Below are 1,153,433 nucleotides of genomic sequence, written 5' to 3' on the forward strand. Positions count from 1 at the left end.
GAATTTTCCATGTCCCACAGTCAGTATTTGAGGGCGTAATGTGATGATGTGTTTAGTTTGTAGACTCTGTATTGGATGGTTGTAGCTCATGAGCCACTTCAATTAAATTCATTGTTGGGTGTTGAGTTCACCAGTCATCTTTAATAGCACAAGTGTATACTGGCACCACATAGTCTTACTGCTGTTAATATGATCATGGGTTTGCTGTTGCATCTGACCTCTTGTAGCTGAATTCCATCTGTTGTTGTTGTTGTTGCTGTTGTCATGGTGATTATGGTGTTTTTGCCAGTGGCCGTTTTCATCTCCATTATATTCCAGAGAATACTGATTATCATCTTGCTTTCTTTTATTACTATTAGGTGGTCCGTAACCTACCTAGCACAGATTCCGCAAGCAAAGCGACCTTAACTGCATTATATACTGTATTCTATTAACTTTTAGGCTGCTGTGGTTGTACCACTGCCCCCACAGCAAAGAAGGTTGTGCTGCATTGTTATTGTTGTGACTGTTTGCTCTTGAATCCTCTATTATGGGACCAAGATAATTCAAAACCAACATAAAGTGTCCTCTCTGGGGGACACCCACCACCTTGACGAAGCACTGTCTGTGCGGGTGGAGAGGCTTGCGTATCTGCAAGAAGCTGAGGGCTATGCCTAAGGTAGAGGACCTACTGCCGGAAAGGCCTTAGCCGATGGATCAGACTAAGAGTGTCCCACAACGTCCCATCTTCCCTGTCCACTCCTAGCCCTACCCTATTCCCTGACCCAACCCAGAGTGTGATGCGATCCATGCCGAGGGGTGCATGGCACATGGGAAGATGTGTCGCAAACGGAGCCTCAGGGATACCGGATGGCCTCCCTGAGTAATTAGCCTTACACCACGGGGGGTATTCGTGGTGTGAACCTTCTAGATCCCCAAATCTCATGGGACAAACATGGACACGACTATAGAAAATAAAGAAAAAAAAACTGAAGGGCAAATTGAGACCTCCGATACCCAAACATTGGGGACATAACTGATGGAAGGCATTTCCACTACTGAATCAGGGTCTAGACCTGAGCCATAAGTGGGAACTGTAACGGAGACACTAGACCAGATTAAGATCAAAGGCTTGTCTGGGGTCCAGAGGAGGAAGCTACTCAGGGAACAGAAGAAAAAGGAAGGAAAAGAATGGCTTCCTAAAAACAAGTGGAGGGAAGTAAAGGGACTAGAACCCAAGACCCTCCCAGAAAAAACTGTCTCAGGTTGAAGGGGACACGTAGACCCCCACAACGTCAAAGACAGGTAGTAAGCAGATAAGGGAAGATTCAAAGACTCCCTCCTCCCTGGATAAGCGAGTCCAGAAAAAACCGAGGAAAGAAATAGGGAAACAGTCTCGGTTTTTAGGATGGCAGTTGTCCAGGAAGGTTATCCACTGGTAGCCATCACCTCGCAGCAGAAGGAACTAGTACAGATGGCCCTCTCTGAAAAGATTGAGGGGGGGGGGGGGGGGGGACACGCTGGCCCAGGTCCCAAATTCCCCAGGAGGGTCTATCTAGACTGTGGTGCACTCATTTTTGTCTGTGAGGGGCTGCACACAGTAGAATGGCTCAAGGACAAGGTGCCCATGATATCCCCACGGGAAGATGCGAAGCTGCTGGTCAAGACAGCAGCAGAGCTTCTTAGAACTGCAAAGATGTCATTATGGGTACCTAAGATCCTTAAGGACATCTCTCCCAAGACTCTGTTTGGGAAAATAGGGGCCCAGACCCCAAAAGTCCCGACAGAAGACTGGAGAGTGATTAACCAGAAGGTTGCTCCAGAAGGTCGTACCCTTGTGGTGGAGGTTGATGAGAAGTCCCTGAAGGCGATGCAGGAGCAGGTCCTGAAACTGATTTTAGGGTTCTCACAGGTCACCGTCAGGGTTCTCAAAGACCTCAAAGATGGCAGTAAGATGGAGTCTGGAAGTGCTCCAGATTAATCTGCAGCATAGTAAAGGGGCCTCTGCTGCCCTGAGCCGCTGCCTTGGGAGACAGGAAGTGGACATGGCTCTGATACAAGAACCCTATTTATACAAAGGAGGTGTATCAGGCCTCAGAGGCACTGGAGGTAAGCTGATCTATGCTAGGAATCTAAGAAACTCCAGAACATGCATCTATGTTAGAAATGGCATTTCTTTCATGCCAATGATGGCTTTCTGCTCTAGGGACTTAGTGACCATCAAAATGCAGCAATGTGAGGAAGGTATCATGAGAGAAATTATTTTGGCTTCAGCATACCTTCCTTATGAAGATAGTTCTCTCCCTCCCTTGGAGCTGAGGAGACTGGTAGAGACTTGCCATCGGCAAGGTGACCAACTGCTGGTGGGATATGACGCCAATGCCCACAACCTAGTGTGGGGCAGCAAGGACACCAACAGTAGATGTGAGTACCTTCTTGAATTCCTCTTAGCTAACAACTTAGAGGCCCTGAATAGGGGCAATGAACCTACATTCAGGAATAGCAGAAGGGAAGAAGTAATTGACATAACATTTGGTTCCATGACAATGGGTAGCTATGTCAAACAATGGCATGTGGTGTTGGAGCCATCCTCATCGGATCACATGTACATTACATTCAAGGTTGAAATGGGAATCAGAAAGACCATGACTTATAGGAATCCCAGGAAAACAGACTGCGAGACATATAGGAGGGACCTTGACTTAGGCTTATCAGAAATTAAAACCACGATAAGGAAGCCAGTAGAATTTGAGGAAGTAGTAGAGGCTGTTAACTTTGCCATAGTGATCTCATATCAGGACTACTGCACAATCACCAGGAAGTGCACAAATAGGAGTGTTCCTTGGTGGAATAACAAACTGGAAACGCAAAGAAAACAGGTACAGAGACTGTTAAATACTGCGAGACGTGAAGGACAATGGGCTAAATATCGTGAGGCCCTTGTCAATTACAATCTTGCATAAAGACAAGCAAATGAGGCATCCTGGAAGGCATTCTGTGAGGAAGTGGAGGGCATGGCTGCACAAGCTAGACTTCACAAGATTCTCACTAGAGTACCAACCAATCCAGGAGGTACGTTGAGGAAGGAGGATGGGGTATATACAAAAATAGCACATGAGATGCTGGAATTGCTCCTCAAAACTCACTTTCTTCAATATGCTCTGTTGGATAACATAGACCAGTATGTGACCCCAGAGAGACAACGGTTCTCAGGCACTTGAAGAGAGGACTGGGAATCAGCCAAGGAGTGTGTGAACTTCAACAAAATCCAGTGGGCAGTGGGAACATGCCAACTGTTCAAGTCACCTGGCCCAGATGGAATTTTTCCAGCTCTCCTGCAATAGGCAGGAGGGAAGCTTATAAGAGTCCTATGCAGGCTATTCAGGGTTAGCTCAGCAGTAGGAATCATTCCCAATGCTTGGCGGGCAGTGAAGGCTGTCTTCATCCCAAAGCCAGGGAGAACTGATCATACCAAAGCCAAGGATATGAGACCAATCAGTCAGTCCTCCTTCATTCTCAACACATTGGAAAAACTGGTTAATATATATGTTGGGGAGAGGAGGCTAAGTAGGGTCCCTCTAGACCTGAACCAAGACATATACCAACCAGGTAAATCATGTGAGACAGCTCTCCACCAACTCATTGGGAAGGTGGAAACAGCAGTTCACTTCCAAGAAATAGACCTCTACATCTTCCTGGATATCGATGGGGCCTTCAGTAACACGACCTTTGATTCCATGGTAAGGGCAGCAGAGGTGCATGACCTGGGGACCACTATATGTAGGTGGACCAGGGCCATGCTTAGTGGAAGGAAGGTAGAACCTACCAGGGTGAACGAAAATATTGTAATTAAGACCACTAGAGGCTGCCCACAAGGAGGAGTTTTGTCTCCTCTATTGTGGAATCTAGTGGTGAACGAACTCATTGAGGAACTAAATTCCAGACAATGCTTCTGCCTAGGATACACAGATGACCTTGTCATAGTAATACTTGGCAAATTCACTGACACAGTCAGGAATATGGCACAAGGAAGGTTGGACATTGTGCAAAAATGGTGCATTAAACAGGATCTGAGAGTTAATCCTAAGAAGACTGTTGTGGTACCATTTATGAAGAGACATATTAAGCATGCAAGTTGGAATCTAAAGCTCTTCAATGAAACTCTACCTGTGAAGGGGACAGTGAAATATCTACGGGTAACTTTGGATGAGAAGCTAACTTGGACCCCTCATATTACGAGTATCTGCTCCAAGGCAAAAAGTACTTTAGTGAGTACTAGGAGGGCAAAAACTGGGGCCTAAGCCCCAGGGGTATGCACTGGATATACACCACAGTGGTTAGACCTAGGGGCCGTAGTGTGGTGGAAGAAGGTAGAACAGTGGGTTGCTGCTAAAGAACTTGAGATTGGCCTGCTTAGCCATAATGGGTGGAATTAGCAGCACACCAACTGCTGGAATGGAAGCCATGCTGGATATGCCTCCACCTCACCTTTGGGTTAAGATGGAGGCAGCAGCTGGGGCACACAGACTTAAAACTGGCCAAAACTGGGTCTCATTTGGATATCCAGAATCACACACTAACATAGTGAGTGAGGTAAATATAGGTATGGCTGGGGAAATGCCTGCCGACTAATAACTCCCAACTGCTTCGACAAGCCTTACAACATAATAATTGGAGGTAGGGAGCAGTGGGAGAAAACAGTTCGATACCGTACGGAGGACATTGTTTGGTTCACCGATGGGTCGAAAACAGACCAAGGCATTGGGGCAGGGTTGTACGGCGTTCACCAAGACTGGAGAGCATCATCTCTCTAGGGAAACTGGCCTCTGTATTCTAAGCCGAAATCACTGCAATCAGGGCATGTGTGGAGGAGAATATGTGTAGGTGCTACAATGATCGTAGAATCTACATCTATTCAGACAGTCAGGCAACCCTGAAATCATTGGCAGCTCCTGCAAAAAGATCTAAGATTATTGCAGATTGCCACAGGGCTCTGGTGTTGATAGGGGGAAGCAATAGGGTGAACCTAGTGTGGGTCCCTGGCCACTCAGGGATCTGTGGCAATGAACAAGCCGATAGATTGACTAGGATGGGGGCAACAACTCCATTTATTGGACCAGAACCTGTCTTGACAATCACCAAGGCTATGATCAAATTAGAACTACGGAACTGGCTTAGGAAACAGCACATAGGATATTGGACCAAGGTCCATAAACAAAAACGTGGTAAGGTAATGATGCCCAAGCCATGTTTTAAAAGAAGCTCTGTAATCCTGGGATTGAACAGGAAAGAGATCAAACTCATGACTGGACTGATGACCAGCCATGGTAACTTCAAAAAACACCTACACACAATGGGTATAATGAAAGAGGACCCTAAATGTAGGATCTGTGATGAGGGTGAAGAAACTGCATCACACCTAATCTTCGAATGCTTGGCATTGGAGAGTAAAAGATACAGAGTCTTCGGGACAACGAGACCTGAAGAAATTGTGTCTAACAAAAAACTGGTATAGGGACTCCTTCCACTATTTAAGGGCACTGGTTGGCTTTACCAGATACACAGGGAGCGATACCACACAATAAACCTAGTTACGGTGCGGGCAGTGGCAGGTCAGACCTTGTATTCCTTTTTGCCTGCTTCATTTACTATATTTTTATAGTTTCTCCTTTCAACAATTAAATTCAGTATCTCTTCTGTTACCCAAGGATTTCTACTAGCCCTCACCTTTTTACTTAGTTTATCCTCTGCTGCCTTCACTATTTCATCTCTTGAAACTACCCATTCTTCTTCTACTTTATTTCTTTCCCCCATTCTTGTCAATTGTTCCCTAATGTTCTCTCTGAGACTCTCTACAACCTCTGCTTCTTTCAGTTTATCCAGGTCCCATCTCCTTAAATCCTTACCTTTTTGCAGTTTCTTCCATTTTAATGCACAGCTCATAACCAATAAATTGTGGTCAGAGTCCACATCTGTTCCTGAAAATGTCTTTCAATTTAAAACCTGGTTCCTAAATCTCTGTCTTACCATTATATAATGTATCTGAAATCTTCCAGTGTCTCCAGGCCTCTTCCATGTATACAAACTTCTATCATGATTCTTAAACCAAGTGTCAGCTATGATTAATCTATGCTTTGCACAAAATTCTATCAGGCAGCTTCCTCTTTCATTCCTTACCCCCATTCCATATACACCTACTACTTTTCCATCTCTTCCTTTTCCTACTATCGAATTCCAGTTCCCCAAGACTATTAAATTTTCAGCTCACTTCACTATCTGAATAATTTCTTTTATTGCATCATATATTTCTTCAATCTCTTCATTATCTGTAGAGCTAGTTGGCATATAAACTTGTACCACTGAGGTATGCCTGGGCTCCATGTCTATCTTGGCTACAATGATGTGTTCACTATGCTGTTTGTAGTAGCTTATCCGTGCTCCCATTTTTTCTATTCATGATTAAACCTCCTCCTGCATTACCCCTGTTTGATTTTGTATTTATAACCCTGCATTCACTTGACCAGAAGTCTTGTTCCTCCTGCCACTGAACTTTACTAATTCCCACAATACCTAGCTTTAACCTAACAATTTCCCTTTTTAAATTTTCTAACCTACCTCCCTGATTAAGGGATCTGATATTCCAAACTCTGATCCACAGGCTGACAGTTTTCTTGAAGAAATTAGTAGTGAAATAAATGAACCTCCCAAAACTGAACTTAGTATCAGGGACAATGGCTTTGAAAAGCCTTTCCCAAGCACTCTCACAGAAGTGTGTCCAAGTACTATCCTGAAAATAGGGAAAAATTTCAAACCTTCAACTAGTGTGGATTACTAAAATTTGTCATATTATTTGTTGAAAGATGTTATTGACTGTAAAATTTTATCCTTTAACATATTGTGTAAATGAATGTGCAGATGGAAGTAAGTTTCCTAAGAAATTAAAAATTTCTAGAGTTGTGCCCATATACAAAAAAGGTGAAAAAAACTGTCACACTAGCTATAGGCCCATATCCATAACTCCTTTTTTTTCTAATATTTTTGAAACAATAATGTATAAAAAAAGTTAGTGTTTACTTGGGCAAATCATATATAATCAGTGATAAACAACTTTGGTTCGGGAAAGGTAAATCCACAAATGGCACAACGGGTTCCCTATTAAGATTAATTTTTGTCCTAGTTGTGTTCGAGGCTAGGGGCTACAACCAGGCTACGTATTGTGACCTGAGCAGAGCTTTTGATTGTGTAGAGCATAATAGTTTGTTGAATAAGCTACTCTATTACAGTTTTGATGGCAACAGTATAAATATGTTTAAATCTTTCCTAGAGAACCGCCAACAAGTTCTGTGTATTGGTAGAGAGAAGTCAAATTTGGTTTATATTAGGTCTGGAGTGCCAAAAGGGTCAGTGCTCAGATCTTTATTGTTTCTGTTAATGATTAATGACATACCCTTATTCATAAATTCTTACACAATATTGTATGCCGATGACACAACTTTCCTAAATAAAAGCACAGATCTAGCCACACTGAAAACATTGACCAAAAATTCCCTTGTACAATCTTCATTATGGTTCAGAGCGAATGGTTTCTTGCTAAATAAAAGTAAAACTGAGCAGCTTTATAGTAGCTTGAAGGAGATCCCTAACCACCATGAACTAGAAACCATTAAAATTTTAGGTATTACAATTGACAACAAATTGACCTGGGAACCACACATCAAAAGTATATCAGGTAGACATTCAAGAGTTATTTATTTAATTAGAAATTTAAAAAGATATGTTCCAGATAATTATGCAAGAGCAGCATATTTTGCTTTCTTCCAAAGCATTATATCATATGGAAGTTTATTGTGGGGTAGTAGTTGTCACACAAATGACATTTTACTTTCGCAGAAGAAAGTATTAAGAATAATTACTGATTATAGTACATCAGAACACTGTATACCTCTGTTTGTTAAATTGTCATGTGTAACAGTAGTTAATCTATTCATTTATAATGTTCTGTTGTACATTAGAAACAATGTTTCAAAATTTGTATTGAGAAGTGATATTCATAGCTATAATACTAGAAACAGAACATGTGTAGACTATGTAAATCACAGAACTGCTACTTAGTCCTTGGACTAAGGATGTTTAACAGGCTAAGCAAAGATTTTAAAGAATTTCCTGCAAATATTTTTAAAGCCAAATTGTATAACCTACTAGTAAACAATCCTTTTTACACTGTTGATGCATTTTTTAAAGATGAAAGTCCTGCCTTGTAACATGTGGTTTCTATTTTTACCCATTTCATGCAAACTAAAGTACATTGGGAAATGTATGCTCTTGACGTTGTTGCTGTAACAGGCTGAATGACAATAAAATTTTATTATTATTACTCCATTTTTCTGAGCCAAATGTAACATCTTCAGTTTTTTTAATGTGTCTTGCATCCATAAATTTGATTTGATTTGATTTATTATTGGTCCTGTAGATCATACAATTTGTACAGCAAAGCACATTATGATATAGGACAAGTCAATTTGAAAAATTATCTTCAGATGGTGTATGGCGAGAGATGACAATAGTGGTACATAACTCACATAGCAGAATACATATAGGATATTGTTGTTGTTGTTGTTGTTGTTGTGGTCTTCAGTTCAGAGACTGGTTTGATGCAGCTCTCCATGCTACTCTATCCTGTGCAAGCTTCTTCATCTCCCAGTACCTACTGCAACCTACATCCTTCTGAATCTGCTTAGTGTATTCATCTCTTGGTCTCCCTCTACGATTTTTACCCTCCACGCTGCCCTCCAAGCTAAATTTGTGATCCCTTGATGCCTCAAAACATGTCCTACCAACCGATCCCTTCTTCTAGTCAAGTTGTGCCACAAACTCTCTTCTCCCCAATCCTATTCAATACCTCCTCATTAGTTACGTGATCTACCCACCTTATCTTCAGCATTCTTCTGTAGCACCACATTTCGAAAGCTTCTATTCTCTTCTTGTCCAAACTGGTTATCGTCCATGTTTCACTTCCATACATGGCTACACTCCATACAAATACTTTCAGAAACGACTTCCTGACTCTTAAATCTATACTCGATGTTAACAAATTTCTCTTCTTCAGAAACGATTTCCTTGCCATTGCCAGTCTACATTTTATATCCTCTCTACTTCGACCATCATCAGTTATTTTGCTCCACAAATAGCAAAACTCCTTTACTACTTTAAGTGTCTCATTTCCTAATCTAATCCCCTCAGCATCGCCCAATTTAATTTGACTACATTCCATTATCCTCGTTTTGCTTTTGTTGATGTTCATCTTATATCCTCCTTTCAAGACACTGTCCATTCCGTTCAACTGCTCTTCTAAGTCCTTTGCTGTCTCTGACAGAATTACAATGTCATCGGCAAACCTCAAAGTTTTTACTTCTTCTCCATGAATTTTAATACCTACTCCGAATTTTTCTTTTGTTTCCTTTACTGCTTGCTCAATATACAGATTAAATAACATCAGGGAGAGGCTACAACCCTGTCTCACTCCTTTCCCAACTACTGCTTCCCTTTCATGCCCCTCGACTCTTATAACTGCCATCTGGTTTCTGTACAAATTGTAAATAGCCTTTCGCTCCCTGTATTTTACCCCTGCCACCTTTAGAATTTGAAAGAGAGTATTCCAGTTAACGTTGTCAAAAGCTTTCTCTAAGTCTACAAATGCTAGAAACGTAGGTTTGCCTTTTCGTAATCTTTCTTCTAAGATAAGTCGTAAGGTTAGTATTGCCTCACGTATTCCAACATTTCTACGGAATCCAAACTGATCTTCCCCGAGGTCCGCTTCTACCAGTTTTTCCATTCGTCTGTAAAGAATTCGCATTAGTATTTTGCAGCTGTGACTTATTAAACTGATAGTTCGGTAATTTTCACATCTGTCAACACCTGCTTTCTTTGGGATTGGAATTATTATATTCTTCTTGAAGTCTGAGGGTATTTCACCTGTCTCATACATCTTGCTCACCAGATGGTGGAGTTTTGTCATGACTGGCTCTCCCAAGGCCATCAGTAGTTCTAATGGAATGTTGTCTACTCCCGGGGACTTGTTTCGACTTTCAGTGCTCTGTCAAACTCTTCACGCAGTATCTTATCTCCCATTTCATCTTCATCTACATCCTCTTCCATTTCCATAATATTGTCCTCAAGTACATCGCCCTTGTATAAACCCTCTATATACTCCTTCCACCTTTCTGCCTTCCCTTCTTTGCTTAGAACTGGGTTGCCATCTGAGCTCTTGATATTCATACAAGTGGTTCTCTTCTCTCCCAAGGTCTCTTTAATTTTCCTGTAGGCAGTATCTATCTTACCCCTAGTGAGACAAGCCTCTACATCCTTACATTTGTCCTCTAGCCATCTCTGCTTAGCCATTTTGCACTTCCTGTCGATCTCATTTTTGAGACGTTTGTATTCCTTTTTGCCTGCTTCATTTATTGCATTTTTATATTTTCTCCTTTTATCAATTAAATTCAATATTTCTTCTGTTACCCAAGGATTTCTATTAGCCCTTGTCTTTTTACCTACTTGATCCTCTGCTGCCTTCACTACTTCATCCCTCAGAGCTACCCATTCTCCTTCTACTGTATTTCTTTCCCCCATTCCTGTGAATTGTTCCCTTATGCTCTCCCTGAAACTCTCTACAACCTCTGGTTCTTTCAGTTTATCCAGGTCCCATCTCCTTAAATTCCCACCTTTTTGCAGTTTCTTCAGTTTCAATCTGCAGTTCATAACCAATAGATTGTGGTCAGAATCCACATCTGCCCCAGGAAATGTCTTACAATTTAAAACCTGGTTCCTAAATCTCTGTCTTACCATTATATAATCTATCTGATACCTTTTAGTATCTCCAGGATTCTTCCAGGTATACAACCTTCTTTTATGATTCTTGAACCAAATGTTAGCTATGATTAAGTTATGCTCTGTGCAAAATTCTACAAGGCGGCTTCCTCTTTCATTTCTTCCCCCCAATCCATATTCACCTACTATGTTTCCTTCTCTCCCTTTTCCTACTGACGAATTCCAGTCACCCATGACTATTAAATTGTCATCTCCCTTCACTACCTGAATAATTTCTTTTATCTCGTCATAGATTTCATCAATTTCTTCTGGTGTCGTGTGTGGCGGTCTGCATTTCTGTCGAGGGCGTCCAAGTGCTGTACTGTAAAACAAGCTAGTTCCAATATATAGAGGCATGGAAGTGGCAGGATTTTCAGTTGTTGATATAGTGGTTTACAGTGTTCAGTTCTTCTTTTTTTTTTTTTACATTTCATTATTCTTACTACTTGTTTTTGTCTTTTAATGATCATAATAGATAGCAGGTTTTACTAAGCTTTTGTGACATTGTCTCAATATGTGGTTTCCAGTTTAGTGTGTTACTGATGGTAAGTCCAAGAAATTTGATGTCCTGCCTGTTTGTAATGTCATCTTTGCTGATACCTATAACTGCATTGAAGGGGGTTAGATTTTGTCTAGTATGGAAGTTCATACTTACAGTTTTTTGAGTATTTATGAGTAGTCTATTTGCTTCAAACCATAATTGTAAATGAAAAGTAGTTTCATTAACTGCATCTTGCAATGTGTCACCTCCACTGGTTATCAGGTTATTTGTGTCGTCCGAATACAGAAAGGAGCTGGCATTTGGTGTGTGTTCTGGGAGATCATTTATGAACAATATAAAATAACAGGGCCAAGGACAGATCCCTGAGGAACGCCATTTGTTGTATGTAATATATCTGACCTGCAGTGCCTGAATGTCTCTGATTTTCTTATTTCTACATATTGCTTTCTTTGACTAAGGTAGCTATGGAACCAATTATGGGCTACACCTCTAATCCCATACTTATGGAGTTTCATAAGCAGCAGCTTGTGGTCAACCATGTCAAAGGCTGTGAACTGATCAAGAAATATACCGACAGCAGGTTGTTTACGGTCAACGAAACTTGAGCACTTTTCTAGAAATGCATACAGAACATGTGTGGTGGACCTATTTTTCTGAAATCTGTATTGGGAAGATATGATTATGTTGTTAGAATTTAAACTTATTTCTAATCTAGTTAACATACAGTATTCAAATATTTTTGAGAAGGCAGATAGTATAGCAATTGGCCTATAGTTTTTCATGTCTGTTTGCTCACCCTTGTTGTAGAGAGGTATAATTTTAGCAAGTTTTAGCTGGTTTGGAAATGTTCCCTCTAGAAATGATCTTTGACAGGGGTCCACTGATGTAATTTGAACACTTATGAAGTAAGAAGCAGGGTATCAGATCATGCCCTGCAGAATAAATCTTTTTGACTCTTTTTTAAATAATATCTTCAATTTCATACGGTGTTGTAGGAGATAGGAAAAAGGAGTTCAGAGGAGTATTATTTTTGAGACAAGAGTGTGCAGTGTTTGGAGAGTTAGTCATGAGATTTGTGTGATGAGAGTGAACAGTATTTGAAGAGTTGATTAGGAGATTTGTGGAAATTTCTGAAAAATAGCTGTTTAATTTATTGGCAATTTTATGTGCATTTTCAGTCTTTTGTCCTTCTATATTTAGTGTGATTTTATCCTCTATCCTTAACTTTCTACCAGTCTTTTCATTTACTATACCCCAGACGGCCTTACATTTGTTGGAAGAGCACCTAACTGTTTTATCATTATGAGCTTTTTTAGCCCATTTGATAACTCTCCTGTATGTGTTCTTGTAATTTTTATAGCATACCTTGAACTCTTTGGATTTGCCACTGTCCAGTTTGCTAAGTCTGTGCAGCAGCCTCATCTTTCCTAATGAAGTTTTAATACCTTTTGTGATCCAAGCATTCTGTTTTTTGTAAGTGATAGTCTTTGTTTTCTCTGGGAAATGGCAATTAAAGTAATATTCAAATATCTGCAGAAAATTGTCATATTTTTGATTTGTTGTTGAGGAAGTAAATACAGTTTGCCAGTCTTCTTTCTCTAAGCTAAGTACAAAGTTGTTTCTGTTGCTATCACTATATCTTCTACATTTGATAACTGTTTCTCCTGTTGGGAGTACACTGATTGGTGGATTATAATATATTGTTAGTGCACTGTGATCTGAAAAACCAGCATCTATAATTTTTTACAGTGCAATCAGTGTCAGTAGCAACCTGATCAAGACAGCTTTTTAATCTCGTAGGACATACAACTTTCATATTTAAGTTGAATGATATCATTAAATTTACTATTTGGGCCTTTCGAGCAGATCCTTCAAGGAAATCAATGTTGAGATCACCACATATTATTATACTTTTTGAGTTGTTGTGACAAGCTTTTTCTAGCAATAGTGCAAAGTTTCTGAGGAAGACTAAAAAGTTACCACTAGGTGATCTATATACACACATTATATACATATTTAGGTTGGCAAGTACTACCCCAGCTATTCCAATGTCTTTGTCTAAGGAATACACTTCACAGGGATGGAAAGGTTCACAGCTAATGCTATTTCTTATGTATATACAAGTTCCACCACCTTTGTAATTTTTCCTAGAATAGTAGTAAGTTTTGAATATACTGATAAGGTAATTCTGACTCTTTTAGCCAGTGTTCACTAATACACAGTAAGTGCATGTCTGACAAAACATTAGTATCACTTGTAAGAATTTCAAGTTAACTTACTTTATTTCTCAGTCCTTGTACGTTGTGACAGTATATGTTAAGGTTGTCACGTTGTTCTCTGTGAAGAAGATTTATGTCTGCTGTGTCCTCTTGCAAAAGATGTGACTTGACCATAAAAAATCTTCGTTATTAGCTGACAATTTTTTTTTCTCTCGATGATCTTCTCAGAAAAACAAAAAAAGTGTCAGCTAATAATGAAGCTTTTTATGGTCAAGTCACATCCTTCGCAAGATGTAAGTGCATTGTGTTTTGATTTGTCCATTATTTCTCTCAACAGCTTGCAATGGTCTGAAATTAATATTAAATACCTGAACTTTTTGTATAGACTGATGACATGATCTATCAGTGTTGCTAATGGTGGAATAGCAGCATCCCATATAGTAGGGTTTGTTTTTTCCCTCAATTTAGGTTGTGAAGTTCTGAATAGATCTTATAAGTCTCTTGAATGAGAACTGCCTTCTGGTGTTTTTATGTTATCACCTACTACTATTATGTAAGTGAAATCTCTGGTATCCTTTTCTAGTAGTACATGCAGTTATTTGATAAACATCTTACATGACAACTTGGAGATCTACCATAGTATTAAGCACTTCTTCCTTTCTCTGTGTAGCTGCTGCTTTAAGACAATTATTGTATGTTGCTGTCTGTCCACAAAGTGGTATCGTTTACCTGTTTGTTTAAATATGTAGCAACTCTGCCTCCCTTAAGTCCCTATCCACTGAAACATGCAAGTCACTTGTATCCAAAAATGTGGCTGGAATATTTACATTGTTTTCTGTATTATGAAAGATATGTCTTGGTTTGTCTAAATCTTTGACATCAACATCATCTGGTGCCAAGTTAATATAATACAGTCCTCGAGTCTGCTGTCTTCAGTCTGACATGTGAAATTTCAAGTAGTATTTCAAATGAAGTTTTTAATTACACATGCAAACAAAAGGATAAAGGTATCAATTGAAAGACAACATTGCAAAAAAGTTTTTATTTTGTTTATTGATATCGCTTGGGTTTCCACATCACCAACAGGCATACCAAGCACAATGCGTTACTCTCTGTTTTACATGGCTAGTTTCCACAGTAGGCCTACAAACCATGGAATGTACAGAAGCACACACACATCTAAAACTTAGTGCCAACAGTAATCATGGTCAGAGTCAACGTGAACATTTAATATTTCACTTTCAAGCTGCCTCAGTGCCAAAACAATATTTGCTTTTTCAGCAAAGGTGGGTTTCTTCAAACTGCCCTTTGGCTGTTTGTTACATTTACCAGGTCTTCGTTGCAGTCTTACCCTCTTGTTGCTGGGACGTTGAGGAGCTTCCCTGCAGTCTGACTGAAAAGTGACAGTGAATGAGCTGCATCTTTCTGAGGTGACATCAGGATTTTTGTGGACACTTTACCTAAACTGACACGGTTAATCAAAACTTGGTATGTGACCCTAGCTCTTGCGCCAGAGAGGTGTTCTCATGATCATTAGTATTTGTTTGCAGTGAACACAAAATGGCAGAAGCCTCTTATGTCACTGTTGTTTCAGTTGGTGTAAATGTGGCACTGGAATGTAATGCATACATCACTGACCCAGCATGAATGTGTTTTCATATGTTCAGATGTTCCACACAGGAACAACTAAAAGCATGTATGCTTATATTACAAATAGAACATGTCAACTTGCACTCCAATTTACATTCAATATTATTTAAAATCACGGCATGTGTTACACCACAATGTGTTTGCGATTGCACAAGAAACTTTGTGCCATCAGTATTGACTGTTATGTTCCTCTCCTTAACACTACATGAATCTTTGTTATGAGCCTCAATAACATTGATCCTATATGAATGGCCACCCTTATACAGTTTAACCATTCGAGCACTCTGTCATACAGTAATTTCATCAACACAACAAGTAGTTTGTCAAGCATATTATTTGTTTTTCCCTCTAGATAACAATATTTTAAAACCTCACGCATTCCTTCAAGGTGCATAATTGTATTTATACCCTGATTGCAATGGTGACAGTATGCCCACTGTTGAGGCTGGAATAAGTAATTTGAAGAGAAATATACACCAAAGTCTCTTGTACCTTCATCTGCTTGAAACTGCCCGACAAATGACTCCAGCAGCTCATTAAAACAGTCTATGTCCACTTCTTCAAGCAATGTACTAAGAGCCTTTGTACAACCAAGATGAACACTTTGCAGAATATATTAAGACATATAAGAAAATTTATAAGGAAGTAATTAAAACAGCCAAGACAGTGCACAATGACAAAGTAATCATAGAGACACCAAACAAGTTGAAAGCAATATGGAATATAGCATAAAATGAAACAAACAAAAGTGTTAAAAAGCAAGATGACATTGTATTAAAAGATGATTGAGGTGGGTTACGCAGAAATGGTATTCTATAAAATTACATAAATGACTATTTCATAAACACTCCAGTCAATCTGAGTAAAACTTTGCTAGTAATACTATTACCAAAGTTCAAAGAGAGCAAAGTGGTAATTCAATATTGCTATGTGCCACAAATAAATTAGAAGTTCTTAAGATAATAAAAACAATGAAGAATAAAATGTCCTCTGGAATTGACGAGGTACCAAGTACAGTCATAATTAAATGTGCTAGCGTCATAGCAGAACCACTCTCACATATCATAAACATATCATTAAGGGGGGACGTACATGAAAATGACCAAATTTGTGAAAAAAATTTTATTGGCTCTTCATTTACTACATGGTATTGAAATTTCAATTACCAAATATTACGTTCCAATTCCGCTTCTAAGGGGGAAAAAAATAATAATTTGTAATAGCTTGCACAGGGCGACGCCCCCCCATCTTGGTCTTCATCCTCTCGTATATCTATTTATACTGCGTTTTTTTCCAGTTTTGTGCAGTCACAATGCAGGGAACGTTTGTGTACTACATCAAGAAGGCTGTGGAATAATATCTCTGCCGCTGGTTTTATATTCTTTGATTTATAGCGTTTGTTTACGAGTGTTTGTTTGGAATACATTTTTACGAAAGTTGTAAGTAGACTTGTTATTATATTTTGCAGCATGCCGCGTTCTAGTAAGGTGTTTAAAAAGGTTAGAAAGTGTCAAGCTTCTCGATGTAGTAAAGACAACTTGAAAACCAGCCCCATAATAACAAATGGAAACGATACTTCAACCAAGAAAGCGAGTGCTTCGAGAAGGAAAATTGACAGCTGTCAATCACTTGATGATTGTGGCTCAGACACTCAAGCTACTAGTGGTTTTAGGCTTATTGATTTGAAAATACTATCTGATATTATATCATCTGCTTGTGTATGTGCTGACTGTGGTGCAAAAAGTTTGAGATTATATGACGAAGAAAACAGAATTGGAATAGTGTGTATGTTGCATCTTACTTGTGAAAGCTGTCATTCAGACACTGCTTTTAGAACTTCGGCATCAAGTAACCGGATATATGAAGCAAATATGCGTTTAATATATGGCATGAGATGTTTGGGCATAGGCAGGGAAGGTACCAGACTGTTTTGTGGGATCATGAACATGCCACAACCAAGTGCTAGGTACACCACTGGAAATAAAACACTGCTAAGTGCTCTTCAAGAGGAAGTGGAAGAAAACTTGAAGTCCTCTGCAAAGGAAGCTGTGAAGATGAATAGTGAACTAAAGACAGAAGCAGATAACACGCCAGACACCGATTTGTGTGTGTCATGTGATGGAACGTGGATGAAGCGTGGACATACATCACTGTATGGAGTATCATCTGTCATTAGTGTTGATACTGGAAAAATTCTTGACGTTCAGGTAATGAGCAAATATTGCTATAGCTGTGTACTCGGAAAGAGAGCTGGTGAAGTGGAAGAAAATAAGTGGCAGGTTGAACACAAGAAAGTGTGCTGTAGAAATTATTCTGGTTCTAGTGGTGGAATGGAACCTGCAGCTATGAAACTTATGTTCCATCGAAGTGTGGAAAAGTACGGTGTTAGATACACAAAATACCTTGGTGATGGTGACTCCAGCTCCTTCAAAACTGTTTTGGAAAGTGAACCTTATGGTCCCCATTGTGCTATAGAAAAGTTGGAATGTGTTGGACATGTGCAAAAACGAATGGGAGGCAGACTTTTAAAATTGAAACGTGAATTGAAGGGCAGGAAACTTGAGGATGGAAAACTTTTAGGTGGTCCCAACAGACTCACAGACAAAGAAATTCATTCTTTACAAGTGTACTATGGCAAGGCAATAAGGGACAACAGTGGAAATTTGAATAACATGCAGAAGGCTGTGTGGTCTATTTATTTTCATAAACTATCCACAGATGACAAACCTGTACATAATTTGTGTGACATATCGTGGTGCAAATTCAAGCAGGCTGAGCGTGATGGCATGAACTATTCACACAAGCACAGTTTACCTGTGGCTGTTTTAAGTGCTATAAAACCAACATTTAGGTGTTTAGCAGAGCCAGACCTCCTACGAAAGTGTGTGCATGGAAAGACACAAAACCCTAATGAAAGTTACAACTCACTGATTTGGAAACGTTGCCCAAAAACAACATTTGTTTCAACAATTATTGTTGAAATTGCTGCATATGATGCTTGTTTAGTTTTTAACAATGGTAATCTTGGAAGAATAAAAACTCTACAGAGGCTAGGATTTCATCCAGGAGCTTTCACCTATTCAATATTGAAGGACATCGATGACAAAAGAGTTGCTGCGGCTGATATTACAGCCAATAAAATTGAACAGCAGGTTAACCAAAGAAGACAAGCAAAGAAGAGACTGCTTGCAGATGAAGAGGAGTATGCATATGGCTTGCACTAGTTCACACAGAGACGGTAAGACCTAATACAAACACTATCAAATCATTGATTCAGTTTTCCCGTAACTTACATTTTTATAACTTTATGTACCTTTTTCTCAAAAACCACAAAAGGTAGAGAAGTGAAATTTGGTATATGACTAGTCAGTACTATAGTGAAAAATTCTGTGGAAGGAATTTTCATTTAATAAAATAGTAAGGTATTTATGGTAGAAAATATTCCTTAAATTTGATATATTATTTTTCAGGGAAATTGGGAGACCCGTAAAAACTGAACAAAAGAAGATATAAAAATTCTGCTCCACAGAGTTTTGTAATTATTTGGTATGAAAGTGTGTACAAAAATTCATTAACATTGCTCTCACAGTTTTCTCAAAAAAGGAACATTTGTAATTACATTGTTGAAAAAAAATTAATTGTTAATAATTAAAGATGTAAAAGGTCAATAAAAATGAAAATTTAGGTTCATATGCGCATAACATTTCTTAATAACTGTACCAAATTTGGATTGATTATCTTAAAAAATTAGAGTTTTATAAAATACTTTTAAAATTACTGCAGTTTCGTGTACGTCCCCCCTTAACAGAAGGGGTGTTCCCACAAAGATTAAAAATTTCAAAAATAAAACCATTGTATAAAAAAGGTAATATATATTATCATGTGGGAAACTATAGACCAGTAGCTTTCTTATCTGTATTTTCAAAAATAATAGAGACTGTCATGAAAAACATAATTAGAAATTACCTCGAAAAATTCAATCTCTTGTCTGTAAACCAACATGCTTTTCGCCAAGGCATGAGTACAGAAACAGCAATTACCCAATTCATCGAAAACATTGTAATAGTACTTGACTGTAATAGCAGTACAGTAGGAATAATCTTGGACTTATTGAAGGCATTCAATACAGTTGATCAAGATATCTTGCTAGATAAACTAGAAGCTATAGGTATACAGGGAGTTGCATTACAATGGTTTCAGTCATATCTCCACAATAGAAAACAGGTGGTAGAAATTACCTCAGCAAACAATAAAAACCAAAGCATTGTGTACAGATTGGACATGCAGACTGTACCAGTCGGAGTACCTCAGTGCAGCATTGTAGGACCCCTCTTACTTCTTATGTAAATTAATGATATCAAAATCCTATTCAGTGGTACGCACATAACTTCGTTTGCTGATGACACAAATATTGTTGTAACATACATAAATAGGATATTGCCAACATCTGCAACCATGGCTTTGGAATACATACAAAACTGGTTTGAACAGAACAGGCTAACCTTAAATATTTCAAAAACTAATTATATACATTACGGGAAAACAAAGTCTCATCATGATGTGAACCTCAAAATTCAAAATAAACAAATGAAAGCGTAGCTGCCACAAAATTCTTAGGTGTGCAGATTGATGAAAATTTAGACTGGAAAGCCCACATTCTCTACCTCACTAACAAGTTAAGTCTGCTTGTTTTGCATTATGCATAATTAGTACTGTGTGTACTAGAGAGTATACAGTGAAACCTCTTTATAACGTTCCTCCATATAATGTTTTCCTCTATGTTACATCCGTTTTTTTCGGTCCCGACTAAAAGCCCATATAAACAATGTTAAATTTTTCTCTTTACTGCATTTCCTCTATATTACAATTTCCTCCATGTAACACTCATCTTTTTGGAACCCTGTTCAATTATTTACTTCTTTATAATGTTTAAGTGACTGGATGTAGACGCATTGTTTTCCATTCTGTGGATTCACAGTTTGCACCGGCTCGGAAAGCCGGCACTCAGTGTGTTTCATATGTCAGTGGCAGAACCGGGTCATGTGACATGTGACACACATTCTAGTTGCGATCTTTTTGGCACTATTTCAGTCATTTGTATTCGTAGCATGTTGTGTGAGCTGAGCAGCAAACAGTTTGTGTATCTAGTGAGAGTGTGTCTTCGATATAATTTTAAAAAAAAAAAGGGTTTCATCAGTGGACATGAGTGAAAAGCGGAAGAACATTTCTCTGGAAGAGAAAGTTTCTGTTTTTAAAAAAGTAGAGGCATCTCCTGGTGTGAATCGTGTGGAGCTAGCAAAGCAATTTGAACTGGCCCCCTCAACACTCAACACTATTATGAAAAACAGATCATCGATAATAGAAGGGTTTGAGAATTGTGGAAATTCGAATCATATGCATTTGAAACCATTTACTAACGACGAAATGGAGGAAGTTTTATTAACTTGGTTTCAGCAAGCACGTCTCAGAGAATTTGATGCCAAAATGGGGAGTGCTGCAAGAAAAGTGCTGCTGTTTGTGGATAGATGTGCGGCACATCCACCAGACGTATCCTACCTGAGAAATGTGAAAGTAATTTTCCTGCCATCCAAATGCACCAGCCATCTGCAACCTTTGGACATGGGAATAATACATGCCTTTAAGGTTAAATATAGGGCAGCCCTTGTAAAAAAGGCCTTGAATTTGATGGACCAAAGAAAACCAGGAAACCAGCAGAGCTCACAACTAAAGCTGAATATTTTACAGGCAATGAATTTAATTATGTACTCATGGAGGGAAGTCAGTGCTGAAACTATTAAAAACTGTTTCACAAAAGCGGGATTCTGTGAGAATGAGATGGCAGCTCCTGTGGAAGATGTTGCAAGCGATTTGCAAGAGTTTCAGGAATTAATAGGCAGTGATTCTGTCACTTTTGAGGACTTTGTGGATGACAACGTGGCAACCACAGGGGTGCAAAGTATTGAGGAGCTGACTGCTGAAAGAAGGTTGGAGAATAATAATGGTAGTGAAAGTGACAGTGAGAAGGTAGATGAACCTGTGCCCTCATATACTAAGGCAGCTGAAGCCTTTGAAACATTCAGGAGGTATATGATGGCCCATAGACTTGAGGACAGAACAGTAATTCAACTTGCTCATTTGGAGCAAGAAATGATTGCCTTAGAGTCTAGGAGAAATAGAAAACAAACATGCTTGCTTGAATATTTAAATAAATCATAGATATATGATTTTCAGATAACACAGGTTCATAGAGTTTTGTGCAAATTTAAGTTCCGTTTCATAATTTAATTATTAAAGTAATTTTTTTGTAACTAATTATTTTTTAATCTGTACCATTTACTGTGTTTTATGTAATATTATCAGTATATTATAAACAAAATTTGGCTCATATTCTATAATTGGGTCAACTGAAGAATGGGATACCACCTGTCAGCTTTGGACAATGATGTCATATCTTAAGACTCTGTTATAACTTTTTACAGTACAAACTGATCCATTTACTTTCATCCATTCACCTACCGGGCCCTATGTTTTAATTACAAAACACTAATCATTTGATACATTGATCATTTGCAATGAATATCACATTATAGTGTTGTGAAAATTTAAAATGTCATCTATGGCACCATTTGTCAGAGCTGATTAGTGGTATCCTGATCTTCAGTAATGCCCTATAATTATTATTTGGAAGCCTTCCACTTTATAGTGTTTTCCTTTATACAGTGTTCAGAATTTGTGGTCCCTTGAAAAACGTTATCTAGAGGTTTCACTGTAGCAGAACTTTCTACTTTGCTTTCATCCGTTCTGGCCTACCCCTCTGGGGTCATAATAAGGCAAACATGAAAACCATCTTCACCTTACAAAAACGAGCTGTTAGAATAATTTCAATTAGTAAAAGGCTAACACCTTCCAAACAGTTATTTCAGCACCTAAATATTCTACCCTTACCATGCCTCTATATAAAAAAAAATGTTGTTAATATAAAAAGGCACATTGATAATTATAAAACCAACTCAGATCTTGACTCATACAATACAAGAATGTGCAATGACATCCACATAAAAAGAGTAAATAAGGCTTTAACACAAAAACAAACTAACATTCAGGGTACTATTTTGCACAACAAACTTTCAACTCAGCTAAAAGAAATAAAAACGTTGTCTACATTCAAGGAAGCAATATTTAAATTCTTAATGTCCAACTGCTTTTGTAGTATAAATGAATATCTGCAGTTACCTTGTAGCCACTAACTACATTCATTTACTGTATGTTAATAGTACCATAAATCAAATGTTTACCGCAGCCTCAATGTTAATTTTTCTGAACAAAAGTGTTAAATCAATTATTTACTTGTAATGTATTTCATGTAAAAGATTTTACTCATACTTTTATATTATTACAGTAATCAAAGTTGTATTACCCAAAAATATTGTGACAGGTACAATGAACCCTTGTATTATGTAGGAAACTGGAATCTCATTTTTTGCTATACTATGTTCTTTGACAAAATCCATACAATGTACATTGTCGGTGGATGAATAAACTACTACTACTACTACTACTACTACTACTACTACTACTACTACTACTACTACTACTACTACAAGTGCTATCTTTTCTTCACTGCCAGGGACTTTCTTCAAATTACTCTGCCAGCTGTGATCTATGTGCCAAGTACACAGCTGATTATTTTCTGCAAGTCCCATGACTCATGTCCATGCACTGTGGAAAGTATTAGTGTCATCAGACATGAATGCAGATGTTTTAATGATGCCAGATCTCTATTTCACAGCACTAAAGAAATGAGTCATTATGAAAGTAGTCTCCTGATTTGAAACACACAATGCTACGGGCATACCTGAACCAAAATTATCTACCACTAACAATGTGGTCACCAACAACTTGTAAACATTTGTACAATGTGTGGACTCTACATACAATATGTTGTCCAAACCTCTGTAATAACTGTTTCTGGTACTCAAGTCATTAATACTATCACCGAGTGAGTGCTATCAAAATCTTCCCTGGCCTCATGTTCTTTCTTATAGAGGAGAACACAATCTTTCATTTTCTCCAACCACATACTAACACAGACTTCATTAATGCTATGCTGCTGATCACCACCAATAGTGAAGTCTATTTTAAAGTTATGAAGGTCATATTGAGTCAGGAGATGCATCCTCTCCACTTTGCTGGAATGAATTGAGTCCCACACATCATCCAGAATTCTCTGAAAAGTGACCCCTCAGCTATTTTACATACAACATTTTAAAATTACTCCAACTACAAAGAGGCCAATTCTGAGCATGTACATGAAGACACTATGCAGAAAGAACACTGCAGTTAACCACCCCCAATAAAATAAATCCATGCCATATAACAGTTGCTGTAAGTACTTATAAGCTGGATAGTTTAACAAATGGCTTAACAGTATATTCAGTGTACCCTTCCAACAGTACTGAAGGTGCCATTAACATACTAGGGGTGGAATAATAAACTGAGACCAGATTACCATTTGTAATGTGCTATTTCCCTGTTTCAGCTAACAAGGCTATTTTCAACTGGTTATGAGGTCTACAAGTACATGTCAGAACATTGTAACTGGTGCTTTTGTCTAGTCTCAAATCCATTATTACAGTTGCAGATGCCCTGATCCACCATGTTTAACAAATAAATGTATTGCCTTTAGTTTATCCAGGTGCATTAATGATCTATTCTTAAATAGATTACCATGACACATGCATTAACACAAGGCAGTACATAAATATTTCAGAACTCACTTCCACAGTTGCATTACTGCAATGCATTACCTTTACTCTCACACACGCAGTACATGGCATTACAAACACCATTATTGTGGTCAATATGGATCACAACAATCTGGTCTTTTACAACTGCATTCATGCTACTGTCACACATTGTATTCATATGAAGTGCCAATCAATATATTCACACCTTTTGCTCCTGATCACATATCTATAACAATATTCATTTTTCAACAGTTAAAAACAATGTTCCTTCACTGCAAAAAAGTCAAAGTCAGCTACATATAACAGAAAGCAAGCCTGACAATGGATTCTGAATCTTTCATGACATATTTTAATCACAAGTTTGAATAATGTACTTGGGGATCACTGAAAGGACAGCAGAATTCTACAATTAAGGCAATACTCACTAGTGAGGACATCTCTATCAGAAGAGCAAGTCTAACAGAAAATCAATGTTCTGTTTGTGGCCGAAATGTGTTCTGTAGTAAACGACACTATAAATTCCACTTTCTTCTTCATGAAGCTCTATGGCAGCAATGCAATGGTTCCCCATCTTGCAAGTACATGAGACTTACACAACCTTTTTCCACATAACTTCGATGAAAATGTGCCACTTCTGGGGCACACAAAGGTGGTTTATGCAGTGCCATCCTTTAAATCCCCCACATGGACCATGAACCTTGCCGTTGGTGGGGAGGCTTGCGTGCCTCAGCGATACAGATGGCCGTACCGTAGGTGCAACCACAACGGAGGGGTATCTGTTGAGAGGCCAGACAAACATGTGGTTCCTGAAGAGGGGCAGCAGCCTTATCAGTAGTTGCAGGGGCAACAGTCTGGATGATTGACTGATCTGGCCTTGTAACACTAACCAAAATGGCCTTGCTGTGCTGGTACTGCGAACAGCTGAAAGCAAGGGGAAACTACGACCGTAATTTTTCCCAAAGGCATGCAGCTTTACTGTATGATTAAATGATGATGGCGTCCTCTTGGGTAAAATATTCCGGAGGTAAAATAGTCCCCCATTCGGATCTCTGGGTGGGGACTACTCAAGAGGACTTCGTTATCAGGAGAAAGAAAACTGGCGTTCTATGGATCGGAGTGTGGAATGTCAGATCCCTGAATCGGGCAGGTAGGTTAGAAAATTTAAAAAGAGAAATGGATAGGTTAAAGTTAGATATAGCGGGAATTAGTGAAGTTCAGTGGCAGGAGGAACAAGACCTTTGGTCAGGTGATTACAGGGTTATAAATACAAAATCAAATAGGGGTAATGCAGGAGTAGGTTTAATAATGAATAAAAAAAAATAGGAGTGCGGATTAGCTACTACAAACAGCTTAGTGAATGCATTATTGTGGCCAAGATAGACACAAAGCCCATGCCTACTACAGTAGTAAAAGTTTGTACGCCAACTAGCTCCGCAGATGAAGAAATTGATGAAATGTATGACGAGATAAAAGAAATTATTCAGGTAGTGAAGGGAGATGAAAATTTAATAGTCATGGGTGACTGGAATTTATCAGTAGGAAAAGGGAGAGAAGGAAACATAGTAGGTGAATATGGATTGGGGGGAAGAAATGAAAGAGGAAGCCGCCTTGTAGAATTTTGCACAGAGCATAACTTAATCATAGCTAGCACTTGGTTCAAGAATCATAAAAGAAGGTTGTATACCTGGAAGAATCCAGGAGATACTAAAAGGTATCAGATAGATTATATAATGGTAAGACAGAGATTTAGGAACCAGGTTTTGAATTGTTTGACATTTCCTGGGGCAGATGTGGATTCTGACCACAATCTATTGGTTATGAACTGCAGATTGAAACTGAAGAAACTGCAAAAAGGTGGGAATTTAAGGAGATGGGACCTGGATAAACTGAAAGAACCAGAGGTTGTAGAGAATTTCAGGGAGATCATAAGGGAACAATTCACAGGAATGGGGGAAAGAAATACAGTAGAAGAAGAATGGGTAGCTCTGAGGGATGAAGTAGTGAAGGCAGCAGACGATCAAGCAGGTAAAGAGACGAGGCTAATAGAAATCCTTGGGTAACAGAAGAAATATTGAATTTAATTGATGAGAGGAGAAAATATAAAAATGAAGTCAATGAAGCAGGCTGGTTGGTTGGTTGGTTGGTTTGGGGAAGGAGACCAGACAGCATGGTCATCGGTCTCATCGGAGTAGGGAAGGATGGGGAAGGAAGTCGGCCGTGCCCTTTCAGAGGAACCATCCCGGCATTTGCCTGGAGTGATTTAGGGAAATCACGGAAAACCTAAATCAGGATGGCCGGACGCGGGATTGAACCGTCGTCCTCCCGAATGCGAGTCCAGTGTCTTACCACTGCGCCACCTCGCTCGGTAATGAAGCAGGCAAAAAGGAATACAAACGTCTCAAAAATGAGATCGACAGGAAGTGCAAAATGGCTAAGCAGGGATGGCTAGAGGACAAATGTAAGGATGTAGAGGCTTGTCTCACTAGGGGTAAGATAGATACTGCCTACAGGAAAATTAAAGAGACCTTTGGAGAGAAGAGAACCACTTGTATGAATATCAAGAGCTCTGATGGCAACCCAGTTCTAAGCAAAGAAGGGAAGGCAGAAAGGTGGAAGGAGTATATAGAGGGTTTATACAAGGGCGATGTACTTGAGGACAATATTATGGAAATGGAAGAGGGTGTAGATGAAGACGAAATGGGAGATAAGATACTGCGTGAAGAGTTTGACAGAGCACTGAAAGACCTGAGTCGAAACAAGGCCCTGGGAGTAGACAACATTCCATTAGAACTCCTGATGGCCTTGTTAGAGCGACAAAACTCTACCATCTGGTGTGCAAGATGTATGAGACAGGCGAAATACCCTCAGACTTCAAGAAGAATATAATAATTCCAATCCCAAAGAAAGCAGGTGTTGACAGATGTGAAAATTACCGAACTATCAGTTTAATAAGTCACAGCTGCAAAATACTAACGCGAATTCTTTACAGACGAATGGAAAAACTAGTAGAAGCCGGTCTCGGGGAAGATCAGTTTGGATTCCGTAGAAATGTTGGAACACGTAAGGCAATACTAACCTTACGACTTATCTTAGAAGAAAGATTACAAAAAGGCAAACCTACGTTTCTAGCATTTGTAGACTTAGAGAAAGCTTTTGACAATGTTAACTGGAATACTCTCTTTCAAATTCTGAAGGTGGCAGGGGTAAAATACAGGGAGCGAAAGGCTATTTACAATTTGTACAGAAACCAGATGGCAGTTATAAGAGTCGAGCGACATGAAAGGGAAGTAGTGCTCGGGAAGGGAGTGAGACAGGGTTGTAGCCTCTCCCCGATGTTATTCAATCTGTATATTGAGCAAGCAGTAAAGGAAACAAAAGAAAAATTCGGAGTAGGTATTAAAATTCATGGAGAAGAAGTAAAAACTTTGAGGTTTGCCGATGACATTGTAATTCTGTCAGAGACAGCAAAGGACTTGGAAGAGCAGTTGAACGGAATGGACAGTGTCTTGAAATGAGGATATAAGATGAACATCAACAAAAGCAAAACGAGGATAATGGAATGTAGTCGAATTAAGTCGGGTGATGGTGAGGGAATTAGATTAGGAAATGAGACACTTAAAGTAGTAAAGGAGTTTTGCTATTTGTGGAGCAAAATAACTGATGATGGTCGAAGTAGAGAGGATATAAAATGTAGACTGGCAATGGCAAGGAAAGTGTTTCTGAAGAAGAGAAATTTGTTAACATCGAGTATTGATTTAGGTGTCAGGAAGTCGTTTCTGAAAGTATTTGTATGGAGTGTAGCCACGTATGGAAGTGAAACGTGGACGATAAATAGTTTAGACAAGAAGAGAATAGAAGCTTTTGAAATGTGGTGCTACAGAAGAATGCTGAAGATAAGGTGGGTAGATCATGTAACTAATGAGGAGGTATTGAATAGGATTGGGGAGAAGAGAGTTTGTGGCACAACTTGACTAGAAGAAGGGATCGGTTGGTAGGACATGTTTTGAGGCATCAAGGGATCACAAATTTAGCATTGGAGGGCAGCGTGGAGGGTAAAAATCGTAGAGGGAGACCAAGAGATGAATACACTAAGCAGATTCAGAAGGATGTAGGTTGCAGTAGGTACTGGGAGATGAAGAAGCTTGCACAAGATAGAGTAGCATGGAGAGCTGCATCAAACCACCAGTCTCAGGACTGAAGACCACAACAACAACAACAACAACAACAACAACAACAATCCTTTAAATGCTTAGTGCTATAACAAGAGACAACATTTCTTTTTGTTTTTCTCTCCTCCTCAGTCTAAAATAAAACCATCGATGACAAACAATTACTTTCAGATTTAACAAGCACAATGTAAACAGCAGGAGTCAAAAAAACATAAATTGCACTCTTAGGTACCCTCACGAATTACTGACACCATATGGTTACTGGTGTGGTTTTGATCATTTAAATTGATGTATACTGGACTTATCTGGAATAATTTAACCTACACTGAATGTAGCATACAGTAAGTGTACAGTTTATGCAAAATGCAATGCTTTCAAATAGGCACATATTCTACTGACCAACAGAAACAAGGGCTAATAGCCACGAGTCAGGCAAGTATATAACAATCACCAATGGACGATATTAATTTAAATAGGCACTGTACACTTAGCTTACCATCCTTTGGTTGGAATTCACTAATCTCTTTTACCATCTCAACCATGTGCTCTTGCTCCACATGTAGTCCCAACTTAGCCAAGAAATTACATTTAAAGCTGCAGCCACTTTTTGAGCACTTTATCATAGCTTCTCCATCTGGCTGTATTTTGTGCACATTTCTCAAATGAGCATTCAAGTGCTTTCTCGCTGAATATTTTCTGCCACACACATAACACGCAATAGAACCAGCCATTTCAACTTAATAACTATCAGTCTCAAAACATGCAAAGATATTCACTCAAATCAAGAGTGAATATGAGAATGAGTGTAGCAGAGATGTTGCATTTGCTCAGATCTTACCTACGCTTCTGATTGGCTAATGTATATGACGTCACGAATTTAACTTTCAGCCAGTCAGCATCATGACCAGTGGGTTGTGAGATGCTAGTTGAAGCCATGGGCCCCAGTTGTACACAAGACACTGTGCTCCATAATGGCATGGGCTGTGTTTATATGCAACAGACTGGGTCCTCTAGTGCAGATGAACTGATCATTGATGAAATGGTTATGTTCAGCTACTGGAAGACCATTTGCAGCCAAGCAACAAGGGAGGTTTCATGGCTGATAATGTGCCATGTCATTAGGTGGCAATTGTTTGTGATTGGCGTAAAGAACATTCTGGACAATTCAAGGAATGATTTGGCTACCCTGATCAACATCATGAATCCCATCGAACATTTATGGGACACAATTGAGAGGCCTGTTGGAGTGCAAAATCCTGCTCTGACAACACTTTCACAATTATGAACAGCTACAGAGGCAGCATGGTTCAATATTTCTGCAGGGGACTTCCAACGACTTGTTGAGTCCACGTCACATTGGGATGCATTACTACGCTGTGCAAAAGGAGGTCCAGCATGATATTAGGAAGTATCTCATGACTTTTTTCACCTCACTGTACACATAATATTCATATAATTTTTTACAATGTCCTGTCTCAAGGGAGCCAGTGTGATTCTTCCCACAGAAAAGTTCTGGAGTCAAGACGGAATGTTAATTGTTCTGAGACGGGATGTATCACAAAGGTTACAGTGGGACTAAAAATGTTCAAGTTTAATTTAAAGTTAATAGCAGATTCAAACAAAACTTCTCACTTTTCCAGAATATGCACTCTGTTATCTTAGAGTTTTCCTATTCTGGTGAAATCAGGTGCAGAAATCACTGTAGGAGAGTGGTAAGTTGGGTGATAGTTGACCATGTTAGAAAGTGGCACAATGCAATGAAATATGTCTCAGTGCCCAACAAAATTAATCAGACTCTATATATAAACAGCGTTAGACTGCAGGTTCTGGAACGAAGGAGGCCAACAATAATCTGATAGCATATGGATGGTGTGTAATTTTCACATCACCAAACTTTCACCTTGCAGAGGTAACTTTCAGCTGCATCATAAAATTTGATAATACAGATTATAAATGAAAATTAAGGTCTGTCTTGAATCAAACATTGAGTCATTTATTATTATTATTATTCTTTACTTTCTCAGACGTTAAGTCTGGTTAAAAATGAAAAGTGACGCGGACCTTGATCAGGCGTCACTTCCTGTTAACTGTATGGTATGTGTTATATTGCATTTAGGAACTTTCGGGTAATTGAACATGTATCAATAATTACTGATTTCTGTAGTTGTCTATATACGTTTGGATGTAGCTCTATTGCATAGATGTACTGGTGGATATTGTGTGGTATGTCTCCTGTAGTTGATAGTATAATTGGTATGATGTCAACTTTATCCTGATGCCACATGTCTTTGACTTCCTCAGCCAGTTGGATGTATTTTTCAATTTTTTCTCCTGTTTTCTTTTGTATATTTGTTGTATTGGGTATGGATATTTCGATTAGTTGTGTTAATTTGTTCTTTTTATTGGTGAGTATGATGTCAGGTTTGTTATGTGTTGTTGTTTTATCTGTTATAATGGTTCTGTTCCAGTATAATTTGTATTCATCATTCTCCAGTACATTTTGTGGTGCATACTTGTATGTAGGAACGTGTTGTTTTATAAGTTTATGTTGTAAGGCAAGCTGTTGATGTATTACTTTTGCGACATTGTCATGTCTTCTGGGGTATTCTGTATTTGCTAGTATTGTACATCCGCTTGTGATGTGATCTACTGTTTCTATTTGTTGTTTACAAAGTCTGCATTTATCTGTTGTGGTATTGGGATCTTTAATAATATGCTTGCTGTAATACCTGGTGTTTATTGTTTGATCCTGTATTGCAATCATGAATCCTTCTGTCTCACTGTATATATTGCCTTTTCTTAGCCATGTGTTGGATGCGTCTTGATCGATGTGTGGCTGTGTTAGATGATACGCGTGCTTGCCATGAAGTGTTTTCTTTTTCCAATTTACTTTCTTCGTATCTGTTGATGTTATGTGATCTAAAGGGTTGTGGAAGTGGTTATGAAATTGCAGTGGTGTAGCCGATGTATTTATATGAGTAATTGCTTTGTGTATTTTGCTAGTTTCTGCGCGTTCTAGAAAGAATTTTCTTAAATTGTCTACCTGTCCATAATGTAGGTTTTTTATGTCGATGAATCCCCTTCCTCCTTCCTTTCTGCTTAATGTGAATCTTTCTGTTGCTGAATGTATGTGATGTATTCTATATTTGTGGCATTGTGAACGTGTAAGTGTATTTAGTGCTTCTAGGTCTGTGTTACTCCATTTCACTACTCCAAATGAGTAGGTCAATATTGGTATAGCATAAGTATTTATAGCTTTTGTCTTGTTTCTTGCTGTCAAATCTGTTTTCAGTATTTTTGTTAGTCTTTGTCTATATTTTTCTTTTAGTTCTTCCCTAATATTTGTATTATCTATTCCTATTTTTTGTCTGTATCCTAGGTACTTATAGGCACCTGTCTTTTCCATCGCTTCTATGCAGTCGCTGTGGTTATCAAGTATGTAATCTTCTTGTTTAGTGTGTTTTCCCTTGACTATGCTATTTTTCTTACATTTGTCTGTTCCAAAAGCCATATTTATATCATTGCTGAATACTTCTGTTATCTTTAATAATTGGTTGAGTTGTTGATTGGTTGCTGCCAGTAGTTTTAGATCATCCATGTATAGCAAATGTGTGATTTTGTGTGGGTATGTTCCAGTAATATTATATCCATAATTTGAATTATTTAGCATGTTGGATAGTGGGTTCAGAGCAAGACAGAACCAGAAAGGACTTAATGAGTCTCCTTGGTATATTCCACGCTTAATCTGTATTGGCTGTGATGTGATATTATCTGAATTTGTTTGGATATTAAGTGTGGTTTTCCAGTTTTTCATTACTATGTTTAGGAACTGTATCAATTTAGGATCTACTTTGTATATTTCCAATATTTGTAGTAACCATGAGTGGGGTACACTATCAAAAGCTTTTTGGTAATCAATGTATGCATAGTGTAGAGACCTTTGTTTAGTTTTAGCTTGATATGTCACCTCTGCATCTATTATCAGTTGCTCTTTACATCCTCGCGCTCCTTTGCAGCAGCCTTTTTGTTCTTCATTTATAATTTTGTTCTGTGTTGTATGTGTCATTAATTTCTGTGTAATGACTGAAGTTAATATTTTGTAGATTGTTGGTAGGCATGTTATGGGGTGATATTTAGCTGGGTTTGCTGTGTCTGCTTGATCTTTAGGTTTCAGATAAGTTATTCCATGTGTAAGTGTATCAGGGAATATGTATGGGTTTGCAATGTAACTGTTAAATAATTTATATCTAAAAAGAAAGATGATGAGACTTACCAAACAAAAGCGCTGGCAGGTCGATAGACACACAAACAAACACAAATATACACACAAAATTCAAGCTTTCGCAACAAACTGTTGCCTCATCAGGAAAGAGGGAAGGAGAGGGAAAGACGAAAGGATGTGGGTTTTAAGGGAGAGGGTAAGGAGTCATTCCAATCCCGGGAGCGGAAAGACTTACCTTAGGGGGAAAAAAGGACAGGTACACACTCGCACACACACACATATCCATCCACACATACAGACACAAGCCAAGCTTGTGTCTGTATGTGTGGATGGATATGTGTGTGTGTGCGAGTGTGTACCTGTCCTTTTTTCCCCCTAAGGTAAGTCTTTCCGCTCCCGGGATTGGAATGACTCCTTACCCTCTCCCTTAAAACCCACATCCTTTCGTCTTTCCCTCTCCTTCCCTCTTTCCTGATGAGGCAACAGTTTGTTGCGAAAGCTTGAATTTTGTGTGTATATTTGTGTTTGTTTGTGTGTCTATCGACCTGCCAGCGCTTTTGTTTGGTAAGTCTCATCATCTTTCTTTTTAGATATATTTTTTCCACGTGGAATGTTTCCCTCTGTTATATTCATATCATTAATTTGATCCCAACAATGACGTTTGTTATTGTCACTGTTACATTTCGAAGTCTTTTCTGTCGTCTTATTTCCTCCTTCTGTTTGGCTTGTGTCTGTATGTGTGGATGGATATGTGTGTGTGTGCGAGTGTGTACCTGTCCTTTTTTCCCCCTAAGGTAAGTCTTTCCGCTCCCGGGATTGGAATGACTCCTTACCCTCTCCCTTAAAACCCACATCCTTTCGTCTTTCCCTCTCCTTCCCTCTTTCCTGATGAGGCAACAGTTTGTTGCGAAAGCTTGAATTTTGTGTGTATATTTGTGTTTGTTTGTGTGTCTATCGACCTGCCAGCGCTTTTGTTTGGTAAGTCTCATCATCTTTCTTTTTAGATATATTTTTTCCACGTGGAATGTTTCCCTCTGTTATATTCATGTTAAATAATTTAGTTAGATGTGAATGTGTTGAGGTGAACTTCTTTAGCCAGAAATTTGCTATTTTATCATTTCCAGGGGCTTTCCAATTGTGCGTAGAATTAATTGCTCGGGTGACTTCATGTTGCAAAATTATCACTTCAGGCATTTGTGATATCATCTTGTATGTATCTGTTTCTGCTTGTATCCACCGTGCATGCCTGTTATGTTGTACCGGGTTTGACCATATGCTGCTCCAGAAGTGTTCCATGTCTCTTATGTTTGGTGGGTTGTCTATTTTTATGTGTGTGTTATCTATTGTTTGGTAAAATTTCTTTTGGTTTGTGTTGAATGTTTGGTTTTGTTTCCTTCTATTTTCACTTTTTTGTATCTTCTAAGTCGTTTCGCCAAAGCTTGTAATTTTTGCTTCTTTTCATCTAATTGCTCTATTGCTTCTTGTTGTGAGATTTTACCTAACCTTTTTCGTTTTTTGTCTGATATTTCATTTCTTATAAATTGTGTTAACTGTCCGATGTCTTTTCTCAGTTTTTCTATTCTGATCTGTAGCCTGTGTTGCCATGCTGGTTTTGTGGGTTTCTTCTGTGTGTTGGTTGGTTCTGATATCTGCCTAGTGTGTATGTTTAGTGTAGTGAGTGCTCCTACATAAACCAGTAGTTGTAACTCTTCCATAGTTGTGTATTCATTTATTTTGTTGTGTATGATTGTGTTGATAGTTTTTATTGTTGTTTCGACTTGTGGGCTATTTGGTGGTCTATGCAAGAATGGTCTAATGTCTGTATTTGTGTCTTTGTATTCTATTTATGTCAGCTGAAATTTTTCATCTATATATAACATGTGTGTCACTTCGTGTTCTATTTATGCTTGTTCTGGTGGCTGTCTTAAGATTTTGTTTTCCTCTGATTCTTTAATTGATGCGTGTTGTTCATTGTTTGTTTGCTCTGGGATGTTTGAGTCCAATACTGTATTTTCTTCTTCTTCTAATTGCACATTATTTTGTTCCAGTATTTGTTGTACTTGTTGTTTGATGTTTTCTAATTCTGACTGGGGTATCCTGTTATTTTTTATTATTACACGAATCTGATCAGCTAGACGTTGTTCTGTCAAAAATTTTAATTCTGGGTATCTGGTAATAAATGTTGTGTATACTTGTGATCTGTATCCAGTTGTGTTGGTTCCTAGGTTTGTTGCTTGGTAATAACAGAACATGAGGTGTCGATTAACTTCATCTGACCATCTCATCCTCTGTCTTTGTTTTCCTTCTAGGGTGGTTGCAGGAAGCATATCCTGCAAAACACCTCTATTTGGATTTAAATCATTTTCCAGTTGGCTAGCAGTGTCATTACCATTGTGGGCGGGCATAGGGTTCAAGCGCCGTCCCCGACCATGACGGCGCTTGTCTGAGGCTTCTTTAGTTCTGTCCTGAACCAAGTAATCACACTAAAAGGGGGGTTAGCCCTATTAGTGGTTTGTTCTTTTCGTCGCCTTTTACGACTGGCAGAACATACCGGAGGCCTATTCTTTTCCCGGGCCTCCACGGGGTTTATTATTATTATTTCTTTACTTTCTCAGACGTTAAGTCTGGTTGAGAATGGAAAGTGACGCGGACCTTGATCAAGCGTCACTTCCTATTAACTGTACGGTATGTGTTATATTGCATTTAGGAACTTTCGGGTAATTGAACATGTATCAATAATTACGGATTTCTGTAGTTGTATATATGTGTTTGGATGTAGCTGTATTGCATTGATGTACTGGTGGATATTGTGTGGTATGACTCCTGTAGTTGATACTATAATTGGTATGATGTCAACTTTATCCTGATGCCACATGTCCTTGACTTCCTCAGCCAGTTGGATGTATTTTTCAATTTTTTCTCCTGTTTTCTTTTGTATATTTGTTGTATTGGGTATGGATATTTCGATTAGTTGTGTTAATTTCTTCTTTTTATTGGTGAGTAAGATGTCAGGTTTGTTATGTGGCGTTGTTTTATCTGTTATAATGGTTCTGTTCCAGTATAATTTGTATTCATCATTCTCCAGTACATTTTGTGGTGCATACTTGTATGTAGGAACTTGTTGTTTAAAAATTTTATGTTGTAAGGCAAGCTGTTGATGTATTATTTTTGCGACATTGTCATGTCTTCTGGGGTATTCTGTATTTGCTAGTATTGTACATCCGCTTGTGATGTGATCTACTGTTTCTATTTGTTGTTTACAAAATTATTATTATTATTATTATTATTATTATTATTATTTCTTTTTTTACTGTTTTTCTCAGACATTCTGTCTGGTCAAAAATGGAAAGTGACATGGACCTTGATCAAGCGTCACTTCCTTTTAACTGTACGGTATATGTTACATTGCATTTAGGAACTTTCGGGTAATTGAACATGTATCAATAATTACAGATTTCTGTAGTTGTATATATAAGTTTGGATGTAGCTGTATTGCATTGATGTACTGGTGGATATTGTGTGGTATGACTCCTGTAGTTGATACTATAATTGGTATGATGTCAACTTTATCCTGATGCCACATGACCTTGACTTCCTCAGCCAGTTGGATGTATTTTTCAATTTTTTCTCCTGTTTTCTTTTGTATATTTGTTGTATTGGGTATGGATATTTCGATTAGTTGTGTTAATTTCTTCTTTTTATTGTTGAGTATGATGTCAGGTTTGTTATGTGGCGTTGTTTTATCTGTTATAATGGTTCTGTTCCAGTATAATTTGTATTCATCATTCTCCAGTACATTTTATGGTGCATACTTGTATGTGGGAACGTGTTGTTTTATTGGTTTATGTTGTATGGCATGTTATTGATGTATTATTTTTGCTACATTGTCATGTCTTCTGGGGTATTCTGTATTTGCTAGTATTGTACATCCGCTTGTTATGTGATCTACTGTTTCTATTTGTTGTTTGCAAAGTCTGCATTTATCTGTTGTGGTATTGGGATCTTTAATAATATGCTTCCTGTAATATCTGGTGTTTATTGTTTGATCCTGTATTGCAATCATGAATCCTTCTGTCTCACTGTATATATTGCCTTTTCTTAGCCATGTGTTGGATGCGTCTTGATCGATGTGTGGCTGTGTTAGATGATACGGGTGCTTGCCATGTAGTGTTTTCTTTTTCCAATTTACTTTCTTCGTATCTGTTGATGTTATGTGATCTAAAGGGTTGTAGAAGTGGTTATGAAATTGCAATGGTGTAGCCGATGTATTCATATAAGTGATTGCTTTGTGTATTTTGCTAGTTTCTGCTCGTTCTAGAAAGAATTTTCTTAAATTGTCTACCTGTCCATAATGTATATGTCTGTGTGTGTGTGCGTGCGTGCGTGCGTGCGTGCATGCGTGCGCGTGTATACCCGTCCTTTTTTCCCCCTAAGGTAAGTCTTTCCGCTCCCGGGATTGGAATGACTCCTTACCCTCTCCCTTAAAACCCACATCCTTTCGTCTTTCCCTCTCCTCCCCTCTTTCCTGACGAAGCAACCGTTGGTTGCGAAAGCTAGAATTTTGTGTGTATGTTTGTGTTTGTTTGTGTGTCTATCGACCTGCCAGCGCTTTCGTTTGGTAAGTCACATCATCTTTGTTTTTAGATATATTTTTCCCACGTGGAATGTTTCCCTCCATTATGTCCATAATGTAGGTTTTTTATATCGATAAATCCCCTTCCTCCTTCCTTTCTGCTTAATGTGAATCTTTCTGTTGCTGAATGTATGTGATGTATTCTATATTTGTGGCATTGTGATCGTGTAAGTGTATTGAGTGCTTCTAGGTTTGTGTTACTCCATTTGACTACTCCAAATGAGTAGGTCAATATTGGTATAACATAAGTATTTATAGCTTTTGTCTTGTTTCTTGCTGTCAATTGTTTTCAGTATTTTTGTTAGTCTTTGTCTATATTTTTCTTTTAGTTCTTCTTTAATATTTGTATTATCTATTCCTATTTTTTGTCTGTATCCTAGATAATTATAGGCATCTGTTTTTTCCATTGCTTCTATGCAGTCGCTGTGGTTATCCAATATGTAATCTTCTTGTTTAGTGTGTTTTCCCTTGACAATGCCATTTTTCTTACATTTGTCTGTTCCAAAAGCCATATTTATATCATTGCTGAATACTTCTGTTATCTTTAGTAATCGGTTGAGTTGTTGATTTGTTGCTGCCAGTAGTTTTAGATCATCCATGTATAGCAAACGTGTGATTTTGTGTGGGTATGTTCCAGTAAAATTGTATCCATAATTTGTATTATTTAGCATGTTGGATAGTGGGTTCAGAGCAAGGCAGAACCAGAAAGGAATTAATGAGTCTCCTTGGTATATTCCATGCTTAATCTGTGGCCCGCCACGAATTCCTTTCCTGTGCTAACCTCTTCATCTCAGAGTAGCACTTACAACCTACGTCCTCAATTATTTGCTTGACATATTCCAATCTATGTCTTCTTCTACAGTTTTTGCCCTCTACAGCTCCCTCTAGTGCCATGGAAGTCATTCCCTCATGTCTTAGCAGATGTCCTATCATCCTGTCCCTTCTCCTTATCAGTGTTTTCCACATATTCCTTTCCTCTCCGATTCTGCGTAGAACCTCCTCATTCCTTACCTTATCAGTCCACCTAATTTTCAACATTTGTCTATAGCACCACATCTCAAATGCTTCGATTCTCTTCTGTTCCGGTTTTCCCACAGTCCATGTTTCACTACCATACAATGCTGTACTCCAGACGTACATCCTCAGAAATTTCTTCCTCAAATTAGGGCCGGTATTTGATATTAGTAGACTTCTCTTGGCCAGAAATGCCTTTTTTGCCATAGCGAGTCTGCTTTTGATGTCCTCCTTGCTCTGTCCGTCATTGGTTATTTTACTGCCTAGGTGGCAGAATTCAACTTCATTGACTTCGTGACCATCAATCCTGATGTTAAGTTTCTCACTGTTCTCATTTCTACTACTTCTCATTACCTTCGTCTTTCTCCGATTTACTCTCAAACCATACTGTGTACTCATTAGACTGTTCGTTCCGTTCAGCAGATCATTTAATTCTTCTTCACTTTCATTCAGGTTAGCAATGTCATCAGCGAATCGTATCATTGATATCCTTTCACCTTGTATTTTAATACCACTCCTGAACCTTTCTTTTATTTCCATAATTGCTTCCTCGATGTACAGATTGAAGAGCAGGGGCGAAAGGCCTTGTCTTACACCCTTCTTAATACGAGCACTTCGTTCTTGATCGTCCACTCTTATTATTCCCTCTTGGTTGTTGTACATATTGTATATGACCCGTCTCTCCCTATAGGTTACCCCTACTTTTTTCAGAATCTCGAACAGCTTGCACCATTTTATATTGTTGAACGCTTTTTCCAGGTCGACAAATCCTATGAAAGTGTCTTGATTTTTCTTTAGTCTAGCTTCCATTATCAGCCGTAACGTCAGAATTGCCTCTCTCGTCCCTTTACTTTTCCTAAAGCCAAACTGATCGTCACCTAGCGCATTCTCAATTTTCTTTTCCATTCTTCTGTATATTATTCTTGTAAGCAGCTTCGATGCATGAGCTGTTAAGCTGATTGTGCAATAATTCTTGCAGTTGTCAGCTCTTGCCGTCTTCGGAATTGTGTGGATGATGCTTTTCCGAAAGTCAGATGGTATGTTGCCAGACTCATATATTCTACACACCAATGTGAATAGTCGTTTTGTTGCCACTTCCCCCAATGATTTTAGAAATTCTGATAGAATGTTATCTATCCCTTCTGCCTTATTCGACCGTAAGTCCTCCAAAGCTCTTTTAAATTCCGATTCTAATACTGGATCCCCTATCTCTTCTAAATCGACTCCTGTTTCTTCTTCTATCACATCAGACAAATCTTCACCCTCATAGAGGCTTTCAATGTATTCTTTCCACCTATCTGCTCTCTCCTCTGCATTTAACACTGGAATTCCCATTGCACTCTTAATGTTACCACTGTTGCTTTTAATGTCACCAAAGGTTGTTTTGACTTTCCTGTATGCTGAGTCTGTCCTTCCGACAATCATATCTTTTTCGATGTCTTCACATTTTTCCTGCAGCCATTTTGTCTTAGCTTCCCTGCACTTCCTATTTATTTCATTCCTCAGCGACTTGTATTTCTGTATTCCTGATTTTCCCGGAACATGTTTGTACTTCCTCCTTTCATCAATCAACTGAAGTATTTCTTCTGTTACCCATGGTTTCTTCGAAGCTACCTTCTTTGTACCTATGTTTTCCTTCCCAACTTCTGTGATGGCCCTTTTTAGAGATGTCCATTCCTCTTCAACTGTACTGCCTACTGCGCTATTCCTTATTGCTGTATCTATAGCCTTACAGAACTTCAACCATATCTCGTCATTCCTTAGTACTTCCGTATCCCACTTCTTTGCGTATTGATTCTTCCTGACTAATGTCTTGAACTTCAGCCTACTCTTCATCACTACTACATTGTGATCTGAGTCTATATCTGCTCCTGGGTATGCCTTACAATCCAGTATCTGATTTCGGAATCTCTGTCTGACCATGATGTAATCTAATTGAAATCTTCCCATATCTCCCGGCCTTTTCCAAGTATACCTCCTCCTCTTGTGATTCTTGAACAGGGTATTCGCTATTACTAGCTGAAACTTGTTACAGAACTCAATTAGTCTTTCTCCTCTTTCATTCCTTGTCCCAAGCCCATATTCTCCTGTAACCTTTTCTTCTACTCCTTCCCCTACAACTGCATTCCAGTCGCCCATGACTATTAGATTTTCGTCCCCCTTTACATACTGCATTACCCTTTCAATATCCTCATACACTTTCTCCATCTGTTCATCTTCAGCTTGCGACGTCGGCATGTATACCTGAACTATCATTGTCAGTGTTGGTCTGCTGTCGATTCTGATTAGAACAACCCTGTCACTGAACTGTTCACAGTAACACACCCTCTGCCCTACCTTCCTATTCATAACGAATCCTACACCTGTTACACCATTTTCTGCTGCTGTTGATATTACCAGATACTCATCTGACCAGAAATCCTTGTCTTCCTTCCACTTCACTTCACTGACCCCTACTATATCTAGAGTGAGCCTTTGCATTTCCCTTTTCAGATTTTCTAGTTTCCCTACCACGTTCAAGCTTTTGACATTCCACGCCCCGACTCGTAGAACGTTATCCTTTCGTTGATTATTCAATCTTTTTCTCATGGTAACCTCCCCCTTGGCAGTCCCCTCCCTGAGATCCGAATGGGGGACTATTCCGGAATCTTTTGCCAATGGAGAGATCATCATGACACTTCTTCAATTACAGGCCACATGTCCTGTGGATAACGTTACGTGTCTTTAATGCAGTGGTTTCCATTGCCTTCTGCATCGTCATGTCGTTGATCATTGCTGACTCTTCCGCCTTTAGGGGCAATTTCCCACCCCTAGGACAAGAGAGTGCCCTGTACCTCTATCCGCTCCTCCGCCCTCTTTGACAAGGCCGTTGGCAGAATGAGGCTGACTTCTTTTGCCGGAAGTCGTCGGCCGCCAATGCTGATTATTTATCAAAATTTAGGCAGTGGCGGGGATCGAACCTGGGACCGAAGACATTTTGATTATGAATCAAAGACGCTACCCCTAGACCACGGGAACTGTATCAATTTAGGATCTACTTTGTATATTTCCAATATTTGTAGTAACCATGAGTGGGGTACACTATCAAAAGCTTTTTGGTAATCAATGTATGCATAGTGTAACGACCTTTGTTTAGTTTTAGCTTGATATGTCACCTCTGCATCTATTATCAGTTGCTCTTTACATCCTCGTGCTCCTTTGCAACAGCCTTTTTGTTCTTCATTTATAAATTTGTTCTGTGTTATTACGAGGGCGGTTCAGAAAGTAACCTCCGATTGGTCACATTGCGGGTTGTGGGGGGAGTAGCGATGCCATCTGTGCGTTCACACACTCAACAGGTCAGTCGGCATCAAGCCGTGGTCAAGTGAACGGCGTACCTGCGCTAGTTTAGTTTTTGTGGCAGTTTGAAATGTGTGCTGCAATAGAAAACCCCGCCAAATGTGAAGTGCGTGCTGTCATAAGGTTTTTTACAGCCAAAGGATATTCTGCAGCAGCTATTCATCGTGAGCTTTGTGCCGTGTACGGACCAAGAGTTATGAGTGAAGGAGTTGTCCGTGAATGGGTACGTTTATTTAAAAGTGGACGAGAAAACGTTCATGATGAAGAGAGGAGTGGTAGACCATCATTGGTGACTGACGAACTCGTTCAGACAGTTAATGCAAAAGTTCGAAAATTCATGGAACGTGGTATGACCATTAATCAAAACGTGTACTGTGAAACAATAAAAAAGTTACGACGGGCTATACAGAACAAACGCAGTGGTATGCTGACTTCCGGTATTGTTTTTTTGCACGCCCGTCCTCACTCTGCTCGCAGAACAACGGCCCTTCTTGAGTCCTTCAAGTGGGACGTTATCAACCATCCACCTTACAGCCCAGACCTGGCGTCAAGTGATTATCATCTCTTCATGCATTTGAAGAAATGGCTCGGGTCATAGCGGTTTGATGACGACGAAGAGCTCAAAGATGCGGTCACAGGCTGGCTCCAGGCACAAGCGGGTGATTTTTATGCAGAAGGAATTTCAAAGCTTGTGAAGAGATACGATAAGTGCCTCAATTGCTATGGAGACTATGTAGAAAAATAGTGCAAAGATGTAGTTGTAAGATGTATATATTAAAATATTTTTATTTAACTTGGTGTATTTTTTTAAATCAACCGGAGGTTACTTTCTGAACGGCCCTCGTAATTTCTGTGTAATGACTGAAGTTAATATTTTGTATATTGTTGGTAGGCATGTTATGGGGTGATATTTAGCTGGGTTTGCTGCGTCTGCTTGATCTTTAGGTTTCAGATAAGTTATTCCTTGTGTAAGTGCATCAGGGAATGTGTATGGGTCTGCAATGTAGATGTGAATGTGTTGAGGTGAATTTCTTTAGCCAGAAATTTGCTATTTTATCTTTTCCAGGGGCTTTCCAATTGTGAGTAGAATTAATTGCTTGGGTGACTTCATGTTGCAAAATTATCACTTCAGGCATTTGTGGTATCATCTTGTACGTATTTGTTTCTGCTTGTATCCACCGTGCATGCCTGTTATGTTGTACCGGGTTTGACCATATGTTGCTCCAGAAGTGTTCCATGTCTGTTACGTTTGGTGGATTGTCTATTTTAATGTGTGTGTTATCTGTTGTCTGGTAAAATTTCTTTTGGTTTGTGTTGAATGTTTGGTTTTGTTTCCTTCTATTTTCACTTCTTTTGCATCTTCTAAGTCGTTTGGCCAATGCTTGTAATTTCTGCTTCTTTTCATCTAATTGCTCTATTGCTTCTTGTGAGATTTTACCTAACCTTTTTCGTTTTTTGTCTGATATTTCATTTCTTATAAATTGTGTTAACTGTCCGATGACTCTTCTCAGTTTTTCTATTCTGATCTGTAGCCTGTGTTGCCATGCTGGTTTTGTGGGTTTCTTCTGTGTGTTGGTTGGTTCTGATATCTGCCTAGTGTGTATATTTAGTGTAGTGAGTGCTCCTATATAAACCAGTAGTTGTAACTCTTCCATAGTTGTGTTTTCATTTATTTTGTCGTGTATGATTGTGTTGATAGTTTTTATTGTTGTTTCGACTTGTGGGTTATTTGGCGGTCTATGCAAGAATGGTCTAATGTCTGTATTTGTGTCTTTGTATTCTATATATGTCAGCTGAAATTTTTCTTCTGTATCTAACATGTGTGCCACTTCGTGTTCTATTTGTGTTTGTTCTGGTGGCTGTCTTAAGATTTCGTTTTCCTCTGATTGTTTAATTGATGCATGTTGTTCGTTGTTTGTTTGCTCTGGGATGTTTGAGTCCATTACTGTATTTTCTTCTTCTTCTTCTTCTTCTTCTGATTGCACATTATTTTGTTCCAGTATTTGTTGTACTTGTTGTTTGATGTTTTCTAATTCTGACTGGGGTATCCTATTATTTTTGATTATTACACGGATCTGATCAGCTAGTCATTGTTCTGTTAAAAATTTTAATTCTGGGTATCTGGTAATAAATGTTGTGTATATTGTGATCTGTATCCAGTTGTGTTGGTTCCTAGGTTTGTTGCTTTGTAATAACAGAATATGAGGTGTCGATTAACTTCATCTGACCATCTCATCCTCTGTCTTTGTTTTCCTTCTAGGGTGGTTGCAGGAAGCATATCCTGTAAAACACCTCTATTTGGATTTAAATCATTTTCCAGTTGGCTAGCAGTATTATTATTATTATTATTATTATTATTATTATTATTCAGAATTGAACTAAAACTACAAACATGGAATCTTTAGAAGTACTGTGACAGAAGGAAGAGTAGAAGTCAAGTGAAGTCTACAAAGGAGTCTTAGTGAGCCTCCCTTGTGTTTGTAGAAAAGAAGATTGGAAACACTCCATCGATTATAGCATATTGAGTATAGTGATATACATACTTTTTTGACATTGGTTAAATAATTATAATTTAATGTATTGTAACTGATGCTACACAATACTAAAAAAGGAACTTGGAGCTGACTTGGCAGTACCACAAGGGCAGTCAGCAGTTTTGCATGCTACAGTCTGCAGTAGTAATATTATGTGTAGATCAGAAGACAGAATTACAGTCAAGCCTTCCTCATCGCGAAAAGATTCAGGAAAAGTTGCAAGTTTGATTACTTCAGTCTCACTGCTTTCTATAGCTTCAGTTCTTTGGAGACTGAAGACAGAAGCATTCATGCAGCCCAAGAAGTTCCAAAGCAGTCCAATAGTACAGAGAATAAGGTGCAAAGTAAGTCTACGGAGAAAAGCTTTAACAAAAACCAAGGTCTTATTGCAGGGTAGTCTAACAGTAGGGGAAAGTCAGAAATGGTTCAGAACTCTTTGGGATATTATTGCTCAATTTATTTTATGGACATAAGACTGTGGTCCACAGTATACACTGGCATGACTCTGGGATCTTAGACAATGACCTGATGTCATGAACCGACTGTTCTGTGGGTACAAACAAATAGTTCATCTTATTGAGCTTGCTTGAGTCTGTAACAGCTTTATAAGTAATTAAAGCCTCTGATGTTGTCTCCAGCATTAGAAGATGAAATCATGCCTTGGACTATGTCCTTATCCCTTAAAACAAGTATCTGCAATAACATAAATACTGGCTATGAAAGCCTGCACTCTTTGGGAAGTATTTCGCAGGTAACCATTATTTTTAAGCCAAGTGCAGGGCTCAGTTACTGTTACTTGTGATTTATGTTCTATGAGAAATTATCTTAGAAAAGGAGATCTTGTAATATTGGTAGAGGGTGCAAGCGATAGTTTGGGCTGTAACCATAATTATACAATTGAGTACATCATCAGGCATACTGCTGAGAATGATCCACATGCTAGTGTGAAGATTGTGTCATCCTTTGAGCAATACAGTAAGCCTTGGATGAAGCATTCTGTGGAAGACATTAATGCAGAGCTTGGAAAATTGCTCAGGGGAAAGGGCTGTTGACACAGAAGTGTAGTTGATGCATTAACCCTCACCCAGTTGCATCATGCATGATATACACTCCTGGAAATTGAAATAAGAACACCGTGAATTCATTGTCCCAGGAAGGGGAAACTTTATTGACACATTCCTGGGGTCAGATACATCACATGATCACACTGACAGAACCACAGGCACATAGACACAGGCAACAGAGCATGCACAATGTCGGCACTTGGAGCTGACTTGGCAGTACCACAAGGGCAGTCAGCAGTTTTGCATGCTACAGTCTGCAGTAGTAATATTATGTGTAGATCAGCCTTCCTCATCGCGAAAAGATTCAGGAAAAGTTGCAAGTTTAGCAGGCTGCTATTCTCCCATGGAGACGATCGTAGAGATGCTGGATGTAGTCCTGTGGAACGGCTTGCCATGCCATTTCCACCTGGCGCCTCAGTTGGACCAGCGTTCGTGCTGGGCGTGCAGACCGCGTGAGACGACGCTTCATCCAGTCCCAAACATGCTCAATGGGGGACAGATCCGGAGATCTTGCTGGCCAGGGTAGTTGACTTACACCTTCTAGAGCACGTTGGGTGGCACGGGATACATGTGGACGTGCATTGTCCTGTTGGAACAGCAAATTCCCTTGCCGGTCTAGGAATGGTAGAACGATGGGTTCGATGACGGTTTGGATGTACCGTGCACTATTCAGTGTCCCCTCGACGATCGCCAGTGGTGTACGGCCAGTGGTGTACGGCCAGTGTATGAGATCGCTCCCCACACCATGATGCCGGGTGTTGGCCCTGTGTGCCTCGGTCGTATGCAGTCCTGATTGTGGCGCTCACCTGCACGGCGCCAAACACGCATACGACCATCATTGGCACCAAGGCAGAAGCGACTCTCATCGCTGAAGACGACACGTCTCCATTCGTCCCTCCATTCACGCCTGTCGCGACACCACTGGAGGCGGGCTGCACGATGTTGGGGCGTGAGTGGAAGACGGCCTAACGGTGTGTGGGACCATAGCCCAGCTTCATGGAGATGGTTGCGAATGGTCCTTGCCGATACCCCAGGAGCAACAGTGTCCCTAATTTGCTGGGAAGTGGCGGTGCGGTCCCCTACGGCACTGCGTAGGATCCTACGGTCTTGGCGTGCATCCGTGCGTCGCTGCGGTCCGGTCCCAGGTCGACGGGCACGTGCACCTTCCGCCGACCACTGGCGACAACATCGATGTACTGTGGAGACCTCACGCCCCACGTGTTGAGCAATTCGGCGGTACGTCCACCCGGCCTCCCACATGCCCACTATACGCCCTCGCTCAAAGTCCGTCAACTGCACATACGGTTCACATCCACGCTGTCGCGGCATTCTACCAGTGTTAAACACTGCGATGGAGCTCCGTATGCCACGGCAAACTGGCTGACACTGACGGCGGCGGTGCACAAATGCTGCGCAGCTAGCGCCATTCGACGGCCAACACCGCGGTTTCTGGTGTGTCCGCTGTGCCGTGCGTGTGATCATTGCTTGTACAGCCCTCTCGCAGTGTCCGGAGCAAGTATGGTGGGTCTGACACACCGGTGTCAATGTGTTCTTTTTTCCATTTCCAGGAGTGTAGTTTGGATCTGAAAGCTGTAGTTGAAATAGCTACTACTACAACAAAATACTACTGCTTGAAGAAAACCAAGGATGACTGAAGAAAATGCATTTAGTGTCCTCCATCAAAACATCAGGAACTTCATAAATAAAAAGGACAAACTTTTCATATCCATTCAGGATATTGAAGGATAGACAAAACTCAGCTTACCTGTGCATATCAGAAAATCCAGTGGAACACTGAAACAAAAAAAGATTCTGCTTTATAGACACAAGCTGATATCATGCTACTGTTGAAATGGAAGAATAAAAAGTGACTAGATACACAAAAAATGGAATTAAGTCCCAAGCCCTTCAGATTAACAAATTTGTGTTGAACAGCTTTTTGAATGCTATGCACACACAAGCTTGTAGCACTGACAGTTTTAATAAGATCATGCTGATTTAACTGGAAAGTCATTGTTTGTGAAGACTTTAATGTTTATTTTCCTGTCAGACAATGTTGACCAAGGGCAGCCAAGAGTTGTTGATATTCAGCTTTGGAATATTATACACATTAAAATTCCCTGTGAAGATTGAAGGGCATAATACAACAGCTACTGACACTGTGTTTCGAGAGCCAACAACCTGCAGTGATTTAGCTATAAAACCAAACAGTCAATAATTTATCTGGCCTTATCCATCAAATATCAACATCAAAAATTTAATGACTGACTGAACTGATCATAAAAGAAAATTATTGTATCACAAAATGATAACAATGACTTGATCATAGTGTTTAGAGAGAAAATATGAGAAGGGCACTGGATAGCAATTTATAGAGCAATGCTGATGGAAAATATCACTCTTTCTTAAATATATTCCTGTAGCACTTTGTGCCTTTTACTCCCCTAGAACAAACAAACACAAAACTGAGCAGAAGCAAAGATAAATGGTGTATAACTATTGTGATTAAACTGTTTTATGCTTGGTAAAGAAAATTCTACATACTTCAGGAAACAAGCAATGGTCAAGGTTCAAAAGTTCATAATCACCAGTATTGTAAAATACTCCAGTCTGCTGGCAAAAAAGGAAGACTTTTGTAGTATGCTCAAAAAATAAAACACATCTGGACCATTAGTAAACTAGAAAAAAAAACAAATATTGTGATCTATGAGGTCTGTTCAAAGTATTTCAGAACATTCATAAATTTCGCCCCAATGGGCATGCTGGAACGAAATGTGGTTAATGTCCCTGCAGATGACTGTGTTTAATGTGTAACTGTGGGAAGTTTCATCATTGTATGTCTATTAGCTGTGTTGAGTAGAATGTTGTGCCGCATAGATTGTGAATCTCGAGATGGCAGTGTCAGAGGAGCGATGCATCTGCATTAAATTTCACATGAAACTCAAGAAAACTACACAGAGACACCAAATGATACAGAAAGCCTATGGTGATGAGTGCTTAAGCCATACTTGGTGTTACAACTGGTTCACACAGTTTAAAAATGACTGGATGGAAGTTAAAGATGATCCTCATTCAGGACACCCTTTAACATCTACCAATGACACTCATGTCAGGAACGTCAACAAAATTAAGCATGCCAATAAAAGACATACTGTCTGAGAGATTGAAGAAGAATGTAACATATCAGTTGGATCACGTCATGAAATCCTGATACAACATCATGGAATGCATCCTGTTGCCACCAAGTTCATCCCATGGCTCATGAGTCAAGATCAGAAAAGCATTCACCTCACAATCTGTTAAAAGCTTTTATATCATACAAATGAGAGTTAGATGTTCCTTAAGAGAATCATAGCTGGTGATGAGATGTGGGTCTATGGTTATGATGTCGCTACCATGGCTCAATCTTCACAACGAGTCGGGAAAGGTTCTCCAAGACCAAAAAACGTTCATCAGGTCAGGTCAAATGTCAAAACCATGCTGATAGTCTTCTTTGTAGAATGAGATTTTCACACTGCAGCGGAGTGTGCGCTGATGTGAAACTTCCTGGCAGATTAAAACTGTGTGCCCGACCGAGACTCGAACTCGGGACCTTTGCCTTTCGCGGGCAAGTTCTCTACCAACTGAGCTACCGAAGCACTGGCAGAAGTAAAGCTGTGAGTACCGGGCGTGAGTCGTGCTTCGGTAGCTCAGTTGGTAGAGCACTTGCCCGCGAAAGGCAAAGGTCCCGAGTTCGAGTCTCAGTCGGGCACACAGTTTTAATCTGCCAGGAAGTTTCAGTCTTCTTTGTCTTTGAAGGATTAGTTCATCATGAATTCATGCCACAGGCCATGGTACTATCAGGATGTGTTGCAATGCCTGTGAGAAAATATGAGAAGGGAATGGTCTGAAATGTGAGGAGACAATTCATGGCTCTTGCATCATGATAAAGCACCCACACATTTGTCCCTGTTGGTGTGTAACTATTTCATAAAAAACAAAATCACTGTATTGCCTCATCCTCCATACTCTCCAGTACTGGCCACTGCAGATTTTTTTTTATTATTTTCAAAGTTGAAAACCCCATTCAAAGGATGAAGATTTGCAACAATAGATGAGATAAAAGAAAATTCATGCATGGTGCTTCATTCAATCCAGTAAGAGCCATACCGAGACTGATTCTGGAAGTGGAATGGCAGCTTAAATTTTCCAAGGAATTGATGCATTTTATTTTTGATGATGCATATGCGCATAATATGTATCTCATTGATTGTGTGGAAGATAATGTTACTAGTTCTCATATCAAGAAACTAAAAAGATTAGGCGTGAGGTTTGACTCTGTTTTAGAAGCAGCTTCTAAATGTAATTTTAGTTTGAACCAAACTAACATCATTTTTAATTGTTAGGAAATGTATTTTTTAAATAAAGGGCTACCCCATAGTGTTGGCTCCCCATTTAATCAAAATACGGCCTCTCTGTTGGTGGTCCATACTACTGTTGCCCTGGAGCAGGCTAAATCAGATAACCCCACAAAAAAATTTCATCTTTTAAAAACTGAATAAAGTCACTGCACTACAACTTGGCACAGCAAATCATAAAAATCAGAAACAGTGCAATCCCCATAAGAAGTATGTCCATGCACGGGACCAATCCATTTTGCACAACATTAATATGAAGCTTCGCGAAAACCAAGCCATAAGTGTGCGGACGGACAAAGGCAACACATCAATAGATTCATACAGTGCCAACTGTGTACAGAAAGCACAAGACTTCCTCTCCAGTCCTATTTTCAAAACATACTCATTGAGCACCACAGCTAAGTTTGTTGCGGAAACTAAGAAAGCACTTAAAGCTGCATTATTCACCCCATTTCTTAAAAAAACCTCAATACCGATGAATCCGAGATTCTCACTTTCAGGAGAATTGTGAAACTCCTCAAGTCACAGGCTCCTCTAAGGCCAATTATCAATGCTATTAATGCCCCAGATTACTTACTGGCTAAGGAATTATGAAGTTCCCTCAGTAAGCATTATTTTTTCCATGATGATCAAGCCATTAAGGATAGAGAGGAATTAATTACACACCTCAAACACGTAACTGTAACCAGTGACACAAATCTTGCAAGTCTTGACATTGTAAGCATGTATACGAATATCCCCATTAAAGAGGTGCATCCTATTATTGAATCCAACTTACAGCTGTTATCTCATCCAGATTCACAAAAAATAAATGAATTTCTTCATTTGCTCAGAATTGTTCTGGACCATAATTACTCTGCCTTCAAAGACACCATATATAAACAAAGTGTTAGGTTAGCCATGGGATCCCCAATTGCCAGTAAAATAGCTAATATTTACATCAATCACATTGAACATCAGCTTTTCAGCCCACTCACACCATCTTCAAAGAGTAGTATGTTACAAAAGATACGTTGATGACATTATAGTTTTGTATAACAGGACCAATGCCCAGCTGCAACTTTTTCAACATGACTTTAACAAAATGCACCCCAAAATTCAGTGTACAATAGAATACCTCTCTGGCTTTACACTCCCATTTTTAGATCTGAAAATTTCGTTACAAGACAGAAAATTTCACTTTAACATATTTAGCAAACCAACTAAAACTAGTTCTATTATTCATTGCTCTTCAGTTCATCCAAAACAGCAAAAAATGGCAGCTCTCTGTGCCTTGCTTTACCGCACAGCTACAGTCCCTCTCTCAAAACAAAACTACCAGCATGAGTTGGATACCATTAAATTCATAGCACATGCTAATGGATACTAGCCAAATGATGATGATGTTCTTCACCAGCAAATGTAATCGAAAGCCGCTTCCAACGATCAGTACTGGACTATCCTGTCATCTACTAGTAATGATAACTCTAAAAAAAATTTTTGCAGGATCCCATATGTAAGTGTTATATTTGGCAGCATTGGCAAATGGCATAGAAAAGAGGGAGTTACACCCACCTTCTACTGCCCCCACAAGGTCGGACACCTATTGAAGCATCACGAAACCAGAGAAGACAATCGTTATGCACAATCGGATGTCTATTGCATCCAGTGCAGTGAGTGTCCTTCCACATACATAGATCAAACTGATCACTCTTTAACATACGGTTCAAAGAGCATCAGAATTCCAAGTCCACTCTCACTAACCACCTGAAGGATCATAACCATTCCATATCAAATATAAACAAATTGCAGTATTCTACACATTCAACACAAGAGCCCGGTTTTAACCATTTTAGAAGAAGTATAAATCAACCACAGCATTTGCCATGACCCGCCTGGCATTTTGAACGAGCAAACTGCACTTAAGCATGCAGTCCTGCTGAATAACTTTTTTTTGAAGCAGCATCCAGCTTCATTTCCTTCTTTTTCCAGTTTCTGAGTATTGTAAGCCATACATGTATATTCTTAACAGGGTCAGTGTTTTTCACCATTACTCTTGTGGCCCTCAATTGGGCTTAAAAAATGTAGGGCATATGCCTGTTTCCTATAGTGAGGTCTGCAAGGTCCACCCAGTTCATTGTGCATAGCTGTAAAATGACCTCTTTTAATAGAAGTTTGCATGTTTTCCATTTTTATCCTATGACTAAAGCACATTATTGTGCTGAATCATTATCTGTATCCTCACTAATTTATAAAATGCACCTCAGGTCTCATCTCATGTAAGCCTCAATTAGTTGTCGACTTTTTGTTTGCACATTTTAAATTGGCCCCACTTTCTATGTGTCCTTTTAGTGCTATCGCTGCTAGCTATCAATTGGCATAATAGCTTCCGACAGTGTGGACTGTAAGGTTTTGCCACTTTCCCCTTTTGCTTGGTAACAAGATGCTTGTATATAGGAATGGCCACCATGTATGTTCTTTTAACTGATGACTGTGGTGTGTTGTTCCACATTGCCACATATATTATATCCCAACTAAATTAAAAACCTACATGCCACCCGAGTAAAGGGAAAGTTTCACTGTGTTTACGGTTTACACATAAATTTCATGTCGCAGCTTCTTGTGTACTGCCTTGTTCAACATGCATAACGCACTTTGAATGTTTTTCATGTAACTTTTTATGTACTGTCTCTTTTTTTCAGTCTTCATGTTAAATGTAAATCATTGATTCAAATTGAAAATGGCCAGACTAGTGGCCCCACATTCTTCGTCCCACCAACAGATGGCAGCACTTTTGCCACTCTGGTTTACTAGTTTGCTTCTTTGTTCACGTCTGCTACTACATGCTCTGCACTCATCGGTAGACATCGTGTCTTGTACTCATCCACCACGGTGCTCGGGGTCATAGCACTAAGTGTAAGTGTAAGTGTACTGGTATTCTTTGCATATTTATTCACCCAGTCGGTCATCCATAGTAGTGTCTGGTGTCACTTTGGGCATTGACTTAGGTTTCACTGCACCTAGCCCATCTGATGGTTTTTATATGTTTTTAAATTTTTCACAGATTTTTTTGTTTTAGTTTTTTGTGTGTATTGCTGCATGTAAAAATTATCTCCCATCTCTTGCTATTTTTAGTATGACACCTGAAGATGGGCGTATAAGAGCCCGAAACTGGTCGTGTGTTAAATAAAATAGCCTTACAACTGTAGCGGTATTGTCAACCCGGGTATAGTGTTCACTTATGGATGTTCCTCTGACAGGATTGTTTGTAATAAATACAGAGTTTGAACGGAAGTATGTAGCTAAGGCAGAATATTTAAATTTTTGGATGTGTGTCTTGATGAGAGATTGATGATCTGCTGAAACATTTGACTTCAGCTACTTATGCTATTAGGGTTATTGTAAATTTTGGTGATAAGCATATAAGTAAATTAGTTTACTATGCCCATATTCATTCACTGCTTTCATATGACATATTTCGGGGTAGTTCATCATTCAGGAAAATGTATTCATTGCACAAAATCACAATAATAGCTGGAGCCCAGCCAAGATCATCTTCCAGATATTTGAGAAACTAGAGATATTCCCAGTAGCTTCACTATATGAAATTTGTTATTAATAATCCATCCCAATTCAAAAGCAATTTTATTTTATTTTATTTTATTTTATTTTATTTTACATGTCTAGTTCTGTAGGACCAAATTGAAGAGCAAATCTCCAAGGTCATGGAATGTGTCAGTACATGAAATTATAACATAAAAGTAATGACAGATAGAACAAAATGTTTATGAACCCAAAAAAAGACAAATCATAAGTTTATGTAAATAAAATCAACAATATAACATAGGAATCAGCTTAATTTTTCAAAAAACTCGTCAACAGAATAGAAGGAGTGACCCGAGAGGAAACTCTTCAGTTTCAATTTGAAAGCACTTGAATTAGTGCTAAGATTTTGGAATTCTAGTGGTAGCTTATTGAAAATGGATGCAGCAGTATACTGCATGCCTTTCTGCACAAGATACCATAGTAAAGAATATATATATTGAGAGGCCTATGTCAAAATACCGAGACTTGTGGACAGGGGTCGACACAACTTATTGCTTAAATTGCCTGTTTCTGAGCCAAAATATGAGGCATGTTTTTTTAAGCAAGTTCCATTTGAACATAAGTACACAATAAAAGGTTATTTCAAAAAAGTAAATTTATTTTCAGACAGTACATACTTCACTCTATTTTCGACATAGTTGTCAAGTTTGTTCAAACACGTATCATACCTCTCAACCAATTTTTAAATACCCTCTTCGTAAAAACTTGCCACCTGCTCTGATAACCAAGAGTTCACTGCCGTTTCCACGTCATCGTTGTCATTGTAACGGTTGCCACTGAGGTGTTGTTTGAGGTGGAGGAACAGATGGTAATTGCTCAGCGCAAGATCAAGACTGCAAGGTGGGTCATCTAAAACTTCCCAGCCAAAACTGTCCAATGAATCGTGGGTCTGACCTGCAGTGTGAGGTCTTGCATTGTCAGGGAGGACAATTCCCTTTGTCAGCATGCCGCATCTTTTGTTTTGAATTGCTCTGCATAACTTTCTCGGGGTTTGGCAATATGCTTCTGCATTGATAGTGGTTCCACATTGCATGAAGTCAACTAACAAAACACCATGCGATTAATGATATTTAAGGGGGGGGGGGGGGGGGGGGGAAACCACCATGCGTATCCCAAAACACTGACGCCATGATTTTGCACTGGAACAAAGTCTGTTTGGCCTTCATCTTTACAGGCTCTGTTGCCTCAATTCAGGCATGATATGTGAAAGGATATGACTCAAGAAGCAGTCACCTTCTTTGTAATAACGAGTCAAGAACTTCATTGCACACTCAAATCTTTGGTTTTTGTGGTTCTCTGTTAGGAGTTTTGGGACCCAATGGGAGCACAGTTTCCTAAACTTTAGGTGTTCAGAAACAATGCTGTAAAGCACTGATCTTGGCACGTCAAGAAATTTGGTTGAGAGACCTGTTATTGTGAAGCACCTGCTATCACAAATCCTCGCTTCAGCTGAAGCCATCAAATCATCTGTAATCAAATAAGGGCGACCAGAGCGGTTCTCATTACGGACACTGTCACCGCCATCTTTGAATTCTCGTACCCACATACACACTTTGCTTTCACTCGTAACAGTATCACCGTACACTTCGCAAATCTGTTGTTGAATTTCTGCAGCAGACAGGTTCCTTGCTGACAAAAACCATATCACTGAGCAAACCTCACACACAGCAGGAGAGTTGATAGTCAAACATTTTGAAAGCACAGAACAGAACCGTACAGGTTAGCTACAGAGCTGAAACTGAGAACAGTTGTTCCCGAGGCATGCCGGTACAAGACGCACGTGCTCGTTGCAGTATGCGCGTGAACTACTAGTGTCTACAACAAAATGGACATTACTTAAAAAACACACCTCGTATAATAACATATGTCATAAGCGAATGGAAATAAGCAAAGTAGACTACTTTTTGTGTCAAAGTATTACATACTTCAGATACTGTTCAAATAGTAAAAATGGCAGCATTAATTCTTTGAACAAGATACTGAACTCGGGCTTCCCATGACTGTTTACTATATATCTGAACAGCTAGAAATTTGAACTGTTCAGTTTCACTATTCATAAGCCCATTCTGTGAAATTAAAATGTCAGGGTTTGTTGAACTGTGTGTTACAAACTGTAATAACTGAGTCTTACTACGATTTAGCATTAATTTATTTTCTACGAGTCACAAACGTATGCCTCGAACTGCGCCATTTGAAACTGTGCCAACTTTGCACACAACATCCTTTACTACTAAGTTAGTGTCATCAGTGAACAGAAATATTTTAGAATCACCTATAATACTAAAGGGCATATCACTTACATAAATAAGGAAAAGGGTGGCCCCAGCACTGATCCCTGGAGCAGCCTCCATTTAACCGTGTCCCACTCAGACCCCCCATCACAGCCATTCTCAGCACTATGGAGAATGATCTTTTGCTGTCTGTTATTAAAGTAAGAGGTGAACCAGTTGTGAACTACTCCCCGTATTCCATAATGGTCCAGCTTCTGGAGCAATATTTTGTGATCTCCACAATCAAACGCCTAAGTTAAATAAAAAAAGATGTCTAACGTTCAATAACTTTCATTTAATCCATCCAGTACCTCACAGAGAAAAGAGAATATAACATTTTCAGTTGTTAAACCACTTCTAAAACCAGACTGTACATTTGACAGCAAATTATGTAAAAATAAAATGATCAATTATCTTTAAATAAACAGCCTTTTCTATAACTTTAGCAAACACTGATGGCGTAGAAATAGATCTAAAACCATCTACATTATCCGTTTCTCCATTTTTATAAAGTGGCTTTACAACTGAGCACTTAAATCGTTCAGGAAACTGGCCATTCTTAAAGGAAAAACTACGAATATGGCTAATTACAGGGCTAACATGTGCAGCACAGTACTTTAATATTCTGCTAGGTAGTCCATCATAACATTTTTACTATGAACTGACTTTATCTTGTCAATATGTAGCAATGTGCATAGCTACAACACTAGAAGAAAGGCTGATCTTCACTACTTTGGCCTGAATCTAACTTTGGCACAGAAAGGGGTGAATTAGGCTGAGACAAAAATCTTTATTCACTTATCAAACAGCATCAAATATCTGACAGACTGCCAACCAACATTTAAAAACAAATTAAAAGAATTTTTGAATGACAACACCTTCTACTCAATAGATGAATTTTTAGGTATGAGTTAGTAATCTTACAACTAAAAAGGAGAACTTGAATTATGGCATGTAAGGAAACCTTTTGTTAAACTGACATGTTCCACATCATTATGAAGTGTATTCATCATCTATGGAACAAGTATTAATCTAATCTGGTTAGCAAAGTTTTTAGGTAAATTGGTCACACCAACGGATTTTAACTAACAAAATTAACATAGCGGATAATAACGTTTATATGGATAAGCTGTGAGTTAATATGAAAGATTTTTGGTACTGTGGACACACCATACAAACAAATCTTTGAAGGTCAAAAAAAAAAAAAAAAAAAAAAAGGGGGAGAGGGGGGAGAGGGGGGATGGAGGGGGGGAAGTGGGGGGGGGGGACATCATAACACGAGGGAGGAATCCACCTGTTATGTTGCAAAAAAATACCGTGCATGGAAAAATGGTGCTAGCCAAAACTGGAATGAGGCAACTGTGGTGCATCATGGACCATAGATGACAGAGGTGAATAAGGGTGAACAGACATGGAACTGCTGATCAACAGACCACCAACATTAACCAAGAGGTACCAATATTATCTTCTCAATGATTGTTCAGCAAACACTGCAGGGTATGTGCCTTCTCAGCAAGCACTTGATTCATGCACCCATGATGACTGCTGTTCATCGGTGACTAAGGCTGAATTTGCATACCAGTGCCGCAACTGGATGTCCGCTGAGTGGTGACAGGTGGTATTTTCAGATGAATCACACTTCTTGTTCTATTGGACAGAAATCAAACACATTGTAACAATTGTCAGGAGGGTCCAGGTTGGAAGAGGGAACATTATGGTCTGGGAAACTTTTTATGGCATTTCCTGGGTGGTCCTTCGTTCTGGAAGGCAGACTGGACCAACACAAATATGCATCTATCCTTTGGGATCATATCCATCCCTCCATGCAGTTTGTTTGAACCTTGGCACAATGGCATCTATCAGCAGGACAATGCAACATGTCCCACAGCTAATATTGTACATGTGCGGTTCAGATAGCACCAGGATGAGTTTATGGTACTCCCTTGGCCACCAGACTCCCCAGATCTAAACCCAGTTAAGAATATGTGGGAACTGGCACATCCATGCCACAGAAGGTGGTTATTTATCCTTTTAACAGGTGGTCGCATTAATGTGATTAGAACTTGTAGTAAGAGAAGAGATAGAGCAGTGTATGGCTTCCAGAAATGTTGGACCAAGTGCAAAAGAGATAGCAGGTGTATATATATATATATATATATATATATATATATATATATATATATATATATATATATCGACCCCATGGTTCAAGAGGTAATAGAGAATGTTGAAGACATGTGTTGATAGTTAGCACCAGTCTCCACCAATAGTTGAACATGCCATGAAGAATGGACTCAGCCAATTCAACTTATGCCGCTACCATCAAACAAAAACTCAGCATCTGACTACTGCAGGTGCAAACAACTCCTCTGGCAAGTATAATGTCCCACAGAGGAACAGACAGAGAACAACACTTAGGTCTGTTTCCATTGTGGATGCCTTGGACACATTGTATGTTACTGCAGAGAAAGAAGGCAAGTTTCTAATGATTACTATGCTACCCCATGTCAACCATCACAACAGTTCCATTCACACCAGCCAACTGCAGATGACTATAGCTGACCTGTGGGATGAAGCTTATCACCATACCCTGTATGAAGTCACTCCCCCATAAACCACAGCAATTCCACATTGCTGTACAGAGACACCAACCATTCACCTACCCACCAACTTAAAGAAAACTAAGTGAAACAACCATCTATGAAAGTGAGGCAACCACAGCAGGAAATTCACGATGGCAGTCAATCACCAAAATGTCAGGAAATCTCATTGGCATCATCAGCAATGGCCAACCTGCCGGGGAGCTAGTTGACTTAGGGGCTTCCTTTTCTGCAAAGTCAGATGCTTATCACTGTCAGATAAAGAAGCTTTTTCTCAGATGGGACTTTTGCAGGCATCACATGTAATCACAGACTGTGGAAGATCAGAGCTCCAGACTGATAAAGCTATTTCAAAGACCGTTCCACGAAGATGATTTTCACTGAAGATCTTTCTATCCTACCATCATCAATTAAATGAGTACCATTCATTAGTCGAGATACTCAGTTAAACTGTGTAGCTTTTGTTGATTACAAAAAGCTACCCAGTTCACAAAAGAAATCTACATGCCAGCAACAATCATTAGCATTGTAGGTGGTCAAGGAGAACTTTAGATCACTAACTGTCATGAGCAGCTACAACTCTTCCCTAAAAGTATGTGCATGGGGACAGCGGGATCAGTCCAGGAAGGGCAATTTACAGTCATCAACAAAGAATCATGCTCCGCTACCACTGCAGACAACACAGGGCGAAGGCAGCACTATCAAACTGCCAATAGGATCTGGCCTGTCTGAGGAACAACATTAGTGGATGAGAGCCATTCTGCATGAGTTTTTGGATGCTTTCAAATCTGGAGTGTAGAGGACTGGTAGCACATGGTAAAGCATCATATCAACACTGGGGATCATCCACCAGTTACTTAATCCTCATGTAGTGTCACCAGCTGAATAATGGATAGCTCACAATGAAGTAGAGAAGATGCTGCTAAATGACTTCATTGAATCTTCAAAGAGTCCTTGGTCCTCTCCTGTGGTGCTCGTGAAGAGGGACAGTACATGGTGTTTCTGCATCGACTGCCAATTATTGAACAAAATCATAAAGAAAGATGCCTACCAATTGCTGTGCATTGGTGAGACCCTAGACTGACTGAAATGAGCAAAGTATTTCTCAGTTATGGATATGCAGACAGGCTAGTGGCAAACGTAAAATTACCTCTGATACTAGTCTGGACTGCAAAACGTTTCCATGACCAGAGATCATGATACAAGTTGCTCCATGCTTCAAAATGATGTCTAGTGCAACAAACTTTACTATTTCTGGTGCTTTGGCAGTCAGCACAACTTTGGTTATAGCATAGCAGGTGAGGCAGTCAGTGCAGACTATTATCCATCGATTCTAATTTATTGACTTGGGTAATATCCCCATTTAGTCAATACCAGTTCAGTGTAATGACACTGCTGCAGGCAGAATCAGTACCAGATGACCTGGAGGCAATTTTGACACATTTCCATCGCTGTCATTCCTTGCAGTGACTCACATAATGTCTAACAGATTGGTAGAGACCTGGCAAGTGATACCAGCCAGGAAAAGACTTTCTTAGTAATTCCTGATGGCCTATATGAATTTGGATTGTGTAATGCTCCAGCCACTGTTGATGTCGAGTATGACGGACAATCTGCTTTAACATCTTCAATGGATGATGTGTCTCTGCTATCCAGATGACATTTGAAGAACTTCTAAGCTGCCTGACAACCACAGTGTCATCAGACTGTGGGCCTCTAACTGGCTCTGAAAAAAATGTAATGGTGATGGATTCCACCCCAATCCAGAGGAAATAAGAGCAACCACGTCTTTTCTGCCTCTTTAGAACATTTGTGCTGTGAGGAATTTTCTCAGAATATGCTTATACCACCAGTGATTGATAAAGGACTTCTGTACCATAGCATGTCCCTTGCACGAACTACTGCAGGGAGTGTCAAATTTTCCTGGAATGAGGCACAAGAAGGATATTTCTTTTGTCCTTAAGGAGTTGATACTGTTCTCTCCAGTCCTGGCATGAAACAACAAGAATGAAAAAACAGATCTTCACAGTAATGCTAGCAGTCGTGGGGTGTGTGCAGTTCTTATGCAAATTCGGGAAGGTGCTGAAGAGTTGGTAGCTTATGCTTCCACAGTACTCAACAAGTCAAGATAAACTACTCTACAACCAAGAAAGTTCTGACCATATTTATTTCGCAAACTATTCACCATTGTGATGGACCACATTCTATACACTGGCTGAAGGACCTGTCTCATTGAATGGCGAGATGGGCACTGAGGCATCAGGAGTATGAGATCACAGTGGTATATGAAAGCAGATGCAAACCCAAGGATGCTCACTTCTTTTCAAGAAATCCTTTGGCGGAACACAACAGCATGGATGGAATCTCAGTCATTGCTGCATTAAATGCTGGAAATCATAGAAGTCTCGAAAGAGGGGAACTGACACTGAGAGAATTCCAGTTACAAGATAGAGCAATATATAAAGGAACTATGATTTAGTATGGAGGAAATGGTTGCTCGTCACCCCAGCTCATCTACACCCAGCTGTCCTTACACATTTCCCTGGCATGCCAACATCTAGCTACCGAGTATTCACGAAGACTCTAGGCAGCACGAGACACAGATACCGGTGGCCAGGTCTCTACCAGTCCATTTGATATTATGTAAATTACTGTAAGGAATGCCAGTGATGGAAACTCTGGGACATCTGGTACCAATTCCGCCTACAGCAGCACCATCCCACTGAACTGGTATTAAGTTCTTGGGAAGATTCCCAAAGTCAACAAATGGGAATCAATGGATAATACTCTGCATTGACTGCCTGAGCTGCTATGCTATAGCCAAAGCTGTGCTGATTGCCAAAGCACTATAAATTGTGAAGTTTGTTGCATGAGACATCATTTTGAAACATGGAGCATCTCATATGATGATCTCTGGTTATGGACACGTTTGGAATCCAGACTAGTACCAGAGGCAATTTCACATTGTGACGCCACTGACAGGATTGCAACCACCTACCATCCACAGACGAATGGCCTCACAGAATGCTTTAGTAAGACATTGACAAATATGCTCTCAATGCATGCTGATATTGAACAGAGAAAAAGGTATACAATACAGTGCATTGACACATTTGCATACAATACAGTGAAATAAGACTCTACAAGTTTCACACTCTTCTTTCTACTCCATAGTTGTGAAGCCAAAATGACAATGGATACACTGTTCCCATTCCAACCAAACATCACTCAGGATTGCTACCTGAAACACATCATCACCAGAACTGAAGAGACAGGGCAGTTGGCTCACATACAGGGTGCGGAAGCTCAAGAGAAACACTGAGAGCACCATGCATCATCCAGTGAGACACAGTTCAGGAGACTGGATATGTATTTCTAAATCTGTGTGGAAAGTCACACTATCAGAAAACTTTACTTTCAGCTATATTGTATTCTCTGTCAGTGAGACGTCACGTGTCAAGTCGAGCATTGTGAACCTCCATCAAGAAGATAAAAGTGCAGAAATGTTGGCTATGTCATCTGTATGAAGCCCATTGGAAGTCCAGAGGTGCAGATCAATGACAGGAGGTTCAAGGAAACAGAAGATCTACTCTTCACTTAAAACTTTCAGGCTCTCCCCTGACATTTCGTCTCCGACTGCAGGAGACATACTCCAAGGTAAAGCAGCAAATGCAGTTGGGTTGGGTTTTAATTGATGATCCAGAGCATGCCAGTTCGCCACTTTATGTCGGATGGTGTATCCCACAGTCAGAGACGAAACGTCTGGAGAGAGTGTTACACATCGACCACGGCCTATCAGCCCGGACATTTTAAGTGAAGACAGTACCGGCCATGAAAGCCTACACTGTACAATCAGAAGATCTACTCGATGCTCACAAAGCTTGAATGGGAGAGGCTACCTTTGCTGCTCATCATAGTGAAGATTATGTAACAACACTGCCAGACTGTGAAGATCCTCCAGTGCCACCATGAAGAAGACCATTGACAAGATCTAAATCCAGGGTGCAGTAGTCAGCTCCAGTGGAGCACTGTTTCTCCAGCAGAGGGGGCAATGCCACGAGCTGTGGTACATGCAGCATGGTGTTGCAGTTAACATAACTGGCTGGCATGCTATGGATCATCAGTTCAAACCCAACCACCAGCAATTATTTGTTATTTAGTATTTATCACTTCTGGAAGAGTCTTTAGATGTCTTATGTTTGTAATTTTGGTATATTCTAGACTATTCATACCAGCATTATGGAATATTTGGTGTCTGTGTAAACAGCTGAACACTCCCTCCAGGAGTTCAGTTCTGTTCTAGCTGTATAGTGTTGTTTGTTATCAATGTGCTTTCAGTTCAAAGTGTTGTACTTCAGTGGTGATCCTGCCTTTAGATTTGGACTCAATTCTGTTTTCTATGTGACAATACCAAAATCTTGTGTTGACTTCATAGGCTTATCCTTAAGCTATCTTCGTAATCAGCCAATGACTTGGCGGCATATGTTATGACAGACTTACACACACTGCAGTAACACCCACCTATAAAACTAGATACAAGCAAACAGCATCTAATTATAGACCTACATTACTCCTTCCAGTCTTCTCAAAAAGTGTAAGAGAAAGTAGCTTCTGATAAAATACTGATTCATTTAACTGAGCAGAACTTGTTAACTATGTCTCAGTTTGTGTTTCAAGTGCTAGATAGCTTGGTATGTTCTGTAACCGTGTCAAAGCCTGTGATTGGTGGTAACAGACTGTATCTCATGAATGAAATTAACCACAAAATGGGAGAACATAACAAAAAGTGCCATTAGCATTAGCACTGGACCAACTGCTCAGATGACAGCTGAAAAGACTATAAATAGTTCACAACTGCTCTTCAAGTCTTAACCTACAGAGACTTGTGTTACACTCTTTCACCTGTTAGCACGGAAGTACCCGTAGATATTAATGGTCATAAACTGAATGAAACACACTCTAAAATTCTTTAGAATCCATCTGGTTAACATGTTAAAATGGAGTCAACATGTTACAATGGAGTCAACCCAAAGATAAACTAATCAAGAAGCTCACTTCAGCTTTAGGAGAATCTCTCACTGTATTCACCTAAAGACAAGATCGTTGGCTTATTCTCCATATCTCCACTCCCTGTTGTCCTATAGAATACTATTCTGGGACATTGCGCCTAAAGTAAATAAAGTGTTTATTTGACAGAAGCAAGCAGTAAGAATATTCTGTAAAACTAGCCTTTTTAAGGATTTTGGAATTCTTAGACTAACTTCCCAATACACTTATTCCTTAATGGTTTTTGCTGACAAAAATAAAGATCAGTTTCAGCTGAAGTTTGATATACACAGTCACTATACAATACACAAGAATAATGTTCATGTTGACTTTGCCTCTTTGTCTAGGATTCAGCTTGGAATTACGTACTCTAGTAGGAAGGTATTACATAAGCTACAATCTGACACATAGCATGAAACTGAGAATTTCTAACAAAAAAAAATTACTAATGTACCTCATTGGCCATTCCTTCTACAAATTATCTGAATGCCTGGATTCAGGGATTGAAAGGTTCTGTTAGCTACTTGGCAAGTAGTGGTGATTGTTACAACATGTATGACTGGTAGTATTGCACTGTAAGTAGGGCACAGTATTTACAGGCACACGAAAATATTTCCTTTGGAAAATACCATTATGATCAAGTAAATATTAAGCTACTAGTAGCAGATGAATAACACAGTAACTGCCTTATAACTAATTTACTTGATTAAATTTAGAAGGCATAAGCACAAATAGCATTAAGCAGTGTAGTAGTAATTTTTGTTATAGCAGAACAGAACTTCAGTTTCTATGATTTCTTTACCTTGAGTTATTCCACATCCCTGAATGTTCATGTCCTTGATGGGATCTTTGGGACAGAATGGATGACCAAATGAACGAATGAATTGAACTGGGGACTAATGATGGTGGTTGGTGACTTGCATAAAGTTCATCAATGACCTCATAAAACCTGTAATATTGGCAAAGGAGCATTTCCATTTGATCTTCAGAACTGGCATAAGATACATCAGGTAAAACTGTTTCAGTTTCTTGATGTCATAACAGTAAAGAACAAAGGTTTCCCATTCATATAAGGTACGTTCAAAAAATTCTGGAACTTTTGTAATTTCACACCTATAGTGTGTTGGAGTGAAATGCGGTTGGCATCCCTGTACCTGCCTATGCTTAATGTGTAAGTGCAGGAAGTTTCATTGTTGTATGTCTGTTAGTTATTGTTCAGTGCTATATTGAGTAGAACATTGTGTTGCACGATTTGCAAATTTATCGATGGCAGAGTTAGAGGAGCAACACATCTCCATTAAATTGTGTGTGAAATTCAAGAAAACCTTTACAGAGACACATCAAATGATGCAGGAAGCCTACAGTGATGAGTGCTTAAGCCGTGCTTGGTGCTACAAGTGGTTCACATGGTTTAAAAATGGCCAGATGGAAGTTAAAGATGACCCTCATTCAGGACGCCCTTCTACCTCTACCAATGATGCACTTGTCAGGAACGCCAATGAAACTGTGTATGCCAATTGAAGCTGACTGTCTAAAAAAGATAGCAGAAAAATGTAACATTTCAGTTGGATCATGTCATGAAATCCTGAAACATCATCTTGAAATGCATCATGTTGCCACCAAGTTCATCCCACAGCTCACGAGTCAAGACCAGAAAGACCTCCGCCTTGCAATTTGTGGAGAGTTTTTGGATCGTGCAAAGGAGAATGAAATGTTCCTTAACACAATCATAACTGGTGATGAGATGTGGATCTATGGTTATTATGCTCAGACCAAGGTTCAGTCTTCACACTGTGTCGGCAATGGTTCTCAACCAAAAAAAAAAACTCGTCAGTTCAAATGTTAAAGCCGTGCTGATAGTTATCTTTGACTTTGAAGGATGAGTTCATCATGAATTCATGCCATAAGGGCAAACTTTTATTAAGTGATAGTACTATTGGGATGTGTTGTGATGCCTGCAAGAAAATGTGAGAAGGAAATGGCCTGAAATGTGGTGAGACAATTCATGGTGCTTGCATCATGATAGCGCACCTACACACTTATCCCTATTGATGCATGATTATTAAACAAAACACGAAATCACTGTGCTGCCCCAAACTCCATACTTGGCCCCTGCAGACTTTTTTTTCCCGAAGTTGACAGCCCCATTGAAAGGACAAAGATTTGCAATGATAGATGAGATAAAAGGAAATTTGCAGATGGCACTTTGCATAATCCAGCAAGGGGCTTACCAAGACTGATTCCAGAAGTGGAAACAGCATTGGGAGTGGTCTATCAATTATGGGGGTTAGTACTGTGAAGGAGGAGAGGCAAAATAAGCAAAAGGTAAACACTGAAAAATTTTGTGGCCAAAGTTCCGGAATTTTTTTGAATACAGATTGTAGAGTGGGGTTAAGACAACAACTGCCTTGCACAACAACAGTCTGATGATTATTCATATATCTTTAGTGAGAAAGACATTGTGAGAGATCTATCCAAAGGCTGTTTAGGTGCCACAGATTCTGTCCCCCACATCTTTTTATCATTTGTGTATTTTAAAGATAATACTTCAGAGTTAGGCAAAGATATTTCCTTAGTCAATACTATTAGGAAAGATGATAACTCTCAATATGAAAAGTATGTTTAGCAGTAGACAGGCAAGGAGAAAATCTAAAAATGACACCCTATAAAGTTCAGCTGTCATATGCTCCTGTTTCCAACCTTGGTAAAACACTTTTGTAAGTCATGAGCAGGATTTTCAAATACTAAAATTCACATCAGTTCTGTTGGATAACAAATTAAAATGTAGTCAAACAGGTCAAAAAGCTCCATTCAGTCTGTTTTGCATTTAGAAGTGTATCTCATTTCAAATCTTTTACTCCTTCCAGTATCCCATGGTAAACTTCTAAGTAAAGTAAGAATGTTGAATTTTTCTTTGTAAGAACAAGTAATAAGAATATTTCCCAGAGCTAATAACAGACAACATAGCAGAGAGTTATCACATACTGAAGAGCCAAAACATTATGACAACCACCTACTGCGAGACTGAATGCCACGTGGTCATGCTGTGGCAACATATATAAACAGAGCAGAGGTAAATCATGCTAGTGATGACACAGTCCATAAATGGTGAAATCCTCTGACATAAGTCACTCTGACAAAGACTAGATTATTATAGCTTAGTGCCTGGGAATGGAAAAGCCGTTTAGCTGTCACTATACTACTATTGTGAGTGTTGTGTAAGATTTTGTACACAATGGTAATGTGACAGGTGCTACAAACTGGTGTGGCAACTGTCATCATAGGAAACCTGAACAGGGGCAGGCATAATTAACAAAAAAGTTAATCATAGTAAGCAGAAGATTTACTTACCTTGTATTTCTCCAAGCATATGAAAACTCATTACACACTGCAGCAACAACTAGATCCCAGCTCATACAGTAGCAACTGGGGCGAGGCTTGCTGTACTAAGCATGAACAATGGTGTTATATTGATGTGGTTTCAAGTGCAGGTGGGCTGAGTTGATTCTGCCATCCATCCCGTATTGTGGTGGCAGAGGGTGCTCACAGTACCGAGCCACTGGAGGTTGGTTCATTGTGCATGCATCATTGGGTCTCCCAGATTCCATGTGACCACTATCAGCATTTTACGGGAATTTTTTCTGTTGCTGTAATGCCAGTGTGGTGTTTTTGAAATGTGATACCACAGCGAGTACCTACAGAAGGGATTTAAATACCAGTGAAACCACACGGAGGCACTAAGTTGTTGGATGTCCACACCTTGCCCACTCTTTAATCTAATGACTGAGTACAGTCAAGGAATAGACACAAGTGTTCCATAGCACATCATTCAGTACACATTTTTGAGCATAGGCCTCTGCAGCAGATTACCTCTATTTATTATTGTGTTGACCCAGCAACCTCATCAGTTATGATTGCATAGGGCACAAGATGGTTCAGACTGGACTGCGGTTCAATGGGAATGTGTCACCAGGTCGTTTCTTGTTACACCAGGTTGATGGTTGTGTCCGAAAACACTGTCATCCAGGTGTGCAGCTGCTCAAAATGTGCAACGCACCACAGACGCATTCCTCTGAGGGCAGTATTATGCTATGGGGGAGATTCATCTGGGCTTCTGTGGGACGTGTGGTAGTAACAGTAGGAACCCTGACAGCTGTGGGCTATGTCAACATTATTGCAAACCACTTGTATACCTTCATGCTTGGTATCTACCCAGGGGTGATGGCACATTCCAGTAGAATAACTGCTATGTCACAAGCAGGCAGTAGTCATGCTACAGTGGTTTGAGGAGCACAGTTCTGAACTCATGTTGTGTCTTTGACAATAAATTGCCTCACCTGAACCTGATTATACACACCAGGGATGCTACTGCATCCTGGCTTACACCCACAAACCATAGGAATTGCTGAGATATGCATAGACTCCTGATGCCACATACCTCTGGAAGCCTTCCAATGACTCACTGAATCTGTGTCACACAAAATCAGTGCTGTAGCCAGTTTCAGAGCTGGACCAACACCTTATTAAGCAGGCAGTCAATGTTTTTGCTTACCAGCTTCTATTTTTAATGTTATCCTTGGCAACTGATAAAAGTCACTTCGAATGGACTGTGAATAGTTTATTGCCCTAGTTGCTAGTCTGTATACTGATTTGATCCATATTTCTATGCTAATTTATCCTATGCATATCTTTTCATATCTGCAAAACCATTGCACTTGCAAAGAAGCAGAATAGGAGAGCACTTAATGGAAACTGTGATTCATGAACAAACATTTTCAATAAATTGCCAGCAGTCATTAAAACCTTTGTTTCATATAAAGCACAGTTTAAACAGAGTTTGAAAGACTTTTTGATAGGCACCTCCATATAATCTATAGATGAATATCTTAACTGGACTGTCAGACCAGCTTAACTAAAAATGTCTGTTAGATTTCAGTTTTGTCAGCACTTGATCACAACAGGCAAGATTAGGTAATTAGAGTATGATGAAGTTATTAAAAGTACCTAACTATGTTTCATTCTGGCAGCATAGTAATTCTGAAAATATTATCAATTCCTGTTTACTGTATTGCATTTACATATTTTGACACTCTCCTGACAAATGATCAGGGAGGTGACTACTATATTCAAATTTTTTTATGGTTTTATGTCATACTTTCTCTTTTGCTCCACTCCTGTGACAATCATCTCAGTTTTGGGTCTACAGAACAAAAACTGAATCTAATCTAATCTACTGCTACTATCCTATCAGTAACTCAACAGGTTGGCTGCAAGCCCAATGTTGTTGAAGCTGTAACTCATTGTCAAGCAGTATATTCAAACACAATTTCAGAAGGAGGAGGAAATTAGTGTTTAACGTCCCGTCGACAACGAGGACATTAGAGACGGAGCGCAAGCTCGGGTGAGGGAAGGATGGGGAAGGAAATCGGCCGTGCCCTTTCAAAGGAACCATCCCGGCATTTGCCTGAAGCGATTTAGGGAAATCACGGAAAACCTAAATCAGGATGGCCGGAGACGGGATTGAACCGTCGTCCTCCCGAATGCGAGTCCAGTGTGCTAACCACTGCGCCACCTCGCTCGGTCACAATTTCAGAAATGCACCTTAATCCTGTCCTTAAAAAGTAAGAGCTCTGCAGGATTTGATAATATATCTAGTAATTTATTGAAATAGTCTTATGTGTGGATAAGGGACATTCTCTGTCATATTTTCAATGCTTCCCTTCAGAAAGGTGTTGTTCCCGGTAGACTTATGTATGCCATTGTAAGGCCCCTGTACAAGAAGGGCGATAAAGCTGAACTAACTAATGATTGACCTCTCTCTTTGCTGACAGCTTTCTCCAAAATTCTAGAAAAGCTAATACATGTAAGAATTACTGATCATCTCATGAAGAATGGAGTTCTCAGCAAGAGCCAATTTGGCTTTCAAAAGGGCTGTTCAACAGAAGACGCAGTCTATGCACTTGCAAATGAAGTCCTAGAAACCCTTAATGAAAAATGCTAGCACTTGGTGTCTTCTGTGATTTATCCGAAGTGTTTGACTGTGTTGATCACCAGATTCTCTTGCAAAAAGCAAAATTCGTAGGAATAAGTGGTGTTGCAGGCAATTGGCTACAGTTGTACCTCCAAGACAGAAAACAAAACATTGTCTTGAATAGCTCAGGTGGAGTATATGACCGTTCCTCATATTCTGAATGGAGTTCTATTACATGTGGAGTGCCTCAGGGCTCAATTCTTGGGCCACTATTATTCCTGATTTTTATAAATGATCTACCATCATGTACAAGCCTGCCGTGCAAATTTACATTATTTGCTGATGATACCACAATTTTTATGAGCAGTAGAACAGATAGTAATCTTGAGAAACTCATTAATCACATACTCTCAGATGTGGTTAATTGGTTCAAGGTGAATGGTCTCTCATTAAATTCCAGTAAGACCAGCTTTATTCATTTCTGTACAAAAACCAGAAAAAAGAGAGAGAGATAAGTGTGACATGTGGTAATCAGCCAATAGAAAGAATAGAAACAACAAAATTTCTTGGAGTGCACATTGACAAGAAAATGAACTGGTCTTCACATATTATAGATCCCTGCAAGAGGCTTAGCTCTGCTACATATGCTTTATGGTTTGTCACTACATGTGTTGAACCTAACGCTGCAAAAGTGGCATACTATGGCTATTTTCACTCACTCATTGAATACGGCATTATTTTTTGGGGCAACCAGCCATTGGCAAGGAAAGTGTTCATTGCACAGAAGCGAGCTTTAAGAATTGTATGTGGATTGTGCCCAAGAGACTCGTGTAGAAATAGCTTTTGAAAACTTAAAACATACACAACTACATGCCAATATATTTTTTCTCTTATGTGTTTTGTTTGTAAAAATATAGAGATATTTCAACCAAACAGTAATTAACATGAGCATAACACACGGAGGAAGAATGACATACACAGCGAGCATAGAAATTTGAGCTTGGCACAAAAGGGTGTCCATTACACTGGAACAAAACTTTTCAATGCTCTTCCTCCTGAAATAAAGACAGAGATTCATAACAAGAATAAGTTTAGGAAAGCACTAAAAATATTTCTGCTAGAAAAAGCTTTTTACAGTCTAGATGAATTTTTAATTATATAAATTGTAAAATTTTAATATTATATAACACAAGTTGACATAATGCCACTAAGAATGTTATTTAACTTTAGCTCTGTATCTGTTTTCTGTAGTGCTTTAATGATTCTAAGGTAATATGTATTTTCTTTTTTCTGTATTGCTACTCAAAGAATTTACTGTATAAATTTTTATATAATTATGTACTCAAATGTCTGTATGTGCTATAAGATTATCATATTGTATTTGTAAAAAATTGACTTGTTCCATATCCTCGTGAACTCAACACAGTTGCACCTATGGAACACGAAATCAAATCAAATCAAAGCTTATGAGAAGTTATGTAATTAAATGAACATATTGTAATGATATTAGTCTACTGTATTGATGAAGATCAGTAATCTGAATCATATTTAAGATGAAATATAACTAATACATCATGATACCTACTCATTAACTGAAAATATGTGTCAACTGCTGCAAACAAATCTCGAAACTAATACTTAAAAAATTCGTTCGTGTAAAAGTGACAAACTTTTCTTCAGCTAATTGTAAAGACACATGTAAGTACAAAAATCAAACCTGTGTTTAATATTATGATATGGTATTTTATTTAATTTACCTACAATGATCATGATTTTTCAGCCTGTTAACTAATTTGCAAATTTTGTAATAAGTAGTAGAACCAAATTCTGTAACTTGTTTTGCAAAACTAATTAAATTTTAATTGCAAGCTTCAAAAGATCTGTTTATAGCAATGCATGTTCTTGCTAAAACCAGCACCAGCAGCAGTAGCCATGGTATGGCTAGTTTTGTCTCCGATTTGGTAGGGTCAACATTGTCATCTTAGTGGTGCAATAAGTAAGTTTTTAAAGCAATAAAATGCTTCAGAAATATCATTTTAATTTTATTACCTCAATGAGTTGTTCTTCAATACTAAGTGTCCAGACTTCCTACAGGTGGAGATTAATGCCACAAAGATACACCCATCCTATTTCAACATCAATGATAATAAAGATGTTAAGTAAACAGGTTTTGTAGCCACAAAAAATAGTTAAGTTTTACACCCTACATTCATTTCTACTGGTAACCGTACCCAACCCTTTCCATACAATACCCCTTTACCCCACCCTTCCCTGTCCACGTATGTTCATGCACACCACCTCTATTACCAAATTAACTGTTCCTTGATGCCTCCGGATGTCCTACCAACATATCCATTTTTTAGCCAACTTATGCCATAAAGCCCTTTCCTCCACAGTTTGTTCGTTATCTCTTCAGTAGTTAACAGATCTATTAATATAATCTTCAGCATCCTTCTGTACCACCACATATATTTTCTTGTCTGTGCTGCTTATCATCCACATTTCATTTCCATATAAGGCTACACTGCAAACAAATGCTTTAGCATATTCCCCATTATCTGGTTATTGTCTGTCTACATTCTGTATATGTGCTTCATTTGTGTCATTTTAGTTACTTTCACTGCCCAAATGGCAATCCTCATCTACTACTTTTAGCATCTCATTTACTAAACTAACTCTCTCAACACTGCCTGACTTAATTCAGTTATGCTCCATTAGTCTTGTTTTATTTACAATCATATTGTAACCCCACTTCAAGGTACTACCCATTCCATTCAACTGATCTTCCAATTCCTTTGCCATCTCAGAGAAAATTACAATATCATCAGCAAACCTTAAAATTTTTATTTATTCTCCTTTTCCATTTACTGGTATATCATCTACTGGGTTACAAAATCCTTAACACTGCAGAAGATAATGCACATTAAAACAATACTCAATTTATACTGTACATACCAGCAACTGTTTTTATCAAAGGTATCTATAAATCAATATAGCAACTGAATAGTATAAGTGGAAAAGTAGCAACTGTTTTTAAGTGCAAATAGTGAATCATATGCACACTTGATAACTGTAATAAGCAGGTTACAATTAATGTCAGTCAAGAGAGAGAGAGAGAGAGAGAGAGAGAGAGAGAGAGAGAGAGAGAGAGAGAGAGAGAGAGAGAGTGTGTGTGTGTGTGTGTGTGTGTGTGTTTTTCCGCTCCTGGGATTGGAATGACTCCTCACCCTCTCCCTTAAAACCCACATCCTTTCGTCTTTCCCTCTCCTTCCCTCTTTCCTGATGAGGCAACAGTTTGTTGCGAAAGCTTGAATTTCGTGTGTTTGTTTGTGTGTCTATCAACCTGCCAGCACTTACATGTGGTGATGTATATTATTACTCATCTCAGATCGTTGAGTAGTCTCCCTCAAGACGGGATCTAGTCACGCAAAAAAAATTGAGAATAAATTAACCATCAACAAAGGAATTGTTTATTTTAACTTATCTACCACACTGTCATTCTTATCCAAAGTGTACATGTACATATTACATCATAAATTGCTCCAGGCATCCCAAGTATCATGAGGACCAAATTACAGATGAAGTAAGATAGTTCATGGATAAAAGAAGATTAAGGATTCATGATGCAGTAAGTGCTGTAGAGTTTACTAAGGTAAGCAATACCACTCAGAAATATTTGTTAGAGGTAAGAATATGTAGTGAGAACATATAAACAATTGAGGCACCTCCCATGGATCGACACTTTTCTACTTACGAAGACGTCAGAATGTATCATTTCGACAAACGGAGAGATCATATTATAGGTGTTCGAAGATTTCCCTAAAGTCTCATACAGTTGACAGATTGAAATGGAAAGAAGGAAGATGCGTTATTCAATTCAAGAATAGTTACTAATTGCATAAACTGGAGATCATTTTGGACATCACATAAATTCTACAGTATTCGTATAACTGTCCAGACAAACAAAAATTATGTTTCAGCACATAAACAGACATGATATACTGATTATATGAAATACTGATTATGTTGTTGTTGTTATTGTTGTGGAAGCAGTTCTCCATACTACTCTATCCTGCACAAGCTTCTTCATCTCTGAGTAACTACTGCAACCTACATTCTTCTGAATCTGCTTACGGTATCCATATCTTTGTCTCCCTCTACAATTTTCAACTCACATGCTTCCATCCAGTACTAAATTGACGATCCCTTGATGTCTCAGAATGTGTCCTAACAACAAATTCCTTCTTCTATTCAGGTTCAGTGACAAATTTCTTTTCTTCCCCTTTCTATTCAGTACATCCCCATTAGTTACGAGATATACCTATCTAATCTTCAGCATTCTTTTGTAGCACCACATTTCAAAAGCGTCTATTCTCTTCTTGTCCAAACTATTATCGTCCATGTTTCACTTCCATACACGGCTACACTCCATACAAATACTTTCAGAAATGACTTCCTGACACATCAGGTCATCATCCCCTAGAACTTAGAACTACTTAAACCTAACCAACCTAAGGACATCACACACATCCATGCCCGAGGCAGGATTTGAACCTGTGACTGTAGCGCCTGTAGTGCTTGGTCACTCTGGCCGGCTTTCAGTGTTCTGTCAAATTCTTCAAACACTATCATATCTCCCATCTCACCTTCATCTACATCCTCTTCCATTTCCATAAAGTTGCCCTCAAGTACATCTCCCTTGTATAGACCTGAGGGTCTATACACTCCTTCCACCTTTCTGCTTTCCCTTCCTTGCTTAGGACTGGTTTTCCATGTGAGCTATTGATATTCATACAGTTGGTTCTCTTTTCTACAAGGTCTCTCTAATTTTCCTATAGGCAGTATCTATCTTACCCCTAGTGACATATGCTTCTACATCCTTACATTTGTCCTCTAGCCATCCCTGCTTAATCAGTTTGCACTTTCTCTCAATCTCATTTTTTAGACATTTGTATTTTCTTTTGCCTGCTTCATTCACTGTTTTTTTATATATTTTTCCCTTTTCATCAATTAAATTCAATAATTCTTCTGTTACCCAAGGAGTTCTACTGGCCCTCGTCTTTTTACCTACTTGATCCTCTGCTGCCTTCACTATCTCAGCACTCAAAGTTTCCCATCCTTTGTCTACTGTATTCCTTTCCCCTGTTTTTGTCAGTCATTCCCTAATGGTCCCTCGAAACTCTATACAACCACTGATTCTTTCAGTTTATCCTGGTCCCATCTGCTTAAATTCCTACCTTTTTGCAATTTCTTCAGTTTTAATCTACAGTTCATAACCAGTAAATTTTGGTCAGATTCCACAGCTGCCTCTGGAAATGTCTTACGATTTAAAATCTGGTTTTGAAATCTCTGTCTTACCAATAAATAATCAATCTGAATCCTTCCAGTGTCCTGTCCGCAGCTCGTGGTCGTGCGGTAGCGTTCTCGCTTCCCACGCCCGGGTTCGATTCCCGGCGGGGTCAGGGATTTTCTCTGACTCGTGATGACTGGGTGTTGTGTGATGTCCTTAGGTTAGTTAGGTTTAAGTAGTTTTGAGTTCTGGGGGACTGATGACCATAGACATTAAGTCCCATAGTGCTCAGAGCCATTTTTGAACCTTCCTGTGTCCACAGGTCTCTTCCACATACACAACTTTCTTTCATGATTCTTACACCAAGTGTTAGCTGTGATCAAATCATGCTCTGTGCAAAATTCTACCCAGCGGTTTCCTCTTTCATTCCTTTCCCCTGTCCATATTCACCTAATATTTTTCCTTTACTTCCTTTTCCTACTGTTAAATCTAGTCCCCCATGTCTATTACGTTTTCCTCTCTCTTAACTATCTGAATGATTTCTTTTATCTCATCATATATTCCTTCAGTTATATTATAGGTTGGTAATGAAATGTTGCACTGTTCCTTGTATCCCCGTGTGAAAGTGTGGCACACTTTCTGTTCCCTAAAATAAACTAATGGTAAATACTATTTATTTTAAAAATACTTTGTATATGTACCATGTTTGCCTCTTGATCGTGTAACATGACAAACACACACATTTAACATGACTTAGAGGATGCTCCAATGAACAATTTGAGATAGGGAACCTGGGGTCAGAGAAGCCAGCAACATCTGCTGTTACACTTGTCTGGCATGAGATGGCCATTCAGACGACCAAATAGAAGATATGGTTCAATGAGACTGTCACCTACAATGCTGGCCCAGATATTCACAGCAAAACGTACTTAATGGTGAGACTCTACTACAGCGTGGGGGTTTTCCTCATTCCACATACAGCAGCTATTCGTGCTGTTCGAAATACCATCACGATCAAAAGAGACCTCGTCAGTAAATAGCACGATTTGGAGGAAATCTTGTCGATCAATCCATTGTTGGAGCAACCACTGACACAATGCGATCCTTGGAGCAAAATCAGTCACAAGCACTGCATGGACTCGTGCGTGATATGGGTGCAATTGTTGTTCGTGGAGTACTCGACCCACGCTAGTATGTGCAGCGTCCATATCACGTCCAACACGATGAATAGTTGTTGTGGAACCCGCTGCAACGCCTTAACAGTACCTCCGCTTCAAAATCGAGCGTGCGAGTGGTCCTAATGTTGCCAGGTCCCTCGTTTCTTCTTTCCAGTGAACAAGTCTCCTGCATTCGTCGATCGAGAGAAATAAACACACGTCGTGATGGATACTGCCTGTTAGGAAATCGTTCCCTGCACAGCCTTTCAGCAGCGGAGAGCATTGCATCGTATTTTCCATACACTGGGTGCATATTTGGCTCGTCCTTTTGGTTTCCTTGTAGGAAATAAAGAATGTATATATAAATGAACAGCACAGTAAACTTGTACCCAAGTTAGTTGCAGATAAACTGAAAAACAGTAGTGCTAGACAAAGCGGTAGAGAAGTTTACTTCCATATCTCCTTACGCTGACTGCTCCGATCCATCTCAAATTGTTCAGTGGAGTATTCGCTATGTCCTGTTACATTTTTGCAAGCACTTACGGAAACACACTGTATAGCAGATCTTTTGAGTAAATTGTTTACGTTTCTTGCGTGTTAGTGGAAAATTATTTTATGCACATCAAATTAATTTAGATGTTTCGATATAACAAATACTCTGAAATTAGGATATGTTTGAACTATGTAATATGACTGTTGAATACCCCATTAGGTATCTAGTTCCTTTCATAAGTTCCAAATAAATAAAATAAGAGTTGGAACTAAATTTATAAAGAAAACTAAATACCACTTGAATTATTTTACGTAAAAGGCTGTACGAACCAGTCGTAGGAGACAATGTAAAGGCAGATTAGCTGATTAAATGTTTATGCTGACAGTAATCAGTTTAAATTCACACGGTAAGCCGCTAAGCGTATTTGATATTAGCGGTCTCCTGCAGTACTTCTCGTTGTGAATTGACGCAGTCCGTAACAGATGGCACTACAAGCAGTCTACGGAGCTCCATCCGTTCAGCGCGCTCTGTACGAAGATTTGGAAACCAATGCTATAATCTCGCCCGGCCGGAATATCTTTGGTCAGTCGGCGTAAACATGGCGGAAAAGGCGAGTAAGCCGCCGCCAATCGTGGGGATGAAGCCCGTTCCTATGAAGCTTTTTGCCACATGGGAAGTGGATAGAACTCCCTCGAACTGCATTCCAAGGTAAGACGCGCACAAAAATCAGATAGTCAAAGCAAATTACCGTTTTTTTCGCCTGCTCCTCTCACTTCGATATTGGCACTGACGTTCGTTGACATTGTCAGTGAACCGTGTCTCGTGGAGTACCTTGCCGCCAAATATTGTTTGTAAATCCTTGTCAGCATCTTGTTGTGTTTGCCATTGGAGAGACAACGAGAAAGAAATATTAGTACGTCACGAAATGCATCGTAGACTCCCTCTTGTTGGCTTACAGCTTACATGTCAACAACGGCCGTTATTCTTACTGGATCGTGTTTTGTTTACTATTTGATGATGCTGCTTGCAGTTTTTTGCTGAAGTCTTACTGTGCTTAGTGTGTTTAAACTCTATGCTCAGGGATTAATGAATCAAAGTTATATGCATACGTCGTCTGAGCATTTATATTTTGAATGAATGATTCATGGAATGGTGTACTTGTTTATGTTTATATTATGTCAAAATATGGGAGTGACGTATGTGTCTTACAGTTTATACGTACAGAAGTTTATGCTAACTCCCTGGGTACTGTTTATAAAACGAAGCAATGTTATTTTACAACTTATGCTAATTCTGTTAAGCATAATGCTTTGTGCTATGCTTAGTTTGGTAAGACAGTGCAGTCATTGTTTGAAATTCCACTGTAGTATACTTTGGAAGGCGTAAGCGCTGCAGTGTAGTAAGAATAATAAATATATAGCTGAGACAGTTCGTTGCCTTTATCAAGTAATATATACGTTATTACGTTGTAAGGATCCGTTTCTGAGTTTGCGCTTTTGCCATGAAATATGTTTGGCTCCTACGAACAGCCAGCTGACTTGTCATTCGTGCTTGGAAGGCATACAGCACGGCGCAGAGTAGATGTGAAATACCATTAATAAAATTATATTTGAAGGAAATCTGAATTTTTGTGTTTTGTCGAGGTAAGCGTCCAGTCTTTCCAAACAAGGATAATGATTTTTTTTTGTCGGTTGTTTATTACCTTTTAAATTCGTCACTAACATGTGGAACAGAGAGCTAAGTTAACAATAGCAATTTCATCATGACAGCAGTTTTTATTATGAACAAAGGAACACAGTTATTATAGTAGTATGCCGGTATACTTAGCGCTCTGAAGTAAACAGTAAGCGCGCGAAATCATACTGAGGGGCTTCCTGGGTTATGGTTAGACACCATATCGCTCAACTGTAATATGACATCTGCTGATTCTCAAATACCTCAAGTAACAAATTTGGAAGCCACTTCTGCAAGAGCTTTGCTTCTGACAGATGCAATGTCAGTTGCCCACTATCTCTGTTTATACAGTAATATGAAGGTTATGCAGTAAATTGAAAACTACTAAGACCTTTAGATAAAAAGGCTGTTTTCTTAAGTTGGTTGCGGCTGAGTAATATTAAGGGTTGATATTTTGTACATGACTGTGTTTGACAGAAATTCCTGTGCTTAACGATATTTCTACACTTCCTACGATTCTGCAGAACGTGTTCTATACCTTGCGGGTGTCATTTGCAGCAGCATGGCAATAAGTACAATAGGTACTGAATCTGCGAGCACTTATATTAAAAAATCCTCTATAAGATTTTTAAAATGTTCATTTTCTGCTATGAATGGATTCTTGCTTTTGCCACTTGGTTTATAGATGTTGAATCATTTAAATTTTGTGCCGTCTTCGTCTTTCTGGGGTTCTGTTGACCGGTACAAAATGTAGACATTCGTGCACACCATTTTTTAGCTACATGATTACACTCGCGGAATAAGTCGGTAAATATTTATTCTGTTCCAAACCTTTATGCGGCAAGTATCAGCAAGTCGTGCCTTCGGTAGCACAGCATGAACTCGTATCGTGCCTCTGAAAGTGGGGTCATTGGTGGTTTACGAGTTTTAAAGATTACAAGAGAGTTATATTTTTGACACGATTGTTCGACAACTTCCCTACTTATCTTCTGCAGGTGTTGGTCGCTGTTTGGACTCTTGCGAAACTGTGAATGGGCGTATCTGTGCGTCTTCCTAGCGTATTCTGAATGCTATTACACTGTTTCGGCTGCAGCGAAAATAAATTCTGCAGAACTATTTGCGAAATAATCACTGAACTGCCTTCAACGGCTCTGTCTTTGAACTTCTAGTAGGCCCTACTCCCGCGAAGGGTCCATAGCGTCCGTGGTAGTAATGCGTTATCTATTGTTAACTGTTACGAGGCCCTCTCAATGTAGACGCCTGGTTTGTTTCAATCGCAAGTAAGTAATTAAAAAAAGTTTCTTGGCGACTGCCTATTTCTCTGGACGTGCCGCTAATTTCCAGTACGTGTGGTAATTCTGCAGGGCTTGAGTCTTGTGCGAGCTTTTAGTTAAAGCAGCCCTTGCACTTAGTGCTTGAATAAATGGACGCCCAATGAAAATTGTAGTTTGTATAAGGAAATATACTACGCTGAACAAGCATAATTTAACTCGTTCCACGGAAAGTGGGACATACGTGTGACCTGTGCGAAGTGATATCAGGCGTTAGTAACTGGATGTTTCTGGGAAAGTGTTTGTACACCGTATAGTATGACACTTCGAAACTCGAACGTCACCAGAAATCAGATAATAGAATTGTATCGAGACGTAAGGGTTACTGACCTGAACTATAATCCAGACTGTAAGTACGCACGCATCGACCGTTAGATTTAAAAAATTTATTCACATACGTCATGTACGCATTAGAACGTTGCTCACGAGCCGAAACGCGGTCATTGGTGTAAATTGCCATTAGTGGCATAAATTACGGTCGCGTAGATACCGGAACGCGCCGTTGGTTGCGAAAATTACCGAGGAAAATCCTGCAGTTACAATTACGAACCGAGCGCAGCATCACTTCAGTTTTTTCAGTGCAGACGGAGATAGATGGATTGTACATTACTAGAATGGAGCTACAATTTTATTGTAGTAATTTTCGTCGTTCAGTCCTGTGCAGATCATGTCATTCATCTCAACGCTCTATATTACTAGTGTATTTTATCAGGCAAGGTTATGGTCACGTGCTTTTGTAGTCCGAGTCAGGTAATCACCAAAACTTTGTTATACTCGAAACATGAAACGAGAGTTACGGTGCAGTACTACAAATTATAATTGTTGAAGTTATAGTTTATATGAATATTGATTGACGAAAGCCACCACAGATGTTTTATTGCACATTTATTGTCATTAGCGGTTTCCCACTTAGATCATGAGGTTGCGGAGTTGTGCCAATATCGTGATACAAAAGGTACGGTTGTCACATATATTAGAGACAAAACTGGCACCAGTAGCCACAAATGCAGCTGTGGTGGTTTACATTGATAATTAATATTAGGTTGGTGCATAAGTTCGTTGCGTTTTTGTTTTGCATGTTGGTATCCCGGTTGCTTTGGGTTTATTTATCGACTGTTACTGTTTATTTGTAGTTCACTTTTGCTGTTTTTTTTTTTTTTTACACAATGTCATTTTATCATTTGGTCGTAGTGCGTGGACCTGTGGACGCTAGAAAATGGAGTGCCAAGTGGAGAAATCGCAACATTTCGGACATATTCTTCTGTTTGAGTTCAGTAGAGGGGTGATAGCAGCGGGGGCATCCAGGGGATGATGCCATTGGGCAGAACACGGCAGGGAAATGACTTTCTCGTTTTGACATTACTGACGTCACTTCCGGGAAGACCTTCCGGGTGTGATGATCATTTAAACGCATTAGTCCATAATTATCTACAACAGTACTGGCAAATGTGAATAACTGTGGTCATTCCACCATCGTGCGTCATTTACGTGCAAGGTTAAAAAAATCGAGTGTTTGGATACAGAATGCTCCAAGCCAAAATCACAAAAATCAGCGGGTAGCCATATGTGCGTCACTACATGCTCGTGAACAACGACTATTGCTATCTTGTGTCATTACGAGAAATGGTTTCCTTATGTTAGGGAAGAAGGGAATGGCTGAGCCCAAACGAAGCAACAACTCCCGTACAAAGACCTGCGCACATGAGCAAAAGGTATTTTTTATGCATGTGGTGGAACAGCGACTGTCTAGTATAGTACCAGTTGCTTGCCCGAAGTGACGTTTATTGCCAAACAACTGAGAGGTCTTGCAGACGCAATCGAAGAACAACCACAATGACTGCCTGAAGTCATGCTTCTCCACGACAGTTCATTCTGCTAGACTGACCAAAAAACGCTATACGGTTGGGAAGTCATTCCGCACACACCTTATTAATCTGAGCTTGCGCCCTCAGAGCTTAACCTTTCCCGCTCTCTATCGAACAACCTTCGAAGAAACTACCTTTCCAGATGAAAATGCTTTCCGAGCATGGAGGAACGAGTTCTTCGCCTCAAAACCACTTGATTTCTACGGTCGCGGAATCTGTGTAAATACTGCAGGAGAATATATAATTGACGACTGAAGTCTTGGTTATGTGTATCTGCTGTGTTTATTAAACTAATGGAAAAAAGCTACGAACTCGTGCAGCAGCTCAATATTGGTGTTAATCAGGTGTTGTCCACAACATGATAAAAATTATTGAATTTTGCTCAAGAAAATACACTTACTGTTTTCATAGCTAGATAAATACTTATTATTTTAAAATACAGATACGTGTAAGGTTAGTAACGAAGAAGTTACCAAAATAGTAGAATAACAAAGGAAGTTTTCCATTGAGCTTGGGGCAGCAGCGGAAATTACAAAGGAAACAAGAGTGTTACAAAGCGCTACAACACAGATGAAGGGGGCAAAAGGATACCTGGAAAGGACGGATAAGTACAACAGAATATACGAAGACGATGTGTTGATTTACCTCGCCAATGAGAAACGCCTTATTGTGAATACAATAATGGTGGCAGAAACCCTATTACTATGTACACACACGGAGACACAAATAACCAGCAGATCTTGAAGACTCATATTCTCATGTTCCATTAACTCTCACAGCTAGCAGCCTCGCAGTGAATCATCTGATGCATCATTACTACTTTCATATGTTTTTACCGCAATTTTTGTCCGGTTTGTTACTTGGCACTCAAAACTGATCCACCAGTTTAAGTTGTAAGACACGTGAAATTTCCGTAATCAAGAGCAATGCGAAGTCCAGAAAAAGGATCTGAAGGTGGAAAGAAGGATAAAGTCTGAAACATTCGTTTAGTACGCTGAAATCTAACTGAGCGGCGTTGAAATAGTGGAAGGGCAGTGAAGAACATCTGTATTACCCGACCTAGGTAGATTGCATAGGCGTAGGGCTGCAAGGAAAAGCTCAAAAGTGTCAGTCATGAGCATGATGACGTGTAACAGTTGGTTCTCGTGGTTTAGGTTTGTGTTTCCAATCTTTTCTCCTTCTCGGCCGTTTTAGTAACTGGTTCGGCGAACTGAAATTCTCTTCGGAAGGAGACGACGTTTTTTTGTTTTTTCTTCCAAACAGCTGGCATTACTCAAACAAGCTATGTGACACTGAGAATGAGAATACTCAAAAAATGTCGAATTATCAATTTCTAGCGCCTCGTTAATTTTTGCGGTTAGAACCTCACCGCATCAGAGGCCCGTTGCCAACTTGACTGCACAGGTCGACCGATCCACGACTCGCTCCGTAGCCAAGCTTTAAATCACGAATCGCTTTACCACGGACAGCAATTGAAATTCCCCGTGTACGATTCACGGTGCAAGATTCCGGAAATCACTGTGTAACATTTTTCGATGTGCTGTCGCTACATATTTTCGTTTTTAAAAGTTTAATGCCGAGAAAATAGTTAAGTACGAAAAGAAAAAGATCATGGTAACGTCTGATATCTTTCCACCAAGCTAACCGGGGACGGGGAACATCAGTTTATCGTTGTTTTCATAAATCAATATAGCAGAATGCTCCTGAAATATAGCAAATTTTTCTTTCCGCGTCCCCTTTTTTTCACTCGTCTTAGCAGTGGCGAGCTGGTCGGTAAATTTTAGGTGAACACGGCTAGTGCCTAAAACGAATTACGTTCTCGAATTAAAAAACTGCGGTAATCTGTTCGCCTTATATATACTGGGTAAAAAGAAAAGCGTCTGTAAGTGAAAAGTGTTATCGACGTATTTAAATCTATACCTCCAAGCACATTACAAGATTATTTTAAGCGTTAGAGGAATGTTGGTTCAATATTGTTATATTAGTCGGGTTATATTCTGTATTATACACGTAAATGACCACAACTCCCGCCGGGAGAAACTACACTTTTAGCGTATTCTAAAACCTGTGCCATAGGTTTGCTACCCCACATTACAGTCGTATTTGTTCTCGGAAGAAAAGCACAGCTTTTTATGTAGATCAAGACCTTGGCTATATCTTAAGTAACAAGATGAGTGTGGATGCGATCATGATGTTGCGTGTGTTGTCCGGACGCATAAGCGAACTGTTGGGTAAGGTGTTTTAAATATTTTAAATATGTTTGAGCGGTCCGTTCAGTGTTGAGTTTCGGGTGTTTCTTATTCCTTTCAGTTGATCCATTAGTGGTACACCTATGTAATTGCTACAAATTCTCGTTTGTGCTTGATTTTCAGACAAATTTTAACAAAAACTTATTTTATGTTTATATAGCATTTGCTAATGGAACCTGATCTGTGCATGTCGTTGCTTACCTCGCCAGGCATAAGGCACAATGTAAAAAATACAGACTCTAATGACCCGTGAGAACCCTCTAAAGACGAAATCATCATCTGGTGTTTGGGTCAAACCCTTCTAAATATGGCACGAAATTAATTTTAACTCTATAGAAACGTGAATCCTACGCGCTTGTATGCAGTGACTTGTCTCAAGGATAGCCTCCATTGCGCGCTGTATAGATACGAGAGAGAAAATCCGTCTTAATTCGTACTGAACTTCAAAATCACGAGAGATAAGCGTTGTAAGGTACCAGTGTCAAGAAGTAAGCTGCTTTCATTTGGACGCTCTGTAGGATACATATTGTTCACAACTTTTGAGAGTTACGATTCATCTCGTGCAACCAAATGCAGTCTCCATGGGATGATCGTCCACGTCTCAGGAGTGGGAGTCGCGCAGTAATGGAGGTTCTGCAGAGCATTGTACGTAGAAGCGCTTTTACGGCGTGGGTCGTTAAGCCCTGTCCTTGGTTGGCAGCAGTTTTCTTGCAGTTCTTCGTTATCTGTTACGAACTGTACCTTTCATTACTGGCATTCAGCACACGTGTAAGCTGCCACTAGTTCTCGAAACGAGTGACAACCCCGTTGTGATTGGAGTGTTTCTCTTCACAACTCAAAGGTGCTTTGTGTGACACACCCGTGGTTTCCCTTTGCTCCAGAGGCTGTTCGAACTAGTTGTCATCGTCACTGTTTCGTTGTTGGAAGTGTAATACCGGATGCACACCGATGAGCCATGAAATTGTGACCGCCGACTTAAGTGTTTGCCTACCTTTGGAACGCAATATAGCAACAATACTACGTGCCACGGAATCGACAGGCCAGTGTTAGGTTTCAGGAGGTATGTGGCCCAGGTGTCTGCGACCCGGTGAGGCAGTTCACGTGAATTGCGGGCCTGTGGTTTGTGCGTGCGAACTTGGCGCCCGGTAACGTCACATGTTTTCCATCTGGTTCGGATCAGGTGACTTTGGTGTCAAAGACATCAACGTGAGTTCACTGTCACGCTGGGGAGTTATCCTGCTGGAAGGTCGGCACCTGGTCCGCAAATATGTTCATGTAGGCCATACCTGTCACGGTGCCTTCGCTTACTACGACAAATCTCGTGGAATAGCAATTGAATGGCCCCCATAACCCGAGACTGCCGCCACCAGCGTGGGGCATGTTCCTAACAACCGTTCACCTGGAAGACATCGACGTGCTGCGACAAGAAACGCGATTCACCCGAGCAGGTGACACGTTTCCACTGATCCGAGGTCTGATCTCGATTATCTCGTGCCCACTGCTGTCGTAATTGACGATGGCGTTGGATTAACACGGGTGCGCCGAGCAGTCGTCTGCTGCTGCGGAGCGCCGCGTTCAACGGTGTGCACTGGACGGTGTGCTCCGAAACACTTGGGGCAGCATTCCAGTCTGCCTAGCTTTACACGGCGGGCGATCTCCCAAGCGCTGCGCTCTGTGACGATGCACGGATGTCACCAGACACCTCGCCGCTCACCCGTGGTTTCCCCTTCCTTCAGCCACTTTTCGCGGATGCTCACAACAGCAGCACGAGAGCAGCCGACCAGCTTTGCCGTTTCCGAGATGCTACTTCCCGAGCATCGAGCCACAAGGATCTTCCCTCTGTTATGTCAGTGGATTTCCCCATTTCCGGTCTGTACCGTCGCTAGAATGGTTTCCAGTTCGCCTCTGCTTGTCTTATACGAGGAGTGTGAGGAAAGTAATGAGACTGACAACGCTGCGAACGGTCAGGCAGCGCTGTGTTGCTGTACTCATTTAGACCGGTGTGTTCAGCCCTTCCAGACGCTCAGTCAGAATCTCAGCTCCGTGCAGCCATCACGTGATTTTTGAGAGCGCCATTAGTGAAGTTGCGTTTTTGTTGTGTGTTACGAAAGTGGAATAGCAGAATTTAGAGCAACGTTATGCCATCGAGTTTTGTGTTAAACTTGGGCAGGCCGCAAGTGTGACCTTTGAAAAGGTGAAACAAGCCTGTGGAGAACATTCCTTATCAAGAGTAAAAGTTTTTCACTGGCGCAGATCATTTTTTGGACGGCCGAGAACACGCTGGAGTCGAATCTCGCTCAGGGAGACGCCCTACATCTACGTGGCTATTCTACAAATTACACAAGTGCCCGCATTCGGGAGGACGACGGTTCAATCCCGCGTCCGGCCATCCTGATTTAGGTTTTCCGTGATTTCCCTAAATCGCTCCAGGCAAATGCCGGGATGGTTCCTTTCAAAGGGCACGGCCGACTTCCCCGTCCTTCCCTAATCCGATGAGACCGATGACCTCGCTGTCTGGTCTCCTTCCCCAAAACCAACCAACCAACACAAGTGCCTGGCAGAGGGTTCATCGAACCTCCTTCACAATAATTCTGTTATTCAAATTTCGAACAGAGCACGAAAAAAAAAAAAAACCTATATCTTTCCATGCGAGCTCTGATTTCTACACACACCAAAAAACGTTTTGCATCCCCTCGGTTCCGAGAGTTCCGGAACCTGTACAGAAAATTGGAATAGAGATCAGCGTGAACATCATTTCCGCCCATTTTATTGCTCGTGAAAACCACACTTTGCATGTTTTACCGCCAGACAACGACACCTTCCGAGGTGGTGGTCCAGATTGCTGTACACACCGGTGCCTCTAATACCCAGTAGCACGTCCTATTGGATTAATGCATGCCTGTATTCGTCGTGACATACTATCCACAAGTTCATCAAGGCACTGTTTGTCCAGATTGTCACACTCCTCAACGGCGATTCGGTGTAGATGTCTCAGTGCTTGGTCGTTCACCTCGTCCATAAACAGCCCTTTTTAGTCAATCCCAGGTATCTTCGATACGGTTCTTGTCTGGAGAACTTGCTGCCCACACTAGTCGAGCCGTGTCGTTATCCTGAAGGAAGTCATTCACAAGATGTGCACGATGGGGGCGCGAATTGTCATCCATGAAGACGAATGTCTCGCCAATGTGCTGCCGATACGGTTCCACTGTCGGTCGGAGGATGGCATTCACGTATCGTACAGGCGTTACAGCGCCTTCCATGACCACCAGCTGCGTACGTCGGCCACACATAATGCCACCCCAAAACATCAGGGAACCTCCACCGTGCTGCACTCGCTGGACAATGTGTCTAAGGCGTTCAGCCTCACCGGGTTGCCTCCGGACACGTCTCGGACAATTGTCTGGTTGAAGGTATATGCGACACTCGTCGCCGGAGATAATTTGATGTCCGTCCTGAGCGGTCCATTCGGCATGTTGTTGAGCCTATCTGTGCCGCGCTGCGTGGTGTCGTGGTTGCAAAGACGGACCTCGCCGTGGACGTCGGGAGTGAAGTTGCGCATCATACAGCCTATTGCGCACAGTTTGAGTCGTAACACGACGTCCTGTGGCTGCTCATAAAGCATTATTCAACATGGTGGCGGTACTGTCAGGGTTCCCCCGAGCCAAAATCTGTAGGTAGCGGTCATCCACTGCAGTAGTAGCCCTTGGGCGGCCTGAGCGAGACATGTCGACAGTTCCCGTCTCTCTGTATCTCCTCCACGTCCGAACAACATCGCTTTGATGCACTCCGAAACGCCTTGACAGTTCCCTTGTTGACAACACGAGCCATATACTCCCTTCCTGGCGGAATGACTGGAACTGATCGGCTGTCGGACCGCCTTCGTCTAACAGGCGCTGCTCATGCATGGTTGGTTACATCTTTGGGTGGGTTTAGTGGCATCTCTGAACAGTCTAAGGGACTGTGTCTGTGATACAGTATCGTCAGTCAACATCTATCTTCCCGAGTTCTGGGAACCGGGGTGATGCAAAACATTTTTTGATGTGTGTATTTTATTGTGTGATCATTGTTGTATCCTGCCCACTCGTCTAATGTAGGGTGCCTAGGCAGCTGTTTTCTCGGATCACTAGACAACAGTTCAAGCAAATCTTATTAATGGCGTTTATTACAGTAAGTTAAATTGACAATCCTTAACTTTGCGTTTTCACAAAGAGGTGTCGTAAGCAATTGGCGACATGCAGATAATCAATGTCCTTTGGTATATACAATGTCATAGCATGGAAACAACTCATAAGTCACGGCTAGAGCGTTTGGATGACGGCTCGTCTTCAGTGCGGCCGCAACTAGGCCGAGCGGCGCTTTGTGTTCCCTTCGTACAGAGGCCGCTCCTGTCTTGGTGTCGTCGTAGTCAGCGTGCAGTTGGCTGACATCGTCTCACAGCCCCCTCTACTGTAACGATCCAGGCCGACGTGCCGGCGCTTGAGGTTACACTGGAACAGTCATTTGTCCCTGTGTAGGTGCACGTGGGCGTCAACAAAATATTTTCGCATTGGGAGGAGAAAGTTGGTGATCGAAATTTCGTGAGGAGATCCTGCCGCAACGAGAAACTCCTTTGTTTTAATGATGTCCACCCCAAATCCTGTATCATGTCCGCGACACTCCCTTCCCAATTTCTCGATAATACAAAACGTGCTGCCCGTCTTTGAACTTTCTAGATGTACTCCGCTAGTTCTATCTGGTAAGGATCTCACGCCGCGCAGCAGTACACAGAAGCGTAGTGTAGGCAGTCTGTTTAGTATAGCTGTTGCATCTTCTAAGTGTTCTGCCAATAAAACGCAGTCTGTGGTTCGCCTTCCCCACGGCATTCTCTGTGTGTTCTTTCCAATTTAAGTTGTTCGTAATTGTAATTCCTAGGTATTTAGTTGAATCTACGGCCTTCAGACTTGATTGATTTTATTATGTGACCGAAGTTTAACGGATTCCTTTTAGCACTGTGGATGACCTCACACTTTTCTTTATTTAGGGTCAAGTGGTAATTTTCGCACCACACGTATCTAAATCGTTTTGTAATTGGTTTAGATGTTCTGATAACTTAACAAGATGAAAAACGACAGCATCATCTGCAGACAACCTAAGACGGCTGCTCAGATTGTCTCCTAAATCGTTTATATAGATAAGCAACAGCAAAGGGCCTATAACACTACGTAGAGGAACGCCAGTTACTCGATGACTTACCATCAGTTACTGCGAGCTGTGAATTCTCTGACAGGAAATCCCGAATCCAGTCGCATAACTGAGACGATGTTCCATATGCACGCAGTTTGATAGCAAACCGCTTGTGAGGTACGCTATAAAAAGCCTTCTAGAACTCCATAAATACGGAATAACTTTTAAATCCCTCGTTGATAGCACTCACCACCTCGAGTGCATAAAGAGCTAGTTGTTTCATAAAAACAATATTTTCAAAATCCGTGTGGACTGTGTGTCAATAGACCGTTCTCTTCGAGGTAATTCATTATTTCGAACACATTATTTGCTCCAAAAGCCTGCTGCATACCATCGTTAATGAAATGGGCCTTTAATTTAGTGGACTACTACTACTACTCCCTTTCTTGAAAACTGGTGTGACCCGTACAACCTTCCAGTGTTTGGCTGCGGATCTTTCGTCGGGCGAGCGGCTACATACGATTAAGTGCGGGAGCTATTGCATCAACCTAAAAAACTGACCAAAACGTCGAACGTGTGCATGTTCCTGTGAGATAGTTCATTAAGGACCAAGTGTTACACAAACATGTCCCTGGAAAGCTCAGGAAGAGGATAGCTCGAGTGAGACCAGACATTGCACGGAAGTGGATGCGATGCTGAGCGTGACAGCGTGCCATGTCGCTCGGCCACTTCCATCACGGGATTTTTGACCTCAGAAGGTATTCCTGTTGTTCCACAGCCCCCCTATTCAACTGATCCGAGTCCTTGTGACATTTTTCTTCTCTCGAAATTGAAAAAAGTCTTAAAAGTAGTTATTTTGGGACTTTGGAGAACATTCGGTAGACTGTGACCGACGTGTTAAAGGTCGTGCCAGTCGAAGCCTTTCAGCACTGCTACCAAGACTGGGAACGACGACTCTGCTGGTGTACATTGAAGGGGACAGCGTTGCTGTTAAAAAAAAAAAATAATAGAATAAATGTCTCTCTGCTTTTCTGGCACACCTAGTATAGTTTCCCTGCCGCGTCACGTGCCCTCAAAGCCACCAAACGACGTTTAGTCTCGCGGTGGGCAGTGACGATCGTGTTTTCGCGTACCAGAGTGTGAAGCACACATAAGAAATAGTCCAAGTCAACATAAGGAACAAATATTGTCAGTTAGCTTGAAGTAGTCGTGTGAAAGACACGAATGCAGACGCTAACCGCTAAGAGTTAACTTCTCAACAGCGTTAGTGTGCAGAATCAGATCGCCGATCTTTACAATTCTTAAAGAGTCCACAAATCTTATGGTCTCACAACTGTGGCTGTCAAATGTATCACGTCTCTCGCCAACGATGTAGAGTATGCTGTAGCTCCCGTGCCTCAGTAAAGCAAAGCAGATTCTGCATTGGGAAGATCTGCTTGCGTTTGAGAAACTTAGTCATTTGATCCTCGAGAAGGTTAGCGGTTTGCCGTGATGTACGAGTCAGTCAGTGGTGCGGTGTCAGGTCTGCATTCCTGTGCTCTCTCTGAGGCTGTGACGTCTTGTGCGTATGAGTAGTGTCTACTGTGCACGTACTGGCCCAAGTGTTTGCATACAAACTAATAATGTTCTCAATCCGAAGGTACGCCCTTAAATTCCTCGACCCTCGAAATGGTTTAGAAAGCCTGTTATACGGGAACCCCCAGTTAAACACGCGCACACTCGCACACCACCAGAGACGAAAGAAGCGTCAGCCGACAAGAAAAAGAACAAGTCCTAGCAACGACTGAGGATCGAACCCAGAGTTGTTGACTTTGTTTGCTTCTGATTTACTTAGACACTATGCTACACATTTCTTTACAGGGCCCCTGTAAATGTATGTGTACACAGGGTGATTCCGTGATGATGTTACAAATTTTCTAGGATGATGGAGAAGAATGAACATATCAGTTTGAGGTAAGGGTCTCTCTACCGGAAACGAACGAGTCGAAAGTTATAAGCGAAAACCGTTCTGATAACTCTGGCAGTAGAATACGTGTAGTTACTGTTGTGAAGATTGTAGTGTAGGCAACTTTCAGAGGTGGTAGTCTGAACCAACCCGTGGAAGAAAACGACCAGTAAACAAGAGCTCCAAACTGCGAGCAGTTCTTCGTCTTCGCTACTGGTGAAACACATCTCCTCGATTGAACAAGTTCTCATCGTTCTTAAGGTAAGCATTTTAGAGTCCATATTTTCTAGACATTTTATTCGTGCTCGGGTCCAAACTGCCACCTACGAAAGTTGCCTACTCTACAGCCTTACCAACAAAAGTACCAGTTTTCGCTTATAACTTCAGACTCGTTCGTTTCGGGTAAAGAAACCCGTACTTCAAATTGATACATTTATCCTTGTCCATCATCTTCATCACTGAATCACGCTGAATATATATACATTTACAGGCCCCGGCGCCTGTAGCTTTGATGTTCCTGTGTAAAACTTGATCTTGTAAGGGGGGGGGGGGGGGAGTCCACACCGGCCGGCCTTACAGATTTCCTTCAAACGTTGTACATCTATAATAGGCCGTTAAAACAACTAATAGGGTGCACTACTCTGGGAATTCCGAACACTTTCCACAACAGAAGTTTTACGTAATTGTGCGTAGGTGCCGAACGTTAGTCATGTTGGGCAAGTGGTTTGGCATTCGAGCTACGTAAGGCGGACGCGTATGAGGCTCCCGCTCAAACTTAATTTTTAATCTAATTTTTTCCATCACTGGTCACTTTAATTTATGACATTTGAGAGGTAATATAATTTTCAAAAACAACTTGTATTTTCAGAAGTTTTAGTGAATTTCATGTTACTTGACTGCTTAACTATTTTTAATTAAATTTAATTATTAGAACAAACACATATATAACTATCTACAAGTAAACGAAGATACGCATAGTGTTTCCTGAAAATGTGTGCCTGTCGTGATTTGCGAAATCCTTACACATTCAATGCGGTAAGGTACCCGGAACTACTTTGCTCGCTTCGAGCTGCAGACACCTGCGCAGCGGTGAGGCTTCGTTAATGTAGCAAGAACGAATATTGTAGGTGCAAACTTTTTGAATATCGCAGAATTTACACTTGTACTACAAAAATTAAGTTTGAGTGGGTGTCGAACGGTCGCCTCATACGCATCCGCCTTACGTAGCTCGAACGCTAAGCACTATATGATCGTGTGACTGGGGCCTCCCGTCGGGTAGACCGTTCGCCGGATGCAAGTCTTTCGATTTGACGCCACTTCGACGACTTGCGCGTCGATAGGGATGAAAGGATGATGATAGGACAACACAACACCCACTCCGTGAGAGGAGAAAATCTCCGACCCAGCCGGGAATCGAACCCGGGCCCTTAGGATTGTCATTCTGTCGCGCTGACCACTTTTTTCTTAGTCTCATTTTGTTCGTTTTTCGTTCGTTGTATCTGCTCGGGGCGGACGTCGCAAGACGCCTGTTTCACTTCGTCGTTGATCTGTTAACTCAAGTTTTTTTTGTTATTACAGAGGGCAGCTAATCCTGTGACCGAACACGCTGAGTTACCGTGCCGGCAGGCACTCAGCTACCGGGGGCGGACGCTAAGCACTTAACCACCATGAATTCTTAAGTCGGGCACCTACGCACAGTTACATAAGCCACATAATAGACGCGTAAACCTTCCCTTGCGATTTTCTCGGAATTGCCAGAGTAGTGCACATACTGTTGTTTTAATGGTCTACTGAAGGTGTACAAAGTTTGAAGTGAATCATTCACCCCAACGTCCTGACCTCCACTTGTAAGTCCCCTCTACAACCTCGAGAACTGTGTAACATGAATTGTGAAACACACTGTATAATTTCGTAAGTATGAATAAATTTTAGTACGACAACATAGTGTAGCGTATGAGGAACGTCCATGGTAGGAAAACGGGTTATACACTGTATTTTCTTTCAGGCTACAGACGTGGAGCCAGTAGCCATTTACGAGTTTGAAGTCCATTTCAGCCGAAAGTTGTTCAGTTCGCCATGCATTCTCAGTTATTTCATATACTACTCAGTGCGTGTTTCTACTAAATTCTAGACGGAATACTCTGTGGTTCTCTGAAGCTTTTTTAGTACGTTACCGCGCGCCCACTCATTTTTTCTCATTGTGTTCTAGACATATGTAGGCTTTCCAATTAGTAGTACTTTTTGCAAAGTCTCATTTAGAGTACGTCAGATCTTCTGATCTCAGTCCTCATATTTGAGTCTAAGAACAGCTCAACTTCTGTCGTGTTTAACGTACCTTTCGTCTGCGGCAAAACTGAAAGGACGTGAAAAAAACTGCGTATAGCACCACGACGGATTCTCACATTAAGTTGCAGATCACTTCCTAACTGGCTGAGCGAGCTGGACAGCGATGCAGTGTTGCGTCCATAGTAAGGTCCTGGTTTATGACTGCTCTAATTTGAGTTCATGATAAGCAGTAGGCGCGCGCCGTGTTATATTTTTGGGTGGAAATCTTTGATTTCCTGAACAACATGAATACTTCTCGCTTATCAGGCCTCGTCAAGGCAGGCCATCACTATCGGGGGCAACGAACGCAGCTATCACTACGCGCTGTGACGCTCGCAGGTTCATGCGTTGCCAGCTGTTAGCTCTGACACACCGATATGGGACTCGGCAAAAAGCTTTTAATCGTACCAGCGCGGAGCTACAGGGCAGCGCGTTATCCCCAGATCGACGCGGGGACGTAAATCGGCTAAAATAATTCACTGTCAGGTACTCCGTCAAATTTGGACAAATTGTTTGCAGAACACGATTCGGTTATTCGCTGGAATTCAACATTACAGCACAGCCTAACCTATACAGACGCGACACTCACTGCTGTGAGAATTGTTACCGTCTTGACAGCCGGTGCGACACTAACGCCCCAAGCGGCGAGAAAGCTGCCCTAAAATCCAAATTTGTATTTCATTATTTTTCTAGATAATTAGGGAAATAGTTATTAAATTTTTGCGTTCCAAACATTAGTAAATTATCAAGAGACATGAATGATCCTCAAATAATGGAAAAACAGTGACTTAGGCTATAACTTAATGAAGATAAAATACTTGCCAATATGTGTATAATTGCAACTTATTCCATTGAAAACAGGAGAATATAAAATATTTCATGCGTCAGAATAATATATTTCCTTTTTGTCTGTTGTTATGAAAAGCACATTCCTTGGCACGCAACAACTTTGTAGGGAGCATAATGTTTCGCACGATCATATCACTTCACTTGACTTTCTAACACACAAATATTTTTATAAATGTAATTAACTTTGCTTCAAAAGCGAATGTGTTGAAGATTATTGATTGGCGACTCCATAGTGTCCTGTGCACTACGACCAGATAATGGGTATACTTGAAAGGAGAGACAGCATTGGTCGTATATTTTTGTTTATTATCGCAAAATCGATTTTCGGTCACTTAGTGACCATCTTCAGTGCTGTAATATATAACTTAAATTAGTAAGCACTGGTGTCAATAAGCTTACGGCGATCACATAGACCTATGTGATCGCCGTAAGCTTATTGACACCAGTGCTTACTAATTTAAGTTATATATTACAGCACTGAAGATGGTCACTAAGTGACCGAAAATCAATTTTGCGATAATAAACAAAAATATACGACCAATGCTGTCTCTCCTTTCGAGTGTTGAAGATTATTACTGTTTGCAACTCAGATGCAGCAGCAATCGTGGCATTGGTTTCTTCTCAGTTGGGAAACAATTTTGTTGCTTTTATTCTTTTATTATCTGCTACGTTAAATAATGTAGGTACTGCATTCCATACAAGTTCCCCATGTTCCACATTCACTGATTTGACTGGAAGTGTAGTGAAGAAAACTTTACGTTTTTGAATAGATATACGCCGCCATTCTGCTTAAAGGTCAGGCCTTCTGCTGTTTATTAGCAGTATTTTTGTTCTTAGTGAACACGACATTCTCCAGTAAATATCTGTACGTTACAATAAAATACAGTAAATATCTGTATGTTACAAGAAAATCGTAAATAAACTATTCTGTATGCAGCGGTTCACACCTTGTAGAGTCATTAGGAAACCTGTGGTCTCTTATTTTTGTTGTTGTTGCAATTTATTGCGCTACATACGCTCTCGTTTGTAAAAACTATTCTACAAATCATTGTAAAAAAAATAGGATTCTCTTTCACAAGATCTCGTCGAACTCAATGGTGTAGCTTCCTGGTCGCTTGACGCTATGCAGTCACAGTGGGTAACAAAAAACAGACGGAGTCTCGTGACTAGATTTTGATTAGTCGCACGCCAGAGATGTGAAACTTATTTAGTCTATTATTTGTTTTCTAAAACGAACATGAACACTTAGCGACAAACGTAAATTGAAGCACGCTCGAATAATTGAAATATTTACAGACTGTTTTGAACTTCACTTTGACCGATTACGTTAAATAAAACAAACTGGGTAAGTCCAACATTCAAAATAAACTTGTGAAGCACTTAAGTGGATTATTTATAATCCAGGTGCAGTGCCAATTTCTTGCGATCCCAGCAAGGCAACAAAATCCGGTGTGGAGTGTTGCTTAACAGGACTGTCAAATAGTCGAGTGTTTCATTTAGTGAGGAGAAGAAAGTCAGGGATCACTCTTTCGACACTAGTACAGTACATTGTCGTTCTGTTAATTGTCTAACACGTGAGATGAAACATTTCTTTTGCGTTGGTGCCCAGCCATCAGGTTTTAAAATCTCTTTGTACTTTCAGCGCTTTTAAGCACACCATGTGTCGCCGTAGGTCCTCTGCGTTATCCGCCATGGAACTGCCTCCTTACCGCTTTGTACAGTCCGCACAGCGCAGTGCGCCGTAAAGGTTGACTCGCCGGAAGGGCTAGAATCGTTTATCTCAACTCTCTGGTCTCTCATATCAAACCTCTCTTCTAATCTGCGCCGGACTGCTTCCTTATATTCTTTATTTCTGAAGCTTCTATCCACCGGACAACTAGTGAAACACGTTTAGCATTAGAGTATTATTCGGTCGTTCACAGCCCACTGTAGTCGTGTTCTACCATTTTGTGGTGACGCAAACCTTCTTCCGCCTATCCGTACCCGATTGTACACTCTGCAGTAGAAATTGCAGCCACAATTAAAGTCCGGTGCAGTACTGACGTGAATGAAATACAGCTTGCCGCATTTTTCTGTGTACCGTGAGGACACGCAGACGAGGAAATATTACTTCGATAATTACAGGAAACTGACCTTGTCAGTATTCCAGGTAAGATATGTTCCAAGGAAGCACGAAATCGTTTCTGCAAATATAAGTCGGCCGCTGTGGCCGAGCGGTTCTAGGCGCTTCAGTCCGGAAACGCGCTGCTGCTACGATCATAGGTTCGAATCCTGCCTCGGACATGGATGTGTGTGATGCCCTTACGTTAGTTAGGTTTAAGTAGTTCTAAGTATAGGGGACTGTTGGCCTTAGATGTTAAGTCCCATAGTGCCTAGAGCCATTTGAACCATTTTGCAAATATAATATGCTGGTATTATCTATAAATATAAAGCATGTTAACAAATGTAAGTTCGTAAATGTAGCTGAATAAATACCGCGCAGCCTTTATATGTAAACTGCGTCATGTTCGAATCTATGTGAATTTTTAACCGCTTTAACAGACACGTTCTTCTGATTCACAATTTGTGTATGAAGCCCTCCAGTGCTTTATATGAAACACATTTCGCTGATGTGTAGCTAATTTCCCCCAGAACAGGCGGCGGAATTTTGACTATAAAAGTCACTTCTGGTGGTGAATGGCATTCCTGGAGTCGAAAACTTAAATTTAGTGCTGCCTCTGTTTGACATCATACTTGAGAATTATTGACACAGTTTCACTGATATTACACGGTAATTGACTGACTGTTGCGACGAGTTAGATTTTCAAGCGCACCATTCGTTCTGCAATGGCGACGATGGTACACGAGAAACGTTGAATACCTTACCACGTCGCCTTCAGTCGACTTGCATTATTAATGCGCTGCGCCTCACCGTCAACAGGCTATTCGTGACCGTATCATCCGCTCATGGGAAATTGACGGCCATGGATGCCGGGACACGGTATAGCGTTCCTGAACGCACTGCGCGGCAGTGGATAAGAAGTTATCGAGATACTAGAGAACCCGGTAAGCACGTAGGAGCTTGATTTTAGCGTGTAACGTCACCTGTCGGGGATACGGTAAAATATTTATTTTTTTAAAAAACGCGATGCAATTCAAACGTACTCGGTCAGTGGATAAGGTTGCCAATCGTGACTGGCGGAATGTGATGGTTTCCGACGAATCGGTATTGTCCTTAGGCGAATGATGGTCCATTAACAGTATATAGGCCGTAAGGTGCTAGTTTCTACCCCAACTACATCCATGAGTCGTCTCTCAGTGGCCGTGCTTACATGAAATTTTGAGGACGAATGTGTTCACGTGGACTTGGAATGCTTCAAAGGATTGATGACCGACTCGGTGTTAAGAAGTATACCCCTGGTAAGATGAATATTATGATTACATCAGTGCGACAACTACGCCTAAGGGAGTTATGTTTCCAACAGGCCCAGTCACTTCTACAGTTGTCAGCTATGGTGCAGGAGTGGTTTTGCGTAACAGAGATTTCTTTCCTCGATTGGTCTCCTCTCGCACGAGACCTACACGGTATCGAAAAAGTATCTGAAGATACGAACTGGACTATGCGAGAAAGCTCTCCCGATTCGGTGCCAAAAACTAATGACATTTGGTCTGGAACGCCACCCTAGCTGCCTGAGAGGAGGTGGCAGGAAATGAAAGACTTATTACCCACTTCCTCGCAGATTGCAGTCAGTCATTAACGCTCGAGTTGTTTGGACGGGATATTAAGTGCTAAAGAAGCCGTATGCTGCGTCCTTTTTTGCGATAACCCGTACCGATACTACCCTACCGGCGTCTTTCAGTTGGTAACAGAATTTCAGGTTTACGTCAGAGGTCGACACCGATCGTGCGAGACCCGGCGAACCCAGTGGTGCGCGCCCGCTGAGCCACGCCCACCCTGTGCTGCCGCGGTACAGGGCGGCCGGCGATGGTGCGCAGGCGCCGACTACTCGCCGCTCTGCAGCCATCATTCGTGCTTCAGTTCACAGAGCCTCATTCTTGACGTATTGTGATAGCTGGGCTCTAATTCCTCCCACAGTCTTTGTACACTTGGAGAAATACAAGCTGTGAGTAAATCATCTTTTGACCGTGTTGCTCGTTCGCTAATCATTTCTGCTCCTGCCAGCTTTCGTAAGACGACCCTTGCCGCACCACACTGTAGCACACCTCTCTTAGAGTTGTGTAGTACGATGTTGTACGTAACACTTTTAAGGACTGAAAATATCTTTATAAGCGCCATAAACTGCCAGTTCTATTAATTTCGTGATTTTTTTTTATTGCAGTATTCTCAAAGTCGAGTCAAATTTACAAATGACTTTGCAATATGAGCCCACTTGTCAGTATGGCGTTGTTCCCCCTCTGGCGTACGTGCTTCAACTGATTCGACCGGGAAGGGTGACATAAGGTCATGGTTATCCTCTCCAGGGACGATCTGTGCCACAACTGTTGTAGCTACACCTCGATGTCCTAGATATTGGACAGGGGCAGAGGTGAAGCCCGAGCTCGTCCTACACGTGTCCTGCTGGGGGGGGGGGGGCAAATCTTGGGATATTGGTGTACACTTGAGTACCTCAACATTATGCTGATCACTAACATGACGCAGATAGCTCGTGGCGACATGCGCCGTGAAAAATTGCGTCTCGATACCGTCACATGAAAGGTAACGCACAAAGGCGCAGGATGTCTGTGATGATGTACTGTCGTGCAGTTCTGTCACTACCAGCCGTGACCTGAAGTCATGCGTGACCTCCCCACACCACGACGCCACGAATAACACTACTGTGGCCCTCCCCCGGCCGGGGTGGCCGAGCGGTTCTAGGCGCTTCAGTCTGGAACCGCGCGACCGCTACAGTCGCAGGTTCGAATCCTGCCTCGGGCGTGGGTGTGTGTGATGTCCTTAGATAGTTAGGTTTAAGTAGTTCTAGGTGACTGATGACCATAGTGCTCAGAGCCATTTGAACCATTTGTGGCCCTCCAAGACATTCGAAAAAGGTCGCCGCATTAATGGCCGACGATGGTCATCCACAGCATTGCAGACCCGTAATAGCATCCCGGTCACGGCGCCATTGGAAATGTAGCCGTTTCGTGTTGAAGTGTTAATAGCGGCGCCAAGCCCATCGTAACTCCACATCCGCCCTGTCGTCCGTGAACAAGTAATGGACACTCTGCTACATTCTGTGTCATCCCACAGTGCTGGTCGAGGCTAACAGGAGCTAGGCTAGGTAACTACATACTGGCCCTGCGAAGGGCGCCGTTAACATAACAGCACGAACGGCTGCTTTTGGAGTGGTGGGGTGGCCAGGAAGCACGGACTGCTGATGACTGGGGTTGCACTGTGTTCAGCGATGAATCGCGGTTCGACACTACCTCAGGTGACGGCCTACGTCGAGAGTGGCAGAGACCTGGGGAAAGGTCCATTCTTCCGATGCTCTAGAGGGTCCCAGCGATGTTAGTCCCTGAGTCATGGTGTGGGGAGCCGTCGGCTGTGACTTGATGTCACGCCTGGTAGTGGCTGAGGGAACTCTGAGAACACAGTAGTAAATCACGAACATCCAGCGTCCTTACAGTACAGTATCACGGTGCCATTTTTCAACAGAACAGTGCTCTTTCATGCGTTGTCCGTATGTCCATGAACTACCTGCGTGATGTTGATGTACTCCTGTGGCCAGGAAGATATCCAGATCTGTCCCCGATATGACATGTTGGATTAGCTCGGCGTTACCTTAGTCTCAGCGCCTGTACCTGGGATGTCAAGGATCTGCTTCAAAAAGCTGTCGGCCAGCTTGCCTCAGAAGAAGATACAACGGCATTGTGACACCGTTCCAAAGTGAATTAATGTATGCATCGAGGCTAAAGGGATACAGTGCCATACTGACAAGTTACTTGTAAATTTTACTCGTGTTCGTAGTTACTGAAATAATAGTGTGTACCCTCTCAGTCGGTGAAGTTTAATTTCGTTTCAGCCCCCACCCGCCCCTCATCTGGGTGCTTCACTTTTTTTTAAAGACAGTGTACTTTTAGGAAGATCCCGAGATGCGAGCACTGAAGTGGAATATGTCCGACCCTAACAGTTCGTACACCACCGCCAATTGCCTACTAGCAACTTTCGCCGATAATCACAATAGAAAAGAATGTACTTAAAGTCAAATACGGAATTAGTCACACAAAACCACCGCTCTCAGACTTGCGCAGAAACAAATTAAATTTGTTAGCAGTTTACCCTAGACAAGTCCAAAGTCCGTCACTTTTATCCAGTACCACTTCCAGCTAGGTAATGGCTCGACGCTCTGCAGTGAGTCCTTTTTTTTTTTTACCGAGCGAGTGCACGGTCACCAGTCCGCAACACTCTCCGAAAAGAACAAGGAAAGTGCGTAAGCAGGATTAGACGCCCGCACATACGATAGCACTTCCGAATGCATTTTAGGCTTTCCGTATCGGCGAAGTAACCTCGTTGATGACGAAGGATCACCTACTGAAGACTCTGCCCAGAGGGCCCGTCACTTGCCACCACAAACTGACGTGGGCTGCTAGATTTCGCGAGATCGCAACCACTCTGTGCAAACAGTTAACGTATTAGGCCTTTCAGGAGCGGAATATAGGCATTCTGATTGGATGTTTCATGCTCCTACTCACTGGAAATTACTGCCTGCTAGAAAGCCTCTTAAGAAATTTTTCTGCAAGTACATCGGCTAATGTACTGAGTATTGTGCTTCAGTACTGTGTAATAGCTGTCGTACCAGCCGGATCGATGTGTAGCTCAACACCACTATGTGCATGAGTACGGCCTTCCACTGCTAAGCAGTATCCATCCACCACAGATACGCAGAACTGAGACCCTCGGAAGGGATGACCACAATATACAAGAGAATGAGGAACTACCCATTCATCACGCCGTGCCTGTCTTACGAGGAATTGGGCTTCGTTCGAGGCACCCGCCACCACTACTGTACGCTTAACAGCTAGCAACACCAATGTAAGAGATCTCTGGAACAAGAACTGTCAACATATCGAAAAAAAGACGGGAATTTGAGAAATATAACTGTGATACTGTGGGTGTCAAACTTTACGTGGAACTGTGGGTCAAATTAAATACAGTCAGCACTGGATGTTGTCGGTGCTCTGACTCACTTTTTGTGGAGTCTCCGAGTTGCGTATGTGGTGCACTGAAATAAGAGTAGTGCGTTCTACGATGCCATAAGGGCTCATGGAATGGTTTTATGAATGTGAATGCCACAGCGGTGGAGTGGGTTAGAAGCTTAAATATTTGTCTGTTTGCTTTGTGTGGTGACATTCATCAAGTATTGTAAATATACTGCGTGTGTGTGTGCTATATGGACGATGATGACGACGACGACGACGATGATGATGATGATGATGATGAGCAGCCGTCACGCGTAGACTGCTCGCCTCTATGGTCAGTCTAGTCGATTCCAACCGCCACTCATTTACGAGGATCAAGGACAGTTCAGTTGATCTTCAGGGCGAACAAAATCTCACCCACCCTGAAACCAGAAACTCGATTAAGTGACTGCAGTAGCGAGCTGATCTAGCAAACCTGGGCGGCTAGAAAGAGCATTACTCTCTCTCTCTCTCTCTCTCTCTCTCTCTCTCTCTCTCTCTGTGTGTGTGTGTGTGTGTGTGTGTGTGTGTGTGTGTGTCGCTGCATGTTAGAGACAGCGATTCGAGCTCGTCAAATTACTTGGATCACTTCTTTCGACAAACTCTTTTAATGCACCGTATTTAGAATATGTTCACTTGGCTGTTGCATCGCCGCGCCTTTCTTGTCCGTTGTAATCCCGTGTACATATATTCATTCATATACATGTGTAAGTTTAATGTTTCTCGTTAAAGTGCGCTACGAGCCGTTTGTAGGTTTGCGCCGACGGTGCAGCCTGAACTACTAACGTTGGCCCACTTGTCACACTAACACAAATACGGCATGTGTTTGCCTCAAAGACTTGGCTACGCGTGTTGAGCATGCGCAAAGGGTATTTTTCCTTTCTTACGTCACCCACCACCCGCTGACAGCTCGTGGCGTGACGGCGACCTGTCAGTCAGTTACTGCGGCCTAAGAAGGCAGAGCACGGTGTCGACGTCTGGATTGAGCAGTGAGAGCCGGCGGTTGAACGGCCGCCCGCAGACGGAGAGGCCACGTGCGCGGCCTTGCTGCGGCTGGGCGGGACCAGGCCGCCAGCACGTGTGCACCTCGCTCCACTGTGCGTGCCGCGCCGCGCCGCGCCGGCTCCATCCAGCTGCTGCCTTTGTCTCTTCTGTCAGCCGAGAAGCTGCACGTCCTCACAGTACCGCCACCTAGCACACGTTTCTCGCTCTTACCGTCTACTGCAAACTCACCCGGAGTCAGTGACATTTCTGAAGTGTCAGGTCAGAGGGGTGTTCTGAACACAATGTCGACCAAATCCGCTCAATAGGCTGTGGAGTGGAAGGGGTAGGCTGGCAATACAACAGTGCATCACCATTGACTAGACACTCGTTTATTGAACACATAAGTCAGGTATTACCCAAAAGGAACAATCAGTACAAATTACAAAATAATATTCTTTTCCTGTAAGTCACTCAAACATTTAAACAGGCAAATAGCAATCATTTAACTGAAAGCCTTTAAGAAAGCAAGACTAGAAAATTTGAATGATGAGTTAAAATCATATTTAAATAGGCTCTGACCGAGCACATATTTTTTCATTTAAGGCGATCGAAATTAATTACATAATCCTCAACAACCATATTACATCCAAGACATTTAAGATTAAAAAGTGATATATAACATCAGAGAGCTGCAGTCCCAAGTTTTAAACAGCACGTTTCAGATGAACTGCACTGCAACAGTACAAGTCCCTCAGAGGATCTCCCCACACAGGAAGTAATTGCCGCAATCGACAAAATATCAACATCATTCCATGTACAGACCTTAAACAAACTAAAAGCTCTCTTAAGTTTGGTACAGTTAATTCCCTTTCAACATAACATACATCACAAGTCTAGCCCTAGGGCGGCACCGACACCCCGCAATTTAGCGCGCGAAAAACTACAGCGATGCACTCATCACGTATCCTTAACAAAATCCAAGAACAGAGAGCCGGCACCACAATAGCGGATCATTTAACCACGCGCAGCGTGCGGGTTTGCAGGATGCTGATCTCGCCCTTAACCTCAACACCAGTTCAAATACTAGTCAGCCTACAATCTTGAACCACCATACACATTCCTTCAGTTACTGCATAGAAAGCCAATGTGATAGGCCAGACCTAATGAAACCACCACAGTTTTCGCCTCTAAATTGTCACAGTACAAGTGAGACTCAATCACAAATGTAATTTTACATCACCAGTTCCCATATAGTCAATACAAGCGCCTGATTTTCACCCGTTTATTACGGCAAGCAGGAACATCGTACGGAAAAGAGCGTAGACACGAGCTCTTACCAATTCTCTTCTCCGAAAGCAGCCACCGCAACTCTCGGGAACCACTGGGACATCCACTGCAAAAATCGTTACTCCTTCACACAAATTACAGGACGCCCGCTGCTTGCTACGGCGCTTTCCGTTCAGAGCCAACTTGTATATCTCCATGCGATAGGCCCGGCCCCACACTCGCTGCGTCAACCGACAACCGTCTGCCACCACGTCCCGGAGCACACCCTCATAGGACCTCGCCTCGTTACTCATTGCGTAGGCCCCAGAGGGCACTGCTTACCGCCCTGACCGTGGCAGGAAAGATAAACCACCACAGTGGCACTATCGATATGAGCCGCCACGGCTCAATTTCAATTCAAAAAAAACTTTCTAAAATCAAATTTCCGCCCAAAAAATCTCCTGTCCGTTGCGATCCTGCCTCGTCCAATTTTTAAACTACTTTGCTAACCGACAAGAGCTACTACTAGACCGCCGCATCCTTTGCCCATGTGCATAATTAGAAGGCTTTACGGAGGCGCATGTGGTTACTACACTGGCCAGCCGCCTGTCAGTGTCAGCTTTCGAAACTGGAGCAACCACTTCTGTACTCGCATTCGGGGGGAGGACAGTTAAATCCCCGCCCGTCCATCCAGGTAGTTTTCCGGTTTCGCTGATTCGCAGGCAAATCTACGTACTGCCAGTTTGGCAGTCGTTTGTCCAGTTCGTTTGTTACGTTCTTCGGTGTGAATACTGGTGTGATGCACCCCTATGTGCTAATCTGCCCTGCGCAAATCTCTTCAGATATTCGCAGCTACTGCAGCCTATATCAGCTTAAAACTCCCTTCCCCCATTTACAATTTTTACTCCTCGCACCTCCCTCTACTATGAAATAAACTATTTGTGAATGGCTCGGCATGTATAACTTTAAATTTGTAAAGTTGTGCCGAAAATTGCTTTTCTCATCTACTCAATTCAGAATTCAAACATTAGTTGTCCACACTACCCATCTAATCATCAGACCTCACTCTGTCGACCGTATTAAAGTCTCCCAAAAAGTACGACTTCAAGACTTTACGAAGAGCAGAGTTTGATATCGTTAATCGCATTACATCTTTCGTATCGGCAGAGAGGAAATTAAGTTAAAGAGCCAAATCGGAAGAAAGTTACAAATAAAGTACCATTTCGTAGCGAAGTTTCCCAGTGTTCGAGCTGACAATGCTCATAATCACAGGCACCTGGGGAAGGTGTTTTTTAATCGTTTCTTTGGACAGATTACTCTTCACTTTTATTCAGCATCACTCATGACATGAACTTTTCCAGATAATGGATAAGTATCGCTTCATCCGTTACCCCTGCCCCCCCCCCCCCCCAAAAAAAAACAAAAAAAATCCCCAACCACCCCCGCCTCAAAAAATGGCTCAAACTGATCGAAGATACTTCATTTTCGAAACACGTTCTCAAGGGGAAATTCACTACCTTGTTGCGTGCTCTCTGGTTGAAAGCAATTTAGGCACGATCCAGCAACCAGGCAGACATATGCAGCTATGACTTTATTGAGGACACTAGATTCCATTGTCAATTGTAGACAGAGAACTTTCTCGCTAGTTATCTTATGCTAAACTAGCGAATCTAGCAATACTTCCCAATTGCTAAATATGTATGGGAATTGGATATCGTCGTAAGCTCTTTGTCTGCTCTTTCTGTGTCCACCTACTCCTCCACGTCTTTCTCCCCATCTCCTGCTCGCCCTCTCCTCTCATCTGCTACTTCCCCCTCTGTCTGCCTATTTCCCTCCTCCCTCTGTCCTTCTCTCCCCCCCCCCCCTGTCCTCGAGCCTTGCTTACTGCTACTGCAAACAAAACCTTGATTGGCAATTGAAGTCGCTTGAAATGAATGGGTAAATCGGTTGGGATCATCAATAATATCGGGCAGGTTATGATAGAGACTTGTCCAGCTGCTTGATCTGTAAGGGTAGCAGCTCCAAGGACAATATTTCTCATAGGTTTAGCCCGCGAATCAGTAAGATCATAAAGCTTTTTACGATTCTTGTTCCGTAGTAGTATTCCAATCATGTTCCAAAACTTCATAAATACACCTTAATATTTTTTTGTAAAACCGATGGAGAGGGAAAAAAACAAAACAGCAAATTGTTGTGTATACTATCTTTGTGTAAAGTTGTTTATAAGGAGGAAGAACATATGTGGTAGAAAAACTAATAGTTTACATTCCGTGCTATGTCATTTTTCTGAGTACGAAAAAGAAATCGAAACCGCACATTTTCACTTTACGGCGCAGCGTTTTCTCTCTCGCTGACATTTATAACAGAAAACCTGGGCATTGTCAGGATGGCGCTTTTTCTGCCAAACGTGGAGTATTCAGGAAATTACACTTTAACTGAAAAAATCAGGGGAATTACAGGAATTTCATAAAACCTCAGGTAATTCGATACTTTTAATCTAGCTCTGCAATTTAATTTTATTGAGTTTTATAAATCACAAATTATAAGATAATATTTCGAGAGTGTTAATTTTATGAATATTATTCCATATAAATTATCGGTGTTTAAAAACTACCGTGTCCTCAGCCGAGAGGAAAGAAAAGTCGTTATTGTGAGCTGCTGCCTTCTGCGCTTCCCCACCGCTCATCCCCACCTGCGAGTGTCCGGGTGTTTCGTTTTGAATTTCCTGCCGAGTTTCCATTCGGTACGGCATCCACAAAGAATCAACTAATTTTTTTTGTGTTGAAATATGCAAAAACAAAATCGTCTGTGCAATGTCGTCTTGAATTCATACAAAATTTCCCGGTATGCATGTTCCCAACGATTCGATTATAGGCATATTAGTGAAGAAACTTCAAGAGACTGAATCTGTGTCGCACAAACGAAGGCCTAGAGAACCTAGTGTTTTACCCGAAAATAAATTAGACGAGATAGGGGAGGCCTTGGAAAGAAGTCGGAGAAAATATCTGCGCCGTTTGGCACTTGAGACTGGTGTGTCAAGTGCATCTGCCCACAGAGCTATGGACAGACTGAAACTGAAACCATCCGAAATAACGGTAGTGCGTCAACTGGATCGACGCCGTTGTTGCAACTGACTAGTGCAGTCTGTGCACGATGGGGAAGTCGATCCTGGGATGTTTTCAGCCGGATGACGCATGGCTGCATTTGTCAGGGTACGTAAAGTCTCAGAACAATTGACGTTAGAGCTCCGGCAGTCCTCGCGAACCACATCAAGAACCTCTGACCTCTGCATGATATGAAAACAGGAGTATGGTGTGCAATTAGTGCAAGACGAATTATTGGACCAATCTTTTTCCACGAAACGATACTTTCTAACAGGTATGTGAACAACATACTGCATCTTTTTCTCGAGAACTAACACCTAACGAAAAAAATACCGTATTTTATGCAGGACAATGCAAGACCACACATCGCCAGTGTTTCTATGAGAGCAATTCGAAGTGTTTTTGGCGATAGCATAGTTGACTGCACTACTCGTTCTGAGTTCTAAATCCGTGTGAGTCTTGCCTTTGGGGAATGTTAAAAGGCGGTATATACAACCAATTCCTAAACGCTCGAAGACTGGGAAGACAGTGTCGACCACTGGACTCGCATTCGGGAGGACGACGGTTCAATCCCGTCTCCGGCCATCCTGATTTAGGTTTTCCGTGATTTCCCTAAATCGTTTCAGGCAAATGCCGGGATGGTTCCTTTGAAAGGGCACGGCCGATTTCCTTCCCAATCCTTCCCTAACCCGAGCTTGCGCTCCGTCTCTAATGACCTCGTTGTCGACGGGACGATAAACACTAACCACCACCACCACCACAGTGTCGGGTAGTCATTTCCCAGATTTCGGCAGCCGAAATTCGTCGAGTGTTTGCCAGTGTGTTCAGGAGATGGCAGGCTGCTCTTACCACAAGGGACATCATGTTGAGCACCTATTCTAATGGAAGGATGGCAAAGTTGTTTAACTCGGGGGAAGCGCGCGCAAAGCCGGCTACCGGCAGACCAATGTCAGACAGTAGGGCCGTCTTTCGTGAGACACCCTCTACATACGCTATGCCCGTCTGTGTAAAAATTTATATATGCGGGCTCTCTTCGCCGAACGAGTGTACGCTTAGTAAGCCGAGAAAAACGAGAAAATGCCTAAGCAAAATTCGACACCCGCACACAGCAAGGCACTTTCGAATGCTTTATAGGGCTTCCACACGGGGAAAGCAACCTCGTTGATCCAGAAGGGTCACTAACTCCAGACTACCAAAACAGTAACCAATTTGAAAGAGAAACTCTGCCCCAGAAGACCCACGACATGCCACGTCATACCGAAGAGAGCACCGAGCGAGGTGGCGCAGAGGCTAGCACACAGGACTCGCATTCAGGAGGACGACGGTTCAAACCCGCGACCGGCCATCCTGATTTAGGTTTTGCGTGATTTCCGTTAATCTCTCCAGGCGAATGCCGGGATGGTTCCTTTGAAGAGGCAAGGCCGACTTCCTTCCTCATCTTTCCCTAATCCGATGGGACCCGTGACCTCGCTGTTTGTCCCCTCCACCAAATCAACCAAAGAGGGCTGACGACCGACTCCGGTTTCGCGACTTCCCGAACACTCCAAGAAAATATTAAACATATTATATAACTTTCAGGATATGTATTATTTACAAGGTTTGAAGTAAATCGGTCAACTACTTTCCGAGGATATTGGTATCACGGTAATACGACATCTTGCTTTTTTCGGTAGTGTGTATAGAGTGGAGAGTTGGAGAACACGGCGATTCCTTCTCAGTAGCAGAACCGGAGCGAGCAGCTGCTCATGTATTTTTCTGTCCTCGGGCTGCTGACTGGCAGCAGCATTTCCGGGCCACGAGCGTGCCGACCTGTCCTATCGGATTCCGATCTCGACAGCCGGCCGGCGGAAATTCGGCAGGCCAGTGGCAGTCGCTGTGTACTGTGCTGTACTGTGCTGTGCTGTGCTGTGCTCTCGTGTAGCGGATGCGAGGCGCGAACCGGCGCTCGACGTGACATCCTGCGAGCGTCAAGGCCCCCAGGCGCTCTCTCCTCCAAAACGGGGCGCAGCGGCGGCGCGGGCCGTCCTTCACTGGCCTGCACTGGGCGGCTCGCAGTAGGTGTGCAGCGTGGCGGGCGCGAAGCCCTACTGTGTGTCGAAATATGGGGCTGCGCAGGGCACACCTCGGGCTAAACAGACCTAGAGGAAAACGAGCTCCTCACAGAGGACTAGCCCGGATTCGGGGAAAAAACGGCGAGCTTTTATTCGTAATCCACAGCTTGCAAACAGTAGATGCAGGTTAACTGGTAGATTCCATTTTCCTACTCTTCAAGCCGCTCCGCACTGAAGCACATCGTCGACTACTAACAAGGGAACCTCCCCATCGCACCCCCCTCAGATTTAGTTTAAAGTTGGCACAGTGGACAGGCCTTGAAAAACTGAACAGAGATCAATCGAGAAAACAGGAAGAAGTTGTGTGGAACTACGAAAAAAATAAGCAAAACATACAAACTGAGTAGTCCTTGCGCAAGATAGGCAACATCAAGGACATTCTGAGGTCAGGAGCGCCGCGGTCCTGTGGTTAGCGTGAGCAGCTGCGGAACGAGAGGTCCTTGGTTCAAGGCTTCCATCGAGTGAAAAGTTTACTTTCTTTATTTTCGCAAAGTTATGATCTGTCCGTTCGTTCATTGACGTCTCTGTTCACGGAAAAATTTGAAAACGTTAAAAACATAAGTTTTGACAGCACAGGGAAAACTGTGCAACTGTGAAACTGTTGCAGTTTATGTCACAAACTCTTATGTTTTCATCACTTTTTTCGCAGTGATTATCACATCCACAAGAAAACCTAAATCGGGCAAGGTAGAAGAATCCTTTTACCCATTCACCAAGTGTACAAGTTAGGTGGGTCGACAACATATTCCTGTCATGTGACACGCATTCCGTCACCAGTGTCGTATAGAATATATCAGACGTGTTTTCCTGTGGAGGAATCGGTTGACCTATGACTTTCCAATCAAATGTTTTCTGTTCCCATTGGAGAGCCACGTCCTTTCGTCTACTAATCGCACGGTTGTGCGGTGCGGTCGCAAAACACAGACACTAAACTTATTACAGTGAATAGAGACGTCAATGAACGAACGGACAGATCATAATTTTCCGAAAAAAACTTTTCACTCGAGGGAAGACTTGAACCAAGGACCTCTCGTGCCTCAGCTGCTCACGCTAACCACGGGACTACGGCACTCCTAACCTCACACTGTCTTTAATGTTGCCTATCTTGCACATGGACTACTCAGTTTGTATATTTTGCTTATTTTTTTCAGAGTTCCACACAACGTCTTCCTGTTTTCTAGATTGATCTGTGTTCAGTTTTTTCAAGGCCTATCCACTGTGCCGACTTATAACTAAATCTGAGGGGGGTGCGATGGGGAGGTTCCCTTGTAAGCAGTAGATGACATGTGGGGTATCTACGTAAATATCTGATTGGCTGGTTGAATATATTTGACTATCAGCACTCTGTACCCCATAGTGGACTGCCAATGATTCACAGAATGTCAAACGTGCCCCCAAGGAAGCGTAGTGGGACCTTTGATGTTTCTGAATACATAAACGGTTTATCAAATGGAAAGACCAGCACTAAAAGGTTGTTCGCTGACGACGTTGTCGTGCACAGCAAAGCAGAAAAGCGTATAGTCGTTAGGAGATCGTTGAAATTATAACAAACAGAAAAAAACCGTGTAGTAGTTGATTACAAAATTGGTGGTGAAAATCTAGAGCACAGTCTCAATACTAAAGAGCTATATGCAGTGGGAGGATCACGTAAAATCACCAATAGTGAAGGCGAATGAAAGAATTTTTTTTAAGAGCTCTCGTAAAATGCAATGCGTCTGTAAAGGAAAACTCATACAGGACACAAGTGCGACCAATTCTTGAGCAGACCCTACTGTTCCAGCGCTTGGTGGGCGTGATAAGATTCAGAAACAAATCAGCGGCGCGTTACTGTAGTCGTAACAGGTCGGTGTCATACAAAAATCGGAATGATTGGAAGAAATACAAAGCTTTTCTCGCGATACGCTGTTCGGGAAATTTAAAGAACCTGCATTCGAAGAGCACTGGAAGAAGGGGGAAAAAATCGATAATATTTGTACGATGCTCCATACACCATACACTGTACCGTGGATTGCGAGCATATAATACAAAGGACGTTCAAAAAGCTTTGCACAGTCGTCTCTAATTCTTTTATTTTTTGCAGGAGGAGATAAAACTTTTTGTGAACGTACTTGGAACATTTAGCTATACATTGAGCCTACTCAACGTAACCTCCATCAGCTCTGACGCATCTGACCAAACGTTCTTTCCATGATGTAAATGCACTTTGTAAAAATTCTGAGGATTGACTTTCACACGATAGCTTGACACAGGAAATAAGGTCTTTCTCACTATCAAATGTTTTACCGCTCAGGTGGGCCTTCAGACGACCAAAGAGGTAAAAGTCAGACGGAGCCGAATCCGGACTGTAGGGACGATGAGGAACAATGTTCCAACCCATTTTCCCGATTTTCTCCTGCATCATAAGGGCTGTATGGGGTTTGGCATTGTCATTGTGTAGTCTGATGAGCTGACCCTGAAGCTGTGGTCTGTGTGTCTTGATGGCACGTCGCAGCTTGTCCAGTGACAAACAGTAACGGTCCCGGTTAATTGTGGAGCCAGGTCCCAAAAAGTCAATGAAAATGACACCACATTGATCCCAGAAGGAGGAGGCCATCACCACCTTTCGGTCTGCTGTTCGTGAAAGTCTTGGTGTCTTCTTCCGAGGGAAACCAGGATGATGCCACTCCATGGATTGAGTTTTGCTCTCAGCTTCGGACAAAAACAACCATGTTTCATCCTGGGTGATGACGCCGTTAAAACACTGTTTCCACACTTCAGTAAAGGTCTTCAGGAGACCCTCGCACACATTCTTCCTCATCATTTCATTTCTCCTGTCAGTATTGTAGGCACCGAACGTGAACAGATTTTTCTGTACCCTAGTGACTGTACCGGTGATACCACACTATCCAATGACAAAAGAGTCATTTCAGCAAGCTGTCGTGTCGTCACACATCTGTCATTTTGGATGATTTGATCAATGGTCTCCTTATTCACATCACTCACTGCTGTCGATGGTCTACCTCGTCGTGTATTGTCCAGTAGAGAGAAATCACCTTCTTTCGACCTCAGCAACCACCGCTGGATACTGTTGTGATCTACTGTGTCCTCCCCATAAACAGGGAGCAACTTCCTGTGAATCGATGTGACAGAGTCATCGCCGGTCTTGAAGAGGAACTCCATAACCGACCGTTGTTGCAACCTGACATCTGCTTCACGGTCCATTGTGGCTCACCTGTAAATAAAATAAAATACTTTTATATACGAACTTATTGCTAAATGTTCCAAGTATGTTCACAAAAAATTTCAGTCGCCTCCTGAAAAAAAATAGAGACAACTCTGCAAAACATTTTGAACGCCCTTTTTATATACAGGTATATAACTTGGTGTCGTCAGTCGAGGTTAATTTACTCACAGTACTGGACGACGGACATTTTCTGCTTCAGCAACTTTCAGAGCTACAAGCTTTCAAAAATACTTAGAGAAAGGTTTTAGGATCCATTCGGGAGAGTAGTATTCCTTCTTCACGTAGCAAAATCATACACTCTCACTAGTAAAACGTTGGGGGGGGGGGGGGGGGGGGACTACGCTCAACATAATTATACTGGCACCCATCTCCCCAACGTACGAAGTCTGTTCAAAAAAATCCGGAACATTGTGCACAACAATTTTCTGCGCTTCCCTTTTACTTACTGTGCACGGTCTCCTTCGAAACACTCTCCTCAACAATTGAGATACATCACTGCAAACGCCCTTTCCACTTCAGGAAGCAGTCTTGATATGCCTCTTGCTTGATCGCACAAAGCGCCGTCTGTGAATTTTAGTTTACCTCGTCTATCGTTGCAAATCTTCGTCCTTTCAACGGCGTGATCAACTTTGTAAATAAAAACCATCCACAATGGCCAGGTCTGGAGAGTACGGAGGATGAAGCAGCACAGTGATTTCATTTTTTGTGGAATAGACAAGCACCAACAGGGATGAGTCTGCGGGTACGTTATCGTGATGAAAGAGCCATGAATTGCCTCGTCACATTTCAGGCCGTTTCCTTCTCACATTTTCTCGCAGCCGTCGCAACATGTCCCGATATTACCATCGATTAACAGTTTATCCCTGTGGCACTAATGCATGATGAACTAATCCTTCAAAGACAAAGAAAACTATCAGCATGGCTTTGACATTTGACCTGACCTGACGAGCTTTTTTTTTTTTATTTTCGAGAACGTTTTCTGACCCATTGTGAAGATTGAACCAGTGACAGAACCAGTTATGATTCCCGTAAGCAACACCTCATTCTCACTTGCGCGATCCAAAAGCTTTCCACAGATTGTGAGGCAAAGATCTCTTTGGTCTTGACTCATGAGTTGTGGGACGAACTTGGCTCAGCACGATGCATTCTAAGGTGCTGTGTTAGAATTTCATGACATGCTGCAACTGAAATGTTACTTTCTTCTGCTATCGCTCGGACAGTCAGTCCTAGACTGACACACAATTTCGTTCACATTCCCGGCGTGAGGGAAGGGCGTCCTGAACGAGTGTCACCTTTAACTACGGTCCGGTCATTTTTAAACCGTGTGAACCATTCGTAGCACAGAGTACGGCTTAAGCACTCATCACCGTAGGCTTCCTGCATCATTTGGTGTGTCTCTGTAAAGGTTTTCTTGAGTTTCACGCAAAACTTAATGCAAACGCATTACTCTCGAAATTCGCAAAACATGCGACACAACTCTCTACTCAGTAAAGCACTGCACAATAACAGACATACAACAATGAAACTTCCAGAAGTTACACATTAAACACAAGCGTATGCAGGGATGCCAACCGCATTTCGATCCAACAAGCCATTGGCGCGAAATTACCATTGTTCGAGAAGTTTTTGAACAGACCTCGTACAGTGCATGTGTAATTTCTGTGTAGGTTTCGGAGAATATTCAAAATTAAGCAGAAATACTTAATTCCAAGGTGCATATGAAGATTTATTGCATTATGTTTGTAACTGTATTGCAAAAAAAGTATTTGATGGTGTAAAAAACCAAAAAATAAGAATTTATAGTAAATAACGTAACAATAGAAGTAACTATTTATGCTGTGTCATGACATAAGAATACTTATTAGATACATAAAAAGTGTCACAGTTTTGTTAACATGTCTGGTATGATTAGTAGGGTCTTAAGATTTAAAACACAATAACCAGAAGGAAATTCTGTAGAGTTGGAACTGTACAAGTAGTATTATTTGAAAGTGACTCGTGGTTACAGATAGGACAGCTACGTTCAAATAGCATACACGAAAATTATATAGTGTAAGAATAAAATTGTAAATAATTCGAGACACTGAGTAACATCGATATTTGGCTAGAGAAGTAAACTTCGATAGCCTAATAAATTCAAGACAACAGCACAAACTACGATGACGACACTACGAAAACGAGCAGCGACATCGTACTTACGGAAATGAAACGCTGTAGACGAGAAGGAGAGAAGTGTGGCAACACCGTGGACAGCTCAAGTGTATAGGTTTATTTGGCGTCTTTTCGGACAAATAGTAGCCGTGCAGTTAAGTTTGACGAGTGTATCGTGTCTACATAAATGTACAGACTTCTTAATGGCATCGACAGGACTGCGCATGACGTATTGGAAGCAGGAATTTTAGTCAATTTCCGAATATATCTTACTCTTAACCGGGTTTAATTAATCCAATAGAATACTTTCGTTCTAATTAAAGTATTGGCATGATTATAGAGATTTCTCATAGTCCATTATAGAGATGCTTCATAGACTTAATATTGTAAATGGAGAACTGGGTTTCTTGGTTTTTGTCCAGTTAGCGTCTAGACCCCCTCTCCCCCTTTATAGGATGGCGCAAACTTGGACCCACTTCGCAAAAACTGATAGAGTTTGAAGAAATTGTCATGTAATTAAAGCCACCAAAAGGTTAACTATGGGCGTAACAGGAATCGTGCGTTATCATCGATCGTGAACTATATACATTTTATCATTACACACCGGAGAAGTATGCCCTTAATGTTCACTATTTTCTCTTACTCAGTTCGTATTTCATCTACACAAAATGGCACAGTCTGCCCTCGTGCAGCCTAGTCTTTAAATTCAGTTAAGTTTCTATTAGATATTTCTGGCACGCCTAAGTGCAATGCGGCAATTGTTAATAAAATTAACACGAGGACTACTTGAAGAGAGTTGAAGTGAGATACTACTAACTAACTTTTGCATCCCCGCTGCTCAGAAAGTTAACTGTTCACTCAGGAAATAACTAATTATGACTTACCACTGTGTTACTGCAAAGTTTTTAACATTCGCGAGGGATGGTAGCCGTTAAGACACACACACACAGACGCTCAGTATTTTGGCAGTCGCTGTCTTATGTGATGCTTGGTATGCAGCAAAAATTGTGCGGGACATTATAGCCTGGAGCTCAAATTTCCACGGATATAGCAGTTGGAGTGGATTCTGAAGCAATCGGGACGTATGCACGGCCGTGATATTACAGAATAACCAGAAAAATACAATAGGAAATGAGAGACTGCGAATGTATTAGAAAGTCTGGCGTCTGGCTACACGTTTGGAATGAAGGCTTTAACGACAGTGAAACGTGGACGATGCACAGTTCAGAAAAGAAAAGCTTGAAACGTGGTAGGCCGGAAGAGTACTGTACATTAGATGGCTCGATCGAATAACTAAATGAACCGACAGTGAATGCTCCTGCGGAGACTAAATATGTGACTAAAAGAAAGGGCCGCTTGAGAGGACACATGTGTGGCCATCGTCAGTTTGGTAATGGAGGGAAATGTGTAGAGGACGAAGGAAAAATTGTAGAGAGGGACCAAGGCATGACTACAGTAAAGCGAGTTGGAACGAATGTAGGCTGCAGTAGTTCGAGGTAGGTGATGAGGCTTGCACAGGATGGACGAGCGTGGATATCTGTAACGAACCAGTCTTTAAAGAGCAGGAGACGACGATGACAACAAACAACAACAAGAAAACTTGTTGGGCGAAAAAAAAATGTAGGTACCGTGAACAGTTCTGTGTAAGCGGAAAACAATGGATTTCGTTAAACAGAGCGAGCCGCGTCGTCCGCTGCAGACGCGTCCGGATAAGACCTGCGTTAACTACGGTCTCTTGGCGATACCGGAGGTCGCGGGGTCTGCGCCGTCGCCAGCCGACCGGTAACGACATCTCGAGGTCCCGTTAGCACTGGCCGACAGGCCAACTCCTAGCGTGGAGCCGGTTATGGAGAACTGATGCGCGAAACAGCCATCAGCCCGGCGCACGGCGCTGCAGGGCCACTAGCATTGGCTATCATGCGGTAGAGGCACCACCTCGGATGCGGGCTGCAGTCGTTTCTCTCTCTCTCTCTCTCTCTCTCTCTCTCTCTCTCTCTCTCTCTCGCACACACACGCACACACACACACACTCACTCACTCACTCACTCACTCACTCCATCCCTCTCCCCTCTTTCCAGTCCCTTCAACCCTCTCTTCCCTTCCTCTTCCTTCCTCTTTTCACTCTCACTGAAGATGCTTGTCTTTTGATATAGGATTGCCTTGAGCTTTTCTTCATGCCAACATTATCGTACTGTGAATGAAACAAAAAATGAATAAATAACTTCCCGACATTAGAAGAGTCAACCAGAGTTTAAAGCCTTGCACATGATTTTCTGTGAGGTACATGTGTGGCTGACACCAACGGTGTCTCCACAGCACTCCAGAACCAAAAAACCCCAAATTCTACAAAGAATCGAACTCGAATGTATAAAAAAGCTTCAAACGTCTGATTACTTAACAAATTACTTAATGTTTTAGATATTTGCCTATAACCTTATAAACGGTAAAAAGTTTAGGCAAGATTTGAAATTATGCTCAAAATTTGTCGAAAGTCGGAAAGTGCTCTCATTATCAAACGCTAGTTGGATGTAAACTGGGTCATTTATGCTTCATTTTAAGCAGAAGGAAATCGTTCGCGCATCTAAATGTTTATGGAGACATTTCTCCTGAACTATGTGTCGTACTTGCATTTAATTATGGTGGTACATTCAGCAGTATACGTGGATACTCTGCAAGCTGTGTTGTGAACAGTGGTAGTGACAAAGAAGTAATAAATTAAACCGACAGGCCTAATGCTGAAGTTCGACGGCATGAACAGCGTAAACCTAGTAAGCGATAAACTTTCTGTCATCATTTTGTGTGCGTGTGTGTGTGTGTGGGGGGGGGGGGGGCGATTTTAAATCTCATGTTGTTGCTGGGGTCTTCAGTCCAGAGACTTGTTTGATGCAGCTCTCCATGCTACTCTATTCTGTGCAAGCTTCTTCATCTCCCAGTACCTACCGCAACCTACATCCTTCTGAATCTGCTTAGTGTATTTATCTCTTGGCCTCCCTCTACGATTTTTACCCTCCACGCTGCCGTCCAATACTAAATTGCTGATCTCTTGATGTCTCAGAACATGTCCTACCAGCCGATCACTTCTTCTAGTCAAGTTGTGCCACAAATTCTTCTCCTCATTAGTTATGTGATCTACCCATCTAATCTTCAGCATTCTTCTGTAGCACCACATTTCGAAAGCTTCTATTCTCTTCTTGTCTAAACTATTTATCGTCCACGTTTCACTTCCATACGTGGCTACAATCCATACCAATACTTTCAGAAACGACTTCCTGACACCTAAACCTATACACGATGTTAACAAATTTCTCTTCTTCAGAAACGCTTTCCTTGCCATTGGCAGTCTACATTTTATATCCTCTCTACTTCGACCATCATCAGTTATTTTGCTCCCCAAATAGCAAAACTCATTTACTTCACTACTTCATCTCTCAAAGCTACCCATTCTTCTTCTACTGTATTTCTTTCCTCCATTCTTGTCAATCGTTCCCTAGTGCTCTCCCTGAAAGTCTCTACAACCTCCAGTTCTTTCAATTTATTCAAGTCGCATCTACTTAATGACTATATTATTTTAAATTTTTAAGTTAGGTCAATAATTAGGCGAAATATTGGAAATCGAATTGTTGTTACCCTTAAGCTCCGTATGGTACTGGGTTCCAGTAAAGCTTCCTAGTAATATAGGCTCTTTCCAATGTCCGGCAGTTTTTTCATGTTGGAATGTTAATGGCAGAGAGTATTAATGGGCGCATCATTTGTAAGTATAAAGTTCACTGCTGTCAGTAACCTGTTAACTCTCGTTGTCCGATGGCGTGCCGCTTTCAGTTCAGCATACCGTGGCTACGTGTGTCCTGTATACTGATAGTAGGGCAGCCCTTGGTCTCGCTGGAGATCTGCCCACCGTCCACGCAGATACCGATTCAGTGTTAACAGAGTGGTGAAATTTTGTGAACTATCAAGCCTCAGCCCTAAACTGGTGGGGAAGGACGGCGGACTTTAGTACGTTATAAACTGCTCTACATGTGGGGACAGCCTTCATCCCCACCCGTGAGGTTTCCTGTTGGTTTTGTCGTCAGGGCGCTGATGACCGTGATGTCGAGCGCCCCCTCAACCTAGATCATCATCATCATTATCTCGTTGTCCTAGGGCTGTGTCGTGGCGTGCTAGGAGCCAATCTTTTTAATAAGGCTCCTGCAGTTCTTCATTTGACGCAGCTATCGGCTAAGTAGTATTCGTGGGAAAATGATAACTAGTCAGTCGAAACCCGTAAAGCCATTAAACATTGTAAGCATCGGCTGAAATAAACTACATACACTTTTAACACAAAAAAAAAACGACGCGCCACGGAGGAATTATCTGAATGGGACGGAAATCGGTCTGTGTGATGTGCATATACAGACAAATGACTACAATTTCAGAAAAAAACTAGATTCATTCACGAGAAATAGCATCACAAACTGAGCAAGTCAATAACGCATTGGCCCACCTATGGTTGTTATGCAAGCAGTTGCTTGACTTGGCATTGATTGATGGAGTTGTTTGATGCCCTTCTGAGGGATATCGTGCCAGATTACGTCCATCTGGTGCCCTAGGTCGTTAAAATCCCGAGCTGTGTGGAGGGCCCTGCCCGTGTTGAACGTTCTCTAGTGGGCAGAGATTGGGCGATCTTGCTGGCCGAGGTGGGGTCTGGCAAGCACGAAGACGAGCAGTGCAGACTATAGCCGTGTGCGGCCGGACATTATCTGGCTGAAATGTAGGCCCAGAATGACTTCCCACGAAGGTAACAAAACGGGGTGTAGAATATCGTCGACGTACCGCGGTGCTGTAAGGGTGCCAGATGTCCTGCTGCGAAGTGAAATGGCACCCCTGGTTGTCGGGCGCTGTAGCAGGCGACAGTGAGGTTCGTACACAACCGCTGTCTGTGGCATCTCAAGACGCGTTTTCGCTGGTCATCGAGGCTCAGCTCGAAGCGAGAGTCATCACTCGAGAGTCAATGAGATTCCTGGCCGAAGCCGTGTCTGGAGACGTCCCGGGCAATAGAGGTCAGAAACGAGCTTTAAAGTCGCCAGTGAGCCGTGTGACGTCATCTCCGAACTAGTCGGCTCCGTGTGCCCGTGGAATCGACCCATTCGCCACCTGAGTTTGTCTTCCGATTCAAGGAGACCCGACTCGCTCAGAAAGGAGAGCGAGTACTCGCGGCATTCCCGCTACTCACACAACCGTTTTGAAACAAGTTTCCGCCATTAAACTGTAAGTTACTATTCATTGTTTCTCACAATCGTGATTTCAGTTTCACAGCCATTGTCAGGTGCAGCGTGAAATGTCGCAGAATGTCCGACGTGCCTAAACGTCAAAACAAGTTACATGCTAGTACATAGACTGATCGGTTAGCATTGAGTATTACTCTGTTTAGGCATACGTTTATATAGATAAACTTTTTCGAAGACTGATGTAAATTTATTTTAATAATATTCATAAAATGTCTAACCGTTACGGTCACATATACACACTTTTGAGGCGTCACCGAATCTGTAGCGACAGTACCACAAAACGTGATAGGAGGATGAAATGCAATATGGTCAGGGCCCTGCGATCACCTAGGGACTTTGACGATCTACCGCGACAGGTGGACAGAATTTGGCATGATATCCCTCGCGAGGACGTCCGTGACGCTCTTCTTCTTGAATAATAATCCTATTTTTCTGAATTTGTAATCATTTGTTTGTGTGTACACATCCACCGATAACATCCGCCCCATTGGGATAATTCCTTCGTGGTGCGCTGTTATTTTTTTCCCCGGTAGTGTGTACTTAAAAATGCCGCTTAGTTTGGTTGTGTTAGCAACAGAAAGCACCTTCAAAAGAGCGACCGCACTAAAATTACATCTGACGGGTGTATACCAAATTCAAGTGCTGTCACCCGAAAAAATGCATTTATTGGAACCTGATAAAGGTGTCAGAAGGCAGAAAAGCGGGAAATGCGCGCGAACGACTACATGCATTACGTGTTTAACAACACTGCCAATAGCCTTGCACTGCAGTTTGCGCCATTTTTATACCCAGTATACCACGCAGAAACAGGAAAACCTGAAAACTCGACATTAACAGGACCCATGATCTGTTGAGATACGTTAGAATACCACATTATTGCAGCCATAGTGGACTATGACATCCAAAAAGAGTCCGTGTAATATCGACATGAGACTTTCCGGAAATCATTACGGCTGTTGATATTGATGCTCACACAATTTGTAATTAAGAGACGCTAACTCGAGAGCTATATTTGACGCATTGTCTTTTGGAGATCGCTGATGAAATAATAAGTACAGCATTTGGTGCGACGAGTATCGACACCTTTTTCATTGGCAGTAGTAAGAAACCTAGTGCATGAAAAGTTGATGTGTCTTGTATCTACTGCTTAACTCGGACGTGTCACGTACATTACGTTTGTGTGCACTCTAATTTGTTTGTGTTAATCTCTTTTATACTGTCCTGCAATCGCCAGAAACCGGGCATATAATTCTTGGGATCTGTAGTGTAAACAGACAATTGTTTCTCTGCCGCGTCGAAACAGTGCGGTAACTGTACTAGATATCCGAAACATTTTGAAACGCCAGCGTTGTTTGGAAGGGACTTTACAATGAAAATTTGAGGGCTTGATCGTGTGATACAGTTCCATATGCTGTCACCGTAATTAATCGTCCATACAAGTTATTACGGTTGGAAATGGTGAAGTGTCTGTGCGTGGCGGCGTTTAATATTTGGGTGATATTGGATGATATTCAAACGGTGTGTGTGTGTGTGTGTGTGTGTGTGTGTGTGTGTGTGTGTGTGTGTGTGTGCGCGCTTCGTCGCCGAATCGACGCGCAATTAATCTGCTTTAATTAGGCTTGGTACAGCATCGCAGAAACTAGCGGCTCTGACGCGCCAGTTAAATCACTCATGCTTTGTAAGAACGGTGTCTCGTACTTATTCAGCCTCCAGGAAGGACTGATAAAGAGTTTAGTGACCCGTCGACGGCGACATTAGAGACGGATCAGATCGTCATATAAAGAGTGGAAGGGGAAAAAGGCGACCGATATCATTTTAAAAGCACTGTCCTGTCTTTTGCCTTTAGCGATTTAGGGAACCAGGGACAGCCTAAACCTCGGTACCCGGACGTGGATTTGAACCGCTGCCTTCAAGGGTTAGAGTACAGTACATTAACCGCGACGGCATTATGCTCGGTCAGCCTCAAGGCGAAGGGACGGTGCTCAAGCGGAATCTGCTGTGGTGGCAAATAGCTCTCAGAATGCAATGGAGCTTCACAGTTACTACATGGTGTGTTCTGGAAGGAATTTCGCATGTCGATACTCCAGCTGCTGTGTGGTTTTTATTGTTTGTCATATATGTTTTGAAGTTTAAGCTGTGAAATATTGCTTCAGTTAATATAATTGTACTTCTCAGCACTGGCTATGACCGTGATTTGGTAATCAGTTCTACTGTATGGTTTGAGTATGCCCTCGAATGTACAGGTGCTGAGTACGCCGATATTGTAATGTCTCTCTATACGTATTTAGTAATGTTGCTCGCGACGTGTTGACTTTTATAAAACAATTACAGCCAAATAAAGGAAAAATGAATTCACGTGATAATTTTGTAAGAGCTGTGGAGTCTCGTTCGACAAAAGGAAACAAAAGACAAACACAAGACCAAACATCGGGAGGTCCAGTTGTCAGCCGGCACTAGTGTTCTCTGTCACTTCTTGCACCATCGGGATCGATTGGTGTACATGCAGAATGGAAAAGGGAACTCCGTTGTGTTGTATACGCGTTAAACAGAGGTCTCCGCTGTGACTGACTGACTGGGTGGAAGTGAAGAGCATACCACATCCAACAGGACGTCTCTAGTCTAGCATTCAGGTGAGCTGAGCTGTTCGAAGCCAACTTTCGAATTTCCAGGACAGATTTACTTACCATAGGCGTGATGTACGTAAGAAGAGCAATAACCTCCCAACCACTCACTTCTTCCCGAAGAGGCATTTTTAGTCAGCTTGTCAGAAATTTGAAAGAAAGAGAGAGAGAATAATTGCAGTTATTCAGATCCCGGTTTAGTAAGGAGGAGATGAGATGAAAAGATGATGATTCCAGTCCCTGTGTTGACTTACCGATGCCCGCAGTCAGTTCCAACAACCACCCCAAATCAATAATTCTAGTGACCGAGGTGCCCAAGTAAGCTGGTTCTTAATCTCAAGAACCTACGTCGTCGCCAGGGTGTTCAACACGTTCACAAAAGTGAAACGGACGGAGTTTTTTCGACTTTCCGTTTTAAAATGAATAATTCGGTCAACCAGATACACCATGTGCTTACCCGAAGATGGCACGACTGTTAAGGTTAGGGAGAGGGGCAGATGTTGAGTCGGACCACTGTATTGTGGTGGCCAAGCATACGCGGAGGATAACAATCTATAACCGTGTAGGAACGTGTGAAGTTTAATGTACACCTAAACCACCAATAAGAGGGAAACAGCAGAATTTCAAAGAGAGAAGGACGAAGGTATGAGAGCGAGTGTCGCTGAGGAGGAAGCTAGCCTCAAAGTGCACTGACAACTATTGGAAAAAGCAATACAACAGACAGCGGAATCCAAGCTGGAACAGGAAAACAGACGGAGTGAGTGGTATGATAATGACATTGAGAAGGGTAGTGAGGAAGGCAACAGGTCAAGGAAGGTGACACTCCAGCGAGAAGCACAGGCCGCTATACAAAATGAAGAAGTAGTGAGACATGAAGCAAAAATTATTTTCAGAAGGGAAAATAGGGAAATTGAAGAAGATAGATTCAAAGACATCGGGGAATATAAAGATGAAAAGGATTGGAAGAGAATGTTTAAGGGAATAAGAGACGGATGGCAGCGTCAGACAATAATATGCAGGAATAAACAAGGAAAGTTGAACAGAGATGAAACCCAAATTAAAGGTGGGAAGAATATTTTAAAGAACTATTTTAAGTCTGGGGAAATTCTGGAATTTTAAGAAGAGGAGCATGTGGAACAACTTGACACCGATAATGATGGAGAGGAACCAACGTTGGAAGAAGTGATATGAGCTGCGGGGGAAGGGGAAGAGACGAGATACAAAGTGAAATATTCACATTTGGTGGTATGGAATTATTAAAGTAAATACATGGACTGTTCAGGAAAATATGGAGAAGTGAATAAATGATAACAAACTGGAACATCTCCATTTGTATACCAATATATAAGAGGGGCGACAAATTTGCAGTGACCACAGAGGAATAGCATTGCAAAGCTTGAAAATACTTGATAGGATACTGAAAAGGAAATTACGACCATATGTAGAAGCGACGGTTGGCGATTTCCGGGGCGGGTTCAAGAAGGAAAGAGCAACAGCAGATCGCGCTTAGATTAATAATCGAAAAGTTTTAAGAGTTCAGTATAATGGCACGTCAATTTTATGTGGACTTCAAAGCAGATTATGACACTGTCAATAGCAATGGTCTTTCAAGGCATTACGGGAAGTGGGAATATTTCCAAAGCTAATAACATTCGCGAAAATGACTCTAATCAATACTAACTGCAAAATAAAAACTAATGGCAAATATTCCAGTAATTTTCCTATCTTCAAAGGATTTAAGCATAGAGATTCTTTATCATCCACATTATTTAACTTGTCTCTGTGGAAACTTTCAGGTAAAAACTGCCAAGCACAGAAGATGGTACCATTTTCAACAGCACGACTTAGAATATGGCATTTGGGGACGACATAGCCATGCTTGGGAGGAATAGAGAGCGGCCGGCCGGGGTGGCCGAGCGGTTCTAGGCGCTACAGTCTGGAACCGCGAGACCGCTACGGTCGCAGGTTCGAATCCTGCCTCGGGCAAGGATGTGTATGATGTCCTTAGTTAGGTTTAAGTACTTCTAAGTTCTAGGGGACTGATGACCTCTGAAATCCCATAGTGCTCAGAGCCATTTGAACCATTTAGTTTCTTAGAAGCAAGTGTGTAGGAAGCATTGCTCTTTTGCCAGTGAAAGGGTTTTTAGCTGACTCAGAATTTTATTAATAATAATTGTCTGTATAGTTATGTAATTTATTTGATAAATTTTATAGGAACCTTGTCAGCTACCGACAAAAGAAATCCCGCGATGTAGTGACAGGTTGCGAGTTTGCTTATGCGATTCAGATATCCGGTGGAACAATTTAAAAGTAATCTCTGTTGGTAAGTCACCGCCTGTAGCTTCCAATATTTAGTAAATACTATTAAATTTCGGTTAGTAATCGTAGCAGGTCGATAATTGGAAAGAATGAAACATTCAGCGATCTATATGAAGATTTTTACCAAATTATTATCCAGTGTTCATAGTTGGAAGAGAACTCGTAGCTTGAAGGCACCGCTATGCGAGACACGGAACTGGTTTCATCGATCTTCGGCTTGTAGACTCCCTTGTTCTAATTGTCTCCGCATTTCTCAGGCGTATTTATTGTGTCACAGATAATGACAGTATGGAGTATTCTCGTAAGCGATGTCACCAGAGTATAGAATGTTAGTGGGGTTGTAAATTTATGCAGAAAATTTGAAAAATTTTTTTTCATTTCCTTGATCGGAGATAGAACCTTAGCGATACAAGGAGTACTAATACGCCTCCCGAACAGCTCATGAAGTCCCTAACGGTACTGACCGGCCACAGTATCATCCTCAGTCCATAGACCTCACTGGATGCGGATATGGAGTGGCATGTGATCAGCACACCGCTCTCCCGGCCGTATGTCAGTTTACGAGACCGGAGCGGCTACTTCTCAATCACGTAGCTCCTCAGTTTGCCTCACAAGGTCTGAGTACACTCCGTTTGCCAACAGCGCTTGGCAGACCGGATGGTTACCCATCCAAGTACTAGCCCAGCCCGACAGCGCTTAACTTCGGTGATCTGACGGGAACCGATGTTACCACTGCGACAAGGCCTTGGGCACAAAGAGTACAGCAGTCAGAAGTTGGCTCAAATTTAACTGGGGGTATCGTTCGCAATTTATACTAGATCATATTTAATATTTGTCGGACAGGACCTTGAAATTTTTGCCGTCGTTTAAAGTTTTAAAGTAGCTTTCACCTACGGCTCATTAGACTTTAATCACTCCTATATCCAAGTTACTTCGTTCCCACGATAGGGGAAGACAAGAGCATAAGTAATCCAGTAAGATCGCAGTCAGGCATTGCTAGAGGGATCAAAGCTTTGAATAAATATGAACGGAAGAAACTCTGCGTTCAACTTCATGTAAACAATACATTTGATCAAAATGGGGAGTAAACACCTCGAAGTAGTGGTATCATTGAAAGTTTCATTTGCAAGATAACTGATTCCCATTTAGATTCTTCATCGCGCTTCCTCAGATCATAAAGATCTGGAAACAGTATTTCCTACTCGTTTAGCTCTTTTAGAAGGCTGTACAGAGTTGTATTTGACAAAACTTCCGTTAAAATAAGTCTGTCAGCAGTCACCATAACGACCCCAAAACTTTGACCCGCCATTATACTATTGTTATTATTATTATTATTATTATTATTATTATTAGTTCATACCCAGTCATATTGTAGAGATGCTGTAAATGTCGTACTTCATTTTTTTCTCTCCAGTACAGTACGTAAGATGTGTACTAAGTACTGTAATAGCTGCTGTATTCGTACCATAGCTGCTGCTAATTATTACTTGTCACCTTCGCTCCCAGCCATCAATCCTAGAGATATCTCAGCCTTCTACTTCTCCAGTTAGTGCACCACATTTGGTTGAAATGCTCCTGTCATGCTAGAGATGAGTTTATATTTGTCCCCCCTCCCCCCTTCCCACTTCCAAATCTAAAGGAAACAGGAAATTAATCTGCCTATAGATTTTCCTTATAGGCAGTAAGTTTACAAAGTTTGATTGAAATTAGTCGAAGAACGCCAGAGATATACTGCAATCCACACGCAGATATTGTCATATACACGCGGTCGGACTGTAATGAACTAAAATTTCAGTATTTTGTACAGCCTCATCTGCCAGCAGAGTGCTCCAGTTGTGCGTAGGTATGATGAAACAGCTTGCTGACGTCATATAGTATTGTTCGGTTCCAAGCTTCTTTCGTATTTGTCGCATTTGGGCAAGGGATGATTTCTGTATTGCAAACTGTGCCAAACACCTGCCGTCGTGTTCCATGTATTCCCAAACGGGCACAGATCTATATCCCGATTAAAATTACTTGACATTCGACACTTCACGTGTTGGAGCTGGTTTCCTCCAGCCAGAGCGCCCGACGCCACGCCCTAACCGTCCGTAGTTGCCAAACGGCTACAACACTTGGTGAGTTCACTTCCAGTTCCTTGTCTGGCTGAATACTTTGTCTGACGTATTTCGATTTCATCACACACACACACACACACACACTATGCTAAGAAATACACACGTTTTATACACAGGACTAACCAAACAATACTTGATAGTTCCGCACAAGAGGCGAATCAGGGTCTCATTTACGGTTATTATATTCACACAGATCGGCCTACATTAAATAAGCTTCGAACGAAATTGCCTGAAGACGAACTTTATGAACGCTGCAATTAAGTCTTGCGACCAGGCCATAAGAGTCATAAATATAAAAACCTAACGTGATGTAGTGACATCGCGCAGTGCTTAATGTAGCAGCCTGACGTTTAAAAGGTTGTAGGCTCGGATCTCGTCAAATGCTCTAATTTTTTTGTTTCTAAAGTTAGTCAAAAGAATCAGACGCTTGTTTTTACGTAATTGATTTAAGTGTAATTTTTTATTTCTGATACTTCGCCACGTCATTTTCATCATCCTATTGATTTTTGCCTATTCTTATTTTTCTTCCTATCATTCATTTTTGGAATCAGCCCGTGTCGCCCGTAATTTGTAATAAAGTGTCAGCCAGGACTGCTCATTGATTGGTAACGCGGCACCTCCTGTAGCCAGCGTGAGGCTAGTTTCTTGTAACCAATTAAATCGAGAAACTGCAGTTTGCTTTTAGCGGTGAAACTGAAATTTTTCGCTCGTAGAGGTTAGGTTTAATAGCCGTGAGCAATGCGATTGTGATTCTAGTTCTGCCGCAGACTGATGACCACGGTTTTCTCTGGTGCATTACACATAACGAAGTTGTGGCTAGGTTCGGGTATGAGTTTAAATTCAGTTACAAAACGCGTCGTCTGCAGCAGTTCAGTCGATGGTCTCTTAAAATCAATTGTCGACGGAGCATCTCGCATTTCCGTCATACCTCGCCCGAGCCCCTTCCAACATTGCTCAGCGTTACGCTTTAACAGCATATGTGCAGTTACACGCTGTTTTTGTTGTCGCCTGTAGCACAGTGATTGCCGGCAGTCGATGTGGCAAGTAACAGACGTCAACTGTCAAGTAATTTTAATAGGACTATGTCCGCAGCTCGTGCTCTTGCGGTAGCGTTCTCGGTTCCCACGCAAGAGGTCCCGGGTTCGATTCCCGGCGTGGTCAGGGATTTTCTCTGCCTCGTGATGACTGGATGTTGTGTCTTCTTCATCATCATTGACGCACGCAAGTCGCCGAAGTGGACTTGTAATACGGCGGCCAAACTTCCCCGCATGGGGCCTCCCGGCCAACAATGCCATACGATCATTTCAATAGGACTATAATTATCGTGGTGGTCATTGTGCCAAGAACGACAACACCCCAACAGGTTACGTGACTTTTGGAAGATATTCAGCACTGTTTAGTGTTCCCGCAAATGATCTATCTGCGTTGATGAGTGATGGTTGTTGACATGTCATGAGGAATGTGTGTTCTTTGGTAAGTGCATGTTTTGGATGCATTAAAGTACCTTAGTGCAAACTACACTTCTCGCTAGTATTGGTGTAGCCACTTATTGGTTGCAGAAATGGATGCAATCTTTACGATAAATTTCGTTTAAGAAGAAACGTGACATATGTACTTAAAAACAGTAGGTAGTGTACGCATTTATTTGAAAAAGGTATTTTCGTTATGGGGAGGGAGGTGGCCCGGATGTCGTTTGCAAAGTTGGCCTCTTGTCGGTTTAGTTTTGATTGTAAACGGGCCGCAGTTCTGAAGCTGGTGCGGACGCCGCACTGGAGTATTGTGTAGGGTAGTGTTGTCGGGGCAGCCCAGCCTCCGCCGTCGCGCCTCTGCTCTGCTCTGCGCTGGACCGCACCGCACCACGCCCTTGTGCCCAGCTGCCGGCTGGGGCCGCGGCCCAGCCGCGTGGGAGGGTCGACAACCCGACGCCGATATCGACCACTCGCAGCAGCGGCGGCGGCGGCGGCGGCTGCATGCGCTCACAGCCGCTGCATGCGCTCACAGCCGGCGCACGCCCGCCGGGCTTCGCGGCGTCAACTCGATGGCGCCTGCAGCCGAGCCGGGCGGCCGACGCCGGAAGCGGCGTTTTACACCGAGGAGCCAAAGAACCTGGTACGCCTGCCTAATGTCATGTAGGGCCCGCGCGAGCACGCAGATGCGCCGCAACACGACGTGGCGTGGACTCGACTAATGTCTGAAGTAGTGCTGGAGGGAATTGGCACCGTGAATCCTGCAGGGCTCTCCATAAATCCGTAAGAGTACCAGGGGGTGGACATCTCTTCTGAACAGCACGCCGCAAGGCATCTCAGATATGCTCAATAACGTTCGTGTTCGGGGAGTTTGGTGGCCAGCAGGAGTGTTAGAAGAGTGTTCCTGGAGCCACTCTGTAGCAATTCTGGACGTGTAGGGCGTCCCTTTGTTCTGCTGGAATTGCCCAAGTCCATCGGAATGCACAACGGACATGAATGGATACACGTGATCAGACAGGATGCTTACGTATGTGTCACCTGTGAAAGTCGTGTCTAGACGTATCGGGGTCCCATATCGCTGCAACTGCGCTCGCCCCACACCATTACAGAGCCTCTAGCAGCTCGGTTCTCAATGGAGAGACGTCTACAGACGTTAAAGTAACCTCTGGCGTGCCACATGGGAGTGTTATGGGACCATTGCTTTTCACAGTATATATAAATGACCTAGTAGATGGTGTCGGAAGTTCCATGCGGCTTTTCGCGGATGATGCTGTAGTACAGGGTTATTACAAATGATTGAAGCGATTTCACAGCTCTACAATAACTTTATTATTTGAGATATTTTCACAATGCTTTGCACACACATACAAAAACTCAAAGTTTTTTCAGGCATTCACAAATGTTCGATATGTGCCCCTTTAGTGATTCGGCAGACATCAAGCCGATAATCAAGTTGCTCCCACACTCGGCGCAGCATGTCACCATCAATGAGTTCGAAACCATCGTTGATGCGAGCTCGCAGTTCTGGCACGTTTCTTTGTAGAGGAGGTTTAAACACTGAATCTTTCACATAACCCCACAGAAAGAAATCGCATGGGGTTAAGTCGGGACAGCGTGGAGGCCATGACATGAATTGCTGATCATGATCTCCACCACGACCGATCCATCGGTTTTCCAATCTCCTGTTTAAGAAATGCCGAACATCATGATGGAAGTGCGGTGGAGCACCATCCTGTTGAAAGATGAAGTCGGCGCTGTCTGTCTCCAGTTGTGGCATGAGCCAATTTTCCAGCATGTCCAGATACACGTGTCCTGTAACGTTTTTTTCGCAGAAGAAAAAGGGACCGTAAACTTGAAACCGTGAGATTGCATAAAACACGTTAACTTTTGGTGCATTGCGAATTTGCTGCACGAATGCGTGAGGGTTCTCTACCGCCCAGATTCGCACATTGTGTCTGTTCACTTCACCATTAAGAAAAAAAGTTGCTTCATCACTGAAAACAAGTTTCGCTCTGAACGCATCCTCTTCCATGAGCTGTTGCAACCGCGCCGAAAATTCAAAGCGTTTGACTTTGTCATCGGGTGTCAGGGCTTGTAGCAATTGTAAACGGTAAGGCTTCTGCTTTAGCCTTTTCCGTAAGATTTTCCAAACCGTCGGCTGTGGTACGTTTAGCTCCCTGCCTGCTTTATTCGTCGACTTCCGCGGGCTACGCGTGAAACTTGCCCGCACGCTTTCAACCGTTTCTTCGCTCACTGCAGGCCGACCCGTTGATTTCCCCGTACAGAGGCATGCAGAAGCTTTAAACTGCGCATACCATCGCCGAATGGAGTTAGCAGTTGGTGGATCTTTGTTGAACTTCGTCCTGAAGTGTCGTTGCACTGTTATGACTGACTGATGTGAGTGCATTTCAAACACGACATACGCTTTCTCGGCTCATGTCGCCATTTTGTCTCACTGCGCTCTCGAGCGCTCTGGCGGCAGAAACCTGAAGTGCAGCTTCAGCCGAACAAAACTTTATGTATATAGAGAAGTTGCAGCATTAGAAAATTGCAGTGAAATCCAGGAAGATCTGCAGCGGATAGGCACTTGGTGTAGGGAGTGGCAACTGACCTTTAACATAGACAAATGTAATGTATTACGAATACATAGAAAGAAGGATCCCTTATTGTATGATTTTATGATAGCGGAACAAACACTGGTAGCAGTTACTTCTGTAAAATATCTGGGAGTATGCGTACGGAACGATTTGAAGTGGAATGATCATATAAAATTAATTGTTGGTAAGGCCTATACTTGAGTATTGTTCATCAGTGTGGGATCCGTACCAGGTCGGGTTGACGGAGGAGACAGAGAAGATCCAAAGAAGAGCGGCGCGTTTCGTCACCGGGGTATTTGGTAAGTGTGATAGCGTTACGGAGATGTTTAATAAACTCAAGTGGCAGACTCTGCAAGAGAGGCGCTTTGCATCGCGGTGTAGCTTGCTGTCCAGGTTTCGAGAGGGTGCTTTTCTGGATGAAGTATCGAATATATTGCTTCCCCCTACTTATACCTCCCGAGGAGATCACGAATGTAAAATTAGAGAGATTAGAGCGCGCACGGAGGCTTTCAGACAGTCGTTCTTCCCGCGAACCATACGCGACTGGAACAGGAAAGGGAGGTAATGACAGTGGCACGTAGGGTGCCCTCCGCCACACACCTTTGGGTGGCTTGCGGAGTATAAATGTAGATGGAGAACAGTCTCCTGTTGATATGCAGGTTCCATGGATTCATGAGGTTGTCTCCATACCCGTACACGACCATTCCCATGATACAGTTTGAAACGACACTTGTTCGACCAGGCAACATGTTTACAGTCATCAACAGTCAAATGTCGGTGGTGACAGGTCCAGGCAAGGCGTAAAACTTTGAGTCGTGCAGTCATCAAGAATACACGAGTGGGCCTTTGGCACCGAAAGCCCATACACGTTTCATTGAATGGTTCGCAGGCTGACTCTTGTTGTTGGCCATCATTGACATCTGCAGCAATTTGCGGAAGGGTTGAAAGATTCTATCCAGTCATCGTTGGTCTCGTTCTTGCAGGATCTTTTTCCAGCCGCAGCGATGTCGGAGATTGGATGTTTTACCGGATTCCCGGTATTCACGGTGCATTCGTGAAACAGTCGTACAGGAAAATCCCCACTTCATCGCTACCTCGGAGATGCTGTGTCCGATCGCCCGTGATCCGGCTATAACGCCACGGTCAGAGTCACGTAAATCTTAATAACGTGCCATTGTAGCTGCAGTAACCGATATAACAACTGCGCCAGACATTTGTTGTCTGATACAGGCGTTGCCGACCGCAGCGTCGCATTACATATCCTTGTACTTGAAAACGCGTCTATACCAGTTTCTTTTGCGCTTCACTGTATACACATCACCGTTTACCGTCTGTCGAGTGTGAGCACTGCCGCAGAATAACAGGCGGCGCCTTGCACCACCAACGTGACAGCGATAACACCGCTGCGGACGTACAGCGGCGCTGGCTTGAAGCTGTTGAATAGTAAATTATTCTCATCTTGGATAAGAACGGAAACGTCTAATAATATATTTTTTGATATTTTATTATATTGCCACCAGTATCGGCGACTCGGTACGCCATCTTCAGTCCTCTATGCATGATCAGTAATGATAGCATCATAAACTTACCAAGCAACCTGATACAAAGACAGAATAGAAATAGAATAAAAATCAACGGCAATACTATGTGAGTGAATTTATAGTAATAGTTTGATAAAAACCATCAGGTACATCCATTGCCACATACCTAAAACAGAATTATGTGTAGTATACCATAACGAATTTCCAATCTACACGTTATACAAATGTACTAAATGTACTATGTATTAATAAATCACTAATTAAATAACTGGTAGTTAGATAATAGCAAAACTGCGTCACCGACACTGGTTCCAGTATAATAACATCAAGACGACGGCTGTAGGTGTTTCATTTTATTAAGTAAGTGAACGGCCGTAGTCCCGCAGACCATCAGGCACAAGGCTGGACATACGGAAACTTGTCGGTTTTATGTGTGTGTGTGTCCAGGAAGTTGCATTTATGTAATTGCGGCTGCATCTCCTTTTCTCCGATGTTGTTGTGTTTGTGTATAACTGAGTGATATTCTGATTTTGGAAACCGTTGAAACTTCCACGTTCTTAAACACGTCAAACTTCATAAAATCGTCTCATGCTATAATAACACGGAACAATATTGTGTAATAAAAAAGATTTTTGCAAGTAAACAAAAACATAGCTGTGATGTGAACTTCTAATATTCCGAAAGTAACTTATAAATACGAACCTGTAATATGGAAAGTTTAGTGGCAAAAATCGGTAAGAATTCCATCCAAGTCACTGTGTTTTGATTCCGAAGAACCACACTGCGCATTTCGGGAGTCAACATCAGCTTTCAGGTTCCTTAGTTTTAAAGTTAGATCAATACTCTAGTTTGAAATTTTTACTCTGCAGCGGAGTGGGCGGTGATACGGAACTTACTGGCAGATTAAAACTTTATGCCAGGCCGAGACTCGAACTCAGTACCTTGCTCAAAGAAGACAACTTACTGAATTAACCATGTGAAAGGGCCTAAATAATAACCACGTACTTTCTACAGCTGTTTTACACTGACTCCGGTAGCGTTAGAGTGCATTATGACTTGGAACCTCGATTATATTGCTGCGATTGGAAACTCTGGTTTCCGCTCCGTGGTGTTTTTGTATTATTTTGGGTTTTTAACAGTTTTTTTCATTTTTTGATTCTTGACCCAGACATATTTGGACACCTAAGTGTCATCATAGGTAGGTCTCGTTTTATTTGTGTAGAATATTATTCAAACATTTGATTAATATTCTATTGTAGCCATCTAATGTGTATCTGCAAAATAATCTGAACAATATATTTCTTAGATCTAAGAATAGTTATTTTTGTTTGTGAGCAGTCATAACTAAATAAAAATGCAGGTTTTACAGCTTTTAGACCTAAAATATGTTAGATACATGAGTGGTCTTCGTTTTTGACTGCCATGTAGAGGTCTCGGGTTGAAATCCCGACATTGCTAGCAATTTTTTTCCCTTGATGCAGAATTGTAACACGGGACACTCATTCTTATGATTCCAATTGAGGAGCTACGTGAGTGAGAAATAGTCGCTCCAATGTGTGTAGAGTCTGCAAAATGTCCGGGAGAGCAGTGCTCTATCCACGTGCCTCTTCATGACGCATCCGAATGACCCCATAAGGCAGAATTCGACGCGGCGGCCCACCCGCATCGCGCGGTACTCTGGATCTCGTCGCGGAGTTTAGTTTTTATTTTACAGGTAATGAACGAGACCCACTGAAGATAGCATGTAGGTGTCGGATCATGTTTTGGTGAATAATAAAAAAACGAAAACATTGTGTTTAGCAGCACGTGGGGCACGTAAACGACTGGTTAGTGTATTTACGTGACCGCAAGTAACAACTTTGTATTCAAGAAGCAACAAAAGCAGCAGCACACGGCTGCTTAAAGTACATACAGCGTTCGGAGCGAACTTAATATACCATGTTCATGTTGCAGTGCGTCCTCATATGCACAAAAGTATTCGTTGCTAGACGAGCTGGACTATTTGCTTTCGACACTGCCTAGTGACGAAATAGCTGTCTAGCTTCTTGTTCGTCCCTTGGAAGTGACAGCAATGCTGTACCAACGACGTACTTCCTAGAATCGTGCTAGACGTATGATAGTAGTTAAAAACTGCACTTCGGAAGCAGTTGCGTTGTCCTGACGATATGTAAGAGTCAGATCTCTTTCCATTATCTTTTGAACCGAGGTTTCTTTTTTCCTGGACTTAATTTCTTTTTAAGTGACATCAATTTGTGTGTACGTGATTAATGCTGTTCTTGGTGAGGAGTAGCTGCTGCGTTTTGCTTCCTCGGCGAGAAACATTATTTCGCCTCTCGGTACACCACCGAACTTGGACGAGGTGTATTTGATAAGTAAACAACTAGTTCACTCTATTGCTTATGCAACACCGAAGCACCCTACTTACGTGACGTCGGCAGCACATCTGAGTACACAGTTTGTAGAATTATGTTTACCTCATTTAGTTTTCGAGCTTTTCTTTTTTGAATGAAAGGTGTTTCTGTTGCCAGCGATACATTGTGAAAGTGGGAAGATTTCTACGGAAACATTTGAACTTTTGAGGCAGACCCTGGAGCAGATAATGCTCTGTGTCGAATGCAGTGTTACCAATGGTGCTCCCGATTCCAAAGTGTTCGCCAATCAGTGGAAGCTGACCGCCGGTGGAGGAAGCCATTAACTTTTAACTGCTGGCGGTCGCGTTCAGGAAATAAAGTATCTGGTGCACGTAAAGGAGCACACGACGCTGGAATCTGTTCGTTCATGTAATTAGATTATAACCGAAAAATCAATCGTACTGCAGAGCTCCAGCCAACTTTAATGGCAGTTGTTGCTCGAAGGAACATAGAGGGAGCGTTTTAAGAGAACTGCTAGACTGCAACTGACGACCACCATGTTACAGGGCTCCTGCACCAAAGGGTTGCTAAGTGTTTCTATGGCAATTGATTTACGCTTTTTATATTTATGCCTCAAGACAGACATTCAGCGGGCTTTAGAACGCATTTATTTTAAAAAGTTGTCCTTGTAAACTCCCAAAGAGAGGCCATAGTTGTTGCACATTAAGTCGAAGTTCCTTCTATAACGCAAAGCTAGTTTCCACTTAGCATTGTCAGTTCGAGAGTTTTCTATCAAAAATCGGACGACCGTTCTCCCCAGCCACCCAACTCCACCAATGTTGCTCTTTGGAAATTTTTCTTGTTTCCAAAACTAAAATCAGTGCCAAAGAAATGGCGTTTCCTGTCACTGGGAAGGTGGAAGAAAATTTGTCAAAGCACTGAAGGACATTGCGCAAGGAGCTTTCCAGGGTTGCATGGATTTCACATGTGGGATAGGTTAGCGAGGAGAGTAGGAGGTAATTCAGAGGAAACAAGAGGAAAACAACCGTATATTGAATAAAAAGATACTAAAAATTCATTTTTTGAACACAGTTTCTAAAAGAGTTCAATTTTCTTGATTCCTATTTGAATACATATCTCGAACCTCTTCATTTCTTTAGCACGTCAACAACTAAAACAAATTAAAATCATATGTTGCGAATTATTGTTGTTACATACTAGATTATCCTTAAAAAACTGAATCTGATGGGATATTTACCTGAAGCCTCCAATAACCGTTTCAGGAAGACTTGCATTTTAGACAGATCGTCTAGGATGTTTTGCAAATGGCTGGTATTACTAAAGACTCCTAAGATAAAATCTTGACACAGCCGTTGTTATGAAAGGCATTTATTTTCTTCGTAAGATAAGCGACCCAGAACGCGTCGGCGATGGCAGCGCAAGATCAATCACTGTTGACAATTAAGCTACTGTTGGACGGCCACGTAATTTAGATGAAAACCGAAGTCTTAAGACAACATATTGTAAGAGATCCACGCAAAGGATTGAAAGTGATGGAACTTGGAGAAGAGGTGATTTGGCTGAAGATGATAACCAGTGAATCGCTTACAGATTCAGTAATGCGAAGCAGAATTGTAAAATTCATTTTCATGATACGTTTGCAGTTAAATCTGGGTTACTGTGTACATTCATTATTGATGAAACCGCTGTGTAGCTCCTTTGTCACGACGTTGCATGAAGCCAGAACGATTTTCTTTCCTAAATTAATTTAATGAAGTTTCTGTCCCCATACCACGCAACAGAGATTCGCCTATAAAATCCCGCCCCCTGGAGTCCGGTCACACTTTGAATGTAAACCCGCATGGCGTGATTTTCATGTAGCGTGAGCTCTTACGTACGTTAGTCTTGGGAATACCGATGCAGTGGCGTCCGTCTAGACTGAAAAATCATGCGGCTGTGTTTACGGTCTGCGTAGACCCTACCAGAGAAGCGTCAAGTGACTGGCTATGCCTATTTATAAACTGAGCGGTTCGTTCGTAGAAGCATGCTGGAAGTGGAAGTGAACCACACTAGTTTGCCGGACGTGCAATATGATGCGTGTGTATTTAATTTTAAAACAGAGACGCCTCATGGTAGGACAAACCAAAGTGTTCTTTCTAAGAGAATGAAGAGGAAAACTTCGTCTACGGTATCAGATCTCGTTACTCAGTTTGCAGTTGTGCAAAGTAAATCAAAACCTTTCTAAGAAACTTCTGGAAAAAATTTCCAAGTTCTCTGTTGTGCGACGTTACACCACATGTAATTTATTTTTTTTAGTACCGGCTGCAGATTTTAGATTATATTGATGGTTGCTGATTTGAAGAAGCGAATTTATTTCTGAAATGTTGTCCCTATATTATTCACTATTTACGTATACGTTTATCGTACCGTTTGGACAAAACCGCCGTTCAGATAAAATTCAGTTCACTTTTAAGGGAAAAAAATATGGTGCTTGACGATACTTAAAATTTGTGAATGTTCGACAGTGTTTACATATAATAAGTAGACAATTACTTTAATTAAATTGGGGTTCACAGCTACGACAAATTGTTAAACTATAACAGGCCCCAAAAATATGAACATTTGTCGACAACTGTTTTTCAAAAATATGTCGTGGCTCATTATGCCATTGTGTTCTCTTGCACATGTATTTGAAGTGTGTCCCCTTGTGAATGATGTTATACTAAAAGCCTGTACCTATAGCACGATTGATATGAGTGAACGTATTAACGGTGGTAGTGGTGCGCGCTTTTATTATAAAACCACCCACCAGCACATTTGCTGTGAACACTCTCCAAATACAAATTGTGCAAGAGATTAGTATGACATAAAATACAATCGGAGTTTTTTGACAAATCAGTTGTCGACACATGTCCAGATACTTGGAAAATACTGAAACCTCAAACTGCTCAAAACCACAAACTGGCAGTTGCAGCCGGGATGAAATCATTTAAAGGATAAGTAGACGATTAAGACACACATTCTTGACCCTTGCCTACAAAGCAGACGACTTATTTTGTAAAGTAGAAAACTGAACGAAACATTGTATGTGTGTAAATGTACTTCTCCTTGAACTGCACTTTGCATTCACAAAGAAGTCGTGGGAAATTTTTTATCCCGTAGACAAACCCGCGATGGATCATTCTTAGTGATCTGTGCTGCGATTACAAAAGCAATTTAAACATTCTCAGAGTGGAGATAAAAAATAAATAAAATAATCTTGATCTGTCGGTCGACTTGGAGAAAGAATTGTAGCATCTTGTTCCCCTTTGTTTCTTTCTAATCGATTCAATGTTTTGTGTTCCTACCTCATTTTTCTCCGGTATTTTGTAGAATTGCGTAGGTTATCGTTTTCCTTAAACGTATAGTATTTTCTCCGTGATGTAAAAGAGGCTTCCAGTCGTCTTCTCCACTCTGCGAAATGCTACAGTAGAGGTTAAATCCAAGACCTTGGTCATCTTTGTTCCCGATGCAGAGGTAGCTTTTTGTCCAAAATTTTTCAGAAAGTCAGTCACGACCGGGATATGTAAGGCGCAAGTTCGCTTTTTGGACTACAGTGAGAAAAATTGTAGCTGGCTGTGTATATCTAAGTAGATTCGCTTGGCATAGGCAATGTATGTTCAGAATCGAGAGCACGTCGTCACCAGTGGCCCAAAAGTTCGTCGTAAACGAGATGACATTCGCTGCCAAATAAATGAGATATCAAAGTAGTAGTTTCAGCAAACACTATCCGTCCTTACAACATGAAATGCAATTCACCTCGAAAACTACACTGACTAATTCTGCAAGTATGTAACGCATGTGGTATCAAAAATAACGCATCCTGCAGGAAACAGTAAACTCCTGCGGGCTGAGAGAAGGCGTCACGTACGTTTCCAGAACATCGTGTAATTGCTAGGCTGAAGGATCGTGTCGCTCATAGTAGTGGCAACACTACATCGCCAAGGCCATCAGAGCCGGTCGTTACGGGTTGTAAGCGAGTCAAAATTACACCACTATCAGCGATAACGCGTGCGGTGCTGGCTGGCCCCATCTCCGTGTCGTATGTGTGTGTGTGTGTGTGTGTGTGTGTGTGTGCGCACACCAGCGACCAGCTGTTAAAGCGCTTTGGAGCGTCGGCGCAACTTTACGCTGTTGATAGTTTCTGTTCTTGGTGACGGTATTGTAACTGATTCTCGTCGTATTATACGTCATTGCAGGTGGTAAACAGTTAGCAGCTATTTAATCAGTAGCCGAAGATGATGTGCCTTTGTTAATGCAACACTCGCGTGGAGTGAATGCATATGAACCACGGAAAGCTTAAATCTGGAACGGAGGGGTAGTATTTCAGTCGACTGCTTCCCGAAAAGAAGTCAATCTCTTCACCTCCAAACTTCAACAGACTTAAATCGGCAGATTATTCTGTTATCGTTGTGATCTTAGTTGTGCGAAACTAATCTTTAACCAATATCAGTCACTATACTTCCAGCACTTGTACGAAAATTCAAACTGAAAAATATCTTTCAGATTGTGATATATCAATTCTACAAATGGTGACTCATTTTCTCTTCGAAAGAAATTTGTTATAATGTATAAAGTGACGGATAAGCCTACGCTTCCATTTATAAGATCACACACACACAGTACTTTTTTTAATATATAAATAGAACCTTTGTCCTTGGATACTGATTAATGGTGCTCCATATTGCTGTGAACGAGTTACGGAGATAAGCGCAGACTTGACGAGAACACTCGCGATATTACGCAACGGGCGCATCATCGATTCTGAAGAAAGTGTTCTTATCGGCGGCTGTCGCCGTAAGAGGAAAACGATCTGTGCGAAGTCGTTATCTCCGTACATTACTACAGCGTGTGCTCTGTTTTGTCGCGAATTGCGATCTCTGCGTCACATACTGTGGTTTGAACGCCATACAGGGACTGAGTGAGGCAGCGGGGGCAGTTGTTAGGACAGACACTGGACACTTTCATGTGCTATAGGGTCCAGAAATGAAACTGCTAACCACTACACAGCTGTGCTGTGGCGTCAACAAAATGAAAGTCTGCAACTTATTTAGGCGTATTAGAGGAGTCCTCACTTTTACTAATGACAGATGTAAACTATATGACCAGATACCCTTTTCAGACAACAATTTGTAATTCATACCAGTCTGATGTGTTTCGACATATAAATAAGTTTTTGTACTTGAAAATGGCCTAAGGCCGAAATCTGGATTGTGTAACAAGAAAATAAAAATTACTAGTCAAATGGTGACTGCATCATTCAAAAAAATTATAAGGACTGTGGCTCCATCTGAAATAAATAAATAAAAGTCTGAGAACGATAGCGGTGTGGTGGTTTCGTACTCATCATCTCTCCTCCATCATGAGAAAACATATGTGCTTCATGAAACGAAAACTGGACACAGAGCGTTCAAATGTTTCAAATGGCACTGAGCTGTATGGGACTCAACATCTGAGGTCATCAGTCCCCTAGAACTTAGAACTACTTAAACCTAACTAACCTAAGGACATGACACACATCCATGCCCGAGGCAGGATTCGAACCTGCGACCGTAGCGGTCACGCGGTTCCAGACTGGAGCGCCTACAACCGCTTGGCCACACCGGCCGGCGGACACAGAGCGTGTATGGGGTAGTAGCGACTAGTGTAGATTATCATTCATCTCTGTAACTTTTTCGAACACCGTTACACATTTATTTTAATAATTAATCAAGTATTTAGAGACTACCATTCATCCTCGGTTCCTGTTTTCTTGTATTGTTGTCACGGACTCTATAGCGTGTCGAAACTGTTTGTATGTCACTGTAATTATTAGACATTCTGTATTCGGGAGGATGACTGTTCAAATTCGCGTCCGGCCATTTAGATTTAGGTTTTCCGTGATTTCACATTTGCTACATGCAAATGCCAGGACAATTCCTTTCAAAGGGCAAGGTCGATTTCCTTCCTCACCCTTGTCACAGTTCGAGCTTGTAGATGTAAGTACGTTAACTCATAATCTTCCTTTTCGGTCATTCAGTAACTGTTAGGCATTCTCTGAACAAAGATTGAATGTCAAAACAATTTGCAACAGTGTTCATGCTAGCCAATCACTGCCGGCCGTGGTGGCTGAGCGGTTCTAGGCGCTACTGTCTGGAACCGCGCGACCGCTACGGTCGCAAGTTCGAATCCTGCTCCGGGCATGGATGTGTGTGATGTCCTTAAGTTAGTTAGGACATAGTGCTGAGAGCCATTTGAACCACTTAACCAATCACACAGTCGATCATCATCCTGTAGCTGGTCCTTTGAATCTCCCTTTGTGCCTTCTTAATGTTGCTATATGCTGTTGCAGTCCATCCCATCACCCAGGATCTGAAATCTCTTCCTTCCTCGCCGCCTCTTTCTTTCCAGATACCCTTCTATGTCTGTTTCTATAAGTCCCTCCTTGCTTCTTAATATATGTCCAATCCAGTTTAGTTTCCTTCTTTTTATTACAGTCAGTAATTGAATTTGATCTTCCACTCTTGTCAGTATCTCTTCACTTTTCTCTCTATGCATCCAACATATTCTTTCTATCATCCTTCAAAAGCCTCCAGCATGCCTATATTTCTTCCTCGACGTGGACACTTCAGCACCTCACAGGACACTCCATACGAAACATTTTAGTAGCCTTTTCCCCAAATCTGTGTCCATATTGCAGCAAGAAATTGTACTTGTGCTACAAAATGCTTCATTGGCGATTGCTATTCTGGTGTTAATTTCTGTGCAGCTTTTTTAATTGGTTTTACATCCTACTTCCGAGATATCTAAAGGTTTGCAGATGTTTTAATACTTCTCCATGCGGCATTATCTTTACTTAGTCTCATTATTTTATTTAGCTTCAGTGGTATCCACTGTACCCTGTTTATTCTTTTTCACCTGCATTGGTACACAACAGTCGTAATTCAGTTGCATCTGTACCAGCCATGCCCCAAATCATCGGTTATACTTGCCTAGCGGCAATACCGGGAGTCCTCGGTTATACTTCACTCACATGTCAGTGCTGGTCTAGTCCACTTGTACTCGAAACAGACTCAAGTACAGAGTTTTCAGTTAAATGGGCAGCGGAGGAGACCCGCTAGTCCAGTCTGCGAGCGTACGGAGACGGGGAGTTCGGAGATGACGTCAGAGGACCCTCTGGCTAGTTTAAAGCGAATATGCGGAGCACGTTTCTGATCTCCGCGGCGCACTACCCAACGTCGGCACCACGGCCACTCTCCACAGCTGGACGTTACCTCATGCCGTACACAGTGGCCGGCGGGAAAGAAGATTGTAGGTAATCCTCTGTGTGAGAATGAGTCTCTCTGATTTCATCCTCGTGGGCTTTTTAGCGAAATTTTATGTAGGAAGAAGCAAAATGTCGGCTAATTCTTACGCGAACGTGCACCCTCGGAATTTTATCATCTCATCACAACAGCGATCGTGTGAGACCCAACTCGCTTTACTTGTTCACGAGACTCACAAAATATTAGATACAGGCTCCCAGTTAGATGCCATTTTCCTTGACTTCCGGAAGGCGTTCGATAAAGTTCCGCACTGTCACCTGATTAACGAAGTAAGAGCCTACGGAATATCAGACCAGCTGTATAGCTAGATTGAAGAGTTTTTAGCAAACAGAACACAGCATGTTGTTATCAATGGAGAGACGTCTACAGACGTTAAAGTAACCTCAGGCGTGCCACATGGGAGTGTTATGGGACCATTGCTTTCACAATATATATAAATGACATCGTAGGTAGTGTCGGAAGATCCATACGGCTTTTCGCGGATGATGCTGTGGTAGACAGAGAAGTTGCAGCATTCGAAAATTGCAGCGAAATGCAGGAAGATCTGCAGCGGATAGGCACTTGGTGCAGCGATTGGCAACTGACCCTTAACATAGACAAATGTAATGTATTACGGATACATAGAAAGAAGGATCCTTTATTGTATGATTATATGATAGCGGAACAAACACTGGTAGCAGTTACTTCTGTAAAATATCTGGGAGTATGCGTACGGAACGATTTGAAGTGGAATGATCATATAAAATTAATTCTTGGTAAAGCGGGTGCCAGGTTGAGATTCATTGGGAGAGTGCTTAGAAAATGTAGTCCATCAACATGGGAGGTGGCTTACAAAACACACGTTCGACCTGTACTGCTCATCAGTGTGGGATCCGTACCAGGTTGGGTTGACAGAGGAGATAGAGAAGGTCCAAAGAAGAGCGGCGCGTTTCGTCACAGGGGTATTTGGTTAGCGTGATAGCGTTACGTAGATGTTTAACAATCTCAAGTGGCAGGCTCTGCAAGAGAGGCGCTCTGCATCGCGGTGTAGCTTGCTCTCCATGTTTTGAGAGGGTGCGTTTCTGGAAGAGGTATCGAAGATATTGCTTGCCCCTACTTATACCTCCCGAGGAGATCACGAATGTGAAATTAGAGAGATTAGAGTGCGCACGGAGGCTTTCCGGCAGTCGTTCTTCCCGCGAACCATACGCGACTGGAATAGGAAAGGGGGGTAATGACTGTGGCACGTGAAGTGCCCTCTGCCACACACCGTTGAGTGGCTTACGGAGTATAAATGTAGATGTAGATGCTCTTCGCGCCTATTGTAACTTCCGGCACTGGAGTATGGCGAATATCTCCGTGATACTTTCGTGGTCCCTGAACGAAACAGTGACGAAATAAGCTACTCTTCTTTAGCAGTCCTCTTTTGTCTATCAGTGCTGTGTGGTAATCTGTCGAGCAGTAGTCCGGTGTAGACCAACGAGGGTTTCGTAAGCTGCGTCCTTCGTGGGTGGACTATACTTCCTGAACACCCATGCAATGAGTCTGTCTGACACCTACATTTTCTACCATTAGTTTTACTAATTCTCAGCGTTTTCACCGCCAGGTTTAAGACACTTGTGCCACAGGGCGTGCTTTAGCATTTTTGACAGGATGTACGTCTACCGCTACATTTTGGAGCTGCTGTTTTGCCATATACCTGCAGTACTTCATAACTATGAAAATGTTGGCACGGCTTACATTTCTTCGCCTACAAGAAAAAGACAAAAATGAATAGAGGCAAAATCCGTGGAAATAATGAGACGTGAAACATGTCGCAGCGCAACGGAAGGAGAAGACGTGTTGCGCGCGGAGCCCTTATGTGGGCATTTATTGTGGTAGACGAGCGTCATACGCGCTGAGCATTCCTCGCTTTGTGTTCTGAATGTCCAGCTACGATCTCCATCACCGGGATATCTGAGAGTTCCGTTATCGCGTGGCGAGCGGACGCATCAGCTCCACGAGGTCGCCACTGATAAATGAACGGCAGCCGGCTGTGCTCCCCCTCCTCCTCCTCCTCCTCCTCCTCGGTGTACCTGTGAGGCACAGTGGTGGGATGCTGTGCACGTGTTAGTCACATTCCTAATAAATAACCTAAAAAAACAACTATACGCAGGGTTTCTGTAGCTTTTCCACACTTTCTGTACTAAATCAGTTTAAATGAAAAGACACGATGAAGTTTAATTGCTACACTACTGGCCATTGAAATTGCTACACCAAGAGGAAATGCAGATGATAAACGGGTATTCATTGGACAATACTAAAACTGACATGTGATTACATTTTCACGCAATTTGGGTTCATACATCCCAAGAAATCAGTACCCAGAACAACCACCTCTGGCAGTAATAACGGCCTTCATATGCCTGGGCATTGAGTCCAACAGAGCTTGGGTGGCGTGTACAGGTACAGCTGCCCATGCAGCATCAACACGATACCACAGTTCAGCAAGAGCATTGACTGGTGTATTGTGACGAGCCAGTTGCTCGGCCAACATTGACTAGAGGTTTTCAATTGGTGAGAGATCTGGAGAATGTGCTGGCCAAGGGAAGCAGTCGAACATTTTCTGTTATCCAGAAAGGCCCGTGCACGACCTGCAACATGCGGTCGTTCATTATCCTGCTGAAATGTAGGGCTTCGCAGGGATGGAATGAAGGGTAGAGCCACGTGTCGTAACACATCTGAAATGTAACGTCCACTGTTCAAAGTGCCGTCAATGCGAACAAGAGGTGACCGAGACGTGTAACCAATGGCACCCCATACCACAACGCCGGGTGATGCGCCAGTATGACGATGACGAATACACGCTTCCAATGTGCGTTCACCGCGATGTCTCCAAAGACGGATGCGACCATCATGATGCTGTAAACAGAACCTGGATTCATCCGAAAAAATGACGTTTTGCCATTCGTGCACCCAGGTTCGTCGTTGAGTACACCATCGCAGGCGCTCCTGTCTGTGATGCAGCGTCAAAGGTAACCGCCGCCATGGTCTCCGAGCTGATAGTCCCTGCTGCTGCAAACGTCATCGAACTGCTCGTGCAGATGGTTGTTGTCTTGCAAACGTCCCCATCTGTTGACTCAGGGATCGAGACGTGGTTGCACGATCCGTTACAGCCACGCGGATAAAATGCCTGTCATCTCGACTGCTGGTGATACGAGGCCGTTGGGATTCAGCACGGCGTTCCGTATTACCCTCCTGAACCCACCGATTCAATATTCTGCTAACAGTCATTGGATCTCGACCAACGCGAGCAGCAATGCCGCGATACGATAAATCGCAATTGCGATAGGCTACAATCTGACCTTTATCAAAGACGGAAACCTGATGGTACGCATTTCTCCTCCTTACACGAGGTATTACAACAATGTTCACCAGGCAACGCCGGTCAACTGCTGTTTGTGTATGACAAATCGTTAGGAAACTTTCCTCATGTCAGCACGCTGTAGGTGTCGCCACCGGCGCCAACCTTGTGTGAATGCTCTGAAAAGCTAATCATTTGCATATCACAGCTTCTTCTTCCTGTCGGTTAAATTTTGCGTCTGTAGCACGTCATCTTCGTGGTGTAGCAATTTTAATGGCCAGTAGTGCAATATCACAAAGATCTGATTGCAGACGTCTGCCTGCCCTATAGAATAATTATCCCTAGTGCTTGGGGAATTGTGCGCTCGAGGAGGAGAGTTTAATTAAATATGCATAAGTGGAAGTAATCGCCACTTTAATTACAAGCCAGTTTTCGTTAGGAAATTAGAATATTGAAAAGTATGAGCGGCGATCAAAACGTTTACAATCGAGGCCGTTGCTGCAGCCCATATGCAGTGCAGCGCAACTCCGATGCGGATATATACGCACCGACGTGTGGCAAAGGGTTAGTGTGACGTGCGTGCGGTAAATGCGGAAACGTGAACTGGGCTACGCCATTACCAAATATGCCCAAACAAGAGCAATGTGCTGTTATTCTTGTCTTGGCCACCGAAGGACGAGCACCGGAAGACATCTATCGGAGAATGAAGAATGTGTAGAGAGGGCAGCATATCCGCCGAAAACCAACTGTGTGGAATGGTGCGACAAGTTCGTGCTTGTCGCGATAACGCACGTCCCCATATCGCAGTTGTCGTAACGCAGAAGTTACGCCATCTCAAAAAGTGCGAGATACTCGAGCGCACGTCCTGTAGTCCCGATCTCTCTCCAGGTGGTTATTATTGCTTGGGTCCCTTGAAGACTCGACGATTCCTGTCGGATCAGGACGTGCAGCAGCAGCAGCAGCAGCGACGGACTTCTTCACACAGCAGGACACGGTGCTTTACCTAACGCATTCTTCGGCCTGGTGTGTCGATGGGATTATAGGCTCAATGGTCACGGCGATTTTGCCCGATTGGCATACCGATTCTGGACTGTACGGTCTTCGAACTGAAACTTTTAATCGCCTCCTTATTCTAAAAAGTACAATGGAATGTGTAATCGCTTTTATTTTCACGTTTCATTATTTTTTGGAAACTTCATTTCTCGGGTAAGCAGTCATCGCTGTCAGTCTTGTGGTGCTTTCCCCAGTACATGCAGCGCGATTCCAAGTAGGGCACCCACACGTCTGTGATGATCCTCATCTTTAACTACTACTCCTCAGAAGACAACCGAATGCATTAGATTCTTTACTTCCTCTACGTACTGATTTCAGCTAAACAGTGTACATGTTATCATCGTCGTCGTCGTCGTCTCCATGACAAATGCTAGAAACACCATATATCTCCGATGTTTCCGTATCCTCATTACTCCTGTATTCACTGTCTTCATTAATGGCTGTTCACTAAAGCACCCATGTATGCTTTTCCCATTCTTGGCCTTCAGCCTAGTCTGTCGTTTCTCTTCATTTCTTACTTTTTTCTCATTTCAGCCTCTTTTTCACAGAGTGCCCACCTATTGTCCTTCCTCGAACCGTTACCCCAGTCTATTATTAGGTACTAACGCGACCAGGTTCTGTTAAAGCGTTATATGTACATAGTAAATCTACGCATGGACTCGAGGAATAATAGGTTTTACATCATATATTCAGATAAAAGTAAACCAGTAGTAACTGTAAGCTTACCTTACTGCTGAGATTAGCAAGAAACTGGCCTATTTTATTTGCCTCATGTATTCCACAGCTTAAGTGGCACTTTCTCCTCGTTTTGCCTGATAATAATCAGAAGGATGCACCAGTAGTCAGATGTCGACGTAGTCGTAAACTTGAAAAATTGAAATCGTGTGATAATATGTTGTGCACAGCTACTCGACTCTTCCATGCTACTGGACGCTCTCCACTTCCCTCTGCCCTGTGATTCTTCCTTAATCTGCTGATAACTTCGTCCTTTTTTAATATCAGCCAGCATTCCCTCTCCGTCTCTTTTACCTGCAGTTAGTCCTTCAGTAACTCTCATAACAGGCTATTTCTTCGTGGTGTGTGTCCGAGCCATGATGTTTCCCGTATTATTAACACTTCAAGTTTTTTTTTACTCTCCTATTCTTAGAAAGAATTCTCTCTGTAAGTCCATTTCACTCTCAGAATTTTTATCCGCAGTCAGATTATAAAACCATGCAATGATTTTCCCTCTTTGTTTTAAGATTCGCTGCCATATGATACTACGCTGTTGATAAAAGACTTCGCAGAACTCTTCCTTAATTCTGTCGGAAATCTTGGTGCTGCTCACAAATCTTTCATCACTTCAAAAGCTGGCTCTCTGCTTTCTACCTGTTATTTCTTCCACACATCTTCCTATATTCCACGCCTTTTTTCATCTTCTAAGATCCTCTGTTATGAAATGCAGTTCTCTTCTCATTCCAGGAACGCGACTTACCTGCATAATTAATTGTCTTCACCCTTTTTCCTCCTCCTGTTATGTTTCTTGCTTTTTCTAATACTTTGTCTCTTAGTTTTTCAGCTTTGTCTAACACCCCGTGCGATACTTGCCTCATGTGTTCGTTGAGCGCCAGTATTTGAGTTCCTTTGTAAGTCTGCTGTCCTCCTAGTCTACGCCAGCAAGGTAGGTGTCTTGTCAACCTTTGCGAAATCAGGTACTACATCGAAGCAAGCTACTGGCTGTTCATATCCAGCCCATATAGTGCACTGGTATGACGCTACATTTATATCGACGCAACTTGCTGTGTAAAGCCGTATCGTAGACGTAGTCTCACATATAACAGAAGAAACTAGTACACTTTTTATTTATTTATTTTTTGTTATCTCCGCGGAAACAACGGATTCTTACTTCGACACGATTTGGACTGCATTTGCCTGTACTTCGCTTATGGGTGCGCTGGTTCTTGTGTACGGATAGTCTGGCAGGAGACTTTCCCATAGGAACTACCTTGCCTCATTGTGCACACTTGGAGTAACTTTGGACATCAGCACAACCTGGCTGTACGGCAACGTTCACCAAAGTGTCGGTCAGTGTTTGTGCGTTCGACTGCAGCTGTGCATAACTCACTGTCGACACACACAAAGATTTGTGTTAGTATCTAGAGAGATACTAAAAACCAGCGCTACATTGAATGTCATGTGATCGCCGCACTCGCATTTCGCAATACACTGTCTGGAAAACCTTTACACTTCGTAGACGGTGTCTATTGCTATCGCACCGGTTAAAAAATCATTTGCATCGGGTTCGCTCAGTTGTAGCGGTAGTTGCATAAGGTGCGAACTCTGTTTAAGATGACGTTGGTATCTCATTCTCTGCATTTTTGCTTGTCAATTTATATATTTAAAGTTGAAAATATTGTATTTTATTGTAATAATATACATTGCTAACCGATTTTCATTTTATTGGGACACGATCATGTCACATTTGAATATCGTCCACATAGACAAGAAATCGAGCCTTTGAAGATAAATGCAAGGGATATTCGGAAGGTAAGTTCCGATCGGCCGCGAAAGGGAAACCTCTGTGAAAATCACAAATATGTTAATTGTTGTAGTAGGTAGCTACTCCTTACAGCTACTTCTTCACAGAGTCACCTTTCCAATTTAGACAGTTGTCGTAGCGTTGTACCGACTTTCCAACACCCTCGTCATAGAAAGCAGCCTGCAGTGCTTTCGGCCAGTCTGGTCTACAGCTCGTCGACTGTGGCAAAATGTTGTGTTCATAGCCAGCGGTCCTTGTGAGCAGAGATGAAAGTCAGAGGGAGCTGTTTACGGGCTGTATTCTGGGTGATCAAACACTTCGCACGGAAGACGGTGTAGGAGCATCTGTAGAGTGCCGCTGAGAATTCTCTCGAAGAAGGAAACGCATCACAGTTACGTTGTGTAGGCTGCATAGCTTCAGGCGAAATTTCTCGCCAGGCCCTCGTACTTGGCGGGAGACGTTATTTTGCAGGCACCTTTACGTGCTCACTGTGCGCTCACAGCAGAAAAGAGTGACGTGGCGCGATCGACGGACATTCGAGAGACGCTGTTCAAGACATCAGTACAAAGCTTCGTGGCATTTACGCAGTGGTTTCCATTTCGCGACCGATCGGAACTTACTTTCCGAATAGCCCTCGTATATTAATAACAGCATAGAAAAATTGGTCTGAAATTAGGCAGGAATTGTCAAATAGTGTTCATCTTGTGTTACGCGTGAGTTATAGTACTGCATTGTAGTGGCTCGAGACTGTATAAATAAAGGTGTAAATAATGGTCAGTGAACGAGGCACACATGTAAGTGTAAACACCAAGTTTGCATTAATTCATAGTGCAAAGAACGCACTGACACGGAATTATTATTTGGGCTTGGGGGAACAGGTGACCTAATGGTAGTGTTTTAAGCTGAATGTACAGTAAGACAGTGTGAAGCTACCTCCACTAGTACGTCGCTGAATAAGGTTGCCGGCCTCCATACAGCTCGCCTACTCTCGCAGCAGTGCGTGGGACCAGTGATACGTCTCGCTACACCCACTGGACGCACGCGGCGGCCGCGAAGTTTGTGCTACTGAGACATTCCTCGAACAGACTTGACAGGTCGACAACACGTATCGCTCACAATTTTTGCTTTCGTTTCGCGCCGTCAGGGCTCCTCTCAGTGCTCCGGCAGCTTTTGATGTGGAATGTCGCACGACATGCAAACCTACAGTGTGATATCTTCCTCTTTACGCGGAAATAACTAAATGTACATCAGATCTGAACGAAAGTCATTTGGAACAGAGCAATGATGATGCCTTTATTCCAAGTAAGAGTCGTGTCGCTCAGTGGGCAAATCCAAAGGTTGAGGGTTCAATCCTGTGTCGGTCCTAGGGCTTTCTTTTTTGCCGTTACCGTTGACAATGAATCGTTAAGTGAAAAATGCCAATCTGCAGGGTGAAGTGTAGTTCCCCTTACGATGACTAAACCAGTTCGAATGGCGGTGGAAGGCGAGGACCTTGCCTAGTAAACACTGCGCTGTTGAAACAATCCTTACGGCTGTATGTAGCTCTGCGTCATAGAATACGAGTGCTTAATCAGAAGAACAATTGGTCGAAAAGCGGAACAGATTTCCGCAGTTCCATAAAACTTCGGACGCACAGCCGCATAAATACTGCTTCTTCTTCTAATATTTCGTCTGAATACCGCCCAGCCATCTTCAGAGTGAGCCGATGTGACTAACGCTCCAGCACTCGCTCCGGCCTTTTAAACCCGAGGGCCGCACCACTGCGTATGCGGCCAAAGATACACGAGGCGCCAGAGACGTTGACAGGCGTCAAAGACATGTGACATCTGCTTGGAAGTTAAATCTATGGCTGCGCAGTCGTTCCACACGGTGATATCGATGTGCACCGTCACGACCTCTTTGTGATTTAATTACAGAAATTGCTGGATTCCCAGATTTGTTCAAGCTGAAGCAGCTACCTCTATTAATTAAAGTCGTCGCCAGCGGAATTTCAGTTGCTTCTTTCACTACTGAGTCCCAGAAAGATGAAGTCGAGGCTAAAATTTCGACATTATCGTACACCGTAGAGTGCGCAGTGTCAATACAGTGCTCCGTCACCGCAGATTTATCAGGTTGTAAGAGGCGGGCGTACCTGCGGTGCTCTGTGCGTCTCTCCTGGACTGTACGTGTCGTCTGTCCACTGTATGAACGGCCGCACTCACATGGGATCTTGTAAACCCCAGGCTTCCGAAACACCAAATCATCTTTAACGGGACCCAGTCTTTGGTGGACAGCGAAAAATGACTTTCACTTTGTGTTTACTGAGGATCCGTCCTATTTTTGACGAAAGGCTTGCCACAGACCACCGCAGGTTTTCGGATTCGACTGTTAATTCCTAGATGCATTTTGTTATAAAATAGTGTTGAGGACCGCGGCCCGTGCTAGTAATTGATTCGGGCCGCACGCGTCCGCCGGGCCGCAGTTTGACGATCACTGCTGTAAAGTGTATACCGACTCGTTACACGAGCAACTTGATTTGGATAACGTGGTGCTACAGAACGTGATAGCTATAGCCTACTAATAAAAAAATAAATGAAGGGAGGTGTTCGCCAAAGATTTGGTTTTCAGAATAGCGTACCATTGGCTTAAGCTCCCCGGAGGTTCGTGAAAAATACACACGAGTAGCGCCTCCCTCGCAGCCGGGTCGATTGCCTTTGTGGCTTGAACGTGGTGGAATTACTGATGTCGGTAGTGGGCGGCCCTGACAATCCGTCCCGATTCGCCGGCCGATCTAATAGAGTTTTCTCGATTGTCCCTCCGTGGGCTGTGGCGCGGGAAGTGGAAGCGGGCGCAACAGGGCGGTGTGGGGGAGGTGGCAGGGCTGTAGTGTGGTCGATGCCGGCGGCGGGTGAGTGGCAGGCGCGTTGCGTGCCACGGCAGCCGGCCGCCTTTCAGCGGCGCTCAATATTTAAACGGCGGTTATCGACTGCGCGCCAGATAATAAAGCGGGTCGGCCGGCGCCAGGTGGCTCGTCCCCGATTCCCACTAGGCGCCTCCGCCGTCGCCGCCTGCGCCGGCTCGCCGTCGATAGCACGGCGCGTCTCACCTCCCCGTCCTCCGCCCCCCCCCCCCCTCACCCCTGTCAACGCTGTCCTGTTTTCTCAGCGCCTACCCACTGTGTCCAGAAGCCCGGCTCCGTTCGCCGCTGTTTATCCTACCGAGGAGCGAGCAGTGCTAAACCGTCGCGCCTCATCCGCACGTCCCAGTCTTCATCGGCTTGCTTACGGTACAGCATACGCTCTGTTTGTTCTGTTGCAAGACAGGATGGGAGGGGGGGGGGAAGGGGGAGAGTTGGCGGGAGGCGTGCCATATTCACAGCTGACGCTCGTTTTTGTATGCACAGGCGCTGTCATCGCGGATGTTGTCGGCGTAATGACGGGTCCGCTACGCAAAAAAATGGATTTCCGTCTGAGATAAACAACCTCGGATCGCTATGGACCACAGAGAGGTGACAAAAGTCATGGTGCAGCGATGCGCACAGATGGGGATTGTACCGCGTACGCATGTGCTGTCATTTATACTCAAGTGATTCATATGAAAAGGCTTCCGACGTGATTCTGGCTGCATGACGGGAATTCAGACTTTGCACGCGGGCTGGTAGTTGGGGCTAGATGCGTGGGACATTCCATTTCGGAAATCGTTAGCGAATTCAATATTCCGAGATCTGCAATGTCTAAAGTGCGCCGAGAACATCAAATTTCAGGCATTAACTCACACCACGGACGACGGAGTGGCCGACGGCCTTCACGTAGAGCACCGGCGTTTGCGTAGAGTAGACATTGCCAACAGATAGGTAACACTGCCTGAAACAACCGCAGAAATCTCTGTGCGACGTACAAAAGAGATATCCGTTAGTATAGTGTGACGAAATTTGGCGCTAATGGGCCATGGCAGCAGACGACCGATGCGAGTGCCTTCGCTAACACCACGACAGACGCAGACGTGCAGCGCCCCACCTGGGCTCGTCACTATATGCGTTGCATCCTCGACGACTGGAAACCGTCGGCTGGTCAAATGGTTCAAATGACTCTGAGCGCTATGGGACTTAACTTCTGAGGTCATCAGTCCCCTAGAACTTAGAACTACTCAAACCTAACTAACCTAAGGACACCACACACATCTATGCCCGAGGCAGGATTCGAACCTGCGACCGGAGCGGTCGCGCGGTCCCAGGCTGTAGCGCCTAGAACCGCTCGGTCGCTCCGGCCGGCGTCGGCTGGACCTGATTTCATTTGGTAAGAGCTCATTGTAGGGTTGGAGTGTTGCGCAGACCCCACGAACCCATCAACCCACATAGTCAACAAGGCAGTGTGCCAACTGGTGGTGCGTGCGTAATGCTGTGGGCTGTGTTCACATGCAATGGACTGCGTCCACTGGTCTAACTGAACCGATCATTGACCGGAAACACTCATGTCCGGCTAGTTGGACACCATTCGCAGCCATCGTGGACTTCATGTTCCCGAACAGCGTATTAATTTTTGTGAACAGTGCGCCATGTCACCGGTCAGCAGGTGTTGCGATTGGTTTGGTGACCGCCCAGATCGCCCGGCATGAAACACATCGAATAGTTATGGGACATAACCGACAGGTCAGTTCGTCCACAAAATCCTGCACCAGAGAAACTTTCGCAAATACGGACGGCTATAGAGCCAGTATGGCTCTATATTTGTGCATGGGACTTCCACTACTTGCTGAGTCCACGCCACATTGAACTGCTGAACTTCGCCGGGAGGTACCTCATGACTTTCGTCAACTCACTGTACGTACCGTGGTGCAGTCGACTCCAACGAGGCGGATCCCAGGCAAGTTGAAAGCCGAGGACTCGGCAGTCAGCTGTGGCAGCAACAGCACCCGCAACTGTAACATATCCAGGTACATTAGACCACCGAAGGAAAAGGGGCCGTACACCCTTCGTCTCCGATATGGCGCAGAAGACGTTTACGTTTGGCGAATTCCTTTCCAACTGCACACTGACATGAAGCCATTCAGTACCCGACACTCTTATATTCTACATCCCCAGCCTCGTCGTTGAGTATCAGTGTCCCCGCACAAAGTCACCATTTCCATAGCTTGCTGCATTCGGCTACAAAACTCCAGTCGGCGGGCATAATCATCTGGAGTCAGTTGTAACAGTTGCTAATGGTTGGGATTTAAATGCAAACGCGGCTGCAAAACGTTGCACACTGTTTTCTGCGGAATGCCCGATTCACGGCTAGCACGGGCGGCTCATTTTTGTGGGGGGCTGCGTACAGAGCTCTGATTCACTCGCGCCACAGTTTCCTCTGAGGCGCGCGGTCTCCCCACGCGTTTCCCTTTACACAGACAATCAGTATCGTGAAACTGGCGAAACCGACGCAAAATGATCTGGTGGCCAGGTGCAGCTTTCCTATATTTGCGCTGAAGTGTCCTAACGCATCTTCTAACGGTTTCTCCAGCATTGCCGCCATCTTTAGAGTGTCGTCACAAGCCTGCCGTCTAGTGTGCATGCGGAACACGAGGCAGACTATTTACATTTGGTGAGTGTATCTGTCTTTTCGTGTACCACCCATCGTTGCACATCGGATACTTGTCAGTAAACAGTGCTTTGAAACCCGAAGAGTCATTCGGGCTAACCCTGAATAGCACAGTCCCTGAACGATTGTATAAACTTTTGATTTTGGTAGACGCGTTGTGTTTTTTTTTATTTTAATTTTTTTTCGTCAACTGTATCTCATTAACAACATGGTATAGTGTCGGGCGAAAGGTCACTGGTTTGATTCTTGCAATGTGAGCAGCAGTCTTACAACCTGTCAGTTACCATAAGCTAATTGCATAAAGACCGGTTTCCAAAAAGAGCAAGACTACTCTTATCAGACACTGTTATAATTAACGTTTCGTCAGACGCCATCGATTACGTTTCTTTCTTTAGAAGTGCACTGCATAATTGTCCTGCAGACGATATGCATAGTATATTAGTTGGGAGATAGATCGCCTCGTTATGCTGCTCAGCCATGTTTACCGTGCATTATGTTAGAGGGACGCTTTTTTTATTTGTGCGCTGTGGTTGTGAATACCCGATGACGTATATTAGGCCGTGGATTAACGAACATCCACGAACCCACTCAAACCATGAAACAGTGGGCAACCTACTGTTACCTTAGTGCCACACTCCCCCTCTCCCCCCCCCCCTCCCAATTTTGTGTAATCTTGCCGTCAGGGCAGAAAGATTAACAGACAGATCATCAGAATTGTTATGGAACTGAAGTAAGGAAAAGTAATGTTATTCGATCAATAAGACCAGAAAGACAAACCTCCGTTCATAGCGTTTGACAATGTTGACTGGAATGCTTTCAAATTTTATTTGCCTGTTTACAACTTCTACAGAAGTCAGATGGCCCTTAAGACTCGAGAGGCACGAAAGGGAAGCAGTGGTTGAGAAGGGAGGGAGACAGGGTTGTAGCCTATCCCCGATGTTGTTCAGTCTGTACATTGAGCGAGTAGTAAAGGAAACAAAAAAAAAATTGTTGTAGGAATTAAATTCCAGGGAGAAGAAATAAAAACTTTGAGGTTTGCCGATGAATTGTAATTCTGTCAGAGACAGCAAAGGACATGAAAGAGCAGTTGAACGGAATGGACAGTGTCTTGAAAGGAGGATATAATATGGACATCAACAAAAGCAGAACAAAGGTGATGGAGTATAGTTGAATACAATCAGGTGATACTGAGGGAATTAGATTCGGAAATGAGACATTTAAAGTAGTAAATGAGTTTTGCTATTTGGGGAGCAAAATAACTGGTGATGGTCGAAGTAGAGATGATACAAAATGTAGACTGGCTACGGCAAGGAAAGTGTTTCTAAAGAATAGAAACTTGTTAACATCGAGTATAGATTTAAATGTGAGGAGGTCCTTTCTGTAAGTATTTGTATGGAGTGTAGCCATGTATGGATTGAAAAATGGACGATAAATAGTTTAGACAAGAAGAGAATAGAAGCTTTTGAAATTTGGTGCTACAGAAGAATGGTGCAGATTAGATGGTTAGATCACTTAACTAATGAGGACGTACTGAATGTAATTGGGGAGAAGAGAAATTTGTGGCACAAATTGACTAGAAGAAGGGATCCGTTGGTCGGACAAATTCTGAGAGATCAAGGGGTCACCAATTTAGTACTGGAGGAAAGCGTCAGGGGTAAAAATCGTAGAGGTGAATACAGTAAGGTGATTCAGAAGGATGTTGGTTGCAGTAGGTACTCGGAGATGAAGAGACTTGCACATTATAGAATAGCATGGAGACCTGCATCAAACCAACCTTTATAATGAAGACAACAACAATACTAGGAAATTACGTGGTTATGATATGCCAGTGTTCGAAATTATTGCGCCTTCGTTGATTTAGTCTCCATCGAGTCATTCACTTACAGTGGGTCACCCGTGATAGAGCGCTCAGCTACAAACAACAGCTATTAAAAAAAGCTGCCAAAATCAAAATTCGAGATAACATTCTCCAGAAACGCTGTGGCGCGTCATGGGGATCAACTGCGTAAACACTCCGTACTGCGATTCTGAGACTGGTTTACCCTGTTGCGACATTTTGCTCACCAACGTGGGTGGACGGTGCTCACATAAAACATTTTCATACACAGCGCAACCATACCATGCGTTTTATGACCATGAGACCCACACCCACTTTCTGGCTACCCGTACATAGCCACATACCACCTCGATCTCTGCACTTGTACGGGAGTACAAAAGACTACAGAACATCGGAACCTCCCTGTTCACACTGACATTCCAGGCATCAGCAGAGATCAGTAGAGATGCAAGAATGTTACTTGGAAACGGTTTCAGTACTGATGACTGCTGCAGACACACGTGTCAGATTAATGCTACGACAGAACAATTTAAGATGCCATGCATATTGATGAAGCCATCTGGCTTTGGATTGCCACTCAGGAACTTGTCGATTCTTAAACTAATAAGGACCAACACTGTATGATGTGGCGACTCTGTGCACAAGTGGAAGAAAATAACTTCGACAAGTTGTGACAGCTGAAAAGCACACTGTTCGCCATGTAATTCAAGAATGTGCGCAGAGAGCTTTTCGTGGTGATGCAACGGAGTTCCTGATGATGACGCAGGGATGGGTCTCTTATGTATAAATGGAAATGTTTTGAGTGGCTGGCTCATCGTCGCGCAGCCCAAACCGATAGGCATAGAGACTAGAGACGTGGAGGCAGGCACAGGGCGCAAGGCACAAGGGACTGTTCGAAATTCCACCCCTTAAGAGGGGGAAGTAGGGAATGAAAGGTGTTTCGAAGATCTGTCGCTATTAAGACATTTTTGAAGCTAGAACTACGAAAACTAGTCTGTAAAATCAATGTGCTCCAGCATTTTTGGAAATTCAGTCACTAAGGAGGTAAAATAGTGGATAAAAGTTTATTTAAATACAACGTTATTAAAGTACTAATAATGCATTATAAAAACTACATCTGAGAAAATTGGTGTTTGGCTTCTCGGCTGGAAATAAAAAAAAATTAAAAAAAAATTTCGGAAATTAGACCCCGACGGTCCTGAAATAGGGGATGAAAATTTTTATGAAAATATTTCGTTGTATTAAAAAAATTTTAAAGCTAACTTTATCAGGCTTGGTATTTGGCTTGTATGAAAATATGAGGTACAGGTTGAAACATCCTATGGAAATATCACCACAGTAACTCAGAATACAGGATTAACAAAGACCTCAGATTCCAGCTGGCATAGTCGCCTTTTAGCAGAAGTACATCCGGAAAAGGACAAGCTTCTATGGCCTCAATTAGCGTGAAAAATTTAGGTGATGTTGCTATTAGTGAACAACATAAAATTGTACTAAAGAAAAATAAAAACAAAACAAGAAATCTGTGCGGACAGTCTACACAAGCGAAGGAGCCAACTCTAAGCTAGTAGATTACATTCGTGGCCTGGGTATTAGTTTGTAGTTTGAGGTAATTGTAGTATTATTTGTTTGTAATGTAACCATAGGCTAAATAAAATTACACTTTTTGGTTTGTCACATTACTGTTGTGGATTGCATGGTCAAGTAGCGTCGTTTTCATGTCTTCTAAGTCAACGCGCACACTGAAGAGAACTTCAAAACGGCAGTAATTATAAGACTGGAAATACCAACTTTGGGGCTTGTCTTGTTTTGCCTTTCGTTAAATAGAGAAACTGATAACTGTTAGTGATTTAAAGTAATTTGGAGAAGAGATGTATTACAACAGTCGTGTACATGCAACTAACCAGTATTACCTTTCTTGTTGTAGGTAAGCTGCTGGTGCGCAACAAGAGATTCGAGCGAGTACAAATGACACGAGTAAGTTACTTAGAACTGCAGATTTTGATTTGGTCTTTTGAACGAGACCGTATAATAGTGAAAACAGCGCGGTAACTTGAGTTACGGCAGTGTAATTGCCTGGGGTATGATATTCAACCGAGGAAAGTACTGAGTGAGTAGACCCACATTGGCGCGCAATTTACTTTAGCGCCGTTTTTTTACCTGCTGTTATTTGTACTGAGATTACGACCTTCAAGTTGGAATACATACTTACGGGCAATTGCATTAGAGGTAACTGATGTATTAGAATGTGTGTGTGTGTGTGTGTGTGTGTGTGTGTGTGTGTGAGAGAGAGAGAGAGAGAGAGAGAGAGAGAGATTAAATTCTGAGCAAGATGCGCCATTTCAGTGAAGGTGCTCGCGTTTGCTCGACCCGTGGCGACGCTGCCATCTCTAACATTGTACAGCTCTCGAGTTACTACACGCAGAGTGTCAAGCCAGTGCCGTGAACATCTCGAATCGGGGAATCGACAGAGTCAGGCGACGTGACGAACCACGCTTTGGTGGTGACGTGGGTTGCCACTGCACTGCCAGTCGATTCTGTCCTGAACAATCGGTGAGCAGTATATTATCCATAAGCAGGTACACGCTGTAGCCAACAGAAGCCACCGTCGGACACTCAGATTGGACACTCGAAGCACGACAGAAGATCACCTGGACCGACGAGTCCCTTTATGCGTTGGCAAACGCCGACTGTGGGGTACGAATACATCGAAAGGCAGGCGAGGCAGTGGTTACCACATGCCAACAGACCGTCGTCCTGGCAACTGACGGAACTTTTCTCGTGTGCTGGGATAATGGCGTGAGGTGAGATATGGAACGTGAACGTTTCTGACATCGTCTCTGGCAGGCGAACAATACAGGATATTTAACTGATGATTTCAATCAGTTTTTTCGCCTGTAGCGCCCCACAGCAAGGTAAAGGTACCATTTGATCGGTGCAGATTTGTGTAAATAATCATTTGAGAGCACACAACAGACGTGAAGTTCTTTATGGCCCAAAGTCGTCGTTGTGGCAGCCTGGCCTCAGTCATACGAGCACACGTGGGGCTGCCGTAGAACGTGAGGCCACAACGTAGGGGACCACGGACCTACGTCGAACTTTGTACACCTCTGCTAGGCCGTTAAAACAACATGATGTGCAAGTAGTAAGGTGAACAAAACTGGCAATACCGAGAAAATGGCGAGAGAAGGTTTACGCGTCTATTATGTAAGTGTAGGTGCCGGACCTTAAAGAGTTCGTGGTAGCCAAGAGGTTGGCGTTCGAAGTTGGTAAGATGGTTCGACTCCTGCTCAAACTTTTATTTTTGTAGTGCAAGTGTAAATTTTGTGATATTTAAAAAAAATTGTACCTACACTATTCGTTCTTGCCACATTAGCAACGTGTCACCGCTACGCAGGTTAACTGCCAAATGGGACCTGCCTCTGTGTCTGCATCTCGAGGCGTGGAGGTTGCAAAGTAGTTCCGGGTACCTTAGCAGATTGCATGTACAAATCACGACAGGCATACATTTTCAGGAAACACTACACGTTTCTTCTTTTTCTTGTCGACAGTTATAAGTATGTTTGTTATAATAATTAAATTTAATTGAAAATAGTAAGTAGTGAAATAACATGAAATTCACTAAAAATTCATACAAATACCCGTGTTTTTTCTAATTATATTACCTCTCAAATGTCATATAAATTAAATAATATGACCAGAGATGAAAAAATATAGATTAAAAATTGAGTTAGAGCAGGAGGCGAACCGTCGCTTCATACACGTTCCTTTTATGACGCCAAACGCTAACCACTTGACCACCATGAATTCGAACGCCTGGCACCTACGGACAGATACATGACGTACATAGTAGACGCGCAAACCTTCCCTTGCGATTCTCTCGGGGTTGATAGAGTAGTGCACCCCACTGCTCGCCCATTATGTTGTACGGGCGGCCTGCTAAAGGCGACGTCGTGGCTTTCCCTCGTCAGATTTGGCGACCAGTCGCCGTGCAGTTGGGGAGCGCAACTTGAGCGGTCGTGGACGAAAATGCCCCACAAGCGCCCTCGGTGTCTGAAACGAGCGCGTCTCGACACTCTGGGTTCTGAGGAGCAGCTGCTACGTAGACAGGGGTTTCTAATTCAGTTTCTGGAGATTGTATTTACGTGCTAACTCCGTGTCGGTACCCTTCTCAGCTCTCGCGGCGCCAGCGGCCGCAGGGAGCGCGGCAGGTGTGTGGTGCCCGCTATACGGGCCAGCGGTTCGCGTAATGAAGGCGGCAGCGGCACGCATTAACGACCCGCAGGTGAGAGAGACGCTGCGGCGCACAGGGACGAGGGCGCGCGCCGCGGATTCTCGCCAGGTGACACCCACCACCGTTCCCCTGCCGCCGCCGCCGCCGCCGCGCCTGCCCACACATTCCGCCAGCGCCGTCGCCTAGTAAATTAACGGCGGCTGCTGCACAACTCGGCACGTCTCACACGAGCGTCTTTTCACTTTGACGGTGACCTGCACTGTGTTGTAATTGTTAGGTGTGCGTGTCTGGTGCAGCTGTCCGTGCTACACTGCCTTGTGCAGACTTAATCTCTGCGCGATTACTCCAGTCTACATCCGTTTGACCCTGCCTTCTGTAGTCGAATTGTGAAATTTAAAACTTTTTTTCCCCGGCGAACTAAATATTCAAAAATATTTCGGACTTGCAGCCGGTCGTCGTTAGGTTCCATCCACGATATTTCGACTGGACAACGCCAGCCATCCTCAGGTGAGCCATTGAAGGCTGACGAAGACGCCCTCCGTTCCGCAATATATAGCGTGCAGCGAGTATTCCGCGCATGCGTCAAAATCATATTGACAGACGAACCAAACCGCCCGCCGGTAGCGCCCTCGCTGGCGGAACTGCAGAACTCAGCTGTCTTCGGCGTTGTCAATTGCCGCGGCCATCGGAGTATTCTGGCGTCTTCCTCTGGAGCAGAGAGATGACGGGGTTCCACACATTATCTAGCTGGACACTCAATCGTTGTCTTGTCATACTCCATTGAGCGACTGGACACTCAATGGAGTATGACAAGACAACAATTTTGGCCACACCAACATCCTTTTGGGACTCCGTCATAAAAGAATCAGTGGAAATTCGCATGACAGACAATCGTATGAACCGTGACAATGGCTGCCAGCTAGATAATGCGTGGAACCCCGTCATCTCTAACATCTGCTCCAGAGGAAGACGCCAGAGTACTCCGATGGCCGCGGCAATTGACAACGCCGAAGACAGCTGAGTTCTGCAGTTCCACCAGTGAGGGCGCTGCCGGCGGGCGGTGTGGTTTGTCTGTCAATATGATCTTGACGCATGCGCGGAATACTCGCTGCACGCTACATATTGCGGAACGGAGGGCGTCTTCGTCAGTCTTCGATGGCTCGCCTGAGGATGGCTGGCAGTTGTCCAATCGAAATATCGTGGATGGAAGCTAACGACGACCGGCTGCAAGCCTGAAATCTTTTTGAATATATAGTAGTTTTCTCCTCCCTCAACAACTTTCACTCCCCATACTTCCCTCCACAACCGAAGGACGTATCCTATCCACTGACCTTGTCCTTTAGTCAAGCTGTACCGTTAATGTTTTCTCTCTTCATTCGATTCGGTAGCACTTCATTCGTTATCCTTTCTGCCCATCCAATCTGCAACATTCTTACGTAATATCGTTTTTCAAAAGCTGCTGCGACGGACATTTTATAAATAACGCGCACTAATTTGTTTTATTTACACGTTTACTTTTTTTTTCTTCACTATCTCTTCACATTCCTTCAATATAGCCTCCCAGCTTCTCTACGACCCAACCCGAACGCCCCGCAAGCTCTGTTAGTCCATTCAGGACATCACTTCTGTTCCTCTGTCCAATGGCTCGGGTAAAGGTGGTAGAAAGCTCTTCCAGACAAAGATAACTACGTCCACGCGCATAAGTTTTTGTCAACTTCTGGAGCAAGTTCGGTAGACTCACGTCCGTGCTGTAGGGAGGATGCGCCAACACCTCCTATCAGTATTCGCGCAGTTTTTGGGCCACAACATTGCCGACATGCGGGCGAGCGTTGTGGAGAAGCAGTGGTCCAGCCTCCAGCAACTGGAGGTCGTCTTTTGTTCGTTTTCCTGCACAGGTTTTGCATGAATTTACGATAAGATACTTACGTGACGCTTTTTCCGCGTGGTACTCTGTCATGAATGATCATAAGCAAAAATCATCATTTGATTGAGCGCTTAGAAATTTTTTCCACGTGGAGAATCTGAAGGTGTACACTCATTGGACTGTGATCTGAACTCCAGTTCAGAGTCTGTAATCCACGTTCCAACAATATCGACAGTTCGACGCAAGAATCCTTGACCTTCACGGTCGAATCGCTGTCTGAGCAAGGTTGCAGTTTTCCAGGCGTTGCTGCTTCTCTTCAGCAGTCAAACAGCGTGGGACCCATTTCGCAGAAATTTTGCCATTCTTCAAACCATTTGCCAGAACACGGAATACTGATGTGGGGGAGTTCCCGTGGCGTCAGAGAGTTCCTCACAAGTCGTACTACGATCTTCTTCAGGAATATCTGCCACGAGTTTCACACTTTTTTGATTATCACCTATGCTCTTACGATCACCATGAAAACGGTTAACACCACGTGAGACCATTCTACGACCATCTGTAAACTTAGCGCAAACTTAAGTCAACGAACTGTGGATTTCTGCTGGGTTTTTGCCGCGTAAAGTTTAGGGCTTGATGTACTCCCTCTGGTCTTCAACAGTCTCAGTACCCGAGTCCCTTCAAACGTCCATTCCTACCTCTCGCCAATTTTATGTTAGAGTACCCAGCGAAAAAACAAGAACAGTGGTTCTTCCTCAAGCTCCCAACTACATCTGACGTAATTTTCATTGTTGTTGCGTCAATCAGTCCACAGTAATACGAACCTGTAAATTATTTATGAGGTGCCCCTCGCATTTTGTTCTTGCTCCTACTGCTCACAGTCCTAGGTAATTCCATATGTTGTCGGACTCCACAGATACTCTCTAAAAGACTTCCTAACACGTAAAACTATTTTCAGCGTTAAATAATTTTCTCGCTCTAGCCAATACGCCTTTTACATTCTCTTTACTTGTTCCATCGTTAGTTATTTTGCTGCCCAAATAACAGACTTCATTTGCTACTTTTAATAGCTCATTTCCTAACCCTGATTTAATTCGTTTATACACTAAAAATCCGCTTCAGTCGCCAGTAATTTTCTTAATTGATTCCACGACGGGTTCCGATGCTTAAAGCTTCATCTTTAGGTGCCGCTAAATAAGTATGGAAACACAAATGTGTGGCAGTCGGACTAGTCCGTCATGGGGGACCACACCGGCGTCAAACAAATGCACGGGGACTTAGGACCACGACCTCCGTATCCTTAAGTAAAGGTGTGAATCGGGCCCGCGATCGTCAAAGCTTGTCCACGCTTGCTCTATACCGCCAAGATCGAACGCGACAATATTTCCTTCCGTAGCAAACGAGGCTCAGCCTTTTTTGTTTCCAGGGCTCTCGGGTTTCCAGCCGGATGCGATCGTTGAAGTCCCACGATATTTCGGCGAACAACCGAGAGCCCTGGAAACAACACATACGCCGGGAAAGCCTCCAGTCACACATCGCGCTTCATATTCAGCAGCGCAGATTATTGTATCAAACTACCGATACCATCCGAAAATTGAAGTAAAATGGAGGAAGCCGTATCTCCCACTCAGCGGGCTATTTTCTTGGTGCGTCTTTGATTTAGGGCGAATATGAGAAATTCTTAACAAAACAGCACTGAATTTCGAAAGTACGAGGTATGAGGTTGATACTAGAAGAAATGCGTTAAGCACAAACCCTCCTTTCCACACCCTTTCACACACCAGAGGGAGAGTGCCACTGCTTAAAGAAGTTCGCAACTTGAAAGTGCTTCTTTCCATAACTTTCCTGTAAAGTAACACATCAGTGGTTCCAAGTCTGTGAATGGGATCACCCAAGTTTCTTCCGTGTCAAATTGTTATCTCATTCCTTTTATCTTAAAATAGCATATTTGTTTACAAGAAGCTGATACCTGTTGATCTCGTCCACAGCGCTCAGAAATCTGATTACTTCGAGATTATTTCAGTTTCGGAAGCTGCTCAGTAGATTACGCTGACCAACGGGTTGATAGCTTAGGTCTCGGTTTTCTTTCTTTCTTTCTTTCTTTTTCTTTTCTTTTTTTTTTTTTTTCGTGCCGTACAGCGTTAAAAAATATTATTGCTCTACGTAAGGAAGTACAAAAATGTTCATCTTGTCGCAGCGTATTTAATTCATTTTCAGGGATATATAAGCAGCTCTGAACTGTGAATAGCCTGTATCGGTTACTTCTTTTCAAATGGTAATTCTGTGTCCGTTGATGGAAATATGTATTTGACGTCCTGCCCAAGCGAAGTTTCTATGTTTCAAAATAGGACAATGAAAATTGCAATGGCTGGCTTTATTATTAATCTTTAGGTGCCCCCTATGATAACAGAAGCTGTTGTTCATAACAACATTTAACACAGTTTCGTACTGGAATAAACCTTTAGATCCTGTCAAGATCATACAAGGAGTGAATTCTATTCCATTGGGAAGGAGAGTTAGGAAGGATAGAAGTACTGTAAGTGGAACTTGTGGACGTCGCGTTGCCTTCCACTTCAATTTTTGTTATTTGCTGATTGTTGTCACTAAGACATATACTTCGGTAGATCAGTTGTTTGTCACGGTAGTAAATCATACGTGTCGGTTCACATTTGATCGTCCATTCCGCGAAAGATGGCTGATCTTTCACCTTAAGTAATATTGCATGCAAACGTAAAAATGCAATGTTGCACTTCGTTTCGGACTTCACGGTAACCTGTTAGCTCTCTTGTTCAATTACAGGATCATTGGTTCTCAAGTCGGCAGAAGACAATGTCCGACATGATCGTGCCTACTAAATCATTGTGGTCATCCATCCCGCCTTCGGTTTAATGTCTGTTGTGTGTCTTTCCCTTTTCGACTGCTGGAACATTTTCATTATCAGTACCATCACTTTTTTTCCATTTTGTTTGCACTAGATTTCCTCATTCCCTAATTATTTCCACATGTGCAGTAAACAACGCAGTAGCAAAATCTGTAATACCACATCTCTCGTGGTATCTAGTGTCAACTGATGTTAGTGCATACAATTACACAAACCCAGAAATCTTTGTAGAGTAACCTCCATTCACTACACTGCTCATTACAGTCTGAAAATTTGCGTACTAGGTGCTCCGCATGTTGTTAAGAGAACTTGCTCAACACCGTGAGCTGCATTTAAAAATATGACGCGTGCGCCAAGTATGAAATCGTTGAAATCTTAAAATTGATGTGGATCTCTGCGGGGCACAGGCTGTGGTGTGTACATGAAATACACCAAAGAGCCAAAGAAACTGGTACGCCTGCTTAATATCGTGTAGGGCCCCCGCAAGCACGCAGAAGTGCGCAACACGACGTGGCATGGACTCGACTAATGTGTGAAGCAGTGGTGGAGGAACTGACACCATGAATCCTGCAGGGCTCTCCACAAATCCGTGAGAGTACCAGGGGGTGGACATCTCTTCTGAACAGCACGTTGCAAGGCGTCCAAGATATACTCTATAATGTTCATGTCTCGGGAGTTTGGTGGCCAGCGGAAGAGTGTTCCTAGAGCCACTCTGTAGCAATTCTGGACGTATAGGGCGTCCCATTGTTCTGCTGGAATTGCCCAAGTCCGTCGGAATAGGCAATGGACATGAATGGGTGCAGGTGATCAGACAGGATGCTTACGTACGTGTTACTTGCCAGAGTCGTATCTAGTCGTATCAGGGGTCCCAATCGCTCCAAATGCACACGCACTACACCATTACAGAGCCTCCACCAGCAAGAACAGTCCCCTGCTGAAATGCAGGGTCCACAGATTCATGAGGCTGTCTCCATACCCGTACACGTCCATCCGCTTGATACAATTTGAAACGAGACTCGTCCGACGAGTTTCCAGTCATCAACAGTCCAGTGTCGGAGTTGACGGCCCCAGGCGAGGCGTAAAGCTTCCTATCGTACAGTCATCAAGGGTACACGAGTGAGCATTTGACTTCGAAAGCCCATATCGATGAGGTTTCGTTGAGTGGTTCGCACGCTGACACTTGTTGATGGCCGAGCATTGGAATCTGCAGCAGTTCGCGGAAGGGTTGCACTTCTGTCACGTTGAACGATTCTCTTCAGTCGTCATTGGTCCCGTTCTTGGAGATTTGATTAATTTACCGGATTTATGATAGTCACGGTACACGCGTGAAATGGTCGTACGGGAAAACCCCCACTTTATCGCTACGTCGGAGTTGCTGGCCGCTCAGTTATGCCACGATACGTCAGACTGAAAATCGAGAGTTTTTCATTAGCCACATAATGCTGTATTTGCTCTCGTCGTGCTGTAGCCAACACGTTGCTCTCAGATGTTTCTTACGCTGAATTTATAACTTCCTTCGTTTATGCGTCTCCATATACACAATAAGTTGTGTGGCAAGGGACATTTCTAATAGTACATTTAGTTTTCTTCTCGTTTCATTCATAGAAGGAACATATGAGGAATGACTGCATTTCTCGATGCGAACTATTTTTCCTTTTCGCGCTTCGTCCAATATCGGGACGGAGGGTGCTGCAGAACAAAGTTTCTGTCCTGAAAATTTTGAGACCTTTCACACAATAAATGTTTTAGCAACATTTCGGTGCAAGTCCACTGACGGTTGCCGCGTCTTGACCTCACCGAACGGTAATCTCAAGGCCCCGCAGTTTATTGTTTCGCGTCACGCTACCCACAACCGCATCTTCTTGTTGATCTACATCTACATCTACATCTATACTCCGCGAGCCACCTTACGGTGTGTGGCGGAGGGTACTTATTGTACCACTATCTGATCCCCCCTTCCCTGTTCCATTCACGAATTGTGCGTGGGAAGAACGACTGCTTGTAAGTCTCCGTATTTGCTCTAATTTCTCGGATCTTTTCGTTGTGATCATTACGCGAGATATATGTGGGCGGTAGTAATATGTTGCCCATCTCTTCCCGGAATGTGCTCTCTCGTAATTTCGATAATAAACCTCTCCGTATTGCGTAACGCCTTTCTTGAAGTGTCCGCCACTGGAGCTTGTTCAGCATCTCCGTAACGCTCTCGCGCTGACTAAATGTCCCCATGACGAATCGCGCTGCTTTTCGCTGGATCATGTCTATCTCTTCTATTAATCCAACCTGGTAAGGGTCCCATACTGATGAGCAATACTCAAGAATCGGACGAACAAGCGTTTTGTAAGCTACTTCTTTCGTCGATGAGTCACATTTTCTTAGAATTCTTCCTATGAATCTCAACCTGGCGCCTGCTTTTCCCACTATTTGTTTTATGTGATCATTCCACTTCAGATCGCTCCGGATAGTAACTCCTAAGTATTTTACGGTCGTTACCGCTTCCAATGATTTACCACCTATGGCATAATCGTACTGGAATGGATTTCTGCCCCTATGTATGCGCATTATATTACATTTATCTACGTTTAGGGAAAGCTGCCAGCTGTCACACCATTCATTAATCCTCTGCAGGTCTTCCTGGAGTACGTACGAGTCTTCTGATGTTGCTACTTTCTTGTAGACAACCGTGTCATCTGCAAATAGCCTCACGGAGCTACCGATGTTGTCAACTAAGTCATTTATGTATATTGTAAACAATAAAGGTCCTATCGCGCGCGACTTCGCTTTCGGTTTCCTAAGCACATGCTGTGATAGGTCTCAGGTTCGAATCGTAGTCCGGCGCATAGTTTTCATCTGCCACTAAGCTTCTTTAGTGCATAGTTTGCTTACTGTGAACAGTAAATATATGGCAACGTAGCGGATAGCATAAACCAGAAAATGAACGAGTGACACTAAGCTGGGAAGTATTGCACTTTCTTCTCTCCGTTCATAAACAAAGGAAACACGTTTGAACAGCTTAGGATATTGTTCACTTCTAACACGGACTGGTAAGTGATGTAAAGAAGTAATGAAACATAATTTAGAAGTGAACGAGAAGTGCAAGTGGCCTGTGTAAACGCCGGCCGTTGTGGCCGAGCGGTTCTAGGCGCTTCAGTCCGGAACCGCGCTGCTGCTACGGTCGCAGGTTGGAATCCTGCGTCGGGCATGGATGTTTGTGATGCCCTTCGGTTAGTTAGGTTTAAGTAGTTCTAAGTTCTAGGAGACTGATGACCTCACATGTTAAGTCCCAAGGTGCTTAGAGCCATTTGAACCTTTGTAAACGTAGTTTGTTGCTCGACACGTACCGTGCGCACTAGTGAAAACAAGGAGGGAAGGAAAGATACTACTCTCTTGCAGGAGGAGCAGAGTGAGTGTTGGCGAGGATATAGAGGGTCTCACTTTTACATTGTCTCAGTAAGTACTTCTAGGGAAGCAGGAATACAGGAGGACGTAATAAACTTGAATGCGAAAGTGGCTGTGAACGGTGTGGATGGTGCAGTAAGTATACGGAAACGAAGCGTTAGCATGGGAAAGGGAGTTGGTAAGGACCGCATCAAAGAAGTCTACGACAGTGCCACCGTTTTGATCTGAGACTGATTTTTTGTAAGCTGTAATGTTTATGCAGTCAGCAAAGCAAACAGAGGCTCCGGCTGTGTCAACAGTATCGCGTTGCCGGAGTGTAAACTCTGCGTTTAGCTTGGCACTTCGTGATACGTGGACATCGTCAGCTTGCAAGTTCTTTCGCCGACGAAGGACTGGAAACGGGACGGCGGCTGCGGGCAGCGGCTCGACACGCGAGACGGCGCGCCGTGCTGCAACGCGGGGGAGGGGCCGGCGCTCGGCCCGCCGCGCCGCGCCGCGCCACCCGGGCGAGATTCCCCAATCGATACCCGCCGCCGCCGGATCCTCGGGCAGCAGGGCGAAGAAGCACCCGCAGGCTGTCTCTAGCCGGAGGGTACTCTCGTATTTCTCTCTCTTCCGTGTTACACTCTGGAGCGACCCGAACAAAGGGAGACTGTCGATTAGGCCGGTATTTACACTATCAAAAATCTTTATCAAATATCTTTGATGGTTGTGGTGTGCGTACTGTAAGACCTTCGGTACACACACCATCAGATTATTTGACTTGTCGCTCTAGCAAAGTAGGCGAGTGACAGCAATATGTCTCGCGGTCTTATCGTGGCGTGTTTATCTTCTGCTGTTAGGTCAGACGATAGAAATGCCACTTGCATGCTTAGAGTAGCAGATTGACGGTGACCAACTTAAACAGAACTTGATTAATTTTCACACACATTTATTATAATAATAAAAAGGAATAGATATTACGTAACTTGATTCTGGATGCTGTTTACAATTGACAATCTGAAGTTCCTTTGGTCTTGGTACGTTAATCTTATTATCACATATCTCTGATACTTGACAAAGTGTCTATACATTTCTCTTCGCGCAGTGGTTAGACACTGGACTCGAATTCGGGAGGACGACGGTTCAATCCCGCGTCCGGCCATCCTGATTTAGGTTTTCCGTGATTTCCCTAAATCGCTCCAGGCAAATACCGGGATGGTTCCTTTCAAAGGGCACGGCCGACTTCCTTCCCTAATCCGATGAGACCGATGACCTCGCTGTCTGGTCTCCTTCCCCAAAAACAACCAACCATTTCTCTTCATGGCTATGTACAGGAATACGATAATCTTATTAGGCGCAGACTGAAACTTGACTATAGACTGGTACAGACTAATGCAGACTGACTAATCGGAGGTCTGTACACTCGTTATAATACCTCGCACGTTCATGTATCACTGCGCGAGTGTGATCCGCGAGGAGAAAAGGTTCTACGTTAGCAGCAATGTCATTGGCTGCGTTACATATTAATACACGGATCGGCGGAAGCAGAATTTGGTCCGTCTCTAAGGCAGCGCCATCTCGTAGTGCGGAGACGGACGAGCGCTGCGCCTGCGCTGTTGTGCATAGCGGGGCTCGCTCTAGTGGGAAAGTTGTGTACGCGCTGACTACGCGGAACTATATACACAACAATGGTGTATTGTCAAATGTCGTCCAATATTTGATCAAATCTAGGGCCTCGCTGTAGATTTGATCAAAGAAGTCGCTTGTCTTCTGTTCACTGCAATGTGACATGTTACCACGTGGAGCGCTAGCATCGCTGCAGCATTCTGTCGTCTGTAGTGTTTTTATAAACATTGCCGGTAAATACAAAATTAATAGAGATGTATGAAGCTGATGAGGCTCTTTACAACGTGTGGCATCCTGAATACAAAAATAGATAAAGAAGATTGGAGACCTGACCTGACCTGACCTAACCTAACCTAACCCTCTCCTGTAGCAAGAAATCGGAGTGTTACAGTGAGCCTGTCTTCTGCAGATATAGCAGTTCTTAAGTGAGTATTATGCTTTGTGATATTATATACACTTCACTGAGCACATACAGAAATGTATGCTCATCCATTCTTTAAGTAATTGATGTACGACTTGGCGTCCTACACTATAAGCTCGCGTAACAAGTTTCGTTGAATGCTTTTATCGTGTCGTCGTAAAACCCACGGCTTCACGCAGGTATGTTTCCTGTTTTTTCCCCCGCTTCTCTTCCGAATGTGCACACAGTGCAGTTGTGGTACATGCAACTGCTGCGGTTAATAACAAGTTGTTGTTGTCAGCCATCGTGAACTTTGACGAAAAATATGATGACAGTGTAATACCCCTTCTAGCGCTACGTCAAAGATCTTTGTCAAATATATTTGACGGAATATTTGATCACATCTTTGATCAAATCTTTGACAAAGAAATTTGATAGTGTAATACCGGCCTTAGCCACATGAGCCCTGTTTTCTTTGATTGCCACGTCGCTATTATTTCGCGAGCCCTATGTGAGTGGAAGCAATATCTTGCCCGACTCTTCTGAAAACGTACGCTTTCTCAGTTTCGACAGTAAGCCTCTCCTTAATGCCCAACGCCTCTCTGGTAGCGTACGTCGCTGGACTTTGTTGTTTAGCTCCGTTACTTTTTCGCGGCTGCTATACGGTCGCGGGAAGAAACGTGATCTCGACCTCCTGTATCATCTCTACCTCTTCTGTTAACACAACCTGGAAGTGGTCCCAGATCCGTGGGCAGTATTCGAGAGTCGCCTGAATAAATATTTTGCGAGCCACTTCTTTCGTGGATGAATTACATTTTCTGAAGACAACCAGTGAATCTTAGCCGGGCGGCCCGTTTCCCTAGGATTTGTTTTCTGTGGTCATTCCACTATAGGTCTTTCCAGACTGTTATTCCAGGAATTTTTCGATTGTTTGTATTTCCCTCGACTTATCGTCATTAGTGTAATCGAACGGTAGTCAATGTTTTTTATGCGCATTGTGATGCGTATATTTACACTAAAACTCCAGTATCGGGCCGAGCGAGGTGGCACAGTCCTTAGAACACTGGACTCGCATTCGGGAGGACGACGGTTCAAACCTGCGTCCGGCCGTCCTGATATAGATTTTCCGTCATTTCCCTAAATTGCAAATGCCCGGATCGTTTCTTTGAAAGAGCGCGTCCGACTTCCTTCCCCATCCTTGCCAATCCCGAAGTGGACGACGACCTCGCTGTGTGGTACCCTCCCCTAAATCAATCAATCAATCAATCAACCAACCAACCAACCAAACAAACAAACAAACATGTGGCAGTTCCGGCACCCGTGAGTACTCTGCAGTTGGTGTTCCTGCATTTCACGACAGTCTCCTGGCTTTGCAAGCTTCCTATCGCCGACAGCACCATTCGCGAACAGCCCTACGGAGCTTACGACGTTATCCATTGCGACAATCATATGGGGAACTTCGAAATTACTTTTACATTAGTTGATTGCGTTGCGCTAAGAACGGTATATTGCTGTCTCTCTGCAAGGAAGTACTCAATCCAATTACAGGTATGATCCGGTGCGGTAAGTTCTATTTTTTTCACTAAACGACAGTGCTGAACTGGACTGAGTGCCTTTCGGAGGTCAAAAAACTGCGCATCAACCTGGGCGCCACTGCCTAATACGCTCTGGCTTCCTTGCTGCACAACCATGTACCATAAGTCCTGGACCAAACTTCACCACTGCGTGAAGCTTTTTCGACTGGTCATTCATTTCACTTCGTAATATTTTTAACCGTAGTGGTATCAACTGCAGGAAAAGGAGGACAGTCCGTTCTGTTTGTGCGAAGCCGATTGGAGTACTTTTCACAAACAGAATGGTACACCAGGTCGAAATCTGGAGAGGTACGAGGGAAGAGTCACCACTGCTGTAATTTCTATACAGAAGAGGCAGTGGGACATCGATGTGGGAGTTGCTTGTCAGAGACGTAAAACAAGCGGGATACGACTCCAGGTTAAAATAGCAGAGGTCGCCAAAAATGAACAGGAGTTGGGCTCTGTGCTAGCTGATGGGGAATGATGTGAACATCGTGGATGGTTAAATGTGAAACTTGGCCAAGTTAATCTTGATTAGGTGGATGAATTTTGCTATCTCAGAAGTAGCTCAACAAAATGGATGACACACACACACACACACACACACACACACACAGCAACAAGATTTGCAAAAGATAAAGGGGCTTTCTATAATCACAAAAAATTGTTAACCACCAGAAACATAAACGATGAGAGCAGAAAGAGATTCATGAAAGGCTATGTGGCGGCAAAACGTGGACAGTAGGAAAGACAGAAATGAAATAATTAGACGTCTTGAAAACATGAACTTAGACGAGACTACTGAAGAACCGATGGATTGATCCAACAGTGAATGACGACCTGCAACAAGTCATATTAAAAAATGCCTCGTAAAGACTTTGAGCGAGAGAATCTTAGGGTGCAAACCACGACGTGAGTCTTTGCTCATATCTGTACTAGAAAACATAATGGAGGTAGAGTCTCCTCGTCCTGTGGTTTCGTTATTGTTTATTTATTTTACCTCTCCAACCTCCTGACTGACCCTCATCTCGTAAGAGGTGGTGCGCTGACGACTACTCGGGATTTGTAATCGGGATGAGGGAGATTGGGGGATCCCTGACCGGCCGTTCATTCAAGTAATGTCACGCGAATGCCGAGATCGAGTATTCGAGAACGATCGATCCAAAGTCCTTCATCTGCTTCGGTACTGGAACCAATGTTGTGGGATGCTGAGCTTACTTCCTGAGAACATATACAGAAGCCTGTGTTCTGTCTTTCAGAGAGCTGGTGTCGGAATTAAATAAGAGAGTCATTAGCTCTAAGATTACTTTGCAGGTCACAGTGTTTCACTAGGCATGTTCTACTGTAGAAGTCCCCCCTCCCATCCGACTTGAGACCTGGTTTCCAGCCAGTGTAGGGCGACTGTTAGCAGAAAGTGGAATACGAGCCACGATGTAACCCGATTTTTTCGCATACTCCATGCACTGCCACAGGTGTGTCATTTATAAAATTGTTTCGCTTAGAATCGTCCTCCTTGGATTGTTACAACGAGACGAAAAAAATCTACACAACACTGATTGTATATTTGTGAGCACTTATCGCTAAAATGTAAATGTATACACAAATTCTTACGTAGAGATACATTGTAGCAGAAAAACATGGGAACTAAATGGATTCAACCGACAAGTAAAAAACTCTGCCGCTTGTTTCTTTCACATACAGTGCTGTCATCTGCACCAATTATGTGAAAGTGATCTACGAAGAAACGAGGCAATATAGTAGATATATAAACTGTTCTGAGGCGTGTCAAAGAATTTGCTCTGGTAACTTTGTTCTTCGTGCCTCGGATGTGTCTTTCAGGATAACCGGAGTGTATGGAGTATTTTTAATATTTTCGAAGGCGAATGGCGACTTGTAATTAGCCGTAAAAACGTTCGAGTTCCGGTCCTGTTATAAACCTGTGCAATGCGGACTTTTAAGTTATTTTCTTGAAAGAAAAACTGCTAACTACAATGTATTTTTTCCTCTCCCCGAGAGCTAGGGGAGGGGGGCTTTCTCTCGGGCCAATGGGCGGAGCAGGGGGAGGGAGGAGGGGATGATAGGGAAAGAAACGACTGCGGGGAAAGTTCTCTGTCTGTAGTACGCATGCGCTCAAGCCAAACGGCCCACTGAGGTTACATCAATTGTTAGCCTGAGGGACGGAATAAAGGGAGGTTGCGTGAAGTAATTTGAACGAGGGCAGTTTAGAGTCCGCGAAGAAAGTGCTAAGAGTGCGTTTCACGTTCAGCGAAGACTAAATCTCGCGGTAAGACAATGAGAGTGTAAGTCTCTGGATTACAGAAGAAGAAAGAAAAACAGAAAAAAATTGACGGCTGGTAGGGTATAGCATTTGAGACTGTTTTTCAAAGATGTAGATGGACAGCGCTGTCGTAGACACTGTTAGTATAGTTGGTTCTGCGATAAGTGCTGTTGGTATCAGCGTGCATGCTAGGTTGACAGTACGGAACTAGGGTTACAGGCGATTATGCTTCGTTTAGGTAGTGATAGTATTGGCGCGGGACACGCGGTAACGAAGTTGTGACAATCTTACAAATTGGAGAAGTTTCACCGGAAATACTGGAATGAGCCTGAGGGTTGCTCCAAGATTTCACTTGTAAAGGCAATTGCAATTTGTCCGGTTCGTACCTCATTATAGATACATGTATATACGGCCTGTTTACGAGAAGGTGTGTAATTTTTCCTGGAGTAAGTGCTGCTTCCTCATAAGGTTACTCGTGCTGTTGAAGTGACGCAGGCAACCGGGACATTGGTGTCATTGCGACAAGCGTTACTTTGCTTGGATGTTGGTATTGCTTATGAACTGTCTAGCAACGTAACTACATAACAGCCGTAGCCCTGTTATAAGGCATGTTTTAGCACTGGGCAACAATGCTACACCTGAATAATATTTACTGTACTTTGTTCTCTTTATGAATCCTGCATTAAGGGGGTAGGACGTCAAACGGGCCGACTTGAAGCAGGAGAGGCACCACAGGGCATTTTAATTTCCACTGTCTATACTTTTACAAATAAATTCATAAAACTTTGTCAGCATGACCAGGAAGGATTTGGGATTCACACTCATAGCAGTGGAAGTTCAAAAACATAACAAAATAATTTTTTTACATGTGAAATTTCATCGTTTTTTTCACTTACTATTGGCTACATTTGTTGCTATAGGTACACTTTTCTTCATAAGCAAGAGAGACTGTTCGATGAATTTTGCCCCGCATACAAACCATAGTGACATGTGAGTGAAACTCTAGAATATATTTAATTTATGAAAAAATGTTGCGTTTTATACTTTATGTTTAGAAAAAAATCAAATTTTGTAGTTAATAATCTCAATTTTTACCACTTTTTAATAGATTTGGAAAATTCTAGAGTTTCATACACCTATAAGTATGGTTTGTATGCTGTGCAAAATTCATCAAAGAATCTCCCTTACTTGTGAAGAAAAATGTACCTATAGCAACAAATGCAGCCAATAGTAAGCGAAAAAATGATGAAATTTCACATGTAAAAAAATGTATTTTGTTACGTTTTTGAACTTCCACTGCTATGAGTGTGAATCCCGAATCCTTCCTGGTCATGCTGACAAAGTTTTATGAATATATTTGTAAAAGTATAGACAGGGGAAATTAAAATGTCCTGTGGTGCCTCTCCTGCTCCAAGTCGGCCCGTTTGACGTCCTACCCCCCATAACTGAAAACTTAAGGTTGTAAGGTTTTTAAGGAAAGCTGTAGCGCAGCATATGAAATGATTCTTAGGTTTTCAAACATCAGTTTGTCTTCAAAAGTTATAAAAAAGAAGAGAGGATGACTGTAATGGTCCATCGATGATGTCTTGAGAGACAAAGCTCATATAATGGCGAGGGACTGGGAAGGAGAATCCATCGTGTCCTTGTCAGTTGCAACAGCCCAGCGTTCACTTTAAGCGATTTAGGGAAAAATCACGTAAGGATGCGTGATACTTCGGAATGCGAGTGCTTCAGCGACTCTGTCAAAAATTGGTAGTTCCCGTCACTATAGTTCGATTTGATGTTAATCGTAACGTTCGTTACTCAAAACGCGTGCTTTATGGAAGACGGCTGAACATTAGTGATCTTTTGACACACGGGAAAACTGACTACCACAGAATAGAAATTTGAGGCATACTGCCTGCAAGCAGATTACGCAAAATCTCTCCTCACTGTAGTGCCTACTTCTTTCTTGCGCTTGTTGTGTTAAGGGAACAGTCACGTATTTTATGTTGCACAGGAATACATTCATTTATCGCAAGACTGCCCGACTGCACTGCCTGTGTCTTGTCACGTCCCACACGGACAAAGGCCGGGGTCTGTTTTGTAGTCACTATTACTCACGGCCGCGGCCGGAAGACAACGGAACTTATCGCATAGGCAGCGGACAGAGTATATCGAGACACCATTCAGACCAAGAGCTAGCCGCAGTAAAGCACGGATAACTGTCCAGGCAGTGAACGTTGGCGTATCCGAAGCAATAAAAGAAGGGAGAGGACGCCAGAAACATTTGGGAACGCGCCGCCAAACTGGTACCGATCTCTACCCTGAGATTCGAGAACTCAATAAAGGTTGCGTTAACTGTAATAAACAGTGGGAATATGAAATCTACAGCGGACACACGAAATCATGATCAAACGTTAAACGTTATGTAGCAACAGTGACGAACGTGTTATTGCATACGACTTCGACGATGTCACTAAGGATACGTACGCTACCGGGGGAGAGGCACACATATGAAGCTCAAACATTATATGTCGAATTCAAAGGTAATATTGTACGAAAGCGCGGAGACATTACGCTGGGGTGGCAAAAGTCATGCCGCCCGGTGTGGCCGAGCGGTTCTAGGCCCTTCAGTCTGGAACCGTGTGACCGCTGCGGTCGCAGGTTCGAATCCTACCTCGGGCATGGCTGTGTGTGATGTCCTTAAGTTAGTCAGGTTTAAGTAGTTGTAAGTTCTAGGGGACTGATGACCTTAGATGTTAAGTCCCATAGTGCTCAGAGCCATTTGAACCATTTTTTGACAACAGTCATGAGAAACCATTATGCACATACGTAGATGGAGATAGTATCGCGTACGCAAGGTATAAAAGGGCAGTGCATTGGCGGAGCCGTCACCTGCACTCAGCTGATCCACGTAGTAGGTTTGCCGACGTGACTATGGACGTACGACGGGAATTAATAGACTTTTAACGCGGAGTGGAAGCTGGACCTAGACGCACGGGACGTTCTATTTCGTAAATCGTTAGAGGATTAGTTTCTCTGAGATCTACAGAGTCAAGAGTGTGCCGAAAATACCATATTTCAGGCTTTAAGTCTCATCACGGACAACGCAACTCTGCGTGAAAAACCGCATAAATCAGTGTAGGACGTACGACGAACATATGCGTTTGGACAAGCCGGCGAACTTTGGCGGTAGTGGGGTGTAGCAGCAGACGGCCGACGCGAGAGCCTTTGCTTGGCAGTACGACATCGCCTGCATCGCCTCTTCTGGGCCTGTGACCCCCAGATGACTGGAAAACCGTGGCCTTGTCACATGAGTCCCGTTTTCAGTTGGTAAGAGCTGATGGTAGAGTTGGACCCAAGTTGTCAATAAGGCGCTGTGCTAGTTGGTGGTGGCCCCGTAATGGTGTGGGCTGTGTTTGCATGCAATGGACTGGGCTGGATCCTCTGCTCCAACTGAACCGATCACTTAGAGTTACGTCCGGCTTCTTGGAGACCATTTGCAGCCATTCATGGACATCACTTCTTTGGATGACAATGCGCCTTGTCATCAGGAAAAAATTTTCGCTATTGGTTTGAAGAACATTCTGGACAATTCGAGCGAATGATTTGGCCACCCGCATCACCCGATATGAATCGCATCGAACATTTATGGGACATAACCGAGAGGTCAGTTCGTGCATAAAATCGTCCACTGGAAACATTTTCGCAAATATGGACAGCTATAGAGGCAGCATGCCTCAGTATTTCTGCAAGTGACTTCCAACGACTTGCGGCGATGCCACCTCGAGTTGGCAAAAGGAGGTCCGACACGATATTACGAGGTATCCCATGACCATTCTCACCTCATTGTATAGGGAAGAAGACTAAATTGGGCAATATTTGCTGGTCGTGGGATCAGAATGGAAGAGAACGAACGAGCGCAGACAGAGACTACGAGAGATGTGGATCAACGTGAAAAGGTCGTATAGGAGAACTGGAGAAATTAGTATAGTGCAATCGACGTACCAGAGATCAACGGCAGAAGAATACAGAAATTGATCTGGATGATACTAATGGATATAAAAGAGAATATAACGTCTAATTGTAGAGCACGAGTGGAAGAAAGTGTGAAGAGATAAGGAGGGAAGGGGAAAAACGTAATTATAAAGTTTTCCCGCGATCTATCAGAAGGCTGTAACAAAAGAAAAATTATAGGAAGAAACTACAAATAGGACGAATTGTTAGTGAATGAATATAACACATCCATCTCCACATGTGTGCCCCTTACATTGACTATACCGTTAGATAAGCTGTCTGAGAGAAGTCTTTCACACATAGAGTTTGGCTCCTGCCTCCCCCACGCACCCCCCACCCTCACCGCCACCCAGTGATCGTCCTCCATCACGGCAACGCTTTGTTTCATGCAGTGTCAAGCAGTGCAGCGAAGTAGAGTTCAACGAGTTACCGTTGAAAGTCCCGGTCCGTCTCACAGTTTGCATCTACCTTGTCGAGTCCGCTGCGGAATGAAAGATTCGTACCGGATAACGCTCTGCAGTTCGATGCTGGGAGACCGGCCACGTTTCGTCCTAGTGCCTTGTACCGCGGCTACAGTACGCTCGGTTTCGCGAACGTACGGTGTAGCTGCCGGGTCGGGTTAGGTTAGGGCAGCGCGAGCTGACACGCGAACCGCATCGCCTGTAATTAAACGCCGACGCGCTGTAAATCCCACAGCGAAACGTTGCAATTAATTCTCGCGGGGCTTGTTTTGTTTTGTCAGGAATACTTTTTCGCTTTGAATTTCAGCCGAGTCGCCGGCGTCCCGTTTCACGGCGCGCAGCCTTAATGGCACTTTACGCCGTGTTCAAATTTAATTTGGCCGTCGACGCTCCGTTTATTAAAGCCGGCGCCGCCGCCACCGTCACGTCCGGCACATCCTACACACGTGTAAGTTGACACACGAAGAAAAGATACATCTGAGTATTTTATTTCCTTTGCGGCTAGTTTGGCGGTGTGACGATGTGACCTTCAAAATAATCTCCATTTGGATTCGTACCGGGGGGACTTTTGTTTTTCAGGAGTTATCACATGGAACTCTGACAATAAACACTGCTCTGAACATTGAAGCGTAATGGAGTCGTTTGCACCACGGTATTTACAATGAGTTGATAAGTGTTGCGACACCTCGTAGTATCGTATCGGACCACCTTCTGTCCTGCGTGTCGACGTGGCACGGACTCAACAAGTCGTTGGAAGTCCCCTGCATAAACATTGGGCCATGCTGCCCTTGTAGCCGTCCATAATTGCGAAAGTGTTGCCGGTGCAGGATTTTTCCACACCTCGATTATGTCCCATAAACGTTCGATGGGATTCCTCTCAGGCGACCTGGATGGCCAGATGTTTCGCTCGAATTGTCCAGAACGTTCTTCAAACCAATCGCGAATAATTTTGGTGTGGTGACATGGCGTATTGTCATAAAAAAAAATAAAAAAATAAAAATATGTCCATGAATGGCTGCAAATGGTCGCCAAGTAGCAGAAGGTAACCATTTCCTGTCAGTGATCGGTTTACAATGAAATGAACAACCTTAGCTGCTTACAGGCGTTGACATACGTCAACGGGGACAGATGAAAATGTGAGCCCCGACCGGGACTCGAACCCGGGATCTCTTGCTTACATGGCAGAGGCTTAGTTAAGGCTCACCGGCCACTTGACCATCTTCTTGTTCTGTGCGAATGCACAAACAGTACCAGAACTTACGCGAATCGGCAACGCGACGCGAGTAATGAATGTAATGGGCGGGGGCACTACGAATGTAGTGCGGGACAATACGTTGAGAATGTGGGTTTCGCGGGAGGCGTGCCAGAGGTAAATCCCTGCAGTCGCGCTATCCTCTGGCTATCCGGTGGCTCAGATGGATAGAGCGTCTGCCATGTAAGCAGGAGATCCCGGGCTCAAGTCCCGGTCGGGGCACACATTTTCATCTGTCCTCGTTGACGTATGTCAACGCCTGTAAGCAGCTAAGGGTGTTCATTTCATGGTAATTTCATTCTAACGAGCTGCATGGTCGGACATGTCTGAAAGAACAGATACCATCTTAGTATATATATATATAGTGTGATCGGTTTAATTGGACCAGAGGACCCAGTCAGTTCCATTTCAACACAGCTGACAGTGTTACGGACCCACCTCCATCTTGCACGATTGTCAACTTGGGTCCATGGCTTGGTGGGATCTGCGCCATACTGGGATCCTACCATCAGCTCTTACCAATTCAAACCGGGATTCATGTGACTGGGCCGATGTAGCCACGAGCCCAGGAGAGGCGCAGCAGGCGGCGACGTGGCGTCACCTGCCATAGCCGTCTTGTTCAGACAAATATGTTCGTCGTAGTTTCCACGTCGATTTCTGCTATTTCTTGACGCAGTGTTGCTTGTCTGTTAACACTGACAACTTCACGCAAATGCCGTGGTCGCAGGGAATGCTTGAAATGTAATGTTCTCGACACTCTCTTGATTCTATCCATCTCGGTTTATTGAAATTCCTAATGATTGCCGAAATGGAATGCCCCATGCGTCTAACTCCAACTACCATTCCGCATTCAAAGGCTTTTAACTCCCGTCGTGCGGCCATAATAACGTCGGAAACCTTTTGACATGAATGACGTGGGCCCAAATGACGGCTCCGCCAATCCGCCAATGCGCCGCCCATTTATACCTTACGTACACGACACTGTCGCCATCTATGTATGTGCCTATCGCTATCGCATGACCTCTGTCACCCCAGTGTAGAATGAGTACAAATCCGTAGCAGATGTCATGAGGCTGTATTTTTGTCAACAGTAGAGATAGTGTGTCCGCAGCTCGTGGTCTAGCGGTAGCGATCTCGCTTCCCGAGCACGGGGTCCCGGATTCGATTCCCGGCGGGGTCACGGATTTTCGCCTGCCTCGAGATGACTGAGTGTTGTTGTGTCGTCTTTTTCATCATCATTCATCCCCATTATCGTCGGAGGAAGACAATGGCAAACCACCTCCGCTAGGACCTTGCCCAGTATAGCGGTGCGGGTCTCCGGCATTGTTCCCCTACGCTCTGTCGAGGAGTACGGGACTTCATCATCATCATCAGAGATAGAGAACACGAATTATCTTACTGCCGTCGCTGAGAGGGAAGCGTGAAGTTTTTACATCAACCTCGGATACACCCGCTGTAAGCACAGATTGTGATATAGAAGTTGAGGCAGTAGTTCCGTTACCGCCGAGCATTTTCAGAGATTTAAAGAGCGGCACCGCGGAGAGCACAATGTCTGTTTATCGACGGACGACCAATTTCGGTCAAGCGAGCCCATATTCAAGTCACCGATGAACGTGACACCAGATTACAGGAAGATCCTTTTGTGAGAAACACGTAATTACATCAGCTGCGTTATCAGGTAACAAAACACACAGAGAGTGAGTCTGAAGGAAAGGTACGTGCTTTGACGGATGATAGAGATTCTCAACAAAATTCGTCATATGAACGTATGTCCTGTTCTTAATAGTTTGCGAAGAAACTAACCAAAACAATGGGGTACAAGGGAAATGCAAATGGTAGTAAATGAAACGTTGTGATTTAATATTTTGTTCAGTTGTGTACGTTTTATCAAAAAAGTTGTTCAAAAAGTCCACCGTCAACTGCAGTGCCTTTTGCAGCTCTTGTAGCTGGCTGATCTGAGTTCATTTGCATGGTCACCTACTTCAGCACATGCACGCAAAATACTATCGATAATTTGCTTCTTTGCGTTCACGCTACGCTTGTAAACTTCGCTCTTAAGTCAACCCCATGGACTGTAATATAATGGGGACTAAGATCGGCTGACCTTGGTGGCCAAGAAATTACTTCACAGCGACGGATCCAACGAACAGGATACGTTTCAGTGTTACTGTTTCACTGACTATTTAGGAGACCCGTCGTGTTGAAAGTACATACGGGGTAACTTAATGTCACTTTGGTTGTGTACGCATGTGAGTGCTAGTCAAGTACGACTTGTGCCTGGCGACGGTGATTTTCAAACAGCTTTATGTCGGATATGGCTAATGAAAGGGTATGTGTTCATTTGAAGCTTTTTGTTCAGAATAGTCAGTACCATCACCCCTCAAAGCGTGTACCTCTCTGCCAGACTCAGTGTACCTGACGCCAAGAAAACATCATTTGATCTGATGTATTGCTCATCTCTAACTTGACAATGGCGTACCTTCACCGATACTCGTTGACCGTCGATAAAGGTACGTGACAGCTACTTTTGGTGGTATCCGTGACGTCTTGCATTAAATATGTTGAACTTGTGGCTCACTATCTACCTTCTCAAATACATCTGATTTGGTTTTCTCGGTAATGCGCCGTCTCAGTTCTGTCGACTTCGGGAAGGAATCGCACGAAGAGTCGGCGAACTGTGCAGACGTGCGCTGAAGGTATTGCCACAGGTTAGTGGGCGATCGTCGGCTGTTCAAATAGATTCTAGTATTCGCGGATGTTTGGGCGACAGAGAGGTGGTGAATGGGGCTCTGTCCTTCCCCACTTCTGTTCTGAGTTAACTAATATTCCAACATGCCCAGCGACCGCGAAGAAATGTGACCTACACACGTGTCATTTAGAAACCCCAATGCACACTCTTACCGGACACTGTGTCTACTGCTCTTTCAAGATAGTGTCGCTTCATCAGCCAATTAATTTATTACGACAAACGTTCGTCGTGATTAAGAACGACAAGAAAGCTCTCACGTGATGACTAGGCCGCAGTTTCTGCTGCAGACGCTCACTGTTGATGGCGACTGGGCGCGTGCGCAGGCGCCGCCGCCAAACGAACCTCTCAGACGCTCTGGTCGTCTGCCTCCACGTATGTACCTCCAGCGCGATCGTTTGATTGGCGGCACGTGCAGTCTCTGTAGCAAAAATGTTGGTACGGTCTTGAGATTGGCGCCGTAGAAGCAACATGGCGCCCAAGTCTGCGCACGAATGTAAACATACACAGCAGTTTCTCTCTGTCGGGTACTGAGCCAGGTTTACCAAAAACAGCGATATACATGGGCTTGGTGGCATATAAAATCAAATGACGACGTCGAAACATGATACTTGCGTCTGTGAGATGATTGTGAAACGAAGTATGTGGGTTCAGTTTTGGTGAAAGTATTAAGAAACCGTCAAATATTAACTTTTAGTCGCTGTTTCGCTGTACTTGATGCTTCAAAATAATGACTGTCGATCGTCGGGTTTTGTGGGAGTTTCGGAGGTAAACGGCCTGACGTATCTTCGAAAGGCATAATAGGACGCGGGGACGAAGCGAGGGCTAAATTGTGTTCGCTGAGTTTCGGAGAGGCAACGCTTAATCGCCTACATTTATTTAGCGTATGGCAGTAAGACACAAATGACAGTACCATTAGTTAAAACTGAAATAATTATAGTATGTTACATATTTATATGAAGTACTGCGTCTGGAGGCGCCATCAGGAAGTTTTCACGTTTCCCTTCATAAGTTGTCTGAAGGCATTCTTCTGAGATGTGTTTTACGAATTGGATTTCACAACATTCGTAGAAGGGCGTCGATTTCTTGCCCCATTTATGCAGGAACTGCATGCTGAGTCCATATGCTGTTCAGAATTTACCAGGAGGCTTTTGGGTAATACATGGAATTTCGTTAGTCTGCTTTGTGCTCCATTGTTGATGCCAGGCTTTAGTCAAGCTGAATTTTTCCTCTGTGGCTGTTATTGCCCTTTTGATTGGGGGCTTTCCGGATCGAAGGCGGCTATGGGTGTCGTATTAAGTGTCCTTGCGTAATGGTATGTTATTGTTGTTCAAGATATTCTAGTACTGTCTCGTGAGTGTGTTTATACGACGCAAGTTTCGCGGAGGTATATGGATCATTATTGAGAGTCATTCCGTAGGAGTAGATTTGATGACTCCTGCGATCATTCTGATTGTGTTATTGAGCTGAGTGTGGGGAGTGTTAAGCCGTACTGGCGCACAATGTTCAGCAGGTGAGAAGACAAGGCTCAGAGCAGGTGAGTCTAGGACACAGGCTGATGCTCCCCATGTTGTCCCACAGAGGTTTTTTTTTTTTGTGGAATATTGTTCCTCGATTTTAATTTGTCTGCTATTTTTGTTGTATACTCTTTAAATGCGAGAGTTCTATCGAACGTCACACGCAGATATTTTGGTGTTTTATTGTGCGTAAGCCAAACTGTATCCTAAGCTCCCTTTTTGCAAATTTGTGCAGAGCTAGTTCACCTGCACTCGATGCACCCTGGACAGCGCTAAACGAACTAGCAAATACTGGCGGTCAGATAGACCAAGAGAGGGTCTCCTGACCACGCAAGACACAAAACTGTAAATCGGCTACAATTACAGCCGTACCATTTCGCCATCCTACGTGATTGCAACATTGGTCGTTTACCGCTAGCAGGACTGCACACAGCCATCGGCTTGAAGTACTTGTATTATTTGATGGACGTGTATGCTGTACATTCTGTTTCATTAACCATTACAGGTTTTACATGTGACGGTTACTACTAAAGTTCGTATTACGAGAAGCAAGGTTGATCTTGGAATTTCTTTCTGACATTTTTCGCGACTTTTGCCTCCACTAAAGTAACGATTGACACACGTCAGCACAGGGAGGATTACAGCTGAACGCGTCTCCTACTCCTGTCCCTTCCTATACTATAACGACCTGCTCTGCTAGTCCTCAAGTCGGAGTAAGGAAATGGCAGACCACCTCCAATACCATGATACGCAGTGAAGCACAGTGGTTTTGGCATCAGCCTTCCTGTTAATGACTGTTTCTCTTTGTTTCACGGGATATTCAGTGGTTTCGCGTTTAAAAATAGAACGCAGAAGCAGAGTGTCTTAAATGACCGTGTTGTCGAAAGAGTATTATAGAAGGTGTAGCGTGTGTCTGCCAGTGTGAGCCACGGAGCAGTGGTTCTTATTAGGCCAGGGACACGCGGGCAGACTCGCAGAGTTGGGGGAAACGTGGCGCGGCTCCACTGAATCACCGTGGATGCTGTCTGCCATATTAATAGCGGCCAGATCAATGCCGGCGGGCAGCATCTGCTGGCGCCGCCCGCTGCCTCGAACACAGCGCCGCCGCCCGCGCGCTGCCGACCGACCGCTGCGGTGCCGTTTCTTCTGTCGCAGCTCTTTCTGTAACGTGTCGCAGCTAGAGGAGCTTATTTTCGTGAAAGCTAATCCCGCCAGCTTTGAGCAGGCCACAGTGCGACACCGCCCAAATGGCCGAAGCTCTTCAGCAGGAGTACGTACTTGCGGACGGGACATGCTGCACACTAGAATGAAAGTTGCAAACACTATGCAGCTCTAAATTCAGCACAGTTACTGCTCGCAGAGTCAAAACAGGGGGTACACAGACAGGCCTCCTCAGCGCCGTCTGGTGCCTGTGACTAATGACTCAATAACAGTAGAACCCGCCACTAAGCACGTATTGTATACCGTAGTGCCACCGAATATGGTCCTTGAAGATGTTACATTTCTTCTGTCTGTGTATTATTCTATTCGGAAAGCACAGCAGCTTTGAATATTGACACCTTTGCTTGAAAATGCAGTGTGGTGACAGACGCCGTCTGGAGCAAGTCTTGTGCTGGTACCTAAGAGCGACGCACCATTAAGGCGTCAGCTGCCGACTACTGTCGTAATACGATGCTTCCTTCGTCTCCGGCGTCTTTGCACGGAAAGGTTAGTTTGCGTTGTGCAAGTCTTGTGCCTCGCTCCGTCGTCGCGCGTCAGAGCGTCAGCTTTGTAATGCGTGGCCGGTGCGCTGTTAGCTGTGAGCGAGCCGGCCATTAGCGACTCGGCTGTCGGGAAAAGTGGAGCGCCGGTCGACGTCACCTGTCTCCACCGCGCCGCTGCTCGACGGTGCGTCAGCATCCTCAGGCGATGAGTCAGCCGTGCGTTCCTCCGAGCACGCGTCCATCGCGGCACTCACCTCAGCGGAATCCTGATGTCATGTCTCTGCTGAGAGACATTCCGTACGTCCGGGCGTCACAATGCAATGCCGTACCTCGTCTAGAGTAAGGCGTTGTTCTGCGTACGCAAACGGCTGTGAGATTGTTATTACGTTTCCTATAGCTGAGACGACGTGGAGTAGGATAACTTAGAGCAATCTCGAGATACTTTTCGAAAAATAAAGCGACGTGACCCACTACAGACCTCCCGCGGATTGGGTGCTGCCTTTTGAATCTGCATCCACTAGATAGCAAATGAAATGGACGCCCGGAAGATAACGAATCTTTCGAAAAATATTTATAAGCCCAAGTAGAAACTCAGTAAAAGGTTTTATCTGGTTTCCCAGCGGACAGCTACAGTTGTGCCATATACACGGTGTCCGAGTGTTTGCATCAAATGTGTAGGGCATATAGATCAAGTCATGCGACTGACCCTTAACATAGACAAATGTAATGTATTGCGAATACATAGAAAGAAGGATCCTTTATTGTCTGATTATATGATAGCAAAACAAACACTGGTAGCAGTTACTTCTGTAAAATATCTAGAAGTATGCGTGCGGAACGATTTGAAGTGGAATGATCATACAAAATTAATTGTTGGTAAAGCTGGTGCCAGGTTGAGATTCATTGGGAGAGTCCTTAGGAAATGTAGTCCATCAACAAAGGAGGTGGCTTAAAAAACATTCGTTCGACCTATACTTGAGTATTGCTCATGTGGGATCCGTACCAGGCCAGGTTGACAGAGAAGATGGAGAAGATCCAAAGAAGAGCGGCGCGTTTCGTCACAGGGTTATTTGGTAAGCGTGACAGCGTTACGGAGATGTTTAGCAAACTCAAGTGGCAGGCTCTGCAAGAGAGGCGCTCTGCATCGCGGTGTAGCTTGCTCGCCAGGTTTCGAGAGGGTGCGTTTCTGGATGAGGTATCGAATATATTGCTTGCCCCTACTTATACCTCCCGAGGAGATCACGAATGTAAAATCAGAGAGATTCGAGCGCGCACGGAGGCTTTCCGGCAGTCGTTCTTCCCGCGAACCATACGTGACTGGAACAGGAAAGGGACGTAATGAAAGTGGCACGTAAAGTGCCCTCCGCCACACACCGTTGGGTGACTTTCGGAGTATAAATGTAGATGTAGATGAACTTTCGTTACATATAAGGAGCGTTCAAAAAGAAACGAGCCGGAGGCATAGTTACAGAAAGCAGTACCTGTATGTTAGAAGTGTTACCCTGGCTGTTGAGACACTTGTCCCACTGTGACAATGGCGGTGAATGGCTGTCTCATAAAATTCCCGGGGCTGCGGTGTTAACCAGTTCCGCTCGTACAGGTGGACGTCGTCGGCCGAGGTGAGTCGTTTGCCCCCTCAGAGCCTTTATAAGGGGACCAAAAATGGCGTAATCACAGGGAGAGAGGTCCGGACTGTATGGAGGGTGGCCGAGAACCTCCCATTTGAATTTCTGCAGGAGTGCCGCGACTGTGTTGACCTTATGAAGCTTTGCATTGTCGTGGAGCAGATTGACCCCACAGGTGAGATTGACTGGACGTTTTGATTTGATCGCTTGGCGAAGGGTGGTCAAGGTTTGCGAGTAACGCTGCGCATTCACTGCTGGCCCGTGCTGCAGGAAGTGAAGCAGAAGGGGACCATCTTGGTCAAAGTAGAATGTCTGCATAACCTTTCCTGCACTCGTGTGGATGGCCTTGGATTTTTTTTGTGGTGGTGACCCTGGATGCTTTCTCTGGAGACTTTGTCGTTTTGATTCTGGTTCGAAGTGATGACCCCGTGACTCATCTCCAGCCACCACTGGTGCCAGGAACGCATTTTCTTCCCAAGCATAGCGCTGCAGATGAACAAGACAGTGGGCCATTCGGCGTGCTTCCTGGTGTGGTTGCAGACTGTGGGGCACCCATTGGGAACACACTTGGCGGATGTGCGGTCGTTCCTTCATGATGGTGTGAACACTTCCGATGCTCAATCCGACCACGGCGGCTATGACTTTCACTGTCAGTCGGCGGTTCTGGGTAATGAGTGCATCCACCAGCTGGACTATGTCATCGGTAATGCAGAGTGATGCTCCAGACCGTGCATCATGGAGTAGCGACACCCGTCCTTCCCTGAAGCGCTTGTGGCACGCCTTGACCCTTGCAAGAGACACGCAGTGTTCGCCGTACACTTGTCACATTCGTCGATGAATGTCCGTTCCTCCTACTCCTTCCACTGTCAGAAAACGAACAACACCTCTTTACTCTTGCGTTGACGCCTCCACGACACTCTTTGCAATGCGACTGGCATCGTTGGACGATTGGTGCACGCTGCTGCTAGCTCTGAATAGTCACGTGACGTGCACGCGTGCGCTCTAGCGAAGGGCTCTGAACTTCCACGCTCTACTCGGAACCACACCTCGTTACACACCCCACGATATTGCACTCCTGTCACCGGTTTGCGCATTCCTCACTCCGGCTCGTTTCGTTTTGAACGCCCCTTACACAAAACGTTCGCCGATACTCCCCAGCGACACTATACATCGTTCAGTGTTTTCCTGCCGTTAGACGGCGAGATTTCACAGAACTGGCAGGGTCTACTGACCACGTGTGCTGCATACTACCTGCTCCAGTAAATTCATAGCGATTTTCAACACCACCACCTTAAGAATAGGTATTTCTCAGCGGAGAAAGATATTTTAGAAGCTAAATACGAACTTAAATTTTGTTTGGCCTACCCCCTTTCATACGGAGCAGGTGACTGGATTATAGGAACACGCTCGCCACGGACTGCCTATGCCCTGCCGCCTCTCGGGAGTGTAATCAATACAAACGGACGCCTAGCGTCGGCGAACTTTTCACCTCTAACAAAAGTTGTTCCCCATGATACGGTGTGTCACCACTAGACTTTGATGCAAACCCTGTACATATATGAATGACGGGCAACTACTGTTGACTGTTTCTGACCTGATTTCATTTTTTACACAATACTTCTATCACCTGTCTAACATTCCGTATGCTGTAATATTTCTGTTCTCCCCGTTAAATAACTGCAGTTTAATTACAGTATGTATAAATAGTAATGTGGCAGATGTTGCACTGTCCAGTCATGTTAATGTGACCACCTGCCAGAAGTTTGTGTAACAACCTTTTGCAGCGCGGACCACCGCGAGACGTGTAGGAAGAGTATCTCGGAGGTTTCTGGGAGGCACCTACAGGGACGTGGGGCCGTGCCGACTCCACTACCGTGGATAGTGGCGCCAGGTTTCTCGGCTGAGGACCCGCGGCACCAACAGCCCGTCGACGGCCAGGGGAATACGTTAACTCGTCCTTGTGCCCTTCGAACCGCGCCCATACACTAAGAGCCGTGTGCGGTGTTGCATTGTCCTCCTGGTAGATGCCAACGTGCCGACGAGAAACAGTCTGCATGTACGGGTGGACGTGATCCCCAAGGATAGATGCGTACTTGCGTTGATCCATTGTGTTCTCTAAAATGACGCGAAAACATTCGCCAGACAATAACGCTCTGGTGTCTGGCCTGGACCCTTCAGTGATTGTCGCAGGGCCGTACACGCTAGTGACCATCTGTCCGGCGGAGCGTGGAACGTGATTCGTGTGAAAAGACCACTTGTCGTCACTCACTGGACGTTCAATTTCCGTGCACATATTCCTGCTTTCGTCTCCGGTGAAGAGCAGGGAGCGTGGCTGCATTAACCGGCTGCCTGCTGCGGAGGCGCATTCGCAGCAGTGCTCGCTGAACGGACGTTTAAGGAGACACTTTTGGTAGCCCCTTGGTTCATCTGGGCGATAAGTTGCTCAACAGCTGCACATCTATTCGCGCGTACGTATCTCTGTAGTCGTCGTTCGCGCTTGCGCTATGCGGCCTGTGGTACACCAGAGTTGCCTCGGGGCTGTGTTGGATAGCGCCATTTTGCCACGCACGGTATGCTTTAAGCACGACGGCACGTTAAATGTTTTCAGACTTAGCCATTTCGGAAATGCTTCCACTCTTGGCCCAAAAGGCAGTGACCGTCTCGTTCTGGACGTCAAATACGTTGCTCCGTTTCCGCATTACGACATTGACTGGACTGTTTTCCGCGCCCACCCGACACGCTCCATAAAGCCTCCAATGTTAGTGCTGCTACCTGTCGCCTGTGAGTGGTTATTCCACGTTGTCGTCAGACATAGGCGGTGGTCACGTCCATATTACTGGACCGTGTATTTGTGCGTAGCTCATAGAGTTAAATTAGGCAGGTAATTGAAGGCAATGGGCAGCTGCTCGCTTCAGGGTCGACCCTTCAGCTTACAAGTGGTGATGAACGCTCATCTGTCGCACTGCATGAAGGCGTATTTCATTATTCTGAAGCTGGGCTAACTGTGTGTCAGACCTATTTCGGATTAAATCCACTTTCTGTACTGATGCGGGTTGAAATTGCAAGAAACACTGAACCGGAAATCTGGCTGGTATAATCTCCTTTTTCTACGCGCATTACTCTCTTTCGATGTAACCAACATTTAGTTCCTGTGTTAACATTGGTTTAATTTTTCATAATGTTCCTTCCTTCCCCTCGGAAGAACTGTGTAATTCGCAGATTACTGTCGATTACGAAGGAAAGACACCTATTTCTTGTGCGCCTGGTTTCGAAGATACTACTTGAGAAGAACATCGATATGTCGTTCATTTCCGAATATACACGTGACTCATTTTGGAGATGAAACAGCGAGGTTTATAGCTTCCCTAAATCTCTTCGCGCGAGTTCTAAAATGATTCGCTAAAAACTGCCACGCTCGACCTCCTCCTTCATCCATATACCGTCTGAGCTCATTTTGCATCTCCGATTACCTGGACGTCAGACGGACGATGAAGTCACTCCCTTTCTTTCGATAACTTACCATTATCGCTGGTATCTACAAGACAACAATTGCTCACGTAATTCGTTGCGATGTCGCTGATTGTACGGTGAGTTTGAGCATTCGCCTTGCTACAGAGCTGACCCTACATTTTCTCAATTAATTCTAACTCCACTTGCGTCTGTGACTACACGTGGCACTGATTCGTAAACGACAAACTATTGTATGCAAATTGTTCGTCTATTTTTGCAACGCCTGGAATACTATGGGAGAGAAAAAAATAAACGTCGTTGTGAGAGTTTAAAACAGTACTTCGCGAATACTAAAGGTTCTCTCACATATCCGTGGTATCGACTGCATGACTTAGACACAGGTTGGTCATTTCCGTTAACAATTCGCTTTATTTGGAGAATGCGGGAAACCTGTCAAATGTTAGTGGAAATAAATTCGTGTAGGAAATTGGTGATAATCGAGCCTCCACAAAGTAATCAGAAGGTCATGATTCACATGTCCTCAGTTCATCAGGATCCAACATCACACTCAGAACGAATCATTAAAGCTCTTCTGCATAGCAGACTCGGACTCCACAGACGTTGTTAGGCAGTAACCATTTGGTCGATCGTTTACTCGTCGTGTTAATACGGGCTGAGGAGCAGCGAGGAGGACGGTGCAGTCCGCTGCTCGCTGGAGCTGGGACAGCGCAGTGCATTAGGCGCCAGGACTTGCCCGGCGAGTTCTCTTCTGCCGCTCGTGGCGTGGGAGTGCAGGCGCGGTGCATCGCCGGCGCGGCGCGGCTCCCCTTACCCAGGCGGCGTGACGTCACCGGCCAGGAATGGGGCTCCCCGAGACAGAGCTATCCACTTAGGGCGTGCAGCCGGCTGCGTCTGCCGCCGCCGCCGCGCGCAGATTCCAGTCCCGGCCACCTGCGTCAGTCCCCCGCAGCCGGGACGGCGTCTTGCATTTTGCATCGTGTTCTGACGCTCTGCAGCAAGTAGCGGCACCGTAGCTTGACGTCTATATCTTTTTCAAGAGCTCCTCTCTCCCTGGCTGTCTGTCCTCTTCCTTTGTATGCTCAGGACTTCTTGTTCATTCTTGAGTGAATCGCTCAGCCCTTTCAGACGGTGTGGTTCCGTTTGAAGCCTCCTAGGATTTTCTCTTTTCGTGGCATATGCACAGTAGCTACATCTGTAGTCACCCTTTAAGTCTCCAGTGGGTGCTGCCCTCTAGCCGCTTCTGCTTCAACTACTTCGTCTGTTAAAATCTTATAGCCAAACGTAGGATCGAGCGAGGTGGCGCAGTGGTTAGCACACTGGACTCGCGTTCGGGAGGACTACGGTTCAATCCTGCGTCCAACCATCCTGATTTAGGTTTTCCGTGATTTCCCTAAATCGCTCCAGGCAAATGCCGGGATGGTTCCTTTGAAAGGGCACGGCCGACTTCCTTCTCCGTCCTTCCCTAAACCGATGAGACCGATGACATCGCAGTTTGGTCCCTTCCCCCCAAAAAAACAACCAACAAACGTAGGAGCCATCATTGTATGCGGTGCACGATTGTCTTTGTTTTCAAATTGTGATTGAATTTGTCTCTGTAAGTCATGGGAAGACCACGAGTCCGATGGATTGATCAGGTCAGAGAGGATATGAGTACGCTGGGGCTATCTGAAGAAGAATACTCGAGGACGCTGGAGGAGGCTGATTGGTGAGGCCAAAGACCGACTGCGGTTTGTGTGGCCGACGCATTCATGTTTTGCGCACGGGTTAGCTACACAAATTTGTACTGTTCCATTTTATACTCTGCGTGTTGCGATAATAATTAAAGTTGTGTATTTATTTTCGTAATAATTGTGGTGGTTTCTTTTGAAGCCACTGTGGCTGTAAGGGCAACAAGGCTAGCTGTGACAGGTTGTTGTATTTCCAGTTTCACGAGATGTACTCTAGCAGAATGAAGGAAGAGTAACTTCAGCCGTTCTTTTTGGAAGAGATTTCTTTTGATACCGACTCATACTGACTGTAGCAGTCAAAGTGGAAATGTGTTAGCTGACAGCAGTGCTGTCGATTTGGTGACAGTACGCTATAGCAAATAGTTTTTCGTACTGATCGGAAATTCCTGGACGTCCAAGAATATCATCTGAACCATTAGCAAAAAAAAGTAATATTGTTGTTACAGTTGAAAAACATACAAAAGAAGCAAAGCATCCACCAATACATGGCATCTGAAAGCACCGTGTAGGCTGTTGCACAAAGAAGGAACCTCACAGAATCTGAGGAAAACGTGCTCTCTGCCAAGTAGCCCTATTCCTAGTTGCAGTAAGGAACTTCATTTTGCCTTACCACCAAAAGTAACGACATCTCGTGCGGCAGTGACACCATTTGAAACCGCTCCGTGCGTGCTCAATGTATGTAACACTTGTTTTTTCACATTGTTATGTCTTAGTGTATACCAGTAATGTAATAAAAACAAGAAAATTAAAAATAATTTTTAATATTTCGAGTCTGAAAGGATTAATAAGACACTTGACTCGCACGTGCAGGTAATAGTCGCGCGTGGTTGCGGCGAGATTGTAGCGTCAGAAATAGTTTCAGTGCCTAGACACACGGCAGCGTCGCAGCGATAATGGCGCAGCAGTACTATTTGTTGTGGCGTAACAAGCTCGCTACGCCACACTGAGAAGGAAGCCGAAAGGCACGCGTACACACACGCCGACTGGCGTCAAGTCTGGAACAGGATAAGTTATGACTGCTATAAAGAAAATACGTAGCTTTGGAATATACTTAACTTTTAATCACTCCTTGTGGTACATCTCTCTTGACTATACAAATGAGACTCGTAAGATAAATGCACTGTTACAATTGGCGCCTTGCTAAGTCGTAGCCATTAACTTAGCTGAAGGCTATTCTAACTGTCTCTCGGCAAATGAGAGCAAAGGCTTCGTCAGTATAGTCGCTAGCAACGTCGTCGTACAACTGGGGCGAGTTCTCGTACGTCTCTCGAGACCTGCCGTGTGGTGGCGCTCGGTCTGCGATCACACAGTGGCGACACGCGGGTCCGACATGTACTAATGGACCGCGGCCGATTTAAGCTACCACCTAGCAAGTGTGGTGTCTGGCAGTGACACCACACTATTTATATAAAAATAGGTTAGAAGCCAACCAGTATGGACTTAGGCAGAACAAAGCAGACAGCGTTTGCTTATTTCGTTTACGAATACAATTAGAAAGGCGACAGGAGGTTTTGGACTCGTGCAGTGGTCAGTTCAGGAAGCCTTTGCAGTGCACCTGCAGGTGTTCCTTGTTCCCTCGAATGGCAACCACTCGAGAATAATTAAACCAGGACTCAGTAGCTCTCTGTTGTTCAGCTGTGAGAAACTGTTCAGTGCTAGAGATACGGGGTGCACTCAGCGCTTGTAAGACAAACTGAGGAGCTACTTGATTGAGAAGTAGCGGCTCCGGTCTCGTGAACTGACATGCAGCCGGGAGAGCGGTGTGCTGACCACATGCCCCTCCATATCCGCATCCAGCGATTCCTGTGGGTTGAGGACGACACGGCGGCCGGTCGGTACAGTTAGGCCTTCCAACGCCTGTTCGGACGGAGTTAGGTTTAGTTTGTGCTAGTGATAAACGCTACTATAGAGCCGCTGCTGTCCGTGGAAGCCATCTCTGCAGTCTCTGCTTCCAAAAGTCCCACTGCGCTTGTTACGAGCGGTTACATTTGTTTGTTTGCGTCGTTTTACGAACTCATCCAAGCAATTTTTCCGAAAATGCATTTAGTGCAGAGTCGCAGCAATCTTTGTGCTTGCATCCCATTTTAAACGTGTGCGTCCACGTAGTCAGCCTTGCAATTTGAAATATTCTCCTATTGAGCATGATGAAGAGATTTACGGACGATATTCTCAAAGCTGTCACCGAAGCGTTCGACCACTTCTATACTTTCAGCGAGGGCAATGGAAACGCCCGGTTACCATTTTTTCCCATTACAGAAACTTTCCTACATCGAAATCATCTCGGGAGGGGGGGGGGGGCGACCGTTGTATCGTTTACAAGGATATGATTGCATACAACGAATCTCATCATGGACTGTTAAGATTAATAGTTCCGGTTGAAGTCAAGGTTGTATAAGACCTAAAAAGTGTATTTACGGTTCCATGACAAAACAAGTTTGTGGGCCACTAGTCTAGACGGTAGATAAGCTGTATCGGACTTCCCCAGAAGGTGATAACCAGTATCCCGTGCGTCGCACGGCACCTCGCAGGCCAACGAGCATTTAGGACAATGGAAAACTATGTACTGAAAAGTAGGTGTGTGTTTTAGCAATGTTTGATTCCGAGAACAACTCAAATTAGCACTTCAGCATTTTTACAGTATCCTTTTTTCCTACGAGGCCGCGCTGAAAAGTAATGTCTCCTAAAGTTTTATGTGAAAACTCTTGAAGCTTTTTAAATAAAGCAATCGTTATTAACATTCTGCATCTTCATTCTTCATGCCTACAGATTTGCAGCGCTGTGTCGCAACGAAACAAGTTGCAGAACAATCTAGAAAAAATACCTATATGGTGTGAAAATTGGCAATTGACCCTAAATAAGGAAAAGTGTGAGGTCATCCACATGAGTGGTAAAAGGAATCCGTTAAACTTCGGTTATACGATAAATCAGTCAAATCTAAAGGGGAATTAAAATCACGAACAACTTAGACTGGAAGGAACACACAGAAAATGCAATGGGGAAGGCTAACCAAAGACTGCGTTTTACTGGCAGGACACTTAGGAGATATAACAGACCTACTAAGGAGACCGTCCTCGTTTCGAATACTGCTGCACGCTGTGGGATGCTTACCAGATAGGATTGACGGAGTAATCGAAAAAGTTCAAAGAAGGGCAGCACGTTTTGTATTATCGCAGAATAGGGAAGAAAGTGTCACTGAATGATACAAGATTTGGGATCGACATCACTAAAACAAGGGCGTTTTTCGTGGCGGAGGAATCTTCTCACGAAATTCCAATCATCAGCTTTCTCCTCTGAATGCGAAAATTTTTCTTTACGCCAACCTACATAGGTAGAAAAGATCACGACGATAAAATAAGGGAAATCAGAGCTTACACGAAAAGATACAGGTGTTCGTTCTTTCTGCGCGCTGCACGAGATTTGAATAATAGAGAATTGTAAAGGTGGTTCGATGAACCCTGTGCCAGGCACTTAAATGTGATTTGTAGAGTATCCATGTAGATGTAGATGAAGCTCCGAATTGTAGCGTGTAACGCAACTACACTATGTGATAAAAAGTACCCGGACACCCCGAAAAACATAAGTTTTTCATTTTAGGTGCACTGTGGTGCCACCTACTGCCAGGTACTCCATATCAGCGACCTCAGTAGTCATTAGACATCATGAGAGAGCAGAATGGGGGCGCTCCGCAGAACTCACGGGCGTCGAACGTGGTCAGTTGATTGGGTGTCACCTCTGTCATACGTCTGTACGCGAGATTTCCACACTCCTAAACATCCCTAGGTCTACTGTTTCCGATGTGATAGTGAAGGGCCACGTACAGCACAAAAGCGTACAGAACAACCTCGTCTGTTGACTGACAGAGACCGCCGATAGTTGAAGAGGGTCATAATGTGCAACAGGCAGACATCTATCCAGACCATCACACATGAATTCCAAACTGCATCAGGATCCACTGCAAGTACTATGAAAGGCGGGAGGTGAGAAAACTTCGGATTTCATGGTCGAGAGGCTGCCCATAAGTCACGCATCAAGCCGGCAAATGCCAAGCAGAGCCTCGCTTGGTGTAAGGAGCGTAAACATTGGACGATTGAACAGTGGAAAAACGTTGTCGATCTTACGGCAGTGTGTGGGTATGGCGTAATCGCGGTGAACGTCATCTGCCAGCGTGTGTGGTGCCAACAGTAAAATCCGGAGGCGGTGGTGTTACGCTGTGGTCGTGTTTTTTAAGGAGGGGGCTTTCACCCTTTGCTGTTTTGCGTGGCACTATCACATCACAGGCTTACATTGATGTTTTGAGCACCTTCTTGCTTCCCACTGTTGAAGACCAATTCGGGGATAGCGATTGCATGTTTCAACAGGGTCGAGCACCTGTTCATAATGCACGGCCTGTGGCGGAGTGGTTACACGACAACAACGTCCTTGTAATGGACTGGCCTGCACAGAGTCTTGACCTGTATCCTATAGAACACCTTTGGCATGTTTTGGAACGCCGACTTCGTGTCAGCCCTCACCGACCGACATCGATACCTCTTCTCAGTGCAGCTCTCGGTGAAGAATGGGCCGCCATTCCCCAAGAAACCTTCCAGCTAGACTTGGCCACTGTTTCTATGTTTCGATACAGTGTATCGATACCTGGCACTGTTTCAGTGTTTCGGAACGGCTAGGGTTCACTGTTTCGAAACAGTGGTGTTTCATTCCGCCCCTGTCTCGGATCTCGAGCCAGACACAGAAACTGTATCGTTGTTTCAAAGTAAGACTGTTTCAGTCCACCTGTGCCTGGAACGGACTAATTGTATCGAAACAGTGATGTTTCATTCCGCTCTGTGTCGTACGAGATTCGGGCTCGGCACAGGTACTGAAACACAACATACCACTTCATGAAACACTTTCAAGAGTGTCGAAATCTTTTGACAAGCAATAGCATGAAGCTTAAGATATCCGAAAATAAAGCTTCGTTAATAGCTGACTGTCCTATTCCGAAATGGCGTAACATCTGCTTTATAAACACTAACCAAACAATAAAACAACGCATACTATTCACATTCAAAATAATAAATATGTGAAAATCATTCAGTTAAATTACACTTTTTTTATAACATACGCTTCGCTGTTCATGTACAGAAATCCTATTAAGAAACGCAAGTAAGACTACAACATTTTAAATAAAAAAAGGCGTAGAGTGACAGTTATTAGTCACATAAATTTGATGTAGGTGTAATTGCAAGCAATCTGTTTGACATATCACTGATAGTGTAATGGTGAACGGAAAGCATCGTAAATTTATAGTAACGGTTCGAAACACCTTGAAACACAAAAATTTTTTTCTGTTATATTTTGTTATTTATTCGAATTATTTGGTGTTATTTGTGAGTCTATAGTCACTGTGTCTATTATCCACAATGATTCCCTTTGTGTGCATGGAAATTAGTAGGATGGGTATATTAGCCACACTAATGGAATGTGGGAATCCCAGTAGCATATCCGTTGTTTCTGCAGTTTGCTCCCACCCCCACCCCCAGTTCCGTTCGTGGTGGTTCTCTGTCTTCAGATATGGCTGTCCTCAGCCAATGGAAAAGTATGAAAGTCACACGACACGAAAGCAGCGCATTTGCTGAAGGAAATACGAAACTGCCAAGACGCCTAAGTGATAGTTTCATACTTTCTACGATATGATTAGCGCTCTCACACCTCATTTATGTTTATGTGGACATACTTATACAGTAGACATTCAAGATGATAAAATGTGTAGATTTATTCGGTTACAAAACACAAACTGTTTCATTAGTTTCGAAACAGTTACGTGTTTCAGTTTGCCCATTTCTACTTCCAGCACCTGATTGAACATATGCCTGCGAGAGTGGAAGCTGTCATCAAGGCTAAGGGTGGGCCAACACCATACTGAATTCCAGCATTACCGATGGAGGGCGCCACGAACTTGTAAGTCATTTCCAGCCAGATGTCCGGATACTTTTGATCACATAGTGTATGCAGGGGGGTAAGAAACAGCGTATTGTAATACTGTTTAGAGTTCGAAGAGTTCGTCCACACACGGAGCGTCCTGCCCTCCAGACTGACAACTCCAGACCACGCACACGAGCAGTGTGACATCTGCAACAGTCAGACGCCTTGGTCTCATTGTCATCGATGATTCCCCCCTCCCCATTCAGTCCCGACTTGGCCCCGTCTGATTTTCATCTGTTTACAAAAGTTAAAGAACACATTCGGGGACTTAACTTTGACAGTGACGAAGCGGTACAAGCAGAGGTAAGGTTGTGGCTCCGTCAACAGAGTCAAAGACTCTGCAGCGATGGTATCAACAAAGCGGTCTCTCGTTGGCAGTAATTTATTCGTCGCCAGGGTGACTTCATCGATAGATAGATAGATAGATACGTACACATGGAAGGTAAAGTTGTAGAACGTTAAGAACGTTTGTTTTACTTAAAATGTTTTAACATTTGTCACACAAAAAATTCGGAGTCATTACCTTTATACGTTATTTAGGACCAACAGTTTTTAATATATATTAACTAAGTAAATAATGTTTTCTACCTCTGTATGTTCCCTATCGAGTGAAAACCATCGACGACTTCCAAATTATAACGTCCATTATTTATTCTTTTGGGAAGTAGGCGGGCTGTTTGAATCCCACTACTTAGCATAGCATTAGGAGTGCTTAAAGGAGGATGTAAAATACAGTGGCGTTAAACTAAAACGGTATTTATTATAACTGTTCGTAAAATGAAAACCGTGTGACGAGAAGTGCAGTCAGTGGTAGTTAGGTGAAAATACTGCAACCTAACGACGGCCAGTTCTAACGGGCGGCACATCATCGCTCACTACAGGGCAAGCAATGGCTGCAGTGGGACAGATCAAATGATCGCTAACCATGTCGACTATGATTTGATGACGTTCAGTAGCTTCCAGGATTACTGGATTTATCCTCTCGTGATGGTACTTGGGGGCTCCCTTACAAGCGTGTTCTGCACGACTCGTCCAAGGGCACTGGACGAATTGGGGCAGTGAACTGACGACGAAAATTGCTGCAACGAGCAATGTCAACTACGCCATCTGTAACAGCGTATCTGCACAGTCCAGTCACATTAATGTGACCATAACCTATGTTCGACGTCAATGTGCAATATACGAGGTGTGGCTAGAAAAAAACCGGACTAGTACTGGTGAAACAGTAAAACGAATGCAATAAGGCTGAAAGTCGCGTGGCCTGTCACGTGACTCTCGCTCCGCCTACTGCTCGAGTTTCATCTGCCTCCTGCACTCAGTCTGCCCGTGGCGTCTGTTTTAAGTAGTTGACGTTTTGTCTGTGCGTCGGAAAATGTTGAGTGTACAGAAAGAACAGCGTGTTAACATCAAATTTTGTTTCAAACTAGGAAAATCTGCAAGTGAAACGTTTGTAATGTTACAACAAGTGTACGGCGATGATTGTTTATCGCGAACACAAGTTTTTGAGTGGTTTAAACGATTTAAAGATGGCCGCGAAGACACCAGTGATGACACTCGCACTGGCAGACCGTTGTCAGCAAAAACTGATGCAAACATTGAAAAAATCGGTAAACTTGTTCGACAAGATCGCCGTTTAACAATCAGAGCAGTGTCTGAGTTAACAGGAGTTGACAAGGAAAGTGTTAGGCAGATTCTTTATGAAAGTTTCAACATGAACAAAGTGTGTTCAAAAATGGTTCCAAAGTGTCTCACAATTGAACAGAAGGAACGCCGAAGAACGATTTGTTCTGACATCCTGGAAAACATTGAAAGTGGTCCCACCTTCTTACAAAATGTTATTACTTGCGATGAATTGTGGTTTTTTACTTACGATCCCGAAACTAAACGCCAATCGATGCATTGGAAAACTCCTGGTTCTCCACGACAAAAAAAAGCACGAATGTCAAAATCGAAATTCAAGGCAATGATGATTGTTTTTTTTTTTTGACATCAAAGGGATTGTGCGCATTGATTGGGTACCAGAGGGACAAACAGTGAATCAGCATTACTACATTAGCGTCCTGGCTACCCTACGCGAGCGAGTACGGAGAAAACGGAACGATTTGTGGAGAAAAAAGTCATGGATCCTTCACCAAGACAATGCCCCAGCTCACAGTGCGTTGTCAGTGAAGACGTTTTTGGCAAAACACAACATTTCCATCTTAGATCATCCACCCTACTCACCTGATTTGGCCCCCTGTGACTTTTTTCTTTTCCCTAAAGTCAAGTCAGCTTTGAAAGGAACTAGATTTGAGACTGTTGAAGCAGTAAAAGAAAAAGCGACGGAAGTAATGTATGGAATTACGGAAAATGATCTGCAGCATTGCTATGAACAGTGGAAAATTCGTATGGAGCGGTGTAGAGACCGAGGAGGAGAGTACATTGAAGGAGATAACATGAAATTGTAAATAATTGTAAATAAATGTTTTTTCCAGCATCAGTCCGGTTTTTTTCTAGCCGCACCTCGTACAATCACTCACAGACAACAGGTGGCAGTACTAGCAGGGGAGGGTGTATAAAGCGTGTGGCGGGGACGTAAGAAACACTGTAGTCGTTGTCGTAATGCGGAAATGGAGCAATTTATTACACGTCCAAAAGGGCACGATGATTGGGTTTCGGGCCAAGGATGGAAGCACTTCCGAAACGGCTACGTTTGTAAATTGTTTGCGTGTCGCCGTGGTTGAAGTATACCATACGTGACAACTGTGATGCACCACGGGCCATATGTGAGAGGGATGAACAACAGCTGCCCAGATTTGTAAGGGCGAGTACAGGTGCAACTGTTGAGCGACTGACGGCGCAGATGAACCAAGGAGCTACGATAGTCTCTCTTCAACGACCGTTCAGCGAACGTTGCTGCGTTTGGGCTCCATAACAGGTGCCTGGTTCATGCACGCAGCGCACTGCTGTTCATCTGCGACGAAGGCTGGAATTCGCACATCAAAACTGGAACTGGACATTCGCTAAGTGTGACAAGAGGCCTTTGCAGATGAATCGCGTTGTATGCTACATCGGACAGACGGCCGTTGGCGTGTACGCCGTGAAACGCCTGAAAACAAACGGTTCAGGCCGGAGGAGGGGGCATTATGGGCTGGGGAACGTTCCCGTGGCATTCACTGGGCGATCTCGTCGTTCTGAAAGACACAGTGGATCAACGCAATCGTGCGTCTGTCGTTGGGGACCATGTCCACCCCGGGATGCCCCTCTTACACCGTCTCAACACTATCCACCATCATGGCATCCGTTCGGCCATCGGCGCCTTTTACACTAGCCCGTTTGAGAGTCTGTACGCTGCCACCGTGACTTTCTCCTCAGCAGGTATGCATGCCGTTTGTCTGCCGTGCGTGGCCACCCATCCTATGCCTCCTTCTTTGATGATTCCTTTGATCGTCCTTCTCTGTTACCTCCTGGAGTCCGCTTTCGGCACTTACTACGGTGGCTTAACTTCACACTACCTGCACCTTTCCCGGTGGGTGTGAACCCTTCACTAACTTGGCTTTGTGAAGCGGCCCATGTCAACCTTGGCTTCCTAAGGACACTACTCCAGTCTCGGTCTATCGCCTCCAGTTTCACGACCTGCATATGGAACTTAGCGATGGTACCTTTGTATACACTGATGGCTCTCTGACCATAGGGTCGGGTGTGCCTTCGTCATTGGCACCAGTGTCTTTCGACATCGGCTTCCGGCACACACTCCTCAGTATTTACAGCCGAGCTCTTTGCCTTGTATCAGGCCACGGAGTACATCCGGCGACACGGCCTTTGCAGTTGTGTCCTCTGCTCAGACTCACTTTGTGCCCTCCAAAGTCTATGTGCGCTGTACGCTGCTCATCCCTTAGTGCGGCGGGTCCAGGAAAACTGTCACTTGCTCATTCTTCGTGGAGCCAGTGTCATGTTTCTGTGGGTCCCTGGTCCTGTCGGTCTGCCAGGAAACGAGGCTGCTGACGCAGCTGCCAAGGCTGCTGCAGACCTCGTACCTCAGCCCTCGAGTACCTCTATTCCCTCCGATGATCCCTGCGTTGCCATCTGTCAGGAGGTGGTGGTCCTTTGGCATCGCCAATGGTCCTCCCTTCACGGGAGTAAGCTTCGGATCATTAAGCCTCTCCCAGCGCCTTCGACGACCCCCTCTCGTCCCTGCCGCCGGGAGGAGATTATTTTAACTCGGCTGCGTATTTGCCAGTGCCTTTTTAGCCATCGTCATTTGTTAAGTGGCGCTACCCCACCACTCTGTACACATTGCGCCCAAATTTTAACTGTCAGCCACTTCCTGCTGTAATGCCCTTTTTTTCTTTGTTTTTTTTTTCTTTTAACAATTTACGTTACAGCTTGGATTTGCCGTCTGATTTATGAGCCGTTTTAGCGAATGACGCGCGGGCTGTCGACCGCGTTTTACTTTTTATCCTCCGAAGCAATATGGTGAAGGCCATTTAATTTTTAGTTGTGGACCTCCATTTCTACATGGTGATTTTTAGCCCTTTTTCCACGTTCCTGTTTTTAGCTGTCTCCTATTCTGTCCATTGCGACAGACGTACAGTCGTTTAACCGGGCACTGCAGGCGGCATGACTGCTCATCCCTGTCGGTACCTCCTGCAGTCTCACTGACGATTACTGCACTTTGCACAGCGGTCCGCGCTGCAAAAGGGGTTTTGACGCGTGGTCACATTAATTAATGTGCATAAAATACTGGTAACATGAATGTCTACGAAAAAAAAGGTTGTTGGATTTGTTCCAGGTGTGATGACTTATTCAAAATAAGCCAACTGTTTTAAGGGGAAAGAAGTAAAACAGCATAAAATTTTGTTCTTTCAACGCGTCTAGCCACGGCGTAACATACAATCATTTCATCTCGTTTTTCCGAGCATTACGAGAAGGTCGATACAAAAATGACTGGCAGCATTAGCTGAATGGATACTACACAGAAAAACGCTGACTTTGAAAGGAATTCTCAAAAGAAGTAGGGGTGACGAGTGTCAGCTGGAAATACCGCACGTTGTTGTTGAGTTGACGCTTTCTGGCGAAAGTTGGGGCGGACACCAGATAACATTGGCGCAAAGCGAACGCCTCCTCCTAAGCGGCGGTGTTCCGCGGAGGGCGGGCCGCAGGTTTAATTAAGAAACCGTTCCGGCGCTGGCGAGTCTGGAGGGCCTGCTTAGGGAAGCAGCGAAAGCCTTAAATTAGGCCCTCGGCTGCAGCGGCGCAGCCCGGCGTCGTTAGCGAGCACACCGGACCACTCCGCCCACCAGCTGCAACGAACAGGGGCGGTAATCCAGTCAGTGTGTCTAGCCAGGCACGGAACTCTCTCAAGATTCCCCGTAGATGTTCTGTGCCATCCTGAAACGTTCCAGGTTTTGCGAAAAAATACAATTATTTCCGTAGTGTTCGCTGACTAGTTTTGTTAACTTAAATCACACTACCAGTACATTTCCGAGCAGTGGATGAGCCATTTCCTTAGCACTTTAAGTCTTTGGTATTCCATCTTGCCTTACGACGTCAGTCAACTTTTGTTTCCTTTTTTTCATTAGACTGACGCCAGGAGCTGTTTATTTTGCTACATGCCAACGCTGCCGCCATCTTTTTACTGTGTACGACTTCGTACACAACGCTAAGGGGAGGCGGGATACAGAGTGGTGTGGTAACTGTCATCTTGGGAAAGCTGGACAGGATCAGAAAAGATTAGCGAACAGATGAACACAAGAAACGTAAGCTTTATTTAACTAGTATCTCGCCGAGCGAATGAAGAGTTACAAATACGGCAGAAAGAAACGGTCTAGTTGTCACAGTGGCAGTTAGGATGAGGCTCACCGTAGTACGGCGCGAACGACGAAGTCGTAGCGCTTTGTAGCAAAGTGGCTCCCGTCGCGACCGGGCTGAGTGGCTGCATTACGGCGGCAGAGGGCGCTCGCCGTGCGGAGCGACTGGAACCGTGGGTCCGGCGGATCTCGCGCGACCTCAGCCGCTGTTGGCCAGCAACAGCACCACACTTTCGTCCATCTTTTGCTCGATTGGTTAATCCTCATCTTAGTGCCACTCCGCTACTTTGTACTTCTGGTTCGTACTCGACAGATAGTGAGACCGGTGTTACGATTAATCAAGGAAAACCCCCAGTTGGGAAACGGAGCCAAAATTAGTTGGTCACTGTCGAGTTGCAATTTACAATTTCTTTATTGATTACTTCAACCATTAAAAGTCATTTCTTTACCACTTGACCAGGAACAGATCCAAAACAGCTAGCAGGCATGAGTGCCTTTTCAAAACAATTTACTTAACAGTTTACAGGCAAGCCATTTCACTTAAAACCGGCCTTGTTAAAACATTTGATAACAAATCAAAATTTTCCAAGTAATGAAACTAAAAACTTTACTTTACCGTTAATAGCCAAGCCATTTTACTTAAAACGCACTTTGATAGAGCATTTAATAACAAAATTAAAACTTTCCAAGTAATGAAACAAAAACCACCAATTTGCATACAGTTTCGCTACCGAACATGTAGGGAGCCACTTCTTTTAAACTTTGGCACAACAAGATATTAAATTACAAGGGCTCGCTAACAGGGAGGCAGAACTAGCATTTTCAAAGGATGCCAAGTAGATTAAAACCATCAAAGTAAAGATACAGTCATTCACCTTTTACAATAACTAACAATTTTAAAGCCACGTAATTTTAAAATACCCACCAATAAAAGGCAAACTTAACCTTTTTAAACAGTGGTCAAGAACAATCAGAGTAAAATACAACCATTTAACATTTTACAATAACTAACAACTTTAGTACCATATCCTGCCACCAAAATGTCCTGGGATAGAAATAATTAACCGACCGGGTGTAAGGGCGGCCACAATTGTCTCCCGAAGGATGCTCAGGCTAGAAGCGGACTAACAGACCCACAACGCCTCACATTCAGCAATCACATCGACCTCACGCGAGGCCAGGGGAGGAGGAGGAATCGAATCAGGAACCATAATCCCTGCCCAAAAATACACTTCCTCCCAGGCAGTGCTAATAAGAAGCGGAAAAGATCACTGTCTATAATTACACCGGCGACAGGGACAGGAAACCCGAACGCAGGAGGCCACAAGGCAGAAAAGACGCTGGTTGCACAAACCAAAATTCTTAAATTAACATCTAAACCTTTAACTAACTTAACTTGCAGTTTATCATAGAAACAGCAGGTGAACTCCACTGCAAAGGTTCCTCACACCCGACCGTGTCCACGTCGCCAGCCTACCCAACTGGGCACGGTCACGCAGCCACGTGCTCTGTCACCGGAGCCCTCGTCTTCTCTGCACCCACGGCGGCGAAATACCACTCCTCAGGTTAGGCGAGTTGCTAGTCCATGATTCCCGCCTCCAGACGGAAAATTTAACACATCCGTTGCCGCTCCCACCAAGTAGTGACTCGGAACCACAGCCGCGGCCCCCGGGTGCTCACAGCAAGAGCTTACAGCCTTGTCCCGTCAACTCGTCCCACACGTCTCTCACCGCCAGGATAGACCAAGCGGCTTCCCGGAACAACAGCCAACTCTCCACAGCCACGCCACGCCGCGGTCTCACTGTACGACATTCTCTAATTCCCGATTTTAAAAACCGACCGACCGACTCGTCACCGCTAGGCAACCAACCGGCCATCCCCCCAAAGATCTTATTCCCTTACACAAGGCTGACAGGAAGCAACGACTCGAAGATCGATAAGACCAGACACGTCGCCAGAGGAGAATCTCAACAGAATCGTACGCAGCATAACGATAAATATGAACGAATCAATTAACGATGGAATGGAAGGACTCAGAACAATCTTTACAGCGCGATATATGTTGAGAGCCGACACACGCCTCAGATAGCTTTGACGAAAATATCACAAAGTAAACTCAGCAAAATGTTTTGAATCCATGGTTGGTTATTATCTTCATATCTGTCATTGTAGTTTGATCGTGTTACTTGTTATACAATCGGTGAACTTATTGGCCAGTTGTGACAACCCAATTAAACGGATATTTATCGCTATACTATTACCCTGTATTGTTGTCACGAAGTCGTAGAACGCTAATTTTGCAAACATGGTGGTTCCTAAGGCACAAATACACTGAAGTAATTCATTTATTGCCTTACTGCTCTGAAGTACAACTGCTTCAAATTTTTCTCCCAATCCTAAGGTTCGTGAAAATTAAGTTTGGCTGCTGCTCTTTTATAGTTGCATATTTGTTATCTTAGTTTGTCTTCTTTCACAAAACAGGTAACACGTCAGTGTAGATGTATTCACAGCGACCAATCGCTAATATGATTTTGTAGAATGTAGATATTAACGCACTCAGAATCGAGGAGTGCTAGAGGCAGTGCATTTTTTGCCGTCATTATCTCGGGGCTGGGGCAGTGAAGTGTAACGTATGTGTTGTTAAGTGAGATAAATTGGTGAAATGTAATGGACGACCAAACACATCATATAACCATTCTTTTTTGTTCCGTCTCCCTCGCACAAATTGTTTCGTCGTTAACAAATACAGCGACTTTGAAGCTGGACATGTAAAATGTAAATTTCTGCAGTGATTATAAGCGTACAATTGTTTTGCATTTGAGATTTCTGTTGAGCGTTCTCCAGAAAGAGAAACAGTTACAATGTACACCCCTGGAAATGGAAAAAAGAACACATTGACACCGGTGTGTCAGACCCACCATACTTGCTCCGGACACTGCGAGAGGGCTGTACAAGCAATGATCACACGCACGGCACAGCGGACACACCAGGAACCGCGGTGTTGGCCGTCGAATGGCGCTAGCTGCGCAGCATTTGTGCACCGCCGCCGTCAGTGTCAGCCAGTTTGCCGTGGCATACGGAGCTCCATCGCAGTCTTTAACACTGGTAGCATGCCGCGACAGCGTGGACGTGAACCGTATGTGCAGTTGACGGACTTTGAGCGAGGGCGTATAGTGGGCATGCGGGAGGCCGGGTGGACGTACCGCCGAATTGCTCAACACGTGGGGCGTGAGGTCTCCACAGTACATCGATGTTGTCGCCAGTGGTCGGCGGAAGGTGCACGTGCCCGTCGACCTGGGACCGGACCGCAGCGACGCACGGATGCACGCCAAGACCGTAGGATCCTACGCAGTGCCGTAGGGAACCGCACCGCCACTTCCCAGCAAATTAGGGACACTGTTGCTCCTGGGTTATCGGCGAGGACCATACGCAACCGTCTCCATGAAGCTGGGCTACTGTCCCGCACACCGTTAGGCCGTCTTCCGCTCACGCCCCAACATCGTGCAGCCCGCCTCCAGTGGTGTCGCGACAGGCGTGAATGGAGGGACGAATGGAGACGTGTCGTCTTCAGCGATGAGAGTCGCTTCTGCCTTGGTGCCAATGATGGTCGTATGCGTGTTTGGCGCCGTGCAGGTGAGCGCCACAATCAAGACTGCATACGACCGAGGCACACAGGGCCAACACCCGGCATCATGGTGTGGGGAGCGATCTCCTACACTGGCCGTACACCACTGGTGATCGTCGAGGGGACACTGAATAGTGCACGGTACATCCAAACCGTCATCGAACCCATCGTTCTACCATTCCTAGACCGGCAAGGGAACTTGCTGTTCCAACAGGACAATGCACGTCCGCATGTATCCCGTGCCACCCAACGTGCTCTAGAAGGTGTAAGTCAACTACCCAGGCCAGCAAGATCTCCGGATCTGTCCCCCATTGAGCATGTTTGGGACTGGATGAAGCGTCGTCTCACGCGGTCTGCACGTCCAGCACGAACGATGGTCCAACTGAGGCGCCAGGTGGAAATGGCATGGCAAGACGTTCCACAGGACTACATCCAGCATCTCTACGATCGTCTCCATGGGAGAATAGCAGCCTGCATTGCTGCGAAAGGTGGATATACACTGTACTAGTGCCGACATTGTGCATGCTCTGTTGCCTGTGTCTATGTGCCTGTGGTTCTGTCAGTGTGATCATGTGATGTATCTGACCCCAGGAATGTGTCAATAAAGTTTCCCCTTCCTGGGACAATGAATTCACGGTGTTCTTATTTCAATTTCCAGGAGTGTAATTCCGGGAAATAGGAAATATACAACGTTTGATGTTGTCAGGGAAGACAACATATAGATACAAGCGTGTAATTCTGTCATGTTCGCGAAGATTACCCTGCTCGAAAAGACGCCAGTAAAAACTCAAGTTACGATGTTACACCGATAGGTGAGAATGCGGCATTGCCTCATAAAGAGCATGTAGATCGTAATCCATACGGAGGCATGTAATGGACTCACCTTCGCCGTTTTCGAGCGGGGTAGCAGACAACTAGAGGCGAGAGACAACACTTTATCGCGTGCAGTCGACGGACGCTAGATGGTTATTACGTGACAGACAGTGATCCCTGTTCACTGTGAGACAGACATTATTTTAAATGGCACGACTCGTGAAGCTCCTGGTCGCAGAAACGCTGCAGAATCGAGATGGATAGATGAGACGAACGTGATTGACAGGTCAGAAAGACGCCAGCACGTGGAGAGAGCGAATGCCACTAGAACGGGACTCGATTTTCGCAGCGGTACTCGAGGCCTGACAAGGTTGAGATCGTAATGAATTGTACGAGGAGCAGCAGCAGTGAAGCGGGTGCACTTGGCGTCACGCGACGGGTTACCGCGCGCCAGCGCTGAGGGATGAGTTCAGAAGACGTCGGCGGCTTCCCCACCTGATCTCGTGTACCTTGCAGAACAGGCTCGCGCCGTCACACCGGGCAACATTTGGTGACCCGCGGACCTGATCCACACACTCGTGTACACTTCTCCTCGCGGGTCAGCGCGTCATGTTACGCAACAGCGGCAGCGCACGAAGCAAAAACTATAGCGGTAGTGAAATTAATTTTTATGCGGCAATGTATCGACGTAAATGGCACACGTTTCCCAACATGCGATGCCAACAAATTGTGCGTTTTTGAGATTACATTCATTTTATGTTCACCCCATCTTCAGATGTTTACACTCGTTTACGTGTGACGAACGTTGTTCCTTTACTTACGACATTTTACAATGGTCGCAAAATTCTGCAGCACCTCGCTCTCTCTCTCCCACGAATTTCTTCCGCAAGCCGGATCCAGTCCGTGGCCGCTGGCAGCTCACCCATGTTCTATACTTCGTCCCAGGCGGTAGGTTTCAGTTAACACTACCTGAAAACGGTGAATCCACTTCCTGAAACCTCCGAACTCCATGCTTAGTTAGCGTATCACTGAGAAAAGAAACGCGTGTCATATAACTTTTGCAGTTGATTGGGTGTCACTTCTGTCATACGTCTGTACGCGAGATGTCCACACTCCTAAACATCCCTAGGTCTACTGCTTCCGATGTGATAGTGAAGGGCCACCTATACGCTGTTTGACTTGTGTGAATTTAGAGTAAATTTTTTATTCTGGGAGTATTCCGAAGGGAGAATTATCGAAACCGCATTGCGTGTATTCTAGGTCATCAATCGCAATCCCGTTTCTCTTTGGAATATTATTATTATTATTATTTTGATAAAGGCTACGGACTTGTGTCCATTTCCTCAGAAGATATGTGCTAACGCATGACATACTCGTTTCTACCTTTGCTGTATGGGTACGCATGCAACTACATGCGCTACGTAATATGTTCCAAAACCTCATGTTCTGTTGGTGGAAACCTACCCGAGACAGGGTCAAGAGTCTTAGGTAGCCCAAGGGCTAGGGACCCTTTGTATATCTGGCAGAAGGATCGTCTTATCCTACAGTACAGGACCACCTGAATATTACATCCTTCCTCGATGAGAAGCAAATGGAGCAGGTCGGTTGGTTCTTTTTGCATTAGGTGTGGCATATGGCATGCCTTAAGGGGCTTTTGAAGGCACCATTTAATGCGTGCGGTTCCTGAAAAAAACCCGAAAAATGGCGTTTTTTGGGTACCAAAACAGAGCCACACATTCCGAGATGGATATGCACAGCAAATTGCTGAAATTCTTTACGAGAGACTCCTAATATCCCGATCTCGAACGTCTCTGAAAATTTCCGTTAATATCTTCATCCGTTTGTCAAGTATAGAGACTCGGATTTACCGTACTTTACGCTCATAATATCCCGAGTGAGGCGAAAACGTAGTTTATATAGTGATGTAGCACGGAGAAACACGCTCTAAAGTGCCTCCGTTATCAACTTAGGGGTTCTGGAAACCACACGTTGTTGTTCTGAAGCACATGCAGTATTTTTGTCTCGATAAAATCGGGTCTGGCCTGTGAAACTAGTTTTGTGTCTCAGTTTCGTATAAACAATCAAAATTTTGTTGACCCATAAAGTTGTTTTCATGTGAGTGGCATGCGCTACCTGAAGCAGGGACAAGAAGGGATCCAGCGGATAAATACACCTATCGGAGCACAGAAAATGCTGAGATATTCCTGTTGATCAGGACTCTTACGGAAAAGTGGTGTACGGGATGACTCGTTCTACCCTCCTCAGCTCCTTTAATAATCTTCCCAGTGACAGTGAGAAAGAGACGGGAAAGTAATAAATACTGGAAGGTACTAGATTGTGGTTGTGGTGTAGAAAGACCGAAGGCGACAGAGAGAGGGACACACTGGCAGTGTAACATAGCTGACAGTGGCACCATGTTTAAAAAAAAAAAAAAAAAAGCGCCACTATGTTCACTTGCCCTAGTTTGTGGGAAAAACTGTAAAGGTCATGAGGAAGATAGAATGTGGCAGCTGGGACCCCACTTTTCAGCGAGTCTTTTTAAACATGATCAAATTGGCCTTTTTTGAACTCCAATAGCATTTTTCCGGCAGTTAGAAAATGGATGTATATTAATTAATAAACCCTTGTGAATTTCAAAATGCATAAACTTATTGAGGTTGCGATAACGTTTACAATATTGTTTCTCGGGTACACCAGTCAAATAACTTAATTACGTTATTAGTCACATTCGTAACATAAAAGAATGACGCATCTGACACGGAAGACAGGCTTCAGGCGTATAAGGAACTGTCAGAAGCCAGCTAACGTAGTATCCCAAGCAGTAACATCCGTGTTATTTCTCAGCTGCACGTCTAACGACATTATGCTCCAGAGCTCCATTATATATCATAACCGAAGCCTTTCCTCAGTTTGAATTGTTTTGTGCAGATATTTGGAAAAGTTCTCTCAGAAAGGAGCAAAGTTTTGTTTCGGCTTGTGAACTGAGATTTTGTACATTACTGTGCGAAGTCTTAAGTAAGTAACTAAGTAAGTAAGTTGCGCACTAACGCTTGCGGGGGCGTCATTGTGTATAAACTATTTATTGGTCACTCAAGCACTGTGAAGGACATGAAGTTACTGAGAGTACAGTTTCTCAAAGGCGCTGATGTAAACACAGGACGAAGTTCATACCTATAACGAAAGCTACTTAATTAGCCTGGCTCAGCCCTAAAACAATTTTCAATTAGTTTTCGGGAAACCTAAATCGCGTCACTCAGACGGAGAGTTGAACAGCCGTCGTGACGAATAAGAATCCAGTGAGCTAACCACTGCGCCACGTCACTGCATACGAGTATGCAAGACGGAAGCAGATCAAGCGAGAGCTAATACAGTACGTGAGGGGAGTCAGTCAGTACTGCGAAGAAACCAAGTCGAAAGAGATGTGGTATAAGTCTGCACATACGGCTGGTCTTCAGTAAAAGGACGCCCACTACTCCACCACCTGCTTTCTTTTCCGTCCTCGGAAATTGTAAGTGGGCCGTCTCAGATCTGAGGTAACAAAAGGGTGTATAACCGTCAAATGAACCGTGGCTAGTCGTACAGCGTGGCTTTCAAATAGCTCTCACCTGCGTTTACGAGAGCTGCACTTGTCGTTTGTTAACGCGGCCTCGTGGAGACCCTAAAGCAGGGTCCAGCTCGGGGGCCAGAACTGCGCGCTGTGACTGTGCTGCTCGTCTCCGGCCGGAGCCCACGGCGCGTCACCGCTCTTATCTGTGTGTGTGTGTGTGTGTGTCACGCTCTGCCGCTGCCTCCTCCTCCATGTCTGTGTGGCGCCGCAGCAAACATAACGCTGTCCGACTTGCTAGCACAGCGCCCCGCCTGCAGCAATGTAAGCAAGTAAATGTGGGGAAAAAAACACTTGACAGTTTTACTTCTCGAGACTCACACCGGCACAGCAGCTCCGTCTTTGGCTTACAACATTGGCGTTTACCTCATCAGCAACCCATCGCAAATGGAGCTTCTGTACTTTTAATACAGAGTTTATCGGGTAATCGGGATAAAACTTCGAAACGTCTATAATGTGTCGTACGTTCCCGCAAGCTAAGCTGAAGGATTAAAATTAAATATCGTTGGCTGAAGATATGGTGTCGAAATCGCCGTGATCAGTAAATATAAGTTTTGCTGGCCGATTGTATAGTGTTTTCTTGCTTGATCACAAACGCATCACTCGCAAACGAGGCTCTGCGTTAACTTGCTACATGGAGCACTTCAGTTGTACAAAATTGTTTCCGCTAGCAGAAAAGTGTACTGTGAGTTACTAATCCGAAGTTTTTGCGAAACGAGGCGAATCAAAACTTAATTTGTTTTTCAAATTTAAATCTACATTGGTTGGTCCACGAGTCACACTTTTCTGTTTGATACTGCACGGGAACATTTTTCACACACTCTCTCTACCGTTCCATTTTCGAATAGCACGTGGGGAAAAATGAACACTTAAACCCGTGTGTGTGAGCTATGCTTTCTGAAGATTATATCGCGATGAACATTTCTCCCTGCTTACGTAGGAATCGGAGCGATATTTTGGCATTCGCAAGAGAAAATCGATGATTGAAGTTAGACGAGAAGATCTCGCTGCAAAGGAAAACTACTTTCTTTTTTTTTTGTAAAATCACGACATGCACTCGCTTATTATATCCGTAAATCCCACTAAATTCGTTATAATATCGTAGAACCTGACCTCCATTGAACTTATTCAGTGTCCTCCGTTAGCCCTATCTGGTAAGCGTCCCATACCACGCAGCGGTAGGGCAGAAGACGGCGGACAGGTCTGGTGTAGATTGTCATCCCCAAAACGTGTTGTGTGCGACGGTTTCAATTTAAGTTATTTGTAATTGTAATCCATAGGTTTCTAGTTGAATCGACGACCTTTAAAATTGTGTGATTTATCATGTAAGCGAAATTTAACGAGCCTTTCCCGTACTAATGTAGCCAAATGATAGATAGTTCGGCAGCTACTTACAATCAAGGAATGCATCTTGGATGCCAGTATCGGATATCGAGATCATCTTTTTTCTGCCTGCAGGCATAAACAGAGCTAGGGTGCTCACTTTTGAGGGAAATGTGAGGAACAGACGAGAACATTTACAGGGTAAGTGCGGGGGCGGGGGGAGGGGGGGGGAGAGAGATCAATTTCCCGCAGTGAGAGTGCTCTCTCTCTCGCTCTCTGTCTCTTTGTAAGCCACTTAGCCGTGTGGTGATCGCGGCGGTCGGAATTCGTCTGGGATGCTCTAGAGCGATACATCTATTCACAGTTCTTGGAAAAGTACAGGTAACTTCTGTTTGATGGGTATTTAATTACAGAAGTGACACTTTTCTTTGCTGCAGTTGTTTTTCACTCATGTGATAAGTACGTCGTAACGCGATAACAGTTTTCTTTGTCTTGCACCGGAGGCTGTCTGTCTCAAGGCATAAAAGATACTTCTAGCGCGTCGTCTGATTAATGAAAAATGAGTCAGTGGAAAGCATATTTCTTCCATCTTTTATGAAAAATTTGAGAGGAGCGAAGATTACAATAAAGTTTCTAGTTTATTTAGCTTTTCGTGTAGGGTTGGCTCCAGTTCTTCTTGTCTAGGGGTCTGGTTCTTGAAGCTGAAATTCTCAGTTTTAGGTCCTCAAGATTGAATTGATCCAAATAAACTTTAAGATCGTTGTAGCAGATTTTTTTTTATTACCTTAATATGTTTTGTCACATGTTCTGAATTTTCACATTAACAAAGCCGAAATTACGTTGGTCGCCTAAAATACAAAAATATGCCCAGTCACATCAGAGGCATGCTACTCCACTCTGGAGCAGTAACCATATTCCGAAGGCCTTACAATTTTTTTGACAATTGAATTTCTATTAATTTTAATTATTGTTTCATTAATGAATCCAGAAATAAACATAGTAAACAGTAGTAGATTGCGTAATTAATAATAGAAATTTTAAGTGAGCCAAATAATTCGTAATATCAAATGTTCTTAAAAGAAATAATTTTAACTGTACATTCAGAGTTGGTACTTATCGATTGTAACATCGAAAAAAAGTAATTCCGTTTCATAAATTTTAGCTTGAAATATAACATATTGTATATAAAATTATACGAAAGTTTTCAGAAAAGCACCTGAGATAATATTGACCTGTCCAAAATTTGACAACTACTGCCGAGGAAAAGTAATGCTAGAGGAAGATGTCCCGTTACAGTCTTACACAGCAGACCGTTGAAGACTTGGTTATCGGTAATACTGAATGGGTTACAAGAGTGTTAGCGGTCTAACCGTGTGTTGATTACAAATCGACGCACGAGCTTATTAAAATTATCTATAATGAAAACTTCATTTTTCAACAGTCATAATACTTGCCATGCTGCCACTCGGTAAGAACTTTTTGTGTTATTACTATTATTATTATTACTACTATGCATTAGTAGCTCCCAAATTTCGGCCAGTAACTCCCTCTCTCACGTAGTCAGCTGAAGTCTCGTTTTACAGTTGCTTCTGGCGTTCTCCATGGAGGGATTTCTGCTCCGATGCACCTCTTCTTCTTCTTCATCCTGATGTTCGACCTTCGGCTGCGGATGTGCTTTGTTCCAAACGCTAGCTTGTTTCCTGCCCGAAGGAAAACGTCGGGCAGTGGCCTCAGAAACAGCAGTAAATGAAATATTTAGTAGAGACTTTGAACATTAATCATTACGCGAGGTCTGGTCAGCAGCGCTCCAGTTTGTGTGTGTGTGTGTGTGTGTGTGTGTGTGTGTGTGTGTGTGTTTTCTCTCCGCTACTTTATCGAAACTCAACAGACGCTAACTTATACACACATAAAAAAAGTTTTGCATCACCTCGGCTCCGAGAATTCCGGAACCTGTACAGACAATTGCAATAGAGATGAACGTAAACATCATTTCCGCCTTTTTTATTGCTCGTGAAAACCACACATTGCATGTTGTAACACCATACAGCGAGACCTTGTGAGGTGGTGGTCCAGATTACTGTACACACCAGTATCTCTAATACCCAGTGGCACGTCCTCTTGCACTGATGCATGCCTATATTCGTCGTGGCATACTATCCACAAGTTCATCAAGGCACTGTTGGTACCGACTGTCCCACTCTCTCAACGGCGATTCGGCGTAGATGCCTCAGAGTGTTTGGTGGGCCACGTTGTCCATAAACAGCCCTTTTCAACCTATCCCAGGCAGGTTCGATAGGGTTCATGTGTGGAGAACAGGCTGGCCACACTAGGCGAGCGATGTCGTTATGCTGAAGGAAGTCATTCAGAAGATGTGGCGCGAACTGTCGTCCATGAAGGCGAATGCCTCGTCAGTATGCTGCCGATGTGGTTGCACTATCAGGTCAGAGGATGGCATTCACGTATCGCACAACCGGTACAGCGCCTTCCATGACGACCAGCAGCATACGTCGGCCCCACATAATGCCACCTGAGGACATTAGGGAACCTCCACCTTGCTGCACTCACTGGACAATGTGTCTAAGGCGTTCAGCCTCACCGAGTTGCCTCCAAACACGTCTCCGACAATTGTCTGATTGAAGACATATGAGACACACGCCGCTGAAGATAACGTGCTCAGCGGTCCATTCGGCATGTTTTTGGGCACATCTGTACCGCGCTGCATGGTGTCGTGATTGCAAAGGTGAACCTCCTCATGGAGAGCGGGAGAGAAGTAGCGCGTCATGCAGCCCATTGCGCACAGTTTGATTCGTAACACGACGTCCTGTAGCTGCACGAAAAGCATTATTCAACATGGTGGCGTTGCTGTCATGGTTCCTCAGAGCCATAATCCGTAGGTAGCGGGCATCCACTGCAGTAGTAGCCCTCGGGCGGCCTGAGCGATGCATGTCATCGACAGTTCCTGTCTCTCTGTATCTCCTCCAGGTCCGAACAACATCGCTTTGGTTCACTCCGCGACGCCTGGACACTTCCCTTGTTGAGAACCCTTGCTGGCACAAAGTAACAATGCGGACGCGATCGAACCGCGGTATTGACCGTCTAGACACGGTTGAAGTACAGACAACACCATCCGTGTACCTCGGCTGCAGTTGCACTGTGGCGGCCGCTATGTGTGCAGACGTTAATAGCCGGCGCTGCTGCCAGAGTCCGCGAGGAGTCGTGTGAAGTTAGCACCCCTTTTTCAAGAAATATACATTTTTTTCACAGTTCTTGATAGATGTAGCATAGTTCTAGAGTTCTTCGTACAAAATTTCAATAGTTCTGCAGAATTTAGCGACGAAAACAACAATACTCGAAAAAATTTTCGTATCGAAAACATTCTTTGGCAATTTCCGCAAAATGAAAATAAGTACAAGAGTTCTGAGCACAGTTATGAACAGAGCTCCAAGAGTTCTTTCGAAAATCCCAGTAACATTTTTTTGTGCAGCTAATAGTACGAGATAATTGCATTTTAATGAGAAAATCTTTTCACTTACAGTGAAGTTGGCACCCTTTTTTTCAGAAATATATATTTTTTTCAGAGTTCTTGATAGATATGGCATAGTTCTAGAGTTCTTTGTACAAAATTTCAATAGTTCTGCAGAATTTAGCGAAGAAAACAACAATATTCGAAAAAATTTTCGCATCGAAAACATTTTTTGTCAATTTTCGCAAAAATTAAACTTGTACAACAGTTCTGAGGACAGTTCTGAACAGAACCCCAAGAGCTCTATCGAAAATCCCAACAACATTTTTCTATGTAGACAATAGTTAATGAGATAAATTGATTTAATGTGGGACACACTTTCTCTACGGAAAAAACAAATATATTCGTACAACAGTTCTTATGACAGTTCTGGACACCACGTGAAGAGTTCTATCGAAAATCCTAGTGGAATTTTTTTGTGCAGGTAATAGTTTAAGAGGTAACTGCAACTTAATTAAGAATTCCATAAGAGCTCCTACTGTGAAGCTGGCACTCTTTTTTTCAGAAATATATATTTTTTTCAGAGTTCTTGATAGATAAGTCATAGTTCTAGAGTTCTCTGTACAAAATTTCAATAGTTCTGCAGAATTTAGCGAAGAAAAAAACAATACGCGAAAAATTTTCGTATCGAAAACATTCTTTGGCAATTTCCGCAAAAAGTAAATTCGTACAACAGTTCTGAACAGAACACCAAGAGCTCTATCGAAAATCCTAATAATATCTTTTTGTGGCGATAATAGTTTATACGGTAACTGCTTTGATGTTAGACCCACTTTCTCCACAGAAAAAGTAAATTCGTTCAACAGTTTTGATGAACAGTTCTGGTTAACACCTCAAGACTTCTATCGATAATCATAACATTTTTTGTGGTTATAATAGTTGGGATGGTAATTGATTAATTGTGGGTCACACTTACTCAAAAAAAAAAATTATGTCTGTTCGTATGTCCTGATGCCAGCTCTGGATAGCATTGTGAGAGTTCTATCGAAAATACTAGTAACATATTCTGTGCAGGTAATTGTTTACGTAGTAACTGCCTTTATTAAGGAATGCTTATGAGCATTTCCCGTGAAGTTTGAACCCCTTTTACGATAAATATACATTTTTTTCATAGTTGTTGATATATATACAATAGTTCTAGATTTCCCTGCTCAAAACACGAATAGTTCTGCAGAATTTCGGGAAGAAAACAATAACTCTGCAAAATTTTGGTATGGTAAAAAATTATTTGTCAGTTTGGAAAAAATAAATTTGTATAACAGTTCTGTTGGCAGTTCTGGATAGCACCGGAAGAGTTCTACCAAAAACTATAATAACATTATTTGTGACGATGACATTATATGAGATAATTAATGTGGGACTCACTTTTGTCATGTAAAAGTAATAAATTGTACAAAAGATCTGATGGCATTTCTTAATACGACCCTAAGAGTTCTACCGACAACTGTAATAACATTTTTTGTGAGGATAACAGTTAATGAGATAATAGCATTTTCGAGAGACCCACTTGGTCTACATTATAATTAATTGGCACAACCCTTTTGCTGACAGTTCTGGATAGCACCGAAGGAGTTCTTTTAAAAACCCTCATAACATTTTTATGGTGCCAGTAGATTATGAAATAGATTGTGTGTTTACTCTGCAGTGGGTGTGCGCCGATGTGAAACTTACTGGCAGATAAAAACTGTGTGCCAGACCGGGTCTCTAACCCCAGGCTATGACGAAGGAATATCGTCACAACATCTTTTCGTCCAGGAGTGCTTCTTCTGCAATTTTCGTAGGACTTCTACGAAATTGGGAACGCAGGAGATGAAGTACTGCTGGAAGTACAGCTATGAGGACGATCGTAAATTCTCACTTTTATTTTGGAAAACCGAAAATCGAAAACCCGGATGTATATTCTACTAAATACAAAAAGTCTAAATGTTCAGCACTATACAAATGCCAGTACACCTTCTTAAGACTGACTGTAGTAACTGTAGGTGGAAGCGTGGGATGTGCACGCTTAGATGATTCAAGGAGAGAAGGCTCGTCAGTGCAAAAGAAACAGATGGCTGAGAGAGCAGATACATTCACACGCGCCACTAACCAGATGGTGTCACACCTGTCGAGGATCGCACCAGAGGTACAATGAGCTGTGGTGGAGTGCTGTTGGCGTGGTTACTATGCAACTTACTTTATGGGCATCAATACACGTTATATTAATGTACAATACCTGAGAAACAATGTCATTCACACACTCCGAGTTCCTTATCACTCAGTACTAGACTAAATTACCGGCCTAGTGATAAGCAGCCTATGTACCTCACCGACTACACATCTTCGTGTTATAAGAAACAAAGAGAAAAATACCAAGGGACACAAAATATGAATCCGGATAAACCGGAAATCCGGATTACTGAGGACCAAATAAACGAGGTTCTTATTTACAAATTTCGAACTTCTTATTAACTTTAATACTGTATCCCCTCAACATAATAACACCTCTATCAGTCATGTATTGAATTAGGATTTAAACATACTACTTAGTTCGTTTGTACAATATATTCAGTAAATATACTTACATTTCTATACATCGTAAAGACTTTTAACTCTCGCTGTAGTGTAACTCATCAAACTTCCCCACTTCCTTTCTAACTAGAACAAATGTTTGCAACAATATTAACGACAGCAATTTCAAATTTATTCGTTACACACAGCACATGTTTTTATGTATCCTAGCGTCTGGTGATGTTGCCACATAACTTTCATCCATGAGGGTCCTGGGCATATTTTTAGCTGTTAGTGGGTCCTGGATGTCATGAGAGCTCAAAACAATTACTGTTTTACGTAATAAAATTCATCTGGTTCTTCCTGATTCTAAAAATATGCACTTCATGTATGCCTTTCATTGTTGTATGATTCAGTATCGACGCTAATGCTCTCTTGATGAGATATGAGCCGATTGCTCGTTTTTATCCACTGTGCCCTTTCGTATTTCATTTCAGCGATTAATTTATTTGTTTATCAACGTAGTAAGTAGTACAAAGCTAATCCAGAATGTAAACTGCACTTAAATTCTGTTTGAACTGTTTAATCGTCAGTGTCCGCTGTCTGAACGTCAAATATCAGATTAATACACTGCGCCTGGTTGCATTATTTTATAGGAATTTTATTATTTTAAGTGGGAAGTACTAGATAATGTTGAAGAAATCCAAAGTATATTGTTCGAAGAGCATAATATTATTCGAAATTTACCTGTACCAATAGGTGTAGCCAAAGCAGCATTTGTGATACTGTAATTACCTCATAGATAACGATATTTGTCTATTGTAGTTTTGTATTCCAATCAGAATTTTGAGAGCATCAAAGCCTCATTTCAGCGTGAGAGAGGGGTAAAATCAATAGATGATATTGAATTGGAAGCCTTCATCAGTCTCTTGTTTTTAATTGTTGTTAACAAAAGTAACAGATAAAGCCTGGAAGATCTGTGTGGAACTGATGGTGATGGCATTGAAAAATTTCACCTCGCAAATGAACATAAAACGTTTCAAATTTATTCTGGAGAGCCTTAGATTTAACAGTCGCGCTATTCGTGATGAAAGGAGACAATTAGACAAGCTAACATCTATTCGGGAAATATTTACTGTGTTTGTACGCAACTACCACAAATCTTACACCCTTGGAGAAAATGTTACAGTAGACAAGAAGCTGGAAGGATTCTGTGGAAGGTACAGTTTTCGCCAATATGTATCAATCAAAACAAACGAGTATGGATTCTTAAGTGTGGATTCTTAAGTATTTTACCTGTACAATTTGGAAATGTACGCTGTGTTGCAACCAGAAGGATTTACCAACTGAGCAGTAAACATTTTGATGTTGTTCTGTGACTGTGTAAACCTATATATCAGTCAGGTCAAAATGTGAAAGCGGACAACTGGTTTATGAGTACTGGAATGATAATAGAGCTATGGAGAATTTTTCTTTTGTTGGCATGATGAAGAAAAACAAGCGTGGAGATTTCTCTAGAATTTGCTATCAGTAAAAGAAGGGCTGCCCACATTTCCTTTTTTGGCTTCCACAAGACTGAACTCTAGTTTCCTCCGTACCTAAAAAGGGGAAGTGAGTGATCCAGGCATCACGTTTGCATGAAGATAATTCGATAGATGCTGACATTGTAGATAAACGGAAGCCATCCACCGTAAATTTTACAATAGCGTTAAGTGTGGTATTTTCACAGCGGATAAGCCGAATGCTTTGTACAACGCTGCAAGAAATGTCCGCCGCTGGTCAATGGTTATATTTTTGTAATGATCAGTACAGTTGGAATCTATGCACAAGTGATTTATTGTGGCAACAGTAAGAATTGTATCAGAAGGAAAGGGTTCCTGAATCAGCTATGTTATACAACGTTGTTTTCTTCGCTAAATTCTGCAGAACTATTGAAATTTTGTACAGAGAACTCTATAACTATGACTTATCTATCAAGAACTCTGAAAAAAATATATATTTCTGAAAAAAAAGGGCGCCAGCTTCACAGTAGGAGCTCTTACGGGGTTCTTAATTAAGTTGCAATTACCTCTTAAACTATCACGTGCACAAAAAAATTCTACTAGGAATTTCGATAGAACTCTTAACGTGGTGTCCAGAACTGTCATCAGAACTGTTGTACGAATATATTTATTTTTTCCGTAGAGAAAGTGTGTCCCACATTAAATCAATTTATCACAAACTATTATCGCCATAGAAAAATGTTATTAGGATTTTCGATAGTGCTCTTGGGGTTCTGTTCAGAACTGTCCTCAGAACTGTTGTACAAGTCAAATTTTTGCGAAAATTGACAAAAAATGTTTTCGATACGAAAATTTTTTCGATATTGTTGTTTTCTTCGCTAAATTCTGCAGAAGTATTGAAATTTTTTACAAAGAACTCTAGAACTATGGCTTACCTGTCAAGAACTGTGAAAAAAATATACATTTCTGAAAAAAAGGGTGTCAACTTCACAGTAAGTGAAAAGATTTTCTCCTTAAATTGCAATTATCTCGTAAACTATTAGCTGCACAAAAAAATGTTACGTGGATTTTCGAAAGAACTCTTGGAGTTCTGTTCAGAACTGTGCTCAGAACTCTTGTACTTATTTACATTTTGCGGAAATTGCTAAAGAATGTTTTCGATACGAAAATTTTTTCGAGTATTGTTGTTTTCTTCGTTACATTTTGCAGAACTATTGAAATTTTGTGCAAAGAACTCTAGAACTATGGCTCATCTAACAAGAACTGTGAAAAAAATGTATATTTCTCGAAAAAGGGGTGCTAACTTCACACGACTTCCGCGAGGCGGGCGCCAAGTGTTCCCCGGGGCGGCCGTGGTCGTGGTGGCGGCCGCGCTCCCGCCGTGGCCCGGGCGGCCCGCAGCTCGGGGAGCGGCGCGCCCGTTGCGTAACGGCGGCGCGGCCGGCGCGGCCGTGACTCAGCTGGGCGACACCGTCTCCTCCTCTTGCACGCCTCGCCACAGCCGGCACTGTGCACCGCTGCGCGCCGCCTCACCCCGCTCTCTGCTGGCACACCTACAGACATACATCGTCTAGTGCACCGCCAGTAAAGCCATCGCTCATTCGACTCGAGGTCGCCCCACCCGCAGCAAAATAAACTGCAACTCTATTTTTTTTTCCTATTCATCAGTCTTCCGACGAGTGGCCGACTGGTTTGATGCGGCCCGCCACGAATTCCTCTCCTGTGCCAACCCCTTCATCTCTGAGTAGAACTTCCGACCTACGTCCTAACTATTTGCTGTACGTATTCCAATCTCTGTCTTCCTCTACAGATTTCACCCTCTACGGCTCTCTATACGAGGTGCATTCAAGTTCTAAGGCCTCCGATTTTTTTTCTAATTAACTACTCACCTGAAATCGATGAAACTGGCATTACTTCTCGACGTAATCGCCCTACAGACGTACACATTTTTCACAACGCTGACGCCATGATTCCATGGCAGCGGCGAAGGCTTCTTTAGGAGTCCGTTTTGACCATTGGAAAATCGCTGAGGCAATAGCAGCACGGCTGGTGAATGTGCGGCCACGGAGAGTGTCTTTCATTGTTGGAAAAAGCCAAAAGTCACTAGGAGCCAGGTCAGGTGAGTAGGGAGCATGAGGAATCACTTCAAAGTTGTTATCACGAAGAAACTGTTGCGTAACGTTAGCTCGATGTGCGGGTGCGTTGTCTTGGTGAAACAGCACACGCCCAGCCCTTCCTGGACGTTTTTGTTGCAGTGCAGGAAGGAATTTGTTCTTCAAAACATTTTCGTAGGATGCACCTGTTACCGTAGTGCCCTTTGGAACGCAATTGGTAAGGATTACGCCCTCGCTGTCCCAGAACATGGACACCATCATTTTTTCAGCACTGGCGGTTACCTGAAATTTTTTTGGTGGCGGTGAATCTGTGTGCTTCCATTGAGCTGACTGGCACTTTGTTTCTGGATTGAAAAATGGCATCCACGTCTCATCCATTGTCACAACCGACGAAACGAAAGTCCCATTCATGCTGTCGTTGCGTGTCAACATTGCTTGGCAACATGCCACACGGGCAGCCGTGTGGTCGTCCGTCAGCATTCGTGGCACCCACCTGGATGACACTTTTCGCATTTTCAGGTCGTCATGGAGGATTGTGTGCACAGAACCCACAGAAATGCCAACTCTGGAGGCGATCTGTTCAACAGTCATTCGGCGATTCCCCAAAACAATTCTCTCCACTTTGTCGATCATGTCGTCAGACCGGCTTGTGCGAGCCCGAGGTTGTTTCGGTTTGTTGTCACACGATGTTCTGCCTTCATTAAACTGTCGCACCCACAAACACACTTTCGACACATCCATAACTCCATCACCACATGTCTCCTTCAACTGTGGATGAATTTCAATTGGTTCACACCACGCAAATTCGGAAAACGAATGATTGCACGCTGTTCAAGTAACAAAAACGTCGCCATTTTAAGTATTTAAAACAGTTCTCATTCTCGCCGCTGGCGGTAAAATTCCATCTGCCGTACGGTGCTGCCATCTCTAGGACGTATTGACAGTGAATGCGGCCTCATTTTAAAACAATGCGCATGTTTCTATCTCTTTCCAGTCCAGAGAAAAAAAATCGGAGGCCTTAGAACTTGAATGCACCTCGTAGTACCATCGAAGCTGTTCTACCTTGTCTTAACAGATGTTGCATCATCCTTTCCCTTCTCATTGTCAGTGTTTTCTACATATTCCTTTCCTCTCCGATTCTGCGCAGAGCCTCCTCATTCCTTACCTTATTTTCTTCAACATTCGTCTGTAGCACCACATCTCAAATGTTTCGGTTGCCTTCTGTTCCGGTTTTCCCACAGTCTATGTTTCACTGCCATAAAAATGCAGTACTTCTGACATACAGTCTCAGAAATTTCTTCCTCAAATTCAGGCCTATGTTTGATACTAGTAGACTTCTCTTGGCCAGGAATGCCCTTTTTGCCAGTACTACTGTGCTTTTGATGTCGTCCTTGCATCGTCCGTCACTGCTTACTCTGCTGTCTAGGAAGCAGAATTCCTCAAGTTGATCTACTTCGTGATCACCAAGTTTGATGTAAAGTTTCTCCCTGATCCCACTTCTGCTACTTCTCACTACTTTCACCTCTTAGATTCACTCTCAGTCCATATTCTGGACTCATGGGAATGTTCATTCCGTTCAGCAGATCCCGTAATTCTTCTTCACTTTCACTCAGGATAGCAATGTCATCAGCGAATCGTATCATTGATATCCTTTCACCTTGTATTTTAATTCCACTCCTGAACCTTTGTTTCATTCCCATCACTGCTTCCTCGATGTACAGATAGAACAGGAGTGGCGAAAGACTACATCCTTGTCTTACACCCTTTTTAATCCGAGCATTTCGTTCTTGGACGTCCATTCTTATTATTCCCTCGTGGCTCTTGTACATATTGTATAGCCGACCGCGGTGGCCCAGCGGTTCTAGGCGCTTCAGTCCGGAACCGCGCGACAGCTACGGTCGTATGTTCGAATCCTGCCTCGGGCATGGATGCGTGTGATGTCCTTAGGTTAGTTAGGTTTAAGTAGTTCAAAGTCTAAGGGACTGATGACCTCAGAAGTTAAGTCCCATAGTGCTCACAGCCATTTTAACCATATTGTATATTACCCATCTTTTCCTATAGCTTACTCCTATTTTTCTCAGAATTTCGAACATCTTGCACCATTTTACATTGTCGAACGCTTTTTCCAGGTCGACAAATCCTATGAGCGTGTCATTATTTTACTTTAGTCTTGCTTCCATTATCCACGTCAACGTCACAGTGGCCTCTCTCGTGCCTTTACCTTTCCTAAAACCAAACTGGTTGTCATCCAACAGATTCTCTCTGTTCTTTCCCATTCTTCTGTACATTATTCTTCTCAACAACTTGGATGCGTGAGCTGTTACGCTGATCGCGCGATAATTCTCGCACTTGTCAGCTCTTGCAGGCTTCCAAATTGCGTGCAGTATGTTATTCCGAAAGTCAGATGGAATATCTCCAGACTGATACATTCAGCAACGTGAATAGTCATTTGGCTGCCACTTACCCCATCATTTTTTTAGAAATTTTGATGGAATGTTGTTTATCCCGTCTGCCTTATTTGATTAAAAGTTTTCCAAAGCTCTTTTAAATTCTGATTCTAACACTGGACCGCCTATCTCTTCTATATCGACACCTGTACCTTCTCATATCAGCTAATCAGACAAGTATCCCCACTCGTTGAGGCCTTCAGTGTACTCTCTCCACCTGTCAGCTCTTTCTTTTGCATTTAACAGTGGAATTCCCACTCTTGCTTTTAAGTTCCCTGACGGTTATTTGGATTTTCCTATACACTGAGTCACAGTCATTTCTTTTTCAATTTCTTCACATTATTCCTGCAGCTATTTCGCCGTAGCTTCCCTGCACTTTCTGTTTATTTCATTCCCAAGTGGCTTGAATTTCTCTGTCCTGAATTTCCCTGAACATTTTTGTACTTCCTTCTTTCATCGATCAACTGAAGTATTTCTTTTGTTGCCCATGATCTTATTCGCAGTTACCTTCTTAGTACTTATGTTTTTCTTTGTATCTACATCTACATCCATACTCCGCAAGCCACCTGACGGTGTGTGGCGGAGGGTACCCTGAGTACCTCTATCGGTTCTCCCTTCTATTCCAGTCTCGCATTGTTCGTGGAAAGAAGGATTGTCGGTATGCTTCTGTGTGGGCTCTAATCTCTCTGATTTTATCCTCATGGTCTCTTCGCGAGATATACGTAGGAGGGAGCAATATACTGCTCAACTCCTCGGTGAAGGTATGTTCTCGAAACTTCAACAAAAGCCCGTCCCGAACTATTGAGCGTCTCTCCTGCAGAGTCTTCCACTGGAGTTTATCATTTCCGTAACGCTTTCGCTATTACTAAATGATCCTGTAACGAAGCGCGCTGCTCTCCGATGGATCTTCTCTATCTCTTCTATCAACCCTATCTGGTACGGATCCCACACCGGTGAGCAGTATTCAAGCTGTGGGCGAACAAGCGTACTGTAACCTACTTCCTTTCTTTTCGGATTGCATTTCCTTAGGATTCTTGCAATGAATCTCAGTCTGGCATCTGCTTTACCGACGATCAACTTTATATTATCATTCCATTTTAAATCACTCCTAATGCGTACTCCCAGATAATTTATGGAATTAACTGCTTCCAGTTGCTGACCTGCTATTTTGTAGCTAAATGACAAGGGATCTATCTTTCTACGTATTCGCAGCACGTTACACTTGTCTACATTGAGATTCAATTGCCATTCCCTGCACCATGCGTCAATTCGCTGCAGATCCTCCTGCATTTCAGTACAATTTTCCATTGTTGCGACCTCTCGATACACCACAGCATCATCTGCAAAAACCCTCAGTGAACTTCCGATGTCATCCACCAGGTCATTTATGTATATTGTGAATAGCAACGGTCCTATGACACTCCCCTGGGGCACACCTGAAATCACTCTTACTTCGGAAGACTTCTCTCCATTGAGAATGATATGCTGCATTCTGTTATCTAGGAACTCTTCAATCCGATCACACAATTGGTCTGATAGTCCATATGCTCTTACTTTGTTCATTAAACGACTGTGGGGAACTGTATCGAACGCCTTGCGGAAGTCAAGAAACACGGCATCTACCTGTGAACCCGTGTCTATGGCCCTCTGAGTGTCGTGGACGAATAGCGCGAGCTGGGTTTCACACGACCGTCTTTTTCGAAACCCATGCTGATTCCTACAGAGTAGATTTCTAGTCTCCAGAAAAGTCATTATACTCTAACACAATACGTGTTCCAAAATTCTACAACTGATCGACGTTAGAGATATAGGTCTATAGTTCTGCACATCTGTTCGACGTCCCTTCTTGAAAACGGGGATGACCTGTGCCCTTTTCCAATCCTTTGGAACGCTACGCTCTTCTAGAGACTTACGGTACACCGCTGCAAGAAGGGGGGCAAGTTCCTTCGCGTACTCTGTGTAAAATCGAACTGGTATCCCATCAGGTCCAGCGGCCTTTCCTCTTTTGAGCGATTTTAATTGTTTCTCTATCCCTCTGTCATCTATTTCGATATCTACCATTTTGTCATCTGTGCGACAATCTAGAGAAGGAACTACAGTGCAGTCTTCCTCTGTGAAACAGCTTTGGAAAAAGACATTTAGTATTTCGGCCTTTAGTCTGTCATCCTCTGTTTCAGTACCATTTTGGTCACAGTGTGTCTAAACATTTTGTTTTGATCCACCTACTGCTTTGACATAAGACCAAAATTTCTTAGGATTTTCTGCCAAGTCAGTACATAGAACTTTACTTTCGAATTGATTGAACGCCTCTCACATAGCCCTCCTCACATTTCATTTCGCTTCGTGGAATTTTTGTTTGTCTGCAAGGCTTTGGCTATGTTTATGTTTGCTGTGAAGTTCCCTTTGCTTCCGCAGCAGTTTTCTAACTCGGTTGTTGTACCACGGTGGCTCTTTTCCATCTCTTACGATCTTGCTTGGCCCATACTCATCTAACGCATATTGTACGATGGTTTTGAACTTTGTCCACTGATCCTCAACACTATCTGTACTTGAGACAAAACTTGTGTTTTGTGCCGTCAGGTACTCTGTAATCTGCGTTTTGTCACTTTTGCTAAACAGAAAAATCTTACTACCTATTTTAATATTTCTATTTACGGCTGAACTCATCGATGACGTAACCGCTTTATATCGCTGATTCCCTATTCTGCGTTAACTGTTTCAAATAGTTCGGGTCTAACATGTTATCGCCACGAGTCGGTTCTCTGTTTAAACTGCTCAAGGTAGTTTTCAGATAAAGCACTTAAAAAAATTTCACTGGATTCTTTGTCCCTGCCACCCGTTATGAACGTTTCAGTCTCCCAGTCTATATCCGGCAAATTAAAATCTCCACCCAGAACTATAACATGGTGGGGAAATCTACTCGAAATATTTTCGAAATTCTCCTTCAGGTATTCAGCCACAACAGCTGCTGAGCCAGGGAGCCTATAGAGACATCCAATTACCATGTCTGAGCCTGCTTCAACCGTGACCTTCACCCAAATCATTTCACATTTCGGATCTCCGTCAATTTCCTTCGATACTATTGCACTTCTTATCGCTATAAGCACGCCTCCCCCTTCACTGTCCAGCCTGTTTCTGCGGTATACATTCCAACCTGAGTTTAGGATTTCATTACTGTTTACGTCTGGTTTCAGCCAACTTTCTGTCCCTATGAGCGTTGTGACCGTTTATTAATGAGAGCAGTTCTGGGACCTTTCTATAGACGCTCCTGCAGTTTACTATTAGCACATTAATATTGTTATTCCCTGTTGCATTTTGCCTACTCCTACCTTGCCGCGTCTCAGGAGGCGTCTTGTCGGGCCTAGGGAGGGAATTCTCTAACCTAAAAAACCCCCATGTGCACTGCACACGTACTCCGCTACCCTTGTAGCCGCTTCCGGCGTGTAGTGCACGCCTGACCTATTCAGGGGGTGGTCGAGAAATTTGCACCCCAGATCTCCGCAGAATCGTCTGAGCCTCTGGTTTAAGCCTTCCACTCGGCTCCAAACCAGAGGACCGCGATCGGTTCTGGGAACGATACTACAAATAGTTAGCTCTGATTCCACCCCGCGAGCGAGGCTTTCCGCCTTCACCAATTCCGCGAACCGCCTGTACGAACTGAGGATGATCTTTGAACCCAAACGGCAGGAGTCATTGGTGCCGACATGAGCAACAATTTGCAGTTGTGTGCACCCAGTGCTCTCTATCACCGCCGGCAGGGCCTCCTCCACATCTCGGATGAGACCCCCCGGCAAGCAGACAGAGTGAACACTGTCCTTCTTCCCCGACCTTTCCGCTATTTACCTAAGGGCTCCATCACCCGCCTAACGTGGGAGCTCCTAATAACTAATAAACCCCTCCCCCTTTGTGCCTGCTCGGACCTTGCTGAAGGAGCAGCCACATGTCCACTCACAGGCAGAGCGGGCGATGCCACACGGCCAGCCTCCACATTTTCTCTCCGCCTCGTGCGCCGCGAACGCCGCTGAACCCGCCACTCCCCTTGGGGAGAGGGTGGCCCAACCGCGCCCAGTACCCGCGAAGATGTCTCGACAGCAGGGACAGTGGGTGAAGCACGTAACACCTGGGGTGTACCTTGCGACGCACCAGACTCCCCACTGCCGCTACACTCTGAGGCAGCAGCCTGAAGATGGCTGACCGCGGCCATCAACACGTTCAGCTGTTCACGAACAGTGGCCAGCTCCTCCTGCGTCCGTACACAGCAGTCACACATCGTATCCAACCTAAGAAATCAATTTACTGTAGGGAGTTAATCAACTTTTAACTAGACTGCTAATTCACTAAAGGCGGCTGATTGTTGACTAAACTGTGGTTGCGAGACACTTCTTGTAGAGAACAATGAAAATAGCACTACCTGTCTCTAGACTGTATTGAAAACAAACACTAGCACTACTGGCACTATGGTTGACTAAAGGGACTCTCTCTGACTGTATTCAAAACAAACACGAAATCTATGGAACACTATTAATAGCACTCGACAACTTCTGTAACTGCCCTTTTTAGAGACGTCCATCCACCTTGTACTGAACTGCCTGCTGAGCTATTCCTTATTGCTGCATCTGTAGCTCTAGAGAACTTCAAGCGTATCTCTTCATTCCTCAGTACTTCCCACTTCTTGTTAAATGTCTTAAACTTACCCTTTTCTTCATCAGTACTAATTGTTATCGGAATCTATATTTGCTCCGGGGTACGCCATACAAGCCAGTATATGATTTCGGTGTCTCTGCCTGACTATGATGTAATCTAAATGGAATCTTCCCGGCCTTTTCTAAGTATACCTCCTCGTCTTGTAATTCTTGAAAAAAATATTCGCTGTTACTAGCTGAAATTTATTACAGAATTGAGTGTTTCTCCTCTCTCATTCCTTGTACGAAGCCCACCCCTTCACCTACAGCCGCACTCCCCCTTTACATCCTGATTTACTCGTTCTGTATCATCATATATCTTCTCTATTTCATCTTCGGCTTGCGACGTCGGCATGTATACCTGAGCTATAGTTGTCGATTCTGATGAGATACGCCATTTTCTGCCGCTATTGTTATTACCCCATATTCTTCTGATAATAAATCGTTGTCTTCTTTCTATTTCAATTCACTGACGGCCACTATATGTAGAGTCTTAATATTTCCCTTTTCAGGTTTAAACTTCTGGCATTCCATGCTCCGACTCGTAGAACGTTATTATTTCGGTTGGTTATTCAGTTGTTTTTCTCATGGTCACCTCTCGATTGGCAGTGCCCTCACGAAGATCCGAATTGGAGACTAGTCCGCAATCTTTTGCCAATGGAAAGACCATCACGTCACTTACAGGCCACATGTCCTGTGCATACACGTTATGCCTCTTTAATGCAGTGGTTGCCACTGCCTTCTGCATCCTCACGCGTTGATCATTGCTGGTTCTTCCTCCTTTAGGAGCAGTTTCCCACCCCCAAGGACAAGAGAGTGTCTGCTCTTCCCCACTCTTTGACAAGGCCGTTGAAAAATGAGGGTGATTTCTTTTGCCTGAAGTCTTCGGCCGCCATGGCTGATGATTTTTATTCAAAACTTAAGCGGTGGTGGCGTCCGAACCCGGCACAGAGGATGTTGTCATTAGTAATCAAAGACGTTAAGTTCCTTTTTTTCCCTTTTTGTTCGGTATTGTTCGTTATTTGGTCTGGCCGGACGTTACAGAAGATCAGTTCAGGTGGATCATTGATTCCGTTACTCTTTTTAATTACAGAGAGCAATCAGCCCTCTGACCGAGTACGCTGTTACCGTGCCGACAGCCCTTAGACCACGAGTGCATAGAAACTGCAGTTACGGTGGAATAAAGATCCCGGACCTCGTCATGCTTAGTTCGCTACGTTCAGAGTAATTGCGTACACGACCCAACATATTGTTTAAAAAGGGGGAAAATCGACTTACGTAAAAATAATATTGCGGTCTTACTGTTCGAAATTCATATAAATCATCTGATGGAAAATGTCGGAAGCTCCGTAAGGCTGTGTGCAAACGGTGCTGCTGTTTGTAGGAGGGTGGCAACTCTAAAAGACTAGCGAAATGTTGGAAGGCCTGCAGAGGATGGTGACTGGAGTTTAGTAAATGATAATAGCACTCCTAAGAATGTAGAGTAATCTGTAGGGGGGGGGGGGGGGGGGGATGTGTTCAGACTTGGTGTAACCAACAGATATACAGTGGGAAGTAGATGATTATCAGCCTTGGAACCGTCCCAGTGATTCCGCAGTACAGAATACAACTGGGACATCTCTTTTGATCAGAAACACTTTCTCTGTAGCGGAAATGTCCGTGTCATTTTTATTCATTGAATTTTCTATTTTCAGCATAATAAAGCATAAATTCTACAGTAACTTATATTTTTAACCCTGTGTAGATTTTCAGAGACAGCTTCAGGGCTTCAGCTGACTGTGGAAATAGCTTCGTAGTGAATTTTAAACGAAGAACTGCACAACATTGACGCTTGAGCCTATAGCGAATTTTTAAACTTATTGTGTACCTGAGTAGCCTACGTTGCTGCTTCTTGCCCATGACATAACAGCGTATATTCTTCCCCATGTTGCATATTTAATTAATATATAAAATTTTATTATTTACTGAAAACGTGTTACTGAGCAGGTTGTATGTTTTTAAAAGGAGTACATACTGAAATGTCGCGTAACAATTCTGTACGTAGTAGCTCTTCATCGAGAGCCCCATGTAGGAGGCAGGGAGAATATGGAAGTATCTCGATTTCTGCTGTGAAAAGCAGCACACAAATTGAATTTCCTGGTGTGTCTTAATTTTAAATTAATGCGGAATGTAGTTGGTGTGCATTAAATGTAAATGCGACAGTAAAAACAGAATATTGAAAAAAGTTTCCGCTGGTCGAAAGCAAACATAGGCTATTAAAAACTTTTTCATTTCGTCAAAGTTTTGTTCCTTTCTTAGCGCATGAAAGACGAGAGAAGAGAGAGAGAGAGAGAGAGAGAGAGAGAGAGAGAGAGAGAGAGAGAGAGAGAGAGAGAGAGGCAGTGAAATTGAGAGAGAGAGAGAAATAATTCTGGAGTCACATCGACAAAAAGCTGGGGCAGCTATGTTTGTACTTTTGGGCGACAGATCAGTGCCAACATTTTCTTTATACATCATAGGAAGATAAAAAGATAAATAAGTTTGTTGATCTTCATTACTACATAAATCTGACTACTAAAGGCCGGCCGAAGTGGCCGTGCGGTTAAAGGCGCTGCAGTCTGGAACCGCAAGACCGCTACGGTCGCAGGTTCGAATCCTGCCTCGGGCATGGATGTTTGTATGTCCTTAGGTTAGTTAGGTTTAACTAGTTCTAAGTTCTAGGGGACTAATGACCTCAGCAGTTGAGTCCCATAGTGCTCAGAGCCATTTGAACCATTTGACTACTAAATACGCGGACATGACGACAACAACAGTTTAGCAGAGAGCCATGCGAAAATGACATGAAAGCTGATGAGGCGCTGGATTTAAGCGCAGACTGATTACAAAAAAACTACAGCGTCCCTATCCGAGGTGGACAATTGAATAATGTATATGAATAAGGGCCTGTGGCGGTTTGTGTAGGAATGAGGAATAGCAGCAGTTAACGAACTCGTTTAGAAGATCAGAGGAAGATATTGTTGAAGAGATGCAACATCTGTGTCAGAATGTCGTTCTACGATCTAAGTTCACAGTCGAATGGAGTAAAATTTTTTATTGGAGGTACTATTTCGGCACATAACGTGAATAGAATTGTTCCTTATTTTGCTGTCGATAATCGGTTTGAGATGAGATGATTTAGTCGAATTGATAGGACTCCTACTGGTGTAGGGAACATCAGTGAAAGCAACTTGGCGCTTCTTGTCCCAGCTAGATGGACCATTGCTTAATTCTCTGAGTTCATAGTTCAAGAACTTGATTCAAGTCCTCGTTCGTCGAATTTTGTTTAATATCGGAGCTGTTCCTGCTGACTACTCCAAACGAATGATGGGGTAGTTGCTTGGGCAATGCCATGGGTGGCATTCATCTTTATTGCAACTGGAGCTGTCTCGAATGGTTTCGGTATACCTTTCGCCTTCTTTGTTCGCCTCTGCCGTCTTCTTCACCAGTTCCCGACAGATCAAACAGCTTTGTTCGGTTTTTGTATATCTATATTTGCCCATTACAGTTCCCTCTAGTTGCATGGAAGCTATTTTCTGATGTCTTAACACATTCTGTCCCTCCTCCTAGTCAGTGTATTCACATTTTCGTTTTCTCACTGATTATGCGGAGGACCACTTCTTTTATTATGAGACCAGTTAATTTTCAGTATGCTTCAGTAACTCCGCAACTCAATCTTCGTTTTTCTTCTTTTTCACATTTACCGCGAACTGTGCTTCGCCTCCAGACGTACATTCTCAGAAATTTCATCCCCCAATGAAGGCCTATGAATAACAAGAGGAATGGTTTCGGGAAGAGTGGCGTCTTTCCTTGCCTGCTTTTTATCTGCTCCTTGCTTCCTCCGCCATGTGCTATTTTGGTTTCAAAGCGGCAGAATTCCTTCACTTCATGTACTTCAGGGTCCACAGTTTTGAAAAGTTTATCGGTAGTCTCTTTTGTGTTACACCTTATTACTTTTTTCTTGTTCTTCTGATTACTCTCAGCCGGCCGAAGTGGCCGTGCGGTTAAAGGCGCTGCAGTCTGGAACCGCAAGACCGCTACGGTCGCAGATTCGAATCCTGCCTCGGGCATGGATGTTTGTGATGTCCTTAGGTTAGTTAGGTTTAACTAGTTCTAAGTTCTAGGGGACTAATGACCTCAGCAGTTGAGTCCCATAGTGCTCAGAGCCATTTGAACCATTTTTTGATTACTCTCAGACGATACTCTGTGCCCAGACGGGGTGATAACTGATAGAATGAGATGACATCCAATCCTATGGGGAACACTCTGTCGTGAAGTTTATCATGAAACTGGCTTTCTTTAAGGCATAGGTGCAGATATTGCGATACTATTTTTCATAGATAGGGAAAATACAAACGTCCAGAGGCTGAATTTGTCCAGTGGTTGCAGGTGGTATGAACTGCAGTGTCACATTTCAGGAGGAATAGTTGGCTCTGACCCTTTCAGATCTGAATTTCTTCTAGAGGAAGGAAATTTTTGTTTATACTGCAACGCTCTTAGACGATTTTTTTAATGATTTTACATACAAGATTTTTTTTAAATATACCAGTTTTCAAAATATTCATTGCTTCTTTTTGTTTTGAAATAATCACAGCCGTAATGAATAAACTGATGATTCACTAATTACCATGTAAAATAACAAGTAACTTACCAAACACTTCCGTGTATCGTGGCGGTCACAAGTTGCTGCGCACCGCTACATTGATTTGTTGATACTTTTACAGTGAAGCCCAACAGTTGGCAGCGCTTGTACATGAAAAAAGGATTGAATATTCACCAATACGTACATGACATTTTTGTTGCAACTAAGAGACAGTAAAAGTTAATGTACGCAATGGTACACCGTGTGTCTGCTTGGGTTAAAGGAGCGTGGCTTTTATATGCAGACCAGGAATCGAGCAAAAGTAAGTTATTTATTACCAGGCATTGGCCAGAAGCAGTGCTCATACCATGGTTGCAATTCTCTTATGCCCATTTCCGCACTCTTGCTTGCTGTGATGTAAATACTCCCTACCGCCCTTACAAGATCACGCACGCGAGGAAGTATCGCAAGGGGCAGAGCTCCTCAACTTCTCACAGCACAGTAACTTTCCAGCCAATTTACCGTCAAAATTAACTGTCGCCATAACTGTGTAATAATGCGTTAAGGCACCGATGTTAGCTGATCTTGATACAACTCTCTCGGTACCTCTAATTTCCAATGTTCCCTTCAAATGCATTTCCTCGTCAAATCCCAGTTGGTCTGAGTTGAAAACAAACTCCTTACTGAACGTTGGGATAAGTTTGTGTATCTTACTTACAAATTATCTGGCCGATCACGCAGTTTGCTGTGCATCGGCAAGCTGACGCTTTGTTTAAAATTTCGTGATCTTTCTTCTTCCAGTGTTGTAGCACTGTTTTAAGTTATGCAACTGTCCACTGCTTCTCTCGACTCAGTGTAATGTATGACATACGCAATTTGATGTGCAAAACATAGTAGGGTCACTGTGACGCACACCCTGTAAATTATATAGAGCATCCTCGAAACGCGTAAACATTTGTTTTTGTAACAAGTGCTCCCTGTCCTTCCTTCAATATCCTTAGTTGTTCTCATGCACAACTCGGTCATATTGCTGCTGATTTATTGTAAATCTGATTCTTTTACTATGCTGCGGATGATGTTCCGTGTACGTAACTATTTTTTAATACACGCTCGTTGGACAACGATTGTCCTTTTCTACGTTTCACTGGAGATGGGATTTGTGGCTGTCTGTCCGACAAGTACGATGAACTACTTGACTCGACATCTGTTTCAATATCACTTTTACTTGTTAAGCACGTATCGTCGTCATTGTACACGTCATGTACATTGTCGGCACAGTCGTGCGTATTATGATGATACACATTCCAGTGACTCATCTTGGACGAACACTAATATCTAATCTGCCACTTTTCTCTCACTGTGCGAACTTTCTTGGGTTGCTTTTTGAGAAAACGTCAACTTCGGCAACTGTTGTTGTAGATATGATGCAACGTTTACATTGTTTACTGTTGCCACTGCTCTGCTTTGTATCGACGCCACTAGCAGTGCAGTACTGATGTGAGTTACTCGTCGACTAAGCTACGTTGGACAGCTTCACGCTGTGGTCACCGTCGGATACCTCGAGTCCCGCCCCTGTTGCCATTAGCAGTCAATATTGTGGTTGCCTGGTAAACAATATTTGGGCGTCGAATGCCGTAAACATCATTGGCCTTTCGCGACGTCGCACTCAAGGGGTACCCTGTTAGACATAATTTAATACACTCCTGGAAATGGAAAAAAGAACACATTGACACCGGTGTGTCAGACCCACCATACTTGCTCCGGACACTGCGAGAGGGCTGTACAAGCAATGATCACACGCACGGCACAGCGGACACACCAGGAACCGCGGTGTTGGCCGTCGAATGGCGCTAGCTGCGCAGCATTTGTGCACCGCCGCCGTCAGTGTCAGCCAGTTTGCCGTGGCATACGGAGCTCCATCGCAGTCTTTAACACTGGTAGCATGCCGCGACAGCGGGGACGTGAACCGTATGTGCAGTTGACGGACTTTGAGCGAGGGCGTATAGTGGGCATGCGGGAGGCCGGGTGGACGTACCGCCGAATTGCTCAACACGTGGGGCGTGAGGTCTCCACAGTACATCGATGTTGTCGCCAGTGGTCGGCGGAAGGTGCACGTGCCCGTCGACCTGGGACCGGACCGCAGCGACGCACGGATGCACGCCAAGACCGTAGGATCCTACGCAGTGCCGTAGGGGACCGCACCGCCACTTCCCACCAAATTAGGGACACTGTTGCTCCTGGGGTATCGGCGAGGACCATTCGCAACCGTCTCCATGAAGCTGGGCTACGGTCCCGCACACCGTTAGGCTGTCTTCCGCTCACGCCCCAACATCGTGCAGCCCGCCTCCAGTGGTGTCGCGACAGGCGTGAATGGAGGGACGAATGGAGACGTGTCGTCTTCAGCGATGAGAGTCGCTTCTGCCTTGGTGCCAATGATGGTCGTATGCGTGTTTGGCGCCGTGCAGGTGAGCGCCACAATCAGGACTGCATACGACCGAGGCACACAGGGCCAACACCCGGCATCGTGGTGTGGGGAGCGATCTCCTACACTGGCCGTACACCACTGGTGATCGTCGAGGGGACGCTGAATAGTGCACGGTACATCCAAACCGTCATCGAACCCATCGTTCTACCATTCCTAGACCGGCAAGGGAACTTGCTGTTCCAACAGGACAATGCACGTCCGCATGTATCCCGTGCCACCCAACGTGCTCTAGAAGGTGTAAGTCAACTACCCTGGCCAGCAAGATCTCCGGATCTGTCCCCCATTGAGCATGTTTGGGACTGGATGAAGCGTCGTCTCACGCGCTCTGCACGTCCAGCACGAACGCTGGTCCAACTGAGGCGCCAGGTGGAAATGGCATGGCAAGCCGTTCCACAGGACTACATCCAGCATCTCTACGATCGTCTCCATGGGAGAATAGCAGCCTGCATTGCTGCGAAAGGTGGATATACACTGTACTAGTGCCGACATTGTGCATGCTCTGTTGCCTGTGTCTATGTGCCTGTGGTTCTGTCAGTGTGATCATGTGATGTATCTGACCCCAGGAATGTGTCAATAAGGTTTCCCCTTCCTGGGACAATGAATTCACGGTGTTCTTATTTCAATTTCCAGGAGTGTATGTAATACAGCGAAAGCAGTAAACATAATGTAAACTGTGGACGTGCGACTGGCGACACTGGAGAGCGACTGGAGAGCGACGCACCACACAGCGTGGGCCGGCTGGGCCTGGCCTGGTGTGGTGTGGTGGGCGGCAGCGGCCGGTGTCGTATGAGACGGAACGCGGGGGCGTAAGGCGAACGGGCCGCTCGGGTTTCCGCGGCGTCACTGCCGGTGCTGGAGCCCTGTACGACAAGCCGGCTACAGCTGCGGCGTCCACCACGAGGAGAGCGGTTACTCACGGTCCGACAGGATGAAGGGCTCGAATTTTACTTACAGTAAAAAAATAAAAAAAAAGAAGAAATTAAAGTCCTCATCAATAGCAGCGCTTTACTAACTGTCGTCCTATTGCATGCAGATGTATGCCGTTGCACTCCTCCGACCTTTGAACGGACTTACCAGCCAGTTACAGGGGGAACTGTAGTTGAACGTGCATTCCGCACAACAGTAGAACTAGCAGGTGGCACATAACGAACATTCCCCGAGGTGAAAGAAGTGGAAAGAGACAGGTAGAGGAATAACGGGGGATCGAATAGCCAGATACTTACAACTTCGGTTGGCACTGGCCCACCAAGCAACACAGTGTTTTTGTGATCCTCAGTCCCAAGAGTGGTCTTATGCAGCTAGTGTGTCTTGGGGAAGCCTGTTCATACCTGAAATAACTACAGCAATCTACATCCATTTGAATCTGCTTTCTGTATTCACGTCTTGATTCCCGTGTACAATCCAAATGCCCCTCCTTCACACTTCCCCCTTTATCAACGATTCGTTAATAACTCGGGATGTCTCCTACGAACCGACCCCTTCTTATCACCAATTTGTGCCGTAAATTTCTTTTTTACGCAATTTTATTCAGTACCTCATTAATTACTTGATCCACCCAAGTAATGTTCGTCATTCTTCTGTAGCACTACATGTCAAAAGGTTTTCTTTTCTCCTCTCCGTGTCTGAACTCACTATAGTCCACCTTTCGCTACCATACAAAGCTCCTCTCGAAACGTACACCGGCCGGCCGGAGTGGCCGAGCGGTTCTAGGCGCTACAGTCTGGAACCGCGCGACCGCTACGGTCGCAGGTTCGAATCCTGCCTCGGGCATGGATGTGTGTGATGTCCTTACGTTAGTTCGGTTTCAGTAGTTCTAAGTTCTAGGGGACTGATGACGTCAGCAATTAAGTCCCATTGTGCTCAGAGCCATTTGAACCCTTTTGAAGCATACACCTTCAGAAAATACTTTCCAACACTACTTCAGAGTGAAGAGGCAAAAAAAAACTGACACACTTGCGTAACATCGCGTAGCGCCCCGGCGAGCACGCAGAAGTGCCGCAACACGACGTGGCACGGACTCGACTAATGTCTGAAGTGGTGCTCGAGGGCACTGACAACATGAATTCTGCAGGGCTGTCCATAAATCCGCAAGCGTACGTGGGGATGGAGATGTGAACAGCACGTTGCAAGGTATCCCACCTATGCTCAATAATATTCATGTTCAAAAATGTGTGTGAAATCTTATGCGACTTAACTGCTAAGGTCATCAGGCCCTAAGTGTACACACTACGTAACCTAAATTATCCTAAGGACACACACACACACACACACACACACACACACACACACACACACACACACACACACACACATGCCCGAGGGAGGACTCGAATCTCCGCCGGGACCAGCCGCACAGTCCATGACTGCAGCGCCTTAGACCGCTCGGCTAATCCCGCGCGGCAATATAATATTCATGTCCGGGGAGTTTGGTGGCCAGCGGATGTGCTTAAACTGAGAAGAGTGTTTCTGGAGCCACTCTGTAGCAATTCTGGACGTGTGGGGTGTCGCATCGTCCTGCTGGAATTGCCGAAGTCTGTCGGAATAGGCAATGGACATGAATGGGTGCAGGTGATCAGACAGGATGCTTACGTACGTGTCACCTCTGAGAGTTCTAACTTAACGTATCAGGGGTCCCACATCAACTGCACATGCCCCAGGCCATTACAGGGCCTCCACAAGCTTGAACAGTCCCCTGCTGACATGCAGCGTCCACGGATTTATGAGATTGTCTCCATAGTCGTACACGCCCATTCGCTCGATACAGTTTGAAACGAGACACGTCCAACCAGGTTACATGTTTCCAGTCATCAACAATCCAATGTCGGCGTTGACGGTTCCAGGCGTGGGGTAAAGCTTTGTGCCGTGCAGTCATCAAGGGTACAAGATTGGGCATTCGGCTCCGAAACCCCAAATCGATGATAGTTCGTTGAATGTTCGCACGCTGAGACTTGTTGATGGCCGAACACTGAAATCCGCAGCAATTTGTGGAAAGGTCGCAATTCTGTCACGTTGAACGATTCTCTTAAGTCGTCGTTGGTCTCGTTCTTGCAGGGTCTTTTTGCGGCCGCATCGATGTCGGAGATTCGATGTTTTCCGGGATTCCTGATAATAACGGTACACTCGTGAAATGGTCTTACGGGAAAAATCCCCACTTTATCGCTACCTCGGAGATGCTGAGTCCTTCCGCTTGAGCGCCGACTATAAGACCACGTTCAGACCCACTTAAATCTTGATAACCTGTCATTGTAGAAGCAATAATCGATCTAACAACTGCGCCAGGCACTTGTTGTCTTCTATAGGCGTTGCCGGCCGCAGCGCCGTATTCTACCTGTTTACTTATCTCTATATTTGAATAAGCACGTCTATACTAGTTTCTTTGGCGCTTCAATGTATATTAGTTGTTAACAAATTTCGCTCTTTTAGAAACGCTTTCGTAGCTATTTCCAGCCTTCATCGTATATCCTCTTTACTTCGACCATCATCAGCTTTTTTTCCCCTCTTGTGAAGAGAACTACAATGTCCTCGGCACACTTCAGACTTTCTATTCCTTCTCCTCAAACTTCAGTTCACTTACCAGAATAGGTCCTTGGTTCTCTTGAAATCTTGCTTAATGTATAGATCCAATAACGTCAATATCGGGCACAGACTACAACACTGTGTCATTTTCTTTTCAGCCACTACTGCCGCTTCAAGTCTTTCCAGTTATAACTGCACTCTGGTTTCTGTGCAAAATAAGCTTTCGCTTCTTGTATTTTATCGCTGGTACCACTAGAATTTAAAAGAGCGTAATCCAGTTAAAACTGTCAAACGCTGTCCTTCTAGGTTTGCCTTTCTTCAAACTGTCTTCTAAGGAGTTTGATTAGTTATGTGTGAAATAGAAAAACTGTCTACTTTGCACTTTAGTTAATCACTCGACACTCAGTTACGCGTTTCGATAGCCTGCCATGTACAGACTGTGTAGTAAAAAAAGACAAAAAGGTATGAACGTAATTTATAAACATTAAATAAATATGTAAGACTTCATAGCAAACTATTAGAAAACACCGAATCAGTAAGCACAAAGATGAGAGCAATGACCAATTCAGGATATTTCGTCAAATTTTGTGCTGACTTACACAGGTTGCAAATACCGATTTGATCTTCATACCAAAAAGAGCGCATTTTTTATGATTGATGTGTGGATCAAATGAGATAAAGACAGGCCGAAGACTGGTGTGATGCAGCGCACAACGATCGCTGGTCTTTACGAACACTTTGTCACTCATAATCGATTAATTAGTGAAGCAGCAGCCTACGTTCCAGTTTCAGCAAGAGGTGCAAAGGCCTTGTACTCACGAGTGAAAAAGTTACCGAATATATGGACTCTCAGAGAAAGAAGCGTGCATTAGCACAAGGACGAAGCGTACGCCCTATAACGAAATCGATGAACGCAGGGATTTTGTTACCAAAAACAGTTTTGTAATAGCCAGCGCATTTACGCAGTGTTCTGACAGTTGGAAATGTCAGTCGTTATATATCTCTTCTATAATGGCAGGTGAGAACCCAGCTGTGTTAAGCGTCTCTCCTGGCCGGAAGCCAGAGCATAAAACAGACAGTAAAATCGTGCGCTAGAGATAGTTAAAATCGCTTTTGAGAAAATCAGAATGAGAGGCGTGATGCAGAAAGAACGGGCGAAGTACGAGGACGAACGGCACAACCGTGGACTCCCGGCGATCGGATACAAAGTCCTTCGCCCTAAGGAGGACAGAGTCAGGAAGTTGGGCTTGAGAGCTTTTGGGGTGATTTCGCTCTTGCCGATCGCAACGTCTCGTGTAGTTTTAGTTGCTGGTTGTTTTGTGCAAACAGAACTTAAGCGTCTGTACTTCCGACTCGATATATAATCGTGAAAGCAGCCAAAGTTTACCTCTGCCCTCAATACACACCCAGTAACCGGTATGTTTTGTAGTTAATTATTTTTCCAGTCCTCTTCCTTTTCTGCTAGTATGTCCCCTACGTATAGTCTCAGCCAGATCAGTCAGTCTCTCTCTCTCTCTCTCTCTCTCTCTCTCTCTCTCTCTCTCTCTCTCTCTCTTACAGGCAAACACGTTGGAGTCAGTGTTTAAGAATCGTGTCGCCCAAACCTCTGCTACGCCTGGAGCGCGACGGCATCGTATTTCGTCAACGCCACCTCTCTAGGTGGCGTTGATTTCGTCTCGTTCCGAATAAGGTGTCCAGCCCGCTGTGTCGCTACACGCTTAATCAGAAGCGCCAGGTGTGAAGACGAGGTGTACACACGACGCACAAAAACAGTCTGACGCGAAGTAGAAATCCAGTACAGAGTACCACATCCAGACTTTGTCGTCGATTAAGTGCAAGTGAGAACCTGCCCAACACAGCAGTCTGGCAAACCTTGTCGCTGGATACAGCACCAGCTTTCTAATGTTCGCATCGCCATTAAGTTCTAGCTTTGCTGCAGTTCACCTAATCACTTAGGCTAAATACTGGGATGCTTCCTTCAGTACAGTCGTGACCTATTTCTCCCCGTATTACTACGGGACGATCAGAGATAATCCTGCGTCTTGAAGGGCAACGAAGACGACTGTACGTTGTACACTGGTATTCCTTCATTCTTACTTTATACCGCCGGTATTGTCAGATAACAATAATCTGTTCGCACGGGTCTTCAGTGACTCCGGCAACTCACATTATTCTATTCACAAGTGAGAAAAACAGGGACGTTCATAAAAAAATTACTGTTTGATTTTTGGACACTCCTGTCATTATCGTACTTAGGATATTATGCGGACACAGAAACGTGGCAGTTTTGGGCGGGGCGTGTTCTGCCCCACGTCTCGTTTGACGCCCCGATCTCAACAAGCAATTACACGGCAGCCATTCGTGAATGCTTTACGTGGTACATTGTGTGCACTGTGCTCGTGAAGAGATTACTGTTGGTCTATCGTCGGGGTTCGCGTGCGATTGCCACAACACATGAACGGATTAGAAATCCGTTTGTCTTTCGCGAGAACACGAAACACGGTTGCGGACTGCCAGCCACGCGACATGGTGGGGGTCGTTTGGGGGAAGAGACCATACAGCGAGGTCATCGGTCTCATCGGATTAGAGATGTACGGGGAAGATAGGGCACCTCTCAAAGGAACAGTCCCGGCATATACCTGGAGTGACTTAAGGAAATCACGGAAAACCGAAATCAGGATGGTCGGACGCGGGATCGAACCGTCGTCCTCCCGAATGCGAGTCCAGTGTGCTACCATTGCACCAGCTCGCTTCGGCCGCGACGTGGGGGAGGGGCGGCTTGTAAACCCGGACCGCGCGTCGCTCCGCGGCGATCACCACTGACAGAGCGCCCTGGATTTTATTAAAGACGACTTGAATATCAGTTTCCTACACCCATACGAGGCAATAAAAATGTTTAAACAAATCTGAAACAACTGTCTTTGAAGATTGGATGATTTCTGAGCGCTGTTCAGTACAAAACTTCTCCACTACGTTAAAAGAAGAGCTGGTAGCGGAGCGCGCGTTAAATCTTGCATTCGCGAATCCTGTCGTCCGATTCCCGGTAGTGGCATTTTTTAGTAATATCTAAATTTAAATATCTTCAACATTTCGCGGCCCTGTCAGCAACTTATAAATGGCTCTGAGCACTACGGGACTCAACTGCTGTGGTCATAAGTCCAACTTATAAATATTAATTTTAATAATCAACAGCCTCAGTTGCACCGTTTACCTAGAATTTACCTAGGTTTCAGTCGGGATAACCCAACCCTCTTCAGAATAACAGTAACCACTATGGACAAACGGTAGTTACTGTTATTCTGAAGAAGGTTAACCCGACTGAAACCTAGGTAAATTCTAGGTAAACGTTGCAACTGAGGCTGTTGATTATTAAAATTAAAATTAATATCTAAATTATTTGTTTATTATCGGACGTAAATGTTTATTAACAAATACGGTCTCATATTTATGTTCAATAGTCATAACATTTTTTAAATTTTTAATTAGAAATTGCACGTGGAAAAGAATATTCGGAATAAATTAAAGTTTGGTACAAAATACAGAAGATCAAATTGAAATGAAATCCTTTTTTTATTTCTACAGGCTGAACACAATTATAGCTGCGTATAATTTTTTCATTTAACAAAAAGGTGTTTCGCATACCGCATTTGTATCAAATTTTAATTTGTTTTCGTTGGATTACTGATTAAAAATAAAGGTACATTTATTAAAATTATGATTCCGATTTTCATTAACATTTCCGTTTGATTATAGGTATAGGATTTAAATAAAAGTAAAAAAATGAATGATTGCCACTAGCAAATCGAGCCGGGGAATTTGCGAATATAAGACTTGATTCTACGCGATCTGCTGCCAGCGTTTCTTTCAAAATCCTGGGAGTTACCTCTACTTTACAGGGCTCGAAAATCTAATCTTCAAATGATATATGTACTCCTATATTAGAATTGCGTCATACTGGTTTAGCCACTAATCTTGATCCTTAAAGAGTGAAAAAATCGAGGAGGGCCAGTCCGTAAGACACTCCCCACCCCCCACCCCCCAGAAAATTCTCGCTTCCTTACGCTCGTGGCCGGCTGCCACGTCAACCGTTCGCACTTCCTTGTTTTCATTGTAACACGTAGAGCCCGCCCTGCTCTATACTGAACGCAGTGTCGGAAATCACAAACGTCTGCACAAGCTGCACGCGGAGAATGCACGCGCCTGGTGTATCTTTCTTATGAAGTAAGTTAACATACAGGCGTAACGTTCCATGTGAGCTGTATTGTACTCTCCAATTGGATTCTACTTCTTGTCAGGGTATCACGTTTCCACATCGCTACGACTGTTCCAAAACGCCATTCACAACCATCGATGACTTCAGATCTCTCTTTCATTAACTTTTTATTTTGGCTCGTACAGCGCAGTACATCATAGTAACGTGTCTGGCGGTTGTCGTAATGGCAGTCTGTGAAACTCGACAGAATGGTTATCGTGATTGGACAGAGATGATTTTGCTATGAAAACATCAAAGTGGACAGAATATAATTTCTCCCGCAGACGGAGGCTGTGTAACTGTTACGCAGAACAGACTCGCGTGTGTTCAGCGTGACACCGCTGCGAGGTAAATATAATCAGTCTGGCCAGTGACAGGTTGGGACACTTCATTCGTACACAGTATTCCATGAACTGAACTGTGTACAAAGCCAGACCAACAGGCATTACATGCATTGACCAAAAAAGGATAGTGCATTGAGAATGGCTAGTTGCTAGCCGAAATCTAGATCTGCCAATAAATATTCCAAAGGGCTACTGATAGCTGAAATCTATTATTTGCAAATCAAAATAACGGTCGCTGCGTGCAACAGCCTCTGTATGGAGGATAACCTGACCTAGTGAGTGAATGCTTGTATTGTTACTTTTATGGACATATATTTCAGAATTCTGTGTTTGTGTTGTTAAGTGCAGTTCGAGGACTGATTTATATAACCGTTTTTTGATACTAATTCCTGGGTCATCTATAAAGAATGAGTTGATCTTTCGTACCTCTTTATTGTATTTCCTCTTTTGATACAGACAGCAGAGAACCCTAAACATAAAAAAATGAGATCGAAAAACCAGTGGTGTCCAGCGATACGGATACGGTCCATCGTAGTGCTTGCGTGAGACTGCAGGCCGTCACTTTGACCAGTTGCTATGTAAGTAAGTAGTTGTCGTAATGTGGAATTTCTTTGCGTTAATCAGATAGTATTCACTCACGATCATTAGTTCCGTATATTTTGACCTCAAAGTCTTGTGATACAGTGTACTGCTGGAAGGATGTCACCTGTTTTAATATTCGTCCCTAATAGCTGCGACGTCGACAGGACGCTAAATCTTAATTCCGCTTCCTTTCTTCTACTTTAATATAAAGAGGCGCAGAAAAAATGACGTAACACGCACAGAATTCCTTGACAGCTTAAAATGGCTTGCTGGAGCAGGACTCGATTTCGGACGTTTGATGGCACCGTCGGGTAGCGCTGTTAGCAGTAGCGTCACATTTGGAAGAGCGAAGATCTGGATGATGTCGCCAGGAACTTTCATTCCGCTTGGTGCTTAAATGTATGTATCATCATGTAAGGTATGTGCCGTTATATATTTCATACAGGAAATCTGACGCAGTCTTTGTCATTGTGCCAGGGGTTCCGAGAAGCGCTTCACTGCGATGATTTGTCTGTGCTATTTTTGCGGTATTGATTCGCCAGAGGTCAGCCCAGGTGGCTTCTAAAACTGCTCCTAACTGCCTATGGAAATATGCATAACCATCGACCACGAGTCCAAGAAGAGGAGACACGGTTGCGTTCTGCTTTCCAGGAACACAAATTATAACGTTGCGTCGCTGTTTGTTGTGAATGGAGTTATCACGACAAATTAAGGACTGTTCGTGCACTGTTTCGTTGCTGTCATACTTGTCCCGCAGAGAAACTTTAGAGATAACAACGTAGTTACTGAAGCTATATTAAATAGTGTGGTTTGTGTGTGTGTGTGTGTGTGTGTGTGTGTGTGTGTGTGTGTGTGTGTGTGTAAGTAATGAAGCCGAATGGGGTGGTGGTTAGAGACAATTAGCAGGACTGGTAAGACGTAGAAAATACGCAAAACTATGGGTGATAGTGGTCGGTGTGTTGACTGTAGTGCAGCTTAAGAACTCACAAATAAAATTGGCTCACGGCTGGGGACGTAGACGGTGGCTTACCGTCGTGCGTGCGTGTGCACCTTATATCATTGTCTTGAGGACCGTCGTATGAATTACCGTCTGTAGTAAACGAGTAGATCAAAAGATTTGCTTTTTTCCGTACCACTACTTCTGTCCGTGGTAAAACGACAGACGGCAATTCTCACTGCGGTGAGGCCTTCACACTACACCCAAGGACTTCCCACCATCCTCCTTCACGCTTCCCTAACAGTACGAGCGCTCGTTTTGTAATTGCCTAGACGATGACACAGCTCGACACGCTAGCACTGTCTCTACCCGTCTCTGTCGTCCCTCTTCCTTAATTTTTAAACCGAAGGAAGCCAAAGACATATAACCGTCGGCGACCCTAAGTTCAGTGCATTGCCGTAATAACAAAACTTGCATTTCCATTAGCTTGTTTAGTTGTGATTTACCGCTAGAAAAACTATTTTGCGAAACAGATTGTATATATGCCTCCGTATGAATCCTTACAAAGTTATCGTGGAATTTTGTACTCCTCCATGAATGCGAGGCATGAGTCTCTTTGAAGCAGTAACACAGCCAGAATCCGCTTTATATTTATGTGCGTTGCAGAAGTAAGCCGTAAAGAGGCGTTATCAGACGAACAAGATTGTTTAAAGGTTGCATAATGGCGATTTTCCAAGGTATTTATGTTTGCAATTGCTTGGTAACGCTATTTCACGTCCTCGAGATGCTTCTTGCATCTAAAAACGTAGAGTGGTGAAATCTAGCAACAGTGATAGGGCTAATCCTATTGGCTGTGTAACTGAGCAGAATTGGGTGAATCTTGAGGAACTACTATCCTACTTCCCTTACTGTGCAGCATATAAACATGTGCTATAGGTCAGTATTGTAAGAACACTGCTATTCGAGTTACAAAGAATTGTTCGTAACAGTGTACTTTTTGTTACAGGTAAGCAGCCAGTATGCGGCATGAAATTGCAGTTGACGTTAGTAAGTTCCTAAAATTAAGCATGTTTTTTTTTTTACTTAACGTATATTTTCTAGTACAGTCAGCACGTTGCGTTACCATTTTGTAATTAAGATAACGTTAGCGGAGGAAAAACACGTGACCGCAGAAACTACCGCCAGAGATGGTGGAGAGCGACATCGTCGTTATGAGGAACGCTATAGACACACACATTAAGTACACGTACTGTGAACCTTACTTATCTTTCTCTTTGTTTCTCACTTCGTCATAAACAATTTCCTAACATTGTGACCATTATCTTAAACCATTTATAGTCTCAACTTTGTTTGTTCTATTTGTCCAGGTCTGACGATAGTGGATAGTGAAGTATACCATTGTTCCATTAAGTTTCGGGTGCGCAGCCGCAAGAAATCTCCTTCTTCTAATATTTCGGCTGTATAACGTTCAGCCATCTTCAGAGTGAGCCGCAAGACTGCCGCTCCAGTTTTTTTTTTTTTTATTGAATTTCAATTCCCCCCGAAGGGGGCGAGCTGGCAGCAGCTGACTACGCCGCTCTGCAGCCTACAGAATTTGTGTTAAAAAGAGGAAGATAATAAAAAATAACAGTTGGCGATAAAATCGGTGACTTAAAGGTAAAATGGCAGAAAATTCTAGAACTTAAAACATAAAACACATGGGTGATGATGCTAAGATAATACACAAGAAGCAGAAAAATAACAGACACAGTTAAAAAAACACGGCGACAGTCTGGTTTCTGTTCGCAAGATATAAAATGCACACCCAGCGACAGCATGATTTCTGTTCGCAACACTGTGGAAAGACGCACAACACTGAACACTCACTTAAACGCGGCACTAAAAAGTTGGCACAAATATGACATACCACGGCCGAGAGCAGGTGGGGGGGAAACTGGACAGATGATGAAGAAAATAAAGAAGATGGGGAAGGAGAAGAAAAGTGAAGGGTGGGAGGGGGGAAAGAACCCAATGGAGAAGACCCATAAGAGGGGTGGGGCCGCTCCAGTGTTCGCTTCGTCCCTTTATGCAGTTGTACCGCGCGACTGCGCATGCGGCCACAGATGCAAATGCGCCAGAGACGTTGGTCGGCGGCAGAGACGTGCATAATGCGCGAGTTGTATCTATGACTCCGCAGTTGATCTGTGTTGGCATATCCATATATCATTGCGAGCTGCACTGTGACGACGTCTTTGCGAGTTTATTACAGCAAGCGCCGGATTCCAGGATTTATCAAGATTGAAACCACTGTCTCTATTAATTAAGTTCGTCGTCAAGCGAATTTCAATTGCCTCCTTTAGTATCGAGTCCCAAAAGGACGATGTAGTTTCCAAAATTTCGACGTTGTCATACAACATACTGTGACCATTATCAATACAGTGCTCTGCCACTGCCGACTTATTAGGTTGTAAAAGTCGTGTGTACCTCTGGTGTTCTGTACATCTTTCTTGGACAGTACGAGTTGTTTGTCCGATGTAAGAAAGGCCACATGCACATGGAATTTTGTAAACTCCAGATTTTCGGAGCAGCAAATCATCTTTGACGGAGCCCACGAGTGTAGCTGTCTTGGGTGGAGGACGAGAAATCACTTTAACATTGTGTCTGCCGAGAATACGTCCTATTTTTGATGAGAGGCTACCCACGTATGGCAGGAAGGCCATCGATTTAAAGGTTTCTTCATCTTCTTCTGCTTTCTTTGTGGCCTCTTTCGGTTTCATTTTAGTGCCCTCTGTATTTGTTGTGGAGAGTACCCATTGTTTTCAAATACAGAGGGCACTGAAAATGAAACCGAAAGAGGCCACAAAGAAAGCAGAAGAAGATGAAGATACCTTTAAATCGATGGCCTTCCTGCCATATGTGGGTAACCTCTCATCAAAAATAGGACGCATTCTCGGCACACACAAAGTAAAAGTGATTTTTCGTCCTCCACCCAAGACAGCTACACTCGTGGGCTCCGTCGAAGATGATTTGCTGCTCCGAAAATCTGGAGTTCACAAAATTCCATGTGAATGTGGCCTTTCTTACATCGGACAAACAACTCGTACTGTCCAAGAAAGATGTACAGAACACCGGAGGTACACACGACTTTTACAACCTAACAAGTCAGCAGTGTATTGACACTGGTCACAGAATGTTGTATGACAACGTCGAAATTTTGGAAACTACATCGTCCTTTTGGGACTCGATAGTAAAGGAGGCAATTGAAATTCGCTTGACGACGAACTTAATTAATAGAGACAGTGGTTTCAATCTTGATAAATCCTGGAATCCGGCACTTGCTGTAATAAACTCGCAAAGACGTCGTCACAGTGCAGCTCGCAATGATATATGGATATGCCAACACAGATCAACTGCGGAGTCATAGATACAACTCGCGCATTATGCACGTCTCTGCCGCCGACCAACGTCTCTGGCGCATTTGTATCTGTGGCCGCATGTGCATTCGCGCGGCACAACAGTATAAAGGGACGAAGCGAGCACTGGAGCGGCAGTCTTGCGGCTCACTCTGAAGATGGCTGAACGTTATACAGCCGAAATATTAGGAGGAGATTTCTTGCGGCTGCACACCCGAAACTTAATGGAACAGTCTTTGCGCCGCCAAAACCTGAAGATTCACATCAAGTATACCATTGGTTGGCAGTGGATATTACATACGTTATGATGTTCACTGCTTATTTATTTTACTTTTTCCGCACTCAGGAACTGTGTCATTGGTATATTTTGGCAGGTGGCGTATCGGTTGCTTTCTGTCTCTCTTTTTTGGCGGGGAGGGAGGAGACCAAACGACCAACCTACCTTGAAAAGAAGTCCCAGAAAAAATTGCGCCATTTAATTAATCAGCCTATGATCAAACACGTATCACCGTACTGTCGTGACTATGTACTCTTGCTTTGATGTACTTTTTCGTTAGTTGCTAGTTATATGAAAACAAGTTGCAGTATATTGTTCTCATAAGTATCAGAAGTTATGGATTGCTGGAAAAATATCTGTGCAGTAATTGGTGTTGCCCTAATAGTGCACAATACCCCAGTTTTCCCGTCATGCAAAGGCTCTGGATGCGACTAATGAGGATTTTCAGAACTACAACGCTGATTGTTCTGCGAGTCGACGTGCAGCCGTGCTTCTGCCAGAACAGGACATTTCAGGATGAACCTGTCCATCGCACACAGAGTGCAAAGGCGGACTGAAGCTGTGGTGCTGACGTCGAGCACAGAATCTGAAGTGGCTATTCGATGCTCAACCGTTACTTTGTCACGTTTCAGCTTCAGTCTCGACAGAGCTGTGACCGGATTTCGCTGACACAGCACTCTGAAATGCTAAGTGGTGCAACGATTTTCTCGGACTCTTCCAAGGCTGCGCTCCTAACCCGTGTTCGGCTATAAGCGATACGGCAATGCCTGATCATCGTAGGCGATTGCAGCCGGCCTGTCCGGCATTGTTTCCCGGACACCTAAAGCACTCTGCAGTACTAAAAAATACCGTACAGGCTGCGTAGTGTTTGCGACAAAATAACTCAGGTATAGCGAACGGTGCAGAAAGGTGTGTAGAGCGTCTCGTACTCTCGAGAGCAAGTTCGCCACCAACGAGGTGGAATTACTCTCTGAAAGGCTGCTGCACAACAGTTCTGAACCTGCAGGGGCCCCTGACTGAGAGCCCCGAGTCTGTTTTCCACAGAGCCATTGTTTCGCGTCAGGCTAAGGCCCTTGAATGAGAAAAATTACTTACTCCGCTCAGAGTGAATGCGCGAGGCCTGTTCTGTCGAGGGTCTCCAAAAACTAATAATACAGGAGAAAGTTTCCTGTCCAGTCGGGCCCGCCTCGGGATCCTAGCGCCGATTAAGTAACGACTTGATCATCCCGACCGTACTAGCAGCTGTCGATCTTGACGAGCTAATAGCTTAATAAACGCCCATACTAACACTTTTCAGGACTCTACTTATAGCAAAGTACTATAGATCTCCTCCATATCTGTAAAACATTTGAGAGAATACTGACACGTATTCTCACTTTCCTGATTTAAATGAAAGTAACCATCGAAACAAGAACGTTGCCGGCCATACAAAGACATTCACTGCTCGTGTTCTCTGCCCAATTCTGATTGTTATGCATCTGAACCACGTAATGTCCATGAATTGCATCAGCTAATGGGAGACTTTTAGTCAAGCGAACACGTTTATTTGAACACAGGTACTGTTCGAAAACACACGTTACCAAAAAGGCACAAGAAACGGACAGACCAGGGAAGCGCCCTACTTTCACTTCCATTCAACGCCTACACGCACGATTAACGGGCCACTCCACTTTTACTTTGTGTGATGGCGGCCTTGCAGTGACATTGCAAGCAAAAATCAATAAAATTGACAACGTGCACCTTGGTTTTAAGCAAACATTTGAGAGCAAAAAGTTCCAGACCAGTAATCCAGTTAAATACAGTTGCCAGTCCCATGGAATAAAAGGAAAGAAATTACGCATTTCCTTCCATGTTAGACACAATCATGACAACACACCATAACCGGTCTCAGCCATACGTTGGCCATCTTCAGATTCTATGCGTCTAGGCAGTATTTGGCGAACAAACGAATTGTGACGCATAGAATCTGAAGATGGCCAACGTATGGCTGCGACCGGTTATGGTGTGTTGTCAAAAGATTATATGATATTGTCTAAAATAAAAAGTATCTAGTACGTCAACAGTCTTCTCCATAGCCAGAATGTCACTTTTTCCAAATACTTCACTTATTTTTGGATAATTGTTTTCAGAAATATCGAAACATGACTCAAGTTCGTAATTTCAGCTTAACATTTGAAAACACTGATGTGACCACGAAACAATGTCGGGCCGCCCCAAACACAAGCTGTCGAGGATGGCTGAGCACGGTAGCAATATGTTCCAAAAATCCGTACGCGAAAATGAGTTGTTACGGGAGTTCACATCTCGCGTTCTGTTGTTTCACAGAAAAAAGGGATCAAGTGTTTTGAATAGCCCTTGCACTAACGACCATTTGTATAGCTATCGGATAAACGGGCTTCCTGTAGCTATCCTAGGCTCGAAAAGTAAACAGTACTCACTTCCACCAGCCCTGGCAAATTCAGCAAGTTTGTTCGTTCTTTTGCATTAACTTTGGTGTAGGATCGACCTTAGTCGGCTTATAAAAGCACCATTTTCTCGTGGGCGGTTCCCAAGAAATCCCCGAAAAAGTATGACTTTTTTTTTGTGGGGGGGGGGGGGGGGTACGGAAAGTACCAGTTGTGGGGAGGATCACTCCTAAAATTTCTATACATGGCAAATCGTCGAAATTTTTACCATATGTTTTTCACATGATGATCTCGGAGAACCTGGAAACTTTTTTTCGATATCATTTTCGTTACCGAGATCCAGAGGTTCAGAGCTACCATACTTACGCACGTAATATCCGGTCTGAGGCATAAATAAAGTTTTAGCTGAATTAGTGAACACATGAAAGTTCTTCTGGGGTCATCGCAAGGGTTCCGAGGCCACAAAACTGTGGTTTAGTCAGCAGCTTTTCACCAATAAAGCTTTATGGTGCGTTCTCTGTATAATGGGCACTTGACAGCTGTACAAATATACCTAAGTGGTACTGCAGTGACAAAAATGGCCTAAGAAGGGTCTTAAAAAGTGTGTCCGAATTACGTAAAACTGGAAAGGTTGGAAATTCAGTAAAGTACTCCTATGGGAGCACAAAAAGACGAATATGTACTTCTTCTAAAGACTCTCACAAAAATGTGGGGAACTGTCTCATTTCGCCTTGCTCAGCAAAAATTTTGATATGCGAACATCACTCTTCTATGCTGAAATTAGGTAGCGGAGAGACAATGGCGATGGAAGAGAGGGGAGACAGTGGCAGTGAGAAGAGAGAAAGAGAGAGAGAGAGAGAGAGAGAGAGAGATAAGGTGACAGTGAAAGAAAAAGAAATAAAAATTACAGGTGACTAGTAACCATACATAGGCTTGGGGGGCGGGGGGGGGGGGGGTGGACCCTTCCTGGCCGGCGTACTTCAACACGTAGGTGTACGGGACCGTGCTATTTGGAATGAAATTTTGAACACATAGGTAAGAGCGGAAACTGTAAGTTTGAGCTCCCAGAATATTTGAGCTGCTGGGGTATGGTGGATACAGTGAGAGTGCGAAAGAAAACGAGAAAATGTAAGTGAGAGACGAGACTGTCGTAGTGGGACGTACTGTTAATAAATAGGAGAAAAGAAGGAGACTTTGGGAGACATATACAGACACTGGAAGTGAGAGGGAGATGCCGAGTATGAAGGCTTAATTCCAAAAAGTGTCTGGGTAAAAGGATCTAGACTTGTGTTAAAAGAACGCCGATATATTCGCATGCCAAAATTATTAATGGGGAGGCGGAATGAGTATTGAGCCAGCTCATTCCCACTTTTCTGTCAGAGTCTTTTAAAGAGGAACATATTATCTCTTTTTGTGCTGCGATGGGAGCATTTTTCCGCTGATATGAGTTTTGTGCACGTAATTACGTGTATCTGCAGTGCTTTAGAACTGAGCAACATCGTGCGAGCCGCAGTCGTCCCAGCCGGCGCTGTTCTCTTTCTGTGAGTAGCAGAAGCACATCTTGCGAGAGTGGGACATCGCCACTGTCTAGCAGTTCCCGCTTATTATCGATTGGCAACGCGAAAACTGGGTCGAATTATCGAACGGCGTGACACTGCTGAACCACTCTTACCGACAGCTAACGACATGCACGACATAGGCACGTGACACTAGCATTTCGCAGTTAATTACTTACTCTGCACTGCGCTCTTCGAGACTGCCAGCTGATCAGTGCCATTATTTTTTTATAATTTTTTTTTTTTTTTTACCTATGGGGCTGCTGTGTTCTGCGATCGAAGGACAACGGTTACTACTACTGACGAACGAGAAGACTGTGAGCAATAAACACATATATGGGACGTGGAACACCCGTTTTTCCTAATTGCTTGACGACTTTCCCAAGAACGATCCGTTTCTTTATTTTATCTAAAACATAGAAAAAGATAATGAATGAAAGTTGTGTAAAATATGAAATGAAAGTAAATGAATGATGTTCTCAAGTTTAATTGTAAAATAAATATTAAAAATGTGTAACATAATTAAAGACATACAGAGATAAAGAAAGCGGAACGTCGGGAGTCGGGAGCTGTTTCGTGGGCAGTATGGACGAGTGACAAATGTAATCTAGAAAAAGAAAAGTGTGTTTCAAAGCGGAGTATTTGCGAGAAGCTGTATTTTGTCGTTTTGTGTCGTCTCGTTGTGTCTGTAGAGCTGTACCATGGGAAGGAAGAAGAAGATGTTCTTTGGTGGCCGGTACCCTCTTTCCATAACACAAACTGCGCGCATATATTAACTGGGTTCTTTATTCACAAGAATAGTGTTACGTATCTCACAATAAGCTGTGTGTATAGTCCACGTTCGCCTCACTGCTGGCGAAGTAAAATGTCCGCTGTGTACACTTTTATAATTACTGTGTGATGCGGCGGAGCTAGCTGCTGCTGCGATTCCCACTGGGCTGCGCCTAATGACAGACTGGAACTTACGGCGGCGATTCTAAACACTGGCGGCCGAGGGGGCGTTGGCGGCCCGTTTCCCGCCAGTCTGTTGTTGGCCTCCAATCGTGCGTCTCGCATCTTCTTTGTCGCATGGTGTGCTGGCGCCAGCTTATGCCAGCCCAAGTTGGATGGTTGTAGAATCTAAATACTTGTCGCAAGTTTGCCTTAAAGACTGGAACCCGAGCCCAGCATGAAGTCCGTGGAGCAGTTGCTTAGTACAGTATACAAGCATGTTGGGACGTTCAGGAGCAATAGCTTGTCTTGTTTCAAAATAGAGATATTTTCGTGTTGTTAATGGTAATAAAAATTAAAGAGTTGCTTAATGATTTTGGAAGTCACCGAATATTAGTGGGGGCTGTGCATTTTGTTGAACTGTTTTATTTCGGTGTGACTGAGTTTCCAGAATGTTCTACCTGAACGTGCAAAGTACTTTTGTAGCAATTTGAATTTATTGTGCGGTTTCTACAGGTTCAATTGATACGGAGCTATAAACGAAACACGATGGAACAGGGCTACGACGAGATTACGTTGTACTGCAGCTAAAGGTACTTTCGCTGTTTTCAGGTAGGATTTTACTCTTTCCATAGTAGTAGCACAGAAATCGAGTTCAGGTTGGAGGGAAATGTGCTCATTGTAAGTTAGAATGAAATTACAACCCTTAGCTGCTTACAGACGTTGACACATGTCAATGGGGACAGATGAAAATGTGCGCCCCGACCGGGACTCGAACCCGGGATCTCCTGCTTACATGGCAGACGCTCTATCCATCTGAGCCACCGAGGACACAGAGGATAGTGCGACTGCAGGGATTTATCACTGGCACGCCTCCCGCGAGACTCACATTCTCAACGTATTGTCCCGCACTACATTCGTGGTTAGAATGTCTGCTGTACAGCGCGTTTTAAAGGTGGAGAAACAGCGAAGCGGTGTGTGCCGCTGGTGAGTGAGTGACGGCAGCCGGGCAGAACGCTGCGACCGGCCTGTGCGCTATCCTTGCGGCTTGTGCCGTGGCGACGGCCCGACGAGTCTCCGCCGGCCGCAGCACAGTCGGCCCTCTGTTCCGGCCCTGGCGGTTCTTGCTCTCGTATTTTCCTCAGTCGACTCGGCTTTTTTGTAATTCCATAGCTGCCCACTGCCGCACACACATTCCAGAGATGCTAGTCTCGTACCCGTATCCGGTTACGTGTCCGCACTGCGTGTCTACACACACACACACACACACACACACACACACACACACACACACACTTCTTTCTCCTCTCTCTCTCTCTCTCTCTCTCTCTCTCTCTCTCTCTCTCTGATGTGTAGCCTACACACGCACTTATACGCGCATCATACATCACGTATTGCATTGTGGTATTGGTTTTGGACTTACGGCAAATGGTATCCTTGACGTCGTGTATGATCCGTGTTCGATGTATGCAGTCATTTCGAAGCTACCAGCGGATTTGAAAGCAAACTGTTTGTGACAAGAAATACCAATTATCAAACGGCTTATAGAGGCAGCGAATATACCTGTCCGCTAATTATTACACTGCACCCCAGAAACTGTCGAAGTTGGAAGTTTGCTTTATTGCGCGGTTTTTACATCTGACCCGATTAGTTTTCCTTCGGTATTCACGTTTATCACAAGTGCTTTTACAGTGACTAGTTTCAGCACTGAAGTGAAGTGGTGGATCAAATATATCTCAAAGTATTGATTTATGATGAGATAAAGATTAATCACCGAGAGAAACCTGAGACTGTTATTGACGACAACGTTCAAACGACAGTTAATCCACAGCTACCGAAAACCTTTATTTTCAGCTGTGGCTATTACTGTATAATTTCTTTCACATGTGTTCGTGTGCGGGAGGTGCGCGAAATTAGACTTTTCTTCTTTTCCTTTTCAACCAGTGGAGAGTAGGACGTTTGAGCAGTTTGTAAATGATAGTGAGGCGTACTTCTTGCTACTGCATTTCTGTATTTACCACCTTAAAATCAGTCACTGCTTCATGTCGCCAAGTTTCGAAATGCTCGTCTTAAAATTAATGGAGTCTTGCTGTTAGAGTTCTCATGCACCGTTTCGCGTTTAATACATTTGTTCAACAGTAATATATATCTTATTAATGAATGCTAAAAGTTCGTTTTGTCCTCTAAACACATTTTCTAGACAGTTACTGTGTCATTTGGAGAAATCACCTGTCGTAACACAAATTGGAGACGTACTGATACTCTTCGCTTGCAAATTTACACTTGGTAAGGAATTGTTTCTACATTTGAAGCCGGTGTCTACTTTGGTAGTTGTTTTATAGAGCAGTCGGTCACATAAATCGGAGAAATTGATTTGGTTTATATATTTTGCCTTTCCTACGCATACCAATTTGTGCCTTCCTCCGAAAGCGATCGCGCGATACAGCAAGACCGAAAGCAACTACTGGCTTCAGAACTTTACAAGCACCAGTAGATGACGAATGTCTCAGCGCATTGGATTTTCCGATATCTCTTGAATGTACACTGATGAGCAGTTAACGTAGGTTGTGGCGGAAACTTAAACCTCGTGACTTGTATCCATTGGCGTAGTGCAAACCTGGTGCTCGTTGGAGAAACGTTCGTGTTGGTGTATAATGCAGGCAACATAATACGCGTTAACAGACAGTTTGGTGAAATGAAACTCGAGAAGCAACCGGGAAAGCGCCCAAACATCATGCGATCCACAAGCCAGGATATTTGCAACATAGTGATTTAATCTGTGGAACTCTTATTCACAACGCCCGAATTACACACGCCCAGTGAGCGCGCGGTGTCCTTCATGTAACAGTGCTTGATCATCTATTTACCTTCTTGTACGCGGGTCGCTGACCGTGGGCTCTTCTCCCGCTAGCGTTCATACAACACCTGTTACGCAGGGACTGCCTCTCATTCGGCATGTCGAGGGCCAGCGCGACGATCTACACAAACGTAGAGTGGATGCTGGGAAGAGTGGATCTGACCAAGTCACGACCAGCTCCTTTGTCGACGTACCGTGAGGGGACTCACGAAGTAAGGGTATTGTAAATACGCTTGGCTTCAGAAATGGCCACAGTGGTGGCAGTAGTTTCTTGGTTGACCGAAAAATGTGCGGTCGTTTTTTCTGGATATTAAGACGGAGACGTCGGAAAATGGAGACACTAACAGCAGACAGCACCAAGTGAGTCAGCAAAATTTTTACAACAGCCGGGCGGAACCGACTGGACGCATACCGTTGATGTGAGTGCTAGTCAATTTGGAGTCAGAGCGCTGAACGGGCGAACTGTTCGCGTTAGAACGTTTCTCTATTTTCTTTAGCGTCAGAGCAGCTTTTAGTTCTTTTCAGACACGTGAGCAGTTTTGCGTCATGCAGCAAGTCAAGCGAAAGCAATAATTTTCGCCAGTTCTGTTTCACGTGAGTGAGAGGTACGTTTGAGCAGGAGGCCGAGATTACTTTCTGAAAGGGTGCACCGCCATTTAACTGTGTGTTCCTGTAATTTTCGTCCGTACAATCTATATTTCAGCTTTCACGTCATTTTCGAGTACAATATTCTTAAACCATTCACATCATTTTCCTGTGTACTGTGCAGCATGATGAATATACAGTTAAACACATTTGCTCAACTACTGTTCTAATGGTTAAGCAAATATGTTGAGCTTTGTATTTATCATTCTGCAGAGTACACAGCAAAATTATGCTAGTGGCCTGACAACATTGTACAATAAAATAGCGTGAAAGTCGAAATCTAGTTTGTACAGTAGAAAAATACAGAAATATATAGTCAAATGGTGGTGTTGTATCCTTAAAAAAAATTGTATGTCTGTGGTTCAGCAACATCGAAAAGTTTTCAGCCCTACATTAGGCTGTAGGGGTAGTTGGACATTCTGTGCTAACTATAGGGACTGACGATACAGTTTTGATCTTGGGTTGCGTTCATTTTGTCTGCCGATTCTTTTCAAAACAATACAGGAAACACAGAAGCGTGGGATGCTAGTTCTGATCAGCCAATAAAAAGTTTCTCGATGGACGCTGGGAGTAATAATGAAATTTGTATCTTAAGGCGTGTATGACGGCAATAAATTTTTGCGAAGAGAAGGAACGCCTTAATCGATGGCAGTGTCTCTGTATCGTTGAAGTGTTTCGTCATTCCAGCACTAGTATTCGACACCGTAGAAGACCTTTTTTCTTATAAGGATGCACCAGGAATAACTACAGCTCTCTCTGTGTGTGTGTGTGTGTGTGTGTGTGTGTGTGTGTGTGTGTGTGTTCCCAGAGCATACTGTGAAGTGCAAGATGGCAATTAATTAATATTTAGTATGTCCGTAATGAAAATTAAGTTAAATGGAGGTGGGCGGAAAATTACCCAGGCGAATGGATGATAGATGGAACAAGGTAGCTCTTCTCTAGAATCAGAGGTAGGAGAAGACTGCGACAGTGAATGATGGAAGATTGGTAGACGGCATTAGAAAAATGCTCGGGTAACATGGATATGAATGCGTATACAGTGACGGAAAAAAATCGTCAAAACCAAAATATAATTAACGTGGATTAATGAAATTTCGGCAAAACGTTTGTGTAGGTAAAATATTTAACACCGTAAGACCAAAGGTTAATGTGAGCACGAGATGAGTCACTGCAGATGTAAGCTGCTGGCACATTAATAGCTGGTGTAACCTCGAGAATGTTGAATACAAGCATGCAGCCGTGCATGTGTTACGTTTTACAGCTGCCATATGCCAGTTTCTGGGATGGAGTTCCATGCCTCTCGCACTTGGTCCGTCTATGCAAAGACAGGTAACGCTCTGTGTGGATGACGCTCGAATTGTCGTCCGATGATGTCTCGTGCGAATGGAGACAGATCTGTTGGTCAAGCAGGCCAAGGAATATGTCGCCCTGTGTAATGTTGGGTTACAACAGCGGTATGTGGAGGACCGGTGCCTAACTTGCTCAAATTGCTGCAGCAGATGCAGTACGATGCGCCAGAGCCATACGTCGAAGACGATGGTCTTCCCTTTTGGTAGTGCCACGTGAACCATCGGGATCCCTGTCTTCTCGCGTCCGTACATTCCCGTGACCACCGTTGTCGTCAGTCACGTTCAGTGGATGCATTCCCGTCTCGCTACAATATCGCAGAAGAAACATCCAGACTCTCCTAGTACTATTACACGACCTCGTGTGATGTTGATAATTTCGTGTTCGTCACGTTATAGGCATTCTTGAGTACATCAACTCACTTTCGCAACAGCATGTGTTTCCAGCAAACGTGATTTGCATCCTCATAGTGGCGCTACTAGCGCCACTCTTCTACATCTACATGACTACTCTACAATTCACATTTAAGTGTTCGGCAGAGGGTTCATCGAACCACAATCGTACTATCTCTCTACCATTCCACTCCCGAACAGCGCGCGGGAAATGAATGGCTCTGAGCACTATGGGACTCAACATCTTAGGTCATAAGTCCCCTAGAACTTAGAACTACTTAAACCTAACTAACCTAAGGACATCACACACACCCATGCCCGAGGCAGGATTCGAACCTGCGACCGTAGCGGTCCCGCGGTTCCGGACTGCAGCGCCAGAACCGCTAGACCACCGCGGCCGGCCGCGCGGGAAAAACGAACACCTAAACGTTTCTGTTCGAGCTCTTGATTTCTCTTATTTTATTTAGATGATCATTCCTACCTATGTAGTTCGGGCTCAACAAAATATTTTCGCATTCGGAAGAGAAAGTTCGTGACTGAAATTTCGTAAATAGATCTCGCCGCGACGAAAAACGTCTTTGCTGTAATGACTTCCATCTCAATTCGCGTATCATATCTGCCACACTCTCCCCCCCTACTACGTGATAATACAAAACAAGCTGCCCTTTTTTGCACCCTTTCGATGTTCTCCGTCAATCCCACCTGGTAAGGATCCCACACCGCGCAGCAATATTCTAACAGAGGACGAACGAGTGTAGTGTAAGCTGTCTCTTTAGTGGACTTGTTGCATCTTCTAAGTGTCCTGCCAATGAAACGCAACTTTTGACTCGCCTTCCCCACAGTATTATCTATGTGGTCTTTCCAACTGAAGTTGTTCGTAATTGTAACACCCAGGTACTTAGTTGAATTGACAGCCTTGAGAATTGTACTATTTAACGAGTAATCGAATTCCAACGGATTTCTTTTGGAACTCACGTGGATCACCTCACACTTTTAGTTATTTAGCGTCAACTACCACCTGCCACACCATACAGCAATCTTTTCTAAATCGCTTTGCAACTGATACTGGCCTTCGGATGACCTTACTAGACGGTAAATTACAGCATCATCTGCGAACAACCTAAGAGAACTGCTCAGATTGTCACCCAGGTCATTTATATAGATCAGGAACAGCAGAGGTCCCAGGACGCTTCCCTGGGGAACACCTGATATCACTTCAGTTTTACTTATACTTAGTTATACATCTGGCGCAAAATCTGAGTAGACATCATCATCTTTCAGATGTAGAAACACGCCTAGCAATTTCATTTATATCCCGCAACTCCTCCTTGGTGTTGCTATTTTTTTTCGATCACTGTAGCTAAAAAGCGTAAAGCGTGGAAGAGCGTAGAATATCTTGCGGTGGTGGTGGTGGTGGTGGTGGTGGTGGTGGTGGTGGTGGTCGTCGTCGTCGTCGTCGTCGTCGTGGATACACAGAAACGATATTTTACAAGGTGCTGTGAAAACGCAGTGGCGCATATGACATTATGCAAGTATGTCAGTCTAGCGCCGGCGCGATGTTGGATTTTCAGCCCTTGCAGCGGGCCAGACAGCTGACAACCTGCTGCTCGAATCGTGCCGTGTTGAAGTGTGCCGACTGCTTTACGCGCCCCCGCGGCGTGTGACGCCGGCTATCGGGCTCGCTATTAGTGGCGGCGGCGGCGGCGGCGGCGGCGGCGGCAGACGAGTCGGCGGGATCGATGCGGATCGCCAGCGCGAGTTGGCGGGCCGGTTTAGCGGGCGCCCCCGCCAGCCGAATTTCCATTAGCACCCGCCTCCCCGGCGCGCCCGCTCGTGGCTTTTTAATGAGCGGCCGTAACGCGGACCGGGCGCCGTGGTCTGGCGCGCCGCGACAGTTCACTCGCTCAAAGTGATTCGGCGGCTTGGAATCGCGCGCTTTACAACTTACTGCAGTTAAACAGATTTACAGCCCGCGTTACTCTCATTTGTGTAAACTCTTAACTACTTGTGAGCGCGCCAACATAATACGAAAGCTGCTCTGCCAGTCTGACTGACGCAGTTGGTTTCTGCCGCGGACTGCCGCAGCCTCGGTGTACTGCTCTTGACTATATCGCTCGTGCGTCTGCTTCCTTTATGCACTGATCAGCCACAATATTATGACTACCGACCTACTATCGATATGAACCCGTCGAGGCGATAGCTGTGTCACATGGCGAGGAATGACATGCGCAAAGTGCATGTCGTATCACGCTGTCGGTGTGTAGAATGGGGAAGGTGCGCGATCAATCTGAGTTTGACCGGGGGCAGATTGTGATGACCTGGAGGTTCGGCACGACTGCACTACTTGTGGGGAGTTGTAAGAGTGCTGTGGTGAGTGTCTTCAGAACGTGGCGAAACCGAGGTGAAACCACGTCCAGGCGTCCAGGCGCCGTGGGGCTTGCGGCCACGCCACATTACGTATGTCTGACGTCGTAGGCTGGGCACTTTGGTAAAACACGACAGGTAGCGAACTGTGGCAGAACGATTGGCCTGAGCTGCTGGTGACCCATGCACGTGCCAATATTAATACCACGACATCGGCAGCTGCGACTGAAATGGGCGCGTGATCTTTGGCACTGGACGTTGGCGTAGTGGCAGAGCTTTATATGGTCTGATCAAACACTGTACTTTCGTCTTCCAGAAGAACGGATCCCAGACACTTGTACTGCGGGACGGAGACAAGCTGGCGGCGGCTCCACTATCCGCTCGGACACATTCACGTGGGCATGCGTGGGTGCAGTGGAGCTCGCGCGAGGCACCACGACGGCCGAGGAGCGCCGTGCACTTGTTGCCGACCGCGGGCACCACTCCACGACGACCGTGTTTCCCGAAGGCAGTGGCATTTTTCAACAAGATAACTGATCGTGTCACAAGGCCAGGAGTGTGGTGTAATGGTCCCAAGAATACTGTGACGAGTTCCAATTGATGAATATGAACCCGATCGAACTCTTCTGGGATGTGACTGAATATGACGTCAAAGCTCGTCGCCGCAATTTACGGGAATTAGAAGACCTGTGTGCGCAGATGCGCTGCCAGCTACGTCCATCGACCTACCGAGGCATCATTGATTCCATGCCGCGACGAGTCGCCGCCGTTATCTACGCCAAAGGTGGACATACCTGCCGTTAGCTAGGTGTCACAATATTCTGGCAGATCATTCTGCATGAATTCTATATCAACATCTAAATTTGTACTTCGCAAGCTCCCCTTCTCCCTCTTCCCGGCATGCCCTCCGTGTTCTGTTCTATTCGCGGATTTTAGCGATAGGCCACAGCGACGGATTCTACAAAATTTGCGCGTCCCGGGTTACTGGAGACGCTAGCTGCAAGCCGTTGCGTACAGTTCGCGGAATCGACGATCACGCCTACCCTACTGGCCACACACGAGGGAACACGGGATTCCTTCGACGGGCCTCGTTCAGAAATACCGCGAGTTTGGCTGTGATTTTGAGGTGGCAGCAAGCCACAATTGTAATGAAGGAGTGGACCAATGACAACATCTAAATATGTTACACAATTGCACCTCTAAGTACCTTGTTTGCGGGAACTGACACATGGCCATTTCACGAAAAAGAATGCGAAAAATAGAGCGTACAAAGAGATGGTTGAGCATTTTCTGACGGTATTCCAACAGTGGACTAAAATGTAATAAAATCTAACCTACAAAATTTGAAAAAAAGTTTTATAACAGAGGTCAGAAAGGCACAGGCGTCTGACAGGAGCAGAAGAAAGGGAAGCTGAATTGTCTAAACGAGAACTACAATGAATGACCATAAAAAGTCACGTGTCTCATGTTCGTTGTTCTGCCACCCACAGCTGCGTTGCCTCTGTTATTTTACAGATAATGAATTCTTCTCGGGTTATCAGCCGAGTGGTGGCGTCGTCTTGTCGTAACGTTTCAATCAGTTTCGTACCCATCATCTTCTCGCCAAGACGCCACCACTCGGCTGATAACCCGAGAAGAATTCATCAGTGGAATACGCCCAGAAGGTTCAAAATGGTTCAAATGGCTCTGAGCACCTTGGGACTTATCTTTGGTCATCAGTCCCCTGAAAGTTAGAACTACTTAAACCTAACTAACCTAAGGACATCACACACATCCATGCCCGAGGCAGGATTCGAACCCGCGACCGTAGCAGTCCCGCGGTTCCGGACTGCAGCGCCTAGAACCGCACGGCCACCGCGGCCGGACGCCCAGAAGGACTGCAATCGCATATATTTCACAGGTGTTACATATTACTGTACATTACAAAGGATCAATAACATCCACTTCCTACCATATCGTACATTCACGAGGCTCAGAGAAATGGGGACGACTCTGGTTTAGATACATTATTTTGGAATCTTCCCGTTCATCAGCCCATTTTTGACCCTTTTTGTGCTGTTATTTCCAATAAATATTATGAGTACATAGCGTACAAATAATCGGCGGCTGCCACAGTTTTCGTCTTACTGTCGCCCATGCTAACTTCGTGTCGACGATGTAAGCGTGTTTCGAAAACGAAAAACATCGTACAATAAAATAGAGCGTTCGTATTTCGTTCTTCAGAAAGCTCTTTCGGCGATAGGAAGTCGCAATTACTTAAATCAATCGTAATTACGTAAATGAATCGCCTCTGACACAACAGCCTTGGGTCCGCGAATTAGTCAATCCCACATAAGAACGGTCGTAGCTTCTGGGCGGGTCTGAGAGACGAGATCCGACAGGCTGGGCGTGCACGTTGGCGGAAAACGAAGGGCCTCAGATCGGCTGGCAGAATCCGTCAAAAATACCTTGGGAACTGGCCCGCGGGAAATCCGATCGTGTGTGGTCACTCTGTGGTGCGCGGTAGGAAGAGACTGCCGCTAAGCTATCGTACGAGCTCGAATAGCCCTCTCAGTTTTCCCGCCATTTTTATTTCGCGAGATTTATGTGGGAGGAGTTAGTATGTCTCCCTTTCTTTAGACGTGCGTACTCAGAATTTTAACATTACATCCCTTCATCATATACAACTTCACTCTTGCAGCGCCTACGTGTAGAGTTTGATAATTCTCTGTAACGCTGACTAAACGAATCCGTTATGGAACGTGCTGCTCTTCGTGTCTTCCCTATCTTCTCTATTAACCCTTCTGGATAAAGGTACCAGAGTCGACTAAGGATTTTGCAAGCTACGCTTTTCACGGATGAATTACAGGCACCAATGAATCTCTGCGTCACATCTGCTTTTCCTACAAGTGCTTTTACGTTATCGTTGCGGTCACGTATTCCAAGATATTATATGATTACTATTGTTTCCAGTGATTGATCGACGCTCTTGCAATCGAACAGTATGCGCAGTCCTTAAAAACTGTTTTTGTTGATGTTCAACGTTTACTCCCTGCAACGAGACTCGATCTAGTGCTGGTATTTCCTACACGTCTCTACAACTTTCTGTCCTAGCGACTTCCCTGTACGCAAGATAATCAACCGCGAATAGTGTCACGGAACTTCCTGCGTTAACCACTGTGCCACAAGCAGTAACGGCCGGTGTTTGCGCCTGGCAAGACTCCATGTTCTCGAGAACCTGCCTATACTGGGTCCTTATTTGTTTTTCGTCGTAACTATAGGTTTGGCCTTCTCCACTCACATAAGAGCAAATAGTCTTCATTTCTACATGCCACTGAAGTTACAGGGTTTAGTGTCAACTGAATACTGTCAGAGAGGGAGGGTGGAGTGGGAGAGGGGGTTAGGATTGTGCCTTACAGGGAAAAGAAGTAAGAGTTACGATATGTGCTTACAGGAGGTGCTTTTAACGTTTGTCTTGTGCGTTCTGTCAGAATTTAGACTTCCTCATGATCCGCTACAGCTCATCGCCATTTTCAGACTGCAGTGGCTCCAAACACTGCTGTACGAAGTAAGTGACGCGCGCCACACTTTGGCACCCCATTTCTCTGACCTTGCCGCCATGGTGGTTCTTCTTCTGAAGTCACCGTGAACTGCTCGTATAATGTAATTTCCTCACTTACGACAGTGACAGCAGAGTCCGAGGCGGTGAACGGCTCGCGGCCGGTGTCCTCTCCATTGTCACCTCCTTGCCTTCACCTTACGCTACTCAGAACTGCCAGCAGTATTACATTTCCTTAAGTCACAACGAGAATGCTAACTCACAACGTGACCAGTCTACTGTGACTCGCCCGCTCCCTTAAATTCCTAGGTAACACATCCTAAGGCTGTAAACGCGACAAATTTCTGATCGGGGTAGTTCCTTTGAAAGAAAACAGCCTGTTTCCTTCCCCATTCTTGTCCTTCGTCTCTAATGACCTCGATGTCGACGGGATTTTTCTTCCTTTTGTCTTGCGATCGTACCATTTTGTGAAACAGTCAAAATATTGTGGAATAATAGATATACCAGGTTCTTGCTTTTCAGCTTGTCTGCATGACAGACAGCAGTTTCTCAGTTTTACATCGAGCAGGTGGAATTCGAAACAATCTGACATGGTATGGCACAGGCTTTTATTTCTTGTCTGTTTGTGTTTGCTACATAGTCTACATAAGCAACCTGGCTGACGCATTACCAGAATATGCAAGCTTTACCCTTTGTGTAAGCATAGGAATACAAAACAGCACCAATCGTTCCCTAGTAAAAAGGCAGCTATTCAAATTTTTTGAAAGCAGATGCTTCAAAGCAAATGGATTAAATTTTGACGAGAGTCAGTACATACGGTTATTACTTTCCATACAACTCCACAAGATATAAAAACAGTATTTTCAAGCCATAACATACAAGTAGGTACCGTTGCTCCTGAGATAAAAGCTTAACAGGAAGACCCAGTCTGTACATGTAGAGAATACCCTTAGTTCAGCTCCATTTGTAGCGCCCATTATTCGTGCTACAGATGATGACTTAAATATTAAGAAAACACTTTGTCGTAGATATTTCCATTCACATGTGCACAGGGAATCCATTTTTGTTGAAATTCGTTTTGCAGTTATAATATTCAGGGAATACAAGAATTATCACTTGGGTTAGTCTTAGAACACTCTTCAGAAATGTCTATAATGAGAGGTATTCTGACAGCTGCTTACCAAAAATGTACATTCATTAATGGTCTTTGTCCTTAAGGATATTTCTTTTTTTATTAAAAAAAATATTTCGGTAGCCAATACAATAACGAGACAGGAAACAACCTCTACAAAGACTTGAAGAGTTGGACATTAACACAGAAAGGAGCCAGACAGACACATTGGTACAGAATCTGCCAGAGCACACCGCGATGCGTTCGAATTTGAGACAGCATAATCTTCCTATTGAGAACTTTCTTCTGCACCATCGAGGAGTACCTTACATTTAATTAACTAATTTGTTTATAGCGTAATTAATATAACTTTTATCAAGAACTCTTGAAGGAATCACAGGAACTGAAAAACGACTGTCCGCAGACTACCAGTTTTCGATCTTAGAAGAAGAAAAAGAAGAAGAAGAAGAAGCAGGGCTTACACAGAAAGCAGGATTATACTTTTGTTCGTGGTTTTCCATGTAGTAACGGTATGACAGTAGGTCTACTTACGGAACATTCAGTAATTTCGGTTCTGTTTAATTTTCTACTAGTTAAAGTGAGATACTTTGTCATTGTGCAAAACTACAAAAATGGAAAACTGCCCATGGTAATCGTTACAGAAATGTGCTATGTAAATTCCACGGACGTAGCATTTTCGATTATCCCAGCACCTTGTTTCCTTATATGTCTTCAGAAACATAACTTTTGTCGGCGGAAAAATCTTTTGATACTGGTGAGTGGGCGCTCTCAAGAAAATTGTTGACGATGCGCTAACGTGTCTGAAGACAGCATTCGTTGCGTTCACCCTAGAGTGACGTATAATTCCAACTCACAAAGTAATATTCTGAACTCATAGTTTTCACATTCCGGCATGTATTCTTCGATGGCACTTCCGTTGGATACAGTGCGCTGGCCTATCCTTATTTTCCTACCTAAAGCAGACTACGTAACGTAGACAACTTAGTGTAAAATTCCATAGCCGCCGCTTACAGCAACCATTCTGCCTTTTATTGCTCTTCGCTGCCTTCTTTACTTTGTATCAAATTTTGTGGTGGATCGAGATCCAAGTAACTCACTTACAGTGCTAGACCCAAGAAACTCACTCACAGTGCTGATTTGACTGTAGGGTTCGTGTTATTAGAGTTATTCTTGACTCTTGCCGCAATATGGGTGGTATTTTCAGTTTTAGTTCTCCTAAAGTGAGATGACGTAATGTATCGATCGTCTGTTTAACACCTTTCATTCATAAATATAATAAAATGTATAGTGCGAGCGTACTCAAATGTCATGTCGCTTTCTGTAATCTATTGGAGTTAACAGTTACAGTCTCCTACCAGCCATTTACAAATGTTCCAGCGATACAATCGCCCTTTGTCTGAGCAAAATTACTTGCGGAGGCGCTTGGCTTGAATTGTTTCAGAGGTCGTAAAAAGTCTTCACCGTTAACTGTATGCATGTAGGAAACTATTACACAAAAGCCGCGCAAATATTCGCGCTTCACAGGGTACTAACATTTTCGTATAATCCCAAGATTCTTCTTCACGTCTGTGTGTACGTACATTGTGTAATACACGTGGAAGAAAAGTGGTCACTACATAATAGTAACATTGATTCAGTTTTTTCCGTGTTAAGATCTATGTACGCATTTTCAATGTTGGAGGAATACAGAAACACGTAATGTATCTCTAAAGCTCTCTCTTTGCATTTTGATTGAGCGACGAAGAAAAAGGTGTTGTAGGATCAGTTTGATATTGGAAGTGTTAACTTGTAACTACGGTAGTGTCTTGCTTAGACTCCATTCTGATGGTTCAGTACGACTCTGCCGTTGTCGGAATTGTTCGAAACTCCGTACACGTGCAGAAGGGACAGCAAATTTAAAGCAGCTACAAGCATGTTTTATTTATTAGGTTTTATTTATTGAACGAACTTCGTAGATACCTTTTCATTGTTTGATGTATTTTGTATGTGTTTGTACATTTACCATATTTGTGCTTAAAAGAGAACTAGTAGACGTAGAACCAACTGGAAAGTGTCAGAGTAATCAACGTGGAAAGATGAAGTATTTTGTTCGACATAATTTATGTGGTCTTTTTCCGAAATTTTACGGAGTTCGCAGAAAGCAAGACAGTATTGGGGAAGAGGAGAGCTCGCCTCTAGGTGTGTTTGGCGGTTGCGCCTGTCAGTGGTGGCAACAGAGGCGTTCACGAGGCGGTACAATTCTGTTTTGAAACGGATGCAGTACAGGTCAGCTTGAAAAACTCGGCAAGTAATGTGAGATTTTGTATTATGAAGGCTTAATTGGAACTCAGTCACGTTCGCACCGAAGGACAAAAACTGAGTTTCAGTTTCTGGCAATACTCGAACATTCCGCGAGTCAGGGTGGGTAGTGGTTCACGTTGACGTGGTTAGGCGGCGCTAGTGTGTGTCACGAAATGACCTATTGTGGATGGGAACGTGTACGATACGACCTATTAATCTCTCGTCCGTGACTACATCATCAAAAACTTTATGCAGCGATATAAAATTTATTCTGGTTAGATATTTTAGAATCAGTTTGGGTAATCGGAACGTGACGTAATCCTATCCGACCACACTGAGGACTCTTAACTGGTAGTAATTAATAATGTTTATTTCGTCACCATTGATTACTACTATCCATTCAATGAATAATACAGCAGTGGAAATCAGTATAAAGGCAGAAATATGTGCAGGAAAGTTAACAGCGTTGGCTGGAATAGTTGTGTGGTATGTTTATGTAGATAGTATGAGACCCAGTATACCGGCAAATGCAGTAAAATGGTATAGTATTTGATGCGAGTAGTACATGTATAACTAGACATCAACGACTGAGGTGGTAGAGTGAGGAACTCGATAAAAAGGCACTCGGCTCCGTGCAGTGTTAGTGTTTGCATACGTGCCTTTACTGTAGATAGGAAACAGACACCATTAGTAACTGTGAATGTTTTGTAGCTTCATAAACCTCGATTGTGACAATGGCACGCGGAAAACCGTCGTCATGTGAAGATAAAGCAAAAATTGGTGCGTACAAGGAAATGGGACACACTAATCGTTAAGTCGCCAAGATATTGAACCGTTCAAATACAGTGATTCATAATGTCGGCAGATTGAGCGCACGATATGAACATAATGGAAAATATGGCCCAGAAGAAACTTATATGACGAGTCGAAACGCAACTTTAGCGCAAAGAAAGGACCACAAATGGTTATTCTTCTTAACTGGTTGTTGATTTACAGTTGTCAAATATCCTTTCATTGAAGAAACGACTGCAGAAAGCTGGTCTGATAACCAAACATAGACAAACCGAATTCTAGTTTGCTGAAAAACATGTAACACGTATCACGTATTTTAGAATGGGGTAAAATGAACATGAGTGAGGAGAAGTAGTTTACTATCGGTGGGCCGGATGGATTTCGATATTACTGGCTTTTGAGTAGAGTGCAGCTGATAAGAATGAGGAGAAATTTTGGTGGTGGAAGTGTTATGATCTGAACAGCATTATGCACCGAAGATAAATCATACGTTGCTTGGGTGAAGTCGATAATGAACTCCAATATGTGTACTGACATGCTAGCGACAGAATGGATTAGAATGTATCAGGACCTAGAGGACGAAAGTCGAACGTTTCAGCAAGATAATGCATCTGTTTCTGCTTCTACCAAAAAGTGGTTCGAAGACGCTGATGTCGTGGTCTGGCCTTGGACGCCATGAAAAACGTTTGGGGAGTAATTGCAGTGGAAGGCAACTTGAGGCCGTACGTGAGCTGAAAGGAGCGATAAGAGTTTCACTGGAACAACTAAGAACACTAACAAAATCAATAGCGAAGAGAATTTTTGAGGTAATTAGGAAGAACGGGGGTTGGTCAAAGTATTAATAGTGCAACAACAAAACAGGACGGTTAGTGACTTCATACCACTTTCCGTTCAGGAAATGCAAAAGCCTTACTTTATTACTCGTATTAGGAGGGTAACTGTGTTATTCCGTCATGATTGTTTGTCGTATATGTATCTACTACCTTCATAATAAGTTCGATACAGGTATGCTTCAGACCTTTTGTGTCGCGTACGGCTACGTGTAGTGCGCTGTTATTTGTAGAACACGTCCCATCAAGCAGATACATTAACTAGCAAACTGTATGGATCTGCTGGCAAAAAGAGAGTCAGATATGAGCGTTAGTAACGAGTGCCTACGCCCACAGTTGCGAACCATCGCTAGTCATTTGAGAAACACACATTTTAGCCCAGCAGACTACATGTGAATAATATTCGTAATAATTCGGAGTCGGAGAAACTGGAAGCATTTAATATGTGGTGTCCCAGGACGTGAAATATTAGTGGACAGGGAAGACGCCAAATGACGAAATGCAAGGAAGCATAGACGAGCGACGACCTTTCCATGAGAAGGAAGTCGTTTAGTCGATCATATGCTATGGCATCCATATGCAGATAGCTTGGCGCTGTAAGGAAAGGGGCACTAAAGGAAAAACAGTAGAAAGGCAGAGACTAGAATATCAGAGATAGATTTGATGATTACAAGTCTGTAGAGGTGAAAATTCTAGCGCAAATAGGGAAAGCTCTCCCCGTCGGAGGTTCGAGTCGTCCTTCGGGTATGGCTGTATGTGTCGTCCTTAGTGTAAGTTAGTTTTAGATTAAGTAATGTGTAAGCTTAGGGACCGATGACCTCGCTTTTTTGGTCCCATAAGACCTTACCACAAATTTCCACTTAAATACAAACATAAGAACACAGGGAAAGATCAGATAGCGTGGTGAAGCAGTACAAAGTACAGCGTCCGTTAGTGTGTGAAAATTAATTAAATATTTCTGCCGCATCCTAAGCAAGTGTTTCTACCGCTTCCTAAACAAGTAAAAATGGCTCCAAGTTGCCTCAGCTCTGTGAAGTGTAAGTACCCGACCTGAGGACTGCGCTGAGCGGCACACTGGGAGACGATGCGCACAGTAGGATGGTTCCCAGGGGCAGTACCGTTCGGTGGCCTCAGGTGCTCTCCCACTTTCCTCGGCGTGGAACCGGACGGCGCGCTCGCACCATTGTGCCAGCCAGCAGGTGCCGCAGTCCCCATAGCGCTTGAGATTACAGTCGTGGCTCGCAGTTTCTCACGGCAGGTAATTGTCCGTGTCGCTGCCGTTTTCCAACGCTAGCCATTATGCTTCCTTACGCTGAAACACAGAATTCTCTTCTTTTCAGTACTGCTCTGTTTACGCACGTTATTACTGTGTTTGCCTCTAAAAGCTCTGTACGTTATACTGGAGTGCATGGCATGCTCTACTTATGAGACGTGGCCAGTACTTCAGTAATGACAGGTGTGATGATGTGGCCCGAACTCTTTTAACCCTAATCCGTGAAGATGGTCTGTGACTGAAACCGGTCGATATTTGGGTTTTAAATAAACAAGCAGCTGACGGTCAAACATGCATTTTGTACTGATACTTCTGCTGAATTAGATAAGGATACTGCACTCGTAAAAACATTCTGAGAGAATTTGTTTTGATAAGGTTGCCGCCTCCTCTACACTTTCTCTGATTTCAGTAGCACTATGTGTTGAAAGATTACCGATCATTCGGTAGTTATGTAGCTTCTCGGTGTACTTGTGACGGTATCTCATAGATAACGTATCCATGTAAATCAAAGAATGTAATGAGATGTGCAGCTGCAATTCGACAGGTGTTTTTAATACATATTTTATTGTCGCGTATGTGTCGCCACAGCTGGACTCATTCCGCGTATTTTAACCATGCACAGTTGCAGAAACAAACAATTCTCCGCTAGTGGTTCACTCTATTTTTCCGCGTCGGATCCATAAGCAGAACCCGACTGAAATCCAACTTTAGCACGCAGCTATACCTCCAGCCAGAAGAAAAGGTGGGTAAGCCTCGATCATTCGTGTTGGAAAGTTGTGTCCTGAGTCAGTGGGCGTTATGAGTTGGATATTGATCCAGAAGTACTCTCAACTACTTAATGCAACGTGCTGAAGCTGAATATTTTAATTTGCGACTAATTCGTTGGTAAACAAAAAATATAAGAGGAAAGAATTTTGATGTACAAATTGTTTGTAGTTCGTGCAGGCAACTTTTCCGAACGCACCGAAGAGTCATCCTAAATTACTGTGTTAATCATTGATAGGGTCTGACTTACTTTACTATTAGTTTGTTATGCAGTGCACTTCAGTCTGCCCAGAAGAGATAATAGCCATACAGTTATTTACATCCTTTAATTATTCTAATTTCACCTGTGAGCCCAGAATAAAAATACGCCTCATTCTTTGGCACAGCAGTAGCTTCCTTAGATGTAGACTACATCGTACACCAATCGTGCCATTAAAGAGTATCGGCCGAAATTTTGATTCTCGTGATCCGGTACGTTTTTCTATTAGTTCTGTGAGCCACAGTGGGTTTCGTACTCAACAAACAATAAAAAAAACCTCCCTGGCGGATTAAAACTGTGTGCTGCTTCCGAGTTAGTCTCGGTGCGTCACACAGTTTTCATCCGCCAGGAAGTTTCATATCAGCGCACAATCCGCTGTAGAGTGAAAATTTCATTCTGAAAAAATAAAAAAAAGTTTGTTAGAAAACAATCGTCGGTCTGCTACTCCGCACCTTCAGTGGCAAATGTCGGTGGACTCACAGTCTCGTCTCTTGTACGTCAGTAATTTGCCGCAGATTTCGTCCTATGCAGTGTCGTTATTTTGTCTTCTGTCTCAAGTGTTAGTAATCAGACGTCACTTACAGACTCTGTCTACAAAAAAATGTTCAAATGTGTGTGAAATCTTATGGGACTTAACTGCTAAGGTCATCAGTCCCTAAGCTTACACACTACTTAACCTAAATCATCCTAAGGACAAACACACACACACACCCATGCCCGGGGGAGGACTCCAACCTCCGCCGGGAGCAGCCGCACAGTCCATGACTGCAGCGCCTGAGACCGCTCGGCTAATCCCGCGCGGCGGACACTGTCTACCACTGCTTTGTTCACGATGAACTGTAATTGTTCCGAGGAAGTGGCCTCAACAGAGAAAAACTGAATTTGTCATCTGATTCCGCTTTCGTAGTTCCGCAAGTCACGTCATGCAACTGCAATCGCGGAGCAAGTCGTTTCATAACTCACATAGGAGTGCAGCTGGAGGAACTGATAACGCTCCGGCTATTGAGACACCTTCCACGCGATCCGAGCATCTAAATTGTGAGGGTGGTGTTCAAAGATGACGCTCTGTGTGCTGGAGCTGCTGCGCAGCGGGCAGTCACTTGTGCGGGAGCTGGTCATTTGCCGGGCAGAGGGAAGCAATTGAGCGCCCGGCGGGAGGTACGGGCGGCACGAGAGCGTCTGGGAGAGGACGCGCGCGTCAGCGCGAGAGGGAGAGGCGCCCCGGGGGCAGCGCTAGCGAGCGAGGGGGCGAGGGGGCGGGCAAGTTACACGGCCGTTAAGTCCCCACAACAGCGGCGCTGCTTCGTTGTGCGCCGTGAGCGAGCTACAGGTCGCGTCTTTTCTTCCCTCTGTCTGCTGTTCGTCGCGACAAATTCAACACGAAGAGCGTAATATACGTTACGTACACTTCCAGTGAATAGTCTGCTCTGCAGTATGCCTCACGTCACTTCTGGACAATTCTTCAACATGCCTACGTCGATGGCTCACTGCGTGGAATTTTATTCGCTATGGGAAATTACTTCATTTCAAATGTACCGTTGGTGACCTGAATGTTATCGTCTTGGATCCATCATGGACTCGGGACAGCGTCTGATCAAAATGTGTATAGAACAAGGCGCACACAACAGCCTTATTTCAACCAGTTCTTACTTGAAACTTCCTGGCAGATTAAAACTGTGTGCCGGACCGAGACTCGAACTCGGGACCTTTGCCTTTCGGGGGCAAGTGCTCTACCATCCGAGCTACCCAAGCCCGACTCGTGCCCCTTCCTCAGAGCTTTACTTCTTCAGGAGTGCTAGTTATGCAAGGTATGCAGGAGAGCTTCTGCGAAGTTTGGAAGGAAGGAGACGAGGTACTGGCGGAATTAAAGCTGTGAGGACGGGGTATGAGTCGTGGTTGGGTAGCTCAGTTGGTAGAGCACTTGCCCGCGAAAGACAAAGGTCCCGAGTTCGATTCTCGGTCCGGCACACAGTTTTAATCTGCCAGGAAGTATCATATCAGCGCACACTTAGCTGCAGAGTCAAAATCTCATTCTGCAGTTCTTACTTATTTTTCTAAAAGCCACCAGTTTCGGCACTTCCCTGGTCCCATCCTTAAGGCCCCTATGCAACACTGTGAACGGATATACAACAAACCTAGGTGCAAATACAACAGGGCCCATCAAATAAATCTGGATTCCGATAATATTTTTCTGAATTCAATACCCCATTGGTTAGAGAACAGTTGGACTTATTTGATGGCTCCTGCTGTATTTGCACCAAGCTTTGTGGTAGATCCGTTCAGCCTGCAAAATGGTTCAAATGGCTCTGAGCACTATGGGACTTAACATCTCACGTTATCAGTCCCCTAGAACTTGGAATTTCTTAAACCTAACTAACCCAAGTACATCACACACATCCATGCCGAAGGCAGGATTCGAACCTGCGACTGTAGCGGTCGCGCGGTTGTAGACTGAAGCGCCTAGAACCGCTCGGCCACAACGGCCGGCTTCAGCGTGCATAGGGGCCTGACATGGCACCAGTGAAGTGCCGAAACTGGTAGCTTAAAGAAAAATAGATAAGAACTAATTGATATGCGGCTGTTTGGTTTTTGTTCTACATACTGAATATTACAATGGTTTCATTCATATAATGCAGCTCATACACAGGTTTTTCTTGTGGCAGTAACGTACTTAATGGATTTTTGTTATACTTCAGTTGTATTATATGGAAGTTAGTCACTGGTACTTGTGGAGTGCGGAATCAAATCGGGTGGCACGGGCCTCTTCTGCAAGAGGTCGCTGTTACTAGTGTGTGTCACCTACATCTACAACCTCACAGAGTAAACTGAGCTGACAGAAATCATGGGATACCTCCTAATATCGTGTCGGAACTGCTTTTCCCGGCTTAGTGTTTTCGATGAAATTCGTGTGGTGATTCGTACCCATTTACAAGCGCTAGTTTTAGTAAGAGTGATCCATTAAGCGTGATTTGCCTCGAAATTATTGCCAACACGTGAAATTTTCAGCGATATTAATGACGTTTCTTTCCTGAGTGATGTTCATACGAAGAAATGTGGCTGTGGGAAACCTGCCTTCGTGCGATGCTCGTGGCCTTCGGAATGTCTATGTTGCGAAAGTTTCTGCGATCCGTATCATTCAACGATTTGCTGCAAATCTTCCTGAAAAATAAACATAATACAATATAAGAATAAAGAACTGATACAAAAATGAAATATAAGAATGCGAGAATTTAAAAAGATAGTAACCGCTGGAAATACCACACACATACATATATATAATGATTGTGACAGTTATGGTGAAACCCACTTTCAATTTTGCTATTAATATAATGCCCTTGTATCCCCTGACATGATATCAAACATTCGTGTAGTAACCTCCTATGGACATGGGTAGATAAATGGAAAAGAAAAAAATGAACAGTACTGGGGTTTCGCAGTCGAAGTGCAAAACCGAGAGACCGCGACGCTAGGCACTATGCCACCAGTTGGGTTACGGTCAGCGCGCGCTAAAAAGCGTCTAAATTTTCCGAGAAACGGTCGAGTATCTACGGATAAGGCGAGACGCGTGTTCACTTATTTTGGCTCCTCTTGCACTGCGCAAAGCTCCTGGGCGATCGTGTTATGGCACTTGCCATGTTGTTGTCATTCTTTCATCGTCGGATGCGGCATGGAGGGGCATTTGGTGGCCACGCCGTACTCCCGGCCGTTGTCGACGTTTCGACCTCGAAGGCGCTACCTTTGCATTAGGTAATTCCTCAGTTGGCCTCACGAGACCACGTCGGTCCAGTACTTCCACCAACGAAGAATATCTGGCAGCACCGGGAATCGAACGCGGGTCCCCCGCACGAGGATCTGTCACTTTGGCCACTCGGTTGTAGAGGTGGAACCAGTGTTTAGCATGGACTGGAAATTTCGAACGAGCTTGCTCATTATAGTTATTTTGTGTGCAACTATAAGGTACGGAAAAGGAAGTGAAACGGACGGCAAATACGCTTTTCCGTAGACTGCATATAGGAGCTGATTACGAATCACGTTGTTGTGAATAGAAGCAAATCTGCAAGACGGACTGGTGGAACAGCAGATCATCTTGAAACGGTAGCCTGTATACTGCGCCACGCCTCCTTGGAATTTTACTTACCTTGGCGACGTCCAGTTGCCGTTTTTGCAGAGTCAACTGGTGGGCAGTTGGAGGATGCCTGTGTTTGTTCCGATTGGCAAGGTGTCATAGAGCTAGCCGCGAGGTGGTCAGCGGCGGATTTGTTGTTGGCGTGCGGCTCAGATGGTGACGGCGGTTAATCCTGTAAGGGGGCAATCGCGGGCGCTGTAATCCGATAAAGGCGAGCGAGCAGGATGCCGTGTGGCAATCCGATGCGGTGGCGTGGAGGGGGGGATCGCAACTACTCCAGCCCCTTGGTGGTGCTGCTGCTCAGCGCCTCACTCGACCGCTGCAAATGAATTTATTGTTTATTTTAATTGACATTATCTCGCTCGCCCGCCAATAAAGTACAATTCCAAACCCAAAAAACCGGTGGATGTGGTTAGCTTGTAATCGTTTGTTGCCCAGAGGGCACGTCCACGGATTAATATGGATGTTTGAGGCGATCTTCAACCTTTATATAAATAACTAGCTGTTCCCAGACACGCGTTGCTGCGGCTCTGTCCCGTTAAGTCGTACACTCTTCTCGTCCAGCACCTCCTACTTCCTCCCCTCTCTCTGTCCATCTGCTCACTACCCCCCCCCTCTCTCTCTCTCTCTCTCTCTCTCTCTCTCTCTCTCTCTCTCTCTGTCCACCCCGATAGCTGAGTGGTCAGCGTAGCGGATTGCCGTCTTACGGGCCCGAGTTCGATTCCCGGCTGGGTCTGGGATTTTCTCCGCTCAGGGACTGGGTGTTGTGTTGTTTTCATCATCGTATATCCCTATCCGGCGCGCAGGTCGCCCAATGTGGCGTCGAATGTAATAAGACCTGCACCAAGGTGGCCGACCCTACCCCGCAAGGGGCCTCCCGGCCAATGACGCCAAACGCTGATTTCCATTTTTCTGTCTCCCCCCTCTCCCTCCCCTCCCTTCCCCCCACCTCCCGCCACGGTTCTTCCTTTTACTAGCCTTGCCTTCTTTTCACGGGATCGGTGTCGCCGTATTATTCTGGATTTGGCTTTTGTTAATGGTAGAGGGTGTCCGGACACCCTTCGTGTGGTGGGCTGCAGGTGAATCCCGTGTAGAACCAACTGTGGTTCGTGTGGAGTAATACGCAAGAGGACAAAAAGGAACGTACTGCAATAAAGTCTGTGCAAGCTGAACAGCGTCGAGGTGCTGTTATCTCGTTTAACGGCCGAGCCGGCTTCGTACTCGTACGTGCGGCTGCACGCGATTTACGTGGGTGACTGAGAGGCGTCCCGCAGGCGGCGAGACGGCTGGCTGTAAGGCCAGGTGATTGAATTACGTGCTTGTCGCATGTCTCTCTTTTATTGCGACACGGACAGCAAGTAGTCCACGGCGCATTTACGGCTGTTCGTAGCCGCGACGTCTGCATCTGGCACATCTTTCGCCGCAGGTGAAATGCTAATCTCGGGGCAGGGGTAGGGAAGGCAGGGTGCAGCGGCGTCGTGTTATTTCTGCTGGTTTAACGAGACTGACTTTTGCCGTCGCATCTCAGCAGTTCAGCAATGGCGCAGTTCACGTCTTGTAATAGAGTATGTCTCCCAGATTTGGGTTTAAGTCAGAGCTCTGTGTTCCGTGCTTGAAGGAGTCACTGAACTGAAATATGGGAGCGTATTGCAATCTCTCCTGACCACATTCGATGGACGTGAACCATCCATGGTAGGCGCTCCTGTTAGACAACTGCTGCGATACCACTGCATGCGGCCTTTCACAGAACGCTTTTGTTGCTGTTCGTGTCTGTCTGCGAAACTTTTAGAATATCCCAGAGCCATCGCCTGTAGAAAGGTCGCTATGGTGTGGATGGCCCGTGTTTCCAGTGTTCGTAGGAAAGTACTTAGCTGCTTCTCGATCAAATCTAACTGATCCTTATAAGTTATCGCCAAAGACGCTAATAAGAGGTAGTAGCGTACCTGCACACTCAATTTTGTGCAGCAGGAGCGGTAACAAAGAAGAATCCAGAGAGTTGTTCAACTGTCTACGGTAAGTTGAAAGTTCCTGATGAACATGGAGCATTAGATATCAACCAGTCGGAGTATGATTTGTTTCCTGGTGTCCTCATTGTGCTTAAAGTGGCATCTCAGCTTCCTGGAAGAAACTTTATCATGACTGCCCAGTACCCTTGTCCAGGTACATAGATTAAAGTTTTCCGTGGTTTCCCTAGGTTACCCTAGATGAACAGATGAACAACGGTGTAGTGCCTGTGGGGCGGGGGGGTGGGGTGGGGGGGGTGGAACAGCCGACTTCCTTCCCTCTTCTTTGGTGAGACCGATTTCGTATTCTGTCTCAAATTTCGTCACTGTTAAGCGTAATGGAATCTCTAATGTTTTCAGTACAGGTAAACGATTTATCAGACAGTATCAGCAACACTACGAGATTGTTGGCTGACGACGCAGTTGTGTGCGGGAACGAGTCGTCGTGATGCACTGCCGGAAGGCTAGGACAGAGTGATCAACTTGGCGTAACGGATGATAGCTCTCCTTTAATGTGGACAAGTGTTAAGGTCAGGTGTGGAACACAGAGATAGAAAGCGGTAGTATCTGGCTGCAAGATGAGTGGTGTTCATCTTGAGCACGTCACCTCGTGTGAGTATTTAGAGCTTATACTGAGAAGCGGTATGAAACGGGACGTTCGCGCATAAGCAGTAGTAGAGGAGGCGAATGGAAGTCTCGTATTTGATGGAAGGGTTCTGGGAAAATGCAGTGCGCCTGTTAAGGAGATAGCGTACGAAACCCGAGTGCAGTCAGTTGCAGAACAGAGAAGGCATGACAACAGACGTGAAACTAATTTAGAGATGCGCTGGTACGATCGTAACAGGTTGGTATATCGCATACCAAAGTATAATAGAAATGCTCGGGGAACTTAAAACGGAAATCCGCGGAAAAAAGACGGCTCAGGATTCGCGAACGCTGTTGGATAAATTTAGAGAACCTCTACTAGAAGTTGACTGTCGGACCTTTGTAACGTGCATCTGCCGCAAGAATCCTGAGAAAAAAAGACGAGATAGTTTGGTACCCGTATAGAGGCATTTACACAGTCTTTTTTTCTCCTCGGTCAACACGTGCCTGCGATAGGGAAGAAAATGACGTCTATAGTAGTGGTACAGTGTACCCTTCGCCGTGCGCTGAACTGTCCGCATTTGAGCAGGATGCGTGCGACAGGAATGCTACTTGTCGTGAATGTAATGACGAGGACATTACAACTGGCGGACTTCAGAAGATTCGAGCGACCTAACTGTATTATTATAGCACCTGACCTCTGCAGGACACGGACACTTCCGCAATAGTACTCTTTACGTTTTTTCACTTCTGTACACACGGTTATTAGTAGCTGTTGTAACATTAGGTTTTTTAAAATATTGGTTCTGTACATGCAATTTCTAAAGTGCTGTTTTCGCCACCCTATATGTTCCTTCAATTCAGCTAAAAGCATATCGCCGATGGATTTTATCGTCCATTTTCTTGGGTAAAATGTGGGTGGCATGTCTGCTTTTCACTACATATTTTATCTTTCTCACTAGTATTTTAAACTACAAAATTGGAGCCCACAAATGACGAACAGTGAGACGGGACAAGACTGGTTGACAGTGTAATGTACCGGTAGGGTAATATTTTTCTGCAGACGGTAGGCAGCCGCAGGGCGAAAGGGAGACAGAGGCAGGGCTCTTTCCGCCTCACAGATGCCCAGTGGCTTGCAGAGTATTTTTGTAGACGTGGACGATACGTTTAACACTTAATCTTCATGCTTACTGTCGTCGTTATGCTATTTATGATGTATGTTCACGACGTTGCGTGTTTGGAAATGGTGCAGTGGTAAGACATTGGGCTTATATTAGAGAGAAGGGTAGTTCTAATCGCCTGACTACCGATCGTATGTAAGTTTTTCGTAATTTCCCTACACCGATTGGGGGGAGTGCTGGGGTGGTTCCTGAGAAAGGGCACAGTAGATTTCCGGCCGCAATCTGAGCTTGGGCTGCGTCTTAAATAAGACCGTCGTCGACGGAACATTAAATGCTGACCTCCCTTCCCCTTCGGACAGTTGAAGACGAGCTGTTGAAAGGGAGTGGTGTTGAAATCGCCGCGCAACCATTCTGATTTACGGTCCGTGATCTACCTATACAAATACTGGGATGGCGCTTGTCCAGTTGAGTTAGTTCGCTGTCTGTAAATTGCTGGGGTGGCAGGTTAAAGAGTTGTATAAGTCACAGCGCAAAATGAAACTGATTGTTACTCGTCGTGCGAGATTCTTCTTATATTCTACATTGTTCATTGCGCACTGAATTTCTTTTTTCGGGCAATACCAGAATGCCCCGTACAGATAGTGTTTTGAGTTAATCGCGCTTTGTCCCTTCACGTACAGAATGACCTCGGCACTTGTGGAATACGCCTCTGAAGCGATGTACGAGCTCCGCTCGAGAGCGGCAGCCACGCCACGCCCCGCCCCGCCCCGCCGTGTCTTCGAGACACTGCCTCGCGTTGCGTCAGGTTTGGAGGGCGTGAAGGAGGCGGCGGCTGCCGCCCTCGTGTGGGAAGGCGGCCGCAGTGAATGGGGGGCGCAGGAGCTGCGGTCCCCTGAGGCCGCCCGGACCGAACAAAGGGCGGCAGGAAAAATAAATCGCGGGAGGCGGGGCGCGTCTGCCGGCGGCGACGCACCCAGCCTGCTTGTTAGTCCGAGACCAGCTGTCAACACTGAACGCTTCCTCTGCACTCTAAATAAATCGCGGACTTTCATGGGACGTACTGTGTACCCAAGGAGTGTGCCAGAGATCTCACATCTCTTACAGCTGCTGTTTGCGTTCCGCCGGCTTTTCGTTCGTGCAGAGCAAGATGCACGCGAGGCGCCGATAGAATCTGTCGAGAGTAGTTGCACTGCCGCTCTCGCAACAGAGACGTATGTCCAATGCTGGGCTCACTCCCCCCCCAACTAGACAACTTTTTCGTATCACTCGAAGCGATTTATGTGACGATTGTCATTAACGTACCGTACACTGAGGTGAGGAAAGTCATCGGATGCGATATGCTGATATACACATGGCGGTGTATTCTTGTACAGAAGGTATAAAAGAGCAGGTGGAGCTGTCATTTGTGCTCAGGTGATCTTGAACGCCGAATGGTAGTTGGTAGTAGACGCACGGGACATTCCATTTCGGAAATCGTTAAGAGAATCCATTATTCCGAGATCCACTGCGTGACGAGTATGCCGAGAATACCACATTTCAGGCATTTCCTCTCACCATGGACAACGTAGTGGCCGACGGCCTTCACTTCACGACCGAGAGCAGCAGCGTGGGACGTAAGACTAACGTATCAGTTCGGACAGCGCGGCGTAATTTGGCGTTAATGGGCTACGGCAGTGTTCGAGTGTGGGGAAGACCCCACCATGCTGTTGACTCCAGTTGTCAACAAGACACAAGCTGTTGTTTACTTGGAATGGACTGGGTCCTATGGTCCACCTGAACCAACTATTGGCTGAAAATTGTTCTGTTCGGCAGCTCGGAGATCATTTGCAGCCATTCAGCGATGGAATTTTTAAGGATGACAGTGCGCCATGTCACGGACCCAAAATTGTTCACAATCGGTTTGAAGAACATTCTGCTCAATTCGAGCGAATGATTTGACCACCAAGATAATCCGACATGAATCCTAACGAACATTTGTGGGACGTGATCGAGAGGTGAGTTCGTGCACAAAGTCCTGCACCGGTAACACACTCGCAATTCTAACATATTAAGGAGGAAAAGAAGGAAGAAAAAAAAAAAACACGCACGCGCGCGTGCGCGTAACATATTGAGTCCAGCAGTCAATCACACACAACAATTTGGTCGACGGTTGTGATAGTACGCAGTTATGAGCTTGTAGCTGTGCTACTTTTCCACATTCGCTCGTCCTTGTTGTTCGTCACTTGCTCCGCCCCACTGCAGCCGCTTAATTCCCGACCGCGAAGTACTGTACGGCGGTGTGACAACCAGACCCCTCTCGTCTCACCAGATGTTGAAACCGAGAGATGACAAGTGCGAAGAGGTAACGTCTGCAGAACTTGGTTTGAAATCTTGGTCGAGAATAGATTATTTTGCGTGAAATGAGTACGTAATATGTCAACATCCTGCCCATAAATATGTTCAGTATTATTCCAACAACTACTCGTATATGTTGTTGTTGTGGTCTTCAGTCCTGAGACTGGTTTGATGCAGCTCTCCATGCTACTCTATCCTGTGCAAGCTTCTTCATCTAAAAAAATGGCTCTGAGCACTATGGGACTTAACAGCTATGGTCATCAGTCCCCTAGAACTTAGAACTACTTAAACCTAACTAACCTAAGGGCATCACACAGCACCCAGTCATCACGAGGCAGAGAAAATCCCTGACCCCGCCGGGAATCGAACCCGGGCGCTGGAAGCGAGAACGCTACCGCACGACCATGAGCTGCGGACCTTCTTCATCTCCCAGTACCTACTGCAACTACATCCTTCTGAATCTGCTTAGTGTATTCATCTCTTGGTCTCCCTCTACGATTTTTACCCTCCACGCTGCCCGCCAATGCTAAATTTGTGATCCCTTGATGCCTCAAAACATGTCCTACCAACCGATCCCTTCTTCTAGTCAAGTTGTGCCACAAACTTCTCCCCAATCCTATTCAATACTTCCTCATTAGTTATGTGATCTACGCATCTAATCTTGAGCATTCTTCTGTAGCACCACATTTCGAAAGCTTCTATTCTCTTCTTGTCCAAACTATTTATTACTCGTATATAGAGCCTCAAAATTAAAATGAATATAGCTAAGCAACTGAAGAATTATTATGAAAGCAAGTAAATCATTTCGATTAACAGTGTCATCTTGTCAGTCGCGTTGTAGAACAGCGCAACTCCTCCAAATATATTTCATTTTAAATGTTTCATATTTACAATCCACAGTAAATAACGCTGAACAGTGATCTTAATATTACAAAAGCTCTACGATACTGCATTAATGACACACCTACTCATTTCATTCATTCACCTTGCATTTCTTGAATTTTAACATAAAAATGTTCAAATGAAAGAGATCTCTGTCACCAGCTACAGGTTAGAAACAGCGCACTTCGACACAATGAACAAAGAAACATACAGTAGGTCGCACTCGGACATGCACCAGCTGCAGTGAGACGGAGCTAATGACTGGCAACCAATGCGCGCCCGTGTTTGAAAGCTGTACGTACTTTCACCAGGTCGTAACTGCGTAGTATCAGAATAATGGCCCAATTATTTCCGCGGTATCAATTGCTATGGATGATAGCTTGCAACTGTGCTTCTTTTCAACGTAAAGTATAAGGTCAAGTTCTAATGTCTCATTGTTAGTGTGGTAATAGCTTCCTGTTCCCTTCTTGTACCATTTACTTGTGGTGTGCGGGACCAACAACTGTCGCTAATCATATCGGAACGTCATCCTATTTTCCGTCGTCATTTCGGAGAATGTACCTGTAAAACTCTCCTCCCTCCCTCTCTCTCTCTCTCTCTCTCTCTCTCTCTCTCTCTCTCTCTCTCTCTCTCTCCCTCCCCCCCCTCTGTGTGTGTGTGTGTGTGTGTGTGTGTGTGTGTGTGTGTGTGTGTGTGTGTGTGTCCTCTATACCGTCTGGATACGCACCGTCCTTGTTTGAATTTTCTCCACCTCCCGTATTTGTCTTCTTTGGTAAGGGCCCAATACCGACGAGCACTACTAGAGTATTGTTCGTACGTGAATTTCGCAACCTACCGCCTTCGTATCTGTATCACATTTCGATAAGACTGCTTCTGTGGATCCCCTTATTATAACTTGATTTATGTAGTCATTCCACTTCAGATCAGCCCGAAAGTTTACTCCAAGGTACTTCTCAATTCTGTCTATACTGAGTGAGTGCGCTCGCCTGTTGTGTTATAGAATAGTAATGAGGATTTCCGCTAGTCTCTGCAGCAGCTGTCGATCCTTTGACGGTCTTCATGGATCCCCATACATTGTTCTAGCTTTGTGACATTTCAGTATAAAACGGTAACATCAGCGAACCTGCTCGTGCAAGTTTCGACTTCACCAGCTTTCATATATTTCCGTAGTAGAAGAAGAGCGTGCGCAAAACATACCGTTCGATACCACTGCGTCACTAGTATGAGAACTGCTGACGTTCAGAAAGCTGAGTTCGAAGAAACTATTACCACGTGTGTCTTACACGACCCCTCGTCTGTGCATGTGACGATTACGGCACAATACCAAACACTTTTCGTTGCCTGAGGACTCGAACAACGGTATTACTGTTGAAGTAGCAGTAGTGCAAAGCTTGCAATCGTTTACACGGATTTTAGTTAACTTGGTAATATACCTTTAATGTGAAGCTAACCGTGAAGCACGTGAATGTTACAGACTGTTCGTTTGATTTCTTTGTAGTAGTACTTACCATTTAATACAAATGCGCTGGCTGTGAAAGATATTCTCAGACAGTGATTTTAGAAACACATACGTAATAGAAACCTTGTCGTGTGTGACGAGTCGTCCTCTCTCTAGCCATATATCTTCAGTGGTTACCCCACAAGGCGACGCTACATTTTACAGTAGCAGCTTTCGGATAGTGACCCAGTCAAGATAAACACTGAACTGGCTCCCCCAGCATGGCAACACTATCTTTCATTTACCTCCTCCAGGTGAGGAGATTGTGTGTCTCTTGTGCGTGCGCGTCGGTGAAAACCGGAAACGAGTAACGTCATCCATACAGAGCAAGCTCGAAGGAACCATGTCCTTTGCCGTACCGACACCGCGTGGAACTTGGTGCGCTGAGCGACGCTGTTTTACGTCCACACGCGCCGAACTTCTTTTATTGGTTTTGCGCTGCGCAGCCGATGTGGAAGCGACTTAACGTGCTCGCCACTAATTTGGTTTGGGTGATGCGAGACCTCCTAGGCTTTCCAAGGCTATGACCGCACCAGACTCCTGTGGTTTACTCAGTTGCGTGCCGACTGGGTCGTTAGCACGATATTTTGTAATGAGTTCGAACGAGCTAGTTTAGAGGCTGCTAACGTAGCTCGTATTTAAATATATCTGCGTGCTAACCTTCTGCGTTTATTCTAAGGGCGTACCATGTATTTACTTAAATACGAGTTACTAATTGTATAGTTGTTTTGCACGGCATTGCTAGAACGCTACTCTTCGGCAAGAGTAGATTCCACAAAGTAATGAGTATTTGCACCATCGTTAATTCTCACTACGATTTAAAATTCCGAAATAGTGGAGCTACGATGCACTTTTTCTGACGTTTTTCGGTACGTCTAGAAAGCAGCTACACAGCAGTATACGAGTTGTCCATGTTTAACTGTAAACTCTGTAAACTTTTCGCAAAAGTAACTGAGAAATGTTCTGAATGGTTGCCAGAAATCGGCAGTGCGGAGTTTCCTCACCATTCCCGTTGGCGAAAGGGGCGAAACTGCACTGTGCTGGCAGGCTTCATACACAGACTGGAAATCCAGTCTTTATACGTGTAGCAAGCAGTAGCGTATAGTTTATTCGCCTTCTTCCGTTGTTTGACTTTCGTCAGCCACCTCTGCATTTTTCTAATTTTCTCGCAGTGGTGATTTTGCTAGAGCGATGCGGCATAAAGTTATTTGTTGCTTGATGGTGCAACACACGCTCTCTGAAACCTGTCCGCGATGCGTAACACGTCTGTTATAGCGTTTGCCACTAGAGCCTCGTGTTCGTCACGGTGCAGTTTTTCTGGAGGTGGAGCAGTCGCATCACTTTGCCCTCCAGTGGTTCCGCTTCAGTAGAGCGCGAGGAATTTGAGTGTCGGTCTCCGTTGCCTCGAATTAGCGTCGCTTCCTCATCGAATCCCACGTGTGGACTGAACTTTCTGTTACACTTTACTATTTGATACGCTGAAGGTATTGATAATCTACTTTCACTTCCACAAATAGTCACTGTCACCTCATGAAGTAGCAAACAGCGGGGTTATCGCTGCCTTGTCAAGTACCGCAATGCCGGTTTCAATTTCGTTTCGTCATATGAGATTATGTGCTCGTTTGGTTCCAGAACAGTAGTTCTGAATCAGTTCTGCTTAATTTTTTGCGGTTTCCATAATTTAGTGCGTTGTTAGCTATATATTAATTACCAGAATTTCTGCAGACCTTGAACACATGAACAAACAATAACATAAAGACACCAAGTATTTTACGAGTAGCATACATTAGATGAGGTGCGACATATGGCCCAATATACCACACCTACAGTGACTCACAAAAGTATTTGGTCACCAGTGTTATGTTTTGTTTTTACGTCATTATATACTGGCATCACATATTACAGGAGTAGTCTCGGCACAGAATGGTATAGGACTATGTGATAAATGACAGAACAGCATTTTCCTATTTGCAAACTTAACTTAAACAACATTAACAATAATTCATAAAGAAAAATGCCCATTGTCACAGCCACAAAAAAGTTTTCGGTCGGTAAGTAGAACAATCGCAAACTTGTACATTTTAATACCTTGTATGAAGTCCTTTTTGCTTAATCACTTGTTCCTCCAAGCGTTTAGGCATGCTGCGAACGAGATTTCGCGTATAATCAGGACTTACTTGTCGCCATTCTTCCACTTCTCGTTCCTTTAAAGCTTGTTTTGATGTCACTGGCGTTTGTCGTACTTTTCGCTTCAATTCACTCCAAAGATTTTTTATTGGGTTCAAGTATGGACTCTGAGGAGGGGTATCCAAAACCTTAGGGGAATTATACAGCGTCCATAGTCTCACAATATCCGCTTTGTGGTTCAAATGGCTCAGAGCACTATGCGACTTAACTTCTGAGGTCATCAGTCGCCTAAACTTACAATTAATTAAACCTAACTAACCTAAGGACATCACACACATCCATGCCCGAGGCAGGATTCGAACCTGCGACAGTAGCGGTCGCTCAGCTCCAAACTGTAGCGCCTAGAACCGCTCGGCCACACCGGCCGGCTATCCGCTTTGTGCTTCGGATCATTGTCTTGATACAATTTGAACGTCGTTGGAAGCCCGAAACTTGTAGCACTTAGCGGTAAGTTCTCTTTTAAAAAGTTCATATAATTGTGCTTTTCCATTGTACCTTCAGTGAATGCTAATTCGTTTACCCCAGACGACGACATGGAACCCCAAATCATGACACATCCACCACCTTGTTTAACTGTGGGTTGCAGATGCTTCGATTGAAAATCTTCACGTGATTTTCTTTAAGTCATGGGTCTTCCGTTTGAGGAGAACATTTACACTTGACATTCAGAGACAAACATTACTCCGTCCCACCAACTGACACTTTCCTTTACGTGCTGCTTCGCGAAGTCCAGTCATTTCTTTGTATGCCTCCCATTTATCATAGGCTTCTTCCTGCTTACTCGACCATTACACCTCTCTCGTCTGAATATTAGTCGGACTGTTTCAGGCTGCACGTCCCATATTTCTGCTGCACTGCGGCAGCAATTTTCGTTGCCGACAGCCTTGGATTTGTTTTAATTTTTCTTATTACTCCGGTTTCCTCTCCCCTTCTCAGCTTCTTTGGTCGCCCTGTTTTTGGTTTATCTTCAGTTCTATCTTCTCTGTTGAATCTTCGTATATCACCTACAGTACTCTTGCTCATTTGTAAGAATGCGGCAATCTGTCTTTCGGAACTCCTTTAGCGTGATGGAAAATACCAAGTTGTCTCTTTTTCAAATGACGTATTGTTTCCTTTTCGCCCCACCGTACTGTGCACCACGTTTGTTAACAACAGGGAAACGCAGGACAGAATGAGCCTGCTCGGTGTACAGCTAGCACCACCGCCGCCTATACGACATGTGCCTGACAAGGGAACCTCCCCACCGCACCCCCCTCAGATTTAGTTATAAGTTGGCACAGTGGACAGGCCTTGAAAAACTGAACACAGATCAATCGAGAAAACAGGAAGAAGTTGTGTGGAACTATGAAAAAAATAAGCAAAATATACAAACTGAGTAGTCCATGCGTATCATAGGCAACATCAAGGATAGAACGAGCCCAGGAGCGCCGTGGTCCCGTGGTTAGCGTGAGCAGCTGCGGTGTGAAAGGTCGTTGGTTCTAGTCTTCCTTAAAGTGAAAAATTTAATTTTTTTATTTTCAGACAATTATTATCTGTCCGTCCGTCCGTACGATGCGAGGTAAACTGCGCCGTAGTATCGGGCAAGGTAGAAGAATCTTTTTACCCATTCGCCAAGTGTAAAAGTTAGGTGGGTCGACAACGTATTACTGTCATGTGACACACATGGCGTCACCAGTGTCGTATAGAATGTATCAGACGTGTTTTCTTGTTGAGGAATCGGTTGACCTATGACCGTGCGATCAAATGTTTTCGGTTCCCATTGGAGAGGCACGTCCTTTCGTCTACTAATCGCACGGTTTTGCGGTGCGGTCGCAAAACACAGACAATAAACTTATTACAGTGAACAAAGACGTCAATGAACAAACGGACAGACAATAACTTTGCGAAAATAAAGAAAAAAAATTTTTCACTCGAGGGAAGACTTGAACCTAGCACCTCTCGTTCCGCAGCTGCTCGCGCTAACCACGGGACCACGGCGCACTTACGCTTGTTTTGTCCTTGATGTTGCCTATGTTGTGCATGAACTTCTCAGTTTGTATATTTTGCTTATTTTTTTCATAGTTCCACACAACTTCTTCCTGTTTTCTCGATTGATTTGTGTTCAGTTTTTCAAGGCCTATCCACTATGCCAACTTATAACTAAATCTGATGGGGGTGCGTTGGGGAGGTTCCCTTGTGAGTAATAAAGTGACTGCATGTTGTGGTGTCTTCTAATGAAAGTATACATTGCACGTAGTTAATTATATTATACAGCGACCTGCTTGTGGTACATTGTCAGACAATATTCACACTACAGAATGGACCGGCAATTGCTTCTCGTGGGCGTCAAATGATCGAAGAGAACTTCACATTTCAAGAACAGTGACGGTGGTCGAATACTTTCGTGATGCAATGTACATAGATTATGTTTCTACTGTGTTTCACCTAATTCTTCAGAAGAGTAGTACACAAGTAATAGAATATCTACCATATTGACCAAGCATTTTGTTGTCGAGAGAAGCTAAAATTCTGGGTTGTGCCTATTCATCATACCATTGCTATTTTGTAGTGTCGTTGTAAATGATTTGTGAACGCTGGATATTGCTCCGTCTGTCACGTGGGACCATGGACACGGATCCTCGACACCTTCGAGAACTGCCACACATCGGATCTCCTTTCTGATATAGTGAAATAATATTTGTTTTCCGATTACTAATGTAATCTCAAATAAAGGAATTTCCGAACGTGTGTAGTCCAGTGTACCTGTTTATCTGTGTTAGAGACACTATCGAGTGTGTGTTGCTGTCTTTCGTCGAATGACCACCTCCTTTCTTTCCTTGTGTGCTGCTCTGGTTGCACTGTAGATAACCGTAGGGGATGCACCAGTCGGAATCTGCAATTTACTGGCCTGTATTGCGGTCAATTGACGGACGGTCCGCTTCTCGTCGATTCCTACCGTAGTACCGGGAGCAGCGCACTACTCCGAACTCGGAGACCGTGTGCCAGTCAGAATTTGAACATTTCTGTAGTAGTCTTGTCCTTGCTAATCGAACCCGTCAGGAAACACGCCTTCACTAATCCTACGTGCTGAGGTACCCCGCGTGACGAGCGACGCTGGAGAATTATTCTTGCTTTAACAGGGTTTCAGCCCTAACGGCACAACTGCGCTGGCAAGGCATTAGAGAGGCCCGGCGTACAAAAAACGTGAAGAGATGTAGATGGTAATGTAGCGGTGCAGTCGGCAGTGGCATGAGAGACTGGTGGAGCTTCGATTTGGCTAACCAGGCGGCAGCAGTGGTCGGGGGCAAGCGCCGGCTCCGCGGGCTGCTCCAGCCGCAGCCTGTGCCGCCTCCGCTGCTGCCCGTAGTGCCGCAGGCGCGCCGCCGTGCCGACGTACGCAATGCTCCTGTTTACAAACAGGAAGGCCTTCCGCCGCCGCGCCAGAAGGCCTCACCACGTGCGCTCTTCTCTACGGCCAAGAATCTCTTCCATTCAGCGCTACGGGTTTTTGCTGCTGCTTCCGTGCTAACACGCCTCAAGTTAATGTTTTAATATCTCTCTCCCTTTCTCTTGTCATTCACTCACACACACACACACACACGCGCGCGCACACACACACGTGCGCGCGCTCACACACACACACACACACACACACACACACACACACACACACACACACAAGCAGTCACAAAAAATTAGCTCGAATTCCATTCATTGTTCCGCATCCTGTTTTGAAGAAATTTTCGACGCTGGGACGTGTGTTGCGACGAATACCATCGTGAGCATAAGCTCAACCTACCCGACGTGCACATTGCATCTTCTTATCGTTTCTCGTAAAACCCGAGCGCCTTAGAAAATCTGCCGCAGACAGGGGAAGATGGGGGCCCAGCAAGGGAAGCGAGCTACATATGCTACTGTAACAAAAAAATGGTTCAAATGGCTCTGAGCACTATGGGACTCAACTGCTGAGGTCATTAGTCCCCTAGAACTTAGAACTAGTTAAACCTAACTAACCTAAGGACAGCACACACATCCATGCCCGAGGCAGGATTCGAACCTGCGACCGTAGCGGTCTCGCGGTTCCAGACTGCAGCGCCAGAACCGCGCGGCCACTTCGGCCGGCACACTACTGTAACACCCCACGAGGAGGAGGAGGAGGAGGCGGGGGCGGAAGAGGAGGATGATAGATAACTTCCGTTCGTCGAAGGAAGAAATGTGTCTGTAAGTGGTGGTGATTGGAGGACCACGATTGCCGAAAGGGCTACGAGAAGTGGCAAAACGGAACGTTCCTTTTCAGATGAGGAAGCTTACAGTTAAGATCTGTTCTCTCAGTCGTATTCTGGATCAGGGGCAGTATATAAAGGAACGTGTTCTGTGGATGAACACTTTGTATGTTGTTAATGAGTTCGGTCACAACTGCCGTACGACATTCTGACGTCAAATACACTCCTGGAAATGGAAAAAAGTACACATTGACACCGGTGTGTCAGACCCACCATACTTGCTCCGGACACTGCGAGAGGGCTGTACAAGCAATGATCACACGCACGGCACAGCGGACACACCAGGAACCGCGGTGTTGGCCGTCGAATGGCGCTAGCTGCGCAGCATTTGTGCACCGCCGCCGTCAGTGTCAGCCAGTTTGCCGTGGCATACGGAGCTCCATCGCAGTCTTTAACACTGGTAGCATGCCGCGACAGCGTGGACGTGAACCGTATGTGCAGTTGACGGACTTTGAGCGAGGGCATATAGTGGGCATGCGGGAGGCCGGGTGGACGTACCGCCGAATTGCTCAACACGTGGGGCGTGAGGTCTCCACAGTACATCGATGTTGTCGCCAGTGGTCGGCGGAAGGTGCACGTGCCCGCCGACCTGGGACCGGACCGCAGCGACGCACGGATGCACGCCAAGACCGTAGGATCCTACGCAGTGCCGTAGGGGACCGCACCGCCACTTCCCAGCAAATTAGGGACACTGTTGCTCCTGGGGTATCGGCGAGGACCATTCGCAACCGTCTCCATGAAGCTGGGCTACGGTCCCGCACACCGTTAGGCCGTCTTCCGCTCACGCCGCAACATCGTGCAGCCCGCCTCCAGTGGTGTCGCGACAGGCGTGAATGGAGGGACGAATGGAGACGTGTCGTCTTCAGAGATGAGAGTCGCTTCTGCCTTGGTGCCAATGATGGTCGTATGCGTGTTTGGCGCCGTGCAGGTGAGCGCCACAATCAGGACTGCATACGACCGAGGCACACAGGTGTGGGGAGCGATCTCCTACACTGGCCGTACACCACTGGTGATCGTCGAGGGGACACTGAATAGTGCACGGTACATCCAAACCGTCATCGAACCCATCGTTCTACCATTCCTAGACCGGCAAGGGAACTTGCTGTTCCAACAGGACAATGCACGTCCGCATGTATCCCGTGCCACCCAACGTGCTCTAGAAGGTGTAAGTCAACTACCCTGGCCAGCAAGATCTCCGGATCTGTCCCCCATTGAGCATGTTTGGGACTGGATGAAGCGTCGTCTCACGCGGTCTGCACGTCCAGCACGAACGCTGGTCCAACTGAGGCGCCAGGTGGAAATGGCATGGCAAGCCGTTCCACAGGACTACATCCAGCATCTCTACGATCGTCTCCATGGGAGAATAGCAGCCTGCATTGCTGCGAAAGGTGGATATACACTGTACTAGTGCCGACATTGTGCATGCTCTGTTGCCTGTGTCTATGTGCCTGTGGTTCTGTCAGTGTGATCATGTGATGTATCTGACCCCAGGAATGTGTCAATAAAGTTTCCCCTTCCTGGGACAATGAATTCACGGTGTTCTTATTCCAATTTCCAGGAGTGTATTTGTTGGAAACAGTTTGACTGAGTTGTTTCCTACGAAACAAAATAATAGAACATATGTGGTGGCTCATAGTGACATGGGATTTCCGTGTAAGTGCGCCTACTGTATTTGAATGTTAACCGTAGGGCTCCATGCACAGGGAGAGACCAAGCATCCAGTGACAGGCGTACTCGTAAGTACAGGTATTTCTGTTGATGACTGATCACGGCGTACTGGAAAACATTACGTCATTACGACAGTATTTACTTCACTTAGAGGCTAATAATTAGAGCTACTACCTGTCGCATGCTTTTAAATTGGTATGTCAAAATATTTGTAGCAAGAGCAAGTCATTAACACACAGAGGAATGAGAGACATTTCCTGCCAGGAAGCATTGATTGAAATCAGTGGGGAATGTTGAAAACTTGTGTCGAACCGAGGTCTCCTGCTAACTGAACAAATGCACTGACTACTAAACCATCCGGACTCAGTGGTCATCGCAATTGCGCCTCCCGTCAGACCCAAATTCTCAACTTAACCACATACTACTGATTCGATCGTGTGTGTATGTGTGTGTGTCACCACATATACATAAAAGTTGTTAACGCCTTTTTTTCCCCTGAGCAGCAGGTCATATGGTGAGGTGTGAACGCATTGACGCAAAATGGTTCTTCTACACTGATGGGTATAGTCCACTTGGTGGTGCAGTATAACCGTGCAAAAAAACATCAGGTTTGTAAAGTTTGTGACGTGTGTGTGGGAACACTGTTCGACGCAGAGAAAAACAACCAATACACACTGTATTAAGGTACCACATGAAAATATCTGCACTCATACCTGTTACACCGTGCGAATATAATACAGTGCAGATGTCACTCCAGTGTTGTGACATGGGTGGACGTGCTGAATACTGTCAGGTCCATTGCGATGAGTTCTGCTTACAGTCGAGTCAGCGCTACAACAAGTTCGCGATTGCTGTCAAAGGGGCAGACAAGCGTGTGGCGTTTTTACCTCTACGACTTACTCGAAAATGTCACTGGAAACGGCAGCCGCTGTGTTTATCGCAAACGCGTTTCGCGTCTGAAAGCAACTCTGGCGGGTCACGCGAAGACTGTAGCGCGTGCGCCGCTACACGAAATTTCTTTTTTGCGGAACTGCTTCCGCGGCTCGAAAAGAAGTAGAGAGCGTAATGAGAGCAACTGCACGCCGCTCGCGCTTTTTTCCTCGTAAGGCGATGAATGGGAGCGTAATTTGGGTAAAAGTGTGGGCGCGGCAGGCGAGATGTGAACGCGAGGAATGGGAGACGCGGAACGGAAGAGAGCCGAGCATTGGCGCGGGGTGCGAGCTGGCTGGCTGGCTGGCTGGCTGGCTGGCTTTCTGAGCGCGGCAGATAACGCGCCACTGGCAGCACGGGCGGCTGCTATATTTACAGTGGCTCCTGATTACGTCGCGGCGGCAGCCGGCTGCTGCAAGCCGTCCCTCGTCGCGGCTGTGTCTGCCCGTGTCAAGGTGGCTCAAATACCGCGACGACGTCAGCAGTCGCTGTGAGCGACAGTGAGGATCCTTTGACGAGAGGCAGGCCTAGAGTCGACCACTGCCAACGGGATCGGTATTTTACGCCACGGTACCTGCCCAGTGCCGCGACTTTCTAGAGTCGAGGACGCGCGCAAACGTCTGTTGTATGCCTTGCCTCGTCCCTTCCACTGGTTTTAGAGTTGACACGATTCTGTAAGTGCCCTTCTCACTATTAGTCTGATGCATCCAGCACATCGGACGGTGCAAGAAATGCTGGTCGCTCGCCTTCTGTGGCAAAGGCAGGATAAGCAAATAATTTTATTCTGAGCTCCAGGACTCATAGGGACCCGCTGCCGAGGAGTCTTGCTCCCTTCCACCTTCAACCGTGATTTACTTTCAAAGACTATTCTTAAGAATTTATTTTATTTACTAGCGATTCATCAAGAACATCAACACATTTAGTCTCACTATGTAAGCATGGAAGTAGTTTCCAGGTAGTAACTGATGAAATCATAACCAAATTCCTTTTAACGAATGGGAATTTTATTCACTTTAATAGTGCCTAAAGCATATTTTAAAAGAAACAGATTTAAAATTATAAACAGAATGCACCCTCTAAATATCAAAGTTACAATTTATTTAGAGGCAGAAAGAAACAAGTTTTGACTGTATGAGCTCTCGTGCAGAGAACCTTGCCGCTCCCTTTTGGCACGGCCGCACTTACGACCGCTCACAACAGCCTCTGAAAGACTACACTGGTGCAAATCTGCAACACACCAGATAACTTTAAACTAAGAGTTTTAACAATTTACACAACCACACCAACTATGCACCCCCCGCAGGAGGAATGGAAATAGTACAAAACACTAACAATTAAAATATTAACCTTGCCACCGAAGGTACAACTTGATTTTAACTTCTAAGAAAAGGGTGGCAACTTTATATACTAAAACAATCATTTAAATAAAAGCCCATGAAATGCAATCTTATATAAAATTCTACAAGGTTCGCCAAACAATAGTTAAGATGCTCTACAGAACACAGATACCGCCTGTCAAGATCATAGGCAATAATTTCAAAGTTTTCCAAAGATGAAAGCCGGCCGCGGTGGTCTCGCGGTTCTAGGCGCGCAGTCTGGAACCGTGCGACTGCTACGGTCGCAGGTTCGAATCCTGCCTCGGGCATGGATGTGTGTGATGTCCTTAGGTTAGTTAGGTTTAAGTAGTTCTCAGTTCTAGGGGACTAATGACCACAGCAGTTGAGTCCCATAGTGCTCAGAGCCATTTGAACCATAGATGAAAACATATTTCAGGTATTAGGCCGTTACACTCCAAGCAATAAATTCGCTAACACACCAAATCCGACAAACATGACAGAGGCAGCTACTAATGTAAGATAGATTCATAGGGAGATTACCGAACAACCCGAACCGCAGGTTGCACTAACCCCCCCTACTCCACAAGGGAAAAACGAACCACCCAATTCATAAATAACCACCTTCCCGCGGGTGACCAAATGGACAAGAACGGTGGGATGACCCCAAAGCAAAACGGCTGGTGACCTCACCAAGAAAACAAGTAGAATTTAACAAGAGTAAATCAAACAACATATCACCAATCACTTAACTTCTAATAAACTGCGATTTTTCGAGAAGACCTGGCGCAGCACCCCCAAATCGCTCTCCCGAACCGTCCGCTGCCAGCCGCTTCAACGGACGCAGGAAGACGCGCCGATCTCCCGTCTCACGCCGTCGCAGCTCGCACCGGCCAGACTGATGTGCGTTGACTCCTGTTGCTCGCGCGTCCACCGCGAAGTCACTACCCCTCGCTATACGCCGTGGCCCGCTGGACTCACGTGGCGACCTCACATGCGCCGACGCTCAAGACGGACAAGTCATCTTGTGTCTCAGTGCGCGACCGACCAACCGATCGATCCAACCGCCAATGACCATTGCCTGAGCAAACTCGAGCAGACTGGCGGCCTAACGCGCAGACTCAGATGCAGGAACTAAGCCCAGACCGGGCGACCACTCGCTGAGTTCTCTTACTGGCAGAGTGGAAAGACTCTCATTTTGCCGGCTTTAAAGGTTGATCCGAACGACAGACATACTAGCACTCCGAACGACAGACGAGAGACTGACCCAGACTCACCGACTGACGAGCTCATAGCACCCCTTAAATGCATGTGAACAGGCAACCTTTGCCCTTTCCCACCAGAGGGAGACACCAAAGCTGCGATTTCCATAGCGGCGTCACCGCCAATAACGGAGGGCGATTGCTTCACACTACGCGCTGCGGCGCGCTCTTCAAAACGGCAATTTTTACCACGGATCACACCTCTTGCTCGCTGTTCAGTCCCCGCCGCAGGCTGTCGGCTCGTGTGTGACCATGTGTTGATCGGAGCCTCAATGGCTGGAAGTGAGGAGTAACAAACTGCGTTCAGTAAAACATTCGGTGCGACCGTGGCTTACCTACTTCCGCCCGCGACGAGCTGAAGTAGTGGTCCTTACACGGCCTGAAGCGGGAGACTGCCCTTTGACATACGACTTTCTCTTACGTCGCGAGCAGCTCCCAGTACGTCCCACATGTGGAACACTGCTGTCAGTACGACAAATTGTAATAATTGGCCGTGTTCTAAAGCACGACTTGAGGGTTGAACTGGGGCTACCACAGGATCTGCCCTCTAATTTAGATGATAATAAGGCCAGTTTTTAAGTTTCTGTGTGACGTTCAGAATTCTTCCTAAGACATTGGGTGTGAGATTGTCACGCAGTGGCTCGGTCACCCACTGTTTCTAAGTAATCTTCGAGCCACAGTCATCTATTCACTTCTTAACCATGTTTATTCTGATATTTTACCCTTGATTTTTATCTAGTAGTTCTGCATTGTTTCATCGGAATTTTATTAAGCGCTTTTCTGATGCTCACGTTACTGGGGTTACTTTTCAATTCTTCTGGGAGAATGCAACTTTGTTTTCCGCTTTATTGTTATTTTTCACCCCGGTCGTCTGTATATCATCCATGCAAGGGCTCTGATGGCGTTGCTGTTTAGCATCCTCACCCACAAATCATCATTATTGCGTCTAGGTATTCTGCATATGCGGTTCGCTAGGCAAACAATCAAACAATTCGTATTAATGAGTTTTATTATAACAAGAGAAGTACAGTTACTTAACTTTGATAGAGGTGTCGCAAGCAAAGGGCGAGATACTCGTACAAATAATCGATCTTCTTCAGAATAGACAAACACAATTCTGTGCTACGTAGAGACTGCTAATGAAGAGGCTACGATGCGTCGACTAACTAAGTGGCCAACGTTGGAACTGCCATCGAAGTGGGCTGCCACCAGTGCGGCTCGTCACTTATGTCGTTTTCACACAGAGGCCGCTGCCGTCCCGTTGTCCTGGAGGTTGGTCAGCGAGCGATTGGCTGACCTCTTCTCACAGGCTTCTCCTCGCTGTCGTTCCCGACTGGCGTGCCGGCGCTGACTGTACGCTGTAACAATAGTCATCATCGTTTTGGCATGTATGAGATAACAATTGGCATGTATCAGGAAAGAAGACGCCTTGGAGGTGCACTCAAAACCCAGCTCGTTGTTGCGCCAGGCGTACATACTCCCTCGGCAGTGTTTCGCTTAGGCAGTACTGGATGCAACATTCTTTTCTGACCTAGAAAATACGAGGCGACTGGGAACCAATGGAAATCGCGTTATGGTGATTTTCAGATTCCCTGATGAGAATAGAAGCGAGAAGAGTAGTAGCGTGTAACGGAGGTGAAATGACGTATTACATGTAGCCAGCATAGCAAAAATGGACGAGCGCGTGGTTCCCAGGAGGAGGCTTACAGTTCAAACCTGGCAAGATGGGGCACTGATAAATGCGAACGACACAGTGTCATTGCGCGCGCGCGCGCGCGCGCGCGCGCGTGTGTGTGTGTGTGTGTGTGTGTGTGTGTAGCAGTCATGGGATTATGACGCTGGCCCGCTCCCGTCGCCTCCGCACAAAAAAATAATAGAACTGTTTATATTTTTTCATGTGTCACTTTTCAGACCTTACAGCGAACATTATGACGGTTTGCCAAGGGCAACCGCCTATGTTCATTTTCAGTCATCTAAAATTCCGTGAGTACAGGAGCTTTTAACCACTCGTCACAGCCGAGTGGACAAAGTTGCTACTGGCGAGGGTATTTTATTTCTACTACTGAGTGAGATGATAATGTTGCGTAAGTTGAATATACGGACGAGCTTCGCGGTCCTGGATGAGTCTGTCAGAAAGAAAAGTTGCTGGAAAGCAACTGCGCGCGCCACACGACAGCGAGGCTACAGTATGCCGGCAGCCGAGCTGCGCCCAAGTGTCTGCTGCAGAGACAAGGTGCAGTCCTTGAAACATCCGTGGTCAGTTGTCGTTCGAGTTGTGTTCTTGAATGATGTGTGCTCCACACCGAGGTCCAAATGTATTTATTCATTTGAATTCAAGATGTAGCGCTATTTAAGGAGTATTAAGGCACATTCACTGTTTTGTGCGGATATAGTGAGAATTAGCTTCAGCATGTTGTGATGCGCTAAAGTGGAAGGACGTAGTTGTATTAATTTTATTATCATTTTGAAGTGGTAAGATTTACGCGAAAGTGTTGGATAAGTATTCTTGGGAACAGCTAGAAGTTCGGGGAGTGTTAAATTTTCTCGTGTTGGCGGGCACGAACTTCAACAGGCTCTGTTAGCTGGCGCTGCAACTGGGTCGTGTCTTCGAACCTTTCCGCGTCCAGATTCGGGAGGGCGGAAAGAGAACAGACTCGTCGATTGTAGCATCCTCCGTGGAAACGAAGACCCTCGAAAATGAGCACCAATTCTGGGAACTGCAAGCTACCGGGTGATCAAAAAGCATTATAAATTTGAAAACTTAATAAACCACGGAATAATGTAGATAGAGAGGTACAAATTGACACACATGCTTGGAACGACATGGGGTTTTATTAGAACAAAAAAAGAAAAACTCCCCATATTGCTAGACGCGTGAAAGATCTCTTGCGCTCGTCGTTTGGTGATGACCGTGTGCTCAGCCGCCACTTTCGTCATGCTTGGCCTCCCAGGTCGCCAGACCTCAGTCCGTGCGATTATTGGCTTTGGGGTTACCTGAAATCGCAAGTGTATCGTGAACGACCGACATCTCTAGGGATGCTGAAAGACAACATCCGACGCCAATGCCTCACCGTAACTCCGGACATGCTTTACACTGCTGTTCACAACATTATTGCTCGACTACAGCTATTGTTGAGGAATGATGGTGGACATATTGAGCATTTCCTGTAAAGAACATCATCTTTGCTTTGTCTTACTTTGTTATGCTAATTATTGCTATTCTGATCAGATGAAGCGCCATCTGTCGGTCATTTTTTGAACGTTTGTATTTTTTTTTTAATAAAACCCCATGTCATTCCAAGCATGTGTGTCAATTTGTACCTCTCTATCTACATTATTCCGTGATTTATTCAGTTTTCAAATTTATACTGTTTGATTACCCGGTAAGTCCAACACGTTTCCAGCTGCTTTTCTGTAAGGGGCTGTCCAAGCGAATGGGCCTACTTCCTTGACCGGCTGCAGAGAGCATTCCACCCAGATAAAGGCGTGTATGCAAGGACCTGTGACCCCTGCTGTGTGCAACAAATGCGACACGGATCATAAATGCACCTGCAGAACTGCATTACTGTGGGCCAGGCTAAACACTTAAAAAAACTGACTGCACGAACGTAGGCGGAAACGACCGAAAGAATCGCCGTTGGTTCTCATTTACACGCCCGCGTAGCCGTAGTTCGCGTACCAGTGTTCAGTCATACTGCTTGGTGAAATACCGATTGTTGGGAGAGCACACTTGGGTTACCTAAGTTAACAGAGTTTGTTGCTGTTATAGTTGCTAAATTAATTGCATGATACATGTATGTATCATGTTCGGAGATGTGCTTTTTAAAGGCTATATATTTGTCGTTATCAGGAGAAAGAAAACTGGCATTCTACGGATCGGAGCGTGGAATGTCAGATCCCTTAATCGGGCAGGTAGGTTAGAAAATTTAAAAAGGGAAATGGATAGGTTAAAGTTAGATATAGTGGGAATTAGTGAAGTTCGGTGGCAGGAGGAACAAGACTTTTGGTCAGGTGATTACAGGGTTATAAATACAAAATCAAATAGGGGTAATGCAGGAGTCGGTTTAATAATGAATAAAAAAATAGGAGTGCGGGTTAGCTACTACAAACAGCATAGTGAACGCATTATTGTGGCCAAGATAGACACAAAGCCCATGCCTACTACAGTAGTACAAGTCTATATGCCAACTAGCTCTGCAGATGATGAAGAAATTGATGAAATGTATGACGAGATAAAAGAAATTATTCAGGTAGTGAAGGGAGACGAAAATTTAATAGTCATGGGTGACTGGAATTCGTCAGTAGGAAAAGGGAGAGAAGGAAACATAGTAGGTGAATATGGATTGGGGGGAAGAAATGAAAGAGGAAGCCGCCTTGTAGAATTTTGCACAGAGCATAACTTAATCATTGCTAACACTTGGTTCAAGAATCATAAAAGAAGGTTGTATACCTGGAAGAATCCTGGAGATACTAATAGGTATCAGATAGATTATATAATGGTAAGACAGAGATTTAGGAACCAGGTTTTAAATTGTAAGACATTTCCAGGGGCAGATGTGGATTCTGACCACAATCTATTGGTTATGAACTGCAGATTGAAACTGAAGAAACTGCAAAAAGGTGGGAATTTAAGGAGATGGGACCTGGATAAACTGAAAGAACCAGAGGTTGTAGAGAGTTTCAGGGAGAGCATAAGGGAACAATTGACAGGAATGGGGGAAAGAAATACAGTAGAAGAAGAATGGGTAGCTCTGAGGGATGAAGTAGTGAAGGCAGCAGAGGATCAAGTAGGTAAAAAGACGAGGGCTAATAGAAATCCTTGGGTAACAGAAGAAATATTGAATTTAATTGATGAAAGGAGAAAATATAAAAATGCAGTAAATGAAGCAGGCAAAAGGGAATACAAACGTCTCAAAAATGAGATCGACAGAAAGTGCAAAATGGCTAAGCAGGGATGGCTAGAGGACAAATGTAAGGATGTAGAGGCTTGTCTCACTAGGGGTAAGATAGATACTGCCTACAGGAAAATTAAAGAGACCTTTGGAGAGAAGAGAACCACTTGTATGAATATCAAGAGCTCAGATGGCAACCCAGTTCTAAGCAAAGAAGGGAAGGCAGAAAGGTGGAAGGAGTATATAGACTGTTTATACAAGGGCGATGTACTTGAGGACAGTATTATGGAAATGGAAGAGGATGTAGATGAAGATGAAATGGGAGATAAGATACTGCGTGAAGAGTTTGACAGAGCACTGAAAGACCTGAGTCGAAACAAGGCCCCGGGAGTAGACAACATTCCATTAGAACTACTGATGGCCTTGGGAGAGCCAGTCATGACAAAACTCTACCATCTGGTGAGCAAGATGTATGAGACAGGCGAAATACCCACAGACTTCAAGAAGAATATAATAATTCCAATACCAAAGAAAGCAGGTGTTGACAGATGTGAAAATTACCGAACTATCAGTTTAACAAGTCACAGCTGCAAAATACTAACGCGAATTCTTTACAGACGAATGGAAAAACTGGTAGAAGCGGACCTCGGGGAAGATCAGTTTGGATTCCGTAGAAATGTTGGAACACGTGAGGCAATACTAACCTTACGACTTATCTTGGAAGAAAGATTAAGAAAAGGCAAACCTACATTTCTAGCATTTGTAGACTTAGAGAAAGCTTTTGACAACGTTAACTGGAATACTCTCTTTCAAATTCTGAAGGTGGCAGGGGTAAAATACAGGGAGCGAAAGGCTATTTACAATTTGTACAGAAACCAGATGGCAGTTATAAGAGTCGAGGGGCATGAAAGGGAAGCAGTGGTTGGGAAAGGAGTGAGACAGGGTTGTAGCCTCTCCCCGATGTTATTCAATCTGTATATTGAGCAAGCAGTAAAGGAAACAAAAGAAAAATTCGGAGTAGGTATTAAAATTCATGGAGAAGAAGTAAAAACTTTGAGGTTCGCCGATGACATTGTAATTCTGTCAGAGACAGCAAAGGACTTGGAAGAGCAGTTGAACGGAATGGACAGTGTCTTGAAAGGAGGATATAAGATGAACATCAACAAAAACAAAACGAGGATAATGGAATGTAGTCAAATTAAATCGGGTGATGCTAAGGGGATTAGATTAGGAAATGAGACACTTAAAGTAGTAAAGGAGTTTTGCTATTTAGGGAGTAAAATAACTGATGATGGTCGAAATAGAGAGGATATAAAATGTAGACTGGTAATGGCAAGGAAAGCGTTTCTGAAGAAGAGAAATTTGTTAACATCGTGTATAGATTTAAGTGTCAGGAAGTCGTTTCTGAAAGTATTTGTATGGAGTGTAGCCATGTATGGAAGTGAAACGGACGATAACAAGTTTGGACAAGAAGAGAATAGAAGCTTTCGAAATGTGGTGCTACAGAAGAATGCTGAAGATAAGATGGGTAGATCACGTAACTAATGAGGAGGTATTGAATAGGATTGGGGAGAAGAGAAGTTTGTGGCACAACTTGACTAGAAGAAGGGATCGGTTGGTAGGACATGTTTTGAGGCATCAAGGGATCACAAATTTAGCATTGGAGGGCAGCGTGGAGGGTAAAAATCGTAGAGGGAGACCAAGAGATCAATACACTAAGCAGATTCAGAAGGATGTAGGTTGCAGTAGGTACTGGGAGATGAAGAAGCTTGCACAGGATAGAGTAGCATGGAGAGCTGCATCAAACCAGTCTAAGGACTGAAGACCACAACAACAACATATTTGTGATTGCAATTTCTTCAATGTTATGCTACTGCAATGTAGCATTGGTTGAAATAAACAAAATCATATTGAATTACTTTTGAATGCATTATGGGAACAGCAGTGACCAATGTCTTATAAATAATTACTATTAAAAACAGTCTTGATCACGATTTATTTAACAAGGTGACCGGTTTCGACCGCTACTGTGGTCACCTTCAGACCACCTCTTTCTGTTGGAGAATCACTACTAATAGTAATTACTAATAGTAATTATTTATAAAATCATATTGGCACAATAAAATATGTTATGGTAAGTAAACAATTTATTATTATTTTATTAAAACATTTTATGTGTGTTATTTTTATTAGTATAATCGTACATATGTATGTCTCGTTAAAAGTGGGAGTGACGGCAAGTTTTTTTTTTCTTTGTGTGTGTGTGTGTGTGTGTGTGTGTGTGTGTGTGTGTGTGTGTGTGTGTGTGTGTTGGGGGAGATACAGTAAGCAACTGCGACACCGTCCTCCCAGAACCGAACAGTTGACCTTGGCTGTGACGGCGACGGTTCAGATTCCTCGCTGAGCATCGAAATTTAGGTTTTTTTCCTGCCTCCGTAATCGCTTAAGGCAAATACTGTAATGCTTCTTTTGAAAACGACATGTGGATTTGCCATCCTCAGTCCCAGCTTCTGGACTGTCTCTAATGGCGTCATCTTTATCTTCCTCCGTTACAAACCATTAACTCTCTAGTGACTGATGTAATGGCATCTATGACACAGTTCGCCGACAGACTTGCTACTGTGATCGGTAAGCAAGCATCGCATGCAACACGTACACTCTGTCTGCTACGGTAAGACTCACACCAGACCGGCTGGCGAGAAAGTCTCGCGTTTCACTCAGCCGACATTCTTCAGTTAGCTGATTGATCAACATTTTGTCGTATATATTGCCTTTGCATTCACGGGTCGACGTGGAATAATTAATGTTCTATAAATCTTCTAATTAGACTAGTGCTGAGAGATGTACTTCGTTACATTGTAAATAACAATTAATAATGCGTTTGTTTGAAAATATGTGCCTGCCTGTTAGCTGCCTTTGTTTAATATAATCTCGCCTCAGTAAATTTTATGAGTATTTGTTTTCTTTCAAAGGTGTGGCTCTGTTATGATCATTAAACTGGCTGATAGCACAGGGTCGATATTCTAGTGACCCCCCCCCACCTCCTCTCCTGAGCGTGGAGCAGGAAATTTTTTCTCGCAGTGAGATTTAATTCATTTTCAGAGTTGGATCTTCGGAATTCGCAACGCAGGCCAGATACGTAATAGTGTATCAGTGGTATTCAGTGTGACGCTGAAGTGATTCTAAATCTTCGACATTTGTGACAAGTTACCAATTAAGAACTGTGAGTGAAACATCAGTCTCTAAATTTTCAGTATCACTTTTCAAAGCTTAATTATCATCTGGAATCATATTTAAGGTTGTAGGATAGTCAGCCTGAAGCTACACTTAATCTGTTGCGTCTACGAAACCATTCCAGAATCGATAGGTCCTTTTCATTTCGGACACTACGTCTGTTCTGACATCAACGATTTCTTTGTCGAGGAAGATCGGACAGAAGTCAAACGGCCATGTGATAAAAATAATGTTATATCCGATAACGTAGACTCCGAAGCAACACACAGTAAATACGTTTTATGCCCCGGGGGAACGCTCAGCGCAGACTTGATTTGCCTGCATCTGAGAAGAGCCATTACTGTCCGGATCGGTTATAGACACACGGAGGAACGTCGGAAGAGCCGTAGTTTACGGCGGGACCTCAAAAGGCCATATTCCCGCCCGCCCTGTCACTAGGCGGGGCAGCGGTAACGGCGGGCCGTTAACGGCTTGATTGAAACTAGCAGGACGACGACACGGTAGCCGGGCAGCACGCCAGAGCCAGAGAGATACGGTATACACAGGGGCGGGCGGTGGCAGTGGTAACACTGGCTGGTGGCTACTGGGGCTGGCTCGCTCTGCCGCTGCGCTCGCCACTGTGTGCGGATGGCCGGTCCTAGTTATGCACTGATGGGGCAATACGTAGGGTTCTCACCCTACATGTTTCAATGAGTGTGGCTCAGGAAACCTGACGTCAGTCGCGCGACACGTTACGCCATTGAATGTCTGACGTACTGCTAGCATCTCATCGAGGGGTATGCTCTATCCACTGTGGCGCCCCTGCGCGTTCTGATGTGTGCCCAAGCTCACCTTATTCGAGACAGTCGCGGACCAATTTTTTGCCGTCGCCGTCCACTACCGCTTTTCGATTTGTAGTCTTAAACTGACTCTCCACGCAATACTTGTCATTGTTGTGGAAGCATTTGAGCCAGTACACACTGTGCCGTCTCTATTCGTAACTCACAGTGACAGTGAGCTAAAGCCAACATTCAGGCAGAAAGTGGATTCTTCTTACGAGACGAGCGTTCGTGCCATTCGTATAATAGAGCGAATGGTAAGTGTAATGAACAGGTGCTGCTGGATACTATACGTGATTCCGTATACCCTGTAGAGTGGCACAATTGTCTTCACCTCTTGGTGCATTGCCGGCCGGTGTGGCCGAGCGGTTCTACGCGCTTCAGTCCGGAATCGCGCGACTGCTACGGTCGCAGGTTCGAAACCTGCCTCGGGCATGGATATGTGTGATGTCCTTAGGTTAGTTAGGTTTAAGTAGTTCTAGGGGACTGATGACCACAGATGTTAAGTCCAATAGTGCTCAGAGCCATTTGTTGGAGCATTTCTGGTGAAGCCTAGCGTATCTGTGAATGCAGAACGATAACGGGTGCTCTAGTGACAGTGCGTACTGTAAGTCTGTGAAGCGATTCATAATGAAATAAATGTTAAAAAGTTTTAGAAGAGGTCAGAGATTTGGGGGATGTATTTGGCGTTATAAATATATGCAGCAGACTGGTGTGGGATATGTTATGAGTGGTCACATGAGACTCGCCTGCGACAACAAGCTGGTGGTAGATCAGCCAATGTCTGCACTGCGCGAGGCGACCAGTACCTCGTTAGCATGGCCATAACTGAGCATTTAAGAATGCAAGGAGTAGGTAAAGATTAGGCTAGTAGAACGGATGTTCTAGAACGATTGTCCAGCAACTACAAGCGCCTCGGACTCCAACGATAACGTGTGCGCAGTCCCTGAGATATTGAGTAGCGTACTGCTGTTGGAGCGCTACTAATCTGTAGCCTTTACATGTTCTAAACCAGGGCCTCCAGCGCTGTCTCTGGGCGACAAAGCGACCCATTGCACGTGCCACCACCTGTGTGTGCCACGGTAAAGAGCATTAAGTTTCAGTAGAATGTTCCGGAAAGGTCTGCAAAGAGCGCACGTCGTATCACATCTTGACAATTACATCGTACTGAAATCCAGGTGATACCATATGGAGTATGGCTGACAGAAACAAATTTGCATTGTTGGAAAGGTATAAAAAATATGGCAACTAAATATGGTAACAATTCCAGATACTTGAATGACTATCATAAAATGAAACTTCACGACTTGGCTTACTGATGAACGTCTTAATAATTACTTACGAGCAAGATGTCGTCATACTTCCCTAACTATGAAGGGACGACAGAATACAGTATAAGTAATTATACTGAATTTGTAATTTAAATTTCTTACAAAGAATTTCTATACTAGGCTAACTTTTATGTGTATTATTTAATAATTACTTATTTTACAGGACAGTGTAAACAATAATTTTTGTGTTGTAACATTGTAGTTACATTTTCTTAATAAGTTAAATACAGACAAAAAGGTTTGGGGGGACTCCTTTGTTACACAAGTCGCCATATACGTGCGTGTTTGACGGCACTGCGGTGACATAACTGAAATATTCTGAGTCTTTCGTGTAAGACGTTTGCTGTCGATCTTACTTGTCGAGGGCAAACGCAGCAGTAGCCACACTGGAACCCTTCCTTCCGACAACTCCGCACGGCGTATTTCAGCAGAACACTTGAGGAGGAACGTGCGTTTCGTCTTTTTGTGCAGAGGTGGCGGCTTCCGACTGGTGAGCTTGACTTCATTTCTTGCGTGAGCTGTCGCCTGCCGCCCGTATCCGGAGTATGGCAAGTCGGCATCTTGATCTTCACCAACCAGTGTTCATAGTTTGTAAACTCTGGCTCGAATAGCGGAGGAGGAAACCCGGACCCTCTTCGATTCAGTGTCACACGTTGTAGAGGCTTTGATAGCAACACGTGGCTAATTCATACTATAGTGAATTCTCAGATTAGGAATTCACATGCAGTTGCGCAAGCCTAACCGTTTGTGTATAGGTACGTACAAAATCTGTACTACAGAACTGGTTACAGTTACAATTCTTTTGGTAGAAAATCCTAAGAAATTTTGGTCTTACGTCAAAGCGGTAGGTGGATCAAAACAAAATGTCCAGACACTCTGTGACCAAAATGGTACTGAAACAGAGGATGACAGACTAAAGGCCGAAATACTAAATGTCTTTTTCCAAACCTGTTTCACAGAGAAAGACTGCACTGTAGTCCCTTCTCTAGATTGTCGCACAGATGACAAAATGGTAGATATCGAAATAGACGACAGAGGGATAGAGAAACAATTAAAATCGCTCAAAAGAGGAAAGGCCGCTGGACCTGATGGGATACCAGTTCTATTTTACACAGAGTACGCGAAGGAACTTGCCCCCCTTCTTGCAGTGGTGTACCGTAGGTCTCTAGAAGAGTGTAGCGTTCCAAAGGATTGGAAAAGGGCACAGGTCATCCCCGTTTTTAAGAAGGGATGTCAAACAGATGTGCAGAACTATAGACCTATATCTCTAACGTCGATCAGTTGTAGAATTTTGGAACACGCATTGTGTTCGAGTATAATGACTTTTCTGGAGACTAGAAATCTACTCTGTAGGAATCAGCATGGGTTTCGAAAAAGACGGTCGTGTGAAACCCAGCTCGCGCTATTCGTCCACGAGACTCAGAGGGCCATAGACACGGGTTCACAGGTAGATGCCGTGTTTCTTGACTTCCGCAAGGCGTTCGATACAGTTCCCCACAGTCGTTTAATGAATAAAGTAAGAGCATATGGACTATCAGACCAATTGTGTGATTGGATTGAGGAGTTCCTATAACAGAACGCAGCATGTCATTCTCAATGGAGAGAAGTCTTCCGAAGTAAGAGTGATTTCAGGTGCGCCGCAGCGGAGTGTCATAGGACCGTTGCTATTCACAATATACATAAATGACCTCGTGGATGACATCGGAAGTTCGCTGAGGCTTTTTGCAGATGATGCTGTGGTGTATCGAGAGGTTGTAACAATGGAAAATTGTACTGAAATGCAGGAGGACCTGCAGCGAATTGACGCATGGTTCAGGGAATGGCAATTGAATCTCAATGTAGACAAGTGTAATGTGCTGCGAATACATATAAAGAAAGATCCCTTCTCATTTAGCTACAAAATAGCAGGTCAGCAACCGGAAGCAGTTAATTCCATAAATTATCTGGGAGTACGCATTAGGAGTGATTTAAAATGGAATGATCATATAAAGTTAATCGTCGGTAAAGCGGATGCCAGACTGAGATTCATGGGAAGAATCCTAAGGAAATGCAATCCGAAAACAAAAGCAAGTAGGTTACAGTACGCTTGTTCGCCCACTGCTTGAATATTGCTGAGGAGTGTGGGATTCGTACCAGATAGGGTTGATAGAAGAGATAGACAAGATCCATCGGAGAGCAGCGCGCTTCGTTACAGGATCATTTAGTAATAGCGAAAGCGTTACGGAGATGATAGATAAACTCCAGTGGAAGACTTTGCAGGAGAGACGCTCAGTAGCTCGGTACGGGCTTTTGTTGGAGTTTCGAGAACATACCTTCACCGAGGAGTCAAGCAGTATATTGCTCCCTCCTACGTATATCTCGCGAAGAGACCATGATGATAAAATCAGAGAGATTAGAGCCCACACAGAGGCATGCCGACAGTCTTTCTTTCCACGAACAATACGAGACTGGAATACAAGGGATAGAGGTACCCAAAGTACCCTCCGCCACACACCGTCAGGTGGCTTGCGGAGTATGGATGTAGATGTATATGTAGTGAGGGTTTCACAAGCGGTATGGTACTTTTGTCTTCGCTCAGGAAATTAGAGGCAATGTTCGATATTTGTACTGTCTCACCATTTTTAATCCGACCCGCTAAGAAAGAGACTTATAAGAGAAGGAAAGTTAGAAAAGCTGTGGTGTGCGCAGCCGTGGGTGGGAGGGGGCTGGCAAGGGGACGGACGTATCCCCTTTTAATAGCAGAGGCTTGCCTGTCCGAAGGCGACTAGGGTGCGGCGCTGCAGCGGCTACCTGTGCCGAACCGTGGAGCGGAGTCGGAGGGGGGGATGGGATGATTCAAGTGTATCTGGCAGCCAGAGAGCACAAGGCAAGGGAAGGCAAGGCACCACTGTAGGGACGCTGCATCGATCCGCCGGAGCTGGGGCCTGACCTACCTGTGGCGCCGCGCCTCGAGCTCTGTAGCTGACTGCGTGCAAAATACGGCGTCACGCTGATTCACACCCTGCTGCCGCCGCCGCCGGGGATCTGCGGCGAAACAGGCCGTCGTAGGCACATCACTGCAGGTCTCATCCAAACATGCGGCACGGTTCCGGGCCAGCAACAGAGGCCACGTAGGCAGATCTCGATCAGCTCGTGGCGCTCTGGCAGTTGGCCGTACAGCCCGGCAGGTGGCGTATCGGGTTTACACCTTAGAAAGAAGTCCAAAGAAATCGCAGCAACGTCAGCATAAACATCTCGTAACTGTGTCATAACCTGTTGGCGAAGTATGCCCTTACATTGTCCTTCTTGAGATAGCTGAACGAAATACGCAGACAAGCGTGTCTTGCCTGACCTGCTCTCAACTGTCGGCATGTACACGGAAGCGTCAAAGAAACTGGTATAGGCATGCGTATTCACATACAGAGATACGTAAACAGGCAGAATACTGTGCTGCGGTCGGCAACGCCTATATAAGACAAGTGTCTGGTGCTGTTGTAAGATCGGTTACTGCTGCTACAATGACAGGTTATCAGGATTTAAGTGAGATTGAACGTGGTGTTATAGTCGGCGCACGGTCGATGGGACACAGGACTCAGAGGTAGCGATGAAGTGGGGATTTTCCCGTACGACCATTTGACGAGTGTACCGTGAATATCAGGAATCCGCTAAAACGTCAAATCACCGACATCCTTTCGGTCGGAAAACGATCCTGCAAGAACGGGGCCAACGACTAGTGAAGAGAATTGTTCAAGGTGACAGAAGTGCAGCCCTTCCGAAAACTGCTGCAGATTTCAATGCTGGGCCATCAACAAGTGTCAGCGTGCGAACCATTCAACGAAACAACACCGATATGGGCTTTCGGAGCCGAAGGCGCACTCGTGTACCGTTGACGACTGCACGACACAAGTTTTACCCCACGTCTGGGCCCGTCAACACAGACATTGGACTATTGATGACTGGAAACATGTTTACTGGTCGGACGAGTCTCGTTTCAAATTGTATCGGGCGGATGGACGTGTACAGGTACGGACACACCCTCACGAATCGATGGAAACTGCAGGTCAGCAGGGGACTGTTCAAGCTGGTGGAGGCTCTGTAATGGTGTGGGGCGTGTGCAGTTGAAGTGACATGGTACCCCTGATACGTTTAGATAGAACTCAGACAGGTGGCACGTATGTAAGCATCCTGTCTGATCACCTGCGTCCATTCATGTCCATTGTGCTTTCCGACGTACTTGGGGCAATTCCAGCAGGACAGTGCGACACCCCACACGACCAGAATTGCTACAGAGTGGCTCCAGAAACTCTCTTGTGAGTTTAAACACATCCGCTGGCCACCAAACTCTTTAGACATGAACATTATTGAGCATATCTGGGATGCCTTGCAACGTGCTGTTCAGAAGAGATCTCCACCCGCTCGTACTGTTCCGGATTTATCGACAGCCCTACAGGGTTGATGGTGTCAGTTCCCTCGAGCACTACTTCACACGTTAGTAAAGTCCGTGCCACGTCGTGTTGCGGCACTTCTGCGTGCTCGCGTGGGCCCTACACGATATAAGACACTGTACCAGTTTCTTTGGCTCTTCAGCGTATATATGAATCATTATTCAATAAATAATACCCCGCAGTTTTTTTTCTCGAAACATGTTAATTTTTAAGGGGTTGAACTTGGTGACAATATCAGTAATCATTTCTTTTACTTGAGTAAAAGTCTCCACCAGGTTTTATGGTCTTAGGATAGCTTTTTGTAATACCATGTATTCCTTCTGGGCGAAAAGTCTTTCCATACGGAGAGTATTTTCTGTTAGATAACAGTCCGAGGGCATAAAGTTTCGTCTGCAGCCGTGATTACTCTGCAATGAACAATTAAATATCTGACAGAGGGTTCATCGAGCGCCGTCAAGCTGTTTCTCCATCGTTTGTCTGCAAAGGCGCGCGCGGGAAACGATCACAAATTTGTCTTAATTTATTATTATGATTATTCCTCCCTATCCACACACTGGCGAGAAAGTTGGTGTTTGAAATTTCATGAGAATATCCTGCCGAAACGAAACACGTTTTTGTTTCAGTGATTGCCACTCCCGTTCGCGTATCATATCCGTGGCACTCTCTACCCTGTTTCGCGATAAAACAAAACAAAAAGTACAGCAAAAAGGCCTATTTTTGATGATGACATGTATACATCTCGGAAGATTTTAAAGTTTGACACGTGTAAAGCAAGATCAGTTGCTGTACCACTTGAAAATGGACCAAAGGCCGAAATTGCAATTGTGAAATAAATAATTCTTACAGTCAACGGCGAATATGATGTCCTTTCAAATGGTTCAAATGGCTCTGAGCACTATGCGACTCAACTGCTGAGGTCATCAGTCGCCTAGAACTTAGAACTAATTAAACCTAACTAACCTAAGGACATCACACACATCCATGCCCGAGGCAGGATTCGAACCTGCGACCGTAGCGGTCACGCGGTTCCAGACTGAAGCGCCTTTAACCGCACGGCCACACCGGCCGGCGATGTCCTTTAAAAAGTTGTACATGACTGTGAACGCCGACCATGTAAAGTTAATTATTTTCTTGAGCAAGTTTTCATCAATATGGGCACACTATTTCCTCACTCCTATTCATGTGCTACATCAGTTGCTGGTATGACTCAGTTTGTTGTACAGAATGTATAGTGTTTTTTCCAAAATTTAGGGAGAGTGCATTTTATGATAACCGCTAACTAATTATTTGAAAAACGTCAACTACAATCTCCTCTGTTGCTTTCTAATTAGATTTATTATAACAGTAGTATCATCTGCAAAAAGTGCCAATTATGCTTGATGAATGTAAGTGCGAGGTAACTTACATATGTAACGAATATGGGACACCGAAAATAGAACTTTACGGGACTTCCTTCGTGATTTGTCCCCAGTCAGTAAAATTCTGTCTCCTTCCGGAATGGTTTCAATCATTCAGCACAACGTTGTAAATTCTGTTTAATAATGATTCCAACTGTGTAAAGCCATCTATTCCACAAAACGTTCAGTTTTTCTTAGAGCGTAACATGGTCTACTCTACCACACACATTAGAAAGGTCACAAAAAATATCAACTGGTGGTATTTTATTATTTACGGCTTGCACTATTTGGTTAGTAAATGTATAAATAGCACAGAGGTCGCAGTACCGTGCTGCTGAGGCCGGATGGTCGCTCCAGAGAACTGCTCGGTAGGACTGTGTTGGCAGTGAGATGCCAGCTTTGTACATCCACATCGGGGCCGGTAGTCCAGAGCACCCCTGTTCCACATGGCAGCGGCCTAATACAGGTTCATTCCTGCACAACTCCCCCTCGCTAAGCTTACTTTCTCATCTTCATCGCTTTATACCCAACTTACAGTCGCACAGATGAAGACGGAACTGAAGAGATGCGTAGGAAATAGTTATGTCTGCCTAAACGTCGGTAATGTTGGTCGTTTGTCAGTGCGGCGTCACTAGCGATGCGACAGGTACCGCAACAACACGCGAGTCGCGCTTCCCGGGCTTCATTGCCTGCATTGCGTCTGGTGTTTGTTGAGGGAACTGTGAACAGCCCTGTTATCCGTTCATGCTGCTCCAGGGAGACTGTGCCCGTTCACACTTTTCTCACCCAATGCAGCGTTGCGCAAGAGATGGAAATGTCGCTCGAGGCACCGTCCACGAGAGCATGCTTCGTGGGTTGTGGTCACGTACAATGAACAGCCTGTGTGTTATTGAAACATAACTTCAGTCTTGTGAGACCACTGATTAAAAGTGTTCGGAATTTCATTTACATTCGTAATTCCAAGGACTCTCTTCAGTAATAGCGGTCACTGATGTATGCTGATGCTTGTTTACAGCTTGCATTAAATTATTTTGCAGCCTGACAGCAATACAGAATGCTCATGTATCTGTAAGAAACTGTTACTTTCCCTTTAGTGTACTAATAGGTTGTTTACTTTTGTTACAGGTAAGCATTCGTCTACCGACCCAGTTCACGATGGCTGCTGCGTGAGACTAGTGGGTGTTACGCAGGTGAAAGAATACGCCATCCTGCTTGTTTATTATTTACACATTCTGCTAAAGTGATCTGTTTATAATGTTATCACTCACGAATTGTTGGATTCAGTAAACAAGTTTTACTTTTGGTCGGTTGCATCATGGTTCAGTCAAGCTATCCAAACGCAGACAGTGAAAGCTCAACGGGGTTCAAAGCAGAACGATCTCTACGGGTCCATGATAGACAATATAGATAGTTGACTCGTATGAGTTTGCGGGATATGGCATAAAATGTTGGGAGAGTTTGCGCAACTGTGGTCTTGCTGCTAGAAAGTCTAAAAAAAATCCAGATGCATATTTTTCAACTTTCCATATGCATTGAAGGAGGAATAGGCAGTATGATCGCTCATAGTGTTTTTGTGTAGAGAGAAACAAAGTTTCAAAGGCGCCGTGTAAGGCTTACGTGCGCTGTAGGGGATTGGGCTCTTCTCTCATACAGGCGGTGGACAACGCCTATATAAGACAAATAGTGTGTGGCGCAGTTGTTAGATCGGTTACTGCTCCTACAATGGCAGGTTATCAAGATTTAAGTGAGTTTGAACGTGCTGTTATAGTCGGCGCACGAGCGATGCATCTACGGCGCAGCGATGAAGTGGGGATTTTCCCGTACGACCAATTTCACCAGTGTGCCGTGAGTATCAGGAAGTTTCCGTTGCCATCTCTTTCCCACCTCCTCCTTGGATAAATAAAAGTTCTTTAGTATTCTTCCAGTGAATGTACTTACCTTCCCTGCAACTGTGACACTCAAATTAAGCCGATACAGATGCAAACCGTTTATTATTTTAAAAGTAATGGCTATAGCTGTTAATGTATCCGTATCTATCCGACTGTGAGACAAGACGCTCAATGTCTTCGTAGAAAAAATTTTGCTGTTACATGCGACACCATGATCGTAACTAGGCGTGCACCCCTTCGTCCGAAGCGAATCGACGGCAGCGATACTCTTGCTGAAGGGCTCCGAAATTAAGGAAGTGACACTGTGAGAGAACGGGGATGCGTGAAGGGTATGTGAGACTGCTTCCCAGCTAAACTTCTTACAACCTCGGCAGAATGTGGGCGGGCATTATCCTGCAGCAGAGTGACATCGGCCGTCAACATTCCTCGACGTTTCGACTTGATGGCGCACTTCACTGTGTGGCACAGTGCCCACGTACCACTGTGCTTTAATTGTGACGCCGTGTTCCAGAAAGTCAAAGAAAAAGATGATCATGACTTTAACGGAGCTGGCATGCCTCTTGTTTCGATTATGCAGCAGAAGTTTTGCTGGGAAGTATCGTCCATACAGTCCTGATATCTCCCCATGCGATTTCTGTATCTTTTTGTGGCCACGAAGTAAGATATTCGTGGCCGTCGATTAGCTTCGGACGAGGAAGTTCACCGCTGGCTACAGGGATGGTTCCGGAGGCAAACGCAAACATTTTTCCATGAAGACATTGACCGTCTTGTCTGATATTGGGATAAATGTATCAACAGTGATGGCGAGTGCTTTTCAGATAATAAACAGATTACTTACTTTTTACATCTGTACCGTTTCCATTTGACTGAGCCTTGTAGTTTTATGTAGTTGTTTCACTTTAAATATCTGCAGACTCAATGTCTGAGATATTTGATATTTTTACTGTATCAAGTGATTGATAACTCATGGATATTTTCACGTACCCATGCGCAGTACACCAAATTTGTGTATATTGCGTGTCATGTGCTAGTCCCTGCGCTACTCTTCCAACCTCCGCAGATGTGAAATACTATGACGATAAGGTGTTACTGCATGCAGCAGCATCGCCTGCGAACAGCCGCACAGAGGTTCTTGCGTCATCCGTCAGGTAGTTTGTATACGTCGTCAACTGCAACAGCCCTGTTGTTCTTCTTTACTGCTACTTTTATGTCACACGATTTCTACTCGTTGAGAACGACGTGCTGGTTTCTGGTGCAGTCACAAAGCTGGTTCGACATTCAGTAAGCTTGTATCTTGTAGACTAGTCGACAGTGCGAAATGTTGCTGAACGTTTTCGGTTCTCCGTAAATGACTTTGAGCGAATTGTGGCGTGGTATCTTTGAAGAAATAATGGACGGTTTCTACTGCTGCCACCCTTCTCCATCAGAACCTTTTGCGATATTCCTTGTGCAGGGTAATCAATAGTAGGTGAGTTAGTGCTAGGATGTACGAACTGCAATTTTACTGGTGTTCCACATGATTCAAGTGTTAATACCGCTTTGAAATCGAGGTGTACCGTTCTACGTCTGAGAAAATCCCTCTGACAAGTGGTTACCCCACTTCCCGTCGCAGGGCAATTCTAAGATTAAATGCTCGTCCAAGTGATTAATGCTGAGCAAGAATGCGAGCTCGCGGTATTGGGAAGTTAGAAAGCAGTCCATTTTCTTGATTAAAACCGCTGGGGACGAGCCGCGCCGAGCGGTACAGACAAAGGTGGAACAGAACAGAACAGAACGGAACAGAACAGGGGCGCTGGCCGAGCCCCTTTTATGAAGATTGTGGGCGGCGCGGCCTCGCTGGCGCGGGTCCGGCTAATGGGCCGGCGGTAATTTGGCGCTGTTACCGACGAATTACCTGCTGCTCTGCGCGCGCGGCCCGCACTTCGGCCGGCTGCGGTCGCGAAATCTGCCTGTCGCGGCGAGTGACGTCTCTCACGGTGCAGGCCACTAAAAGGGGGAGGAGAGGGGGGCGATTCGTGAGAATACAGAAAGTCTGCGAAAGGAGTGATTGGGGGCGTGTGGAGCTCGCTATGACATTTGGTAATCGCGAAACTGGGGCAAAACACTCTTGGTTTTCTCATATGGAAATGATTGTAATGTGAAAGGGAGAGCGGTTAGGGTTCAACGTGCCGTAGACGACGTCGTCATTGGTGTCGAGGCATTGTCGGCTAATGAACGAGATACGAGCTTACCGGCCACTGGACCGGACTGGTAACTGGATTCGGGGCTTCTAGCACTCACAACTCCACAAGCTGTTCTTAACGAGATGAAATCGACCCTTGTAAAAGTAACTTAGGCGGTACTCTAAGGAAGTGTTAATTGACTGTATAGTGTCTGTAATAACTTAGTCTAGTGTATAACTTGGGAAACTCGGAGAGGCTTTTCGCGGACAGTGCTGTTTTCCGCAGGAGGGCCGCAAAGCCATAAGAATGTAGCGAAATGAAGAAATACCTGCAGAGGATCCACGGTTGATTCTGATCGAAAGTACTGCGCATACTTAGGCGAAGGGCTCCATTAGTAGGATTGGATTGTTTGGGGGAAGAGACCAGACAGCGAGGTCATCTGTCTCATCGGATTAGGGAAGGACGGGGAAGGAAGTCGGCCGTGCCCTTTCAAAGGAACCATTCCGGGATTTGCCTGGAGCGATTTAGGGAAATCACGGAAAACGTAAATCAGGATGGCCGGACGCGGGATTGAACCGTCGTCCTCCCGAATGCGAGTCCAGTGTGCTAACCACTGCACCACCTCGCTCGGTCCCTCCATTACTGTTAGATTATTGTTGTTGTTGTTGTTGTTGTGGTCTGCAGTCCAGAGACTGGTTTGACGCAGCTCTCCATGCTACTCTATCCTCTGCAAGCTTCTTCATCTCCCAGTACCTACTGCAACCTACATCCTTCTGAATCGGCTTAGTGTATTCATCTCTTGGTCTTCCTCTACGATTGATACCCTCCACGCTGCCCTCCAATACTAAATTGGTGATCCCTCGATGCCTCAGAACATGTCCTACCAACCGATCCCTTCTTCTAGTCAAGTTTTGCGACAAACTCCTCTTCTCCCCAATTCTATTCAGTACCTCCTCATTAGTTACGTGATCCACCCATCTAGTCTTCAGCATTCTTCTGTAGCACCACATTTCGAAAGCTTCTATTCTCTTGTCGTCTAAACTATTTGTCGTCCACGTTTCACTTCCATAAGTGTTCGATTAGCGACTGGAAATGCTAACAATGGTAAAATACTTCGGAGTAACTCTCTTGAGCGACCCCGCATCGCAATGACCGCGTGAAACTAATTGTAAGAAAAGCAGGAGGAGGAAATGTAATTCATGCAAGCATGAAGTGGCTTACAAAAATATTCGAGATGTCATGCTACGTGTTTCAATGTAACTGTCGTTGTGTTTGCTGACCAATAACCAGCATTGTTTCATCGACGTGGCTGCAGCGGACGAGCCCGTGTCCACTCTGAGTACTGTTATGTATCGTACTGCTGTTACACAAAGAGATTTCTTGTAAGACGTTCAGCAGCTGTTATGACCTGATTTCAGTATTGTACTGAGTTTCATTCGAGATCTCGCCTTTTTCAAAAAGGAGAGCGAGAGCACTTTGATAGTAATGTTAAAGACAGGGGGAAAAAGTTGTGACACATTTGTTTTATAGGACAAGTCGACTGCGGTAAGATAAGTTGATCCTGAAGCTTAAGGAAACTCTTGTCTTTGCGCTTTTCTGAGAAAGCACTTTGTTGACTTCCTTGTCTTGCTACCAATAAAATATTTTCAGGTTTTCACTTTGAGGAAAGAAACACATTTCATTGTTTTTCACTTCGAAATTAGCATGTTTCTGCACCGTTCCACCATTATGAGTGCAGTTATTTACAGGAAGAGTTAAGGTCTCTTTGAAAACCAAGTAGATGCTGGTATGGTTGTCATAACTTTCATTCTACGTTTTCCGAACAGCTGTAATTTGACTCCTCATTTGTTGGTTTCTGTACCTGTCCCGCTTCGCTGGTAAGCTTTGTTTCTTTACAGTACGCATTCGGCAACTATTAACGGTTACTATAGTGAAACTTAGGCATTGTGTGAGCGAAAAAAGTACGAATAATCCGTAAAATCAGTGTCGCAAATAATTGCCACTGTCATTACGGATGAACGAAGCATAATACATTAAATACAGTGTAAACTAATATAAAAATGTTCCAGCATACCTACTATCAGCCTAAAACAAAAGACATTTTTAGGTATGTGAAGCGATACATTCCCTGCTAATTTTTATGTTGGTACTCATTCTGATAGACTCACATATTACAAATGGGACAGTGTATTTCTCAACAGGAAAATTTGGGAGGTTTATGTTCACTTATCAGTACTAAAAACGGAACGCAATCTTACAAAGACGGAATCAAAGAGTATCTCTGGATCTCGCTGCATACCAGCACAACAATTCCATAGCAACGAAACAACAGCGTAAGAAAAAACTGTTAACTAAAATATTTCCTCGCAATCGGTGGTGTGTGCTATACGAACGAGAGAAGAATTAATAACTACTGCAAATCCGGGCAACTAACAATACAAAATTAATAATAAAAAGCATCAGTTATTCGAGTTTGCAGAAGTGGAAACGCTGCGGAATTGTAATTGAGATACAACGACTACGCGAGGAACGCCTTTTTGGAAGTTTTTCAGGTTTTTTCTCCCGTTAGTCTACGGGGACTGACGTTGTATCGCATCGTGTCTCTGCTCTGCCGCGAGAGCTGTGGCAGCAGCAGCTCTACGGCGTCGACTACATCGGCACGCAGTTGGAGTCCGGGGGCACGCGCCACACACTGTTACACACTGACTGGGCAGCTTACGAAGTGGTAACACCAGCAATGCACGGAAACGCGTATCAGAAGCTGGAGTATTTCATAAATATGCTCCGCAGGTGCGTACGACAACTGTCTTGGCCTTGGCTCACGGTGGACAGCAGTTTAGTCAAGTGGGCGAAGGGACGGAGCTTCCGTGTCGGTCGGTTCGGCCCGGCCCGGACCCGCGCTGGCGACCCGCCAGGTGGACGGACTGGGGTTCGCAGCGCCTGGCTGTACGGGCCGCGGCTCCACTGACAAACGGCCGCCATAAATACCGCCACTACCGGGGACTCCCCGACCCCTGACCGTTTTACGGAACCGCCTTCTGCTGCTCCCGCAACCCTCGGGACTGTTGCCAGAATAACTTAGAGATTCTCGGCACAGATCGCTTTCCTGCGGAACTCCGCAGTCGCTGCAACACTGTGCGACATCGAATCGAACTTCCGAGCTGGTTTTCTGAACACTGCTATTCCGTTTTCCGTTTCGTCTTCGCCGCTTCCTCCTCGAAGGGTGTCACTGCGAGTCGTGTCTGTCTAACTAGAGACGAGAACATCTTGTTTACCATGTTGTACATACGAGGGGTGCTCAAAATTTTTACTGTCACATCGAAAACATGAATTTACGCACTAAATTTTCTGTCTGTTTGCATTGCTGGTACACAATGAGGAGCGGAAACAAGTGATTCGTTCTCCGCATTTGACAGGGAACAACGCCGCAACAACCCATGCTATGTTGCTGGAAGTTCGTTCCAGCAATGTATCATCATACGACACAGTCTCAGCTGCTGCAGACGCTTCCAGTGTGGTCGAACGCGTCCGGATCAGGGATGGGAAAAACCGATGTGTTAAAATCGATACCGGTATTTTAGTTTTGAATAACCGGTATTTTTCGTCATTTGTTTAGTCTCGGTTGTAACAGTTTTTTTTTTATTTTTACTCACTCAGTAAAAAACCTAAATATCAATTATACATAGCAGCAAAGCTAAATTTTTCGTTTTTAAACATTCAAAAAAAGGAACAATTTTTATTTGTAAAACTGCATTTTTTAAAAATATTCCGTTATAACAAAAAATATGAGAAGCGATTAGTGCTATTTTAACAAAAATGGCGACAGAAACGAGCAACGAACAACCGGCATTCGAATTTGTACGGCACTAACGACACACTAACGTCCCTGTTGCCGTGTGACTTGGCTTAAAGACACGCGTCTACAACCAGTGTAGAAGACTCGTCCCCATCTGGTCCATACGGTACTTGCCCGCTGTCGTTGCCGGACATCCGTGGTATTCCAAACTGGCACCAACGATGGGCTTGAAATATTTTCACTAAGTGATTTAACAATTAAGTACAATGCTTCATTTGCTTTAAAAGATTTTTCTGCCATTTCTATCAAATAATGAGGATGGAAATTATGATACTAGTAATAAATTAAAAACTTAACAACAGTTCATTGAAAATAGAAGGTGGCCGATTTGCTGCGTGTGTCTCTATGATGTGCCTTTACCTGCTTGTAGCCCTCTGAAAACGGACAAATTAACACGAAAACGGAGTTCTTCAGCCTCAGGTTTCACCATTTAGCACCGACTATTCGTAATGCCCAAACAATGGCATGATTCCTGATTAGAACATCGTTTCTGAGCGGAGTTTCAAAAAATTGGAATTAGAGGAGAATGCCGGTGATTTTTTGTAGTATTCTACCACTTATCACCTTCCAGAAAAGCAGCGGATTGTGGATGGACTAAGCTTTCTTTTATTCCTATTTAATTCAGTATTTTGATTCTATGTATCTTGACAATGGGAGAGTAAGATTTTTAAATGTGTTCGATTTCTACGTTTAATACAGTAAATAATATAAATAAAAATGCTAAAACCGGTTCTTTCAGATACCGGTTCACTTCTGTGGTTTTGACGGTCAGGTGATGAAAAAAAAAAAACAAAAAAAAAACGATATAGCCGAAAACCGGTTGTTTCAGCTATAGCCGTCGTCGCTAGTCTGAATCACGAAGAACTACGTGGCACATCATGTCTCCGTGAAGAACCGGGAATCTCTACAGAAGTGGAGGCCTTGGTATTCGCCGGCCGCGGTGGTCTAGCGGTTCTGGCGCTGCAGTCCGGAACCGCGGGACTGCTACGGTCGCAGATTCGAATCCTGCCTCGGGCATGGGTGTGTGTGATGTCCTTAGGTTAGTTCGGTTTAAGTAGTTCTGAGTTCTAGGGGACTTATGACCTAAGATGTTGAGTCCCATAGTGCTCAGAGCCATTTGAACCATTTTGAACCTTGGTATTCAAAGACCGACTTCATACAACTGAGAAGGCGGTGTAAAAAGTGAAAAGCAACCAAGGGTCAGCTTTGAACATCCTATAGGACACACTGAAGATGTAAGTGGCTGCCCGCTCTCAGCCCTTTAAAAAGCCCGCGGTACTGAGTGAGGCAGCGTCGCAATTGTTGGAGCTGCCTCAGGCCAATCTAAATTACTTTTTGGCCACGTAATCAACACGCGCTGGTTCACTGTGTCTGCTACACAGGAAAGCACAGCGAGCGGTGTACACATTTCGATTGACAACCGCCGCAAAAAGACAAACACCCTACTATCGTCGGTCAAGGAGCTATTTGCAACTGCCGTGATGCGGTGCTAACAGGCTGCGCTCATAAGGGGAAGCCATCACAGGAGCATACGCCGAAACCTCCTGGCGAGGTGTCGAGGCTAAGCGTTGTGGGAGGTTCGCCAAGAGAGAGCTTTCTTGCTCCACAACAACACCACACGGTCACACATGCCCCTTATTTTGGGTTACCAAATTCTGCCTCAACCCAGTATTCTCCAGGCATGTCGCCTAGTGAGATCTTCCTGTCTCCCCAGAGAAATAAATCACTGCGCAGCAGGCATTTCCAGAATGGCGGCGAGCTGGAAAATTTCCTGAACAGCCAAAGTGCAGACCCCGACCACCGAGGTGTCCGCCAGCTCATCCACCGTTGCCGAAAATGTGCGGTTGCTATCGATTTCTCTGAGGATATTGACAACAGGCATGCTAGCGGGCATTAAGTGTACCCTGTGCTGCAAAAGATTCGCCGTCTAAGTGGCGAGTTGTTCCACGAAGACGTAAGGCAAGAGTGAAAAAAGGTAAGATCTGCACAATGTTCTCGTAACTGACTAGCATTAATGATTGAATCGTCGTGGCGGTAGGGTAATAGTAATTACATTTCCGGAGCCATTACTGTAAAATGCGAGTAGTTCACACCATTTTTTCATACGCACGATATAAAATTACGTGTTCGGGTGGGAGACCAGACGTAAAGCGATGCAGTGAGAGTTGCCTTGAATCAGCCGCCTCGAACTTTGTCTTACCTTACGCCCAAGTAGACCACAAATGAACAAAATTTAGGCAGTGGTTTTCATTATATGTTTTCTACTTGTTTTTAAGTGTTTTGATAATGTGTCAAATGCGTTTTTTTTTCTCAAATATCCGAAGCCGACATTTCTACTTTTAGCCTCCTATGTTTCGGATACATGTTATTCGGTTTCACATGCCAACCAAAAAACTCCTAAAAAGAAGAAAAAACTTTAATTCTGTTGACACTTATTTAGATGTGCGTAGTATTCAATAGCTACTACACTACGGCCCATTCACGGCAACTGCCAGGCCCAATGGAGGAAATCAGTCCCCTTGACAGACACGATGTTTTATTAAACATGAATATTTATGATTTTTGTGTCTACTAGAGTAAAATACAAAAGATAATGTTCAAGTTACATTGAAAATGAAATATTTAATACACTATCAGAGGATTTTATTACACACTTTCTTTAGATAGCCCGTAGATAGCAACCTTTCGCTAGACCTAGAGGACCATCACGACCTACCGCGCTCGGCGGCACTGAGATTCGGGAATTTGTTTGTCGCTGCGGGTGCTGTTCTGTGACCCTGGGCAAACCGCATACACAGCGACGCTGACCGTAGTACAAAGCACTATTACGGATACAGATCGGCCAATGGAAGCCGCAGTCAAAGTGAAGGCCGACACGTCGATGGAATTCCTCTCGTATCTTTGTCACTGACAAATAAATAAACGTCGCCAACTGAAGCTTCCAGCAAGTTTTCTCTGTCGTCTACGTCGGAAAGACTACAACCAAATGACAAGCGAGGGAGAGTGGCGAACGCATTATGCTTCAGATCTGTAAAATACAGTTTTTCGCAAAAATGTCAGCATTTCATCCGCTGTAAAAATTAGTGCTATTGGATTTATATGGAAGACATTGTGAAAATCACCAAACTTCGCATGTTTGTTTCATTAACAATTAACAGGTATTTCCTATCGTGATCATGAAACAATATGAAGCTGAATTGCTTACCACAAGAAATATTAAAACAATATTCCACCATACAGCTATTGAGTAGTAGCTATATCAGGGTAGAATTTTGTAGTAAAATGGGCAATACAAGAGTCTGTTGCATGGAGCGCAACAGATAAATGGCACAATGCGTACCAGGGAAAGGCCAAAATACGTGTTCATTTTCTTCTGAGATGAACGTGTGGGCGAAATTTCGACAAAATCCAACATTCACAACCTCCTCGTGTTACTTTGATAATATAGTGCGTCCCTTTTGAAGGAATGAAAGCGAATGTTTGCGACAATTCCATGTGATAACAGTAATTTATGATACTTCCCACTCTTTTCTTCCTTGTAAGTCGCACACGAATTAACATTTTTCACACTGCACGGACCGCAAAAGATCACACGTAGAAGGGATCTGCCATGTCCATCTCTCTTTGGGCACAAGCAAACAGGACGCCACATATCGCAGAAAGGGGGGAGGGGAGAGGGGGGGGGGGTTGATTGAGCGTATCACACTAACGACTTTTCTTTCCTCTCGGCTGTAGTTTACCCGTGGTTTTTAAACATCGATAATTTATATGGACTAATATTAAAATAATTAGTACAGTTTAAAATATTCGGTAATTTAAATTTTTTTATTTATAATGCTCAATAAAATTAAATTTCAATGTTAGATTAAAAACACAGAATTTACCGAGTCTACAAAATTCCCTGAGATTTTCCTAAACTTTCCAGGTAAAGTGTAATTCCCTCAGAATTTTAGGTTTCTAAATCTACATCCACACTCCGCAAGCCACCTGACGGTGTGTGGCGGAGAGTACTTTGGGTACATCTATCGGTTCTCCCTTGTATTCCAGTCTCGTATTGTTCGTGGAAAGAAAGACTGTCGGTATGCCTCTGTCTGAGCTCTAATCTCTCTGATTTTATCATCATGGTCTCTTCGCGAGACATACGTAGGAGGGAGCAATATACTGCTTGACTCCTCGGTGAAGGTATGTTCTCGAAACTTCAACAAAAGCCCGTACCGAGCTACTGAGCGTCTCTCCTGCAAAGTCTTCCACTGGAGTTTATCTATCATCTTCGTAACGCTTTCGCTATTACTAAATGATCCTGTAACGAAGCGCGCTGCTCTCCGATGGATCTTCTCTATCTCTTCTATCAACCCTATCTGGTACGGATCCCACACCGGTGAGTAGTATTCAAGCAGTGGGCGAACAAGCGTACTGTAACCTACTTCCTTTGTTTTCGAATTGCACTTCCTTAGGATTCTTCCAATGAATCTCAGTCTGGCATCTGCTTTACCGACGATCAACTTTATATGATCATTCCATTTTAAATCACTCCTAATGCGTACTCCCAGCTAATTTATGGAATTAACTGCTTCCAGCTGCTGACCTGCTATATTGTAGCTAAATGATAAAGGATATTTCTTTCTATGTATTCGCAGCACATTACACTTGTCTACATTGAGATTCAATTGCCATTCCCTGCACCATGCGTCAATTCGTTGCAGGTCCTCCTGCATTTCAGTACAATTTTCCATTGTTACAACCTCTCGATGCACTACAGCATCATATTGTGGATTGCAACTCCCTTGCGGCACACCTAAAATCACTCTTACTTCGGAAGACTTCTCTCCATTGAGAATGACATGCTGCTTTCTGTTATCTAGGAACTCTTCAATCCAATCACACAATTGGTCTGATAGTCCATATGATCTTACTTTGTTCATTAAACGACTGTGGGGAACTGTATCGAACGCCTTGCGGAAGTCAAGAAACACTGCATCTACCTGAGAACCCGTGTCAGAAGAGTCGCCACCCTGGACAACTACCAGGAACACAATTTCTGTGAGAAGTCTTGGAATATCGTGGAGCTGACATCACTTCGACTGCTTAAGTGCCAATCCCGCTACTGTTTGCTCAACGAGCCCATCATCCGGAAATGATTCTGTTCCAGACCTCCGACCTCACAAGCTGTCGCCGGGACTCGAACCCTGCCGGCTTTCCTCTGCGGCACCGAACTGTGACCGACCACCCTAATAGCACCAGCTGAGCTGTCGTACACGGTAGTGGCGAGACGCGAGTAAAACGGAGTTTACGCCGACAGCTTTATCCGCGGGCATTGGGCACATCCGCGTCTCCCGCCGGCTATTCTTCTCTCGCCCCAGCGTTACCTACTTTCTGCACTTTACGGCCGGAATATGCCGGTAGCCGGAGGCTCGTAAACCTGTGTGCGGCCCGGACCGGACGCCGGCTGTCACATCAATATAAGCGGCAGCCACGCCCGCGGAGAAGCGCGGCGCCCACCCGGAAGCGTTCAGCCGCCGTCCATCCATCCGCCACAACCTGAATGAATGTCTACGAGCGCCAACTTCCACAACGCGACTCAAGTGCCCAAATTGTGAACCTAAGCCAATACGTTCGCAATCGAGGCCAAAATCACCTACGCCATAAAAAAGTAGAAACCTTGCTAGGTCTGTGAACCATCCCGAGAACACCGAGACGATATCCTCCAGTCGTAACCATTACGTGAACGAAAAACACTGGTCCACGCGTGGCTACAGACTCTCTCACTCTGCACCGCCCGCCATGTATTGTTTTATTCTGTATGCAGTTGACTGCAACAGTTTCTGAAACAGAACGATTACGTCAGCACAAGAATGCAATATTGCATTATAAGATGCCCACATAACCACAACAATTCATTCCTCCATATAAGCTACAACTTTCGCGGTCTATCTCGTCTACTGTTCCCGCAAACTATTAACTGAAATTTTAGCGCTCCATAAATATTTCATGTGCTGTGTATCGTCACTCTACATATCCTATAGTAGAAAGACAAGCATTTGCGACACTTTCCCCGAAATGCACCCTCAGTCAAGTTGTGAAATAGCAATCTTTGCTTTCCGGATTGCAAAGAAAGTTGTGAAGCCCAATGTTCACTAATTCCGTTATTAGATTTCAATTAACCCGTAGTGCACCCTTAAATGAGTCTATCTGTTCCTGTCTCATTTCATAAAATCAGTTTCTTAAGCCGTGAATCCCGTCACGCAACAAACACTTCTAAACTCGAAAACAATCTCGTCACGATTCGCAATCTCAATAATTCAGATCAGAACTGCTCTCGTACGTATGCACTGGATGAGTTCTAGCAAGCGACTTCTTCTGTGGAAGAGCGTTGTAGGCGCATTGAATTTCTTCGTTGCGCTTACAACTCTCTTCCACATAAAAGTGATCTCTGATGACATTACTTTGGACTGAACTTTGTCACATGGATATTTGTCCATTGCTGAAATATGTTTCTTCTTTTTCTTTCGCTAACAAATATGCTGTGGGGTACAATCTAGTTGTTGACAAAACTCTTTCGTGTCAGCTCATCGGCAAAGATGTCGCAACTGCCAAGATAACTTTCCCTACTTCATGTTCTTTCTTAATTGACTTTAAGGTGGTTGTTGGGCGTTACAACTGACAAGAGGTATGTGACTCTTTTTTGAAACAACATCCGCAGTAGGAAATGTACAGTAGTGTCAAGTCGCCGTCTGCCAGGGCTCATCCTACGAAGCGTCTCATTGTACAAGGAACGCACAGTGTTGGCGTATCGCCGCGCGGGATTAGCCGAGCGGTCTGGGGCGCTGCAGTCACAGACTGTGCGGCTGATCCCGGCGGAGGTTCGAGTCCTCCCTCGGGCATGGGTGTGTGTGTGTTTGTCCTTAGGGTAATTTAGGTTAAGTAGTGCGAAGCTCTGGGACCGATGACCTTAGCAGTGAAGTCCCATAAGATTTCACACACATTTTTTTGTTGGCGTATCATGTAAGCGGCACAATTCTAATCACAACTGATTACCACTGGCAACTGTGCAACGGTGTCATTTTGCAGCATACCTAAGCGCAGGACAGAGGTTGCTGTGGTCTGAATAGAAGTTCTCCACTTACGTCTGTTCTAATCACACACACAGATAGACGACGCGCTGAACGGAAGAGGCTGCTCACTAAATTCCAAAATCCGGTCTTCACCGAGGATGTAGAGCATATATTATTACCACCAACTTTCATATCGCGCTACAGTCTGGAACCGCGCGACCGCTACGGTCGCAGGTTCGAATCCTGCCTCGGGCATGGATGTGTGTGATGTCCTTAGGTTAGTTAGGCTTAAGAGGCTCCGGAACGCCGTATACTTGCAATGTTAAAATAACGCTTATAAATTACATCTTTCCTCACAAAGTATTTGAGGTAGGAAGTTGAACTTTTTACAGATTATTTATTGGAATATGGGCTACAACTTAACACAGGGATTTTACAAAATTTTAGTTCAGTTATTAAAGATGATTTTTTTTTCAATTGTAATGAAAATTCACAACATTTTTTGCAATTTTTTATTTATATATTCAAAAAGATACAGTTTTTTGGAAAAAGGCTGTGTTAAATTATGCAGAAGGTACTGTGTAACATTTACTGAAAGTTTGAAACAAATATGTTTGGAAGATCCTTAGAAAACATGTAATTAGTATGAGAAAATAAAAGTTTTGGGAATCGAGCGACAAAGATTGGATTAACTTTTTAGTGCATTCCAGGTCCATAGGATGGATTATCTTCATCCTCTGCAAACTCCTCCTCCAGCTTCCTCTTGTTCCTCCTCCTGTTTACTCTTGCTTGTATTTCTAGACTCTTTACAGCCCTGTCTGCAGCCTGAAGGCGTTCCTTGTCTAAAGCAAGCATCGCTCGTACCATGTTAGAACCTATCTTCATTCCCATATTTCTAAATACCTTGCACCTTACAATGTTGCCATCACTGAAAGTCGCAACAGCATCATACACACCAAAGTGAAGTGTTTCTATTCCAACAAATACAGTCTTGGGGATTCTCGACCATATAACACTGTTTACACTTTCATTGGGGTTTTGAGTTTTTCCGTGAATACACTTTTTCAACAGTTCAGGTGCTGCTAAGTCTCTGAAAATAGGTTTTATCACCTCCATTATTGCATGAGGCAGACTATGCTTATGAGTGTACACTTCACCAGTTAGCAATCCTTTGTTATATTTACACCAACTGTCTTCTTCTTTGGGACACAAGCTATGTTGGGGATTTTCATCGGTTGAAGAAGTATGAAAAAAAAAAGAGCCCAAACAGCCTTCTTCATTTCGTCGACACTTTGTGTATTTTGCCTAATAGCCATTCCATAATAGTTCTGTATTTTGTCAATTACACTGTCGGTTAACCTTCCCTTCCCATCCAACCCTTTACCATCACTGAGTTTTTGTTTTTTGTACGAAGCTTTCAGTCGCCGAAGTCTTGTTCCCATTCGCTTCTGTACGTGTCCAATACACTCAAATTTCTGCACTACAACATCATCACCATAGGGCTTCAGTCCTTGAACATGTTTGAAACTTTTAGAATCACCGTCACCAATGTAATTAACATATCGCACTTTATCACACGCCTCAGAACGCTGGAATATACTGGCAACACCAGCCACTTCCATTCCTCCACTACTGCCACTATAGTTAGCTTTGCAATTATTTTCATGTGTACCTTTATAATTTTGTGGACATATACAATACTTTGATATTACTGCTACATCTAAAACTTTCCCTGTATACATACTGGTGGCAGATACTACACCATGAAGAGATGTGTCCCCGTTTATGCCAGGTGCCATCGAACGCTGCAGTCAAATCTCTGTTACCATTATTTTCCATTACGGCCTCTTCCACAGCGTTCTTCATAGATTCTATACAGACATCTTCTACTTTAGACCCTATTAATTTATTATAGGTCGTAAACTTGGTTGGGGGATTTGGAAGATTCATGATGCCACAGAAAATTGCACCTGCAGTAGCACCCTTAGCAACTGAACGCAAGGAATAAACAAATATAATGTTGTGTTCGTAGATTTTGCTACCATTTTCTTCAGTTGCAGTTACTGCAACACTGTTCCAAAAGGTCGTCATGTATGAACACTTATCACATTTCAGTTGTATTTCACTAGCAAGTCCTACGTGCTTTATTATGGAGAGTTCCAGGCCAACTTCACTACAATGAATACATCTTACACAGTTTGAAAAAATTCCTTTGAGAACCGACATATCAAATATTTCATTCACATCCGATTCGCCCATAAAACATTCATAGTTTTCACTCATTGAACCAAGCTTCTTCTGTGAAGTATTTTCTTTCCCACTTTGACTGCTATGGGCAGGTGTACTTGAGAGGTTAGGTTCACTCACTTGGTTATCGTCTTTATTGTTTACAGTAATAACACATACCTTTGGCTTTCCAACATTTCTCCTTTTCTTAAAAGCCTTCAGAGGATTTCTAATAACTTTACTTTTACTCATTATTATACTTCAACAAAACAGAGACTCAAGAAACAGAATTAATTACGAATATTTTCGAGATAACGACAGAGTAAATAAACATAAAACAATCGACAATCACACCAGCGATATATATTGAACCATCACAGGTTAGCCACAACACATACTTTATCTCACATCACTAAAATGTACCTGATGAACACGGACGTTAATAATAACACCATTTGACAGCAGTTTAACAGCGCCACAGTGGGTCACGCCCATGTAGAACACATTTCAAAAAAAATTTAAAAATAGTTGTAGTCTTCGGAATTGAATAAATTATATATCTATTTAAAGGTAATAGTCTGCAGATTCAGAAAACGCAAAAAAGTAAAAATTGAACTTTTCATGATTTTGAGCCTTTCCGGAGCCCCTTAAGTAGTTCTAAGTTCTAAGGGACTGATGGCCTCAGAAGTTAAGTCCCATAGTGCTCAGAGCCATTTGAACCATTTTTCATATCGCGCAATGATCGCCATTCAAAGTTAAGGGAAATCAGAGCTCATACTGAGGCGTTCAGACAATCGTTTTTCCCTCGCGCGATCCGCGAGTGGAAGAGAGGGGCGGAAGTATGACTTTGGCGCGAATAGTGCCCTCCGCCGCTTCGTGGCTAGCGGAGTATATATGTAGATGTAGATGAGACAGAGCGAGGCGGGGCAGTGCAGAGTCACTGGACCCCCATTGGGGAAGGCAGCGGTTCAAATCATCGGACAACATTCTGAGTTTACAGTTGATTTTTCCCTTGTTGTAGGGATAATATGTTCGACAATGTTCCTGTGTGCATTACGTGTTGGCACTTACGTTCCGAATCACTACTCAGATAGAATCTGCTCTCGTCTGAGAAAAGAGTATGCGACCCCACTCCCCGCTTGTCTAGACATTGTGCTCTTCACACAATCTCCTGTGGGCTGGTGTCAACGGACGATCACCATGCATTCGCCGTGCAACTGGGGAGCGGAGATTGCGTTCCTTGGCGTCCTGTGAAATGTGGTTCCAGTTGCTCCCGCTCTTTCATATGGATCCTTTCTTGCCTGTTGCACAATGGAGCGGTCGTCTGCTTCTGTAGTTCACCTGGTCAGCCACCACCAGGTACGCGGGGCAAGGGGTGGTCGCCATCCCCCCCGCCCCCCGCCCCCCCCCCCCCCCACACACACACACCCCACCTCTCAGGGAAAGGAGAAGATATGGTATAGTCTGGTGTTTATTTTAAATAAAATGTAAAAATCGGTATTACGCAGGTTCTTAACAAGGTTGTAATTGGAACTTTACCATGCGTACGTACAAGCCGCCTATCATCTTCGAAAATATTAAAAATACTTCATGGCCACTGCCTGTGATTAGTGCACATGGATAGGGCTGTAAAGAGCCTCCTCCGCGTCCCCGGTCATTAGGAGTCTGGACGTTCGTGCAGCCTTGTAGCTGTCCAGCGATTTATGCCAGTCGCTGCTTGGGCGTGCTGACTGCGATGTGTACATGCATGCCTGTTTGGCGAAAGGGTTGAGCATACGGCGATTATTGGGTTAATGTTTTTTATCCTGTTCAGATTCCGGTCCAGATGAACGTGTTGAGGATTCAGTGCCTCGAATTACTTGGTACGTCCCGCTGAATAAAAGTGCTGCATCTAGATCACGGGGTCCCGGGTTCGATTCTCGGCCAGGCCGGGATTTTTTCCGCCAGGGACTGGGTGTTTGTGTAGTCCTCATCATTTCATCATCATTCAGGAAAATGGCGAAACTGGACATTGGAGAGACTGGGAATTTGTACGGGCGCTGATAACCAAGCCGTTGAGCACCCCACAAACGAAAATAATAATAATAATGATAATGATAATAATGATAATCATCTGAATACAAAACACCACAATCTCTTCCCAGAGTATCAAATTAAGGTTGCTTCAAAGAACTGGTGAAATTTCGTGTCGAAGAACGTGGAGCCACTGAATTAGGTGCACAGTATAGCTCTGATGGTAAAAAAGTACATTTCTTTAAAAAATTCTACATGATTCCTTGAATTAATGCTATGGTGAAGAAATTATTTTGCAAATGTTGCGCAGAATCCAAGAAAACTTATTCTACGGTTTTGGGTTTAATGACACAACAGATATTAGTGACAAAACTCGGAGATCACTATCTTTCTAAAAATGGCTCTGAGCACTATGGGACTTAACATCTCAGGTCATCAGTCCCATAGAACTTAGAACTACTTAAACCTAACAAACCTAAGGACATCACACACATCCATGCCCGAGGCAGGATTCGAACTTGCGACCGTAGCGGTCGCGCGGTTCCAGACTCACTATCTTTTCTGAGATATGTTTAGCAAGATATGATCAAAGAAGATTTCATAGGTTTTGTCAATCCGCGGGAGCCAGAAAAGAATCTGTGGGAACACACCCTGCAAGTTCGCCACCATCGTAAATACACTCCTGGAAATTGAAATAAGAACACCGTGAATTCATTGTCCCAGGAAGGGGAAACTTTATTGACACATTCCTGGGGTCAGATACATCACATGATCACACTGACAGAACCACAGGCACATAGACACAGGCAACAGAGCATGCACAATGTCGGCACTAGTATAGTGTATATCCACCTTTCGCATCAATGCAGGCTGCTATTCTCCCATGGAGACGATCGTAGAGATGCTGGATGTAGTCCTGTGGAACGGCTTGCCATGCCATTTCCACCTGGCGCCTCAGTTGGACCAGCGTTCGTGCTGGACGTGCAGACCGCGTGAGACGGCGCTTCATCCAGTCCCAAACATGCTCAATGGGGGACAGATCCGGAGATCTTGCTGGCCAGGGTAGTTGACTTACACCTTCTAGAGCACGTTGGGTGGCACGGGATACATGCGGACGTGCATTGTCCTGTTGGAACAGCAAGTTCCCTTGCCGGTCTAGGAATGGTAGAACGATGGGTTCGATGACGGTTTGGATGTACCGTGCACTATTCAGTGTCCCCTCGACGATCACCAGTGGTGTACGGCCAGTGTAGGAGATCGCTCCCCACACCATGATGCCGGGTGTGGGCCCTGTGTGCCTCGGTCGTATGCAGTCCTGATTGTGGCGCTCACCTGCACGGCGCCAAACACGCATACGACCATCATTGGCACCAAGGCAGAAGCGACTCTCATCGCTGAAGACGACACGTCTCCATTCGTCCCTCCATTCACGCCTGTCGCGACACCACTGGAGGCGGGCTGCACGATGTTGGGGCGTGAGCGGAAGACGGCCTAACGGTGTGCGGGACCGTAGCCCAGCTTCATGGAGACGGTTGCGAATGGTCCTCGCCGATACCCCAGGAGCAACAGTGTCCCTAATTTGCTGGGAAGTGGCGGTGCGGTCCCCTACGGCACTGCGTAGGATCCTACGGTCTTGGCGTGCATCCGTGCGTCGCTGCGGTCCGGTCCCAGGTCGACGGGCACGTGCACCTTCCGCCGACCACTGGCGACAACATCGATGTACTGTGGAGACCTCACGCCCCACGTGTTGAGCAATTCGGCGGTACGTCCACCCGGCCTCCCGCATGCCCACTATACGCCCTCGCTCAAAGTGCGTCAACTGCACATACGGTTCACGTCCACGATGTCGCGGCATGCTACCAGTGTTAAAGACTGCGATGGAGCTCCGTATGCCACGGCAAACTGGCTGACACTGACGGCGGCGGTGCACAAATGCTGCGCAGCTAGCGCCATTCGACGGCCAACACCGCGGTTCCTGGTGTGTCCGCTGTGCCGTGCGTGTGATCATTGCTTGTACAGCCCTCTCGCAGTGCCCGGAGCAAGTATGGTGGGTCTGACACACCGGTGTCAATGTGTTCTTTTTTCCATTTCCAGGAGTGTATTTCTCTGCAACTTCTGTAATCGACACTGATCAACGGGGGTGTTTCGAGGATGACAAAGATGCCAATATTTGTAGCAAAGATGCAGCAGATGAAGCGTATAAAGAACCCCCTAATGACTGGAGGAAAATTCGGTAAAACTGTTTCAAACACTATGAGAAGTTTTAATCTGTATCTCAGTAAATGCACTGCTACTTCAGCAGATGGATGCTCTGTCATGAGCTTCGAGACTGTGTGAGCTATCAAAAATGGTTCAAATGGCTCTGAGCACTATGGGACTCAACTGCTGAGGTCATAAGTCCCCTAGAACGTAGAACTACTTAAACCTAACTAACCTAAGGACAACACACACATCCATGCCCGAGGCAGGATTCGAACCTGCGACCGTAGCGGTCGCGCGGTTCCAGACTGTAGCGCCAGAACCGCTCGGCCACCAGCGGCCGGCAGCTATCATTACAGTCAAGAAATAATGTGGTAATGCTGGAGTAGCCCTTGTTTTAATTATTCTTTAAACTTGTAAATTTTTAAGTGCTCTGACGTGCAATTAGTGCTAAACTGAGTAGTGGTGTAAAGACATTGAATCATTTACTACAGCTGCATCAAAAAGAAATGCTGTACTCATAAAGCATGTAAGGAATTAGCTAGTTCCCATGTGTGAAAAACGGTGAATAGAAAGGCATCCGTCGGTAGCGTCTTTCCGGCAAACATTGAATGACACAGTGACAAGTCATGCCTTGGTTAAATTTTGCAGCGCTCACATTTCTCAAGTGTCACCTCTAGCGTGACAGCTAGGGCCCTTTTATATGCAATCAGTAATGGAGAATTTATCGTAACTCTCGTGTGTTGTTGATGTACTCAGCCAAACGTCACCTCTCTGCAGGTTTCTTCAAAAAGAGACTATTCGCAGTGGCAATGCACGTGAGATCTTTCTCAGTTGTAAAAACGAAGTGTGTTTGCAGATTTTAGCCTGCTGTACGATCGAGCCAAAAATTGGCTTATATTATAGGAAGCGCCATTCAAACACACAGGATCACATCTCGACAAGTTGACAGTTCTAACGATGCTCAGTCAAGTAGGGAAAGTTATTTCAGGGGGAACGTCTTTAACACTATTCTTGACACAATAAACACGGTTTCTGGAAAAACGGATTCTGTAAAGATGTTCTCAGTATCTAGAATCTCAACACACTTCTACCAAACCTCCGTTCACCTTCAATAATATCCGTGGAGTCGGTGTTTTGTCAGTTTTTAATCCATGAGTGTATTAAAAACACACAATGTTACACTCAACTATAGTTTTATACGACTTATTTTTCGAGTTAACTGCGACGAGGGCGGCCGTGGTAGCCGTGCGGTTCTAGGCGCTTCACTCTGCAACCGCGCGGCCGCTACGGTTGCAGGTTCAAATCCTGCCTCGGGCATGGATGTGTGTGATGTCCTTAGGTTAGTTAGGTTTAAGTAGTTCTAAGTTCTACGGGACTGACGACCTCAGATGTTGAGTCCCATAGTGCTGAGAGCCATTTTCTGAACTGTGACGACGTATTGTCATTCTCAGTGTTTACATTATAGATTTGGAACTATTAGTCTCAGGTACATTGTTTTACTAATATAATAAGTGTGGATATTAAGTTTCTATTCGTACTATGTTCGTTTCACAATGAGTATCATTGTAAACTGTATAGAAAATAAAAATTAGAAAAAATATTTAGATATCTACTCGAGAATTTATTATGTTTCTAATATTACTATTATTATTATGTGCGATTAGACCTTGTTGGAGCCGGCCGAAGTGGCCGCGCGGTTCTGGCGCTGCAGTCTGGAGCCGCGAGACCGCTACGGTCGCAGGTTCGAATCCTGCCTCGGGCATGGATGTGTGTGATGTCCTTAGGTTAGTTAGGTTTAACTAGTTCTAAGTTCTAGGAGACTAATGACCTCAGCAGTTGAGTCCCATAGTGCTCAGAGCCATTTTTGAACCTTGTTGGATCACGTAAAGCTGCTTGATACTTTTTTCCTTTTTTTTTCCACACTGTTCTCATTTTTTCTGCATGGGCACTCTTCCTTTCCTCTGTCCATTTTGTTAATGCTTTCTTCGGAGCTTCGTTCTCTGCCTGAACTTCCCGCCTGTCAACTTTCTGCTTACGTACCTTCCTGTCCAAAATATGAATAATTTATCTGTGGTTCTTGTAGGTCCTTTTTGCCTCTTGTATCCAAGGTATAGTTTTAAGTCCTATTTATGTAAGAATTTCTGTGTGTAAGTCTTGTTTTGGGAAGCCTAGAGGCATGCCCATAAAAATTTAATCGCCTTTTTCTAGTGTCTGCTGTTGGGTTGGACAATTTCTCAGTTGTTTGACAAGATTGTAGTCTATAGCCTTCTTCTGTTTACTGTCGCCCTAGTATCTTTCTCATGATTTTACGTTCTTCCTTTAACAAGTTTTATGTGGACTGTCGGGGTTTCACTGGCATACAGGACTTCAGGTTTTAATGCTGTATTATAGTGCCTAATTTTAGTGTTTGTGGACAAAAGTGTTTCTGTTGTACACCTTGTAGGTTCTTCCAAGGACTACTTTAGTTTTTGGAGGCGAATGTTTTGTGCTATTTTGTCACGCTCCGTAGGTTCAAGGACTTCACTTAAGTATTTAAAATATGGGACTCTAATGATATGACCGTATTTTGTAGTCAAGTTTTGAGTGTCAGTTTTTGTGTCGATGAATTCAGACTTTAGGAAAGATATTTGCAGACCAATTTTCTCTGCACATACTTAAAGGGTTTCATTCTCTTCGATTGCTGTTATCTCATCATATGCCAGTAAGGCTAAGTTGTCAGCAAAAGCTAAACATGAAATTTTGATGTCATCATTGACTCGCCACATCTGCATAGGTTTCCAGCAGTTTTTATTATTCAGTACCTTTTTCCATTCGCGGATGACCTGGTTCAGCACGAGGTTGAATAGGAGAAGAGACAGATAATCACCATGTCGGATGCGTTTTGATCAGGAAGGGCTCGGATATTCCACCCATGAATTTCACCTTGGAGGTAGTATGAGTCGATGTTTCTTTGACGACGCTAAGGGTTTTTGGATCTAACCCTCGTTCTTCAGGGATGTCAATAAGTGCTTGTCGGTCGACGTAGTCGTATGCCTTTTTAAAGTCAACAAACACGTTTCTGACTGCTTTGTATTTTAGCACGGTCTCCAGATTTAAAATTTGTTCCGTGCAGGATCTACTGGGGCGAAAGACACCTGTGTATTCACCAATTTTGTTTTCTAGTTGCTCTTGTGCTCTTTGAAGAAGACAGGCTGATAGAACCTGAAGTAGGGATATGGCTCCATAGTTATTTACATCGGATTTGTCTCCTTTTTTGTGTAATGGATGTGAATAAGTTCACATTTCCATTCCTGGGGTAATTTTTCTGTCTCCCAAGTATCTGCCATGTTATGGGTTAACTCTGTGAGAGAATTTGGTCCTAGAGCTTTCAGTAGCTCAGCAAGAATCCCATTTTCACCAGATGTTCTGCTGTGTTTGTGAATTTCTTCTTCTGTTAGTGAGGATGATTCAGGGTGCGTGTAAGTAGGCCTTTCTTTAGGGAATCTCAAAAGTGTTTCCAGACAATTAAGGAGTGTTGAAAAATAATGTGCCAGTTCCCTACAGTTCTTCTGGTTAGTGAGTGCTAGTTTTCCGGCAGATTTCTTGAAACATAAATTTTATGGGCTGTATCCGAGAATTTTTTCTGCAAAATTTCTGTAAAAGTCTTGTGTATTGTAGTTGCGAAAGTTTTCTTCGATTAAGTTAAGTTGGTTTTTCAGGAATTTTCTGTTAGTCTGCCGAATGATTTTCGCCACTTGTTTCCTGGTTTCATAAAAGTATTGAAGATTTTCCGGTGTTCTTTTTCCGTTGTAGTTAAGAAAAGCCTTTTTTCCGTTTTTCCAAAGCTTTATCACATTATGTAAGCCACCATGGATGTTTTGTGTTTTTCTTCGGGGGGTCTAAATCTTTAGCATTCTGCTGCCTGGACTTTTTCTTCTCCAAACTAAGTTTCTTTGATTCTTCTGGTGTCAAATTTCTGCTGGTGCACTTTCTTGCGGTGGACTTTCTTTGGGATAAATTTCATTTTTATCCGTGTCAGACAGTGGTCTGAATCTATGTTTGCACCTCTACGGACTTGTATGTCATGAACTTCCTTCTGTAGAGGATACGACATGGCAGCATAATCAATCTGATATTCACGGTGTTCTTTTATTGGGAATGTCCAGGTCTTTTGTTTTCGGGGATTCTTCCTCAGTGGTGTTGACATGATTTTAAGGTTGTTTTGTTGGCATATTTCGATTTTTCCGCTTTTGTTTGTAAATTATTGGGCGGGATATTTTCCTTCAGTTTTCAAGTATTGTTTTTCTTTGCCTATCTGAGCACTGAAATCACCCAATAAGATTGTGATGTCCTGCTTTTGAATTTTAGCCATTACTTTTTAAAGATCGGCCCGGAATTTCTCCACAGACTGTGGATCCTTTCTGTTACCAATGTTGATAGGTGGCTTGAACATTAGTGTAGGTATATTTCTTGTTAGCGCACTGCATGCGCATTGTCAAGGCGGTTGCTTATGCGACACGCATCTCTTATGGAGTCTGTTATATACGTTTTTCTATTTTACAGTTAAAGATGCGGTAATTTCCGCAATCTGTTGTGGCTTCATCTGTGAATCGTGTTTCTTGAAGGGCTTAAATCCGAATTTTTTGTCGACCTAGCTCCTGTACCAGATTATGTGATTTTCCCGGTTGTATTAGAGTGTTGATATTAAATGTGCCTATATAAGTGATAGTTTTGGTGGAAGTCTACCAGAGAACTCTGACTTTCTCTGTGTTAGTGACTGCTCAGGTCCCCCAGACTCCGAGAACCCGGTTGCCGCGTGTTGGCGGGTGGATTGAGTACCACCTGGGGTAACATTGTTATTACTTTCACGCATCATGATGGCTTATTAATTGTTTGTCCAGTGTTCCCACTGGGTTATTAGAACCAGTGATTGTCAGTCCCTGGAGCAATTATTGCAGTCGCCTGTAACATGGGGAACAAAAGCTGAGCAGAAGGCCGCCCATTAAGGGTTGAGACGCGTCTGGGTCTACTGTCTTGGCTTTAACATTAACCGCAAAAGCAGGGCCGCCTCTACCGCCAGCTCCGTCTTCACTGACGTTGAGATCTTTTTTTAATTATAGATATGTATGTTTACAAACTAAACTGGAAAAAATATATTTGTCAACAAATTAAAGAATTTGGTTTTAAATGTGTTGTATTCTGATAGTTTATTAGCTTTTGATTTTCTTAGCAGCTCACTGTTGACAAAAGGCTTTTGGAGCTCGTGATTTTTATGTTAACAGTTTTATAAATGAAGCTACTTAGAAAAAGGCTTTGAGTGCTATAATAAAGCACATATTTATACTTATTTGTTACTTTTAAGAAACAAAACAGCTTAAATTAGTAGTTTTTGAAGTTTTTTCCCCCTTACATTTCAAGAGTAAACCTGAATCTTGTTTCTATTTCAGGCATCCGCTCTCACCCACACAAATTCGTTAATTCGCCACAGACTTATTTGTAAGAATATTGATTGTTTTATATTTGTACGAAGTTTTATACGAATTATTCTAACATGAAAAATGCAATCGTTTACCATGATAAGAGACCGTGTCATCTGTCACCTTGGCTGTGTTCGAAGCAGTACCGCTATTTTCCGCTAGTAGATGTCAGAGACACAAGGCCTGAATATGGAAAAGGATTTTTTTAATAGAGGTAGCCCACCAGCCCAAGACTCACTGTGGTCTTTTGACCCGAATGATGAAGTTGTGAGAAACAGGTAACTGTTAGTCTCTGGTCATCATTTGGTCAGAACTTTTTAATATGAAATACAACTTCGTAAACTCTTCGTTGAGCGCTTGGACGCCGAAGAAAATTAATGCGTCTTTTGAAAAGTACGGAACCAAGGATGTAAACATAATAACATTACAGATTGAGCAGTTCAAAATCTGGAACGTGCTGAATGATTGAAACGCTGGACAATCGTCTGACAACCAAGAAAAGCTGTTTTCTGTTTAAAAAATATTTTTTTAAATATTAGATCGAATGAAAATTCAGTCCGTTAAAGCGAGCTGTAATTTTCGTGATAGTTTAAACAACGCCTCCATTCCATTACTATAGGCGCTTTCATACTAATCGAAGTATGTTTCACAAGAACCCAGGCGCTGCAGCGAGCGATTCTGGTATATTTGGCGCCTGCTGACTTCATAGGCCTGGCAAGACATTTCGGTGCGCACCGAAGTACTAGAAGGGACAAATCGTCGTTTCTTTCTTTCTTGTTGGAGCGTGTTCGTGGCATTGCGAAGTTTGCCAGACATTGTTACTCGAAGGCATTCGCCTTCTATTTTTGAAAGCGCTGGTATGTTTTTTTCCGTTATGTAACTGCGAGGCCTGTTAGCACACGGGCGCGACGCATTTAGATTTCTTAATAGCGGGCATTCTTTGGGAGACGGCTGCCAGGAACTGTGGCCATATTGTCATTGTGGCAGGCAACCGCTGTCATGACGACTGCTGTAGCTCTGTCTCTATCTCTCGTGGTGGTCAGGTGTAGTGCTCGATAAGAAAACAGACGGCCTTCTGACGTGCAACTCTTGATAGCCCAGAGTGAGGCAGAAGCCGAAAGGATCTACATAAATGTGAAGGACGAAACGTCTATGCGAAATCGCGAGGCTTTGGTCTCTGAATGTGGCAGTAAGATATAGAAGTAACTTCAGGCGCGCCCCAGGGAAGTGTGTTAGGACCTTTGCTGGTCACGTGTATATTCATGACCTTACGGACTATGTTAATAACAACCGCAGACTTGTTGCAAATAATGCAGTTGTCTATGACGAAGTACTATCTGAAAGAAGCTTAAATATACAGTCAGATCTTGATAAGGTTTCGCCGGCCGGGGTGGCCGAGCGGTTCTAGGCGCTTCAGTCTGGAACCGCGCGACCTCTACGCTCGCAAGTTCGCATCCTGCCTCCGGCATGGATGTGTGTGATGTTCTTAGGTTAGTTAGGTTTAAGTAGTTCTAAGTTCTAGGGGACTGATGACCTCAGAAGGTAAGTCCCATAGTGCTCAGAGCCATTTGAAGCATTTTGATAAGGTATCAAAGTGGTGAAAAGATGGGCAACATTGATTTAAATGTTCAGAAATATAGACTGGTGCGCTTCACAAAGCGAAAAAACCGTAGTATCTTATGATTACAACGTCAGTGAGTCACAGTTGGAATCGGCCAACTCGTACAAATAACTGGCTGTAACACTTTGTATTGATATGAAGTGGAGCGATCCCTTAGGCTTAGTCGGGGGTGAAGCAGGTGGTAGACTTCGGTTGATGGGTAGAATACTAGGACAATGCAATCAGTCTACAAAGGAGATTGCTTGCAGGTCACTCGTGCGACCCATCCTAGAATATTGCTCAAGCGTGTGGGACCCGTACCAAATGGGACTGACAGAGGATATTCAACGCTTACAGAGAAGGGCAGCGCGAACGGTCACAGGTTTGCTTGATCCGTGGTGAAATGTCACGGAAATACTCAAGGAATTGAAGACTCTTGAAGTTCGACATCAACTATCCCGAGAAAGCCTGCCTGCGAAGCTTCAAGAACCCGCTTTAAATGATTACTCTAGGGATATACGAAAACCACCTACATATTGCTCCCATGGATATTGTAAGGACGATAGAAGATTAATTACAGCAGCAACAGAGGCATTCAGTCAATCCATTCTTCCAGAGCTGCATATGTGAAAAAGTGGCACAGTAGGCTGTAGAGTCTGCCTTGCATCTTTGCAGGTTATGGAGGTAGATACGTGTGAATGGCCTTCATTGGCCGGATCCATGTAGGCTGTAACGCACAAGGAAGACTGATAATGTACTTGTTTAACGAATGTCTGTCTGTTTACGTATTTTACTCACAAAAGACCGATATGAATTTTACATGGGTCACTGACGAAAAGGAAGCCTTTCTTAGCAAGGCATTTACTGCGACTGGGCATAATGCTGATATTCCCAAGTAATTCCATTGGCAGTCATCGGTTTAAAACAACAGTTTATTAACGCATAAAACTGTTGTAGCAAGAAGCTAAAACATAAAATTGCAGCAGCGCTTCTTTATTAACAGTTTTACACTGAAGAGCCGAAGAAACTGGTACACGTGCCTAATATCGTGTACGGCTCCCCCGAGCACGCAGAAGTGCCGCAACACGACGTGGCACGGACTCGACTAATGTCTGAAGTAGTGCTGGAAGGAACTGACACCTTGAATCCTGCAGAGCTGTCACAAATCCGTAAGAGTACGAGGGGGTGGAGATCTCTTCTGAACAGCACGTTGCAAGGCATCTCAGATATGCTCAATAATCTTCATGTCTGGGGTGTCTGGTGGACAGCGGATGTGTTTAAACTCGGAAGAGTGTTCATGGAACGACTCTGTACCAATTCTGGACGTGTGGGGTGTCGCACTGTCCTGCTGGAATTGCTCCAAGTCCGCCGGAATGCACAGTGGACATGAATGGATGCAGGTGATCAGACAGGATGCTAATGTAAGTGTCGCCGGTGAGAGTCGTATCCAGACGCATCAGCGGTACCATACCACTTCAACTGCACACGCCCCACACCATTACAAAGCCTCCATCAGCTTGAACAGTCCCCTGCCGACATGCGGTTTCCATGGATTCGTGAGGTTGTCTCCGTACCCGTACACGTCCATCCGTCCGACACAATTTGAAACGAGACTCGTCCGACTAGGCAACGTGTTTCCGATCACCAACAGTCCAATGTCGGCGTTGACGGTTCCAGGCGAGGCGTAAAGCTTTGTATCGTGCAGTCATCGAGGGTACACGAGTGGGCCTTTGGCTCCGAAAGCCCATATCGATGATATTTCGTTGAATGGTTCGCACGCTGACACTTGTTGATGGCCCAGCATTGAAATCTGCAGCAATTTGCGGAAGGGTTGCACTTCTGTGATGTTCAACGATTCTCTTCAGTCATCCTTGTCCCGTTCTTGCAGGATCTTTTTCCGGTCGCAGCGCTGTCGGAGACTTGATGTTTTACCGAATTCCTGATATTTACGTGAAATGGTCGTACGCGAAAATCCCCGCTTCTTCGCTACCTCGGAGATGCTGTGTCCCATTGCTCGTGCGCTGACTATAACACCACGTTGAAACTCACATAAATCTTGATAGCCTGCCTTTGTAGCAGCAGTAACCGATCTAACAACTGCGCCAATGCTTGTTGTCGTACGAGTACGAGGGGCGTTTGAAAAGTCCGAGAGATGGCACCACCGGCACGTATCGAGGTCGTGTTTAGTTATTAGCATCTTTGGAAAGAACGCAAACCAAGTTTCAGCCATATTCGTCTATTTGTTTGTGTTTGGCACTCGTGTGAATCAAGGAAGTGATTGTCAAAAAATGGACGAAAAAGATTTTTGTGTGGTGATTAAACATAACTTTATGAAAGGCAAAACGCCTCAGGAGACTAAAGAGAAGGTTGATAAACACTATGGTGACTCTGCACCTTCGATTAGAACGGTTTATAAGTGGTTTCAAAATTGTCGGAGTGGCCATATGGCCACAAGTGATGCTGAACGTTCTGGACGCCCTGCGCAGGTTACGACTTCAGAAATCATTGATAAAATCCGTGATATGGTGATGGATGACAGAAGAGTAAAGGTGCGTGAGATTGCTAGTGCTGTGGGCATCTCAAATGAATGGGTACATAGTACTTTGCATAAACATTTGGACATGAGAAAGCTATCCGCAAGATGGGTTCCGTGAATGCTCACGCTTGACCAAAATGGGAATCGTGTGAAGTGCTGCAAGGATGGTTTGCAGTTGTTCAGGAAGAATTCGCAGGACTTTAAGCGTCGTTTCGTCACTGTGGATGAAACATGGATACATTACTATAGTCCTGGGACCAAACAAAAATCTAAACAATGGGTTACCAAGGGAGAATCTGCACCAAAAAAGGCGAAGACCATTCCTTCGGCCGGAAAGGTTATGGCGACTGTCTTTTGGCATTCGCAAGGGATAATACTCATGGACTATCTGGAAAAGGGTAAAACTATTACAGGTGAATATTATTCATCGTTATTGGACCGTTTGAAAACCGAGCAGCAAGAAAAACGCCGGCGATTGGACAGCAAGAAGACCATTTCCATCACGACAATGCACCAGCACACACCTCAGCACTTGTGATCGCAAAATTAACGGAAATAGGATTCCAACTCTTTCCACATCCCCCGCTGTTCTCCGGACTTGGCTCCCTCGATTACTATTTGTTCCCCAATTTGAAGAAATGGCTGGCAGGACAAAGATTTTATTCAAACGAGGTGGTGATTGTAGCAACTAATAGTTATTTTGCAGACTTGGACAATTCCTATTATTCGGAATGGATCAACAAATTAGAAGAGCGTTGGACGAAGTGTATAAGTCTAAAAGGAGACTATGTTGAAAAATAAAAAAGGTGTACCCCAAACACGTAAGTAGTTTTTATTTTCGCACGGACTTTTCAAACGCCCCTTGTATATAGGCGTTGCCGACCGCAGCGCCGTATTCTGCCTGTTTACATATCTCTGTATTTGAAGACGCATGCCTATACCAGTTTCTTTGGCGCTTCAGCCTACTTTGTCACCAACAGTCGTGTTTCAAAACAACCGAATAATGTCGAAATGTTCGTAACACGGTCGTAAGAAGTATCATCTGAGTGTCCACGCACAGCCAAAGATTGTGCAGATAGACAACGCACGATGGTTTCTCAGACATTTCCATTTCAAGAATTGCTGAGTGACATCCGTTGGGTTAAGCGTTGTCGGAAGCCATAACGAGTCTTAGGATTTCTGTGGCCAGTGTACAGGGCCCATTCATGCGAGGTGACTGGTTATTCCCTCCCCAATCTCTTTACTTCAAAATCTGTACTAGTATCCGTTGATGAATAAGGCACTGATCCAACCTACAGTGAGGACATACTCCTGCAATTAGACTTCATCTGAATAATGAGAAATTCAAGATTGAAAAGAAGACTCTCATGGTCAGTACAATTCTCAGCAGCCACAGAGTAAGAAAATTGTACAAATCAGTAATGAGATCATTGATAAGTTTTCGACAAGGTGCCATTGAAAAGAACTATTGCATGGATCGCAGTAGCACTAAAGACGAGAGGAATATTACCTCGAGTGGTTTTGGTAAACTAAATGGAGTCTTCAGAACGGTGCCTCCCGTGTATCTAAAACTGAAGTTTAAAGAAAGTTACATATAGCGCCTTTGAGGTGCTGATAACACACATCTTTTCTTGGGACCAGTTTCGGTGGAAACGATCATCCGGCAACCTTTATACCTACAGAAGTGCCTGGTAAGCATTTCGATTATCGGCTGATGGCAAATAAAGATTTGTTTTATCAGCAGCTCATAATGGTACTAAATTTGACTCTCTTCAAATATTTTACAGCTGTGGGGCACCATCCGCGGAAATTTACAGTCAATTTATTCACCAGTTTTTATTTATGGCCGTAAGACATTTCAGCAAGCTGGGAGTTACTAGGTGACAAAAAAAAATGCTTCAGGGGAACGTTCTGTATTGGAAGACGTAGTTGTGACAGTAGTGAAAGTTAAGTGGTATTGAGCGGAACGTGTAGCTGGGCCAATTGGTGCTAAGTGGAGCAGGCAAGTTATTTGCTAGACGTTAGCCTATAAGACATAAGAGGATACAGCGACAGTAGCCTACTGAAAGTTGCGTAGACGGACAGGAGGAAACATGCAGGAACAACATGACCGCAGTGCGTGATGAAATCTAAAGACGAGGAATTTATGCAACACATCAGTTGTCTAGTTGCAGCAGGCAGTTTTTCTATGTGCACATCTCTTTACTGCGTTGAACGGCACCCAAAACTGCGCATTCGTCAACTTTGTACTTTCTCCGCGCTCTCTGTCTTAGTTTGCAGTGTCTTTGGGCGGTATTCGTAATGCATTGTGATAAGCGTTGTCGTTTGTGGCAGCGCACAGTGAAGCAGTCAGTGGCGTTTTACTGCCGATGGGAGTAGCGTCCCTGCAGCACTTCCCTGGCACGTTTCTGCAACGCTTCAGTGCCTGGCCGCCTAACGCTAGAGTCGCCGGAAAAGTCTTCCACGAACGGAGGACGTCGCTGCTATCCTGATCTTCGTGCAAACCAAATAAATGCTAAAAATGTTGGAGAGAGCTTCAGTTAACCCCCGCCGTAGACTAGATTGTCAGAATCCGTCCCGTGTTCTGGCTCCGTTCCAAACTGGCTGTTATAGTCCACTTACTTTTAACTAGGCGGCGTATAACTAGACTGTGAAAATGGCATCGATAACGTAGACGAGCACCGCTAATACCTACTGAAACGCAGTAAGTGTAAAGGCATGAAATCAGCGGATAGCCAAAAATAATAGAGTTTCAAATTAAGGAAATACACTCCTGGAAATTGAAATAAGAACACCGTGAATTCATTGTCCCAGGAAGGGGAAACTTTATTGACACATTCCTGGGGTCAGATACATCACATGATCACACTGACAGAACCACAGGCACATAGACACAGGCAACAGAGCATGCACAATGTCGGCACTAGTACAGTGTATATCCACCTTTCGCAGCAATGCAGGCTGCTATTCTCCCATGGAGACGATCGTAGAGATGCTGGATGTAGTCCTGTGGAACGGCTTGCCATGCCATTTCCACCTGGCGCCTCAGTTGGACCAGCGTTCGTGCTGGACGTGCAGACCGCGTGAGACGACGCTTCATCCAGTCCCAAACATGCTCAATGGGGGACAGATCCGGAGATCTTGCTGGCCAGGGTAGTTGACTTACACCTTCTAGAGCACGTTGGGTGGCACGGGATACATGCGGACGTGCATTGTCCTGTTGGAACAGCAAGTTCCCTTGCCGGTCTAGGAATGGTAGAACGATGGGTTCGATGACGGTTTGGATGTACCGTGCACTATTCAGTGTCCCCTCGACGATCACCAGTGGTGTACGGCCAGTGTAGGCGATCGCTCCCCACACCATGATGCCGGGTGTTGGCCCTGTGTGCCTCGGTCGTATGCAGTCCTGATTGTGGCGCTCACCTGCACGGCGCCAAACACGCATACGACCATCATTGGCACCAAGGCAGAAGCGACTCTCATCGCTGAAGACGACACGTCTCCATTCGTCCCTCCATTCACGCCTGTCGCGACACCACTGGAGGCGGGCTGCACGATGTTGGGGCGTGAGCGGAAGACGGCCTAACGGTGTGCGGGACCGTAGCCCAGCTTCATGGAGACGGTTGCGAATGGTCCTCGCCGATACCCCAGGAGCAACAGTGTCCCTAATTTGCTGGGAAGTGGCGGTGCGGTTCCCTACGGCACTGCGCAGGATCCTACGGTCTTGGCGTGCATCCGTGCGTCGCTGCGGTCCGGTCCCAGGTCGACGGGCACGTGCACCTTCCGCCGACCACTGGCGACAACATCGATGTACTGTGGAGACCTCACGCCCCACGTGTTGAGCAATTCGGCGGTACGTCCACCCGGCCTCCCGCATGCCCACTATACGCCCTCGCTCAAAGTCCGTCAACTGCACATACGGTTCACGTCCACGCTGTCGCGGCATGCTACCAGTGTTAAAGACTGCGATGGAGCTCCGTATGCCACGGCAAACTGGCTGACACTGACGGCGGCGGTGCACAAATGCTGCGCAGCTAGCGCCATTCGACGGCCAACACCGCGGTTCCTGGTGTGTCCGCTGTGCCGTGCGTGTGATCATTGCTTCTACAGCCCTCTCGCAGTGTCCGGAGCAAGTATGGTGGGTCTGACACACCGGTGTCAATGTGTTCTTTTTTCCATTTCCAGGAGTGTATGTTTCCACGGGAAAAGAGTCACCCGAAATTTTAGCAGTACAAGTAAGACAGAAACCATCCATAATCATCTACTCTATAAATGAAACGCCTGGTTAAATTCACAGGACAGAACAGGTAGTTGGAATTGAGGAAATGGGCCAAAAATGAGCGGCTGTCAGTTACATTCGAAGACATACAACTTTGTTTAGTTGCCCAAACATTACAGCGCAAATTTCCGAGCTTAACTATCGACTGAATATCTCACACAATCTTATGGCTTAAGGGCACAACCTCTTTTTTAAAAATGGCTGAAGGCCCATGATTTAAAACCCAACTAAAAGCATACAAATTCAAACTATCGGCTATGAGCCATTAAAATACACAAACACCAATAAGAAAAGGCAGTACAGCCAGCGGCGCTCAGAAGTTTCCAGGGGTCGGTCTGCACTTGAAATATTAACGTTCACTTAGGGGAGACAGGTAGTCGGCCCAACGGTATCCGATCCGCCGGCGACCCAACGGAGAGACAGTCAACGGACCCACCGACAAGACGACTTGCTTTCCACCCGACCAGTACTCAAGTAACTCCAATGCCAAAACGTAAAAGGCGTAGCCGCCCACAACCAAGTATGCATAAGCTGTCAAAACAACACACGCGTGTTGGACAGCGACAACACGGTGAGGAAAGGACACTGGCTGAATTTTACGTCAGCGGCCAGGGCAGGTAACCGGAACGCTAACGGCCACAAGGCAGAAAATTCCGCTGGTGCACTTGGACATCAAATAACCAAAATACAGTTAAGCATGGGTCTAGTCAGTTGCATAATAACTCTGGTGTCTCAATTTTTCGCTTTAAATAACCTCGTGGCTGGGATTTTGTGCCGGTGTACAGGCAGCGTAGATGACGGACTGCCCTAAGGGCTGACACAACACAGCGCTGCTGCTATTTCCGTTGCACACGTGCCGTTGGCTCACACGCGGGAATGCTGTAATTTCCGATACATTCCTCTAGAAATTTAAGTTGGCCAGTTTACGTATTTCGTAACCGTTAACAAGTGTCAGGGTTACAAACTGCATCACACTCATGGGCAAGTAGCGTGTGTAGCACGTATGCGTGCACTTTTTTTTCTGATAGTATAGTGACCGCTATTCTGAGCACTTTGGTCTTCTGCGTATTTTTGAGTTCTCTGAAGTGAAAAAATTACGAGGAGCGGCCCGTATTAAAATTAGTTCTGTGAGATATTGTCACACAGTCTCTTGTCACTGTTGAAGGAGGTCTCTGTAGAGCGCTTACAAATGAACTTCGGTATTTGCCGCATTCTGACAGGTATTTATTGATAGCTGAATTGACTCGAGCTTGAGACATTAGGATAATTTTGCTCATCGATCTTCGCTTGCGGACTGTGCATTGTTTGGGAAGTTCTTCGCCGAATGAAAGCATTTGTCAGTGGCTGAAGCTCTCTGTCGTGGACACTGATAGATTTCAGAGAAAACCATTTATTTCGACAGTCCCTGCCACTGTTAGTCGCCTTCTGCCTAGCGGAGAAATGTGAGAGGCTTCCTTTGCTTTAGTCTTTTCATACAAACGAAGATAGCACTAGACATTTACATGCATTGTTGACAAACTACGCTCAGTGGCTACGTGTGCCTACCGGACATAGTACATATTTCCCCCACCCTTCCGCCCACTGTTAGGAAAACTCTTGCGGCTGGAGAGAATGACGGTCACGTGGATCGCACGGTGGACACATTCATCCATGCGCAGTTGAGAGTTCTATTGGAATGACTTGTCTAAAACACATTATGCGAAGTTATAAATGTCTCACTGTTCGTTTGAGACCACGTAGGAGGGAAAAAGTTTTTTGTTACGGAACTACCCTCATATATGCTGATCATGATGGGGTGGGCAAAGTGGCGAGACTGGTTTCTCAAATCGATGTCAAAAATTAAAACGCTTCTTCCTTGATATATATTAGTAGCTAAGCTTCAAGAGATAAGTCTAGGGGACAGGTACATGCAGTTTTTGCATATGAGCGTCAAAGGGCCCGGCTAGGGTTTTATTTCTGACTACTTGAGAACTAACAGCAGGCCAGTAGGAAGCTAGACTGCAGCTGTGGCTCTCTGTAACACACGTTAAAGAATGTCTCCGCGCTGATGCGGATGTAGACTAGAAAAGCTGTATGACCACCGGCAGATTCAGGTGTGTCGCTGGGAGATTCGATAGAATCCTTACAAGGTGAGCCATGTGAGTGCGGAAAAACATAGGCAAGTTATGCTCGTCAGATAACACTGCAGTGCAGTGTCAGATGATGGCCATTGGCGTAACTCGTTGTTAGGCTGTACACAAATGAACTTTCTTACTTTCCGTTATCATCTAATGGTTTAACGTGATGGTTACATATTTCATTATTATGTAGTCTCTGTAATTTCTCGTGATTGCATTATGATTTATTATCTGAATATGTTTCTTCTTATTTTCAGTAATGCCCACTCATCATATTTATTTCTTCTTCGTTATACCTTCTTTGTAGTGTTTACTCTGAAAAGAGAAAGCTGTATTCCAGCGAAATTTTTGTGTGATGTGACTTCTTCTGTGGCATGTTTTCACATGCACTGTTTTGAATTAAGAAATAGATAATTAAAAATGCGAAAGGGAACCGAGCGATGTGCTATAGTGATTAGCACTCTGGCCTCACATTCGGGAGAACGACGGTTCAAACCCGCCTCTGGCCATCCTGATTTAGGTTTTCCTTCATTTTCCTAAAATCGCTTCAGGCAAATGCTGGGATGTTTCCTTTGAAAGGACACGGCCGACTTCCTTCCTCGTCCTTCCCTAATCGGATAGGATTTGGTCCCCTCCCTCGAATCAACCCAGGGAACTGAATGCTCCCAGCAAGAGAAAAGAATTAAGAGACGTGTTTGAATCAGAAAGGACGAAATGCACCTCCGAAAGTAATCCTGAACTACGTGCACTATTGTGTGACAAACGAACTTCCGTTAGCCGAAGTTAACTTTCTTCAGGGAGGCATAAAATTTTTTGTGTCGTAAGTCTTCGAGAGCTGTTCGGAAAATGAATGGCGCGCGAGGGGAAGCGAGTAGCGAATCATCGTGCCGTGGGACATCCCTGGCCGCCGGCGAATGAATTCGGCCTTGCCCGTGTATCCCGTAATTGGGCGGACGTTGGCGAGGGGGGTCTTGCGTCTGCCGAGCGGCCGGTGCGCCGTGCGTCCACAGCTGCCGTCTCTGCGAGAGCGTTTAAAATGCCCTACATCGGCAGCAGTGCAGCATCGGCACTGATGTGTCACGGTTGCCGTTGGAATCGGTCCACAACCAGTCACAAACCGCCTCTGTCGTGTCATTTAGCGTACGAGGCTTTGCGGGTCAGGCGGCGTCCTTCACAGTTTACCACAGAAAGAAGTCTAACGGCGTTAGATCGGCAGATACGGGTGGAAACTCAACTTTCCGTTGGCGCCTAGCTATCTCTCAACGAATGGTTCATCCAGGAATAGCCGCACGCCACAGTGGCAATGCTACGCTACACCGTCTTGTTAAAAAAAAAAAAAAAAAAATCTTCATCTCGGTTTAGTTAGTGAACGGCTGGTGCAATAACATGGTAAAGTCCCTTACACCTGTCACCGTTCCTTCAAAAACGAATGGCCCTACAAGTCCTATGACAAACATATCATGCCACACTGATAACCCAGGAAGATTAACAACTCGTTCTTCCCTAACATGGGGATTATATCTTGTCCGCTGCGCTCTGATACCGTGATTGATGGTTCCATTCAATTTAAACATCGCCTCATCACAGCAGACAGTGTCATCAGTCAAGTATTCACTATCGTAAATCCATTCACAAAATTTGGGGCGCCTATCTAGGTCGTCCTTATTCACCACCAGAAGCACCCTTTGAAATTACTATTTTGTCTCGCTTGCTGTAAAATGCGGTGAACTCTTGATTTGCTTAGACCTGATTCGTGCGGAACTTGCGTGTGGAATTCTTTGGGGATCTTGTGAAAGCTTGTACCACTGCGTCCACCCCTCTTCCGCCTGCTACTGCTTTCTTCCTGCCACACCGTCCCTTCCTCAGATCACGCGCACTTCCATCCCTTTCATATTTGTTACATAATTTCGTTATTGTTACGTCTGATAGTGGCGCAGCATCAGACTCTGTGGACTTCTTTCGCGTTTTCGCACTTCCAATAACATTTGAGTCCAGTTTCTTCGGTACAATGACAAGTTTCCAGCCATCTTCTTATTTACATGCGGCAACTGAAAATAAACAATAGAAGAAGAAATTAATGGGTACACACGTCACTGTATCGTCACAATTGGATCAGGATAGTGTAGACCCCTTTCTGAGACTCTCTGTACATATAGTGACGCAGTTTCCACCTTTGGTACGAAAAGTCACCACTTTGTTGTATGCCCAGTTTTAGATTTGATAGACCATCTGTACTACAGTAACTGGCACCCAGGGCTGACTCGGACTTTGCACACAACAGGTATTCGTGAAATTTTTGGACAAACGCTTTTCAGATGAGATAAGAACAGCAATTTCTTAGACGTTATGTTGAAGCAGTGTATTAAACACTATTGTAGACAAATGATATAGTATTCTTAACAGCGTGGTACTAGTATTATTGCTAATTTTAAAAAGTCTTGGGCGTCTACGATTCTTTAAACACGATAGTGACTGGCTTCATTTGGGGGGGGGGGGGGGGCACTAACAAACTGTGACACTACTGACCCCTCCCCTCCCCTCCCCAGAACCGAACACTGGACGTCGGTCTCGTTTCAAAGACGTGTACGGTCGACAGTGATAAGAGACGCCCATGTTGACACTCGGGACCCTACCGTAGTTAGGCAAGCACGACGCGTCGGCCCGGCCAGTGCTGGTGGATACCCCGTGGCCTGTAACTGCACTCCGCCGCCGCCGCCGCCGCCGTCGCTCTTATTACGCGCAGCTTGTCGCTGAGCCAGCCTTGGCGGTCACGCTGGCGGACGGCTGGCGCGCCTCCCCCACTTGCACACCGGCGCCGCTGTTTCCATATCCGAGCCGCCATCCCTTTCCATCGACAAATCGCCTGCTGTCAGGGAGTTCGCGCCGCGACGGGAACTGTGACACTCTTTGTGAATCCTGCTTTCACTGCCTCTCACTTGCCTAGTCTAGTATTATTTCGTGAACTCTTTCAGACGTCGGGTCGCCCTTTTCACCTGAAAACGAGTATTCGACCGTCGCTCGAACTAACTGAAGATACGAACATCATCGTGCAGGCAATTTCGTCGGTGGCCCAGGAGTACGATGCGTTAGCCAGTTTGGCGCCTTCAGGTGGGGTAAACGTATCTCGGCCCAAGAGGGAGGTTCGTCGAAGGCACTTGTCTACACGCTAATTTCGTAGTCAAGTTGTTGAGCCACGCGCCTTCGTGGAACTATCTGCCATCCGTAACGAGTTTCCTCCATCTGCTGCGATCTTCAAGGAACTCTTCCCATTTGCCGCAGTCTGTATTAAGTGTGTTCGTTCCTCGCTTTATGTAAAGCGCAATGCAGATCTTCCACGGAGTCTCCTATAAAGTGGTGTCTCACTAAATAGTGCGCGTCGGGACAGACGGGAGTTGTCCGTGCGAAGTTAGTGTCCTAGCCACCACAGGCTACGTTCCTTCAGAGCGGCTGTGATTCCGGGCTGATTCGCAGTATTCACGACCGTATCATTTGTCACTTAGTCCCCCCACTTTGTGCCTAGAATATGCCGTAAGCACTGCAGATGAAGGGTGTCTAGCCTAAGTTCTAGTTTAGCGTACGATATTTAGGTTTCAACATCATACGAGAGTACTCGGCACACATGCTTGATAGATAAGCATTTTTGTGTCAACTGTGAAGTGTTTGTTGTCCCACGCTCGTGTACGAAGCTTCCAGAAAGCATTCGCCACCTTGCCAGTTTTCGCGTATATTTCGTCGTCTCGAGAAAGATATTTTGACACTAGCGGGCCGAGGTAACAGAATTAGTCTACTGTATTCAGCAACGAGCCGTCTAATATCATAGCAAACATATTCCTGTATGTCTGCGCCATAATCACAGATTTCTTTACATCCACAGGCATAGAGAAGAGCTTGTATCCAGCATCAGGTTTGTCGCCTCTGTATTTGTTTTTTGAGCAAACCGTTTCCCTTTTCTTCATCAGTGTTATTTGTGGCCGTCTTAATTCGTTGCTTAATACACTGATCGTCCGACACATAATGACTCCTGCCACCCGCGACGTTGGATGCCGCCTGCAACAAAACGCGGTAAGAAAAGCAGGTAAGCGGAGCAGACACGGAGGACCACCCAAGCGAAGATGTCGGCTGCATATGAGCGAATCCGTTGAGATCAACGACCTTGACAAAGGGCAGATTATTATTATTAAGCAGAGCCTGTGAACGGCGACACTGGCGAATGTGCACTTGCTACGGTCCTGGGCATCTGCGGAAAGAGGTAGAGGGACAGTGAAACTACCACAAGGCACTGAGCGATTGGACGTTCACTTCACAGAACGTGCTGTCCGGAGGCTGGTCTGCTCTGTAAACTAGGATAGATGGTGATCTGTGGCATCTCAAGCGAAAGAGCACAATGCTGGTGTACGCACATCGTTCATCGTACATTGTTGAACATGGAGCTCTGCAGCATATCACCCCACGTGTTCACACATTGACCCAACATCATCATCATCAGTTACGATTGCAGAGGCAACAGGACCGTAGGGATTCGAGCCTCGATTAATGGAAAGTGTTGGGTCTTTGAATCACATTTTTGCTACATTAGGTCGTTGGTCGTCTCCACAAAGGCCGTCATGGCGGCACGGACGCAGGCTGGTGGCAGCAATACGTGCTATAGGAGACAGTTCCCTGCGCTTGCTTGGGACGTATACACGCTAACAACTGTGAACCACCTGAATGCCTTCATGCTTGCTGTCTTCCCCAACAGCGGTGTCGTCTTCCAGCAGTATGATTGTCCTCGTCCTACTCTGGTTTGAGGAGCGTTACAGTGAGCCCAACGTTGATGTCTCGGTGAGCAAAGTCGCTTAATTCACCTGATGTAAATCCTGTGGAACTCTTGTGGATCGCTATCACCCGCCATCACCGCGGCCCGTTATTTACACGTATTACGTGGCCTGTGCGTAGACGTCTAACGCCACATACCTCCACAACTAACACAACCAACTAACTGTCGGATCTCTGATACGCGCAATCAGTGATATATTTCGTTCCAAAGACGGACAAACACGCTATTAAGCAGGTTGTCATAATGTTTTCCCTTATCGGTGTATCTTCTCTGCTGCTTCCACCTTCATAGCTTCTGTTGGGATACGAGTCGAATGTCTCAACCGCTGCCCTAGCCACCTGACTTGGTCGCAGCCTCGACTGAGTGGAAAAACACTCGGGATATTGAAGAGGGAAGAGGTTTACGTCGCTGTACACATCGTCTGATATGCGCTCGGGGTACGGGCAAGAAATCGCAGCATTTCAGTGAAATAACAGGAAACTGCCGCATTAATCATACAAAAAATATGTATTTCCGTAATACTTGCAAGGTACCTCGGTTTTTATAACCGAACACGTAAGTTTGAAACTTTCAGGATGTCCATGTTACGCGCAGATGGGTATGCAGTAATTTTGTTGATGAAATTATTTCAGTGACATACCTACCTATAAATTTTCTGTTGGAAATGGTTCCCCTTTCAGGTACTCAAAATTTCACAAACAGCAGTACTATTTTTTTATGGAAACGATATTGTTTTTCCCTCGCAGTAGAAAGTTCAAAGAATTAACTGGTCTCTCCTTCATATTAAATGAATGCTGCTTCTTCTTTGATTGCAAGAACATCAAAAGTTAGTCCACAATTCAAGGAACATGACGAGATTGACGTCATTTGTGAAAAATCTTCCCAAGAGTTAAAACTGTATCGTTGTCAACTAGTACCTATCATTACGGTTAAGAGCGTTAGAAAACTTCTCGCTAGTTTTCTTTGTTTTTATAACTTTGTCACACACACCAATAAACAAGTGCTGTGTAGAATAAATGTGGACATAACATCAAATTTCGTAAGACTCGTTGTTCCATATTTTAGTCAAACAACCAATTTTTTTCGTAATATTGTGATACATTCGCGAATAGACCTAGAATTACGAGCAGCGATACTTTAGTATCGAGCGCAAGAGACACGTCCTTCCCCAGGACAGAAACTGTTGGGAAATCTTAAACCTATTAGCGAAATAGTTTTTAACACTGCTACGTCAGAGAAAATAGTGGTATTAAGGATACCAAATGCAATGGGGATGAAAATTATACGGTGCGAAACGTTACCGTATGCTGTTGAAACGGTTAATGAGCATGTTGAGTATGAATATAGAGGAACATGTGTCATCAGTATGAAGCAACATGTGTGTTATAGTTATGAAGTGCTCTTTGATTTTATGAGCTAAGTAATAAGGTCTCACTTAATCGATTGCTGCGCAATGTGCAACGCGTTTCGAACAGTGATGCGTATTACGATAAATGGGAGAGTGCGTTATTGACGCATACAGCCTCCATTACCTCATTTCACTAAAAAAGAAGGAAAATGTAGTTACAAAGTGCTTATTACTCAGTCACATTTACTTCATTTGATTACTTATAGGCTATAACACGGAAATCCTTTTTTCTGGAAGATCTCGCATGCAAAATGCATGTCAATGCAGCGATTAACGTAATACAGGAAAAATACCTTCTATTCAAACTATTAATGATATAAGCCAAGTACTCTATCCTCTTGAACAGTCATGTACTCGATGTCATGGAAGAATCAGAAATCTTCGTAGGCCGAAATCAAAATTAACTGACCCCATTAGCCAAGAATTTTTTATACACTTGTGTATTGGATGAAGAAATAAAAAATAAGCAATGTAAACGTGGTAAATATGTTTATACATTCCTGTATGAGTATAATGTTATTACTAGAAGTGTAAATATCTGTGCGCTGAGGGAATTATATTAGGAAATGCCTTAAAGTAGTTGAGGAGTTTTGCTATTTGGGCAGCAAAATAACTGACGGTGGTAGGATTCGAGAGGACATAAAATGGAGACTGGCTATAGCAAGAAAAACAATTATCAAAAAGAAGAATGTATTAACATCTAATGTAAAATGAAATGTTATGAAATCTATTCTGAAGGTATTTGTGTGGAGTGTATACCCTCGTACGAAAATAAAATGTGGACGATAAACATTTCAGGTCAGAAGAGAATAGAAACTTTCTAAATGTGGTGCTACAGAAGAACACTGAACATTAGATGGGTGGATCCAATAATTAGTGATGTACTGAATAGAATTTGGTAGAAAAGAATTTTTTGTGATAACTAGACGTACAGAAGGGGTCGGTTGTAGGACAGATACTGAAACATCGGGGAACTAATTTAGTGTCGGAGAAAAGTATGGGAGGTAAAAATTGTAGAGGGAGACTAAAAGATGACTACAGTAAGCAGGTTGTAGTGCTTATTCGAAGATGAAGAGGCCTGCACAGGATAGAGTAGCGTGGAGAGTTGGATCAAATGCGCCTTCGGATTGAAGACCATAACAATAATAAATACGAGACCGTGCTGAAAAGTAATGCCTCCGAATGTTTTATGTGACAACTCTTAGAGCATTTTAAATACAACAAACGTTACTAACATTCTGCATCTTTATTCTTCATGTCTGTATATTCATTTCTCAACATAGGCGACGAATGCATTCTTCCCAAACAGAGACCAGTATGTGGATACCGTCACTGGAGAGTGTTTGTTTACGGAGCCACAGCCTCACCTCTGCCTGCGCCCCTACAGCGCTATCAAAGTGCCGAATGTGTTCTTTAACTTTTGGACGCAGATGAAAATCGAATGGGGCCTCGTCGGGACTGTGTGGAGTGAACCTAAGGCTTCGGATTGTTGCAGATGTGGCAGGGTTCTTGCGTGGTCTGACGTTGTGATGCTGAAGGAGAAGGTGCTGTGTGGACGAACTCGTGAATTCGAAACAGTGTTACAACACACCCTGTCTTAACGAACCGGCATAGTTACTGGCATGTTACGCACTGTGCTTCGGAGCCCTCTAGCGGCTGAGGGCTGCAGCTTGGGTCAGCGAAGTGGCAAAGTCGACCGACTGCAATGCCTGACACGTAACACCTCGGCCGATATTGAGAACAGAAAACAAAATTCGCAGCATTTATTTTCAGCACGCCCTCGTATCTGTATAACCTTTGCCTCAGTCTTTTAAATTAAATGCCCATAGAGTTGTTTTCTTTCGACTTTCAAGTAAAAAGTTTGTGAGAGAGGTATTAAATGTGCGAGTCTCTAAATAAGGTGAATGCTAGACAGTTTCGTGTTTTACAATGTAATCTGTATAATGTCAATTCAGCGTGGGAGCAATGAATGGGATGAGGCTACACCAACGTGGATGCACGCACTAGTCTCCGTGTAGCCGAATAAAGAAAAACGTGATGATACCTACAATTACTCGAAACTCGTCTTTTATGTGAGATAATGAAAATATAAGCAGTTTTCACTTTATTGGAATTACATCACACACCCCTGCAAATGATCCATTTGCGACGAACAAAGCAAAGTTTTTTTAATCAAGACATACTTGAAACGGTATAGCTGGTGCGTGTCATCACAATTATCAGAGTGAGGAAATCCTAGTCATCGCAGAACCAGCGCTAATTTCGAAAACATGCCTTCTCGTTCTGGTTGGAGTTGTTCTCCTTCATCACGCTCCCGCTGCTAAAGCCCCTTAAACTGTCCTCTTCACGTGTCGACGTAGGATTTTCACGTAACAATGGCTGTGGTCGTATCTCTTGTTCTCTTCGCTGTATGTGTAACTGGTCACAGTTCAGTACTGACTACACACAAGGCCATGCACTGTTTGTCAGGAAGTGCTGTTGAATCAGAACGTCAGTGAGACTTGTTCCAGATAAGGTTCCTTTATCGCGTTAACAGTTGTAGGGGCTGTATGAGGAACGCGCCAAACGTAAGCAAGCGCTGTCCGTCTGGAGAACAAAGGCGAGAAGTACTGTGTGCTGTCGCCGAGTTCCCAGGTTTGTTGATTTTCTACCACTAGTTTCGTTTATTTGCGGCACGGCGAAACCCTGCTTTCAGGCGAAATAACACCGTGCAGTGGAAGCACATAAATAAGTTTACGTTTATATATATATATATATATATATATATATATATATATATATATATATATATATATAAACGTATTAGCTGTTCCCGGCCACGAATTGCTGCGGCTCAGTCTGATAAGACGGGCAAGAAAAAAAAGAGATACTGGTACGCATGAGAATCAAGTATACGTCCTAACCTCCCTCTCCCCCTGTTTCTATCTACCCCCCCCCCTCCTCTTTGTCAATCTCTTCCTCTTACCCCTTCCCTCTGCCTGTCCATGTCTTCCTCCTACCCGCTCCTTCTGTCTGTCCATGTTCTCCACTCGACTCTCTCTCCCTCTGTCCTGCCCCCCCCCCCCCGTCCATTTCCGCCTTGTACGCCCACTTCCTCCCACCCCTATATTCACCTCCAACACCCGACAGATAGCGTTGCTGCAGGACAGTTTCGAAATGACGTCTGTAAATGATGTACCTTACAAGCAACGTGCAGTCATTGAATTTCTTACTGCCGGGAAAGAAATTGTGGGGAATATTCACAGACGCTTGAGCAAAGTCAGTGGAGCATCTGCTGTCGACAGAAGTACAGTTAGCCCCTGGACACGGAGGTTGAGGTCATCGGAAGGCGGTTCGACGTAGCTCCACCATTTGCAGCGGTCGGGGACCCCATCCACGGCTGTCACACCTGACCTAGCCCCCTCGGACGTCCAGTTGTTTGTACCATTAAAGGATGCCATTCGTGGAAGACATTTTCAGGACGATGAGGAGGTGATTCACACAGTGAACCACTGGATCAGCCACCACAAGGATTGGTACCGACAGGGCATACACGTCCTTGTTTCGCACTGGAGGAAGGCCATAAACGGAACAGAGATTACATCGCAAAATACGGTGTGTAGATAAAACACCATTCTTTCGTTTGTATAATTCTCTTTATGTTCGATAAATAATGGTTGAAGAAAAAAATGTGGTGCATTACTTTCTGGGCAGCCCTCGTGGTTCAAATTGTTCAAATGGCTCTGAGCACTATGGGACTTAACATCTATGGTCATCAGTCCCCTAGAACTTAGAACTACTTAAACCTAACTAACCTAAGGACATCACACAACACCCAGTCATCACGAGGCAGAGAAAATCCCTGACCCCGCCGGGAATCGAACCCGGGCGTGGGAAGCGAGAACGCTACCGCACTACCACGACATGCGGACGCAGCCCTCGTATTTATATAGTTTAAAGAAGCAACTGGCTGCCGTAGTGACCGAGCGGTTCTAGGCGCTTCAGTTCGGAACCGCGCTGCTGCTACGATCGCAGGTTCGAATCCTGCCTCGGGCATGGATGCGTGTGTTGTCCTTAGGTTAGTTAGGTTTAAGTAGTTCTAAGTCTAGGGGATTTTTGACCTCAGATGTTAAGTCTCATAGTGCTTAGAGCCATTTGAACCGTTTTGAAAGAAGAAACCACCACCACCACGTGAGGCATCAGTTATTAATTCATGAAAATTATTTTTTTAAACTGCTGTGTGTGTTGTGAGTGTTGGGGATGGAGATGGAAGACTCGGGTGTGAAATATAATTTGAATGACTCGTTTTTCAAGAAAATTTGGCGTTATCGCCTGATGATCGAACCTACGCGTGCAGAATCCATATATGTTGGGCACAAAGGTTCTGAACAAGGAAACAGCCTTTGTCTTCTCTAGTGAATGACTGCTTTGAGCATCCACAAGTGGTTGCAGTTTATGATTTGCTGGTCAGTTGAGCTTCACCTGTGGTAAGAACGAGAGGAGATACGTGCAGAGCCCAGGCTGCAAAAATCTTAATGGAGTTGCATTCGTAACCCCTGCACCAGGGTAGGGGTTCCTCGAATATTGGGCCATAGGCTGACTGTCAGGCGTAAGGAGGCGCTGCGACGGTGGATCCCCGACGGAGTTCGATCGCTGCCAGCTACCTAAGCTCAATCTGAGTTCTTTAATAAATCTGGTTGGTAATAAACAGAAGAGGCCAGATTAAATTCCATCGTACAAACAGACGACAGGTTTACATAGTTGGTATCTTTAGAGCAACCGGTTGCGCTGTCGACAGGTCCTGTGAGGTATGCCATCGGCCAAATATTGACAGTGATATTGTAAAAGAAGACTTTGGAGAAAAAATGTAGAGTAGCAGAAAAACGGATTTGAGACGCCATTTACACCGGAAGTGTCCTAGTTACAAACTGTATTGTGAATTCGTTAAGAAAAGTTATATTGCTACTAATTGGGAAAAGGCACGTTGCTGTACTAGTATATGGAAAATGTAAGTCTCGCAAAATCGGAATGAAATTTGGTCGTAGAGCTGCAGAACTGAACACATTTTAGTGCGAATTGCATCTGTTAAAATTAGCAAACACTTACTTAAATGAGTAGTTGTTTGCCTCTCGGTATTGATGGACCGCTATAGCCTACGTACTCGTCCGGAGAGTATCAGCAACTGCCCTGATATTTAGAACAATTCTCATTTATTCTTCACTCTCAGCTGCACATTTTTAATTACACGGCATTTTCCATTTGTCTCTGGGTCGTGTCCAAATGTAAGTATCAGAATCAGCAACTCTCCTTTGCGTGTCAGAACCTTGTAGGAGACTATGGATTTCAAGAAAATAGTGTAATGGAAGGTGGATAGATGACATTAAGAAACGTCTAGAATCAGTTTGGATACGTAATGCTTAGAGAAGTGTGGAAAGAAGCGTAAACCCAGGAGTGGAGAAGGATGTGTAAGAGTAGTTGTGTGACTGGAAAATGAGCGGTCTAAATTAGCAAATAGCAAATAATTTATCAAACGTAAGAAGGGTAAAGACGTCGCGGAGAGCTTGCTGCCTTCTGCGCTGGCAAGTGCCACACCTGGCGCCGTAGCGGTCACGTCGGCACGGCAAGATTTCCTTGGTTCGTAAAATTTTAACAGTAGCAACATGGAGAGATTTTATTTCGAGGAGCAGCGACTCCGGTTACGAGAAAAAACAGTTCCAGTCCAGCTCATACACGGTCACAATTATTGAACGGTATGAAATGAAATCGCCATAACTTCTGAACGGTTTGCGTTTGGACATTCAAACTGCACGGTTGTCCGCGGGGCATGATGGGAATTAGCATGCGCAGTGTGGTTTGGTTTAGCGACGAAGCCCACTTTCATTTGGATGGGTTCGTCAATAAGCAAAATTGGCGCACTTGGAGCCCTGAGAATCCGCATTTCACGATTGAGAGGTCTTTTCACCCTCAGCGGGTGACTGTGTGGAGTGCGATGTCCATTCACGGAATAATCAGTGCGATTATAGCATGTAAGCTTTCACGGCCGGCGTCTTCATTAATTAAAACTTCCGGACTGAATTGCCGTGGTCCATATATAAAACTTCTTCTCCTTCCTGACGTTTTGGCCAAGTTTCAAGTGGAGACAATCTTTCGACCTACCAAGAAAATTAGTGAAACTTTAAGATCGGCAAAAGACGCACTACACCCCTTAGCTACGCGAGGTGTGTATAAAATTCCGTGTAGCTGTGGCATGGTTTACATTGGAACAACTAAAAGGAGTGTTAATACCCGCCTAACGGAACACAAAAGGAACTGTAGATTGGGACAGATTGACAAATCAGCTGTAGCGGAACACGTTTTCAACGACGGTGATCACGAAGTAAAATTTAGTGAGACAAACGTGATAGCTAGGACCTCACATTATTATACCCGCATGTATAGAGAAGCTATAGAGATCAACAAGCACTGAAATAATTTTAATAAAAAAGGATTAAAACTAGACAAGATATGGCGTTCGACTTTGTACCAACGAAGTGACAATCGATTACCTGTAATCGAGAGAGATGGCACTAGCCAGAGATAGTTTTGAAGTCGAAAGCACGTGACGAGTGGTGGCGCCATCTAAGCACTCTATACAAGTGGGACCACCAGTCGCCGACTCACCTCAGAAGATGTTGCCCGCAGCCGGCATCGAAACGTCAGGAAGGAGAAGTTTTGTATATGGACCACGGCAATTCAGCGCGGAAGTTTTAATTAATGAATCAGTGCGATATTCCTTGATGGCACAGTTACTACCGAACATGACGTGAAGGTTTTGGAAGACGATTTCATCACCATTATCCAAAGTGATCCTGATCGAAGCAGAAGAGTGTTTTGACGATGTCCTGGAAGAGAACTCTGGCGACAGCATTCTGGCTCTGGGGTACCTAGAGGACACTGGCATGGTCCTCTATTAGCCGCCATATTCTCCGGATCTGAACACAGGCGACTCCTTTTTGTGAGGCTGTATTAAATACAAGGTGTGCAGCAATAACCCCAAAAGCACTGCTGAGCTGAATACAGCCATTCAGGGGGTTACCGACAGCATCGATGTTCCAACACTTCAGTGGGTCACGCAGAATTTCGCAATTGGTCTGTGCCACGTCATCGCCAATTATGGCAGGCATGTCGAATATCTCATAACCTAAATCCGAATATCTTTAGTGACTTTTACATGTTGAATAAAATTTGTGCACGGCGTAGTTTGAAACTAATTTACGTTTATTCTTTCCATATAGTTCAGTAATTGTCACCACGTAGTTTCAACGTTCCTCTAGCCGTCTGCTGGTCGCGCAGCATCTTCACTCGTCGTAGGATACAGTGCCGTGTAGGCTGTTTACAAGGAAACTACCCACCAGACGAATTCATCGGCCGGCACGGAGTTCAACTTGCGTGTAGTTCTTACGCTGCAATCATTTTGTCTATATTTTAAATTCGCGAGAATGTCGCACGTGTTTCGGTTGGCGTTTGCGCCCGTCTGAGGCGGCGGTGGTGCCGCCCTGTAGCCGGCTCCGGCTCGGATGCGACCTTCCAGGGCAGAGGATTTGCATCCAGACTGGTCGGCCGCCTGCACACTGCACCCGGTCCAGTTCGGCGGCGCGCGGTCGATGCCGTATCGCTGCGCCGACGCGCCGTCCCAGCCACGCCTTTGTCTGGCCACCCAGTCGTATCCTCAGTGGGCCACCGTCTTAAAACGCTCTGCTACTTTCTCCTATGCTGTACGTGTCTGGTTCATAACTGGAAGGATTGCCCCCTCTGTTCAGGGCAAGAACTTGTTTGTAAATGCTTTAGGGTGCGACCACGTTGGGGAAGAAAAATAATGAACTAAACGTCGTCATGTTCTCGTATGTAGCAACAATCCTCTTCATTTCAGCAAAGTTGTAGCATTCTACGCGATCAGTCATCTGCCTTACAGAATAGTGTCTAGGACACGTCGTTCGCTTCCTTTCCTACGCCGTCCCTTCAGCTACAGCCGTGGTCACCTGCTTGTGTCGTATGTACCCAACATTTTCTCTCTGCAGTTTGTTACGCTTGCAGAACTACACTAAAACGCTAAGACAACTTTTTCAGTTGTTGTACAGACTTTTAGCGGTAATGCTGTGTCCCAGTGAGTTTCGTAAATAACGGGCTTTTGAATTGAGTAACCTTCAAATAGAAGGAAGGAATTTTTTTTCTTTAGTTTAGATGAGATGCAGTACTGGGGGAAAGCCGAATTCTGGAGTCAGATCTTACTGGCGATGCAGTTGTGTTTGAAATAAGTTGGTCGACGAAAGTAATTAGTAGTATGAGCGTTTGAATACGCTGATATGAAATTTTAATGTGATTGAAATCGACATACATTTGAAAATTTCGTAATAAATACCGATCCGTTGTGTAATTGAACGATATGCTACCCTTGAAGGAAGACTGGGTTAATGAGTAGATCGAACATGGAACTACGATGTCGGAAGTAACAGTGGAGGTGCCCTTCTGCTTGACTGTTAGAATATGGAAGAGAGGAGGAGACACAGTTCCTTGTTGCACGAACGGTAACTGCAGTAGATGTTACACAAACAGATGATGGATATGATTAGGGGACGCAGGCATCGCGGATGTACGCTATAACAAATGTTCATTTCATTAGTAGCTAGTCCGTGGTGTCAAGTCACGAATTTCCCGGTCCCCTCCGCAGACATTCCCTACCCTCTCTCTTTTACTCCTCTCTCTGAAAACCGTGGCAGACTGAGCCGAAACGTGGAGTTTTGAGAGAACCCATGCGACTGTGGCGTAACTTCCGGACCTGTAATACGTTTAATAGATCCAGTCAAGAAAGTGTGAATTTCACGATCAGTTAGGTCGGTGAGATATAACTTATTTGGACGAGACGTTGCACTCGAAACTTTCCGCTTGCCCAAAGAAATTTCGTGTGTACGATGTTGAGAACAGATAACGTGTCGGACAGATAACTTGTCGATGGAAATCAGCACCGTGTATGTTCGAGACAGCACGGATGACGTGAAGACTTGGCCAGAATATAGCGCCGACTACTGTAACTTGAAACTTTCTGGCAGATTAAAACTACGTGCCGGACAGAGACTCGCAATCGGGACCTTCGTCTTTCGCGGGCAAGTGCTCTACCGCTTGAACTACCCAAGCACGACTCACTTGCAGTTCTGCAAGTTTCGCAAGTTGTGAAGTTTGGAAGGTAGGAGACGAGGTACTGGCGGAATTAAAGTTGTGACGAGGAGTCGTGAGTCGTGCTTGGGTAGCTCAGTTGGTAGAGCACTTACCCACGAAAGGCAAAGGTCCCGAGTTCGACTCTCGGTCCGGCACACAGTTTTAATCTGCCAGGAGGTTTCATATCAGCGCACGCTCCGCTCCAGAGTGAAAATTTCATTCTACTCTAACTTGTTCGACAAAAGTGGCGAGTACGCAGCAGACATTTGATCGGTACGTCAGCAACTATTGAGAAAGCCACGGGACGTGTACTTTGACCATTACGAAGGGCTGTTTTTCTCGCCGCTTCCAGGACGCGGTCGGATATGTCATTAGGGAGAAGGAGCTATCAGCGCTGCGGGAGCGAGAACTTGGACACGGTGGCCGCCGCCCGCGGTCGGCGTGTGGCGGATGGCGGATGGCTCGCCGCTTGTCAGCGGGGTAGGGCCGCGGTGTCGGCGTGTCGCAAACACACGGGGACAGCCAAGCGCGGTTATTCTGGGACAATGGCGCGCTAAATCAGGCGGTCGCGCGCCGTTGCAGGCGCACGTATCGGCGCCCGAGGCTGGACCGCGTTTCTGCTGGGAAAACGACCAACTGTGCTCATTCATACTGACAGCTCGTGCGAAGGAAATCTGTTGCTAAGGCGCGTGTGGAGACTTTGGCAGCGCATTCAGACGTGTCGTGTTCTAGGTCAAATCCAGAAAGATTCATCGAAAAAGGTGTCTCTCAGGTGACCACAGTTCCTTCTTTCTTACGCATGTGAGTAGTTAGACGTGGCACCCGATGAGAGAGGCAACACGTCGCCGTAAACCCCTATAGGACACCCTGGAAACATTTTGGATAGCCGTTCTTATTCATGACCGCATTGCCATCGCCCACGACTCTGAGGTTGGTAAGAATTACATCCAAGTGTCGCACATCTGGCTCGGTGTTCAGGATCAGGTGACGAGAGACAGGGAGCAAAGGTGGTGCATTGTCTGAAACTGATAAGTCGTACACTGTCTGCTGTATGGCGACAAACGGATGCACGCGATCGTACAGCAACGATCCTGTGTCGTTGTCGGTGAGAGACGATGACAGACGAGTCAGGTACCGCATTTCATCTCGACTAAAGATACCGTCCCCCCGTCCCGTTTGTACACGATAACACTTGGGCCACCTACCTGAACAGTGCCCTGTTGGCAAGCAGGATGGACTGAGTCGTGTGTTTTTTAGATGTACACCTACACTGCCATTGTTCACCAGTGTGTACTGGGATTCGTTAGTTTGTGCGATCTTCTTACATGCTTCTAGCAAATAACGGCGCTCTTCTTACGCCCATACTTGTCTGTGTGTCGTCTAAATGTCCGGTGAGCAGATGTGCACGTCTGGAACGATGACTTTTACGTGCCCTTTGGCGAGGTTGTGCGTTTTTATGATGTGTGTGGTCACTGGTTGTTGACGTCCAACATCGAATTGGCGAGTGATCAGCTGCATTGCGTCCATTGTGTCTGCTATTCAGTACATCATAAACGACGTCGGCCCATTTCATAAACACGTTTTTCTGGCATTCTGGCGGCGGCGGTTTCCTCTGAATCGACGTATTCGCGGTAAACCCTTGACACGATGGCTATGAAAAATCCATTGCCTACAAGATCTCGGAGATAGAATGTTCCAGGATGTCAGACACCGATGATGTAACGCTACTACTACTACTACTACTATGGCTGGGGTTTTCTAGGATGCAAAAGGAATTATTCTTATTGATTGTCTTTCAAGGATAAAACAGTACTTCTCGAATAATACTCTGTGTTCTGGACCAACTAGAAAAACTGCAAATCAGAGGAGGCGTGGATCCCGAAAGAAAAATTGACATTCACCAGCAGACAGTACATGTCGTGAAAGATGCATAGATGGTGTGGAAACATTATTACTCGTTAGAATAGCCTTTCTATTTACCAGATATGGAAAACCACAGCTTCCGTATATTTTCGAACGTAACGCAATTTGTGCGTGGAAACTTTCAGAGTCCAATGAAGAAGTTACAGCTTTTGTAGAGGGCTGTTTTGCGGACCTCCCAGATTGCTCATATGACTTGGAATACTTCGGGCTCGTTGACTTATAAAATACAGCACCGAGGAGGCCGCCAAACTCAGATACTGCATAGTCTGGTGAAGAATTACCTCCTGGGTAAGGAGTGCAAAGTGTGATGATGAACTCCCTTCGCCGGTAACAAACTGGCACTAAAAATGTTTCTGCTGCCAAGGTTTGAAGTGACTGCGTCGCAGACAAACGCCGCCACACTAGCATTCGTAGACGACTGTGGCCATGGACGCGTGATGCAGTTTGTCTTTGATCTCGTGAGGAGACGGATCCAAACTGATCAGCGGACATCCAACCCCAGTACGTCAGAGCCCTGACACTAGCCTGCGCAAGCGGCTGCGACACAGTGGGCGAGCGCTGGCAGAGGCTGTGGCAGCGGCCTGGCCATCTGGCGACCGCCGCCCCCTCCTCCTCCTCCTTCTCCTGCAGCGTTAAATTCTATTCTGCTAGAAAGAGGAATTCAGACAAGCGCCGGTACCATTACTTTTCACCTTGCCCCATCCAATCACTGTTGCACGGGCGTTTCTAAGTTGCCATTACACTGTTTCAGAACCTAGTCGGTTTTATTTTGAAGACGAACTTATTTGCATTTAGTGTTTTATATTCCCCTCCTCCGCACCTCCTGAGCGAGTGAGTGACAGTAATTTAGTATCCGTCTTGTGACGATAAGGTACTTAGTCGACTAAGTAATGTGGTCACAGTGCGGGACACGTCTGCCGCCGTGTAACCACTGTGACTGCTAGTCCAGTAATTCTTAATAGCGGCATAAAGTCAAGCAGAAAGGATGCGACCATTTTGTAAATGGAGTAGTGCGCAATTGGAGTATTGGTCAGTAAATAAGAAGCCACCAGACGATAAACTAATGACTCTATTTGACGCGTTTCGGATAGAACCCATCCTCAGATTGCCTGCAAACCAGAAATACACTACCCGCCATTAAAATTGCTGCACCACGAAGATGACGTGCTACAGACGCGAAATTTAACCGACAGGAAGAAGATGCTGTGATATGCAAATGATTAGCGTTTCAGAGCATTCACACAAGGTTGGCGACGGTGGCGAAACCTACAACGTGCTGACATGAGGAAAGTTTACAACCGATTCCTCATACACAAAGAGTAGTTGACTGGCGTTGCCTGGTGAAACGTTGTTGTGATGCCTCGTGCAAGGAAGATAAATGCGTACCATCACGTTTCCGACTTCGATAAAGGTCGGATTGTAGCCTATCGCGATTGCGGTTTATCGTATCGCGACATTGCTGCTCGCGTTGGTCGAGATCCAATGACTGATAGCAGAATATGGAATCGGTGGTTTCAGGAGGGTAATACGGAACGCCGTGCTGGATCCCAAACGGCCTCGTATCACTAGCAGTCGAGATGACAGGCATCTTATCCGCATGGCTGTAACGGATCGTGCAGCCACGTCTCGATCCCTGAGTCAACAGATGGGGAGATTTGCAAGACAACAACCATCTGCACGAGCAGTTCGACGACGTTTGCAGCAGCATGGACTATCAGCTCGGAGACGACGGCTGCGGTTACCCTTGACGCTGCATCACAGACAGGGGCGCCTGCGATGGTGTACTCAACGACGAACCTGGGTGCACGAATGGGAAAACGTCATTTTTTGCGATGAATCCAGGTTCTGTTTACAGCATCATAATGGTGGCATCCGTGTTTGGTGACATCGCGGTGAACGCACATTGGAAGCGTGTATTCGTCATCGCCATACTGGCGTATCACCCGGCGTGATGGTATGGGTGCCATTGGCTACACGTCTCGGTCACCTCTTATTCGCATTGACGGCATTTTGAACCGTGGACGTTAATTTCAGATGTGTTACGGACACATTCGATTCCTGCGAAACCCTACATTTCAGCAGGATAATGCACTACCGCATGTTGCATTTCCTGTACGGGCGTTTCTGGATACAGAAAATGTTCGACTGCTGCCCTGGCCAGCACATTCTCCAGATCTCTCACCAACTGAAAACGTCTGGTCAATGGTGGCCGAGCAACTTGCTCGTCACACTACGCCAGTCGCTACTCTTGATGAACTGTGGTATCGTGTTGACGCTGCATGGCCAGCTGTACCTGTACACGCCATCCAAGCTCTGTTTGACTCAATGCCCAGGCGTATCAAGGCCGTTATTACGGTCAGAGGTGGTTGTTCTGGGTACTGATTTCTCAGGATCTATGCACCCAAATTGCGTGAAAATGTAATCACATGTCATTTCTAGTATAATGTATTTGTCCAATGAATACCCGTTTATGATCTGCATTTCTTCTTGGTGTAGCAATTTTAAAGTCCAGTAGTGTACTTAGCAAATAACAGAAAATGTAACGATACACAAAATATAAGAGAGTATGAAATTACTAATACCTTCAACATTAAACAGCTGAAATACACACTTCAAGCATCCTGGTGATCGGACATGTAAACACAGTACGTAACAAAGAAACGTGAAGGGCCAGACGAACTGATTAGCTGCACGGCGATAACCAGGAAGGAAATGTAGGCTACCACAGGGCGGTGATGGATACAAAAGGTAGCGCCACGTAGCGGACCTTTCCTTTCTTTTTCCTAAGAGATGTACTAAACGATTTAACCATTTACTAAAGTGTACAAAGTGTTAACCATAAAACGAACGAAGAATAGAAAGAAGTTAACCGTTATGTAAAAAATACCATCGATAAAAAAGACATATAAGTGAAAGATACGCAGAATACAAAATCCAGAACTGTTAACATAAATACAAACCCTCATACAAAACTACGTATATAAAACATCTGGAGGGAAACAATTAAATAATGTACAATAAAATAGAAACAATAAAATAGAGCAAGGACTCAAATCTTCGCATATTACATGAGGCAGATAGTGCAGGTAAAATCTGTTACAGATAAAATGTAATAGCAAAAAAAAGTAATAACAAAAGACCATTGCAACGCGAAGGAAAATAGAGGGCGTAATATAATTTCGGTAAGCACTTGGCTAAGTGGTACAACAACCTAGTCAGTACATGATCATTAATTATAATATTAGATGTCAAGGATGACGGCGACGGCAATCCTCAATAAATACGTGTAACAAATGGTTCAAATGGCTCTAAGCACTGTGGGACTTAACACCTGAGGTCATCAGTCGCCTAGAACTTTAGAAGTACTTAAACCTAACTAACCTAAGGACATCACACACATCCATGCCCGAGGCAAGATTCGAACCTGCGACCGTAGCAGTCGCGCGGTTCCGGACTGAAGCGCCTAGAACCGCTCGGCCACCGAGGCCGGCTGTGTCTAGCCTTAAAATAAGTGATTGCGAATAATATAACACCAGTAATGTATTATTTCGGATATACGATGATCCATACAGTTGTAAGAAACACGCAATAATGAGAAAATAAAACCATAAATTTCCGACACAGAGTTAGCTAAGTTGCGTATGGCAATTTCGTTTAGGGTTTGCCTAGATCATGGGTATCCTACCTTTTTTACCTGTCCCCCACTTTTGTTTCTGCTTCAGAGTAAACTTTTCCAACCAGTCACCGGTTCAGAGTAATGGGGATTTATGAAGTAGGAAAGTAACTTAGAGAAAGCGTAGATACAGCAAGCTAAAGCATGTAATAATAGTAATTGCTTACCATATGCTTTATGTAAAACTTTTATGAAATCGTTATAAAAACGTTTTTAAAACCCCTACCATGACAGCTGGAATGTTCGCTAGTGCTCGGTAGGGACCTGGTTTACTACCACTGGCGTGGTCAGTGATGACCTACACTTTGACCTGAATGGATACTGGCCCCCTTCCTCTTCCAAAGAGTACACACACACACACACACACACACACACACACACACACACACACACACACACACACAAATTTCATTTTGTGTCCCATTGTACGAAAGTGACAAGCATTAATAAGAGAGAGTGCTATATTCGATCACTCGATCATAACTCAATATAGTTCGTAAATGAAATATCTGGTACGTATTAAAGTGTTTACGGACTTGTAATAAGTTGTATTTTCAGTTTTGCATGAACGTTTTGTTGTTTACACGCTCTTCGACGTAGCTTCAAAATGTATAGTTTGATATTTTCCATTACCTGTAATGACAAAATTTTCATCTTAAGTATTACATTGTGTAACGGGTTTACTGGTTCTTTTGTTTCAGGTACTTGTGATGACTACTACTACAAGGAGATTGTAGTTGGTTCCTGCTTCCCAGGCTGCACGCCTCTACATTTTGCTGGTATTTTAATTGCTCGGGCTGTAGTTTACATGTATTCTTTGTACATCAAGAATTAGTTTACAGTATTTCATTATGCTTGAGGGAGTCTTATCATTACCTAAAACAGCGCCACCTATCTTCACACCTGAAGACTAGGCCACTTTACCCTCCCGTTGATCTTTCAGGTAATTGACAAAAGGCTATATGGAGCAGATGTAAAAATGAATACACGTCTGAAACTGTTGAGACGATTGCTGCCTCTGTGAAATACGAAATACTCAAGTTCTGTTTGATTTTTCTGGTATCTTCCAGCCCTTGTTTGCGGTGTGTTCCCTGGTGGTAGGTGTAGTTATTGTTTTGCGTTAACGCTACTGGAGTCCCACAGATTCAAGCGACCGAAAGGCCTTTCACTGAATTCTGATGAGATTCCGGTTCCGCTTGTCGCAGGGGTGCGTGCGACACGAAACGGCGGCACGGCAGTGTTGCTTTCCAGTGATACGGAGGCACTCATTCGTCCATATGGAGATTAAAATCACTCTGAGTAAAGCGAAAGTGTGTTTGAATTACAGTAGGTTTCACTCGTATACAGCTTAACGCCCATTTACAGAAAAAGTAGAGGTGTTCATAAAATGAGAGCCGAATCTCTGCGTACCTCACTGTTTGTAGACCGTGCGGGACAGAAAAGTAATGGGCGTTTTCCATCATACGGGCAGTTAAAGCACCACACACGAATTCCCGGAAGACATTCGCCAAGTTCCCTCTTCGTCCAGTGCTGTTTCAGTCGCGTGTTTTGTGGCGCCATGTGCTGTCGTGGAGGCATTCTCATTCCTTTACACCTCCTACCCTCGGACGATTTTTTTCTTGTGATTCTTGCTGTTCCAGTGATTCATTTTGTAATGTCGCGTCTGATTTAAATGAACCTCGACAGTTACACAAAACTGAGCGCACACGATTTTGGTGAGTACGCTAATGAAATTTCTAAAGTACTGTTCGGAGTGCTGAAAGAAGACTTCTCATTAATTTTCCTTTACGAATCAGTGTTTAAGGCAATACCCTTCGACTTACGAGTAAGTCCATTTGTTACTCGCAAGTTGATGTACCTTGATGTCGCAGGTGTCAAATTCTGCTGCCATTCACCCTGGTGGGCCCTCGTTCGCGAACAATCGACGATAAAGATTCGTTACTTCGCGTGAGGCCCTTTTGCTTTAATTAAGAAACATTTAGCAGACCGATCCGGCAGCGTAACTGTTAACGTACAGGTCTCATGCACAACGGAGTGTGGGTTCGAATCTCGCCAAGTGCTCTGAAATTTTCGGTTTTAAATCTTCATCGAAACGCCTGTAAACATTGTTTTTTTCAATCTTTTATTTCTGTTCCTTTGTCAGATCATTTTGATCATTTTTTTTAACTGATCTCAATTTTTCTTCTTATCCTGCTTTTATCGCATGAGATCTTTGTGCAGCTGATTTAGTTTTATTTATCTATCATAATATTTAAGAATTTCAAACTGCCGATATGTACGTTGAATACAAAAGACGAAATAAACTACTTAGATGGAATGTGCAGTTGTCTCAAAAATGTAATTTTCGTTACAAGATGTTCATTTTTAGGTGGTTAGTTAACGTAGTGAAGACATTTAAAACTGTAATAATTATTCCACTGTGGAGAAAGAGAAGCATTTGAAGATTTCTGCTTGAGGAAGGATTATAAATAAAACGGAATTGAAACTAAATGAGGAACGGAAATAATGAGTGCAACAGCATGGACAAAAATATAGGATGATAAAACGGAGGTAATTAAATCGAAGTTATTACGTTAAAAACAATTTAAATCGCATGCGGAAAGTTTCTAAGCAGGAAAAGTATGATAAGAAGAAAAAAATGAGAGCAATTCGAGGAAATTAATATGTTGATTGAAATGGTGACATAGGAACAGAAATAAAAAAAATTACATTGAACTCTGTTAATTGAGTAAAAATAACGATGAAAGTCATTTCGATTAAGACCTCATAAATAAAAAAATTTCACGGCAACTGACAAGATAAGGACCCACGATCTCTTGCACGCGAGCCCTCTACCTCGAGCGCGTTACGCTGCGCCGCCGTTTCTGTGAATAGTATTGGTAGGTGGTCGCTTGTTACTGTTGCGGCTATTTCTTGGTGTGTTGCGGCATCTTGTAAGAATGGGCTGTATATGATGTGGTCTGGAGTGGAGTGGCCCGCGTATCCTATATACATACGTCGGCTGATTGATTGGGAGTCTACTCCACGGCTCTGCTGTCAGCAGATCGAACAGGAGTTGGCCGTTGTTATTTTCGGTGGTATCTCCTAAACTCCTATGCCTTGCGTTGGCGTACATCATTATGATTGCCTTCCGGAAAGTCTGTAGGTATTGAAAGAAGTACGTTGGGAGGGGTTGCCTGGGAGGAGGGGGGGGGTGTGTATAGGCACGTTACTGTTAGTTCCCCCCGCCCCCCCCCCCCCATTGGTATTTGTATTATTATTACTTCTAGATCTTGGTGTTGTTGTGGCAAGCTTAGTTCTATTGCTCGTATTTTCTTGTCGGTGTATATGGCTACTCCACCTCTGCCGCTATCGTCTGCCCTGTGTTTTATGTGTCAGTTACATCCGGGGAATTCTATTTTGTCAGTTTTCTTCGACCAGCTCTCTGCCACCTCCATTATGTGAATTTTCTTTTGGTGAAGTGTATAGTTCACTATGGCCTTTTTTATTTGTAATCCATTCGCATTTGCGCACAGGAAGTTTAGTTGTGCGGCTCTTCTGTCTGCTTCTGCCATGTTCGTTTTGCTTGGGTCCGCTGTCTTCTGTTCTTAAGTGCTGGTGTGGGTTGGGTCTTCATGTCTCTTCCTTTCGTGATCTATTGTGCTAATTGTAATGTGTACTCCGTTGCCTACTTGAGTTATTTTTACTATTCTCCCGAAGATCTTTTTGGAGATTTCTCCTACTGTTTGTGCTATCTCTTGTTTTTTGTCCTGTAATAGGTTCCATAGTACAGTTGTTGTGAACCTAATGACGTCTTCTTTTAGTGTGATTTTTTTTTTCTTTGAGTTGTTCTTCGTTTTGCGGGATCTGGATTGGGCTATCGAGAGACCTCACTGGTGCTTTCTCGTAGCTTGGCCCGTCTTCTTTTGGCCTTTCTGCGCATTTGGTTGCCATTGCAGTTGGCACATTTCGGGGCTGTTGTAACTTTTGTAGTTTTTCGTGTCGTGACTTTCACTGCATTTGCCGCATTTTGCCGTTCTCTCTCCGCAGCTCTCGGTTGGATGTCCGAATTTTAGACATTTGCTGCATTGTATTGCTTGCGGGCGCGGGGGGTTCGATGGTTCGGTCCGGTGCCACTTGTCGCAGATGTGTGCCCCCTTGGAGAGCAGCTTATCTAGTGTGTGTGCGCAGTGTGTGGTTACCCTGAATTTCATGGTGGGTGCCTTTTTGGCCCTATCTACGATGCGTCGCGCCGTTATTATGTCGGAATTTTGCGGCTTGAGCTCTTCTATGACCTCTCCATCGCTCGTTTCACAGTCAGTACCTTTAATGACACAGCAGCAGCTGGGGCGTTGCCTGTCCAGTGGACGAGCGTGCGCTTCTGATCTCTGTTCTTGTACGTGGACTGTGCGGTACGTTGATTGACAGTACCTTGAAGCCCAGCAGGTATTGTCTGAAGGCTAGGTATGTACTTCGCTGTGTGGTATCTTTCGGCTAGTACGTCCGTTCGCGGTATTCTTTCGGTTCGGAATTCTTTCTAGTTCCGTGTGATCTCGCAGCCCTTGCTGGGAATCGTCCTGAACCCTTCTTCTGCTTCCTGAGTGGGGTGCGGGTCGGGGGACGATTCCTGCCTGTCGGTCATTTTGCGTTGGGTGTAGTGCCATATTGTGTGGCCACAGAGGTGAATCTGGTTTTCGGCTTAGGTGCCACCTTTATTGGCAAACCTTGTGGAGTGCAGAGGTATCCACGGAATTCACCAGCCTATGCTACACTAACGCGGGTTACGGAGCAGTGCTGCCGGCCCTGGTACGGATTTGTCCGTACCCTCGGGGGGGGGGGGGGGGGGGGGACCGAGTCTGCTGCGTCGTGTGGCTCTGGTGTGTCGGCGATTTTGCTTTTTGATGCTTTGCCCTGTCTACTAATCTACACGACAATTTTGGTCATTTGGATCTGTCGCTACAGTGTAGCGACGTGACACGACAACTTTGCTTCTTGCGTCGCACCACGTGATGGTGCCGCTTCGTTCCGCGATTCTTCTTCGCCTGTTCCTTCGTCTTCTTCTTCGGCGGCTGCTGCTCCCTCTCGACTTCTGCACGCTTCGGAGGCTGCGGCGGGAATGAGCCAGGAGACAACCACATTCCTTTTTTATACTACTCAAGTAGTGGCGCCCACAAGCAGATACCATGAAATGCTGTACAGGGGCCGTAGAGATTGTAAAACATCCCAGGAATTTCATTAGAAAGGAGGAGAGCGTGAAATTGAACGATATTTGGATTCCGGTGCTTGAAGCTGATGCGTACCAGACTTCCACCATGGCGTGATACAACGCCGAGTTGCGCTCGGGTATTCAAAACATGACATCATGCCACTGCGTGGAAGCACGCGTAAACGGAATACTGCTGCAGTCAGTATCGAGCCAGTGTGTGAATCAGACACTCAAAAAAGGTACGATCCCCCTTGAAAACGTCCTCCGCCGGTGGGGCCGAAACGTTGTGTTTAAATGTGAAATCCATTCGACTATATCATAACAGCACGGAAAATTTCATTAATTGTGATACTGCCGTTAAGATTTACGTTTTCGAAATACGCCTGAAGACTGTTCTGTGTAGAAATATGTCTGGAAAATCTGGAACGGCCACCCACTCACAGATGAAACTGTACTACACTGATGAGCCAGTGTGTTATGACGACCGACAGGTACTGTCGATGTGAAACCGTCCAGGCGATAGCAGTGCCACTTGGCGACGGATGACTGCTAATCAGACACACGCACTGTGCATGTACAGTCAGTGAGCGTGGTGTCCGTGTGTGGAATGGGAAGGCGCGCTATCTGTCTGACCGAAGGCTAGGCACGACCGTGGCTAGGCACGAGCAGTTCGGAAATTGCACGGCTTGCGGTGAGTGTCTTCAACACGTGTCGAAAACAAGGCGAAAACAAGATGAAAGCACGTCCAGACGTCATGGGCTGGACTGCCACACCTCATTACAGTTGTCAGACGTCGTAGGCAGGGCAGACTGGTAAAGCAGGAGAGGAGGCGAAGTGTGGCGGAAGTAACACTTTAAGGCTGGGCAGAGTACAAGTGTGTGTGAACACACAGTGCACCGAACACACCTAACGATGGATCTGCGTACGGGACGACCCGTGCAGGTGACAATGTTAACACCACGACAACCGAAAATGGACGTCACGGCAGAGGCAGATAGTTGCAAAGTCTGGTCAGCACCGGTACCTTCCTTATCGAGCCGAGAAGAGGGAGCGAATCCGTCGTCCTCCAAGGGTACACCCCCTTGGCACCTGTACTGCGGGACGGAGACTAGCTGGCGGCGGCTCCATTGTGCTCTGGGAACATTAACTTGGGCATCCGTGGGTCTGATAGAGCTCGTACAAGGCACCGTGACGGCCGAGGAGTATTGTATACTGTTTGCAGACCACGTGCTCCCCTTCGTGACGATCATGTTTCCCGACAGCAGTAGCATTTTTCAACAAAACAGTGCGCCACGTCACGAGGCCAGGACTGTGATGGAGTGGTTCGGGGAACACAGTCGCTAATTCCAATTTATGTATTGCTACTCGCCAGATCTGAACGCGATCGAACATATCTAGGATGTCACTGAACGTGGTTGGCCGGAGTGGCCGAGCGGTTCTAGGCGCCTTCAGTCCGGAACCCCGCGACTGCTACGGTCGCAGGTTCGAATCCTGCGTCGGGCATGGACGTGTGTGATGTCCTTAGGTTAATTAGGTTTAAGTAGTTCTTAGGGGCTGATGACCTCAGATGTTAAGTCCCATAGTGCTCAGAGCCATTTGAACCATTTAACTGGAGGTGGCGTCAGAGGTCGTCGCCTCCGCTGCCAGAGCTTACGGGAATTGACTTGTTTGCGCAGATGTGGTCCCGACTACTGTCGAACGACCTACCGAGGCCTCACTGCTTACATCAGCTGAGGCGTCGCCGCTGTTACCCGTGCCGGAGGTGGACACGTCCGCTGTTAGGAGGGTAGTCATAATGTTCTGGGTGATCAGCGTAGCTCCTGCAGTGCGAGACCGGGAAGCGTGCCGCGTTCGGCTCCCCACGTACCGGCGTCCGCTGCCGCTGCTGCTGCGGAAGCGGCCCGCCAGACAGACGGCCGCCTCGTTAATTGGCGCGGCCGGCGCGCGCTAATGGCCGCCGCTTCTCACGCCGCCGACGCCGCTTTCCCATCAGCCGTGCCGCGCTGCGCCACGCCGCGCCGACAATCAACAATCACTCCCGCAGCGGCCGCCGTTGTTGTTCACGGGCGCAGTCGGCGGCCGTCGACCCGCCGCACTGTGCTCCATCTCCAGGCAGCCGCTTCGGGAGAAGTGGCCCTGCCCGAGGTCACGGCCGCGGCCGCGCTATAACAGCTCTATCTGCACACTCTCTCTTCCCTCTGGCGAACTCGGAGGGTACTGGTATTCACGGCACCGCTGCGATGGTCGCAGTAACGAACGCTAACGAGCTACCTAAACAGCTCAAACAAACGTCTATATCCGCCCTCGTGACTGACATAGCTGCTTTCCCTGTTGACACGAAACCTCTTCCGGAGTGCCATTTTCACTGCGTCAAGTGGCTACGTACAGCCCTCTGTGCGGGACGAAAAACATCATTTGTCGGCACACTGGTAGGTTCTTAAATTACTTCTGTAGGACGCCGCGTTGATACTATAACACACAGTAGTTCACTTTTCCATGGTCTTATGTGTAACACATAAAATTTATCAGCCTAGAAGAATTTTGTGTTACACATAAGATCATGGAAAATGCCACCAGCAATTTTTCTCATGAAGCTGTACCAAGCTAAGTCCATGAGGTCACATAATGCATGCTCGCTAGAAATAAGTGTACAGCTACACTCAGTTCTTCTAGGCTGATGATAAAGTATTTGTATGGAGTGTAGCCATGTATGGAAGTGAAAAATGGACGATAAATAGTTTAGACAAAAAGAGAATAGAAGCTTTCGAAATGTGGTGCTACAGAAGAATGCTGAAGATTAGATGCGTAGATCACATAACTAATGAGGAAGTATTGAATAGGATTGGGGAGAAGAGAAGTTTGTGGCACAATTTGACTAAAAGAAGGGATCGTTTGGTAGGACATGTTTTGAGGCATCAAGGGATCACCAATTTAGTACTGGAGGGCAGCGTCGAGGGTTAAAATCGTAGAGGGAGACCAAGAGATGAATACAGTAAGCAGATTCAGAAGGCTGCAGTAGGTACTGGGAGATGAAGAAGCTTGCACAGGATAGAGTAGCATGGAGAGCTGCATCAAACCAGTCTCAGGACTGAAGACCACAACAATAACAACAGTTCACTTTATTATAACTAGAACAAGCGGAAGTTCTTAACTTTGTAACAATGCATGCCTCCAGCAATGTGATGTATATTTGTTAATTTCACTGAACACCAACAATCACATGATACTATAGAAGATTGTCTCTTCTCTAAGCGTTGACTAGAACTTTCCTGCATTCAGCTGCCGAGAATTCTTTCGGTTTGTGTGGCCGCGGTCCATGCAACTCTCCTACCACTGACGTTTCGTCCAAAGCTACGTTGGACATCTTCGGAGGTGCTCCTGGTTGTGCTCAGTCTTGCCGACTGAAGGAGCACCACCGAAGATGTCCGACGTAGCTTTGGACGAAACGTCAGGGGTAGGAGAGTTGCATGGACCGCGGCCAGACAACCCGGAAGAATTCTCGGCAGCTGAAACATCCGGTCGTGAAAGCCTTCTTTCCTGCATTATTCTGTCTAATGCAAGTATCGCACTGCTGGCTCTGCAGAGTAGGGCTGAGGGTGGTGTACCACTTAGCTCACAACGGTGAGGAGAGGTGGGCTACAAGGTGGTGCGGCAAGCTGGACAGGAGCAGAAGCCATTAGCAAACAAGCAAATGGATTTACGTAAATTGTGTTTCTCAAAGAGTACGAAGAGTCATTACAAATAATGCAGCAAGAATTACAGTCCAGCTCATACAATAGAAGCTAGGATCAGGCTCACTGAGCTAAGCACGAACGATTTTCTCTTATCGATGAGGCTCCGGGAGCAGGTGGGCGGAGTGGATGCCGCCTGCCAGCAGAGGGTGTTAGTGGGTCCGAAGTCGCTGCAGGCGCGGGCGCACCATCATGTCCACCAGGTGACGAGCCCCCACTATCGGCCTCTAACGGAAACTTGCAATTCCGTTGGCAACATACGTAAGTAACCGTGCTGCAGCGGTGGTATATGGAACTCTTGAGGGCATCTCTACGCCGACTTCGTTCGTTCGTCACATCACCTGGCAGTGACTGTTCTTACGTGTGGTTCCGTCGCGAGGTACCAATTTTATGTTCATATGTGTGTAAAATCTTATGGGACTTAACTGCTAAGGTCATCAGTCCCTAAGCTTACACACTACTTAACCTAAATTATCCTAAGGACGAACACACACACCCATGCCCGAGGGAGGACTCGAACCTCCGCCGGGACCAGCCGCACAGTCCGTGACTGCAGCGCCTAGACCGCTCGGCTAAACCCGCGCGGCGTACCAACTTTCCCTCCGAATCACGTACTACTATGTACGTAATAGAGATAAAAGTAAACCCGCAGATCAGCAAAGCGCGCCGTTTACCCCGTCGGGAAGACGACGGTTGCGCTTGCGTGGAAACATATCATCAGGCTTACCGTTTACGCGGGACGCGTTGTCACTTTACGGCAGAGTGTGTCGTTAGCATGTCAGTCTGTCGGCCGATTAGGCGTGCTCAACTGCGCCTCCTGGTAGTAGCGGCAGCTGATGATGACCGCCACCGACACGTTGAGGCTCGTACGTACCTCGAGGAGAGTGCAGCCCATCTGCGCCCTGCCTTCTTGGGGGCAGCTGGGAGGTCTGTGTTGATCCAGACAGCACGTAACGGTCTGCACGCGAGGCCCACCGTCGGAAGTCTTAACAGGCCTCTCTAACGACGTCGGGACCACCTTGTAGGCCGCGTGCCGGGGGAAGAGCCCAGCACGCTGCAGTGCACGACTTCCACCCACACCAGTCCTGAACTTGGAAAGGCTGCTCAGCGATCGCTGCCTGTCACAAATTACTCTTAGCCCAATTACGTTCTCGAGTGAGTTAGCGCCAGTACAAATTACTCACTGATGTCAGTTCTTCTGTGTCTTGCCATTTCCGGACAAAGAGGAGGGTAACCTAAAATGAGGGATCATTCGTTTCAGTTGTTAGTCTGATGTTCACGTAATTCTTTTTTAATGATTGCTCACTTCGTACTGTCAAATGGCAGTCTTCGTATGTTGTGCTCAAAAAATGGTTCAAATGGCTCTTAGCACTATGCGACTTAACTTCTGAGGTCATCAGTCCCATAGAACTTAGAACTACTTAAACCTAACTAACCTAAGGACGTCACACACATCCATGCCCGAGGACGGATTCGAAGCTGCGCCGTAGCGGTCGCGCGGTTCCAGACTGAAGCGCCTAGAACCGCTCGGCCACGCCGGCCGGCTGTTGTGATCAGTTACATCCATTGCTATACTCGTCGAATGTTGTTAGCCATCGCTCATAAACTTGCAAAGGACACTTAAAATACGCCGTCACAATCATCTCTGCTGTGCGTAGAAACAGAACAGCGGTCGAAACAAAGCTGTGACAATTTGATTTTAATAACAGTACTATAAAAATTATGTTAAAGAATTACAAAGATATTGCTACTCGAACGCGTTCTTATACATTTATAATAGTAACATATTTTCTATTCTAACAGTACTGAAATGAAGTTGGTGAAGAAATGAGAGTTCTTGAAATCTGAAATTTCGTTGAGGAGCTCGTTTTTCCACTTTTGCTCTTCGTCGATTAACTGAACTTCTTCCAAGATGTCCACTTTACATCTGTTGTCGAAAGAGTGCATTACTTTAAGGTAGTTATTTATTGCAAAATGTGTCATTGTTCGTTATATGTTTCACTATAGCTGATTTCTTAACTTGTCAAGTCTGCAACAGACATTTTCGACTGTCAGCATGGCTTTAAACTCTATAACATTGAATGCAACCCTTAAGCACATTTGGTTTCACAAACGTCCGAAGGAGGGCATTTCCGAAAATACTTCCTTTATTTTTAACCTTCATTTTGAAACTCCAGATAGGAGCATCAACAGTGTTGGAAAAGACAGATTGCTATCTACCGTAAAGAACACACGTCAAGTACCACAAAGGCACATATGATGGTTAGGGATCGCGTGTACGTGAGGTGTGCTTTCCTTGTGTGTGTGAATGGTTTGTCTCTCTTTTTCACCAATGAAGGCTGTGGCGGAAAGCTTTATGTAAGTGTCTTTTAATTGTGCCTGCCACTTCATGTATCTTTACGGTATGTAGCAATCTGTCTCTTCTTACTTCCTTTATGTTCATTATTGTTTCGTTTATTTTCTTGACTCTTTAGTTTCGGCTGCATGTTATTTACGTCTGTGTGTGTGTGTGTGTGTGTGTGTGTGTGTGTGTGTGTGTGTCAGAGAGAGAGAGAGAGAGAGAGAGAGAGAGAGAGAGAGAGAGAGAGGTGCAGGCTTACTGTGCTCGCAAGATACCTTCATTTCTAGCACTCATAACGTTAAATTGTTAGCATGAGTGGCCGAGCGGTTCTAGGCGCTACAGTCTGGAACCGCGCGACCACTACGGTCGCAGGTTCGAATCCTGCCTCGGGCATGGATGTGTGTGACGTCCTTAGCTTAGTGAGGTTTAAGTAGTTCTACGTTCTAGGGGACTGATAACCTCAGATGTTAAGTCCCATAGTGCTCAGAGCCATTTTTGAGCATCAGTGGCGTGTTATCTACCGACGCAAACGCAATTGCCGACACTTTGCTGAGCACTATGCTCGAGCCTCCGCGTCAGGGAATTATCCCGCAACGTTTCGCACCCTCAAATGGCGGTTGGAAAGGAAGCCCTCTCGTTCACTACATGCCACAGTGAACTCCATAACGCCCCATTTACAGCGTGGGAGGTCCTCAGCCTCCTTGCACATTGCCCCCACACAGCTCCTGGGCCAGATCGGATCCACACTAGACGATTAAACATCTCTCGTCCGATTACAAGCGACATCTCCTAGTCATTTTCAAGCGAATCTGGTGCGATGGCGTCTTCCCATCGCAATGGCGGGAGAGCACCATTATTCCGGTGCTCAAACCCTGTAAAAATTTGGATCGATAACGGCCCATCAGCCTCACCAACGTTCTGTGTAAGCTGTTACAACGTATGGTAAGTCGGCGGTTGTGTTGGGTCCTGGAGTCGCGTGGCCTGTTGCCTCCATGTCAGGGCGGTTTCCGCCAGGGTCACTCTACCTAGTTTCCCTCGAGTCTGCCGTCCGAACAGCCTTTTGCAGACGCCAACACCTGGTTGCCGTCTTTTTTGATTTGCGAGAAGCTTGAAACACGACCTGGCGACATCATATCCTTGCCACATTGTAAGAATGGGGTCTCCGGGGCCCGCTCCAGATTTTTATCCAGTATTTCCTGTCGCTTCGTACTTTCTGTGTCCAAGTTGGTGCCTCCCATAGTTCCCCTCCATATCGAGGAGTATGGAGTCCCGCGGGGTATTGAATGTATCTCTATTTTTATTGACCATTAACGGTCTAGCAGCAGCTGTCGGGCCGTTGGTCTCACCTTCTCTGTACGCCAGTGACTTGCGCATTTCGTACTGCTCCTTCAGTACTGGTGTTGCTGAGCGGTGCCTACGGGAAGCCATCCACAAGGCGCAGTCGTGAGCTCCCGCCCACGGCTTCCAGCTTTCAGCCGCGAAGACGTGGGTCATGCACCTCTGTCGGCGTCGTGCGGTCATCCGGAACCAGAACTTTACCTTAATGACATCGATTCTTAGGACCGGTTGTCGACGCCCAATTGACGTGGCTTCCTCATCTTCGTCAGCCGAAGCGGAAGTGTTGGCATTACCTCAATACCCTCCGCTGCCTGAGCAACACCAACTGGGGTGCAGATCGCTCTACGCTGCTGCAACTCTACACACCCCTTGTTCAATCCCACCTTGACTATGTGAATCTGGTTTACGGTTCTGCGGCGCCCTCAGCGCACCACTGTGGCGTTCGACTGGCAACAGGAGCTTTTAGGACGAGTCCAGTGACCAGCGTATTTATGGAGGCCAGAGACCCTTCATTGCAGGTTAGGCGTGCAAAACAGCTCGCCTGTTACGTTGCACACATTCACAGTTCTGTTGAGCATCCGAATTACCCTCCCATCCACGGCGGTTCTCCCGCATCGGAGGCCCAGGTCAGGGCTGAAGATTGCGGTTCGCGTCCGATCTCTTCTGTCTAGAGTCCTTGCCTTTACCACCTATACTCGAGGTCCATTCACGTACACCTCCCTGGTGTACATCTAGGCCGAAGCTACTACGCCTGGACCTTTCACGTGGTTCTAAGGACTCTGTTAACCGCGCGGCTCTCCACTGTCATTTCCTCTCGATTCTTGACGTGTGCCGGGACCATGAAGTGGTTTACACCGACGTCACGATGGCTGATGGTCATGTAGGCTTTGCGTATGTTCATGGAGGACATATTGAACAGCACTCCTTGCGAGATGGCTGCAGTGTTTTCACAGCAGAGCTAGCGCTCGTATCTGGTGCTCTTCAGCACGTCTGCCCATGCTCTGGCGAGTCGTTTCTTCTGTGAGCTGCCTCCTTGAGCAGCCTACAGGCTATCGACCAGTGCTACCCCCACCATATTTTGATAGCGACCATCCAGGTCCAGTCGTTCCGCTGTGTTTGTGTGGACCCTACGCGACGTCGGAATCGCAAGCAACGAACTTGCCGACAGCCTGGCCAAATAGGCTATACGGAAACCGCTTCTGGAGATCGGCATCCCTGTAACTGACCTGCTATCATCATTACGCCGCAAGGTTTTTCAGCTTTGGGAGACGGAATGGCATAATCTCAGTACGCACAACAAAGTGCGTGCCCTTAAGGAGACTACGAATGTGTGGAAGACCTCCATGCGGACCTCTCGTAGGGACTATTCGGTTCCCTGCCGGCTCCGCATTGGCCATACGTGGCTGACACATGGGTACCTCCTCCGTCGCGGTGAGCCACCTCGGTGTCACTGTGGCTCACATACGACTGTCGTCCACATCTTGCTGGACTGCCCACTTGTAGCCGCTCTACGGCGGACTTTTAACCTTCCCAGCACGCTGTCTTCGGTGTTGAGCGACAATGCCTCAACAACGGATTTAGTTTTACGTTTTATTGGTGATGGGGTTTTTTATCGTACCATCTAAGGGTGGGCGTGTAGCCTTCTCCCTGAGGTCGCCACCCTCTTTCCATTTTGACTCTGTCGCACTTTCTTTGCGTTTGTCTTTGTAGTTGTCTTTTCCCTACATGTTTTCATCTCGCTTTGCCTTTTTGGGTGGACATTTTAACGTGTTGCAGACTGGCTGGCTCATCCTCTTCTATTATTGTGATCAGTCAGCCCAGACCGTGTGCTCCATGGTTTTAATAACATCTACTTTTCCTAGTGGTGTATGCTTTCCGCGTTTTTTGTTCCTTCCATTCCTTTTCTTTTTAGGTATGGTGTTGGGTGTTTTTGTACTTTGGGCCTTGCTTGCGTCAGGAAAAAGAGACTGATGACCCTGTAGTTTAGTCCCTTCATACCTGAAACCAACCAGCGAACCAACCAACAAATGCCGGGATGGTCCTTTGGCACGGCCGACTTCCTTCGCTATTCCGATGCGACCGATGACCTCGCTGTTTCGTCACTTCCCCCCGAATCAACCAGCCATCAGTTGCACTTCTATTCGCACGTACACATCTCCGCAGCCGTTGTTCTTCCCTCTCATCTCTAGCCCCTCGGGCACCACAATTGCCTCGGCGCCAGTTTTGGGTATCCGTCTTTTTGCCATGCACGGTATACTTAAATCACGTCGGAAGTTTCCAACCTTGGCCCCAAAGCGAAAGATCGCGCCCTTTGGACGTCAGACAAACCGCTCAATTTCCTTATAACGGCAACGACTGCTCTGTTTCCCGCATTCTCCCAACACGCTTTACATTCCCTCCACTGCTAGCGCTGCCACCTGCCGTGTGAGTGGTTATATGACGTTGGCGACGAACATACGTGGTGGTCACGTTAATGAGACTGGACTGCTTATGTATATGTTTATGTGTCTGTTCTTTCGGACATATCCGAAAGAACAGGCACCACAGACATAATCGTCAGCACGGGTGATTTATATGTGGCCAGTGAGTTCGCGTCAAAGTTGCTGGAAAAGAGAGACTTGCACATTTTGATGTATCGCTCTCAGATTTTGAAAGTCGATAAAAAAACGAAGCGAGAGAAGTTAACGTTTTAACGTTTTGTTATTTTGTCCAGCATTTGTCTTGTATTTCTATGAAACACGGTTGATGCCATTACTTTACTTTCTTTTCTTTATCGTGGGCGAAACGGAGGAGTTGGTCGTCCTCTTGCTTTCTGTAATTATTCGCATAAGAACGCGCCTGCTAAAAGCTGCTCATGCACTGCCGTTTTTGTTGATCGATTTTAATAAAATGTGACGCAGTCTAAGAACACGGTTAAAGATCGAGAGAGAGAGAGAGAGAGAGAGAGAGAGAGAGAGAGAGAGAGTCGCGCAGCAATGGACCACAACAAACAGTAATGCGGAAGTAGTACTACGCCCTAGAACAACATTAAGCAGAAACTGAAGTGTCTCAAGTGTGTAGCATTTTGATTTTTCTAAATGCAGTTCGCGTTTCCTCCTTCGCTTGAAATGCTGTGTAGACGACTAAGAAAGTGCTCCTAAGAAGACGTGCAGCAGTAGAAACGTAACTTCTGGGAAGTCAGCGCAGAACGAGAGCTGCATCTGCGCCATAATGGAAAACTCGAGATCACAGCTCATCGTCCAGTTCTGCGAACGACACACACACACACACACACACACACACACACACTCGCGCTCGTCTGGGCGCGTCATGTCCGTTTTAAAACCGTCCTGTTTGGTCCATTGCCAGTGGCTGTACTCGGTGCATCGTTTTAAGCAAGTGATTGTAGTGCAATGTGTTTATATAAGACAGCTGTCTTTCCTTTCACCACAGATATTTTTATTGAAGCACTTCTCCTTACGCACTTGGGCCATATCTTTGAAGGGCTGACGGTAACGAAGATACGGATTAGAAAAAGAATTATGGTTATGAACCGTAGGAACATTCACAAGTACAAACCTGATAAGCGCGAACTGAACGAATTGGGCGAGCAGTGTCCAATAAGAAAACAGTTCTGTTCGTTAGATGAAATTGTAGAATACTCGACTAAAACCACATGTGGTATCAACGTAATTGATAAACATTAGTGCTCTTGTCGACGTGTCATACACTCCAAAGGCTTAAACTGCATGTGACAATGAATTACACACGGTTTTTAAAGCCACTAAAGGGACTGGTATGATGATGTACCGCATAAAGGTCGTCGAGCCTGTGTGTAGTCTCAAATTGTGCAATAAAACATGTACAATCACAATTATTGTAAACATAATAATTTCGCTAATACGAAAATCACCACACAATAGAGAAGCAATTAAGAGTTGTGCATTAACCTAGAGTAGCAAGCATAGTGTGTAGACATACTAAAAATCGTGCTCTACCGTTTTATTTGGCATACAAAATTGTTTTTTGTCGGACTCTGCTCACGTTCTTCTTTCAGTTCGCGCTTATGGTTAAGAAGTGGACGTGTGACGATCTACTTTTGTATCGATTCGTTATCATTGTTTGTTTGAACTTGTATCATTATGATTCGTATGTATACTTTTTCTCCGTAATACTTTTATTCTAGTTGTTGGCAGTCCTTTAAATATGGCCAGTGGTCGAAACGCGTAAGGTGAATTCGTTCGATAAACAATGTTCGCCGTCAACAGAAGACAACAGATGCACATGAGTTGAACCACGAGCTCTGCATCGCTCGTCGCTTTTATGCAATATATGTTGACTGCAATGTGCGACTTCCGTTTTGCACGACCAAGACATGCTTTTTTGGCAGAACGCTAGAAACTATTTGCTGAAGAATTTGTTGTGGAGCCGATCAGTGCGTTCCTGACAGACGGCTTTGTAGGTCGAGTGATGCACACCAGTTCTGCCGTGGTGGTTGCCTACTCTACTCGAGGTGGAATCGATCTCGCCCACAGTGATGTTTTGCTGGAAAGGAGCGGTCTCGCCCACATGTATGAATGAAATCTCGGGTAGTTTTCATCCTTGTTACATTCTGATCATCACGCAATTTCTTCGACCGTCTAAATGTTTGTAATCCGATGGCATTAACACACTCCTTTTTCATCGCAAACTCCTCCACTATCTTTCAGAACTGATACAGGTACACGTTGTTTGCTCTTACTATTGTGTATCTGCCGAGCCGAATGTTGTACATGATCAACCGTCTGAATATGACGTGAACATATTTTCAGCCATATGCCTCTTCAGCCAGTATCGCGTGAGCTTATCTCCTGTGTCCCAGCACTGGGCAACGAATCTTTCACAATCACTGCGTTGGCCTGGTTGCCAAAGACAAATCTGATTCAATGAAACGTATTCGCAGCTACAAATTTGGAGAACTATCAGTTATTTAGTGGAATGACGACAGTCAAAATTTGTTCAAAAATGGTTCAAATGGCTCTGAGCACTATGGGACTCAACATCTTAGGTCATAAGTCCCCTAGAACTTAGAACTACTTAAACCTAACTAACCTAAGGACATCACACACACCCATGCCCGAGGCAGGATTCGAACCTGCGACCGTAGCAGTCCCGCGGTTCCGAACTGCAGCGCCAGAACCGCACAGCCACCGCGGCCGGCTCAAAATTTGTGCCGGGCCGGAACTTGAAGCCGAACTTACCGCTTATCCCGAGTGGTCGCCTTCCCATCAGGCTATCCGAGCACGACTCGCGGCGAGGCGCAGACTTCCGTACGTCATCGTCCACGTGTCTGCAGTCTGTACTCGTTCGTCCATTATGCATGTTCCCGTAGACTGGAGACATTGTAACTGAAAGTCGCTTGCCTGATGTCTGCGGATAAATACGCTGTTGCAGTGTCTGTGTTGTGCCGAGGTACGATGCAGCGTTCCTTCGGACATGCATGCGTGTTCAGAGGAACGAGCTCTGTGGGGACTGCAGCCGCTATGAAATGTATTCACCGTTGCTAACACGGACAAGCATCAGCTGTATTTATTGTGCGGCAGTATACATGGTGGATGTACAAATTGCAGACACTTGGTAGACGACGGATGGGAGTTTTGAGTCGTACTCGGATGGCATAATGAAAGGGCGATCGCTCGCGATAGGGGAAATGCGGGTTCGAGTCCCGATCGGTCACACATTTTTTTCGTAGTCTTTCCATTCTGCAGCTGATGGTTTTCCATATTCGCAACTGGGAATGCATTTCATTTCTCTCTGTAGTCGCTGCAGTGCCCATGCGTCCATGTCCGAATGAGTAATGCATCGTTCTTCGGAACAACACAGGCGCTGCAATATCGTATAAATCTGATTCCGTTTAGTGTATTGTACGGTGCAAGGAGTTTGTCGGTACCTCTCTTCAAATCAGCATTTCCCGTCATATCGTTTCATTTGTTATTATTATTATTATTATTATTATTATTCATTCTTTCTTTACTTTCTCAGACGTTAAGTCTGGTTAAAAATGGAAAGTGACGCGGACCTTGATCAAGCGTCACTTCCTTTTAACTGTATGGTATGTGTTATATTGCATTTAGGAACTTTTGGGGTAATTGAACATGTATCAATAATTACAGATTTCTGTAGTTGTATATATAAGTTTGGATGTAGCTGTATTGCATTGATGTACTGGTGGATATTGTTTGGTATGACTCCTGTAGTTCATAGTATATTATTATTATATTATTATTATTATTATTATTATTATTATTATTATTACTAATACTACTATTATCATCATCATCATCGTTAAATCCGACCCTTGAAGTTTATATAAAGGCGTGGTGGATCTGTTACATTATTGGGCTGCAGAAACTAAATTGAACTAACCACAGTTATTAATAGCACAAAATGAACTTTAGTGCGGCATTTGCAGGTAGCGTCAAAAATGGCTCTGAGCACTATGGGACTCAACTGCTGAGGTCATTAGTCCCCTAGAACTTAGAACTAGTTAAACCTAACTAGCCTAAGGACATCACAAACATCCATGCCCGAGGCAGGATTCGAACCTGCGACCGTAGCGGTCTTGCGGTTCCAGACTGCAGCGCCTTTAACCGCACGGCCACTTCGGCCGGCGCAGGTAGCGTCAGATAAAAGGATTAGGTGCACCAGCTGTAGGAAGGTAATAATATTTTAGAGGGTTTAATATCGCAAACCTGGTCTTGCCAGCTTGAAGATGAGCCGGATCGATTGTGCCCGTCAGTTTGACTGTCAGTCTGCTGCACTGGCCAACTTGAGTGCGCTTTTTAGGCGATTTCCCACGCCCACTTTGGAAAATGGTGCATTGACTTCCAATTCTGCCCCAGAAAATATTATACCGAAACAATGAAAATACGATAACAAACACCGCAAAGATTACAGGATTCACGAGCAGAAGACGCACACGACTTTTCTCCTTCGCTTACTTTGATGCCTGTGGTGTCAGCAAGAGCATCCGCCGAGACCGTTGAAATGAAAATTTGACAGATCATGGACACGGTAGACGCCCCCCTTTCGTGCGACAAGACATTCCGTTGGAATAGAGAGAGATCCGTGAATAAAATGATGAAACAAGTAATATCCTTACACGGTGCTCTGACATTGAAGGTAAAAGAATAATTGGACCATTGTGTTGAGAATTATCTCACCGTTGCCTCGCTGGGTGTCACCCGTGACTTGAGAACAAACTGAACATAAGCAAATGGACATTGACGGTAGCAGAATTGTGATCTCGGTTAGCAGGTGGCGGCCACCAGGTCTTTATAGCTGCGGTTCAGCTCTGCGGCGTCTGATCTGCCACTGAAAGTCTTCACATATGCCCGTGGCCAGAGCTGTGGACAGTCTGTTGCTAGATATTCCAGAGACCCATGAAAGGCCTCCTGGCGAGGTATCCCACATTTACACCATCTCTCTCACCACGATCTACAAAAGTTTGATCTCTGCTACTTCTTTTATCGTGTTTCTCCAGTTCGGATCCACTGTGTCGTCGTCAGCAACTCTCGTCTCTATTGCATAGCGTCCTCTGTTTCTCATCCTAAATACTTGGAAGCACAAGCAACTGCAACTTAGCGCGCGCGAGGACACACACACACACACACACACACACACACACACACACACACACACACACCCCTCGTGTACTATTGTGTCGTAAATGCTATCAGGTAGTTTTGACTGGTGTCTCCATTGGATTGTTACCAGTGGGCCTTTAGGCCAACAAAGTCGTGGATCGTCCAGTCAATACTGAAACTGGAGCATCATTCCTGTTCTCCAGAGTGTCATTGGCTGGAGAAACCTGCTGTCTCCAGGCGGCTCCTCTTCTCGAACGGAAGCTGTACACCGTTTTAGAGGCACCGAGCTCTCTGAAACTCTCGGCATGAGAGAATATAATAGGAATACCGTGCAAGATTGCGGTTCTGAGACGGAGAAAATGCCGCAACTGTGTTGAACAGTGCACGTGTCGGAGAGACGGGATCGGAACATGGTGTTGGGAGGGGTGGCAGGGGGAGCAACAGGTTCTGGTGGCAGGCAGGGTTAATTAGGCCGCATTCAGCGCGAGAAGCGGCGCACAATGAGGCGCCCGCGGCTGATCTCGGGGCGGGGCGGAGCAGCTGGCGGCCGCAGTTAAACTCCTTCGGAACACGGCGCGCCGTCTCTGCGACCGCGGTGTGGGAACTGGTAGGTCCGTAGTGCGGGGGGCAAACGGCGTACTAGTAATTTTGTTAGCCGTGTGCTGTACAGTGACTTTCCACAAACTGTCATTGACTGTGTTGTACGAGGGTTGTTTTTTAAGTAAGGGCCGTTCACGCGTATAGTCCCGTAGTTCGCGCGGACGCCGCAACAAGCCACCGCGCCACTTGCCGGCATCCTTCCCGTTCACACTGATGCAAGTTGCAGCTCTGTAGCTGACGTGTACGCATCGCTGTGCTACTTTATAATGTTTACGATTATTGAATCGCCCGCCGCGTGTGAGATACGATCAGTGATACGTTTTTTGACCGCGAGAAGCCTATCAGCTGCAGATATTCATCGTCAGTTAACAGAAGTTTATGGCGTGAATGCAATGAGTGAAGGTAAAGTGCGTCAATGGGTTAGAGAGTTTAAAAATGGCCGTCAAAACGTCCATGACGAAGAACGCTCAGGCCGGTCCTCTGTGATCACTGATGATTTGGTGGCTGCAGTCGACACAAAGATTCGTGAGGACAGAAGATTCACAATTTCCACTCTTTCTTTGGAATTTCCACAAGTTTCAACATCGGTTTTGTGCAAAATTGTGTCTGAAAACCTAAACTTTAAGAAACTGTGTTCTCGGTGGGTACCCAGACTCCTCACAGAGGACCACAAAGGGAAGAGATTTGCCACTTCATTGGACTTTTTGATTCGTTACGAGGAAGAAGGGGATGACATGTTGAGTCAAATTGTCACTGCAGATGAAACTTGGGTATCCCATATCACTCCCGAAAGCAAGCGACAATCGATGGAATGGCGACACACAACCTCACCCGTCAAGGTCAAAGCCAAACAAACGCTGTCAAAGCGCAAGATTATGGCAACTGTGTTCTGGGACCGGCGCGGTGTTTTGCTAGTGGACTTTATGCCACGAGGAACGACAATCAACTCAGATGCCTACTGTGCAACTCTAAAGAAGCTCCGCAGAGCAATTCAAAACAAAAGGCGCGGCATGCTGACAAAAGGAGTTTTGCTCATGCACGATAACGCTAGGCCTCACACCTCTCAAAAGACTCGGGATTTGATTGATTCTTTTGGCTGGGAAGTTTTGGACCATGCACCATACAGTCCCGACCTTGCTCCTAGCGATTTTCACCTTTTCCGGTACCTGAAACACCATCTTGGCGGGCAGCGCTTCAATGACGACGATGAAGTGAAAGCGGCCGTGAACTCTTGGCTGTCGGAGCAGGCGGCCGAATTCTTTGAAGAGGGAATTAAAAACTTAGTTGTACGGTATGACAAATGCTTAAATAAACAAGGCAACTATGTAGAAAAATAGGTAAAAGTGTGTAGAATCAGAAAATAAAAGTTTTTTACAAAAGTATTTGTATCTGTTTTTAAAAAATAAAAACGGCCCTTACTTAAAAAACAACCCTCGTAATAGTGTAAACCGACGTGAAAGGAGTCCACTAAGCGTTACTACTTAATGAGTAATTCACATACGTACTGATCGCAAATAAATTTTTATCATTCGTCAATTTACATTAAGAAACTACCAAACGAGCAACTCTTTAACATTCGGAGTCCATTTTTACTGAGCGGTCCACTCTAAGCGGCGGGTAATTTGTTTTTTGTACACTACTGGCCAATAAAATTGCTACACCAAAAAGAAATGCAGATCATAAACGGGTATTCATTGGACAAATATATTATACTAGAACTAACTTTTGATTGCATTTTCACTCAATTTGGTTGCATAGATCCGGAGAAATCAGTACCCAGAACAACCACATCTGGCCGTAATAACGGCCTTGATACGCCTGGGCATTGAGTCAAACAGAGCTTGGATGGCGTGTACAGGTACAGCTGGCCATGCAGCTTCAACACGATACCACAGTTCATCAAGAGTAGCGACTGGCGTGTTATGACGAGCCAGTTGTTCGGCCACCATTGACCAGACGTTTTCAGTTGGTGAGATATCTGGAGAATGTGCTGGCCAGGGCAGCAGTCGAACATTTTCTGTATCCAGAAACGCCCGTACAGGACCTTTAACATGCGGTCGTGCATTATCCTGCTGAAATGTAGGGTTTCGCAGGAATCGAATGAAGGGTAGAGCTACGGGTCGTAACACATCTGAAATGTAACGTCCACTGTTCAAACTGCCGTCAATGCGAACAAGAGGTGAGCGAGACGTGTAATCTATGGCACCCCATACCATCACGCCGGGTGATACGCCAGTATGGCGATGACGAACACACGCTTCCAATGTGCGTTCACCGCGATGTCACCAAACACGGATGCCACCATCATGATGCTGTAAACAGAACCTGTATTCATCGCAAAAAATGACGTTTTGCCATTCGTGCACCCAGGTTCGTCGTTGAGTACACCATCGCAGGCGCTCCTGTCTGTGATGCAGCGTCAAGGTTAACCGCAGCTGTGGTCTCCGAGCTGATAGTCCATGCCGCTGTAAACGTCGTCGAACTGTTCGTGCAGATGGTTGTTGTCTTGCAAATCTCCCCATCTGTCGACTCAGGGATCGAGACGTTGCTGCAAGATCCGTTACAGCCATGCGGATAAGATGCCTGTCATCTCGACTGCTAGTGATACGAGGCCGTTGGGATCCAGCACGGTGTTCCGTATTACCCTCCTGAACCCACCGATTCCATATTCTGCTAACAGTTATTGGATCTCGACCAACGCAAGCAGCAATGTCGCGATACGATAAACCGCAATCGCGATAGGCTACAATCCGACCTTTATAAAAGTCGGAAACGTGATGGTACTCATTTATCTTCCTTGCACGAGGCATCACAACAACGTTTCACCAGGCAACGCCAGTCAACTACTCCTTGTGTATGAGGAATCAGCTGGAAACTTTCCTCATGTCAGCACTTTGTAGGTGTCGCCACCGGCGCCAACCTTGTGTGAATGCTCTGAAAAGCTAATCATTTGCATATCACAGCATCTTCTTCCTGTTGGTTGAATTTCGCGTCTGTAACACGTCATCTTCGTGGTGTAGCAATTTTAATGCCCGGTAGTGTATTTCAGTCCTACTCGTGTCGGTTTTTGCCAACATCAGGTCTGTCGGACTGAAACAGTATTTACTTTTACAAAATGAGATACAAAAATTTTAGAAACAGAAAGAACACAGAAGAACAGTGGCGCATAACACACCATATACGCAGGTCCTGTATAATTTTGAACGCACTGTATTGAAGTGCGCCAGCCAGAGACGGTAGGCGATGATGTATTACGCACCGCTATACAAATACATAACATGCTCAAAGTTCAGGGAGCGACAGGATGTGTACAGCCTCCACAGAAGTCAGAGTGCAGTTTAACAGTCGACGGACATGAAAGGCAAGTTGTGGTTGAGAAGGGAATAAAACGGGGTTGTAGCCTATCTACATCCATACTGTGCAAACCACTGTGAAGTTCATGGCAGAGGGTATGTCCCATTGTACCAGTAATTAGGGTTTGTCAGCTTCCCGTTCACGTATGGAACCCGGAAAGGATGAGTTTAAATGTCTCCGTGAGTGTTGTAATTAATTTGATCGTCTCTTCAAGATCCCTATGTTAGCTACATGACATGGGTTGTGATATATTCCAACAGTCGTCATTTAAAGCTGGTTCTTGAAACTTTATTAGTACTCTTCATCGTGATAATTAACGTCTAGCTTCAAGAGATCCCCAGTTCAGTTCTTTGAATTCTCCCGCAGGTTAGACAAACCTTCGGTGCTGCCGTTGTCTATATACGTCCAGTCTCCCCCGTCAGTCCTATCTGGTACGACCCCACATATCTGGGGAATATTGATTTGTAAGCAATCTTCTTCGTAGACTGATTGCATCTTCGTAGCATTTTACCAATAAACCGAAGTTCGTTTACATGCTTCACCCAACACTGAGACGTTCCATTTCATGTCCCTACAAAGTGACAAACCCTACCTTATTTCCTTTGTATGTTGAGCAGGCAGTAAAGGAAACCAAAGAGAAATTTGGGAAAGGAATCGAAATTCAGGGAGGAGAAATAAAAATTTTGAGGTTTTTCGGCGATATTGTAATTCTGTCAGGGGCAGCAAAAGACGTTGAAGAGCAGTTGATCGGAATTGATAATGTATTGAATACAAATTGCCGAACAACAACATCAAAAATAAAACAAAGGAAATGGAACGCAGCCGAATATAATCAGACGAGTCTCAGGGAATTGCATCAGGAAACGAGATACTGAAACTAGTACTCGAATTTCACTACTTGGGCAGCAAAATAACTGATAGCCGAAGTAGAAGGATAGAAAAGTTAGATCGGTAATGAAAAGAGAAACGTGTCTGAAAATCAGAAATTTGTTAACATCAAATATGAATTTCGGCTTGCGGAATTCCTTTTGTGTGGAATTTGTCTGGAGACTGCCCTTATAAAGCAGTGGTATATTGACAATAAACGGTTCAGACACGAAGGATGTAGAAGCTTTTGAAATGGGGGGTGTAACAGAAGAATGCCTAAAACTATATGCGTGGATCGGATAGTAATGAGGATGTAATGAATCGAGTTGTGAAGGAAAGAATTTTATTGCACAAGTTCACTAAGATGAGGGATCGGTTGCCTAGACAAATCCTGGCGTGCGTATCGAGGAATCTTCAATTTGGTAGTGGAAGGAAGTGTAGGCGGCAAAAATTGTAGAGTCAGACCAATACTGGATCAGTGACCAGTTTAAAAGGGATGCGTGTTGCAGTAGCTGTCAGGCAGAGAGCACTGCACAGGGCAGACCAGGCCGAAGAAGGGCATCAGTTTAGTCTTCTGACTGAAGACTACGACTACGACGACGACGATGACGACAAGAACGGAGACCACCACCACCACCAACAACAACAACAACAATATATTTCTGCGCTTCTCTATTTGTGTACATATGACGATATGAAACGCCGTCGCCTGTATATGTTAACTATAAAAAATAAATTGATTGCTTATCTACATTGTTACCAAAGAGTGGCTGCCTCTTTCCAGACTCGGTCTCGCTCTGATAACTCGGAGACGAGCCTTTGCTTGTGCCAGTATCTGTCAGGTGGCTACGCCTGTACTTAGAGCTCAGCAGTTGGCTCCAAGTTCCCTTGTCACTACAAGCAATGTACATACGTATGCCGTATTTACCACGCAACTTCAAAACCTTGAACTCGTGTTAGTCAAAAAAAGGAGAAGAAAAGAGTTTAAACACATGGCAACGTGGAGTTACTCTGTTTATCTGCACCAGTTGGCCAGTTTCCCATCGTTGACCTGTCACAGCGAGAACGCCGTCTCTCACGACGTCACTGTCGACGGAAAGTAAAACGCCAGCTCAGTTTCTTCTCCCTTATTGCCGCTGCGAGCATCGCGAAACTCTTTCCGTGCTGTTTATCTCTTGGCACGACAAAACCTGTATGAGTAACGGAAAAGCTCGCTACAGCTGCCGTGTAAAACTTTATTTGGCCCACTACCGGTTTCAGCGTTCATAGAAGGCCATATTTCAGTGGTTCTGAAAAATTACGCTGCAGAGAAGCAACGTCCAAATGACAAACCAGCTGATTTCAAAATTTGGACGTTGCTTCTCTGCTGCCTAATTTTTCAGAACCACTCGAAAATGGCCTACTATGAAGGCCGAAACCGGCAATGGACTAAACAAAGTTTTGCACGGCAACTGTAGCGAGTTTCCATTATTTGAAAAGTTACGGAATCAGCACATGGGGAAACCGAATTGTTACTGTGCACAATATGCAAAACTTCTTTCCGCTTCTTCCTATTTCCTCAGTGGTAAGCTTATCACAACCATTGCCTTCTGTTTGTGGCATTTAGGAATTCGTTAACATTTATGCAGTTCCATCAAAATGAATACATCATTCGTTACTTCATGCAGATAGTCGTGTTAATCATCCATGACTATATCAAGACGACATTCGAAAGTTTTTCTCTAAAGCTCTACAGCATTTGACAACACAGACTTACAAACCTCTCCATGTGCTCCGAAATGTGCACTAAGTGGACGAAGACCGCGTGCGCTTATGAAGAATTCACCTTGTGCTTATTGCCACACGCTAGCTATATTCCCTTACTTGGACCCAAAGTCTTCCATTTTAGACATTTTTTTAGGGTCTCCTTTACGTTTTGAAAAGTAATTAAACGAGACAAGTTAACCTTATTTCATGAGAAATCTGACGGCATCGTAACGCGTCCTGGACGTAAATGTAAACATTAACTCGACCTGCCAATGTTTGCTTCCATCGCATCGGTAGTCAACGGTTTTTTTTTTTTTTTTTTTTTGCGTAAACCTTTTCCTTCGCAGTTCCCTGTACTTGTTGGAATCGAATCACGACCGTAATTCCGATACGTCTGTATTCTAGGCCTCATGCGAAGTAACATTCGAAGATTCCAAGATTGTTGGGGAACAGGACTCAGTACGTCTAGGGTAACAGTTAAATTCCCGTCAGCACTTTGGTCGGTAACGCTCTTCTAAAACAACAACAAAAAAAAAAGTTCAAATGGCTCTGAGCACTATGGGACTTAACATCTGTGGTCATCAGTCCCCTAGAACTTAGAAGTACTTAAACCTAACTAACCTAAGGGCATCACACACATCCATGCCCGAGGCAGGATTCGAACCTGCGACCGTAGCAGTCGCGCGGTTCCGGATCCAAAACGACACATAAGTTTTTCACAGTTCATTTAATTTCCTGCATCACATCACAATCGCACGGAGCGCCCAAGCCAGTGGTAGCTACTTCGAATCTTGATGAAGGCAGACAGTTTCATCGTCATTGTTAGAACTGTGTGTGTGTGTGTGTGTGTGTGTGTGTGTGTGTGTGTGTGTGTGTGTGGGTGAGAGAGAGAGAGAGAGAGAGAGGGAGAGAGAGAGAGAGAGAGAGAGAGACGTATACGTCTTTGGTGCTGGGCCCATATGAAATACGAGCACCTCAAGCATTGGAGATGATGAGGATAAGGCGCACTGTTTTTAATAGATTTTGTTTTCCTTAATTACTTTAAGCTTTCACGCATGTATACTGCTTGAAGCCCAGAAAATTTAAAAAAAGTTAGATTTTTATGACATGTACATACTATTTTCGTTTTGCGGCTAACCTTGATTGTGCGAATATGATTGCTGTCAACAATAAGTAACAGATTTCGAATAAAAATGTTTTCCACGATGTCAGTGGTCAGGCACAGCATTCGATTACGAATAAAGTAGAATTTTTTAACTTTTTTCTGTTGTCAGTATTAACCTCTCATGTCACAAATTTCTTAGCCGCAAAGTACTTAGAGATTTCACATCGGTAAAGTCTAGTCGATACGCTTCAGCCGTCCTGTATCAACGGTTTAAACTTGTCTGCGATACATTCGGTCCTTCAGTTAATTACCACGTCTCCACTGTGTTGCTTCAGCCATTTCTTAGAGCATGTGTAGAGAATCTCATTTTTGAAGAAGTTAACATGTAACTGCCAGTAAGCTCGAGCGTCACTGCCAATAATTTGTGGCGAATTCCTTTTCATCTTCTCCTTCTGAACTTGCAGCACATACTGATCCCGCATTAAGACCCTATTCGTGATACCTGTTTTTGTACATCTCGGCAGCACAGTAAACTTCACACGCTGTTTCTTCCGGTCATACTAATTTTTCGCAGTCGATTGCTTGAGAGTTTACCTGTATTGAAAACCGTGTTTTTCAGAAAGTTTTTTCTGTACTTTGCGGCAATGTATAGAACTCCACGTGTTGTCGTTATACACTTCCACAGTTCCCCTAACAAGTTGTTTCTACTTCTCTCTGACCTCCCCCCCCCCCCCTCCCGCCCTTCCTCTCAACCCCCTTCAAATCTCCTACTACTTTTGTGAACAATTTTCCTCATTGTGTAGAATTCCCAACAATATATGCATTTGAATGCGATAATTATAGGTTTCAGGGGCATACTTCTGTACACGTTCTCAGATTCTGTAGAATTTACAGGGTGGCGCACGAAATGTGTTACCATTTTGTTATTGAATATAAACTTTATTGTCAATACAATCTGAAAGGAACATATACTACAATGAAGAGCCGTCCATGGAGATTGGTTCTAGCTCAGCACATGCTCAATATGTCCACCATTTCGTTTCCTAACTTCCTTCAAACGAACACTGAAGTTAGTGACTACCCTACGGCACATGTCTTCCGCAATTTCACTGCAAGCTTGAAGAATAAGTCTTCTGAGCTCCATTAAATCACGTGGACGTTTCGGCAAAATTTTTTCCTTTAGATACCCTCAAAGAAAAAAGTCACATGGATTGAGGTCTGGACTCTTGGGGGACCAATTTTGTCCCTCATTGAAGCGACCTGGAAACCTCAGTGAAATGATCCGCATGTCGAAATGCTCGTGTAAAAACTCCAACACAGCGTTTGCAGTATGTGTCCTTGCTCCATCTTGCATGAACCACTGCTTATTGAAGGGCAAGTCAGTAGCAAGAAGCTGTGGAATGAAGCTATTGCGAAGCATTCTCAAATAACGCTCGCTGTTCACAGTTTCTTCAAAGCAAAAGGGCCAATAAGTCCGTGACTGGAAATTGCTGCCCACGCTGTAATCCTCGGAGCATAATGTTGTCGTTCATGAAGCACTTGTGGGTTTTCAGTGGCCGAAAAACGTACATACTGTTTGTTAACCACACCGTCTAAATGAAAATGCGCCTCGTCTGAAAACCAAACGTTGTTGAGAGTTTCTTCTCTATCCTCTGCCCACTGAGCAAACAGTAGTCTCTGCTGCTTGTGTTCTTCAGTGAGCTTCTGTGCACAGGTCATCTTGTATGGCTACATATGGAGGTAACTTTTAAGAATGCGTTGAACGGAGCGTCTGGATATTCCCAGTTGTACTGCTGCCTTTCTACACGATTTCCCGGTACTTCTCTGTACAGCAACTCGTACAGCTTGAGTATTCTCCGGCGAACAAACAGTCTTAGGCCGAGGTCGCTCCGCTTCCAGTACTGTTCCTTCCTGTACAAATTTATCGTACACCCTGTGGATGGTCTTCTTGCAAGGGACCCATCGTGTGTTAAACTGTTGTCGAAAACGCCTCTGAGTCACAACAAGTAACGCAAATGCCGATCGTTGCTGTGTCGTCAGTCTTCCATTGTCAACCATTGCTGCTTACTAGTCTCCTAGCGGCAGTATCGTGAATTACATGTCATTTCGTAACTTATTTGTTTTTTCAAGCTCTGCTGGTACTGCTGTAGAGATCGCAGCGAAATATTTAATGTGCGTCGTAAATTGTGAAAGAAACAATTGGTAACACATTTCGTGCGCCACCCTGTACAAGCAGCGTGATCTGTAAAAGCCTATGACGATTTAGCTTTATACAAGGACAGCTCTGTTCGCCATCGTCGAGATTAGGAAGACGGTATCTGCTAGTACAAGGGAAAGACAAGCGGTCTTACACCCGGCTAACGGTGTTCCGTGCGGAGAGTGTCTGTGTGCCACATCTCCAGAGTTGCCTTTATTAGAATTTCTGGCCGTCTGGGGAAAGATGAGGACGCAGTTGGTCAGTTGGCTGGGTGCACCGTAGGTGACAGCGTGTCAGTAGCACCTGGGGCACTTGTCTGTCAGGATCCCTCGACAGTATCTGTATCGTCGTATATCGGTGTGCAACCCGTAGACGCCAGGCGATGCACAGCCCGAGGAAAGCAGGAAAATGCCCCTTCTTTGGTTGTGTACCTCAGACAGCGGAACCCACTCCATTATCTCGGATGTACTGAGCTCAACACACGTAGAATAATTCTCCGCTAACCACGCTTTAGGCCGTAGGGCGACGTCGTACAAGTAAGACCTCGAGCCTGCAGGGGGCGAAATGAGCAGAGGGACGATTCGCGAGTTTGGTGAACTACAAGAAGCGTCACACCTTCTTGTCTGCAGGAAGGTTAAAGAATCCTATGTGGGCGAGCTGTAAAAAGCTGATGAACAAGCTATGGAAGGTGCAGAATTTTGTATATTTGATCTTGCTTAGTACTACCATTAATTATCTGGTAATGTGGTGTTCTGGACTTTTTATTGCTATTATTTTTGTTATATCGTCGTCGTCGTCGTCCTCGTCCTCGTCCTCATTGTTAATAGTAATAACGTTAACGTTTTAAAATAACAAGTTATAGCTAAATCCAAAAATGGAAACTCCAGTTGAAATATCATCAATGTTATGAAAAGGATAGATTGCTACTCACCGTAGAGATGACACGTTGAGTCACAGACAGGCACAACGAAGAGACTGTTACACATTTAGCTTTCGGCCAAAGCCTTCTTCTGTAAAGAAAACACGTACACATATTGATACCTCACGCACACATGACCGCCATCCCCGGCAACTCGGACCGGAATGGTGGTAAGCTTCTGCTGATGTAAACAGCGCGAATGATGGAGTTTTGATTCCTCATGGGCATTATTATTTGGGACAAGATGTGTACACATTTCTATTTCCACTTAGCTTTTACCGTATCTGTCAGATACTTTTATTTGGTCTTCTCGTTTGCAAGTGGTTTACAAGTAACGGGTGTGGATACAGTGATGGCTGTGGGGAAGGTGACTTGCTCATTTACCACTGTTATTTCAGATCGTTTGCTACGGATTGTTTTATCGATTATTGTGCTGCGATTCAAGCAGTTTTCTGAATTTTGCTGCAACAATGGGAGGATCACGTAAGTAGTATGGTGGAAAATCTTTCATTAATTGACGGTGCTGTACTAACCTTTGGGGGGGGGGGGGTATTCATGTCTCTTCAAGTATTCTGTTGGTGTGAGGGATTAATATCCAGATGAAATTTGTGCTGCGATCTCCTTTCGATCCCCACACTTTTTGCATCTATCAATAGCCCTTGCTCTGTAATGTTATACTTCCGGCAGTTCATCTCGTATCGCTGTCAAAAATCCCTCGGTTTCTGCGTGCAAACCTGCAAGCGTCAGCCAGGCATACGCACTTCAAAATAGACATTCTCATCGCTGAGGGTGTTCTCATCCTTCCCGTGCATTTCTTTTCTAAGCCAGCCTATTACCTTGTTACACTATGTGATCAAAAGTATCCGGTCACCTGGCTGAAAATGACTTAAAAGTTTGTGGCGCCCTCCATCGGTTATGCTGGAATTCCGTGTGGTGTTGGCCCACCCTTAGCCTAGATGGCAGCTTCCACTCTTGCAAGCATACGTTCAGTCATGTGCTGGAAGGTGTTTTGGGGAATGGCAGCCCATTCTTCACGGAGTGCTGCTCTGAGGAGAGGTATCGATGTCGGTCGGTGAGGCCTGGCACGAAGTCGGCGATCCAAAACATCCCAAAGGTGTTCTATATGATTCAGGTCAGTCCATTACAGGAATGTTATTGTCGTGTAACCACTCCACCAAAGGTCGTGCATTATGAACAGGAGCTCGACCCTGTTGAAAGATGCAAGCGCTATCCCCGAATTGCTCTTCAACAGTGGGTAGCAAGAAGGTGCTTAAAACATCAGTTTAAGCCTGTGCTGTGATAGTGCCACGCAAAACAACAAGGGGTGCAAGCCACCTCCTTGGAAAAACACGACCACGCCATAACACCACCGCCTCCGAATTTTACTGTTGCCACTACACAGGTTGGCAGGTGACGTTTACCGGGCATCATCGCCACATTGTCTACCGTGATTCGTCATTCTACACAACGTTTTTCCGTTGTTCAGTGGTCCAGTGGTTAATCCGCTGTTCAATGGTCCAGTGGTTACGCTCCTTACACCAAGCGAGGCGTCGTTTGGCATTTACCGGTGTGATGTGTGGCTTATGAGCAGCTGCTTGACCATGAAATCCAAGTTTTCTCACCTCCCACCTAACTGTCATAGTACTTGCAGTGGATCCTGATGCAGTTTGGAATTCCTGTGTGATGATGTGGGTGGTAGTCTGCCTATTCCACTTTAAGACCTCTTCAACGGTCGGCAGTCTCTGCCAGTTGACAGACGAGGTCGGTCTGTACGCTTTTGTGCAGTACATGCCCCTTCACGTTTCCACTTCACTATCATATCGGAAACTGTGGACCTAGGGATGTTTAGGAGTGTGTAAATGTCCTGTACAGACATATGACACAAGTCACACCCAATCACGTGACCACGTTCGAAGTCCGTTAGTTCTGCAGAGCGCCCTATTCTGCTCTCCCACGATGTCTAATGACTACTCAGGTCGCTGATATGGAGTACCTGGCAGTAGGTGGCAGCACAATGCAGCTAATATGAAAAACGTATGCTTTTGAGGGTGTCTGGATAGTTTTGATCACATAGTGTATCAGTCATTCCTGTCTAAGACCTTAGGACTGTTCCGGGTGTTTGTGTAAGACGAAGAGCTGTGTCATTATATCTGTGGCTGATTTGCTTTATGGTTGATGAGGTGCTGCTACGAAAATACATTTTTCCATTTATTATTACCATTATTATAATATTTTTGTTCCAAGAATCCGAGCTTACGTTCTGTTGCTAATAGCCCAGGCCGTTAGACCATAATCTTGCTGCACTCCTCGATCCGAACGTATCTTCTCTGCGCAATCATCTAAAACCTCTCCACTGAACAGACTTGTCACCGACTAACCTCCGACATGCGTGTTGCCATTGGTGATCATCATCTTGCAGACACACCACGAATACGTGGAAGAGTGTTCCAGACTACTGTACGACTATGACGAAGTCGTGGCCGTCTTTTGTTGAGTACAGCATATTGCGCTGCGATTCTCGCACTTGAAAATAAATACAGCCGTAGTTACGCCTACGTGAATCTAAATAATAGCCTACATGTGCATCGGCAAAATCAATAAACGAATAAAATGGAACAGCTTATATGATGTACATGTAGTACAGTCAGAAAATGTAGTGTCAGGAGACGTGTTTCAGTCCACATACCTTTAACCGATTTCATTTCACGATTCCCGCCTTCTGTTTCTATCAGAGTATCGTAAATTTTCTGTTGAATGTTTTCAGGCTTTTACAGCATCACGGTTCACAAAGAATCTAAACGTGTTAGTATGGCTGCTAATCTGTATTCTGTTCGAGTTTTGTGTTTCACCGTCTAAACAGAAGAGGAGGAGCATAAAACGCGGTGTACTGTTGCGGCGGCGCTGTACGTGTCCTTTTTGTACGATGTGGCTATTGACATTCTGCTGTTGCAGAAAGGGACAATAGGCTCCATCATCGACAGCGCAACAGGACAATTCCGACTGCATTGTTCGGCGTGGTATTCGCAACACACGTGGCTCCAGGTCCGTGCCAATAGCACGAGGCGGGGCCGTTGCCGTGTGTGTTGCCCCAAGTTGTTGAATGATGCTGGCGATTATGCGTGCCATTAATCTATCTGCGGCTTACTGTATAACGCTAGATGTTCAAAATTTTCGTATTTTTTAATGATCGCAATGATTTGGAGAAATAGTGTATTTTGTACTTAGTTGTGCATGTATACTTTCCTTTGGGTAGAAATTGCAATTCATAACACCACGCAGATGACGGACATGTTTAAGCGTAACACAGGCTGTCCAGAAATGTATACAAATTCATAAACCGGTGGTTATAATTAAACCTTCCCTATTGAAGACGTTATAACAAGGAAACTAGTTACCGTACAGTACCAAACTTGGTAGCATTAATACCAAGGACATGCGGAAGAGAAATAATACAGAATCGATTCAAGTGAAACACCTTTAATGTGCTGCTGTGGTACATCGTACCATTACATACCGGTGCCGCTACTGCTACAAAAGGGGCTCAATATGGCGCCCATCAGTGTCCAGAAGAGTGTGAAAGCGCAGGATTGCATTCTGCACAGCATAACGAAGCACGTCGTAGGTATGCTGGCTACCGTTCGTGATATGCTGCTCTTCAGATCAGCGCATGTGTGAATGTTCCCCTGGTAAACCCTGTCCTGCAGGTAGCCCCGCAACCAGAAATCACTGGCAGTGAGATCAGGTGGTCGTGCCGGCCAAGGATTTAAAAACGATCGGCTGACAATTCGATCGTTTCCAAATACACTGCTGGCCACCGTAAATGCAACACCCTGAAGGAAGCATCCGAATCGAGTGAAATTTACACCATGGGTTTGCAGCGATGAGATATGCAACTGATTAGAATTTCAGCGCAGACGCACATCACGCGCGCCTGTGGCGCCACCTCATAGCGCCATTTAAGGCTTGGCGATTTCGACGAGTGTACGTTCGGCACGTGTGTTTACCTTGTGGTTGTTTCACAAGACGATCAGTTATGCCTCGTAGACAACAGCGAACATCTTTTGATCAAGTATCCGAGTTCGACAGAGGAAGGATAGTGGCTTACCGAGATTGTGGATTATCATACAGAGAAATCGCTAGTCGTGTTGGGCGAAACCAAACAACTGTAATGCGGATATGTGATCGTTGGATGCAGGAGGGTACGACGGACCGACGTGGTCGATCGCATTCACCTCGGTGCACCACTGCACGTGCTGGTAGGCAAATTGTGCGCGTGGCAGTGACGGATCGCTCAGTGACATCCCGAACCATAGCACAGCACATTGCGTCTGTAACGCATCATCCAGCGTCTGCGCGTACCATTCGACGCCGTTTACAGCAGAGTGGTCTGTCCGCAAGACGTCCATTGCTTCGTCTACCATTGACGCAGAACCACAGACGTCTCCGTCGCCAATGGTGTGATGACAGACGGATGTGGGCGGCAGAATGGAATGACGTTGTCTTTACTGACGAGGCACGCTTCTGTCTGCACCACCACGATGGTCGGATTCGAGTGTGGAGACACCGTGGAGAGAGGATGCTGGACAGCTGCATTATGCACCGCCACACTGGTCTTGCACCGGGTATTATGGTATGGGGCGGTATTGGATATTACTCTCGCACGCCTCTAGTACGCATTGCCGGTACTTTAAATAGCCGGCGCTACATATCCGAGGTGCTGGAGCCAGTTGTCCTTCCTTATCTTCAGGGCTCGGCCACAGCCATATTTCAACAGGATAATGCGCGACCACACGTGGCACGCATTGTCCAAAGGTTCTTCGTCAATAACCAGATTGAATTGCTTCCCTGGCCGGCTCGCTCTCCGGATCTTTCGCCGATAGAAAACATGTGGTCCACGGTTGCACAACGAGTGATCCAGATTACATCCCCAGCTGCCACACCAGATGATCTTTGGCAACGTGTGGAAGCTGCTTGGGCTGCTGTACCCCAGGAACACATCCAACGTCTCTTTGACTCAATGCCGAGACGTGTGGCAGCGGTGATATCCAACAATGGCGGCTACTCTGGCAACTGATTGTGGCAGGAACCACATGTCACAGACGTCTGTAAACGTAATCATTTGATACTTGGTCAACATGTTATCTACAAAATAAATTGCGTTGTGCTACCTCTTGTCTTTCTTGGTGTTGCATTTACAGTGGCCAGCAGTGTATATTTCGGAGAAGTAGGTGAACTTCACGAGCGACGTGCGGTGGGACCCCATCTTGCATGACCACTGAGTTCAATGCGTCTCTCTCCTGTAGGGTGGGTATGACATGCTTGGGAAGCGTATCGCAGTAACGATGGCCAGTCGCACTGCACGTCTTTGGTTCTGGAGTGCCAACCTGTTCAAAAAAGAAGGGGACAATGATGAACGTCGCCGTGAAGCCATACAAAGGAACTTCATGCACAGTGACTGTAGGTGAAGATCGACAGACTCGTCAATTATGTGTGTTCATCTCACCCGTCAGAGAAAAATGAACTTCGTCTGATCGTAGGATGCTCAATCCTTGAGAGAAACTGGAGAGCGAAGTCAACACGTTGTTATGCCACCTGTGGTGCTAGCTGCTACGGGATATGGACCTTGTAAGGATAAGACATGAGAATGGTTCGAAGCACCGTCCGTGTAGTGGACTACGGGACGTTCAGCTGTCGTGACACAGCACGCGCAGTGCCTGACGATCGGGAATTGCGCGCAACGTTGTCTAGCATGACAACAGCGATTTCACCAATCAGTTGTGGTGCAACCGGCCATTGGCCTCTTCAGGCAGCGACGCCCAGTTCTCCAGTTTATTCGAACTTCTTAATCATGCTCCGCACAGCAGGTGGAGAAAGAGAACCCTTCCGTAATCCTTTCGGCCGTCCATATTCTCGGAAGTGCAGCATTAGTGTTGTTTTGATAATAGAGCTGCACCAATAACGCCCTGTTCCTTTTGTCGAAGCTCACGTTGATACGTCAACAAGTGCACTGCGACTGCTCAGGTGTGTGAGAGTGTGTGAATCACGATGACCGGTCACCGCACCTGGTGGCCATAGCTGGAACTGGGCGGTGGCGCTGTGACGCACGCAAGTCGTGCACCCCATACTCTGGACATTGATGCCACGAAATTTCGTACTCGTACGGCAATTAGTTTCCGTGTTATAAAGTGTTCAATAGGTAAAATTTAATTATAACCACGCGGTATCTTCCGTCGTAACATTGTCTCAACTTCAGCGTTTGCGCGGCCCATGTGCCCGCCTCGAATATTGTTTTACGCTTGAGTACAGTACTCTCTCTTCAGCGTCTGTTCTTGGGCGTTTAAAATCCCGTCTAAGGCACTAAAAGCGTGGTAACAGGTTTTATATTTTGTTACACTTTGCTCCAACTTCTCCTATCCGTTAGATATCAGCAAGAGATATGCCTTCTAAATCCCCATTTTTTCTGTTAAAAATTGTATTACTACGTTGGAGACACGTGCTATAGTTTGTACTCTTGTATTCCGGTTTTACGAACTCTCGTGACAATTACGTAAAAACTCTTACAGATAGGGCACGATCCACTTGAGCACTCTTACAGTAAGAACAGAGAAAGCATAAATATTTGCAAAATGTTGGATTTATTAATTTTCTGTCATTAGCACGAGAGAAGACCGGAGCATGCATTTTGAAAGGGACAGTAGCAGCCAAGTTGTTCTCTATAGAGCTGCACACTAATTCTTGTGGATACGGCCTCTACTCTGTATCGTATCTGCACTCCCGGACTGTACGTGGAAAGAAAGATTGCTAGTTAGCACTTTTTATCAGCGTTTATTTTATATGTTGGTCACTTGGGGAGATGTGTGTTGGGGAAGGTAATAATATTTTGTCGGAACGTAGCTCATATCTCTTTCCTACACTTCATTCTTAGATTTTGCCATGGTTCCTCCAAATCAGACGCCTTGAAAATTGGACTGGTTCTGTTGAAAACGCCGTGGCGATTGCGGTACGCACATCTTTCGTGGAGTCACATCTTCCTCTCTAATGATCACACCGTTCTCTGGACATTAAATCGTAATATTCATTCCTTTTAGTCCGTATCTACAAATCGCGAACAAGCGAAATGTGCGCCCGCTAGTACGAAGATGTATCGTGGAGCTACTTGCGAGACAGTACCTCAGTCCGTCTTAGTTCACTGTCTTACTCTGAAGTGCCAAAGAAACTGGTGTAGGCGTACGTATTCAAATACAGAGATATGTAAACAGGCAGAATACGGCGCTGCGGTCGGAAACGCCTATATAAGACAAGTGACTGGCGCATCCGGCCGGAGTGGCCGAGAGGTTCTAGGTGCTACAGTCTGGAACTGCGCGACCGCTACGGTCGCAGGTTCGAATCCTGCCTCGGGCATGCATCTGTGTGATGTCCTTAGGTTAGTTAGGTTTAAGTAGTTTTAAGTTCTAGGGGACTGAGGACCTCAGCAGTTAAGTACCATAGTGCTCAGAGCCATTTGAACTTCTTCTTCTTCTCTCTCTTTCTTTTTTTTTAACTGGCGCAGTTGTTACATCGGTTACTGCTGCTACAGCCGCAGGTTATCGAGATTTAAGTCAGTTTGAACGTGGTGTTATAGTCGGCGCACGAGCGATGGGACACAGCATCTTCGAGGCTCCAAGGTAGCGATGAAGTGGGAATTTTTCCGTACGGCCATTTCACGAGTGTACCGTGAATGTCAAGGATCCTGTTAAACACGAAATCTCCGACATCGCTGCGGCCGTGAAAAAGATCATGCAACAACGGATCAACGACGACTGAAGAGAATCGCTCAACGTGATAGAAGTGCAACCCCTCCGCAAATTACTGTAGATTTCAATGTTGAGCCATCAAGAAGTGTTAGCGTGCGAACCATTGAACGAAACATCGTCGATATGGGCGCCGAAGGCCCCCCCGTGTACCCTTGACAACTGCACGACACAAAGCTTAACGTGTCGCCTGGCCCGTGAACACCGAAAATGGACTGTTGGTGACTGGAAACTTGTTGCCTGGTCGGACGAGTCTCGTTTCAGATTTTATCGTGGAGATGGGCTAGGGGTATGGAGACAACCTCACAAATCCATGGACCCTGGTGGAGGCTCTGTAATGGTGTGGGGCGTGTGCAGTTGGAGTGACATGGGACCCTGATAGTCTACATACGACTCTGGACAGGTGATACGTACGTAAGCGTCCTGTCCGATCATTGTGCATTCTGACGGACTTCGGCAATTCCAGCAGGATAATGCGACACCCCACATATCCAGGATCGCTACAGAGTGGCTCCAGGAACACTCTTCTGAGATTAAACGCTTCCACTGGACACCGAATTCCTCATAAATTATTGAGCATACCTGGGATGCCTTGCAACGTGCTGTTCAGAAGAGATCTCCACCCCCTAGTACTCTTACGGATTTCTGGACAACCCTGCAGGATTCATGGTCTCAATTCCCTCCTGCACTACTTCAGACATTAGTCGACTCCTTGCAATGTCGTGTTGCGGCACTTCTGCGTGCTCGCGTGGGTCCTACACGACATTAAGCAGGTGTAGCAATTTCTTTGGCTCCTCAGTGTATATGTTGAGTATATGAACAGTTTCATGTGGGTGCCTTCACACTACACACAGTGCAAAAGTGAAAGAACCAGAAACGGAGCACGAAATAAAACCTGGCGGGTTTAGAGAGTACGTGTTGTTGTTTCAGTGATTACAAAATCGAGTCAGATTTACAAAGAACTGCGCGGTGTGACGTTCTACCTTCTCTGGTATGGATGCATGCACTGATTCAGTTGGAAAGGTTGTCGTAAAGACATTGTATCCTCTCATCAGGCAACTTGCCTCACAGCTGTTGTAATTGGTCCTTGAGATCTTGGATAATGGCACTGCGACGGAATTGACGTCCGAGATGGTCTCATCCGTGTTCTGTGGGGGACGAATCTGGGGACCTAGCTGACCACGGAAGTATCTGTGTATCACCGAGGCAGTTCATTGAGAGACGTGCCACCCGTGGATAAGCATTGTCGCCCGCATCTCGTGGTCGTGCGGTAGCGTTCTCGCTTCCCACGCCCGGGTTCCCGGGTTCGATTCCCGGCGGGGTCAGGGATTTTCTCTGCCTCGTGATGGCTGGGTGTTGTGTGCTGTCCTTAGGTTAGTTAGGTTTAAGTAGTTCTAAGTTCTAGGGGACTTATGACCACAGCAGTTGAGTCCCATAGTGCTCAGAGCCATTTGATAAGCATTGTCCTGTTGAAAAATGTCACCTCGATACTGCCACATGAGAGATAACACAAGAGGGCGCAGAATGTCCGTGCAGAACCGTCGTGCCGTGAGAGTTCCTTCAGTCACTTCCAGGCACGAGCGCAAGCCATACCCGACGGCTCCCCCACACCGCTGCGACTCTCCATAACATTGGATGAGTGGGACTCCTAGTCATGTCACCGCCATACTCATTGAAGATGGCCATCCGCGGTTGTGCGGAAACTCCAGACATCGTTGAACACAGTGCGACGCCGTTCATCAGCAGTCCGCGCTTTCTTGCCACGGCAGCACTCCAAACCTAACCGTTTCTATTGAAGGGTTAAGCGGGCGGTAATTCTCCTGTTTGACCGCCGCTAGTGTCCCATCGGCTGTGCGGATTGACGTAGAAAACTCGTATTGCCGAGAGTCAATTATTTATTCTCGTATGGCAGGCGCAGATGTGAATGGTTTGCGAGTGCTTGGTGCGCGAAACGGCGGTCTCCACTTGTGGTTGGCGGACGTTCTCCGTCGGAACGTTGACGACGAGTGTGTCGGCCCTGTCATTCCCATACACTCCAACATTGGGTCACTGTCATATCTAAATGCCCCACAAAAGTGGATATTGCACGATTCGACCAGCCGGCGGAATGGAGACCCACAGATAACTCCTTTTGAAGCTGTGTCAGGTGCTGGTACCGCTGTCTCACACGGGTGTGTGTCCGTCACAGGGTTCACGCCTTGGTAACAGCACTAAAGAAGAATAACACTAACGCACTCTCCGGGGTGTTCAACTTGCCGCAGGTAATTGCACCTCTAATCAGTTAAATACGCGCCGATGGGCTATATGCTGAAGAAGCACGTGCGTCCCTATCTTCTGGGTAATTCACTGTTTTTCGTCTTGCAGTGTACTTTAATTGGGCCTCCTAAACTGTGCTTTTTATCCCTATCTGTGAGCAGTTACTTTTCGAATTGCAGTCTGGTGTACTTAGAAGACATGCAATCTGCAGGCACATTTAAAAACTGATGTCCATTCGGTACGGAAGATTGTAACGGACGAGCACCGCACTGTGAGGCAGCGAAGGCACTAAAAGCATCCACGCCGCAGCCAGGGGACGGGAAGGGAGAGGTCCAGAGTGTTGCTGATGCATTGGTAGGATGGAAACGTTCAGTGCCCTGTGCACCTTATTTCAGAAGACACCGTGCAGAGGATCGGAATGTTCTCCAGCCTGGACTGGGAACTGTGTGACGACACCTGCCCTCCCTCCTTGTCAGCCAAGCACCCGGCTACGACATTTTCTTCATTTACCGGGGTTTGACCACTACTGGCAACCTGAGCCGTTTAGAAATTCGCCGTCAGTGGCTCCAGACAGTCATAGATAGCGGCTGCTCTGTACGGGGTTTTCTCTCTGCAGCAGTCGTGTGACGCCTTCCTTATGCCTGAGCGAATGAAAACAGACATTAGCTAACGGAAATTCGCAGAAAATTCACCACTGTTCACTGCCATTAGCTTTTGCCTGTGATCAAGCGTTTACAGTAGAGGGAGTGGAAGAGAACGACCATAGCGTACCATCCCTAGAAACGCTAATAATCGCCACACAGGTTTGATTCGAGACAATACTCGATGCAGCAATTATGCGAAATCTGCTACTGAGATAGGATTAGGTTGCTTGGCGAGAGCGTTGATTTTGATGAAGTAAGCAAAATGGAATGTAGGAGTAGGTATCCGAATTTGTACGCAAGTGTGAAACGCTTGCAGATAGTGAGCTTTAACGCTGAACTGTAACTTCAGCCTTCCTTTGAATGATTCCGAAACTGAGCAAATATGAGTGACGTTTTTCGGTGGTTTCTCTTTACAGTTGATGGGGAAGTTTAAAAGCAGAACTCCAATAACCGAAGACCAACGTAACATGAAGATACGCTTCTATTTACGCTCACTCAGGTTATTAACAGCTGCAGACGTTCAAGTTGAAATTTTCGCGTTTGAAGAGCTGCTATGTTTGAGATACTTGCTGATGTCCGCAGTGACGTATGGGAAACACTTGGAGGTTATTATGAAAGTATATATAAAGAAGATAATAAAGTATGAGTAACGAAATATGAATATTCATACAACGTATCACATAAGATACTAGATAAACTCTATTAAATTTGTCAGAGGGCAGGCAGTGTGATAACGGTAAAATGATTTTTCCGTATTCGTTTATTAGATAAAAATCTATAAAATAGCAGGGATAAATCAGCCATATAAATACAGCTACCATGAACGTAATCAACAAGAATGATCAGATCCTCCGCATCTCTTTAATTTTAATCAGCATGAAAGATGATATATTCGTATTCGTTTATTTCCAAGAAAATTTATTACGTTGTAACTTTTTAATAAAAATGGATACAAAGCTTGTTGTTATACAGTCTTTTCCTGTCTGATTGTAACATATAATCAGGTTATCGTCTTTCTCTGGTCCACTTTTGTACCTTTGAATGCTTCGACAATTTTCTAGCAGTCACATTTCTTTCTGTTCCACATTTATACTGTGAACCTCTTGGATCTGACAAGTAGCTGTGATGCTTATATTCCGATCTAGAAACGTTACTTTCTCTTCAGTCCTCTCCATCATTCACGTCAGCAACTGCAGTTCATTCGCGTATACTTGTAAACAGCAGCGAAATGCTCTCTGTAGCGCTATCGCCAAGCGGAGACGTCGCGAATGGTTGCAGAAAGACCGGGAACCAACGGAACCTCTGGTAATCCATCACGGAAATGGATTCCGTACCTCCCGCGGCAGTAACAAGCCCAACATGGTGAGACGACAACTCTTGATTTATCTTGTGTGGGCTTATTGTCGTGGAAGGTACGGAAATACAGTTAATTTGTGCCCGCTACATACTATTCTGTTCATTGCACATAAAAACGGTTGTGAATGGCACGTTACGTTTGGGGCCTGAAGATGACACCATGTTGTGTCGAAACGAGTAGCGTATGTTAAAAAGAACAAACGACGTTAGATTCAAATACAGCCGATGGTTTTGTTATCATTATTCAAGTACCAAAAGAACAGGAGCGAGAGGACCTGCAAATGTGAACCGAACACGATGGCTTGGCTGCCGTTTACACCAGAGAGAGAATTCTTCCGGTGTGGGCTTTGGTGCGCTGTGCTGTGCTGCGGCGGGCGAGGACAGGTAGCGCGGCGCGGCGCAGCGGCGCTCTTATCTGATTGGAGAGCGGCGGCCGGCGGGAGGCTGACGAACCCGGCAGGTGGATGTGGCTGTGCGCATGCGCGCGCGCCAGGCCGGCCGCCCAGTGCCCACACCGCCCACGCAGCGCCGCAACCCTCCCCCCACCCCACCCCCTCCTTGCAGTTACCGTTCGTGTTGTGCCGGGTCACACCACGTCGCCCCCTCTCCTCTCCTCTCCTGTCCGCACGTCGCCTTCCTGTGGCGCAAATCATCTTCTCTGACGGCTGCCCTGGAAACGCCGCACCATACGTCACTGGTGAAACCACTGGCCCTGTGCTACGGTTTACGTCTCTGCAGCATAAAAAGTTCGCGTGAATTTCAGTCGCTTGCTTGTCGTCGACCTGGTAGTGTAAAATTGTTATCGTAAATTCCGTCCTCAGGAGGACAATAACATTTGAACGAATGTTGTTTACATAGATGCTAAGAACTGAAAGTTATAAACAATAGTTTTGTTTATTTATTGACTAGTGGACATAACCCATACAGCTAGCCACCACATGTTTTATTTACGAATACATGTATTGTAGTAAGGAAATGTGATTATGTCTCGAAGAAACACAATTTTTCTTGTTTTGCTATCCATAAGTGTTGCAGAGAAGCTTGTTTCTCCAGCTTCAGTGGGTTTTATTTATTATCATTACGTATTGGTGTTCACAATTCTTGTCTGGTATTTGCAGCACAGCTAGAACTATTGCCTTCCAGTGTCATTTTTTTTTTATAGATCTTGCATTTTCGTGCTTCTACGTGGTGTTTTGAGTGGAGTACCACTTAGATACCATGTGGAAGCACGAAAATGCGAGATATACAAAAAATGACGTACTGGAAGGCAATAATTGTAGCTGTGCTGCAGATACGAGAGACTTGTCAACACTAATATGTGATTATAATACTCCATCCGAACAGGCCTCCGAAGGCCCAAAGGATACCGACCGACCGCCGTGTCATCCTCAGACGATAGGCGTCACTGGATGCGGATATGGAGGGGTATGTGGCCAACACACCGCTCTCCCGGCCTTGGTCAGCTTTCGTGAGCGGAGCCGTCACTTCTCACTCAGGTAGCTGCTCAGCTGGCCTCGCAAGGGCTGAGTGCACCCCGCTTACCGGCAGCGCTCGTCAGACCCTGACGATCGCCAATACAAGTGGTAGCCAAGCCTGAAAGCGCTCAACTTCGGTGTTCTGACGGGACTCGGTATTACTACTCCGGCAAGGCCGTGGGACTCAATATTTAATAACAAGATAGTAAATAAAACGTACTGAAGCTGGAGAAACTTCGCCGAAACAGATATGGGTAGGAAAACAAAAAAAATTGTTTTCTTAAGGCGGAACCACAATTCTTGTTAAATATTAGGAAGCAAACGCGGCCAAGGAAAGACCTTAGATCATAAAATGATTAATACGTGTTGGAGACGCGTAACATAATACAGAACAAATTAACGTTACATAATTACACGCAAAGCAATTTTTGTGTAACAACGTGATGATATTGAAGATGATTTTCTTATATGATCACTTGTTAATTCATCTATCATTGACTTTCTGATAAGAAATTGTGTGGTTGTCCTTATATGGTTATATTGTTTGTCACTAAAAATTTTTCCACGTTCGTTGGTAGCTTGTTTTCCGACGACACCACTTCCTGTAACGATTTCGTGTGTTCGAGGGCAGCCGAAGAAAATAAGGTTTGAGGTCTTCTTCAGATCCGCAGTTACAGTATGAAAATTGGACGATACTGATTCGAAATAGCTGTTCGCGGAACCTGCCGTGATTAAATGTGAGAAGTAATATTGTCACCTCGAAGTTTCTGCTGCGATTACTTTCGTCATACCAAAGATGTTTTCGCAGACTGGGGACCACACTTGCCTAATCTATTTCCTTTGCTTTTGTGTTACAGATGTGGCTTGTCATTCTACTGATCCCAAAGTTTGGCGGTTATACTACGTACGAAGTCATGTGCTGATAGTTTGTCACGTTTCATTGATCCGTAGTACGCTGCTTCCGTAGCCCAGCCGACTACTTCTTCCTTCTGTTTAGTTCCGCTTTGACCCTTAACCCAGAACGTGATGTTGGTTTCGTTCCTGCTTGTGAAAGTTCCTGAGCTGCTTCTGAGGTGAAGCACACACAATAGTTACTTGTGTTGTTCTTATTGTGGTTGAAAAAAGTAGTCCCATTCTTAATGAAAGTGATCTATGTCGATAGCTTTGAAAGTTTTCTAGAGAAATATTGACGAAGGTTTTTTTGTCAAAGTACGTGGCCCCTGGAATCGTACTGAAGTAACATATTCCTTCAGTTGCCCCGTATGTTACTTTTCTTTGGCTTCCTGAAAACCTCATACTGCTATTAAAATATATTTTACCGTTCACTAACTGTAGCACTAGTAACGTATATTACAATGCAGGAGAGGAAATAAAAATTTTCAGTTTTGATGATGACATTATACTTCTGTCGGACATGAAAGAGCATTTGAACAGTATCGATAGCGTCTTCAATTATAATATGAACATCGAAAAAAAGGGTAATGGGATGTAGTGGAATTAAATTAGGCGATGGTGAGGGGAGTGGATTAGGAAACGTGACACACTGAAAGCAGCAGAGCTTCGGTATTTGGGCAGCAAAATAACTGACGATGGACGAAGCAGGAGGGATATAAAATGCAAACTGGCAAAAGCAACAGGAATTTCTTAACATTAAATGTACACTTAAATGCTAGGAACTCTTTTGCGAAAGTATTTGGCTGGAGTGTAGTCTTGTACGGAAGTGAAACTTCGACCAATAGAAGTTCTCACAACAAGAGAATAAAAGCTTTTAAAATGTGGTCCGATAGAAGAATGCTGAAAATCACATGGGTAGATCGCGTAAGTAACACGGAAGTACTGAAATGAATTACAGAAAACAGAATTTTATGGAATTACTAGACTAAAAGAAGAGAGTGGTTGATAGGACACATCCGCAGGCATGAAGGAACCGTTGACGTGATAATATAGTTTATTGTAGACGGTAAAAATTGTAGGAGGAGACAAAAAAGCCGAATACAATAAGCAGATTCAGGAAAATGTAGGTTGCGGTAGTTAACGCAAAGATGAAAAGGCTCGTACGGGATGCATTAGCGTGGAGAGCTGTGTTTGGACAGCAGAAGAGGAGGAAGAAGAAGAAGAAGAAGAAGAAGAAGAGGAAAACAAACTTTATTGTAGTTAACATCTTGACAGATGAGTGTTTGCCTCTGATCTGGCGTGAGGATGGCACTTTTACAAGTATTAACTCGTTGACACCGCACAGAACGTTGTACGAAGAGTTCATGTTTCCTTGACGCTGTAATTCATCAGTAGGCCTAATAGGAATGCGAAATCATAATGGGTGTTGTTATGAACACCTCCATAGCATCTAAGTCTTCTCCTCTTTCTGTGTGGATAGTATGACCATTCATAACTCTTTAATCTGAAGCACCTGTTGGTAAGCTCGACATCCTTGTACAAATCGCAAATTATTTTCAAGAAATGGAAATTCATATGTAAATGTCAAGACTGGAAGACATCGAGGCAAAGCAAGCTAATTCCGTGGGGGTGAAAAAAATATAGAAACATCAAAAACAACAAGGTGTGTATGTGGCGCGCGCGCAGTGGTGGTGGTGGGGTGGGGTGGGGGGGGGGGTGCGTTGACATTTAGAACAGCTTCCACTCGTCCCTGTATGGATAAATACAGATTCTGTACAGTCTTCAAAGGAATCCTACACACCATTGTTCGTCCAAAATAGTGGCAACTTGAGATAACGACGATGGGGGTGGATAGCAGTCACGCACTAGTCTCTCCAAAGTAGGCCCCAAAGGCACAAAAATATTGAGATCTGGTGACTCCAGAGGAGGTTTGACTGTTCATCCTCGCGCTCACAAAAGCAGTCCCGGATGATGCGAGCTGTGTGAACAGGGGGCGCTGTCGTCTTGGGGATACATCGTCACCAAGGGGACAAACATTGTATTATGGGATGAAACTGATCTGCCAAAATGATCACATAACCTTGGCATCAACATGACCTTGCATAGTGGAATTACACGATATGGCTGCCCAAATTATCACAGAACCTCCGCCATGTTTCACTCTTGTGACGTAAACTCGGCGAGGATTTGGAAACTGTGAAATCATAGGCCAAGTTTTATGGGTTCGGCACCACGTTTTCCTGTTATGAGCATTTGCATCCCTGGTCAAATATAGCAGCTCAAATTGCAGGCTTGGCTAGCCTCTGCATTTGTGTTCCACCGTGAATTACTAACGCTGTTTCCATATTTTTGTCCAACTCCTGTATGTAGTTAACTTAAAGGCAGTCTTACACTGGCCAACGGGTGCCAGAAGAAGATATTGCTTGCAGTCGTTTACTCACTAACCGGGTATCCATTACTAAAGTCAATGCGTGGATGGTTCCTTTGAAGAAGTTCCCTGCTCGACCCTTCCTCCCGTCCCATCTGTCCCCTTTCCGAGCTGGTGCCCCGTTTTATGTTTTTTTCCGGTCACGGCTTGTGTGAGAAAAATGTCTGAATAAGTAGCTTTTTGCTTTATTCATTTTGGAATGTGGGTTGACGGAATTTTGTAATAATTTCTGCCTTGCTCAGCGTCTCTCTTGTAACGCCTTGCTGCGCTTTGCTGTGACACATACACGCTCAGTAAACAAACCTCTGATGAATCGTGCAACTCTTCTTTGACTGTTTCCTGTCTGTTCTATGAATCCAATTAAGTAAGGATCCCAAATGGATGGACAGTACCTCAGAATTGGTCGATTTGACGTGATTTTCTCTGGGCTGGGGTTCTTGCAATAAGTCTGAGTCTGATGGCTGCCTACCCAATTGCTGAATTCACGCGGTCGTCCCACCTTACGTCGCTACGGGCAGAAACTCCTAAGGTGCTTGAAGACCGTCACTGATTCCAGTGACTGTTGTTCGCCGCTTACCCCTTAGCTGAAAGTCACCGGAAATGTTCGTGTATTTATGCGCATCGAGTTTCTTTCTGTTTACAATCAGCTACCAATAACCTGATGGAAAGTATGTCAAATCATAAGTATCAATATTCTAATTCACCCACGGGTCGATAGTGGCACGGTTTAATACAATTGCTTATGCATCTGTACTGATCTAGACTTGGGCTCTTTCAGCATATTTAGATTATGTTTATTTTTGTATTTCTTCAACTCGTTGCATAAATAAGGGAACAGTGCGAATTGCTTTACCACAAATTATCTTCAAGAGACAATAATTGCTAATATTACGGTACACCACGCCTAGCGAACGGATGTACTTACGCAGAAAGCCTGCTTCCAAGTATGAAATGAAGTGTCTGTTACACAGTGCGTAACAGAAGTTTATGTGAAATACGCTAAGCTCTGTGACTTTTCTTTCTTTTCGTGTAACGGATTAAAAGGCGTTGGAATGCCAACAGACATAAAACAGGACTCAGCTCACCAAGGGCCAGAGCCGTTGTCAGGAATAAATTACCGCCCGTGGGTGTTGCGATGAACTCAGCGGTGGCCTCGCAGCACTGGGCGCTGTTTCCTCCCCTCCCCTCCCCCCTCCCCACCCTACACACACACCGTGCAGTAGTCCTTTTTCCTGGGTTTATTGCTTAAATCTTCTGGAGTGATCGTAGGCTACGTAATACGTGCACAAGGTACATCAGCAATATTACTACACGTCTTGGAGTTATCCTGAATGTTAATATAGTCGCAGTAAGCACATTGAACCGTGTATAGCTTTCAATTAGGAATTCCTTCCTCTCTTTTTGTCCCCTTGATGACTGATAGTAGTACCTGGTCGAAACGTTCCTAGATCTTGTTCTAATTTTCAGCCATTTCTTTTGCCGCGAGATGCATTCTTAACTTTCTAATGCGGCGGTTGGTGTCTGTTTCGTTCCTTTTGCACATGTGGTATGTTACTTTTAAGCTGAACGCATCTCACTTTCAGGACATTTTTGTCGATGTTTCCTGTACAGTATTCATACGAGAAAAAGCTAATTTTACAGTCTTAGAGCCATCTGAAACTGTCTTAACTGACTGTTACCTTTCCGTATGTGTTGGTCGTATCTTGGAAACGTCAACTAGTTAGGAATTTCTACATTTCGTGTGAGACGCTTCAGAAAACGTAATTGCGGGACGCAGGTCAAAATACCTTCTGTTTCCATGTCAGTTAAGTGTCCTGGGTTCAGTTCTAGCTTGGTCCTATGATTATTTCCACGTTCAGCCGTAGCTTCCCCTGCAACTTGCTAACTTACGTAGCCAGCGGTCACCGGCTCTGTACACTGTGCACTGCATGAGGAATCAGTCTCCACTGCATTGTGTCTGTCTGCCGTCTCCTGTCAGTTGACTGCATTCAGAGTTTCCGCCTCCTTCTTTACGTTCTCTTCCCACTTTTTTATTGACCTACCCAGGGTTTTTTAAAATGTAGGCAATGAAAGCTTGTTTAGGAAGTCGAATGTCTGGCACACAGATTACGTGATGTGTCCGCTGGAATCCTCTGTTCTTTGGATTTTGTAAAACGTTGGGCTGGTTCATGATCTCATAATCTGTCATCATAGTTTCTTGCTCTCTAAGTATCTCCGTCTCTCACCGGCCTTCAGATTCTATTCATAGCCATTCTTTTGTATGGCGGAACCATTTGTATCTCCCTGTTAGTTAGTGTCCAGCTTTCTGAACCGTAGAGGACAGTAAGGCGTTCAGCGGTATTGTAGATCTTCACTTCCGCAGAATGTGATATGACCTTAGACTTGAACGTATCTCTTAGGGAATATATACATTGGACGCATCAGAGATTCTTTCATTTACATCTATTGGTATTTGATTATAGCAATTGTACCAATTTCCAAGGTACCTAAACTGATAAACGGACTTGAACTTTTGCCTGTCAACTGTGAAGTTCTCTTGAACATATTTGGTCCTCCCTACTTGTATATGTTCTGCTTTTGTTTATTGATCAATAATACTGCCTTACTATGGTTACACTTTCGTACATATACCGGAGATCTTGTTCACTCTCACTCACTAATACACTGTCGTCTGCGCAAACAAATGTCTCAAACATGTTACCTTCCATTCGCAGCCCATTACACTCTTCAACTTTGCTTTTATCGGAAGACTTTCTCCAGGATAGGACTAAGCAGTACGCGTGACAGTGCCTCTTCCAGTTCTTAATGTCGCTCTTGACTCACTCATGCAGGCTCAATCTCTTCTGTGAATTTGACCTTCGGAACTCCTTCAAGATTTTGTAGAGACCGTGTCAATGGATATTTTCGTAAGCTCTTTGAAAGTCTATGAACACTACGAGTATTTCACAGCGTTTCTCAAGAATTCGCTTAAGAGCAAACACGTTGTCAATAGCTTAAGGTTTGCATGGAATCCATTCTGATAGTCTCCCTTGATATTTTCTGCAAATTGTTTTAGTTTCTCGGAAATAATTGCATAAACGGGCTAAGGGGAAGACAAATCCCGAAGGCAGGAAAAGGCAAGCTATTTCCAACAGAACTATGCCTAGTGAAGCAATGCGATGGTTTCAGGACAGCTTTTCATGTTAAAACAATGCTGTCGAAGAGCCGGACACTGTCAACATTAAATGTACTGTGCTAGTGCTACCTCATATTGCGCTAAGTGTATGTGGTTCCCAAAATGCCACCTCATTAAGTAAACGATGCAGTAGCTTTTCACTGTAAGCAGGTACTCGTAACATGCTGATGCGTTGCTTGTGAGGAAGCGAAGATCGTTGCGCTGCTTATAACAGACACATTAATATCAGACTAGCCTCGTCATTCTCACCACGAACCACACGAGCTCAGTCGGTCAGTCTGCTCGTGCGAACATTAATTGATCGTGGACCGACTATCGCCTGCAGTGCGCGGGAGGCCTCTGCCCGAATCGCTGCCAGCGCTGAGTCTTGGATTGTCTTCTCCTTTCGTCTTTGTTAAAACGTGTCATTGGCCGCGTATCATCTGAGTTGTATTTGCACCCTAAAACAAAAGAAAACAAAACACGGCAAGATGACGTCGGTGAGTTGCCACCGTAGACCGAACGTAAACCAGAGACTGAGGGCGCTGCACGTCGTTTGCTGAACAGAGTTCTTCAGATTAGCGTTTCCGCTGCTGGGCGTGATCGTAGTTCTCGATCAAAAAATGGTTCAAATGGCTCTGAGCACTATGGGACTCAACTGCTGTGGTCATAAGTCCCCTAGAACTTAGAACTACTTAAACCTAACTAACCTAAGGGCATCACAAACATCCATGCCCGAGGCAGGATTCGAACCTGCGACCGTAGCAGTCGCACGGTTCCGCACTGCGCGCCTAGCACCGCGAGACCACCGCGGCCGGCAGTTCTCGATCATCGGAAATTGCTTTACTAAACGTTGGTTCAGTGAATAGCTCTATCCGTGCTTCCACAGTGATTTTAGGACACTTTATGAAGAGTGCCTAAGTATTCCTGGATACGTAGGGCATGTTCTGAGGCATCAGTGGATCACCAATTTAATATTGGAAGGCAGCGTGGAGGGTAAAAATCGTAGGGGGAGACCAAGAGATGAATATACTGAGCAGATTCAGAAGGATGTAGGTTGCAGTTGGTATTTGGAGATGAAGAAGCTTGCACAGGGTAGAGTAGCGTGGAGAGCTGCATCAAACCAGTCTCAGGACTGAAGAGCACGACACAAGAAGGTATGAAAAAAGTGAGAAATAAGGGAGGAGAATCATTTTCTGTACTCTTAAGGGACTAAAGCTGTGGAGATCACTCGCTTCAGAATGCATCTCCTGCATGGTGGGGGCTACCTGAGTGAACGGAAAATTTAACCGCCTTAAACGTAAACGTGTCTGTGTGCCACGAAGAGCGCTCAGGTGGGCCATCCACGTCGAGACAGCCGACTGAATGATTATTGATAATCGTCGTGGGAGGACAGCATTTGCAGCCGTCCACAAATCTGTGATCTATCGCAGGGTTTGGTCCATCGCCAACTGAGAGGCAGATAGTAGAAACAGGAACGGTTGCAAATGTCACAATCGAATTCAAGGAATTTCGAAGAGGAAGGAGAAGACCGTCTCAGCCGTATAGTAACCGTCGATGAGACTTGGGTCTGTCACAGGCTAAGCAGCGGACCGCGGTTTGACAACATCCGTCTCCGTGTCCTCCAGAAAAGCTCAGGAGCAGAGATTCTGCAGGAGTGTTACTGAAAACCGTATTTTCGTATCTGAATGGCCCAGTGCACATTCGTGACAAGTCTAAATGTCAAACACCCGATAGTGAGCGAGATCTAAAATCCAGAAGCAAGATGGGGGGAAAGAGAGAGACGGAAGATGTCGGAAGTGTGAAATTTCTTTTTTGTCAGTATAATGCTAGCACGCACACAGCTACGAAACGATTCAGTGAGTTCAAAAAGTTGACTTTGGGCTGCTGGTAGACCCATCGTATGGTTGTGACGTAGCTCCAAGCGATTTACATCTTTTTGGTCCAAATGAAGGAACTGCTGCATAAATGAAATTTTTCATCTAATGACGAGGTTGTGGTGGCGATGCGAGAGTGCACCTGCACGACCCCCCGGAAATGCTTCCACTGCGGAACTGGGAAATTTGTCGAGAGGTGGACCAAGTGCAGAAAGTTTGAGGGGAAATTGTGGAGGAATGATGTTACCTACCAAAGAAGTTTCTCTCTAAAAATATTTGTCTTCACTTTTTAACTTGCCCTCGTCACGCGAAGTCACGCCAGACAACGCATGCGATGTTCTTTAGCGCGAAGCACGCTCTACGCAGGCAGATGGTTCTTAAATCCGTGACGTCACACATCACTGCCTTGGTGGACTGAAGTGACGTCAGCGGTGGACCCTGGCGTCCGTCCAGCTCGGGCGAGTGAGTGCGGGATTTATTTGTTTGGGGCCGCCAGTTCTCACGAGCGGCGGCGTGAATTACCACGAGAAGGCGAGCTCGGCTACGGTGAATCACGGCAACAAACACCATTACTTGGGTACTGCTGGCGGAGAATTGCAACTACTCAGCGACGGCCTTCAACTTCGCTGCAGCTTGTCCGTTTAAGTGGTACTAACTTGGCTGAGCAGTGACTCGGCAAACTACTGCCATCACATCGGTTTTCTGACTTGGCTTGCCGGTCCATTTCCTCGTTTTACGGTGCAGCATGTAACAGCTGTTCGCCTACAGCGTTTCTGTATAAGGAAGGGAACATTTTTCTACGTTGTCCTCAAGACGTCAGTGGCGGTTGTTAGTCGTAATACTAAATGTAGGAGGAAAGGAAGATTAGACCGTCTAATCGTCACCGAGCTATTTAAGCGTGGGGTGTTGCTCTGATGAACAAAAACGAGCGTTTGAGAAAAATACGAACAGCGTAAGTGTCAATAAGAACACGCTGATTTGAACCCCCTCTCTTTGGAGAACTAATCAAGTGTGATTAACCAGCGTTCCACATGCAGCTAAAGGAACCCCACAGCTAATGGTGGAACTGTGGTATCTTGCGGGGAGGGGGGGGGGGGGGGCTGCGATCAAATTTCCAGTGGCATCTCTCTCAATACGCCAGCGACTGAAATAATTCAGTGATTCAGATATGAAAGCGACACAGAGAACTAAATAATAGAAAATAAAACGTGTTCGAGGTCCGGCAAATTAGCAAATAAAGTTATTTTGTTGCTATGTTTGAGATATGGTACTGTACGTTCATTTAGTACGTTATTCAGTGAACTTTCAAATGCAGTTTGTGTGCTTCCATATAATTTTAATAGGCCAAATGAAATTCTTCTTCCTCTAGAAATCTTCGTCAAAAGCCTTGGTTTGATTTAATTGTTTAGGCCTTTAAAGGCATTTATGACCATTTGATGCTATCAAGAGTTGGCTCAGTATACTGCCAGTACTGCAGCATATACTCCAATAACCCGGGATCCTTTCTTGAACGAAGTGATCTGCAGGCAACTATAAGTAGAGTTCTGTTTTTGGTTGATTACTACTACTAGATAGTATGAGATATATTGTGAAATGTTTACAGTAGTTATGATACAACTAATAACCGTCAGCATGTTTGTAAAAATAACGTGGAATGATGGGACAGTCGTAATAATAAGTACAATAACAGCATCTGATTTACGCCGTTGCTTAAATTTGATGGTGTTGGACAGACATTTGTGGGAGCATATCTGCTGAGTGCGCGACTGTGGTTTGTGGCCCTGCAATCTTGTAACTATTGAGTTGATTCAAAACTTCGTAGCGTTTTTGTTTCGCTTGTTGGTATTCCGGTTGCTGTGGGTTTGTTTATCGATTGTCCTTTTTTTGTTTGTAGTTCAGTGTTACTATTTGAGTTTACATATTGTCAGTTTGTGAAATGGAGATAGTGAGCGGAGCTGCGGCCGCTTGAAAATGGAGTCTCAAGTGGTGAAATCCGAACATTTCCCACATATTCTTCACTTACAGTTCAGTAGACGGGAGCCAGAAACATTTGCACCGTGTATGGGGATAATGCCAGTGGACAGAGCACGGCAAGAAAATGGTTTTCTCGTTTTAAGGAAGATCGTTTCGATATTAGTGACTCTCCACGTTCTGGAAGACCTTCGAGGTTTGACGAAAATCGTTTTAGAACATTAAACGACAGTGATACACGTCAGTGTGCGCGAGAAGTGGCAAATGTGATGAACTGCGCAACATTTACGTGCCATGGGGAAGGTTCAAAAATCGGGTCTCGCATGCTCGAAACCAAAATCACAGAAATGAGCACGTGGCCAGATGTGCATCACTGCTTGCTGGTCATCAGTTGGCTCCTGAACAACACCGGCCTTCCTGTACCGTACCGTACCGTATCGTTACTGGTGATGAGAAATGGTGTAAGGAAAAGAGGGGAGTGGTCGAGTCCAAACTCGACCTGCGCGCATCCACAAAAGATAATGTTGTCCGTGGGAAAACGGCAGTGTGGTGTGCTACGAACAGCTTCTCGAAGAAGAAACCATTACTGCTGACGTTTATTGTCAACAGCTGTGACGTCTTGTAGACGCAATCCAAGAACGACGACCGGGATGGCTGCGTCAAGTGAAAACTCCACGACAACGCCCGGCCGCATCCTGCTAGACTTACAACACCATGCGTTATTTGGATTGGGAAATCATTCCGCAACCACCTTATTCACCTAATCTCGCGCCTTCAGATTTTCTCCTCTTACGCTGTCCAACCTGACAATCAGAGCAGCCGTCTCAGGTTGTTTGCAGATGACGCTGTAGTTTATCGACTAGTAAAGTCGTCAGATCAAAACAAATCACAAAACGATTTAGAAAAGATACATGTGTGGTGCGAAAATTGGCAATTGAACCTAAATAACGAAAAGTGCGAGATCATCCGTATGAGTGCTAAAAGGAATTCGTTAAACTTCAGTTACACGATAAATCAGTCAACTAAATACCTAGGAATTTCAGTTGGGAACAGCTTAATTTGGAAGGAAGACGCAGGAAATGTTGTGGGGAAGGCTAACCAAAGATTGCGTTTTACTGGCAGGACACTTAGGAAATGTAACAGATCTCGTAAGGAGACTGCCTACACTACGCTTGTCGATCGGTCCTCTTTTCGAATACTGCAGCGCGGTGTATTATCCTTACCAGATAGGATGGACAGAGAACATCGGGTTTTGTATCATCGCGAAATAGAGGAGAGAGAGTCACTTAAATGATACAGGATTTGGGATGGGCATCATTAAAACAAAGGCGTTTTTCATTGCGGAGGAATCGTCTCACGAAATTCCAATCACCAACATTCTCCTCCGAATGTGGAAATATTTTGCTGGCGCCAACCTACATATGTAGAAACGATCACTATGATAAAATAAGGGAAATCAGAGCTCGTACGGAAAGATGTAAGTGTTCATTCTTTCTGCGCGCTATACGAGACTGGAATAATAGAGAATTGTGAAGGTGGTTCGATGAATCCTCTGCCAGGCACTTAAATGTGATTTCCAGAGTATCGATGTAGATGTAGAACCTTCAGGGAACTTCTTTTCAGGGTGAAAATGCGCTCCGAACGTGGTTCGACGACTTCTCCTCAAAACGACGTTATTTCTGCAGTCGCGGAATCGAAACGCTACCCCACTATTGGGAGACTCTTGTAAATAGTGAAGCAGAATATATCATTAATGACTGAAGTCTCCGTTATGTGTATATGTTAACTAATGGAAAAAAACGCTTACAACTTGTGCACCAACGCAGTAGTTGAACAAGTTCCACGCATGTTATCTCAGTGAAGTCCTCATTCCACAGAAACAGTATACACTTCTATTAGAAAAAAAGTGTATATCGCATAACTAGGCAGCTATGAGAGTCAAAAACTATTAGAATGCGTTAGAAAATTCACCATGTACTCGCTGTGGACGTATTTGAGTTCCTCTGTCTTGCTGTCACACCCTTCTGTAGGGAAGCAGCCTACTCACGCCGTATAAAATTCACATCAGTCTTTCCATTGTGTGCCAGCCAGTCCGCTGTAACTAGCTCTGACGTCATAAATGTTGCGGAATACTTTAAAAATCCAGTAAATAACCTGAAACGTTTCTAGCATGTCAGGAGTAATACTAAATCAATATGTGTTGAATATCAGTTCAATAACTTTAACCATTTTCGAAATTTGGACGTTTTTCTGTAAAAATCATTGGTGCAACAAGAAAGAGCTAGAAACCTAAAAATTTATATTTAGATTCCTTTTGCATAATAATTTAGTAGAAACAGTATTCTGGATCTCACAAATTACAATTTTAGTTGAAATTCATGATTTTCTGGTTTTTATCTTAAAAATTAAGGGAAGCAAGATAGATTAAGTAGGCGATTAAATAAAGCTAGGATGTTTAAATTTAAGTAGAAGGGAGATTCGCTATAATCATAAAGATGTGAGAAGTTTCAACTGAATAACTATAAAACTATAGCGATAGCGTATCTCCAAAGGGCAAGTTCAGAGCTCGTCTACTGCTGTAGTGTAGTTAAATTAATTATCTCGCCCAAAATATTTGACTTAGCCACGTCAGACTTTTATTATGATTACTTACCTGTGTGCTGATTGCACATTGAAATTGAGAGCTTCATCGGCCATCAGCAAAGGAAGCAATGATTTATTCGATAACTTAAAGTGATGCATTACTAGCCGAGCGGCTAGTCGGGAGAGCAGATTTGACCAGGCGTTCCCTTAGCCGTCCGCACCGCGGCTTTATATGTAAGAACGCTGCGCGAGGAAGAAAGGCCCCAGTTCTCTCCAGACGCTGAATAGCGCACCACCTGTGCCGGGAGTAAATTACTCGGGATACGCGTAACCATAAAATCGTTTTTGAGTGGAGTGTTAATTTTGGGATGACGTTAATGATCTATCTTTAGTTTGCGTATGTCGTATTTTCACGTGCCGCCGCAGGACAGACATTCTACCATTATTAGCGTGGCGTTTGATGAACATTATCATCAAATTATGGCGATCGTTCACTTAAACATTTAATTTGAACAGTTATAGTTGCATCAGCGCATTAGACTCTGAACTGCTCTGGTAGTTGGATTGTGTGGATTCTCTTTGGTCTGTGACTCAGAATATAGTGAACATTTTAGAGAGAATGGTTTTTGGTTATGAATCCCAGACAATCTCCTAATTCCTCAGAGCTATAAGCTGTAGCTATAAATGTATTTCTCAGATGAAGTGGGCACTAGGAATTCTAATTACAGGCTTCACATTTTGCTAATCACTTTCTGGTTGCCAACATTGTAGTTAGAGAGCCAGTGTTGAGAACGGCAAACAACAGCATTAAATAAATAATAGGAACATTAAACTATTATTCCACACGCCGCCCCACACTTCGTAGAGGAGATAGCAGCTTTTTACGATACAGAATAGCAGATTATACGTGACGAAGCCTCCCGAACGTTTGTGTTTGCACATCCAACTTCGATGACGTGATCTGTTGGGTTGCGTGTGGAAACCCTGCTTCAAACCACCGCTCCACCTCGCTAGGTGAATGCCGCGTAACCCAGAACGTAATCTCGGCGAGCTTTGAACCCGCGTTGCGGCGCGATATTAACTGCTGTTTGCCAGGCTCGTTGCAGCGGGAATCGATGTGGTGTGCTGCAGTCCGTAGGAAACTACGGTACCGTGTTGGAGCAGCGTCGTCGTATTTCACTGGCAAACTGCGACCTCGCCACTGGCTAACCCGTGGCGGTCAGAGCGTGTGGAGGCAAACTGTGTGCTCAGCGGAACGCAAGGCTGGCCGCACAGCAACGCATGCATGGCTTGCTGACGCGTTGCCAAGGCGTCCGGTAACCGAGAGAGACTGCTGCGTGCGGAACCCTCCCTGCCACTGTGGTCTCCCGACTCCAGAACGGCAGTGCGCACGCCCCGAGCAATTCCGCTCCAAATTCTTGTTGTTCTGTCGCGTAGCACGCTTGAGAAGCAACCCCAATAGAGGAAAATGCTCGCAAAGGTGGGGCCTACCAACAGGCGGTCACAGGCGCTCTTAATTGAAAGGCGCCTCCATCTTCTTCGACTCGTTCCGTAAAGAATTTTCTGAGATAGTGGGCGTAGTAGCTTCGTACATTGCTAAAGTTCTAATGACTGAAATCGATTGGCGAGGTGATCTTGTGGAGAACTTGTAGCCCTGATTTCATGTGTACTAGTAAAGTTAACACTACGAATTTGACAAGTAATAAGTTATGTTTCATCGCCAGGTGCATACGAAAGAGAGAACTGTGTGATATGGCAGAATCGTTCGCAGTTCATTTGCCTTTCATAATATCTGCTCCGCGGAAGCATTGCGTCAGTAAGGACTGCTTGTCACAGGCGGTACTCTGATAGTGTCAATTCGGGTCAGTACTTTCCTTTTTACTGCAGGTGGAGAAGCGGTGCAGCCGGGTTTGTAAATGCAAATTCAGGTTTATTTTAATGTTTGATGACGGAATGGACTGTTAATACTAATAAGTAAAGCACTGGCCAACCCGAAGATTCTTTTGAATACCACAGTGCTTTCCTAGACATTTTCGTCGTGGATGGAGATGGCATGCCGTTGCAGTTCGTTTGGTTTCTTGCTCCAGTTAGCTTTTCGTCTGTGTTGCACACGTGGGCGGTATGCGCAGTGCGTCTTATTTGGTAACAGACTTGTTTGGCCGTCACTCGGAGTACTTGTGGCTGATAACAGTAATGCCCATTTCACTCTTCGTCCTCAACCTTACACGTAGTACATCGGTTCTGTCTCGGTTTTTTTTTCCAGCAGTATTAGTTGTTCATTACCAGTGATGGCACCACGAATAGAGCCGGCCGGAGTGGCCGAGCGGTTAAAGGCGCTACAGTCTGGAACCGCACGACCGTTACGGTCGCAGGTTCGAATCCTGCCTCGGGCATGGATGTATGTGATGTCCTTGGGTTAGTTAGGTTTAAGTAGTTCTAAGTTCTAGGGGACTTATGACCACAGCAGTTGAGTCCCATAGTGCTCAGAGCCATTTGAACCATTTTGAACCACGAATAGATTTACTGCTGAAGACCTGAATGATAGTAATCTCGTGTCTGGATTTACTGATTGCCACAGAAGAGCGACACGATGACGCAGTACTGCGCTGTTACCATAGCGACGGAAACCCCATCACATCTGAGAGTTTTTATTTTGCTTTCTGTTTTATTTTGCACATGGTACGTCCGAAATATTCGGTAAACGGTCTCCGAAAATAAAGGAAACCAGAGTTACAAACAAAATACGCTTACTGGTCTGTAGAGTAATCACCGTCAGCTGAAACGTACGTCTGACATCTGCCGTAAAGCTGGCGTGAACTGCAGGCAAACGCTTCTTGCGGAATCTCTGGAAGCACCGCGCTCACGCGCTGTTAGATGTCCTCAACGCCTGCGCGCTCAACTGTCATGCTCAGTGCGAGGTGACTGTTCTTCACCACCCTCCTTATTCTCCAAATGGCGTCGGCAAACTTCTTTTTCGTAACCCGCCTTAAATTAGCACTGAAGGGCTTCCACTTCACAGACGTCCGGCCTGACCACGGTGCTAGGAGCGAATGCACAAGAAGCCTTTCCTGACAGTTCCAGGCAACTTTACAGCCGATGTCAGAAGCGCGTTGTAGCTGATGGTGATTACCTTGAAGGCCAACAAAGGTAATGTGTTTCTAACTCTTGTTTACTTTATTTTCAGAGACTATTCACCGAACTTTTCAGGCGGATCTTGTACATAAAGGAAAGACGACTTCAACGGGTAACATTTGGTACGCCGTTAGACAGAAACAAAGTAGTAGTTAATCAGTACGAAGCGTGTGTGTAACACAGCAAACACGTATAGCAGCCGCCATAATGGTTCGCCACACGTCCCCTAACGCCTACATGTTTTCGGTGTGTGTGTGTGTGTGTGTAGTATTTTGCACACCAGAATTCCCAGTGTGTTTGGTAAACGAGCGTCACAGGCCATTAGACCTCTCTCTCTCTCTCTCTCTCTCTCTCTCTCTCTCTCACACACACACACACACACACACACACACACACACTCCCTCCCTCTCCCTAGTACCGAAGAAAAGTGTTGTAGAGACTGTTTCTGTAGGATGAAAATTAATAAGGAAAAAATCGTGGGGATGAAGATTTAAGCGGCAGTGTAGCCATCGGTTGTATTTCATCTTGTCCTCAAAGTATTCACATTTTGTACAAGTGAGTTTATTAATTGTCACACTTATTGCTGGAAAAGCCATTCAGTAATACGTAACGTAATTTATTAATCAATTAATTTTGCTCTCTGTAAATGAGTTTTGTGTGATATTGTTTGTATTTAATTACTGATTGTCGTCACTGAGATTGAATTTCCAGTTATGGTTGTGCGACATTATGTATGTTGCAGACTGAACAAATATTTCGTTTGCAGATAAATGAATGGATTGGCCAACAGATTATGTAAACACGTGCCACATGGAGAGAATAAATTTTCAGTTTTGCGAGTGGCTGGGCGCGTTATATCAGTACAATAAAATGAGACAGTCCCTAATTAAAATATAATTTGCTTAACTTAGCCTTCCAGCGTGAGCGACCAGTGATGAAGAGAGAGACAAGAAGCATATTACAGAAAATGCTTTACGTGTTTATGAAGCACACTCAGAGATCATTGATGCCTCAGGGTGTGTCCTATCAGCCGATCCCTTCTTTTAGCCAAGTTTTTCCATTAGTTGTCCGATCTGTTCTACGGAATTCTCCGGTGACAACTTTTGTCCTCTTCTGTCTGTACTGTTCATCGTCCCCATCTTACTTCCGTACAGTTGTACATATACTTTCAGGAAGCGCTTTATATTACATGTAAACATATCTGTATTTTTCGGGACTGCTTTTCTTCTATTAACTGGTATGCATTTTATATTTTCTTTACTTCGGCAATTCCGTTATTTTAATATTACTACTACTACTACTACTACTACATATTTTTAGTGCCTCATTTCCTAACCTAATGCCCTCAGGATCACCTGATTTAATTCGACTGCATTCCAATTGGTGTTAAAAGTCCTTTAGCCGTCTGACAGAATTACGTCATCTGCAAACCTTAAAGTTTCTATTTCTTCTCCCAGGACTTTAATTACCTTTTCTAAATTTCTCTTCGGTTTCCTGTAATGCGTGCTCAGTATAGAGATTAACATGGAGGATAGGCTACAACCCTGTCTCATTCCCTTGCCAATCATGACAACGAAGTACATTGTTTTAAAAAGTTAGTACAGAGAAAAAACAAACCAGTAATGTTTCAATACAACATTAGTAGCCGGCCGGTGTGGCCGTGCGGTTCTAAGCGCTTCAGTTTGGAACCGCGTGACCGCTACGGTCGCAGGTTCGAATCCTGCCTCGGGCATGGATGTGTGTGATGTCCTTAGGTTAGTTAGGTTTAAGTCGTTCTAAGTTCTAGGGGACTGATGACCACAGATGTTAAGTCCCATAGTGCTCAGAGCCATTTGAACCAACATTAGTAGGGTTCTGATTGACATAGTCATTTCGTTCAAATATCTGGGCGTAACGTTACAAAGCATGTGAGGGTTGTGGTAGGGTAGGCGAATGGCCGACTTCGGTTTACTGGGAGAATTCTACAAAGTGTGGTTCATCTGTATAGGAGGCAGCAATACTACGCTGGTGCGATCCATTCTTGATCACTGCTAGAGTGGCTTGGATACGTACCAGAACGGATTGAAGGAAGAGATCGAAGCAATTTGGAGGCAGGTTGCTAGATTTGTTACCGGTAAGTTCGAACAACACGTGTTACGGAGATGGTTCGGGAACTCAAATGGGAAACCCTGGAGGGAAGGCGACAATGTTTTCGGGGAACACTACTGAGAAAATTTACAGAACCTGCATTTCAAGCTGACTGCCGAAGAATTCTACTACCGCAACTATACACTGCGCGTAAGGACCAAGAGGATAAGATACTAGAAATCTGGGCTCATACGGATGCGCATAGACAATCGTTTTTCCGCCGCCCAGTTTGCAAGTGGAACAGAAAAGGAAATGAGTGGTGGTAGTACGGAGGACGCTCCGCCCTAACACCATATGGGGGGTTGCAGAGTATAGAGGTAGATGTGAATGTAAATTTTTGGTTATGTTGTAGACCATACTTTAGAAAACTCAAAAAAGAACAGCGGTCTTAATTTTCTCACGTTATCTTAGGTAGTGATCCGTACGAATGTCTTCTTCTTTCTGCGTTCCCCGGTTTTCTCAGTATCAACACATTACCTGCATTGTTTATTCCTACAGCAGTCACTGCCATAAACCTTCATAGGGCACCAATCCTTTGCAAGTAAACAGTGATTTGTGAAACATGTTTCGACTAGCACCGTCTACCAATGACAAACCATTCTCTCACCAGTAACGAGAACACACCCAAAGCGTCGAGATAGCCGACTAAATGCTTACTTGGGAAGACTCTCCCAAAATATTGTTATACTGTAGCGTTTGTAGAATTGTATGTGGCAACTGCAATCAAGTGGTAAGATCGGAGAGAGAAAGAAACGACTTCGTTTGAGCAGGGCATTCCCTTTAACGGATGGTGGTAACGGTTTCATCTTGAACGATAGCACTGCCTTAGAAAGCGTCGTACACTGGAATACTTTTCAGACTTCAGCCTCTATCCAGACCCGTAACAGAAGTTTTACATGTTTTCTTCTTCCATTTTTAAATTATGTTTTATGTGCTGCCGTCTTTATCTGAAATTTCAAAAATTATCCCGCAAAATTAAGGCTTTTTTTTCACATTTTAAAACGTGGTCTGAGGTACACGCGGTCATGTACCTAGGAACAAATATTCAGCTGAAATTTAAAAGCGTTTCAATCTAAATAGCTTCTCATTACTATATTTAATAGTCAATCTGTTACACTATTTCTGTACTGCATACCAATAATCGGCGAGTGAAATAAAATTAATCGGAATTATTATCGAGAACAAGTTACAACTTAAATATATTTTGAAACAACCTAAGGGTAACTAATACAAATTTCCATTCTGAAGACAGGTAAAATTGCTAAGACATCAAATAAACTCACAGTCAGTTCATTTGCTAGTATTAAACGTTCGATGTTATAAGAACTTCTTGTGCACGACCGATGAAGTAGGGTTTGACTTGCCACAAGTTATCTAAAGGGTGCTTGTTTTAACTTGTTGTTGTGGTCTTCAGTCCTGAGACTGATTCGATGCAGCTCTCCATGCTACTCTATCCTGTGCAAGCTTCTTCATCTCCCAGTACCTACTGCAACGTACATCCTTCTGAATCTGTTTAGTGTATTGATCTCTTGGTCTCCCTCTACGATTTTTACCCTCCACGCTGCCCTCCAATGCTAAATTTGTGATCCCTTGATGCCTCAAAACATGTCCTACCAACCGATCCCATCTTCTAGTCAAGTTGTGCCACAAACTTCTCTTCTCCCCAATCCTATTCAATACCTCCTCATTAGTTATGTGATCTACCCACCTTATCTTCAGCATTCTTCTGTAGCACCACATTTCGAAAGCTTCTATTCTCTTCTTGTCCAAACTGGTTATCGTCCACGTTTCACTTCCATACATGGCTACACTCCATACAAATACTTTCAGAAACGACTTCCTGACACTTAAATCTATACTCGATGTTAACAAATTTCTCTTCTTCAGAAACGATTTCCTTGCCATTGCCAGTCTACATTTTATATCCTCTCTACTTCGACCATCATCAGTTATTTTACTCCCTAAATAGCAAAACTCCTTTACTACTTTAAGTGTCTCATTTCCTAATCTAATCCCCTCAGCATCACCCGATTTAATTTGACTACATTCCATTATCCTCGTTTTGCTTTTGTTGATGTTCATCTTATATCCTCCTTTCAAGACACTGTCCATTCCATTCAACTGCTCTTCCAAGTCCTTTGCTGTCTCTGACAGAATTACAATGTCATCGGCGAACCTCAAAGTTTTTACTTCTTCTCCATGAATTTTAATACCTACTCCGAATTTTTCTTTTGTTTCCTTTACTGCTTGCTCAATATACAGATTGAATAACATCGGGGAGAGGCTACAACCCTGTCTCACTCCTTTCCCAACCACTGCTTCCCTTTCGTGCCCCTCGACTCTTATAACTGCCATCTGGTTTCTGTACAAATTGTAAATAGCCTTTCGCTCCCTGTATTTTACCCCTGCCACCTTCAGAATTTGAAAGAGAGTATTCCAGTCAACATTGTCAAAAGCTTTCTCTAAGTCTACAAATGCTAGAAACGTAGGTTTGCCTTTTCTTAATCTTTCTTCTAAGATAAGTCGTAAGGTTAGTATTGCCTCACGTGTTCCAACATTTCTACGGAATCCAAACTGATCTTCCCCGAGGTCGGCTTCTACCAGTTTTTCCATTCGTCTGTAAAGAATTCGCGTTAGTATTTTGCAGCTGTGACTTATTAAACTGATAGTTCGGTAATTTTCACATCTGTCAACACCTGCTTTCTTTGGTATTGGAATTATTATATTCTTCTTGAAGTCTGTGGGTATTTCGCCTGTCTCATACATCTTGCTCACCAGATGGTAGAGTTTTGTCATGACTGGCTCTCCCAAGCCCGTCAGTAGTTCTAATGGAATGTTGTCTACTCCCGGGGTCTTGTTTCGACTCAGGTCTTTCAGTGCTCTGTCAAACTCTTCACGCAATATCGTACCTCCCATTTCATCTTCATCTACATCCTCTTCCATTTCCATAATATTGTCCTCAAGTACATCGCCCTTGTATAAACCCTCTATATACTCCTTCCATCTTTCTGCTTTCCCTTCTTTGCTTAGAACTGGGTTGCCATCTGAGCTCTTGATATTCATACAAGTGGTTCTCTTCTCTCCAAAGGTCTCTTTAATTTTCCTGTAGGTAGTATCTATCTTACCCCTAGTGAGACAAGCCTCTACATCCTTACATTTGTCCTCTAGCCATCCCTGCTTAGCCATTTTGCACTTCCTGTTGATCTCATTTTTGAGACGTTTGTATTCCTTTTTGCCTGCTTCATTTACTGCATTTTTATATTTTCTCCTTTCATCAATTAAATTTAATATTTCTTCTGTTACCCTAGGATTTCTATTAGCCCTCGTCTTTTTACCTACTTGATCCTCTGCTGCCTTCACTACTTCATCTCTCAGAGCTACCCATTCTTCTTCTACTGTATTTCTTTCCCCCATTTGTGACAATTGTTCCCTTATGCTCTCCCTGAAACTCTCTACAACCTCTGGTTTGGTCAGTTTCTCCAGGTCCCATCTCCTTAAATTCCCACCTTTTTGCAGTTTCTTCAGTTTTAATCTACAGTTCATAACCAATAGATTGTGGTCAGAATCCACATCTGCCCCTGGAAATGTCTTACAATTTAAAACCTGGTTCCTAAATCTCTGTCTTACCATTATATAATCTATCTGATACGTTTTAGTATCTCCAGGATTCTTCCAGGTATACAACCTTCTTTTATGATTCTTGAACCAAGTGTTAGCTATGATTAAGTTATGCTCTGTGCAAAATTCTACAAGGCGGCTTCCTCTTTCATTTCTTCCCCCCAATCCATATTCACCTACTATGTTTCCTTCTCTCCCTTTTCCTACTGACGAATTCCAGTCACCCATGACTATTAAATTTTCGTCTCCCTTCACTACCTGAATAATTTCTTTTATCTTGTCATACATTTCATCAATTTCTTCATCATCTGCAGAGCTAGTTGGCATATAAACTTGTACTACTGTAGTAGGCATGGACTTTGTGTCTATCTTGGCCACAATAATGCGTTCACTATGCTGTTTGTAGTAGCTAACCCGCACTCCTATTCTTTTATTCATTATTAAACCTACTCCTGCATTACCCCTATTTGATTTTGTATTTATAACCCTGTAATCACCTGACCAAAAGTCTTGTTCCTCCTGCCACCGAACTTCACTAATTCCCACTATATCTAACTTTAACCTATCCATTTCCCTTTTTAAATTTTCTAACCTACCTGCCCGATTAAGGGATCCGACATTCCACGCTCCGATCCGTAGAATGCCAGTTTTCTTTCTCCTGATAACGACGTCCTCTTTAGTAGTCCCCGCCCGGAGATCCGAATGGGGGACTATTTTACCTCCGGAATATTTTAACCAAGAGGACGCCATCATCATTTACTCATACAGTAAAGCTGCATGTCCTCGGGAAAAATTACGGCTGTAGTTTCCCCTTGCTTTCAGCCGTTCGCAGTACCTGCACAGCAAGGCCGTTTTGGTTAATGTTACAAGGCCAGATCAGTCAATCATCCAGACTGTTGCCCCTGCAACTACTGAAAAGGCTGCTGCCCCTCTTCAGGAACCACATGTTTGTCTGGCCTCTCAACAGATACCCCTCCGTTGTGGTTGCATCTACGGTACGGCCATCTGTATCGCTGAGGCACGCAAGCCTCCCCACCAACGGCAAGGTCCATGGTTCATGGGGGAAGGTTTTAACTTGAGACGACTAAATATCTCGAAAACGACACATCGTAGGAAAAAAAAATGTTGTAGGTGTAACATTACTAGTAAAGGGGACCTCTGTCTGCGCTAAAACTGGTCACCCCTTAACCATCCCTCCTGCGTGGACGGGCTCAATTTCGTATTTTCATATGGGAACCCCCCTCCTATTTTTACTGCATATTTGGATTCTACGCCAAAAAATACGTACGGTTTACTAAAACCATTGTATTCCAATTGTGACAGATGCGTTGTAATGACAAATATCAAATGTGTCTGTTTTTGCAATTAAGAACCGACGCATTTGATCCTACATTTCATTTACGATGCAAGTGGAAACCTTCCTATTGCAATGGTTGATACTGATGTTCAAACGTTACTTGAGTGTTTAGATTGTCCATTACAAATAATATAACTAGACATTGACATTTCTGGTAAATAAGCTACTTCTGTGTAACGTAGAATTCTGTGCCAGGATGATTGATGTCGATGCGTGTTTCCAGACAACTGCCGTGCACTCGTGCTGTTGGCTAACGGCGAAATACAAACGATAACCATTGTAATAAAAAATGTACGTAAGTGATGGTGACAGGCGTACCTGCCGTGGATATTCACCCAAATGCTGAGAGGCGATGGAACTCGCCGAAATGAATCATACCATTGGGGACAGAATACCTGGGTCACGCTGAACATATTTTCTAAGCAGAACCTTATTGTGGTGTATAATCAAATTTACAACACTAAAGTAAATTACGAACATAAATATCGACCATTTAGAATACAAAGGTTTACTTTCACATCGTAAATGAAATGTACGAGGGCGGTTCAGAAAGTAACCTCCGATTGGTCACAGTGCGGGTTGTGGGGGGAGTAGCGACGCCATCTGTGCGTTCACGCACTCAACAGGTCAGTCGGCATCAAGCCGTGGTCGAGTGAACGTCGTACTTGCGCTAGTTTAGTTTTTGTGGCAGTTTGAAATGTGTGCTGCAATAGAAAACCCATCCAAATGTGAAGTGCGTGCTGTCATAAGGTTTTTTACAGCCAAAGGATATTCTGCAGCAGCTATTCATCGTGAGCTTTGTGCCGTGTACGGACCAAGAGTTATGAGTGAAGGAGTTGTCCGTGAATGGGTACGTTTATTTAAAAGTGGACGAGAAAACGTTCATGATGAAGAGAGGAGTGGTAGACCATCATTGGTGACTGACGAACTCGTTCAGACAGTTGATGCAAAAGTTAGTGAAAATCGACGTTTCTCAATGTCGGAGTTGTCTACTGGTTTTCCACAGATTTCTAAGACTCTCTTGTACGAGATAGTGACAGCAAGATTGGGTTACCGTAAGTTCTGTGCACGATGGGTGCCCAAAATTCTTACCGACCACCACAAAACTCAAAGAATGGCCTCTGCATTAGACTTTCTGTCACGTTATGAGGACGAAGGAGAACCATTGTTGAACAGAATCGTGACCGGTGACGAAACCTGGATTAAGTACGTGAACCCTGAGACAAAAGAACAATCAAAGATGTGGGCACATTCAAATTCGCCTACCAAACCAAGAAAAGCCTCGCAAGATTTTTCTGCCAGAAAACTGATGGCAACGGTGTTTTGGGATGCCAAAGGGGTGTTGTTGGTTGAATTCATGGAACGTGGTACGACCATTAATCAAGACGTGTACTGTGAAACAATAAAAAAGTTATGACGGGCTATACAGAACAAACGCCGTGGTATGCTGACTTCCGGTATCGTTTTTTTGCACGATAACGCCCGTCCTCACTCTGCTCGCAGAACAACGGCCCTTCTTGAGTCCTTCAAGTGGGACGTTATCAACCATCCACCTTACAGCCCAGACCTGGCGCCAAGTGATTATCACCTCTTCATGCATTTGAAGAAATGGCTCGGGTCACAGCGGTTTGATGACGACGAAGAGCTCAAAGATGCGGTCACAGGCTGGCTCCAGGCACAAGCGGGTGATTTTTATGCAGAAGGAATTTCAAAGCTTGTGAAGAGATACGATAAGTGCCTCAATCGCTATGGAGACTATGTAGAAAAATAGTGCAAAGATGTAGTTGTGAGATGTATATATTAAAATATTTTTATTTAACTTGGTGTATTTTTTTAAATCAACCGGAGGTTACTTTCTGAACGGCCCTCGTAGAATCAGATGGGTCGCTTCTGAATTGCAAAAACAGACATAAACCGGATATTTGTCGTTATGGCGCCATCTATCACGAATGGAATACAATGGTGTTAGTAAACCGTACGTATTCCTTTGGCACAGAATCCGAACATGCAGTAAAAATAGCAGGGGTGGGTCTCATTTGAAAAAACAAAGTTGACCCCGCCCACGCAGTATGGTTGGCGAGGTGGTGGCCAGTTGTAGCACAAAAGAATGTCCCCTTTACTAAGATGAAAGTTCCACCAACAACATTTTTTTCGTACGATGCGTCGTTTTCGAGATGATTAGTTGTCTCAAAATACAAAATGATAAAAATATATAGCATTTTAGTCACTGTAAGATTCTGTACCTGAATAATTAACAGTATTTTACGAATAATATATTACAAAGCACATAAATGTGTAGAACGCGAAATCGTACTTAAAATGCTATGCAAAACGCAACCCTGTGTCTAACAAAAACAAAAAACAACTGTAGAAAATGACAGAAACTGCGTATAGCTGTCGCTAGTGCGCCTACCTTCGTGTTATTCGAAAATCAGTCACTAGGATGAAGTAGCAACCAAACAACACCGTGTCGCTAGGTATACTATCCTCTAGGTACATCACTGCCCTCCACTGACATCACAGTCAACTGTGCATGATTCCTGGGTCATGGACCGCTAGACTTTCCCCTCACAAATTCTTAATTTCAATATTTCATTAGATTTCAAAAATAGCTATTGGAAATCACAGTTCCTATTTTCAAAAGTTGATGGTATTACTAAGTCATTACGGGATCCAAAACGAACAAATTTTTCACGTTCGTCAGCAGAAAATAAAAACAAAATGTCCTCTATGCAGACTCGATAGATACACAGGAAACTAGCTATGGACTAGTAACGCAATAAAGCAGCGAACATTGGAGAGCGATGTACTTATTAAATTCCTTCAGCAAGGTATGAAACGCAAGTTCTAACGATAACTGTTTGTCAAGTAATTCGTAGAATGTAACTTCTTCTGACGAAAGAGGAAACAAAAAAGTCCACATCCTACGTTTTCAAACGTACGCAAATCAAGAAAGCTACATTCTTCAAATTATCTGTCTCGTGGATTTATTGTTAGTGTTGTTGTTAGTGTTGTTGTTAGTGGTGGTATTGGTTTTGGTGTTTGTTTGATGCACTTCTTCACGCTAGTCTATTCTGTGTAAGCCTCTTCATCTTTAAAGACCATTGGAAGCTGCATGAGGAGAGAAAATTAAGAATATAGTATTCAGAAGGTTGTCTGTAATTTCGTCAGACATTACTGTTTCGGAACTTCCTGAAAGGTGGAGTCAGGTTTTGGGAGCTGGGTAATAGTTTATATTCGTCTTGTAAGCAATATTAGACAGCTCCGTGTTTCTTGAACACGAAATTCCGGGTCATGTGCCTGCAAAAGTTTTAAAAGAAAGAGAAATGCAAAAGAAAAATATTTGCCTTAACTAGTCAGTATAGAGAGTGAAACAGAACTGTAAATGGCAACATCGTGACAGGAATACGAAGGATGCAATGATGACAAAACAGCTGGTAAACGTATGTATGCGATCAAATAATTTCCGAATGGGAAAGTAGAATTTGGACAAAGGTGTGCATAAAGCCAGGGAGAGCAGGCAATGAAGGACTGTTTGTCATCTGAGAAAGCACAGTAAGTGACAGAACTGGATTTCACTTCACGGTTTTAATTCAGCGGTTGCTCATGTAGAATATTTTATTTTCGTCATGATCGTTTAAGAAAGATTTGTGTGACAAATTTAGGATGATGTTTAACCATGCTTGACAGAGGACTTGCTGCGTTGGATGACGGCCGTGAAAGCCACTGCCATCTGTCGTCGGCTGGTTGAACAACTGCGCAGCCGGTGTAACAGAGCGCTGCTATGTAGAGGGCAGTGGCGGCGGCCAACATGCCGGCTGTTTTCTAGTTATTGTGGAAGACGTTAGCGTTAACTGCCACCACAATTGCGTGGTAGCTTTTCAGATGCGTGTTTTATTCGTAATGTTTGCGAGGAAGCACAACATTTGTTTTGGTGGACTTTAAAGAGGTTAGCCGGAAAACAAAAGCACAGACAAACCGATAAAGCCACATATTCAAAATAATTTTTGCACGAATTTCTCGGATTGGTGAGCCGATGTAAATGGCATCCCAGTGATTCGGATCAATAAGTCTTAATCTGACTAATTAAGAAATATTGTTAAATAACATGCTTCAGATCTTCCAGTTCTCACTCAATCCTAGTTTTGTCTCTATATCCCTGCACAGAGGCTGAGAATTGGAGCTTAAGACGCAGCAGCCAAGCCAGCGGTGCAGCATTATTATTTGCTTTAAGGTCATTGACTAAGCCGCTAAGAGAGCGTGTGCACGATCAGTATTGTTTGACAACACTAGTTTATCAAACATTCAGTATGTTGAAGCGTCTCTCGTACCATCAATCATTTTGTCAATATTGTCAGAAGTCAGTTCGCAACGCGTTTTTATGTGGTTAAGAGTGTGTGTGCCACAATTATATTAGTTAGAAAAAATATAGAAAGTAACGAAAAAGAGTAAATGAATTGGAGAAAAGAAGAAAAAAGGATGGGACGCGTCGCACGGTGATTTACTGGCTGAAATCATGGACCCGGAAGATTTGATAAACTATTTTCTGATGTGTCGTGCATCGTACGACAATTATTTTTGTTGATCGGTATTAAAGTAACTTCGATATTTTTGGCGTCTCGTAGTTAATTAGAATGATTGAAGTATAGTGCTGTAATATCAACAAACGCAATTTACAAAATTTTTGTAGAAAGCTATTAATTAATTATATTCTGTACTGGGAGGATGTATTCGCTCAACTAACGTAAAACTTTTTTTTTACGTTCTGTATTAATTTAGCGACACTGACAATTATTTCGCAATCTCTTACTTACCATTATATAAATAAGATGTCGTTTCCGAAGCAGAATCGTTATTTACACCTGCTGTGTAATTTGACAAGAAAATGCTAGGTTTTCGAATTAATAAAAAAGAAAAGCGTGTATTGGCATATTAAAACCGTTGCGTGGTAAAAGGCTACATGAAAAATTATATCTTGAGATATAATATGGACAAAAAACGGAATATTTACTAACGCTTTGTGGCCGGTAATTGAAGCTCCGCCAACACGTGAATGGCTAATATTGTCAGACTGTCAATAGTCGACCTCACACGATCAGATGTATTGACACGTACTAAGAATATTTATGGGGCTTTCAACTCTACACGTAAGAATTTCTGGTACTGACAGTAAGTCAATACATGTGAATGCATTGACGGTTTGACAGTATTATTGAAAATGTGAGGGCCTCATTAAAATATTTCGTTTACACCTAATGACAGGAGAGCTAACACATCACACATTAGGATCTTAAAACCACCGTCTAGTATCTATAGTTCTGCACTGTTTGTAAAAATATCGTATGTTTATACTTAAAATAGTGTGTACATCTGAAATCTCTCTCTTTCGTATCCACATGTTTCGGTGGGAACTAGAAATTATGATTAGATACGAGACGCCATTCTTCTTGCTATTTTGTTCTTCATATTAATCATATCTTGAGTCCCGTATTTAAATATTGTAAATTATTCTGTACTCGTAACTTAACTGTTAATATATTTATTTCTAAATATCAAATTCCATTACAGTTGTGTGAGTGTTGACCTGTTAGAGATCCACTAGATAACAGCTGTCGATAAAATGCCTAAAAATGACATGTTTTGACAGAACTTCAGTAAGCAATTTTAACTACTGAAATGTACTTACAGCTGCTCTTTCGCGTTACTAGGGTAATTACTTTCGGTTGAGAACAGTCGGGGTCGCACATAATAAGACTGCGTAAGAGGAGGCCGTGCAGAAGCGTTCGTCTGTGCGTCAGCGGCTTCATTGTTACGCGACTGTTCCCGTAATCGGGCCTGCATCATCAACAAGGGTGGAAAACAAAGGGAAGTTGTGCCTCCTGCGCTACGAAGCACGGGCCTCGTTACCGCGGACGTATCTGTAAGATTAATGGCGCGCCTTGTGTAAAGAGAGGATTGCTGTTGTAAGCACTAGAACAAGTGGCATCGTCTTCGGCGCGCCCTCCTGTTACGCACAAAAAGACCAGCGGCAGAACGCTCTGCCAGATTTCCGCATTGCTACCGGCAGTTTGCGCGCACTTAGTGATGTGTGCACCGGCGCATTTTCCTCGTACTGTAGCCGTGAGTTTTCGGTTCCTAGGAGAATTGAGGGGTCTACTCCCAGATGGACTTATGCTATGCCCTCAACGTATTGCAGATAATAAATACGGGCCGAAGCAATGAATTGAAATCTAGATTCGAAAGCGTGTCTCCTACTGACTAGGCAGATGCGCTGACCGATGCGCCTCCCTGGCTCCGCGGCTGACACAGCTGCCAGAAGGTCTGAATACCAGCCTCGGTACAACTTTTGATTCATTGTTTCGGCCTGCATTATTGTCATAGATAAAGTCTATATAGTTCTTCTACTTGTTTCACCAGTGATTCGTTTTGAAAAAGTGTAAAATTTCAAACCATAATCATAACAAGATTTGAAAGTTCGGAAAACACAGATAATCCATCCAATAGTAAAGTTCTTAGTGATGTTCATTGGAACCTGCACTCATTCGTGGTGTTAAATGACTGATAGAATAGTTGAATGGAACTTTCATTGGCTGTGGATATCGTAGTTTGTGCAACGACGTTTCTCTTTTCAGATAAGTTTTGATCGCAGCCATCGGTGTAGTACACCCGATACATGGTAGTCAGGTACAGTTTGAAGAAGCTTGTAAGGGTGTTGCACGGTAGATTGCGATGAGAAATAAGTGTTAAGAAAGGAATGCGATACGTTGCTCCGTTTCCGAGTTAATGAGGGTTGAACTTAGCCCATCAGGCAGCTGCGTGCCCAAACCCAAGGGGCCCGCCAGTCACCGTCAGTGCCAGTTGTTTCCCTGGCGCAGGTCATAGCGCTCGCGGCTCCTCAGTCTTTGGCTCCGGTTCGATCCTTAGTAGCGTCCCGTGTCCAAGGTTTGTATCGATCTCTTGTTCTGTTTTAGGAAGTCAAACGAAGAACACGTTTGGCGACTCCGTCTTTGGCCGGCGGTTTGAATGTGCGCGCGCAAGTGACTGACTAACGTCGATGCTAATTAACAAGGAAGCGTCGCAACGTATCGAATCTTTTATTAACAATTATTTCTCAGCACAACCTACCCTTAAATACCCTTACAAACTTTTCATACTGTTCCTGACCAACCTGTATAAGAGGGTGCAACTGTACAGTCGTTATATACTGATATCTTCTTCCAGACTTTCTTGACTAATTCCACTTTTTTCCCTACTTGACTTTCCGTAACCCGATTTGGTACTTCCGTAAAATAGTGATAAGCTTCTATTTTTCCGAGACTGTTCCTTATGTTTTCGATTCTCACAACGCTAGCCGTACTCAGAGTGACTTTTCAGTCTGCAGCGGGGTGTGCGCTGATTTGTCGCTTGCCGGGAGATAAAAATTGTATGACGGACCGAGACTCGAACTGAGACCCTTATGTTTCGCGGGGAAGTCTACTGAAACAAGTCCATTAGTGTGCCAGCAAGTCTACTGAACTATCGAAGCATGACTCACGACTCGCCCTTACAGCTCCCCTTTCTTTAGTACCTCCCTCCTACAGGTCGTAAGTCGTGCTGGGATAGCTCAGTCGGTAGAGCTTTTGCTCACGAAATTTAAAGGTCGCAGGTTCAAGTCTCGCTCCGGCACATAATTTTAATGTGCCAGCAAGTTTCACTAACTATAGTACTTAGTTGCATTTTCTGTTCAAGTAATGGTTAACTTCGTGCGTTCCGGCGCTTGTGTATTCCAACTTCCGTTAATTTGATAAGGGCGAGAGTGGGGGTGCATTAGTTTCGTATTCACCGCACCGAACAAAAAAAATTAATTCACCTCCAGGTGATGTCACAATAACAAACACCGTGTAAAACGGTTCTCCAGCCGTGATAGTGTGATATCCACCCGAAGCCATTTAGTGATGATTAGATCCTGTGGCGCTGCCATATTGCGGTGATGTTGATTGCTGAGTTTCACTCGAATTTCGAAAAGAGTCCCAAATATTTTCTGCTATTTGAGATGATACGAGTGTACCGACTAGTCGAGGAGCGAAAGGGCGAGTTTTGGTCACACCCACTCAACGCGGATGTCGTCACCGTTGATCATGGGCATGACCACCATCAAGGAGTACGAGGAATGAATGGAAACGCTTTCTGACCGAGAGAATTGAAATAAATTTCCTGGTGCGTGTCCGTAGTAACGTGAAACGGTGGGGAGACGTAGCACGAAAGACCCACACAGTATGAAACCGCCCACGGGCTGGTGCTGCCAGGCACAAAGATAGAAAATCGGGACTCGGCGTTATATTTTGCCGGACATTTTGCCACGAAAGTCGGACTACCTATCTAGCAAATAGAAATAGTCACTTCGGTACTACCCTTCGTTTATTAAGAATCAGTAACCATAGACACGCATAAACTAGAGAAACAATCAGTAAACGGCCTGATAACAGCTAAATGTTCAGTCTTCTTCCTAAGATACTCTTATGTCAAAATAAATAAAAGTTTTTCATTAAACGAAATAAACAAGTATCTATTCTTCTGGGATGGAAAGCTGGAAGATATTAGACAACTTTGCTCATTTGAATACGAATTATGGAGAAATAACATTTTGAAGTTACGTATTAATATTACCTGTTTGCACTGACTTTATTAACAACGTAATTTTTCTATAAAATCATTCGTGGAATTCTTGGCAGGGTTATCTTTAATTACAGGAGAACAATCTTACTGATTCTGTCGGTTTGCAGTTTATAGCATTCTTTCGTCCGTTAAGCGTTTATGTAAGATAACCTCTTTTTGACTTTGACATTATGACCTGCAATTGCAAAATTATGTTGTGCCGATTTCAGTAATTCCCAATAAAATTTAATTAAGCCGACCATTTTTCACGAACCAAAAGTATTTTGAAGTCAGAGACATCCTCTTTTTACCTGCAAATTTCCTGAAATTTTGCCGCTGAACAAAGAATTTACTGTCGTTCAAGTTTCCCTTTTTCCTGGAATATCATCGGTTGGTACATGTGTATATCGTTACAGAGTATTTACTTATTCCTCATACTTCTTCCTCGTATCAAGAACATTAGCTTGGAACGGGCCCCAGTTCTACGTTCTCTTGCTCATCGCTAAAAAGCTTAGCAAAGACCAGGCGTGCCAGACTTGTACGTATTTACAAGAACTTTAGAACTCAGAACCGTCAGCCGTCTACAGATACTGAAGTAAATCAGTGGTGAAGGTTGAAAATTTGTGCCGCTCTGGGAGTGGAGGCCAGATCCTCCGCTTCGGTCACGCGAACACGAGTGCCGCCCGTCCAAATTATCTACTTGTTACGCGCCAGGTAGCACCCCTGTCCCTTATCACCACCGCTCGTAGCGTTGCGCTAAGTTTCGCAGGAGTTGACAAATTAAGGTGCATCCGCACAGAAAGTAGCAAGAGCCATTCTTGGCCACAGGTACGTCCGACAAAACACACGTACAGCGATTGTATATTGTACGTACTTGACCGGACGCGACCGTAAGTTGTCGAATACACAGGCTTATTAGCCGGATACCTGGCAACCCTACTCCGCACACTGCGGGTGAAACACGCCTCATTTCACGGTTGACCTTGTGTGACCTTGTGAAACACGGATATAATTGCAGAATCAAGGCAGTGCAACTATTGACTTTTCCACAAGTCAACAGATGGCAACCATTGACAGGATACTCCCAGAAACACGATTTTTTTCTTGTGTGTGGGGATAGCCGCTTCTGACACTCCACTCAGATCGTAATAACAAAGTGAGTGACATATAGTTGGTTTCAGTTATAATAGAACTACCACAGCAACAACCGACAAGAGAACAAGCGTGACCGCGCTTTCTGTTTCGTTCGTCGTTGCTGTATCGCTCTGCGGTCCACAATTATGGCCTCTTAACTTTACTCTTGCCATTCGTTTGCATCATATGGTTTCTTTCTTTGTGCTCGTTCTATCTTATGATAGATAAGCAGAAGAAAATCCGAAGCTAATAGTGAAAGTGAGTGGAAAAGTGATAAGGCTATGACGATCCCACAGGGTGAACTCAGTATAACAGCTGTTACTCCCGCAGCCATGTTGGATGTGCGTGTGGGAGCAGATAACCAACAGCAGCGACCCTGTCACCGTCAATCACACTATCCGTGTATAAGCGCCTCAGTTCTGAACTACGTTAGCGCGTGACTACGGCTTATGAAAGTAATATGTCGTTGGTAATTATTAGTATGCTTAGAGTGTGTCACGGGTAACAGACAGAAGAGAATGACAAATTAAATTCTTGGAATTACGACTTCGTAGTAAATTTTGTATGGAGAAGCACACCTCACAACTGCATAACCGTCTGTAACTGATCATTGCTTTCGAAGCTAATATTGTTTGACACGGATGACGTAATATAAAAAAAAACTTTCATATTTAACTTACTTGCCTCCCATACGCGTAATTTTTTGGGATTCCTTGTCAAGCCCAGGTAATGTTTTCAGAGCTAAAAAGTGTTTGATGCGGTTTGTTCCGCATGAATTAAAGAACTGGTTATCCTATTTCTCAGTGACATTTGTCGTAAATAACTTATCCATTTCTGTAACAAACGGCGCAGTTCACAAGTTCAGTACGAAGCTGAACAGCACAACACTTTACATTATGACCTACAGGCCAGAATGTGTGTCCATTATTCAGCCACACAGATTTAAATAACTTTCCACAACCCATAATATTTAAATACTAATAAACTGCAAGTGAAGAGTAATTTAGAGGATTTACTGTTAGGAAACAATTTCTACTTCATTGACGAATTTCGTAGGAGGACCGACTGATGTTCATATCATTAACATTATCACATAATGAGTGATACTTAGTACCGGACTTTCGCCTCTTAATTAATCATTGTATTTTTTTTTCTTTTTGAGTATGACATCATAGATATTATGTTAAGGACTTAAGTATATGTATATTTCTGGATAGTTCTGTATTAATTTTCAAATGAAAATGTTCAAACTTTTTGTCTTATCACGTATCATTTTGGGTTATTTTGCTTAGTATCTGTGGAACGAAGGTTATCGTGTCAGTCATTTTGTAAATATGTATTGCATGCATCTTTTCTAACACGCTCCCTATCTCTGTAATTCTTCTAACTAGGCTTCTGCGGAATGATCAGCGTTTCTCATGTAATTCAATCAGTTTTCCAAGACTAGCTTAAACATTAGTTACAGGTTTACCTTCTCTCGCCAGAAAACATAATTTGCTAATTAACTTCGTACCTCGAGTTTCATACTTCGCCTAATTAAGACGGTTCCTCGCCAGTCCAAGTTGCGTATACTACTTCAGAATGTCCTCGAAGAACAATTTAAACTAGTTAGTATGAGGAACGCTTCGGTTCTCAAGCATCACATACAGTTTTTACGTCGAAAGAAAACCATTGCTGCGGTTTTCTCCGTTCTACATGTAGTTCCGCGTATTCTGTGCCACTTCCCGAAAGACTGTGAATTGTCGCAAATCACGGTGTGACAGACTCTAAAAAGGACCGAGACTGTATAGTTTGTCGATTCTTTGCCTCTTTGAGCAGACAAAAAAATTGTGTACCGTGCGCCTCCATATGTGTGCTTAACTATTATTGATATCCAGTGTCACTAGATTCTGTTGTTCCGTCGTTTCTTCTTTTGTTGTTGTGGAGCTGTACGTAATACTCATTTCACAAAGGATCAAGTTTAAAATTTCGTTTATAAGCAGGGATCTACAGGCTCGTACAGCTTTTTCGTGTTTCGAAAATTTGGTTGCAATCATGCAGTGTAGGGTGGAATTAGTTGGATAGTAAATGTCAGGCTGATGAGGTAGCGGGAGACTGGAGTGCTATTTACGTCCCTTACCCAGCAGAGGCACAGAGACATAGCTCCGTAGATCCCAGTTACGGGGGTGGTCAGATGTGCGCCGACATTGTCCCTTCTCCTGTCGCCGGCCAAATACTGGCAATGGAACTTGTTGCCATCCCCGGGATCCGACCCGTCTACCTTCGCGTCGAGTGCCACCGCTGAAGCACACGTCAGCGACCTCGATTACAGGGAGGTTTTCTGCTATTAATAGTGCGACTGAGGAGTATTGGACTATTAAAGACTGATAACATTGCTAATGTAAGTTGGGGTTACAGTCGTGTCCCACCGCTTGTTGAACGTCGTCAAGACAAAACAAAAGCAGCTTGAGCTAACGACTGTAAACAACAGATGCGCATTGGACCAGTCAGTTGTGAGCAGGCAACAAGTAGTGAACGTGCTGCCCGAATGTGCACTGTTATGTCACATACCAGTATGAAGCAACACCACCTCTAAACAGAGTGTTCAACACATTCTCCAGAATGTTGGGAGGAAGAGAAAAGTGTGCAAAGTTTGTCGCGCTCACCTTGTCTCCCGAACAAAAGCCACGGCGCATGGACACCTCACACGACTTGATTGAAATGCAGTAGGCGGACAATTATTCTCAGGAAATAATCATCACGGGTGAACAGACTTGGTGTTACCAACATGAACGTACCACAAAACTACAAGTGCAGAAATTAACCAAGGAATTTTGTTTCGCGTGGCTGTATAAATGGTCTGTGTGTTGTACCCTAGTGCGGGTGGACGATGTATAAAACTTTTAATATTGAAACCACCATCTTAACTTTCTCTATTTTTTATTAACCCAGTGTCAAATCCTTTGCGGCTGGTCGTAGAACGAAACTGCGCGAAGTAACAGTCGCCATAGTTGCTCAGTCGGGAACGCGAATTAATATTTTACTTGATAAATTGGCATACAGAAAAATAATGTAGAGACAAAACGCCGATTGACATAATAACAATGGTTCCAAGAGCCTTAACACACATTAGGTCACCTGATTTCGACTTCAGTTGCATACAAAGGAACCGCAGTCCGCAGCGCATCTTAATAAACAGACAGATCTGTGATGTTTTGAACGAAGAGCAACAGCTAGAAGAAATCCATCCCCAGATAAACTGGAATATTATCTGGAGGGATTTACACCGTAGCTTTCTGTCATCAAAGTTCGAACCATCTCAACATGGTCGACAGCGAAACAATTGCAACCAACCAAAAAATGAGCAGTACTTTGACTGGTGAAACATGTGGTTTCGTTGAACGGCATCTGACATGTGGTCGTATAGTTGATGGAAACTTGCAATCATGGATCGCACAACCCCTAATTGACATAACGGAAATAAGGCCACAAAAGCTGCCATACGCAAGAGCCAAAAACAAGACAACAATTTGGATATTCGTACATATGGCTACTTAAATAATTAATAATGATTCAGCTGTTTTCAGCTAATATGACTCATAGCTCAGCATACAAATAGAACATCAAACAGCAAGGTTCCATAAGCATTTGGGTAAACACAATGATCAGAGCACCTCAACTAACAAGAAGAGAACGGAGGAGAAGAAGCGGAAAAAGGCAGGAGGAGGAAAAGGAGGAGGAGGCTGTTGCAACGGTTGGTTTCATTCACGTGACGGAAGAAACCCCAGATATACCGCAAGGCGAAATCTGTATTGTACTGTTGAATGTTAATTTTTGTTGTAATTCACTATGCAGTACACCGTGTAAAATTATTATTAATAGTTTTCATTAAAAAATTCGCGTTTCGCTGATGGCCGCGCAGCGAAGCGGTGCTTTAAAACGCTAACGCGTTGCCGTCACAGCAGTGAATATTCGAGGACGGTCGCGTCTGATGAGCGGAACTAGCAGCAGTGAGTCAAACAGTAGGCGACCCCGAGAGCTTTGGTTTTACGTTGATTGCAACGGCCGCCGCGTCGCCCGAAGGCGATGTCCGCGTTCGCTAAAAGCTGAAAAAATTGTCGGGCCAGTGGGCGCCGCGTCTGCTGGCGGTGAACAGGAAGGGGGTGCGCCTCTCAAAATCTGCATCGACGTGTCACCATTTGTGAGACCTTGCTCGATGATTATGTCCTGAAGAACCAAGCAAGGAAGAAAACAATGGGTTGCTTTGAGTGAGTGAATCTGCTCTATAGAAGGCGCAGACTGTCGGATCTACCGGAAAAAGTATAGGGATGGCATTTCAGCGCGCGAAGGGCGTCGTAATTATAGACTACTTAGAAAAAGGAGAAGCCGTTACCGCACAATACGACGGTGAAATATTCGACCGCTTCGATACCAAGTTGTGGGAAACACGAACCCATCCGGCGAAGAACGGAGTGCTATTGTGACGCGCCAGCACATTCTATGTAGTTGTCGCCGTGTAACTGATTGATTCGCTTGAAGGAAGGCATTTTTGTCCGTAAAACTGTTTTCTTGAAAGTAGCACTTCTTTCGTTATTTAAGATTAGCTCATTTTATCCCCTGGGAACGATATGGTAGTACTGAATAATTACTACGGACGTAACATGTCGCGAGCATTACGTAATTTTTGATGTAGTGAGGTAATCCGTAATAAAGAAAGAAGAGGTGTTTGGAATTTAATAAAAGTGTCGTGCATATAATGCCTGTTTTCAAGCAGTTTACTCTGATCTGATAAAAAGTCATGGGGGAACCTCTTAACATCTCCTTTTACCCGGTGTAGTGGAGCAACTCGACGTGGCATGGACTCAAGAAGTCGTTGGAAGTCCCCTGCAGAAATACTGAGTCATGCTGTCTCTATATAACCGTCTGTAATTGCGAAGTGTTGCCGGTGCAGGGTTTTGTTCGCAAACTGACCTCACGATTATGTCTCATAAATGTTCGATGGGATTCATGTGGGGCTATGTGCGTGGTCAAACCATTCGCTCGAATTATCCGGAATGTTCTTCAAACCAATCGCGGTGTGGCGCGGTGACAAGGTGCATTAACGTCCATAAAAATTCCATCGTTGTATGAGAACATAAAGTCCATTAATGGATGCAAATGGTCTGCAAGCAGCCGAACATAACCGTTTCCACTCAGTGATCACTTACGTTTGACCACGGGACCCAGTCCATTCCATCTAAACACAGCCCACGCCATTATTGAGCTATCATCGACTTGCACAGTGTCTTGTTGACAACCTAGGTCGATGGCTTCGTGCGCCACATTCGAACTATACCATCAGCTCTCGTCAGCTGAAATCGGGACCAGGCCACGGTTTTCCAGTCGTGTAGGGTCCAACCCATGTGGTCACGAGTCCAGGCGATGTCGTCATATTGGAAAGACACTCCCGCTGGTCGTCTGCTGGCACAGCCCATTAACGCGAAATTTCGCCACCCAGTTGTAACGGATACGTTCACCGCACGTCTCACATAGATTCCTGTGAGTATTTCACTCAGTGTTGTCTGTCTCTTAGCACTGACAACACTTCGCAAACGCCGGTGTTCTCGGTCGTTAAGTGAAGACCGTCGCCGACTGCATTGTTCCTGGTGAGAGGTAACTCGTGAAACGTGGTGTTCTCGGCACACTCCTGACTTTGTGTGTCTCGGAATGTTGAATTGCCTAACAATTTCGGAAATGGAATATCCCATGCGTCTGGTTCCAACTACCAGTTCAGAGTCTGTTAATTGTCGTCGTGCAGCCATAATGAGGTCGGAATCTCTTTCACGTGAATGAGTACAGATGACAGTTCCGCCAAGCATTGTCTTTTTATTTATACCTTGTGTACGCGATACTACTGTCATGGGCGTATCGCTGTGTCACGACTTTTGTCACATCGGTGTGTGCTTATATGTATCTAATCTCGGGAATTTTGAACCTTCAGTGCATCAAGAAATGTCCGTTGAAGATATCATCTGCATAGCACCGGCCTATGGATTAAGAATTGAGCGCAATGATAGTAGATACGGGTACAATACATCTATCACAATGTGAAATTCAGTATGTAGAATGAAAAAAGTGCAACCCAGTTGCAGGTTTTATCAGAGTGCCAGATTGCAGGTTGTATCAGAGTGGCAGAAAACGTAACACATGGTTATGGGTCCACATAACTCATGACCACGTCATCTGTACTATCAAGTGTAGAGTTGCTGACCGGTTTCAGTATGTTACATTTTCTGAAACGATGATTAATTCCGCATAGGAATTGTACTTTTTACCCTTCCATGCATTCCACATATTGAAGTTCACTCTGTAATAGTTTCCGTAGATCACTATAGTTGTGCTGAGTTGTTATTGCAGGCGTCACATATTGTAAGCATGAAGTAGTTTTTCATGTACTATAGATTGAAAGCACCTAAGGGACCGAAATGACCAAAGTGGTGTACGAAATAAAAAAAAGCCTTATGCAATTTACAGCGATAGTAGAACTTTACATAGGAGAGAGTGCTCGAATTACGTATAACTTGCTGCCACATTTCTCGCGGTAGCGTTCTCGCTTCGCGAGCCCTGGGGTCCCGGGTTCGATTCCCGGCGGGGTCGCGGATGTTCACCTGCCCCGAGATGACTGGGTGTTGTTGTGTCGTCTTCATCATCATCATCATCATCATCATCATTCATCCCCATTACGGTCGGAGGAAAGCAACGGTAAAGCATCTGCATTAGAACCTTGCCTAGTACGGCGGTGCACGTGACCCGCATCGTTCCCCTACGCTGTGTCAAGAAGCATGGGTCTTCATTTCCATTCCGCTGCCACACTCCCGATATTCACCCGTGCAGGGTTACTGCGATTTTTTTCCTTGTTCGGGAACATACAAAAATAGCGTCGCAGATAAAAGCGGTTCTCATCAATTGAGGTCATCTTAGTGGAACAGGCGCGTCGTAGAGAAGTCGACGGCTGCAACTTTTTGAGGGGTTACAAAAATGACTGGGACCTTTTAAAAAGTGTATATCAGTGAAAAATTAAAGGTAAGTTATTTTCTAGAATAAAGTAGTGTTCATTCCCAAAGACGAGAAAGTAAACACGAGCCATCGAGAGAGGCCGACGTAGTTAACGAATGTGACTGTCGTGGGCAGACGTGAAGAGAAGAGGGCAGTGCGAAGCTAGTCAGGTTTTGTGTGTGTGTGTGTGGGGGGGGGGGGGGATGATGCTGCGATGCGGCGCGGTGCCGGCGCTGACACGGCCACTGCCGGGGGGGGGCATCAGTCGCCGGGCGTGGCGGCGCGTAGCGGCCGGCTGCAGCTGACGCTCCGGAAATTACGGCTGCACCAGTGCGCTCCCGGCCACCCACTCGTGCATCCACCCACCCACTCTGACCGCCGCTCCAGTAGCGTCTCCTCGTCCCGCGCGGACACTGGCGCGGAAGCGCCCTCCTGCCTGCCGCCGAGCGAGGTGGAACCTACCATCACTCGTACGTCGCTCCGCCGGCTGGCTTACGTGACACGAATACCGCGCTGTAAGCATTTCAGTGTGGCACTATAGTTTGTAACTGTGACCCTCAGATCCGGCTCCACACCGCAGCCGACCGGAGCGCCTTCAGCCCAGAGTGTACTCTGCCGGCTGTGAACGGCGGGCGCTCGCCAGCGGCACGGCACTCGGTCGCATTCGCAGGTGCCGGCTCGCGTTCCGCCGGCTGCCGGCTTTCAGGCGAATCGCCAGAGCGAGCTGGTCCCGCGCCAGTTTCGCCGTCGTCGTGTGCCGCTATTTGACGTGTATTTTGTCAGCGATGGGGCACTCTGACGAAGTGATTTGTTGTATGTTGTTCGAAAAAATGAGGCGCGCAGTTGCTTCGGGAACCCGACAGATCGCAAGTGCATAGAAATAAATGCTTGACAGGAAATTACCTCTTTGTAGCTGTCTGTTTGTAATCAGCTTTTCATTTTTCCTCTCGATTGGAGTGAGCAGCTAGCGGAAACCGTCTGGCGTCGTACACGTAAGAGTCTCCGAAGCAACGTAAGAAAAGCTGGAGGTGCAGTTCTGAGAAAAGTCATTTGTTACGGTGTATCTGACACATTCCCTTCACTTGGTATACATCTCGTTGTATGCCCCGCTATAACCAACAGCGTCCCCGCCACACGTGATAGTTTTCTTTCGCTGTTGCACATAACGACTTACTCAGAATGGCTCAAATGGCTCTAAGCACTGTGATACTTAACATCTGAGGTCATCAGTCCCCTAGACTTACAAGGGAACCTCCCCATCGCACCCTCTTCAGATTTAGTTATAAGTTGGCACAGTGGATAGGCCTTGAAAAACTGAACACAGATCAATCGAGAAAACAGGAAGAAGTTGTGTGGAACTATGAAAAAAAAATAAGCAAAATATACAAACTGAGTAGTCCTTGCGCAAGATAGGCAACATCAAGGACAGTATGAGCTCAGGAGCGCCGTGGTCCCGTGGTTAGCGTGAGCAGCTGCAGGAACGAGAGGTCCTTGGTTCAAGTCTTCCCTCGAGTGAAAAGTTTACTTTCTTTATTTTCGCAAAGTTACGATCTGTCCGTTCGTTCATTCACGTCTCTGTTCACTGTAATAAGTTTAGTGTCTCTGTTTTGCGACCGCACCGTAAAACCGTGCGATTAGTAGACGAAAGGACGTGCCTCTCCAATGGGAACCGAAAACATTTGATCGTAAGGTCATAGGTCAACCGATTCCTCCACAGGAAAACACGTCTGATATATTCTACACGACACTGGTGACGCCATGTGCGTCACATGACAGGGATATGTTGTCGACCCACCTAACTTGTACACTTAGCGAATGGGTAAAAAGATTCTTCTACCTTGCCCGATTTAGGTTCTCTTGTGGATGTGATAATCACTCCCAAAAAAGTGATCGCATTGGACGGACGGACAGATAATAATTGTCTCGAGGGAAGACTTGAACCAAGGACCTCTCGTTCCGCAGCTGCTCACGCTAACCACGGGACCACGGCGCTCCTGAGCCTACGGTGTCCTTGATGTTGCCTATCTTGCGCATGGGCTACTCAGTTTGTATATTTTGCTTATTTTTTCATAGTTCCACAAACTTCTTCCTGTTTTCTCGATTGTTCTGTGTTCAGTTTTTCAAGGCCTATCCACTGTGCCAAATTATAACTAAATCTGAGGGGGGTGATGCGGAGGTTCCCTTGTTAGGACTACTTAAACCTAACTAACCTAAGGACATCACACACATCCAGGCCTAAGGCAGGATTCGAACATGCGACCGTAGCGGTCGCGCGATTCGAGACTGTAGCGCCTAGAACCGCTCGGCCACAACCGCCGGACATAGCGACTTACTACTGTTGAGGGAAATGAAATTGGCGAGCCACCAATATGTGTAGAATACTAGAACAAAATGTACGTAACCGCCAATGTTTATTTGCCCTGCTGCTTTCTGTCCAATTAGGTGTAAATCGGGCGCCACGCACTGACGTACTTTTATTTTCTACTTTTATGCTATAATCTCCGAAAGGTCAGAACTTACCTCTAGTAAGTCTATACTCGATGCCGGGTTGTGTTAATTTACCTTCATATCAGGTCCCGAACAATAGTATCAGGGATGCTCCTGTGTTGACAGCCTGGGAAAATATTACCTTCTGGAACAGTACTGGAGATAAATCTGATCTGTCTAACAAAAATGGTAGGAAATCATATTGTTCATTTTTAATACGTCCATTGCTGCCAGTAAGTTGACTGATGGACTTAATTCGCGAGTGTCGAACAGGGACAACGAAGCTACCAAGACCACCGCTGAAGAAAAAAAAGAACTTTATGGTAGAGTACCAAATGCGATTTAAACATGTTGAATGCGAGGAAGACGCTCTACTGATCCAGCGAGGGAACAGCTTGCTTCACTGACAAATGGGAACATGGATTTGCACTTAACAACTACTGTACGTTTCCACCGTTCACTCCCGTAGCACGTGTTTACGTATACCGAGTGTTACGATAAGCCAAAAATCATGACCTGACTTCTTCCAACTACGAAGCAAGGAGTAGGTGTTCTCGTGATTGGGTGGTCGCATCATGGCTTTGGTAACCGCTGCGGCTACGTTGAACGCAAGGCGGCTCATTATAAGTTACCATGCTCATGTAATCCGCAGGCGATGTTTCCCTTTGACAAAATCTAGATCGACGTGAGGAACGCATATATGAATCTCCTACATCTCGGGTGGGCCCCTGCTGCACCTCGCTCTGTAATACTGTCCATAACACAAGAGTATCGAAGAAATTATACACTTTATACGTGCGATGTAAACATTTCAGTAAAGTGACTCTTCTGCTGGCAGAATGTGTTTTCTTAAACTTCTTTTTGATTGACAATTGGATCGTAATGTAATTCCGTTGCAACGTTAATGGTGACGTGGACTCTTTCACTCGTAAGTTGCTGCCTACTGTCGCCGGTGAAGAGCTTCAGATGCTCGGACAGTAAATTGAGCTGCTCTCCCACGTATGAAATTAAAAAGTTTATATCGGAGTAATGGTAGCGGCGCTATATTAGCCGTCGCGTGTGATTTGGACCGAACTCGTTCGTCTCTAACGCTTCGAACACCGGAAATTAAAGGGTCTCACAAACAATTAGTTTTCTGAATAGAAATTATATATGCAATTTAAGCTTGTTAGTTGATAGCGTTCCCGTTTAAACCAGATGAACTACTAGCTGCGTGCGTTAAGAAATTTCGATCAAAAACTTTGCGGTTATCCAAGCTCAGCATGGGGAGATCGAAGAAATTCATGAACGGCCGCATTTTGAAAGTTTTGTTTCCTTGCTTGGTCGTCATATAAAAAATAGTTTCTTGTCACTGCTGCTTCTTGCTCCATTGGCAACATCTTTCTGTTCCCATTCCTAAACATAATTTTAATGGGTAAACTTGGATTGCGAAACACGTCAAACTCCACTGGATTTTCATTGCCAATAATAGTGTACGAGGAAGCATTTCCACTGCATGCAGCCAAGCTTGTGTGGTTAGATGGTGGTAATATGCAGTACGCATATCTTTGCTGCACGGATTTCGCGAAGTACTTCTGTCCTCTGTTATCTAAGTATGTGATCTATTTGTGGCATTCTGAGCACTAAACTAAAAGAAAAAACACCGATGTTCGTTTCTGCTGGATATACTTTTATTTTTATTTCTGTTGGAAGTGTGGCAGAAATTGATAATGTACTTCTGAAAGAGGACTGTCTGACCATAGCATATAGTGACCTAAAGGTAATGAATGCTGCCCAAAAGCGCCGTGTCAAACGATTATTGGTAGTAGAAGGTGTTGAGAAAAGGAAGCGAATGGAGTTCGTAACATAGACGGGGACGCCAGCCGAGGTACCCATCGCACTGCGAACAAGTGAGCGACCTTACTCGTATAAATATGCTGATACGCACAAGACTTGTACTAAAAATACTCATTTTATACAAAGCTCTATCCCAGCCGCGCTTTACGACATGTTTTTCTTAGTTGTAACGAAAATTCCGGAACCAGGATACCCATTATAAGGCTCGCCAGAAGGGAAGCCAAATAACACTTTCAGGAAAACTTGCGCCTCCGCCCTACAGTCGTTCTCATGTTTTGAGACGATTTCCCCTTAATGTAATGAGGTTTTACTTAGCAACCTCCTCCCCCCCTCCCCCCCCCCCCCCCACACACACACAGAGAGAGCTTCACCAGCACTAGCGCCTCAATAAAGTTAAGAACGAAAACGAATTTCCTTTAAAGACTTAATGTTAAAACGACCAAAGACAAATGGTATTTAGTTTTTGTAGGTGTTTTGTTAAATCATGAACGAATTAGTTAACGAGGCAATTGTACTGCTTATTTCGAAATCAAAAATGGTTCAAATGGCTCTGAGCACTATGGGACTTAACATCTGAGGTCCTCAGTCCCCTAGAACTTAGAACTACTTAAACCTAACCAACCTAAGGACATCACACACATACATGCCCGAGGCAGGATTCGAACCTGCGACCGGAGCGGTCGCGCGGTTCCACACTGAAGCGCCTAGAACCGCTCGGCCACCAACGGCCGGCGCTTATTTCTAACAACCTTTATCTTATGGAATGATGAAGCAATTCTCGGTGCATCGCGAATGTTACACCTACAACTCTTCCTCGTAAAAGAAAGCTAGCTATCCACACTGAGGGTTACAGCTACTGTTTGTAAATCACTTGATTGCACCGCACCTTACTGCTGAAATTGAAGAAATTGGAGGACTTCACGCTGCCAATGCTTCGTGTCTGACCATTGCCACTAGTGGTGGTGGTGGTGGTGGTGGTGGTGGTGGTGGTGGTGGTGATAATAGTAATAATAATAATAGTAATAATAATGTGTAGGGTCTACAGTAGTGATATAGTTACTGCATACTTAATGCTGTGTTGCGCTATCACGTAGTTCGTTTATTATTGTGACGTGGATAATGAAGCAATTTCTGCTCCATTGCGGGAACTACCTGCAGGTCGGAGAAGACACTGTCATGAGATATTTAAATCTATGTTGTATATGTTTTAATTTTACTGTCATAGATGCATGGAACAAAGTATGTGTGTAGTGGATGCACGGTGTACAAGAACCGTTTCCAACCACTTGCTGTTCATTTCGCGTTTGTCGCACGGAAAGCACGTTTTCACCCTTGCTGTGTGTGTATGTGGGAGGGGAGGGGGGGGGAGAAAGTGGAATACAATTTACTGGAATTCCTCCTGTCAATATCTATCTACCATCTTTCACATTACTAGAGTGTGTGGTCGTTGAGCCCTGACTACCTGTGGAAATGTACTCTTAAGTACCCGAATACTGTGCCGTATCTCAGATTGTCAGTCAAACAGTACCGGATATTGTCACCTATATTCGAGTATGTTGATAGTCAGCTACCATTCTTTCCAATAAGCCTATCTTACAGTATTGTAACTGTCGTAAAAATGTTCTGAATGTGTGGCCTGCCTCTAAGCGACTACGTTGTGCGGAAATAGCAGTGACAAGCTGCCACAGTGTAGTGGGCGGTGAGTAGTTCAAGCAAGGCCATAAGTAATGCCTCCCGCTAGATGTTTGCATGCTGAATCTACACTTGACAACGGCGACTGATTTGTCGGATGCAGACCGGCATACATGTCCGGCAGTGGCTGGGGAGGCAGGGCTTTGCGGCACGGTGCTCTGATCTGCTCTGAGGCCCGCTTCACCGTACACGCCAGTCTTTTAGCAGCCAAGAAGCAGCTCACAAATAGCACGTCGCATGCAGTGTTAGCTGGGCGGGCGCCGCGGTAGATAACGAGCAACGGGCGCGGGAAAGGTCAGCTATTTCCGGGCCAGGAAGCCGAGGAGGCGGTCGATGTTGTCTTCAATTGCAGCAGCCCCTGCGTGTCTCGCGCTCATGATTACTGATTGTGGCGTCACCGAAGTCAACAGCCGCGCCTCTTAAAAGCTGTGCGCGGCTATTCCTGTTACTTCCGGGAAGCCGACTCGGCGGAATGTACCACGCCGTGATATACTAGAGGCAGCCCTCGTGGCCTCAGTAGCAGTGACTTACTGTGCCGGTAATTGGGGGTGCAGATCGCATTAGCACGAATGAAAGTGTAAATCGGGGTATCTAGAGGCAGCTATACATAGTCTCTTCTTCGTAATGACGTGACTTTAGGCTTCAAAGCGTTGTTGACTTGGAGTTTTCAGTCAGGATGTTTATAAATTTGTTTTTTGGATTCCGTACCTCAGCCGATAAAACCGAACAGTTGTAAAATAATTTTGTTTTCCGTCTGAGTCTGTGTCCATCTTTGGGTTAAGACCCCTTTCTCTCAGGAACGGGTGAATGTGTCAAGTTGAAATTTATGCCACATTCTAAAGTCTACGGTCCCTTGGGCATCTAAAAAATTTAATCTTCTAGCTCTGCGGTCGTCCAACTTTTTCGCTCAGCAGCCATAACTGACATTGTGGAGCGGCACCTCGGGCTACATATCTCCCGATTTTTTTATTAACTGGTAATGTACACAAGTGTGTATGTTACGAGGCCCATAAGACTGACTGCACTAAGGACACGATAAGTTGGTTGCCAGCCTCCTAGTACCAATTGTTGAAATTCGGCATCATTCGGAGCACTTCGTTCAAATGGTTCAAATGGCTCTGAGCACTATGGGACTCAACATCTGTGGTCATAAGTCCCCTAGAACTTAGAACTACTTAAACCTAACTAACCTAAGGACATCACACACATCCATGCCCGAGGCAGGATTCGAACCGGCGACCGTAGCAGTCGCGCGGTTCCTGACTGAGCGCCTAGAACCGCTAGACCACCGCGGCCGGCGAGCACTTCGTGTCGACTGTTCTGTTTCAGATTGCCGCCATACTTAGTATCCCCAAAGTTGTGACAGTGTAATTGCTAGTAAGACAGGTGTTAAATTTGGAAACTGTGTATGTCTTGAGGGAGTATAACTCATTGTTTGCAAATACCCAGACTGTATTCACCCAGTATTTGTGAAAGAGAGCGCATAGCGACTTCTAGCAAACTTCACACACAGTTTCGTGCCTTCGCGGGATTTTTTCTCGCTGACACCTCCGTAAAATGACGTAACGAAGTAGTTTATCGTTTACTACATGTTCGCTTTTCATGCAGTAAAACTTCAGCAGCACGCATGATGGTTTAGTTTATCACTTCTTTAGTATTAACTCTATTCCCAACACATTCTGTAGAGTCTATCAACACATACCGCTGAATGCACATACAAAATTGTATCATTGTATGATCCACACTTTAGGAGATGTGACGTCATAAACATTAGGTGCGTGAAAAACTAGCTTTCGCTTAAAATGGAGTGAGAATTACTAATACCGTACTCATCCAGTGTTTGACAATGAGAGCACGTAGCGGATTCGACAAACTTTCTGTACGATTTCAGTCCTTTTATAAAGTTTTTCTTGCTTGCATGCTTAACGTCAAATAGTTAACACGCACAGTTATTGGTGAAGTAATCAAAAGTTGGAAACTGTTTTATACATGCGAGTTAATTTCCTTACAGAATCAGGGGTTTACGGACTGTTACAAAATACGGCTCAGAACCGCGGGTAGCAACGATACCCGGGTTCGTGCCCCATGCGGTCCGCGAGCTGCGATTTGACGGCCACTGATCCAACGCCATGCGATGGAGAGATACAGCTGTTTATGTCACATATTTTGATCCTCGCAGACTCACTCATCAAACCCTACAGACGAACTACCTGTGTACACATTTAAGCTCATGCGGAACGCTCAGAGCACGATTCCTTGTGTTTCGTTTTATTCCATGAATACGTAAGAATTCAGCAGCTGTTTTGTTCGTAACGTAACAAGGGAAGAGCGAAAGTGAGGAAAGAAAAATCGCTTGATTGTATAAAAGCGTTCAGACTGCTTGCTTCATAAGTTAAGATTGATCCCATACCCAGCCGTCCCAGTGTTAGGAACAATGCTGAAATTTCCTACCGCTTCCACGGGCGAACTCGTAGGGGAAGTAGTTGGCCCCTGCTGACTTGTGAACTGTTAAGCGCGCAAGAAAGAAGAAAGGAAGACAAGCTCGTTTTGGGGAACGGATGGGGGATAGGAATTGGCAGTACCTCTTCCATAAGTACGATTCCAGCATTTACTTCGAATATTTATGGAACCACGTAAATCCTGTACCTGGTTCCCGGACGTGGGTTTGAACTATCGTCCTCGAGAATGCGAAAGCCGTGTACGCTGAACGTTGCGCCACGTCTCCCGGTAAGCGCGTGGGATTATCGTGTGGATCACTGTGGGTGCTGTCTGTGCCGCGCTATACTACGGTCGCGCTGGTCACAGACGAGTGTGAACGGAATGCCGACACACGGAGACGCGGGCGAGTGGGGAACCGGCACTCCGTAATCTGGAACGCCTGCAAGGTAGGCTGACGGGCGTGATGTGTCCGTCAGACGGGCGGATCACCGTCTAAGTTTTCACACGCATTCCTTCTACGACGCTCTGCGGAAATATTTCGAATTTTATTCAGAATAGTGGCGCAGTGCTTTGGTCGGTGAATTGGCGCCATCACATACCCTCCACCTATAGGCCAAACGTATGAGTTTACTAATTACTAATGAAAACGTCATCCATCACAAAGATACGGACCGGTTACCTCCACCTCAAGCCCCCACGGGACTAGTCTGTGTTGTATGTTGCCGCTTCGTATACGGAAATGCCATAGATTACAATGTACTAAAATTTTCTTTCGCGAACTATAGGCGTCTCAGCCTTTATTGGTGTCATGTCTTTGAAACGTCCGTATATATATAATATATATATATATATATATATATATATATATATATATATATATATATATATAATTGTTTTTCGGGTTTGTACTTGAAAGTTGGTGTACCTTCCCGCTGTGGTGCTGGCTTCCGTGGAATTCGCTCTGTTCGATGTTCAGTAAATGCACGATAAAATGGTCACTACTTCTGGTAGACGATTCCTGTTCCGAGAAACGTGTTTATCAACGTTTTGTGTTTACTATGGATTAACGTATTGTCGTACTGTCGTACTGTCTGCGCTACGTAATGGATCGGTCTTACATGGAGCCACTACCGGGACCATTTCGACATTCTCCACAGGCCGTGTGTTTAGCCGCTGCATTAATATCACTCTTCAGCACGTTGGATGGTTTGGACACGCCAGTACTTTACTACAAATAGCCCTCCTGGGCTGTGGTGGAGCCCTTAAAAATTTCGAACCCAAGGTCTAGGCTAAGGTTTTTCTGCACGTAGTTCTTCAACTCGGGTGATCCCTTAGTTAGCGACGGAAAATAAAAACCCCTTAAAAGATTAATTTACGAGCGTAAGAAGCATGACTAGGACCGTGGGATACGCATCTGACTGTGATAAAATTATTCCGGGCGTTGATCAACTCGAAAGAATGCTAAACGACAAAACTAAAAATATCCAATCGTCAGAATCCACGGTGCATTTTATTAAATCAAAAAAAGAAGAAACTGATGACTCTGCAAACTAATTTAAAATAACTTATCACGCTGTCAGAAATATTCCCTTTCTAATACAAATGATTCATTATTGAACTGAAAACCTGAATACATTCTGTAAGGTTTTATTTACCGTGTGGCGTGCATTAAGAGGTTTTGAATTACAAAATATAAACTGCTGGGAGTTTCATAAACAATATCGGGGCTTTAAGGCTGTGTTCCATTTGTTATATTCAGATTACTGTTAGAAATAATACATGAAAATAGTGAAAGTGCAGATCACTTTTGTTTGTATACCTGTGCGACCGCGCACGCACTGTTTCCCGTCACCTCCGTTAGAAAGCGCTAGTAGCAAAGATCGCGACTAGCGAACAGAAATCTTTCTCTGTATACGGTTCGCAAGGATCGAATCTGTTTTTACAGTGCATCCTGGTTTCCGCATTAAGTCCTATTGTAATCCTCCAAGTGATGACAGCGTTCGTAGATGGTGTCATCAGCTAGAAGACACCTTCCGTCTTTGCAGAGGAAAGAGTATGGGACGAGCAAGAGCGAGTGAAGGGTTTGTTTCTGGTGTTTCTTATGTTTCTTGTCTGGATCCGCTACAACTGTGGCTCTTTCCTCAGTTGGAAGAAGCTGAACCAGACAACTTTATTCGGCATCAAACTGTTGCACCGTCTCACTGGCATAACTCAGTACATTGGTTAAACGGCGTTGTACCCGACGGATGGATTGGCCGCAAGTCGTTTGATGTGAGAGACTTTGTTTCGCGTGGCTTCCACGTTCGTCGTGTGTCGAATGGTGCTCACATTGAATACTTGTAAGAAAGACACTTTGTGTTGCTCTTTCATTTGATGTATTATTTATACGGTAAATGTAATAGAGGCTACAAAGTCTTAAAACCCCGATATTGATTTTCAGACACCCTGTACTAGAAATCGGCGTTTCAATAAAACTCTCCAGTATAATATAATACAGGAGGCAACAGCTGTTCGACACCACTTGTCAGTGTCGGGAAATGTTGTAAAGGTGCCTTAAAAGCGCGTGGGAATAGGAAAACGTATATAACTGGACTATCGCAGAGAGAGTGCTAATTTTCCATTGTCAGAACTCTGAACAGACATACCCAACCCTAAGCTCTGACGTGAACCCCGGACCATGGAGCGACGTAACATTTTGAACGTTAACAAATGATTGACAGAGATGAAATTATCGACAAGTGATGAAAAACATCCTAGGCGCTTCCCTTCTACATTTTGAAAATGTTGCAAGATAATTTATAACAAAAAAACATCGGCATATTATTGGACTAGGAAAATTGTGGACTGTAGCAAACTAAAATTTTGATTACGATATTGCAGTTCCTGTGTTGTTCAGATGTACGATGCAACTACAGCCATTGTGAAACACATGAAATGTATTTGCAGTTGCGAAAATGGACAGCGACCAAGTGTGTAACGGAGTAATGACGGTCAAGATATGTACCTCATCGGGACTCACTGACAGGCACAAATTCCCATACACGGGAATGAAATGAATGTACGAGTGCGAGTTGTAGACTCGTGGTCGACGACATACGGAAATTTGCGTCTGTCCGTGAGTGACGCTCGGATAGCCTAATGGTAGCCGGCACGGTAGCTCAGCGTGTTCGGTCAGAGGGGTAACTGCCGTCTGTAATAAAAAAAAAAAAACCTGAGTTAATGGATCAACGATGAACTGAAATGGCTGTCTTGCGACGTCCGCCCCGAGCAGATACAATGAGCGAAAACGAGAAAAATGGTCAGCACGGTAGCTCAGCGTGTTCGGTCAGAGGGTCAGCCGGCACGGTAGCTCATCGTGTTCGGTCAGAGGGCTGCGTGCTCTCTGTAATAAAAAAACTGAGTCAAGGAATCAACGATCAACTTGAACGGATGTCTTGTGACGTGCACCCAGGCCAAACGCAACGAACTATATCGAAAAAAAAGGGTTAGCTACCCTCTGTAATGAAAAACTGAGTGAACGGATCAACAAAGAGCATGAACGGCTTTCATCGGACGTCCGCCACTAACAAATTCATTGACCAATGTGGAGCAAAATGAGATTTTTAAAAAAAAGGTAAGGCGAGCGCTAGCGATGAGAAGGAAATCGGGGTTCGAGTCCCGGTCCGGCACAGATTTTGATTGTCATTATTCCATTATAAAGCTGTCCGCGGCTCGTGGTCTGGCGGTAGGGTTCTCGCTTCCCGCGCACGGGGGCCCGGTTTCGATTCCCGGCGGGGTCAGGGATTTTCTCTGCCTCGAGACGACTGGGTGTTGTGTGTCTTTCGTCGTCATTTCATCCTCATTCACTCGCAAGTCGCCGTAGTGGCGTTAAAGAACCCACAGCGGCGGCCCCGCGAGCAGTCTCCCGGCCACCAATGGCATACGCTCATTATTATTATTATTATTAAGCTAATGGCTGTTCATATTCGGAACGGCGAATACATTACATGTATAAAGTTTTAAAGCTCGAAATATGAATCTATGCAGTACTATTTCCACTAATTTTGTTTCTTTTTGTCATTGTAGTTTTTTAAAATTAATACTGGGATAGTACTGGGAATTAATTAAAAGTTTTGATTTTTGAAAAAATAGTAAGTTTCACTTTTTCTAATTTTATTTTGTATTTTACTTTTTTGTCGGTGGTGTTATGTTTGTGAATACCCATTTGAAATAATCGAGATCGACAAATAATAAATAAATGCGAGAAAACGTTTTGGGGTCGGTGTCCGTGACGGCTGGTAAGTTACGAAATCGCACGGTGGTGTGAGGTCGAGGGATGAGCGGAGTGAGTTGCGTTACTGCCACCGCCACCGCCACCGCCACCGCCACCGGTCACGTACAGCGTGAAGGCTGGCCCGCATCGGTGGGGCCCGTCGAACGGCCGCAGAGGGCGGCGTAATAACGGCCGCAGAGCGCCGGTCCTGCCCGGCCCTAGCCGTGTCGTGTCGTGTCGCGTCGCGTCGCGCGGCTGACGGCTGCACGCCAGCGCCGGCTCGCCGCTGCTGTAAATCTGTCTGTCGGCAGCCAACAGCGGCGCCCACTCACCTTTACGACTTCCTGCCCACCGCGGCCCCTTTATCTGCGCCAGCAACTGGTGTCCGGTGCCGCACACGTCACCGCCCATCGGCCGGATCTCGGGCGCCCGCTGTCACGCCGCTTGTGTCGCGACGCAATCGGGGCGTCATTACGAGGTGCATTCAGGTTCTAAGGCCTCCGATTTTTTTTCTCCGGACTGGAAAGAGATAGAAACATGCACATTGTTTTAAAATGAGGCCGCGTTCATTGTCAATACGTCCCAGAGATGGCAGCACCGTACGGCAGATGGAATTTTACCGCCAGCGGCGAGAATGAGAACTGTGTTAAATACTTAAAATGGCGACGTTTTACTTACTTGAACAGCGTGCAATCATTAGTTTTCTGAATTTGCGTGGTGTGAAACCAATTGAAATTCATCGACAGTTGAAGGAGACATGTGGTGATGGAGTTATGAATGTGTCGAAAGTGCGTTCGTGGGTGCGACAGTTTAATGAAGGCAGAACATCGTGTGACAACAAACCGAAACAACCTCGGGCTCGCACAAGCCGGTCTGACGACATGATCGAGAAAGTGGAGAGAATTGTTTTGGGGGATCGCCGAATGACTGTTGAACAGATCGCCTCCAGAGTTGGCATTTCTGTGGGTTCTGTGCACACAATCCTGCATAACGACCTGAAAATGCGAAAAGTGTCATCCAGGTGGGTGCCACGAATGCTGACGGACGACCACATGGCTGCCCGTGTGGCATGTTGCCAAGCAATGTTGACGCGCAACGACAGCATGAATTGGACTTTCTTTTCGTCGGTTGTGACAATGGATGAGACGTGGATGCCATTTTTCAATCCAGAAAGAAAGCGCCAGTCAGCTCAGTGGAAGCACACAGATTCACCGCCACCAAAAAAATTTCGGGTGACCGCCAGTGCTGAAAAAATGATGGTGTCCATGTTCTGGGACAGCGAGGGCGTAATCCTTACCCATTGCGTTCCAAAGGGCACTACGGTAACTGGTGCATCCTACGAAAATGTTTTGAGGAACAAATTCCCTCCTGCACTGCAACAAAAACGTCCAGGAAGGGCTGCGCGTGTGCTGTTTCACCAAGACAACGCACTCGCACATCGAGCTAACGTTACGCAACAGTTTCTTCGTGATAACAACTTTGAAGTGATTCCTCATGCTCCCTACTCACCTGACCTGGCTCCTAGTGACTTTTGGCTTTTTCCAACAATGAAAGACACTCTCCGTGGCCGCTCATTCACCAGCCGTGCTGCTATTGCCTCAGCGATTTTCCAGTGGTCAAAACGGACACCTAAAGAAGCATTCGTCGCTGCCATGGAATCATGGCGTCAGCGTTGTGAAAAATGTGTACGTCTGCAGGGCGATTACGTCGAGAAGTTACGCCAGTTTCATCGATTTGGGTGAGTAGTTAATTAGAAAAAAAATCGGAGGCCTTAGAACTTGAATGCACCTCGTACTTCGCCGCCAGAGAAGACATGTCATGGGCATGTCGGCATTTTATATACTCCTAAACAGTGATACTCTCGTCGAGTCGACGGCTGCTGTCGACAGCACAGTCCTTTATTACGCGTTGTCCTGCTGGATGTAGGATGCCCTGCCTGTAGCTGTAATTCTGTCGGAGGCAGCTTAAAAGAAAATAAATGGACGACAGCGAAAGCAGAGTGACCCTGGACTGGAGAAGCAGAGCTCCGTGGAACCGATAACAGCGCCTGGGCGACACGATGTGTGGTCGGCGTAGCGTAGACGTCGCCGGGGAGTGGCGGCAGGCGGTGTTTCCCTTCCGGCGTCCGCAACAGACGACACCTGACAGACGAGCAGCGGTTGTGTCGATACAGAACAGAACGAGCCACGTGTGTTGTGGACTATTCCATGATTGTTGTTGGTGGGCACTGCGATGTCGGCAGTTTTAATTACATCATAGTTGAGTTGGATCATACTTGCAGATCCCGCAGCTCGTGGTTAGTGTTGTCTCCTCTAGATCGTGTGGTCCCTGGTTCGATTCCTGACCATGTCGGAGATTTTATCCGCTCAGGTCTTGTGTTACCTGGACCCCTACTTCACCATCATCATCGATGCACAAATCGCCCAAGTGGCGTCAAATAAAGTCTTGCACCTGGCGGTCAAACCACCCCGGGCGGGGTCTCCCGGCCAGTAATGACAAACCGTCGTGTCTTTTCGTATTTACACAACGAGTGTATTACTTTGTTCTTGAATTCAAAAAATCAGTGGGGCCGTCGTCAGAGAACAGTTTTTAGTGTTATGCCCCTACCCTAATTGATTATATATGCACTTCATTGTGAATTCTGTAGTTAGTTGTATATCCATGTAGATTGTGTTCTCCTATATATTTCCTGTCCACACTATCGTCCTTTGTTGTACGTCATTCCAGTGAGCTATTCTCTTTCTTGCACCCTTGTAAAGTCATTCATCGGCAGAAACAGTATTATTTTTATATATATTATGAATACATGTATCTTATGTTTTTATTCTATGTTTTTATTGCTCCTTGTGGAAAATTCACTGTTTTATTATCATCATTTTTAGCATCTTCGTGTATGTCATTTGTTAGCTGTCGACGCTGCAGTTGGAGGTCGGATAGCTTGTGCGTAAGTAACTAGTTTCCCCTTTGGCTATGCCGCGTCTTTCGCAAACTCATCTCCTGTTTAATGTTTTCTCCCGCCAGGAACTGTTTCTATAACTATTTACATCCCGCCCTTCCAGAACAGTTCTATATCTGCGTGATTACTCTGCAATTCACAACTGAGTGCCTGCTAGAGGGTTCATCGAACCATCTTCGACCTTCTTCTGTACCATTAGACTCTCGAACAGCTCGCGGGAGAAGCAAAATTAAAACTTTCCGTGCGAGCACTGATTTCCCATATTTTATTATGATAATTTCTCCCTATACATGTGGCCGCCATCAAAATATTTTCACATTCTGAGGGTAAGATGGTAATTGGAATTTCGTGAGCACTTCCTGCCGCAGCGAGAGACGCCTCTGTTTTTTTTGTCACTGCCACCCCATTTCGTGTATGTTATCCGTGGTACTTTCTCGACTATTTCGCAATAATACAAAGAGCCATGTTAAGCCAGCAATGAGACGCCTACAAGAGAATTCTGTGGAATAGTTTATAAACTCCAGTCTACCTGATGGTATGACGTACACTAATATTGAAGGCTTCACTGGATGTTAAGACAGTGCACGTTTACTCTTGCGAGCAGTGCACTTGGTGCGATCGTAAATATTAAAGAGGCTCAAACACTCCGCTTCTGACAAATTTCATTTTCGCATCATGGTGCGTACGTATCTTTAGAGTAGTATTATCTTATGCATTCCATCCGCGACCCGAGCTTTGCCTAAATACTAATGCGTATGAACTAGTTTCTGACATAAAACGTGCCGACCAGCATTGTGACTTGGAATCAACGGAAACGTGGTAATAGGTTAAAAATAATTGTAGTCTTGGTTTCTTCAAGTACTAGGTGTTTGGAGACGTAGGAGAAGCTGTTACTGGGAAGGTCACCGGCCATTTCCTTTTCAAGGGAATCTTCCCAAAACTTGCTTTACTCGATTTAGAGAAACCACGGAAAATCGAAACCAGCACGTAGCGGTGTACCGAAGACTACGCCCCCTTTGCCACGCAGTGCAATTCCAACAGCACGCCACCTCACTCTGTGATGTAACAATTGAGTTTGCGGTTTGATGAGGTAATGAGTTACCTTCCAGCAAGAAGAAAAATTTTTCTTCTGAGCACCTACGCTAGTGTGGCCTAAGAACATATCTAACGTTGTCTGGATGAGAATACCAACGGATTTTATCTGACCTGCAACAGTAACGGAGAAGACATTGTGTAATTCTGGCACTTGTAATCAATCCTTGAGCAGAGATTCAAAGAGTTATGGATGAGAACAAATACAGATGATTCCGAGGACTACACTCTGTAGCGAAATCATCTGTTCCTCGCAACTTTGTGCGGTTCAGGATGCTGTTACGCTTTAATTAGCGTGTCCCTGGTTACATGGGCCATCTACAAGTGTCTTTCATTTTGTGTTGTGATCTCTTAAAAGGTCGTGGAAAGCAACGAATGACATTCAGTGTACCTTGAAAGTGCTTTGAGATGGGTGCAAATTACGAACTTATTTTAAAAGAGATGGAAAAATTAAGTAGCAATACTTTGACTATGAAGTGATGGCCCTTTTATGACTCGGCAGCGAACGAGTGCCTGTGGCTCCATACCCTAAAAGAGAGAGAGAGAGAGAGAGAGAGAGAGAAAAAATGCTACTCTGTTGGCGGCATGGGGATGAGTTCCAGCAGAGCCTCTGTGGGTGCTCGAAACTTCATAGCGTAGTTTAATCAAACTTGGTCTTAAATTGCATCGAAACGTAACACAAAACATGTCAGTATGGAACTCCGGTACCTATTCGAACATCCATCCAAGTAAGGGCTAACAGATGGCAGTCCTTCGTTGTGGATGGGTTTCAGAATTTGTGTACTTCACATATATTAATAATACAGCAGCAGCGCTGTCATCTTATATTCTCCGTCTGTGAAGCGACCGAGAGAATTTCAGACAGCCGCCAGCGTAACCATCATTTCCTAGTAGAACTCGTATATAGGATGAGACATATTTTTCTTTTCTCACAGTGTCTTCATAAAATAACAAGCTGCATATTTTCGTAATCTGTTTAACTGCCGACTTGTGAAGATCTTTATTTTTGTTTAAAGAATGATGGTTGTAGATGAGTCTGAATGGCCTTATGCATTTGGTAAAATTCACCATAAGGTAGTATAGAGCCAGGCAATTCTTCTTAGTAAAAACTGTTGTAGACCTTAAAATCTTGTAGAAACGCACAACGATTCAACACTAAAAATATTTTTTCGAGCAACATAAATAAAATGAAGTTCGTCAAATCTCTCAATATTCTTAATATCGCATACTTTGATTCGACTGTGCTTTATTCAAATCCACACATCAGCAGCACAGAAATAATCTATCTCGGCAAAGCATTTCACTCCTCTCACACTCTCACACTTATGTGCAGTGTCGCAGACGCTTGAGCTGAAAGCTTGCGCCCGGTTGCTAGTGCTTGCGGCGGCGCTGTTTCTTTTCGTCCTTTTTACCTGCTAACTCGTTGCAGCAGATCGCCGGTAGGAAAGCCGGGCAGGAACCTACCGCACCGCAACCCGCAGCAGGCTGCATACAGCGTCACTATTCTAAATATCGGGAAGAGGTCTTAGTTTGGAATGAAAGGTGAAAATACTGGCAAAACTTCGGTATATTCTGAAGTCCAGAATTACACGTTCACTGCCAAGCCGGTGTTAAGATTAACACAGTCATGCACAAACTCTTTCGTTCACGTTAGCAAGTTTATGGTGACGTATTTCCCGAAATGTGAACAGTTACTAAGTACGGATTGTCCTTAAGGGGAGCCGGAGGTGGTCAAATTCAAAAAATTACGATTTTTTTTTCTACCGAAAATTAATTGGAATATTCCTCTTTAATGTAAACTTTGAATTATTGTTCCACTCGCCCTAGAAGTGGAGTTATTACCATTTTCCCCCACGCCTGCAGAGGAAATGGGCGGCCGCTGAATGCATCTAACACCCTCTCGTGACTTTCTGGCGAACTGCTTGGGATTTTCTCGGCCTGTTACGCATACAGCGCCTTATGTTACGCATACAGCGAGTGTGCAAGGGTTGGCTACATTGTTTTCTGTGACAAATGAAGCGCTAAGAGCGCGGAACATCGTCTCTCTGCTGTTTACCGTTTCGGCTTCGAAGGCTCAAAAAAACTTTGGGTTCAAGTAAGCTCAGTGATGGAAAGACAATAGGAGGGAGAGACAGGCTTACTGATGAGGTGATACTATGGGTATGCTATAAGGCAAAATACTAGTAATGTTAGTGACATGCGAAAAGCAGTGTGGGCATTGTTCCTTCATACTGCCTCTTCCAATGAATGCCCTCAACACAGCCTGTGTCCAAAAGATTCCTGGTGCAAATATAATGCAAAAAAGGACTACGATCACAAACATGGTTTGCCAGCAGCTGTGATAAATGCAATAAAACCAATTTTTCATGACTTAGCACAGCCAGAATTGTTACACAAATGTCTACACGGAAAGACGCAGAATCCTAATGAGAGCGTAAACAATTTGATTTGGAAAGTGATTCCTAAAAGGGTGTTTGCAAGCATAAAAACACTGCACTTTGGCATTTATGATGCAATAGCGACCTACAACCAAGGGAACAATGTGAAGTGTGAAGTTCTGAAGGCATTATGATTTACAGCTGAGGTGAACACTGTACGAGCACTAAGAAATATTGACAGAGAAAGGATAATAGGAGCAGAAAGAAGAGAAAGGCATATGAAGTATGATGGAACAACAGGCCAGAAAAGAAGACAGAAGAGGAAGCTTTTGGAGGATGAAGAAGAAGAAGACCCTGATAATCCGTCCTATAGTGCAGGAATACATTGAGAAACTTTGATAACCATTTCCCGTAAATTAGAATTTTTCGAATACAAGGAACATTTTCTCAAAATCCACTCAAGCTAGAGAGATGAAATTTTTATACAGCACTCCTAGTGGTTAAACTTACATTGTAACACAGCCATTTGGTAATATGTTCAGTAGTTTCATTTCAGTTTAATTATAAAGCAATTATTTGTAAAAAAAAATTGGATCATTAATAAAAAAAATAATTGGAAGGAAACTAGAAAAGATACTCCAAAATCCCTCTGTCATAACTGCAATACTAAGCCACTCTATATGTAAAAAAAAAATTCAAATTTTTCTATTTGGTAGTTTATTCATAAATGTTCCTCAAACTTAGTGATTTTAACATGGGCAGCATAGGCACCTCCGGCTCCCCTTAAATGAAAGTGCTCGCCAAACTAGCAAGTTTATCGATGTCTAATGCACTCAAGTTTTCAGTCATCGATCTGCTCAATATGCCACGCGGAACTGTCTTTTGTCGTACACAAAATTACTTAAAAATTCATACTTTCTTTTTAAAAGAAAAAAAAAAACACAACTCGCCGGAATATATATACCTTCACTTCAAAGCACTTCTGGAACCTATAGCACAACTAAAACCGGCAAATTATAGCTTCCTTCGGAGCTCCTACTACACACAACCGTACCACTGAAAAACTGGGCTCCGACTCCTTTAAACTGCCGTAAGCATTCTGGATCTCCAAGAGAAAAACCGCACGAAGAATACACCGTTCTGATTGATCAATTTTCTTTAAGGCCTATTGGAAAACATTATTCTCTGGCGTTAGTCCGCGCGTTTCATGACTAACCAATCAACAAAAACCACACTTTCGAACTGTACTTTTTCCCGAAATAAATATTTAACATTCTGATATATTGTTTATACTGTAAGTTATTAACTATTTTCATTTGTAGTCGAATTAGCTTTCTTTTACCATAAACTTATATTATGATACAAAATTCCCCGTCCTCTGCATTCACAGTGTCTTAAAATTTTCTCACCCTAGTTGGTACAGGGTACAGCGTTTGACACCATAACAGTGATATACATATTTACTTTAGAAGACATTCACACTACTAAAAACATATACAAAACTGTACAAACATATATAAACAAAAAAGCCTTCGACAAATAAACAGAACAAATCACAAAAGCGTTCTCTTGACCTGTTTCTTTAATGTGTCGGGCCGCTGCTGTACTCTGGTGGATGAAAATTAGAACTACGAACTCGACTGACCCCGCTTCAGACCATCTGTCACTACATCTACATCTACATATATACTCCGCAAGCCACCCAACGGTGTGTGGCGGAGGACACTTTACGTGCCACTGTCGTTACCTCCCTTTCCTGTTCCACTCGCGTATGGTTCGCGGGAAGAACGACTGCCGGAAAGCCTCCGTGCGCGCTCGAATCTCTCTAATTTTACATTCGTGATCTCCTCGGGAGGTATAAGTAGGGGGAAGTAATATATTCGATACCTCATCCAGAAACGCACCCTCTCGAAACCTGGCGAGCAAGCTACACCGCGATGCAGAGCACCTCTCTTGCAGAGTCTGCCACTTGAGTTTGCTAAACATCTCCGTAACGCTATCACGGTTACCAAACAACCCTGTGACGAAACGCGCCGCTCTTCTTTCTCCATCTTCTCTGTCAACCCGAGCTGGTACGGATCCCACACTGATGAGCAATACTCAAGTATAGGTCGAACGAGTGTTTTGTAAGCCACCTCCTTTGTTGATGGACTACATTTTCTAAGGACGCTCCCAATGAATCTCAATCTGGCACCCGCCTAACCGACAATTAATTTTATATGATCATTCCATTTCAAATCGTTCCGCACGCATACTCCCAGATATTTTACAGAAGTAACTACTACCAGTGTTTGTTCCGGTATCATGTAATCATACAGCAAAGGATCCTTCTTTCTATGTATTCGCAATACATTACATTTGTCTATGTTAAGGGTCAGTTGCCACTCCCTGCACCAAGTGCCTATCCGCTGCAGATCTCCCTGCATTTAGCTGCAATTTTCTAATGCTGCAACTTCTCTGTATACCACAGCATTACCCGCGAAAAGCCGCATGGAACTTCCGACACTATCTACTAGGTCATTTATATATATTGTGAAAAGCAATGGTCCCATAACACTCCCCTGTGGCACGCCAGAGGTTACTTTAACGTTTGTAGACGTCTCTCCATTGAGAACAACACGCTGTGTTCTGTTTGCTAGAAACTCTTCAATCCAGCCACACAGCTGGTCTGATATTCCGTAGGCTCTTACTTTATCAGGCGACAGTGCGGAACTGTATCGAACAGCTTCCGGAAGCCAAGGAAAATGGCATCTACCTGGGAGCCTGTATCTAATATTTTCTGGGTCTCGTGAACAAATAAAGCGAGTTGGGTCTCACACGATCGCTGTTTCCGGAGTCGATGTTGATTCCTACAGAGTAGATTCTGGGTTTCCAGAAATGACATGATACGCGAGCAAAAAACATGTTCTAAAATTCTACAACAGATCGATGTCAGACATATAGGCCTACAGTTTTGCGCATGAGTCATTCTGCCGATACACTGGCTCTAGACAGGAGCGATATAAGGCGCCACGCCTCACGCTCCCTGCCACCTCCTCGCTCCCCTGCCACCAGCCACCAGCCGGCCGTTGTGGCCGAGCGGTTCTAGGCGCTTCGGTCGCAGGTTCGAATCCTGCCTCGGGCATGGATGTGTGTGATGTCCTTAGGTTAGTTAGGTTTAAGTAGTTCTAAGTTCTAGGGGACTGATGACGACAGACGTTAAGTCCCATAGTGCCCAGAGCCATTTGAACCATTTTGAACCAGCTACTACAGGGAGAGAGAGAGAGAGAGAGAGAGAGAGAGAGAGAGAGAGAGAGAGAGAGAGAGAATTATTTTCTGCTGACAGTGATTATAACTGTTTATGTGGCTGCGTTTATGTGATTATTTACAGTATTTTTATTTCTTTTGTTTCAGGTAGTTTTCATGGCTGTTACCTGCACCCTTTCCGTAAGTTGTTCCTGTTTTACTGATGACAGAGTTCGACATTTTGGTGGAATCGTAATGCTTGGGAACATAGTTAAAATTTTTCTCTGCGGTTACTACATTCTTAAGGAATTTTTTCATAAAATTTATCTCTTTATTAGTTGCTTTAATTACGGCAGCGATGCAGTGGCATTGCACATAAAGCGACTCCTATTGTACAACTTCAGGGTTGCTCTTCGTGATGTTCACATACTAGACAACCCTATGAGTTGTAAAAAGACTTGACGAAAAAGGGGGGATGGTGGAGGAGAACAAATGCAGTACAGGGTAGGACGAATATTTCACTCACACACATTATGCATATTTCGCTTTCAGGCTATAAAGTGCTGCCAGGTGATAATAAAATTTCGGTGGTATATCCGCTGCTCCACCCTCTCCCAACTTTCAGCCTGATTGCTGCATCGCCTTCTACCACGCCCCCCACAAGATATCGGGTCTGTTAGGGGGGGCTACGGTATGTTGATTACTGAATCCTCAACAACAACAACAACGGTAAAGTCAAGGTTGCTCGCAGCGGAGACCGCCAGCATATGCTCAGTAGGATTGAAATGAGGCGGTTATGTGGGTCACACGACGACTTCCTTACGTCTGAAGCGTTTACCTATCACTCTGCTACAGTTGGAGAATGTTCTTTTTGATCGTACATGTCTAATTCCGAACGGCATAAGCAAAAGATAGTGACACTCCTCATGATAGTTGTGCTGTTGAAGAACAGTGCAAGGTAAGTGCTGTACGATGCATTCGTATGCTATGTGTGCTTTGAATGCAGCAGAAGGAATGAGAAATGCCCAACAGAACTACCGCCGTATTGCCGTCACTTCTGTTTCAAGCGGAATGCTGGAACATACTCAGAGATGAAGATTGTTACTTACGTGGTACAAAACCATCTTCACGGTTAAAACCAGCATTGGTCCAGGAAACATAGATCACGCGAAACTTAGTTCGAGCTCTCCACAAGTGATACGGTCAGTGCTGTGGGGAGCTGTAGTCAGGATTGAATCGGTGTGTCTGGACTTTTTCGAAAGACTAATTCAATGTCACACTGACGACCTCTAACAAAGATACTTTGCTATCTGATCTGTAACCAGGTTTTCGACTGAAGGCAAAACGCAACGCGCTATCCGGGGCGGAGAGTCGTGTACAGACAGTGGAGTAATATCAGGTGCGCTCCAGGAGCCGTAATGGGACTGTTGCGTGTCATATTATGCATTAAAGACTTAACGGGCAGCAATAGTCTCAGTCTGTATTGCAGGTGATGCACTTGACCAGATGTAAAAGAGTCCCTTGATTCCCGGATTAATGAGCGACAACTGGGCGAGTCATGTTACAGAAATTTTTGGGAGTAGTATTGTGCAGAGGCAGGAGGTGGCGAGATAACATAGGGTCACTAGCTGGGTAGGAAAGTGACAGGCTGCAGTTGATTGGTAGGACACTGGGAAACTATAGTTTGTGTATAGGAGGAGGAGGAGATTACTTAACGTCCCATCGACAACGACGTCATTGCAGGCGTTGCAGAAGCTCGGATTGTGGAAGGGTGGAGAAGGGAATCGGACGTGTCCTTTCAAAAGAAACATCCCGACATGTGCCTTAAGCGAGTTAGGGAAAAAATCACGGGAAACCTAAATCTGGATGGCCGGACGGGGATCTGAACCGTCGTTCTCCCGAATGAGAGTCCAGTGTGGTGTGAAGTACGTCACCTCGCTAGCTAGTTTCTCTGTATAGCAGTTGCGCAGGCTACACTTGAAAACTGTTGTATCTCATGTATCTACATCTACGTACGTAGCCCGCAAGCCACAATACGGCGCATGGAGGAGGGGAACGTTGTGCCGCTAGTAGGCATTCCCCCTTCCTTTTCCAGTCGAAAATGGAGTAAGGGGAAAAAGAGTGGCCGGCTGCGTGCAAGCCCTAATTTGTTTTGTCTTCATGGATCTTGCACTAAACGTACGTTGGCGGCCGTAAAATCGTTCTGCAGTCAGCCTTAAATGCCGGTTCTCTAAATTTTCTCAATAGTATTTCTTTAGTGATTCATGTTTGAGTTAACGAAGCATCTCCGTAATACTTTGATCAAACCTACTGATAACCAATGTATCAGCACGCTTCTGAATTGCTTCGGTGTCTTCATTTACTCAGAGTTGGTATGGATCCCAAATATCCGAGCAGTACTCAAGAATGGGTCGCACTAGTGTTCTCTACCCGGTCTCCTTCATAGATGAGCTGCATTTCTCCAGAATTCCTCCGATAAAGTCGACCATTCGCCTTCCCTTGTTCAGTACCCACTTGACCATTGCGTTTCACATTGCTGTGCAACGGTACGCCTGGACATTTAATCGACATAACTGTATCAACCAGCACACCAGTGGCACTTTATTCGGACACTGTAGGATTCTTTTTCGCACTGATTTTCATTAACTTAAATTTTTATACATTAAGGGCAAGCTGCCATTCCTCACAGGAAATAGAAAATCTTTGGTAGTCATCTCGTGTCGCGCTACAGCCTCTCAACGACGAGACTTTGCTGTGTACTGCGGCGTCACCACCAAAGAGTTACAGGTTGCTGCTTACCCTGTCCGTCAGATAGTTTATGTATACAGAGAAGCGGTCCCACCACACTTCCTTGAGGCACTCCCGACTGTACCGCCTTCGTCATGCACATTCGCCATCCAGGGCAACGTGCGGTGTTCTGTTACAGATCTGAAAAGCTATTCCGCATGCTCAGAGCTTCGTTAACAGCTTGCACTGGGGCACCGCGTCAAACACTTTCCGAAGTCTAGCAGCGTAAAACGTGGCTGCTGCGCTCCGTGCACCGCTCTCAGGATTTCGTACGAGAAGAGGGCGAAGTGAGTTTCGCACGAGCGATGCTGGCTACACCCGTGCTGATTTGTGGGCAGAGGATTTTCTCTCTTGGTATACTTGAGCGTAGAATATGGTCAAGAATTCTGCAACAAACTGACGTTAAGAATATTGGGTTGTAATTACGCTAGCCGTATGTCGGGCACGACTAACAGGGGGAGCGGTGTACGCATAAAGGAGCCCGGCACGTCTGACTGCGGAGAGAGTAAAGTGTACCAGCAGTGCAGAGACGAGACACGGGAAGAAAAATTAATAAATCGTGTGTCAGGACTGAGACTACAATTAGGACTATTCTTCAGCGTCCAGTAGCAGCCCGCATACAGGCATATTTCCCAAGCCTCATCTATGAAGGGAGAAGAGGAACTCTACAAGTATGCTACAAGTAGTAATAGCCTCTGCGATGCACTTAATAGTGATTCGCAGTGTGTAGACGTAGGTAAAGAAGGCACCATCAGGGTTTAGCAGGCACACTGTTTGGAGGGGCGACCTTTTAAGTTTTTATAAACAACCGCTGGATGGCGCCATTTAGATGCGACATAACTACTGTTTTGAAATGCCTCATTTGCTTTTGTTAAAACCGTGGGAGCCCAGAAAGTGGACGAGTTGTTCGTTTACAGTGAGTGGTCTGCGAAGAAATCAAACTTTTACATGAAGGTTTTTCTTGAATACTTTTTTACGACTTTCATAAAGATCCAATTGAACAACTTTGCCTGGAATCGCTTCATTCAAACTTTGGGAATCAATCTCTTTTCGATAAGGCTGTTTCCAGTTCGTTTCAAGTTTCGTCATGTTCGTACTTCCGTTAGCGATGAATATCGTGAAGCTCGCCCAGTATCTGTTGTTGTTGTTGTTGTTGCTGCTGCAAAAACCATTGGTGCTGTGCGCGTCGTTACTAAAGAGGACCAACATGTGGCTTTACCATGAGAACGTGGCGCCATTACGCAGATCGATGTCTGCAGTGCATTCGTCTTTGTACGAACATTTTGCTGTGAAATGGATGAGGAATTCCACCTATTCGTAACAAGCCCAGAAATAAGAATTCCAACACCACATGATTATTTTGATGCGAAGATTGTCTGTACCGGCTGAATTCCGCACTGTTCAATCGGAGCGTAAAAAACAGGCTCCCTCCAATTAATGTACGCAAATGTTGAAAAATTTGACCGAGAATTTACAAAACCCATGCGTCCTCGAAGTTGATTGTCTTCCTGATCTTCCTGCATTGGCGACCCTCTCCGTTGTTAGTTATTTGGAATTGCAATTTTTAACTGTTTTCGTATCTAGTGCTGCACGGATGCCTCGTTCAGCTCTCCACCATATTTGTCCTCGCATCACGGATCCACAGACCTCATAACGAGCTGCTTTTTTTGGCCCTTTCTTCCACAGTAAAGATAGGCGGCATTTCCGAATTGAAACAAAAGAAAAATTATGTTAAACACAACGTGAAGCGGCGCTATTTATAACGAAAGTAGTTATAAGAAAATTCGTTCATAAAAAAAGAAATGATAACTGTTTGAAAATAGGGAGCGACTTATGAGACACCGTGTATATAAAACGAATCGTACAAAAATTATTTTTCTTTCATTGTTTTCGTGGAAATCCAAAGTGCGTCCTTCATGTTAGTTTCATTTCGCGTGAGGAGAGTTTCACAGCCTCATCGTCTTGTTGCATTAAAGGACTCACGTTGAATTTTAGATCAATTCTCGGAAGGGCTGCGTGTTTGCCACCAAATACACTGCTGGCCATTAAAATTGCTACACCTCGAAGATGACGAGCTGCAGACGCGAAATTTAACCGAGAGGAAGAAGATGCTGTGATATGCAAATGATTAGCTTTTCAGAGCATTCACACAAGGTTGGCGCCGGTGGCGACACCTACAATGTGCTGACATGAGGAAAGTTTCCAACCGATTTCTCATACACAAACAGCAGTTGACTGGCGTTGCCTGGTGAAACGTTGTTGTGATGTCTGGTGTAAGGAGGAGGATTTGCGTACCATCACGTTTCCGACTTTGATAAAGGTCGGATTGTAGCCTATCGCGATTGCGGTTTATCGTATCGCGACATGCTCCCGTTGGTCGAGATCCAATGACTGTTAGCAGAATATGGAATCGGTGGGTTCAGGAGGGTAATACGGAACGCCGTGCTGGATCCCAACGGCCTCGTATCACTAGCAGTCGAGATGACAGGCATCTTATCCGCATGGGTGTAACGGATCGTGCAGCCACGTCTCGATCCCTGAGTCAACAGATGGGGACGTTTGCAAGACAACAACCATCTGCACGAACAGTTCGACGACGTTTGCAGCAGCATGGACTATCAGCTCGGAGACCGTGGCTGCGGTTACCCTTGACGCTGCATCACAGACGGGGGCGCCTGCGATAGTGTACTCGCCGACGAACCTGGGTGCACGAATGGTAAAACGTCATTTTTTCGGAGGAATCCAGGTTCTGTTTACGGCATCATGATGGTTGCGTCCGTGTTTGGCGACATCACGGTGAACGTACATTGGAAGCGTGTATTCGTCAGCGCAATACTGGCGTATCACCCGGCTTGGTGGTATGGGGTGCCATTGGTTACACGTCTCGGTCACCTCTTGTTCGCATTGACGGCACTTTGAACAGTGGACGTTACATTTCAGATGTGTTACGACCCGTGGCTCTACCGTTCATTGGATGCCTGCGAAACCCTACATTTCAGTAGGATAATGCACGACCGCATGTTGCAGGTCCTGTACGGGCCTTTCTGGATACGGAAAATGTTTGACTGCCGCGCTGGCAAGCACATTCTCCAGATCTCTCACAAATTGAAAAAGTCTGGTCAATGGTGGCCGAGCAACTGGCTCGTCACAATACGCCAGCCATTACTCTTGATGAACGGTGGTATCTATACCAGTACACGCCATCGAAGCTCTGCTTGACTCAATGCGGTTATTACGGCTAGAGGTGGTGGTTCTAGGTACTGATTTCTCAGGATCTATGCACCCAAACTGCGTGAAAATGTAATCACATGTCAGTTCTAGTATAATATATTTGTCCCAAGAATACCCGTTTATCATCTGCATGTATTCTTGGGGTAGCAATTTTAATGGCCATTAGTGTATAATACACAAAATAAATTGCTGTGAGTGATTAATGACGACGTATTAAGTACAGTAGTTTTGTTCGTTGTTTACGTACGTCAGAACACGGGAGATCCTGTCCGGGTAGACGCACAGATGAAATGTCTCCGTATGCCTGTCTGGACATCCTGTTTCCCGATGTGATGTGATGTAACCAGAGCAGTGAACACACAGTATTACGATATTACTAGGTAGATGTTAGGTTGCGCTTTGCTAGAGTTAGGGGCGGGCGCAGCAACCAGGTGGTCGTTTCTCCGACGTGGAGTAGAGGCGTCGGCCACAGCCGGGCGCCGAGATAGTGTCGGCGGGCCAGAGGATCATCGACGCCGGGTCGAGTGGAGCTCGTGTAGCGGCGGGCGCCGCGCGGCGAGATAAGGCAGGCCGGAGAGCAGGCGGGCGAGGGAAGCTGCGCCGGGCGCCGGTAATGGAAAACCGCAGGTGGCCCGAATATTAATTCCGGCCGGCCGGGTGCCCGGCTGGCCGCCGGTCGATGCGCCTCCGCAGCGGAACGCGATTTGCCGGCGACGGCGACGGACCCGCGGCGCGGACAGATTGCCCTCCGCTGCTGCTGCTGGACCTCTCTGCCAGGCCGTCCATTTCGCGCTCCACTTCCCTTCACGGAACCTGCCCTCAGCCGCTACGATTCCCCGTAGGCTACGTTGCGACTGTGCAAAAGAACCGACGGTCTGTCGTTTTTCACTTCATCCTTCCCATTTCGCGCAGTTCTAAACGTAAAATGACCTATCAAAATCATTCTTTATTCACTTCAGAGACGAGTTTCGAAGTTCTAAGCGGTAAATCGTAAGATGCACTGGTCAACAGTAAAATCTCCGCTGCGGACCCCATAGCACCGAGGTTACGAGTACCCGAGGTGTTATTAGAGCTGTTCTGCGATGTTCGCGACTTAAATTTCTTGGCTGCTTCGTGAAATACGATAGTCACACATGACTATCTGCTACATATCCTAACGACTGCAAGTTGGGTCCGACAAAACGATAAAGAGCATCTCCGTCCGTTCAGTTTCTTGAGACCGGTGCAATGTCGCAGTAGTATCACACTAGATGGCACTACTCTGCAAGTCGTAGATAACTTCTGCTATCTTGGGTCTACTGTAGAATCAAACATGTCTGTTGACAAGGAGACTGATGCTCGCATTGGAAGAGCTGCGACAACTTTTGGCAAACTCTCTGCACGTGTTTGGAAAAACAACAAACTCTCTTTGACCACCAAAATTCTTGTATATCAAACTTGCGTCCTCAGCATCCTTTCGTATGCATCGTAAACATGGACTACCTATGCCACACAAGAACGTCGCCTTAATGCTTTCCACATGCGGTGCCCGAGATCCATCCTCGGAGTAACGTGGAAGGACCGAGTGACCAACGAAGCAGTGCTATCTAAAACTAACTGCAACAGTTTTTCAGCTATCCTGAAGCAGAGACGACTCCGCTGGCTGGGACACGTCCACCGTACGGATCCTGACAGATTACCACGTGAAGTGATGCTTGGGGAGATCTCTATAGCCAAAAGACCTGTAGGACGTCCTGTATTGAGGTTCAAGGACTCCTGTAAACGAGATATGGAGAGCTGTGGAATCGACACAAACAGATGGGACGCACGGGCTAGCACGAGACCAGAGTGGCGTGATGATATATCATCTGGAATGTCGAAGCATGATGAAGGCTTCTTAGACAGATTAAGGCAGAAAAAGCTTCGCAATGCTACCACTGCTCCTGCCTCAGCAGCCAGATACACTTGTGACAATTGCGGCAACAGATGCCGTGCTGCCATATGAAAAAATGCAACCCATAAACACACAGACACTGCAACAATCATCTACCAAGATGTCGTGGCATATATATATTCTCCCATACTCCTTGGTTGGAAAATTGCAAATACAACAGAAATTTTACAGCGACAATCGTATAGAGTCTTGTATCGCAAGGAAGTGGATATTATTATGGGTGGCCGGTATCGTCTTTCTACTACACAAATGCACGCGTGGAATAATACGGTTGTTGATTTACGTGACCCGGAAACTTATCTTGAATAGAGCCCATGTTTTGTCTTACCAGCACTTCAATAATACAAAATTGTTGAGGCCGAGACAGAAGCCAATAGGCAGTTTGTCACTTCAATAATAGCCCTCTTGCAGACAATATCGGTAATCTCGCTATTACAAACTTTAGTCTGACTACTTGTCCCGCAATAAACACTGATCTGGTCGCTGTGTACTGTGGTAACCTGCGATGGACTGCACGCGCAGTGCTAGTGGACTGGCAGACGCCAACTGGATGGGTGAGTCGGTGAGGCCCTCCGGTCATGCTGTCGAGACGGCGTTGACGGCGTGTCTCCGGCCTCTCTCCTCGTAGGCACGCTCCATCCAACGCCTACTATCGATCTTTGCGCTTCAGCTTCGCCGACCGGTGTGCTGACAGCGTACGGCAGCACAAATCGCACGCCTTAAGAGTTCATTGCTGGAGATTCTGGCAGCATCTGTACCATCTCAGCATGACTCCCATCTTCTCCATGTGAATGCGGCAGCCTGGAAGTAGTTAACTCAGTTTTCTTCAGCTGAGACGGAAATAGTCAAGACACTGTCGTCTGCGAAAACGATTCTGCAGCAGGACAACAGAAATGGTTCAAATGGCTCTGAGCACTACACAACTTAACTTCTGAGATCATCAGTTCCCTAGAACTTAGAACTAGTAAACGTAACTAACCTAAGGACATCATACACATCCATGCCGGAGGCAGGATTCGAACCTGCGAGCGTAGCGGTCGCGCGGTTCCAGAATGTAGCGCCTAGAACCGCTCGGCCACACCGACCGGCGCAGGACAACAATTAACAATGTAGGAAAACAGTTTTTTACATTATAATATTGTAAATCAATAAGTATCGTTTTGTTTAATAACCCTCCTTTTACATCAATTAATGCATCTTAATTTTCTTAGATCATGAACTTAATTTCAGGTTAAATCAACGTAACTGGTAATTGCCATTGTAGGCCGGCCGCGGTGGTCTAGCGGTTCTGGCGCTGCAGTCCGGAACCGCGGGACTGCTACGGTCGCAGGTTCGAATCCTGCCTCGGGCATGGGTGTGTGTGATGTCCTTAGGTTAGTTAGGTTTAAGTAGTTCTAAGTTCTAGGGGACTTATGACCTAAGATGTTGAGTCCCATAGTGCTCAGAGCCATTTGAACCAATTGCCATTGTAATGGCACATGTATCGCAAGTTCCCTTTTAATGGTTTCTACTTTTACTTATTCAATGATTAAAAAATCATTTTAAGACCCGCTGCATCAATCTTGTTCAAAAACCATTAATAATTTTTTTTTAATCTTTCGCAATGTAAGCAACAAGCTGTCAAGCTATTCATTTACGAACAGCAACTACATGGCCTCTTTAAAACCGAGACGTTCCTGCACACATCCTGTACGCCTGGTAGACACGCCTCCATGGATTCCCGTCTGTCATATACGGCTTCGTACACAATGGTAAGCGGATGTAGGCTACTGAGTGGTACGGTAACTGTCGTCGTAGGCAAACTGCTCAAGGGCAGCAAGACAGCACAATAAGTAGAAGATTTACTTAACATGTGTTTCCCGAGCATACCAAGAGTCGTTATAGATAATGCATCTAGAAATAGTCCAAATGTCGACAGAGATGAGGCTCTTTAAAGTCGAGGACGAACGATGCAGCCGGAGCCGCGAGTAGGCGGTGTTTGCGTTGCGTCACATTGTGAAGAGGCTCGGAGTGTGGTTGCCGCTGGCCGTCCCAAACCACAGCGACAGAGGCAGGGAACCACTGGAGGCGCGGCTCAGCGGGCGCGCGCCATTGGTTCCACCAGATCCTGCACCACCGTCGTGGCGTCTGATGGGAACTTTAAATTCCGCTGCCAACTTACAGATATCGATACGTCATACCACACCATCATTATTGTTCGAGTCGCTACGTAAACAGAGCGAACCCACACTTCCCTCGATTAAATCTTCGAGAGCTTTCGCAGATATCCTCGAGCATTTTGGTGTAAGGAATCCATTACCTCCGATGGCTCGTTACACAGTTATTGCAGTTTGTTTGATTTTTTACCCTCACTTGTCTTCGCATCTGTACTGCACTGAAAGTACAGGGTGTTTTAAAAATGACCGGTATATTTGAAACGGCAATAAAAACTAAACGAGCAGCGATAGAAATACACCGTTTGTTGCAATATGCTTGGGACAACAGTACATTTTCAGGCGGACAAACTTTCGAAATTACAGTAGTTACAATTTTCAACAACAGATGGCGCTGCAAGTGACGTGAAAGATATAGAAGACAACGCAGTCTGTGGGTGCGCCATTCTGTACGTCGTCTTTCTGCTGTAAGCGTGTGCTGTTCACAACGTGCAAGTGTGCTGTAGACAACATGGTTTATTCCTTAGAACAGAGGCTTTTTCTGGTGTTGGAATTCCACCGCCTAGAACACAGCGTTGTTGCAACAAGGCGAAGTTTTCAACGGAGGTTTAATGTAACCAAAGGACCGAAAGGCGATACAATAAAGGATCTGTTTGAAAAATTTCAACGGACTGGGAACGTAACGGATGAACGTGCTGGAAAGGTAGGGCGACCGCGTACGGCAACCACAGAGGGCAACGCGCAGCTAGTGCTGCAGGTGATCCAACAGCGGCCTCGGGTTTCCGTTTGCCGTGTTGCAGCTGCGGTCCAAATGACGCCAACGTCCACGTATCGTCTCATCCGCCAGAGTTTACACCTCTATCCATACAAAATTCAAACGCGGCAACCCCTCAGCGCCGCTACCATTGTTGCACGAGAGACATTCGCTAACGATATAGTGCACAGGATTGATGACGGCGATATGCATGTGGGCAGCATTTGGTTTACTGACGAAGTTTATTTTTACCTGGACGGCTTCGTCAATAAACAGAACTGGCGCATATGGGGAACCGAAAAGCCCCATGTTGCAGTCCCATCGTCCCTGCATCCTCAAAAAGTACTGGTCTGGGCCGCCATGTCTTCCAAAGGAATCATTGGCCCATTTTTCAGATCCGAAACGGTTACTGCATCACGCTATCTGGACATTCTTCGTGAATTTGTGGCGGTACAAACTGCCTTAGACGACACTGCGAACACCTCGTGGTTTATGCAAGATGGTGCCCGGCCACATCGCACGGCCGACGTCTTTAATTTCCTGAATGAATATATCGATGATCGTGTGATTGCTTTGGGCTATCCGAAACATACAGGAGGCGGCGTGGATTGGCCTCCCTATTCGCCAGACATGAACCCCTGTGACTTCTTTCTGTGGGGGCACTTGAAAGACCAGGTGTACCGCCAGAATCCAGAAACAATTGAACAGCTGAAGCAGTACATCTCATCTGCATGTGAAGCCATTCCGCCAGACACGTTGTCAAAGGTTTCGGGTAATTTCATTCAGAGACTACGCCATATTATTGCTACGCATGGTGGATATGTGGAAAATATTGTACTATAGAGTTTCCCAGACCGCAGCGCCATCTGTTGTTGAAAATTGTAACTACTGTAATTTCGAAAGTTTGTCTGCCTGAAAATGTACTGTTGTCCCAAGCATATTGCAACAAACGGTGTATTTCTATCGCTGCTCGTTTAGTTTTTATTGCCGTTTCAAATATACCGGTCATTTTTGAAACACCCTGTATCTGCACGACGGTGGAATTGTAGACGGTAACACATGGGTGTGTCCTACTCGGAAAGCAACTTGTTCTGTTCAATCACACTACTTGTATTCTATTGACTTTTGGTCCTCAACCTTGCTTACAGCACTGCACACTTCTGTCTCACACTTTCTTTCCCGACAGCTGTAGTTGTGCACTGACAGTGATACACAGCATTACTACAGATCGATTGACTGACGAAGATTCAGTTGATATGTGCGTCGCATGTTGGTTCACTGAACGCTACGGAACAGCAGCACGTTGGTGCTATGCTGAACTGTTCAGTCAACCGGAGCAACCACATCGTGCTACTTTTGCAACTGTTGGTTGCTTCATTACTGTGTGTTGTACGTTTTCGTGACAGCATGTGACAGGCTTTCTCACTGTTGTGAAGGTATTTACGTGGAAATAAAGGTAACTCGGAATAACAAACCAAATATCTCGTAATTAATTTGTTACTCTGTTGCAAGCCACCGGAGGTCAGTGGTCCCTTGCACCAAAATATTCGGAAAATATCCCAGAAGTATCGACGAAATTTTTTGCAGTGGAGATAGTGTTCACACGGTATGTCTAGGTCTCTCAGATGCATACCGTAAGAGCTGTGAGCATTTATTCATGTTCGATACTATGAAAGACAGCTCTTCTACTGCAAGTTCTTTGCTTTGCATATTTTGCAACGAGGTCGTAAAGACCAAAAACAGAAAAAGAATGTCCATTAAATGCGGTTTCTCAAGAGCTATGAGTAGTTGGTAAGTGGAAGAGATGTGTTTCACAGCTCTTAAGTGCGCATTTCAGAGCCCTTGTTTACTAAACATTTTGTTGTTTTAGTTCATAATAGAACATACGAAAATCTGAGTTGTGGTTCACCCCGTATAAGTGTCTGTTATTAGTTTCTGGTGGTTTTTCTACCAATTCTACGTTCAGAAATGCATTGACGCCCGAACACTAAAGATTTGAAGAGAATTTAATGTCGGGGAAGATGGGATCTGGTGCTTACATATTGAATTCCAATGCGAGTGAGTGAGTGAAGCACGACACACGGAAATCTGTGGACTTAATTTTTTGATGGTTTACGATATTTTTACAGAATTCCATAGGGTACAAGGCAACGGCTACCAACTTGTTAACTTAAAGCAGTCGAGGGCGACGGGCACTTTTTTTGATGCGCTCCTCTTCGTGTTATAGAATATTTTCTTGTCTTAATGTTGGTCAGATGCTGTGCCCGTCACATTGGGGCTTCTTAATGCATTGCTCGACATTAAAACTGAAACAATATGAGCCGGTGTGCAACAAACGTCAAATTGGCATGACTTTAAAACTGTGTGCCCCAACGGGATAAAAACGGAGAACCTTGGATTTCCCCCGGCAGTGCTCAAGTAGCATATCACGCGGGAGATACAGGCATGCTAAAACTGTCCAGAGAACCACACGGATGGCTCTATAGCTCAGTCAGTAGGCGCTCGCGACAGCTGCTGCTCCGGGTTCGAATGGCGGTCAGGCGTACGGTCTTAATCCGTGAGGAGCTCGAACAACACATTCTGACTGCGTCGTTCAGCTGTTGTTGCATTCGTCAATCCTCTGTGATGTGTGTTAAGAAGTTTACACCTCAGCGTTACATCTCGTGCGACATTGTGGTTACTACGTCGTTTTCCAGCGCTCCGTCGCGCATTTGTGGCCGCCGGTAAAACACTGCAGGGCGCAGTCGTCCCTGAGGAGCTGTGAAACTACCCGTTGTAGAAGACGTCGCGCGACGCCGCGGTGGTCCTTGCGACACTCGCGTACCCACAGGGCCGATCCGACGAGCAACGAGACACAACAGGCGGCTGCAGCGTCTCGCGTGGGGCGTCGCTGCCAGCCTGGTCCCGCACAGCTTCCAGATCTGTCACGTATTTAATCGAAACTGGAAAGGAATGTGGCAGTCCTTCCACCATTAAAACCAGTCTCGATATGTTAGCCACATTTGGTACGCAGTATTGTATGGACTGAAATGGACCAAATCTTAAACTGAGGAGCAGCTACATTTGTACTGCAAACTTTTTAAAATACTCGCTGTGTTGTATTTAATTTCGAAGTATCAAAATAATTATAGGCAATAGAGAAAAGAAAACCACTTCATTATCCAGTTGTTATAAAAAAACTTATATTTCTTACCGAATAGTTCCTGCAAAATCGAATGAAATTGCAAAGCGGGAACGCGAGCGAATTCCAAAATAGTGGTTTTTAATTTTTTTACGCGTAAAGTGAAAGTTCAACAAAGAAACACTGCGTTTTTACGCGCGCCAGAGATGCGGGTTGCTTTTGCGTCGTATCGTATCAGTGAGAACCGCGCCTAGGTGTGTAACGCCTCCAAACCTATAGATGTTAGACACTCAGATCTGTACCAAACTCTGTACGTCCATAGAGTACCAATGAAAACTCCGATTTAGTTCGTACTGTGTTCTGTGATACAACAGAACGGGCGTAAACGTTAATTAAAAGCAACACCAGAGCTACGGAGCACTTCAAAAGCACAACTATAAGAGCAACTACAACATACTGCTTCCGTGGGGAAGTTGATGGAGCGATAATCGCCGTACCACGCGTCCTTAGTTCAAACCTCCATGTTCCCAATTTTTTTACTATGCAAGTGGTATATGGGACAACATGTTTCTGACAGGTAGAGGGCTGTTGGAGTTTACAGGTGCTCTCTCGGCAGTCTGGTTTCGCTTCGTTTCTTTGGAGGTAGTAAACCTGCAGAGTACATTTGTAGTTTCACAGAATATAGAACGAGAACAGAAAAATAAAGAAACAATTGCGTCACATGTGCGGAAGTAATTGTAACAAAAATACACTCAATAGCCAAACAGCTGGTAAACCTGCCGAGTACCATGTAGGACCTCCGCGAGGGCGCAGAAGCGACACAAGACGACGTGGTATGGACTCGATTAATGTCCGAACTAGCGCTGGAGGGAACTGACACATTGAATCCTGCAGGGCTGTCATTAATCCGTAAGATACGAGGGTTGGAGATCTCTGTACAGTATGTCGAAAGGCATCCCAGATACGTTCAATAATAATCATGTCCGCGGCGTCTGGTGGACAGCACAACTGTTTAAACTCAGAAGAGTGTACCTGGAGCCACTCTGTAGCAATTCTGGATGTGTGGGGTGTCGCATTGTCCTGCTGCAATTGCCCAAGTCCGTCGGAATGCACAGTGGACGCGAATGGACGTGTGTGATCAGACAGGATCCTTACGAATGTGTTACCTCTCAGTCATTTCTAGACGTATCACGGGTCCAATATCACTCAAACTGCACACGCCCCACGCCATTAGAGAGTCTCCACCAGTTTGAACTGTCCCATGCTGACGTGCAGTTGCCATGGATTCATGACGTTGCTCCACACCCGTATACGTTCATCCGCTCGATACAATTTGAAACAAGACTCGTCTGACCAGGGAACATTCTCTTCAGTCGTCGTTGGACCTGTTCTTGGAGGATCTTTTTGCAGCCGCAGCGCTGTCGGAGATTGGATGTTCTACCAGATTCCTGATATTCACGGTACACTCGTGAAATGACCGTACGGGAAAATGCCCAGTTCATCGCTACCTCGGAGATGCTGTGTGCCATCGGTCTTCCGCCGAGTATAACACCACGTTGAAATTCACTTAAATCTTGATAACCTGCAATTGTAGCAGCAGTAACCGATCAAACAACTGCGCCAGACACTTGTCTCTTATAGGCGTTGCCGAACGCATCGCCTTATTCTTCCCGTTTACATATCCCTGTATCTGAACACGCGCGCCTACGCCAGTTCTTTGGCGCTTTATTATAATAATTATCATTAAACAAGATAGTAAGATCAATAATAAGTACATAATATTCAACTGACTAGAAGAAAGGGTCGGTTGGTAGGACATGTTCTGAGGCATCAAGGGATCACCAGTTTAGTATTGGAGGGCAGTGTGGAGGGTAAAATTCGTAGAGGGAGACCAATACACTAAGCAGATTCAGAAGGATGAAGGTTGCAGTAGGTACTGGGAGAAGAAGAATCTTGCACAGGATAGAGTAGCATGGAGAGCTGAATTAAATCAGTCTCTGGACTGAAGACCACAATAACAACAATAATATTCAACTAACGAAATGAAAGCAGACTGTCAAAAGAACATTGCTACAAGCTCCGCAAAGTCCTTTTACATATCAGGAAAATGTTCTTCCGTGTGTAACAGTTTCACGCGTAAACAATTAAAAAAATTATCATCATTGACGACTGAAGTCGGGACCTTTGTTTGGTGCGACTACCGAACGCTCTTCCCTCTCACCCGTGGGAGATCACTCACAGATACGCTTTTCCTGCGCTCCATAGCTCTGGTGGTACTTTTAATTACAGTTTTTGCATCTTCTGCTGGACCACAGTACAGAGCACGAACCAAATCGGTGTTTGGGTTGATACTCTATCAATATACAGCGTCCGGTACCGATCTGAGCGTCTGACATCTGGGGGCTTGGGTTTAATAAGACGACTGAAATCCGCCTCGTGGTGATTGATAGGTTTGCGCAGGCCGCAGGTGCTAGTGTGGCAGTGAAACCAGGGTTCCGTGACTGCTCGTTCGTTAGGGGCCACAGGAGGCAGGAAGAGCTTTGGCGCGTCGCGCGTCGCCTGTCAGCCAGCTCGGGATGAGGCTGTGGCTGTGGCTGTGGCTGTGGCTGTTTACCCTCCCACCGACGAGCACGTCCTCCCAGCAAAGTCGCCGGGCGTGCCCGTGCTTGCCTCTACTGGCCCGGCCCGGACTGAGCCCGCCTGCTGCCTAGCCCTGGGTCGCGGGCCGCCTTCCTGTAATTTGCGCGCTGCGCGGGCACCGCCTGCCGGCCTGCAATCAGCGCGGCTTGTGCGCACCTCCGCGCCCTGCACTTTGCGCCACGAGAGACCTTTCATTAACGCCAGGGGCGGCGATCACGGGGGTCGCTCCTCTCTCTCTCTCTCTCTCTCTCTCTCTCTCTCTCTCTCTCTCTCTGTGTCTCTGCAGCCGTTCGTAATCCACTGGCTTGGGAACTCCTTCTGCCACGCCCTCTCTCTTTGCTCTCTGCCTTTATACTCCTGAGACAATGCCACACAGTGAAGATACAAATAATGTGTTTATTATATTGGCGCTTATTCTACCAGTTATTCTGTATGGGTGTGAGGCTTGGTCTCTTTCTGTGCAAATTGAAAAGCCGTTTCGAGTATTTGAAAACAAAATTTTGAGGAAAATTTTCGGAGCAAAAAGGGATGGCATTAGCGGGGAGTGGCGAAAACTGCATAACGAAGAGGTTCGCGAACTCTATTCAAGCCGTGACATAATCAGTATTAGAAATCACGTAGGCTGCGATGGGCGGGTCACGTAGCTCGAATGGATGAGGACAGGGCAGCGCGCAGAGTACTGGTAGGGCACGTAGAGGGAAAACGTCCTGTGGGGAGACCGAGGCGTAGATGGGAGGACAGTGTTAAGGCTGATTTGAGGAGCCTAGGTATTGAAGGTGAATGGAAGGAAATAGCACAAGACAGGGACAGATGGCGAAAATACGTTGCTGCGGTAATGGACTCTCGAGTCCGGTATGACCAGTGAGTGTGATTACATTGGCGCTAATAATTGTGGTGTGATCCAAAGAACGAGGTCCCGTGTCAAAAGTTGGTGCATCACGACTGAACCAGACATAAGGACAGCCGGTGGGCGTCGCAATAACGAATGCGAGACGTCGGGGTATAGACATACTTTGTTAGAGTTTGCGTGTGCCGCCACTGCCGGAAGAGTGCAGCGGTGCCCAGCCCACGCTGCAGCCGTCGCTTACCGACTGCACTGTCGTCTCACTTCAGATCCAGCAGCGCGAGGCCCGTTAAAAGTCAGAGGAGCATCGCCGTGTGTAGTCAGTTGTAGCCTCAGATGGGACTGTCATTCTGTACTGTATGAAGTTATACGTCGTGTGTTCAGCGACGGTAACAAATACCGGTACGTAGACATTCCTGCAGACTTGGATTGTTTCCACGTTAAGTATTCATCTTGTTCAAGTTTTAATAAAGTGATCTAATATTTTGTGTGTTTGTTGTTGTATCCGCTCGATCTCCTCCAGAAGTAAATCTACACCTGCTAGAGCCCACTGCAGTGCCGACACAAATCTCTCAAGTGTATTTTCATCCGGTGCTGAAATACTCGTGTCAACATATCCTGTAAACTAGCTCTTTCTATATCATTTCGCTAAAACAGTCATTCAGATACTCTATGGGGCATCTAACCAACAAACTGCCGACCCTGGAATGGCTGCAGCATGCGAAATCCATACAGAACCTTATTCCATCTCGCATCAAAGATATCTGAGACAGGACAAAGACCCTCAATTTCAAGAAGGATGTAATCATTCCAATTCCAAAGAAGGCATGTGCTGAGAATATGAATACAATCGAATCATCAGTTCAATAAGTCGTGATCGCACAATTCTGCAGCGAAATATAATAGAAGGCTGTAAAAACTGACAAATCGACCTCGGGAAAGATCAGTTTGCGTTAAGAAGAAATGTAGGAACACACTTGATCATACGACTTATGTTAAAAGTTAGGTTGCAGGTACAACATAGCCTGCAGAAAGGCAAACCTACTTTCGTAACATCTATTGATATAGAGAAAGCTTTTGAGGATGTGCACTGGACAATACTCTTTGAATGAATGTAGCAGCGGTATAATACAGGGACTGGAAGGTTATTGAGAACTTTTGCAAGAACAAGACTGCAGTTAGAAAAGTTGAACATGAAAGAGAAGTCTTGTTCAGAATGGAAGAGGTACGGTTGCAGCCTGTCCCAGTTCTCATTCAATCTCTACATTGAGCAAGCTGTGAAGGAAATCAAAAATTCAAGCACTTGGAAGAGCGGCTGAACGGATTTGATAGTCTAATGAAAAGAGGTCGTAAGGTGAAAATCAACGAAAGTAAAACAAGGGTAACGCAATCTAACAGAATTTAACCGAACAGTGCTAAGCAAATTACACTGGGAGAAGCTAAACTAAAAGTAGTTCACGAGTTTTTCAGACAAAAAGAGAACATAACCTTCGTGGTATGGAAGAATATTGAAGATCAGATAACTAACGAAGACACGCGAAATGTAATTGAAAGGAACAGATATTCGTGGCACAATTTGACTAAAAGAAGGGCTCGGTTGATAGGACAGTTGTAAAAGCATGAAGGAATCTTGAATTTGATAATATAGGAAAGTGTGGGACGGGAAACTTGTAAAGTGAGATCAAGAGATGAATAAAGTAAGTAGGTCCAAATGGATTTAGGTTCCAGTACTGATTCGGATTTGAAGATGCCTGCACGGAATAGACACGTGGAGAACTGCATTAAACCAGTCATCGGACTAAGAACAACAGCAACAAGTGTGTCTATGAAAACTGCAACACCATTTAGAAAACTAGAAGTGTGTTCAGATCAGGGTACACGATGGAAACGACGAGAACACACAGCACTTTATACGAGCTGGTGATGAGTCAGCCGATGTTCGAACGGTACTTGATGTACAGTTCACACCTGATCACGGCGATTTCACATGGATCTGTGCATTCACATCGATTAGAGAATTTGCGGGCGGTCAAAGTAGAGCGCATTTTTGATTGTGCTCTTTGTGCGTTTTGCACTCCTCCCTAGACATAAAGCACTATTTCAACTCACTGAAAGTCATGTATGAAAATGGATTCCAAACGAAAACTGGCAAGAGTTCTTCCTCGAGGATTAACAGCCGTAGATAACGTGACGGAAACATGTTGGTATCGCCTTGTTTTCCTCCAGCTGTGATTGCTAGGTGGTTGTTACATACTGGCGAGTTACGCCGATATCCCTCCGTCCGTCCTCTGACGCGAAAACGTGACTCATCGAAGACAGCAGCTGCGCTTGTTCGTAAGTGTTCGCTCGAACTGCGTTTACTGCACCATTCCCGGAATTGTCGCTGAAGACGAAACACTGATTCCCCTGGTTTATTTGGACGATAAACTGCTTCATCGTAACGTCTCGGTTAGCCTCGATACACCGTTAACATCGTTACCAGAGACTCGCGAACAATTCTGAAACTCTTTCCCACCCTTCCCCCGCTCCCTCCCCCGACACTCCCAATTACCACTCCGACCACTGGCTCGGAAGCTGATGGTTACCTGTTTTCGGCTTCCTTTGCCCATAGTGGCTGCAAACGAAATGCAGAGCGATACTTGTACAGCTCTCATGGTACGCATAATACGCATTGTATAAGGATGGCATCTGTGCCACCACAAAGGTACCGGCTAACCAGTGCATTTACGTTGATGGGTGTCGTCTTCGCTGCCCGCTAATGCATTGAAAACTACCGCGAGTAATCTGCACCATTGCTTTGTTTTGCTAGACTTTGCGAACGACTTTGACCGTTCTCCGCAGCAACTAATTTGTGAACATCTTTCCATGTCCGAAATGGGTATTCGGTGAAGCTGACTCGCTCTGCGAATACGTGCATGACCTAAACAGAGATGATCTAATTGACAAAGATAGGAATATTGTCGTTTTTCTCTCGAGGCGCGCGCGCGCGCGAGAGAGAGAGAGAGAGAGAGAGAGTTCGAAGTTCGCAACAGTGCTGATGCGTTAAAACGATATGGAAAAGAATAAGAAAATGTGTAAATACACACACAAAAAGGACCATCGAACTTTTTATCTTAAGAGGAGGAGTTAAAATCAAAAGGTAGATGACTATGACTGATTCACGTCAAAGAACGCTATCTCAACAAGCTCTACACGTGAACGGATACGAATGGCTGGCCTTTGTGAAAGTGGTACCGCGTATCATGAACAGGAAGCCTATGATGGGGGGTAACTCTGTAGAGAGATACGCTAGCCGAGGACATGGATAGAAGACTGCAGCGAGTGTCATACCGCTGGCAAGTGGAACGCGGAAGTCGGCATCTGCAGGCAGTGGAGGAGGTTCAGACAATTTTTCCTGCGCAATCCGGTAGCATTTTCAGTAACAGGCTTAACACTGATGGCCAATATGAGTTAGGTGCTATACAGATATTTTTCGGACTACATTGTCTTTCGTCGGAACAGTCGAACGCATGGCGTCATGGTTTGAGCGTCATTGCATGACCGTGGGTGATTCCAGCCGCCATGAATGTTTTGTTGTACAGTCCGATGTGCGCTTTTCATTCGGGCTGTGAAGAGCGGTGTTGTTCCAACCGTAGAGAGGCGGTCCAAGTGCCACGAGGAATGTACTGAGACTTTCTCTGCCCGACAAGTGCCGTTTCTTCGCACCGCGTGTCCGGTCTGGTTGCATATCGAGCAGCGGTCGACCCCTCATAGCGACGCTCCAGTAGCTTCTACAGTGGAACTTCCGTCTGCAACAGAAGCTGATCACCACACACGTCTACAGGCTGCTGTTATCAATACTACAACGCTTACCAAACGGGGTGGCCCTGTGGTGAGACACGGGCTTTGCACTCTGAGGAATCTCCGTCCTCCCATCCTGATTTAGGTTTAATGGTTTAAAGCACATACCATGATCGTTACTTTGAGATACCACTGCCCTACTTGCTTCCACAGCCACAACTTCTACTCCCGTCTGCAGTAATAACGTCGTCGACGAGACGTTAAAGCCTAGACTTCATGTCTTTTTTTCTGCGACGATTGATGACAGAGCGGGACAGCTTCGCAGACTGCTCACTGCTCCACTTTTAACCGTTTCTTTAGTTACTGGTCAGATATTAACTGATATCTTCCATTTACATGATTACTGCCTTGTGTTTAGTACTGTAACTGTTTATGAGAATTTTGAGTATACGAGGGCGTCCTGAAAAGTAATGCCTCCGAATTTTTTATGTGAAAACTGTTAAAGTTTTTTTTAAATAAAACAAAGCTGTTAACATTTTACATCTTTGATCTTCATGCCTACGTATTTATTTCTCAACATAGTCACCTTGGCACTGAACAACGCATTTCTCTCAACAAGAGACCGATTTGTCGATATAGTCACTTTAGAATGTCTGACTTTACTGTCGCAGCCGCAACCTCGGCTCGGCTTGCACCGCTAAATCAGTATCTAAGTGAAGTCCCAGAAGGCGTTCTTAAGTTTCGGATACAGACGAATGTCGGATGGGACCGAGGCGGGACTTTATGGAAGATGATCGATGGTGGCGAATCCAGGGCGGCGGACTGTTGCAGACGTCGCAGCGCTCGTGTGTCGTTGGCGTGCTGAACGAGAGGCTGCTCCGTGTGTGAACGAACTCCTCGAATTCGGAACTCAGTTGCAGCAAGGTTTTTTCGCGCTCTCCGACATAGTTACGTTACACGCCGCCATGTTACACTCTACAATTCAGAGCCCTCTGGCGGCATAGGGCTGCAAATATGTAGACACGAAGAATAATGATGTAGCCGGCCGGGGTGGCCGAGCGGTTCTAGGCGCTACAGTCTGGAGCCACGCGACCGCTACAGTCTGGACCCACGCGACCGCTACGGTCGCAGGTTCGAATCCTGCGTCGGGCATGGATGTGTGTGATGTCCTTAGGTTAGTTAGGTTTAAGTAGTTCTAAGTCTAGGGGACTGATGACCTTAGAAGTGAAGTCCCATAGCGTTCAGGGCCATTTGAACCAATAATGATGTAGAATATTAATAACGTTAATTTTATGTATAGGGCTTTAAGGGGCACACTAAAATTTCGGAGGCACTACTCACGCGGAGGAGCGTGTTTGTAATTAATTAATCCCTCATTGCAGAAACTTACCATACCCACTTACGTTTAAGATCATTTTTTCATTAAAAATCCTTTAGCTTTCTGGTAACTTTCCCTCCACAACAGCCGGCCGCGGTGGTCTCGCGGTTCTAGGCGCGCAGTCCGGAACCGTGAGACTGCTACGGTCGCAGGTTCGAATCCTGCCTCGGGCATGGATGTGTGTGATGTCCTTAGGTTAGTTAGGTTTAAGTAGTTCTAAGTTCTAGGGGACTAATGACCACAGCAGTTGAGTCCCATAGTGCTCAGAGCCATTTGAACCCTCCACAACATACTAAAGTGTCTGTCGAAGCGTAGCATGAAAACTTCTGTGCAGCGGCTTCTACACTGTAACGATTCCACTGGACAGGTACAGCATACACATTAAGAATTCCTCCAGTTTTTATTTTTTTAAATTTTGTTGCGTCATCTCTAAATTGTTTATGCCCAGCAGTACGAACAGGATGAAGTGACCGTTTGTGTTTACGAAAGATAACCAGTTATGACTACTTCCTTGACTTGATAGGTTATCCCACACCTGCCAACAGATGTTCGTGCGCTGAACAGATGCGGGCGGGAGATGCGTGTTAGTCACTCCACAAAGATTTCTCGTCACGTTCGACACAGATGTGATTGACTGATACGTAGCTATGGTTGAAATATGTGTAACAGCGGCGAAAGACTTCGGTTTCACATTAACGGGGCTAAAATCAGCGCCGAAGTTGGTTTCCGATACACAATATTATTGCTGTGAGTTGATAAATAATTAACAGTGTCGTGGCCTGTGTGCCAGACAACGTTCGTAAGTAAAAGTTTTCCTGCAGATTGTGTCTACCAATTGTGTACGAGCGTCCACGACATCCTCTCATGTCCGCTCTGTCACTCGACGAACAGCGACGAGCACGTTATGACGCTGGGAAACAGTCGGAACACAGCCTGCCACAAAGGGGAACACGTGACCGTTTCTTTTCTGCTTGATAAGAAAGGCTATTGTTACACACAGCTGTGACGTGCCGCGCCTTGCTGGCTGTCCTCCACTGATAACCTCTACGGCCACAGACGTGTTGTCACATGCCACGCTTCAGCCGTTTCCATTTTCACAACGTAAATTCTTCAGTTCTGTGGGTAAACTTAAGAGAAAATGAGTTGCAAAATTGTGCAGTTTGATAAAATTAGCAGTTAAGATACACGTAACGATGGCTTCATACCGAAATCTGCAACATACATCCTGCTGTGAAGCTAACGTGACAGCGCAAAACAGTCCGGACAAGTATAATTGCAAGGATAATACGCCCACGGTGCGTTACCTAAACTACTGCAAACTCTTAGCCTTCCATCACATTGTGACCTACATACTTCGAATTCCGACGACGTTTCCAACACAATTCGTCATACATAGAGGTTTTTTCATGCATATATTTCATGTGTAAGGAGAGATTTGTTGATTTCCCTACAATATTAGAGAATTGGTTCAAAATGACATAAATGTATTAGAAATAAATAGAATCACAGCAATATCTTCGTGTCGCAAGTTCATGTGTGGGACTGTTAAACTGTGTTGGCACTCTGCAAGGATATAACAACAGGGCAGACTCTGAAATGTACCTTCAGTGGTGGCTAGAGGGATCAGATGTAAAGCAAAACTGCACAACGGACATTCTATCTCTCTTTGAGGTCATAATATTCGGAAAATTGTTGCCAACCGACGCCTGCTGCCCGAGATAGAAATCAAAACTGAGAAGCGCAGGTGTAACAGAAATATATTTAAGAAAAAACATGCTTTGGTACCAGAATATGAAAGCACGAAGCCTTGAATGATTAGACTTTCGAAGGCATGGAGATTATAATAGACAATAGAAGACTGGAGGCCTGAATGTTGAGCTCTGTTTCGGATGCTACTCTACAAAACATGTCGTACGGAAAAGCCCACTCTTCAGTTGTCGCTAAAACACAAAGAGCCACGGAGTCCAGAGGAGTTCCGTTCTAAAGCTCTGTCTTGGTTTTTTATAGCTCAAGTCTAAGCGAGAAATTCCCATAATCACAGAACTGTTATAATGTAATCCAACGCTTCAAGCGTGTCAAGCAACGCTCTTGGAAGAGAGCAACAAGTTTTTGTTACCTTCGTTTTCGTATTGAATTAGATTATCGGGCTTAACAAATAAAACAGTGTACACACACGCACAGCCTGTTTCTTTAAAGAAAATTCTTTATGTAAGTAGTCTTGGGCAGTTTAGAGTTTGTCAGGTTTTAAGTGCACCTATGACATAACACTACACCAAAATAGAGCGGAAGTCAAAAATGTAAAACTGTACAAACTAGCTGTTCGTAGCGCATTAACAAACACGCTTTTGGACCGATCAAGTAGATTTCTCATCGTAAGTATAAACAGAACGCCACGTGGAATGCCCATTCACACATGCCACAGTCGTCAACGGATGTAACCGAAAATAAAACAGGCATTCAATATATATTAGGTAAGGAACAACGGTAATTATAAGGAATATAAAAACCAAAAGTCAGCACCGACAACCGGTAGGTAAATCTCGAAATTAATTGCTAAAACCAAGAATGTACAGGTTACAGTCCAGCTACGTGTGTAACGCGAGTGTCAAGGAGAAAGTGCTGGGTAATAGAATCCAGGCCTGTTGATAAACCAGTGTCACGGGCGGACTCCGGCACTAAAAGTTGCGTAAGTTAATGTTTTCCTACCTGAAGTACGGTTAATGATCTTTACGTACTATATCCTCCGTGCCCTTTATATTTTAGATTGTACCCGTCGACGACGATGCCATGTGAAGATGATAAGTCCTGTTCAGAACTTTTTTAAGCAGACTTTATACGTATTTGTTAGAACGTTACATTCGTGCCAGTTGAAGCCTTTCCATTTTTTACTTCTTGTCTGTTCTGGTGTGTTGTTACACTATATCCAGTCACATTAATGTGAGCACCTACCGAGAGCCTGGATAACCATCTTTTGGAGCTCGACCGCTACGGGGCGTGTAGGAAGAGAGTCGGCGAGGTTGTGTAAGGCACCGACAAGGAGGACGTGGAGCCACGCAGACTCCAGTGCCGTGGCGAACTGCGCCGGGTTTCTCGTTTGAGGATCCGTGGCGTGAACAACCGGATAGAGGTGGTCCCACAGATTCTCGATTGGGTTTTAGTGTGGGGAATTTGGTGGCCGGAGGAAAATAGTGCCCTTCGAACTACACACGTTCACTGCGAGCTGTGTGACCCGTAGCATTATGCCGAGGAAACACACACTGCTTGTAGGGCTGACATGGTCCCCAATGATACGAACATACTTGTGTTCATCCATTGTGCCTTCTAGACTGACGAGATCGCCCAGGGAGTGCCACGAAAACATTCTCCAGACCACAGCGCTCCCTCTTCCGGCCTGGAATCTTCCGATGGTTGTTGCAGTGTGTCTGCTTTCAGACGTCCCACGCCTTACACGCCAACGGCCAACCGTCCCACTGGTCAGAAAACGTGATTGACCTGAAAAGACCGTCTGTCCCCAATCAAATTCTGTGCAAATTCCAGCCTTCGTCGCTGATGAACAGCAGTCGGCATGGGTGCGTGAACAAGGTGCCTGCTGAACGGTCATAGAGGAGACACTGTTCGTAGCGCTCTGGTTCATCTGACGCTCAGTTGCTCAACAGTTGTACGACTATTCGCCCGTACACATCTCTTCAGCCCTGTCACCTATGGCCCGCGGTGCAGTACAGTTCCCTCGGCGCCGGTTTTGCTCAGCGCCATTATGCCATGCACGGTATACATAACCACGGCTGTAGGGGCGAACAGTTCACACACTTTGCGGTTCCGGAAGTGCTTCCACCCCTGGCCCGGAAGCCAATGATCATTTCCTCTTTGAGATGACGTAAATCTTTCCATTTTCGTATTACGACGACTGCACTGTTCTCCGTGTCTCCCCCCACCCCGCTCTGCTCGATACGCTTTGTATACCCCCCACTGCTAGTGCTGTATTACACGTTCATGTCAAACCTAGGCGGTTGTCTCAATAATGCGACTGCACCGTGTACGTTACAGATGCTCCCGAAAATGAGGACTAATGCTAAATAAAGTACCAAGTACCTGGAGTTTCCATTGTTTGCTAAATAAAGTACTTATTTTAATAGAACAGCCTGGTGGAAATTACACGAGTCTTGGTATTTCTCGAGGCTGTAGTGTCCAAAAAGAAGAAAGTAAATATTTTATTAGTGTATTGTTATAGGTTAATGTGGATTATAAAATACAACAACAAGAGCTCGGTTAATTTTCCAAATGTGGTTTACAGTTTCCGAAAATAATAGAAGCCATAATTAGCCAGTAGCCATATGTTAGGCGCATGTATCTTTTTTTTTTTACAGCTTTTATTTATCTACAGAGATTTGTACAAGCCCGCAATATAGGGGAATCATATTCAGGACAGTCGTGGATCGTGAGAGCAATCCTGACTTAAGTTTTCCGTGATTTCCCTAAGCACGAGCGAACGCTTGGACGATTCCTGAAATACTGCGTATTTCCTTCACGCTTCCTTACTCCGTCTCATATCTTCTGGATGAGGACCGCGTTCAGCTCTACCCTTCATCGTACCTTGATTTAAGCCGTAACAGTCTCTGTTGTTATTGTTGTTCTCTGCCGCAGCCTGCATCCATTTGAACCTGCCGATTGCGTTCTAGCCTTGGACTCCCACACCTGTCTCATTTACCGAATGCCTCAGGATGTATGCTATCAACCGATGCCTCCTTTTAAAGTTGTCGTATAAAATTTTTTCCCAAATTCGATTCAGTGCCACTTCATAAATTACTCGATCTTCGTAGGCAATCTTGAGCATCCTTCTTTGGTACCACATTTGAAAAGCTACAGTTCTCGTTGAGTCTACGAATCATGCACACTCGGTTCGCTATACAAACAATCAAACAACTCGTATTAATGAGTTTTATTACAAGAAGACAAGTACAAATACTTAACTTTGATTTGAGAATTGTTATAGTCCTTTATACATGATCCTCCACAAGTGCAATTACACAGATGTGTTGTAAGCAAAGGGCGACATACAAAATAATCAGTCTTCTTCAGAACAGACAAACACAAGTAACACTTCTGGTCCTAGCGACCGCCCTTAACAGAAGTCTGTCAACTGAACTGCAGAACTCTTAACTGTGCTACGTGGATCGCTAATGAAGAAACTGCGATGCGTCGGCTAACGAAGTGGCTAACGTTTAAGCTGCTAATGAAGTGGGCTGACACCAGTCGGGCGCGGCGCTTATGTAGTCTTCACCTAGGGGCCGCTGGTGTCGCGTTGTCGTCCTGGAGGGAGGTCGGTCAGCGTGCGATTGGCTGATCTCTTATCACAGCCTTCTCCTCTCTGTCGTTCCCGACTGGCGTGCCGGCGGTGATTTTACGACGTAATAGTTCTCTTCTTGTTTTAACTATGTATCGTTCACAAGGCTATACACGAGACAAATAGCTTCATATAAGATTCGCTAACATAGCCGCTCCCCGATGTTATTCAGTCTGTATATTGAGCAAGCAGTAAAGGAAACAAAAGAAAAATTCAGAGTAGGTATTAAAATCCATGGAGAAGAAATAAAAACTTTGAGGTTCGCCGATGACATTGTAATTCTGTCAGAGACAGCAAAGGACTTGGAAGAGCAGTTGAACGGAATGGACAGTGTCTTGAAAGGAGGATATAAGATGAACATCAACAAAAGCAAAACGAGGATAATGGAATGTAGTCGAATTAAGTCGGGTGATGGTGAGGGAATTAGATTAGGAAATGAGACACTTAAAGTAGTACAGGAGTTTTGCTATTCGGGGAGCAAAATAACTGATGATGCTCGAAGTAGAGACGATATAAAATGTAGACTGGCAATGGCAAGGAAAGCGTTTCTGAAGAAAAATTTGTTAACATCGAGTATAGATTTAAATGTCAGGAAGTAGTTTCTGAAAGTATTTGTATGGAGTGTAGCCATGTATGGTTCAAATGGCTCTGAGCACTATGGGACCCAACTGCTGTGGTCATCAGTCCCCTAGAACTTAGAACTACTTAAACCTAACTAACCTAAGGACATCACACACATCCATGCCCGAGGCAGGATTCGAACCTGCGACCGTAGCAGTCGCACGGTTCCGGACTGCGCGCCTAGAACCGCGAGACCACCGCGGCCGGCGTAGCCATGTATGGAAGTGAAACGTGGACGATAAGTAGTTTGGACAGGAAGAGAATAGAAGCTTTTGAAATGTGGTGCTACAGAAGAATGCTGAAGATTAGATGGGTAGATCACATAACTAATGCGGAGGTACAGAATAGAATTGGGGAGAAGACGAGTTTGTGGCACAACTTGACTAGAAGAAGGGACCGGTTAGTAGGACATGTTCTGAGGCATCAGGGGATCACAAATTTAGCATTGGAGGGCAGCGTGGAGGGTAAAAGTCGTAGAGGGAGACCAAGAGATGAATACACTAAGCAGATCAGAAGGATGTAGGTTGCAGTAGGTACAGGGAGATGAAGAAGCTTGCACAGGATAGGGTAGCATGGAGAGCTGCGTCAAACCAGTCTCAGGACTGAAGACTACAGCAACAACATTCAAGAATGAGATTTTCACTCTGCAGCGGAGTGTGCGCTGATATGAAACTTCCTGGCAGATTAAAACTGTGTGCCCGACCGAGAGTTCGAGTCTCGGTCGGGCACACAGTTTTAATCTGCCAGGAAGTTTCAACAACATTCAGATTTACGTTCAATGTTGGCAAATTTCTCATTATTTAAGTTATAAGTTACTTACTTGCACCTAAGACGGAAGAGGAAATAAGGTCCGTTGCTCACAAGGGAACCTCCCCATCGCACCCCCATCAGATTTAGTTATGTTGGCACAGTGGATAGGCCTTGAAAAACTGAAAACAGATCAATTGAGAAAACAGGAAGAAGTTGTGTGGAACTGTGAAAAAATAAGCAAAATATACAAACTGAGTAGTTCATGGGAAGATAGGCAACATCAAGGACACTGGGAACGCAGGAGCGCCGTGGTCTCGTGGTAACGTGAGCAGCTGCGGAACGAAAGGTCCTTGGGTCAAATCTTCCATCGAGTGGAAAGTTTAATTTTTTAATTTCAGTTTGTGACAAACTCTTATGTTTTCATCACTATTTTGGGAGTGACTATCACATCCACAAGAAAACCTAAATCGGACAAGGTGGAAGAATCTTTTTACCCATTCGCCAAGTGTACAAGTTAGGTGGGTCGACAACATATTCCTGTCATGTGACCCACATGCCGTCACCAGTGTCGTATAGAATATATCAGATGTGTTTTCCTGTGGAGGAATCGGTTGACCTATGACCGTGCGATCAAATGTTTTCGGTTCCCATTGGAGAGGCACGTCCTTTCGTCTACTAATCGCATGGTTTTGCGATGCGGTCGCAAAACACAGACACTAAACTTATTACAGTGAACAAATGAACGAACGGACAGATAATAACCAAGCAAAAATAAAGAAAATAAAATTTTCACTCGAGGGAAGACTTGAACCAAGGACCTCTCGTTCAGCAGCTGCTCACGCTACCACGGGACCATGACGCTCCTGAGCTCACTTTGTCCATGATGTTGCCTATGCGACCCGTGGACTACTCAGTTTGTATATTTTGCTTATTTTTTCACAGTTCCACACAACTTCTTCCTGTTTTCTCAATTGATCTGTGTTCAGTTTATCAAGGCCTATCAACTGTGCCAACTTATAACTAAATCTGAAGGGGGTGCGATGGGGAGGTTCCCTTGTCAGCAACGCTGTCGGCTGATGGTTGTGTTGTGTTCTTCGGGAATATCGACTTTATCATAAGGTGCGTGTTCCCTGGCCGGAATTAGATTCCTTCGGTGGTGTTATAGGACGGGGTGCGTAGTAAGTGTAAAGTAACGAGTAACAGCAGGTCGTGGCGAACGTTTCCCGATCACAACGAGGCGTAAGCGTTTGCCTCGATGGAAAGCTGTGCTGTGCTCCGCTGGATTAAAGCAAATTTTAATTAGATTGTAGGCGGGGGCTAGCTAGGTCGTAGCCGGCAAGCGCCGAGCCAGCCGGGCGCGTTCCGAACGAAGCGCCCCCCCCCCCCCCCCTACCCCAGCCTGCTGCGTCGCCCTTGTTTGTACTTTCGCGCACGGTGTTTACGGCCGCTTTCGCCCTCTCTCCTTTAACGAGTCGCTGCCGGTAAGGCGCTCTGGGAGGAACGGAAATAGCCAGGGAAAACCGGTAGGCGAACGCGGGAGAAGCGGAGGAGGATAAAAGAGGCAGAGCGCGTGATCGATAGCGGGATCGCGCGGTGCCAGTTGCACCTCGCTCTGGTGTGCTCACCACTGCATTGCGACCTGCGGCGCGGTGCGGCTGCCGCAGAAGGCACCTGGTCGGTCGCCGGCGTCAGTTACTTGACAAAAGGCACGCGACAGTTAATTCCTTTGTCACTGCTTTCGCACTAATGTTGGTGTATGCTATACAGAATCCAGTAAAGCGCTATCGAGCCTACACTTTCTCCCCGTCCCTACACCTCTTCTGTATAGTGTGCGATAATATTCACCGCACTGTGAATTTTGGAGGAGCTACATTATTCGTGGAAGACATCGGCACAGACACGGGTCCTGCAAACCGTAGTTGCTTTATCGTTACGTCGAGCAAACGTTAATTGTCTTGGCGTATGAACGTAAAAAGGTGGGGGAATCCGTGAACCACATCTAGTACATTCGTGTCAACACAGAGTTCACGATGAGGATAGAGACGGATGGTACTTTGCTGTTCCTTGACGTGTTCTTCCGTCGAGAAGCAAATGGTTCCCTCATTGTCAGTCACACTGTTTACACGGACCGTTATCTGCACGCTACGAGGTACCACCACGCATCGCAGAAACTTTCTGTTCTGAGGACCTAGGTGCACCGAGCGTAAGCCGTTTCAGACGGTGAAAATCTACCGAAGGAATTGAGCCACTTACGGAAGGTATTCGAGAGAAACGGCTACGACAACCGTCAGATTTCGCAAACCACCTTTCCGAAGACACGTAAGCGGAAGGTACCCGGGAGAACACGAATATGCTTGCGTTTCTCCCGTTCTGTGGCTCAGTAAAAGCAAAGATTAACCGGCTCTTAGAGGCATAAAATCGATTCTGTCTCCAGGGCTCCAGCATTCGAAGACCCGTGTGGCCTGTGGATGAAGGCGTAGGTCTCGGAAGGCCGGGAGTATATAAGGTACTGTGTGGTTGTGGACTGTTTTATGTCGAACACACTATGCGTACTATTGAAGAGCGCCGTGTAGAACAGGAGAAGTGTTCAGCTTGCGGTGTTTCGTGAAATCAGCTGTGGCAAAATGTGCTCTAGAAAACGGATACCCGACTACATTCAACGAGACATTTGTTATTGAACGGGCAATTGGTTTCTGCGATATAGCATCATAAAAGAAGCGATCGAGATGAAGACTCAATAAACCGCGGCCTGCATCTGACCACAACTTCGGGGTGCCGGCCATTGGAAGATAGAAGCGGGCGCGGCGAGTGCGCGACGAAAACATTACCATACGAGTATATGGCGCTGGAGCGAACACCAGTGACGTCACAGAAGGCACTTTGAATGGTCCAGGAGCACTCGGCCGAATACTTCGTGTACGTTGAACCACCTAACGCGGCCCCACCGTTAAGTTCGCCACGGCTTCCCCGTGTGTGCTCAAGTGAACGTCAAGATGGTTTTATTACAGAGGTCACAGCCAGTGTCCTGCCCATCTTTATCTAGAGCGATTGTCCTCCAGTACTCCCTCTCATTTCTTGTTAAAAAAAAAGAAGTGAAATGGAACACTGAAACGAAAGCAAAGCTTGTACCCGTTCCTTAATAACATTGAAACGTAAATTTATTCTCACTCTTCGCCCTAGCTAGGGGGCCCAGTGGTTACTGCAAACGGGACTCGCATTCGGTAGAGGGGCAGTTCAAAACCCCGTGCAGATATCCAGGTTTAAATTTTCACTAGTTTCCTTAAATAGCTTAATGCAAATGTCAGGATGTTTTCTAGATAAATAGCACGGCCGATTCTTTCCATATTGGTGTGAGCGGATGGTTCCTTCTCGAATGACTTGGTCGACGGGCGAGAGGTTAAACCCGTACCCTTCTCCTTTTGCACTTCGAGCCACCGCGCGCCATACGTTTTTGTGTGTAATTATCAAGAAAAAGCAATATTAAATCAGTGTGTTTGCTAAAGTCTCGTGTGAAGAGTTAGGAAGGTAGATAAGCCGAAAATCGAAAATAATGTTCCGTAATAATGTGAGATAGAAAAAATCGTATATACGTCCCGAGTTGACGAACGCAGAGTTAGATAATGCGTAAGCCCCGTTCGTTGGGCGGAATTGGAAGCAGATACAGGCGGAAAAGACGCTGAACACACAACAACATTACTTGGCTTAGTGCATTTGTGTCCTGTTGTTTTGAGTGTAGTATTTGATTTGTAAGCATTGTAGACAGGCCGATACACCGAAAACGAACACAGCAGTTGGTTAAGGGGACCACACCCTGCCTATCTAACCCATGTTAATTTACGTAAGTATTTGACCCATTTCTGAAAAAACTATTTGATGCAGGACCTTAATATTTTTACTGTATGTTACATGATTCTAATTGTCAACTGTACTAAAATCTACTTTATCCATTTTATAGTTTTTAAGAAATACTTTTTTAAATTTATTTACAAAAATATTAAGTTTTTTCTGCAGAAAATATTTTTTGTGAACTTCCTAATGGGGGAATGTTAATGAATTTAGTACCAGAGGTGGCTTTTTATGTTAAGCAGGGTCTCTGAAAATTTCATTCATTTATCTATGATGGTTTCTGATATAATGGGGCATATCTACTGAAAATTTTAGTTTGCGGGATATTGGCTTAAAAAAACTTTTGAAATTTGTTACTTAATTAAAATTGTCCTGCTGCATATGATGGCACTTCTTTGGCCTCTAGCAGGTCTTCCAGCTTCTTTTTCACCTTCCTGGATGTTTGTCTTACTTTCTTGGCCATATCAGATGCAGTCCCATCTGCTTCGGCTATTCTTATTTTACCGCACTTTCGCAGCCCAGTGATCATATTTTCACCAGGATTAATTCCCAGCTTTTTCAGTACCCAACACTTTCCAATATTACCACAATTGAATGTAATAACAGCATCATGAACTCCTAGTTTCATTGTATGCTTCCTACAAATACAGTTTTAGGAAGGCGGTTCAAAATTATGCTGTTGAAACATTCATTTGGGTTCTGTGTCTGACCATGCAGACATTTCCTTAGAAGGTCAGGATGCGCCAAGTCTCTGAAAATAGTAACAGCAGCAGGAGGAGAATGCTGGAGAGAATAAGATTCTCCAGTTGCGTGAGCCCTGTTGTATTTGGACCACGAATTTTCTCCTGATGGACACAATCCATGACTTGGTTATCATCAGTAGAGGACTTAAGAAAGAATTTTTTTTTTTTTTTTTTTTTTTTTTTTTTTTTTTTTTTTTTTTGTCATCAGTCTACTGACTGGTTTGATGCGGTCCGCCACGAATTCCTTTCCTGTGCTAACCTCTTCATTTCAGAGTAGCACTTGCAACCTACGTCCTCAATTATTTGCTTGACGTATTCCAATCTCTGTCTTCCTCTACAGTTTTTGCCCTCTACAGCTCCCTCTAGCACCATGGAAGTCATTCCCTCATGTCTTAGCAGATGTCCTATCATCCTGTCCCTTCTCCTTATCAGTGTTTTCCACATATTCCTTTCCTCTCCGATTCTGCGTAGAACCTCCTCATTCCTTACCTTATCAGTCCACCTAATTTTCAACTTTCGTCTATAGCACCACATCTCAAATGCTTCGATTCTCTTCTGTTCCGGTTTTCCCACAGTCCATGTTTCACTACCACACAATGCTGTACTCCAGACGTACATCCTCAGAAATTTCTTCCTCAAATTAAGGCTGGTATTTGATATTAGTAGACTTCTCTTGGCCAGAAATGCCTTTTTTGCCATAGCGAGTCTGCTTTTGATGTCCTCCTTGCTCCGTCAGTCATTGGTTATTTTACTGCCTAGGTATCTGAATTTCTTAACTTCATTGACTTCGTGACCATCAATCCTGATGTTAAGTTTCTCGCTGTTCTCATTTCTACTACTTCTCATTACCTTCGTCTTTCTCCGATTTACTCTCAAACCATACTGTGTACTCATTAGACTGTTCATTCTGTTCAGCAGATCATTTAATTCTTCACTTTCACTCAGGATAGCAATGTCATCAGCGAATCGTATCATTGATATCTTTTCGCCTTGTATTTTAATCCCACTGCTGAACTTTTCTTTTATTTCCATCATTGCTTCCTCGATGTACAGATTGAAGAGTAGGGGCGAAAGGCTACAGCCTTGTCTTCTACCCTTCTTAATACGAGCACTTCGTTCTTGATCATCCACTCTTATTATTCCCTCTTGATTGTTGTACATATTGTATATGACCCGTCTCTCCCTATAGCTTACCCCTACTTTTTTCAGAATCTCGAACAGCTTGCTCCATTTTATATTGTCGAACGCTTTTTCCAGGTCGACAAATCCTATGAAAGTGTCTTGATTGTTCTATAGCCTTGCTTCCATTATTAGCCGTAACGTCAGAATTGCCTCTCTCGTCCCTTTACTTTTCCTAAAGCCAAACTGATCGTCACCTAGCGCATTCTCAATTGTAAGCAGCTTCGATGTATGAGCTGTTAAGCTGATTGTGCAATAATTCTCGCACTTGTCAGCTCTTGCCGTCTTCGGAATTGTGTGGATGATGCTTTTCCGAAAGTCAGATGGTATATCGCTAGACTCATATATTCTACACACCAACGTGAATAGTCGTTTTGTTGCCACTTCCCCCAATGATTTTAGAAATTCTGATGGAATGTTATCTATCCCTTGTGCCTTATTTGACCGTAAGTTCTCCAAAGCTCTTTTAAATTCCGATTCTAATACTGCATCCCCTATCTCTTCTAAATCGACTCCTGTTTCTTCTTCTATCACATCAGACAAATCTTCACCCTCATAGAGGCTTTCAATGTATTCTTTCCACCTATCTGCTCTCTCCTCTGCATTTAACAGTGGAATTCCCGTTGCACTCTTAATGTTCCCACCGTTGCTTTTTTTAATGTCACCAAAGGTTGTTTTGACTTTCCTGTATGCTGAGTCTGTCCTTCCGACAATTATATCTTTTTCGATGTCTTCACATTTTTCCTGCAGCCATTTCGTCTTAGCTTCCCAGCACTTCCTATTTATTTCATTCCTCAGCGACTTGTATTTCTGTATTCCTGATTTTCCCGGAACATGTTTGTACTTCCTCCTTTCATCAATCAACTGAAGTATTTCTTCTGTTACCCACGGTTTCTTCGCAGCTACCTTCTTTGTACCTATGTTTCCCTTCCCAACTTCTGTGATGGCCCTTTTTAGAGATGTCCATTCCTCTTCAACTTACTGCCTACTGCGCTATTCCTTATTGCTTCTTTGCGTATTGATTCTTCCTGACTAATGTCTTGAACTTCAGCCTACTCTTCAAAAAAATGGTTCAAATGGCTCTGAGCACTATGGGACTCAACTGCTGAGGTCATTAGTCCCCTAGAACTTAGAACTAGTTAAACCTAACTAACCTAAGGACATCACAAACATCCATGCCCGAGGCAGGATTCGAACCTGCGACCGTAGCGGTCTTGCGGTTCCAGACTGCAGCGCCTTTAACCGCACGGCCACTTCGGCCGGCAGCCTACTCTTCATCACTACTATATTGTGATCTGAGTCTATATCTGCTCCTGGGTACGCCTTACAATCCAGTATCTGATTTCGGAATCTCTGTCTGACCATGATGTAATCTAATTGAAATCTTCCCGTATCTCCCGGCCTTTTCCAAGTATACCTCCTCCTCTTGTGATTCTTGAACAGGGTATTCGCTATTACTAGCTGAAACTTGTTACAGAACTCAATTAGTCTTTCTCCTCTTTCATTCCTTGTCCCAAGCCCATATTCTCCTGTAACCTTTTCTTCTACTTCTTCCCCTACAACTGCATTCCAGTCGCCCGTGACTATTAGATTTTCGTCCCCCTTTACATACTGCATTACCCTTTCAATATCCTCATACACTTTCTCTATCTGTTCATCTTCAGCTTGCGACGTCGGCATGTATACCTGAACTATCGTTGTCGGTGTTGGTCTGCTGTCGATTCTGATTAGAACAACCCGGTCATTGAACTGTTCACAGTAACACACCCTCTGCCCTACCTTCCTATTCATAGCGAATCCTATACCTGTTATACCATTTTCTGCTGCTGTTGATATTACCCGATACTCATCTGACCAGAAATCCTTGTCTTCCTTCCACTTCACTTCACTGACCCCTACTATATCTAGATTGAGCCTTTGCATTTCCCTTTTCAGATTTTCTAATTTCCCTACCATCTTCAAGCTTCTGACATTCCACGCCCCGACTCGTAGAACGTTATCCTTTCGTTGATTATTCAATCTTTTTCTCATAGTAACCTCCCCCTTGGCAGTCCCCTCCCGGAGATCCGAATGGGGGACTATTCCGGAATCTTTTGCCAATGGAGAGATCATCATGACACTTCTACAATTACAGGCCACATGTCCTGTGGATAAACGTTACGTGTCTTTAATGCAGTGGTTTCCGTTGCCTTCTCCATCCTCATGTCGTTGATCATTGCTGATTCTTCCGCCTTTAGGGGCAATTTGCCACCCCTAGGACAAGAGAGTGCCCTGAACCTCTATCCGCTCCTCCGCCCTCTTTGACAAGGCCGTTGGCAGAATGAGGCTGACTTCTTTTGCCGGAAGTCTTCGGGGATCGAACCCGGGACCGAAGACGTTATGATTATGAATCCAAGCCGCAACATTTTTTTTTTTTTCTCTCATTTGGTCGTTGTTGATCGTTTAGTTTGGTCGTTGCGGACGTTACATGACATCCGTTAAAGTTCGGTTGTTGATCGTTACACTCAGTTTTTTATTACAGAGGCCAGCCAGCTCTCTGACCGAACACGCTGAGCTACCGTGCCGGCTGAACCCTAGACCACGGGTCTCCCGGCAGCCACCTCCAGCGGCTAAGTCCCATTCAAGGTCACCCGCCTAGCGAGCAAACATGAACGGCACGGCCACCAAAACAAAAAGTGAATAAATTTTTTTAATTAATAAAAAAAAATCTCACGGGAGATAAGGAAAGGAGAGAATAAACTTTATTGTCTATAATAAATCATACAATCTCCATTGATCTTTATTTAACAATTGCCATTACCGACTTTGGCCCATAAAAACAGGTACTCATCAGCATTTAATTTCTTCTTCCTTCTCGTAGTCAAAACAAAAGGCATGCTTGGAACAAGAGTACCATAAGGCTGTTTAGCCAACAGTCCTGCAGTCTCAGCAATACTCCATGTCTTCGAAGCGAAAATGTTAGCATCTGGAAATGCTTCAAGGCCACCATAATCTGCTTGATTACCCCATACAGCAGCAAGTGTCAGCCAGGTACTACCTCCAAACACTGCTTGTACATCACAGGTAAAGTTCAGATGGAGTCCACGAAAAACATTGGGACCTCCAATCAATTGCTGTTTATTGAACTGACCAGCCAAGTCAATATAAATCGCCTTCAAACTGCGATACACAGGTAGACTGCGCCGCCAGCGACGACGGTAACCTCGTCGCAGAGGCATTGCTGGAAGAATATGGCCCAAATATCTCTCTGCATTGCCTCCAGATTTTCTTCATTTCTCGTAATTGCCTGCCCATAAGACACCTGCAAGTTTTCTATTTCAGTATTAGTTAACCGACCCTGTCCGGTCAACAATTTTCCATCTAATTTTTTTTCCTCTCATATCAACAGTTAGTTTTCTCAGCCTTGTTTCCAAACGTTTTTGAACATGGCCTACACATTCTATTTGGTAATAATGGCACCTCCGTATGGCTTAGAGTTAACCACATTGTTGTATGCCTTACTGTCACCATCGCCCAAATATTTGGTGTACCGTACGCATCTTGTTTTTACGGAGCGATGAAATATTTGTTGTACTCCATGAACTTCCATACCACCACTTGTTCCTCTAAAATTACCCACGCAGTTGTGTTCTTTATGTTCATTTACTTGACAACATTTGCAATATTTAGACATTATCTCCACATGTAACACTTTAGTGGTGTCTACACTCGTGGCAGTCACTACTCCATTCAGAGAAGTATGTCCTCTTTTCTGTCAACTTCCATCAAGTGCAACTGCAATATCCAAACATCCATCATTTTCTTCCACTGCTTCCCTAGCAGCCAGTTTCATGCTTAACCTCACTGACCTCACGTACAGCTTTCTCTAATATTTCAGTCAGTTTTTCAAATTTATTCGATGGTTGATGTAAGTTCATCACTGAACAAAATGTCCTCCCTGCAGCCATGCCCTTGTCAGTGGATCGAAAGGCATAAACTAATCTAGTATTGATTTCATAAGGGCCACTTGCATCTGGTTTTGAAGAACTCATAAATGAAATCACAGCTGAGCATTTAGTGAAATTAAATCAAAAGCAATTGCCAGGCGTTTTTTCCCACCGGCACTCTCACAAATTTTCACACTCTGTGACTCACCACACTGTCTACATTGTACAAATTTAGAAATTACATCTGATAGTATTCTCAAATTTATAATAATGTTTCTGCACCCCTTGTCACTTACAGTAAATTAGTTGTAACTCTTTTGAAATAGTGAGAGCTTCTTTGATGATGCACTTGTTGAAGAATTACACTTAGAAACATCGTCGCCAAGCGACATAACCTCTTGTACAGAAAGCTTGTTTCCTCTAAATTGTCGTTTCTTGACAATGCCTTTACGTTTCGTCATCTTCAATAAGTACAACAAAACACGTAAAGAAGCACTGCAAACGTAAGTATGACAACTACTCGCAATCGCACTTGAACAAAATTAACCGCGTGCTTGAAAGCGTGTTGTTCACAAACAGTAGAAACAAAAGAATACCGACCGTTGGATTCCAAAGATAGCCAACACACGTAAAAAAAAATCCCTAACGTGCAATGTAGGGGATATAAAGATCTAGAATATATGCAGAAAGGTGGGTGACTGAAAAGTGGGCGTTGCACATAAACACTCGTGGTAGGAAAATGCTCTTTAAGTGCTCGAAAATATTTTTCTCAGCAAAGTCCTTTTCAGAGCACTTAAATAAAATCTTAATCCATCGAAATATGATGAAAACAGAAAATCGATGTTTTTCGACCTGAACCACGGTGTGGTCTCCTTAAGTAATTGTCAGTATCAATGAAATTCACAAACGGCCGTGTAACTGAGATGTTATTTTGTTTTATTTTGACTATCAGTTTCGGCATTCCACTATGCCATCTTCATGTCCCATGTGCATCTCTCAAAGTAAACGATATTGTCATACAGTGCCATATATCCCTGGATGTCTTGAATTCAAACCGTTTCACAAGTGCTTCATTCGAAGACTAGATAGCAACTGTTGAGAAGAAAAGTTGATAATCATATAGTTAACTCCGTCTTGGACGAATTGTACATGACAGTTTTACCAGCACTGTTTTGCTAATCAGAAAAGCAAATTAACCCCGAAATTAGAGGCTATCGACGGAGCTTCTGCGAAAACATGTTTTTATGCTGAATAGATTTGGAGTTACAAATAGATCATACATAATTAATTGATGAAATACGTGGATTATAACAACTTCAGCGTACTCCAGTGGTATTGGAGTGTAGAAAGTTGGCAGACTTGGCTGTCTTGCGTGTCTCATCATCTCTACTACAAACCCATTTATATAGCACTCTTTCCTAATTATTCATTTCTATGCTAGTAATATATGTGTGTTGCTACCTCTGTCTGGTAATTAAAAATTGGTCATGAGAAGCAAGCTGCATATTAGTTAACACAATTTACTCGTACCCGAGAGAAGATGGCTTGAGACTGCGTCAACCCTTGCAGATTTATAACGGGGCAGTCAAATGAAAGCGAAAGAGATGAAAAAAAGCAAGTAAGTTTTTCATTATTTCAGAAGTGGTCGCCATACCTGTTCATACATTTATCCCACTGTGAGACAAGGCTGTCAATGCCTTCATGGAAAAAGGTTTGCGGTTGCCTACCGAACTATGATCGTACTATTTATCCGAAGTAAATCAACGGCAACGACTGCCTTTCTTCAGGACTCAAAAATTATGGAAGTCGTATTGGGAGAGAATGGAACTGTATGCAGATTGTGCAACGGGGTTCCTAGAGAAACTTCTGCAGCGTAGCGGAAACAGCCTTGGTAGCATGTGGGCGGGCGTTATCCTACGAGAGAATGACGCCGTCCGATAACATTCCTGGGCTTTTGGATGTGATGACGCTCTTCAGTTTCTGTAAAGTGTCCACGTGCCGCCATGTTCCATGAAGTCAATGAGCAGCGGGCCGTTTCAGTCAAAGAAAAGGTCTCCATGACTTTACCCCGGAGCTGGTATGGCCGTTGTTTCGACTAGACTGTGGAAACCTCTGCACATCGTCCATACGGTCCCGATTCTGCTCGAGCGTTTTCCACATTTCTGGAGTCCTGAAGAAAGACATTTGTGGCCGTCGATATGCTACGGAGGAAGAGGTGCACTCCTGGGTACAGTCGTGGATCCGTAGGGAACCGCAGGTTTCTATGAAGCCGTTGACCAACGTGTCTCACTGTGGGATAAATGAATTAACTTAAAAAATGACGAAATTCCTCCAGCTGTATTAAGGTGTTGGTTTATTGGCGACTAGTTTCGATGTTGTTAGATCGTCATCTTCAGGCCCATACTTCTTGACAGCAACCGTATGTGTCTAACACCAGTAGTCAGTGGTGAGATAGGCGTGTTCCATTTTTTAAGATATATTATACTAGCTGACGTGCCAAATCGTCCATTTCAGTTATGGATATACGAAGAAATGAATTAACAGCTATGGTGACTACTTTTGAAATGATAAACAGTTTACCTACCCTTTTTTTTTTTACATGTGCCTCGTTTTCATTCGATTGCTCCTTATACATTGCGCCCGGTTTCACTAAACCGATTAAGGCGATTGGTCTGATGATTCCATATGAAATCGCATTGCCGATCGTTGCGTCATCGTTGTCCACGTCTAACAACCCGTCGTCGATGGGGTATTAGACCCTGATCGTCCTCGTTCACTTTGCTGATACAGGGAAATCGTTTTAGAGAGCCCTGGTTAGCTTTCCGTGGTCACACACACTCTGTGAAAGACTAGTGTTCTGTAATGAGATCTGTTATTCCTCCGGAGTGTATGGCCTGCCCGCTCAAATCCGAGTGTGAATAGTTTTGAAACTATGTTCGAATGGAAAGTGGCGAAACGTGGGTGAACCCAGACAGAGCCCCTCGTGCCTTATTACGCCTAATAAAACTGGGGGAAGGTTACAGATTAACGCGTCGCCTGCTGCTAGGTCGTTGGATGTAAAGAGCACTGGCTCCCCAGCGCGCTGACGGAGTAGGAAATCTGTAGTGGTGTAGTTGAAGGTGTCGTGCCCGAGTTCGCTTCGAGTACACGGGAATTCCATAAGCTCTGCGACGCTTGGCTCGGTAAACAGAATCCAGACGCTGCGCGCTGAACAATGTTTCTATCGATACTCATTGACCACCTCGTACGTTGCTCATTTAGTGAGGCTTTCGTTTTCTTCGCAGCACTTCAACATAAAGGAAATTCTACAACTGTCATTACTGAATAACGGTTTGTTGTTGCGTGTTATTGCAAGATTTTTTTTTCACGTCCTCCGAGTGAATATGTCGTAAGACCGAACGAAAGAAATTTGTCCAATGTGTAAAATTTTTGTACTTAACACTTATTATGGACGCCTTCAAAGTAGGATGTGTATTTCTACATTCGTTGCTTCCCCAACTACAAACACTCTTGCATGACTTTGCACAATGTTCCTGCCGCTCCAGTTGGTTGAGGATCTCCTTGACGCTTTCTCCCATACTAAATGGACTCGCGACACAAGCGCCTCTCTTCCTGACGTCTTTTCTGTTTCCCCTTTGTCTTATGTGATAACGATTCCACTCTCTCGAGGAGTACTCAAGTATTAATGGAGCGAATGCTTACTCTGTTACTCGCTCCTGTGAACGGGAACGCGTTATGCAGATCTTGGTGCCTCTCGCGTCCAACTAGAAAAGATAACCTGAAGATGCCTAAATAAGGCGAAACGCGTCGTTGAAAAATAAAAAAACTGAAATTGCAACCGAGACTGTTTTTAACTAATACTAAGAACGAATGTTTTGTACGTTACGGCCTTTGTGGGTGAACTGCACTGTCTGAGGACTCCGCCAGTGAACTTGTCTTGCATCAGCCTTTCCTGCAATTAGTTTTATGTGGCCATTCCGCTTTAAACAACCCGTGTGCGTAATCCCAGAGTTTAACGGAGGTGACTTCTTTCAGTGTTTCTTCGGAAATTGTTTAATCATACAGTAATTGCCTTTCTGCCCATTTATGCGTAATACATTTTTTATGTTAAGAGACAACTCACGTATCTCGAACCAAGCTTCGATCCCGAGCAGGTCTTCCTGTATCGCTACAGTTTTCTATCGTTGAGACTTGTCTGTACTCGACAGCATCGTCCGTGAACCACCTCATGGAGGTTCCGGCGGTACCCACTTAGCCTCGGAGAGATGGATGATACGTAGTGTGTCTTACACTACATTTATTCACCACCGATTTCGATGATGGAACATCTTCACAGTGGACAAATATCTACTGTAACAGTCTGAAGATGGTCCATGATGGAAACTGGTAGTGTGTCATGCATTTCTACAACTATAGCGATGTTTTTGACAATTGCCTGAAAAAATTGTTATCCATTACGCCACGTATATTATTTTGTTTTGTAACTCTCGGTTGAGGAACGCCTGATGTTAGTTTTACGTCTGAAGATTGTCTCCGTTAAGAATGGCATGCCTAAGAAGGCGACAGTGCCAGACTGTATCGAATGCCTTCCGTAACTCAGTGAACACGGCATCAGCCTGGGCGGCGCCTGCGTCTTCTGCCCTCTGGGCCTGGAGTAGGGTCGGCATATTTTGTGTCGACATGCACTAACAGTCGACAGTGTTCGACGGAGTGTCCACGGGTGTTAACAGCACTGGCGTCGCTGAGCACCCCCAGCTCTGGAGTCGCGCTGTCTGCTGGCTTTTTGTCTCGCGCTCTGCTGCCGACGTTCAAGTGACTGGCACGTCATAGATTGAACCTCCGTTGCTGGTTGCGAACCAGTAAACAAATCTGTGACGGTGCCAGCCGCTCACGCTGATTTAATCGTCGGCCGAAGGCCCCGAGACAAAAGTCAGTAGGGCAGTACGTGAAGGAGGGACCTCAAAAGCCTAAAAAAATTTGTAAACTCATATTCAGCCTCAGAAAATAGATCACAGATAACCATAGTTAAGATTAGTAAATTAGTGATGTTCAGCATGGAAAGTTCCATAAAATTGTACAAAGCGCTTAAAAAAATCAGAAAAGTGTCAAAAATAGCTTTCATATGATACGAATGCTTGTGAGGTGTCAACTCCTGGACTTGGGTAGGATGGACAGTGGAACCAAGTCTCAACCTTGATGATGATCAGTGACATCGTCACCCTCAAGACACTCAAATTGTGGCCTTTGACCGCATCCCTTTCATTGAACTACCTGACAACACAACGTAAGGGACCAATTGTGGGGACTGTGGCAGTTTATTTTGTAAGCCAACCCTGCTACCTGCTCACTTGGAGACGGTCTTTGGTAAAGAGACAGCTGAGAGCGCAGCCGTGGTCCGACGTGAGAGAAATTCTACGTTTAATCGTTGTGAGCAATGTGTTGCAGAAAGCCCCGTTTTGTGTGGCGTCTCCTTCAATCTCGAAGCACTCGGGTATCCTCGGGCCAGAAGGTTGTTCGAACAACTGCACCCGTGGAACACGAGCCTGTGTGACGTGTGTGTCCTGTAGCCTAGTGTCCCTCGTGTGCAGTTGTTCGACCAACTGACTGGACTCAGGAAATCTCAGTGTTTTGAGAACTAGTAACCGAGTGAGGGAGAAGCCGCACAAAACGGGGCTTTAGTAGAAATCCCAGTAATTATTACGATTCTACTATCGGTATTAAGCCCTGGACTGTTGTTGTTGTGGCCTTCAGTCCTGAGACTGGTTTGATGCAGTTCTCCATGCTACTCTATCCTGTGCAAGCTTCATCATCTCCCAGTACCTACTGCAACCTACATCCTTCTCAATCTGTTTAGTGTATTCATCTCTTGGTCTCCCTCTACTATTTTTACCCTCCACTCTGCCCTCCAATACAAAATTAGTGATCCCTTGATGCCTCAGAACATGCCCTACCAACCGATCCCTTCTTCTAGTCAAGTTGTGCCACAAACTTCTCTTCTCCCCAATCCTATTCAGTACCTCCTCATTAGTTATGTGATCTACCCATCTAATCTTCAGCATTCTTCTGTAGCACCACATTTCGAAAGCTTCTATTCTCTTCTTGTCCAAACTAGTTATCGTCCATGTTTCACTTCCATACATGGCTACGCTCCATACAAATACTTTCAGAAACGACGTCCTGACACATAAATCTATACTCGATGTTAACAAATTTCTCTTCTTCAGAAACGCTTTCCTTGTCATTGCCAGTCTACATTTGATATCCTCTCTACTTCGACCATGATCAGTTATTTTACTCCCTAAATAACAAAACTCCTTTACTACTTTTAGTGTCTCATTTCCTAATCTAATTCCCTCAGCATCACCTGACTTAATTCGACTACATTCCATTATCCTCGTTTTGCTTTTGTTGATGTTCATCTTATATCCTCCTTTCAAGACATTGTCCATTCTGTCCAACTGCTCTTCCAAGTCCTTTGCTGTCTCCGACAGAATTACAATGTCATCGGCGAACCTCAAAGTTTTTATTTCTTCTCCATGGATTTTAATACCTTCCTCAAATTTTTCTTATGTTACCTTTATTGCTTGCTCAATATACAGATTGAATATCATCGGGGAGAGGCTACAACCCTGTCTCACTCCCTTCCCAACCACTGCTTCCCTTTCATGCCCCTCGACTCTTATAACTGCCATCTGGTTTCTGTACAAATTGTAAATAGCCTTTCGCTCCCTGTATTTTATCCCTGCCACCTTCAGAATTTGAAAGAGAGTAATCCAGTCAACATTGTCAAAAGCTTTCTCTAAGTCTACAAATGCTAGAAACGTAGGTTTACCTTTCCTTAATCTAGCTTCTAAGATAAGTCGTAGGGTCAGTATTGCCTCACGTGTTCCAATATTTCTACGGAATCCAAACTGATCTTCCCCGAGGTCGGCTTCTACCAGTTTTTCCATTCGTCTGTAAAGACTTCGCGTTAGTATTTTGCATCCGTGACTTATTAAACTGATAGTTCGGTAATTTTCACATCTGTCACCACCTGCTTTCTTTGGGATTGGAATTACTATATTCTTCTTGAAGTCTGTGGGTATTTCGCCTGTCTCATACATCTTGCTCACCAGATGGTAGAGTTTTTTCAGGACTGGCTCTCCCAAGGCCGTCAGTAGTTCTAATGGAATGTTGTTTCCTCCCGGGGCCTTGTTTCGACTCAGGCCTTTCAGTGCTCTGTCAAACTCTTCACGCAGTATCGTATCTCCCATTTCATCTTCATCTACATCCTCTTCCATTTCCGTAATATTGTCCTCAAGTACATTGCCCTTGTATAGACCCTCTATATACTCCTTCCACCTTTCTACTTTCCCTTCTTTGCTTAGAACTGGGTTTCCATCTGCGCTCTTAATATTCATACAAGTGGTTCTCTTTTTCTCCAAAGGTCTCTTTAATTTTGCTATAGGCAGTATCTATCTTACTCCTAGTGAGATAAGCCTCTACGTCCTTACATTTGTCCTCTAGCCATCCCTGCTTAGCCATTTTGCTCTTCCTGTCGATCTCATTTTTATATTCCTTTTTGCCTGCTTCGTTTACTGCATTGCCCTGGATTGTATCACTGAAATCTGACAAATCAGAAGAAGTCAAGGGGAAACATTCGTAACAATGACGGTGTGTAAAAACTCACCAAAGTCGAAGAGTAATGTCACCACCACTAAGTAAACTGTCACTAGTATAAATTGCTGTCAGTTCTGTAAGAAGACTATTTCTGGTTAAGCTCGACTCCAAATCACAACAGCATACTTCGGAGCCGTTCAGCAGATGGAGTAGTCCGCGACCAAACTACTGATCACTCCAGCAAAACTAGAAATAAGTACATCGATTTTTTTAGTAACGAATATATCAATGTGCCACTTAAAATCCGTAACTATTTCTCAGTTCAGCACAGTGTTTAAGAATAAATCCATAATTGTAGCTTGGTGCTGTATGGATTAGTACATGACCGCGTCCAGCATATCACTGTTCTTTATTTTTTTTTTTTTTAGTGTTTTATAACATTTAAATCTACACAGTCTCTGCGAGCCACCGTACGGTGCGTGGCGGAGGCATCCTGTACCACTTGGAGTCATTTCCACTCCTGTTCTACTTGCAAACAGAGCGAGGGAAAAACGACTCCATGTATGCCATCGTATGAATGCTAATTTCTCGTATCTTACCTTCGTGGTCGTTACGCGCAATGTATGTTGGCGGCAGTAGAATCATACAGCAGCCAACTTCAGAAGCTGGTTCTCTAAATGTTCTCAATAGCGTTTCTCGAAAACAGCGTCGCTTTCCCTCTAGGGATTCCCATTTGAGTTCCCGAAGCATCTCAGTAACACTCACGTATTGTTCGAATCTACCGCTAACAAATCTAGCAGCACGCCTCAGAATTGCTTGGATGTGTTCCTTCAATCCGACCTCGTGCGGACCCCAAACACTCGATTCAACGCTCGGAATCGGTTGGCTGTCCCAAGTACTTACACATTAGCATGCAATGTAGTAAATGTCTTGGAGTCTGGGGTCCTTGATGAGGTAATAGAGGTCATGGAAAATCTTCATAAAAATGCACACATTGTAATAAAAATAGGTAGGAATAAATTACAACAAATAGTTGCTAAACAAGGTGTAATACAAGGTTGTGGGGTATCGCCTGGGGTCTTTAATGTTTACACTGACTTCATTCTTTTTAAATGGAAATGTAAGGTAAAGAAAGGAATGAAGATAGCGAACTCTGAGTATTTGAATGTGCTGCCATTTGCAGATGATATCGCTATTCAAAAGACTGAAGGTGAGCTCCAAGGATCAATATACCACCTCAACGAAATTTGCAAGGGATGCAATTTAAAAGTTTGTCGTACTGAAACGAAAAAAGTAGCATTCCGAGAAAAATACCGAGTCAGATCAAAAACTGATTTAGGTAATTGATGGCAGCGCAGTGCTTGTGTTGTTAAGTAGTGTTCCTTCTTAACAACACATGCACTGCGGTACCGTAATCTCCCGATACTAGGCAGCGACTATCAATTAAAATGTCCTGCACTGTACGATAACTACATAATGTGTGTACGAGTACAGGTTGTGAAACGTGAACGACGACGTACGGAAGTAGGTGTCTGGCCGTAAGAAGTGTGCGGATAGACAAAGCGGCTAAGGCGACAGCTAGGGTAAAGAGGTTTTGAGTCCGGCTCCGGCAGAAATTTTCATTATAGAGCTGATGGTTGTCCGTAGTTCATGTATTAGATAACTGAGTTGTAGAACAAGTCTCTCGAATCTCTAACTTAGACCCTGGTATAAGTTCTGATTTTTGCTCCGATACTGGAGATAAATTACCCAAATTTCAAGCTGTCTGTGGCATTATTATCACAACAGCGGATTATAAAGTACCAAACGGGGCCACCTTGAAATTCTATATAATGGTGGGGGCTGGTGTTTTATCAAATGGAAGCGAAAACTGTGGTACCGCAAAGAAATAAAACAATCAAACAGCAGAGGTGAGGCTCCTGAGGACGACGAATGACTGGATAAGAAGAGACACGATTTGAAATGAAGCTATTGGCATTTAACTAAGTAATTTCCTCATAAATGAAAAAAATAAAGCGTATCCTGAAAATTGGAGAAAACACCTCATGAGAATGTCAGGTCACAGAATTCCCCATATGCTTCTGAGCTGCAAGGCGAATGGGGAAAGAGGTAATGGAAGGCCTCGGAAAAGATGGGACTGACGACGACGACGACGACGGCGGCGGCGGCGGCGGCGGCGGCGGCGACTCTGAGACCGTGAGTATCCCTTTAGAGGTCGCAAAATCTCTACGATTTCCTTAGGCGATTTTGCTGTGGAAATCAAACTGTGCGAGAACAACTTTTGTAGATGTGCGGGATTCGGCCTCAGTAGTGCGTGGGACCACGCAAGATAATGAGGGGGCGTTCAAGAGAAAAGGTGCGAAACAACACTGTGCGTTGAATTGGAAGTCGTTATTCAAAAGTATCACCAGAGGCCCGAGCACAACTATCCGACCATTTCACGAGCCGAAGGATTCGCTGTTCCCAGAATTCCTGTGGTTTTGACAGGAACCAGTCCTCCACTGTGCCCTTCAGTTCGCCCTCAGCGTTGAGGCACTTCCCTTTGAGGTTTTTTTTTATTTTTTATTTTATTTTTTATTTTTTTGCGAACCAGAGACATGGAAGTCGCAGGGCGACATGTCCGGGCTTCAGGGCGGATGCTAAAGCTGCTGCTTCCACTTGAACTGGGCCATTGCACTTTGTGTGACCTCGGAGACGTGCGGACGCGCCTGGTCGTGGAGCAGAATCACCCATTCCGGGAGCAGCCCGAGCCATTTGCTCTTGACAGACTTAGGTAGGCCTCGGAGTGTCTTGCAGTACACCTCAACGTTAATGGTTTTTCCGTGCTCGAGGAATTCGACGAGTATCGGACCTCGGACGACGACAAAAACGGTGAGCGCCGCCTTGCTTGCTGAATATTTCAGGGGAGAGTGGCGACACATACTTGGCGTCGGTAGATGTGTCACTACGTTATCGCAAAGCGACGTAAGCAAATTTTGGTTGTTACGACGTTTTGTATCTTTTCATTCGAACATTGCTTACGCACCGCGAATGATGTTTAATCGTCTGCTCGCAGTGACGACTGCTGTGTGAGATGTATATATCAGCGAGGTTTCTGCGGCTGCCGCCGCCTCTCGCACCCCAATCTCCATCGTTCACGGTCATTCCAGTCTCCTTCATTAAAACCTCTCGCCGCCATTGCTTCGTTGACGTCGTCTTTCCAGCATCTCGCAGGTCTACCGCGCCTTCTTCTTTGATGTGGAGTCCATTACCATACCCGTTTTGACCATCTTGTGTCTGGCAAACGCTGTAAGTGACCATACCATAGTAGGTGCTTCCTTTCTGTGTAGTCTACGATTGTGCTTCTGACCTTCATAACCTCTCTCATCGTATCATTTCTAATACGGTCAAGTCTGGAGTATCCACAATTCCGTCTCCAGAAATCCATCTAACAGCCAGCAGGCGATCTTTCTGCCTCTGAGTTAATTCCCACAACCCTACACCATGTGTTGTGATACTTTCAATAATTGTGTGGTAGATGGTATGTTTTGTTCTCCGCGTTATGTTTTTGTTCCAGAGAATACCATTTAGTTGTTTTATGGCTCGCTTGCCCTAGCCTATTTTATTGTTTACATCATCCATACTTCTACCATTAGACGACAGTGTCACTCCAAGTACTTAAAATTATGACACCCTTTAAACAGTCTCAGAACCGAACTGTAAGTCATTAACAGTATTTTCTCCCACTTTCAGATATTCTCTTTTGGATACGTTTATGACAAGACCCCATTTTTCATATTCTTCTTTCAATTTGCAGAGCATGTAATTTGCATCTTCATCTCCAGCTACTAACACTTGGTCGTCAGCAAAAAAATGGTTCAAATGGCTCTGAGCACTATGGGACTCAACTGCTGTGGTCATAAGTCCCCTAGAACTTAGAACTACTTAAACCTAACTAACCTAAGGACAGCACACAACACCCAGCCATCACGAGGCAGAGAAAATCCCTGACCCCGCCGGGAATCGAACCCGGGAACCCGGGCGTGGGAAGCGAGAACGCTACCGCACGACCACGGGATGCGGGCGGTCGTCAGCAAAAAATAGAGTGAACAAGATCTCGTCGTCTGTAGGGACACCCATTCTTCCGCATTTCCATTTCCATGATTTTAGTGCCTCCTCTAGGTAGATCTTAAAGAGCGTAGCAGCAGGTGTGCATCCCTGGCGTAGTCCCTTTGTCACCTCAAACTCTTCAGATAGTTGATTTCTCTATGTGAGATACACCCGTTTAATTCCTGTGGTTTTTCGACGGTCAGTTACTTTCCTCTCGGTGACACTGGCGGATATTGTCAAAAGCTCGGGTTTTCATCGAGAATTAACGCAGCAGATGCAGCGAGAACATGCAGGAACTGTACAGATGTGTTACTGGTTGCCACGCGAGCACCTCGCCCGTAATTAGCCTGTGGCTGGGAGCGAGCAGCAGCAGCAGCAGACGGCGACGACGGGCATTGTTCGTCGTCCGCGGCGTCACAGCCCGCCGGCCGCGGGCCGCGCGCCGCCTCCTCCGCCCCCGCTTTCCACTTTCATTTCTGCGCCGTTGCCGCCGCCGCCGCCGCCGCCGCCACCGCTGGCCCTCTTCGTCTGGTCAGCGCGCCCCCAATGCCTCACCGGTCGCTGCTCGCGACGGGCACTCTGGGGCTGTGACGTGCTGTGACCTGTACGACACACGCCTGCCACGTCTACGTAAGCACTAGTACGCCGGAAGCCACCTTGAGCTGTGTGGCGGAGGGATTTTGTCCACTGCTATCAGTCGCTCCGTTTCCTACTCCAGTCTCTAATGGTTTGCGCGAAAAATAGCAATGTCTGCCACTGGAGGTAACTTAGCAGTTCCGTGACGTTTTCGCGCTTGCTGAATGAACTTGTAACGAAACGTACTATTATTCCTTAGATCTTCCCCGTCTGCGCGATCAGTCCCGTCTGATATGGATCCCGGACATTAACGAGCAACATTTAAACACTTGTCTACCATGGGTTTTGTGCGTGCCCGACACTTCCCGAGGATTCTCCCAGTGAATCTGTCTGCCTTCGCCATTACAATTACATGTCGTTCCACTCTCAGGCCCTCCGTACACATACTCCTAGATATTTTATGGATTTGACAACTTTGAGTGACCTTTTTGCAAACGTTCAATCATACAATAATGGTCTCTCTGCCTATTCGTGCGACATACGATGGCGTGCTGACAACTAATTTCTCCGAATTTTTTGTCTGAGTACCTTTAAAGGTTTTTTAATAAAACATATTAACATTATACATCTTTAACCTTCATGTCCACATATTTATTTCTCCACACAGTCACGCTGGCGACGAACACATTTCTTCCAACGAGATACCAGTTACTTGGTACCGTCGCGATAGAATCTCCAACACTGATGTCGGAGGCACAACCTTGTTCCTGCTTGCACGTCTTCATCACTACCAAAGTGAAGTCCTCAAAGCGCTTCTCCAACTTTTGGAAACAGATGAAAATGTTATGCGACTTAGTCGGGACCGTATGGAAGATGATAGACGACAGTGAACCAAATCTGTCGGATACTTGCGGATGTCGCAGCGCTCCTGTTTGGTTTCGTGTTTTCATCCTCAAGGAGAGGGTGCTCCCTGTGTAGATGAAGTTTCCAATTCGAAACTGAAATACGTACGCTGTTTCCAGACACCGAGGTAGTTACTTGACACACGGCCATGTTATACGCTACAGTCAGGCGCCCTCTAACGGCAAAGTGTCACAACTTACGTCATCGAAGTTGGGAAGTCGAGTGAGTAGTGTGCGTGACATGTAACGTCTCAACAGATTTTGAGAACAGAATAAAAAAAATTCGGAGGCATTACGCTTCAGCACGCCCATGTACAGGTGAACTGTAGTGCCTACACTAAGCGTCGGTCCTTGGATGTCTCCATTTCCATACATCTGTGTGCCATTGCAACGTCTCTGCATAAAACAGTGTCATGGAGTTTGCGATGCAGTCCACGAGATCATTTTCGTATGCAATGGACGTCAGAGCCCTGTCACATCCTTTTGCTACAAACTCTTCAGTTCAGTGGCACAATTGGTCCGACTTCGTGAGCTCTTATTTTCTCGATTAGCTGGCAATGCCAGACTGTATTCGACACCTTCGACAAGTCAAGCAACACAGCATCCATCTGGGTGCCACCACATATTGCTTTATGCGTCTCACAAGTGTCATACGATCGTCATTATAGATTATTGCGAAATTTTATCGAGCTCGCAGTCGCAACACACGATATTCAATAGGAATGTGGTATAGTAATTCCTCCATCTTCGCTGCAACAGACTTTCGTTACGATTTTAGCTGAACACGTTGCATGCTGTTAACAAACTCGTGTAATTTCAGTAAAATGCCATTGGATGCGCGCCCGCGCCGCGATGCCATAAAACTACCGACGCCCAGGTGGCAGTTGCGGGGTGAGGACCCGTGGCAGTCCGGACGTGGATTTTAACTCCGCTCCACCAGAATCTACGCCCACTGTCTTAAGGCGCGCGCGTTCACACTAGGCCAACGAACGACAGCCAGTGAATTCTGGATTCGGCCGAACGTTTGTTACCAACGCATTGGCGCTTTCGGCCTCGCATCATCACCAAACCGAGGGATGGGGCCGACGGATTCGGCCACTTGCAGTCGCAGTTGGGTCTGATAACTTGTCGAGGTTGCTCCAATTTTGTTATTGCTATCGGATATTATGAGGGACGAAGAGGATTGAGAAGTAGTCGCATGTCAAGCGTTTACTTTACTACAGGAAGCTGATCACCCGAAAAAGGAGGGGGGGGGGGGAGGAGGAGGAGTAAAAACAACACTGGTGAACGACCTTTCTTTTCAAAAGTAGGGAGCAGTGTGGTGTGACAGAATTGTCTGACCATAAAGCTGAATTGGAATATTGCCTGTTTCATATTTTTGTCCGAATGACAGTTACAGATTTCTATTGTTGTTGAGTTGTGTAGGCCGTAAAATTTCCAAGGATGACACCCCTTTTACGAGAGCTGTACTTGCAGCAGGAACATTGTCATTCTGTAAATGGAAAAGTATTTTCTATTGAGTTCGAGAACGCTTTTTACCTTTAATAACATGATTTTTGAACCAATTAATAATAAAACGTGAAGTAAAATATAAGAAATAAAATAAAACTTTTTCACTCACTTCCGTGTACACTTTTCTTCCTTCGAATTTATTCTGCAGCAACTCGTACTGCTATGTCGATTTATAGACTCCGTCAGCACCAGTCCCAGATTTGCTTGTTTGTGTTCGTTGTTCACGGCCAAAAGTTTTCGATAAATGCAGCATTTTTTTTTTTCACTTCGTGCATTTTAATTTCTAAGAGCGCACTCATTTCCCTCCAAGGTTCTAATCTTTCCAATTTGTTCGTGTGACCCGCGTAAACATTCCCGTTCGCGATAAAATGCTATCTTCCTATTCCACTCGATACTCAAGTATTTTTAAACACAGTAAATACACACCAGTTCAACAGACACAGCAAATCGCTGCTGAACCGACCAACGTCCGACCCGGCGTCCACACTGGGAGAGCAGTCCCAAGGCCAACCCACGGCCAACGGGCTTTGCTGTTAACGCTGGCATGCCCAATCGCAACCGAGGCCAACCGCTGCCTTGGCTCAGATTTGCCGCCCATACACACTAAGCAAATGACGGCCAACGAAGCGCTCGCTTGACGTTCGTCGGCCTCTTGTGTACCCGCCTTACCGCTCTCTGAATTATGCGAAGTCATGCCGACTTAGGGAACTCCGGCCACGTGTGTTGTACATAACGCGTGGCGCATCTCCAAGCGAACGTGTTAGTTATTTAATTCGTATGGACTACAGCGTGAACTTGATGCTTAAGTTGTTTCACGGTTCTCCACGATTAGTAATTATTTGAAAGAATAAGGATAAGCAACTGAAGATGAGCTGTATGCCCGTTAACCACTGTACTATGTGTAATTGTCAATATACGACTGGTTGCTGTCATTACTACGTCACGTAATTCGTGGAAGATCACACATTATCGCAGATATTCAGACGTATCATGTTGTTAAAGATTCTTTCGCAATAAAGGAACCATACTTATCTCGTTATTGAGGATATTTCTAATGTGGCGTCTTTGTGAGCGTCTGTTTCTCGACCTTAAGTTCTGCTCTTAAGTTGTGACAAATGTCATCAAAGTTTCTCGTGTCAGTGGTAGTTGGCGAGGAGCTTGCTGTTGGTCGAACTTGTAATCGCTGGGCAGTGTAGTTATGAGTTCGTAGTAGTTCGATCTAGTCTGATGTCTCAACATTTTTACCGTTTTGTGTCGGGCCTAACTTTCCAGATCTCTCAGTGACAGTACAATACGTGTACCACTGTAGTGGCCACTGCAGTACGTAGCGAGAGTCGTGTTGCGTTGTCAGACTTGTCTGCGCCAAAACTTAAAACGAGGTAGTTAAAGGACCGTCACGGGAGCTACCTATGCGTGCGCGGTTGTTTCTTAGTATATCAAAAACCGTTCCACAACAAAGATCGCATTAAACATTTTTTTTTTATTTAAGACAACAGGTTTCAACAGACTATGGTGTCATCTTCAGGTCTTCAAATCATTTGTTGTAAAACATATTCAATTTACGCTAACCTCACAAACAAGATGTCAAGTATATGAAAATAGCGCATTATAAAGGATTTGTCATCGCTAAAATATTTAAAAACATGAAACAAAGGTGGCGATGACAAACATTTTATAATGTGTTTTTTTTTATCCACTTCACATCTTGTAGGTGCGGTCAGCGTAAAACAAACATGTTTTACAGCAAAAGGTATTGAGACTAGAAGGTGACAGTCTAGTCTGTTGAAACCAGTTGTTTTTTAAATAAAAAAAATATTTTATGCGATCTTGGCTGTTGAACGGTTTTTAACTATTTAACAGATCACCCTTCAGTTCTCTCAAAATAACAAAGTTCAATATATTAAAATACGTAGTGAAAAGAGGAAAACAGAAAACTGTGCCCAATAGTAATGTGGAATTTGTAGCAACAAAAATCAGAACTACAACGAAGCTGTCAGTAAAGACCCTTTCACTGAACATTTAGGCATTCAATCCATGGGATTGTCACTTCTAATTTCGTACAGATGCTCGGCACAGCAGACTGAGGGGTGGACCAGCAGCGCAGAGCGAATATAGGACAGAGAGTGCTCTAGCCACGCTATCTGTACTAGTAACCGGTCCCATTTATATGCACAAAGCGGAATTTGCGTCATCTGGCGTGAGGAATTTGAACGAAGCAGGTTGGTATGCAGAAGTGAATGCGCCCTCACTCGCTGAGTGAACGCACCTATTGGATCTCTCCAATTATCGGACTCCTCCCTTACACGCGTGCGGTACTGGGTAGACGTGGCTGCTTTCCAGTGGCATCGACCGTTTGCCGTGGTACGCAGCCCGAGTAAGCAGGAGAGGAAAGACCTTCGTGAGAGGCAGCGGCCCCTCTACGAACATGTTGACAGCCATCTGTCAGTTGCCCCAAACGTAAAATAGTCTCACGATGACGTTAGGCGGGTACGTGTGTGTGTGTGTGTGTGTGTGTGTGTGTGTGTGTGTGTGTGTGTGTGTGTGCTGTTGTCTCGAAACGTAAGCGCCAATAGACTGTAACTTTTTCAGTAGAACTTGCTGAAGGGGTTGAGTGTCGTAAATCCGAAGGGGCTCCTCAGTCGCGCTGAATAGGCAAACTTCCTTTGCCAAGTAGTTGCTTTCTGTTCTAAATGCGACTCTTGTATGTGGGTGGCTATGATAAGTGCGTTTACAGTATTTTTTTTATTCGTGTCAAAAGCATCAGTTACGAGGGAATTAACAGAAATTAACATACAGTATAGTGTTGCGTTTAAAATCTCGATAGTGGAGGAAACATGGCGTCGGAACATAGCCTATCCTCTGAAATAGCACTAAAGGCGCCGTAAAGCTTTAATGCCGTTAAGCGACGGGCGGACCGCTATAAACAGTGTCACATATCGTCGTCACTCTGAGACATGTTTCGGATTTAATCCTGAATAATCATGCAGTAGCAGATCATATACTGGGACCAGGGAACCATCGAATTCGCTTCTCTGATATTAGGATTTTATTAGCACCAGATACATCAGTCATCTTTCCGACATTACTTCGAATGGTTGCAGGGAACGGTTAGTGTGCAGAGTATGACAGAGCGCCTCTTAATTCGTTATTTTCCTTCGTAACACAGTATGGATACCTGTAGTTCATAAAAAGGTAGCTACTCCACAAATTGCAAGTTTTCCGCCTTTAGAAGTAGATGTGCTCTTGAAGGCGCTGTGAACTTTCACCTTACCTTGTATTGCTTCTGTTACTGCTGCTACTGTTCCTGCCTACATTTCCAAGTCTGTGCTTTACCAAATGCCTTACTCCTTGTGATGCAGAAAAGGAATAAAATTACAAAACTTGACGAATCCTGTACGTACATCAGTGTCTTTATCGGAGGCAAGGTCCATAAGTTTTCTTCCGTTGTGATTCACTCGCTTATTTTCTGAGTAAACGAGCGCGACTTTCTAAATTTTCCACAGTGAAGTTTCCACTTTAACTGTTGTCTTGTCTGAGATCACCGTCGTATTTACGAGCAACCAATCGCTAACAAAACCACCAGCAACGAAGAGCTGCGATGTACAGATAAGTGCAGAGAAAATCCACAGAGATGAGAGCGGACCAACCTGGCGGGGAGCAGAAACGTCTCGTTTCCGTTGTTAGTGTTGGCGCAAGTACTGCCCGAAGATCTGTAGCGGGCTGCAGCGACTACGGGAGCGTATTCGCCGCAGTCTCTCACGGCACGGGCCTGCTCCTCTGCTGCGCACTATCCCAGTTTGACAAAGGCTAGGCCGTAGTCGTGTATTATTTTAGTAACAAAACTCGCATTCGCCTCAAGTTCTGCCCCAAACTATATAGAACTGATGTCGAATAAGTTACAAATCGTAAGCATTGGGTGACCTCTCTCCTGTTGGTCGTATAGGCGCTCTGTTGCGCTTCACTTACAGGTGAAGAATTTGACCTTTCTTGCAAGGCAGTGCTGGCGGTGGGTGTTGTGTGATGTCCTTAGGTTAGTTAGGTTTAAGTAGTTCTGAGTTCTAGGGGACTGATGACCATAGATGTTAAGTCTCATAGTGCTCAGAGCCATTTGAACCATTTGAATGCTGGCGGAGCAGGCTGGCTGTCGGTAAACGGCACAGCGCGCTGGCCCGCTACAGCACACAGCTGGGCCACACCTGGATCGAAGCGGCGCGCCGCAGTGACGGTCGTCGGTCTGCTGGGCCGACATCGACCAACCTGCTTGTCGCTTTTAGGCGGTTCCCCTCACTCGACTAGACCAGTGCGGACTGGTTTCCGCGTCACGCACACCCTGCACGGAAAATATGAATATGCGATTAACAAATGATGCACAAGAATTTGCGGTCCTTATTGGCATATCATTGGGAGATCCGGCCACGAACACAAACAGAAAACCTTCCAGCAGATTTACTTATCTCCACTATCCTCCATAAAAAGAAAGTTAATGGCGTATATATTCATAACGGCGACGAAATGGGTGTGCTAGTACAGTGCGATCGTATCACTGGGCGGGACACCCAGTAAGTTCCGTAAAGCTTACACCGACTGGGAAGGGTGGAAGCTGCGTAAGGGGGTTTCCCGCCAGCTGGGTAAACAACATGTGACTCACCGACTCTGCTTTCCTGGAAACGAAGTGCGAGAAAAATGGATGCTTTACGATAGCCACTCTGCATCAGTGGGTGCTGACGCAGTGCAAAGCCGTACCTGAACAGAAACAATGTATGGTCGAAACTGGTAGCGTAAAAATAAAAGGAAAACCTAAATAACGGCGACTGGTATTGCTGTATTGGATATTCACGAGTTGTTGCCCCCACACTCAGCCCAGAGGATGGAGTTACATTTATAGAAACATGAGGAGTTGACACGTGTGAAGTTCACTGTGGTGCCGATCGTGCTTATGAAAACGGGGCAGTTTACCGTCTTTCACATAGATTTCTGTCTATACAGATATCCTACCTTCTGATTTTCTCTTTATAACAAACCGTTTCCCGCGAGTGCAGTCACACAGGCGTTCGACAGATATTTTGCACACATCTGCTTCTCCCCCTCTACCTTTTCCACCTGTCCATACGCTCCTATACCTTCCACGTGCGTCTCCCTCTCCTCCCCCTCTCTGCCCATCCCTTCCTCGCCCCTCTCTGTCCATCCATCCTCGCCCCCTCCTTTTCCACCTCTCTCTGCCCATCCCCTAGCTCCTTCTTTGCCCATCCCCCCGCCTCCCTCCCTGTCCCCCCCCCCCCATACCTTTTCTGTCCATCTCATCCTCTCGCCTGTCTGTTCACCTGTGTCCATTCCAACACGTAACTCCTGCAAGACATACGTATATTACGTGCACAAGTCGCCTGTCGTGCAGGGCAGCCTGTCGTTTTGATTGTATCTGCGCTCCTAATAGAGCTAGGAGGTTCTAACCCCCACAGCGATGAGTCTCATGTACAGTACCAAGCAGTATACAAATTTGGTTAAAATCGAACCAGTGGTTTACGACGAGACGCTGTACGTACATATGTACCTACGTATGCACCATATGTACATACATACGCATGTGGCAGCCATACTAGTTAATGGGAAGGAAGTAGTGGAGGTTTAAATGCTGATGATGCGTCGGGAGATGATGGATTAGAGACCTTGCTGAATACTGAGGTGAGGCAGATGGGCAGTAGGAGGAGATATCAGTAGGAGGTTTGAGCAGTTTGAGGAAAAGTAGGATTTTGGTGGTTTTCCACAGCTTAGGATAGTAACCTGCGGAGAGGGTAGTGATATAAAATGTTGCAAGGGTGATTGGAAAGGAGACAGGGCATTCTCTAAGGTGTTGACAGCTAATGCGTATGTAACAAGGGGATGTGTCGCATTTTCTATGAAGTACTTATATATTTTATTTTTTATATTTATTTATTGCCAAATTATAGACCTGTTACCTGATGTTTAAAACAGGTCGTACATCTTAAAATTTTCGTTTTTAATCTTTTTGCAGTTTTCTTTTCTTTTGTTTTATCTACAACTTTTACAAAGAATAATACTTTTCAAAATAACATTAATTTAAAGTTTAACTATAAATAAAATTTTGTTGTTTTTTAAGAATATAAAAATATGATAGGATAGAGGAGAGATTTGTTAGCACCATCACCGAACGTGACTGACGGTGAATACCTCGGAATGATTTCTTCGAGCCATTGGCCGGCAGTCACACACACACACACACACACACACACACACACACACATATATATATATATATATATATATATATATATATATATATATATATATATATATATATATATATATCGTTGTTAGTAGAGAAATGGTATTGCTTATCCTGTTTATTGCTAATCCTGTGTATTAACTTTAAGTGCCCATCCGTGGACAGCATTTGGTGATTTCTTGTCTAGATCGCCAGCGCAGCGCCTTATGTTTATTTACTGTCACATCTCGGCTTCCTCCTCATTGTCACTGTTTTCGCTGTCACTGTGGGTATCGCTGTCCACCCGCTGTAGATTGTTACGTTGCACATAGGCATGTCTGTTATGTCGTTTCCGCATGTACTCTTCATGTGTTGTTTTTGAAATACTCTGTGCCAACACGTTTAATTGTGCCCATTGTTCTTCGTCTCTTATTTGTGTGTGTGTACCTATGTCTGTATCTGTGTAGCCTAAGTGTAGTGTGTGTCTATTGTTCGCGTATTGCCCGCAGAAAAAAGACAGTTTGTTCTGAGGAACCTTGTTCCCCGCATGTGCATGGAGGTGTCTGCCTCAGACTCGCGTGGGATAAAGTCCGTGACCGGTTAACAAATGTACCATACCGCGGCTGGGATCGATCTGTTTTCATTCTCAACCGCTCCCTTTGTCAGGAAGGAAATCGTGCAGTCTACCTCCATTATCACTTACATCCCACTCACCTTGCCATGTATCCAAACGCCAACTTTAGGCGAAGTATTGTCTCTACCGGCACACCAGTTATTGTGTGTACCTTATCCAGTCTCCATATCTTTAACCAGTAACTTGGAGTTCTGTATTTGATCGTGATATCCGTGGGGCATATTCCGAGCAGCACACACAGTGCATCCGCTGAGATGGTGCCGAAGGCTCCAGATAGCCTAATTAGGACACTTCTCTGCCGTCGTCTGACCGATGCTTTGTTGGTGACCACGTTCAGTCTATGTGCCCACGTGCTAGCTGCGAAGCGGGCTACTAATTCCAAGAGCGCACAGTGGTATGTCCGTATGACTGGTAGAGGTAATCTGTACTCTTCTGAATATAGCCTCACCAGTTTGTGCTTTGTCTGTTGTTAGCCTTATGTGTTCGTGGAAATCCAATTTTTCACCTATGTGTGCCCCAAGATAGCGCGTAAGGTATGCTCGTTTGATGTTTGTGTCCCCAATTTTACTTATATATCATGTATGCATGTATGTATGTATTTATTTATTTATTTATTTATTTATTTATTAAACGGGGGACCTGGAAACGACGGACAGGCTTCGTCCCGACGTAGCCCTCATTGGTTCGCAGGAGGCCACACACCCCACCACCATCCCACACCAAACCTAGGGTTATTGTGCGGTTCAGCCCCCAGTGGAAACCCCCCACCCCCGCCGGGAACGTCTGATACCAGACGAGTGTAACCACAAATGTTTGAGTGGTAGAATAATTATGGTGTATGCATACGTGGAAACGGTGTTTGATTTGTGCAGCAATCGCCGACAAAGTGTAACTGAGGCGGAATAAGGGGAACCATCCCGCATTCGCCGAGGCAGATGGAAAATTGCCTGAAAAACGATCCGCAGGCTGGCCGGCATACCGGTATGCCGGACACTAATCTGCTGGGCGGATTCATGCCGGGGACCGGCACTGGAGATGGGTAGTTCGCGAACGAACGGGTGCAAAGGAACGGTTCACCAAGATGAACGAAAGGACCGAGGAACGAATTCGAAGGAACGATCGGTTCATTGTTCACTTCGGTCGCGGCGGTCTACTTATAGTTCCCGGCAACGAGGAACGATCGGTTCATAGTTCACTTCTGTCGCGGCGGTCACTTCGGCTGTTCTCGTTCCAGCCTCGGTCGCGTGCTCGTCCCAGTCTCGGTCTCCCTCGGCCGCACTCGTCGTTCTTCGCATGACCACCGTTCACAGTTCCACTGCCGACTGCTCCTAGTTAGTTTAGTATCCACTTGTTCGTTTCTTTCACTGCGCTCGCCCATTTTACATGTGTACCAAACTGTTCTTGCACTTGGTTCTGGCTATTCAGCGTCCACGACCGGTAATCAAAAAGTATTTTACAGTTACGTAAATTACATAAAAATTACGTTGTATGTAATAGGTTCTTCACTTCAGGTAACAAAAGGGCATATCAGCTCACTACATTATATCGATGAACAGCAGAAGACATAATAAGGCAAGTTTTTTGTTATTCATACATTTTTTTGGTTTCATCGACTTGATTTAGCAGCTAACTTTCAATAATTTACTTAATTTTCGTGTAAGAAAATTCATATAAAACGATTTTCGTGTATCTTTCATATAGAAAACATTACGTTTTGGAAGGCTCTAATTATTTTTAAGTTTGGTTGTTTCCAATTTGCGTTACCTGCTAGTTTGGTTTCTTTGAGAAAAAAAAAAAAAGTGGGTTGAGGTTCATTTTGGCTCAGTAGGAGAAGCGGTGCCTCTCCATTTGAAAAGACATAGATTGCCATAAAATCGTATTTACTTATCTCAAAAACATTTGTTCAGAAGGTGCTTTGAAACCAAAAACTTTACTACTGCGAACTTAATTATTATTATTGCTGCATTAGCTTTAATAATGCAACATAAAAATCTAATTTTTACGGAGCATGTGACGCAAGTATGAGAAAATCACATTTTATTTTATGCTTTCATAAAGTCTCTACTTCGCCTACGAACTCAGAGACAATGTGAAGTATATATAGGGTGTAAACGATTATTGTTTACAACGTAGCATAGCTATGTAGTGAAAGTCGAAACGAAGAATTTTATACAAGACATTTGTGGTCTATAAAGTTGGGAAAGAGCCACCAACAGGTTTACAAGACTACATGAACTATAGCCCATGCGCGTCGCGTGAGATTTTCATGTTCTCTTCTCCAGCTCTCTACACATCGTCATCGATTGTTTCGCAATTGTTGCGTGCATTAGCTTGTTATTTCATCACTGCCTAATTATTACATGTTTGTCTGTTTGTTGTATCTGCTCGTAACGGGTAACACATCGTCCGTAATTGGCGACCAGTCTGTACTCGGGGCCGGTTTTCCGTGCGCCACCCTATATTAATTCCCTGCGATCAGCCACGCAAGGCTACGGTTGGCTAAACGAGAGGTTCTGCAGAATCACAGAAATTACTTCTAAAAGTGTGTAAGAATTCTGTAATGAATAAAAACTCTATACTCCAGGGGGGAGGCAAGTGCCCCCTATTGGTGCCCTCCATCCTCCAGTCACCTACACTACTAGCTTTCAGCTTTTCATAAGAACCATATCAAGCACAAATGAACGGTGAACGAGTAAAAATGAACGGTTCCCAAAAAAGAACGATCAGCAGTGAAATAGTTCCCAAGGATGAACGAGTTTGCCCATCTCTAACCGGCACGCCTTCCCGCTCGGGAAGTAGCGGCTATCGTGGCGGGCTATATATCACTTACTGTGATTGGGATTTAATTCCGCTTGTGGTATGTTGTCCACGTACTGGAAGTTGAGAGCCCACGGTGTGGCAGTGGTATTTGTGGTTTGGTAAATGATAGGCAAGAAGGGGTAATGAAAGTGGTATCGTCGGGGACGGAGAAGATGTCCGGGAGAGAGGAGGCGAAGTGGACAGTTTTGTTCAGGTTATCAGTAAGGGATGGTTATTGTGGGGGAGCGGCCAGTGAGCCGGTGGAATGTTTTTCAGTCTGGTGCAAGTATGGTATCAGCCCCGGCGTTTGCCGGTGGCATGTGAGAGTAAAGGCGTTGTGTAAGCGACAGGGCTCTCGGGAGTAGTGGGCCCCGATCGCTGCCTCTGGGGGACGGGAAGAGTTGCAAATTGTGGCCGGCTGGTAGCGGGCCCACCCCAGCGGCGCTAGGTAGGCGGCAGGCGGCGGCGTGTCTGGCGCGCGTGGCGCCACGTATCGACTGGCGGGTGAATCAGCGGCAGCGGCCAGCTGTGGGGCAGGCAGGCAGGCAGGCGGGCGGGCCGCCGCGGAGGCTCAGTGCCGCCGCGTCTGGTAGTGCACGCGGCCGACGACGACGACGGCGACGCCGCGAATCGATGCCAGTGGGCTGCTGCCATGTTCTGCCCCAGCCGCCTCGGGTCGCCGCGACGCTACCAGCGCGTCCACGACGACGCCGACAGCGACGTCGCCACCAGGTACGGCACCGCAGGCCGAGCACGTGCGGCCGTGTGTCTGCCGGCTGCGGGGGCTGGCCGACACACTTTGTCAGCCGTTTCAGCTCTCCGCTTGGCACTAGGCGTTTCGACCTCACACCCTCGTCGTCAGGCGCCTTTAATTTTACGTGCACCGCGTGGCCGTTTTTGTTTTCGAGTGCCACTCGACTTCTAACAGTGTCGTTCTTTCAAGTGAATGAAACTGTTTGCTGTAACAATCACCACGTGCACGAAATTTAAAAGCTTCTAATGGTGGAGATGAAAGCATAACTTCTCAACTTGCAGAGCTAACACCAGTTATGCGTCGAACAATTATCTTAGACTTGCGGTAATATATCACACATGCTTATTTTTTATACTGATTTTGCAAATTGTTGTGCTCCGAGTGTTAGGGCAAATCGTTGTGCAACGCAAAATGCTTTGAAACTAAAGAAACTAAACCTCCCGACGCCTATCTTCACTCGTTACTATTTATATTCGCAACAGAAAGGATCCAGAACTTGCTTTGATTATTCAGGGTGTGTGTGTTCTTTTTCTTCATACTTATCGCTAGCAGACACAATGAAGTATATTACAAAAAAAAAAAAAACACTTGTTAATGGTTTTACTAAATTTGACGCCAGTACATCTAAGCTCAGAGCTACACTTTCCTGGGACCTTAAACGAGATGTCAAATCGAGGAATTGATTGTAATAGCCGGCCGTGGTGGCCGAGCGGTTCTAGGCGCTACAGTCTGGAACCGCGCTACCGCTACGGTCGCAGGTTCGACTCCTGCCTCGGGCATGGATCTGTGTGATGTCCTTAGGTTAGTTAGGTTTAAGTAGTTCTAAGTTCTAGGGGACTGATGACCTCAGAAGTTAAGTCCCATAGTGCTCAGAGCCATTTTTTGAGTATAATATGCATCGTTACGTTCCTCTTGCAATATAGAAATTACGGGTGTTAACAATGTGAAATGGGGGCCATTGTTTCTGCAGTGTGTTCGTGTGTACAGCAATTGACCGGAACACTTAGCCGTCCTGCCGATTTCGTATTCTTAATGTCGCATTCAAATAAAATGCGACTCGAGCATTCCAACCGAAGTATCTATCAGCGACCTTTTTTGCGTACCTTCTCGACGTGTTGGCTTTAGAGACTGCGAGTAGCAGTGCACGCAGAGGAGTTTACAAACAATTCCTCCGCCAGTATACACTCGGGTCACGCAATATCGAACAGGAGAGAAGTCCAATCCGAGTGCCGTAAGCCCCCGTGTCAACAGCGTCTCCCGGTATTTGGAGCATTGAGCGTCGGTTCCGTGGCGCGTTCTGGCGGAAATGGCGGTCACCAGCCGTCACGTGCTGCTCCTCTGGCGAACCGTATCCAGTACCCCTCTGTGCGCGTACAGGCATTTGAGTTATGTCATATTGTTGGCTTATTATTTGTTATTGCTCTGACTGCTGAAGTTACGCGTGTGTGCACACTGTGCTGCAGTGGTGCGCTAGCAGGTACTTTGCTGTCAGCGGTGCAAGAGCGCAGGCTCTGCAGGAGAGCCACTGGACGAGAACTCGGACGCTCCTGACACCCGCAACAAATAGTTTAGATAACTCTCTGAAAACCTCAAGTAGATTCGGCGATGGTATCTCTTATGACTTCTCCCGGTCATTACCACGTAGACTGAGGGAGGAATGACTGCTTGAATTTATCTATGCACGCTGTAATTAGTCTTTTGTCCTGGCGCTCCCTACGGGAGCGAAATGTAGATTCCTAGATGCCTCATGTAACATCGGTTCTTGAGACTTTGGAAGTAAGCGTTTATCTTCAAGCGCCTCCTAACCTAGATTTTCTACACGTCTGGGACACACTCTTGTGATCTAAACAAATCCTTTATCATTCGTGCTGCCTTTAATTATCTACGTTTAACGTTGCTTTTAGTCTGTTTCGTATCGCACGCACGCACATGCGCGCGCACACTTGAACACTTTTCTAGCACTGGTCGCACAAATATTTCGTAAGCAATCTCCTTTGGAGACTGATACCATTTTCGCACTATTCTACCAATTAACCTGCTCTACATATGGTTGAGCATATGTGACCACTACAAACTTTTGTATATTGTCGGTTAACTATCGAATTTAAATGTTTCAGTAAACAATTTCATACAGACTAATCTACTTTATGATTGCACTTACTCATTTAAAGAGTTCATGAGTTTTTGTTAGCGAAGCGTAAAATCAGCTCCAGAAATCGGCGAACCCTGAGCACGAAGAGAATATACTCCTTAGGTATAATTAATATTATCAGTTGAGAGTACTTTTTTGATATTCGACCCGTTCTTGAAAGACGCAGCGTATCCTATAATTACATTAACTTGTGGAGACATCACTGACGTACTGTTCAGGTGTTATCGTAAAACATTTTACAGAAACAATTTTTTTTCCTATCGAGTTGAGCCTCTAAGGACAATATCATTTTAGTGTCTAGGTCTTGTTATTTTTCCAGCTTTGACTTCCTGCCAGTATCTTCTGAGCCCACCAAGAAGTGCCTGTCTATGCTCCTCGGATAATGGTCCTCTCCGTCTTTTGGACGTTGATACCATTTTAGAACCTTGGTAGTTGTTCACCAATCTTCTAAATTTGTGCCTGTCAGGAATTTCTCTCTCTGAGATACCAATCTGCCTAATATCTTTTACAGAAACAATATTTATTGAGATTTTTTATTTTAAAAGCAGTACTACAGAAAAGTGTACAGTGAGTTAAAAACATTTTAGTAACTCTGTAATCGCTGGTAACGCTAGACTGGGAGTTAAAACTACTGCCTATTAGTCTATAGTGTGCGTGTTTCGCAAACGGGAGATTTTTCTAGCAGTATCAGAGCGGATTTTAGCTTCTTGTGAAGTTTCGGTAAAACTCAGTGCTTTACCTCTAATATCTACTTTTTCGTAAATATTCTAGATGGCTTTTTTTTTTCTTCGTGGAAAAGTGTTTTGCTCATTTTACATGAAATTTCGTGATCAGTCTTAATAGCATCGAGGAGAAAATCCTAAACAGTTGGGTTGTTGAACGAAACCCAACAGTGGGGAGTGTCAAAAAGCGTGTTGCCAACGAGCCATATTCCTCGATAAACCCGTTGCGACATGTTCTCGTGTCGTGACAGGTTGTATAAAACTGCCACTCCGCAGTGCACGAACGTGTACTTCTCGTTTACCCATTTGTCCGCTGGTTGGTGCATCAGTTGGCAAAGCAATAGAAATCCGGCGTCATAAGCTGACTTCGATTCACGCTCAAAAAATTCAACATTTCAGTGAATTACTGTATTAGACTTACACATTGACGAACAGATTATACTAAAGTGGTCATCGAGAGATACGACATTTCGCTGTTTGATGAGTTCTCAGTGAAGATCCGTCTTCCAAGATGAAAAGGAACGACAAATAACGAAGGCCCAACATGCGACCACGGTACCTTCAGGTACGAAACTGTTGACAGACCATCGCTTTGAGGGAGACTGCGTACCTCAAGTTTCTGGGTCTTGGACTTTGAAAGAGTCGGAAGTTAAAGAAAAGTTCTTATAAAACAGCACGATAACGCATTAGCTCACAAAGCCGCATCAACTCACACAGGATAGATGAGTGTTCTGTGCACAAGACTGTTCTGGGAAGACTTCTTGGTCCCAAATACGAAGTAAAAGATTCGGGGGACAGCTCTTTCTTTCGAGCAAAGGAGTACTCGATAGTGTTGATGTCAAGCAGAGTGTAGTCAGCAGTGGCGGAGTCGTACAGGATGTCAAAACAAGGAAATAACGCCAGTCAAGGTTAGGGTTGGCTCACCGAGGAGAAGGAGGAGGAAATTATAGAAGTGAGAGGCCGCCTCTCTGTAGGCAGTGAGCACCTACAGGAAACGAGCTTTTGGCGGTTCGCCGATAACAGCAGAGTTCGTCGAAAGTGAACAGGATTAGAGTTGAATCGTTTGTGGAGTGGAAAGTGCACTAGCAGATGCCTGTAATATCCACGAAAAGAAAAAGAAAGGTAAGGTAATGGTGTATGTGTAGCAGGTTGACATGTTGGGTGGCTACATCTTGACGTTGGACAAGATACACTTGAAGAGCTGAACGAATTTTGCTCTCAGAAGTACAATTGATGGCAGCAAGAGAGATGTAATAGCAAGTTAGGCAACGCGAAAGTCTTTCTGTAAAATTTTCATGGAAAAGCTATGTTTTGCACGCAGCTCCTTGTGGGTGCGAAACAAGGAAATCATGAAAGACGGAAATGAAACTATTGAAGCCTTTAAAAATCTGAGATTCATTGGAAGAATCCTAAGGAAATGCAATCCGAAAACAAAGGAAGTAGGTTACAGTACGCTTGTTCGCCCAGTGCTTGAATACTGCTCAGCAGTGTGGGATCCGTACCAGATACGGTTGATAGAAGAGATAGAGAAGATCCAACGGAGAGCAACGCGTTTCGTTACAGGATCATTCAGTAATAGCGAAAGCGTTACGGAGATGACAGATAAACTCCAGTGGAAGACTCTGCAGGAGAGACGCTCAGTAGCTCGGTACGGGATTTTGTTAAAGTTTCGAGAACATACTTTCACCGAAGAGTCAAACAGTATATTGCTCCCTCCTACGTATACCTCGCGAAGAGACCATGAGGATAAAATCAGAGAGATTAGAGCCCACACAGAGGCATACCGACAATCCTTCTTTCCACGAACAACACGAGACTGGAATGGAAGGGAGAACCGATAGAGGTACTCACCGTCAGGTGGCTTGCGGAGTATGGATGTGGATGTACTGGAGAATGTTGAAAAACCGAGGGATCGTTCGAGTAAGGAGAAAGGACGTCCTGGAAGGATCCCACGATCGAAAAAATCATGCCTAATGAAAAAACGCAACTCATCTAAGAGTGTGGGCGCACACGACGACACTAGTCCTAACTGGAAACTGTATTTGAATTGGTAGTGGAAGACAAGAATCACTGGAGCAGGCGTAGATGAGACGTGAGCACGCGAGACAGATGGTCGATGACGTGAGGCGCAGTACTTAAACTGAGATGAAGTGGTGGCGATCAAGCAACGGGAACGGAGGGGAAAGACGCGTCCAACGAAACGTGGTGGAGATGACCGAAACATCATTCTAGTGATTTGTGTGCCGAAACGGGTTCGCAGGTGGTTCCAACAAATAGAATAAAATTATTCGTGGGGAACGATCCGAAAAGATTGTACCCTGATGTTGAATAAGTTCATCGATTAATTCCGCTAAGCAGTTTCGGGATAGTCACGATCCCTGCACACTCTGTGCGCGAAACACAAGGGAAAAATTACTCCGAAGAGTCACTACTAAAACCAGTCTTGACTCGCGAGAAAGTATTATTGACCGATTCAAATCCAATGATTATTTCGAGACTCGACTGCTGGGCTGGAAAACTTATGCCGACAATCTTCACAGAGACAAAGCAGCATAACACTTCATTGATCCAGATCCGAAACTACGCCAGAACAAACGACCTTGATTGGCTTCGGTGAGACCCCGCTAAGTGCAGGTGGCTGACAATCACCACCTGCGAGCCGGTAGCTCGCCGCTGTGATATCAACGCACTCCTTACCCGTCAGGCGTGCATTCATTAAATAGCACCACTCGCCTACAGAAACTGGAAACTGACTAAACAGAATCCCAAGCCCTCGAATGGGAATGCACTGTGTAGTTTGATTAGACGTTCTGTATTGAATAACTAGCTCTGTAGATAGCAAAGGACCATTAACCAGCGACTTCTGAGATGTTAAACAGTAACATACCCAGACCACAACAGGTGACAACAGAACTTTTCTCATGGACACGCATCAGCTGCCAGCAGGCTACCAGATTTCGCAAGCGGCAAGAAGATCCACGAGACTGAGTTAACATTCAGGCTTTGCCACCCAACTCCTGTAGGAACAGAAACCCAGACATTTCCATCGATAATTTTCTGCTCCTGCTAGCGGTACGCCCTGGAAAGCTGCACTTCCTGCCACGACTTTTCTAAAGTTTGTTTACAACAGGTGCCATTCTGGCAGAGCCACTACACCATCAACAGTCAAGATAGGCTCTGGCTGCAGACAACTTTTGACATGTCAGGGAAAGACCGATCGAACGTCTCCAGGTTGGTTAAAGTCACCTTCTGCCGGATGTCGGAAACCGAGCCTGGCGTCACGAACAGCCAAGAGGAAGGCAACACGGCGAGGCGAGAAATACCATTACGGAATGACATAAGGCGTTCGCTACGGAAACTTAGTTGCATAGAATGTACCGTGCAGACGTTCCACAAGGCAGCGCGAAGCGATGAAAGTGTTGTTGCACTGCACGTCACTTCTATGTGTCCACGAAACTCGAGTTGTCCCTACGGATACGGACATTGTGCCTATATATATATAATCACTTGTAGCGAAGTTACATACAGTATGGTATAGTTGAAATAAAAGCGTGCCAGAATACGGGAACACTGGTGCGCGCAGACGGTAACGTGCGAGTCGTCCCCTTCGCTGGCTGCGGCGCGCCGGCGCAGTTGGGGCAGCCGGTTTCACTCTCGCGCGCAGAGTTCCGGCGCGATTCGCGCCGCTGGCTGCTTTCCGCGGAAACGGCTCTGCATCACCACCGTGACAAACCGGATCCCACTCCACTCCACTCCACTCCACTATCACGGCCTCCCCGCCGTCAGGTGAAAACTGCGACGGGCGCTGCTCGCTCAGCACCAGCTGCGCCCGTGTCACACCTCCACTCCCGCGAGGCTAAAATCGTCTGAACACGGATCGTGCATTGGAACGTCAACGTTGCGCGTGCCGAGTTCGTGACGGCATAACGTAGAAGCAGCACGTTGCTCAGTCTTTCCCAACGTGCCCAGCAATATCTGGTACGTCAGATATTCTGAACGTAGATCTGAACGTAGACCCATGAAATGGAAGAACGCCGCCTCTCTACAATACACAGATGGAAGTCGCTTTCACTTGCAACCCATATTTGGTGGATATTATATGCACATGGCGGTAATATCGCGTACAGTGCGTTGGCGGAGCAGTAATCAGGTGGTTCATGTGAAAAGGTTTCTGACGTGATTATGGTCTCACGACGGCGATTAACAGACTTTGAAAGTGGAAAGGTAGTTGGAGCTACACACACGGGACATTGTTTCTAAAATCGCTTGGGAAATCAATATTTCGAGATACACAGTGTCAAGAGCGCCCCGAGAATGCCAAATTTCTGGCATTACCTCTCACCATAGACAAGGCAGTGGCCGACGGTCGTCACTTAACGACCGAGAGTGGCGGCGATTGCTAACAGACAAGACTGCGTGAAGTAACCACAGAAATCAATGTGGGGCGTGCGACGAACGTATCCGTTAGGACACCGCGGTGACATTTGGCGTGAATGGGCTGTGGCAGCAGACGAGCGACTCGGTTGCCTTTGCTGAGAGCACGACATCACCTGAAGGGCCTCTCCTGGGCTCGTGACCGTATCATTAGAGCCTAGACGAGTGGAAAACCTTGGTCTGATCAGGTGACTTCCTATTTCAGCAGGTAAGACCTGACGGTAGGATTTGAGTGTAGCGCAGACCCCACGAAACCGTGGACTCCAGTTGTCAACAAGGTACTGTGCAAGCTGGTGGTGGTTCCATAATGGTGTGCGCTGTGTTTACATGGAATGGACTGGGTGCTCTAGTCAAATGTTCAAATGTGTGTGAAATCTTATGGGACTTAACTGGTAAGCTCATCAGTCCCTAAGCTTACACACTACTTAACCTAAATTATCCTAAGGACAAACACACACACCCATGCCCGAGGCAGGACTCGAACCTCCGCCGGGACCAGCCGCACAGTCCATGACTGCAGCGCCTTAGACCCCTCGGCTAATCCCTCGCGTGCTCTAGTCCAACTGAACCGATTATAGACTGGAAATGGTTGTGTTCGGCTATTTGGAGACCATTTGCAGCCATCCATTGACTTCGTGTTCCCAAACAACGGTGTCGTGTCACCAGAGCACAGTTGTTCGCGATTGGTTTGAAGAACGTTCTGGAACGAACGATTTGGCCGCGCAGATCGCCCGACACGAATCCCGTAGAACATTTATGGGGCGTAATCGAGAGGTCGTGTCGTACACAAACTCCTGCACTGACAACACTGCCGCAGTTATGGACGGCTCAGTATTTCTTCAGGGTACATCGAACCACTTGTTGAGTCCATGCCACACCGGGACGCTGCACTACGCGGGAAAAAAGGAGGCCCGAGGCAATATTAGGAGGCACGCAATTACTTCCCACCTCAGTGCATACGTGCCGCTTCTAAAAATATCCCGAAATATTGATCATCTCTCGAAAACTCGTCTTTAATTGTACGGTCTTTTGTAATAAAATAACGCGAAACAACATATTGTTAGTTAAAAACTTGTTGTATCTTGCGCATTATGAAAGCATGCCGTTTAGAGTCAATGGCGCATTAAGGATCCCTCTTCGTACAACCTGCTATAATTATAGGTCAGTTAATAACAAAAATGGTTCAAATGGCTCTGAGGACTATGGGACTCAACTTCTGAGGTCATTAGTCCACTAGAACTTAGAACTAGGTAAACCTAATTAACCTAGGGACATCACATACATCCATGCCCGAGGCAGGATTCGAACCTGCGACCGCAGCAGTCGCGCGGTTCCGGACTGAGCGCCTAGAACCGCTAGACCACCGCGGCCGGCAGTTAATAACATCTCTACGATTAAAGCGCACAGACGATGTTAATATGGAATGTATATTCGCATATCATTATGGCCGGAGTAGCATAATCAGTAGAGACGCACGTTAGAAATGTAAACATGGGTTGCTGATTCGCAGACCGACTGGATCCAAATATTTTTAATAACTTTCGCGTTTTCCAATATGTTTTGATGCTTTCTGATTAGTTTAATAAAAGAATATTCTGTAATATTCGATATTATGTAACTAAAAGGGCCCTCTTTCTCAGAAGTCAGTTTGTTTGACTGTCTTTACCTGCAAGACAGCTTGCACTACTTCCAGTAAAATGTTCTGCACTTTCTTGATTCAGGGTTTGTATTTCACATGACGTAAAGATTCTGCTACTGAATAGAAATAGTGATCAAGTAAGAATCACGTAAGGGCGTTACCAAAACGTGAGAATGATGAAATAATGTTTTATCTTCTGATTCAAATGGCTCTGTCTCGCGAGCAGCACATTCAGAGCGAGCAGAGGCCCGTCGTTTGCGGAAGAGCGGCTCGTGTCGGTGTGGCTTCATTTACGCCGCTGCTTATTGGCTTGGCGTGGAATGGAACTGCGGTTCAGCGACAAGTCAATGGCTTCCCAAGTCCACGCTACCCACCACTGTGGTGCGACGTCAGTTGTGGACTAGCAGCTTGCGTTTCAGGAAAAACAGCTCCACTGCCTAATTGCAAAGATATTCCAATGCCTAGAGACTCTTCCACTTTTGATTTGCCAGGAGCACGGTACATCAGTTGCTCATCATATGTCTCACATACAGCCTTCTGCGCAGTATCGTATTGTTGCGTAGTGAGAGATTTTTCACATTTTAGTTCCACCCAGAAGAGGCAGGTGTTGGGACTTCTTGTGGAAACGGCTCCTTAAAGTTGTTTATTGAGGCCTGCTGTACCAGACGCAGCCATATTGACACTGATGTTTGTCACAGTTCTGTTTCAATTGATCGCAGTTACAGTTCAAAACCATTATTTCTTTTAGTGACATCCGCGATACTTTTAGTTTTAGTGCCCGACGGATAGAAATTAAAGTTTCAAACAAAACATCCTGTACACATTCATTGAGTAATGTCTGCTCGTTTCACTTTTTGTGTGGAGAGTTTTTTACTGCTTAAATCTCAGCGGACAGTCTTACAACATTATAGAAGTGTTGTTGAATTTTTTGCCCATTTCCACGAAGTGTTGCGTGTTTCTCGTAACAAATATTACATAAAAATTACTGTTAGTTGTAAAGACGACTTATTTTAAGCATGTTAACGCTTACCTGCCCGACGGGAGCTAAAAGTTCCCTCCACTTTCTCGAGTCATAAAACAGCGTGGAGTTGAACTCGTGCGCTGATCTTCTGTCGGAAAGCCTGTGTGCCTCTGCTGTAGCACAGGAAACTCTGGCTGCGATAGTTGAATGTCTCTACCCACGTAGGATAGTAAAAGACACTGTCGTACCCATGCAGGTATAATAGCGGGAGTTGTCATAACGTCACAAACTTGAAGTTCACGTCCGCCACGTTAGTAGAGCCAAACATTAGCATCTGGTGGAAGTGTTTTGATAAAAAAAAATATCAGATTGCATCATTTACAGGTGTACAAATCGTTCTGATTATAGTCTGAAGTGTAAAGCAATCACTTTTCATTCGTAAGTGGAGTCGTGAAAGCGAATTTTTTTTATACTAATGACTTTTCGTTGCGCTGTTCACTTTTAATGTACCTGTGTTATTTCTGTCATCTGACTTTAGATTTCCTGTCATTACAACTCGTAAGAGCGCTCTGGTTGAAGGCTGTGCATAGCAAAATGTGTTCTCAGCATTTTCGGAGTAGACGGTACGTCAGTTTTGTCATTCCGTCTTAAGAAAAATGCTGGATTATGAAAGCAGCCTTTTCATATTACATTCTTCTTGATTTTTCGAAACGTATAGCAAAAACAAAGTTACAATAACGAAGCGATATGCGCCATGTTATTAGGTCAAGTTGGCACTTAAGAGCAGAAAATCGTTTGACAATGCCTCCGTGTTGCTATATTACCCACAAAAGCCCTGTAAAATTTACTATTTAAAACAGCACTTGCCTGCACAACACAGAAATTAAGAGCAAGAGCAGGCTGGCCAAACAGGCTACGCGGAAACCGCTTCGGAGATGGGCATCTCTGAACCTGACCTGCGTTCTGACTTAGGCCGTAGGGTTTTTCGGCTTTGTGAGATGGAATGGTATAACAGTACACAGAACAAACAGCGTGTCATTAAGGAGACTACGAATGTGTGGAAGACTTCCATGCGGGATTCTCGCAGGGAATCTGTTGTCCTCTACCGACTCCGCATTGGCCACGGTTTGGCGACCCACGGTTACCTCCTGCCCCGTGGAGACCCGCCTGAGTGTCGGTCCAGCGCTCTGTTGACAGTGGCCCACATTCTGGTGCACTGTCCCACTTTGACTGCCCAGCGGCGAAATCTTGGGTTACCGGAGTTGTTGCCGCTAATTTTATCTGACAACGCCTCACCGGCTGATTTAGTTTTACCTTTTATTTGTGAGGGTGGGTTTTATCATTTGATCTAAGTTCTAGCACATGTCCTTTGTCCCTTTGTGTGTCCGCAGCTCGTGGTCTCGCGGTCGCGTTCTCGCTTCCCGAGCACGGGGCCCCGGGTTCGATTCTCGGCGGGGTCAGGGATTTTCACCTGCCTCGAGATGACTGGGTGTTTGTGTTGTCCTCATCATTTCATCATCAATCCTGAAAGTGGCGAGTTTGGACTGAGCAAACGTTGGGACTTTGTACGGGCGCTGATGACCGCGCAGTTGAGCGCCCCACAAACACCATCATTGTCCTCCCTAGTGCTTCTAGGGTGGAGGTTTTCATGTGTTGGAGAGTGGCTGGCTTCTCCTTTTTTATTTCCATGGTCAGCCAGCCATGGTAATCTGCTTTGTTGTTTTAATCTCTTCTTCCCGTTTATTGCGTTTCTGTCGTTTTCTTGTCCCCTTTTGTCCATTTACATGTTTGCCGGCCGCTGGTGGCCGAGCGGTTCTGGCGCTACAGTCTGGAACCGCGCGACCGCTACGGTCGCAGGTTCGAATCCTGCCTCGGGCATGGATGTGTGTGTTGTCCTTAGGTTAGTTAGGTTTAAGTAGTTCTAAGTTCTAGGGGACTTATGACCTCAGCAGTTGAGTCCCATAGTGCTCAGAGCCATTTTCCATTTACATGTTTCTCGCCGTTCCTCGTTTTAATTTTTCCTTTTATTCCGTTTTGAGTTGTCAGCCTCGTTTATTTTATTCTCACACTTGTGGCATTGTTTTATTCGGGACAAGGGACTGATGACCTCGTAGTTTGGTCCCTTTCCCCCTGTTTTAATCTAACCAACCAGTCTACTCACCTGGAGATGGCCGGACGTCTCTAGGCCGAAATGTCGTGGGAGAAGGTCGACGGGATCCGGCTGCACGCCCGGAAATTATTAGAAGATGCAGTTATATGCCGATGGCACAGTCCCAGTTGCGTTTTGTACACAGAAGACAAAACTATATGTATTGCTGTGAACTACTCCCTTTTTAGTACCTTTCGTAATATTCTCCTGAAATATTAAATCCGTTGGTACAGTTTTTTTATAGTTTGCGGGTGGGAAGCTAATCTTGTTTGTGGTGTGCCTCAGTCCACCGAACATATTATCAGATAGCTGAATTGATTTTTATGCGTCTGTACACTATATTAACATGTCTTATAAAAGCAACCAACTACTCAGTTCATGTGATTTTTGGAACATTTTGTCTCTTGTCATTGGTGCTATCGAACATTTTGGTCATGGGATTTCTGCGCTGCAGTTAACCATCAGCTGTTGGAAGTTTTGAACTGAGATATATTCGAAATGGAAATGAAATTCGATGATGATGTCAAGTTAAGAACAACAGGCTAAACGTGCGTTCATGTACCGGGTGATCCAAAAGTCAGTATAAATTTGAAAACTTAATAAACCATGGAACAATGTAGATAGAGGTAAAAATTGACACACCTGCTTGGAATGACATTGGGTTTTATTAGGACAAAAAAAACAAAGTTCACAAAATGTCCGACAGATGGCGCTGGACAGCAAAAAATCAGTGACTGCGCATGACAATCGCGTATAAAAGCAGCTGTAATGAGAGAGAGAATGAGATGCGCTAGCAGTCGCAGCATGTTGACGTTACCTGAAAAGGCGCTTTTAGTGAAGCTGTATTATCAGAATGGGGAATGTGCTAGTTCAGCTTTACGATCCTATCGGCACAGGAAGGGGATTCGAACGGGTAAAGGTCCGTTGACAAATGCAGCTGTGGCGACAATGATTTCGAAGTTCGAAGCCACGGGTTGTTTAGACGATAGACCCCATAGTCGCCGACCGAGCACAGGGCGTAATGCTGCTGAGACAGTTCAGGAAAAAATGGAGACTGTAGCGGGTTCGTCTATGCACGGGGTAGTCAGCGCTCATGCAGTCGCACGTCGCACCGGCATTCCATAGACTACTGTTTGGTTGGCACTGAGGCGTACCCTCCGATGCTATCCGTACAAAATCCATCGGCATCATGAACTGTTACCTGGCGATTTAGTGAAGCGAAGGGCATTTGCGGTGTGGGCGTTTCAAAAGATGGTGGAAGCTGACGATTGGTTGAGTAACGTGTTGTGGACCCACGAAGCTCATTTCACGCTCCGAGGGTCTGTCACCGCCCACAACTGCAGAATTTGGGCTACCGAAAATCCTAGAACTGTCGTGGAAACTCCATTGCACGATGAGAAAGTCACGGTATGGGTTGGATTTACCACATCTACCGTTATCGGGCCTTTTTTCTTCGAGGAAATTCGTGAATCTGGTTTTGTAACTGCTACCGTGACGGGTAAGAGGTACGCCTATATGTTATAGAAGCGCATCATCCCCAGCCTGGCTGATAAACACCTGCTGGAACGTACGATGTTTATGCAGGATGGCGCTCCACCCCATATTGCTAGAGGCGTGTAAGATCTCTTGCGCGCGTCGTTTTGTGATGATCGTGTGCTCAACCGCCACTTGCGTCATGCTTGGCCTCCCAGGTCCCCAGACCTCAGTCCGTGCAACTATTGGCTTTGGGGTTACGTGAAGTCGCAAGTGTATCGTGATCAACCGACATCTCTAGGGATGCTGAAAGACAACATCCGACGCCAATGCCTCACCATAACTCCGGACATGCTTTACAGTGCTGTTCACAACATTATCCCTCGACTACAGCTATTGTTGAGGAATGATGGTGGACATATTGAGCATTTCCTGTAAAGAACATCATCTTTGCTTTGTCTTACTTTGTTATGCTAATTATTGCTATTCTGATCAGATGAAGCGCCATCTGTCGGACATTTTTTGAACTTTTGAATTTTTTTGGTTATAATAAACCCAATGTCATTCCAAGCATGTGTGCCAATTTGTACCTCTCTATCTACATTATTCCGTGATTTATTAAGTTTTCAAATTTATACTGACTTTTTGATCACCCGGTACTTAAGGTAAGAATATGGCAATTGTTTCCAAAAATTTGCATATCGTTTGTATTGTGAAATGTGGCGTTAGTACATCAACGCCAGACTTCAGCTAAAAGTGTTAAACGACTCATCGTGTAGCTGATAATTGTGATGTACGCAGCGTATTTAATTTGTCTATCATTTTTTACAGTTGGCGCTGCTTTGGTTAGATTTTTGCGGGTCACTAAATATATCCCCCTTTGATAAATGGGATTTCGAAACCCCCTTTGTGGCCGGTGAGGCCAATCCAGCGCACGGTTGGATGCTGCGTCCTTTCGATCTGCTACTAAGTGTCTTTTAAGGAAAGACAAAAAAAAAAAAAAAGTTTCAAATGGCTCTGAGCACTATGGGACTTAACTTCTGAGGTCATCAGTCCCCTAGAACTTAGAACTAGTTAAACCTAACTAACCTAAGGACATAACACACATCCATGCCCGAGTCAGGATTCGAACCTGCGACTGTAGCGGTCGCGCGGTTCCAGACTGTAGCACCTAGAACCGCTCGGCCACGCCGGCCGGCAAGGAAAGACATGTTGCGTTATAATAGACCGTGGCAGTACTAAATAACAGGCGTAAAATGTGCCGCTATAAGAAGGCTGTTGCGTCTAAAAATAGCGTCCTGGACAGGTGTGCTGCCCGGTTGAGCGCAGTGTGTCCTGTTCCAAGTGCAAGGTGGTTGGCCGGCTGGCTGGCTGGCTGGTGGAGTGGAGTGGATGCTTAGAGGCGGCCGCCTCCCCGGTTCCGCCGCTGAGGGTTTCCCCCGGCCGTATTGGCCGTGGCGCTTTTTTAAATGATACATGAGCAGCCAGCCCGCGGACTCGTGACGCACGAAGGCGAAAATCGATGTCTCGCTCGCTCCCCGAGGGAAATGACACGAAGGTGCGTGGCGTGCAGTCTAGGGCGGCGCCGTCAGGGGCTGTTAGCCCGCGCGCCGGAGAGCCCTGTTTACGGAAGTCTTGCAGGCCGGAAATAACACGGAGCAGGTCTGAACAGGTGGTCCGCTAGTTGGCGGTAGAGAGAGCGCTAGCCGAGACGCGAAGAGTGCACTGAAATCGGCAGCCGCGTCGTCGGAGGAATATCGTAGCGTGCGGCGGAAGCGATTTAGGGTAACCACGAAAAATTTGTAAGTTGTGATGATCGGTCGGGAATGTGTGCACGAGCCAAGCAAGAACTGTGGAAAACGAAGGCATTCTAATCGTCCTTATTGACACAGAAAGTTTTAATGTACTGGAGTGGATACGGTTGTAGAAAGGCATTTGTAAGCTTAGTCTGATAAATTGCGTCGTTTGTCTAATCTGAGCTGTGTCTCAACGTGACTGAGATGCTGACTGCCACATGCGTAAGATACAGCCATTACAGTGGGCAAGGGAATTTATTGTTTGCGTATTGAAGCATTCCGTATCTTTGTTGCGTGGTGTTTCGTTTACTGTGCGGCGCCACCTCCCCAAACACTCCTCTCCCCAAAGTGCCTACTCCAGACTGTAAGACTGACTTGTGAGACTCCTCCCGCCTGAACCACTGAACTTGTCTTCCTTCCATTCTCGCAACAGGATGCAGTAGAGACGTGGAATAAAATGCAGCCACTCAGTTTTAAGTGACATTTCACTTGAGTGTCTCTGAATATACGTTTCCCATTAAGCATTGTTTCCTCCCCTACATTATAACCCACCAGAACAGACTAATCAAGAATCGAGCCTCGTGTGTTGGACGCTGGATGTCTGCTTGAACGTCTTGACGTGTGTAGTGAGTGGGTATGCATTCACCGTCGCCACTGCCCTTCGTTTCAGTGTTACTGAAAGAAATTGGGTTTGAGAATAGATGGGATTTTCCAAACTGTATTGGCGCTTTGGATGGGAAACATAGTCATACAGGTTCCCAAGAAAGAAGGCAGTGTGTACTTTACTTATAAAGGGAACCACAGTATTGTGCTACTGGCACTGATTGGGCCTGACTACAGAGTTATATACTTCGATGTGGGCAGTAATGGTAGAATATCTTATGGAGTGTTTAATAATTGTAGACTGTCAGAATGTCTCGAGTCTAATGCTTTGAATGTACCAGTTCCTCGAAATTTACCTGGGAGAACTGTGCACATACCTTACGTCATTGTTGCTGATGATGCATTTGCTCTAAAAAATTATATTACGAAGCCCTACCCTTCTAGAGGCCAATCAGTGCAAAATCGTGTGTTTAACTATCGGCTCTCTAGAGCAAGAAATACGTCTGAAAACTTATTTGGGCTTTATGCACACGTTTTCGAGTATTACGAACGCAAATTCTTCTAAACCCAGAGAAACCGACGCAAATTGTCAAAGCTATTTGTGCTCTTCACATCTTTTTACTCACAGAAGAGAGTAGAAATTCCGTTTATGCCCCACATGGCACATTTGATTCTCACGATTTACAGACCCAAGGACAATGGCGCAAAGACATATGGACAGAAACGAATATACCGCTGGAACCAATAAACATACGCAATTGGCCACAGATGTCCAAGGAAGTCAGAAATGAATTCGCAGACTACTTTGTTTCACTAGAAGGGGAAGTAGCCTGGCAATAGAGACGCCTTTAAATTTCAATTGATTTCTGATGAGAGTGTAAACATAAATATATCTGCAATAAAAGTAATAAATACCTTATGCAGAACATTAAATTTGTTTCACTTATGATGTTATCTTCGGTTTATTTTGGTGTGTAGGAACGAAACATAAAATTCATGGAATCAAAGAACAGCCATTTATTTTTTTGTTAGTCGTTTGAACTTTGTCCACTTTTTCTTTTCTTCGATTTATTAGTTCTTAATTATACTGCGTACGCAAATTGTGGATTTTTTCCGCATTTTTGGCTCTGTAGTGTCGAATTCTGACGCAATAATTTCCAATGCGTCTTGTTTTTTTAACCGATTTTTAAAGTTCATGTGTTGTGTGTCCCACAACACGGGAAAACACTCCACTCGCTGAATAAGTCATTGTGTTTTTTCCCTCGTCCACACGAACTTCAAGAGTGACATTTCGTACTGTATACACTTCTGCAAGTTCCGAAAAAACTTCCTGGAACTGGCAAGTCCAGCAAGTAATTGCAGCAAGCTATGGAGAACCGTTTACACTAGCTTGCGGAAGCTACTTCTGCAAGTCGACGAAACTTGAGGAAGTCGTCCGCAGCTCGTGGTCGTGCGGTAGCGTTCTCGCTTCCCGCGCCCGGGTTCCCGGGTTCGATTCCCGGCGGGGTCAGGGATTTTCTCTGCCTCGTGATGACTGGGTGTTGTGTGATGTCCTTAGGTTATTTAGGTTTAAGTAGTTCTAGGGGACTGATGACCATAGATGTTAAGTCCCATAGTGGTCAGAGCCATTTGAACCATCTGAGGAAGTCAGCTTGCTGCAGGTGTTTCCACATGCAAAGAACTTGCAGAAGTAGCTTCTGCAAGCAACTTGCGGAAGTTTACTTGCTGGTGGACACGCGCCATAACGAAATTACTGCACTCGAACGGTTCGACTTCTTGCCTGTTTAACTATTAGCGTGTCTTATTTCGTTCTGCGCGCCGAGTTCTGCTTTTTTATCACACGATAATTGTTTTCCGCGTGGCATTGTCACCGTCGTGGTTTACGTACACAATAAGCGGTGTCACGAATGGTGTCTGTTTCGTATCTGCAAGAAACAACGTACGCACACACTAACACCGCACAGAGCTGACTGACTTTATACAGAGTTCCACGCTCTACCACTTGAATCGTTCACCTCTTCTTACATACTGTACTAAAAGTGCGGTACCATTTGTCTGCATTTGTCAGTATACTGGATCTCATACTATTGCGTATACACTGTGCACAACTTTTCCAACCGACAGTGTCAATTTTCCTACAAACTGCAATGCGTTTATATTGATTTCCACTACTGTATGGCTGTTAAGAGCGGTAATCAGCCTCCTCCCCCTTCCTCCCGAGGCTCGATCGTGAATCCCACTGGGGAGGTTGCCGCCATCAAGTAGAGATACAGCGGTGCGAAGGCGCCGAGTCGTCACCTTGCGGTCCGCAGCTCACGCTGTCGCCTGCTGCTACTGGAGGCCAAGTCCCCCTGGTATGTGACTGGTCACTTCATCTGACAGTGCAGTCATCTGCACCTCCAAGTCACCAGCTGGTGAAGACAGTGCTGTTCGGCGTCACATGCAGTCCCCGATGTGGTCGGGTACAGAGAATACCGGCGAAGGTCTGAGAACATGTGAGGGTGAGGGGTCTGATATGAGATGTATTTATGAGCGTGCGCTGGCCAGCACTTCTGCAACAGCAGCACCCCATCCCCGGAAGATACAAAGTGCTGTAGCGACCGGGTGTCGCCATTGGGTGGCGATGGCTTCATTGGTTCACAACTTCTCGTGTGTAGGAGCGTGTCCGGAGCTGCCGTCTTGCCTACATTTACCCTTTAGAGGCGCTGACTTGCTGCTTCTGCTTCCTCACCTTCCCGAATGAGAGCTCTTCGCTCTGAACACACCTTCTCGTAGAAATGTGTCTCGGCTGTAGGCCGTCGGTAGCTTCCCTCTGTGCGATATTTTGCTCAGCGTCGCAGCAGCCGCTCGTCGCACACGATGTCGTGGTGCAACAATGCTCCTGGTGCAGCTGCTGTGATATTGCACACAGTGCTAATCTTGTACTACTAGTGTGGTGGCTAAGTACGTTGACCATATGTGTAAAGCCGAGCTTGCTCAATCTATATTTGTTTCTGTTGACAATATCTGGCCGCGCGGGATTAGCCGAGCGGTCTGAGGCGCTGCAGTCATGGACTGTGCGGCTGGTCCCGGCGGAGGTTCGAGTCCTCCCTCGGGCATCGGTGTGTGTGTGTGTGTGTGTGTGTGTGTGTGTGTGTGTGTGTGTGTGTGTGTGTGTGTGTTTCTCCTTAGGATAATTTAGGTTAAGTAGTGTCTAAGCTTAGGGACTGATGACCTTAGCAGTTAAGTCCCATAAGATTTCACACATATTTGACCAGTAAAATTTAACCTGTTCTCATATATTCGCTAAACTCTGAGTCAAAATAAACTTCAACCGTATCGAAGGGAGTAGTAGAGAAACGGTAAGGCCATCTCTGTCGGCGAATCTTGAATTTCGCTTGCCCACTAATGGAAGGAGCAGTTTTCATGTACTGACTGCGCTTCGAGGCTAAAATATCGGCCCAGCAGATTGAAACTGACGGATGGAGGTCAAGACAGGAAACCCCAACAGAAAACGAGGCAGTAGGGCAAGTCGGAAGACCGTTAAGTGGCATTAGTGTAATGCTTGCCTGTAAGGATGCTCCGATAGACTCACAGTGGTAATGAAACACCGCTAGCAGTCCTTAAAACAACTTTGATCGTCGGAACGAGCCCCAGAGATCGTGTTGTCCGTTAGGAAACTAATCCCTAATACTGTATGGAATTAACATACTGGAAATACGGGACAAAAAAAAATTCCCTTTAAGCTAGTAGTTCCTAACGACAGTTGTTGGTTACTGTATTATTTACTGTATTATCATACCTCTCTGTCGTGCGCGTAGCAGCATCTGTCAGGTTCTCGTTTTCGGAACATTCATAGGAAGTCTTTTAGGAAAAAAAAGGCAATTTAAGGCGATGATTTATATGATTTTCAAACGCATCCCTGTTGGTTTTTTAACACATTCTAAGTTGGTTCCTTTAGGAACCATAAATTTATTTCTGAATGCGCGCACAATGTACGTGATGTCTCTGCCAGGGGAATCCCCATCACATGTACAAACAAAAACTTTCCCGCAGACGAAACGGGACCGGGCTATGCAAGCTGAGATGAATAAACCCAAACGGCTGAATGCCAATCGCTGTTTATGTGGTTGATTCTGTGTGCGAATGATCAGCGTTATTATAATTATTAGCGAAATACATAGATACAGACTACGAGAGTTGAAATAAAGGACTAATAGGTAAGAAAGATTAAAATGTAATCTTCTCTATGTATTCAAGAAAACGAAATTTTTACAGAAAATTTTTACCGATCGCTTAAGTTCTATTCACGGAATAACGCGGGAAACACGCTGTACAAGCACATAATAGCGCCTAACCGGAGAATAAACGAGGGATAAGAAACTGGTGATTCTGGCAGGGTTAGTGAAGTTAACTGGAGAATAAGTTTCGACAATGGCAAGAAAAGTTACAGAATTAGTGATGACGGGAATGTTTGATAGAAAGAGGAAGGAGAAGAAACGAGGACACCACACAAACTATATGAGAGAATGTGACGATTCCAAATTTATATAAGAATTTTGTACTATTACTTTTCAGTCTCATGCTGGAGAAACTGGAGCCTACGAATAAAATGTGAAACTATTTCCTAATATAAAACTTTTTGCTTGTGGTAGACCTAATACGCTTTTGATATTGCTACTTCGTGAATCATATTCTGTCGTGTTATTTATGTGAGTCAGATAAAAATGACCATTTGTGCCAAAAGTCTCGCTTATTTGGCGTGTGTTGCAATTGCTGCAATATTAGAAAGGCCTGTTTCCATTTATGTATCAGACACTGACAGAATGGACATAATCAAATCGAGAAACCTCACCAGTCTTGGTTACTATTCATATTAACAGCTCTTTCAGTATTTCATGTAGCAAAACGTCTGACGAAGTTTGGTGAGGTAACAGATTCTTTCGCAGAAAGGAGAAGACTCAGTGTAAAGTTCCAGCAAGATGAGAGAGGTAAAAATGCTGGGACCTAACGACTGAAGAAATGTGTATTGTCTTGCTTGTCTCTTGTCTTTGCTGGTTTTATATTTCCATTATTGAATTTTATGTCACACCAAAGAGAAAGTTATTAGCTAAAATGCAATAAATGGTGCTAATTTTCGAAAGAGTTACAAAGAATCCCACCCAGTATTGGTTGTGAGTTTTTTTTAAGGGGGTTGGATGTCAAACCGGCGTACTGGGAGCAGGAGAAAGACCACAGGATATTTTAACTTCCAATGTCCTGAATATATGTTTGATGGCTTCCATTACAAAATATAAATGTTTGAATTCCACGCAGCGAAATACAGTGACGTTCGATAGAAGAATGTCGTGCGAAGAGGCATGACACTGCACTTTGGCACACGTTAAGATCAAATAACATGACTTACATTTCCTCGACCATATGTGTTTTACATATCAAACTCTTCAGAAAGATGTGCGCTACAAAATTAATATGTTTTTGAAAAATCATTCTTTTTGAAATTTTAACGACCTAACACAAGCGCTCGAGGGGGGGGGGGGGGTTAGGCATGTTATTAGATGTATCAAGAGAAAGAGCGTCTACATTTTGAGGAATGCCATGAACCTTATGAGCAAAAGGGTTTCATCAAAGACCTCGGCAAAAGCTGCATAACCTGAAGTCTCGAATACATTCCTTTGTACAAACTGCATATGAAAAATTGAGGAAGCTGCCACACTGCGTTTTCAGTGTATCGTTTTCAACACACAGCAAGACGTTCTCAACGCGTAGCAAGACTTCACGGAGCAGTTTACTTGATTTCCTGTTAGATGCATAGTGTAGCGATCCCATGCGAGTAGCAAGTTTTACTCAATCTCTTGTGCGATGTAGAATGTTCTGGTGTTACGAGTGGAGGAAAGTAGAATCAGCTCGGGATTAGTACAACCGTATTCTGTGTACCTAATGCCAGTTTTCTGGGACAGTGATATAAGGTTGATAGTAGTAATGAAAGACGCATTATCCCAAACGAGGCGTAGTAACACTAGCCGGGGCTGCAGAACATGACAGCGTCCGCAGCTCGTGGTCGTGCGGTAGCGTTCTCGCTTCCCCCGCCCGGGTTCCCGGGTTCGATTCTTGGCGGGGTCAGGGATTTTCTCTGCCTCGTGATGACCTAATATGTTAAGTCCCATAGTGCTCAGAGCCATTTGAACCATTTTGAACTGATATGACCTCGTCGTCAGTGCAAACAACAGAAAAAAATCCGTAGGTGTGGACAAAAATTGCGACTATCTCTCTCCGTCTGTCAGTTATAGATGTTAGGCAAGTTGGAGGAGGAGGGAGGGGTTATTCATGTCAGGTACACCTACACTTTGTGGCGCATCAGCGACGACAAGTGAAGATGTATGCCGGACCGTGATTCGAACCCGGGATCTCCTCGTACTGGGAAGATAGGTTAACCACTGCGCCACTCGGACCCAGTGTCTATCACAACTGCGTGGAGACTATCTCGGCCGACCATACATTCCCACCTAGCGCCACTTATCCGCATTCGCTGTCCGTGTCCTTCGTGTTCGCTACTCGGAGATTCCTGCAGGAGGTCCAACATAATTGTGCATCCGCACTGAATGTGGCGGATCCATTGGCCATCGAGGAGAATCGGTTATATATAAATCCATGGTGTTTGCTCTTTCGGACGTGTCCGGAAGAACAGACACCATGCATTCATATATGATTAGTAAGTAGTCTGCTGAGAGTACCTGTGTAGTTGGGAGTAAGGCGGTGCCCTACATGTAGTCCTGTTTTGTTGCAGACTGTGCTCACTGACGCTTACGAGGCTGGTGGTGCTGAAGCCCCTGGGGGCCGACCTCAACTCCATCATCATCGCCGTCAAGATGCAGGTAGGTGAGGTGGCCGCAGATCTCTGCGCGCCGGAAAAAGTCGACGTACTCTTACACCATTTTCTTATGCTCCTTCGTATGTTTCTTATAACACGAGACCACTATCAACCGTCCTCAACGAGCATTGCAGCCGGTTGTCCTTTTAACAACCCGCACGGACGTTACATCTGGGCGCCTGACACACTTCTTCATGTGCGCGTTCGGAAACTAACATCGGCTCCCCGTGTTGCACAATTTATTAGCGCGCTGCATTAAATTACGCACGTGCTTAAGGGTCGTAATAGCAGGACTGATCGCACTGCCAATAGGCAGTGTTCCCGATGGCAGACGAGCGAACCTCAGCCGTCTGGTAGGTTGGCTCTCTACGCGGGCCTCGGCGTATTGTCGCCTTCGCTGAGAACAATATCTGGAAACAAAGAGATTCTACGCGTTATGTTTTCCGCCATTTCTAAAGTCAACGAGCTCTTTCATAGTAAAATCTCAAGCCGACGCTGCAGTACCGGAATTTTCGTTTTAACATACTGCATGGAATGCCCGGTCGGCAGTGAGTTGGGCAAGGCGAGTGTATCTTTCGTATTCTGCACAATGTTTTACAGTGCCTGTGGTCTGACATACGAAAGCCGTGCACATTGCCAAGGTGTTTTGTCGACTCCAGCCACGCTTAATACTTTTACTTTATTAATCCGAGGTGGTGTGCAGTCAGAGAGGCATGCGGCAAACTGATAAATTGTGCGACGTGAGGCGTCGATGTCGATCTTAGACCGCTCATCTGAACGGGTCTGCCAGGTGCGCAGGTGAAATCACGTGCGTGGTGGTGAAGGACGGCAGACTGCGGCTCCGGAACAGTGGTCGAGTAGTCGTATTTCTATTTGCTACGTGATTGGCTTGTTGCCATGGCTTGTGTGGAATGTGTTTCCATGTAAGCCAAATCCTTCAAAAACTGAGCACCTAATTTGTGACTACGATATTCAAGAAGGGGCGATCGTGTACAGAACAGAAGACGACGCTAAGGGTCGGCTGGTATACCAGTACAGTAGCCACCTTTGTGGATTTCGAGAAGACCTATCACTCCGTCGACAGATTGTTCTTGTCACTGTAGAGAGAGCGAAGAGCGGGGAGGAACACTAGAGAACTAAGCTGCCAGATTCGTACAAATACATCTTCAAAATTAAAATCTCTCGTTGAAATCTGAGAGCGGCGCGCCGGGCCGCGCGCCTGCTCGTGGCCGCCCCGACTTGCAGCAGCCAGTCCGCGCCTGCCTGTCGCCGCGCAGGCGCCCACCTGCGTACCCAGCCGAGTGAGAGCGCTCGTCCCCCACCTCTGCAGCCGCGCACTCTGTCATTTCCTGCTGCACTCGGCCACATCCCTCACATCGCCGGTTGTCGTGTTACGGTCGAGGACAACGACAAATGAATGCCTGTAACAAAAACTGAAGACCCAAAGATACAGGTACAACTACCTAATATCGTGTAGGGCCCGCGCGAGCACGCAGAAGTGCCGCAATACGACGTGGCATGAATTCGACTAATGTCAGAAGTAGTGCTGGAGGGAACTGACACCACGAATCCTGCACGGCTGTCCATAAATCCGTAAGAAAAAATGGCTGTGAGCGCTATGGGACTTAACATCTGTGGTCATCCCTAGACTTAGAACTACTTAAACCTAACTAACCTAAGGACATCACAAACATCCATGCCCGAGGCAGGATTCGAACCTGCGACCGTAGCGGTCGCGCGGTTCCAGACTTTAGCGCCAAGAACCGCACGGCCACACCGGCCGGCCGCAACGGCTTCGGAACATCTTGACTATTCCCGGAAGTATCACTCACGAGAGAAACAGCAAGCTGCCACATTTTGTGAATGAATAACTGAATTTTACTGTTAACTAGTTTCGGGCTTAGGCACATTGTCAGACCACAGCGAGGAACTGTACTACAACTTTCATACTTGTATACTACAGAAGCTTGTACGTTTTAAGGTAGGTCTACACGTCTTACTTTAGGAAAAGTTTTAATTTATACATTGCATCATTTGTATCTTCAGTATCATGTGTGCAGTGATAGAATATTTCTGCTGGTACTGTTTCTTACTATGTAAAGCAAAGATTATTTTCTTAACCCAGAGCCATGAATAAGAATCTGCAATATACAGGAAGAGATATAGAAAATATGTAACTGTTCCATCAGTGTACCATCCTGTTCTTCGATAACCCAAGTATATCGCTTAGCTGACGTAACCGCAGATGTATATATAACAGAGCTAAACACCTCTGTCCGCCATGTTGTTGCCACTCGTGTACGTGTTCAGCATCTTATATGTCAATAAAGCAGTGTGACTGGTTGCAATTTTCTTTCTCAGTGACATGTGAGAAAAGTAATGTCTCAACGTTTGTCGTGCTTTAAAAAATCTTATTGATCTGTTGCGTCGATTATCAGCAGTGGAGGCGACTTGACCCACTATTTCACGCCAGGAACAGAACTGCAGCCAATGCAGTGGTTAGATGACGACGGTAAAAAACGCCAGAGTCGATATCATCTCCTGGAAAGGTTTTTCTGCAGTGCGAATTTGATTGTTGTCGGTTTTCATGTGAAGTATTAAACAATAACTGGCGATTACCTCACAAGTCTTCTGGACAAACTGAGTGAAAAATTGGTGGGAGTAAGCTCGCTTTGGAGAATAAATTTCGTGAACAATCCATTTATCTAGAAAGGTGCTCTGTCATTGTTTGAGGATTATTTGGAGTATGCACCTCTCAACTTCATCTATTCTCCAATCCAAAGAAATTTACTACTGCAAAAGGTTTGTGTGTTCGGTAGAGGTTTCGACAGTTGCAGACACGTTTTATGCCGAACTTCCAGGATAGTTGTTCGGTACGGAGTCTGTTCACTTGGAAAAAAAGGGCGAAAAACCTTCGTCTTTTGCAATACATTTCTCCTTTTTGTTATTATTTATCCGTGATAGTTTAGCCATATTGTCGCCTTCTGTGGATCTGTTGTTACGCAGTTTAAGAATTGACGGCATATGATCTTTCCTTTCTTTTGCATGCAGGAACTTTCAAACAAAACACGTTGATTGAAAGAGGTACTATGTAAAAGTAAGAGATTTTTAATTTTAAAAACAACGATCTGTTCTCTTCAGCCGTGCAATAACAAATTGTACCCAATGGATCGTAGCTGTTGCCAGTGTGATATGCCTCCCTGCATATTTTGCTCAGTAGCTACGAATTCAAATGCTTCACCGGCAGCGCTTTTTCACGTTGCGTTGGACACGTCTATAGTTAACGTCAACTAATAGATGGTACGCCAAACGGTACTTCACGTGTTTCGAAGAAAATATTCCGCAAACGAACGTAGCTGACTACGACCTTTGTGCGCTGATTCATTCATGTACAGCGCAATACGAAACAAGGAGTGGTAAATGAATAATTTTGTGTGAGCGTGATACGGCTTCCAAAAAGAAAAGAATGTTCTTTTAAAGTGTGATCTACATCTACATCAACGTTGATACTACGCAAGCCACCGTGTGGTTCGTGGCGGAGGGTGCCTATACCACTACTTGTCATTTCCTTATCTATTACACTCGGCAAATAGGGCGATGGAAAAACGACTGTCTGTATGCTTCCATACGCAAAATGTACGTTGGAGGCAGTAGAATTGTTCTGCACTGAGCGTCCATTGCCGGTTCTCTGAATGTCCTGAGTAGTGCTCCTCGAAAAGAACGTCGCCTTCCGCCCAGTGATTCCCATTTGACTTCCGAAAGCCTCTCCGATATACTTGCGTGTCGATCGAACCTACCGCTAACAAGTGTAGCAGTCGGCCTCTGAACTGCTTCGATGTCTTCCTTCAATAAGACCTGGTGGGGATCGCAAACACTCGAACAGCACTCGACAGTGGGTCGCACAACTGCCCTACAAGCGGTCCCCCTTTACAAATGAACCACACTTTCCAAATATTCTGTTACTAAACCGAAGTCGACTGTTCGCCTTCCCCACCACAGTTCTCACATGCTCTTTCCATTTCATACCGCTCTGCACCGCTACGCCTGTGCACTAAATCGACGTGAATGTGGCAAGCGCCACACTACTAATAATGCACTCGACCATTATCGGCTCGCTTTTCCTACTTGTCTGTATTAACTTACATTTTTCTGCATTTATAGCCGGCTGCCATTCATTACACCAAACTGGAAATTTTGTCCGTCGTCTTGTATCATCCTGCACTCAGTCAACGACGACGCCTTCCCACAGCGTCATCAGCAAACAGTCGCAGACTGGTGCAGGAGTTACCTTTTTCGTCGGCGTTTGTCGCTCTATCTTTCCCCGTCGCGATAACGTTACCGTGCGAAACTGTTTCAGCGTCCGGTAGGTAGGCGAGGCGCTAGGAGAGGGTAACTCGAATGTAATACGGGGCGTGGCAAAAAGGACTTCAACGGTTTTGGAGTGATATAAAAATTTGTTGAGATTACTTACAGAATCGTTAATTGTGTCATTTTACAGCAAAGAGCTGCAAGTCTGATTCAAGTTGTGCATCGGTACCCCATTCCGCCACCATCGTAGTGCACTGGCAAAATGGCTACTTTCACTGCTGCGTAGCGTGCTCGCTGTGCGTTTTCGTTTTAATGAAACGAACTCTGCAAGAGCTGTTGGCGTAAGACCTTCAAGCAGGCCTACAATTTACTCTTGGCACAAGAGGCGTGTTCACCGCGACATGCTGAATCAACAGATCGCCCCTGTATGTTGACAATTATGTCGAATGGGTTAGGGAGGGCTTTGCCAACAGTCCACAGACATCAACGCGACGCGCGTCTCGCGAGACTGGCATTCCACAAAAGATTGTTTGGCGAGTACTGCGTAGGCGTTTACATCTGAAACCATACGGATTCACGATGGCACAGAACATTATTGGTACACATGAGGTTGCTCTGGGCAAGTATGTGTGGAAATGTTGCATCGGATAGAGGACGACGAGAAATTCCTGAACACAATTATCTTCTGCGATGAGTCAACATTTCATATCAACGGCATGGTGAACACCCACAACTGCAGAATTTGGAGCGGCGGAAATCCATATACAACCCCGGAACACGTTCGTGAGAGCCCCAAAGCTAATGTGTTTTGTGCCCTTAGCAAACTGAAAGAGAAAATTGTTACTGGTATTTTGTTTCTGGATATGCTTGAAATCCTTTTAATTCCATAGAGCGATGAAACTTACAGTGATGGTATGGTCTACCACAAGCAAGACGTTGCACTACCTCATTTCCGCCGGCCGGAGTGGCCGAGCGGTTCTAGGCGCTACAGTTTGGAACCGCGCGACTGCTACGGTCGCAGGTTCGAATCCTGCCTCGGGCATGGATGTGTGTGATGTCCTTAGGTTAGTTAGGTTTAAGTAGTTCTAGTTCTAGGGGACATGACCTCAGAAGTTAAGTCCCATAGTGCTGAGAGCCATTTGAACCAACCTCATTTCCTCACGGAAGTTAGAGGTTTCCTCGATAATCGCTTTCCAGGTCTGCGGTTTGGCCGTGGAATGCCAATCGTATCGCATGGACGCCTCGCTTCCCAGACTTGACGTTACTGCATTTCTTTCTCTGGAGGTTTCATTGAAGATCGCGTGTGTTTCTCCCCTACCAAACAATTTAGCCGACCTGAAAACTCTAATTACGCTGCCGTTGCACAAGTTACTCTCGATTTGCTGCAACCAGTGTGGGAAGAAATTGATTGCCGGTGGGATGTTTGCTGCATCACAAATTGTAGTCACAACGAACCAAAATTATATATCATTCCAATGTTGTAAAGCCCTTTTTGACTCACTCTGTCTTGTGGAAACGTTTTTCATCAGCTGTAGGCGACTGTAAAGATGTCAGAGACATTAATTGTGGGTCACTATATTTTTCGAAAAATTAAGTAAATTTTTTTTCTGGCACTTATTTCCAGAAATTAGCTGATAGCTACGGATCCACACACGAAATAGTCCTGTTAATGTAATGGGGATCACAATGAAAAACTACTACATCCGCTTAATTGATGTGCGACGTGTTGCACGTTACACTGAACATCTTTAATCGAACTTGTGTTGTGAAAACTTTACTGTACTATTATACTAGCTGATCACGCGATGATGAATATTTTTTAGACTGTTAAAACCCATTCCATGCCTTGCTGTATACTTCTGCATTTTGCTAGCGTTAATACATTCGGTAACAATGTTTCCACTTCATACGTTCATTTCCTTCATCGTGAACAGTACAGCGCGTGGCAATTCTCAGGAACAAAGGAGATATTACGAAACATTCCTGTTGTGACCTGCCCGTAACGACATATGGCGCATGTCAAGCGTCCAGACACTTCAGATATTTCGCAAGAGAGTAACCTTTCCACTGAAATATAGCAGGCAAATGTCAAAAGCTTGTGAAAATAAATTAAGAATCTTTATCATCTTGATGGCAGTTGTCTAGAGCACCATGCATATCCAAAGTGGGGACACCGATGAACATTTGTCTGTGCGACGTCAGTGCCACGTTTAATTGAAGAGAGACATTTGGTTAATAAATGGTGCCATATTTGAATACATATTCTTGACTTTAAAGGAAAACCACAGCAGCCTGCAAGTAACACAGATTCCTGAACGTCCCGTATTTTCCCGATAGTTTCCAGTTTCTGCCGTACAACTGCTACTAAAGGTTGGCGTGCGGGATTGTGTAATCAGTATGGAATATTAATCTGTCTAATCCGGGAAGCGCAGCTTAATCACGGGAACTTTGTCTTCAGTAAAGCAGAAAACTTTGTTACGTCGTCGTCGTATACGGTCTCATGCGCAATGAAATTCGTTCTCATTTAGGTAACAATTGTTTACTTCTAACGAGCAATTATGAATCTTGCGGACTGCCATGTAGATATTCTTTACCTACATTAAAATAATGTGTGTTATAAAAGCTACATTGGAAATCACTGAAAATTGATGTAAAGTCGTTATTTGTGCAATTATTTTATTTGTGTATGGATATGGTTATGAAATCAGAAAAATGTCAGCTTGTTTCTATTGTGGTTGTTTTATTGTAAACCGTTTGTGGTGAAGCGTTGTTGTCGAGCATCTTAAAAAAAGGCTGTTAAATTAGTATTTCGTTATTCTCCTTCAGCTCGCAGAAACTTGAAAAATTTAACTTCCAGAGAACTGAATATCTTTCTTAGATTCCTCTCGATGTGCAACCAGATTGTTCTATTGAACGTTGATGGTATTCACCATATCACTTTCCTATCGACATCATACGAGATCTGTTCAAAAAATTCCGAACGTTTTCCCACATATTTCTTCTACACTTACCTTTTCTTATTGTGCATGGTCTCCTTCGAAACACTCTCCCCCACAATTCATATAACGCTCCCAACTTCGTTTCCACTGCCAGAAGCAGTCGAGGTACGCCTCTTGGTGGATCGCGCGAAGCATTGTTTGCGAATTTTCTTTTATCTTGTCTGTCGTTGCAAATCTTCGTCCTTGCAAGGGGGTTTTCAACTTTGGAAGTAAAAGAAAGTTCCAAAAGCCTTTCACAGGTTGAGAGGCGAATGTGTTTCTGGTCTTAACTCGTGTGTGCTGTTGGACGAACTTGGCGGCAACACGAAGCATCCCAAGATGCTGTGTCATAACTTAATGACATGATCCGACTGAAATGTTACATTCTTGTGCAATCTCTCGGACACTGTCTTCGTTGGCAAGCACAATTTCGCTGTCGTTCCTGACGTGAGCATCGTCGGTAGACGTGCTGAACGAGGGCCATCTTTAACATCCGTCCGGCCATTTTTAAACCGTGTCAACCACTCGTAACACCGAGTACGGGTTAAGCGCCCATCGGCGTGGGCTTCCTGCATCATTTGGTGCGTCTTTGTAAAGGTTTGGTTGAATTTCGCGCAAAATGTAATGCAGACGCATTGTTCCTCTAACTCTGCCATCTCGAAAATCGCAAACTGTGCGAAACAACGTTCTGCTCAATACAGCACTGAACAACAACTAACAGACGTAAAACAGTGAAACTTGGAGCAGTTACGCATTAAACAGGGGCGTGTGCAGGGATGCCAACCGCATTTCGCTCCAACACACCGTTGGCGCGAAATTACAAATGTTCCGTAATTTTTTGAACAGCCCTTGTATAAACAGTTATGTTGAAGACTTTTGCACTTATATTAACAAGATACACAGTATGCTTCGCTCTCGGCGTAAGCGCTGTCAGTGGCACTGCGCGGGAACCAATAGACGCGTTGCTGAGATCGTGTGCCAGGTAGCCGCGAACAGAATACGGGAGCTGCGCGCGGCCTTGGAAAGAAATCTGAGAGAATCGTTGAGCCATTTACGAGCAGCAGCATCTGCCCACGTAACTCTGCACAAACTGGCACTGCACAAAATATTTGCAGTGCGTCGACTGACCAATCCAGATACTTTTGCTGAACATCAGGTTACCGCAGTCTGTGCCCAGTGGAGAGGCCTATTCTCTGCAGTTTGTTGCGCACTAAGTATAACACGTATTGTTGGACTGATCGTGTCCAACAACCTGTAACCTCTGCTAGGTGTGCGAACAATATACTGCCAATTTCGTCAGAGAACTAACAATTACGGAAAAGATCAGTGGATATGGGGGATAGTGCAACTGTACAGAGCTTGAGTGACACTAGCTGTCCCGTGCCCGCCCTTTTATGGTTTCAGTTGGAACGCGTGGGCAGACGGCGCTGACACAGCAGCCTGAAGTGCCAAAGGGCGCAACGGTTTTGACGGGACTCCTTTCGGAGGGACCTCCAAATTCGGTTGAAATAAGTTACGCACAGTCGCAGCAACGGGCCAGACTGACTGTCATGCGGAGTTCCCATCCTTCTTAGGGAAATAACTACTGGTTCCCCAAAAGCCAGAAACCCGTAAACGAGCAAACTTTTTCAGCAAAGTCGCCCTTGTCTGCCCGCGAATTTTGTCAAACAAGCCCGTACACGTACAAAGTTTGTCAGTTTAATCTCACTTTGAAGCAGACGCTGTTCGTGTTCGTGAGTATTTTGACAGTAGTGAGAACGGCCACAAATACAGACAAAGCAAGTCTGGCATTGACTTCGGCAATCTGTTCGAACAAGAAGAAGAAAAGGAAGAAGAAGAAGAAGAAGAAGAAGAAGAAGAAGAAGAAGAAAGAAAAGACGCTGGTTCAGGGAGTGTCTTTAATGAGACAAATGGAGTTACTCGACCCTCACACTGAAAAAGAAGACATGCTTATGCGAAAATTTATTCTCTTCTATTTGTTCTTCTGAGGGTTCCTTAAAATACGATAACGTCGAAACATATAGCCCACAGCGTTCGTGCAAGAAACGGAGAGATTAGACTTTTTTTTAATTTCATTATTCTCCCGCTTGTACGACGGTTGCCCAGAAAGTAACGCACCGCATTTTTTTTTCAACACTTCATTATTGAACATAATGAGAATTACACACACGAAAGAATGGTGTTTTATTTACACACTGTATTTTTCCACGTAATATCCATCCCGTCCTCTGGCGTTCCTCCAGTGCTAAACTAGGGCGTGTATTCCCCGTCGGTATCAATTGTTGTCGCGGTGGCGGAGCTAGTGCTTCGCTCTGTGAATCACCTCCCCATCGTCCTTAAAACGTCTTCCACGAATGCCACCATTCAATGCGTCTGTCCTCCCGATTGACATCAGCTCGCTGCAACATGTCATGTGACAGACGTGGATGGTCTCCCCGACCACTGCAAATCGTGAAGCTCCGTCGAACCGCCTTCTGATAGCGTTTGTGAATATTCTCCACAGTTTCTTCCTCTGCCTGTAACGTACATCACTTACAGACTCTATCTGTCAGAAGTGACGGAAAGTTGGCGCGCTCAGTCAGGAGACTTTAAATAATACACAGGTAACGTTTCGCATTCTTAACATCGCTTTCGGCTGAGAAAAAAAATGCAGTGCATTACTTTCTGGGCAACCCTGGTGTGTTATGCGCAGAATTTTGATATCTCCTTAACCTCTTCCTACGTAATGTATCCTTCGGAAAGATTAGGTACGCTATCATTTTGGTAATTGCCATCGCTGTTTGTTTCCATCCTTTTATCGTATTTTCCATGGTTGCAGAATCTCACGATATATGCGGCGAAACGTCGACACGAACCACGTTCGCTACCGTGCCAAATTTTCCGTCAATCAGAATTTCTCGCACACTCTTCAAACACAATGTATGCTTCACAAGACACATCAAACATAGTAAAGTTTGACAAATTAGTTGATTGTGTACGGTGGCCTTTAGACGAGACAGTCTGTATTTGTAGGGAATACCAATACTATGGAAGTTACTCACTATGCATTTCAGAAATTCTGTTTTGAGTCGGTGATTTTCCGTAGACCAGTATATACCAGAGAATTCTCATTTTTTTTATAACTAAACATAATATCAAATTTTTTTCGAATAAATGCCGTCCCCCACCCGCCCCCGCCATAATGTACTTTGCTCTAGTTAGTAAACTGAAGGGCGAATCCATCGACACACTCGTCACTTGCCTGGTGGAGGGAGCCCGGGTGCGGCCCCTGTCACTGAGTTGCGTGAACTTTGCTCTGCGTGTTACCGGTGCACCACGCTCGTTCATCCGCCGTACGGGCGTAGCTCACAATCCAGTCCCGCGAGGAGGCGTGTTGTGCGGAACTCTATACGACCAGGTACACAGGTACTGCACTAAGATTGAAAAGATGCGCAAGATCAGGTTCGTAACATCTCTCTTATTAACAAGATTTGGTGGGTGCGACATTCGCAACAGGCGAGGCATAGTAATTCATTTAGAGAGATCCGCTTCAGTTGTAGTTGTATTTATTGAAAACCACGACCGGTTTTGAGATTTTAAAATCCCGTCCTCAGGTGTATGAACTTACAGTATTTGGTAATAACCTGACGTGCCAATGAAACTGGTATAGGCATGCGTATTCAAATACAGGGATATATAAACAGGCAGAATACGGCGCTGCGGACGGCAACGCCGCCGGCCGAAGTGGCCGTGCGGTTAAAGGCGCTGCAGTCTGGAACCGCAAGACCGCTACGGTCGCAGGTTCGAATCCTGCCTCGGGCATGGCTGTTTGTGATGTCCTTAGGTTTAACTAGTTCTAAGTTCTAGGGGACTAATGACCTCAGAAGTTGAGTCCCATAGTGCTCAGAGCCATTTGAACCATTTGAACGGCAACACCTATATAAGAAAACAAGTATCTGGCGCACTTGTTACCTCGGTTACTGCTGCTACAGTGGCAGGTTATCAAGATTTAAGTGAGTTTGAACGTGGTGTTATAGTCGGCGCACGAGCGATGGGACACAGCATCTCCGAGGTAGCGATGAAGTGGGGATTTTTCCGGACGGCCATTTCACGAGTGTATATCAGGAATCCGGTAAAACAATAAATCTCCGACATCGCTGCGGCCGGAAAAAGATCCTGCAAGAACGGGACCGACGACGACTGAAGACAATCGTTCAACGTGACAGAAATGCAACCCTTCAGCAAATTGCTGCAGATCTCAATGCTAGGCCATCAACAAGAGTCCGCGTGCGAACCATTCAACGAAACATCATCGATGTGGGCTTTCGGAGCCGAAGGCCCACTCGTGTTCACTTGACGACTGCACGACTCAAGAGCTTTACGCCTCGCGTGGGCTCGTCAACACCGAAATTGGACTGTTGATGACCGGAAAAATGTGGGCTTGTCGGACGAGTCTCGTTTCAAATTGTGTCGAGCGGATGGACGTGTACGGGTATGGAGACAACCTCATGAATCCATGGACCCTGCGTATCAGCAGGGGACTGTTCAAACAGTGGAGCCTCTATAATGGTGTGGGGCGTGTGAATCTGGAGCGATATGGGACCCGTGATACGTCTACATACGATTCTGACAGGAGACACGTACGTAAGCATCCTGTCTGATCACCTGCATCCATTCATGTCCATTGTGCATTCCGACGGACTTGGGCAATTCCAGCAGAACAATGCGACACTCCACACGTTCAGAATTGCTAGAGAGTGCATCCAGGAACACTTCTGAGTTTATACACTTCTGCTGGCCACGAAACTCCCCAGTCATTTACATTATTGAGCATACCTGGGATGCCTTGCAACGTGCTGTTCAGAAGAGATCTCCGCCCCCTCGTACTCCTACGGATTTATGGACAGCCGTGCAAGATTCGTGGTGTCGGTTCCCTCCAGCACCACTTCAGACATTAGTCCATGCCACGTCGTGTTGCGGCACTTCTGCGTGGTCGCGAGGGTCCTACACGATATTAGTCAGGTGTACCAGTTTCTTGGGCTCTTCAGTTCACATAACACGCGGTAGGACCAGTTAGTTTCCGCCGACATGCAAGGACTGCAACTCTTGCACTGACTGGCCCGACCGCATGTTGTGTGTTCACAAATACTATGATTTCATACACCTGAAGGTGGGATTTTAGAATCTCTCTATATTAATTATCTTGTATTAACACTCAATTGATATTTCTGTTTCCGCCTCTCACAGTTTCTCTAAGGGCCTTGACGTCCCAGAATTCTTAACATTTTTTGTGCCAGCTTAAAATAACTCGTCGCGCGGTCCGTCGATTTGCCTGTTCAGCTGGAGCCACGGTGACTCACCAGCTGTATGATTCATTCCCCGCCGCATCCAAGGTCAGACAGCGAGGCACCAGCCTGTACTACACGAGTACATTATAAAGCGGGCGTAGTGACGATTACGATAAAGAGCGAATCAACGGCAATCAGAAGGTCGCACGCTAGTCATACGAAACGGCTCTCATTTATCCCTGAGATGCTGTATTGCTGCATCAGGTCGTTCGCTGTGAAAATAAATGCCCAAGCTGCAGCAGCAGTTGTGGCGTATAACTCACTGTTTTGGGGAGGGAGGGTTCGAATGTTATCCGTCCCTGCTGATACTGGTTGTGGCTTGACGCAAATACCTAAGCTGACAGTTTTGTCGTTGATCGTCATTAGGCACCTGGAACGAGATTTTCCACTAAATACATGGCATGACATTGATTTCACGAAGAAACAGGGTTGTTTGTCAGAACTTTGCATAAATAACTCAATTTTTTTTTTCTTGTTCTAGAGTAAGCACAACAGTGGCGTTCTTTTTCCGGAAATCATTTTGTCCATAGACTATATTTTAAGTTTCTGTGGACTCGTCGTCGGAAAGTAACATTTACAGTGTATTACATAATTCTTTAAGATACAATTCCCGGGCAAACCCCAATTACGTACGAGTCGTGTGCAATAATCAGTGCACCTCCAAACTCTCGGTAAATTATTTACGATATTATTTATTCTTAACGTCATTATAGAATGGTGAACCAGCGGATATTAATGGACAAAATAATTTCCTAAAAATCATATGCCTGAAATATTTGTAAATAAAGCGATGTACAAATGCAGTTTTGTAACTTAATAAAAATACCTGTCCGCCAGCAGATTCTCAAAACCTCTAAGCAAGAAAGACTCAAAATCCTTGTAAAATCTTGAGCACATTCTTTAAACATGAGGAAATGTGAAGCTGCTTTCGATAACAAAACGCAGTGGTGATGGAAATTAACTACAGCCATTCAACCATTTTCTAAAAAGTGTGTTGTTTCGGTAACCCACCAAAATGTTTTGTAATTAGATAAACTTGTGTACTTCGGAGTTGCTGACATCTGATTCCCGAGAACAATATCCCTGAAGTAAAAAGTTAAATTGTCACTGACTATACTGCAAAGACTTAAACGCATTGCAAATGTAGTTAGTAGGTTAGGACTCGTTGTTACTGTTACATCACGGTATTTGTGCAGCAGTTTTCTTAAGAAAAGAAAGTTTCGTAGATGAATGTTTTAATTGAATAATGCAATCCCCACGCGTCCGCAGCAACTTTTTTTACTTAACAGGATACAAACGATCTTCGAATCAGCTGTTAGCCATGATGATGATGATGGTGGTGGTGCGATACCTATAGTCGACACGTGCACTTGTAAACGTTTGCGTACGTCGTTGGTCGTTGTTTTCTGTGTAATGTGCGTTGTGTAAAACACCGCATATAAGGTAGTCAGATTTTAGGATGACGTGTGTAAGATATGGAATTAAGTATTATCGGTGACTATACCGATTCTTAATTTGATGTATATTCTCCTATCATTCCAGTTCAAGCTGTATAACCGGATGTCATGACTATTGTGTGAAATAGAGGTTGTGTGATGCACATTATTACTTCTGTAGACGTTAAGTTTGCTGTTAATGTTACCATAGTTTGAACTTGTATACGTACTGTGATTCTTTGTCGTGGGATTGTTAAGGAAACTTGTGCTGTAAGTTAAAGCAAAAGCACAGTGATGGAAATAGTCTTACCTCATGAAACACCAGGCCGATATTTACCAAAGTTTGTGGAGATTGGCAACACCTAACGGGGTATCAATGATAAACGTCTATTCCACTCTCAACTGATGTCCATGATCATCCGTGTGATGTCTCTCCCTCACTCCCTCTCCCTCCCTCTCTCTTTTTCTCTCTTTTTCTCTCTCACACGCGGGCGCTATACAACCTTGTATCCGTTGAGGTCTGGGAGCAAACTGTCTCCCAATATCATAATGAGGAATTTATTGCCACGTCTTACACATACTGTGTCCAGAATGAGGTTTTCACTCTGCAATGGAGTGTGCTTTGAAGTTTGGAAGGTAGGAGATGTACTGGCGGAAGTGAAGCTGTGAGGACGCGTCGTGAGTCGTGCTTGGATAGCTCAGTTGTTAAGGCACTTGCCAGCAAAAGGAAAAGATCCAGGGGTCGAGTCTCGGTGTAGCATACAGTTTTAATTTGCCAGGAAGTTTCACATACTGAGTCAGTTGATGAATACTGCCGGCTGTGGGCTGGTGTGAAATCCGTCGCATCCCAGACATGGTCGATTAGCAACAAATCAAGGAATGGGGCAGTCCAATCAAAGACCTGTAATGTGGGCTGGTGCATTATCTGCTGGAATGTATTACACTTGGTACACTGGCCAATGGAGGCTGTGGTGACGTCGTGGCATCTCGACATCTTAACAGTTGATGATGCCCGGATTCAGCTGTTATTCATCTGTTCGACATTCTCACGGTTTAGTCGTCCTGGAAGGACGTGAGGCTACTCTCGTTAGGGCTCATTTGTCCAGCGTCCGCCTCGGCACCGTCCGTTGCGTAGCAACTGCGCTACGGCCAACACTCTGTGCGACGTGTCGGTACGATGGATGCTGCCATATCCCTCGTGCCGATGATCGGGTCTTTCTCGAGGCGCGGAAGACGGGGGTAAGCTGCACAGAACCAGTAGCCATCTTCTCCCCACACTGTTCTTCATCAGTAGGAATGGCTTTACTCTGTGTTGAAAATTCTAAAACTAAGCTCGAATTAAGATGAAATCTTAATGACCGCATCGCACTGACGTCCTCGGTTGTGTTCACTCGAGGTGTTTGCGGTGCGACACTTTCCGTTTCCGTTAGTGTGATTACAGCGCAGCCCATTGGCATAGTCGGTGGTGTTAGTGAATGTTCGGCCTCTATCATGCGTAGAAGTTAGATCCAACATTGCTAAGCGTCTGGGGCCGTGTAAATTTCACAACAGACCCGGTATTCGTATCTTTCAGTATTGATCTACTTAACGTGCCCTCGCCGATCATATGCATTGGTCCTTGCTAATATCTACCTTGGACGTTTTCCGCTGCCAGTTCACACTTGAGCGAGCAAAAACTACTTGTTAATGAGGTGATAGACCCCCGTATAGGAGGAGAGCACCGTCGAGCGCCGAGCGCGTGCCTGCTGCTCACCTCTGGCACTACCAAGTCTCACTCCAGCAGGCACCTATAAGACGACTGCCGTCGGACACTGTTGCTTTGTATTAGTCGTCGGAAAAAATTCACTTATTGTGAAAAGTTCGAACAGTGTCGCGTTCCTGAGACCTACGTTGACAAGCGACCTCATCTGAAGACAGTACCGGAGCAGTAAAATGTAAACTCTAACCTCAAGCGCAGTGCCCCAAGAAACGAGCCGCTTTCCAGGCCCTTAGCCATAGCGGAAGTAGAAAGTGCTGTCGAGCAACTGAAAGTCGGTAAGGCTGCTGGCCCTGACATCTATAATGAATTTATTAAGAACATGGGCCCACACTGCATACGCTGGCTCGCTTCGCTCTTCACTTACATACTCAAAGAGAACGAGCTTCCCAGACAATTCAAACTGTCGAAAGTTATAGCCACTCTCAAACCTGGCAAGCCTGAAGACAGCCCTGAAAGCTACCGCCCTATAGCACTGCTCAGTTGTACATTCAAACTTTTGGAACGAGTCCTCCTAACCAGAATAGCACCGTTCGTCGAGGCTGCTACCCCTCCTGAACAAGCTGGCTTCAGACGAGGACGCTGCTGCACCGATGAAGTTCTTGCCCTAACTATCCACATTGAAGCAGGTTTTCAAGGGCATCTGAAATCAACAGCTGTCTTGGTCGACCTTACAGCCGCCTATGACACTGTCTGGCGACAGGGACTGATCTACAAGCTGTTGCAAGTTGTACCGAGAAATTGTCGATCTAATATCGAGCATGCTTTGTGAAATGCAATTTGAAGTGTTTCTAGGCAGCTCTAAAAGCCACAAACGGAAACTAAATAATGGACTACCACAGGGATCTATTTTAGCCCCATCACTATTCAATTTATACATTAATGATTTACCAACCACAATATCAACTAAATTCCTCTATGCTGATGACATCGCACTGGTAGCACAGAGCACTAATTTCGAAGATGGTGAACGAATTCTTACGGAGGATCTGGAGAAGATGTCAACTTTCTTTAAGACCTGGAGACTGGTCCCAAGAACATCAAAAACTGAAATCTCTTGTTTCCATCTAGCGAACCGTGGTGCGAACTGCAAACCAAGAGTTCTGCTCAATGGACAGACGTTGAGGTACAATCCTCTCCCAAAATATCTCGGAATCACTCTAGATAGAACCCTGAGCTACAAAGAGCACATCACCAAGCTTTCTCATAAAGTTGCTGCAAGGAACAACATACTACATAAGCTCAGTGGTACAACCTGGGGAACCTCTGCTGACTGTCTCTGCGTTTAACTGGCATCAGTCTTGTGCGCTCTGCTGCTGAGTTCTGTGCACCTGTCTGGTTGGAAAGTGTGCATGTGCAGGAGGTAGACACAAAACTTAACGACACAATGCGCTGCATTACTGGTTCCATCAAATCAACCCCATGCCACTGGTTCCCTGTACTGTCACATCCCTCCACCTCACTTAAGTCTGAAACAAGCTGTACGGAGGGTGAATGTAATGCAGAAGAGCAGACAATTGAACATTTAATCCAGTGCTGTCCACTTCATTCATATCCCGGGATTCCCGACGACTTGTTCACTCTCACACCCAGCTTAATTAATTGGTTAAAAAACACGGACTATAAGGTTTAATCTTGTCTTATATCATATGTATATTGTATAAAATCACTTGCCTTGTATCAACTGTATATTGTATAAAATCATCATACGATTAAATAAAATAAATCTGAAGACAGGCGAGTATGCGATACTGATCGTGCTTAATAGATACAATATAAGGCTGTTTTCGTAGCGAGGATCGCAGTATAGTGAGGTGCTAAATTTTTAAAAGCACGACCTCTGCTTTCGGTGTTCCACTGTCTCTTGTTATGCCAAGTCAGTCGTCCGCGTCGAATGTCGTGCATTGTCGCGGCGGCGAGACGACGACGTCGGGGTGGTGGAGGGGGAGGCGTCGTAACAGCAGGTGCGGTGCGCGCGCGCCTGCGCCCTGTCTTGCTGCAGCTGCGCCGGGCGCCGCACTGCGCCGCGCCGCGCCGCGCTGCCTCGGATCTGTTGGCGGCGCGGCGCGTCGCGTGATTGACAAGCCGCGCTGCGCTGCGCGCACGCCGCCAGATAGGCCGCACGCGACGCGCACATCTCGGTCTGGCATCGCCAGCGCCGCTGGCCGTGCGACGCCGCCAGCCATAACACAAAACAGAACGAGGACTCGCTTCAGACAAACCTTTTGCTTCACAAAACTGGTGTTTTTGTACAAGAGGGGAGGTGCTGACACAATTATTAAATCACTCTGTGAGTCCCATTTCTGACACGCCCTACGTCCGGAAGATAGCCACCGTCTCGTAGCCGTTACTAGTTGGGTCGGTCCAGACTCCGTGAACCCGACACGCAAATTTACGATACCGACTGCACGATTGCGGCACACATCTCGTTTTCTTTAACGAATCCCAACGAAAAAGTACCCAATGAGCGTCAACGTCTACGATCGATCTGAACGTGACGTACATTCCTATCGCTGAATATACCTGTCATGAGCAAAGGCGTGCTTGTCACCTTTTTGCAATGTTGTGCGAACCCTGTCACGAAATGTCGGTTTCTGGTGGCAGTTGGAGAAGTACACGAGTTTTTACATATTCGTGGCACATGCTACTGCGGATACGATGACAAGTGATGCTCCAGTGACGCGATTTCTCATCAGATATCACCACACATCATCCTTGGTGCTGAAGCACTTATATTTTTTCATGGGAAGCGGGTTTTCATTTCGTTAGACAGTTGCGTGGTTCGCTATATATTGACATTTATTATGGGATCATCTGAAAATTGTATGGTAGGCAAGACCTATACATATATTGCAGGGTAACTTCAAAACAAGATTTTCGAGCTGCGAAGTTTATCGGGCTGTATTACGAACGCTTCACAGATATCTCAGTTGTCGAACGGTCTCTAAGGTAGTGGGATTTGCCACCGCTTTTATACGTTACAGAAAGTAGCTTCGCCGTCCCACTAAAGTGCATGATTCCAGTATGTGATTTTAGGTGAACTTGATCTGTGCCTTCAGTTGGTTGAATAGAGGGAACATACCCATACCTTCACGAAAAGCATTACTTTTGGAATGTTTCCATAGCAAAGACAAAAATCAAGTAGTTCTTAGAAACCATTCAGTAGAATAGATCAAAAATGCTTTTATTTGAGACATTAATAACTGCTCAAGTAACTTGATGTTGTAATCAACAGCACCTTTAGACAGGGCAGAGGCAACTAACTAATGACTAAGTTAACAAACAAACAAACAGGGCAGAAGCTTATTCATGGATGCATCTGTTGGACTCAAAGGAAGACAGGCGGAAGAGAAGTGACATGTAAAGCTTTTAATCGGAATGAAGGAAAAATACTGTATGGAAACAAGTGTAAGTTTCACATAGTAAACAGTTGAATTCCGAGATTACTGCCCTACTAAAATCCAAAATACGGGCGTTCACGGCATGGCGAGGAGCTTGTTTCGTTAATTAGATTAGTAATATTGTGACCAAAACTCTGGAGACAAGAAGAACAAATAAATCATTTTAGCAATGACGACGACAAAAAACATAAATTTCCATGGAATTAGTCAAAGTGAAGAGTTTGAGTTCGTTCTAGCTACATATTATGTAGGGCAGGGCTTCACAACATACGTGCTCGCGGAGCAAGCTGTGAGCAGCAAGGCGCGAGCACGGAGCAGCGCGAGCACGCTACCCCCACTACCGGACCAGAGTGGAGAGTGGGGAAAGTCACGTGGGGCACACAGCAGCTGCCGCCAGTCAATGTAAATCCGCGGCCACCTGCAGGGATATCACTCACGAAATATTACTGCGACAAATGAAACAAATAAAGGAGAATGTACACATGCCACATAATTTTATTAGCTTAGTGTATGCCTCTACATTCGCATTAATTTGTGAACTGTTACACAATAAAAGGTATCACTGAAGTGTGGGATTCTCGGTTATCTTATACTTTTTGCCCTTTACAATTGCGTCTATGTTCGGAGTGATTGTTCTTGTGCATTTTAGGCGCAGCGTGCAGTTTAATTTCGATCAGACAATGCGTTTCTCAGGCGCGTCTTGTTACATTTCATTGCAGAGAACAGTTGTTCACAAATATACCTGGAACCGAACATTGATATTATTGTAGCCGCCAGTTTGTGCAAACGAGGAAATCTATCCTGAGGGAAGTGTCTGTAGAATTCCAAAATGTTTTTCTTGTTTTGAAATTTGTCTCTTTATTCTCTGTCACACTGCAGGTCAATAATTTCTTACTGCGGCTCAGGACGAATCTCTTAAATATTCGCTGAATATGGAGAGAACAGATCAAAATCACTGTCTAGTGCTGTCAGATCTTGAAAGCGCTGATCAACTGGGTGGTGCTAAGAAAGCAACAACGATAAGATGAGACCGAACTGTCTGAAAATACCTCTCGGTCAAAGAATGACGAAGGACACGTGCGGTCCTATCCAGGACCCACAAGCTCGTAGAATTGGACCATCTCTGCGCATCTGTCAACTGAATATCGAAGGGATAAGTCGAGCGAAATGTGAGTATCTTTCCAGGCTCACACAGAAATATGCAGTTGATATCATCGCACTTCAAGAAACGCACACAGCTGATGAATCACAGCTGCAGAGTAGGGGGAAAATACCGGGCTTTAAACTGATAGCCTCTAATCACCATCAAAATTATGGCCTTGCAACTTACGTCAAGAATCACATAACAAACTACCAGCCGCTGTCAGAAAATTCTGAAAATGACATTTTTACAACTGCTGTTAAAATTGAAAACCTAACGATAGTTAACGTGTACAAACCCCCAGGGACTAACTGGCCTAATCCCGTTCTACCGTCTCTGCAACACCCAACTATATACCTCGGTGATTTCAACAGTCATCATCACCTGTGGGGATATATGGAGAATGACCTCAACGGTGAAGCGCTTGAGGACTGGATGGAAACTGAAAACCTGAATTTAATTTACGATGCTAAAGATCTGCCTACCTTCCACTCAGCTCGCTGGTCCCAAGGCTATACCCCAGATCTGTGCTTCACAACTCAGTCTCATAATTCCCTAAATCAAGTACGACGAACTGTGCTCAAGGAATTCCCACATAGTCAACACAGACCTATTATATTGGAGGTGGGGATGTCTATACCTGTTGTACGATCACATCCTAAACCGAGGTGGAACTTCAAGAAAGCCAACTGGACTGAATTTGCAAAGCAAACAGATTCCAATATCAGATGGATCAAACCAACGTACAACAACTACAGCAGATTTGTTGGGGTTATCAAAGGTGCAGCCAGACGATGTATTCCTAGAGGGTACCGTAAAGAGTATATCCCTGGTTGGAGTTCCGAGAGTGAGGAGTTACTAAAAGAATATGAAGACCATCCTAACTCTGACAATGCAACAAGCCTCCTCCAGTCCCTGGATGATAATCGAAGAAAGATCTGGCATGAAACTGTGGGGTCCCTAGATTACACCCATTCTAGCAGAAAAGCCTGGTCTATCATCAGGAAATTAAACTCTTCAAACCCTACAACAAAAAGATCAAAAAATGCCATCAATTTGAATGACTATGCTAAACACCTTGTGTCAGTTACAAAGAATATAAAGGACAAGCAAGCCAAAAGGGATATCAAACTACAGTTGAACACCAAGAAAAGAGCAGCCCTACAGTCTTCCGAATTCTCTACTCCATTTCAAGAAGAGGAAACTAAAGCTGCAATCAAAAGTATGAAACTTGGAAAAGCAGCTGGATATGATGGAATATACCCAGAATTCCTGGCTCACTGTGGACCAGCTACAGTAAAATGGTTGACCAACTTCCTTTCAAACATCCTGCAAACTGGAAACATCCCACATCTGATGAAGAAATCAAAAATATTAGCCATACTGAAACCAAATAAAGATCCCACAAAAGTGGAAAACTATCGTCCAATAGCACTCTTGAGTATCACTTATAAACTCCTTGAGCGTCTGATCTACAACAGAATCTGTGAAACAATCAACCATCATATTCCTATCGAGCAAGCAGGATTTAGACCTGGGAGAAGTTGTAACGATCAGGTACTATCTCTCACTACGCACATTGAAAATGGGTATGAGAAGAAATCAGTAAGTGTGGCTGCCTTTTTGGATCTATCTGCTGCCTATGACACTGTCTGGCGAGAAGGACTCCTTTTAAAATTTGTGAGTGTTATCCCATGTCGTAAACTCACGGCCTTACTCAACAATATGCTAAGCAATAGGTACTTTCAGATCTACTCAGATAATGATAGGAGCAGAATGTTTAAACTAAATGACGGCTTACCTCAAGGGTCTGTTCTGGCTCCCCTCCTTTTCAATTTGTATACACACGACTTACCAGAAACATCTTCAAGGAAATTCATATATGCTGATGATATTTGTCTGGTGACTCAGTGCTCCAACTTTGCTGATGCTGAAACTATTCTATCCACTGATCTGGAAGCCTTAGACAAATATTTCAAGAAATGGTGCCTCCACCTAAATCCTCAGAAAACAGTTATATCTGCATTCCACCTACGTAACAGACAGTCAAATTACAAACCAGAAGTTGTATTCAGAGACCAAGTGTTGCCATACTGTAGTACACCAAAGTACCTGGGATTAACACTAGATAGAACTCTGTCTTTCAAGCAGCATTTATCAAATGTGGCTGCTAAAGTTAAAACTAGAAATAATATTCTTCAGAAGCTTGTTGGTACATCATGGGGAGCCAATACTAACGTCCTGAGATCTACAGCATTAGCTCTGTCATATTCTGTTGCTGAATATTGCTGCCCAACCTGGATCAACAGTGTTCACACTAAGAAGATAGACGTGCAACTCAATCAGGCAATGCGATTAATCACAGGATGTATTCGGAGCACAAACACGCTGTGGCTGCCGGTTCTAAGTAATATCCCACCTCCAGCCCTAAGAAGATCAGAAGCTCTCCTAAAGACGTGGAAAAACATTCAGCAGAACCCCCAGCTCCCCATCCATCAAGATATTGTACAAGGAACACACCAACGCTTGAAATCGAGGAAACCACCATGGCGCACAGCACTCGACCTTGAAGGATCTGCTTTCAACATTAACAGTTCATGGAAACTCCAGTGGGATCAGTCTTCAGTAGCCAATAAACATCTAGTCGAGGACCCTTCCAAGCAGACGCAAGGATTTGATCTTCCAAGGCGTCAGTGGAGGATCATTAACCGCATTCGAACTGGACAAGGCAGATGTGGCTATCTACTGCACAAATGGGGATGGGTTGGCTCTGCAAATTGTGACTGTGGTGCCCCCTCACAGACGATTCATCACATTGTTGCTGACTGCCCTCATCGTACTTTCAGAGGAACTTTAATGGACATTCATCGTACATCGGATGAAGCAGTCAAGTGGATTGAAGAACTAGATATAGAGCTGTAAAATTGTACGAACTTGTGATTGTACATTTTAGTCCTGAAAATATTGTATATAAATGTAAATCAATGTACACATCATACGATAAATAAAAAACGTGAATAACGTTCACAGTCTTTGTGAACATCTTGCATGGATGATAATTTAGGAAAATGAGCTAGGTTTCCTGTTTCCAGCAGACTCACCCAAAGTGTCAATTTCATTTTAAAAGCTCGTATTCGATCTATGAAATGAGTAATTAGCAGATCTTTACCTTGTAGTAAAATGTTCAAAGCATTCAGATGGCTAGTTAAATCTGCTAAGAACGCGAGATCACATTCAAACGTGCGCGCGCATTTCCCCTCCCTCCCTACTCCGTGACCTTGCACCTGCTCGCGAGTACGTGCCTGAGCAGACGCGAGTACTCGCGCTCAAAACCGGCCAGTTGTTAAGCCCTGATGTAGGGAATTGTTGCTAGAAGTCGATTCCGTCTTGACTCTTCGGTCCGTCTGTAATGCCCCCGTTGCTGACGAGGCTTTATAAACTCTAATCTTTCTTGGACATTCGGCTGGACTGGTATCGGAAAACCCCTTTTCCTATCGTTTATTGAACTTGGGTTAGCAGTGAAGAAATGATAGTTTACCCATCAGTTACCGCGAGAAGACGAGCTAAGTCTTTCTTCCACCACATAATGAAATTATAACGATAACGTGTTAGGCATGTAACAGAAAATTCAGATGCAAATACTGAGTTCGTGTGGAGGTGGCCCGTCTAGGTAGGTACTTCGGCAAAGCCGAGACATTCGTGGCACATTCCAAGCGCCAGCATGGCTGTTAATTTGAACGATTAGCTCTACTTCTGTTCTTGTCACATCCAGGTAGCTCTGAAAAAACAAAATTGGTGACGCTTCTTCACCAAGAAGCTTCCTTTAAGCGTACCGTAACATTAACTTCTGGCACGTGTTGTTACTACTGTTATACTCGTATTATCTCGTTTCGGTGGCACCAACAACATCACACACGGTAGCCACCGATGTTACCTCAGTTTACGCCGTAGTAACTGACGAAGACTCGTGTCGCGGTCTCCAACAGTTACGCGAAACGTTGGTGAATTATACTCATCTGTGTAGGCAGGTGGCTGCCCGCAGACTTAGGGATATTAGTCGGAGCAGGCTAAAAGTTGAGCTTGTGACCTCGAGTGCCACTCCCAGATACCTCACGTCCGTGTGGTGTTTATCTGACTACTCGGTCACTATTCGAGAGTGCCCGGATACTGCCCTACTTTGCGGAGCGTACAGGTCACTAGTAAGCTCTGTAAGCGGACATAGGTGGAAATGATTCTCTATCACGTAGGTTCTTGTATCGTCCTCTTAGGTTTAATGGTAGGCGCACCAGCATTTCATTTCTTTGCGCGTAATACTTCCCCGTACGAGAACACTTCTACACACCGTAACCGTTCGATGCATTCGTACGCTGTCGTTGGTATGTCGAGTTAATCATCAGCCAGGACTTCATCTTTCAGAGCTTATATGAAAAACAGGTGACACTTGTACTCACATGACACTAGTTTGTGTATCGCACAACAGGTAGTTCGGGTAGTACGACTGTTGTTCTGTCAAGTCGATTGGTGATTTGTCGTCCGTACTCCAACTGTTGCGGGCTCGTTGTTGACAAAGGCAGCGGCAGTTTTACCCGATCTTGTTAGTGAAATCGTAGTGTGGCGCTGTGGCCAGCGGAAAGCCCAGTTGTCGCTAGACGTCTGTTTCAGGGTGGCTGGTCCGATGGCGTGACCTTTCTCCAATTGCAGTACAAAGTCATTGAACATATTCTCAGTTCGAATATTATAAACTTTCTTGAGACTGAGAAGCTTCTGCAAAACTCAGCTTGCACTTTTCTCACGTGATATATGGGAGCTATGGACGAAGGGCAACAGGCAGACTCCTTATTTGTAGATTTCCAGGGAGCATTTCACACGGTGTCCCATTGCAGGATGATAACGAAGGACGAGCATGTGAAATAAGTTCAAAGATATGTGGGTGGCTCGAAGACTTCTTAAGTAATACAACTCAGTATGTGTGTTGATGAGAGACAAGGATATCGCCACGAGTGCCCCAGGGAAGTGTGACAGGACCGCTGCTGTTCTCTGTATACGTAAATGATTTGGCGGACAGGGTGGGCGGCAGTGTGCGGCTGTTTGCTGATGATGCCGTGGTGTACGGTGAGATGTCGAAGTTGAGTGGCTGTAGTTGGCGTGATGAAAGGCAGCTAGACCTAAATGTGGAAAAATGTAAGTCAATGCGCATGAGTAGGAGGAACAATGTAATGTTCGGTTACAGTGTTACTAGTGTCCTGCGTGACGCATTAAAGTCGTTTAAACACCTTGGCATAACGTTGCAAATCGATATGAAATGGAACGAGCATGTGTGGTAGGGGAGACGAGTGGTCGGCCTAGTTTATTGGGAGAATTTTAGGAAAGAGTGGTTCACCTGTGAAGGGGACTGCTGCATGACGCTAGTGCGACCTGTTCCTGAGTATTGCGCGAGTGTTCGGGATACGTACCAGGTCGGACTGGAGGAAGACATCGAAGCAATTCAGAGACGGACTGCTAGATTTGTTACTGGTAGGTTTGAACGAGGCGTAAGTGTTTAGGAGATGCTGCAGGAACTCAAATGGGAAACCCTGCAGGGTAGGTGACGTTCTTTTCCAGAAACACTATAGACAAAACTTAGAGAACCCGCATTGAAAGCTGACTGCCGAACGATTCTACTGCCGCCAACATACCGGGTGATCAAAAAGTCAGTATAAATTTGAAAACTGAATAAATCACGGAATAATGTAGATAGAGAGGTACAAATTGGCACACATGCTTGGAATGACATGGGGTTTTATTAGAACCAAAAAAATACAAACGTTCAAAAAATGTCCGACAGATGGCGCTTCATCTGATCACAATAGCAATAATTATCATAACAAAGTAAGACAAAGCAAAGATGATGTTCTTTACAGGAAATGCTCAATATATCCACCAACATTCCTCAAGAATAGCTGTAGTCGAGGAATAATGTTGTGAACAGCAGTGTAAAGCATGTCCGGAGTTATGGTGAGGCGTTGGCGTCGGATGTTGTCTTTCAGCAGCCCCAGAAATGTAGGTCGATCACGATTCACTTGCGCCTTCAGGTAACCCCAAAGCCAATAATCGCACGGACTGAGGTCTGGGGACCTGGCAGGCCAAGCATGACGGAAGTGGCGGCTGATCACACTATCATCACCAACCGACGCGCGCAAGACATCTTTAGGCGTCTAGCAACATGGGGTGGAGCGCCATCCTGCATAAACATCGTACGTTCCAGCAGGTGTTTATCAGCCTGGCTGGGAATGATGCGATTCTGTACCTCTCACCTGTCACAGTAGCAGTTTTGCTGTCCAGCGCCATCTGTCGGACATTTTGTGAACTTTGTTTTTTTCCCTAATAAAACCCCATGTCATTCCAAGCATGTGTGTCAAATTTTACCTCTCTATCTACATTATTCCGTGGTTCATTAAGTTTTCAAATTTATACTGATATTCTTGATCACCCCGTACATTGCGCGTGTGGACGACGATGATAGGTACGAGAAATTAGAGCTCACACGGAGGCTTGCAGGTAGTTCCTTTTCCCCTCGTTCTGCTTGCGAGTGGAACAGAAAGAGGAATGACAAGTAGTGGTACAGGGTGCCCTCCGCCATGCGCCGTACGGTGGCTTGCGGAATACCTTTGTGGATGTAGAAAGTGTGTGTCAGGTCCCACTGATAATGAGGGAACCGTACAACCAGCGGTCGCGAAAACTTCCTCATCTTGCAGAAAATACTTAGCTCTGACATACTGCTCCGGTACGATGTGAGTCTCCGGCTTTGTCGAGGAATCCGGTTACGAAGCTTTACAGGCCGTCGAGTAACGTGTGAGATGGATAAACTCGGAGCAGCGGCGACAGTGCAACAGTGTGAGGCGCCGGACTACAAATCTGTCCGTATTGTGCTGCTTTCGTTGTTTACATCTCTTATCATCTTTCACAAAACACTCGTATCGTATGATGATTCTCCAGTTGCTGTTGCAGTCTCTGATAATTGCCCATTTAAAAAAACGGCACTATGCGGTGAAGTGAAGCAAACAAGCGTCCTGAGCCGTTACGAAGTGCCGACAAACTGGGTCAGCTCTTGTGTCAGGATCACGAAACGGCTAAAGCGGTGAAGCTCCAGTAGCAGTTTGGCTGTCTATCGCCTTCCAGGGGCGGCAAAAATGTAATTTTCAGTATTTCGTGTAATTAATGATCGAATCTAAAAACTGAAAATGCTGTCATGATCTATTCAGTAAGGCGTCTAATTTTACGTTAAAGGTTTAACGCAGTAAGACAAGTATTACGCTTAGTAACTGTGTGTATATTGACACAATTTAACAAATGATGTAGAAATTACCCTGAATATATTTATACATTGCTAGAGAATGAGGGCACTCAGATACTTGCAACAAACTTACACACAATTTCAAACCGTTACAAAACTTTTTCTACTTCACGTCCCACCCAAAATAACGATAGGAAAAGAGTTTATCGTTCCCGAAAGTTTCGCTGCTCATGCAGTAGAACTTCAGCTTAAGGCGTGACTTCATTTATTTATTTCTTAACTAGCAACTCTATTCGCAACACGTTTTACACATAGTATTTAAATATAACACTGAATGTATTAGGAAAATTGGATCATTGCAGGACACATTGTGTCGGCGAGAAGCCAGTTTTTCGAAAACATGTTAATAGTTATCAGTATCGGTTTGCGTCTTCAGTCATGGAGGTTTTACTTGCTGAACGTCAGATATTTAACACTATCTTTTCTGTAAAGCAATGAGACGTTTGGAGCTCTTTCATTCACGGAAGTTCTTTTCTTTAAGGAATCGGGCGTTGGAGGGTTACCAGCAGAAAGAAGCAGTGTGGTACACAGGAGATAGCAAAGCAGGGCAGCTGCTTTCTGTTGATGCTGTAGAAGCAATATAAAAACATTGTACGTTGTTCTAACAACTCATAGCGCAGTAAGAGTTCACTGCGATAAACGTTTCAGTGAATCGATGGATGAATGTTCATTTCACCATGACTCTTTATTATACCTCGATTATATCTAGCACCGAATGTAACAATATGATGACTATCGTTATTCTTCGTTTCTGAAAGAACACTGTTCGTTGTCCCGATACATGTTCTTACACAAGATTAGAACAACAATGAATAAATAGAAAATAAATACAGGATGGACTTGCTTGACGGCTGGCGCTCTCATATGATACGCTCATAAAACTTCGGGCGTCGATTCTCGGGAAAGAAGAAAAAAGCGCCCATTCTGCTGTAGCAGCAGTCGCTCCTTGTATGTGTGTAGAGTCGTGTGGTCGAAATCGGTGACTCAGTGGGTGTATACTACGCTTGTAAGTTTCCACCACCGCACGTACGGTGTCTCGTCTACACTGCTGACCGAGAAATTTGGCCAGTTACTTAGCGCCGTACTGGTCCAGCTTTGGTTCGCAGTACAGCGGCAGTTCTGCACGGCACGGTTCGACAAGTGCTGTGTACGTTTCCTCAGGTATTTAGCGCCACATGTCTACGCAAAGTTCACGCAACTCCCGTAAATTACTGGCTGCCGGTGGTTTGTGGGCGTCCGATAACGTCCCTGTTGTTACATTCGGTTCGGGTAAGGTGAATTTGGTGGCGAAGACATCAACACGTCATGCTCCTAAAACTACTGGAGCGCGATACTGGCCTCGTGACACCTTCTTGCTGGAAGATGCCATCGCTGTCGGCGGAGACAGCAAGCACGAAACGATGCAGTTTTGACCAAGTCCACACCAGTCACAGTGCCTTCTATTATTACCACACCACAGTATCCGTGGAAGCACGGGTCACTGTCCCTCAAAGCATGATATAATACTGCTTCTACAGACCTGCGTCCATGGCGCGGCGCATGTTTCGAGCAGCCGGTCACCTGGACGTGAGCGCCGACACTGTGGTACTCCTCCAGTGAGGCGGCACGTTTCCACTGATCCACGGTGCAATGTCGATGATCGCGTGCCCACTGCGATCGTAATTGACGATGCCGTTGGACAACACGGGAGCACGTGGCAGTTGCACGCTGCGGAGCCCAAGTTAAACGTTGTGCGCTGAATGGGGCGTTTCGAAATACTTTTGGCTGCACGAGCGTTGTACGCTGGCATGAGATTTGCAGCCTATTGCCACCAGTCCTGCTTGCCATTCTCCGCGTTCTGTGATGGACACCCAACACTGTGCCACCTAGTCGTGGTTTCACAGTCCTTCGGCCACCTTTCGTAGATGGTCGTCACAGTAGCACGCAAATAGTCGACCAGCTTCGCCATTTCTGAGATGCTCATCCGCAGCTGTGGGGCTATAACAATCAGCCTTTCGTCAAAGTGGCTAATTTCAGTGGATTTCTCCAGTAGCAGCCTGTATCTTTGTTAGAATAATTCTCCATTCATTTCCCCCTCTGCCTACATACTTTTCTCACCGGGCCACGTGCTTGCAATGTCTTCAGGCAGCAGCAATCAGTCTGGTTGCGGCCAGTGATTATAACGTTTTGGATCATCACTGAACTGAAAGGATAGTGCGGCAGAATTGGTCGCGAGATCCCCGTCTGGGCATGTTCGGCCCCCTGGCGGAAGCCTTTCTATTTGACGCCAATTTTGCCGGCTTGCGCGACGACGAAGATTTAAATAAATTGTTTGGGTCGACACTAACAGTGCCCGAACGGAGAAATTACGCGACACGACCGGCAATTAAGCCCGAGATCTTGGAGTCTAGAGGAAAGACGGCGAGCGTTTATCAGAGGCAACTGTATTGTCAGAAGTGTCCCAGGAAGTATGATAGGACCTCTGTTATTTTCTACTAAATAAATAATCTGGCGGGGAGACTTGTGGGAAAATGTCGTCGTTGAGTGAGCGTAGGAGGATCGGGATGACCTGGACAGGATTTCTTATTGGTATGGTGAGTGGCAGCTAGTTCTAAATTTATGAAAATGTAAGTTAATGCAGATCAGTAGGAAAAGCAATTCGGTTATGTTGGAGTACAGCATAAGTAATGTGCAGCTTGACACAGTCAAGTCATTTAAATATCTGGGCGTAACGTTGCAAAGCGATATGAGATGGAACGAGCATGTGGTAGGGAAAGTGAAAAGTCAACTTCGGTTTATTGGGAGAATTAGGGGAAAGTGTGGTTCATTTGTAAAGTAGACCGCTGGTGCGACCCACTGTTGAGTACTGCTAGAGTGTTTGCGACCCGCACCAGGTCGGATGAAGGAAGACATCGAAGCTTCTAGTTTCGTTACCGGTAGGTTGGAACAAGATAAAAGGATGTCTGAAATGCTTCGCGAACTAAAATGGGAGTCACTGGAAAGAAGACCACGCCTGTTCTTTTCGCGAAACGTTTTTGAGAAAATTTATAGAGCTGGCATTTGAAGTTGACTACAGAACAAATTCACTGCCGCCAACGTACATTTAGCGTAAGGACCACTAGGATAAGATGTCTCGTATCCAGTCGTTTTTCGCTCACTCTGTTTGCGAGTGGAACGTGGAAGATGTAGACGTAGACCACTAGCTGTGGTATGTCCATTATAATTATCCGGGCTGTTATGCCGTGGTCGGCTGATAAATTCTGTTTCAATCCCCAACGTTTCGTCCCCGTCTGCGGAGGACATCTTCAAGGGCGTCTGTAGCTCGATGGAAGGTCCAACACACCCACTGGCTCGCTACTGAAGTAGATACAGACCCGCCTTGATGATGTCCCCCGCAGACGGGGGCGAAACGTTGGGAATTGAAACAGAATTCATCAACCGACCACGGCATAACAGCCCGGATAATTATAATGGACATGACATTTCCGGCCGTGAAAGTCAACATTTTAGTACTAGCTGTGGTATGCACCAATGTATAGTTTGCGTTGTAAGTTTGCTGAGTCGATGTCAGTATTGCGTCTAGAGTGGCAGGTGTCTACAACTTACTCTCTGGCCAGAGTAGAGACCGGTACTCCGTGGTCTGCAGCGGTAGCCTACTGTCGCCTGCCAGGTGGTGTCTGTGTCTGTTTCCTTGAGCGGCGGACCGTGCCCCTGCGTTGGTGGAGGAGGAGCAGCAGCCATCAAAGGCCGTCGCGTCGCGCCGCGCCGTCACTCTTCATCTCGCCGCTGCCCGCGTAAGCGGGAAGCTCGTTAAGGCGGGGTCTGGGGGAGCGGCTGGCCGGGAGGCACCGTCTTGGGCCTCGCACTGTCGCCGCACGCTCCCAGCTGTCGGTCGTGCCGTTCTGCAAGGTGTCTGCGACGCTACCGTGACCGCCAGTGGCTGGCCGTGTCTCTTAGTCCGTCAACTACTTGCTGGGTATCTTTTGGCCTCGGATAACTTCGGTGCAGTGGGGAAAGATGTTGTTTAAATGGAACGTTGTGCGTTCGTACGTGGTACAGACGATTCCCATAGATCGTACCACATACGTGGAAAAAAAAATGAGCCTCTCTGGAGGTTGGCAAAGTGGTTATTTAACAATGGGACAATTCGTCAGTGTAATTGGCTTTGTGTTCAAGAACCAGCCATTTCTGCTGTCAATAGTCTGAAAGAAACCGGACGTGTTAAAACTTAACCAAACGCTGTCAAACTAAAACTCTAGTATTTACCTACTGCATTGATATTCAATCGTTATGCGATCTTATTTTCGCGTATTCTCAGTACTGAAAAAAAGCTACTCCTACATAAATGAGTACATGTTGTCCTTCGGGAGTGTGTGATGTTACTGGAGCTATTCATGTCGAGATCGCAACACAACACGGCAAGAGGACGTGCACGTGCAGCTTCGCGACGTCCTTCGGTTTCTGAAGGAGGTCTGATCAGTGGCACGGGGGATATGGCAACATCGTACCGACACCTGGCAGACATTTGCCTGTAGTGCGGTAGCTGCAGAAGGGGTAGTGACGAGATGGACTCGGGACAGCGAGGCAGGATAAGTAGAAGAGAGTTTTCCTAGACGGACGAGACCAGGAAAACGCTGTAGAAGTATTCTACTGGCAAATGGGCGAAAGACAGTAGCTGAAATCCGAGCAGGGCTTACAGTGGTACGGCTCACCGTGCGGTGGTGCTGGTGTTTTTAATGCTCGGTTTTCCACCCTGACCAGTTCGCACTCTGTGAACCCCTGTGATAGCAGACGCAGGTGACGTACGAGCTCCGTTTTCACTAATAGCGGCGCGGTTGGAGAGGCCGTAAAGTGGTGAATGGCAGCGTGGCGACAGAAAGCGGGGCGGACGTAATTACCGGCGGTCGCGAGCGGGCTCGATAATGCGGCGGTAATGAGCGCACCGCGCCGCGCCGGTGGGGGCAGTTAGCCGGCGCCCCCGCCCCCGCCACCGCTCGCGACGCCGTATCGACCACGGAGGGCCGGCAGCGGCGCCGGGTCACTAACCCACGGACCGCCGCGCCCGCGGACTCCCCGCGGCTCTGCCACCTGCCCACCTCGCACACCGCGCGGCTACACGTCTTCCTCATTTCTTTCGCGGCATCACTCGCAGCATCCTTCACCGAGTGCTCTGGGCCACCGAATATATTCCGCAGAAAAGCGTCTAATCGACAGCCAGAGCTCAGTCGTGTTCCTCCAAAAGCTCGCTACAGAGGTATCTTTCTGTTGGAATCCACAGTAGTATACTGGCTGCTGCAGCGACTAAGAAGGCCTGTGTCGAAAGCACTGTTAATGAACGTACACACCAGCCCAACCGCGGCAAACGATCAGCAGTCAGTGCAGTTGACCGAACGTTCGTCCCCAACGCACTGAGGTTCGACCTGTCCTCGTCACGAAACAGAGGGGTTCGCACTATCGGATTTTGCCTGCCGTGTGTAATCACAGTTGCCTCTGATAACTTGTCGAGGTTGCCCCCATTTTCGTCTTGTTATAAAGCAGCGTTTTCATATGGTCCACGCTTCGACATTATGAGGGAAGAAGAGGATTAAGTCTTGGCACGTGCAGCATTTATTATACTGCAAGAAGGTTATCATCAGAAGAAGAAACGACGCCGGTGGACGACCTGTGTTTAAAAGTAGGGAGCATTGTGGCGGGACAAAATTGTCTCGCCTTAAAGCTCAATTGAAATGTGGGCTATTTCATATTTTTTATGAATAAAAGCAACAGATTTCGAATTCTTTCTGAATTGTATAGCCCCTAAAATTTCCGAAGGTGGTACCACTTTTAAGGGAGTTGTACGTGCGGTGAAAATATATCCATAAAGCCGGCCGGTGTGGTCGTGCGGTTAAAGGCGCTTCAGTCTGGAACCGCGTGACCGCTCCGGTCGCAGGTTCGAATCCTGCCTCGGGCATGGATGTGTGTGATGTCCTTAGGTTAGTTAGGTTTAATTAGTTCTAAGTTCTAGGCGACTCATGACCACAGATGTTAAGTCCCATAGTGCTCAGAGCCATATCCATAAAGATTCTTTTTTTTCACATCGTGCACGTTATTTTCTAACAGCTCACTTATTTCCCTCCAGACGCCTCATCTTTTTGCTTTTCACAGTCGCAGTCTGAAGGTTTCCATAAACGTTCTCCTTCCCGACAAAACTGTCATCTTTCATGCTTTCTGTATATTCCACTCAATACTCCAATATTTTTAGAGACAGTAAATAATTACACGTTCAACAGACACAGCAAATTGCTATTGAACAAAAGATCTTTCGACGTCGCTTCCATGCGGTTCTAGGCGCTACAATCTGGAACCGAGCGACCGCTAAGGTCGCAGGCTCGAATCCTGCCTCGGGCATGGATGTGTGTGCTGTCCTTAGGTTGTTAGGTTCAATTAGTTCTAAGTTCTAGGCGACTGATGACCTCAGAAGTTAAGTCACATAGTGCTCAGAGCCATTTGAAGCATTTTCGACGCGGCGTCTAGACTGGGATGTGGGTCCTGAGGCCAGCTCATCGCCAGCGCTTTGTTTTTACCGCCAGCACTCCGAACGGCAGCCAAGGCCAACCGCTGGGATAGCTTCGATTTGCCGTCCGTACAAACTAAGCAAAGTTCGGCCAACGAAGCGTTTGGTTGTCGTTCTTTGGCCTTCTTTGGCCTAGTTTGTACCAGCCTTCGCTGGATGCCACATACCTGCATTCCGTGATTTGATGTTGAATAGTGTGGACATTAGTTTTTTTTAAAAGAGCAACCTCACAACACGAAAAAAGTGTGAAACATTTGGCGTTATTGAGGAGAATATGAAAAAGGTATGGCCCCAGGAGAGGATCGAATAATATCAGAGATGATCATGCAAGCAGGGGAAGATGTCGTCTAGGAGTTGACCACGCTAATAAAAATATCGAAGAAACAATACATACCAACAGAGTGGAAGCTACCTGTCGTTGTATGAACTCAAGAAAAGAAAAGCGAGAGAGAGAGACCGTAATAACTTTTCACGATTCTCACTGCTGACTACGAGCTACGTGGTCTTGATACTGGAAAAAAATTTAAGTCATACGTCGAGAAAATATTAGGGAAAGTACTTAGCAGGTTTCAGGTTACAAATATCTAAGAGGGCGTGCTGAAAATTAATGCCTCCAAAAAAATGGTTCAAATGGCTCTGAGCACTATGGGACTCAACTGCTGAGGTCATTAGTCCCCTAGAACTTAGAACTAGTTAAACCTAACTAACCTAAGGACATCACACACATCCATGCCCGAGGCAGGATTCGAACCTGCGACCGTAGCGGTCTCGCGGTTCCAGACTGCAGCGCCAGAACCGCGCGGCCACTTCGGCCGGCTAATGCCTCCAAATTTATCATTCAATTGTCCATATTGGTTGAGGTAGTACTTGCCACTCCTTTTATTCGGTCGTCTTTCCCACTTTTCTGATGCAAGTTCCAACCCTCTGTCGCTAGAGCGCTCCGAATTGTACCGTGTAACGTGCTGGTGTGTAATGAAGCTATCTCGGTGCTTGAGAAGCAGCGTGCTGTAATATTTCTAACCGCACAAACCCGAAATAATAGTTTAGAAGAGTTGTCCACACCAGGAGCGCGCTCTCCTTCAGCACGACAGCGCCAGACTTCAAAGGAGCGCCGCGGCGTCTTCAACAGTCACTGACACAGGTGATCCCCCATACAGTACCGACTCGGCCCCATCCGAAAACTTAAAACACCTTCGAGGACTTCACTTGGATAGTAATGAAGCGTTGCAAGCAGAGGTGAGGTTGTGACTTCGTCAACAAAGTGAAACATTCAGCATTATGGTATCTGTCTCGTTGGGAGAAATGTTCGTAGTCAGGGTCAATATGTTGAGAAATAAATGTGTAAACACCAAGAATAAAGATGTAGAATGTTTAACCTCTTGAAGTAAACGTTATTAAAAGTTTTCACATAAAAAATTTGCAGGCATTACTTTTCAGCACGCCCACGTACAATTGACGATATATTACCAATGGCACCCGTGTGGGCATATGAAAAACTAGTCTTCGTCACACAAGTATATTTTTCAAAAGCATACTGTAGTATTCGTAGAGTTGACCTTGTGCAACAACCTGTGGGGCGTTGAAATGAGGCAACCTTATAAAAGCCTGTAAAACAGAGACGAAAGCTGAAGTAAGATACGAAAGGGGAATGTCAAAGGAGGTGGAAGTACGAACTACTGGACGACGAGGTAACGCGTTGTCTCTCATATTACGTAACCTTGCACACGAAAAAGTTGTACGTGAGATGAAAAGAGTAGGAAAGGGCAGAAGTATAAATGAAAATCTGCAAATGACAGCGTATGCAGAGTATATGACAGCTATATCAGAGTCAAGAGAAGAAATGAGGAATAACTGTGGGGGAACTGAGCTGTACTACAGGGAAGGTGGACTAGAAGAGACAGAAGTGAAACTGACCAGGCAGCTGAACCACAGTGTACATGGGGATTTACGGGTGGAAAAAGGTGTACAATTGTTGAGAACTTTAAATGCTTTGGACCTACTTTAACAGGAGGAATAATTCACTGCTAGAAGTGAACTAGCTAATTGTCAATACTTCCAGATCCTATAACAGCCTAAAACCTATTATGACATCAACAGTAATGTCAACGAAAGTTAAAATGAAGGCATATAATACAGTAACCCGGCCTGTGTGGCCGAGCGGTTCTAGGCGCTACAGTCTGAAACCGCGCGACCGCTATGGTCACAGGTTCGAATCCTGCCCCGGGCATGGATGTGTGTGATGTCCTTACGTTGGTTAGGTTTAAGTAGTTCTAAGTTCTAACGGACTGATGACCTTAGCAGTTAAGTACCATAGTGCTCAGAGCCATTTGAACCATTTAATACAGTAACTGCTCCAGTGCGATAGAGAATGATGATGTTTGCGAGAGAAACGTACGCTATGGTGAACCAGCCAAATATTTTACAGAAAACAAAGGTTAATTGACTTCAATGGGCTGGACAAGTTGCAGGGATGTCAGATGCTGGTATTCCAAAAGTAGTGTTGATAGGAAGGCAAGCGGGGGCACCACGAACAGGGTGGGACGGACTGTGGAAAGACTTGCAACAACTAGGATCCACAGGAGACCGTCTGCCGGAGGCAGGTTGTACGGTTGGCTGGAACGTGGTCTGCCAGGTCCCGGTTAAAATTATGACAAGTCACCTCCATCGTAATTGTCGGACTTACCTGAAAACATCTTACACTTGTTTACAGGTCAATGATGTCACTGTCACTGGAATCGTCCTCAGAACCGTAAGAACGCTCATTCACGCAGCCATCCGGATCTTCATTCTCACTAGGAACATCGGAGTAATCCTCGTCAAAAACCTCCGAAAATATTTCAGATTCGTTCGTTTCCTTCCGTTTTCTGAATGGGGACGTTTCTAAACCCATGAGGAGACGAAAATAGTAACTGTGTGAAATATCAGAATACAATCAGAATGATATACAAGCAAAAATACGTGAAGGCAATCAAGTTTGACACATTGGCTCCTAGTAGAAACACCTAAATAGAAGTATTAGTTAAAATGCACCTGCAGAGAGGTTGTAGAAATTCGCGTGAAACACGAATAAACTCTGAATCCGTCCACAGTGTGTTGTTTGACTTCAGCTTACATAATGCAGCCGCCCAATCCTCGTGCACAGGGCCGGACGCTTCCTGCCGTGACAGTTTTCGCTATTAACTGCGCTACGCACTGTACACGAATCTTGCACCTAGGGGTCCCTCTCGGCTTCGGCCTTGAAACCGACCCTGGTCGAGCATCTCCTTCCAGTCACTCGGACGAAACCAAGTGATGCTCACGAGCGTCTTTATGGCACACGCCACGAGGAGCCATCAGTGCTGGCTGCGAGTCCACCATAACAATACACCAAAAACAGAGTGCAGTTCACATTGCTAGCGGAAGACATAAAATGGATCGACGATGAATTTAACGTTTATTACGGATCGTTATCTTGTCAGTGCTAAAGGCCTCTGTTCATCCTGTGAGGGGAAACAAATTTACACCGAAACTGCTCCGGAAGTGACCACAGGACCTCACCAAATCCATTTTAATCGTTTGATCACCAGTGCTTTTACAGTGTGTCTCAAACGTTTTACTGTCAGTATAATATGCATGACTAAGAACTGACTGCATTGAAGTGGGAAACTAAATACATGAATTAAGTGTTTAGTTATTTATTGACATTATAACTTGCACAATATAACTACAACTTCAGCCCATAACAAATGTTCAGACTAACCTATCTGTCTTTCTTAGTGCATGCGTTACAGAGTCGCACAAAGTTTTGCCCCCCCCCCCCCCCCCCTCTCTCTCTCTCTCTCTCTCTCTCTCTCTCTCTCTCTCTCTCTCTCAAACCAAGACACTATTGGCCACTACATCTTCAGTTTTTACTGTGTTTCCTATGCCGACTACATGTAACCTCATAAGGAGGAGGAAAAAACTATCGTGGACACATCACAGTTCTATAACCCCCCCCCCCTTTTCTCTAATGTATTGCCACCAACGCCTTTTCAGGAGCATAAGCAGTGTAAATATTCAACATTGCGTATCTCCCGAAGTATTCATTTCTGGCCGTTGATTTCTTATCTCAAAATACAAAAATGGTTCAAATAGCTCTGAGCACTATCGGACTTAACATCTGAGGTCGTCAGACCCCTAGAACTTAGAACTACTTAAACCTAACTAACCCAAGAACATCACACACATCCATGCCCGAGGCAGGATTAGAACCTGCGAACGTAGCGGTCGCGCGGTTCCAGACTGAAGCGCCTAGAACCGCTCGGCCACACCGGCCGGCTCTCAAAATACATTAGGACCCCATACGATATGTTTAATTTTGACGCTGGAGGTTTGGGACATACCTCGGGAGTTGTAAGACAGCAATTGCCGACTGGTATTCAGGAATATGTCTCCGTAAGGGGTAAATTGGGAGTTTGTTAGGAATTCTGTTGGACCACAGTATGCTACTCACACGGCCGGAAGAGTTCAGAGCTGTACAATTCCGCTTCCACCTTACGGTTCGACCGAGCGAGGTGGCTCAGTGATTGGCACACTGGACTCGCATTCGGGAGGACGATAGTTCAAATCTAACCATGACCATCTTTAATTACGTTTTCCGTGAGTATCCTAAATCGCTCGAGCCAAATGCTGCTTCCTTCCTTCCTATACAGACGTAGGTCCATGTGATAGCGCAATTGCAGTTCCTGCGGTGTGACTGTGCTTAGCAGATTGCGTCACAGCTCCGACATGCGCAGAAAGTGTGTGCGATAACTCATTCGATTTATAGGTGCCTGAAGCAATTTACAGGTGCCTGGGCACACCTATGACTTGCTACTTGGAAAAAAATTACCCTGACAGATAGCCCTGCGTCCTTCCGTTGCACACCTACTGCTGAGGGCGGGGGTGAAAAGGAGTGATATAAAAGCATAATTCAGGGACGCCTGGAGAAATTTCAACCAAATTTTATGTATTATGACTCATTTTATAACGTTTACTCATACGTTAACTCTCTCTTGTCTGTCTTTGTCTACACTGTACAGATTCTGCAGTTGATTGTGAACTAACTTCCCGACGAGTTATACACTTCAAATTCTCAACATAGCTCAGAATTTGACGACAATGCAATATTAACTCGCTGTCTTGCCTGGTGTTTGACGGAGAGTACTTTCTATAGACCTACCACTCCCATTTCCTCCCTTTTGTGTTCGAGTCGCGTTTGGTTTACTGGAAGAATGGTTGTTGGTAAGTCTGTGTATGAGTTCGAATCTACATAATTTTTACACTCATGGTCCTTCGCAAGATATTCTAAGGAGGAAGCAATATGTTGGTTGACTCAGGAGAAGAGAAACGAAAATAGTCGTCAATTTTCGTGTGTCTGTTGTGACCTTCTCAAGATGTATATAGATTAAAAAATTTCGCACATGTAAGACTAAAAAGTAAAAAAAAGTACATAACATTTTTTAATATGTTTTTAAATCGAACTAAAAAGTAAATTCTCCTAGCCCCAAACAGGTAACTCGGAAAAATTATGATTTTGGATCATTAGTAGCTATGGTAAGACGTGGAACGAATCACGTGGGACTCGTGCTATGCATAATTGATGCATGAATGGTTCCCCACCTACCTATTATCTGTTTCATGCACCTCGCGTGTTTAGTTCTAAATGTTACGAGGCTCTCCATAGCTATTAAAAACTCAAAACTACAAATTGTCGGAATTAACGTAATGAGGTTTGGAATGTGTATGGACCTAGGAGAAATTTTTATACTTTTAGGTCAGATTTAAAGACGTGTTATACTAATTTGTTTTTATTTAAGTAATTGTTCTTCTGGCGTCATTGTTCCTCTTCTGCAAACAGATAATAAACTTTTGCTGTGGAAACTATACTGCGTGAAGTTCCTGTAATACCACACCTCCAAATTTGAGCGAGTAGTTTGGAAAGGTAAACTGTGGAGATCAAGATCACGTCCTTGGACGACCCACGAAGTCCAGTAGGAACAGTCTGTCCTGCTTAGTGCCGCTCCTTTGGCCTGTAATTGCCTCCTCTGTTTTCTCTGTGGGGCCCGTTTGCAAACTATTAGATAACGTCACAAATTCTCCAGAGTAGCGCAAACACGGAGGACCACTGAAGGCTGCGGCAGGTTGCAGGGATGCACACGCCGCTTCTGCGCTAAGCGGTTTACGAGTGCTTTCACCGGGCGAGGCTCGAGGATATCGCAGCAGATGTAGTGGTTCGTTGTATGCCGGTAGTGACAGATTTAGCTATTTGTTCAAGTAATTCCCTTTCCGATTAACATTCTGCTGCCTTACTCGGTTGTGAACAAGTTTTAAGGATCGTTCCATGTTGCGGAGCGCGCAGCTTTCCCCGCCTGCTTGCCAATAGCGAAGAACGTGTTGGGCGGCTGCTTGTTTTCGGATCGTACATGGTGTACCTGCACAGTCAACGTTTAGTAAAATGTGAACTGTTTGCTTTATTTCCCGGTTTGTTTTTCAGACGGACGTGGAAGATGAAATGCAGAAGCAGATGCAAACACTGTGTCGATGAAAACCAAAATAATAATGATAAATAATTTCAGTTCTTATTTATTCGCAAAATTAAGATTGGGCGTAAAAATAGCATACACAATTTAGTTCTTTTCCTCTGTTCATTAAATTTAACGATTAGTTTCAGTTGCGTGGAAAATATACAGTTAAAATAGTGGAACCAACTGTAAAATTCTTTTTGTACGAAACGTGTATTCAATATAAACTTCACATTTGTAAACGACGTAACGTAGGTAATAAGAGTATCCGTCTCTGTCCCGTGGTTACTTCAGCTGCTGTTGTATCATGCAGTTGTCACCTATTTACAGGGAAGCCGTAAAAAGACGAAAACCGGTCTGTTAATAAACAAAAATTGCTGCAGAACGTACAAATGTGATTTTAATTGTCTTTTATAATATAGTATCAAGTCATGCCAGTTCAAGAATTGTTTCCAGAGTGAGAGCAAGGTAGGAAGAAGATTTGTACGACCGTGTAGCACGTTCGGGCAGTGTGCTGTAAATCGACAATTGGAAAGAAAATATTCTCCTTGAAAGAAGACTTTTTGCCATTAACAGAACTAAGACAGCGAATGTTCTGCTCGGCCACACATCGTAATACGTGCTGAAGAGTTACGGGAAAAAAATGCGCGGCGGTAATTTCCAGAGTCACGAACTGGAATAGGAAAAGAAAGGTTGGTCATCTGGAGGAAAGCTGTATCTAGGTAATAAAAACCTGCAGAGACCGGCATTGCCACAGAATATTTCTTTCTGTAACTGTTGGGAAATAAATGCCCTAATTATCGAGATGGTTTTAGTCATAGACTAGAATTCGGTGCGAATCGTTTATTTTGTAAGAATGGTGGCTAAGGGTTAGAGATTGTGGTGGTACGCGAAATTTCAAATAAAATGGTGCACATAAACACCGATCCTGTCGATTAGAGGTGACATAGACCAATTTTATGAAATTATTTGCTTACTGTGTTAATTTCAAGAAGAGAGATCAGTCTGAAGATATTGGTAATGATTGGAACCGACAATTGAATAAACAAATATTTGCGATAAGGAACTGCTGTGATAACTGCATAACTTCATGGGTCCAATTAAGGTCTGGTTTGCAGTTGCACTTTCCAGTTACAGACAAATCTTGTAACTTCGCTAAAGTCATAGTTAGGGATGTGTAGGTTAAAATAAACGATAATTTTAAGTAGACTACTCCGTTAAATGTGAAAGAGGATGTAAAGGAGTCGGCCGCAGTGATCGAGCGTTTCTAGGCGATTCAGTCTGGAACCGCGCGCCCGCTACGGTCGCAGGTTCGAATCCTGCCTCGGGCGTGGATGTGTGTGATGTCCTAAGGTTAGTTAGGTTTAAGTAGTTCTAAGTCTATTGGAATGATGATCTCAGATGTTAAGTCCGATAGTGCTCAGAGCCATTTGAACCAGGATGTAAAGATCCTGTTATCAGTAAGGTTAATGGATGAATCAGTAAAACTGCTAATGGTACATCAGTTGCGTTGATATGGCCTACTGGTGACTGTACCTGGCCCTGTGAGGTCATCTGTGTAATTCACCACCGGCAATCAGATTGAAATTCCACACTGTATCGTCGAGATTAGTTTTTAGCTTAATATGTGCCTATCTGCTTGCTTCAGGTAGTTCATTAAAATTGTCTTCCTTAACTCTTTTTCTGAGATAGTGTTCGTACTATTAACTTCATAGTCCTAAGTTGGCTTCATGGAAGCTATGCGCACAACATGTCGAACGTTGATAAACGTATACATTATAAACGTGAAGTAATTTCACAAAGGTAGCTTCCCTGAGCTTCCGCAACGTGGATAGTCGAAACAACCTTGGCAGCGAGTTGGCCGGCGCTATCATGTGACAGAGCGATACAGTCTGTCAACATTCTTCCGTCTTGACGGCGCTCTTCAATTTTTGCAATTGTCCACGTGCCGCTGTGCGTTAATTGTCGCACCGTATTCCACACAGCCACTGAGCAGTGAACCCTTGCAGTCAAACAAAAAGTTGGACACGGCTTTCACGGAGCTGGTGTGCCTCTAGATTCGATTATGCAGCAGAAGCTCCGCAGGGAAGCCCTTACACGTCCGCCACAGAGCCCCGACCTCTGACCATTCGATTTTCATGTTTCTCGAGCCCTGAAGAAAGACATTTGTTGCCGTCGATGCGCTTTGGACGAAGAAGTGCTCGCCGGGGTACAGTCGTGGTTCCACAGGCAACCACAAACATTTCTCCCATGAAGACATTGGCCATCAAGCTCACAGTGGGATAACTGTGTTAATAATTATGGCGATTATTTTTGAAATGATGAAGTTTACTTACTTTTTTCGCTCTGCCTCATTTTCATTAGATTACCCTCCATAGTTAATATTTGCAAGGACATTCATAGCTAAGGTACTTTTTATTCATGTCACATCCATTGGATGGCTTGGTGCATTACATGTGAGTCTAACCTTCACCTGTTCTTCTCATATTGCAAAAATGCCGCATCTGGTTTATAAATAAACTAGCTGGGACCTGCCACACATTGCTATGGTTCTGTGTGGTTCAATGGAAAACAAAGAGAAACGAAAACACACGTTTCAAGTATTTATGGGAGCTGGTCTGCTAGTCCTGCTTTCCTTTTATTCTGTGAAATACGTCTACGACAACGAAAACAAAACAAGTAATTGTTGTGTATTTAATTTATGTGTGAAAATAGATGTACAATTATAAACAGTATATATGGGTGAAACAATTTGTCTAATGATTTACAAGTCTTACTATCGCACTTAAATGTGGCTGCGACAAAGGACATAAAACTGCACATTTATACAGCAGAGCATTTTCTTTCTCGCAGTCGGTTTGAACAGAAAACCTTTACATTCTTTAAAACAATAATTAGTTTTATGTGCGTTTGAATGTTTAATACAGTATGGTTTAAAATTTGAAGTAAATCGGTCGAGTGCTTTTTGAGATTTTTGGCAGCAACGTTTCCCCCATATACATTACGTATTTATTTATACGTAGTATATATCTTTTAAAATAGGGACATAAAAACACCGTGTATTTGCAAGAAATGTTGTGTTTCAAGTCAGTCAACAGACTGCTTTTCGACTTTCGAGAGCACAAACGTACGCAGGCTGAATTTTAATATATAAAGACGCTTTCGATAATAGGCGATGTGGCAGAGGGTCTGCATTTGTTTCTTAGTAGTGTGGCTAACATTTCCGGCGGCTGTGCTGATATAGGTTTAACTTTGTTTTACAGAAATTTTGCGTTTATAGATATTAGTCAGTGTGTACGTCATTTTGTGTTTCAGAGTTCCAAACGGACGCTGCGTTCCAACGAAATGCTCCTGCCGCCCAATGGCCTTCTGGACACGGAACTCGAGCTGAACTTCTCGCTTCAGGTAAGGGAGGATGGCAAGGCGGCGCGCAGCGAGTAAAAGCGGAGCGCACGCAGCACGGAAACCCGCCCACGTCGTTGCTTTTCTTGTTCCATCGCATAACAGGAGTAATCATAAGTGGTTTGCGTTGTCGTCAGTGTCGACACTCAACCATGTTAATGAGGAATGCAAGTTATTTCAGTATATGAAATGTGTACTCCGTTTACTCGCCACACTACGTCGATAACCCCATTAAGTACTCACGCGTAAAAAGACGTTTGCCTGATTCTTCTAGAAACGGTAGCATAAAAGGTCTTAAGAAAACAAGAGAATGGTTCAGAGGTCTCACATTTATAATACCTCTTCAGAAATCGTGGCGCAAGGGGAGGAAAAGAGGGTAATGTTCGTTGAATGCACACAGTATCAAGTAAAGTTTGCCGTATGTTTCTTGGGCCTTTGTGTGACATTTAGTTCACATTATTCCATCATTATACAGAAGATAATCACATTGCATCAGCACGTCTTTCTACCGAGGTTTGCATACTGAGGGATCATTATAATAAATATCACAAACTTACTGTAGAATTCAAATTAAACTTCACAATATCGTAAAAAAATGAACTGTCAACACAAATTAATGCAACTAAGATGATTTACTGAGATATAATGGTTCGGTTGATCATCCCAGTTACTTTGTAGGATTGGAAATTCGATAAGTCCGTGAAACTAAAGAACTGTTCATCTGTCAAGAGAGCTATATTAGTCGCTTTTTCAAAAATTTCAACGTGAGCAACTGGAAGTTACATGCAACATCTACTGATTGCAATTTATAGTTGCACTTTGGATGTCGCCCTGCTAATTAAGACAAGTAATCCATGGAAAATATTAAAGTCCACAAGGCTGTAGGTGGGTTGATGTTTGCTGGCACAGTGAAGACTTGGATGTGCTGTCAGTCAAGTAAGCTAGTTTCTCAACAACCCATAGCCTGAATTCTGGACTGCTTTTAAATGCATCCTTCAGTATGTTAAAGTTACTGTAGGCAAAGCTAATGAGTAAAGTGATGTTAAAGGTGAAGCCTGTGGCATAAACCGGTGAGACTGGACTATTGGCCTCACTGAAGGTAGAGTACAGCCTTTCTTCGCCACGGCTGTAGGAGGGGGCGGTTGGCGAGCCGAGCGTCCTGGCCGCATTTATCCCAGGAAAGACATCCGGTAAATATAGTGGTAGAAGCCGTAAACCTCACGTGCACCCAGATCCCAATTTTGATGGAGATATTCAACATGGGTTGTGTTAGTATATTAATCAGTGGGCCTATTATATGGGCATGTTATGTCGCCAGGTATACAACGGACTTCCCAGGGGAGCTCACATTTCTTTTGTGAGTACGTGCCTTGGCAACACCGTACCCTGATCCTTGTAGTGCTACTTCCCCTTCTGTGCCAACCCTTCTACTATTCCTTTTCTTTACTGCCTTTCCATTCGACGGTATGTTTGATGACGGCCATGCTTGGATTTGGTTTATTATTTTGGACATTCGTTTTTCTTCCTACGCTTCATACAATTTTTCATCGTAACCTAGATGCTCCGTATTGTTGGGTTAGACCTACCATTCCTCTTCCAAATTTTAAAGAAGTGCGGATTGTGCAGGGAAAGTCGCCAAATGCAGTGTACAGTCCACCTTTTTGCGTTCCTCTTTGGACCCTTACTTTTTGCAAAAGCGATACACCCAAAACCCAGCACAGTAGAGATGCCATTGTGACAGGGTGGTCAAGTACCTGCATGCTGGTAGGCCCTCTGATCACGTAGAGAACAGACTGTTGGTGCCTAAGTTGGAAACCTGCCACTTATGCCAAGGAGTAGTAGCCCATTGTGGCTGAGAACTGGGGACTCTGGGCAATGGTTACTGGCCAGGTAGCCATTGTTGTGGCTGGGTGACGTCTGTGGGGAGACAAGAGGACAGATAAGAGTTTGCTCTAGGACCGACAAGGATTAGTTTTTGGCCACAAAGCCATTATACTTCGTTGAACACCTTGAGGACAGGTTTGGGGAAGTAGCAGCGATTTCGAAAATGAAGTGTTCAGTTCTGATTAAAACAGCTTCCCCTGCTCAGTCGCGAGCGCAGCTCGCCTGTTGCAAGCTGGGTGACACTCCTGTAACTATAACCCCCCCCCTCCCCCAATAACTCTCAATAACGTACACGATATAATAATACACCGTGACCTCCTTTAACAGACTGATGATGTATGTGCCAATTTGGACCGACTGGGTGCGAATTATATCCATGATTCCCAGTGGGACTAAAAGACAATAGGGCTGATTCTGAAGCCTTAATCTTGGCCTTTGAAAGTGATTCTGTATCTGAAAAGGTCAAAGCGATTTTTTCTTGATGTGATGTGTAACCATATATACCCCCTTCCCATGCAGTCTTCAGATGCACGAGATTCGGGCGCGTCTTCACGTCGTAAGGCCAGCCCCATTTGTAGGGATTCTATACATCAGTTGCACACGAATGCTCCTTCTGCCCCTCCCCCGTCTATGTCAGGTGCTGGGAGCACCATTCGCCCTGTCCTCCTTCTGAAGAGAAAAGAAAATCCAAGAATAGAAGACTCTTGACCAACTCATCTATGAGGACGTCAAGGAGAAATGTGATCTTTTGCCTGCTGTATGATAATGATGTTCGCTACAGCTACATCATAATCCTTTCTAGGCCAGTACCCTAGCCCTTTGTGACTTCTGTGTCGGGCCATGGGGTCACTCGACTACAGCCACTCCTAGTGGCTGGGGAGCCCCACTCCTAATGCTTCCCCCACATGTACTGTAGGAGCATTGACTCCTTACCCACCGTGGACGTCTATCCCCAACCCCAATTGGAGAAGAAACATCCTTCTCTGCTCTCTCTCTCTCTCTCTCTCTCTCTCTCTCTCTCTCTCTCTCTCTCTAGGAACAGGTGCATCGGGACATTCCTCTTCCAGGATTCTGCTGTTCTGCAGCCGGATATCAGCCAGTGGCTGAAGGAACAACAGGTAGGACTTTATGTTCCTCTTCTGTCCCTAAACTAAGTCAGACAAATCCTCAGGGGCACAGAAATCATCCAAGGAGAAGAGGGACAGAAAGAGCTTCTCAAACATGAAAGTGGTTCTAGTGGTTCCCATGCCATCGGACCCCACATGTTCTAACTGTATACCTGAGACAGAGTTCCTTGTGGTACTGGATTCCTCCACACTACCTGCTTCAGAATCAGTGTGTATTGGTGCTATATCCTACAGCTGGGGGCAGCAGACGACCCTGGGGCAGGACCTGCGTCGTTGGTCTCTTCACACCCCCACAGGGTACCGATAGCGCTATCCTGAAGTGGAACCTGCCTGAGCTAACATGTCGCTTATGCATTTCCCCTGCTATCTGCATTGCCCTCCAGGAAACTTGCTTCCCAGCATTGCAAACCTCTACCCTCTAAAGCTATCAGAGCTACTGCGAGAATCGAGCTGACTGTGATAGAGTATGCGATAGAATTTAGAAGTACGTTCTGGACTGTCTATAGTAAACACATGTCACGCAATAAGACACGGAGGCTGTGGCTGTTTGTGTGAGGATGTGTCTGGATTTTGTCGTCTGTAACGTGTATTTCCCTCCCATTGGTGAAGTGTCTCAGAACACAGTCGCTACACAAATTTCTCACCTCTTCCCACCCTTACTTTCTGGATTACTTCCGTGCTCGCAACCTTTTGCGCAGTGGAACTGTGACCACTGCTCTAGCTGCAGCTGTAGAGTCTGCAGTGTAACACTATCTGTATTGCTCCTCCACTGTGGGAGTTACTGAACACCTACTTCACAGTGCCACAGAAAAGATGCAGTTCTGAGTTCTCACCAATGGCTTCCAGTTTTCAAGCGCCAAGACATGTGACACACTTAATTCTGTCGTACTGTCCATCGACGACCAGAACTCTACCTCGATGACCAGGTGCTCAATGTGTTGGTGTTTATAGGCTTGCCATGACTGATCTTAGATGTCTGGTTGACATGAGTTCCCCATCTTGGCGAACATAAGTGAACATGTGGGTTACATCTTAATGCTCTTTGCTGCCTCAGTAACACCAGCTGGGGTGCAGACCAATCTATACTTTTGCAGCCTTACAGAGATCTGATCCTGTCCCATCCTGATTATGGGAGTGTGGTATATGGTTCAGCATTGCCATCAGCATTTTGTATGCAGGATCTGATACATCGTTGTAGGATCTGACTTGCGACTAGTGTCTTTAAGACCAGCCCCACAAACAGCCTGCTCACTGAGGCTGGGTTCTAGGACTACAGATCAGATGCCAACAGCTTCTGCTCAGCCAGGCTATGCACATACGCTGCTTCCTGAGCATCTGAACTACAATCTCCTTTTTCTGGTAGGGAAATTCACATCCCACAACAGCAGCCCAGGACTGGAGTCATGATCACAGTTCTCTAAAAGTCTCTCTGCTCTGAACTCCAACTTCCCCCACTGTCACCTCCTGTCAGGGAGCAATCTGATACATCCCTATTGTGTGTACTACACCCTAGGATCTTTTGACCTGTCCTTTGGAGCAGAACACTGTTGACTCTGTGGGTTTCGCTCCCCTTTCCCTGGCCATTGTTGTTGCATTTCTGGGTTTGAAAGTGGTCTATACTGACAGCTCTACAGTCGACGGACAAACCAGTTTTGCTTACACACATGCAAGGTGCAGTGAACCATGCTCCCTGCCGAATGGATGCAGTGTATTCACTGCAGAATTTGTGCCCAATGCTCGAGCCTTCAGCCAGGTACATTCTTGCACCGGCAAGACATTCTAAATTGGCGATGAATCCCCGACCAGTCTTCAGGCTATTGACCACTGCTACCCTCGGCACCCATTGATTGTGGCTATCCAGAATATCCTCTGTAACCTCCATCAAAATGGACGGTTGGTTCTTCTTGTCTGGACCCCAGGTCTCATTGGGATGCCAGGGAACAAACATGCTGCCCAGTTTGTCAAGTTGCTTACCAGGATGCCATCCTTGGAGATAGGGGTACCGGAACCAGACATACGGTCGACTCAAAATTGTTGAGGCTTTCGTGGCCACTTGTTGACAAACTGCCTATTGGCTTCTGTCTCAGGTTCTTCGGCCGACGTTCATCTAATGATTTTTCTGACGTTTCGCCAGCACGAGTGGCTGGCATTGTCAAAGCTTCACCCTCCATTGCCGGTGGTGAACTGGAGCCGAGCTCGCGGGCGCAGACTATATGTACCTGGCGCGCCAACGTCCGAGGGCTTCTCCGCGGTCATTTCCGGTGCGGTTCTCCTCTTGCTACCTGCGACGGTCGTTCGCTGCAGTACGGGAAGCCAGGATCCGTTGACCTTAAGGCTTTCCTCTTTCTTGTTCAAACTGTTCGCGTGTTTTTGTATTTCTACAGCTTCTCTGAACAAGCGCGTGTGATAGTGGTTCTCTACAGCCAGAACTTCCGTGTCGGCGAATTTTATTACGTGGTCGGTCTCATTCAGTGCGTGTTCTGCCACGGCCGATTTCTCCACCTGCCCCAACCTGCAATGTCGCTTATGCTCCTTGATCCTGGTGTTAATGGATCGTCCAGTCATCCCGACATAAACTTTTCCGCATGTGCATGGTATGCGGTATATTCCCGACATTGAAAGTGGGTCTCTTTTCTCCTTCGCCGATCTAAGACACTCTTTGATCTTCCTTGTCGGTTTGAAGATCGTCTTTACGCCATGTTTGCGCAATATACGGCCGATTCTGTCCGTCACTCTGGGAATGTATGGCAGAAAGGCCGTACCCGACATTTCTTTTTCTGGTTCCTTACTTCGCCGAGTGTTTGGCTCAGTTACACTTCTAATATAATTTGTGGAGTACCCATTGCTCCTCAGGACTGTTTCCAGGTGTTGCATTTCTCGTCTGAGGTGTTGCGGCTCACATATTCGTCCTGCTCTCGTTACGAGCGTACTAATCATGCCCCTTTTCTGGCTCGGGTGGTGGTTTGACAGTTTGTGCAGGTATCGGTCCGTGTGAGTCGGTTTTCGATACACGCTGTGTCCCAGGTTTTCGCCGTCCCTTGTGACCAGCACATCTAGAAATGGCAGTTTCTTGTCCTTTTCTACTTCCATGGTAAATGTTATGTTGGCATGGAGGCTGTTCAAGTGTCTTAGGAAGTCACCGAGCTGTTCTTCACCATGGCTCCACACCACGAAAGTATCATCGACGTACCTGTACCACACCTTAGGTTTGCAAGTGGCCGAGTCCAGTGCCTGTGCTTCGAATTGTTCCATGAAGAAGTTGGCCACCACTGGACTGAGAGGACTACCCATGGCGACGCCTTCCAGCTGTTCGTAGAAGTCGCCATTCCACGTGAAATAGCTCGTGGTGAGACATGCATGGAAGAGCTTTCTGATGTCTAGCGGGAAAATGGAACCGATGTGCTCCAGAGCGTCACTGAGTGGCACTTTCGTAAATAACGAAACAACATCAAAGCTGACCAGGATGTCGTTTGGTGCAAGTTTCAGTTTCTTCAGCTTCTCAATGAAATGTCCTGAGTCCTTAATGTATGTGTCGGTCTTCCCCACGTGTGGTTGGAGCAGAGAGGCCAAGTGTTTTGCCAGCTTATATGTCGGTGATCCAGGAGCGCTAACGATCGGTCTCAGTGGAACGTTGTTCTTATGGATCTTGGGTAATCCATACAGCCGAGGTGGTAGGGCTTCTGTGTTGCGCAGGTTTCTCTGTATGTCCGCCGGCAGAGAAGACGCCTTGATCAATCATCCCGAGAACCATACCTATGGAGGACATCATTGCCAACACCGAAGCAGCCATTCGTGCCCTTCCTTGTGAAAGGGCAGAGGAAATACGCACGGAAACAGCCAGGATACTGCGCCGAGCAAAACCGCCAGCTTGCAACCTGAAGAAAGAAGAGGTACAAGCCATTAAGAATCTCAACGCCGACAAGAGTATATTGGTACTGCCTGCCGATAAGGGGAATGCGACCGTCGTAATGAAGACCGAAGATTATGAGCAAAAGATCCGAGACCTATTACATCCGACGACGTACCGAAAACTAAGCGCAGATCCGACGCAACGTATCACACGGAATACGAATCGATTGATCAAGGCGTCTTCTCTGCCGGCGGACATACAGAGAAACCTGCGCAACACAGAAGCCCTACCACCTCGGCTGTATGGATTACCCAAGATCCATAAGAACAACGTTCCACTGAGACCGATCGTTAGCGCTCCTGGATCACCGACATATAAGCTGGCAAAACACTTGGCCTCTCTGCTCCAACCACACGTGGGGAAGACCGACACATACATTAAGGACTCAGGACATTTCATTGAGAAGCTGAAGAAACTGAAACTTGCACCAAACGACATCCTGGTCAGCTTTGATGTTGTTTCGTTATTTACGAAAGTGCCACTCAGTGACGCTCTGGAGCACATCGGTTCCATTTTCCCGCTAGACATCAGAAAGCTCTTCCATGCATGTCTCACCACGAGCTATTTCACGTGGAATGGCGACTTCTACGAACAGCTGGAAGGCGTCGCCATGGGTAGTCCTCTCAGTCCAGTGGTGGCCAACTTCTTCATGGAGCAATTCGAAGCACAGGCACTGGACTCGGCCACTTGCAAACCTAAGGTGTGGTACAGGTACGTCGATGATACTTTCGTGGTGTGGAGCCATGGTGAAGAACAGCTCGGTGACTTCCTAAGACACTTGAACAGCCTCCATGCCAACATAACATTTACCATGGAAGTAGAAAAGGACAAGAAACTGCCATTTCTAGATGTGCTGGTCACAAGGGACGGCGAAAACCTGGGACACAGCGTGTATCGAAAACCGACTCACACGGACCGATACCTGCACAAACTGTCAAACCACCACCCGAGCCAGAAAAGGGGCATGATTAGTACGCTCGTAACGAGAGCAGGACGAATATGTGAGCCGCAACACCTCAGACGAGAAATGCAACACCTGGAAACAGTCCTGAGGAGCAATGGGTACTCCACAAATTATATTAGAAGTGTAACTGAGCCAAACACTCGGCGAAGTAAGGAACCAGAAAAAGAAATGTCGGGTACGGCCTTTCTGCCATACATTCCCAGAGTGACGGACAGAATCGGCCGTATATTGCGCAAACATGGCGTAAAGACGATCTTCAAACCGACAAGGAAGATCAAAGAGTGTCTTAGATCGGCGAAGGAGAAAAGAGACCCACTTTCAATGTCGGGAATATACCGCATACCATGCACATGCGGAAAAGTTTATGTCGGGATGACTGGACGATCCATTAACACCAGGATCAAGGAGCATAAGCGACATTGCAGGTTGGGGCAGGTGGAGAAATCGGCCGTGGCAGAACACGCACTGAATGAGACCGACCACGTAATAAAATTCGCCGACACGGAAGTTCTGGCTGTAGAGAACCACTATCACACGCGCTTGTTCAGAGAAGCTGTAGAAATACAAAAACACGCGAACAGTTTGAACAAGAAAGAGGAAAGCCTTAAGGTCAACGGATCCTGGCTTCCCGTACTGCAGCGAACGACCGTCGCAGGTAGCAAGAGGAGAACCGCACCGGAAATGACCGCGGAGAAGCCCTCGGACGTTGGCGCGCCAGGTACATATAGTCTGCGCCCGCGAGCTCGGCTCCCGTTCACCACCGGCAATGGAGGGTGAAGCTTTGACAATGCCAGCCACTCGTGCTGGCGAAACGTCAGAAAAATCATTAGATGAACGTCGGCCGAAGAACCCGAGACAGAAGCCAATAGGCAGTTTGTCATACGGTCGACTCTACACCATCAGTTGGTGGAGGCTTGGAACATGGATTGGTGTGCCTTGGTTTATTGAACAAACTGTTCAATAGACCAAGAAGTGTGTATAAGAAAATATTCGTGTTTCTTTAAGTGTGCATAATTGTCTTTACGGCACTGAACCTCGCCTGTGAGTTTCATACCAATCGCTGGTGTACACAGATGTTCCGTATATTACGAACTGCTGCACTTACAGATTTCGTCTATGGGTTCCTCTTATCGTACTCCCTCCGAATATATTATTGGAATCAACTACATAAAGTTAATAAAGAAGTTCATAAAATTATTTCCACTAATAACAGGACTGCAGGGCTCTATTTCAACCAACGATATCTCCTGTGGGCTTCGACCTCTGACGTAGTGGTGGCGGGAGGTTTTGACGAGGCGTTCGTTTTGCTTGGTGGCTCTAGTAGTTTCCGGTAATGCTGTTGGTGTTTGCATTGGGAACAAGTGATTGAGAGGCAGCGAGGCCAATACAGAATTGGAGAGACTACTCGACGCCGTCTTTGCATAGAACACCGTGGCGGCGTTTGGCGGGTACGCCATATTGGCGACGTTCATTCGGGATTTTTAGTACTGTATGTGTTTGCGACTTTCGGGCTTTTCTTTCATTGGGCTACAAAATAAACAGATAGCGTCACGTAGTAGCAGTAATTTCGTTGCTTATGTTTAGTAGAACGATTTGACAGCTTGCCCCGACATATCATGGCGGCTGTGACGTATTGCGTCACGGCTTGGCCGCTTAGAGTAGTCCCTCCAGTTTAGTGTTGAGCTCACTGTTGAGACGCCATGATCGCAGTTCTGAAATCGTGTTTATGTTCCACTTCGTAACTCACGATCACGTCACTGGTTAAAGTCGACAGATGGTATCGAAGGGTCTAATTTATATGAGTTGTAGAGATCTACTCACAGTTATTATTACTAGTCCTAATAGTTATTTTTCCGTTTTATTTTCTTGAACTGCAAAATGCGAATGTAGTTTCACCGCCAGAGAAGCCTTATTCACAAACTTGCCAATTCCACCTAATTTTCCCGATCAGTGTTTTAACCAGTTCTTGAGTACACTGATGTACTAGGACGTGGTGACCATGTGCCCAAGCGTGTTGGTTCACCTTCGTAGTGCAGTACAGGAGCGACCCCACGTCACACGGCACCAGATGTCTACCCGCAGCTCACGCAGTTCTCGCAGATTACGGGCCGCTGGTTTCTGGACACCGAGCTGCCACCCTAAAGCGTCCCAGACCTGTTCCACTGGCGAGTGTAAACGTCAAGACATAAACACGAGTTTATGGGCCTCAAATAACTGTTGCACGACTTCACACGGACGGTTATCCTGTTGGAAGACGCCATCGCCGTCGGCGAAGACGGCAGGCGTGAAGTGTTGCAGCTTCAACTAGTCCACACCTCATCTTGCAGTCATTCTCCCTGCGACTCCCGTATCCCACGGAAGCGCAGGCGAACGTCCTTCATAGTATACAGGGTGAAAAGTATTTAAACCGACAAACTCTGGGAGGTTGTAGGGGACATCAAAACAAATATTTTTCCTTAATGTCATTTTTTTTCTATGAGGAGTATTTAAACCGGTAGAGGAAGATTTCTCTGGCGGCAAATTAATTAAACAAACAAACACTTTTCTATTTTTTAAGACCAAGAGACAACACAATATGCAACCCAATTTCAGTAGATTTTCAAAAATGCCTCCATTGACACGTAAACAAAGATTACACCGTCGGATCATGTTCTGTCCGACACGGGCAAAAACCCCAGGAATATCCTGAATTGTTCCTGCTGCTGCTACTATGCGGGCAACCAGATCATCTTCTGATGCAACAGGAGTTGCGTAAACAAGGTTGCGCATCTCTCCTCACACAAAAAGTCCAGAGGGGACATATCTGGGGATCGAGCAGGCCATGGTACAGGACCACCTCTGCCAATCGACATTTCTTGGAACCGTCTGTCCAGGAATCGACGAACACGACGACTGAAATGTGCCGGCGCCCCGTCATGTTGGAACCACATGCGTCGTCTTGTAGGGAGCGGGACGTCTTCCAGCAATTCTGGCAATGCTCTGGCGAGAAAATTATAGTGTCTGCCATATAATGGCCTAGGTAGCAGATACGGCCCAATTAAACAGTCCCCAACAACACCGAGCCACACATTAACGAAGAACCGCACTTGATGAGCGCTAGTAACTGTGGCATGTGGGTTATCCTCACTCCAAACATGCGAATTGTGCATGTTGAAGGCTCCATCACGTCCGAACGTAGCTTCATCGGTAAACAATACAGAAGATGGAAATGTAGGATGCATTTCACACTGTTACAGGTACCACTGCGAAAACTGTGCTCTGGGTGGATAATCAACTGGTTCCAGGTTGTGGACACGCTGTTAGTGAAATGGACGTAACAGTTGCCCGCGAAGGACTGTTCTTACATTCGTCTGATTCGTCCCCATGTTACGTGCAATTGCACGAGTGCTGATTGAAGGATCCCGCTCCACATGCTGCAAGACGGCTTCCTCAAATTGCAGCGTTCTTACCGTGCGACGGCGTCCCTGTCCAGGTAATCTGCTAAATGACCCGGTCTCACGCAGCACGTTGATGAGGGATATGGCGATTAGGATATTGTTGTTGATAAACCCGCTGTGCAGCTCGTCCGTTGTGGTGCGCTACGTAGTACGCACCAACCATATCAGTGTACTCACTCCAGGTGTATCGCTCCATTAGTAATCAGAGACAATGCACTAGTACACTGGTGGACAGCAGTTGCCTACAACTGAAGAGCGTAATACACCCCCTAACAACTGAAGATCGTGATAAAGCCTCTAACAAATGAAGAGCGTATTACGGCCTCCACCGGTTTAAATAATCCTCATACGAAAAAATGACATTGGGGAAAAGTATTTGTTTTGATGTCCCCTACAACCTCCCATAGTTCGTCGGTTTAAATACTTTTCACCCTGTATAATTGCCCCAGTGCCTTGTGCCTGCATAGTTGCGTGTCCGGAAACTGGTGTAGAAAGAGAAGAGTTCATCGTACGAGATGGCATGTTTCCATTGACCAACGGTTCAACCTCGATGACCCCGGACACACTGCAATCATATTTGATGGTGTCGTTGGGTCAGCGCGTGATCGCGTAAAAGTTGCCCATTGCGAAGCCCATGTTCAACAGTGTGCGCTGATGTCGCGAGATCTGTCAGATATTCTCCTGTCCTGCCTCAGAGTGGGCCAACCTCCGACCTCTGCGTCCCGTGAGGAGGCGTGGGCGTCCAGCACCTTGTCGCCTACTCGTTGTTCCATCGTCCTTCTACGACTGGCCACACGTAGATGCTGACGGAAGTAGCATGCCGACAACCGACCAGCTTCACCGTTCCCGAGATGCTCGTTCCAGGCCATAACTGTCTTTCCGATTGCCAAAATAGGTTCTCTCAGCGGATTTCCTTATTTGCGGCTCGTGCTCTCCCAAGAGTGATTCCGAGTCGGTCTCTTCTCCGCTTACACATTTTTCCTTCCCTTGCCACGACACTGGTGCAATTCTCCATTAAATTTCGGGCATGCAGCCGCGCAAATAAAATTTCTTCGACTGATATTTCGGCCGCGTATCGTCCGGCCATCCTCAGAGTGAGACGCAAGACTGACAATGGCCGGACGATACGCAGCCGAAATATCAGTCGAAGAAATTTTATTTGCGCGGCTGCATGCCCGAAATTTAATGGACTATTCATTACGCCGCGAAAAGTTGAAAATGCACAACTGGTGGAATTCATCTCTCAGCTGCCAGTGGTCGCAGTGTTTCGGCTCGTCAGCGCATCTTTGTACCTCAGCTTAAAATAAAGTCTTCGACTTCACAAACGTATTTAAGCTCTAGTTCAATGTACATATGCTGTTATCTGTGCGTGAATACCACTATTTAATATTTAAATGGTATTGCATCAACCTTGACTTCGTTTTCCTAAACATTCTAATTAATTAAAGCTCAATTTAAAAAAAAATTTTTAACTTTCTTCTCAATATAAGAAATTTAAATAATATTTACACTTCCAGAAAGGAAACTTCATATTGAATTGTAATGACTGTAAAGTACAACGTAGTATGCATGCAGAAATTTATACATCTTCACTAATTACTGGGGTATTTAGTCTTCTAAATTATTTCTTAATTCTGGCGAAACAAGCCCCTAGGTGAAGATAATTCAGTGAATGCAGAGCTGCCAAGGCCGGAAATAAGGGACTAATAAAGTAGTTCTACCACTCGGTTAATGTTAATTACATGAATTAAACTGAACTACATAATCGTCAATACAAAAATACCACAAAACAGTAAAATACATAAAACCCTAACCTGGGTTGGTCTCTCATAAATATTTGGGTTTGTCTCTCATATGAGTGCAAACTTTTAGACTCAGCTTCTTGATGCTGCACCCTCATGATTAAATAAGAATACAAGTTGGTCACATGGCCGCTTAGAGATCATTTTCCCGCACAAGGGGCGCATCAATTGGTGCCCCCCCCCTACTCTTTTCCCCCTTTCCTCTCTGACAGTTTCGCGTTTATCAGTTTTCGCTAGTAATGATTGTGATGCGCACTGTATACAAATGTTGCGGCCGCTACTAATTGTGATACGTTCTGTAGAGAAATCTTACAGTTGTGGCAGAGTTCGGCGTCCCTCTCAACTTGCCACCCCAAGCGGGGCCGTGTGTCGTTTGGGCCGTACCCGTCCTGGATAGCCAAGGAGTTATTCTCAGAAATAAACTGAATGATCGAGAAAATCCTTGCGGATAACAACAAACATAACCAGCGAAAAAGGCACATTAATATTCTTCAAACCGGAGGAAGTAAACTTCGAATAGGTCCGAGGTATTCCTGCCTGTCGTACGAGGTGACTAAAAGGAGTTTCACACGTTTAGGCCTTTATGTGATGGTAGAGTTTGACCGCCATTCTTCAAAATTTTCCCGAAGAGGGAACCAGTTGGGGAAGGTTCAAAAATGGTTCATATGGCTCTGAGCACTATGGGACTTAACATCTTAGGTCATCAGTCCCCTAGAACTTAGAACTACTTAAACCTAACTAACCTAAGGACATCACACACATCCATGCCCGAGGCAGGATTCGAACCTGCGACCGTAGCAGTCTCGCGGTTCCGGACTGAAGCGCCTAGAACCGCTCGGCCACCCCGGCCGGCAGTTGGGGAAGGGCGCCTTTCAAGGTGCATCGTGTCCATCGTGCATTGAGATCTTTAGCCCACTTTCTCATCGTCGCATTGCAGTCCTGCCCATTCTCCATCTCTTGGGCGAGGACACCTTCCTGGGTGTGTTTTCCACCATGCACTATGCCATTCAGCTAGGCGCATGCGGCAAACCTAACTTAAAGTGGTTGATTTGTAACGGCTTGGGATTGAACTGCGACGGTTCCAGTTCTTCTGGTTTGACACATTATCGCGCGGCTGTCTCTCCTCCCCTCGCCTTCCGCCGCTCCCCCTTCTATCACCGTCTCCCACGCCTTTCTCACGCCTCTCGGCCCGTGGTAAGTGGTGAAGAAAAATTGTCAGATTCATTGTCCCAACACAGGGCTTGTGAGTACTATTTTAGCTCAAATTTAACAAGGCACAAGGAATCATCCTGGTACATACAACTGATTTAGAGGAATTACAGAATTCATGAATCAGAATCAGTACATGGAGATTTGAGCGTAAGTCCTTGCAAATTATGGAAAAAGGATGTTATATAATTAGGACCAGCTGGCTTCATAGTTGTTACAGGATGACTTCCCTAATAAACTGACTTTGCTCGTCCTGTAGTATTTGAACTGTCTATGTGGAATGTATATCTTCTTTTACCAGTAGGTACTTTTATTGTATGTGCTGCTAGCCACGAAAACAGTGAGTGCTACCGGAATTTCTTCAAAGCTGAACAAACTTAAGAGTTAGTACTACATAACAGAAAAATCATATGGAATTACTCGAGTCGTGTCACCGTTGCATCTCATAAGATTTTTCTATATCGGCATCGCACTACTGAACAACAAACCGAGAAAAAAAGGACGTATCGTGATAAATCTTCAAATGCTTTGCAGCGTTGAAACTACATATTTGCGGAATGAGAAAGTATAAATACGAAATCCACTAAATACAGCTCGATAGCTTCGTTAACTGTGAAATCGAGACTGCGCTGTACGATGTGCTTTTGTCTCTTAACCTGGGCACAGGGCACGTTCTCCCCTCAGCCAGTCAGAACACAGAGCGTGAGCACATTGTACTTTATGTAATCAGCCAATCGTGTCATCGTATTTTCAATGCACGAACACAAACGAGGAAAAAATTTTAAGAATGAAACACAAATAAATGGTTCAAATGGCTCGAAGCACTATGGGACTTAACATCTGAGGTGATCAGTCCCCTAGACTTGGAAGGACATCACACACATCCATGCCCGAGGCAGGATTCGAACCTGCGACCGTAGCAACAGCGCGATTCCGGACCGAAGCGCCTACAACCGCTCGATCACAGCGGCCGGCTGAAACACAAATAAAATAGATATTCCAATGTAATGTGCAAAATGCACAGTACGAAGCAAAGCGATACTGTCGCACACGTGTGATATCGAGGAAACCGAAAGCGCCGGTTTCCCAGAAAGGCACCGAACTGTCAGTAGTCGTGCTAGCATTGTACGAAAGAATTATTGCATTACAATTCCACTGGGCCGGTAAAGTTTAGCTGCTTCAACAAAGAAAAAGGAGATGTAATATATTTCTTTCTGGCTACGGCAGTTTTGTACACTATCACGGCCCTTGTTGTCTTTACTTGTCCCAAATTTCACTTCCTCAACTCCCAACCAGACTGTTCCATTCCAACCTAACCTAAACCTCTGGCTACGTCACGGACCAGTCGTTCATCACAACCAGTTTTTTTCCCCACATTTGTTTGCTTCGCCAGCTCAAGCGATGTGTGGTATTCCAATCTAACCTAGACTTCTGTCTACGCTACAGATCAGTCTGTCACCACAACCAGACTTTTTCTGCCAATTAGTGCTGTGCTGTTACGTCCCAGCCTAACACCACAGTCAGAAATCGCGAGATATTCGGAAAATATAGCCGAAAACAGTTTAACTACACTCCTGGAAACAGCGACCTATTCGTAGAATAACAGCCAAGTATTTGTAAAAACAAAGAATATAAAATTCACTGCTTCATTTCGAGCAGATCACTACCCTCCTAGAATTTGCGATTGCAGTTGGTACGAATTTGTGGTTTCCGCCAACATTTTGAGCGGTACAATAGTCAGTATTGGGTGTAAAATAGGAAATTTTGTATGTGACATACCACTGGAGATCTTGTGATTAAGTAGTGCATAAACTGTAAATTATGATTTTCTGCGTCAAAGTCGTACAATATCCTCGATAATCGCGATACGGAAACCATGACGTATTCGGAATAAAACAGCCGTATTTTTCACTCAAACGAGAGTAGCAAGGTTATTGCTTAATTCGCCTCAATTTAAAATGTCTTGCATCGCAGCCTAACCACATCTCTGATGGCAAAAAGCAGAACCAAAATCATATATGAAGCCATTGTGTGTGTTGCAATTTGTGTGCGCGCGCGACGAAATAGTAACGTCATCGTTGGCTGAATAGATTACGTCTGCTATGGTCACTGTAATAGGCTAACTGGATAACGTGTCCAGTGCTCAGATTGCGTAACAAAATCACATCGTATAGCGCAATCTAGATTTCAGTTTCCGAAGCTATTGTGCCGTATATGGAGGTTTTCGTACTTATACTTGCTTATTCCGAAAATATGCCCTTTCTGTCTTACAGCGCACTGAAGATCTATCCAAGAGTGTCTTTGTCTTCTCGTTTTTTTGTGCTACAGTGCCTGGAATTGCGATACCGACGTATAAAAATTTAACCAAGTTTTAATAGTTGACTATCTCCTTTTTGTTTACACAGAAATGAGAGAAATACACTTTTGAAACAGGTGTAAGATTAATATTTGTAGCTTTCAGCTGACTTGTTGGACCACATATTCATGTGCAAATTACTCTGTTTTTCAGTACCCACATTTCCTGAAGCAAGATGGGAACAAATTGCACGTTATGCTGCAGCGGCGGAAACGCTACAAAAACCGGACCATCTTGGGCTACAAAACTCTAGCAGAGGGCATCATCAATATGTCGCAGGTACCAAAACCACTGTTCACTATTGTTGCAGTATTGCTGTTGAATACACCTAGAAAAAACTGTAACGCAGGAAGTGACAAAGAATTGTTCTAGAGCTAGTTGTGTGTGTGTGTGTGTGTGTGTGTGTGTGTGTCAGAAAACAAGGAAAAAATAAATTGGTATGGGGCTTTTCTAACTTCGTGTTCGACAATATAAGAGGCTTTTATTACAAGTATTTCAGCAAAGGTGTGTCGATTAGTTTGTTACATAAGGTTTATAACTTCTGTTTAGGAGAAAGGGACAGCGAAAATACTTTCATATAAGTTTCTGGAACCATTACAAAACTCCCTCTAATAAGCATAAAGTGACAGCACGCATATACAATTTCGCTTACGTGCAAAACTAACAAACACGTTAGAATGCGAGTCGGCAACCGCTATGTTCTGAGAAACCAAATGTTATGTCCTCATTGCTAATAATAAATGGGTGGAAAGTGGCCAAAAGGATCTGTCGTCGTAGGAATCTGGACCAAAGCAAAAGATTATTTGATACAAGTGCACTTTAAGTAAAGACATTTTACTCATCTTCTTGTAGCAGCCGTGGCTAGCTATAAGCGGAAGCCCGACACGGGTGTGCGCTGAACTTCTGTATCCTGAATGTTCGCCGATACAGCTCGCTCTCAACAGCTCGATGTAACGTTCGGCATCAAGTAGCAACAATGAACTAATCTCGAACTAAAAGTAGGTGCCCGCCATTTATAACACCGTAGTGGGGGTTTTCATTGGTCGGCGGCATGGAGGTTCTTCATTGCTCAGGTCATCCTGTTGGTGGTGATGTTCAAAGCTCCGCTCGCAGGAATTTTCAAGGCGTCAGCTCCGGCAGTGTCGATAAGCTACGATACTACATGATGTTTCCTCATTGCTTAATTTCCTGCAAGTTTTTTCTAAACAGATGTGATCTCACATCTCGAAACTTTTATTCAAGGTTTGTTACATAGCAAAATTTGTTTGGGGTAATGACTTTTTTGTGATGCAATTTGAGAGTGAAGAAATTCCGTGTTTCATCCGAAAGAAATCGCATAATATTATTTTCGTTATGTGACATATGTATGTAATAGTCTTCTTATTCGAACTTTGGAAGAGGAAAAACGAAACAAAATCAGCTGATCATTTTGAGGCACTAAAATATTTTAAATATTTTCATAGTGTTTTTTTTCTTTCTTTTTTAAAGAAGCATTTACCGATTGTGTTCTTTCAATTTAATAGGTTTTGCAACGGCAAATGGACCTGGAACTCGATCTAGTGAGTGAAAGTAAGGACAAATCTGTCCTCAGCAGTATTGTTGCACGTGTTTCCGTGCAAGCAGTCTGCAGCCAACCTGTTGACCACGAGGATTCAGCTAAACATGCAGAGGCACCAGGTATACATGGAGAATGGTGTAATTTTGATAACTATTTTATTTTTTCAGAGTTTGATTTGATCTTCTGATTTATTATAAGATAACACATTAGTGTGTTAAAAAGGGAAACAGATTCCTAAATGAGCCTGTGACCTTTAAAATAATACCCTCTTGATCATGTAACACGATGTTTTTATTTATCCTGTTAGTGACATGTTTTGGATACTGCCATCATCAAAGCCTGTAATTAAGATCAAAATGCCACAGCAGTAAAATATGTGTTACTGTACACATGTCAGGGGCCTTACCAATCATATACCTACAGCAAGAGCCTTTTCCAATTTTCAGTACATTTTTTGTCCATTTGATATTAGTGTCCATCCATAGCAACCCATATCTGGAAATGTAGTTCCCGTTCTATAGTGTTTCAGTTCAGATGTGTAACACATTCATGTCTGCTGAAGGAAAGAGAAAAGTCTGAGTTGGTTGTCCTGGTATGCAATAGGATGTACAGGATGGCATGTACTACGTCAGACAGTCACCTGACGTTACTTAATGTCTGCCTTGCTGTGAGGCCTATTCAATGACTGTCATCTCCTTTACAGTAAACAGGGTTCAGTACACCTTTTTGGAATATGTTCCTCCGCAGCGACTCCGAGGAACAGGTACCTTCGCTACGAACATGCAGGACTGTGGTGCTCCGTGGCAGTGCTACGCACCCGAATTTGAAGAAGATATACAGCACTGCATTGAAGAGAACTGGTCAATGAGTACTCGAACAATTGTGCATGCAGTGGGTGTTAGTCACAGTATCATCTGGTACCTTCTATGTGAGCAAAAATTATATCTGTACCACTTACAAAGTGTACACACTGTGGATCCAGCTAATTTTCCACAATATGGTGTGTACTGCACGTGGTTCCTGGCTCCACTGCATCGACACACCCCTGTTTCTGCATAGAGTTCTGCTCACAGACGAATGTATGTTCACTAGTGACTGTGTTCTGAATTCACAAAACAGCCGTGCCTGGGTGGATGAAAATCCTTGTGCCACACATGTTAGTGGATTTCAGCATTGGTTCAGTATTACTGTGTGGTCAGGTATTCTGGATGGTCAACTGATTAGGCCGTGCCTCTTTTCACTCGAGCTAATTGGTCGTGCGTAACTGATCTTCCTACAAAACGTATCGGACCCATTCTCGGAAGCTGTACCGGTGAATGTCCATCAAGAAATGTGTTTTCCGCACGATGATGCGTCACCTCACTTCTCGAGCACAGTTCAGAAACATCTAAACAGTCGATACGGTGTAAGACGGATAGGCCGAGCGGTCCAACTGTGTGGCTGCCGCGGTCAGCGGATTTGATTCCTATGGACTACTACTTGTGGGTTTGTATGCAAAATTTAATTTACGAGACTCTTGTAGAGACGGAGGAAGAGCTGATGGCACAAATTCTGGCCACAGCACTAGAAACTGAAGAGACACGAGGTGCGGTGGAGAAGGTGTGTACCAGGCAGGCTTCATAACAGTGTCGGTGGTCCCCACATCAAGCCTCTGGTCATGTACCAGTACTGTAATGTTTAGGTATTAATACAAAGAAATGCACTTCAGTGACAAACAGATGTTCTGTTGTTACCTAGTAAGTGTACTGCATCACACCTAATTCAAGTCCTCAAGCAGAAGTGGATGAGTTAAACACCTGAACTGAAAAAATTATAGAACGAAAACTGTACTTTTCAGACATGGGTTCCTATTCAAAATATTATGTACTCTCCCTCGCACCTCGCCTCCTCGTGCACTGTCGAATATCCGGTGGTACCTCTTCTAGAAGAACCGGCAGAATGAAGTTCAGAAAGTGTGGATACAAATGTCCATTTAGAAGTAAGGCCCCACAGTGTAGTTTCCTATGGTGCTGCACCATTCACTTACGCTCCACAGCTGTTGATGTTGCACCTCGTGAGGCCAGTGTGGATTTTCGGCTGCTCAGTAGTGCATGTTATGCAGATTTATGTTACCGTGGATGCCAAATGTTGCTTCATCGGTAAAGGGCACGTGTCAAAAAGAACTTAAGGTAGTCTCTCAGTTGCTGAAGTGTAAACTGACAAAATTCTGTATGACATTCAAAAATTATGGTTGCTGAGTGCCTGATGTAGTGACAGATGATAGGGATGGAAATTGCACTCATCTGGCTGATTCCACATTCCTTGGCAATATGTCTTGTACCACTGTGCGGATTCATTAGCATCGTAGCCAGAACAGCTTCTTCGTGTCCTACGTCAGTTGCAGTCTTCCTTCTTGCCCTCTTTTTGACATTAAAGCAGCCTGTTCGTACTAAGGTCTTAATAATTTGTGCAGTTACTTGACGCGCAGACATTGGTGATCCAGATAGATAGCCTTATACCACTGTACTGTTTTTACAGCATTTCTTTTACATTCAACATATAAAAGTAGTGCATCCAAATTCTCCTCATTGATGTACAAGTGCACATGCAGTGAATTTTCAAGCACAAATGAGCATCCTGCAGTGCAGACAAGCAAACAGGCAGGTGTGTTGACATTCTGACATGTAGAACAAGAGCTTGGAGGTGTTTGCACTGCTAATACCAATTCTGGCCACCATGCTGTCACACTCTTAAGGCATTTCTCTATATTTTTTTATGACAGATTTCAACACCAATATTAACAAATGCCATATCACTGTAATTGTCTTCTCAAGAGCTATCAAATGTAGTTATAAAAAGTATACAGTTCCATTTAGAAACAAGAACTTATTTCAATGTCCCCACTGATACCAGCACTATAAAAATTAATCAAACAAAGTAGTACGTAGCCTACGCTAACGTTTGCTGCAAACTGCGTTTTGATATGTGTACTATTCACAAAATAAAAGGGGTATTACATCTTACAATCAACAACAGTAAAAAATCACCCACAAAACACTGAATTGACATTTTGTCTTTGTTTTGATGTAATTTATAATTCAAGGTTTTGAACCCAACATTACATTATGATTACAAAAGTGAAATTGTGTAATTTATTCCAGAGCGTGGTGTGGCAGACTTTTCTGATGAGGAAGATGACTTCAGTAGTAATGAAGATGATGCATCAGATTCTGAACCAACAGCTGAAGATGCGATGGCAAGAAGGGCTCGTAAAGCAGCTAGAGCAAAAATTCCAGCAAATGCCAGGGTTAGTACATGTATCATATTACAATACCACAGAAATCATTCTCGGGCAGGTTGGGGATTTTCTTCATCTGGGGACTAGGTGTTTGTGTTGTCCTCATCATTTAATAATCGTTCATGAAAGTGGCGATATTGAACTGACTTAAGATTGGGACTTTGTATGGGCTCTGATAACCACGCAGTTCAGTGCCCCACAAACCAGACATTGTCACCTCAGAAATGAGTTTTAATTTACTTGCTTTTAAAATAAGTATTATAAAGCCTAAAAAAAAACCCTTGTAGATAGATGAACGTGTTGTTGTTGTTGTTGTGGTCTTCAGTCCTGAGACTGGTTTGATCCAGCTCTCCACACTACTCTATCCTGTGCAAGCTTCTTCATCTCCCAGTACGTACTGCAGCCTACATCCCTCTGAATCTGCTTAGTGTATTCATCTCTTGGTCTCCCTCTACGATTTTTACCCTCCACGCTGCCCTCCAATACTAAATTAGTGATCCCTTGATGCCTCAAAATATGTCCTACCTACCGATCCCTTCTTCTAGTCAAGTAATACCACAAGTTTCTCTTCTCCCCAATTCCATTCAATACCTCCTCATTAGTTATGCGATCTACCCATCTAATCTTCAGCATTCTTCTGTAGCACCACATTTCGAAAGCTTCTATTCTCTTCTTGTCCAAACTGTTTATCGTCCATGTTTAACTTCCATACATGGCTACACTCCATATAAATACCTCCAGAAAAGACTTCCTGACACTTAAATCTATACTCAATGTTAACAAATTTCTCTTCTTCAGAAACGCTTTCCTTGCCATTGCCAGTCTACATTTTATATCCTCTCTTTCGACCATCATTAGTTATTTTGCTCCCCAAATAGCAAAACTCCTTTACTACTTTAAGTGTCTCATTTTCTAACCCTCAGCATCACCCGACTTAATTCGACTACATTCCATTATCCTCATTTTGCTTTTGTTGATGTTCATCTTATATCCTCCTCTCAAGACACTGTCCATTCCGTTCAACTGCTCTTCCAAGTCCTTTGCTGTCTCTGACAGTATTACAATGTCATCGGCGAACCTCAAAGTTTTTATTTCTTCTCCATGGATTTTAATACCTACTCCGAATTTTTCTTTTGTTTCCTTTACTGCTTGCTCAATATACAGATTGAACAACATCGGGGAGAGGCTACAACCCTGTCTCACTCCCTTCCTGACCACTGCTTCCCTTTCATGCCCATCGACTCTTATAACTGCCATCTGGTTTCTGTACAAATTGTAAATAGCCTTTCGCTCCCTGTATTTTACCCCTGCCACCTTCAGAATTTGAAAGAGAGTATTCCAGTCACCATCGTCAAAAGCTTTCTCCAAGTTTACAAATGCTAGAAACGTAGGTTTGCCTTTTCTTAATCTGGCTTCTAAAATAAGTCGTAAGGTCAGTATTGCCTCACGTGTTCCCATATTTCTACGGAATCCAAACTGATCCTCCTCAAGGTCGGCTTCTACCAGTTTTTCCATTCGTCTGTAAAGAATTCGCATTAGTATTTTGCAGCTGTGACCTATTAAGCTGATAGTTCGGTAATTTTCACATCTGTCAACGCCTGCTTTCTTTGGGATTGGAATTATTATATTCTTCTTGAAGTCTGAGGGTATTTCGCCTGTCTCATATATTTTGCTCACCAGATGATAGAGAGAGCACGTAAGCAGGTGTTGACAGATGTGAAAATTACCGAACAATCAGTTTAATAAACCACAGCTGCAAAATACTAACACAAATTCTTTACAGACGAATGGAAAAACTAGAGGCAATACTGACCTTACGACTTATCTTAGAAGAAAGATTAAGGAAAGGCAAACCTATGTTTCTAGCATTTGTAGACTTAGAGAAAGCTTTTGTCGATGTTGACTGGAATACTCTCTTTCAAATTCTAAAGGTGGCAGGGGTAAAATACAGGGAGCGAAAGGCTATTTACAATTTGTACAGAAACCAGATGGCAGTTATAAGAGTTGAGGGACATGAAAGGGAAGCAGTGGTTGGGAAGGGAGTGCGACAGGGTTGTAGCCTCTCCCCAATGGTATTCGATCTGTATATTGAGCAAGCAGTAAAGGAAACAAAAGAAAAATTCGGAGTAGGTATTAAAATCTATGGAGAAGAAATAAAAACTTTGAGGTTCGCCGATGACATTGTAATTCTGTCAGAGACAGCAAAGGACTTGGAAGAGTAATTGAACGGAATGGATGGTGTCTTGAAGGGAGGATATAAGATGAACATCAACAAAAGCAAAACGAGGATAATGGAATGTAGTCGAACTAAGTCAGGTGATGTTGAGGGTATTAGATTAGGAAATGAGACACTTAAGGTAGTAAAGGAGTTTTGCTATTTGGGGAGCAAAATAAGTGATGATGGTCGAAGTAGAGAGGATTTAAAATGTATATTGGCAATGGCAAGGAAAGCGTTTCTGAGGAAGAGAAATTTGTTACCATCGAGTATAGATTTAAGTGTCAGGAAGTCGTTTCTGAAAGTATTTGTATGGAGTGTAGCCATGTATGGAAGTGAAACATGGACGATAACTAGTTTAGACAAGAAGAGAATAGAAGATTTCGAAATGTGGTGCTACAGAAGAATGCTGAAGATTAGATGGGTAGATCACATAACTAATGAGGAAGTATTGAATAGGATTGGGGAGAAGAGAAGTTCGTGGCACAACTTGACCAGAAGAAGGGATCGGTTGGTAGGACATGTTTTGAGGCATCAAGGGATCACCAGTTTAGTATTGGAGGGCAGCGTGGAGGGAAAAAATCGTAGAGGGAGACCAAGAGATGAATACACTAAGCAGATTCAGAAGGATGTAGGTTGCAGTAGGTACTGGGAGAGGAAGAAGCTTGCACAGGATAGAGTAGCATGGAGAGCTGCATCAAACCAGTCTCGGGACTGAAGACCACACAACAACAACATGGTAGAGTTTTGTCAGGATTGGCTCTCCCGAGGCTGTCAGTAGTTCTGATGGAATGTTGTCTACTCCCGGGGCCTTGTTTCGACTTAGGTCTTTCAGTGCTCTATCAAACTCTTCATGCAGTATCATATCTCCCATTTCATCTTCATCTACATCCTCTTCCATTTCTATAACATTGCCCTCAAGTACATCGCCCTTTATATACTATATGCTCTCTATATACTCCTTCCACCTTTCTGCTTTCCCTTCTTTGCTTAGAACTGGGTTCCCATCTGAGCTCTTGATATTCATACAAATGGTTCTTTTTTCTCCAAAGGTCTCTTTAATTTTCCTGTAGGCAGTATCTATCTTACCCCTAGTGAGATAAGCCTCTACATCCTTACATTTGTCCTCTAGCCATGTCTGCTTAGCCATTTTGCACGTCGATCTCATTTTTGAGACGTTTGTATTCCTTTTTGCATGCCTCATTTACTGCATTTTTATATTTTCTCCTTTTGTCAATTAAATTCAATATTTCTTCTGTCACCCAAGGATTTCTACTAGCCCTCATCTTTTTACCTACTTGATCCTCTGCTGCCTTCACTATGTGATGAACGTGCTGATAAAAAATAAAAGCTTCTACATTTCTTGTGGCAACTTTGAATATTAGACATACTCAGTCTAAAAAATATAACCGTCAATGCAGTTTATATGCAATAAACCTCTTTCGGTATCATGGATCAAATGGCTTGCTTTGTTTTAGATTAATGGTATTTAGGGAGCTTCTCAAAATTTTAACATCTGAAATTACAAAGACACACAACATGTGAGTAGGAGGAGAAATTCCAGTACTGTTGTTACAAATGCATAAAATGAGAACACTAATCCTAATGTTCAGATCTATTAGTTTATGCCTCAGGGAGGAAAGACAATGGCGGTTGGAAAGGTTAGGAGTCTTCTCAGACCTCAGGATGAGAGGCACACACCTGGTGTGATGGAGGGGGAGGCTGAGCACATCTTTCTCCCCTGCCCCCCTCCCCATTATGAAGTTGGATGACCTTCCACCACTTTTTAACCTTCCAATCCCACTTTCCTCTCTGAGAAGGGAATTAATAGTTTCAAAACCTAAGATTAGTGTTTCCAATGTCATGTGTGTCTTGACAGTACTTTCTGTTTCCTTGTAATTCTATGGTTTTCCCTAATGAATTTTTCTTTTGATCAGTGTATATCACCTTGTAGTTAACACACAGTGTGTATCCTGACACTGCTGCCACTGTATGGTGTGCATTTTTGTGTTATCTCCGGAGGATGACTTCATCCAAAAGCGAAGTACCTGTCCGCTGCTAAGCATTTTTCCTATTTCATATATGATGGGCATTTGAAAAGTCTGTACAAAGTCCGAGAGATGGCACCACCAGCACGTATCGAGGTCATGTTTAGTTAGTAGCATCTTTGGAAAGAACGCTCACCAAGTTTGACATATTGGTCTATTTCTTTGTGTTTGGCATCTGTGTGACTCAAGTAAGTCGAGTGGTTGTCAAAAAAAGGATGAAAAAGAATTTCCTGTGATGATTAAACATTACTTTATGTAAGGCAAAACGCCTCAGGAGACTAAAGAGAAGCTTGATAAAAATTATAGTGACTCTGCACCTTCGATTAGAATGGTTTATAAGTGGTTTCAAAATTTTTGGAGTGGCCATATGGTCACAAGTGATGCTAAACGTTCTGGACGCCTTGTGGAGGTTAAGATTCCAGAAATCATTGATAAAATCTATGATATGGTGATGGATGACAGAAGAGTTAAGGTACGTGAGATTGCTAGTGCTGTGGGCATCTCGAATGAACAGGCACATAATATTTTGCATAAACATATGGACATAAGAAACCTATCCGCAAGATGGGTTCCGCGATTGCTCACGCTTTCCCAAAAATGGAATCGTGTGAAGGGTTGCAAGTGTGGTTTGCAACAGTACAGGAAGAATCTGCAGCACTTTTAGCGTTGTTTCGTCACTGTGAATGAAACATGGATACATTACTATACTCCTGAGACCAAAGAACAATCTAAACAATGGGTTACGAGGGGAGAATCTGCACCAAAAAAGGCGAAGACCATTCCTTAGACGGAAAGGCTATGGCGACTGTCTTTTGGGATTTGCAAGGGATAATCCTCATCGAACAATCTGGAAAAGGGTAAAACTATTACAGGTGAATATTATTCATCGTAATTGGACTGTTTGAAAGCCGAGCTGCAAGAAAAATGCCGGCAATTGGACTGCAAAAAACGTCCTTTTCCATCACAGTGCACCAGCACACACCTCTGCAGTTGTGGTCGCAAAATTAATGGAAATAGGATTCCAACTTGTTTCACATCCCCCCTGTTCTACAGATGTGGTTCCCTTGGCCTACTATTTGTTCCCCAATTTGAAGAAATCGCTGGCGGGACAAAGATTTTATTCAAATGAGGAGGTGATTGCAGCAACTAATAGCTATTTTGTGGACTTGGACAATTCCCATTCTTCTGAAGGGATCAACAAATTAGAACAGTGTTGGACGAAGTGTATAAGTCTAAAAGGAGTCTAATGTCGAAAAATAAAAAAGGTTTACCCCAAACATGTAAGTAGTTTTTATTTTTGCACTGACTTTTCAAACGCCCCTCATACATATTATATTACATTCTGGACTTCCCGTTGATCGACAAACTGTATTATAATGAGTGAACAATCTACAGAATATTGGATACCAAACTGTACTAGCAGGGTGACAAATGACTGTGTATGTGAAAATAGTGTATTCGGGGGAAATAGCGGCAATGTGAAGATGATCACCAATAGAACATGTAAATCACAGTGAAGTTGTGCAGCAGTAGATCTCTTGAGTCATGAACATATGCCTTTAAGGATGTACTCAGCATGGAGACTCTTTGTAGAATTTGTGAAGGGGATTGAGACGTTGATGGCAGATGGGAGGTTTACATTGGTGTGTGAATAGTGCTGGATTGGAATGCGGTAGAAGGGGAAAGCATAAAAGACAGAGTTATTGTAGAATATTGGCTCGGTAGTAGGAATGAGAGGATGTAAGAGTAATTCAGTTCTGCAATAAATTTCAGCTAGTGATAGAGATTGTGCTGTCCAAAAATCACAAGAGTTGGTGGTATACTTGGTAGAGGCTCCGAGACCCTGGAAGATTTCAGCTGGGTTATATTATGGTCAGATTGATTCAGAGACCAGATACTGATTTTAAGGCATGCCCAGAAGCAGATTTAGACTTGGATCACAATTTAGCAAATATGAAGAGTACACTGAAGTTCAAAGGATTTGTACTGAAGTACTGTAGAATAATGATGTATCTGAAGTTCCCTAAGGTGATAAGAATACCATTACATAAGGATACTGTGATAATACCAAAGGAGGCAATTCAGTTGTAGAATTGACATCTCTGAAAGGGGCAGTCACACAAGAGGGACGACAAATATACGTGCAAGGATGGTAACTGCAAAGAACTCGTGAGTAATAAAAGAAATACTTCAAATATTTGTTGAAAGCTGGAAGTGCAAAAATGTTCAGTTAAAGATATGAATAAAACAGTATTGATACATCGAGACCCTGATCAATGTATGTCTGTAGGCAGGATGGTCAATGAAGTAAAACACTTGGCACCTGAAAGTACATTGATTACTGACACCAACATGCAATCAGAGCTGAACTGATATCCTGGACAGAGAACCATCCTCTTCGCTATGATGAGTCTTAATGGTAGTCACTCGCATCAAAACTTCTTGCTCGTAAAATGAGTCATCGGTTTTCTTCAACCTCCAAATGTTGGTCTTTGCTTCTGAACTTTAGTAGAGTGTAGTGCAGAGGACATTGTGATACCTGTGTGCTTGTGTCTTTTTAATAAAGGGTCATAATTTTAGACTTTATATGTGATGTCTGGCAAGTGACAAAGGATACAATACGACCCAAATTTGTGTTATACTGACTTTACCGATAGTCCTTCTTTCTGCACAGCTGTAAAGATCCAAACAAAGTCTCCGTGCTTGGCATTGTAGTGTTCTCGGTCTTTTTCTGCAGCACTGTGACCCAGCTGCCTTGCTTCTTTGGTGCTGGTGATGAGGTGTTTCACAGTCATGATGGATATCATGCAGTTGAATTGGAGACAATGTGTCCTTGTCATTTAGGCCTCACGACCATGCAGCAGAAGGAAAACTGTGAAGCCTGTAGTGTCTAGCGTTGCTGAATTGTATGTGAATGTCACTATGGGCAGTATTGTATCCAAATCTCTCTGACACCAATGTTTATTGAGAGCATATCTGCAAAACATGCAGTGGGTAATACCACAGCTAGAAATTACTTCTCATATTAGTCCAGAGTGCAAAACTTTTCCACAATCACGGATCATCACATGCAGTGCTCCTTGCCTCAGAATGATGTCTTCTACAAGAAACTTTCAATTTCCAGATCTTAAACAGTCCGCACAGTTTTGGTAACAGCATAGCAGGTGAAATATTGCACACTGTTATCCATAGATTCCCATTTTTCAACTGTGGAAGCCTCCCCAAGAGGTTGATACCAACTTGGTGGAGTGACGCTACTGCAGAGGTTGACGTTCCTCAGGGTGACTCTCAGTGTCTACTGGATCAGTAGAGACATGACCAATGAGACCTGTGTCTGATTCTGTCAAGAGACTTCACAAATCCAAGGTGACTAGTTGTTGGAGGGCCAAGGAAATACAGGGTAGTTATAATTAAATTTTTGCTACTTGAGCCAGTGTAGATGAAAAACTATTTACCATATGGATACTGAATTTTATAGGAATGATGTTCAGACTGTGTGCTGCAAGATTGTGTCATTAGAAGTTTTGGCGTCATTACATTGTATTAGGCACCGATATGGTATGGTGATGTAGGGTCGAAATCCAAGTATCAGTGTGCATTACAGTTGCAGAAAGTCAAGATGGGTGTGGACAAGGTGATTAGGGCGTTATTCATAAAGCTATTTTATTAAAACACTGGAATAGTGCTGCCACTCATTTAGAGTATCAATTCATTAAAGGAGTATGGAGAGGTCCTGTTTCCCCACCAGGGCTGAAGAACATGATTCGGATGTTCAGATTAAGTGACAATTTGGGAATTACTCACAGTTGTGGCCAGCAGCCAATTGGGCCACAAATTGGTGAAGTAACTGTTGCTACAGATGAGAATGCTGGATACAGTGTTTGATGTTCAAGCAGTGCATAAGTTGTGCACAACAGCTGAACATTCTGTGGTCCACCATTTGAAAAGTGCTGTCAACAATTTTGAAATGATATCAGTACAAACTTATGGATGCAGGTGGTCATCACATTGAGAAATGTTTTGTAAGCTGGAATGAAAACATGGTACACATTTAACAAACACTACCCTATCGTGAAAATAAAAATGTGTTTCTTCCAACAGTTACTTCTCTTCTACATGTCCTTAAAAATGTTTCCACAAAATTTAGTTGTTCTACAACCACTCATTTTTCATAGGGGCCCCCTCAAGTAGCAAAAGTTTAATTATAACCACCCTGTACTTCAGGATAGCTGGCTGTGGATGGGATGGGGTTACAAACAACCATTTCTCCCCATTGGGTCATAGTTCCTATTATAAATTGCTCTGTTAATTGACTGGAATGCTCCTGTGGTCGGTTTCTCCTCCTCCTAGGGTATTATGGTTTTCAGCAGTGCTGGATCTTCCCTCTGTTTAGCAACAACGTCCTTTAATTCAGTGTGACTGAGATTTAGTCCACAATGCTGTGTTCTGTCAAAGGATTCCACGAAAGGCAGTTGGCATTCTCGTGTCTGCATCAGACTCCTCAAACCTCAGTGCCCATGTCACCAGATGACACGACGGGACCTTCAGGCCAGTCAGGCAGCATACTGGAGAATGGTGGTTTGTCAAAGTACGGTGGAAACTTGATGGCCCAGATAACTGCTAGGCAATTTCTTTCAGGTGTACGGTAGTTCTCAGATTTGGAGAGTACTCAGGAAGCATAAGTTTTTTTCAGCACCTTCCTGAATTTATGTTAAAACTTCCCATATCCCAAAACTGTTTGCGTCAGTGTGAAGTTGTGTGTCAGCATTCTTATCACACAGTGCTAGAACTGGAGATGTTAGCACCTCTTTAAGAACAAGGAAAGATCTTTCTTGTGTTTCATTTCAGGAAAATTTGACGTCTCCTTGCAGTAGTCCTTGCAAGACGTATGCCTTGGTACAAAAGTCCTTTACGAATTGCCTGTTGTATGAGCACATTCTGAGAAAAATTATCACGTGACGAAAGTGCCGAGGAGTCAGAAAATGTGTAAGTAGTCTTAATTTCTATGAATGGAGATGGACTCCATTGCCATTCATTAGATGCCAAAGATTTTTATTTATTTCTTAGGAAATGACGAGGCACTTTTTCGGACTTGTGTGAGACTTCATGTCTGAATGCATTTCAACATGGTTGTCAGTCAGCTTAGATGTTCTTCAGATCTCTTAAAAGATGCTCATTGAGATGTTGAAGCATGTTGTGCATCATACGTTCATAGGTGGCTGGAGTGTTGCATAATCCAAATGACATAAACTTGAACTTAGATGATGATAGGAGTTATGAAGGCAGTCATTTCCCTGTGAGCCTTGTCAGCCTCAGTTTGCCAGCAGCCTGCCTACATGTCCATAGTTGCGAAATACTTTGCGGCTTTCAAGCAGTCCAGGGTGTCCTCAGTACACAGCAGTAGATGAGACACCTTTCTTTGTGGTTTTACTCGGTCATCAGTAGTAGACACAGGAAAACCATGTGCTGTCCTTCACATGGACCACCGGAGAGGACTGAGGACACTTCGATGGTTCAGCGATGTCATCTTGCAGCATCACTCCACTTGTGTGTGGATTATCCTTTGGTCAGCTGGCAACACACTACACAAGCACTTGTTAATTGGTGTCTAATCTCTTGTGTTGATACAATATTTTATCATGGACCGCTTTTCACCACTCTTGGTTTGCAAGCATCCAAAAACCAATGCAGAATGTCTAGCGTAAATTGACGGTCAGGTCAAGTCAGATCAGATCAGATCAGATCAGATCAGACACTAGTAACTTCCTCCCCTGCATTGTCTGTAGTGGTAAAACAGAGTCTTTGTAGAGGCAGTAAACTGCCCTTACTAGACTGATTTGGCTGCCCCTATGCACTTACCTATGGGGAAGAGTTGTGGATGCTCATGAATCAGGACATTTAGTGCTACAAAGTTCTCCTTGACCTCTTACAATGCTTATAATCTTTGCTGGTATGTAGATTTCCATTGTGACCTGAGTAGCTTTTTGCAGTTGACCAAACCTTCACAGTTCAACTGAGCATCTTGATTAATGATTGGAAGTAGTCTCATTGATGACGACCAAATAACAATGTCTTCAGTGACAAATGGTAGACCAGAGCTATGTCTTTGCTATGTGTGCCTTTTGGAATAGCTTTTTGGAGTCTGATCGTGCATTTACTTGTGATGCTTGCAAGAAGTCTCATCTGAAGATAACATCATGATGTAGTATGTTAAAAAAAAATTGAAGGTGTGTGTTCTGTAAGCGATAGTTACTCTTGCAACACATGTTGCTGTCAGCTGGATGTACTTCCCATTTGAGACTTTCAGTACAGTTGCTTCTACGTCACAAAATAGTCTTCTTTAGCTGGACAATATTATGGAATGGATCGATGTTCTTTCCTTTCTGAACAAGACTTTGACCAAAGATGATCAGTCTATCCTTTTCATAATGTTGTTGATATTCCAACCTGGAATCTTCTTTAACTGATGAAGATAAGCATCCGACATTACAAGAAAGAAAGCCACCGAGTCGACTAGTGCCCCGACAGGTCGGCTGTCGATGAGTCTTGATGAGATTTCCTGTCATCGCAGTAACTGTCGTTCGTGGAGGGTTTGCATCTGTGGTGGTCTCACCTCTTTAAATGGTCCCCTCACTTAGTTTTCTTGAAGTTGATGGTTAAGCAAGTGGTTAGTACCTCTTATGGTGACAGGCAGTTGCTGCACCGTGTTTGGGATTGAACTCGTCCAGGGTGTGGTGTCCCGCTTTAATTGTCTGCAGTTGACTTACGTGTTGCGATAGTTGACACTTGTGACACAATAGTCATCAAACACTTGTTTTTTCTATCTGCAGTAGCATAGGGGTACAGGGAGTTTACATTGAAAATATTCTAGCCCATCTCCAGAATGAATTTTTCACTCTGCAGCAGTGCGTGCATCGATATGAAACTTCCTGGCAGAGTAAAACTGTGTACCAGACTGAGACTCGAACTCAGGACTTTTGCCTTTTCCAGGCAAGAGCTCTACCAACTCAGCTACCCAAGCAGGACACATGACCTGTCCTCACAGCTTTACTTCCACCAGAACCTCATCTCCTACCTTCCAAACTTCACAGAAGCTCTCCTGCGAAACCACGAGGAGAGCTTCTGCGAAGTTTGGAAGGTAGGAGATGAGGTACTAGTGGAAGTATAGCTGTGAGGCCGGGTCATGAGTCGTGCTTCGGTAGCTCAGTTGGTAGAGCACTTGCCAGTGAAAGGCAAAGGTCTCAAGTTCGAGTCTTGGACCGGCACATTGTTTTAATCTGCCAGGAAGCTTCATTCTAGCACATTGCCCTCTGTGCTCCAAGTGACTGGTCTTCGGTAGGATGTGGTGCTTAGCGGAGGAGTTAGGATAATACTTGTGTTGGTCAGATATTGGGTTCTTGTTTGACAGTTGCAGTATTAGTTTGAGGTGGCAGAATCCATTCTTAATGGTGCTTTTGACTGGTTGTGAACAGAGCATGTGAGAGCTGTGGAAAGATGTTGAAGGTTAAGTGGACTGTAAAAATATGGAATGACTAGGTTCTCCACAGAACATCAAACAAAAACGACCATAAGTTCATGATCAAACATACAGTAAAGATTTCGTTAAGAATGTTTTCAGGCTTCCTGTGCCTTATTTATAAAACTAAAATGATCCTCAAAATTGAGATATAGTTAAATTTTTTGATCATCGCAACAAAAGTGTCAAGATTAAATAAGGGTCTTCACGTAATTCACACGAAACCGGATGTGCCCGGAAGACACGTTTCACGTTGACTTTAGATTACTCAACAAACTCTTGACAGTGTAAAATGAATCAGTGGCATATTAAATAAAACAATAAAATTCACAGTACCATAGATTTTATAAAGTGAGATAATTCAAGGAGCTGTAAATTTCTGTCTATATATGTTGTTCATATTGATGTTTGTCTTTTAGATAAATAAACTGCTGTTTGTTTTGTGTGTAGTTTATGTATGTGCAAGATTAAGAATGTAATGCATTTGAAAATCGAAACTATATTTGATGACTGAATACACAGTAAAACCAACCATCAGTTGTCCAATATTTGTAGGATGTATGCTATTGGAATATAAAAATGATCAGCAAGTTAATTACAGAGGAATTGTTTTGTTTCTGATCTGTGTCAAGGAAATTGTAGAGATAAGCAGTATTTAATATTGCTGGAAGTCTACAAAGCATAAAAAAAAAATACTATTCCACATACACGTTATCTTTTATAGTAAAGTACTGATAAGTGTTCCTATCAAATCTTTTGAATTTTTGTTTCAGCAACGTAACTTGAAGCAGAAATTTATTGCTCTGTTGAAGAGGTTCAGAGTTACTGAAGACCTTCAAGGCCTTGACAATGACCAAGTGGAAATAGGACAGAAGCTACATGGTGCGTATTTTAAACTGTGTAAATTTTTAAACTATGTAAATATCTACGTATCTCAGCATCTAGCAGTTGCACAGGAAAGGTAATGAACTAGTTTTGCAATATGATTTAGTGTAAAATTGATTAAGAGAGCATTTATGAAAATATAATCTTTTGACTATTTGCAATATACAAAATGGATCCCGTAATAGAAAGAAATGGCTCACTGTGCAGAACTGAAACAAAAGGGTTACAACAATTCCGTGTCAAGGCAGTATAGTGTAGAAGTGTATGTGCTTTTAACATAAAAGGGTAATATCATGGTTCTCATGCATATAGTGGCAGTAAATGTGGATTGGACACCATAATGACATTATCTTCAGCATAAGAATGTGTCATCTCATTTAATGCCCAATTGTTGCAGAGCTGGATGACAGTTATTCACCAGCACATGAGAGAACAGCAGCAATTCATATTCTCACAAATGTAATTCATCGCATCATAACTGCTTAAGGTTAGAATAATACTGGCATTACAAGATATTTAGGAGGGGGGGGGGGGGGGGGAAGATTTACAGTATAAGCTGAAAATTTTAAGTGGGAAAATCTGCAAACATTACTTCAAGCTAACTCATACTTGCTCTCATTCGGCCATTGTCATCAGTCTGAAGACTGGTTCATTTCTTCCCAGTTTGATTCTGTCCCTCCTCATTCATTGTTTGATCTACCCATCTAATCTTCAGCATCTTCTGTAGCAACACATTTCAAAAGATTCTATGTTCTCATTGTCGAAATTGTCTGTTGTTTGCTTGTAACTGCCATACAAGCCTACACTCAAGACAAATACCTTCAGAAAAGACTTCCTAACATTTAAATCAATATTTAGTGTATTGCTTCTTAATATAATTCCCTCAGTATCACCTGGTTTAATTAGTCTACATTCCATTACCCTTGTTTTATTTCTGTCGATGTCCATCTTATATTGTCTTTCCAAGACACTACCCATTACCTTCAACAGCTCTTCAAAGTCTTTTGCTGTATCTGACAAAATTACAATGTCATGGGGAAACACCAAAGTTGTTATTTCTTCCTGAATTTTAAGTCCCTCTCCAAATTTTACTTTTTGCTTTACTGCTTGCTCAGTGCACTGATTGAATAACATTAATTAAGATAGACTACAACCCTGTCTTCACTCCCATTTCAACTGTGGCTTTTCTTTCATGTCTGTAGACTCCAATGCAATAGAGTTTCTGTATGAGTTGTACTTAAACTTCTGCTCCCTGTATTTTATCCCGGCTACCCTGAAAATTTCAAAGAGTGTAGTCCTGTCCATATTTCCAAAAGCTTTCTCTGAATCTACAGTGTCACAAACTTTAGTTTGCCTTTCTTCACCCAATCATCAGTGATAAGTTGTAGGATCAGTATGCTTTCAGATTTCTCCAGAACCCAAACTGATATTCCCTGAGGTTGACTTCTACCAGTTTTTGCAATTTTATCTAAATAATTTGTCAATATTCTGCAGCCATGACTTATTATCCTTTTAACCCCAACAATTTGAAAACAAATATAATTTTAAAAATCTTCACAAAAGTAGCCTGTATTGGCGTACAGTGTCCACCCACTGTTTCATGTGATATATTTGAAAACAAATTCACATTTTTCCTACACTCAATCTCACACCTCAAAATAACCATGAACTCAAATTGCATGAAACAAATTATACTTTGTGGTGACAAAGGTTATGGGGTGCCTTTTAATATCATGTTGGAGCTCCTTTTGCCCTGCATACTGTAGCGACTCAACAGAGCATGGAAGCAACAAGTCATTGGAGCTCCCCTGTAGAAATATTGAGCCATGCTGCTTATATAGCTGTCCATAATTGCAAAAGTGTTTTCAGTGCAGGATTTTGTGCACAAACTGACCTCTTGCTTATGGCCCACAGGTATTCGTTGAGATTCATGTTGGCTGATTTGGGTGGCCCAATCACTTGAATTGTCCAGAATGTTCCTCAAACCAATTGCGAATGACTGTGGCCTGTTGGCATGGCACATTGTCATCCATAAAAATTCCATTGTTGTTCGGAAACATGATGAACGTAAATGGTCGAAGGAGGTCTCCAAGCAGCCAAACATAACCATTTCCAGTCAGTGATTGGTTCAGTTGGATCAGAGGATCCAGTTCATTCCATATAAACACAGCCCACACCATTATGGAGCCCCCATTAGCTTGCACAGTGTCTTGTTGAAAACTTGGCTCAATGGGTCCACGGGATCTCCGCCACTCTTGAACCCTACCATCAACTCTTACCTACTCGTACAAATGAGTGTTCAATCAAAGCACTGCCATTTTATACCATGTGTACATGATTCTACCAGCATCTGTATATGTGCGTATTGCCATCCCATGATGTTTGTCACCTCATTGTTGTACTAATTAACAAGCAAAAATGAGCCTAAAATTTAATAAAACTTCTATCACAATTACATAGTGTCCCAGTGGTTTCATTTCCACAGTACTCAAATTTGCTTTACAATACCTTAAGATATTTCACTGTCCATGATCACGACAATATGGCCATAAAATATATATATATATATATATATATATATATATATATATATATATATATATATATATATATAAAATAGAGGGAAACATTCCACGTAGGAAAAATATATCTAAAAACAAAGATGATGTGACTTACCAAATGAAAGTGCTGGCAGGTCGACAGACACACAAACGAACACAAACATACACACAAAATTCAAGCTTTCGCAACAAACTGTTGCCTCATCAGGAAAGAGGGAAGGAGAGGGAAAGACGAAAGGATGTGGGTTTTAAGGGAGAAGGTAAGGAGTCATTCCAATCCCGGGAGCGGAAAGACTTACCTTATGACAGCTGCCACCCATTCCACATCAAACGGTCCCTTCCCTACAGCCTAGGTCTTCGTGGCAAACAAATCTGCTCCAGTCCGGAATCCCTGAAGCATTACACCAACAACCTGACAACAGCTTTCGCATCCCGCAACTACCCTCCCGACCTGGTACAGAAGCAAATAACCAGAGCCACTTCCTCATCCTCTCAAACCCAGAACCTCCCACAGAAGAACCACAAAAGTGCCCCACTTGTGACAGGATACTTTCCGGGACTGGATCAGATTTTGAATGTGGCTCTCCAGCAGGGATACGACTTCCTCAAATCCTGCCCTGAAATGAGATCCATCCTTCATGAGATCCATCCTTCATGAAATCCTCCCCACTCCACCAAGAGTGTCTTTCCGCCGTCCACCTAACCTTCATAACCTCTTAGTTCATCCCTATGAAATCTCCAAACCACCTTCCCTACCCTCTGGCTCCTACCCTTGTAACCGCCCCCGGTGTAAAACCTGTCCCATGCACCCTCCCACCACCACGTACTCCAGTCCTGTAACCCGGAAGGCGTACACGATCAAAGGCAGAGCCACGTGTGAAAGCACCCACGTGATCTACCAACTGACCTGCCTACACTGTGATGCATTCTATGTGGGAATGACCAGCAACAAACTGTCCATTCGCATGAATGGACACAGGCAGACAGTGTTTGTTGGTAATGAGGATCACCCTGTGGCTAAACATGCCTTGGTGCACGGCCAGCACATCTTGGCGCAGTGTTACACCGTCCGGGTTATCTGGATACTTCCCACTAACACCAACCTATCCGAACTCCGGAGATGGGAACTTGCTCTTCAATATATCCTCTCTTCCCGTTATCCACCAGGCCTCAATCTCCGCTAATTTCAAGTTGCCGCCACTCATACCTAACCTGTCATTCAACAACATCTTTGCCTCTGCACTTCTGCCTCGACTGACATCTCTGCCCAAACTCTTTGTCTTTAAATATGTCTGCTTGTGAGATGTCTGCTTGTGTCTGTATATGTGTGGATGGATATGTGTGTGTGTGCGAGTGTATACCCGTCCGTTTTTCCCCCTAAGGTAAGTCTTTCCGCTCCTGGGATTGGAATGACTCCTTACCTTCTCCCTTAAAACCCACATCGTTTCGTCTTTCCCTCTCCTTCCCTCTTTCCTGATGAGGCAACAGTTTGTTGCGAAAGCTTGAATTTTGTGTGTATGTTTGTGTTCGTTTGTGTGTCTGTCGACCTGCCAGCACTTTCATTTGGTAAGTCACATCATCTTTGTTTTTAGATATATTTTTCCTACGTGGAATGTTTCCCTCTATTATAACCATATCATATATATATATAAAAAAAACCTCACATGTCAGTATCTCCTATAATCACATTGTAATATCTCTACACTGACTGTGGGCTTGAGTACAGTGACACTGCTACAGTGTACTGCGTTCATAGAACTATCTCATTGTACCACTAGATATGTCTGTCTTGCAACAGCACCGGTGGTTTCATGCTAAAGTCTATAGTACTTTAAAAAATTAATAAAATGGTGGTGTCAGCCAGAAACCTACATCTACATCTACATCTACATCTATACTCCACGAGCCACCTTACGGTGTGTGGCGGAGGGTACTTATTGTACCACTATCTGATCCCCCCTTCCCTGTTCCATTCACGAATTGTGCGTGGGAAGAACGACTGCTTGTAAGTCTCCGTATTTGCTCTAATTTCTCGGATCTTTTCATTGTGATCATTACGCGAGATATATGTGGGCGGTAGTAATATGTTGCCCATCTCTTCCCGGAATGTGCTCTCTCGTAATTTCGATAATAAACCTCTCCGTATTGCGTAACGCCTTTCTTGAAGTGTCCGCCACTGGAGCTTGTTCAGCATCTCCGTAACGCTCTCGCGCTGACTAAATGTCCCCATGACGAATCGCGCTGCTTTTCGCTGGATCATGTCTATCTCTTCTATTAATCCAACCTGGTAAGGGTCCCATACTGATGAGCAATACTCAAGAATCGGACGAACAAGCGTTTTATAAGCTACTTCTTTCGTCGATGAGTCACATTTTCTTAGAATTCTTCCTATGAATCTCAACCTGGCGCCTGCTTCTCCCACTATTTGTTTTATGTGATCATTCCACTTCAGATCGCTCCGGATAGTAACTCCTAAGTATTTTACGGTCGTTACCGCTTCCAATGATTTACCACCTATGGCATAATCGTACTGGAATGGATTTCTGCCCCTATGTATGCGCATTATATTACATTTATCTACGTTTAGGGAAAGCTGCCAGCTGTCGCACCATTCATTAATCCTCTGCAGGTCTTCCTGGAGTACGTACGAGTCTTCTGATGTTGCTACTTTCTTGTAGACAACCGTGTCATCTGCAAATAGCCTCACGGAGCTACCGATGTTGTCAACTAAGTCATTTATGTATATTGTAAACAATAAAGGTCCTATCACGCTTCCTTGCGGTACTCCCGAAATTACCTCTACATCTGCAGATTTTGAACCGTTAAGAATGACATGTTGTGTTCTTTCTTCTAGGAAATCCTGAATCCAATCACAAACCTGGTCCGATATTCCGTAAGCTCGTATTTTTTTCACTAAACGTAAGTGCGGAACCGTATCAAACGCCTTCCTGAAGTCCAGGAATACGGCATCAATCTGCTCGCCAGTGTCTACGGCACTGTGAATTTCTTGGACAAATAGGGCGAGCTGAGTTTCACATGATCTCTGTTTGCGGAATCCATGTTGGTTATGATGAAGGAGACTTGTATTATCTAAGAACGTCATAATACGAGAACATAAAACATGTTCCATTATTCTACAACAGATTGACGTAAGTGAAATAGGCCTATAATAATTCGCATCTGATTTATGACCCTTCTTGAAAATGGGAACAACCTGCGCTTTCTTCCAGTCGCTAGGTACTTTACGTTCTTCCAGAGATCTACGATAAATTGCTGATAGAAAGGGGGCAAGTTCTTTAGCATAATCACTGTAGAATCTTACGGGTATCTCGTCTGGTCCGGATGCTTTTCCGCTTATAGCAGTTGTTTTTCAATTCCGATATAGTTTATTTCAATATTTTCCATTTTGGCGTCCGTGCGACGGCTGAAGTCAGGGACCATGTTACGATTTTCCGCAGTGAAACAGTTTCGGAACACTGAATTCAGTATTTCTGCCTTTCTTCGGTCGTCCTCTGTTTCGGTGCCATCGTGGTCAACGAGTGACTGAATAGGGGATTTAGATTGGCTTACCGATTTTACATATGACCAAAACTTTTTAGGGTTCTTGTTTAGATTGTTTGCCAATGTTTTATGTTCGAATTCGTTGAATGCTTCTCTCATTGCTCTCTTTACGCTCTTTTTCGCTTCGTTCAGCTTTTCCTTATCAGCTATGATTCGACTACTCTTAAACCTATGATGAAGCTTTCTTTGTTTCCGTAGTACCTTTCGTACATGATTGTTATACCACGGTGGATCTTTCCCCTCGCTTTGGACCTTAGTCGGTACGAACTTATCTAAGGTGTACTGGACGATGTTTCTGAATTTTTTCCATTTTTGTTCCACATCCTCTTCCTCAGAAATGAACGTTTGATGGTGGTCACTCAGATATTCTGCGATTTGTGCCCTATCACTCTTGTTAAGCAAATATATTTTCCTTCCTTTCTTGGCATTTCTTATTACACTTGTAGTCATTGATGCAACCACTGACTTATGATCACTGATACCCTCTTCTACATTCACGGAGTCGAAAAGTTCCGGTCTATTTGTTGCTATGAGGTCTAAAACGTTAGCTTCACGAGTTGGTTCTCTAACTATCTGCTCGAAGTAATTCTCGGACAAGGCAGTCAGGATGTCACAAGAGTCTCTGTCCCTGGCTCCAGTTCTGATTGTGTGACTATCCCATTCTATACCTGGTAGATTGAAGTCTCCCCCTATTACAATAGTATGATCACGAAACTTCTTCACGACGTTCTGCAGGTTCTCTCTGAGGCGCTCAACTACTACGGTTGCTGATGCAGGTGGTCTATAGAAGCATCCGACTATCATATCTGACCCACCTTTGATACTTAACTTAACCCAGATTATTTCACATTCGCATTCGCTAATAACTTCACTGGATATTATTGAATTCTTTACTGCTATAAATACTCCTCCACCATTGGCGTTTATCCTATCCTTGCGGTATATATTCCATTCTGTGTCTAGGATTTTGTTACTGTTCACTTCCGGTTTTAACCAACTTTCCGTTCCTAATACTATATGCGCACTATTTCCTTCAATAAGCGATACTAATTCAGGAACCTTGCCCTGGATACTCCTGCAGTTTACCAATATTACGTTAACTTTTCCTGTTTTTGGTCTCTGAGGACGGACGTTCTTTATCAACGATGCTGATGTTCTCTCTGGTAAGCCGTCAGGTATTTTATCGTTTCGCCCAAGGGGGGGTCCCTCTAACCTAAAAAACCCCCGTGTGCACGCCACACGTACTCTGCTACCCTAGTAGCTGCTTCCGGTGTGTAGTGCACGCCTGACCTGTCTAGGGAGGCCCTACAGTTCTCCACCCAATAACGGAGGTCGATGAATTTGCAACCATTATAGTCGCAGAGTCGTCTGAGCCTCTGGTTTAGACCCTCCACACGGCTCCAAACCAGAGGACCGCGATCGACTCTGGGCACTATGCTGCAGATATTAAGCTCAGCTTGCACTCCGCGTGCGATGCTGGTTGTCTTCACCAAATCAGCCAGCCGCCGGAAGGAACCAAGGATGGCCTCAGAACCCAAGCGGCAGGCGTCATTCGTTCCGACATGTGCTACTATCTGCAGCCGGTCACACCCAGTGCGTTCAATAGCTGCCGGAAGGGCCTCCTCCACATTACGGACGAGACCCCCCGGCAAGCACACCGAGTGCACACTGGCATTCTTCCCCGACCTACCCGCTATTTTCCTGAGGGGCTCCATAACCCGCCTAACGTTGGAGCTCCCTATAACTAATAGGCCCTCCCTCTGTGACTGTCGGGACCTTGCCGGAGAATCGGCCACTGGCCCAACAGGCGAGGCATTCTGTGGTGGCTCGGAAACGATGTCATCACAACTACGAAGCACCCCGTACCTGTTGGAAAGGGGTAAGGCAGCTGCCACGCGGCCAGATCCCACCTTCGCCTTTCGGCCAGGCACGCGCGAGCCCACCACTGTCCGCCATTCACCCTGGAGTGATGGCTGACTGGTAAGATGCTCACTGCCGGAAGACGCAGCGACATCAGGGGTTCCATGTGATTCCAAGGCCACCGAAGTAGGCATAGGTCTCACCACAGTTGCCCCAACGCCACTACGAGCCGACGCCTGCGCCTCGAGCTCGATGAGCCTAACAGACAAAGCCTCCACCTGCCCCCGAAGAGTGGCCAATTCTCCTTGCGTCCGCTCACAACAACCACAGTCCCTACACATGACTATGTTTACCCTACTCTATACGGTGACAAATTCCCAAGATAATCGTCTGATGAGCTACTCTGATAATCAAGAAACACTCACTGAAATACGAGACGCGAAAACTACGCTAGGTTTTCCCAGAAAAACTATTTAAAAGCTAAGCGCAGCAAATAAGTACAAAATAAATTTCTCTCCTAACGATCAAGAACTGTTAGTTTCTATGCAGAGCAGATAAACACAAATAGAATCCCTTCCTTAGTGGAAGGTCGTAAACAAAATGCAAAATAAACGCTTTATACAAACAGTACTCGCTGCTGCTGGTGCTCTCGCTCTGGCTGTCACAAGACAACCAATGGTACTTAGGGTTAAACTGACGGTTTGGTAGTGTCATCACCTGTAAGCACACCTACCTTCTTTACGATTGGGATTGTGAAGAGGGTAGGCTGGAGAGTAATGCACATATGCTTGTAGAACATAAGCAAAAACTAGTAGAAAGATCGGGGAAAAAATTATGTTAGAGTACAGTTCTTTAAAGTTTCATAATTGTATATTAATATTTCTCCCAATGTGCAACAAGTGTTTTCATGGTCTCACTGAAAAATTCTTCCGGCATTTCTCGAATCCAGGACTTGACATCTGCCTTCACTTCATCGGCCGAGGTGTACTGATTAGCCTTGAAGTCTCTGTTGAGTATAGGCTATAAATAAATAAATGCAAGGTGCAAGATGGGGGAACGAAGCCGGGTGTGGAGGTTTCACAGAGCCTCTTCAGTTGCATGTGAGATGTGTGGGTGAGCACTGTCATGTTGCAGGATTATTGATGTCAGGATGCCTCTACACCGAAGGTCTTTTACAGTCTGTACTTACTGAGAATAATTTACTGTTGCCCCTTGTACCAGATAAACTTGGTACCACATAAACTTGATCAGCATCCCAAAACACAGTCACAAGATTTTCCTTTTTTTTTCTTTCTTTCTCTCTCTCTGGTTTTTTCCCCCTCTCTCCAGATGTTTGTTTTTCGAACTGTTTGCCTGAGGAGAAGACAGAGGTTAAAATTCGGCACTCTTATCTTTCCTCTTCTGGGGCTTAATGATGGATCCATGTCTCATCCTTCATCACAATATTCAGATGGAAATCGTCTCCTTCATCACGGTAGCATTGCAAAGTTGCCCACAGCATTCTAATTGGTGCTGTTTGTTCTTATCTGTGAGACGGCATTATACCTATTGTGCATAGATTTTACAATTTCCTGATTGTTCAGTAATGAGGCCGACACGTTCCTCCGATATTCCAATATGATTTTCAATACACTTTAGTGTGTTTTGCCGCTCATTTTGAATCAGATCGTCAACAAGTGTGTGATGTTTATCACCTGTGGCAGTGATTGGATGTGTGCTATGTGTTTCAACAACAATTACGGCTTTTCCAGGCTCGCAACCACATAATTTTATTAGCCATCAACTTACTTCCTGATATCTGAGGGTTTTTGTCTGTCTTGCATATCTTGCTTACTCCGTTGATGAATAACTTTGTCATGGGTGGGCCTCCCAAGGAACTCAATAATTCTGAGGGAATGTTGTGAACTTAGATCCTTGTGTTCTGTCAGGTTCTTCTCACAGTGTCATCTCTCCCAATTCAGCTCACCCCCTTTCCCAATTAGTCTTCTATTTCTATAATACTGTTCTCAAGTTCATTCACCTTATATAGATCCTTTACATATTCCTTCCACTTTTCAGCTGTCCCATCTATGCTTAATACTGGCTTGCCATCTGAGCTCTCAATACTTATGCAGGTGCTTCTCTCTTCTCCAAAGGTCTCTCTAATTTCCTTATTGTCAGCATGTGGCTTTCCTCTAGTTACACTTGCTTCTACAGCCTTGCATTTGCCCTCTAGGCATTCCTGTTTAGCCATTTTGCACCCCCTGTCAGTCTCATTTTAATGACGATATTCTCCTTGCCTGCTTCATTTGTTGCAATTTTTGTATTTTCCCCTTTTGTCAAATTCAGTATTTCCTAAATTATCCAAGGATTTTTCCTAGGTTTTGTTTTTTCACCTTTGTGATCTTCTACTTCCTTAATTATTTCATCTCTCAAAGCTACCCATTTGTTTCCTGTGCTATTCCTTGCCCATGTTTAAGTCCACTGTTGCCCCCTCTGAAATTCTTACTGATCTCTGATTCCTTCAATTTATCAAGGTCCTAGCTCCTTAATTTTCTATCTTTTTGCAAATTTTTTCAGTTTAGTCTGCAGTTAGTAGTCAAATTATGGTCAGAGTTCACATCTGTCCCTGGAATTGTCTTGCAGTTCAAAGTCTGTTTAGAAATTTCTGTTTTTACCATCACATAATCAAACTCAATCATTCTGGTGTCTCCAGGTCTTTTTGACATAGCCAACCTTCTTTCATTCTTTCATGATTCAAAAACAGATGATTGGTTATGATTAAATTATGCTCTGTGCAAAGTTATGCCATGTGGCTTCCTTTTCATTCCCTTCCCCATGTACATGTTATCCTACAATTTTTCCTTCTCTTCCTTTTCCTACTACTGATTTGTCACCTGCCACAGATAAATTTTCACGTTTTGAGTATCTGAATAATTTCCTTTATCTCATCCCATTTTTTTTTTCAATCTCTTCATCTGTAATGATGTAGCAATTGTTAATTTTTATAAAACTGTTGAAGAAGAAAATTCTTCTTTGCTCCTCCACTTACAGGACCGAATGCATATTTTTTATATTCATGACTAAGCTCAAAACAGTTATTCAAACACTTTAGATATTCCACTCCAGAAACAATGGTACCTGTAAGATGAAAAGTGTGCAGGAAACTACTTATATAATGTTTTATTTGATTGCAACATTTTCCATTGCGCGTGCTGTTAATACTAACTTGCACTATATACATCATTTACGGTATCTTAGGGTTTGTTCCTTTGTTATTTACTTTTCTTTACTCTGCATCTGCTTTCAGGTTAGTGTGCATGCATCTCTACTGTAGAAATTCTGACCCAGTCAGTATTTCATAATACGAGGGTCAGTCAAAAAGTAATGCCTCCTATTTTTTTTTCTACGTTTAATTGTCAGGAAATTTAAATGCAATTACATAGGTTGAAAACCACAACATTGAGGATCATTTTGTCATTTTTCAATGTAATCTCCGCCCATCTCTACAGTTTTGGTCCATCTTTGAACAAGGGCATGTATCCCAGCACGGTAAAAATCACAGCTCTGCTTCCTAATCCATTGACGCACGGATGTTTTGACGGCCTCCTCATCTTCAAAATGAATCCCACGATGAGCTTCTTTTAGTGGCCCGAACAGATGGAAGTCTGATGGTGCCAGGTCAGGGCTGTATGGGGGATGAGGCAAAACTTCCCATCCAATTTTGACAATCTCGTCAGAGGTGTGACGACTGGTGTGTGGTCTTGCATTGTCATGCAAAAGAAGAACATCTGCCATTGATTTTGTTGGGCGAACTCGCTGAAGACGTGCTTTAAGTTTTTTGAGGGTTGTGACGTATTGAACAGAATTTATTGTGCATCCCTGCTCCGAAAAATCAACCAGAATCACACCCTCTGTATCCCAGAAAACTGTTGCCATAACTTTCCCTGCCGATCGCACAGTTTTGAATTTTTTCTTCCTCGGCGAGCTTGTGTGACGCCACTCCATTGACTGCCTCTTTGATTCGGGTTCAAAAAAATGCACCCATGTTTCGTCCCCGGTCACAATTTTTTTCAGAAACTCATCTCCCTCCAAACGGAAGCGCTGCAAGTGTTGGGAGGCTATTGTTTTCCTTGCCTCTTTATTCTGATCGGTTAACATTCTTGGAACCCACCGTGCACAAACTTTTGAGTACCCCAATTGTTTAATAATCGTGATCACACTGCCTTTACTAAGAGAAATAATGCGACACACTTCATCTGCAGTCACCCGACGGTCACCACGAATGATGTCATCAACTTGCTGAATGTTGTGTGGAGTCACTGCACTCACCGGCCTGCCGCTCCGCTTTTCGTCAGTCAACGGTGTTTGCCCTTCAGCTTCCTTACAACGACGAACCCATCGTCTAACAGTGCTGACATCCACTGTCACAACACCATACACCTTCTTCAGTCTTTCATGAATGCGTATGGGCGTTTCACCTTCTGCATTCAAGAATTCAATCACACAACGCTGTCTCAAACGAACATCGATGTCGGCCATCTTACAAACTTCTGCTGTGCTGCCACCTGTTGACACAGAAAGTTACTACTGCAGTGGATTGCAGAAGAAGGTTTGAGGAATGGCGCCAAATTCAAATTTTTCACTTAACTTAATTTCTTTAAGTAGAAAAAAAAGGGGAGGCATTACTTTTTGACCGACCCTCGTACATGTGTTGCATGGTCCTAGGCTGACTTAGAGTACCTTCAGGAACTAACCTGCTTGCTCTTAAGTCTCAAAGCATACAAATGTAATTTTTGATTAAAAAAGAAATTCAAACCTTGGAGAAACTGCATCTTGCAAAGTAAAAATTCCCTTAAGAGTACAGTATGAAGGGTCCCTGAAGGTCAAACAATGGAAAGTCCATGATGGAATAACAACAGTTTTGGAAAGGATGGATAATCTACTCATCATATAGATGAGACATTGGGTAGCAGACAGGCACAATGTAAAAACTGCTGTACATTTAAGTTTTCAAGCCAGAAGGCCTTCTGCTGAGTCAGAAAACGCGCACGCATGCGTGCGCGCGCGCGCCTGCACACACACACACACACACACACACACACACACACACACACACACACACACACACACACAGTCTCTGGCTGTTGAGGCCTAACTCATTAGTCAGAGATGGTGGCCTTGTGTGTGTGTGTGTGTGTGTGTGTGTGTGTGAGAGAGAGAGAGAGAGAGAGAGAGAGAGAGAGAGAGAGATTGTGTGAAATGTGTATGTTCTCTAATTGAGAAGAGGAAAGCTTAAATTCGTAGCAATCTCTTCTTGTGCCCTGTCTGTGACTCAATGTCTCGTCTGTATCATGAGTAGCAACTGTCCTTGCCATAACACAGAGCCCTGAAGATCACATTTATGACAATTTTAGCTGTCTGTGGACGGTATTGACAATTTTCATAGTTTTTGCCCAAACAAAATAACTACAAAACAACTATTGAATCTAATGGGGAAGGTCTAATAATCCACAAACAATTTTATGGGAAATGAGAAATTGATAGATAGCAGTTTCTTCAATTATTTTCTCCCATGTTATGATTTACTTTCTATGTTTTCCACCCTAAGCCTTGTCAGTCATTAAATATGACTATTTTGGATGTTATGGTGTTACTGCTTATCGAAATCCAAATGACAAAAGAAAATAATTTCATTGTTACAGGTGGTGACATGGATCCAACAGAGATTGAGGATTTATTCGAAGAACTGGAAGATCTCAGTGACTCTGGTCCTGAAATGGACACAATGAGTATTTCTTCCACACCAAAACCTTCTCTTCGCCCTTTCTTCTCAAGCAGCCGCTCACTGTTGCAAGACACACTGCACGTTCCAGGTGAGGAGTTGAATGATAGATCAAGAATGAACTGAGGTGTAATGCTATAAACTTCAGTTGTGCACTCGGTTCTCTGAGCAAGAGGAGTAATATATTGGTGGAAAAAAGTTAAGACTGCTCAAATAACACTGCTTCTGCTCAACACACACATTCGCTGCACAGCTCAATATTTAGTCACTTTTTTTATTACTCTGTATTTGTTCCTAGAAAATGAAGACTGTCTATTTCATTGACGTGCATGACAAACGTAAATGTTTTTCCAGGTTTATTTATGGAGTACAATGTATAGAGTTGATCATAGTCAACAATTTTAAGATCTTGTTCCATTGTTTAAAAGCGGTTTGTTGTTGATGACTTGTGTGCGCTGTAGTAATTATCTGCGAATAGATAACAGCAGCATACTCATTCGTAAACATAGTGAAATTGATCCAAGGTTCATCATGCTTAGAAATTATTTCTGAAGTCTTGGCAGGATCAGAACGTACTTCAGAAATAATTTTCAAATAGATGTGATCATAGAACTAAATTTTTCATTTTGCAAAGAGTAAAAAAATTCTGATGCTATTTTCAGTAGTACATTAACCTTAATTTGTAAATTAGGCTTAGAAACAATGGGCAGGCAAAGACTGAATTTTCTGAGGTAACACACTTCACTGTTTTAAATCCCACTACTGAACTGCTCAGTATTATGCTGCAATTAATTGACATTATCATACACAGTATTAGTACTGTGCCAGTACTGAGGCATGTATCAGTATTATGTTTGTTGTCTTATCTTGTATTGTGAGAGATATAACTCTTTACTGCATGGCTTTGTGTGCTGCAATTGTAAGAAAGGCAGTGGCTGTCCATAATGTGATATGGAAACAAGCAGCTGCTTTATTGCAATACTTTTTACTTAAAACTCAAAAAAATTGTGTATCCATTTTAACAATCTGTCTATTGTTCATTAATTTGCATGTTGCTGCATGTAAAGTGTGGCATTTAGCAACTTGATATGTTATAATTAAACTGTGTTTAAATTAATTATTTATGTAATGTATTATGGAAAGGAATTCAACCACAGAGACTGGAAAATTCAGAGTAGAAACTTTGCAGTCAGTTGATTTTTTCCCCCTCTTAGGAAAAAATGTTTTTTTGTTTTCCCATTGACTTTACGTCTATCATGTGATCTTGTTAGGAAGTTCTCAGAATTGGTTATCATAATGCAGTGTCCTGCATGTGAGAACTTCTATAAATAATGCAGAAATGTGTACAATATAGATTTGTAGAAATATTGAGCAACATAACAAGATTCACAAACAATTTACAGAAATTTTAACAAATTTATTTCACTGAATCTGACATTATGCCACTATGTGTAGATGTAGCTTTCAGATTAAGTTACTGTTGAAAAAACACCTCAGTGATAGCACACAATTTTCCTGTTCTCTCAGTTTACAGATACAAATTCAGTTCAAACTGATCTTACAGGCAATGTTACTTTTTAAAGAGGTACTATTATCATTTTTTCCTTCAGTTGCAAATGGTTTGGATAATTGTAATACACTCATTGGTCCTAGATTTTGTAGACAGCTGACCTAAGAAATGGCTTTTTCTAATTATATGTCAGTGATTTATTGTCCTAACATTTCAAAAAGATTTAACTGCTAGTTAGGTGCTTTCATACTGGGATGTTGGCAAACCTTTGTTTGACTTGTATCGTCATCACGGAATTGTGTTTGTCCAGCCCAGTCTGTCACTCCATACTGGATTAGTATGCCTAAAGACCCATATTGGACTAACAGGTGTCGGATGTGTCATCCTTTATATTGGCATTTGCAGATGAACTGGAGGCTAACTTCATTGTTGAAAGTTTTGTGTGTTTTAGAACAGTGTTTGCAATAATGGAACTCAATTAAATATTTGATGGAACATTAGAACTAAGGCTAAGAAATAAGCTTAAACAAAGAAAAGCAAACGAAATTTTCAGTTGTAATCATTGCATTATGTAAGGTTTTTTTCTGGGAAAATTTACTTTGGTGCTATTTGCAAACCTTTATGTAACATTCTGTTGGTAAATGTCAGGGTTTAGAGTAGCTTGATTCAAACATGGGTTTATTTAGCAGCAACAAATGTGGTTCCAGTGGCACCAAAACAGTGCTGTTTTGGTATGTATATGCTTTCAGTTGCACTGGAAAGTGAAGACTAAGTACACAATCTTCTGTATAGTTTCCATGTCATTCTCTCCTCCCTATGATGCAGGTATGCTTCTAAGATTATGGACATCCTTTTCCAGTGCATTATGTTTCAACTGTGAGAAACCATAATTCTCTTTTTAACTGTCCTATAAAATTTTTGTTGGGAATAACATCCGTATTGGTGAAAAGTATAAATGAATTGTTATTCTTCTCTGGGTCTGGGAAAACTGAACTTTGTTAACACCGCAGTTAACACATTTCTGATGCTAAAGATGAACCAAATTTTTTGTCTTGTTTAGGATGTGTGATTTTTTTTCACTGCAGTATGATATAGGGTGGCTGGTATTTAGAAGCTGAATGTGGAACTACATTGTTCATTGCAATCTGTCATGACAGAATAGTTTGTACAAATTCTCACATACTTCCCTCATGGAAATTGCTGGAACTTGACTACCTACATGTAAGTCATTAACTTTATTTTTTCTGACATAATTAGGTGATAATGATACATAGCTGAAAAAAAAAGGTTTGCCTTCATTTCAGCTCTAGATCTTCTGATAATACATGTTTGAAATTTGTTTGAAAGTTTCATAAAAATAAATCATTGATTGAAATGGCCGTAGAACATCTTGCTAGTGTCATACTTCATGTACCAAACACAAGAACAGTAATGAAATATTGTGCAATTGCTCTGGTCCTCCGCAGTAAAAATGATTATGACTACAAATTATTGGATAATTAAAAAAAGAAATTTATTATTCTTTAAATTTATCAAAGACAAATGTAATACATAATTGAATAGATAATTGGCCATGTAGTAGAAAGTTAATTGAAATTTGCTATTTCCTATGCTTTCTCCCTTGCTTCTTATTTATTGATTGTGGTATTGTCTGTGTGATATGTGTTGTAATATAAGAATGAATGAGCCTGTAGACATTTTTCAGTTATAATATGGAAAACCTTTTGTAATATATGATTTAGAAACCAACCAATTGAAATTTTGTTGAGATTGTTAAGATCCTGTAGAAGCATTAGTAGCAAACCATTACTTTAGCTGATTTACAGTATTATGTAGATTTTGTATAAAAACAATTCTAAGTGTATATTTAAATGCTTTCAACCCTTTTTTATCATATCGTATGCTTGCGCTGAGTAGTGGATTTATGGAAAGTGGTGTATTTCATGTTATGAAATTAATATTATGAAGATTCATAACAAATGTTTATAACTTTTCAAATTATATTACATAAAGTATGGAGATGAAAATAAATACTTTCCAAATCAATTACATGTTTTTGTTTTTAGGTATTCCTTTATACCACTTGCTGAAGACACTTTCACGAAACTATTTCCTGTACGTAGGCTCACTGAAACTAAAGACCCATAACTGGATGTCATATGTACACCATTTCTATTGTTTTAAATACCTCATCTCCTAAAATTCATATTGAAAAATGTGTATAATTCTGTATACCATTGGAAAGCATTTCGGAGCAAATTAAACCATAATTGTTAGGTAGTCCAGGTGTATGTATTCACTATTGTCTCTGTGTAGTGGTAATGGGCAGATGAGGTGTCACGTTTGGCTTTATAACCTGCATAGTTACAAATGTAAGATTTCCTGACTACAATAGTTCAGACTGTAGTAATGGTATTGTATCACAAGATGTGTGCAAGTTATCAGGAACAATATTAGATGAAGATTTAAGCCCAAGACGGTGCAACAAGAAATGTAGAACACATCAGAGCTGTATTTATCCAACTATTTTTTTAAAGAAAGGCAAAACATTACTATGCAGAATTAAGACAATTTCAGAGCAATAGGAAGTACATTTTGGTTTTTATGTGCAGCTCTTGTTGAACGTTTGAGGTCTTGTGAAATGTTCTGATTAGTTGACACAATGGAAGAAGGCAAACTGCCTAGCTACACAGTGAAACTGAATGAGAGATGGTCAGGTTTAAACATCTGAAATGGAAGGACATGTTGTACCAGATTGTAAACTATACCTCGGTGAACATAACAGACTGATTGACGATAGAGCATGGGAGGGGCTGATGTTGATTCACCTTTCTGTGCTCACACAGTATGGCTGTGGCAGCAGCTGCTGGGCGTTTCTGTTTTGGATACTTTCATTCACTACTTATTAACATACAATATTTGGTATTGTTAGCAAGATGGGAATTATTGTATTGCTTTTCTATGTACTTTGCAACTAGTTTTGGGCATTGTTGCTTAAAATAAACATGCTGCACACAGAAACAATGCAACCAATGAAGACAAATCTTGTTGTTACATGACTGGCAACTAGTGTCATCTGTGACTGGCAACTTGCATGTAAGCTAGCAGAGCAATATGATAATGGTGAACAGAGCAGAGTAGAAGGTGTGATGAAACTCATTCTGTGGTTAGTTGTTGGTGTTGTACCTATCTTGTAAAAAAACTATCTGTAAATCATGTTGTTATTCTGATCCGGGTATACTTCCCCAAGGACTGATCCATGCTATATGTAGTATAATAACAAGCCTTGTTTCAAGTTAAATTACAAAAAACTGCAGAAATCAGACATCAATGTTTGGCAACTGGTCTATGCAAATAAAATTGTTCTGAAGAATCTGAAAGTGGATGTTGCAAAATGAATGAAAATCCAGGAACATCAGTGTGGGAACAAAAATGTTATTGGAAACACTGGTGACTTTCCTTAATTGTGGTGACCAAAGTTTTATTTTGTAACTCTTCCGCTGAAGATCCTTGCCTAAGACAGGCATTTAAAGCTATCAGAAGCTTGTGTGCACATTGTCTCATAGATAGATTGACATCTACATCTAAATCTACATTTACACCATGCACATGCAGAGAGAATGACTACCTAAAAGACTCAGTACACATTGTAACTAGTCTAATCATAATCACTACATGGGTGATACTAAGAGGTTTGTGTTATATTTCTATGTTCCTCCCTTAATACTGCTTCTTGAAACTTTGTGAATAGGCTTTTATGGGACGTCTTCAGTAGTCTGACAGTTCAGGTTTTTCAGCATCTCTATGCCACTTCCTCATGGGACAACCCTGTGATCATTCTTGCTGGCCTTCTTTTTATACATTTCTGTTTGTGCGTGTGCACCATCAGCAGGTTCAGTTGCCTATTTTGAGAAGCTTACAAATATCCCCCAACATATTGATAAGGCAAGAATTACGTTCCTTCATAAAGCTATTCAGGTTCTCTGTAGAACAACATATGCTAAAGTGAGGGGCCAATAGATGACTAGAGAACATTATCGTTATTTTATTGTGCATTAGTTTTAGTTCTAATGATCATCTAAAGATTTTGTTGTGGAAATCTGTTATTAGCAGAAAGATAAAAGAAAATGTGAATTATATTGGGACTTCCAGAGCTGCACTGTGGGACTTTTCTGGGAGTCATTAGTGAACGAATCAATTGAAATTTGGTTGGCGATGCATTTAATTAATAGAGATAGCAGCTTCAGCTTGGACAAATCATGGAATCTGGCAATTTCTGTTATTATATCACAAAGACGTCACGATGGTGCAGCTCTCTGCGACACATCGATATCACCGTGTGGAACAACTGCGCAGCCATAGATTTAATTTCCATGCATATGTTACACTTCTTTGCCGCCTATCAATGTCTCTGGCACTTTGTGTATCTTTGGCCGCATACACAGTGGTTTGGTCCTCGGGTGTAAAAGGACGGAGCAAGTGCTGGAGCGTTAGTCACCTCGGCCCACTCTGAAGATGGCTGGAAGGTATTCAGCTGAAATATTAGAAGAAGGAGCTGAATTTATGTGGCTGCAGGTCCAAAATTTTATGGAACAGTCTTTATGTCGCGAAAGCATGAAGATTCAAATCAATTAACATGATTATAAATGTGTTCAGCAACCACCCAGATGTTTTGTATATACTTAGGCAGTTTATATTACTAGACACAATAAATTTAGCTTGATCACTAAGCACTAGAACTAACATCCAAAGCAGTTCTTCTCTAGATACTATTGGAAGTCTGTAGAAAACAATAGCAAAATTAATCTTGCTCGGGATTTGGTACCTGTGATGATTGCACTGCACTGTTTCATGGAAATCTGAGGTTTCAACAGTTTTCAAGAATCCTAGTTTTCCACACATGTTATACATTCTATGCCAAATGTCCTAGATGCCCATATCTCTCTCTCTCTCTCTCTCTCTCTCTCTCTCTCTCTATCTCTATCTCTATCTCTATCTAGTGAATTAAAAGATGCATAAAGCACACAAAGCTCTTTAGTTTGCCGTTTTGCCATTTTCTGATGCCCTTGCCTCCTATTGATGCTCTCAGCAGTAATGCTATGTTGGTGGTTTGGAATCAAAACATGGAGATATTCTTTGTTAACTGATGTTTGTCTGTGATTAGAGGTTATGCACTGACTAGCACAATGGACTTGTTTACAAGAGAAGCGGAGTTCGAATCTTTATCTGGTCATCCTAATTTAAATTTTCCTTGGCATACACTAATTTATTAAGTTGAATATTCAATTATTTCTTTGGAATGTACACGGCTAACATTCTTCCTAATCTCAGTTTGTACTCCATTTATAATGATCACATTGTTACAAAACCCTACTGTTATATCACAGAGCAGAATAACCACATAAATCGTACTGTGGAGAAGGCATATTACAGGTTGAGATTTGTCTAAAACTTCCTAAGAAAGTGTAATTCACATATAAAAGAGGTAGGCTTGCTAAGTCCTTGTTTGACCAATTCGTGAGCATTGTGTCAGTCAGGAACACTTTGCTAACTTAGATCAAAATGCCAGAGGAGATTGTAAGAAGAACTGTGCAATACACCACATTTTATTTAGTTAGCGCATCAGTGTCCCATAAATGGTAAGCAAACTCCAGTGGGAAATGATAGAAGAAGTGTACTGTGTACTGCACAGAGCTTTACTCTCAGCATTCCAAGACGCCACGTTCCAATTAGAGTGAAGAAACACATTACCTCCTGGAGCTTGTCTCTTCATTAATGATTATGAGGGAGGGCAAAATTAAAGAAATTTACTTGGATGCAGGGTCTTCCCATGAAGTTTTAATAAAACAAGTAGGAAAGGGGTTTATGAAATGCACAAGTGCAATAGATATAAATCACCTGCTCTCCTGCTGGAATGAAAACAGAATTTGTGAATATTGATGTATCATTTGACCCTTTAAAGAGCATATGTAACCATTAGGTAGCATTAATGTTCGTATTTTTTCTTCGGAAAACACAACCTCCCTATGGGCCAGTTGTATTTCTACTGTCTTTGAGTTTTTGAGTTTGATTCCTCGAATCTTTGGAGACTAGTTATAAAGAGATCTCGCCTTAACTGCTGCAAGAGCATATCTTTTCTTAATAATCTGTTTGTTGTGGCTATATGTAACACATTTTTCTCCAACTAGTGCCTCGCACATTACGGTATGGAATTTGTGTGCCCTACAACTTCTGTTGTGGTCATTAATGACGTGTCTTTTGAGTCACCAGCTGTCAGAGTAGTATCTGCAGGGTGTTAGACTATTACAGGTAAAAATGAAAGAGGCAAATAGAGGACATTGAACAAACAAATAATCCTAATGAACACGGGTCTGGAAACCATTGGTTTGTGGGATACAGTATGTTAACAGTGAGCACATGAACACCAGAGTCCCAGAGGATCCAAACTGCAGATATGCCCTTGAGGGGACAAACACATCACATGAAGTATTCCACATTCATGAGATGGCAGGCTTCAGCACTTCTCTTTACTGATGCCAGTACTCATTCAAAAATCCCAAGCATGTTCCAAATGCACTGACAGCCATCCACAATGCTTTCATTAATACTATCAACAGAACTTGAATACACCAAGACTTTGAAATATCCACCCACGTAACAATCTCACAGGTTCTAGTTGGTGGACTTGTGGCTCAACAATACCTTGACCTCCCGGCTGATGTGCTCGTTGTTGACGATTCATGCTACATGTTCCCAAAAAAACACATGGAAAGTTGGCCAGTGTGCCATTGTGTATGTACCACCAGCAAGCCCTTTCACCATTAGGAACATCTTCCAAATAAATAATCAGCTAATGTTGCAGGAAATGAAGGAACTCATAACAGAATAGGTAGGAAATGTGGCCCTATCAACCGATCGCCAATGACATAATTCCGAACATTAAGGGGAAATTTTCGCTGATATTCTGCCTTGATGAGATCATGAGAGTTCTTGTAAACATGTTCTCCTCAATGTGTGTATTGCATGGTTGTTCATAACACCATTTCGAGTAAAACATTGCTTTGTCTGTAAATAACACGTGCATGAGGAACTGTGGCTCATTCCCACATTGTGTTAGGCAGTGGCAGAAGGAAACCCAGGCGGAAAATCAGTAACAGCCAGGATTTGTGCACTTCATACATGTGAGTACAACTGTCCCTCATGTGGTGGAGGGTGAAACACATTATGCTGCAGCAGTCCTTCAAGTTCTTGTGCCTGGCAATGCATTCACGTGCAATACCCACTCCTCCATTCATAATATCAACACCGTTCTTGGTCTACTCGCTTGTTGCATGTTGGGTTTAAATGAACCAGTCTCGCACAGGTGCTGATGGGAGCAAGTGAGCACTCTGCTGTCTGACTGCCTTCTCTAAGGATAAACTTCATGATACCATTATGCTGCCTCCCACGCATGCCTGTACATGAAGTACATGTCAGCCATTACTTCAATTTTATGTATTTGTGGAACCATGGAACTGCTTCAGATCATATACATGCACATTGAATTTGCTGTTCACTGTGGCAGCTGATAACTGGAGCATAAGGTCGTGTTCACGCTGTAGCCTCACTGCTCGCACATCACCAGTGTGGCCTGAGACTTGAGCTGTGATCCTTTGCGTCGAGGTAACTCTTCGCTTTACACCAAAGAATGTTGTGTACTCATCTACAGGACAGCAATGTACCAGCAGCAGAACTGCAGCATTAACTGAGCCTTGGACGTTAACAGTGTATCTCTAAGCACATCAGAAATCTTCTTCTGAATTTTACTTAGAACCGGTGTAACTTTTTTTATTGAAATAAGAGATTTCCACTCCTTGAAAAGTTTCCTTCTTATAATTGGATATCTCAAAAACTATTACACATGTGAAAATAAGATCTTGATGTCAATACAAAGTGAAATATATTTCAAAAGCAGTCTAACTTACCATAAGTAAATGAAAATAATAAATTTTTGAAAAATTAATGTTATTGGATAGATAAAATATCTACTTACCAAGCAGCGGTAAGCGAACACACATATAAAGATATTTAAATTTGTAAGCTTTTGTAGCCAGTGGCTCCATCTTTTGGCAGAAAGGTTGAAGGGGAGGGAAGAGGGCTGAATGAGAAGTGTAGCTGTTTCCTCGGATCGCTAGACAACAATTCAAACAAATTGTATTAATGGAGTTTATTACAGTAAGTTAAATTGATAAAACTTAACTTTGTGTATTTACAAAGAGGTGTTGCAAGCAAATGGCAACATCCAGATACCAAAGTCCTTCAGTATATACAATTTCTATGCAAGCAAAACAATCCAGTTCATAAGTCACTGCTCTGGCGTTCCAGACCGACAGCTCGTCATCCACCCTTGTGGCTAGGCAGAGCGGCGCTTGTATTTTCTTGGCCTAGATGCCACTCGTGTCGTGGTGTTGTCGTAGTTAGAGCACTGTTGTTTGACGTCATCTCACAGCCCTCTCTGCTCTTCTGTTCTTCATTATGCCCGAACAAAAAGGACTGGTGAGGTTTAGGAAATGGGGAGTGTTCGGAAAAATTACCCGGAATGCCAGGTCATGGGAGACTTATTGGAAACATGGGAAGGAAAGAGTGATTCCTAGGGAATTCACTGAACGAGATTTGAAAACCTGAGCACTTAAAGCTGGAAGATGGGTAATACACAAGGCAGAGATTACTGCCTGACAAAACACTGTGCAAGAGTTGACAAGAGCGGAAAGCTAAGCGCATTATATGTGGTAGTAGTTGGAGGTAGGAGGGTGCATATGGCAAGTCTTGCAGTGGGGACAGTCTCAGGGGTAGGAGCCATATGGTAGGGAGATGGGTGCAGAAGGAGCTTAGGGTCTGACGTGGATATTGCAGAGATTGGAAAGATGATGAAAAGCTATTCTAGGTCTGGTGGGCAAAATGTTGGACAGAATGGACTTCATTTCAGGGCATGATTTTAGGAAGACAAGTCAACAAGACTATGACTTCCTAAAATCATGTCCTGAAATGAGGTCCATTCTGTAGAACATTTTGCTCACCACACCTAGAATAGCTTTTTGTCACCCTCTCATTCACCACAATGTTGTTGTCAGACCCTATGTCCCTTCTGCACCTTACCCTGTGGCTCCTACCCCCTCTGGAAGGCATTCCCTATGCACCCTCTACCACCACCTATACCAGCTCTGTATCCGGATAAAATATAAACTATCAAAGGGAGGGCCACCTGCAAAATGGCACACATCTTATACCAGGTGTTATGTAAACACTGTGCGGCCTTTTACATTGGCATGACTACTACTAAGTTACCAGTTAGGATGAATGGGCATAAGTAGTGGATGTATAATGGCAACACACAGTATGCTGTTGAAGAGCAAGCTCTACAACATGACAATTATGGTGCCAGTGCTTGTTTCACAACACATGCTATCTGCATTCCTCCCCCAGACACCAGTTTCTCAGAACTCTGCAGATGTGAAGTATCCTTGGTTCTTGCCACCCACATGGCCTTAATTTACAATTAATTTCTTTGGTCTCAGCATTTCTTCACATTAACTATTCCTTTCACCTTCCCTTTTACTTTTACTTTTACTTTTCTGACCAGTCTGTTCCCTTCCCTCTACTGCCACTACCACATAAAATGCACTTAGATTTTAATCCTTATTAACTCGTGCACAATGTTGTGACTGTGATCTCTGCCTTGTCCATTATCCAGTCTTCCAGCTTTAACTCTCAGGTTTTCAAATATCATCCAGTGCAGTCCCCAACAACCAGTCTTTCCTTCTCATGGTGCCCAGCAAGTCTCCCCTGACCCAGGGTTCTGCTTGACTTTACCAAACTCTCTCCGTATCCAAAACCTCATCAGTCCTTATTGTTCACCCCCCTCTTCCTTCCCCTTCAGCCTTTCTGCCGGGAGGAGCCACTGGCTCCGAAAGCTTGCAGATTCAAATACGAGTTTTCTACTGCTGAAGCTTGGCGAGGAGATATTTTTAATCTATCCAATTACATTACCATAAGGAAAGATGATGCGAATCAGGTGAATATTATTCCTGAGCAAAATAAATTCACAAACACAAGATTTAAGGGAAGTAATAGATTCATTAAAGTACACTATACACTAATTGGACAATGGTGAAACACTGTTTAACTCAATCAGTCAGTGGAGCTCTTAGTGCAGTTGCTCACAGAGACAGATATTATCAAGTCTTTGATGCGCTGTTGTAACACACCGTCATTATTCTGTGCTTTCTGTATAATTCATTTCACTTGCTTCACTGCCTTTTGCCAGTCTTCTGGCATAACTTTTTCAATTCTCTCCATCAAAAGCTGTTCTGGCAATAGTTCAGAGGCCGTCTGATAACTTCATGCCCATATTTATTTGCTATTTTATTTGCGATGTAAACTGGATTCTATGACTAGTGTTGGCAACATAAGTTCTAATAATTCTGCCCTTGACAAGTTACTGTCAAATGGTATCTTACATTTCTCTATCTAGCAGACAGTGTATTTTCTTTCATTGTCTTTGGGGGCCCCTCATCTTCTATAATTGAGTCATCATCATCATCATCATCATCATCATCATCATCATCATTTAAGACTGATTATGCCTTTGAGCGTTCAGTCTGGAGCATAGCCCCCTTATGAAATTCCTCCATGATCCCCTATTCAGTGCTAACATTGGTACCTCTTCTGATGTTAAACATATTACTTCAAAATCAATCTTAACCGAATCCAGGTACCTTCTCCTTAGTCTGCCCCGACTCCTCCTACCCTCTACTGCTGAACCCATGAGTCTCTTGGGTAACCTTGCTTCTCCCATGCGTGTAACATGACCCCACCATCTAAGCCTGTTCGCCCTGACTGCTACGTCTACAGAGTTCATTCCCAGTTTTTCTTTGATTTCCTCATTGTGGATACCCTCCTGCCATTGTTTCCATCTACTAGTACCTGCAATCATCCTAGCTACTTTCATATCCGTAACCTCAACCTTGTTGATAAGGTAACCTGAATCCACCCAGCTTTCGCTCCCATACAACAAAGTTGGTCGAAAGATTGAACGGTGCACAGATAACTTAGTCTTGGCACTGACTTCCTTCTTGCAGAAGACAGATATTATCAAGTCTTTGATGCGCTGTTGTAACACACCGTCATTATTCTGTGCTTTCTGTATAATTCATTTCACTTGGTTCACTGCCTTTTGCGTCTTCTGGCATAACTTTTTCAATTCTCTCCATCAAAAGCTGTTCCACTGTCAATGTATTTTTTTATTTACTGCAGTAGTAAGATGTTTAACCTGAGCGCTCACTGCATTAGCTTTGCTACACCTCGCTTCCAGTTCTTTCACTACGTTGCCATCCTGTGAGAATATGCATCCTAAGTACTTGAAACCGTCCACCTGTTCTAACTTTGTCCCTCCTATTTGGCTCTCAATCCGTTTATATTTCTTTTCCACTGACATTACTTTCGTTTTGGAGATGCTAATCTTCATACCATAGTCCTTACATTTCTGATCTAGCTCTGAAATATTACTTTGCAAACTTTCAATCGGATCTGCCATAACAACTAAGTCATCCGCATATGCAAGACTGCTTATTTTATGTTCACATATCTTAATCTCACCCAGCCAGTCTATTGTTTTCAACATATGATCCATAAATAATATGAACAACAGTGGAGACAGGTTGCAGCCTTGTGTTACCCCTGAAACTACTCTGAACCATGAACTCAATTTACCGTCAACTCTAACTGCTGCCTGACTATCCATGTAAAGACCTTTAATTGCTTGCAAAAGTTTGCCTCTTATTCCATAATCTCGTAGAACAGACAATAACTTCCTCCTAGGAACCCGGTCATACGCCTTTTCTAGATCTATAAAGCATAGATACAATTCCCTGTTCCCCTCATAACACTTCTCCATTATTTGCTGTAAGTTAAAGATCTGGTCCTGACAACCTCTAAGAGGCCTAAACCCACACTGATTTTCATCCAATTGGTCCTCAACTAATACTCGCACTTTCCTTTCAACAATACCTGAGAAGATTTTACCCACAACGCTGATTAAAGAGATACCTCTGTAGTTGTTACAATCTTTTCTGTTTCCATGTTTAAAGATGGGTGTGATTACTGCTCTTGTCCAGTCTGATGGAACCTGTCCCGACTCCCAGGCCATTTCAGTTATCCTGTGTAGCCATTTACGACCTAACATTCCACTGTATTTGATGAGTTCCGACTTAATTTCATCCACCCCAGCTGCTTTGTTGCACTGCAATCTATTGACCATTTTCTCCACTTCCTCAAATGTGATCCTATTTCCATCATCATTCCTATCCCATTCTAACTCAAAATCTGAAACATTACTGATCGTATTTTCACCTACATTGAGCAGCTCTTCAAAATATTCCCTCCATCTGCCCAAGGCATCCACAGGATTCACCAGCAGTTTTCCTGACCTGTCCAAAATACTTGTCATTTCCTTCTTACCTCCCTTTCGAAGACTGCTAATTACACTCCAGAATGGTTTTCCAGCAGCTTGACCCATAGTATCCAACCTGTTTCCAAAGTCTTCCCAAGATTTCTTCTTGGATGCTGCAATTATCTGTTTGGCTTTTTTTCTTTCTTCAACATAACTTTCTCTGTCTACCTGAGTTCTAGTATGTAGCCATTTTTGATACGCCTTCTTTTTCCTTTTACAGGCTGCCTTGACTGTGTCATTCCACCAGGCTGTTTGCTTCATCCTACTTTTACACACTACTGTTCCAAGACATTCTTTAGCCACTTCTAGTACTGTGTCCCTGTACCTTGTCCATTCCTTTTCCAATGACTGTAATTGACTACATTCAACTAACTGGTACCTTTCTGAGATCGCTGTTATGTACTTGTGCCTGATTTCCTTATCCTGAAGTTTCTCCACTCTTATCCTCCTACATATGGACCTGACCTCCTGCACTTTCGGCCTCACAATCCCAATTTCACTGCAGATTAAATAATGATCAGTGTCATCAAAGAATCCCCTGAATACACGTGTGTCCCTCACAGCTTTCCTGAATTCCTGATCTGTTTTTATATAGTCAGTGACAGATCTGGTTCCCCTGCCTTCCCAAGTATACCGGTGAATGTTCTTATGTTTAAAAAAGGAGTTTGTGATTACTAAGCCCATACTGGCACAGAAATCCAAGAGTTGTTTCCCGTTCCTGTTGGCCTCCATATCCTCTCCAAATTTACTCATAATCTTTTCATACCCTTCTGTTCGATTTCCAATCCTGGCGTTAAAATCACCCATGAGCAGAACACTGTCCTTGTCCTTTACTTTAACAACTACGTCACTGAGTGCCTCATAAAAACTATCCATCTTATCTTGATCTGTCCCTTCACAATGCGAATATACTGACAGAATCCTAATTTTCTTGCTAGACACTGTCAAATCTATCCACATCAGTCGTTCGTTTACATGCCTTATTGTAACTACGCTGGGTTCAATTTCTTTCCTGATGTAAAGCCCTACACCCCATTGTGCTATTTCTGCTTTGACTCCTGACAGGTAGACCTTGTATTCTCCCACTTCCTCTTATTTCTCACCTCTTACCCGAATGTCACTAACAGCTAAAACGTCCAGCCCCATCTTACTTGCAGCCTCTGCCAGCTCTACCTTCTTCCCAGAGTAGCCCCCATTGATATTAATAGCTCCCCATCTCATTACCATTTGTTTGCCAAGTCGTATCTTAGGAGTTCCTGGTTTGTCAGTTAGAGGTGGGACTCTGTCACCTCCAAAGGTCTGAGGCATATTGCTCTGATTGTTGCCAGCATCATATTTAAAGTACCAGGGAAGCAGATTGCTAGCCTTACTTGCCCCAAGTCCCATTGGGTATTACCCCTAACGGTTGAGGGACTAACCGGTGGATTTGGTAGTCTTTGCCGTATGCGCACAAAGGTGACCATGACTCAGAATATGTCCGAGATGCCCTGCCTTATTCCAAAGTAACTGGTATCCCGACTGTCGGGACCACTTACTTGGCCACTCATACGTTGCCCGTGGTTCATGAACTAGGACATGACTACAGGAACCCACACCATGAACCACCTATAATTGAGTGCTATGGATAATTATTCATAACAGTTACAGAGTTTCTCAGCTAGTTTTGAAACACACAGTCTTCAATCCATTTCATTACAGTATTGTAGTTCATCTTTTTGCTGTAGTCAGAGGTCTTGTTTGAAATGAATAACAGCAGACAATAAGGAATGAAACCTTTTCAATTTCTGGCATGTGCTACAAGTATTCTTTCCTCATGCTGACTGGAGCTGCCATACTACCGTACTACTGCTGATGGTATACGTGCAGCCTTTTGTTTTAAATTGTGTCCTGTATTCACCCATGTTTCATAAAGTCAAAATTTATTGCTACTAATACCTTAAGAAAGTGGCATCGCCAGGTCGCAATACCTTGGCATTCTGTTAGTAACTTGCAGCCAAAAATTTAAAGCAGAATACTAACTTTTCCACAGCTCATATTGAGGACAGTTTATTATCCTGAAACAAATCCACTGCTACAAAAGTAGCATATAGCTTTTTGACTGTCGAATGCTCCTTCCTTGAATAATATGCACATCTATCACGACAAACCACATCTTCCTGAAAAGAGTCAAGTTTTGTGACCCTCTTCTCGAGGTGCCTCTTCTTCCCAGGTTAGAGTAATTTAGATGAGTCACCTGATTCTTCATTCATTAATTTCTCCTTGCTGATTTGTAGAGCAGGTGCAATTCGCTCCACCATTTTATCCAAAGTAAGATTCAATGTTGTCTCACTCTTCTCCAGGGTCCCTGTTATGGATTCATTGTCACTCATCAGCAGTAAGTTCCAAGCCAATATGACAGCACTATTTCATCATGCCCTTTCCTCAACCTACTTTTTATTCAAAAATGAATATTTTGAGCAAGTTGACAGTGTTGCCATGGGTAGTCTCCCCCCACCTCTGGCAGCAAACATTTTTTGTGGCGAAATGTAGGTGATACTTTAGTATTTTGACCCTGTGGTGAAGAAGAACTGTCACGCTTTTTGTAGCATCTGAATTTAATCCACAAGAAAATCCAATTTACAATGGAAGTGGGGAAGGGTGCTTATTTGCTATTTCTGCATGACTTGGTCAGTTTTAAAGTGGATGAAGCCTTGGGACATTCTGTCTCCTGTAAGCCCACATGTACAGACCCATATTTGCAGGCATCTGGCTACCACCACATATCACAAACTGTGCTTGTCCTTCAAACATTGGTGCATTGTGGACATTTTGTGTCTAACAGAGACAGCCTTCTAAAGAAGATGGAGAACCTTCAGTCTTTGTTCAGAGATAATGGATATTCTCCACACCAGATAAGCACAGTTTTAAGGAGGAAGAAACATGACCACCAACGTGAGCACGAGGAGCAGTAATCTGGGCCATGATGCGATCCTTTGTAGATTCAGTTATTAAGGAATTGGTAGAAATATGTTGTGGCAAAAGATCTTACTAATCATTCAGCTAAATAATGTGTGGACCCAATGATTTCTTTAACATATACAGAAAGAAAACATTTTATGACTAGTGACATGTCTAGCAGCAATTGATTTTATTAACATGAATTTTTAGCTCTGCGAGGCTGCACTCCTACAGGACACGCATGTAACTCATATGTGCCCGCATGTCATTGATGGAGCAATATTTGAAGGGGGTGCTAAACTTGACAGACCTCACTCTTGTAGCGGCTGCCTTTGCACGTGTGTCTCTGATCCAACTTCTGGAATATAGTTAGCAATGTGAACTAGCAGTCTCACTTGAAGATGGCTGAATGGTTGTCAGGCAAAATATTGTTGCAAGGTGTACACATCTTCCAGCCGTAATCCTGAAACTTCATGGAATAAGTTATAGCTAGTTTAAATAAGATTGTAGGGGTGAGCAAGGAATCAAGTAAATGTTACAAATTACAATGATTGAGAAGTCCCACTGTTCACCAAAACACCTTTGCAGTATCTGGCTGCGATTTCAGTCACAACTGGAAATCACAAGTAGCAACTAAAAGCAGCAGTTAACATTCAAGACTGTGTGCAGTTTGTTGCCAGACATTCATACTTACTTAATTTTAAGACTCTTGTGTGTCACGTTGTGGATGTATAACCTGTGTTTGAAGAAACAGATCAAGAAGCTAATTTGTTTTGAGAAAAATTCAACTGTTGGTGCATTACCATGCCACAGCAATGCTGCATTGGGCTAGTGTGATAGTTAATCCCCTCCCTCCTCCCCCCTCACCACCTTATTTGTTACTATAGTCTGATTAAAATTACTTGATAGGTGACACTTCACTGTGTGGAGCTGGTTTCCACCAATCTGAGTGCTTAGTGTCATGCCCGAACTGTTTGCCATTGCCAAACTGCTGCAATAATTGGTCAGCTCACTTCCAACTCCTTATTTGGCATTCTTTCTTGATGTGTTTGGATCCTGAATCATGGGTCTAGCACTTTTATTTCATATTTAAACATACATGATAACCACACCTCAAACAAGATGCGCGCGCGCGCACACACACACACACACACACACACACACACACACACACAAAAGGATGCTAATGAAATACACATGTTTCATTCACAGCACTAACTAAACACTACTGGATACTTCTGCACAAGATGTGATTTCAACATCTCTTATGCGATTATCATAGTCAGAGATTACATTAAGCAAGCTTCTCACAACATCATGTGAAGCAGAGTTTTTGAAGGGTGCAATTTATCATTGCTACTAGGGGATCACAGTCAAAAATATGACAACTTCACTTTCTGTTATACTTTAGCGCAGTGGTTAGCTAAACATGTTGAAGATCGTGGGTTCGGACCTTATCAAATGCTGTGTAAATTTTTATTTCTAAATCTAATCAAAAGAGTTTATCATTTTTATTTAATTAATTGGTTAAATGTAATGTTTTTATTTCTAATTCTTTGCTACATCATTTTCATCATCGTATTGACTTTTTTATTTGTTCTTATTTTTTTTTACCTATCATTTTTATTTCATCTAGAATCTGCCTGTATCATCTATAATCTGCAAACACTGGCCAACGAGGACTGCTCATTTGTTGGTAACGTGGCACCTCATGTAGCCAGTGAGAGAATAGTTTCAGGTAATCAATGACAGCAAGAAATTACAGTTTGCTTTTAGCACTGAAACTTAACTTTTTTGTCTTGAGTTTGCTCATAGAGGGTACCTTTAATAGCCATGAACAAAGTGATTATGATTTTAGTTCTGCCACAGATCACTGACCACTTCTTTCTTGGATACATTACATATCATGAGTTGAAATCCAGAGCCGCGGAACACGTCTCCTGCAGCAGTTCAGTCATTGGTCACTTAAAATTGGCTGTGGATAGAGCATCTCTCATTTCTAACATACTTTGCTGTGGCCATTTCCAAATTACACATTAACAGCATTTAGACCATCCCTGCTTGTAACATTGGCATGACTGAACTTGTGCTTATGGTTTCCAGACCTATTCTTACTACTATTATTTGTTTGTTTTGTTGTCCCCTACTTGCCTCTTTCATTTGTACCTAAAATAGTCAAATATCTAGTGTATTTGCAGGGTACTTATGCAAACAGTGAGCTACACATACATTTATGACCATATTTACACAAAGGGCACACTCTTATCAGCTGCTCCTAATGTCGGTATCACCACCACCACCACCACCACCAGAAGAAGAAGAAGAACTGCAAAATGGATCATGATTGCTAAATGATTTTGCCAACTTCTGCTGATCCCTTAGTCTTAACTTCACTACCTAAGTATATTATTTGAATGTTTAGAATTAGTAGAAATTAACAGAAAGTAAATGTTTAGTTTTCATATTTAAAAAAGTGTTTGTACATATGGCCTAGGTTTTTGTTGTGTCTGTGTATCAATTCACTCCTTGTGGTATATTATTTTCTGACATTTATCATTACATATTCCTGATTTTCCTTGTAAAATTGATATTGAGAGAAGGAAGGTGAGTGGTTTATAGCTTGAAAAGCTAGCTGTAGTGAATAAAGTAGCTGAGAAACTTGACACTGCCCAGTTATTTATTTATAGTTGTGCCGGAGACTTTGTATATGTGCAGTTTATTTTTTACTTCTAAAGTTTGTTTGTATACAACATCTGAAGTAGTTTGATTGGGGATGTGAACTAAAGATCTTGTTTGCTTCACTGACATGGGGGAGCTGGCTGTGGGGAAAGTCAACTGACTGGAGGTCCACGTCCACAGCATGCGGCATTTGGCGTTGTGCTTTGTTTACGGTTGTGTCATAAAATAAGATCACCGCGAATTATACACAAAGCAAAACGGTGAACTGTTAGGAATAAGCAGGATTCATGGTATAAAAATTTGCTTAGGACAGGAAGATCTTAGCTGAGATTGATATAAAAAACTTTATTGTAGATAGCCAGTTTCAGTAAAACTAGGTTACCATCTTCAGATCTTCATGAAGGTTATTATAGACATTGAGTGCTACACACACAATCTTTTTACATAGAATTTCCAGGTCGCCACAAGACGTAACTGTTAGTCTCGTTGTCTCTTGGTAGGCATGATGCGTTATGTTAGGGGAACGATGCTTTGGCCAAGTTGTGATGTACATAGTAATTTTAATTTTCTGGCCAAGTCGTGATGTACATAGTAATTTTAATTTTCAAGTGCCAACTCATCACTCATTTCATGTTTTATTCAATGGAAAGATTTTGTGTGTGGCTGGCACAAGATGTTTGTAATAATCTTCATGAAGCTCTGAAGCCATTTATCCTTATAACATATTCTCTGCTTCCATAATGATCCCAGCCTCAACCTATGGTAATATACTGTACCCACACCCTCCACCCAACAGTTTCCACCCCCTCTGCCCTATCATCTCCTCCCCACTCTCATCTCCCGCAGTTTATTTGCAGCCCTCTGCCAATGCATCCGCCTGTCTTCCTCCACTCCTCTCATTTTTTGCTCCTTTTTTTTCCCCACCTCCCTGCCCCACAGCCCCCTGATGCTGCACCTGTTGGCATTCTAGCCCTTGCACAGTCCACCAGACAGTGTTTCTCTCTCTCCACCCCTACACTACTATGCCTTCCCCCTCCTCACCCCCCTCCAGGCTGCTGCTTGCATCCCACATTATAGTTGCATTTCGGCCCGGCATGCCGGGGTTGGTGGTTGTGTGTGCATGAGGTGTGCTTGCTCGTGTGTGTGAGTGGTGTGTGTCTCCTTTTATTGATGAAGAGTGTGGCCGAAACCTTTAAAAGTATCTTTTAATTGTGCCTGTCTGCAACTTGACATGTCTTCTTTACAGTAGGTAACAATCTGTCTTTTTCCTACATTGTTGATATATCTACAATAAAGTTTTTTGTAGTGATCACGGCTAAGATTATCTTCTCTTAATTAATCAGTACAGATTGCCCCTTTGAGGTCAAAATGAGTAAACATCTACATCTACATCTATACTCCGCGAGCCACCTTACGGTGTGTGGCGGAGGGTACTTATTGTACCACTATCTGATCCCCCCTTCCCTGTTCCATTCACGAATTGTGCGTGGGAAGAACGACTGCTTGTAAGTCTCCGTATTTGCTCTAATTTCTCGGATCTTTTCATTGTGATCATTACGCAAGATATATGTGGGCGGTAGTAATATGTTGCCCATCTCTTCCCGGAATGTGCTCTCTCGTAATTTCGATAATAAACCTCTCCGTATTGCGTAACGCCTTTCTTGAAGTGTCCGCCACTGGAGCTTGTTCAGCATCTCCGTAACGCTCTCGCGCTGACTAAATGTCCCCATGACGAATCGCGCTGCTTTTCGCTGGATCATGTCTATCTCTTCTATTAATCCAACCTGGTAAGGGTCCCATACTGATGAGCAATACTCAAGAATCGGACGAACAAGCGTTTTGTAAGCTACTTCTTTCGTCGATGAGTCACATTTTCTTAGAATTCTTCCTATGAATCTCAACCTGGCGCCTGCTTTTCCCACTATTTGTTTTATGTGATCATTCCACTTCAGATCGCTCCGGATAGTAACTCCTAAGTATTTTACGGTCGTTACCGCTTCCAATGATTTACCACCTATGGCATAATCGTACTGGAATGGATTTCTGCCCCTATGTATGCGCATTATATTACATTTATCTACGTTTAGGGAAAGCTGCCAGCTGTCGCACCATTCATTAATCCTCTGCAGGTCTTCCTGGAGTACGTACGAGTCTTCTGATGTTGCTACTTTCTTGTAGACAACCGTGTCATCTGCAAATAGCCTCACGGAGCTACCGATGTTGTCAACTAAGTCATTTATGTATATTGTAAACAATAAAGGTCCTATCACGCTTCCTTGCGGTACTCCCGAAATTACCTCTACATCTGCAGATTTTGAACCGTTAAGAATGACATGTTGTGTTCTTTCTTCTAGGAAATCCTGAATCCAATCACAAACCTGGTCCGATATTCCGTAAGCTCGTATTTTTTTCACTAAACGTAAGTGCGGAACCGTATCAAATGCCTTCCTGAAGTCCAGGAATACGGCATCAATCTGCTCGCCAGTGTCTACGGCACTGTGAATTTCTTGGACAAATAGGGCGAGCTGAGTTTCACATGATCTCTGTTTGCGGAATCCATGTTGGTTATGATGAAGGAGACTTGTATTATCTAAGAACGTCATAATACGAGAACATAAAACATGTTCCATTATTCTACAACAGATTGACGTAAGCGAAATAGGCCTATAATAATTCGCATCTGATTTATGACCCTTCTTGAAAATGGGAACAACCTGCGCTTTCTTCCAGTCGCTAGGTACTTTACGTTCTTCCAGAGATCTACGATAAATTGCTGATAGAAAGGGGGCAAGTTCTTTAGCATAATCACTGTAGAATCTTACGGGTATCTCGTCTGGTCCGGATGCTTTTCCGCTACTAAGTGATAGCAGTTGTTTTTCAATTCCGATATCGTTTATTTCAATATTTTCCATTTTGGCGTCCGTGCGACGGCTGAAGTCAGGGACCGTGTTACGATTTTCCGCAGTGAAACAGTTTTGGAACACTGAATTCAGTATTTCTGCCTTTCTTCGGTCGTCCTCTGTTTCGGTGCCATCGTGGTCAACGAGTGACTGAATAGGGGATTTAGATTGGCTTACCGATTTTACATATGACCAAAACTTTTTAGGGTTCTTGTTTAGATTGTTTGCCAATGTTTTATGTTAGAATTCGTTGAATGCTTCTCTCATTGCTCTCTTTACGCTCTTTTTCGCTTCGTTCAGCTTTTCCTTATCAGCTATGATTCGACTACTCTTAAACCTATGATGAAGCTTTCTTTGTTTCCGTAGTACCTTTCGTACATGATTGTTATACCACGGTGGATCTTTCCCCTCGCTTTGGACCTTAGTCGGTACAAACTTATCTAAGGCGTACTGGACGATGTTTCTGAATTTTTTCCATTTTTGTTCCACATCCTCTTCCTCAGAAATGAACGTTTGATGGTGGTCACTCAGATATTCTGCGATTTGTGCCCTATCACTCTTGTTAAGCAAATATATTTTCCTTCCTTTCTTGGCATTTCTTATTACACTTGTAGTCATTGATGCAACCACTGACTTATGATCACTGATACCCTCTTCTACATTCACGGAGTCGAAAAGTTCCGGTCTATTTGTTGCTATGAGGTCTAAAACGTTAGCTTCACGAGTTGGTTCTCTAACTATCTGCTCGAAGTAATTCTCGGACAAGGCAGTCAGGATGTCACAAGAGTCTCTGTCCCTGGCTCCAGTTCTGATTGTGTGACTATCCCATTCTATACCTGGTAGATTGAAGTCTCCCCCTATTACAATAGTATGATCACGAAACTTCTTCACGACGTTCTGCAGGTTCTCTCTGAGGCGCTCAACTACTACGGTTGCTGATGCAGGTGGTCTATAGAAGCATCCGACTATCATATCTGACCCACCTTTGATACTTAACTTAACCCAGATTATTTCACATTCGCATTCGCTAATAACTTCACTGGATATTATTGAATTCTTTACTGCTATAAATACTCCTCCACCATTGGCGTTTATCCTATCCTTGCGGTATATATTCCATTCTGTGTCTAGGATTTTGTTACTGTTCACTTCCGGTTTTAACCAACTTTCCGTTCCTAATACTATATGCGCACTATTTCCTTCAATAAGCGATACTAATTCAGGAACCTTGCCCTGGATACTCCTGCAGTTTACCAATATTACGTTAACTTTTCCTGTTTTTGGTCTCTGAGGACGGACGTTCTTTATCAACGATGCTGATGTTCTCTCTGGTAAGCCGTCAGGTATTTTATCGTTTCGCCCAAGGGGGGGTCCCTCTAACCTAAAAAACCCCCGTGTGCACGCCACACGTACTCTGCTACCCTAGTAGCTGCTTCCGGTGTGTAGTGCACGCCTGACCTTTCTAGGGGGGCCCTATAGTTCTCCACCCAATAACGGAGGTCGATGAATTTGCAACCATTATAGTCGCAGAGTCGTCTGAGCCTCTGGTTTAGACCCTCCACACGGCTCCAAACCAGAGGACCGCGATCGACTCTGGGCACTATGCTGCAGATATTAAGCTCAGCTTGCACTCCGCGTGCGATGCTGGTTGTCTTCACCAAATCAGCCAGCCGCCGGAAGGAACCAAGGATGGCCTCAGAACCCAAGCGGCAGGCGTCATTCGTTCCGACATGTGCTACTATCTGCAGCCGGTCACACCCAGTGCGTTCAATAGCTGCCGGAAGGGCCTCCTCCACATTACGGACGAGACCCCCCGGCAAGCACACCGAGTGCACACTGGCATTCTTCCCCGACCTACCCGCTATTTTCCTGAGGGGCTCCATAACCCGCCTAACGTTGGAGCTCCCTATAACTAATAGGCCCTCCCTCTGTGACTGTCGGGACCTTGCCGGAGAATCGGCCACTGGCCCAACAGGCGAGGCATCCTGTGGTGGCTCGGAAACGATGTCATCACCACTAGGAAGCACCCCGTACCTGTTGGAAAGGGGTAAGGCAGCTGCCACGCGGCCAGATCCCACCTTCGCCTTTCGGCCAGGCACGCGCGAGCCCACCACTGTCCGCCATTCACCCTGGAGTGATGGCTGACTGGTAAGATGCTCACTGCCGGAAGACGCAGCGACATCAGGGGTTCCATGTGATTCCAAGGCCACCGAAGTAGGCATAGGTCTCACCACAGTTGCCCCAACTAATATAAAAATGTGCTCACATGTGCCATTTTCTTTCAAAATTTCTGCTTCTATAATGTTACATTGGAGAGAATTAACCATAAGCCTCTAAGAGTTAAGGGTTCTGTGGAGTGAGATAGAGCATAATGCTCTCAATCAGAGTTACATCGGCCCTCGCTTTCAGGAGGAGTTTCCAAAGAGCAAGCTAAAGCCTTATCTTCTTGAACCACAGCAAGTCTTGCCTCACAATCTTCAGTGGATTCTTGAGACCACATAGTCCTCCATCTTTCAGCCTGAAGACTCGAATGCTTTCTATGTATGTTTCCTATTAAACAAAATGGAATCAAAATGTAATGAGTAGGCTTCCACATCACAAAGAAAATATAAGAATTTCATTTTTCCTATCAAAGAACATAAATAAAATATAATTTCATTTTTCCTAGGTAAGAATATAAATAAAACATATCAAAAGAACCAAAGCAATGTTGTTAATTTTTTAAAACAAAAAGCCAAATCAGTAAATTTGTATATTTGTAAAGATAAGATTGTGCTGTTGAACTCTGCCAACTTGCGTAACCTTCCAAAACTACATCTGTTACCGAGTTAAAAACTAACAGTGCCATCTATTTGTTCCATGGTGTACTACACTCTGACAGTTAAACATCTGAAGCACTAAGCTGGGCAGATGATTTTAGGTAAAACTTCACGTTGAAATATCTTTTTTCCGTGTTTTGATTTTGTTGAAATAAAAGCTGTATGTTGCCCCAAGCTATGCTCCAGTTACCTCTGGGGGGGGGGGGGGTAATATCAAAATTTGTCCAGTTGTTTTGAAGATAAGCATGTGCAGACCAACAAACAGATAGTCAGTCACAGTGATTTTACAGTTCTATTATTAGTATAGATTAGGATTAAGACTTTATAAATGGATTTTCAGAGATTGGAAACTTTTACAAATCACCTTCAAAGTTAACATTCAACTGCAGATTCAAATGTAGAAGCAGAGTCCAAACGTTTTTTTGGCACAGGAGTTAAGACATTGGGCCTCCATTCAGACATCCAGATTTAGGTTTCCATTGTTTTTCCAAATCACTAAAGGCAAATCTACATCTACATCCATACTCCACAAGCCACCTGATGGCGTGTGGCGGAGGGTACTTTGAGTACTTCTATCTGTTCTCCCTTCTATTCCAGTCTCATATTGTTTGTGGAAAGGAAGATTGTCGATATGCCTCTGTGTGGGCTCTAATCTCTCTGATTTTATCCTCATGGTCTCTTTGTGAGATATATGTAGGAGGGAGCAATTTACTGCTCGACTCCTCGGTGAAGGCATGTTTTCGAAACTTCAACAAAAGTCCGTACTGAGCTACTGAGCGTCTCTCTTGCAGAGTCTTCCACTGAAGTTTATCTATCATCTCCGTAACGCTTTCGCGATTACTAAATGATCCTGTAACGAAGTTCGCTGCTCTCTGTTGGATCTTCTCTATCTCTTCTATCAACCCTATCTGGTACGGATCTGACACCAGTGAGCAGTATTCAAGCAGTGGGTGAACAAGTGTACTGTAACCTACTTACTTTGTTTTCGGATTGCATTTCCTAAGGATTCTTCCAATGAATCTCAGTCTGGCATCTGCTTTACCGCCGATCAACTTTATATGGTCATTCCATTTTAAATCACTCCTAATACCTAATCCCAGATAATTTATGGAATTAACTGCTTCCAGTTGCTGACGTGCTGTTTTGTAGCTAAATGATAAGGGATCTTTCTTTCTATGTATTCGCAGCACATTCACTTGTCTACATTGAGATTCAATTGCCATTCCCTGCACCTCGCGTCAATTCGTTGCAGATCCTCCTGCATTTCAGTACAATTTTCCATTGTTACAACCTCTCGATACACCACAGCATCATCTGCAAAAAGCCTCAGTGAACTTCTGATGTCATCCACGAGGTCATTTATGTATATTGTGAAAAGCAACGGTCCTATGACACTCCCCTGCGGCACACCTGAAATCACTCTTACTTCGGAAGACTTCTCTCCACTGAGAATGACATGCTGCGTTCTGTTATCTAGGAGCTCTTCAATCCAATCACACAATTGGTCTGATAGTCCATATGCTCTTACATTATTCATTAAATGACTATGGGGAACTGTATCAAACGCCTTGCGGAAGTCAAGAAACACGGCATCTACCTGGGAACCCATGTCTATAGCCCTCTGAGTCTCGTGGACGAATAGCGCGAGCTGGGTTTCACATGATCGTCTTTTTCGGAACCCATGCTGATTCCTACAGAGTAGATTTCTAGTCTCCAGAAAAGTCATTATACTCTAACACAATACGTGCTGCAAAACTCTACAACTGATGGACGTTAGATATATAGGTCTATAGTTTTGCACATCTGTTCAACATCCCTCCTTGAAAAAGGGGATGACCTGTGCCCTTTTCCAATCCTTTGGAACGCTATGCTCTTCTAGAGACCTACGGTACACCGCTGCAATAAGGGGGGCAAGTTCCTTCACATACTCTGTGTAAAATCGAACTGGTATTCCATCAGGTCCAGCGGCCTTTCCTCTTTTGAGCACTTTTAATTGTTTTTCTATCCCTCTGACATCTATTTTGATATCTACCATTTTTTCATCTGTGCGACAATCTAGAGAAGAAACAACAGTGCAGTCTTCCTCTGTGAAACAGCTTCGGAAAAAGACATTTAGTATTTCAGCCTTTAGTCTGTCATCCTCTGTTGCAGTACCATTTTGGTCACAGAGTGTCTGGACATTTTGTTTTGATCCACCTACCGCTTTGACATAAGACCAAAATTTCTTAGGATTTTCTGCCAAGTCAGTACATAGAACTTTACTTTCGAATTCATTGAACGCATCTCGCATAGCCCTCCTCACACTACATTTCGCTTCACATAATTTTTGTTTGTCTATAAGGCTTTGGCTATGTTTATGTTTGCTGTGAAGTTCTCTTTGCTCCCACAGCAGTTTCCTAACTCGGTTGTTGTACCACGGTGGCTCTTTTCCATCTCTTACGATCTTGCTTGGCACATACCCATCTAATGCATATTGTACAATGGTTTTGAACTTTGTCCACTGATCCTCAACACTGCCTGTACTTGAGACAGTGTTGAGCCGTCAAGTATTCTGAAATCTGTTTTTTGTTACTCTTGCTAAACAGAAAAATCTTCCTACCTTTTTTAATATTTCTATTTACAGATGAAATCATCGATGCAGTAACCACTTTATGATCACTGATTCCCTGTTCTGTTTTAACTGTTTCAAATATTTTGGGTCTGTTTGTCAGCAGAAGGTCTAATATGTTATCGCCACGAGTCAGTTCTCTATTTAACTGCTCAAGGTAGTTTTCAGACAATGCACTTAAAAAAATTCACTGGATTATTTGTCCCTGCCACCCATTATAAATGTTTGAGTCTCCCAGTCTATATCCGGCAAATTAAAATTTCCACCCATAACTATAACATGGTCGGGAAATCTACTCGAAATATTTTCCAAATTTTCCTTCAGGTGCTCTGCCACAACAGCTTCTGAGACGGGGGGCCTACAGAGACATCCAATTACCATGTTTGATGATGGCTCATTTCATTTATCTAAATACAGATAGCTTCAATCTCCTTCCTAGCTTATGCTTTGTCTCTAATGGCCTAGTTGACAAAAGGATATTAAGCCTAGTATTCATTCCTTTAGAGACATGACACTTGATGCCAGTTCAACCATGCCCAGAGAATTTACTACATCTGCTTGACACAAACATCTTGTAAAGAGTTTCAATACTTTATATTATGCAGAAATTTGTTTTACATGAGTTAATTCGTAGCTGGTAACCTGGTCCAATTGTCATCAATTATGGCATAACTTGTAGTTTACAGTAAGAATTTATTAAATTTTTTCACAAACCTGAGTAAATGTGTAAGAATTTTTCAAGCCACTAATACTTTTAAAGTATGCTGGATGTCTTTTTCCATGGGTATGGTATGTTTTGTATTAGAAGGACGTTACTGTATACCTGCGAACACTTTTGTAAGGCAACGTATTTATCAAAGTCCACTATAGAGACTTGGGAACAGGAGTATGTGAAATGTTTCCAATGATTCAGCTTGTTTTATGTGATGTCTTTGGAGACAAAGCTTTAATACCAATGTCAGGTTTTCTACAGTTCTTATCCAGAGATTTTCCACAAGATGTTGGGCTGTTAAAGATCCAAATGATGTCTTCTTCCAGTGTGTGGAGAAAAAGTCAATAGCTTGAATCTTATTAAGTTTCCAAAGTATTTGCATGAGATCTGCATTGATTGTAGGTGTTTTAAAGTCATCTGTAGTCCTTACAACAGTTTAAAACATCAAATTCATGGTGTTTAGCACACCACTGAGAATGAGCAGCAACCTACTTGTTGATATGCTCAAGCAGCACTCACTTTTTGTCAGTTTTCTCAATAACTGTAATCAGATTTGTCACAGATAGAATCATTCCTATCTGTTAAAGACCCTACAGTGTGATCTAACATCCATTGGAGGACATGACATTTGTTGTAGTTGTGGTCTTCAGTCCTGAGACTGGTTTGATGCAGCTCTCCATGCTACTCTATCCTGTGCAAGCCTCTTCATCTCCCAGTACCTACTGCAACCTAAGTCCTTCTGAAGCTGTTTAGTGTATTCATCTGTTGGTCTCCTTCTACGATTTTTACCCTCCACGCTGCCCTCCAATACTAAATTAGTGATCCCTTGATGCCTCTGAACATGTCCTACCAATCGATCCCTTCTTCTAGTCAAGTTGTGCCACAAACTTCTCTTCTCCCCAATCCTATTCAACACCTCCTCATTAGTTATGTGATCTACCCATCTAATCTTCAGCATTCTTCTGTAGCACCACATTTCGAAAGCTTCTTGTCCAAACTAGTTATCGTCCATGTTTCACTTCCATACATGGCTACGCTCCATACAAATACTTTCAGAAACGACTTCCTGACACTTAAATCAATACTCGATGTTAACAAATTTCTCTTCTTAGGAAACACTTTCCTTGCCATTGCCAGTCTACATTTTATATCCTCTCTACTTCGACCATCATCAGTTATTTTGCTCCCCAAATAGCAAAACTCCTTTACTGCTTTAAGTGCCTCATTTCCTAATCTAATTCCCTCAGCATCACCCGACTTAATTCGACTACATTCCATTATCCTCGTTTTGCTTTTGTTGAGGTTCATCTTATACCCTCCTTTCATGACACCGTTCATTCCATTCAACTGCTCTTGCAAGTCCTTTGCTGTCTCTGACAGAATTACAATGTCATCGGCGAACGTCAAAGTTTTTATTTCTTCTTCATGGATTTTAATACCTACTCTGAATTTTTCTTTTGTTTCCTTCACTGCTTGCTCAATATACAGATTGAATAACATCGGGGATAGGCTACAACCCTGTCTCACTCCCTTCCTAACCACTGCTTCCCTTTTATGCCCCTTGACTCTTATAACTGCCATCTGGTTTCTGTACAAATTGTAAATAGCCTTTCGCTCCCTGTATTTTACCCCTGCCACCTTCAGAATTTGAAAGAGAGTATTCCAGTTAACGTTGTCAAAAGCTTTCTCTAAGTCTACAAATGTTAGAAACGTAGGTTTGCCTTTTCTTAATCTTTCTTCTAAGATAAGTCGTAAGGTTAGTATTGCCTCACGTGTTCCAACATTTCTACGGAATCCAAACTGATCTTCCCCGAGGTCCGCTTCTACCAGTTTTTCCATTCGTCTGTAAAGACTTCGCGTTAGTATTTTGCACCCGTGGCTTATTAAACTGATTGTTCGGTAATTTTCACATCTGTCAACACCTGCTTTCTTTGGGATTGGAATTATTATGTTCGGTAATTTTCACATCTGTCAGCACCTGCTTTCTTTGGGATTGGAATTATTATATTCTCCTTGAAGTCTGAGGGTATTTCGCCTGTCTCATACATCTTGCTCACCAGATGGTAGAGTTTTGTCAGGACTGGCTCTCCCAAGGCCGTCAGTAGTTCTAATGGAATGTCTACGCCCGGGGCCTTGATTCGACTCAGGTCTTTTAGTGCTCTGTCAAACTCTTCACGCAGTATCGTATATCTCCCATTTCATCTTCATCCACATCCTCTTCCATTTCCATAATATTGTCCTCAAGTACATTGCCCTTGTATAGACCCTCTATATACTCCTTCCACCTTTCTGCTTTCCTTTCTTTGCTTAGAACTGGGTTTCCATCTGAGCTCTTGATATTCATACAAGTGGTTCTCCTTTCTCCAAAGGTCTCTCTAATTTTCCTGTAGGCAGTATCTATGTTACCCCTAGTGAGATAAGCCTCTACATCCTTACATTTGTCCTCTAGCCATCCCTGCTTAGCCATTTTGCACTTCCTGTCGATTTCATTTTTGAGACGTTTGTATTCCTTTTTGCCTGCTTCATTTACTGCATTTTTATATTTTGTCCTTTCATAAATTAAATTCAATATTTCTTCTGTTACCCAAGCATTTCTACTAGCCCTCGTCTTTTTACCTACTAGATCCTCTGCTGCCTTCACTACTTCATCTCTCAAAGCTACCCATTATTCTTCTACTGTATTTCTTTCCCCCATTTGTGACAATTGTTCCCTTATGCTCTCCCTGAAACTCTGTACAACCTCTGGTTTGGTCAGTTTATCCAGGTCCCATCTCCTTAAATTCCCATGTTTTTGCAGTTTCTTCAGTTTTAATCTACAGTTCATAACCAATAGATTGTGGTCAGAGTCCACATCTGCCCCTGGAAATGTCTTACAATTTAAAACCTGGTTCCTAAATCTCTGTCTTACCATTATATAATCTATCTGATACCTTTTAGTATCTCCGGGATTCTTCCATGTATGCAACCTTCTTTTACGATTCTTGAACCAAGTGTTAGCTATGATTAAGTTATGCTCTGTGCAAAATTCTACCAGACGGCTTCCTCTTCCATTTCTTAGCCCCAATCCATATTCACCTACTATGTTTCCTTCTCTCCCTTTTCCTACACTCGAATTCCAGTCACCCATGACTATTAAATTTTCGTCTCCCTTCACTACCTGAATAATTTCTTTTATCTCGTCATACATTTCATCAATTTCTTCATCATCTGCAGAGCTAGTTGGCATATAAACTTGTACTACTGTAGTAGGCACGGGCTTTGTGTCTATCTTGGCCACAATAATGCGTTCACTATGCTGTTTGTAGTAGCTAACCCGCACTCCTATTTTTTTATTCATTATTAAACCGACTCCTGCATTACCCCTATTTGATTTTGTATTTATAACCCTGTATTCGCCTGACCAAAAGTCTTGTTCCTCCTGCCACCAAACTTCACTAATTCCCACTATATCTAACTTTAACCTATCCATTTCCCTTTTTAAATTTTCTAACTTACCTGCTCAATTAAGGGATCTGACATTCCACGCTCCGATCTGTAGAATGCCAGTTTTCTTTCTCCTGATAACGACGTCCTCTTGAGTAGTCCCCGCCGGGAGATCTGAATGGGGGACTAAAAATTACGGCTTTAGTTTCCCCTTGCTTTCAGCCGTTCACAGTACCAGCACAGCAAGACTGTTTTGGTTATGTTACAAGGCCAGATCAGTCAATCATACAGACTGTTGCCCCTGCAACTACTGAAAAGGCTGCTGCCCCTCTTCAGGAACTACACGTTTGTCTGGCCTCTCAACAGATACCCCTCCGTTGTGGTTGCACCTACGGTATGGCTATCTGTATCGGTGAGGCACGCAAGCCTCCCCACCAATGACAAGGTCCATGGTTCTTGGGGGGGGGGGGGGGGGGGACATGACACTTAGCTGTATGAAAAACTGGTCAAATTTTATATTACTATACATACAGGAAAAAACTGCAGAACAGTTGTGACATCTCTTTGTGGAAAGGGAAAAAGTCTAAAGTAGCTTGATATCACCATGTATAGAAGAGACTTTGCGATATCTGAACATTTTTGTGACATAGAGATTGTGCTATTTGTGTGGAGAAAACAGCACTCTAACATCACAATGCAGATCAACAAACTATCTTACAGCATGTGGCTTTTCCTTTCAGCAAAGTAACACTTTACTAAGTGCTGTATGTGCCATGGAAACTTGCTTGTCGTTTACATGAAGTTGTGTCTTCCATTTCAATCTTCAAGATGAGTATAAAGTTTACTTGTGCATGTCAGTTTATTTTTCCTCATTTCCCTTACGTCTTGTAGTTAAAGTCTGATTATGTATAATTTCTGCTTTGTTTTGGTATCAGGTGGAATGAGCTACAAAAATGGGATGTATTAACATCATTCCACAAAGTTAAAAAGATTAAAAATATTGTCAGTTCTGTTGAAATTCTTCCAGTCCATTACTGTGTCGAATAATTTCATAATGGACATTTTTGGTTCCAACTTTCTTAAATGATATACCATCTGCATAAGCATAATAGATGCATACTCTGTGAATGTAAATGCTTGTGCATAAAAGTCAGGCTAGTTCAGGTTACATGTGTGTCCTGAATGTGAAGTAAACTACTAAAAACAGCTGTCTTGTAATAATAGTGAGAAGGGGATTTTAAACTTGCCCATTGTCTACACTAACATTATTTTTCAATATTTCTTTATTCACATAAACAACTGCCAGATACCTGAGAGGGTTTATTATCGGATTTAATTCTATGTAAATCTTCTACGTTTGATGTTGATTTTATGAGTGTACATTTAGTACAAAAGTAGAAAGTATTCAGTATTTAGAAGTAGCCGGGTGAGTAATAAATTGATAGGAGATAAGAGAAGTAGTATATGGGGCAGTATTAACATTTAGACATAAATTGTGGTGTAGAATAGAGGTTATGGTATAGGAAATGATTTATGATAGGGTAGAATGAATACCATGCAGAAAGAGTAATTTGGGAAGGGAAAGTTTGAAATGAAGGTATGTGGGAGGTGAGCAGAATGACATATGAACAACTGCAGTGAAATAATCATAGTTAATAAATTTAAGATGAAAGTAGTAGAGATATTATGAGATGAACGCAAAAGGAACCACATGTATTATTAGAATGCATTGAGATAAGCTATAAGAAAGAAATATGCAAAGAAAGAAAAGTGGGTTGTTAATTTTACCATTTCGGTATCTAAGAAAGGAGGAGGAAGGCATCTTTGCACAGAGAATTTGACCGTCAGATGCAGACAAGAGGACATCAGGTCATAAGCATTGGCGGCTCTGAAGTATTTTTCTCTAGGATAAATACATTACGTACTTTAAAACAGGTTTTTCCCTCCTTCCCTAAAGTGGGTTGTTCATGTGAGTTCATGCCGAAAATACATTATTTATGTCACATGGAAAAAACTGAACTGCAGTGTGACTGGTAAGTAGTGTAACACTGTGTGTTAGCTTTACATTCCTCACAGAAGAAATTCAGGTTTTTTTGATTTTGAAATTAGTGCCACTATGTCAAGGACATGGTGGTGTACAGTTTTGAATGCTGCATGCCTTACACTGAAGAGTGTTTTTATTCCAACTTAAGACTGACAATAATGAAGGGTGAATATAATCGTGCTCCTCCATTACTGTAGTGAGTGCACAGTTCTGTTGCTGTTGATAGACTTACCAGCTAGTAAAAAAGCTACCTTAAAAAAGGAGAGATGGTAGGGAGAGGGTTTATAAGGGTAAATGAGTGAAATAAGTGTGGTAGAAGCTTGTCGCACTACAAGTTTTTATTGCTACTGGTGTATTGTCTTATGTTGCCATGGAATGTGTTCATCACTAGAGCACAATTTCTCTCATAACAGGTTGTTGTCTGCATAGTTTTTTTTTAATGTAAGATCTAGATCTTCACTGACAACAGCACATACCATTGCAGGATCTCCACACTTCTAGTTAAATTTTTTATGAATATAATTGTTATTTAAGGAACATTTTAGGGTTCATTTTTTATGCATGCAGACAGCAAAATTTCGTTATTTTAAATAGAATTATACTTGTGTCATTAGTGATACATTACAAAATAACAGCCATTAACTGCATATTTTGTTTAGTAGTGTGGAAATGATGAAGATTTTCGCAGGTAGCTCCAGGTGTGCCCATCATATTCACCCAATTTTGGCCTTACACCAAAGATAACAACTTTCAGTCATTTAGCAACCACAATAACATTGTCTTGAAATGACTGAATCTATTTTCAACAACAAAAGATAAAATGTGATATACAGTATTAATTCATATATGAACGAATGTTTCAAGAGTATAGGAATCGTGACTCAAACAGATTAGGTACTTGGGAGTACCCAAATGGTGGTATTGTGGTGTATGTAAAATGTACTTTTTGTCACTGTCAGCTGTTTTGAATTGATTTTAACAGCTTTAGCTGTTTGCAAAGAATTCAAAACAGTGAAAGGTGGTAAAATGGCTGTACACTTCAAAATGTATGCTGCTGCTGAGCCCAAGGACAAAGAAACTGACCTTGTGATTTTGTTCTCTCAGGGTTGGGTTACATTGTGCGGGGTATTTATTTTTGATAATGTTTCACTGTTCTTGTTTGAACTAAAGTAATTTTGTGAAACAATAAGAGTAAAATTTTAGGTTCTCACCTCCTGCACCATTTTCCCTCCATTTTCAGAGGAAATGAAATAGGGAAAATTAATTTCTGAACGAAAATTATTAATATGTTCTGAGTTATGTGTTGTATGGTTGCACAGAAATATATCTAGTGTTCGCTTGTTCCATATATGGTTTCATAAAGAAAATTAATCTTTGAGAATGTTGTGCTTTCTGCTGTGTTTCATAGTACTTGTCAGGTAATAAAAAGTATCATTAATGTAGCTGATACTTTGCAATGTAAAACAGCTGGTATCTCGAGAAATGGAGTAATGAAAAATGCCAGATTTAATAGATGCCTATGATCCGTAATGGCACAAGAGACATTGATATAAATATTGGTGAAAAATTAGTGTTTGTACTGAAAAATATTATGTAAGCCAAACAATAATGAATAGATGATGATATACACAGAACATAATTAAAAATTTGAAATTTATTTTTGATTTCAAAAGTTCTCAGGTTTTGATACATTACTGTAAGTCCTGCCATCAGAGGCAACAGATTCTATTAAGCAATGAGCTTCTTTAAGCCATTAGCTGATGCTTTGGCTTAAAAATTTTATTATTATTGAATTAAAAATGAGTTTTTCTGTTTTGTGGTACTTGATGTACATAAATTTTCGAATTCTCTTCCCTTTTTCTTTTGCTTTATTATTTGAAATTCAGTCTCTGTTGTGGGAAGTTCTAGTGCATAATATTTTGTTCCCATAATAGTGGTAGGAAACTACTTTGTAATTTTGAAACAATTACACTGATTTAAAGAGTAACAGAATAATTGAGACATTGAGTCTTCAGCAGGCATATAAACAAGACTGAGAATGATGCTCCCTCCCTCCCTCCCTCCCTCCCTCCCTCCCTCCCTCCCTCCCTCCCTCTCACTTTCTTTGTTTTCATCTAAAAACTAACAATCTTCTCAGTCTGTCGATGGCTTAACACCTCAACTATTTGGTGATTTTTTTATCTTTACTTCTAAGATTATTTATATTCCACCAAGTAGATTCCATTATCAACACTGTTTCACTCGTTAAGTTTGTAACAGATTGCAATATTGTTTATAACACAGAATAGTCCATATTTGTTTCTCAATTATTATCATGTAGTTTGGCTTGTATCATCATTTCTCCACACACACACACACACACACACACACACACATTTGTAATCATATGCAGGTTAATGCAAGATGAATGCCTTATATTCAGTAAACTCTGAGAGATCATTTGCACTTCAGGCATTGCTTTCAGATGATTTCTAATATTGGACTGTAACAAAGATAGTATACCTTTTAGTTGTAAGTTTTTGAAATAAAACCATCCAACATACTAGCCTACACAGAAAATGTTCTTATTGACTGAGCTGGCCAAACATATTTTCATGGCTCAACACAAAGAAGGTTGTCTGTCAGTACATCTCTCCGGCATATGCAACTCCACAAGCACTGTGTACACCTTGCTGTACTAACAGGCCCAGAAGTACAACAGAGACAACATGTGTCCCAATGTCTAGATTATTGCTTGAATAAGATTTCCAGTCTGCACAGGAGTGTCCACATTAATGAGACACCCTCAGAATGGCGATTCTTCTGGAAAACCTGGAATTCTCAGGGCATTAAATTTTGCCTGAAAATATCAGGGAAATCTCGGGGAATTTCAGGAATTTCATAAATTTCATAAAATCTCAAGGAATTCTCTGTTTTTAACCTAGCACTGAAATTTAATTTTATTGAGTTTTATAAATTACAAATTTTAAAATACTTTGTTTCAAAGTGTGTTAATTATATGAATATTATTCTATATAAACTATCGATGTTTAAAAACTGCCTTTAAGCCACTGTTTATGGCTGGTATATAGGTCAGGTGAGAGGAAAGAAAAGTCGTTATTGTGGTATGCTGGCCCCCCTCTCCCTGCCACCATTAATTTAACATGAGCTTCTTGACAACCACCTTCCTCCTCACACCTGGAATTCTCAGGCTTTTTTCCCCAAGTTTGAGTAGCCACCCAGATCCTGTTAAGAAATGTCTTTTTTTCTGTTTCCAAACCTTCTCTTCCTTCTGTTGAAGAAACTGTTTGTGAAAGCCTCAGAGTTAAATGAAAATAAAACTTTTTCATTTTCTCTCTCTCTCCTTCTTCTTCTTCTCCTTGTTGATTCTATTTGGGATCAATTTTTTTAAATAGATTCCCTTAAAAATGATATGGTGTCTTAAGCCAACTGAGAGTTTATTTGTTGTATACACTCAGAAATTTACGTCCTGATAATATTTCTTGGGACTGTAGAATCTCCTGCTCATGACAGTGTATTTAAGAATTCAATTCAATTTACTTCTTAATAAAAGCTTTAAAAATTGTCAAATGAAACTACACGGTTCCAGAGACCTCTCCAAGGGTGCAACGTCTATGATGTATAAGTGCAGACTGAAGCGATGAATGAATGTATTTACCAAGCCTGGAGACCTGGGTTTGAATCTTGACCTTAGTACAAATTTTCATTAGTCACTTCAGTCTGCATATATAATCATTGATGTCTGAGAGTTGAAAAGGTCTTTGAATTCATATAGTTTCATTTGATGAAGGCACTTTTACCTGGGTTTCAGTAGGATGCCCTTTTCGTCCGATGCTGAGGTGCTATACCAATACAGTTGGAGAGACTCTGCAGTGCTGTTCAAGTTTAGGGGGAGTACCAGTGGGCTGAGACGTGAATGGGAATTTTGACTGAGAAGGGAGGTGTGCTAGGATAGTCAGTGCAGTTATGCAAAGCAACTGTGCCTGGGTGGTGTAGTGGTTATCACATCTCCCTAGTGAGCAGGAGACCATGTGTGAATCCCAGCTTGGTACAAATTTTCATTTGTTACTTCAGTCTGCATACATACATCATTTAAAAAGTGTCTTTCACTTTTTCGTTCCTCCTTCCTTATTCCCAGTTTACTTTTTAAATGGTGCTGTTACTTGTCAATCTCTCCATGTAGTCTGACAGTGATACTCAATTTTTTCTTGTTTCATTTATAAAGCTATTGTTTTTCCCTTTATTTAGAACCTAATAACCGAAATTTAAGATCAGTTTCTCTCACATTAATCGGAAGCTTTTGATCTAAATCAATTCCTTTAGCCTGCACCTCCATCATTGAATAAAATTAACATATAAGAAAAATAACTTGAAGAGAAAAATGCCCTTGGAACAAAGACTGGAAGGAATGGAAAAACTGGCACGGCAGTACCACTCAGACTCATAGGAAAGTTTGCTTGCTAGAGCAACTTGTTACTTACCATCACTTGGCCAAGGAATAGTTTTACTTATCTGTATTTGTTTCAGATTTCATCTTCCAGGTAGATGAGAATCCCAGTGTTTGCATACAGTTCTCTGGAGAAAGTTGTGAAAACTTTACTTTAATGTATTACGAAAATTGGAAATGTTTTGTTTTTGTCTTCTACTAGAATGTATGAACCATACAAGCAATCTCATGACAGTAATTGTTTAATGATGACCCAAGCATGAACGCAGCACCACTAGTAGTGCAGGAAAGCGTGAGAAATATATGCAAGATGCTTTTCAACAGTACTTACATATAATATACTGACTGACAGTGGAGAAATTCACATCAGCAAAATTAATGTTGGCCCCCCTATTTTTGTGCAAAGGTGGGGAGAAGTGTGCACAAAACTTTTGTCTGGTTTTATCGCCTGGAAACAGAAAGAACTGTGAATGAATACACACACAAATTTCAGCAGTCATCATATCTTTAATGGAGAAAGAAGTGGCTTCTGCTACATGACAGCGTGCCAGCACATGCCCAGATGATTATGGCTAGTTTCTGATCTAAAATCAAGTGACATCTATACCCTTCGTTCACCCATTTGGCATCAGCAAACTCACTATTTTGTAAAAATTGAAGAGACCTTTGAAAGGAATTGAATATGGGTCTCATTAATGAGATACGAAAGGTAGGGATAGCAACCCGAAAGATGTCTCAAAAGAAGACTTCTCTAATCCATACCACAGACTTCTTGGGCAAAGCAAAGCATGTATAGCCAGGGTGGGGGTTAGAAAGTTGAGTAATTGAAAGTTTTAGTATACATTTTTGTTGACCTGTTGTGGAAACTTCCCAAACAGATTGTATATGGTCCAGCCAGAGCTGTAGTTTGCTTTTTATATACAGTTGGCCCTTATTTTTGAAGTAAGCTTTGTGGGTTAAGGCTCTGTGTTCTTCAGTGGCAGAAAGTTACCAGGATGACTTGTTACTATTAGCTGCAGAGAATACTGGTTAATATTGTTTCAGAATGTCAGCATTTATTTTAATAATTTACTTTTCTACTTTCTTGTCTTTATTTTTGTAATAGATTTTGGCCTTAATGTGGACTTGGCACATCCATAGTGAATATTTTGAGATTTGGGTTAACCCCTCCTCTTTCTCTACCAGCTATTATTTTCTCTTTTCATCATCTTGGTTGATAAGTTAAGTTATTGTTTTAAAGTATCACCAGATGTTGTAGTTAAATATGTTCTCCAAAAGGGATTGCAGTAGATAATGTAACAGTTTTTATCTCAGCTTTAACAGAAAGTATTTCTCTTGGAGGTATAGTGTTGGAAGGCATGCTTAAATATAAATAGCTTTTTAATTAATTTTTGTGCTTTGTTTAGAAATTATGACAGGAGCCTCTTAAGGGAGAAGGTAGTTTTAATACTGGTAGTAAATTTCTTTTAAGTTGTATGATTTGCTGTTTGTTTTATGTTGCTGACATGCAATTATTGTTATACACAGGTGGCCAACAAGGCTACTCTCGCATCAGGACCCACGCACAACCACCTTACCGCACAGGTCAGAACAATGATTGATTGGTTTGTTATGTCTCATGCTTTCTCTCACTTTGCACACTCACATTTTGTGCAGAATCACTAGACATTTAACTTGCACTCTGTAAATGCACTTTAGGTGGACACATGGTATACACTGAGGCCCTGTGTCTTATTACGAACATTGCTGTATCTCTGTCCAACTAAATGTTTTAACTTCATAGTTTAAACTTTTTGTAAAAAAAAATTCATTGCTGAATCACTAACACTTATTCCTTCTTTTAAATTTATATAAAAATTACACATGTGAAAATAATAATAATATACACTCCTGGAAATGGAAAAAAGAACACATTGACACCGGTGTGTCAGACCCACCATACTTGCTCCGGACACTGCGAGAGGGCTGTACAAGCAATGATCACACGCACGGCACAGCGGACACACCAGGAACCGCGGTGTTGGCCGTCGAATGGCGCTAGCTGCGCAGCATTTGTGCACCGCCGCCGTCAGTGTCAGCCAGTTTGCCGTGGCATACGGAGCTCCATCGCAGTCTTTAACACTGGTAGCATGCCGCGACAGCGTGGACGTGAACCGTATATGCAGTTGACGGACTTTGAGCGAGGGCGTATAGGTGGGCATGCGGGAGGCCGGGTGGACGTACCGCCGAATTGCTCAACACGTGGGGCGTGAGGTCTCCACAGTACATCGATGTTGTCGCCAGTGGTCGGCGGAAGGTGCACGTGCCCGTCGACCTGGGACCGGACCGCAGCGACGCACAGATGCACGCCAAGACCGTAGGATCCTACGCAGTGCCGTAGGGGACCGCACCGCCACTTCCCAGCAAATTAGGGACACTGTTGCTCCTGGGGTATCGGCGAGGACCATTCGCAACCGTCTCCATGAAGCTGGGCTACGGTCCCGCACACCGTTAGGCCGTCTTCCGCTCACGCCCCAACATCGTGCAGCCCGCCTCCAGTGGTGTCGCGACAGGCGTGAATGGAGGGACGAATGGAGACGTGTCGTCTTCAGCAATGAGAGTCGCTTCTGCCTTGGTGCCAATGATGGTCGTATGCGTGTTTGGCGCCGTGCAGGTGAGCGCCACAATCAGGACTGCATACGACCGAGGCACACAGGGCCAACACCCGGCATCATGGTGTGGGGAGCGATCTCCTACACTGGCCGTACACCACTGGTGATCGTCGAGGGGACACTGATTAGTGCACGGTACATCCAAACCGTCATCGAACCCATCGTTCTACCATTCCTAGACCGGCAAGGGAACTTGCTGTTCCAACAGGACAATGCACGTCCGCATGTATCCCGTGCCACCCAACGTGCTCTAGAAGGTGTAAGTCAACTACCCTGGCCAGCAAGATCTCCGGATCTGTCCCCCATTGAGCATGTTTGGGACTGGATGAAGCGTCGTCTCACGCGGTCTGCACGTCCAGCACGAACGCTGGTCCAACTGAGGCGCCAGGTGGAAATGGCATGGCAAGCCGTTCCACAGGACTACATCCAGCATCTCTACGATCGTCTCCATGGGAGAATAGCAGCCTGCATTGCTGCGAAAGGTGGATATACACTGTACTAGTGCCGACATTGTGCATGCTCTGTTGGCTGTGTCTATGTGCCTGTGGTTCTGTCAGTGTGATCATGTGATGTATCTGACCCCAGGAATGTGTCAATAAAGTTTCCCCTTCCTGGGACAATGAATTCACGGTGTTCTTATTTCAATTTCCAGGAGTGTATATGTCTTGTTGATTTTTATTCCCAAAATAAAGACATAGATATGATAACTTCATGTTACGGCCAAGACATTTATTTTCCTTCTTGCAGAGAAAGGGCAGGATCGCATGAGTGATGAAAGTTCCAAGAAAGCAGATTCAGATTCACATCCTGAGAATTGGACAGATCATGAACAAAGTGATCCACAACAGATGGCATCCTCTCCTCCCAAAGGATCAGATGAAAATAAAAAGGTGAAAACATTAGTAGAGGCCATTTTAAATTAGAGTCTTATATTCAATAAATACGTTGCACAAATTCTGCAAGATTTAGAAACTGAGAGTTTACAACAGAACATAAAATGTTGACTTACAGGATGGAGCTGAGAGAGAGAGGAAAACACGTTTATTTGCTCGTGATCGGAATTCGTCTGGAGGTAAAAACAAAAAGTCTCTTAGTCTTGAACAACGATCTGCTACAGCTACTACCCCTAGTCCTGTTCAAGGTGACAGTACTCTTCATGAGGTAAATCAAAAATACTTCACTGCACAGCATTTTGCTCTCCAATTTTATATGTATCACCAAAATTGGTTTCATACAATTTTGCAATTTCTACAGTAGAGGCTTCCAGACTATTGTATGAGTTGGTAAACCAAAAGTGTTGTTGTAGATCTGTTAACCCACAAGGAATCTGTTGAGAAAGGTACATCACAGTGAGAAATCTAAAGAAACTAATGTTCTAGCAGTAAGTTTTTCTTAAAAATAATTTGGTGTGTGTGTATCGGGTGGGGGGAGGGGGTGGGGGTGGGGGCATGCAAGCACACGCGCACACGTGTGTGTGTGTGTGTGTGTGTGTGTGTGTGTGTGTTTTGCCAACTTCAATTGCTATCTATGGAGTAACTTTCATGTCATCAGTAATAGCCATATACACAGTCCAGTCGCATTAATGTTGCCAGTGAACACCGCCTTTGATCGCTGTCAACATTCAATACCCACTCACAAAAGGCAGGTGGCAGTTCTAGCAGTGGAGGAGGGTATATATAAAGTGTGTTGGGTCCTTGTTTTAATGCTGAAACGGAGTAATTTGTCTGATGTCCAAAAGATCACAGTCATTAGCTTTCGCACCAAGGCTGGAAGCATATCCAAAACAGCTAAATTTATAGTTTGCGTGTTGCAGTGGTTAAATTATTCAGTGCATAGCAAAATGGTGCTATACAAAACTGGGTCCGAGGGAACTGTCGACCAAGCCAAGGGTGACACGGGTGAACAATGGCTGCAGAGATGTGTATGGGTGAATAGATATGCAACAGTTGAGCAAGCTCTTGCCCTGATGAGCCAGGGGGCTACCAACAGTGTCTCCTCAGCCATCGTTGCTGCATATGGGCCTCCACAGCAGATGCCTAGTTGACGCATCCGTGCTGACTACTTTTCATCAGTCATGAAGGATGGAATTTGCATGCCAGTACCACAGCTGGATGTCCACTGAGGGGCCTTTACAGATGAATCATGTTGTATGCTCCATTGGACAGATGACCATTGTTGTGTCTGTAAGCAAAGGGTCCAAGCAGGAGGAGGGGGCATTACGATTTGGGGAATATTTTTGTGGATTTTCTGGGCGATCTCATCATTCTGGAAGGCACAGTGGACCAACATGAGCAAGCATCTATCCTTGGGCACCATGTCCACCCCTACATGCAGTTTGTTTTTCCTTGGTGTGATGGCATCTACTGGCAGGACAATGCAACATTTCACACAAGTCACAGGGAGTACTAGGATGAGTTTACCATACTCTCATGGGTACCAAACTCCACAGATTTAAATGCAATCAAGAATCTGTGGGACCAACTCGAACGTGCTGTTTGCACCATGAATCCTCATCCGAGAAATCTAGCACAGCTGACCACAGCACTGGAGTCAACACGGATCTACATCCCTCTCGGTACTTTCCAAACCTCATTGATCTCTTCCTCCACATCTTGCACTGGTTGCTGCAGAAGATGATTATTCAGGATTTTGACAGGCGGTCACATTAATGTTACTGTACTGCGTGTAATTCAAAATAGGAACACAACAATATGGTGGGATATGTTGCTACTCAGCACTTAGATCAGTCACAGACAGTTATAATAAAAAGTAATGCTGGAAAAATTTCAGCTTTCGGACAAAGTCCATCTTCAGACATAGAAAACACAGACATTCACACAAATACAACTCCCACATACATGGCCACTGTTATCTGTGTTTCTTTTTTCTTTTGGACAACAACTATGTTCAAACATGATAATTCAGTGCCTCTGTTGTTAAGAAGAGTGAGTTGCAAATACGGAGAACATCAGCTGTACAGGGGGATAATGAAAATGAACATTTGTGCCAGACCAGGACCCGAACGCGGATTTCCAGCTTTACGTGAGAGTTCACCTTAACTTCTTTGGCTATCCGTACACGACTCGTGGCTGGACCCAAACTTCCACGTAACATCATTCCTGCATCACAACCTGTGCTTGTACACACATTGTGTAATTCCCACATACGGGAGAACATTTTTATTTGAAAGTCTCTACCTGGTATCGGCAGATAAACATAGGCACTGCAGTATCGTATTTATCTGCCGATATCAGACAACGACTTTTAATTAAAAATGTCCTCCCATATATGGGTATTACATAATGTATGTAAGGGTACAGGTTGTGTCGCAAAAATGGGCGACACCGAAGTTTGGATCTGGGCAAGAGTTAATGCACAGAAAGCCAAAGCAGTTAAGGCAATCACTTGCGTAAAGTGGGAAATATGGGTTCAGTTCCTGGTCTGCCACAAATTTTCATTGTTGTCATGCCCTTATACAGTTGATGGTTGTTTTTTTTTTCCGCAACTGCAACTAAATTTCATGTACTTAGTCTAAAAGCTCAAATTTCTCCCTGTCTGTGACCCAGTGCCTCCTCTTAATGCTCAATAGCAATCTGTCATTTCCATATTGTTGTTGTTCCGCCCTGGACTTCCCATTCTTTGAGAATAGGAATCCACTAAGTAAAAAAATAATGAAATCAAATAATAAGTACAACTTGAAATTTGTGGAATTTGTACAAGAGTTGTTTCTTTTCTTTCCATCTTGTATAGATTCAGAAATTAAAGCAAGTGTTAATATTAGAAATTACTACATACATGAACTGACTACTTTTCAATATTTTTCAGCCTCTCTTATCTTCTCTGTGAAATGGCTATCATCTAACTTCACATGCGTGCAGCTCCTCATTTTTGATATAATGTCACCAACACAACCATTTGTACACATCCAGACAAAAACAGAAGCCAGTTGGTGCCAAATCCATACTGTAGTGATGGTGTGATAAATCACCAGTCCTTTGAATTGTTGTTGAGATGATGTTTTTGTGAACTGCAAGCATCTTTGTTTTGGCCTTCACAATGTCTCACATGTGGCTGCCTTGACTGATGTCACTAAAAGCACGAAGTTGTGAGCTCTACTCTGACTGATGCACTGCAGGGAGCCAAAAGGCAGCAGACTTTTTTTGCGGAGGTGATAGTGAAGCTGGAACACTGGTATGACAAATGCCTCAACTATCTTTCCAGTAATGTGAGAAACAGCCAATTCATGGATATAGTAGTTATACATAATCCATTTCTGAAAAATCAAAATAGCTGTGGTATTTGGATGTCATTGTTCACTGCAGTTACATTCAATATTTAATATTTGCGAGGAAACCTTAAAGAATTGTATTGTTCAGTTGTTCAACTACCTGATGTCATGCGATGGCTGCTCCAAGTCCATTAATGAAACTACAACCATACACAGTTATAGATATCCTCATCCATTGCAAAACAGTATCAAAAAGTGTCTCAATAAAATGAAAGCAAGACAGTGAAAGTTATATGTTTTGGGGGAGGGATATTTAAGCACATATCACTTACCATCTTCAAAATATGCAGGTAATCCATAAACTGAAGGACAATACCATTCTGTACCATTTCAGGGCATTTTGATTCGACATCTGTTGTAAAGACCACATCCTCTGTTATGTGAATATCAAATTTTTAATGCCATTAAGTGACAGATTTGTGGATACTGGTATTGTTTTACAATACATGAAAATGTGTTTGCTGGGTATGAAGTTAAATCAACAGCCTTAAAACTTTAGATGGGATTGCCTTTGGCCATATTGTTTCCAAGGAAATAAATGGCTTAAAGGCTTTTGGAATTACTTTTGAAATAATAACTAACAACAACACTTTTCGGTGAGTTGCTTGTTTCTATTTGCATGTAATACATTTTACAATTTACAAATGTATCATGTATGAACCACTGTTCATCAGTGTTCACATTCTCTTGGTATATTTTTGTTTGTGAACACTGCACATTTACAGCTTCTTATATGAGCTCCAATATACTTGTAGTAGACTGATAGCTGTAACCTTAGGACTTCTGAGAAAGCTATCTTTTTGTGTTATTCATTGAGGCAGTACAGTGGTCAATGCAGTTGACTCGTATTTGGGAGGATGGCAATTCAGATCCATATTTCACTATCCAGGTTAAGTTTTCCACAGTTTCCCTAAATTGCTGGCATGGTTTCTTTGAAAATCAAGAGATAAATTTGGTTGGGTGCACTACAACCTTATCTTTTGTGCCCAGGTTCATTTACCTTTCCTCCATCCCTAGCTTCTGCTTTACCTCTAGTGACCTTAAGTCATTAGGGAATAACACATCCTTATTGCCCTACATTTTGTATTCTAATTTTATCATTTAAACTGTTCCTATTGCATTAATTTTCAGCATCCATTACCTTTGTGGCTTTTAGCTTCTCTGTACAGCTGTGTACATATGATAGTAGCAAAGATAATACACTCCTGGAAATGGAAAAAAGAACACATTGACACCGGTGTGTCAGACCCACCATACTTGCTCCGGACACTGCGAGAGGGCTGTACAAGCAATGATCACACGCACGGCACAGCGGACACACCAGGAACCGCGGTGTTGGCCGTCGAATGGCGCTACCTGCGCAGCATTTGTGCACCGCCGCCGTCAGTGTCAGCCAGTTTGCCGTGGCATACGGAGCTCCATCGCAGTCTTTAACACTGGTAGCATGCCGCGACAGCGTGGACGTGAACCGTATGTGCAGTTGACGGACTTTGAGCGAGGGCGTATAGTGGGCATGCGGGAGGCCGGGTGGACGTACCGCCGAATTGCTCAACACCTGGGGCGTGAGGTCTCCACAGTACATCGATGTTGTCGCCAGTGGTTGGCGGAAGGTGCACGTGCCCGTCGACCTGGGACTGGACCGCAGCGATGCACGGATGCACGCCAAGACCGTAGGATCCTACGCAGTGCCGTAGGGGACCGCACCGCCACTTCCCAGCAAATTAGGGGCACTGTTGCTCCTGGGGTATCGGCGAGGACCATTCGCAACCGTCTCCATGAAGCTGGGCTACGGTCCCGCACACCGTTAGGCCGTCTTCCGCTCATGCCCCAACATCGTGCAGCCCGCCTCCAGTGGTGTCGCGACAGGCGTGAATGGAGGGACGAATGGAGACGTGTCGTCTTCAGCGATGAGAGTCGCTTCTGCCTTGGTGCCAATGATGGTCGTATGCGTGTTTGGCGCCGTGCAGGTGAGCGCCACAATCAGGACTGCATACGACCGAGGCACACAGGGCCAACACCCGGCATCATGGTGTGGGGAGCGATCTCCTACACTGGCCGTACACCACTGGTGATCGTCGAGGGGACACTGAATAGTGCACGGTACATCCAAACCGTCATCGAACTCATCGTTCTACCATTCCTAGACCGGCAAGGGAACTTGCTGTTCCAACAGAACAATGCACGTCCGCATGTATCCCGTGCCACCCAACGTGCTCTAGAAGGTGTAAGTCAACTACCCTGGCCAGCAAGATCTCCGGATCTGTCCCCCATTGAGCATGTTTGGGACTGGATGAAGCGTCGTCTCACGCTGTCTGCACGTCCAGCACGAACGCTGGTCCAACTGAGGCGCCAGGTGGAAATGGCATGGCAAGCCGTTCCACAGGACTACATCCAGTATCTCTACGATCGTCTCCATGGCAGAATAGCAGCCTGCATTGCTGCGAAAGGTGGATATACACTGTACTAGTGCCGACATTGTGCATGCTCTGTTGGCTGTGTCTATGTACCTGTGGTTCTGTCAGTGTGATCATGTGATGTATCTGACCCCAGGAATGTGTCAATAAAGTTTCCCCTTCCTGGGACAATGAATTCACAGTGTTCTTACTTCAATTTCCAGGAGTGTATAATGTTATGTACCAGAATGAATTTTTCATTCTGCAGTTGAGTGCGCACTGATATGAAGCTTCCTGGCAGATTAAAAATTACATTCTGTAAACATCTCCCAGGCTGTGGCTAAGCCATGTCTCCGCAATATCCTTTTTTTTCAGGAGTGCTAGTTCTGCAAGGTTCGCAGGAAAGCTTCTGTGAAGTCTGGAAGGTAGGAGACAAGGTACTGGCAGAATTGAAACTGTGAGGACGGGTCGTGAGTTATGCTTGGGTAGCTCAACGGTAGAGCACTTCCCCACGAAAGGCAAAGGTCCTGCCAGAGTTTGAACCTTGGTCTGGCACACAGTTTTAATCTGCCATGAAGTTTCATAATGTAATGTAATTGGATAGATAAAAAATCTACTCACCAAGTAGCAACAGAACACACACGTAAAACAAGATTATACTAAGGCAAGCTTCCGGAGCCAGTGGCTCCTTCTTCTGACAGAAGGGGAAGGAAGAAGGGTGGAGGAAAAGGACGGGAGAGATTTAGGGAAAGGGGTACAGTTTAGAAAAGTTGCCCAGAACCCCAATTCAGGGGAGACTTACCTGACAGGATGAAAAGGAAAGAGTGATTGTTGGGGATCGCAGCAGACGAGATTTGAAAACCTCAGAGCTTAAAGGTGGAAGACAGGGTAATATACAGGACAGAGATTATTGCTAAAACTTCATGCATGAGTTAATAAGAATGAAAAACTAAGTGCATTGTCCGTAACAGAGGTGGGAGGGGGACAGTGAAAAAAATAGACAGGTCAGAAAATGAAAGATGTACAAAACTAAAATGGAGTGATGAAAGGAGTAGCTACTGTGAAGAAATGATGAGACTCAGAAATTACATAATTTAAGACCAGGTGGGTGGCAAAAACCAAAGACATGTCGTAGCACTAGTTCCCGACTGCGGAATTCTGAAAAACTGGTGTCTGAGGAAAGACTGAAGATGGCCCGTGTGGTGAAACAGGCACTGAGGTCACAAGCATGCTCTGCAGCAGGATATTGTGTGTTGCCAGCATACACCTTCTGCCTGTGCTCATTGATCCTAATTGATAATTTGGTGATAGTCATTCTGATGTAAAAGGCCAATCATTGTTTACATAACAGCTGGCATATGACGTGTCATTTCACAGGTGGCTCTCCCTCTGATAGCATATGTTTTGCCTGTTACAGGGCTGGTATAGGTGGTAGTAGGAGAGCGCTTAGGACAAGTCTTGCAGTGTGGACAGTCACAGGGGTAGGAGCCATAGGGTAGGGAGAAGGGTGCAGAAGGAGTATAAAGTCTGAGAAGGGTATTGCAGAGATTGGGAGGGTGTGGTGGGTAAAATATTAGACAGAATGGATCTCATTTCAGCATGATTTTATGAAGTCATGGCAGTGTTGAAGTAGATGATTAATACATTGCAGATCAGGATTATACTGAGTGACAAATGATGTGCTCCGAAGTTGTTTTTTGGAGGGATTATCAGTACTAGGATTGGATGTGATGGCCTGGGAAATCTGCTTTTTAACTAGGCTGGTGGGGTAATAACATCCAGTGAAGGCTGAAGTGAGAATGGTAGTGTATTGCTGTGGAGAGTCTTCATCCAAACAAATAAGTTTGCCTCGAACACTAAGGCTGTATGGGAGGGAACAATTGACATGGAAAGGCTGGCAACTGTCAGAATGTTATTAGTGTCGTTTGTTAGTAGGTTTAATGTGGACAGTAGTGTGTAGCTGACCTTCAGTGCAGACAAGATCAACATAAAGGAAAGCAGCATGGGATTCGGAATATGACCATGTGAAATTTTATTGGGAGAAGGTATTTAGAGATCCTAGGAATTTTAAAAGATCAGCCTCACATATGGCAAATATATCATCAATATGTCCAAACCAAACCAGGGCCTGAAGATATAGATCCCAGAAAAAAACCCTCTAAGTGACCCATGAAATGGTTGGTAAAGGAAGAAGCTATCCTGGTTCCTATGGCTGTATCCCTGACCTGTTTTCTTGTCTGCCTCTCCAAGTTGAAGTAGTTGTTCCTAAGTATAAAGTTGATTAAGGTGAGCAGAAAGGATGTAATAGATTTGGAATCAGGTGGGTACTGACTGAGGAAATATTCAGCAGCAGACAGACCATGTACATGGAAGATGTTGGTATTGAGGGAAGTGGCATCAATGGTGACAAGCAAGGTGTGTGGTGGGAGTGGGACAGGCATTGATTTCAGACAGTCTAGGAAATGGTTGGTATCTTTAATATAGGGGGGGGGGAGTCTTTCTACTGTTGGTTGCAGGTGCTGATCAACTAATGCAAATATATATTTGGTGGCTGCTTTGAAGCCAGCAACTATAGAACTGCCAGAATGATTGGGTTTGTGGTTCTTAGGAAGAAGGTAAAAGATGGTGGTGCATGGTTTGAGTGTGGTGAGAGGTTCTATGGGTTGAGATGTTAGTCCTTGTGAGGAGCGTGAGGTTTTAAGGAGGGACTGCAGGTCACTTTGAATCACAGAGATGAGATCTTGATACCAAATGCTGTATGTAGAGGTGTCATCAGCTTTTAGGAAATGCAGAGCCTGGAGTTTTGCAGAGGACAGGTTAGCATCATGTTGTAGGGACATGAGGGAGGGTTGTGAAGCAATGCTGGACGTGAGGAATTCTTTTAAGACTTGCAAGGGATGATTTGGAGGTAGTAGTGGTGGACGAAGTTGGGATCATGGTCAGAACTGTTTGAGGCACTACAATATGTCCTTGGTTCTAACCTCCCACGTAGCCTTAATGTATGTTAATTCCTTCCATCTCAGCATTTGTTCATAGTAACTACTCCTTTCTTCACTCCATTTCAGTTTTCTATATTTTTCATTTTCTTACCTGTCTATTTTTCACCATCCTCCTCCCAGCTCTGTTGTGTTCAATGCACTTAGCTTTTCACTCTCATTAACTCATGTATGATGTTTTAGTAGTAATCTCTGTCTTGCATATTACCCTGTCTTCCACCTTTAAGCTGTCAGGTTTTCAAATCTTGTCTGGTGCAATCCTCAACAAACATCCTTCCTTCTCATCCTATCCGGTAAGTCTCCCCTGACCCACAGTTCTGGGTGACTTGTGAAACATACCCCTTTTCCTAAACCTCTCCAGTCCTTTTCCTTCACCCCACTTCCTTCCCCTTCTGCTAGAAGAAGGAGCCACTGGCTCTGAAAGCTTGCAAAAGTATAACCTTCTTTTACATGCGTGTTCTGCTGCTGCTTGCTGAGTAGATTTTTTATGTATCCATTTACATTACATTCTAAAAAACTGATTATTTTCAAGGATAATATAATGTGATACATACTGTCAAACTGTTAAATCAGTGGGAAGTGCTGCACCTTTTGTTCCTTTCCCTTAAGCTGTAGCTTCCTCCATTCTGTTGTTCCCCTTTCCTCAACCCTTTTGGTTCATATAGCACTCTCATCCCCACTAATTTCCATGGTATATTTAAACAGCATTCATGTTTGAAATCACTTTGAATGTATTTTTCAGAGTCTCTTAACAGGCATATAAATATGTAGTATTGTTTATAAAGGCTGTCCATTTTCAGTTCTAATGATGATTCTCTCATTACTTCTTTCTCTTTTGCCATTTTTTCTGCAAGGTACTAATTACACGACTAAGACTTTTTTCATACTCCCATTTGGTCTCGTTTGTTTCATTTAGCTATAAGTTCAGTTTATCTACTTTTCTCCCTCTACTTTCACTATCATATTTAAACTTCTCAGACTCTGCATGTGATTCTCTATCTATAGTGTCTTTTATTATCTTTGAGTAGGAGAACAGATGGAATGATTAAAATTGCTTTGAAAAGAAAAATCCGTGATTGGTAAATAAATCAATGAAATGTGGAATATCAGCAATATAAGGAAAAAGATAAATTGCTACTCACCATGAAGATGACATGTTGAGTTGAAGACAGGAACAACAAAAGACATTTAGCTTTCAACCAAAGCCTTCCATAGAAAAAGAAATAAGTATACATTCATTCACACAAGCAAGCACACCTCATGTGCACACGACTGCCATCTCCAGCAGGTCGGACCAGAATGCAACCGTCACTTGAACGGAAACAGCAGTCTGGAGGGGGCGGGGAAGGCGAATGGATAACAGGGTACTGATGGGTGGAGAGAAGAGCACTGTCAGGTGGAGCGTACAGGTTCTAGAAGCAGGCATGACGAGACTGCCACCAGGCACAGTGTTGAGAAGCTGTGGGACGGGGAGGTGTGGAGGGTTGGGGGGAATGTAAATGGAGAGGAGCAGGCAAGGGAAGAGACGGGCGGGTGCGTTGGCCAAGATGGCACACAGTGAGGGTGAGGGGACATGACAGGGAGGAGCTGATGGGACAGAGGGAACAGAAACTGTTGGCTGGAGGGTATGGGGACGGTAGGTTACTGTAGGTTAAGGCGGGAATAATGTCAGGAGTGAAGAATGTATTGTAATTTTAATGCCCATCTGTGCAGTTCAAAAACCTGGTGGTGGAGGAGAGGATCCGCATGGCCCGGGATGTGAAGCAGCCATTGAAATCAAGCATGTTATGTTCAGCTGCACGTTGTGCCACAGGGTGGTCTACATTGCTCTTGCCGACTGTTTGGCAGTCGCCATTCATCCTGTTGGTAGTCATAGTAATATAAAAAGCTGTGCAATGAATGCAGTGGAGATGGTGCAACACATTCTTCGCTCCCAAAATTATCGTGGCCTCAACCTATGGTACCTGCACACGCTCCAGCCAACAGTTTCCACCCCCTTCTGTCCTGTCGTCTCTTTCCTATTCATGTACTGTCTTACTCTTTGTGTGCCACCCTCTGCCAATGCAGCTGCCCAACTTTCCCCTTCCCCTTCCCCTTCCCTGCTCCTCTCCTTTTCTGCTCCTTGCTTCCTTCCCCCTGCTCCCCTCCTCTCTGCTTCACAGCCTCTCAACACTGCACATGGTGGCAGTCTTGTCATGCTTCCATCTAGATGCTGCACTCTCCACCAGACAGCACTCTTCTCTTCTCCCCCCCCCCCCCCCCCCCCCCGTACTCTGCTGTCCCTCCCCTTCCCCCTCCCCTCCCCCTCTAGATTGCTGCTTTCATTCACATGACAGTTTCATTTCAGTCTAAGTTGCACAAGATGACAGTCCTGTGTGTGCGAGATGTGCTTGCTTGTGTGAATGAATGAATATGTGTGTGTGTGTGTGTTTTCCCTTTCCTGAGGAAGGCTTTGGCTAAAAGCTAAATGTATAGCAGTTTTTTCATTTTGTCTGTCTGCAACTTAACGTGTAATCTTTATGGTGAGTAGCAATCTATACTTTTCCTTATATTGTTGGTTGCTAAATAAGTATTTCAGTAGACATAGATTCAAAAACCTTTTATTACTTGATGTGTAGTTGAATTCTGAAATATTATAAATTCTGTTATTTCACTTTTATATTTTCTCAAATTTTTGTTTACTTATCAAAGAAATGTTTCTGGTAGAGAATATCACAATTCTCCACCCATAGGGCATTATTTCTACTTTGTGATTCTCTAATTCTGCCAGTTATAAACAAAACATGAAATCTCTACTTCAACCATATTATTATTATGTCTTTTGAGGTGTGTTGATACAGAACAGTGGAGTAAAGCTTTATAAAATTTACCTTGCTGTCATGCTTACGTTCTGTTTTAAGTTTACCAACTCAGGATCAATCAATCATTATTCGTGTATGCTATGTTATAGTTAGGTTACACATTTTTGTGATCCTTTCTTGTATTAATATTCTGTTTAGTGTGCATTTAGTATGAAGGTTGATCAAATATAAACAAGGCTTAGCATTCCGAGTGCCTATTTCTGAAGACAGTCGGTAGCGCCTTCTACAAGGCACAGTGTGAGGAATATCAGGAGTGTGGCTGGAAGGCTGTTGACCTCTGCAAACCCATGTAGTAGTACTGCTCACCTGAGCAACAGGCTCATATTATGACAGTGCAATGCATCATCATCATGTTTCTTAGTCATGAAGTGACAGAAATGTTATGGAGCTGAAAGCATAGTTTGATTGGGAAATGCTTTCAAGGTCTCATGTGTTTCCTTTGAATAAGGAGCTTAGGAAAGAGTGTAAACATGTTTGTAATGAGACCCATGAGTGTCATCCACAGACACATACTGCATTCGAGAAAATAAATGCCATTCATAATGCCACTGAAGGTGATATCTGTGCTCTTCTGAAATTGCTTCTCAGTTATGGGACCTGTCAAGCCATCCTTACATGACAACTAGTCCACCATGGAGTGTGTGTTCTGCTTGGGTCCCTTAACTTTTGACCGTAGAAAAGAAGTTATAAGTTCTGCAAGTTACTGATGAGAATGTTTGCCGATTAAAGGAAGGCATTTTTGAATGGCATTGTGTGTGATGAAACTTGCTTACATAACTCTGTGTTCAAGCCATGCCATAGCATTTTGTGTGTTGAGTTTTTTGCTCATACATTGTACTATCAGCACAGGATACTGGCATGACCTTTTGAATGAGATTAGATTTTCTTACCACAGAAAAGATGCAACCAACAAATAAGACTAATAATTTTCCTTTACAACATGCACTCCTCCATTTAGTAGCTCTCACTTGTCCAAAGTGGGGAGAAATGTAATGGACACCATTTGACTGCCCTCCATATAGAAAAACCTATCATCCTTCCATTTTCATCTTTTTGGATCACTCAAAGAGTCATTATGAGGCAAACAATATGAGGATGATGCAACTGTGAAAGGCTTTGTGTGCAATTTGCTGGTGATGTGGCTACTGCTACTTTTAGAATGAGGGCATCAAAAAGTTTCATATAAACTGAACTAAGTGCATTTCCAAAGTAAGAGGTTACACAGAACGGCAGTTTATATTTGATTATATTATAACAGCAAATGAAAAAATGAAAAACAAAAAAATAGTCTGTTATATTTGATCCAACCTTGTACTAATATTCAACAATGTTTATGTAGTGATGAAAAATAACAAGAAACTGTCAGTAATTACAGTAAGTTGTGTAGTTAGGACTTCATTTGCATTTTTTTTTTTTTTAATTACAGCCACGGAAGCTGTTACTAGAGCAGTTGTCACGTGTTTTACCGCCTGATGATACAATACCAGACACTGTGGCTCTTGTTAATGGCTGTGATCCTCAGGGTACCTTGCTTGCTTCCCGTCTTCAGGAACTGCGTCAACAGAAAGTTGTTAGCACGATGGGACCAGCAGATGTGCGTGCTACTGTTACATGCCTCGTCAGCAAAATTCAAAAGTTGTGAGTTTCAATATATTTGTATTTAATACAATCTAGATTGTTATGATGTCCAAGTGTTTGAAGCACTCTTAAAAAGCAGTGGAGTTCACCAGATACTAGGAACAGAAATCTGGGCAAGAGCCAAATTCAATTTCAGTGAGATTTTTAAAGTTTTAAATGTATTTCAAAAGAATGGGCTAATGGGGAAATGCAGGTTATGTATTTGTCACAGTAGATAAGAAACTCAGATCCACCAAGATTGAAACTGGAGGTGCATACAAGAGTGGTTCTGTAAGACTCATTTTCAAGGGTGGGCATGGACTTATCTACATCTGCATCTATACCCTAGACACCACCATGAGGTGCATAGCAGAGGTATGTCCCATTGTACCAGTTATTAGGTTTCTTTCCATTCCCTTCACACATGGAGCATGGGAGAATGATTGTTTGAATGCCTCTGTGCATGCAGTAATTTTTCTAATCTTATCTTCATGATGTCTATGTGAGCAATACATAGAGATTGTAGTATATTCCTAGGGTTATCATTTAAAGCCAGTTCTTGAAACTTTATTAAAAGACTTTCTCGAGATAGTTTACGTCTATCTTCAAGAGTTTGCGTGTTCAGTTTGTTCAGTATGTCTGTGACACTCTCCAATGGATCGAACAAATCTGTGACCATTCCTGCTGCCCTTCTCTGTATACGTTCAATATCCCCTGTTAGTCCTATTTGGTACAGGTTACACCCACTTGAGCAATATTCTAGAACTGGTCACACAAGTGATTTATAAGCAATCTCCTTTGTAGACTGATTGCACTTCTCCAGTATTCTACTAATAAACCAAAGTCTACCACCTGTAATAATCCAGTCTGCCACCTGCTATTGCCAAGACTGAGCCTTTGGGATCATTCCATTTCATATCCCTAAAAAGTGATACACACAGGTATTTGTTTGAGTTGGCCGATTCCAATGGTGACTCATTGATATTATAGTCATAGGGTACTACATTTTTTATTTTATGAAGTGCACAGTTTTACATTTCTGAACATTTAAAGCAAGTTGCCAGTCCACTTTGAAATCTTATCAAGATCAGACTGAATGTTTATGCCGCTTTCATTATAAATAACTACATCATCTGCAAAAAGTCTGAGGTTACTGTTAATATCATCTGCAAGGTCATTAATACACAACATGAACAGCAAGGGTCCCAACACACTTTCCTGGGGTACCCCTGAAGTTACTTCTACATCTGACGATGACTGCCCATTCAGGATAACATGCTATGTCCTTGCTACCAAAAAGTCCTCAGTCAAGTCACAAATTTCCCTTTAACCCCATATGATCGAACCTTTGACAACAAGCATAGGTGTGGCACTGAGTCAGATGCTTCTCAGAAGTCAAGAAACACTGTGTCTACCTGACTGTCTTGATCCAAAGCTTTCAGTATGTCATGTGAGAAAAATGCAAGTTGAGTTTCAGGTGACTGATGTTTTTGGAATCCCTGCTGGTTGGCATGGAGGAGGTCATTCTGTTCAAGATACCTCATTATGTTTGAGGTCAGATTATGTTCTAAGATTAAACAACAAATTGATATCAAGGCTATTGCATGGTAGTTTTGTGGATGTACTATTCTTCTTGTAGACAGGTGTGACCTGTGCTTTTTTCCAAGACTGGGCACAATTTTTTGTTCAAGGGATCTACAATAGATGATAGTATGAAGAGGGGCTAACTCACTCGCAAATTCAGTGTAGAATCTGACAGGGATTCCATGGGGCACTGGAGCTTGGTCAGTTTTAATTATTTTAGCTGTTTCTCAACACCACTGACACTAATACTTATTTCATTCATCTTTTCAGTGGTACATGATTGAATTGGGGCAATTCTCCTGGGTTTTCCTTTGTAAAGGAACATTTGAAAACAGAGTTAAACATTTCACTTTTGCTTTGTTGTCCTCAATCTCAGTTCCTGTCTCATTTTCTGAACACTGACTTTGATGCCACTAACAGCCTTTACATACAGTCATAATTTATTTTGGGTTTTGTGAAATATCATTAGACAATATTCTGTTATGGTAGTCACTGAAGGCATCAAGCCTTATTCTTTTGACAGGCAACTGTGTTTATACAACATCTCTCTACCTGTAGTCCTACACTTTGTTTTACATCTCTTATGTAGTAGTTTTTGTTTCTTTAGAATTTCTTTACAGTGAATGTTCCACGAGAGTTCCCTCCCATTATGAACTGTCTACTGGGTACATATCTATCCAGTGACTGGACAACTATTCTTTTAAACTTGAGTCACAGTTCCTCTACATGCTCCCGCTCTGTGCTGAAAGTTTCAAGTTTCTCATTGAGATATGGCACTACTGATTTTTTATCTAGTTTACTCAACATACATATCTTTCGGCTTGTTTTAGTTGTCCTTTGTACTTTGGTAATCATTGTTACCACAACCATGTCATGGTCACGGGCATCAGTTTCAGTGTGGACATCGACCAGATTTACCACCTGATGTATCCAAAATTTTCAAGAACATTTCAGCTCACATCAGGAGATTATAGACAGCTATCCATCATTTGGGATATTTACATTTTTTTAAGTGGTGGGCATAACTGGGCAACTTTCAAATCAATTTAAAAAAAATTGCTTGCTCTGAAGACTACTTTTAGCTGATAGTTCAGAAATCAACTCATGAAGGAAATGTGTTAGATCTAATGGAAAAAAATAGAATTAGTTCCTCTTTAAGGACACACACACACACACACACACACACACACACACACATACTTACAAGCATATCTCACACACACACATGACCACAGTAGTCATGTCTTTGAGTTGTGGTGGTGTGAATATGTGTGTGTGTCGCTTACTTTAGAAGAAGGCCTTTTGGATGAAAGTTCATATCTGCAAGTCCATCTTTATACAGATGATTGCAAGACCTCTGCTGTTCAATATAAAATTTTGAATAAAAACAACTTTCAGCCATCTAAATTTCAAATTGTAATTTTATTTGAGTAACCACCATCTTCAGGCCCCCTGACCGACATGTAGGAAGATTCCCATCTATCTAGAATGAAATTTTCACTCTACAGTGGAGTGTGCATTGATATGAAACTTCCTGTCAGGTTAAAACTGTGTGCCGGACCAAGACTCGAACTCGAGACCTTTGCCTTTCGCGGGCAAGTGCTCTACCAGGAAGTTTCATATCAGTGCACACTCCACTCTAGAGTGAAAATTTCATTCTAGAAACATCCCCCAGGCTGTGGCTAAGCCATGTCTCCGCAATATCCTTTCTTCCAGGAGTGTTAGTTCTGCAAGGTTTGCAGGAGAGCTTCTGTGAAGCTTGGAAGGTAGGAGACGAGGTACTGGTGGAATTAAAGCTGTGAGGACGGGGCGTGAGTGGTGCTTGGGTAGCTCAGTTGGTAGAGCACTGGCCCGTGAAAGGCAAAGGTCACGAATTCGATCTCGGTTCGGCACACAGTTTTAATCTGCCAGAAAGTTTCATTCCCATCTCTCGTCCAGTTGAAACGGGGGCGAGCATTCAGGCCTGGTATCAGTAGATTTTTGGTACCTGGTAATGGGGCAGTCTCATAGATTCATTGCTAATAAAATCAAGTTAATGGAACAGTCGGCAAGTGATGATCAGAGGGATCACGATGTCAAAAATCTACAGATACCAGTCACTGAATGCTGGCTCCTATTTTGACTGGACCATAGGTGGGAATCTTCCTACTCTTTGGACAGGGGGTCTGACGATGGCATAATGTAGCACTTAAACTGCTTGCTCAAATAAAATTACAATTTGAAATTTAGACACCTGTCCTCTATACGGTGAGTAGCAGTCTGTCTTTTTCATAATATTATCATTAAATGTTCTGTGAGGCAGTTACAGAGGAAATATCCCACTCTCAAGGAATAACTGAAATCCTTTATATCTGTGATTAGGCATACAGAGAACCTGTAGCTCAAGTTTAGAAAAATGGCTGATCAATCACTGTACAGATATGTACCTAATTGAACAGTTCGTGATGGGAGGAACCTTTCTTGGTATGTAGTCTCTGTAAAGAAGCAGGGACTACTGCATAATAGATGGAAAACAAAGCAGAGGTTAAAAGATAGAATGAAGCTTCTAGAAACTGCCAGAAAGTTTCAGAGAGATGATGAATGAAATACATTCGGTTGGAGAAAGGCCAGTGCATGAATCTTCAGCAACTGTCATAACCGAATCTACTTGAAAGATCTCTTACAAAATATAAAGTAATACATAAAATAAGGAAAAGGCAACCACTTGCATATAGTGAATTGATGCATGACGCACAGAAACAGATAACAGAAAATAGCATGCACACTACCTTTTTTTCTAGCCAAAGAACACACATTTCCACACAAAACCACAGACACACCCAAATGCGCACTCCTGTGGCCACAACAAGACTGATTATTGATACTTGATTATTGAAAGCAATTGCGTGAGCTGATGGAGATGAGGAGGGCTGTAGGGAAGGACTCAAGAAGGCGTAGCAGAGAGATGCAGCTTTTTGAAGGGATGAATCTGCAGCTGCACAACAAGATGTAAAGAGCACAGGGAATAGAGCAAAAAGAGATGTGAAAAGTGCGAGTAGGAGGAAAATTGGAGAAAGATGAAGATGAAGAGAAGAGTAGATGGGAGATGGGTTGGAGAGAGAGAGAGAGAGAGAGAGAGAACCTGGGAAGGAGAGGGAGAAGTGGTAGGATGAGGCAGTGCATCATCTGGATGGAGAAGGAATGGTGTGGACAGAAGATGGAAGGGAAAAAGTATAATGAGACAGTGGGTACAGGTTAGTGGAGGGTTAGGCCAGGGGAACTGTGAAAGATCAGAAAAACCTGTGTTGGAAGGGAGTATTCAAATGACCTGTGTAGTGAAGCAGCTGTTGAAGTCATTTGTGTTGTTGCGTGCAGCATGTTGTGTTTGCAGTTTGCCACAGTTTGGCCATGCCCATTTATGCAAATAGGCAGTTGATTACTTGTCATGCCCACACAGAATGCTGTATAGTAATTGCAGCATAGCTGGTATATAACACAGGTGCTTTCGCACAGGGCCCTTCCTTTCATTGGATAAGAAATCCCTCTGATAGATGCTGTAGTAGGTTGTGGATGGGTGTACGGGACAGATCTTGCATCTGGACTGCCCACCCAAGGAGTGCAGGATGACAAGGAACAATGCTTTGGAGGATGTGGGTAAGATATCCTTCACCTCTGAGCATGGTGAGAGGTGTTAAGAGCACTGGTGGAGGATGTGATTGAGCTTTTCAAGGTCACGGTGATGCTGGGTAATCAGAGGAATGCTAGTCGGGGGCTGGTTAACGGGTTTACTGGTTTTAGAGGAGTAAATGGCACAGAAGATTTGTTTATGGATGGGCAGGGTAGAACATTGTCTTAGTAAAGGCTCTTGTAAAACTATCGATATATTTTGGCAACTCCTGCTTTCCGCTGCAGATGTGGCTTTCACTGCAGATGCGGTGTCCACGGATGTCGAGGCTGTAAGGAAGAGACTTTCTGACATGGAACAGGTGACATGTCAAAGTGGAGGTACAGTTGGTGGTTGGTGCATTTGATATGGATAGACTTATTTATGGAGCCATCTGAGAGGAGACTGACTTTTAGGAAGGTGGATCGATGAGTTGAGAAGGACCAGGTGAAGCAGTTTTGGGAATAGATGCAGAGGTTATGAAGAAAAGAGCAAAGGTTGTCCTTATTGTGGGAACAGATCATGAAAGTCTAATCAATGAATCTGAATCAGACAAGAGGTTTTAGGTGATGATTGGATAGGAAGTATTTGTCAGATGGCCCATAGATCTAAATAAGTTGGCATAGGACAGTGCCATGTGAGTACCCATGGCAGTACCATTTTCTTTCTTCTTCTTCTTCTTCTTCTTCTTCTTCTTCTCTCTTTTTTAAAGATTTGGCCTGAAATAACTGTGGGGCAGGATGTGGTTGGCTAGGAGGAATAGGAAAGAGGTGGTGGGTTTGGGAACAGCAGTAGTGCTTCATGGCCACAAGGATGGTGTACAAGGATGTCATATCCTTAGTGGCCAATGAGGAGTCTTGTGGTAACAGGACAGAAACTGTGGAGAGGTGGTGAAGGAAGTGAGCAGTGTCTTGAATGTAGGATGGGAGATTACAGACAATAGTTTGGAGGTGTTGGACAACAAAGGAGTTCATTCTGTCAGAGCATTATACCCAGCCACAATGGGGTAACCAGTCAGGAGACTGGTGGGACTGGGCTTGTGGAGTAGGTAAAAGGAAGGAGTGTGCAGAACTTCTGGTGTGAGGAGCTGCTTGAGGTCATGTTGGTCTTCTGTGATAGGATCATGGTAGTAAGATTTGTATACAGTGGAATCAGAAAGTTGGCAGAGATCCTCAGCCACTTAGTCACTTTGATTCATGACCACTGTGATGAAACCTTTCTCTTCAGGGTGGATGGTACGGAATGGATTGTTGTTTTTCAGGTTAGAGCAAGCAGGATGTTCCATAGGAGTGATGTTGGAGTCTCTCGGGAGAGGTTTAGGAATGGAAGGTGAGACCATGTTAGAAATTGCAAATTCCTGAAAGCTGGAAGTGGATCACTGTTAGAAGGAGGTTGGGACTGTCTTAAATATGCTTCCATATGTGGATTTGGTTGTCTGTTGTCAGTGAGGTGAGGGGTGAAGAAATATATCCAATGCAAAGAATGAGTAAAGGAAAGGACATCTTTTACAAGTCCAATGTGGTTGAAATTAGGTTTAGGGCCTTAGAAAGGGCAGACAGTTCTGCAGGGGTTAGAGAGTTTTGACAAAAAATTTGACAACAGTCTCACAGGATATGTGTTCAAGTGTAGTGCGTTTTGCGGAAGGTGGATGAAGTTTTTGGGGATGTGGAAGACAGACTAAGTCAGGAAGGCATGGGCATGGAGATACGAGAGGTTGACAGGGGTTGGGGGGAGAGTTGGATCAGAATGGTAGTCCCATGCAGGCATAAAACAGGAGTAGCTGGGACAGTTTCGTCAGATTGTGCTTGGAATGCTGTTCCAGCTGTTGAAGGGTAAAAGATTCTATTGCAGTGATGGGATTCGGAAAGTTAGGGTCACAGAGTACAAGGATCTTGCAAAATGTATACAGGGTGTCAAGTAGTGTTCGAGCTTGAATTTTACATTTGCGAAGGACCAGATAGGTGATAGTGAGACACTGGTGTAAATGGAAGAGGTGAAGGTTCTTGTGGTAGGGTGGGTGACAACCCGAGATGCCAGTTTTAATGGTAAGTCCATTAGGTGCAGTACCAGGTGCCAGACTGGATTTTAAGAAGAGTATGTGTGATGGGAGTTTTGCAAGGTCAATACACTGTGTTCAAAACACTGCTCACTTCCTTCACTGCCTGTCTACAGTTCCTGTCACATTATCACCAGAATCCTTGTTACTTACTGTGGACATGACATCCTTGTACACCAAATGTCTTGTACTCTCTTTTAAAAGCAGTCTTAAGGTCAATATTGCCTCATTCATATGTTTGTCCATATCAACCACCAACACTACCTCCACTTTGACAGCTGTCACATGTTCCACTTCCAAAAGTCTCTTCCTCACAGCTTTGCCATCTGTGGACATTGCACCTGCAGTGGAAAGCAGGAATTGTCAAAATATACTGGTAACCTTACTGATAAAATTCTGTCCACTACATCCATAAACAAATCTCCTATACCATTTGCTCCTTTGATACCAGTAAACCTGTGATTATGCAGTATCACCCTGGCCTTGAAAAACTCAATCACATTCTCCACCATGGCTTCGAATTCTCTCACCATGCTCTGAGATGAGGGATATGCTACCCCTCCTTGTCTCAATAGACAATATTAGCCCATTGCATACACTTCCATATACCACTCTTAATTGAGCATGTTAGGCCTAGGGATCTATGTGATGCACTACATAGATTCAGTGTTTCCCCACAGTCATGAACATTGCTGCTATTAGTTGAAGGAAACCTCATTCTATCAGTGTGTCTTTGATTAGAACCTATCCCAGTCTGAGCCACTTGATAATCTCATCATCACTCTTGCATGCCACCTGATAGCTTTCTTGGAGACAGGATCAATCCCTAGGGGTTGTATGAGTGTACAGTCGATTTTTTCTCCTGGGCTGTTCTGGGTGTGGTGGTGATTTCCCTGGCAGTACTGTGAGACCATTTCTAGCACATCTCCTTTGAACTCTCTGGGGATGCATTAGTGGCCCTATTCCAGACAGTATTTATTAATTGTATGCAGAATTTGAAGTGTCGGCAGAAGTGCCGACACCGTGTAGTTTGAGAAGACCGAAATGCACGCTATAAGCTCACGCAGGCTGGCGTGAGGTCTGAAACAGGATACGTAATGAATGCTATAAAGAAAAGTACGTAGCTTCTGGAATACTTAACTTTAATTCATAATTTGTGTACATCATTCTTGATGAGACATGCTTCATACGATAACTATCAATTGCTATGGCGCCTTGCTAGGCCGTAGCCCTTGACTTAGCTGAAGGCTATTCTAACTATCTGCTCTGCAAATGAGCGAGGCTTCGTCAGTGTGCATCGCTAGCTAAGTCGTCCGTACAACTGGGGCGAGTGCTAGTCCATCTCTCGAGACCTGCCGTGTGGTGGCGCTCGGTCTGCGATCACTGACAGTGGCGACACGCGGGTCCGACATGTACTAATGGACCGCGCGGCCGATTTAAAGCTACCACCTAGCAAGTGTGGTGTCTGGCGGTGACACCACAGAATTTAGGCATAGCGAATGTTTCACAATACAGCTGGTGAGTTAACTGCTACGTCAACTTGTTTCAAGCTCAGGTTTGTTTATTTTTGTTTATTCTGCAATAGCACAGTGGCAGAGTGGTCGTCTGCAGTGCAGAAGGATGTGCACCATATCAGGAAAGAAAACAAAGGATATCGTGTAGGTGCCGCAGTCCATTTATCTACTGTATCTTACATTTGCAGGGGAATGATGAGTGAATTTGTATCTCTTTTTTTTTTCACTAGTTGAATGTAATCCTGTACTCATGCATTGCTGCATGTGTTCCAAAGTGATGACTGATAACTTTTTTGAAAATATTCAACTTTCAGTGTTGTTAAAACACCTATTCAACAGAAGATATAGTATTAAAAAAAATTAAATAATTGAAATACACACTTTACCATTAAATCTGAGTAAAGTTAATTAAAATTTTTGTGACTCTTTTACTGGAAAGCCAACATTTTTAACATTTAAATGCACTGTATTATACATTTTAAAAATTTAAATGCTGGTATGATACAATAAAATAAATGACACTCCACTGACAAACCAAATTCTTCCCACAGCTGTAACAGCAATGCAAAACCACCTCCTCCTATTAAAGTTTTGCTTGCTGGTTCTGACAGTTTTGTGAATTCAGTATTAAGGCTCTATGTGGACCAGCTGTCCTTGAAGCCGCCTGACTGGCAGAACTACATCAAATTCCTCATAGTTCCTTTAGGTAAAGTATTTATATAGCTGACAGATTTTATTATATCACAAGTAGAAACATAGTTTCTTAACAGGGATGCTACAAACATTAATTGTATAATAGTTTAGTTGGATCATATAACAATGTAATCATTGTGTAACATAATTTTATTAATATTTTATGATGATTATGACAGCTTTTTTTATATTCATTGATAAATGATTGCTCTCCCAGAAGCCTTCACTTAGCAGACAGGATGAGAAAATCCAGCCGGCCAGTGTTGCCGAGCGGTTCTAGGCACTTCAGTCTGGAACCGCGTGACAGCTACGGTCGCAGGTTCGAATCCTGCCTCGGGCATGGATGTGTGTGATGTCTTTAGGTTAGATAGGTTTAAGTAGTTCTAAGTTCTAGGGGACTGATGACCTCAGATGTTAAGTCCCATGCTGCTCAGAGCCATTTGAACCATTTTTTGAGAAAATCCATTTTTCATTTCATCCTGTCTGGTAAGTCTTCCTTGACACAATATTGAGGGTGACTTTCCCTGTATATGCAAGCCTTTCCAGTCTCTTTTCCTCCAATATTTTCTTGCTTTTTGCCAGAAAAAATGGACACCTGGTTCCAAAAGCCTTCTTTGTGTATCTGTCAACTATCAGGTTATGAGTAGACACACTGTCTTTTTGCCTTCATCTCATTTTTACCTTTGAGTCCACCAACTCAGCATTGGCTTTGCATCCTCTTTCTTTTCATACTCACATATGTTTCTTATTTATCATTTACATATTTATCGTTTACATGTCCCCCTCCCCCTCCACATTTCACCTAATTTTTTTTACATGTATGTTTTGCTTCACCGCTTCATCCCCATTTTATCGTTAATTTATGTATGGCTTACCAACCGCTTTTTCTGCCATTTATCATCACTCATATTGTAGATTTAGCATTACAGTGTTAGTTTCTCAATTATTCTCACCTTCTGTGTGTACTATCTGTGATACAGCTTCTTAGATGACTTTGAGGAATGACTTCTTACCTTTTTTTCTCTTAATACTCTTGTTCTCTTCATGACTGGTGTACGACGATCTCATTCCAAAAACTTAACCCATTTGAATTTTTACGTTTTACTCTGGAGTTGCTACTTTCTTACATGTTACTAAGTAGGCATTTTATCTCTTTCTATTCATTTGAAGTTTCATATTGGCATGTTCTCTCCTGAATAAATAAATTTAACTTCTCATTAGGATATCTTGCATTACTGATTATATTTATGAGGTATTAACACTTGTAGCATACCATTTCTACATTGAACAAGATTTAATAACTAGCAGCTATGATTTCCCACAGGACAATAGTGAAACTGAAACGCCAATTTGCTTATTTTTGAAGTCTGCACAGCTTTATTTTTGTAGGCAACAACACATTAGCTCGGTATCTGGGATCTTTGGATGCCGTATATGCCTCTGCATTCACAGTGGATAGCTGGAAGGAACTTTTAGAACATGCAGAGCTACAAAAGACTGACTGCCAAGAAATGCTCAATAGGGTTCATCGTTATCTGCATAATGCGAGTGCCATTCTTCAACTGCCAATTGCTGAAGCGATGATAACTTATAAAGAGAAAAGGTACTTTTATAGTCTTTGCTATGTTGTATATTATTATCGTGTTGATTTTATTAGTTACTAAAATACAGATTAACATACTAGTAAGCCCTGCACATTTGTACTAATTTAAAGTACTAAAAAGATGCACGTTTTATGAATTACTACTATAAGTATGTTACATTTTAATCCACCGACATTCATGACGATTTTTATTTTTAACAGCTCAGACGATGAATCTTCTCAAATATTTATACCTTTCATCAACGTAAGTATGCATAATTTACTACGTAAATTAATCTGCTTTCGACAGCCTTACATGATTTGTATAAATGTTTCAAGCATTAGTTATCAATGAAATAATTTTTAAGAGAAGTCTCTGTCTGACCAACAAAGATATTTTCCTTCATGGAAATCAGCAATAGTCTACACGAAAATATAATTTCAGCTTAATATTTTAATATCTATTAGTGCTTCGTATTTGAAAACAGTGTACAGTCAATGTTATTATATCGTTGTTGTGGAGGTGGTTGTTGTCATTCTTGTTGTGTTCTTCACTCCAGAGACTGGTTTGATACATCTCTATAAGCTAGTTTATTGTGTGCCAGCCTCTTCATCTCTGAACAACTACTACAACCTACATATATTTGAACCTGCATTATGTAGTCAAGCCTTGACCACTCTCTACAGTTTTTATCCCAAAACTTCCCTCAAATTCCTTGTTGCTGCAGAATGTATCCTATCATCCAACCCCTTCTTTCTTGCTTGCACCATAAATTTCTTTTTTTCCCAATTCAGTACAGTGACTCCTCGTTAGCTACTCAATCTACCCATCTAATCTTCAGCATTCTCCTGTAGCGCCCTGAAAAGCTTCTATTCTCTTTTTGTTTGCTACCCTCCAGACAAATACATTCAGAAAAACTTCCTAACACTTTAATCAGTATTAGATGATAACAAATTCCTCCTTTTCAGTAATGCATTTCTCTATCTTATATCCTTTCTACTCCAGCCATCATCAATTACATTGCTGCCCAAATAGCAAAACTCATTTACTACTTGTACTGTCTCATTTCCTTATGTAAGTGTCTCAGCATCACCTGATTTAATCCAACTACTTTCTGTGACCCTTTTTTCACTTTTGTCGATGTTCATCGTATAATCTCTTTTCGCAACACTACCCATTTCATTCGACTGATCATCCGAGTCCTTTACTGTCTCTGACAGAATTGCAAATCTCAATGTTCTTATTTGTTCTCTGTGAGTCTTAATTCTTTCTCTTAATTTTTCTTTGGTTTTATTTTCTGCTCCCCAATGTACAGATCGGATAGCATCAAGGATAGGCTACGACCCTGTCTCACTCCCTTCTGGACTATTGCTTTGCTTTCCTGCCCTTTGAACTCTTTGTAACTGCAGTCTGGTTTCTATACAAGTTCTAAATAACGTTTTGCTTCTTCTATTTTACCCATGCAGCATTTCTCCAGAACCTAAACTGATCTTCCCCAAAGGTGGCTTCTGCAAGTTTATCCATTTTCATGTAGATAATTTGTGTCAGTATTTTACAAATATGACTTGTTAAACTGATAGTTCAGTAATATCCGTACCTGTCACCAACTGCTTTCTTTGGAATTGGAATTATTACATTATTATTAAAGTCTGATGGTATTTCACATGTCTCATACAATATCTGGCCATCAGGCTCCAGCTCTCGGTGGAGAATCTTGTGCATCACATGGGACATTCTCGGGGATGTTTTGCCAGTAGACTCTATTTCAAGGCACCTCCTAGTGCACCCAATGTGGTGGGTCCACTCTCACAGCAGGGTGAGTGGTAGGTTGTAACGCATTCACGTCCGCTTGAGGGAGAGGGCCAATGTGGACACTGGCCGCATGGCCTCGCCCATCCACCCTGTGAGTGGACAGGTGGCTGCTCCTACAGCAGGATCTGAGCAGGCACGGGCGAGGGGGTTAGTAGTTATTGGGAGCTCCAGTGTTATGTGCTTTATGGAGCCTCTTATGCAGATAGCATTCAGGGTGGAAAGAAAGCCAGTGTGCACTCATTTAGTCTGCTGGGGGGCCTCATCCGAGATGTGGAGGTGGCCTCGCCTGTGGCTATCGAGCGTGGAGGCTGCAGTCGTCTGCTAGTTGTGGCTCACGTCAGCACCGACGGTGCCTGTCACGTGGGTTCTGAGGCCATCCTCAGTCCGTACAGGTGGCTGATGGAGGTGGTGAACACTGTTGGCCTCACAAGCAGGGTGCAGGCAGAGCTCACAAGTTGCAATGTTGTTCCCAGGGTTGATCGAGGTCCTTTGGATCGGATCCGAGTGGAGGATCTCGACCAAAGGCTTCGTCAACTCTGTGATTGTCTTGGCTGCAGATTCCTAGATCTGCATTATCGTGTTAGGGTTAGTAGGACTGCCCTCGATAGGCCAGGGGTGCAGTACACAGAGGAAGCAGCTACTCGGGTAGCACAGTACTTGTGGAATGCACGTAAGGGTTTTTAGGCTAGGCAATAGTATGAGGTGCTCTGTTGAACACTTGGCAGTTGATATGCAGTAAGGGAAGTCTAATGGTGTTCAGAATAAACACACTTTCAACTGTCATAATTTTGTCAGCAAACTGACATAGTAGTCGTAATCAAGTTTCCGAATTTTCTGCCCTCTGGGAGAGTTCTCACGCTAAAATTATTCTTGGAACCGAGAGCTGGCTGAAATCCGAAGTGGGAAGCTCTGAGATATTTAGTGAGCACTGGAACGTATATTGGAAAGACAGATTAGAGGCCGTAGGAGAGGGAGTGTTAGTTGAGTGTACAGTGGAGTTACCTGGTCATGTATAACAGGTGTAGGTGAAACTAAATTAATTGTTGGATGTTTTTACCAGTCACCCAATTTTGCTGTGACAGTTCTAGAGTCATTCAAAGAAAGTCTGTAGTCAATATCGCATAAAAACCCAGGTTGTGCAATATGAATTGGAGGTGACTAACCTACTGAGTATAGACTGGGATGTCTGGGATTCATTGCTGGGGATACAGACAGACAGTCATGCGAAATACTTTCGAACACATTTTCTGATGAAAACACTCTTGAGCAGCTAGTTTGGCAGCCTGCATGCAGTGGAAATATGTTAGATCTGGTAGCTACCAATAGGCTGGACCTTACAGACAATAACAGTTAGAAATGGGGATTAGTGATCATGATGTCATTATAGCAACTATGATTACAAAAGTTAATAAATCAGTCGAGAAGGCTAGCAGAATGTGTCTGCTAGATAGAGCAAATAGGCAGTTGTTAGTATCTTACTTAGACAGTGAACTGGCATCAGTTATTCCAGTAAGATGGATGTAAAGGAATTATAGGCAAAGTGTAAGCAGATTGTAAACTGTGGTCTGGGGGGTTATGTGCTTAGTAAGTGGACAAAGGATGGAAAAGACCACCATGCTTTAATAATGAAATTCAAAGGATGCTGAGGAAGCAGAGGCTGTTGCATTTGTGGCTGAAAAGGGACCACACAAATGACAACAAGTGAAGGTTAGTAGAGATTTGTGGAACTATGGAATGATCTATGTATGAAGCATACGACTACCACTGTCACATCTCTGCAAAAGACCTGGCAGAGAACCCAAGAAAATTCTGGTCTTATGTAAAATCACTAAGTAGGTCTAAGGCTTCCATTCAGTCCCTTGTTGATCTGTCTGGTGTGGCAGTTGAAGACAGCAAAACAAAAGCTAAAGTTTTAAATTTCATGTTCAAGAAATCGGTCACACAGGAGAATCATACAAACATACATCATTTGACCATTAGACAGGCTTTCATATGGATGACATAGTAATAAGCATACCTCGCGTAGAGAAACAGTTGAAAGATTTAAGCAAATAAATCACCATGACTGGATGGAATCCCAGTTCTGTAATTCAGAGAGTACTCTATGGCATAGGCCCCTTACCTAGCTTGCATTTATTGTGAATGTATCACCAGCACAAGTGACGCCAGTATAATAGAAGGGTAGGTGAACAGACTCGCAAAATTATGGACCAATATAACTTACTTCCGTTTGCCGCAGAATCTTTGAACATAATCTCAGTTCGAATATAATAAACTTTCTTGAGACTGAGATCCTTATGTCGATGAATCAGCATCATTTAAGGAAGCATCGCTTGTGCAAAACTCAGCTTGCCCTTTTCTCAGATGATATACTGTGAGCAATGGATGAAAGGCAACAGGCAGATTACATATTTCTAGAAAGCATTTTACAAGGTGCCCCATTGCAGGCTGTTAAGAAAGGTACAAGCTTATGGGACAAGATCACAGACATGAGAGTGGCTCGAAGACGTCTTAAGTTATAGAACCCAGTATGTTGTCCGTGACAGCGAATATTCATCAGAGGCAAGGGTATTGTCAGCAGTGCCCCAGGGAAGTGTGATAGGACCACTGTTGTTCTCTACATACATAAATGATTTGGCAGATAGGGTGGGTAGCAATCTGCGGTTGTTTGATGATGATGATGCTGTGGTGTACGGTAAGGTGTTGAAGTTGAGTGGCTGTTGGAAGATACAAGATGACTTAGACAAAATTTACAGTTGGTATGATGAACGGCAGCTAGCTCTAAATGTGGAAAAATGTAAGCTTATGTAGATGAGTAGGAAGATCAAACCTGTACTGTTTGGATAAAGTATTGCTAGTCCTGTTTGATACAGTCAATTCATTTAAATATCTGGGTATAACATCGCAAAACGATATGAAATGTAATGAACATGTGAGAACTGTGGTAGGGAAGGCGATTGGTTGACTTTGGTTTATTGGGAGATTTTAAGGGAAGAGTGGTTCACCTGTAAAGGAGACAGCATATAGGATACTGGTGCAATGTATTCTTGAGTACTGCTTGAGTGTTTAGGATCCATACAAGGTTGGACTGAAGGGAGACATTGAATCATTTCAGAGGCGGGTTGCTAAATTTGTTACCGGTACGTTCGAACAACATGTAAGTGTTACGGAGATCCTTCACGAACTCAAACAGGTATTGCTGGAGGGAAGGCAATGTTCTTTTTAAGAAACACTATTGAAAAAATTTAGTGAACCAACATTTGAAGCTGACTGCCAAACGACTCCGCTGCCGCCAACATACACAAGGACCATGAAGATAAGATACAAGAAATTAGGGCTTATATGGAGGCACATACACAGTCATTTTTCACGCACTCTATTTGTGAGTGGAATAAGAAAGGAAATTACTAGTAGTGTTACAGTGTATCTATGTAGATGTACATGTAGAACAGTTTTTTCGTGGCTTTTTCTCCCAAGGATATCAACAATTGTCAAGGAATGTCATCTACTCCAGTGGCCTTGTTTTTTATTTAGATCTTTCTGTGATCTATCAAATTCTCCTTGCAAATATATATTTACCATCTCAGCTTCATCTACTTCCCTCCCCCTTCCGCCTCTATAATATGGCTTTGCAGTTCATTTCCCCTGTATAACCCTCTATATATTCCTTCTGCTTTTGAGGTTTCCCCTCTTAACGTAGTATTGGCTTCCATCTGAGCTCTTGATTTTCATACAGATGGTTTGCTTTTCCTCAAAGTGCTCTTTGATTTTCCTGTAGGCGGCATCTGTCTTACCCCTATTTATACCTGAATCTACAGCCTTGTATTTGCCCTCTAGCCACTCCTGCATAGCCATTTTGCATTTTCAGTCAATTTAATTTTTTTTAGATGTCTGTATTTTGTTTTGCCTGCTTTGTTTGCTGCATGTTTATATAGTCATCTTTCATCAATTAAATTGAACATTTCCTGTGATATCCAAGGGTTTCTACTAGGCGTTGTCTTCTTACCTTTCTGATCCTTTGCTGCCTTCACTGTTTCATCTCTCAAAGCTACCCATTCATCTTTTACTCCAGTCCTTTCCCTCGTTTCAGTCAAACATTACTATTGCTCCCTTTGAAAGTTTCAACACCCCTGGTTCTGTTAACTCATCCAGATCCCATATCCTTATTTTCCTATCTTTTTGCTGTTTCTTCAGTTTTCACTCACACTTCATAACCAATAAATTATGATCAGAGTCCACATCTGCCCCCAAAAATGTCATACAATTTAAAATTTGGTTTCTAAATCAGTCTTACCTACAATCTTTTTACATGATTGTTAAACCACTTCTTGGCTCTGATTATGTTAAGGTCTGTGCTAAATTCTGACAGGCACGTTTCTCTTTCATTCCTTTCCCACAGTCCATATTCTCCAACTATTTTTTCTTTCCTCCTCCTCCTCCTCCTCCTCCTCCTCCTCCTCCTTCCTACCACCAATTTCCAGTCCCCCATCATAATTAAATTTTCCTTCTCTTAACTGTCAAAATAATTTCTTTTATTTCAATCTGTTCATTGTCTACAGACCTAGTGGTATATAAACTTGTACTGCTGTGGTGAGGTGTGTTGGCTTCATATTGATGTTGGCTACAATAATGCATGCACTACAGTGTCCACAGTACTTTATCCTCATTCCTATTTTCTTAGCCATTATTTTGCCTTCTCCTGTATTACCATTATTGGATTTTGTGTTTATATCCCTGTGGCCATTTGAGCAGAAGTCTGTTCCTCCTGCCTCTCCATATCACTAATTTCTACCATATTCAGTCTATCCATTTCCCTTTGTAAATTTTCCAACCTGACTATCCAATTAGGGTACCTACCAGTACATCAAAATCCAATCTAAATCACAAACACAAAATTAGACCAAAATAGACTTTTAAAATGGGAACCATAAACATACAGGTAATGATGAAGGTGGGCAAGCTAAAGCCAGCTCTTGATAGTATGAGAGAACTTGGGATTGGAATACTGGCACTACAGGAAACAGATTCAGGGATGAAAGCTTTATCGAATCAGAGGGATACGTATGAGGGTTGTTTCAAAAGTAAGGTTCCCAACTCTGTGCCCTTACCGTGCATGGTGCAATGTGAAATCTGGCAATGCCACTGTGTTCACAGGATCCCCCATCACTGATTCCAACAACCAGCATGGCTCTGCAATGGTCAGTACCTGCCCGACAGCCATAGGTGATGGAGTCCGTCATTGCTGTTACCGCCAGGTGTGAAATTCGTGCGGTCATCTGATTTCTGCACGCAAGAAAGTTACCACCTGTAGAAATTCATTGGAAATTGATTGAAGTGTATGGGAAAATGTGTATAAGCATTCAACACTTCCACAAATGGTGTAGAGAGTTTGCCAATGGCTGTACGGACGTCCACGATGAACAACGATGTCGGAGGCCGTCAATCTCCAACGAAGTTGTGGCGAAAGTTGAGCAAATCACCATCTGGCAACTGGTTGCTCAAATTCCTGAGGCTTCTGAAGCTTCAATTGACAGGATATTGAATGAAAAGCTAGGCTATCACAAGGTGTGCACACGCTGGGTTCCGCACATGCTTTCAGAAATCCACAAACAGCTGCACGTTGACTGTGCTTGGAAGTTCTGGAGTGAATGCGACGAGAATAAGGAAGACTTTCTTGATTCCATTGTTACGGAGGATGAATTATGGTGCCATTACGTTACTCCGGAAATGAAACAACAATCACGCCAATGGAAACACACCGGATCACCACCACCAAAGAAGTTTAAGAAACAGCTCTCAGCAGGAAAAATCATGGCATCGGTGTTTTGGGACCAGCATGGTGTTCTGTTCACTGATTTTATGCCTAGAGGGACCACCAAAAGCTTGACAGGTTATTGCAAGACCTTGAAAAAGCTCAGACGGGTAATCCCAATAAGCTCAGAGGGGCAATCCAAACTCGTCATAGGGGAAAAATCAGCACCACGACAATGCCCGTCCACATGTGTTGCAACAAACGAAGGAGTTAATCGACAAATTTGGCTGGGTTGTCATTGACCACACCCCCCTCCCCCCCTTACAGCCCCAATTTGGCAGCAATTTCCATCTGTTTCCAAAATTGAAGGAGCACCTTGGCGGTCTAAGGATTCCAGTGGGATGAGGAGTTGCAAGAAGTAGTTTCCAATTTCTCAACGGGTTGGCAGCAGACGTCTTTGAGATGGGAATGCAAAAGTGGATTACTTGACAGAAAAAATGCATAGAAAAAAATGGGGACTGTGTGAAAAAATAACTTAAAGATCAACGTTTCCAATGGTGTAATCGTTTTTTCAAATAACAAATTCCTTGTGTCTAAAACAAAATGTGGGAACCTTATTTTTGAAACAACCCTCATAATTCTGAGAGGGAAACCCAGTGTTGGGGGGGCCAAAGCAACCTTTTGTTTGTCACAGCCTTTGTAGTAGACCGTAGATACCTGGATAGTATCACTGGGTGGAAGGGCATAAAAGAGAGTCTGTCATATCTGACAATGAAAATAGGAAACAAAACCCATACAATAGTAAATGCACATGCACCAACGAATGATAAGAACAAAAAAGACAAAGCAGAAACTGAACATCTTTGGTCCACTTTCGATATGGTAGTGACAGATGTGGACAAAAGAGGTGTCACTATTTTGCTAGGAGATTTTAATGCCCAAATAGGCATGAAAAGGAAGTTTAGAGGTCCTGTGGGAGATTATGCAGGCCACAAGAGAACAAACAAGAATGGTGAGAGATTAGTGGACCCGTGTAGGAGACACAAGATGAGAATAATGACCACCCATTACAATGCTAAGGCAAGCAAGAAAACAACGTGGGTCCGCCCTGGAAACAGGATTGGGGAAAAACAGCTGGACCATGTAGCAATCCGTGACAAGAACCACAGAGAGATTATGAACACGGAAGTGAGGAAAAATAGCAGGATGAAATCAGATCACTATCTGATCGAAATAAAATTCAGAAGAATACCCAACAGAGCAAGGAAACATAGGACCATAAACACTCCCAGAATTGACCTAGATCTTCTGAAAAAACACAGTGCAGAGTGTGCAAACAGAATGGTAGTTCAGAGTGACTGGAAGAGAGATAAAGATATGGTGGAAGAAGAGGCAGTGCGACTGGCTACTAACAACAAGAAAAGGAAGCATGAATGGTGGACGGATGAATGTGAGAATGCAGTCAAGACCAGGAGGAAAGCATGGATGAAATGACAATCTTGTAAAAAGCAGGAAGAATGGTTGAACTTCCAGAATGCGAGATAAATTGCTATCAAAACGATCAGTAATGCCAAGAGAAGTAGATAGAATGAGAAACTCCAAGGAGCAAACACAGCCTTCAAGAAACACAGATCACGAGTCTTTTTCAGAGAAATGAAGAGCAGAATTAAGGGCTTCAAGGCAAAAGAACCTTTTGTAATAGGACAATATGGCACAATAAAAATTGGGAGAAAGAGATGTGTGAGGAAATGGCTAGGTATTTTAGGGATTTGCTGAATGCAGAAGCACCGACAGTAAAGTGGACACACTTACACTCTAGGGACGAAAGTCAGGATGGTATAGACAATGCACCCACCAAGGCAGAAGTAGCAGAGGCAATTAAAAACCTCAAAAACAACAAGCCATCAGGCAATGATGATATCTGTGCTGAAGAGATCAAGTGGGGTGGGGCTGAAATAGAAAGAAGTATGTACAATATAATAACGGATATATGGAGAAATAAGAAAATACCCATAGACTGGAAAGAAGCCATTATAATACCACTACACAAGAAAGGGGACAAGAAAGTACTGGATAACTACAGCGACATCTCTCTCTTAAACACAGGGTACAAGGTTTTGTCGAGAATCTTGCTGAATAGAGTTGAAGAACAACTTGGGCTGACAATAAGAAAGTACCAGTGTGGCTTTAAAAAAGGGAGTAACTGTACAGAACAGATATTTGGAGTAAAAATGATAATAGAACACAGATGTAGGAAAGGAAAAAAGATAATAGTGACATTTGTGGACTTCCAAAAGGTCTACGATTCAGTTGACAGAAGTACTCTGTTTGATGTGTTAGGAGATAGACGACTGGATGCTATAATGCATACAATAATAAAGGAAACATTAAGTGACACTACTGCCAGGATCAGGTATCGCAGTACGCTGTCAGACAGCTTCGAAATAAAAACGGGAGTCCGGCAAGGGGATGGACTGCCACCAGTTTTATTTAACCTGGTTTTGGACGTAGTAGTGAGACAGTGTAGACAACTAAATAGTAACATGAAGATCAAAGGTGTGCAAATATGGTGCAATGTCATACATAATGCAACAGTGAATTGCCTGGCATTCACAGATGACATGGCACTCTTAAATGAGGCAGAAGAAGAGGCAAAGACAGCACTACAAATCTAGCAGAAACAGCAGAAAAGGTCGGACTGGAGATTCCATATAAGAAGACCAAGACATTGAACACTGAGTCTGACTGAAGATAGCTGGCCAAGAGGTTGAGAAAGTCAACAGTTTTCTTATTTGGGGGAGAAGATAACTGGTGGCATCAGTAGACAGGGCACAGCTTTTGCAGAAACTATGGTATGCGGTGAAAACAACATATGGCAAGAAAAATCCGTCACGGAATGCCAAATTGTGACATTACACAGCAATTGTAAGAAGTGCTGCTCTTCATGCGTCAGAAACGACCACACTCAGCAAGAGAACTTGTATACAGTTAGAGGAGAGACATATGGGGCAACAAAAACCATAGGTATGTCTGGATACACAGAACATGATAGGAACTGTATTAAAATATTGAACCCATATCGACCGAGATACGGAAGGGAGGTTATGATTTGTTGGATACATCATGAGGATGGACGAGGAGAGGTTGACTAAGAAGATATCGAATGCAACATGTCATACGGGAAACAACTGGGTGAAGGAAGTCAGAGATGACTGGAAGGCTGTAAGAATAAAAGAAAGGAATCTGCAGGCAGTAAAAGAAAGGAATCTGCAGGCAGTAGTACAGGACAGGGAGAACTATAAAGGGTTGGTGGACACCAAAATCAATGTTGTCAAAACAGAAGAAGAAAGAATACGTGCAAAACAAGCCAAATATGAACCTGGAGGCTCCTAACGAAGAAAAAAAATTAGTAATAATCAAGGATTTAACACTCTGACCCATAAGAATGCCAATTTTGTTTTTCCTAACGACAATATCCTAGTGAATAGTCCTCACCCAGAGATACAAATGGGGGAGTATTTTACTTCCTGAATATTTTATCCAGATGGATGCTATCATTATTTAATCATGCAATAGAGCTGCATGCCCTTGGGAGAAATAACAGCTGTAGTTTCCCCCTTGCTTTCAGGCATTCACACTACCAGCCCGTTGGCTAATGTTACAAGGCCACATCTGTCAGTAATCCAGATTACTGGCGCTGCAACTACTGAAAAGGCTACTTGCCCTTTTTCAGGAACCACTGAGTCATGCAAACCACCTCTCCGTGGCAAGGTCCATGGTATCACTCCATGATAAAATGACCATTGTCAGTAGACCTACTTGTCCATTTACTATGCTCATATTTGTGACCAATAATTAGTTCAGTGTTATGAAATAGCAATCCAGTGAAAAAGAGCTGTGATGAAAGCAGAGGAGTATTATTTACCAGAGTTATATGCAGATATCTACATGTATTGTTGCTACATTGCAGATTTTTAAAAATCACTTTCTCATGTCATTCTCCTGGAATCCACCACTAAAGGTGACAGTTACCACAATGTTTAGTCTCTAGCAGCATATGCTTAATCTTGTTCAGCAACTATCTACAACCAGAATAAATGTGCCATTATCAGTACTTACTATGTTTCTTCTTCTTGTTTCGAATGGGCCTACTTTGGACCACACTTGTTCAACTGTTGGGCTTTGATCTTTGCCTAGTACTGTTGCATTCACTGTCAGTGTAACTCCTTCCTTTCTTCTGTCCAGAGGTTACCTTTCCTTTGGGGCTTTTCCAGAAACCTTCAGGCTTCCTTCACGGCACATTTCACAGACTGTCTGTTCTGGGGATCAGTTATTCCCAGTTCTTTAACATCCTTTTCAGTTTCTGTCAACCAAGTGGTGTGAACCTTCTTGTTTTGCCTGAAGGTGAACAGACGGTAGGTCAATCTGTTTGGAAGCAATCTTGCAACATGGCTATAGAAAGCTACCCTTCTTTTTCTTGCACAGTCAGAGAGCCTCTCAATATGTTTGTAGAGCTTCAAATTATGTCACCATCTGAATTCCCCATCTTCTTCTACCACGCCTAGGATCTTTCTGAGGATTCTCCTCTCTCTGACTTCCAATTTGTCCACCAGACCTCTCCAGTTCGTCGAAAGACGTTCCATGGCATACAGGGCACCACTGATGTGTGGTGCTTAAGTTTCAGGTTGCTTGACAGCCATTTTTTGTTGTAGGTGTTCGTAGTCAGCCGATAGGCTAGTTCCAACTTATTGACTCTCATGGATAATGACGTTTTTTCTGATAAGTTGGGTTCAATCCATTTGCCGAGATACTTAAACTTCTGAGTCCTTTTGATGTTTCCTTGGTCTAGTAACATCTCTATGTTAGTTTCTTTGATGTTGGTGAAGAACGCTGTTTTCTCCAGTAACACTTGGAGACCCACTTTTCTGAGACAGTTTACCTGCATTGTTGCCATTTCAAGTGAATCAGCAATCAGTGCCATGTCATCTGCAAAAGCCAGGCAATCTACAATCAATCCTTCGTTCTTATGGCCCAGGTAGATAAACACCCAAATTGGTCCGTTCCTTGTGCCATTCTCTCACAACCTTTTCAAAGACACAGTTGAAGAGAAGTGGGGAGAGTCCATCCCCTTGTCTCACTCCAGTTTTTATCTCAAAGCTTTCTGAGATCTCACCTCTAAATTTGATCTTGGAATGGGTGTTGGTCAAGGTTTCTAGAATGAGTTTGCAGGTTTTGTTGTCTAGTCCTAGTTCCTGGAGTATTTTGTGAAGCAATTCTCTATCAGTGAAGTCATAGGCCTTCCTAAAATCAACAAAGGTGACAACCACCTTGTGGTTTCTCATCTTGGAGTATGCCAGTACAGTTTTAAGGACGACGGTTCAATCCCGTCTCTGGCCATCCTGATTTATGTTTTCCGTGATTTCCCTAAATCGTTTCAGGCAAATGCCGGGATGGTTCCTTTGAAAGGGTACGGCCGATTTCCTTCCCAATCCTTCCCTAACCTGAGCCTGCGCTCCGTCTCTAATGACCTCGTTGTCGACGGGACGTTAAACACTAACCACCACCACCACCACCACCACCTACAGTTTTAAGGTTGAGAATCTGTTCAGCACAGGATCGGGTCTTCGTGAAGCCTCCCTGATACCCTCCCAGTTGACCATCCAGTTGAACTTCTGCCCTTGTTAGTAACGCCTTGGAGAGAATCTTGTATGTTACTGGAACAAGAGAAATTCCATGATAGTTGTTCAGATCAGTAAAATCTCCCTTTTTGTGAAGCGGATGGATCAGAGCCATGTTCCAATCAGGTGGTAATTCTTGTTTCCCATATGTCATGGATGATCTCGGCGAGCTTGCCCATGGCAATGCTTCCAATACATTTCCAGATCTCAGCAATGATTGAGTCCTCTCCAGCTGTCTTATTATTCTTTAGAAGTTGAATGATTTGTCCAACTTCTTCCAGTGAAGTAGACAGAGAGTCCAGGTTTGGTGTGGTTTGTTCGTAGTCGAGATCTTCGCTGGGTGGATCACAGTTGAATAAAGTCTCTAAAGTGGAGGCTTGGCGTTGTATTTTCTAAGTGTGTGCTTGAGGTTCTGTAGAAAACTCTGGAGTTATTCTTAGCGAAGCTCTCTTCGATTTGGGTTAGTTGGTTTTGTCTGAAGATCCGTTTTGTTCCTGTGCTTAGCTGTAAGCCTTCTTTGTTCCAAAAAGTCCTCCCAATTTTTCTTGGTTTTCTTACAATTCCACTTCTGCCATAGTGTCCGTCTTTGGGTTATTGCATTGGCATAGTCTTCATTCCACCATGGATGCTTCCTTCTTCTCGTGAGGGGGGCCAAGTTCGTTGGCCAGCTTCACAAGTGTCTCCTTCAGTTGGTCCCAGCTGTTGAAATCTGTACTGTTCAGTCTCTGGCTTACTTCTTGTCTGTTCTTAAGTCACTCTACATCAGATCTTACCGTCTTGGAGGTTCTGTGTCCTCTAATGTTTCTAGGCTGGAGTCTCATTTTGATCTTTGAGATGTAGTGGTCCGAGTCCAGATTTACACTTCTTAATACCTTCATGTTTTGTATTTTCTTTTGAGATTGTCTTGAAATGGCCATATGATCTATCTGGAATTCACCCAAGTTGGTGTTTGGTGAAATCCAAGTCTTCTGCTTCCTTGGCAGGTGTTTGAAGCATTACCAACCCAAAAATCCTACACAGATCCACCAATCATTCCCCATTGCTGTTGGTTCTCATATGTGCTGGATAGTTGCCCACTATATTTCTCTACTTTTTCTCTCTTCCCAGTTGAGCATTGAAGTCACCCAGCAGTATGACAGTGCGTGTCTCTGGAACTTTAGAGAAAATGTCTTCTAAGTCTTCCCAGAATTTGTCAGTTCTGTGTGGATTGCATCTGTTGTCCTGGTTGGTTGGGGCACGTATGTTGACTACACTGTAACCCTTGTTAGCAGATTTGAGGGAGAGGATGGATACACAACTGCTTGGGAAGTGAAGTCAATCACTGAATCCAGTATATTCTGACTGATTATAAATCCTGTACCTAAGTGGGGTAGTTCTTCATTACCCGCTGACCCACTTTTCCTTTGAGGATTCTGTATCCTTGGGACTCGAAGACACGATCATCTGTGAATCTGGTTTCCTGTGCTGCTGTCAGTACTATGTTGTGTTGTGTTAATGAATCGGTCAGATGTTTCAATTTACCCACTTTGATCATTGAATTTGCGTTGAATGTTGCGAAGGAGCTTTGCCATCTTGGTCTGAGTTTACGTCCGATGATTTCCGGGTGCTCCGACTCATCCTCAAAGCATGTTGGTGCAGACTCCCCAGAATCCGAAGGTCCGCTAATGTCACCTTGGATCACAGTGGATTGGTTACCATCTGGGGTGGTTTCCCTCCATGCTCAGTTGCAGATTATTCTTCACAGGAGAATGGTGAGCCACTGTCAAAGATACTACCCAAGTTGTTAACTTGAGAGGTTTATTATTCGGGGTTGTCACCTGTAGACAGGTTGCCTTCACTATGGCTAAGGAGCCCTGTCCACGCCACTCTTTACTTATGACAAGGGATGGTAGGAAAAAGGATAAGACAGGGACAGGATGAGGATAGGAAAATGGGGACAGATACTATGTTTATAGTGAGTTACTAAATTGTGAATGCTTGCTTAAAAAAAAAAAAAAAAAAAGAGAGAGAGAGAGAGAGAGAGAGAGAGCTGTTATGACACATAAATTACCAGTATCCAATGCTTATTTATGGAATGCTACCAATGTCACAAAAATGTCTATATTTGGTAGAGGGTGATACATTTTGGCATAACATAACTAGATCCATGTCTTGTCCACCTGACAAAAAGACATATTTCTTCCCTATTTCATAATGGATCAAGAACAATTTGCCCTTTCAGAGTTACATACACCACATAGTATCTGCAGAATTTGTTGGATAAACTATTAATTATGTAGGAAATTAGCATTTGTAGTATCATATTAGCTTGTTACTGCAAAGGAAATAAGCTGCGATTGACTTGATTTGATGTTATTTATTCATCTAGGAATCATCTCACAATGATATAGGATTTGTCACTATCAAGCAATGAAAATAAATAGCTAAAAATATACATACATGCGAATTCATAACTGTGCTTTTATGAGGATAGGGTAGATGGTTGGCCGTGGCCTTGGTGGGGGAATTATCCAGCATTTGCATAAAATGTTTTAGGAAAGCCATGGAAAACCTAAACCTGGATGTTTGAACAGAGCAAGCTCCATCCTCCTGAATATGAGGTCAGTGTCTTACTATTCGCACTGATTTGTGTGCTGGCCCCTGTTTTACAATGGTCTTCTGAACTTGCATAGTTTGTACCAGAGTACTCACAATATAGGACATAGTTTGCCACTGTGCACGCTGCGGACGCTGGTGACTCCTGGACAGCCATGAACATGCTGGTATGCACCTTACACTCCCTTCTTTTTGAAAAACTGACTTCAGGCCTGTACATGTGGTACTTCTCCATATCCTCACATAGAGACATAGAACTCCGGAGAATGACAAGACATTACTATCATAGACATTATTTTCCTGTAAAAGCATTATATTCTGACCATGTATTGTAATATGGTGGAGTGTTGTAGTTATCCTCCCTTTCATTATTAACTAATGCTGTGAGTATTCTAGGTAATATGCATTACCTGTGAAGAATTTTTTAGCTGTATTTTCAAAAAAATGTACAGGGTGAGCACAAAGTCTTGCCCTGATTATAAAAATTTATAACAATAACCGTTTGACATAATAAGTTACATTTGATGCTGTTACATAGGTTAGTGTTACTTTAGTAAACCTCAACGTGTGCTGCCTTGGTAGCTCGGAGAATGTTGAGGTGGTATTCCAGTTCCTGCCAAGTGTTTCGTGACAGGTGTTCTGTCATAGTACCCACAGCAGCTTGTATCCTAGCCTTCAGTTCGTTGACGTCAGCAACTGGTGCGACAAAGACACTGTCCTTGAAATAGCATCGGTGGCTTGGAAGGAATGGTCCCACACCCCAGTCACTCCGCTCTCAAGACAGTACGCCCCTTGACTTTTTTTTCTGGGGGGCTATATCAAGGACAGAGTCTTCATCACACCAGTTGCTGACGTTGATGAACTGAAGGCTAGGATACAAGCTGCTGTGGGTACTGTGACAGAACACATATTACGAAACACCTGTCAGGAACTGAAATACTGCCTCGACATTCTCTCAGCTACCACGGGAGCACATGTTGAGATTTACTAATGTAAGTGGCCTTTAAAAAAACTAGTAACACTAACCTTTGTAATGAAATCAAATGTAACTTATTATGTAAAACATTTATTCTGTGATAAATTGTTATAATCAGGGCAAGACTTTGTGCTCACCCTGTATTTTAATAATCTTTTTCATCTCCTTGGGCAGTTTATCATCCAATTTTATTTCCTGATAGAAAATACTATTTTCAGTTTTGTCAGTTTTTCCTTGGTTAAATGTAAATACAAATGATGCTTGTTCCACAATTATATATATAATTATTAGCAATGTTTTCCCTGATTTGCACAGCAGATTGGTAGATGTTCTCACTTGGTGCAGAAAGGATATCCAGTTTTTTAAATAGTTGTTTACAATGAGCCCAACTACTATTTTCAGTTATAATTCTCGTGGATCTGTTCTTCACTTCAAAAATTGTGTCCATGTTTTGTGTGTTTGATCCCCAGAAAAGAATCCCATAGCTAATAACTGATCGTATGTGGTAATAGTAAGTAACCACAAGACATTGGTTGTAACAAATTGGTGATAGAACCCTGAGAGCATAACACGCTGAAGACAAAATTTTAGCCAGTATCTCTGTGTATTCATTCCATGTTAACTGGTAATCAACATTCATCCCTACAAACTTTGCAATGTTAATTCATTACACATTGACCAATCGTAAACACCCTTGAGGGTTTCATTTACTTTCTCTAATAGTAATTTCCGATATTTTATTAGTGACCATGTCTTATACTCTCTGGAAAGTCACTGATATTTATTAAGGACAGAATTGGACTAATGCACTACCCTGAGGAACACCTATGTCTATATTTTTCTTGTCTGACAACTGTTTTCCTAAAAGTTTATCATCAGTAGACGTGTAAACTATCTCCACCTGTTGCCTTTTATTTTCTATCTAATAATGGAACCACTCATTTGCTATTTCTCTTACACGTAGCGCTTCTAGCTTGATCAGAAGTATTTTATAGCCAACAGTATTGAAGGCCTTGGACAAAACTAAAACTGAAGCAGAGACAGTAAGATTTCTCTTCCATTTCCATCTACCTACCTTACTGAAATGACAAATTTATATAGATTTGATTATTTAGAGGACTTACTTATTAAGAAAGCAGTGTCTGATGAGTCTTTATCTTCACAATGTCTATACTCTGCAAACAAAGAAGACTATAATCAAACAATGGAAAATCCAGGATGGAATGTAACAGTATTATGAGAAGGAAAGTTGCTACTCACCCTATAGCGGAGATGCTGAGTCACAGATAGGTACAACAAAAAGACTTTCACAATTTCACAAATTTGTCTTTTCAGTAAGATAGGTAGATGCAATTTCACAATTGTGAAAGTCTTTTTGTTGAGCCTATCTGCGACTCAGCATCTCCGCAATATCGTGAGTAGCAACTTTCCTTCTCATAATAAAGAAGACTATGAAGTACATTTGCAGGTGGTATTTCTGATTGCACTTGAAATTAGGATTTCTTGCTATTGCTGTCACATATATGGCTTTCATAAAGGTAGGAAATTAAGGTGTTGATACTGGGATAAATTGAAAGAACCAGTGGCTGTTGAGAGTTTCAAAGGGAAGATGAAGTAATAATTGACTGAAATGGAAGGAATATAATTGGAGATAAATGGGTAGCTTTGAGAGATGAAATAGTGAAAGAAGCAGGTGGGCAAACAGACAAAACAACAAGACCCACTAGAAATCCTTGGATAAGATATAGAATTTAACTCATGAAAGGAGAACATATGAAAGTGCAGCAGATGAATCAGGCACAAGGGAATACATACATCTAAAAACTGTGATTGACAGGACGTGCAAAAGAACAAAGAAGAAGTGGCTAGAGGTGAAATGCAATGCTGTAGGAGAATACAGGACTATGAGGAAGATGGATGTTGAATACAGCAAAATTGAAAAAAACTCTAGAGAAAATAGATAACTATGAAGAGTTCAGAAGACAAGCCAGTGCCAGTCAAAGAAGGAATGTTTGAAACCTGAAAGGAATCTATAGAAAGAATAATATTAGGAGTAGGATAGATAGTTACTCGTCAGAAAGATGACCCATTGAGTTGCAGACAGGCACAATGAAAAGACTGTTGCACATGCAGCTATTGGCCAAAGCCTTCCTCAGCAAAGAAAACATACACATGCTCACACAGCCAAGTGCACTTCACGCACACTCGGCTGCCACCACCAGCACCTTCGACCAGAATGCGACTGTCACGTGCTGCTTGTTGCAGCTTTTCAAATAAAACAAATGTTGTTAACACTCTACATATTTATTCTTCATGTGTACACATTTGCAGCACTCAGCCACTAGAAGGCTCAGAATTGTAGCATGTAACATGATGGTGTGTAATGTAATTATGTCAATGTGTTAGAAACAGTATGCTGTAATTGAGTTTTGAAGTTGAAGAGTTCGTCCACACATGCAGCACCCTCTCGTTTGGTATGACAGTGCCACACCTCATACGAACACTGTGACATCTGCAACAGTCCGATGCCTCGGGGTTACTTTCATGTCATCCTCCCTACAGCTCTGACTTGGTCCCATCTGATTTTCATCTGTTTCCAAAACTTTAAGAATGCCTTTGAGGACTTCACTTTGATAATGATGTAGTGGATCAATCAGAGGGGAAGTTATGGCCCCATCAACAAAGTCAAACATTCTACTGTAGTGGTCTCAACAAAATGGTCTCCCATTTCAGAAAGATGTCGGTTGACTGGTACTGAGCACTGCGGGCTTTGAATCCACACCAGACAGCACGGACCTCAATTACCACTAGAGGTCTCTGCATCCGTCACGCCGTAAGCCGTGGCTGCACGCGCTCCTGGCCCGCGTATAATGTGAGGGCACCACGGTGGAGCACGTGGTCCCAGCATCCAATAGCGACATACCCTATCCTGTATTTAAGCACCTGCCTCTCACTCGGAGAGGCAGTCTGATATTCGTGTGAGTCTATTGACATCTTGCCTACAGACAGTGTGTTTACTTTGCTTGTTTCCGCGTATGAGTGGACGTTGTTGATTCGTGAGGTTTTTTGCTTGTGCCCCGTTGCTTCTTGCTTCTTGTTGTTCGTAGGGTCTTGCCCGGTCGTCAGTCGTTGTTCGTCTATTTTGTTTGTTCGCGGGTTGCTCCCGTTCAGTCCTGCCGCGCTTACGTTCTCTGCAACCCCGCGACCGGAACGGTCGGGGTTTCGACAGGTTGTTAGTATGACGACATGAAGAATAAAGGCTTAAAGTTTGTTTTATTTAAACAGCTTTAAGAGTTTTCACATAAAAATTCAGAGGCATTACTTTTCAGCACGTTCCTACAGATGACAAATTTTGTCTTTTTATGGATGATACTAGGAATAGAAAATAGCACCAGGAAACTAATGAAATATTAGAAAACAACAACAGGTGGTTGTATTTTTTTGTTGTTGTTGTGGTCTTCAGTCCAGAGACTGGTTTGATGCAGCTCTCCATGCTACTCTATCCTGTGCAAGGCTCTTCATCTCCCAGTACCTACTGCAACCTACATCCTTCTGAATCTGTTTTGTGTATTCATCTCTTGGTCTCCCTCTATGATTTTTACCCTTCATACTGTCATCCAATACTAAATTGGTGATCCCTTGATGCCTCAGAATATGCCCTACCAACCGATCCCTTCTTCTAGTTGTCTTTTGGCTCAAATGGCTCTGAGCACTATGGGACTTAACTTCTGTGGTCATCAGTCCCCTAGAACTTAGAACTACTTAAACCTAACTAACCTAAGGACATCACACACATCCATGCCTGAGGCAGGATTCGAACCTGCGACCGTAGCAGTCCCGCGATTCCAGACTGTAGCGCCTTTAACCGCTCGGCCACTCTGGCCGGCAGTTGTCTTTTGTTATTACCAATATTTCTCTTTTCTCAAAAAATATTGAAAGTCGTGAATATAACATTAGGACAGAAAACAACCTCTACAAATACTTCAAGGGGCCAACATCAGTATAGAAAGGAGTTGGACACATGCATATCACATTTATTCAACACCTACCAGAGCACATCAAACATCATGTAAATAATGTGGTATTGAATTAAAAAACTTTCTGTGGCAGAACTCCTTTTACTGCATTGAATGAGTATCTTCACATAGACTCTTAAATCTAATGTTTCAGTTTATAACTAGAAATAGCACTGTAATACAATAATGTTAAGTCCTTACATTGTATTGCATTTAAATGAAGAAGGATGTACACCTTTTACTCTTTTCACATCCCAGTGGTATCAATAGAATATAACTAATGTCCTGTATGAAACCAGAATTCGGACGAGGGTGAATTGTGTTTTAATGTTGGCTGGGGAGATGATGGAACACTACTTTCAAAGGGTACACCAATAATTAATGGTAGGATATTCCTTACTTCAGTTAAGATTTAAGTGATATTTTAGGGTACAAATAGACCTATTCGTGCTTAAGATAGTGTTATTTGACAAGGGAAGTGCCTCTTTATGCATAGTTAGTGTTGTTGATGCTAAAGGTATGAAAAGTGTGGCAAGATATACCACTCATATCATGGAGATGCTGAGTCACAGTTAGGCAGAGGAAGAAGACTGTCAGAAAGTGGGATTTCAGCCAATAATACCTTCATCAGAAATAGACAAAACACACACACACACACACACAAACAAACAAACATAACTCACACACACATGACTGCAGTCTCTGGCTGCTGAGGCCAGAGTGTAAGTAGCAGTGCATGATGGAAGAAGCAACCAGGTGTTGGGGGTAAAGGAGGAGGTTGGGGGGAGGTGGGGTACAGACAGCAAGGTAGGAGTGGGGGACAGTAAAGTGCTGCCTATGGGGTGTACAGGTATGAGGTGGAGAGAGTGTAGGGCAGCTAGGTACAGATGAGAGGTTAGATGGAGGGGTAGGGGGGAAAGGCTATATGGGTGACGACAATGAGTAACAAAGGTTGAGGCCAGGAGGGTTACAGGAATGTAGCATATATTTCAGGGACAGTTCCCAGCTATGCAATTCAGAAAAGCCTGTGCTCGTGGGAAGGATCCAGGTGGAACAGGCTGTGAAGCAGACATTGAAATGAAGAATGTCATGTTGGATGGTGTGGTCAGCAACAGGGTGGTCCAGCTGTTTCTTGGCCACAGTATGTCAGTGGCTATTCATGTGGACAGAGGGAGTGCTGGTTGTCATGTCCATGTAAAATGCAGCTTACCTTTTAGATCAGATGACCAGTTTCACACATTCATAGTAGGTGGTGGTGGGAGGATGTGTGGAACAGGTTTGGCATCTAGTTCTGTTAGAGGGATATGTATGAGCCATGAGACAAAGGGTTTGGAGCAGAGGTTGTGTAGGGGTGGAAAAAGATATAGTGTAAGTTCAGTGGGCAGCAGAATACCACTGTGGGAAGGATGGGAAGGATAGGGGATAGGACATTCGTCATTTCAAGGCATGATGAGAGGTAGTTGAAACCCTGAAAGATAGTTCTGGGTGGTACTGAGTCATGAGGGGAATGCTCCCCTGTGGCCAGACAGTGGGACTTTGGGAGATGGTAGGTGATTGGAGAGAGAACACACAGGGGATCTGTTTTTGCACGACGTTGGAAGGATAATTCCAGTCTGTGAAGGCCTCAGTATGTTTCGAGAGGGACGGCTTGTCACTACAGGTGGCCAGGCTGTATGGGAGGGACTTCTAGTATGGAATGGGTGACAGTTGTCAAAGTCAAGGTATTGCTGGCAGTCGGTAGGTTACATGTGATCAGAGGTACTGATGCAGCCATCTTTGAGGTGAAGGTCAACATCGAGAAAGGTGGCTTGTTGGGATGAGTAGGATCAGGTGAAGCAAATGTGGGTGAAGGTGTTGAGATTCTGGAGGAATGTGGATAGGGTGTCTTCACCCTCGATCCAGACCACGAAGATGTCATAAATGATTCTGAACCAGATGAGGGGTTTGGGAATGTGGGTGTTTAGGAAGGATTCCTCTATATGACCCATTAATAGGTTCGCACAGGATATTGCCACGCGGGTTCCCATAGCTGTACACCAGATATGTTTCTAGGTAATCCCTTCACAGGATAAGTAATTGTGGGTGAGGATATCGTCGGTCATGGCGACTGGGAAGGAGGTTGAAGGCTTAGAGTCCATTGAGCATTGGGAAAGGTTGTGTTCAATAAAGGTAAGGCCATGGGTAGGTGTTAGGGATTTTAGTGTAAAGGGAGGCAGCATCAGTAGTGACAAGAAGGGCACAATGTGGTAAAGGGACATAAACTGTGGGGAGTCAGTGGAGGTAACGATTTGCGTCTCTTTTATAGGAGGGCAGGTTGCAGGGAATAAGCTGAAGGTGTCAGTCTACAAGAGCATAGCTTCTCTCAGTGGGGCACAGCAACCGGCCGCAGTGGGGCGTCTTTGGAGTGGTGTCCTGCCCACTTGTTTCTTATAGAGTGCCTAAAGGATGCTGCTTTCTTGGATAGCTATACAACAATTCAAGAAAATCACTTTAATGGTTTTTATTACAATAAAGGAGACTGAAAGTACTCACTTTGGATCGCAAGCAAATGGCAACATGCAAAGAATCAATGTGCTTTGCAATAAACAATGTCCATACAAGCAATTAATATGAGGCACAAGTCTCAGTATAACAGTTAGGATGACGGCTCTTCTAGTGCTCTCTTCACGTCCGGGTCTACTAGTGTGCATCTTCTACTGTCCAGCTAATGCTGGCGGGAGTGGCGCTTATATTCTCTTTGCATAGAGGCCGTTCCTGTCGTGGTGCGGTCCTAGTCAGCGAACTATTGGCTGACGTCATCTCACAGCCTTCTCTGCTCTCGAGTTCTTCATCTTCATGCCGGCTTCAAAAAGAACTGGTGAGACCTCCAGAACATTTAGACAGGGTTACCTATCACTTTATGACTACAGGGGAGAAAGTTATAAAGCAGATGCTAATATTAGTTAGGTGAAATAAGTATTGGTCTCTTCTGTATACAGTGGAAAATATTGTTACTTATTTACGGAATCCGACACCCCACATATTGTCTACCGTGCAAACACAATATTGGCTGCTACTGGCAACAGGAAGAGGGTATGCAATGGTGAGCACAGTATAAGGCTATGGAGTGCAGTTGAACTGCTTAGTTGACAAGTAACTTTCAACAGTGCTGCAGTGCTAGTTGTGTTGATATTAAGCAGAGCAATGGCAACGATATAAAAGCAAACACTGAATTATATCTACAACAACAGTTGCCAAAGCTGACACTTAGTAAGAAAGGAACCCAACGAACTATACAGAGAGAGAAAGAAGTGGCAGATGAAATATCAGTGTTTCTGCAAGATGGGTCAGTGGAATGTTTGGTGTCGTATATGGTCGACTGTGCAGACAGTGCACATGAGTAAAATGATGACGATACATGTGTACAGTTGAATGTGATATTGGAACAAGTACTGAGCAATGTAGTACATTGGTGGAATAGAGTGCTGTGTGTAGTGCTGGAATGGGAACAGGGAAGGGTTTCATGGATAAGGACAATGACTAACAAAGGTGAAGGCCAGAAGGGTTATGGGAACGTAAGGTATACTGCAGGGAGAGTTTCCACCTGTGAAATTCAGAAAAGCTGGCTGGTGTTGGTAGGAAGGATTCAGATGGCACATGCTGTGAAGCAGTCATTGAAATGAAGGATGTCATGTTGGGCGGCTTGCTAAGCAATGTGGTGGACAAGTTGTTTCTACGCCACTGTTTGACGGTGGCCATTAATGTGGACAAACAGCTTGTTGATTGTCATCCACAAATAGAATGCAGCACAGTAGTTACAATCTATCTTGTAGGTCAAATTACTGGTTTCACAGGTAACACTGCCTTTGATGGGATAGGTGATATTTGTGACAGGACTGGAGTAGGTGGTGGTGGGAAGATGTATGGGACAGGTCTATCGCAGGGATATGAGCCAGGAGGCAAGTGGTTGGGAGCAGGGGTTGTGTAGGGATGGATGAGTATGTTGTGTATGTTTGGTGTGCAGCAGAATACCAATGTGGGAGGAGTGGGAAGGACATTTCTCGTATGAGGGCACAACGAGACGTAATCAAATCCCTGGCGGAGAATGTAATTGAGCTGCTCCAGTCCTGGTTGGTACCGAGTCACAAGGGAAATGCTCCCCTCTGACCGGATGGTGGGACTTTGGGAGGTGTTGAGTGACTACAAAGATAAGGCATGGGAGATCTATTTTTGTACAAGGTTGGGAGGATAATTACGATCTGTAAAGACCTCAGTGAGCACCCTCGGTATATTTCAAGAGGGAATGCTTGTCACTACAGATGTGATGGCCATGGGTGACTAGGTGTATGGATTGGACTTCTTGGTATGGAATTAGTGACAGCTGTCGAAGTGGATGTATTGCTGGTGGTTTGTAGGTTTGATATGGACAGAGCTACTGAAATAGCCATCTTTGAGGTGGAGGTCAATATCAAAGAAGGTGGCTTGATGGGTTGAGTAGGACCAGGTGAAGCAAGTGGGGGAGAAGGTGTTGAGTTCTGGAGGAATGTGGATGGGGTGTCCTCACCCTCAATCCATATCATGGACATGTTATCAATGAATCTGGACCAGATGAGGGTATGGGATTCTGGGTATTTAGGAAGGATCCCCCTAGATGTCCATGAATAGATTGTCATAGGATGGTGCCATGCGTGTGCCCACAGCTGTAGGATTTGTTTGTAGCTAATGCCTTTAAAGGAGAAGTAATCGTTGGTGAGGATATAGGTGGACATGGTGACTAGTAAGGAGGTGTCAGGTTTGTAACCTGTTGGTCATTGGGAAAGATAGTGTTCAATAGTGGTAATGTCATGGGGATTAGGGATGTTAGTGTAAAGGGAGGTGGCATCAGTAGTGAAGAGCAGGGAACCATGTGGTAAAGGAAGGAACTGTGGATAGTCAGTGGAGGAAATGGTTGGTATCTTTTATATAGGGTTTGTGGGTAATAAGCTGAAGGTGTTGGTCTATGAGAGCAAAAATTCCATGATCTGAGGTTTTTCCGGCATACAGAAATCTTTAAAATTTCTTGGGTATTCTGCCTGATGACATCATCCAATAGGTACGATATTTTGGCAAGCTGTTTTCTTGTCATCTTCAGGCGTTCCTGGAATCTGTATGATATCTGATAGATACTGACTTTATATAACCTCTACCCTCTTACTGCAGCCAGAGCCTTGTGCTTCCATCTGGTCCGTGGCCGATGGCGGGGGAACCGCGGTGCCAGGTGGTGTGGAAAGGGCGGCACCCCGCAACAGCTTATGGAGCGCAGTCCTTCCACAGCTACAGCTGTGTGCAGAACTCTGCCACCGTGGTGACAATGCATCTTCTTCTTCAGCTGTCCCAACAGGGGCGGACTTCCGTGTACACTGTTGTTGTGTTTTAATCATACTCGAGGCTGGATCCCAGGTCTCGGTTAACTGAATACCACTGTCTTTATTTATTATTTATTAGCTTGTTGTGCAGTCAGATCTCCACTGTCTCTTTACCTTCTGGGACTGTATCCTCAAAGAGGCAGTGGAGATCTGATTGCACAACAAGCTAATAAATAAAGACAGTGGTTTCCACTTAAGCAAGACCTGGGATCCAGCCTCGAGTATGATTAAAGCACAACAACAGTGTACACGGAAATCCGCCCCCATCGGGACAGCTGAAGAAGAAGACACATTGTCACCACAGTAGCAGAGTGCCCCAAACAGCCATGGCTGCAGGAAGACTGTGGGCTACGATCTGCTGCGGGACACAATGCTTCCCCCACCACCTAGTGCCATGCTTCCCCCACCACAAACCGTGGACTGCATGGATGTGCCAAGAAGGAGGCTGCAGGGGGGTGTAAAGATTGTATAACACGGCATCGATCATAAATCAATCAGACTCCAGGATGGCCTGATGGTGGCAAGAAGTCAGCCTGCTGAAATATCACACCTGTTGGATGATGCCACCTGGCTGAATACCTGTGAAATTTTCAAGCAGAGATTCTCTTAGTGGGGACACAGTAACCTGCTCCAATGGGGCATCCTGGGTGGTTGGGTTTATGGACTTTAAGAAGCATGTAGAAGATAGGATTGCAGTGAATGGTAGGGCTGAGGAGAGAGATGGACTACTGGGAGAGGTTCTGCGATGGATAGGCCTAAGGATTTGATGAGAGACTGGAGATCCTGTGTGATTTCTGGAGTGGGGTCACTTTGGCAGGGTTAATAAGTGGATGAATCTGACAGTTGGCAGAATGCTTCTGCCAGGTAATCCTTGTGGTTCAAAACAAAAGTGGTGGAGCCTTTGTCAGCAGGTAGGATCATAAACTCAGGATCAGTTTTTAGGTGGTAGATTGCGGATCTTTCTACAGTTGTAAGATTGGTTTGCATGTTGAGAGATTTGGAGAATGATGGTGAGGCAAGGTTCGAGGATAAGAAATTCTGGAAATTTAACAGGAAGTGATTTGTGGGCAGTAGAAGTGGATCACAGTTGAATGAAGGAGTGAATTGAGTCAGGTAGGGTTCAATATTGGTCTTTGGCTGAGTCTGATTGGTAGGGTTGGTGGCAAAAAAATGTTTCCATTGTAGGGATCGGGAGAAGGAGAGAGGTCTTTAACAAGTCCTGTGTGATTGAATTTGGGTGTGTAGCAAAAGGTGAGGCCTTTGGAAAGGACTGATACTTCTGCGGGGCTAAAGCTTTTGGAGGAATGCTCATGACTGTGTTTCAGGTCTGTTTAGGTTCTGGATTCTGTGTGGTGGTCGTGGGGAGTTTTGGAGGGTGAGGTAAATGCAGTAAATCTATGAGACAGGATTTGTCAGCTATGAGGGGATGTGGTGGAGGTTTGGAGGTTATTGTAGAGGTGATGGACAGTGGTAGTCCAAGGCATGAGTAGGAAGTGAGCAGGTTGGAGAGTCTTTTTTTATGTAATAACGCAACACACATTGAAACTCTCGCCCTCCAGGATCTTGGCAAAGGTTGGTGCCATGTGTGTACCCATAGTCATACCCCAAAACCAAAGCAACAAGCACAACGTTACCTTAAAAAGCTCTCCAACCTGCTCACTTCCTACTCCTGCCTACTCCTGCCGTGCCTGACTCAGTTCACTCCTCCATCCAACTGTGATTCGCTTCTACTGCTGCCCAGTTACCCCCTGTTAACTTTCCAGAATTTTTCAACCTCGAACCTTGCCTTGCCACCATTTCCCAAATCCCTCAGCATGCAAACCCATCTTACATCTGCAGAAGGATCCACAATCCACCATGTAAAAATCAATCCTGACAAAGGCTCCACCATCGATCTTTTGAACCACAAGGATTACCTGGCAGAACGACTCCAACAACTGTCAGATACATCCACCTACAAACACAGCCACAGTGAACCCATCCCAGAAATCCAGCAGGATCTCCAGTCTCTCCTCAAATCATTAGGCCCATCCTAGGACCTCTCCCTGGAGTCCATCTCTCTCCTTGGCTCTACCATTCCCCATACTCATGTCTTCTACATGCTTCCTAATGTATGTAAACCCAACCATCCTGAACATCCCATTGTGGCTGGTTGCTGTGCCCCCACTGAGAGAATCTCTGCTCTCTTAGACCAACACCTTCAGTCTATTACCCACAACCTACCCTTCTATATAAAAGATACCAACCATTTCCTCCACCGACTCCCCACAGTTCCATCCTTTACCACTACTGATGCCACCTCCCTTTACACTAACATCCCTAATCCCAATGGCTCTACCGCCATTGAACACTACTTTCCCAATGCCCAATGGCTTCCAAACCCACTCACTCCTTGTAGTCGACATGACCAACTATATCCTCACCCACAATTACTTCTCCTTTAAAGGCATTACCTACAAACAAATCCTGGGTACAGCTGTGGGCATATGCTTGGCACCATCCTATATCAATCTATTCATGGACCATTTAGGGGAATCCTTCCTAAATGCCCAGAATCCCTTACCCTCACCTGGTTCAGATTCATTGATAACATCTCCATGATCTGGATCTAGAGTGAGGACACCCCATCCACATTCCTCCAGAACTCAACACCTTCTCCCCCACTTGCTTCACCTGGTCCTACTCAACCCATCAAGCCACCTTCTTTGATATTGACCTCCACCTCAAAGATGGCTATGTCAGTAGCTCTGTCCATATCAAACCTACCAACCACCAGCAATACATCCACTTCGACAGCTGCCACGCATTCCATACCAAGAAGTCCATTCCATATGCCTAGTCACCCATGGCCGTCACATCTTTAGTGATGAGCAGTCCCTCTCGAAATATACCGAGGGTGCTCACTGAGGTCTTTACAGATCGTAATTATCTTCCCAACCTTGTACAAAAATGGATCTCCCATGCCTTATCTTTCTAGTCACTCAACACCTCCCAAAGTCCCACCACCTGGTCAAAGGGGAGCATTCCCCTAGTGACTCAGTACCATCCGGGACTGGAGCAGCTCAATTACATTCTCCACCAGGGTTTTGATTACCTCTCGTTATGCCCTCATACGAGAAATGTCCTTCCCACTCCTCCCACAGTGGTATTCTGCTGCACACCGAACATACACAACATACTTATCCATCCCTACACAACCCCTGCTCCCAACCACTTGCCTCATGGATCATATCCCTGCAATAGACCCATATGCAAGACCTGTCCCATACATCTTCCCACCACCACCTACTCCAGTCCTGTCTCAAACATCACGTATCCCGCCAAAGGCAGTGTTACGTGTGAAACCAGTGATCTGACCTACAAGCTAGGTTGTAATTACCACGCTGAATTCTAGTTGTGCATGACAATTGACAAGCTGTCTGTCCACACTAATGGCCACCGACAAATTGTGGCATAGAAACAACTGGATCATCATGTTGCTGAGCAAGCTGCCCAACCCAATGACCTTCATTTCAATGACTGCTTCACAGCATGTGCCATCTGGATCCTTCCCACCAACTCCAGTCAGCTTCTCTGAATTGCACAGGTGGAAACTCTCCCTGCAGTATACCTTACGTTCCCATAACCCTTCTGGCCTTAACCTTTGTTAGTCATTGTCCTTACCCATGTAGCCCTTCCCTGTTTCCATCCCAGCACTACACACAGCACTCTATTCCACCAGCATACCCAGTCTTTTTACTTCTCTCCTTTTCCACTAACCCCCCATCTCTCCTGCCCCTCCATCTAACCTCCTGACTCCACCTAGCTGTCCCACTCTCCACCTTGTCCGTGCATGCTCCCAGTAGCACGGTACTCCAATACCTCCTCCTCTGTGCCCCAGCCTCCTCCTTGCCCCCACCTGATTGTCCCTCCCACAATGCCCTGCTATTTGCAATCCGGTTTCAGCTGCCAGAGACTTTGGTTGTGTGTATGTGAGTTGCGTTGCATTTACACGTGTGTGTATATGTGTGTGTGTGTGTGTGTGTGTGTGTGTGTTGTGTGGGTGGGTGGGTGCGTGGGTGGGTGTGGGTATGTTGTATAGTTTTGACAAAGGCTTTGTTGGCCAAAAACTAACTGTCCAATAGTCTTATTGTTGTGCCTTTCTGCGACTCGGCATCTATGCTTTATGGTGAGCAGCAACTATCATTTTCAATATGTTGTTACATTCCATCCTAGATTTCCTATTGTTTGATAGTAGAGGACAACATTGTCCAAGGAGCAGGTACTAAACATGATTACTTACATCATCCATAGCATAGTAAAAATACAATCATGAACTGATTTTTAATAAGTCTGCAGCAATATGACTGTATAGTGCAGGGGTGGCCGAGATTGTGGCTCATGGGCAATGCACTGGTATGAGCGCCAGACTGCTCAGCTTTGCTGCACATTTCCTCCACCGCCATGCCTCATTGTCTGATCGTGAGAAGGGGGGAAGAGCGGGAAACTGTGAACGCGCTGAACAATGGCAGTGCAGCTACACTGCATACGACTCGGTTTTATACTTCATATTTCTCAACAATGTAGACCACAAAGAAAACAAGTTTTCAGTATTATTTATTTTTGGCACATTGAAGACATAATTTTTATCTCATACAAACTGTTAGTGTACAGACAGGTACATACAATTTCACAGATTTTTGCATTCAAGTTGCCATGTAATCATGACTTATTTAGTTTCACTATAAAAAAAGGTTTTCTCACACAAGCATGTTGATCAAAATATTGTAGCACTTTTGGAACCTCATTATGGAGATGTGGAAACTCTACCTGAGGAAAGCAATGTACATGTCATTAAAATAGAAATTACTTTGCAGATCTATCAGTTACATCTGCCCATGCACTGGCACTGGGTCACTTTAAACTGAATTGGTAAATGGTCTCTAAAACATCTTCTCCCCCCCCCCCCTCCCAAGAAAAAGAAGAAGAAGATGTAAGATGTACAGTTCGGGAAACTATCTTTATAATTATTTCAGGGCTACAATGAATTCTTCAAACCTCATGTTTTCTTTAATGGCAGTGAGCTGAGGGAACTTGATTGTATTTATCAAAATGCTGCATAAATATTCAGCTGCCAGATTTCAAAGTGCTACAAAGACTGGCAACTTGCTTTAAACGTTCAAAAATGTAAAGTTGTGCAATTCACAAAATGAAAAAAACATTGTATCCTATGACTATAATATCAATGAGTTACTGTTGGAATCGGCCAACTCAAACGTATGACTGGGTGTCTCAAACGTATGACTGGGTGTAATACTTGAAATTGAAATGGAATGATCACATAGGCTCAGTTGTGAGTAGAGCAAATGGTAGACTTCGGTTTATTGGTGGAATACTGGATTAAGTACAATCAGTCTAGTAAAGAGATTGCTTACAAATCACTCGTGCAACTGGTTTTAGAATACTGCTCAAGTGTGTGGGACTCTCACCAGATAGAACTAACAGGGGATATTGAATGTATACAGAGAAGGGCAGCATGAACGGTCACAGGTTTGTTTGATCTGTCGGAGAGTACTGAAGGACCTGAACTGGCAGACTCTTGAAGACAGACGTAAACTATTCTGAGAAAGTTTCAAGAACTGACTTTAAATGATGACTCCAGGAATATGCTACAATCCCCTACGTTTCACTCACACAGGGACTGTGAGGATAAGATTAGAATAATTAGTGCACACCCAGACATGCTCCATATGTGACTGAAACGGGAACAAATCGTAATAAGTGGCACAGTGGGACATACCCTGTGCCATGCACCTCACTGTGGTTTGCAGAGTATAGATGTAGATGTGTCCCTTCTGTAATGTGATTTGCTTTTTAAATGCATCTCCATCAGATCAGAAAGAAGTTGTTTCTCACCTTCCAGTGTCTTAGTGTGGGCAATATGCAGTCAAGTCCACTTAAAATGCCAGTTCTTCATCCATTCAAGATGTTCTAATTTTCATTACTGCACTCTTTTTCCTTCATAAATTCAACAATAGCAAGTTTTAAATTGAAAAATTGTTCCAGGCTTGCTCCTTGACTTAACCAACATATGTCATTAATACAGGGTGTTTATAAATGAATATTGGGCTTTTAATGGTTTATAATATTTATTACATTAAACTTACAGTTATAAATGATATGTCAAATGAAAGAGCTACTCAAACAGTTTTACCAAGAGCCTTATAAATGTTCAATGTGAGCACCATTTGTCACATTGGTTGAATTTCACTGTACCCAAGCACTGGATAGGCCGCAAGAGGCCCAATGACAAGTTTTGCTTTGCATGGCCTCCATGCTTACCCGACCTGACGCCATGTGATTTTTTCCTTTGGGTTTCATCAAGGATCGTGTGTACGTGCCTCCGCTACCAGCAGACCTCCTGAATTAAGAAATCGAATTGAAGCAGCTGCTGCTACAATCATTGAAGACACACTATCAATGTTTGGGAAGAACTCGGCTATAGACTTGATGTGTGCCGTGTTACAAATGGAGCTCACATTGAACATTTATAAGGTTCTTGGTAAAACTGTTTGAGTTGCTCTTTCATTTGACATGTCATTTATAACTGTAAGTTTAGTATAATAAATATTAGAAAACGTTAAAACCCCGATATTCATTTATAAACACCCTGTATATAGAGTCCCCATACTCTTCATTCAGTTCCGTTGAATTTAGTTGCAACTGATAGAGGAATAATGCTTGCAACATCAGAAATCTTTTTATTCATGCCACCAATATCTTCAAGTGCTGCATGCCTACAAATTTAGCATAAAGTGCTTCTTGACATACTGAACAATGAATCCCATTTGTCTGTCATTGTAATTCTTTGTTCTTTTATTGTCAACTAAATTTTTAAATTATTTCTGCACAGTACTATAATACTGTCTCCTCACAAATTTGCAATACCCATCAGTTGTGCAACTGCACAATAAATATTGGGAATTCTCATCCCTCTCTTCTGTCTTTCCCATTCATTTTTAAATGAATCACTAGACTGCCTCTTTTGGTGCAAACATCCATTGGACCTTTGAGTATCCTTCACACTATGAACAAATAGCAAATGGTAAACAGTGCTGATAACATTATTCAGCCGAGCTGAAGAGAATTGTGCCATCTGGAAAATGTCACACCGCAATACTAAATTAAATGTCATGCTGTACTGAGCACTTAAAGGAAGGAATGAACAAAGGAGCTTTGGTGCACAAATTCGTCCCATGTGAAATTTGGGGCACCACAACCAGGTGTGCATAAGAAAAACTATGGATATTCAAGGAAGGAAAATGTTCACTTGTTACAAAAAGTGGTGCTGATACATGCCAAATATGCTCACCACAGTTTGCAGGATGATTTCATAGTGACCTACTTTGTTATGCACATTGAATTGCCTGCAACATAGATTACAGTGATTTCAAGAGAAGCAATGGATGGTTGCACAACTTCAAATAGTGCTACTAAATCGGAAGACATAAAATATCAAAATTACAGACAAAGCATCAACTTGACATTGCGCAGCAAACTGCGGAATTAGCACGAAAATTTGTCGATGAGATAAACAGACTTATCTTATCATTCGATAAGAAATTTGCTTGCAACTCTGACTAATCGGGATATGAAGAAGAAATGCATATTAAAGGAACCATAGAAATCACAGACATGAAGAGAATGTTTTCAAGATCAATTAATGCCTTAACACATTTGCATACAATTATGCTGACCGTTAATTTGGATCATAAATTGGCTGAAAAGTTATTTATTGTGCTCTGTCCCCTACAATTCATCCTGATGAGCATGATCTTGCATTGGTAGCAGGGAATACTTACATCACAGCAAGCAAGAGTGAAAAAATGGGCATAAGAAAACTACAGCTATGATATAAGCACTGCCTTTGACCAATAGCTGGTCAAAATAACTTGCCTTTGCTTGATTCCTGGACTGTGTATAAAAATCATACTCCTTTAGAGCAAACTATCCCACCTGAAAAGAGTGTGACATTGCAATTTGTACCACCTGGAATCACTGGACAAATTCAGCCTCTGAATGTTTATTTTTTTCCATGTCTGTAAAACATACTATCACACTATCTGCAGCTAAACCTTAAAATAGCCAGTTTCATGATAAGCATTTGGTTGCAAGCGACCACATTCCATTAGTTCTCCTGACTCCATTACACCAACACGATTCTTTAAGAGAGGATACTTAGCTGAATGCCCTGTGTGGTTTGTAACTCCCAAGGAGTTCACCTTCATCTTGATGGTGCAAACTTTTGTGATCATTGTAGTGCACCATTTTTAATTTGGTATTCATGGTGCAAGTTAATGGTTTGTTTTGAACATTTCTTGAATGTCAACAATGTCCATTTTGTGAAATGTAATACATGCATCCCATAGAAGGTTGAGCTCTGCACCTCTTGGACTCTCATTTTCTGTTGCCCTCCTGATCCACATGGTAGTTGTAGCAGCTAATATTTTTCCTGACGTAGTTGTTAACACAGCACTTTTAAATGAGCCTTACTTATGATTGAACTTGTAACTTCACACTCAAGGGGTTCCTTGTTATACTGGCCTGTAGATTCTTTCACTCTTCTTGTAGGTGTGATATTTAAATAATGGCTCTTCTGATATGCAACCCTAATGTAGATGACATGGATGTGATTACACATCTCTCTCTTCCTTAGTGGTACACAAAGCTGTTGTATTGCCTCTGCTTTCATGAAGACGCGTCATGGATTTCCATATTATCTTTTTTCTTGTTACTACTAATAACATTTTGTAGTTTATCATATTGTGAAGCAACTGTTGCACATGTTTAACAGAATTGAAATGTTGATAGGATGTGCGACTGGGACCAATGGACGGAACATCATCTGCTTCGATGGACTTGGATGAAAATATGCAGCCACAAGTAGTGTCTGGCTCGCCCCCTTCACTCGCTTCGGTACCTGAAAAGAAAGAGCGCGTCACCCCTCCTAGCTCACCTAACATCAATAACTTCTCCATGGGGCAATCCAAGTATGTAAAAAACACTTCCGTGATGAAAAATTATTTATTAAAGGTGCTTATACACGTTTGACTTTTGTTGAATATCAATACATATCTTACCCCTACATAATATATACTAGTTTTTAGACTATATAACACATCTTGTTGCTGTTTTGTGAATAACATTGTATTGTTGTGATGCTAAAAGCACAGTGAAATGACAACACTTCACAAACAAACTTAATATTGCTAACAGCTACACTGCTACACTAATAGTGGCACTCTATTATTATTTTTATTTTTTTAATTTTTTTTTTTCTCTGCATGTTTTCTAAAATGTCATCCACTGACCATCCATTAAATCGTCAGCTCGGCCATTTCTTATCACTGCTACTCCACCCTGTTCTTGATATATTCATTTGTTTTCTTAGCTCTCCTAATAATTCAGACTATGCATCTCAACATTTATCACTCGGCAGCCTTCAGTTTTAAATACATTAAAAGTCCATGTCTTACTGCAATGGGCAAAACAGATAATATGCATGTATTGTAAACTTTGCCTTTCAGATGTATCAGAAGCTTAGTTTTAAAAATAGTATTTAGTTTACCAAATGCACTCCAGACCATGTTAATTTTTCTGTTTATTTCTTCTTCTGTCCATTGAGCTGTTTTCTTCAACTACCCTGAATACAAAAACTTTTCAACAACTTCTATGATCCCACTGTTAACATCTACAATTTCATTTTTTGTGTGTTTATTGTAGATTATTTTAGATTTATTGGAGTTTATTTTCAGGCCTACTTTCAAACGTTCTTTGTCAGGTTATTCTGTTTGTTGATGAAGTTTATCTGCCTGCACTATGTGAGAACAGTAGAATGTTCTCAGAAAAATGAAGATAGTTCAGATATGTTTCGTTCAGATGTATCCCTTCTTTGTTTTCACAGTTAACAAATCTGAAACCTGTATCTAGAACTACTGACAATGAGAATAGTTTTACCGGTATGGAATCTCCATGTGTAACACCTCTTTCATTTCTAAATTTGGTTAAATACTTGTCAGATAATATGAAACATAAATTTTGGAATTGCCATTAGAGTCCATAGCATTGACGTCCAAACAGAGCACAGAATAACACAACTGATAAATGCTCAGAGAGAATCACCAGGTTCATCATGTGTCTGATGTAAAAGGGATTGCATTAAGAAGAGGGAATGTGTCATTCCACTAAAGGTAAATGAGGAGAGCTTGTCCATGGTTGCAGACTCTTAACTGCCTTTGATGGAAAGCAGCTCCACTAACAAAATGGCATAGTGCCTGGACTGGCACTGTCGATGTGAGCACGGCAGCGTCGGCTTGTGATGTGCTGTCATTAGTTTTTGGTGGGCAGTTTGAATTCCTGATGCCCACCTGGGATATCAAAGCTCTCCCTTCTGTATTCAAAATGAAGGCCCAAAGTCATTTAAGATTGTGGTTACTGCACCATGGGGGCGTGTACTAGTTTTGAATGAGGCAACAGCAAGTTGTTGGATTTAGTTAAGTCATCCTCAACTGGACACATGATACTTATGTTGACATTAGTAGAGGTGGAGGTGGTAGCAGCAGCAACAGTTAGTGTTGAATCATGTGGTAGCTGTCCAATAATAATGCCTGTGGCCTTCTTGTGGGATTCTGGTCAGCGTCTGATAGTGGCTGCAGGTGAGCATCACAAGTCGGTATGCATCACAAGTCAAGTGCTACTGAAGTTGGCGCTGTGAGGAGTGACACTCTGGTAACATTGCTAGATGGAAGTCAGGGGGGAATGAAACAAGCCTGCTTCTGAAATTATTAAAGATTGGCTGCTGCTTTGGTGAGTTTACAAAGTTTCTTTTCCTCCTGGGAAACCATGGCACCCAATGTCTAACCTAGATAATCCCTTAAGGTATAGACAGACATTCCTTGCTGGACGTAGGCCACACATGGCATGTTTATGAATTGCTGTGGTGGGTATTAGGGTTTACTGGGGTTTTGAGACTGAGGAAGAATTCTACATGGCCACAATCATTGACCAATGCTGTTCTGTAGGTTTTTCTATCATAGTCAGCTGTTATATGTGCATTTGCCTTTTTAATGTCTGCACCAAGCATGTGGTCTCATTGTTTATCTGTAGATAGAACAGTGCAGATATCAAGCAACAGGTCTATAAGATCATGTTCCTGTTCCAGGAGACGTGGAGCAGCTAGTATATTAGTTGAGGACCGTAGTTGATGCCTTTGGTTGTCATAATCTCTTACGTTGCCAATATTTATCCGTGCACCGTGACTGGTTTTGACAGCTGTGAAATGCAATATTACTATGTGTGGCTAGTACATCCACAACCATCTGCTACATTGTGGAAAAGTACAGTTCCATTAAACTGAAATTTATTCTTTGGCACAGGGATTGTTGTGGACCAATGTGTGAATACTTATTGTTTTGTGGTCCGACATTCACCACACAGCTTGCATGCCGGAATTATGTTTTCAACATCTTTGTTAATCTGTGGCCAGTAGGCATGGTGCCATTCAAACTGTGTCGTGAATGTCATCGTCCAACAGTTTCTGTGTAGCAACTGTAGCAGTTGTTCCTGGCAAGCCTGGAGGATGAATAAGCACGTTTCTTCATATAATGTGATTAGTAGGATCATAGCTGCATTTGGTGAGCACCTGAGTCTCAGTTAGAAGAATAAACACAAGCTGAAATTTTGTGTCATAGATGGATGTGCAAGCCAACCTCTGTAAAGGTAGTTCAGAACTACTTGAAACATGGTGTCTGGCTTGCCAAGAGCCAACAAATGATTAAAGTCAGTAAGAAGAAGTCATGAGAAGTATTCCTTGACTAAATAAATGTTTCACTAGCTCAACATAAGTACGGGGAAGCACAAGAAGGCTTTCCAGGAAATGCTGTTGGCCACAAATACTAACCATTCTGAAAGAGGGATGTCTCCAAAACAAACTACTGGAAATTTCACAATAGGTCACCCCAGCATTTCAGTAAGACTGCCACCACTGTCAAGTCAGTCTCTGCACCTGATCATTACTGTTCAACAATAGAGAGCTATAGGCTGGACTCCATACCTATCCATACTGAATCCTATTGTTGCTGCTTCTCCTTAGGGAATCTGGATACAGCTCTGTTTGAGGCATGTGATACTGTACTCGATCATTGTTAAATCAACTGCAATATATTCCAACACCTTAATAGTAAACCTGTAGAAATCATTCTACAATTTTTAAATACAATGTAGCAAACAAGACAGATTCATAACTGGTGGGGGGGGGGGGGGGAGGCAGTTGTAGTGATCCCCTCCCTTCAGACTACAGAAGAAGCAAGTGTACCTCAGGAGTTGTCAAAGTATTGCGTTAATGTGCATCAATAGTGGACTGCTCTTTATTTGTTGATGATGTAGTTTTTTATCCTTCTCTAACTCTGCAGCAGCAACATGTCAGTCTCAACTCAAAATTAAAAAGAGGTTGGCAGAATGGATTGTACATACTAGTGTTAAATTTTATGCATATGTGTGTGTGTGTGTGACAGAGAGTTTATTTTAATTATTTTTTTAATTTGCCTGTTTTGCAAATAAATGACACCAGTCCTAAGTTTCAAAGATTTTGTGTAGTTCCTGGCTCTCATGATTCAAAGCTCTCATGGCTATCACGCCTTAACCACAGATCTTGGACAGCAGGCAGATCACATTTGCACCAGTTCCATAAAGATTTGTGTGATCCCAGTATCTGTGTGTGTGTGTGTGTGTGTGTGTGTGTGTGTGTGTGTGTCAAGATTACAAATGCCATTCACGTTTCTGCACAGATAATGGAGCCACTTCCATCTAGTAGCAGGTGGTTTGCTGTTCAAAGAACCACCAGCATTCCAAGCCAGTCATTTGGATATGTGCAAGTCATTACCAAGTGGCTTATGGTATGAAGCATAAGCCAGCATTAAGTCAGGGTTGCAGTCAAGGATCTCACTGATTACTGAACAAGTCCCAAATTATTTTAGATTTACTGTAATATAAGGAAAACTACAATCCTCCACGTGTTTCTGATTTTATGGTTCATGAACTTTTCAGGTGAGCATAAAAACTGTGTGCAGTATTCACAGATAGAATTAAGGGGGGGGGGGACTCTTTTAAGTTCTGTGTAATGTTTTCTGGCTGTGACCTGTGGATTTATTTACTAAATGGATGTACAGTATTTTGAACTGCAGTTACAGATTATCTCAAAGACACTGGAGCAGACAAGATGCATTTAAGATGTAAAAGTCACCTGCAACTACATCATTAATGCCCTTCAGTCTACACAGTGCACCCAATCTGATTAATGTGTTTCATTTATTTGACTCTGTTCTCAACATGGAAGGGTTGATTAAGAAGATTTAATTCTGCTGAATACCAGAGCATATGGGATTTCTGGAAAACAACTGGCCAACATGGCAGCCAGGATGAATGTGGCACATATGCTGTGGTTCAGTATGTCATCCTCATGCTTGTTATCTCCTAGATGTTAATGTGTCTATGAGAAGAAGTGTGGCTAGGAGTACTGAACAGTAAGCAGTTGCTAGTAAGGTCAGCTACTTGAACACCGAGTGTTTTCTTCCACCCTTGTTGACAGTAACTCCTTCTCGCTCAACTACAAATAGTATAAAGTACAAGAGCACATCCTTTCCACTACAACATGAGGAACTTGGAGTGTGCTATACTTGTGGCATATGCATTTCAGTAGATTGTATTTTACTGTTCAGGCAAGAGCATGGAAACTGGCTTGTCCAATTATTTGCTCACCTATTTTATTCTGATCTACTTCCCATGTTATTTCAATGGTGTTGTCAGGGTGATTGGCTCATAAATGATTTTTTTTTGTAAATTATCAGCATGTCAGACTTTTTGAGTTCTTATTTTAGCCTACTTGTTGTTCTGCCCAGATTTTTAGTATGTTTTAGACGATAGATTATGCTTATACATTTTCAGTTTGAGTTTCAGTTTGTCATTATTCAGGTGAATGTGGAAAATGGGAGAAAGTGAGCGTAGTTTAAAATCAAACAGTGGAAAATCCAGGATAGAATTTTGACAATCCCGGAAAGGATAGATTGCTACTCATCATACAGAGGAGATGTTGATTTGCAAACAGGCACAACAAAAAGACTGCTATACATTTGAATTTTCAGACACAAGACTTTTATCTGAAGTAGAAAACATGCACACACTTTCACAAGCACAACTCACACACACATGAATACTGTCTCCAGCTGCTGAGGCCTTAGTATGTGCTTGTGTGAATGTGTTTTCTACTTCAGAAGAAGGCTTATGGCTGAAAGCTCAAACTCAGAGCAGTCTTTTTGTTGTGCCTGTCTTTAACTGAGTTTGTATATTATGCCCATTAAACCTTACACCTTTGAACGTCATTTGACTGTGATTATTTTTGTGAGGGACTGACAACCTCTATGTATAATTTCCTAAATCCCACACACACAATCATTTTTATGTTGGTTCTGGATTATAATAATGAATGACCATAAAACTGCTGTTATGTTGGTTCACAATTTCCTGTACTTGGAATACCTTTTTCACTGATCTTTCAACAGCTTTCCTGTGAAATCCTTATACGAGGTGATTCAAACGAAAACCTTAAAAGTGCTCTAATATTTCTAATTGTAACAATCAACAAAAAACTTAGAAGTCATTTTTTGACATAGTCTCCCTGACACTAAATGCATGTATTCCACAGATTTAGAAGTGCATACACACCACGATGAAAGAATTCTTTTGGTTGCATGCATAACCAGTCATGCACCGTGGTTTTCACCTCTTTGTCGCTTCTGAAATGCCTCCCTCCCATTGCTTCTTTGAGTGCACTGAACAGATGAAAGTCACTAGGAGCAAGGTCTGGTGAATAAGGAGGATGTTCCAGACATTTGGATTTAATTTCCTGAATAGTCTCGACAGTCTTATCGATTGTACGTGCTCAGGTGTTGTCATGCTGTAGAAATACTCCTGAAGTCACAAGTCCTTTGTTTACTCCTGACTGTAGGGCGAAGTTGACTTTTAAGCATGTCTGAATAAGAAGTGCTGGTTACCAGCACTCCCCCATCCATGTAAAGCTCCAAAATTATACCAATTGCATCAAAGAAGAGAATAAGATGTTTCAGCAGACGGGTGAGTGTAGAATTTTTTTGGTTTCAGCGATGAACTATGGCACCATTCCTTGCTTGACCTTTTCTTGTCTGGTTGGTGTCACTGGACCCTAATATCACCTGTAACAATTTTTCCCTGAAATGAATCACCTTTGATGTGGAAACAATGCAAAAGTTCATCACAGGCACATCAACTTGACGGTCTTTCAATTCAGCTGTCAATTGACATGGCACCCATCCTGCAGAGCTCTTATTGAAGTGCTGTATATTGTGAACAATATTCTGCTTTATACCAACACTGATCTTCAAACTTTTATCTATTTCATTCAGAGTTACATGTCTGTTCTCCTTCTCCTTGTGACAAAAAGCGGATTACAGAGTACCTGATGGCTCCACACAAAAGTTTTGTCTCAAGTACAGATAGTGTTGAGGATCAGTGGACAAAGTTCAGAACCATCGTACAATATGCGTTAGATGAGTATGGTCCAAGCAAGATTGTAAGAAATGGAAAAGAGCCACCGTGGTACAGCAACCGAGTTAGGAAACTGCTGCGGAAGCAAAGGGAACTTCACAGCAAACATAAACATAGCCAAAGCCTTGCAGACAAACAAAAATTACGCGAAGCAAAATGTAGTGTGAGGAGGGCTATGCGAGAGGCGTTCAATGAATTCGAAAGTAAAGTTCTATGTACTGACTTGGCAGAAAATCCTAAGAAATTTTGGTCTTATGTCAAAGCAGTAGGTGGATCAAAACAAAATGTCCAGACACTCTGTGACCAAAATGGTACTGAAACAGAGGATGACAGACTAAAGGCCGAAATACTAAATGTCTTTTTCCAAAGCTGTTTCACAGAGGAAGACTGCACTGTAGTTCCTTCTGTAGATTGTTGCACAGATGACAAAATGGTACATATCGAAATAGACGACAGAGGGATAGAGAAACAATTAAAATCGCTCAAAAGAGGAAAGGCCGTTGGACCTGTTCGATTTTACACAGAGTACGCGAAGGAACTTGCCCCCCTTCTTGCAGCGGTGTACCGTAGGTCTCTAGAAGAGCGTAGCGTTCCAAAGGATTGGAAAAGGGCACGGGTCATCCCCGTTTTCAAGAAGGGACGTCAAACAGATGTGCAGAACTATAGACCTATATCTCTAACATCGATCAGTTGTAGAATTTTGGAACACGTATTATGTTCGAGTATAATGAGTTTTCTGGAGACTAGAAATCTACTCTGTAGGAATCAGCATGGGTTTAGAAAAAGACGGTCGTGTGAAACCCAGCTCGCGCTATTCGTTCACAAGACTCAGAGGGCCATAGACACGGGTTCATAGGTAGCTGCCGTGTTTCTTGACTTCCGCAAGGCGTTCGATACAGTTCCCCACAGTCGTTTAATGAACAAAGTAAGAGCATATGGACTATCAGACCAATTGTGTGATTGGATTGAAGAGTTCCTAGATAACAGAACGCAGCATGTCATTCTCAATGGAGAGAAGTCTTCCGAAGTAAGAGTTGTTTCAGGTATGCCACAGGGGAGTGTCATAGGACCGTTGCTATTCACAATATACATAAATGACCTTGTGGGTGACATCGGAAGTTCACTGAGGCTTTTTGCAGATGATGCTGTGGTGTATCGAGAGGTTGTAACAATGGAAAATTGTACTGAAATGCAGGAGGATCTGCAGCGAATTGATGCATGGTGCAGGGAATGGCAATTGAATCTCAATGTAGACAAGTGTAATGTGCTGCGAATACATATAAAGATAGTTCCCTTATCATTTAGCTACAAAATAGCAGGTTAGCAACTGGAAGCAGTTAATTGCATAAATTATCTGGGAGTACGCATTAGGAGTGATTTAAAATGGAATGATCATATAAAGTTGATCGTCGGTAAAGCAGATGCCAGACTGAGAGTCATTGGAAGAGTCCTAAGGAAATGCAATCTGAAAACAAAGGAAGTAGGTTACAGTACGCTTGTTCGCCCACTGCTTGAATACTGCTCAGCAGTGTGGGATCCGTACCAGATAGAGTTGATAGAAGAGAGAGAGAAGATCCAACGGAGAGCAGCGCGCTTCGTTACAGGATCATTTAGTAATCGCGAAAGCGTTACGGAGATGACAGATAAACTCCAGTGGAAGACTCTGCAGGAGAGACGCTCAGTAGCTCGGTATGGGCTTTTGTTAAAGTTTCGAGAACATACCTTCACCGAAGAGTCAAGCAGTATATTGCTCCCTCCTACGTATATCTCGCGAAGAGACCATGAGGATAAAATCAGAGAGATTAGAGCCCACACAGAAGCATACTGACAATCCTTCTTTCCACGAACAATGCAAGACTGGAATAGAAGGGAGAACCGATAGAGGTACTCAGGGTACCCTCCGCCGCACACCGTCAGGTGGCTTGTGGAGTATGGATGTAGATGTAGATGTAGAAGCTTCTCCACTAGTGCAATGTCCTCATCTGCCACTATGCGTTGAGCCTGTCCTGCTCTTGGGGCATCCTCCACAGAAGTTACACCACTTTTAAACTTCCTGTACCATGTGAGTGAATCACTGTACTACACTGTCAGTCTGTGATGAATTTTGATTGGTTTGCCATATTCATGAGAAAAACAACGCATTACAGATTGCTGCTCAATTGCAGTGCATGTTGACAATGTTGTAATATGTTGTAATATGTCAATCAGGTGACCAGTTATACATTGTTGCAGTTTCTGTATTTAATTGTCATACATGATTTATATTGATTAGCTACTATATTACAGCCACAAACCCAGTAGAACAAATACTGTCATTGATTCTGATCTGTGTAATCTTAACTCCATATTAAGAACTACAGTACACTGTTGTTTATGATTTGTTTATTGTCTTTTTTAGGGATCAGCAGCTGTTGCTGCAGACACAGCAACAGCAGCCACAAACCCAGCAACAAACACAGCAACAATTTCTAGTGCAGCAACAGCAGCAGCAGCAACAACAGCAGCAGCAGCAACAACAACAACAGTTGCAACAGCAGCAGCAACAACAGCAGCAGCAGCAATCATCAGTATTACAACAACTGCCTCAGCAACAACTTCAGCAGACACTTCAGGAACCAATGGAACTGCAGTTAGATTTCTGGCTGGGTGCTGTCTTAAGTGGGAAAGCTGCAGATTTTACACAGCCCCAAGGTAAAGGAAAGGGTGACTCAACAAAATCAACACTGAAGATGACGTTTCGTAATCTTCAAGTTCAGCGACTTCCATCAGCTGGCGAACATCCAAACCAGTACTTCATTATGAGCTATTCCACCAAAGAGAAGAAACAAAAAAGTGAGTCCTAGTGGTACTTTATGAGAAATACCCATCATGTGTCTTATAACAAGAGAAGTGCACTGTTATTTACAATTTGGTAATTATAGACAGCAGCTCTGATATTTTGCAATAATCTTGTAGTTTTCTCTCTTCCATAATCATGATGATTAATAATTTTGCAAATCAATTTTCTCTTAAGAGAATAAAAAAAACTATAATTTCCAGCTGTGAATAAGGTCTCACAGTAGAGACCCAAAGTAATTTGTAGGAAGATATAAAACCAGGTAATATAAAATACCTGTTGAATGAGGATCATGAATCATGAAGTTGTCCATACACAGAAAACCTCACAAGACAAAGTAATTATGCTCCCACCTCTTTTTGCCATTGGTAGAATTTTTTTTGCGATGCAATAGTGTCTTTAGAAACTATATGTACTAACAAACAATTGAATTACTGGCACAGCAGGTAGAACTATTTTTCATCCTGTCAATACTGACAACTCATTATGACATTAGCTCCACGAGACACAATGAACACTGAGTAATTATCATGACCTGTGACTGCTCATGTGCTCCCCATGACTCACAAATATTGCTCTGGATACAAGGTGCACACATGTCTCTCTCAGTAGCGTCCCAGATGTCCTGAGTAGGATTGAGGCAGGATGGCCTGAGGAACCACACAGATACCTACATCTTTGGAGAGTTTTTCAATTAGTCAGGTACACTTCTGAAGGGGTGGGATGCCACATAGCCCTGTTGAAGGCACAGGTTGGCTGTGGGGTGGAGTAGGTGAACAAACTGATGCACATGATTGGGCAGTAGGTTCCTGTATCCTTCAGCACTGTGTGACCATGGCAGATGTAACAGGGGCCCCACTGTATTCCTTGTAAACATACCGAACTTGATAATACCTCCACCATCCCTGCAAAACATTATTTGTGCTCTGCCATGAACAAATACAGGGTGAGTCAAAAAGGACTTTACAACTTTGGACTGATACAGAAATTTATTGAGATAACTTACAGCATCAGTAGATGTGTCATTTTGTAGCAAACAACCTCAAGTTTGACTTACATAGTGCATCAATACCCCGTCCTGTCACGAGGAGTGCCTGCATAGTGCATGGTTAAAAATGGCTACTTTCACTGGTGTGGGAAATGCTCACTATGTCTTTTGGTTTCATGAAACAAACTCTGCAATAAGTGTTCAGTGTAAATTTCATACCGAATATGCTAAACAACATCCACCCAGGCCTACAATTTACTTTTGCCATAGGAACTTTGTTGAGACAGGTTGTTCATTGCAACATGACAAATCACCAGGTCACCTGCATGTTTATGATTATGTCAAACATGTTAGGGAGAGCTTTGTTCACAGTCCACAAAAATTAATACGATTTGCATCTTGCAAAACCAGCATTCCACAAAAGACTGTTAGACAAGTACTGTGTAGATGTTTATGCTTGAAATCATACAGGTTCACAATGGCACAGCACATTAGTGATGCAGATGATACTCATGAGGAATTCTGTGTGGAAATCTTGCATCAGATAGAGGACGACGAGACATTCATGAACACAATTGTCTTCAGCATTGAGTCAACATTTCATATCAGTGACATGGTGAATATCTGCAGCTGCAGAACATGGGACAGTGAAAATCCACATGCAACCCTGTAACATGTGTATGACAGCCCCAAAGTTAATGTGTTTTGTGAACTGAAAGGTTATGGCCCTTTCTTCTTCATGAAGAAAACTGTCACTGGTATTGTGTACCTGGATACACTTGAAAACTTTTTAATTCAGCAGATTGATGAAGATGACTGAGATGGAATGGTTTACTACCAGCAAGACTGTGCACTCCCTCACTTCCTTATGAAAGTTTGAGATTTCCTCCATAATCGCGTCCTGGTTTGGAGGATTGGCCATGAAGGGCCAATCGCATGGCCGCCTCACTCCCCATATGTGACACCACTGGATTTCTTTCTCTAGGGTTTCATTAAAGCCCGTGTGTATGTTTTACACTGTTGTTGTTGTTGTGGTATTCAGTCCTGATACTGGTTTGATGCAGCTCTCCATGCTACTCTATCCTGTGCAAGCTTCTTCGTCTCCCAGTATCTACTGCAGCCTACATCCTTCTGAATCTGCTTAGTGTATTCATCTCTTCGTCTCCCTCTATGATTTTTACCCTCCACACTGCCCTCCAGTACTAAATTGGTGATCCCTTGATGCCTCAGAACATGTCCTACCAACCGATCCCTTCTTCTAGTCAAGTTGTGCCACAAACTCCTCACCGAGTGAGGTGGCGCATTGGTTAGACACTGGACTCGCATTCGGGAGGACGATGGTTCAATCCCGTGTCCGGCCATCCTGACTTAGATTTTCCATGATTTCCCTAAATCACTCCAGGCAAATGCCGGGATGCTTCCTTTGAAAGGGCACAGCCGACTTCCTTCCCCGTCCTTCCCTAATCCAATGAGACCGATGACTTCGCTGTCTGGTCTCCTTCCCCAAACAACCCAACCCAACAAACTCCTATTCTCCCCAATTCTATTCAATACCTCCTCATTAGTTATGTGATCTACCCATCTAATCTTCAGCATTATTCTGTAGCACCACATTTGGAAAGCTTCTATTCTCTTCTTCTTGTCTAAACTAGTTATCGTCCATGTTTCACTTCCATACATGGCTACACTCCATACAAATACTTTCAGAAACAATTTCCTGACGCTTAAATCTGTACTCGATGTTAACAAATTTCTCTTCTTCAGAAACGCTTTCCTTGCCATTGCCAGTCTACATTTTATATCCTCTCTACTTCGACATCCATCAGTTATTTTGCTCTCCAAATAGCAAAACTCATTTACTACTTTAAGCGTCTCATTTCCTAATCTAATTCCCTCAGCATCACCTGACTTAATTCGACTACATTCCATTATCCTTGTTTTGCTTTTGTTGATGTTCATCTTATACACTCCTTTCAAGACACTGTCCATTCCGCTCAACTGCTCTTCCAAGTCCTTTGCTGCGTCTGACACAATTACAATTTCATCGGCGAACCTTAATGTTTTTATTTCTTCTCCATGGATTTTAATGCCTACTCTGAACTTTTCTTTTGTTTCCTTTACTGCTTGCTCAATATACAGATTGAACAACATTCGAGATAGGCTACAACCCTTGCATACTCCCTTCCCAGCCACTGCTTCCCTTTCATGCCCCTTGACCCTTATAACTGCCATCTGGTTTCTGTACAAATTGTAAATAGCCTTTCGTTCCCTGTATTTTACCCCTGCCACCTTCAGAATTTGGAAGACAGTATTCCAGTCAACATTTTCAAAAGCTTTCTGTAAGTCTACAAATGCTAGAAACGTAGGTTTGCCTTTCCTTAATCCTTCTTCTAAGATAAGTTGTAGGGTCAGTATTGCCTCACGTGTTCCAATTTTTCTACGGAATCCAAACTGATCTTCTCCGAGGTTGGCTTCTAACAGTTTTTCCATTCGTCTCTAAGGAATTCGCATTAGCATTTTGCAGCCGCGACTTATTAACCTGATAGTTTGGTAATTTTCACATCTGTCAACACCTGCTTTCTTTGGGATTGGAATTATTACATTCTACTTGAAGTCTGAGGGTATTTCGCCTATCTCATACATCTTGCTCACCAGATGGTAAAGTTTTGTCAGGGCTCTCTCTCCTAAGGCTGCCGGTAGTTCTAATAAAATGTTGTCTACTCTCAGGGCCTTGTATCGATTTAGGTCTTTCAGTACTCTGTCAAACTCTTCACGCAGTATCATATCTCCCATTTCATCTTCATCTACTTACTCTTCCATTTCCATAACATTGTCCTCAAGTACATAGCCCTTTTATAAACCCTCTATATACTCCTTCCACCTTTCTGCTTTCCCTTCTTTGCTTACAACTGGGTTTCCATGTGAGCCCTTGATATTCATACATGTGGTTCTCTTTTCTCCAAAAGTCTCTTTAATTTTCCTACAGGCAGTACCTATCTTACCCCTAGTGAGATATGCCTCCACATCCTTACATTTGTCCTCTAGCCATCCCTGCTTAGCCATTTTGCACTTCCTGTCAATCTCATTTTTGAGACGTTTGTATTCCTTTTTGCCTGCTTCATTTACTGCATTTTTATATTTTCTCCTTTCATCAATTAAATTCATAATCTCTTCTGTTGCCCAAGGATTTCTACTAGCCCTCGTCTTTTTACCTACTTGATCCTCTGCTGCCTTCACTATTTCATCCCTCAAAGCTACCCATTCTTCTTCTACTGTATTTCTTTCCCCCATTCCTGTCAATTGTTCCCTTATGCTCTCCCTGAAACTCTGTACAACCTCTGGTTCTTTCAGTTAAGCCAGGTCCAATCTCCGTAAATTCCCACCTTTTTGCAGTTTGTTCAGTTTTAATCTACAGTTCACAACCAATAAATTGTGGTCAGAGTCCACATCTGCCCCTGGAATGTCTTACAATTTAAAACCTGGTTCCTAAATCTCTGTCTTACCATTATATAATCTGTCTGAAACCTGTCAGTATCTCCAGGCTTCTTCCATGTATATAACCTTCTTTTATGATTCCTGAACCAAGTGTTAGCTATGATTAAGTTATGCTCTGTGCAAAAGTCTACCAGGCGGCTTCCTCTTTCATTTCTTAGCCCTAATCCATATTCACCTACTATGTTTCCTTCTCTTCCTTTTCATACTGTTGAATTCCAGTCACCCATGACTATTAAATTTTCATCTCCCTTCACTACCTGAATAATTTCTTTTATCTCGTCATACATTTCATCAATTTCTTCATCATCTGCTGAGCTAGTTGGCATATAAACTTGTACTACTGTAGTAGGTGTGGGCTTCGTGTCTATCTTGGCCACAATAATGCATTCACTATGCTGTTTGTAGTAGCTTACCTGCACTCCTATTTTGTTTATTCATTATTAAACCTACTCCTGCATTACCCCTATTTGATTTTGTATTTATAACTCTGTATTCACCTGACCAAAAGTCTTGTTCCTCCTGCCACCGAACTTCACTAATTCCCACTATATCTAACTTTAACCTATCCATTTCCATTTTTAAATTTTCTAACCTACCTGCCCGATTAAGGGATCTGACATTGCACACTCCGATCCATAGAACGCCAGTTTTCTTTCTCCTGATAACGACGTCCTCTTGAGTAGTCCCCGCCCGGAGATCCGAATGGGGGACTATTTTACCTCCGGAATATTTTACCCAAGAGGATGCCATCGTCATTAAACCATACAGTAAAGCTGCATGCCCTTGGGAAAAATTACGGCTGTTGTTTCTCCTTGCTTTCAGCTGTTTGCAGTACCACAACAGCAAGGCTGTTTTGGTTAGCGTTACAAGGCCAGATCAGTCAGTCATCCAGACTGTTGCCCCTGCAACTACTGGAAAGGCCGCTGCCCCTTTTCAGGAACCACACATTTGTCTGGCCTCTCAACAGATACCCCTCCATTGTGGTTGCGCCTACGGTACGGCTATCTGTATCGCTGAGGCACGCAAGCCTCCCCACCGACGGCAAGGTCCATGGTTCATAGGGTTTTACACTACCAGACAATTTAGATGACCTTAAAAACTGGATCTATGCTGCCATTGCATGACTTACACCTGATTTTCCACAATGAGCATGGGGTGAAATTGATTACCAGTGGGATGTTTGCCACATTACAAACAGTCGCATTGAACCAAAATGACACTTTTGTGTGAAACTTGAGGTGGTTATTACAAAATGACATATCAACCAATTCTGTAAATTATCTCAATAAATTTCTATACGATTATAAAGTTGTAAGGTCCCTTTTGACTCACCCTGTACTAATGCATATGCAGTTGATCGCTCAATGAAGTCTTTTTCCGTGCTTATATCTGTGCTCTGTGATATGTGGTGAGCACAGGTAAACATGTCTGGTGGTACTTTTGTATCCCGTGGCAAGGAGGCGGTTTGGGATGGTGTGGCAGCTCATATGGTGAAGGAGTCCATTACTGAATTACCAAATGCTTTGCTTGATTTTTGCCAGTCTCTTTGTTACAACAGTCTGTGATTTTAAACAGCATCCTCTCTCAAAACCTTACTGCCCATGGCAGCTGACTAAAAGAGAGGTAATTTTTTCATATCTTGAAGGGTGCACTCAAGAGTGTGGCAAGTAAACACTCCAGGGCCTTTCACGACTTTCGAGATAGAGGCATTCACAGTGTGGCTGTGATGATAGTGTGTACCTTGTCCATCCTGCATTCAACTGTCATGCTGATGGCCACATAAGGTCTGACAATATCTTGAGTAATGTTAGAAGACACAAAATTCCAACTGTCATGATGACAGGAGTTCTCTCTCTCTCACACCTAACCCCCCCCCCCCCCAACCCCCGCGCCCCCTGTAGTAACACTGTTCACGTTTACGTCGCACTTCACTTATCGTAGACCAGGACTGTGTCCTAGGCATGCCCGATGTTAACTGACTGGGCACGGCCCGTGCTGCCGGAGTTGTTGTTGTTGTTGTTATGCCGGCAGAGGTCGTGTCCGAATTCTCGCGTGCCCTCTGGTGGACGGGACTCTACTTGTGGCAACTACCGTCCGTGACGCGCCGTGCCAATGTGCGCCTCCCGCGATCTTTCTGGTGGCTACTGCACTCCTCCTCCTTCGGGGGCTGAAGCCACTGTGATCTACTGCGTCAGAAGGTGGAGCGTCGGGCAGGAGCGATGACCTCCACATCCATTGGATGGCCGGAGTCGAGGGGATCTGCCAACCCTCGAGCCGGAACCTTTGAATACGGCTGGAAGTGACCCACGCGAAGAGGCCCCCGTCGTCCCACAACCAGAGCCCGGGACAGAACGGTCGACAAGCTGTTGAACTCCAGTTCCTGTTGCACCTCGGGAGGGGCAAGACCCAGTGGCGGGGACGAAGGGGAAGGGACGACCACAGGTGAACCGACCTCCTGAGAAACCGGGCCTGCTAGGGAGCGCCGGCTCTCGCTGGGGCATCTCGAACGATGGCAATGCCGGTGCTGGAGCTACTGGAGGGTGGGTGACCGAACGTGGACGTAGCTGATTTTGGTGACAGCGTACCACCCAGGCCCCCGCCTGCAAGGTATAGAGCCGGCGGCCATTTCGGTGCAGGACCACCGCCGGTATCCAACGTGGATTGCGACCAAACCCACGGGCCCAGACCGACATACCCAGTGGAAAGCCAGGTACTCCGTTTTGTGAAGACTGGCGAGGACCAGGCCGGAGGAGGTGCAGCAGAGTCCTAGGTTGCCGTCAAGAAAAACGTCAATGCTTCCTCCGCAGGAAATTTGTGCACCTACTTTTTCATCTGCGTCTTAAATGTGCGCACCATGCACTCTGCTTCCCCATTCGATTGTGGGTGGAAGGGGGGAGAGCAAACGTGCCGAATACCGAAGCGCCTACAAAAATCCTGGAAGGTCTGCGAAATAAACTGCGGTCCATTGTCCGAGACCAGGGTGATTGGCAGACCTTCCACAGAAAAGATTTTTGCTAGTGCCTGGATTGCAACTTCTGAAGTGGTTGAGGAGCAGCGAACCACATATGGGAATCGGGAATAAGCATCAATGACAGTGAGCCAAAAGCCATTGAGAAACGGGCCCGCAAAATCGATGTGAACATGTTCCCATGCTTGGGTTGCTGGCGGCCATGAAGAGAACGCTGCCCTGGGAGATGCTTGTTGGCTCGCACACTGGGAACAGGCGGCCACCAAGTGCTCAATTTCTCTGTCAATACCGGGCCAGTACACATGTCTGCGAGCCAAGGTTTTAGTACGGGAAACACCCCAGTGCCCCGCATGTAATAATGTGAGGAGCTCCCTTCGTCAACTTGCAGGAACAACCACGCGAGGAGCTGTATCATCGGTAGCCAGAAGGAGAACTCCTTCCAAGACCGAGAGGCGGTCTCGTAGAAGAAAATAATTACGAAGAGGGTCCGAGGCCCGGCCCAGAGTGCGGGATGACCACCCCTGCTGAATGAGGCGAACTACTTGCCGGAGAACTGGGTCAGCCGCCGTTTCCCTGGCGACTCGAGAACTAGTGATCGGGAAGCCATCAACCGCTTGGCGGGATGCCACATCCAAATGAAAGCACATAATCTCCTCTCGATCGAACGTAGGATCCGGGCCCACTGGAAGACGGGAAAGAGCGTCGGCGTTGGCATGCTGTCCGGTAGGGCGAAAATGAATGTCATAATGGTACTTAGAGAGGAACAAGGCCCAGCGCTGTAGTCTGTGGGCCGCCCTATCCGGAATCTGAGAGGCGGGGCCAAATAACAATATTAACGGCTTACGGTCAGTGATTAACTGAAACTTCGTGCCATACAAGAAAGGGTGAAACTTGGTAACAGCGTAGACAATGGCCAAAGCCTCTTTTTCCACCTGGGAGTAATGGGCCTGCGCAGGACTAAGCGTTTTAGACGCAAACGCCAGTGGGTGCTCGGAACCATCTGCGTTGCGATGGGCCAGGACCACCCCCACCCCATACTGCGAAGCATCTGTAGCCAGGACCAACGGCTTATGGGGATCAAAAGTAGCCAAACAAGGGGCTGACGTGAGGAGGCCCTTCAACGAGGTGAACCCTCGCTCGCATGCAGGCGACCAATCAAAAGGAACACCCTTGTGCAGGGGGTGGGCTATAGTGGAAGCCCTGGGAATGAACCGGTGGTAATAGGCTATCTTGCCTAAAAAAGCTTGTAACTCTTTCAGCGAAGTGGGCCGAGGAAGGTTGACGATACCTTGGACCAAACTTCCTAGTGGCTGGATGCTGTGCCGAGATATGGTGTAGCCCACATACTCAATGGACGGTTGGAAGAAGGTTGACTTATGCAGGTTGCAACGCAAGCCCACAGACCTGAATTTGAGAAAGAGGGTGCGAAGGTTGTGCAAGTGTTCCTTCGTGCTGCGGCCTGTGACAATTATGTCATCCAGGTAATTAATACAATGAGGGATTGTCGATGTGACATGCTCAAGATAACGCTGGAATATCGCCGGGGCACTGGATATTCCAAAGGCCAACCGCTGGTATTGGTAAAGGCCAAACGGGGTGTTGACGACCGCCAGCCGTTTGGAGTCCTCATCAAGTGGTATCTGATGATATGCCTCCGACAGATCGATTTTCGAAAAATATTGGCCTCCCGCCACGGCAGAGAACAATTCATCAGCACAAGGCAAAGTATAGGTGTGCACCACCAATTGGGAATTAATGGTGGCCTTGAAATCACCACAAAGACGTAATTTTCCCGAGGGCTTCCTTACAATAACGAGGGGCGAAGCCCACTCACTGGAAGAAATGGGAAGAACGACCCCTAGGGCTGTCAGCCGGTCTAGCTCTTCCTTTACCTGAGGGCAGAGTGCCAAGGGGATCTGCCTCGCGCGTAGAAAATGCGGGCGATCCGACGCCTTCAACGTTAAGTGAGCTTCAAAATCTGAAACACGCCCCAGGCCCTCCTCAAAAATATCTGGAAAGTCTGAGATCAAAGATTCCAATGATTGATAGGGAACGTCTTCGGAGACCAACTGTATGGTGTCAGCGATAGAAAAACCGAAAGCTTGAAAGGCATCCAGGCCAAAAAGGTTAGCGGAGCTCGCATCACTGACAACAATAAAAGTAATAGACCGAGTGACTGATTTGTAAGTCACGTCGGTAGTGAATTGACCCAGTAGGGGAATGAACTGTTTACCATAACCACGTAGATGCCGGTAAACTGGCGCCAACGGGGGCAATCCAAGGTCGGAATAAGTTTGTGCATTCAACAACGAAACTGCCGCGCCCGTATCTACTTGCAGTTGTAACCGGCGCGACTGAACCGACACCTCGATAAAGAGTTTGCGTGCCGATGCGTCGGGAGCCTGGCCCGATGAAACTTCCTGAATGTCAACGTCCATGTCCTCTGTACCTGCTGCCTTCGATTCTTTTGAGGCTGAGCGGCAAACTTTGGCAATGTGACCTTTTTTATTACATTTGCGACAAACGGCCCAACGCTGGGGGCACTCTGACCGATCGTGATGTATATAGCACGACGCACAGGACGGCAACAGGGGCCGGCGGCCGGAATTCTGTTTACGCGCCGTGCGGGAGCGGCCGTAACGGCCGGATTGTACCGCTCGCACGTCGTCCACCCCGGACACAGTGGACGTGGCCGCGCCGCCCTGAACCTCCGCGAAGTCGCACCACGCTTCCAGCTGTTGACCTGATGCGTGAGAGACTTCATACGATTGAGCAATGGACAGGACTTCCTTGAGGGAAGGGTCTTCTAACTGCAGGGCCCGTTGCCGGACCTCCCTGTCAGGGGCCGAACGAACAATGACGTATCGCACCATAACGTGGGCAGACGACTCTCGCGACTGGTCCGTGACAAAATGACACTTGCGACTAAGACCGTGCAGGGTAGCGGCCCACGCCCGGTAAGACTGATGGGGCCGCTTCTTGCATTGATAGAACTCGACCGTAGCCGCACAACATGCGTGCGGCGACGATAATATGAAGACAGCAATGAACACAATGCGTCAAAAGACAAGGACGAGGGTTCCTGCAACGGCGCTAGCTGCCGCAAAACTTGATACAGCAAGGGAGATATCCAAGACAAGAAGAGAGCACGGCATACCTCTGCATCGGCAACATGAAACGCCTGGAAATGCTGCCGAAGGCGATGTTCATATGCGTCCCAATCCTCCGCCGTCTCGTCATACGGGGGAAAGGGAGGAGGGAACGGCACTGGAGCAGACGGCATGGAGAGCAACGCCGGAAGCACTTGTTTCATGGTGGCCATGAGCTCCGTCTGCTGCGCAACCAAAACCCGCACCAAATCATCCATGCCGTGGAGAAGCTGCGAAACCGGAACAACGACGCAACACGCGAAAGAAAGAACGACCCTACTCGTCGCCAATTGTGTAGTAACACTGTTCACGTTTATGTTGCACTTTACTTAGCGTAGACCAGGACTGTGTCCTAGGCATGCCCAATGTTAACTGACTGGGCATGGCCCGTGCTGCCGGAGTTGTTGTTGTTGTTATGCCGGCAGAGGTTGCGTCCGAATTCTCGCGTGCCCTCTGGTGGACGGGACTCTACTTGCGGCAACTACCGTCCGTGACGCGCCGTGCCAATGTGCGCCTCCCGCGATCTTTCTGTTGGCTACTGCACCCCCCACCCCCACCCTCCCTTTATCCAATGCAGCAGGTGTATTTAATTCGATTTTTATGATTATATTTTTGAAATGAGAGATTTGCTGTTATATAGTTAAGTTTGCAAATACAAACACACACACATATGGACAGTTATCCATCCTTCATATCTGCATTATTATATGTTGTATTTCCAAACAAGCACAAAGTATTCTCTCTCTTCTATTTCTGTATTGTTCAAGTCTTCCTCTCTACCCATTATAGGCTGCCACACTTGTTACAAGGCTTCTTCTTGTTCTTGTATGTCAAAGTTACAAGTTATGCATATCATGGTAAACTCAAACAATGGAAAGTTCAGGATGGAATAACAACAATGTGCAGCCACAGCGGCAGAGACACTGGTCATGTGTATGCGAGTTGTCCTGTGTGAAGGCCTTTTGGCTGAAAGGTTAAAATTGTAGCAGTCTTTTTTGTTGTGCCTGTCTGCAACTTAACGTCTTCTCTATAGGGTGAGGACGTATCGTGGTAATCTATTTGTTTCTGCCATCCGTGTGTGTCTGACAACTCATGAAGCAACTGAGACATCTGTTGTAAACTGTAAAAGTGAGTCATCATCTGTTTTTATGTTATTCATTTTGTAACACTGTTATTGCTTTTTTTTAAATTACAGAATTTGGCCAATTTCAAAACCACCTACAGAACCTCAAACCATGGTACTTTTTTTTTCTTCTCGTCTTCCCATAACTTCTTCACAGTTTGGCTGATGGCCTGCCTCTGTTCATTTCCTGTCACTCTCCCATAGTGTGGGTTTTTTTGCTGGAAAGGAAATTTTGCTTTATTTTTGAGAAACCTGAAATTTTCCCTGTCCTATAAGGTATCTTCTGTGATGTGTAGTCTTTTCAGATCCCTTTGTCTCTCTTCTAGCCATGTGAAGGTTTTTAAGTTGGAAATGTAATTGAAACTTTTCTTGTTAGCCTACTGTCATTCGATGAAAGAGGTATTTTTTTGTACATAAGCTGTTACTTATTTAATCTTTTTTTACACCACCAATTTTGGCTTATGAAGTAATTTTCTAGCGATTAACTGTATGGAAAATCACATTACGTTACTTATACCATTAGGGGAAAAATAATTACCTTTAAATTTGCGAAATGTCTAAATTGACAGCATCTTCACAGTGTGTGTCTCCATTCTAATTGGTTTACAAACTGCAACTGTACCTGATGTGCTGACATTTGGTTTGGGCACATGAGATGAGAAATGTGTAGGGATATTATTTATTTATTTATCTTAACAAGAGTAAGAGATAGGGTATCTAATAACCTCACAAGAGAATGGTCCAATTAAACTTGTCAAAACCTACCCTGAAATTTTTCACGCATGTAGAGTATGCTGAAAGAAATGCAGTTCAAAACTTTAGTTGCTAAATTGCACTGCAAGTAGTTTCAAAAACTATTAGTTACCCATTTTTGCTATACAAAGAACTGCTTATTATAGCAGTTTGTACAGCCCCTCCCTGCCTAGCACTCGAGTCTGCGAATAAGCAGATCTAGCCCTGACAAGTGCAACGTAGTGCGAAGTCCAAAGTCCAAAGCGCACACACATGAATTCTAAGCACTTAAACCATACAAAAAATGACTCACTTCATTAATTCTTTTGAATAACTAACAGTTCATATTCATAGCTAAACTGTTGCAGATGAAATTGTTACACAAGTGACTGGCAGAGGAAAGAAAATCAAGGTAGTGTATGATGTTACAATACAGAAGACTTTCATTAGTTGGCACTTTAATTTGTTGACCTTAAGTATTTTATAACAGTTCTTCTATCACAGTTCTTATGATACTTTTGAATAATTTTTTTGCTAACAATGAAACACTTCATGCGGAGTGCCTACTGGGTGACAGAAACAAACATTCACCTTATACCAGGAACTCCTGATTAAAGAAAAATTAATGCATTCAGGCAAGTCACAGTAATTACTAGTTTTATTCAGACAGAACTGGAATGGAGTAAAAAATGCTGATGCTGTAGGTCTGCATATTGTGCTGTGTACTAGGCATACTTGATCAAATTCGTAAAAGTTGGTGATGCAAACTGAAGTTCAATAACACTTTACTGCTGATAAACCTGAAATGACCAAGAGCTATTGAAAATTATACTGTTCAACAATTATACTGTTCAACAATTATCTGAAAAGTGCTGTACCCTAATGAAAAACTTTTTTATAGAGGGTCTGAATCATACTATTAGTTGTAAGTGAAATGTGAATTATACTGAAAGTTTTTTCATCATCCTCCTAAAATCAGAGGTGTTGTAATGGCGACCGGAATGGTTGTGGGGTAGTAGTGACGGAAACACGGCAGGACCCGCGGAGCAGCCCGTGAACAACAACACAACGGGAGAGGACGGACATGACCAATGGAGGACGTTACGACACAACATGAACAGATAACAGAGTAACGAACCAAACAAGACAACCACGTCCACTGGAATAGAAACACTAAAGTCAATATGCTGTCTGAGGCGATATGTCTCTGAGACGCACACTATGTTAGACTGCTGGCTGAGCACGAGGCAGGCACTTAAGTATGCTATCAGGGGCGCCGTTATTGGCCGCTGGGACCACGTGTTCCACGGTGGCGCCCTCACACTAAAAACGGGCCAGGAGGCAAACGCCGCTACAGCTTACGGTGCAATGGTGCAGAGACCTCTATGGGTCTTCGACGTCCATGGTGTCTGGTGCGGATTCAAATTCCGCGGTACCAGAAGAGGTGTCATTAAGACCAGGCCATAAGTCCAACAAATGAATTATTCTCTGCAAATGGTAAGACTACGTTTCAGGTATATCACTGAAAATTATTCTCTCCCATTTTCTTCAGATTACGAGACTTTTGCAAGTAATCAGTCCTTTTTTTGTCATAATTTGCCATGAATTTCCTGAAGACAGAGATAAAGTTGCGGAAACAGTAATCCACAGATACTTATCACTGACATTGTAGTATATGAAAGAAGATTGGGTTTAATGTCCTGTAGACATTGAGGTCATTAGAGATGGAGCACAAGCTCGGATTGTGTCATGATAACAAAGGAAATCAGCCGTGCCCTTTCAAAGAAACCATTCTGACATTTGCCTGGAGTGATTTAGGGAAAGCACGGAAAACCTAAACCTGGATGGCTGGATGCAGTTTTGAACTATCATCCTCCCGAATGCGAAATGAGTGTGCTAGCCACTACGCCTCACTTAGTATTGTTGTATACAGACATGTCATAGTAGTCATTGGCTACACAAGCATTCTCAAAATGATAAATTGTGGTTTGAAGAAAACCTGACTGCTTGGCTGTATATGCAGCTTTTAGGGGATAACGAGAAGCTTCATGCTTCAGGTCAGCGATGAATTTCTCTATTTCCTATTAATGACATCTCACGTACATGTTGACTGGAGCTAAACTTCATAATTTTGTAACTTACTTTTCCATATATTCTCATGAATCTGTTTAACCATGTCAAAGAAGCCTCGAAATCAGTATTGTTCATGTCACTTACAGTTCAGAGCACCCAGTCTCGTAGATTTTCATTGGTAACAGTGCACTGACTCTCACAAGCAGTTCTAAATCTTTTTAACGGTTTTTCTTTCACACTTTCGCAAGTTTCATTTTGGTGCATATTTTGTACTTCATGTAAACCTTTCTGCCATTTATACAATTCATTTCTGCCATTTATACAATCATGTTCAGATTTTCTGAAATGAAATCAGCTTTGCACGCTGCTTAAGTTTAAGCATTTTCTCCTTCCTTCATTTAACCAAAAAGTTTACAGCCTTTTCTTTGTCACTGAAAGCTGTTATTGTACATATTTCCTGTGGACTTGGGAGGTACTCTGTTATTGTTCTGGACTTCAATTAGCACAATAATAGTTGTTCGAATCACAATTCAAAGAATTGCCCAAGTTATTTCCTGTTTCTTCTAATGTTACCACAATTTCTAATGAAATGTTGACATCATTGGAATGGATATCCAGGAAGTTAATACTAAATATCACACATGTAGGTCTTCAGGACAAGTTGGTGATTTTGACTGCATACCACCTTCTTCTTATTTTATCTTTGCAAGACTGAAAACATTAACTGGATTCCACATTACTGTGAAACTCTGGAACTTGCACAAAGACAGAAGCTGTTAGCAGGCATATGTGAAGAACTCACAAAGAAAATTCAGTTTTATCTCCATTGTTATCATTTAGTGATACTGCAAAGGCAACTGCTAATTATTATGGATATTAAATGAGTTGAAAATTCAAGCAAATAGTAACTATAAACAATTGTGTCACAGAAAGTATCAACGGAAAGGGTAATTCACTTCACAATTAATGATTGTGTTGTGTCATGTTATCTGTTTAATGATATTCCATCACTCGAGGATACGTGCCCACTGGCTTGTGCATGCACTGTCTACTACAGCTACAGCAGGATGCACAATTCTCCAGCTGCGTGGCAAGTTAGGAGTTTGGTAAATTGCAATATTTTTTTCAAAGAAATACTTGCAGTGGGTCTTAGCAGCTAAAATTTTGACATTGTTTCTTTTGGTGTACTCTTCCTACATAAAAAAAAAATCAGGGCAAGTTTGGACATGTTGGAGTGGTCAGTTCCCTCGTCAGTTGATATGTGCAGATAGCAACTAATAAAACAGTATGAAATAAAACTATTAAAAAAATCTTGTGAAATGGGGAGTTCAAAAATTTAAATTTCTCTTAGTATGTAGATACTAGTTAGATAGACATTCAGCGATCACAGCCCCTGCAGACCACGCGGCTGCTTCCACAAACTGCCTCCATTCCTTCCTGTTTTGTGCCCGGTTCCTCCAAGTGTCTTCAATTCCCAGGGCTGCTAGGTCCTTCGCCAGGTCGTCCATCCAGTGCTGCCTTGGTCGTCCAATGGGGCGCTTGGTGTTTGGTTTCCCCGCTAGTGCCATCTTCGCCTGTCTTCTATCTGACATACGTGTTACATGGCCCACCCATTGTATTCTTTTGCTCTCTATCTTCTGTAGGATAGTTGGTTGTCGCATCAGAAGGTAGATTTCCTCGTTTTTCCTCCTCCTCCATTCTCTGTTATCTAAAACTGGTCCCCATATCTTCCTCATTACTCTTCTTTCATATATTAATAGTTTTCCCCTTTATCGCTTAGTCATGCTCCATGTTTCTGAACCATACATTACTGCTCCGAATATCACTGTGTTGTAGATTTTCATCTTTGTGTTCACTGAGATCGATTTAGAGCCAAGCGTCTCTCTGAGGGAATGCATGCATTTCGTTCCCACTGCTATTCTTTCCTTGATGTCCATTTTTATGTTGTTGTCCATGGTAAACCAAGATCCTAAGTATTTGAACTGGTCTACTCTCTTGGACCTCTTGCCATCTATCTCAAGAAATTCTACCTGCTCTTGTCTTCTCCCTAATTGCATGAACTCTGTTTTGTTTCGATTCACTTTGAGCCCTACCTTCTGTGCATTATTGTCCATTTTCTGGTACAGTTCTTTCAACTCATGCTTTAATTCACTAAACAGTACTACGTCATCTGCATATGCAAGGCAATTGAAGTTACCATCCATCTCTACTCCAGCCCACTCCTGTTATTACTTTCTCTAAGATGACATTGAACAGAACATATGAGAGAGCATCCCCTTGTCTGAGGCCTGTCTCAATCTCGAATGTTTCTGATGTGGCTCCTTGGAAACGTACTGCTGCCTTTGACCCTTCCATACAAGCTTGCACCATTCTCACTAGCTTCTCAGGTATTCTGAAGTCCCGCATTGCATTGTATAGGCTATTCCTGTGGATGCTGTCATATGCACATTGAAAATCGACGAACAGGCTGTAGATATCTTTATCAATCATATTCCCAATGTATTTCAAACAATTGTCTTAGTGTGAAAATGTGATCTATTGTCAATCGGTTTGGTCGAAAGCCAGCTTGGTACTCCTGTACATTGTTCTCTATAAGTGTTTGCAATTTTCTGAGGATGATGATGATGGTCAGCACCTTATACGTTACATTCAACAAGCTGATTCCTCTGTAGTTAACACATTCCATTTTGCTTCCCTTCTTGTATATTGGGCATATTATGGCCAATTTCCATTCTTCTGGCGGTGTCTCCTTCTCCCATATTAACTGGATCAGTTTGTATATCTCTAAGTGTAAGATACTAGTAATATGACTAATTTTATTTGTCAGTGTGAACATTATGTATGAGTAATCTTATCTGTTAGTGTGGGAATTATGAATGGAGACACAATTTTCATGTTGATTTGTAAGTGGAATGCCAGCAAAATCGTTGAGATATCTTATGTTTCTCATTTCTTTCTTTTTCTTCTTCTTCTTCTTTTTTTATTTGGCTGACTTGTAAAATGACTAAAATACCCATTTTCTTCTGTTTCTTCATCTGATGTAGGGCTTCGAAGTTAAAGTTGTCAAAAATGTTTTGAAATGTGTGTGTTGTGTAATGTTTTTAATGTTGTTTTCCATGCAAGATACAGTGTTGATTTTTGTGTGGTTATAAGTTCTGGATCTTTTGTCTGAAGTATTACCATGAGAGAACAGCAAAATTAGTCTTATGTTTAGTCATTTTTGTATCTGCAGTAATGTCATCAGTGAGTGACTTCTGTGCAATTTTCACCCTTTGCTTGTTCACTTCTTTTAACATTTTTAGATCAAAATCATTTACATTGGCTAGATTTGCAAGAACTGTTATGTCTTTGTTAATTTCACCGTCAACCAGTTGAAAATTTATCATTCTCCATAACATTGTGTGGAAGTATGCATTTTTGTGGGTTGTTAGATGGCATGATCTGTTGCTGATTAATGAGCCTTTAGTTGCTGGTTTCAAAAAATTTTGAATTTGTGCACTGAATATGTTAAAAGGAGATATTTCAACAATTTTGCTGGTGTTTTACTTATGACTAATCAAGACCAAAATAGTGATTCCACTCATAATTAACCACAAATAACAGATAAAATTAGCCATACATGATTTCCACATTGACACACAAAATTGTTCATATTACTGGTACCTACATGCTAAGTCAAATTTAAATTTCCAAACTCCCCATTTCACAACATGTTTTAATAGTTTTATTTTATATTACATTTGTTAGTTCCTATCTGTATGTGTACACTGAGATTATTACACACACACACACTTTTATTCTTTGGTCAATGTAATTAAATAAATTATATCTTTGTGAGTTTCCCACCAAATGTCATAAAATGAAATACAGCTGCATTTTGTAAACCAATAAGGATGAAGACACAGATAGCAATTCAGATATTTGACAAAGTTAAAGATAACAATTCTTCAGCTAATTTACCATCACACCATTGTGTTCTTTTTTTGTATTGGTAACATAGCGATTTTACATACAAATAATCACTAGAAAATGGCTTCATGAGTCAAAATTGGGTGTAAGAAAAATTAAATAAATAACAGTATAAGTAGAAAAACTGCCTCAATCATTCAATAAATATCTGGCTGTGGAACCTCCCATGAAGAAGATATTATCATTCATTCTATGAATATGGCCATAAAACATTAATCTCCTCTTCCTTGTCACGTCTGTTATTGTTTCTGTATTTCAACAATGTAGGAAAAGACAGATTGCTGCTTACCACAAACAAGACACGTTAAGGTGCAGACAGGCACAATTAAAAAACACTTACTTACAGCTTTCGGCCACCACCTTCATCAGTAAAAGAGTGTCACACCATTCATACGCACAAGCAAGCACATCTCATACACATGTGGCTGCCAACTCCAGCATCTCAGGCTGGAATGCAACTATCATGTGGTATGCAATCAGCAATCTGCAGGGGGAAGGGAAGGGGAAGGGATAGTAGTTTATGGTGGTGAGAGAGACGAATGCTGTCTGGTGGAGAGTGCAGGGACTAGAATACCAACAGGCACAGCATCAGGAGGTTGTGGTACAAGGAGATGGGGAAAAAAGGAGCAGAAAGGAGAGGAGCAGGGAAAGACAGGTGTTGGCAGAGGGCTGCAAATAAACAGGCTAGGAGATGAGAATGGGAAGAAGAGGTAGGACAGAGGGGTGGAAACTTTTGGGAGGAGGGTGTGCGGATGGTAGCTGGTTTGAGGTTGGCCTTAATCTGCATTTCTCCTTTTCACCCATTGTTGTCTTTATTCTTTTGCAGTCCAAAAAAATTTTCTGATTATTTTTCTTTCTTTCTTTTCCAGTTCTTCTTGTTCGTCTTTATTCTGCAGTATAAGGCATTCAGATCTGCATATTGCTTCCAGTTTAATTGCTGTTGTGTAGTGTCTAATTTTTGCCTAGAATGCTACAGATATTTTATTATATTTGTTTTGTGTGAGTTTGTATGCTAATTATTTTATTTACTTGTGGTGTCATCTGATCCATGTGATTGTATCCGTTCTCCCAAATACTTGAAGTTATCAATTCGTTCGATGTTTTCATGTTGTGTTTGTCTATATTTTTCCCTACTGTTTTTATGTTCAATATATTCTGTTTTCTCATATGATATCTGTAATCTGGTTTTAGCTGCAATTTTGTGAAGTGTTTCTGTTAGAGTAATTCGCTGGTAGTATCTGATTGCAACTACACTCCTGGAAATTGAAATAAGAACACCGTGAATTCATTGTCCCAGGAAGGGGAAACTTTATTGACACATTCCTGGCGTCAGATACATCGCATGATCACACTGACAGAACCACAGGCACATAGACACAGGCAACAGAGCATGCACAATGTCGGCACTAGTACAGTGTATATCCACCTTTCGCAGCAATGCAGGCTGCTATTCTCCCATGGAGACGATCATAGAGATGCTGGATGTAGTCCTGTGGAACGGCTTGCCATGCCATTTCCACCTGGCGCCTCAGTTGGACCAGCGTTCATGCTGGACGTGCAGACCGCGTGAGACGACGCTTCATCCAGTCCCAAACATGCTCAATGGGGGACAGATCCGGAGATCTTGCTGGCCAGGGTAGTTGACTTACACCTTCTAGAGCACATTGGGTGGCACGGGATACATGCGGACGTGCATTGTCCTGTTGGAACAGCAAGTTCCCTTGCCGGTCTAGGAATGGTAGAACGATGGGTTCGATGACGGTTTGGATGTACCGTGCACTATTCAGTGTCCCCTCGACGATCACCAGTGGTGTACGGCCAGTGTAGGAGATCGCTCCCCACACCATGATGCCGGGTGTTGGTCCTGTGTGCCTCGGTCGTATGCAGTCCTGATTGTGGCGCTCACCTGCACGGCGCCAAACACGCATACGACCATCATTGGCACCAAGGCAGAAGTGACTCTCTTCACTGAAGACGACACGTCTCCATTCGTCCCTCCATTCACGCCTGTCGCGACACCACTGGAGGCGGGCTGCACGATGTTGTGGCGTGAGCGGAAGACGGCCTAACGGTGTGCGGGACCGTAGCCCAGCTTCATGGAGACGGTTGCGAATGGTCCTCGCCGATACCCCAGGAGCAACAGTGTCCCTAATTTGCTGGGAAGTGGCGGTGCGGTCCCCTACGGCACTGTGTAGGATCCTACGGTCTTGGCGTGCATCCATGCGGTCCGGTCCCAGGTCGACGGGCACGTGCACCTTCCGCCGACCACTGGCGACAACATCGATGTACTGTGGAGACCTCACGCCCCACGTGTTGAGCAATTCGGCGGTACGTCCACCCGGCCTCCCGCATGCCCACTATACGCCCTCGCTCAAAGTCCGTCAACTGCACATACGGTTCACGTCCACGCTGTCGCGGCATGCTACCAGTGTTAAAGACTGCGATGGAGCTCCGTATGCCACGGCAAACTGGCTGACACTGACGGCGGCGGTGCACTAATGCTGCGCAGCTAGCGCCATTCGACGGCCAACACCGCGGCTCCTGGTGTGCCCGCTGTGCCGTGCGTGTGATCATTGCTTGTACAGCCCTCTCGCAGTGTCCGGAGCAAGTATGGTGGGTCTGACACACCGGTGTCAATGTGTTCTTTTTTCCATTTCCAGGAGTGTATAATGTTTATTATACATGGTAACAAGTTAAACACTGTTACACTAACTCCACTGTCCACAGAATAAAGATAAGTGTGTCAATAGCAATGCAGAAGATATTTACAGAAGTGAGGCATAGATTCCAAATTCACATACTCCTACTAGAATCATGCCTGGAGAGAGAGGGGGGGGGGGGGGGGGGGGGGAGAAAAAAAACCTACATTTTCAGCTCAAATTCTTGTAGCAGCAGATGATGCCAAGGCTTTGCCATAGGTTTTTTCATCATGTCTGCCAGCATTTGGCATGAAGGTATGTGAATCACAGTGACTTGGGCTGACTATTTTCTTTTCTTGTAAAACAGTGTCTTGCGTCTATGTGTTTGGTTTGACTTTTGTAGACGCTAGTCTTGGACGAGACAGTTGCTTCTTTGTTGTCACATAATAGTTTGATAGGATCCTTCTTGAGGTTTGGAGATATTTCACTGTCTAACCTCGGAAGTCACAGAGTGTCCTTATGTGCTAAGTTCTGGGGCATATATTCTGCCTCAGTCATGGATAAGGCTACAGTTGGCTGTTTCTTACTTTTCCAGGATATTACTTCTCTTTGAAACTTAAACAAATTTCCAGTTGTTGACTTCCTGTCTTCAGAATCTCCGGTCCAGTCTGCATACAGTAAACTATTATGTGACAGTCCTCTGTTGTAGAAAACAGTAGCATTATATTCTTGATACAGTTAAATATTTAAAGATCCTTCTGACTGCTGCCAATGCAGTACGCCTGGATTGCAACAAAAATGGCTAACATTTCGAATCAAATAACCTAGGCCAGGCCTTGTTCCTAACTGAGCTTACATTAAATTTCCTATTTCTTGCTTTGCAATAGGGTACATTCTTCATATCTTCTTGACCTTGCCCTGTTTTTGACCCATGTTATGAGTGTGCTCTCCATTATTTTCCATTGGCATAGATATCAATTTACAGTCCGTCATATTAAATCAATTGAGAATTTGCTTCACATAGAAAGTCTGGTTTATCCATAAATAACTTTTTCTAATAATTTCCGGGTATGCACATAAATAACTTTCTTTGTGATTCCTAGTAATTTGGATACCTGAACAGTTTGTGGCTTCACCAAGATCTTTCAGCTTAAATTGTTTGTGAAAACTTCTTTCTCTTGCAAATTGTTGCTGAAAATTATCATACCACTCACATGAACAGTAACTATTAAAATGTCTGACTTTGATTTCTGTAATAGACACAAGAGCGAGTCTTGCTTTTGAGTGCCTTATTTTGAAATCTGTTAATTAAGTAGAGTGCAGTGGAGACTACTTTTGACCGAATTTATTTGCCCATTTTGCTTTGAAGAGTGGACATCTCACTTTTGCTACGATTGTGTATTTATAATGCTTAGCTTCTCCATTTCATTCTGATGTATATGGCATACATGGTAGTCTGATGTCATATTTGCTCCTGTCCGAAAATGTTTTTCAGATTATTGTTCACATATTCTGTGCCATTATCTGTACATAGAGTGCAGATCCTTTCCCAGTTTGCCTTTTGACTAGTTTTTTAAAGTCTCAAATCAGCTGTTGTACTTAATTTTTATTTTGTGAGAGTATATACAGATACTTTCCTGGAATAGCCATCAATTAAAATAAAGAAGTATTTTGCTCCTCCAATTACCTTGTTTGCCTCGGCCCACACAAATCTGAGTGAACTAGCTAAAAATTTCCGTTGCTCTTGTGCCAGACCTTGAAAAGGGAAGTCTTGTTCGTTTGCCCTCTAAGCAAATTGCACATGGAGTATTAACTGCTCCCTCACATGCCTGTTGAATTTTTGAAGTCAAGTCAGGGCTCATCTGCTTGTACTTTGTCATTTCTTCTGTGAAAACTGTGTAAAAGATCCTAGTGGTCTTCTGTCTGAAATTTGTCATATTTTCATTTCTCAGTTCTAATAATTTGTTTGTCTGTTTTCAAACCTCAGCGAATGTGCTCCATTCTTTTTCCCCTTTAAGGATGTACATTTTTTCCAAGCTGTTAGAATATGCTTCATTGCTTCATCACATGCCATGTTCCACCATCAATTTTTGTCTTCTGAGTGGTTGCTCTAGTTCTTTTACCATGTCTATAATTGCTTCTCTGATCTCATTTCAATTTCCCATCTTCTTTGTGTCAACCTTTGTGACAAATTCATCCCCATTTTCCGAAAAAGTTTTGTATCAGCTGAATGAACTTTTTTAATTTTGGGATTTGGTCTTCTAGGCTGAAATTTGGCTTGAATTCTGTTAAAAAGTGATCAGAGATTATGCCTAGTCCTCTTCTGTCCTGTATGTTCATGATTCCTGAGTGGTTTTGTTTGGTTATTGCCTCATGAATCAGTTGATATGAGCCTAAATGTGTGTTAGGTCTTCTTTGTCCTTGGTAAATTTCTGAAAAAAGTTTTAAATTGAATTGTCTGTAAAAGGTGATGGATCTTTCTTCATTGTTATTGTAGGATTTATGTGTGGGAAATATTCCTTCTATTCTCTTCCAGTTGTCTTCTGTGCTGACCTGTGCATTGAAACTTCTTACAAGTAGTTTTATGTGGTGCTTTGGTTTGTTTGATGTCTCATTTTCTGGTGTTTTCTGCTCTTGTTGTGGGTATTAGTCGACCACAATATTATTGCACCTGGGAGTGAGGGTGCTTCTGTCGGCTCGTGTGTTTGCTCTGCACTTGAAACCGATCAGATTATGCTCTGCTATTTTAACAACCAGACAACTTGCTCATGAAATTGTTAGGACTTCCAAAGTGTATAAGACAGTCAAAAATATTGATGTGTGTTTTTTTTTCTTTACTGTAATGCCACTGTGTCTTTCCGATAATGGCTGCAGGAGGCCAAGTCGAGTAGTAGGTGTGTGTGCATTTGCTGACCTAAATGAGAGAAGTGGTATTTGCACTGATGTGAATGGATAATGTGTTATGGATTCTCTTAGATTCGAAACTGTTCCAAGAGTAGTGAATTTCGGTTCAGTCTTTATGGCTGGGTTTTCTTTATAAATCCTGTAGGCCTCTGATTCAAATGTACTCTGACCTCCACGTGTAGTTTCATGAAGTACTAACATGAGTATACTGTGTCTGTTTAATACATCCATCTGTTGTTTAAGTTTACCTGCCTTCAGGGAAGTACTGATAGGCAGTGTGCGTGGCAGATGTGTTTTTTTCTAGACCTTATCAGGAAATAGTAAGGAAACCCTGATTCTTCCTTACGTAGTGTTCTAGGCTCTTCAGAATTTGATGGCCAAATTGCATCAATCTTTTCAGTGATGAAAGATTGTTTACCTCCTGGAATGTTTTTCTTTTCAGTGTTCACCTTCACGTCTTGGTTGAAAGTAAATGAGGAAATGTGTTAATGCCTTCAGGGGATGTAATATCTGTGTTCACCAGATGGGTTTAAATCGGGAATATGGAAACAGATGCCTTTTGTAGCTGACTACTTTAGTAACAGTATTGTCATTACACTTCTATTAAAATTTTATTTCAGGAGCCTTAGTTTTGTGACTCTTTGGCTATGGCAATAGTTATTTAGTCATCTAGAAGATTGAACTACATTTGCATCCATAGTCTGCAAACCACTGTGAAGTGTATGGCAGAGGTTACTTTCCATTGTATCAGTTACTAGGGCTTTTTCCACTCCATTCGTGTATTGAGTGTAGGAAGAACGATAGTTTAAATGTAAACACCTGCGCGTGTGTGCTTTCTGTTATTAGTCTAATCTTGTCTTCCCGACCACAGCAGCGATACAGAGGGGTTTGAAGTATATTCCTAAATTCATCACTTAAAGTTGGTTCTTGAAACTTACTAAGTAGTTTGACAGGATAGTTTGCATCTCTATTTATTTGTTTGCCACTTCAGTTCTTTCATTATCTACTTGACATTCTCCCATGGCTAAAAGAAACTTGTGAACATTCATATCGGCCTTCTTTGTTTGTGTTCAGTATCCCTTGTTTGCTATGGGTTCCATACAATTGAGTAATATTCTAAGACGGCTCATACGAGCATTTTGTAAGCAATCTCCTTTGTAGACTAATTGCATTTTCCCAGCATCCTACCAATGAACTGAATTCTTGTCATATGTTTTACCTATGATTGAGCCTAAGTAGTTGTTCCACTTCATATTCCTACAAAATGTTACACTCGCGTATTTGTATGAGTTGGTGGATTCCAACTTTAACACATTGACATTGTAGTCATCATGTTGTGACATGCAAAATTTTACATGTCTGAACATTTGGAGCAAGTTGCTAATCTTTGCACCAACTTTAAGTCTTATTAAGAAATGACTGAATTTTCGTGCAGCTTTTTTCAGGTTGCACCTCATTATAGGTAACTGCATCAACTGAAAAACTTCTGAGGTTAGTATTAATATTGTGCCCCACATTAATATGCAACATGAACAGCAAGGGTCCCAACACACTTCTCTGAGGCACATCCAAAAGTTACTTCATTTGCTGATGACTTTCCATCCAAGATAATATAGTGCATCTTCCCCAACAAGAAATCCTCAGTGCAGTCACAAATCTCGCTTGATATCCCGAACACTTGACTTTTGGTAATAAACATACATGTAATACAGAGTCAAATGATTTAGGACGTAAAGGAACAGTGATTCTACCTGACCCTGCCTTGACCCATGGATTTCAGATTGATGTGTGTGAAAAGTGCAAGTTGGATTTTGCATGAATGATGGTTTTGAATCCATGCTGGCTGTTGTGGAGGAGGTTATTCTGTTCGGCATACCTCATTATATTTGAGCTCAGAATATGTTCTAAGATTCTACAACAAATGGATGCTAAAGACATTGGATGTTAGTTTTATGCATCACTTCTGCTGCCGTTCTGATAGATGGGTGTGTCATGCGCTTTCTTCCAACCACTGGGCTTGTTTCTTTGTTCAATTAATCTGAGGTATGTTAACAGTTAAAAGAGGGGCTACTTAGCTGAAAATTCAGTACAGAATCTGACAGGAATTCCATGAGCCCTGGAGATTTATTCTTTTAATGATTGCAGCTATGTCTCAATACCAATGACACTATTCAAGAATTACATTGGAGTAATACTCCTGGATTATCCTCTGCAAAGGAACATTTGAAAATGGAGTTCAGCATTTCTGCTTTTGCTTTGCTGCTCCCTGTTTCAGTTTGTGCCTCATCCATGAGTGTCTGGACATTAACTTTGGTGCCACTAAGAGCCGTCACATATGGCCAGGATTTCTTTGGGATTTGTGAAAGATATTTTGATAAAATCCCACCATGGTAGTCACTGAAGGCTTCATGCATTGCCCTCTTGACAGCCAAATGTGTTTCAGTCAGCATCTCTCTATATGTAGCCCTATACATTGTTTTAAATATGTTATGCAGTTGTCTCTGATTATTTACAGTTGCTGTATACCATGGAGTGTCCCTCCCATTATGAATAGTTCTACTAGGCATACATTTGTCTAGTTCACGGTCAACTATTCTTTCAAACTTCAGCGCTGCATCTGCCTGTCCAGAGCTAAATGTTTCTAGTTCCTCATTAAGATATGACACTAGCACCACTCTATCCTGTTTCATAAATATTTTCTACTTGTTTTAGTTACCCTTTGTAGTTCGGTAATCGTTGTTGCAATTGACTGCAGACATGAGAAAGTAGAGCGATTTGAAAAATTGCAAAATGCTAAAAGTTGTGAAGCAGCAGACACTTGAAGAAATATATTTATCTAAACTATTCATTTAATCCTGTCCTGAAATTTTGAGTTACACCAAACGAAAAATATTTTCAGTAAAACTAGTTTTTGCTTTGCTGACAGTGACATGTGTAACCGCTAGTCCTCATTCGCAAGTATGATTAAAGAAAAGGAGAGTGGACACCACAACCACTAAGCAGTTGATCACTCCTATGATTTTACATGAACATTGCACAGCATGTTCTGTTGATTCATAAACACACACATAAAAAAAGTTTTGCATCACCTCGGATCCGAGAGTTCTGGAACCTGTACAGAAAATTGGAAAAGAGATCAATATAAACATCATTTCTGCCCTTTTTATTGTTCATAAAAGCCACACATTGCATGTTGTACCACCATACAGCGAGACCTTCAGAGGTGGTGGTCCAGATTGCTGTACACACTGGTACCTCTAATACCCAGTAGCACCTCCTCTTGCATCGATGCATGCCTGTATTCGTCATGGCATACTGTCCACAAGTTCATCAAGGCACTGTTGGTCCAGATTGTCCCACTCCTCATCAGAGTGGTAGGTGGGTCACGTCGTCCATAAACAGCCCTTTTCAATCTATCCCAGGCATGTTCGATACGGTTCATGTCTGGAGAAAGTGCTGGCCATTCTAGTTGACCGATGTTGTTATCCTGAAGGAAGTCATTCACAAGATGTGCACGATGGGGGCGCAATTTGTCATCCATGAAGACGAATGCCTCACCAATATGGTTGCCCTATCGGCTGGAGGATGGCATTCATGTATAGTACAGCCGTTACGGCATCTTCCATGACCACCAGTGGCGTACGTTGGCCCCACACAATGTCACCTCAAAACTGCAGGGTAGCTCCACCTTTCTGCACTCACTGGGGAGTGTGTAAAGCATTCAGCCTAACTGGGTTGCCTCCAAACACGTCTCTGATAAATGTCTGGTTGAAGGCATATGCGACACTCATTGGTGAAGAGAATGTGATGCCAAACCTGAGTGGTCCATTCGGCATGTTGTTGGGCCCAACTGTACCACGCTGCATGGTGTTGTGGTTGGAACGATGGAGCTCACCATGGACGTCGGGAGTGAAGTTGCACATCGTGCAGCCTATTGCACACAGTTTGAGTTGTAACACGACGTCTTGTGGCTGCGCAAAAAGCATTATTCGACATGGTGGCATTGATGTCAGGGCTCCTCCTAGCCATAATCCGTAGGTATCGGTCATCCATTGCAGTAGTAGACCGTGGGCAGCCTGAGCGAGGCATGTCATTGACAGTTCCTTTCTCTCTGTATCTCCTCCATGGAATGACGGGAACTGATCGTCTGTTGGACCCCCTCCCTCTAATAGGCGCTGCTTGTGCATGGTTGTTTACATCTTTGGGTGGGTTTAGTGACATCTCTGAAAAGTCAAAGGGACTGTGTCTGTGCTACAATATCCACAGTCAATGTCTATTTTCAGGAGTTCTGGGAACTGGGGTGATGCAAAACTTTTTTAAATGTGTGTTTAAGTTCATTACAATACTCACTTTCCAGAGCCTGAGGATTTTTTTGTCCCATACATTGTGATCTCTTCTTGTAGGTCTTATACCCATTAATTATATATATTAAAATAGAATCCAAATAAAATATATTCAAAGCCATCCCCTTTGTCATAGCACTTCAGACTTTTGAGCTCTATTCTGTCTCTTAGGTTCCTTTCAAGATAAAGTTGCTCTTTTATTTTATTCTTCCTGATTTTCTGAAGGCACAAGCAGAGGAACTTCATATCATTTGCCTGGAGAAGACTGCTGGCTGGTTGGGTCAGTGTCACTACTTCTAATCCATATGTCAATAATGGGACAAGGTATGTGCTGTGTAGTTTATCTTTGAAGGTAGTGGAAAAAAATCCTGCCCTGCAGTATATGATAAACAGAGTGAGCTGTATAATTTGCAAGCTGCTTATATTCTATTGCCAGTTTCCCAATTTGTGGTGGTGCCTGGAGAAACATAGTTCACCAAATATTTGACATTTTTCACAATATTAATTTCCTCATTTTCGGCATTCACACCAACCATTTCAGGATTGATACTTGTAACCAAGCCTGCTAATTCATTGTACTAATGCTTAGTACCATTTTTTTGAATTTCTTTGGTGGGAAATATTTCTGCCGAGCAAGGTCTGTTTTCCATGAGCCGTGTACACATCTACTATAGAACAAGAAACAAAAAATATTTTCATATGACATCCTGTTCTATGGCTTTGGATGGTACTATGTAGTATAAGTTTGTAACATGTTACAAACATAAGGCACAAAATCAGGAATGTCAATTAGTTAAAAAATAAGTTACAACTAAGGCTGTGTGTGTGTGTGTGTGTGTGTGTGTGTGTGTGTAGCTAGGTACACACTCTTTGTACAAATTATTTGGACTTCAAGAAAGCAAATTCCTATTAGCATTATAGAAGGGGACCTACTATATGCAAATGGAATATATATTGACTTGACCTTGAAGAGATTATCCTGCATCACTATATATTGTGATCACAAGTATCCATACCACTCATACACAGGAGAAGGCTAAAACAAGTGCATTTTAGGGGATTTTTGTCCATCTCATAAGAGCTTGTGCAACAGTATCTGGCAATCATAGGTCACTGATCTGGATGAAAGAGAAATTTAGGAAAATTGTCCACAGCGAATGGGCATAGTCTGGAATTATACAAACTGTTCCAAGATGTATGACTACAACCACCATCATCTACGGAGATGAATGTGTGAATAACATTATTGTCTCTTGGTGTATCACTATACCTTGTAGATAGAGTATGCCTGCATGGAATGGAAACATCCAAGATCCTCAGTCAAGTAGTAGTTCAGTGTAAAACCACCTTCTGGCAAGCTTGTGCTGACTGAATTTTGATATGAAAAATGTTTTTTGTTGCTCAACTTACTTCATCAAGATTAATGATCAACAGTACTGACATAACACTGCACAGTGACCCTCTCTGATCTTCTTCATACTTAACAGAATTTGAAGGTCAGTGCTCAGACATCAGTTTCCTAATGCAGTATGATAGAAGTCTTAAAAAAAAGCCTTTGAAGATTAGAAGGTTTTGAGTGCTGTTTAGTACAAAACATTTGTAGATTGTTAATAAATTCACCAATAGCTTAGGGATTGGAGCATAATTGGATTGTAATCGCAAAGGCATTTGTTCAGATCTCACTAGTTGCTTCCTTTTTTTTTCTTTTTACATTTTGTAAAATTTCCTGAAACATTTGCAATAAAATGTGCATATCAATAAATGCAAAAATAATATGTTACAAAAGAATAGTGAAACCAGAATGCCTCTACACGTGTATGCCTACCACTGAATTACAAATTAGACAAACTAGAAATATTAGAGAGTAGAATCCTGAGGAAAATTTTAGGTCCAATAAGAAGCACAGAAGACCGAAAAATTGGAAGGAGTGATTAAATATGAAAAAATAACAGAAGAATACAGAAAAGATGACCAATATTTTTTTGGGTATTTATAAAGGATGAATGGAAGTAGGCTGACAAATGAGCCATCAAGTATCTCTGGGAAGAAAATTAACAATAACCTAGATCTGAGAAGACAAAAAAGATTAAAAATACACAACACAAGAGAAGGAGCAAAAAGAAAAAGATATTTTCAGAAGGAAAGTATTAAAATTAGAAGGATTCTGAGGTAGAAGCAATAACAGGACAGGTGTAAAGTGATCTGAAGAAAGAAAAGGATGCAGTGAAAAGGTGAAAGAATACTGGAGGGAAATAAAAAGAGGATATGAGTACAATATAAAACTGTCACAAGGTTCTTTAAGTTGGTCAAAACAGATTTTTTTATAAGTTTAGCTGTTGGTCTTCTATTTTTAGAAGAATCCATTTTTGACCATGGATTCATACATAATATTCTCTTTCTAATGTAATGGAGATCATGAGAAATACTAAGCAAATTGAAAGAGTCTGGGAATACCAGTGAAATTGAGACTGAATGACCACATTTATGACCAGCCAAACCTCAGCAAACAGTGGCATTTAGCCATTACTGAATGTTCTGTGTGCATTCTTATTTTGAAAGGATTGAAAAAGACATCCTCATCCATGGTGGGATTTGAGTACATCTCTCACAACAGCAGAAGGAATTGATGGTACCTATGACCACAATGCCAGTTCTGCTTTCGCAGGAACACAGAACATGGATGTAGGGTTCCAGCCCTGAGTGAGGGAGGCAGGGCGCGTTCTCCCATTCTGCTCCTCGTACCTCGGCCAGACTGAGTTCTCTTTTGTTTATGCTCGCAGCTGTCTTCCATGTTATAATGTCTGCACTTTACTGACAGTATTATCTTCAAGATGGTTGCAACATTTATTGAATGTTGGCCGTAAGCAAAATAAAAAACAAAACCTCATTAATGTCTGGGCTCTTAAAAAGAATCACCTGAGGGAAAGTCAACACAAACTATTTGGTCTGCAGAAAAAAGCACAACATCTGCAGCCTACAAGTTGTTGTCACCCAACACAATGCAGTGGTATGTTGTACTCCCTGGTTCTGCATGACAATTTGCTGGGTGAGCTTCAGCATCTGAGGATGGTTTTCCCACAAAATGACTATTCAGAGAAATAAATTCACTGAACATTCCAGCTCAAGTGAGACCAGTTAATTGAACAATATGAAGAGATACAAACTGCATCTACACTCTACAAACCACTGTGAATTGCATGGAAGAAAGTACTTCCCATTGTATCACATATCAAGATTTCTTCTGCTTCCAATTACTTATGAGGAAGATGATTTGCTTAAATACCTCTGTGCATGCTGTAGTTAGTCTAATCTGATCTTTGCAGTCCCTTCGGGAGCAGTATGTATGGGATTGTCGTGTAATCCTAGGTTCCTCACTCAATACAGTTTCATAAAACTTTGGAAGTAGGCTTTCCAGACATAACTGACACCTACCTTCAAGTGTCTGCCAGTTCACGTTTTTAGGTATCTAAGTGATGCTCTCCTGTGAGTCACACAAACCTATGACCATTCACCCAGCCCTTGTTTGCACACATTCAATACCGCTATCAGTCCTGTCTGATATGAGTCCCACACATTTTAGCAATATTCTCAGATAGGATAGGCTGCAATACTGTTCTGTAAGCAATCTCCTGTCAAACTCATAGTATATTTCCAGTATCCTATAGATGAATTGAAGTCCATCACCTGCTTCACCGAGGCTGAACCTATGTGATCATCCCATTTGGTATTCCTACAGACTGTTGCATCTATGTATTTGCTGATAAAGATTGTCACCGACTCATGTTGTAGTCATAGGATATTATGTTTTTATGAAGTGAAAAAATTTACTTTTCAGGACATTTAAAACAAGTTTCCAATCTTTGTACCACTTTGGAATCTTATCAAGATCTGACTGAATATTTGTGCTACTTTTTTCAGACAATAATTGATAACTGTGTCATGTGTGAAACTGCTGAGTTTGTACCCTTATCATCCAGATCGTTAATATGCAACATGTACACACTTCCCTGAGGCACGCTGGAAGCTACTTCTTCGTCAGCTGAGGACTCTCCATCTAAGATAATATGCCATCTCCTACCTACCAAGAAACACTCATTCTAGTCACAAATTTGATCTGATTAAACTTGTAATTGTACTTTTACTAATTAGTGTACATGTGATACTGGCTCAGATGCTTTTTGCAAGTCAAGAATTACTGTAACTTCAGGGCTGTCTCAATGTACAATTTCAGTTCCTATGCCGTCCACCAGCATCTGGACACTTAATATGCTTTGCATACGACCAGACCTTTGTTAGTAATTATGAAAGCTCTCTTGATAAGATCCTCCTGTAGTAGTCACTGAATGTGTGACTCACTATCCTTTTGAAAGCCAAATACATTTCCTTTGGCTTGTATGAATAGCCCTATGCTTTGTTTTACTCTTATTATACAATAACTGCTGTATCTTTACAGAGACTGTGTACTTTGGAGATACCCTCCCATCATAAGCTGTTCAGCTAGGCACATACCCAGTGTCTGGCCAGTTACTGTTTTATGAATGAAACTATATGATTACAGAAACCATTTCAAGTCTCAAAGACCTATGATGTGTACATGCAGATGGAAGTAATGAATGAAAATTTGCACTGAGGCCAGGGTTTGAAACTGGGTGTCCTGCACACTAGGCAGATGAGCCACCCTGGCACAGTGATTTTGCACAACTGCAAGGATGACCTTAGCACCCCCCCCCCCCCCCCCCCCCCCAATCCAGGATGGTGTGGTAGCCAGCATAACTACCCAGGAGACCTCATTTGTTTGTTCGGAAGGTGAATGTCAGTGTTTGCCCCCTTTCGGCCAATTGGCGATGACAGAATTGAGGCACATGCCGTGCAATCTTTCTCAAACGGTTTTACAGAAACTATTTGGTAAAAAAGTCTCAATTTTGTACTATTTATAGTTTTATATTCCAGCTTCATGATGATGAGCCCATAATTTCGTTACTGGTCATAGTTATTGCGATATTTGCACATAAGTAAGACACTGGTCCAAATTTGAAAAAGTTTGCAACAAAAAATAGGGGTCACTATGATTTTGCATTTGGTACATATACATAATATGTTGCTTTGTGTGAAATTTAGCTGAGATATTGAACTAGACTTTGTGGAGGTCTCTATCTGTTACAAATCTCGAGAAAATTGATCTGACATAGCACACTCATCTGCAATCGCACGCACTGGTGATGTAGCCATTCCTCATATTTCGTAACTGGTTTGAGATATCAAAATGTGTTTTTGTCAAATGGTAGCATGCAGGAGAGCATTTTGCCAAACGATTATTGTGCAAAACTTCATTATCTATCATGTTATTCTACTAACTACACACTTTTTTGACGAAAGACTGTAATTTTTAAGGCCCGACAATAGCTGGTGAAACAAGAAATGCTACAGGTTTTGGAACAACATAAGTGAAGACATTACACGTATATTTTTGTACCAAGGATGTGCTTTTTCGTAAGCTATTGATCTTACTTTTCCGCAGTTAATAAACCGCTGTTTCGAAATTCTCTTGCAGTGTCCTCTGCACAGCACGTTAGTGAAGTAACACTGTGTAAACTCGACTGTGTTTTCACAAAAAAGCTAATTTTAATATGGGAACAAGAGAAATCTGTAGGTTTTACTCAAAATTTACACTCATTCTCTGAAAGTTACAGATGGTATAGAAGTCAGGCGAAAATAAATCAGTATTTTTGTTGCATTTTCACTGGAATTTTTTTTTAGATACTAACCAAATCAGAGATGGTTGAACTTTTTGAATGTTCACCACTTTTTAGATACTAACTGAAGCAGAGGTGACAGAACTTTCTGAATGGTCACTGTGCAAATGTGGGCATGGAGGGGTTCCACTTAGTATTTGCAGAAAATGTTAGTGTAGGCTTCAGTTTAGAATGGCACTGCCCCTCCAGTGCTCGGCATTTCCCCTGCACTGCCTGTCAGTAACCTCCGCCATTACCACTCTCCCAACACGTGCCCCGCTGATTGCGCATCTGGCGGCTACGTTATTCTGCGTGCACACTGCAAATTTTCATTTGTCACTTGTGTCTGCTTATATACATCATAGATGTTTGAGTCTTGAAAAGGTCTCTGGAACCATGTAGTTTGATTTGATTAAGTCACCTACGCTCGGGTTTCAGGCAGGATCGCCATTTTGTTCAATGTTGGGATGATATTCCAATACAGTTGGAAAGCCTCTGTGATGCTGTTCAAATTTAGGGGAATCGCAAAGTGAGCTGAGGTGTGAATGGGAATTTGGATTGAGGGGGGAGGCATGCTAGGATAGTCCATGCAGTTGCGGAAAGCCACTGTGCCAGGGTGGCGTAGCAGTGAGCACATTGTCCGGTCAGCAGGACAGCCGTGTTCAAATCCCGGCCTCGGCACAAATTTTCATTTGTCACTTCAGTTTGCATGTATACATCATATTGTTTTATAATTGAGCCACAGTTACTTTATGTGCTTCTGCCTAAAGGCAAACGCCAATCTTACTGTGCTTCAGTGCTGGATAAAATAAATGTTGTGTGCCTCCCAGTTTGGTGCTAGCCTTACATTCAGTGCCACTTCAGTAGCATTTCTGCCAGCTTTATAGCTTGTATTACAAAGCAGCTTTCCATTCAGTGTCATGAGGCTGAGTGAACCCCATTCCTTGCCTTTCCACTACAGAAAAAAAACCTGAGATTATCTCTGAGAACTGAACTTGCAGAGTCATCGGTAGTCATTAATGTTGATACTTTAGTGACGTGATGCTTATTCAGGGAACAGCAGAATACTTAACACATACAGCATTAAATGTATCTTTTGCCCATCTGCCAAACTGAGGAATTTGGTGGTACCTGTCACAGAAGACCTCAGGAAAAAAGTGTTTATTAGATTTTGTGTCAGTGTGTCCATGTGACCCACAGCAACTTTGTCATGGAACAAGTTAGTATGTTGTTTACAGAATGCTGACAATAAAAATTTATAAATTAAAGAATCAATAAAACATGAAAAAATTGTGGGGTAATATACAAACAAATAACACATTACAGAGAAAAAGTTCTCAACTACTGTGAGGGACTCCTGTACAGAATAGAAGAAGTGTGCTACAATGAAGCCTTTCACCTTGTCGTTTAATACTTCAGGTTATCACTCATTTTTTTCACTCCTGCTGGAACCTGCTAAATAGTAAACACCATTGAGTGCAGTGCCGAAGGAAGTATTAGCCAATTGCATATCATTTTTCTGTCTAGTGTTCACTGAATGAATGTCGCAGTTTCTTCTGAACTGAGACAATACTGTCAACAGCAGTTCTGATAATGGAAGTATATGAACAGGAATGAGCTAGAATTCCTTGGCATCTGAACAACAGCCTACACGAAGTTCGGAAACTGTCACTGCAGATCAGTCTGATCACCCTTTTATAAGCTAATAATATTCTTGCTGAGTGCACAGAGTGAATGTAGGTGCACACATGTGTTTGTTTTTGTACTCTAGCTCATCAAAGGATTTCTCCTGAAAGGTAGTGAAGTTTTCATTCTCTTTTTCATGTGCCTCTTGACGACTCGATGCTCTGCTATTCTTCTTTACTTCTAAATAATATACTTCCAAGAAAGTGTTCCATCCTGCCCTCAGTCCTAAAAATTTAAAATGGGTGACTTCACTGACTGACCATCCTGGGACAATAAAATTTCTCTTTGACAAGAGTTCTATGTCAAAAGCTGTGTGCTTTTCATTTTTTTGCACTGAAGTATTAATTTGTCTGACAGTTACATGCTTTTGTTACTGCCTACCATGCTAGTTACATCATTTATTATGTTTCTTGCCTTGCAAGATAACACATATCATCTGTTAAGAGGCAATGTCATGTCATGTTCAGTGGCAGATCACTGATGTATATCAAGAGCAGCAACACACACTGTGGCACACTCGCCAGCAACACACTCTGTGGGACACTCGCCCCTCATCGCCCCACTACTTTACATGACCCTACGTCAAATTCAAACCTCTTCCATTTTTGTAGACACTGGACAACCTTCTGCTTTTGTTCCAACTTATGCAGAAGTACTGAATGGTCCAATAATTTTGTTAAATCTACTGCCACCAACCCATCATTTAGCTCTGATAGTGCCTGACACAAAGAAGACTAAATTGTGTTTTCTGTTAATACCCCTTTCCTGAAGCAAAACTGAGAGTCTAAAATCAAATCATGTGTTCTGAGATGTGCCACTACTCTTGTATATGTTGCTTTCTAAACAACATTTGAAAACAATGGTAGCAAATAAATTGGCCAGTAATTGTCTACATTACCTCTTTCACCCATTTCATAAAATAAATATAAAGTAAAAACAGTATTTCAATTTGTGATGCAAGTGACCATACCTGAAAGACACACTGCGCAGGGGACTGAGTACAAAACTAATGTATGGTGCACTAATTTTCATAATCCTGCTTGAAATTTCACCATACCCATGGGGAGTCTCTACTATTTAATGATGTAATAATTGTTCCAGTTTCATCTTTGTTTGTTTCCTGTAATTTCCCGTGATGTAGTTGTCTTGGAACATCAGCCTTAATGAGTTCTGCATATTTGCCTGTACCAATAAAATTTTGATTTATTGGCCTAATGTGTCACACAGTAGAAGATTGTTGCAATGGACACCGTGCCTTTGACATCGAAATTAATCTGCAATAGCAGAGCATTGTCTTAGCACAAGTCATCACATAATGTGGGAAAAGACCACTATTATATTCCCTGTTTTGTCTTTCTGGGACTGCATTATAAAGGATGCAATATGTATTCAAATTTCAGACAAGCTCACTGATTAGGGATCTGGTACTCCAGCTTAGTTCTGGTTGGAACCCTGCACTTTCTACCATTAGACCCCAACGCTGAAGTGCACTCTAAAAGGGGACTATGGTAATACAGAAATGAATTTTTGATTACTTAGTCCTCACTCTGTCAGACCAAAAACTTTTCATTCCATACCTGTGTGCAGCAAAATAAAGTGTTTCTCATCTGTTCAGCAAAGTCATAATTTTGTGTGAGTACAAGGAAATAACATGTTGAATGTTACTACCATTAAAGCGAGTGACTTTTTGGACAGTGTGAATTTCAGTTGGACAGAAAACTAAAATAATTTTGCACAAACCTGTCACTGGCAAACTCAGATTTTTATTCTTTTCATTTTGACAAGCTGTGCCAAAAGTTTTATTTATATCAATATGAAATCAAATTCATTACTATTATAAAATAAATAAGAACAATTTTTGACGAAGTAAAGGACTTTACTCTATCAGAATATGTCATTTTAATAATTCAGTGGAAAGACACATTCTGATAGGTGAAACTCCTTTATGCACAAGTGATGCCTTAGGTTCAACTTCTAATGCATTTTGTATTTATGTTCCACTTTTTTATGCAGTTATGAGACTTGGGAAGAAGAAGGAGAAAGAAAAAGAAAGTGAAGCAAAGAGTCAGATGGTTGATGGTGTATCGAGACTCATCTGTTCAGCAAAAACGCACAACATTCCACTGAAAGGTATGTGACAAGTGGCAAATGAACAGTTTGTTTCCAGAGTTAATTTCCTTTACTCGTTAACATATTTAATTTTTCACTGTATTACACTTAAGCTAAAAAATCCTGGATGCAGTGGAATGTACCATATGGTGGGGGCATTGATCAGAATTTATGTAAGGAGGCAATGGGAGTGAGCAAGTGGCCATTGAGTGGTGGTGTGCCTGCAGAGGTGTGTGTGTGTGTGTGTGTGTGAATGAATGAGACAGAGAGAGAGAGAGAACTTGCATTAGAAATGGTGCTTAAGTTCAAGAATAATAATTTTATGACTTTTTTTGGAGTGCATGCTTGCTATTCATTGTAGAATTTACATTATACTAATATTAAAATAGTTGCCATTAGTGATAAAATGCGATGCCTACAATATTTTGATGATATTTTTTCTTGTGTTTCAGTATGTATTGATGGTACAGAATGGTCAGCAGTGAAATTTTTTCAACTGTCAGCACAGTGGCAAACGCACATCAAGCATTTTCCAGTTACTCTGTTTAACTTCCCAGAGCCTGCTCTGTAACATCACAGACACAAGGGCACAGGCAATATTGGTTCCTGTTTGTACCACATGTTTTGAATATATCACTTGTCTTTTGTGACTATTAATGGCAGGCTGTGTGTGTGTGTGTGTGTGTGTGTGTGTGTTACAGAGAGAGAGAGATAGAGAGAGAGAGAGAGGGGGGGGGGGGGGATTGCATGAGCATTTGCAATAATTTTGTGTTTCATAAGGCTTTCATTTGCATAATTGTGCTGTTTGTATAATGATGGAGATGAGAGTGTCAGAGTTCATATGTAAATCATTTATACACATCACTAAAACATTTGTCATGTGCCAATCAAATATAATACTATTCTCAGTATTTTACAAAGTGACTAAAGAATATCAATGACAATATTTCTTTTATCCACATTTTTGAGGAATACATGGTGTATCATATACAGACTGCTAATAATACATAAGCTAATACACATTTTGGTATATGTGGTACCAAAACATATTAGAACTGTTGTTATTATTGCACATTTGTCTTCATGTATTGATGTTTATAAACTGAGGCCAAAAAGATCTGATGTTATTAGTTCTTTGGAAAAGTTAATATTCAAAGCTGAGTTTCTGTGTTTGATTTCAGTGTGGTGATTTGATCTGTGAATTGCTATTATTTATTACAAAAACTTTAACTGTGCAATACTGCAAGCCAGAATCATTGGTACACATTTTTATAAGGAGCACAGAGTCTGTGCGAATCTTTACTGTTGTGCACTTTGTCAGCTGAATCTTCTTACTGTATGTGTGTGTGCTCTTGAAGAGTTATCAGTGTGATGTTGATAATTATGTTGTCATTATTTATCTTCTCCCTTGTAAATATTTCATTTCATGTGATTAAGATTTGTAAATTGTAAATATAATTGTTGATACAACTGGTACAAACAGTGGAACATGAACTAGTCATGGGAGAAAATACAATAAACCTGTGCTTATTACACAAGTGAACCAACTTGTGTTCAGCAGAATCAAGACTTGCCAGTTCCTGACATAACTGTTGTGCAGTGCAGTCAAATGTTAGGAAATTATACTACTGTATTTATTACTCTGATGTGATTTTTTATTGTAAAGCTACTTTGTATTTAATACACATGGATCTGATTTTGTCGCAAATAATTCGTGGTTTGTACATAAAAACCAAATAAATGTACTGAAGTATTATGTATCTATTGCAGTGTGCCATATTGCTCTAAAAGTACAGTCATAATTAAATTATGTTAAGGAAGTGTGATATCTAAATATTATTATTTTGTTTATTTAATGCTATACCTGGCCTGTCCATTGTTAAGGTGTGGAAACCAAAACCTTGAGTTAATGTATTCCATTTTGGCAAAAAATTTGTTCATGATTATTTACATGTTGTGCAAGATTGAAGCTGGCAGACTATATTAACAAATTTCAGTCTGTAGAATTACTTGTACAGTCCAGTTCTCTGAAGCAAATTAATGTCCCATTTTTTATTGTCCCATTTTTTATTGTCACACTTTTTGATATCTTCATTCATTCTCATTCTTCCCATAATCATTAATTCAGCTGCTGTTTAGGAGATATTGTTGGAGAAAGAATTTTGTAACAGCTATTTTCTTCAAATCTACAAGGTGTTTCAAAATGATTGTAGGGTTTTTAAGGCTTTGTAGCATTTATTACATTCAACTTACAATTATAAATAATACATCAAAGGAAAGAGCAACTCAAGTTTTTTTTCTCTGTCTATCATTTGCAGTTGTCACAAACTCTAAAGCATACAGACTATGATTTACATAGCAACTTGTTGCCTGATGATGAAAATTTTCTGGATTGTATCATCTTCAGTAATGAATTGACCGTTCACCTAAGAGGAAATATGAACACACAATGAACACATCAGGCAGGCAACAGCAGATGATAAAGTTGCAATAAGACTCCTCTCAATAGAATATTCTTTTGTGCCATACACTGGTGGAAAGTTTATGGGCCTTCTTTTTTCGTGAGGCATCTGTAGATGTTGTTTCTTATCTTGATGTGCTAAAACTGTGGCTCTTTTCTCAGTTGCTAAGGAGCTGAACACAGAACTTTATTTGGCACCAAGATGGTGCACTGCAGCATAACTCAGTATGCAACTGGTTAAATTATGTCATACTCAACTGCTGGCTAGGCTGCATGGGGCTGGATGACAGAGCTTCTATCATATGACCTCCACACTCATCTGATCTGATGCCGTGCGATTTCTATCTTTTGTGGTTGTTAAAGGATAATGTGAATGTGTCTCCGCCACCAGCTGATCTCCCCAACTTGATAAACAGTATTGAAGCAGTTGTTGCAACAAACGTACTGAGCATGGTCTGGGAAGAACTAGTCTACTGACAAGATTACTGTTGTGTGACAAATGGTGCTGACACCGAACACTTATAAGAGAAACTGTGTTGGTTGCTCTTCTGTTTAATGCATTATTTATAATTATAAGTTGAATGTAACAAGTGCAACAAAGCTTTAAGACACCAAAATTAATTTTGAAACACACAATATAAAGAAGTAATACTAACATCATGTGCCCTTGTTTCAGTACAAATTAAAAAATACGTACGTACCAGTTCTCATCTGAATTCACGTAGATTATATACTATGAACAATGTTCCATTTATATTATTCTCAAGGAATCGGAAACAAGATGGTGTTTCCATTTTCTTCTGTGCCAACACAATAAATGCTAATGCCTTGCTAATGACATATTAAACACCTTTATGACTTTGGGAAATCTTCCCTAAATACAGCTGAGATACACAAGCATGGGCAGATCTAAAATAATGTCTGTTCCCTTCTACACAATGCTGGCATTCCTAGAAATGGAAGATTACTTAATTAGGGAAATTTACTGTAATCCAAAGGTCAGGGTTTTAATGTGTCACAAGTCCAATGAATCTTTCAGAATCTTAATGTGGCTTACACTTTTGGACAGATTTTATTTATATGAAAACAAGTTAAGTTGTACCTTATTTGAGTATCAAGCTGTAGTGTCCAGTCACAATTTTGGCTAATTAGGACTTTGGTTCTGTATGAAAATCTACACACTTGGTACAGAGCCAATATCTCCCTTATTAACTTACAACAGAATCTCATCGCGGAAAGGAAAATAAATGATATCATTTAAAAAATTAAAAAAAAAAAATGAATCAAGTACTGTGTTTACAATTTTAATAACTGTAAAATATTACTTTCCAAATGAACTGAATAAACAATGTAAAGTTCTACGTACTGGATCCAGCGAGTCAACAGGTTGGTGAATTTAATGTGCCACAAGAGATACGAGTGCCATCTGCAGATATAAATAAGAAATAGTGAGAGACATGTAATGAAGAGAACTGTTTAATACTTCCATTAGTGCTTCATAAACAATGTGCAACACTAAAATTTGCCATCAACAAAGCATTGAGCAAAGTAAATACTAAATATTCAATACCGTGATGCTGTAAAATTGAGGTATTCACCTACCACAGACTACATAAATATTTTACACCAATTTCCATGAAAATAGATTGAAGATTGAATGTAATTGAGTACATGCCCTCATGAATTAAAACTTTACCTGAGAAACTAAAAGTATGTGTGTGTGTGTGTTTGGGTGGGGGGGGGGGGGGATGAGAGAGTTGTTATGAGCACATGTGCATCAGTATATAAAATCCAACAAATGCCACATATTCACAGGCAGTTATTGCCTCACTGTCATAAACATCAAAATGTTTGTTTGTCACTCAAGATAGTCACTATTGGTAACACAGTAGAACGTTGATTATCTGAACTAACTGGAGGACACAGGTGGTTAGAAATCCAGTTTATTCAGATAATCGAACTGCATACACTTATATACCAACAAAAACTACACGTTTATTCAAATTTATTCTTACACTGGCAAGTACGATAAAAATGTATGTAGTACAGTCTAGCAAACAAAAAATGTGTAATACATATGCATTTTGCATGTACAATACCTATATATAGAATTTACGCTAAAAAAAATCTTTACTTTTGGTCTGTCTGAGCAAGCCTTCTGACTTACAAGTAGCTAATTTGCACACTTTTTTCACGAGAGATGTCTGATACTGGTCACTTTCATCTTGAGCTTGCAAGGCACTATCTAAACATGTAAATGCTTCAGAAGCAGCCAGTGTATTTTCGTCTTTATTTTCAGGACCACTACTTGATGAGATTCTGGTAGCGTCAGCTTTATCAGTGACGAGGTGTACGATTTCGTTATCCTGCAAGATTTGGTGCTCTGGTTCTGCACTGTCGATGCTTATACATTATTAAATGTCTTCTTCATCATGTTCGTGGCAACTCTTTTTTGTTTTTAGCATTTCAGACATATCATTCTGCTTATCATTTGTAATTAGACTCTGAGAAATTTCTGCCACACACTAAATTTTATTCCAATTTTTTTTCAAATTCTGTCTTTTACACTATGCGTTCCAGCTCTGATTATGTAGGACACATCCTTCAAATCAATATTTTTATCTTTTCGTAACAGACTTTCTTCTCCCTCCTCATCCTGTTTCAGAGTCTCAGTCATGCCTTGATCCACGAGCTATAATAAATGTGGTTATGTTAGGTGGAAGAAACATCGCTTTCATGGACTTATCCTTTTCATTTAAGAAATCATGATGGATGAGCCGGTACTTTGTTAAGGAGCAATAATGTTTTCTCCCTTTTGCTATACTTTAACTGACAACCTTTTACAGAGGGTACAAAAACTTCTATAAATCAATCTGTGAAAATCTTACTATCCAATGATGAGTGTAGACAATTGGTGGCTACCAGTAGCATTAGTAAAAGCTAAAGCAGTAATATGATACTTGCTTATTTTAGGACGAGGTGCTGCTAACCCATGGCATAAATAACTTTTTCTTAGCAAATCTTTCCACTGAGTCCAGTTTCATCAACACTGTTAACATTTTTGAGAGCATAATTTTCTTCCATCAAAATGACCCCTATATTGATTTTGGAAAACTCAGTTGCTAAATAATAAGCAGACAGTTTTCCTCAGTGTATTTGAAGCTCATGAAAGCCCTATCTCGACTTGAAGCATTTTAACCAGCCCATGCTTGCTTTGAAATCTGTCAGCCCTCCACGATTTTCATTAAATTGAACTGCTTCTCCTTCTGATACTTTTTTGTGTAAACTACTTGTAAACAGCATCTTCTAGATGTACATTCGTGATGATCTTCATAGTTTTACAACTTTTCAATCCATCTATAGACTCAAGCTTTTAACAGTTCAGTTAAGCGGTCTTTCAGTTGACTTATGTCAGACAACTGACACTACTTACTTGGCTATTCCTCCATAGAGCACAAATATTTTTGGCGTGAAAAGGTCTATTTGCTCGTCCTCAAACTTTCTTGTGTGGCAAAATACCACCAGACTTGAACTGATAATAACTACAAGACAAATAATGGGTAAACAGTGGTTGAGTCCACAATGCAAGAGCACATCTATACATATTTGGCATACTGTATTTGTTTTGCCTCTGACCTCACTTTAGCAGTATAGGCGCATTTAAGTGATTGTTATGAATTTATTTTGTGTAAAGTTTTAAACTGGTGTAATATAAAAACATGTTCATGAAAAGCACAGTTGCTACTCGACCACATTGTGGAGAAGCTGAGTTGCAGATAGACACAACTGAACTTTCGACCTACAAGGTCTTCCACAGAGATAGAAAACACACACACAAAAAAGCAACTTGACTGCACTTGATGGGAGATGAACTGGGTGATGGGGATAGGGAGGATGCTGGGGTGGGGAGGGGGATGATAAAGTCTTGCTTGTGGAAGCATAGAGGGATGAAGTGAAGAGAGGGCAGAGCAGCTAGTTGCAGTCAGGATGTTAGACATAGGGCGGGGGGTTAACAGAAATGGGGAGGTAACGAGACTGTGGGTACTTTGGTGGAATACAGGACTGCGTAGTGCAGAAATAGGAATAGGGAAGGGGCTAGAGGGTAAGGACTAATGATGTTGAGGTCAGGAGGGTTACGGGATCGTAGGATATATTGCAGGGAGAGTTTCCACTTGCACAGTTCAGAAAATCTGAAGTTGGTGGGAAGAATCCAGACAGCACAGTCTGTGAAGCAGTCACTGAAATGAAGAATGTTGTGCTGGGCAGTGTGCTCAGCAATGGGGTGGTCCAGCTGTTTCTTGGCCACAGTTTGTCGGTGGCTGTTCATGTGGACAGACAGCCTGTTAGTTGTCATGTCCACATAGAATGCAGCACAGTGGCTGCAGCTCAGCTTATACATCAGATGACTGGTTTTACAGGTAGCCCTGCCTTTGACAGGATAGGTAATGCTTGTGGCAGGACTGAAGTAGGTGGTGGTGGGAGGATGTATGGGACAGGTCTTGCATCTAGGTCTGTTACAGGGATATGAGCCATGCGGCAAGGGGCTGGGAGTAGGAACTGTGGAGGGGTGCACAAGGATGTTGCGTACGTTCAGTGGGCAGACGAATACCATTGTGAGAAGGGTGGGAAGGATAGTGGGTAGGACATTCCTCATTTCAGCGCACGACGAGAGGTAGTCAAAACCTTGCGGAGAAGTTGATTCAGTTGCTCCAGTCCTAGGTAGTACTGAATCACAAGAGGAATGCTCCTCTATGGCCAGACAGTGGGACTTGGGGAGGTGGTGGGTGATTGGAGGAGAAGGCACGGGAGCTCTGTTTTTGTACAGTTGGAAGGATAATTACAGTCTTTAAAGATCTCAGTGACACCCTTGGTCTATTTTGAGAGGGTCCACTCGTCACTACTGATGTGATGGTCATGGGTGACTAGACTGGATGGTAGGGATTTCTTGGTATGGAATGGGTGGCAGCTGTCAAAGAGAAGGTATCGGTGGTTGTTGGTAGGTGTGATATGGAGAGAGGTACTGATGTAGCCATCTTTGAGGTGGAGGTCAACAGCAAGGATGGTTGCTTGTTGGTTTGAGTGGGACCAGATGAAGCAAAAGGGGGAGAAGGTGTTGAGTTTCTGGAGGAATGTGGATAGGATGTCCTCAGCCTCGATCCAGATCAGGAAGATGTCATCAATGAATCTGAACCAAGTGAGGCATTTGGGAATCTGGGCATTTAGGAAGGATTCCTCTAGATCAGTGGTTCCCAACCTTGGGGTAATTACCCCCTCGGGTGAAAGACGAAATTTTCTGGGGAGGGGGTAAGAGCATGAATGATTAGATCACGTTCAGTCACGTATCTTAACTACTTCAAACATCTATTTCATTACACTAATAATGTTAATATAGGTTGCTAATTATCTAGCTGTCAAAAATTAGCATTAACGAATGACGGTATGTGGCAGAGCTGACAGACATTACTGAACTTCACGCACAGTACGTGATGACAACTAGCTGCACTTGGCTACTTGCCTGTATTGCTGTAGCAGTTCATTATTTACTTCACCGAGTTGCCAGCTCGCTGTTGCTCTCAGTTCTTGTTGCGTTAGTTGTTAACTCACCAACCAAGTCGACAGACACGAAGTGGGTGTGTGGTGTCCACCACAATTAATTTTCCACACCAAGCAGGGCACACTATTATTTGTGGCTCAGAAACGCATTGTTCGCCACACTTCTCCATGTGCAGCCTGCTACTAATATCACAGGTTGCCTTCATCTACACGTGCACTGACGACAAACCATAGCGATTGGCCGCCCATAACCCTCAGTGATTGGCCGCCCAGAATATACAGCAACCCCAGCCACTGGCTCCATTAACTATGGAGCCTTATTTAATGCAGCTTCTGACATCTACAAGCCATTTCTCATCGTGCTATGTTCTACTCCACAACTAGGAAGTGCTACATTGAGGTGGCTCTTCTTTTCGATATTGATTTGGCTGTGCTGTGTATTTAGAATCCGAATGCTTTACTGGAACTTGGACTTCAATTTTCACTAGGTTTAGTATGTCTTGTTATTCCGGCGGAATTCTGCATTTCATTTCACTTCAATTCCTCGACACTGGTATAGCCACCAGCAGTTTATATAAATTTCCACACAGTATTCATCTACAACTTCGCACTTGGCAACAGAATTATTTTGTATTAGTGTTGTGTCAATCAACTGTAGAACAGTGATATATTTATTGTGTTATTTCTGGTTATAGCAGGGTGCCTCTGATCTCACTATCTTCTCAACATATTTTGGATTGAGACAAGAAAGAGAAACGGGTGAGTGAAGTTTTCCTGTTCAAGCGCTAACTGTTGTAATTCCTAATTAACAGCACTGCCTTCTCTTTAACCGGACATAAATACCCGAGTCGATGAGATTACATAGGCGTGTTTTTATCTGTAGCTCCTTTGCCACTGAACAGCACTCCTAAAAAGATCACTATAAATGATGTACACAGCTAAAATCTAAAAATTCCTTCACAGTAAGGGAAGGAATGGATTCAGCATGTGTCTCACGCCCACTTTTTCACTGCAAAATAAACATTGGAGACACAGGTGTACGATTTCAGACGTGGGCATCATTCTGGTGACAAGCTTCTGAACTGAGGAAAGAGAGGCTGAGGAAAATCCTTGTAGAAGTCTGAGATATATGTTGTTACAATACTCTCATGAACATAAAAACAGAAAGTAACCACTACCATCACAGTGTGGTGAATGGCTTTGCTTCTGTTCAAGGCTACAACATCTTGTCATCCTTCAAAAGAAAGCGTGCACTTTGCGTTACATACCACTGTCTGTCCTCCCGATTTTATCTTGTGCTCGCTAAGCTGCCTCTGGAAAACACACCATCTCGGCCATGTATAAAAAAAGATGACAGCAATGATCCACTGTTAAACTGATTTTCACAGTTCTTTGTGGCAGATGTTTTTGCTCTGCCATGCAAAGAATCGTGTATGCACCTAGATTTGATTCAACAAAAGCATAAAGCTGAAAACTGAGCCATCTGCTGTGTCACTGAAAAAATTCTTTGTGTAAAAGAACAGAAGTTGAAAATGATTTACTTTTCGCCCAAAATGACAGATATTGTATTAGCATGTTTTTTTGCTAGGCAGTCATCGTCAAACAATTGCAGGGAAACTATTCGGAAAAGAATATTTGATTCTTTTGTTTCTTAGTCTCATATTGCAGACTGATGACAAAGTGGCTGTATTTTCATTATTGGTCATATTTATCATGATTCTCCAAAGAACTCACTTTCTCTTGTCTGATGAATATGCAGTGAATTATGAGTGCAAAGTATGACTGCTGATCTGAGGGAGGCAGAAATTGGAAGTCTGAAAATGATGTCGTTTTTTCGAAAAGCATTCCCCAACCATATCTACAAGTCTTTCTGAAACTTTTGCAGTCATCCACAAGTAATTTCTGAACCCCATTACATCCTCCGTTTTTAGGTATCTAGAAGATTGTACCCTTGTGGGTTTCTTACTTTAAGAATCTCATGCATCCACCAATGTTTATAAGCAATACTGCTACTTTTCAGTTGTTGCACTTTAGGCCATAACTAACATATTGAAATAATTTTTTATGTTCATAATAGACCAAAATCAATTTCTTGTCAGTAGAGATTTGTTTGCTGGTCTAGTATATAATTTAAAGTGTTCTAAAATAATAATCTCAATACGTCAAAGTGTGTCCACACTGAGCTCTCCCTGTTAAGCACGATCTGTGTGTTGTCGGTAAGTCAAAGGAATATAAGGGTCCACGCTCACTCAATTTGGACAGAGCTGTGCCGTGCACAGTGGTTCAAGTTGTGGTGCCACTGTCTCTTAGCTGGAGCAAGTTAAGATTGCAAATGCCACATTTATTGTACTGTACCATCATCTGAAAAAGAGCTGTTGTCAGTGGTCAACAACAGCCTTAGAAAGTAGGGCAGTGTATGATGGAAATACTCTTTTCATTGAACTACTTGTTGGCAAGGCTGAACAGTTCAGATGATTATTATTACTATGATTTTATTTTTTTTAATCGAATGTCATTCAAAGACTTAACATCTGTTGTATGTGAACCATGAATAATGGACACAGACTGTACAATTGCAGCATCAAGCAAACTTTTTGGCAACAACAGATGCCTTTATGAGTTTCATGTACTTAATCAAGATATCAGGAAAATATCAGCTATTGACACTGAAATATGCATATTGTTCCCCGATCCATCGGTTTCACATGTGACATCACTGGTGACTCACTGCCAGTAATCATTTAGTTTTGTGTTTATCTGATATTTTTTGTCCTTAGGATCCAACAATGCTTTTCTCTACAAAGAGCTGTAAGTTATTCAGTTTCTTTGCAGTTACACTCCATACTTAGTGAGAGCACACTGTCGCAATGCAAATATAAACATCACTGGGTCACGGCACAGTGCAATACTCACTTGTCACTTGTCTCTGACTCACGTCCGCACTGGAAATCTTCCGCAGTGCTGAGTCGGGAATCCCATTTTTGTTAGAATTCAAAATGCCTGTGTAATACTGTTCTGCAAGCACCGGATTCAAACTCACATGAGTTGCTGTCCAGAAGCAGTCTTGGGACAATGAGTCACAGCTTTGCTGCTGATCAGAGGATACCAGTGTTTAAGACTACTGCAGCATACGCTTTTTTTTATTATTTCTGTCTCTTTCTTGGACGTAAACATGGTGCTGCTACTCTTGTCACATCTTCTCTCTCATTTACCAGCTAATCTACAGAGCTCAGTGGTAAACTGCAACTCTTAAAGTCTATGGAACGATCCCTGATCAATCCTATGACTTATTCTTTCCCCTCTGACGATGTTTGTCGATGGGAAAAATGTCGAGTTAAACCATGGTTTGGAACTGCATTAGACAGTAGTTTAACAGGCTGGGTAAGTCAATTCAAAAGTCAGAGGAAGGCAAGGTCATACCATCTCCAACAGGACAACGTGTAGTAAAACACTGTGGTGTTGAAAATGATCTTTGGATTGATGGAGCTTTTCCTTACCTACATAGAGCAGTGTTAACATTTGTATTAAAAAAAGTACAGCAAAAGTAATGCTGACACTCATGTTAAACTTATGATGAACAAAGTATAGCAACACTATATTGATGATTCTGAGATTATGTCCAAGAGCAGCTGAATAAATGGCAGGAGCAGTACATGAATACGTATACACTTCAGGCTGCTAAAGGTGCTTCATAATAAATTGAGGCAAAATGTTTATGGTAAAATATAAATTAAATTAATTTAGTTACAAATAGACATAAACAAGAACTCATCAACATCAGTTATATTATGTTTTTTTACTATTAATACATTTTCATGACCCTTTTTCTTTTCAAAACTGCATTATGGTGTGCTTCTTTCTCTTAATTGCCCACACTTCAGACAACTTTTCTTTCTTCCATAATCCATGCCACCTGAAAATAAAGATCATACATAGCTTTCCGGCAGTTGGGTTTTACAATGATTGTTGATAAAGGTAACAAAAAGCCCCAGCATGTTCTATGCAGTAAAGTGCTAACAGCAGAGAGTATGAAACCCAGCAAATTAAGACCACTTTGAAAGAAGTCATGCAGAGTTCACTGGGAAATACATTGAACTCTTCAAACACAAAGACACTGCACTGAAAAGTTCATGCATGTATTCATCAGGCAATTCTTTTTGAGTCAACAGAAGCTGGTCTTGAAGCTTCATACCGAATCGCTCCTCGTGCAATAGGAGATGATCTCATAAAACCTTGCTTACTAGATGCAGTGAAGTTAGTTCTAGGAAAGCTACATGTAGAATAGATAAAGTAAGCATATCTTTCTAACAACATGATCAGAAGTTGTAACGAGGGTACGAGTTTAGACGTTTGGACAAAGCTCTCTATGAAATAAAAGCAAGTAATTCTCTTTCACTGCAGTTAGATGACTCAACTGACATTACATCTAGTTCCCAGCTGCTTGTCTATGTTTGATAAGTTAAAAAATGATGACCTGAAAGAAGAATACTTCTACTTGGAATCATTGGACACTACTAAATGCTGCAGATGTTTTCACACCAGAAAAGAATTTTGCTGAAAGAAATAAGTTGGTGGGTGTATGAACAGATGTAGCACCTTCCATGCTGGGAGTTCACTGTGGACTTCACAGATTGATGAAAGAAGTTTTCTCCAGATACAACATTCAACCACTGCATTCCACACTGCTATGCTTTGGCAGTGAAAACACTTCAACCTGATTTGCTGAATGTACTCACACAGGTAGTCAAGACTATATCTGAGGTAGTGCAACAAGCATAGGAGGTTTCAAGAGTTGTGCACACAGATTAGAGCGAAATTCGAGGTGCTCTTGTCCCACACAGAATTTCAATGGCTGCCATGTAGCAAGGTGTTGCATGGCATATTTGAGCTCTGAGCACAAATTGCTGTGTTTCTGGGAAGGGTGAGGACGGAATATGAGACAGACTTACATGCCAAAATAACATATAATATATTTATTTCCAAAGTGGTGTATCTTGTGGCTTTCTTTGTGGAAATCAGTTTGCTTAACTTCAGCTTGCAAGGAAATTTGGTGAATATTTTGACAGCACAAGATAAAGTTGCGTTTTCTTTGGAGGTTGGAGCTTTACCAATGCAGGGTGAAGTTCAAGACATTTCGTTGTTCCCAGAATTGACAGTAATGCTTGATGCCAACAGCGAAAAATAAGTGAGCACCTATCAGTAATAAATTCTATCAATAACTATTTTCCTGAACTGGAGATTTGACAAGTAAATGTCTGGGTTTTAAGACCATTTTCAGTGAATGAAGGAATATTTTCAGATAGTGAAATTGAAGGCAAAGCATAATTTCTTTAACTACATGAAGACAAGTATCCAATATTATCAGAAAAAGCATTAACAATACTGATTGCACTCGCTCAACATATCGGTGTGCAAGTGGACTTGCGACTATTGTGGCAATGAAAACAAAGGCAAGGAACTGATTGAACTTGAGACACAATTTACCATGTGCACTGTTGTTGTTGTGGTCTTCAGTCCTGAGACTGGTTTGATGCAACTCTCCATGCTACTCTATCCTGTGCAAGCTTCTTCATCTCCCAGTACTTACTGCAACCTACATCCTTCTGAATCTGCTTAGTGTATTCATCTCTTGGTCTCCCTCTATGATTTTTACCCTCCACGCTGCCCTTCAGTACTAAATTGGTGATCCGTTGATGCCTCAGAACATGTCCTACTAACTGGTCCCTTCTTTTTGTCAAGTTGTGCCATAAACTCCTCTTCTCTCCAATTCTATTCAATACTTCATCATTAGTTATGTGATCTACCCATCTAATCTTCAGCATTCTTCTGTAGCACCACATTTCGGAAGCTTCTATTCACTTCTTGTCCAAACTATTTATTGTCCATGTTTCACTTCCATACATGGCTACACTCCATACGAATACTTTCAGAAACGACTTCCTGACACTTAAATCTATACTCGAAGTTAAGAAATTTCTCTTCTTCAGAAACAATTTCCTTACATTGCCAGTCTACATTTTATATCTTCTCTACTTCAACCATCATCAGTTATTTTGCTCCCCAAATAGCAAAACTCCTTTACTACTTTAAGTGTCTCATTTCCTAATCTAATTCCCTCAGCATCACCCAACTTAATTCGACTACATTCCATTATCCTCGTTTTGCTTTTGTTGATGTTCATCTTATATCCTCCTTTCAAGACACTGTCCATTCCGAAACTTCCTGGCAGATTAAAACTGTGTGCCCAACCGAGACTCGAACTCGGGACCTTTGCCTTTCGCGAGCAAGTGCTCTACCAACAGAGCTACCGCAGCACGACTCACGCCCGTTACTCACAGCTTTACTTCTGCCAGTATCTCGTCTCCTACCTTCCAAACTTTACAGAAGCTCTCCTGCGAAACTTGCAGAACTAGCACTCCTGAAAGAAAGGATACTGCGGAGACATGGCTTAGCCACAGCCTGGGGGATGTTTCCAGAATGAGATTTTCACTCTGCAGCGGAGTGTGCGCTGATATGAAACTTCCTGGCAGATTAAAACTGTGTGCCCGACTGAGACTCGAACTCGGGACCTTTGCCTTTCGTGGGCAAGTGCTCTACCAATCAAGTAAAGTAAAGCTGTGAGTACCGGGCGTGAGTCGTGCTTCGATAGCTCTGTTGGTAGAGCACTTGCCCTGAAAGGCAAAGGTCCCGAGTTCGAGTCTCGGTCGGGCACACAGTTTTAATCTGCCAGGAAGTTTCATATAGCGCACACTCCGCTGCAGAGAGAAAATCTCATTCTGGAAACTGTCCATTACGTTCAACTGCTCTTCCAAGTCCTTTGCTGTCTCTGATAGAATTACAATGTCATCGGCAAACCTCAAAGTTTTTATTTCTTCTTCATGGATTTTAATACCTACTCCAAATTTTTCTTTTGTTTCCTTTACTGTTTGCTCAATATACAGACTGAATAACATCGGGGAGAGGCTACAACCCTGTCTCACTCCCTTCCCAACCACTGCTTCCCTTTCATGTCCCTCGACTCTTATAACTGCCATCTGGTTTCTGTACAAATTGTAAATAGCCTTTCGCTCCCTGCATTTTACCCCTGCCACCTTTAGAATTTGAAAGAGAGTATTCCAGTCAACATTGTCAAAAGCTTTCTCTAAGTCTACAAATGCTAGAAACGTAGGTTTGCCTTTCCTTAATCTAGCCGAGACCAAATCAAATATAAAGAAAATTGTTAAAAATAAGCAATACCAACCATCTCATTGACTTTCATTATTTTTTGGTTTAATACAACACTTACAAACCATGTGCATTTTATCTGATGAATATTAATAATTTTTGAAAATTGGAACATTCAAACATTTTTTGTTCCAATAATAATGAATTAAGAATGGGTCCACCTTTTGTTTTGTTTTATACCCACACATGTTTCACTGCAATCATCGCATTCTCAGTGGTTTTTTCTTTTATTTTTTATTGCTATTTACACTTAGTGAGTCCTGTGTTGCCAATGGAAATCATCCACAGGTCTAGTTTGGTAAATAGTGCTACAGCGCAGTGCCCACACGATGGATATCCTAGTGAATGGCAAAACCACGACTGTTGCGTTGAATTGGGTTAAACCTGCGTATGTTTTTCCTGACACTCCACTAGCGGCACCTCGTCGTAGGCATCCACCTACCGCTATTCCAGGCACTGACGCCACATCTCCGGTGCCGGCACTTCAACATCTGCCGCCCAACGCAGCACAACATCCGCCTCCTGACGCTGTTCCTCCTCCTCCGACGCCGACTACCCATTCTGGACATCGGGTGTACTTTCCGATGCGGTATCTCGACGCCAACGCTCCGCTTCCGCCGGGGGGCTGATGTAGCAACATTGCCGCGCACTAATTAAAGCTCGCCGCCGATGTGTGTGTGTGTGTGTGCGCGAGCTGTGTGCGTCTGTGTCAGTGCAGTGCTGTGCGGTCGTAATTACTGTACACGACATCTGTGTAGTTCTGCACCCAACTTCTAGAGGCGCTATGTTTTCTAGCTTTCATATACGTTCTGTTTATTATTATTATTCCTTGTTTTTTGAGTTAATTGGTAGTTCCGTGCCTCCTGGATTGTGTGGACGAGTACTGTTTTCTCTCCAATAACTACGGAAGTTTTCCCAGGATTAAGGATCCTTCTGTAGAGGCCAGAAGCAAATTTTGTAACTCCGGTCAGTCCATGCATACCGGGCGTCTTCAGATATGCGCTCGCAATAAAGTTATTGTTGCTGAACTGAAGGTCTTTATTCTTCTGAATCACGTTAAGCAAAGGTCGGACAGCCACCAGTTTAGCTGAACCCAACAGATCTATTACATTACCTCACCCTCTAAAACTCCCTCCCACCAACATACAGAATCTAAACAGACCTGAAACACAGTCATGTACCTTTCCTCCAAAAACCTTAGCCCCACAGAAGCACCAGTCTTCTCCAAAGGCCTCATCTTTTGCCTCACCTCCAAATTCAAGCTTGCAGGGCTTGTTAAAGACCCTCTCTCCTTCTCCCAGTCACTACAGTGGAAACACTTTTTCACCAGCAACCCTACTAATCAGACTCAACCAAGGAGCAATGTTGAACCCTGCCTGGATCAGTTCACTCCTCCATCCAACCATGTTGCACCCCATCACCCCCTGCCAACTTTCCAGAATTTCTTAACCTAAAACCTTGCTTCACCATGATTCCCCAAATCCCTCAACAAATTAACCAACCTTAAATCCGCTGCAAGAATGGCAATTCAGCACCTATAAACTGATCCCAACCTTATAATCCCACCTACTGACGAGGGCTCCACCACTGTAGTTTTGAACCGCAAGGATTACTTGGTGGAAGGACTATGCCAGATGTGACATTCATCCACCTACAAATCCTGCCACAGTGACCCCATTCCAGAAATCCAGCAGGATCTTCAGTCCTCCTCAAATCTTTAGGCTCATCCCCCTCCCTCCACCTAGCCCCTGCACACTCCCACAAGCAGCCATTTACCATCTCCCACCCCTAACCTGATATCCCACCCCTCCCTGCTCCAGCCTCCTCCTTACCTCCACCACCCAGTTGTGTTTCAAATTATGTACAGCTGCTTGCTTTGTGGCCTCAGCAGCCAGGGACTGCAGTTCATGTGTGTGTGAGTTGCTTTTGTGAGAATGTTCATCGTAGATAGAACACGTACATGCACAACGCCATCGCAAAGGACTCTCCACCCTGTTCCCTTCCTACTCCATCGTTGGACTACTTTTTGTTGTGCCTACCTGCAACTCAACTTCTCTAGTATATGGTGAGTAGCAACTATACTTTCCATAATATTGGTAAATTTCATCCTGGATTTGCCATTGTTAAACAAACAAAAGTTTAACTTGGACATTGATTCTGATGTCCTTTCAAAGAGCTTGTGGAGCACTAGCAGGATGCAAAGTCAGACATTAAAAATATTCAGCTGAATATAAGTGAAAACCAGTGTTAAGTTAAAAATTACAAAATAATGAATTCAAATATGCTCTGAATTATAGAAAAAACAAGTCAGAGGAAAGCTCCTGTCGAAAGGAATCCAAAAAGACTAAAAAGTATGTTGCCGAGCAAATGTGAGAGCTATGACAGCATCGAAAATGAAATGGAATGAACGGTGCAAAGCTGTCCCATCTGGCATACAGCTGACAGCAACAGTTCACATGTCTACCACAATACCACTCTATGTAACCACTGTATTAAACAGATTGATAATTAAATTACAAACTAATACAAAACTCTTGTTATGATTTTATCCCAAGTTTTTCATGAAAAATCTATGGCAAGGATCCAAGCTGTGGGCGCTAACTTTTTCATCTCTAGTGCTGAAATGAGTTAATTCTGCTATTAAGCAGGCATTTTACAAGGGACTGTGTTCTTCCCTCTATTGTCATGAAAGATATAATTTCCCAGCATTCTCTTTTGAAGTTGTATGACAAACAAAACTACAGACAGTTAGCGACTTTGATGAATATGTCTTAGTAAACATTTCATTAACAGACATTGAACCTTGTACCTTTGGAAGTAGACAAGTCATCTTTAAGATCTAATGAGAAGAAGAAATGGAAACAAAGAAAGTGTCATTGAAAGGGTGGATTACTTTGTGTAAAAAATGAAATTCATTGTTCTCTCAGCAAAACTGAAATACATCTCAAAACTGGTACATAAGAAGATGACAAGAGTATGTATTATTGACCAAAACAAGAAAGGAGTAAAGAACTTGTGGGACATATGGAGCATTATCATGGAGTTGAATATTTACACTTTAGAAAATCTCCATCTCGTGAAAAGCATAATATTTTTCCGTTGTATCTTAACTTAGTATAGAACTTTAGGGTGATGAGAGAGAGAGAGAGAGAGAGAGAGAGAGAGAGAGAGAGAGAGGGAGGGAGGGAGAGGGGGGGGGGAGAGGAAGAAGAACATGTTTAGCAGAAGGAAGAGTTTTCCTAAAAACCAAATGTAATTCACAAGAATAGAAGAAAACAGCAACAGGAGCCTGAAGGCACAGCAAGATGATTACTGGTGTTTACTTTTATTCACGTATCCTTTGCTGCACACTTGGATGCTGCCTGCCAGTGCTTGTTACTGGGGATGACATGGAGGCCACACATGCAGTTCATACAACTGAGGTCCAGATCTTGTGCAGAATAATGGGAAAGATACACACACTTCAGGAATGATGTACATTCAGTGGTGAATCATGTTTTATTCATCTCATGACGTACATTTGAAATCCATTTGGTTTGCGTCCAGGAGACAAGTCAAACATTTATAAAACAGTTACAATTATTTTTACATTAATAAATAATAGCACTATAATAAATAATAACACTATAAGGATAGTTCTTGGAATGTGTAACACATTGTATCCAGCTCAAATTTGCAGTTTGTTCCACATTCATACACTGAGTAGTAACACTTCAGTGTCATTACCTCATATAGCTTTCTTTTAAGTGAACCTAAATTCACCTGCATCAACTTGTTCCCTTTTAATTTATTACAAATTTTCAATCCCATGTATTGAGGTCCCTGGGCATACAATCTGAGATGGTGGGTGGGGAGCATAAAATTTTCTTTGTTTCTAGTATCATATAAATGGACAAAATGGTTTCCCTCACGTAATTCATGTCTGGCGTAAAAAAATATAATAATCTCATATATGTATAAAGATGGCAGAGTTAACATTTTAAGTTTTGTAAATAATGGTCGACATGGTTCTTTATGATTTGAAGTGCACATATTTCAAATGATTTTTTTCGTATTTTTAGTATCCGCACTATGTCGAGTTACCCCAAAAAACAGTACCATACCTAATAATGGATTCAAAGTAGGTTGTATATGCTATTTTCGTGTGTCCATATCAGTTGCAAATGATAACATTTGCATTGCCAATGCAAAACTGTTCAGTTTGTTTGCCACGTATTCAATGTGTGCCTGCCAGCTCAAATTTTTGTCTACATTTAAACCCAAGAATTTGACTGAGTCTACTTCTATACAATGGTTGTTGTGTAAAATCTTAATCTGCTCACATTTTGACTGTTTGGTTTTTGAACTGCATCACATGAGTCTTAGATATGTTTACATTCAACCCATTTAGCCGAAACAAAGTTTGTAAGGTAGTGAGGTTACTGATCACAGATCTGGGGATTTTTTCCGAATCCTGCTCTTCAACTGCGAACAGAACTGATGGGGAGCTGATATTTAATGGTAAGTAATTTACATAGAAGGGAAATACGACTGGGCCTAATGTGGAGCCTTGTGGAACACTCTGAGATTTATTTTTTTTCCAGTCACAAAAATAATGTGTCATTTGAAGAAATGCTGTCTCTTTGTTTTCTGCTGGATAAGTAGGATTTAAGCCATTGTAGGGCACTGCCGCTAATGCCATACTTTTCAAGTTTGTAAACACACAATACATGTTTTACAGAATGAAACGCCTTTGTGAGGTTGCAGAAAATTCCTGCCACCTTATTTCTCTTGTCTAACGATGTACTTATTTTCTCAATGAAACTGTTTACTGCATCTATGGTGTTTTCCCCTGCTGAAAAACATACTGATTGTTTAGAATAACAGAATATTTTGCAATGAAGTTTTGGATTTGTGCAACAGCAAGTTTTTCAAATATTTCAGATAGGACTGGGAGAATCGAAATAGGATGATAATTTCCCATGATCTCTCTAGATCCCTTCTTGCAGAGTGGTTTGACTTCAGCATATTTCAGCACCTCTGGGAAACAGCCCTCTTCAAAACATTGATTTATTATTCGAGCTAGTGGATTTGCAATTCCATTGTGTACCACTTTAACAACTTTGGTGGGTATTCCATCCAACCTGCAGTTTTTTTGTTTCTTAATGTTAGAATGTTGTATGCATGGACGAATCCTGGAAATACTAGAAGGTATCAGACAGATTATATAATGGTAAGACAGAGATTTAGGAACCAGGTATTAAATTGTAAGACATTTCCAGGGGCAGATGTGGACTCTGACCACAATCTATTGGTTATGAGCTGTAGATTAAAACTGAAGAAACTGCAAAAAGGTGGGAATTTAAGGAGATGGGACCTGGACAAACTGATAAAACCAGAGGTTGTACAGAGTTTCAGGGAGAGCATAAGGGAACAATTGACAGAAATAGGGGGGGGGGGGGGATACAGTAGAAGAAGAATGGGTAGCTCTGAGGGATGAAGTAGTGAAGGCAGCAGAGGATCAAGTAGGTAAAAACACAAGAGCTAGTAGAAATCCTTGGGTAACAGAAGAAATATTGAATTTAATTGATGAAAGGAGAAAATATAAAAATGCAGTGAATGAAGCAGGTAAACGTCTAAAAAATGAGATCAACAGGAAGTGCAAAATGGCTAAGCAGGGATGGCTAGAGGATAAATGTAAGGATGTAGAGGCTTATCTCACTAGGGGTAAGATAGATACTGCACACAGGAAAATTAAAGAGACCTTTGGAGAAAGGAGAACCACTTGCATGAATATCAAGAGCTCAGATGGAAACCCAGTTCTAAGCAAAGAAGGGAAAGCAGAAAGGTGGAAGGAGTATATAGAGGGTCTATACAAGGGCGACGTACTTGAGGGAAATATTCTGGAAATGGAAGAGAATGTAGATAGAGACGAAATGGGAGATACAATACTGCGTGAAGAGTTTGACAGAGCACTGAAAGACCTGAGTTGAAAGAAGGCCCCGGGAGTAGACAACATTCCTTTAGAACTACTGACGGCCTTGGGAGAACCAGCCCTGACGAAACTCTACCATTTGGTGAGCAAGATGTATGAGACAGGCAAAATACCCTCAGACTTCAAGAAGAATACAATAATTCCAATCCCAAAGAAAGCAGGTGTTGACAGATGTGAAAATTACCGAACAATCAGTTTAATAAGCCACAGCTGCAAAATACAAACGCGATTTCTTTACAGATGAATGGAAAAACTAGTAGAAGCCAACCTTGGGGAAGATCAGTTTGGATTCCGTAGAAATATTGGAACACATGAGGCAATACTGACCCTACGGCTTATCTTAGAAGAAAGATTAAGGAAAGGCAAACCTACATTTCTAGCATTTGTAGACTTAGAGAAAGCTTTTGACAATTTTGACTGGAATACTCTCTTTCAAATTCTAATGGTGGCAGGGGTAAAATACAGGGAGCGAAAGGCTATTTACAATTTGTACAGAAACCAGATGGCAGTTGTAAGAGTCGAGGGAGGTGAAAGGGAAGCAGTGGTTGGGAAGGGAGTGAGACAGGGTTGTAGCCTCTCCCCGATGTTATTCAATCTGTTTATTGAGCAAGCAGTAAAGGAAACAAAAGAAAAATTTGGAGTAGGTATTAAAATCCATGGAGAAGAAATAAAAACTTTGATGTTCGCTGATGACATTGTAATTCTGTCAGAGAAATATTTTTTTCACATTCTGTATTTGTGCATTCTAAATGCTCATGGTCTCCACCGGTCGGCAACAGGGCGAAAAATGGCACTTGCAGAATTTCACCTTTCTCTCGTAAGGGAGACTGTAGAAAAATATGCTACAGAACAGAGAAAAGCTGGTAGGGGAAGGTGCTACGATGACAAGAATCCTTTGCAATTCACAAGGAGACATTTTCCGACTGTTATCGTGAGTAACATTCGCAGAATGGAGACAAGGTACTGGCAGAAGTAAAACTGTGACAACGGGGCGTGAATCGTGCTTGGGTAGCTCAGTTGGTAGAGCACTTGCCTGCGAAAGGCAAAGGTCCTGAGTTCGAGTCTTGGTCTGGTACACAGTTTTAATCTGCCAGGAAGTTTCATTCGTAGAAAAGTATGCTAATGCACAGATGCGTGGTTTGCACTAAACAGAAAGTGCGCCGGGAAATGCAAAACTTGCAACGTTCCATTATTTGTTGCACCCTGCTTTGAGACTTATCATACAAAGAAGGATTACTAATCATTGGGAACTAAACACGAAAAAATTTATTGACACTTCTGAACGAATTACTATAAAAAGGCAAAAATGTAAAACAAATATAAATCTATTTTTAACTTTGCCAGTGCCGGTCCAAAGCCTGGATCAAAAAGGAGGATGGGAAGTAAATGCAACAGGTGTAAAATTATTCAAACGAAGCCTGACTTCTTCATATGTAGCAGTTTACTGGCAAATGAACGGACTTGGTGACTGAGATGGTGCAATATTTGTACTGTGGCAAATATAGTTATGCCGAGTACATTGCGCCAGTATAACAAAACCCATACATTAATCTGCGTGCGATACATTAAAATTATTAACACGTTCCATAGACAGTTATATTCCTTTATCTTTAGTAGTACAAATTTATATCACACTCGGTCTACTTGTACAAAACATGTACATGATTTAAATGCCTTTGATCAACGAGAAACAACATTCCAACGTTAAAATTCATTTCTTAGTGCGATTTTTCTTCTTCCACCAATCTGATGAATCAGAAACAGCGTACCAAACTTACACATCAAATTGACAATAAGATCTTAACTTTTAAATCCTCAAGTGAGACAGGGTGACCCGCAACGCTCAATTCTTGGACCTTTCTTCTTTTTAGCATATATTAATGACGTACACCCCATAACTCGCACATTGTAAATTATGCTGATGACACCTCAGATTTATTTCATGGTAAAGATTGTGAGGAACTGAAATTTTCAGCAAGTAATGGAATACTTGAAAAATTTGCAGCAAGTAATGGAATACTTGTATTAAGTTCATATTTTTATGCACAAGGATTAAAGATCATTGTAAATAAATCCCAGATGCTTATATTTACAACTGGCAGCTCACACCACTCATGCGAAAATGAGATATGCGGCATAGTGGCATAGGAAGCAAACGAGTGTAAATTTCTAGGGGACCATCTGGTCTCAAACCTCCAGTGGATTAGCCACATTAATGCTGTATGTAAAAAGGTCAGCAATTGGCTGTATATTCTTAGCTAACTGTCCAAAACGGTGCCCACCCACACACTTAAAACTGTGCATTATGAAACAATCTACCCCCATCTTAGCTACTGTATAGAAATATGGAGTTGTGCTGCAGACATTCCCTTAACAGAGTACTATTGCCACAAAAAAGAGGGTTAAGGATTATACATTGACTAAGCTATAATGACTCTTGCCGTGATGTTTTAAGACAACACATGTACTTCACCATATACTCTTTTTATCTTTATAAATTAATTACTTTTTTGTCTCTCAGAAAACTGAAGTCACTAAATGTAGTTATATACATGACCACAACACCAGGTCCAAAGAGAATTACTACCGACAAAGAACAAGATTAAAAATGACAGACCAGAGCCCATATACTAATGGACTGATATAGTAAAACTGCCAGAGTCCATGAAAAACAGTAATAAAAAGCAATTCAAATCAAAACTAAAAGAATTCTTAATTGAAAAGTGCCTTTGTTGAATCAATGAATTTTAAATGGTTAAGTTTAAGAGCTGTAAAATAATGTATTAAAAAACTGGCTGTATTAATATGTGTAAGATGTTAATGTATTTTGACAAGCATCAATTTACTGTTTAATTACTACCTGTAAGGCTAAGATCTAAATGTATTTTATGTTTGTAACTGTACTTGACATTTGCAAAAGACATTGTATTGATGACGCCATGCAAAAGAATTTAAATAAATAAATAAAAATAAATGTGTGGCCCTACTGGCGACAGTACACCATTGCCTTCCTCCAACCTTTCCCAGATAGTTTAATGCCGATTGCCAACTGCAGTACAACTTGGCATTTTTCACATGTACTATCACTGCCAAAGATGAATGAAGAAATAATTGTCAGAAAAAGTTCTATGATTAACTGAGGACTAAATACTGTACTTTGGATCTGTAGCCTGACCACTACACACTGTGCAAGGAATCAGAAATTTTAGCAAAACGAATGAGTGTTGCTTCAGCCACTTACCTCCTGTAAATGTAAGAACAAGGTGTTCTATCTTCACAGTCACTTTTCCTCAGAAATTCTGACATTTCTGCATCAGCATAGATGATATGTTGGGCAAAGTAAAAATTCAAGCACCGCCAACCTTGATACACTATTTCTACTTCAAACACTGTCAAGAATATCTTCGGAATATATACTTGAAATCATTTTCTCACTACAGAGTTGTGACCAGTGCTCTTTTACATCAAAAGTGCAAGTCCCAACAATGTATAGTTATCAGCAGGTGGTAGCAATGACAGAATAGAAAATTGTGTCGGTATGTTAACTTACCCATAGCATATATGGCATCCAATCCTTCAGGCAAATTATCTTACCTGCAACAGTGACAGTGTCCAATGATGTTGCATGCTTCACAGATTTTACCTCCTTCCTCCACTGTCCCCTCTGCTCTTGAACAATTATTTATGTGACTGCTCTCTCCCCCTTGTTTCTTATATGGAGTTATTAACCCTTCTTTTATACATCAAAATTAATCTCTGATACAGTAATTCCATTAAAATGTTTGTGTTATACAGCCCATACAAGAACTACTTTTAGATGTTTTGCTTGCCACTTCTTCAGTAGAAGTGTGGACAACTGGACCTGGAAAAGCTGGAAGGAGAATGGTGCTCTATATTATTATTCACAATGGAAGTAACATGACTTGTATGATTTTCCATAGATGATATCTTTTTTCGATGTGTTACTCTCACCAAGAAAACATGAGGTGTCCACACTACATATCATTGGAAGAAAATTAGGGAAACATTCCACATGGGAAAAATATATCTAAAAACAAAGATGCTGTGACTTACCAAACGAAAGCGTTGGTATGTTGATAGCAGACAATAAAAAACACACAAACACACACACAAATTTCGAGCTTTCGCAACTCAAGGTTGCTTCATCATGAAAGAGGGAAGGAGAGGGAAAGACGAAAGGATTTGGGTTTTAAGGGAGAGGGTAAGGAGTCATTATATGGAATGACCACCCGCAAATTAGAACAGCATGCCACCCTCCATCTCAAAAAACTATCCAATCTCCTGGTTTCCCACCTCCGGAAAGGCAACTCACTCACTCTCCACAACCTTTCCAGCAAACCTCAACCTCCTCTCATTGCACACGGACCCAGTCTCTCCCATCTACTCAATCTCCCAATTCCAGTTCCACTCCCCCCAAAAGCTCAAAATTCTAATCAACAGAATCTGGAACCACAACACCCTAATTCAGTAGTTAACCTTTCCTCCAAACCTCTCTCCCAATCCGAAACCTCTGTCCTATCCAAAGGCATCACCTTCAGCCCTACTCCCAGATTCAACCAAACAGCCCTCGTCAAAGATTTACTGTCCTACACTCATACTCTCTGCTGGAAATATCACTTTGCCATGAAGAAAAATAATCCTAATCCTATTCCTAATGATCCAACTCCCCAAGACACTATCCAAATTGAACCCTGCCTGGAACTGTTCCGTCCTCCGTCACAGCGGGACCCACCTCCTCTTCCTCAAAATAACCGTCTCCAAACCTTCCAGGAATTTCTCACTTCCAGCCCTGCCTCTCAATCCTTCTTGAAAAACCTTAATCCTACTACCAACATCACCACAGCTGAAGCTCAGGCTATCCGTGATCTGAAGGCTGACCGATCCATCGTCATTCTTCCGGCGGACAAGGGTTCCACGACCGTGGTACTTGATCGTTGGGAGTACGTGGCTGAGGGACTGCGTCAGCTTTCAGACAACACTACATACAAAGTTTGCCAAGGTAATCCCATTCCTGATGTCCAGGCGGAGCTTCAAAGCTTCCTCAGAACCTCAGGCCCCCTACAAAACCTTTCACCTGACTCCATCAACCTCCTGACTCCACCAACACCCCACACCCCTACCTTCTACCTACTTCACAAACCCAATCATCCCGGCCGCCCCATTGTAGCTGGTTACCAAACCCCCACAGAATGTATCTCTGCATACGTAGATCAACACCTTCAACCCATTACATGCAGTCTCCCATCCTTCATCAAAGACACCAACCACTTTCTCGAACGCCTGGAATCCTTACCAAATCTGTTACCCCCGGAAACCATCCTTGATGCCACTTCCTTACACACAAATATTCCGCACGTCCAGGGCCCTGTTGCGATGGAGCACTTTTTTTCACGCCGATCACCTGCTACCCTACGAAAACCTCTTTTCTCATTACCTTAGCCAGCTTCATCCTGACTCACTACTTCTTCACTTTCAAAGGCCAGACATACCAACAATTAAAGGGAACAGCCATGGGTACCAGGATGACCCCTCGTACGCCAACCTATTTATGGGTTGCTTAGAGGAAGCCTTCTTGGTTACCCAGGCCTGCCAACCCAAAGTTTGGTACAGATTTATTGATGACATCTTCACGATCTGGACTCTCAGTGAAGAAGAACTCCAGAATTTCCTCTCCATCCTCAACTCCTTTGGTTCCATCAGATTCACCTGGTCCTACTCCAAATCCCATGCCACATTCCTTGACGTTGACCTCCATCTGTCCAATGGCCAGCTTCACACATCCGTCCACATCAAACCCACCAACAAGCAACAGTACCTCCATTATGACAGCAGCCACCCATTCCATATCAAACAGTCCCTTCCCTACAGCCTAGGTCTTTGTGGCAAACAAATCTGCTCCAGTCCTGAATCCCTGAACCATTACACCAACAACCTGAAAACAGCTTTCGCATCCAGCAACTGCCCTCCCGATCTGGTACAGAAGCAAATAACCAGAGCCACTTCCTCATCCCCTCAAACCCAGAACCTCCCACAGAAGAACCCCAAACGTGCCCCACTTGTGACAGGATACTTTCCGGGACTGGATCAGACTCTGAATGTGGCTCTCCAGCCAAATCCTGCCCTGAAATGAGATCCATCCTTCATGAAATCCTCCCCACTCCACCAAGAGTGTCTTTCCACCGTCCACCTAACCTTCATAACCTCTTGGTTCATCCCTATGAAATCCCCAAACCACCTTCCCTACCCTCTGGCTCCTACCCTTGTAACTGTCCCCGGTGTAAAAGCTGTCCCATGCACCATCCCACCACCAACAAAGATGATGTAACTTACCAAACGTAAAGGCCTTTACATATGTCTGCTTGTGTCTGTATATGTGCGGATGGATATGTGTGTGTGTGTGTGTGCGCGCGCGAGTGTATACCTGTCCTTTTTTCCCCCTAAGGTAAGTATTTCTGCTCCCGGGATTGGAATGACTCCTTACCCTCTCCCTTAAAACCCCTCTCCTTCCCTCTTTCCTGATGAAGCAACCGTGAGTTATGAAAGCTTGAATTTTGTGTGTGTGTTTGTGTTTGTTTGTGTGTCTATCAACATACCAACACTTTCGTTTGGTAAGTTACATCATCTTTGTTTTTAGATATATTTTTCCCATGTGGAATGTTTAGAAATGCCAAGGATACGAACAAATAAATAATATTACAGTCCTGTTTCATCAAATGTAAAAATGTTTATTATATGCTGTGCTTTTATTTGGAACAAAAACAAGTCTTCCACTTTTCATAGACAGTCTTCTTAGGAAGTAATTAACAAAGCACTTCATGGGGGAGGCTAGTATGCTGGATAGGGATGGAGGGGAAAATGTAATTAAAAGATTGCTAAGTATTTTAGTATTTCCATATGTTGTATCTAAAAATTGGATACAATATGTGAAAACACAGCTATGAGATTCATCTTTTATCTGGAATACCTCACGCAACAAACATTTAGTACTTAAAATGACATTTACGCTTTAGGGAGAATATTATAAAATGTGTGTAGTTAGTGAGTTCTTCATAGTATCTCATATCTTTTTACTAGGTGAAAGTTCATAACCTCTCATTTATAACTGGCTTTTGATTATACTGGGTGTCCCAGAAATGTTATACCAAACTTCAAGGGTTTACAGAAGGTGTCTCGAGGAAGAAATCGAGGACAGGAACACGTGTCTGGAAATGTCATCCAGCAACATTACAGAGCCTCTAAGTTACAGGTGCTGGCCTGCCATTAGGACCACTCCTTTGGCAGCAAATGTGACTTTGCACACTGACGGACCACAGGCAGAGTATCCAACAATGTTGTTTGTTATTCAGTGATTGTGATCGACTGGCATGATTGCCAGAGAAGAAGATGGAGCTAGCTGATGCATAGATAAGCTATCTCTCCTATGAATATGATGCTCTGCTGCCTCGGTTGATGATGCTTTCAGACACTGATATCCATCCACAGTTTATTTTTCCCCTGTATACCAAGAAACAATGAATATTTTAGGAGGTTCCAGGAAAAAATACACACTGTGCATGGAAACCTGTTGTGAACCGTCATTCGATGAGGCAAGAGAGCATCGCATTCATGGGAGACAAAGCCTTTCTACACAGAATCTAGCTCCATCTTCCCCACTGGCAGTCAGTTATGATAACTGAATAACATTCAACATTGTGAGCTGGTCTGCATAAAAAGTGTACAAAGTCACATTTTCTGCTGAAGGGATGGCCTAGTGGCAGACAGCAGTGCCTGTACCTTCCATGCTCTGTAGCGGCATTGAATGACGCTTCTGGATACGGGTTCTTGTCCTCAATCTGTTATTCGAGACACCCTCTACAGCTCAAAGTTTGTCGCAACATTTCTGGGGGAGCCCGTGTAGTTTTATAGATCTTCTTAACAGGGTGCTGATAGGATCCACCAATGATTGACATTTAAGAGCAGGGATCTGAAAAGAGTGAACAATGAAGAGTACACAGGTGCAAACACTGAAACCAAAAGGAGATAAGTTGTTACGCAAGCATAATCTAGTCAAAAATGTTAAACAGAAAACCTGAGTGCAGAGAGTACCATCTAGATTTTAGATCTGTTTTTCTGTTCATTATTAACAGGTAGCAAATATTCCTGTGTTTTTATACAGTTTCTCTTCTTGTATGCTAGTTTTCTACATGGCATAACAGGTTTTAAATTCTCATTATGGCTTCGTATCTTTAACACTTGTCTTTATAATGGATAACAGCCAAAACATAAAACAATTGAATCTGGTAGTATACACATTTTTTCAGATTAATGTGCTCTGAGATTATTTAGTAGTTCCTTGAACACCTGCCATGTAAAAAACAATACAGCTAACAAGTAAATTTTAAAGCTTTTTATAATTTTATCATTTTTTTTCTATGTATATCACTAGTTGATAATGGGCAACATCAACACTTTTTGAATCATTGTCATAAGGCACTTTTATCTAATTTTTCTCTACAAATCAATTTCAATATCTTCACAGCAGGTTACAAAAAACACCAGAATTGCAATGACTTCCAAGTTTTATTGAGAGCCATTGTTCACTGATTCCTTATTTAATCTGTTTTGTCATATTTTGCTACACTCATACATTTACTTATATCCTTTGGAATGTACTTTGTCCCTTATTTAAACAATGAATGAAATTTACACCTTGTTTAAATAATTCTTCTTTTGTTGGACTTATTTCATGTGGAGCTAACATGTCAATAATGTTATATAGGATAAAACTGTAACACGCATTTATATTAAGAGTGTACATTCACTTTCTAGTATTAAAAAAAATTCAGCTGTTGCACATTCTTGATGCAGCTCTTAAATAACTTCTGCAAAATTGCACTGATGATTGCAGCACATTCCTGTGAGACTGCAACATGATAAAAGCGATCATCTCTAAATGGAATGTGTTGTAGTGTTAAACAAATTCCTATACAGAGGATAACGGAAAATATACCAACAAACTTTGAGCCATTGTGCAAGAAATTGAGAATAGAAACATACATCTGGAAATATCATCCAATGGTGTTACAGAGTGCCACTATGCTTTACCAGAAAACAGTTTAACACTAATGGACTGCAAGCAAGACTCCTCATGATGAACCTGATAGTATTCAGAATGTCAGGCAGTGTCTAATACAGCAACACCTGCCGCCACAGTGACACTGTGCAGGACACTAGATGCAGTGACTTCAGTGTTACAATTTACATTTGCTATTGAGAGGGTAGCCTGCTGGCAGCGTTTTCACCTGTAGCTTCAACACTCTGTAGTTTCTTAAATTGTGTTTCTGAGCATGGATTCCTGTCATCAGTTCGTTCTTCAAGATGGCCTCTGAAACCCCATGAAGTTTGTCAGTATATACCCTGTAATGTAAGTATGTTATACAAGGACGTCTACAAATGTTTCAAAAAACATTTTTGCCTAAGTTTACACAATGGGGAACACTGAGCCGAATACTCTATATATTCATTGGAGTCCTCACAACTTAACCTAAGACTGTGTCATGTTTTTATGAAGATGGAGCTTAACTATAATAACCAAAATTTATCAACAGAGGCCTGTGAACAATACTTTCCACACGCATCAGTGGTGTGAAATTTAATAACTAGTTGCTGATGTTTTATTGTTAACATGCTTTTGACCAAAGATTTTAAATAAATATGTGATACTTTATCAGCAGTATACAAATGTGTACATATATATCTGTAATAGTAGCTGATGTGACTTCTTAATTGCCCTTATAATTTCTTTATATTATAGTTATGAAAGCTGTCTGCAGTCATTAATATATTGTAGCCTTTTATATGTTTTGTACAGCTTCATCAACATGTAGGTATATGGCACTGAAAAAGAAGTAACACAAGATCAGTTCTGACAGCATCCGCATATGTTTGTTGAAACAATTTATCACAAGAGAACTGTCAATGTTTAAACAAAAGAAATGTGTTAATCACAGTGATTACACAAACACTGCAGAAAAGGGATCTTTCTTTACTGAAATCATATTCATCCTCATAAAGACAATTTATCCTAGATGATAAATGTTGGGCTTAATAAGATCCTCTCATTTTCAAGTATAAAATTTTCGAGCTTTTGACGCCTGTCACTAAAGTCGTCTTCAGAGGTAAAACAACTTCTTTTCAAGATTAACACAAACTCTGTAGGCAAAGTAGTATAGTCCATAAATTTCCACAGGTAAGATGAAGTCACAATGTAGACAAGCAATGTACAACATATCTGATTTGCCAATCCACACCAATCACTAACAGAACCCAAATAATTTTCATAATCCTGCTTTAAAAAAAAGTTTTCTTGAACATATTAAAACAAAGGACTAAGATTATATCTCTCATGGCAAAGCACTTAAAACACATATTTAAGGTAAATAGTCATAACAAGAACAACACTGTGGAGACTTTCACACATAATTGCCAAATGATACTTCTAACTTCAATGGAAGAGACAGTATTTCGCCAATACGGCAAGCATTCCGTCCCGCTCTTAAGGTTCAGGAAATGTTACAAACCAACTACAGCCCAATACATGTTACAGATTGCCAGGTGTATGCGGTATTCCCTGGGAATGTTACAATATTTATATCTGCACCATCACAGAGCTATATGGGACAGTCACATGAAAACTCAAAACCCACCACAACAGGACTTATGGAAAAGGTTCCATTCAAAAGTAGTCACCGCACAAATTAGGACATTTATCCTACTGGGAGACAAGACAATCAATTCCTATTTCGTAGAATGTGGTCAGCCTATGATGGATTCACAACTGCACCCACTGTTGTACTTCCTCATCCGAATTAAACTGACATCCACACATCTTTTTCCAGGTTGGCAAAGATGTGAAAATCACATGGTGAAAGATGATGCAGTGTTCCCCAACCACATTACTGAAGTGTAGCCTTTGTCCAACTAACAGTGTAAGGGCAAGCATTATTGTGCAATAGGATGATTCTGTCCAACAACATTTCTGGACATTTTGACTTTATGGAGCATCACAGTTTCTGCAAAGTGTCTTCATAGTGCTGCACATTGATTGTTGTTCCTAGTGCTGGACACTGATTGTTGTTCCACACATGGTGAAGTCGTTGAACAGAGGGTCCACACAGTCAAAGAAGTAGGTCATCATGACCTTAATGGGACTTGCGTGAACAGCTTTGGATTTCTCTAGTGGGGAGATGTAGGATGTTTCTACCGTTGGTTTTGCCGTTTGCCCTTGAGCTGTTGGACAGAATCATGCTGTTGCACAATAACGCCCAGTCTCATCCTGTCAAATGGATGAAGGCCACACTTCAACGATTTGGTTGGAAAACGCTGCAACATCTTCTGTAGAGCCCAGATATGTCACTGTATGATTTTCGCATATTTTGTGGCCTGGAGAATGATATGCATGGGTGTATGTTTGTCAGATGAGAAAGTGCAAGAGGGGGTGCAGGAAATGTGCACCTCGTCCCCCAGTAGGTACATGTCATGCATATAGTGATTACTTTTGAATGGAACCACTCAGTGGTCCCATTATGGGGGGGGGGGGGGGGGGGTCACTTTTCAATTGACTGTCCCTTGTATGTGCTGAATATACACACCACATGAAACACAGGAATCTGTGGAATTTAGTATGCAAGATGAACACAAAATATAGTTTGAAAAGATGAGAACCTTGTCTGATGTGACAATGTATTGTGATTAAATTATAAGAGAGAGAGCCGACATTCTATTACAGTGCTATAGTTTCAACAGAGACATGTGTTCACACTTTGGGTGGTCTTTGGATACCAGCTGGCAACAAAGAATCATGTTTGTGCTTGCACGTGGAGGAAAGGAAGGTGTGAATTATCAATTCTGAAGGTAGCACTGATGCATCATACTCTGAAAGTCACATAATGCCATGAGGAGCTGGATCTGCTGCGGACTCTGCTTGTTCACTCACATACATAAAACACCACACCAATACCAGCAGTCAGCAGTTTCACTTCTGAAGACATTGCTCATGGCCCCAGCCAAATGTTCAGTTTTAACTGAGTTTGAGACAGATTGATAACAAAGAAGATTTATTTCACTCACACTTCTGTGGAAAAATGCTGGATTTCATAATGGTTAAAATACTGGCCTTATCCTTTGACTGGATTAAGCTCTACACCACCATTCCGATAAGGATTTCTTATGATTTTTCCTTCATTCTTGTCTAATTTTCCTAGTGCCTCATCTCTGCTAACTATTTCAGTCATTGAGACAAGTTTCAGTTTTTAGAGAGGAATTAATAATATCACTCTAAGAACTTGATGAACTTAATCTGTTTAGTAAGACAGCTTAGGAACATACAAAACTATAACTAAATGTACCATAATAGTGTACCAAAGATATTTCTTTTGAGGCACCTAAGAAGCAGGCAGTTTATTGAAGTGCATGAAACATGTTATAGTCTCAGCTCATTATGACTTCTCCTGAAATGTTGAAAGGATGACACAGATGGGAAACTACCTTAAAAATGAAAGTGACGTCCCACGCTGACTAATTCATCTACCTTTCTCTATTCCTCCTCATCTTTCTTTGATCTGATCCTGTCTTTCTGATACTGCAGATATCATCACTCATGTACAGGGTGCAACAAAAAATTGTATACACACTTTGAACTGCCATAGACAATTTATTTCCCATTCTACAAGGTTAAATATCTGTGAGAAAGTAATGTTATGTTTCTTCAACAGGTGGCAGCAGTGGCAAGGAAGTAACTGCAACATGGCGGACGTGCGTTTGAGCTTTGAAGCGCGGAAGCAGATAAGTAAGTGGTACTGGAAGTTTGAGAATGTAGCTGCGGTTCGAAGACAGAGGAGAAGTGAGTATGGTACAGAACCCTTCAAGGTCTACGAGACAAATTTGAAATTCGTGGAACAGTGTGTGATGTGCATAAAGGTCGATCAGGGTGACCTCGTACAGCTACAAGTGATGATTTTACAACTGCGATCTTGGAACTGTTTCAGCGTTCGCCTCAAAAATCTTCAAGGCAAGCGGCACGTGAGAGTAATGTAAGTGCTAGTAGTGTGCTATGCATTCTGAAGAAAGGCAAGTTTCATGTGTACGTTCCAAGGCTGGTGCAACAGCTAAGTGATGACGATCCAGATCAAAGGTTAGAATTTTGTGAATGAGTTCGGGAGATGGTGAGACGTGAACCGAGATTTATGGGTAGCATAATTTGGTCAGATGAAGCCCAATTCAAACTCAATGGAACTGTCAATAGGCACAATTGTGTGTACTGGGCTGAAGATAATCCCCACATTGCAGTTGAAAAGGCTGTGAATTTGCCTGGTGTACATTTGTGGTGTGGTTTGTCTGCAAGGGGACTCATTGGGCCTTTCCACTTTGAAGGTACTCTTACTGGATAAATGTACCTAACAATGCTTGCTGGCTCCATATTCCCTGCCATTCGTGCATTATACAGTAATGATGAGTTTTATTTCCAACAAGATGGCGCCTCGCCGCGCTGTGATAGGGACGTACGAGCATACCTGGAACAATGTGCCAGGCCAGTGGACAGGACGCAGGGACTAATCGAGTTTCCTGCATGCTCTCCAGATCTCACGCCACTGGATTTCTTCTTATGGGGCACCGTAAAAGATGAGGTGTACAAAAGTAAACCATGTAACCTGGACACACTTTGAAATGAGATTCAGGCGGTGTGCACAGAAATCTCATTGGACACTTAGGTATGATGTACAGAATCAGTGGTGACTCGTACTCAGAAATGTATTGATGCTGAAGGCCACCAATTTGAACATTAATCACATTTCGAAAGTACATTTATTTTTCCAATTGGACTTTAAGCTTTCCATTTCCAGAAATTTAACATTGTAGAACAGGAAATAAATTTTCTATGCCGCTTCAAAGTGTGTATACATTTTTTTGATGCACCCTGTATATTAATCCAGTACGTACTCTTACCTCTTCCTCATCCTGTTTTCCCCATAAGCCTTCAGAATCTATTAAAATAAAACCACATAACTTTTGTCCTCTGTAGATTTCTCCAACTGATCTAGAATTATTTTTCCGTTAGAGGACCCCCCCACCCCCCGCAAAAAGTTATATCAGTCACATGTAAGTAGAGGGCATTTATCTTTTTTCACATCATATGGATACGAGGCAACTTATTACCATTTAATACTTTAGTGTCTAGGTACCGTTCTAACCTACCATTCCCCTATTCGGGAAAAAGTGGTTAACTGAAAAATACTTATATTTTCTTGTCTTACTTTTCATTAACAATTATTGTTGCATATCATTTTGCACTTTTCAAGAACATGTCAGCCATCTATAACACTTTCTTATGCTCTTTCATGTTCACATCTTTGCTGACGTTAAAAGAAAATGTAGTTTGTTCAGGCATGACGTGTTTGATTACCTAAACTTTTACCCTCTTACTGGATGTCTATCCTTCTTACGTAGCACAAAGTAATTGTTCATGATTTTTTGTGGTACGTTAATATGACTGTTACGTAATTTTGTACTCCAAAGCATGCACCAAACATATAGTGATATGTTATGTGTAAATTTGTGGTAATCCAAAACCAAACTTGTTGGAAAGAAAAATTTGCACAACTACCGAGCACAGAAAAAGATTTCAAAGATGCGAACTTTATCAAGAAAAGCGTCAAGTAGCAACTATATGTGAAAACAAGAACTGATAAAATTTTAATTGTGGATTTCTACGGCTTATAATGGGTAATGCTCAGACAACAGTTTGAATAAGAAAGTGTGTGGAGCAGAACATCAGTTTTCTCTTCTATGTGAAACAAAACAAAGTCAGGGAGGTCTGTCGATATGAAAGTTGTTTACATAAAAAAAGAGACCCTGTTACCTTCTTTTTTTTTTGTTACAAATGCTTGCCTCATGGGCAACTTAAGAAAGGACACTTGATCCACTGTGCTGTCCAATATGGTACATGTGTTACAACCCCTATTACAGAGTCTTGTATTCGGACGTTATCTAAATGTGAGTAGTTGGCCTAGATGAACTCAAGTTAATTATCAGAGGTTTTTTTATCAGTCACCTGATTCCATCATACAATTTTAGAATTATTCAAAGAAAGTCTATAATCAGTAGTGTGGAAATACCCAGAGCATGTAATGTTACATGGAGGCAAGTTTAACCTACCAAGTATAGACAGGGACATACACAGATTCTTTGCAGATAGTACGGAGACACTTTTGTGAAGTAGTGTTGAATATATTTTCCAAACACTGCCTGGAGTAGCTAGTACGACAGCCCAAACCAATGGAAACATTTCAGACCCTGTAGCTACAAACGGGCTTGAACTTATTTACAGTGTCGGTATAGAGATGGCCATTACGGATTATGATGTTATTACAGTGACACTGGTTAATAAAGTTAATAAATCCATCAAGAAGGATAGGAGAATACTGGTGCTAGAAGGTGCAGATAAGCAGTTGTTAGCAGCCCACTTACATAATGAATGGACATCATTTTTTCCCATTATGACAGATGTAGACGAAATATGGGCAAAGTTTAAACTGATTGTAAATTGTGTTATGGAGAAGTGAGTCCCAACAGCACCAGGTGGATTGCGGACAGAAAAGACCCACCTTGCTTTAGCAACAAAATTCAGAAAATGGAGAGGAAGCAGAGATTGTAGCATTCTAGGTTCAAAAAGAACTTGCAAATGATCAAAGGAAAAGTTAGTAAGATTTGAGCATCTGTAAAAAGATTGGTACACAAAGCACACAAAAACTTCCACCATTATCTTAGTGAAGGATCTTGCTGAGAACCTGAGCAAATTCTGGCCCTATGTTGCCAATGGGCATCACTGTGGGGGTCCGGATGGGGGTCTGTCGGGGACGGCCAGCTCGTCCCTCGCATCCCCCGATCGGACTAAGACTGTGGTTGCCCGGGATACTGCCCGCATTGAGGCTGATCCCTCACCTGTGGTAGAGTGGGAGGTCGTCTCAAGGTGTGGCAGGGGGCGAAAGACATTCCGGAGGGCTGAACGGAAGGCCTCTCCAGTTTGTCTGACGAACCGGTTTCAGGCTCTGTCTCAGGCTGATACTGATCTTCGGCCTGACATGGCTGCTTGTCCTGTTCCAGAGGTTGCCCCTCAGTCTGCAAGATCCGGGCGGTCGCAGAGGGTGGGCTTACTGGTAGTTGGGAGCTCCAACGTCAGGCGCGTAATGGAGCCCCTTAGGGAAATGGCAGCAAGAGAGGGGAAGAAAACCAATGTGCACTCCGTGTGCATACCGGGAGGAGTCATTCCAGATGTGGAAAGGGTCCTTCCGGATGCCATGAAGGGTACAGGGTGCACCCATCTGCAGGTGGTCGCTCATGTCGGCACCAATGATGTGTGTCGCTATGGATCGGAGGAAATCCTCTCTGGCTTCCGGCGGCTATCTGATTTGGTGAAGACTGCCAGTCTCGCTAGCGGGATGAAAGCAGAGCTCACCATCTGCAGCATCGTCGACAGGACTGACTGCGGACCTTTGGTACAGAGCCGAGTGGAGGGTCTGAATCAGAGGCTGAGACGGTTCTGCGACCATGTGGGCTGTAGATTCCTCGACTTGCGCCATAGGGTGGTGGGGTTTCGGGTTCCGCTGGATAGGTCAGGAGTCCACTACACGCAGCAAGTGGCTACACGGGTAGCAGGGGTTGTGTGGCGTGGACTGGGCGGTTTTTTAGATTAGATGGCCTCGGGCAAGTACAGAAAGGGCAACAGCCTCAAAGGGTGCGGAGCAAAGTCAGGACATGCGGGGACCAAGCAGCAATCGGTATTGTAATTGCAAACTGTCGAAGCTGCGTTGGTAAAGTACCGGAACTTCAAGCGCTGATAGAAAGCACCGAAGCTGAAATCGTTATAGGTACAGAGAGCTGGCTTAAGCCAGAGATAAATTCTGCCGAAATTTTTACAAAGGTACAGACGGTGTTTAGGAAGGATAGATTGCATGCAACCGGTGGTGGAGTGTTCGTCGCTGTTAGTAGTAGTTTATCCTGTAGTGAAGTAGAAGTGGATAGTTCCTGTGAATTATTATGGGTGGAGGTTACACTCAACAACCGAGCTGGGTTAATAATTGGCTCCTTTTACCAACCTCCCGACTCAGCAGCGTTAGTGGCAGAACAACTGAGAGAAAACTTGGAATACATTTCACATAAATTTCCTCAGCATGTTATAGTCTTAGGTGGAGATTTCAATTTACCAGATATAGACTGGGACACTCAGATGTTTAGGACAGGTGGTAGGGACAGAGCATCGAGTGACATTATACTGAGTGCACTATCCGAAAATTACCTCGAGCAATTAAACAGAGAACCGACTCGTGGAGATAACATCTTGGACCTACTGATAACAAACAGACCCGAACTTTTCGACTCCGTAAGTGCAGAACAGGGAATCAGTGATCATAAGGCCGTTGTAGCATCCCTGAATATGGAAGTTAATAGGAATATAAAAAAAGGGAGGAAGGTTTATCTGTTTAGCAAGAGTAATAGAAGGCAGATTTCAGACTACCTAACAGATCAAAACGAAAATTTCTGTTCCGACACTGACAATGTTGAGTGTTTATGGAAAAAGTTCAAGGCAATCGTAAAATGCGTTTTAGACAGGTACGTGCCGAGTAAAACTGTGAGGGACGGGAAAAACCCACCGTGGTACAACAACAAAGTTATGAAACTACTGCGAAAGCAAAGAGAGCTTCACTCCAAGTTTAAACGCAGCCAAAACCTCTCAGACAAACAGCAGCTAAGCGATGTCAAAGTTAGCGTAAGGAGGGCTATGTGAGAAGCGTTCAGTGAATTCGAAAGTAAAATTCTATGTACAGACTTGACAGAAAATCCTAGGAAGTTCTGGTCTTACGTTAAATCAGTAAGTGGCTCGAAACAGCATATCCAGACACTCCGGGATGATGATGGCATTGAAACAGAGGACGACACGCGTAAAGCTGAAATACTAAACACCTTTTTCCAAAGCTGTTTCACAGAGGAAGACCGCACTGCAGTTCCTTCTCTAAATCCTCGCACAAACGAAAAAATGGCTGACATCGAAATAAGTGTCCAAGGAATAGAAAAGCAACTGAAATCACTCAACAGAGGAAAGTCCACTGGACCTGACGGGATACCAATTCGATTCTACACAGAGTACGCGAAAGAACTTGCCCCCCTTCTAACAGCCGTGTACCGCAAGTCTCTAGAGGAACGGAGGGTTCCAAATGATTGGAAAAGAGCACAGGTAGTCCCAGTCTTCAAGAAGGGTCGTCGAGCAGATGCGCAAAACTATAGACCTATATCTCTGACGTCGATCTGTTGTAGAATTTTAGAACATGTTTTTTGCTCGAGTATCATGTCGTTTTTGGAAACCCAGAATCTACTATGTAGGAATCAACATGGATTCCGGAAACAGCGATCGTGTGAGACCCAACTCGCGTTATTTGTTCATGAGACCCAGAAAATATTAGATACAGGCTCCCAGGTAGATGCTATTTTTCTTGACTTCCGGAAGGCGTTCGATACAGTTCCGCACTGTCGCCTGATAAACAAAGTAAGAGCCTACGGAATATCAGACCAGCTGTGTGGCTGGATTGAAGAGTTTTTAGCAAACAGAACACAGCATGTTGTTATCAATGGAGAGACATCTACAGACGTTAAAATAACCTCTGGCGTGCCACAGGGGAGTGTTATGGGACCATTGCTTTTCACAATATATATAAATGACCTAGTAGATAGTGTCGGAAGTTCCATGCGGCTTTTCGCGGATGATGCTGTAGTATACAGAGAAGTTGCAGCATTAGAAAATTGTAGCGAAATGCAGGAAGATCTGCAGCGGATAGGCACTTGGTGCAGGGAGTGGCAACTGTCCCTTAACATAGACAAATGTAATGTATTGCGAATACATAGAAAGAAGGATCCTTTATTGTATGATTATATGATAGCGGAACAAACACTGGTAGCAGTTACTTCTGTAAAATATCTGGGAGTATGCGTGCGGAACGATTTGAAGTGGAATGATCATATAAAATTAAATGTTGGTAAGGCGGGTGCCAGGTTGAGATTCATTGGGAGAGTGCTTAGAAAATGTAGTCCATCAACAAAGGAGGTGGCTTACAAAACACTCGTTCGACCTATACTTGAGTATTGCTCATCAGTGTGGGATCCGTACCAGATCGGGTTGACGGAGGAGATAGAGAAGATTTAAAGAAGAGCGGCGCGTTTCGTCACAGGGTTATTTGGTAACCGTGATAGCGTTACGGAGATGTTTAGAAAACTCAAGTGGCAGACTCTGCAAGAGAGGCGCTCTGCATCGCGGTGTAGCTTGCTCGCCAGGTTTCGAGAGGGTGCGTTTCTGGATGAGGTATCGAGTATATTGCTTCCCCCTACTTATACCTCCCGAGGAGATCACGAATGTAAAATTAGAGAGATTAGAGCGCGCACGGAGGCTTTCAGACAGTCGTTCTTCCCACGAACCATACGCGAGTGGAACAGGAAAGGGAGGTAATGACAGTGGCACGTAAAGTGCCCTCCGCCACACACCGTTGGGTGGCTTGCGGAGTATGAATGTAGATGTAGATGTAGATGTATGTAAAATTGTGAAGGCTTCTATGGAATCACTCACTGACCAGTTTGGTGTGGCAACTGAAGACATCAAAAGGAAAGCTGAAGTTTTAAATTTTGCATTTAAGAACTCATTAATGGGGAAGGATTGTATAAATATACAGCAATTTTACCATCCCTTAGAGCCCCATATGGAGAACACAGTAACAGACATTGCTGGAATAGAGAAGCACCTGAAAGCATTGAAAATAAATAAGCCACCATGACAGTTCTGTTTTAGAGTACTCTACGGCACTGGTTCCTTAATTACCTGGCATTTATTGCAAATTTTTTGCCCAGTGAAAAGTTGCAACTGACTGGAAAAAACCACAGCTGACTCCTGTATACATAAAGGATGAAAGAATGGACCTGCAAAATTACACAACAATATCCTTAACATCGGTTAGCTGCAGTTCTGAGTTTGAATACAGAAAATTTCTTTGAGACAGAAAAGCTTCTGTCCAAAAATCAGCACAGGTTTAGAAAGCACTGCTCAAGTGATTCTCAGCTTGTTCTTTTCACATATGACGTCCTGCAAACCATGGATGAAGGCCAACACCCAGATTCCATATTCCTATATTTCTAGTTTTCTGAAAAGTGTTTGACATGGTGCCCCACTGCAGACTGTTAATGAAGGGCCAAGTGTATGGATTAGATTCCCAGATATGTCAGTCATTCAAAAGACTTATTATGTGGTAGAACCCAGTACATTGTCCTCAATGGTGAGTGTTCATCAGTGACAAGGTATCATCTTAAGTGCCCCAGGGGAAGTGTGATAGGATTCCTCATATTCTCTAAATACATCTGATGGACAGGAGGAGCAGCAATCTGACTGTTTGCTGATGATGCTGTGGTGTATGAGCAAGTGTTGACATTGAGTGACTGTGGGAGGATACGAGGCGACTCAGACAAATTTTCAAGTTGGTGCGATGAATGGCAGCTTGCTATGAATGCAGATGACTAGGGAAAAAAGTCCCAAATTTTTGAATGCGGTATTGGTAGTATACTGCTTGACACAATCACATTGATTAAATATCCATGCAACAGAGCCAAGTGATACGAAATGGAATGAGCACATAAGGACAGTAGCATGAAAGGTGAAAGGTCAACATCAGTTTATTGGAAGAATTTAGGAGAAGTGTAGCTCATTCATAAAGAGAACACTAGTGTGACCTATTCTTGAATATTGCTCCAATGTTTGGAATCTCCCTCTCTCCCCATGTCTGATTAAAGGAAGACATTGAAGCAATATGGCAGCTAGCTGCTGGATTTGTTACCTGCAGTTTCAGTAAACAAATGAGTATTATGGAGATGCTTCGTGAACTTAAATGGGAATCCCTGGAGTGAAGACAAGAACTGTGGCATCTGAAACTGACTGCTGTTAATATATATTTTGCACATGTGGGGTATGAATGTAGATGTAGAAGGAAGGAGTCTTCCAGGGGACTTCATCCAAGATGTGGAGGCAGGTTGTCTGTGGCTGTGCAGGGTGCAGCTATCTGCATGTTGTGGCTCACATTGCACCAACGATGCCTGTAACATGGGTTCTGAGGCCATCCTTAGTCCGTACAGGTGGCTGGCGGAGGTGGTGAAGACTGCAAGCCACACACGTGAGGTGCAAGTAGAGCTCACAGTTCGCAGTGTTGTTCCCAGAGTTGATCGGGGTCCTTTGGTTCGGAGCCGAGTGGAAGGTCTCAACCAAAGGCTTCATCAAGCCTGTGATGGTCTTGACTTCGGATTTTTAGACCTGCATTATCATGTGGGGATTTGTAGGACTCTCCTTGATAGGTTACAGGTGCACTACATGAAGGAAGCAGCTACTCCGGTAGCAGAGCACTTGTGGAGTGCACATGAGGGTTTTTCAGGTTAGACCATATTCTGAGGTGCTCTTATGAACACTCGCCAGTCAATACACATTAATGGGAGTCAGATGGCGTTCAGAATAAAGACACTCCAACTGCCAAAATTTTATCAGTAAACTCAAAGTACAGGGCATATCAGAATGAATACATGAGTTTTAAAGCTTTGTAGCATTTATTACATTAAGCTTACAATTGTATATAACAGATCAAATAAAAGAGCAGCTCAAACAATTTTGTTTGTGTACCTGTGTGCAAAGGGAGAGTACGAAATGATCATGAGTGACTGAAGAACATGCTGAAAGAGTAAGTGTTTCTCATGCATAGCCTCAAGAAATCAGTTCAGAATGCTAGTCCTGAATTAACAGTTCCAGTGACATTTGTGTAGAGACTTTAAAGGAGACGTTTACAACTACATACTTATCATTTGAAGTTGTTACAAGCTCTAAAGCCTACAGACTATGGTTTATGTGCCAACTTTGCAAATGAAATATTGCTGCTTTTCTAGACCAGTCTTGCCGTCTTCAGTGATAAATTATCATTTCACCTAGTCGGGAATGTGAACACAAATAATGTGCACATCTGGGGGTCAGAAAATCCACATGAGATGGTACAGTCGCAACGACTCACCTAATTGAATGTTTTTTGTCATATACTGGCGGAAAGCTTATGAACCTTTTTTTCAGTGAAGCAACTGTGATTGGTGTTTCTTAACTTTATGGGCTAGAACTATTGCCCTTTTCTCTATTGGAAGAAGCTGAACCACAGAACCTCACTGGAAGCAAGATGGTATGCTGCCTCACTGGCACAACTCAGTATGGGAGTCGTTAAACAACGCTGCACCCGACTGCTTGATGGTGAGCAAGGGGCCGGATAGCAGAGTGTGATTTGCATGGCCTCCACGTTCGCACATAATAACGAAGCCATGGGCATTTTTGACATTTGGGGTTTCATAAAGGATCATGTTACTGTTAACTTATCCACCCGAGTTTGGGAGCAGCATTGCTGCAACAATTACTCTAGACACACTGATCAAGATTTGAAGAGAATGCGCTTCTTGACTTCACGTCTGATGAATGGCGCTCACATTGAAGGTTAGTAAGAAAAACTGTTCGAGTTGCTCTTTCATTTGATGTACTATTTATAAGTTAAATGTAATAAACGCTACAAAGGATTAAAATCAGTACACACATTTTGAAACACCCTGTATTTGTAACAAAGTTCCCAAATTTACTGCCCTCCAGGAAATGTCTGACACTCAAATTATTCATGGGACCGAGCTGGCTTAAACCCAAAGTGAAAAGCTCTGAGATATTTAGTGAGTCACGGAATGTATATTGGAAAGGCAGATTAGAGGCCATAGGAGTGGGAGTGCTCAGCATTGTGGATGACAAAAATATTGCCTCCACTGATGTCAAAACTGAGGGTGACAGTAAAGTTATATAGTAACATATAACCAATTCCAATTGACAGTTCTAGAGTCATTCAAAGACAGTCTACCAGCAACAGTGTGTAAATACCCAGATCATGAATACCAGTTGCAGATGACTTTAACCTACCAAATATAGGCCGGGATGTCTATGGATTCATTGTGGGGGCTACAGATAGACAGTCACGAGAAATACTCTTGAACACTTTTCTGAAAACTGCCTTGAGCAGTTAGCTTGGCAACCCACACATTAGTATTTGTAGCTACAAATAGGTCAGACCTTATCAACAATGTCATAACAGAAACGGAGATTAGCAATCATGATGTCATTATAGCAACTATAATTACGAAAAATAATAAAGCAGTCAAGAAGGCTAGGAGAATGTGTCTGCTAGATAGAGCAGATAAGCAGTTGTTATCATCTCACTTAGACAGTGAACTGACATCACTTAGTTCCGGTAAGATGGATGTAGAGGAATGATGTGCAAATTTTAAGGAGATTGTAAATTGTGGTTTGGAGAGTTATGTGCCTAGTAAATGGATAAAGAATGGAAAAGATCCACCATGGTTTAATAACAAAACTTGGAGGATGCTGAGGAAGCAGAGGCTGTTGCACTCACAGTTGAAGAAAGAATGTACAAATGATGACTAGGGAAAGTTAATAGAAATTCATGCATCTGTGAAGCATACAACAACTACCACCATCACACCTTACAAAAGATCTTACAGAAAACCCAAGAAAATTCTGGTCCTATGTAAAATCGCTAAGTGGATATAAGGCTTCCACTAAGTCCCTTGTTGATCAGTCTGGTGCGGTAGTAGGAGATAACAAAATGAAAGCCAAAGTTCTAAATTTCACATTCAAGAAATCGTTCACACAGGAGAATCATAAAAACATACTATTATTTGACCATTGCATGCACTCCCCCAAGCATGGCATAGTAATAAGCATCCCTGGTGTAGAGAAACAGCTGAAAGATTTGAAAGCAAATAAATCACCATGTCTGGATGGAATCCTAGTTCAGTATTACAAAGAGTACTCTATGTCATTGGCATCTTACCTAGCTTGCATTTATCATGAATCTCTTGCCCAGCATAAGTGACTCCAGTATATAAGAAGGGTAAAAGAACGGACTCTCAAAATTACAGACCAATATCCCTAACTTCGGTTTACTGCAGAATCCTCAAACATATTCTCTGTTTGAATATATTAAACTTCCTTCAGACTGAGAAACTTATGTCCACGAGTCAGCACGGTTTTAGAAAGCATCGCTCATGTGAAACTCAGCTTGTCCTTTTCTCACATGATGTACTGAGAACTATGCATGAAGGGCAATAGGCAGATTCCATAATTCAAGATTTCTGGAAGGCATTTCACATGCTGTCCAATTGCTGGCTATTAACAAAGGTACAAGCATATGGAATAAGTTCGCAGATATGTGAATGGATCTAAGACTTGTTAAGCCTTAGAGCCCAGTGTGTTGTCCTTGACAGCAAGTGTTCATAAGACACAACGGTATTGTCAGGAATGCCCCAAGGAAGTATGAATACATCTGTTGTTGTTCTCTATGTACATAAATGTTCTGGCAGTCTGCGGCTGTTTGCTGATGATGCTGTGGTGTATGGTAAGGTGCCGAAGTTGTGTGACTAGGATGATACAAGATGACTTAGACAAAATTTCTTGTTGGTGTTATTAATGGATGTTAGCTGTAAATGTGGAAAAATCTAAGTTTTTGCAGATGAATAGAAAGAAAAACCTATCGTGTTTGGATACAGTACTACTAGTATCCTGCTCACCACAGTCAACTCATTTAAATATCTGGGTGTAACGTTGCAATGCGATATGAAATGGAACAGGCGTGTGAGAACTGTGGTAGGGAAGGCAAATGGTCATCTTTGATTTCTTGGGAGAATTCTTCACAAAGGACGATGCTAAAGCAATTCAGAGGCAGGCTGCTAGATTTGTTACTGGTAGGTTCAAACAACATGTTAGTGTTACGGAGATGCTCAAATGGGAATCCCTGGAGGGACGGTGATATTCTTTTTGAGAAACACTACTGAGAAATTTAGAGAACTGGGATTTGAGGATGACTGTCAAATGATTCTACTGCCACCAAAATACACTGTGGGTAAGTACCATGAAGATAAGATATGAGAAATTAGGGTTCATACAGATAGTTGCTTTTCTCCTCGTTCTTTGCAAGTTGAACAGGACAGGAATTGACTAGTAGCGGTAAAGGGTACCCTCTGCCACACATTGTACAGTGGCTTCTGGAGTATCTATGTAGATGTAGATGGAGTGGGCTAAAACCAATACTCGGATGTTGCGATTTATGTTTCTCTCGGTTTCCCCAAATGCCAAGATGGTTCATTCAGTTGGTCCACAGCTAATCCTTTCCTCTTCCATTGTCCAACGGATCATGCTCTGTATCTAATTTATATCTTTACAGAATTTTACGCTTCACTTCAACCTTTCTTCTTTCTTTTTATGCACTGATCATTTTCATAGGAAACACTGTCTATGTAAATCACATTCTCGTTCACAAGCTTACAAAGATTTTGCATATTTTGAAACTCTTCTGTTGTCTTCCAAAGTCAGGAGGAAGACTCCCCAAACAGTGTGTCACATGGTAGAATGATGAGTGCCATACAATCATCAAGGATAGGCAGATGGCTCAGCAAAGATTCCAGCATAGACCAACAGATAAAAAACTCACACTAAATTGAATGACAGGCCAGACGTATGAGTGAGGGAGCAAAAGGAAATAATAGTAAGATTTTTTTTAAGTCCATTAAACAATGGAAAGTTCAGAATGGAGTAACAACAATATTATAAGAAGGATAACTGGCTACTGACCACATAGAGGACGGCATGAGTCACAGAAAAGCACAATGAAAAGACTGCTAACATTTAAGCTTTCAGCTTTTAGACGAACAGATCCTCCTTTGGAAATAGAAAACTTGCACACATTTACATAAGCACAACTCACGCACATATGACCACTGTCTCAGGATGCTGTGAACCAAATCTGAGTCAGCCACAGATAGTGGCCTCATGTGTGTATGAGTTGTGCTTGTGTGAATGTATGCGTGTTTTCTATTTCTGAAGAAGGACCTTTTTGTCAGAAAGCTTAAATGTTAGCAGCCTTTTCATTGTGCCTGTCTGTGACTCACTGCCTCCTCTATGTGGTGAGTAGCAATCTGCCCTTTTCATAATGTTGTTGTTTAAGTCCATTAACCATTTCACACCAACAGAAAAAAGAATGGGAACTGGTGAGGAGGATTGGTGGTTGTGGTCATTGTTATTGTTGTCTTTAGTCTGAAGGGAGATTTGATGTATCTCTACATGGTGGTCTCTGTGCAAGCCTCTTCATCTCTGCCTAACAGTGCAGTCTTCATCCACTTGGTCTGCTAACTTAGCCGAGCTTTGGTTTTGTTTTACTGCATTTTCCCTAGAGATCAGAAACGGAGCGAGTGTGAGCCCAATGTTGAGGGATGCATGCATTCGAAATCAAGACACTGCTGTTACATTAGTGCTGTACTGGCTTCCTTCCTTCCTGCTACAGTTCTACAAATACGATGAGTCTGAGAACAGTGTACTTAAGGTCGATTCCTACTCTGCAACTATTTCCCTCTCCCTGATGCATGGCGTAGTGCAAGGCTAGTCGTGACTTCTTACAGAAGCAGAGTGCACAAAGTTGTGTGTTGCAGTGACAGCACAAATGACACATTGTCAAGATCAGGCGGCCTACAACAAAGCTGTGTTTTGTAAGATTGTGGAGGGTGTGATACTAAAACTAAGTGGTGCGGGGCATACAACTGCAAATGCGTTCCACTTGAGAAACAGTGAAGTACGGAAAAAGTTTGATACAATATAGTCTACACTCCAAACAATAAAGTACAGAGTTCATTCAATGTAAACAAAATGATTGTGTTCTCATTTATCCCACTTCCACATCATATGATCTGTAAAATGAGAACAGGGCACAGAGCATTGTCACTGTTATGTCCATGCGGCCAAAAAGTGTGATGTCTGTGCATTCTTTTGGTCATGGCAACTTGTGTTCATAGGCTAATTGTGAGTTCTGTAGCCTATCATTCATTTCTGTAACTTTATTGAAGACTGCTATAAATTTATTTTAATAATTAATCACCAATTAAAGAATACACTTCATTTTCTGGCCCTGTTTTCTTGTACTATTACCACAGACTCGGTTACATGTCAAAAGTATGTGTATGTCAACACACACATGGAGCAAGAGGATATGTGGCAAATGGACTGGCTTGGCTGTTCTTCCCACTTAAATCCCATCGAGCGTGTGTGGGATGTATTGGAGAGATGTACTGCAGCATGTCCACAAGCACCAATGACCATCCAGCAGTTTCTGGCCTAGCAGGAAGTTCCTCTTCAGTCACTGATGTTCAGTCCATCTACTTATAAAAAAAAAAACATTTATAAAAATTCCTGCAGGTCATACAACTTCCACTACAATATAAAATCCTTCAAGAAAACATTGTAGCCAGCTTTTCATCTTCAGAAAGCAAAATATAGATCGCTGAACATTGTTCAACTAATATGGAAACATAAGCCATCATTACTTGCAGCACTGAAGTTATTCACAAAACGGTTTTTATCCTTCAGTTTTTCTCAGCTCATCCCAGTGATGGCAACTTAAAGTCATGAAAGTACAAAATTTTTCCTACAAACTGTTTCATTTCTACATCACTTTGTCTCTTTAATTACTGAATATCCCTCATATTTTAACGTCTAGTATGTTTATTTATTTTTTATAAGGCTTTTGGTACTTTTTAGAAGAAGAAGATGGAAGGGGAAAAAAGGCAAAGCACATAGAACACAGTATCTAATATAAAACCTTACAAACAAACATCTATGACATTTCCGTAATCTGTCAACTTAGGAATCACCAGCAGGAAGCCTTCTGGTCCACCTTCATCTGATCTTAAGGGACATCCTTCTGTGATGTGTCTGATGGTCTGTGGTTCTCCACAATCACAAAATGGGGCTGGTGGTTACCACATTTGTGTAAAAAATACACACATCTGCCATGTTGGAGCCTAATTCTATTTAGCAATGACCATGTTTTGTGTGTCAAGTCAAATCCCGGGGGGTTTTGGCTGATGCACATCATATTATTATTTTGTTACCAAGTCCACACATTGGTAAGGTTGGGCTGATCTTCCACAGCAGCCCTTACAGTTTTTCTTGGTGGCTGTCTAGACCAGTTGGGACACAATGTTCAGTGGAAGACTGTAGGGCGGTTGCCGAAACTCTTCAGGTAGTACCACATAGCTTTTGGATAGAAATTTCTTGTTTTCGGTTTTTCAGCTACTTTTGTTAGCAACTCTTGGAAAGATACGAAGTTCTGTCTGCCACTACCCCCCGATACTTTGCTATCTTACTGTACGTGCAGTGTTTTCAAACCATATATTGAGTTTTCTTGCAGTGAGTTTATTATTTAGGTGGAAACAGAAACATCTCTTTCGGTTATATTTGGTTGGTGTCTCCATTTGCAAAAGTTTTTTTCCACTACATCTGGGCCCTCTGTTAGGATTTTTTCTAATATTATTATTTTGTTGTTTCTGTTAAATTGAGCTAAGTACCCAGTCACTGTGTAACCAAATTTCCTAGATTTCGTTTCTGACATGTTTGCAATGTACAAACTGAAGAGAAGCATAACAAGGACTGATCTATATGGTAGACCATTCTTTAATTTCCTTGGTGCACTGGTTTCAGATCCCATAGTTGTGGGAACAGTAAGTCGTTTAGCATACTGTCAATTTGTCATGCTGTTGGTTTGCAAGGAATTACATGAACAAGCTTGTGCATCATGCCTTCTCTCCACACTGTATCATAGGTCACTGATATGTCAATGAATGTAGCTGTGATTTAAGTTTTCTTTGAAATTCTGCCTCGATGTAAGTGGTGAGTGATAGAACATGACCTGTGTACTTTCGTTTTGGCTGGAAGTCTGCTGGTTCCTCCGGGTTTGCTTCAAGTAATCTTGTACTGATTATATTATGGATAAGCTGTTGTAACAGTTTGTAGGTCACAGGTAGTAGGGCTATTGGCCTGTAGCTCTAAGGGTTCTCAGCTGATTTGCCAGGTTTCCGTAAAGCGATTACATTCTAGTGCTTTAATTCCCATAGTATAACTGCTGGTTTGCATAATGTCTGTGAAGAAATGAGCCACCATTGCTTTTGCATATTTCTTCTTACCTGGCATTACCTACGAAGAGCCCCGGTCTTGTTGATCACCTGTCTCCTCCAGTCATCTCTTGATTTTCGAAACCTTCTCCAGTTCCACATTCCTAATCTTCTCAGATCTGTCTGTACGTCATCCAGCCATCACAATCTTGGTCTCCCCACTGTCCTTGCAAATAGCACCTTCTTTGCTACTCACTATTCTTCCATTCTCTACTCATGTCCCAGTCACTGTAACCTTTGTGCCTTTTCATCTGTGATGATTGGTTGATTCTAATAGAGTTCATACAGTTCTGGATTAGTCCTCTTCTCCAAGCGCCATAATCATATACTGCTCTGTATACTTTCCACAGTACTTTGCGATCCAATGCTTTTCTGACTTGTTATGTTATTGTCCATGTTTTAGATTGTTACTTCACACCAGGATTTATTTAATTGTCTTGTAAACTGCAAGCTTCAACTGCCTTGAAATGTTAAAGGATTGCAGCTTGTTAAGGAAGCTGTAACAGCAGCTACGCTGGGTAGACTAATAAAATGGGGCAGTTGGCAAACTGTGGTGGGACTAACATTGGACTTTAACACTGTACAGAGTACAAGCATTTCTGAACACAAAGTTCACCGAACACTCCTAATGATGCACCTCTGTAGCCAACGATCCATGTATGTGCCAATGTTAACACTGCAACATCGGCAAATACAAATGAAATGGGCATGTGACCATAAGCACTGGAAGTTGGCATAGTGGCAGAGCATTGCACGGTCTGATGAATCGAGATACCTTCTTCATCGTGCCCATGAAAGGGTGTAAATTCATCATCTTCCAGGAGAACAGCTGCTTGACACACATACTGTGGGATGGAGACAAGCTGGCAGCAGCTCCATTTTGCTTTGGGGAACATTCATGTGTGCATCCTTGGGTCCAGTGGAGTTCGTGCAAAGGAGTATCATACACTGGTTGCAGACCTTGTACACCCCTTCATGACAATCATGTTTCCTGACAGCAGTGGCATTTCTCAGCAAGGTAATAAGCCTTGTTACAAGGGCAGGAGTATGATGGGGTAGTTCAAGGAACACAGTGGCAAGTTCTAATTGATGTGCTGGCCCACCAACCCACCAGATCTGAACCCAGTCAAACACATCTGTTATGCGACTGAACATAGCATCAGAGCTTATCGCCCCCTCCCCAGAATTTATGGGAATAAGGTGGTTTGTGTGTGCAGCTGTGGTGACAACTCCCTCCAGTGAACTACCAAGGCCTCACTGCTTCCATGCTACAACACATCACCACTGTTATCCGTGCCAAAGGTGGGCATCCCGGCTATTAGGTAAGTGATCATAATGTTCTGGCTCATCAGAGTGGTACTATCTGTTTTGCTTGCCAGTTTTTGCATGATAGCCTCCAGAGCCAGGTTAAATAACATAGGCCATACAGAATCTCCTTCTTTAATTCCTTGAAATATTGGTAAATTGTTGGAATATATGCCATTAACTTTCACTTTGCAGTTGATGTTGCTTGGAGTTAATTTTGTGATTCTCATCAGCTTTTGTGGTATCCCTAGCTCCCATAACACCTTGAAAAGCCCATTATCTATTGACAATGTTGTAAGCTGCTTTAAAAGTCCACATACAGCTAATGCTCCATTATAGGGAACTCAAAACACTTTTCCATATTAATCTAAGGGTGAACATCTGACCTGTTGCTGCACTTCCTTTGTTAACCCAAACTCGTATTCTCCAACCGCAGTTTCTGCATATGGACGAAATTTTTTGTTCAGTATTGTACCAGGTGTTTTGTAGGCAGCATTCACAAATGCTATTGTCGGCCCCCAGTAGCTGAGTGGTCAGCATGACAGAATGTCAATCCTAAGGGCCCGTGTTCGATTCCTGGCTGGGTCAGAGATTTTCTGTGCTCAGGGACTGGGTGTTGTGTTGTCCTAATCATCATCATTTCGTCCCCATCAAAGCGCAGGTTGCTGAAGTGGCGTCAGCTCGAAATACTTGCACCCGGCGAACAGTCTACCCGACGGGAGGCCCTAGTCACATAACACTTACATTTACCAATGCTATTTCTGGCCGGCCGCAGTGGTCTCGCGGTTCTAGGCGCGCAGTCCGGAACCGTGCGACTGCTACGGTCGCAGGTTCGAATCCTGCCATGGGCATGGATGTGTGTGATGTCCTTAGGTTAGTTAGGTTTAAGTAGTTCTAAGTTCTAGGGGACTAATGACCACAGCAGTTGAGTCCCATAGTGCTCAGAGCCACCATTTTTTTGCTATTTCTGTAGGGTTCTTGAACATTGTTCTACTGCCTTCTTATGTGTTGGTATAAAAATGGATATGTTCCACTTTCCGTATTTTCCAAACGAACCCATGCATTTTCTTTAATAACTATAGACTATCATACTAGAATGTTACACTTGGTATCTTATCTTCCACCATAGCTTTATAGTTCCTCATGTTCTTAACACCTACAATAACTTCTTCCAATGTTGATTCCTTTCCATCGTTGCTATCAACTTGTTCTGCCTGTTACTTTTCTTCAAATTCCTGTGTTTCCCCAGATTTCGATAGTTTTTTAAAATATTCTTCCCAACTTTCTCTAATTCTGGTTTCATGTTTTGTGCAGCTTACATTCTTTACCCCTGCATACTGTTGTCCAAGGGTGCTGTCCGCATTTTATCCCTTAAACATTCTAACATGCTCTTCATCTCTGCATTTCCCAATGTCTTTCAATCTATTTTTCTCAAATTCTCTCTTTTTCCTTATGCAAATAGTTTTTATTTTGTATGACAGCCCATGTTTCTTGCTGAAGCATCTCCTTCCTTGCACTGTCCTGTTTCTCAATACCTTTCTCACAGTCATCATACCACTCACTTTCTTTAACTTTGTTTTCCATGTCCAGTTTGGACTTCATTGCCTGTTATATTGTTCTTTAAATTAGTTGCCACTGCTCCTGGGGGAAACACTATCTTCTTCCTCAAAAACAAACAATCTCATCCCTTCGTGCATTTCTCTTTGGAATTCTGCTGCACCCTCTCATTGGTGATGACTGGGTTCACATTCTACTCCCTGTCCCTTTCTACATGATACTAAATTGTTGTTGTTATCCTGTGCCAGTATCTGATCATCATCACATACTGGTCCAAATCAACATCTGCCACTTTCCTCTAACATCCAAAATGTCTGAGCCATGCCTTGACCTATCTGGTTGACTGTTTCCCCATCTGGAAAGTTTCCATGTCCCTTCATTGATGGTCTTTTGTGGGAATATGGTGAGGTTTTTGCTTATAGCAAAACCAGCCTCAGTTCATTGTGATAGCACTCTTCATGTAGACTGTACTTCCCCAAGTTTGGTTTAAACACAGATTTCCTTCTAAACTTGGCATTCGTATCTTCCACAATCACTTTCACATCATTTTCAGCTATAGCACCAAACATGCCTTTAAGCAGTTCATAATGTCTCTTCAGCCTCATCAAATGCTTCCTCTGTCGGAGCATGGGCACAATTCAGTGTCATATTGAAGAGTTCTTTTTTTATTCTGTGCATATCTTACCATTTACTGCCTCAAAATTCGATATTGCCAACTTCTGTGTCTATTGCAGTTTATTAGGAATTTCGGGTGTATATTGTAAAATGCTGGAGCTTTTCCTGGACTGGCATGTCATAGCATTATTGAGACTTATTTCTAAGTGAGGGATGGGATTGTTCAGTTTCTGTAGCTTTGACTTTGAGGGTTCTGGGTTTTCCCTTCACTTCGACTGTATGTGCTTTGCGTACTGGTGGTCTGAATATTGCTACTAGATTTGAGGCAATGGTATTCAGATTGACTGTTTTCTTATTACTTCATGTGGGGCTCCTGCTTCCTAGCTCCCTTAATAATGTCCACACTTGTCCACTCGATGTATGAAATCAGCTTTTCTATGGTTTCCATCCACTTCTGCCATCTCACTGCTTCTAGGCAGAGGAGTAGTCCATCAGATATTTCTTGGTCATCATTTTTGGGGAAGTTTTAGCACAACTCCTCACTATTTTTAGACCAGCCAGGGATGTATCCCTTTCACTAGCCTCTAGGTATACACTATCTGGCAGAGCTAATTATGGCACTGGCAAAGCTTTCAATCAGCTTTCTTCGGATTCCGTTTTAGATGAGGAGTAGAAATGATTAGAGGGATTTGTGTCCCTACTTTTAGTATTACTGGTCAGGAAGTTACTGTGAGGGAACTCATTGAGAAATTTTTGTGAGACTGCTAGGGAATAGCCACTGTTGTCAGGCAAAATAAAACATAAATTGGGATTGTATTTCTGTGTCCATGTTGCTGACTTAAAAGTAGGTCAGTCTTTAGCATCAAACACAAGTTTCAGGTGTTCTTCTGTCACCCACTTTTCTAACGTTTTACTATTATTGGTGAAATCCTTCTATTTCCGTTCCTCCTGGTGGCTATAATAACTACCAACATATGTAGCAGGATGTGTTTGGATAACTTGGGCTGATCAGGATGTGGTTAGTGTTTTGTAAGTTCTGTAGACGGTAACACTTCAAATTTTAACATTAAGGAGTTCATCATTGATAGATGCAAAATTTTCTATAGTTTGTTTAATGTACACTTCTATGCCATATGATTGATGATATAGAACACCTTGGAGTTCATAACCTAGCATTTTTCCCCTTTTTTGTAATTGGTCTTCCATTCCACAATGAGTCTCCTGTATGGTGACTAGGTTACTGTGGTAATTTTTTTAAGTTTTGATAGATGTTAGTTTTTTAATAGCTTATGTTTTCTACATTTGTGTGAAATATTTGGACTGATGGACTAAATTTTCTAGCCAATATAACACTATATTTTAAGAGTTAGGACGTCTTTTCTGAAAATATTTGTTTGGACTGGAGTGCAGGCTTCTATGGAAGTGAAATATGGCTTATAAACACTACACACCAGAAGATACTAGAAATTTTTGAAAGGTGATCCTGCAGAAGAAAGCTGGAGATTATATGAGAAGATTAGGTAACTAATGAAGAGATACTGAATTGAACTGGGAAGGAAAGAAATTTATGACATGACTAAAAGAAGGAAATATTTGATAGGACACATCCAGAGACAACAAGGAATTACCATTTATGTAATGGAGGGAAGCTCTGTGAATCACTTTAAACTCGCTCCCAGGTCTTATGACATCATCTCTGAACTCACCGATTCTGTGTGCTCTGAGCCTCAACTCACCAGCATCCACCACTGCCCATTTAACAGAAAACTCATAACTTGAATCTGTTGTCAGATACAAGTGTACTATACCAGCATGGAAAGAAGAGCAAGAACATAAGTACAAGTGCAACCAAGGACTTGTGTTATTGCTGTTACATATGCAACCATTGGGTATGATCTTCATTATGTAGTAACACAATGGCTGATCAGGTAGCAGTGAATGTTATTCTGTTTATACATACATTTATACAGATGTATGTGTGTGTGAGAGTGTGTGAGTGAAATAACTTTTCAAAATGCATAGTGCCCATTAGTGAACAAAACTGAGTTTGATATGAAGTGATCTGTTTCATGATCCTATAATCCATATTACAGCAGCAAAACAAGATAATGTGCAGTATTAAATGTCAATGAATGTAAATACCATGTCAAAAGAACACCTTTTCACTCTCTTTTATTGTATGTCAAGCAAAAATGAATATCTGGACTCATGGGGAGAGGTGACAAATCATCCCTCTTCTGAAACTAAAGGACTACAAAAACTGAGATGGTTACCAACATGTGGCTTCTCTTATCAACTACAATGGGAAAATATTTCAATGTCTATCAGTTTATACTTTCTATGGGTTATTGAGTCCAGGAAGCTACTACGCCAATTCCAATGTTAGTTTAGGAGATACCTTTCAACACTGAACAATGTGACCTTATTATAGGTCTTTGTACACTGTCAACAGTTAACACATGTATTTCTGATATTAAAATGGACTATGATATATCTGACAGTATAACATCTTAAGACAAGTATTGGGTAATTTTGTGATTTTCTGTTCTGGCTCTAGTCTTTCAAGCAATACCTGTCAAATACAAATGATGACAAGGAGGCCAAATGTTTGAGCAGAAGCCATAGCCTTTACATTCTCTGCTGGGAAAAGTGTGTGTGCTACTTTTAATCAAACATGTCATGTTTGTAATTAATGAAATTGCAACAGGGGAACACCAAATCCTAGATACCACATTTAATGAGAAACTTAACTGGTTGTGACACCATATGTTTTATATAAATAACTTTAAAAGTTGTAAACATGTTGAAGTGTGTCAGTGGCACAAATTGGGATGCAGACAGTCTCATCCCTCTTTTTATTTTATGAACACTTTTTTCAGTACTGTCTGGTCTATGGTTATTATGATCCATGGATTAGGAAAACCAACATTACACAATGCTAATTACAGGCATCTATAGAACACATCTCATACACAGCATATGAACCAAAACTGATGAGCCATCATTTCTAATCTATTGAAAGTTTTTCACAGTATGACATGTTATAAGGTTAAGTCATTCTCCAGCCCCCATCTTTAATTTCATTGCTCAAACATCAGCTGAACAAAATTTTCCACAATCATAGAGTAGCAATGAGATATTTTGGCATTCAAGCCTCAAAAACCTAGGTGTGACAGGCATTAATGTCCCAATCCAGAGAAAAGTATCTGGTTTGGTAATTAGTAAGTTTGAGGATGTTATCTTCTATTTTTAAATTTTTATTTTGACAGAATACAAGCAACCTAGTATTACATATTATATTTCTAGATGAGTGATCAATGAATTTTAAATGAACACTAATTTTAAACTGCTAACAGCCTTGCTACAGTGGTAAGACTGATTCCCGTCAGATTGCTGAAGTTAAGTGTTGTCAGCCTGCCGAGCACTGCTGGCAAGCAGGGTCCCAGTCCTTGTGAGGCAAATTGAGGAGCTACTTGATTGAGAAGAAGTGGTTCCGGTCTCGTAAACTCACATAAGGCCGGGAGAGCAGTGTGCTGACCACATGCCCCTCCATATCCACATCCAGTGATGCCTGTGGGCTGAGGATGACATGGCGGCCAGTCGGTACTGTTGGGCCTTTCGAGGTCTGTTTGGACGGAGTTCAGTTTTTTTCAATTTAAAACTATTTTCATTAATGGCTCCAAGCAATCAGAGGCACGTCGCTGCTCCACTGTTCACTTTGACAGTGTTCTCTAGCTTCATCAGGCAGATCTTTGATGCAGGAATGTATGCCATCCTTTAATGCTGTGAAATGAGATTAAGGCAGGAAATGTTTCATATGCTCAGATTCTGGAAATGCCATTCAGAGTAATTAGCAAATGAACTCAGTAAGCAAAATAGTTCAAGACATTTAGGATAACTTTCCTCTTCTACAGCATCAATTGACGGAGAATACATATCCTAGCAATGATTAATTAACTAGCTGCCATAGCACACTGAATTCACAGGAAGAGAAAGCTGATAATGTAGGAAGGAATGCCTTTGAGGAGCATTTGATAACACAGTGTGCTATTCCACTAGATGCTGTTAACTTGAAACTTAGAAAATCTGAATGAGAGAATGAGTGGCTGAAAGCACAAAACAAGTTATGTCAGGTGAAGCCTACTTCGAACCCATTGCAGATATTATTCCAGTTGCTGAAATGGAAAGGAACTGCATTAGCAAGAGTAAGAACTGGGCACAATCCTTTGAAACATAACACCCTCCTAAGGGAGAAGAGGCACCAGTTTGTCGTGCTTGTGTTGTGCCAGTTGCTGTGCACCAAGTCTTGACTGATTCGACATCGTATTTAGAAAAGAAAAGCAGAAATTTGCCTGGATAATAGCCTATGGCCTATTTTAGGAAACAATGTGTTGAATGCACATTAAGTTTTAAAGTTTCGTACATTGGCTGGACCCCTAATCAAACTATTACACACAAGGAGAATATTTTACAATATCTCAGAGCAGTCGGTTAACCCATTCTTCTAAGTGATGAACCAGGCAGGTTTCTCAAAACCATAATTCACACTTCTATTTTTTTACATTATTTTTGAAACTGTTTGAAACAAGATACTTTTTATTATATGCACAACAAACTGTACATGTCTCTCATTTTATGTTACTAACCATACCCCTAAATAAAAAAAATAAAAAAAAAAAAAAAAAAATTAACTACCATGGGTAGTACAAAATCCTTATGAAACAAGATCATCTTCTGACTCTGTAATTGTACCTAGAGAACACTTTCTGTTACCCGTCATCTGCGGAACTTGCTGTTGATGTACTATGACAAAGAATGAGTGAAATAGGATGTTGATTTTCAGTGGTATGTCTCCCCATTATTTGTACAGAAATATCTGCAAGAAAATCAAGTTAATGTGATACATAAGGCATGGCAAGCAAACATACAATAAGAAATTCTCTTCACTAACTGATCATTCCTATAATTTTCGGGACTGAAGCTATGGGGTTTCCTTGATGTCAAACATGGCTGTTGCTTAATGGAAAGGTAACTATCACCCAAAGAAAACTACAACACCCGAGATAATTTTTCAGAAAGTACGGGTACCGAGAAAAACAGAATGAGCATTCACTACAGCACATGTAAACACTGCCTGCAAAGGGAACTGAAAACAAAGAAGATACATATGCCTTCTATATGCTGATGCCATTTCCAGGAACGTTGGACAAATACTTCGAAAATATAGTTTTCAGTATGCATTGTCAGTCTAAAAAATTTCAAGACACAATTAATGAAAAACAGAGAAAAGTTAAGATGGTGATTTTAATGCTTCAGGTATTATATGAGGGTGGTTTGAGAAGTTCTCGGAATCACTACAAGAGGTCAGTGGTAGTGCAACGAGTTGCTCACGTGATATTCATTGGGCTGTTACCTGTAAACATGTGCCAGCTGTGGCAATGGCGTGGCTCAGTTCTTGTTCCTAGTGATTTGCAAGAATGGAAAAAATCGAGATTCGAGCAGTGATTAATTACTTCATAAAGAAAGGTATAAAGCAAAGGACATTCATGCTGATTTCCAGAATACATTGGGGACTCTGCTCCTTCATATTCAACTGTTGCCAAGTGGACAGAAGATTTAAATTTGGTCGGGGGAGCTTAGATGATGATCCGTGCAGTGGTCGGCCAAGATGTGTCACTACTACAGAAATTATTGCAAAAGTGCACAAACTGGACATGGAGGATCGCCGGTTGAAAGTGTGTGAAACTGCTCACACTTGCCAGATGTCATTTTAACTGAAGAATTAGATGTGAAAAAATTATCTGCAAGACGGGTGCCGTAACTCTTGATGCTGGAGCAAAACACATGAGAATGGGCATATCGGAACAATGTTTGGTCCGTTTTTGGAGAAACGAACAAGATTTTTTGTGCCATTTTGTGACTAGAGATGGAATTTGGGTGCGCTACTATACTCCAGAGACAAAACAACAGTCAAAGCAGTGAAAATATGCTGATTCTCAGCCACTAAAGAAAGCAAAGACAATTCCTTCGGTGGGAAAGGTCATGGAATCAGTGTTCTGGGATGCGAAGGGGATTCTGTTTGAGTAAGAAACCGGCAAACAATTACTGGAGAATATTATGCTAACCTCCTGGACAAATTACAACAAAAGATATGCGAAAAAAGGCCAGTTTAGCAAGGAAGAAAGTCATCTTCCATTAAGACAATGCGTGCCCGCACATGTGCCGTCGCCATGGCGTTAACGCTCCATTAGACTTCCATCTCTTCCCAAAACTGAATATTTTTCTTGGTGGACGAAGTTTCACTTCAAATGAAGAATTGACAGCAGAGTTGATAACTATTTCGCAGGCCTGGAAGAAACCTATTTTCGAGTTGGGATCAAGGCACTGGGACACTGTTGGATCAAGTGCATTAATCTACAAGGAGACTACATTGAAAAATAAAAAAAGTTTCAGTGATGTAAGTACTTTTTTTCTATTCCGTCCCAAGAACTTTTCAAATCACCCTTGTACAGTCTTCCGCCAACTGAGTACAATGGACAGAACATTCATATAACCATGTAAAACTGTCAGAAAGTCCTACTTTGTGATGTTGTTCAATGTAGGCATCATGGTGATTTGACTGTCTGTTATGTCAACAAATCATTGACCTTGATGTGAATTTCTGCTCTTTGCCATTTTGCAGTAGGTACATGTAGATAATAACAAGTTTTGTCACCTGTGGTAATTTTTTTCCAGAAAACAAGTCAACATTTTGCATTCCAATCAAGTCATGGCAGGCATACATGTGTTGTCTCCCTGTCAGGGAGTCGTCTATGGGACAAATGTTGCACACCCTTTTTTCTTCTTCAAAACATCCTCGATTTATGACAAGCCAACATTGACACACTACGGCTGCAAGTCAACTACTTAACACTACCTGCTCACAACAGACTCGCCGAACACACTTCTGTTGTTTACAGTTGTTAGCTCAAGCTGCTACCAAAGTTACTGTGCTAATGCCACTTATTACACCAGAAATAAAATCAGTCTCAGAACTTTTTGGGCAGGCTGTCTGTATTGATGCCTCTTATGAAAGTGATAAATTTACTAGTACGCTGTGTTAAAGATAATCAAGGGATCCAAAAACTGGGTGTATACCACATACCTTTTGAATGTGGCATGTAGTATATTAAACAAGAAATACAAAGATATCGCCATTGTGGTGCAACTGCCAAACCTCTGTGAGAATGTAATAAAGCAAGAAATGAAGAATAGAGTGTCAGACAATTTAATTTTGAATGAAGCATTGGGTCCTGTAGTCTGTTTGCTTAAGCCATATCAGAAAACATATTAATGCCTTATTCCTACTCATACTTAAGAGCTGATAACATTTGGGTGAAGGGTACTGTCTTATGACTTTTCATTATTTACAACTTTTTAAGGTTTCATATAGCCTTTAATTTGCCTTAAACTTCTCATAAGATTTGTTTTATTCTTACACAGAACTGGAGGATAATCACCAAAGTGGTATGCAGCATACCCCATTCACAATTTGAATGGATTACGGTAATCAATGAACACTGCACTTGAGCCCTGACAATGAGAACTGATAAAGTCGTTGAAATATCATGTAAAGAAAATGACAGTATTAATTCAGAAGCAGACCCTAAAACTTGGAATTAATTAATTTAGCTGAAAAGGCATGAATGATCAAACTAACAATTTGAAATTGCTGCATCATCTCAGTCAACATAAAAAAGAACATAAGGATTTTAAAAGTATCATCGTCAGCCATTTGTCATTCACTGCTGAATGAAGGCCTCCTACAAACATTACAATGAATTGCCATTTCTGCCATGTCACTACCACATTTTCTGTCATTTACCTTCTTTCCCATAGGATACTGTTTCAGCCATTTTATACCTCTTGGAATCCAAAAAATAACCTCTTTTTTGCATCTACCACTCACTACCAGATTATATATCTTGCCCACTTCCATTCATTTTCATTATAGTCATAATTATTTCCTGTTATATATCTTTATTTTGCTCCTCCAGCTGCTCAGACTATAATTGGCATTCTGGTCCGAGCTGACAGAGTGCCAGAGATGGCAGTCATGTGTGCATGAAGTCTGCTTGCTTGTGTGACCAATGTGTGGATGTGTGTGTGTGTGTGTGTTTCTCTTTCTTTTTCTGACAAAGGCTGTGGCTGAACGCTAATGTGTCAGTGTCTTTTAACTGGGGATGTCTGGAACTTAACGTGTCCTCTTTATGGTAACTAGCACTCTACCTTTCCCTTACATTGCTAATATTCCAACCTGGAGTTTCCATTGTTTGAATGTAGTGAGAGCCTCTTGCCAGTAGACCTAGTTGTTTAAAGAGCTGTCTGCAAGAGGTTCTGGAGTGGACACCACACATAATCCTTATTACATGCTTCTGTGTAGTAAACACTTTGTTTCTCAATGATGAGTTACCCCAGAATATGATTCTCTAGTACATTCGTGAATAGGAAAAGTACACTTTTTACATTTTCAGCTCAAAATCTGATATTGTTAGGAACATAAAAGTTGCAGAGCTGAGACATTTAAGATCGGTATTGGGGACTTCCAGTTCAGGTTCTCATTAGTACAAAAATTTGAGAATTTAAAATATTCTTTTTCATTTATTAATCTACCCATATGCACTATTTCAAACTGTGTGGTTGGGCCTTGTGCAATACTAAACTGCATGTATCATGTTTTACCTGAATTCAGCAACAGTCCATTGACAGGGTACAAATTATTAATTTTCAAGAAAATATTATTTAATTTTAAGTCTCGAAGTTACTCCATAAGGCTTGATTATAGTACTTGCATCATCAGCAAAGAGAGCTATTTTTGCTTTTTGGATTTATGATGGAAGATCATTTACATATAATAAGAACAAGAGTGGACCCCAATGAGCATCCCACCATTACTCTAGTCATAAGTCAAAACTGGCAATATGTACTGATAGTAAACTTCCCATTTCAGACAAACTGGAAACTTACTGTTGAAAACTTTGTTTATTTTCCCAAAAGCATTCTAAGCTGTTTTCACTCAGCTGTTTACTTCTTTTCCTATCCATTTAGTCATCATCTAAATACAAAATATCATTGATGGATTCAATGACCTCACTGTTTATTTGTACCATTTTCTTTTTGATGTGTTGATTATACAATAGTTTAGTCCTAATAAAATTGATTTTCAGGCCTATTTTCAAATTTTTTCCACTACCACATAGGCTGAGCATGCCATGCGTGACTGATTTCAACTGCTCAACAACTTTTACTGTGTGATTTCTTCCCATCAACAACAGCTTTCCTGAATGGCATAGGTGGGAACTGTCCTTGTAACTTGTTCTTTGTTCTTGTAACAAACCTGGCCATATCCTCTGATAGTCCCTATACTGTACTGTTCCCTCTTCTCCTGTTCTTGTTCTCATAGCACTTCACCCTCTCAGTCGCAACATCAGACACATTTTCTCTCACTCTCTCTCTCTCTCTCTCTTTTCTGCAAAATGCCAGGTCCATTCTTGGAACTTTTCCCTGTTTTCCCTCTCTTCCTCCTATACTGTATCCTTCCACTCAGTATTCTTTCTGCTTTTTCCCTTCCCAATGTTTCTCCCAGCTCATCTATCCTCTAATATGGCCCTGAACACAGCTACTTGTTCTGACCCTGCAGAGTCTTTCCTAACCCTCACCTGTCTCATTCATCTGCATCTCCATCCTCTCCATTTCCTTGTCACCCGTACCATCTGAGACCACTACACACCACAGTCAAGCCACAATGAAGAATACAACAATGTGTGAGTTGAATGTATGTAATAATGATGGATTCTCACTAAACTCTTAACATTTTCTGCTTTTGCATGTCCATTTATTGCTTTGCCATCTCCTCTCTTTCCTGATTAATCCTCTTATACATAAGACTGTCAAGTAAGAAATAGAATAGAAAATTGTTACATTTCTAAACCTTATTCACATTACTAAAGCAAACAAACAGAACTTGTATCACAGTTCAACAGGCTATGCAAAAATAAAAAGGGAGGGGTGTGCAAGGGGAAATCAAAACAGAAGAGAGCATACAAAATTTTGGAGCAGAAAAGGACAGCCAGATAACTCTCATCATTTGCTTATATATACATATTTGAGATCTCTTATAAAACTTTTGGTTGAGGACCCTCAGCGTATGAGAAGTGTTCAGAAGAAATTTGAAGGCAATTGCATAACAGAGGCAAAACTGTAATGCGGTTCATGAGAAACTATTACATAAACCTACATAAATTGTCAAAGTATTCGTAACAAAGATCCTGAATTTACTGCCCTCCAGGAAAGCTCTTACGCTCAAATTATTCTCAGGGCCAAGAGCTGTCAGAAATCTGAAATGGAAGGCTCCGAGATTTTTAGCGACTCACGGAAAGTATATCAGAAAGACAGATTAGAAGAGGAAGTGTTCATTACAAATGACAAAAATATTGTCTGTACTGAGGTCAAAGTTGCGTGTGACAGTGAAGTTATCTGGTCGCTTATAGCAATTGCAGGTGAAACCAAGGTAATTGTTGGCCACCCGATTCCACTGTGACAGGTATAGAGCCACTCAAAGAAAGTCTATGGTCAGTAGTATGTACGTACCACCAAGATCATGCAATACTGGTAGGATGCGATTTTAACCTACCAAGAATATACTGGGATGTTTATGGATTCATTGCGGAGGGTACAGACAGGAAGTCATGCAAAACTTTTGGACATTTTTCTGAAAACTGCCTTGAGCAGCTAGCTTGGCAGCCCATAAGCAATGGAAATATCTCAGACCTTGCAGCTACAAACAGGCTGGACCTTGTCAAATACATCAGTACAGAAACTGGGATTAGTGATCATGATGTCATTATAGCAACTATGGTTACAAAAGTTAAATTGGTTAAGAAGGTTAGGAGAGTGTTTCTGTTAGAAAGAGCAGACAAACAGTTCTTAGCATTTCACTAAAAAAGTGAAGTGGCATTACTTAGTTCAAGTAAGATGGATGTAGAGGAATTATGGATAAAGTTTAAGCAGATTGTAAATCGTGGTCTGGAGAAGTATGTGCCTGATAAGTGGATTAAGGACGGAAAAGACCCACCATGGTTTAATTATAAGATTCACAAAATTGTTTTCAAAAGAGAATGCACAAAAGGCAAAAAGCACAAGTTGATAGAGATTAGAGTGTCTGTCAAAAGAGCTATGTGTGAAGCACACAACTACTACCACTGTCATACCATAGCAAAAGATCTGGCAGAGAACCTGAGGAAATTCTGGTCCTACATAAAATTGCTAAGTTGGTCTAGGCTTACATCCAGTTACTTGTTGACCAGTCTAGTGTGGCAGTTGAAGACAGCAAAATGAAAGCTGAAGCTCTGAATTTCACGTTCAAGAAACCGTCCACACAGGAGAATTGTAAAAACATACCATCTTTTGACCAATGAACAGACTCCTGTATGAATGACATAGTAATAAACATCTCTGGCATAGAGAAACACTTGAAAGACTTGAAAGCAAATAAATTGCTAGGTCCAGATGGAATCCCACTTTGGTTTTACAAAGAGTACTAAACAGCGTTGGCCCCTTACATAGCTTGCATTCATCGTGAATCTCTTGAATGGCACAAATGCCTCCAGCATATAAGAAGGGCAAAAGAAGCTTATGTCCACTAATCAGCATGGTTTTAGAAAGCATTGCATGCAAGAAACTCAGCTTGCCCTTTTCTCCCGTGATATACTGTGAACTATGGTTGAAGGGCAGCAGGCAGAGTCCATACTTCAAGATTTCCAGAAAGCATTTGACACGGTGCCCCATTGCAGGCTGTTAGCCAAGCTATGAGCATATGAAACAAGTTTGCAGATATGTGAGTGGCTCAAAGACTTCTCAAGTAATAGAACCCAGTATGCTGTCTTCGACAGCGAGTATTCCTCAGAGACAAGGGCATCAGCAGGAATGCCGTGATAAGACTGCTGTGGTTTTGGCAGACACGGTGGGCAGCAACCTGTAGTGGTTTGCTGATGATGCTGTGGTGTACCATAAAGTGTTGAAGTCGAGTGACTGTATAAATACCCAAGATGACTTAGAAAAAATTTCTAGTTGGTATGATCAATGGCAGCTAGCTCTAAATGTAGAAAAATGTAAGTTAATGAGGATGAGTAGGAAGACCAAACATGTACTGCTTGGAGACTGTACTACAAGTGTACTGCTTGACACAGTCAAGTCATTTAAATATCAGGGCGTAATGTTGCAAAGTGATATCAAATGGAATGAGGATATGAGAATTGTGTAGGACAGGCGAATAGTTAACTTCAGTTTATTGGGAGAATTTTAGGAGAGTGTGGTTCACCTGTAAAGGAGACAGCATATAGGAGGATAGTGTACCTATTCTTGAGTACTGCTCGATTGTTTGTGACCCATACCAGGTAGGATTAAAGGAAAACATCAAAGCATTACAGAGGTGGGCTGCTAGATTTGTTACTGATAGGTTCGAAAAACATGCAAGTGTTATGAAGATTCTTCGGGAACTCAAATGGAAATCCCTGGAGGAACATTACTGAGAAAATTTAGAGAACCAGCATTTGAAGCTGACTGCAAAATGATTCTGTTGCCTCCAACATACATTGCACATAAGGACCACGAAGAAAAGATATGAGAAATTATGACCCATAGGGAGGCATATAGATAGTTGTTTTTCTCTTGTTCTGTTTTTGATACTTCACAAGGTACCATAGACTTATGAAAGAGGTCACCCGACCTCTGTCATAAGTCTATGGTACCTTGTGAAGTATCGATGTAAGTATTTAATTGGATTGATAAAAAAACCTACTCACCCAGCAGTCACAGAACACACACATAAAAGACTGTTGTGATTGGCAAGCTTTCGGAGCCAGTGGCTCCTTCTTCAGGCAGAAGGGTTGAAGGGGAAGGAAGAAGGGTGAAGGAAAAGGACAGTAGAGGTCTAGGAAAAGGGGTAGATTTTGGAAAGTTACTCAGAACTGCAGGTCAGGGGAGGCTTACCGAATGAGATGAGAAGGAAAGACTGATTGCTGGGAACTGCAACAGACGAGATTTGAAAGCCAGAGTTTTGATGTAGATGTAGATAGCCAGATTGTGAGCTGAACCACTGCCTTTCCAATTGCAACTTCAATGTTGTAATCAATGTGCAATCTGTGTAACGCTGCCCACCCAGTATTGGAAAGTAAATTATCACAGTCATGTAATAAATAGACACAGGAATATGGTATGTGTTGAAGAAATATTTGATTACTTACAACATGTCCTCAAGACAGTTCACAATTTTATCTATTAGACAATGCCACTACTGTTTAGTAGAATTTCTTCTAGATGAGCAAAATATTTCCAGCTAATGCACAGAGTCTACTACACCAATCACTTATCTTTCTGTTTTCTACTTCCCTAATCTAAAGGTTTTAGCAAGTTTTCCTGAATCATCTGAGTGGCACAGATAAAAGTATTCAAACTCCTTTCCTTATTTTTTTTAAAATCACTGCATCCTTATTTTCTAGAATCCTTATTTCTCTTCTAAGATGGCAAGCCTTTTGCCTTAACCAACACAACTGGTTACATAGGTGAAATACTGAGCTTAAGCTCAGAAGGAACTGCACTCAAAACCTTGCTAATATATCTTGATTCTGTCACTATGTTGTCTCCCTAAATCACTTCTGACAAATTGTGGATGGGACCTTTCTAGAAAATTATCACATTTTCCTTCAATCTAATGTAGGGATTTTTTGTCATTGTAATGTTAAGCTATAGAGGGAAAGGGATGATATGTAACTTTAGTGAGTCTGCTACATTAGAAATCAGTATTAGAGAAAAAAAACGTATTTTGAATGTAGTGGAGAGGATGTCACAATTTTTCACTGACATATGCAGTTCTGTAGAAAGTTTTTACAAAATAAAAAAAACTTTTCTTTTTATACCAGTGCAGACTTTTGCAACTTTACTATTCACAATGAAGTAAATTCAGGTGTTATTCTAGACTATAATGAGAGAATAACCTTAATGAGAATATTAGATCAGACTCTCAAAGTTATATCTCCAATACAAAATATTCCAACATTGGGTTGAAAACAGTGATCTTTTAAAGCTTGGTTATGAGGTAGGATAAAAGGAAAACAATCTTCATCATGAACAACAGAGATAAAGTCACCAGCCTATACAATAAAAGCCAAAGAGCAATGATAATTATCTTAATAAACTGATAAAATTAGAAATACATATGATCTTAACATCTCCTTTAACATCATACAGTGTTACAGAATAAGTTGTGGATTATTTATACACTTACACAACCACCAGATCAGCATGATAAAAATCATAGGATGGATTGGCAGAATTGGTAAGCTGATTCCCAACAAAGAACACTCAAGTACAAGGAGCACAGTTGGCCACAGTTCTGCCTGAAACATATAAATGGTGCTGCAATACATCATCAAATAAAAGAGAATGTTCTACACTTTCGTACAGAATTAAATAATTATTTTATGAGTTGAAAATTACAAGGACTTACCTCAAAGTATGTATATATTGCTATCAAAGCTCGATATACTTCATAAACACTTCTCAGCAGCAGTCCCAAAAGAAGGTACTGGAGAGCTAAAACATTAGTTATAAAACATTTAAAATGTGGTCCCAGCTGACTATGCAACATACAGATACCTTTTAGTTGTATGAAAAAGAAACTATACAGTTTGATTCAATTCTCGACATGTACAAATGATGCATTTGTGTATCCGTGAATATAAAATGTGAAATGAGTTGGTATCAATATGTTAACTAAATAGTAAATGTAACATAATATAATTCAATAGATAAAAATCTATTCACCAAGTGGCAGCAGGCGAAAACACATTAAAAGTTATGGAAATGTGGAAGCTTTTGGGGCCAGTGGCTCCTCCTCCTGGCAGAATGGTTGAAGGGAAAGAAAGAAGGATGAAGGAAAAGGACTAGTGAAGTTTAGGAAATGGCAAAAAAATATGGAAAAGTCACCAAAGCCCCTGGGTCAGGGGAGGCTTTCCAGATGGGATGAGAAGGAAATGCTGATTGTTGGGGACTGCACAGGACAAAATTTAAAAACCTGAGAGCTTAGGGATGGAAGACAGAAAGAGAGAAATTACTGACAAAACATTGTGGAAGAGTTAGTAAGATCGGAAAACTAAGTGGAAACCTGAAGTGGAAAACTAACATGGAAGACAGGTGAAGTGGGGGTGAGGAAAAATAGACAGATAAAAAAAAATAGAAGCAACAGAAAACTAAAAGGCAGTGAAGAATAGGAGTAGCTACTGAAAATAAATGCTGAGACTGGAGAAATTAATGTAAATTTAGACCAAGTGGGTGGTGAGAACTAAGGTGCCAGTTTCACATGTGCCATCTGGATCCCCCCCCCCCCCAAACACTAGTTTCTCAGAACTATGCAGGGAGAAATTGGCATTACAACATGTCCTTGGTTCTTGCCTCCCACCAGTTCAAAATTTACGTTAATTTCTTTGGTCTCAGCATTTCTTTTTAGTAACTATTCTTTTTCTTCGCCCACTTTCACTTTTCTATATCTTTTATTTCCTGACCTGCCTATTTTTCCTAGCCCCCACCCCCCTCCTCTCACCCGCTTCACCCCACCTCACCTATCTACCACATATAATGCACTTTGGTTCCTCCCTTTATTAAATCTTGTGCAGTGTTTTGTCAGTAATCTGTCTTGCTTATTACTCTATCTTATACCTTTAAGCTCTCAAGTTTTCAAATCTTTTCCAGTGCAGTCTCTCAATTGTGGCATTTCCACCTGCTTTTTGTTGACAGGTGCACAGTTGCGTTTCACAGTACTTTAATTTTCACTTTGCACAACCCCCAATATTACACAGTTATATGGCCAGTGCACTATTATGTAACCTACTATAAGCCTCATTAATATTTAGCAGGTGAAACTCCACATACTGCTACAATAGTTTCTTGCTGAACATCTACGAGCAGTAAAACCTAACCACAATGTTCACAGTTCTTGAACAATAATCACGTACACATTGAGCAGACACTGTCACTGTTTTTACACTTGCCCTAATTGTTTAACACTTATTCCACAGTTAATTTGAAGCACTGTTGTTGTTCTAACCAGCACAGGTTACTCGTCAGAAACTCAGCCGTCGACTGACTGTCCCGTGACCAAAAATCGCGCCCTTATATATCTTTACGTACTGAAACTACACAATGTTTAAAGTTAAATTTACAGAAATTACAATTAAAACTTAACTCACTCAATTAACTAAATGCTTCGAAAAATTGGCATCTTTTTAACAGTTTCTTCTACTGTGTGGTTTAGGCTGAATTATTTGTTTAAATAATGAAATTAACAAATATAGTTATGCAACAAATACTTAAGACAAAACTGTTAATTTCTTTGGAATTAATGAAGGGCTGGTTTTACTAACATGTTTTTGAACAGAGCTAAATATATACTTTAAGATTACTAATACTTCGTCTTCCAAATGTTTAAAATTATTACAGAATTTATATTTGTTTATTTGTCAACAATAGAATGTAAGTTACGAAACAATCACTGACTTCATTCTATAACAAAAGATACAAACTACAAATAACCAAAATAAATTAGAAAATCAAACACATACATAAAACTAAGCACAAAATTAGATCTAGTGTTAAATCCTTTAGAACTGAGGGCCAACCTTTCTCTTTTACAAAAATACAGATTATATTCACGTATGTTAATGATGAATCGTAAAAAGTGAAAAAACGAATTTAAGGAGGCAGATGGCAAAACAAGAGGGGGAATTAAAATTACCCAGCTTGCTTCATCACACAATTAGTCTTTCCTCCTCATCCCATCTGGTAAGCTTCCACTGACCTGGGGTTCTGGGCAGCTTTTCCATAACTCTCCCCATGTCCTACACATCACTCGTTCTTTTCCTTGATCCCTCTTCCATCCCCTTCAACATTTCTGCCACAAAAAGGGGCCACTGGCACAAACAGCTTAAACATTTCCAAATGTTTTGTATGTATTTATTTTTCTCATATTGCCACTTGGTAAGTAGATAGACTTTTTATCCATTCAGTTATATTGTATTTTCAAAAAATGATTATTTTTTGCTCATGTATTATTATAAAATAATGTTATTTTAAATATTTTAAGGGGTATCACAAAAAGTGCAATTAATTCAGCAAACAGTGATTAAGAGGACAATAAAAGCTTAATACTAGAACAATAAACAGAGGAAAAAACTAAATGTACAAAATTCCAAGGATTACCAACTGCTGTTTAACTATTCAAAACATAATACTGTAGCAAACAAACAAATAAAAGAGTATGCATAAAAACATTTATCTGCCTGTCTTAAGAAATCCAACAATGAACAAGAGACCTTACCAATTAAATACAACTTTATTTCGATTTCAAACAATACATTATCAATATACAAATCTCTAATGTTATTTACCAGCGAGTTGAAGATTTTGATGCTAGTTTATTGTTGATCTTTCTGTGCCAGTCTTTAGATAGCAACGTATGTCACCCTTCCTTCTTGTGTTGTGATCATAGCACATTTCCTTAGTTTCATAGTGCATAAGAATTTGAACTATGAAATTCAGTATGGAATAAGTAGACTGGAAGTGGTGGTCAGTAAACGACTTTTTAAAAAGCATATCACAGGAGATTATTGGAGTGAGTGAGTGTGTGTGTGTGTGTGTGTGTGTGTGTGTCTGTGTGCGGTTGTGAAGGGGAGCACTTTGCACAGAATATGAATGACTTTTTTTCTGAAGACAGAAATTTTCTTTTCTGCTGTGAAATTGTCAGACACTGTTCTTCCTGCCCATCCAACTGACTACTGCTCTGGTGCGTGCATTTTAGCCAGACGGTGCAGCTGGCAGTGTAAGAGCTACAATAGTGCCACTACGAGGTGAGCTGACTTGTGTAATGAATTAAAGCTAGCCTGGTCTGCATCTGCTGCAGGCCAGTTAAAAAAAGGACAGTAAACAACATATCTTATTAAAAAAATATTAGCCAGTTATGAAGTTGTGTTAAATACTCCATAATTATGGAATAGGATTAGCTATCTTAAAATTCAAAGCCAATCTTGCAACAGCCCAAGCAAAATTAAAACAGTCGAAAAAGCTGAGAGCTGCTGATCACAACAGTAATATTAGGAATGTGGCAGATTATCACACTGCAGTCAGACATACTGTATCAGGCAAGAGGCTTAAGAGATCTAGATCTACATCCATACTCTGCAAACCATTGTGAAGTGCATGACAGACTGTATGTGCTCTAATTAATCTAAAGTCCTCTCAACAATCCCTAAGGGAGTGATTCTCCAATGGGTCTGACAAACCTGTGACCATTCCTGCTGCCCTTTCCTGTATACATTGAATATCCCCTGTTGGTCCTATTTCATATGGGTTCTAGAATGGGTCACAATAGTGATTGTAAGCAATTTTCTTTGTAGACTGATTGCATTTCTCTAGTATTTACCTATACACCAAAGTCTGCTACCTGCTTTATCCACAACTAAGCCTACATGACTGTAGGTCAAGATATTAGTCAGGAAGAATTAATATGCAAGGAAGTGGGATATGGAAGTACTAAGGAATGACGAGATACGCTTGAAGTTTTCTAAGGCTGTAGAGACAGTAATAAAGAGTAGCCCAGTAGGCTGTACAGTTGAAGAGGAATGGCCATCTCTAAAAAGGGCAATCACAGAAATTGGAAAGAAAAACATAGGTACAAAGAAGGTAACTGCAAACAAGCCATTGGTAACAGAAGAAATACTTCAGTTGATTGATGAAAGAATAAAGTACAAGAATGTTCAGGGAAATTCATGAATACAGAAATACAAGTCGTTGAGGAATGAAATAAATAGGAAATGCAGGGAAGCTAAGAAAAAATGGCTGCATGAAAAATGTGAAGAAGTCAAAAAAGAAACAATTTTCGGAAGGACTGACTCAGTATACACGGCAGTCAAATCAACCTCTGGTGAAACAAAAAGCAAGGGTGGTAACATTAAGAGTGCAGTGGAAACTCCACTGTTAAATGCAACGGAGAGAGAAGATAGGTGGAAAGAGTACATTGAAGGCCTCTGTGAGGGGGAAAATTTGTCTGATGTGATAGAAGAAGAAACAGGAGTTGATTTAGGAGTTAGGTGATCCAGTATTAAAATCAGAATTTAAGAGAGCTTTGGAGGACTTATGATCAAATAAGCAGAAGGGATAAATAACATTCTATCAGAATTTCTAAAATCATTGGCCACACAATGACTATTCATGCTGGTGTGTAGAATGTATGAATCTGGCAACATACCATCTGACTTTTGGAAAAATATCCACATAATCATAGCTAACACTTGGTTCAAGAATCATAAAAGAAGGTTGTATACATGGAAGAATCCTGGAGATACTAAAAGGCATCAGATAGATTATATAATGGTAAGACAGAGATTTAGGAACCAGGTTTTAAATTGTAAGACATTTCCAGGGGCAGATGTGGATTCTGACCACAATCTATTGGTTATGAACTGCAGATTGAAACTGAAGAAACTGCAAAAAGGTGGGAATTTAAGGAGATGGGACCTGGATAAACTGAAAGAACCAGAGGTTGTACAGAGCTTCAGGAAGAGCATAAGGGAACAATTGACAGCAATTGGGGAAAGAAATACAGTAGAAGAAGAATGGGTAGCTCTGAGGGATGAAGTAGTGAAGGCAGCAGAGGATCAAGTAGGTAAAAAGACGGGGGCTAATAGAAATCCTTGGGTAACAGAAGAAATATTGAATTTAATTGATGAAAGGAGAAAATATAAAAATGCAGTAAATGAAGCAGGCAAAAAGGAATACAAACGTCTCAAAAATGAGATCGACAGGAAGTGGAAAATGGCTAAGCAGGGATGGATAGAGGATAAATGTAAGGATGTAGAGGCTTGTCTCACTAGGGGTAAGATAGATACTGCCTACAGGAAATTTAAAGAGACCTTTGGAGAGAAGAGAACCACTTGTATGACTATCAAGAGCTCAGATGGCAACCCAGTTCTAAGCAAAGAAGGGAAGGCAGAAAGGTGGAAGGAGTATATAGAGGGTTTATACAAGGGCAATGTACTTGAGGACAATATTATGGAAATGGAAGAGGATGTAGATGAAAATGAAATGGGAGATAAGATACTGCGTGAAGAGTTTGACAGAGCACTGAAAGACCTGAGTCGAAACAAGGCCCCGGGAGTAGACAACATTCCATTAGAACTACTGATGGCCTTGGGAGAGCCAGTCATGACAAAACTCTACCATCTGGTGAGCAAGATGTATGAGACAGGCGAAATACCCACAGACTTCAAGAAGAATATAATAATTCCAATCCCAAAGAAAGCAGGTGTTGACAGATGTGAAAATTACCGAACTATCAGTTTAATAAGTCACAGCTGCAAAATACTAACGCGAATTCTTTACAGACGAATGGAAAAACTGGTAGAAGCGGACCTCGGGGAAGATCAGTTTGTATTCCGTAGAAATGTTGGAACACATGAGGCAATACTAACGTTACGACTTATCTTAGAAGAAAGATTAAGAAAAGGCAAACCTACGTTTCTAGCATTTGTAGACTTGGAGAAAGCTTTTGACAACGTTAACTGGAATACTCTCTTTCAAATTCTGAAGGTGGCAGGGGTAAAATACAGGGAGCGAAAGGCTATTTACAATTTGTACAGAAACCAGATGGCAGTTATAAGAGTCGAGGGGCATGAAAGGGAAGCAGTGGTTGGGAAAGGAGTGAGACAGGGTTGTAGCCTCTCCCCGATGTTATTCAATCTGTATATTGGGCAAGCAGTAAAGGAAACAAAAGAAAAATTCGGAGTAGGTATTAAAATTCATGGAGAAGAAGTAAAAACTTTGAGGTTCGCCGATGACATTGTAATTCTGTCAGAGACAGCAAAGGACTTGGAAGAGCAGTTGAATGGAATGGACAGTGTCTTGAAAGGAGGATATAAGATGAACATCAACAAAAGCAAAACGAGGATAATCGAATGTAGTCAAATTAAATCGGGTGATGCTGAGAGATTAGATTAGGAAATGAGACACTTAAAGTAGTAAAGGAGTTTTGCTATTTAGGGAGTAAAATAACTGATGATGGTTGAAGCAGAGAGGATATAAAATGTAGACTGGCAATGGCAAGGAAATCGTTTCTGAAGAAGAGAAATTTGTTAACATCGAGTATAGATTTAAGTGTCAGGAAGTCGTTTCTGAAAGTATTTGTATGGAGTGTAGCCATGTATGGAAGTGAAACATGGACGATAACCAGTTTGGACAAGAAGAGAATAGAACCTTTCGAAATGTGGTGCTACAGAAGAATGCTGAAGATAAGGTGGGTAGATCACGTAACTAATGAGGAGGTATTGAATAGGATTGGGGAGAAGAGAGGTTTGTGGCACAACTTGACTAGAAGAAGGGATCGGTTGGTAGGACATGTTTTGAGGCATCAAGGGATCACAAATTTAGCATTGGAGGGCAGCGTGGAGGATAAAAATCGTAGATGGAGACCAAGAGATGAATATACTAAACAGATTCAGAAGGATGTTGGTTGCAGTAGGTACTGGGAGATGAAGAAGCTTGCACAGGATAGAGTAGCATGGAGAGCTGCATCAAACCAGTCTCAGGACTGAAGACCACAACAACAACATCCACATAATCCCGAAGACTGCATGAGCTGATAAGTGTGAGAATTATCGCACAGTCAGCTTAACAGCTCATGCATCAAAGTTACTTACAAGAAGAATGGAAAAAAAAATGAGGATGTGTTAGATGATGATCAGTTTGGTTTTAGGAAAGGTAGAGGTTCTAGAGAAGCAATTCTGATATTATGGCTGATAACTGATGCAAGACTAAAGAAAAATCAAGACACATTCATAGGATTTGCCGACCTGTAAAAAGCGTTCGACAATGTAAAATGGTGCAAGATGTTCGAATTCTGAGAAAAATAGGGGTAAGCTATATGGAGAGGTGGATAATATACAGTATGTACAAGAGCCAAGAGTGAATAATATGAGTGGAAAAAATATGAGGGGATCCTTACCAGGTAGGATTGATGGAGGACATCGAAAAAGTGCAAAGAAGGGCAGCTCGTTTCGTGTTATCACGCAATAGGGGTGAGAGTGTCACTGATAAGATACGCGAGTTTGGGTGGCAGTCACTGAAACAAAGGCGGTTTTCTTTCTAGTAAGATATATTTATGAAATTTCAATCACCAACTTTCTCTTCTGAATGCGAAAATATTTTGTTGACACCCACCTACATATGGAGAAATGATCATCATAACAAAATAAGAGAAATCAGAGCTCGAACGGAAAGATTTAGGTGTTCCTTTTTTGAACGCGCCATTCGAGAGTGAAATGGTAGAGAAGTAGTAGGAAAATGGTTCGCTGAACCCTCTGCCAGGCACCTAAGTGTGAAATGCAGTTTAACCACGTAGATGCAGATGTAGATGTTAATGTCCCTACAAAGAGTTACACCTAGGTATTTGTATGAGTTTGCAGGTTCCAGCGGTGACTCACAGATATTACAGTTTTAGTCTTACAATACTACAATTTTTCTTTCTTTCTTCCTCTTCTTCTCTCTTTTTTTGTGAACTGCACAATTTTACATTTCTGAGTATTTAAAGCAAGCTGCCAATCTTTGACCAACTTTGAAGTCTTATGAAGATCTGACTGAATGTTTGTGCAGCAACTTTCAGACTGTACATCATTATAGACAGCTACATCATCTGCTACTACTACTACTACTACTACTGCCTACAAAGTCATTACTCAATACAACACGAACAGCACGGAACCGAACACACTTCCCCCTGGTACACCCAAAGTAAATTCTACAGCTGTCAATGAGTCTCCATCCAAGATGGCTTTTGTGTCCTCCACACCAAAAACTCCTCAATCTAGTCACAAATCTTGCTTGATACGCCATACAATCATACATTTGATGATATGCCTAGGTGCATACTGAATCGAAAGGTCTTTGTAAATCAAGAAATACAGCATCTACATCACTGCCTTGATCCACAGCTTTCAGTATGTCTTGTGAGAAAAGAGGAAGTTGAGATTCACATGGTCGATGTTCTTGAAATCAGTGGCGGGTGGTTTGGTTGAGGTCATTCTGAGCATTCTACTCGAGATACCACATTACTATTGAGCTCAAAATATGTTTTAGGTGTGGTATCAAAGGTATCTTTGCCAACTGCATACGGTGCACCACATGCTGCTCGTGTCTCCGCACAAGAAGATATAATTAAAAAGGTCGACCCTGTGCCACCACGAGCCAAGCTCTGTCCAGGGTTCTTCCTCTGGGTGGTGTTAGGATGACACTAGATGATGCCGTCTTCACTTTGACTTACTGCATGCAATGTATCCCACTGCACGTCTTTTTAAGATGCCGTACACTGAGCTCTGCCCAGATCTCGGAAGACTCACAGTGAGGCGACGACAACAACCGCAACACTACTGATATCCAGTAAGCAGTATTACTGTAAGTCACTTCAGTTACTGTATGAGTAATAGAGTGAAACAGAGAGGCAAGAGGCTCCAAGTTATGTATACACTAAATTACCTTGTTGTTGTGATCTTCAGTCCTGAGACTGGTTTGATGCAGCTCTCCATGCTACTCTATCCTGTGCAAGGTTCTTCATCTCCCAGTACCTACTGCAACCTACATCCTTATGAATCTGCTTAGTGTATTCATCTCTTGGCCTCCCTCTACGATTTTTACCCTCCACGTTGCCCTCCAATACTAAATTGGTGATCCCTTGATGCCTCAGAACATGTCCTACCAACTGATCCCTTCTTCTAGTCAAGTTGTGGCACAAACTTCTCTTCTCCCCAATCCTATTCAATACCTCCTCATTAGTTATGTGATCTACCCATCTAATCTTCAGCATTCTTCTGTAGCACCACATTTCGAAAGCTTCTATTCTCTTCTTGTCCAAACTATTTATCGTCCATGTTTCACTTCCATACATGGCTACACTCCATACAAATACTTCCAGAAAAGACTTCCTGACACTTAAATCTATACTCGATGTTAACAAATTTCTCTTCTTCAGAAACGCTTTCCTTGCCATTGCCAGTCTACATTTTATATCCTCTCTACTTCGACCATCATCAGTTATTTTGCTCCCCAAATAGCAAAACACCTTTACTACTTTAAGTGTCTCATTTCCTAATCTAATTCCCTCAGCATCACCCGACTTAATTCTACTACATTCCATTATCCTCGTTTTGCTTTTGTTGATGTTCATCTTATAGACTCCTCTCAAGACACTGTCCATTCCATTCAACTGCTCTTCCAAGTCCTTTGCTGTCTCTGACAGAATTACAATGTCATCGGCGAACCTCAAAGTTTTTATTTCTTCTCCATGGATTTTAATACCTACTCCGAATTTTTCTTTTGTTTCCTTTACTGCTTGCCCAATATACAGATTGAATAACATCGGGGAGAGACTACAACCCTGTCTTACTCCCTTCCCAACCACTGCTTCCCTTTCATGCCCCTCGACTCTTATAACTGCTATCTGGTTTCTGTACAAATTGTAAATAGCCTTTCGCTCCCTGTATTTTACCCCTGCCACCTTTAGAATTTGAAAGAGAGTATTCCAGTCAACATTGTCAAAAGCTTTCTCTAAGTCTACAAATGCTAGAAACGTAGGTTTGCCTTTCCTTAATCTTTCTTCTAGGAAATCCAAACTGATCTTCCCTGAGGTCGGCTTCTACTAGTTTTTCCATTCGTCTGTAAAGAATTCGTGTTAGTATTTTGCAGCTGTGGCTTATTAAACTGACTGTTCGGTACTTTTCACATCTGTCAACACCTGCTTTCTTTGGGATTGGAATCATTTTATTCTTCTTGGAGTCTGAGGGTATTTCGCCTGTTTCATACATCTTGCTCACCAGATGGTACAGTTTTGTCAGGACTGGCTCTCCCAAGGCCGTCAGTAGTTCCAATGGAATGTTGTCTACTCCGGGGGCCTCGTTTCGACTCACGTCTTTCAGTGCTCTGTCAAACTCTTCACGCAGTATCGTATCTCCCATTTCATCTTCATCTACATCCTCTTCCATTTCCATAATATTGTCCTCAAGTACATTGCCCTTGTATAGATCCTCTATATACTCCTTCCACCATTCTGCTTTCCCTTCTTTGCTTAGAACTGGGTTTCCATCTGAGCTCTTGATAGTCATACAAGTGGTTCTCTTCTCTCCAAAGGTCTCTTTAATTTTCCTGTAGGCAGTATCTATCTTACCCCTAGTGAGACAAGCCTCTACATCCTTACATTTATCCTCTAGCCATCCCTGCTTAGCCATTTTCCACTTCCTGTCGATCTCATTTTTGAGACGTTTGTATTCCTTTTTGCTTGCTTCATTTATTGCATTTTTATATTTTCTCCTTTCATCAATTAAATTCAATATTTCTTGTGTTACCCAAGGATTTCTATTAGCCCTCATCTTTTTACCTACTTGATCCTATGCTGCTTTCACTACTTCATCCCTCAAAGCTACCCATTCTTCTTCTACTGTATTTCTTTCCACCATTCCTGTCAATTGTTCCCTTATGCTCTTCCTGAAACTCTGTACAACCTCTGGTTCTTTCAGTTTATCCAGGTCCCATCTCCTTAAATTCCCACCTTTTTGCAGTTTCTTCAGTTTTAATCTACAGGTCATAACCAATAGATTGTGGTCAGAGTCCACATCTGCCCCTGGAAATGTCTTACAATTTAAAACCTGGTTCCTAAATCTCTGTCTTACCATTATATAATCTATCTGATACCTTTTAGTATCTCCAGGATTCTTCCATGTATACAACCTTCTTTCATGATTCTTAAACCAAGTGTTAGCTATGATTAATTCTTCAATTTCTTCGTTGTCTGCAGAGCTAGTTGGCATATAAACTTGTACTACTGTAGTAGGTGTGGGCTTCGTATCTATCTTGGCCACAATAATGCCTTCACTATGCTGTTTGTAGTAGCTTACCCGCATTCCTATTTTCCTATTCATTATTAATTCTACTCCTGCATTACCCCTATTTGATTTTGTGTTTATAACCCTGTAGTCACCTGACCAGAAGTCTTGTTCCACCTGCCACCGAACTTCACTAATTCCCACTATATCTAACTTTAACCTATCCATTTCCCTTTTTAAATTTTCTAACCTACCTGCCTGATTAAGGGATCTGACATTCCACACTCCGATCCGTAGAACGCCAGTTTCTTTCTCCTAATAACGACATCCTCTTGAGTAGTCCCCGCCCGGAGATCCGAATGGGGGACTATTTTACCTCCGGAATATTTTACCCAATAGGACGCCATCAGCATTTAATCATACAGTAAAGCTGCATGCCCTCGGGAAAAATTACGACTGTAGTTTCCCCTTGCTTTCAGCCGTTCGCAGTACCAGCACAGCAAGGCCGTTTTGGTTATTGTTACAAGGCCAGATCAGTCAATCATCCAGACTGTTGCCCTTGCAACTACTGAAAAGGCTGCTGCCCCTCTTCAGGAACCATACGTTTGTCTGGCCTCTCAACAGATACCCCTCCGTTGTGGTTGTACCTACGGTACGGCTATCTGTATCGCTGAGGCACGCATGCCTCCCCACCAATGGCAAGGTCCATGGTTCATGGGGGGAGGAATTACCTTGTATACAGTGTAAATAAATATGTTCATTTTTTACTCATTTACTGAATAATGTAGTGCCTACACCTCCTCGTTCAACTGTGGACGCAACAGACTTTCTGGCAATGAGGTCACGATCATTGTGGATCCATGGAACAGTCAAAATTATTGAATTTTACTCTTAGTCTTTCTATTACATTCATATTTTACTGAAACTTAAATAACTTCTTGTATGAAACGGCAACCACAGGAGAGCTATCACTCACTGCACATATTCAGTTTTGGATCCAACAAATACTAACATTTATGCTGACCATTACCAGACTGCTGGATGCATAGTTAGCCCAGTAGCAAACTACAACTGAGGAAGTGAATTCTGACAGCCAGCCCCTTTCCATTCCATCGATGAAAAACAAGATGACTGTATGGAACACAAGTTGCAACTGGAACAACACTGTGCAGCATACAAAATCACAGGTGACTCGTTCTTTTTTTGTGGGTAGGAGTCTCAATCCTTCAGTTGTATAGAAATTGTTCTCCAGTTAAAGCCCACAAACTCTACTGAATGTGGAAGTTGTCAGGAAGTTAGATGAATTTTTTGATGCACTGATTCATGTAACTGCTCCTCATTTCAGATTCTTTTGTATGTGCTGTCACTGTAGTAATTCTTACAAAGAATGGATCACTGAATACAAGGGCATAAAAGGGTACTGTTAATTTAACTATGCTTGTGGAGCTTCTTTATGCAGATAAGGCTTCTAGTACGTTTTCCTACAAGTTCACAGGTTCAAAAGTCTTGTGTGAAATGCCATGTAATATATTGATTTCTCTGTCAAGCAGAATCCCAACATTGCTGTCATTCGAGACATACATGGATTTCTGTCAGTCGAGACATACATGGCAAGTAGGCCTACAAAATTACTCAGAGAGTAAACTCTGTTCTGCATAAATCTAAAATTGATAAAATGGAACTAAATATGATTTCACATTCTGGATGCTCACCAACCCCTCCCGGCAGTACTCACAGAAACAGTAATGCAACTACTGGTATAGCAACACTGTTGCACAGTGCAAAATTTTGTTCATTCAATCACCTCTCCTAAAATAGAGAGGAAGACACTCTGGCACACACAAATCAGACAAAGGCAGTCTTATGAAAGTCAGAACTGACAATCACATTCAGAGGATAAACTGCAAACTGTTCATATCTCTCAAGGTTTGCAATCAAACCATACCTTTTCAGTTAGAATCTAGTGCTTCTGCCAAATTAATTAATCAGAGTACACAGCAGCAATTGGGATCCCATAAGCTACAGAAGTCATGTCTGCACCTCACAGCCTAATATGACACAAGTGTCTCTGTTCTTGGGACATGCACTTTGCAAGCAACAGATAAAAATATGACTGCATTAGTGCCAATCACATTATAGTGCCAATATTTTTGGCATGGATGCATCTGATTTGTTTGGTTTCGCCGGCCGCTGGTGGCCGAGCGGTTCTGGCGCTACAGTCTGGAACCGCGCGACCACTAGGGTCGCAGGTTCGAATCCTGCCTCGGGCATGGATGTGAGTGTTGTCCTTAGGTTAGTTAGGTTTAAGTAGTTCTAAGTTCTAGGAGACTTATGACCTCAGCAGTTGAGTCCCATAGTGCTCAGAGCCAGCCATTTTGTTTGGTTTCAATATTCCAGACAATGTGCATACCACTGGTGCTCAAGTGCCCAATGCCAGCATTCATAAACTGTGTGAAAAATCTGGACATTTGTACGATGACACATTGGGACATGCAAAGAATTTTCAACTGCACATTACACTCAGGGACAATGCACATCCCAAGTTTTACCACACTCATCCATTCCCTCACACTATTCATGATGAAGTTGCTTCTGAACTCCACATATTGTAACAAACTGATGTTTTGAAACCCATTTCTGCAAATCTATGGCCTTCTCTAGTTATCACAAGAAAATCAAACTGATAAACCAGACTCTGTGCATACTTTAAAGTTACAGTCGATGCCCAAACAGTTACTGATTCCTTACTGCTTCCACATATCTGGTACCTTATGGACTGCCTAGCAGGTGGACAATTATTTTCCAAAATTGCCTCAGGTGGTGCTTCCCTTCAACTTTCCCTGGATGAGGAAATGCAAAAAAAATTATGGTGGTCAACACACACATCAACTTGTAACAATAATAGCACCCTCCCTTCAGAAACCTATCTGCTCTTCCACTGTTTCAACACTTTCTCAAACAAATGCTGTTTAAAGTTCCACCCTGTTCGAATTATTTGGATAACATCATTTTGTCTGGACAAACACTGGAACAGTTTTTTACAAATTTAGACCCTTTTTCAAGAGTAACTTATGCAGGACATTAGCACAATCTACAAAAATGGTTCATTTTTCAATAATGAAATTGAATATTTGGGACATCTCACTGACACCCATGGCATTCGTCCTCTGACTAAGTTTTTACATGTCATACATAGATTACTTTCTCCTAAAAATATATGGGAACTACAAGCAGTTCTTGGAAAACTTTCATTCCAAATGCAGCATCACCTCCAGCATAAAAATGTTCCTTCCCTATGGACTGGAGAATGCGAACAATCATTCCGACAGTTGAAAAATGCATTGCATAGTTGCCATGTCCTATTCATTATGATCCGCAGAAAGCAGAAGTGCATGCAGTTGATGCATCATCACATGGAACAGGTGCAGTTTTCAATGTTCGAAATGCTGAACACTCATAGTATTTGTGTCTAAGATGTTGAACATGGGTCGAGTCAATTACAGTCACCTGAAAAAGAAAGCCTTAGTAATCATATACATGAGTTTTAGAGAAGCTGTATATTGGATAGTAGTTTTTTGTGTTTACAGAGAAATAATATTCATGCAAAACATGCATTTGTTATTTGAGTTCTTTAGTTTATTTTGACAGTTCAATACTTAAGTTTGTAACTAGGAGATTAATAAATAGTTCTTAGTGAAAGCTGGAAACATTTTTCCTACAAATTTTGGAATCTCTGTCCAAAATCAACCAAACGAGTTACAATGCAGTTTTACCACCTAATATACAATGAACTTTTCTGAGCGCCATTTTGCCTATGATGATGATGTGTAATTATGGTGATTTTGGATCTACAACAAGAATTGTCATTTTAATGATGATTAGCACCAGCAGAGCAATGCAAGGAGAAATTTTAAATGTGATGAAAGAAGAAATAGCCAATGAAAAAAATATAGGAATGGCAATTATAGGTGAAATTGGAAAAGTAAATAAAAATATATACTCTGTGCCAGTTCAAACCATTGTCTCTACATAAGTTAACTTTCGGAAGACAGAAGAAATTGGAAATGCTTGAGAGAATTTTCTGGTTGTACTTTTCAGTCATTAGCTGGATGAACCTGAAGTTAAGAAGTCATTCATTGATGCCTCATTTTCATTCATTGATGCCTCATTTTCACAAGCAGAATTAGGAGCAATCTGCAACATATTGTGTATAGATAGTGGGACGAAGAATTAAATGACAACTGAGGTTTGTTATTATTAAACCAACATTGACAAACTTGGCGTGAAAACTGATGGCACAGAATGTGAAGAGGATGGTGATGATACAGGTGATGAAGAAGAGGAGGCAAACATAACAGTTAACGATGAAATGTTGAATTTACTCAAAAAGAAGAGGGAAAAAGATTCCAATTTAGAAATAGGTGATAAAAGTGAAACTCAATTCTCACTACATTCATAAGATCAATTTAAGTTTTCTCTGTCCTTTTGTGTCAAGGGTGCTCTTAAGTCATTTAGTTGTGGCAATGGATATCCAGTTAAAAAGTGGACCCCGTGAACTTTGAGGAAACAGTGTTTCTGATGTGTTGGAATGGACTGCTTGTTTTCACCCCCCCCCCCCCCCCCCCAAAAAAAAAAAAAAAAAAAAAAAAAAAAAGGAGTTGTCGAAGGTTTGGCTAAGCTTTTTATTCAGGGTGAGAAGGGTCTTATATCGCAGGCTGAAATGAAAAAAGCTTTGCAGGAAGAACTTCATTTGAAAAATGTGCTGTGGAGATCCACCACCTGCTGTCTCAATGAAAGAAGAAACAGAAAGAATCTCTTGAAGAATATTTTCTCATAATGAAGGAAATTGCCAGCTGTGCTGATATTGATAATGACTCACTATTTCAGTATGTGATTAACATGATAGAAGTCAATTCAGACATGAAACTTCTACTTTATGCCACTGGAAGTGTGAAACAGTTTAAGGAGAAAATGAGCAATTACAAAAGAGCTGTGAAGTGACAAAAAGAAATAAAAAAAATTACAGCAACAAAAATTTAAACTCCAATAAGAAAGACACTAAAGATTCTAGTGATAGAAATATTACAAGCACAGCTTAGTATCCGAACAAAAAGTGTTTCAATTGTGGTGCAATTGGTCACAAGTCAACCACAAGAGCAAGGGAAAAAGATGTCTCACTTGCTACAAGTTTGGCCATATCTCATCTGAATGCGTTAACGAGAAGAATAATCAAAAGACGACTATGTGTGCAAACACTGTTAAGAGGGGTGTCAACAACTGTAAATTTAATAATGCACAAATAAGTAACTGAGAGTTGAAGGTGAAATGGACTGTGGCAGTCAATTTATTTTGACAGGACACTTATGAGACAGTGGATAGTTCTAGTTTGCAAAAAACAGATGTAGTCTTGACATGATTTGGGAAAAACTTTGTCTCTCCACAGGGGTATTTTACAGGCACTGTTGAGACTGATGGTGTGAAAACTGAAACAGATATTTATGTAGTTTCTAGAGACACACTGAATTTAGAAATGGTAGTTGGAAAAGATCTTCTAGATCAAACTGATGTTTTAATAAACAAGGGCGGAGTGACTATTAGGAAACCAGAAGGGGAAGCTCATCTTATGGTATCCATGTAGCAGATAAACCAGAATTCAATACTGAAAGCTGCGTTAGTGATGAAACATAAGAACACATCAAAGATTTACTGACTAATTACACTCCAACAAAGACAATGTCCAATTGTGTCAGAATGAAGATTATTATGAGAGAACAACAACCAATATATGGCATACCCAGAAAACTGTCACCAGGACAGAAAGAAACTGTTGACAAACAAGTCCAGAAATGGCTTGATCAAGGAATAATAGAACCACATTCATCTGAATATGCTAATCAGCTTGTAGTAGTAAAAAAGAAAAATGGACATTATTGCATCTGTATAGCCTGCAGAAAATTAAACAAGCTCACAAACATTGTTACCCATTGCCCCTTACACAAGATCTTTTACATTAACTACAAGATGCCTGCCTGTTTTCCATGCTAGAGCTCAAGATTTTTTTTTTTTTTTCCCCTTCACGTTGATGCTGAAGAATCAAGCCAAAAATATATCTCATATGCGACACACTAAAGGCAGTTTCAGTTCAGGAAAGTTCCATTTGGCTTATTACATTCACCTGATGAGTTCCATCATTTTATAAACACTGTTTTTTTGCATTGGCTGGAGAAAATATCATAGGTATTTATTTATATGGACATATTATAAGACCACAACAACAACAACAACAACAACATGATACCAACAAAAAGTGGTGATGAGGCACTTAAACAGCTTGGTTTAGTGTTAGAAATTGCAGCAGAGTACGGTTTGGAATTAACTTTGCAAAATGCCAGTTCTTGAAGAGAAATGTTGAGTTTCTTTGGTATTTTATACAATGTAGACAAATCTGACCTTGTTCTGAGAAGACACTAGCTGTTCAAAGCTTTCCAGAACTCAAATCTATTGAAGTAATACGAAGTTTCTTAGGTCCAACAGGATACTTTAGGAAGTTTATCTCGCATTACTATGCAATTGACAAAACTGTCAGCAATTTATTGGGGAATAATCGAGAATATAAGACTGAAGAAGAGTAGAGGCAAGCACTCAAGATACATAAAGATATACTTCATTGGATCCAGTTTTAAAAATCTACAGCGCAAAACACGAAACTGAATTACACATCACTCGAGCAAAGAAGGTTTTGGAGCTGTATTACTACAAAAATCTCCAGACGGTAATAATTTCCATCCAGTTTCACATAAGTGTATAAAAAGAGCACCCTCACAGGAAAAATACAGTAGTTATGAGCTTGAAGTTTTAGCTATTGTTGATGCCTTAATGAAATTCTTGGTGAATTTGCTAGGAATACATTTTAAAATTGTTACACACTGCACCAAAAGACTATGAAAAAGGAAGACTTGTTACCAAGAGTGGCAAGATGATCTTTAGTCTTGGAACAGTACCCCTAGTCAGGCAGCAGCAGCTGGCCTAGACAGACACAGCAACAGGGAAGTAATTGATTTTGTGACTTTTATGAGCTCCTAACCAGGAACGAGTTATATAATTTCATCTGTGTGCTTTGATAGTTCAGTTTATTGAGTTTCTGCATGTTAATTTAATATCTTCTTTGCATCAGAAAGTAAAAAGATTTTGTGACACATCACAAGTTCCTAATGAGGGGTGAATTATTTAGTCTCACCTGAGTGCTTCAGTAGCTAGGTTTTCGAATCTCTGCATATTAATCTAATTATTAGTCGCAGTTCCTGTGTTTTCATCAACGTCCACAGTAGAGTTCTGCAGCATGTGCTAATAGTCCGTTACTTGGGTAGTTTAGTTTTCCAAGGTCGTTAGTATGGATAGCGACTCTGATTGTTGTGTGCAGATGAGAGACGAGTTGGTGACACTTTGCTCTCAGCTCCAGGCTGTGATGGCTTCGGTTACACAGCTTAAAGCTGCAGTTGATGGGCACCACTGTTGTGGGCCAGCTGTGGAGATCCAAAAGTCGTCCAGCACATCCAAGTCCTCCAATAGGTCCAGCCCAGTTACTGCTTGCTATGAGATTGACCTCTCACCTGTGGTCGAGTGGCAGGTCGCCCTGGGGCATTGCAAGTGGCAAAAGACTTCCCAGAAAGCCGCAGGTAAGGCCTCCCCAGTTAGGCTGACAAATGGCTTCCAGGAGCTGTCTGTGGCTGACACTGTCGCCCAGCGAGATGCTGTCGCCTGTCCTGTTTCAGAGGAAACCTCTCCACCTGCAAGATCCGGTCGATCACAGAGGGTGGGATTATTGATAGTTGCGAGCTCCAACATTAGGCGTGTTATGGGGCCCCTTAGGGACATGGCTGCCAAGGAGGGGAAGAAAGCCAATGTGCACTCCATGTGCACACCGGGTGGAGTCATTCCAGACATGGTATGGGTCGTTCCAGATGCCATGAAGAGCAGGGCGACCTGCCACTCGACCACAGGTGAGAGGTCAATCTCATAGCAAGCAGTAACTGGGCTGGACCTATTGGAGGACTTGGATGTGCTGGACGACTTTTGGATCTCCACAGCTGGCCCACAACAGTGGTGCCCATCAACTGCAGCTTTAAGCTGTGTAACCGAAGCCATCACAGCCTGGAGCTGAGAGCAAAGTGTCACCAACTCGTCTCTCATCTGCACACAACAATTCAGAGGAAACCTCTCCACCTGCAAGATCCGGTCGATCACAGAGGGTGGGATTATTGTTAGTTGTGAGCTCCAACATTAGGCGTGTTATGGGGCCCCTTAGGGACATGGCTGCCAAGGAGGGGAAGAAAGCCAATGTGCACTCCATGTGCACACCGGGTGGAGTCATTCCAGACATGGTATGGGTCGTTCCAGATGCCATGAAGAGCAGGGCGACCTGCCACTCGACCACAGGTGAGAGGTCAATCTCATAGCAAGCAGTAACTGGGCTGGACCTATTGGAGGACTTGGATGTGCTGGACGACTTTTGGATCTCCACAGCTGGCCCACAACAGTGGTGCCCATCAACTGCAGCTTTAAGCTGTGTAACCGAAGCCATCACAGCCTGGAGCTGAGAGCAAAGTGTCACCAACTCGTCTCTCATCTGCACACAACAATCAGAGTCGCTATCCATACTAACGACCTTGGAAAACTAAACTACCCAAGTAACGGACTATTAGCACATGCTGCAGAACTCTACTGTGGACGTTGATGAAAACACAGGAACTGCGACTAATAATTAGATTAATATGCAGAGATTCGAAAACCTAGCTACTGAAGCACTCAGGTGAGACTAAATAATTCGCCCCTCATTAGGAACTTGTGATGTGTCACAAAATCTTTTTACTTTCTGATGCAAAGAAGATATTAAATTAACATGCAGAAACTCAATAAACTGAAGAGCACCCTCACAGGAAAAATACAGTAGTTATGAGCTTGAAGTTTTAGCTATTGTTGATGCCTTAATGAAATTCTTGGTGTATTTGCTAGGAATACATTTTAAAATTGTTACACACTGCACCAAAAGACTATGAAAAAGGAAGACTTGTTACCAAGAGTGGCAAGATGATCTTTAGTCTTGGAACAGTACCCCTAGTCAGGCAGCAGCAGCTGGCCTAGACAGACACAGCAACAGGGAAGTAATTGATTTTGTGACTTTTATGAGCTCCTAACCAGGAACGAGTTATATAATTTCATCTGTGTGCTTTGATAGTTCAGTTTATTGAGTTTCTGCATGTTAATTTAATATCTTCTTTGCATCAGAAAGTAAAAAGATTTTGTGACACATCACAAGTTCCTAATGAGGGGCGAATTATTTAGTCTCACCTGAGTGCTTCAGTAGCTAGGTTTTCGAATCTCTGCATATTAATCTAATTATTAGTCGCAGTTCCTGTGTTTTCATCAACGTCCACAGTAGAGTTCTGCAGCATGTGCTAATAGTCCGTTACTTGGGTAGTTTAGTTTTCCAAGGTCGTTAGTATGGATAGCGACTCTGATTGTTGTGTGCAGATGAGAGACGAGTTGGTGACACTTTGCTCTCAGCTCCAGGCTGTGATGGCTTCGGTTACACAGCTTAAAGCTGCAGTTGATGGGCACCACTGTTGTGGGCCAGCTGTGGAGATCCAAAAGTCGTCCAGCACATCCAAGTCCTCCAATAGGTCCAGCCCAGTTACTGCTTGCTATGAGATTGACCTCTCACCTGTGGTCGAGTGGCAGGTCGCCCTGGGGCATTGCAAGTGGCAAAAGACTTCCCAGAAAGCCGCAGGTAAGGCCTCCCCAGTTAGGCTGACAAATGGCTTCCAGGAGCTGTCTGTGGCTGACACTGTCGCCCAGCGAGATGCTGTCACCTGTCCTGTTTCAGAGGAAACCTCTCCACCTGCAAGATCCGGTCGATCACAGAGGGTGGGATTATTGATAGTTGCGAGCTCCAACATTAGGCGTGTTATGGGGCCCCTTAGGGACACGGCTGCCAAGGAGGGGAAGAAAGCCAATGTGCACTCCATGTGCACACCGGGTGGAGTCATTCCAGACATGGTATGGGTCGTTCCAGATGCCATGAAGAGCACAGGGAGCAGCCAACTGCAAGTGGTGGCTCAGATAAATATCAATGATGTGTGTCACTTTAGGTCGGATTCTTTCTGGTTTTGAGCAGCTAACAGAAGCTGTGAAGGCTGCCAATCTTGCCTGTGAGATGGAAGCAGAGCTGATCATTTGCAGCATAGTTGACAGGACCAACTGCGGACCTCTGCTACAGAGCCACATGGAGGGCCTCAATTAGAGGCTCAGACAGTTCTGCAACCTTGTACGCTGCAGATTCCTCGACTTGCACCATAGGGTGGTTGGGTTTCGGGTTCTGCTGAATGGATCAGGAGGCAGCTACACGGGTAGCAGGGGCTGTGTGGCATGGACTGGGAGGTTTTTTATGTTACAGGGTCTCGGCAAAACATAAAAAGGGCATCAGTCACAAAGGGTGCAAGCCGAACACTGGAAGAACATAGATACACAAACCATCGCTGTAACAGTTGTAAATTGTCGTAACTGTGTTGGAAAAGTAATAGAGCTGCAAGTGCTAATAGAAAGCACTGATGTTCAAACTTTATAGGCATTGAAAGCTGGCTAAAGCTGAAGATAAGTTCAGCCAAAATTTTTGTGATGAACCTCATGGTGTTTCAAAAGGATACGCTAAACACAGTTGGCAGCGACGTGTTTGTTGCTGTTAGAAGTAGTTTATCTTGTCACGAAATTTAAGTACATAGTTCCTGTGAGTTAGTATGGGTGGAGGTCATTGTTGGCAACCTGAACAAAATAATAATTGGATCCTTTTACCGACCTCCCAATTCAGATGATACAATTGCTGAAAGGTTCAAAGAAAACTTGAGTTTAATACCAAATGTACCCAACTCATACAATTCTAGTTGGTGGTGGCATTAATTTACCCTTGATATATTGGCAAAAATACATGTTTAATTATAAAGATATGCATAAAACATTATCTGAAATTGTGCTAAAAGCATTCTTTGAAAATGATTTTGAGCAGTTAGTCTATAAGCCCATGCGAATAGTAAATGGTTGTGAAAACACACTTGACCTCTTAGCAACAAATAATCCTGAGTTAATAACAAGGATCCAAACAGATACATGGACTAGTGAACACAGGGTTGTCATAGCAAGACTGAATATTGTAAACCCCAAATCCTCCAAAAATAAACAAAAAATATACCCATTCTAAAAAAGCAGATAAAATTTCACTTGACGCCTTCCTATGAGACAATCTCCACTCCTTCCAAATTAACAATGTAAGTGTAGACCAGATGTGGCTTGAATTCAAAGAAATATTATCGGTAGCAATTGAGAGATTTATACCAAATAAATTAAGAAACAATGGAGCTGATACGCCTTGGTACACAAAACGGGTCAGAAAACTGTTGCAGAAACAACGAAAAAAACATTTGAAATTTAAACAGACGCAAAATCTACAAGATTGGCGATCTTTTACAGAAGCTCAAAATTTAGCACTGAATGTGAGATGCTTATAATAGTTTCCACAATGAAACTTTGTCTTGAAACCTGGCAGGAGATCCACAGAGATGTTGATCGCGTGTGAAGTATGCTAGCAACAAGACACAACCGATGCCTTCTCTGCGCAATAGCAATGGAGATACTATCAAAGACAGTGCTGCCAAAGCGGAATTACTAAACACTGCCTTCTGAAATGCCTTCACAAAAGAAGATGAAGTAAATATTCCAGAATTTGAATTAAGAGTAGGTGCCAACATGAGTAATATAGAAGTGGATATCCTTGGAGTAGTGAAGCAACTTAAATCACATAATAAAAGCAAGTCTTTTGGTCCAGACTTTATACCAATTAGGTTCCTTTTGGAGTATGCTGATGCATTAGCTCCATACTTAACAACCACATACAATTGTTTGCTTGATGAAAGATCCGTACCCAAAGACCGGAAAGTTGCATAGATCACACCAATATTCAAGAAAGGTAGTAGGAGTAATCCACTAAATTACAGGCGCATATCATTAACATCGATATGCAGCAGGATTTTAGAACAAATATTGTGTTCGAACATTATGAATTACCTCGTAGAAAACTGTCTATTGACACACAGTCAACATGGGTTTAGAAATCATCGTTCCTGTGAAACACAACTAGCTCTTTATTCATATGAAGTGTTGAGTGCTACTGACAAGGGATTTCAGATCGATTCCATATTTCCGGATTTCTGGAAGGCTTTTGACACTGTACCACAGAAGCGGCTCATAGTGAAATTGCGTGCTAATGGAATATCGTCTCAATCTGAAGAGTAAGTATTCAACTGGTATTGATGATATTCCAGATTATATTATAAAAATAACAGCAAGACAAATACTTTCACCTTTATTGGACATATGCAATTCATCCTTATCATGTGGTGTCTTCCCTCAGCAACTGAAAATGGCAAAAGTAATACCCCTATATAAAAAAGGTGATCATCAATGTATGGGTAACTATAGGCCTGTGTCTCTATTGTCAGGGTTTTCGAAAATTATTGAAAAAGTGTTCCTTTCAAAACTAATTAATAATATTATTTCTGGATGTCAACATGGCTTCAGACCACAGAGATCAATTGAAACTGCCACTTTCAATCTGATAAACCATGTCTTAAATGCAGTGGACAACCACAGAAATATCTCAGGTTTATTCTTGGACCTAACAAAAGCTTTTGTTGTGATTGATCATTCTATACTCCTGAGGAAGCTCGAATGGTATGGTGTAAGAGGTGTGCCAAATCAGTGGATCAAATCATATTTGGAATATCATTCTCAGGTAACTGAAATTAAGTACACAGAAGGAAATGAACTCCAGGTATACATTTCATAACCATGTGGACTAACTCATGGTGTTCCACAGGGCTCCATTTTAGGTCCCTTTCTTTTTTTGGTCTACATTAATGATTTCCCATCACACGTTAGGGATTCTGAACCAGTACTGTTTGCAGATGACACCAGTCTATTGATTGAAGGGAAGAAAATCTTACTGCATCTGCAAAAGATATCACAAAAGAAGTGTCTGAATGGTTTACCAGAAACAGGATAGTAGTTAATCCCCAAAAAACGGTACTCATGAATTTCCACACTGATCAAAATAAAAATCTGGCACAACCTGTAATATGTATAGATAACTAAAACATTAGTTCTGTCAATGAAACTAAATTTCTTGGGATTCATATCCAGGAAAATCTTAAATGGAACACTCATATCACAGCCCTAAATTCAAAACTAGCAAAAATGAGCTATGTGGTAAGAATTCTCTGCAACAGTACTAGTGTAGAAACAGTTAGGGCTGTATACTTTGCTCGTGTACATTCAATACTGAAGTATGGTATCATTTTCTGGGGAAATGTACATCAGGCCATAACAGTTTTCAGGAAACAAAAGGCAATTATAAGAATAATGAAACAAGTGAGCAGCAGAAAATCATGCAAACCTTTCTTTAAAGATCTAAAGATCCTACCCCTTCCCTGCATTTATATACTGGAAGTAGTCACGCATGTCAAAAAAAGCATACTGAGAAAAGAAAATCTTTTTCCTCAAAACAAAAGTGTCCATGATTACAGTACCAGGTCAGACAGCGACTTACATGTCAATCACTGTAACACCACATTATGCCAAAAAGGTGTATATCATGCAGGAACAAAACTTTACAACAGATTACCAAGACATACAAAATCTCTTACTGAACTACAAAGCTTTAAAAAGTCTGTGACATCCTACCTTCTGAAAAACTGCTACTATTCAGTCTCACAGTATCTTATGCAAGAAAAAATGTAATTTGTATCTTCAATTGTAGAAATAAGTTATAAATATACAGTATTTCAAAAATTTGTAATTATTAACTGTATAGATCCAATTTGTCATAAAAATTTATAAAATTTATGTTTGATATTTGAAAATCCAATAGCTAAAAAGGTTTTCTGTCCAATATCCTGTGTACAATATATGTACTTAAAAAGAGATTTATATGGACAAATAAATAAATAAATATGTGCAGGGATTCATGACTTCTTGTCAGAGAGAACACAGTTCACAGTAACTGATGGAAAGTCATCAAGTAAAACAAAAGTGATTTCTGGTGTTCCCCAAGGTAGTGTTGTAGGTCCTTTGCTGTTCCTTATTTATATAAATGATTTGGGAGACAATCTGAGCAGCCGTTAGGTTGTTTGCAGATGACGCTGTCGTTTATCAACCAGTAAACTCATCAGAAAATCAAAACAAATTGCAAAACGATTTAGAAAAAATGTATGTATGGTGTGAAAATTGGCAATTGATCCTAAATAACGAAAAGTGTGAGGTCATCCACATGAGTGCTAAAAGGAATCTGTTAAATTGCGGTTACACGATAAATCAGTCAAATCTACAGACTGTAAATTTAATTACATATCTAGGAATTACAATTACGAACAACTTAAATTAGAAGGAACACACAGAAAATGTTGTGGGGAAGGCTAACCAAAGACTGCGTTTTATTGACAAGACTCCTAGGAAATGTAACAGATCTACTAAGATGACCATCTACACTACGCTTGTTCGACCTCTTTTAGAATACTTCTGTGTGGTGTGGGATCCTTACCAGTTAGGACTGACAGAGTACATCGATAAAATTCAAAGAAAGGCAGCACGTTTTGTATTATCGCGAAATATGGGAGAGAGTGTCACAGAAATGACACAGGATTTGGGCTGGAAATCATTAAAAGAAAGGCGTTTTTCATTGCGATGGAATCTTCTCACAAAATTCCAACCACCAACTTTCTCAGCGGAATCCAAAAATACACCAACCTACATTGGGTGGAATGATCACCATGATAAAATAAGGGAAATCAGAGCTCGTACGAAAGATATAGGTGTTCATTCTTCCCGCGCGCTATACGAGATTGGAATAACAGAGAATTGTGAACGCTCTGCCAGACCTTGAATGTGATTTGCAGAGTATCCATGTAGATGTAGATGTTGATGTAAGTCATCAGAACAGTAATTGCATTACTGTTTTCTTCTGTATGGATACATTAGGTACCAATATTAGAGAAGGAAAGTTGCTACTCACCATATAGCGGAGATGCTGAGTCGCGACAGGCACAACAAAAAGATTCACACAATTATAGCTTTCAGCCATTAAGGCCTTTGTCAGCAACAGACACACATACATACAGTAAAGGCTGTCCTTCCTACAAACTGCACTGACATAATGTTTCTTTTATTGTTGTCATTGAAGGTAGGTGAAATGGTACGCAGTCAGTGGAACTGTACAGAGAGCGATATTCTCCACAATGGTTGTTTTCTCATCTTGTTATGACGCTTCAGGAAACGGGAAGTTTCAACCCACGACAATGCAATTGTCATAGCACTTGCACAGACAAAGCTGCCAAAGTTACTGTTATCGCTTGTGCTGCTATAAATCCACATGTGAGCACCAGACAGCTTGAACACCAGACTGGCATTCCTAAAACCACCGTATATCATATTCTTACATGTCACCGGTTCCATCCTTACCATGTACACCTACATCCAGAATTGCAAGGGAATGATTTCCAGAACTGTGTACAGTTCTGTCCGTGGGCACAGCAACAAATCATCACCAACCCAAACTTCTCCTCCAATGTTCTATTTACCATTGAATGTTCCTTCTCAAACAAAGGACAGATAAATAGCAGGAACCTGCATTATTGGTCCAGTGACAACCCCCAATGGCTTAGACAGGTAGAACATCAGCATCAAAGGAGAATTAACGTCCGGTGTGGGATGCTTGGTACCACAATTATTGACACTTATTTCATCAATGGTAGTCTAAACAGCACAGCTTATGCCAACTTCCTCAGACAAACTCTTCCTCCTCTTCTGGATGAACTGCTGCTAAGAACCAGAATGCTTATGTGGTATCAACATGATGGATGTCCAGTACACAATGCTTTGCGTGCATGTCGTGTTCTGAACCAACGGTATCCTGCCAAATGGATTGGCCGAGGAGGAACAGTTACTTGGCCTGCTAGGTCTCCTGATTTAAATCCTCTGGACTTTTTTATTTGGGGATGCATTAAAGACATTGTCTACCACAATATTCCAACTCCAGAGGACATGCAGGAACATATCATGCTTGCTTATAATTCTCTTCAGTAGGCAACACTGGAAGTAGTATATAATTCTTTCATTCAAGAAGTGCACCAGTGTATCGGTGTCCAGGGTCACCACTTTGAGCACCTTTGATTATTTTACTCCTGGGAAATGGTACAGGAGAGTCAAAGTCAATTTTGTGTTATGTTTTTACTTGGTTTTAATTTGTTTTCTGACAACCAGCAAGTGGACAAGTTTGTGATCCCTGGCTCAAAGTCAATGTTGAGTTATTTAATTAATAATGTTGTGTTTCTGTGAATGGTACACTGTGATACATTTTTGAATAAATGAATTACTGAATAAAAAATACGGGGTGCCATTTAAAAAAGTCATACCGCTGTTCATATCTTTGTAAAAAACAAAGCTACAATGAAGGCAATCATAATGATTGATGTCCCCTTGACGGCTAAAGAATATTTGCTTGAAACATTTTGTAATTTGCATCTGGACAAACAGATATTTAGGGTGGTCAAGATAAAATGGGACACCTTGTATATATAAAATTTTATACGTATATACAAAATTCTTGCTTGGTCATTGTATCTTCTTTGAGGAAGCCACATCTGACGTATCACAGTCTTTTTACATATTGTAACAATAGAGTTTATTGGCTTTCCACCACAGCATCTTTATGTGATATATCTAATGTGTGTATATACAGTGTCAAAACAGATGACAGATGATTTCAATATATATAAATGTTATCAAACTAATACAACTGACTCTACTGAATTGTTTTTGTTGATGCATACAAGATCATTTGTCTACAAAAGAAACATAAAAACTGATAATAAAGATAAATGCTAATATAAAAGTTGTGTCTACTTACCTGATGCAATTTGAACTTGCAGCTTTTAAGAAACAAAGCAAAATGATATGAATGATTTAATTAGAAGAATACTTAATTAATGAAAAAAGAAATGCAAATATGAACTGTGTTCAACTATATGAACGAAAAAGATAAATCCTATTATAATATTTAATGTTTCAATTACAGTTACTTAATAAATAAAAACACACTTACTCATTTATAAGCGATGGCATGTGTGAGGGTACAGAATTTTTGTGTAGTTAAATTTAGGATTTTCCCCTCGAGTTTTCCGTACCATCGTCATCTATAAATGAGTAAATGCATTATTTATTAATTTCATGTTACGAGTTTATGCACTTTAAACAATACAACCCCATACAAATATAAGTATTTGTTTGTGTTATATTATTATTTGTTGGAATCTCTCCTTGGGCAATGTGCAGTGGCCAGAGTTTGCCAGACACAAATGCACACACACACACAGGTTGATTAGGAACAGTCTGAAAAGCGTATAAGCATGTTGCAGGGTAGGTTGCAGCGAGAAAAAAATTCAATATGTTGCCCTGTTTCCAAGTTAATTAGCATTGAAGTTAGCCAATTAGGCCACTCTGTGTGCGAATTCAAGCAGCCTGCCAGAGACAGTGTCTCCAAAAGTTCTGCATTTGGTTTCCTAAAACTGAACAAGAGAGAGTAATACAAAATAGGTTTGAACTTGAGCCAAAGGCTGAGCAGTCTCATGTGGTATCATTTGCACTATGAGGATACCTGACACTAATTGTGTATAGCAGGCCACTTGAATTTATGTGCACAATGGCCTGACTAGCTAACTTCAATGCTAATTAACTCGGAAATGATGCAACATATAATTTTTTTAACAGTTATTTCTCAGCACAACCTACCCTCAACACCCTCTCAAGCTTTTCAGACTGTTCCTGACCACTTTGTATTTTCAAGAATGTATAACTCAAGTCTCATAAAAAAGCTGTTAGTTTCTCTCGGTGTAATTCCGATATCCACATTGAAAGCACAACTGTATATGACAATGTAATAAATGGCCATGGTTATATAATCCAGTGGACAATTATTTCCATAATAAGGAAAAGTACAATAATAAAGAAGATAATGAAACTAATATACTTCAAGACTATATTATGATTTTGTCACTCATAACCCTCTCTCTCTCATCTCTATCAAGAGTAATTTGAGGGCTGTGCATTATTGGGACATGATCCTTGAATCTATTGCCAACACTTCAGCCGATTGGTTCATCTTTCAAGGAGATAACACACAAATACACTGCACACAGAACAACATTGCTCCGAGAGGTTAAATCAACTGAATGCAATGGCCTGCAGTATTTGCTAATAAGAGCCATGTTCACCACACTTGGGATCAAACTTAACAGGGAGTGCATCATTGCAGGAATCTTTGTCACACACTGTATGGGCTCAGGAGTGCTGCAATCAAGGAGCAGGGCAGACTTCAGCAGCAACATCTTAACCACTTTGTGGACAGCAGGTCAAGGAGGATTCAAGCATGTTACAATGCATAAAGGGGAGCAAAATGGTGCTGAAGGTTATCCAGCAGCTAATTTTGATTTCACAGGTCTGCTATTTCAAACAGACTGTCTTTGTGCTGGTAATCACCTTACTTTTATTGAACACTGAAGTTGTTTTTTATCTTCATTATTACTTATTTTATTATTATCTATTTTTTAATTTAATTTTATTTTATTATTTATTTTTGAATACTGTAAGCTTATCCTGTACCCTTATACTGTAGAAGAAGAATGGGTAGCTTTGAGACATGAAATGGTGAAGGCAGCAGAGGATCAAGTAGGTAAAAAGGCCAGAGCTAGTAGAAATCCTTGGGTAACAGAAAATATATAGAATTAAATTGATGAAAGAAGAAAATATAAAAATGCAGTAAATGAAGCATGCAAAAAGGAATACAAACATCTCAAAAATGAGATTGACAGGAAGTGCAAAATGGCTATGTAGGGATGGCTATAAGACAAATGAAAGATCATAGTAGCATGTGTATGATAGATAAAAGAGACCTTTGGAGAAAAGAGAATCACCTGTATGAATACCAAGAGCTCAGATGGAAAATCAGCCCTAAGCAAAGAAGGGAAAGCAGAAAGGTGGAAGGAGTATATAGAGGGTCTATACATGGGGGATGTACTTACGGGCAATATTATGGAAATTGAAGAGAACATTGATGAAGATGAAATGGGAGGTATGATACTGCATGAAGAATTTGACAGAGCACTAGAAGACCTAAGGCGAAACAAGGCTCCAAGAGTAGACAACATTCCATTAGAACAACTGATAGCCTCGGGAGAGCTAAACAAATCTCTAACCATCTGGTGAGCAAGATGTATGAGACAAGTGAAACACTGTCAGACTTCAAGAAGAATATAATAATCTCAATATATAGAATTCCAGGGACATCAACAACAGAACCATTCTTATCTAAGCTTCAAATTATGCTAGAAGACCTTTGTAGAGACAAAAAGAAAAAAGTTCTAATAGTTGCTGATTTTAATATTGATATAACACGTGATAGCAGCTACGCTTCAAGATTCAATGACTTAGTAAAGAAAAATGGTTTCAAATTTCTTTGAATCTACCAGAGGCAATGGCCAAATCAGCAACGTGTATTGACAATGTTCTAACTAATTATCTACATGAAGATGTGTATAAATTTTGTATAGAATTAGGTATTTCACATCATTGTGCATTGTTCATTGAGCTGCCACAGACAGAAAGGAACATTTCACACATGAGAAGTCACATGAGTAGGAACTTTAGCAAAGAAAACATGCTAACATTTAGTGAGAAGCTAAAAGAAAAAAAACATGGCCTTTTGCTCACTGTAGCTCAAGTGATAAAAACTTTGAGAAATTCATAAATTGGTGTCTTTAAGGAAACATTTCCACCTAGACTCTGCAGCAATAAAATAACAAATAAATTGAAGTGGGTTACCCAGGGCATAAAAATTTCCTGTGTAAGGAAAAGGCAACTGCACAGAGAACTAAAATGTAATAAAGATATTGATCTCATTAAATATGTTAGACTCTTTAAAACCATATTTAAAAGAGTTGTCAGGGCAGCAAAACAACTGGCAAATAACAGGCTAATTTTAAATCAAAAAAATTAGACAAAGGCTGTGTGGTCAATCATTAAATCTGAAATAGGTGTTAAAGCCAGTAACCAATAAATTTCAAAAATTGACATTGAAGGAAATACTAACAGATTATCACAACAAAGTAAATCCCTTTTCCTTAGGTGAAAACTCTGAAAACTTTACAAAATTCTTAAAAGTTTCTGTGGAGGATGTAGAAAATGCTAGTCTAACATTAAGAAACAAAAAATCTGCAGGTGGGGATGGAATACCAAACAAAGTTATGAAAGTGGTACACAACAGAATTGCAAACCCACTAGCTCGAACAATAAATCAATGTTTTGAAGAGGACTGTTTCCCAGAGGTACTGAAATATGCTGAAGTCAAACCACTCTTCAAGAAGGGATCAAGAGAGATCATGGGAAATTATCGCCCTAGCTCGATTCTCCCAGTCCTACCTAAAATATTTGAAAAACTTGCTGTTGCACAAATCCAAAACTTTACTGCAAAATATTCTGTTATTCTAAACAATCAATTTGGTTTTCAGCAGGGAAAAAACACCATAGATGTAGTAAACAGTTTCACTGGGAAAATAAGTACATCATCAGACAAGAGAAATAAGGTGGCAGGAATTTTCTACAACCTCACACAGGCATTTGATTCTGTAAACCAGGCATTGGTTGTGAATAAACTTGAAAATACAGCATTAACAGCAGTGCCCTACAGTGGCTTAAATCCTACTTATCAAACAGAAAGCAAAGAGTTAGCATCTCTTCAAATGGCGCATGTTATTTTTCTGACTGGAAAAATATATCTCAAGGTGTTCCATAAGGCTCCATATTAAGCCCAGTCCTATTTCTCTTCTATGTAAATAAATTAACATTAAATATCAGCTCCCCATCAGTTCTGTTTGCAGATGATACTTCTGTCTTAGTTGAACATCAGGATTTGGAAAAAATTCCCAAATTAGTGATCAGAACCCGCAGTACCTTAGAAACTTGGTTTCAGCTAAATGGGTTGAATCTAAACATATATACGACTCAAACGATGCAGTTCAAAACCAAACAGTCAAAATGTGAGCAGATTAAGATTGTACATAACAACCAAGAAGTAGAAGAAGTTGACTCAGTCAAATTCTTAGGTTTAAATGTACGAGGGTAGTTCAATAAGTAATGCAACACATTTTTTTCTGAAACAGGGGTTGTTTTATTCAGCATTGAAATACACCAGGTTATTCCCCAATCTTTTAGCTACACAACACTATTTTTCAACGTAATCTCCATTCAATGCTACGGCCTTACGCCACCTTGAAATGAGGGCCTGTATGCCTGCACGGTACCATTCCACTGGTCGATGTCGGAGCCAACGTCGTACTGCATCAATAACTTCTTCATCATCCGCGTAGTGCGTCCCGCGGATTGCGTCCTTCATTGGGCCAAACATATGGAAATCCGACGGTGCGAGATCGGGGCTGTAGGGTGCATGAGGAAGAACAGTCCACTGAAGTTTTGTGAGCTCCTCTCGGGTGCGAAGACTTGTGTGAGGTCTTGCGTTATCATGAAGAAGGAGAAGTTCGTTCTGATTTTTGTGCCTATGAACACGCTGAAGTCGTTTCTTCAATTTCTGAAGAGTAGCACAATACACTTCAGAGTTGATCGTTTGACCATGGGGAAGGACATCGAACAGAATAACCCCTTCAGCGTCCCAGAAGACTGTAACCATGACTTTACCGGCTGAGGGTATGGCTTTAAACTTTTTCTTGGTAGGGGAGTGGGTGTGGCGCCACTCCATTGATTGCCGTTTTGTTTCAGGTTCGAAGTGATGAACCCATGTTTCATCGCCTGTAACAATCTTTGACAAGAAATTGTCACCCTCAGCCACATGACGAGCAAGCAATTCCGCACAGATGGTTCTCCTTTGCTCTTTATGGTGTTCGGTTAGACAACGAGGGACCCAGCGGGAACAAACCTTTGAATATCCCAACTGGTGAACAATTGTGACAGCACTACCAAAAGAGATGTCAAGTTGAGCACTGAATTGTTTGATGGTGATCCGTCGATCATCTCGAACGAGTGTGTTCGCACGCTCCGCCATTGCAGGAGTCACAGCTGTGCACGGCCGGCCCGCACGCGGGAGATCAGACAGTCTTGCTTGACCTTGCGGCGATGATGACACACGCTTTGCCCAACGACTCACCGTGCTTTTGTCCACTGCCAGATCACTGTAGACATTCTGCAAGCGCCTATGAATATCTGAGATGCCCTGGTTTTCCGCCAAAAGAAACTCGATCACTGCCCGTTGTTTGCAACGCACATCCGTTACAGACGCCATTTTAACAGCTCCGTACAGCGCTGCCACCTGTCGGAAGTCAATGAAACTATACGAGACGAAGCGGGAATGTTTGAAAAGATTCCACAAGAAATTTCCGGTTTTTTCAACCAAAATTGGCCGAGAAAAAAAAAATGTGTTGCATTACTTATTGAACTGCCCTCGTAGATAAAAATTTGAGCTGGTAGGCACACATTGAATACCTAGCAAACAAACTGAGCAGCTTTGCATTTGCATTCCAAATATTATCAACTGCATCTGACATGGACACACAAAAAGCAGCATATACAAGCTACTTCAAATCCATTATTAGGTATGGTATTGTTTTTTGGGGTAACTCGACATAGTGCAGATACTAAAACTGCACGAAAAAAAAAATCATTCGAAATATGTGCACTGCAAGTCACAAAGAGCCATGTCAACCATTATTTAGAAAACTTAAGATATTAACTCTGCCGCCCTTATACATACATGAGATTATTATATTTTTGTATGCTAGACATGAATTATTGGAGGGAAACCATTTTGTCCATTCACATGATACTAGAAACAAAATAAATTTGATGATCCCCATCCACCGCCTCAGACTGTTATGCCCAGGGACATCAATACATGGGAATAAAAATTTTTAATTAAACAGCAACAAGTTGATGCAGACGAATTTAGGTTCACTTAAAAGAAAGCTATATGAGGTACTGACACTGAAGTGTTATTACTCAGTGGATAAATTCATGTAGGACAAACTGGAAATTCAAGCTGGATACAATGTGTTACATATTACAAGAAATATCCTTATAGTGTTAATATTTACTGTAGGGCTATTATTATAAAATGTAAAAATCATTGTAGCTGTATTATAAATTTTTGACATGTCTCCTGTACACAAACCAAATGGATTGCAAATGTACGTCATGTGATGAATAAAACACAATTCACAATCATAATCCCAAAGAAACCAGGTGTTGAAGGTGAGAAAATTACCGAACTATGTTTATTAAGTCACGGCTGCAAAATATTAATACAAATCCTTTACAGACAGATGGGAAAACTGTTAGAAGCTGACCACGGGGAAGATCAGTTTGGATTCTGTAGAAATGTTGGATCACGTGATGCAATGAATTGGAGGATAGATTAAGGAAAGGCAAACCTACCTTTCTAGCATTTGAAGACTTAGAGAAAGCTTTTGACAATTTTGACTGGAATACTCTCCTTCAAATTCTGAAGGTAGCAGGGGTCAAATACAGGGAGCGAAAGGCTATTTATAATGTGTACAGGAACCAGATGGCAGTTATAAGAGTCGAGGGGCACGAAACGGAAGCAGTGGTTGCGAAGGGAGTGAGACATGGTTGTAGCGTATCCCCGACGTTATTCAATCTGTATATTGAGCAAGCAGTAAATGGAACAAAAGAAAAAATTGGAGTAGGAGTTAAAACCCATGAAGAAGAAATAAAAACTTTAAGGTTTGATGATGACATTGTAATTCTGTCAGAGGTATGAAAGGACTGGGAAGAGCAGTTGAATGGAATGGACAGTGTCTTGAAAGGAGGATTTAAGATGAACATCAACAAGAGTAAAATGAGTATAATGGAATGCAGTAGAATTAAATCAGGTGATGCTAATGGAATTAAGATTAGTTAATAAGGCACTTAAAGCCATAGATGAGTTTTGCTATTTGGGGAGGAAAAGAACTGATGATGGTCGAATTAGAGAGGATATAATAAAATGTAGACTGACAATGGCAAGGAAAGCGTTTCTGAAGAAGAGAAATTTATTAACATTGGGTATAGATTTAGGTGTCAGGAAGTCCTTTCTGAAAGTATGTTCTATGGAATGTAGCCATGTATGGAAGTTTATTGTGGACAATAAAGTTTAGACAATAAGAGAATAGGAGCTTTCAAAATGTGGTGCTACAGAAGAATGTTAAAGATTAAATGGGTAGATCACATAGCTAATGAGGAGGCACTGAATAGGATTGGGGAGAAAAGGAATTTGTGGCACAACTCGACTAGAAGAAGGGATCGTTAGATAGGACACATTCTGAGGCATCAAGGGATCACCAATTTAGTAGTGGAGGAAAACATGGAGGGTAAAAATCGTAGAGGGAGACCAAGAGATGAATACACTAAGCAGATTCAGAAGGATGTAGGTTGCATAAGTTACTTGGAGATAAAGAAGCTGGCACAGCATAGGGTAGCATGGAGAGCTGCATCAATCTAGTCTCCGGACTGAAGAGCACAACAACTCTTTCATTCCCTGCTCCTCCAGATTATAAGCCCCCACCTGCATACAGATACACACACTGTGTAAAATGTTTTTTGAGTAGTTTTTAACAAAACACAAGAAGATTTTTTGTGGCTTCTTTCTATAATAAAAGAAGAAGAAAACAACTAACTATAGTGGGTTGTTTCATGACCATTAAAAAGCTGTGTACGATGTTGCAGTTGCCAAAATTAAATTTGAAAATGTTCTTCTGGTGTAGTATTCTTATTGTTACATTTGTTATTTTAACTGTCCCACAGACATGAACTTCACTGGTATGTTTTTTAATAGAAAGGTACAATGTAAGCAGAAATGCAAATGAATAAATTTACATAAATATTTCACGTAAGGATTCAGCAATTCATTAAATAGCATGGAAATAAAATCACTGATATCTTACTGCTTATTATTTGACTGATGATGCCAGCTGTAGGAAGTGCTTGTGTTTCCTTGTAATTAAAAAATTTCATGAAGCTGCTGCAGCACCATAGGGAAACAATCAACGCAGAGACCTGGAAATTCAGCCATATGAAAGGCAGTTCATTAATTGGTATGATAATAGATACAGATAATATAGGGGCTGAATGCTGTTGTGCAACTATTCATGTTGTGTTCTTGACTAGAGCATCACACACACACACACACACACACACACACACACACACACACACACACACATTCTGTCACCTGAAGCTATTATCAATTAGACATACACATCAAAATGATTGACAAGAAAAAGTAACATAAGATGATAATGTTAACACTTTACAAAGGAAAATGCAATACAGAATATTTCTAAATTCACAAATAGACAAATTGTCTGGTTAGCGTTTTCCTTCAGATGTACCTTGCAGTGCTGTTATATAAACAGACACAAAAAGCTAACAGCACACCTAGCTGTTGAATTCATCCATGCACAAGTCATGTTCTATACATCCCATCATGGGAAAGCTTCCAGGATGTGGAGAGTATCAAACTGAGCAGCTACTATTGGCCACTTCTGTAACGAATCTAACAGCAGATTATTACAACCACTAATCTACTCATGGTGATAATTATGGTAATTACTTCTAGACTATTATACATATGAGGTGTAGTCATCCAGTTTTAATTATCACCTCAAAAAATCAACTGAAAACCTGGAACTGGGTGATATTGTTTGACCTCCTATACAATTTCAGTCTTCAAAGCGACAGGTTTTCCCCCACAATGGATGATGTGGTTGAGACATTGGTTGTAGAAGCCTGCATTGTGGCTGTCCAACAGACATTCTACCTCAAAAGTCACCTTAGTGTCATTCTGGAAGTGCGTGCCACACAACAGTTTCTTCACTTGAGCAGAGAGGAAGAAATTAATGTGTGTCACGTCAGAATACGGGGAGTGATGCAAAATCTGGCAGCCCAAGGAAGTTGCTTGTATGACTGTGTGGTGCAGAGAATAAACTTCCACACTGCAGTGGAGTAAAAACAATCCTCTGGACATATTAACACAATGCTTCGCCTTTGCAGCTTCCTGTAACCTTGTCAGGAGATTTTCGTAGTATGCTCCTGTGATGTTTAGCCTCGTATGACCATACTCTGTTAGCACCACATTATGGCAGTCAAAAAGCACTCTACGTCACCATGTTCCCAAATCTTCACTTTTTCGGTCATTATTAGTCAACACATTTTCACAGCTTGCTTTGCTACTTTGCCTCGGGGCTGATAGTAATACACACAGCACTTGTCCATGGTGATTAGGCAACTAAAGAAGTCATCTAGGTCAACATCTACTTCTACTGAGTGGTTATAATTAAAGTGCAGTATGTGCTGTAATTTTCATATGACAGCAAAACTGGGTAGATATGCCAATACGTAAATGCAGAACAGATTTATATTGGGAAAAAAATATTGGTTCCAACTGTGACCACCTGGTGCAATTCTTGCGTTGTACACCATTTGTATGATAGTATGACATCCACACTATCATTTGACAATCCATAACATGAGTGAACAGTATGGTTATCAAGAAGAAACCCCTTGCACTGTTAGTGAAAATGTTTTAAGTGAACGGGAGTAATTACAGTGCTGCACTGAGAAAGTATCAACGAATGAAAGGTCTGGGGAGAAGCCTGATGTCATTAAATAGTTTAAAGAAGATGATAGTGAAATTCAAAAACAAAGGTGAGCTTGGCTGACTGCATCATGCGCCACAGTAGTGCCACTGCTCTTGCAGTGTCACAAGAATAGTCAGTCCCATGGTCAAGAGTATGGAAAGTTTTGTGATCTATTTTACAGTGGTACCTGTACAAGATCCAGACAGAGCAGTAACTGAAACCTCATGATGTGCAGCAACATTCTGAATTTGCTCTTCAGTCTCTGGCATGGATTTAAGATGACATGGTGGCCAGGCTACATTCTATGGAGTGATGAGGCATATTTTACACTACTGGGTGAAGATGCCAAATTACGGATACTGCAAAACCGCACTTGCCATACGCAACTGTGTCGTGTGGATTCACAAGAATTTTCATTCTTGGTCTGTTCTTCTTTGAAGGGAATACACCAGAGGGCCTGTCAGATGTACTGTGACGTCTGGTCTGCATGTTATCGACACCACCTTGCACAGCATAAGATTTCTGCTTTGGAAGAGCACAACTGTATGGAAACCACTATTTTCATGCAAGATGGGGCAACACCTTATATCACTCACCTAGTGAAAGATCTGCTTAATGCATTACCCACGAATGTGCTATCTCCAGAGGTTTCCAGATGCAATGCCTGCACAATCACCTGTTCTGAATCCATGTGACTTTTGGCTCTGGTAATACCTACAAGAATGTGTTTACCAGGGACACATTCGGTGCCTACCTGATCTGCAGGCCAGTGTACAATAGCATGTTGCTCATATTCCACTGGAAATGCTGCAAGCAACTGCTGACCATGTCATTTTATGGATCCAGTATCTTGTCATTGTCTCCATTGTTCATATACTGAACAAACTGTGTACTTGGTGGTTACTAATCAACATCATGCCTTTCTCACTTCTTTGACCTTTTCTGCCCATGTCCTGTTGCTAATCCATTACATATGGAAATATTTCTATACATCTTTCTTGCATTCACAGTATCAGATTTGCATCTGGTGGTCAAAACTGGAACTGATTTTTTCCCTGCATAAATTGGTTCTGGATTAACACTTAAGAATATTTATGAAGTTTTGCTGTCATACGATAATTACAGCCTACACCAGACCTCTGTGAGTAGCTGCACTTTAATTACAACCAACCGGTACATACATACTTCTCAAGCCACCACACGGAGGGTACCTTGTACCAATGTGTTTTCCCTCTCCTTCTCCCCTCAAAAATGGAGCTAGGGAAAAACAACTGTCTATATGCCTAGAACTGTTCTGCAGCCTGTCATAAATGTCAGTTCTCTAAACTCTACCGACATTGTTGTGGAAAGAACATTCTCTTGCCTACAGGGATTCTCATTTGAGTCCACAGAGCATTTCCATAATACTCACGTGTTGATCAAACCCAGATCTGAATTGCTTCTATGTCTGCCTTTACAAATGAGCTAAAGTTTGCAAGAATACTCATGTTAAACTAAAGACAACCATTCACCTTCCTGACAACTCATCTTACATGATTGTGCCATTTCATATCACTTTGCAACATTACATCTAGGTATTTATTTGACATGTGTCAAATAGCACACTATTAATAAAGTATTTATATATCCCAGCACTGTTTTTCCCACTCATCTGCATGTTTTAAAATACATTTAGATCATGCTGCCATTCATCACACTAAATACAAATTCCATGTATGTCATCCCGTATCCTCTTACAGTCACTCAATGATGACACTTTCTTGTACACTACAATATCCCAGCAAACAGTTCACAGATTGCTGCTCAGTCTATCCATCAAATGGTTGATGTATGTAGAGAACCAGAATGGTTCTTCCTCACTTCCCTGTGGTACTCTTGAAGGTACATTTGTCTCCAATAAACATTCACCGGCCAGGACAACACACTTTCACTTATGTAACTTAAAAAGTGTTCAAGCTATCCACATTTCTGAGAACCTATTCTATATGTGCAGACCTTCATTAAAAGTCTGCACTGGGGCACTGTGTCAAATGCTATCTGAAAATATGGTGGTCTATTGCCCTTCATCAATGATTCACAAGATATGGTGTGAGAAAAGGGCAATCTGAGCTTTGTGCAGACAACGCTTTCTAAATTCATGCTGACTTGTGGACAGAACCTTCACTGTCTTGAGGAAATTTATTATACTCAAACTTAGAATATGATCTTAAAATGTAAATGGCTTGATCAAAAAATCTGATCACCAAGTGGCAGCATGGGAACACACAAACAAAAGGATTTAACTTTTACAAGCTTTCGGAGCCAGTGGCTCCTTCTTCTGGCAGAAGAGTTGAAGGAGAAGGAAGAGGGGTGAAGGAAAAGGACTTGAGAGGTTTAGAGAAAGGGGTAGAGTTTGGAAAAGTCGCCCAGAACCACAGGTCAGGAGACACTTACCAGGCGGGATGAGAAGAAACGACTGATTCCTGGGAAATGCACTAGACAAGATTTGAAAACCAGAGAGCTTAATGGTGGAAGACAGGATAATATGCATGACAGAGGTTACTACTAAAACATCATGGATGAGTTAATAAGAGTGAAAAGATAAAGTGCATTGTATATTACAGAGACGGCTGAGGGGACGGCGAAAAATAGACAAGTAAGGCAATGAAAGATGTAGAAAACTAAAATGTAGTAAAGAAAAGAGTAGTTACTGTGAATAAATGCTGAGACTAAAGGAATTAATGTAAATTAAGACCAGGTGGGTGGCGAGAACCGAGGACATTTGTACTGCAATTCCCACCCGCAGAGTTCTGAGAAACTGGTGTCTGGGGGAAGAATCCAGACGGCGCATATGGTGAAACAGGCATCAAGGTTACGACTGTCATGTTGTACAGCATCCTCTGCAAGAGGATATTGTGTGTTCCCTATATACACCCTCTGCCTATGCTCATTCACACTGACTGATGACTGGGTTATAGTCATGCTGATGTAAAAGGCCAAACACTGTTTACATAACAACTGGTATATGACATGTCATTTCACAGGTGGCTCTTATTTAGATTTTGACGGTTGCCATCCTCTCCATGTCAAACATTTCCTCCCATACAGCCTTGGCATTTGAGGCAAACATATTTGTTCGGATGCAGACTCTTTACAGCAATACACCCCCACTCTCATTTCAGCCTTCACTGGACATAATTATCCCAACAGCCTAGTTCAAAAGCAGATTCCCCGGGCCATCACAACCAATCCTGGTACTGCTGATGCCTCCAAAAAAGCAACTGTGGAGCACCAACTTGTCACCCAGTATTATCCTGGTCTTGGATGTATCAATCAGCTACTTCAAAAAGTCCATGACTTCCTAAAATCATACCTGAAATGAGATCCATTTTGTCTGAGATTTTGCTGACTACACCTAGAGTAGCTTTTCATCATCCCCAATCTCCGCAATATCCTTGTCAGACCCTATGCCCCTTCTGCAGCCATCTCCCTACCCTATGGCTCCTACCATTGTGACTGTCCCCACTGCAAGACCTGGACTATGCACCTCCTACCACCACCTATTCTAACCCTGTAACCGGTAAAGCATATACTATCAAAGAGAGAGCCACCTGTGAAATGACACATCATATCCCAGCTGGTGTGTAAGCATTGTTTGGCCTTTTACATCAGCATGACAATCACCCAGTTATCAGTCAGGATGAATGGGCATAGTTAGAGGGTGTTTACAGGGAACACACAATATCATGTTGCAGAGGATGCTGTACAACATGACAGTCGTAACCTCGGTGCCTGTTTCATCACACACACCATTTGGATTCTTCCCCCAAGATACTAGTTTCACAGAACTCTGCAGATGGCAAGTAGCACTACAAATGTCCTTGGTTCTCGCCATCTAGGTGGCCTTAATTTATGTTAATTCCTTCTGTCTCAGTGTTTATTCACAGTAACTGCTCCTTTCTTCAGTCCATTTTAGTTTTCCACATCTTTCATTGTCATACCTGTCTCTTTTTTGGCCATCCCTCCTGCCACTTCTGTGCATGATGTTTTACTAGTAATCTCTGTCTTGAATATTACCCTGTCTTCCACCTTTAAGCTCTCAGGTTTTCAAATCTCGTCTGTTACAGTCCCCAACAATCAGTCTTTCCTTCTCATCCCGTCCGGTAAGTCTCTCTTGACTCAGGGTTCTGGATGGCTTTTCTAAACTGTACTGCTTTCCCTAAACATCTCGTCATTTTCCTTCACCCCTCTTCCTTCCCCTTCAACTCTTCTGCCAAAAGAAGGGGCCACTGGCTCAGAAAACGTAAAAGTGAAATCCTTTTGTGTGAGTAGATTTTTTTATCCATCCATTTACGTCATTTTCTCAATAATTGATTATTTTCGTTGTTATATTAGAATATGCTGAAGAAGTTTGCAACAAACCAATGTTAAAGATATTAGACTGTAATGTTGTGAGTCAATTCTTTTACTCTGTCATATGTAGCAGTCACATGGGACTGCGCACTGGATAAGAGATTCACAATAAATCTAACATTAGTAAATGGCCAGTGCCAACGGAACTGGAGTTCCAAGAAGATCTGGTGACTTATTTCTTTCAACTCTTTCAGTTGCTTCTCAACACTAGGGATTCCTATTTTTACGTCCTACTTTTGGAAGTCTCTGGGTCATACGATGGTATGCCTGTGTGATCCTCCTGTCTGAATGATTTTTTAAATACTGAATTTCAAACTTGAGCTTTCCTTCTGCTGTCTTCTATTGCCACACCAGACTGGTCAACAAGTGAGTGAACAGTAACCTTTGACCCACTCAATGATTTTATGTAGGACCAGAATTCTCTCACGTACTTGGCAAGCTCTTTCACCAGTGTTTGACAATGGATGTCACTGTACATTTCATGCTTCACTATTTTTTTTTTTTTATAGACGTGTGGATTTCTACTAACTGTTGCCTGTCAACATTTTTGCATTTGTTTTGAACCAAGGGTGCAACGATCTCCATTTCCTCAGCATACTCCAAATTTTGTTATTTAACCACAGTGGGTTTTTTCCATCCTTAATCCAGTTACTCAGTACATACTTCTTCACAGCACTTGCCTATAATTTCTCTATGTCTACCATAGTCTAAGCAGGAAGCTAACGACTGCTTATCTGCTCTTTCCAGCACAAAAATTCCGCCTAGCATTCTTGATGGATTTATTAACTTTAGTAATCACTGTCACTATGGTGACATCACGATCATTAATCCCTGTCTCTATACTGACAATGTCGATAAGGTCATATCTGTTTGTACATACAATTTCTAAAATATTCCCATTGCATCTGAGTTGTCAAACAAGCTGCTTAAAACAGTTTTTGGAAAATGTGTTCAGAAATACTTCACCAGACTGCCCATCTGCACCACCTGTATTAATCTATAGACATCCCAGTCTACACTCATTAGGTTCAAGTGCCTCTAATACTGTACTAATGCTACTCAAACTTTTCTGAAGAATTCTACAACTCTCATAACTATGCAGCCCGGATCAGTTTCAACCATAACCGACATAATATTTTTTGAAATGATGAAGATGATCAGCTGTTTCCATCTATAAATAGTGGTTGGAGGATGGCAGAACTGTGAATAGGTGACAAGGTGTCAAACAACCATCACTTGCACGGAACATGGAGGTGGCCAAACCAGCCTGTAAAGCAATACAGACAGTGATCTGTGGCAGAATTGATGTCAAAGTACAATGCTGGTGCAGGTACAAGTGTTCCAGGGCACATGCTTCAGAACTTCTTGCTGAGCATGGGACTCTGCAGCGGATGACCCCCATACATTCCCACGTTGACCCAATGACATTGTCAGTTACCATTGCAGTGAGCATAGGAGCATGATGATTGGACCATGGATCAATGGAAACATGTTGCTTGGTCAGATGACTTCCCTTTCTTGCTACACCATGTCAACAGTTTTCAAATAACCTACAGGAATGCAGCTGGGTGACATCACCGACATCTGCCGATACTTTGACAGGAGAACATCCTGCCATTTTCAAGGCAAAACTGCAGCAAATAAATGCTGTGCAAAAGAATTTAAAATCTCAGTTTTAAGAGAAACTCTGTAAAGTTCACACACACACACACACACACACACACACACACACACACACACACACACACACACACACACAGAGAGAGAGAGAGAGAGAGAGAGAGAGAGAGAGAGAGAGAGAGAGTGTCAACATTAGCGCAATCGTAAATCAAAGATGACCGATGTCAGAAGTTATCGATACTGGAATTAATAGTCAACAGGGGAGGTTGCATAAACTATGTCCCTCTGTTTTTTGACAAGTGGGAGACCAGGATTCCATGCAGAATTTAAACAAAAACCACAATCTCTACTCATAAGGCTATTTGCTAATTTAATTTCAACAGCTTTCTTAATAACACTGTCACAATAGCTGGAGATGCATGCCAGAGTCTCCGTGTTGTTATATTCCATAAGATGACCCGTGCCAAGACAATGTTATGGAATGGTGGATCTGCTCGTGCCACTTATGCTCTGTACACTGATCATCCACGCTTCTGATAGTCTGACCAACGTATGACATGCCACAATTGCAAGAAATACAGTAGATACCCAACTTACACAAATCAAGATCATCTTTTATGGAACCTAAAAGGACTATGATCTTAGATGGTGATCGAAAAACACACTTCACCTCACATTCCCACAAAATATGACCAACCCTGTTCAAAATGCTCCCTGCTTGAGGCAAAATGGCCGTGGATTTTGGTGTCACCTTGGTATTATCATCACTCATTCAGTGCACAGTTAGTCAGTAGCACAACATATGCCTGGCCTGTCTTTCACTATAACCATTCTCATGAAAGGTGATTCTGAGATGGGTTAACTCAACTGACAAAAACTCTCAGGTTCTGAGATTACATGGGCCCCATGAACTGAGGTACAAAGTACCCCTTCATGTTGAGCCAGATGATGACATCTGTAAAACTGCAGAGACAGGTCAGTGTGAGGAGGCTTCCTACAAACAGTATGTCTCAATGTACCATCCACCTTTCTCCCGACCAAAACATCAAGCTTGGGAAAACAGCCATGCTTTCCCACCTCTATCATGAAACAAATATTCAGGGAGACTAAACTCAGGTGTTCTAAGATGTCCTAGAAATTCTCACTGCCATGAGGCCAAACCAATGACAGTATTGTCTGCAAGTCTAAAAAAACACACAGGTTTCAAAGCTGCTGACTCCGGGACGCACTCCTCAAAATCCTTCATAAACAAATTGGCAAGAATAGGTGACAATGGGTTTCCCATCGCAACTCTGTCTGCTTATAGTACTGGTCATCAAATAAAAACTAAGTACTATCAGGACTGTGAAGAACTGGAGTATAGAGCATAAGTGCCAAACATGTTGACAGCAGACAAGCAAATCCACCAATACAGAACACCATCTTGGCACCAGTCATCCTACAGAATATAACAACAAGTAGATTCTTACAAGCACTTCCAGCAACTGGGAGAGTGTTATTAAGGAAGCTGTTGAAATTAAATTAGCAAGTAACCTTATGAATAGAGATAGTGGTTTTTATTTAAATCCTGCATAGAATCCTGCTCTCTCGCTTGTCAAAAAATAGAGAGGCAGTGTTTATGCTACCTTACCTGTTGATTATTTTCATTATTTCACTATTGGTAACTTCTGATGTTGGTTATCTTTGATTTGATTCATGATGGCACTAGTGTTTGCAGTGTGTGTGTGTGTGTGTGTGTGTGTGTTATCTTATCTTATCTTTACAGACTTTCTCTGAAAATCGAGGTTTTAAATTCGCTTGCACAGTGCTTACTTGCTTAAGTTCTGCCTTGAAAATTGTAGGGTGCGCACTTGTTGAAATATTGGCAGTTGTTAACAACATCACCTGGCTGCATTCCTGTCAGTTATTTGAACATTGTATATGCTAGGAGAAACTTGGGTCTTACAGGTCAACAGTTGTGTCTGGATACATTGTCATTCAGACAAATGGCAGTTCAAAACGTGCACTGCAATACCGATTAAGGCCAGTGGAGGAAGTATTATGCATTGAGGGACATTCATTTAGTCTTCCATGCATTCTGTTGTAGTAACTGAACACACCATGACAGTTGTGGCCTACGTGCAAACATTACAGACAACCTGCATCCCTTCATGCTTGTTGTCTTTCCTGAAGACAATGTAACCTTCCAGCAGGATAAATGTCTGTGTCACAAGACCATAATCATGGTACAGTTGTTTGAGGAGCTTGATTGGTGAATTCATGTTGGTGTCTTGACCACCAAATTCACTTTATCTGAACATAAATGGGACCCTACTCGGTGACAGCTCTGCACTCACAAACCACAGGTCTGTAATTTACGGAAATTCTGTGGCCTGTGTGTAGACATCTGATGCAACATAATTTTGGTAACCTACTTGTTAAATCCATGCCATGCAGAATCGCTGTTGTACCGTGTTCCAGAACTGGAACAACATGCTATTAAGCAGGTATTCATAATGTTTTGCCTCATCAGTGAAAGTCTCCATTCATGCAAGAGGAACAGTTTTAATGCCACACTATTTTCATCAGCCTAGAAGAATTTTATGTGTTACGCATAAGATCATGGAAAATGCCACCATAAATTTTTCTCATTCAGCTGTACCAAGCTAAGTTCATGAAATCACATAATGCATGCTCACTAGAAATAAGTGTACAGCTACACCCACTTTTTTTTCTTTTCTTTTTGGAACAAATGATGCCTGTCATTGGGGCTCCTAGGTCATTTTGGGTCATTCCAGTGGCTGGCAGAGACAATACCAGCCTAGCATATGTAATTTCAATGAAGCTTGCAATTTGCAGTGGGCCTTTGGTTCTGAGTCGAGTGGAAAACCTCAACCAGAGATTTCAAGGGTTCTGTAACAAGCTAGGCTGCACCTTCCTGGACTTGCACCATAGGGTTGAGAACTGAAGCGCTCCACTAAATGGGTCACGCATACACAACACATCAGGGGTTAACACTCAGATAGCCGACTGTGTGTGGGATGCACACAAGGGTTTTTTAGTTTAGGCGGCTCTCTGTCCAATCCAGATAATGATGGCTCTAGAAAATCCAGAAGTATCAGTGTAAGATCGAAAGAAATGCCTCTCTCAGGAGAGTATTAAAAACCTAATGGTTAACTGCTGAAGCATTTGCAATAGAGTGCCACACTTTGGAGCACTCCTGAAAAGTAGTGAAGCTCACATTATACTAGGTATAGAAAGCTGCTTGAAACCTGAAATTTACAGCAGATTTGGGGAAATCTGAGTGTATATCAAAAGGATAGGCAAATGGGAAATGGAAAGCAAGGAAGGAAGATTGGGGTTAAAGTCTTGTCGACATCAAGGTCATTAAGAGACGAAGCGCAAGGTCAGATTGTATCAAGCATGGAGAAGGAAACTGGCAGTGCCATTTCAAAGGACCCATCCCAGCATTTGCTTGGAGTGATTTAGGGCAACCACGAAAAACACAAATCTAGATGGCTGTATGCGGAATTCAACTGTCATCCTCCCGAGTGCGAGTCTAGTGTGGTAACCACTGCGTCACTGCGCTTGGTCTGGAAATGAAAGAGGTGTATTTGTTGCAGTAGACAAGAAACTCATATTCACAGAGATAGAAACTGAAGCTGCATGTGAGACTGTTTGGTCAAGACTCAGCATCAGGGGTGGGCATAAAATGATAACTGGATCCTTCTACTGGCCATCAGATGCTTCTCTCAATGTAACTTTAAAGAAAGCTTCAGTTCACTTGTACATAAGTTTCCCAATGATACAGCATTCATTTGTAGACACTTTAATCATCCAACAATCAATTGCGAAAATTACAGTTTTGTTAGTGGTGAAAACCATTCTCTGAAAACTATCTAGAACAAATAGTTAGGAATCCCACTCGTGATGGAAATATATTGGATCTTATGGTAACCAATAGAGCTGACGTCTTTGAGGATGTCCACAACGAAACCAGTAACAGTGATCATGACACGGTTGTGGCAACAGTGATTACCAAAGTACAACTAAAACAAGCATATTGAACATTCATTGGATAGATATGTGCCCAGTGGAACAGTTCATAATGGGAGGGGCCCTCCATGGAATACAGTCACTGGAAAGAAACTTCTAAAACAACAGACTACTGCATAATAGGTGTTAAACAATAAATAGAACTATAGATAGAGAGATGGTGATGAAACATGCCTGGCTGTCAATGACTACCACATCAGAAAACCCAAAGAAATTCTGTTTGTATGTAAAGGCTCTTGGTGGCACCAAAGTTAGTGTCCAATCCCTAGCGAATGAGACAGGAACTGAAAAAAAGCAAAAGCAAAATGCTTAATTCTGTTTTCAAATGTTCCTTTGCAAAGGAAAGCCCATGAGAATTGCCCAAATTTGATACTTGTACAACTGAAAAGATGAGTGAAATGAGTATTAGTGGCGCTGGTGTAGGGAAATGGCTGAAATTGTCAAAACTGAACAAAGCTTTAGGGCCCGATAGAATCCCTATCAGTTCCTATACTGAATTTGCAGCTGGGTTAGTGCCTGTTCTAACTATAATCTATTGTAGATCCCCCCAACAAAAATCCATGGCCAGTTCTTGGGGAAAAAAAAGCACTAGTCACACCCGTCTACAAGATGGGTAGTAGAAATGATCCACAAAACTATCCTCCGATATCCCTGACATCGATTTGTTGTAGAATATTAGACGTATTCTGAGCTCAAACGCAATGAAATATCTCAAACAGAATGATCTCCTCCATGCCAACCATCATGTGTTCTGAAAACATTGGCCCAGTGGAATCCAACTCACATTTTTCTCACATGACCTGCTGAAAGCTATGAATCGAGATAGTCAGGTAGAGCCAGTATTTCCTGATTTCCAAAAAGTATTTAACTCAGTACCACACCCTATGCTTATTGTCAAAACTACAATCATATGGGGTGTCAAGTAAAATCAGTGACTTGACTGGGGCCTTTTTGACAGGGGGGTCACAGGATGTTATCTTGGATGGAGAACCATCATCAGATGTAGAAGTAACTTAACTGTCAAAATTGCAACAAAAAAGGTCACATTGCTTCTGTTTACAGTGCAAAAATTAAGCACAATGATCCTGTTGTGAATATGGAGGTAAACATTGTATTGGTCATTTCTGTTGTGCGAAACAAGCTTTTCATTGATGTAATTTTTCATAAAGTTCTGCACAATCAAGTGGTTACAGGAGCTGCGGTAACCTTGTTAAGCCCACAAACTTATATGGACTTGGGCTCTGCTTCGCTTCATCCTGTGTCACAGATAAATTAAATAAACAGAATATTCCTATTCTTGGCCAATTTTCTGCCCCAGAGACCTACAAGTCAGCAGTCCAGCCATTTACATTTCTTGTCGTAGATAACACATTATGAAGATTCTTTCTGGGTTAGATGATTTAAGTTGTTTAGTTTTACCATTTCAGATGAAGAGAATTTAGTGTCTGAACAAGTGCCATATCCACAGTTAGATGTATTATGCTCTGAATTTTCCTCTTTTTTTCTCATTTGGATTGGGGCGTGCCAACAATTTTCAAGCACACATTACCATGAAACCTTCTACTTGGCCTTGTTTTTTCCAGGCCCATCCAGTTCCAGTGGCACTCAGAGAACAAGTTAAAGATGAATTAGATCACCTCACAGAATCTGGTGTTGTTTGGCCTACTGCATCAAGTGAATGATCTACCCCCTTAGTAAAGACACTGTCGGGGCAGTTATGTCTCTGCCGTGGTTTTAAAGTTTCTGTGAACGCACAATCTATAGTCGATTCATACACAATACAGTGCCCAGATGAACTCTTTGCAAAGTTATCAGGTGGTCAATATTTCTCAAAAACTGACTTGTTGGATGCCTATTTACACACTCCCTTTACTTTCCGGTGCCTCCACTGGGGAAAATTCACAAAATCTCCATACTCTTTTTTTTCTGTCCTCCCAGGAACATTTACAAACTCACCATACTCTTTTTCTCTGTCCTCCAAAAGGCTGAGTTGAAGCACAATTTATAAAAATGTCAAGCATAATTTATAAAAATGTCAATTGTTTCAACCCTCTCTGTTTTTCTTGGGTTTGAAATTTCTTGCGATGGTCTCAAACATGTTTCTGCTACTGTTTCACTTCCACGCGCTACGTCAGTCAAAGAACTTCACATTTTTATAGGCAAAGTCACCTACTACCAAACGCACAGCCATTACATGCGTTGCTGTGCAAAGAGACTCAGTTTTACTGGTCACCGGCTAGTGAAACAGCATTTTCTACCCTTAAAACCCTGTTGGAGTCTGTGCCCTGCTTAATGATATAACAACGAGGCCTCCATTTGGTCCTTGCAATGGATGATTCACAGTACGGGTTGGGGGCAGTACTGGCTCGTAGTTATACCGATTGAGTCCAAGCAGCCTAATGCCTATGCCTCAAAAACGCTGACTCCTGTTCAAACTAGGTACTCTCAGACAGGAAAGGAAGCTTTGGCAACCACATTTGCTGTGAAAAAATTCCATGCTCTTCTCTATGGCACCAAATTCCACCTGGTCACCGACCACAAACCATTGGCTTCCTTATATTCAGTCCTTCTGCATCATTATCAGATAAAGCAGCACACCACGTTCGAAGTTGGGCTCTTTTCCACTCACTTCATTCAACAAATCAACATGCAAATAGTGATGCTTTGTCCCTCCTACTGGCCGGTCCGCGCCCAGGATTTGATCAGGATTCCACACAGATGTCACCACACAGCAGCCTGTTGGTCGTTTTCCTGTAACTAGCACATGGATCGTAGCTTCAGAACCCATTTTTCAGAAGATTGTAATATTCATAAGACTTGGTTGGCCAAATTCACCACCTTCTCGTCCCTCCAACCCCGCCCATGGTGTTCTGCTTTTAGACACACATCACATGGCCCATCTGATAGTGATCTTATCAGTGCTTCATTTGGAGGTTCTCCGGTTATTACATGCTGACCATACACAAAAGCATTGACCAACCTACAGGTGTTTTGACCTAGCTTGGACGGTGACATTACCCACTTGGTTGCCTTCTGTTCACAGTGTACAATGCACCAAACAGGTCCCTAGGCATCACTGTCTCCTTGGCCGATGCCGTAGCATGCATGAAACCGTATAAATGTGGATTTTTTCTGGCCCCTTTCTGAACACTTACTGCTGGGCGTTGAGACATATTCTCATTTTCCGCATGTTGTTTGTTGTGTTTCCATATCCACAACTGCCACTGTCGTAGCTTTGACCAAAATTTTTTCACTCGAAGGCTTGCCCCAATGCTAGTGTCCAATAATGGTCCACAATTTTCATCACAAGAGTTTGCGATTCCAGTGGTATCCTTTACATTCTCGCCCTGCCATTCCCTCTACAATCTAATAGTGAGGCGGAATGCCTAATGTGAACATTCAAAACTCAGATGAAAAAATATGTTGCCAGCTCTTCCTCTGACCCTACCTTAGATTGGTTTCTCTCCTCATAATGTTCCATGCTATTCAGTGAGAAGAGCCCTGCAGAGCTACTCCACGGACACCAGCCAGAGGACACGACTACATGCTGTCTTGGTGTGTGGTTTTGGACATTACCCTAAATGGATTCCAGCTGTCATCACCAGATTTGTATTTTTCTTATTTATTCTTCATAATTACAGCCTTTTATCTGAAATGCTGAAATACGCCATACAAATCACATTTCCTCGGATAGTAACAAATAATGTATTCCCTATTTATTTCTGATACTTACTACCACAAAACTATATATAAATCTTTAACCATCTACCCAATTACTAATCTACTACAAGCACTACAGAATTTGTTCTCTGTTTGTTCATTTCTTTTGGTGCATTTAACTTGCAGATGGTTGTTTCCCCTACTGGATCCACCCTCATAGTACCCCAGTCAACAGCTATTGTCTGCTGGACTCCTTGGGCATCAGGCAGCATGTCAGCAGCTTTCCACTGTAGCAAGTAATTCCACACATCACTGTTACATCTTAAAGTCCACGCTTCTGTGATGAATTGCACCAACACAATGTAGATTCTTGGGACAGTATTTAATTTGGCGTTCGCCAACCTCAGTTATCTCCTTTCCATTTACACAGTATGTTGTCTAGGCTGGATGGTTGCATGATGGCAGTATCATCCAAGATGCACCACGTCGACTCGTCCCTAAGTGCTGCTTTGGGATCCAGCATCTTTCACGACTGACGTCCAGTAATCACAGCATTTTCATAGTGTGTGCAGTCCCACAATGTGTGCTACGGAGTGCCCAAACTGCGAAAGGTGCAGCTATCATTCATGTGTTTTCTGATTTTGCATAGATACATAGCATACTGGCCAAGGCCATCAGATAATGTATAAATCCAATTGATAGGTTAAAAAATCTCATTTTTAATCCCTCCCTGATGTTAGAGAGATGTCCTCCTGCATATGACTGTAGTGTTCCATTCATTTTGCCACAGATGTAACACGAAATCTTTTATTGCCTTTTTCGAATTGTCCTCAGTTACAAGCACCCTTTGTACTTCCATTTGATTGCCTTTCTTTAACCAGTAAAAGGATCCATTTTTCCTGATCTCATATTCCTAGAATTACTAAAAGCATCATTCGGAGTAGTGCAGTAGACACCCATTAATCCTAGTAACACCACTCATTGAACTCTTTTCAGTAATGAGGCTGGCATCACTATTTGCAGTCTATGATCCCAAACGCTCACACCAAATCCTACAACTGATGCTAATATAGATTGGTGGAATGCTCCGATAGTTTTCGTGGGATTGTTTTCATGGGAAGCTGACATTGCCTATTTGCAATGGTTATAATTTTATTCATCATGTTTGTAGCTTTTTGCCTGCTTCCTCTACGTGATGTGCAAAGTCACAATTTCAGTCCACAAATATCCCCAGATACCTCGTTACTGCGCTTCTCCTAATCATTACATCATTTAATTTTATTTTAGGGTTTCTTATTAGGTTCCCTTTCAGCAGGAGGTATATTGTTTTGTTAGGTACTAGTGACAGTTATACACTTTGACAACAGCCCTGAAGTTCGTGGAGTGCGGCATTACATTTGTCTTCTATAATATTTCTGGAATCACCATATACAATGAACACATCATCTGCAAATGCCATGACTCTGCTGTCATATAACTTCTGTAGTATGGGCTCCAGTGCTACATCCCAAAGCTCCACACGTTAATCCCTGCGGGCAGCCTTTTGTTACTGTCTTTGTTACTTTATTTCCTGGGCATGTTACAGAAGCATTGTCAGCCATGGCAATAATCCCTTAGGCAGTTGTACAGCACTTCTGGACACTCCCAATCACTAAAGGGACCAAAGAAAGATGGCCACCATAAGTTATCGAAAGTGCCAGTAATATCAATTAACATCACAACAGCGTACATAGAATGAGTATCTGCCACTAGTGTAATGGCCTAATTTATTGCGTCTTTAGCTGACTTGCCTCTTCTAAACCCACACTGGTGAGGGTCCATCCCATGTAGCAGTCTGTGATCTCGTAATCTTCTGCATAATAGTTTCTCAGATATATTGCCGAGAATGTTCAAAAAAGACAAATTGGTCTGTAGCATTTTGGGTATCATCGGATCCTGGTCTTGCCCTTTACTAAAATAACCACTTCAGTCCTCTTCCAGGGTGCAGGGACCGTTCCTTGCATGCAACACTCAAAGTACTGTTTGCACAAGTAACTATCTAACTGGTCAATATTATGAGAAGGAAAGTTGCTACTCACCATGTAGCGGAAATGCCGAGTTGCAGATAGGCACAACAAAAAGACTCTCACAATTAAAGCTTTCAGCCATTAAGGCCTTCATCAACAATAGAGACAGACAGACACACACCGGCACGTGCCCCCCCCCCCCCCCACACACACACACAACTGCAGTCTCAGGCAACTGAAACCATGCAGCAGCACCAGTGCATGATGGGACTGGTGATTAAGTGGGGGTAAGGAGGAGGCTGGGGCGAAGAGGGGGAGAGATAGTATGGTGGGGGTGGCAGACAGTGAAGTCCTGCCGGTTAGGTGGAGAGCAGGGGAAAGTTGGGGACAGGGGGGGGGGGGGGGTTAGTAGCTGAAAAGGAGAGAAATAAAAAGACTGGGTGCAGTGGTGGAATAATGGCTGTGTAGTGCTGGAATGGGAACAGGGAAAGGGCTGGATGGGTGAGGACAGTGACTAACAAAGGTTGAGGCGAGGAGGGTTATCGGAACGTAGGATGTATTGCAGGGAAAGTTCCCACCTGCGCGATTCAGAAACACTAGTGTTGGTGGGAAGGATCCATATGGCACAGGCTGTGAAGCAGTGATTGAAAAGAAGGATACCATGTTTGGCTGCGTGTTCAGCAACAGGGTGTCCACTTTTTTCTTGGCCACAATTTGTCAGTGGCCATTCATGTGGATAGACAGCTTATTGGTTGTCATGCCTACATAGAATGCAGCACAGTGGTTGCAGCTTAGCTCGTAGATCACATGACTGCTTTCACAGATAGCCTTGCTTTTGATGGGATAGGAGATGTTAGTGATGGGACTGGAGTAGGTGATGATGGGAGGTTGTAAGGGACAGGTCTTGCATCTAAGTCTATTACAGGGTTATGAGCCATGAGATAAGGGATTGGGAGCAGGGGTTGTTTAAGGATGGATGAGTATATTGTCTAGGTTCAGTGGACAGTGTAATATCACTGTGGGAGGGATGGGATGGATAGTGGGCACAACATTTCTCATTTCAGGGCACAACGAGAGGTAATTGAAACCGTGGCGGAGAATTTAATTCAGTTGCTCCAGTCCTGGGTGATACTGAGTTACGAGGCGAATGCTCCTCTGTGGCCAGACGGTGGGACTTTGGCAGGTAGTGGGAGATTGGAAAGATAAGGCACGGGAAATTTGTTTTTGTACAAGGTTGTGAGGATAATTATGGTCAGTGAAGGCTTCCACTTGTTTCTTGGGTACAGTTTGATGGTGGCCATTCATGCGGAAAGACAGATTATTGATTGTCATGCCTACATAGAATGCAGCACAATGGTTGCAGCTTGGCCTGTAGATCACATGACTACTTTCACAGGTAGCCCTGCCTTTGATGGGATAGGAGATGTTAGTGATGGGGCTGGAGTAGGTGATGATGGGAGGATGTATGGGGCAGGTCTTGCATCTAAATCTATTACAGGGTTATGAGCCATGAGGTAAGGGATTGAGAGCAGGATGGACGTGTATATCGTGTAGGTTCGGTGGATGGTGGAATACCACTGTGGAAGGGATGGGAAGGATAGTGCGCAGAAAATTTCTCATTTCAGGTTATGACGACAGGTAATCAAAACCCTGGCGGAGAATGTAATTCAGTTGCTCCAGTCCCGGAGGGTACTGAGTTACGAGGGGAATGCTCCTCTGTGGCCAGACGGTGGGACTTTGGGAGGTGTCGGGAGACTGGAAAGATAAGGCACGGGAGATTTGTTTTTGTACAAGGATGGGAGGATAATTACGGTCAGTGAAAGCTTCAGTGAGACCCTCGGTATTTTTAGAGAGGGACTGCTCGTCACTGCAGATGCGACGACCACGGGTGGCTAGGCTGTACGGAAGGGACTTCTTGGTATAGAATGGGCGGCAGCTGTCAAAGTGGAGGTATTGCTGGTGGTTAGTAGATCTGACATGGATGGAGGTACTGATGTAGCCATCTTTGAGGTGGAGGTCAACATCTAGGAAGGTAGCTTGTTGGGTTGAGTAGGACCAGGTGAAGCAATGTGGGAGAAGTTGTTGAGGTTCTGGAGGATGTCATCAATGAATCTGAACCAGGTGAGGGGTTTAGGATCATACGTTTTTAGGAAAGATTCCTCTAGATGGTCCATGAATAGGTTGATCATAGGATGGTGCCATGTGGGTGCCCATAGCCATACCTCAGATTTGTTTGTATGTAATACCTTCAAAGGAGAAGTAATTATGGATGACAGTATAGTTGGTCATGGTGAATAGGAAGGAGGTTGTTAGTTTGGAATCCATCAGGCATTGGGAAAGGTGGTGTTCAATAGCAGTAAGGCCACGGGCATTAGGAATATTAGTGTACAGGGAGGTGGCATCAATAGTGATGAGCAGGGCACCGTGTGGTGAAGGTACAGGACCTGTGGAGAATTGGTGGCGGAAATGGTTGTTACCTTTTATATAAGAGAGTAGGTTCTGGATAATAGTTTGACGGTGTTGGTCTATAAGAGCAGAGATTCTCTCTGTGGGGGCACAGTAACCAGCCACAATGAGGTGTGCTGGGTGGTTATGTTTATAGACTTTAGGAAGCATGTAGAAGGCAGGAGTGCAGTGAATGGTAGAGGTGAGGAGAGAGATGAACTCCAGGGAGAGGTTCCGGGAAGGGGCCTAAGGATTTGAGTAGTGACTGGAGATCCTGCTGGATTACTGGAATTGGATCACTATGGCAAGGTTTGTTGGTGGAAGTATCTGACAGCTGGTGCAGTCCGTCCGCCAGGTAATCCTTGCAGTTCAAAATAGCACTGGTGGAGCCTTTGTCTGCTGGTACGACTATAAGGTCAGGATCAGTTTTTAGATGGTGGACTGTGGTTCTTTCCCCATATGTAGGCTTAGTTTGCATGTTTAGGGATTTGGGGAATGATGGTGAGGCAAGGTTCAAGATTAAGAAATTCTGGAATTAAACGGGAGGGGGGGGGGGGGGGGTTTCACGATCACGGTTGGGTGGAGGTGTGAACTGGGTTAGCCAAGGTTCAGTAATGTCTGTGGTTGAGTTTTATTGGTAGGGTTGGTGGCAAAAAAAGGGTTTCCACTGTAGTGACTAGGAGAAGGAGAGAAGGTCTTTAACGAGTCCGCATGATTGAATTAGAGACTGGGGCAAAAGGTGAGGCCTTGGAAAGGACTGATATTTCTGTGAGGCTAAGGCTTCTGGAGGAAAAGTTCATGACTGTGTTGCGGGTCTGTTTAGGTTCTGGATTTTGTGTGGTGATGGGAGGGAGTCTTTGGAGGGTAGGGTAGGTTCACATAGGTTTTTTATTACTTCCGCACAGATCCTGTCCAGTCTTGGAGACAAGTTTATTGTGTGTATCATCTTCCCATAGCATTTTCCGTAACCTACGCTGATCATCTGCCTCGCCTTCTTCTCCATCACCAGGAAGTAGTGTTTCCATTAGCATGAGAGCTGACTGTGACCAACTTTCAGTTACCATCCCATCATTCCTTCTAAGTGTGGATAAAACTGTCGGTGATTGTATTTTCTCACCGACTATTTTATATGATACACCCAGGGATCGGTTTCTAAGTTAACCTCCACATATTGCTTCCATCGTTCCATTTTTGTTTTCCAGACCTCTTCCTTAAAACATTGTTTAACATACCTGTATCTATGCAATCTTTGGACTCTTTCTGCTTGGGTCATGCTGCTCTGCTATAGCTTCTTGGTTCTTCTTGTGTTTCACATCTTAATTTCTACAGCGTCTCAGTCTAGATGCAAGGTACACCTTTAGAATGACCTCTGCTGACAGGTATCAATGCCTCCATTGCTCCACATATAGCCATTGTCAATTCTTGTGCTTTAACATCAACTTTATCACCCAGCCAGCCAGATACCGGGGTTGGCATCTCTGCAACAACTGCATGAAGGACGGCCTCTGCTCATGGCACCATGATCAGCTTTGCCCGGGCGCCCCCTGATCTCACACCACCACCTCCGAGTCCATCCACATCGGGCATCACATCAGCTGCTGCTGCTGGTTCTCCACTTCAGCGCGGGCAGCATCCATCCTCGGTAGCCGAACCAGCAGTTCCTCTATTGCTTCTGACACCATCATCAGGGACTCCGTCAGTATCATCAGTACCATGAGCACTGTCACCAGAGCCAATGTCCAAGGTTGATATGGAAAAAGCCCTGTTGTTGCCTTATGGTCTGATATGGTAAAGTGGGAGCAGAATGTATCTGAGCTCGAAGCCCTTCAGACCGTACACTTCCATTGCAGTGTGACACCTTAGCCAGAGCCCAACAGACGAGGAGGACAGCATGGATGTCTCACGAATCCATGATCTCCCTAAGAAAGAAGCAACCAGTGATGCGTGCGCGTACTTTCACAAGGCCACGTTAGCGACAGTGCTATTTAACGCTTCCGTGGAATAAAGTTGTGTTCAGTCTATGGGTCATGTTGTACCTATACCTAATTACAACAGGAAACAGCTAACACATACAAACACCTGGGTGTAACATTTTTTAAGGATATGAATTGGAATGATCGCAGAGACTCAGTTTTGGGTAGAGCAGGTGGTAGACTTTGGTTTATTGGTGTAATACAAGGGAAGTACAATCAGTCTACAAAGAAGATTGATCACAAATCACTCGTGCTACCAGTCCTAGACTATTGGTCAAGTGTGTAGCACCTGTATCAAATAGGACTGACAGCGAATACTGAATGTATGCAGAGAATGGCAGCACGAATGATCACAGGTTTGTTTGATCCCTGGGACAGTGTCATACAGATACTGAAGAAAATGAACTGGTAGACTCTTGAAGATTCCAAGAAAGTCTGCTAACAAAGTTTTAAGAATCACAAGTTTGTTTGCATGGTCATCCTCCACAGCAAGCACAGAAATATTTGTTTTCTAAATAAAAACTACCTTTTCTTGCCGCACTGTAATTTATTTCTCCCAGGTGTTTTGCCTTTTTTTACTCTAAGACATCTTTCAGTGGAATAGTCTGTTGGCATCTGTGTTTCCTCTCATCTAGTCCAGAGGTCGCACTACATCATCATTTCCGAAACATAAGCACATTTTTATATTTCGAACTTTTTCCTTCACATTAATCACGATGTTTACCCTTATTTTTGTGGTGCACTATTACTCTTTTGCCAATAGTTATCTTTTCTTATAAGGAAACATAGTGAACACCACAAAAATAAAAACAATCATGGTGAACAGTGTGAAGTAAAAAATTTGAAATATAAAAATGTGCTTACAGTTTGGAAATGAGGAGGCAGTACAATCTCCAGACCAGATGAGAGAAGATGCAGATGTCAACAAATTATCCCACTGTAAACGCCTTAGAATAAAAAAGGGTGAAACATGTCTGAAAGAAATAAATTACAGTGCAAAAAGAAAAGGCAATTTCTTTTACAAAACAAATATTTGAAGAATCAGCTTTAAAAGATAGCTGCAGAAATATACTACAACCCCCTATGTATCATTCACATACGAATCATGAGGATAAGATTAGAATAATTACAGCATGCAAAGAAGCATTCAAACAATCATTCTTCCCGGAGTCAATACGTGAATGGAACAGGAACAAACACTGGGATGTACCCTTTGCCATGCCCTTCACAGTGCTTTGCAGAGTATAGATATAGATGTAGATGTAGAAGGATGGAGATGAGTCTATAATTAGAAATCAATTATTTTCTCCATTTTTATAAGAGTGTTTTTACCACATAATGAAGTCTTTTCCAAAATACACCTTGACCAATTACAAAGGTTACTCAGGAGGGACTGCTGCCAAGTCAGTCCAAGATTTTAGTAATATGGCTGAGGTACCATCACAGCCAGAAGAGTCATTACTTTTTGGTGATTTGACATTTTTGTGATCTGTTTTACAGTTTGTTGTGTCAAATATTGGCACGTGCACTTGTGCACCCACCTTAGCCCTCAGACAAAAAACAAAGATATAGTAATAACAAAAAATCATGCTATCTGATTACAAATTCAAGACCCTTTGATAATGAACAACTGACCGGTGTACTGATTTATTTTAACATAACATTTTTTTATATACCTCCTTAAACACTGAATTACGATTTAACCCACTAATAAAAATTCCAAGAAAAAAGAGGCATTATTATAATTATTCCTAAAATAATAAGAAACCAAACTATGAAAAAGGATTTTGGTTGTGGCCATTTTCATCCTAAATCTACAGATGTATTATAACATTCACTGATTTTCAATGTTATAAGGATGTAATGATTTTTATTCAAACATTCATTCACTGATTTTATATGATTTACTGAATCAATTAGGTTAAGCAGATGGATACGTGTTGTGTACGGCATACTTAGACTATGTACTAAGGATTACCTATTGAATACACTATGTAAGACATAGCTAGACTCTGTGCTACAAATTGTCCATTGATTGAACATTGTTTGTTGTATGGATGTCTGTATTTCATAATATAATGAAAAGGATAGCGGAGATCCTGAGTAGCAGGAAGGCACAACAAAAAGACAGTTGGACAGTTAGGTTTCGGCCAACAAGACCACTGTCAAAAGCAGAAAATGTACACACACACACACACACACACACACACACACACACACACGCACGCACTTACGCAAATGCAACTCACACACACATGATCAGTCTCTGGCAGCTAGAGCCAGACTCTTGAGTCTGGCTTTAGCTACCAGAAACTGTGGTCATGTGTGTGGAAGTTACATTTGCGTGAGTGTGTGCGTGTGTGTATGTTGTCCACTTTTGACAAAGGCCTTGTTTGCCGAAAGCTAACTCTCCTACAGTCTTTCTGTTGTACCTGTCTGTGACTCAGCATCTCCACTATATGGTGAGTAGCAACTATCCTTTTCGTTATATTGTTACATTCCTTCCAGGATTTTCCATTGTTGGATGTCTGTGTTTGTTATATACATGCTTACACATCTCCCATGTCTTTTATTCCATTTTCCTTAGTATTAACATCATACAGTAAGGATCACTCTTTACTTTAAATCATTTTATGTTTTTCTATTTTTTGTTATTAATGGAGCAGTTCGCTGTTCAGATTTTATGTTCAGTAGGAAATTGTCTATAAATAATATCATCACAAAACTTCATTTAGACTCTCAGTTATATAAACTTGTGTGCCATCTACCAGCATCTTGGTCTTCATATAAAATGAGTGCATAATACCTTTAAGTTCTTCACTATTTCAGTTAAGAAGTTATCTGTTTTCTAGTTTTATCTGTAATTACTATACTCCACTTAATATCACTTAATATTTGTATTATAAACATAATATGCACTATTTAAAATATGTTTACCACAGTGCCACCTATCGACATGTAGATTTCCTGTGAGCCAGAACACATCTGAATTGGGCACACATCACTGTTATTGACGGTTCAGTGTTACAGTTGCAAGTCTGTCCATTGTTCTGAATGTTATTAGGTGGTACAATGTTACTGTACAGTAGTTTCAACGTTCTTACGTATCTGAATAAGCAAGGGTTGTTTTCTTAAGGTTGCGTAATGGCATATTATGTCATTTATATTATTACTTGGAGTAGTTAAATCTTTTAGGTACTACTTGTATAATGTTTCATCAATTCATAATGTGCGAAACTTTTCCTGTGGCTCGCTTTCATGCACAAAATGAATTATTTTGATGGCAATGTGTCCTCATCTGAACTAGTGATTATAGACAGTGCAATGATTTTATTAACCGATATGTATTTGCCTTCATTTACCTCTTGTTAAATTTGACAATGTGCTTTACACTATTTTCCCCTTTATGTGCAGTTTTCTGTAACATTTCAGATCTGAAGACAGCTGACTGCTCACCCAAAACCAGCAATCAATGATTGTCAAAATATTGCAATCTGGATTATTAAAGAATTTTATAAGCTTAAGATGTCATTAATTTACTCAAAATGGAGGCAATCATTAAAAATTCTTCAATTTTTAAATGCTTCCTTCTTTCTCCTATGGCAGCGTAGGAACACAGTGGACCACTTTTCTGACTGGGGAATAAGCCAGAATGTCTAACTTCTGCTGCCTAAAGATGTGACTAGTTACCTACATACAGCATGCAGGCTTTGGCACTTGCCCTTCCATATAAGCTGGCAACAACCCTATTGTTTTGAGTCAGGACCTGACTGGAGGGAGGCACATGCGAAGCCACAAAGCCATAGAAGGTCGGGCCCCACCACCTCAGCCCCTGTTCAACTGCTGCTCTGATGCTGGCCAACAGATGCAGCCTCATCCCTACCACAGATGTGTTCTTCTATAGGCAGTTGCCATCATCCATTTAGTAGCAATTTAATTTGACTAGAATTCGGCAATGTATCTCAAGTACACACGCCGCTTCATTTGCACGGTTAGTGTGACATGTCACGCTATGGCCACAGACGAACAGCACCAGTAGCGTGGTAAGATTCCATCATGACTGCCCCTTTGCCCTCTTAATCTGTTTCTCATGGTTCACTACTCTCTCGGTTAAGTGAATTTCTGCCAACATTCTCCATATAGCAGATCACCAGTGTTTTTATAGCTCGTGTAAATTTGCTTAGAATTGTGTAGTTCCTGTGTACTTTAGGTAAGTTTTCCTATTCATGTACTCTTCTTTAGTAATATTTTACGTTACTAATGCTTGCCCTCAGCTACATATTTTGAACGTATAACTGCTGGATACATCTATTTTCTCTTTTAAACCTGCTATTCTTTCCTTTTTTTATGACCTGTCCCCCTTATCTCCCTCAGTCTCCATATCATTCAAAGATCCCCTCCAAATAGAAATATTTCCAATGCCTTACATTGTGGACTAAATACATACGAGGTGTGGCTAGAAAAAAACCGGACTAGTACTGGTGAAACAATAAAATGAATGCAATAAGGCTGAAAGTCGCGTGGCCTGTCACATGACTCTCGCTCCGCCTACTGCTCGAGTTTCATCTGCCTCCTGCACTCAGTCTGCCCGTGGCGTCTGTTTTAAGTAGTTGACGTTTTGTCTGTGCGTCGGAAAATGTTGAGTGTACAGAAAGAACAGCGTGTTAACATCAAATTTTGTTTCAAACTAGGAAAATCTGCAAGTGAAACGTTTGTAATGTTACAACAAGTGTACGGCGATGATTGTTTATCGCGAACACAAGTGTTTGAGTGGTTTAAATGATTTAAAGATGGCCGCAAAGACACCAGTGATGACACTCGCACTGGCAGACCATTGTCAGCAAAAACTGATGCAAACATTGAAAAAATCGGTAAATCAGTAATCCTTGTCAACTCCTGTTAACTCAGACACTGCTCTGATTGTTAAACGGCGATCTTGTCGAACAAGTTTACCGATTTTTTCAATGTTTGCACCAGTTTTTGCTGACAATGGTCTGCCAGTGCGAGTGTCATCACTGGTGTCTTCGCGGCCATCTTTAAATCGTTTAAACCACTCAGACACTTGTGTTCGCGATAAACAATCATCGCCGTACACTTGTTGTAACATTACAAACGTTTAACTTGCAGATTTTCCTAGTTTGAAACAAAATTTGATGTTAACACGCTGTTCTTTCTGTACACTCAACATTTTCCGACGCACAGACAAAACGTCAACTACTTAAAACAGACGCCACGGGCAGACTGAGAGCAGGAGGCAGATGAAACTCGAGCAGTAGGCGGAGCGAGAGTCACGTGACAGGCCACGCGACTTTCAGCCTTATTGCATTCGTTTTATTGTTTCACCAGTACTAGTCCGGTTTTTTTCTAGCCACACCTCGTAATCATTATTAAAATCCCAACTGCTCATTGATCTTTACCACCTCTGCAAACTGGGGAAAGCTGCTTTCACAACAGCTGTCTGGGGCAACAGCACTAGTAACAAACAGCGAAGAGGACCAGAATAAAGCAGAGACTACTTACTATACCACTTAGAACCCATGAGCAAAAGATGAGGGGTGAAGTTGATGACTCTCTGCTAAATAATTTCTGTGAGGACTCAGACCCTGCTTTTAAGAACTGAAGCACGTAGCTGTGGAGACAGCACAATATTGTTTCCTGCTTGACACAACATAATTTTCAACCAATTGAGGTAATCATTCCTTGATGCTTTCACTACAAAATTCTGGAAAAGAGAGGTCTACACCGAGAGATCCATTGACCCAAAAGGAAAATTAAGATCCATGAGAGAAGTTTACCATGAGAGAAGTGTCACTGTCAAAGGGGGGCAGTACAAGTTGATTTAACATGGTGAGTGCTGTTATACAGGGTCCGGCATAAAAAACTCCCCGATTACAAAGTAACGTGCAGCGGACAGTAGAAGGAGCAGAGTGGTGGAGGGCGCGTCGTTAAGTAGCTGCCTACGTGCCGTTTTCAGTGTACGCCATGGCGTGGTCTGGTGAACATCGTGCCTTCGTAGTGGAAGATTTTATTCAAAATGGCGAATCGCCTATTAATACTCAACGTGCTTTTCGCGTTCGCTTTGCGCTCGGACGACGGGACCCTGTTCCCGATAAGAAAACAATTTATTCTTGGGTTGCTAACTTTTGTGAGACAGGTTCCGCATTAAAAAGGAAACCACCTGGACGACCACGGACTGCAACAGGCCCCGGAAATGTTGATGCAGTTAGAGCTTCAGTTCAACAATCTCCTCGACGATCCGCTAAAAAGCATGCGGCAGCATTACGGATATCTGATCGAAGTGTGAGAAGAATCTTGCATCGAGATCTTAAAATGCATCCTTACAAAATTGTAACTACGCAGGAACTGAGTGAACAAGACTGTGGTGTCCGTGTAAGTTTGTGCCAAGACCTTCTTCGGAACATTCGTCCCAACGATATTGTGATTTTTTCTGATGAAGCACACTTTCACCTTGCCGGAACAGTGAACAGCCAAAATTGCAGGTACTGGTGTGAACACAATCCCCAAGAACTTCATCAACGACCACTTCATAGCCCTAAAGTAACAGTATGGTGTGCTGTTTACAATTCCGGAGTGATCGGTCCTTACTTTTTCGAAGAAAATGACAGGAATTTAACCGTCAACAGTGAACGCTATTGTGCCATGCTCCGCGACTTTCTCCAACCGCAACTAAGGGAGCTTTTTGGTGAAATAGAGAACGTGTGGTTCCAGCAAGATGGTGCTACAGCCCACACAGCGCGGCAGTCACTGGCATTGGTGAAGGAAATGTTTCCTGGACATGTGATCTCGTTGCGTGGAGACATTGGCTGGCCCCCACGATCGCCGGACTTAACGCCCTGTGATTTCTTTCTTTGGGGCTATTTAAAAGCAAACGTTTATGAACAACGTCCACAATCTTTACGAGCCCTGAAAGAAGCAATTACACAAGAGGTTGAAGCTATTCCACCTGAAATGACTCAAAGAGTAATGAATAACTTCAGGGAAAGACTCAATCAGTGTGTCGACAGTGCAGGAAGCCATTTAAGGGATGTTTTATTTAAAAAGTAAGACCATAAGAGTATTTTCTAAAATGGCATAATATGTACTTTTATTTAGTATAAATAAAATTGTTCTACCTTATTTGGTTTTGTTTTTATTAGCTTTCCTTAAAGGGGAGGTTTTTCTGCCGGACTTTGTAGTATGCAATGTCTAACTAAGTGAGTCTAATGGATTTACTTTTCATGGCCAATTTTCTTCATGTATTTTCAGTTACTATTAGGAAAAATTCATTGATTCATAAACCAATGATTAGACTTTAACCCATTCACCTACAATGATAACTACAGCTGTCTTGGCAGTTTCCTTTATTGCACTACAACGATGGATACAGTGCTACAGATCTATCGATACATCTTCTGAAACTTGCTGCTTTCTGTAGTGGTACCACGACCAAATCATCAGATGACATTAATGGTATATTCATGAATTTTAGCTCACAATTTGAGCTTACAACCATTTAGTGCACATTCTGTGATCTCAGTAACAGCATGTGACTCGCACAAAGAAGGAACTGTGAAAATTTAGCATTTTTGGAAGAAAATGATCTTAGTGATTCATGTGATGATGAACTCTATGCCAATGCAAGTGATGTACCAGAAGCTGATGAAGACAGCAGTGTTTTTGATGATGGAGAAAGTGCATGTACACAACAAAACACACTGAGGCAAGAACAGCACTAATGTGATAAAAAAACATGCTGTAAGACTGCTCAAAAGGGTTAGAAAAGGGTACAAAAGGAAAGAGATATTTGTCTCAAATTTAAGCAAAGTTAAAAACTAGTTGACAAACAAAAGCTGAACTAAACCAAGATGAGGAGAGCAATGCGCAATGTGTTCAATGAATTCAATTGTAAAATTTTGACAACTGATCTACTTCAATGCCACCATGAATACAAGAGTGAATTTGTGCCTGAGGGAATCGATCCCCAGATGGACATCACTTCTGAATGGTATTAGAAGTTCAATGTCCATTATATGATTTATGTCTTTTACACCCATTATGTAATGAACATCTCCACAAAAGTTTGATAAGTACTGGAATCTTGCTTCATGGGGAAACACTTTTCACTTCTGTCTGTGTAGCAGAGAATGTCTTAGTGATGGACAAGTATTCCAGGTGCAGTTTCTATCAGAAATTTTCTTAAGAGTCCTTGCCGAGATTACACATTATTGTCCTCATAATGTCTCCCTTAACTCTCTCCATTTTCCTTCTCACTCATCTCACTTTTTCGTTTACACATTACTTGCCATTACCTTCTTTTCCAAACTCCCTTTATTTTTTCTTTCTTATGTCTGCACGCCAATCGTTCGTGATTACTCAATTTAACTAAGCTGCATTGCCATTTACAATACTTTTTATTTCCGTACCATGGTTTTGGTCTCTGGGTATTATCTCCCTGTTCATCTCCTCTAAGGACTGCCTATTTACGCTTCCAACTGGCTCTCTTTAAAATCCGCATTCATAACATGTGTCTCCTCTCCATTCATCTAAGCCAGAGAGAACTTTTTCTCTGTCTCCTTACCACTCAGAGACCATACAGCTTCCAGCGCAACAATCTTTCAAGGATCCAAAATGTGTCCAAAAACATCCTCTCATTGTTCTTTAAAACTGACCATGGATGTGAAAATTATTAATGTTACTCCCTGCTGCCCATCCATTCAATGCATCTTCTCTAAAAACATAAATATATATTTTTTTAAAATTACATTTCTTGGCTCTATCTCACAGGAGATATTTAAGACATGTAATACGTCAATATGTGGATTTTAACTATTGTTCCTGTTCTTCCTTCGAGTTTTTAGGTGATGAAAATGTCGAAAACTGACAATTTATTTATCTATTTTTCTAATGTTACTGCAAAGGCCACAAGAACATCACTTGAAAACAGGTTACTACAATTTGCAAAAAATAACAAGCAACAGTATGTTTATTAATACTGGGGTGTAAAATTCCAAAACGGACATAGTTCATGTCTCTTTTAACAAATAAAGGAGTTAATAATATTTCTCACAACTCATTATTTCACAAAATATTGGAAAAATCATTAAAATTTTGCATGCAAATCTTTTGTTGTAAACAAATATTACTCACAAGATGTGCCAGATGCTTCAATAACGTCACTGTAGAAAACAGTCTTGAATCTCTTAGCATGTTATAATTAACAGCATTAAACTTTGGTCCTGTAAAATAAATTAAATTTTCATGAGTATGTTAACAACTTGAGCCTAGTCTTCTAAACTTGCTTCACAGTCAAAACTTAGATGAAATTTGTATGTAAAATAGCATGTATTGTGACATAATCAAGCAATTCATCAGTGCATGATGATGAGTATGACAAATTTGATGTGAAAATACTCCCTAATGCAAGGAATATTTGTTTAAGGAGTGTTAGAAAAATAACTGACTTCCTTACAACCACAGAAACTGTAAAAAGTATAATTCCAACTGATGACAAAGAACTACACACAAAGTACACGAAATTCGCCAACTCCATATTTATTACCAATGAGGTGATTTACAAAGCTCTGTGTGCATATGGACTAAAGAGCTGCAAGCTTTGCAGGAGAAATTGGGATGAGTCACACAAAATTGGGGAATTTTGGGTACTGAAACCTTCTGAATGTCATATTCTGAGAAAGTACGGTGAAAGTAAAGGACATTTTAAAACAGAAACGTAAATCTTAAACTATGAGTACATGAGTCAATGGAAAATTACTAAGTGATAGTTAGATGATCAGTTACACAGTTAGTGTTCAGTTGGGCCCCTGTGACTTTTGTTGCCTGCTGAATACAGTTTAGTATGTCTTCAATCACTCAGCAATACTGTGAACTGTCACCACCTGACACAGTGATGTCACATAATGCTGTAATTCTGCATCAGTTACCAAATTCAAAAAGTTGAAGCCAGGTCTTTGATAATGCCTAGCCCACAGCTCAACAGGCCTTTTATTTACAACCATTTGACTATGTACTGTTTAACAGCTTCTGAAACTGACTTCTTCCTCCTTTTGCTTGCAATGCAGCAGCATGAGTGCTTATGCATTCACTATCCATTTTGTATCACACTATGCCTTCGAAACGGTATTTTAATCTCATAATGTCACTGCTACAAAAAATAAAATTCTCTGAAAAGTTACAAAGCCTGTAGTTTACCCTGTAGTTTTTAATAATAATTAAAAAGGTACTGCAGGTTATATGCCTGTGGTAGCATTAACCTAAATGTAAGTTTTCACCACAAAACTGAGACATGGTAATTAGGAGAAAGAAAGATTTGCTTCAGGTGTACTAAAACTAACATTTTACACATTGTAGTGGCCAAGTACTGCATTTACCAAATAGATGAAAGGTCCAGGGAAGGAAAACATTTTAGTGTTCTCATTTGTATCATTAAATTTTTCACAGCAGTCATTATTCAATAACACATGTACAATGGCTGGTTTTTAAGTTTTTACAAAAATAATGAAATAAGCAGATATTTTGTACAAATAATTTTGTTTCTTCTCAAGCTTCTTGCCTTTGAAAGTTATTCACTTTTGTCTGCATTTGAACCACATTTTCTGCTCTGATGTATGTACATTGAAAACAAGGCTGTGGAAGGATCGAAGAGCTTCTCATGGTGATGTAAAATTGCTGTCCATGCATTTTTTGTTTGACATATGGGAACAAAGAGAAGATTCAGCTACATACAGGAAATGAAGCATTAATGAAATGTTTTTCTCTGTCAAACAAACATAACATGCAATCAGTGGCCCTGAAAGCCTCAAGAATTTTAAATAATCAATAGATTGACACGCTATGTAATGTCGCTGGATTGTCCTGAAGAAAGATGCAATGTTTTTCCCAATTTAACTGATGACTTGAGGTAACTGTTCAACTATCTTCTAAATCAATAGTCTTGACCTGTGACTCTCATAGTTTTATAGTTATTCACTCACTCAAGCCTAAATATTACTTCTGAACTGAAAAGCAGAATATGTAAAAAGCTGGGCGATTTCCTGAGAGATTAGTGTTCACCAATAAGGCAGCATTCCACCATGGGACAAAAGTACACAGGACCAAGTAAGGACGAACTACACAGGAAAGTGTCATGTGTTTGAGGAATGTTTCTGTTACACACTAAAAATTTGTTTATTTAGCACACACACTAAGCAGCTGGGAAGTATATTCATCTTTTATTTTAAAAATTTTAAAAAATAAAAGAGAGAGAGAGAAGGCATCTGATTTCTAAGACATGAGCCATTCAGCACTTGCTCAAACAGGATGATTCCCTTTCACATTTTAACTTGCACATTCCTTGGTACCTATCAGAAAACACAATCAACAAAAAGACATCATAATTACGCTAGTGACTGTAACACTTTCTTTATTTCACAATTGCAATTTCGGCCTTAGGCCATTATCAAGTGCAGATTTTTGTGGCTTTAAGCCATGTCAACTTAAAATGAGCTGACACATTTATATGTCATTGCCATTACTAGTAAATAATAATAATTGATAAGTGACTAGTGATGGGCTAACGAACATGAGTGTCTACAGACTATGTTGTTTTATGACACTTACGGTATGTGTGCTCGCAATATGTAACAGCGTCACGAATGTATTTCATATAATGACGACGACATATAAATGTGTCAGTTCATTTTGACATGGCTTAAAGCCACAAAAACCTGCACTTCATAATGGCCTAAGGCCGAAATTGCAATTGTGAAATAAGGGAAGTGTTACTGTCACTGGCATACATATGATGTCTTTTATGAAGTTCTACATGACTGTGAATTCCAGGTATAAAAAGTTTACAATCAACAAAGGAAAGGTTAAGAACAAGGCTTGTTGCTGCTGTTATGGTTTCCTCAACTACCAAAAAACATAAACTTCTAGGGAAAAAGAACACCACAACTGTAGAGAGTAATCAAAGAAATATGTAATTGTTTTTTTGGACTCACTTTGTGAACAAGCCATTTTTGATGCTGCAGAACAATTATGAAGATTTTATAACTAATGATGAGGTACTGAATCAAATGGAGGGAACATGAAATTTATGGCATAATTTCACTACAAGAAGGTATCGGTTGATGCGACTCATCTTGAGGCACCCAGCAAAACTTCAAACTGGTAACAGAGGGAAGTGTGGGCGTAAAAATTGTGGAGAAAGACCAATGCTACCTTAAGATGCTTCAAATTGATGTAGAAGCTTTGCCCATCTCCACTCCATACATGAATGGAACGGGGAGAAACACTAACAGCTGGTACAATGGGATGTACCTTCTGTCATGCATTTCACGGTGGTTGGCAGAGTATGGATTTAGATGTACACATAGGTATGCAGGAGTGAACATTCCAAGGTCCTAGAATGGAGTTCTGTAAAATGATACTTAATAGGTTCTACACTCGATGGACAAATCCATCGCGAAGCATTAAAACTTCTGGTTACAACTTTGGAAGAAGTCATACCTATAGCAAAAACATTTGAGGTTTAGTAAACAGCAATCTGCATATTCAGGCCCCATGCACAGATAGCCAAAGTGATTAAGGCGATCGCTTGTGATAAGCGGGAAATCAGTGTTCCAGTTCAGTACAAATTTCCTGTGTCACTAATAGGCAGTACTTTTACACGTAAAGACGTGTAGTGTACACACTAGACCATCTATCAATAACCAATTGCTTTGTTGGCTGAGATCTGCTTAGCATGTATGGGCAGTAATTCAGAACCAACCTTGGTTGCAGTTCGGACTGCCAACGGTAACATCAAAGTGTTGGAGGTTGGATGGCCTTGGAACCCCCTCTTCTAGTGTGGATGTCGGGTCGAATGTTCGTTGATTCAGTAGCAATTTTCTGTATGTACCAGTGTGTATTTATTGTATTTGAAAGTGCTTGACTAAGGAGTGGAATATGAAGATAGCATTAAAGCTGAGAAATTTTTATCGTGAACGTGAATGTTTGTGGGACCCTATGAACTGCGATTATAAAAGGAAATTGAGATGATTAGAGGGTTGGAAGGAAATAAGTGAACTGTTAGTAAATAATGTGCATGATGTCCGTATTGACGTCTGTAATGTTCATTTGGAAAAAAATTATGAAATAACCTACTTTCCAGTTCAGCTGGAAAATGGGTGTAAGAGAACTACAACTATGGTATGAGCACTGATTCTGGCCAACAACCAGTCAAAATAACTTGCTTTTGCTTGATTTCTGGTCATGTATAAAAATCATCCTCTTTTAGAGAAAAACTATCCCTCCTGAAAAGTGTGTAACATTGCAGTTCACATCACCTGGAACCAGTGGACAAATTCAGCCTCTGGATGTTTGTTTTTTCTGTGTCTATAAAACATACAATCACAGCATCTGCAGCCCAAGGGGTGGCTCTTTCAGGAAATCAAAACTCCTGTGTAATGGCCTCCCCCAAGGATCAGTGCTTGCGCCTCTGCTGTTCAATCTCTATGTAGCCAAACCACAAACTACCGCATCCAGAAAATTTATTTGTGCAGATGACATCACTCTTGTATGCCAACATACTAATATGACTGCTCTTGAACATACTCTCACCAAGATCTGGAATTGATGGCTGAATACTTCAGGAAACGGTGACTAATCCCAAGCGCACTTAAAATAGAGACCTCATGCTTCCACCTAAATGATAGGCTGGCTAGAACACCTCTACAGATAACTCTGAATGGTACTGCACTTCCTTACAATTCCCATTCAAAATATCTAGGTGTAATATTGGATCACACTCTTTCTTATAAAAAAAAAACACCTATCAAACCTGGCCGCAAAACTGAAATCCCAAAACAACATCATCCACAAATTAGCGGGAACGACCTGGGGAGCTGGTGCAGAGACACTCTGTACCACCACTCTTAACTTGGTCTACTCAACAGCTGAATATTGTGCACTGGTGTGGCTAAACAGCCTGCACGTGGGAAAAGTAGATGTGGTGCTAAATCAGACGATGAGAATAATTGCTGGAGCTATTAAAACCATTCCACTCTACTGGCCACCAGTCCTCAGTAACATCGAGCCACCTTACATACGATGATGCAACATATTCAAAAGAGAGTTTAAAAAGATTTCCAGTAATACAGCCCTTCCAATCCACCAGGACTTTACTGTATTTAGAAGACTCAAATTCAGAAATCCTCCTGTGAAAACTGCACAGCAACTTCTGAGCCAAAACTACAATGGCGTTGAAATCTGGTGAACAGACTGGAGAAACAGAGCCGATCCAAAATGGCATACTTTATTTGAGACTCCCAACCATCCAGTGGGCTTCCACCTACCAAGGAAAACATGGGTAACATAGGACAGAATACGGACAGGTCATGGCTGATGCGGATCGTCAATGTACAGATGGAACTTGATACCCCCTGGGTGGGACTGTGGTGCCAAAGAACAAACCATCCACCACATCGGCAGAAAACATCCACTGAGGGCGTTCACCAGCACTGATGACGACTTCCTGAGGGCAACACCACAAGCTGTGGAGTGGCTGCAAAACCGAAGTGTGGAATTGTGATTGCTGAAAATACTGGAATCTGAACTTTATACAATCTTATTGTTTTGTAATACAATTTTACATTTATTGTTATGTGCCAATGTTCAATTTAGATTATTTTATTATGTTTGTATCCTATATTTTAACAATGTATATTCTCTTTTATGCTATTTCCAATGTAATGTGCATGCCATAAGCTAAATAAATAAATCTGCAGCTACACCTTAAAAGATAACCAATTTCATGATACGCCCCAAGACAGGGTATTTTGAATTCAGTTGTATGCGATCACATTCCATTAGTTCTCATCACCCCATTATACCAATATGGTTCTATATGCATTCATTAAGAGTGGATACCGAGCTGAATGTCCTGCATGATTTGTAACTCCCAAGGAATTTGCCTTCAATCTTGATGGAGCAAACCTTTGTGATCATTGTAGCGCACTATTTGTTCATTGTGCAAGTTAATGGTTTACATTACATTTCCTTACATTACACATCCCATAGAAAGTTGATCTATGCACAACCTGGACACTCATTTTCAGTTGGCCTCCTGATGCACATGGTGAATCATTTGCAGCTAATATTTTTGCTGTCATAACTTTTAACACAAACTTTGAAAGTGATCTCGCAATTAAGGGTTTCTTGTCAGCTTTTTATACTGGTATGACTACTGACCAGCTGTCCACCAGCATGAATGGCTACCATACAACTGTGACCAAGAGCAAAATGGAAAACCCGGTGGTACAACATGCAGCTAAACACAACATGCTTGATTTCAATGGCTCTTATCCTTACAACACATTCTCCACTCCCCAAATCATACTTGCCTCAACAACCTACAGTAACCTACTGCCCCACACCTTCTACCCAATTGTTTCCACCCCTTCTGTCCTGCCACCTCCTGACAATTTGCTTCCAATCACCCTCTTTGTGCGCTGCTCTCTGCCGGTGCACCCATCAGTCTTTTCCACTCTCTCTCCTCCCTCCTTTTTTCAGCTGCCCATTCCCTCCCAGCTTCTCTCCCTCCTGATGCTGTGCTGACAGGTCTGTTCTGCCACTTCTAGTTCTTGCACACTCCACCAGGCAGTGCTGATTCCTCTTTCACCACCAGTACCCTGCTATACCTCCTCCTTCCCTGTCTCACTCCACACTGTTGCTCCCATTCAATGTGTTTCAGTTGCATTCTGGTCAGAGTGGCCAGAGATAGCAGTCATGCGTGTGTGAGGTGTGCTCGCTTGTGCGAATATGTGTGCAATTTTCTTTTCTGAAGATGCTTTGGCAGAAAGCTAATGTGTAACAAAACACAAAGAAATTAAAGACTTTAGCTGCCAATGGGCATTGATTTATATCAGTGGCGCAAGTTGAAAATTTGTGCCAGACCAGGTCTGGCAGACCTGCGAACCCAGGTCTCACACTTACTAGGCAAATGCGCTGACTGCTACGCCATCCGGACACAAAGGTCACTACACCCATACAGACTACCGTACCACCTTTCCCGTCAAAACCACATTCTCAACTTATACCACACACTATTGCTTTAGTTCACCCTGCTCATTAGCCTCATTACTCGCAGCATCTTGCCAATTCCCATAAGAGTTTGATCTTGGTGCGTGTCTGCATTGAAGGAATTACTGGTTGTCATAATCTTTATTTGGTGTGTGTCTGCCACTAAAGGAATTACTGGTTGTCATCATCTTTATATATGTGGTTCTGTTCTTTTGAACACGTCAAAAGGCATATTAGGGAAGTTCGTATAGTTGGGGCAACAACTGTGTTCAGATGAAATAGCAGTCAGTGCATCTGCCTAGAAAGCAGGAAATCCGGGTTTGAATCCCAGTCTGGCACAAATTTTCAACTTGCCCCATTGATATAAATCAATGCCCACTGGCAGCTGATGTCCTTAATTCCATTGTGTCTTAATTCATAGTGGCTGCCGGATCAAAATGGTGTCTTTCAATGTAACAGTCTTTTTGTCATATCTGTCTGCAGCTCAACATGTCATCTTTAAGTTGAGTAGCAATCTATTCTTGTCATAATACTGCACATCTATGCCAGTAGTGTTTGTCTCTTCACATACAGATTGCTTTAAACTCCACAAGATTCAGCTGCCTTTACCATCAAGAAACACGTGTAAAGCGTGAGCAGCAAGAGCGCCATGCCGTTATGTGTCATCACACTTACTGCCAAGCACCACGAGCTATATGCACATAGAACTTGGACATAAACAGATTTATGCCCCAGAAACTGGAACTACATCAATCCTCTATTGATCTTAATAAATTTAGCCATCAGTTGTACTATGCTTGCTTTCAAAACAACATTGACATGTCAATTATTCAAATGAATCTTTTCATCTATTGATGTTAAAGACTCATCAGCATTGCCACTGTTCTCTAAGAGCTTATTTGACAAGTAAACCATTGGTCAAATAAACCATCAAATTTAATTAAAGGAATATTAAAAGTGGACGAAGCTTACAAGTAATCACCCCTGCAGCTTTATATCCTACATTGTAATTGGCTAATTATTTCTAGTTCACATTTCTTCTGCAGTTAATGAGAAAAAAAGATCTTTAGTCTACATTTGAAAACACTTCTGCTGTCTGACATTTTATTTCAATGGCCACATTATCAAAGAATTTTATAGCTGCGTTTTGCACTCCTTTCTGTGCCAAAATTAGATTAATTACAGGGACATATAGTTCATCTTTCCTCTTAGTGTTGTATTGAAGAATATTTCTGTTACTCTCAAACTGCAATGAATTGTTTGCAATAAATTTCGTGAATTAATAAGTGTATCGTGATTAATATTCCCAATTGTTTAAGCAGATGTATATGTGTGAACACCAAATATAATTATAATAACTATCTTTGAGCAATGGATACCCCAGAATATTATCCTGCAGGACACCAGTCAATTAAAATATGCAAAAACTTATGATTTCTTTGTCCCCAAAGTTGGTAATTATTCTTAAGGCAAAATTATCTGAACCTAAATGTTTATTTGATTCCTTATCCCAAACATCTACTGCTGAGCTCTTCCATGGAAACCACTTCACAAAACTGAATCTGACAGAAGAGTATGTCTATGTGTGTCTACAGCTTGTAATCACAAAACTGGTCATAATAAACTTTACTTTCAGCCTTTACTATTCCAAACAATAATCTTTTAGGACAATATGTGCACCAGTCTTCCTTCAATAATATTTTGATATGCTTAAATGGTCAATGACTTAATGTGTAAACTAGTTGGGTGATATCAACATCACAGGTGCAAACCAACAACTACATCCTGTGCACCTATGCACTTTGTCCTAAAACCTACAAAATTGTAAATTACCTCAAATACAAGTAGGCTATAATATCAAGTTCATGTGCCTGTGTTCATGACAGGCCTCCTAACTAAATTGAACAATATGAGGCAGTAGTAAATCCACTGCTAGTGCCTAATGATGTTAATAATTATGAAACTGTAGATATATGTGAGGAATATTTATAATGAATTATGACCGACTGCTACTTGCCACATACAGGTGTTGTTGAGCAGCAGAAAGGCAAATTTAAAAATAGACTAAGTTACTGGACAAAGTCCTTTGTCACATTTAGAAAAACACACACATACTTATGCACTCACGACTCTTGTGTACATGATCGCTGTCATCTCCATGTGCTGAGGCAGTCATACCTCAACACCTGGAGACAACAGCTGTCATGTGAGTAAGCTCACTCATTCATTCACACATCATGTTCCATCAATTCCACCATGAAGAAGATTCTTTTGGGATGTGGAGCAAGTCAAGTTATGCATTAACAAGCAGGAGTAGCCACTGCCAACTACTACTATTACGTATAAGAGCAACAAATTATGACTAGGACCAATCTACTCAAAATAATAAGTATGCTAATTACTTTTAGATTATTTTATATGTGTGTGTGTTAGCAGAAAAACAGCTACTTCGAAAAAAAAAAAAAAAAAAAAAAAACACTTCCTCCCACTATACTATCATCAAGCTGCTGTTAATATATACAAGGGTAATAGTACACAATTCATTGGGTTTTGATATCTTATTTCCTAGTTTCACTGTGATTCATCAGCAGCAATTTGCCAAACGATGGCTGATCAACAGGAAGAATATTGTGCGTTGCATTATGAGAAGGCGGAGCCTGTCACTACCAAAAAGCATGTGTTCCGAAGCATTACAACATACAGCTACCAACCCACGAGAACATAGGGTAGTGGTACTGACAGTTAAAGGACACTGGTTGCCTCTATTAAGCAACAAGCTCTGGGCAATCAGGTGTTGCATTTGAACCAGAGCAAATGTGTCCAAAAGGTGTTCCTTCACAGCACAAAGAAATCTACGCATCGTACAAATCATGAACTGGTTGTTCTTCAGCCAACTGTGTGTAACATACTGCACAAGCAGTTACATCGGAAACCATATTGCATACAGCAGTCACACTATTTACAGCCACGTACCGCACCATCACACGCAAATTTTGTGAACTTTTCCAGGAGGCAACAGAAGTTAAAAATTTACTCGCATCCCCCACCCTCCCCTGCGACTCATGTTCAGTGATGAGGCAAATACCACAAAAATGGTCAAGTGAATCATCACAAGGTCTGTATGTGGGGCACAGCAAATCCCATTGTTACAAAGGAGATTGATAAAGATTCTCCAAAGGTGAACTCTTCTGTACTTTCACGTAGCAAAGTGTATGGACCTTACTTACTTTTATTGTGGGACAACAGAGACAGGTGCAATACACCTACACTTGTTGCAAGACTGGTTATTTCCTAAACTGATAGCTGTTATCCCATACGACATATTCCATAACCGAGCTGCCTCACCATCCGAATAAGGAACTTCCAAATCAGTGGACTGAGAGATGTGCTCAGGATGATTTGGCACTCTTCAGGTGGCCCCAATGTCTCCTGACAAGAGTTTAGGGATTTTTTTCTTTGGGGATGTGTGAATGACAATGTTTCTGTACCACCTTCGCCAACAAAACTGACTGTACTCCAGGATGGTATCACTGCTGCACTGGTGAACATTAACAGTGACGTGCTTGAATGCACATGGTCAAACTCCACTACCATAGATGCAACATCTGTAATGCCATATAAGAAAGCTGAAAATGTGTTTTTTCATACATTGTATCATTCACTATTTTTTACGTAATACTTTGTGAAATACATTCAATCAAAACCTTATGAATCATTTAGAATCATCCAGTACTTTACAAATGATTTCAACATTACACATACCACCGTTAGCTGTCTGTATGCTGGCAAAATAGAATTTACGATCATGAGTCCGTGTATTCATACACATTATAGAAGGCTTGTCTAATGAGGTATTCTTTGATTTCGTCTCTAAATACACTATGCGATCAAAAGTATCCGGACACCTGGCTGAAAATGACTTACTAGGTCGTGGTGCCCTTCATCGGTACTACTGGAATTCAATATGGTGTTGGCCCACCATTAGCCCTTATGACAGCTTCCACTCTCACAGGCGTATGTTCATTCAGGTGTTGGAAGGCTTCTTGGGGAATGGCAGCCCATTCTTCACGGAGTGCTGTACTGAGGAGAGGTATCAATGTTTGTCAGTGAGGCGTGGCATGAAGTCAGTGTTCCATAACATCCCAAAAGTGTTCTATGGGATTCAGGTCAGGACTCTGTGCAGGTCAGTCAATTACAGGGATGTTATTGTTGTGTAACCACTCTGCCACAGGCTGTGCATTACAAACAGGTGCTCGATCATGTTGAAAGATGCAATACCCATCCCCGAATTGCTCTTCAACAGTGGGAAGAAATAAGGTGCTTAAAACATCAATGTAGGCCTGTGCTGTGAAAGTGCCACAGAAAAAAACAAGGGGTGCAATCCCCCTTCATGAAAAACACGCCACACCATAACACCACCACCTCGAAATTTTACTGTTGGCACTACACATGCTGGCAGCCGTTCACCGGGCATTCACCATACCCACACCCTGCCATTGGATCGCTACATTGTGTAGCGTCATTTGTCACTCCACACAGCATTTTTACACTGTTCAGTCGTCCAATGTTCATGCTCCTTACACCGAGTGAGGCATTTACCAGAGTGATGCATGATTTATAAGCAGCCGCTCGACCATGAAATCCAAGTTTTCTCACCTCCCCCCTTCTAACTGTTGTAGTGCTTGCAGTGCTTCTGCTCTCTCACAATGTCTAGTGACTACTGTGGTCGCTGATATGGAGTACCTGGCAGTAGGTGGCAGCACAATGCACCTAATGTGAAAAACGTATGGTTTTTGGGGGTGTCCAGATACTTTTGATCACATAGTGTATTTGGGGATTTTCAATTTCCTGCCAGAAGTCCACTGGAAACCTGTTAACAACAAGAATTTTAGGAAACATGCAGAAAAACTCAAATTAATTCTGCTCCTGGTGAGGTATTGGCTAAAGAGTGAAATTCTACTTTCAGAAAAAAGAGAGATGGCTATTTGCCTAGTGATTCAAACACCTTGTGTGTTCCTGCCTGATGTCCACTGGAAACCTGTTACAACTGTTGCATCAGAATGTCAAATTCCATTCTGAAACCTACAGAGGTAAATTATAATATGAAAATTATTTCTACTTCTAGTAATGTGGTTGTGAATTGCTGAGTTCACATTAAATTCACTCTGGTTATCTTGTTATTAACCACATATACCAAATACCGGCATGTAAATGTAAAAATCCTTAGATCTTGGAAAGACTTCTACAAGATGTTCAGTTAGCAACTTTATGCAATATTCTCACGGCACACTTCTGTAGAATAAAGACTTGTTTCACCTTAACTAGACTGGCTCACATGGTTACACCACACCACAGAAGTACATGTATGAATGTGTGTAATCCATTTGCCACACTGTTAATAAAATAGAAAAACATATAAGGAACACACAAGGTGTATGAATGACTAGGCAAATAGCCATATCTCCCTTTTCTGAAAGTAGAATTTCACTCTTTAGCCAATACCTCACCAGGAGCAGAATTAATTTGAGTTTTTCTGCATGTTTCCTGAAATCCTTGTTGTTAACAGTGGTAGACATTCACTGATATTACCCCAAAATGATGAGCAGTTGTCCACCACTGGGGAAACCACACGAAGAATCCTGACAAAATATTAACAATTATGGTCTTTCCCATGCAAATTGCATCTGAGCTATTTATAGATTTCTGTAGCTGATGTGACATATCTCACCTCATGGCAACATCGTTCATCCTTTGTATCAAATGGTCAAGAGTATAGGCAATTTCACACTCTCAAGTAGCAGATAATAAGGCTAAGGGAGGGGAATCAATCAAGCAGGGGTTGCAATTCTGACAGAACTGATTTTGAGATGTATGCCTCAAAATCAGTTGACAGTTACTGTCCCACAGGTATCTACCACAGCCACTGACTGCAGATGATGCAATAATGCTTCATGGCCTTTGCAATTACACAATCTGCAGTCACCATACAATGTGCTTCCATAACATCACAATCACTGCTGCTAAACACCCACCAGGGTGAGCTTATTTCAAGACAGCCTGTGCTGGACACAGGCAAACAGGACATCAAATGCAAATTTTCTCAATGGGAGCATGGCAACTGGTGCACCTTCACTACCCAGTTTCTTCCCAAGAGCCAATGCAGACACTGGCAACTCCACCATCCAGGTTTTAGCTGGAGCTCAGTCAACAATAGTCAAGAGAAGCCTACAGGCAGACTCTGATCACACCATGTCACAGCATTTGCTAACAACACTGATCAGTGCTCCAGCTTTGCCACCTGGAAGCCACTGACTGCAGATGATGAAATAATGCTTCATGGACTCTGCAATTACCACCCCAAGAAAATCCAGCTGGATTGGAGTAATAACTCCAATTTTATTTTTGGGACGCTGTTCATTGTCCCACAAAAAGATAAAAAAGAAATTAGTGTCAGTGTCAAGGTCATCTTGGAGTTAGCCTGTGCCCAGTCGCCATTAGCTGAGGTAGTGACAACAGCCCCAACTCTGGTGCCAACTCCTCCTCCACTTTCCTAGCTGGAACAGCACCAGCACCCACATATTCCCTCAGGTGCAGTCACTACATGAAACAGTTTTTGGTTATACACACCAGAATGTAGTAATATGAAGAAAGGTACGGGTGGTTGAGATGAGGAAAGAAAAGGGTCAGAATAGGGGTAGAAATAAGTGTAGGCCATTGCTTAGCTAAGGATTGTGGCACCACTAAATACATTGCAGGTACAGTTTGAAACTGAGCAATTCAGAGAGCCTGTTTTTGAGAGAGAGGATCAAGTTGACGCAGATACTTAAGTCCCGCATTGTTCTCGGTGGTATCCTCTACCACTGGGTGGTCAGTCTTGCCCTTGGCACAGTTTGGAGTATGCTGATCATGTTGGGCAGCTGGATCATGCCCACATAATAAGCTGTGCAACAATTACAGATGGGCTGGCATACAGTATGGCCACTGTCTTACAAAAATTGGCCTTGCCTTTAATAAGATAAGAAATACCTTTTTACTGGACTGGAATATGATATGTGATGTGGATAAAGGATTGGAAGTAGGAGTGGCACATTGACTGACAAGTATTTTCACAGCTTCACCACATGGAAAAATACTCACTTAGAAGAAGTTGGAATGATTTTGAGGAATCTATCAGTTCTTTAGATTACATAAAAAGTAGTAGAAGTCCTGGGGAAAGATACAGCCCAGATAAATAAATCACAATTGTTGTTGTTGTGGTCTTCAGTCCAGAGACTGGTTTGATGCAGCTCTCCATGCAAATCACAATTAATAAGAGAAATATATAGTTAGTCACCTGTATAATTAATGATGTGGTAGCTCTAGATATGGCAGAATTTTGGGAAAGGTAGTATTTGATGGAGTCAAGGCCAGGGAAGGTTTTGGTTCATAACAAGGTGGTCTCACCAGTGACAAGATGGAAGTCAGATGATAGTGAGGTAGGAAATGTAGAGGCTACAAAGAAGCTGTTATTGCCTTTGATGTAGGGAAATAATCTGCAGGCACTCAGTTGGAGGCGATGGTCAACAAAGACGGAATTCCTTTATATGGGCCCGCAATATGCATGCACAATGGAGAATCCAGGGTGGTTATTTTTGTGAATTTTAGGAAACACATAAAAAGTGGGCAATGTGGAAAGGTGATGGAGATGAGGAAGGAATTGGATTCAGATGAAAGACTGGATTATAGGTCCAAGGAGTACAGTAGTTGGGTTGGAGATCATGCTGGACTTCTGAAATGGGATCTCATCTCTTCATGTTCTCAACCCCCCCCCTCCCCCCCACATTCATCAAACTTATTACACCACATTACTTCTCTTTGGACCCTTCACTTTAGATCAGTTTTAATTAGGTCTACAAAACATCATCTACACTGTTGTCATTTTTATTTATTATTTTTTATCAATGTTACAGCTTTCTTTAAAATCCACTTGATAGTGACAGTCCATTGTTAACATTATATAGATAAGATTCTATTAATTTCTTGTCTTTTGTTAATCTATATCCCTAAGTTATTCCACATCCATGATTGTTCTCTTTCTTGATGTGATCTACAGAACATGATGAATGAATCTCCATTCTGTTTCTTGTCTACTCCGTTCCACCACAACCCTCACCCCTACATCAACATGTGCAGCACTCTAATGCCCCAGCCTGCACAATTGCAATCACCCTCTGGTGCTATATTCTTACTCTCTTCCTCAGCAGCCCTTCCCTCTCCTAGTGCTTCACTCTCCCATTCCTTCTATTCACCCTATTCTTTGTTCACCTCTCCGGCTCCAACCTACTCCCTGCCCTCCCTGGGACAGGAAAATGTAACACTGAGGATCCATGTGCTCTAAAGAAGAACACAACTTTTTAAGCTTAGCAACTATGTTGCATTTCCTGTTTGTCAGCCTATTTGTCAACCAAGGCTTCCATTATGCAGTGGGTGATTATCTTCACTTATCCTGCTCTTTCTTTTGTACGATTACACAAATCTTTACTAAATATGCATTTGTCACTGCCAGTATACGATCAGTGTTCCAATAGTGAGACAGTAAATTATAGCAGGAATGTAACAAACACTTCTGAGAAGTGGGTCAGAGTATTCGTGCAGCCAAATTACTGTTATCTTCTACCAAAGAAATAAAAGTTGTAATTAAATATCTTGGAAGCAAAACAAGTAATATGTAATGTTAGCATCATAAGAAAATTAATAAACAATTTTAAGCCTATAATACTGTCACCTGTGTAACATATTATCAGCAAGTGTATTTTCAAACAAAGACACAATTCATCATTCTTTGGTCCCACTGAGATAAAGATTGTTACACGGTTAGTTATGCAGAGAGTCAAAGGATGAAAGTCAAGGATTGTGTCTATGTCAAGAATAAGCATATGCCTGACATTTAAATTCTTTTCTCAGTCTATCTAATGGATTTTGTATCATATATTCACTATGTAAGGTGCAAACAAAAAGTTTCCATTCAAAGCCCATACAGTCCAGAATCAGTGTGCCCATCGGTAAAAGTGCTGTGAGCACTGGGGCACACATTCCAGTGATGCATCAGGTTGAAGATACCCATTTTTTACAATCTGCGTCCTGCTGCATGGTGAAGTCCGTGACTGCCTGCTGCACATCTGTGTCCAACAGGAATTGAAAACCTTTCGAGGCCTTTTTTAAGAGACCAAAGGCATGATAATCACATGGGGAGAGATCAGGATTATAGGGTGTTACTCAAGTGTCTCCCACTTGAGTTTGCATAACCTCTGCATTATGACATTTGCAATGGGAGGAAGTGGGTTATCGTGATGCAGCAGCATGGAACTTGGCGCACAACTGCACAGTGGTGGTTTTCCACAAACGTGGGGTTTTCAACAAACATGCTGCCCCACACACATTCTTCATTCTGCAACGGATTGTCTACCGGTGTTTGTCCTTCAGCAGCCGAGAAAATAATAATAGCATCTCGGTCTCATTTGGACGACTATGTTCAAATTACTGCATTTATTACACATACATCGGAAAGACATGAATGCCACACTAATCCCTTCCTTTATGTGCGGTGCTTATATACCCACATCAGACCTGTACTACATTACATGTATGCTGCAGCAACACACTCAAAAGGAAACTTTTTGATTAACCTTTATATGTATTTTGAACAACACCATAACTGCGGCAACTACTTTATTACATTAATCAGATAGGGAACTCATTTAACATAATTTCTTCAACAACAAAAAACCATCTCCTGAGTGAAACTCAATCAGAAGTATTATGCCTTAGTGATGTGGGCTAAATGAAGCAGAACTCTGCACTCTAATAATACAAGACTATGATCTGATTAATCACTTCTGCAGATAAAAACATACAGATGGAAATGTTGTTGTATCCAAAAATAAATTGGTTGTCTACAAGGTACTATAGCTGTACAAAATTTCCATCATGTATAGAAAAAGATTCTGAAATTACTGGCATAATTAGTGAAGAAGTAAGACTTTTCTGTGTATATACACACATCAAAAAAAGTTTTGCATCACCCCGGTTCCCACAACTCTCGAAGATAGACGTTGTCTGTGGATATTGTATCACAGACACAGTCCCTTTGACTGTTCAGAGATGCCACTAAATCTGCCCAAACATGTAAACAACCATGCAAGAGCAGTGCCTATTACATGGAGGGGATCCGACAGCTGATAAGTTCCAGTCATTCCACAAGGAAGGAGGTACACAGCTCATGTTGTCTGTAGTTCAACCATGCCTAGACAGTCAATACCACGGTTCGATCGCATCCACATTGTTATTTTGTGCCAGGAAAAGCTCTCAACAACGGAAGTGTCCAGGTGTCTCAGAGTGAAACAAAGCGATGTTGTTCGGACATGGAGGAGAAACAGAGAGACTGGAACTGTCGATGATGTGCCTTGCTCAGGCCACCCAAGGGCTACTACTGCAGTGGATGACCGCTACGTACAGATTATGGCTCGCAGGAACCCTGACAGCAACGCCACCATGTTGAATAATGTTTGCGTGCAGCCACAGGACGTCGTGTTATGACTCAAACTGTGTGCAATAGGCTGCATGATGCGCAACTTCACTCCCGATGACCATGGTGAAGTCCATCTTTGCAACCACGACACCATGCAGCGCGGTACAAATGGGCCCAATAACATGCCGAATGGACCGCTTGGGCTTGGCATCACGTTCTCTTCACCAATGAATGTTGCGTATGCCTTCAACCAGACAATCGTCGGAGACGTGTTTGGAGGCAACTCGGTCAGACTGAACGCCTTAGTGAGGTGGAGGTTCCCTGCTATTTTGGGATGGCATTATGTGTGGCCGACATACACTGCTGGTGGCCATGGAAGGCACCATAATGGCTGTGTGATATGTGAATGCCATCCTCCAACAAACAGTGCATGCATATCGGCAGCATATTGGCAAGGCATTCGTCTTCATGGACAACAATTCTCGCCCCCATCGTGCACATCTTGTGAACGACTTTCTTCAGGATAACAACATTGCTCGACTAGAGTGGCCAGGATGTTCTCCAGACATGAACCCTATCGAACATGCGTGGGATAGATTGAAAAGGGCTGTTTATGGATGACGTGACCCACCAACCATCCTGAGGGATCTACGCCGAATCGCCATTGAGGAATGGGACAATCTGGACCAACAGTGCCTTGATGAACTTGTGGATAGTATGCCATGACAAATACAGGCATGCATCAATGCAAGAGGATGTGCTACTGGGTATTAGAGGTAGCAGTGTGTACAGCAATCTGGACCATCACCTCTGAAGGTCTCACTGTACTGTGGTGGTGGTGCTACAACATGCAATGTGTGGTTTTCATGAGCAATAAAAAGGGCGGAAATGATGTTTATGTTGATCTCTATTCCAATTTTCTGTACAGGTTCTAGAACTCTCGGAACTGAGGTGATGCAAAACTTTTTTGATGTGTGTAAATCCCCAAGTGATAATACTGCTAAATTTATGGAAAAACTAGTGAAATTATGACCATAGTTATAAATGAAAGCGACTACAACATACACATGGGTAACAAATCGAAAACAAAAGAAGAATTAAAACAAACATTTTATTAGAGTGTAATATGAAACTAATAAGAAATGTGTCTACAAAAGCGACTGATCGAATACACACCATCATTGACAACATTACCACTAAAACTGAAGGTAGTGAATGTAAAGCAAAAGTTTTGCAAACAGTGATCTCTGATTATCATAGGTTAATCTGTTGTATCTACAAAAATAAGTGCTCAAAAACAGAAGTGATACTGAGGTCCAGTCATCCCAAAAATTACCTATTATGAAAAGAAGGGCCACCACAGGCAATTGATTTAAAAAAAATAGATAAATAGACAAGTGTGGCTAAGACTTTTGCTTTGAGGGTTCTTTATGAACTTAAAACACGTGTACACACACCCACATATAAAAGATGATGTGACTTACCGAACGAAAGCGCTGGCAGGTCGATAGACACACAAACAAACACAAACACACACACAAAATTCAACCTTTCGCAACAAACTGTTGCCTCATCAGGAAAGAGGGGAAGGAGAGGGAAAGGTGAAAGGATGTGGGTTTTAAGGGAGAGGGTACGGAGTCATTCCAATCCCGGGAGCGGAAAGACTTACCCACACGTAATTGTTGGGTTCAAATTAATGATATGGTTATAATAGAGGGAAACATTCCACGTAGGAAAAATATATCTAAAAACAAAGATGATGTGAAGGTAAGTCTTTCCGCTCCCGGGATTGGAATGACTCCTTACCTTCTCCCTTAAAACCCATATCCTTTCGTCTTTCCCTCTCCTTTCCTGATGAGGCAACAGTTTGTTGCGAAAGCTTGAATTTTGTGTGTATGTTTGTGTTCGTTTGTGTGTCTGTCGACCTGCCAGCACTTTCATTTGGTAAGTCACATCATCTTTGTTTTTATATATATATATATATATATATATATATATATATATATATATATATATATATATATATATATATATATATATATATATATATATATATATATTACACGCTGGCAGGTCGATAGACACACAAACAAACACAAACATACAAACAAAATTCAAGCTTTCACAACAAACGGTTGCTTCATCAGGAAAGAGGGAAGGAGAGGGAAAGACGAAAGGATGTGGGTTTGTGGGTTTTAAGGGAGAGGGTAAGGAGTCATTCCAATCCCGGGAGCGGAAAGACTTACCTTAGGGGGAAAAAAGGACAGGTATACACTCGCACATACACACATATCCATCCGCACATACACAGACACAAGCAGACATTTGTAAAGGCAAAGCAGCCTTTACATATGTCTGCTTGTGTCTGTATAAGTGTGGATGGATATGAGTGTGTGCTAGTGTATACTCGGTTTGAACATCTGCTATGACATATTAACTAAATGGTGGCAAGTCTGTGTACAGGAGCATGCTCATTTTTCATTTACTCTGATCTTTCTAAGACATACTGAAACATGGCCATGTAATTGTTTTTATTTCTAAAGAAGTGCTGTATGGTACATCAGCTAAATACATGTGTATGTGATGATTTAAATTTTCTTTACGCATCATCACAACTGGTTAGTCCAAACATTTCGTTTATCTATACCTTTTCTGCGAATTACATTTCATTTTCAGTGAAGACATCCTGTCATACAAGGTATTTATTGATTTGTAGAATGTAACGTGAAACATGGAACAATAAATGCTCTTTGAAAAAGCTATTTACTCTTTGACTTCTGTACTTTATCATATTTGTGAAAATGCTTTTATTGTTTGATACGTTCTACACAATACCCCCATGAACCATGGACCTTGCCATTGGTGGGGAGGCTTGTGTGCCTCAGTGATACAGATGGCCGTACCGTAGGTGCAACCACAACGGAGGGGTATTTGTTGAGAGGCTAGACAAACGTGTGGTTCCTGAAGAGGGGCAGCAGCCTTTTCAGTAGTTGCAGGGGCAACAGTCTGAATGATTGACTGATCTGGCCTTGTAACACTAACCAAAACGACCTTGCTGTTTTGGTACTGTGAACGGCTGAAAGCAAGGGGAAACTACAGTCGTAATTTTTCCCGAGGGCATGCAGCTTTACTGTATGGTTAAATGATGATGGCGTCCTCTTGGGTAAAATATTCCGGAGGTAAAATAGTCCCCCATTCGGATCTCCGGGCGGGGACTACTCAAGAGAACGTCGTTATCAAGAGAAAGAAAACTGGCGTTCTACGGATCGGAGCATGGAATGTCAGATCCCTTAATCGGGCAGGTAGGTTAGAAAATTTAAAAAGGGAAATGGATAGGTTGAAGTTAGATATAGTGGGAATTAGTGAAGTTCGGTGGCAGGAGGAACACATCTTTTGGTCAGGTAAATACAGGGTTATAAATACAAATCAAATAGGGGTAATGCAGGAGTAGGTGTTGTTGTGACTTGGCAAGACAGCCAAGCCACTAGGAGAGGAAGCCGAAAGGCACGCGTTTAAGCTCACGCAGGCTGGCGTGAGGTCTGGAACTGGACAAGGTAATTAATATAGCCAATAACGTACGTAGCTGCTGGAATACTTAACTTTAATCCACAATTGGTGAACATCGGTCTGACGGTACATGCATCACAAGATAAATAGCAATTGATAATGGCGCCTTGCTAGGTCGTAGCAAATGACGTAGCTGAAGGCTATGCTAACTATCGTCTCGGCAAATGAGAGCGTAATTTGTCAGTGAACCATCGCTAGCAAAGTCGGCTGTACAACTGGGGCGAGTGCTAGGAAGTCTCTCTAGACCTGCCGTGTGGCGGCGCTCGGTCTGCAATCACTGACAGTGGCGACACGCGGGTCCGATGTATACTACCGGACCGCAGCCGATTTAAAGGCTACCACCTAGCAAGTGTGGTGTCCGGCAGTGACACCACAGGTTTAATAATGAATAAAAAAATAGGAGTTCGAGTAAGCTACTACCAACAGCATAGTGAACGCATTATTGTGGCCAAGATAGACACGAAGCCCATGCCTACTACAGTAGTACAAGTTTATATGCCAACTAGCTCTGCAGATGATGATGAAATTGATGAAATGTATGACGAGATAAAAGAAATTATTCAGGTATGAAGGGAGACGAAAATTTAATAGTCATGGGTGACTGGAATTCGTCAGTAGGAAAAGGGAGAGAAGGAAACATAGTAGGTGAATATGGATTGGGGGGAAGAAATGAAAGAGGAAGCCGCCTTGTAGAATTTTGCACAGAGCATAACTTAATCATAGCTAACACTTGGTTCAAGAATCATAAAAGAAGGTTGTATACCTGGAAGAATCCTGGAGATACTAATAGGTATCAGATAGATTATATAATAGTAAAACAGAGATTTAGGAACCAGGTTTTAAATTGTAAGACATTTCCAGGGGCAGATGTGGACTCTGACCACAATCTATTGGTTATGAACTGTAGATTAAAACTGAAGAAACTGCAAAAAGGTGGGAATTTAAGGAGATGGGACCTGGATAAACTGACTAAACCAGAGGTGGTACAGAGTTTCAGGGAGAGCATAAGGGAACAATTGACAGGAATGGGGGAAAGAAATACAGTAGAAGAAGAATGGGTAGCTTTGAGGGATGAAGTAGTGAAGGCAGCAGAGGATCAAGTAGGTAAAAAGACGAGGGCTAGTAGAAATCCTTGGGTAACAGAAGAAATATTGAATTTAATTGATGAAAGGAGAAAATAAAAAATTGCAGTAAATGAAGCAGGCAACAAGGAATACAAATGTCTATCAAATGAGATCGACAGGAAGTGCAAAATGGCTTAGCAGGGATGGCTAGAGGACAAATGTAAGGATGTAGAGGCTTATCTCACTAGGGGTAAGATAGATACTGCCTACAGGAAAATTAAAGAGACCTTTGGAGAAAAGAGAGCCACTTGTATCAAATTCAAGAGCTCAGATGGAAACCCAGTTCTAAGAAAAGAAGGGAAAGCAGAAAGGTGGAAGGAGTATATAGAGGGTCTATACAAGGGCGATGTACTTGAGGACAATATTATGGAAATGGAAGAGGATGTAGATAAAGATGAAATGGGAGATACGATACTGCATGAAGAGTTTGACAGAGCACTGAAAGACCTGAGTCGAAACAAGGCCCCGGGAGTAGACAACATTCCATTGGAACTACTGACAGCCTTGGGAGAGCCAGTCCTGACGAAACTCTACCATCTGGTGGGCAACATGTATGAGCCAGGCGAAATACCCTCAGACTTCAAGAAGAATATAATAATTCCAATCCCAAAGAAAGCAGATGTTGACAGATGTGAAAATGACCAAACTATCAGTTTAATAAGTCACAGCTGCAAAATACTAATGCGAATTCTTTACAGGCGAATGGAAAAACTGGTAGAAGCCGACCTTGGCGAAGATCAGTTTGGATTCCGCAGAAATGTTGGAACACGTGAGGCAATACTGACCCTACAACTTATCTTAGAAAATAGATTAAGGAAAAGCAAACCTACATTTCTAGCATTTGTAGACTTAGAGAAAGCTTTTGACAATGTTGACTGGAATACTCTCTTTCAAATTCTAAAGGTGGCAGAGGTAAAATACAGGGAGCGAAAGGCTATTTATAATTTGTACAGAAACCAAATGGCAGTTATAAGAGTCGAGGGGCATGAAAGGGAAGCAGCAGTTGGGAAGGGAGTGAGACAGGGTTGTAGCCTGTCCCCAATGTTATTCAATCTGTATATTGAGCAAGCAGTAAAGGAAACAAAAGAAAAATTCGGAGTAGGTATTAAAGTCCATGGAGAAGAAATAAAAACGTTGAGGTTCGCCGATGACATTGTAATTCTGTCAGAGACAGCAAAGGACTTGGAAGAGCAGTTAAACGGAATGGACAGTGTCTTGAAAGGAGGATATAAGATGAACATCAACAAAAGCAAAACGCGGATAATGGAATGTAGTCGAATTAAGTCGGGTGATGCTGAGGGAATTAGATTAGGAAATGAGACGCTTAAAGTAGTAAAGGAGTTTTGCTATTTGGGGAGCAAAATAACTGATGATGGTCGAAGTAGAGAGGATATAAAATGTAGACTGGCAATGGCACGGAAAGCTTTTCTGAAGAAGAGAAATTTGTTAACATCGAGTATAGATTTAAGTGTCAGGAAGTCGTTTCTGAAAGTACACTCCTGGAAATGGAAAAAAGAACACATTGACACCGGTGTGTCAGACCCACCATACTTGCTCCGGACACTGCGAGAGGGCTGTACAAGCAATGATCACACGCACGGCACAGCGGACACACCAGGAACCGCGGTGTTGGCCGTCGAATGGCGCTAGCTGCGCAGCATTTGTGCACCGCCGCCGTCAGTGTCAGCCAGTTTGCGTGGCATACGGAGCTCCATCGCAGTCTTTAACACTGGTAGCATGCCGCGACAGCGTGGACGTGAACCATATGTGCAGTTGACGGACTTTGAACGAGGGCGTATAGTGGGCATGCGGGAGGCCGGGTGGACGTACCGCCGAATTGCTCAACACGTGGGGCGTGAGGTCTCCACAGTACATCGATGTTGTCGCCAGTGGTCGGCGGAAGGTGCACGTGCCCGTCGACCTGGGACCGGACCGCAGCGACGCACGGATGCACGCCAGGACCGTAGGATCCGACGCAGTGCCGTAGGGGACCGCACCGCCACTTCCCAGCAAATTAGGGACACTGTTGCTCCTGGGGTATCGGCGAGGACCATTCGCAACCGTCTCCATGAAGCTGGGCTACGGTCCCGCACACCGTTAGGCCGTCTTCCGCTCACGCCCCAACATCATGCAGCCCGCCTCCAGTAGTGTCACGACAGGCGTGAATGGAGGGACGAATGGAGATGTGTCGTCTTCAGCGATGAGAGTCGCTTCTGCCTTGGTGCCAATGATGGTCGTATGCGTGTTTGGCGCCGTGCAGGTGAGCGCCACAATCAGGACTGCATACGACCGAGGCACACAGGGCCAACACCCGGCATCATGGTGTGGGGAGCGATCTCCTACACTGGCCGTACACCACTGGTGATCGTCGAGAGGACACTGAATAGTGCACGGTACATCCAAACCGTCATCGAACCCATCGTTCTACCATTCCTAGACCGGCAAGGGAACTTGCTGTTCCAACAGGACAATGCACGTCCACATGTATCCCGTGCCACCCAACGTGCTCTAGAAGGTGTAACTCAACTACCCTGGCCAGCAAGATCTCCGGATCTGTCCCCCATTGAGCATGTTTGGGACTGGATGAAGCGTCGTCTCACGCGGTCTGCACGTCCAGCACGAACGCTGGTCCAACTGAGGCGCCAGGTGGAAATGGCATGGCAAGCCGTTCCACAGGACTACATCCAGCATCTCTACGATCGTCTCCATGGGAGAATAGCAGCCTGCATTGCTGCGAAAGGTGGATATACACTGTACTAGTGCCGACATTGTGCATGCTCTGTTGCCTGTGTCTATGTGCCTGTGGTTCTGTCAGTGTGATCATGTGATGTATCTGACCCCAGGAATGTGTCAATAAAGTTTCCCCTTCCTGGGACAATGAATTCACGGTGTTCTTATTTCAATTTCCAGGAGTGTATTTGTATGGAGTGTAGCCATGTATGGAAGTGAAACAAGGACGATAAATAGTTTGGACAAGAAGAAAATAGAAGCTTTCGAAGTGTGGTGCTACAGAAGAATGCTGAAGATTAGATGGATAGATCACATAACTAATGAGGATGTATTGAATAGGATTGGGGAGAAGAGAAGTTTGTGGCACAACTTGACTAGAAGAAGGAATCGGTTGGTAGGACATGTTCTGAGGCATCAAGGGATCACCAATTTAATATCGGAGGGCAGAGTGGAGGGTAAAAATCGTAGAGGGAGACCAAGAGATGAATACACTAAGCAGATTCAGAAGGATGTAGGTTGCAGTAGGTACTGGGAGATGATGAAGCTTGCACAGGATAGAGTAGCATGGAGAGCTGCATCAAACCAGTCTCAGGACTGAAGACAACAACAACACAATATAATTCAACATAATGAGTGCTTATAAAATCCTCAATGTGTTTAAACCATACTTCCATAATAATATCAGTCATAAGCCCGTCACATTTTAGCCGCAGAGTGTCAACGCTTCTCTTAAAGCTTCTGAGACTCTTGAAGACACATAATGATGTTATCCCTTTATGTGTGGAGCGTGGGAGGCTTTTAATGGGGCTGCATTTGATTACACTGGCCAACAAAGAAACAATTTTTTAATGTTTCTTGCACTTCATGAGTCCTCCAAGTGGTGAATCACCTCCTCGTAGTATAGCAATTGTCAACTAAGAATTACCACTCACAACCTCTGTAGTTGTACAGGAAAAATTAACGTTACATCCTACAAAAGTTATTGGTCCTCCAAGTAGTTGCTGTTGTCCAGTTGGCTTTGGTGTAAGATCAAAGGTATCTACATTCTTGTACACTGGTAGTCTCATTCTCCTTCTGTATCTTCTGCTGCTGCCGCAGTAAGGCATGGCTGTCTGATACGTGCAGCTGCTTCGAGTCGAATGAGCATGCTGTTGCCTCACGAGCTTGGCGGGCGGAAGTAGCTACTGATAAGCGCCCAGCCAGCCAATCAGCGCCCGACCGGATGGGCGTCGCCGCACTGGAAGCTCTTTTTCGCAGCGGATCGCGCTCTGTTAAAACTAGAGCGCGATCCTGCGTGGCAGCATTGTCAGCGACTAAGTCCGTTTCAAGGTCACCCGCCTTGCGCAACATCATGCGATGTACTAAAGACAGCCATTTGGGGTTGAGAAAAATGAATATGACCATTAAAAAATTTTCTTAACTCTAGTTTCTGTGATACACACTAGGTGGAAGTATTTCATATTAACTGATTAAGAACAAAAGATACATTTTAATTACATTTGCTAACAACATTGAAAGAGTACTTGAATTTCTCAAAACAGTAGTTACATTTTAAGAGTTCTAAATTGCTGCAAGAATATTTCGCAGATAGTTGGTTCTGAAGAGAATCATGTGGTGGCTGAATGAGATTGTCATCTTTTAGCTTGCCTCTTGTAATGGAATTCCAGAGCATCCCTACACAAAGACCAACAGTAATCCACAAGCACTGCTTCATTCCAATAGCCCTGATATCTTTGTTCGATAATAGAAATGTCCTGATGGAATCTTTCTCCATGTTCATCACTGACAGCTCCACAACTAGGAGGGAAAATGTCTAAATGGGAGTGGAGAAAATGGATTTTAAGGGATGTGTTGCATCCAAGGTTATGATTTTTTGCAGGAGCACTGTCACCAACTGAGTACAGTTATCACCTCTTTGGTGCCCAAAATCCATGAACAACTCCCCTGAAGGCTTCCCAAATTTCATTTTCTTTCTTCTCCAAAATTTGGTCAAAGGCAGGAACCTTTACAAGTTCTCGATTTTATGGCCCGACAGAAATACCCCCCCTTAACTTTGGCATCACTTAATTTCAGAAATTTCTCTATTATGGACTTAAGGCCAATCTTCTTGGTTTGCACATATGACAAAATACACTCCTGGAAATGGAAAAAAGAACACATTGACACCGGTGTGTCAGACCCACCATACTTGCTCCGGACACTGCGAGAGGGCTGTACAAGCAATGATCACACGCACGGCACAGCGGACACACCAGGAACCGCGGTGTTGGCCGTCGAATGGCGCTAGCTGCGCAGCATTTGTGCACCGCCGCCGTCAGTGTCAGCCAGTTTGCCGTGGCATACGGAGCTCCATCGCAGTCTTTAACACTGGTAGCATGCCGCGACAGCGTGGACGAGAACCGTATGTGCAGTTGACGGACTTTGAGCGAGGGCGTATAGTGGGCATGCGGGAGGCCGGGTGGACGTACCGCCGAATTGCTCAACACGTGGGGCGTGAGGTCTCCACAGTACATCGATGTTGTCGCCAGTGGTCGGCAGAAGGTGCACGTGCCCGTCGACCTGGGACGGGACCGCAGCGACGCACGGATGCACGCCAAGACCGTAGGATCCTACGCAGTGCCGTAGGGGACCGCACCGCCACTTCCCAGCAAATTAGGGACACTGCTGCTCCTGGGGTATCGGCGAGGACCATTCGCAACCGTCTCCATGAAGCTGGGCTACGGTCCCGCACACCGTTAGGCCGTCTTCCGCTCACGCCCCAACATCATGCAGCCCGCCTCCAGTGGTGTCGTGACAGGCGTGAATGGAGGGACGAATGGAGACGTGTCGTCTTCAGCGATGAGAGTCGCTTCTGCCTTGGTGCCAATGATGGTCGTATGCGTGTTTGGCGCCGTGCAGGTGAGCACCACAATCAGGACTGCATACGACCGAGGCACACAGGGCCAACACCCGGCATCATGGTGTGGGGAGCGATCTCCTACACTGGCCGTACACCACTGGTGATCGTCGAGGGGACACTGAATAGTGCACGGTACATCCAAACCGTCATCGAACCCATCGTTCTACCATTCCTAGACCGGCAAGGGAACTTGCTGTTCCAACAGGACAATGCACGTCCGCATGTATCCCGTGCCACCCAACGTGCTCTAGAAGGTGTAAGTCAACTACCCTGGCCAGCAAGATCTCCGGATCTGTCCCCCATTGAGCATGTTTGGGACTGGATGAAGCGTCGTCTCACGCGGTCTGCACGTCCAGCACGAACGCTGGTCCAACTGAGGCGCCAGGTGGAAATGGCATGGAAAGCCGTTCCACAGGACTACATCCAGCATCTCTACGATCGTCTCCATGGGAGAATAGCAGCCTGCATTGCTGCGAAAGGTGGATATACACTGTACTAGTGCCGACATTGTGCATGCTCTGTTGCCTGTGTCTATGTGCCTGTGGTTCTGCCAGTGTGATCATGTGATGTATCTGACCCCAGGAATGTGTCAATAAAGTTTCCCCTTCCTGGGACAATGAATTCACGGTGTTCTTATTTCAATTTCCAGGAGTGTATATGTGAAGCCCAAGGCTTAACCTGGTCCCCTACTTTCATACCGAAATAATGCTGTTAGGTAGCCTTCACATGAGGCACCAGATTGCATTTCTGTGATGAAAATGTTATTTTACCATAAATGTAACAGAAATTATTCACCTTATTTATACATTTTCGTGGCATTTTTAGAAATGTTACACTACTAAAGCACTCTCAAACCAGAAATTCTCCTTCAATTACAGCAGAAACTATATGAAATTCAGAGTTGCAGCAACAGTATCTATGTTTATCACTTACAAACAGTGTAAGAGCATTTGTGTTTTGTTATTGGACAGGTGTACCAACTCTGAAAACAAACTTTCCCCCAAAATGAAAATGTTGACTATAAAAATGAAATGTCACTTTATCTCTAAAGCAAGAGCTAATCTGTCATTTTTATGGTGATATTTTAATTCAGCAGATGGAAATACATGAGAATTAACTATTTTTGAGCCAAAAACATTTTCATTGTTGGCAAGTGTTATGGTATGGAAGTGCAACCATGGGCAACAGGCAGACACATGAGGTAATTACTGCACGTACAAATATTATAAAATTTATGCTGGACCGAAATATGAGTTCTTTATTTTCTTTCTTCGTCAATTTAATGCTATTTAATGATTTTAAAGAGTCCACATTTTATTTTGGTACCATTAGAAAATGTTATCATAAAAACTACAGACATGCATCAACAGCTCCTGGTCTTAATGGTTATTGTTGCTGAGCCTTGATCACGAGGTCCAGGTTCAGTTCCTGGCAGGGTCGAACTTTCTCCGCTCGGGGCTGAATGAGTGAGTGTGTGTGTGTGTGTGTGTGTGTGTGTGTGTGCGTGTGTGTAGTCATTTTGGTGACTCACAAGACACCAAAATTGCGTCAAATAAAAAGACTTGCACCAAGCAGTAGAATGTAATGAACGAGGTCGCCTAGCCAATTAAGCCACATGCACATTTCATTTCATTTCAGTGACATGGGAGCACAGCCATAGGTACAGCTAGAAGGTAATGCTTATACAATCCTCCATGCATTTCATCCATACTTTGACACTAACACTATTAAAGGCAAAAGTAAGTCAGTATGTTACATCATAAAACGCTGCTACAGTTAAAAAGACTTTTGAGTACAGCAGCATTTTGGTTCACTATTTATAAAATGTCCTTACAAGACATCTATAACGCTGCATGCCCACAAGAATATAAAATGTTCAGAAGAATTCAAAATGTTCTATCTGTCACGTTTTTCGCTGAACTGATTTCAGTGAAATTTGGTATGGAGGCAAAGAACATAGGCTACTTAAGAAAGTAAGCAAATTTACCACTAAGAGAGTCATGGTACAATTTATAGATGTCCACACCCCTCCATATGCAGCACACGGCTGTGCTATGCTTACCTGAACAGCGACATATATTAATGATTTTACTTTGGTGGGGAGCCACAGTCACATAAAACTTTTTGAAATACATAACTGCCATCTGATTGTACAGCGGGTTCTATTCCACAATCTAGATTTAGGCATTAGGCCATTTCCAAGTGTTTCAAGTCTCAAAAGCCATTAGACTCGAGAAGAACACTAGTCATCGGCGCTTATATAAACTGTAGTGTCGGCAGACTTGCCAACACTACGCACACTAATTGAAAGAGGCGGCCAAGATGCACACGCTAACTCACGAAGGATGGAGTGAGGTCTGAAACAGGATACATAATGAATGTTATAAAGAAAAGTACGTAGCTCCTTGAATACTTAACTTTTAATACATCCTTGTTTACATCGTTCTTGATGAGACATCTGGAGATTGTGGCGATACAAGTGAGACTCTTTAGATACAAGCTATTAAGGCTAATGGCGCCTTGCTAGGTCGTAGCCATGGACTTAGCTGAAGGCTATTCTAACTGTCTCTCGGCAAATGAGAGAAAGGCTTCGATCAGTGTAGTCGCTAGCAAAGTCGTCGTACAACTGGGGCGAGTGCTAGTCAGTCTCTCGAGACCTGCCGGGTGGTGGCGCTCGATCTGCGATCCTGACAGTGGCGACACGCGGGTCCGACATGTACTAATGGACCGCGGCCGATTTAAGCTACCACCTAGCAAGTGTGGTGTCTGGCGGTGACACCACATAAACAATTTTGTCAAAAGTAAGTGTGAGGACATTTGTGTAATACCTAATTTATTGGTGATTAGCATGACTTATTCACTTGATATCAAGTGAATAAGTCATAGTTGTCAGTGAATTAGCCTAGTACGTAAGTGTTCTCACATTTATTTTTGATAAAATTGGTTTATATAACCAAAGATATATATTTTGATGATGAACAGTGTTCTTCTCAAGTCTAATGGTTTCTGATACTTGTGCACGGGAAACTGGCCCAACACTGAAATCTAGGTTGTGGAATAAAACCTGTTGTACAATCAAATGGCTGTTCTATCTTTCAAAAAACCAGACACATGATGGCAGCTAACGTTGCTGCACGTACAGTAGCTTACTTACCATCACTCATCATAACAAAACTACTGATACGCCTGCACAGCTGAGGGTACCACCTTTTTGACTTTCATGTCCCTCATTTACCCCCAATCATCCAACTGGGGAAGAAGGATCTATAGTTTAATATGGAGTCTGAACTATGTGTTGTTTCTGTCAATTCCTCACATCATTGAGAGATGAAGGCTATGTTAAAGAAAGACTGAAAAATTTGTGGTCCAACCCGTACGGTAAGTCTCCTCTGACCTGCAGTTCTGGTTGACTCCTCCAAAATCTGGCCCTTTTCCTATACCTCTCCAGTCCTTTTCCTTCGCCCTTCTTCCTTTCCCTTCAACCCTTCTGCCTGAAGAAAGAGCCACTGGCTCTGAAAGCTTGCCAATCGCAACAGTCTTTTATGTGTGTGTTCTGCCGCTGCTTGAAGCGTAGATTTTTTATCTATCCAATTAAATAATATCATCAATAACTGATCGTTTTCGGATTTGTAAGTATCAAAATATGTGACATAATAGCCATGTCTTGTGATTGCATTGACTTAGAAGCATGAATTTTTTACACTGCCAACGGACCGTGGACCTTAGTACCCAAAATACCTATCCCCAGTCCTGAGAAATAGGGACCACCTTAATAGTTAATCAGACAGACAGACAGATGGACAACAAAGTGATCCAACAAGGGTTCTGTTTTTACAGACTAAGGTACAGAACCTTAATTCAGGACTAAAGCGAAGGAACTCAGGCACATAGGCAATATAGAGACATGTGAACAGTGTCAGAAGAAGCGCAGATAATTAAAAAGAGAAGCAAAAACCGGTTCTATTAACAGAGCCACAGCAAATTCAAATCAAAAAAATAAAACAGCCTAGGACATAATCAACATGGAAAGATTTGGTGAAAAGAGCATAAATAACAGAAATTGTATTAAATCAATGAAGACTGAAAACACCATACTTACAGATAGAACAAAAATTGCTTATATACTCAGCATCAGTTTTATAGAGAAGTGAGCAAAGCTCCGCATTCCGGCTCGAATGGGCCAATTGAGGCTGACCGACTGCCGTGTCATCCTCTGCCAGTGTGGGGTTAGCACACTGCTCTCCCAGCTGTCATCGGCTCTGGTGCCACTACTACTCACTCGATCAGCATCACAAGGCTGAGTGAACATTGTTCCAGTCCTCCCATAGGGAAAATCCCTGGCAGTACCGCGAATCGCACCTACGTCCTCAGAACGCAGCCGGACACACTGATCAGAGCTACAGTTGTGGACTATTTTATAGATGCTGCACAAAATTAAAACTGACAGAAATCATTTGCAGTCAAAGCATTCTAGAATGCTTGACAACCATCCCACTTAATGTTCCTGGAACCAGTGGCCATTAACAAAACGCCTCAAAAAATTAATTGATACGTTAAAATCCAAAAAGTCTACAGGAGATGAGATATCAAAATATCTAATAAAGCACGTAAATGAAGAAATAACAGAATCTTTTTTGGATATTGGAAACTGCTTATTCGGAGAGGCAGTATTTCCAGAAAAATTAAAAATAAGCAAAGTAATACCAATACTTAAGAAACAACAAAGAAAACCCGAGTAACTATAGATCATTATTTTTAATCTCAGATTTATCAAAAATTAAGCAGATTCTTATGCACAGTGAGATGATCACATTTCTAGAGACCCATAGTGGTTTCCAGAAAGGGAAATCTATGGCGGCGACTATCTCAAGACAAATGGAACTGTTATAAATCCATTAAAGAAACTCTGTCTCTACTATGTTGCAGTATACGTCTAACACTTTTTTCTAACACTATCATCCACACAGCACTAATTGAAAAACTAGAAAGCTATCCTGTGGAATACGTGGACATGCAGTGCAGTAGATGAAACCATGGCAGTAACAGGATCTGAAATCAGGGATATTAACTATGATGTACCTCAAGGATCTGTACTCGGCTGCCTCTGTTCAACCTACTTATAAACAATAATGAAGTCACTGAGAAAAAACAAAAAATATTGTATGCTGATTACACAACTTTAGTAAATGTAGAAGAAAATCTGGAAACAATGGAAAGAAGAACTAGCAAAGTATTGTGGCTCATACACAATGACTTAATGATAAATTTAAAAAAGTGTTCATGAATACAGAAAAGGAAGAACAAATAGATGTATTCGTAGATGAAACAAGAGTGGAAGAAGTTACCTCTATAAAAATTTTGGGATTGACACATTTGACAATACGCTCCATTGGAGACAACAGTAAAAAAACATTCTAATATTTATTGTGAAACAGCTTGCACATTATGCTAGCAAACAACTTCTATATACAGTATACAATGCTCCTTTTGGAACACACGTAGAGTATGGAATCACATTTGGGGAAACTCCAGCAGCAATAACACTAAAAGAATTTTCCTATTATAAAAAAAAAGGTCATTAAGGCCATCCTGAACAGAAAACAAACTGACTCACACAGAACTGCCTTCCATAATTTAAAAATATTGAAAATTTCAATCCATGCACACGTACAGAACAATAATTTCATTAATCAAAGGCAAAACACTACTAGGCAAAATGACAGATGTTCATTCATAAGACACAAGAAATAAAGGCCAGCTGAAAAGTCTACCACATAGACTCAGAGCTCCTGAAAAAGGTCCTCGCTACTTTTGTGTACAACTGGTAAATCAACTTTCCAAGACTCTAGAGGACAGAATGAGTAAAAAGACATTCCACAAACTTCTAAAGAATTATTTAATGGAAAAAGAATTTTATAGTGTAGAGAGGTACATGTGTAAGGAATGAAGGATGTATGTAATACTGTGTGCATTATATGTTTTTGTATGTTGTTTCTATAGTTGTAAATAATAGTGTTAAATAATATAGTTGTAAATAATAGTGTTAAATAATATATAAATAAATAATAGTGTTAAATAATAACTGAGAGAAGAATGTATGCAACATTACTACAATTATAAATCAAAAACTTTATATACATCACTATAACATGTACTGCCATGCTGTCTCCTTTTGTTTGATTTATTGTACGATTTGCTATCCTATACTTGAATCATCGGCCAGTCCAACACACACCACTGAATGTAGGCCTCTACTAGACTTTTCCATGGATTATGGTCTTCAGCTAAAAACCTCCATGTTTTCTAATGTCATCTATGTTGTTGTCTCAGTTTCTAATTGATCTTCTTTTTCCCCTCAGTTCCTCCTCATTGATCTCAACAAGAGCCTCTCCAATGAGCAATTTTTTACATTTTGAACAATTTTCATATTAGAAGTCCATGGCTTACTGGCATTGATCAGAACAGGTAAGGAATGATGATTGTAAACTTTCCTTTTGAGACACATTAGTGACTTAAGGGTTGAAAACTCTATTCAGTCTACCAAAAGCATTTCATGCCAAGTTTTACTTTTTTTTAATCTTATCACCCATCCCGTTGTCATCTTCAACTGACCTAAATACAAAAGCTTATCAATTAGTTCTATGACTTGCATCGTTCAATTATATTCTTTTTTGAGTGTCAGTTAAACATTTTTTTAAATCTTGCAATAATTCATTTTCAGACCTACATTCAAATTTGTTGTATTAATTTCTTACATTCATTGTTCAATTTTATCTGTACTAGAGCCAAACAATACAAAGTCATCAGCAAACTGAAAGTGCTTCCAGCATGTTCCAATAACAGAGGAAAAAAATAATAATTCATTCATTAGTCATGTTCCATGTATCTCATAAAAAATGAAAGCTTTCCGGGATGTGGGACAAGTCAAGGAATACATTAACAAAAGACAAACAAATTTTAGGAACCTAATCTGTAAATTGTACTAACAATGAAGTATCACAACAATGCTTTGAATAAAATATGCAGTTTCACCTTAACTGTGGCTGTCATTTTAATATCATAACCGCTGACTACACGAGCATGTGGGAACTCGGTGTCGACAAACATCATTGCTGGTGGCCAACCATGACCTTATGACTTTGTTGATTTCAGCTGCTCCTGAAGTGTACGGTCTTTTCTTTAATAAAAGTGTGCCCTATTGTATCGATGCTGTGTGATTTCTCATAGACACTAATGCCTCTACCCGTAGCACCATACTGGTGACCTCAACGAACATATTCACATATAATTTGAACATTCCAATACTGCTGTCATGCCCTCATGCTGTGCAATTTATACAACTGGACAGCAGTTCTCTTGCCATTAAGTCAGGTGCATCTCATGTGATAAAAAAATGATCATGACACTCCTCTGGACAGTGCGCAGCACCACTGAACAATGGAGTGTAACAAACAATGTACTATGTGATCTCACATGGGACCCCGTTTCGCTCACAAACCATGCTACTCCTAAGCCAACCAGCCGGATTCATGCCCACTCACATTTGAAGAGTTATCAACCACGCCATGCACGAATCTTATTGCTCTGCTGCCTACTGCACATCATTTCGGCCATGCACGGACAATATTCACTCAGCTATTCTTCCATTACAAACATCGCCTTGGCAACATAAAGCACGAACCTCTGTATGCACGCCTCAAACTCATCAATTGAAAATATTCTCTCATGCAGCACGGTAGAGGCGTAGTGGGCTAGCAGTTGCAGGAAGTGTTGGGAGTGAGTAGCAGGTCACCAGCATTGTGAAGCCTAGTGCAGGGGAGTTACGTAGGAATTTTACGAAGGAGGATCAGGTAGTGATAGTGGGTGGAGCAGGGAAATAATCTTGATAGGGACAGGGAATATGATGTAGGTGGTGACCTGCTAAAGGTAACTACTCAAACTGGTGGCACTAATGTGCATTTCATGCAACTGGTTCAGTGTCGTGATCGACCTCGTCTTAATGCAGCTGTTAGGCACATTAATATGGGGCTGGAGAGGGCACTGACAGCAAAGGGCATGGGTCACATTGCAGTGGTGCCATTTGAGTCTATCAGCAGATCAGGTTTCACTAGGCACGGCCTGCACCTCAATAGGTATGAGAAGGGGAGGCTGGCACAGCTTATATGTGACAGTGTAGTGGGTGGTGATGGGATCACTCATGTAAAAATTCCTGTAATAGTTGGTGTTAGAGCTGCATCTTTTTTAGATTGAAGTCAGCTGATACGTAATACCTGCTTAAAGGAAGTCCCTCTAACTATGGGCTCACCTTCAGAGGACGTCATGTTTCCGAGTAGAGAAAGAATTAGCATATTTCATCAAAATATAAGAGGTATTAGAGATAAAGTTAATGAACTGCTTATAGATGTTGACTCTGAAATTATCGGTACACTGGAGCACGACATAAATAACTTGCCTATTCAGAGGCTTCCTTTACCAGGATACAGACTAGCTGGCTGTTTTTCAAGGAGTTCCTTGCGGGGTGGGGGAGTGGCCGTGTACATAAAACACAGTATTCCATTTAAGTCCACAGACATATCACAGCACTGCACTGAGCAGATATTTGAATGTTGTGCAGGGGCAGTTTGAATTTAGTGAAACTAAACTTCTAATTGTAGCTGTTTATAGGTCCCCTAACTCTGACTTCAGAGCATTTCTGCTCAAGCAAGAGAGGGTTCTCGATTCACTTTATAGGAAATACCAGAAATTAGTTATATGTGGTGACTTCAATAATAATTTTGTATATGATGATGCAAGAAAAAGGATGATGGTGGATCTTGTAAATTCATATGATCTGATGCAAACACTGTTTTTTCGAACTAGGGTGCAGGGGAACAGTAGCACAGCCATAGAAAATATTTTTATTCATTCTTCATTACTAGACGGGCATTCTGTTAGAAAAAGGGTGAATGGCCTTTCAGACCATTATGCACAAATTTTAACACTAAAAGGCTTTTGTGCTCAAGCAAATGTCACATATAATTACAAACTATGTAGGAAAGTTAATCCAATAACAATAGGGAGTTTTTTAAACCTCGTCAAGGAATAAGAGTGGCAGGGTGTTTATAGTGCCAATAAATATAATGCTTTCCTTAACACATTTCTCATGTTCTTTGAGAGTTGCTTTACATCAGAATATTCTAAACGGGGTACTAGCAGTGAAAGGCAGCCAGGTTGGCTGACTGGTGGGATAAGGATATCATGTAGAACAAAGTGGGGATTATATCAAAATGTTAGAAGTAGTCACAATCAAGCTCCAGTAGCCCACAGTATTGTAAGGTGCTTAAACATGCCATTGGGAAGGAAAGAGTATGTGGTACGCAAATAGATAGCTAATTCACAGGATAAAATTAAAACCATACGGTCAGTTGTGAATGTCAATGATATAAAGTCAATTTGTAGTAAAAATATTTCTGTTAAAAGTACTGTGCTGCGCATGTTAGTCCTGCATTTAGCCATATTCGTAATTTTTCCTTTAAGAACTGTCAGTTTCCTGGACGATTAAAGTACTCAGTAGTAAAGCTACTTTATAAAAAATGGATAAAGGGATACTGCAGACAATTTTAGACCTATTTCTATGCCATTAGTGTTTGCTAAAGTTATTGAAAAGGCTGTGTATGTGAGGATAATTGATCATTTTATATCACACGATTTGCTATAAAATGTACAAATCGGTTTTAGAAGTCATTTAACAACTGAAAATGCTATTTTCTCTTTTCTCTGTGAGTAACTGGATGGGTTAAATAAAAGGTTTTGAACGATAGGCATATTTTTTGATTTAACTAAGGCATTTGATTGTGTTGATCACAAAATATTGCTCCAGAAGTTGGACCATTACGGAATATGGGGAGTAGCTCACAATTGGTTCACCTCTTACTGTAGCAACAGACAGCAAAAGGTCATTATTCCCAGTGTTGAGTATGGCTGTGATGTGGGGCCTGAGTGGGGTACGGTCAAATGGGGGGTGCCCCAGGGATCAGTGTTGGGGCCACTCCTGTTCCTTATTCATATAAATGATATGCCCTCTAGTATTACGGGTAACTCTAAAATATTTCTATTTGCTGATGACACTAGCTTGGTAGTAAAGGATGTTGTGTGCAACACTGGCTGTGTTTCAATTAGTGCAGTTCATGACATAAGTTTATGGCCTGTAGAAAATAAACTAACGCTAAATGACAATAAGACTCAGTTTTTACAGTTTCTAACACACAATTCAACAAAACCTGATATTTTAATTTCACAGAATGGGCACAGGATTAGTGAAACTGAACACTTCAAATTTCTTGGTATTCAGATAGATAGTAAACTGTCATGGAAAGCCAACATTCCGGATCTTGTTCAAAGACTCATTGCTGCCAATTTTACTTTTCGAACCATATCTGAAGTAAGGTATTGTTCAACACGAAAATTATTCTACTTTGCTTATTTTCATTCACTTATGTCATATAGTATTACACTACTGGCCATTAAAATTGCTACACCACGAAGATGACGTGCTACAGACGCGAAATCTAACCGACAGAAAGAAGATGCTGTGATATGCAAATGATTAACTTTTCAGAGCATTCACACAAGGTTGGCGCTGGTGGCGACACCTACAATGTGCTGACATGAGGAAAGTTTCCAACCAATTTCTCATACACAAACAGCAGTTGACCGGCGTTGTCTGGTGAAACATTGTTGTGATACCTCGTGTAAGGAGGAGAAATATGTACCATCACATTTCCGACTTTGATAAAGGTCGGATTGTAGCCTATCGTGATTGAGGTTTATAATATTGCAACATTGCTGCTCGCGTTGGTCGAGATCCAATGACTGTTAGCAGAATTGGTGGGTTCAGGAGGGTAATACGGAGCGCCATGCTGGATCCCAATGGCCTTGTATCACTAGCAGTCGAGATGACAGGCATCTTATTCCCATGGCTGTAATGGATCGTGCAGCCACGTCTCGATCCCTGAGTCAACAGATGGGGACGTTTGCAAGACAACAACCATCTGCAAGAACAGTTCGACGACATTTGCAGCAGCATGGGCTATCACAGACAGGAGCACCTGCGTTGGTGTACTCAACGACGAACCTGGGTGCACGAATGGCAAAACATCATTTTTTCGAATGAATCCAGGTTCTCAGAATGAGATTTTCACTCTGCGGCGGAGTGTGCGCTGATATGAAACTTCCTGGCAGATTAAAACAGTGTGCCGGACTGAGACTCGGACTCGGGACCTTTGTCTTTCGCGGGCAAGTGCTCTACCAACTGAGCTACCCAAGCACGACTCACGCCCCGTCCTCGCAGCTTTACTTCAGCCAGTACCTCGTCTCCTACCTTCCAAACTTTACAGAAGCTCTCCTGCAAACCTTGCGGAACTAACACCCCTGAAAGAAAGGATACTGTGGAGACATGGCTTAGCCAAAGCCTGGGGGATGTTTCCAGAATGAGATTTTCACTCTGCAGCGGAGTGTGCACTGATATGAAACTTCCTGGCAGATTAAAACTATGTACCGGACCGAGACTTGAACTCGGGACCTTTGTCTTTCGTGGGCAAGTGCTCTACCAACTGAGCTACCCAAGCACGACTCACGCCCCGTCCTCACAGCTTTACTTCTGCCAGTACCTCGTCTCCTACCTTCCAGACTTTACAGAAGCTCTCCTGCGAACCTTGCAGAACTAACACTCCTGAAAGAAAGGATACTGCGGAGACATGGCTTAACCACAGCCTGGGGGATGTTTCCAGAATGAGATTTTCACTCTGCAGCGGAGTGTGCGCTGATATGAAACTTCCTGGCAGATTAAAACTGTGTGCCGGACCGAGACTTGAACTCAGGACCTTTGCCTTTCGCGGGCAAGAGCACTTGCCCGCGAAATGCAAAGGTCCCGACTTCAAGTCTCGGTCCGGCACACAGTTTTAATCTGCCAGGAAGTTTCGAATCCAGGTTCTGTTTACAGCATCATGATGGTCACATCCGTGTTTGGCGACATCGCGGTTAATGCACATTGAAAGCGTGTATTTGTCATCGCCATACTGGCGTATCACCAAGCGTGATGGTATGGGGTGCCATTGGTTACACATCTCGGTCACCTTTTGTTCGCATTGACGGCACTTTGAACAGTGGACATTACATTTCAGATGTGTTACGACCCGTGGCTCTACCCTTCAATCGATCCCTGCGAAACCCTACATTTCAGCAGGATAATGCACGACCGCATGTTGCAGGTCCTGTATGGGCCTTTCTGGATACAGAAAATGTTCGACTGGTGCCCTGGCCAGTACATTCTCCAGATCTGTCACCAATTGAAAACGTCTGGTCAATGGTGGCCGAGCAACTGGCTTGTCACATTACGCCAGTCACGGGCAGCTGTACCTGTACACGCCATCCAAGCTCTGTTTGACTCAATGCCCAGGCGTATCAAGGCCATTACTACGGCCAGAGGTGGTTATTCTGGGTACTGATTTCTCAGGATCTATGCACCCAAATTGTGTGAAAATGTAATCACATGTCAGTTCTAGTATAATATATTTGTCCACTGAATACCCGTTTATCATCTGCATTTCTTCTTGGTGCAGCAATTTTAATTGCCAGTAGTGTATATTTTGGGGTAACTCTTCCCATTCTAAAAGGATATTTTTGGCACAGAAACGAGCAGTTCGGGCAATCAGTGGTGTAAGTCGACTCCTGTTCATGAGTCTGGGTATTTTGACATTGGCCTCTCAATATATATACTCCTTACTGTCATTCTTGTTGACACTATTAGCTTATTCCCAAGAATATGCAGCTTTCCCTCAGTTAATACTTGGCAGAAATCGAACCTGCATTTCGATCAGACTTCCTTAACTCTTGTGCAGAAAGGTGTGCAGTATACTGCTGCATCCATTTTCAATAAGCTACCACAAAGATTCAAAACTCTTAACAGTAACCCACGCGCTTTCAAATCAAAACTGAATAGTTCCCTCATTGACCACACCTTCTACTCTGTCGAGGGATTCCTTGAAAAATTAAGCTAATTCTTGTTATATTGTCGACTGCATTTACTTAAACTTATGGATTGACTTTTTTCGAGTTCATAACCATTATATTTTTATCTGCTATTACTTTTACATTGTAATTTCATGTACTTACACATTCCATGACCTTGGAGATTTGCTCCTCAATTTGGTCCTACGGAACTTGACATGTAAATAAATAACAGTACATAAATAATGTCGGCAATAATGACTACTAGTGTGACTTGCAACTGCAACAGCTGTACAACAGACCTCTCACCTACCACGAGCTGAGCCGACTTCCACCGACTCTGACAGCACCACACTCAGCCAGAGAAATGACATTCACACAGCCACTACAACCCCCACTTACCCACCATCCACGTAGCACCTGAGCAGAACACCGCTAACCGCACTGTACCTGTGCAACACACTGCTGATCACACTGAATTGCTTTCCCTGGTACCATGCACGATACACCAATTCCACTGTGAAATTTCCAAAACTTTATGCACGGTTCACAACATGCACACCAGACCATGCAGGATATTTAAATTGCCTGGACACTTACGAAAACAACGAACAGCACCTGATCCACTCTATTAACAACACACACTTTGTATGTGACCACATCAGCGGCCAACTAAACTTCACTGACACTGGCTCACAGGTCAGTACTTTACTGCCCTCTTCACCACGTAAAACACAGCCCATAAACCTCTCCCATTCCATGCAGCAAATGATATACTATTTGAGTCTATGGAACATAGATAAACACGCTAGACATTGGCCTCGACATATTTACCTCAAATTTTATCATTGCAAATGTCGCCAAACCATTTATCGGTGCAGACTTTCTCCTTCACTTCCACCTGGTTACAGACCTGCCACAGGCGTTTTGGCCACACAACCTTGGTGACTCAACATATCAGCACAGCCCACCTCATGTCCCAGCCCTCATCTCCTGCACGTATGCCTGATGATCATCGGCTTCTTCGTGAATGCCTCCACACCGTGGACCATATTCAACACATTCAACAACTCTGCTTCGACACACATGAAACAAACTTTCACTTACAACATGACAACAATGTCATCTAACAGAGAATTCAAGATATCGAGCAGGAACTGCATGCAATACAGCAACACCTACCTAGCCATGTCGACTGTCTACACCCATTGCCACAACCAAGTTGACATCTCTACTCCATGCTGACTTGGCAGCTCCAGTGCCATCCATTGAAATGCTAACAGCACTGCCTGCGTCTACCACTACAAATGTCAGTACTGCACCACTTGCTTGCCCATTCCCTACAGTGTGTCTGAACCTTTCCCAGCAAGAAGAATTCATACCATTTGTCATTAGGAATGAAACAGTTCACGATTATCACTACACCCGATCCCCCAGCATGTCACAGACCATGTTGACTACCACTTGATCTATGAAGGGCCACCAAAGTGGCAGTAGACAAACTCTTAATAGCTGGGATAGTTTGCTCTCCAACAGTTCCTGGGCTTCATCCATGACACTGGAACCCCTCCGGCAACCGAGAGGGAGGGGGAGAGGCAGAGAGAAATGGATCTCTCAGGTTGTGCAGTGATTACAGAATCCTTAATGCTCACACCATTACAGACATCTATCCGGTACCAAACATACACGACTTCAAGCATTATTTAGCAAACACCTCTGTTTTTATTTCATTGACTGCAAGATGGCGTACTTAGAAAGACATATGTGTCCACAGGACATTAACAAACTGAAAATTATCACGCCTTTCGGTTTGTTCGAGTTTATGTTTGTGCCGTTTGGACTTTAGAATGTGGCACTACGGACTTCAGAGCACGGCACAAACATGGCAATGCTTTATCCACAATTTACTATTCAACTTTCTAATCTGTTATACTTTTCTTGACGATACCTTAATTTTCTCACCATACAATGCCTACCACAAAACGCACCTCAAATAAGTTCTTGACACCTACTCTCACAATGCATCGTGGTCCACTAACTCGGACTCAAAGAAGTCGTCTTCCTCGGACATATCATACGCGCTTCAGGCATCTGTCCCGCACAACATATAGAGACTATTCAACAATTGCCACCATCACGAGGTTATCACGAATTATGCTGGTTCTTAGGCAGAATAACTTTATACAGAAGACATCTTCCACAGGCAGCCTCCCTACAAGCACTCCTAACACGAATGCATACTCACATGGACGACTGAGGTGCAGTCCACTTTCGAGTGCATTTAAGATTGCCTTACCCACGCCAACCACTTGGCGCGTCCTTCCCTGATATACAGCTGATCGTAACAGCAGACAGGAGTGACTCAGCCATTAGTGAAGCACTGCAACAAGAGTTGAGGGATGTTCAGCAGCCACTCTCATGCAACCTCATGTTGTGACAAAGCATGTGCTCTGCTTATGGCAGGGAACTCATAGCTCTCTACGAAGTAGTGCACTATTTCAGGTAAGACATAGAAGAATGCTCGTTGATTATTTAAACTCTCTTCTCACCTACTCTATTTGAAACTCACACACGGACACTTGCCCCTGACGGTTTCGGCACATAGACTTCACTACTCAGTTTGCCACGGATGCTCACCACCTGGAAGGTGCGAAGAACGTAAGGGCAGACTATTTCTTGCGCATCGGGGCTTACCATCTCACCTTAACTGTGAACATTTTGCTGAGGCACAACAACAATATCAACAGTTACAAGCTGTTATTCATACTGTGTCCACGAACCTATGTATCGAATTTCAACCTACCTCGAATGTGACCTGCCCGATACTCTGTAATGTTTCTCAAAATCGGACACATCGCCTTGTAACTCAAAAATTCTACTGAGTCATCTTCGAGCAACTCCATAATTTGGCAAACCCCAGCATTTGCCAATCACTGGCTAGGTGGTGGTGGACTGGTTCATGTGGCTTAATGTGACAAAAAGGGAACTTTGGGCTCATGTATGTATCCCGTCTCAAAAGCGTGCAATTTCATGTCATGCGATACTGACCCCCCCCCCCCCCCCTCCCCAGGCCGCTTTAAAATACCATAAGGCACTTTCAACACTTGCATACCGACCTTATTGGCTCACTATCTGCCTTCAATGGCTACCACTTCGTTGTCTCAGCGATCGACTGAGTCACATGATGGTTTGAAGTAATACCACACCTGACTATATCACCCTAGCAGTTACTGAAATGTGGATCTCATGCTTCGGTTGCCCAATGTCCATCACAACAGACCATAACAGATAGTTGGAATCTGCCATCTTCCTAGAACTGTGAAATATGACAGGCACTATGTGATTTCGAACCACAGTGTACCATCCACAAAGTGGTGGTACAGTAATTTAAAGGTGGCCCTCAGGTGCCACAGCAGACTATGGACTGAGGCACAACTGTAGGTACTTCTGGGAGTCCGCACAGCACAAATACATGACCTCAGGGCTTCAATGGCTGAAATGCTACTCTTGCTGGCGGACCTTGTGCTCCAAGAACCATCAATTATGCCCCCAGACCTAGTCTTTCATATCAAGTGACACAGTGCTCACATTCATACATATCCACTCTTCTACACTTGGTGGGTAAAGTCTTTTTACATACAGGACTTAAAGATCATGACTTCATAATGTTATGAGATAACAAGATACAACCTGTCCTACACCTCTTGTACATAACCCCCCCTCCCCCCCCACACACACACACACAAGGTTTTTCGAAGAGACAAACATATCTTCCACATATTATTAAATAGGAAACCTACAATAGTGTCTGTTAACTGAGTCAATCCCGCGTGGCCACTACAAGACATCTCACTGGATGACAACACCTGCCAAGCTCTCCTCTCTACTGCACCTGTTGACCCTCCTACCATCAGCACCGTACTGGTGGCCTCTGAATTGCAAACTGGACATCCAATCATGGATGTCCAGGAATCATTCCTTCCTGAAGAACTCAACAGTAAACTACAGACAATGACCGCCACATCAAAGGTCAGCAAGCAGACCTTCAGACAGCAGATGGCTCCATAGCATGACACTTCTGCAAGACCATGAAGCAAGACATCAATACTGCCACTCTCATTTTCCACTTTTCTGCTGACAGTATCCTAACAATCATGATCCCAACTTTTACTCCGAAAGATCTCACGCCATCACTGGTGCCATCTGGCCACAGTGACACGTCCACCACTCCTCCAGCCTTGGACACTGCCACACACCCACGCACGTGCGCGCCCGCCCGCACGCACGCACGCACACACACACACACACACACACACACACACACACACACACACACACTATCTCTCTACATCTGCCTCCACTGCATCGACAACTACCACCTGCATGCCATACAGCATACTTCACACTCCTGATCATTACTCTGCTGCACACAACAATGTGCCCAGAAGACCTTTCCATCACAGCACAGTCTTGCCACTCCCATGTTTCATGCAGCCTCCCTCACAGTGTGCACTACTGGGGGGGGGGGGGGGGGGGCAGTGGGAACGCTGTGTCGCCCTAACATCATCATCATGGCAACTGAACAGGACCTTGCACAAAATTCTCTGACTGATAGTCTCCCTTATTACTTTGTTGAGTTTTCACACTTCTGAAGTGTATGCTCCTTTTGTTAGTAAAAAGGTGCAGTATTGTATCTGTGTTATGTGACTATTCATTGTCATTACCACCTAGACCCAGTAGCACCACAAGCATATACGAGTATTGCTACATATTTCTATCACAATATATATTATGGTACTTCTTGTCTTCTTTAAGTCCAAAGACATTACTGAGATTTTCATACACCTCTAGAATGTCAGAGAGGTTGAAAAACACCTGGAATCGCTAAAATTAAACAAGCCTTCAGAACTCAATTGAATAGCTGGCAGCTCAATACAGAATTGGTGGCTTAGATAACTTCCCACTCCCTCCCCGCACCCCCTTTTATCAGTAATACACTGTTATCTGCAAACAAAAATCTGTGTCCTGTTGTTGGAAGACAGAACACATAGTATCCTTCTACAAGAAGGATAGAAAAGATGATCCAAAACATCTCTGTTGTACATTCTTAAAACAAATTCTGAGCCCAAACATATTGACATACTTCAAACTTCATGCCAATGTTGGTTTTGTGAAACCCAACTTCCATGTTTCTCATATGACATCCTGAAATCCACGCAATCAGGTAGATGCAGTATTCAGATTGGACTTGGTAACATACCAATGTTCATTAACTAAAGTACAGCCGTATGGAGTTCCAACTGAATTTGCAATTTAATTGAGGATTTATTCATAGGGAGGTCACAGCAAGTTACTTTGAATGGAGAGTCATTGATAGAAGTAGAAGTATGTTCAGGCATGCCCGAGGTGTAAGTGTGTTGGGACCTTTCATGTTCATGTCATCTATTTATGACCAGGCATCTGCACACAGAAAAGAGCAGTTAGGATAATAGTAATATTAGTAAATGCCACTCCTGTAGAGAATATTTCATTGTGTAGAACATACTAGCAGTGTATTCCTTGTATGTTCTCTGGACTATACAGTTTCTAAAAGAAAATATGGACCATAGTACAATCAATAGTGAAATCCATAATTATAATATACAAGAAAAAGAGAGGATTTCTACATAAAATTTAGTAATAAAAGAGCAACAGATTATAGTCCATATTCTGCTGGAAGATACAATGTCCACGGCTGTAAAAGTTATTATGGACAGATAAACCACTTACTATTATTAATATTATTATTAACCTCAGGCAAGGGTACAGTCAGGAGTGCCCCAGGGAAATGTGATGGGACCATTGTTGTTCTTTATATACATAAATGATTTGGTGGACAGCAATCTACCATTGTTTGCTGCTCATGCTGTGGAGTATGCTACAGTGTCAAAGTTGAGTACCTGTAGGAAGGTACAGTACAACTTAATCAAAATTTCTAGTCGTGTGATGAATGGCAGCTTGCACTAAATGTGGAAAAATGTAAGTTAACGCAGATGATTAGGAAGAACAAACCTGTAATGTTCCATTACAGTACTACTAGCATCCTGCTTGACACAGTCAAGTTTTTTAAATACCTATGCAAAACATTGCAAAGTGATATGATTTGGAATGAGCACATGAGAACTGTGGTGGGGAAGGCGAATAGTCTATTGAAAGAAGTTTAGGAAAGAATGGTTCACCTGTAAAGGAAACCACATATAGGACACTGGCAGAACCTATTCTTGAGTATTGCGCAAGTGATTGGGATGTGTACCAGGTCAGATTGAAATAAGACATTGAAGCAATTTAGAGGCAGGGTGCTAGATTTGTTACCGGTAGGTTTGGCTGACATGTAAGAGTTATAGAGATGCTTGAGGGGCTCAAATGGGAATCCTTGAACAGAAGGCAACATTCTTTTTGAGAAACACTATTGGGAAAATTTACAGAACCAGCATCTGAAGCTAACTGCCGAGTGATTCTACTGCCGCCAACATACATTACACCTAAGGACCACTAAAGTATAAAATCTGAGAAATTAAGTATCATACAAAGGCATATAGACAGTCATTTTGGTCTTGCTCTATTTGTGAGTGAAACAGGAAACGAAATGAATAGTAGTGGTACAGGGTACTATCTGCCATGCACCATACAGTGGCTTGCAGAGTATCTATGTAGATGTACATGTAGATACAGTTATCTACAATTAAGTAGGCCCTACTTCACAATTATCCAGTTAGAACTTGATAAATTTTCAAAGTGGTGCAAACATTGGCTATTTGCTTAAATGTTCAGAAATGTAAAATTCTGCACTTCGCAAAATGCACAAATGTACGAGGGTGTGCTGAGATGTTAGGCCTCCAACTTTTTTTTTTTTATTCTGTTGCTAATATTGGTTGAAATTTTACATGTGATGCATATTACTTAGTCAACTTTCCCACTTCACTGATGCGAGTTCCAACCCTCTGCTGCTACAGGGCCCCAAACTGCATCGTGTAAATAGCCGTGTGTAATATAATTATGTACGTGCGTGAGAAACAGAGTGCTGGAAATCAAGTTTCTAACTGGAGAAAATGTGCCTTTAACTGAGAACCATAGAAGACTGAATGATGCGTACAGTGATGATTGTATCAAAATCAATAATGTGTGACATACAGTGATCAAAGCTGGGTTTACCATTTTGATCCCAAAAAGAGAGCATCAATGGAGTTCCGCCACAAAGAATCACCACCGTCAAAAAAGTTCAAGTCCTTGCCATCAGCAGGCAAACTCATGCTCACAGTGAGGTGCATTTGCAGTTCACGCCTAAAGGCACCATCGTAAACTCTGCACGGTACTGCGAAACCCTCAGGAAACTGAAAGCACAAATTTGTGGCATTCGTCCGCACGTGGAGGACCCTGTCCTTCAGCCTAACAATGCCATGCCATGAACGAGCACTGTGACATCTGCAACAATCTGATGCCTCGGGTTCACTGCCTTCGATCATCCTCGATGATGTGACTTGGGCCCACCCGATTTTCATCTGCAACAAAACTTAAAGAACACCTTCAAAGACTACCCTTTGATGGTGATGAAGTGGTGGAAGCAGAGGTGAGGTTGGGACTCCACAACAATGTCAAACATTCTACAGTGACGGTATCACCAAACTGTTCTCTCACTGGGAGAAATACATACATTGCCAGGGTGACTATGTTGAGAAATAAGTATGTAGACATGAAGAATAATGATTTCACAGAATGTTAATGAAATTTATTTTCTTTAAAACGTTTTAAGAACTTTCACATAAAAAGTTCTGAGACATAACTTTGTAGCAAACCCTCATAGTATGCTATGACTGCAATATTAGTGAGTCACAATTCAAATCAGTCAACTAGTACTAACACTTGCATGTAAGAATATGTGGCATTATGGAATCTAACAAAGAGTCTCTGTCACAGGTAAAGCAAGTTGTGAGCTATGTTTCACACGAAGGATAGTGGAGAAATGCAGTCAGTCTACAAAGGATACTGCTTACAGCACTTGTGCACCTCATTCTTAGAATACCAGTTAACCCTATACAGAATACTGAACATAGACAAAGAAAGGCAGCACAAAATAATGATACAGATGTGTCATGGCAGAGAGTCAGGAAAATAAAAAAAAATGCTGAATTAACCAATGCTTGAAGGATGGGAGTCAAATATTCCTCATAAGCCTAATTCCAAAGTTTCAAGACCCAATACTTACTGTGGAATCAAAGCACAGACCACTAATTGCTCCCACAGAGGTTAAAGTCTTGTACCAGTTGCCCCCCCCCCCCCCCCCGAAACCTTGGATGTGGGATGTGATGACAAACTGATCTGTAGTGCAGCCCAAGGTCTAGGTTAGGTTGCAAGGAGACAATCTGGTTGTGAGTTGACAAAGCCAACAGATGTGAAAACCAAATAAAAGTTGTGGTAACAAATCGACAGGCAGTGTAGCCTAATGTTTACATCTGCACTATATTGAAAAATGCAAGGGAAGGCCTAATATTTTTGCCCCTGTACAGATTGCATGACAGAAAAAGAAAAATTTTATGAATGAGATTTTCACTCTGCAGCGGAGTGTGCGCTTATATGAAACTTCCTAGCAGATTAAAACTGTGTGCCAGTCCCGAGTTCGAGTCTCGGTCCGGCACACAGTTTTAATCTGCTAGGAAGTTTCAAAAATTTTATGGTTCGCACAGAGATATTTAAGCAGTCATTCATCCCGTACTCTCCATTCACATTCAGGAAAAAACCCTGACATTTGGTATAACAGCATTATTTCATAGTGGATTGCAGAGTATGGATGTAAATAGTAAGTTAGAAGCAATCTTTTCATCTGTACCAAATGAATAAATTTTTAGATAGGCTAAAAACGGTCATGACATTTATCCCATTGCAATCGTGTTATCATTCTCAAATTGTCAATACTCCTCCACTTAAAAATTATTCTATTTTCAATGCATTTCTTTTCATTCATCTTCCACCTCATCTTCTATAAACTCTTTCCAGGAACTCAGTTTCAAAGCATTTTCATTCATCTTCCACCTCACCTTCTATAAACTCTTTCCAGGAAGTCAAAATGTCTATTAGCACTATTGCAATATTTTTCTCACTTAAATTTAGGAGTTTCATGAAAATTGAAAAAACTTTCAGTACACTTACAGATTTTACAAAATAAGTATGCAGGATGATTAGCAGCATTTCATTACTTAATAAACTGTGAAGAAAGTCACAAATAATTTCAAACAAGCTTAATCAAGATTGAAGATTTTCAGTCTTTATGAAATGACTAGGCTAATTGAAAACTCTGTTTTCACAAGTAGACCAACTTTAGTACATATTGCATTACTTCCATGTTGCCTGGGGCACCTCCTATTTTGATGTCTGAGGAACTAGAATGTGAAGTAGCACAAACTGTAAATTCCATCACCTATATTTTCCCGACGGGCCTACCACAGAAACATAGGTGAAACCATATAGTTTACCATCAACTAAATCGTGAGACTTTTCTGTACTACCTTTATTATAGCACAGTGAAATAAAGAAAAACATAGAAAGAAAAACATAGAAAGAGAGAGTGGTGGGTGGGGTGGGGGAGAAGCATGTCTCACGTTTTGTGCAACTACTAGAAAGACATAACTGTACACCGTAGGTATTGTTCTGGCAAGTCTTCAATCTTATCTTGAAAACTGAATAGTCCATGAAGCAGTCTCCCAGGAACAAAAGCTGGAGCACAGTGTACCATAGGGATCTGTCATGGGACTTCTCTTGTTTCTTATACAGGCCAATCATGAGGTTATAACAATTACACATTGCTGATGAGACCACCATCTCTGGCAAAGGAAAAACTGCTGCACAACCTTGACATGACAGATGTACTCCTTAAAAACATCAAACAGTGGTTCAACAAAATTAAAATGAAACTGAACAAGGAAAAAACACATCATCTGATATGCAGCCTCTGCAACTTTGAATACCACGATAATATGGATGTTGTCAAACCACTGGGCTTCCTGACTGACAGTAGTGATCCACAGTTACTGTTAAAGAACACATTGCCCTGAATTTCATGGTATATCAAGACAATGCAAAATAAACATGCATTTCTGAGAATTTTTGGAAGTTATCATTGTCCTACACATAATCTAATTTGTAGTAAATGGACGTTTATGGTTTAATTACTATAGCAGATATTCTAACTTATATACTGTGTCACATCTAGTTTGCACCGATCCTCCTTACCCACAAGTTTGGGGTGCTGTTTTTCACTGAAACTGAATCTGAGCCAGTGGGGGTCACTTAAGCTGTTTAGGGGAAACCTGTTTTGTCCGGTGTCAGGAGGAGGCAAACACAAAATGATAGGGGTCTATTAACTGCCGGCAGTTCAAATGCACGGCAAGTGATGGTACCCCTTAGGGAAATGGCAGCAAAGGACAGGTAAGGACACCAAGTGCACTCAGTGTATATGCCTGCGGGCCTCATTCAACATGTTGAAGAGGCTACTCCAGAAGTCATTGAGGGAACGAGGTGCAACCAACTGCAGATTGTGGGGCATGCTGGAACAAATGATGCCTGTCGTCTGGGCTCCGAGGTCATTCTTGGGCCATTTCAGTGACTGGCAGAGAAGACCAGCCTTGCACATGGAGTTTCAATGAAGCTCACAATTTGCAGCACTGTACTCAGGACTGAGTTGAATGGAAGGACTAAACCAGAGACTTCAAAAGGTCTCTGGCAAACTAGGCTGCAATTACTGGAGTTGCACCATAGTGTTGTGAACAGTAGGGTCTCCCCTAAATGGATCACGAGTGCACTACAAAACAGATTCTGCTACTCAGGTAGCTGACTGTGTGCGAGGTGCAGACAAGGATTTTTTTTTTCAATTAGGTGACTCTCCATCCAATCCAGATAATGATAGCTGCAAGATACCCAAAAGTATCAGTGTAAGATCAAAAGAAATGCCTCCCACAGGGGAGAGTATTAAAATCCTAATAGTAAACTGCTGAAGCATTCGCAACGAAGTGCCAGAGTTCAAAGCACTCTTAGAAATTAGTGAAACTCACATAATACTAGGTACAGAAAGCTGGTTGAAACCTGGAATTGATAGCAATGAGATTTTTGGTGAAAATTAAAATGTATATCAAAAGGATAGGCAAGTGGGAAACGGAGGTGGTGTACTTATCGCAGTAGACAAGAAACTCACAATCCACTGAGGTAGTAACTGAAGCTGCATGTGAGACTGGGCAAGACTCAGTATCGGGAGTGGACATAAAAAATTGGATCCTTCTATAGCCCACCAGACTCATCTCCTAATGTCACCAAAAACTATAGAGATAACCTCAGTTCACCTATATATAAGTTCGCCTATCATACTACAATCATCAGTGGAGACTTTAATCATCGAACAATCAACTGGGGAAATTACAGTTGTGTTAGTTTTGGGCATGATAAGGTATCCTGTGAATCTTTAGTAAATGCCTTCTCTTAAAACTACCTAAAACAGATAGGAACCTCACTCATGATGGAAATATACTGCATCTAATGGCAACAAACAGGCCTAACCTCTTTGGGATGTCTGCATCAAATCTGGTTATCAGTGACCATGACACGGTTGTGGCAACAATGATTACCATAGAAGAAAGGACAAACAAAACAAGCCGAAAGATATATATGTTCAGTAAACTAGATAAAAAGTCAGTAGTGTCATACCTCAATGAGGAACTTGAAACTTTCAGCACAGGGCAGGAGCATGTAGGGGAATTCTGGCTCAAGTTTAAAAAATAGTTGACCATGTCCTAGACAGATAAGTACCCAGTAGAACAGTTCATAACAGGAGGCACCCTCCATGGTACAGACTCACTGTAAAGAAACTTCTAACGAAAAAGAGACTACTGCATAATAGGTGTAAAACAAATCATAGGACTGTAGGTACACAATGTTGGATAAAATGTGTTTGGCTCTCAAGAGAACAATGCATGAAGCATTCAGTGACTACCATAGCACAATACTGACAAATAATATTTCACAGAACCCAAAGAAATTCTGGTCATTTGTAAAGGCTGGCACCAAAGTTAGTGCCCAGTCCTGAGCAAATGAGACAGGAACTGAAACTGACGGTAGTAAAGCAAAAGCGGAAATGCTTAACTCTGTTTTCGAATGTTCCTTTACAAAGGAAAACCCAGGAGAATTGCCCCAATTTGATCCTCATATGACTGAAAAGATGAGTGAAATCAATATTAGTGTCAGTGGTGTTGAGCAACAGCTGAAACTGTTAAAACTGAACAAAACTCCAGAGTCTGATGAAATCCCTAGCAGATTCTATTGTGAATTTGTGGCTGAGTTAGCTCCTCTTCTAACTATAATATATTGTACATCCCTCGAATGAAAAACCATGCCTACAAGAAGGGTAGTAGAAGTGATCTAGAAAACCACCATCCAATGTCTCTGACATCAATTTGTGGTAGAATCTTAGAACATATTCTAAGCTCAAACATAAAGCTGTATCTTACACATAATGACCTCCTCCATGCCAACCAGAAAGGATTCCAAAACCATTGATCATGTGAAAACCAACCTGCACTTCTCACACATGATAGACTGAAAGTTTTTGGTCAAGGCAGTCAAGTAGATGCAGTATCTCCTGATTTCCGAAAAGCTTTTAATCAGTACCACACCTATATTTATTGCTAGAAGTTCGGTCGTATGGGGTATCAAGTGAAATTTATTACTGGATTGAAGACTTTCTGGTAGTGAGGACACAATGTATTATCTTTGGATCTAGAGCCATTGTCAGATGCTGAAGTAACTTCAGACATGCCCCAGAGCAGTGTGCTGAGACTATTACTGTTCATGCCATATATTAATGACCTCGTGGAAAATATTATCAGTAACCTCAGACTTTTTGCAGATGATGCAGGCAAAGACTGACATCTTGATTTAAATGTCCCGAAATGTAAAATGAAAAACATCTAGTATTTTATGACAATAATATTCTCAATGAGCCCCAGCTGGAAATGGCCAACTCATACAAACAGCTGCCTACAACACTCTGTAAGGATACGAAATTGAAAATCACATAGACTCAGTTGTGAGTAAAACAGGTGGTAGACTTTGGAAGTTCAATCAGTCTACAAAGGAGATTGCTTACAAATAACTTGTGGAACCCATTCTGGAATATAGTTCAAGTTTGTGGGACCCACACCAAAAAGGACTCACAGGGTAACTAAATGTATACAGAGAAGGGCAGCAAAAATGGTCACAGGTCTATCAGACCCATGGGGGAGCGTTACAGTGATGCTGAAGAAACTGAACTGGCAGACTATTGAAAATAGACGTAAACTATCCCAAAAAAGTCGACTAACAAACAATCAAGAACTGGCTTTTAAGTGATGACTTCAGTAATATAATACAACTCCATTAAGTATCACTCATATAGGGATCATGAGGACAAGATTAGAAAAATTACAGCACACACTGAGGCACTCAATCAATCATTCTTCTCACACTCCGTATGTGAATGGAATGGGAAGAACCCCTAATGACTGGTTCAATTGATGTACCCTCTGCCATGCACAATTTGTGGTTTGTAGAGTATGGATGTAGATTGCAAACTATCAATGAATGAGCATATGTGTGCTCCATTCTCTCCCTATGTGGTAGGCTCTAGCTTCCAATGAGACTGAAGGCTATATTAACTGAACAGTGCCTTATAACGGTGTATTGTACTGTGTCCTAGCCTCATTAATTATGGCCTGCTGTTATTGAGAGACTCTTAAGGTTGGATGAAGTGTTAATGCTACAAAGAAAGGGTGTCACGAACATCACTTCAAGCAAAATATGGGAGCATTGCAAGTCTATATTCAAATGGTTACTAATAATGACCATTTTCGGCCACAATGTGTTTTATGGCTCATCAGTGTAAAAGAAAACCAGGGAGCTTCCAGCGTGAGGCAATAAAAACGTAATTATGAAACCACAACAACCCAAGGTGTCAAATGACTGGAAAATAAATATTTCAATGCTTACTCCGAAAATGTTCAGCAAACGTAAAGAAAAAAACTACACAGGATGTCAAACAACCTCCATTCTACTCTACGGACGATTATTTATTTATTTTAATTAAATAAATAATCCACGGAAGAATCTTTCAACAGTGACCAAAGTGACTGGAGAAAATGTTGTTCTCATGTGTCATATATCTTCTTGTCAACAATTTTCTTTGTATGTTATATGAAAAATTGTAGAAACTTCTGTTTTGTAGCGATTGTAAGGAGGGGTCCGAAAATGTTCCATAAAAGGATGGCTTTAATTTAATTAATATTTGTTCAAATGACGAGTGTAAACCAGCTGGTAGAATATGAACTTCGTCCCTTAGCTACATGTGAAAAGAGCGGATGGCAAACCATTACTTTTGTCAACTTCGTTGCTGATATTTACCTAATTGAAAACCAATTTACTTACTCGTCCACATATTCTAAATACGGTACGCAATGTCAAACATGAAGCGCTGAGAAAATTTAAATTCCTCTGTTAAAGAACAATTAGCGGATCTGGGAAAAATAAAAAATATCCTGCACATCTACGATCTGAACACAAAAATATTTTACTTGCTACTTCAATGGAGCAATATTTTCTGTTATACATCGGGACGTGTGAGGACATTATGTTTCATGGAACCTACGCGTCAAATTCAAGCGCTAAGACCTTTTTGCGAAGCGTAGTCAGTAACTTTTCCTTCTTTAGGCCTACTTCACAACGATTTGCTGAACATCTGCGTGGATGGTGCAATACCAGTAATTAGTAAGTAGATGTACCACCCTTCATGTACCAGTCGTGTAGTAGTAACAATGCAATAATCCCTCGAGATGAGTACGACATCTACAACATTCGAACAAGAATCACATTTTTACATACGAACACATACAGTACAAACACAAACTGCACCTACAGGGGGATTCCCCAGTAAACTCCAATTCTACGACGCGTCAGTTAGCGTTCCGTTGTTCTGAATATCTTGTGGCTCCACACTAACTACGCAATAGCTTTTGCATTTGTCGCCGTTTTCGCTCACACACAACAGCATAAATGCGCGAAGAACAAAAACAGAAAAATGAGCTCTACCCTCACAGAAGGAACTCGTAATACTGATTACTTCTGTCCTTCCGCAGCGGACTTCCGTAGATCGGTTCCTTCCGCCTTCATACCCACATCCTCTATCGACAATGATAACACCATCGCCTACATCTTTTAAACAACAATGAACACTTGTAATGGCTATGCAAAGATGTTATTACCATACCAAGTACCAATAAATTTATTGCTATGCCGATGGTTTGTATACTTCATAAATTTCTATTTTAAAATTAATTGAAACAAAAAATATAAACTGTAAAGAGAAGAATCGATTGATATAAGTAGGCCTATTCTGTACATGTTTTGTTCACTAAAAACAAGAAAATCCATGAAGTATTCAACATATATTTTATGTTTAACGATATAATCAACGAAGAATCAAACATACAAGCACAGATAACTAAGAGAAATATTATCGGATTAAAGGAAGATGAAATGAACTCCAGTATTAACATACAGGTTATAAAATACAAAGGGTGGAATCCAGTATGTTTCGGCATTCACCTCGTTTCACTCGGTAAAAACTCAGTGTTAGACTGTTCTACCGAATTGTTATCAGCAGAGAAACATTTATCTCATAGAGTCCAGACTCACTACATACCTAGCTTGTCTACTTTAAAACGGGGCTCCCTTGGTTCTATTTTTACCTTGTTGAAGTTAGTTAGCAATGGTGCATGAATATGGTTTGCTTAAAATTTTGTGCATTGAGTTGCGTAAAAGCGTAGTGAATAAAGGGAAAGAAAGAGCCGATATTCGTCAGTTTTTGTACCTCAAAAACGAATGAAAAATGAAAGTGACGGAATCGAAGAATACACTACCTGTGATGAAATGCCACAGCAAATGGGTGAGTCAGACTCAAATATCTCTATCGAAATTGTGTTGATGGATAAAATATAGACCTAACAAGTGACTCTGCTGGCTTCAAGTGATTTGATGGAATGGGTGTTCGTCTCCTGGTCACTGTTTCCGAAATTACGTTGATAAAATGGCTGTGGACCATTCCCTAATGTACAGGATTCTATTGAATCCATTGAAACCAGACTTACAATTCCAAGAAAGATGTAAATGTCATAAAGACAACATTTAGTTCTACAGGCTGTCATCACATTCACGATTAGTATATTCTAAAGGAGTTAAAGTTGGTTTGTAATTTGTTTTTGAGAGCGTGGAAGAATTAGTAAATGAGAATAGGCTAAGGTGAAATTAACTATTTCTTTTGTTTTGTTGTGTGCATTACCTTTAACAGGAGAAAAAAATTCAAATGCTGTTTTTGATGACTTACTTTAGTTTAAGAATACACTTAGATGATAAAATATTGCTGAAACATTTTGAAATGCCACCTAATTTCTCATATAACCCATAATTATTTAGTTGTTGCATGCTCCGGAGTACCTACATAGAAATGATCTGACTAGCCCCCCCCCCCCAATAGCATAAACTCTTGATATTAGCCACTTTAATAGTGGAAAGCAAAATGTGTGAAATACAGCGAATTCATCTCAAACCAATATGGCGGACACTGGAGCATCTACTAATACGAATACAGCATTTCATGCAAATCTATGCTTCGCAAAACTGTCATATTTTCTTTCACCAAAATGCAAATCAGTCTGTTTTATTCATCTCCTCTCTATGATTGTGTAGTATTTCCTCACTGGAGCCATGTTTGAAGCTTTTGCCAGTGGTCGTTCACTTCACTGTTTGACACCATGGTATGCTGTTGACTGTCCACACATCACTGACATTACATGGTGGTAGAGAGATTAGTGAGTTAATAATGGCTTGGATGTGATAGGTTTAAATGATAATGACTTGTCAAAGAATGATCGCAGTCCCTTAGCAGCCATATGGGCCTCCTGTGCTTCCAGGCTTCATTCCCATCATATCTTCCAAGATCTTGATGTGTCAGTTTTGATTCTGATGATAGGAAAGAATAATTAATTACCCTCTCTTGTATCTGTGCATGAAGTGTGGGGTGGATGCTGTATGTAGGCAGTGTGTGTTCTGGTGCAAAGTACATTGTTGTCAGATTTCTGATGGCGCCATTGACGATGTCGTGATTTTGTAAGGTTAAGCCAGATAATAGGGGATTCTATCTTTATTTTATTTCGAAAGGTTTATTTCATTTTCTTGTTACAATCAAGCATTAGCTTCAGCTGCCTGTAATTTTCTCGCCCATGGTCTGGCAGCAGCAAGTCAGCACTGAGGTGGGCAACCTCGATCACACGACTCCCTCGTGTGCTGACGAGGTAACGCCGCTTAGGCGAAGTTGACCAGGCAACGCTTCAGAACTTTCCATGCCATGCCGGCTCCTGGTCAATCAGGGCGGAGAAAATCGTGTGGCTGTGCTGGAGATACCCTGCCGCCCGTTGGCTGAAAATGCTCTCTCTGCTGTGCGCCTGGTGGCTGTGAACATCATCTTCTCTTCCCGGTACTGTGGCGCTGAGGACTTTGTTTCTGTATCTGCCACGCCATTCGGACTTCCGAATGGCAGCCACCACTTTTCTTTGACTTCACCTAAGTTTGCCGTTAACTGTGTTTTGCCCACCACTACGTCTTGGCTCACCCTTGCCTCCCCAGGCCTGACTCGTGTTGCCTATTTGAATTCACACCTGTTGGTTTTTCTGCCAATAAATGGCCTCATCTCATGAAAATGTGTCAGAACAAGTTTTTCAACACATTCGCCCACCGCCTTAGCCGCTCCTAACAGAGCCATTTCCGCACAGTTTCTTGCCAGATACCTCCCTCCAACTCCTCCACCCCCTCTTACATACACCAATTGACCTATAAAATGGCGTGAAATTAAAAAATTAGTTGGAAATTCAAAATTTTGTAGAAAATTCATAATAGACCAACTCTTCCACAGGTTTTTCCCCCACTGCTATGATGTCACTGTGGAAGGTGGTCTAATGTCATTCATATAAACTGATGGGAAATCGAAGATGGTGCATTATCCTGTTGCAATCCAAGATGGCAAATCTATATAACTGATAACTGGTGCAGCTCTGTGATGTCAGAATCCAAGATGGCAATCCAAACTGGCTGACCATTGGTACTGGTGCATGTCAGAACCATAGATGGCGATCCAAGATGGCTGACCAATGATACTGGCACAATCTGCATTGTTGTCAGATTTCCTGGTTTTTCCCAGCCCTCGTGTCAGTCTGTGCCTGTTTGGTATGCTATTCACAGCCAGGACAAGACATGTTTGTTTCCCCTGCAGGTAGAAGCCTTTCTGTTAGACGAAAGATGTTTTTCTGCTGTCAGTCTGAGCCTGTGGATATGAAACATGTTCCTCGTCCTGCTGTTAGTAACCACTCTCGACTTACCTGCTTAACTACTTTCAGTGACACGTTTAAATCAAGTTATCTGATCTGTATGGCTATTTAAAGGCGCCATGTCACTTTCAGAACTCAAAAATGGCCACTGGGTCGCTTCCCCCCATCCCTTATGTCACACATACTGCTTTTCCTAAACTTTAAGTTCAGCTCCCCCCTGACATCACGCTAAATTTGGATTTGACTTGTCTTCAGTCCAACGGAGAAAGGATAGGTGTTTTTATGTCTTTATTTAAACAAATGCCACGTCATGGAGGGGCCGCCCCACACTGTAGCCCCCAACCCCCAATTGACAAGCCTCCACAGCAGCAGAAAATAAGTCTGTGTGCACTTTGCCACACTTCTGCCAGGCTGAGGTCACTGTAGTGTAAGCCACAGCCGCCGCCGCCAGTGGCTCGGGTGCATAGTTAGTACTATGTTCATCTGCCTGTCTAAGTGTGGGTATTCACATTTCAGCACACTTTTAACGAAGTATAAATGCATCTCTTTGATTCGTGCAGTGTGATGTACATGCCTCCATGCAAAATAAAGAACACTTTAAGCAGATGTTTGTCTACCTAATGTAAAAAACTGAAGTATAAATGCGTCAATTTTTGTAGAAATGCAGATGTAACTGCACATAGTAAACAAATATGTATATGACAGGGTAGAATGAAAGAAAATGAATGGCAGTAGTTTAACAAACTAGATTTATATGTTTGATGTCCTTTTTTGTTCAAAACAGATTTAAGGTAATATGTCTTCTTATAAAAATATCTATGTCCCACATGTTGGACTTCACATAGTATTTGTTTCAACACACAGGAAAAACAAGGTATAACATATTTACAAAAAAATAATGTAACAATATATAGAAATATACGAAAATATCTGTCACAGGTTAATGATTTTTCTATAGTTGATGTACTTTCATGTTTAATCCTTCCAATAGCTTAGAATAGTTGATGCACAGCTGACGAACTTGTACATCAACGCACTTTAACTGCAATTGACATTGGGCTAAATGAGATACCTTTTGCTATGAACAGCAGCAGTACCTACTGTACAGACGATATACATGTACAATACATACATAGTGTGCAAAAATAATGTAGCTCTCACACATTGCACAAAAAAGAAACAAACATACAGACAATACAATTTGCACACAGAGTGTTCAAAATAAACTAACTCACATACCCTCATTTTCGTTATATATACAACACACACATGCATACACACTATCGCTCACGTGAATAGTGTGCATATTGTAGGGTTCCGATCCCATCATAACAAATGACCCACTCATAGTCATGTCATGTCGGCCTGATTCTCAGTTGCGATACAGTGTGCACCTCATGTCTTTGGGATTGAATACTGAATTGCTGCACCATATGCGAAGAGGAAGGTGGTGCACTGCGAATATCATTATTCAGGTACTTCAAATACTTTTCAGCTGTGAGAGCCATTGATGCTGTACCACACACTCCCTTAGCCCTTCTAAGCATAGCATCTTTGTCTGTATGGTATGTGTACATTTTCGTTCGGACACCTAAAAACCCCACAACTGGCGACCAGTTTGTCTCATTTTTCTTGTCATTTACAGGTACTATGTCATAAGGATTACTGACCACATATCCCGATGTGTAAAGTGTGCTGGTGTGGCACTTCCTTACTTCATAGGGTCACAACACTTCACCCAGTAGAAGAAGCTGTCAGTATCTGTATAAAGTAACTTTGTGCCTGCAAAATGAGTTTTCACAAATTCGTAACGAAACTTACACATGATGTTTGGGTAGGTCTGATGTAAACATACCCACATAAACAGGTTTTGTGAACTCTGTCGAAATCTTTGGCATCTCCAGAACGACGAAATATTTGTTGAAGATTGTGGCCATTTAAAATTTGGCATGAAGATTTAATATGCTGCGCTATAATGCCAACTAAATGAAGTTTGCGATATTTTCTAAAATTTTGCAAACTTTTGCCAAACATAGCATTTTTCATAAGTATGTAAAACTATTGCTTAGTTACATATCGCAGAAAACCTCTTTTCCATATTTATCAATGTGTTTTTTCAACCAGGGACATTGTTTGAAGGAAACAGTGTGGGTCACTCTACCCATTTGCAACTCGAACTTGAGACGTGACTGGAGATTTCGACAATATAGTATGTACCATGGTTCTCCTGCCAGCGTTATCAGCTTGGAGTCGGAACTATTTTCTGGAACTCGCTGTTCGCATTGTACAGACTAATAGGATGTGTTACATCTACCTCTAAAATGTACCCTGTTTCAGAATCTTCTGGCACATCTTCGTTTTTTTTTTACCAAACCTGTCGATTTCTATCCTTCAGTGGGTAGAAATTCTTGAATGACATGCCCTTATAAGCTATTTACATCAAAATATATAATGTAACTTAAATCACTAGCTGCAGTGAACTTGTCACTAATTCAGGGGTTATTTGCCTTATTGGTGCCTATGGACACATTGGGAACTTACCCCATGAATCCCTCATTCAAAGTACAACAGCATGTCAACACGGGTCAAGAGGTCAATGTTGACAAGTGTCTTTTTCAACAGGCATCCCATGAAAGTCCTGGAGCGGTGTAGTAGTAAGCAGAATCTGTATCATATGTGTCCAGGCATACACACTGAAGTCATTCTAAAATGTCTGCAAATAAGTTCACATCTATGTCCATATAAAGCTTTCCATATTGCTAGGAATTAGAGATGTTGAACTCCTGCCATATACTCACTATGTACCCATATTTGACATGTGATATGACAGTGAATGAAAGTTTGCAGGAGAATGTAGTTATGTCGGAAAACGTGGATCCATTGAGTTTTTCCCTCGAATTCAGATATTTGTAAGGAAAAACTCCCTTCTTCGTTATGAGCTGAAACTTAGGATCATTGGAAAACACAGCTCGAGTGAGATGTAAATCCACCTGACAAATGGTCTCAGCCAGTTACTGCAGTGGTGCCTGCATGAGTCTCCACGAGTCAAGAAACTGCAGTGTAGCTCTCTTGGTGATTCTTCTCAATAACGATATGTATCTCTCAGTGGTTGAGGCAGAACACTAACTGATCTTTGCTGTTATCATTCAAGGGCTTAACTAGAAATTGAGCATCATACCTACTTAAATGGTGGATGAAAACGTGTATATGTCATGGGTGTTGGTAATTCAAGTTGCATATGTTGTGTGCAGCAACGTGGAATTTTCCGGTTATATGACAATGATCCCTACATGATGTTTCTGCTTCTTCATCTAATCGCTGCTCACTAATCTAACAATCAACTGCATTTTTGTACAGAAATTTATCCTCTACTGCGTTTTGGTCACAGGAATGATGCTGTTATAAATATAGTCAACTTTCCTTGCAAGGTTTCCTAGATCGGGGAGCAACCAACACAAAGGATTAGCTTCAGTATACAAATCAAAATCATTAAGACTGCAACCATATTCACACACAACTTGATAACTGCTGCAAAAGGTACGTGCTGTTCTCTGACAGTGATATTTGAGGCAGTAGGACCACCCTGGCACAAGATCGAGAAGACATTCAAAGTCAACATATATGACTAAGGGTACACATTCCTTATGAAGAAAATTCTTAAACTTTAAGAATTTATTCTCTTCTGTTGGCATTTCTACATGAGTGGGCTCCCTGGCAGAGCAGTCCAGAAGATGCTTTGTTAATTGCTCACTCGTTTGAAATGAGCTCGGATACCTAGAGTAAAAATGCTGTTTACCATTATTTGTTACTACACTCCTGGAAATTGAAATAAGAACACCGTGAATTCATTGTCCCAGGAAGGGGAAACTTTATTGACACATTCCTGGGGTCAGATACATCACATGATCACACTGACAGAACCACAGGCACATAGACACAGGCAACAGAGCATGCACAATGTCGGCACTAGTACAGTGTATATCCACCTTTCGCAGCAATGCAGGCTGCTATTCTCCCATGGAGACGATCGTAGAGATGCTGGATGTAGTCCTGTGGAACGGCTTGCCATGCCATTTCCACCTGGCGCCTCAGTTGGACCAGCGTTCGTGCTGGACGTGCAGACCGCGTGAGACGACGCTTCATCCAGTCCCAAACATGCTCAATGGGGGACAGATCCGGAGATCTTGCTGGCCAGGGTAGTTGACTTACACCTTCTAGAGCACGTTGGGTGGCACGGGATACATGCGGACGTGCATTGTCCTGTTGGAACAGCAAGTTCCCTTGCCGGTCTAGGAATGGTAGAACGATGGGTTCGATGACGGTTTGGATGTACCGTGCACTATTCAGTGTCCCCTCGACGATCACCAGTGGTGTACGGCCAGTGTAGGAGATCGCTCCCCACACCATGATGCCGGGTGTTGGCCCTGTGTGCCTCGGTCGTATGCAGTCCTGATTGTGGCGCTCACCTGCACGGCGCCAAACACGCATACGACCATCATTGGCACCAAGGCAGAAGCGACTCTCATCGCTGAAGACGACACGTCTCCATTCGTCCCTCCATTCACGCCTGTCGCGACACCACTGGAGGCGGGCTGCACGATGTTGGGGCATGAGCGGAAGACGGCCTAACGGTGTGCGGGACCGTAGCCCAGCTTCATGGAGACGGTTGCGAATGGTCCTCGCCGATACCCCAGGAGCAACAGTGCCCCTAATTTGCTGGGAAGTGGCGGTGCGGTCCCCTACGGCACTGCGTAGGATCCTACGGTCTTGGCGTGCATCCGTGCATCGCTGCGGTCCAGTCCCAGGTCGACGGGCACGTGCACCTTCCGCCAACCACTGGCGACAACATCGATGTACTGTGGAGACCTCACGCCCCACGTGTTGAGCAATTCGGCGGTACGTCCACCCGGCCTCCCGCATGCCCACTATACGCCCTCGCTCAAAGTCCGTCAACTGCACATACGGTTCACGTCCACGCTGTCGCGGCATGCTACCAGTGTTAAAGACTGCGATGGAGCTCCGTATGCCACGGCAAACTGGCTGACACTGACGGCGGCGGTGCACAAATACTGCGCAGCTAGCGCCATTCGACGGCCAACACCGCGGGTCCTGGTGTGTCCGCTGTGCCGTGCGTGTGATCATTGCTTGTACAGCCCTCTCGCAGTGTCTGGAGCAAGTATGGTGGGTCTGACACACCGGTGTCAATGTGTTCTTTTTTCCATTTCCAGGAGTGTATTTGAGAGGAAAAGACACGTGATATACTTTTGATCCAGTAATACTGTAGTTTCTCACTCTCAGAGATTAACTCTGCATGTTTCACACTCCAGCTAGTGAGTTTGAAAAAGTAATGAAGTGCAACGACTTTGTGTGTAATACTAGAATATGTGCGTACATTTTATATATTGGTCCTGTAATCTGACATAAACAATTCGTAGCCCCTAGAAGATAATGAATATGGAATTCATCAGCCACCAAATTCAACAAGAATTACGACTAACTCAGTTTATTACATTTAAAGTGCTCATTAAAACATCTGTCAAACACCGACGATATCAAACTATAATCTGGGCACATTTGAATAAAGGGTCAGGAGTCTGGTTCTAATAACTATGTCTCAGTATAAAACAGTAACATGTGTGAAGTCGTACTGTAATTGCTGAAATATATAAAGGTAATAGCATTGCATAAGGATGCACATTTGCATCTGCGGCCAAAACTGAAAGCACATTGATGTTAAAAAATCGGCAAGCAAGTCATCGGAGTGAAGCTTAGGAAATACTGAAAATTAGTGAAATGGTCTGGCTGTCCCTACAGTTCGCCTCGCTGTAGCGTCTAGATCTCACCATGTTAATCTGAAGTCGGAGGCTGAAGTGGTTGCAAAGTCAGTCATCGGTTTCACACCACCAACCGTCGTCTGTGGTTAAGTGCTACTCAGCCTGAAATGTTTTCTAGTCCCCAGCTCATCTGCTCAAAAAGCTGCCTGGCTGGTGGTGATGGCTGGCAAAGGCATGGGGCAATGAAGCTGAAGTGATTTTGTTCTGTCTCCTTTCGAAAAGGAAGATCGGGTTTTCGTTCTTTACGTCATTTCAGCTGGGTGACTACGGATATTTCAAGTGCTGACCAGTAAAATGATGCCTTACAAGAGGCTGGTCCCCTCTGTGACTCCGATGTCAGGCAGTTAACCAGTAAAACTTTCACTAACATTTAGTGCCAAGAAACAGAGACATGCTCTCTGTCTGTCTTTTCCTCTGGTCAATGAAGTGGGTCACAACAGCACAGCTGATGTTCTCTTTGCAGCTGCTAGTTTATTTACGTTATCCAGACCTGGCGGCTCTTGCATTGTGTTAACTATTCAGTTCCTGTAGTGGCTATGACTTGGAAGAAACTCAAGCTGGGATTCTTACTCCATGTTTCGATGTTATTTCTTGTGAGCAGTGTGTTTTGAAAAAACAAAAAAAAAACAAAAAAAACTGTTTTCCTTTTGCTCACAAAAGCCCCCTTTCAGAACTTGGTAAAAACAGCATTTCGCCTTCTTCCACATTTGGGTTGTGAAACAATCTCTGCTGGTTGCCTCACAGGAAATGCTAATGTGACCTATCGAGCTGGTAAGCCAAGTGCCGCAGACCTGTATGGCCTGCCATCACATCCCTTCCACGAACCTGTCCGAGGGGTACGGACCCACCTGTCTGCCTACATAACCTGATCACACCTGCTTGCTTACAGCTCGACACAGTATGCTGCCAGAGTGGTGTCTTACTTTCGTGCACCATGCAGTTCCACATAAAATGTAAACTACGTTCATTAGCTACTTGCAATGACTGGTACTGATATATATCTCATTAGTCAGTGGGGATTAATTATTCTGATATTATCAGACTCTTTAACACTGATTTCATAATAGTTATGGGACAGTTTTGGGAAAAGTGGTCACGTAACAATAACACCATCTGACTTGCAGTCCTTCAGGCTGTATACATGAATAAATATATGGGTATTCCGTGTCTCAAATTTACTGATTTCCTGAAGGCGATGGGGAATTTAAAATCATCATGTTTATAACACCCGCTAATATCCACATGGTATTTTTCTGAGTGCCGAATAGCTTTCTTATAATTTTTGCCGCAGACCAGAAGTCACCACAGAAAGCAGTACTTGTTATTTTTTGACGTTAACAACAGACATTCAATCAGCTATATCCAACACAACGAGAGTATGTGCGGACCCTCCAAAAATTGGATCATACGCATGTATATGAACACCCAAACACTTCGTTGGGAGCTTTACCCGAGTCTCTTTATTGGGATTCAGAGTCGTCTCTGCATTGGCTTCAGGGTAAACTCATCAAACACTTAGCAACTGAGGTGCCCTGCAATACCACACCATTATCATCTTGCTTATGTATGAAGACATGGAGACATTGTCCTTCGGTGGGAGAGTTAACTTACAGCATATCATACCACTGTACTTAATTATGGATATTGCAAATTGTTTAAGATATTGAAAGGCTCCCTTTCCAAAGTGAGTAGGCACCTGTTCACAAAAATGATTGGATCTCAGCACCCAACTGTGCTACAGATGCACCTTAGTGACATCCTGCTTCCAAACGCACCTCGAATCACTGAAAATGGTAATTCTCTGTGTCGTATTTGAACATTCTCATTTTCACTGTGAAATTGGGTGGAGAGGCTCCTGCTGGTGGACAGCTGATCGCCACTAATACTACAGAGGCGACCCTATCGCAATGGTCCAGGTGTTGACGATGGTGTCGTTGCTGCTCACAGCGGTGATGACATTGATGTTGATGGCTCTACTGCTGCTCATGGCAGAGCAGCCACTAGGCATGCTTATGGTTCCAGCTGCAGAAGTCAGCTGTCATTGAGGCAGACCTGAGGCTGCAGCATTGCTGATCACTATTGCGCTATTGTAGGCAATAGGAGCAACAGCTCTCATCTGTCGAGTGTTTCTGAAAAACCACACCACAACAGTGTATAATTGTCAGAAAATTTACACCACTCTACCCACCTAAACACACAAGAACAGCGTGGTCCATTGATCGTGACTGGGCCAAATACACTCCTGGAAATTGAAATAAGAACACCGTGAATTCATTGTCCCAGGAAGGGGAAACTTTATTGACACATTCCTGGGGTCAGATACATCACATGATCACACTGACAGAACCACAGGCACATAGACACAGGCAACAGAGCATGCACAATGTCGGCACTAGTACGATGTATATCCACCTTTCGCAGCAATGCAGGCTGCTATTCTCCCATGGAGACGATCGTAGAGATGCTGGATGTAGTCCTGTGGAACGGCTTGCCATGCCATTTCCACCTGGCGCCTCAGTTGGACCAGCGTTCGTGCTGGACGTGCAGACCGCGTGAGACGACGCTTCATCCAGTCCCAAACATGCTCAATGGGGGACAGATCCGGAGATCTTGCTGGCCAGGGTAGTTGACTTACACCTTCTAGAGCACGTTGGGTGGCACGGGATACATGCGGACGTACATTGTCGTGTTGGAACAGCAAGTTCCCTTGCCGGTCTAGGAATGGTAGAACGATGGGTTCGATGACGGTTTGGATGTACCGTGCACTATTCAGTGTCCCCTCGACGATCACCAGTGGTGTACGGCCAGTGTAGGAGATCGCTCCCCACACCATGATGCCGGGTGTTGGCCCTGTGTGCCTCGGTCGTATGCAGTCCTGATTGTTGCGCTCACCTGCACGGCGCCAAACACGCATACGACCATCATTGGCACCAAGGCAGAAGCGACTCTCATCGCTGAAGACGACACGTCTCCATTCGTCCCTCCATTCACGCCTGTCGCGGCACCACTGGAGGCGGGCTGCACGATGTTGGGGCGTGAGCGGAAGACGGCCTAACGGTGTGCGGGACCGTAGCCCAGCTTCATGGAGACGGTTGCGAATGGTCCTCGCCGATACCCCAGGAGCAACAGTGTCCCTAATTTGCTGGGAAGTGGCGGTGCGGTCCCCTACGGCACTGCGTAGGATCCTACGGTCTTGGTGTGCATCCGTGCGTCGCTGCGGTCCGGTCCCAGGTCGACGGGCACGTGCACCTTCCGCCGACCACTGGCGACAACATCGATGTACTGTGGAGACCTCACGCCCCACGTGTTGAGCAATTCGGCGGTACGTCCACCCGGCCTCCCGCATGCCCACTATACGCCCTCGTTCAAAGTCCGTCAACTGCACATACGGTTCACGTCCACGCTGTCGCGGCATGCTACCAGTGTTAAAGACTGCGATGGAGCTCCGTATGCCACGGCAAACTGGCTGACACTGACGGCGGCGGTGCACAAATGCTGCGCAGCTAGCGCCATTCGACGGCCAACACCGCGGTTTCTGGTGTGTCCGCTGTGCCGTGCGTGTGATCATTGCTTGTACAGCCCTCTCGCAGTGTCCGGAGCAAGTATGGTGGGTCTGACACACCGGTGTCAATGTGTTCTTTTTTCCATTTCCAGGAGTGTATCTCACGAAATAAGCGTCAAACGAAAAAACTATCAGGAACGAAACTTGTCTAGCTTGAAGGGGGAAACCAGATGGAACTATGGATGGCCCGCTAGATGGCGCTGCCATTGGTCAAACGAATATCAACTGCGTTATTAAAAATAGGAACCCCAATATTTTATTACATATTCGTGTAGTAAGTAAAGAAATATGAATGTTTTAGTTGGACTATTTTTTTCGCTTTGTGATAGATGGCGCTGTAATAGTCGCAAACGTATCACGTAACATTCCGCCAGTGCGGACGGTATTTGCTTCGTGATACATTACCCTTCTTAAAATGTACCGTTTACCAATTGCGGGAAAGGTCGATATAGTGTTGATGTATGGCTATTGTGATCAAAATGCCCAACGGGCCTGTGCTATGTATGCTGCTCGGTATTCTGGACGACATCATCCATGTGTCCGGACCGTTAGCCTGGTGGGAGGAGGGAGTGTCATTAGCAACATAATAAAAATCCCCAGAGTCATTTGAAGGTTTTTAATGTTTTTTCTGACCACTAGAAAATTGAACTACATTAAATTCCTACAAAAAAACTCTCTCATTTTTTCTCTAGCATTAATAATTTCCGCATTTCAGAGGACAGAAAAATCGTAGGTTATTAAAAATATAGTTTTAATGGTATAAAATTACTGTTTACTGTTAAATGAAGTGGATTGGCAATAAATATTAAATATGAGTACCACATCTAACTGCAGTAAGGCCATATTAAGGGAAAAAATGGGCTCTGGGTATGTAACAGGATGGAGGAGGCAAAGGTGTGAAGTATGAGTAAAGTTAAGTTGCCAGACTGCGGTGATGCACTTCCCTCCCTCATCGGCCCATATACTGAAATGTGAGCAGGTGATTACCGTCTCCATTTACCCCACTACAGAACAAGAAGCAACTAATGTTGTATCTTAGAATATGTTTTCTGTGTGCGTGGTGAGTGGCTCCACTCCGTACATATCACTCTACAGCTGCCAGCAATTTCTGACTAGAAGAGGTTCAGGCAGTCTACTAGCAACTCAATTAATGGTGAGAGAATGTAGTAACTTTCTGGTCATTCATTAATTCACTACCAAATAACGGAAACACACTTACATGGCTTTACAATACTGTGTTAGTAATAGACAGCAGCAAGGAGGTACATTTACCAATCGAGCCCCTATTCCACCAACATAACAAAAGTCCCTGACAACAACACATTTACAAATTATATGCTTCTCAGCCTGAAAGTAACTTGTCTATATCAACACTGGCTTAGTGAAGTTTCTTTGTCTACGCACACAAGAGAACTGGGCAGGAGATGCTGGGAAGGCATAGTCTGTCTGAAAAATGAAAATTTAGTGGTGGTTGTGGTGGGGGAAGTTGCCTTTTCTAGAAGAACGCTGCAGCTGCCATATAAGATGACTAAGAACCAATTTTCACTCTAGTAGCCTAGAATAGTGTGCTGAGAATTTACGCAGGGCCTGTCCATGTCAGTTTCTTATCTTAGTAGTATTCTTAGTAACTCGTGTCTGTATTCCATGTATTGTTGTGTGCCTGCTTAGCTGAATGGTAACGTCCTTGCCTACCATGCAGCGGGCCTGGGTTTGATCCACAGTCGGCTCGGAGATTTACTCCACCCGTGGACTGGATGCTGTGTTTTCTTCATCATCACGGATGCGCAAGTTACCCGATGTGGCGCCACCTGAAAAAAGACTTGCTCCATGGATGGAGCCTCCTGGCCACCAGTGCCGAACGATCGTTATTTTTCCATGTATTTTTAACGCACTTTGAGGAAAATAAACCCCCACTGGGCTTGCCTGCACACTGTGTTGCCAGTGATTCACAAGGTGTGCTTTGGAGGATCAGTACAACTTTGTGAAACACCTTGTACTTGCTCCTTCTGACGTACTGGCATAGATAGAGTGGGGAATAACCTGCTCGCTCTTCAGATTTCTGACCTATGAAAGAGGGAAGAGCATGACCACAATCTGACGACCTAACTCCGCTTGTGCTTATGTCTTCTACCCCCACTCCCTCCACCCTGCTACACCCATAGAATACTATTTATCCCTTAATGCGGCTCTACCGCACTTAGAAACTGCGCAGACATTCAATACTTATTCTTAACTCACTTCGTTTGAGAGTAAGCAGTAATTTTGTACAGTTAAATACTATTTTTAATGATTTCACATTTTCCATCTCCTGCAACACAGAAGCTATTAGTGCTGGAGAAAAAATGAATAGGACCTTTTTTGTAGGAAATTTGATGAAGCGTGATTTCGTATCGGCCCATATTTTCGCTAGAAGCCGCAGTTTTCGAGTTATTCAAGAAAAAAGTAAAAAGTGACAAATAAACACCATCCCAACATGCCCCCCACTCTCACGCTCACAACCCGTTGGTGGAGTTTTTTTGTATGTCGTTCATGAAACTCCCTCTTATTACTGCGCAACGGTTCATGACTACACGATTTTCCCCCCAATATTCCTTCGTGCCCTGTTCACATCCGTGACAGTTCGGAAATTATGCTCTGCTGGCATCAGTCTTAGAAAATTATAGTCAGCAACGTAAAATGCATAAACTACGACATATTATGAGGAAATATACAAATGCATAGCAGTGGTGTTTGATGTGTGAAATTACTCACCAGGTTGCACTAATCCTGTGATGAGAACCCAGTCTCTTCCACACACACAACATCCATGAAGCAAATGTGTACACACGTATTTCAGTCTCTGACAACCCTTTGTCACTAACTTAGAACCACTGCAGTTATGAAACTGAAAACTTCATTTACACTATGTGATAAAAAGTATCCGGACACCTGGCACAAAATAACTTCAAAAGTTCGTGGCGTCCTCCATCGGTAATGCTCGAGTTCAATATGGTGTTGGGCCACCCTTAGCCTTGATGACAGCTTCCACTCTTGCAGACATACGTTCAATCAGGTGCTGGAAGGTTTTTTGGGGAATAGCAGCCCTTCTTCACAGAGTGCTGCACTGAGGAGAGGTATTGATGTCGGTCGGTGAGGCCTGGCACAAAGTCGGCATTCCAAAACATCCCAAAGGTGTTCTGTAGGATTCAGGTCAGGACTCTGTGCAGGCCAGTCAATTACAGGGATGTTATTGTTGTGTAACCACTCTGCAACAGGGCGTGCATTATGAACAGGTGGTCGATCATGTTGAAAGATACAATCGCCATCCCCAAATTGCTCTTCAACAGTGGGAAGCAATAAGGTGCTTAAAACATAAATGTAGGCCTGTGCTATAATAGTGCCACGCAAAACGACAAGGGGTGCAAGCCCCCTCCATGAAAAACACGACCACACCACAACACCACCGCCTCCGAATTTTACTGTTGGGGAACTACACGCACTGGCTGATGACGTTCACCGGGCATTCGCCATACCCACACCCTGCCATCGGATCACCACATTGTGTACTGTGATTCGTCATTCCACACACCGTGATTCGTCACTCCACGCAATGTTTTTTCGTTCTTAAGTCGTCCAATGTTTACGCTCCTTACACCAAGCGAGGCGTCGTTTGGCATTTACCGGCGTGATGAGTGGCTTATGAGCAGCTGCTCGACCATGAAATCCTAGTTTTCTCGCCTCCCACCTAACTGTCATTGTACTTGCAGTGGGTCTGATGCAGTTTGGAATTCCTGTGTGATGGTCAGGAAAGATGTCTGCCTATTACGCATTACGACCCTCTTCTACTGTCGGCGGTCCCTATCAGTCAACAGACGAGGTCGGCCTGTACGCTTATGTGCTGTATGTGTCCCTTCACGTTTCCACTTCACTATCACTTCGGAAACAGTGGACTTAGGGATGTCTAGGAGTCTGGAAATCTCGCGTACAGAACTATGACACATGTGACAGCCGATCACCTGGCCACATTCGAAGTCCGTGAGTTTCGTGGAGCGCCTCATTCTGCACTCTCACGATGTCTAATGACTACTGAGATCGTTGATATGGAGTACCCGTCAGTAGGTGGCAGCAGAATGCATCTAACATGAAAAACGAATGTTTTTTGGTGTCTCCGGATACTTTTGATCACATAGTGTATGTCCGATATGTGGCAGGGGAGTGGAGTACTTCATATACATCTTCGTTCGTCTAGAGGAGGGTGCCGAAATGGGCTGTCCATCGGTTTGATGCACGTGATTAATCACACATGTGCTGGATATTCTCTGTTGTCTATGGTATGGAATGGTTTGCTTTTAACAATTTCAGGTGTATAACGCTCTAAGTCACACAAAGAACGCGCAGTTGTATATGAGTCGGATGCAGGTTATGCTAAACAATTGGTACACCCCAAGAGAACAACGGAAAAAAGTGGTTAAATACGTGATAAATGACTTACCACAACATCTCCCTCTCTCTAGAATCCATCATCAGTCTACCATTAAATCATCCCTCATTACAACCCCTCTCAACCGATTATTCCATCTACTTTCTATCACTATTTGACGCAGATCCATGTGAATTTACAGACAGTTGGTTCTGTTTACCAAGAAAGCATCTAAGACAGTAGTCAGCATGTATGTATTCCTATTACCTCAATAGACATACAGCACAATATCGTTAAAAACCATACAGCAGTTGCTCTGTAAGGCATTTGTAAATACTGTCCGTTAGAGTTTAAAATACGTAAACAGTCTTTGATAGGGTCAAACACACGATCCATTCTGAAGTTGTATAATGAACTCCCCAAGATGGTAATATGAAGCTGTTTGGCTAAAACACTTTATAAAAATCTGTAAGGTGGTTCCCAATAACTTTGGGGTCACACCTGGATAGTAGTAGGGCAACCTGTGTACCACCCCACTTTCCATTGTTGCCAAATTTATTCAAGACGGCGGCGATGACGTCATCCAGGATGGCGGCGTGTAGACTTGGCAACAGTGCATGACATCATCCAAGATGGCAGCTTTTGGCGGGAAAATAGGCCAATTGTGCTACGTCCACTAACCTAAGCCTCCAGAAGAAAAAATGGTGGGAAGTTTGAATTCCAACAGGATAATGGCAGGCTTCTCATTATTATTTATTATCATTTATTATTATTTATTATCATTTATCGTCATTTATTAACATTTATTATTATTTATTATACCATGCACGTGTGTTTGCTATGAGGTCCATGTTAGTTCATACCCATGACACCCCCCGTGACGTCATTCAAGATGGCGGGGGAAAAGGTCAGTTGAGCCACTCAACTGCTGTTATGACCTTAAATGCACATTCAGTCTTTGCTGAGCTGTCGTTGCCATGTGTTCAATCATTGAGATGAAAGTTAGGGATAGAGCAGCTTTCAATAGCTGCGTTACACGTTGACATTCGAGAGAGGACTGTAGTCACACTTCACTACATCAGGTATGGAAGAGCATGATAATGGACGAGTGTCGTGGTAATAAGCACAAGAATTCTGTTCACCAGATTTCGGCAATGCAGAGGGATGGAGTCAGGATGCATCTCGTAACCAGTACATGCTCATGCGAATGCGCCAACTGCCGAGATATTCATCATTAAGCATTCACTCACCAAGATGGCAAGAGATGTTCAGTTGACATCAGTTCGCTTCAGCATAAGCATATTTGTATACTCAATATATACCATTGAAGACCATCCTGCAGAATGTCTTCTATCCATGAGTTATTGGTGTTTGACCGCAGTGAGTTTAACAGCTGTGTAGTTTGCAAGCATACAGCCGAGGACTGCCCCCATAGCCTCCTACATGCTGAATGGAAACGTGCATTAATCCTGGAACATATGAATAAGAACAAGAACACAGTCCTCCAAACAAATTCCCTCCAACGAGATACTTTAAAAATGCATTACCCATCTCATGGGAACATCTGCTACTGTTGGAACTGTCTACATTTTCTAAAGCCAACATATAAGCTCCCAGCCCACAAGAGACAACTGCCTCCGATCCAGCAGAGCGGCGAACTGATCTAGTCCACGTGTTCCCCGCTAGAGGGCACTTCAATAGATCAAGTGTTCACCTCATTTAAACAATAAGAACCCAGCATCATGATGACGTAGTTGGCTTCTATATAAGGAGCACTCAGCAGCTCCTTGATCTCTGTTCCAGTCAGTCAAGATGAAGCGTCAGTCACCACCACAGTAGGAGGAGCAAGCAGCATCAGAAAAGTAAGTCCCCAAATTATTATTATTATTTCTTTCCTTTCTCAGACGTTATGTCTGGTTAAAAATGGAAAGTGACGCAGACCTTGATCAAGCGTGACTTCCTTTTAACTGTATGGTACATGTTACATTGCATTTAGGAATTTTCGGGTAATTGAACATGTATCAATAATTACAGATTTCTGTAGTTGTATATATACGTTTGGATGTAGCTGTATTGCTGTATTATTATTATTATTATTATTATTATTATTATTTCTTTCCTTTCTCAGACGTTATGTCTGGTTAAAAATGGAAAGTGACGTGGATCTTGATCAAGCGTGACTTCCTTTTAACCGTATGGTATATGTTACATTGCATTTAGGAACTTTCGGGTAATTGAACATGTATCAATAATTACAGATTTCTGTAGTTGTTTATATACGTTTGGATGTAGCTGTATTGCATTGATGTACTGGTGGATATTGTGTGGTATGACTCCTGTAGTTGATAGTATCATTGGTATAATGTCAACTTTATCCTAATGCCACATGTCCTTGACTTCCTCAGCCAGTTGGATGTATTTTTCAATTTTTTCTCCTGTTTTCTTCTGTATATTTGTTGTATTCGGTATGGATATTTCGATTAGTTGTGTAAATTTCTTCTTTTTATTGGTGAGTATGATGTCAGGTTTGTTATGTGGTGTTGTTTTATCTGTTATAATGGTTCTGTTCCAGTATAATTTGTATTCATGATTCTCCAGTACATTTTGTGGTGCATACTTGTATGTGGGAACGTGTTGTTTTATGGGTTTATGTTGTATGGCATGTTGTTGATGTATTATTTTTGCTACATTGTCATGTCTTCTGGTGTATTCTGTATTTGCTAGTATTGTACATCCGCTTGTGATGTGATCTACTGTTTCTATTTGTTGTTTGCAAAGTCTGCATTTATCTGTTGTGGTCATGGGATCTTTAATAATATGCTTGCTGTAATATCTGGTGTTTATTGTTTGATCCTGTATTGCAATCATGAATCCTTCTGTCTCACTGTATATATTGCCTTTTCTTAGCCATGTGTTGGATGTGTCTTGATCGATGTGTGGCTGTTGTGGGGCGGCGGGTGGAATAATGTTGTGTTTTATATAATGTTTTGTGATGTAGAAAAGATGCATTTCCCTGCCGATTAACCATATGTGGGGCGGCGGGTGGATTTATCGTTATTTAAAATGTTCCTATTATTTATGCTGTCTTTTGTCGTTCTCAACACTGGCTCTCTAACTACAATATTGGCAACTAGAAAGTGATTAGCAAAACGTGAAGCCTGTAATTAGAATTCCTAGTGCCCACTTCATCTGAGAAATACACTTATATCTACAGCTTATAGCTCTGAGGAATTAGGAGATTGTCTGGGATTCATAATCAAAAACGATCGTGAAAAAACGTTCGCTATATTCTGAAAGTCACAGATGAAAAAAAAAAAAGAATCCACACAATCTGACTAACAGAGCAGTCTAATGCGCTGATGCAACTATAACTGTCCAAGTAAAATGTTTAAGTGAATGCTCGCCATAATTTGATGATTAGGTTCATCAAACGCCACGCTAAATAATGGTAGAATGTCTGTTCCGCGGCGGCACGTGAAAATACGACATACGCAAACTGAAGACAGATCATTAAAGTTATCACAGAATTAACACTTCACTCGAAAATGATTTCATGGTTACGCATATCCCGAGTAACTTAATACGGCATCCGAGGCTGTTTATAGCAATGATACCGATGCGACGCGACTCCCGACACAGATGGCGTGCTATTCAGCGTCTGGAGAAAACTGGGGCCTTTCTTCCTCACGCAGCGTTGTTATATATAAATCCGCGGTGCGGACGGCTAAGGGAACACCTGATCAAATCGGCTCTCCCGACTAGCCGCTGGGCTAGTAATGCACCACTTTAAGTTACTGAATAAATCATAGCTTCTTTTGCTGATGGCCGATGAAGATCTCAATTTAAATGTGCCTTCAGCACACAGGTAAGTAATCATAATAACAGTTTGACGTGGCTAAGTTAAATATTTTGGGCGAGAGAATTAATTTAATTACACTACACGCAGTAGACGAGCTCTGAACTTGCCCTTTGGAGATACGCTATGGCTATAGTTTTATAGTTATTCAAATGAAACTTCGCACATCTTTATGGTTATAGCGGATCTCCATTCTACTTAAATTTAAACATCCTAGCCTTATTTATTAGCCTACTTAATCTATCTTGCTTCCTTAATTTTTAAGACAAAAACCAGAAAATATTGAATTTCAACTAAAATCTTAATTTGTGAGATCCAAAGTACTGTTTCTATTAAATTGTTATGAAAAAGGAATCAAAATATAAATTTTTAAGTCTCTATCTCTTTTCTGTTGCGCCAATGATTTTTACAGAAAAACGTCCAAATTTCGAAAATGGTTAAAGTTATCGAACTGATATTCAACACATATTAATTTAGTATTACTCCTGACATGCTAGAACCGTTTCAGGTTATTTACTTGATTTTAAAAGTATTGCGCAACATTTCTGACGTCAGAGCTAGTTACAGCGGACTGGCTGGCACACAATGGAAAGACTGATGTGAATTTACTACGGCGTGAGTAGGCTGCTTCCCTACACTGTCTTAGATGATACGGGTGCTTGCCATGTAGTGTTTTCTTTTTCCAATTTATGTTCTTTGTATCTGTTGATGTTATGTGATCTAAATGGTTGTAGAAGTGGTTATGGAATTGCAATGGTGTAGCCGATGTATTTATATGAGTGATTGCTTTGTGTATTTTGCTAGTTTCTGCTGTCCATAATGTCGGTTTTTTATGTCCATAAATCTCCTTCCTCCTTCCTTTCTGCTTAATGTGAATCTTTCTGTTGCTAAATGTGTATGATGTATTCTATACATGTGGCATTGTGATTGTGTAAGTGTGTTGAGTGCTTCTAGTTCTGTGTTACTCCATTTCACTACTCCAAATGAATAGGTCAATATTGGTATAGCATAAGTATTTATAGCTTTTGTCTTGTTTCTTGCTGTCAATTCTGTTTTCAGTATTTTTGTTAGTCTTTGTATTTTTCTTTTAGTTCTTCTTTAGTATTTGTATTACCTATTCCTATTTTTTGCCTGTAACCTAGATATTTATAGGCATCTGTTTTTTCCATCGCTTCTATGCTGCCGCTGTGGTTATCCAATAAGTAATCTTCTTGTTTAGTGTGTTTTCCCTTGACTATGCTATTTTTCTTACATTTATCTGTTCCAAAAGCCATATTTATACCATTGCTGAATACTTCTGTTATCTTTAGTAATTGGTTGAGTTGTTGATTTGTTGGTGCCAGTAGTTTTAGATCATCCATGTATAGCAAATGTGTGATTTTGTGTTGGTATGTACCAGTAATATTATATCCATAATTTGTATTATTTAGCATGTTGGATAGTGGGTTCAGAGCAAGGCAGAACCAGAAAGGACTTAATGAGTCTCCTTGGTATATTCCACGCTTAATCTGTATTGGCTGTGATGTGATATTATTTGAATTTGTTTGGATATTAAATGTGGTTTTCCAATTTTTCATTACTATGTTTAGGAACTGTATCAATTTAGGATCTACTTTGTATATTTCCAATATCTGTAGCAACCATGAGTGGGGTACACTATCAAAAGCTTTTTAGTAATCAATGTATGCATAGTGTAGCGACCTTTGTTTCGTTTTAGCTTGATATGTCACATCTGCATCTATTATCAGCTGCCCTTTGCATCCCCGTGCTCCTTTGCAGCAGCCTTTTTGTTCTTCATTTATAATTTTGTTCTGTGTTGTATGTGTCATTAATTTCTGTGTAATGACTGAAGTTAATATTTTGTATATTGTTGGTAGGCATGTTATGGGGCAATATTTAGCTGGGTTTGCTGTGTCTGCTTGATCTTTAATTTTAAGATAAGTTATTCCATGTGTAAGTGTATCAGGGAATGTGTATGGGTCTGCAATGTAACTGTTAAATAATTTAGTTAGATGTGAATGTGTTGAGGTGAATTTCTTTAGCCAGAAATTTGCTATTTTATCTTTTCCAGGGGCTTTCCAATTGTGAGTAGAATTAATTGCTTGGGTGACTTCATGTTGCAAAATTATCACTTCAGGCATTTGTGGTATCATCTTGTACGTATCTGTTTCTGCTTGTATCCACCGTGCATGCCTGTTATGTTGTACCGGGTTTGACCATATGTTGCTACAGAAGTGTTCCATGTCTGTTATGTTTGGTGGATTGTCTATTTTAATGTGTGTGTTATCTGTTGTCTGGTAAAATTTCTTTTGGTTTGTGTTGAATGTTTGGTTTTGTTTCCTTCTATTTTCTCTTTTTTTGTATCTTCTAAGTCGTTTGGCCAATGCTTGTAATTTCTGCTTCTTTTCGTCTAGTTGCTCTATCGCTTCTTGTTGTGAGATTTTACCTAACTTTTTCGTTTTTTGTCTGATATTTCACTTCTTATAAATTGTGTTAGCTGTCCGATGTCTTTTCTCAGTTTTTCTGTCTGATCTGTAGCCTGTGTTGCCATGCTGGTTTTGTGGGTTTCTTCTGTGTGTTGGTTGGTTCTGATCTCTGCCTAGTGTGTACATTTAGTGTAGTGAGTGCTCCTATATAAACCACTAGTTGTAACTCTTCCATAGTTGTATTTTCATTTATTTTGTTGTGTATGATTGTGTTGATAGTTGTTGTTGTTGTTTCGACTTGTGGGTTATTTGGGGGTCTATATAAGTATGGTCTAATGTCTGTATTTGTGTCTTTGTATTCTATATATGTCAGCTGAAATTTTTCTTCTATATCTAACATGTGTGTCACTTCGTGTTCTATTTGTGCTTGTTCTGGTGGCTGTCTTAAGATTTCGTTTTCCTCTGATTGTGTGTGTTATCTGTAAATATTGATGCATGTTGTTCTTTGTTTGTTTGCTCTGGGATGTTTGAGTCCTTTTACTGTATTTTCTTCTTCTTCTGATTGCACATTATTTTGTTCCAGTATTTGTTGTACTTGTTGTTTGATGTTTTCTAATTCTGACTGGGGTATCCTGTTATTTTTTATTATTACACGGATCTGATCAGCAAGTCTTTGTTCTGTTAAAAATTTTAATTCTGGGTATCTGGTAATAAATGTTGTGTATACTTATTATTATTATTGCTATTATTATTATTTCTCTACCAACATCACATCATTTCTTATGAATATTTGCCTTTGTCCTCCAGCAGCTCCACCTGTGACGTCAGCATTAGCAGGTTCCAATCTGTCCCGGTCCTGTCCTGTAGCTCCACCCATGGCACCAGCATCAGCAGGTTCCAACCTGCCCCGGTCCACTCACGCAAAGACCTCGGACTCGTCCACGGAGGATCCTGTAGCACAGCTTCTCAGCATGCTGGAGCAGGATAGCGAGGTGTTAATGTCGGTGCCGGAGGCTACACTTGGCGGAGCTTCACAGCACTGGGCTCCTTCATATGCACCATCCATTGATCATCGCCCAAGAGACCTGCCGCCATCAGTGCAAGAACAGCAGGCCAACCACGCTGGTGTGGATGTCGTCGATGAGAAGATACCGACCGCCAGTGCACCTCAACCTTTACTATTCGCCTCAAGCTGTGTTAATAGTTAGTGCTTCAAAACGTCTACATGTAGGACTTGAAGTTTCACAATGCAGTGGCTTGTCAACTGTTTTAGTGCTGGAAAATGTACTCAAAAATATTAAAGTGAAATTTTCTGACGATGAGTGGCATGAACTGTGTCGTGTAAAGTCACAGATCAAGAAAGATATGACTACCGAATATTATCCATCCCAATCCTACCAGGACATGTACTGTGGCACTCTAACTGTGAGTATTCTATCAATGTATGATTATGCTACATTAAGAATTAAAAGTGCAGATGGTTATAGTATATTCATGCAGCACTCGACTGTTGATAACTTGTTCAATGTAGACATGGCTGTAACTAGTACGATGGAGAGATTAAATAGATGGTATCCATATGTTCAAGCAGTATACAGTGCTATCATTAAATATAGCATCCACATAGAAGATACAGAACATTGTTTTAGTACCTGTATAACGCCAGTGCCCAAGTCTTGCGCTATTCCTCGAATAGGTGTTGAAAATGTTGAACTCAAATTTACTGATGGAATACCCGATTATTGCAATTCACTAATAACATTACGAGATATACGTGCTGAATTTGAAGCATACAAGAAGCAACTATTTTCCAAATACTGTATTTCTACTGCAGCATTTAAAAAAGAATCAACTAATTTTTTCCCATAATGATCATATTTGTAAATATTTTAATAAATAAATATATCATTTTATAATATTAAATTTGTGATAGTGTTTTTTATTTGTCAAGACAAAATGTCACCTACGTTAATCTATATTACAGCCTTCCCTTTAAATATACCACCTGGAGTTCTTTCTATTGTGTAGCCGTTGTACCTCAGTTGATAAGGTGACTGCGCTATAGTGGCTACACACACACACACACACACACACACACACACACACACACACACACACCCACACATTTCTCATCATATAAAAGCCTGTTGCACGCCAGGACCTAGCACAGTAGTTACCATGGCAGGATGGGTGAAACAACCTCGCCGCAAGGACTTTGTTGTAGGTGACTGGTCCTGTGATGATGACCAAGACCAGAAGACCAATAAGAATGGACCACTCCTACCTGACAGCATACGAGCTATAATTGTAGGTCATTCCAACTGTGGTAAGACAAATGTCCTCATGGTTCTGTTAACGCACATAGACGGAGTCCGCTTCGAGCATCTTTTCGTCTTCTCCAAAACACTCTTTCAGCCCAATTACCAGTTACTGAAGAAAATATTAGATCGAGTAGATTGGTGTAACGTACAGAGCATTCAGTGAAAGCGATGACATCCCCCACCTGAAGAGGTAAAGCCTAACACTGTCTTCATATTTGACGATGTCGCTGTTGAAAAGCAAGATCAAATCCGTAAATATTTCTGCTTTGGCCGTCATATGGGTGTTGATGTATTTTAGCTGAGTCAGACGTATTCCAGGATCCCAAAACAGCTGGTAAGGGATATCGCCAACCTCATTACAGCATTCAAACAAGACAGTCTCAATTTAAAGCACATTTGCCATGCTGACGTAGGGACCGATATGTCATACAATGAATTTGTAAAGACATGAGCTGATTGTTGGAACCACTCACAATACGGCTTTCTCGTTATCGATAAAACTCGCAAACTGAATGACGGCAGGTATAGCCAGAACTTTCAAGACTTTTTCATATATAAACGTGCGAAATAGCTTAGTTCGTCAGTTGACACTACAGCATGGACAAATTCGCACGCTCAGTCTGAGAGGTTAGGTGTGCAGGGACAGAATGCTCGCATATACACCGATATCAAATTTAACAATCTTGAAGCGAGACTCGTTAAGGTTGTAAGGGAATTAAAGGACACTCAAACTTCTTGCGATTAACCTAAACCGGATAGAGAACAGAATTAGCGCAATTGAGCAGCAGATAGAGGCCGAGGCTGTTGTTATTGAAGAAGGTAGTGTAGGAAACAAGAGAAAGAAGAACAACAAAGCATATATAAAACCACGTGGTATTCAAAGCTCTCATTAGTATCCTTCGAGATGTCGACAAAGCATAAAGTCATTCAGGCGCGCAACGCAGTTCGACATAAATTACGTTTGCTGAAGTTGGGACATATCGATCGCGAGCAAACTCTAAAACTTTTAAACCTGTTACCGAATCTATGGTCAAGATGGCTTCGCGTGATAATGATCCAATAGCAGAATTCACAAACCTGTATCCACCCGTTAAGATAGATAGAACATTTGGTGTCAGCAGGGAGAGACCGTACACGCTAGGCTCTCAAACTATAAATTTATCCGATAGCACAATACGCATCGTGGATACAGAGTTTAAAAGAACGCCTGGCTTAATGAACCTAATCTTCCTAAGACCATCAAAAAACTTAAAATACTCTGCCGATGATAGCAAAGTCTATGGTGAAATACTTCACTTGACTGATCTGTATAAAAATCCTGACGGAACACTGAGAAAGCAGGAAAACTCTAAATACACGACCATTATACAACCTTTACTGAATGAACAACCTAAAAGCATCGGTGAGGGTGTAGACTTCTAGTATAAAGGAGTGAGCAATCAACCCCCTCAATATGTGTATTAGGATGAGCTGGATGAACTAATAGACAGACTTCGACTGTTGATGGCTTCGGCTGCTACGGGCAATACAGCTCATTCGAATGAGGTTGTATCCATAATCTCCGAGCTTCGAGAGAGAGGTATCATCGAATAAGTATGGAGACCGTGGTTCGAGAACTGCACAAGCCAGCATGCAAAACATGCCCTCCTAGGTATGTCATGATTAAAGGGCTGGATGACTTGTGGCAAGCTGATCTTGTAGATATGAATCGATATTCACCTCATAATAATGGATTCAAATACAGTTTAATGGTTATTGATGAATACTCTAAATTCACATGGGCGTCACCTGTGAAAACGAAAATCGGTCGAGATGTTGCTGTGGTGTTTGAGCGTTTGCTGCAGACAGGAACGAATCGATGCCCGGCCAATCTTCAAACCGATCACGGTGGAGAGTTTTACAATGAACATTTCAAGACTGTGATGGAGCGGTATGACATACACCACTACTCCACGTTTACCCACCTTAAAGCTATCCTCAAGCGGTTGATCAGAACAGTCAAAGCTCAAATGTGGATGCAGTTTAATCTTCGCGGTTCGTACAAGTGGGTAGATATCCTCCCACAGATAATTGCAAAGTATAATCTAACCAAACATAGTACAATGAAAATGAGACCGATCGATGTTCGCGATAATTCACTCATGGACACAGTATATTTCCGGATTAAAATGCTGAACCCTCGCAAACATAGGTTCAATATAGGCGACTTAGTACGTATTTCAAAACACAAGACAGCGTTCGAGAAATGGTACTTACCAAATTGGTTGGCTGAGATATTCACAGTATCCAAAGTGCAGAGAACCAACCCTAGCCCATATACCTTAAAGGGCGGCAAGGGCGAAGAAATTGCAGGATGTTTTACATGGGGGAATTGCAGAAGAGTTCAGAACGGCATGTATTTCTAATCGAGTGCGTGGTAAGACGTCGTGGGAATATAGCCCTGGTTAGATGGCTACGATTTCCATCATCAGAAAACAGTTGGATCGAAGCTGACAAGTTAGTATATAACAGGGAGAGTGGACCTCTATCTCCTCAGTAGCGTACAATGTATGATAGGAGGCACATCATAATAAGAGGTGGAGGTGGTGTTTTCGACAAGTTGCCTGTTGAATTGCACATTCCCGGATATAAATTAAAAAGTACCTGGCACGAGGTGATAAAGGCATTAATCTACTAGACGAAGCCTGCCTTGAGCACGACCTCGCAGCAAATAAGGATCTCCCAGCACGCTACGTCGCCGACCGGATATTAGCAGATAAAGCCAAGCAAATAAGGCGAAGAAAAGATCTCGGAATACGCCAACGCGTTGCTGCATTCGTGGTTGATAAAACCATGCGTGGAAAAATTAAGTTGGCCTTGGGTGTGATGAATTTCAAACGAATTATGAAAGCAGCGCGGACAGCTTTGCGAGCGAAGAAGAACAGGAAGAAGAGCATCAAACCGGTTGTTTGAAAAACTGTATTCTCTCTTCGATGTCTGCAGCTAAACGTGTGTTCAATGGTGGGAACAAGAAGAAAAACACGACTTCAATTAAACCACCTAGGGTCCTACCGCTACCAAAGACTTCGGGCGGAATTATCCCGCTCCTCGTTCCAGCCCTTGCAGCACTGTCCGCTATAGGTTCACTGTCGGGCGGTGCCGCAGCTGTAGCCAAAACGGTCAAAAACGCACAGAATGCACAAACCCAACTAGAGGAAGCCAGAAGACATAATCGCGCTGTGGAGGCAGCAGCTATCGGAAAAGGTCTCTACTTGAAACCATACAGGAAAGGACTAGGTCTCTTCATAAATAAAAAAAAGTCCGTTAGTTATCCTACCCGAGCGAGCGCTCACAAATAAAGATCTAGTTAAAATTCTTAAAGAAAAACTTCACATTCGTGGATTCCGCGGCGTCTTTATGCGGAATACATTACCGAAGACATGTGGCGGACTAATGAGTGTGGAATTGTAAATTTAGATGTTGATGGTGGTGCAAGGACCCATTGGGTGGAGTATGTTAAGAAAAGAGCAAATACAGTGCAGTATTTCGATTCATTCGGCGATTTAAAGCCACCTGAAGAATTACAACGCTACTTCACCAGCAAAAGACGAGTCTTCTACAACTTCCGGTGATATCAGGACCTTAACACATAACTGTGTGGGCATGTTCCTCATCACAGCGACGGCGAACCCCCGGAGTGCGCGCTGTATTTAGACCGAGAAGTCCCGAATGCGCGCTTTCTCCTGTCCTCGTCAGAGCAGGTGTGCGAGATATAAAAGAGATGACACTGAACGGGTGGCCACCATTTGATGTTTAGATGCAATGTCGTACACTCTGATTTCAAAAGAGCGAGGATCAGTATTACGTGCAAATTACTTCCCACCGATTGATTTAAGTGCAGGGGTGTGGAGTTTTGCGCTGATTGGTCTAGAGACATATAACAGCATTCCAAATATCACAAAGACCAACAATAAACTTCATCTTAAAATTGACGGCCGGAACGAGATTGTACAAATACAACCTGGTGCCTACGATATTGATGATTTAAACGAAGTCTTAAAACAGCCAGGGAAAGGTATTGAACTACGAGTAAACATAACTACCCTTAAATCTGAAATACGAACAGAGAGTGCCACGATTGATTACACAGAAAGATTCAATAGGTCCACTGCTAGGTTTTGCAAAGGATCATGTTTTGGTGAAGGACGCCAGTACATTTTACTCATCGGATCAAGCTGTAGATATACTCCCAGTGAGCACAATCCACGTTGAGTGTAATATTGCCACAAACTCATGCCTGAACGATAAGTTGATTCACTCAATTTACGGATTCTTTCCTACAGTCGGTGCAGGGTATACAATAGTTCGAGCCCCCACAAACGCTATATATCTCCCGGTGACAGTTCAGACACTGGACTACCTTGAACTGCGTATTGTGGACCAGAATAATCAGCTTGTTAACTTTAGGGGAGAAGAGATCATTGTACGCTTGCATCGCGGAAGGGCAAGGTGATAACACGCCTTAATTACGAATTCCTCATTTCAGCAGGTTTAAAACCGCAGAATGACGTCGCTCAACGTAATTCAGTCAGTAGAGTATGACAACCGAATTATACGTCACGAATACCACTCACACAAACCCTACGCCTCAAGCACATTTAACAAAAATGATGAAATTAGGATTGTTATGCAGCATCAGGATGCAGTAACACTGCCTTGCAAGAACTTCCTGCTTCTGGACTGCACATTTAAGAAAGCTGACGGGGCTGCGATAGAGCTCTCGAAGCTCACTCGAAATGCTGTAGCATTCCTGTTTCAAGACATATGTTATGAACTCAACGGAATTGAACTCGACCGGACACGCCATGTCGGTCTTACGTCAACCCTTAAGACGTACATTTCAGCCTCACCCTCTAATTCAAACAGTTTCGAAAATGCTGGGTGGTTCATAGATGCACCGGATGGTGAGGGGGGACACAGCGAATTTACCGCGTGCGTACCACTAAAAATGCTTATAGGTTATTTTGAGGATACGCAGCGGATAATTATCAACGCTAAACAGGAGCTTATTTTGGTGCGGAGAGCAAGTGAAGCGAATTCATTCTCTCAAGCAGCTGCAGAGAATGTTTAAATCAAGATTAATAACATAGTATGGAAAATGCCTCATATCACCATTGCCGACGAGGAGCGCCTGAAGCTCTTAAGAGTTCTGAGTGCCGGCACCTACCTACCACTAACCTTCCGATCATGGGAGCTTTTTGAATACCCAGTCCGACCTACAGCATCCACACATACTTGGGCTATTAAAACATCAGTGCAGTTGGAAGCACCTCGATTCATCATACTCGCATTTCAAACTCAAATGCGTGGTAATGTATCAAAGGACTCAACTGAATTTGACCACTGCAAGTTAACTAACGCCAGAGTCTAATTGAATTCAGAATACTACCCATACGAGAATCTACATCTACAGTGGGACAGCAATGTATACAGTCTGGCATTTGACAAGTATGCGAGATTCCGGCCATCTTACTATAAAGGCGTTGAAAATGAAGGATGCCTACTCAGTCCACAGAGTTTCAAGAAGCTAGCACCAATAATTGTGATTGACTGTACAAAACAGACTGAGATAATTAAATTAGGGCCTGTAGATGTACGGATTGAATTTGAATCACCGGCCGGTGTGGCCGAGCGGTTCTAGGCACTACAGTCCGGAACTGCGCGACCGCTATGGTCGCAGGTTCGAATCTCGCCTCGAGCATGGATGTGTGTGGTGTCCTTAGGTTAGTTAGGTTTAAGTAGTTCTAAGTTCTAGGGGACTGATGACCTCAGCAGTTAAGTCCCATAGTGCTCAGAGCCGTTTTTGAATTTGAATCTTCGGCAAACTTCCCTGACCAGACTTCGGCATATGCTCTCGTTCTGCATGGTCGTCTTGTTAACTACTGCCCGCTCACGGGTGTAGTGCAACGAGTTGTATAAATTAACAGACACTCTGAGACAGATCACGATGTTACCTCAAGGTGTGAGGATCATAGCTAATGTTCTGGGATTTTTGTACCATGGCCGCAGGCGATTCATAATTAAAGACTGTGCAGTAATAGCATTCATGCGAAGTGATGGAGTAATAGGAACATTTGCAAGAAGAGTTGAATCGCTGAAACCATTCAGAGATGTCAAGTGCAATAAGACGGTTAGAAGTGCGATGTGGTTAACAAGATTGTATCATGGAATTCACTGGGATGACCCTGGCATCTCTTATAAAGATTTGATGCAATTGCTGAGAGTATTCGATCACCAGGAGACAATCATCTACGCTAAAGGCGATGAGAAGATTACCTGGCTGCGTCCAATCTTCAAGGATGCAGCTATTCAGAACATGGAATACTACGATTGCCCATCTCTCCATCAGCTTAGACGGCGAACGTGTGAAGAAGAAGAGAAAATAGTGTTGTCTCTGCATGTGAAAATGTAAAATTACTTTACTTACGTGAAGCGCATTCCACTGGAGCTGTCTGAGCCAGTTTACCTGCTTCCACCTCACCTGCTCGGCGATGAAGTGACAGGACCTGAAAGAGGGAAAGTGGTAGGGTCCAATTCGTCAGATGTCTGCCATTTAAAGTGACAGGACCAGAAAGAAAGTGCTGTTATCTGTTTGCGACTGCCGGACTAAGTCCAGGACTCGTCATTCAGAATTCATTTCTGTCTTTAAAGCAGTAAAAACATACCTCTCTCTGCAGTGCACTGTGGCTCTATCAACGTTTTGTATATATTTATCATTTTTTAAATATAAAAGTATGATATGATTGAGGGTGAAATAATAAGAACATTAAAACTTTTTATACAATAAAATAAGTTAGTTTATTATTGAATTCAGAATTTTGTTTACAGTGTTTGCGAAATATCAGTACAATCATTGAGGTTTTTCACATTATATGAGTTTACAGAGACATTATTTCTGTTCATGAAAAATACCAAATTTCTGCTCTTTTGCAGATAGGTGTTTTACATTATTCATAAGCAGTGTACTGAGACAACTCTCTCTCTCTCTCTCTCTCTCTCTCTCTATATATATATATATATATATATATATATATATATATATATATATATATATATATATATATATATATATACTCCTGGAAATTGAAATAAGAACACCGTGAATTCATTGTCCCAGGAAGGGGAAACTTTATTGACACATTCCTGGGGTCAGATACATCACATGATCACACTGACAGAACCACAGGCACATAGACACAGGCAACAGAGCATGCACAATGTCGGCACTAGTACAGTGTATATCCACCTTTCGCAGCAATGCAGGCTGCTATTCTCCCATGGAGACGATCGTAGAGATGCTGGATGTAGTCCTGTGGAACGGCTTGCCATGCCATTTCCACCTGGCGCCTCAGTTGGACCAGCGTTCGTGCTGGACGTGCAGACCGCGTGAGACGACGCTTCATCCAGTCCCAAACATGCTCAATGGGGGACAGATCCGGAGATCTTGCTGGCCAGGGTAGTTGACTTACACCATCTAGAGCACGTTGGGTGGCACGGGATACATGCGGACGTGCATTGTCCTGTTGGAACAGCAAGTTCCCTTGCCGGTCTAGGAATGGTAGAACGATGGGTTCGATGACGGTTTGGAAGTACCGTGCACTATTCAGTGTCCCCTCGACGATCACCAGTGGTGTACGGCCAGTGTAGGAGATCGCTCCCCACACCATGATGCCGGGTGTTGGCCCTGTGTGCCTCGGTCGTATGCAGTCCTGATTGTGGCGCTCACCTGCACGGCGCCAAACACGCATACGACCATCATTGGCACCAAGGCAGAACCGACTCTCATCGCTGAAGACGACACGTCTCCATTCGTCCCTCCATTCACGCCTGTCGCGACACCACTGGAGGCGGGCTGCACGATGTTGGGGCGTGAGCGGAAGACGGCGTAACGGTGTGCGGGACCGTAGCCCAGCTTCATGGAGACGGTTGCGAATGGTCCTCGCCGATACCCCAGGAGCAACAGTGTCCCTAATTTGCTGGGAAGTGGCGGTGCGGTCCCCTACGGCACTGCGTAGGATCCTACGGTCTTGGCGTGCATCCGTGCGTCGCTGCGGTCCGGTCCCAGGTCGACGGGCACGTGCACCTTCCGCCGACCACTGGCGACAACATCGATGTACTGTGGAGACCTCACGCCCCATGTGTTGAGCAATTCGGCGGCACGTCCACCCGGCCTCCCGCATGCCCACTATACGCCCTCGCTCAAAGTCCGTCAACTGCACATACGGTTCACGTCCACGCTGTCGCGGCATGCTACCAGTGTTAAAGACTGCGATGGAGCTCCGTATGCCACGGCAAACTGGCTGACACTGACGGCGGCGGTGCACAAATGCTGCGCAGCTAGCGCCATTCGACGGCCAACACCGCGGTTCCTGGTGTGTCCGCTGTGCCGTGCGTGTGATCATTGCTTGTACAGCCCTCTCGCAGTGTCCGGAGCAAGTATGGTGGGTCTGACACACCGGTGTCAATGTGTTCTTTTTTCCATTTCCAGGAGTATATATATATATATATATATATATATATATATATTACAAATAAAGCAGTGGTATCAGAAGCTAATTACAGTATCTTACAAGGTAAATAATAGTATCGCTAGTGAAGTCCCACGGGAAAGACTATTTTTTTAACTAATGGCAAACTTATTCTTACTTCAAGTTAGTGGTTCTAAAACATTTTCGACTACAAAGACCAATTGAAAATACATTTCATTCAAGTAAGTTGGTCTAAACATTTTTTTTCCCACTACAATAACCAGGTGAACATATATGTGTCATTATAAACATTTGATCCAACAGAATGAACATATATATATAGAAACACACACACACACACACACACACACACACACACACACACACACACACACACACACACACACACACACATATATATATATATATATATATATATATATATATATATATATAATGAATTTAATTTGTGGAACTCACGAACTCACATACTAAAAACTAGTTCTGACTGGATGGCTAGTGGCAGGTGAGACTTACAAACTAAAATCTATAACAACTACTCAGATCGAAGCAGATATGAACTGTGCAAAATTGTATTTTCTTCTTCTTCATTGTAAAAGGAGGAATTGAAGGTCTAAAATTTTTTCTTTTTGCTCATATATACATTAACTAGTAATACTCATCAAGAAATATATATGAAAATATATATATATAAAGGTTTTTTTAATAATTTTATTTTTAGTTTTCTGTTTCTTTAATTTTGTGTTTTTTATGATTTTTTTCTTTTGTAGAATAAATAATATTTACATTTACACACAGATACACTTAACACAGGCTCGCACACATTCACACACTCAGACATACACAGAAGCACGCAAGCTGATACACACTACAAAACACACTCATCCAATATTTGCACTATGATAAAAGGGTCATACTACTACTCTGCAGACACTCTCGCTATATATATATATATATATATATATATATATATCTCAGAGTCCCCCACCCCTTCTCTCGCTACAAGTGAGTAGTGTGAATATGGGCGAGTTTCAATGCCATCATCACAGATGACCCTTTTATCGTCATGAGGCGAGAGACCGATTTTAAACTGCAGCACAGTGTACACCTCGTGCGCTATCGATCGGATACTTGTTTGTCGTACCATATGCAGTGGCTGCAGCTCAGCACCGCGAACACCTCCGCGTAGGCACTGCAAATAGTCTTCGATAGACAGAGCTCGCAATGCCATGCGTCGTACCCCCTTAGCCCGTCTCTGAGTGGGACCTTCCAATGTGCAGTATGCATACATCTTGGACCGAAGACCCACAAACTCCACAATCGGCAATGCTTTCGACTCGTCTTTCATGAGGCCGATAACCTTCTTGTTCTGTGGAACAATACTGTAAGGATTATCGGCCGCATAAGAAGACGTGTCGAATTCATTGCCGTGGTACCTAATTACTTCGTATGGATCGCAGATCTTCACCCAATAGATGAAGCTATCTGTATCCTTATAAAGTAATTTAGGATCTGCGAAATGAGTTTTCGCGAACTCATAATGAAAGCGGTACATGTGGAGCTGTCTGTCTCGTGTACAAATCAATATAATCCTTCAACCAGGGGGACTGTTTGAAGGAGATGGCCCGGCTGATTCTTACTAGTTCCATGCCTAAGCCGACGCATTGCTGGAGGTTACGATAGTGAATTATATACCTCTGCTTATCCCCCAGCGTTGTCATCAGTTTGGATGTGGAACCTCCTCACGGAACTAGTTGCTCTGGACACAGAGGCAAATCGGTATGCGCATCTTGCAAACTAATAGGGTATTTGAGTTCTGCCTCCACAACATACCCTACATCAGAATCAGCTGCCATACCCCCGATGGTTTTTCTACCAAATCCCTTGCAGTCATTTTCGGACAGGCACCGAAACTCGCCAATCGGCAGTGATTGCTGCATGGGGTGCCCTTATAAGTTTCTCACATCGAGATACAATATATAACTTGAATCAAGGGATGCGTTGAACCTGTCGCCCATCCGTGGGTTATTTGCTTTTGCGTGTCTATGAATACATTGGCAAAGCCCCCCACGGATCCCTCGCTCAAAGAAAAGAAGCATGTCAGGATCGGTCAATAATTCGATACTGCACTTCGTTTTCTTGAACATCGCGTCCCAAGACAACCCAGGTGCCGTGTAATAAAAGGCGGGGTCCAGTGAATATGTGGTCATACATAACCTGGGACTGCTCGAAAACGTCCGCAAACAAGCACACGTCTGTGTCCATGTAAAGACGTGCATACTCTCCTAAATTAGAGATATTGAATTCCCGCCAGACATTCACGGCATGCTCATTCTCTGCATTCGTTATGGTGTCGCCTGTGAGGTTGCTGGAGAATGCAGTTATGTCGGGTAGCCTGGTTTCGTCGAGTTTGGCCATACTATCCACATACTCGTATGGGAAAACTCCCTTCCTAGTCACAAGATGAAACTTTTCCTCGTCGGGATATGCAGCTCGAGTGATATGCATATCCGCTGGAGGTAGAGTTTCAACAAGTTTCTGAAGTGGTGCCTGCATAAAACGTAGGGTATCGAGGAAGTGGAGCGTAATTCTTGGCGTCATTCGTTTGGAGAATGAAATATACTTCTCGACGCTCTCCGGTAGAACACTGGCCTCATTTTTGTCCCAACCGAAATCCGCCAAGTACTCGACTAGAAAATGAGCGTCATACCCACTTAAATTATGAAAGAAAACAGGTATGTGTCTGGGTAATTGGTACTTCAAATTGCATGCGTTGTGTGATGCGCCACGGAATTTTCCCTGTAAGCTGACAGTGGTCCCTACGAGGAGTTTCCGCTTTTCTGTCCAACAGCAGCCCACAAATATGACACTCGGCGGCGTTATTATACAAATCTTCATTCTCCTTCGATTTGCTCATTGGAACGTTGCCGCTGTACAGCTTATCAACTTCCAGTGAAAATTTTTCAAGCTAGAGAGCAACCAAATCGATGGATTAGCCGTGATGTAAGATTTGTATCGGTTAAGGTTGAGTCATATGACGATACAATTTGGTACGCTGCCGCATATGGTACGTGTTTCTCTGTAAAGGTAGTATGTGAGGTCGTAGGATCGCCTTCACAGCGGGTCACAGGAGCGAGGAGCCATTCAAAGTCGGCGTATACTACAAACGGACACTGCCCCTGGTGGTGAGCATTAATGAATTTGTTTTTCTGGGTAGGCATGATAACATGTACCGCATCCTTGGAGGTACAGTCTACTAGATACGTAGGTAATAACTGTTCAGATGAGAAATAATTGAGGCACCTTAAACAAATATGTTTTACATGACAATCAGTTGATAGTTGGGAGGAAAGGATTCGGGACATGTCCTTGATCCAGATATAGTGATAATTGTCACCTTCAGAAAAGAGAAGCATATTTACATGCAGCTCTTGCTCACCGGCAAATTTTGAGAAATGAAGTGGTCCGACTATGATATGCTTGTCTTGCTCGTCTGACTTGCTTTTCTTCTCCAGGCCATAAAGTATTCTGCACCTCAAATTTAGGTATGTCCTGGATCTTGACGGGGAACTCAATACCATTGAAGTTATAACACGAATGAATATTATCACCTACACTGTATGTACTCGGACGTTCAGGATGAGCTCTATAATTATACTTTCTTTCACAAGCCAGGATTGGCCATGCAAAACAAGCGTGATATTTTCTATTTTCGACATTAATGCATGCTTGTTTATTAGCTATATCTTTAGGGAGGTTAATATAGCTAGAGCCTCCATTTACCGGATCGTGACAATGAATATGGACATCCAGGTGTAGAATTCGGCTGAGTGCCTTAGCGGAGCCGTTGACTTCCATCTCGGAAAACCGGCCCAATATGACGCTCAAGGTGGATCCACGAAACCACTCGGCGATCGATGTGCTCCACATTATCACGCCATTATCCCCCCAAAAATAATTAATGCTGGTCTCTACATCACCAGACTGATCTTTGTGGGGGGGGGGGGGGGGGTGCGATAATTCAATGCAGAGCACAGCACTGGACTTAACGGCAGGATAACACGGGTTATCGACTACCTTGAGGAGCTCAGTTTCCAGGACAGGGAGGCACGCGTTTAAAAATGCAACAAGATCGCGGTACCCCCCTGCTGCCCTGCTGGGTTTTCGATCCCAGTGACCGAGACTCGCTCCTCAAAGGCGTCGGTAGTCGCCGAGTGCTGTAACTACTGGATGGTGTCACCGACCAGATCTACTTGACTAAAAGGGCGGCTGAGAGGACTGGCTGGTACATAGGTTGCCCTACTACTCTGGAGTTGTGATCCCACATACATAAATTCGTTACTCTACATTTGTCATCCACATTAAACATTGTATTCCATGCATCCTATCGGTGTCCACAAAAATTACTGTTTTCCTGCCTCCTGGTGCTTCCATGCCAACTTTTTCTTGTATTCCTCTTGCTGTCACATACTCACTCCCATGTTGAAGAATTTTCCTGCACCAAGCAGACACGCCAGTATTCCCTCATTTTCCCTCAATTTCCGCGCATTTTGGCGTTTTTCCCTCAATTTGTACGTATTTTCCCTCAATTTTCGTAATGCTTGCGATTTTATGTCACCTCTGCTCACGTCATCATGACATCACTTCTCGCCAAGAATTCTGATATTGCTTGTAAATGTAGTACAGTTATCAACACCTAGAGCAGGGAGAGGAGAGAGAGAGAGAGAGAGAGAGAGAGAGAGACTGTGCGGCCAACGAAGTCTCTGACGCCATTACACTGTCGTATTTCTAACGTAGTAATCAGAGGAATACGATAAAGGAGATCGGGACATATTTATAGACTATCATTCGAATCGATGAATTGGGTGTTACGGCCGGCTTCGGTGGCCGTGCGGTTCTAGGCGCTGCAGTCCGGAACCGCGGGACTGCAACGGTCGCAGGTTCGAATCCTGCCTCGGGCATATATCTCATATGTATTATGCTATGTGAACCATGTACCACAATATTTTAATTACTTGTAATAAGCTGTATATTCACTTGTAGATATTTCTACTTAGTAAGATAATTTAATTATTGTTTGTTACTCATATTCTGTCTGTATCTCTTATATGTATTCTGCTATGTGCAGTATGCACCACCATCATCTCTCATCACACACCACTTTTTTTATATTTTGTCTAGATATCCTATATGTACTCTGCTATGTGAGTTATGTGCCACTACTGTCATCTCTCGTCATATACCATCTCAACATAATTTTTCAAATTGACTTGTCTTATATCATGATGTGCTTTGCTGTACAAATTGTATGACCTACAGGACCAATAATAAATAAATCAATCAATCAGTCTATCTTTTCTCGATCTAGGCATTCAGAGGGTAAGAGAAGCGCACATTCTGCTTCATACTTGGGAGCAGGGAGTGATAATTTTCAACATTCTCATACAGTGCTGTCATCAAATGTGTGCATTTTGCATCTTGAACTAATCATTTGCAATGACAGAGGCGTCTTACGAAAATAATAAGCTTTCATGAATATGTGGTACAGATATATTGATGTTCAAATATGATGGTCATTTGTAGTACCAAATATGAAATTAAAATAAGCCCATTTTAAATCATTTGCTGTCAGGTTGCAAAGATTGGTAGTAGTGGGAATGTACAAGAAATTTACTGATGAGAACTATAGTATGTGAGCGTACAAGCTGTGGGGGGAGGGGGGGGGGAGATTAGAGCGGCAGTTTCGAGCCGCAGAGCACGCGGCTGGTAGTTGCTGTGGCGAGCAGCTAGCATTCGTGCGGCCTTGGAAAAACCCGAGTGGTCGCTTGGTAGGAGCGCGTATTGGCCTTATTCCCGCACTTGGAGAAATTTATAAGCCAGAGAAAATTGATAAAAACAGAACTCAGAGTGACATGAAGGTGTGAGTTGGCACTCATGGACAAAAAATATGTAAAGCTAAATTATCTAGACGCGCACAGAAATATATAATAGTTTAAAAGTTATTGTTGTCTTAAAAATTGTAAATTTATGGAAGTTCAAAAGCTAATATCTCGGCAATGCTTTGACCGATTCATATGAACAAAGTGTTTACGGATGCGAATAGTAGAGCTGCATCGAGCATTCATAGCTAATTTTGCAGAATATGCGCCGTTATTGAATGAGAGGACGGAATATGGGACTGAGAGATACTGTTTTTGTTAGTAAATAAATTTAAAGAAACGAAACTAGTGGCAGCATTCTAAAGTTTAAAGAGGTAGATAAGTAATTATGTATGTATTTTCATTTGTTTATTTGTGTTTAGTATCAAAAATCAAGGAAAAGTAAAATCACGCTACAAGAATATTATTTGTGAAAAAACGGTGGCAGATACGAAAAATTTTACTTTAAATTGTTACTGCCCGGAAAATTTCCATATTTTTCAATGTATCATGTGTGTTTTTGTGTTTAGTTTTAGAATATTCGTTATTTTTTTGTCAAACATTGTTTTGAGTTAGGCAGTCGTTTTTAGGGTGCATAGGGTGGCCATGTTTGAGGACAGTTGACTTTGAGCGACGATAGGAGCCGGACGTGACGCCCGTCTGGGGGGAGTGTTGGGTTGGTAGCCACGATCGGCGACAAGTATGTATTAGCGGCGTTCGAAAACTATCAAGTTGAGTGCAATATAGTGGTTTAGGACAGCAGGCAACAGTGTATTTTGTGAACTGTGAACAGACTGTCGAGTGCCCTGATCGCGACATATGATTTTATAGTGAAATGTTGTAGCATCAGTTATTAACGGCCCCCCTTATGTAAAAGCCCTTCAGACTGCATTTTAAGTGTTTAGTCAATATATTGAAGACTATTCGTGGAAAAATAGAAATAAACTACTTGTTCAAATTATAAATCAACGTGAATGACTCAATATTTTTCAATTTCACCGCAATACCTGCCTGCATTGTTTCTTTATACCTTTATTTCAGCTTGAAAATTGAGTTTACGACACGTGTCAGCTGGCACTCTATGACTAAAAACGTAGCCAAACATTGAGACCAGCCAAATCCTGGGGTCGCTCAATTAAGCTGAATGTTGAGTGTAACAAGTATGTATTCTTTCGTGCCATAGCACCTGGGGGCTCGAGCCGAACTATTCAATATTCAGTGTGTAGTGCCCAGTACCATCGTAAGTGCATATGAGTTAAGAAAAGACAGAACATTAAAATATCGCCTTCGATATTCGTAACTAAATACCGATTGACGATATATCAATAACTTTAATATCGACGATATACATGGATATTATTTTATAGCTTTATCCCTATTTAGATACATCGATATCTCTTGCACATCTGTAAGTTTCATCCCACGTGTTGGAGGCGCGAAGTTTGTCCATTTGTTGCTTAAATGATTGAACAAAGCGTTCAGCTTCCCCATTGAACTGTCGGTGGAATGATGCACTCGTGATGTGGTTGATGCTGTTCAAACTCAGTAGCAACACACTGAGGTCCATTGTCACACACAATGACTTCTGGCAAGCGCTTTAGGCAAAAGATCGAGGAGAAGGTCTGGATTGTGGAAAAAGCCGTAGTCTAGTGCATAGGAGTCACGAACGGAAATCCGCTGAAAGCGTCAATGACAGTTACCCTACAAGTATTCCAGGAAGGACCCACGAAATCCAAGTGCAAATGTTGCCAAGGTGCTTGAGGCTTGGGTCAAGAACTGCTGAGGTGGGGCGTGACAATGACACGTCAAATGATCAGTTTGTGCATCCACACTGTGCCACATGCAGTGACATTATGCCCAGTGACCTTTATATAGCAAATTAAGCATGCCATGTCAGAGAGCATGGGGTACCACATTATGCGACCGGTCATTATTGGTGTAAAGCAAAATGACATCTTTTCTGAAAGGCAAGGATATGCTGATGTACAAAATATTGACGACCCACAGAGCTACAAATGTGTCTAGCTGAACAAGGCCAATCATTTCAGATTCAGCAAATCAGGATCTGCTGCTATGGCCTGTGCAGCAATGTAGCAACAAGAAGCAGAGGACTCATCGAATGCTGAATGTGGCCAACAGGGAGGCGAGAAACATCTTTGGTATTGGCGTGCTTAGAAATGGGCCGATTGAGCCGTGCTGCGCCTTGCGTTGGTTCTGTTTGTAGGTTGGAGGCCACACGCTATTGTTTTTATTGGCGTGGTTGCAGTGGTTTGTCTTCTAGTGCTGACTGGCACTACACGGTTTCGCAAGTGATACCTGTCCACTAGTGGCAGCAGCGGCGGTTATCGATATGTAGTGGTTGTTGCCCTATCTTTGGGGCGACGTCGTTGTTTTTCTGGGTCGTGTGAGTGTGCCAGTTGGGTTGGGGACTCAGGAGGAGTCCGGTCTGCTCAGTGCCGGAACACACCGGGACCGCTGGTGGCATGCATGGAGTGCCGGATGGAAGGGCTGTGGTCACGAGGGTGCACGACCTCGTCGTAAACCGGATCCAGCAAGCTGTGAGATGAGTGCATTTCAATCCAAGTAGAGAAACCTCCACCACTGTCATATCTCGCGATTCTCCAGTGACTTGGGTTCGTGTTGCTGCTCGTAGTGTCATCGAGGCGAAGAGCAGAGCGTGGAGTGCTTGGGGAAAGAGGATCTGATTATCTTGTTGTGGTCTTCAGTCCAGAGACTGGTTTGATGCAGCTCTCCATGCTACTCTATCCTGTGCAAGGTTCTTCATCTCCTAGCACCTACTGAAACCTACATCCTTTTGAATCTGTTTAGTGTATTCATCTCTTGGTCTTCCTCTGCGATTATTACCCTCCACGCTGTCCTCAAATACTAAATTGGTGATCCCTTGATGCCTCAGAATATGCCCTACCAACCGATCCCTTCTTCTAGTTAAGTTGAGCCACAAACTCCTCTTCTCTCCAATTCTATTCAATACCTCCTCATTAGTTACGTGATCTACCCATCTAATCTTCAGCATTCTTCTGTAGCACCACATTTCGAAAGCTTCTATTCTCTTCTTGTCCAAACTATTTATCGTCCATGTTTCACTTCCATACATAGCTACACTCCATACAAATACTTTCAGAAACTTCTTTCCGACACTGAAATCTATACTCGATGTTAACAAATTTCTCTTCTTCAGAAATGCTTTCCTTGCCATTGCCTACTACTTTAAGCGTCTCATTTCCTAATCTAATTCCCGCAGCATCACCCGATTTAATTCGACTACATTCCATTATCCTCGTTTTTTAAGTTCAACCAGCGGTAATTTTTCTTGCCTGGTGGCCGCTAACGCCCCAGTTACCGGCCCTGGGGGTTAGTGCCGGTTTGTGATTCTTCTACTCTGGTGGCAGTGATTCCTTTCTCATTCCGGGCGCTCTAAGCACAGGATTCTGGGGACGTAGTGCAGACCGCCAGTTTCGGCTTTGGCGTATAGTTCCATCGTTGCATTTGGTTTATCGGACGTCAGGTAGCTTCAGCAAGATTATCATTAGTCATTCGCTAGACTGCCACTAGTCTGAGTTACCATCTTGTGAAGTGAATGCAACTCTTGGCTGCCTATCTCATCGCTGGCGAAAGTGTTGGTTGCCGGACCTTCTCAGAGGTCGATTACTGGAGCACCGTCTATGTGCCCCTTGGTTCTTGTAAGACATCTGTGTTCTAAAAGGAGGTCTGATAGCCAGTAGTTCAGTGTATCGCTCCTTCAGTCCAGCCTTCTGCGGGTATAATCTGCCTCAGTAACCTTTAAGGAACTTATGTCCTGGTCCTTGTGTTTTATTATTCTATTATTTATTACAATATCTTGTAATGCCTACATTAAAGGTTATATACTTCTAGCTAATAGTTCTGGTCGTCTTCTGGAATAAATCTAGCAGTGTAGTGTTCAGTGGATGTTAAGGGTTGTGTTACAACGTTTACCATCATCTTATTTCACTCATTTGGTGATCAGTTGCTTTTTTTTAGATTAACCCTTTGCTATTGTATTTGCTGTTTTACAGCAGGTTCCTAAATGTTTTCTATTATTGCCATTCCTGGCGTGTAAGGCCTTCAGCCGTGATTGTGGTCATTTGCCTTAAAATTCTAATTTGGTATTTATATTATAGCAGTAACCCTTAAAACCTTATTTACTTCCATTCCTGGTGTCTGATGCCTTCTGCTGTGTTTCTGGCGACGTACCTTTAATATTTCAATACTTGTTAGTTATAAATTGCAGCGAGTTCTTAAACAATTCTTAATTTGTTGCCATTCTTGGCGTGTAAGGCCTACAGCCCAGATCACAGTGGCTTGCTTTTAAAACATTATCTGCTGTATCTGTATTTAATGGTGTATTGCTAAACTGTAACTCACTGAAAACATTATTTACATATTTGTTTATTCCTTCATTAATAACGTGGTATTTTTTATTTATTGTTGAGTTTGGAATTACTGGTTTAAAATAAATCGTGTGTAACTGTTATCTGTTTAGCAAGAGTAATAGAAGGCAGATTTCAGACTACCTAACAGATGAAAAAGAAAATTTCTGTTCCGGCACTGACAATGTTGAGTGTTTATGGAAAAAGTTCAAGGCAATCGTAAAATGCGTTTTAGACAGGTACGTGCCGAGTAAAACTGTGAGGGACGGGAAAAATCCACCGTGGTCCAGCTTACGGTGATGGAGGACTAGCAGCGCTACCAGGAACACTGGGCTTGCCAACCCCATACCAGCAAATGAGTGCTGGACCACTGAGGGGATGACTGAAATTGCTGAACTGCTGTTGGCAAACGTATCTGCCAGCCACACACCTCAAAATAATCCACATTATTCGCACTTCCCTTATGTCGCTAATATTTAAATGACCAGTATATCATGAGTTTCAGCTTTGTGTTCAAACAAATCATTACATGTCTCCTACCCTGTCACTTAGCACTGGGGTAATGAACTGTGAAATTGTACAGTTTTTAGAGGAAACTGAAATATCTCCCTGCCGCTGGACTTTTGTTGCGATACCAACTCATTGTGACAAAATTTTATAAAGCAAATTGTTACAAAACTTTGTAATCTTACGCCTTTTAGTAATTTCAAAGATTTCTTCTACTGCAAATGGCCCTCCATTAGATTATGCCCCTTTTAGGTATCAGCATAGCCTGTCCGAAGGACCTTTTCATGCCTTCTACCGTTTTATTGTCAAATCAGGGCATCTGGCTGGACAGGAGAGAACCTGTGTTCGATTTCCAAACGCAGTTTTCATTTGTGTTCTTTTCTCCACCGAAACTGTTAGGATTAGGAGTTCAATAACATAATAAGTAAGGAACAACAACAAGGTAGGCAGGTAATTTCCCATACGACTTGAGTTAGCAAAGAACTAAAGTTTTAATCGTGGTTGCCTAACCACAGCTCTTTCACATACTAGTTATAAGCCCTCAGTCCCCTTCAAACAACTAAATCTATGATACATGTCACGTAAACATTCGAAGCAAATATATTTGCAACACAAAGAACTGATAATGAATGCAATCTTCCCCCAACTATATCGTTCTTTCCGACGATTTGACGGAAAACAAATTTAGTTTACATTTAAAAATCTTTCCTTTTCGGAAGTGGATTTTAATAAATACCACACATACGAAATTCCCTCAGACTTCAAGAAGAATATAATAATTCCAATCCCAAAGAAAGAAGGTGTTGACAAATGTGAAAATTACCGAACTATCGGTTTAATAAGTCACAGCTGCAAAATACTAACACGAATTCTTTACAGACGAATGGAAAAACTGGTAGAAGCCGAACTCGGGGAATATCAGTTTGGATTCCGTAGAAATGTTGGAACACGTGAAGCAATAGTGACCTTACGACTTATCTTAGAAGAAAGATTCAGGAAAGGCAAACCTACGTTTCTAGCATTTGTAGACTTAGAGAAAGCTTTTGACGATGTTGACTGGAATACCCTCTTTCAAATTCTGAAGGTGGCAGGGGTAAAATACAGGGAGCGAAAGGCTATTTACAATTTGTACAGAAACCAGATGGCAGTTATAAGAGTCGAGGGACATGAAAGGGAAGCAGTGGTTGGGAAGGGAGTGAGGCAGGGTTGTAGCCTCTCCCCGATGCTATCCAATCTGTATATTGAGCAAGCAGTAAAGGAAACAAAAGAAAAATTTGGAGTAGGTATTAAAATCCATGGAGAAGAAATAAAAATGTTAACGTTCGCCGACGACATTTTAATTCTTTCAGAGACAGCAAAGGACTTGGAAGAGCAGTTGAATGGAATGGACAGTGTCTTGAAGGAAGAATATAAGATGAACATCAACAAAAGCAAAACGAGGATAATGGAATGTAGTCGAATTAAGTGGGGTGATGCTGAGGGAATTAGATTAGGAAATGAGACACTTAAAGTAGTAAAGGAGTTTTGCTATTTGGGGAGCAAAATAACTGATGATGGTCGAAGTAGAGAGGATATAAAATGTAGACTGACAATGGCAAGGAAACCGTTTCTGAAGAATAGAAATTTGTTAACATCGAGTATTGATTTAAGGGTCAGGAAGTCGTTTCTGAAAGTATTTGTATGGAGTGTAGCCATGTATGGAAGTGAAACATAGACGATAAATAGTTTGGACAAGAAGAGAATAGAAGCTTTCGAAATGTGGTGCTACAGAAGAATGCTGAAGATTAGATGGGTAGATCACATAACTAATGAGGAGGTACTGAATAGAATTGGGGAGAAGAGGAGTTTGTGGTACAACTTGACTAGAAGAAGGGATCGGTTGGTAGGACATGTTTTTAGGCATCAAGGGATCACCAATTTAGTATTGGAGGGCAGTGTGGAGGGTAAAAATCGTAGAGGGAGGCCAAGAGATGAATACACTAAGCAGATTCAGAAGGATGTAGGCTGCAGTAGGTACTGGGAGATGAAGAGGCTGTGATATTCGCTATTTTTGACTTCATTAAGACAGCAAATACGAGTAATTAATACTTTCAGCCAGAAGGCAAATACTTGTTTATTAATAATGATTAATGTATAATGAAGCGTCGCATGGCGACGGTGGAATTTTTTAAATAATGTAATTCGACGTCTTTGGGCGGCAATATAAACAGAAAAATACGGATAGATATGCGATCCTTCACTATTTTGTTCGCTGGAGAACAAATGAAGCCTTGAGCGCTAAAGAGACTTCTACTGTTTTTCTTGAGTAATACGGACGCAGATTTGTGGCAGCCTAATCTAATTTTTTGCTAAATGTATATAAACGTGTTATGTCTAAGTTTGAGTGAAGTGTAAAGAACTGTTATAACTTACCGTGACGACGCACGAGCGACTCAAAGAAGACAATGGCTATATAAAAGAGCGCTCAATGGACATTAAACAGACATAAAAATCTACCGTCATTGTAGTACTAAGCTTAAGGTACGATATATGTTTTAGTTTATAATAAATATTTGTTCTGGGAATACTGAATCATTAAGCAGTGCTCATTCCTATCATCTCCTCAGTATTATTTTCATTTGAATTATGCATTTTGCTAATGTTACAGACACCAAGATCAGCAGTCCAATGTGCGTGTTACACTGATAAAAAGAAAACTGTTTTATCGTCTTCTTGCATCAGCTTTAATATTGAATTTCCCTTTTGTGTGATGTTACAGTTGTTTTTGCGCCCTTAAGAACTTTCTGGTCCCTTAGGAAATTGTTTTGTCATAACAATAACTTCACAACCGGGTATGATCGTATCTACGATCATGAAGTAATTAGAAAGACGATAATGCGATTTCTTAGTCAATAGCACGCTAGTTGTGACTGCCTCAAGCCACGCGAAACTGCAAGTAAAAACTAATCACATCTCATAATGCAATATTTTATGACAATGGTCAATCCATGATTCTTACGCCAATTGTGATTGATAAAACAGTAAGCTAAATCTCAATTTCCAACTTTCCATTGAATAACAACATCACTTTTATTTTGTAACATCACACTTGGCGCCCGAACAGGGACTTGGCCAAAAATTAGTTCAAATTCTTGGAAAATTTTCTATGTGCTTGTGTTAATAAATGTTCTGTCGTTTCATGTACACATCATCTCTCTGTGAGAATGACGGAAAATACGCTGGTCAATAACGCAGTTTAATTACCGAGAGAAAAGAAAAAGAAAAGAGACGCGAATTTGCTGAGACAACATAGTGCTAACCAAGCCATCAAAAAGTAAGTCAGAATTTTGCATACGCAGTGTAGTGCTCTCTTAGCAACGTTGCTTTTCCAAGTCGATCCATATCCTTTCTATCTCCTTCCCGCTATAGAAAATCTGCTTTATTTTATCTTTCAAAGTAAAATTCTTCGTAGTTTGATGATAGAAATTATTTCTCCCCATTGTTAGTATAGCTGTATTACATTTTCAACATGGTGGATATTGTGTGCAATTTGCAGTGAAGAGCATCTTCATTCATTTGTCTGAAACGCTTAGGTTCCATCTTGTCTTCTCTCCAGATAGAATTTCATTTGTTGCTCACGCGAGAGCGGTGCTCTTAGCGGACTCACCACGTCACTGACAAACGACGAAAGCCTTGCGTAGCACGTGGTTTACTGACGAAAATGGCAGATAGTAAACAGAGACAGGTGACAACAGGAGACGGGAGTGAAGACGTTAATAGTATTCCATACCCTTTACGATCGCGAACGGTAGGTTCCCGTGTGGAAACTGAACTAACCATGTCCGCAACAGGGGAAAGTGACCCTAAAGTCCAAACTCTTCCCTCTGCAGCTACAAATGACCTCGGTGCGTTAATGGAAATGCTGAAACAACAGTTTGACGCAGTAAATGAGACTATAAAAACACAAAATGAGACTTAACGCCCGATTAGATGCTGTAAGCGAATCAGTAAAAACACAGCTAGGCCAATCAAAACAGATCTGCATAACGAAATTACGGCTGAATTAAATACCCATTTGGGTGAGGTGCAAACTAAGATCAGTGATCAAATTCAGAAAATGCAGAAACAGATGAAAAGTGAAACAGCTGAAGTATCTGGAACATTAAACACAAAAATTCAGGCAGCTACCAAAGAAATAAACTCAGTTAGAAATGCAGTATCTGACATTGAAGGTGTAGCGGAGGATCTGTCGAGGCAGATAGACTCAATCAATATTGAAGAACAGGTTAAGAGCACCGTGAAAGCACACGCGGAGGCATTGTCGGAACACTACGGTGAATGGATAAAGGGTAAAGATATTTTTATCGAAAAGAAGGTCAGGGAGGAGCTTAGGGAGACTGTCAAGGATGTAACATATGAAATCTTAGCTGCTCCTGGTAAGTCGGGTGACACAGTGGTTTCTGAATTGGGACAGATTCGAAGGACACTTACACGGGATCTTCCCGAGTGGAAGCAGCAAGTAGTGGACGAAGTCAGAATGCTGAGAAACTGGGTAGAAAATCCGCACACGCATACGCAAACTATAGGGAACAACTCTTTAGACGGTGACGAATGTCAGTCAACTCCTTATCATTCACCGCCTGATTACATTCAAAACAACAGTCCTGTTGAGTCCCGAGTAGGGAAAATAAATGATCCGCCCACAATCGTGAGTTTAATGCAAGGGGAAAGTGTGATTAAGCATCGCACTTTTCCTGTTTTTCATCCGCAGAAGCGAGAAATACACCCCATCGTGTTCCTAAAGAATTTTTCCGGCATATTTCCCAGGAGCTGGACAGACAGACAGCTTATTCAGTTCGTCACTAGCTTTATTTCTGGTGATGCAGCATTATGGGGAACGGAAATGGTAGACACGTGTAGGAATTATGAAGAGTTTGAGAAAATGTTCTTGGCAAAATTTTGGAGTAATGGGGTACAGCAAAGATTAAGGAAGGAGGTGTATGGTGCGGAAATTTTCAATGAGAAGCATGGAAGTCTCCGGCGATACTTCGAGAAGTATCTAGCAAAAATTAAATTCTGGGATTCTCCGATTTCTTCCAAGGACGTAATTAGTAATTATGATTCTCAAAAGCAAACTCCCTGTGTCTATTAGAGAGAAACTAGTAAATGTGTCCGAAGAAGACACGGATGTATTCCTTTATGTGCTGGATTCCTTAGATTTAATTAGCGAGGATGTGCGCTCCAAGGTTGGCAGCGGCAAATTCTTCCCTGGCAGCCAGCAGAATGCATCGCACGCGGACAACAATGCGCCGAAGGAGAGAGTGAGCTACTGCGACCGCTGTTACCAACCTGCCAGCCGTTATGAAAACGCAAACGGCAATAACTTTAAACGGAAGCAGAAAACCAATTACAGTAATCAGCATAGATACCACCCAATTTACAACCACCAGGTACAACATCAGTACGGAAAACCACCCTTTAATTCTGCACCTGAGCAGTATGGAAATTCTCCACAAACGATTGGTAATTTTTCAAATGGGCCAGTGCACAATCAAAGTTATAGGTCGAAAAATAGCAAGTGGCATGGGCAAGGCGGAGGCCACCCAGCACATCAGAACAACTTTTCACAGGATAGAGGACCGCGGAACAATTTTCAAACGGCACCAAATGCGAACTTTCCTTCACAAGGAAATGGTTTTGCCGGCAACCAAAAGATCGGGCGACAGCAGCCGTCTCAAGTATTCTATTCACAAGTGAATGCACCCAATGGATTTTACCCCTTTACACCGGTATTTGTACCACATAACCAGCACCAATATGAAACAGAACAAACACCTAAGGCCATGAATGACAAACAGGTTAAACATCCTGCGGAAAATTAGAGGCAGCGCCTTTCAGCCTCCTAGAGGTCGCTGACGGTTCCAGTGGGGGTACTAATGAATACTCTGATTCTGAGTATGTTAATGCGATACGGTACGACCATGAGACCGACTTACGAGATGACCTTGCACCTGACCTAGAAGCTCAAGACATTAATGACATTTATGATGAACAGGTCCAGGCTTCGATTAAGATTTCTATTGCCAACATTCTTGTCACAGCCATTGTTGATACAGGAGCAAACAACAGTGTGATATCATGTCTCTTCAGACAGGTGTCTTCTGTTTCAAAAGTTTTATCATTGCCGATTCAGGGTTGCTCCATATCGGGAGTAATTGGTATATTGAAACAGAGAGTTAGTTAACAGACACAGCCTCAACTGCAGATAGAATCTGTTTTGGTTTCTTACCTCTTGCGTACTGGAAATTTCCTTGTGTGGACTGTTAATGATAAGTATTGTGTTGAACAGCGCACTGACTACATGGTAACGGCTACTACATGTAAACTTTAAGTATTAAATGCTATGTATGGAAAAATTGTTTATAGTGATGGACATGAACTGATATTTCTTCAACAAGCTGAAGCAGGAAATTGGGGTTGCACCAAGAATTTCAATTTAATTTTAAGTTAGTATTAAGAAAAAAAAAAGTGCTTGCGAGGCGATTGCCCGGAGCTATATAAATATGTAAAGGTGAGAAATGGAGGAGGATGCGTAAATAAGCACTTATCTCAAGGTACATGAAGATTTATACATTTATTTTTAGTAATGTAAGTACTTGAAGTTCTGTTGTAAAAGCCCAAATTACCTGCCTAAAAAAAAAGTACATGTTCAAACAGTTCAGACAGTGGACAGGAGTAGAAGAAATAGCTTAAAGTTCAGTTAGAGCGTGCTGTTAAATGGAAAAACAAGTGGTAACCCACATGTGTTCACGCAAGGAGACAATAAGCTGTAGTAAACTAAGTTAGGTGAAATACAGTACAAATAGAGGCAAACCATGAAGCATCAATAATGTAGCGTAAGTACTCCACGAGGCCATTAATTGCTATGAAAGTAAACTATTTCCCTGTGATCTGGGCCCAATGTAAAGAGTATACGAGGAATGTTAGCTGACGAATTGACTTCGGTAGAATCAAGGTACTAAATAACCACACAGCAAGCCCCCTGTATCATAAATAAGTCCAAGTAAAGATCTTCAGAAGATTTGTAGTGTAATCTAGCGACCATTCAATACCCTAATTGAAGGCTAATCTAAATAACAAGCGATGCAGTGATATTTAAACTTAATACTGACTATAACCAGAGTAAGACGTAGAAGTAGCAAAGCATGCTGTAATGAAAGAGGTTGAAATTTATATATGTGCCTATGTTTATTATGATAATTTTATTTACATGCAGATTTTATTGCAAAAATGTCTCCTAAGACACTTCTCTTATGAAATCCATTTTCCTTGTGCCCGTTCCTTTTGATCCTGGTTCATTAACCCAGACCAAGGGTCGACTTGTAAAAGGCACGTGTGCTTCGAGGCAAGGCAGTGCTTATGAGAAATGAGACACGTAGCGTGATGAACTTCGCTAGCTTTGGTAATGTTTGTTATGGACCGGTTGCGTAAACCCAGTGAACTGTCGGTAATTCCATTCATGCGAAAAATAGTAGACACGCGTTACCCAATTTTTTTTAACAGAGAACGATTGCTGAGTACATGAAGCGAAGAGGGAGACCTATTGTTATCCAGTCTGCCCTCAAATATAAAAAAAATATGGCAAGCACAAAGGAAAGCACAAAAAAAAAAGATTCAGCGTTAAATGCGTACTCGTTAAGTAGTAGATATGCTGCGTGGCAGTAGAAAATGATCTTGGGTGCACTAAAGAATAAATGCAACGAGTGTTGCGAAACTTGTAGTTTTCATAATGAGGAGATGAGCCCTTAAAAGAAAGTTTGAAAGAGTATTTTTAGGTTCACTAGTGGAAGTAAACCTTGAGATATAAAGAGTCCATTCATAAAGCAGTTGTTCACTGGACTTAACAAAAGGAGTGACCATTAATTGTAAATATTAGCTCGTAAGTGATCTTTTGTAAATAGTAGAATATAAGTCTTTCTGTACCAATGGAGGAAACCTGCAAAATTGATTGTTTTGTAAATGAACTCTATCGGCGAAGGAACTAAGCACGAATGCTGTGTGAAGATGCACACTAAAGTGCGACGTGCATAATAAAAATAACTGTTCACTGTATATTAGTGGTAGTGTTGTACTGCAAGTGTAAAAAGAAGTCAAAGCTACGACAACAGGTGCAACGCAAAGTTCAGTGTTGTTTTAAGTGCAGCGACAGCTAAAACATTCGTCGTCACTTACCTGTGAGCCTCATGGGAGGCAGTTAGTTGACAGAGAAGTATGGAGGCAGCTTCAGTGTCTGGCTCCTCCGATGGAAAACGCGCGCGAGGTGTTTGTATCGATGCACTCGTGTGATACGAAGTTCACAAAAAAAAAGGAGCAATCGACGACCAGCAACTCTGTTACAGCCTGAGCGCGAACGGATACTGAGTATTGGAGCTCACGCAACACTGTGCAGCCGCTGTGAGTGGCTGACGTGTGGGTGACGAAACAATCCAAACTTTAAACTGCTAACCGCCATGACTTCCATCGTACATACTGGAGGAAAGACATTTGTACACTTGTGTGACTACATCTTCATACGTAAATTAAGCAATTTTCTTGAGTTGAAGTTAAGATGAGTAAGAAGTAGATTGTTAGATTACTCAGACCTTAAAGCCATTAATACCGGCACTCCTGAACACTGCTAAAATGAATTATAATCCTGTCTCTTGATGGACAAAGAAAATGAATGTGCACTATAGGAAGACCCTAAACTCCAGACCAGTCCCGATCCTTAACAAATGTATCCAATAGGTTGTAAGTTATACTAATAATTTTCCACTTCTGTTTCATATTGTAAATAAAAACCCGGGAAGCCACTTGAATTCCTGGCACCACAGTGGAAAGGACAGACGTACTGCATGATGAACGCCGTAGACAGCTAACACATAAAGTGAAAGCATCACGAAGTGTAGTGCTACGCTATTAAACTGTAATTGAACCACAATGAGTCAACAGATGCTCGAACATTGTTCACTCTAGTTTAGTGAAAATAAGCACTCACTGTACTCATGTATTAGTTGTTAAGCTCAAGAGAAAGTAATTTCTGAATTCTATCCCCTGAAGAGCGAAATGAACGTTCACTTATTGTTATAAGCAAATATGAACCAAACTTAAATATGCACATAAATGTTAATCTTGGTATTATGGAATGAAGTGACTGATGAACAAAGAATGAGAAACTTTATTTTGAAAAATGATAAATATCTGATATATGTTTATAAATGTAATTTCAATTTATGTACATAGTACGCCAGTAACATTATGTAAATGTCACACCGAAAATCACGAATATCTCATGAGGACATGAGGATCGAGGTAATCCTTCGGCATTCCCTCTCTCCTCATGGGAGGCAATGTGATATTCGCTATTTTTGACTTCATTAAGACAGCAAATACGAGTAATTAATACTTTCAGCCAGAAGGCAAATACTTGTTTATTAATAATGATTAATGTATAATGAGGCGTCGCATGGCGACGGTGGAATTTTTTAAATAATGTAATTCGACGTCTTTGGGCGGCAATATAAACAGAAAAATACGGATAGATATGCGATCCTTCACTATTTTGTTCGCTGGAGAACAAATGAAGCCTTGAGCGCTAAAGAGACTTCTACTGTTTTTCTTGAGTAATACGGACGCAGATTTGTGGCAGCCTAATCTAATTTTTTGCTAAATGTATATAAACGTGTTATGTCTAAGTTTGAGTGAAGTGTAAAGAACTGTTATAACTTACCGTGACGACGCACGAGCGACTCAAAGAAGACAATGGCTATATAAAAGAGCGCTCAATGGACATTAAACAGACATAAAAATCTACCGTCATTGTAGTACTAAGCTTAAGGTACGATATATGTTTTAGTTTATAATAAATATTTGTTCTGGGAATACTGAATCATTAAGCAGTGCTCATTCCTATCATCTCCTCAGTATTATTTTCATTTGAATTATGCATTTTGCTAATGTTACAGACACCAAGATCAGCAGTCCAATGTGCGTGTTACACTGATAAAAAGAAAACTGTTTTATCGTCTTCTTGCATCAGCTTTAATATTGAATTTCCCTTTTGTGTGATGTTACAGTTGTTTTTGCGCCCTTAAGAACTTTCTGGTCCCTTAGGAAATTGTTTTGTCATAACAATAACTTCACAACCGGGTATGATCGTATCTACGATCATGAAGTAATTAGAAAGACGATAATGCGATTTCTTAGTCAATAGCACGCTAGTTGTGACTGCCTCAAGCCACGCGAAACTGCAAGTAAAAACTAATCACATCTCATAATGCAATATTTTATGACAATGGTCAATCCATGATTCTTACGCCAATTGTGATTGATAAAACAGTAAGCTAAATCTCAATTTCCAACTTTCCATTGAATAACAACATCACTTTTATTTTGTAACAGCACAAGGCTTGCACAGGATGGAGTAGCATGGAGAGCTGCATCAAACCAGTCTCAGGACTGAAGACCACAACAACAACAACAACCACACAAATTTATTTGCCTGTCTTGTTATTCTTCCATATTCATTACCTTATTAACCATCCTGTTCCTATCAAAGTGCAAACGAAAAAATACATAAAAATAAACTGCTAAATGCATCGAACACAGGTCTTTTGCTCGCGAGTCAGATTCTTTGGCCGCTATGCCGGCGGTTCAAATGGCTCTGAGCACTATGCGACTTAACTTCTGAGGTGATCAGTCGCCTAGAACTTAGAACTAATTAAACCTAACTAACCTAAGGACATCACACACATCCATGCCCGAGGCAGGATTCGAACCTGCGACCGTAGCGGTCGCTCGGTTCCAGACTGTAGCGCCTAGAACCGCACGGCCACAACGGCCGGCTATGCCGGCGGTGCTTTAGTTGAAGAGCCTTCACGTTTTGTCTACGTAACAGGCACGTTTCTATGAAAGTATTCTTTTTCCGACCCCAGTATGACGACGAAGAATGCACAATTTTCAACTGTCTTTCGATCCTGTCAATTTTGAATCGTTAGAGGTGGTTTTCTCTAAAGCGGTAAGGTAATGAACCAAATTTTGTTAGAGTCTTTCATTTCAGGTTGTACAAAAGCGATCTGCCAAGTACGATCCCAGTCGGTTGGCCGTGTTTAAGGCTTTCGACTTGTTAGTGGAGAACGGGAAAAACCGAGCGAGTTCGCCCCTCTGCACACTGAAACCCGTCTAGCTGAGCCCATAAGCCTGTGGAGTATCCTCCAGCTGTTGGGGTATCACTTGCGTAGACGGAAAAATAAAATCAGGTACAACGATTAACGTGGCTTCAATTTGACAGTGGATTCGAGATGTTGGTGGACGAAATGGTACTCTGGTGCTCAATCGGTGGTGTAAAGTTGGTTCTAGGCGTATGTTTTGTTGTGTAACCAAATATCAAGACAGTTACAACATGTCACTTACCGCTCAATTTGCAGGTAATAACATATTACATGTGTTACACGTATATGGCGTCAAATATTCGTATGTTTATTGTCAGTGTTATTTGTGTGATTGTAAAGTTTTAGTTGTGTTTTTAAAAGATTCTTTGGTAGTTTGAGTTGTGTTTTTGAAAGATTCTTTGGTATCTGTTTCATGTCGAAGGAGAACGCCGTAACAGACGTCGGCGCTGACAGGAAGCTAACGGCTGACCGCTGTTGCACACCAAGCGAAGGCCATCACGCTGCGACAAGATTATGTCGGCATGCGTCACGGCGCTCTGATTCACATAAGATGAAATGAATTTAACTGTTTACAACAAACTTAATAATGGTCGATCAATGATGCAAATGGAAATTGTAATGATTGGTTAGTTCTTGTCTTGACGTCATACGACTAACATCGATGTTAAAATGCGTCGGTGGACGTGAGAATTTATTTATTTAACCATCATTAGTTTTCTAAAGTGAATGAATATCTGAAATAATAATTTGAATTTGAATCTGACTGCATGACGACAATATTGATTTTTGTTATGGTCAAGTATTATTGAAAATTTTGAAGTTCTTGACGTCTAGAGTGAATTGGCGGTCGATAATTAAAAGCTAGAGTAGAGATAACACCCCAACTACAAATCTTTGTGAAGGCACGGAAATTCTGTTGAACGGGTGACACGCAAAATGATTGAAGTTTACTCTACACATCCGAGCTCGCAGAAAGTTAATGTTTCACGGTAAAAATTTACTTACGACAACGACGGCGTAGTATGTCAGTGTTGGCAACGACCGGCTGTGAAGTAAATAATTAATGATTTTCCTACTCTGTGATTGACAGATTCTTGTGCGCTCTAAATGGAAATGAAGTCCCATGCTTCTTGACAGAATGTAGAGGAACGATGCGGGAGACCCGCCCGCCGTACAAGGCAGGGTCCTAATGGAGGTGGTTTGCCGTTGCTTCCTCTGACCGCAATGGGGATGAATGATGACGACGACACAACAACACCCAGTCATCTCGGGGTAGGTGAAAATCCCTGACCCCGCCGGGAATCGATCCCATGACACTGGCTCGGGAAGCGGAAACGCTACAGCGAGACCACGAGCTACGCTCAGTAAATTAATATTATTATCCTTTTAAAGAGAATATTTCATAACAAAACGTTTGTGTTAATATGAAAGTCACATACTTCCCAGCATTCAGTGGTCATTGTCAACATCCGCGCACTACGCCGCCGCTGCCGTAAATAAAATTTAAGCTATCTGGTAACTGACTGAAGTAATTCAAATCCGTTGTGGTGCTCCCCTCTGGAAAGAAAGTCCGAAACGGTCAGCCTGAGTTATTATATGTACCTGATTAAAAGTTTTCGTCCACTGGGTGTACGTACAATGTTTACTGATGCTGTATGTTTAAATAACATAAAGAGACGTGGCACCGCAGTTTCGTTTTGATATGCAGTTTTCTCAAACTTTAGTGTTGATATTGTGTTGGATGTAGTTCATCACTCACATGACCAAAACTCATTGATTAAATGAGGAATCCATCCATTTCAGGAGTACGTCTCCTTCTTGATCTCGTAATTATATACAGAGTGCGACACAAGTCCGTTATCCGAAAATGCACTACAGCGTTTTGTATCTTTAAAAGTTTATGCAAGGTAATTTGTCCTACTCAGAATGTTCCCAGGGCCCTCCATTGTTATTTAGGCATGTAACACGTCGTTTAAACACTGATTTACGTATCTTGTCATATGAATTCCCATTATTATCAAAAATGTTTTCCAATTCTTATTAAATCAAATCCCTTAAATGCTGTAGCTTTAATGGTGTGGAGCGAAAACATTGTCTTTCAGTGTCTCCCACATTGAAAAATGAGACTGTATGAGGTCCATTGATCTTGGAGCTCAATCGACTTTATTGCACCTGAAACTGTCATTTAAATATGCACAGACGTGTCATTCATAGCGTGGTGGAGCTCCGCCTTGGTGCCAGATGAGGCTGTTTCTCACAGCTACAGGCGTATTGTCTAACTGAACACGTTAATAATTTCTCTGAACACTTCATGACGTGCTGCCGCAGTCACGATCGCATCGACGAAGTTAAGGCCGTTCACTGCTTTGCTGCATATAACAGATCAACCGAACCTCCAGAAACAATTAACTCCTCAACAACACTTTGAGAATACAAGTACAGTCAGTTTCAGTTGTTAAATCTTCCACTTGACTTAAAACTTGCTGTATCAGACCACATGATTGTTTTGCAAAAGTTAGTCACTTTCCCTGCGGCGACTCACAGAATTCACGTCTTCGATGAAGATCATGTCGTTTACGGCGTTGGCTTCCGATGTGATATTTTTAACATTCTACTTGAACTTCTGCAGTTGCTTAGAATCTCTTCTTGCAGATTTCTTGGGTGGTTGAATTAAAGTCTTTGCAATGAGCTGCAGATTTTCATCAGTAGTTCGTAATTTTGGGCGGCCATTACGAGGTATGTCTGCTACAGAACCTGTCACCTCTAACCTGTGACTTGATTTGTAGATAGCTCGCCTACATGGTGGCGGTATTTGCAGGAAGTTTTCAATGAAATATTATCGTACATCTTAATTACATCCACCACATCCGTAAAATAAACTTGCAACGTTCTGCTGAAAATTTTTTGTTCATAATGTACGTCTTTCACGCTTACAATGAGATGCACAAATGACGCTAAAGCTCAGATTGTCACCTGTTAGTAACAAATCATCTCTGATATCACCTCGAAAACAGATTTCGCTGTGCACAGGTTTCCCAATTTTTCAGCGTGGGGGATATTACTTGATTAGTTTGCTGAAGTGTGACCGTGGACAGAAATGTGCACAGCAGTTAAGTGAGTTATCTCGCATACAGTGCTCTTAAAAAATTGTGGTGTGTAATTAGAAAACTATTTTAGCTAGTATTTTGCACACAAATACATAAAAAATAACCCTGAAGCTTCTCATATTGTGATTTATTTAACAAGACAAAACTTATAACAAACCATGAGATATATGGGACATTACATACAACGCAATCTTATTGTTCATGTCTTTTATAGTTTTTGGGATACATAATGCTTGGTTTTTAAAGTTTTTTGTAACATTGTTGACAGTTGATGTGTTATCGAGTTAAGTCCCCGTTTATACGTGAGGGTAGAGACTGCCTCAAAATATAAAATCTTTTTTTTCTTCAAAATATGTTTCTTCAATATGTTTCTTCCCTGTTGCATGACAGGCGGCGTCATAACGAAGCACTACACTGCCTCCTGAAGACCCCACGAGTGCAGAAAGCACCGGACTCTGGCATCGCTGAAGGATTCGAATGCGCGGTCCCCACCAGAGAAGCCAGTCGCAGTGACTTCCGCCGAGTTCAAAGTCTCCCAGTGTCTTTTCCACTGTGGTCTTCAGTCGAATAACGGTGAATTTTGGGGACCTCATCGGTCGATCCGACGGCGAGGCATCCAGCCCGAGAAACACAATAAACCGAGGAAGCGGGGCTGCACTGGAGATTTGGCGGGGCGACGCTGTCAGCCGTAGGAGACACACGAGGTCCGGGGCCGAACAGGAAAGAATGGAAAAACTGCAAAAGTTTATAAATTGTACAAGTCGTAAAACGACCAGACTGTGGTGGGCCGCGCACTGGTGCTCAGCCACCGCTCCACCGACAGCTCGGCAGCGCAGAGCCGCAGTGTGACGTCACGGCAGTGGCGCCGCTGGCGGCGCTCCGCCTCCCGCAACGGCAGCCGTGCGTATCGGCGGGGGGGGCGGGGGGGCGGCTGCCAGCTGGACGTGCTGCTGGGGCTGGTCTCCACCTGCACCTGGAATCCAGGCAGCACAGACTCGTCACTGGTCTGCGTCTCTACACACCCACATTGTTTGGACGGTACGTGAACTGAACTGGGTGACCAAAAGTTATGCGAACGCTTATCCTACTTAAAGATGTGCTGTGTATGACTCCCAAAGTTTTCGGGTAGATGTTATCTATGTTACGGGTGTAGGCACTGCATCTGAACTGCCTGTAAAGCCGTCGGCACACGGACCGTGCTGTCGAACGTTAACGTTGAGCGTGCCAAGTTCAACGTGCTGCTGAACACTCTAGAACGATGCGACTTGTGCATACGGTACGTGGGCCCCCAACGCACTCCAGCGGCAGTTGAGGGATGTTTCTAGTTCGTAAAGCACACTGTTTACTCAATGGGCGCGCGTAAAATTCCCAGGTTAGCTCTATTAAAACGCACGTTTTCTCCATCGACCACGAAAAGGAAAGTACCATGTCCAATCAATAAGGACACAGGCTTATGAAAGTTCCATTACAAACAGTGCGGTACAAATTTGGAATCCTTCTCCGCATAAGATAAACGTTATTTCATCATTCACACGTTGTAGTACAACACCAAGGTCAGTCGTACTTAATCACTGTTCCTCCCCAGTAGCAGAATCTTTGCAACATGTGAATTACGAAATGTAAAAGAAAAAGGAGCAAAATATCTTTATACAAGTAGCGCAAGCTGTCTTGTAGATTAAGCCAATCGAACAAAGTTACCCCTCAAAAAAAAAAAAAAAAGGTTAACTTATATTTACATAACATCAAATATTATAGTATATACTTATATTTAACTAATAATAAAGTATCAGAACGTAATAAAAACGCGAATGTTAGGAAATAAAATTTAGTAGTGCTAAGGCGCGAACCACTGCCCCAACCAACAAAGTCAATGACGCTACTCTTTACGCTAAACCAGCAACAGATCAATAGCAGGCAATCAATCACAGTGTTACCCCTTGCAGAAAACCTTATCGTAGATATGTTACTAATTAAAACTTAATTATAACAAATTGTACGAAGAACAATGCATTTTGGGTGGATCTTCAGTGTATCGCTGCCTTCAAATAGCCTACTCTCATAATACGCAAGTAACAATTCTTTTGCCACAAATATGATGTTTCTCATTATTTTATTGGAACGAATCACACAACTGACAACGGGTTTTCCAGTGATTCTCAATTTGCTGGTGCTCAGAAACGGCATATATACATATAGGCTTGAAATGAATGCCAATATGGCGCCTCACAACTCTGTACTGAAGGGAGACGGCGTGCGTGTGACGTAAGTGGCGTTGTGTCATCTCATTGGTCAACGCTCAGACGCACGCTCAGAATATCTGACATGCCAGATATTGCTCTGCACGTTCGGAAAGACTCCCGAATGTGCTATTCCACGCTATGACGTCAGAAACTCGGGACGCTCAACGTTCGAATGCACGGTCCGTGTGCCGACGGCTTTAGAGGCTGCCACGTAGTGGACCTGGCTGCATGTCGCGAGATGACAATCTTGGAACGTGGGATGATAATCGGTATCAGATGCACTGCTCCTAGCATATCACATATTACACGAGAACTCAGGAAGCCAGATGCATAAAACCACCCACATGATAACTAGAAGAACTTTATTTACGAAAGTCACGTCACCTTCACAGAGCCATACAGGGAGATTGACGGTCTGCTCGTAGCCAGATTGCACGTCATTTGAATGTGGGGTGAGACGAACCCACTTCCACCGGGGCTGTACGGAAGCATACAAAATGTGTAAGCTTCAGCAGGCAACGACTGACTCGTGTCGTAGTGCCTCCCCGTGACTCTTCAGTGCACAGTATCTCAGTGAAGGAGTAAGGATGTTACAGTAATTGTGACTACAGGATCTCCCAAATTGGATGGACGCGTGTAGTAGATCAGAGACAACAGGGAAGTAAACGTTTCGCTGTTGGGTCGAAGACAGCTGATCGACCACATGTGGGGATGCACCTCCATTGTAAATCCCTCTCCCCTAGCAAACGTCAGTGGTGATGGCAGATTAAGAGCTATCATACAAGACCTCCATTTCACCAGATAGCTACGACTGAAGCAGATCCCGATCACATGTGACTCATTACGTGTTGTGTACATAGTTCCGCGTAGTCAGCACGTACACAACTTTCCCACTAGAGCGTGCCCCACTAAGCACAACAGCGCAGGCGCAGCGCTCGTCCGTCTCTGCGCTACGAGATGGCGCTGCCATAGAGACGGACCAAATTCTGCTTCCGCTGATCCGCATATTAATATGTAACACAGCCAATGAGATTGCCGCTAACGTAGAACCTTTTCCCCTCGCGGATCACACTCGCGCAGTGATACGTGAATGCACGAGGTATTATAACGAGTGTACGAACCTCCGATTAGTCAGTCTGCATTTGTCTGCACCAGTCTGTACCAGTCTGCATTAGTCTGTACCAGTCTGTACGAGGTCTACATTTGTCTGTACCAGTCTGTAGTAAAGTTTCAGTCTGCGCCTAATAAGATTGCCATATTCCTAGCCATGAAGACAAATGTGTAGACACTTTTGTCAAGTATCAGAGATATATGTGAGAATAAGATTAACATACCAGTACCAAAGGAACTTCAGACTGTCAATTGTAAATAGCATCCAGAACCAAGTTAAGTAATTTTTACGCTTGTTATTATTTTAATAAATGTGTGTGAAAATTAATCAAGTTCTGTTTAAAGTTGGTCACCGTCAATCAGCCACTCTAAGCGTGCTAGTGGCATTTCTATCGTCTGACCTAATGGCAGAAGATAAACACGCCACGATAAGACCACGAGACGTATTGCTGACACTCGCCTACTTCGTTAGAGTGATAAGTCAAATAATCTGATGGTGTGTGTACTGAAGGTCTTACAGTACGCTCTCCACATTATGTTTACTTCCAGTCCCAACAGCCGAGCAATATGGGGAGTGTATGATACTTGCTCTGGATAACAGAGCCCCAAGGCGTCCAGCCAAATAAATACGTGCGTCTCCTCTCAAGGGTTGCAACGTGCAGCAGACACTTACTTAATTCTGATATCAACAGATCATCGCTGACTTCAATGTGAGTGCACGTAACGTATGGATCGAAGAATTATATGAGACGCGACCACGCAGACGACACTGGTACCGAAATCTGGACCTTCCGGTCCCACGAGGTCGATGCCTACTGACTGTACCAGCGGTGGACGGCGGGAACGCCCATCATAAGGGTCCATTTCCATCACGTTCTCGTCCTCAGTCCGTTCTACAGGATAGGCGCAGACACTCCCCAAGTGTTGCTGCAGTACTTCATCAATAGCACTGTTCCTTTTATGTGAATGGTATCGCGACACACAAATCACTTCACACAAGCCTAAGCAACATGAAATACCAGTTTCTCATCAGTATCTCCGCATCATAAAATTCCAAAACGATGAAGAATTTTTTAAGAGGGTTCAACATGGACATTTAACTGAATACCTATTCCCACACAGAGTTTCTCTCCGTTCCATGGACTGTCTACGTATTCATTAATTACTTCCTTATTGAACCAGGACAATATGTAGCAGTTTCACTTTATAGCAAACTAAGGTTCTTGTATCACTCTTTCGCTTGTTTCCCTCATTAACATTAAAGAGTTCGAACGATGTGTTATCATGATTTGTTATCAGCTATTATGAGATGTTGTGTAACGCTTTTCGAGCGGTCTAAGGGCGCTGCAGCCATGGACTGTGCGGCTGGTCCCGGCGGAGGTTCGAGTCCCCCCTCAGGCATGGGTGTGTGTGTTTGTCCTTAGGATAGTTTAGGTTAAGTAGTGTGTAAGCTTAGGGACTGATGACCGTAGCAGTTAAGTCCCATAAGATTTCATATACATTTGAACAATGCAACACTCTTAATTAGGTGTATCACCTGTGTATTAAGGTGACAGACATACCATGTAACAAAATTAATTGACGAAGGAGACTCAAGCTGACAGGACACCTGGAACAGCCGTAACAATGCACCTGCTTTATTTTAATAAGGAAACAGCACATGTGACCTTGTAACAGCCAACCAAGCTACAGTCTGATTTTACTCATAAAACAATAAAACTGCACGATGAGTGCCTATTCCTTATCCCCATCCTCACAGACACCACTGTGCTTGCTCAGACTCACAACTGGCGAAGAATTGATAGCGGCAGTCACAACTGTAGCCAACCAATGTCTCCAAGAATGAGTTAGGAAATAGCACAATAAATATTTCCTATCTGCCGTTTTGTATGCCTTGTATAGAAAACGAGAACTCCACAGTGCGGGGGAGGGTTCCCCTTAATGAACATTCCTGACAGATGTTGGTGTGTGTGACTCGGAACAAGACGTGTGCCAAAAAATACAAAGGAACCCTCTCTGCACTATGAATAACATTTGGAATATAGGCCCTGTAGAATAAGTACAAAAGGTATGAATTGTGACATGGTCTGTTTCTGACTTGCCCCAAAGAATTGGTCGATAACCATGGTATTAGCCCCGTATGCCAGGGGAAAGGTACGTAAGATACCAAAATCTGTGGAAACATTTAGAGATTCATTTATATTGGCACGATTTATGGGTATTTACCAACTAGATTAACGGAAGTGAGGCTGCGCCATTTTTGCATTAATTGGTCAAACACTTTCATACAGAGCTTCCAAAAACAATAAATAATACTTTTTGAATGTATACGCTCAGATACAACAAAGTAACTTCACTTTCATCTTTGGAAAACATGCGAAATCCTTGGACTAAACGTGAGAACAGTGTAAATCATGCGAGTTTTGTGTAATTCGCTTTATTTTCGCAGTTACGCCTAAAAATGTGAAATGTGTGGGGCGAACCGCAGGAAAGATGCGTCGCAGTTTCGATATGCAGCTTTTAATTGCTTAATCACGATTGAGAAAATCAGTAACATTTCATAAACGCAGAGAGAAATATAAGCAACGGGTCTAGTGAAGCAGGGGATACAACCCGTCAGCTTTGACCAATGACGTCATACATTACTCATAGATAGTAATGTCTTCACTTCGAGCCATAGATAATAAAACAGTTCTATGTACTGGATAAGCGGTATCATTGTACATTAAAATAATTGAATGTGATTTTAATTCCCAGCACTAGTATCAGTGACACATTTTCGAATGTGTACTTGCTATATTACAGGCGAAACCCCCGACAACTAAAATTTGTATCCTGTCCTTCACTTCGCCTTTACACCGACACTATATATGTCAATTGGCGAGCAAGAGACATGTTGCGTGTAGCTATATAGGTCAAGTAACGAATGGGGTACTATTAGCGTTCAAGGCAACAAGAAAACTGTATCCCATAGTGAAGTACGGGATACAAATTCTACATGTGCCGTCTTCTTGTCTCCGTGTAGTTCAGTTGTGGTACAGGTTGCAAGTGTAACTTACGTCTATTTCCACCTTTTCGTTACCAGTGTACATATATAGAGGTCAACGGAAGTCTGGTATACATATATTACATACGTAGGTCCTTCTGTCATCAGTAGTACTGATTTGTACGTAAGAAAGGACTGTTAGTAGTAGCGGAGACGAAATAAACAACACATCTACAATTTGTATCCCGTGTTCCACTTACGGTTTACTGAAGCGGAGGATACATCGTTCAAGTGAAGAACAGGGCAGTAATGCTAGTGAAAACGAAGAAATCGACTTACGACAAACTCGTATTCCGTACTGTACTTAAGCAACACATTTCGAGTGAGCTTTTAATTTGTATCCGGTGTTTCATTTACGGTTTAGTGAAGCAGGGGATACATAGTTCAAGTGAACAACATGACACCAATGCTAGTTGAAACTAAGAAATCGACGTACGCTGAACTTGTATCCCGTACTGCACTTAAGCAACACAGTTCTAAAGAGTTTCGAGATACAACTGACATACATGTAACGTGATGCATTCTTTGCTAGTAATATATTTCATTCATTTCTTTCCATTGTCTTTTGCGGAGAAATACTAAGATACAAACACGCGATATCGTTAACGTGAAAACACTTCTGGCCCTTATATATGTGAAATACAGTTTTTCTCTCTTGCATTCCTTTGTTTCTGAACATTCTTCTCAGCTCTTTCATCTTTGTAATACAAGTTCTCTGGCCAATTCTGACGTCATTGGTCAAAGCTGACGGGTTGTATCCGCTGCTAAACTAGACCCTAAGCAACAGTGCATTCGCCGATCTTTCTGTATGGAAACAGATGACTATCTATACTGATAGCAGGTACGCAGTCTGTATACGTCTTAACGTCCAGTTTAGTTAAGTATCAACTTTAGTAGAGAGTATACATGGCTAATTATAATGTACGTACGTGGTCAGAGACGGTCGACAAGCTTTTGAGGGTGCTGTGTACTGAAAACAACTGTTTAGAAACAAATTCTTTACGTTACACAGTTACTGAGTTGATTAGCATTGAAGTTAGCCAATCAAGTATGGCTGTCAGTTCAATTAAATACCTAGGAATTACAATTACGAACAAAAAAAAATGGCTCTGAGCACTATGGGACTTAACATCTACGGTCATCAGTCCCCTAGAACTTAGAACTACTTAAACCGAACTAACCTAAGGACATCACACAACACCCAGCCATCACGAGGTAGAGAAAATCCCTGACCCCGCCGGGAATCGAACCCGGGAACCTGGGCGTGGGAAGCGAGAACGCTACCACACGACCACGAGCTGCGGGCACAATTACGAACAGCTTAAATAGATAATACTATGGGTAATGCAAACGTAAGCACTTGCAAGCGCTAAAATTCGGTAATGGACAGACAGGTGTGCGTTCGTGAGTTACAACTTATTGAAATGCTCCTTATCAGTTAAAACACGGCTATTTCGGAAATGATAAATTTAAGGTAGATGAGCAAAAGCTACGTTTTTTCGGTTTGCACAAACGAAACAATGAATATGTTCAGCGACACAATCTCTAGTAGGCTGCTTGAAATTTGCGCGCGCGAACACCTGATTGGTGAACTTCAACGCTAAATAACTGGTAAACGACGAACGTATCGAATTTTTTTCTTAACGTCTATTTCTCACCTCAGCCTCCCCTGCAACACTCTTACAAGCCTTTTCAGACTGTTTCTGACCATCTTGTATTATGGAGAAGCTTTTACAATAATGCTTCTTCTGTACATGTTCACCGTTGTGATATCGAGAACTACTTCAGCCAATTTCCACTTTGCCTTTTCTCTCGCCTTACAGAACATTCATTCGACCGATTCTTGAGCATCGAAGTAGGATTAATAGAAGAGTCTGTGAGACAGAAGGGATATATCAAAGGGCGGCGCGTTTCGTGAAAGAGGAGAAATAACGGAGGCGCTCAGCAAACGCTACAAAAGAGCCGTTGTGCATCGCAGAGACGGGTACTGTTGAAATTTCGGGAGGATGGTTTCCATTAAGAGTAGGACAACATGTTACTTCCTCCCACAGAAGTTTGCCTACGAGTACTGCTGTGAGGTGTAGGATCTTAACCAGACAGGATTGACGGAAGACATCGAAAAAGTTCAAAGAAAAATAACTTGTTTTGAATTGTCGCGAAATACGGCAGAGTCACGAGAGCTGTGGTTGCAGTCATTAAAATAATGGCGTTTTTCGCTGCGGCTGGCTATACCTTTTGACGAAATTTCGAACATCAGCTTTCTCCTCTGAATGCGAAAATATTTTATTGTCGCCATCGTACAGAGAGAGAAATAATCTCCGTGGTAAAATAAGATAAATCAGAGATAGTAAAGAAAGATTTAAATGTTCAGTTAAATTCTCATGCGCGGTTAGAGAGAGGAACGATACAGAATAAAACTGAAGGTGGTTCGAATAACCCTCTGCCCAGTACTTAAATGTGTATTGCAGATTAACTTCGTAGTTGCAGATGTGGATGTGTTTTGTCAGTTTGTAAAATCAGCAAGTTTACTGTGAGGTATGCAGCAAATTTATTGACCTCACAGTAGAAACAAGTGAATGGAATGAGATAGGTGGTCCCCAGCCTTTCCGAGACCAGTACCTCTAAGTGAAATCACGTATCAGCCATTTATCGCCCTCTCCCTCCCCCATCTTAAACGCTAGCACCTAAATAAACTTTAGAATGAAAAAGAATGTTCTTAGAACACTTATTTCGAAAATGCTAAGAGATGAATATTTAGTTTTTGTAAATGAACCGAGAATTAATGAGTCAATGAGACAATTGGTACTGTTTATTTCTAACAACCTCTTATATAAAATGATGAAGCAATTATCAGTGTATGAAGAGCGCTACATACAACTCTTCCTTGGCAGTGAAGGTTAACTATGTATAGAGGGCAGATACTTGATACGAAACACGGTTTCTCTGCTACACTTGCTTCGCCCACACCCTCAACTTCCATTTAAAATCAACCAAGTTAAAATGGGTGCACTATACTTGAGCCTACTGTTTGTATATCACCTAGTTGTTGGACTCCGTACTTCTGAACTGACAGACACTGGAAGACTTCACCCTGCCGTTGCTTTGTGCACGACCACTGTCACTAATAACAACAACAACAATAATAATAATAATAATTACAACACTAAGTAAGCTTTATATGTGGTTCTATTGGGGTGTCAATTAGTTTGTTTATCTGCTGCAAAGTGAGTAATGCAGCAATTTCACGGTCTGTCACGGAAACTACCAAATTTGAGGTAGCGTTTTCATTAGAATATTTGACATTTTGATATACATGTCTCAGTTTTACTGTTGTACATGCATGATAGAAAGTACGTGTGCAGTTTCCCACCGTCCCCGGGCTACGTTACTGTTTGGGATGCGTGTGCAACGTGTGCTAGAGTCCCTCGGTGTGGAGTCTGTACAACCCCAAATCCTGGGTTTTAACCGCCTGCCACCCTGGTTACTGAAGAGGCCCAGAGTGATTTTAGATTTATTACAGTACAAGAGAGATTGCACTCCTGCCACCGTTTTTAATGTAGCATTTTCTGCCATTTTATCTGAGCACCACGACTATGTAGCTGTTTTTACAGATGGGTCGAAACAAGGGGATCCTTTGGTTGCTTTTTTTTTTAGGATCGTGTCCTCAAGGTCCGACTGCCTCAGACTTTTACTGTCTTTGATGCAGAATTGTCTGCGATCTTGCGAGCACTGGAACAGATGAGACATTCTTCCTGTCATAAATTTCTTGTCTGTTCCGATTCACTAAGTGCCCTTCACTCATTGCAACGTTTGTATCCAGACTATCCAGGATGCCCTCCTCCACCTACAGCGATTGGGGAAGGTGGTGGCTTTCTGCTGGGTTCCGGGGCACGTCGGCATTGCTGGGAATGAAAGGGCAGATCTCGCAGCCAAGGAGGCGAGTCCGATCCACAAGTATCTCAGTGTGCTATCCCCCTGCACGCACTCACCTCGCTGTTGAGCTCACGAGTCATGCGTCGGTGGGAGGATGAGTGGCTGGAAGTGACTGACAATAAGCTCCGTATAGTCAGGCCCACAACGCGTGTGTGGTGTACTTCCTTTCAGCCCCATCGACGGGACGGCGTTCTCCTCACTCGACTTCTGATAGGCCACAGCCCTATGACGCACGGCTTCCTGCTCCGGCGGGAGGACCCTCCAATGTGTGGTACTTGTGGCGTCCAGGTCACTGTGCGCCACGTTTTATTGGATTGCGTTTTATTTTCTGACCAGCGGGCCGCGGCTGACTTGCCAGCGGACCCGCCATCTCTTTTAGGCAACACTCGGACGAATGTGGTTAAAGTTTTAAAGTTCTGTGCCATGTCAAATGTTTTTACAAAGATTTTAGGGAGAGGGTCTTAATTTGCTCACTGTGTGACAAGCTCGCCCATATTTTATTTAAGTGGCCAGCCAATGACAATTTACTGCAGCATTCTTGTTGCTACGTTTTCCCTTTCCTTACGTTCTACTTTCTTATGTCGCATTTTCCTTCTTTTCCTGCTTTCTTTGCGTGTGTGTTTCAGTTTTATTAGGTCTGTCCACATTCGTTCCCTTTAATGTGTGTCAGTGCGCTGATGACCTCGACGTTGAGCGCCCATAAGTCCCAACACACACACACACACACACACACACACACACACACACAGTGGGTCAACTACGTATTTGAGGAATATGTTTGTACTTTCGTTTCACTAGCTAAACATCCAACACATTGTCTCACATGGCATTGCTAGTATTTGAAATAAAAAATGAGGTATTTACTGGTAAATCGTGTAATAAGCATTACAGTTTTACAAAATAGTGATCTGTCTCAATTTCTGTGATCGTAACACAATTGAACCTGTCTGTTTTCAGCCCTCAGAAAATTTCATTTTACCCTCAGGGAAAAATAACCCCAGGCTGGGAATCACTGATTTAGATTGTAGTTACTGCCCCGAGAGCACCAACAACTCACCCAGCTCGTGGAGGCCAGCGCGCAGTCGAAACGCTCCTCTCGCTCGATGGCGCTCCTCCTGGAACGCGACCGCCAGTAGAAGAGGTCGCCCCGAGAGCTGCTGGTCCACGGCGCGGGGCTGTGGAGGACCACCGAAGCGCTCGGCGAGCCGAGGTACGAGGTGCGACCCAGGCTGGCAGGGGGGCCGACCCACCAGTCGCGGTCCCCACAGGCTGTGGCCCAGAGGCGCCGGATCGCGCGCCAGATGGCGGCCAGGGAGGGCGGCCGCTGGTCTTCCCAGGGCCAGTCCGGGCTCTCGTGCAGGCCCAGCCTCTCCAGGAGAAGGTGGCCCAGCGCCGACAGCAGGTCCACGCTCGTCGTGCTGCGCGACACACCGGCCGTCACACACTCCACACGCGTTACAGTGTGTCGGTAAACTGAAGAGCGAGCGAGCGAGTCCCCACTCTGGCAACACTCAAGTTTCACGCGGAATTTGCAGCCTCCCCTCCACAACGGCCAAAGGCCGGTCACGTGATTCCACCTCCACAAGGACAGGAGGAGGGGCGTGACTGCCAGCGCTCCCGGTTTTACTCGAGTGTACTATGTTGCCTTTCCCGCCGGAAAACAAACACACTCTCGCCTGCTTTGTGTTTGTAAGCAAAACCAGCAAAGTGCACTACAACCAGATTGCACAGATTCTTTTCAGGTTTTTACTACGAGTTGTTCAAAAATGTACAGCCCAAAAGGAGCCTAGAAGATTAAGAGACTTAACAAAAGTTTGCACTCATATTCCGTTTTGTTACTCAAAATAAATATTTTTCTTATTAACTTTCGTGTATAGCGAACATGAGTTTCTACTGTGATGTTTTTATTGTTCAAAATAAAATGTCTGACAAAATTGCCGAAGTAGTCGGCTTTAATTTCGTGTACGGCAATTAAGAAGGCTTAAGTTCGTGAAATTTCCACTTTAACATGCTGTAACGAGTTGGTTGTTTCTTTGTAAATAAACATTTAGCAGATGCAAACAGTTCATTGTTCGTTTCGTTTCTTTATTAAAGTTTTTGCCCGCATCTCGTGGTCGTGCGGTAGCGTTCTCGCTTCCCACGCCCGGGTTCCCGGGTTCAATTCCCGGCGGGGTCAGGGATTTTCTCTGCCTCGTGATGGCTGGGTGTTGTGTGCTGTCCTTAGGTTAGTTAGGTTTAAGTAGTTCTAAGTTCTAGGGGACTGATGACCATAGATGTTAAGTCCCATAGTGCTCAGAGCCATTTCGTTAAAGTTTTTTCCGCATACTTCAAGCATTGTGTTCATAATACATCTGTGTCTTAGGCTGATATAACAATTAATGCATAGAATGACATTTTCACTCTGCAGCGGAGTGTGCGCTGATATGAAACTTCCTGGCAGATTAAAACTGTGTGCCCGACTGAGACTCGAACTCGGGACCTTTGCCTTTCGTGAGCAAGTGCTCTACCATCTGAGCTACCGAAGCACGACACACGCCCGGTACTCACAGCCTTACTTCTGCCAGTATCTCGTCTCCTACCTTCCATACTTTACAGAAGCTCTCGACCAGGAGTGAGTTGTGCTTCAGTAGCTCAGATGGTAGAGCACTTGCCCACGAAAGGCAAAGGTCCTGAGTTCTATTCTCGGTCGGGCACACAGTTTTAATCTGCCAGGAAGTTTCAATTAACGCATAGTTTGGCAATACATGGGATATGACTTTTCAGAGTTTTACAGTTGGCTGAAGAATGAGATCCAACATTTTGTCTATTTGCTGCTCAAATGGGATACAATAATTATTGAACTGTCAATATTTTCCGTACAGTCGTCCTCAGCAAACTGCTGCATGGTTTTAAAGCTTTGTACAATAACCACACATATTTGCTGCCCTGACAAACTCTGTTGTCATTATTATGAATTACTTTATGTATCTATTGCATATCCAAAATATGTGTGTTATTAGCTTCGGAAACTTGTTCTTTTGAATAACATAGTACACTCAAGTACAACCAGGAGCGCTGGCAGTCACGCCCCGCCCCCTGTCCGTGTGGAGGTGGAATCACGTGACCGGCCTGTGGCCTTGTGGAGGGGAGACTGCAAATTCCGTGTGAAACTTGAGTCTTGCCCCCACTCTGCCAACCCAGCTACGTCACAGGGCGCTTCTACAGGCTGTTTCACAACGCAGTACCGGCCCTGCCGCGGCGCGCGCTTTGAATCTGTGGCGACGCCATGTACAGATACGTCTCTGCTGCATTCAGTTTTAGACAAATGTATTATGAGCATAAGGAATACAAAAAACGATAGCTTCTTCCAAAACACAACATTATAGAGTAAATATTATTAACATAAGGACAGAAGTCAGGATTCTACTGCAAACATAGAACCGAATGGCTGTTCATGTGAATATATGTTCCTCTGTTGCTATTCGTAAAACGGGCCGCACATAATGCAATCAATCTGTAGAATTTAAGGTTTGACCTTATTTTGTGTTTCTACTGGAAGGTAGAAGTTTTCTTTGAAACTTAACAATTCTTGCAACATGAAGAGTGTTTAAAAAGTAAGCAGAAATTTATAATTTTGTGTGTTAGTCCGATTTGCACTACTTTTCTGTCACTGTCTTCGTAAACATGTCTCAAAACTGTGTGTACAATGTTCTGCATATTGGCTATTTACTGCGTTGTCAGCTGTCAAAAAGGTTACATGTGTTTTGGTAGCATCAACGATTATTTGTTTTGTATAAAAATTTATTGCAGAATCTGTATTAAATTTTATTGTAAGAATAGAATAAAATGTATGAAATTTTTAGAAATGTTGAATATTGCTTTTGGTGAGCCTGTTATGAGTATACCGAGGGCATACAAGTGGTATAAACATTTCAAAGCAGGCCTTAAAGGACAGCAGTTTTACAAGTGTGGATGAGATTAAGAATGCACAGTTAGAAGACCTATAAACTATCCCAAAAAAAACAGCTCCTAAAGTGTTTCGGGAACTGGAAAAAGCATTGGTATAAGTGTATACTATGTATCGGGGAATATTTTGAAGAGGATAACACTGCTGTAGATTAACAAATAAATTTCTTACCAAAAAATAAAAATGAATATTTGAACGCACCTCGAATGTCAAGCTTTTTGCTTAGAAGTCCAGAATCGGTGTATATGTTTCGAAGGAAATTTCAGCAGTGTTTAGAATAGCTATTGCGCACATGTTTTAAGCAATATGTCTTAGAATCAGGTGAATAGAGACCGAGATACAGATTTAGTCTTCCATAAGCATCAAAGGTCTTACTTAATTTCGAAACTGTCAATACCGATGGGTTTCCTCCCAAAATTATAAGTTTTCCTTCGTGCCGATTCCAGTAAACCATGCGGCTTCTTTTTCCGTTCCTTACTTATGTGTCCTATTGGGTGAGGCTGACGTTTGCATAGATTGCAGCCATTTGGTTGGGAGTGTCATATTAGCCAACAGTTATTTTTGGGCCGCCTCTTTAATACACGATGCAACAACATTAGAGACGATCGAACGCTCGTTACTCCGCAAATACCTCTACTTCTTCGTATTCTGCACATTGTCTTGCAATGCTAGACGATTATCCATCACTTCTGGATATCTAAGTACATCAGTAAGTATTCAAAGTTAACTCACTGACACTGGCAACTAAGATCCCACGAACAGAAACGACGTTTGTCACTGCACGCCGATCTACACCGCTAGACCGACAATGGGCAACAGATTTCAGGTGCCGCTGTAGGTTGGTGGCAGCGTTCTTCCGGGAAAGGCCACTTCCCCCACCAAAAGCGCTGCTCGCTCTTCAGTTTACCGACGGGCTATATCACTGATGGTCCAACTCACAATGTGGTTTGTGGAAGGTATGGGGCACGATACACGTATTTCTTTCTGCACACCTGCTGTTGTAGTAATTCCCCAAGGAAAGGAGGTCACTACATCTTGCCTTCTTACCTTGAGAAGGCACTTGGTGAAGTACCACATCCGATGATTTGGTATGGTCTTTGTGATCGTCAAGTTCCTGAAACGTACATAAATTGGATAAAAATGCTGTACAAAAACACCAGAGTCCGCATACCATTCTCAGCAGCACTGACTCAAGCTCCCTGTGACAGTTGAAATTCATTAAGACTCATCAGCTCTATTTCCACTGCTCTTTGATACCATAATGGATAACCATAAGGTCCGCAACTCGTGGTCGTGCGGTAGCGTTCTCGTTTCCCGCGCCCGGGTTCCCGGGTTCGATTCCCGGCGGGGTCAGGGATTTTCTCTACCTCATGATGACTGGGTGTTGTGTGATGTCCTTAGGTTAGTTCGGTTTAAGTAGTTCTGAGTTCTAGGGGACTGATGACCATAGATGTTAAGTCCCATAGTGCTCAGAGCCATTTGATAACCATAAGGCCGACCTACAGAAATGTGTACTGTGGGCAATGCTGTACACTGATGACTTTATGCTTGCAGCAGACACCGAGTAGAATCTTGAAACTCAAGTGCGAATGTGATACATTCGTCTACAACATATGGCCTTCATTTAAATATTCACGAGACTGAGTACCTTGAAACGATTCCATCTCCAGGAACTATACAGATTAATGGAGCTCCTCTTACCATGTTGGACACATTCCATTATCTAGGTTCTCGACTGCAGACTGATTCCTATATGAATGGTGATGTGCGAGCAAGAATCAAAGTGACTTGGATGCGATTCAGAGACATCACTGGTGTCCTCTGGGATAAGAAGATGCCTGTCCACATGAAATTAAAAGTTTTGCCGCCCAATGGTGCGGCCAGTTCTATGACATGATACCAAGTGTTGGCCCACAATTAGAAGTGCTGAGCACTCACTCAGTGTCATGGAAATGTGGATACTGAGAAGATTATTCGACATTTATCTGCTCGAACTTATCAACAAAATATCGACCCAACAACTACCTGGACTGGCTCCAATCAATGAGAAGGTTCAAGGTACCTCACTGTTATGGACACATCGTATGGCCACAATCTAGTGTAGTCTATGATGACAGTGTCGAAGGCCAAGGGCTGCATGGGGGACTTCAAAGTACAGTGGCAAGATACTGTAAGAGTACGTCTAAGATCAAGAAGCGTAAGTCTAGAGTAAGCGTTAGACCATAAAAATTTGCGTGATTGACCCAAAAAGTGGCCCCTGTTCCAACAGGAAAGCACTAGGAGGAAGAAGATAAAGAAAAAGATTATTATTATTACTATTATCATTATCATCGTCACCATCTATATTATTATTATTATTATTAACTATCTGTCACCAATGGCTGCACTCACATATCAGTAGTTCTGGTATGATGTGTGATGGTGAAGAAGTAACCTATTATACATGCAGTAACATCAGCTGCCTTCACATGTCTGCCTGTTCAGCTAAGCATAGCTCGTGATGTGTGGTCGCTCTCACGCCTCTCAAACTGTTTCAAAGCACAACCCATCAGCACCGTCGCTATCGAGCAGTGCATACATAGAAGCATGGGCAGGTGTGCTCATGTACGCAGTGTGCTACTGAAGTACCTATATGTTGTACAAGGTGTACATTATGCAACAAACAGTGTTGAAGTATGGACTAAACACAGTTAAGATTGTGTACATATTGTATTCATTACTTTCAATCATATCATGTAGCACACATCAACCAAGAAACGCGTCTCATAAATACGATAAATATCAAAAGTCAAACAGTAAATAGCTTTCTCAAAGAGTAAATATTTTTTCTTCTTCGTGTGATACTCTTCAAAGCAACATGTACCATGTACCACACACTTTCTAAAGAAACCTGTGTTCTTTCTCAGGGCAGAAAACTTGAATCTCATTACAAATAAGTACCCCACTCATACAGTTATAATTGGTGGAAACTTCAATCTACCCTCGATCTGTTGGCCGGTGGTAGACTGAAAACGTCTTCCGAAATTCTACTTAATGCTTTCTCTGAGAATTACTTTGAACAATTAGTTCATGGGCCCACACGAATTGTAAATGGTTGCGGAAACACACTTGGCCTCTTAGCCACAAATAATCCTGATCTAATAGAGAGCGTCATGGCGGATACGGGGATTAGTGAACACAAGATCATTGTAGCGAGACTCAAAACAATATCAACCAAAACCACTAAAAACAAACGCAATATATATCTATTTAAAACAGCAGATAAAAATTCTGCTTGATGCCTTCCTAAGAGAGAATCTCCATTCCTTCCAAGCTAATTATGTAAGTGTAGACCAGATATGGCTCAAATTCAAAGCAATTGTATCGACAGCAATAGATAGATTCATACCGCATGGTTAGTAAGAGATGGGACTGATCCATCATGGTACAGGGAAGGGTAGGCCGAATGTAGGAAGTGAGTAGGAGCAGGAAAATGTAAAACACGTCGGTACTGCCTGTCAAATTATAGATGTTTACTATAGGCAAAAACAAATTAATACACTCCTGGAAATTGAAATAAGAACACCGTGAATTCATTGTCCCAGGAAGGGGAAACTTTATTGACACATTCCTGGGGTCAGATACGTCACATGATCACACTGACAGAACCACAGGCACATAGACACAGGCAACAGAGCATGCACAATGTCGGCACTAGTACAGTGTATATCCACCTTTCGCAGCAATGCAGGCTGCTATTCTCCCATGGAGACGATCGTAGAGATGCTGGATGTAGTACTGTGGAACGGCTTGCCATGCCATTTCCACCTGGCGCCTCAGTTGGACCAGCGTTCGTGCTGGACGTGCAGACCGCGTGAGACGACGCTTCATCCAGTCCCAAACATCCTCAATGGGGGACAGATCCGGAGATCTTGCTGGCCAGGGTAGTTGACTTACACCTTCTAGAGCACGTTGGGTGGCACGGGATACATGCGGACGTGCATTGTCCTGTTGGAACAGCAAGTTCCCTTGCCGGTCTAGGAATGGTAGAACGATGGGTTCGATGACGGTTTGGATGTACCGTGCACTATTCAGTGTCCCCTCGACGATCACCAGTGGTGTACGGCCAGTGTAGGAGATCGCTCCCCACACCATGATGCCGGGTGTTGGCCCTGTGTGCCTCGGTCGTATGCAGTCCTGATTGTGGCGCTCACCTGCACGGCGCCAAACACGCATACGACCATCATTGGCACCAAGGCAGAACCGACTCTCATCGCTGAAGACGATACGTCTCCATTCGTCCCTCCATTCACGCCTGTCGCGACACCACTGGAGGCGGGCTGCACGATGTTGGGGCGTGAGCGGAAGACGGCCTAACGGTGTGCGGGACCGTAGCCCAGCTTCATGGAGACGGTTGCGAATGGTCCTCGCCGATACCCCAGGAGCAACAGTGTCCCTAATTTGCTGGGAAGTGGCGGTGCGGTCCCCTACGGCACTGCGTAGGATCCTACGGTCTTGGCGTGCATCCGTGCGTCGCTGCGGTCCGGTCCCAGGTCGACGGGCACGTGCACCTTCCGCCGACCACTGGCGACAACATCGATGTACTGTGGAGACCTCACGCCCCACGTGTTGAGCAATTCGGCGGTACGTCCACCCGGCCTCCCGCATGCCCACTATACGCCCTCGCTCAAAGTCCGTCAACTGCACATACGGTTCACGTCCACGCTGTCGCGGCATGCTACCAGTGTTAAAGACTGCGATGGAGCTCCGTATGCCACGGCAAACTGGCTGACACTGACGGCGGCGGTGCACAAATGCTGCGCAGCTAGCGCCATTCGACGGCCAACACCGCGGTTCCTGGTGTGTCCGCTGTGCCGTGCGTGTGATCATTGCTTGTACAGCCCTCTCGCAGTGTCCGGAGCAAGTATGGTGGGTCTGACACACAGGTGTCAATGTGTTCTTTTTTCCATTTCCAGGAGTGTATATGGTTACATAACTTTACACTGATGAGCAAGCCTTAGACCCGTCGTAAGTAGTGTAAATTCTCAATAGCAAGCCAACACCCTCTGAAGTTGAAGCGAAGTGGCCCGGCCGTCTGCTCTTGACCTAATGGGCTGAATCAGGAGCGGGGGACGTACATCTCTCCAGCGCCGGCTACAGGGCGCTGTTGTCGGTGTCTCGTAGTGCCAACTTATGAACTTGCACCTACGCCGTGGTATCGTTGCTATCGATATCACACAAAACACGCCAGAACACTGTTGCAGAAGCAACGAAATAAAGCACGCCAAATTTAGAAGAACGCAAAATCCCCAAGACTGGCTAAATTTCACGGAAGCCGGAAATTTAGTGCGGACGTCAATGCGAGATGCTTTTAATAGTTTCCACAGTGAAACTTTGTCTCAAAATATCGTACAAAACCCAAAGAGATGCTGGTCGTATGTAAAGGACACCAGTGGCAAAAAACAGTCCACACCGTCACTGCGCGATAGCGTTGGAAATGTTACCGATGATGGTGCCACTAAAGCGGAGTTACTAAATACAGTTTTCGTAATTCCTTCACGAATGAAGATGAAGTAAATATTCCAGAATTCGAAACAACAACAGCTGTTAGGGTGAGTGACATAAAAGTAGATATCTTAGGTGTTGCGAAGCATCTCAAATCACTTAAAAAAGGCAAGTCTTCCGGTCCAGACGGTATACCAATCAGGTTCCTTTCAGAATATGCAGACGCAATAGCGAGTTTCTTAGCAATCATATACAACTGCTCACTTGACGAAAGGTTTGTTCCTAAAGACTGGAAAGTAGCACAGGTCACACCAATATTCAGGAAAGGAAATAGGAGTAACCCATTCAATTACAGACCCATATCACTGACCTCAATTTGCAGTGGGATTTTGGAGCATATACTGTACTCTAACGTTATGAAGCACCATGAAGAAAATGACTTATTGATACATAACCAACACGGATTCAGAAAATATCGTTCTTGTGCAACACAGAGGTGACAGTTCGTAGTGATAGAAGGTAAATCATCGAGTAGAACAGAAGTGATGTCTGGCGTTCCGCAAGGTAGTGTTATAGGCCCTCTGCGGTTCCTGATTTACATAAATGATCTAGGTAATCTGAGCAGCCCCCTTAGATCGTTTGCATATGAGGCTGTAATTTACCGTCTAGTAAAATCATCAGACGATCAATTCCAATTACAAAATGACCTAGAGAGAATTTCTGTATGGTGCGAAAAGTGGCAATTGGCACTAAACAAAGAAAAGTGCGATGTCATACATATGGATACTAAAAGAAATCCGATAAATTTTGGATATAAGATAAATCGCACAAATCTAAGGGCTGTCAATTCGAGTAAATACCTAGGAATTACAATTACGAACAACTGAAATCGGAAAGACCGCACAGATAATATTGTGAGGAAGGCGAAACAAAGACTGCGCGCTTTGTGGCAGAACACTTAGAAGATACGACTAACACACTAAAGAGGCAGCCTATATTACACTTGTCCGTCCTCTGCTGGAATATTGCTGCGCGGTATGGGATCCTTACCAGGTAGGATTGACGGAGGACATCGAAAAAGTGCAAAAAAGGGCAGCTCGTTTCGTGTTATCGCACAACAGAGGTAAGAATGTCACTGATATGATACGCAAGTTGGAGTGGAAGTCACTGAGAAAAAGATGGTTTCCTTTGCGGCGAGATCTGTTTACGAAATTTCAATCACCAACTCTCTCTTCCGAATGCGTAAATATTTTGTTGACACCCACATACGTAGGGAGAAATGATCATCATCATAAATAAGAGAAATCAGAGGTCGAACGATAGTATTTAGATGTTCCTTTTTCCCACGCGCCATTCGAGAGTGGAATGATATATAAGTAGTATGAAAATGGTTCGATGAACCCTCTGCCAGGCACTTAAGTGTGAATTGCTAAGTAACCATGTAGATGTAGATGAAGAAGCTTTCTCCATACAAATGTCACTGAAATCGATTTAGTGCGTTTGTCGTGAAAACGTAACTGGTAGAGCTTCTTTCGCATTCATAATAGTAGTTGGATGAAGCTTTCAGGTACGATATATTTCTATTCCATGATCCGATTTTGATGAAATAAAGCCTATACAGCGCCCCATGCTGAGCTCAAGTTATCTGTGATGACCTCATGCAAATTCGACTGGTAGTTTTCGAGAAGCATGTGCAAACAGACAAGCAGACACACATGACAGCTTATAGATTTTTTTGTTATTAAAATCGTAGCATCTGTGGCACGGTAAAAACTTGGGTAACAAGCATCTTATATTTGTGTATGTGGGAGGAGGCAGACAGTAAAAGACAACGAAGGGGTACCTAAAAAAATTCGCAATAACATTGGCGTGGGCGGAACTTGTGTAGTACGCATTTCTGCCGCTAAGCGTCTTAGTGTTGTTTTGTTCCTGTTTCGTTTTTCCTGATGGCAAGTTGAAGTGAACAAATTGCAGCTGTGAAATTTTGTTTTCGACTCGGTAAAAATGCTGCTGAAACTGTTTTAATCTTGAAAACAGCTTACCAAGATGACGCCAGGGGGAAAAGTCAAGTGTATGAGATGGTTTGCTCTATTTAAAAATGGCGGCATGTCGATAGATGACGAACCTCGTTCTGGACGTGCCCGTATCCAGAAAATATTGAAAAAAATTCGAGACTTACGTTCGCAGACCGTCGACAGAGAATTGGTCAACTGTCAGAGATGAGTAGGTTATCTGGAGCTCGGTTCAGCGAATTTTAACGGAAGATTTCGGAATGAAAAATGTTGCTGCCAAGTTTGTTCCTCGGCTTCTGACTGACAATCAAAAGGAACGGCAAGGTTTTGGCTAAAAATGCCACAGTTCCGCTCCTTACGCACCTTACAGGCCTGACCTGGCACTGTGCAACTTTTCTTATTTCCACATGTGGAAAGCGTCATCAAAGAGCAACGTTTTGTCAACACTGAAGAGGACAAGAAGAAAACTAGGCAGGAGCTGTCAGCCATTTCGAAAGATGACTACAGAAAATGTTCGAAACAATGGAAGCATTGGTAGTACAATGTATCAGTTGTAATGGGGAGTGTTTTTAAGGGGATAACGTGGTTTTGCAAACAATTTGAAAATATATAGCTTTTAAAAATAATTCCAGTTGTTTTGGGTACTACGTCGTACGATGAATATTTACGCCCCCTTCGCTCCAATATCAGAACTGCTCCTTGGCACCACACCAGCTGCAGCTATAGTACGTCTGTAAACTGAAGAGCGAGCAGCGCTTTTGGTGGGGGAAATGGCCTTTCCCGGAAGATCGCTGCCTCCGTCCTACAGGGGCACCCGAAATCTGTTGGCCGTTACCGATGCAGACCGTCGTGCAGTGACATACGTCGTTTCTGTTCGTGGGATCTTAGTTGCCAGTGTCAGTTAACTTTGTATACTTACTGATATGCTTCGATATCCAGAAGTGATGGATAATCGTCTAGCATTGCAAGACAATGTGCAGAATATGAGAAAGAGGAGGTATTTGCGGAGTAACGAGCGTTCGATCGTCTCTAACGTTATTACAGCGTGGATTAAAGAGGCGGCCCAAAAAGAACTATTGCCTAATACTACCACTCCCAATTAAAGGGCTGCAATCTATGCAAACGTCAGCCTCACCCAATAGGACACATAAGTAAGGAACGGAAAAAGAAGCCGCATGGTTTACTGGAATCGACACGAAGGAAAACTAATAATTTTGGGAGGAAACCCATCGGTATTGACAGTTTCAAAATTACGTAAGACCTTTGATGATTATGGAAGACTAAATCTGTATCTCGGTCTCTATTCACCTGATTCTAAGACAAATTGCTTAAAACATGTGCGCAATAGCTATTCTAAACACTGCTGAAATTTCCTTCGAAACATATACACCGATTCTGGACTTCTAAGCAAAAAGCTTGACATTCGAGGTGCGTTCAAATATTCATTTTTATTTTTTGGTAAGAAATTTATTTGTTAATCTACAGCAGTGTTATCCTCTTCAAAATATTCCCGAATACATACTATACACTTATACCAGTGCTTTTTCCAGTTCCTGAAACACTTTAGGAACTGTTTCTTCGGGATAGTTTATAGGTCTTCTAACTGTGCATTCTTAATCTCATCCACACTTGTAAAACTGCTGCGCTTTAAGACCCGCTTTGAAATGTTTATACCACTTGTATGCCCTCGGTATACTCATAACAGGCTCACCAAAAGCAATATTCAACATTATTAAAAATTTCATACATTTCATTCTATTCTTACAATAAAATTTAATACAGATTCTCTAATCTATTTTTATACAAAACACATGTAACCTTTTTGACAGCTGACAACACAGTAAATAGCCAATATGCATAACATTGTACACACAGTTTTGAGACATGTTTACGAAGACAGTGACAGAAAAGTAGTGCAAATCGGACTAACACACAAAATTATAAATTTCTGCTTACTTTTTAAACACTCTTCATGTTGCAAGAATTGTTAAGTTTCAAAGAAAACTTCTACCTTCCAGTAGAAACACAAAATAAGGTCAAGCCTTAAATTCTACAGATTGATTGCATTATGTGTGGCCCGTTATACGAATAGCAACAGAGGAACATATATTCACATGAACAGCCATTCGGTTCTATGTTTGCAGTAGAATCCTGACTTCCATTCTTATGTTAATATTATTTACTTTGTTGTGTTTCGAAAGAAGCTATCGTTTTTTGTATTCCTTATGGCCTTAATACATTTGTCTAAAACTGAACGCAGCCGAGACGTATCTGTACACGGCGTCGCCACAGATTCAAATCGCGCGCCGCGGCAGGGACTGTGCTACGTTGTGAAACAGCCTGTAGAAGCGCCCTGTGACGTAGCTGGGTTGGCAGAGTGGGGACTCGCTCGCTCGCTGTTCAGTTTACCGGCAGACTATAGAGCACATCGAGTTCCTGTTGCTAATAAGCCAAGTACACCGTTCATTTGTTACATATTTTTACGAGCTTCAAACAGGGGCGTCTTCAGTAATGGATAGGAACTGTGATTGTTGTGGTCAGATGCGAGCTCTGTTGGTGACCCTCACAACTCCAGGCAGTGTTAGTTTCCATCACACAGCTTGAGGCTGCTGCCAAGGTGCATCACTGTGCGGGGTCAGACGTACGGAAGCGAGGGAAGTCGAGCACGTCCGACGTGTCCTCCGATCGGTCCACTGCTGTGACCTCCCCGGGTACTGCCTGCACTGAGGTTGACCCCTCACCCGTGGTCGAGTGGGATATCGTTCCAAAGTCTGGCAGGTAACGAAAGACTTTCAGAACGGCCAGTTGTAGGACCTCCACGGTTTGTTTGATGAACGGGTTTCAGGAGTTATCTGTGGCTGATGAAATCTCTAAGCTGGATGCAGTGATCCACCCTGTTGCATTGGAGGCTTCACGACCCACAAGGTGTGGGCATTCATAACCGGTTTGTTTGCTGGTAGTTGGGAGCTCCAACACTAAGCGTATAATGGGAACCCTTAGAAACATGGCTGCCAAGGAGGGGATGGAAGCCAGTGTGCACTCTGTGTGCATACTGGGGGGGGGGGGGGGGGGGAGTGTCATTCCGGATGAAAGAATGCTTCAGGATGCCATGAAGGGTACAGCGTGCAGCCAACTGCAGGTGATGGCTCATGTCGGTACCAATGACATATCTGGCTTTGGATCGGAGATTCTCTCTGGTTTCAGGCGGCTAGCGGAAATGGTAAAGACTTGCAAGATTAAGTTGGAGCTCACTATCTGCAGCATTGTCGATAGAACCGACTGTGTTCATTTGGTGCTGAGCCGTGTGGAGGGTCCGAATCAGAGGCTCAGGCGGCTTTGTGACCGTGTGTGCTGCAGGTTCTGTTGTGGCGTAACAAGCTCGCTACGCCACACTGAGAAGGAAGCCGAAAGGCACGCGTACACACACGCAGACTGGCGTCAAGTCTGGAACAGGATACGTTATGACTGCTATAAAGAAAATACGTAGCTTTGGAATATACTTAACTTTTAATGCTTCCTTTGGTACATCTCTCTTGACTATACAAATGAGACTCGTAAGATACATGCACTGATACAATTGGCGCCTTGCTAAGTCGTAGCCATTAACTTAGCTGAAGGCTATTCTAACTGTCTCTCGGCAAATGAGAGCAAAGGCTTCGTCAGTATAGTCGCTAGCAACGTCGTCGTACAACTGGGGCGAGTGCCAGTACGTCTCTCTAGACCTGCCATGTGGTGGCGCTCGGTCTGCGATCACACAGTGGCGACACGCGGGTCCGACATGTACTAATGGACCGCGGCCGATTTAAGCTACCACCTAGCAAGTGTGGTGTCTGGCAGTGACACCACAGGTTCCTTGACTTGCGCAAGTCGAAGAAACTGCAGCCTGTGTTTCCGGTTTCCAGGAGTCCACTACACACAGGGAGCGGCTACACGGGTAGCGGGGGCTGTGTGGAAGTAACAGGGCGGATTTTTAGGTTAGAGGGTCTCAGGAAAACACAGAACGGGCGTCTGTCTAAAGGGGGCAGGTAAAACTCAGTGAGGTAGTTAGGTAGTTGTACAAAGGATCGATAGTGGTGTTGTAAAATGACGTAGCTGTGTTGGGGAAGAACCAGAGCTCCAAGCCCTAATAGAAAGCACTGAAGCTCAAAGAGTTGTAGGTATGGAAAACTGGCTAAAGTTCAGCAGAAATTTTTTTAAACGACCTAACAGTGTTCAGAAAGGATAGATTAAATGTAGTTGGTAGTGGAGTATTTATTGCTGTCAGAAGTAGTTTACCTTGTCGTGAAATTGAAGTAGATAGTTCCTGCGAAATAGTATGGGTAAAGATTATACTTGACAATCGGACTAAGCTATTAATTGCATCGCTTTACCGACCCCTCCCCCCGATTCAGAAGATACTGTTGCTGATCAGTTCAAAGAAAACTTGAGTCTCATTTCAATTAGGTACTCAACTCATACAATTGTAGTCGAAGGTGACTTCAGTCTGCCCTCGGTATACTGGAAAAATTATGTTTAAAGCCGGCGGCAGGCATAATTGCTCTTAACGCCATTTTAAGAGACAGTCTCCGCTCCTTCCCATCTGATCATGTAAGCGTAGAAAAGATGTGGAATGATTTCAAAGAGATAGTATCGACGGCAGTTGAGAGATATATACCACATAAACTAATAAGTCATGGTACTGTTCCCCCATGGTTCACAAAACGATTCAGATCGTTGTTGCAGAAGTAACGAAAAAAGCATGCCAAATTTAAAAGAACACAAAATCCCCAAGATTGGCAAAGTTTTTCATAGGTTCGGAAGATAGTACGTACTTCAGTGCAAGATGTTTTTAATAATTTCCACAACGAAACTCTGTCTCGGAATCTGGCAGAAAAACCCAAGAGATTCTGGTCATACATAAAGCACACCAGCGGCAAGACGCAAATACCTTCACTGCATGATAACAACGTGAAGTCACCGATGGCATTGCCACTATAGCAGTGTTAAGAAACAAGGTTTTCCGAAATTTCTTCACCAAAGACGACGAAGTAAATATTCCTGAATTCCGATCAAGAACAGCTGCCAAGATGAGAAACATAGAAGTAGATAACCTCGGTGTAGCAAAGCAACTTAAATCACTTAATAAAGGCAAGGCCTCCGGTCCAGATTGAATACCAGTCAGGTTCCTTTCAGAGTATGCTGATACAATAGCTCCATACTTAGCCATTATATACAACCCCTCGCTCACAGAAAGACTGGAAAATTGCTCAAGTCACACCAACACTCAAAAAGGAAAATAGGAGTAAGCTGCTGAATTACAGGCCCATATCACAACGTTGATTTGCAGTAGTGTTTTGGAACATATCCTGTGTTCGAATATTATGAATTATCTCGAAGAAAACGATTTACTGACACATAGCACGGATTCAGAAAATTTCGTTCTTGGGAAACACAAGTAGCCGGCCGGTGAGGCCGAGCGGTTCTAGGCGCTTCAGACTGGAACGACGCGACCGCTACGTCGCAGGTTCGAATCCTGCCTCGGGCATGGATGTGTGTGATGTCCTTAGTTTAGTTAGGTTTAAGTAGTTCTAGGGGACCGATGACCTCAGATGTTATGCCCCATAGTGTTCAGAGCCATTTGATTTTTTTAAACAGAACTAGCTCTTTATACTCACGAAGTATTGAGTGTTATCCAGAGGGGATGTCAAATGGATTCCATATTTTTAGACCTGCGGAAGGCTTTCCACATAGTTCCTCACAAGCGTCTTCTAACCTAACTGCGTGCCTATCGAATATCGCCTCAGTTGTTCGAATGTATTTATGATTTCCCGACAGAAACGTCACAGTTCGTAGGAATAGACGGAAAGTCATCGAGTAAAACAGAAGTAATATCCGGCGTTCCCCAGGGAAGTGTTATGGGTCCTCCATTGTTCTTGATCTATAATTAACGACATAAGACGGAAAACCAGTTCTAAGCAAAGAAGGGAAATCAGAAATGTGTAAGGAGTACATAGAGAGTCTATACACGGCGATGTACTGGAAGGCAATATTGTGGAAACGGAAGAGGACGTAGATGAAGATGAAGTGGGAGATATGATACTGCGTGTAGAGTTTGACAGAGCACTGAAAGACCTGAGTCGAAACTAGGCCCCGGGAGTAGACAACATACCATTAAAACGACTGACGGCCGTGGGAGAGCCAGTCCTGACAAAACTCTACCATCTGGTAAGCTAGATGTATGAGACAGGCAAAATAGCCTCAGACTTCAAGAAGAATATAGTAATTCCAATCCCAAAGAAAGCACGTGTTGACAGATATGAAAATTACCGAAAAATCAGTTTAATAAGCCACAGCTGCAAAATACTAACGCGAATTCTTTACAGACGAATAGAAAAACTGGGAGAAGCCGACCTTGGGGAAGATCAGTTTGTGTTCTGTAGAAATGTTGGAACACGTGAGGCAATACTGACCCTAAGACTTATCTTAGAACATAGATCAAGGAAAGGCAAACCTACTTTTCTAGCATTTGTAGACTTAGAGAAAGCTTTTGACAATGTTGACTGAAATATTCTCTTTCAAATTCTAAAGGTGGCAGGGGTCAAACACAGGGAACGATAGGCTATTTACAATTTGTACAGAAAGCAGATGGCAGTTATAAGAGTCGTAGAGCATGAAAGGGAAGCTGTGGTTGGGAAGGGAGTGAGACAGGGTTGTAGCCTATCCGTGATGTTATTAAATCTGTATACTGAGCAAGCAGTAAAGGACACAACAAAAGCACTTTGAGTAGGAATTAAAATGCAAGGAGAAGAAATAATAACTTTGAGACTTGTCGATGACATTGTAATTCTGTCAGAGACAGCAAAGGACATAGAAGAGAAGTTGAGTGAAATGGACACAGTCTTGAAAGGAGGATATAAGATGAACATCAACAAAAGCAAAACGAGGATAGTGGAAAGTAGTGGAATTCATCAGGTGATGCTTCGGGGAGTTACATCAGGAAATGAGACACTTAAAGCAGCAGATGAGTTTTGGAATTTGGGGAGCAAAATAAGTGATGATGGTCGAAGCGGAGACGATATAAGATGCAGACTGGCAATGGCAAGGAAAGCGTTTATGAAGAAGAGAAATTAGTCAATATGAAGTGTAGATATAGTGCCGGGAAGTCTTTTCTGAAAGTATCTGTATGGCGTATAGCCATGTATGGAAGTGAAACGTGGACATTAAATAGTTTAGACAAGAAGAGGGTAGAGGCTTTCGAAATGTGGCGCCACGGAAGAACGCTGAAGATGAGATGGATAGATCACGTAACTAATGAGGAGGTATTGAATAGAACTGGGGAGAAGAGGAATTTGTGTCACAACTTGACTAGAAGAAGGGATCGGTTGGGAGGACATGTTCTGAGGCGTCAAGGGATCACTAATTTAGTATTGGAGGGCAGTGTGGAGGGTAAAAATCGTATAGGGAGACCAAGAGATGAACACACTAAGCAGATTCAGAAGGATGTAGGCTGCAATAGGTACTTTGAGATGAAGAAGCTTGCACAGGATAGGGTAGCATGAAGAGTTACATCAAACCAGTCTTTGGAATAAAGACAACAACAACAACAACAACAACAACAACAGGAGACAATCTGAGCAGTCCTCTTGGTTGTTCCCAGATGATGCCGTCGATCAACATCTTGTAAAGTCTGCAGATGACTAAAATGAATTGCAAAATGATTTAGATATCTGTATGGTGCGGAAAGTGGCAATTGACCCTGAATAAAGAAAAATGTGAAGTTATTCACGTGAGTACTAAAAGAAACCCGGTAAACTTCGACTACGCGATAAGTCACACGAATCTGAAGGCTGTAAATTCAACTAAATCCTTAGGGATTACAGTTACAAATAACCTAAATTGGAAAGATCACATAGATAATGTTGTGGGTAGAGCAAACCAAAGACTGCGATTCATTGGCAGAACACTTAAAAGGTGGAACAGGTCTACTAAAGAGATTGCATACACCACGCTTTTCCACCCTGTCCTGGAGTATTGCTGTGCAGTGTGGGATCCGCATCAGGTGGGATTGACAGATGACATCGAAAAAGTTCCAAGAAGGGCAGCTCGTTTTGTATTATCGCGAAATAGGGCAGACAGTGCCACAGACATGATACGTTAACTGAATTAAAACAAAGGCGTTTTTCGTTGCGACGGCATCTTCTCATGTAATTTCAGTCACCAATTTTCTCCTCCGATTGCGAGAACTTTCTGTGGGCACCCACCTACATAGGGAGAAATGATGATCACGATAAAATCAGGGCTCGCACAGAAAATATAAGTGCTCGTTTTTCCCGCGCGCCGTTGTAGAGTGGAACGGTAGAGAGGCAGCTTGAAGGTGGTTCATTGAACCCTTCGCCAGGCACTTTATTGTGGATGGCAGAGTAATCACGCAGATGTAGATGCAGATTTATTTATTGTGAGCTAGACTATATTTCGGGGTCTGTTGTCAACAATAGGTTCCAATATCTTCACAGTGTGGGAGAGGAGCCGGAAAGGACGGTAGTTGGTACTTTCAGCAATAATAATAATAATAATAATAATAATAAGACAACATGCAAAATGTTTTAATATAATAATAATTTGTTTACATCACACGTAGTACATCTCTTTAGTATAGCGTGCTAGACCTTTCAGTTCAGAGAAATATAATGTTTCAAAAATATATGTTCAAAAATTTGAGAAGTACATGTTACATACGATTAATTCAAGAGCTATGATAGTAACATACTCTCACTGGTCTGACACAACCAAGCAGGCTCACCCCACAAAAACATTCGACATGCCTGGTGCACACACAGATGAACCGTTAAGACTTTACATATAGTGCAGCGAGCAATTCAAGTGCTCAACCGCGGACGCACTGCTTCTATGTGAGCATAAGGAAGTAGCAATCCGTGAGACATTTATGTGATTGTACGTAAACATGGGTAAATGTAAGGACGTGACAAAGTGCCCAAAATTGACAATCGTGTCTGGCTGTGCCTACGGCCATACGGTGGCGAAGTTGCGGGATTTGTTGGTGTCTCGCGGCGGGCTGTTCACCGTGTCTACAAACAGTGGTGTAATACACGTGGCCAAGCAGCAAGACAGCGGAATTGTAGTCATAATAAGGTCGTGACAGAGGGACCAGAGACGTGAATCAAACTTATTTTTTACGCAATATGTATACATATATAGATGTATATACACAATTCATGGCAAACACAGGGGCGTTTTAGAGAAATACGGGTATGTTGCTGCATCCAGTAGTAATGGAACGTGACAATTTCTTGTACAGCAGCAGGTGGGAAGAATCGGACGTCATTGGGTTATCCCCAGCCTCACCCATGTCATCTACATCTACATTTATACTCCGCAAGCCACCCAACGGTGTGTGGCGGAGGGCACTTTAAGTGCCACTGTCATTACCTCCCTTTCCTGTTCCAGTCGCGTATGGTTCGCGGGAAGAACGACTGTCTGAAAGCCTCCGTGCGCGCTCTAATCTCTCTAATTTTTCATTCGTGACCTCCTCGGGAGGTATAAGTAGGGGGAAGCAATATATTCGATACCTCATCCAGAAACGCACCCTCTCGAAACCTGGCGAGCAAGCTACACCGCGATGCAGAGCGCCTCTCTTGCAGAGTCTGCCACTTGAGTGTATTAAACATCTCCGTAATGCTATCACGGTTACCAAATAACCCTGTGACGAAACGCGCCGCTCTTCTTTGGATCTTTTCTATCTCCTCCGTCAACCCGATCTGGTACGGATCCCACACTGTTGAGCAATACTCAAGTATAGGTCGAACGAGTGTTTCGTAAGCCACCTCCTTTGTTGATGGAATACATTTTCTAAGCACTCTCCCAATGAATCTCAACCTGGTACCCGCCTTACCAACAATTAATTTTATATGATCATTCCACTTCAAATCGTTCCGCACGCATACTCCCAGATATTTTACAGAAGTAACTGCTACCAGTGTTTGTTCCGCTATCATATAATCATACAATAAAGGATCCTTCTTTATATGTATTCGCAATACATTACATTAGTATATGTTAAGGGACAGTTGCCACTCCCTGCACCAAGTGCCTATCCGCTGCAGATCTTCCTGCATTTCGCTACAATTTTCTAATGCTGCAACTTCTCTGTATACTACAGCATCATCCGCGAAAAGCCGCATGGAACTTCCGACACTATCTACTACGTCATTTATATATATTGTGAAAAGCAATGGTCCCATAACACTCCCCTGTGGCACGCCAGAGGTTACCTTAACGTCTGTAGACGTTTCTCCATTGATAACAACATGCTGTGTTCTGTTTGCTATAAAACTCTTCAATCCAGCCACACAGCTGGTCTGATATTCCGTAGGTCATGAAGACCACCTGCAACAGCTCATCAACTCGAACAGCGACAGCCGGTCGCTGCCTCGGCAGTAAACCTTCAGGCTTCCCAGAGGCAGGTGCATCGAGTTTGCAAGAGTGGTGTTAGCCGTAATTTGTATCAATCGTAATGAGTGAGTGTTTTGTCTGACAAGTAACCCTCTCTGTCATATTTCCGAGCACAGTTGAACTTGTTAAGTTCCTGTGTTTAAACTGATTTAGCCTGGTGCTGAAGGTAAATTGCTGCTTGTTTGTACATATCAACGTTTCTCTAGTTTTCTAGTATTAATGTAGTACAGGTGTATTACTGAAGAGGTATTTTTAAATTTTCAGAAATTCCACGTTGTTGTGGATGTCTATATAAGCTAGACAACTTCTTCTATATCGGTGGGAAGCTCACCTTTGTCAGCAATAGGAAGAAAATTTCAACAGTCATAAAGATAGCATATAAACATTACTTCAGAGTAGAGGTAGGTTACCAAAAACAGAGAATTGGCACCAAATTTCTGTTGTGCTACATGTCACTGCAAACTAATTCAGTGGTGGAAAGGTAAAGAGAATGTTGGCGTTGTTCGCTGTGCCCATGGTGTGGAGAGAGCCCAAGGACCACCTTACTGACTGTTTCTGCTAACAAAAATGCACGGTTTCACAAACATAAAATCGAAGAGGCAAATTGTTTATCCAGATCTGCCTCCAGCGAGAATGGCACTGCAGCATTCTAACAGCCTTCCAATACCTTCAAGAGCTCAGGGTCAAATTCGGAGTGACAGTGAAATAAATAGTACTGAAAAAATTACAGATGATGATCCTTTATATCACTACACAAGTGAGTCATCGACACATTTATGAACACAAGCAGATTTAAATGATTTAGTACGTGGTCTGGGACTAAGCAAACAAAAGGTGCAGCTGCTTGGTTCAAGATTACAAGAGTATAATCTACTCTGCCAAAGTACTAAAACCAGTGTGTTCAGGTACAGAGAAAATGTCTTTATTTCCTATTTTGCAACTGACGGAGCACTAGGATTTTGCAATGACGTTTCTGCCCTAATGAAAGTGTTGAACTTCACCTATATTTCACAGGAGGGGGGGGGACTTTTCATAGAGGCATCGAAAAAAAGAGTCTCAAGGGTGTTTTGCTCCATAACGGAAATAAAATACCGTCTGTTCCAGTAGCTTATGCCAGCTTGACCAAAGAATTACAAATTCGTACAAAGGATGCTAAATTCATTCCAATACAATAAATACAAATGGAAAATATGTGCAGATTTCGAAGTAATTGCTATGGTACTGGGAATGCAACAAGGCTACACGAAGTATGCCTCTCTTCTTTGTGAGTGGGGTAGTCGAGACAGAAATTCTCACTACGTGAAAAGAAATGGCCCAGGCGGAGATGGAAAGTGGTTGTAAAGAATGTACAACGTGCAAGACTGGTAGCTCCTGAAGATATACTACTTCCACCACTTCACATTTAACTTGGTCCAATGAAACAATTCGTAAACGTCATGGATCCAACAGCCAGTGGATTTGCATATCTAGCTATCAGATTCACGCATCTTTCAGCAGCAAAAATAAAGAAAGGTGTATTTGTGGTTCCACAAATCAGAAGCTGCAGAAAGATGCAAATTCTGAAACACGTTTAACTGACAAGCAAGAAAAGACAGCATGGGACTGTTTCAAGATAGTGTCAGAAAACTTCCTCGGAAAAGAGCTACTAACTACAAAACAATGGAGAATGACAAGATCAAAGCATATCGAGATGTGGGGTGCAATATGTCTTTAGAGGTACATAGGATAGATTCTGATCTGAACTACTCTACAGAGAGTTGTAGTGACGTATCAGATGAACAGGGCGAAAGATTCCATCAAGACATCTACCATAGAAAGGCGTTATGAAGGGAAGTGGGTACTTTCTATGTTAGCAGATCGTTGCTGGAATATCATTCGAGAGAAGAATGATTCACAACACAAGAGAAAAAAGTGATGTACATTACAATACAGTGGCTCATTTGTTTGTCAATTTTCTGTACTTTCTCACGTCAGATAACTGCTACGAAGCCTATACAGAAAGATTACTGTTTTATATGATAGATCCCACCCTCCATTAATTTGATGAACTTATAACATCACAAAAACGTGAATTTGTCTATCGAATTTCACCTCATGTTTGCTGCACTATATCAGAAACAGAAAAGAAATAAAATTGCTAATACTGGTAAACTTGCCCTGACAGAAAAAAACAAAAACAGTTTTGAATTCAGCACTCGATGTACAACTAAGATCATAATGTATTTTTCAGAAATAGAAAACAGTTTTTTTGTAGAACTGTGATGTTTTCTTGATAACGATTGCTCCACTCTTTTCAATAATAGCGAGACGAGCATGGGAAAGGTTCTAAGGGTTTGTGCGCTGTCAAGCCTCCTGCTTAAATTATTAGGGAAGGTTAATTTAATGTCCCTCAGAAGTGGCTCGTTAACTCTTTTTTAGTCAGTGATTAAGCCTGCTACCATTATTTTAACCACTTTCCAATTTTGATTCTGTATCCATATCTCCTTCATTCTATATTTTTAGAATGAGACTCAGATTTTGCGTTTCAGTGCGTTTAACGCCCATATTCCCCAAGATTTACTTGTTCTCATACTGGCTAGCTATTTGTCTGTTTTTATTAGTGGTCTACCAGCCACATCTACCAGGGAATAAACCTTAGCACTGTGTTCAACTAACTATCGTTTTAGACAGTATCTTGTGTGGGTATTATACTGGGTGTCCATGGAGAAATGACCAGTGTTCAGGGATATGATAGGAACGATCATTCGAACCAAAATGTCTGATAAACATAGGCTGTTAAATGCATACCTTAAGAGATATGGGCACCTCTGTTTTCGACATTATGAAACAACCGCTAATCTTTCCAAAGTTTGGAAGGAGGTAGTATGGAAAAAAATGAAAAATGTCTGGTATACATGGTCTCTATAGTGCATACCTTAAGAGCTATTATCACTTGTTCAATAGAAGAGGTTTGTCTCACATTAGCGAAGATAGCTCTTCACGGTTGCACTGCAAGGTCCATGTTTACTGGAAAGTTTTTCCTTGTTTTGTTCCATAACACTACCTCTCAAAATCTGGAAAGCTAAGAGCTTGCAGAAGAACAGACTGGTTTCACATTGTCGATGATGAGGAATTGCTGATAGCTCATAAGATATGCATTTTCTAGCCTATGTTAGCTAGACGTTATTGCTTCGAATACTTGTTCCAGCCTAGTTCCTGAATACTGACTATTCCTCCTGGAACAACGTGTTCATTTAATGCCGACTGAAAGGCACGAACGAGCATGTAGACACACACACAGTCCCATGTACAAGTTTTATTATCTGTTGTGATATATTGGTAAACGCCTAATGTTTGTGTTGCGATTGCCAGACAGTCTTTCAAGTCTCTCGTAAACGTGTACAAGTGCATGTCCAAAGGAGACTGCATATCAGGGACTGTTTGGGATTGTGTATGATATGACTTCAGTTATGACCAAGATACATGCGGTGGCTGGTGGTCGAGGAGACCAACACACTCCAAACGGCCACAACATGGTTAATACGAACAGAAAATCGTTATCTGAATTACGGCCATCATAAATATAACAAGGGGTGTGGGGAATGAATTAATGAATGACTCAGTGATTCAGAGTCGGATGGAAATATTCATTTCATGTAGAAGAGCGCGGTGTTAGGTTATGAATCATGACAGGGGTTGTGGGAAGAGACTGATGCACAGATGAGAAGCATGCAGGAAGATTAAGAGTTTGACTTCCCATCCACGGCTCGAACAACAGACGGAGCACAAGCTCGCATTACTACAGGGTGGGGAAGGATTCGAGAGAGCCGTTTCCAAAGGAGCCATCCCAGAATTTGCCTGTAAAGTGAACCACAGAAATCTTAAATATGTTTGTCTGGACGGCTATACGAATCATCGTCCCCCTGAATGCGAGTCCAGTGTGCTAACCACAGTCATAAGTGTGATGAGAAGAGATATATTTCAGGCGTACAAAATTAAAAAAAAAGTGCATCAGTTCATCTGCTCCGTAGGCAGCCAATTTCAGCATCGAGCCTGTAGAACACCTGGTCCCACACAGCAGCCTTTTCAATTAAAGCAATGATGCACAATGGTATTGAGATGGACTTTTTGAGTGTCTTAAAAAAATGAACTTTGTAGTCTTCTCTGTGTATGAATTTTTCTTAAATTAATAATCGATAAATAACTCAAGGTAATGCTTCTATATGTGATATGAATGTTTTGCAGCGGCACGTGTATCATGCAATAATCCGATATGATTTATTGGTCTTTCATGACCAGCACGCTACAAGGCCCATACACCACAAAATTAGTAACGTAGGGAATGAAATAAGGAAGGGAATCGCATTTTCAGAATATTCCTGAAGATATTTAAAATACCAAAATTTTGCATGGCTCGCTTTACGAACCAGTTGACAGACACACTTGCCGCCTGGGCACCTCGTGTGACGAATCTTGCGGAATATGCTTTGCTGCTTATGTCAGAACACGGCCGTAAAAAAAGGTTTCACGAACGTACCTCCATTACAACTTAAGCTGGGTGAACATAAACTGGTTTCAAAACACAACCGCAAGTCCCCTGCTCTTAAAAATGAGTGTTCCTTTCATTGACTTAATCAAAATTTACACACATAACAGCACCATTTATTTATTGAGTCAAGTAATATTTCCCATTTTCACTTGTCTTCTTATATCATGTACAGCTTTTCGTAAAGCAAGCCGATGCTTTGTTATAGTTAAAAGGGACCATATAAACAAGCTCTCACTTGAAATATAATCCAGCCATCCGTAGTCATGAGCCCTGATGCAATCGAGCCAATAAAATTCATTTGGTTCTGCCAGACGCTAAATGCAGAAAGATAGCATTCTTGTGTGATAGCTTTGAGAAGAATTTGTTGTTTCCAGTCTCTTTTTAGACTTAACACTTCAGTTATTTCGCACTATTATTTCAGGAGATGCATTCTTGTTTGTAGGAATTTGAGTGTGCACATTAGAAAACCCCAGAGTTGAGCTGCTGCTACTGTTACAGATTGTGTTATCCACACATCATACAAAAATAGATATATGTACATATAGAGTGTAACGGGTGGAAGTTGAGAGATTTTTATATGCGGTACCTTAGTATCAACACACATCAATGTGTTGTTTATTTTTTCTCCGAGCTGAACAGTATTACGACAAATATGTCACAAACTTCCTGACCTAATCAGGAGATATGTCATCAACAATGAGATGCGTAAAGAACTCTTGCATCATGCATGACGTTTTAAATTTTTACGTTTTACTACTAAGTCTATTCGCAAAATGTTTCGCAGACAGTATCCAAATATACCACTGATTGTATTCGCAAATTTGTATTATTGTACAGTGCATAGTTTAGGTGAATTGACATCTCAATTGTAGTGCTGCACGAAAACGAAATCGCAGAGCGAAATTCGCTAGAGATACAAGTGAAATAAGTGTTCAAATACGTGTGAAATACGTTTAATAAATGTGACACGTATGTGACATGTGCGTACGGAGACAAAGCCACGAGTAAAAAGCTCATCCTAAACCCGTGGAACGATTTCAACCAAATTTGGTACACACATTAGTTACAATTTGGAAGGAAATACTGTGGTGGTAACAACCACCAGCCTTCTATCGGGGTGAGCGTGGTAACGTGGAGAGAAAAGGGGGAGTATGAGATGGGCAGACAATGAGGAGGAAGGGGATGCGAAGAGATAGGGGGATGATGATGATGATGATGATTAGTGTTTTAGGGCGCACAACAGCGAGGTTAGCAGCGCCCGTTCACAAAAGTTCAATTCAGAGCCGAATTGTGAGAGAAATGTTATTGTTCAAATTGCAAGATTGGACACAGCACAGCAAGACAGGGTGATAAAACTAAAAATAAAATAGCAGTACAAACGGGTAAAAAGGAATTAACGGTGGCTGAGTGACCACTTACAAATAATGGGTGACCAAACCACCGGACAGCACATTAAGACTGCAATCCCAATATTTTGGGAAGAAGGCCAGACATCACACAAAAACGTAAAACCCTAGCGACACTCGCCTCATTATTAGTTAAAAGAGAGGGTAGGTCTGGTGGAAAACTGAAATCTTCCCTCAAACCCGCATATAAAACACACTCAGTTAAAATATGTCGTATCGACAGCTGTGTCCCACATGTCTGACACGTTGGTGGCTCCTCACGACGTAACAGAAAACCATGTGTCAAAGGACAATGTCCTATTCGAAGCCGTGTAAGGGCTACTTCCTCAGCGCGTCGGTGGCGGAAGGAGGTGAGCCACGGTCGGACAGAATCCTTCACCGCTCGCAACTTATTATCCCTCACGTCCAGCCACTGAGCCTCCCACCAACGCATGACCTTCCGAGTCACGAAAGACGTAATGGCCTGCAGGGGGACGGAACAGCGAGCAGAAGGTGGGATGGAGCAAGCCTCCTTGGCAGCCGCATCTGCAAGTTCATCGCCAGGAATCCCTATGTGCCCTGGAACCCAGCAGAAAATTACATCCTTACCCTGCTGTTGCAAGAGCAGGAGTGCGTCCTGCACCTCTTGCACCATCCGATCTGCTGGGTACATCTGTTCAAGAGCGTGTAGAGCACTTTGGGAATCGGAGCAGATGATGAATTTCGTGCCACGATGTCGGCGCATATGCTCTAATGCTTGCAGAATGGCAAACAGTTCTGCATAGTAAACTGAGAACTGCTCCGGGAGCCCTATACGATGGACAGTATCGGGAAACACAGCAGAGCAGCCCATAAAATCACCCTGTTTAGACCCATCCGTGTAAACAGTAATAAAATCGGAATGGCGTTCTAAAATCTCAGTAAGTTTAATTTTAAAAAGGTGGTCTGGGGTACAATACTTCCTGTAAGCAGCCAGATCAAGAAGTAATCTTGGCCTTTGTAGTCGCCAGGGAGATCCCCTACTCCATCCCTGGTGGAGTACCTTAATGCCCTCCAGGTGTACTAACTCGAGACTCTCCTTCGCACGGATGCCAAACGGCTTTGTTGCCTTCGGACGGTGGCGGAAGAGACGTTCCAGTGCCGGCTGGGAAAAGGTGTTGGACGCCAATGAAAGAGGAGTGGACTTGGCCCCGTACGCGTGCCGTACCACGAGGAGAAGACGCCGAATGGACAGCGGAGGCTCTCCCGCCTCGACACACAGACTAGCAACCGGACTCGTGCGATAAGCCCCCGTTGAAAGCCTAATACCCTCATGGTGAATCACGTCCAACATTGTGAGGTAGGAAGGTCTGGCAGAGCCATAAGCTTGACATCCGTATTCCAGTCGAGGTCGCACAAAGGCCTTATAAAGTTGGAGCAGACGTGCCCTGTCAGCGCCCCAGGATCTATGACTGACGCATTTAAGGACGTTTAATGCCTTTAAACAGCGGACCTTTAGATCCTTTAAGTGTGGCAACCATGTGAGCTTCTCATCAAAAATAAGCCCGAGATATTTCACTTGTCCCATAAAGGGGAGAACAGTGTCGCCTAGTTTTAAAACAGGGAGATTAAAAAGAGAACGGGAACGGTTAAAATCTACACAAACGGTCTTCTCCAAAGAGAATTTAAAGCCTGTGGTCTTAGACCATTCCTCCAATCGCACGAGTGTCAGCTGTAATTGGCGTGTAGCAGCTGTGAGGGAGGAAGACGCACAGAAAATGGAGAAATCGTCCACAAACAAGGAGCACTGCACGGGCCGTCGTACTGTGGACGCAATACTATTGATGGCAATTGCGAAAGCTGTCACACTGAGGACACTTCCTTGAGGGACACCGTTCTCCTGCTTAAAACGGTCAGACAGGACATTCCCAACCCTATACTGAAAATATCTGTCCGACAGAAAGGATCGGATGAGTGTGGGTAGACGCCCACGGAAACCCCACTCATAAAGCTGCCGCAAAATGGTGTGCCTCCAGGTAGTATCGTATGCCTTCTCCAGGTCGAAGAAAACCCCGATAAGGTGTTGCTTACGTAGGAAAGCATCTTGTATCGCTGTTTCGAGTAGGATCAGGTTATCGAGGGTGGAATGATACCTCCTGAACCCACACTGGCAGCGGGTAAGTAAGGATCTGGATTCGAGAACCCACACCAGGCGCCGATTGACCATACGCTCAAATGTCTTTCCTACGCAGCTCGTGAGACTAATGCTACGATAGCTACTGGGTTCGGTCCGATCCTTCCCTGGTTTTAAAAGGGGAATTAAAATCGATTCTTTCCACGAACTAGGAAAGTCGCCTGTCTTCCAAATTTCATTAAAAAGTTGGAGGAGGACTTCCTTCGACCGCAGATCCAACTGCTGCAGCATGCTATACGATATCAGGTCTGGACCAGGTGCGGTATCCCGAGATACGGACAGAGCAGAGTCCAACTCCCACAAAGAGAAAGGCTGGTTGTATTCCTCAGCGTTCTTTGAACGGAAATCAAAACCAGCCCTCTCCTGTGTACCCCGATAGCGCAGAAATTCCGGGTCCTGGCTAGAATCGGCCGTAATAGTTTGGAAAGATTCTGCCAACGCCCGGGCGATGTCTCCCGGAGATGTTAGGAGACACCCCCGCTCACGTATAGCTGCTATTGGCGGTCGAGAGTATCGCCTTGAGATCCTCCTAATGGCTTCCCATACTTTGCTTGAAGACGTGGACCTATTGATGGAGTTCAGGAACTCACGCCAAGACCTCCGTTTACTCTCCCTAACGATTTGTCTCGCCCGCGCCCGTGCTATCCGGAAAGTTGTCAGATGCGCTGCAGTGGGGCACCGACGGAATCTTCTCAAAGCCGCCCGTCTATCTCTGATGGCGGTACGACAGTCGTCATTCCACCAAGGGACAGGCTGCCTCAAAGGTGTTCCCTGTGACTTTGGTATGGATACATCAGCGGCATGGTGCATCACCGCCGTAATGTGATCCACCCAATCCTGGACGCCTTCACACCGTTCAAAAACAGCCAACTGCCGGTAGAGCGTCCAGTTTCCTTTCCGGAACAACCATTTCGGCGGCTGTGCGACACGACCCATTTCAACTGGCAGATGAAGCCAGATAGGAAAATGGTCGCTGCCATGAAGGTCGTCGTCTACGACCCACTGAACAATGTCCGCAAGCACAGGCGAACAAATAGAGAGGTCTATGGCAGAAGACGAACCTGAAGCGGTGCTAAAATGCGTGGCCTGACCTGTGTTCAGCAGTATGACGTCGGAAGTCCTGAGCAACTGCTCAATCATCTGGCCTCTGGGGCAGGTTTTGTTGGAACCCCATAATGCATGATGAGCATTAAAGTCTCCTAAAATGAGAAAGGGTCGGGGTAGCTGAGCAATGAGCCGTGCGAGGGCTTCACTGTCAATGTGCTCAGCAGGTGGTAGATACAGGGAGCACACTGTGACATCAACCTGGGCCAGGATCCGAGCTGCAACCGCTTGTAGCGTTGTGGTTAAGGTCACAGGTGAGGAGTGGAACGTGTCCTTAATGAACACGGCCACCCCACCCTGAGCCCTATTACCAGTCAGGTCGTCTTTCCTGTACACGCGATATCCTGGAAGTACAGGCGTATCGGTCTCTTTAAAATGCGTCTCTTGCAAAGAGATGCAAAAGGGGTTTGCCTGTACTAACAGCCGCAATTCTGCAAAGTGAGGTCTGACTCCATTCAGATTCCACTGAAGTATGGGAGCCATATCAGCGTTTCGGTTTAGATTTCCCCCTGTCTTTGCGCCGCGCTGGTGAGGCACTTGTAGAGCGAGTGGCAGCAGAGGGGCTGCCAGGTTCTGGGGAAGAGGTATCAAAATCCATGACGATTTCCTCCTCATCAGTCAGGGATGCCATGACGACATCCGATGGCGCCTGCGGCAGGTTTGACGTCAAACGCCGTGCCCCTTTCCCTGGTCCCGTTTTCCTTGTGGAAGTCGGGGATGGGGGAAGTGGAGAGGCACTCTGTTTCTGGAGGGCCTTCGAAGGCTTCACTGGAGTTTTCTCAGCAATAGCAGTTGGTGCAGGTGGAGCAGCCTGAAGAGCTATATCGTTAGTGGGAGTGCTCTGGCAGGTACAAACGCAGGTACAGGTATTGGTGGAAGATACTGCGACGCTGGACATGGTCTGCGTCGAAGCGTCCACTTTCGACGCACGGTTCTGCACCAAGGAGGCATAGGATGTGGCAAAGACAGGGGGTTTTGTAGCCCGATACTCTTTTTTGGCTTCCACATAAGGTAGCCTCTTTGTCACCTTGATCTCCTGAATTTTGCGTTCTTCCGCAAAGACGGGGCAGTCTCTGCTCCAGACGGGATGGCTCCCAGAGCAGTTGATACACAGCGCTGGAGATGTGCAGTTGGTCCCAGCTTCATGGGCTGCCTTGCCACATATACCGCAGGTCGGTTCACCCCCACAACTCAATGTCGTATGGCCAAATCGCTGACATTTGAAACAGCGCATAGGGTTAGGTATATAAGGCCGAACCCTAAGTCGGAGAAAACCAGCCAGAACGTATTCAGGTAAGACAGGCGAATTGAAAGTCACAATGAAGGTGGCAGATTTCTCAAGAACTCCATTATTCCTACGTGTCCTTTGTTCCACGTCTACAATCCCCTGCGTTGCCCATTCTTGCTTCAGCTCGTCGACACCGATATCCATTAAATCACGGCAGGTGACAACGCCTTTACTGGAGTTGAGGGAATTGTGCAACTCGACAGTAATATCATACTCGCCTAACTTGGTTGACTTTCGAAGCAGCTCCACTTGCTTTGCCCTAGTAGTCTCAACTAACAGGGTACCATTCCTCAGGCGTTTGATAGATTTCAGTGTACCTGCGAGTCCTTCTAAACCTTTATGTATGTAGAAAGGAGACACTTTTTCAAATGAGCCCTCCTTCCTCTTAATCACGATGAAAACATTGTCATTAACGACTCCAAGAGCCCTGTTACTCTTGTCCATCTGCATATCGGGAGGACTAGCCTCCCTCATGCGCTTGACTGATTGCGAAGTTGGTGAAGGAAAATACGTGGTTGCCATGTGCGTCCCACGAGCAGCTAGGGAACGAAACGTCAGCCCAGACAGAGCCCCGCATGCCTGGGTAAGCCTTATACAACTGAGGTGCGGCAGGTTCCTCAGAGGTCGCCCGCTAGCGACTGTTCCACCTCAACAGCCATGCATCTTATCGGCGCGCAGCACACCTTAAGATTGAAGGGTTTTTTATAGAGGTATGCACCATCCTCGCGATCCAGGCAATCAAGCCAAGATCCCCGGTCCCTGCGACACACAACGTTCCACCGTTGCGCCACACGGTGGTCGCTGAAGCATGCCCAGAGCTTATGGTGTCAGAGGACTGGCGGCGCACACCAGTCCACAGCTCGGGGACCCCGGGTTCGCCAAGCCCGTACCCAGCAAATAAATGCTGAGTCCCCTGAGGGGAGATAGGGGGAAGGAAGACACAGACAGAGAGGGAAGGAGGAAATGAACGGAGAAAGGAAAGAGGAGGAAATGGACTGAAACAGGGGGAGGAAGAGATATGCAGAGGAAGGAGGAGGAGGAGATGAAGAGACAGAAGGGGAGGAGGGAATGGACAGAGAAAGGGAAGAGGAGGAGACAGACATAGAAAGGAAAGCGGAGGAGAATGACTGGAAGAGGGGGGGGGAGGTATTGATAGATAGAGGGGGGAGGAAGAGGTGGAAACAGAGATGCAGGAGAAGATGGATAGAAGGGGGGGGGGCAGGGATGCACTAACAGGAGATTACTATAGATACAATTTCAGTGTCACCACTTACCCTCTGAAGCACTCGCCTAGATGGCGCCAACTTATATTCAGTGCCCTGAAAACGAGAATATCCACGTTAAGTTTCTCGCTGTTGAAACAGCATACGTATTGGCAGTTACAAATGTTATTTATAAACAAATACGACAAAGTCTAGTGTTCATCTATTTTCCTTTGCTACAAGTACGGCTGAGTTAATACAAAGTGTAATGCAGCATGTAGCAAGTAGAAGGTGCCGGGGAAGTAGGGATGAATGTTGAAGTGCTACAGAACACACAAAATTTACTGAAAATTTAATATAAACGCATTAAGTAACTTCCACATTTATATGATAAATTATATTAATATTTTAAACATAGCTGCACAACAGCAACGGTTCCACGTAATAAAATTATAAACAGCCGACAAGTTGCAATGGATAAAGAAATTCTTTACCTAGGTTTCGACAAATATAAATTTGTCTTCTTCAGAAGGTAGCCTAAGGACAATGTACAGCATAGCTTACATTATAAAAGTATGAAACTTAAGCCAAGAATAAATTTTAACACGAATTAGAGAACTCTTGCATTACAGAAGTGTGTTAACGACGACTGGTACTTACAATTTTACATTAGTAAGGACTAATGTCCCATCGCCGTTTTTACAATTGTCGGCATAGACCCATTTGTCAAAAATGAAATATAGCCCTAGAGTTAGGGTTGGTCACGTAAATATAAAACAGTACATGGATCTTGCAGAGCTCACAACCGACTGAGTGTAATCGGCGAGCGTAGTTACTCTGAAAACAGGGCAGGTGGCGCTCGTGCCGAGAAACATGTGCAAATTGGCGTACAAAGGCAACGTGTAAACCATCAGTATTAATAACGTCCTTAGGTAGAGTAACAATAAAAAAGAAGGAAAGTAACACTCCCGTTATAACAGTATGGGAGCATTGGTACAAATAATGTAGTTATACATCAAAAAAGCAGGTGGCGCTTACGCCGAGAAACTTACGCGCAGTGGCATATACAGCCAAAATATAAAAAAATTACATTACTATATTAGTGAAGCCCACAAACGGTATATATGTCAAAACTTTAAAATTGACAATAATGGCTCTCGTCAAGAAAGAATTACGAACACTGATACACGATCCTGTTAATACACAATACACAATTATATCCTCCATATGACCATGCAAGGTCGCGCAGCAACGAACACTAGATTCATTGTAGTTCTCGATGACGCATTCGCAAACATCTCGTGAGATGCCGTTAATAACCCTTTTACTTTCATCCTTCAGTTGGCATGTTGTTTGCGGTTAGTACGCGTACACTTTTGATCCACAAATAATAATGTCGAGTGACGAGGGCCTCCCGTCGGGTAGACCGCTCGCCTGGTGCAAGTCCTTCGATTTGACGCCACTTCGGCGACTTGCGCGTCGATGGGGATGAAATGATGATGATTAGGACAACACAACACCCAGTCCCTGAGTGGAGAAAATCTCCGACCCAGCCGGGAATCGAACCCGGGCTCTTAGGATTGACAGTCTGTCGTGCTGACCACTCAGCTACCGGGGGCGGACTTCGATTCCACAAATCCGCACCAAAAAGGTCACAAGGCATAAGATTGCACATCTGGCAGGACATTGCTGGTTTCCAGGCAGAGGTAATTTTTTGAGGAAACTTTTCATACAGTAGAACAATAGATTCACGGAGTGTGTGACATGTCGCACCATCTTGCTGAAACTAAAGGTCGTCGTTTTCATCAATAAGCGGGAGAAACAGATCAGAAAGCACGTTTCGCTAACGGTGGCGTTCACAGAGATGGCAACTCCCTCATCATTTTCAAAGAAGTACAGGCCGATAACGCCTCCTGCCCAGAACCCACACCACACAGTCGTGCGTTGTGGATGCATCTCGTCTTCCACAGTCACTCGCGGATTTTCGTTACTCCAGATTCTGCAGTTCTGCTTATCGACGTATCCACTGAGGTGGAGTGTGCCTCATCTGAGAAAATTATTTTTGTGAAGTTTTCGTTCTGCGCTTGTCGAGCCAAGACCCATTAAGCAAATCGATGTCTCTTTCCAGGCTCTGCATGCTTCAACTCTTGCTTAAGTTGAATCTTGTACGCATGCATTTCCAGATCTTAGATCTTTTGAAAGGATTTCATGCAGTGAACTTGGTGGCAAATCCAGTTGCTGAACTCGTCGGTAAACCGATTTCCTGGGCCTTACGGTCACATTGTCACGCACGACAGCAATGTTTTCTTGTCTTTGAACAGCACACGGTCGTCCTGTTTTCTTAACGTCTGAAACTGAACCCTTGGTCTTAAACTTCGGCATCAACTTCCGAATGGATGATTCAGTTGGAGCGGTATTACGTCCGAGTGTCACACGCAATTCACGAACGGTTGCCGTGGGACTTTCACTGTTTTAGTAATAACTTTTTATCATTTGGGTAACTTGCTCAGAAGTCATCTGTTCCAGGACGAAAATAAACACCAAACAACAACACAAAAGCTGTTAGGTTATTAACGGGAAGGTCCTTTGGGGGTATAGAGGATAGCAACAACACGTCCAACCCGGCTTGACATTGATACTAACTGATCTCGGAAGCCAGATGTGGGTGCAATCCTGCAACCACGCTGCGCATAAAAGGGTATCACTTATACGAAATCCCCCAATGTCTCCCACTGCGACGCGTAAATTTGGAATTTGGCTCAAAGGTACCTTCCACTCCGTCTGTAATGGTGCAGAAGCGTAGCACCCTGTGACGTCACCCTCGGGATCGCCGACGCTTCAAATAGCAACGCGTCGACAGATGGGGGAAAAAAGGCAACAGCTCCGAAGTTCAGGTGAGTTGTAAGGTGGATTAACGACGTCACATTGGCACCAAATTTCGCCACAATTCTACCCAACGCCATCGTGGACGTGTGACACCGTGCGAAGGTAGTCACACTCCCTTTTACCCACAATTCATCTCTTCTTTTGAGGCGTCTGCGATTTGCGATGGAAGTCAGAACCGGAACAGCCAGTGTTGAAATCGCGCGGTTTTCTTACGAGTGGCCGGGGAAAGAATTTCAGACACACTGCAGCGCACAATCGACACGAAAATCCCGTCAGGAGGTGGCATAGAGGGCGTTAATGAAACCACACGTTCCCACGAGGACTTGATTCCACGACAGTTCGCATTATATTGAACAATGGGACGATGTTCTCAATAACATTCGACACTTCTCACTCGTACGACTCATCCCCACTCTGAGGACATCGTGGGGTGCAACCACACCGAACGTGATACGACCCTCTGGAGTGTAGTGCAACCATAACATTTTCTCTGCTGCAACCTTTCGAGTGGACGACAGCCAAACGCCACCTTGGCTCCAGGCTCAGGTTCGCGTTCACCTTGACCTCAGCTTGCTCCCAAAGGAGGCTAACCCAGCTTCGGTATACCGCTCCCGGTTTGTCGAACTTCGTTCGAAGTTCATTAATATGACCTTCATTTATACAGATGGCTCTAAGACCAATGACGGTGTCGGGTGTTCTTTTATTGTCGGGGCACTCAGTTTCAAATACCGGCTCCATGGCCATTGTTCGGTCTTCACAGCTGAGCTCTTTGCCCTCTACCAGGCTGTTCTTTACACCTGCTGCCACCGACATTCTGCTTATGTCATCTGCTCTGATTCCCTGAGCGCCATCCAGAGCCTCAGTGATCCGTATCCGGTTCACCCTTTCGTGCACCGGATCCAACGCTCTCTTCAGCAGCTGGCGGACGACGGTTCTCCGGTTACCTTTATGTGGGTTCCTGGCCGTGTCGGTATCCCTGGGAACGAAGCTGCAGATGCCGCGGCCAAGGCCGAGGTCCTCCAGCCTCGGACAGCTTCTTGTTGTGTCCCTTCGTCAGATTGTAGCAGGGTCATTTGTCGGCGCATTTTATCGCTGTGACATGCCGATTGGGCTACACTTACGGACAACAAGCTTCGGGCCTCGAAACCTCTACCCACGGCTCGGACGACCTCTTCACGCCCTTCTCGGCGGGAGGAGGTCGTTTTGGCCCGGTTACGAATTGGACACTGCCGGTTCAGCCATCGCCATCTGCTGACGGCTGCGCCGGCGCCGTTCTGCTCATGTGGGCAATTGCTGACGGTCCGCCACATTTTAACGTCCTGTCCGGATTTTATTACACTGCGCGTTGATCTTGGCCTGCCATGTACTCTGGACGCCATTTTAGCGGATGACCCAGGAGCAGCTGCTCGCATTCTTCGTTTTATACACTTGACAAATCTGTCTAAGGACATTTGATTATGCTGTTTTTTTTTAATCCTTTGCCTCTTAATATGTCTTTTATAGTGTTGTCCCTTTTAGTTGCTGTTTTAATCTTGTGCCTCGCAGTGCATTCCTAACTTAGTGTGCGCGCTAGTGACCATTGTAGTTGTGCGCCCTCCAACCACAAAAAAAGGACCCTCTGGAGTGTAGTGCAACCACAACTTTTTCTCTGCTATACACAATGTCACCGCTAGGGAGGGCACACTAGTGCAGCCGCGAGGCACCACTTAGCTACATGGCAAAGTGCGTGACTGGCACCGAGGGTGTTGCCGGAGTGGGAGGGTGGGGGGAGGGGGGCTTTAGCGGGACCCTCTGCCGTTTTCTTCACGCACAGGTCAATGTTGCACCCCAGAGTGATCGTGTCACAGGAGGGCGTTAAACAAGAGAGCTTTCCAAGTGTAAACACCCTTTGCTACTTCGGACCACGCTCACATATCGTCGAATGGTTTTGCACGGTGCTTAGCAGTCCCACGCTATACAGGGTGTTACAAAAAGGTACGGCCAAACTTTCAGGAAACATTCCTCACACACAACGAAAGAAGACATGTTATGTGAACATGTGTCCGGAAAAGCTTACATTCCATGTTAGAGCTCATTTTATTGCTTCTCTTCAAATTACATTAATCGTGGAATGGAAACACACAGCAACAGAACGTACCGACGTGACTTCAAACACTTTGTTATAGGAAATGTTAAAAATGTCCTCCGTTAGCGAGGATACATGCATCCACCCTCCGTCGCATGGAATCCCTGATGCACTGATGCAGCCCTGGAGAATGGCGTATTGTATCACAGCCGTCCACAATACGAGCACGAAGAGTCTCTACATTTGGTACCGGGGTTGCGTAGACAAGAGCTTTCAAATGGCCCCATAAATGAAAGTCAAGAGGGTTGAGGTCAGGAGAGCGTGGAGGCCATGGAATTGGTCCGACTCTACCAGTCCATCGGTCACCGAATCTGTTGTTGAGAAGCGTAAGAACACTTCGACTGAAATGTGCATGAGCTCCATCATGCATGAACGACATGTTGTGTCGTACTTGTAAAGGCAGATCTTCTAGCGGCACAGGTAGAGTATCCCGTATGAAATCATGATAACGTGTTCCATTGAGCGTAGGTGGAAGAACATGGGGCCCAAGCAAGACATCACCAACAATGCCTGCCCAAACGTTCACAGAAAATCTGTGTTGATGACGTGATTGCACAGTTGCGTGCGGATTCTCGTCAGCCCACACATGTCGATTGTGAAAATGTACAATTTGATCACGTTGGAATGAAGCCTCATCCGTAAAGAGAACATTTGCACTGAAATGAGGATTGACACATTGTCGGATGAACCGTTCGCAGAAGTGTACCCGTGGAGGCCAATCAGCTGCTGATAGTGCCTGCACACGCTGTACACGGTACGGAAACAACTGGTTCTCCCGTAGCACTCTCCATACAGTGACGTGGTCAACGTTACTTTGTACAGCAGCAACTTCTCTGACGCTGACATTAGGGTTATCGTCAACTGCACGAAGAATTGCCTCGTCCATTGCAGGTGTCCTCGTCGTTCTAGGTCTTCCCCAGTCGCGAGTCACAGGCTGGAATGTTCCGTGCTCCTTAAGACGCCGATCAATTGCTTCGAACGTCTTCCTGTCGGGACACCTTCGTTCTGTAAATCTGTCTCGATACAAACGTACCGCGCCACGGCTATTGCCCCGTGCTAATCCATACATCAAATGGGCATCTGCCAACTCCGCATTTGTAAACATTGCACTGACTGCAAAACCACGTTCGTGATGAACACTAACCTGTTGATGCTACGTACTGATGTGCTTGATGCTAGTACTGTAGAGCAATGAGTCGCATGTCAACACAAGCACCGAAGTCAGCATTACCTTCCTTCAATTGGGGCAACTGGCGGTGAATCGGGGAAGTACAGTACATACTGACGAAACTAAAATGAGCTCTAACATGGGAAATTAAGCATTTCCGGACACATCTCACATAACATATTTTCTTTCTTTGTGTGTGAGTAATGTTTCCTGAAAGTTTGGCCGTAGCTTTTTGTAACACCCTGTATTACAGCAGAACTTCGGTTCTCACTACACTCCAAATGGGTCAGATCACGTTCAGTGAGGTTGCGGTCCCACGGTGTCTTTAGAGAAAGGACGAATCGTCCAGGGTGGGTGATAGTGCCGAACGCTGTCGAGAACGTGGCTCCTCTTGCTCACCACCCTGCCAACTGTCGTCTTCGACGGCGAAATATGTGGGAACCGACGCCCCAAGGGGAGCGGTGGTCTCGTTCCCCCCGCCTGCACCTCCTCCTGACGGGATTTTCCTGTCGATTCTGGGCAGCGGAGTGTCTGAAACGTTTTCCTCAGCCACTGGTAATAAAGCCGCGCGATTGCAACGCTGGGTGCTGCAGTTCGGGCTTCCATCGCAAATCGCAGAGGTCTCAAAAGAAGGGATCAATTGTGGGTAAAACGGAGTGTGACAACATTCTCACCATGTGAGATGTCCACCATGGCATTGGGCAGAATTGTGGCGAAATTTGGTGCAATGTGAGGTCATTAATCCACCTTACACCTCAAGTGAACTTCGGAGCTGTGGCCCCTTTTTTCCCACGTGTCGACACGTTGCTCTCTGAAGCTTCGCCGAGTCCGAGGGTGACGTCACGAGTCGACACGCTCTAGCATTGTAAGAGAGAAGGATCCTAGGCACCTTTGAGCCGAATTCCGAGCTTACGTGCCACAATGGGAGACAATTACGGCCTTTCGAAAATGTGTCACTTTTTTTGCGCAGTGTATAACGCCAGATTACATCAGTGGTAGCGGCTATCGAGTGTTGTCGTGCTAGATGTTTTCAATGGGTGAGAGATTTGGAGAACGTTCTGGAGGCCACGTTGGTCAGGACACCACGTACAATAGGCGGTGTTGCGTTAGCTTGTCGAAAGCTAACGTTACAGAGTGCTAGAAGACAGACCGCAACTACTGTCTGTAGCGTGTCAGAAACGTAACGGCTGTTGCCCAAATTAGATGATGTGCAGAACAGACGTGATCGTGTTGCACCCGAGTCGCCCTCCGTCCCATCACTCCAGGTGCAAGGGCAGCCCGATGATCGCGAATCCAATGTGGCAACGTTTGTTCCTGTAGCCCCCAAACGCGACGCTGCCGTAGAACAGGCACTCGCTTAAGACGCCGAGGCTTGTTTAGGACATGACGTGACGCCACTGTTGCACTTGTTGCTGTTGGGCGCACCACTGTCTTCCTCTGTCGACACAGCAGTGGTGGCCGGTGTGGCAATCGGCGGTGCCACAGACGCCGTCGCGCTCTGTCACAGGCGAGGCGCGTGACGCCGCCGTACGGTTCTACACGGCCGAGCGAACGGCATGACCCGCCTGTCCTCCAGGGCACCAGTCTCGTGGAGCTGGTGGCATCCCTCTTGGTGTCGAGTGTGGCCCTTCCGAACCCAGCCATTCCACGCCCGCATGGCAGCCGCGGGGGATCCCGACCGACACGAAGAGCGACAGCGCCGAACGACGAACCACAGCCCCGACTGGTCACGATTCCGGCATTCTCTCTATGTGATAGAAGTTTCTCCCTCTCACAAGAGGAATAACGCGATCTTCTCGCAAATAACAAGCACTCAACGCTGATTTCTGAACGAGTAACTGGCTGTGTAGTCTTTGCTTACTTACAGAATATAGATGGCTTTACTCCTAGCTACATTTTGCGGTAGCGCGGCAATGTCGATTGAGTGCATATCTAAGGTTGTAGTTCATTTCACATCAGTTTGCCGTTTGTTGCGTGCTGCCTCGATGATTTTGCTCTTTCAGTAGTCAGCAATCTAGTTTAATATGGTTGTAAGTAGGCTGTTTAGGTTTTTATATTGGTAACGCCATGTAGCGCTTTGTATGAAAATGACTGACTGTGCTGTGTGCAGTCTCAGGCTGGTCGGCATTGTTGCAATATTCGCCATTGTAGTGTTGGGCAGTTGGATGTGAACAGCGCGTAGCGCTGCGCAGTTGGAGGTGAGCCGCCAGCAGTGGTGGATGTGGGGAGAGAAATGGCGGAGTTTTGAGAGCGAATGATCTGGACGTGTGTCCATCAGAGACAGTAAATTTGTAAGACTGGATGCCATGAACTGCTATATATATATGACTTTTGAACACCTATAAGGTAATTACATTGTTTGTTCTCTATCAAAATCTTTCATTTGCTAACTATGCCTATCAGTAGTTAGTGCCTTCAGTAGTTAGAATCTTTTATTTAGCTGGCAGTATTGGCGCTCGCTGTATTGTAGTAGTTCGAGTAACGAAGATTTTTGTGAGGTAAGAATTCATGAAAGGTATAGGTTATTGTTACTCAGGCCATTCTTTTGTAGGGATTACTGAAAGTCAGATTGCGTTGCGCTAAAAATATTGCGTGTCACTTTAGTGAATGTCTGAGTACGCTCAGTTTTGCTCAGCTGTTTGAAAATCAAATGACATAAGATGTTTATCAGCACAGTAATTCATTAATTTTTCTAAGGGGACGTTTCATGGTAACTGCCGACCCAAGCCGGCTGGAGTGGCCAAGCGGTTCTAGGCGCTACAGTCTGGAACCGCGCGACCGCTACCGTCGCAGGTTCGAATCCTGCCTCAGGCATGGATGTGTGGGATGCGCTTAGGTTATTTAGGTTTAAGTAGTTCTAAGTTCTAGGGGACTGATGACCTGAGAAGTTAAGTCCCATAGTGCTCAGAGCCATTTGAGCCGACCCAAAGATAATCTTGTGGGGAACAACATGCTTTTCGAGCGCGAGGGACGAAAGCAACGGATTTATGTTTCTCTCGACATATTTGTATTTTCACGTTGTAAAGAGGCGGTGATTGTAATAATTTTAAAGTAAAGGGGGTGGACTGAAAAATGGAGACACTAAAAACACAACACATTACTGTACCCAACAAGGCGTAGGGAACTATTGAACTAGCATTCAAAACAGTTTCCAGCCGTCTCAGAATGGATAAATACACGTCTTGTACGGTTTTCAGAGAAACCTTATGCCATTATTCCTGCAAAATAACGGCAAGATACAAATGATGGAGATGGATGGCGATCGCGCAGCCCTCTCTCCAAATTAGATAAAGAAGGCGGAATAGTATTGAGATGTGGTGATTGTGGTAACCAGGGGACGTTGCGACATTTCATCCTCGTGCTCACAGAACCAGTCCTGACTATACCAACTGTGCGAACAGGGACCCTGTCGCCTTGGATTAGAAAAACGCCATTGGAGAACAAATATTGTGCATCGGGATGGAAGTGATCAGCCAGACAATCCTTGGCAGTAATGCGAGGATGCAGAGTAATCTTGGGGTGCACGGAATGACACGATGTGGCTGCCCCAATAGTCACCAGACCCACGCCTCACTATTGGGACGAAAACACAGCCATTGCGTCATAGTTCAGGTTTTGTGGCTTTGTCGTCACGTCCTCCTGTTAAGCGCATTTGTATCGCTCATCAGTGGTTTTGCAGTTCCAACGTACCCTGCAATTCCGGTCTATGGAGCAGCATCCGTGTTGTTTTGGGGCTGGCAGGGATCGTGAGTGCAGTGTTCAGTTCTGCAGCGACTTTTGCAGCTCTCGTCCTCTAACTTTTGGCCACAATTCTCTTCGTGACTTTGTGTCACAATCACTCAACACACACTACTGTCCGCGCTGTGACTTAGAGGATGATGTTTCTCCGCTTTACAAGTACGGGTATATATCTTCGGTAGGGTGCCTCTTGGAGCGCTGAACACTCCGTCTGCGTTGGTTATGGAAGCAGCCATCACACGACCGCCGATAATCTGCCGACGCTCGAATTCACTCAGCGCCGACATGACGCTCTCTCACCTACACAGAACACGATTGACTCCTGCGATCCGTTGAAGACATTCCGCAGGCACCGCTCGTGGTCGAATACAACGGCGCAACCTGCGTGCTCGGCTATCGTCTGCATTTGTGTTCGAGCATACATTTGTCGCTGTGTTCCCCAATTTCTGTACAATCCCTGTATGAGTCAATTATACCGCTAACTGTAGATTACACTTGAAGTAATCTTCAACTGGGATAGTAATAAGTTTACTTACATGTCGACTGAAGATGCCGCTGTTGTGACAAGCTGCAAAGAAGAACAAAAAACAGACTAGTTAGAATGAGAGTTTGTTCAATGAAAACCGAGGTCATTGTGTTAGAAGAGTCACAGAAATATTGCATTATTGTTAGCATTATTCTTAATAACAGAATGATATGAAGTGCGTGCGTTGAACGACAACTTCAAATGAGTTTCACACTTTCACTTCCGTTAAATGCTAAATCTGGGACACAGTCAATTTTGGGGAATTGATTTATAATTTTACACATACTTATTAACGTGAAGTTTAGCAGTTATTTCAAGAATGTTTTTTAATTCTAGACTGCTCCGTTTGTTCTTGAATATGTAGCCTCTAAGTTCAACACATTTTTGCGTGTCCCCAGACAACAGCAACAAATAAACTACGTATTATGAAAGAGGAACGTATCACAGAATTTCATTTACCTGTGCGTCAGCGCATAATACCACCAACAAACAAAGACACTTCAACTCCTTAGCGAAGGACTGTCTTTCTCTTTCTCAGAACTTGCTGGCAGAATGAACACAGCAGTGAACAGGGGAGATTCCCGCTCAGCAGCTACAGGACACCACCAGTACTGGACACGGAGGTTTGCGAGAGCACGGCTGACGAGAAGAGTTGCTGGCAGTGAACTCGTCTTACAAGGAACATTTTTCGCCAAGTGGGGAGTTTTTCGCGTGGGAAAATGAGCTTGTTACTTGAGAGCAACGGAAGTCACTAAGGACTAATTATATCCGTAGTATTAGAAATCAGAGCTGGTCAGGAAAAACAACGGCACACCGTAGATGAACTCTTGAAGAATAGCGGCTCAGAGACAGGACCCTTACTTACGGGTTCTTTTCCTCCCATGCCTGATGTGAGAAAATTTCACGAAAACCTTGACAGAAATTGTTGAATGGGAGCAAATTTATTTCTGGAACAATACGTCCATCTTAAAAATGATAAGGAATGCGGTATTTGAAAACCGGTGTAGCGTCGCAGGTCGCAAGTCGATGACTTGTGCAAGACGTGCAATGTATCTGTTATCTCTATCACTCTCTCTCTCTGTCTCTATCTCTGTATCACACACACACACACTTCCATTTTTTTTAATTTTTCATTTTATTCTTTATACTCTTATTAGATTAACGTGCACTGTTTTGTATCTTTGTTCTTCCATCCACATATCTCTGTGCTTTTGTAATATTCATTCTCCACTTCACACGGCAGAGTGGTCTCTTTTAGATTGCAGAGGCTCGGTTCTTTCTCACCCAAGATAGTGAGTCAGCGGGTTCCCAATCACAAAATGCAGTTACAGTCGACAGACTGTCTTCGGTACCGATAACCAGGAATTCTAGATGGATTGCTCGACTGAAAATGCTGTTTATACCTTCGTTCATTAAAAATAAAAAGCCTCAAATACTGAAATATCGTCATCTGGTATTTTTTACGATCTATTCAAGGCGTTTGATTGCGTAGATGATTTATGTGCTACACCACCACATACATACACTCCTGGAAATTGAAATAAGAACACCGTGAATTCATTGTCCCAGGAAGGGGAAACTTTATTGACACATTCCTGGGGTCAGATACATCACATGTTCACACTGACAGAACCACAGGCACATAGACACAGGCAACAGAGCATGCACAATGTCGGCACTAGTACAGTGTATATCCACCTTTCGCAGCAATGCAGGCTGCTATTCTCCCATGGAGACGATCGTAGAGATGCTGGATGTAGTCCTGTGGAACGGCTTGCCATGCCATTTCCACCTGGCGCCTCAGTTGGACCAGCGTTCGTGCTGGACGTGCAGACCGCGTGAGACGACGCTTCATCCAGTCCCAAACATGCTCAATGGGGCACAGATCCGGAGATCTTGCTGGCCAGGATAGTTGACTTACACCTTCTAGAGCACGTTGGGTGGCACGGGATACATGCGGACGTGCATTGTCCTGTTGGAACAGCAAGTTCCCTTGCCGGTCTAGGAATGGAAGAACGATGGGTTCGATGACGGTTTGGATGTACCGTGCACTATTCAGTGTGCCCTCGACGATCACCGGTGGTGTACGGCCAGTGTAGGAGATCGCTCCCCACACCATGATGCCGGGTGTTGGCCCTGTGTGCCTCGGTCGTATGCAGTCCTGATTGTGGCGCTCACCTGCACGGCGCCAAACACGCATACGACCATCATTGGCACCAAGGCAGAAGCGACTCTCATCGCTGAAGACGACACGTCTCCATTCGTCCCTCCATTCACGCCTGTCGCGACACCACTGGAGGCGGGCTGCACGATGTTGGGGCGTGAGCGGAAGACGGCCTAACGGTGTGCGGGACCGTAGCCCACCTTCATGGAGACGGTTGCGAATGGTCCTCGCCGATACCCCAGGAGCAACAGTGTCCCTAATTTGCTGGGAAGTGGCGGTGCGGTCCCCTACGGCACTGCGTAGGATCCTACGGTCTTGGCGTGCATCCGTGCGTCGCTGCGGTCCGGTCCCAGGTCGACGGGCACGTGCACCTTCCGCCGACCACTGGCGACAACATCGATGTACTGTGGAGACCTCACGCCCCACGTGTTGAGCAATTCGGCGGTACGTCCACCCGGCCTCCCGCATGCCCACTATACGCCCTCGCTCAAAGTCCGTCAACTGCACATACGGTTCATGTCCACGCTGTCGCGGCATGCTACCAGTGTTAAAGACTGCGATGGAGCTCCGTATGCCACGGCAAACTGGCTGACACTGACGGCGGCGGTGCACAAATGCTGCGCAGCTAGCGCCATTCGACGGCCAACACCGCGGTTCCTGGTGTGTCCGCTGTGCCGTGCGTGTGATCATTGCTTGTACAGCCCTCTCGCAGTGTCCGGAGCAAGTATGGTGGGTCTGACACACCGGTGTCAATGTGTTCTTTTTTCCATTTCCAGGAGTGTACATTCCTTTACTAAGGCAAATAACCCTCTTAGCACGAGAGGTGAAGGAATCAGCCGTCTTATCTATGAGATCTGTACCTATTCCAGATATTACTGTAAGAAAGAAAGGGCAGAGGCTACTGATGGCTGTGAGACTCCGAGGCTTTAGCTCATTACGCCGTGTCATGTTAGTGCTGTATGATGACGAGGGCAGAGAGAGGGAGAAACCTCGTCCGACAAACAGGTAATCGAAAACAGTGCAATGAGCCCCTATATATCGCGAGTCAAAGAGGAATGGTTAGGAACTTTATCTAAGACATTGCAAAGTCTGGTGATCAGGAACTTTACACCGCCGAATTTCCTCCTCTCGCCTGCCAAATTCTAGTGGTGAAAAGTTTCTCCCACCGCAGACAAGTTTTACTAACCTCGGCTACAGAAGTGGAAAACTGTTACAGTAGAACCATTTACCCTATACAGCTAAACTGGTTGTAATCCTGGAGGGACCCAGTTACGCAAAAGTGCTCTCGGACGACATTATAAAATTGTCAGAGTCACGTCCGCCATTGACGTACCATAGTAAGAACACAAACAATTATTGTGTGTGCCACATCTTAGAAGAAGCGTGGGAACTTTCATGCCGGAGTAAAGCCATAATCATGTTTTGGGTTAAGAATCACAGTGGAATTAACGGCAATGGATAAATAGATGCCGGAATAACAGGCAGTGTACGGAGCTCGCTGGCACACGACGAACTACCTCCTTATTTATGAATTCCTGTGTACCATCAGGACCAAGATTTAGAATCAGTCCAATGACAAACTACACCTGTCATGCGAAGCCAAGGCCAGACGTTACGAAGCAATGGTTCTTGGTCTGCCGAAACGTCCTTGCTACAACAAAAGCAATTGCAACAAAAGCTCCCAAGTGACAACATCCCACCTCAGATTTAACCACTGGAAGTTTTGCCAACCCCTGAATCGAATCAGTATGGGCCCTTCTCCCTGCTGTGACTATGGGTCCGATGAAGACGCCAACTGTATTTTCTCCCGTTATCTCCGAAGAGAGCGTAGCACCGTGAACTTGCTGCAGATGTCGTCGAGGAACGTGGTCCTAAAGGGTCAGAAAAACTTACTGGTGGGAAACGGTATAACCATGAACAGAATCACCTATAGAACCTGTGCAATTTTATAGTAGAAAGTGAAACAAAAATTAGACAAACTTTTAGCTACATAAATCAACAAGTGATTAACATGCAATAAAATAAACTTACTATGCTAGGAGGCTTTTATATAATAATTGCTTTATGTGTAATTATTCCAGGTTAACTAGTTCGGTATTATATGACATTATTTTTTAGAAATGACGTCATGTAACAGCTCAAGTTGCTGTTTAATTTATTCTTTGCTGTGCGACAAGTTTCGCTTAAAGACCTTTACCCCACACTGATTTTGGTTAACGGCAAGAGTAATATATAAAAATAAAAAAATACAATGTCAAAAGTATAATATTTATAAATAATGTTATTTTAAGATTACAGGTAATTCTTGCTGTAAACAGAAACCCATGGCCGGCCGAAGTGGCCGAGCGGTTCTAGGCGCTACAGTCTGGAACCGTGCGACCACTACGGTCGCAGGTTCGAATCCTGCCTCGGGCACAGATGTGTGTGATGTCCTTAGGTTTAAGTAGTACTATGTTCTAGGGAACTGATGACCTCAGAAGTTAAGTCCCATAGTGCTCAGAGCCATTTGAACCAGAAATCTATGCTGGTTAACGGTCCTCGACGGAAACAGGTCACACAATAAACTGGCAACAGCGTAATGTGATGTTTAAAGTTTTCCCGGCGTACTGATTGTTCCATAAAACCACGGGAGAACTGCCGGATATCAGTAACGTCCTGCCACGATATTTCGGCGCAGAGTCTTCTGGCCATCTTTAGGTGAGTGCCACTGTAGCTTTTCACCTAGGCAAGTGAACAGAGTGATGAAGACCTACAAACGACGGAACAAGGAAGAGGAAGAGGCCTTCAGGTCGACTGTTTATCTGCCATTTATTGGGAATATTTCTTCTTGTAAGCGATGATGTCTCTGTCAACGAAGCTCTCCAATCCTGACACGTTTGGAACACCACTACCACCTCGTACAATGGCCACTGTAAGCCATCCATTGCCATGGGTAAATGTATCGTTAATGTCAATGCTAAAGTTCAGTTTACATCCACAAAACACTGCAGGTCCATCTAGAAGAGAGTGTGCAGCAACCGATTTTACTGTATTCTTCTTCTTGTCTGCAGCTGATGTTGTCATTTCCACATCCTCAATTGTTTTATATATTGTCTGTCTTGCGCGACGTCGTAGCCTTCTGTATCTTCTGTATATTGAGAAAGTATCAAGTAAGAGTCATCTTTCGCCCTCCTTCCAAAATTTCATCACTGGTGGGATCCGTTAAAGACGACCTGGGCCTGCGTAAACCAGGTGTTTACAAAATTCCGTGTGAATGCGGCAAATCATATATAGGGCAAACAACACGGCCTGTGCAGGAACGCATTGTGGAACACCAACGGCATGCTCGCCTTCTCCAACCCACCAAGTCCGCAATCGCCCAACATTGTATTTCCACAGAGCATTCCATGAATTACAACGACAAAAAAATTTTGGCCCATACATCAAACTTTTGGAGCTCGATTATCAATGAATCTGTGGAAATGAGATTGTCTGACAACGAGACTCTCATCAATCGAGATAACGGTTATCAGCTAAACTCTGCTTGGAATCCTGTTATAGAGAAACTTTGTAGTCGACGTAGTTATCTGCAGAAAGATGGAGATCGACCTGACACCGATACGCCAGGCTTTCACAGTGGAGGGCGCGAGGCGCAGCGCACGGAGCCGTTATGAACGCGCACGCTGAGCAGCGCATGCGCAATGTCACCTCAGAAGGCTTTAAATAGCGGAGCTCAGCGCGTACTCGCCATCTAGAGGGTTGGATCCCCTCCTTCGAAAGCGTCAGATTGCAAAGCCTGGGCTACTCTCAGGGTGGAATCTCCGTCTTCGAAGATTGTGTGTGTTTGTCTGTGTGCCCGCCGCTTGTTACTGTCGCTGTTCGTTCGTCCGTCCGTCCGTCCGTCCGCCTGCCTGCCTGCCTGCCTGCCTGCTCGCTGTCCATCGCCGTCGTCGTAACCGCTGCCGCCGCCGCCGCCGCCGCCGCCGCCGCCTGCTGTTCGCCGCCGACCATCGCCGACGCCGACGCCGACGCTGACGCCGCCGCTGCCTGCTGCACGTCCGTCTGTCCGTCGCCGTTCGTCTGCAATGAGTACTCCCACCTCCACCGTCATCTACACCTCCCCCTCCCCTTCTCCCACAGTCACTTCCTGGAGTGCCGCCCCTGGCCTCCCTCCTTCCGCCTCCCCTTCCCTTCCCCCGCTCACACATCCCACTATCTCCTCCCCTGCTGTATACCCACACCTCTACACCCTTCCTCCAGCTTCCACGCCCTTAACAGCTCCCACTCCTACCCCCGCCCTCACGTACGCCTCTGTTGCCGCCTCTGCTGCCGCCCCTCAGGTCGTTGGCTTCCCCTCTCTCACCGACCCCGTCGCTTCGTCTTCTGCATCTCCCGCACGCATCACGTCGCGCCGAGCCACCATCGCCACCACTGAACCAGCTGCTTCCCCCGGTGCCTCCGCTACGCCACAGGGATCTGCCACCCGCCACCTCCCTCTCCTCCCCGTCCCTCTCCCCTCCTCCCAGCCTCCAGTCTCCAAAAAACCCCAAAAGCGCGTCCTTACCGACTCTGCTCCCGAGACTTCCCACAAAAAATCAACACCACCTCCCCCTCCCCCTCCCCCTGCCGTCACCATGGACACCACCCCTCCTCCTGCCACCCATACCTTGGCCCCCACCCTCCACACCTTCGTCCTGTCAACTCCCGATCCTAAGTTCCTTGACGCTCGTACCCTCACCAAGGAAATACGAAAGTACTTACCTGGTGCTCCCATTTCCCAACTCATTCCCCGCAGGGACTCAGTCCTTATCAAGTCCCCGTCCCCATCCTTTCACACAGACCTCCTGCGAAAACTCCCACGAGTTATGTTTGGCCCCCACGCCTCTCTGACACCCTTCCTTTCCGCTTCCACTCCTCGTCAGCCCCAGCCTCCCCGTCGCCCCCCCACCTACACCGCTGTGATCACCAAGCTCAGCCCGGTGATCACAGAGGATGAAGTGTTGGTCGAACTGAACTCCCACCCGGACTTGGAAATCCGCTCTGCCCGCCGTATCCACAATGCCTCTGGTCCCACCTACCTCATGCGGGTATTCTCTGAATCCGCCCCATCCATAGACCATCTCCTCACCCAGGGTGCCCTGATATACCACCGTCGCCACCCTGTTGAATCCTCCAAATCCCCTCCCCAATCCTACCGTTGCCAGCGGTGCCTGATGTACAATGACCACCTGACTCCCAACTGCAAAAACCCCCCCACCTGTCCCCATTGCAAGGCCTCCCACTTTCTTAAAAACTGCCCCAACCTCGCTGCTCCTCCTTCCTGTAATACCTGCAATGGCCCCCATCCCACATACTCCCACAAATGTAAAGCTAAACCCCCTCCAGCCACCCCTGAACTTACGGTCCCAGTTCGTCCCGTCGATCCCCCTGTCCATCCCAACAATTCCCTCCGTCCACCCCCCACGGCCGAGGACATCATCCGGTTCATTACCGTTGTCCTCCAAAACATTCACCCTTTTCAGCGCCCCCACACCTTCCAACAAATATCCCTTGCTGCTCGCTCTGTTTTCCACCTGAACGCCTTCGCCACTTACTCCCACAACCAAGCCCACTTCACCTTCACCCGCCTCGACACCCTAGTTTAAGTCTCTTCCCTTCCCTCTCTTCCCCCCCTCCTTCCCGTCATGGCGCGGCACGAGTCTCGCATCCTCTTCCAGAACATTCGCTCCTTCCGCTCCAACAAATACCTCCTCATGCACACCCTCTCCCACCACCAGGTCGACACCTTCCTCTTGAACGAAACCTTTCTCCAGCCCCACCATTCTATCCGCACCTCCCCCTATATCCTCCACCGCACTGACGCTCCTGGTCCTCGTGCGCAGGGTGGAGTCGCGATTGGCCACCTTAAGCATATCCCTGTCCGGCCACAACCTCTCCTCAATGACCCCACTGAACACCTTATCCTTAGCGTCTTCTTCCCCTCCCTCACCATTACCTGTGCCACCATCTATGTCCGCCCCACTGCTCCTCTTCCTTATGACTTCATCTCACACATTGACCACACCTTCTCCACCTATGTGATTGCCGCCGACCTCAACATCCATAGCCGCACTCCTGCTGCCCTTCGGCGGTGGCATCAGTTCCTCTCCACACTTCAAGGTGACCTTGTTCCTCTTCCCCAGCACACCCGACCTGAAAGTAACACCACCCCCGATGTTGTCATTGCCTCCGCCAACCTCCTTGGGCGTATCACTGTCGCCGTCCTTGACCCCACAGGTAGCGATCACCTCCCTGTCCTTCTCACCATCACATCTGCAAACCGCCCCCCTCCGGCTCCGCACCCTGCACCCCCTCCCAAGGTCGTCCATGACTATCGCCGTGCCAACTGGGATGCCTACCGGGACTCCATCTCCGCCCAGGTCGAAAGCCACCCTCTTACCTATCACCATCCTGACGACATCAACCACGCCTCGTCCTTCCTTCAGCAGGTAATTACTGACGCCGTGGAGGCCCATGTTCCTACTAAAACCATCCACCCACACCGTCCCACTCTCCCTCCGCGGGCTGTCCTCCTCCTCCGTGAATCCCGCCGCCTCTATCGCTCCTTCCTGCGCACTCGTGACAGGGATACACTCCAACGCCACCGGCAAATACAGCGACACGTACGGAACCTTATTACAGCAACGAAACGCCGAGACTGGCGCCAGACCTGCACACGACTCAACGCCTCCCTCCCTATTAACTCCTCCAAGTACTGGTCCGCCTTCCATCGTCTTACTGGTTCCCTTTCCGCTCCCCACTACCCCCTTCTCCATAACGATCGCCCACTTCCTGACAACCTCAGTAAGGCCAACCACTTCGCTTCCCACCTTTCCGAGGTCTTCTCCATCCCCGATGATCCCCACTTTGATTATTCTCTTTTCCCCACGGTCATGGAACGTGCCGATACCTCGGTCGCTCCTCTTGCTCCTAGTATCCAGTACTTGGGGCAGTTGCCCCCCTCCGACATAAACACTCCCATCACAGCACAAGACATTAAACTTATCCTCCGGTCCAAACGCAACACGGCCCCTGGTCACGACTGTGTCACCTACCGTCACCTTCGCGAAAGCCCCTATTCCTTCCTGACTGTCCTCGCCCATCTCTATAATGTCGTCCTCTCTACTGGCTTCTACCCTGCCCTGTGGAAGACCTCCCGCGTCCTCTTATTCCTCAAACCCAACAAACCCCCTTCTGCCGCCTCTTCCTATCGTCCCATCTGCCTCACCTCCGTCTTCAGTAAGGTCTTTGAATCCATCCTCTCCCGCCGTATCCATCAGCACCTTGCTCAACACCACCTCCTCCCCCTTACCCAGTGTGGCTTCCGACCCTCCTTCTCTGCTGACGACCAACTCCTCAACCTTGTTCACCTTCTGTCCCTCCAGCTCAACTCCCGTCGCTCCGCCATTTTTGATTCCCTTGACCTCCAAAATGCCTATGACCGTGTATGGCATCCCGGTCTCCTCTTTAAACTCCAAACCTACGCCCTGCCTATCAATTTTGTCCGTCTGGTCGCTTCCTTCCTCTCGCACCGTCCTTCCTATGTCACCCTCCACAACACCAACTCCCGTATCTTTTATCCCACGGCTGGCGTCCCCCAGGGTTCTGTCCTCTCCCCTCTCCTTTATCTCTTGTATACAGCTGATATGCCCAAGCCACCCCCACCAGTCCACCTTCTCCAGTATGCTGATGACACCGCCTTCCTGGCTCTCTATCCTACCCTTCAACGGTCTCAACGTACCCTCCAAACCCACCTTAACCAGTTCACCACTTGGTGTAACCAGTGGTTCCTCCGTCTCAACCCCTCCAAAACCCAGGCAATCATCATAGGCCGCACCACTCGCTCCTTCTGCCTCCATGATTTCTACCTCACCCTTTATGGTCGTCCTATCCAACTCACCCCCACCCTGAAATACCTTGGCCTCACCCTTGACCGCCACCTCACCTGGACCCCTCATCTCCTGACCATCCAGCAGAAAGCCCATTCCCGCCTCCGCCTTCTGAAACTCCTGTCTGGCCGGACATGGGGCTTGCATCCTTCTACCATCCTCCACACCTACAAATCCCTCATCCGTCCTATCCTCTGTTATGCCAGCGTTGCCTGGATCTCCGCCCCCACCCGCTTTTACAAGGCCCTCCAAATCCTTGAACGCCATGCGCTCCGCCTTGCCTTCCGTATCCGCCTTCCTTCCCCCACACGGCTCCTGTATGAACTGATCCCCTTCCCCCACCTCCTCCTGTTCCTCCAACATCTCCGCATCCTTTACATTGTTCGCAGGCTTGATCCCCCCCACCCTCTGGTTTCCTCCTTCCTCTCCACCCCCCGCCCGTTGCCGCGCCTCTATCGCTGTATCCCTCCCTCTCTCCACCTCCACACCCTCCATCTCCTTCGTCAGGGCAATTTCCAACGCCTCCCCCTCCCGGATGACGAACTTCGCCGTGACATCTACCCTTCCTTCCAACTATAACCTGGCCTTGTTCCCCCCCCCCCACTCCCCAGGGCCCCTTTCCCTCTTTCCTCCTTCTCCCAGAGCGGATTTTCCTCTGTCCCCCCCTCCCCTGAGACCCTGCACCCCATACTTGCCTCTCTCCTTCCCACATCCCTCCCCTCCCTGGCCCTCCTCCACGCGCCCCCCGGTCACCTCCCCCATCTCTTCCCCTCCCTCCCTTCTTCAGGTCTCCCTCATCTCCTAGCGCCTGGCAGATCCTCTGTGTTGCTCTTCCTCAGTGTGCCACATCAGTGTTGTTTAGTGCTGTTTCTCGTGTGCGTCAAGAGGTGTGATTTTAATTGTGTCCTTCCTTGAGGTTCGCCGTCGGTGTTACATTACGTGCTATGCCATACGTCGCTACCTTTATGCTCCAGTCATACTGTGCCTCGTGTTCTTTTAACCGTCGCAGTGTGTGGCTTTTTGTGTGTGCTACTTTTAAACAGTTTTTTATCTCCATTTTACAGTCACCCCGTTTTTTGTCTATTGCCTTCCATGATGTTCCCCTTTTTTATATCTATGTTCACCTTATTCTCTCCTTTGCTGTTTTTAACTGTCTTCTATTGTTTTGTTCTATGTCTTTCGGCTGAAGAGCAGCGCCTATGCTGCTGCCAGCCCGCCCCGATGGGGAATTGAAATACAATAATGGAAAAAAAAAAAAAAAGCGTACTCGCCAGTACTACTACAGTGGTACTCAGCTGAAGATGGCCATAAGACTCTGCGCCGAAATATCGTGGCAGGAAGTTACTGATATCCGGCAGTTCTCCCGTGTTTTTATGGAACAACAGCATAATGTGTTACATGACGTCATTTCTACAATTCATAATACCTGTAGATCACAGTCAACAAAAAACTTATTATTTGTCTCGGGAGGCACATTTCATACACGAGTACACTTGGATAAAACACGAGGTGTCTGGTTAATGGATTATGAGCAAAGGCCAATAAATTAAAAATATATATATATATCTGAGTGGAAACTTGTATGCATTTTGTTTTGAGCCTCAAAAATTTAGCGCAGGAATGTTTCGGCTCTAGGGACGAGCTATTGCATGCAGTGAATTTGGTTATCCTTAAAGCTGTTTCGAAATGAAACTATGATGCAGTCCGAAAAAAATATTACACTCAACGGTTCCCTAATGTTGGAGTACTCTAACATTTATAATTACGTCGCTACTTGTCGTTAAGGGGAACATTGTGCTATATAACTGACCATAAACCTGTATGGGTTACAAATTCGCTAAAATGTGAACACATTTATGAGCAGTTTAAGCTATAATGGTTCAAATGGTCTGAGCACTATGGGACTTAACAGCTGAGGTCATCAGTCCCCTAGAACTTAGAACTGCTTAAACCTAACTAACCTAAGGACATCACACACACACCCATGCCCGAGGCAGGATTCGAACCTGCGACCGTAGCAGCAGCGCGGCTCCGGACTGGAGCGCCTAGAACCGCTCGGCCGCAATGGTAAGCTGTAAGCTACACACGGCACATTCCCTATTCTTCTCACCGGAAACTGGTATTTACTCCGTTTACAAAACACGGTACCTGTCGCATTTGGAAGGTCACTGCATTGTGTAGGGCCAACGTGTTACACGCCTGCAGCAGAGTGGTGGGAATTCCCGACCTTCAGCACCTAGGGTAGGAAAACATTTAAGAGTGGAAATCAAGCGTGGACATTTTACAACGCAATATTCTCCGTAGTTACCTTAAGATGAAATGGGAAATAAGAAGAACTATGGTGGGTTTGAGGCCTGTGGCGGAAAAACACGAGTGGCATACCTGATAGTCTATTCTAAACAAAAATATTTGTTGTGGCTATAACAGTACATTTCAAGAAAAAATTTTGTTTCATCTTTAAAATAACCACTTGGTTCACACCTAGATAATCAGGAGTTAGGAGCATAACACACGTCGATACACAGCGAAGTCTATCGCTTGGGCGACCTTTCATCGCTGAAGCGCCAAAGAAACTGGTACCGGCATGCGTATTCAAATACAGAGATATATGTAAACAGGCAGAATACGGCGCTGCGGTCGCCAACGGCTATGCAGGACAACAAGTGTCTGGCGCAGTTGTTAGATCGTTTACTGCCGCTACAATGGCCGGTTATTCATATTTAAGTCAGTTTGAACGTGGTGTTTAGTCGGCACACGAGCGATGGGACACAGCATCTCCGAGGTAGCGATGAAGTGGGGATTCTCCCGTACGACCATTACACGAGTATACCACGAATATCAGGAATCCGGTGAAACATCATATCTCTGATATCACTGCTGCCGGATAAAGATCCTGTAAGAACGGGACCAATGACGACTGAAGAGAATCGTTCAACGTCACAGAAGAGCAACACCTCCGCAAATTGCCTCAGATTTCAATGCTGGTCCATCAGCAAGTGTCAGCGTGCGAACCATTCAGCAAAACATCATCGTGTACCCTTTATGACAGCACGATACAAAGCTGTACACCTCGCCTGGACCCGACAGCACCGGCATTGGACTGTTGATGACTAGAAAGATGTTGCCTGGGCGGACGAGTCTCGTTTCAGATTGTACGAAGCGGATGGACGTGTACGGGTATACAGACAACCTCATGAATCCATGGACCCTGTATGTCAGCATGGGACTCTTTAAGCTGGCGGAGCCTCTGTAATGGTGTGTTGCATGTGCAGTTGCAGTGACATGGCGCCCCTGACACGTCTTGATGTGCCTCTGACAGGTGATACGTACAGTCGTGGACAAAACGAGCGAGACCCCTCGCCTTTTCGTTATGCTGATCCGCACAGCTTTGAAGTCTGCTATACAGCGTAACAGGCAAGGCGACGAAGTGCTACCAACATACTACTCGCAGGCGTGAAATTGAAAAACTATCCGAACTTTACAATGAAATGAATACCATTAGCTGCATACAGGCGTTGATATAAGTCAACGGGAACAGTTGAAAATGTGTGACCCAACTGGGTCTCGATCCTGGGATATCCTGCTTACATGGCAGACGCTCTATCCACCTTTTTTTTTTGTTTTGTTCGACATAGTTCGTTGCGTTTTGTCTGGGCGGACGTCACAAGACATCAGGTCAAGTTGATCGTTGAATCCTTGACTCAGTTTTTTTTTATTTTTATTTTTTTATTACAGAGAGCACGCTGAGTTTTGAATCCAGAAAGCTCTATGCAACAGAAACTGCAGATCATTTTGCCATTTTAATTGCGAAATTCCCGGCTTATTCATGTCTGGGGTAATAATAGAGGGCTGCTTTCCTGGTTTGTCTGCTAGCGTAGTGAAAGGTGCTTGCTAATGCAAGGGAGGTCTGGTTTGTTTTCTGTTCTAATCTTGATGAAGGCAAATAGACTATCAGTAAAGCAATTTTAAGAAATTCTCGCGCCCCCAATACGTTTTATTACTATCTTTATTCTGTACCGGCGCCCTGTGGATGTAAATATGAAAATCTTGTAGAATTACATACATGTTACTGCCTACTTTTTCCGCTTCTGTCAATAATTGAACTGACTTAAGTGTGGCACTGAATGATTTTTAACTGAATTTCATTATGAATCTTCACGCATTGCTAAATTTGCACACTTTCATGGTAGGTAGGCAACGGTAATCCAGTATGACTCGTATGGATGTTGACACAGACCGTTTCGGGGCCGAATGCGTATAATATTTTGCTAATTCGTAACGATCTGGGGTACTTTGTCTTACTAAAATAGTTATGTTATCTGGATAAGCTGAAATTCATTTTTATTAATACAGTTCATACTAATTAGCATTTCTTCTTTCACTTATATCTTATATTTATGTGTTGTGTTTAACACACCAACCAGCATTAATATAGTCTTACACATGATTGAAAGCAGTGTGACAAAGCTCAGATAGTTTTACAGTTTCACGCCTATGCATAGTATGTTGGTAGCACTTCATCGTCTTGCCTGTTATACTGTGTAGCAGACTTTAAAGCTGTGCGGATCAGCATAACGAAAAGGCGAGGGGTTTCGCTCGTTTTGTCCACGACTGTACGTAAGCATCCTGTCGGTTCGTCTGCGTCCGTCCATTTCCATTGTGCATCCCGACAGACTTGGGCAATTCCAGCAGGATGATGCGACACCCTACACGTCCAGAATTGCTATAGAGTGGCTCCAGGAATACTATGAGTTTGAACACGTCCGCTGGCCACCAAAGTCCCCGGACATGAACATTATGAAGCAAATCTGCGATGCCTTGCAACGTGCTGTTTACAAGAGATCTCCACCCCCTGGTACTATTACAGATTTATGAACAGCCCTGCATGATTCATGGTGTGTGAGTTCCCTTCAGCACCACTTCAGATATTAGTCGAGTCCACGCCACGTCGTGTTGCGGCACTTCTGCGTGCTCGCAGGGTCCCCCTACATGATTTTAGGCAGGTGTACCAGTTTCTTTGGCTCTTCAGTGTAGAATGTTTGGAAGTGTAATACTACGAAGCCGTAAGACACTACTCACCTCGACGTACAAACTCCGCTAGCTCAGCGAGGAAATACAGGATCACTGCACTTGAACTGCGAGAGCGCGGTCTGCTGCTACCCGATTGCCTTTCCACAGACTGAGCGAAGTAACCACGGTTTCAGCCTGGCATTGTTGCCAGCGATCGGAATCCACACAGGAGTGCTTTGACCGCGGGTGCGTGGCCTCGCCAGCTGTCATAAATCACTGAAAGTGGTATAACTGTGTTCCTAACCTATTCAATAAACACGATTCGAGGGAACAGAAATGGTTCTTTAGTCTTTCGCAGTTTGAGATGGATTTCTCTATTCGATTAATTCTGTAGCGTTGGAATGTTGAATGAATGCGGTTGGTATTCCAACCAGCTACGTACTGTTCTTACACTTACGTTCTTATTGTTATAACGCCAGAATTTAATAATGGAAATTTTAGCAATTGCATACACGGTGGAGTTAGCTACAGAGCAACTGTTCTCCTGGCATTAAGTAATGGTTTCTGTGTCTGTACCCACAGCTATGTCAGGCAAGCTGCTGAGCCGTGTTTTGTGGAGAGTACGAAGTATGTGAGGATCGTTTCCCCTTCCGTCCCACATGCAGATGGCGCGTGCGAAATGCGACTTACGGTGGGCCTAGAATGTTATCGTCAATACGGCGGTATTACATGTACCAGGAAGAAACGGGACTTGGCGGCTCTGCTTGGGGCATCTGCTATCGCGGTTGCAAGACGAAGCCTTTCCGTAATGCGAAAAAGTGTCTGTGTCGCTCTTCTGACTGGAGATTGTTGGGCAAAATTGCGACGCTCAGCGCTGACTAAACACTGCAGTGAGGAATCGTCCAATTATCCTTTGAATCTCGTCTCTCTCTCTCTCTGTTATAGTTAATCAGTTTGTTACGATTCTCAGAATGTGCAGAATCGCCTGTACACAAAGCATCTGTCCTACCGATGGTGTTGCTTGTAAAGAGCAGAATATGCGTACAATTAGGCTTGGAAGATACATCGCCTGTGCGGCAAAGAAATAAACTAGATAACATCCAGTACAGTGGAATTATCATTTCTTTACATAAAATACTGGACAGAAATCTTTTTTTCGTTGCAGCCGTCATCGTCTTACTTCTTTCCAGAAGATAGCACTGCAGTTATGCGTTACTTTATCCTCTGTTTCTTGTAATGATCCTAAGGCGTTAGTGGGTAAGATGCATGTGAAACTCGTCCCAGAATCCGCGAGGGGCTGACCTGGCGGCCACGGTAGGCTCGTTCGTCCATCCATGTCTGCGCTGAGGCTGCTTCCGGCGCCACAGGGGGGCCCGTCGACCACGACTCCAGCGAACAGCAGGAACTGTGGAGAAGGAGAACTCGTGACGGCGTGTTAACGTCGTCGCCGGTGATCCGGCATTTATAAAGGAAAATCACGTGTATGAAAAACAGAAACAAGTTTGTGAGAAATGATTATGTCAAACAATTATTTTTCCACTTACTTTGTTTGAAACGGGATAGCACCAATGGTGACCACCTAGAATGGAACAGACTGTGAGATGAGACTTTACATTAAATGGGTGACGTCTAATTGCTGAACTCGTGAGCAGCCGTTGCCTGTCGTGGAAATGATACCAGGCAAAGTGCAGTGCAGCACTTGGTGGAGTGTACTTCGTAACGAAGCTTATCCCTACTTTTCCAACTCCTGTCGTGAAAGGAGCGCGGAAACATAAATTTTTTACCGTGAGTCGTTGATATCCTTGCTGTTACACTAGTTACCAATTGATGCACGAATAGATCTCTTCCTTTCTATTATCTATTGCATGCGCCTCACGTTCTTCGATTTAAGTCTTACAAGTGTTTTCGTAGCTAATAAAAATTCGAAGTCACAAATTTTCAAGACTATGTGTGTGGGATTAGGAATCAGTACGGCCCCAGAATAATAATTTGTACTTTTTAATCTGATTTAAAAACTTGTTGTATAAAAATTCATCTTTATTCAAATAAATGTTCTTTACTTCCGTACATCGCCTATGTCTTAAATTACCCTTGTCGTCCTTGGCAGGACAGGTAATGGAGGAGTGCTTTTACAGTACTTTTAGAAAATGGTTTCTTAAACTTTACGTGAGGTTTCTATATGTGTATACTTAGTAGTCAACCGTGAGTGACGCCTGTACATGTGAAAGAGACACGCTGTCGCTTCTAAACACTCCTGAGCACCTCTCATTTGAAGTGAATTGTGCTTCTAACGACAGCATATATGCAGCTTTTTAATTATAATCACATTGGTTTAAGACTTACATTATGTCCACTCGACGCCCCATTGTAACAGATCCACTTTGCATCCAACAATATAGTAATTTCTTTGCAAGTTACCAGTTTTATTGCGGCATAATGGCTATGTTTTTGAATGAGCACCCGACATGTTACCCACGGAATGTGATCCAGTTTACAGGGGTGTAGTCAGTAATAGCACAGGAGCGAACCTTCCCCCACCCCCTCTTCCCCAACTCAACCCCCGAATCACTTCTTTCTGGGAAAAAAATCTTCGCAGACAGGCGTCTCATGCTGCTCCACCAAAACACAGACGTGTCAGTTCGATATAAGTTTGAAGAAAGCCAGTCATGTAATGGATAGTGAATAATAGTCGTTAGTCGATAAATGTAAAAACTGATTCGTCATTCACCAGTAAATTAACATGAATTTTCCCTCTCCCCCGCCTCCCCCCCCCCCCTCCACCGCTTACCGTTCTAGTATGATAAAAGAAAAAAAAATTAAATTAAATGTATTTCAATTTTTTTCAATTTCAATCTGATAATTATATATATATGTAAAAACAAAGATGATGTGACTTACCAAACGAAAGCGCTGGCAGGTCGATAGACACACAAACACAACATACACACAAAATTCTAGCTTTCGCAACCAACGGTTGCTTCGTCAGGAAAGAGGGAAGGAGAGGGAAAGACTAAAGGATGTGGGTTTTAAGGGAGAGGGTAAGGAGTCATTCCAATCCCGGGAGCGGAAAGACTTACCTTAGGAGGGAAAAAGGACAGGTATACACTCGCACACACACACATATCCATCCACACATATACAGACACAAGCAGACACAGTCAAAGACAAACTCTTTGTCTTTGAAAATGTCTGCTTGTGTCTGTGTATGTGCGGATATATATATATATATATTGTGTTTCAAACTAGAATGTCGTGTTCCCAGTTTGGCACAGCTTTGCCACAGGAAACACGAAAGCGGTCGAAGACGTCCGTCTTCTGGTCGGCTCCTGATCGTTGTCAGAAGGAGGCTAGTTTTTGATTACGCAAAGACTTCTATTATTTGGAAAAGAACAACCCGGATTCCTTTTCGTAATCAGTATGAATTTTATAATTACCTAAGGAACCTTTAACAATGAACAATAAAAATTTGCATTTGCAAATGAAATCATAAATAAATGGGGCAGCTATGAGTTGTATAGAAGACAAGGAGCGGCCTTCTGTCTACGACCAGGATGCCGCAGTATTCTCTGCTGTAGTAAAGGCTGTTTGACATTTATAAAAAATAATATGACATGGAGGTAAAAAAAATAAAGGAAAAGGATAGAATTAGAAATCTGGTAAACACTAAATATATTCAAATAATCCTCACAAGCAATTAGGGCTTATTTACAAACAGTATAGCTTACATAAGTAATTTTCTGACTGTATGGTGCGATCAGATTTCAGCCTGTCCTGTGCTAGCTTCTTGGTTCACGTTTTTGTCACAAATTACAGTCATTACTTTTCTCCTTCCTTCGAGACAATTCTTGCACCGTTCAACACATTCATAACAATAACTTGCCGATTTACAGTAACGAACATATAATCTTGAATTTTATTGATTAATAACTGCTGTCTGCACGCTGGCAAGACCGCTCACTTTTATGGCTTAAAGACGACCTTCTTTACGCTTTCACATTACAAGAAGAAGTACGACAAAATCTGAAGATCTATAAAGGTTTTTTACCGTCATGTTTTTTATTTATATTGAAACGGAACGCTCAGTTCAGCTCCTGTAAAAACGTTTCTTTGACTACGCAATCGATGTATTAGCGTTCGCGCTAGATGCGCATCTTTACAGTTACGTAAATTATATAAAACAATTGTCTTTCAAATAATAGGTCTCATCTCATAAGTTGATCATTTAGGTGAATGCCTTTCCAAGGGTACTCACGACTTTCATACGACGGAAAGCCCAATAATATTACATCGCTTCCCGCGTGAGGAGTAATGATTTTGAAAGATCGTTACGACTCACGCGCAGTCGTAATATTATTGGATTCACGTACTTAGTGAATGAAGTATTTAATTATCTCTCCTTGTAGGGAGCAAAACAAACATAACATAAGGGAAATAGAGGTATATAGGTTTCACATTAAGTAGTCAAAACTCATCACAGTTGCTTGATCATTAACAAACTTGGTTGTGGCTTGATGGCATCATAAGTGTTCAAGGATTTAACACAGTTTCCTTCTTGCGTATTCTCAAGAATCACTTTCAATCAATAGGAACATTGAAACAATAACATAGATAGAAATACAAATCAAATACACATACACATACACATACACATATACACAAATATTGGCAAGAAGAAAAGAAATTTGTTTACAGGAATTCATTTGAAGTATCGGTGCATTTCCACCAATTTTGAACAGAACATAAAACTTTTATCAGTCTTTCTCGTAGCGACGTCACTCTTCATTTTGTGGTTGGGAGTATTTCTTATAAACTAGGGTGATTTTCACAGGGGAATTCTTTCATTACCTTTCACTTTTCACTGCACTATAACTGGGGATCACCTTTTCACATTCTGGTGGGAATTTCACTATGTGAAGGGGGAAGGGATATTTCTTGTCTCGACGATCCATCGGGTAGTGTCGGGAATCAGGAAAGTTGATGACTGGTTCAATGACGAATGAGTCAGTTTGGTGGCTGTCTTAATCTCATTCTAATTCATGTTTCAGCACATGAAAATACAGAGAAAAAAAATCTGTATTAGGTCTTGCTCATTAACTAGTATCTTAATCTAAAGGAATATGGAGTAAGAATTTAAGACAATAAAAATTGCTATACAGACTATGTACATATATATTATATATTATTCATGGCTTGTGTCTAGGTTTCATATTCTTTCATTAGCAAGCATTAGCAAAACACGTTTCGTCTTGTACAGGTCTTTCTTAAGCAATGTATTTAGCAATATTGCCGTATCAATTTTCATAATTAGGGAAAAGTCATCATTAGTGTCCTTTTCATGTAAATATAGTAAAATCGTGAGTAGTTTGTTAACGTTTTATTATTTTTATTTCTATTTTCATCTCAAATCTGGAGCACGCTCGCGCCCGTTATGGAGAGGAATGCTTATTGTTGAGCGCGGGCCTGCGAGCAGTCATTGAATGTTGCCACAGTGCTTCACAGTCACGTGGCAACGAACTGGCGGTTTAAATCTACTGTACTATTTCGCTGCGACTGCCCGTCGTTAACTGCCGACCCTCACTGGCTGTGTATTTCGTTGAGACTGCTGGCCGCAGCGGCCACGCCACTCAGTGAGTTACCTCTGTGAAAGGAACACGCACGCAACATGGATGCTAATACCACTCTAGGTTTTTTGGTGGACGAGGAAGAAGAAGAGGAAATCATTGCAATGCTTACAAGATCTTGTCCCCACAGCATTTTCCAAACACGGAAAAGTGAAGGAATTTATGCTAACTTAGTAACCGGTCACTTGCGAAACGATGACGAGAGGTTCAGAAATTTCTTTAGACTTAACCCATCTCAGTTCGATTTTGTTTTAAGTCTGGTGAAAGAAGATATAGCAGGAACAGCTACCAGTGCAGTGCAAACTCCAATAGAAGCCGACGAAAAAATGGCAGTGACATTACGGTAAGTATTCATCAACAATGGTTTAAAATGGATAATTTTGTATCTCTATGAAATAACATAAATTTCTTTTAAAATAATAGGTTTAATTGGAAACGACTCAGGGCCTGTACAGTTTGTTGTTTATTTTGACATTATCTTTACTCTGTGTTTACATTATGATTAGTAACTATTTTCAAAAGTAGCATCACCTGCTTGTGGTTCGACGTTTATTAATGGGGTGAAAGTGTACGTATCATCTCCAACAGATGAAGTTCGTTCGAATTGGGATGAAAGGGAAGACGAGCCGCAAAGACTGATGCTGACAGGTAGTGGCACAAGAGATGATTCTCAAGAACTGTCAAGTTCCGTAACATAGCTTAAAATGTCAATTTTCGCTTTATTAATGAGGCGACGTGTAGTTTCCTAATGGACGCTGCGATGCTTCTCATGAACAGCCCCACATCATCTTCCAAGCGCTGCAGCAATTCCAATCGTTGTTGGCCCCTTTGGTTGATTGAATCCCAGAGTGTTTTCCTCGATCTGCGAGCTGAGATGGAAGAGTTGGCAGTAGGTGCGTCACCAGAGGAAGAGGAAGCAATGGCTTGTGGAGTGTCAGGTCCTGTTTCATTGGTATTTTGTCCGTCTTCATCACATAGCAGTCCTTCAACACTTGTTGGCTCCTTTAGCGGAAAACTGCAAAAAGACGACCGCTCCCTTTCTACATCTCTCAAAAAGCCTAGTCTGTTGAACAACGCCCATTTTGTTGTTGAACTTGGTGCTGCAGAACCTGTTTGCAGTTCTTCTTTTCGAACTGTTTTCCAGTAGTTATCTCTGATGTCTTTCCATCTCTTCTTACACTGGTTACCTAAAACGGAACGATATTTGTTTAGCCGTGTAATTAGGACAAGACATATTATTTATGTTTCATGTATTAATAATAATTATGGTTTGTGTTACAGGTTTCTAGCTACAGGGGAAAGTTTCGTGTCCCTTGGATATGGTTTCCGGGTATCACCAAGCTACGTGAGCATCATAGATCGTGGAACAGTAGAAGCTATGTGCCAACACTCGGCACCTATCTTCCTGCCTCCTCCATCTCGAGAATCTTTCAGGGAAGGCGCGAAAGAATTCTACACTCTTTGGGGTTTCCATAACTGCTGTGCTGCGATTGGTGGGAAACATATAAGGATACGGTGTTCTGGAAAAAGTGGTTCCCTTTTCTGGAATTACAAAGGGTACTTCTCCACAGTACTTTTGGCATTGATTGATGCGAACTGTAAATTCGTTGCGATAGACGTAGGTTCATATGAGAAGGAAGGAGACATGTTTCCAGCAGATGAAGAGCTTCCATTAACTGACATCAAGATGCCATTTGTTACAGTAGGCGACGAGGCATTCCGCTTGCGAAAGCATATTCTCAAGCCTTACACTCGCTCGTCTGCCCAGCAAGACAAATCAAAAGCGACCTTCAACTATAAATTGTCACGAGCGCGCCGAGTTTCTGAAAACGATTTTGGACTTTTGTGTCAGGTATATCGAGTATTCTACACAAATCTGAATCTGCAACCTAACACATGTGATAAACTCGTTAGAGCTTGTTGCTGTCTACACAATCTCCTCATGGATGCCTATTTAGAAAAAAAGAGGACGACCTTTTTATGAACTTGGCCATGACGTGAGTTTACCACAGAACATTATTCCCCTGCCCCGAACAGGGGGATTCTACCAAGCTGAAGGGTTTCAGGTACGAGATACATTTAAGAATTACTTCTGTGAACCTACAAATCAATGATTACAACCTGGAAAAGAACTAAGGCTCAAATAAAGGAAATAAATTATTGTTACTACTCGTAACGATTATTGTTGTAATCGTTTGGTGACAGAAAGAATGGAAGCATTGTTGTAGCCTCCATATTGTACAATTTGTCACAGTCGGGAAAAAACAGAAATAAATGAATGTGTATATGCAAAACACTTACCATCATTTTTCATTGCTTCTCCTACCTTCTTCCACACCTTATCCTTTGCCATCACATTTCTGAAATCGGTATGCTTATGATCATACAGTATAGAGTATCTGCTCACATACTCCACTAACTGTTCGTCGTCGTCATCGTGAAAACCTTTCTTCAACACAGCGCGTCGTTGATTTCTGCAGTCGTCACACACCTGGCAGTCGTTGCCCAACTGCTTGACTGCTTCTGCAGCGGCCGAGACGCGGCAGTCGCGATGACGTCACGACCGCTGACTGCCGAGCAGTTACAACGGCATATGTTCCGTTGCTTTACCTAAGAGCAGTAGTCAATTACGGCCGACAGTTGCAGCGAAATAGTACCTTTAGGTGATCAGCTCTGTAATGGCGGTCAGGCAGTGCCCCAGGATCGGCCTACTGAGGAAGGACCACCTCACTTATGAGCTGGCAATAAGATGCCAGCCTATTGAGGGTAGTGTTCTGGACTAGCAGGCTGCTCGTATGCTACCGTTCTTCAGCCAGTTGGCGTCATGCCGGCTGTTGTGTGTTGTGGGTGAGACAAAGGCAGCCACTGAGTTTTTGTTAGGAGTCTGGAGGACAACATCAGCTTTTAGAGGGCACTCAACTTAGTGGCAGTCAGTTAGACAGGGTGCGGGCACTGTTGATACATTTAACCAGCTGGATATCTGATTTAAGGACATTAAAGTTAGAAGATCGTGTTAAGGAATCAAACCCTGAATTGGGGTCCTTGGTTAATAAATTGCAGTTTAAGGTCAAATGTTTAGAGCTTGATGGGAAGAGGATGGGGGAGCAGGATTTGTTATCTTCGGGCGGTGCGCTAGCGAGCCCGGGAATAACGCCCTTGTGACCTCCGAGGGGTTAGCCGGGGCGTTTGCTAAATTGCCTAATCCTCTGGTGCATCTGTTTCGAGACATCACAGAATTAGCTATAGACCGACTCGAGCAAATTGAAAGGTTGTTATGGTTGTTGGTTCACTTTGAGCAATACGCTGAAGCGTTTGGTGTTTTGCATCAGGTAATTTTGTCTCTGTTGTACCCTTTAACTAGAGGCGAATTGAGGACTCTGGTATCCAGGCCAGGGCAGATGGGTGTTCACTGCAGCAGTTGAAGAGCCTGTGATCAGCGAAATATTGACCACCAGAGTTCGTAAACAGCACGAGTGTCGCTATATTTGGCAGATGCAGCAAGATAGAAAGGAGTTGCATCCATACTGAAAGGTCTCTGTTGGATTCCTTTCATGTTTAATTTCTCAAATTTGTTGTCTTTTAAGGAATAAATTCCTCTTCTAAATTTACTGTGGCGTTTCTGACTATCTGGGAGGAGACTGAGTAGTGGAACGTGTTACTTTTACACGTAAACAAGAACGATCTCTCACACTACTACACTTTAAAGCACAGTTTATATGTAATTCTTATATGTAATTCATGTCACACAGTCTCATACGGAACCTACATCCGCTTTCTTTTATATACTGTGTATGATAAGATACTGTCATCCCCCTTCCCTTCTGTGTGAGAGGATGAATGATCAAATGTGTTTGTAGCTGCATGCTTGAGGGTAGCAGACAAGGCTGTCTGCTAGAGAACAGTAGGACCAACGTTGAAACAGGTAGCTACGGTTCCTAAAAGCAGAGAGGTTTCCGTTCTTAGTATGGTCCGGTCCGTCCCCTGTCATGTTGGTATAGGAAGCTGCCCCTCTGGCGCCTTCCGTTTGTCTTTGTGAGCGACTCTCAGGAGCACGCTGGGTAGTTGAGTGGGAGTCTGGCAGTTGGAGAGTTGCAGCCGAGCAGTAGGCAGTTGGAGTCCAGTAGTAGCGCAGGGCAGTCCAGCAGTAGCAGTCTGGCGGTAGCGAGCGTCTGAAGTGGTAAGATCTCCGGCTAAGCGCGTGTCTGTTAAGTCCATAGGACAATGGATTTGTTAAGTTCAGCTTAACTGAGAATTTAATCATTTTATTTCGGGTTAGCTTTAAAATAGCTAAGGTTATCTTTAATTGCAGCGGAGTGTAATTCTCGTGTCCAGTTCAGGTTAATTTGCGGTAGTTGCTTTGTTACTACTTTGTGAGTAAAGTGGAACCACGTGTTGGTCAGTAACCCTAAGTAAGATCAATCTTAAATGCAAATGCTTGTGTGATTATAACGTATCGTCTTGAAAAGATTTTGAATATACCAACTTTTCTTTATGTTCAACCCACGTGGGGTGTACTTTGTGAGACCAGTACCACGTGCTTATATACCTGTTTGACCCATCAGGTTAGTAGTAAGACGTTAGTAACCAGTTCGAGGTTTTTCTTTTGTAATTTGCTTTTCGATCGAATGTATTTTTATTATCTAAATTATTGTGGAGTTATACGCTTTCTGTAAACCAAGTTGACCACGTGGAGCATGTGGTGTAATCACCAAAGTAGCCATCAGCTATTCTTCTTGGGAAGATTTCACAAAGATTTAATGTGAATTTAGTATACCAGTGTGTGGTAATTACATGACGGACAGGATTGTGCTTCGAACGGAAATTCTTTGGGTAAAAATTTGAATCTGTTTGTAGTGATTAACTTTCTCTTGCATGCGTTTCAATGTTCTTTGTGTGTTGTTTTATGAATGCAGTGTTGTATCCAGTCTCCCAGTCTTGACTCCATATTTTATGTGTTCCGTAATATTCCAATCTCACAGTCTCACAATCGTAAATAAGGCACCAGCTCAGTTATAACTCACGTATAATATGCTGAAATTTCAATGAACAATCTTTAAAATAAATTTGCAAATATAAACTGATTTCTTTCTTTTTATTTAAATTCTCCTTTTATATAGATATATTACCGGTTGTTGTATGACTGTAAAAGATTATAATCAATGTTAGTCTGATTGGTAAGGTGGTAAACCTAGACTAGTTACCTGCTGAAACAGTGGCTCAGTAAACGCTCGGTTAACCTCCCAAGACAGCTCACAGTTTTAAACCGCTTTCATGGTCTAATTAGCACCCGATTTCAGCATACCAAATTCAAGTCACAATCTTACGCTATTCAGCAAAGCAAATTAGAGTTACAATCTTTCACATGGCGACCCTGTTCTGTGATTCCGCTAGAGTCTGGAATCTCTGAGACGTTAGATTGCAAGCGTTGTATAATCTTAATTTTTTTTCCCTACAGCGCTCAAACAACTTTTGCGTTGCTTCTGAGCAGACGTTCAAAAGATTCACGGCGTTGTTGAGCGGCGTTGTGTTGTTTGTCTTGTTTTGTTTTCTATATTTGTTTGTTCTATATATGTGTGTTTTTTTCTCTCGCTTGTAAATTCCACTGTTTCGATCTAAGATAAAAATTTGTTTTGTGTGTAAAAAAGTGCGTACTAGGTTGAGTATCTTTCGTGTGACTGTCGTAATTTTTGGGGGACACATTTATTGTGATTAGTGTGTTGCGTACTGGGTGTAAACTGCACTAATGCTGACACGTAACCAAGCTAAAAGTAAGGGGTCCGACAACTTAAGCAACATGGACCAAGGGGATAATTTGATTTCCAATATTAACGCGTCGGGCGGTTCCGAAAATGCAATGGGGAATACTTCAGATGAAATGCAAAACAGCACGAACGGGCTCACATCAGAGCCAGAAATTAATTCGCCTCCAACTAACCAAATTGATTTGGCAGAATTCATGAAAGCCTTATTGCAACAAAATAAAGAAAACGCAGAGAAATCTGAAAAATCGATCCGCGAGCTAGGCGAACAAATGACGCAAAAATCAGAAAAATCGTTCCGAGAACAAAAAGAATTATCAGAAAAATTGTTCCGAGAACAAAAAGAATCCGAAAAATCGATCCGCGAGCTAGGCGAACAAATAGACAAAAAATTAATCCAGCAGACAAATAAAGTTGACAAGTCGATGCAGAGAGTGTCCGATGATATCTCACAAAGAATAAACAATCTGGCAAGTGAAATAAAAAGTGACATTATGAAAGAATTAGGCCGTACATTTGAACAAATCGACGACCGTCTGCAAGCCCTAGAACAGAGCAAGCGGTGTGGCGAGGCCGAATCTAAAGAAAGCGAAGAACGGCTACTTAGGAATTTCCAAGAGCTGAGAGAACAATGCCAAAGAGATCGTCAGCAGGTACTCTCGAGGGTCCAAGAGGCTGAAACGCATTGTCCCACGGCCGTTAGCAACACAATAGCGGACAACAGTTTAGCGATCCACGCGTTGGAACAGGAGGTCGAACAATTGAAGCAGACTGGGGCGGAGGACAAGAGACAAATAGATGAGAAGATCGCGGCATTAGCGGACATTGTAGGCACGATGAAGCTGACGGAAAGGGAGAACAATATCACACAGGTAGCGGCCGCAGAGACCGAAGAAGTGCGTTCGCTTCTTAAATTCCAGAAGGGACAGTTTGAAGTAAACAGACAGCACAAAGCTGTAACAGGCGATTTACAAGAACGCGTGGCGCATCTGGAAAACCGCATGGCGTGTGATTCCGAACTCGCCAATAGCAATAAAAATAGCCGTACGAACAGTGCAGAGAGGGACTCCGGCCACGAGGGAGATTGTGACGACAGGGAAGAATGTAATTTAAGGGGCAGACATAAGACAAATAGAAACATTCAAGGGCCTCGCCAGGAGGAAATGCGGGGATTTGATTTCAAACATTTCCTTACGGTAAGAAAATTTGAGATATTCCGTAATTCTCAAAAAGGCATACATCCACGAGCATGGCTCGAGCAATTTGAGTTCTGTCTTCCTCCCGACTGGGCAAGTTCACATAAAATAGAGTATATGTGTGGCTATTTGGAAGGCGAACCGGCGAGTCGTATGAGGTCGGCAGCGCGTCACTGCAACTCCACTCGGGAGTTTCGACAAGCCTTTCTGTCCGCCTATTGGTCGGAAGCGGCACAAGATAGGGTCAAACATGGCATAATTATGCTGCCAAATTTGAACCAGTCTGGTTTCGGCAGCCCTGCACGCCTATTCGACCACATGCTGCAGGCAAATCAATTTTTATACGACCCATACGGACCTGCGGAACTAATTAGGATATGCATCACCAAATTGCCGATGCACTTGCGGCACGTCATTCTTGCGGGACGATGCAAAGAGGACGTGGAAACATTTAAAACGCTTCTCCAAGAGTTGGAATACAATACACCAGAATGCCCGCCTAATCAGGCACAAAGTTATTACGGGGCTCAGCAGCGCGATCGCAGTCGTGGCCGTATTACTAATCAACGGCGTGACTGGTCGTCGCGACGCGAACGAAACAATAATCGAGACAGGCCGTATAGAAACTGGGGTAACAGTCGCGAACACAGATGGAGCAACAGAAATGATAGAGGATGGGGACAAGATCGTCAACGCAACAGGTACGGCAACCAGAATCGTTACTACGATGAACACGGTGGAACTAGGATTGTAGGCGGAGCACCACATGATGTGGAAATTCGGCCGGCCAACCCTAGACATAATCCAGCAAATGGGAATGAACGAAACCGGCAATGACAAATGATCAGCCCAGAAGGCGCCAATCGGAACAAATGAGCGACATGGCAAATGAGTACATAGGATTTATAGAGAGGAGAATGAATTGATTAGTTGAAATTTGTGGCGTATGCATTTTGAATAATATGTTAGTAAAAATAATGATAAAGATATTTCTATGTGATTGATTGAAGTGATGTTTTAATTCGTTTTCTTTCCTTGTGCAATTAGGATTTAGTTTGACTCAAACGTAAAGATAAAAGGTTTCCTTGTGAACGAGTGAAATGCTTTTTTTTGTGTGAGTAAATTGAAAAGGAGTCGCTCCTGAGAGAAGCACGATCGTTGCTGAATTAGTGCAAAAACTCAGGGAAATATCCGATCTGTGGGTATTATGGGTCTGGCAAACCCAGGTCCCCAGCTGTTAGTAGCCTTGTTTCCGATTTTCTGCTTTCAGTGCTACTATCTACCTATTACTATCCTATATCTGTCAGTATAAATGAGGATCTCTTACTATAGTATGCGTGCTGTATGAATATTTTAAGATAGGAGAACTCTGAGAAAGGAATGAGTAAATCTGGAATCTTGAAAACAGGATGCGATAATACGATTGTTTAACCATTGGCTTCCCAATATGCGATGATATGTTAATATTGATGATATATGTCTTTTTTGTTCTTTATAGCTGAGTACGTAAAGTGCTGTCTGTGGATTTCGTAAGTATATTGATTCCCTTCAAGGTGAAAGAAGAATTGTGGTTTGTGTAATTTACGTGGTTCTGAAATATTATTGTGGTAGTCAAATACGAGCAGTTTTTCAGCAAATGGAGAATGGAACGGAAATATGGATCCTTTTTGTAGTCTTGATTGATGTTGAGCCAAAGCCTGGAAAACTTATTCTGCGTTAATACTTGTCCCAGAAAAGCGACGTTTATGTGTTTTGTGTTTTGCTGATGCTGTGAGCATTACAGCCTACTGTTTTCGCTGGTGCGGGATGCACTGCAGCCTATAGGATTTGTACTGAGGAAATTTCCCTCTTGAAGGTAGAGGATGATTAAATAATTTTGATTATGGAAACGAAGGAAAGCTTGGTTTAAGGTAATAAGGATGAAGCAAAACATTTGTCATTTAAACTACAGGAGGATTCGGATCTTTTGTGTCTGTTGCAAGTTCAATATGTTAAGATGATACTGTTTTACAGAATAGAGGTGACCACAATTTTGCCATTCATGAGAAATGAATCCAGAATAACCACCACAGGCGAAATAACTGATTTGAAGGCGAAAGGTAACGTAAAGAAGGAACGAAATCGAAGCAAAATGGGTAAGAAAAAGTAGTATAACCTGTATAATGCAAATAATTTAACCTTCTCAGAGCCATCTGTGTGATTAATTCTTGTGATAATGTAATTTTTAGATGAAATTTTCTTACTGTTTGATGTGTGAATATATGAGTATGATAAATGTATAATTGCGAGTCTCTTTTCAGGTGTGTGAACTGATATAAATGTTTTTGTGTGTAAATAGCCATTGTTCTTTTTACTGTGTATGTTTAAGGAAAGTTTCTCCATATTTATCATGTGACAAGACGTAGGCAGCGAGCGTCAAGAAGAGGACAAATTAGAACATTGCTGTAGTGGTGTATACACGGTGTTGGAAGTAGCATTGAAGTAGCTTGTTGGATTAATTAGTAGTGGATAGAAGTAGAATTTTGAGTAATGCATGTTTATGGGTAGTTAGTTTGTAGAATAGACAACAGGTGTGCATGTGTGTGTGTAAATAACATGTGAACCCTATGCTCTACTGACCTATACTTGCGCAAGGCATAACCCTATTCATTTTAGTGAATTAATAAGTGGCATTTGATTTATTAAAACACAAGTGAACCACATTAGTGATGTGGATTTAAATATTGTATTGTCAGTTCATTTAATTTTTATTTTTACATTGTAAAGTCATTTCACTTTTATTTTTTATATTGTCAAGTCATTTAACTTTTAATTTTATATTGTCGATTCATCTAACTTTGTTCTTAAAAATTGTGAAAGACAATACTAAGTGATATTATGTATGACATTGTGTAATCACATAAGGATGATGAAAAATTTCTGTGAATGCAGATGAGAACGTGAAAGCGAACCGGCAAAACTCTTAAGAGACAGCGGGAGCAGCCAGGTAGTTGTAAACTGGCGGGTTTCCCAGCGGGACACGCTGTCAGCCAGGCCACTTCGGGAGCGCGGCCGACAACAAAAGGACGCGGGAAACACTTTCCCTTGCACCTGTAGCTAATGGGCGGCCCCCCCGCGCGACCCTAGCTGAAGGGAATGACCTGAGATGGGCGAGCGGTCCACCGCGCGGAAATCCATCTCCTGGCAACGCACCTCACGCACGCGACCGTGACGAGACGGCTGCGGTGTAACAACACAAAGGGCGTGGAGCCTTTTGACAGGTACTGTCCAAAGAAACTTGCAGACGTCAACGACGCCTATCGACATTTCCTGACGGATGCCTACTGTCAAGCGACAGTGAATCATGGTTCGATGTTCTCTGGTCGCTAAGGGTGACACAAAGCAGAGCCATTAAGTGTCATCCTTGCCCAAGAATATCAACCTGGCATGTCAATAGAGGATACCACACGAATTTGACAATACAAACATGGAACAAAATCGAGATGTACGTGACACAAGAGAAACTTCATGAGAGCGCAGAGACGGCGGGATCGCACGCAACAGATGGACAAAAATCCCTACTGACAGCTGCGGCGACGAACCCCCTCCCCCTCCCCTTATATTGTGCCACGGAACAGTGGAACTAGTGAGTGTATAAGTGAACAGTGATTATACGGTTCTTAGTTCAATGCATATACGTGTGTTTCTGTCACAGAAACTTTGACTCGTGTGTTTTGCAGGGACTCGATTTATTGGTGTTTATTAAACTCTGACTCTTGTATTTTGCAGGTGTTTTATTTATTGGTGTTTTGTTTTAGATGTTGACTATTGTACTGTTTTATTGATCAATGTTTGTTCTTGTGTTAGGTATTAGATTTGTGATATTTTGTTTCATAAATTCATTACTGTGGCACTGCTTCCTTTATCAGTCAGATTGCTATTCATTCTCATTGGGCTGTGATCGATTAGCCTTTGCATGGGCCATATTTATTGTGAGGAACCCCTTAAGGGTAACAATCACACAATTATTGTAGTTTCAGTATAATGACACAGTGCTCATTGTTTGCTAACTAACTGAAATATTGTAGAGTGATTAAATTAGTGCCACATAGTTAGGTTAATTCTACAGATTATTAGTTTTGTAAGATATAGAATTTTTTTTGCGATAACCGCTTTGTAAAACATGTTTTTTCTCTTATCAATTTTTTTTGCTTTTGCGAATTGTGCATTGTAAAGTTCTGCTTTATAATACTGATGTTATTTCATGTTCTTTTTTTTAATTGCTGTGGCACCTTTGCTATTTTCATAAATTTTGCTTGTTAATAAACAGTCATAAACTTGCCTGTGATCAGTTGGCTCTTGCAATGAGCAAATACTGGTGAACTCCATAAGGGTAACAACCAGAAATTGTTTTCATATTAATGACACAGGAACCATTGTTTTTACTTGCTGACCGATTTAGGTCTACATGATCTTTTAAATAGGTGTCACAGATTGCGTGTTTTTATTTTTCTCTCTTTGAAATTGGTAGATTGTAAAGATGTTTGAAATTATTGTGTTTTAGCAAGTAGCTGGTGACCTTTTGCCATTTTCTTTACACTTTTGGTTTAAGTAGGGTGTGAGAAGCCTGCTTGGGAATGTCCTAGCATGGCCAGGAAATTCCCTGCACAGTCTTTTCCCGGAGCGTTGGGGTTATGAAAGGTCTCTGTTGGATTCCTTTCATGTTTAATTTCTCAAATTTGTTGTCTTTTAAGGAATAAATTCCTCTTCTAAATTTACTGTGGCGTTTCTGACTATCTGGGAGGAGACTGAGTAGTGGAACGTGTTACTTTTACACGTAAACAAGAACGATCTCTCACACTACTACACTTTAAAGCACAGTTTATATGTAATTCTTATATGTAATTCATGTCACACAGTCTCATACGGAACCTACATCCGCTTTCTTTTATATACTGTGTATGATAAGATACTGTCATCCCCCTTCCCTTCTGTGTGAGAGGATGAATGATCAAATGTGTTTGTAGCTGCATGCTTGAGGGTAGCAGACAAGGCTGTCTGCTAGAGAACAGTAGGACCAACGTTGAAACAGGTAGCTACGGTTCCTAAAAGCAGAGAGGTTTCCGTTCTTAGTATGGTCCGGTCCGTCCCCTGTCATGTTGGTATAGGAAGCTGCCCCTCTGGCGCCTTCCGTTTGTCTTTGTGAGCGACTCTCAGGAGCACGCTGGGTAGTTGAGTGGGAGTCTGGCAGTTGGAGAGTTGCAGCCGAGCAGTAGGCAGTTGGAGTCCAGTAGTAGCGCAGGGCAGTCCAGCAGTAGCAGTCTGGCGGTAGCGAGCGTCTGAAGTGGTAAGATCTCCGGCTAAGCGCGTGTCTGTTAAGTCCATAGGACAATGGATTTGTTAAGTTCAGCTTAACTGAGAATTTAATCATTTTATTTCGGGTTAGCTTTAAAATAGCTAAGGTTATCTTTAATTGCAGCGGAGTGTAATTCTCGTGTCCAGTTCAGGTTAATTTGCGGTAGTTGCTTTGTTACTACTTTGTGAGTAAAGTGGAACCACGTGTTGGTCAGTAACCCTAAGTAAGATCAATCTTAAATGCAAATGCTTGTGTGATTATAACGTATCGTCTTGAAAAGATTTTGAATATACCAACTTTTCTTTATGTTCAACCCACGTGGGGTGTACTTTGTGAGACCAGTACCACGTGCTTATATACCTGTTTGACCCATCAGGTTAGTAGTAAGACGTTAGTAACCAGTTCGAGGTTTTTCTTTTGTAATTTGCTTTTCGATCGAATGTATTTTTATTATCTAAATTATTGTGGAGTTATACGCTTTCTGTAAACCAAGTTGACCACGTGGAGCATGTGGTGTAATCACCAAAGTAGCCATCAGCTATTCTTCTTGGGAAGATTTCACAAAGATTTAATGTGAATTTAGTATACCAGTGTGTGGTAATTACATGACGGACAGGATTGTGCTTCGAACGGAAATTCTTTGGGTAAAAATTTGAATCTGTTTGTAGTGATTAACTTTCTCTTGCATGCGTTTCAATGTTCTTTGTGTGTTGTTTTATGAATGCAGTGTTGTATCCAGTCTCCCAATCTTGACTCCATATTTTATGTGTTCCGTAATATTCCAATCTCACAGTCTCACAATCGTAAATAAGGCACCAGCTCAGTTATAACTCACGTATAATATGCTGAAATTTCAATGAACAATCTTTAAAATAAATTTGCAAATATAAACTGATTTCTTTCTTTTTATTTAAATTCTCCTTTTATATAGATATATTACCGGTTGTTGTATGACTGTAAAAGATTATAATCAATGTTAGTCTGATTGGTAAGGTGGTAAACCTAGACTAGTTACCTGCTGAAACAGTGGCTCAGTAAACGCTCGGTTAACCTCCCAAGACAGCTCACAGTTTTAAACCGCTTTCATGGTCTAATTAGCACCCGATTTCAGCATACCAAATTCAAGTCACAATCTTACGCTATTCAGCAAAGCAAATTAGAGTTACAATCTTTCAATACGTGGAAAGAGTTAAGACAGCCTGTTTGGCCTTGTTAGTCGATTTGCCAGAACGGATGTTGGTTTCAAATGTCCTGAGGGGAATGCGAGCGGCGGATAAGTCACATTTTGTTTTTCGTGGTCGTCCTTCCACTTGGGAGGAACTTCGTGCCACCATTTTAGCGATATCCATGTTGCCGCTCTCGGACAATAGACACCGTGAAGTTAAAGTTCAGCACGTGGACGTCACCAAGGGGAACTCTGGATTACCAACATCAGCTGAGTCTGCTAAAGGGGAATCACAGCATTGTTTCAGGTGCGGTCGAACATGGCATTTAGTTCATACTTGCGTTCAGCCACGGACACCCAGAGTCAATAAATGACGCAAGGCTGGGCAGCGACCCCCGGGTCGAGCCTTTAAACCCTGGTGTGCCCGTGTTGCTGCTCGATCCTCACCACCACTGCTTTATATTTGTTCTCGAGTAGGTGGCGAACCTATTTGTGCCTTTTTGGATTCTGATAGCTCCTTTTCATTGTTGAGCTTGGGATGGTTTCTTGACTTTGGTCATCTTGTGACACTTAGGCCGGTCCCTTCTTCGGTGCTGAGATGTCAGGTTGCCAACGGGCAGGTGTTGCCTCTGCATGGTCGGGTCCAAGGGAGTATCTCGGTTGGAGATTTCTCGTGGCCCTTGTCTTTGGCCATGGTTAAGGGGCTGCTGGTCGATTTGATTTTGGGATGTGATTTTATCGGTAAAACTGGTCTTGTCTTGGGTTATTCAGGGTACACCTTTTTCTTTACGTTCGCTTCTGGTCAGAAATTTGGGTTCTGTGAGTGTACCAAACATTAGGTGCATCGAGATACGGGAATGCTGGCTGTTGATGATACGGTTAGTGAGTTTGATCTCACCCATCTTTCTTCCCAGCAGTCCTCTGAACTAGGGGGTTTGTTGGAGAGGTTTCCAGAGCTTCTCTGTGATAGACTGGGGGTTACTAATGTTCTTGACTATCCTATTCGTATGTCTGACCCTATACCCGCCAGGCAGTCCCCATATCGTCTCCACTGCCTAAGATGAAGATACTAACGGGAAAGATCTCCAAAATGCCTAATACATCCGCTTATGCCTCCCCTATATTCTTCGTCCATAAGGATCAGGGGCGGGACTTTCGGCCTGTTGTCGACTACCGTTGCCTAAATAAGAAAGTTCCTTTACCTGGTCTTCATAACCCTATTACTTGGTTTGCTAGGGCTAATTGGTTAACTATTCTTGGCCAGAATCAAACCTATTATCACATTCCCTTAGCCGAAGAATGTAAACACGTTACAGCATTTTGTACTGATTGGAATCTGTTTGAGTTTAATAGGATCCTCTTTGGTTTGGCTATTGGCGCAGCTGTCCTTACTCGTTTGGTGGATAGTATTCTTGGAGATTTGAAGTTAGTCTGTGTTTACAATTACCCGGACGATTTGGTAATTTATAGTCGTTCATTTCAAGAGCATTTGAAACATATCCAGCAAGTTTTTGCTAGGTTGCAGGGTGTCGGTTTGACTGTTAAACCCAATGAGGTAACATTAGCCAGGAAGCAGGTATCCTTCTTAGGCCACCTAATATCAGGCAAGAGTATTCACATTGATCAGAAGTAGACTAAGGCCTTGAGAGACCTTCTGCCACCCATGATAAGAGAGGGATTGCCAAGTTCGTAGAGATGGCGACTTATTTTAGGCGTTTTGTCCCTAATTTTAGTCAGTTGCCGGCTCCTTCAAATGAACTGCGCCGAAGAGGGGTGCGTTTTGATTGGGGACCTGCTCAACAGGCTGCGTTTGAGCCCATGAAGGCAGCTATAGCCAATCCTCTGGATCTCGGAGTGCATGATTTTAATAAGAAATTTATTGTCCAAACCTACGCATCTAATTCGGGAATTTCGTCAGTCCTCCTCCAGGAGTTCGAAGGTCAAAGGCAGCCATTAGCGTATGCGTATCATTGGTTAACCAGTGCCGAGCTTAAATATTCTGTTTACGGATGTGAGGCATTGGCCGTCTTGTTCGCGCTGGATAAGTACCGGTTTTATCTCGAACACAGAGTATTTCAGCTAGAGACTGACAATCAAGCCTTAAGATGGGTGTTAGCCAGGCCATGTAAAACTGGCCATATCGGGAGGTTGGCGGTACGCATTTCGGCGTTTCAGTTCGAGGTTAAGCACATTAGAGGCACTGAGAATGTGCTTGCAGACGTCCTCAGCTGTATGTTTACTGAACAACCATCTAGAAAGGGCGCCGAAGAACTTTCGGAAGGCAATCTTACTTGTGTCATGTTAGGCGGTATTCCTCATTTGTTTAGTGACATTGCCGACCATCAGGATCAGGACCCCACTTGGGGACCCGGCAAGAAATGGCTTTCAAGCGGGGGAGCATTTGGATGAATACTTTATCAGGAAAGGCATTTTGTGCAAAGGGGTGGGACGTACCGAGGAGGTTAAGATATGTCTACCAGGCCCGCTAGTACACCCCGTTTTCCACTATTTTAACAACTCGTCGATTGGCGGGCATTTAGGAACATGTAAGACCTTGCAGAAGATTAATGAGCATCTGACTTGGCCATCTATTGACCGAGACGTTAGAAAAATGGTTTCTGGGTGTCAGTTGTGTCGTGTGGCCAAACCGAATAACGCTCTTCAAGAGGGGTTCCTTAGTTCTGAGCGTGAATTTTGTCCCATGGACAAACTCTATATCGATTATGTGGGGCCCTTACCTAGCACGAAAAGAGGTCATTGGTATGTATCATTTATTATTGACACGTTTTCCAGGTTTACCTGGCTTCTTCCGAGTCGTAATGTGACTGCTGCCACCACCAATGCGCCTTTAACTAATGTATTTAGTGATTTTGATCCTCCTAAGCATTGTTTTCAAAGCAGTGTTAAGCATGTGACTACCACTCCGTATTATCTGCAGGGGTCCTTTGCGGAAAGGATCAATCATAACCTTAAATCCACACTGATTATCTTTTATCAGAAATCTCCCAGTAAGTGGGATTCTAGTCTGCCTTGGTTAGCTTTGCCTTCAATACTGCCAGCCATGAGGCTTTGAAGGCTACTCCGGTTTCCTTGACGTTTGCTTATCCTGTTAATTCCCCGTTTTCGGCCTTATGGGGGATTCTAGATCTAATTCCCGTGGAGATCACCCCTCAGGTCGTCAAAGAAAACTGGAATCCTGCGAGGCGCAATATTCTCAGGGCCCACAACAGACAAGCTGGTCGTTATAACTGTAATCAATGAGCCTTCAGGGGTAAGCTGGGACATGAGGTGTATGTCGATAATTTTCCCGGGGGGAGGTGTGTGTTGGCAACCTTGGTAAGTTTACTCCCCTTTTTCTGGGTCCGTGTACGATTATGCGGATTTTAGGCCCAGTTAATCTTCTGGTTAAGGACAACCGTACCAGTACCGGTAAGCAATATTGGTCCACCATAATCAAATTAAGTTTGGTTTGGCTGCTAGTTGAGTCTCCTAACACACACACCCCAGGTTTCGCCTTGAGAATAGGAGGTTGAGCCGCGCTGCGGCTCGCGTTGCTGCTGTTTGTAGGTTTCCGCCCTCTGCTGGAGGCCAGATGGTATCGTTTAGTTGGCATAGTTGCGGTTGTTTGTCTTTTTCTTGACTGGCGCCACTCGATTTCGCAAGCATTGCCTGTACAATAGTGGCAGCAGCAGCGGTTATCGATATGTAGTAACTGTTGCCCTATCTTTGGGCGACGTCGTTGTTTTTCCGGGTCGTCTGAGTGTGCCAGTTCGGTTGGGGACCCAGGAGGAGTCAGGTCTGCTCAGTGCCGGAACACGCTGGGACGGCTGACGACACGCTTGGACTGCCAGATGGAAGGGCTTGGGCACAAGGGTGCACGACCTCGTCGTAAACCGGATCCAGCAAGCTTTAAGATGAACGCATTTCAATCCTAGTAGAGAAACCTCCACCACTGTGATATCTCGCGATTCTCCAGTGACTTGGGCTCGTCTTGCTGCTCGTAGTGTTATCGAGGCGAAGAGCAGCGTGTGGAGTGCTTGGGGAAGGCGGATCTGATTAGCTTTCCTCGAGTTCTTATTACTATTTACTGCGTTCAATTTGTTAAGTTCAACCAGCGGTAATTTTTCTTGCCTGGTGGCCGCTAACGCCCCAGTTACCGGCCCTGGGGGTTAGTGGCGGTTTCTGATTCTTCTACTCTGGTGGCAGTGATTCCTTTCTCGTTCCGGGCGCTCTAAGCACAGTATTCTGGGGACGTAGTGCAGACCGCCGGTTTCGGCTTTGGCGTATTGTTCCATCGTTTCATTTGGTTTATCGGACGTCAGGTAGCTTCAGCAAGATTATCATTAGTCATTCGTTAGACTGCCACTAGTCTGAGTTACCATCTTGTGAAGTGAATGCAACTCTTGGCTGCCTATCTCATCGCTGGCGAAAGTGTTGGTTGCCGGACCTTCTCAGAGGTCGATTCCTGGAGCACCGTCTATGGCCCCTTGGTTCTTGTAAGACATCTGTGTTCTAAAGGAGGTCTGATGACCAGTAGTTCAGAGTATCGCTCCTTCAGTCCACGCCTTCTGCGGGTATAATCTGCCTCAGTAACCTTTAAGGAACTTATGTACTGGTCCTTGTGATTTATTATTGTATTATTTATTACAATATCTTGTAATGCCTACATTATAGGTTATATACGTCTAGTTAATAGTTCTGGTCGCCTTCTGGAATAAATCTAGCATTGTAGTGTTCAGTGGATGTTGAGGGTTATGTTACAAAGTTTACCATCATCTTATTTCACCCATTTGGTGATCAGTTGCTTTCTTTAAATTAACCTTTGCTATTGTATTTACTGTTTTACAGCAGGTTTCTAAATGTTTTATATTATTGCCGTTCCTGGCGTGTAAGGCTTTCAGCCGTGATTGTGGCATTTACCTTAAAATTCTAATTTGGTATTTATATTTTGGTATTTATATTTTAGCAGTAAACCTTAAAACCTCATTTACTGCCATTCCTGGTGTCTGACGCCTTCTGCCGTGTTTGTGGCGACGTACCTGTAATATTTCAATACCTGTAACTTGTAAATTGCAGCGAGTTCTTAAACAATTCTTAATTTATTGCCATTCTTGGCGTGTAAGGCCTACAGCCCAGATCAAGTGGTTTGCTTTTAAAACAATATCTGCTGTAACTGTATTTAATGGTGATTTGCTAAATTGTAACTCACTGAAAACACTGTTATTTGCATAGTTGTTTATTCCTTCATTAATAACGTGTGGTATTTTAATTTATTGTTGAATTTGAAAATACTGGTTTAAAATAAATTGTGTGTAACTGTAAAAGTCAACCAACAGTAATTGATTACAGCCCCGCCCACAATTGTAACCGAATCCTGGCTGCCCTTGACTACCAGGTTATACCGATACCCAATCTCATATTGGTAATTTGACAAAAGAAGAGCCTAAAATTGCAGCTTATGCTCTGTGCGAGTTGGGACTGACTGGTAAGGGCTAAACAAAGATTGGAAGAGGTATATGGTCAGTCACCAAGTAAAATTTTCTACGAAAGACATACTTGTGAAACTTACACCACTTACTTACTGACTTACTTAGTTAGTTACACCGTATACAGTGGCGAGAGCCTGCTATTCAATTTGCAAATAAGTATATTGAGCTTTGGTAAGCAACTGTGATGCAAAGACAATCGCCCCATCAACGGAACCAAATTTATGCATAAAAACTGCACCAGTGCCATAAGAGGAAACATGCACAGCCAAGACCACCGGTTTGGATGGATCAGAAGGAACGAGGCATCAAACATTAAGCAAAGCATCTTTCAACTTCTGGAAAGAAGAGTGACACTTTTGCGACCAAACAAAAGGAACATTCTTTCTGTGCAAGCGAAGCATAGAAGGCACGACTTGAACAGTGTTAGGAATAAATCTCGTGAAATACGTGAGCTTCCCTAACACAGACTGCAATTCCCACGTGTGGTGTGTGGGTGGAAGGTCAGAGATAGCAAACAAACGTGATTTCAGTGGGTGAACGTGCTGGCTAATAATGACATGGCGTAAGTACCCACTGAAAAAACACACAGTTGTCTCTGTTAACATTTGAGATCAGCTGCAACAGCACTTGAAACAGGGTGTGAAGACTGCTAATGTGTTCTTTACGAGCGCGACCTGAGACGGCAGTTTCATCTAAATAATGGCGAGTGTGGAAGCACTGCCAAACAGCATTCCCAAAAATTTGGAGAGATCTGATGAGTGTTAATGACTAAAACCTCTTGTGATTGCCCATCCAAAGGGAGTTGCAAGTAAACGTTGTGCAAATCAGTTTTGGAAAAGTAACAACCGACAACCATTTTACACAGCAGTTCTTTCTGACATGGCCCGAGATAACTGTCAATGACTGTTTGAGGGTTCACAGTTTTCTTAAAATCGGCACACAACCGGAGTCTGCCGAACCTTCTTTCAAATAACAAGAGAGACGCTGACTGCCTGGCAGTAATGGGTGCTAAGACCCCATCGTCTTGTAAATCAGTGAGTTCCTGAGCAACCTCATTCTCAAAGTGCATCAAGAACAGGAGGTGCTCTAACAAAAAGTGGTTGTGTGTTGTCCTTCATTCTGACTTGGGCAACAGAATTATTGGCTTTGCCCAAACCCTCAGAAAACAAATCCCGAAATTCTGCACATAACTGAGCGACACTGTGCCGAGGATCAAAGGAAGAAACAGAAAGTACGTTGTCCTGAATGTGTAAGCCAAACAAATGAATAGAGTCTAGACCAAAAATATTAGCACTGTCTCGGGAGGAAAGCACTGTAAAAGTCACTGTCTTCGTCAAATTTCGGAGTTACAGGAAGGATACAAGTGCCTAACACCTTGGCTGTTACGCCATCAGCGTATGGCGTGATGTGAACAACTTAAGCTTAGCTATCAATTCCTAAGTGCCATGGCTGAGCAAAGTGACTGAAGCCCGAGTGTCAAGCTGCAGACAGACCGATTGTCCAGTAATAGTAGGAGATGCAAAAAGTTCT

At 43.2% G+C, this 1,153,433-nt stretch overlaps 3 protein-coding genes across 17 annotated transcripts; 2 read left to right on the forward strand and 1 right to left on the reverse strand.

Annotated features, from left to right (window-relative positions):
- Positions 1–16,352: 16,352 nt before the first annotated feature.
- Positions 16,353–18,903, forward strand: LOC126239985 (uncharacterized). Its single transcript, XM_049947897.1, has 2 exons — positions 16,353–18,451; positions 18,684–18,903. The coding sequence occupies exon 1, from the start codon at positions 16,683–16,685 to the stop codon at positions 18,435–18,437; it is 1,755 nt and encodes a 584-aa protein (XP_049803854.1). The 5' UTR covers positions 16,353–16,682; the 3' UTR covers positions 18,438–18,451; positions 18,684–18,903.
- A 57,438-nt stretch (positions 18,904–76,341) lies between these two features.
- LOC126202245 (phosphofurin acidic cluster sorting protein 2) lies at positions 76,342–808,587 on the forward strand. 7 transcript variants are annotated; one of them, XM_049936847.1, is made up of 21 exons: positions 76,342–76,452; positions 565,656–565,743; positions 609,788–609,877; positions 626,717–626,842; positions 628,087–628,240; positions 631,262–631,407; positions 643,951–644,059; positions 657,729–657,899; positions 676,379–676,480; positions 697,902–697,958; positions 699,773–699,915; positions 700,037–700,186; positions 712,990–713,201; positions 722,529–722,683; positions 724,060–724,273; positions 724,475–724,517; positions 759,317–759,495; positions 768,480–768,913; positions 797,526–797,624; positions 806,732–806,848; positions 807,280–808,587. In XM_049936847.1, the coding sequence occupies exons 1-21, from the start codon at positions 76,343–76,345 to the stop codon at positions 807,396–807,398; spliced, it is 3,018 nt and encodes a 1,005-aa protein (XP_049792804.1). In that variant the 5' UTR covers position 76,342; the 3' UTR covers positions 807,399–808,587. The 7 variants fall into 7 exon arrangements, with proteins under 7 accessions (XP_049792804.1, XP_049792806.1, XP_049792807.1 ...); XM_049936848.1 differs by lacking the exon at positions 76,342–76,452 and adding an exon at positions 542,806–542,938; XM_049936849.1 differs by lacking the exon at positions 797,526–797,624.
- A 10,032-nt stretch (positions 808,588–818,619) lies between these two features.
- Positions 818,620–998,599, reverse strand: LOC126202321 (uncharacterized). Of its 9 annotated transcripts, none has more exons than XR_007540190.1 (7): positions 998,396–998,599; positions 942,705–942,793; positions 911,732–911,843; positions 903,832–903,922; positions 875,222–875,307; positions 875,000–875,111; positions 834,801–837,936 (listed from the first exon to the last, which is right to left on the reverse strand). XR_007540190.1 is itself a non-coding variant. In XM_049936856.1 (7 exons), the coding sequence occupies exons 2-7, from the start codon at positions 942,762–942,764 to the stop codon at positions 837,894–837,896; spliced, it is 513 nt and encodes a 170-aa protein (XP_049792813.1). In that variant the 5' UTR covers positions 942,765–942,793; positions 998,396–998,599; the 3' UTR covers positions 834,801–837,893. The 9 variants fall into 9 exon arrangements, 8 of the variants coding, with proteins under 8 accessions (XP_049792817.1, XP_049792815.1, XP_049792813.1 ...); XM_049936856.1 differs by lacking the exon at positions 903,832–903,922 and adding an exon at positions 841,611–841,710; XM_049936860.1 differs by lacking the exons at positions 834,801–837,936; positions 903,832–903,922 and adding an exon at positions 818,620–818,754.
- Positions 998,600–1,153,433: the final 154,834 nt, after the last annotated feature.

This window comes from Schistocerca nitens, chromosome 1 (genome assembly GCF_023898315.1).
Source record: "Schistocerca nitens isolate TAMUIC-IGC-003100 chromosome 1, iqSchNite1.1, whole genome shotgun sequence".
Taxonomy (NCBI): domain Eukaryota; kingdom Metazoa; phylum Arthropoda; class Insecta; order Orthoptera; family Acrididae; genus Schistocerca; species Schistocerca nitens.

Coding starts and splice junctions, on each gene's coding strand:
- LOC126202245 (XM_049936847.1), top strand. CDS start 76,343: ATGGCGGAAAAGGCGAGTAAGCCGCCGCCAATCGTGGGGATGAAGCCC. Junction 609,878..626,716: donor AGCTGAACTTCTCGCTTCAG/GTAAGGGAGGAT, acceptor TCTGTTTTTCAG/TACCCACATTTCCTGAAGCA. Junction 676,481..697,901: donor CAGTGAGAGAATAGTTTCAG/GTAATCAATGAC, acceptor TGTTATACACAG/GTGGCCAACAAGGCTACTCT.
- LOC126202321 (XM_049936856.1), bottom strand. CDS start 942,764: ATGCTAAGAGATTCAAGACTGTTTTCTACAGTGACGTTATTGAAGCAT. Junction 875,112..875,221: donor CAATATATACATACTTTGAG/GTAAGTCCTTGT, acceptor TATATGTTTCAG/GCAGAACTGTGGCCAACTGT. Junction 841,711..874,999: donor CATGCTGATCTGGTGGTTGT/GTAAGTGTATAA, acceptor CATCTTTTACGG/TGCCCCATAAGAAGAAATCC.
- LOC126239985 (XM_049947897.1), top strand. CDS start 16,683: ATGCCGCGTTCTAGTAAGGTGTTTAAAAAGGTTAGAAAGTGTCAAGCT.